Source organism: Lemur catta, chromosome 5, assembly GCF_020740605.2.
Source record: "Lemur catta isolate mLemCat1 chromosome 5, mLemCat1.pri, whole genome shotgun sequence".
NCBI classification, from domain to species: Eukaryota; Metazoa; Chordata; class Mammalia; order Primates; family Lemuridae; genus Lemur; species Lemur catta.
The window spans coordinates 15,899,184-17,052,616 of record NC_059132.1 but is presented as its reverse complement, the minus strand read 5'-3'; the positions used below and the strand labels follow the sequence as shown (position 1 = coordinate 17,052,616).

At 47.0% G+C, this 1,153,433-nt stretch overlaps 7 protein-coding genes and 5 long non-coding RNA genes across 22 annotated transcripts in view; 10 read left to right on the top strand and 2 right to left on the bottom strand.

The window, feature by feature from the left end:
- Positions 1–183,935, top strand: part of TENM2 (teneurin transmembrane protein 2) — a 1,161,672-nt gene extending 977,737 nt beyond the window's left edge. For 2 of the 4 annotated variants that reach the window (XM_045551218.1, XM_045551220.1), the window contains 24 exons: positions 230–352; positions 14,509–14,714; positions 36,211–36,406; positions 42,468–42,569; positions 59,194–59,388; positions 65,101–65,301; positions 67,022–67,207; positions 97,546–97,692; positions 121,638–121,848; positions 126,534–126,653; positions 129,204–129,465; positions 130,237–130,504; positions 134,314–134,457; positions 134,877–135,126; positions 141,444–141,464; positions 144,625–144,857; positions 146,100–146,254; positions 147,448–148,322; positions 154,395–154,570; positions 156,179–156,414; positions 169,372–169,668; positions 171,132–172,746; positions 180,070–180,200; positions 181,813–183,935. In XM_045551218.1, coding sequence (XP_045407174.1) covers positions 230–352; positions 14,509–14,714; positions 36,211–36,406; positions 42,468–42,569; positions 59,194–59,388; positions 65,101–65,301; positions 67,022–67,207; positions 97,546–97,692; positions 121,638–121,848; positions 126,534–126,653; positions 129,204–129,465; positions 130,237–130,504; positions 134,314–134,457; positions 134,877–135,126; positions 141,444–141,464; positions 144,625–144,857; positions 146,100–146,254; positions 147,448–148,322; positions 154,395–154,570; positions 156,179–156,414; positions 169,372–169,668; positions 171,132–172,746; positions 180,070–180,200; positions 181,813–182,574 — 7,112 coding nt within the window. In that variant the 3' untranslated portion in view covers positions 182,575–183,935. Of the gene's footprint in view, positions 1–229; positions 353–14,508; positions 14,715–36,210; positions 36,407–42,467; positions 42,570–59,193; positions 59,389–65,100; positions 65,302–67,021; positions 67,235–97,545; positions 97,693–121,637; positions 121,849–126,533; positions 126,654–129,203; positions 129,466–130,236; positions 130,505–134,313; positions 134,458–134,876; positions 135,127–141,443; positions 141,465–144,624; positions 144,858–146,099; positions 146,255–147,447; positions 148,323–154,394; positions 154,571–156,178; positions 156,415–169,371; positions 169,669–171,131; positions 172,747–180,069; positions 180,201–181,812 lie in introns of all 4 variants that reach the window. The other 2 variants (XM_045551217.1, XM_045551219.1) reach the window with 2 other exon arrangements.
- An 18,701-nt stretch (positions 183,936–202,636) lies between these two features.
- WWC1 (WW and C2 domain containing 1) lies at positions 202,637–345,476 on the top strand. Its single transcript, XM_045551216.1, has 23 exons — positions 202,637–203,251; positions 265,926–266,035; positions 274,718–274,921; positions 285,111–285,187; positions 286,534–286,613; positions 292,307–292,436; positions 293,719–293,865; positions 295,134–295,207; positions 299,093–299,335; positions 305,864–305,953; positions 306,785–307,320; positions 310,255–310,363; positions 310,739–310,819; positions 311,838–311,924; positions 312,962–313,154; positions 320,719–320,871; positions 322,929–323,020; positions 330,417–330,555; positions 331,815–331,979; positions 336,882–336,974; positions 340,903–341,136; positions 343,305–343,426; positions 344,663–345,476. The coding sequence occupies exons 1-23, from the start codon at positions 203,133–203,135 to the stop codon at positions 344,727–344,729; spliced, it is 3,345 nt and encodes a 1,114-aa protein (XP_045407172.1). The 5' UTR covers positions 202,637–203,132; the 3' UTR covers positions 344,730–345,476.
- Positions 232,447–233,834, top strand: LOC123637988. The gene is made up of 2 exons (XR_006735132.1): positions 232,447–232,960; positions 233,277–233,834. It is a non-coding gene; the product is annotated as an uncharacterized LOC123637988 (long non-coding RNA).
- Positions 345,477–350,577: 5,101 nt separating the features above from the next.
- On the top strand, positions 350,578–375,452 carry RARS1 (arginyl-tRNA synthetase 1). The gene is made up of 15 exons (XM_045551215.1): positions 350,578–350,671; positions 352,509–352,643; positions 355,941–356,129; positions 356,998–357,106; positions 357,573–357,673; positions 358,403–358,524; positions 359,495–359,615; positions 361,386–361,515; positions 363,169–363,273; positions 366,399–366,577; positions 367,074–367,183; positions 370,017–370,122; positions 373,717–373,889; positions 374,322–374,569; positions 375,233–375,452. The coding sequence occupies exons 1-15, from the start codon at positions 350,627–350,629 to the stop codon at positions 375,340–375,342; spliced, it is 1,983 nt and encodes a 660-aa protein (XP_045407171.1). The 5' UTR covers positions 350,578–350,626; the 3' UTR covers positions 375,343–375,452.
- Positions 375,453–396,322: 20,870 nt separating this feature from the next.
- On the top strand, positions 396,323–397,442 carry FBLL1 (fibrillarin like 1). The gene has a single exon (XM_045551214.1). It carries the CDS (start codon positions 396,323–396,325, stop codon positions 397,322–397,324), a length of 1,002 nt encoding a protein of 333 aa, XP_045407170.1. The 3' UTR covers positions 397,325–397,442.
- A 13,753-nt stretch (positions 397,443–411,195) lies between these two features.
- On the bottom strand, positions 411,196–432,289 carry PANK3 (pantothenate kinase 3). Of its 2 annotated transcripts, XM_045551211.1 has the most exons (7): positions 431,964–432,289; positions 422,217–422,569; positions 419,428–419,681; positions 417,208–417,384; positions 415,237–415,360; positions 412,998–413,123; positions 411,196–412,010 (listed from the first exon to the last, which is right to left on the bottom strand). In XM_045551211.1, exons 1-7 carry the CDS (start codon positions 431,989–431,991, stop codon positions 411,960–411,962), a joined length of 1,113 nt encoding a protein of 370 aa, XP_045407167.1. In that variant the 5' UTR covers positions 431,992–432,289; the 3' UTR covers positions 411,196–411,959. The 2 variants fall into 2 exon arrangements, with proteins under 2 accessions (XP_045407167.1, XP_045407168.1); XM_045551212.1 differs by lacking the exons at positions 411,196–412,010; positions 412,998–413,123; positions 415,237–415,360 and adding an exon at positions 416,829–417,101 and having other exon boundaries at positions 431,964–432,131.
- LOC123637984 lies at positions 431,919–435,756 on the top strand. The gene is made up of 3 exons (XR_006735131.1): positions 431,919–432,076; positions 434,636–434,751; positions 435,627–435,756. It is a non-coding gene; the product is annotated as an uncharacterized LOC123637984 (long non-coding RNA).
- A 25,103-nt stretch (positions 435,757–460,859) lies between these two features.
- On the top strand, positions 460,860–463,438 carry LOC123638877. Its single transcript, XR_006735499.1, has 4 exons — positions 460,860–461,015; positions 461,244–461,362; positions 462,787–462,960; positions 463,302–463,438. It is a non-coding gene; the product is annotated as an uncharacterized LOC123638877 (long non-coding RNA).
- Positions 463,439–470,041: 6,603 nt separating this feature from the next.
- LOC123637982 (serine/threonine-protein kinase MARK2-like) lies at positions 470,042–488,639 on the top strand. 6 transcript variants are annotated; one of them, XR_006735129.1, is made up of 6 exons: positions 470,042–471,764; positions 472,353–475,643; positions 484,563–484,753; positions 485,680–485,924; positions 487,842–488,033; positions 488,469–488,557. XR_006735129.1 is itself a non-coding variant. In XM_045551210.1 (5 exons), the coding sequence occupies exon 1, from the start codon at positions 477,547–477,549 to the stop codon at positions 478,942–478,944; it is 1,398 nt and encodes a 465-aa protein (XP_045407166.1). In that variant the 5' UTR covers positions 476,870–477,546; the 3' UTR covers positions 478,945–478,967; positions 479,411–479,524; positions 485,680–485,924; positions 487,842–488,033; positions 488,557–488,639. The 6 variants fall into 6 exon arrangements, 2 of the variants coding, with proteins under 2 accessions (XP_045407166.1, XP_045407165.1); XR_006735130.1 differs by lacking the exon at positions 470,042–471,764 and having other exon boundaries at positions 472,454–472,467; positions 473,274–475,643; XR_006735127.1 differs by lacking the exons at positions 472,353–475,643; positions 484,563–484,753 and adding an exon at positions 479,411–479,524 and having other exon boundaries at positions 470,062–471,764.
- Positions 488,640–513,323: 24,684 nt separating this feature from the next.
- Positions 513,324–1,088,047, bottom strand: SLIT3 (slit guidance ligand 3). Its single transcript, XM_045551207.1, has 36 exons — positions 1,087,437–1,088,047; positions 1,042,451–1,042,522; positions 1,036,789–1,036,860; positions 991,940–992,011; positions 701,880–701,951; positions 669,074–669,145; positions 647,778–647,849; positions 642,022–642,185; positions 631,996–632,137; positions 622,225–622,296; positions 616,693–616,764; positions 613,173–613,244; positions 602,347–602,490; positions 600,876–601,039; positions 590,847–590,997; positions 589,544–589,618; positions 584,293–584,436; positions 583,392–583,535; positions 580,670–580,833; positions 579,490–579,622; positions 567,474–567,542; positions 564,858–564,929; positions 564,184–564,255; positions 555,519–555,590; positions 554,081–554,244; positions 551,678–551,802; positions 544,865–544,962; positions 541,037–541,176; positions 537,985–538,078; positions 532,744–532,881; positions 530,679–530,919; positions 528,706–528,836; positions 520,185–520,339; positions 518,460–518,745; positions 516,910–517,118; positions 513,324–513,928 (listed from the first exon to the last, which is right to left on the bottom strand). Exons 1-36 carry the CDS (start codon positions 1,087,631–1,087,633, stop codon positions 513,693–513,695), a joined length of 4,572 nt encoding a protein of 1,523 aa, XP_045407163.1. The 5' UTR covers positions 1,087,634–1,088,047; the 3' UTR covers positions 513,324–513,692.
- On the top strand, positions 513,978–517,434 carry LOC123637980. Its single transcript, XR_006735124.1, has 5 exons — positions 513,978–514,001; positions 514,779–514,821; positions 515,264–515,388; positions 515,944–516,030; positions 517,339–517,434. It is a non-coding gene; the product is annotated as an uncharacterized LOC123637980 (long non-coding RNA).
- On the top strand, positions 594,064–613,412 carry LOC123637981. 2 transcript variants are annotated; one of them, XR_006735125.1, is made up of 3 exons: positions 594,064–594,163; positions 612,336–612,509; positions 613,239–613,412. It is a non-coding gene; the product is annotated as an uncharacterized LOC123637981 (long non-coding RNA). The 2 variants fall into 2 exon arrangements; XR_006735126.1 differs by lacking the exon at positions 594,064–594,163 and adding an exon at positions 595,486–595,531.
- Positions 1,088,048–1,153,433: the final 65,386 nt, after the last annotated feature.

Sequence of the window (1,153,433 nt, the reverse complement as noted above, 5' to 3'; positions counted from 1 at the left end):
AGAGATCTCCCCCGAAGACTTTGAGCAGAAGCACCGAAGGAGGAGCCCTCACCACCCAGATCCACAGCCTTTCTGTATTTAGCTAATCCCTGCGGCCCGGGGCGAGCCATTTTTGAACTGCAGCTTCCTTAAAAGGCAATCGCTTGGAAAAAGGCACCTGGCCCTCCCCCTTGACATTTGCATTGCTGAATTATCTATTCATATTTTCATTACTTTGTCTCTCCTGCAGCAATGCATCTGCTCGGACTCAATTGGCAACTCCAGCCGGCAGATGGACACACCTTTAACAATGGGATAAGGACCGGCTTACCAGGAAACGATGATGTGGCAACAATGCCATCTGGAGGCAAAGGTGAGGTTACAGCTGCTGCTTGCCCTCTTGAGGTCACAGGAAAATTCAGGGCTCTCACCGGCTGGTTCAGGCTTTCTAATCCAAATCTTGGAAGGTATGCAAAAAGAAAAAGAAAGGGGAAAAAAAATCGTTGCCTTTCATAGGTGCCCCCGTTAAAAGCTGTTTGCTGTTCCTGTCTGTTAGCTGTGTTTGGCTGGATCACTCGGAGCTGGCACGGTGCCTGCTCGAAGCAATGTGCATACCTATGCTATCTGCAGCAACTGGCACCGTCTCGAGCTACTTGAAAGCATCCCAGGGCCTGGGCAGAAGCAGCAGCCACGGCAGCAACAGCAGCAGCTGGAGCGGCAGCAGCAGCAGCAGCAGGAGAAAGTCCTGCCTAATCAGAAGGCAGAGAGCAGCAGGCAGCACATGCCACTAGACTGGGTCCCTCTCCCAGGAGGAGACATCCAGCCTCCCTGGGGAGGGAGCGTGCCTGGCTTGGCATGAAAGAGAAAGGCTCAGAGCTGTGGAGCTGTTCTGCTTTCAGGGGGAATAGAAAGGAGTTTTGACAACTCGGCAACAAAGCTTCTCTTCTCAGAACAGTGAAGGGGACAATAGAAATGTTTATTGAAGCAATCAGGCAACTCTATACTTGCAGGAAAAAAAAAAAACAAGTGCTAACAAGGTGCTAAGAAGGGGGAGAGAAAACAGAACCGTGGGGAGGTGGGGACATGGAGCAATTAAACAACACGCACAGCCAATGGCACAGTTAGCCAGGCTGGCACGTGGCAGGGTGTGCTCACTTCAGGATGGAAGTCGCAAACGAGAGAGATTGTATTGAAGGGTCTCTCCAAACACGCAGTCTTCCACCCTGCCTCTTAGCACACACGGCCAGTTCAGCCCCACATTTCCGAAAATACCCCACAGGGATATTTCAAAGAAGATAAAAGGAAGCAGCATTTCTTAGGCAGCTATTCTGTGCCAGGCATAGCATTGTGTAACTTCAGCAACTCTAAAGGAATTTATCTCTGAGATTCTGAGGCCCAGAACGTTATAGAAACTTATCCAAAAGCAAACAAGTGAGCAGGTACAAATTTGAACTCAGATGCCCTGTGCAGCTTTGGGCAGGATGCTGGAGTTTTCCTTAGATCAGTCATTTTCCACAGAGAAGATTCTGGAATTCATCCGCCCTCAGAGATGTACATTAGTCATCCTGAGATGCTAATGCTGCTTAAATTATTCTCCCCAGAGCTGTCCTAATGCTTCGAGTATGACTTTTTTGTCTTTTTATCCCGTCTTTAAGAATCGCTCTACTCATCTGTCATGATCATAATACTAAATTACCTTTAAGTAAGCATGAAAAAGTTTTATCTGAGGATGAAATTATATGCTTTCCATTACTGGGTAAGTAAAACTAGACCGAAATATGAAAAGTACATTTTGCCTTAGCTGACCAAAAAGCCCAGAGCCAAATTTATTAGCCTCAGGTTTGGAATCTGTTCACCTCCAGTTCCTAACCCCATCCACTCTTTCAGTTTTCTCTACGGCAGTGGTTCTTAGCCTGGGTGTTTGGCAATGTCTGAAGACGCTTTTGATTGTCAGAATTGGAGGGGAGTGGGACTGGCATCTAATGGGTAGAGGTCAGAGATAGTGTGAAAATCCTACAATACATAGGACAGCCCCCTCTGATGAAGAATTATCTCTGTCCCAAATGACAACGGTGCTGCCCTTGGAAAACCTGCTTCAGGGGGTCTCTGATATGTTTTATCCATGAGTGTCCTTTACTCTTCAAGTCAGCACCCCACCCCTTCAGAAGAATGCAGAATGTACATTTGAAGTGAATATGCATATTCTGTCAGCTGGCACAGGGATATATTTTATGTGTGTATACACTGGGAAGTTATATACAAATGGTTTTGTTGGTTTTTTTTTTTTTTGAGACAGAGTCTCACTCTGTTGCCTGGGCTAGAGTGCCCTGGCGTCAGCCTAGCTCACAGCAACCTCAAACTCCTGGGCTCAAGCGATCCTCCTGCCTCAGCCTCCCGAGTAGCTGGGTGGACTACAGGCATGCACCACCATGCCCAGCTAATTTTTTCTATATATTTTTAGTTGTCCATATAATTTCTTTCTATTTTTAGTAGAGACAGGGTCTCACTCTTGCTCAGGCTGGTCTTGAACTCCTGAGCTCAAACAATTCACCCGCCTTGGCCTTCCAGAGTGCTAGGATTACAGGCCTGAGCCACTGCGCCCGGCCAACAAATGCTTTTTAAATCATGTCCTCCACACATGGGAATCACTGGCCTGCCCTGGTCCCCATCGGTGAAGATCAGCCCCCCTCCCCTTTGTGATTAAGCTCCATTCCCCACCACGCTTTTGCTTCCCGTACCAGCCTGGGCAGGAGGCAGAAGAAAACTTCCCCCTAGAGAATAGGTCCTAAGAGGACGTGTCTGTAAATTAACAAATGAAGAAACACTTTCCATTGTGTCTTTGGAAAGACTAGAATTTTTTCCCTCGTGTGCAACATGTTTTTGGAAATGTCATGTGAGTTGCATAGCATCACAAGTTCAGATATTTTCCAAATGAGTTATGAGACAGACAAAATGTTTGCCATATCACTGTCCAGTGAATTTTGTCAATAGGATACATACGAAAAAGTGTGAAAATTTAACATTGCTTAAAGATGAAATAAAACTCAAAACACTTCCTTTCTGAACACCGAAATGGTACTCAGCAGATGACTAAAGATAATCAGATTTCTTCCTAAGTTGTTTTAAAGAGTGACTTATAAAATGACTAGAAAGGCTGCAGTTTTCTCCTACACACCTATCTCTTTTGTCCAAAGTGACCTTGAGTTTGAATTTCTGTGCCCAGTGACCTCCCAGCTCCCCTCCACCCAATTCTATACATTTAGACAACGCGAATCAATTCCAATCGACTACTTTTCCAGTGTTTCAAAGAGACAATCAAGATATATTGGCAATAAGTTAATTAAATAACACCCCCTCCATTTTTTTGCGGTATACAATAATCTTTCAGTCCAATAATGTTTTAATCAAGATACACAACACATTGCCAAGGAGGTTAATCTTATTAAGCAATTACTGGGTGAGTATCCAACAGGAGCAAATTAAAATGTAAGCAAAACACAGGCATGCGAGTCCCATCTAAGGTAGCCCATCAATAGAGATTTCATTACCTGGTCTTTAGGAGTATTTACACTCTTCAGGTTTGGAAACGAATCTAATAGACAGGGCAGCCTACACACTCTGATATGTTAGTGGAAACAAAGCACTTGATTAATTAGTTGGGAGAGTGTGTTCTTTGGGCTTTGTCTTCCTTTCCCTTTTCCATTTGTTGTTGTCCAGGGTTTATTTTTTTTTTTCCCAGCTCTCCTTCAATTAAACCTTAACGTGGACGGTTGTTGGGTTTCACAAAAAGAAGAGGGAGCACACAGCCTGCCAGGATCACTCACCATCTTGTGTGTATTTCTATGTTAAATGGAATGAACTCATATATCTTCATTACAAGGGCATGGAGCACTTTTTCTATAGATCTGGGATTAGATAAGACTTGAGAATGAAGATTCAATACGGTATTCTGACCTGGTCGGATAACATAAGGGAAGCCAGTTTGACTGGCTAGGCCCAGAGACAGGGTATACAAGGAATTGCAGAGGGCACATTGTATGTACCCAATTAGTGCATAAATTTTAAGAAAGAATAAACTCCCAAGTAGAATTGCTTGGATCATTCTCAAGACATATCACTCATTTTAAATTCAAGGTGTCTTCTCTATCAAGGGTCAGCAAACTACATCTCATGGACCAAATCTGGCCAGCTGCCTGTTATTGTAAATAAAGTTTTATTAGAGCACAGCCATGCCTATTCACTTGCCTGTTGTCTGTGGCTGCTCTCAGAATACAATGGTGGAGCTGAGTAGTTGCAACAGAGACTGCATGGCCCACAAAGCCTAAAATATTCACTATCTGGCCCTTAACAACAACAACAAAAATTTTATGATTACTCTAGATCATTCCCAAACCCATTTCTACTTTTCTAGAACTTTTTCTCTAACTACCCAAAATATAGGAGACCAGAGAGAAAGACCAAACTCCCAATACATCAGTTTTCCCTTCTTGACCAAGTACTGGTTATAATATATTCTTGGTAGCTTTGCATTAAGAGATCCTCTGTAATATAGGAGTCTGGAGCTGGTCTGGATACAAACAGCAACTCCATCATTTAGCAACTGCGTGACCATGAGCAGGTCATTTATCCTCTCTCAGCTTCTAATTCCTCATCTGTGAAATGGAAGTCCTTTATAAGCTTGCTGTCCAGCATAAATGAGATAACCCTTGTAAAACATTGCATGTAGTATCAGGCACTTAAGTGTTTAACGAATCTCGGTTATTGTCACTGATGTCATCATTCCATCTCTCAGCTGGTGCATTTAACAAACAGCCTTCCACTTCTTAGGGGATGCTGTATTTTCCAAAGGTGAAGACTGCCTGCAGAATGTCATGATAGACAGTAATACCACTTCATCTTTTTCCTTTACCTTCTAAGAATTAAAAAAAAAAAACCCAGATCAGGATTTCTTCCCAAACATTTGCTTGATGAGGTCAGTGGGAAGCAGGACTTCCTATTCCAAAGGCCGGTGTGTCGAATGAGCTGGCCTCCTCCCCACAGCCTACTTGTCTCCTTCCAGCTTGAGTTCCATCACTGCCAGCCTGTCTGTTTTAAGCCCTACCATTCTCGGTTTATAACTCAGCTGTAAACATTTATTTGTGCCTGGAGCACATTTCTTTCCTACCCTTTGAAAAAAAAAAAAAATCAGAATTTCCAGATGGTATGCAAGTTGGAAAAAAATGGCAAAGACTGTTATTCTGTTTAGAAACATGTTTTTCTACACTTGCCCTTTCAGCAGAAACTTCATAATGATTTTTACTAGTTGGCTTAATGCATGGTAGTAGGAGCCAGATTAGCAGGGAGGTTGGTAAATTCTTCCTCTGGCTCTCATCAGCCTCTCAATGAACACAGCCCAGGGTTTCAGAATGATCACTTCCCTACATGGGGCTTTTCCAAAGTCAGTGAAGTTCCCATAAGGGCTAAGGGTCATTATATTTGAGCCAAACATCCCATTACTGCATGTCTACTGGCAAATATACCAACTTGCCTACCACCGACACAGCAACTCCCTCATTTTGGAGGCCATGTTATTCTGCATTGTTACAGATGGCTGCCACTTATGTGTACCACGTTGGTGGGGTTTTGCATCTGATGGCCACCCACGGCCCCATTCTATGTTGCATGGTTTCCGTTGCACACAGCGTCATGGTGGCTTTACACGGGCTTTGATAAAGAGATCCAATATGCCCCCCTCTGCACTTGCCACACTCTCAGAGTTAACTGGTACACCCAGAGATCTGGGCTCTGCTCTCTGAATACTTCCCTCTGTGTATCCTATGTATAGTCAGCCCTTCGTAGCCTCAGGTTTCATGTCCACAGACTCAGCCAAACTCAGAGTGAAAATATTTGGGGGCCGGGCACAGTGGCTCACGCCTGTAATCCTAGCACTCTGGAAGGCTGAGGCGGGCAGATTGTTTGAGCTCAGGAGTTCGAGACCAGCCTGAGCAAGAGCGAGACCCCATCTCTACTAAAAATAGAAAGAAATTATATGGACAGCTAAAAATATATATAGAAAAATTAGCCGGGCATGGTGGCGCATGCCTATAGTCCCAGCTACTCAGGAGGCTGAGGCAGGAGGATCGCTTGAGCCCAGGAGTTTGAGGTTGCTGTGAGCGAGGCTGACGCCAGGACACTCTAGCCCGGGCAACAGAGTGAGATTCTGTCTCAAAAAAAAAAAAAGAAAGAAAAAGAAAAAAGAAAGGAAAATATTTGGGGGAAAAAAAACAATTAAAAAACGCAAATAAAAATCAATATAGTACAAACATTATTTACATAGCATATACATTGTATTAGGTACTATAAGTAATCCAGAGATGATTTAAAACATATGGGAGGATATGCATAGGTTATAAGCAAACACTGTACCATTTCATATAAAGGACTTGAGCACCCACAGATCTTGGTATCCACAGGGGTCCTGGAACCCATCCCCTGCAGACTGCAAGGGATGACTGTGCATAGCACAGGATCTGAAATGCATTCAGCATAGTGGTTAGATATGTGGGTTTCAGAGTTCATCAAACGTGGCTTTTGATCCCAGATCCACCGTTAAAGAGCTGTGTGACCCTAAGCAAGTCACTTACCTTCCATGAACCTCAGTCTTTTCATCTGGAAAATGGGAAAAATTATGAGGGTACCAGGAGATGATGTGGCTAGTAATAACCACTCAATACATTGTAGCTACTATCAACATTATTAGTAAACTAAACTACATGTTAATGTAGAAGCAAGTTCACCCAAACAGAGCTATAAATATTTGTTAACACTCCTAGTGGCAAAGAGTTGACTGTTTTTATCTAAGGCAACAAATTGAGGTTTCAGAAGATGTAAAGGCCACGTATAGTCCCAAGAGCTGAAGGATTTTATAAAAAGCATCATTGCTGTGTGATGACGCGAACACCGTCACAGGTGCAGTGACTTCGGGATGGTGCTCTGTCCCTGCAGGAGAGCAGCCACCAGCAGGGGAGAGCTGTGGAGCTGCTGCTGTCTCAGATGAGCTATGTTCTTGGTCAGTGCATCTAAGGTCCTTAGAAAAATCTTTTCACTTATCCATTGGTTAAACAGAACCCTCAGATGGTTGTCCTGATTCCCAAATAAATGGAAGTGAGGTGTAATGACTGTAGCAATATTCTGGATTCAACTTTATTTGCAATAGATAAAAATATGTGAGGCAGGATAATCTGCAAGGCAGATTTATGCTGAGGCCTCCGGAGTTGGGTTGAGTTAGAAAGTATTAATATGAGGCTTCATTTCCCCGATATGACTATGAGTCCATTCCCTTTATCACTTGTTTGGGGAATAGTTTCACTGTTTCCATAAATGAATTATGGCAACATTTTCTGAAATGATTAGCCCCTAATGTGGCTATGGAAGGCTGTCGTTTTGCCCGACATCCGTCTTATTTAACTGGTTGAAATTTTAGGTACCTGTTTCAGAAATAGGCAATACTTTCACATTTACATGAGCAATCTTCCATGGAGTTACAGAGTTGGACTGTCCTGTAAAATTGATCTTTAGAGTGTTGGCTCTAAAAGCTCAGAAATCTCATCTTTAAGCTAGAGATGAACCATTGTGTCTTAAGCATCTGCTTCTCAGGGCAAAATGATCATCTCCACTTTTCACTGTGCAGCTCATGGACAGACAGAAACGTTTGCCATGGAAGCCCCAGCTCTGGGAGATGTGGGCTGGACTTGGTCCTGCTGCCAGGATGCCATGTCCGGCATTGTCCAGAACCCAACCATACTGGCCAGGCTTTCACAGAATGAACACAGGATGCCATTTATGCATCTTCTCCTGATACTCCAAATTCAATCCCAAACTGAGGCCGTGGGACCCTGGGCTGTACACTGCCTGGATAAGGGATGATGGGAATATGACATATACCCCAGCTCTGATGTTGACCAGAGATTACCTAGTAGTGGAGTAGATGCTTGATAAATATTCATTGCGTGAAAGTATGAATGCATAAATGACCCACCCAACATTGCTTAGGACATTCATTGATCATTGTTAAATAAATACAATCTGGCTGCTTTTTACTAGAGCAGGCTGCACAGAGTTGCCCACGTGAGAAGCAGCTAGAGCAGTGGTCCCCAACCTTTTTGGCACCAGGGACCAATTTCATGGAAGACAATTTTTCCACAGACCGGGGAGGGGAGAATGGTTTCAGGATGATTCAAGTGCATTACATTTATTGTGCAGCCAAAACACTCTGCTAATGATAATCTGTATTTGCAGCCACTCCCCAGTGCTAGCATCACCACCTCAGCTCCACCTCAGATCATCAGGCATTAGATTCTCATAAGGAGCCACAACCTAGATCCCTCACATGTGCAATTTACAGTAGGGTTCACGCTCCTATGAGAATCTAATATAGCCACTGATCTGACAGAAGGCAGAGCTCAGACAGTGATTGGAGCGATGGGGAGCAGCTGAAAATACAGATGAAGCTTCGCTCACTCACCCACCGCTCACCTCCCTGGGGGTCCTGGTTCCTGACAGTACCTGTCCGTGGCCTGGGGACTGGAGGCCACAGAGCTAGAGCACACATCAACACCAGCAGTTTGGAGTGAATGAACTTGTGACTTCATTTTCTCTGGCCATCATATCTTAACACATGTGACCTGCACTGCCCTCCCCCTAACTGTGGACGTACCAGCCCTTCATTGTGTATTGCTTTCAGCTGCTCTGGAAAAATGCCTATTTCATTAAGGCCCACGGCACCTCCTGGCCCTCTTTAATGCCTATGCTAGGTAGCCTATATTTTCAAGTAGACCATCATAAATTTACCCTCCACATCTAAGATGAGAAGTTACAGCTGATTTTGGGTGGCACTGCCACAGATAGGATAGAAAGATGTGGAAGCACCTACAAGTCAGGTACAACGTGCCACTTGGTTTAATCCTCAGAAGCACCTCCATTATAAAGATGAGTAGACAGACTCAGAGAGGGCGGCAATTAACCCAAAGGCACACAGCTGTCAGGTCATCAGAGCCAAGATTCAAACCCAGGACTGACCAGCTCTACTGTGCAATACTGTCTCCTTGAGGTCTCTAAACTTCTCAGCATAAGGATACCCAACCTGTGGGTAAAGTTAGAAACCTTAGTTACTGTTTCCTTGCTATCTGCCTCTCAGTGGTGTCATGTTAGGGACTAGCCATTTTGGTGGCCCTAGAACAGCAGGCATGGCAGGGGTGAGCCCAGGTTCAAGTCCTCATCTGTGGGACAGCCTGGCTTTGATGCTGTTGTTTGACCGTAGAGAACAGCAGAGATCTATACTCCTGGACGCCAGCCCAGGGACTCGACCTCCAGTGATAGAGTTCCACGCTGGCCGAAGCAATTTCTTTTTATCTCTTTGGTGGCAGTAGTTGCACATTTTCCTCTTTTTCATTGTTTTTAAAATTACAAAAGTTATACACATTTTCAAGATTTTTAAAAAGTATATAGGCAAAAACCTTTTTTCTTTTACTGTAAGGAATATTAGTGCAGCAATTGACAAATTTGAATGAGGTCTATAAATTAAATACAGTCATGCTTTGCGTAAGGACACTTCAGTCAACAATTGACAGAATATACGACAGTGGTCCCATAAGATTGTCATGGAACTGAAAAATTCCTGTCACCTAGTGACATAGTCATCATGACGTTATAGCACAATTACTTTTTTAAAACAAATTCAATGTAGCCTAAGTGTACAGTGTTTACAAAGTCTACAAGAGTGTAAGGTAATGCCCTAGGCCTTCACATTCACTCACCACTCACTCCCTGACTCACCCAGAGCAACTTCCAGCCCCGAATGTTCCATTCCTGGTAAGTGCCCAATGCATGTGTACCATGTTTTATCTTTCATAAAGTATGTTTCCTGTAGCTTTTCTATGTTTAGATACACAAATATTCACCATTGTGTTGCAGTTGCCTACAGTATTCAGTCAATACCACGCAATCCAGGTTTGCAGCCTAGCAGCAATGGGCCATACCATACGGACTAGGGGTGTAGCAGGCTCTGCCATCTACGTTTGTCTAAGTGCACTCTGGGATGTTTGCACAGTGACAAAATCACCACCTAAGGATGTATTTCTCAGAATGTATCCCTGTTATTAAGTGATGCGAGACTGTGTCACACACGTTCACATATGTGGGGGAAAATTGAAAAACCCTCTATAAAAAAGCATAATTCAGTTACACACCTGGAGAGTATAGTTGGAAAGCAGTCACTAGCTGTTTAACAGTATGGATTTCTTATGTTACATAAATCAAGTTTGTTGCAAGTGAAGTCACCTGTAAATTAATCAACCATAAATGCTTCCTAGTAATCTCTCCTCCTTCCTGCTGACACCCCCCCCAACCACCAAACACACACATTCTCCGTAGCATATACCCAGAGATGACCCTCTTTACCCCCTCTGAGACCACAATAGGCTAGAGTGAAATGCCATTTAAGATATCTTTGGGTCCAAACCACTCTTATGTAGCTTAGGATGTTGAGACTTCAAGAGCTAGACCTACCTATACCTAGCAAGCTGCTTAGTAACAAGGATGGAAGTTCATCAACAGAATGGTCTGTTTATACCTGTTCCTTCCACAAAAGGTCCAAGGTCATTAAATATCAGGACCAGGACTCCTGACTCTTGGCTCTCAATCTAAGGACTTTTCCACTGCATTCTACCTCTCCTGGTTTGTTTGTTTACTTATAAGATTGGACACAAAAGATAAATTAAGCATTTACTCATGACTCTTCAAAAGGATCCACAAGGAAGGTTCTTTAGGTAGTAAATTTCATAATAGTACTTTCAAAAGGTTATTTTATTTAAAAAACAAAAGTTCAGTTTATATGCAGCTTTTCAAAGTAAATCTTCCTTAAGGCTCTCATTTCACCCAGTCATCACTGGGGGGTTCGTTAAAATACCCCCCTAGATGGGCTGGTAGAGGCTGATCCAGTTCAATAAGCATTTATGGATCACACGTGATCACCAGGGGCAAAGCTTAGAGAACCCGGAGATGAGTCCACAGCTCTTCCTAACCTCAGGGAGCACAGTGGCTAGCTAGTGAGAGTCAGTTACTGTACCTAACAACAGCTGCTAAAGGCTGCAGTAGAGTTAAATGTAAATGCTGTGAAAACACAGAGAAAGAACTATTTATCTGGGTGCAGATGGGGGTTAGGGATGGTGTTGTAAAGGAAATGAACTTCAGTGTGAAGGTGCACTTGACCTGGATCACGCCCTGACTCCCAACTTTAAGCCTGTTCCCACGGTTAAGTCTATTCTAGAAGAATTAGGCTCTTGATAGAGAAATATATACATATGTATGCACATATATACATACCTATATATTACATGTACACACACAATTTTTTTGACTTTTAGAAAATTCTTTACTGTAAAAAGAAAGCCAGATGCATTCCCATAGAGTTGTTCATTCTTTTATTTCATTCCATGTAACAAGCTAGCAACTATTTTGCTGTTATTATGTGCTGACTCTTCTTTGTGTACTTCCACTTGTTACTCACATGAGGTAAGTTAGTGTTATTTCTCCCATTTTACAGAAAATGGACTGGAGGCCCAGAGAGGTAAAGCAAATTGCTAGAGGTCACACAGCATGGAAGAACTAGAGTCAGGAACTGAACCCAGTTCTATCTGACTCCAAAACTTGTACTTCATCACCCAGGGTCACTGCCTTATTTAGTGGATGGGACAGGAGGAGGGGCTCATCTAAAACCCTAGAGGGTGATGTGGCTACTGAGAAGGTAGCCTGTACTCATTGGTAGTAGCAGCTAATTTACTGAGATCAAACAATGTCCGGAAGTGGAGGTCTAGGAAAGGCAGCGGGATCCCACTACTGTAAGAACCAAACCTTTGAGGCTCCAAGTCTGAATTCCTCCCGGCAACCACTCGCTAAGAGGCCGCTTCCTTGCACGTCTCCGGCATCTGCATTTGGCTTGACATTATCAAAATCCATTTAGGTTTCCACAGTAGATTAGAGCGCTCGTGGGTGCTGATTTCCTGCCTCTTTTTCATATCCTGTCATTAACCCAGCAACCCCTGAAAGCCCAACAGATGTAAAGCAAAGCCCATCTTATTAAGTTTAAAGAGAAATCATGTCTTTACAGTTCTCTTTTATTTTTAATGCATTTCTGTAACTTGTTGCTATATTATGATCGCTGGGGTTGCTTTTGGTCTCTATCAGAGGCCACCAAACTATTCTTCTCCAGGGGCTTTTTTCTTTTTTTTTTTTTACATCTCTTCCTTACTGGGTCCTTTTATTATTATCCTTCACCAAAAGGCCTTATCTGGTTGGGGGAAATCTATCAAAAGTAGCATTTTAAAGTAAAAATTAGTTTCCAGTTTATAGTAATCGGAGCTTCTAATCAACTTGTGATAACAAATGTTTCTCCCTGGACATGCCGTTATTTCAGCAAAACCCCCAAATAAACAACACTCAATTTAGGCATAGGGCCTTACAGATGATGATAATAATACTTATTTTGTGCTAGAAATTATTCTAAGAGCTTTGCATGGATTAACTCATTAAAACCTCAACAACTCTATGAAATAAATATCACTAATAGTGTTCCAACTATACATATGAAGAAACTGAGGCACAGCGAGTTGACACACTTAGCAAGTATCAAAGCTAGGATTTGAACCAAGGCAGTTTCAGCCCAGAGTGTTTGATCTTAAACACGATGCTATCTTCCTCCGCCTGCAGGCAAATATGCAGTGTCCATTGGCTATGTAGCCAACATAAAAAAGTTCAGAATGTTTGACAAGCAAACCATCTAGTCCCCATCTAATGGCCTGATCCACTTAGGACTTCTAGTTGTCTATTTTGTTTTTAAAGATGTTATGTGATACAGGCTTCCAAACTTCCCTTAGGAGCCCATTCCCTAGTTGTATTATCCTAGAGGTTAAAGGGTTCTTCTTAAGATCCAAACCAGTGATTCTCCTGCTTTATTTTAAGCCCTGTCAACTTTTGATTTGATCTACTATTGAGCTGAATAAAAATCAATCATCATCTCACATGTTAAAGAAAAAGGGGCAGGAAAATCGTTTATATCCTCAAGTCACTCTGTGTTTTTTTTTTTTTTTAAATTTAGACATGGAAGGCCCAAAATGTCACCTCTCTATTTTACAGATAGGAAAGCGAGGACCAGGATCACTTCTGAGTCTTGTCTCGCTGCAGTAGCTACACAGCAGCAGAGCCATCTCTGCTGCGTCGGGTAGACTCGCTCACTGTTCGTGCCAGTCTTCAGCAATTTTGTAATTTCTCCTGACTGTTCAAACTCTTTGCAATGTATGTGGACAAACATGGATAAATATTTTCAGAAGAGTCCACCCATTGCAGGATGCAGGGGGAGCTTGTTTCCCAGCCTTTGCCCATCAGGCTGAAGAAGTTTTCAGATCTGTAGGGTCACCAAAGAGACCAGTGGCCCCAGAAGTAAAAAGACCCTCAAAACAGAAACGACTTCAATTCTTTCTGTGCTTGGGGTGACTTGGTTCACAAGTTCTTAAGAAGATAGGAGGATGATAAGATGTGATTTTCTATTTCTTGCTGAGTTCAGAATCCATTTGAAGGAATCACAAATGACCTTTATACAACGAGGTTTCAGCTAGGTTTTTTGTTCATTTTAGAGCTAAGGAAAATGAGGCTCAGAGAGAATGATGAGCTTGTTTTTCTTGGGCAACTACTGATAACTCTGAGTTTTTCCTTAAGAGTAGTCACAAGAGTGGTTGCAAAGGAAACCACTCTTGGAAGCATAGGAAGTGCTGACTGGTTCATTGTTATTAAGAAATCCTCTTTAAAAATAGGCATTTCTGGAGCTCCTATTTTTAAAGTCCTAAAGGATGCTGAGTGTGGGCAAATGATGTTTTCAACATAAGCAATTTCAAATCACGTAGCAAAGATGCATTAATATCACCAAAAGAGAAAGGTGTGATTTCTCCGTGGTTCTCAGACCCCTCCCTCTAACTCAGGGAAGGACCTAACCTAATATTAGATCTGCCTGAGATCAAGTCCTCATTTTCTACTGAGTTGTTGTGTTTATTCTGAACTGATTTTTGTTCAAAATGTCAGAGTATATTGGACTTATCTGTGTCTGGAAATAAAGAAAAGCTACAAGAATTAAATTTTGTGCCAAATTAACATCACCCTCCCCTCCCCTGCTGATAATTTTTACATCGCAGTCACATTCGGGGTGGTTAGAAGCTTTACATGTACTTATCAGACTCTGGGTCTTATTATATTTGATTAGTAAAGGATAATCACAGAATTTTTAGAAAGCATTGTGCCAAGATTGCAGATGCCCTGGGCCATGAATTTATAGCTTTATTATTTAAAACCTAAATGTTTTAGCTGTGACTTTAAAAAAAAAGTGCCATGACTTTAATCTTAATATTAAAACAAAAGAAGACTCTTGGCATGTAATTAAACAGAAATATAGAGACAACTGTGTATACAGATGTCACTGACTTGGCATCTATTCCTGTTTTCTAGTGCCCTGGTCATTGAAAAACAGCAGCATAGACAGTGGCGAAGCAGAAGTTGGTCGGCGGGTGACACAAGAAGTCCCACCAGGCGTGTTTTGGAGGTCACAGATTCACATCAGTCAGCCCCAGTTCTTAAAGTTCAACATCTCCCTCGGGAAGGACGCTCTCTTTGGTGTTTACATAAGAAGGGGACTTCCACCATCTCATGCCCAGGTATGACCACGTTTGATGTGACCCAGTGTTTAAAAATATGTGTATACTACTTTACAGCCAGTAAGATGCCTATAATTAAAAGAGGGACAATAAAAATTGTCTGTGAGAATGTGGAGAAATTAGGACCCTTGTACATTGCTGGCAAGAACGTAAAATGACACAGCCACTGTGCAAAAGAGTTTGACGATTTTTCCAAAAGTTAAAGATAGAATTGCCTATATAGCCCAGAAATTCCACTACTAGGTGTATATATATATACTCAAAGAGAACTGAAAACATTATTTTCTTATAAAAACATAAACACCAATGTTCACTACAGCATTATTCATTATAGCCAAAAAGTGGAAATACTCCAAACATCCAACTGATGGATAGATAACCAAAATGTAATATACCCATACGATGGAATATTATTCACACATAGAAAGGAATGAATTACCACTACATACTGCAACATGGACGGACTTTGACAACACTATGGTGTATGAAAGAAGCCAGACACAAAAGGCCACAGATTTCATGATTCCATTTATATGAATTGTCCAGAAAAATAGACAAATCCATACAGAGACAAAGTAGATTAATGGTTGCTGAGAACTGTGAATCAGAAATAACTGCTATGGGGTTTTTTTAGGGGGTGAAAAAATGGTCTGAAATTAGATAGCTGTGATGGTTTGCACAACAAAGAGAATATACTAAAACCACTGAATTGTAAAATAGCAAAAACTATTAATATATCATATGAATTTTATCTCCCCCCAAAAAGGTAATATCTCTACCTGGTGAACCTTTGCTAGACCTGGAGGTTAATCGTTGGGTACTTTCTGTTCAGGTGTTCTCGTTATTGGGTTACTTTGTTTAAAAGGTGGCATCTTACTATATATGATAAGAGTGATGTAATCCAAAATCAGCAGCTATTTCTCTGTGGCTTCCCTGGACTAAGTTCCTTGGGAAGCCCTTGGCACCATGAAAGTGAGATTATTCCCAGTGCTTGGAATGAAGAGATTGAATTATATTAAGGATCTCAATGTGTTTCCTCTCATTCTTCCTTTAATTTGTCCTGGCAGTTTTATTATGCATGCCACTTGGGGTGAATTAACACCTACCTAGCTTGATTTTCTTTTCCAATAAGAATTAAAAATCCTGAGAAAAACCAAGTGGGGTTTTCGTGCCTCATTTGCCCTCAAATCCAGCCAGAATAAAAAGGACATTTGCAAAAAACACCAATGGTGGGGAAACACGCATGTATCCAATCAAAGCTGACTTTGAAATATGTTGGAAAGGTATTCATCTAGAAAATTCAATTGGATGAATTTAAAGCTTTAAAACCCATTGGCAAATGCAAGGTAGTCGGGCCACCATTCCCTCACCTTTAGCTCATGGCAGACATGACTAATCGATGACAGCACTTTTCCTTACTGAGCCCAGTGCACACATCCCTCCAGCATAACTCTCAAGGCAGCCACTACCAATCGACCAGTGTTGGCGCTCAAGATGAAACTTATTTGCAGTCCCATCTTTACAGCCCAAAATGATCAATATAAGGACTAAAAGGACTATTTCTTTTTTGAGCAGAGAAGGCTATGTAGGTTTTTATTACCACACACAGCCCATGCTACAGGGACCCATATGTAATGTGGTAATCAATAAGTCCTCCATCCATCCGTCCAGAAAAATATTTATTGGCCTAGGTACTGATTATCTAGAGATGAGTTAACATAGCCCCTGACCAAGCAGAACTCCTGATACAGAAATCACATCTGCTTTTCAAAGAGATTCTCATCAAGAGAAAGAAGAATTCAGTGCAAAGGAGTCCCCGAGCATTTCTGTAGCTTCTGGCCAGGAGGCAGCGTGCGGCTCTGGGAGGTTGTGCACATTGTTAGGTGATCTCCTTAACCTTCAGGCTCCACTGATTCTACTGTAGCATAATGAAGGATTTACAGTAGCGAAATCTGCTTACTGGCATTATTTGAGAAAGTATGAACATGCCTCTGGGCACAGCTGAGCATAACTTTCTTCTCAGCCAGTTGGATGCAAGGAGATTTGCTAAGGAAACACTTCTTCCCCACGTAGTTCCCAAGCGCTATTAGCCCCCTTCCCTTGCATGCTCTGGGCAACTAGAACCATGGAAAAGCTGACGATCGTGGCAAGTCAAGTCAGTAACTGGTTGTAACTGAGTGATAATGGACAACAGGCAAAAACATACTCCACCCAGTTTCCCTGCTGTTCTGACATTCAGGACTCAAATCCTCAACGACAATGTCTTTTCTTCTTTTGTGGCTACACGGCACTGTCCATCTCCTGCCTAGCCTGTGATTGTTCTAGTGATCGTCCTCTCAAAATAGCTACACTGCAGGGACAGCCCCCTCACACATATCAAGGGAAGGAAAATGAATAGGCATGGGCCGGTGATGTGTGCTGAGGTTTCAGTCCAGCTGCCAGTTTGGGAGTTCAATGTGTACGGGAGGGTCAGGTAAGCAAGGCTCCGTGTGGATGCTTAGAAACGCACAAGACAGGTACAATGCAGGGGTGCTGTTTAAAAAGAGGAAGAAAGAAAGAAAAAGACTCCCTACACATTCTCACGTTCATTCGCTGTCATTACATGCATCCGTGTCCATTTGATGAGCTACATTTCCTCAAGGAGATGGTGCTGAGCTCTTTGCAGGGATAGGTGACTAACTCACATCTCAAACCATTATAGAATTTCTCATTTCTATTGGTATATCCTATCAAGGAACATAAGTTCTTTGGGGATTGGCAGTCTAGCCAAGGTGACTCATTTGAGCTGGAAAAAAGAGAAAAAGAAAGAGGTGGGGGGTGGAGAATATGAAATTCTATTGGCTGTGTTGCATGAAATAGTTGTTTAAATTTTATTGAGTACCATGCTCTGACCAAGAGCCTACAAAGTTTAGTATCCTTGTCCAAGGATATTAAATACTTGTTTAAATTTCTCAAGAATCAGAGTCTCTCCCAGTTGACTTTTTGGTACTGGCTTTTTACAGAGAGACAGAGGCAATATGATGTAGGAGAGAAAGTCCAGAATGTAGGCCCTGCCACAGATTAACTAAGTGACCTTAAACATGTCCCTTAACTTCTCTTAGCTTCAGTGTCCTTCCTACCTGTGCTACCTGCCTCACAGTGTTGTGATTACACAACAACAACACAGGCAGGATGGGAAGACACGTTGTAAACTAGAGCACAATAGAAAGATGTAGAGATTGCATACCGCTGTTCATTATTCTTAGAAATTCTGCATAGCCCTAACAAATCCTGTATATAGATAGACAATTATGCAAATATAGATTGTTTAAAAAATAAAATTAACGTCCTAGTTTTTTCTTCTTACTAAAGAACAAACATATTTCATTACCAAAAAAAAAAAATTTAGAAACACAGAAAAACAAAAGGAAGAAAGTAGAAATGCCCATAATTTGAAACAGTTTCTTTTTGCTAACTGTTTTATATACTGTTTATGCTATAACAAAATATATCCATTGTGGTTAAAAAACAAAAACAAAAAAACAAAAAAAAAAACACCAACCTCAGAATCTTAGCGACTTTAAAGAGCAAAGGCTATTTCTTGTTTATGCTACACCATCAGTTGTTCTCAGACAGGGTCGATTCTGCCCTTCCCCCACTGCCACACTGGGAACATTTAACAATGCCTGGAAATATTTCTGGTTGTCACAACTGGGAGGAGGTCATTGCTAGTATGTAGTTACTAGGCTAGAGGCCAGAGATGCAGTTAAACACCCTACCACGCACAGGACGGCCCCAACAAAGAATTCCCTGGCCCCAAATGTCAGAAGGGCTGAGGTTGAGAAACTCTACTTCATATGTCCATCTTGGGTTAACGAGGACTTTGTTTAATGTCCACCTCATTCGAGGACATGGACCTGTGGAGCTTCCACTATCAGGAACAAAGAAAGGAGACGGTGGGGAATTACGCGCCAGTCCCTAAAGAATTCTGCTTGGGAGTGGACACATTATCACTTAAGCCCTTCTCATATCGATAAAAGCAAGTCACATCCTAACTTCGGTGGAGGATGAAGTACAATCTGATGGTGTCTCTGGAAGGAAGAGCACCAGAAATATCAACGAAAAGCCCTAATCACTGACACATAAAATGTTATGATGCCTGTCCTGGTGGCTAGTCTTTGGGAGCATCCTTAATCTTTTTCCTAAAAATAAGCCCTTGAGGGTTTTATTCACACTGCCAAATTGTCCTTCTGCAAGTTTGTGCCAGTTCCACTCCTCCCCACCAGTGTTGTATACGTGCCCATTTTATTTACTTGAACTCTTGCATAAATTGGATGTTGTCAATTTTTAAGCTTTGTCGGTTTGAAAAGCAGATACTATATTGTGTTTTAAATGTAGCATTTTTGATACCTTGCACTGCATTTTTAAAGACACCGACAGGAAAATAAAAATCAATCTAAGCCTTTCTTAACCTACCAACTCAAATTCTTATGGGGACGGTGTGTGTAGAGCAGAAACCTAGTGATCTTGCCAAATATCTGAAATCCCACAAACTGTGTCAGATTTGCTCAGCCTCAGTTCTAGGAAGGAAACAGATCAGACTGAAAAATAGAATAATAATCTGACCTGGCTACAGCGCTAGGCATCAAAGAAAATCTCAAAGGCGGTTGCTGCGAGTCAGGATCTTGGGTGGTTAGGGCAGTGAGCAAGTTTGCTTGACAGCTCATCACTGATGGCTACCGATATGTCAGGCCAAGTAAAATCCTTTGCGAGAACAAGTCAATAATCGGCAAATTAGGTACATGATTAACCTGAGACAACAAGATGCAGTAACCACTTGGGAGCCCTGCCGGGACTTCGCCTTCTCCACAATCCTGTTTAGCAAATATTAAAAATGCCTATTTCATCACTCAGACTGATGGAGCCGCGAGCCCAGTGACTTCCCGAGGCAACTTAGAAGCACAGGGTGGGCTCGCAGCTCCAGCGGGTTGATTAAAGGGAGGTACTAGGGATTGAATGGCAGGAAAACGGGAACAGACGCTGTCAACCCCTGGTGCTTTGCGCTGAGATGTATCTACAGGATGGGAAATAAAATTATCCACACATCAAACTCATCAACCAATAGAAGGGAACTGTTTAAAAGACCACAAATTGCCCCATGATCATACCGAATAAATGCAAATATGGCCGATTGGGCACATGTGGACCGAGATAAAATGAGCTGAGCAAACGTTTCTATTTGTCCTCATCAGCAGGATTCCCCTAATGACATGTTTTAAAAGCAGATTTATAGATGGCGATTAGTGGTATTAGTTTTTGCCAGCTCGGGTTTATCCCTTTCCGTTTCAGATCCTTTTTTGACAATGAACTCTCTCTTCTCTCGTCCCCTTCTTTCTTGGTCCAAATGATTTTAATTAGAGGTGGGACTAACCAGGTTCCCGGGATGTGGGAGTGCCCTACTGTCACCCTGGCTCTGTCGCCTTGCTGCTGTCTCTGCCCCACCGGTGCCAGTCTGCCAGTCAGATGGCTCTCCTGGGCCTGGCTCTTCCCGTGGAGCTGGAATGTGGAGGCGGAGCCAGGCTTTGGCTGTCAGTTTGCACAACACATCGTGCTTTGCAGAAGCCCCTAATAAGATGTCTCATTTCCGTTTGGAGGGAGGTATATTTTTCTAGGCATGTTTTTCAGAACCTTCGTTTCCAAAAGTGCTTGAGGTATAGAGAAAGATTTGGGGAAACCATGAGAACCTTGGCTGCTTTTGTGTTGGACTGAAAGTGCTTTGGGAGAGGGCTTTCTCAGGAGACCCCTTCTGATTAATTGGTGGCGTCCTAACAGGAGCCGAAACTGCCGTCTGAACCGGTGGACCCCCTCCTGGGCAGCAACCGAGCAAAGCAAGGAGAAATCTCGTGGGGCGCTTGAGTTTGACAAGAGAGATGATGTGGAGGGGAGTACATGGGAGAGCAATGTGGATATTTTTCTAGAAGGACAAGACTTAAGTTCATGGAACTCAGAGAGTAAGACAGAAACAAAACGGGGATGCGTTAAAAGGGGCAGCATCAAATCCCATGTTTAGACTGAGGCGAGTCTTGGAGGTGCTGTAATTCAGGAGTTTGCAAATTTTCTAAGCAGAGAACCTTTATCTTCAAGTGAGATATAATGTAGAACCCCATATATAAAACAGATAAAAGTGACAGCTTTCTTAGCATAAATATATAGTTAAAACCTACATTTATTATTATAATGTTAATCTCTGTATATGTGTGTCTTGCATATATATGTCTATGTATATCACATATGTAAATATATGTGTGTGGATATATTAATATATCCAGAGAGTGAGAGGGAGAGAGAGAGACTAAACTAATGAGAGTGGTCACCTCTAGGAATAGGACTGGGAATTAGGTTTTAAAAGTCCTTATGTTTATTCTTTTTTTAAAATTGACAGATAACATTGTATGTATTTATGGTGTACAACATGATCTTCTGAAGTATTAGGTTATTTTTTTTATTTCAGAGTATTACGGAGGTACAAATGTTTAGGTTACATATATTGCCTTTGCCCTGCCCCAGTCAGAGCTTCAAGCGTGTCCATCCCCCAGACGGTGCGCACCGCACCCATTAGATGTGAATATACCCATCCCCTCCTCTCCCCTCCCACCTGCTGGACACCTGAAAGTGTTACTACTATATGTGCACATAAGTGTTGATCAATTAATATCATTTTGATGGTGAGTACATGTGGTGCTTGTTTTTCCATTCTGGTGATACTTCACTTAGTAGAATGGGCTCCAGCTCCATCCAGGATAATACAAGGTGCTTGATCACCATTGTTTTTTGTGGCTGAGTAGAACTCCATAGTATACACCTACCACATTTTCTTAATCCACTCAAGTATTGATGGGCACTTGGGTTGTTTCCACATCTTTGCAATTGTGAATTGTGCGGCTGTAAACATTCTAGTGCAGATGTCTTTTTAATAGAATGTCAAAAAGTACTTATTTTTATTCACAATAAAATATTAAAGGTAAGGTAGACACACCCATCTCCAACCCACGCACAAGTACGCAGAGACTGGAAATAAATACAACAAAATCTTAACATTTATTCATTTGAATGATTGAAATATGAACATTTGTTACCATATTCTTTATATTTCTCTTAATTTTTGTAATCTCTCTCTCCATTTAGTAAAAAGAAACCAGTGACCACTTTGAATCTATTTCAAGCAAAAGAAGCATTGAGGGGATGTAGATTATGATGGTAATCTCAATCACTCTCAAGATTCCATTTATTTATGTACTTTGTTTTGTTTGGAATTTTGAGAAAAATCATAATGAATCTATATAGGGAGCTTCGAATAGCAATAGTATTTTCTTTAGTGGTTCCTCTTACAGGCTGTGGATTAAATTAAATTGATCCACAAGCTTGAAAGAGGAGTAAGAAGAAATAATTGTTTCAAGATTAAATCACTTAAAATATCTACTCACATCCCTTGCCTTAGATATAAAAGTAGAGGAATTGCACTCAAGCTTTGAAACTCTCTTGATTTAAAAAAAAAAAAATTCCCCATTACAGACATGTTGCACGTTCATTTGGAATTCTGCTCCAGATTTTACATCCTGACACAGACGTGTGCCTCTGCTCAGCCTGGCATTCAGTTGAACAGGACTCACCAGTGCAGCTGCTTGTACACCTTTATCTGAGCAGACACACATCAGCCTGGATTCAAAGAAAGCTCAGTACAGATCTTCAAGCTTCCTAATAAACGTCAGTTACAGAAGCTCAAGTCTTGCTCAGAGATATAAGGAAAAGCTTTATTCCAAGATCTTCACAAAAATTACTGGCTTCTAAAATGGTCACTGAAGCCACTCGCAGTGAGGACTCTTTCTAGGGAAGCAAATGTTGTTATAAGACAACAATATTCATTAATCATTCATCTGGTCACTAATAAAAATGTTCTCCACTCAGAGATCCTTCTCCTTTTAACTCAAGTGTCTCTACCCACTCGTAGTAACAGCCGGCACTAGCCGAGGGCTGCAGTGCACCAAGGACTGTTTCGCCTGCATTATCTTAGTTTATCCTCACAGCACCCTAGGAGGTAGCTCCGATGAGCACCCCCCTTTTACAGATGGAAGAACTGAGACAGAATTTAGGGTCACAGAGTTGGTATGTATTGGACATAGTAGTCAGACACCCTCCTCTTCCTCCTCCTCGCTGGTGCTCAGTCATTTCTAGAAGCATCTGCAGTACAGTGTAAAAGTGATCGTTTACACAGTAAAATGCCAAAACCAGGAATTTTATCAAGTCAGTGAAAATGGGGTGGAGATCTTGGATGCGGCAGAGGAAAGCCTTGGTAAATATGGATCTGGGTGAGGCAGCGCAGTTAGACACTGAGGCAGAGAAAATTAACAAAGAAGGTGATAAGATCGGCACTTCAAAGAGGGTGATCATGAAAACGTAAAAAGAGATCTTGGGAAATTTGACGAAGACATCCAACATGCTTACAGAAATGTCCTTTTTGATTATGTTGCACCAGTCAAACTAAAGTGATGTTGTATTGTCCTCGCGTATTTCATTGATTCTAAAATGCACGTAATACTCATCTTTTGACATCTCTGAAAACAGGATGTGTTTTGCAATCGATGAAGCTGAGATAGAAAGAAATGTCTGGTGTCACGTTTTTGTGTATGTATGAAAACTCGATGTTCATTCCAACAACTAGAGCAGAGTTGCAGATATAACCTGAAATGTCCTAAATATGAGACAAAATAAATTTTCCCATAACTAGAGTTTCCTTTTTCAAGATAAAAGTCCTAACCAAACATTTTCCCATTTGTTTAGTGTATTCATTTTAAGTGGCCTCTTACTAATTCCAAATATTCTCAGATAACTAAATCCTACTGTAGAAATCGAGTCAGTGTGGGGTTTAATTATAATTTTTAAAATATATATTTAGAAAATAAATTTTAAATAAGCATTCTGTAGGGAGAGCTTGAGCAGAAGGAGCATGGACCCATTCAGACTGCCTGGCATTGAATTCTTACCTCCAGCATTTCCAAGCTGCGTGACCTTGGGCAAGTCACTCACCCTCTCTGTGCCTCAGTTACCTCATCTGTAAAATGGAGATAATATTATATACTCATAGTCGTGTTAGAAGATGTAAATGAGGTAAACTTTATAAAGCACTTAGAATCACGCTGGCACATAGAAATAGTATGAACTATTATGTTTTTCAAAGCATTCATGGCACAAGCCCCCAAACAAAACAAATTTCAATTTTTTTAAAGGTAACTTTTATTTGTGTTTTTCTCATTATAAAGTATTATATGGTGATTATAGGAAAAATAGAAAACGTTAACATTTTTTAGTATATTTTTTAGACAGGTCTCTGTTTATATATAGTAATCATTTTTATAAATATAGGATCATATCATACACACTGTTTTCACCTTGAGTCTTTGCTTTATAATAGGTAGAGAACATCTTTCCAAATCTGAATATTTTTCCACAAACTCATTTTAAATGACTCAGAAATAGTACATTGTCTTGAATGAAATTTTTTTTAACCAATCCTCCTTTTTCAATATTTTAAATCATTCTACAGTAAACATTCTTGCAGGTATGTGTTCATGTATTTTTTAATAATTTCCTTGTGATGAATTCTTAGAGTGGAATTGCTGGCTCAAAGGATTTACAACACATCAAGCTTTTATAACAATAAGAAGAAGCATGAGAATAGCTAATGTTAATCGAGTGCTTACCATGAGCCGGACCAAACTCACAATGTCCCTCCGAGATAGATACTTTTATTATCCCCCCCTTGGAGATAAGAGACACAGGGAACTGAAGAAACCTGCCCAGAGTCACCCTCCTGCCTGCTGAAAGGTTTGGGCCATTCTCTGAGAGCAGCTGTCCCATGCTTGTGAGTCTGTCCCTCTGTAGTGCTTGGGATGTCATTTTGTGACTGGACACAGTCCCAGTGTGCCTCCCTCTCCTTGGTGATGTATTTGATATATTTTCACAGCCAGCCCACATGAGACCCTCCTATTGATTTGGGGAGGCAGGGAGCCAAAAGTGACATTTTTGATAAACCATTGGCTAACGACAACTAGATAGGAACGTGCAGTGAATGAGAAATCACACCAGCAAGGCACTGGGAGGTCAGACAGCCATTCGCATAGTACAGCCTTTGTCCATCTTGGGACATCTTTATACATCTTGAGACACTCATCAATTTCACTGACTTTGACCCCAGAGGCTCTATGGGGTCAACACTGTGGCTCGCTTGGTCTTCAGAGGAGCATGTGGTACCCTTCTCCTTGGTTGGATCAAAAGGCAACATGATGAGGGCTGGACCTTGTGGAAGATGAAATGTAAAATCGATCCATTCATGAGCTCAACAAATACTCACTGAATGTCTGTCCATACTAAGAATGCAGAGGTGAAGAGCATCGGCCCTACCTTTAAGGAGTTGGGGACGTGACAAGTGAAGAAACGATGGCAACATCAAGTAGGGAGGGCCAAGTAGGGAGCTTCCCGGAGGAAGACTACCCAAGTGCATCTTGGAGGATGAGTTAAGCAGGGAAGGAGAAAGAGGAGAGAGGCCACGTGCAGGGCAGAGGGTCAGAACTGACACTCTGCAGTCATCCTGGTCTAGGCTTGACTCTTATCCGGTTATGAAGTAGCTAAAGTGTCTGTAGATGAATCTCTCTAGATTCAGTTTCAACATCCAGAAAATGAGGGCTATACCTCATCAGGTTGTTGCGAGAATAAATGAAATAATGCCGAGGAAATAGTAAGCACCCCATGGAGATCAATCAATCCATCTAACTGGTCTACAGCCCTCACGGCTCACTGGCAGGTAGCCTAGCAACAAGGGGGCTCTCCAGGGACAGTGGCGAGGAAGCTGGCGGATACCCCTGATGATATGCAAACTGAGGTGTGGCTGGTCATCAGGACTCTAATTTAGATTGCAAAGCTCAGGATCCTCCTACTCAGTCAAGTGAGTCCTCTCTCCTCCCCATCCTTTCATAAATATGACAGGTGGCAGAGGTTTGGGGTAGTTCTCCTGGGGCACAATGCACACTGCATCCAGCTGTGTCCTGCCCAAGCACGGCTCTCCCTGGGACAAGAGAGGGGTGAACAATATACCTCCCGCTAGCACTATGCTCTTGTGTGTTTCTTGGAGCAGCTGCCATATACCATTTGCAGGATTTGTTCCCATTCCTTATGTAACACATTCGACAAATTTCAGCTATTATTATTACTAAAGGGTTGGATACCGGAGATTTGGAGGCTTAAAAGTAGGCCATTACTTCTAAACTGTGAGGGATTGCAGGGCAGCATCCTGGAGGAGAGACTACCCAAGTGCATCTTGGAGGATGAGGTAAGCAGGTAGAGAGAAAGAGGAGAGAGGGAAAGATTTCTCCAAGCAGGGGGCAAATGAAGATACTGCTTGTTGTGTAGGCTGTTGCAAAGCTTCACATAATGGTTGTCCTTTTTTTTAGAAACTGTGCTCTTTTTTTGGCCGTTCCTCACCCATGAGGACATAACTTTTCCTTTTAGCGGTAGCTCTTGCAGGCCAGGAGTGACCTGGGGCAGGCAGCCCCTCCAGAGGTTTAATGGCTGCACCCCTGTGTTGAGTTGTTGCAGATTTACGGCTGTGTACCCAACCCCAGCAAGGAACACACGTTAAATAAAAGGAAAAAGTGGCCAGACATCATAAAACCATGAGTTACCCTTCTAACTGGGAATGCACACTTTTAAGTACTTCAGGGAAAGTCTTGTTGCAAATAGGAGACCAGGACTTACAGCTTTCAACTGTTTCTACCTGTTCACAGAAATTTCAGGTGAGAGGGGAAACACTCCCTGGAGGAAACCCTGTCTTTAGGAAACCCTGTCGTTCTGCCAGAGGCAGACCGTAATATTGTGTGCAGCTGGCATTTATTTGTCACTTACTATGTGCCGCGTGTCAAGGGGCTGCCACAGTAGACAGGCAGAGCTGGGCCTGCCCCTGTGTGGTTGGCGGACAGTGGTTCTGATGCCCCTCCAAGCATTCCCAGGGAATTCATCCGCCTGCCAGGGAATGTGTCGTCCCTGCCTTTCCCTGCCCGGCCTCCTTGCTGTTTCTGCTGGAACTTCCACTGTGAACAGCTCTGAGCCCGGCTGCGGGGACGGGCAGCGTATTAGTAGGGCTAGAGCTGCCTTATCCCTTAGCAGTGATACTTCATCCTTTTCTATTCACTTTTCATTCCCCCTACATCACCCCCACCCCTGAGACATTCAAAATATACTCCTTTGGGACTGGAAAAGCACAATGTTAGGCTTGATATATTGGGGGGGGGGAATCTTGGCAGAACTCGTAATCTGCTTATCTTCAGCCAGCAAACCACCAAAGCCCCGGCCAGCCCTAGAGGGCCCTTCTAAGAAATGGGCTCAGCAAACACGCCCCATGAGCAGCTTTCTTATTACTACAAAAAAGGCTCCGGTCTCCTCTCCTGTGACCACTTCTCAGAGCAGCCAGTCTCTGAAACCCTCCACCGGCCTCCCGCTGCACAAAGGGGGAATCCGAAGTTGTTCTAGAGTGCAAGCTCAAGACGGGCCACAACTGTGCCACTCGCAGCTGGGGCCGTGCACAGCAGGTGCTCTGTGAACAGCTCCGTCTCCGTGGCTTGCCGGTCCCTCTGCAGTCTGGGGGACCAACAATCTGCCCCCCACTCGCTGGACCCCACGTCGGCCCACTTCCTGCTCTCAGCTGAGCCCCGCTGAGCTGCTCGTGCCGGGTGGACGTCCTCCCTTCCTGGAGTGGCCCCAGTCACGTGGATCCGCCCTGACTCTTTCCAGGCCTCTGCCCTCGGTGCCCTTTCCTGCTGAGTGAATCTAAAACAGGATATTCTTTTACATTTTATCACCCTGTCCCACTTTATTTTTCTTATATCAACTTTATTTAGGTTATAATTTTCAAACTACCCACACATTTTTTTAAGTGTCCATTTGGACTCCTAAAATTTGAAAACCATACCCACCTGAGGAAGCACCACCACAGCCATGACAAGGACATTGCCACCCTCAAGAGCTGCTCTGCGCCCCCTCCCAGCCTCACCCCCGGCCTACGCACCCACTGGTCTGCTTCCCATCACTAGCAATTGGCTTTGTCTGCCCTGGAGTGTCACACCCAGGGAGTCCTGTGCCGCTTAGTGTCAGGCTTGTTTCACTCAGCAGAACATCCGCGAGATTCACCCAGGTGGTTGTGTGTCTCTGGGGCTGATTCCTTTTATTACTGAGCAGATCCTCAGTTGTACAGATGTTCTGCAATTTGTTCGTTCACTGTGGATGGACATTTGGCATGTCTGGTTGGCTTTATTTTTCATTCATAGCCCTCATCACTCCCTGACATCCTGTTTCCCCCAGGGAATGCCAGCTCCAGGAGGACAGGACCCTTCTCCGTGTCACTGCTGTATCCCTGGTACCCAGAGCAGTGCCAGGCACACAGTAGGTGTTCAGTGTTTGCTGAAGGAATGAATATTTTTGCATTTCTTTTCTATGAACCTCAGTGTAGAGACCCTTGGGCCTTCCAAGTGAAACCAGGTGTTAGTTAGCTGGGGCTCTCTTGCCCATCAAAGACTGGGCTAAGTGTGCCTGCACCCTGGATCCTATGAATACGCACACACACACATGCATGTACATGCATGCACACACACACAAACACATGCTAATGAGAGAGGCTGGCCAGCACCCCATACTGGCTGCCTGATTATTAGGCATGGGTGTGAATCTCAGCTCCACCTCGTACTAACTCTTGGGCAAGTTATGTAACCTCTCTGTGCCTCAGTTTCCTCATATGCAAAATGGCAATAATTTGTATTCAATAGGGTTACTACGAGCATTAAATAAGATAGTAGATGTTAATCTCTTATAACAGTGACTAGCCTCATTAAATGTTAGCTCACAGTATCATCTGAGTAGTTAGCAAACAAAAATAAGGGAAAACTGCATGGTGTTTACTCAAATTTCCTAAAAACATTTCCTAAAGAGATTAGGCTGTGTCTTAGTCTGTTTTATGTTACTGTAAAGGAATACTGAAGGCTGGGTAAAGTATAAAGAAAGGAAGTTTATTTAGCTGACAGTTGTGCAGGCTGTCCAAGACTCAGGGTGCTGATATCCGCCTGGCTTCGGACGAGGGCTTCTGTGCTATGTCTAAGCATGGCGGAGAATGTTAAAGGGGGAGAGAGACCAAATCTGAGGGGTGTCCCAGCTTGCTAACAACCCACTCTAGTGGGCACTGTTCCATTCCCCCAAAACCAACCAAGTTTCTCAAGAGAGAGAGCTCACTCACTGCCAGGGGAACACACCAGACCACTGGCACCAAGCCGTTCCTGCGGGATCCACTCCCAGGACCTAAACACCTCCCGTTAGGCCCCACCTCTAACACTGGGGACCAAATTTCAACATGAGGTTTGGAAAGACAAACATTGAAACCAAAGCATATCCTGTAAGAGGTTGTACCACCAACACTCCACCTTGTTGCTGTCTACTTCTCTCCAGACATTATTTCCTTTGGGCCTAAATCTTTTCCATTCATTCAGTCCCAATCTTTCGTGAGTCCCCACTATATGCCAGGCACTGTTCCAGGCACTGGGACACTGGGTCACATGAAACAGGCAAGTCTCCCACTTTTTAGGGGTTCCTATTTAAGAAGAGGGAGATGGACTACAAATTAGTAGACAAGCAGCAAGTGTTGTTCAAAGAGTGATGAATCTTTACTGAGGATGGAAACAAGAGGTGACAGAGGGGTTTTAGAAGGGTCAGGGAAGCCCTGTGTGAGGTCGTGATGTTTAGGCCAAGGCAGGACTGACGGGAAGTAGGCGGCTGTGAGAAGATCAGGAGAAAGATCCAGCGAGACAGAGGGAGCAGCTGGGGCAAGGGCCCTGGGGCTGGGCTGAGTTCAGCATGTTCCAGGAATAAGAGAGATAAGAGCAGTGAGGCTGGAACACAGGAAAAGAGCAGTTGGGGAGTTGGCAAGGGGCTGGCTCCCAAATATGCTTACAAACCAGGTGTGGCCGACACCTGGCAAAGCCATCCAGAGTTTTCCGGGAGTCCTTTCTTGTCTGCTCTAATGGGGTGGTTCCTCATCCTCAGGCAGCCAACCTGCACTGCCCGGGTCTGACCCTAGCCCTGCTAAGCTCTTCCTTCCCCCTTCTTCTCTGCTCAGTGGCATCTGTAGGGGACTTACAACCCAGGCCAGCCACCAGATACGCTGGCCAGGTACAGCCAGGTTCTTGGAAAACGCGGAGCTGTCTTGGCTACTGACCATGCTCATTGGTACTGGGCACATTCCGTAACGTGTCTAGGAGCTGTTGTTCTCTCCCAAGATATAGGGGTGGGACTGGGGTTTCTGGGAGGAGGAAATGAGACAGCACACGTCAGCATTTGCCATTATGCCTGGTGCATAGGAAGTGCCTAGGCAAAAACAAGCTTTTCTTATTTTTGATGATTACTTCTTCCACTGCTGGGAGAGGACATGTAATGAAAGAATCAAGAATGCCACCTTCGTAGATGAATTCTCCCCGGCTCCTGATTTTAGGGAACCCTGTTTGTTTCCTCTCTAGCTGCCATCTGCTTGATTCTTGCCTGCGGAGCCAGCGCGATGAGCTGTTCCCGTCTGGAAATGCAGATGCCGTTTCCTGTCCGGAAACTCGGGGGCTCGTTCTCGTAGCGGCCCAAGCAGTGCCTGCAGCTGGGCCGGTCACATCTAGTTAAGTGACTCAGAGGCTGGAAGTAGGAACTGAGCAGGGAGTCCTGAAAAAAGACAGGCGAGGCCACTCCGGGGGAAGCCAGCCCCCACTGGTGCACGGCTGCCATCCCGCCCCCCTTCCCTGAACGCTCAGCCCCTTTGAAAGAGAGCAGGGAACCTGCTGAGCTTTAATGAGGAATCGGCCAGGCGCACCGTGCCACGGGCCTGGCTGGAGGCAGAGAGAGATGAGCGCCCCGAGAGTGACCCACGACCGCTAAGTCGTTGCTGCCGTCACCGGATGCTACCAGAGACCCCCTGGTCATGTGGCTTCAAGCAGCCCTAGCTCACACGTGCCGCTTCCCCGCGATCCCACCGACCGCTGCGCGTGCCCGGCCATCTGAGGGACAATCAACATCAGACGTCGCCGGGAGGCCGGCGGTGCTGCCAGCGCCGAGCCAGGGGAGCGGCAGGCGTCTGAGGGAAATGTCAGCATTTATTGCTTTTCCTGTTCGTGTCGACCCTCCTCGAGCAGACGTTCCAAAGAGCAATAAAGTTATTTTCCCCCTTTTCCCGGGGTCCTGGGCCCCGTAATAACATCTTCCTGAAGGGCGATGAGGCTGTCTTTAACCTTGGCCTCCCTGGCAGCTGTGCGTCCCTGTGGCATCCAGGAGCGTCTCTGGCTGTGGGCTCCCTGCCTGCGGACACCTTGCCCTCTGGGATAGCGACAGGCCCCGCTCAGTGGCCCAGCCTCTGCTCCCCTCCAGCTCCTCTGGAAACCCACGAAGTTATCTTAATTACATTCCTTCTCGGCCTCTGCCAAGAAGTGGGGAGATTTATAATTGAATCAGTCAAATATTTGCTGTGGTTGATTTCTCTGCCTCTCGAGCTCTAGTAGAAGTTGCATTTCCATGCCACTTTGGGGTATGACTGATGATGCCCAGGCACAGCCCTCGAGATGCATGCCAGCACGCGACAGAGGCCAGGGAAGAAGAGAGAACTTGGTAGGGAGGAGCGGTGTATATTTTGGGTTTTTGTGCGATCACCCTCTGGGTGGCTGCAAGGGACGCAAGCTGCTTTGGGAGACAAACATCCACCCACAGCCAGCCCACGCTCAAACATGAAATACTTCCTTCTATCGGGTTTGGCCACCTGCCTCCCAAACACCTTCCAGGGCTTCTGCGGACCTATGACATAGAACGTGCTATGGAGTGATCTCTTTGGTCAGCCAAGCGCAGAGCAGGCCCCCGAGCATCCCCATGTCCTGCGTTGACCACAATGGGGTCTTGGAACAGAGGAGTCAGATGTCCCCGGCGTTAAGACTGAGGTATCAATTCCCAGCGCTGGGCATGGAAAGGAAACTCTGGCCGGGGCCTGGGCTCTTGGAAAATGGCCTCCCTCTAGTGACAGCCACTCTGCCAAGCTGACCACGCTGCAGAATCCTAGAGAGCAGAGGCTCCCCTGAACCAGATGGCTTCCCTGCTAACCAGCTTCTCTCTGGCTCCGGGTCTCCCTGCCTGGGAAGGCAGTCTCCACGTCTGGCTCGGTTGGCCCACCCTGCGTTCCTAGTCTGCAGCCCTTCCCCAAGTTACAGCGGCAGGGGTGATGCTACATGACACTGCTTGGTGTACGTTAATCTGTGATAGGGGTAACCATAGACCCCACTCTAGGGCACTTTTGAGATGGAGAGAAGGAACGAATGGGTTAGACCAGGACATTCTCGGGCAACTGGGATAAAGAGACATCTTACACATAATAGAGTTGGAATTAGACCAGCAAAACACACTGCCATTTTTTTCCTGGGTGATTCTCTCCTACTGCCCTATAAGAAATGGAAAATATGCTAGAACTTGCTGTGACCTTGAAGAGCAGACTGGGAGGGCAGAGAGGCATGTAGTTATCTGTGGCAGCTATGCCAAAGTAATGAATAAGCCCCAACACTTCAGTGGCTTAATTTAATAAGCGTTTATTGCTCACTCATGTCATCATTTCAGGCTCTCCCGCAAGTGCTAATTCTAGGATCCAGGCCACTCCTATCTGGTGACTACAGCACCCTGGGCTTTGAGGGTTCCCTGGCACCCTCCAGGGGAAGATGGGAAGGGAGGGAGAACAGGTGAAAGGAAGTTGCAGGGGCCGTGTGAGGGCAGGCTCTGGAGTGGAGCGCTTCCCAGGGCTCACACCACATGGGCCAGCACACTGGTGCATGCCCCCTTCTAGCCGCAAAGGGGCTGGGAACGAGCAAGATCCTGATGGGGCAATGACTGTCAATCTCCACCACAGAGGTCACTAAGGAACGGTGTCAAGGGAGGAGGGGAAGGAAGACACAAGAAGAAACAAAGACAGTGCAAAGAAAAAAACACTGCACACATTCCCAGTGAGGATTGGGAAGGTGAACTCATAGAGGCCTTATACAGGCAACTGTCAAGTCTTGAAGTTCTATATGAATTTGCAAACACCTGGGCCACAGTGTCCCACGTGTACATGTTGTGCTCCAGGTGGTACACGATTCCTACCTTGCTGACTACAATTCTGCCCTTTTCTTTCCCATTCAAGAAAGCACATTAGAAGGCAAGGGAGTGGAAATGATTGTTATACATTCAATTTAGTTTCCTTGCAGTGGAATTCATTTACAAATTCCGTGTTTTATTCATTTGATATTTAACAAATACGTATGGATGAGACTCTGCTCCAGGTGAACTTGATACGACAGTGAATGTTAATAATGATAGCTGAAATGTTTAAGGCACATTAACCACACACATAGTACTTACTGTTCTAAGCACTTTACACGTACTGACTCATTTAATCATCATAGCAACATTCTGATATAGATACTGTTATTATCCCCATTTTAAAGATAAAGAGACTGAGGCACAGAGAATTTAAATAGCTTAGGCAAGTGTCAACATGCCGTTTAAGCTATTTGAGTTCTCTGAGCCTCAGTCTTCAGGTAGTCAAGCTCTGAAGGCCCCACTTATAACCACCCTGCCATGTAGAGTGGAGAACTCCTGTCCTGGCGTTTGCATTCTTCTGAGTAGGCTGACAATACACGTAAAAGCAAATTGTATCATTTTAGGGGGTGACAAATCCTTTGAAAACAATAAAGCTCAATAAAGGGATACAGGACAGAGACACACCAGACACTACATCATGTCATAGCCAATACCTTATTCGAGAGCCCCCGGCTAGCAGATTCTTCCTTAAAGGAAAACTGCCCTCCCTGCTTCTACAGAGCCAGCCAAAAGACATGTCTTCTCTCTCCTCTGAAAAATGCCTTTTCTTGGTGTAATTTGCTTGGTTGGACAGGGAGCACTGCCACAAGTCCTCAGCTGTGTCTGTGTCCCTTGCTGGTCGGCCAGGGCAGCGGGAGATGACGGATGCCCTGTAACCAGCGACGGCCCCACACAAGTAATCACCTTCCCAAACTCTTCCTCATGGGGGTGATAACTTGGACCCCAAATGAAGTATACTCTCCTCACCTTGGCACCAAGGAAGTGACAGTCATTCCTTTAGCTGTCAGCAATTTGTAGACAGGGGTCTTTGTAGTTAGACATTTACGAGGTTGCTAAGGAACAAATGCTTTAGTTGGAAAGGTCTCCGAAAGCAGCATCAGTTTGTCATATCACTTCAAATCATTGATTTTAGCCCACAAAGACAGGTGTGACCATGGGACGTGGGGTAGAGGGAAGCTAAACACAAACGCTTACTTCCTGAGATACAGGGGAAATTTCTACCCCTGAGCAGTGACTGTCTCCAGCTCCCTGCGTGCTAGAACCACTCACTTCTCTCCTACGATCATTATGATTTGCAAGTAGGTGAATCATGGTCACTCAGCACTTAATAAAATGGTTATTATCTTCCAGGCACTGCCCTAAGCATTATCTCATGTCATCCTTACAACCTCCCTGAATGTTAGGTGCTATTGTTCCCCGGTACGAAAACTGGGAAGAAGGTAAAAGTAGATTCGCCCAACATCAAAGAATAGCAAGTGGCAGAGTCAGAATTCAAACCCAAGTTTGTCTGATGGCAAATCCTTTGTGCTTAAGATTATAGAGTCTTTTGTTTTGAATTATCACGTTTCAGATGGAAAAACTGGCAACGCTGACCACGGGGAAGGCACATTAGGAGATTCCTGGAGTTTCATTCTGTGAAGTTCGTGAAAGGGGTTATGGTTGATGTCTGTAACCCATCAAAACCTTTTCATGGAAAGGAAAGTGGAGAGATTGCTTAATCCCACCGTGGTGGTTTTTATCAGCTAAAACCTATACTTTGAATGTTCTCTAGAAGTCAGCATGCAAGTGACTTTGCTATGCAGTAATTTTGAAAAAGTTCACAAGATTAGTCCGTTGTTACTGGGGTTTTATCCATTTTCTTTGCATATGGTAAGAAACACTGGTGTCTTCTTTGCCTTCTCCCCATCCTCTCTCGAGCCCTGTCCTCTCTCCCTTGGAAATGCTTCTCCAAAGTTGACTCCTCATTCGCTGTCCTGATCAAACCCTTGTCGCCTCATACTTGGGTTTCCCCAGTTACTTCCTAACTGGTCTTCCTGCTTCATCTCATTCTCCCCTTTAGAATATCTCATGTCCTGCCCACAAAGTAATTCCTCATACATCTCTTTCATCACATCAGTCACTGCTCAAGAGTCTTCAGTGGCTCCCACTTGTCCGCCACAGAATTTTACCTGTCATTTAAAACAGGCCTCTCTCAAGTCACACTTTCCTTCCCCCATCCCCTCATTCCGGTAGCCTGGGCTGACCACTGTGTCTCTCACTTGTTGCTTCCAATTCTCAACCTGGTTTCCATTGAAACAGAGTTTAACATTTAATTCTTGTTTTATCCAAGGCCAGGCAGTTTGAGGTCACGGACTATGTGGCTGAACAGACCTATGTCCAAATTCTCAGTTGGCCACTTAGGAGCTGTGTGACTTTGGTCAAGTTGCTTGACTTCTCGGAGCCTCAGTCTCCTTATCTGTAAAATATGGGTATGAATAGTACAAAGAGAGCTACCAAGATAGAGTTCTTTCAAGAATTGAACAAAATGATGATGAGGAGGAGGGTGACAACAACAACCAACATGTATTTTGTGTTTGCTGTATGCCAGGTACTATTCTAAGTATTATCTTAATCTTCACAACAATCCTACAACATAGATACTATTATTTTCAGTTGTGCTGATGGGGAAACTGAGGTGAAGCCAATAATTGCCAATAAGTGCCACAGCCAGGATTCCTGGCCAAGGCTCCCTGGCTCCACAGCGCTCACCCTCCACCACTCTGCAGGACCACCTTCTTCTAGTAGATGATCAATAAATGCTCGCTGGAAACATGGTTCTGTGATTCCTTATTGAAATTCTTGTGGTGTCAGATACATTTTGGAATTCAGAATTTGAAGAGTTACAGAAAAGTTATGCTTGGCACATACAGTGTATTATATAACACCCCAGCGGGAACTAAAGCAACAACTCATATCTCACATACACACACACACACACACACACAGACACGTACATACAAACAAAAAGAAAAAACCACTTTGGGTTAAAGGTTTTTGGGTTTCAGAACTGCAGATAAGAGATGGTGGCTTATAGTAAGAACCAGTAAGAATAATTGTAAGCATAATAAAGGTTGGCTGTTAATGTTACAACTTTTGTGACTCTCGTCGTACTGGATGAGTTCATAGTAAAATGTACTAACAAGTCTTTCTCTGGTCACGAATGGTGGGAGGGGAAGATGCTAGCCATGACACCAGGTCTGCACTTTGCGTCTCACGCGGGGCTCTCTCCTTTCCCCAGTATGACTTCATGGAGCGCCTGGACGGCAAGGAGAAGTGGAGTGTGGTTGAGTCGCCCCGGGAGCGCCGGAGCATACAGACCTTGGTGCAGAATGAAGCCGTGTTTGTGCAGTACCTGGACGTGGGCCTGTGGCACTTGGCCTTCTACAATGACGGCAAAGACAAAGAGATGGTTTCCTTCAATACTGTTGTCTTAGGTAGGTGTGGGGTCTCTGAGATGCTGCACCATGCAGGGAAGATGGAAATGTTTGGGGCTTCTCTGTAGAAGACACATCTTCTTAGGTGGTTTCTACCGCAAATGAGACCAAACCAGAATCCTTCAGCTGGGCCTCTTAGTATCAGCCACCTAAAACTGGCTCTGGTTAAAGTGGGAATGCTGCCTAAACCACAAAAGAGCCAGCCTTGGTCCCAAAGATTCAACTGTGGTTAAAAGTTTGGGTCAGGCTGCCTGGGTCAAGTTATGACCATACAACCTGAGCAAATCACTGGATTTTATAAGCCTCGGTTTCCTTACAGTAAAATAAAACTAACACTACTGCCCACCTCATAGGACTGTTATGAGGATTAAGTAAAATAAATATATAAATCTCTAAGCATGCAGTAGAGCCAGTAAACACCAGCCATTCACATCAGCTCAGAATTTCTCTGAAAAAATGGAGGAAATCCCAAAATGAAAAGGTTTTCAAACCTTAGAAATAAATCAGGGTAAGGATATAGACATGAAAAATCATGTCTTTATTCCCAAGCAAGTAAATCTCAAAATGCCTTACTTAAGTACTTGTCATTTTTGGCATGTTTTAATCCTGCTTTTTATTAGATATCAAGGGAAAAGCTAAGGTTTTACCCAAAATTTCCTCTTTTATGCACATACAAGCCCCCTAAAAGGGTCATTAGCTTGAGAAGATTTCATGAAGTTTTCTACAACAAAACCTAAGAATTTGAACAGAGAAGCTGCAGATATTTTCATTAAAGTTGTTTTGTAGTTGGGTTTGAATCTTTCTTCTGATACTAATAATTGATTCTGGGTAGAACATCATGAATCAGGACAGATTATTCGACCCATTTCACAGAGGTTCAGAAAGCTGAGTCCCTCAAAGTCCCAGGATGTGGAAATGAAGGGAATGGCGTGGTTTGCTGGGCCTCGTCCGTTGCCTTTGTGCAGCACCACGTGTCCGGACAGCTTTGGGTTGTGGGAGCTCAGTGTTGACGGGGGAAGCCTAGATAGGGTGTTTTCTGGAGGAAAGGCCTGGGAGCTCCAGGATTAAATCCCAGGCTTTCTTTCACACATCTTTACAAGTTACTCATCTCCCTGAGCTTCAATTTCATCATCTGTGAAAGGGTAATGACCGTGTCCACGAAGTGCAGGGTGATATGAATATCATGACGAGTGGAACGTGTCTGGCGTGGACTGGTAGTCACTACCTCTCAATGAGAGCTGATGGTTTTTTAGGAATACGTCTTGCAGAGGTGTTTTCCTCTTGACTGCATTTTAGGAACTTTTCTATGGGTCCCACAGAGTCTTCTGAGGGGCTCCCTGATTCTTGAAAGAGCTTTGTAATCCAACGTGAAATTCAGATGGCAGTTCTTCGTCAGTGGCCCCAACTTCAGAATGGTGTAAAATCACATGGAGTTTTGGTATTGACCAAAGGATTGAGGTCAATCTTTATTCCCTCTGCTACGGAAGGATTGACCCTATCAGGGCTAGCCAAATGCTCTAAAGCAGGAGTTGGCACCCTGCAGCCCCCGGGCCAAACCTGGCCCACGGCCTGTTTTTATGAATAAAGTTTTATTGGAGCACAGCCACATTCATCTGTTTACATATTGTCTATGGCAGCTTCCCACTGTGACAGCAGAGTTGAGGAGTTGCAACAGAGACCATATGGCCCACAAAGCCTGAATAGTTACTGTCTGTCCCTTTACAGAAAAAGGTTGCCAATCCCCACTCTGAAGTAATGTCTTAAACTTTGTATAATGAAAGTCACCAGAGTGTTCCGCAGAAGGAAAATTTCCAGGATCAGGTTATGTACCAATGAGATAAAAAAGTAAAAACGTAGAGACTCGTTCACAAAAGGAAGAAGCTAGAACAAGTTTGGAAATAGTTTGAGATGTTGAGATTTTTTTAAATTCTTTAGTTTAAGAACATGATGAGAAATGACTTCCTTTTTGTCACTTTGTGTTTAAACTCAAAAGGCTTGACACATACCTGACAGCACACGCCACGCACGGCGGCTGGCTCAGCCGGGGTCTACGAGCACTCAGTGAAATGGTTAATAACAGTAGTGACAGGCACACGTTTCCAGTGTGGACCATGAGCCAGTCCCTGTAATATGCCATTTGTGTCCCTACCCATAGAGTAGCCTTACGAGGTAGGTGCTGTCACTGTTCTTTCCATCTTCCAGTTGGGGAAACCAAGGCTGAGAGAAGTTAAACAGCTTGCCCGAGGTCACACACAGCCGGGAAGAGGTGAAATCAGGACTTAACCTTTCCAGAGCCTGAGCTCTTAACCACTGGATTTCTCTGGATTCCAGCCAAATAAATTCCTTCCCCTCTGAACAGCAAGCTTTCTGGGAGCCCGATGATCTAATAACGACTCTGACCCCCTTTCCCTTTTTCCGCACAGACACAGAGGTTGAGGTAGTGAGATTCCATCCCCCCCTCCCCACCCTGGTCGTCAGGGCCGGAATCGCAGTCCTCCCAGAGGGTTTCTCTCGTCTGGACTGTAGCTCAAAGAGAAAGTCAAAGGTAATCGGCCTAATAGCTGGGCAGACATCTTGATGGAGCAATGATAGTAATTGTCCTGAAATGCAGGGAAAGAACAGTGTTTTGTGTGGTTCAGAGGTTCTCCCACCCAGACCTGTTATCAGAACATTCTCCAGCAAGTGTGGCCGGGCGCGCTGAAAACCCTGCGGTATGAAACACAGGGGAAGGTGTTAGATGGGTATCAGCCAGTGATCCCACTAAATGCACCTCTGACTCGGGGAAGCCCTTTGATATGTTTTGGAGAGAAGCGGCCTGCTTCCAGGGCTGAGTTTCATCTCGGGGACAAAGGCGTGGCTCTCTCGAAGCTCGGTGCAAGCCTCCACGCGTGTAAAATCCTGTTTCCTGGGCTCACTCCCGTCTCCGGCCATTTTTTCCTAAGAAAACTTAAACCAAGTTGACAAGAATGCAAACTAATAGCATCTCCATAGTAATATGTAATGAATGTTAAAGAAAAGGGACAGAAAGGCGGGTTCTTTTACATCTCAGCAGTGCCACACTATTGGTTTTTCTCTCAAAAACTGTCCAAATGCTTCTTCACATAAGAGACCTTGGGAAAATTCAGTGAAAAATACTCTTTCTTACAGGCTTTATTTTGGATTTTTCTGCCCTCCTACATACACATGCACACGTGCACACACACATATATGCACACTTTGACAACTGTTTACCAAGGACCTACAGTGTACCAGGCATTTAGAATACCCCAGTGAACGATTCAGATCTGGTCTCTTCGTCGGGCAGCGTGATGACAGAAGACAGACATGCAAAAAGGGAATTATAGGAATCACAGCAACAAAGAGGAAGTGGCACAAAACCCAGATTGAGGAGAGTGAGGGAGGAAGACAGCCAGGAACTAAATGTTTTCTAAACTGAGACATAAGGATAAATATGTCAGGTATAAAGACTTCCAGCAGAGGGAAGAGACTATGTAAAGACCAGAGTCCTTTTCCGTGGGACAGTGGTGACAAGGAGTCCCTGGGCCTTCATGGCTCGATTTCTGAAGATGTAAGGTTTGCAAATCAGAAAGCTTTGGCCTCGGGAATGTTGATTTCCACCAAACCATCCCCAGCCGCAGATGTTCAACGAGAAGCAATCGCTGCTTCACTGTAGGAGTGACTTCCTCTAAAAATGCAAGCTGGATAATGCTGCTCCTCTGTTTAAATTTTGCATTTGTTCCAAGCAGTTCCAGAGTAAAATCCAACTCATCTGCAATGGCCTGCAGGGCCCTGGGTGACCTGTCCCTCTGCCTGTATCTCTCCAAAATCAATTTATGGCACTCTCTCCCTTGTTCGCTACCCTCCAGCCACCTTGAATTCTCACCTCAGGCCTTTACCTAAGCTGTTCTGCCACCTGGAATACTCCTTCTCCCAGCTCTTCACCTGCTGGTTCCAGCTCACCCTCCAGTGTCACCTGCATGGAATAGAGAGGACTTCCCTGACCATCCTTTCTAAATAGCTTCCCCCTGTTACCCCATCCCAGTGTCCTATTCTCTATGACAGTGGAAAGTTCTATTAGGGCAGGTAACTTATTCACCCAAGTCTGTCTTATTCCAATGCCTCGTATAGTGCCTTGCATATAATAGGTGCTCAGTTAATAGATTCAATCATATGTCAAGAACGTGACAGGTCTGAGATCTTACCCTAATTGCAAGCTAGCATGTTAGCCTGCCGCAGTTTCATAGATGCTGTCAGAAGACATAAAACTTCACAGACAAGGGACTTTATTACTCAGAGCAATGCACTATGCAGAGAATCAGCCAGTGTGCCAATTCCTCAAGCCCCAGTTCCCTCAGGGTAACACAGAGGGTCAGGTGCTACTTGCACATGTGGTGGGTGCATTGCAGGAGAGAAACCCTGAGTTTACTGAACCTGAGTCTCTCGTAGTGGGCAGTGAGCATGCTTGCCCATTGCTCCAGAGGGAGACCTTATCTTTAGTCTACTGGATAATAAGTAAACCTGCCTTTGCTGTGAGGAGAGATACAATCTCTGTTTCCCAAGGCTGTTCCCCATACACATTGCCTTGAAAAGATAGTTCAGAACTAAGGCAGTTGGTGCCTGTGCTCATAAGATACTCGGAAACACAAAGAGACCCAGGGAGAATGTCCCCATGCAAAATTACTTATTTTTGGTTTGCAGAAATACCTAATGCTTTTTGAATGAATGTTGAATAGATGAAACAAATAGGTAACCACTTGGATGCTTCCCAGCCCACATTTACGGAGCCAACCTCAAGGAGTTTCAGCCTAAAATGTTAATTGTTAGACATTAAGGAAACCAGCTTGATAGAGTCTATAGTCTTTTGCCTGATTTTGAAAAAGCAAGTATACTCCCTGAGTTCTCAGAACACCAGAAACCAACTACAGTCTGGCTTTGGAAGAAGAGAACTGTGAAGTGAAACACTGCAGAAAGAAAGCAAAATTGCATGGTTTGGTTTTTCAATCTAGAGTGGGAGTAAATGGGTTATTAGGTTTAAAGGCAACGCGGCCTTCACCACTCTCAGGTGACTCCATCAGGAACAATTAGACTTTTCAGTCTTTCATACCACATCACTGAGTCAATGTCTCCAACTCTCCAAGAGTGGTGTAATGCCACATTGCGGGCATAGTGGCCTGTGCTTTTCTTTTCATCATCATAATAATTTGGAAACTAAAAATCTAAATTTGTTTTAATTTAAGGCAAAAATGAGGATAATAATAATCATTTTTAAAGAATATGACTATTTCTGTGCAGACCCAAATCAACATGAAAAAAGTTCCAAAATGATGCCTTTGAAGGTATTACTTGAGAGTATATATAGAAAGGTAAATCATCAAATAAGATGGTTATGCAGGTTAGAGAAAATGTGAACTAATTGATTTTCATGAAAAATAAGATCTGCAAAAGCTAAGCATAAAAGGACTTTCATGTAACTTTAAAAAATCCTACTACTTAAAGAACCCCCAAATCATGCCTAGATTAATCAGTCTTGTGTCTTTGGATTTTTCTTTTATTAAAATTCCTTAAAGCAGGAAATATATTTTTACTCTACAAACCTGAGAGTAGGAACAACTTCTGTTTTGCAGAATCACTCTCTATACCTGAGGCTAAAAACGGATACCCCACATGTCAGACCAAATGTCAAATCTCGGTTGGGATGATTGGAGGGAGGGTGATTATAGTGTTTAAAAACTTGTCAACATTTGACCGTGAGAGCTTTTGCAGTTTTTAAGTCCAGATCGGTAGTTTCTACTAAAAAAAGCAAAAGTTTCAGCAATACTAGCGCTGTATTTCTGCCTGGGTTCATCAGATGGAGCGTGGTGGTTACTTCCACACCCTGTCCATGCTGTCCTGGTCCCCATCACTCCCCGTGTCCTTACTTCACTCATTGAGGCCCCCTAAAGGTCCCCTAGAGTCATCTGCGGTTACTGCCACTGGTCTCTAAAAATGGTGGGTGAGTGATTATGAAAGTACCGCCCCAGCAGGCAGAGGAAAAGGTAATTGCTAAACTTCTGTCTTTCAGATTCAGTGCAGGACTGTCCTCGCAACTGCCATGGGAATGGCGAATGTGTGTCTGGGCTGTGTCACTGCTTTCCAGGATTTTTGGGAGCAGACTGCAGTAAAGGTATGTGATTGGAAAACAGGCCATAGGATTCCCCGAGGGGATGACAGAAGGGACACCCAAGCAGCCTTCCCAACAAATTCCACCGGACACCTTGTAAACCCACGCATGCTAGACGGGCTTTGGCAAAGAGGAGGCTTTGATATATGACCGTTGGCCAACATACCTATAGGAGCAGGGCAGTTATCCTTGGCACTGAGGTGTGCTGAGAAGAAAGATTTGCTAAAAATGAGACGGTCGAATTTCCTGTAAAAGCAGAAGTGAATTACCATCACTCCTTTCTTATAATCATTAACTTCTATGTAATGGAAGATTAAGCATCTCAGGGTTAGTAAATTTCATTCATTCTGGCCAGCTATGCTCTTAATCTAGGAAGTGCTATTTATCTTGGTGGAATCGGTTTTAAATTGTATTATTAATTTATCTACACTGCTTTGCACAGAATGGCTGGGGCCCTGGGATTCTTGGGGGAAAGGTAATGTAAGAAAGAAAATGACTCTCACAAGAACAGAGAATTTAGGGGCTGCACACCCAGCTTGCAAGAGACCTTCAGCACAACCTTCAAGAGGCTCTATCAGAGGGAGAGCAAGGAGTCTCACACTTTTTACACATGCGAGACACACACACACACACACACACACACACACACACACACACACACACACACACACACACACACAAGTGGATACATCTAGATTAATGCAAATACAAACTTAAAACAAAACTTTCACAAAACGATACTTACCCCTAGTCCATTTTTTTATATTCTATTCTTTTTTTTTTTAATGCTGGTTATGATCCACTACACTGATTCCCCACACGCCGGTAGGTCATATCCCAGTATGAAAACCAGTGATCGGCAGATGAAGAGTCCTAGCAGAAGAGACAGGCCGTCCTGGGTTCCAATCCCAGCTCTGCCATTGAGTGTCTTTCTGACCTTGAGCGAGTGATTGAACATTTCTGAACCTTGGTGTCCTCATTGGGAAAAGTGAAGAGTTAAACTTCCTAAGTTTATCATGAGGATAGTGTAAGATAACACACACACACAGCTCTTCGCAGGGCATGATGTAAAGCCTCAAAGGGTTTGATATTCTGATTTATTTATTTATATTTTATTTATTTATTTATTTAAATAATCTTCCCATTGTTTTTATGTGCGCTTCATTAAAAGCCCCTCCTGCCTTGACATGCTGAGAGAGGCAATTCCTAACAAAGCTGCTCTGTGAATGCTGAATGGGGCCACTCCTTTTCCCACTCTTACCGTAATTGCTTGGAAAAATAGCATTTCCACTAGTCTCAGTATTTCTAAGATGTGAGACTCCCATCCTTACCAATGCTAACTAGTATGTGAGCGGGGATTTTTTGTGCTTGAAGTTCTGGATTGATGGAACGTGCATGAGACTAATCCCTAAATGACACCACTTACAAACATCTCCTCTATCACGCGGTACAGGGAAATGTTGGGTACACTTGCAAAGAAAGCAAGAAGCCACGAAACAATTCAACAATTCTCTGGGCTGTGCGTCAGGCTTAGCACAGTCTGCTGATGGCGCGGGGACACACCAGCAAAGTGAAAAACAGAGACAGGAGTTTCTCCCAGCACCTTGCCCAGGCTCTACGCAGCCCTGACGGAGCAAGGGGAACGGCATATGCATCACCAAGCCGAGCGCTTTTCCTGGCGGAGGCTTGGAAGCAAAACCTCAGCGTCGTTTGAATGGCTTTCCTGGCGTAATCTAATTTTCCTGGGAGTGAAGGCATTAATGAGAGGAAGGACAGAGTAGTCCTTTTATATGTGGCTGCAAATGGGCTGAACACTCAGCCGCGTGGCCTGTGAGCTGTAAATGTATATTAACACTGACACACATCGATGTATTATTAATCCTAAAAACCATGTGTGCTCTGACTGCACATCCAGTTACTGGCCTTTTAAACCTAAGTGCCCTGGCCATTTAAGAACTCTTCACTCTAAATCCATTTGCAGATGAGCGTCCATTCTGCATTATGGATCTGTAATGGGGTGTGCATTTAGCTGCTTAAAAGGACTCTCGGTGTGTGTTTTGCATTCACCACCTGCACTGTGGCCGGGTGCACACTCCGAGTGTGCATTAGCCATGGTATATAATTGATCCTTGCGAAACAAATATTGAGTGGCTGTTGAGAGTAGTTACTCCTCCATGCTCAGTTGCTGTTCCTGAAATCGGGCTTTGAACGTGTATATTTTAATTTAGCTGTCGATGCACACAGTGGACAAAACTGAAGTATTTGAAGAATAAAATTGCTTTCCCTTGTTTCTCTATTCTGGGCAAAGTTGGCTTAAGAGGGTTAGGAGTGAGGTTCTACCTCTTTGCCCTAAAGATGTTTCTCCCTTAGTTTTTTTTTTTAAAGGCCACAGTTTAAGCTACTCGGTTGGTTACAAAGCTAACTTTCCCCTTATTATGAAACCCTGTATCCTGATCTTTAATCTTGCGTGTACCACCTTTATTATTTTTGCCAAGTTCGTGGTCCATAAGTATTATTATTAACATATTCCTTTAAGTTAACACATTATGGTTACATAGATAAATTTATTTTAAAGGCACAATGTCAAAACCAGAAATTGAAAAACAGAAAACTGGAATCGATTGCCATAATCATAATAGGAAATGTCAGTGCCACCTTTAGCCCTCTCCAGAGAGTAATATTTTCACTGTGATGGGCATCCAAGCCAAGTCAGCTTCTAACACACTTATTTCACATCAAGAATCGCAAAAGAGGACTTGAGCACACATGAGCCAGCCTGGCTTCGAGACAGACTCAAGCCTCGAACATCTCACTTCGTAAGTACTGGCTCCTGAAAATAACAGAATTCCCTAACTACAACAGGGGGAGAACATGAGAAAATAAAAAGAGGAACACAGATTAACTGCACTGGCTCCAAGTGGGGAAATCGAATGACTAGGACCTGATTTACTTCTGATATGTTAAGCCTGTACCTCTAATTGTTTTAAAATAACAACTAAGAGCTATTAAGTACTAAATATGTACCAGACACTGTGCAAAATACTTAATACATACTGTCTTACTCATCTTCGTATCAACAATATGAGGTAAATCCTATTTTAACCAATCCTCCCCCACCAGTTTGTTAAACTTTTTATATTGAGCTCATTTATTTTATTTTATTTCTTTATGTATTTACATATTTTTTTGAGAAGAGTTTCACCCTGTCACCTGGGCTAGAGTGCAGTGGCATCGTCACAGCTCACTGCAACCCCAAACTCTTGGGCTCAAAGGATCCCCCTGCCTCAGCCTCCCAAGTAGCTGGGACTACAGGCATGCAACACTATGCCTGGCTAATTTTTTCATTCTTTGCAAGGACTGGGTCTTGCTCCTGCTCAGGCTGGTCTCAAACTCTTGGTCTCAAGCAATCTCCCAACCCCCTGCCGGGCATTGGCCTCCCAGAGTGCCAGGATTACAGGTGTGAGCCACCCATGGCCAGCCTGAGCTCATTTCAGACTTTCTGACGAGTAGCAAATATGGACATAGAGTTTCCATATAGAAAGAGTACATGATTCCCCTTATGTCAACATTATAAATGTCCATAGTTTGATGACCCAAACCAAGAAATTAATATCCATACGATGCTATTAGCTAATCTACCGACTTTTTCGTAATTTTGCCCTTTCTTTCAGGTCTAGGATCCCACATTGCAATTTAGTTGCCCTGTCTCCTTAGTCCCTCCAGCCTGTCGAGTTGGTGACAGTTCCTCAGTCTTTCCTTGTCGTTCATGACTTTGACCCTTTTGAAGAGTACTGGGCAGATATTTTATAGTATGTCTCTCCATTTGGGTTTGTCTGATATTTTCTCGTGATTCGATTGAGCTTATGCATCTTTAGCAAGATGCCATGCCCTCCTCAGTGCATCCTATCAAAGATGCACCTCCCATATGCATAACAAAGAAAATTCAAATGTGGTTGTGTGTGTGTGTTTGCACGCCTTTGTTCTACATTACACGTAAGGCTGAGAGGCTAGAAGGCTCTGTCCCGTTGGTCCTGCACAGCTTGTCGGTGGCTATGACAAGTTGCCATTCACAAACAACTTTTGAGCCCAGGAAGCTCCAAGTGTTAGCAGGGAGCAGCGTGGAACAGGCAGAAGGAAGCGATGGGCCAGCGAGTGCAGAGATGCAGCTGGGCCTGGAGCTCCCGCGACCCAGGACAGTGCTGCCCGTCTCCCAGCTGTGGCCCACGATCATTTCCCTTCTTTCCTGATAAAACCTTTAAGAGGCCGAGAGCAAAAGGTCCTCCCTCATCACAAATCCACACTCACCTTTGTTCCTGCGCTGACAGCTGCGCCCAGGATGCGATGCCTCGAGTTCTGCCAGTTTCTGCGACCGCCGGCAGCCGGCAGACTCAGGCCCTCCTGCCAGGGGGAGAATTTGCCACGTTAGCAAGCGAGACTCCCATCACAGCCAAGCAACCGGGTATGTGTCCAAGTGACAGAAATACGGATTTACCCTCTTGACCTCACGCTGAGCCTCCTGTGCCCTCAGATGTGTGGTGCAAACGGCAAACGGCAGCTCCTTGTCTTCTTATAAACCTGCCAGTCTGCATCAGGCGTCTGAGGACATCCTTGCAGAGCGAGGGGGAGTCCGTCAGCATGCATTTGCAGGGCAGCCATCCCGCAGCCCCCGCCACCCTGGGGCCCCGAGAGGCTCTGCAGGCAAAATGGAACTGACCCTCACACGGAGAGAACATATAATGGTTCTAACACACTGTTCAGAGTCAGTTGAGAGGAAAGAACTTTGCACATTCAGCAAATGCTTCTGATGTGCCTGCTATGAGACAGGCACTGCACTAAGAGCCAGATACAAAGACGAGCAAGGGAGCCCCGGGCCCGGGCTTCGGAGAGCTTCCAGTCTGATCCACGCACATGGAGAGCAAGTGCGTAATGTAAATTGAAGTCCCAAATGCAGACTTTGAATGCTGTGGACATTGCTAAGGAGAAGACAAGGAAGTTCATGAAGCAGTGAAGTGTGTGTGTTATGAATGGGGGCGGAAGTTCCCCTGGTGGGGTCTGTAAGGGTCACTCCAGCTGTGGGAATCACGCTGGGGGGGGCAGATGCAATTAAGGAGGCACAGCGCGCACACACGGGGCCACAGGCCAGCAGCTCCCAGGGATCAGGCTCATCCAAGCATTTGGGAAGCCGAGATGGGAACCGAGGACCTGTGTACAAGTGCCTTTATTGGGAACCAGTGTGGAACAAAACGCATGAGGGGAATTTTCTGGGGTGTTCAAATGACACCAGGTCACAGCCAGGGGAAGGCAAGACGGGGAGCTTGTGGCTGGGGCCGGACTTATGACCGAGGCCCACCTGGTCGCCTGGGCCTGTTCGCAGGGATGTTGGTATCGGGAAAATTCGAAGTTTTCAAAGTTTTTAAAAATTCACAATAATGTGGATCTTTGGAAATAGCCAATGCATATCAGGGAATATGGAGAAAATTCCATGGCAAAAGATTCTAGCAAAGGAACCACACTGAAGAACGTGATTCAGTATAGAATTTCATTAATTCAGCAACATAATAAGCAATCTGTTCAGATCCAGAGCGTGAGGAAAAATGGCATTTCTTTCCTGGCAATCCGTACCATTTTCCATCCGGTGCCTCTCCTGTCCGGCAATAACTGTGTTGATTATTCAAGTTATTGTTTATTTTACAGTTTTTTGTTATTACTCTTCTCCTTGTGTGGCTTTCTCATTACTTTACTTTAATGCTATTGGTTGCGAGGTAGAGGTTTTTTAATTATTATTCCTTTTCCTTTTATTTGCTTTTCTCTGAAGGCCTTAACTTCAGAGGCTTCCTAGAGCTGTTTGTAAAGCAGCCTTGCGCTTCGGAAGACAGCCCGGGCTTCCGGTGTCTGCTCTGGCTCCTTGGCTGGCTTCGTCTGGGCGGAGCTTGAGGCCCCACCTGCAGCAGAACCTGAACACACCCGCGCCCGGGTTGTTAGGTGGTGCATATTTAATAGCTATTAGAAATGACAACTCCTGCTGCCAAACAGCTGTTAGTGCAGGCCCAGAAATGCCACAACCACGGGAACATAAAGTCGTCTCTCTAGGGGTTGGTTTCAGCTCCTCCCCAGCTTCTGAGAGCCTTGAAACAAGAGAACGGGAATCTTGCCATTTTTCTCCCGTTAACTGGCAAATGTACCCACTACCCATCCTTCATGGCCACGTGCTAGCACTAAAATCAAATCATCATCATCAGAGCTGTGACTGAGTTCTTACTACATGCAACCACTGTCCTGAGGGTAATGATCTTTCTTTAATCCTCAGAGGCCCTATTTTGTACATGGTTATCATCCCCTTTTATAGATGAGAAAAAAGAGGCACCAAGAGGCCAAGCAACTTGCTCAAGATCACTCAGCTCGTAAGTGGCATCGCTGGGATTCAAACCAAGCAGTCCAGCCTGGACTGGGAACGCTAGACCAACCGTGAGCCATGCAGATGTGGCTTTGCAGGCAGTTTGCGTGGTGGTTGCATACTAGAATTCCGGGTTTGAACCCAAAAAAACTTTTTCAAGAGAGGAACGAGGGTTTCCTAGGGAGAAAGTGGCAGAGCCAGTAGTTTGAAACAAAGTCCATGTGACTTAAGAGCCTGTTGCTCTTAACCCCTCTCCTCCCAGCCACCAGGCATTTTCCACCACCTTCCTCATCCCATCATTCGCTGACTCTTATTGCATTGATCGCCGGGGTTCTCGGCTCCCTTTTTCCTCTCTGTCGCCACAGCCACTGCTGCTCACTTGGCCTCCAGCCTCCCCCTGATGGAATCCCTCCCCATCACCACCTCCAGGGTTCTCCTCTCACGGGCATGTCACTACCCTCCTCAAATACTTTCAGTGGTCATCACGCTTTGGCTAAAAGACTGGTATCTGGGGTGCTTGTTAAAAATGCATTTCCCCAGGTTCTTCCCCCATGCCAGTTGATTCTGACTCGTAGGACTGGTGTGTGGCTCAGGAAGTGCCTTTTTAGCAAGGCTCCCCTGATGTCTGTGGTCAGGGGCCACATTCTGAGAATGAAGATCACGTTTCTTAGAATGATGTTCAAGGTTGTCCATGATCTAAGCCACTCTTATTCCATCACCTCCCACTAAGACCCGTACACTGCAGGTTCCAGACACTTACCCCTCATAAAGTGAGGGCGACCTAATTCCCCCTTGCTCGTGCTGTTTTGTTGGCTGGAATGTTCTTGTCAAGTCCAGACTTTCCCATGAAACTGCTGCTTGTCCTGGAAGGCCAAGCTCTCAAGTCACCAGCTCCCTGAAGTACCCTCAGACACAGCCCCGCGGTCACTTGGGCTTGGCAACACTTCTGCGGTGGCCCCAACTACATGCCATGCCATCAGTTTCCTCTGCTGGTAACAAGCTCCCAGCAGTCCTCGTTGTACATTTCTGTACCTAGTCTGGTACCCAGGACATGAACTTAAGGGGCACGGCTTACAAAGATGAAACATGTCCAGAAAGCGTTGTAAAGAACTAAAGCAAGTGTTGGAGAACAAGTTTCTAATTTGTTAGATCAATCGTGCAGGAATAAATCAGCCACCTTTGGCTGGGGAGGGAGGGAGGGCATGTGCAAAAGAAGGAAAAGGGAGGCATGAAAAAAAGGACAGAAGAAGAGAAAAAGAGTTTACAGAAAAGAAACGCTGTTTATTCCGCAGTTTACGGGCATTATCTCAGAGTAGAAAAGTGACTAAGGAGGAAAGCTGTGGAGTTTGAATTTGCTAGATCTGACTCCACACTCCTCTACTTAACAGAATCCATTTTAGAAAATTACTTAACCTCTCCGAGCCTCAATTTTCTCATCTGTAAAATGGGGACAATAGCAGTAGCACCTATTGCTTTACTATAAGAACTAAAAAGTAAATACATAGAAATTTTGTAGGACCGTGTTTGGCATGTATTAAATGTTGACTAGTATTAAAACAAGCCTTTGAAATCCTTGTTATTATTCCTGTTTTACAGTGAGAGAAACAAAGTCTAGAGAAAGTAGGCTACTTGCCTGAGGTCACATAGCAGTGCCAGATTTTGCGGCCGTGTCTGTTGTTGACACAGGAGAGAGACCTCCCAAATCAAGGGCGGTGACCACTCTCAAAGTCCCCAACAATAAGTACTCCAACAGCTTGGACTGTCCCACCGCCTTGCTGGCTCTGCCTCACAATCTCTTTTCCTGTCTCCCTCTGCACACCAGGGAGCAGTGACAAAGCTCTTAGTCCCCTTCCCCAGGGTAGAGGCCCCTCCCCACTAACCCAGGAACGCCTCCCTGAGAGCCTCCTTCTCTCTCCATGAAAGGTGCTCAGATCCCAGCTGTCCTTCCTGAGACAGCCGGGGCTGCATCCTAGCACCTTCGGACCCTCCAACTGTCACACTTGTCCCCCTCTGCCACCCCAACTCATCCCACAGTCCCCACGAATGCAGACGGGCCAGGGGCCGTGCTGCTGCCCACAGGAATGTTCCACAGCCCACTGCAGTCTGATGTCTGAATCCTACCTCTCCTTCCTCCCATGCCTGGCCTGAGGAAACACGCAGGGCTTCCTTGGCAGCAAAGGCCCAGGACGAGGGGCTTGAAACAGCTGCATTTGGTATATGCTTTGTGGAAAGTGACTGAGCAGACACACTTGGCAAAGTCGCATTTGTGAAAACAGCATAAGAAGAATCACTACTGGCTGGGATCTGTGGCTCATGCCTGTAATCCTAGCACTCTGGGAGCCCAAGGAGAGAGGATCACTTGAAGTCAGGAGTTCCAGATCAGCCTGAACAAGAGTGAGACCCCATCTCTACAAAAAATAGAAAAATTAGCCGGGCACGGTGGCGCATGCCTGTAGTCCCAGCTACTCAAGAGGCTGAGGCAGGAGTTTGAGCTCACGCTTGAGCCCATGAGTTTGAGGTTGCAGTGAGCTATAATATGATGATGCCACTGCACTCTACCAAGGGCAACAGAGTGAGACTCTCTCAAAAAAGAAAAAAAAAAAAAAGAATCGCTACTACCTATTGAAGATCAGCTACATGCCAGGCCCTGTGCAAAGGGTTTTATATGAATTCTCTCATTTCATCCTCACATCATTTCATTACACAGCTAAAGAAACTGAATCTCAGAAAAGTTAAGGCACTTGTCCACATCTCGTTTTCGAAGTCTATTCCTAACCACTAGATTATTGATACCCACGTTTGAGCACTCATGAGAATCATCTGTTAACACATAGATCACTGTAGATTGCTTGGCTGCACGCAGAATTTCTGATTCAGTAGGTGTGGGGGACTAGCATCAGCCTCGGGAGTTTGTTAAATAGCCAAGCTCTCGGTCCCCATGCCAGACCTTCTCAATCAGAATCTGACGGGATCCCCAGATGACGCCCGTGCACGTTCAAGGAGTCGGGATAACATTGCCCTTGAACTCTGCTAAGGCTGCCCAAAGAGAACTGTGACCGAGCCAGTAACATCACTGTTTACCTTCTGTTCCCCCCTGCTCGCCGAGCAGGCGTGGAGGAGCCTCTGCCTCCCCACTCTGGAAGTTTCCGTGCACGTCGTTTGGTGCGTCCACGCCTGCAACCTCCAAAACTTGGCTTCTCGTGATTTTCTCACGCTGTTGCATCACCAAACAAATCACTTCACAGTCAGCCCTCCCCCAAGTTAAATTGTTTCTAGGATTAAAAACCTTTGTTTTCCTTTTTAAACTACTAGATAAGTAGCAGAGCACCTCTAGAAAGCAGCCTAACCCCAGAAAAACTTGCAGACGTGATGCGCAGAGCTGGGGAAATCCTGCAGTGTCAGGAAAGTTCTGGGAACCAAAGCAGCCAAAGGGAGGACGGCTGGAGTGGGAGGCGGGAAGGAGGGTGCTTCACCCTGTCTTGTTGCTTTGCAATGTGACTAATTGGAACAGTTTTTTTCCTAATGAAAATAGTGATAATAAAATCATATCTATTGATTTCTTACGATGTGCCAGGCACTGTCTAGAGCGTTTTACATGCATTATCTCAGTTCGTCCCTTCATAAACACTGTAGGCGGGTACTCCAGAATTCTTGTCTCACATCAAAAATCAAGCAACCGAGGCTCAAGGTAAAGTGTCCATAGTCCCCCAAACTGGTAGAAACAGAGGAAAAAAGACAGAAAATTCAGGCCGTCTGACTCATAAGCCTGCACCGTGCCCAGGGCTCTTCCACCTGCCGAGGCGACACAGTGAATAAAACGGACTGTCCGTGGCTTCGAGGGGCTTCCATGCCTGTGGATAAGGGGACGCCAGTAATTTGCAAATTCCTCTTGAGGCTCGAGTCACAGCAGAAGTGCAAAGCTACTTCCACCTGGACGTGAGCTGCAGAAAAGCTTACTGTGTACTCCAAAGAATTTAAATATTCATTATGTAATTAATGCTGTTCAGACACACACACGCAAAAAAACTTAGACTTTTTTAAGAACCGCTTAAGTACTTATCGATTGAGAACTTTTATAACTCTCAAAATGGAGGCATCCCCATATCTCTACAGGTATTTTAAATGAATTGAATTAATCATAGGCTTAAAAGTCTCTTGCGATCTTCGTTAACTTCCCTGGGTTTAATTAAAACATCTGTGCACTTTTAATTTATCGATTCATCCAACTCATATGTCATGTTTTTAACACACCCCAGCATGCTCTGCATCATTTTTAACCCGATTTCCACTTAACTAAAGCAATTAAATTCACCCCGGATTAATTAAAGCATCCATACTTTCGTGCTTAAGTCAGCATGTGCTTCTTTCCCCACATGGCTCCTGAATGTCAGAGATTTGACACACCTGATGAGTTTTTTGTCCTTCTGGAAATTCTTCCCTGAATCACTGTCTTGCTTATTACTGTGCCGTTTGACAGGATGGGAATGAGGAAGTTGGTGCAGGTGAACTCCGGCCCTCTGAGCCGGGGACTCTGACCCTGGCTGTCAGACACGTCCTCTGGTTTCCTCTCTTCACGGGGCGTCCTGCTACATCTTGCCCCCACTGAGACCAACTAAGGTGTCTGAGAATCCTGGGCAGGAAGGTGGGGGCTGCTCAGGTCAGAGGTGACCACTGCAGTCGGAATGGCTGGTGAGCTTTGCATTTGTACTTTCATAATCACCCCACAGCTCTGCCTTCCGACTTCCTCACTCTCCCTCCCCATATGCACCAGGCCTTACTGCTCTGCCCATTTAATAGGTAGGGAAACTGAGGCACCAAGGTCAACAGGCTTCACAGTTGGGCACGATGAGCCAGGGAGCTGTCCATCAAGTGACAAATTATTTCCCCCGAAGTCAGTCTATATATATTTCTGTTCCTACCAACTGGGTTTGCCAGACCCTGTCCCCTCGGCCGCAGCAACACCGGGTATGAGCAGCCTTTTATTTTATTTTTTTCCACTCTGATAAGCCCGGAAAAATTTCTCATGATGATTCCTCTCTATGCTTATTTAATTGTTAATGCAGCTGGGTATCTTGTCATACTTTTACTGGCAATTTATATTATTTCTGGTATGTCCTTCGCTCAGGTCTTCATTCATCTCTTTTCATGGATTTGCAAGGGCTCTTTGTGTATTTCAGTCATCAAAGTTTATTAACATTTTAACACATGTTAAAAATATTTCTTCCCGGTGTAGCTTGCCCCTTAATTTTGTTTAGGGTGTCCTTTGTCACGTAGAAGATTTGAATTTTATATAATCAAATCTGACCTTTCTTCTTTTCCCTTCATGGATTCTAGAATTTATGTCTTATGTCTCCCTCCCAGATAAAATGCCTTCAATATTTTTTCTAATGGTTTTGTAATTTTTGTTTTTCTGTTTAGATCTTTAATCTGTATGGCATTTATTTTTGATTACAGTGTGCAGTGGTTGGTCAGGAGGAGCAAACTTTATTGTCTGCTAAATGGACTGCCAATTGTGGGGATCTAGCCAGAAGCAAAATTCAACTTTCCTAACAGTTTTTGCCTAGCATCAAGATAAGTCCACAGCCTCAAACGGCCATGGGACACCAGTGTTTGTTTGAGAGACACTAAACTTTGTTTGCCTGGCCTTCATGACCCAAGTATTACCCTCAATTGCTTCAGGGGATCATGACATCTTCTTCTCCCTGTGGCTTTTTCCCTGCCACCTACCCCGACTGCAAACACATGGAGGTGATTCATCACCATTTATTGACTAACTGGATTTAAGGCAACCAATTATAGGTGCTATTTTGACAATTTACCTGTGGTACTACATTCAAGTATTCTCAAGTCTCTTTCCAAAAGGATTTTGAATCAGATTTCAAATAATTTTTAAAAGATACATAATTTGAAATTCCCTCTCCACATCTAGCCATTTTCCCTTTTCTGAGTCTCTCCAATAACCTCTAACTTTTCTCCAAGTATCCTCTCTATTGCAAGCTCCAAGTGGACAGATGGTTTGTCCTGTTACTTCCCACCAAGTAAATAACACGGATAATTCATCTAATCCCTTGCAGAGAACTTTGGGGAGGGGAGCTCCAGCTTGATCATTAAAATGAGCTTCATACCATTTAGGTGAATTTAAATTGTGTCATTTTTTGTCATCAGCCTGTTAACTTGTCAGTTGTTAGTGGCAGCAGTAATTTATTTTTCTTCTGCAGGAGTCTTAGAGCTTCCATTTACTAGATTTAGTAAAACAGGAATAGTCAATTTGTACAAACATTTTAATTAATTTTAAATAGAAGCTTGAATGTGCAATGTTCTGCTCCTGTAAGCCTTAGGAAGAAGAGAGAGAGACAGGGACCTGAAACACTCCACGTGAGATTCCCGACCAATCAGAACCAACTTCCACCCACACCAAAGAAGACTGGGAGGAGAAAAAGATAAAAAGATGAATTCTTTCCATTAGTATTATCCGACATATTTTGGCGGGGAGGGGGGGGTGCGTTGCGTTTGCACATTTGAGACCCACTGCATTTTTTTTATTTTATTAACCCTTGAAGTCAGATTAGAGATTCAGTTTGAAATTTCACAAGGGAGCATCTGGTAATTGCCTACCAAGTGTAAGCTATTGCTGCAAGTCGTACGTGTTATCTTCCTTAACCCTGCCATCAATGCTGAGAGACAATTTTTTGAAGGGGAAATTGAGTCTCTGAGAGGTGCAGTAATGTTGCCAAAATCACACAGCTGGTAAGGTACAAGGACAATCCACATCTTTCTGGCACCAGAACCCTGCTTTTTCCACTTATATGCCGTTCTACTTCTTGGCATGGGTGTGCAGTCAGATTCGTTTCTCTATAACCTAGTGTTAAAAAATAATGTAGATTCCATGACGGTAAAAATATCAGAAGAGCTATGAATACAGGAGGTTCCCCACTTCACATGCAGCCTCTCAAATAAAGATCAGGCTCAGCCTTAGATGTTGCGATGCTCTGGGTTGAGTTATGTCTGAGAATGAATCGTTTACACCAGAAGGTGCTCTCCATGCAGGACAGCCCAACGACCACTGGAGGGTGCTCATTTGGCATTTGTTTGCACACTCTTTGCCAGGATGGCAAAAATGATTACTAGAGTTTCACTCCTCCCATTAACCCACCTTCCACTTTTTTGGGTGGCGTAAGCCAAGCCCATGGAGCTCCCTGCTTTCCAGCAAACATTTTGCATTTTGTTTTGCATTTTGACCACACTCCCAGCGAGCATGCAAACATATTGAAGGAAGGCTGCATTTAGACCTGACCTGACTATTTTTTTTTCCCTGAGCAATTTAAGTAGGTCACATTTTACATTTGATTTCCCAGGCACCTGGTTTTAAATAAAAACCCATTCTTACCTTCTAGACAATCCTATTTTTTTCCACTTGGAGTTCATGCAGAAGAGAAACAGTGCCACAGTGAATAAAGAAAATAATCCTAACTATATTTTATCAATTAATAAAGGCCATAGTTCCTTGCTCCTTACTTTATCCCCTCTTCCACCTTTGGGGAGGAAAGAGGGGGCAATAGGAGACCAGTGTTGGTGACTTGATGTAACTTTCCCTGCCCTGCATGACAACTCATCCAATTTATAACCCTCAGGTCAGAAACAGCCCTTGGAAGCTCATCTAACGACACATTGTGTAGCCACATTTGTCAGTGTTTTCTTATTTCAGTGCATGGGGTGGAAAGAAAGGGTGTTGTCTTCCCACCAGGAGATACATTCAGTATTACCTAGATCAGACATGAGAAGTAGGTTTTCTCTTAAATGCCAGCTCTCCTGCTTGCCGGTCTCAGCCTGGGCACTGCATTGAAGGTTTTGAGGCTCTGCCTAGGCTCAGGAGGCCAAGATGCAATGATCAATTAATGATGTGTGCAGAGGTGTGAGAAGGAAGAACAGGACTTTAGTTCATGTGAATGCATTTGCCATCCCCAACTTAGAGTTTAGCATGAGTCTCATGAGGAACTCAACGTGGAACAAACTTACTCTGTCTTCAATCCCTCTCAAAACTTCGAGAAAGCCCACAATTTCTTATGCTAGTTCATAGCTGCACATTCCCTAATTTGAATCTTGAGCACCTGGGTTCAGAGCTCTTTCTTCTACCCTCTCTTAGACAATCAGCCTGTGTAGCAGCTCTGTACAGATCCTTCTCTGGAAGCGTTCTGGAAACAGAAAGCGTGAGAATTCCTCATGTGGCTTTGACACTCCCACTTTCGAACTCATTCTTCTCCTCTGGTAGACTCATAAGGATAAGAGCTCTATTGAAAATAGTGCCCAATAGTTTTCACAACTGTCCTATTAAATATCATTTTGAGGGAAAATATCCCCTTAACCATATGTCAACCACTGAGTTATTTCTATTTCAAGTCAGCTTACAATTAAAATAAAACATGCACTTCCCTAGGAAAAAGCACTGTGTGTGCAACGTGAGGTCCACTCCAGGAACTGTTCTTTCTGTGTCCTTCCTCAGGGGCCGCTTAGTGCTTGTCCATGATCCCACCATTTGGGAGTTTTTGAATACCAGGAACACAGGAGAAATATTTACCTAATCAAACCAACACTGGTGAACGCAGCCCTGGAAGGAAATCAACAATGACAAACACAGTTATTGTCCTCCAGTAGCTTACTTTATCTTTGAGAAATTAGACACTCACAGAGGAAAGCTAATTACTATAAAAACTAAATAGAAGCATGACAATAAGAAAGGATTAATAAGGCAGGGTGGGGCAGTTGACTGGGAAGTGGTGTGATTAGATATGCAATCGCTGAATGGCACAGGGAGGTTGCCCGGGTTGTGCATGTGTGTACACACACGTAGAATGCTTGGAACCCATGCATTTCAAATCACGGGTAACACCAGGAGTCATTGAAACATCTGTGTTGTTCATTTCTGAAGGTCTCTAAATGCCAGTTTCATAGCTGGGGCAGTACTCCCATTTTAGGCCCAAATGAGAAGGCAGGTTGGAAAGTTAGGTTCTTTACAAACTGTTGCAGAAGTGAGAAATCCCAGGCCTGAAGGAGACCACTGAAATCCCACGCTTGATGAACTTTAAAAGGGGAACATTGGCACACTTGAGGCCAAACTGATGAAAACTGTGGGTAATCTCCAGACAGTCCCCACTGATTTTCTTACCTTCTTCCCACCAACAGATACAAGAGGGCCTGGCTGAGATGTGAACTGCTAGACATTCATGTCGTCAGCCTGCCCCCACTTTTTTAATAGCAGGAGTATTTAATCTTTATACTTTATTACACATGCTACACTGTGAAGTGGGCACAGTTACAGTGGTCCCTGTTTATCTGCAGGAGATACGTTCCAAGACCCCCAGTGGGTGCCTAAAACCTCAGATAATACTGACCCCTGTATACGCAATGTGTTTTCCTATGCATACGTACCTATGAGAAAGTTTATAAATTAGGCAGAGTAAGAGCTTAACAACCGTAAGTAATAACAAAATAGAACAATTATAACAACTGTGATAAAAGCTATATGAATGTGGTCACCCTCTTTCTCCAAATACCTTACTATGGTGTCCTCACCTACGTTCAGAGCAGCTGACCACAGGTAACTGAAACCTGGGAAAGCAAAACTGTGGCTGATGGGGCACTATGTTTCTTCCCGGTGTAGACAGGGAAATGGAGGAACAGAGAGATGAAGTGGCTCAACTGTGTACCGTTCACCTTCCTTTTCAATAGACATAAACTTATCAGGAATAGGAGCCGACCAATTTAAGGGTAAAATAATCAGCAAAATGGATCCTAATCCCCAATACCACCACCACCAAAAACAACAAGGCAGTCAGTGGAGTTGGGCCACCCTGGTCTCCAGCTGGGCTCTCCTTGTGAGCTGTGTAGCAGCAGCCGACCCACTTCTCCAGTCTGAGACTCACCCGTAAACTGGGGGTCGTGATTGCAGCCTTCATCTCACAGGGTGATTGTGAAGATTAAGTCAGAAATTATGTGCAAAGCCTTCTGTACTGTCCCTGGCACAAAATAGGCATGAAACTGGTGGTAGCCGCTGTTGTGAATAGCGTTTTTGTTGTGTATCTGAAGATGGCTCTGCACCTCCACGGCCAGAGTCCCCAGCCTAGAACTTTGTGAGCACAGCCACGAGGCCAGGTATAGCTCCACCTGCTTAGACTGCCCCAGCGCCTCAGATGTTGGCCCCCCCATGACCTGGTGCTCTGTCTTTGCTTTGTGCAGCCGCCTGCCCTGTCCTGTGCAGCGGGAATGGACAATATTCTAAAGGGACTTGCCAGTGCTACAGCGGCTGGAAAGGCGCGGAGTGCGACGTGCCCATGAATCAGTGCATCGATCCTTCCTGCGGGGGCCACGGCTCCTGCATCGATGGCAACTGTGTTTGCTCCGCCGGCTACAAAGGCGAGCACTGTGAGGAAGGTAAGCCCGGAGGGCCCAGGCGGGGCAGCGTGGAGGGAGGTGTTCGCAGGGCCTGGCCTTTGCTAAGGAGCCCAGTCCCACGCTCCGCTCCGTGTTTTGCAAGGGAAGTTTCAACAGTTTTGCAAAGGAAGCGTCTACATTTTGTGCAGAGAACTTCAAACCCCTTGGCTTTGATGAACTTCTTTAGTTGTAGAACAGGAAAGGCCTATGAGGATGGTTCTGGAAAGAATTTTTTTTTACCCTGCTTTATAGAAATTAGGTTCTTTTCTCTTTCTCCCTTGTTTTCCCTCTTTAAATTTCTCTCTCTGCCTTTGTCTCTCTGTCTCCTCTTTCCTTCTACTCCTCCTCTAACCCCTTCCTTCTTTTCCTCTTTTTCTTCCTTCCCCTCACCCATCTTCCTCCCTCTTTTCCTCTGCTTTATTTAAAATCCTCTGAACTGGGAATGACTAAAGCTTTGCAGAGAATAGGAACAAGGATCCCTAAGCCCCTGTCTTCCTCAGAGCTAGCTTGTAGTTGTAGTTGTTGTTGTTAACCCTTCCTGGTAATGTGAGACCCATGTACATCTGTGTACACAGTTCCACAAAAATTAGTATCAAGAGAAAGCAGCCAGTCTTGGAAGACTGGAGGTATCTACGTCATTTAGAAATGCCATCCATGCAGGGTAAATTACCTGGTTCCCTACAATCACACAGAATTAGAGGAGAATGGGTTGTAGGAGAGGGCTGGGAGTTGATAAATTCTGAAGAGTTCACAATACAGACGTTTAAGGGCCTTTAGCACACATGGGTAAAAGTCAGGATGTCAAAGCTAAATCCAATCTGACAAAATATGGCCAGAGGTCAGGCTTGGGGGTCAGAAGAGGGGAACCTGCAGCAGGAAATGCAGGAACAGGGAGGAAGAGCACCTCCCTGGAGCTGTTCCAAAAGCAGCGCTAACTAGTCCTAGTTTCTGTGGTGAGTTAGTTCAAAGGAGTCATTTGGTGATAATGTACTGGGGCCGACTTTCTGCTCCTCTAAGGTGAGAGAGCTCAGGAGAGCCGCCTGTCAGCCTCGCCCTCGCAGGGTGTGCTCTCCCACTGCCCTTCCATTGCTTCTCCCCAGATGAAGCATCGACCACGACTGGTCAGAAGGTAAGAGCATAGGCCCTCCCGTCCCTGTGCCCACTCCCCAACCTTTGCTTCGTCACCATCATTGTTCTCCAGCAGTGCTGTTCTTCCTTAGGTCCCTCTCCCAGTGAAATGTCCCCATGCAATCCAAACAGCCCCATTCCCTCCCACATTCCCAGTGGAAATAGAAGTGTCAACTTGCCCAACAGACTAAGGGAAAAAGGAAAGTCCTGCCCGCTATGCATGACACAGTCGAGATGACCACGCAGGATGTCCCTGTAGAAGAGGTCCTATTGGACGCCACAGGTGATCTGTGTTCTCTCCCAGGTCCTCATGGCCAGGCTGCTAATGAGGGACCTTGGGATCTGTGAGGTTCTCGTGCTAGTGGATCCACTCTCCACCCATTAATTTGTGGATCCCCAGAGTTCTATACAAAATCACCCATCACTACAGCCCTCACCACAAAGCCTTACCTTAGAGACACCCACAGGGGCTTCCCTCGTGCAATCTCCCATCCCATAGGTTTTAGGACTATGGCTACAAAGAGTCAGCTTTTATGACCTTATTCTTCTAGGATTTTTCAATATATCAGCGGTAATGTCCCTAATGGGGCCCAGAAGTCTGACCCCCAGATCTTCAGTTACTCAATTCTCTATATATTTTTTCCTCTATTATAAAAGGTAGCCTCCCTGTGTCTGCATCGTAAAACCAAATTGGGAGTTTGGATGGAGGAAATACTGATTTAATAACCCTGTTTGAAAGGTTAAAGTTCTTAAAGATAAATGGATTGCAGGAGGCAAAGCTGCATTCGCTGAAAACATGGGAGAGACCAGTAACATGACAAGAAAAGTTAGAATGACCTTTTGCATACATCATTCGGAGAGAGGAGAGTGCCAGGGCAGTGACATTGCCAGTCTCACAATTTCTTTCTCTCACGTGAAGATTGTGCCCAGCTGGATGAGTAGAATTTCAAGCGATTTCTCAACTTTCTCACTGTCCCACCCAGTCTTATTTAAATGTTCAGAGTGAATTAGCCATCCACCAAAATAAGCAAGCCACGTGGGTCATTGGGAAAGGATGAAATCTCCCTATTGATTTCTGCTACCCAAAAAGAATGAACCGAGGTGATTCATATGCTGTTTTCAAAATAGGAAATGGGATAAGAAAGTCCAGATCAGCACTTTTTCTTCCATTTAGCTTTTTTTTATTTCTGATACTCATCATAATCATAACGTTCAAACAATTTACCTGAAATGGCCATGGCAACGAAATCAATAGTTGCCATCCTTCGTTTTTGCCGCATAAACATTGTACTATTAATGAATTTGCACAAGAAAATGAAAGGATGCATCCATGAGGTTCCCTCCAGTGGTGTCTGGGGGAGAGGGAAGGTGACAAGACAGGCATCGACGTATTGGTTTAAGTCAGCCATGTTTTCATGTCAGTTTCATGGTTGAGTCATTTTTCAATGACATTTAACTTCATAAATGTAATTCATGGTTCTTCAGGGGTTTATAGTACATATTGTTTGTAAAACTCCTTGACCTCCTTTTTTATCCTTAGGGATGGAAATTGCATTCACAACCCTTTTTTGTCAAACCTACAGAGGGCCCAAGACTAAATGAGTTCTAATGATTTCAGCTGCCAGGGGGCTGGTGTTTCGCGGCACATGGTACTTAGCTAGTAAAGGCCACTGTCCCCTTTTTAAGTATAACACTGCTTCTATTTATAAGGCTTCGTAAAATGCCAGAGTCTTCCTGCCTGCTAATGACTCTAAGGACATGGCCACAGGACCATCTTATGAAACTGGAACCAAATTTAAAATTCATAGTGAAATTGCCCCTCTTCAAGTTTGAATTTAGTTATTCCATCAGCTGCTGTAATTATATAGCACGAAGGGCATATTTACTGGTATCACTGACCAGAGAAAGGGTTAGCTTATATTTTTAGATACAATAAATGGTTCTTTTGATGGCATTCTAGTACTGGGCTAATAAATCTCCGTGGATTTTTCTCCTTCCTTCATACCATAATTCAGGGTAGAGAAGAGAGAGCTAATTTATCTGGAAGAAAAATGCCATTTTCATTTTTTTAGTATATTACTCTTTATTATTTCATCCTTCTAAGAAAAAGAGTATGATATATTTTTTGAAAGCTCCTAGCTGTTGGCACCTCACCAAACATTTTAAATGGCTAATTATAGGTTGAGAGCAATTTTTGAAGCAATAACACATATTTTGATTTTGCTGTTTTAAAAATGGGGACAGCGTAAAAAACTAGAATTTCAGGATTTCTTTTATTAGAAAAATATGATCATGATTGATTCGGAATGTTAGTTCATAATTTGCAGGTCCCAAAATACAGATTTTTTTCCCAGAAGTAAGAAATGTTAGCACCACTTCTTTTTCCTATCAGCCCTTTCCACTGGAAGTTTGTCCCACGAATGACCAATGCTCACAGCAAAGTCTGTCCTTCACTCTCACTGCCATTGTGTCTTCAATACCTACTGTATTCCCTTCCCTGTGCCGGGCACGAGACACGAAGGCACTGCACAGCCCCTTCACAAATGTCTCCTACGCAATTGAAACTTTGAGCTCAAATTTACACCCAAATGTGTGCTCTACCATCCGAAACGGAGCAAATGTGAAGATATCAGGCGGGTTTATATCATCAGCAGTTATATTCCCCAAGACAATGAATTCAACTTTGACGTAACCAAGTCATGTAACATCATCATAAACATCTCCCACTAATAATAAGTCACTAAAATTCACCTTTCTGGGAGTGTACTCTTGATTACATGAAAAAATATCACTTTTTTCCCATGGCTCAAACAGTTTGGAACTGACTTCCATAAATGATATCTTCCTGAGAATATCCCAGTGAGATCCTGAGAAACATCTCTTAACACTGAAAATTATTATTTTTGAGTCAAAGGAAGGCTGCTTTTTGGAAGCTTCGTGGAATATTATGATTTCTCATAAGTGCATATTCCTTACGTCTGATGCCCCCTAGGACTAGCTAGTCTGTGACATGGATAATATAAATAATGTCATATTTAGAGCCAGTGTATTATCAGTATTAAAGTACATTATTATTTTCTGCTCTACCTTAAAGAAAAAAAAAACACCCAACATAGAGAATGTAATAGGAGATGCTAGAAAAAGTGGGGACTCCAAGGGGTTACCATCTCAGTGTAATCGTGAATTATTTAAAGACCAAAAGTCTTGCATATTTCAATCTTGGCATTAGGCAAGGAGTGAAAACAAAATTTTCTCTGAGAATTTGACCCACGAGATAGCACAGATACACATGAGGGATTGAATTACATGGTCACTGTGGTCCAAAACACCTCAAGACAGGAGTTTAAAGTGGTCTCAAGCTAACTGTGCCTCCAGGGGATGGAGGAAGCAATGCTCTAATCTAGGCCAACAGGCCTGATTCCAAAGCTGTCAAAATGAGGGAAATGTATGTCTTAATCAAATAAGGTGACAAGACGTCGCATGTCTCTGATCCACAAAGCAGCATCTGAGCCCTCTGCAAGAGCACCGTTCCTCACTCAAACCCCATACTGCACAGAGCTCCCCTCTCCAAATGCCATCACATCATTTCCTGAGAACACGAGGGAAGCTCCCCCTGTTTATCCAGCCCTTAGGTTGAATGGGGGCCCAAGGCTTGAGATCACATTCTCACGCAAAAAGTCCTGTCCTCAAGAACTGGCCTTTGCAACTCCCTTCTCTCCTCACCTTGAGTTGATTTCTGAGTAATAATCTTCAGGTTAGCTACTGGGTATATAACCACTCTGATTGTTACAGTGTCTAAACAATCAGACTGTGAAACAAGCAAGAACCACAATGACTGGAATCTGACCATTTACCCATCTGACCGACTCCCTGGTGGAAAGTCAGTGCCATGGCCAAAGATACCCATCCAGTCTACTCATATTAAAGAATTACCTATGGAAGGTTATCCCCTTTGGACCATTTCCACACCTGAATTCACCTGTTCTATCCTGCACATTTGCTAACTCCTTCAGTAGGTGTGTGCTCAGAGAATGAAAACTAATTTTAGACTTAGCCTAAGTGAAACTTAATTAGGAAAGTGACTCATTTATAAGCTTCATTGGTTTTCTTTTTAATCTTTTGTTACCTTTTGAAGTCAAGTATTAGTAAAGTTAGAATGAGCCTCTCTACTTTTCTCCCTTCTAGTGGGGGGTAATCGGGTTTGCCGGTACCTGTAGAGACATGACAGGTACTCACATTCCGACTGCAGAAGCGATTCAGTCGAGGTGCTGATGTTGGTAAGTACAAGATTCTAAAGGCAGAACGACACACCTCCATATCTGGTTTGCCCAATTCTGCTTGAGAAATCCCCCTTTTCTTTTTCTTGCGTCTTCTTCAAGTTTGCAATTTGGTATCTTCACAAATAAAAAACCCTTTAGGTTTTATGGGTGTTCTTCAAGAGACCTCGTAAGTAGTACCTGGGCTGCTCCGTTTGCGTGCGAGAGGACAGGAACCAGTGAGCAGCTGGGGCACTCGCCAGTAAGCCTGTGTCTCACGGCCTGTCCCCCGTGGGTGATCAACGCTTTCGCTCTTTGTTTTTTTCAGTTGATTGCTTGGATCCTACCTGCTCCAGCCATGGGGTCTGTGTGAATGGAGAATGCCTCTGCAGCCCCGGCTGGGGTGGTCTCAACTGTGAGCTGGCGAGGGTGCAGTGCCCAGACCAGTGCAGCGGGCACGGCACTTACCTCCCCGACACGGGCCTCTGCAGCTGCGATCCCAACTGGATGGGTCCCGACTGCTCTGTTGGTAAGCCCAGAGGTTTCCCCCTTCCTTTCCCAGCACTGCGTACCTGTGTTCCATCGCATTCCCAGATGGATGGGAATCTACACTGAACACTTAGCCTGGGATAAGGGGACTTCGGTCGGTCACATAGTGCTTTTCTCACTCTCTTCTCCTCAGTCGTGGAGTCTGTGATCTTTGAGGAAAAAAAAAACCACACTGTGTTGGTCCTCAGGCCTTGTCGGTTCCATCACCACAAACAGATAAGGGGCCCGGGAGGGAAGCTTCCATTTGCATCACAGGTTTTCTCCTGTACACTCCCCGAAGGTACCAGAAAACAAAACAGAACAATTCAGTCCCAGACACACTGAATGGAACATCCTATAAAACAGAAAAGGGGCTCCCTCGGGGTGCTGTGTGAACGTGTTCTAAAGCTCTGCGATACTCCAGTGACAGGAAAATAATGAAGTTGTGCTGTACACTTTATTTTCCTAAAATTAAGAGTATGTGTCTTACCTCCCGAGTGACCTTAAAACTGGAACGGTTCAACAGTTCAAGCCAGCCCCAACCTTTCTGAGCAAGGTTCTGCTCACGCTGACAAATGCCTCTCCAAGCAAGCCATCATCATTCCGCCCCCTTCCTCTGGGTAGTGAGACAGCTGTCAGATTACCATGGCAATTGGGAAGGGAATGTATGTGAAGCTTTGCCTACAATGGGAAAGAAATGAATATTTCATTCCAAAAGAAAAAAAAAAGTCAGTTAAAACGGGCTATTTTGGGATGTCTTCTCAGCCCACTCGACTCTGGCTTCAACTCTGATGCCGGTGGTCCTGGCAAAGCTCTGCGGAGGTTGGGAGGAGGCAGCGGTCCTAGATCCAAGGCCCAGTTGTGCTAGGGACATGCTGTGTGACCTTGAGTGAGTCACTGACCCCGTCCCCCATCTGGTTTCCCCTCCCCTGGCATGGCGAGCCGTGCCTCCCTCAGCAGACTGTCGTAAGGATGAATGTCTGGCACGTGCTTGTCCTCGCGTGAGAGGTCTGGAACGCCAGAGCGTGCATATCTGTCTGTCTGTCTCCTCCCCAAGCACAAAAGACTTTGAGCTCCTTTGAGAAAGAGGCTGTGTAAATGCAGCACAATTACAGCGGTCATTGTTACACCGCTAGGGTGCCAGTCTGGGTCACGGGTGGGTCCGCAGTCATCACGGGGATGGAGCAGCCCGGCCCCCAACTGGCCTCTCGAGCTTGGTCAGTTCAGGCTGTCCAGGGCGGGCGGACTCTCGGCTGGCTAGGGAGTCAGGGGCCACCAGATATGTCTTTTCAGGTGGGCACCTCCCGGCTAGCTTTGCCAAACCGGAGCCGCTGCCTGACCTCCTCTCGTGACAGTCTCCATCTCTAGAAGAGTGGTTCTCACACTCTAGTGAGTCGCAAAGCCGCCCGGGGGACTTGTTCTAACACAGTGTCGGAGCCCTACTCCCGATGTGTCTAATTCACTCGGTCCAACCAGGGCACAAGACTTTACGTTTCTAATAAGTTCCCCGGCGGTGCTGGCACTAGTGGCACCGGGGGCCACGCTTTGAGAACCACTGCTCTAGAAAAAAGATGTGACGCTGAATGAACAACCGGCCCGTGAAGAGACAAGCCTCCAAAGGTGGCAGAGCTGCTGGGCCTCGGGGCCGTGCGTGTGGTCTGGCCTCCACGGAGGGTTTTGCCAGCTGTGGTGTTGAGCTGTAATCATTGTTTTTCTTCCAGAAGTGTGCTCAGTAGACTGTGGCACTCACGGCGTCTGCATCGGGGGAGCCTGCCGCTGTGAAGAGGGCTGGACAGGCGCAGCGTGTGACCAGCGCGTGTGCCACCCCCGCTGCATTGAGCACGGGACCTGTAAAGATGGCAAATGTGAATGCCGAGAGGGCTGGAATGGTGAACACTGCACCATTGGTAGGCAAACGGCAGGCACCGAAACAGGCACATATTGCTTTATTTTCATAAATCGTAGATCTATAGTGACGCTCGCGCATTGCAACTGGCTGTTCCTTCAGGGACACAAGTGCTCTCCAACATTTCTGCTGCCTCTCCAAATCTCCCAGGGGACAGGGAAAGGGAAGAATGAGATCCCTAATTGGAAAGACCTTGCCCGTCTTTCCGGATTCCAGGTTGGGAGGAAAGGGACGGGAGCAGATAAGAAAACCCAAACCCATCCAAACGACCAGGCTTGGGGAGGCAAAAATGCACACGCATGGGAAATTGTCAGTGCCTGGAGGTTGCAATCACCCCAAATCACTGTGGTCTGCGACTCTCCTCTTTTCACGTCCTCTCCCAGCTGGCTTGATCACGGGGTCCCTGCTTGCTGGCAACAATGTGAACTCACTGTAGACCAGGTTGGATGCAGGCAGGACTCCCAGGTGTCCTGGGTACCCAGGTACCCCCAATAGAGGTTTGAGCATCTTCTTGCTGGCCCAGGCTTTATCACTGGACTCCCGACCCTCTCTGTCCCCACCACGGTCATTAAATGTCTCCTTCTCTGGTCCCATTTCATTCTCACGTGGCCACCTCTCTATATAAGCTTCCAAGCATATTTTTTAAAGGTCATCTTTTTGTTAAGAAGAAATAGTTTTGAAGCCCCCTCATTTCTGTTTTTGTTTGGTTTTTGTCATTACTGTGACTTGGGGGAGGACAGCGCTGGATTGAATATTCCTGATTATCCCTTTGACAGAGAGTCGGGAGCCGACATGCTTTGGCTTTCCCTGTCTCTCAGACAGTTGGGATTACAGAGCGGTCTCCATAAGCATCATTTTGCTTCTGGTTTTTGCTTTCATTGCTTAATTGGGTCAAACCTAGGATCCACTATATGACAAGCTGGCTAATCCACTTGCCTGTGTGGAAACTCTCAGGGAAGTTTCCAACTAAACTACTGTTTGCCCTCTTGAAGGTACCTCTGATTGCAGCCATCAAGTTTGGGATCCTTCCCTCTGTCCTAGCCCAAAGAACCCCCGGCCACAGATGGGCCACCTGGCGTGAGAGACGGGGTGAGGAGCTTGCCCAGGGCTGACTTGTGAGATCAGACTCAGTTTCCCATGCTGTTCATTTGGGTGGTTAAGCAGAGTCGAAGTGGACTGCCTCTGCATTAGATTTCCCCCAGCGCCATCTAATTGGGCATCCGAGGGGCAGCATACCAATCAGGGCCACAACCATAGCACTGGGACCCTGCTGGGACAGTCTGTTGGCAGTGAATTGTTTTTGCAATCTCTCGATGACGCTCCAGGTCCTGCTCCCCTGCAGCCGCTTTTATCTTCAGTTCCCTGCAGAGTCTGAGGGATAATTCAGAAGGTTTTCAAGGGAGGGCTGTGCACAGCCCAAGACCAAGACAGTTCTTACAATAGCTTCCCTCATCAGGGGCGTTCCTCTTGACGTTCTATTGCATGCCCGGTGTGATTTCAATAGAGACGTCTCCCCCTCCCCAATATCTCCACTGGCCCCAGTCTTCCGCCCTCAAAAGCTCTTGCCAATCAACAACCTTGATGTAGAGAATCCTGCTTTCTCTCGATTCATACACTCCAACCTCACCTCCCCTCTGCTCCCCGCTTCCCACACCTGGAGGGCAGGGGGCCCGGGCTAGCGTTCCCACAGCGATGCCTGCTGGCTCTCTCCTAACTACAGCCCATCTTTACTCTGGAAACAGCTCCCAAGAGGGCAGTCCAGACGGATTAGAGCAGGAGTCAGCAAACTACGGCCAGGGGGCCAAATCTGGCCTGCTGCCTGTTTCCTATGGCTTACAAGCTGAGAAATGCTTTTACGTTTTTTTAAAGGTAGGAGAAAAAGCCGAAGAAAAATATTTCCTGACACGTGACAACTGTGTGAAATTCCCATGTCAGTGTCCATAAACAAAGTGTTACTCGAGGACAGCCACACCCATCCGTTGATGTCCTGGCGGCTTCCACGCTGCGTCTCAGCATAGAATAATTACGACAGAGCCTGCGTGGCTGCAAAGCCATGTGTTATCGGCCCTTTATAGAAACCAACTGGCTGAACCCTGAATTACAGAGTAGCACGAGTCTTAATGGAGAGAGGGGAGAAAAGGGAGGCAGGTCAATACCGTGTTAAGAAAAGGCACCAATTGTGGCATGGCGGTTACCAGGGGCCCACTCCAGGTATCACAGAGTGGGAGCAGAGAGAAGGCAATAGATGAGTTGAAATGTTTCCGGGACCTTTGAAAATGAGATGGGAAGATGTCAACTTTGGTCTCAGTAGAGAATGGTGAGGATATGGCCACTAAGAGAACATGGATATTTTGGTCAAACTAGCCGTTTGGGTGAGATGAATTGGGAAAAGGTGTTTCTGCTACGTGAAGTGTTCTGTTCGAGTTTCACATGTCTGTGAGCTGACATATATGCGTTCTGGAGAGACACAGAGAAAGTGCAAATTGATATGCCAGGTACAGCTCCCAAAATGAAGAGGGCGCTGGTCCAGCGGAGCCTGTTATTCAGAACTACAATCCCCTGTGACTTGAGCGGTCAGTCGTGCTATGTAAGCTATAAAGATCTTTATCAGCGAAGCCTTTGCTTGGGAGAAATTGGGCTCTGTAGTTTTATTAGTAGGATATGTGCCATCTCCTCATGGTTATGCTCACTATGCTTTTCTCAACAACAGCAAAAAAAGCCAAACATGCCTGGATTGGTGAGATTTGCTAGTCGGAAACTAGAGAGATGTTTGCATGCACATAATTGCTTCTTTCGCTTTTCAACCTCTGGCTCCCAGAGCTGTTTCCTGGAGTTTTAGTCTTTTAGTTTGAGCAGACATTCATGTCATTTTATTTAAAGTAAATGCCACAATTTACAAGCCTAGAATCAGTCCTTCTCCTTGGGGATACTGGCAGAGAGGAAAGGGATACTCTTTGGTCCTTTCCGAGCAGAACCTCAAATGCTCTATTTTGAAAATGGAAATAAATAAAAATGAAATGGCACCCAGTCAGCAAAAGATGCATGGGGAAATTTGGAGCAAGGCAGAATTGGGGGTGCTTAGTGTTAAGTACTTGGGTTGTCTGTGGCCTATTTTTAAAAGGTCATAGTGAGTGAGGTAGTTTTCTTGGGGCCATTGCAAATAGTCAACCGAACAATTCACATCAGCTTTTGTGGACTCCATTTATGGTACTGAAGGAAGCAGGAAGACAGAGGGGGAAAGGATGAGGATAAAAGCACAGACTTCTAAAAGTCAGCCAAGTGGAAGCCCTGGGACCTGTCCATGTTAGGTCAAATGCCACAATTCATGTGTATCCTTGGAATATATTAGCATTATTTGCACAGGCTGCAGTTTATTTTTATAGAGCACCTGGATCTATCCATGTTTGGTCAAATGTCTTTATGGAATTTGCAACCAAATTATTTCTATTTGGAAATTTAGCACAGATTGCTAAAGATTTAAATATAAGGTATAACATTTTGATGTTAACTGTCAGAGCTAGGATATTGGCAGACTGCATTCTACCAAGCAGTGATTTTTATATCACCTCTCTCTAACAAGTTAAATACAAGGTATGGCTAAAATCTACAGAACTGTGTAGATAAGAAATATACTTTGAATCGAAATTAACCACAATTCATGTGTGTCTCGGAATATATTAGCATTATTTGGATAGGCTACATTTACTCTTATGAATAAATCAGAAGGCACATTGTGTGGTTAGAAGAGTTTTATTCTTTAAATATAATCTTAAAATTAGTTGTTTATATCATATGCCACCACCACCACCCTTTATTAGTACTGGGGACTAATGGCAGAAGGCCATACAAAGGCTATAACACTGGGGCATGAAGGAACTATAGAATTTTCTTTAGGTCAAAATGACTATGAACTATAGTAAACTTAGGTAAGCATCACATGTCCTAAAGAGATAAGGTAGATGTCAGCGTGTTTTGTGAGCAATATAGTTGGGCAAAATACAGGGAGAAACCAACGTTCTTATTGCAAGGGAATGCGCAGAGGGAAGCTAAACGTTAACTGTGGACCGATACGATTATCTCCTGAATATGGGCTACCCAGACATTCACTCTGAATAATACAAACTAACCCGTAGACTAACTCTACCAACACTGGACACGTTGTGACCCTGGGTGAACTGTTTGATATCTGAGTAGTGAGTAACGTCTGCACCAGTTATTGCAACTTGTGTATTTTATCTATGTGGTGCTGACCTCCAGTTGCATTTCAGAATCATGAGGGCTTGATTCCTAGGACCGTGTGGGGCTGAGTGACCTGCCCAGGTGCCACAAGTCAGAACGGTTTTCTTTTCCCTCTATCACACTGGGCCCTTCTATTTTTCCTCTTTAATTGGTTGGGGAAAGAAATAGGTTCTTGTGATGTTAATAAGGAAAATGAATCTTTACTCAAGGTAAAACCAGCCGTGCGACAATCTGATGTGCTGATTAAGTGATTGTCATCAGAAGTAGACAGGGTCACAGTCCGAGAAAGAGAGAGAGAGAGAGAGAGAGAGAGAGAGAGAGCGCTTCGGAACAATAGGGAGCAGGTTGGGAAGAAAGTGACAGTCAGAATTAACCAGCTTCAAACTGAGGACAGCTGCATCTCATTCCAGTTTCATTCTAAGTTATAGAAACTTTCTCTTGTAGCTATTGTCCTTGAACATTTGAGCTTTCATGGCGCTACAATGAGATCAGGTTGAGATGAAATTAGCCACCGTGGAGCCATCCTTACCACCAGGTCCGTGGAAGCAGCTAATTCTCTGATTGGTTAATTGACATATTCCTCCAGGGGCTGTTACTGGAACTGTCCTTAGAGTACCTTTTCTGGTGTTGTTCTTAAATGAAACCTGAAGCGATGGCCTTTCACTGTGAGAGCTTACGGTTAGACTTTTAGCAGAGTGCAAAAGGTGTTTCGGTGCTGATTTGTTCTCCCACAATTTGCCCAAAATGTGAGCCTTCTCAGGGCAGAACAAGGATCATCACATGCTCAGAAATTCTCTTTGAGTCTGGGTCAGTCAGTCTGCCTGAGGTTTCCTATCCAAACCCAGAACAAGTGCTGGGAGGCAGAAATTACAGGAATACATTTTCACATCACTGCAAAAAATAAAATAAAATAAAATAAAAGGAAAGGAAATAACTGCTTTACAAGTAGTGAGATTCTTATCACTGAAAGCATTTGCTTTCTTGTCCTAGATGTTGGAGAAGGGCTTTCTGCATCAGTTGGAAAATAGACAATATAGACACAAACTCAATCCAGCTTTGTGACTCAACTGTTCATGCTGGAGTGTCAGGGGAAGCTTTTTTTTTGCATTGCTTCCCATACGATTAATATCTGCCCATGCAATGGGCTCCCAGTGAAAAGGAAAAAAGGGGAAGAATTCTTGTTGTTTTGGCTCTGTGAGGACACAGTGATTTGGATCGTCCTCTGTACTGGTTTGGTGTACGAGCTTGTGGCCCATAGTGGCAGGGCCAGTCTCAACAAGTCAATAGCTTTATGTAGATGTTCTTGACTTCCCGCGAGCAAAGAACAAAAAACAGTTTGGAAGTCTTGGAACGTAAACCCATGGGTGAGAGTTAGCATTAGGAAGATTCCAGACTTAAAAGGAAAGAAAACGTGTAAGAATAAGAGCTCTTGAAAAGAATGGAACACATTGCCCTGGTGTATAATGAATGCTCTGTGCTCAGGCTTTTACAGAGAATCAACATTCCTTCCAAGAGTATGAGTCTCAAATCCCTCAATATGTACTAAAGACTCTGCATTAAAGGGTCAGGGAAAATGAAGAGGGCCCTAGAGAGCTCCTCTAGAGATCCGTGTTGGACACCCTTCTCATCACTCGGTATCTGATGCATGGCGGTATCATGAAAAATAGATTGGCCATGTGGAAGGACATCTGTCTTCTAGGCTTGACTCTGCCACAAACCTTCTGCGTGTCCTACAGCAAGTCACCAAGCCTCCCTGATCCCAGTGTCTTCAAGTGGCAAATGAAAGGGTTGGACCACATAGTGGCCTTCCAGGGCATGATACACAAACCTGAGATGCTTTTCATTGATGTACAAACATACCTTATTGAATAGTTATGCAGGGCTTTTAAAAATAAGTCCAGTGTTAGGAAAAATATAACTAGCACATCAAATTCATGATTACACAGGTATTATTGCTTAGAGATGTGGCAAAAGTAGGTAGTGATATTAGGCCTGAGTAAATTTAAAGAAAAATATTAAGTAAATGGTGCAGATATTGCAAATATCACGAATGCAGCGAGTGATTGACTGAATTTAGAACACACTTGAATGAGCTGATCTCTAAGGCCCTGCCCATTTCTAGGTTTCTATTACTTTTGATGCAGGATCATATGAATGGGCCATTCTAACACAATCAAGCCTTTCTCTCTTCCGTAAGGCGGGTTTTCAATGTAGGCCACTGTAATACACACTGAAGACTTTATATTCAAGGGATGGATACAGCAGAGTGTTGCCCAGCTGATGAAGCATTGTTGAATTCTTGAGGGTAGTGAATGGTGCTTTTTTGTTACTTTGTTTATCTGCTAACCTCAGCTCCAATTTATATCCAGTTTACCTATAGGGAATCTCTGTGTATACTGAAAAATTTCCTTGCGTAAGTTGACTCATCAGGCCACACTTTATCCATTTATATTTTTTAATACAAAGAAAACAGATGGTCTATCCATCAATGTCTACTTCACTTGGACTTAGAAAAGTGCAGGCATGATACCAAAGTGCTTAAGAACACAGACTTTTGTGTCAGTCTACGTGAGATCAAATCCTGGCAGCTTTATCTGCCTCAGTTTCTTTGTCTATAAAATGGGGATATTAAATAGTACCTGTCTCACTGGCATGTAAATAAAGAACCTGCACATTGCCTACCATAAAGTAAGAGCCAAATAAATGTAAACTATTATCATCATCACCATCATTGTCTAGTACCAATGTAAGAAAATTAAAGGGCAAGGGAGGATCTTCAAAATAAAATTCTCATTACAACATTTCTTCTGCCTTCACCCTCCCCCATAAATCTGCCTCCGATCCATCAAGCAGTTAGTTACGTGTCAAAAACAGCACCTACACACTATCCATTTTCCAAACAAAAATTGACTCTGCAACCTGCTGGCATCTGGTTCTTACAAACATGAACTGTCTCTCTTACCTGGAATTGGATCTGCTTATTTTTTACCAAACAGCACGATTACACATGGAAGAAGGAAGCTGGCATTTCTCAAGGTTGAGGATGCCACTTAGGCAGTGTCTTGGAACACATTGTCCTGCTCTCTCCTTTTCTTACCCCTCTGCATTCCTCATGACTGTGGGTTCCAAGATTATATTTGCATTGGCTCATACATCCAGGAATAACTCAGGAGACCCAACTCTGACTCTATCAAGTAGTGCGTGTGCCTTCTGGAAAATCAAGACTCTCATTGATTCTCTGTCCCCATACAGCCCGATAAACTTCACAATTACCATCATTCCTCCCATGCTGCAATTGCTTGACTCCTCGGAGCATGGCCCGTGTGTAACATCTGGGGATTCTTTGAAATTCCTTGGCTCATCTCCTGGGTTATCAGGAACCACACAGGATATCCCAGATGTTCATGTAAGAAACAGCTTTTGCATTTCCTCCCAAGTTGTCTGCCTAATGGGGTTCAATCTTTGCCCACCCTCTTCTTTCCTAGCATTCTATTTCATGAGCTTTTTTTAAAAGGCTTGCGTTTATTGCCTTTGGAAAATAGGATGCCGTCATTTTGAAAACCTGCCAATCAAAATTGGGGTTTATGGCCTTCTTTCTTAAGCTTTCTATCGTGCACGTCTGTGCGTGGTTATAATCAGGCAACCACGTCATTGGCCATTGTTGAACTTTTCCATTTGTGAGTAATAAAGAAACTACACGAGATAGCAGCTAGGCGAAATTTAAGTATTTCATCATAAACAGTCTCAGGATAATTAGAATGGATTAAATTACAAGAGAAAATGCATTTAGTTAATCTTTCCTCTAATTAAAAAAATATCCCTAGTTTTAAGTAAAGTGTTTGTTTTTAAAAACACATTTTCATTGTAATCAGTAAGGGAGAGACTTCTTTGGTCCTCGATGATAGGATGAAACATCTGCAAAGTAAGGAAAAGCTACCAGCCAGTGTTCGTTTTTGTTGTTGTTATTATTACTAAGGCCTTAAGGAGTGAGTCCAGTCTTTTCCCATGGCTGTCACCAAGGGTGGTAGCATTAGTTTCTTTCTGTTCTCAGGTCACTAGAGATGTGGTTGACTCCAGCAAGCATCAAGTGAGAAGGTTAATTCGGCAGAGGTTTATATACTTCTCCAAGTGAGCTGGGATAAGAGTCAAAGTGAGACTAGCACATAACATAAGAAATTTTCAAGCTAGAACAGAGACCACTGCAGCCCTTCAGAAGATTTAGTCTAAGACAGACAGAACCTGAATCACTCTAAGCCTACAAGCCTGTCTCGCAAATAAGGAATCACTCACATCACCTCTGGCTCATCCCAACTGCAAAGCTTGCTCCCCACTCTCACCCCACAGGTTTCTAGACCTTTCCGAGGGTGTCTCAAATGCTCGTGTTTATTCTTCAAGTGTGATCCCTTCGTTGAAACATACTGCCTGCAAAATCCACTTACGGGGACTCCTACGGCACTTCCCCTACAGCCAGGGTCCATGCCCGGGGTGCAGTATCTAGTGCCAGCTGGTGCCCTTGGTGCCCACCCCTGAAGCCCTGCTGTGTTTGCACAGTGAGGGCGAGTGCACACGTCCCCCTCTGTGGGCTGGTCCAAAGGTCCTTTGAGAAAACAAGTCATTTTTTTTACCTGTAGTGCCTCTCCCGTCCCAGGGCTGGGCTGTGGAACAGACACCGCAGACTCCCTGTGTGTGTTCCCTCCGTGCTCCTCGCCCTCCGACGTGATCCCTCCCCCACGGAGTGGAGGTTGCTTGCAGGTTCTCCAAGCCCAGCCAGTCTCTGAATCCCAGTTTAGACGGAGTCAGGACCTCTACCATTTTGACACGCAGCTCTGTAAGAAAATTCCTTTTCTCCTCATTTAGGTGAAGGGTTCCCTTCATTTCCAGCCAGCTCAACTGCAAATACCAGAGCCCCTGTGATCTCCCTCCTTCATCATAGTCGAGTCACAGTTGGAATGGGGAGGGAACTGCTTGTATATCCCCTGGACTCCAGGTTCCAAGCGGTTTCTGGCACGGCTCTTTGAGGCTGCTCCTCTAATCATGCGTGAGACCGAGCACCACGCAGTGCAGACTCAACATCACAAAAACTACATCCTGCCAGACCCCAGAGAAAGGAAGGGTTAACCAATGGTCTAGAGACAGAAAGCCCCACATAATTGCTGTCCGGGAGGAATTCAAAGAGCTGAGAATCCTGGGCTACAAATTCCAAGTTTAGCGGCACCTGGTCAAATTAGCAATGAAGTTGGTTAGAGCTTGGCCCAGACGGGTCATCTGTCTACAGCTGTAAGAGGAGTGGCGGGCTCTGATAAGTGTGAATTGCATTTCTTTATATCAAAAATTAGACTTTAACTTCAAGAGGGATTGCCAGACAGCCCTGTCTAGGTGTCTAGAAACAATGCTGGGGGTGGGGAGCCTCAAAGATTATAAAATAACCACATCACAAGCACAGAGGCAATGTCTGTACCCGATTCTATTCCAACAAGTTAGCAAGCTGTCGATCACCGGCCACGCTCCTGCATCTGAAACACACTCTGTCAAATGACACGAAACTCAAAGCCGTGGCTGCTGCTTTGTAGAGAGCGTCCCAGCAACAGGGCAAGGAGATTGTTTCTCTATGTTGGGTGTATGAGAGCCCAGGAAGCCCAAATGTTACCGATGATTGCAATTCCCATGAATAGAAAAAGAGATTGAAGATATTGGAGGCAGTGTGAGAAACTAGCTTTTTCATATTAATCCAGGGACTGCAGGCAAGTCGAGTGGGTCCCGTAAGCATGTTGCTATCAACTTCTCACTATAGTTTGAATATGAACTGATTTAACTTTTTATTTCCATTTAATGGGGCCAAGAAAGATCTGTATCCATTCACTTACAGACCTGCCCCCTGGGGGTCTGATGCAGGAATGTTATCACATCCTGGAGAAGCCGAGCACGGAAAACAGTCTACCCAGAATTAAACAGTTCGAAATGCATAGTAAAAGCCCACTCCAAAAGCTTGATTGTCTCCCACATTATGTTTATATCACAGAATGTAGCATCTTTCGTCTTTGGTAACTATTAAGGCACTTTGCCAACGCTTTACTACTGTCATTTCTGTGCATCCCAAGGTCAGGGCAGTGTGGGGAATGGGAAGCGTCAGGACTAAATGCATGAGATTTAGAGTCAAACAGCCTCCATCACTTGCAAATTGGGTGGCCTTGATAAGTTATGTATCTTCCATAAGCCAGTTTTTCCAATCCATTAATTGGAGATAATAATATCTATGTCCCATTATTATGAAAACTTCCCTTTTGGGAAGCGCTTAACACGGTGCCTGATACTCCATAAATGTTCACTTAAAAATCATTAATGCCACACCTTCATACCCACCATAGTTTCCCACGTGTCTTCACAGAGTGAATGGTGAAGGAATCAGTAGAGACAGCGTACAACCATGCACGGTAAAGGGCCCAAACTTCCAGAAAGAGAGGCCAGGGGAGCTACACCTCATGTGTCCACCCAGGTGGCTGAGCTCACTGGGACACGTGGCTTCTATTCCTTTAGGAAGGGAGAACACTGCGAGTGAGAGGGAAGCAGGAAGTGATACAGAAATGGCCCCGTTAGGATCTGGCTGCCCATTGCAGGAACATAGGTGTTCCAAACACCCCCAAAAAAGCCATGCAGCTATCATCCATGCCACATCTGGGGTCCCTATTTCCCCTGTCTGGTTCCCCATGAGCAATGACAATACACTCAACCATTCATGGAACAATTTTTGAACACCTAACGTGTGCCAGCACCATACTGAGTGTGACATCCAAGCCCCCTGTGTGTGAATATCACCGAGGCAGCAGAGCAAGAAAGAGGTGGTTGCAGAGGGTGGCAGTCTGAGCAACTTCAGACCGCAGCTTTTTGCCTTTTGAGACTTTGTTGTTTTCCAACCTAAGACACGCTTCCCAGTGTTTCTGCCAATAATTTTTGGTCCATTTTCAAAAATGTCCCTCTCTCACACCTTCCCAAGGAGATCAACTCAAGGATGGAGGCCTCTACCTTCAAAGAGCAGTTTAAAGTCATTTGTGACACAATGTAATTGCATAAAAGAAAGTAGTCAGGTATCGAACCGTGTGGATACACACAAATGACGCCCTCATAAGTGTTAATATTTCCAACAACGAAGGAAACTTAGTTAAACGAAGATGGCAACTCATTAAAATTTGATTTTCCCTCCTATCCTTTTTTATCTTTTAATCCTCCATATATGGCACGACTTGTTCTGTTAAATAACACTCATTAATTAAATCTCATCTTCGCTATATCTATATTTTTATTTATTATGAAAACCTTCAGATGCTTATAATCTAATTTAGTTGGATTACTGCTTGGACATCTCTAAGTAAGAAAACTGAGCTTTTAAGGTGGAATTACTGGCAAGGGGAGGGAGTGGGAGAAACCAAGTTCTCTTCTCATTTCCGCTTGGCGGAGGTGGTTGGGCAGGTGGTTGGCCTGCATTTGGATACTGGGGGCACTATGAATTCACACCTTTGTTGACTTACAGAAGGGAGGGAGGGCAGAACCTATGGAAAGAGTTGTAAACTCACATACCCCTACATGTGTGAGGCAAGAACAATGTTAAGTGAGTGCATTAAACAGGATGTAAGAGAGAAAAGACTGGTAACAAGCTAGAAAGTGAATGTACCATCTATGGCGGGCAGACATGACCCAGCTGCCACTGAACATTGCCATGTAGAAATGCAAGCCTAGGTTTTCCAAAATTTCCAATTTTTCAATAGAAGCCAGAAATCGGGATTGTTATGCATACTCTCCCAATTTTCAAATGTTGGCAAGCAATTCAAAATTTATTAAAATGCTACACAGTCCATTCAAATAAGACTGGGAGGCCAAATGGACCACCCATCTGTGACCACTGACACTTACCTCTAGGGCAGGGTTAGTATTGAATGAGGAGACATCATTTGCCTGGACTGAGACTGGGACAGGTTTGGCTTCTTTTGTCTGATGCCCCACCTCTCCTTGGTGACTGGTTTAAGCTGGTGGGGGTCTCCTTACCGTAGTACAATGTTGATACTTTGCACTTGCATGGTGAATTTTCTCCAAGGAGCTCAAAAGACTTTGTGTTGCCTCAGTCAACTGCACAGCAAGCTTGTGAGGCAGGCAGGCAGGTAGCTATCGCCCCAAAACACAATATGAGCAGTGACAGCAAGCATTTTACGCAAGGCAGCCAGGTAGACTCATTGGCATACGTCCGTGGTCTACACAACTGGCAAATACAGCATTCGAGAAGCGTGGGCAGAGTTTCCCATTACTGCCTCCTCAGCCGCCCTTTTTGGCTTCTTCTTTCCGTCTGCTTCAGTTGACAGCTAAGCCCCAAATCTCAATAATAAATGCCAGCAAGACAAACCAGTGACTAGTTCCTGTTGTGTGTTGTGAGTGTGTACACGTCTGTGTGTGCATGCATGTGTGTGTGCCCACCTGACTTCTCGCCAGGCCCGGCATGGTACATCCGCACCCATTACAACAAGTCTTTGCATCAGTCGTTGGTCTGAGGCCACCATGCTCTGACATGCTACTTTTGCAAATGTTCAAGATCTAGAGACTCTAAATGGGTATTTTCAGGACTCTGGATGCTTGTACTTTGCTAACAGTGCCTAATAACTTGTGCTGCTTGGGAATCTTCTGTCCCTTTCTCTTCCTTAGACTGATAGAAGGACAACTATGAAGTATTCCCCCTACAGGGCTGGCATACAGCCCTCTCTTGGGCTACGTGGGTTAGCAGGAGTGGCCATGTAAAATAGGGATCAGGGCCAGAGCAGTCCAGTGGAGGCCAGGAACAGGAGTCTTCTCTGAGTAGGCTTGGATTGAGCACCCAAGAAAGTCAGACAGACCAGCAGCGACTGGGGCTCTTCCATAATCATCATTTCCCCCTCTATGGCTGGGTTCAAGGGCTGTCCCCTGGGGCTGCACCATCCCCTCTGCTTCCTGGGCATATGTGCTCTATGTCCTGCTCTACTCAGGGAAATTCCTTGGGCATTGCAGGCATGACCCAGAGAGAAGACCCCAGTTCAGCAATGTAAACCTGTTGATCTTTTTCCTAGGACAGGACAACACAGCACAAGTATCCTGAATTTTCTAGATTGCTTTGCTCTTCCTTCTAAATTGTCTGAGATCAGGCTACAGATTCCAGGGAACAGTTCCCAGCATGATATTCTACTATAATCATTCGCATTCTCTGCATGCAGCCATGCCATAAACATCCTTCAGAGGCAGATGCAAAACCAGGGAAACACCTGGCCATTTTAAATGAACGTGTTGGAGAGATTACTAGACTTACTGGCATTGGAACTACAAAGACTGACATAGCCACCAGATTCCCATTTGATCCCACAAATCAGGACACTCCTCTTTAGAGTCAAAGGAAACTTGCCTTTTCCAGGGATGAAAACTTTAAAGATCCAGCAGAAAAGCATGGGAAATGTCTCCTTGATCTAGCTTGAACCAGGAATTGATTGAGCACCCAGAACCAAGCATGATGTTTCAGCTCTTCCCAGTAGATCCAAATCAATATTGAATATTTAAAAGGTATATAGATGAAAAAAAGCCACTTTCCTGTATTCCTGAGTATATAGGGAAAAATCAACTGTTTTTGCTGCTTTTGCAGAAATCAACTTGTGCTTTCCACTTGGCTATGCAAAATGAAAACTCTACAGTCTTTCAAAGGTCAGCTGAGGCTTCTCTGTATCTTCATCCATCATGCCTCTCAAAGTATCAGATGGATCGATCATAATGTGTATTTTTTGCACCCATACACAAATACGCCTTCTTGGGAGTTAATGGGACACTGTGTCAGACACATCTCTGTCTTAATAGCTGAGGTTGCCCACATTCTAGCCATTTGAAAAAGTCAGGGAATACACACACATCCCCAGTGCTGCCAAATCCAGCAAAGTGCAGAGAACCAGGTTGCACGGTTTACAGACAGCCTGGAGAGAGAATGGCCGCTCAGGCGCTCCGGGCTGCACTAGCCGTCAAGTTAAACTGACTCCTGAAGCCAAACAGTGAAACTCAGAGCCCCAGGCAGCTAGAAACACTGGTCACTAGAGAGTTCCACCACAAGAGTTTACAGTTCCAGGCCAGTCCAGACTTCAGAAGGTGCGGAGGTGAGATTTCAGTTTAGCTAATTGCACCTGGCTGGACCCACAGGTCACTCTAAGTTGTGTCTGTCCTACTGATCTCAGCGTTCCTGGGATGGCTTTCCCTTGACATTTAAATTTCTGCTTCCATTGCCAGTGAGTTTGGGTTAGGCTAAGCAATACAACTTTAAAATATTTTCTGAGCAGTAACACAAAGAGTAAAACAAACAATTGCAGTGTTATAAACTCGTGTCTTTCAGGAGACATTAAAATGTTACTGATACTGATCGCAGTGAGGTACAGAGCCGCAAGCTAAGACTTTGAGGGGATGGAGGCAGAGGCCCTGAATGTACCACGAGGCGAATACACAAAGACGGTAGTTAAAGCCAAGCCTGGAATAGCTTCAGAAGCTAGAAACGCACATTGCTGGGGTGTAGGGGGAGAGTGCATTTTAATTTGTTTTTCCTCCCGGGCTATGGCTTTACCCCTTTCTATTAAAATCTTGACAATACCTCCCAAGAAAGTTAGTCTCTGGCAGAGCCAATTCTTTTGGTTTGGCCAACCCTGGCACCTAGGAGCAAAACATACTATTCAGAAAGAACATAAATTGTCCCCTGCCTTAGAGCCTGGAAATACAGCAGGTGCTCAGTAAGTGCTGGCTGGCTTGAGATCCCCTGAGTGTGAGCCCTCCCTCCCTGTCTCCATCGCCCAAGTCATTTAAGACAGAGGAAAAAAAAAAAACACATTATATCTAAGAAGAATAGTTGGGAGGGGGAATAATGAGAACCCACCGTGCGTTAGCATTGAAAATACTGTTTCTTAAGCTGCCAAAATAGCCCATTTGTTAGAAGTCAAGAGCTGGGTGCAAAGAAGGAATAGCCAAGATTCTCACTGAGTAAATAAGAGGTTTCTCCTGAGTTTGGGAGCATTCAACATTGAACAAGGGATTTTTTTTTTTGCTTGTGACCTAGTGTATGCATTTGCAGTGGGGGTAACATCACCCCCAACAGAGTGAAAAAGGGTTGGGAGGGGGTGAAAAATCTTAACTCTTTGTATGTATAAAGACACAAACAGCTATACGGTATATCTGTGGCATTAAAATTTCATCATGGGGAGAGGAATTAGGGGGTAAAGATCTCAAAATGTTCCTAGGGGAGAAGATAATGAAAAAAAAAGTTGAAAAATATTAATCTGGTAGAAGAGATGATAAATTGATTCATTTCTAGAACTTCAATAGTAGTGGCCTCAAGCATCCTTAGGGAAGACACACTGTTGCTTAGGAGATTTTCTGCCAACTCATGTTTCTGTCTTTATCACCCCCCCGTCTGTCTGCTGACTCCGTTTTATACCAGATCAGTTTGGACCTAAATAACCAGAGAGGCCAAATAACAGATTTTGTACATGTTTTTAATTTACTGACTTACTAAATTCCATTTTCAGTTACTAGCAGCTAACATTGCTGAGTACCTACCACAAAACTAGCCAGTCCCAGTGCTAAGTTCTCCTACGCCTTCTCTCATCTAAGTCTCATGTCAATTTTGTGACGTGGATACTGTTAGCATTTTACAGGTGAGAAAACAGGCTCAGAGGTTAAGCAGTGTGTGAAGGGCTTAACTGTCCATGAGCAAGGCAGGTGAGCTCTACATCCAGGTTTACTTGGCAGAGACCAGACCTGATCACTGCACTATTTGGATCACCTGATTTCTCCCCAGGTGGTCGCAGCAAGAGGGTTTCTTGGGAGCCCAGCAATGAAATCAGAGCATATGGGCACCAGGGAGCCACCCTCACCTGTGGGTGAGGTCGTCACCTGCAGGAGAGTATCTTCATGATGGAAGATAATCCAGTCCCCCTGTTAGCTTCGCCAGCGTCCGCCAGGCCAAAGAGGACACTAAGTCATCTCAGATTCCAAAAATGACTCGTTGCCACTCTGCATGGGCATAACTGGCCAACTTCCCTAAATTTAAGTTGACTTTCTTTCAGAGTTCACATTTCCACCAACTTTTCATTAAATTAATTATTCAAAACAATTCAGAGTTAGCGTTCTCACAGCAACTGTAACTCTGCCATGACTAGATTAAGGCGTAAATTGAACAGCATGTTTTGCAATAAAGTTAATTTTATATTCACCAGAGAACTGAGTTATAGTTGCTGTGGGAACCATCATTTCAAATCTCTTGACTTTGGTGCATTTAAATTCTCAAGCACAGCACTGCACACGGTAGCATATTTTGCACGGACGTTTAATTTGCCTCACACCATGGTCTGGCGGCTACCCTGAACTTGGAAGCCCTGTCAGAAATGAACATTGCAACCTTCTAGTTCTCCCAGCCTTCTGACTTATCCTGGTAGCTATGACACTATACAGAGAAACGGGCGAGAAACCAAAATGATTCCCCTTTTATCTTGAAATCGTCTGTTTTAGGGAAGTGGCTTTCCTTAGCAGCACCAAGTCTCTGGCAATGTCATCTAAAGCAGGCAGTGCCATTGCTCTTGTGTGCAGCCAGGATTCTCATCCAAGGGTATGTCTGGATCGCTGGTGTATTATTCAGTACACACAGGGTGACCTCTGAAAGCTCCAAGTCCTTGCACGTGCCATTAATCATGCAGGCATGCACAGCCGTACATCAGAACTTATTGGAGCTCCAGAAAAGCTAAGCAACATTTCCTTCCCAGAGCCACATAAAACCCAAGCATCTCTAAATCAAGACGCATCGCAGGGCCTCTTAAAGGTACGTTCAGCAGAACTGGAATAGAACTCAGGCTAAATGCTGGTGGTATGGAACCGGGCGCGTGTGCCAAGGTAAAGATAGTGGCTTGTTTGGGAGGAATAGCAGAGGCAGATGAAACTCTGAGATGGTTAGAGATGCAAGCGTTCCATCTATGAGGATTATTGATTTCCGCAGCTTTATTGGAAAACTCAGTCATGCTTTCTGCCTCCTGGGGATTGCTCTGCTGCAGTTTGGGAGTGTGTATATGTGGCAGCTCTGCAGGTTAGCAGCTGAGTAGCAGCTCCCATTCACCGTTCAATTATCCATTTAGCTGGAATGTGACTTAGCAGAAACAGACTGCTGTTTTGCATGTTTAAAATGTATTCTAAAGGAGGGATTTTTGTTTCTCTGTAAATGAGAGGATTTCGAAGAGGAAGCTCTTGCCTTCCTAAGGGCACACTCATTATGCAAAACTAGAGAATGGCACCTAACAATAGCATCGGCCAGATTGTTGGAATTCTGACTACCATTCGATGCTTTTTCAGGAAACAAAAGTCTCCTTATTCCTCTTACTGCACCACACGTAAATGCACCTCCTGAAAGCAGCTATGGTGAAATTTGCAGATAAAGACCCTGTCCTGGTCAGTGGCCTCCCCACCAAGTCCTTGATCAGCTAAACACTATGTTTAAGAAAAAAGAGTTTCAGAGAGCAGGATAATAAGTTCGTGATGCTCCAGGGTTACCTGGGTCACATGGATGGGAAGGGTGAGTGGCAGATGGCTCTGAATTCATGACGGAGGGTGGGCGTGGGAAACACCCATGCCAGCGAGAGGAAAGAAAGAGGGTGAGAAAGCAGAGGAGAGATTGGAGTGTTTTTATTGCCTCTGTACGAGGTAAAAAGTGCCATAAAATGAGATAAAACTTGGGCTACTGTATGAGGTTATTTGACACTTAACTATTTAGTGACCGAGTCTTCAGAGGATCTGGAGGGATTGTTGGTAAGGAAAGCTTGATGGATTAATACAGAAATATATATGTGTAGACAGATAGCTAGAAAGAGCTTTTTAGGTGTGTCTGAGTGCCACACTCACATGGGTCAAGCCAGCCTGTAGGGACAGAAGGAATGAAAATTCCGGAAGTAATAACTGGGAGGGTGCTTGTTGCTAGTGCAAAGAGGCCCTGTTGCCAAGAAGAACTAGATGAAGCTGGAAGAATGCATGTCGCCTCCAGGGCTGAAGTCACTATGTTAAGAAGGGCTGGGCATTCCCTTGCTGGGGCTGTTCCATGTGGGCTCCTCAGCCCTGGCCCTGCAGACACAGCACCCCCCCCCACCCCCGACTTGATGGCTTTCTTTGCTCTTTGGGCACCGTGATGCTCCCATGCTGCCCTTCCCCTCCATGTGTGTTCTGTAATTTGGAATGGCCACTCGGAGAGGAGGGCGGAATCAGCGAGAAACCCAGCCTCTACAACCTCATGTGCTCACCGGTTCCCAACTGAGTTTGGCTTGTTTGCACACTGTTTTATGGGCCGTGTATTTTATCCTCTGTTTTTATGTCTCAGACGCCTTCCCTTCCAGAGGGACATGTAGGGAAACCTAAACACATCCAGCATTAGCCGTGCCCCCTAGGGTCACAGAGCAGGGCAAACCCGTGCCCTGCCCAAGCCTTCACCATGACCTACCCAGCTGATCCTGACGGCCTCCCCCCAGCCAGGCCACCAGATTCTGCCCTTGCCCTATCATCCATCTGTTCTCCACCCAGCACAGAGGATCCTTTAAAAATTCATGCCAGATCAGACCACACCTCTGCTCAAAACCTCCCAGTGACTTAATGCAGAATAAAGCCAGTATCTTGTCAGAATGAAGCCAGGTGGACTACGAAGCCCTGAACCTCCCTCACTTGCCCCAGCCATACTGCCACCTCACCGTGCCTCCAACACCCCAAGCACTCTGGTACCTACAGTTTCCTCTGCCTGGACTCCTGTCTCCCAAATACTGGCATGATTTGCTCCCTCCGTCCTTTAGGTTTATCACTCAAACATCATCTTATTAGCCAGGGCTTCCCTGGCCACCCCGTATAAGACAGCGACTCCGTCACACACTGCCCCACTACAATCCGCTTTCCCTATTTTGCCCTAGAGCAATCATCACCATCTGACATGCCACAGTAATATTTTTATTTGTTTATTGTGATTCTCCTCCCAGTAGAATGTAAGATCTTTGAGAACAAGACTGTGTCTCTTTGGTCGACCACTGTACGCCCCTGTCTAGCACGTGCCTGGTGCATGAGACATGCTCAGTGAACATTTATTGGATGAAGGAAAGGTCTACTGCAGAAATCGCCATATTGTAGTCACTCAGTAAATGATCCATATGGGAGTGGTCTCGCTCCTTTAGGGTTTCCTTAGTCCCTGATTCCCACACACTAGACTCATCAAGGACTAAGGACAGAGCAGGAGACAACACCAACACCCCTGACAGGGTGACCACCACACCACTCCGGCAGGACGCCAGAGGGGACTTCTCCGAGCAGGGTCCTCGTGGTGCATGGTCTGGTTCTCAGCTTCAGAAACCCTGCATCGTTTGTGTTAACAGAGTGGGCCAAGCCCCAGACTGCTGCCCTCAACGCTACCCAAATTCACATCTAAACCCCAAATGGCCATTCTGTAACCCACAGTGAAGAAACTCCACATCTCCGTATGGGAAATGGCGTTAAAAGCAGATTGCTTGGGGAACAAGCAGCATGCTAGTCTGAGGTTGCCTTCTCCCTGTAGAACAGAGGGGAGCAAAGTGCACAGGCTCAGAGTCGGAGGGGCCTGGGGTCAAACCCTCCCACCGACCCCTTGCAGTGGTTCTGGCTCTAGGCAAGTTCTTCAACTTCTTTGAGTGGCAGCTTTGTCAACCACAAATGCTGATCATAGTACGAACTTCACTTGGCCCTTGAAAGGGCTCAATGGAATAATCAGGGTGTGAACTGCTGAGCACCGGGCGTGCCCTCACAGAAGGCGGGCTCTGTTGCCTGCCCCCAACCCTAGTCACACCAGCACTGGCTCCCTCTCCACACCCCAGCAGACCACCCCTTCCTGTTAACACCCTTTTCTGAGCCAGGTTGAGCTTTCTAAGCCCTGCGATCCTAGATAGTGTCACCTCGCACACCTCTTATGTTTTTAAGGGGAATCCTACAGATAATTTATCGCATCCATTATGTGCAGATCTTACTCATGCAACTCTCGGGAAATTACCTCGTTTTTCTCATTTTCATTTAGGCCTTTGGAGGGCACCTTTCTGGGGTCTTTGCCCTACAGACTACACTGATCCTATTTTAAATAATAGCGTACAGTCCCTTCCCATCGCCAATTCAGGTGCAAATCAAAGGCTTTCCAAAACCACACAGACCTTTTTGCCACCGTCCCAGGATACTTTTAACAATAACGATAGTAATAATAGCTCTCTGTTGTGGAACATTTACTGTGTGCCGTGCATGATGTATTCTCTCATTTAAACCTCAACGACCCTCTGGGATAGGGACTTTTATTGCTTGGGCTTTACAGATGAAGAAACTAAGGCGTTAAAGATCTTATGATTTTTGCCCAAGATCATGCAGCCAAAGGGTGGTGCTGAGATACGAACCCAGGCAGCCTGGATTCAGAGCCCACTCCCTTCATGACTCTAAGTACTGCCACATTGTCACTGAGCTGACCTGACACTTTGGCCATGGGAGGCCGCAGAGTCTGTTGCAGAACCCAACATACTAAAACAAGTAACTCAGTATAAAAGCCTGTGGTCTCTTTCTTGCCCTTGGGGACCGCCACCTCTGTCCTCACCTTCTGCCTCCATGACGGCCAATGAAAAGAGCCCAGTCCTCACTCTGGTCCTCCATGATGAGCAATGATCCCAGACTGCCTGGCACTCAGGAGTCTCCTGGGACGCCAGACTCCCAGTGCTAAAACCTGGACAGTGTCAGGCAGACTGGCATGGTTGGTCACCCTGTTTAAGAACAGGGACTAAGGAGCCATCTGCCTGGTGTCAAATCCTGGCCCCATCACTAACAGACTCTTTCCTTTAGCCAAGTTACTTAACTTCTCTGTGCCTCCAATGCCTCACCTATAAAATGGGAATAATAATAGTACCCGCACCACAGGGTTGTTGTGACAATTAGATGAGCTAATGCATGAAAGGTACACATGCGTGCCAGCACACAGAATGTTTCGATGAGGGTTTGCTATTATTGTTGTTATTACATAAAGAGCTCCCTAAAATCCATAATTTCAATCCTGGGGCAGATTCTTTGCCTAGCTCTTTTAACATCTATTAGAAACAAACATTTAGTGATCTCCTTACATTTCCTCAAGTTGTGCTAGGAGCACCACCACCAACAACAACAAAAAAATGCCAATTTATTGTTGGCCTGATTTTACATTAGTCAAAAGAGAGCCGTCGGCCCTGCAGAAGTAACAAGTCCGTGCCCACAAGCCTCTTAGGTGTTATTTGTATTTTTACGACCCTCCTGTGGCTATAAGAATGCTCAGTGGGTGCAGAAATTGGATATTTAAAAATAACAAATAAGAAATCAAAGTCGCACCTTGTCCCTATTTCCATGCCAGTAGGTGCCACATTCATTATTTGCTGGACAGCTGTGGGAATAAGCCGTGCAAGGTACAACAACTTGATTATCCTCCAAGAACCAAATTAAACCATTGGGCTTTCTTATTATTGTTATCCCCGCCTTTGTGTGACTCTTGTCACGCTCTTCATCTACCAGTGTGCCTTCTCTTCTGCTCACTGGGTGCACTAGTCTGTCTCTTCCAGTCTGGAGGTATCTGCTTCTTGCAAGTTGAAAGGCAGGGATCCACGCCACTTTCACACACAGCCCCTGTCGTCAGCTTGGTTTGGGCCCCTGTGCTGCAACCAGCTGCTGCTTTTGCTTGGGAACGTGTCATCCTTCCAGAAGCTAGAAGTGTGGCCTGCAGGAAGCACTTCCTTTTACGTGGCTGCTGAATTAAGGACCTAATGAAGCAGCAAAGAAACACCACACAGTTTTTTTTAATGCATCCATTCAACAGATATCTTTAATGCACTAGGGTGGGCATTGGGAAAACAGCCATAAACAGCTGAGCCAAAGTCTTGACACTCTCGAGGTTTAGAGGCTCCCAAGAAGATGGACATCAAACCAATGGTTCTCAGCCTCTGCTGCATGTAAGAATCACATGGTAGCTATTAAACAAAGGGCGGGGGAGAACCTGATGCCTGGGTGTCTGACCCACAGAGATTCTAATTTAATGGGGGCGCAGCCTAACACCGGGATTTTTTGAGGCTCCCAGTTGAGTGCACAGCCCAGTTGAGACCCTCTGCTTTAAATAAAGGATTAATTAGAAGCATGATGAGTGCTGTGGAGGAGGAGGGGAGGGTGCAGTGAAAGCGTGTAATGGAGAGGAACCCTGAGCTGGAAGTCAGGAAAGTCGTCCCCAAGCAAGGACCAGCTGAGCCCAGGGTGAATGGCTTTAGCTAAGGAGCATGCAGGGAGTGTAGTTCAGAGAGAGGGATCTGCAAAATCCCAAGGAAGGATCTAGGCTATGTTCTAGAACATAGCAGGGCGATGTAGCTAAAGCCCAGAGAGCAGAGATAGAAGTGACATGAGATGAGAAGGGAAAAAAGGGCAGAGCCAGATAATGCAGGGCCTTCGAGGCTGGTTTAGAGGGTTAGGACTTAATCCTAAAGCAGTGGCTCTCACGTTGAACAGGCATCTGGATCCCCCAGAGAGCTTGTTAAAATGCAGGTACCTGGGCCCTACCCGGAGGTTCTGATTCGGTAGGTCCAGGATGGACCTCAAGAATGTGCATTTCTAACAAGTTCCCAGGTGATGCTACCGCTGGTCCCAGGACCATACCTTGAGAAGCATTGCCCTAATGTAAAGCAATGGGAGAAACCCCTAGAGGATTTTCAGCAGGTGCATGGCACGAATTCGTGTGTCCTTTAGCAACATAGTGATATTCACTCCCAGAACTAGCCCTTTTGATTAGGTGAAGGGGAATAAAGAAAGGTGATGTTCCAAGGGACCCAAGCAGGCACTGCAAGGAAAGCACAGGCCGCGTTGGATCCCAACGCATCTGGTTGATAATGGTGATTCACTTTGAATTCACTAAGTAACTGACATGGGGTTTCCCTCCCGGGAAGAGCTGTTCGCAGTCACTGCTGCCCAAACCTTCAGTCTCCCCCTCCCATAATCCTCTACTTGGAAAAGGAAAGTATTAATAAAAGCTTGAAACATCAAAACAGTCCAAAATAAGATGCATCTTTCTTTCTCCTTTTTCTTCAAATGGTGAAAGGATCGTTTTTCCTTCTTTCTCCCACGGCTAAGGCTGAGCCGACTGCCTTCCTTTTCCGCGCAGGCAGAGATGATGCAGCTCAGTGAGGATCCAGGTGCATGCAGGAAACATGCGGCACAGACAGCTGGATCCAAATGTACATGGTCTCACGGAGGCTCTGCCGTTTCTGTTGCTGCTGGGTGGCGGGGAGTGATTCCTGCCTTTCGAGCCAAAGACAAGCTGCAGACCATGGGAAGGATCACTGGCCTTCCCAGCGCCTCCAGCCCGGCATCCCCAACACTTGCATCTCCACGAACCCTTAAAGACAGGCAGACACTTGAAACAAAGGGAAACATCTGCCTCTCTCTATTTCCCACGTCTTTTCTAACAAAGCAGGGACAGCTGTGTAAGGGCAGGTTCATAGCTGCGTGTCCATGCCAATTCGCGCCTGGAAACAGAGTCCCCCCACAGCTCCCTCCTGCACACACGGGTGAGCAACAGGGACAAGCCCTGCCGTTTTCCAGAGACCAGAATGTTTCTCTGGCAGCCAGTCTTCCAAAATTACTTGGAGGTTTTCCCCAGAGTGTCTCGAAGCATTGGATTAATTTTCTGAGCATTTGCCACTGCTGTTTAGTATAAATGGCTACTGAACCCCTGGTGATCCCCGATCCCCAACACCTCAGCTGTTTTCAACTATAAAGAGCTCTGGAATGTAATGACAAATGCTATTATTAAATAATTTCCGGTGCGTGCTTCTTAATACCAATAATGCACAGCTCCAGGAAAACACTGATATTTAAAACAGTTGCGGGGTGGGGGAGGTGGTAGGGAGCTGTTCCTAATTAAGTTAATATTCAGGAGTACAATTCTTCCCAGGAGAGAAAAAGCCCCCATTTATTGTGTCTTTGACTCTCCTGAGCCTCATAATTGCTTCTAGCTTCACTGGGTTTTCTTCCCACTCAGGCAGACCACCGTGGCATTGTTGGATTTGGGGCTGGTGGTCGTCAAGGGAATGAGGATTTCCTAGGACACAACACAGTCACACACTGAGGACAGCAGAGAAACCCCACTTATTAACTTGAAACAGGGCAGGCTCTTGCTTTCTTCCTGATCTGGGAGTAACCTGCACTTCGGGCTATGCCACGAAGAGAAAGTCTACCACTAATGACAATATTTGTAGTAACAACAACTATATCAACACTAATAATAAGTGTTACTATCTACTGAGCACTTACAATGTGCCCAGCTCTGCTAAAATCTTTGCCTTTAGCATTTTATTTAATACCTCTGTCGTCTGTGAAAAAAAGAAGTACGGTATTGTCATCATCCCTGTTAAGTTATTCAATCAGCAAACATTTATTGAGTGTCTCCTATATGCCAACCATTTTTTCTAACCACTGAGACTATCTCAATAAACAAAAGAGGCAAAAATCTCTACCTTCCTGGAGGTTGTATTCTATTGGGAGGGCCAACAAATAAGATTAATCGGTAAAATATATAGTGTTACAAACAGGCTGAGGCTCAGAGAGGTAAATCTGCTGGCCCAAGTTCACACAGACAGCAAGAGGCAGATTTAGGTTTCACTTCCAGAGCTCTGATTCTAAACCAGGTAAAGGTTTTCTCCCTAATTGGAAAAAAAAAACAACAACAAAACTTTCCACAAGGATTTAACCCAGGAGTAGCTCTCCTAATGGTCTCCTGAACCGAACAGGGCTGTGTCACTTCTTTGGCGTTTCTTGTCATCTGCTGCATTGACATGCAGCCCGTTTTGTGTTTGCGCTTGCATTTCCATCTGAGGAGGGTGTTGCCTTCTATGCTTTTCTTAGGTTTGTTTGACGTTGAATATTAAAATCCTGTTTCTCTCTCCATACCCCCTATGCAATATTAGCCACTTATTTCTACCTCTAAATTGCCACACATGGCAGAACATTTCTTGATGCTTTTTTAGAAAAGCCTTTTATGGTAATTACAGCTTTCTTCAAGTGCATTTATGGTCCCCTTTTTACTGTACCGTAGACATTATTTTGCTCATGCCTAATTTTTGTTAAGGCAAAAAGCCTGTCTACCTGGTAACTGTGTTGACAGACTTTTTTTTTAATGGTTGGAATTTATATGTAGAAAGTCTTGGAAACTATTCCATTTCCTCTCTGCCAAAGGCATTGGAGATGCTGATTTCAGTTAGAAGTTATTCATTCATCATTCCCCCCAACTATTTATTGAGTACTGGCAATCCAAAAGTAAACAAACTAGACATAGTCCCTCCTCCAATGCGTTTACACCATAGCAGGAGTGCCCAGGGCAGCTGCTCAGTTGTACACTGCACTATTCTAGGGGCACCATTCAAATTGTAGGCAATGACAATATGCACATTTATTATGATAATTTTCTATCAGATGACAATAAAATGTCTCAAGGAAGGGCTGCCACATGGCCTAGCAAGAATCAAGGAGGTGCCAGACAGTTGTGATACAGTAGGGTGGATAGGGTGGCATAAAGGAAATGATAAAGCTGTCGTGACAAGTGCATCTCGCCTGAGCTTGGGAGTTTTGGAAAAGCTTCCAGGAGGAGATGACTTCTGAATGGGGATCTGAAGGATGGATTGCAGTTAGGGAGGTAAGGAAAGGACAAGTGGCTTAAGTTGGACCAAAGCCTAAAATGGTACTGAGATAGGCTGACGTGGTAAGAGCCAGTTCATGTGAGGTCTGCAAGCCAAGTTAAGGACTTCGGACTTTGCTCAGGGCTCAATGGAAAGCTACTGAAGTGTTCCCACAGTAACCAGAATGGAGAGAAATGGAGGCTGGTGCAAGACTGGAGGCAGGGAGGAGGGGTAGGAGGCTTTGACAAGAGTCCGGACCAAAGATGAGGATGGCTAGAGTTACTGTAAGGGCAGTAGGGTTAGGAGTAGAAGGCAGACTCCGAGATATTTAGGAGGAAGGACAGGTAGGACTAGTTACAGTTAAGAGGAAAATTAGGCAGGATGTGGTTGGGATTAGATACAAGAGGTGAGAGAAAGGTAGGAGGCGGGAGGAAGTTTCATTCTTGGGCAATGGGGCATATGGAGGTACCATTCACTGATCAAGGCATCAGAGCGTGCAGGGAAGAAGGGTAAAGAGGCCAGATTCCGTTGAGTTTGAGATGCTTCTAGGTGAACAGATGGGGATGTCCAGGTGCAAGTTGGAGTCCAGGCCTGGAGGTCAGAAGACTGCAGTTGAAGATTCAGGAGCCATCAGAATCCAAGGGGATATTTTAGGGTTTGTTTTTTTAATCCCCGATTTCTGCATCAGTTCACCATAGGTTGGGATATGATAAAAAAAACAGACCAAAATCTTACTGGTGGCCTTGAAATGTCTCCCTGGGAAGGGAATTTTTAACCTTGGAAAGGGAGGTCCCTAATATCTTCTCGTGACCCTCAGAAGAGTTCGTAGATATAGGTGAGAGTGAAATGATACCACACCGCCGAGTTGTTTTCCATTCATTCAAGCACCTACTGTGTGCCTGAAACTGGACCAGGCTCTGGGATCCAACAGCAAACCACCAAGTCTCGGAGCTCGTGGGGCTGTATGTCTAGGACAAGGTTTCTCAACCTTGGCACTGCTGACACATGGGGCTCTATCTTTCTTCATTGTGGGGGCTGTCCTGAACTCTGTAGGGTGTTGAGCAGCACCTCTGGCCTCTACTCAACCGACGTCAGTAGCATCCTCCTCAAATTGTGACAATGCTATCTGTCCCTGGAGAGAGGAAGGGAGACACAGTTGTCTAGGGTCATGAGAGAACCTGAAGCCTCCAGGCAGCCGGCTTGCTCTAGCTGCATAAACAAGGAACGAAACAGGTGTTCCCCAAGGGACCCTATTTCAGTGGTCTTGGAGGCAGACACTCAAGGGGTCAGCAGTGCTAGCCTGGAATCCAGAGGCCTCACACAGGAGACTTATCAGACCCCCGAGTGTGAGCCCATAAACCCAATCCGACTTCGGTCACATCCTTTCCAGAGAATAGCCGCCACCTGATACCCGTTTGCCCTCCAGACTAATGACTTCCTATATTTTGTTTTTCCTCAATCAGAAGCTGGCTTTGCACTTTACAAACACAAAGAGTCACCTCCTCAGAAGGCCACCCGTAGGATGAACTTGTGCTGGGGGTAGCTTGGGGTTGCCTAGCAACGCCACGCACCTGCCAGGGCTGCTTTCTTCCTCTTCAAGCTAAAAGCAAAGTCCTGTCCATTAATTCCCAGCTGCCCTGAAACTTCTCAGAGATTTGCCAGCTTCCTACTGTTCATGTTTTCATCTTCTTCATATGATGTGGAGAAAACCCGCCACTGTGGTCTGTTTATCTCACTTCAGTTGGTCTGCAGGGGCTGGAGGGGAAGGGAAATCAGGAGAGAAAGCGAAGGGGGGAAAAAGCCCAGCCTTCGATCTAGGAACATACGTATTTTGAGTGTGTATCTCTGCCTGACGTGCTAGCATTCTTTGCAAATTTAGATTTTTATGTAGTGGACATGGGTTTTCTATACAATGAGGCTTCTGTTGAGACTTTGGGCATGACTGTAGTGAGACATGAGACCTCAAAGTAGCTAAATAACAAAGCACCAACAAATAGATTCCCTGCCGAGTGAACGTTGGTAGGTCTGTCATTTAGTGTGTTCTCTGTGATCCTGTCCCCAAAACTCCACTGGGGGAAATTGTAAAGCTGGAGGGGGCTGGAGGTCGGAGTTACTCTCTTTTCCTTGGGAACCTGTGAAATGTCTTTTGGGCTTTTCCTACCGAGTTCCATTTTGCTCCTGCAGAAACGTTTGTGGCATTTCTCTGAGTCTGAGGGTGGCTTCCCTTCCGAGCTCTCTCTCACAACACACACAAGGGCTTTCCAGGCAGGGCCACGGTCACCTCGTTGGTAAGGAAAACTATGGAAACGTAAATCTGGGCTTTGTGAGGATGGGTGTGGAGACCGAGCAAGCCTTTCTCGAGGTGTGCAAACACCGGTGCTTCATTCATTTGCATGCGGGATTTAGTGCTAGGCTGTGCAGCAAAAAAGCAAACAGATTCCCTGCTAACGGTCTCTTGGTCTGCTCTCTCAAGGCAGCTCAGCTTCGCTACAGACCGCCCCACGCAGATCTCCTCTGTTGCATACCCTCTTCTCGCAGGGCCTAAGCCATAGCACATTCTGGAAAGCATGAGAGGCAACAAGCACCGAAGAGCAAAACTCCTCTTCTTAAAGAAGTAAAACTCGGTTGCAGATCCTCGAGACCTTTCTTCTTAGGAGGAGTCCTTTAAATTCCCACCACTGTCACACGCACAAATTAGGTTCATCAGCATCCTCATAGGGGACACTCAAGAGAAGAGAGGGAAGACACTAGACAAAGGCCTCTGGAAGGCCGGAGAGAGAAGCAAGGGAGATGCCCGCATTCGATGCACAAGATTTGGGCCAGGAAGGTTTCAAATCAATTACCTCCTTCATTATAAAGCTCTTCCTGTCTCCGTCACGGCCCAACCCAGCCTGCACTTTGTGCGGTTTAAAAATAGAAAAAGATGGGAATAGAAATGGTGGCAGAGGTAGAGAGATAAGATTCAAGACAGAGATAGTTAGTCATAGAAGTTACTTTGTGGGGACAGTGAAATTAATGGTCATTGGAGTATATTTAAATGAAGTAAGAAAACATGCTTAGAGTGCACAACTCTGTAAATTTACTAGAAGTCATTGCATCGTACACTTAAAACAAGTGAATTTTATGGTATGTGAATTATGCCCCAGTAAAGCTGTTAAAAGAAAGAAAAATGAAAACATATCTAGGAATTCTTACCAGTAAGTAGGTTCTGTGGGTGTGGCCACATTCTACCAATTCTCTGCTTTTCTCTACATCTTGTTAAGGGCAACAGAGGCTGTGTGAGCGAGACCTCTCCCTTCCCTCTCCAGTGCCCCCCTGTTCCTCCTTCCCCCCCCCAGGCTCCCTTGGTCCAATCTCAGGTCGGGAGAGTGGTAGCTATGGTCATTTTGGGTGCTGGAGCACGTAGGGCATCAGGTAGGCGGCTGATTTCTCTCTCTCTCTCTCTCTCTCTCTCTCTCTCACACACACACACACACACACACATGCACAGAAAAGAACGAAAAGAAAGTCAAAAAATAAGAATTACCCATACTCCACTGCCCTTCCCCCACGCACATGTATATTCCTCTGGACACCCAGCGCCTATTCCTTTCACAGCCTTCAATTCTGGCAGTATTTTTAAGTTGTGCCGTACATGGATTGAGTGATAAACAGCCAGCGTTTTTAAGTGCCCCCTTAAACCTAAATATTACCTGTACAAGAACATGAAAATAGCCCAGCAGATCCTCAGTCGTGGAACGCTCCTGATAATCATATGTAAATATAGCTTTAAAACTCTGAAAGATGGTGGGCACTTTGCCTCCATCCTGGGTTGATAGGGAATTTGTTCTCTTCTACAAAAGGCACTTCTAGAAAAAAGAAAGAGAAAGAAAGAGAGAAGGAAAGAGAGAAAGAAAGAGAGAAAAAGAAAGAAAGAGAGAGAAAGAAAGGAAGGAAGGGAAGAAAGAGAAGGAAGGAAGGAAGGGAAGAGAGAGAGAGGAAGGAAGGGAAGGAAGGATGAAAGGAAGAAGGAAAACGAGAAGCTTGTTTTGAGGCAGCACCATCCTGAGCTACGGACTGGCAGTCCCAGCCTAGCTAGTCAGCTCAGCGCTGGTTTAGTTGTCTGGGATGTCACTGAACTCCCCGCTTTGGGAAGGTTGCCTCTGACCCCTTCACCCAGGTCTGCTGTCACTGGGGACCCCTGCATCTGCGGCCCCCGCTGTCTTGCACCTGCATGTGTCGCCTGCTCCCCCGACTCTCTGGAAGGCAGGCGCGGGCCCCACTGTGAGGCTGGCCCCGTGGCTGCCCTGCGGCCTTGCTTCCCTCTGCATGGCCCCCCTGCCTCCCGGCTCGGCCCCGCGTCCCTCCTCCTCATCCTCTCCATTTCTCCCACCAGATGGCTGCCCTGATTTGTGCAACGGTAACGGGAGATGCACACTGGGTCAGAACAGCTGGCAGTGTGTCTGCCAGACCGGCTGGAGAGGGCCCGGATGCAACGTTGCCATGGAAACCTCCTGTGCAGATAACAAGGATAATGAGGGAGGTAAGCAAGCGTCTTCTAATTCCCAGCCCCTCAAGAGCACGGCGTTGTCTATGCTTTCGTCATGACTCATGCTTCTCCTGAAAGACGTCCCCTGCACTATTGTCAAACGCCGTTGTAACATTTCCTTTGAAGCAAATGCAGCGGAGAACAGGCAGGGGGACTCCCGGATATGTGGGCTGGAGGCTCTGGGGTTTGGTGCTGGCTTGGAACGTTCAAGTGCCCCCTGCCACAGAAAGGTGACTGGGCCCTGGTGCTGCCTTTGGGGTCACTTGTCCTGCCAGACCTTTCAGGCCTGGGAGTTACAGTCAATGACAATGGTGATGACAATGTGCGCTGCACACTGCCCTAAGATGTCATAAGCAACGCATGCCTTCGTCCTTACAGCCCTTTGAGATGTCACTTTACAGATGAGAAGACCAAGCCTTGGAGAATGGTTAAGTAACTTTTTCAAGATAGTCCAACCACCACTAGTAAAATTGAGACCCAAGCCCAGCTGCGGCTCCTAAGGTCATGTTCTAACCGGTTGTCGGCAAACTCCGTCTGGCCTGTGGGCTAAAAATGGTTTTCACATTTTTAATGGTTGGAGGGAAAAAAATCTAAAAGAGAAAAATATTTCATGACCAGTGAAAATTATGTGGAGTTCAGATTTCAGTGTCTATAAAGTTCTTTTAAACCACTTTATGGAAATATACTTGACCTATAAGAAGCCGTACATATTTAATGCATGGTAGTCCCCTTTGTTGGCTGACATACGTTCTGAGACCCCCAGTGGACACCTGAAACCAAGGATTGTACTGAACTCTATAGATACTCTGTTTTTTTTCCATCTGATGACCGAGCCACTACTGACTAATGGGTGGGAAGCCTCTAGTGTGGACAAACTGGATGAAGGGGTGATTCACGTCCCAGGGGGGACGGAGTAGTATGGCAAGAGATTTCAGCACACCACTCAGAACAGTGTGCAATTTAAAACTTATGAATTGTTTATTTCTTGAATTTTCCACTTAATATTTCTATAGACCATGGTTGACTGCAGAAAACAAACTGCAGATAAGAGGGAGGACTACTGTATACATCTTGATGAATTTGGGGATAAGTGTACACCTGTGAAACCATCACCACCAGCAAGGCCATGAACATAACTGTCACCTCCCCAAGTTTCTTCCTACTTCTTTTATTGTTATTATTGTTTGGGGGGGTTCTTTTGGTTTGGGGGTTTTTTGGTGGTAAGAACACTTAATGTAAGGTCTACCTCTCTTAGCAAGTATTTTAAATATACAATATTGTTAGCTATAGACACGATGCTATATGGTAGAATTTATCTTGTGTAACTGAAACTTCATGTCCTTTAGCCAACACCTCTCCATTTATTGGAATATGGCCATGCCCATTTGTTTATGTTTTGTCTCTGGTTCCTTTCACCCCCAACTGCAGAGTTAAGTTGCAACAGAGACCACGTGGCTGTCAACGCCTAATATATTTACTCTCTGGCCCTTCGCAGGAAAAGTTTTCCAACCCTGATTCTAAACTTCTGAGCTGAATTTTCCTGTACTACTTCCCCATGGGATGCTAAGATTCCAGGGCTAAATGGGGTAATGTTAGCACAAGGGCCACTTGATGGCCTAAGAGTACTGTGTAATGTTAGTACAGGTGTGTGATCCACCCCCGGCCAAAATCATTAACTGCCCAGAATTCACGGGGCCGGGTGGGGGAGCAGAAGTTGTTTCAGAGTGTAAGAAGATCCATGAGTCTGATTATTTGATTTCACAAAAATGTATACAGCCCTGCTACGTGCCAGTCCAGGAATATCAGCGACCGGGTCAAAGTCAGCCCCTGCCTCATGGCCCAATAGGTCAGCTTCAGTGGTCTCCAGAGTGGGGTACAACCCATCGGGGTGATGGATGAGAGTATTAGACATTCTATTTTTATTTTTCCTCATCCTCTTAATGGACTTCTTGCAGTTTCCATAATCTGTGACCGCCATTGTACATATATTTAATTTCTAAATAAACAGGTATACCTACATTGATAGGAGTACATAATCAAAACCATTTAGAGGCCTGATGCAATGTACAGGGCTCCCATTCATTCATTTTCTGTTTCCTGAAACAGCCAAAATAGAAGCCACTTTAATTCATTTTTTAACAAGGTGAGGCGTAACTACATAATGCATTTTTGGATAGAGAGAGTCAGAATCCTACTGCTTTTGCTGGTAGGGTTCACTGTTTTTGCTTCTGCCTCCCCAGTGATTTCACTGAGCACGGCGGTTGCTTACAGATCAGCTTCTCCTTCCAGAAAGGAGCTGCGTCGCTGGCTCGCCCCTGTTCCGGGTGTCAGTGGCTGAACGCGTAGCAAATGGCTGGGATGCTGCACGTAGGGGAGAGAGGGCACTCGGGAGACTCGGTCTCCCCAACATGCCTGCACCACTCACCTCCCTCTCCACCAGCCCCACCCCTGATCCCAGCCCCCACCGGGAGAAAGCCAGATTCCCAAAGCCAGATTCCCAAAGCGGTGGGGCTAGTAGAAGAGGCGCTGCCCCGTCTGGGACTAGGGACTTCCCAGTGGTCACAATTCAGGGTTCCTCCTGGCAGGCAGAGGCACAGCATCAGAAAGGCAGGCCACAAAAGTGAATGAGGCAGTGATTATGCTAAAGACAATAACGGCCTTGTTATGGGAACTATTAAAATGAACCTCCCAAGGAAGTAATTAACCACAAAGAAAAAAAAGGCACGGCCGGTGTTTATAAAAAGAAACTCCCAGTTAATTCAGAGTTGCTTATGTCAGGTAAGAGAGGTAGACACCAATTCTCTCTCACCTGGCGTAAGCGATTCACAATTAACTGAGTTCTTTTTTTGGAGGAGATTCCTCAGTGTAGAGTATCCTTTTTATGGTTAATTACTTCCCTAGGAGGTGTGCTAAGCACTTTGCTGTTTATTGATAAATATTAAAGTTGTTGCTCATCAACTCCAGATCCCATCCTGCAGCACACTAATTACACCACTCCTTTTGTTTGTTTTGGGTGGGGGTGGGAGTTCTGCCCCAGGCTGGGTCCCGCTTTGAGAGTTCTCAGGGCGGCTGTGCGTGTGGTTTACAACCTGGCAGTGGGTCAGAGAGGCAACCAGGCAGAACATGAATGCAGGCCGGGGGAGCAGCTGCAGTGGACACATTTGTTATAAATCTCATGAATGGGGGAAATAATAGAGCAATCTTCCAAAGCAGACTGGAAAAGGCAAATCATTTTTCCATCTCAAAAGACTCTACTTTAAAAAAAAAAAAAAAAAAACTCAAAGTGATATACATTCTTTATTTTAAACTGAGACGGATAAAGATACAAATACAGATAGAGATATTTGAAGCCCTTATTAGCCTTTTTCAAGCTGGGTTCCTCTGAGAGAATTAAGCCCTGGAACTTTAGTGCCGCTGCTAGTTCTGAAACTTCAGCTTGCAGCAAAACCATCTGAAGGGCTTGATTAAACAGAGTACTGAACCCTGCCCCTAGCGTTTCTGATCCTGTAGGTCTAGGGTGGGGTGCAAGAATCTGAATTTCTAGTAAATACCTAGGTGACACTGATGCAGGTCCTCTTGAGAGCCGCTATCCTAAGATAATCACTATGCAATGAGTTAACTTCTCTCCTATGCATCTAGAGTGGTACCAGCAAAAGTACCTTCTTTGGAAGAGTTGAGAAAATTTTCAGTCACATATTTTCAAACCCTGCTGGAAAAGGCTGCCTTAGAATATCCCCCACAAAAACAGTTCATGCCACCTCCCTCCCTGTTCACTCCCATGGCTTTCAAAGTCTCCAAACCCCCGCAGCTAGGTGACCACCAGGGTAACCTCAGAAAGCCATGGCTGATTCTGCGGGGACAGGCTTTACCTGCCATTGCCACTGAAAAGAAGTGGGAACGGTTCAGACAGACATGCCAGCCAGCGGACTGTCTTTTTAATAGTGAGAGATCTTCACTTGAACTGCTCACCCCAATTTGAAAAAGAAGAGACTCAAAGAAATATTTTTGCTTACAGAAGACAAATACCAGCTCATTAAAGTCTGAGAATACACACAACATGTGCACCAAGTGACAGGCAGATAATATTTAATTATCACCACCCAGACAGAGGTGCGAGATTTAGTTCATCACAGCCAGGGGTAGGAGAGAGGGTGTAGATTTCCTCTAAAAGTGGGAACCGCAAGGTGAGGAGGTGTCGTTAGACTGTCTGGCCTGGTGAGACAGCCCTTACTTCTCCCTAACTCCCTTTTGTCACCCAGAACTTAGAGTCAGGAGCCCGATCCTCTCTCCGCACAAAGCCCAACTCCCATCATTTCAAGCCAGCAGGGGAGTCTGTCCGAAGCTCCGGTGGCCGGTGGCCGGTGGCTCCGGGCAAGGCAGTGCCATTGGCCTGGAGAAAGAGGGGTAGGAGGAAGCCTTCCTACCCCTCTGAGCTTGTCTGCAGTCACCATGCATCACTTCCTTCCTGACTACGCTAGCAGAGACGGCTTTTTTCCCCTCTGTTCCATTTTCAGCACAGCACCGAAAAACATTTTGCTGCTTCCTAACGTCTCCAGTTTCTGAATAGGTGACACTGGACCATTGTAATGGCTAAGGGCCTGGGCTTCGGAGTTGGCTTTTGTGTCTCAACTCCGCAAGTCACTTCCCTTCTCAAAGTCTCAATTTTCTTGTCTGCAAAATAGGTATGATAATGCCAATGCCATTAGCTGGTGTGAAGTATAAGTGAGAAAATATATGGTATTTTATGAGCTACCTGGCTCATAGAATGCCCTCACGTATTGGTTGCTACTAGCATGAATGTTATTAATATTTAATGCTATTTTCTGGAATAGAGACAATGTATATAGATGAAACACAACCAATGATGTTTCCAGTATAGAACCACAAAAGGTGGTAACCCTGTGCTTCAGTGCTCTGTAACTGCATGGAGAGGTTGTTTAAAAGTCAGATTTCTAGGCCCCTACTTTTGAGATTCTGATTTATTAAGTTAGATATAGGATCCAGGAATCTGCACTTTAACCAAGAGTATCTGACACAATGCTCTGCAGACCACATTTAGAGAAAAACTTTTTTAAATTATGGTTTCCCCTGACTGGGCTGACCCAGCCCAGTGATAGAGAGTCTATACCCCAAATCCCCTATCCTTCATATCCCCAGAACACAAGAAGAATGAAGTAAAAAGAAAGGAATTTTATTCCAAGAAGAAATAAGTAATTGAAAAGACACAAACACATCTTCATGTTTAGTTTCTTAGTGAATAACTTCAGTATGTTTTAGAAGTACTCTTCCATCCCTAATTGGAGAGGTGACTGATGTTTGTTTCAAAATTTAAAAATCTTTAACTCTCTGTCATTAAGGTGTGAGTTCGTCCATCCATCCATTCATCCCCCCACCCACCCATCCATCCATCCATTAACTTATTCATTTGTGGTTTAACAAACATTTGTTAAGGGTCTACTAAATATTAGACACTGGAAATAGGCTTCTGGAAATACTAAAAAAAAATGTGACATGTGTCCACCAAGAGCTCACCATTCATCTGAAAAGATGTATAAACATGTTGTTATGATTATTAATATAATCCAGCATGTGAGGGTTGCCGGAATGGGACTCCCTTGGATCAGCAGGAACATAGCAAAGGGACTGTCATGGAGTGCGGACATTAGGGACATTAGCCTCCAGACGTAAGAGGAAGGCCAGCACAGGGTACGCCCGGAGGCTTCATTCTGTGTCCATGGAGAGTCCTCAAGGCCACAGATCTGTGTGATCAGTAACCCCCGGTAGGGGCTCTTCTCCATTTCGCTCCCTAAATTAAGGACTCCACCCTGGCTTCTCTTTGCAGCAGTATTTCCCACCCCACCTCCATCTGCAAGGCTTGGTTCCTCGCTCTGCTCCAAAGTGGGCTGCCTTGGGTGAGGAGTTGTGGATGCTGGCCGGGGCTCCGGGCACGCCGTCCAAGGCACTCTAGCCAGGTCTAAATGAGGAGAAATAACACTGGAGTCTGTCCAGAGCACTTGGAACAGATGAAACCCACACCTCGCCCACTGCCTCCTTCCCCTCCTCCCCATCCCGTAACCATCCAAATTGGTTTGACATGATTCAGGGATGCTATTCCCGCATTTATCTCACTTGTTAATTAATAACTCACCTTGTCTGCGCATTTAGCAGAGCCAAGCTAGGGACTTCGGGGACTCTGGAAGGGTTGTGGTTCTCATGTCCAAATAGCCCAGTTTCTTCCCCCAGTGAGAGACAAAGCTTGGTGAACCCATTGTAAATGCCTTGATTAATGTGTGCTAATCATGTTGATGGATTGGGTGGGTGGGGGACAGCTTAAAAGTGCAACATGTCTCTATTAATTGGGTTGGATGACGGTTCCCCTTGCAGTCCAAAGACCTTGTGGCAAATGTAGCTGGAGCCATAAACAGAGTTCCCGACCAGCTCCCAGAGAGGAAAGCAATATATCTAATGCTCAGGAAAAAAAACTTGGCCTTGAGGCGACTGCCAGCTGGCCAAGTGCTGGGTCTTTCTTCCTTGGGAGGGAAGCAGAACTAGCCCCAGCTGAGATCCTAGAGGCACACATGGCAACAGAGGTCTGAAATCACTCTGGGTCTTCCAGGGGAGTAAAGTCTTTGACTTCCTGAGCATATTTGACTAGAGAACCTTCTGTTTAGGAAACTGAAGGTAGGGGGTCAGTTTTCTTTTATTCCACTGAGGTTAAAAAAAGAAAGATAGAACCCATTCTCCACTGCACATAAAAATTATAGTCAGTAAGATGTTGGAAAGCTCGTAGGAGACAAGAACTGTGCCGAGCTTTCTGTGCACCTGGGGAGTGGGGGCAGCTCCCGGCGGGTCTCTCTGCTGCTGCTCTTGGCGGGTGCTCTCTGTCCCTCCGCACGGCAGCCAGAGGGATGGTTTTAAACTGTAAACCTGGTCATTCCATGCCCCCAAAGGACTTCTCATCTAGTTGGAATCAAAAATAGACGTTTGTTTCGCCTTGGCCTAGAGGGTCCTCTGTGTGTTGTCTCTGACCTGTCTTCTCCCACCCTCTGCAGAAGCTCTGCTTCAGCCACCCGGCAGCCTGCTCCTTGCCACACATGCTAAGCTCGGTTCCCCCAGGGCCTTTGCAGCACTGTCTCCTTCTGGTCATTCAGTTCTCAGCTCAAATGCCCCCTCCCAGGGAGGGCTGTGCTGACCCTAGGAAGTCCCCCTCTGCCTCTCTCCCATCACCCATTAGGGTTTCCTTTATAGAAACGTCACACTCCCAAATTTTCCTGTACATAATTCTCTTGTACGTTGTCTGCTTCTTCCCACCAGAATGAGTCTATCTCATCACATTGTTTCCATTTTACAGATGAGGACACGGAGGCTCAAGAGTAAGACTCACAATGGGCCTTTCAGCTACCCACTGGGATGTATGGCTTTTCTCTTTAAAGCCATGGTCTCACTTCTTATGAAACATAAAATTTAGACAATGTTTCTGAAGAAGATTCAAACAAGTACAGAGTTTGTGTTGTTGCAAAGAGACCCCAGGGGAAATCACCTCAAAGATAAAATTTTCCCATTAAAAATCTTTTCCTGGTAAATTTATTTGACCATTGAATTTAAAAAAAAAAAAAAAGATATTTAAAGGTTATGAGTTTACCCAACACAACACCTTCAGTCTTTTCTAATCAAGTCTTTAGTAGTTTAAATGGTTACTAAGTGTCTCTTAAGGGATTATACTTTTTCCCTGATTAGATGACAAATCAAATATTCATTATAAAATTGTGATGAAAATACATAATCTGGAAAAATTGTTGATCGTTTAAATTACTATGGACTTATTTTAGGGAATGAAGAGATTGAGACACAGATTTAACCAGTGACGAGGAGGTAACATTGACATCATTGTGTTGGCTTCCTGTGTTTGTGCCTTGGCCAGAGTCTCTGCCTAGGTGGTAGCAAGTGCCCTCCTGGTGTCTGTGACCAGCATTTGAATCAAGAGTCAAGGCCCTGTGCTCCCATAATCCTCTCCCCAGCCCAGCCCAGCGGTTCTTTACCAAGGGCAACTTCATTCTCCAGGGCACATCTGGCAATATCTAGAGGCATTTCATGCGTCATGACAGTGGAGCAGTTGGGGGTTGCTACTGGCGTCTAGTGGGTGGAGGCCAGGGCTGCTGCTAAATACCCTACATGCATAAGAAAACCCCCACAACAAAGAATGATCCAGCCCCAAATGTCAATAATGCTGAGGTTGAGAAATCTAGTGTAGGTTGGTCCGAGTGCAGTGGTGTTTACAACTAATTGATCACAACCAGTTACAGATTCCTGTGTCCCTTCTCCACTCCCACTGCTTCACTTGACCAGCCTTAAAAAAAAACAAAAAAAGAAATCTAGTGTAAACATTAACATCTCCCGGGAACACGTTCTATCTGAGGGATCGGATGGTCCAAAAGCAGGGAGTGTCCTTTGGCCCCATGTCAAAGGACACGATATGTCAGGCCTGAGACACTGAGTCCTCACCGGGGGCCAGGCCTGTGCTAAGACTTTACCCACGTTGCCCAAATAAATCATGACAATGCCCAGAAGAGCCCTAAGAGCCTCCCATTGTCCTTCACGTGGAAGCAGAAACTAAGAGCCGGGGAGGGGAAGTGGCTTACCCAAGCGCCCACAGCTAAAACGTAGCCACGCCGGGACTCAGAACCCAGGTGAAGAGCCCCGCGCTGGGCCCTCAGAGCACCTGAGTGTGGTGTCTGGGTAGACTGTGAGTGTTTGAACCTCAGCCCCTCAGAAATACGAATTCTGCAGCCTGCTGAAAAGTACCATTGGCGTTAGCTTCCCCCCGCCCCCCAGTCTTGGATTTGGCATCTTTGCCACAAAGTGCTTAGGCACTGGAATGCCAGGGGCGAGCAAGGGAAAGTGGAGCAGTTGGACTTTAAATAGCGAGGCGTTCTCCACAGCACAGCAAGAGCAGCTGCCCAAGGCCTGTGCTCTTTCTTTGACTTTCTGTCTTCTCAGCCAAGAGCGCTGGGGGATTGGAGCGGGGCCAGAACTCTGTGGCCAAATGCAAATCCAAAGAAAACTGCAAGGTGTTCCCCAAACCTCTGTGCCCAGCACTGTTCTTCCCACCCGCTCACAACAAAGACCAGACCTTACGATTCTCTCCCTCTGCCTGTCCTCAAGGTATGTCATCGCTGCGCTGGCCCCTGCCCCCAGTTTCCTGGAACTCTGGGCCATGCACATTGAAGGACGCTACCATGGCATTTATGGGAATCACAGAATGATTTCATCTATGAGAGTCTGTGAATGTCGGATGCAAAAAGGTTAAAATATAGAGTCCCTGGCGCTATCAAGCCCAGAGAGGGAAAGTAACTTCTTCAAGGGCAGAAAGTAGTCAGGGGCAGACTTGACCCTGGAGACCTGGTTCCCTGGCGTGAAATCCAGGATGCCTTTCTCCATGCTTTGTTGCCACCAAAAGGACCCCGTGACCCTCAGGAGAATGGGTGTCTGCCGCTGCTGGTTTGAGCCAAGGTCCATCTCAGACCTGGGACCTAGCCTAGGATGAGCAGCGGTACCCAGGCGCATAGCAGTGAGTGCCTTCTTCACCTTTGCCCCCAGGCCCCTCACTCACCTCACCCTAGTCACAGCCCTGCTCAGACCATTCGTCACTGGTGACGATAATAGCACACACCTTCCCCCACACCAGCCACACTCCCGGACAGAGCCCCTTGGAACTCATTTATTCATTCAACAAACACATACTGAGCCCCTACCCTATGCCAGGGCACACAAATGAATGAGACTCAGACTCTGCCTGCAAAGAATCCACAGTCTGGTGGTGGGTGAAGGATATGTTAAACCAGTCATGACAGAGCTGTGTTTTAAGGGTCCACAGTAGAGGTAAAGCCAAGAGACCATGACCACCCAAAGGAGGGGCATCAAAGACTTCCAGAGCAGGTAAAGCTTGATTTTAAAAGATACAGAAAAATTAGGCAAGGAAGGAGGGAAAAGCATTGTGGGTGAAGGGAACAGCAAATGCAGAGGCACAGAGGCAAGAAACAGCAATGCGTAGGTGGAGACTTCTGAGAGTGCTGATACATTGGGACGCAAAGTCCACATGGCGGATGGAGGAGGCTATTGACTCGGCCCTGGGACAGCTGGGGATGGGGCTTGTGTGCCCTCAGACAGAAGGCTGATGTATCTGCTTGAGTTACTACGAAACACGTGCCACAGCCAAGAAAAACATGTGGCCCCTTGTTATGTTTCCTCCATTGCACGTGGACATTTCCTCCGGGGGAAGGAGACAGCCTGACAGGGTGGTCAGGAGGCTGGAGGCCGGGTCCCAGCTTCTCCACGCACTCATGGTGCGAATGAGCTGAAATAAGTTTTGAGCCTCAGTTTTGTCCTCTGTAAAGTGGGGCTAAGGTTAGTTCCTACCTCACAGGATGCTGTGAGGCTTAGATGAGTTGCTAAATCCAGAATAGCACGAGGGTTCCCATCCGGCGGTTGAGCAACAGAATCACCTGGAAGGCTTCGTGCGCAGATGGCTGGGCCACACCCCAGAGTTGCAGATTCAGTAGGTCTGGCATGAAGCCCAAGAACGTGCGTTTCTAACAAGTGCCCAGATGATGCTGCCACTTGGGGAACCGCTGACTTAGCATAATATGTGCCTTTTTAAGGTAAGCCTGAGTGCTGGCAGATAAGGATTCCTCCAAGCGTGGCGGCCCAGGGCCAGCTGATGGGGAAAGACAGGCCAAGCAGCTCTGCATCCTGGGATGCTGGGGACTTGATTAGCATATGAGCCCTGGGGACATCCGTGTGCTCACCGAGCTCCTTACCACAGAGGCTTGTCAACAGAGGGGGCTCAGAGCTCCAACTTCCTGGGATCCATCTTCCTCTTCCAAGAGTGTTAGAATAAAAGGCAAATGTGGAGAGGGCGGTGATCGCTAGCCCTGGTCCCTTGGCCGTCGTGGCATTCTGTGCCTTCTCCCTTGCCCTCCTTAGGACAGTGCTCGCCTGGGCCAGCAGGTGAAGCTGTGCCCTTCACCACCGGGGTCCACAGGCTGTGAGTCAGACAGACCTGGCTGTAAATTCTGGTGCTGGTTCTTACTAACTGTGGTTCTGTGAGCAAAGAACATAACCTCTCTGGTCCTCAGTTCTCTCATCTGTAAACTGGGAATAATGATACCAACCTCACAGGCCTGGTGTGAGGTTGGACTAGAAAGTTCCTAGGAAATGCCTTAATGCCACCTTATGTACATGGCAGCTCTAAGGATTCCTATCTCCCTGCATGATATGACTTCAGAGATTCTAAAAACATACACTGCCCCCAGTCAAAAGTGAACCCTGTTGAGTAATGCATACATTTCAAAATCGAGAACCCATCTTTGTGTCCCTGTTATAATACATGCCCCTCAGTCCCACCCCCACTGGCTCTGGAAGGGGTGACACTGTTTCCCCAAGCAGGGTGGCTCACTGCCATGTACTGCCGGCCTGCCCAAGGTTACAGGAATCTTTGAATAGGTTGCCGACATTTAGAGGATTTCATTTAACCAACCAAGAAAGTGAGGGGAGAGGTTAACTTGCACAAAGTCCAACAGTGGAAGAGCTGGGATTGGAGTCCAGTGCTCCTGACTCTGAATATCTTGTTCCCTCTTCTCTCAGACCCTGCTTCTGAAAGTAGCTGTATATCAGGTTGTGCCAGAGAGTCCAAAACCTCTGGGCATCTGGGGTCAGGAAGGGAAAGGGGGAGTCCAAGGAGAAGACAGGTACAGACAAGGGAAGCTGCAGTCCCCAGGGCGAGCCTCTCCTGTCCTTACTTCTGCCACGCTTGCTCAGGAAGCATATGGCTCAGGGAGGGCAGAGCCAGGGAGAAAACCCCAGCCCACCTGGCCCATCACCCAAAGTCTTGGCCCTTTGATGAGCAACACTAATGTCATCACTTCCCGGCCATTGCACTGTCCGCCAGGGTGGCCACTCCATTGGTCTTTGACATGCCACTGCTGTCTGTGCATGTTGCCACGCAGGTTTGGGGATGCTGCTTTGCCTGGATCTCTGTCCTCTGTTCCTAATCACTCAGGCCATGGCTTCTTGACATCTTTTCACCCCCACCACCACCCCCAGATCATGCTACCAACTTTGCTGGGCAGAACTATCGGTCCTCCAGCTTCCGGTTCCACACAGAGAAGTCAGAAGAATCCTTTCAGAAGTCAGATCGTAGCCCGCTCCTGCTCAGACCATGCCAGGGCCTCCCAGCTCCCACAGGACGGCGGCCGGGCTGCGGCAGTGGCTTCCCGTGCTCCGCATAAGCAGGTCCCTGCTTCCACTCGGAGCTCCTTCCTCCCCTCTGCTCCTCTCCCTCACTCTGCCCCATGCCTGCCACCTGTTGTTCCTACAACTCCCAAACACATCTTCACCCTGGACTTGCTGCCCTCTCTGCCCAGAGGGGAGCCCAGAATGCTCTTCTTCCAGATGTTTCTATGATTCATTTCCTCATTACATTTATATTTCTGTACAAACGTCACCTCTTCAGAGAAGCCTTCCCTGGTTCCCCTGGCTCAAGCAGCAAATCCCTGCCTCGTCACTCTCCACTCCTTTGCCCTGCTGGTGTGATTGTTATTTTCATTCTTCGGATAAAGAAACTGAGGCTCAGAGAGGTACAGTGACTAGCCCAAGGCCACACAGCGAGGATGTTGCAGACCTGGGGTTGAACCCGGGTCATCTGCTGCACATGGGATCCTGTGGTCAGAGTTGGCAGTGCAATGCTGGATCCTACACCTATCCCACAGAGGAGATGTGAAGACTAAACGAGAAGATTTCCAGGGAGTGCAAAGCATGGCCGTGGCCATGTTTAGGAATGACACAGTTTAGGAATTCGTACTTCCAATTTCCATGATCCAGCAGGAAGCTTGCACAATAGCTGAGTGTGGGCGCTTCTCCCGACTGGCAGTCTGAGGGCCTTTCTCTCCGCAGCAGGAGAAGCATCAGGCCCCGTGCTAATTCCTCAGCTCGAGGGCCAGTCCTCCCACCGCCCCCCAGAGACAAGGTCTCTCCTCAGGCAGAGAGTAACTGTTCCGGCTTGTTGCGCTGAGGTGTCGGTTGTGACAGCCCCTTTTCTTTCTGAGGGACCCAGCAGGTCACTGTCTGGCACCAGGCTGCCACCCCCTGCCGGGCCTGGGCTTCGCCAGCCGCAGGCTCTGTTCTGTCTGACCTGTCAGTGGACTCTCTGAAATGGAGGTTGATGAGGAGCAAGCAGGGGAGAGGGGGCAGCGAGAGGCTGGGAGCAGCAGGCAGAGGGCGAGCATTTGGGGAGAGCAGAGGCTGAGAGCAGAGGCCCTTGCTCTCTGTTGCCAAAGGTTTTTGTTACAGTAAAGGGGGGAGACAGCAGCAGCCAGCATAGAAATCCCCCAGGTATAAAAACCGGCGCTGGGCTAACAAGGGCGAGACCGTGCCAGAGAGGCCTGTCGGGGCTGTCCAAGGTAGGAAATTTCCAATCACGTGAGATCTTCCCCAGGGGCCCTTTCTGGGTTGAGAGCAGCAGAGCAAGGGAGGCAGGAAAGGATGGAAGGAAGGAGGGAGGGGGGAGAAAGAGAGAGAGAACAACTAGAAAATGAACATGTTTCCTGAAGCCTCAGCCTTTCCCCTGCAGAGGCCTGCGACATTCAGGGAACACCTTTATACGGCTGTGACTACTCACAGCCTCCTGTGAAGAATGGAGAGCAGAAGTCGAGAGGCTTTGGGGATAGACAACGGCAGTTGTCCATCCTTCCTCCATCATTTACCAACTTGGTGGCCTTGGGCAAGATCCTTAAGCCCTCTGAGCCTCAGTTTCTTCATCTGCAAAATAAAGATCATAGAATCCACCTCAAAGGGTTCCTGCGAGCGTGGCTGGGTGACGGCTGGGTGGAGGGTGCCCAGCGCACACCGGGAAAGCACGGGGGCCTTTAGCAGCTGGCAGAGGGCCAGCCCTGTCGGGACCCACCTGAGTCAGAGCCAGGTAAAGCTAGGAGCTGGGCAGAGGGTCCACTAAAACCATCTGCATCCCAGTCTTCCGAAAAATAAATTACCCCCAATATGTATTTATTACTCTTCTCTTTGACTTAGTCGTGCCTTAGAGAAAAGAGCTCGTGTAGGCACCGAGCATGTCACGGCAGAGGGCACAACGGGCTCCTGTGTGTTGGTCCCTCAGAGTGTTTAACAGTCACACAAATGCAGCTTTGTGCAGCATTTGGCTTCAGAGTGCAGCAAACGGGGTTCAAAACCCAGCCCCACCACTAAGAAGCAGCGTGGTCACAGGCAAGTTATTATCTCTGCATAAATCTCCCATCCCCCATCTATAAATGAGGATGTTAATAATGCCCAGGGTTCTGATGGTGACTTAAGAAAGGGATGCGTGTAAAGGACTTAGCCCAGTGCCTGGCACCTAGGAAGCTCTTCCTGAGCACCCCCCATCACATGGTCGCCATTAACACTTCTATCCTACCACACCCAGGATGTTGTCCCCTAGCACAGGTTCTCTGCTCTCAAATGCATTGGCCTTGAGAGGCCCTGGGAGCCCAGAGCATGGGGGCTCTGAGCTGCTGTGTTGTGTGATGTGGCTGGTGTTGGGCTGATCACCCAAAGGTCAGCATTTTATGAAAAGTCGGTCAAGGAAGGGGCTGCCTCCTAACTACTGAGTAGCTAAAGGCTTGGCTGGTCCTTCCAAAGACAGAGCCTCCAAACCCAGAGCCCTGTGTTCTCATGAACTGCATTTTGCACTAGATACAATTGCAGGGAGATGCTCTGAGCCAGAAATGGTCCATAGTCAGGAAATGCTGCCTGTTCCATCACAATATTAAAGACTCATAATGCATATTCATATATCAAAGGCTCCAAGAAGACCTGTCATAAAGAAACCAGTTTAACTTTGTTAAACTGATGACTCCCAAATTGTATTTGAGCGTAGATACCCTGGTCCCACTGCCACTTCTGTGCTTCAGGGAACCCCTATTAACCTGCCATAGGAGATAGAGTTTGCAAAAGCTGCTCTAGTCCCTCAGAGTCAGATGTACTGCTGTCAATATTTGAAAGGTATTTTCAGTAATTCAGAATGGAGGGTCTCAAGCTCTCATGAGCAAAAGAATCATCTTGGGAATCTTTTTTTTTTTTTTTTGAGACAGAGTCTCACCCTGTTGCCCAGGCTAGAGTGCCGTGGCGTCAGCCTAGCTCACAGCAACCTCAAACTCCTGGGCTCAAGCAATCCTTCTGCCTCAGCCTCCCGAGTAGCTGGGACTACAGGCATACGCCACCATGCCTGGCTAATTTCTTACATATATATTTTTGGCTGTCCATATAATTTCTTTCTATTTTTTAGTAGAGATGGGGGTCTCGCTCTTGCTCAGGCTAGTCTCAAACTCCTGAGCTCAAAGGATCCACCCGCCTCGGCCTCCCAGAGTGCTAGGATTACAGGCGTGAGCCACTGTGCCCGGCTGGGAATCTTATTTAAAATATAGATGCCTAGTCTCCTCTCTCAGAAATTCAGCAAGCTGGGGTGACAGAGGAATCTGCATTTCAACCTCCTTCCAGGAGTACACCCTGCACAATGCTGGCTTAGAGCCCAGCCACTGGAAATATGGTGCCTGGAACAGCAGCTTTGGCGTCCCCTGGTGCTTGTAACGCAGGCTCTCAAACCCCACCCTAGGACCACAGGACTGGAACCTTCCTTCTGTCATGATCCCTGAGTGATTCAAATGCTGATTAGAATTTGAGAAGCACTGGTTTAAAAGATTTTTGTTGATAACATTTGGTTTTGGTTTTTGTCCATTTGTTTAGTTTTTGGTGAAGAATCACTTTAAAAAAAAAATGAGCTTGCTGGACAAACACAGAAAGGTCATTGTCAAAAATTTTTTGCCAGTGGCTTCAAGATACAGCCAGAGTCCTATTAAAAAAGAGATCTTACCTGGATCACATCCCTGCCTTTGGTAACAGAGCCTTGGTGTTCCTAAGCTGTCTTTGCTTCCTTTCCCGTGTGCATCCTGAGGCGTAGAAAAGCCCACAATCAGCGTTCAGTGGGGCCTCCACTCTGCCAGATCTCTGGTCAGACGTGATTGATCTTCCATTGCTAAGTCATAAGAAAGGCCAGAAGGGGCTTTGGGGCAGGGACCTCTGGCCTTGGAACCCAGAGACTGACAAAAAGAATTGGCAAGAAGTAATAGGAAAACTTCCAACAGGCCTTCCGGAGAGAGCACAAATACAGTTTCACTTCTTGCAATATTTAAGAATGGCCGTTTTGCTCCGGGTGGGGGGAGGGAGATGTCTGAGGAACAACGGTTCATCGCGCAGCCGGGGTATTAATGGCAGGTGAAACCTTCCAAATGAGCACCCTGTCAGCCCATCTATTGCTTTAAAAGGTTGGCAATGCGGGAAACCTAAGAGAGGCAATGAAGAACTAATCTCATATTGCCAGGTTAAATCAAGTCAGCCCTGCCCGTTCCTTTCACTTCTTAGTTACATCAAGCCAGAATACTTTCAATTATCCCTCACTTCCAACTTGTCAGCAGGCATTGGGTAAAATGCAAATGAAACAGTGCCCTTCCCTGGTGGAGAGCAGGAACTATCAGCAAGAGTAGCCTTGATGTATTGAGCCTTTCCTCTGTCTTAAGTGCTACACATTCATCATCTCATTTCATATTCACTGTCTTCTAGCATCTCTGTGCACTTCAGTGAAATAGGTGCTATTAAGTCCATTCTACAGATTGGAAAACTGAGCCACAGGAGTTCAGTCACTCGCCCAAGGTTACACAGTTGATGAGTAATAGACCAGATTGAAAACCAAACCATTCTGATTCAAAAGACCACATTCATTTGGTATTTTTCTAACTGGGCCAAGAGCCCAGTGTCACCTGGGCAAGTAGGGTAGGGGCAGGGGCCAAGCCCGGCATCTTAGCAGGCCCTGAGCTTTGGAGTGACTTCCTTGAAGAGTTCTAAGTGCTCCTCCAGTGTGAGGGACTAGCCAGGGTCAGCAGAGCCAACCAGAGGAGCACCCCAGGCCAGACTAGAACCTACATGAACGCTGGTCCCTGTTTGTCCCCTTCAGGGTGCTATTCAACCCTCTGCATGTGCGGTCAACCAGATGCCCCGAGTTGTTTTGGGATTTGTGTCTGTGGTATACCCCAATGGCCAGCCCCCGTTCCAGAGGGCAGTCTGGTAACCAGAGATTGCTCCTGCTGGCCAGAGAGGTTTTTCTTTTGCAAGGTCACGTGAGATCAGGCTGCCAGAATGGTGCTTACCTGATGATTTGGGGTGACTCAAATTATTTATATAGACAGGGTCCCAGCAAAAATATTTTCTATTTTCCCAGGGTCTCACCCACCTTAGGCATGCCCTGCCAGAGCTTACCTTAAAACAAAATAACGCCCAAGGCACAGACCAATCCTACGGTTGTCATCTTTCTTTTTACTCAAGAATCCCTTTCTTTCTCTAACCAAAACCCAGCAGCTGCCTTTGGCCTTTGCCAGCCAGCACCAGTGCCCCGGACTCTGCCGCTTCCTCCTTCCCACCATGGAGAGCAAACAGCGCCAGGTTTCTGTCTTGCCCCAACTTGTTGCCTCTTCCCTTCTTTCCATAACTTCGTTAACGCCCACCTCCTCTTCACTTGCTGATCTCAAACATGGCCCTCAGATTTATTGGGTTTACCACCTGGACTACCTGTATTTTTCTCGGGAAAATGAGAACTTATCAGTTACCTAGCTCTTGATGGGTAAACAAACATACATGATGCCAAGAAAACTTATCACAAAAAAAAAGTAGAGCTGACTCAGAGGCACTTAGTAGGTAACCAGGTGCTTGCAACTGTCCTAAGTATCTTACATGATTATCTCCCCTGAGGTATCATCATCATTACCCCCACTTTAAATTCATCAGTCACCAGGTGACTAAGATGAAGATCAAGACCACGCCCAGCACCCAGAGAGTTTCCCTGTGCCGTTTCCCAGCCAATACCGCCCCACAGAAGAAACTACAATTTCTAACTTTCTAGCATCATTGATTAACTTTGCCTCTTCTCGAACACCCTATAAATAGCTCAGAATATGCTCTTGAAAGCTCGTGTTTTTAACCAACCCATGCCATGGCCTCCTGGCCCAATTAGTAGGGATGGTAGATTTGGTGGTTGGTGGTACCATCAAACCGTAGTCTGGAAAGAGGGTTGTTCCTTTTTAGAATCTGAGCTTCTGACCCGTTCCCGACCAGCCGCTGGGTGCAGACACTAGCAGAGCCACCCACGGGACCTGCCGTGAATTGTCGGAGTCCACGTGTGCCACCCTGTCACGAGATGAAACTGAGAACAGTAAATTTAGGTGTTTCCCTGAAGCCTTTAAGAAAACCACGGAGGTCATGCAGGTTGGAAAGGGAGTCACTTGCATAGCAAGCTACCGAAAGGTACCAAAAATTAATTGAGCAAAATGCTTCCATTCGAATTCTCCATAAGCTGCCCAGTTCACAAAGACCAAAGGGGAAAATCAGTGACATACGCGTCCTCTCAGTCCCAGAGCCCTTCCCTGTAAGAGCTGTGACGCCAGGACTCAGACAGCCTCTTCTGGGCAGCGTGGCAGCGACTCTGGAATATCCAAGTGTGCACTGTGGCCACCTAACAGCCTCTCTGATGACACGGGGCCTCCTCCCCACCCAGCGCGGCTTTGCTAGTAAGCGTTCAATTAAAGCTTGGAGCCTAATCACCTGGCTATTTAGGAGCTCCTTGCCTGTTAAAATCTAGCAGAACAAACTAGACAGGGGCTGGAAATGGCCGACGCAAACGTATACGCGGCACAGAAGCTGAGTGCCACCTTGTACCCGTGGTAAACAGCTGACGGGGGCTTTGAATCTCCCAGGTAAATTGCGTGGTCCTCAGCAGCCTACGTTGCCAGGAATGAATTCCCAGGCGTCTTGTTTCTCATGCTGATTCCTTTTCAGATGCTCATTTCAACCAGCCAAATTCTTTCCCAGCTGCGGGAGTAGACAGGCCTTCCGAAGGGATTCAGCCTCACGCAGCCCACACCTTCCCCGGGTGATGGGCGTCCACTGCCCTGTCTTCAGTCTCCATTTGGTGAGGAAGTGTCTCCTCCTTCCAGTAATAAAGGCAAAGGGTGACAATGTCATTGGTTGCCTTTCTCTACTGTTTACCCAAAGCTGCTTCTTAGCCACTTGGATAACTTCCGGCAGCTTCTCCAAGCCTCCGTTTCGTCCTCTGTCGAGGGGTGGGGGTGATATGTGACAATGGCGATAATACAATTTAGTGAGCATTCACTGTACCGAGCACTGCTCTGAGTACTGTGCACATAATAACTGCTTTAATCCTCCCAACAGCACTTTCTAACATCATCATCATAAGGGAAACTGAGGCACCAAACAGTTAGTTGCCCAAGGTCAACAGCTAGGTAGTAGTTGAGATTCAAACCCAGACACCCTCTTCCAGAGTCTGAAGTTTAAAAGGTTATGTCATTCTCCTTTGTAGGGTTGCCATGAAGATTTAAATCAATAATATATGTAAATTCTGCTCAATCTATAACGTCTATTATTACTATTAATTTTATGAACCAAACACTGTTTGGAAACCTGGATTCTTGCCAAGATTCAACCAGCCCAGAGCACATACCAGTGAATGACTCTAAATATAAAGGGATATTAGTTTCATTTATTTTCATATCCGGTTTTTATAAAATGAAAAAGTTGAAAACTTCTGAGAATATCTGGTTATAGTAATACCTGTAGTTCATTGAACACATACATACGCCAGACTGACATTATTTATATATAGAGAGAGATACCAGTTCATATATTCTCCATCTCATAACCCCATGGCATATGCACTATTATAACTTAGTTTTAAAGGCAGGGAAACTGAGGCTCAGCAAGGTTGATTACTTTCGCAAGCTCATGCAGCCGGGAACTAGGAGAGATGAGCTTCAGACCCAAATCCATCCGATTCCAGAGGCCAGGCTCTCACTTTTGTTGCTGTGTAGACTTTTTGGCTTTTTACCTTGGGACTTCTAATCCAAAGGATTCAATTCAGCATTCTTTAAAACGGTTTCTGCTTTACGTTGCCAGAACTGTACAGAAAAGTATCTCTGATTTTCTTTATCAAAAGCAATGAAAAGAACACCTCAGCATTGTTCCCAGAAAGTTCCTCCGCGTCCACATTTCTCTGAAACTGCCGTGACAATTAGCATATGACGTGTGTGTATAGAATATAGCCAGAGCTGTGATTTAGCCTCTGCTCTAACGGAAATTCTCCTTGGCCCCGTTTCACGGAGTGAAGATTAAGCAGACGTGTGCCACCTCCTTGGGCCCGACTGGGATGGCCTAAGTCGCCTTCCCATAACCGCTGAGTCCGAATCGGGCGCTTTTTCAAGGACTCTGCAGACCTCTCCCACCACCCTCACCAGGCAGAAGCCAACCAGACAGACAAACAAGTAGGGAGGTAAATAAATAAACAGACAAACAAACAAATAAATAAGTCGGCCAATGTCATGGAGGACTGAGCCGCTTTCCCGCCACCGCTGAATGGAGACATCGGCTGCCTCTCAGGTCCTGAACTGGCAATTCAGAGCAGTTTGATTGCCTGCTTGATTGTTTGCGAGATAACTGCAAGATTGTCAGTGACAGGGTAATTTACTGAAGATTGCAATGTCAGACTCCATCCAAGGGGCTTGCTGGCATAAAGACGCGATTCTCATGACTGACGGGCCACCGGGAGATTGGAGTGCCAATTTAAAGTTCACGGTGTTGTCTGAAAGTGGTCGGCGGCCGCAGCCCATAATCACGCGGCATGATGAGGTCATTACAGGCGTAACGTATGCCCGCACTTAATAACGGGTGGAACCCCAAATACGCAATCCCCGGAGCAGGTAGACATAAATATGTAGGAAGAAATCGTTTATATCCGGGTTTTTATTTTTTTTCCTTTTTAGCATTTATCGTCTGCTGTTGCTTCTGTGTTTAGGCCATCCTTCTGCCAGACGGGCTCTTGAGTAAAAAGCCCAGGATCAACAAAACAGTGGGGACGTTTGAGGAGCACAGTTTTGAAGCAATCACAAGCCCAGGAAGAGTGGCAGGCTGGAGGGGTCGGAGGAGAAAAATGTTCAGTTGCTTAATAGGAAAACTGTCTTAAGTTATTCTCTGAGCCCAAAGAGGTCCTCAAAAATGAATGGGTTGGAGGGGGAGGAAACACTTCGCCGGCTTCCGGACAGAAAGGCCACCGGAGATGGATGGCACTCCTAATCGGAAGAGGCCGGCGACCTGAAAGAAATCTATAATGCTAACAACAGCGGGTTTCTTCTCACCTGAGAAGCTTCTGTGGCTGCTGAACGAAGCACTGCCAACATATCTGCGTGGTTATTTTTAACATCTGAAGCAGGCATTCCACGGTAGATCCCATCTGTCCAGGGCAGGCAGTCCGTGCAAGGTGATAGTCAAGGCAGAATCCTATGCGCTCTTTTTTTCCTTGCATTATTTTGTCAATACCCACCCCCGATCCAGATTGGACAATCTGAATGTGGATCTGGAACAATGTCTCAGTATCGTCCTGCTACCGAGATACACTCTCCAGCCCTGTTTCTGGGGTCGGAGGTTTGCCAGGCTCTGAGCAGTACCTGATGCAGCCAGCACATCAGCCTGAGATGTTCAGAGCCTTGATTTCGAAAGTCTCTAAATTTAGAGTATGTGTGCCTGCTCACCCTCCTGTGTCTGCATTTCTAGGAAATTTTGTAAATCGAAATGTGTTATGAGGCACATGAGCAACATTTGCCCATGTGGAAAATGAGAGGCTAGTTTCAGTAATTTAAAGCCAAGCAAAACATGCAACCTCCTAATTTGTTTGTTTGCTAAAAAGAAAGTAATGCATTAAAATAATTGTACATTAATTGCTAAATTACAGTGGAACTTTGGTGAAATTACATATTTCAATTTCATTAGCAGAACCGAACAAAAAGGGTAATGCCAAAAAATTACATTGTAGTAAATTTAAAGCACCCAGCCAGGCCTGTGATTCAGCTTTCCAATACAAGTGTTTGTCAAGGCAAAGCCTAGGGTTTGAGTACATGTTTCTTTGTGATAATTATGGCCCAAAAAATGCTTTTCTACCAAATTCAGAAGGTACAAGCAAGTTATTCTGCAAGCTTCTCTACTCTCTGTTCAATCGATTTCCAGAAGGGTGAGTAAGGGTTGGCCAGCTAATCCATTCTAATAGAAAATTCCACCAAGCAAACACTGCCCTAAACGTTCTCGTCCTCAGCCCTCACAGACATGTGAGGAATGGGACACAGTCGTTTATTCATTCAACAAACATTTGTTGAGTGCCCAATTCTGTGCTCGGCACTAAGTGAGACATGAATATAGAAATTGATCAGACACTGTTCTATTCAAAGAGCTCATTTTCCAGATAGGGAGGCAAGCATAAAGAGATAATTAATTCCAGTCCAAGGAAGTTGGCGTTAACAGCAGTTTCTAAAATTTATTGTGCATTAGAATCACCTGAAGATCCTGGTTAAAATGCAGATTCCAGGACCTGCTCCTGGAGGCTCTCCCTGGGGAGTTCTGGGGTGGCCCAGATCCTTCCTGTCCGTAGGATTCTCCTCTCAGGATTTTGATGCAGAACCATTCTTTGAGAACCTCTCATTCAGGAATGTATAGAACAGGAATGCCTGTTCTGCCTTGGTCAGTTTGGGCTGCTATAACAAAAAATACCAGAGCCTAGGTGGCTTAAACAATAAACATTTATTTCTCACAGTTCTGGAGTCTGGGAAGTCCAAGATCAACGCTCCAGCAGATGGCCAGTGTCTGGTGAGGGCCCTTGCCTGGTTCATAGATGCTGTGTCCTCACATGGCAGAAAGAGAGCCAGAGCACTGTCTGGGATCTCTTTTATAAGGTCACTAATCCTTTAATGACAGCTACACCCTTATAATGTAACTCCCTTCCAAAGGCCCCACCTCCTAATACCATCACATTGGGGATTAGGATTTTAACTTAGGAATTTTGGAGGAACACAAACACTCAGTCCGGAACAATGACCTGTCCAGGGCATCATCAAAAAGGCTTCCTGGAGGAGGAGGTCACACCTACACTGAGCCTTAAAGGATGAGTCAGTCATGTCTGTTTCCCCCAATGTACTGTCAGCTCCTTAAGGACAGACGTCCATGGTTCTTTGCTCACTGTTTTATTTCCAGCACGTGGACAACACTCCGGTATTTGTTGAATGGTAGATGAGTGAATAGGAATCAGCCTAGGAAAAGGGATGAAGAGCAGGAATCTAGGCAAGTAAATCAGGGTGTCCCAAGCCCTGCAGGCATACAGGAAGGGAGAACCAAAAACAATTGGGTAAACTGATGGCTTTAATTTCTGCATTCCCAAGCTAAAGCCATTTATTTCTCTGCATTTCCTGGAAAACGTAAAACTCACAGCCCCCGGTTTTCAACTGGTCAGCAGTCCCCTCCCTGGCTTAGAGGGAGCAGGGATGAAATGCTTTTCTCCATTAAAGCGAGATTTAAGAGATCCCATGCGTTTTGATTACTTGTACACCCATTAGCACAGGCCCCAGGAACTGGCTATGGGTAATGTTTTATGCTGTGTTTTCCTAAAAGCAAAGTGTTTGCTTTTATTTCCAACCACTCAAATAGTACTTGTTCATAGCAGAAAAATGTAGAAATTCAAAAAAAAAAAAAAAGCGTTATAAAGAAAACGAAGAGATCTGTTATACTAGCTGGGGATAACCGTTTGTCAACATTTTCAGTTATTTCCTTTCAGTCTCTTATTTTCTGTGCGTATAGATTGGAATTATACGAGGCTTGCTGTGTGCAACCTGCCACCTCAGGCCCTTGGGAAGGTTTGATGCTGCTCATGCCTGCGCTGGTAACAAAGGTGTTAGCAACTCCAAGCAGCTTTGGGCCGTGAAAATCCGCTGACCCTGGCTCTGCCTCTGCCCTTCCAGATGGCCTGGTGGATTGCCTGGACCCTGACTGCTGCCTGCAGTCAGCCTGTCAGAACAGCCTGCTCTGTCGGGGGTCCCGGGACCCCCTGGACATCATTCAACAGGGCCAGACGGACTGGCCTGCCGTGAAGTCTTTCTACGACCGCATCAAGCTCTTGGCAGGCAAGGACAGCACCCACATCATTCCTGGAGAGAACCCCTTCAACAGCAGGTAGGCACCCTCTGTCCCTGCAGGCGGCTGAAGTCGCTGGCTTTCTTCCTGTTGGAGCAGGAAGAAGTGCTCCAGCTTTTCCATGGACCCAGTTGGCTCGGAAACTAACCGCCCCCTGGAGACAGCTCACAGGGGCCCCCTTCCCTCACTGCAAGTCAGACTCCAGAACAGGGTCCTGGTCTCTCTGCAGGATTTGACCACCTTCCAGCCAGAACCTGCTGGAGACACCTGTTGATTCCGTGGGTTTTAAATCATTTTTATGATCTGTTATTTTATGACATTATTGTCATTATGTTAAATCTCCCTTTATAATGCCTCTGATGGGGGCTTTTGTTTGAACATTGCTGAAATCATTCATTCAGTAGAGTATTTTTGAAAGCTGTTATTACCTTGATAACACAACCTATCATTCATGGCATCTTACAGTCAAGATGATGCCAGTTGCAAGAATTTATTGAGCACCTAGGATGAACCGGAGACTTTCTGTAGATTATCTCTAATCTTCATAGCAATCTCATCTGTCGATCTCCTGATTACCTACTATGTGCAAAGCATTGTGCTACTGCCTTTCACTCCTCATTTTGTCAAGTTCATTTTTGCTCTCTGTCTTGTTTGAGGCTGATGAATATCCTAGGGCCAAGTTCTGGATTTATTTCGTCTTCAACTTGGCCCTCCCTTTGGCCGAGGACAAGAGCAAAGGGAAGGTCTGGTTTTGAGACCCTCCCCTTCTCCACCACCGTATCCCCTTCTCTCTTCTAGACACCGTTTCTAATTCTGAGGGTGGAGAGGAGGAGTAGGAGAGGCAGGGGCTCTTCTTCTGACCTGGCTGCACATGACTGATCTCACCCTCATTTGGGCCAGTGCAGATGTCAGTGGTGCATGTTGATGTGGGGATGGGGGGTACCCCACTCTGTCTCTGTGCTCCTTCACATGGAGAAATAAAAACTGCTGGTTGGGGCCTTTTTCACAAAATCTCTAGGGACTAGGAACTTGAGCAGGATGGTTCTGGCGCCTTTGCCCCTCTGGCAACCCCCATGGTGCCACCTTCATCTTCATCCTCCCTCGCCCAGGTAGGCCCAGGAGCACCTCGGGAAGTATGCTGCCCCCCCCCAGGCTTCACCTTTTACAGGAGCCCCTAACTTTACAAGTGGTTCTCCTGGGGCTTCCCTCCACCCACCTGATTCCACCATGAGACTTTGGGGAGGGGACATTGTCGGGCCGCAACTCGGACGTCACTGCTCCATGAAAGCCCAGCCAGGGCGGGATGGAAAAGCAGTGGGCGGCGGCACAGCCCGTTCTACCGCCTGTTAGAGCTCTCTGGAAAGTGGTACGGCCGTTCCTGGCAGCTCTTTTGAATATGGGGGTTCTTAACAAGGTTACCTTAGGCCAGTAACTTTAGCTTCTCTCTGTTCTGGTTTTATTAAAAATAAAATAGAAAAAGAAATAATAATAGAAAGGGAAAAATAATCTCAGCCCTCATGTATTTCAGCCCCGGCACCCCCCAACTCTGTCATATTGGGCTCATAAACCTCATTTTCTTGATTAGTAAAATTACAATAATATTATTATATATGTGAAAGTTGATCATACAAACTGAGTCATTCTTGTCCTACCCAACTATAACAGAGGGGGGAAAGGGCCAGGGGAAAAAAGCCCTCAGGGCACATAACATAGCTCCAAGAACATAACTCTCTGCCAGCCTGGCTGCCCGGGACTGGGAACTGCCAGCTGTAACCTGAAACCAGTTTTATCTAATAACTGCTCAAACGACCTGCTGTAACTCTAAGACTAGTTTTACCCACCACCATCACTCACCGGTCAGAGCTTGCCGGCTACCCAGAACTTTACTAGTGCCAATGAGCTTTTTGTTCAAAACAATATACAGCATTCTTCTCCTTCTTATAAAACCTCCAACCTTCTCTTTGTTCTTCAGACATACTGAAGACCACCTGGTCTGAATTGCAATTCTTGCTTCTCAAAGAAAACATTTTAAATTTAGAGATGTGTCTTTTTTATTTGATTTGACTTTGACACATACGACACACAGTAACATTATTATTATTGTTATTTATTTCAATAGATGAAACTCTCAAAAAAAAAAAAAGCCCCAAATCTCTGACCAAATAAGTATATATACTTTCCTGCTTACTAGATCTTAGTGTGGAACGGTTTCTGTACGTGTGCTTCCTTGCAATTACGAACGTGATTCGTCTTGCAGAGAGTCGTGAGCAGGCAGGGCTTGCACTAGGCCAGGAGCATTGAGGTGGGGTTCGCATATGGTTTGCTTATGCTGTAAGTGCATCCTCTGAATGTCCGTGGTCTGTTTCAATCTGCTTCCTAATTAGTATTTCATTAATTCTACCCCAAATGCAGAGATTTCCTGATACTCTCCCTTTCACACTCTTTCTTCACCTGTCCCTTCTGATTTAATCTTATCATCCTCACTAATTGTTACCACGTCCAGAAGGCGTCTTGAGCTAGAGCCAAGGTATAGGCGAGCAGGCGGGAACCCCAGACTAGGCAGTGGACTACAGCAGCCCAAGATACCTGAAAGAAAGAACATTGCTTTAGAGAAAGCTTCTCTGAAGCTGTGAACATCGCAACAAACAGCAGCACCCAAATGAGCCCACACTCTCCAGCATGTCTGCATGGATACATAATTCAGAAATACAAAGTGCTACTCCAAGACACAGGTTGGAGTTCAGTGAGCATGTGAATTTCGGTGCATTATCGTCTGACAAATAATGAAGGACAAAGCAAGGAGTAAAAAAGAACTTAATTCAAGACTTCGCAAAAGGCGTTCCCCTAGATAATGGTGTACAAAAATAACTAAAATGCCTTGACTCCACCACTATAATTTATACAGCAGATCTCACTATCTAGATAATGTGATAATTGTTACACATCAATAATCATAAATAGAAATGAACTGATAGCGTGTCTTAGCCGAATCTTTTCTGCAAATTGACTCCCTGGAAACCATCGGTAGGTAGCCAGCAGCAATGAAGATTTAGAAAAACACAAGGTAGAAATCACAGGCAACCCAGCCCCTTTTATTCTGATGGGACTCTGCAAAGTCTTATGCTACAGGAATGACTTAAAAGAAATAGCAGTTGTAGAAAAAAAGAAGAGGGGGGGAAACCATTGTGGAATGTACTCCCAATTTTGTTTTCTCATCACGAGCACTGTGTACCTTATGGTCGTCAACACACATCATTGATTTTAAAATAGTGTCTGGTGAGGCCTTAAAGAAATCTTAGTCTGAGCTAAGATAAGAAAATGGAATTGAACAAAAGGATTATTTTCATAAATTAGTTTTCCACTTTCAAAAGATTCTAGCATTGTGGTTGGAACCAGCTAAAAATGGTATTCATTTGTGAGGCAGCCAGTAGCAGACAATTAGAGCTGTCAGTGGAACAGTCTAAACACTCCTGAGATCATCAAAGGGTTGGAGTTGAACAGTTGGGGGTATTGCTAATAAAAAGAGAGATGCCTGGAGACAGCCTCCCTCCACTTTTCAGGACACCCAGGATTGCAAAAGTAAATGCATTCCAAAATTCGAGCAGACTTTGACAAGATTCTGGCAAAGGAAAGGTCAGTTGATTACCTAGTCCAGAAATTGGGAATGTATCCAGGAACCGGGGAGCCTAAGAACCTCTCTGCTTTCGCCAAATTGCCCGATGTCTTAAAGCTCAACTATGCAGCTACAGACAACGTCTGGTCGACTGGGGGCTCAGTGCAGAAGTGCAGCTTCTCATTGTCCCGTTTCTCCATAATTCCAGAAAATTCAGGTGAGAGGAGACATGTACATTCTCCCTCCATGGACTTTGCATAGAACACTGTAGCATCTCCACGGCTTTCTAGGATTTCCCAGAGATAGCTGGTTGGACACTGGCATTCTTTGGAAAGTTCTAGTTACTATGGCCTGGAGAGAGGGGGGTTTTTCCCGACTCTGGAAGGACACACACTGGGGAGGATTTCAACCATCCCTCCCCAAGACAGCAGGAATTTGACATAAGAGAAATATGTAGTTACATGGAATCCAGAATCTAAGATATTTCTACCAGAAAAAAAAAAAATTCCACAGTGTTCTCTTGTTCTCAGGCTCTCATGAATTATGAAAAATGTTGCTCTTAGAGGGCACCAAAACCCATGTCTGTGTCTGTCCCAGCCTCATAAAAACCTCTGCGTGCTCCCCTGCACCCCTCTGACATCCTAGCCTCGAGGAGGAGAATAACCTGGCCTTCCTCCAAAGCCAAAAGAGGGAAATAAGTCGCCAGATGGGGAAGCTCTGGCCCGAGCATGCTCCTCTCTGCGCCAGGCTAAGGCACACTCTGGAGTGACGAGGGGCAGCCAGGCAAAAGCCAAATGATGTCAAGGATGGAGCGAGGCCAAGGTAGAAGGTGCACAGGAGACCCTACTGCCCACTGAGTGACAGGAGTTGCTGCCCGTGGAGTTCACCCCAGAATGTCACAAGTTTTGTTCCTAAGGCAAAGCAAAGCATTGAGACCTCCCTGTGGTCCATCGTTCTCTGTGAGGTATGATCAGGTGAAGCCAGAAGTTAACGTTGAAAGTCCCCTCCTTGCCGTAGGGACCAGATGAGGGTGGGGGAGCAGAGACAGGGGGGAACTCTCTCTTTGCTCTGCTGCGTGTGGCTCAAAGCCCTGTGTTTCTTTCTCCCCCAGCCTGGTTTCCCTCATCCGAGGCCAAGTCGTAACCACAGATGGAACTCCCCTGGTCGGTGTGAACGTGTCTTTTGTCAAGTACCCAAAATACGGCTACACCATCACCCGCCAGGACGGCACGTAAGTAGCTCTGCGGGGCTCGTACCTACTCAGGGCGGAGTGTGCACAGAAAGGGACAGGTGGTCTATTGCCTTGGAACCACGTGGTCCCCCTCCTGGACTGGAGTGCCCACCACGCCAGCCCTCCACAGAGGATCCCCCCCAAAGACATTCCATGCTTTCTGGTGTGGTGTCAAAAACAGAAACTGAACAGGAAGGCCAGCCTGTCCAGGTCTGCTGACAGCCACCACCCTCCTTTCCCCATGTCAGGCAAAGGCTGTGTGTGAGTGTCGGGGTGGGGGCAGATTCTAGAAAGGAGAAGGCAAGGTAGTTCTTAGAAACTAACTCCTATTTTAAATCAAAGGCAGTGCAGGGTGACAAGAATCCACATGACATAGTGTCCTGTGGTGATCCCCTTCTGCTTTCATCTGTGGCTTTAGGAGTTGCGTTGTTTTCGCTACTGTTTTGAAGGGGTGGCATGTAATCAGAGAAGTCTAATTAAATACATTTAGCAGTCACCCTGCTGTGTGAAGGAGGCAACCTTTCCCTATTATCTTCTGATTGGAAACATGCACCGTTCAGCCCCCATCAAGATGAAAGCTCTGTCATTTCCTTAATCCATTTGGGCATAGAGTAGAAATTTAAAGAAAAAGATGAGAAGAAGAAAAGAAATCTCTGGAAAGATGAAAACACTCACTCCTCGCTCTGGGCTAAGAAAAACATAGACACACACACACACACACACACACACGCACACACACGCACACACACATACGGTGGCATTCTATTTCAAATGGAAAAGAGGGGTATCGCCATAAATCGGATACAACACATTTCCCTAAAAAACGGACTGAGGACAGTCACAGATGCACCACAGAGGTAAGAACTGGGGTTCTCGCCTTTCTCTGGTGAGGAGTCCGGCCGTGTGGTCTAATGTCCTACGGTAGCCTTGCAAGCAGCTTCAACAGTTACCAGCCCCTGGTAGACCTGCCCTCATATTCCCACCTCTGAAACCCAAACAAGGGGTCTACTGATTCCCATCAAATCTTCAATATTCCTTAAATTTCACTTATGCATTTCTGTAGCCAAAGCTAATTACTTTAAAGCCCAAGGATAGCAGACAGGCATGTACCATGTGGGGCCACTCTTGCCCTTGTTCATCTGGGAAGCAAGTGTTCTTGAAGGGCTAACATCTTTGAGTTAGTTCCTATAAAGTCAACACAAGAAGACGTTTCTGAGTCCTGGGTCTGATAACTGTCCTCTCCTTGTGCCAGCTCATTCCTCTCCGCTGTTCCCTGACTAATCGTGGCCCAAATCCACTTCCCAGATCATCCCTCCAACCTCCTGGATCGGGGACTGTTCAGCTAGTTCAGGTTGCGCAGCCACGGAAGTCACAGGTTGTGTTTGGGAAAGCTCCGAGGAATCCCGCAATCTGTTGTACACTGGTGTGTGCCACAGACGTTCGTGTTGGTTCTGGCACTGCCAGCTAGGAACGATTCTGCTTCCAGACATTTGACTCTCTTCTGTGTCCTATGCAAAACCATCCCCACAGCCTGCATGCCCAATAAATAAACACATAAACAAACAAAGTAATTAATACACTGTTGTCCTGTGCGAGCTCTGATGTGTACCTTAATATTCATGTGCTCCTGATCATTCATTTCACATCTACTGAAAACACCGCTGTGTTACCAGAGCTTTTACTGTGATCCAGCACCCTGTTAGCTGCTGGGTATTCTGAAGTGACCAAGACAGACAGCACCACTGCCCGCCAGGAGCTGAGATTCTAGCGGAGGAGTAAAGTTTAAAATCGAGAAACGCCTCTCTGTTAACCTCCTTTTCTGTGAATTGGGAAAAAGCTACCTTTATTTTTACTTTATGGGTAGTATTCCTCCGTCTAGCTCTTGAGGATCAAACAGGAATATAATTTAAGAACCATTATTAAAGATACCAGATACAGAGCAGAGGCTGATTAGAAGAACACTGTATTGAGTGCCTCCGTGTCCTAAGGTCCTATCATTATAACTACACTATTTATTGAACGTTTCTGTCAACCTAGGACTGTGCTAAGTGCTTTATACCAGGGGTCAGCAAACATGTCCTCTAAAGGGCCGGATAGTAAATAGTTCAGGCTTTGCTGGCCATGTGGTTTCTGTTGCAACGACTCAGCTCTGCCATCGCAGCAGGAAAGCAGCCATAGAGGATACATACACAAATGGGTGTAGCTGTGTGCCAATAAAACTTTATTTACCAAACCAAGTGGTGGGCCGGATTTAGCCCACGGGCCATAGTTTCCTGACCTCTGCTCTGCACCCATCATATTTCCTTCTCTCAGCCACACCGTGTGTGTCAGCATCATTATTTTCATTTTACAGATAAAGAGAGTTAGTAACTAGCCCATCGCCACACAATTAGTGATAGAGTTTGGATTCCACTCCCACCTGTCTGCCTCCAAAGCCACACTCCTCTGTGCTCTTCCCCGGCCACTTCCCACGGGGGAGGAGGCCAGAGCATCCTACCTTGTCTGAAGGTGAGTTCACGCCTCTCATTGAGCCCATTCACCTCCCCCCAGGTTTGACCTGATCGCCAATGGGGGCGCTTCCTTGACTCTGCACTTTGAGCGAGCCCCGTTCATGAGCCAGGAGCGCACTGTGTGGCTGCCGTGGAACAGCTTTTACGCCATGGACACGCTGGTGATGAAGACAGAGGAGAACTCCATCCCCAGCTGTGACCTCAGTGGCTTCGTCCGACCTGATCCGATCATCATCTCCTCCCCGCTGTCCACCTTCTTCAGTGCCGCCCCTGGACAGAATCCAATTGTGCCTGAGACCCAGGTAGGAACGGTGGGAACCAGGGTGGGACTCTCAGTAGTGCCCTGAGCAAAAGCCACTGGCCAGCTTCCTCCTGGCACGTCTCTCCCTGCATGAGCCAGAAACTAATATTAAAAGGGAGAAACGAAAAAGAGTAGCAGAGTAGAATTCATAGTCACTGGAGAGGAAAGTTTGAATCCCTCCTGAACATTCTGGATGGTTGCGGGTCGTCGTTCAAGACTTTGGCAGTCACCGGAGCTTTTAATAAAATAAAAACACTATACATATGTGCAACCCACCTGCAAATTGCTTTTTATTCCTGTTAGTCACAGAGATACATGATAAGAGGCGCTTTAATGATCTACATCGGTGTTACGACAGAGGGCATATTACATTATTGCCTCCCTGTTGCTTTATACCAATTGTCAGTGGAAGTTGTAGGTTCATATAATTACAGCCTCTCGTGGCCTCCTTGCACGCAGCTAGCAATAAAGCCTGCTGTTCTTATTTACATCTTTTGCCAACAGTGTGGTTTTTAAAAAGAAACACAACAGTGACCAAGAATAATTATTAATCCAAAAATCATAACCTCAGCCCCTTCACTCTGTGGTGTAGGATAAAGTTTTGGTGGGTTTTTTTTTTTTCCTTACTCAGCCATGGCAAGTGGTTCTGGTACCCATATAAGGTGGGATGCTTAGGTGCGGGAGGGCAGTGGCCAGGCAGCCCTGGGGTTGCAAATGGCCCACTTCCAGGGGTGCGTGTGAGGTGTGTGTCTACCACGTGTTTCTCCTCCAGGTTCTTCATGAAGAACTTGAGCTCCCCGGTTCCAATGTCAAGCTTCGCTACCTGAGCTCCAGAACCGCAGGGTACAAGTCGCTGCTGAAGATCACCATGACCCAGTCCACGGTGCCCCTGAACCTGATCAGAGTCCACCTGATGGTAGCAGTGGAGGGGCATCTCTTCCAGAAGTCATTCCAGGCTTCTCCCAACCTGGCCTACACCTTCGTCTGGGACAAGACGGATGCTTATGGCCAACGAGTGTATGGACTCTCGGATGCTGTTGGTATGTTCTAGTTCCAGTCACTTACTGAGTCGTGGATTTACTCATGCCTTAATTCAACCAATACTTACTGAGTTCCTAGTATATGTCAAGTACTGTCCTAGTAGATTAAGACACAATGGTGGCCGGGTGCGGTGGCTCACACCTGTAATCCTAGCACTCTGGGAGGCCGAGGTGGATGGATTGTTTGAGCTCAGGAGTTCGAGACCAGCCTGAGCAAGAGCGAGACCCCGTCTCTACTAAAAATAGAAAGAAATTATATGGACAGCTAAAAATATATATAGAAAAATTAGCCAGGCATGGTGGCTCATGCCTGTAGTTCCAGCTACTCAGAAGGCTGAGGCAGAAGTATCGCTTGAGCCCAGGAGTTTGAGGTTGTTGTGAGCTAGGCTGACTCCATGGCACTCTAGCCCGGGCAACAGAGCAAGACTCTGTCTCAAAAAAAAAAAAAAAGACACAATGGTCAGTAAGACAAACAAGATTCCTCTTCTGTGGGCCTTACATTCTAGTAGGGGATTGAGATAATAAATTTGCACTGGACAAGGAAATCATCCAGCAGTGGTAAGTGCTAATAAGAAAATTCACATAAGTGATATATACTGGGGAGGAGGGGCAGCTGTAGATGGGCATTCAGGGAAGGCTACCCAGCAGGGTGACATTTAAGCAGAGACTGGAATGACAAGAAAGAACCACATGAAAATCAGAAAAAGAGCATTCCAGCCAGAGAGAAGAGCAAGGTGACTTTGAAGGACAGAGAGAAGCCCAACGTAGCTGAAGTGTACTGGAAAAGGAGCAGATTCCGGATGAAGAGAGAGGAGTGGGCAGGGCTAGTTCATGTTCTAGAGGGAGCACTGGCAAATGGCACAGAATGCACCCCGAGAATCAGAAAACAGGGTTCGAGATGCTCTGAAAGCCACATGCTGTAGTTCAGGGTTTTGTCTTAAAGGAATCGCATGGTTCCCTGGTATGGAAGATCACCCTAAGAGAAGGGTCCTGTAGTTATCAGTTGTGAGCTATGGATTAATCTCAACCTACCTGGTATCTTCCTACTTGCGGAAAGCTATCTGGGGGTCCATTAAAATCTAGAATCCTGTATTCTCTTCACTAATAGACTGGTGGTAGAACTGTGGGTAAAGATAAGTTACCAAAATAAGAAACCAGCAAACTCAGAAATTTTCACTATAATTGGCAGCCAGTGTTTATCAGACATTCCCTCTGTTTAGAGAGCATTGTGCTAAATCCTTTGTCTTGGGTAACCTCTCATAACCCTACCAAGCAGGCCCTCCCACACTCCCCACTGTGCAGAGGGGCAGGAGGGAGAGAGTAAGGCGGTTGCCAGGGACGTGCAACCAGCCGGCGGCACGTGCTCGGGATATGGCCCCGGTGGTCTCCTGCACCAGTGACTGGAGTTAATGACTTAATCAAGTTAGAAATCAGTTATTGGAGTAACTAGTGCATTTCATATAAAACATTGGCTAATCAAAAAAAATATTATATCTGGCTTTAGCCAATATCAAAATGGTAGCCAATATCGAAAAGTAGACCAAATATTATAACAAGGACCCACGTCCTCCAGCTCCTACCATTATCAACTCAAGATGAATCTTGTTTTTCCATTCTCTCATCTACTCCCCTGCCTCCCGTGTTTTTCTGAAACAATTCCCAGATGTCACATCACTTTATCTGTAATATTTCAGAACGTAGCTCTAAAAAAACACTTTTAAAACATAACAACATCGTTAGCACAACAAAACGCAAAAATTTCTTAATATTATCACATAATCCATTGCTCAGTATTTCAATTGTCTCATAAATATCATAAATTATTAATATTTTATTTGTTTGACCGAAGGTCCCATTAAGATCCACCTTTTCAACTGGTAAATTTCTCTTAATTTTTTTTTAATTTTTTAAATCTTCTTTTCTCTCTCTCTTTCTCTGTCTGTCTTTAACCTTTATGATTTATTTGTTGAAGAACCTGGGTTGTTTGCTTGTAGAATTTCCCATAATCTAGTTGGTTAGTTTGTCTTCTGATTGCATACCTGTAGCTATTTAACATGTTCCTCTGTTCCCTGTATCTCCCGAAAATTGATAATCGATCTTGAAGCTTTCTCAGGTTTGGGTTTGATTTTTGGTTTTGGCAAAATGACTTGGTAGGTGGGGCTGTGTTCATCTATCAGGAGGTGCTTAATGTCAAGCTGTGTGTTTTTTGGTGACTTTAGTCGTCACCGATGCTCTTTGCTTAGTCCATCAGGACCTTGGAGATAGCAAAATGATGTTTTAATCCTGTCATTGTTTCTTCATCTATTGGCTGGAATACCTTCACATAGAGATACTTTCTCATTAACGCTTAGTTATTTGAGGTACAGTTCAAAGAAGAAAGGACAAGTGCTTGATTATTTCTCTGTATTTACTAGTTTTTAATATAATGGGTTGATTCATCATCCAAGGGTGACAAATTAATGTGTTTTAAGTACGATTATGAACTCATGGATTGGAATATATCCAGTATGTTTCAATCCACTGAAATTATTATCCTTACTGATGGTCAAATGGCCCCATCTTTGGTCAGTAGGAGCCTTTTCAAGCTGATGCCCAAGTCCTTTTGACATGGTGCTAATAGATTTTGATGCCTTCCTCGCCATCCAGTATGATAAAATGCCCAGTCTCAGCTTGTTCATTTCTTGCTCCAGCCATTTCTTCAAGGAGCCCTGATTCCTTTTAATGAGAAATAATATATCAAGACCACAAGCTGGATACTAGCAATTCTCTTTGCTACTGGATTGGTCATTTGGTCATTGTTTCTTGGCATTTTCAGAGGACAAGTTAGGAAATATATGAGTTTTTTTTTTCCAAGATAAAATGCATCCTTCGTTCATATCAACACTTCTATATCTCAGGAATTTTATAAAGCTATGGAGAATCCCCAAAGGTGACACACATAGTTAAGAGTTTAATGCAGTAGGAACGGCAATAATAACAATGCTTCGTATTTCCAGAGCCGTGTTCCAATTAAAAATGCACGGTATCTCTGCATTGTGCCTCATCTATCCTCACCGCACCACTGAGACACGGAGGCTTCACTTACTCTATTGTAGATGTGGGGAGCATGGAGCCCCCAGGAAGTGCAGCGGGAGCCGAGCGAGGACTAATGTACTTCACCTCCCGGCTCACTCTCCCCCTCGTCCACGTGGCTAATGGAGGACTTTTACAAAGAGCTTTGGGGTTTGTTCCCCACTGAATCGCCCCATAACTGGCAGGCTGTGTCCCTGTTGGTGCCTGCCTCTCCTGGCACTTTCTGGAATCCTCAGTAAACATACAAAGTACCTTAACTTACACAAGCGATTGCTCCCCAAATATCCTTGTCAATGAGCCACTAAGCTTCCAAAGGCCTTCCTCCTAGCGCATGGAAATAAATAACACGAAATATGATAAATGCATGTGCTGTAAACAGCAGGCTGAGAGAAACCGTGTCCTGTCCGTCTCTACAGGGGAGTGCTGTTAGGTCTATAAGGGATCCCTTTTCTCCCTCCATGCCACTGGGGTCCTTTTTAAAAGCCCGTAGTTCATTGGAAAGGTCTTTCCATCCACACAGAGTACTACTGGGAAAAGTCTGAAGGTCGAGTTTGGCTCCAAATCTGAATTTAATATTGTGGAATCACAAGGAGAAAAGCAATCAGCCCGCCTCTTTGAGCGAGTTTCTGGAACAGAATCTGTTATCACTGTGAACACGTGTCTCTCATTCTTGCTGGAGAGCTCTGGAGTAATCAAGTAAACTCCCTCTTCTCTCCCACTCCCCGTTTATCTTCCAGTGTCTGTCGGGTTTGAGTATGAGACCTGCCCCAGTCTGATTCTCTGGGAGAAAAGGACGGCCCTCCTGCAGGGATTCGAGCTGGACCCCTCCAACCTGGGTGGCTGGTCCCTGGACAAGCACCACATCCTCAACGTTAAGAGTGGTACGTGAACACGTGTCCTTTCCCACAGGTGGCCGGGTCACCTGTCCAGGACCTTCTCTCCAGCCCTGATGTTTGCATAGCCACCCTTCCCCCTTCCCTCTGCCATTTCTCACCAAGTGCTCCAAATACCTGTCGATTTTCCCACCTTCGCCTTTCAAATGTCAAAACGGTTGGGTGGGTTTTCCCAGAGCATCAGCCCTAGTGCACCCCACAATTCTTCTCCAGTTATCCCCACGAATGTCTTCTTGCCCAAAGCCACAGCACTGGGCTCTCCCCACACCATAGAGAAATTGGAGCGTCCCCAAAGGTTGAAGCGTCCTCGTTTCTCTCTGCTCCCTGTCACTTCCCCTCACACCAGGAGGCCAATGGAGTGTCCTCCCCAGACGCCACAGTAACCCTCCCATCTACCCCTCCACCAGGAATCCTGCACAAGGGCACCGGGGAGAACCAGTTCCTGACGCAGCAGCCCGCCATCATCACCAGCATCATGGGCAACGGCCGCCGCCGGAGCATCTCCTGCCCCAGCTGCAATGGCCTCGCCGAAGGCAACAAGCTGCTGGCACCGGTGGCTCTGGCCGTTGGGATTGACGGGAGCCTCTACGTGGGTGACTTCAACTACATCCGGCGCATCTTTCCCTCTCGAAACGTGACCAGCATCTTGGAGTTACGGTAAATGGCCACCCGGGCAACCTCCTCTTGCTCTCTTTCGCCTACTGCTCCTGAGCGCCACTGGTAAACGGGGCTGCATTTGGGGTTCTCCAGAGGATATGTGGTCTGTGTAACCCAAAACCTAGGCCCAGAATCCAGTAAGGCTGTGGGGACGTGCTCTGTGTGTCTATAAAATCCCACGCACGTATTTATACAACTGTCAGAAGCTGCCTTACAAACAGAGGACTGGAGAAAGGCCAAGGCATCTTTTATTCTGGAAAAGCTCTGTAGAAGATTCTGATGCACATCAAAGTTTGAGAACCACTGATCATTTACAAAGTCAAAACTTTGTACTGAGCACGTCTGTGTGCTGGGTCTCTACAAATTCTCTGGGTGTTTGTGCATCCACTAGGATATGACTTAGCTTTACTGAACAGGCCACGCTAGGTCGTATCTGGCCACCCCTGGTAGATTCCTCCTGGCCATTGCTTGCTACTAAGTCTGAAGTCCAGACTCCTATGTGCTGGGAAAATACTGACCCCTAAAACCTCTTGGAAATGCTTCTCCCGGAAGAGTTGATTCCAGATCCTGAACCCACAGGAGATCTGTATATGAGCAGAGGGAGAAATAAGGTCTATAAATAAGACAGAAAATGTTATTCGACAAATATTTGGTGAACATATACCATGTGCCAGGGACTGACTGGCTAGGGAATGAAAGAGCAGGGAACACACAAGTCCCCAGTTGTGTTTGTGGCCTGACAGGGAGCTGCAGACCACATCGTGTGAACGAAGAAAAAAGTCATTTCAAGTAGCATTAAATGCTTTAAGGAAAATCTAAGAGGGTAAGAAATAGGACCTATGGTGGGCGGAGGAGAGGTAGGGAGGCTACACATGATAGTCAGAGAAACCTCTCTTATTAGGTGGCATTTGAGCTGAGATCTGAGTGATGAGGTCACCCGTGGGAAGATCTAGGGAAAGGCATTCCAGGCAGAGAGAGGCTGTGCAAAAGCCCTGATACCTCCCAGTACCCTGGCTCATTCAGGATTGCCAGAAGCCCAATGTGGCTGGAGGGTGGGGAGCTGGGGGCTGGGGGTGCCCCCAAGGAGGTCAGAGGGGTAGGTAGGGGACTGATGCGTCAGAGTCTTGACCACGTAGACAAGTGGTAATTGTCTTCCTGTCACCATGGACAGCCATCAGAGTTCAAGGGGGAAGTGGGTGGAGTTGATATAGTCTGATTTGCGTTTTGTAAAGGTGGTTATGGCGAGATGATGTGGAGAGTGGGCTGTAAGCTTGCAGGGCCTGAGGCAGGACACCCACGGGGAGGGGCTGTGATTGGCCATGATTTGGATGGTGGTCACTGGGACCAGGATGGTAGCAGAAGAGACAGGAAGTGCTCCCATGAGGTTATATGGTCAAGGTTAATATGATAGAATTTGCTGATGGATCAGGGGTAAGGAATAGAGAGAGAGAATGAGTCAAGGGTGATGCGTAGGATTTCGGCTTGAGCAACTGGGTGGACAGTGATGCCTTCCGAGGCCGCCTCAGCCACCACGGGACGGACTTATAAGGAGCGCATGTTGCATTTGCGCTTTAGTGTCTTTGAGGCCCGTCGGGGAGAAATCCCAGTGCCCTGACCAAGAATACTGCTGCTAAGTATCCTTGGGGGCTGAGGCTGTGCCAGGCACGAGGAGGGGTGAAAACAGAGGAGTCAGCACGATTCAGGCTGCGCTGAAGCGCGGAAGGCCAACCGTCCTGGAAACGCAGAGCGGGCCCGGGGGGAGGAAGAGGCTGCAGCAGCGAAAAGGGGAGCTGGAGATCAGAAGGAGGCACCAGGAGCAGGCCGAGCCCCCAGGCTGTCAACCTGGCAGTCAGACAGGTCCCTTCCTGAGATGTTTTGTTCTTTTCTATCCTGGGAAAGCCGCCTCTTCCCAGGTGCCGCGTGGGCAATGGAGAGCCGTGGCAGGAGGCAGGGAAGGGGTGGAGGTAGCACCTGCTTTTCCAGGACAGACAGGGAAAAGGGTCACATCATCTCATAAGCCTCCATGTTGGTCCCTCCTCTGCTGTCACCGCTCCCCCGGCTTACAGCCTCATCAGCCCTTGCCTGGTACATTCCCAGCTCCAGACCTTGGCGCATGCCGCTGGCTCTGCTCGAATACCTTCCCTACCTAACCCACCGCATGGCAGCCCCCTGCAAGCCCAGGTTGAGGGCCTCCTCTCCCATGAAGCTTTATCTCCCTAGCTGAAATAACTCTCGCTCTCCTCTGCGTCCGCTTAACTCTCTGGTTTTCCACCGGAGCTGACACCACTCACTGCCTTCTTGTGCAGCTATTTCGGGGGAAGTCTTTAGGGCCCAAGTATGTGAACTTCTATAGGGAAGACCTCTTGGTCATCGTTGTCCCTTAATGCCCAGAGCAGGGCCTGGCCCACACCAGGTGCTCAGGATAGGCTGCTTGAATTGAAGAAAACACAGATCAGTCTCTTCCCTCTCGGTACAGTTGGTCCTCAACTCCATGCCTCTCAAGTTGTAGAGGCCACAACATCCCTGGCACAAGCTAAGGGCCCAATCAGAGCAAGCCGCACCACACCCACGTGGGGACAGTAAGGACAGCTTGAGCGAAAATGGCTCCCAATTTCCCTCGACAGCCGTGTGATTTTCTTTTTTGGTTTTTTTTTTTTTTCTCCTTTTTCAACTGCCTTTAGATATGTTCTTGCTTTTATCAGCCAGGTACCCAGAGCCGATTAAAAGTTAAGCTTTTACAAGAACACTGGTTTGATTCTTCTTTTCTTCCTACTACATACCTGAAAACAAAGGGCTGTCAATCCCCTCTCTGCAAAACAGCAACCAGCAAAGGGAGGGGGGAGGGAGGAAGAGACCTGTCGTGCTTGTGTCTTCTCTCCATTGTGCGTTGGCAGCTGAATGATTCCGTTTCGGGCGTGAGTGCCCATCCCTATCTTGCTTACCCATCCCAGAGCCGAGCCTCGAGTTGGAATCCTATTTAAACGTCCCCACGGTCCCCACACCACCCTTCTCCTTTCCTCCGGTCTTTGCCTATCCAAAACATGCAGGGCAGAGTTCTGTACATCTAAGTACCTTCCCATGCTGCAAAAAGCCTGCTCTTAGGTAAAATGGCCATCACCTGTGTGCTCTGATTAAGCTGACGTTCAGGACATTTTCAATACTTGTTTCCCCCCAAAAAGCCTCATATCCCATCTTCAGTCTTCCATTACCTTTCTTAAAATTATCACCCTCTCCAAGTTGTCTTTGGAAAACCCGAGCCCTCTGGAGCACAGTAGATCTGTCAGTCACTAACACCTTAGGGGGAATTTCTCTCTTAAAAAAATCCTCCCTCCCTCCCCGATTTGAGAACATCTCAGGAATTAGAGCCCAACTGATACAAGGCAGTAAATGATAAGAGATGGGACCATGTCTCTACATGTTCTTCGTTGGTCCCTCTTGATGAACATAAGATTCTCACACCTTCCTTAATGTTGGAAGCTCTAAAAAAAAAAATTCTTTCTTTTTTTAAGCATAAACTAATATTACAATACTAAATACACTTTTTTCTTTTTTTTCTTTTTTTTTTTTTTTTTTGAGGCAGAGTCCCGCTTTCTCACACTGGCTAGAGTGCCGTGGTATCAGCCTAGCTCACAGCAACCTCAAACTCCTGGGCTCAAGCAATCCTTCTGCCTCAGCCTCCCAAGTAGCTGGGACTACAGGCATGCGCCACCATGCCTGGCTAATTTTTTCTATATATTTTTAGTTGTCCAGCTAATTTCTTTTTATTTTTTAGTAGAGACGGGGTTTCACTCTTGCTCAGGCTGGTTTTGAACTCCTGAGCTCAAACGATCCACCTGCCTCGGCCTTCCAGAGTGCTAGGATTACAGGCGTGAGCCACCGTGCCCGGCCAATACACTTTTTTCTAACTAAACCACTTCTCCATGCTGACATTCTGATAGTGCTTTGGGGGCAGGTCAAGGGCATCTCTGCATCAGGGAAGACTTCAGAGAAGGGAATTGTCCCACCCAGATGAGACGTTGCTGGAGGGGTGGAGATGTGCAGAGGCAGAGGCCTGGGAAGGCAGGCACCTGGGAAGGCAGGCGCCTGGGAAGGCGGGCAAAGCAGCAGGCACTGGAAGTCAGCATCACAAAGGACAAGCTTTGTCTGATGCCTCCCAAGTCAACTTCCCCTTAGTTAGAACAAAAAAATAATAAACCTGTGGCTACTCCAGCTCCACCCTCCGCAAAGGGAAAATGTGACACAGAAGGAGTTGGAAAGGAAAGAGACAAGTCTCGAGTGACTATAGCTTTGGAATTCTGAGCAGAACATGGGGCTTGGAGTTAGTCCAAGGCAGGGTCTGCCCAGCACTAAGAGAAGCAGCCTCATTCCTTGCTTCCTTCACTCGAGAACCCATTTTCCCAGCCCTCACCCTCTCCTGGCCTCTCTCCTAAGTATCTGCAGTGCAAAGATGAGTAAGTCATGTCCTGTTCACAAAGAAGCGAGGAAGACAAGCACACACACATAAATCACAAGACAGCATGATGACAGCTCTGCGAGACAGACTGAGAATGCTAGGAGAGACCCTGAAGGCTTCGCAGAGGAATCGCTGAGACTCTGCAGTGTGAAGAGCTAATCCATCTCAATGCTTAACTCTGAGATGCCACTTTGTCCTCAAAGGGCTCATCTAAAGAGTGTATGTTATTGAGGCCACGCACACAGAGCCTAGGCCTGTCCCTTGCATGTAGGGCATCTGGACTCATCTGCAGAGACTGACTCAATGACGCTGTCATTTTGGTTTGTTGCCCGCTAAGCACCCATCCTGCTATGACCCTGGACTGGAATAGCCACGACCTCAGCCTTTCTCCAAAGCGCATGTCCATGTGATCATTTGGACTCTCCTGTCTCCAATGACTTGATCCCTCATCCTTGCCCTTCTCCTTCCCCCAACATAGATATTATATTAATCAACTTAAAGCAGATGTTCTTAGGAAAGAAGTAGGTCAGGTCTGCAGACCCAAATCCCATCCAGTCTTTTTACAAAATCTTGACTTAAAAAAAAAAGTGAAATTGATATTGCAATAATTAAGAGCCAAATATGACTACCACTGGTGGCAGATAACATTTCACTTTCATTAAGCAATATAAAATAGACGCGAGAATTCCCGGCTGCCACCCTGACACACCAGGCTTTGCAGAATGAATCTTAAATTGCACTATGTCAGTCAGAGCTCAAGAGTTATCAGCATCATTTAATTAACTTTTTTTTTTGCAAAAACTAACACATCGGAATAAAATATAAAAATGTAATCCCTGTGCAAACCCAACACTAATGATGGCCCCCGGCAGAGACCTGAGCTACACCTAAGCAGGAATCAGGGCATTAAACTCTCTTTGTCCCTTCCCCGAAGCCTCTTCCCCAGCTGGAAGGGAAAGAGGGTTCAGAGACTTCTTCCACTTTGGCCTAGAGGCCTCAAGAATGAGGAGCAATTCTTCTTACTTGAGGCGCTAGCATCTCCTCGTCTCCCTAATGTTAACTTTCAGCTACTCTCCTGTTGAAATGGAAATATATTTTCACTCTTAAAATAAAAAAACAACAAAACTTTTACTAGTTCTCCAAAAAGGAATGGTAACTGGAGTCTTTGGCTCTAATTGCAAGTGAGTGTTTCTATCTGTGAATTTCATTTATGAACATTATCACAATATTGGGAACTACCTGTGAGAAAGAACGCATATTTGGGATCCAAGTGAGATGGGAGAAGGAAGGTGGCACAGAGCAGGGACAGGAAATGGTTCAGACTCTGAGAGTTCAACAGAGCCTTTGCCAGACTGCAGTAGGGTGTGGGCAGGGTCTCTCTCTTGAACGAACCAATGGCAAATAGATGGGACAGGTGCTACCACGCTCCCTCCCACACCCAAGGCAGACATCACAAATGAGTCAACTACTCTTTATAGCTGAATTTGAATTTGGCTTCAAAATTCTACTATGACCACATTCCCAGCAGTCATTACCAGGCGATAGGTATTGGCACCCAAGATGCAGCCTATTCACCATCCCTTCATTAGCCATCACCTGTTGCCACCTGTGTCGTGTGGCAGACACATTGCTGATCAGAGAATCCGAGCATTCTTGTCCAGGTTTTCCAATGTCCAGGAGGAGTCCAAAATCCAGGGTCCTTCTCAAGTTATTGAGCCAGGAGCTGTCAGAAACAAGGGAAAAAATTAAAATATTGCCCCTTTGGGGCCCTTTATACAAGAAACAAAAATGTTATGTTTTCTTTATCATCAATTCTTCCGCTAACTGTTTGTTCTTTTTTCTTTTCTGTTTTCTTTCTATAAAGAAATAAAGAGTTTAAACATAGGTAAGATGAAGAACTCTTTCCCATATAATTTGATATGGTTCGTTTGCTTCCTTGTGTTTGCTTTTTTTGTTTTGTGCTTCTTGTGTAATGTTGTATATTTTTATGTACCAAATATAGTAACTTTTTTATGTGCTAATTGTGTGTTGTGGATATGATAAGCTTTAGCAATTATGAAATGCAGTCAAAAAGCAACCAAATAAGCTGACAGTAATTAGAATTTCCGGGAGATGCAAGTGCAAGATAATGAACCCTCAGCGAACTTTTATCCCGACTGTTCTGTGCAGTCCATAATTGGGCTAAACAGTTGAGGCAAACTTCTGGCTTTTGTAAATGCTGGACTGGGTTCACAAAAGCTTTAATGAACTGGAAACGGGTCAAAAACTCATTTTCAACTCATTAATGATTTTTTCCCCTGGATATATGGTCATTTAAAAAAAAAAAGTTAATTGCCAATCTGCTGGTCAGAATGAATCCAACAGTCAGATGCATTGAGAATTTTCATGGAGTTAAATCACTTTTGAGTAGTATGGAGGGTGTAGACCAGGCACTTTTTATCTAAACTGCCTTGGTCATTCCATTGATCCAAAGCTATCATTTAAAACCATACTGGTGCAATTCACAGATAAAGTATAAAAGACACATATATGTACATACACACATACACTGCACTGAAATGGATATAGCATGAACTTTCCTGAAGAAAAGTGACCTTATTTTTATTTGTAAGAGGAGAAGAAAACAAAGCAATTTATACCACTTTTCAAAGGAATGCTTCTCCTCATTTCTTGACATGGAAGGGGCTCCTTTATGACATTAGGTCAAACTTAGACGAAGAGTAGAGTCAAATTGAACAAGACCATCACAGTTAGTGGAAAGGCCCTGCATAGAAAAAGTCTTCTGCCTTCTTCTTCTCAGGCACCCCAAAATTGGCTGGTTTGTAGGCACCCCGTTTGAGCCAAATTTTTAAAAGAAGCAGAAATGCCCTGGAAGGACATTTTTCCAGGAAACTCACATGCCTCTTTTGATCTTCCCCACGGATGTGGAAACGTGGCTGTCCATCTGCGCTGAGCTTCCCTGCAAGAGTCTTGGTTAAAATGACTGGGAGGCCATGGGAAGGACCATCCCCCCAGCAAGAACTGACCTCCACTGCCTGCTCTTCTGACAGAGACTGTGAAATGCCTTCTCCAATGAGCCTCCCTAGAAATCCAAAATTAATTATCTTGCTCAGAGATAGGCACAGATGTGCAACGCCTTGATCCTTCTGTCGGTCGTGCCAGCTACTGTTCATTCAGGAACAGAGTGCAGCATCTAATTAAGAAATGGCATGAATTTTCCCTTTCTGTCCTAATTTGTTTTGCGTATATGGATATTCTCTAATGACTTAATTGCCAAAAAGAAGAAAAAGAAGAGGAAGAGGAAGAAGGAGGAGAAGGAAAAGGAAAAGGAAAGGAAAGAAAAGGGAAGGGACCCAGGCAGTCTACTCTTTCAAACTAGCTGTCTAGGCTAGAATTTCAGAAAGACCTTGACTTCTAGCTCATTTATGTGTCTTCATAGCAACCTGAGAAGAAACTGGAATCAAAGATTGCTTTGACTTACAAAGTGTTCCCAAAAATAGCTCCCTAGTTCTTTTTTTCCTTTGATCAGGGAAGACTCCAAATAGTAGTGTTTTAATTAGCAATTCACCGGCTAATGTCTGCAGGACAATGCATCCAACACTATCCTCACCCTCCCTTCCCCTCACCCAGCCCTCCTCTTCCCATCATTCCAAAGTACAATTGAAAACTGACAGGAAAAAAAGACCCGTGCTCATTTTAGGCATGTGGCACCAAAATCTAGCCTACCACACTGGGGCAGACAGCAATCACTGCTTGCATCTAAAGGTGGTGATTTTAATAACCAGCGTAGGAACAGTGTGAGCACCCATGTCCCTGCCAACCTCCAACGAGTGGCAGGCACACCTAAGAGAAGAACTATAGGGTTTTGAGCCAGGAAGAACATTAGCTGTGAGGCAATTTGATTTCTTCATTTCCGAAATAGGAAAGCTAAGGCCCAACACAGCCAAAAGACTTAAGGTCACCAGCTACGTCCGAGTTGAGTTTAGAGTTTCCTGTGTCTGAGTCCTGAGTCAGTTCTGCAAGTCTCACTTCGTTCTAGTTAGCTTCACTGAGGACAGCTAGACACATGGCAGAGGAAGTGGTCAGGTCTCTGAGCTTGTGCCCTCCTGATACACTTCACACACACAGAGACGTCAGTCTCCTGGTGTGGCTCAGGGCCCTGGCAGATCGAGGCTCACACCTGCAACCTCGCTGTTACCCAAGATTTGAAAACGGCATCTCCTCTCTCAGGAATTCAGATTCTGGGTGTGACATTAGCAAGATATCCACAGTTCTTGACACTAAATGCCGACTTTATTCACATCCATACTGAGGAACAGTAAAGAACATCTGAGGCTGAGGACTGGGATGGCTCTCCAGAGCTTCGCATTAAAAGTTAGGGAAATTTAGCCGGGCATGGTGGCACATGCCTGTGGTCCCAGCTACTCGGGAGGCTGAGGCAGGAGGATCTCCTGAGCCCAGGAGTTTGAGGTTGCTGTGAGCTAGGCTGACGCCGCGGCACTCTAGGCTGGGCAACAGAGCGAGACTCTGTCTCAAAAAAAAAAAAAAAAAAAGGGAAACTCCAGGTCACCCCAATATTAATGATCCAGTATCGTGGAGGCATTGAGGAGGCAGAGATTAAGAAGAAAACGTTATCACAGGGAAGTGTTCCTCAATCCCACCTGAGAACACACTAAGCCCACAGGGGAAGTAAAGGAAACTGCACACACGTGCTCTGACTGTCATTGGTGTTGGATAACCAGCCTGCTCACCAAGACAGGATGGGAGTGGGATCTTCAGTTCTGGCTAAAATGAGGCAGCAGTTGTTTGGCATGATGGGAAACAATGAGTTCTATAACAGCATGAGGAGCTTAAGTAACTTAGAAGTAGCTAAGAGTCACGATGTGTTAGAACACTAAGTTTGATGGTAGATTCTTTCCAGTTCACTAAAGTGGAAGGACGCTAGGGAAGACGAGCATCCTGCTAGGGCTGTGGTCACCTCTGTGATCCAGGAGGCCAGCTGCACAGCCCCCTCCTCATTTCTCTTTGTGCTTCCTCTACTAAAGCAACAACCCGGCGCACAAGTACTACCTGGCCGTGGACCCTGTGTCGGGATCGCTCTACGTGTCCGACACCAACAGTCGCAGAATCTACCGTGTCAAGTCTCTGAGCGGAGCCAAAGACCTGGCCGGAAATTCGGAAGTCGTGGCAGGGACAGGAGAGCAGTGTCTGCCCTTCGATGAAGCCCGCTGTGGGGACGGAGGGAAGGCTATAGATGCCACCCTGATGAGCCCTCGAGGTAAGGGCCACGAGGAAGAGCCCCCGCCCCAGACAGACCCTGCCACAAGCTTGGCTGCCCTCGTACTGGAACTGAACTAAGCCCAGCAGTCCAAAACACAGCTTTCCTTTACAATGATCTAACTCGGGTAGATTGTTTGGGGGTGTGGGTGGGTGTTTAAAAAGGAAAACTTACCTATTTACTTGAAGTAAACCCACTTATGATGCTACAAATGGAAAGTGGAGTGCATTGCTCCTGGGGGTTTCTGACGCTGCCAGTCACAGAGAGTCGGGGGAACCGTGAGCTCCACGGGGCAGCGCCAGCTGCAGGGGCTGTGGGGGCAGAACCAAGCCCAGCGGGTCCCTCTGACCACTCCAGACTTTCATGATAGACAATAATGTATACAGAGTCTAAAGCATAGCGCCTGACATTGTAAATGCCCAATAAATGGTAGCAATTAAGAATGGGTATAATTTCCAAGGGTCCAAGACAGGGGAGTTATTGGAACCCACGGATCTCTATTTCAAAAGGACTAAAAATACTTAAGGTTAAGAAGCAGTCATTTGAGGGTTCAATTCTTGTTAGCATTTTCAGCTCCCATGAAAGCAGCGGGCAGCATGGATTAAGGAGGCCGAAGCCTTATACTTGGACACTGGAGAAGTGAAGATGCAAAAGAAATAGAAGCCACTCTCTGTGGCTTCCCAGCCCTGCTGCGACAGGGGAATGCTAGGACCGTGGGTCCCCCCAGGGGATTGAAGTGCTAATTGGAGCCAAGGCTTAATTGGGAATGCTTCCTGGAGGATACATTTTGAATTGAGAGTTTCTGACTGCAAGAATCATTGTTTTGCAACCTTATTGTTGCAATCGGTTGTGAAGGGTATTCAAGTAATTTACTACTAATAATTTTTAGAGCAATGAACTTTGGAAATAACTTCCTTTCTAAAGAGAGCAGATGCAAGGTTATTTCCTCATTTGTTCATTTGCAGCCTTGGTTCATTTATTTGCAGCCCAAGGTGCTTTCTTCAGCTGGAGGGACGTGGGTGGTGATACAGCCAGCACCCCAGGAACTATACGAATCTCAGGGCAGTGCCCATGAGAAAGGGTCTTGCCTGAAAAGGCTGAGAAGCACTGCTCTGAGTGTGCTAATCCATCCCAGCAAGGTCCCTGGTCTAAGCAGAGAGTGCCCAGCAAGGCAACCCCCACCTCCACCCACAAACCCTATTCCTTTCCAAGAGATACATTCCTACCATTTGTCTTCCTCAGGTATTGCAGTAGACAAGAATGGGCTCATGTACTTTGTCGATGCCACCATGATCCGGAAGGTCGACCAGAATGGAATCATCTCTACCCTGCTGGGCTCCAATGACCTCACTGCCGTCCGGCCACTGAGCTGTGATTCCAGCATGGACGTAGCCCAGGTGGGACTTTCTCTTGTTTCTCACCACTGAGCAACACCTGCTTCTTGGCCCGACGTTCTCATGGGCTTCCTGTTAGGGGTGGAACTGGAATGGGAGGGGGAGATATTGATACAGATCCCACGTTTGTTTGGAGAAGGCCCGAGATGAATGAGACAGCAAGATGGAATGGAAAATGTCAGATAGGAATGAGAGAGAGAGAGAGAGAGAAAGAGAGAAATTCTGTTCAGAAAAGAGGAGCTGGTGACACACTCCAGCCGTGGCAGATTACAGGGTAGGAGTTGCTGTGTAATTACCTCTCGTCTCCATCATTATTGCAGGTTTGAGAATGTACTGTACAGTGTTACATGTCAATCAGAACTTCCCTGTTAATCTGAAATGATTGCATCCTCACTATGTAAACCTTTACTTTGTGCAGTAGTAACTAGAGCTGAGCCCGCTACGATATTCCCGAAAGTGCGTGTTTAGTCCGGGCTCTTAAGGGAGCAAGAGAACAAAGGCTTACTCAAATGTACAGCATGTTCTCAAACAACCTGGACTATATGCTCGCCCTTCCTATAACAGCCTTTTCAACCCTTGGTCAAGCTCATAAATTTCAGCTCAAATTCCACAACAAGCTGACAACTTGCTACTGAGATTTTTATTTCAAATCCCACAGAGGAAAAATGTGTCTGGTGCAGTTCATTTTTTCAAGCAAACACTCAAGTTGTAGTTTGCTGGTCAGCCTGCACTGTGGCTGCCCTTGGGACAGGGCAACTTTCCAAGCCACATGGCTCCTTTTTTATGAATTAGATACAGGTGCCTGCTCTAAATGAATGTAGCCTCCTCGGGCCCTTGACTTGGGAAGCAGAGTGTGGGTTGGATTGCACTGGTCCCTTGTGCAGCAAACTACCTAAACAACCGTATAGGACAGCTCTGATGCTGGTCCAATCATCTGGAGCTGAGAGACAGCATCATAGGTAGAGCCGATGGCCTACTCTAGTCGTGGCAGATGACGTAGTAGGAGTTGTTTTACATGTAATCTCTTCTTCTCTGTTATGCACGCTCAGCACGGGTGATGGGCAGCTAGTTCAATGATGAGCTAGTTCAATGTGTTAGTGAAAAGCTAAGTCTTCTTTCCTAGCTACATAAAACCTACAGTTGAATGTTGGACATGTTCAAGGCTGTTCTTTAATCTGATACCACATAATCCACAGGTTCGCCTGGAATGGCCAACAGACCTTGCTGTCAACCCCATGGATAACTCCCTGTACGTTCTAGAGAACAACGTCATCCTTCGAATCACCGAGAACCACCAAGTCAGCATCATTGCGGGACGCCCCATGCACTGCCAGGTTCCTGGCATTGACTACTCGCTCAGCAAACTAGCCATTCACTCTGCTCTCGAGTCAGCCAGTGCCATCGCCATTTCTCACACGGGGGTCCTCTATATCACTGAGACGGATGAAAAGAAGATTAACCGTCTCCGCCAGGTAACAACCAACGGGGAGATCTGCCTTTTAGCCGGGGCAGCCTCAGACTGCGACTGCAAAAACGACGTCAATTGCAACTGCTACTCGGGAGATGATGCCTACGCGACTGACGCCATCCTGAATTCCCCCTCATCCTTAGCTGTAGCTCCAGATGGTACCATCTACATCGCGGACCTTGGAAATATCCGGATCAGGGCGGTCAGCAAGAACAAGCCCGTTCTTAATGCCTTCAACCAGTATGAGGCCGCGTCCCCCGGAGAGCAGGAGCTGTACGTCTTCAACGCCGACGGCATCCACCAGTACACTGTGAGCCTGGTGACAGGGGAGTACTTGTACAATTTCACATATAGTGCTGACAATGACATCACTGAACTGATTGACAATAATGGAAATTCCCTGAAGATCCGCCGGGACAGCAGTGGCATGCCCCGTCACCTGCTCATGCCCGACAACCAGATCATCACCCTCACCGTCGGCACCAATGGAGGCCTCAAAGTTGTGTCCACACAGAACCTGGAGATCGGCCTCATGACCTATGATGGGAACACTGGGCTCCTCGCCACCAAGAGTGACGAAACGGGATGGACGACTTTCTACGAGTAAGTGTGTTTATAAAGTATCTCTGAGAGCACCTGCCTTGCCCGAGCTGGCATCAGGATTGGCCGTTCACGAAACTTTTTAAATTGCTTAGTGACATAGTCTTCCCAACCTTAATGATTTCCTATGGCCTCCAGATATTCATGTTCCCTCTCCCTGACTCTTAAATGATTTGCTCTATTGGATCTCCAGTATTGAACATCCTCCCTGCTAGAGTTGGGAATTCCCGTTGCCTGTGCTCACCATTCAAATTTCAGGATACTGGACACGCACAGCACCTGGGAGATAAAGCGTTGATTAACTTTGCTGATTACTCATGTTTGCCATGGGTGCGGAAATTAGAACCTAAAAGGCAAGGTCCCAGTGGGGCTCTTGTAATTTGCCAATAGGTCCAGCAACACACTTGATTGCACAGACAGGTAGATAAACTCTGAATTTCCTCTTTAGCAGAAGCAGATCAATACAGATAAAGTCCTAGGTATATTAAAAGATGCGAGAGCTGGTCATATTTCCCCTAACAATTATCTCATACTTAATAGTCCTGCCGCTTGTTTTGCAAAAAAGCTGTGTTCCCTGGCTCCAGCAGGCAGCTCTTGGTCAAACTGCCTGCTGCTGCAGGCATTAACTAGTGGGGTGCTGGCTGGAGGAAGTGGCTGAGGCTGGAATAGCATTTATGGTATCCGGCTCTCCTTGGTGGTGAAAGAGCACATTAACCCCTATATACTTGGAGTCCTTGCTTGCTTTCTGTCTGGCTGTTGCTGCTACCTGAGAATTTAGTAAGTTCAGAGTTTTCACAGAGAGAAAAGGGCACAAGAGAAAGAAGACCTCATTGCTGAGCACTCCTAAATCCAGGAATGTTCACTTCCTGTTTGTATTCCGCTGGTCTGGGGAGAGTGTATTACCAAAAGGAAGCTGTTGCCACCTGCTGGACATTTACTGCATTGCAGAATTGCTTTCCCGGGGTCTAGCTTGCTTCTTTGGGCAAAGCTCTTCCTCCAACTCCTGAAGGACCCTAACGTCCTTCAGGGACCTGGGCCTCGATCAGACTTTACCAGCCAGTGACTCTGCCCTTGCGGGTACCGCCTGAGTGGCATCTCTGGCTTTCACACCAAGTTAGGTTAAAGCTATGCATTAACCCAAAACCTCTGGGATTTTCCTTTCCCTTCCGGCAGTTTCACCTAAAGACTCAAAGCATTTCAGAAATAATTTGTTGGCTCTCCTGAATGAGAGGAAGAAATGTCACTCTCAGGGAGACAGGCCTGAATTAGGCCTAACTTAGAGACTATATATAGTAAAGACGCTCAAGTTTAAGTGCATCCACAGACATGAACTCTATCTAAAAGGGAAAATATTTTCCAGGAGGGGTCCCTAGATTAAATGACACTACAGGCATGAGTCATACATTTTTTTAAATGTTTGTTCAAAAGTTACACTAAAGCTGAATAATTTTTTCTCTCTCCTAATTTGATAAGCTGCTTTTTCTTTCCCCATAATGTGGGTAAATCCCATGATCACAAATCCTCCATGCAGAGGTTCGCATGTATAAGGTTTTCCTTTCCCTCATAAAAAGAAGGTGAGCTCTTTTTGTTTTATGGCACTTTTTACACATGGTCAGCAAATTGGCAGTTTAAAAATCAGATGCACATGCCACTTGCTGTCAGCATGATGACATGAGGTCAAGACTAATACTGCATAGCCTTAGCCAAAACTTCAGAGAAAGGAGTTAACAGGGAGAGTAAGGAAGAAAACTGCACAGAGGCCGTGAGGCTAGAGGCTACTAGAAACCAGTCTGTCCTTCACTGACAGTTTCCTTAGTAGGGTCCTTGCTCCCCACGCTGACACATGGGGCAGCATGCAAATCCCCCCATGGTGAGAAGAGTAGCAATATCTCCTCTCTGCATAGAACTTTATGGGTAGAGGCCAGGTGTGGTGGCACATGCCTGTAATCCCAGCACTTTGGGAGGCTGAGGTGGGAGGATCACTTGAGCCCGGGAGTGTGAGGTCACAGTGAGCTATGATGATGCCACTGCACTCCAGGCTGGGTGACAGAGCAAGACCCTGTCTCAAAAACAAAAAATAAAAAAAAAACTTTATAGGTAGAGAAGTTGCTTACTTGCTCAGTTGTCACAATGACCCTCTAAGTATAGGATTGATTGTCCCAATTTTAGGGATAAAGAATTTGAGGCTCAGAGAAGTGAAGCGATTCCCCCAAGGCCACACAGGGAGTCAGTAGTGAGGCAGGACTGGAATCCAGATGTCCAAGTCTAGCATTCTTTGCATGACACACCAGTGTCCCAAAGCGGGGCTGGGAATAGAATTTGGAACTTACCTTCAGGCTCCACCTGGGACCTGTCCCTGAATTTTGGGGAAGATGTAGCTCAGTAAGGCCAGCCCATCAATGACTCTGGGAGCAGAAGAGAGAGGTGGGGGGAAAGAACACTAATGAATCACGCTGGCCCCATTTTATAATCAGCCAGTTCCAGAAAGTTCCAGGAAGCCCCAGCCTTGTTATTAAGGTTTCCCCAGATGTAGGCCACTGGGTCCCAGTGGAAGAAGTATCCTGGTTTAGTGATATCCCTGAAGGAACACAGATTTTCACAGCCTTCTGTAAAAGACAGTGTGGTATACCAGGAAGCTTCTGGATCTTGGTGTTGGGACAACCAGGGTGTGGACAGCAGCTCAGCCACATACTTACTGCCCGACCTTGGACAAGTGGTTCAACCTCTCTGAGCCTCAATGTCCACATTGGTCATGTGGGGGAATAATGCAAACCACACAGGGTGTGGTGCTAATCCACTGAGATAACACATTTTTAGAAATTAGCAAAGCACTTTACGCTTCTCTCTCCTCCTCTTTGTGTCGAGAAGTGGCTTTGGGAGAGCTGGGCAGGACTGGAAGGGACATGGGAATGCCCGTTGGAATTCCCACTGTGCCTGCTCAATTCCCAGACTGGGGAAGAGCAGCCTGTATCTCTGAAAGGCACAAGACTGGACTTAAAATGACAGCCACCCTTTCACACTCTCTCTCTTTCTCCTCTCTCTCCCTTCTTTATTTTAGTCCTTAGCACTTATCACTCACCATCTGACACACTCTACATTTTCAATCTTGGTTTAGTCTCGCCCTCTTCATCTAGCATGAGTGTAAGGATTTTTGTCCCTTTTGTTCCCAGCCATATCCCCAGTGCCTTGAACAGTGCTTGGCACGTAACAGGTGCTTGATGAATATTCATTGACTAAATAAGTCAAAGGCAGCCTCCAGCACCACCCTGACCAAGGCCGGGCCGGTGTCATTGGGTTAGCGTTGGGTCCCATCACTGGAACTCATAGCTTCTTGCTCCTGCATGCAGAGTTATTTGCAGAGAGATCTAAATCTGAAGATACTCCTTGGGGGAAGTAAGCAGAGCCGTAGGCAGCTGAATCTTGAAAGCTAAAGAAAATTTCTCCCTGCTGCCCATGAGATTCTGGTCTCCACCCCAAAGCTCCGTTCCCCGCAAGTAGAAACTCCAGTTCCACTACTACTTGTCACCTAAGGAAGGAGAGCAGCCTCGACATTGCAGGTGTCCCAAAACTACAGTGGATTGCAATTAAAACCCTTGCCTGCATGGGCCCCAGAGAATGAACTCCTCACGCAGTCCCTGCTTGGCAGCCAAAGGAGGGAACTGCGTGTTGCTGAGTCCTACGCTAGACACCCCACACCCAAACGCTTAGAAGTGCTTTATTTTCTTATTTTTAAAACCTTTTTGTTTCTGCTTGTAAAATATGAACATATTGATTACAAATAATTCCTAAATTATGGGAACATACAAAGAAGAAAACAAAGATTAGTCAAGATCCCACACAAAAATAACTACCATTAACATTTTGATGTCTATATTTTCCGAACATTTCTCCTGAGTTTAGATGCTCTTATTTTTTAACCCTCCCTCGAGAAAAGTATACTTTCAAGGAGTGTATTCTGTACTCTACTCTTCCACTCGACGATAACATACGTTTGTCCACACCGATAAATAGAAATTCATGTCATCAATCTCGATGGCTTCGTATGTTTCTACTTTATGGATAGGTCGTCAGTTGTTTAATGAATCTTCAATATATGAACGTTTGGGTTGTCCTAATTTGTCACTATTGTAAATAGCATCCTTGTACCCCTGTCTGAGAGGCGATTTCTTTAGCAGGTAAGGAAGCACCAAGGATCCTCTTTGACTCAGAAGGCCCGAGTCCCATTCCTGGTTACAGCACAAGGGCTCTCCAGGGAATGCACCATCCGTTCCACCCACTGCCTGGTGCCCTGGGCCTGTGATGTGGGTGGAACCAAAGGGCCGGGCCCCTGAGCTCACCAGGCTTCCCGCCTCGAGATCCCCCTGTCCGTCTCCCCCAACACCTTTTCCCAGCCGCTGTCCAGCTTAATGCGGTTCCGCTCTCAGCTTTCAGACATCCGCAGAGCTTGACTATTTCCAATTCTCCCCAGAGGCAAAGTTTCTCAGATCACTGTTATTCCAAATAAAAGTGAGCACCCTCCGTCTTTGATTTTGTAGCCTTGCGCACTAAGTGACAAAGTCAAATAGGCCACTGTGGTTCTTCCCTCTGCTCCCGGGCCTTGCCCGCAAGATCCTGCTCTGCAGACCCCATGTGCCGTACAAGCTCCAGTTTCCATTGCTCAGAGCCTGCCAGCTTTGGCCCTCTCCCTAGTCCGGAGGGAGTCACCCCCAGAGGTCAAGCCGTCTTCCCTTCTTTTCCACCCTCCGGGCAAAATGTCTTCCTTGCTCTTCCTCCAGTAACAGGGCTCACCTGGAAGGCCTCAACCGGCTCTGCGTTCAGACCTTGGAAAGAGCCTGCTTTCCTCTCCTCGGGTGCAGGAGGGCCCGGCTGTCAGAGCACAGCGGGTCTTTCAGGATGGGGAAAGGCTCTCCCACCTGGAACGAGGCTTCTTGCTAAAGGAGGTGGGGGAGAAAAACTCCACACCTTGAGAAAAGGGTAACGATGACCCATAGACAGAAAGAAGGGGGCCCAGTTTCAGACCATCTGCAGCCAGCAGGGCGTGATCACTGGTGTACCTAGACTTGGGGGTTGAGGACAACTGACGTCAAGAGAATCTTTGGGGAAACTGTCTAAGAAGGCTGCTTGGGGGGCTGAGCCGTGGTTGGTTTGGAGATATAGAGCCAAAGAATAGGTTGCCTGCAGCCAGGCTTTCTGTGCATGAGCCAACGTGTGGAGGTGACGTTTGACCCAGGCTGACTGTCCAGAGGTCTATGAGGTCTATGACAAGTGGGACAAGGTCATACCCCTGTGGAGGGCTCAGGACATGGATGATCCCAAATGCCAGATTTTCATTTGATTGAGCAACCAGTGGGAAAAGAGTGTGGTTTGTTCAGCAAAAGAAGTGATATTGTGACATTGATATTTTTGGAAGATTAATTTGATGGCTTTTTGGAACACATAAATTAAAAAGCAAAAGATGGACCAAGCATGGTGGCTCATGCCTGTAATCCTAGCACTCTGGGAGGCCGAGGTGGAAGGATCACTTGAGGTCAGGAGTTTGAGACCAGCCTGAGTAAGAGCAAGACCCCTAAAAATAGAAAACATTAGCCAGGCGTGGTGGCACATGCCTGTAGTCTCAGCTACTTGGGAAACTGAGGCAGGAGGATCACTAGAGCCCAGGAGTTTGAGGTTGCAGTGAGCTATGATGATGCCACTGCACTCTAGCCAGGGCAACAGAGCAAGACTCTGTCTCCAGAAGAAAAAAAAAAGCAAAAGATGCTCGCCAACAGATGCTTAGCTGTTCTCTCTAATTGGAGAAAGCATCATTAAACACACACAGCCTGAGGCCAGGTGAAGTGTTTTCACTGAGCTGAAGCCCGCATGTCAGTGAGTGGCAGAAACCATCACCACTGCTTCTCAGGGCAGGTTGGAGTTTTGATCGTGACAAGGGGCCCCCGTGTAATGTACCACCCGGCCCCCGCACCTTCCCACCTGTCTTTCTCTGGCCCGTGAGTCTGTCCCTTGGGTGGTTCTGAAGGTTGGGAAAGCCTTCAGCCCCAGTGACTATGCTCTCAACCAAAGTTTCTTTTCCTCCAGCTATGACCACGAGGGCCGCCTGACCAATGTGACACGCCCCACGGGAGTGGTGACCAGTCTGCACCGGGAAATGGAGAAATCTATCACCATTGACATTGAGAACTCCAACCGTGATGATGATGTCACTGTCATCACCAACCTGTCTTCAGTGGAGGCCTCCTACACGGTGGTACAAGGTGAGCACCCCCACTCCTGACCTTCCTACCCCTAAACTCACCCCAGAACCCCACCAAGCCCAGGCGTGTGAGCTACCTAGCCTGCGAGGACATCCAGAGACCTAGAGTACACCTGGGCTTCCTGTTTCATTCAGATGTCCGCAGCAAACTGAATCTATAAGAGGTCCACCTTGTAGAAAATGATATATCAGACACAGAAGAAGGTCATTCCCACGTGACCAAATGTCAAGATATTTGGAAATGCCCACATGGTCATCTGAAAATGCCCATCTTCATCCCCACATGCTCTCTCCCTGCCTCCTACCTCCGATCGCCACTGCTCCCACCAAACCAGCACACATGGTTATCTTCTCAAAGGCCGTGGATTCTCTTGGTCCCACCACTAGAGTTTGTACTTTGCTGTTCCACTCTGAGTCTCTCTTTTAAGCATTTGTTTGTCAAGTTGGTTGCCCTGGGATCAGAGCTCTTGAGCGATCTCTTGCCAAAACTGAGATCCCAAAGGTTTCTGACCACCCCTCTGTTATTGTTGCTATTAGACATGCTGTGCAGCCCGGGGCATGCACAGGAGCTGGCAAGGAAATGAATTGTGCAGATTAATTTTTCTTTTAATTAAGATATAATGTCGGTGGGCTCGCCCGTTGTTGGAGGATAAAAGTGTCCTCTCGGTAGATAAATGGTGACATTTCTGGACTATTATCCCACGACAGAGCCTGTTTCAGTGACTCTATTTCTGCTCTGCCAAATGATTAATGATGTAGATTCTGTCCCGCGCGATGGCTGGAGTCGCGGGAGCGACAGGTACACGCTCGCTCACTACCCCAGACACTGACATCTTGGAGCCCAGCCCAGCCCAGCCCGTTCGCCCAGACAATCAGGAAGCAATAGATCTGTAAAAACAGTCTCTGACTCACATTTCCTTCCTGTACCTTTCCGATAAAGGAAAAGGTCAGAAGTCTGATTGACTCGTGTAGATTCTGTTCAGGAAGAAACACACGTTATCAGCACCCTCCGCTCGGTCTGCCCATGCTGGTGGAGTCTCTTCAGGGTTCTCTTGAGGGGAGGTGGCATCGTGGTGAATCAGAGCAAAAGCAGGAGGGGAGGGAATATTGTTTTCTCTCTTGGTTTTCTTGAAGAATCCTGGACTTGCTTTGCGGTGGATCTGACCTGTGGTCAGAATCAGACCATCACCCTCAGGTTGGATGGTAGGCAAAAGGGGAAAAAAATTGAAGTAGTTTTCCTTTCATTTATTTTTTTTTTCCTACAAGCTAAAATATATATGTTAAAGTTCAGGAATTTGATTGACGCAAATTGTGTAGGCAATAGACATCTTTAAATGTTTAAATGCACTATTAATAGTCTTCAGTGAGTAAAAGAAAAATATAATGGCACAATTATTTCTAGAGTGCCACGTGTGATGTTTTTCTTTACATGGATCGGTAGTATCTCTGCTACTCACCTTCACATCATATGCGTGCGAACTGAAGGCAGCCTTGGACTGATGGCTGCAAAGTACCGTGGAAACCTGTAAAAATAGGGGTTCTATTCTCTTCTGCCTAATAGAGTAGATAATTTCTTTCCCTCTCCCCACCCCCACTTGCATTTTTCCAGATCAAGTGCGGAACAGCTACCAGCTCTGTAATAACGGGACCCTGAGGGTGATGTACGCGAACGGGATGGGTGTCAGCTTCCACAGCGAGCCCCACGTCCTGGCAGGCACCATCACCCCCACCATTGGGCGCTGCAACATCTCCCTGCCCATGGAGAATGGCTTAAACTCCATCGAGTGGCGCCTACGAAAGGAACAGATTAAAGGAAAAGTCACCATCTTTGGCAGGAAGCTCCGGGTAAGTTGTTCCACCCCATTTGTTGCCACGAAGTGGGATGGGACACTCTTCCCGCCCAAAGCTGAGAACATCTCCCAGCTTCCAAGCCTCCGTTCGTTACTCCTTTCTTCCCTGGAAGAGGCAAGTTCTCCTCTCAGGAGGTAGAAGCCGTATCCCTTGGGGGCTCATACCTTGGGGAAAATGTTCTCCATTTCTAAAGACCTGGCCTAAAAAAGGTGGCTATTTCCTGCTCGGGGATTGACATTGTGCTGTAGCATAATGTGGAGGTGGCTTTGGTCTTCTTTCCATACTGGCCATCTTCTCCCTCCATTTTCACTGTGTGGCCAGTGCAACAAATGAATGGGTACTAGTGACTACTAGGTGCTGTGTAATTTGCTAGAAGATCAAAAATTTAAAAGGAAAGTCTTTATGCTCAAGGAGTTGACAGGGTGATAGACTATGCAGACCAAGATAATCCCAGGTTAAGGAGAAAGACAGCAGGATGCCCGAGGTCCAGTGTGATCACAGAGGAGACGTCACTCAGCTGAGGGGCTCAGGGAAGGCTCCCCCGGGGGGCAGTAGCCACCAAACCTCAGCAGGGAGATTTAGCCTCCCCCCAGCTTCCCCAGACTAGGGAACTTGCCCCATGTTACATTTTCTAAAAACCAGTACATAACATTTATGGAGGAGTTTCGTGATGCAAGCACTATGTTAAACACTTTACTCATAATCATCTTATTTTAATCTTTGCAGCAGCCCCGTGGGGGTGGTTATTATGAACTCCCTTTTCCCGATGAGAAAACACAGGCTCAGAGCAGCTAAATAACCCGTCCAAGGACACGACAGCCAGAAAGCGCGAAGCCAGGACTCGGCCCCAGCTCCGTCTTTCTTTCTGGCACGTTTGCCAGTATTCCTAACCCGCAGGCCACACAGCCTCCATTTAGACTCATGGTCATGCAGGTTGTCTTGGTGCTGGTGGATCCTGCTCTAGTGTCTTATCTTTCACCGAGAGGGACCAATTCCTGCCATTGCGCTAACACTTTCCCTGGGGGGAGTGGGAGGAGTCCTGGGGATCCCAGTCTTTATCAAATGCCGCACATGTTTAATGAACACCTACTGTGAGCCAGGCACTGTGCCATGCACACAAAGCAAAACCCCTACCCTCCTGCAGCTTCCATTCAGGGGCTGGGGCAGATGGGAGAGAGGAGCACATAGTAAGGAAACTAATAAGTAAAATAATTGCAGATCAAGACAAGCACTAGGAAGGCACGAAACAACAGAACAAGGCAGAGGTTAACAAATGCTGTGGAATTCCTGAGCGTAGAAGGCCCAGCATAAGCAAAATTTGGGTCATAACTTTTGCCATGTGGCTGGATTTCAGCCGAGGTGACCTCCCTGCAGAGCCAGGCCCCTCCGTATTAAGATTCTGCCTTTGTCTGGCTGGAGTTTGTCTCCACATTAGGTTATCAGCAGTCTCCCGTGTTTGTCTTCCTCTGCTGGTATCTGCAAAGTTGCAAGCTGCAGTATCTTCTTAAAGACAAAAATGGAATGAGATTAGTAGCTAAATCCTTAATGACTGGATTTCAGGACTGTGTAATTGATTTTTGATACGCTGCACTGTAGAAGTTGATTATAAGTAGTAATCGTGCCTTTTCTCTGATAAATCAGTTATGCATTTTGACTAAGTTTTCAAAACAAAGATAAATGTGGCCCTAAAATAAAATGGCTATAATCCCAAACTCTGAATATTAAAAATCTTAATAATGGTACTTGTGGTAATTAGCAGAAGTTAGGCACGCAAGTCTTATAACTGAATTTCTGCCAGGGTTAGATTTGCTGGCATCATGTTTATGCAAATCAAAACACAGCTTTATCTATCAACACCTCAACATTTAATTGTCTGGTGTTAGTTCCTGTAACAACAATCACATATCCATTTAGCTCTCTTAAATGAAAATCACTATGAGATTATAACAGGTTGAGTGGACTGAAAATGTAATTTGAAAATGAGGGAGAAAGCCTGGAATTTATTTGCATCTCATTTATTTTAATTCAGTTCATAAACTGTTTAGTGAATGAAATAAAAGCAACTCCTGGAAATTACAAGGGAGCAGTTGGAAGAAGGTGTAAGGGGAAGGTTGGGTGTGATGTGCCTTAAGGGAACTGGGGGTGGCCTTCCCCTCTGATGCTCCAGGAGCCCACGGCAGGGAGTTTATCTAAAGCAAAGATATCTTCTTGGCTCCCAAAAGGCAAAGGCCAGCAGAGATCTCGGCCAACAGCACATGGCCCTTCCCTCCCTAGCTCCAATCTTGCCATGTCTCTACACTCCTGCTGCACTGTCGAATGGGGCCGTGAAATTCTTCATTCGTTCCAAAGATGTCTACTAAGTGCCAAGTTCATGTCCAGCACCATGGAATGAGTAGACCAGAGATGGAGAAAGAAAACTGAGTCCGTGCCAGCAAGGATCAAACAGTCTCGTGGAGAATGTGATATAAGTAATGTGGTGGAAGCTATAATAGAGGCCAGTACCACAAGGAAAGGGACACTTAATTGCACCAGTCAGAAGAGGACAGGCTGTGGCCAGGTAGCAAATTGACCCTGAAACCTCAGGGGCTTCACACATCGCAGTACGAGTGCGTCAGGTGGCTCTTCTCAACGGTGACTCGCTCCAGTCGCTCTGTCTTGTGACCCTGCCCTCTGAGGCACACGGCCTCTGCATGGCTGCAGAGGCGGGAGAGAGCCAGGTGGTTCTCGGGGGCTTGGAGAGCAGGCCTGGGCACGGCAGGCCTCACCTCCCCCGACCCTGGTGAAAACACCGTCCGGGGACCGCAACTGAGCTGCGAGGAAGCCTGGAAAACGTCGTCTTTTCTGAACGCCTAAGAGGAGGAAGAAGAAAGAAGACGTGGTGAACACACAGCGGAGTCTCTGCCACCCTGATCAGGTGTCGGGGTTGACACGGGATCAGCAGGGTTGACACGGGATCACAGAAGAGCTGGAGTCAGTTCTGAAGAGCAGTAGGAATTAGCCAGGGGGAAGATTCTGGAAAAAGGTGACCAAAAGTCCAAAACACCAAAAAGGGGAAGACATTTGAGGAAACTTTCACTGGATATGGCTGGAGAGAAGGGGCACATGCCACAACAGGACAGAGTGCATGGCCAGGGACAGCACACGGAGGGAAGCGTGACGCCAGGGTCACGTTTACCCCGAGGGCGACATGGAGCTCTGGCCCGGCCTCACTGGAAGAGCGTTGTGCCGGGGTGAGCAGCATTAGGGAGATCTCCCCACTTCCTCAGGTACGGAGGAAGACAGCTTGGAAGGGGGGACAAGACAGGAGGAGAGGAATGGCAAGGGCGTTGCGTTAATCCAAACAAGAAACCAAGTTGCTAGCGGTGAAGAGAGGAAGAAGGGGGGAGAGAGATCGGAGAGATTTGGCACGTGCAGTGAAGAGGACTGGGCAGCTAGCAGGGCTGCTGTGTCATGCTGACCTCCCGAGGAGCCTTGCCCGTGGTCACAGAGACTGGAAGGCCGGTGGCCCTCCGCACTCTGCGGGCTGTGTGACGGGGAGAAGCTGGGAGCTGGAATCCAAGACAGAGATGCGAGGTCCTGGTGGCCCCGACTCTGCCTCTTAGAATGGGAAGAAACTGAATGAAGTTTCAGATACATCATTTAACCAGCACCATGACGTCATCGCTCCCGCGGACAGCAGGGAATTTGGGGACAATCTGTGGGGCAGCAACTGAGGGTCCATGCATAGGAGCAAATGGCCTGAACTTTCCCAGGGACTGGGAAGTTCTGGGGACTCCGGCCAGTTGAGGGGTTGAGGTCCCAGGGCGCCGAGCACCCATGGAGCTCAGAGAAGACCAAACATCTCAGGGAGGCCGCCATGATAGAACAGTGCCCAGTGAACCCCCAGCCCACCTGGGTGCCCTTCTTCCACAAGCCTCTAGTTAGGGACATCTCTTAGCAGAGGAAAGTGTCAGTGGCTCTTCCTCACAGGCTGGGGGACTGTAAGGTGGCAGATGGAAGGGCCAAGACCACACCCTCTCACCAAAAGCTTTGCAATGGAATGTCAGCCTCTTCCTCGCTGCCCAAACTCAGTGCAGGAAGATTTTCATTGTTTCCCCCAAGGACTCCTCAAGGAATCTCCTTCGAAAGGGACCTTTTTGCTCCACCCCCCCAGCCTCCCGGCCTCCACTCCTTTCTCTACTCTCTGGCCTTTGAAAGACACATGAAGCACACAACGTCTGTAAGCTCGCTGAGCACAGCGACCATCTCACTACTGTATCCCTGGTGACAAGTGCCCCGTGTCAGACAGCAGGTGACAAAGGAAGACATGATAACTGTGCCTTCTTTGGGCTCCTCTTTGAAGGTGCTCAGTGTGTGAATGCTCCCCCCACCAAGGCAGGAATAAGTTCACACGTTGCCCCGTATCTGACCAGAACCTGTTCACTGCACAAGACAGGAAGCGCGCTCAAATTAGCTTCATGAGAAAGTGCACGCACCATCTCCCCAACGGGCTGCCACAACAGAGGAGCTGGCCTTAGACTCCAGGACGGCCATCAGATGGACTGTCTCTCTCTGCTTCTCTCCTTCTCACAGCCCCCTCCCACCCCATGGCAGTGTTTCTCTCGGCAAGGGGACTGATTTCCTCCTGCAGTAGACTGACGTCCTCTTCGCCTTGGGGGCTGGGGCAGACTGGGCCGAAGTTGACTCCAGGCTTACATCATCTCAGTTTAGGGAACTCAGAGGAAAGAGGAAGGGATTCCCCCAGCACTTCTATTTAAAAAAAAAAAAAAATCTCATGGAAGAACGACTCGCCTGGCAGAGATGGGGTTCCCATGCCCAGGCCAGGCACTGGTCAGAGAGATGGGGATCTGTGATCGGCCGGGCGCAGGTCACAGGTCGCAGGTCACAGGTCGCAGGTCTCATGCCACACCTTTGTCCTGTGATGGACATCTCAGTAAAACCACCTAGTCAGGGAAACCTTAGAGAAAGGAGGTGCTGCACCCACAGAGGAAGGGACAGTAGGTTAAAACACGAACACTCCAGACAGATGCTACCTCCTCCATCCTCCGAAGCCTAAATACAAAGCAAACCGCTGGCCCTGAGAATCTGTCAGTGCAATATTTCCCCCCCACCCGAGCAAGCCTTTTTTTTTCCCCTAGGCTTTTAGAAGACAACTGAAATTGACCTCTTCTATTAAGATTTAAAACTTCTGTTCTTTCCTAAAATGGGTTTTGTACATGATTCTCTCTGAAAAGGAAGGCATATCAGCACCCTCTAGGATATTTCTTCCTGATCATGATTTACATAGAGATTGCAAAAGCAAGACACAGCTACATGTGTAGGTAGCAGAACAAAAGAAAAATTGCTTCCAAGATAATCTTCCATCGTGATATTGGTATTAGTGTTATTAGTATTCCAAGAAGAGGTGGGAGTTAGTAATTTTGTTTTGGTTTCCATATAATTAATATGACATTACAATTACACGTTGGCATGTGTTACTTTTACTTTTGTGGCAAATCACAGCGACACAGGAGAGAGGTGGGGGACTGACGTGCACGTGTGTGTGTGTGTGTAAACACACACGTGAACTCAATTCTGCAAGGAGTCCACTCAGGCAGATCTGTTAGCGCACACGCGTCATCATGCAAGTCTGAATCAGTACATTCATGCTTCATCTGACTAATATTTTTCAAACACCTACTATGTTCTTGACACTATACTAGGCACTCAGTGTGCACTGGTGAACAAAACATACAAGAGATTCAACCTTACATTGTAAGCAGCATTTTTGTAGACAGAATAACTTATGATAAACTTAATATTAGCTTAAATAACACATAATTAGAAGGGCAAGCCTCTGCAAACATTAAATAACGTATTCCCAAGCAAACATTACTTTTGCATGATTTCTGTTTTGGATGGTGAGGTGGAAAAGTGGAAAACCCCTAACGGAGCTTACACCTTAGCAAGGGGAAACAGGTAATAGGTAAATGTACAAATAATATCAAGAAATTGTGATGGGTGTTGTGAAGAAAAATACAGGGTGAGGATAATAGGGAATATATGATTTAGGTTAAGGCCACCCTGAGAATATGACAGTTGAGCTGAACACTGAATGAAAAGTAGGCAGGAATTTTCTAGGCTTGGGGTGGAAAGAAAGCCTTCTATGCTAGGGCAGCAGCATGTGCAAAGGCCCTGAGGCAGAAGACATTGTTGCCTGTATCCTGAACAGAACGAGAGGAGTGAACTAGCTGAGGGTGAGGTTGAGGGGGTGGAGCCCTCTTGGCACCGGTAAGGATCTTAGAAATACAGGAGTATTTGCACATTTATCCCTCGCTGCATGTGGAGGAGCACTCATCAGACCCTCCTTCTTGGTGGCTAGGAAACACACAGCATATCTGACCTCTGAAAGTTCAGGCCGAAGGATAACAAGCACAGCCCCTTCAGGTCATCTGGGCTGAGTCTCCACACCACCTCCCTTCTCTGCCATCCCCTTCCCAAGGGACCATCTGCCTCCACTGGAATCCTCCCAGCACCGCCTGCAAACCGAAGTCCACCGCCTCGCTCAGCACCCAGGCTTTCAGTCGCTGACTCTGCGCGTGGAATATTCTTCCTGACTCTTCTGCAACCCTCTCCTGTCCAAGTCTCGCTCATACTTTCAGCCCCCACTGAGACAGCACTTTCTCTGGGAAAGTCCTTGTCACCCCCAATTCTGGTCCCGTGTCCCTCCTTCGTTCCCATGGTTTCTTCCCTATGTTTACTGTCATAACCACACTAATTTTTTTGTATTTCAATAGATCTAGGGGCTACAAATATTTTTTTGTTACATGGATGAATTGTATCACCCTGAAATCCGGGCTTTTACTGTACCCATCACCAACACGGTGTACACTGTACCAAATAGGTTGTACTAATGTTTTTAATTGTTGGCTCACCTGTCTTTATCCTCTCTGGCCTGTAAGTTCCACTAGGGCAGGGACCATACCAGTCTTGCTCTATCTTAAGTGCCGATCGCAGTAACAAGCACATAGTAGGTGCTCAGTAAATAATGAATGAATGAATGAATGAATGGGATTTTAAGTTGACGTCATGAAAATCCACTCCTTCCCACTTCTGTCTATTAATTCCAGATCCCGGGAGCCTTCCAGGGTGATTCTAATTCCTCTTTGGAATGAAGCCTTTCAGATATTTGAAGATCACAGATGTCCTAGTCATATTTTCTATTCTCGGTTTTCCACGTTAGAACTTTAGAACATCAAGAGTTGGCAGGATTCTTATACGCAGTCTAATTCGATCTCCTTATTCACAAATGTTCATCGAGCACCAAACACTTTCCAAAACAATAAAGACACTAAGAAAAATAAGATAAAGTCCCTACCCACCAGGAGCTCACAGGCCATTACAGATAAGGAAACCGAGGCAGGAATGGCAAAGGTATGGCTTTGGAATGACAAAGCTAATCCGTGTCAAAACTGCAACTCAAATTCAGGTCTTTCCACCTTCCCACCTTACCTCCATCCAAAACAGCAAGTCATCCAAAAATAACGTTTGCTTGGGGAATGCATTATTTAATGTATTTGCAGAGGCTTACCCTTCTAATGATGCATTATTTAAGCTAATATTAAATTTATAGCAAGTTGTTTTGTCTGCACAAGCACTGATCCCAATGTAGCATTGAGTCTTCTTGTATGGGAGCCGGGGAGAGCTGATTTTTAAATCCCAGAGGACTGACCCAGAAAGGAAATGAAGATGTCATCTAGGCCAGGTTTTTCCTCTGGGGAGGTATTAATAAATAACCAAACTCTCCGAGGCAGGCACTTCTGCTTTTATTTTATATTTTTTTTATTAGAAGTAAACGGATAGAGAAAGAGCATTTCTGCTTTTAAACATCGCCAGACATGAAGAATCCCATGACCTCCCTCGATAATCATTTTTAGGTTTCCCGTACTTGAAGCCAAGTGGGCAAAGGGTTCTTCTGCGTGTCTAACTGAAATCTCTCCTGCTGCGTTACAATTCCATTTCCTGGAGGGGATCCAGCCCTGTGTAATTTCCTCCCTCATGTTTCTCAAATCACCAGCTCCCGTCATCGCCCCTAGAGCTGAGTTGGAGTCACCGGTTATAGGCCCAGCAGGGCCATTTTGACAACAGCGTTTCCTTTTCTCCGGGTTTTTTACGAGCCTCCTTGTGACAGGCGTATGCTTGGTGAGATCAAAACATTCTGGGGGAAAATTCCACAGGGGGAAGCTACTTCCCAAAGTCTGCCCTCTGCAAAAATAAAAAATCATGCTAAATAGCTGAGTTTTATTAACTGGGGAAGCCAGGCTGAGGAAAATGCCCGATAATTAAAAATAATGGCCTCCTTACAAACACAAAATTGTATTAATTTAAAAATTGGTTTCTCTATCACTGAATTCCTACCGAGCCGACTGGGAAGGGAATTGTGCTGATCCTGGCGGTGAAAATAATTCAAAATAACTTTTATGTTCTCCAGGAAGCCTCCAGGTTAATTTAAATATTGCTAGACGGGTAATTTAATTTGGAATAAGAAAACAGTGTAGCTAAATTAAAGCTCCTACACCCTCCAAACTGGGGGGGGGGGGGGCAGGTGCCCACGAAGGGCCGAGCTTGCCTGTTGGAGCCTCCAGCAACCCCCACCCCACAGCCGAAGGTGCCTCCTCTTTATAAATGGTACCCTCCTCATTAAAGATGTTTGATTAGATGACACGGCTGGCCTGAACTCCTTGGCTCAACCTTCCAGTGAATTTATCAGATTTAATTATTAGAAGATTTGGGCATTTCAGTAGAAATTTCACATTTCAGAAGTTAACTCAAACCAGTGCTTTTGCACCAATCCCATTCCCAGGGACATGGTAAATTTGCAAGTAAAAAAACCCCCACCCCAAATTATCAGTGGCTAATGGTCAGCACCTGTTTGTGGCTAATGGTCAGCACCTGTTTGTTATTACTTCTTTTTTTTTTTTTTTTTTTTGAGACGGAGTCTTGCTCTGTTGCCCAGGCTAGAGTGAGTGCCGTGGTGTCAGCCTCGCTCACAGCAACCTCAAACTCCTGGGCTTAAGCGATCCTACTGCCTCAGCCTCCCGAGTAGCTGGGACTACAGGCATGTGCCACCATGCCTGGCTAATTTTTTCTATATATATTTTTAGTTGTCCATATAATTTCTTTCTATTTTTAGTAGAGACGGGGTCTCGCTCTTGCTCAGGCTGGTCTCAAACTCCTCAGCTCAAAGGATCCACCCGCCTCGGCCTCCCAGAGTGCTAGGACTACAGGCGTGAGCCACCGCGCCTGGCCCTGTTATTACTTCTTTATGGTTGGTGCACCTGGGCCGGAGCTGGGCCTCGTGAGCTCTCAGTAACAGCAGCGCACCCAAATGGTGACAGCCAGAGGTTGGGAACCCAACTTCTTTGCTTGCCAGTGTTTACTTCTTTCTGTAACCTTGGCACCCTCCCACAGTAATATAGTTGTTATAATGATAGTCGTGATTAAATATGTGATTTACGTGTTGGTCTTTGTTATATATACACACACATGTACATATATGCACACGTGGTTATAGATATGATTGACCTCTTGGTAAATACATATTTTGGTTGTATATGTTGATTTACGAGGGAGCTTAGGATAGGGCCTTATATCACATTGGTGGTATTTTAACCAAGAACACACATCGGAATCACCTGGGGAACTTTTAAGAAGCAACAAGCCCCCCTATTCCCGGAGGGGCTGATTCAGCAGGTGCGGAGGCCGCTCGGCAGCGAGACATTCCAGGTGGTTCAGGATTGCACACTTGATGGAGAGACCCTGGTCCGACACCCCTGGTCCCAGAGGCGGCACAGACTAGGGGTGAAGCCAGCGAGCCCTGGGCTGGGATCCGCTCTGCCCCTTACCATTCGTGTAACCTTGAGCAGGTCACTTTAACCTGTCTGCACCTCGGGTGTAAAGTGGGGATGGTAGCAGTGCTCACCTGAGAGTGGTGTTGTGTCATGGAGACAAAACAAGGGCTGACAACAACACCAAGCCCACTCAGGACACATTGCTGTTGCTGTCGTTGTTCGTCCTCGTATACCAGAGCAGGCACCAAAGCTGGTATTAGTGGAGACTTGATGGTCAATAATTAATAAATGCATCGGGGCCCCTGTGATATGAGCAAAGAGAAGCAAAAAGGAAAACAAGGGAAGGAAAGGGAAGGAGGAGGAAAGGAGAAGGATGGCGAGGGAAGGGGGAGTAAGCGGGCATAGTGGGAAGTGTGGGGACCCTGAAAATCCTTCCTTATTGTTGCCACATCCTTCATCCCACTAATAAAATGTAGGAGGGGTTTTGAACTGAAATTCTGAAACACATAAGTTTGAGAATCTTGGTGGCTGCCTGCAGATATCCCAAATGAAGCAACCCAGTAGGGCCGAGCTTCTGTTTCCAGAGGACATGATCTTTCCAACCCTTTCTGTGCTATGCTCCGAAAATGATGACTAATCCCCGGTGATTCAGCATTAACTTTTGGACCTGTTAAAAAATAATCCTACCACGCACCCTTTGCTTCTTGCCTTTTCTTCCCAATGGCTGCAAGTTTCTTGGTATGAATCTTCCACTTGAAGTTGGGTTTCCTTATAATCCCAAGAACTCAGCACCTCTATTCCTATCTCTGTGCTTTGATGCATTTGCTGTTCTAATTGTGCTATCACAATTGTTCTGTCCTCTTTTCTCTGGGATGACTCTACAGAAACAGCGGTGGTTTGGAGAATCTAGTAGTCCTGGGTTCAAATCCCACCCCTGCCACTCGTCTTGCTATGTGACCCCCTGTGAGCTCAATTGCCTTTAGGTAAAATAATTTCTACCTAGGTCATGAGAATTAAAATGAGATCAGACCTAGCATAGTATCTGTCAAAGTACCAGGGGCTTGTAGCCATTTAGAGTAGATTCAACTGCTTGTAACAGAGACAAGAAATGACAAGGACTTAAACAGGATATGGGCTTATTATTTTCTTATGACCTGAAAGAAGCCTAGAGGAAAGCAGTCCGTGGCTGTATGGATAAACATGGAAGATACCTAGGTCAACAGGGATCTAGACTCTTTTCCTGTGGTTAAGCAATCATCCTGGAGGTTTCCGTCCTTAGAGTGACCTCATATTCACAGGGTGAGTGCTGGAGCTCCAGCCATCATGTATACATTTCACTTAGGAAAAGGAGGAAAGCAGGATGAACAAAAGGTTGCCTACTTCTCACCTGAGTCAGCTTCCTTTAAGGATATTTCCCACAAGACCCAGCCAACAACTGCCAGTTACATCTTGGCCTCTCCTATCTCCAAAGGAGGCTGCAAAATATAGTTCTTTACCTGGACACCAAGCAGTCCCCCAGAATGCAGGTGTCTGTGGTATTAGAATTATTCCTGGGCTCCCCACAAAAGCTACAACGTGGAACCCTCGGGGTGTGGAAATACTTCCCGGTCCTTCAGCACTTGACACATTTCAGAGCATTGAATGAATATACAACACAGGAAGCAGTAAAGCTAATTCAATGTATAAGAGGCTAATTGGTTGAAGTCTGAATCAGACTTAAGTTCCAGATCAACCCTACTACTCCATTGTTGTGTGACCTTGAGCAAGTTATGTAACTTCTCTGTTTCAAGCTATTTCCTCATTTGTCAAATGATGTTTGTGAGCATCAACTCAAACAATGGATGCGAAGTGCCTAATACAATGCCCGTATGTATTACCTTCAGCATATATTAAAGTTATCATTACCATCATAATCATCATCATCATTATCATTTAGTGCTGTTAAATTATTAGGTTAAAGCGAAGAGATACAAGGCATCTCTGGAGTCTCTTCCTCCTGCCTGTTTACATCTTCCCCTGCCTTCAGCAGCCCCCCGGGGACGTCTGAGTGTGCAGTCAATTATGTTGTTAGAGTCTGGGCCGAGTCTGCCTCCTTCCATTCACTTCCGGCCGTCCAGCCAGGGCTGGCTGAGTCTCAGGGGTCCCTGTCCCTTGCCCCTAACCAGAGTCTAGTCTCTCAGCTCTGCCTTCTGGGACAGGCTTTCTTCTCTGATCAGATCAACTTCTAAACAAATATTGAATTACGTCTGATGTGCTCCACTATTCCTTTCAAATCTAAGTCAATCCGTTCTGCCCTTTGTTGGAACTCCCCCAGCCCTGCCGAAGTCTCCCCACTGATGGCTTGCGTTCTTGACAGCAGCAAGATCTTTCTCTAGATTTTAGAAGTAAAGAAGTTCACATAGAAATGAGCCTTCATATTCCCAGATCTTTGTAAAATAATGGATTTCTAAGCTCTCCTCTCCACCATTCTAGGTACCTTCACTTGAGACTTCATAAGAAATCATGGCCACTGTTCTTAAAGATCATTAGCTTCTCAGCTGATGATGTGCCAAAAAAGGGTGTTAACAGTGCAGATATACAAATTCTCTCACCCCCAGGGTGGCAGGACAGTCAAACCCCCAGAGTCCAGGACGATTGTATATGGCTGTATAATTTGTGCACTGCACAATTTTTCACCATTCACACTTTCTACAATGTGATGGCACCCTTTGTAATTGTGCAGTGCACAGCCTACCTAACTGCCCGTGGCAGCCATGCCCAAATGGATCATCTCCAACCGTCAGCAGCCTCATTTCTGTATTCTAACACACCATACAAATATTACCTTTTTTTTTATTTCAGCATATTACGGGGGTACAAATGTTTAAGTTACATATATTGCCTTTGTCCCACCCGAGTCAGAGCTTCAAGCGTGCCTGTCCCCCACAATATTACCTTTTTCTATGTGTGCCATGATATTAAGGAGTTCAGAAAGCACCACTGTAAAGCACTTCAGGGTTATTTCTTCTTCTTCCTCCAATGCATATTGATTTCCTGGCCATGCCAGCCACGCCCTCCACAGAAGCTCGAGCCAGCATGCCTGGGCGGTATCTTTCAAACAAAGCCCATTATGTTTTCCTAGGTCCATGGAAGAAATCTCTTGTCCATCGACTATGACCGGAATATTCGGACGGAAAAGATCTATGATGATCACCGCAAGTTCACCCTGAGGATAATTTATGACCAGGTGGGCCGCCCCTTCCTCTGGCTCCCCAGCAGCGGGCTGGCGGCCGTCAATGTCTCGTACTTCTTCAACGGGCGCCTGGCCGGCCTGCAGCGCGGGGCCATGAGCGAGAGGACAGACATTGACAAGCAAGGCCGGATCGTGTCCCGCATGTTCGCCGACGGGAAGGTGTGGAGCTACTCCTACCTCGACAAGGTGCGTGAACGTGCTGCCCTGTCGGCGGGGCTGTCGGCTGTCCCCGCTGCTCTGTGCAGACCTGCCCGAGCCACTTTGCCCTAAGACATTTTAACATCTTTACTCTGACTCTACGAGCCGCGCCCCCCCCCCCCCCATGCTCCTACCGGCACTGGGAGGAAGAAAATCCGAAGGGAAATGTTATTCATAGCTCAGCACTATTACCATTAAGAAGGGGGAAAAAAAACGCTAGACACTCAGTAATGGCAAAAAGGACGGATTGTCTGATTTTATGCCAGAAAAAGAAAAAAGCGCTGTTGAAGCGGACAGAATCATCCCACTGGCAGCGCGGCTAATCATTACTTAGGAATTGGAAATGCAGTGATTCATTTCTGCCTTGCCCTAAATTAAGCCATCAGGATAGGGAATTTTGCCTAAAACTCAAGCACACAGAGCAACACCCTCCTACTTGGCCTGTTGGCTGAAACAGCCCACAGAGTCTCTCTGCATAATTCCCTATGTCTGAAAGTGCCAAAATCAGGTCTCTGTGCTGGAGAAAGGTCAGGGTGGAATGGCAGTTAAAAAAGAAAAAAATAAAAGGTCCCTTTGGGCACATGTCCAGACTTTTGAAGGCTGCCCTGGCCATCTAGTCATTAGACAAGTTCTTGGTCAGCCTGGGCCTCTCACCTGCACTGCCCTCGGGCCAGACCCCTTCCTCCCTTTCTCACGCACTCATCACAGTGGGAGCTCGCAGGCAGCGCCGTCCCCCTTCTGCAAGAACACTGAATCCCGCACACTGCTCTCATTATGCCGTAAAATACTGGCATCTTTCAAACCAAGTCCATTATGTTGGGTTGACCAGGGGAGGCGGGACTCTCCCACTTGCCTCTAGTGGAGGCCATTTGTTTCTTTCCGAAGACTCAGTGATTCTGGGTTATTTCATCTTTGTGGTAGCTTTGAATGGAGGACGTGCTCTCTCTGTAGATATCGTCAGGGTGGCAAAAAACATAGTATGTGTGTCACACCTCTCGCCTGCCGGGCCAGCGGCAGTCATTTGTACCCAGTCTCAGGACTCCTTGTTACTGAGCCCGGAGGCAAACTCCGTGCCTCTCACATGAGCCCTCCAAGCACGGTCTTGATACTCAAAGCATGGTCGTAGCAACATCAGCATCGCCTAGGAGCTGGTTACAAATGCAGATGCTCAGGTCCTGCCCCAAACCTACTGAATCAGACTCTGCCTGTTTATAAGATCCCTGGGTATTCTGAAGCATATTAAAGTTTGGGAAGCTGTGATCTAGGCAACCACCATGATCCGTCAAAATTGGCAAGCCGGGGAAATAAATCTATTTAATCTCTGGCCTAAGCTTCCCATTCTTTGTGGCTTTCGAATTGACATTTGGTGGAATGGAATAAATTCTGTCCATCTGAGTGCTTGGTCCTTAAGAGACAACTCATGTGCTCCCCTCCCCCTTTCCTTTCTGCAGTCCATGGTCCTCCTGCTCCAGAGCCAGCGTCAGTATATATTTGAGTATGACTCCTCCGACCGTCTCCACGCTGTCACCATGCCCAGCGTCGCCCGGCACAGCATGTCCACACACACCTCCATCGGCTACATCCGCAACATCTACAATCCACCGGAAAGCAATGCTTCCGTCATCTTCGACTACAGCGACGACGGCCGCATCCTGAAGACGTCCTTTTTGGGCACCGGGCGCCAGGTGTTCTACAAGTATGGGAAACTCTCCAAGTTATCGGAGATCGTCTACGACAGTACCGCCGTCACCTTCGGGTACGATGAGACCACCGGTGTTTTGAAGATGGTCAACCTCCAAAGCGGGGGCTTCTCCTGCACCATCAGGTACCGGAAGATCGGGCCCCTGGTGGACAAGCAGATCTACAGGTTCTCCGAGGAAGGCATGGTCAACGCCAGGTTCGACTACACCTATCACGACAACAGCTTCCGGATCGCAAGCATCAAGCCCGTCATAAGCGAGACCCCCCTTCCCGTTGACCTCTACCGCTACGACGAGATTTCCGGCAAGGTGGAGCACTTTGGCAAGTTTGGAGTCATCTATTACGACATCAACCAGATCATCACCACTGCGGTGATGACCCTCAGCAAGCACTTTGACACCCACGGGCGGATCAAGGAAGTCCAGTATGAGATGTTCCGGTCGCTGATGTACTGGATGACGGTGCAGTACGACAGCATGGGCAGGGTGATCAAGAGGGAGCTGAAGCTGGGGCCCTACGCCAACACCACCAAGTACACCTATGACTATGACGGGGATGGCCAGCTCCAGAGCGTGGCCGTCAACGACCGGCCGACCTGGCGCTACAGCTACGACCTCAACGGGAACCTCCACTTACTGAACCCAGGCAACAACGTGCGCCTCATGCCCTTGCGCTATGACCTCCGGGATCGGATAACCAGACTCGGCGACGTGCAGTACAAAATCGACGACGATGGCTACCTGTGCCAGCGCGGGTCTGACATCTTCGAGTACAACTCCAAAGGCCTCCTGACGAGAGCCTACAACAAGGCCAGCGGCTGGAGCGTGCAGTACCGCTACGACGGCGTAGGACGGCGGGCCTCCTACAAGACCAACCTGGGCCACCACCTGCAGTACTTCTACTCTGACCTGCACAACCCAACCCGCGTCACCCACGTCTACAATCACTCCAATTCGGAGATCACCTCGCTGTACTACGACCTCCAGGGCCACCTCTTTGCCATGGAGAGCAGCAGCGGGGAGGAATACTATGTCGCCTCGGACAACACAGGGACTCCTCTGGCTGTGTTTAGCATCAACGGTCTCATGATCAAACAGCTGCAGTACACGGCCTATGGGGAGATTTATTTTGACTCCAACCCTGACTTCCAGATGGTCATCGGCTTCCACGGGGGACTCTACGACCCTCTGACCAAGCTGGTCCACTTCACCCAGCGTGACTATGACGTGCTGGCGGGACGGTGGACCTCTCCAGACTATACCATGTGGAAAAACGTGGGCAAGGAGCCGGCCCCCTTTAACCTGTATATGTTCAAGAGCAACAATCCCCTCAGCAATGAGCTGGATTTGAAGAATTACGTGACAGGTGAGGACGTGGCTGCCACACGTGGGCAGTGGTTCCCTGTGGGGTGGTTGTCCTGGCAGATTGTGGGGGACTTGGAAGGAAGGTCTGACATCTGATGATAGGAGAGTCCCAGGCGGCTGCCAAGCCCGGGCAGTGCAGCCGGCAGCTGTGCAGTGTCTAGAAAAGTGAGGGACATCAGTACAGAGCAGTCACGAGGGCCGTTTGAAGATGTCCTGACCACTTTCAAGTCCATTCAGTTGAAGTAGCTTTGTGAGAGCCCTCCCTACCCCAGCAGAGGAGAGCAGCCTAAGAAGTCCCCAAAATGGGGCTCTGGTGTCAGAAATACCTGGTTCAAATTCTCTCTTCTATTTATAAGCCAGAGGACCTTGGGCTAGTTGTCCAATCTCTCTAAGCTGCAGTTTCCTTCTCTGTGAAAAGGCACCGATAAAACCATCCCATAGAGCGACCGTGAGAAGTAAATGAACTTCTGTAGGCGAAGTCCAGTGCCTGGCGAGTAGAGCGTGGGTGTTCATGAAGGGGCATCTGCACATGTCACTGTCACTGCTAGCAGAGCAATGAGCTAGCATAGGTACTGAAATGACTGTGACCCAGTTTTTTACCTACAGAGGCTCACCTGGTGAGAGACGGATACAAATACCCAATGATAGTACAAAGCAGAATTAAGTCTGCTACCGCACAGGTGTCTGCACAGTTATTTATGCAGTGGGACCCCAGAACCATGCTAGATCCTGGGGATTCAGTGGTGAACAAGACACACACCCTTCTCTCAAGGGTGCGCGCATGTGTGTGTGTGTGTGTGTGTGTAGATTAATTCAGATTTGCAAGTTTTGACACAATGCAGAAGGGCCCGTGTGAAACTGGACCTGGCGATTTAATGGGATCTTGGTTGGCAGAAGGGGGCTCAAGCCTGAAGGAGGCTGTAAGCAAAAGCCAGAGGACAGCGGGACTTTGGAGAGGGGCATAGAGGAGGGGCCAAGGAGGGCAGATGGTCTGCTTCCCCATGATAAGTGAGAAATTGGTGAAATGAGGTTCCCTGTCCATCCATCCATCCATTCACCCATTTAACAAATATTTATAGAGTATCTAACACATACTGAATACTGGGGATTCTTGCAATGGGAAGCAAGATTTTCCATGTCCTCAGGAAAGTAAGCAAGGAAATCAGGATAGATAGATGATAGATTATAGACGAAAGGTAGATTGAGCCAAAGTGACCAGTCCCCAAACGGCCAACTTTCAGCAAGCGGGCCAGGGCCATCTCACCTGTCCATGCATTGTATAGAGGAGCAATAATGGGGACCCTAAGACCAAAGCCCCCCAAGTTCCAGAAACCTCACAGCTCTTGGCCACAGGCCAGCCACAGAGGCATCAACACTCTGCTGACCAAGGGTCACTTGTCCATCCTGCAAGGCAGGAGAGGAGGCAGCAGCTACCTGGAGGACAGTGCTGCCCTCGATGTGCCGTGCTGCAGAAATAAACAGGCAACCTTACAGATCAACTCGTGGCCATGGGATGCTTCATTAAAGAGCTCCAGACCTTCTGAAGTTGAACCCAGTGTCTGCACACGCAGAAGGAGCTGCTACCTTGCGAGCCCAGGAGCTATGGCCACGTTAACGAGGCTACCGTCTGCAAACCCTCCTCCCCTCCAGGGGGCCCTGCCAGGGCTTCCTCGCTTACCCCATGGGTTAGCGTGACTTTTGTCCCAGTTCACTGCAGTTTCAAATTAAAGTGCATCTCAGAAAAGCACACACACACATATAGTATCAGGTAATGATAAGTGAACTAAAGATAAATAAGGTAGGATAAGGGCTTATAGAGGCACGGGAAGTGTCTCCTTTATTTAAGGTGTTCATGAAGGCCTGTCTGAACAGGTGGCCGTGGGGCAGGGAGAGGAGACAGCATGAATGGGAGGCAGGCCATGCCTACCTTAGCCACAGGAGGGACTCCTGCTCCACGCCAATGTCCTTCCCAGAGCTTGGCTTGGCACTGGTTGCCTTAGGAATGAGTCAGCCAGAGGCAAGTAAAGAGAAACCTGCAGAGTGGGCTGAACAGACACCTACTGCTGCCAAGGCCCAAGCAAAGTCATCCACAGGGCACCGTCAACCTCACTGACCCCCAGCAGCTACTTTCCTGGTTCCCTGGAAAAAGCAAAATACACACAAACACACACACACACACACACACACACACACATATATTCATACAGGGTTTTCTGCATAGCAAGGTGGCTCCCTCCTTCCAATGCTTCATGGAGACTCCATAAATGGGAATCAAATCAAGTTGAACTACGTCCAACAAAATTGAATCCAGAAACCATCAGAAAGAGTCTGCCATAAAGGGCAGAGTCAGAGAAGCAGCGTGCACGGGTGGGTGTCCGCAGGCGCAGCTGAGGGCAGGGGCCCAGGGAGAGAAGGGGCCAAACCAGGCACCACCCACACCGGCTGCCCGTTCCGCACGTGGTGACCCTCGGGGAGTGGATCCGAGCGGAGAACACCGATTCATTCTCTGCTGTTCGCATGTTGGCTCATCTGTAAACCCCATCTAAATTAGTCTTAATTTGCCACTTAGGAGACTAGCAGAGTGGTTGAACTTGCTGCTCACAATTTAAGCAGAAGAGGTAATTAAGATGTAGTCGAGGGGAACGCAAAGAACAGAACCTTCTCTCTGCGGTATCCAAAAGAAGCGAAAGAATGGTGGCTGTTTGGAAACAGAGCCCTTTGCATGCAAGCGGCAGCCCTGCCGCGGGAGGAGGTTCTGTTTGCACCGACGAATGCGGAGACGAAGGGGAGCAGCCTGGGCACCTGGGCAGGAGCACAAGTGTAGCTGCCGGGCTGGGTGGAGAGAGCAAGAAGTGGTTCCTTCCCCACCCAGGGCTCCAGCGCAGCACCGTTTTCAACAATTATTGTTTAAGGTAATATATCGATGATTGACACGTCTGCGGTGAGAAGGCAGGAGAGGAAAGAGTGTACGAGAAAGACCGGGAAACAGGCTCCCTCCCAATACGCTGCGGCACCCTGGACTTTTCCAATTTTAGCATCCCAGGAAACGCCTCAGTCTTGGACACACCGGGACCTACACTCAGCCCAGACTCTGCCCTGTTCTCAGGCCAGTTCCCTCTGGTGTGAGAGCCTGGGTTCATCTCCAAACACCAATCCTGGCCTTGCTAATCTCTTGCTGTGTGACTTGGACAAACGGTTAACCTTTCTGAGCCGTAGTTTCTACATCTGCAAAATGGTGATAATACTGCGCTCACCTCGTGAGGCTGTGAAAATTAAATGATCACGACGTGTAAAGTGCCCAGCACGGAGTGAAGGCTACTAAATGCATTCGTTATTTGTAAGCAGCTATGGACTCGGAGGTTGGGAGTGTACAGATGAAGACTGAAAAGGGAATTCCTGGGGAATGTGGGGAGGGGTCTCCAGAGTCACCTTGAAATAGATTCAGACTCTGCTCTGAGTGGCTTTGCTTTAGCAAACCAGAAACCCCAGACAAAATTTGAGATAAGTGAACCTCCTAGACGTAGCCTGTGATAATGCGTATTTTTCCCCCATCTCCTCCTCCCTGGCCGCTCTCTGGGCTTACAAACCCCGGGCACACCTTAGCGTAAAGTCTGATTTCGTGGAGTTGAATTTCTCCGAGTGAGGAGGAAGGCACCACTCCTCCTCGAGTTATCCTCTTCTCATATTTACACTTCACACCTGAAGATGCTGTGCTTTCAGAAGGAGTCGCTGGGGAGGATAATCACACGCCGTGAAGAACGTGAGAACAGGGAGTAATGAGCTATTAGGCAGGGCCCCTCCCAGCTCCTGCCAAAGGACTCCCTCTGGCAGATTGTGTAGGGAGCCTGTCGCCTGGTGACAGCAATTACTGCAAAAGGAGGCGGGGGGGGGGGGGGGGGGGGGGCCTGGGAGCAGTTTCCAGAAGTGCCTTCTGCAGAATGGCGGAGAGGTCGGGCCACTTGAGTCAACATTCCAGAAGAGGTTGAGGCTCAGAAACCAGACTGTGTTAGAAACTTTAAAGAAGACGAGGAGGAAGAGGAGGGAGAGGAAAAGGAAGAAGAACAACAACAAGGACAAGGACAGAGCTATCACTGCTCGTGGGAGCGGCCATTAAAATTCTGGTTCTCACAGGCGGGGGGGTTCTTCAGGTCACCTTTGCCTTCCCACTGGAGGGTCCGGAGCTAGAGAGAGAGATTCCGAGGGGACAAGATGGTGACGGAGGGTCTTCTGAGGACAGGGATTTGCCTTGCTTTCCTGGGCGTGGCCCACATGACCCACACACCGCTGGCGGAAGACGGGACGGGACGGGTTTTTGTGATGCTCATGAAGTGTTAGATAACATGGAAACACAGATGGGGCAAGTCAGTCCCTTTTCAATGCTCTCTTAATTCTTCCAATTCAGTCAAGGAGAAAGTCTCCACTTGATGCTGGTGTGTGTTTAACACCTCATTAACACTTCTAATCTCCCTTTCAACAGAGAGAGCAGGTCTAAGTCTCCCTCAGTAGCAGGTAACAAAATCCTGCTCTGATTTAATTGCATGACTTTGTTTTCTTTGTTTAAATTTTACAGTTATTTTCTGTTTACAGCAAGTGAGCCTGCTTTGCCATTTATGGCAGTGATATAAAGTTTCTTTTTTAAAATGGATTTACCCAAATGGAAAAGGCAAATTTATTATTCTCTTAATCCGTGGGTAAATAATAGTACAGGTGATACCTGGATATGTCCCCAAAAAGAAAAATGATCATGGGAGACCGTGAATACCCAAATTTGGGAAACGAATGCTCTGTAACACCGAGCACCCAGCTGGCACATAGTAGGTGTTCTGGTCACTGCTGGATGACTAGGCTTCTCTCGGCTTGGTACTGACACACTTTTTAAGGTAATTTCAAACCTGCGTTCTTAAATGACTCTTCAGTGGGCTATGGCTAACGTGTGTAGATGCCAAGTCATTCAAGGAACTAGTCTGTGCCCAGCAAAGATGGATGGACCATGAATCCCAGATTCCTCCTCATTAGAGAGAGGGTTCTTACCTACCTATATGTTTGGTAGCAAAGTCAACATGAAATCCTTCACACCAGTCCCAGGGCAGGAGGTGGTTATATGCTCACTTTTCAGAGTGTGTTCTCAGGCGAGTACAGGTGGATCCTCTGCCACACGGATAGGAGTCAGGGTAGGTTTGCCACGTATGTTCAGTGTTCGGTCATTCATTCATTCATTCATTCTAAAGATTCTCATGGAGCACCTATTTTGTGCCAATGCATTGTTGTAGGCCCTGGGGGGACATCAGTGAAGAAAACAGGTTTTTAAACTCCCTGACCTGGTGGGAGTTTCCCTTCGGAGTGGGGGAGACAGACTGTAAACCATAGTGGAGGAAGAGAAAGTGGGTGTTGGCGGTTTTAGGAAATAGAAAGAAATAAAATGTTCCAGGAGAATGAGAGAATGACTGAACGGAGTAAAGGCACGTGGCTGAGATGAGCGGGCGGCAGGAGGGCAGGCCTGCGCTCTGTGGTCAGGAATGCAAAGTGACACCAGGCAGCTCGGTCATGTTTTTTTTCCCCAACCGCATTCAGCTGCACAGGCGCAAACCTGTAGCAGGCAAAGACTTGGAGTCGACCTGTATGGTGATTCCACTGAGGAAGGTGACGAAATGAAAAAGGGGCAGGGGGGGTCTCAGAAGGTACCCAAGGGAATGGTGCCAAGGACTGGCCATGGTGCAGTCCTCGCTAGGTAAGAAGAAGAGAAGAGAAGCCAGGATGCTGAGAGTCAAGGAAAAGGAGTTTAGGGTGGACAGAAGGTGTGTGGGGAGGGGCATTAAGGGATCATGGGTGTCAAGTCATTAGAAAAAGTTGAGGCAGGGGTCCGAGGGGGGGCGTGCGTGGGACTGAGGTGATGAAGGGATCAGAATGATCGGTGATGACAAGGTCCAGGGCGTGGGCACGAGTGAGAGGGGCAGACCGTCAGTGAGGAGGGGCCAAGGGACCAAGAGGCCAGGATGGCAGGAGCATCAGCTGCTGTGGAATGTAGTCACTAAGCATTGACTCGGGAACAGGGAGGGAGGGGACCACAGTGCAGCAGAAACTGAAATCTTCAAGAAACGCAGGGGAGTGGCCAAGGGTCAGTGGCGACTGCAACAAGGAGCACTTGTCCCTCCAGGTCCAGTGACTGTAGGAGACTAAGCAGGGAGACCAGTGTTCTTGGGGACAGAGAGCTTCAGTGAGAGCCAACGAGGAAAGGAACCATTAGAGGAGATACTGAAGTCACTAGGAGTGTGTCTTCTGGTGACAAATGTGAATTCCAGAGGGCCCAAGGGAAGTATTTGAGGGGGCTGGCGAGGGGTGGGGACAGGGCAGGAAAGGGAGTGGAACACAGGGTGTCAGGCATGATCTTGGGATGCCCGTCATAAACAGAAACAAAGACACAATGAGGTTAGTCCTGGGGGACTCTGGGCCCACGGTGGTGATGTCAGTGTTTCGAGGGACGGCCGTCTAGGGCTCCCTGTTGGTCACTGAGCAAGGAGTCTTATTCTGAGAACCTGGACCATTCTGCGAAGGGCAGGACGCTTGGGGCAGGTGGTATAATTCCCAATGCAAGGACTTGACCCTGAACTCCGGGAGGGCATCTCACTCGGAGCATGCCGTGCCCTCTCTGAGCCCCTCCCCGCAGAGTACGAAGCCTGGGGACCCGGGTCGGAGGACTCTGTGCGTTCCGCCTGCGTGCAGCTTGTGGAAAGCCCTTTCCACGGTGAGCCAGCCTCAGTACAGCTCCCCATATGCCCTGCGTAGTGACAATCGTCCTCACTTATCCCTCCAGTCAGTCTCTGTATCTTCTAGCTTCTAACACATCACCTGGTCCATAACAGATGCTCCTTAAATACTTGCCAAATGAAAAAGTTTGTATTTATTGAACAATCCATGTTCCAGGCACTCTGAGAAGCTCTTTACATGGATTTTCTCCTTTGATCCTCACAACGACCCAAGGAGACTGGTACAGTGATTATCCCAGTTCATATCTGAGGAACCTGAGGCTCAGAGAGGGGCAGGAAACTTGCCGAAGGTCACACAGCCATATTGCATCTTACTCCAGCACGGGTCTTGTTACTCTCTGCATGGTGGTTATCAAATGGCCATGTCTAGAAGGACTTCCTAGAACCCATGGAAAAAAAGCTCTGGGTCTGGACCCGGGAGACATTCACAAGCTCTTGTCTCCCTCTCCTGTTGGACCCCATGCCCAACCACCCATTTGATTTTTGTTCTCTCTGCAAGATCCACTGCTGCTTTCTATCCGTCATGATTTCAGAAATCTTTATTTTTGTTTCCACCATAGATGTGAAAAGCTGGCTTGTGATGTTTGGATTTCAGCTTAGCAACATCCATTCCTGGCTTCCCAAGAGCCAAAATGTATTTCGTGCCTCCTCCTATGAACTGTCGGAGAGTCAAGCGAGTGAGAATGGACAGGTAAGCAGAGGTTTCCTGCCAAGAATCCAAATCGTTGCCATCGTTCCCGTTTGTACACAGACCTGCCTGGGAGCCAGGGGCCATGCCAGTCGAGGAAAACACTGGAGCTGGGTATAAAAGGTGCAGGAAACATTGAGACTTCCCAGGAAAAGCGAATGACAGTGCTGTCACCTGTCTGGCACAGCACGTATTTCTTCTCAACCTCAATTATTACCTTAATTGTGGTATCATTATCTGTTCAGCATATACCCTTGAGTCGCTCCTTGATTAACAACAGCACAGAGAAATCTAGCAACAACCTACCATCTGCACTGCCTATAAGATCATAACCCTTTTGCCTTTTATGGGACGTAATAAAACCGTGGTTTGCAGTTTCTGTCCCATTAAAGAACATTTTTATGCCCCACATAAAACCTCAGTGCTTTATGGCCCAAACGTATACAGATTGAGTTTTCAGAACATAATTTGTGCTTGGGTCTTTCTGTGATGACCGAGGGGTGGTCAGTTTCAGTCTGGGTGCAGCCGAGACCTCTGTGACAACGGGGTGGCAGGGGCGGGCGTCAGCGTTCGGATAACCCCGCTGCAGCACCGGTGTTCAGCGCTGTCTGAAAGGTCTCAGCTGCTCTGAATAATTGTCCAGATTGTCAAACTATAGAGAGGCAAGGAGGAGCTGCTGGGTAATTGAGAACGACGTTCTCTCGGTCCTGCCCCTTGGGGACCACTCAGAGGCTGAATAGCCGTCATTCCCCTCATTTATCTAAGTGCCGTTCCCGCCCCGACACAGCCTCTCCCATTATCCCAGCCTGTCCCCCAACCGCCAATTGAGACAAGTTGTAATTTGCGAGTAGAAAACTCAAGGCCAAGGAGATAATGGCGATTTCATCCCTCCGCAGAGCCAGGGCTAGGATCCAAAGCCACTGACTCGAAGCCGGGACATATTCCCTCTGGCCCTCAGAGCCCGAATCTCTTGGCCACCTTGTGCTTCTCCAACACTAATAGGCACACAGGGCACCTGGGGTATCCTGTTAACATGCAGCTTCTGACTCAGGGATTCTGGAATGGGGCCTGAGATCCTGCTTTTCAAACAGGGCGGATCCTGGTGGGTCATTTCCTGCTGGCCACACTTTGAGTAGCAAGGTCTTAGCCCAAGGACGTTAATGAATATCCAGGTCACTGGCCTCAGAGAAGCCTAGGTTACAGAGGTGATGTTCACAGCTGTTCAAACAAACATCCTGCCCTCCAGACCAGGACATTCCTGGGTCTGAAGGGTGCAAGGCAGCTGCCAAAGCCTCAGAGCACCAAGTGACACTGTTCTCCGACAATGGCAAGACGTGGTAAGTTCATAGGCCAGAGTGCCCGCACCAGCAAGGTGGCGAGCCTCTCTCACTTTTTAGTTAGTGGCACAGTTACAAGGTGGACAGGCCACACCATCGAAGCACTGGTCACCAGCCAGCCGTCCATAGTTCCGAAAGGTAAGCCTCTATGAGCTCAGGTCCGTACGGACCCAGCGCTAGTTCTTGCCGGGGAGTTGCAAGCAATTCTCTGTCTTGCTCTTTTCGAAGGCACTGCCCAGCCCATCCTCTCAGCCTTCTCTGTTTTCTTATGCCCACAGCTGATCACAGGAGTCCAACAGACAACAGAGAGACACAATCAGGCCTTCATGGCGCTGGAAGGGCAGGTCATCTCTAAAAAGCTCCACGCCAGCATCCGGGAGAAAGCAGGCCACTGGTTCGCCACCACCACGCCCATCATCGGCAAAGGCATCATGTTCGCCATCAAAGAAGGGCGGGTGACCACGGGCGTGTCCAGCATCGCCAGCGAGGACAGCCGCAAGGTGGCATCTGTGCTGAACAACGCCTACTACCTGGACAAGATGCACTACAGCATCGAGGGCAGGGACACGCACTACTTTGTGAAGATCGGCGCGGCCGACGGTGACCTGGTCACGCTGGGCACCACCATCGGCCGCAAGGTGCTGGAGAGCGGGGTGAACGTGACCGTGTCGCAGCCCACGCTGCTGGTCAACGGCAGGACTCGAAGGTTCACGAACATTGAGTTCCAGTACTCCACGCTGCTTCTCAGCATCCGCTACGGCCTCACCCCCGACACCCTGGACGAAGAGAAGGCGCGAGTCCTGGACCAGGCGCGGCAGAGGGCCCTGGGCACCGCCTGGGCCAAGGAGCAGCAGAAAGCCAGGGACGGGAGAGAGGGCAGCCGCCTGTGGACTGAGGGCGAGAAGCAGCAGCTTCTGAGCAGCGGGCGCGTGCAAGGGTACGAGGGCTATTACGTGCTGCCCGTGGAGCAGTACCCAGAGCTCGCAGACAGTAGCAGCAACATCCAGTTCTTAAGACAGAATGAGATGGGCAAGAGGTAACAAAATCATCTGCTGCCATCCCTCGTCTGGATGGCTCAGCAGGCGTAACTGTTCTCTCCTCTCCTAAGGAGATGACGATCTAACAGGGCCACTGCGGCTGGGCTGCTTTAGGTACCAAGTGGCAAGACAGCTCACATTTTTTGAGTTCAAATGCTACTGTCCAAGCGCAAAGTCCCACATCCTGAAGTAGACTAAAGCCCGGCTGAGAATTCGGAGGAAAACAAAACAAACGAATGAATGAACAAACACACGACACGTTCCAAGTTCCCCTAAACTATGACCCGCTTGTTCTGGGTCTGCTACGCAGAAAAGAGACGCGAAGTGTCCGAGAGGAACAAAAGAACAAAAAACAAAAAGCAAACAAGAAAATAAAACAAACACACACAGGACCGAAAAACAAAGCGATGAAGACAGACGAGAAGGCCTCATATCCAATTACCTCACTCATTCACACGTGAGCGACCTGCAGACATCCGCGAGGGCCGGCGTCACCAGACCAGCTGAGGACAGCGATTCAGACTGTGCTCGTTGGACAAATACTTTAGACGTTTTCGTTTAAGCAAATACAGGTGCATTTAAAACACGACTTTGGGGGTGATTTGTGTGTAGCACCTGGGTGGGGGGGGATAAACGTGGAGGAGTGAGCACTGGAAATACTTTTTAAAGAAAAAAAAAAAAAACCCAAGAGGAAAAAAAAGAAATTCTTTTCAAAAATCAAAACGAAATAATACCATCCAGCACTTAACTCTCAGGTCCCAACTAAGTCTGGCCTGAGCTGATTTATTTGAGCGCAGAGTGTAAAATTTAATTCAAAAGGGTGGCTATAATCACTACAGATAAATTTCATACTCTTTTGTCTTTGGAGATTCCATTGTGGACAGTTATACGCAGTTACAGGGTGTAGTCTGTTTAGATTCCGTAGTCCGTGGGTATCAGTCGCGGTAGAGGTGCAGCATCGTGACACTCTTTTGCTAACAGGTACCACTTCCGATCACCCTGTACATACATAAGCCGCAAGGCACAATCACTGTTTCAGATTTAAAATTATTAGTGTGTTTGTTTGGTCCAGAAACTGAGACAATCACATGACAGTCACCACGAGGAGAGAAAATTAAAAAAATAAAATAAAATAAAAACAAAAAAATTTAAAAAATTTAAAAAACAAACACAAAACAAAAAAAAAGTCTAATAAGAACTTTGGTACAGGAACTTTTTTGTAATATACATGTATGAATTGTTCATCGAGTTTTTATATTAATTTTAATTTGCTGCTAAGCAAAGACTAGGGACAGGCAAAGATAATTTATGGCAAAGTGTTTAAATCGTTTATACATAAATAAAGTCTCTAAAACTCCTGTGGACACTGGTGTTCTGTGGAAGTGCTTTGAGGTGAGGAAGAGGCAGGTCCTGCCGGAGAAAAGGGGGAGCTGCCCGGACGCGCAGAGCCCGGGCTGGTGTTTGGAACATTTGAAGGAGCATCTCAGTGCTCCTCGAAGGGCTCTAATAATCCCAGACCCCGCTCTGCCTGAATGTGCAGCCTCCTCTCTGCACGGGGCAGAGGTGGAGAGCAGAGTCTGGGCCTGGTGCAGGTGGACAGTGAGGACCCCCAGGCCCACCCCATGTGTGGGTGGGTCTCTCCGGCCCTCCGGGGACATTCAGACTCCTCCCTGCCGCCACATTCTAGTTCCAGCAGGAAAGGAAGGGAGCACGCTGACTTCAGGCTCTTGTGTGTGTGTGTGTGTGTGTGTGTGTGTGTGTGTGTGTGTGTGTGTTCATATTCTCTTCCAGACTAGATCACTTTCCCCCACATCTTGCACACTTGGGACAACCCAGTAAGAAAAGCACTGTGGGTCTGGATGAATTTTTGCTTTACATCACACCCTACAGTTGGAATAATAATATGGTCATTAATTGCTAATATTTATTGGTGCTTAGTTGGTGCTAGGCACAGTGCTGAGTGCGTGCAATATTTTCACCGAATCCTCAGCTTTCATTCATTTATTGCACAACATTTTATTGAGAGCTGGCCTCATCCCAGGCCCGGGCTGAACTGTGGGGGTGAGAGGTGAGTAGACACGAACGTCAACCCTGGCTGTGTGACACTCACGGGCAGGAGAGTGGACAGACACCAGGCAAAGAATGACACTGAGAAGTGAACCCGGCAGGGGTTTTACGTGCCAAGAAGGATAGATTTATAAAGCGATGAAGCACATGACTGGAGACATGACGCAGATGGAGGATGCCACAGAAGTTGCTGAGGTCTGAGAGTGAAGTGGGATTGGGCAGGTGACGAGAACGAGACGCATCCCAGACCCAGGAGCTGCAGTGCCAAGGAACCCCCGGGAGGAGGGGAGCCAGGGCGAGGAGATGGAAGACGGTTGGTTAGGGGGACACAGAGAGGCTGGCAGGGCTCAGAAGACAGGTCAGAGATTTGATTTCCTTCTTTAACATTCAAAGCAACAGGAAGCCATGAGTTTTCATTTCAATAGTCCACTGTGGCTCAGGGATGAGGATGGTTGCTCTGATTAAATGAGATCGTACCTGTATCATTGACACACGGTAAGTACTCAATCAATGTTCATTTTTATTATTTTTAAATCTGTGTTCCAAAGACACATTTGCAAAAAGTGGAAATTGAGGCATTACCCATTCATCACAGGGGGAGAGATTCCTATGCAGGGGCTGGGGAAGATGGAGGAAGAACCTTCCCTCAAATCCCACCTCCCCAGGGATGGTCTCTGCCGCCTCCGTGTTACCTGAACAAGTGTTCTCAGGGTGCGACCCTTGTTCCTGGTTCAAGGGCTTTTCAGAAAGGGTTGAGGGTCTCAGCCACATGAAGACCGGCCATCTGAGCAGGGGACATTCATTTGGGCATTCTATGTTCATAGTCCCCGAGCTCAACTTTGTCTCCAGCACTGTCAAAAACTGGGAATACAGAGATAAATGAAACGGGGTCAAACATCTCAAGTTCTAAGGTGTGAGACAAACGCACAAGCCGGTCAAGGGTACACAGTGGGGTCACAGCGGGCACTGGGTGCCGAGCAAACACGTGCCCTCTCCGTGAGCATCTGAGCTGGCACCGACAGGGAAGAGAACGCCAGGGAGACAAGGTGGGAGAGGGCGCTGTGGCCTCAGAGCGGAGCAGGTGCCACAGGAGCGAGAAGAAATACAGGCGGAGGCTGACTGGGGAGAAGTTCAGCGAGCCGGAGCAGGTGGAGCACGCCCTGGAGTATTAGGGCCACCTGGGGGGCTCTCAAGACACGGGCTCCAGGCCAATTAAATCCGGATCTCTGGGAGAGCGGTCTGATGCCTTAGGTGTTAAAGCTCCGGGGTGATTTCCCGTGCAGCCAGCCCTGGAGCTCAGCGGGAGGAGATGAGGCCTGTGGGGGAAATCGAGGCAGGAATGAGCAGCAGGCTAGGGAGCTGGGCGTCCCCCTGAGAGGCTATGAGGAACCTAAGTGGGGTCTTGTACCTGGGGGCAAACGCGTGGGGATTTTTTGGTTAGCAAAGCAGAAAGAGAAGGGGGCACAAAGGCCAGCCAAAGGGCCTGAGCTGAGGCTGCGACCGTGAGAACGGGGAGCTGCTCAGACAGGATCTGGGAAGTGAGGACGAGGTCCTGCCGCTTCTCCAGAGTTGAGACAGTGTCTACACAGCATGGAGCAGCAAGGGCAGCGTCCCGGCCAAGATGCTGCGGGGGCCTCGCTCCAGCTCGTGAGCCAGCAGCCCTCCCCTCCCACCACCGCCCCGGTGAAACCCATCGAGGGAGGAGGGTTTAAGGAGAAGTCTCACCTGGGCTCACTTCAGGGATCCTCGGACCCGCCCAAGCGGAAACCTTCCAGGCAAGTTCCGATCCACCACGCCCAAGCCCCACCTTCCATCTGCTCCCCAGCCTCCTCGCATATTCCTTCTCTTTCTGGTGGCACCTGCTCCTCTCTCAGGCCAGAGCGCCCTCTCCCACCTTGTCCCCCTGGCGTTCTCTTCCCTGTCGGGCCAACTCGGATGCTCACGGAGGGAGCACGTGTTTGCTCGGCACTCAGTGCCAGCTGGGACCCCACTGTGTCCCCATGACTGGCTTGTGAGTTTGTCTCACACCTTAGACCCTCCGAGGCAGCGGGGCAGCCTTGCAGCACCGCCCAGCCCCAGCACCCCCCGCCGGCACGCTGGCTGCTGGGCGGCGCTCCCAAAGCAGGGCTGCACGGGCTGCTGCACCAAGTCCCCCGCCCAGCCATCGGCTCCTCCTGGCAAACGTTGGGTTTGCCATTTGGCCACAAGGTGGCAGCCTTTCCCATACAATCTTCCCGGAGCGGCGCCGGCGCCGGGGAGCACCCCGGGCCCAGGGAGGCGCCCCCGGAAAGAGGCCCCTGGAACTGGTTCCAGGAAACAAGATTCCGAAGATCAGCCAGGGGACCAGCCAGACTGGATTGTGAGCCTGAGCTTCCCAGGTAAAGTTCCACCCAGACCTTCACCTTCCTGAGCCTCTCTTGCCTTTTGTAAAATAGGAATAAAAATACCTACTGTATAGAATTTGGAAAGACTAAGAAAATAATATATGTAAAGTGTTTGGCAAGTGCCCAGCACTGAAAAATTGCATATTAAATGGTAAGCTATTACTAAAGGGAAATAGTGGAATATTTTTGGGTTATGGTCTTTGGAGTAAAAAAAAAGAAATCAGACAAAAAGAAACCTTCGCTTAATCCTAACTACTCCCCTTTCTAGCTTAGCCTGGGCTCTCTCACCTCTGAAGCTTCCATGTCCTCCCCTGTGAAATGGATGTGATAATGCCGTCTTGCAGGGGCGCTGAAATAAACACTCAGCCTGCCTCGAGGGAATGGCTGTTGATCCACCATTATTGTTATTCTCGGCCTTCAGCGAGAACTAACGATGGGCCCCTGCCCCAGACTTCCCCTGGACACAGCCTTGTCTGGACGCTGGACCTGGTAAGGTGTAAAGAGCTGCATTCCCGGGCCCCAGACTTCCCCTGGACACAGCCTTGTCTGGACGCTGGACCTGGTAAGGTGTAAAGAGCTGCATTCCCACCGGCACCCTCCCACCGCCCAAGCTGCACACAGCCCTGGGGCCTTGCTCTCCGGAAAGCAATGCCTACACCCGCTCACGGACAGCCTGCCAGGGGCCATCCCCCAAGAGGTGATCCCCACCCCTTCCAATGCCTCTCCTCTCTGGTCCCCTCCTCCTCCCCAGCCCAATCCCAGGGGCAGTAAGAGGGATCTTCTTACACTTTCACATTCATAAAACCCCTTTGCCCAAGTTAATCTTATTTGAACTTCCCAACCACTCGGTGAGATGGTCAAAAGCAGGTGCGAAAACTGAGGCTTAGAGAGGTCACGTCACAGATCAAGTCACACAACAGAGCAGGCACCTCCTAGTGGCTGGAAATTCTACTATTTCGTTATTTCCGTTCCCAGGCCACTCCCTCCACAACCCCTTATCTCAGTCTCATCTCAGCCGAATGCATGCAGATTTTATTCTACGGCAGGAGCCATTGGCCAAAAGGAATCTGCCCATTGGCGTGGGTGTTTTGTGAACAGCTATCATGTGGGAGGCTGGAGCGGAGAGGAAGTAGAGGCCAACACAGGCTGGCCTCTGCCCCCAAGGCCATCACTGTATTAATCAGAGACCCTGCAGGGTTAAGTGACAGAACCCCAGCTCAAAGCAAAAACCAGGAACTCCACAGGCATGACTGACTTCAGACATAGATCCTGGGGCTCAAAGGGTGTCCCCAAGGGGCTGTCTTTCTTCCACTTTTCAGTTCTGCTTCCCTGGGATGTGGCCTTATTTTCAGATAGGTTTACTCCATGTGTGGGAAAGATGGTCACTATCGGCCCCAAACCTACGTCCCTGCACCACCCATGGGACCGACAGAGTGACCCTCCCTCTACCACACAGAAGACATGAACTGGCCCAAACTCCTGAAGATCTTCCAGAGCTATAAAGAGTGTCCAGGGGGTGGTTCCCCCAGGGAAGAAAACTGCCTAGACAAAAACATGTTGGCCGCCATTATTGGCTGCAATCATGCATGTGTCCGTTCTGCCCAAACAGTGCCTGACACGTCTTAGGTGCTCAGTAGACAAAGCCAGGAGCTGGGGATACAAGGATGAATGAAACTCAGCCCTCCAGAGGAGCCAGTGGAGAACGTCAACAAGCGAATAAGTAATCCCATACGGAGCGCTAGGAAGAGAGGTGAGAGAGCAGGATGGGAAGGGGGGCGGTGAAGGCAAGCGAGGTTAGTTCTGCTTCGGTGGGGATTTGGTAGAAAGGACCTGGACAGGTGCACAAATAGTCCGTTGGGGGGGATCTGGATTGAACCTGAACAGCCAAAAAGGCACCCAGCCTCTCAGGGCTTTCCACCAAGGTTCTTGCCCACCCACCCTGAGGACGCTATGACCCTCCCCTTCCTCTGGGAAGGCAGGAAGACCCCAGCCAACCCCAGCCTGTCCTCTGGGCTGGAAGTCCCCTGCTCCCTCCCTCCCACACGTGGGGAGCAGGACTTCCCTTCACTGTCTGCAGAGGTTGTTCTGCCCACTGGGCCATCCTGTGTTGCAGTACGGGGTTTCTCAATCTCGGACATTTGGACCAGGGGACTCTGTTGTGGGGGCTGTCGTGTGCATCGTAGGACGCTTAACAGCATCCCTGGCCTCTACCCATTAGATGCCAGTAGCACCCACCCCACACCCCACCCCTGCCTAGGTGTGACAACCGCTCAGACATTGCCAAATGTCCTTTTGGAAGGTAAAACCGCGCCCAGTCCAGAGCCGCTGCTCCAGTGCATTCTCTCCCTACCCCCTGCTTCCTCATTCCTCCCCTCCTCTCCTCTGGCTAGCCAGGCTCCTCCATACGGAGGCATCTATCACTGCTTGCCTATGTTGACCCAAGCAACGCTCCCCAAGCCAGGGGTTCTAGAATGTTAAACGGAGGTCGAGCAATCCAAATGAGAAAATGACAAGTGGAGAGGAGCCAGGGCCTTCTAAGCACCTTCCCTCGGGACTGGAGGAGGGATGCTAGGGCCTGAGATGACAAAGCAACATTTTATTTCCTCCTTCCTGTCCTGTCCGTATGCCAGGGGTCACATATAGCCCTTGGAAACAGAGTATCTTGATGGTAACTAGTGACTCCTACGTAATACTCTCTAGGCAGCCGCTGGGGATGCAGTTGGGGAACAGAACTCTATAGCATCTCTGGAGAGAGTATGAGTTGATGTCCATCAGCCCCCGACTGGTTAGGCTTCAAGGCACTGCTTGGAGGAGGTGGTGTTGTCAGGAGCACAAAGCTGCCAGGCTGTCTTCCCTCCTTCCTTCCTTCACGGCTGAAACCCCCACGCGTTGACTGTGTCGGGGTTCTCGTAGCGCATGAGGTATGCTGGACATCCTGAGGCCAATGCCACAGGGGTGTGGAGAGAGAGCACAGGCCAGGAAAAGGTGTAGCCTACGGAGGGAGCCTAGGAATGTGCTGCAGACTGGGTTCTGTGGGGCATAAATGCACAGGGTCTGCAGCAGGTGAGACGTCCTGCAGGTGCAGGTAGAATTGAATATACAGCATGTGTTTGCCCGTGCGTAGGGAAGCAGGTGGTGTATGCCCAGGTAAGTACTGGTTTGCAAGCATACACACACACACACACACACACACACACACACGCACACGCACAATTCACAGCATGGGCTACCTGGACGAAAAACGTGTGTGTATGTGTAACGCATTGCAAGTGCCAAGGGTAATGTATAGCGCGGCTTCAAGGAGTTGCATGTGGTGCAAAGACACTAGGTGTCACTGAAGGTGTAACACAGACTAGGAGGAGCAGAGACATACCCCGGGGCAGGGGCAGTGTGTGGTGTGTGATTAGAGGAAATGCGGGAACAATGGAACATGCAGAGGATGTGTGTACAGGACCTGCAGCAAATACTGCAGCAAGTGCTGAGTGGAGGTTTCTGCCACTGTCACCATTCACACACGGGTCTCTCTCTGCCAAAAAGAGACAGGAAGTTAGGGCACAGTAACACTTAGCATGTGATAGCACACCGTGTCTTAGTTCATTGTCTGCTGCTATAACAGAATACCACAGACTAAATAATTTATAAAGAAAATACGTTTATTTGGTTCACAGTACTGGGAAGTCCAAGAGCACGGCACGGGCTCCTGGTGGGGGTCGCCCCACGGAGGGAGCTACCACATGGCAAGGAAATGCGAGTGTCAGAGACAGAGAGAGAAGTGGGGCCAGACTCAACCTTTCTCAGGAGCCCACTCCTACAACAACAGCACTAATCTGTCCGTGGGGGCAGAGCCCTCATGGCCTAATCACCTCTTAAAGCTCCTACCTCTTAAAAGCAACATAATGGCAATTAAGCTTCCAACACGTGAACTTTTGAGGGACACATTCAAGCCACAGCACTATGCACATAAGAGTACAACTGAAAGGCCACATGTATCCTTCCTTCTTTGCCTTCCTAAGATGGGACACACGACAGTCTATGTTCCTGAGAGGACATGTGATGAGATGGTTTTTAGCATGGACTTTGGGATTAATGATTTGAGTTTGAACCCTGCTCTACCTTGTGCTTGCGACAAGCCTTGGACAAATCATAAACCTCTTAAACCTCCCTACGACCCAGTTTCTCATCAGCAAAGTAGGCAGAAGCAGAGCTGTCCCCCCCCCCCTGTGGTGGTTATGGAAATTGGAGGAGCCCCGGGGGTAAAGCACATAGGCAGCAGGACACATCCCTAAATGCCAGCGCTGCGTTACACGCAGGAGAGCAGAAGGACACCCTTTAGCGCAGTCTCAAAGATTCCTGCAGGACAGAGAAGCTGGGCTCTTCCAAAGGCTCCAAGCCATACTCCAAGGGCAGAACCCCTGCTTTGGAAGGGCCAATCCTGGTCTTTGCAACCGGCTGCTCTGAGCCTTGCATGGGCCTGCAGAGAACCCAACAGAGGGGAAAATCGAGAGCCAGCACATCATCAGTGCGAATGAGATGCTTGCTCAGAGGCACATCCTGTGGACGGGAAAGCACTGGGGCGACAGGACGCAGACAGAGGTGAAGCCATTCAACACCCAGGCAGGTTCAGGCCCTGTGAACCAAGAGGGCAGCCAACCCATCCCTAGTAAAGACTGGCACGGGCCCCACCCACTGCTTGGGTCCTCAACCCCAGGACCCCTCTCCTGATGTTCCCAGGGTGTGCTGGAACCCACGCACAAGGCAGACACATGCGTCCCTTCCCAGCAGCTTGCAATGGGCCTTGGTAGGAGCATTCTCACTGCAGAAATGGCCAAGTTTCCATGAGACTGGGGTGGCGGTTGATGGCGGTGGACACAAAGGAGAAAAAAAATGTCAGAGCCACTGGGAGGAGCAGAGAAGAGAAAGGATAGTTACGGGTTAAGGTTCTCTGTTGGTCTCAAGAGTGCGGGCACTGTTGAGTGACTTCCAAGGGTCCAGAGCTCAGGCCTGCACCATTCAAAACAAAAACAAACAAACAGACAAAAAAAGCAAAAGCAAAAATCTCCACAAAAACTGAGGTAGAATCAGCAAGAGAACATTTTCTACATTCTTCTAGACCCTGAGGTATGTCTGAGCAGTTCACAGTAGACTGTTGGGGACACAGCAAGGACTGTCCCCTGGAAGGGATGCAGACCCCACTCTCAGGCACCACCGAGGCGCTCGACCCCTATCAGTGGCTGACACTTCCCATGCCGCCCTCCCTGAGGGGAGTTGCCTGGGGCAAAGTGACAGCCCCTCCCCAAGGGAAGCCCCATCCAGTGACTGGGCGGTGCAGGGCGCAAAGACCGGGCCGTTCTGCCTGGTGAGCAGCATCTCGGCATCTCGGAAGAGCTGTCCCAGCTCCAGAGCTCACGACGGGATGAGCTGAGGTTGTTGTCCCTGCATCATCACAGCTCAGCGTCTCCCTCTGCCCCTTCCTGCAGCCCTCGCTCTCGCCCAGGGACTGTCTGTGATACTGCAAGGAACACAAACCTCCCCCCAAAGTCTCTCTCCGTGAGAACCCAGAACAGCCCCTCCCCCACCCCCGTAAAGAGGGAAAGTGACATCGGTGGAGACTGTGCCGCAGAGACCACTGCCTGGGAGATTATTGCCCACCCACCCTCCGCGCCACGTCGTTCTCTACAGTGGGTGTGTGTGTGTGTGTGTGTGTGTGTGTGCGCTCTGCGACATGCTGGGTACCTGCAGAGACCCAGTGCAAGGCACTTCCTCTGAGCAGGTGTGACCCAGTGTGTTTTGCCACGGGGAGGTTTCCAGCCATCTAGGATGGAGGTGGGAGAGGACAGGGAAAAATACAATGAAGTGTGTGTGTGTGTGTGTGTGTGTGTGTGTGTGTGTGTGTGTACTGGTGTTTGTGTTCCAGGCCGGCATCCCTGTTGAAGGGCACAGCAAGGGGAGGGAGACAAAAGAATGTCACCTGCTTGTTGGATTTAGCAACACGCAGGCCCTCTGCGGCAGAAGCCACCTGCTCTGTTGGCTACACAGAGATGTGAGCGTGCAGATACACACATCCTCTCTACCTCCAGGCACAAAACACACACCGTCCCAAACACGGCCCACATTCCAGGTCCGGGTTGTTGAGCGGGGATGGGGAAACTTGGCCCGGCTGACCTTTAGTGGAAGACGCAGCGCTGACCCTGGCGTCAGCTCCCGGACACAGCGGAGTCCCGGCCTCTAGCCTGTGTCTCTCACCTACGCGAGACCCTTCAGAGTTCACAAAGCACGTTCCCCGCGTTCCTCAAACACCCCTCCACGGGGCTGGGACGTACGCTCACTGCACCGGGTGCCAGACTCACACGCAGCCCATCCTTTGACTTCTAGTTCATGCTGGTCCCACCAGACCTCATCGTGTGTACCAGAGGGCAAACCAGGGCCCGCGATGGAGGAACTGGTTGGCCTCCGCCCCAGCAAATGACTTCATCCTATTTGCCGTCTTTCTGGCTCGGAAGCTCCATTTGTGATCTGAGCCCCGGCTCCCTCTTCCCCAGGGGACGCTACACAGATGGCGAGCTTCCCCACCACCTGGACGCGGGAGTTCCCGGCCACCATGCCAGTGAGAGCACTTTGCTGAACAAGCTCCAGGCAGTGGACTGTGTCCATGCCAGGGGTTCCAAGTGAAGGCAGGACTTGCCTCCCACCTCCTTCAGTAATTCTGCTCAGTCCAGAGACAGGTAGCACACTGGCGATCCGTGCCCCTCTTGGGGACAGCCAGGTTACTTGTTAACTTGCTGATTGGAAATTGGTTTTTCTTCAGAGGCACCAGAGTTGAGCATGAAAACCTCTGGAGGGGAGGAGTTCCTGGTCTTTGTGCCCTCAGAATAACAGTAATGCTGATCACCATTGGGATTTACCTAGAACTTTACCAAACGCTCAGATGCAAGATCTCATGGGTCAGTGAAATCTTCTATACTCCCAGGGGTGGAGCATGGTCTCACTACACCAGCCACCCTGCACCCTAGACTTTAATGCCAAGCAGGCCCAGGACAGGATCCCCAGGGCTCCTGACATTTTGCGACTGCAATGTGTACTGCACGTGGGAAGTGCCAGCTGGGTGCATGGGGTAAATGCTCACTTATCGGCCACTATTGTCACCTCATTGCTGCCCCCAGGGAAGCCCCTGCTTACAGGAGTGAGCAAACCCAGCAAATGCCTGCTCTATCAAGTCCCGTCCTCTGGCTCACCGTCCATGTCAGAGGGCAGGCAGTCTCTGAAGGCCCAGCCCACTGCATTAAGGGGTGCCAAATGCAAGAGCCTCCTTTTCTATGTCAGACCTTATGTCGACTCTATGATCACAATGAAATGGGAACATAAGACAGCAAGAGACGGAGGCTGGGAAAAGGGTTCCACTTGCCCATGAGTCCCTGCTAATTCCAGGCAGGTGCAAGTCTTCAGCCTTCCAGGCAATGCTGGTCCTGGAGCCAGATGAGGGGGTGGATGGACATCATCGCCCTGCAGCTGAGCTCTTGCAGGCACATCAAGGGAGCTGTCCAGGAAGATGAACGAGATTGTCTCCATCCTTCCTATTCTGGATCAGACCAGAAATTGTGACTCATGATCACATCCAAACTTTTTTACCTTATTTTGAATCTATCAAGTTTCTCCCCTATCTTTGTTTTCCTTCATGAAGACTGTTACTATAAAAATGTTAAGCTATATGAAATATAAGCTCAATGAAATGTATTTGGAACTCAGGCCATATGGCTAACCAGGAAAGAGAGAGCTGTTTTCTAGACTCTTTGGTTAAAAAGCTGCTGAAAGCTCAACATCAGAAGTTAATAGATAGGAAGTCAATAGATCATCTTAAGCAATTCAATGCACAGTTTTAGGCAACCTAGTAACTATTGTTATTGTTGTAGTTCAGCCAATGTTTATTGAGGCATATTCCATGCGAGACACTCTGATAGTTGAGTTGAATAAAATATCAAATACCTTTTTAATTATTATTTACTGGTTGTTAACAGCTTTGCCAAACTCACGTTCTCTCCCTTCTTCCCTCTAAAATGTAAGTTGCAGGCCGGGCGTGGTGGCTCATGCCTGTAATCCTAGCACTCTGGGAGGCCGAGGCGGGTGGATCCTTTGAGCTCAGGAGTTCGAGACCAGCCTGAGCAAGAGCGAGACCCTGTCTCTACTAAAAATAGAAAGAAATTATGTGGACAACTAAAAATATAGAAAAAATTAGCTGCGGATGGTGGCACATGCCTGTAGTCCCAGCTACTCAGGAGGCTGAGGCAGGACGATTGCTTGAGCCCAGGAGTTTGAGGTTGCCATGAGCTAAGCTGATGCTATGGCACTCTAGCCTGGGTAACAGAGTGAGACTTTGTCTCAAAAAAAAAAAAAAAAAAAAAAAGTAAGTTGGAGGCATCATGACACTTTACTCCTAAATTCTTTAGCTTATATCTTCTAAGAACAAGGATCATTCTCCTACATTATTACTGTACCACTATCAATCCTGAGATATTTAACACTGATACAATAATACTATCTACAATGCATTCCATACTCACATTTTCCCAATTGTCCCCATTTAGCTTCTGCCTAATGTTCTGATAGACGCAGAGTTCTGTAAGAAAGATACAGAGCTCTCAAAGACATTTGAGAAAGAACTTCCAGACTCAAACTAAAAAGGAAAAATCTTTCCAAAAAAGGACCCTTGGAAGCCGTACAATTCTCATTCCTCACTACAGATGGGCAAATTATTTCTTAGAGGGGCATGTGGGCTTCTAATTATTCCAACAGATTAATGCCATCTGCTCCCCATATGAAGGGAAAACAGTGAGAAGGTGGTGTCCAGGTGGCCTTGGGCCCTGAGCAGAGTCTGGCATGTCCTCTAACATACAGCCATGTCCTCTGGGGCCAATCTGTGCTGGCTTTGATTTGGGCACTGGAGATGTGGAGAAAAGGGGGGAAAAAACAAAAATTGAAAAATCTGCCCTCACAGGGTTTACAATCTAGTTGGGGGAAAAATGGAGAGAGAGAGAGATAGAGAGAGAGAGAGAGAGAGAGAGAGGGAAACAGGGAACTAAAATAAGGCTAGAGGCTGAAGGATAAAGCGGGTGCAGGGGTATGTCAACCAACCTTGGGAGCAAGGGAAGAAGCCATGTCTATACTGGCAGTGGATTCTCCACAGGAGAAACAGCCCATGAGCTGGTCCAGAGGTGAGAAGGACTGAGTGTGTGCAAACCAGTCGTGCATTGAGTTTGATTGGGAGGAAAGGCATGAACTCTAGACTGGAAGGCTGAGCCAGGGCCAGCTCACACTGGACCTTACAACACCTGGTGAGGTGCTTGGACTTCATCCTGGGAAGACCGTTGAGGGGGTACATGATTGGATGTTCATTTACAAAGACGTGCCAACACTGTGTGGAATGATGGGGCGTGTAGGCAGAGGTAGCCCAGTCAGGAGGCTGCATGAGGTGCTGCTGGTGGTGGCCTGGATAAACTAGACATGCCCGTGGCCCACACCCCCCCAAAAGATTCCCCAATAAAAGCCTGCTCTCACTAGCCAAAGGACCAGGAAAGGGGCAGGCTAGCAAACAGAAAGCTTTTAGACAATAACCACCCTGATCTAGAGTCTCAGAACACAATATGGAAATGTCCAGGTTTCAAAAGAAAATCACTAGACATACCAAGAACCAGGCATATCTGAAACCAAATTTTAAAAACAACATATGCCAGCACCAAGATGACAGAGATGTTATTTGACAAAGATTTTCAAAGCCGTCACGACAAAATGCTTCAGTGAATGATTATGAACATACTTGATATAACTAAAAACCAGAAAGTCTCAGCAAAGAAACAGAAAGTCTCAGCAAAGAAATAAATGACATAAAGGAGAATGAAATGGAAATATTTGAACTGGAAAATATAACTATTGAAATAAAAAGCCACACAGAGGTGCTTGAGAGTGGAATGGAGGGGGCTGAGGAAAGAATCAGTGAACTGGAAGATGGAACGACAGAAATTACCCAATCTGGACAACACAGAGAACAGACTGAGAGCAAATGAACAGAGCCCCGGGGCCCTGTGGAACTATAATCAGATGAGAGCCCCAGAGGAGAAAGAGGATGGAACTATACAAAGATTCAAAGGAATAATGGCTGAACACATCCAAATTTTGACAGGAAGCATAAAAATACTGATTCAAGAAGCTAAGCTAATCCCAGCAAGAAAAACTCACAGAAATCCATGACAAGGCAAATATTTCAACTTCTGAGAACTAAAGACAGGGCACACGAAGGAGCCAACCTTTACTAGGCTTTATTGGACCTGGAGGCAACCGCAGCTGAGTAACCAGGGCTGTGGAGCAGGGACCCCGTTTAGCTGGATCAGGACAGAGATGACAGTACAGGAAGCCAGGGAGTTTGGTCAGAGAATCTTGTGGGATTTTAGGGCTACCGCTTTCTAGCTTGGGTGTCCCCATGGAGAGCAGCCTCCTGTGGTTTTCAATGGCAGGGACACAGGGATATTTTGGTGTGTTGAACACACTGTATCTTCAGGGTGTTTGCTCCTGCTGTTCCTTAGCCTGGAATGCATGTTCTCTGGTTCTTCATGTTGCCGCTACTTGAGGTCTCCACTTAGATGTCACCTCTCAGAATGGCCTCTGGTGTAGACTCCCATCCAATCCCACCCTACCAAATTCTTCATAGCACACCATTTCCTTTGTTTATGGATAAGAACACACCACTACTTATTCATCTGTCGACTTGTTAATTACGTGTCTCTGCTACTAAACCATAAGCTCCATGAGACCGGAAACCACCCTTATCTGGCACACAATAGGCAGACAAAAAAAAAGTCCTGTTGAAAAAATGAATAAAAGCCGAGAAGGGAAGGGAACATATTTTTAAAATAAATTCTGTGTTTCAGAAGCTGAGCTAAGCACTGTATCCACATTGTCTCGTTCAGTTGTCACAAGTCAATACTGAGGTGAGGATCCGTGCTCTCATTCCCCAGGTGAGGAAACTGAGGCTCGGAGAGACACAGTCTCACGCCCAAAGTGACACATCAACCAAGATGCAGAGCCAAGTTTCAGATACAGATTTTTTTTTTTTTTCTGCTCATGTTTTTCCTACTACTCTCCTCAGCCACTCTGTTGAGGCAGGTTCTCTGGGCCTAAGCCCCAACCCTACACCCTGCTTGCTGGGTGATTTGTAAAATTCACTCAGTTTGCTTATCTTAAAAGCGAAGTTCTGGGAGGAAGGGGTCGGACCTGCCCAGCGGACAGGTAAAGCGCATTTCATTTGTGTCTCTAAGCAGTTGGGCTGGAGTTTAATTTATGCGCCTGGGAACCATGGCGATGCAAGCTCTATAAATACCCAAGAGAGTGGCTTCTTCCAGCCAGGCTGCTAGTTACTGCTCCTGCGCCCCCACCCCCATTTCCCACCAGGACTCTGCCTCTGCTGTGGAGGTGGGCGTGGAGGAAAGCACTGCTTTGCAAGAACCCCCGCCCTCTGCTCGCACACTTTTTCTCCCTCTCCACACCCCCACCCTTGAAACTGAGATTTCATCTCCACCTCCTCATTCAGTGCATAATTCATTTCCTCCTCGGTGAAAGACACAACAGCTCCCAGTCCCCACTCCCCAGGGAACTGAACCTCTCCTGCCCGCCCAGGACAGCCACTCGTCTAGGAGAAATCCAGTTCGGTTAATACGTGAACCAGCAAGGAAAAAAGGAGGGGCAGACAGGCAACACGGGGAGAACAGCGCCCCCTCTTTCCATAGAGACAGCTGAGTCCGTTGAAGCCCCTGATATCTGTGCCCCAGGTGGGTCTTGTTGACAGCACTAGGCAGGGGTCGAGGATCAGGTTGGTCTATTGTCCTCTTAGAATTCAGAAGCTCCCCCCACGCCCCCACCAACTCTGCCCTCTCCCTGAAGCTCAGCTATGACCTGCTCTAGCGCGCCCTCCCCAGTCCCCACAGCCTCCTCCAACCACTCCACGTAGACATGCAACCCAAACGAAAGCAGGAGTTCAAAATGCGACTCCGGGCTGTCCCTTCCATGCAGATGGTGGCCCTGAAGTTTCTCCTTCATAGGCTGGGCGTCCGGAAGTAAAATCCCACTGGAAACAGGTAGGCTGGAATCTGAGCTCTATTACTGACTCTGTGACCATAGGACCGTCACTTTGCCTCTCTGAGGTCTCAGTTTTCTCATTATAAAATGGGACCCGTAAGAACCAGGACAGTAAGTCATTATTCATAGAAACTCCAGTTCCCTGTTTGTGAAATGAGTAGGCTGTGCCAGACTTATTTCCATTTATTTTCCAGCACTGTATTAAGCCCTGGAGACCCAGAGGTAAATAAAAAAAAAAAAAAAAAACATCTTTTCTGCCTTGGCTTGCATGTTGCCAAGGTTTCTACCACCCTAATTTTCTCTGGCTTAGGACATGTTTTTCCATCATTGAAAAAAAAAAACAAAAAACAGTCCACGGCACAATTATGAACCTCAGTGCATGACTGAAGAAAGGGGGCATTATTGGCTCCATCGGACACCATTGCTGCGTGTATCCCCCAGGCCGTGTGGGAGGCGGGCATGAGGTAGGGAGTACATATATGCACGAGGCAGGAAGAAACATCTCGGCACAGGTCCTCAAAGCCTCCATTCCCAGGAAGAATGCAGATGCTAACAGGAAACTCTGCTGCCGACATGTCTGTTCCTCTCTTTTAACATTTAATTTCTCCTTTTTGCCACCTTCATGGCATAGATTACCCTGCCTCTCTGCAACGTTCTAAAACATGTGTGTGGGAAATGGTCTTTCTTCTCCGCAGTTGCAGTGGGGGAAAGGATTGGAATGGGCGTTGTTTTAAAAAAAAAACAAGACAACCTGTCCCGGGCTCAGGTGATTGATTCCTCTGGGCCATCTGGATGTGGCCTTCTTTGTTAGAAAAGCCTGCTCTGTGGTCACTTCTGCTGTGCCCAACACTGGCCGTGCCTGTCTCCTTTAACTCAGCGTGAGGGCGGCCAGACAGAGCCCCAGGAGGGAGGCAGGGGGAGGCCTGGGCTTCTTGTCTTCAGTGCAGATTCCTGCAGTTCAGTCACCTGTAGAATAATGTCCAATTCGGCCTATCACGTGGCTGAGCCGGTTTTACCTTTAATCCCTTTCACGTTTGCCCTCAGCCTCGCAGAATGCCTGAGGATGATTCACCCGCCATCACATGGGGCAGGCAGTCATCTGTTTTATTACCTCACCCTGTTTGCAGCTTCGGGAGATAACCTGGCATTCTTTTGTTGGGGGTGGGTGGGAGGTAAGAAGCTTGGACACACCAAGGCCTTAAGGAGTCAATTCCTGCCCTGGTCTCTATTTCCTGCTTTCCCAGGCCAGGTCTAAAGGTCCAAAGGAGCAAGCCATTTGGAAAATGCCAGGGTTGGGGCAGCTGGACTAGAAAGAAAGTTGCACTTGGCAGCCTAAAAGGTGTTTTCTCTTCACGATCAACGCTAATAGGAAGGCTTGGTTGGAAAATGAGGCCAAAAAAAAAAAAAAAAAAAATCAGCCATTAGGATTGTCACAAGTCACCAGGGAGAATTTTCAGGAGGGGAAAGTTCACGCACTTGTGTTTGAACAGAAAATACTTCAATTGATCCGCATTTCATAGAGGCATGGTGCTCCAAATGCACCACCCGGCAGCCCCTGAGATGAAGGCTCACCGTGAGTGCCAAGCCCTCACGTGTCTCATCTCACTTTGCCCTTACAACACGCCCCAAGGAATCTATATTATTATGTGATTTTTTTTTCAGATCAAAGACTGAGACTGCCCATTAAGCGAGTTGCCCAAGGTCACACGGCTAGAAAATAGGGTGGACCCAAACAGCTTGATTCCAGAGCTCTGGCTTCTCAGCCAAAAAAACTGTGAAGCAACAGAGACAAACATTTGTCAGCATCCATAGTGTTCCAGTTGCAGACCATGGGGAGGTCCTGGGGTGTAGGGTAATTAAAAAAAGAAAGAAAGCATAGGTTAATGATTGAGAACATGGCACTGGCGTCAGGCAGACCTGTCTGTCCTGTTAGTTCTATATCCCTGGCCAAGAACCTAGCATCTTGGAGCCTAAATTTTCTCATCTGTAAAATGGGTATACTAAATACCTTTCTCTACTCCAGAGGGTTGCTGTGAAGTTTAAATGAGATGGTGTGTGAGAGGTGCCTAGCACCATCTTGGGTCACTGTTGGGCGATTGGGCTAATCAGTAATTGGAGGTTTTCATATCGTGAAGCTTTGGCCCAAGCAGAGGAAGTGTGGAGGGCTGTGGGAATTCCCCCATGGAGGAATGGGAAATTCCTACTTTTGGGTGTTGAGGGCCAGCCTGAGGCAGGATTTCCCGCACTCTGGTACCTGGCATTTATGGAATGAAGGAGGGAAGGGACGGCCAAACACTGACCTCCAGGGTATGGCCTCAGGGAAGTCATTAACTACGGGAAGGCATTTGGAGGTGAGGCTTACTGTGGTGGGTCTTTTTTATCCAGAGGAGGTGAGACCACAAACTTGGGACTCCCTCCTTGCTCAGCAACACCCTGGCCCACACAGGACAGGGTGCTGGCTTCTCAGCAAGACTGTGGGGCTCAGACAAGAGGGTGTACTGCGCTGGGCTTCATTCCTCCAGCCCAGCTTCCTGCCACATGTCCAGGACGAAAAATGGTTAAACTCTTAATCAGTAAACAGACTTAAGAGGAGAGGTGCAAGTGCAACGCCAGTTGATCCTTAATCATGCTACTTTTTTTTTTATTTTATCTGAGCTACTTGCTGCACATGCTACCTTTTTGGATTTAATTCACAGTTTTTAATTTCTCAAGAAACCATTATCTCTGATTGTTTTAATTTCTTCTTTTTAATTTTTTTCAAGATGGAATTTTGCTTTCTTCTTTTCATAATCCCTTTCCCCCAAATCCATAACGTATCTACCTCGGAGTAGCACAGGAAAGAACACACGGTGAAGCTGCTAGCTCACATCCTGTCACAGGGAAGAACTCAATTTAGCCAACAACAACAACATCATTACTATTACTTTTACAAAGTGCTTCCCTGACACCCTCTGGAAGTCCTCCCCGGGAAACGGATCCACAGCACTCCTAATTTTAGGGACTTTAAGAAGAGACAGCTACATTTGCAAATGGGGTGGTGGTGGAGGGTAGGCGAAACGGCGAAACAACGTGGGGAGGATTGAATAGGGAGACAGATGGTGCGTGTGTTGGGGGAAGGGACCAGAAATCCTGGAAAACTTATGTTCCCAAATTCGCAAGAATGTTTCCACTTAACCACTTCTTGACTGACTCCTGATTGTGTATAACAGAAAAGCAGGGAGTTTTAAGATTTGGGGCACCTGTGCCAAGATCCCGGCGACTCGGGGTGGAGAGTTACGGGAGCATTGGGAAGCAGAGGCACAGCGGGTTTTGGCCTAGCCTTCAGGGCCTGGGACCCAGGTAAGGGGCGGTCCCTTTCTCCCGGCAGGGCCAGCGTAGGGGTGGCCGGCGATTGGGACTGTCCCACGAGGGGGCGCGTCTCGGGCCCGAGGACCCGCCCTCGTGCGCTGGGCGCGGGGAGGGGAGCCGGGAACCCAGGCGGCCGGCGCTCCGCCTCCCGTTTCCGGGGCAGCGCGGCTACCTGCACCGCCCGAGCCGCACCTGGCGGAGGCAGAAGTCGCAAAGCCCGCGAGCGCAGAGGCGCGGAGCGGAGCGGAGGGACGGCGCCCGGCGCGGGGGAGGAGAAGGAGGCGGCGGCGGCAGGCGGCGGCGCGGAGGGGGGCAGGCGGCGGCGGCGGCGCTCGGCCCGCTCTGCCCGGCCGGCCGGGCGCGCACCCGGGCCCGCACCGCGCCGCTGCGGGCGCACATGGCAGCGTGAGAGGCCGGCGGCGGGAGGAGCGGGCGGCGCCAAGCCGGGGCCGCAGGGCCGCATGGACAGCGGCGCCACCCCGGCCGGCCCCCACTAGGGCCCCCAATCCGCGGGCGCCACCCCCCCACCCCCTGGATCATGGTGCCTCGGCGGCCGCCCGGACTGAAAGCGGCGGGCTGGAGCCGCTGAGCCCCCGCGGCGGCCGGGAGCTGCATGGGGGAGCGCGGGCCGCGCTCGGGAAGATGCCCCGGCCGGAGCTGCCCCTGCCGGAGGGTTGGGAGGAGGCGCGCGACTTCGACGGCAAGGTCTACTACATAGACCACACGAACCGCACCACCAGCTGGATCGACCCGCGGGACAGGTAAGACCCCGGGAACCCCTCTGCCCCTACGCCCCCGCCTGCCCCTGGGGCTCCCGGCCGGGACTGGGGAGGGGGCGCGGGAGCTCTGCGCGCCTCTTGCGCTGTCTTCCGTGCCCCCACCCCATGCCACCTCCTGGAGCGCTGCTCCTGCCCCAGTGGGCTGCAGAGAGGAGGGGACCACCGGTGAGCTGGCGCAGGCTGCCCCCAGCACCATCCCCAGAGGCAGGACTTAGGCCCCAGCCAGCACCTGCCCAGAGTTTTGACCTTAAGCTCTAGCCCCGCCCCCGCCCCTTTTAGGAGGAGAGGTCGGGAGGGGGCTGGGGAGCGACCTGGCGGGGTGAAGCGCGTCTTCCCGGGGAGGCTTTCCCCAGCATGGGGGGAGGGGGAGGCATCTGGTTTGGAGGGGGTGGTAGGGACCCAGGATTCCGTGGGAGACTCCTGGAAGGGCACTCAGCGGAGGGGAAGGCAGCCTGGGGTGTGTTTTTTGACAGGTGCCTCGGTAGCTCCCGAGAAGAGCCCGGGAGCAGCGTGGGGACAGCGTGGGGGGGGGGGGTCCTGGAGCGCGGGGGTGGGGAGGAAATGAAGGACGGGGAGGGCAGATGAGGGAGACGGGTCCTCCAGGAATCTTGCAGCAACTTGGAAGCTGTTAGGATGCAGATGGAGGTGAGAGGCCTCCGGTAAAGCCCTGCCCCTCGCCTCTTTCTCCTCCCTTTCTTCTCTCTGGGGGCCCAGGCTCCTCAGCCCTGCAGCGGCGCGTCCTGACCTTGGTGGGCACCAGGCTGGCCGCAGCGTGAGCTGATTCTGCTGAGGCAGGTGGAGCCCGAGATGGCTCGGTGTGGCTCTTAGCTCTCCAGACTTTCTCCCGGCTTTGACTGCCTGGCATTCCTTTGCACACACACACACCCTCACCATGTTACCACCTGAGAGAGAACACCTCTCCACCCCCAGACCACTTTGTTGTTCTTTGTTGACACGTCTGTGGTCAGAGTGGTTCAGGAATGTGGACTTTTCACCTGGTCTGTGACCTTGGGGGTCGCTTCCCTGTAAAGCAACCTGGGTGAAATTCTTGGACTCTTCATCCTGTGGGATTGGGGTGGGAGAGTCCCGGAAGCGTACAAGATGTGGGTTTAAAAAAAAAAAAAAGAAGCAGAAAAAAAATGAGAGTTGAGAGTCTCAGCAGGTTTTGTGAGCAGTTATGCTCCTTGGTTCATTCAGTATTTCCTAGGTGCCTACTCAGCTCAGCACCATGCTGAATGTCTCACTAATGTAATTGGGAAGAGAAATTTTTAATGCTAGGGAACGTCTCTTAGGCAAGCTACTTTAACCTCTCAACCTCAGTTTCCGTATTTGTTAGACGCATGGTTTGCTTGGAAGGGAAGGAGTAATAGTGGGACTCCTTAAAAGTTAGAAGACACTTGGGAGATCAGAGTCCTACTCCCATTTTAAAACATAAGAGAAGATTTGAAGCCCCGAAGTGTGATTTGCTCAAGTATTTTGATATTTCTGCCACTCTGCGTACACCAAGTTCTTTACAGGTCTGAATATCTGACCTCCAAACTTGTCATCCAGACACAGTTCTCCCCCACTCCCCGGAGCTCTCTTACAGTGTTGGTGAACTTGGTAGCCCCTTTCCTTGTCCTCTCTTCAGAGCAGCCGCAAGTTCAAGCTTAGATGTCCTCCCCCAGTTTAGGTCCCTGTAGCTTATTACTGAGGCCGGTGTGCTGTTAGCGGTTGGATTGGATGTCATGTTGGAGGGCTGACAGCTCCCACCTGCACTGATAATCACGCATCTAGGGACTTCTCTAGGGCTCTGAGGGGGTGATACCTAGATAGGAAGCCTCTCTCAAGCAACAGTAATTCTTTTTCCTTGGAAGAGGGCAAGCATGTACCTTCTGTAGAAAACTGACTTGGCTAAAACACACTCTCCCGAATTATAGTTTTATGTGGACCCCCTTCATAATTTTTTGCTATATCCACCTGTTCCTTATTTAATACTTAGGTCAACTCACTTTTAAAATTTTTGTACTATTTTCATAAATGGGAAACTAGTGATATTTATTGATATGAACAGCAGGTGACCTTAAAAAGTACAGCAAAATGGGGGGAAACCCAGTGTCATAAATTAGCTGGTTTCTGTGGCCAGCCTAAGGCCCCAGCCTTTGTTTTGTGGCAGAGTGGCAGGCAGTGGAGAGGCATCAGAAACACACAGGCACTTGACTGAGCTCCTCACCTTCTTGACCTCAGAAGTCATTGGTTTTTAAGGCTTCATCTTTGAACCTCTGTGTTTTCCCACCTGCACTGGGTTGGCGTGGGGTCCCTGAACTTGGAGCCTTGAGGGTCTCAGTTCAACCCTTGGGGTTACTGCCAGCTTTGAACACTTTGGATAAGAGCTGAGCGAAGGACATTGAGTTGTGGTTCTCTGGAATTTCCCTCCAACACACACCATTAGGGATTTCTGCCTTTTAGTCCTGCCTATGTGGCCTTGAGCAAATCACTTGACCTCTCTGAAGTTTGAGTGCTCCATGGATGAGAGATGAGGATTGGTTAGATGGTATCCAAGGACCTGTCAGCTCTCAGATATGATTTCAGACCCTCTACCTCTCCTTATCCCTCCTGACTCCATGGGGGTAGAGGGGGAGATGGGGGTGGGTTGTAAGGAAGAGGAGGAAAACATTTAACAAAGCTAAAAAGAGCCAAACTTACTTTTTGGGTGTTATAGGGTGGGGAGATAACTGCCAAGGTAGTTACATTCCTGCCACTGGTTAATGCTGTGGAACAAAAAATCATTAAAAAAAACCCTCCACTCCTTGAGTGTGTGTATGTTTGTGTATGTGTGTGTGTTTGTGTTTGTCTTGGCTTTTTCCTTACCTGAATCATGGGGAGGCCCGCCTATTCCCCTGAATTTAAAAGAAGTAAGCAAATGGTCCTTCGGTTAGAAAAGTGATTTCTTAGCCACTGAGGACAAAATAGCGTCTCCGGTTACCAACCCTAAAGAATGTCTTGGCACATTCCTCCCTCTGGGGCTGAACTATTTTGTGTGCTGTCCGGCCTGGAGCTGCTGGGGGTAGGGAATCCAGTTTTCAGCTTCCCCTTTCACCAGGGGGTTGGAAGAGCAGCCAAGCAGCCAGCCTTGCCAACCCTCTCCCCTTCTCATCCAGGGGAAGGCTGGGAGGCCGAAATTCCTAAGGACGGTTGTCCCAACAACCGGAGAGGGTCCAGTGGGCAGCTTGGGCCCTGCCCACTGGACTAAAGACTCCGGCGCTCCACAGGCTCTTCCTGGGTCAAGGCCAGTCTGAGAAGGTGACGGGTCCTTTGGGAATCAGGTGCTGTGGCTCAGGCCTGAACAGCCCTTGGAGCTGTGCTTCTTTTGCAGATTAACTCTGGGTGCTTCTGGAAGCTCCCAGCAAAGGGCCAGTGTCCCATGCATTTAACTTTGTGGTATGCAAAAAACAAATGTACCAATTGCTCTCCGAGGAAGAATGGATCAATGGGACTGACCCTCCCAGAGAAGGTTCCTGCAGCCTGATTCCTGTTTGTTCTATGGACCTTCTTGTAGGAACCACCTGGGAATTCTGGGCAGTTTCTGGCTCTGTGTGATAAGTACTGGAGGCCCACGTGGCTGGAGAGGCCATGCTGAGAGGACCCAGCAAATTCTCTCATGATCAAGAAGATCTTCTGCTAACCCTATTATTTCAGAAATTGATATGGTAGGAAGTTGGGTCTACAGCAGTCAAAAGATCTTAATCTCCTTCAATGAAGGTCACAGACGTTTATGAGACTCTGATAGAGGTTCAGGACTCTTCCCAGAGACTGGTGCAAGCAAAGGTTTTTTGCATATAATTTCAGGAGCCTCAGGGACTTGTTCATAACTCCTGCCATGGATCAGCTTGGAGACTGCTGGTCATCATCGATAGCCCTCCTGTGTAGCTAGGTAGCAGATAATGATTGAGCATTTACTATATTCAGGTACTCTGCTGAGAGCTTTACATGGGTTACTTCTTCCGAGATCAGACGAGATCGGGCTACACAGATTACTTCTTTAAATCCTCCTGACAGCCCTGGGACTAGGTGCCTGAATTACCCGAGGCTCAGGGAGGCCAAGTTCAGTGAAGCTCCTCAACTTTCATGGAGCTGCGATGTGAACACCAGGCAGGCTGACTGCAGAACCCATGTTTCTAACCACTGCCTCATTCAATTTCCTACTGAATTAGTTGCGGACTCAAGACCTCTGCTCCACTGCCTAAGGAATTTGACCTTGGGATATGGGGCTGGGACAGACGTGATTTCCCTTACTTGTGACTATTTTGGTGTGGCCAGGTCATGGGCAACCAGAGGGCAGGTGTGGATATTGGAATCTTGGATCTGCCTCTTGCTACCTGAGTGACTTTGGCAAGTGACATATTCTCTCTTAACCTTGGTTTTGTCTTCTAATGGATGGGGACATGCATAGAAACCATCGGGGATAGTTATGAGCATTAAATAAGTGAAAATGGGTAGGGCAGCTAGCTTGGTCTGACACGCAGGGGGCTCTTAGGAATGCCAGTTCTTTTAACTTTTATTAGAAAGTACCTGTGAAACACCTGCGTAGAATGGAGGCTACACCTCCACCCAGCTTTGAAGCTGGAATGGACCTTTTTGGTCATGAAATCCAAGGCTCTCATATCGCCAATGAAATGGAGGTGCAGAGACAAGTGACTGGACAAGCTCACACAGCAAATAAATGCCAACTTTGAGTCTAGTAAAGGTCTTCTTTCCTCTTATGTAAACATTTCCCTAAAATTCAGATCCAGGTTCTCCTGATCAATGGTAATAATTTGGGTATGTTTTATGCTTGTGGCTGAGTTATTGTTCGTAATCCTTTTTCACTATGTAGACCAGCAAGTTTTATTTGTGGTGTCACAATCATTTGTGGATCGTGTCATGGGAATTTGCTTATGTTGGGTGATTAAAGTAGCAGTGATTGTAAGTGAATTACTATTTATAATCACTTAAAATGGATTTAGGGTTATTGTCAGACTAATGTCACTTTCCACCAATTTGTATTCCAACACACTTTCTTAAGTGGGAGTTATAACTTGCCTGCCAGAGAATTTATCCAAAGCCTCTGTTCTCCATAATTTTTCTCTGAATGATCCACTAATACCTATGATCTATAATGCTAATACCTATATACAAGTTCTTAGAGTGCTTGTCTTCCTTGTCCAAGGCTTGAGTTTGAGATCCACACATTCCATGGGAATCTATCATGTATGGGAGCATCCTGCATCACTTACTAAGCAAGAAGTGAGGTTTAAAAGCATTAGTAAAGATAACAGGAAGAAATAAGAGATTTGGGAACCCACAAATGAATCAGGTAATAAAAAAGGCTAGCGTCTATTGAATGTTTACTCTCTACTGTTCACTGGGCTACGCATTTTATGTTATGATCTCATTTCATCCTTCCAACAACTATGTGGGGGTAAGTCCATCTTCGGATGAGGAAATTAAGGAAGGTAAAGGAACTGGTCTGGCTCTGCCCTGTCTTCCTAATCCATTTCAGGGCCCTAGAGAACCCTATTGACAGCTGGGCTTGAGAGTTAACATTTCTTTTTTTTTAGACACAGTCTCGCTCTGTTGCCCAGCCTAGAGTGCCGTGGCGTCAGCCTAGCTCACAGCAACCTCAAACTCCTGGGCTCAGGCAATCCTTCTGCCTCAGCCTCCTGAGTAGCTGGGACTACAGGCATGTGCCACCAGGCCCAGCTAATTTTTTTCTATGTATATTTTTAGCTGTCCAGATTATTTCCTTCTATTTTTAGTAGAGACGGGGTCTGCTCTTGCTCAGGCTGGTCTCGAACTCCTGACCTCGAGCGATCCTCCTGCCTCAGCCTCCTAGAGTGCTAGGATTACAGACGGGAGCCACCGCGCCCGGCCGAGAGTTAACATTTCTTTTTGTAATGGGCGAACCTAATGTGGGTCTCAGGGAGAGATGTTACTAAGGAGCCCTAACTGGAGAAGCCAGTGAGATCCTCGTGGCAGGAGACTGTTTGGCATATACTCTACCTTCTGTGAGCAGCTGACTAACCTGAGCTCTGGGGACAAGAGAATGATGGAGGCAAAGGAACTCTGCAGGATGCAGTGCATGCAGGGGAGTTCACAGTCCTTCCCAAGTCGCTTGGGTAAGTGCTCCCAACAGCCAGGGAGTGAATAGCCAGGGCAGCTACTCTCTGTCACCATGCCTCCCCCTTCCCGGGAGAGGGCTTAGCCAGACTGACCTGATTTTCCAATTCCCTGGGGTCCCAGGTAGCTGTGAAAGCAACACTGCCCTTTTGAAGGGAAGAGAATCAGGTTGCCTTAGTTACCGGGAAGGTTGGCATGCCAAGTTCAGGTGCAGGTAAGGAGAGACAGGGCTAGAATAAGTGAAAGTTGGAGGTGACCACCGTGTTGCCGCAGAGCTCCCTGGATGGAAGAAGCCTTGATCAGGTTCTGGTGGCATTTACAGGGGGTGCCAACCTCTTGGCAGGTGGCTGTCCATCCTGCGTATCAAGAGCTCTTTGCAGCCACATCTAGCTCTAGGTGGTGAGGATCTGCAGCCTCCAGCTCAGCGAGGGGCTCTGGATAAGAGGGATCCACTTCACTTGGAGAAGTGGCTCAGTGACATCTCTGTCACCAGCTCCTCACTATTTGTGAGGAAAGCACTCCCACTTGGACAGGGCTGAGGGCTGGATCTGGGCTGCGTCCGTGTGAAAAACTCTCACCATGCCTCTCCCAGCACGGAGAGGGCAGCCGGCCGCACACCGTTAGGCAGAACAGCAAAAGGCTCTGGTTGTTGCGGCTGCCAAACCTCTCAGCTGCCTCGAATCCCTGTTTCAGAGTCAGATAAAGGAAGAGAAAAGGAAGAAACTGGATACAGCGGCATTTTGTTATTAAACCGCCATCAGCGGGCTGTGTAACCTCTAGCTCCTAAGCAGAAAACTTCTCACCAAAGTACTGGGGGTAGGGGGCAAGCGTTAACTGTCATCGTGTAGGGAGAACATCCTATAAAGATGCTGGACAGGGATGAGGGGGTGAAGTGGAGAGTGGGGGAAGAGGGGAAGAAAAAGGGACAAGGGTGGTGGGTCACATGCCACCCCCCCCCCCCCCAATCACCTCCTCAATGCTTCTACCCATGACATCTTGCTGTTAGGAAGAAATGGGATCTTTCAGTTTCAAATGTCTGCCAAAGAAAAGGGAAGGAGGCTTAAGTTCTTGCTCAATGGTCAGCCAGGAAAAAAAAAAAATGAAGCTGCATCAAGATTAGGGACACCTTTGTTGGCTCTTTTTTTCCTTCTCTTGCTCCATTCATCACTCTCTGGCAGTGAGGACACCAGGCCAACAGCAGCTGCTGACTTTCCCCAGTCGGCTGCCGGCTGTTGCCCGGGCCTGTTTTGGTGGCGGCCCCCACGCTGCCTTCCTCCCCGCCCAGTGGCGGTTCCTTGTTCCATTAGTCACTGGGCAGCCCCTGGGACCCACTGATGGGTAACGGGCTTGGAGGGATAAAATGTCAAGATTCGGGCATCAGGTGGCTGCTAGGATGAGATGACTCTGGGACAGCCTTTGGATCCCGCATCTGTCGCGGCTGTTCTTAGATAGTCGGGGCCCTGAACGTTTTGCTGTGTATTCCAGGAATTTCTTACAAGTGCATTGTCTGTCTTTGCATCACTAACAGCACAGTCACTGGCACCTGGAGAAAATGATGGTAAATAATCATGGTGACTTTTAATGGTTTTTTAGCCAGTGGCTGTCACATGCTAAGTACTGTTGCTCGTCCGTAATTTTTCTGGCATTTTGCAAATGGAGAGAAGCGACAAGCTCAAGGTCACACAGGTAGAAAGGGGTAGAGTTGGAATCTGAATCTAGATCTGATTTCAAAGCCTGGCTCCTGTCACCACCGTAGTCTTTCAGTGAGTTGGGAGAGAGGAAGAGAGGAGAGAGAGGGGAAGCCAAAAGGAAAGGGAACTTTTAACTACAGAGAAAAAAAAAAAAAACCAGAAACACCTATCCAGTGTATGTACCTTATACACTGGAGAAAAAAGTGTATGCGGTTCCAGCCAAACATTGGTTTGACACATCACACCATTCCCTGCAGTAGATAAGACCTTCATGACGATCATCAGAGGACACTGAGTCAAGTCTGGCCCTGTCTCTTACAAATAGTAAGTGACCTTGAAGCAGTTCTTTCTCCTCAGCTGTAAAACGAGGATAAGTGTAGGACCGACCTACTCCGAAGGTTGTGGTTAGGACGAGATGACTCCCAACATGGCGAGTCTTAGCTACATGCCTAGTGCACATCATGGTTTCAAATGGGAGCTCTTGCTAGTTAGGCTAACTTACCCTCCTCTACGCTGGCAGAGGAACTAAAACCCTTGTTTCTTCCTTGCCAACTCAAGTCTCTTCCTGATGGGCCATGGCTCACCTGAGCCACGTTGATATTAGAGCTTGCAAACCACCTTGGCAGCACTCATTACATAAATCAATAAACTCCCCCCCGCCTTATCGGAGGCAAGCCCTTCTTTGGAATTTCTAGAGTGAAGCAGTGACTCTTGCCAGCTCAGGGCTGTGTGTGAATCAGGGTTAATGAATTGCAGTTGTCATGGCAGAGCTAAAAGAGCTGAGGCAGGAACCGGAGGTCGCTGGAATTCATTTGTAACTGCTTTGACACCATGTCCCTTCACTCGGTCTTCCCTTTTGCACGGTTGGAGAGCTGTTTGAGGACCTGCTGAGTTTAGCATGGTGGTGGTGCAGAGGGGCATTGGTGTTTATCACGTCCCACCCAGCTAGGGGTTGTCCGTTCACTTAGCAGGTATTTATGGAGTGGCTCCTGTACTCCGCTGTGCACCAAAGAGCAAAGTCCCTGCTGCAGTGGGGTGTACATACGGGTGATGGAGACTGGCAAATAGTTAAACAGATAAATTGCATTATGACCAGGGTCTTGGTGTTCTCTGGAATTCTGTTACCCATCTTAGGAAGCTGGGGAACAGATTTGTCTATGACACCTGTTGACAGTGGTGGTGTGAACCTAGATTTGGAGCCAGGGGGACCTTTGTGTCATGAAGAGCTTGCTGTGATGAGCTGGGTTCAGTGCTGGGAATGCAATGGTGAAAACAACAGTGTCCAAGTCAGACTTTCCTGCAGATTAGTGAGAGACGCAGCTAGTGATCACACTGCTGATACAGTAGACGTACCAGGCCCTCGGGGCCTCGGTTTCCTTCCTCTCCTGTTTCATCTGGACGTGTTCATTCATTCAACAAATACTTCCCGGATGGCATGCCTCTAACGCCCCAGGCATTGTTCTGGCACAGGGGATTCCGCAGTGATTAATCCAACAAAAATTAATCAACAAAAATCCTTGTCCTCATAGGGCTTGCATTCAACAGCAGCGGCTGTCAAACTTGAGGAAGCACCAGAACCTGGAGGTGCTTGTTAAACACCTGGAGTCTGAGACAGTGAATCCAGGTGTGGCCTGAGAATGTGCATTTCCAGCAGGTCCCCAGGTGATGCTGCTGCTCTGTGCCCGCCACTTTCAAAACCAACTGATATATTGACTCACTGAATCCTCACAATAGTGTAGGAGGGGGTACTATATTGTCCCTGTTTTACAGGTGAAGTAACTTGGTCCTCTTCCCTATGCTAAGAGGGCTAAAGGAAATGGTCCCGTGCATAAACACCATTGCTAGGAACATATCATTGTTCGGTTCTTTTGCTGACCAAAGCCTGAGTGGTAGCAAAATCCTATAGGGTTTTTCTTTTTTTCCCTCCCATTAAGAAATAAAGCACAGGGAAGCAGGTGATGTGAGGGGATTCCAGAAGTCAGAAGGGACTTTTCCTTTAATTAGAATATATAGAATTTATATGGCCATGGCCATGGCAGGAGTAGAGGAAATAACCCTCCCTGTTTCTCAATGGAACTGAGCCAGGACACCCTCCCTGAGCTGCCCTATACCCCTGGGAACTTTCTCGACTTCACCTATAAGAAGTGCAGGGAGGGAGGCGTGGGGAAGGGCAAATCCTTCCTCTCGTGGAATCCTCGCAACCACCCTCAAGGGAGCCCTTATCCATGGCTGTTCCCCTTGACCACTACTTGAATGTTACATACTTTTGTCACTTGCTAGTTCTGTGACCTTGGTCAAGTTACTGAAGCCCTCCCAAGCTTCCATTTCTTCATTTCCAAAATGAGAATAAATTAGAATCTACCTCCTGGGGTTAGTGGGAATCACATTAGAGGTCTCATTGTATTCAAGTGCCACTGACCTGGCAGTTCTAACTGCAGCAGTTACAGTCTCCCTAGTACATTTTATAGCTTTCTCTATAGTTACATAGTTAGCTCAATTCATAGATTTTGAGGACCAGATTTTTTGGACATAAACCACTGTCTTCTTGTTTCTCTATGAGAGATATGTTTCTTAGAAAAACTGGTCATGCCTAAGAAGATAGACTTCTTCCCAGTGGACAACTACTTTTGCTAGGCAGGAATATTAAGAGGTCTCTTTATAGCTCAAGGAGTTTCAAAACCAGCTTAAGTGGTTTATTTCTATTGCTAGCATGAAACAAACACTGCCAACAGCCAATGGAAGACCCTGGGTTTTTACTGGTCACCAGGCCCTCCACGGTTTGTGCCCTTGTACAATGGTTATTAAAATACGGTTCCAGACCAGTATATCAGCTTCACCTGAGAACCTGTTAGAAACACAGATTCTCATGTCCCACTTCAGATCTACTGAGTCAGAAACTCGGGGGGTGGAGCCCAGCAATCTGTTTTAATAAGCCTTCCAGGTGATGCTGCTGCCCACTCACATCTGTGAACTGCTGGCCAAGTGTTTGTAGCAAGAATGACCTGAGCTATTTCGTTAGTGGTTGGATGGCAGAAACTGGCCAAGATTGAAGAACCTTCTGAGCACAGGTATATGTAGCCAGTTGAAATGGTCTTTATTGGCTTATGAACATTTCAATATTATTCCCAAATCTTTATTGGCCACACTGAACCTCTGCACTCTCTTGGCCCCCACCATTGTTTGACATCCTTCTGGCATGGAGATTCAGCTCACAGATGAAGTTTAGAAATGCCTTCCCCCCCGCCTCTGGCCTAGGGTCCACAGCACCTTATGCTGCAGAAGAGCCGCTCGGCTTCTCCATTCTGGGTTAGTGGGTAGCTCGGAGGCCGGCATGCAGCGGGAGCACACAGCCAGGATGGAGTGCTCCTCAGTCAGGAGTTTTCGATTCTGTTTCTGGCCCTTCCTCTTAGCAAGTCACTTACCCTTCCTAAGCCCTGGTTTCTATTGCTCTGCAGTGGGGGAATAAGGACCCTTGATCTCGTTTTTCCAACAGAGAATGAGAAGGCATCTTTGGAGCTGGAGGAACAATAGGAACAGCTAGAGGCTCCCAACTTCTGCTACATGTTGGAAGTGTCAGATCACCGGAGAGGTGTGCTAAAAATACTCGTGCCCACCCCCAGAGATGCTGGCTTAATTGGTCTGGGTTATGGCCTGGGCCATAGACAGTCCCTAGTTGATTCTAGGTTACAGCGAGATTGGAGAACCACAGCTGTAGGTAAACATCTGCCTTCCTCACAGGCCCTTCTAGAATTGAGAGTGAGATTAAGTGAAAATACTTTGTAAAGGGCACAAGTGCCATCAGAATGTCAGATTTCATTTTAAAACTTAATACTTATACAGTTCTGCTTGGAAAAATTGAGATGATTCAGGAAGTATTAAAAAAGCAGTTGCAGGAGGTTGGAAAAGTAGATATTTGGGGGAATGTCAGGTACCTTGATGTTTGGCAATTGGCCCTTTTCTCTACCTATCTTGTTTTTTCTTTCCTAATGGGTTACAAATTAGAGATTTGAGCTTTTTTCCCCCCTTAATGTGAAAATCTTCAACTCCCATTGCAGCAGTAATGCATTTAGATAAATTACCCTAAGTTATTTTAGAGTTGTTAAGCCTGAGGGCTGGGCTTGCCTTTCATCTGCTGAACCTGATTTGGATTTTATGCACATACCTGCATCATTGAGTCGCCAAGAAAGTGGGACCATATAGATCACAGGTGGTGGACAAGAACTAGTAGTAATAGCAAGCTCTTTTTTTTTCCCCCCTGAGGCAGCGGGCTCGGTTGACCACATGCATCTGAACCTCTAAAGAGGGTGACTCAACTGCAGATCCTGGATGTGGAACCAGATTCCACATTTGTAAAAAGAACCCCCAAGTGAGTGTGATGGAATCTTAGGTTTGAGAACCAGTGATCAAGGGAATGGATTTGTTGTCCCAAACTGCATATCATGCTAGAGACTCAACTAGAGTCCCTTCAGCGTCTGCCAGAACCTGGTCCAATTCTGGGTCCTCGTATCAAAAAATCTCTCCCCTCGGATTTCATGGACTGGTCTCCAGCATGCTCAGGTGTTCCCTCTCCAAGAATAAGTCTTAATCTTTATGCCCCTTCACCTGAAGAACGTAGAAGAGTTCCATGCCCACCGCCTCCACCCTTCATTCATGCCTCATACCTTCCCTCCCTCCTCCCACCATCAGCCTCAGAGGAAAGTTCCCGAAGTGTCACCCGGAGCCACATAACGGTGTCTTCCTTGGCCTCCCTGTAGCGTCCGGCAGTGTTGGCAGCCCCCTTCCTTTATGGTGTTCATTCTTACCCAGGGAAGGGGAAGGCACTTCGCATTCTTCTCCCTCTTTGCTCTTCCCCAGTAGTGTCCCATGTCCCCAAGCCTTCAGTCACCTCCTCTGCCATGAAGCCTCAGGCACCTGTGTCCAGGTATCTGCTGGACATCATTTCTGTGTCACGGCAAGCACCACAAACAACAGCAGATTGAAAACTGGATCCAGTTCTGGTCTCAAACACCTTTGCCTCTTGCCTTTTTTTGCCATTACCACGAGAAACTGCCTCTATAAGGACTATGACATATGCCTGGTTCACAGTCTTAAGGTCCGGCAGGTACACAGTGAAATGTAGGTCTTCCTCCCACCTGGTCCCCATCTACCCATCCCCTCCCCATCTCCCCATAGTCAGCCCCTGTTTCCAGAAACCTCCCTCTCAGTTCTTCCTTCCCTCATCTAACTGCCAAGTTCTGCTGCACTTTATTTTGTGGCCTCTGACACCTCCCTCATTCCTTTCCTGTGTATTCCTACAGAGGCTTAGTGGAAAACAGAGACCAGATGACAGGCCTTTCCCTCTGTTGGCCAACTTGTGGTCTGATTTGGGACCAGTCTCACGTAACCCAGTGCTGACCACCCCTCCCCTCTCACCCTTCAGGGAGTAACGTCCCCGGGTGCCGAGGGACACCCTTCTGAGCTTCTCAAAGCTGGTCCCACTGCCATTTTCTAAGTCTCTCATACTTTCCTCACTTTCTTCATCTGTAGGATGGGGATAATAATGTTTACGTCATACTATTTTTAAGTGTTTAAAAAAGACTTTTCCCATGCATATTTTTTAATTTTGGTATAATTTTAAACTTACAGGAAAGTTGCAAGCGTAGTACAAAAAGTTCCCATATACCCTTTATCCAGAATTACCAATTTTTTAAAATCATTCTTGACTTTTTAATTTTAACTGATATATAATAGTTCATCAAATTGATATAATGTGACATTCACACAAAGAATCTTCTCATGTTAAAAATTGAATTTGTTTGCCCATATTTTGCTATTATGAAAACACAGTGATGATATCTTTGCACAAGACGTCTTGTGCAGTCTCTGGGTAATGCCTTGGATAATATAGAAAGAAAATGATAAGCTGAAGTGTATGCACATTTAGATTTTTATATATGCCACCAGATTACATTTTAGAATATTTTTATCAGTTCATTACCAACTTTTATGTATTACCCATTTACTTTATATTCTTATTCTATGTCTGAATATATTTAATAAATATAAAGTTGCTTATATATAAACCATTTAAGGTATATATATGTACATATGCCATTTATATATCTGAGTATATTTTATGTATTCAGAGATATATAAATTATACACATAATTTATAGGATTTATAAATTACGTAGATGTATTTATGTATACATATATGTGTGTGTGTATATATATGCACACACCATTTATGAGTAAGTTGGGACTGGGTGTGGTGGCTTATGCCTGTATCCCAGCACTTTGGGAGGGTTGCTTGAGCCCAGGAGTTCAAGACTAGCCTGGGCAACACAGCAAGACCCTGCCTTTACAAACTAAATTTTTAAAAAATTAGCTGGGTATGGTGGCACCCGCCTACAGTTCCGGCTCCTTGGGAGGCTGAGGTGGGAGTATTGCTTGTGCCCAGGAGTTCGAGGTTACCGTGAGCTATGTTTGGGCCACTGAACTCCAGCCTGGGCAACGGAGTGAGACCCTGTCTCAAAAAAAAAAAAAAAAAAGAAAGTTGGAGATTTTGTGTCTTTTTCATGCTAAATACTTTAGTGTGAATATCCTAAGAACCAAAGCTGTCCCCTTACATAACATCACTACTACATGCAGTTTTTTTATAAGGATTAAACTGAATAAACAGTGCAAAATATGTGTGCCCAACGCCCTTATAGGTGCCAGTAATTGTCAGCCCTGGTTACTGAGCTGTCTTCATTGGTCCTCTGCTTCTAGCCTGCCTGGGTTGGTGGCAGTTCCCAAGCATGCGTGCACTTTGCAGTTCTCCCCACCGAACTGCGGCTCCCTGGCCCCACCTGTGTTGACAGCCCACCTCCCCTCCCAGGCAGCACGTATGCCACTTGCTCCACGAGGCATCCGTCATCTGTCTCCCTCCCTGCTCCCAGCAGGAAGGGGTCTGCAGTTAAGTCAGGCCCGTTTCTGGTCAAAGGCACCAGAGGCCCATTCAGGATGGCTCTCCAAAGAGGTTAGAGAGTTCAAAGGAATCTGAGGAAAGGCATAGTGGCACCTGCTTCGGGGCAGGTGGGAGCTGCAGCTGGGAGGCCGGGAGGAAGTGAGGCAGCAGCTTCTCCCTGCACCTCCCTCTATCCCTCTGCCCACCCACCGCATGGTTTCTGCTCCCTCCTGAAACCCTCGTTTATGAGTCAATTCTGCCTCTTACCAGCTGTGTGATTTTGGGTGAGCTGCTTAATTTTTTCTGAGCCTTGGTTTCCTTTATGCAAATAAGGCTAAGAGTAATAAAACAATAACCAAGGCTTTATTGAATGCCGAGCACTGCTCTAAGTGTTTTATATTTATTAGCTTAACTAACCATCACACCAACCTTCTGAGAGAGGTACTGTTACTATCCGCATGTAGAGATGAGAGTGTGGAGGCACAGAGAGGCTAAGTCATTTGGCCAAGGTCACACAGCTGGAAAGGGGCAAAGCCAGGATTTGCGCTCAGGTTGTGTGGCTCGTGCACTTAAACAGCCATCTACTTAGAAGGGTTATTGTGAGGATTAAGCATGGATTATCTCATTTAAAGCACTTAACAGAGAGTAAGGCTCATAATAAAGACTCAAAAGTGTTAATAGTTATTATACTATCAACAGCATTAGTCTGTAGGTGACCCAAGTGGTCATGGGCACTTGGCATCCTTAGGACATTCTTTCTCAGAACTTCCAGAGTAACGTGTTCTGCATGCTCGTGGCAATTAGCAGGGCCCGATGGCTCCTGGATCTGAGCACGTGTTCTGTTCTGAACTCTGCTGCTGCCCTCAAACCCCTGTGGCAAAGCCCTATTCATTTGTGTGACTCCTGCCCTCTTGCTCCTCCAGTGTGGGCCGTGGACCAGCACGGCAGCATCGCCTGGAAGTCTGTGAGAAATGCAGACTCCCAGGCTGCACCCCAGACCCCCGAATCAGAACTCACATTTCACCCAGATCCCCAGTGGCACTCGCACGTGTTAGCATGGGAGTGGCACTCACCACTCACTGCTGCTTCTGTTTGCGTAGCCTGTTTTTCTTTTTTTCTTTTGTGGCTGCCTGTGCCTCATTCTCGTTCCGATCTAGGGCACACCGCATACTTGTGGTATCGATCAACAGTGGGTTTTTACAACCAGTTATAAACACTATCTAAGGAAAGGAGCTTCTCAGCTCATTCCCAGAGCCCCGCGTGGGACAAGGGATTGAAGCGGGGTGGGGCGATGGAGCTCAGTTGCTAGGGCTGCACACCTGCTGAGAAAACGCAAGGTCCTGAGGCCACAGTGGGTCCACTGGCGCGGTCAGGTGCCAAAGGTCAGAGCAGAGGTAGGCTATGCAGGAATCCTACCAGGGCTGCAGAACATGGAATTCGGGGGACATGGGGCAGTCAGAGGTGGGGACCCTCTTGGTAGAGCTTGTCGGTCTAATAAGTAATGAGGGTGGCCCAGCAGACACCGGGCGGAGATCACAGAGGCGGGATTCTAGTCCTCGGGAAACAAGTCTAGGAGGAGCTGGGGTCTCCAGTAAACTTCCTGCAAGGACTTGGGGCAGCGAAGTAAGTGGGAGGCTCCCTGGGATAGCTTTGAACAGAGCAGAAATGTCGCTGCCAGGGGACTGACGGAATGATGCCTTGGGTCAGGGGTGGGGAGCCTGAGCCTGGGGCAGTCCTGGGGACAGCAGAGGTGGGCTCCAGGTGCAGGACTGGGGACCGGAGAGGCAGGGAGCCAGCCATGGCTGCAGGCAGAGCCCGTGAGAGGCCTGTGAAACGCCTCACCTTTCCTGGCATGAGGGTGGCGAGGAGGTGTGGCCAGATTCCAGAGGGCTTTCCCATCAGAGGTTAGGACACTGCCCTCGCCAGGCCCCGGTTCACCTGTGCACAGCGTTTCGGCGAAAGGACGGACCTTGCCCCAGCGCATTCCTGAGATAACGCGCCCTCACCAGCCAGCTTGGGAGACAGGCCATCCAGTCCATCGGCGTGGGTGAGGCTGCCGATGCCCTCCCTGGGTCCGCTTCCAGCTTGTTTGATGTTGGTATGTATGTCTGTGTAACATGACTGAAGAACGAGTCATTAGTGAGCTGTCCAAAGTCCCTTTGGGAACATTCCAGGAAAATAAACCAATATTCCATCAAAGCCACAAATAGCTTTTTTTTTTTTCCATTCCTTCAAAGCAGGGTTTCTGTGTGGTCCACAGACCTCCTACGTTAGACTCCCCCAAGGAGCTTATAAAATGCAGATTCGTGGGCCCCAACTTTATACCTACTGAATCATCATCCAAGTGGGGAATCTGCTCGTTTAATACACTGCCCCAGTGATCCTAGTGTACTTTACTCTTGAAAACCTCTCACTTCCCTCCCTGCTCCCCGGCTTTCTCTTGCCTTTGCATAAGCCCCGTGTGCCCTCGCCTGCTGACCCTCCCTCCCTGCGCTGCCACCCCAGCCTACTCCGGCTAAATGGCCACCTCTTCCTAGCAGCCTTCCTGGCTTCTTCATCCTAGCCTGTGTAGGGGCCTCTGTGCATCCTCCTCATGCGAATCTGCTGCGTAGCAGTTGTGTTTTCCTGTCTGAGGGCTCCAGGGAACGGCGAGGCATCCTGTCCGGGCTCCCCAGGCCCAGCACGGAGTTTTGCCTGAGGTCCGTACTAATAAATGATGAATACAGGGGAAGGGGTCCGAGCAGCGATGGGAAAGCCACAGAGTAGGGGTGGTGAATGGATGCTTCCCATGAAGAAGCTGCCACTTTCTGACTCTTCTTCTGGTCAGCCTGAACCCCTAGGTCAAGTTTGCAGCCAGAGGGGAAACGTTAGACCCAGGGAGAGGCCAAGGCTCTGACTGGCAGCAGGCACAGTCCGCCCGCTTGGGGCCGAGGTGTTGCCAGTGGAAGCGCAGCTCCCTGTCTGTCCCAGGAGGACTCCACAGCCTGTGATTCCTCCTGTTGTAGAGAAACAGCCTAAAGGACAGTTTTCCAGCCTCAGGCCTGACCCCAAACCCAGGGCAGCTGGAATGCTCAGGCCTCCCTCTTTTCAGGCAGGAGGCGTTAGAGAATAGGACTACTGGACCATGAAACACCCAAGAGTCCTTTCCCCCAACGTTTCTCAGAGTTTGCTACCGTGATTTTCCATGCGAGGCTTGCGATTGCTATTTGCCAAACCAGCAAGTGTTGACCCAACAGAAACCAAACAAAGATTCCAGAAGCCCTAGACAGACTGTCTTCATCGCGTTGGTAGAGGGAGAGCCAGGTGCCCGTGGGGATTGCAAGGACGCTGCCCATCACCTAGCTCTGAAAAACAAAATGTGTTTCCGTATTGCTAACAGCTTGAGCGCCAGAAACCTGCTGTACCAGTCCCGGCTGCCTCCTGGAGCTGGCTCCCGTATCTGAGTGCATCTGGGGCCTTTGGGAGCTGGCTGGGGGCGGAGTGGCTTTGGGACTCTAAGGTTAGGCCAGACTGCTGTGACAGCAGGGGATTCAGCCCCGGAGGTCAGGGTGAGGGTGGTCTGCCTTCTCCGTCTGTGGTAGGCTCAGAACCTTCCCTGGTACCTTGAAAAGGAAGGAGGGAATTATGGGCAGCCGGGCAGAGCAGCTGGGGGCTTCTCGAGTTGGCAAAAGGGACATCCCGCTTTCATTGAACGCTGACTGTGTCAGAGCCCTTCCAACCTTTGCTGTGCTTGTGAGATTTTAGGCAGTCACGGAGTTTTCTGTCATGCTTTTTATGTGAGGATGTTATTTCTGAACCCACTCCCTGTCTCTTCCCTTCTCCCCAAATTACTCTTGATTTGCCTCCAGGAGGAAGACACTACAATGTTATCATTTGGTTACGATTTCATATTCAAACAGGAATAAAGTGACAATAAAGTTCAAAAATCTTGTCAGGGGCTGTGGAAACCTCAGCCAGCAGTAGTGACAGCCGCAGTGGACTGAGGGGTTTTACGTACATTTACTTGTTCCCTTGTGCTCACCTCCCAGAGGAGGCAGCTGAGGCCCAGAGAGGTTAGGGGAACTTACCAAGGTCACACAGGAAGCTGGCAAGAGGGCTGAGGTTTCAGTCCGGAGCTCTCTTGGCTCCACAGGCTAGCGCTTGCCAGGGCTGCGTGGTCTCTTCAAGGTAGTTGGCGCGTGTTGATGTAACATCACTAACGCTCGTTGGGTTCCCTGCCATTTCTCAGAGCATTTGTCTGCGTGTCCTGATTTGAGAATTAGTTAAGCTCTCGCACTCTCCAGGGTGCAGCGGCTGGAATTCAGGCGCTGGAGGAAGTTCCTGCCTCCTTCCTGGAGCCCACAGCCGGATCCCACAGACCTGCTCTGTAGGGCGGTGGGGACAGGAGGTGTGGCCCGGGGGATTGGCAGCCGGGCCAGGGCGTGCAGAGCAGGCAGGGTTGCAGTGACCCACCAGGCACTGAACCCAGGCCTCCCCCTGCCAAGGCCTCCTCTCCAGTTTCCTCTTTGCCTGCTGCCCTCTTAGGATCTGTAGCTATTTGGGAATGTGAGCACAGAGGCCTTTTCAAGAAAGAAAGAGTCCCACTGTCCGGCATTCCCAGTATCCTAGCTCACTGGGGAGATAAAAAGGCCAGATTACGTGGGAAGGAGAGGCCAGTGTACCAGGACAGTTCAGATCTAATTGCTAATGACTCCTGGATTATGTCCTCCCAAATGTCCCCGTTTTCCTTCAGAGGCACTGCCTGCCTTTGTGAGGGACCGTGCGGCGTTGAATGATGCGTTATCAGTGCAATGCAATAGCCCGATGACGTCATGAAAACCCTCGCTTTCTGAGAACACGTTCACGGGCAAGAATGCAGCGCTGGAGAGCTCCAAGGGCTCCGTACGCAGCAAAACCCAGCTTTTATTGTATCACCCCTGGCTTTATTGGCCCTTTGTTCCTTTTCTCTTTGACCAAGGCTGATTTTTTTTTTTTAACTTTCTGATTAGAAATCTGTAGTTGAAGCCCGCTAATCACCTCTTTGGCTTGGCATACAGACCAAGCAAAATCCATGGCACTTTATCCATTTGCAAGTGTTCTCTCGGTCCCAGAAGTCCAGAAATGTAACCAACCCCCAGTTTTTTTTTTTTTATTAGATTGTTATTCAGGATAATTCCTACTGTAATTACAATAATAAAGATTCTGAGGTTTATTACACAGATATTTTTCCTGTTTACTATTGAAAAACTTAATTTATTTTTCATGGTGGTAAAATATACATGACATAAACTTCTCCATTTTAACCATTTTTAAATGTACAGTTCAGTGGTGTTAAGTACATTCATATTATCGTGCAATCACCACGATCACCCGTCTCCAGAACTCTTTTCATCCTGCAAAACCGAGACTCTATACCCATTAGATAGCAATTCCCCACCCCTCCTCCCACCCCCAACCCCTAGCAGCCACCATTCTACTTTCTGTCTCTAGCTATGATTTTGACTACTCTAAGTACTTAATATAGGTGAAATCTTATATATTTGTCTTTTTGTGACTGGCTATTTCAGTTAGCGTAATATCCTCAAAGTTCATCCATATCGCAGCATGTAACGGCACCTTATACTTTTTTAAGGCTGAATCATATTCCATGGTGTGGACAGACCACATTCCACATTCTGCTTATCTGTTCATCCATCAGTGGACGCTAGGGTTGTTTCCACATTTTGACTGTCGTGAGTAATGCTGCTATGATCATGGATGGATACACTGGTATCTCTTGAAGACCCTGCTTTCATTTCTTTTAGGTATATACCCAAAGGAAGAATTGCTGGATCAAATGGTAACTATGTTTAGTTTTTTGAGGACCTGCCCTGCTGTTTTCCACAATGGCTGCATTCCCAGTTCCCACCGGAATACACAAGGGTTTCAGTTTCTCCACATCCTCACAAATGCTTATTACATTTGTTTTTGTTTTTTCCAATAGTAGCCATCACAAGGGGTGTGAATTAGTATCTCATTGTGGTTTTGATTGCATTTCCCCCAAAATTAGTGATGGTGAACATCTGTACATACACGTTTTTAAAAGCCACTTCCTCCTGTCATTTCAAAGCTAGAGTGCAATAGAGTGTGATGTTCAAGGAGCTGAATCTTAGAAGCTAAATCCTGTCTCATCTCCTTTGTGGCTTTGAGTCAGCTCCCACAGTTCTCTGTGCTTCAGTTCCCCACCCTTAAAAATGCAATAAGTGACCTGATCTCATTGGGCTTCCGGGAGGACACAATGAATTGATACAGATAAGTCCCACAGCACGGTTCATGTGTTTGGTGAGTGCTGGACATCGGTGCTGCCAGTGGACAGCAGCATCTGGTGCCTTCCCTTTTCTGCGGATGGTTTGCTTCTCTGCCTAGTCTTTTTCAAGTGGGGCAAAGGCCTTGGGAGGTTGAAGTGAGACGGTGGCTGGAACCTGGTGGGTTTTCACACCCCAAGGGTGGCTATGTCAGGGGAGGATCAGGGCCGGCCTCTGTGTCCCTCCCGAAACTTGGTAGTGTCTGGTTTGGAGAGTGAGTGTCTGCAGAGCTGGCAGCCGGAAGATGGGAGCGAGGGCTGGGAAAGGAGTGGAAAGGGAGCTAGCTGCTCCCGCAGCCAGTAACGGTCAGAGCAAATAACCGTCTGGGTGCTGAATGGTTCCTAATTGCCTTAAGTTGCAGCTGTTAGCGAAGGGTTTATGTTCCTACATGTGTTACCACGGGATACTGCACCCTGTGGGCTTGGATGACTGTCCTCGGGCCCCAGTGCCCTGAGTCTCAGCACGAGGGCCTCCACGGAGGCCCCACCTGGTAGGACATCACCCTCATCCCAGAGAGATCAGGGTTCCCCGTCCCTGTGGTTAATTCCAGGACCATCAGCAGGACCCTGGGCTACAGCTTCCCTTTCGCTTCCCAGAGCAGATTCCCGAAGTGCTCACTCTCCCCTAGGGAAGACGTCCTGGGAGAAAGACATCTCCATCTCTGATTCTTCCCTAAATCCTAACCCAATTTCCTCAGCAAGGCAGGAAAAGCAGATGTACTGAAGGGAGGGAGAACTTCCTCCTCTTCCCACCTTCACCTGGTTCACTTCCTTCCCAGGGCGCAGCTCAAAAGTCAGTTCCCTAAGGAATCATTTCCCCACCTCCCTGAATGGGGCCAGGTTCAGGGTTCATATTGTCTTATAGTGCAATACTATTCCTTTGAATTTTTGATTGTTCAATTGTAATTGGTTAATACCTCATGTTATTTCTGTGTAATGTCAGCCCAGGACTTTTCTAGACCAGCATTTCTCAAAGTGTGGTCCCTGGAAGTCCCTGCAATCCTCTCAGGAGACCTACAAGGTCAAAACTCCATAATAATACTAAGAAGTTATTTGCCGTTTTTACTTTTAACCTCATGAGAGTCCAGAGACTAGATGGCATGTGATTTTGAAACAGACTGATGTAAAAGCAGCTTTTAGGACTCAGCTGTCTTTTATTAAGCCATACATTAAGGAGATTGGCAAAGATGTAAAATAATGCCACTTTCTCATTAATTGGGGTGGGTATTGGAAAATATTTTAAAAGTTTGAGAACTGCTATCCTCCTAGAAAAGAGGTCAGAAACTTTGTCTAGGACTAGACAGTAAATATTTTAAGGTTTGTGGACCATACCCTCTCTGTCTTAACTGTTCAACTCTGTAGAATGAAGCAGCCATAGATAATTTGTTAACACATGAGCATAACTGGGTCTCAATAAAAACTGTATTTACAGAAATGGGCAAGGAATGGATTTGGCCTGCAGGCCATAGTTTGCCAAAGTTGAGTTTAACATAACAGTAGATGAGATGCTACAGAAAAAAAAGATCAGTGAACATGAAGTCAGGACAATAGAAAGTATCCAAACTGAAGCAAAGAAAGAAAAAAATGGTCAGAACCTCAGCATTTTATGGGGCATTATTAAGCAGTCTAAAAAATATGTATTTGTATTCCCAAAAGGAAAGGAGAAAGATTGGGGAAGAAAATATATTTGAAGACATATGGCTGAAAAATTCTAAAGTTGATGAAAATCCTGCTCTAGACGATATAAGCTTTAAGAGGGTAGGAGCCGCATTATATTGTAGATTGCTTTATCGCTAGCACTTAGCACAGGCCTGCTGCTTAACAAATGCTTGATAGTATTAATAGAAATAATTTTTAGCTGCTGGTAGTACAGGTCATAAATAACAGTGGCTTAACCTCAAGATAGATGTTACTTCTTTAGGCAGGGCCAGGGTGGTGGCACCACATTGTCATCAGGGACCCAAGTTCTGTATGCCTTTCTGCTCCACCATTCTTAGCACATGACTTCCATCCTTAAACTCACCTCATGGCCTAACAAAGCTTAAAAACAAGCCTCAAGGGGATTAAGCTCTTCAGCCAATACGTTAACTGCCCATCAGAACAAAACTTAAGATTCTTTAAAGAAATAATGCAAGATTTAGATTCTCAACAACTTAGTATTCACTCTGTCCAGCATAGACTAGAAAAGGTAGTTGTCTTATGAAGGAAGACAGTCAATAGAAACAGACCCAGACATGGCAGAGATGTTGGAATTAGCTGAAGATGGCTTTAAAACAATTATAATAGATACGTTTAAGGATTTAAAGGAGAAGACATCAGTAGGGAAGTGGCACAAAAATTCTAGATGAAAACTGCAATATCTCAGATGAAAAATTTGCTAGTTGAGTCTAACATAACAGTAGATGATATGGTACAGAAAAAAAAGATCAGTGAACGTGATGTCAGGTTTGAAAGTATCCAAACTGAAGCAAAGAAAGAAAAAAAGCTGAAAAAAAAGGTCAGAACCTCAGTGATTTATGGGACATTATTAAGCAGTCTAAGAAATGTGTATTTGCATTCCCAAAAGGAAAGGAGAAAGAGAGATTGGGGAAGAAAATATATTTGAAGATATATGGCTGAAAAATTCCAAAGATGAATAAAATATCAACCAACAGATCCAAGAAGCTCAACAAACATAGGATAGCCCTGTGGAAAACCGCACCTAGACCCGTCATAATCAAATTGCTGAAAACAAACGATGAGGAAATCTTGAAATCATCTAGAGAATAACATACAGGGGAACAATAAGGGTTACGTAAGGAGAACAATAAGAATACCACTGCCTTCTCAGCAGAAACAATGCAAGCCAAAATATAATTGAATTATATCTTTGAGGTGCTGAAAGGGAAAAGTACTGTCAACCTACAATTCTATATCTGACCAAAAATGTCCTGAAAACATAAAGGTAAAATCTAAACATTTTCAGGTAAAATAAAAGCTGAGAGAAAGTATCACCAGCAGAGTTACACAATAAGAAATGTTAAAAGAAATTCTTCAGGCTGCAGGAAAATGCTATCAGGTGGAAACTTAGATCTACATGAACAATTAAGAGCAACAGAAATATAAAAGCCTTTTTAAAATGTCTTCATTTCTTTGAAAGATAATTGACTGTTCAGAGCAAACATAATAATGGTACACTGTGGATGAGTTTTTTTAAAAAGCAGAAAAGGAAGAAAAAAGAATCAAGAAATAGATGAGACAAATAGAAAACAAATGGCAAGTTGGTAGACTTAAATCTAACTATATCAATAATTCATTAAAAGTAAATGCACTAAACACTTTAATTAAAAAGTAGAAAAAAAAAGACCAAGACTCAAGGATATAGGCTGCCCATAAGAGATTCATTTTAAATATAAATACACAGGTAGGTTAAAAGTAAAAGAATAGGAAAGATATACCATAGAAATACTAATCAAAAGGAAACTGGAAAGGCTATCATAATGTCATACAAAGAGAGAGCTTTTATAAAAATAGGCTGATTCATCAAAAAGACATAACAGTCCTAAATGCGTAGGCACCTAGTAGCTGAGTTCAAGTGCATGAGTAAGTGACCGGATCCAGTAGAGCAGGCTTTGTAGCTCTTCGCAGGGGGCAGGACCGAGGGAGCCATTTCCTCATTCCTGTCCCAATCTCCTTTGAGTCAGCGGCAAAGACCAAAGTGGGTAGAGAAGCAGGCTGGACTCCATGGCCTCATTCGTGCTCAGCATTGAGACCATGTGTGCCTCTGAGACAGCAGGCCCCGGGGCCCTCTGACCCTGGGGAGGAGCCCTTACAACCAGTTCCTACAGGGTACTCTACCCCCAGCGCTTCTCGCCAGGAAGAGAGTTTTCTGGAACCTGCCAAGCTCACGTGGGATGGCACTCAGGACTTGGGGTCACATTGTGAGGCTGGAGACGGCTGGGGTCCTGGAATGATGGGCGGGTGGGATGTGTGTTGGTCACCAGGAACTCCAGGCGCCCTAGGACACAGGAGAAGGTGGCAGCGTCTGTCCTTAGGCTGGGCCTGCCATTCAGATGCGGAAAGGAGCTGAGTCAGCTCCAGGTGGGGGAGGGGCCGGGGAGGGGAATTTTTAAGCAATGATGAAAAGTTGCCTGGAAGAGGAGGAGGAGAAGAAGGTTCCCCGATAGGGCGTGTCTGGTTGGCAAAGAATTCCATTGTTTTCGGGCAGTCCCATTTGCACCGACAATCTACTTGTGAGCAATGATTTCTTTCTCTTTTTACTTCTTAAAAAATTGTGGCAAAACACACATAACACAAAATGTACCATCTTAACCATTTTCAGGGGTTCCGTTGAGTGGTGCTGAGTATGTTCACGTTGTTGTGGACCCATCACCCCATCCATCTCCAGAACATTTCATCTTCCTAAACTGGAGCTCTGCACCCCTTACACAGTGCCTCCCTCTCCCTCCCTCCTGCAGCTCCTAACAACCACTTTTTTTTTTACCTCTGGCTCTATGAATTTGAGTACTCTAGGTGCCTCAAATAAGTGAAATCATATGGGATTTGACTTTTTGTGACTGGCTTATTTCAGCATAATGTTCTCAGGGCTCATCGATGTTGTAACACGCGTCAGAATTTCCTTTTTAAGGCTGAGTACTATTCCACCGTGTGCTTGTATCACATTTTGTTTTTCCGTTCATCTGTCCATGGATGCTCGGGTTGCTCTCACCTTCTGGCTATTGTGAGTCATGCCGCTGTGTACAGCAGTGATTTCTTCTTCTTTTTAAGGCAGCGAGGTGAGTACGAGGGTAGGAATTAGTGGTTCAGGACATCTACACTTCACATTTCTAGAGACACAGGATGAAAATAAGCTTCTGGGAAAGTGTATCCTTGCAAATCTGAAGGGACAGAGCTGCCAGGAGCCTTTGGGAGTTGAATTCTTTGGACTCGTTCCTACCCTCTACCCATCCTTTGCCCTTTGTGGTCCCCAAGGCCACTGTTGGAATGAAGGTGCCATTTCTTGCCCTGGCTGTTGTGACCATCAACTAACAGGGTGGCCAGACTCCAAGATGATTTTCTAGCAATCTGGTGGTGCAACTACTTCGAGAATTTTCTTCTACAGGGCTTTCCAGTCCAAAGTGCTGCCCTTCTCTGAAATTGCTCATGGTTCCCCAAGGCCCACAGAAAACCCCGAAACCTTTTAGCATGACTCAGGGCCCCCACTGGCCTTCCCCGTCCCTCTCCCTCTCCTTCTCTCCATTCCTACATTTACTGATTGGTTCGTTTGTTCCCCGGGTCCTGTGTTTTTGTGCTTGTCTGATACTGACTCACTCGGATAGTGTGCTCAAGGGCCCAGCATGTCTAAGGACAGGAATGTTTATGATCAGAAAAATTTTACCTTTTGGGGTCCCCCTAGCTCTTCATGGCAACCTTGTGAGGTAAATTGTTTCATCCCCAATTGACAAGTTAGGAAATTGAGCTTCCGAAGTTCAGAGAAATGGGTCTGTAATTAGGGTCCTTGGATCAAATTCAGAACCAGAACTGGATGGAGTGTTTCTCGGAGTGAGATCGCCGGGCAGCTGGAGGTGGCAGGAATTAATGCCCAGGGACTCTGGGCCTGCTTTCTCTATGTAGGTAAAGAGGGGACCCTGCTGGGGCTGAATTTGACTGAAGAACCATGAAAGGCCAGACTTCGTAGATACTCCCTTGGCGGAAGTCTGGGTGTAAAATGAGGTGGTGTAGCAGTAAGCTGGCTGCTTTCTCCTTTCTGGAAGGATACGCAATGAGAATATAAGCTCGTGTTGAAAGGACTGCACTTCCCATGTTATAGAGAACCCAGGAGTGAGGGGAAAGCCTTACCAAAATACGTATTCATGCTGGTAGATTCTGAATACTTGGCTGGGTGGTTCGGGAGTTAGAGCAAATGGGTGGAGGTGGACTCCTTCCTCGAGCGTGCAGCCCACTGAAGCTCTGCAGCTGAAAACAGTGGGATCAAAACACCTGCAAAGGGTTGACTGACTTGCTCAGGGTCACCCAGGCGACAAAAAGCTGGGCTGGGCCTCGCACAATTTAGTATCCAAGTTCAGTGCTTCTTCCGACACATCTGCCATTTGGAGGCCACGTAGTGCAGTAGAAAGAGCATGGACTCTTTCCACTTTGGCATCGTTTGCGACTTGGGCCGGGTTAGCTAGCCTCAGTGATCCCATGTGCAGAGTGTGCACAGTAATATATGCCTTACTGGGCTGTCATGAAGACTGGTGAGGCAGTTAGGTCAAGCTGTCAGCAGGGCCTAGAAAGAGGTGGTCGTGAACTATGCTGTTTCCTGGGAGTCCTTGCTTCAATTCGTGGTGCTTGGGACTTGCCCCACGTGGTCAAGACTCTCACTTGATCTTGACCGATAGAGACTATAGTGATGGAGGTGCTGTCACCCTAGAAGAGTGGCAGGGTCTGATAAGACATGAATGCCACACGATGGCAGTCACCCCTTCTTTTCCTATTAGAGCATTTCCACTGTCTTGCGATCTTGGAGTGGGTGTGGGGAATTTTTTCACTGCCTTTTCCCCAAAAGTACTTGCATGACCTCAGTGTCTGGTGACTCTGTTTGCTGTGGCGCCTGCTACCCCGTCTGTCAGCCCAGCCAGCATCCCCCCGGGGCTGGCTACCCATCTCCAGTAAAGCAGACATCCCTCCTTGAGCAAATCAGCTTAGGCTGGCACTACAGGTGGACTTACCGCTCTTTCCCTCCTGGTAAGTTGGCCTTGCCCTCTGGCTCCCCCTTGGGAAGGTACTTGTTTCTTCCCTCCCCCTTGGTGCTACCTCAGTCAGGAAGAAAGTTCCAGCCAAGAGTTTCCAGGAGGCCACTTGATTGCATTGCTAGCCGATAACCCAACTGACCCTGGAGCAGAGACCTACAGTTTCGTGTTATACTTAGGATTTAAGGTACGCTGGCCTCATGGCTCAGAGAAAGACTGTGAAAGCCTGGTTATGCTGAGCCCGAGTTGGACATCACCTAGAAGGCTTTGAGGTTTTTCTCTTCCAACATGAGCTTATTTTCTTATTTTCTATATTTGAAAGGACTCCTTCTTGTGAGGCAGAACTTCAAAGGAAGCATTCCAGGCCACACTTCCTTTTGGTAAACCTTAACCAGTGTAAATGTTTACTTTTGTGTTGTAAATCCTGGGAGGTGGGGAGGTGGGGGGAAGGAATGTCAGAAGCAGGTGTCCTGCCAGCAAAAGTTAAAACTTAATCTGCTGTTTGGGGTGTTTAGGGGGAGGGGAGTGTTTATAATTAATGAGCCATGCTAATGACCCTGAAATCAGAACCTTCCTGCCAGGTTCTGCGAATTCCTGGACCCCCTGGAAAGACAGAGCCTTTAGGAAAACCCACCTCGCTGCTTCTCCTATTGAGGAAGTCAGTGCATGAAAATGAGGAGAATGATCAAAACAATAATTGGAAGGGTGGAAAGATAAACAAAGGGGAAAGTGAAATGATGTAAAACAATATTACTTAAAAACCGTGGCTTTAGTTAAAAATGCAAATCCTAAAAAAGATGACTAAAAGAGAAGTTTCCATTCCCCTGCTGCCCGCGCTCAGCTGGGCCCCTGTACCGCACCCAGGAACATAATGTGACACACTGGGGGTCTCTGGGGTTGGCCTGGGACCCACGCTCTCTAGGAAAAAGTTTCCACTTGCTGCCTTAGAAACCCTCCCTTGGAAGAAAGCCTTGAAATAGTGGGACATTCTGTAGAGTGAGGCCACTCACAGGTGGTGTAACTTGGGCAAAGCCATTCACCTTCTCTGGGCCTCAGTTTTCTTATCAATGAAATGGAGCCGACAATAGGCACCTTCAGAATTATGTGGATTAATTGGGGTCGTATTTGCTCCGCACTGTGGTTATCACTCCTGGGGGCACTGTTGTTACCTCCATTTCTGTGATGTGTGTATGGAATGTGCTAGAAGGGGAGGGGGTTGTGGGAAGTGATCCTAAGACCTCCTTCCACCCCACAGACACTCACTCACAGAGGCCCCTTCTGCCTTTCTCTGTCCTCTGCTCCTCTGGAAGGGGTTGGGCTGATGGGGGAGCAGAGGGAGGATGCAATGAGGGTGAGGGTGGCCCTGACAGGTGGCCGGCAGCAATTGACAGGTGGCCGGCAGCAGTCGGGGTCTGATTGAGGCAGCCAGGGATGGGGGTAGCATTGGCCCCTCCTCACTCTCCTCCTCTCTAAAGCCGCTGAATCTTCTGACTATGAGAAGCAGCTGATACATCCAGAATCCTCTACAACCAGTCCCTCCCCTCTCCTCCCTAGAAGCCTCCATCCCCAGAGCTGCCAAGGAGTGAGCTGGTGACTCACCCAGCCACCCCCCACCCCACCCCCCCGTGTCAGAGCGCCCACCCCTGCACACACCCCTGGTGGGGGAGACACTTGAGAACCACAGCTCTGCCTCTTCCTCACTGCAGCCTTGCAGGCAAAGGCAACAAAACCAGCAAACGGCCAAAATAACTCTCCCTGGGAGCTGCACAGACAAGTTATGGGGCACCCAGGCCATGGAGACGAGACTAAGGCAGCGCTGCAGGTGCTCTTAGGGAAAGAAGTCCCAGAGATATGATGGAGCAGACAGCGAGATTAAGAAGAGTATGTTTTGTGTTTGAAAAAATGGGGTTAAAAATACACATTCACATCGACTAGAGTTTTTATAGTTCCAAGGAATTATTAGTATCTATTCCAGAGAAATGTTTGGCGCACACGGTATTAAAATAGCTGCTGGTCCAGGTCCACCCTTTGAAAGCTTGTGTTCACTACAGCACACCTCTCCCGCGTCCCTTGGTTACCTGCCTGGGTGGTGCTGGGATTTGAGTTTGCAAAGCCAGGTCTACTGAGAGTGAGTTGAGGGAGAAGGTGTGTGTCCTATAATGTCATTAATCAGTTTCGTTTGTTTCACTTGTTAAAGTCTTCAAATCAGGGGTGCAGCTCATCAATGCTCCTGGCCGTCGCCATCGTTGCTGACACAGGCACAGACGGCGTTGTTCCTGCTCATGTAACTGGATGGCTGTGGCCCCTCTGTGTTTTAATCAAAAACCGTGGAAGCACCTTATTGAAAAACTTTCCTTGACATCAGCTGATAAAATCAAGAAGGCACCAGAATCAAAACTCAAAGTAATTGTCAGTGGCTCGGAAGAAAATCGCAGAGATGTTATCAGGGTTCCCTTTTAAGAAATGCTGCCTCAACATCCCGGCACAAAGAATGACACTGTGAGAGCCACGCAGGTGCCGATGACTCAGAGCTGGGAAGGGGCTGGCTCCTAAGAATACCTTAGCTCGTTTATTTCACTTACAGCTTTCTTTTCACATGTGCAAAACAGAATCATGTAGTAAAATCCATGTCTAAATAAGTCTAGATGAATGTTCTCAACACATACAAATATTCTAAGGTAAAGAAATCCCTGGGTCATAGTTTATTGGCAGTGTTTTTCTTTCTTGTATGTGGAATAAACCTGTTTATAAGTGATGCTTTGTTAGCGATGAGGTAGAATGTGTTTGATCAGTGTGTATCTGTGTATATGTGTATGCATGTGCACCGGGTTCGTATATATGCTGACGTGTCTACGAAAACATTTCTGGAAGGACACACAGGAAATTTTAACTTTCCTTTTAGTTTAGGGGCTTGCATTGGTAGATGAGGATGGGAAAGTTTTTTGTTGCTTGTATTTGTGGGTTATTTTTGTATGTTTTTGGTTTTTTTATTTTACTTTTGTAAAAAAAAAAAAAAAGGTAGGGTGGGGTGGGGGAACTTGTCAGGTCTCAAGCCCCATCTCAGACTTCCTGCCTTCAGCATCTCTGGGGATGGGACCCCAGGTGCTGGGCAGCTGGGTTTGGTTCTCCGTCTAAGCAAGCTGGACGCCAGCCAGCAGCTCCAGAGGACCAAGAAGCTCATCAGGGTTTCAAAGAAACTACTGACTAATTAGCTAACCAATTAACTATCTTCTTGCCCTCCTCCCTCCCTTTCTCCCCTCCTTCCTCAGACGTTTTTTGAGTTCCTCCTCTGTGCATAGTGTCACAGGACCACCTACACAACCTTCCTTTCCCTTCTGGCACTGGGGAGGTGCAGGGCATTGGGGGACCATTTTGCACTAGAGGTGTCTGGAAAACTTGTATCCTTACGATCCTCCACCATCTCTTCGTGGCTCTTATGCCTGTAAATGTGCCCTCCCTGCTGTGGCTTCCCCTGCTGGCAGGGTCTCGTTGGGAGGCCAGGTGTTGCTTTAGCAGGTTCCTAATGATGGGCAGCACCTCTGTGAACTTTGCAACCCAGAGCTGTTAGTCCACAAAGCCGAGTGTGGTGTGCTGGTGTGGCTGCAGGGCTGCCCTGAGGACAGGGTGCAGAAGGACATTGGAAAGAGGCCAGCCCTCCACCCTCCAGGCTCCACCTGCACAGCTTCCCCGACCCCCATCATCCCAGGTCCATCATCCTGGGGACTTCGAAACTGCCAAAGTTCCCTAGCTGATTTCCTTGCTTTTTTAAAAACCTTAGCCTCTCCCTCCATTCCATTCTCCAAGATGATCTTATTGCAAGTTCCTTATAGAAACACAGTCTAATCATGCCATCCCCTGGCATAAAACACTTTCATGCTCTGTCACGGCTCTTGAAATCTACTCTCCCTAACATGGCCCACAGGACACTCAATTTAGGGCTTACTCTGGTTTAGCCTCTCCAGCCCCAACCTGTTCCCCTGCCCAGCCCCACCCCCACCCCGCCCTGCCCCCACTGCAGTCTGGCAGCTGGTCTGCAGAGGCCTTGCAGTCTTGTGCATTACACAGCCTTGCAAATGCTGGTCCCTCCTCCTGGAATTTTGTTTTCTGTCCTTTGGCTGTTTACACCTACTCATCCTTCGGCCCTGAGTTTAATCATCACTCGGGAAGCCTTCCCTAACCTTGAGGAGTAGGTCAGACCCCACCCCACCCCCAACCCATTTACAGTCTCGTTGCCACTGTGTGCTCCTGCTTCGTAGAATTGCTCAAATTATTTCTGTGTCTATCTTCTGCACTACAAGCTCCCAAAGGACGGGGCCCTGGCTCCTTGGCCACAAAACTGTATCCCCAGGGCCTGGCTCCAGTGAGCTCCAAATATATATGCTGTGCGAATGAGTGACCCTCCTGCTAAGTAGTAATGCTTCTCCCGAGAGTAAGTGGCAGGCCCAGCCCCCATCAGGGAGGCAGCCGAGGATGTGACTGATGTGACTGAGTGCCTGGAGACCAGCTGAGGAAGCTGATTGGTGGGAGGGAATGCCACAGGTCCCCCTGGTATCCTGGATACTGAGAGGGTGGGAATGTAAACTGGGCCCAGAGGCTGCATTCTTGAAATTTCACTGCAGCCTAGGAGGAGCCTGCAGGGAAGTGAACCTGACCTTGAAGTTCTTGCCTTTATTCCCCACCCCCCTTAAAAAAAATCAAGATAAAAGGTGCAGTCATGCAACACATTCTTTCTGTGAGAGCTGTGAGGTGAGGGCCTCTAAGTCACACTCAGTCACCTGGATCTGCTTTTTGCTGGTGCAGGTGCATCTTCCAAGATTCCTCAGCATTGCACGCCCTGGAGGAGGTGAGGCTCCCTGGGCACTGGCGGCAGCAGCCCAGCAGCAGGTCTCCTAATGAGGTGTCACAGAAGTTAAGAAGTGGTTTGATGATAATAGCAAGTGTTTATTGAGCATCTAGTATGTCCCAGGCAATGTGCCAAGCACTCTGTGCACTTCAAAGGAGCCAGGCCTCCCGGTGCACTTATAACAAGGAATTAGTATGCCAATTAAACCAAAGGGGAATTAGGACTCAAAGAATTGAACCGACCTGCCCATACTCACACAGCTAGGGGCGGAAATGCTTACCTTTGGGCATAGATCCATCCATCTAGTCGCTCCCAAACCTCTGTTCTTATGACTGTGCCACCTCCAGGTACCCGGACAACACACGACCGCTTCCAGTCTTCCTAGCACTTCCCATTCATTAGCTGATTTAATTATTTATAAAACTTGATTAGGAAGATATGATTACTCTCATTTCTCAAGTTACTAAACTGAGGCTTAGAGAAATGCAGTAGCAGAACCAGGGTTCAAACACAGCTCCATCTGCTCACAAAGCCCTTGCTTTCCTCCCCCTACGGGAACAGGGGAGTCTGTGTCGCTTTAGAGCAGATGGCTTTTCCTCTCTGGTCCTCGGTTTCCTCCTCTATGAAATGAGGACATTAGATGCCATCAGGGGTTTCCAAGTGTTTTTTAGCAGTGCACCAACTTCTTGAAATGGGGTCTTAACACAGAACCCTGGCACGCGAACCCGTCCCTTTGCCTCCCACTCTCTGCCGGGTATGCGGGTCCCGCAGAACCCAGTTTGAAAACCCCAGCAGTAGGTGATTTCCAAAGGCCTTTCCAGTGTGATCAACCATCTTTACTTCTCTGATTTGGGGCCCAGTAACGGAGCCAGGGCATGGTCTCCTTTTTAAAAACAGTATCTTGCATTCTCTAACCTCCTCAGGACCCCAGAAGGATCTGAGCCTGTGCCCCAGAACGTCCTTCCTGTGTGTTGAGACACTGGCTTAACCGTAGGGAAGAAAGATGAAAATTCAGTCATTTTTCTTGTGCAATTGCAGTTCTGATTTTCTAGTAAATCTGTATAAATTAGTAATTAATGCAGAACAGCTAGAGTTAAACTGAGTTGTTTCAAATCCCTGCACCTTCGCTTTACAGCCTGTGACTTAGTTTCTCCTGTGTGTGGAGAAGGTGATGATATCTACCTCGGGTCCGACTTTTAAACTGGGTGGTGTAGGAGCTGAGCAAATATTAGAAATATTAGCGGTTATTATTGATTGCAAAGTGCCTGCTATTTTTAAAGTACGGTGACCACAGTTAGAAATTGGCACTGAGCTAAACAACCTTGGGTTATATATAAAGATCAGGGTGGTATTCCAAGAAAAAGGGGCATCGTCCCATATTCTTCTTACCAGCCGCCCAGCCGTCTACGCCAGCTGACGGTGGCAGAATTGTTGGCGTCCTTCAAAGACCTGGTCTCGTAACTCTCCTCCCCCTTCCTCCATCACGCGTGGGGTGGAGCAGCACTTTTAGTGTTCACATACCGTGCTCTCAAACTGTATGGTACTTTTGGATGAATTTTTTTTTTTTTCACTTTTGGCTTACTCAGTCTTTCAAAAACTACATCAGTGGTTCTTAACTAGGGGAAGATTTTGACACCTCCTCCCTCTCCTCCCTCCCTCCCCCTAGAAACATTTGGCAGTGTCTGGAGACATTTTTGGTTGTCACAACTGGGAGGTGCACCTAATGGTTTCAGGCCAGGGATGTTGCTAAACATACTACAGTGCAGTGCACAGGCAGGCCCCCACCACAGAGAAGGATCCAGCCCCAAATGGCAGTAGCCTCACTCTGAAGACCAAGGTCAAGAAACCCTGAAATATATGCTGGGCACCCACCACGTGGGCCTGGTGACAAACGAGACAGACACGGTTCCTGCTCGCATGGATCTTATAGTCTAGTCTTGTGTGTCGCAGAGGTAAGGAAGGCAGAAACTAAATGACCAAACAGAAAGACACACACGTTTGCCAATTGTCCTAAGTTCCGAGAAGGAAATAAAATGATGCCATGGTGGAGAACAGACAAGGGGGAGACTAATTACGATGGCTCAGTCAGATAATACAGGTAAACTGGGATCTGAAAACCCAGGAGCTGGCCGGGCAGAGAGAGGTGGCTTTCCTGGCGTGGGTCACAATGTGCTGGGACAAGGAGAGAGAAGGGCCACGTGCTGGAGTAGAGTGAGGCTTGGAGATGAGGGGGGCCGCTGGAGGAGGCTGGAAAGCTGGCACAGGGGGTAGTTAGGCTGAGGCCTAACCACTGGGAAGCCTTTAACCAGGAAGTGATGGGATCACATTTACTTTTTTATAAGATTTGAAAAGTATGAATTGGAAGGGATTTTTTTCCTATATTAAAAATGTTGGGAAGTGCTAAGAAACCAGACCTGGCCATTGTAGGGACCAGGGGCCCCAGGGAAGCCACCGATCCCTTGGCAGGTGTGAGGACACATGGATTACATGACAAGGAGCTTTGGAACAAGGACAATTGCATGACAAGGAGCTTTTTCAGCTGGGCTCCTTGTAGAAACCAGACTCCTCCAGGGCAGAGGGGTGAGGGCAGGAGTCCTGGAACTTGGGGAGGGAGGGACCTGCCCCACAGGTGGTCGCCAGGGGAAGAGAATGTAAGTGGCCTGTGGGGGCTGCTGTCATTGATGTTAAGGAGAATGTTTTGTTTGTTTTTGCCAAGTGGTTCCTACTTCAAGTCAAGGGACCTGTGAGTTTGGGGAACATTGTTCTTTCTCTGTGTGATGGCTTAGGGCACTGGTAGCTTTCCACTTACCAGCCCTGTCACTTTAGGTGAGTTACTCAACCTCTGTAAGCCCCAGTTTCTTCATCTGTAAAGTGGGAGACCTAGAGTACTTCCTCCCTGGGCTAGGAGGGTGAAATAAAGGGCTACTTGTAAAGTGCTTAGTAGAGTCCCAGCACATAATCAAGGTTTAATGAATATTAATTACTTATGTAGTTAATTTAAGTAACAAACACTCTTACAAATAATAATACATTTAAACTTAATCCTCATAGTAGCACTTCAAATACTATTCTTTTTGTTTTTAAGCAGCGTTATTGAGATATAAATCACATGCCACACAATTCACTCATTCAAAGCTTATACAACCCGCCCCCACCAGGGTCTCGCTCTGTCTCCCCAGCTGGAGTGCAGTGGCGTCATCAGAGCTCGCTGGAACCTCAGACTCATGGGCTCAAGAGATCCTTCTGCCTCAGCCTCCTGAGTAGTTGAGACTATAGGCATGTGCCACCATGCCCGGCTAATTTTTGTATTTTTTGTAGAGATGGGGGTCTTGCTCTTGCTCAGCCTGGTCTTGAACTCCTGACCTTAAGCGATCCTCTCGCCTCGGGCTCCCAGAGTGCTGAGATTATAGGTGTGAGCCACCGTGCCTGGCCCAAAGCTTACAATTAAGCGGCATTTAGCATATCAGAACTGTGCAGCCATCCCCATGATCACGTTCTGAACCTTTTCGTCACCCCAAAAAAACCTTGCACACCTTAGCTGTCACCCCCCATGGCTCTGCCTCCCAGCCCATGGCAACCACTTACCTACTTTCTGTCTCTTTACTTCACCTGTTCTGGACATTTTCTATAAATGGAATGTGACTTTTTGTGTCTGGCTTCTTTGAGTTAGCATAATGTTTTCAAGGTTCACCCGTATTGTAGCATATGTCAGTACTTCATTCCTTTTTTATTACCAAATAATATTCTGTTGTGTGGATATGCCACATTTTGTTTATCCATTCCTCAGTTGATGGATATTTGGGTGATTTTTCTTTTTAGCTATTATGAACTAACACGGGTATGAATATTCATATACAAGCTTTTGTGTGTACATATGTTTTCATTTCTCTTGGATATCTGGTAGGTATTATTCTTATCCTTATATTGCAAATAAGGACACTGAGGCACAGAAAGGTTAAGTTATTTGCCTGGGTCACATAGCAAGTGACAGAGCCGTAATTAGCCTTCAGGCAGTCTGCCTGCAGAGTCTGCTCTTAATCTGTACCTCTCCTGCGAGCACCTTACACGGCAGCTACTGTGCAAGGAGGCAGAGAACCATGGAGAGCAAAGCAGACATGTCCCTGCCCTTGTGAAGCTTATGGGGAGACCACAGTGCAGTAATCAAAGACACAGGGAACCGTAATGTGGTGGCTGTCTGTATTAAGGGTTACAGTAGAGAGTTCTCAGTATCCAGCAGGTGGGCTGGCGGGCCCTGGGACTTGTCATCGTCAAAGCAGCCAGGGAAGGAAGGCATCCCTGGAGAGGAGGTGCCTGCACTAAAATCCTCAGGACACAGAAGTGCTAACCAGGCAGAGATGGAAGAAACCAGCGGCCTTGAATGGGTGCAAGACCTCGAGGGTAGGGTCAGTGTAGTATGCAGCCTTCTGAGACCAAGTATTGACTTAGCACCCTTAATGGGCACAGGGCTCCGTGGATAAGAGTCCTGGGGACAGTGCTAGCTGAGAAAAATCTCCCCAGCTCCAGCACCTGGCAGGAACACACCTTGCTGTCAGCTATTACTGATATCTCAGTCTGAGAAACCCAGATTCCCACCCCAACCTCTCATCTTAAACATCAAAAGGCTAGATGCTTCAGATCTAAACCCGGGATGGCATTTTTCATCTCCTTCCCTCCAGGTAACTGGCCTTTCAAATGGGGGAGAATATCTGCACCTCTTCAAAGGTGTGCAGGTGTCGTTTGCTAATGAAGAATGAATTTGGGGAAAAGTGAGGTCCTGGTCACCAGATACACACATGCCAGGTGTTTGGACAGCCAGGTCCTTCCCTGGCCCCTTCTTACGTGAGCCGTGAAAAGGACCTGGTGATTCACCCGTGGGCAACAGAAGAAAGCTCTGTTATCTCTTGATAGCAGCTTTTGAGCCCACCCCATTTCCCCAGGTGGGCCAGGAGCAGGCATTGTTAGCAAATTGTGATTATGCTGCCCCCTGCCCCCTGCCAGGGGGGGCTTCAGTGTCCAGAGTCAAGTCTGCAGCCTGTGTCAGACACCAACATGTGTGCCCAGGGCCCTGGTTCCAAGAGCTTCCTCAGAAACTGCAGCCGACACCCTCGGCACGGGGAGGTTTCGGTGGAGGAGAGTGGGAGTGATGAAAGCCTTCCGGATGCTGGGAGGCCTCCACACAGCTCGTGTCCAGCTGGCCCGGTTGTTTCTGTACTGTGTGGAGCGGAGGAGGGGAGAGGGAACACATAAAGATCAGAGCAGTAGGTTCTGGGGGCTGACGGAGCTGAACAGGGGAGAGACCATGGAAGATCGAGCTTTTGAGCGAAGATCAGGCCCTCGGCAGCCGGGCAGGCACTTGGCCGGATCCAGGTTGCAGTGTTAGGTGCTGTGAGTGAATGTGACCCACAGGTGTGTGCACAACCCCTGTCCCCCAGGAGCTTACGGCTCAGCCAGTGCTGCATGTGTAGAAGTTTGAAGCAGTGGCATTAGATATGAGGTTGAATTCATGCTGACGGGGTTCAAGCAGAGAGATTCCTGCAGACTTAGCGGAGGCCCTGAAGGCTTCGTAGGGTCTAGAAAGGCAGACACTGATGTGGTCGGGGTGCACTGCGGGGTGGAGGGAGACTTGCACAGTGAGACATGGAGGTGGGGAGGGGCACGGTGACCAGACCATGCTGTGTGGAGGAGGGGGTTCGTGGAAAGGAAGAGAACTCCCAAAAGGTAGGTGAGGAAGAGCTTTGAAGACTCGGCTAAGGAAACCCATAAACCCACTGGAAATTCTTGAGCAGGGAACAAGAGGATGAAAGTGCTGCAGAAAACAGACCCTGCTGTGGCTGGATCGAGGACACAGGGGCGGGGCTCCTGAGCATTTGCACCCTTTGGGCAGTAGGGCTTATTTAAGTGCCCACTGCCAAGTGTCCGGGCATCAGGCAAGGGGCAAAGGGTGTTTCCAATTCCGTGTTAAGCAATTCCTTCCTGTTTATACCCTCTGAGGAATGACTGGGCTCCCAGAAAAATTGGAGTTCTTATTTTATGACCACCACCCCAGCCCTCAGAGTGTGGGGTGTGCAAGCATTCCCATTGCACAGATTACCCCCTGCCCCCCCCACCCCGCCCCCGATTTTCCCAACTTCTCTTTTCTGTTTGCACAAACCTGTAGTCCTGGTTTTGAAAGTCATAAAGTCTCCTGCACTGGGTCATACAGAAATACTTTCTTGATGAAGGAGCCTAAGGTTTACTGAAATGCTTTCAAGTGCCCTGAACTTGAATTTTGTTTGTTTGTTTGTTTTTTGAGCCAAGGTCTCACTCTTCTTGCCCAGGCTAGAGTGCAGTGGTGTGATCATAGCTCACTGCAACTTCAAACTCCTGGGCTCAGGCATTCCTCCCACCTCAGCCTCCCAAGTAGCTGGGACTATAGGCATGGGCCACTGCTCCTAGCTAATTTTAAAAAATTTTTTGTAGAGCTCTTGCTCAGGCTCCTGCACTTGAATTTATTCCTGATAGCCTGGATGTTTTGAGTGCTACTGTGAGGCAGGCCCGTGCTAACTGTGCATCCACCTTATCTCATGTACTCTTCACAACAGGTGGAAAACGAGCCTCGAAGAGGGGAAATAACTTGCCCAAGGTGACACAGCTCGGGTGGGCTGGACTTCAGAAGGTCCCCTGCCTCCACCACACCTTACTGCTTGTAAGCGGCAGCACACGCAGCTGGTGCAGAGGACTGGCTGACGTATACTTCGAGTTGAACTGTTGCTTCCAGGGGTGTTTGTTCCAAGTCCTCGGGTTCCGGCCTCCCAGAGGTTGATTTTCCCAGCACCTCCACTGAGACTTCCACTGGTGACATTTCTTGCTAATTCATGTGCTGCTCCCTTGGCTCAGGCCTTAGAGGACACGGCTACACCTGAACCGCAGGAAGCGATCTTGCAGCACACCAGAAAGTGGCTTGCAGGGCCTGTCAGTTCTGAGCGTTTGGACTAGAGCTCTTCTGATGCTTATCTTCCACCTAGAGCAGTCGTAATAGGGCAGTGGAAACATATTTTTTTGCCTAAAGACTTTGGACTGTATCTGTGAAAGGAAAGAAGATAAGTTTGGGTGTTTTAAGGCAGCCTTGCAGATAGCTTTTTTTTTTTGAGACCTTGAGTAGAGTGCTGTGGCATCAGCCTAGCTCACAGCAACCTCAAACTCCTGGGCTCAAGCAATCCTCCTGCCTCAGCCTCCCAAGTAGCTGGGACTACAGGCATATGCCCCCCATGCCTGGCTAATTTTTTCTATATATATTTTTAGTTGTCCAGATCATTTCTTTCTATTTTTAGTAGAGATGGGGTCTCGCTCTTGTTCAGGCTGGTCTCGAACTCCTGACCTCGAGCGATCCTCCCGCCTCAGCCTCCCAGAGTGCTAGGATTGCAGGCGTGAGCCACCACACCCGGCCCCTTGCAGATAGCTTTGAAAAAAAATAATTCACTGGCCTAAAAACATGTTTACTAGCCTGCAGAACTTGCATTTGTCTTCCCTAAGGTTGAGAGAGTTGGGTATCCCATGGGGAAAGAATATGCAGTTAAAACCTGGGTTCTGGTCCTAAAGCTTCCAGTAGTGAGTTACGAGGCCTCAACCACGTTTTTTACATTGCAGCCTCAGTTTTCTCATCTGTGAAATGTGAGTGTTACTTTTGTCTTGCAGAATTGTCCTGTGGGTCAAGGTGGAATGGCGGATGTGATAAGAGCTTTGAAAACTACAAAGTGAGATGTGTGTGCCTGGAATAATAGTACACAGTTCCCTGAACTAACTCCTGGAGTTCTTAAAGGCAGCAGAGGAAGCAGCAGACAGGAAAGTTCTGTGGTGCCATCAGAGCTCAAGCCTTAGCAGTGTGCTGCCCCTAGCAGGAAACAGGGACTGCTTGACAAAACAGTGCAGGAGGTCCCTATCCCAAGGAGAGCTTTCATTTAAAAGAGAAATGACCTAACATAGAAGCCAAACATTTCGAGTAAACATTGAGGGGCAAAGATTTAATGAGAAAAGACAAAACTAAAAATTATAAGTGTATTTTATACTGTACTTAACAAAATTTAAGTGGTAGTTGCAACGATGCCCCTGTTCTTAGTTTGAACAAAGTGTTGATTTATTTTTTGCATAATCATTTTGACACAGCCATAGTAAGAAAAGGGACAGTTTTCTCATTTGACTTTCCCAGCAGGCTAAGGAAGGTTATTTTTGCAAAATATTGGAGAGGGTTTCATCGGTTTTCCTAAATGGCTTCATTTAATCCCTTATTATCATTGAAATCCTTCTCTTTTGAGGGGCCTTTTGTCTCTTGTTCATCCTGATGGTTTTTTCCCCTCACGGTCTTTGGTAGTTCTTCAACATCACTTCACCAACTTCCTGAAATCCTGCCTCTTTTAGAATATTAGCTATTTCCCTTTCAATTGACCTTGCATAGTGCTTGCATTGCTTTGTCTGATGCTAAGACATCCAAGCAACCTGTAAAAATGGTGACCGGAAACATTGATGGGTTGAGCTGGACACTGGTGTGATTATAAAGGGAGAGTGATATTTGTGTAAGCGCTGATTTTACAAGTGCTCAATTCAGGGGTAAGTTTTCATATTTTGATGACTCTTGCTTCTCTAAGTGATCTTCTGAGTACAAGGATCAAGATAATAAATCTGCAGTTACTGAGTTTCCTGTGATTAGGAGAGCGGACCGTGGAGTCAGAGCGGCTGGGTTTGCATCCGAGCTTCTACTTGTACAGTCTTTGTGACCCTTGATAAGATCATGAAATTATTGGAGTCTCAATTTCCCCACTTATATAAAGGGGGTGATGTTACTTACTAACTCATGGGGTTCTTCAGGAGGATTAAATGAGGTAGTTCAGGCAAAGAGCTTAGCTTAGTTCCGGGAGCGTAGCACACCCTCAGCGAGTGTTAATCGTTGTTATCATAATACCAAGTGGCGGTGTTTGTGGTTTTCACCACAATATTTTTTTACTCATCTGTGGCCCTATGGAGCTGCAATTCATAACTCAGTGCCACTCTACATGCAAGTCCAAGGTCTACAGCAGGAAGGAGGCACCTCAGAACCATGTCAAGTTTGGGAATAAGAGTCCTGCCAGCATGCAAGGACTTTGTGGTGAGAGAGGCTCTCTCCAACACTAGCTGGGCATGGAGAAATGACTGGCCCCATTTCATAGCAGAATCAGATGGCTTAGAAGGCACCTACAAGAGTGTTTCCGACGCCCAGCCCTGGCTCTCCTGCCACCTGAAGCCCACTGCTGCCTGAGAGTAATTGGGTGCCTTGTGTCTGATGTAAAAAGGGAGCAGAAGGGTGTCGGGAGGGCAGGTTCTTACAGACCGCTGTCAGCAGATCTGGAGTTAGACTAGAAATCTGTATTTTGCAGGTACAAAAACACTGTAGTGAGATACTTAGCACACACCATGCACTTAGCAGGCATGCCTGAAATGCTTGCCCAGCAAATAAATGCACGCAGAATACACAACTCATTTGAATACCTCCTGTTTGGCTAGGCAGGAGCAGAGGAATTCAGGTGAGCCATTGTTGAGAAACCTGTGCTACTAGTTAGAGTGAGTTAAAAAGTAAAAGCCAGGGACCTCCCAGGGCCCACGTTTGGTATGCGCTTGGAGTGAGATTGTTCTGTAAGTTGATGGCTGTTTAGAAATGATTTCCAGACATGCCTTAGTTTTCAGTGCTACAATGGATGTTTGGTTCTGTGTAGATTGGAGTAGGAGCCACTTGGTTAGTGTCAGGCACTGTGTTCCACTCTGTCCCCAGATGCCTTCCTTCTGTCACTGAGGCACTCGATAGATGTTATGAAGGTCTCTTGAGGGTTAGAGAAGCTGAACAGAGTAGGAAATATGCCTGTAGCCCTCTGTCTTCCTGCAGACATTGTTTCCCTGGATAATTCCTAGATCGTTCTGAATCTGTGACACTGAGCTTGTCCCCTGGGCTCCCCCTCCTTTCCTGATAGGGTCCTCAGACATCACCCCCCACCATTGGCGATGCCCCTAATCCACTGAGTGACAAGGGTCCTCCTCAAAGGCTGGGGTCCCTCCAGTTCAGCTGCGCTGACTTTGGAGTACCTGGGCACTGTGTCCCGGGGCCTGGGACACTGTGAGTATTTGATTTAACTGGTTTTGGTCACACACCCTCCAGGGCAGACCCCAGGAGGGAGCCAGTTCAAGGGGTGCTGCTCATCCAGCCCACCATGCTCCGAGGGGTCCGCTTGCCGGTGCTCACGCTGGCCTCGCCTGGATGGGGGCGTGGAATCCTGGGCCCCAGGTCCCGGCTGCTGCTCCAGCATCTCTGACCTTTTGTTGAGATGCTGCTGTCGAGGACAAGGTTGTGTGACGTCCCTGCTTGTTCTGTTAGGACCTGTTTGTGGGTCCCCTGCTAAGGTGGAACTGCAACCCTGTTTTTGCCATTCTGTGAGCTCGTGACCTGGGCACAGCCCTCACATACGTCACCCTCGGTGCCAAGGAGAGCTCTGGAGGAGGCAGAGAGGAATCTGCGTGAGGATCTAGTTCGTTTATTAGCCTGGGTGAAAAGGAATGATTTTTTTTTTTTTTTTTTTACAGTGTCATTGTCAAGCAGAGTCTGTCCAAAAAGAGTCCGTATATATTATGATGCACCAAGAATGATTCTGTGCCCTGTCCATGGGGGATACTGCAGTCACCTAAACAGTGCTGTCCCCTGCCCTCGTGGAGGTCACTGTCTAAGATTGGAAGCTTCCGTGATGAGTTGGGAAGGAGAAGCAGAGGTGCTGTGTGCTTATTGAGCTGGGATCTAACCTGGTCTGGAGGGTCAGAGGAGTGTGGCTCAGAAGATAGTGATTTAATTCTTAGATATACCTACCATGATAACAGTATTGAGCACCTACTGTATCCAGGCACTGTGCAAACGCCTGGCATACTTAAGCTCCTTCACTCCCCCAAGCTCCAAAGAGATGGGCGTTACTGTCAGCCCCATTTGACAGGTGGGGGAATGCGGCACCAGGAGAAGTGACGTGCACGGGGCACGCAGCTGGCAAGTGGCAGAGCTGGCTCCAGAGCTCAGGGATGAGGCTGCCACGCATGTGTGTGTGCGTGGGCATGTGCACGAACGCAGGTAGGAGGAGATCCGAGCCGTCACCCTCACCCTGTCTGCCGTTTTCCTGCCAAGGAAGGGCACGTCCCCAGGATGTTTGCAGGCTTTATTCCGCCTGGGCAGTGACCCAGGCTCCTTTAATCCACGGCCGGATGGGAAGAGCTGCTGGCAGAAGGAGGGCCACACATCATTGTCCCTTTCACTGAAGCACACCTCTCAAGAAGTTCCGGGGTGGGGTGGCAGCTTGGCCGTGAGCACAGGCCTGCCTTTATCCCACCTCGACCTCGGCCGGCCGGAGGGGAGCTGCACGGTATCGCCAGCCGGGGGTGACGGCCATCACAAACAAGGACTTCTCCAGGGAGGATACAAAGGCGGCATCCGGAAAGGATCGGGGAGTCGTAGGGGCAGGGTCCGCTGGAGAAATACAAAGAAAGAAATGATCGACCCAGGAAAGGGCCCTCATGGAGCTCTTCCTGAAGGTGCCCTGGAAGGAATTTGGTTGGGGTGGGGCTAGGGGTGTCCAGCCCCCGAACTGCAGTCTGGGTTCTTTGCTTGCGGATGTGGGAAGAAGGGGCTTCCTCTCCTGGTGGAAAAGTTCCCGACTCTGAAAATTCCACAGCTAACATACCTCGACTGTTTTCTGTATGCCAGGCGTGACGCCCAGTGTCGTACACATGTCGTTCTGGAAACCTCCTGACAGCTCTGTCAGGTGGGGGTTGTTATTGTTCCCATTTTACAGAGTAGGAAACTGAGGCACAACAAGGTTACCTAACATACCCAAGGTTCTAGAGCTGGTAAATGGCAGAGCAAGTTGTTGAGTGATTATGGCCAAGTCCCTTCCTCTCCCTGTGCCTCAGTTTCCCCATCTCCACAGGGAGATGACTGGACACAGTGATCTCTAAAAGTCCTTTCAGTACTGAGTTCCCGTGATTGTGTCCCAGGGACCTGCAGGGTCCTTCAGCCACAGAGAGGTGGGACTTCATGGGTACCTGTTCTGAGCAAGTATCTTGAAAGCTCCTTTTGTATACAGCATCCCTACCTTACAGCTGGAGAGAGGTTTTTTTGGTTTGGTTTTTAAAGTTTTCCAACATTAGGCTCAAGAAATTCCTTTTTTCCTTCTCTGTAAAAGCTTTCTGCCTTGCACCCCACTCCTCAGGGCTTAGTCCTGACCAAGTGGCCACGCCAAGCTAGGACCTACATCCAGGTCCACTGGTCAGCACGTTAGGAATGCTGCTTTCCTTCCGCCTCACTGACTGGCTCTTCTTCCCTTTGCTTCTGTTTGTAGACAGAAGGCAGAGCAGGGCTGGGGGCAGGGTTGGTTGCCTCTAGTCCACTGGGCAGGGGCCTCCCCAGTCCTCCAGCTTTTAGAGGATTTGGTCTGGACTGGCAGCTCCTCCAGCCCCAACTCTACAACCAACAGTAGCTCCCTAGTAACCCTTTATTTCCTTAAAGTAACACTCAACATTTTGCCCAGCAAAAAGGGTGGTCATCTACGTGGGTACCATCTTCCTGGGCCCTCCAAATGTGAGCTCTCTCCACCTTTGCTGCCTAAAACACCTGCTCCACCCTCCAGCCCCTGCTCATCCTCTGGGATCTCATGGAAAAGCCCTCAGGCAAGTGGGACATTAAATACTAGAGGAATATATTGGTTCACATACTGGAAAAGTCATAGTTGTTAGTAGTTGTTAGATCCAGGGCTCCATTTATATCATCAGGACTGTGTTTCGTTCCATCTCCTGACTCTGCTGCTGTATTGGCTTCATTCTCAGTTTGCACATGATGATCTTCTAGGGCTGAAGAAAAATGCAAAAAGAGGTCTCTTTTATTCACACTTAGAGAGAAGTCCTGAGGTTGACCCTCAGTAGCCCACATTGGGTCACTTGCCTGCCCATGAACCAAAAGCTGGAGTTCAGGAGCATAGAGTGGGGTGTGGTCAGGCTCGTATCACCTGACCACCTTTAGAGCTGGAGTGAAATTAACTCCCCACAAAGCACGTAGATGGAGAATCTTCGAGAGGGGTCTTTCCCAGGATATTTGCAGAGCTGTCACCAATGGGTGCTTGGTGGTAAAGCCCAACAACTGTCTTCCATGCCTTCCCCTGCTGGTCCCTAGGTCCTGTCCAGGAGGCTGCCCAGCGTGGGCCAGAGGGGACTTGGACAGAAGTCAAAGCTCTTGTGCACTGACTCTCCGTTGGCTCCTTACTTCTAAGAATGTTCTGTTTTTCTCTACCTCAAAATGCAGAGCCAAGGGCAGGACAGGAGGGAAAGAAAGCGGAGGAGAGCCTATCATTATCAGGATCACCCATTCTGCTCACCTACGTGCTCAACAAATGTTTACTGACCATCTAAGATATTGCTAGCAATGAGTTACATGACAGCTTCCTAAACTTCAGTCACTGGTGCACCCTCTTCCCAGTTTTTGCCAACAGAAGCAGAATGGTGATACCAATTCCTCGCTAGATAGCTTGTGAGAAGGCTGTGAGTCTGGAGTCTCATCTCCCTTAACTAAGCAAGGGGCCTGCAAATGTTGGAGGTGACACAGTAGCTCCAGACCGAGGCCCCACTCTTGATTGAATCTGAAAAGTGGAAAGGGGATTCAAAAGAGAGTAGTGTGCTCACTAAGGGAGCCAGTGCTTGTTCCTGCCTAGTATGTGCACCCCATAAAGTCATCCTCTTTGCCACGTAAAGGCATCATGTACACACACAGGAAACACAAAATGCTGATGGGATTCTTAAATGAATCCAACACAGACCTTGCCTTGAAACAGCTTCCACTCTAGTAGGAGAGAGAAAAACGGGACACAAATGAAAGTGCCAGGTGGTAGGATGTGGCTGCAGGCGGGGTGCAGATGCAGGGTGTGGGAGATCATACAAGGCGCTCCCCTGGGGCCTGGTGAAGGCTGCAGGGAGAAGACGGTGTTTGCCGCGGGCCTGGATCCTGACTTCCAGAGAAGGGCGTTGGGCATCCCAGGCAAGGGGGAAACAGGAAAGACAGGGTGGTTTGGGGTGGGGGGGTTGGAGAACAGTGAGGATGCCTGCCGCAGCTAGGCTGCCCCCTGTGCCAGTTGCCACCTGCCCGCTCTGGGTGTCCTGTTTACCCTCGGGTCCTCATGGTGTCGGTGGCTAGACTCTCCACCGAGAACCGAGATGGGGTGTCTGCCCAGGAACTGGCTGCTGCTCTGCACCTTCTCCACCAGGGCACGTTTGCTCTGCATTCTCTGCAGGGACCCTGCAGTGGCAGCTGGCGTGGTAGAAGGAGCACAGGCTCTGGAGTCGGGCCAGTTGGGGTTCAGATCTCAGAGCTGCTCTTCACCAGCCCCAGGACCCTCTGTCCTGTTCATCGGAGGCAATCCGAGCACCTACCTCCCAGGACGGCTGGGAGCATCCAGTGGGACAAGGCCTGTCACAGGGCAGGAGCTTGCTAAACATTAATGAACACGCGTTTTCAAACATCTCTCCGCACATGCTTATCGAGTTGTTACAGTTGAGGCCCCTTCGGCTTCCCAGCTACGTGCCTTTAAGCAAGTTGAGACTTGGTTTTATCATCTGAGAAATGGGCTATCCGTTTCAGGTGGTCAAATAACGTTTGCGAAGAAAGAACCACATAGTATGCCCGCAGCAAATACTTCCTTTGCCTGGGTGGCTTCAGCTTTGCTTTAGGTTTATCCAGTAATTATTCAAGCATCACTCATTGAGCTCCAAGGCGGTATCAGAGCTGTCTGTCCCCTTTTTACCCCCGATTGTCAAAATAGCCCTGTAAGGTGCTGATTTGTTCCCGCTGTACTAATTGCATGGTACGTGGTGGTTAAGAGCTCAGGACCCAGAACCTACCTGCCCTGGGTTCGAACCCCAGCTCCACCACCTTCCAGCTGTAGGGCCTTGCGCAACTGGCTTAATCTCTCCATGCCTCAGTTTGCATCTAAAATGCAGATAGTAATTGTTAATTTTACAAAATAGTACCTTCTCAGGGGATTACAGTGAGGATTGGTTAGAGTTAACATGGGTGACTCTCAGGTCAATGCCTGGCTCACAGTAATGCCCTATAAATAAGAACTGTGATTGCTACTGTTACTAATGAGGTAAGGTTACTCCCATGGTAATTGACTGAAGTCAGATTTGAACCCAGACTTGTCTGCTCCAAAGCCCACATTCCTTCCACCCACTGGCAGCCTCTTTCCCACTCTGAACCCCCTTCTGTGTATTTTGGGCCCTTTTAAGGGGCCTGGGACAGCCCTTCCCATGTGGTTCTTGTCCCTAGGCCCTTCCAGACCCCCCTCTGCAGGTTGCTCCCACCCTCCCACCTCCGCCTTCTGGATTCTTTAAAAGGAGGCCACGCAGGCCTTCCTCCCTCCTTCCTGGGCTTCCCTGGATGTACCCGTGACAGTCCTGGCTCTTCCTTCCAGACTTTTCTTCCAGTCTCATGCTATCCTTCCAGACCCTGAGGCAGTTCATGCCCTTTACATATGAAGTTCTTAAGTAAATACACAAGATGCTGCTAATATGCAAACATGCCACAGCCCTGCTCCTGGCATCAGCCTGCTGTGGTCTTGCCGAGCCTCTGCCCAGCTGCCCCTGAAGGCCCATCCTTCTTGTCCACCACCCCAGAGAGTCAGGGTTGCTGCCTTTCCCCCACCCCACACCCAGGGAGCCTGACCTCCTTTGCACCTGCACCACGGGGGCTGTTCCTCCAAAACTGTGTGCCATCGGGCCAGTCAGGCACCCGGCAGAGCCTTTGTTTCCTCCAGTGCGTAGTGCATGGTTGTGAAGGTTAAATACATGGCATTATTTACTTGGCCTGGTCACTGCCAAGTCAGGACCCAAGATACTTCCTGCTTCCTAAATGGAACCTCCTGGAAGAAGTCCAGCACGCAAAGATCTTGCCTTTCCGGGAATCTTGTGCCACCTTTCATGAAAGTTTCATCTTGAATAATGTCTTTGTTGCTTGCATTCCTCCATATATGTGGTCATGGGTGAATGAATACGTTTGGGTATTTATTTCCAGCTGGTTTTAAGCTCATGTATAGAACTTGGTTCTGGGCAAATAGGAGCTACGCAAGAGATACTTGGTAATTAGCTTAGGCTCTTCCCAAAATGAATGATTTTCACCTTTTGTTTTTTAATAATGATACACTGAAGCAGATATAAATCAGGGGCTCATTGTTGAATCCTTTCTTATTGGTTTGCATTTTCTCTAAGGGAAAGCAACATTTAAACTATTTGGATAAATTTTTCAAATATATCTTAGGTTGCTTTAAAAAAATTGTTTCGTTCCTCCATTCCACATTTTTGGGGCTGTGCCTAGCTCCGGCACTGTCCTAGGTACAAAAATGAATATTCCTGAAGCTTACAAGACCTTTAAGTGTTTGTCATGTACCCAATTGTAGGGTCTGACTTTTGCCAGTCTCTGGAAAAAGGTTTCTGGACACCCGCTCCATTGGGGAGTTTCTCCTTTGTGGACCCGTTTTGGGTCTTTCATTCCAGTCTTCCCAGGGAAGGTTCTCTGGACTTGTTCTTTGGTGGTTTCCAGTTTGCCGTGGGGTATGTGGGGAGCACTGAGCTCCGGGTCTGTGGCCTGCAGCGGGCCCTGGCGTGGGCTGTGCACCTTGTGTCCCTGGAAGTCTTTATAGGAGTCTAGTGCTGACTTTGTATGTGTTGGGCCCGGGGCCTTTATTTTAGGAGGAACAAGGGAAAAAAAAGACCAAAAAACCCCCAAATCTTTTCCCTTGGAGAGGAAGGGGTGCCCACCAGTTCTCCACTCTCATTCATTTAGCAGATCCTAGGCAGCATCGACGGACTCTGTGCCAAGCCCTGTGTTTGATCTTAGTTAGACAGCGGCGGCCTGTGTGGGCACAGCTCCGTTTGAGTGGGACAGACAGGCAGGCAACATGTCCACAAACAAACACAGTGGTAGAATGCAATGGGGTACGCTCAGGTAGGGCTGCCAGGAAGGACTCTTGAAAATGGCATTTCAGCAGGGACCTGAAAGACAGTAGGAGCCAGCCGTGCAAAAAGTGGGCAGGTGTGTGGACAGGGACAGGTGCCAGCATCTGGGGCAGAGGGGCCCATGTGGGCAGAAGTTCCAGGTGGGAGTGAGGCTGCTGTGCTCTGGGAATTGAGGGAAAGAGTCCGGAGAGGCAGGCAAGGGGTGTGGGCCCACAAGGAGTGTGATTTCATCTCCTTTAGTGGGAAGACTTTGAAGGGGTTGAAGCAGGAGAGTGACAAGATCGGACTTACACGTTGTTATTGTTTATATGGGAAGCAGGGCCAGGGAGGGAACAGAAAGAAGGGGCAGAAGAACAGAGAGGAAACAGCTGGAGAAGGGAGGAGAGGGCAGCAATGTGGGGCCGGGAGGGAGCCAGGCAGAGAGGGAAGGGCTGAGGTGGGGTTGGGGGAGATAAGAGGGAGCCAGGGAGCAAGAGATGTCAACGATTCCTTTGGGGATCATGATGGGAAGAACTGAGAACAATCTAGGGCCTTCCAGAAATCCACCAGGTGAAGGTCTGGGCCGTGGCCTGCAAAAGCCCAGAGCTCGGGGATCAGTTTCCCATCCATGTAGGGCGTGGGGAGTGAGCGACAAGGGAAGTCATGGGTCATCAGCTGGCGTTACACCCAAATATGCCCTTTCCCACCATGAAGTCTTGCCACACGGTATCTGCCGGTTGGATACATGGCTGAGGAGCATGTTTATTGGAAGGCTTTATTCTGGAGAGAAAGTAGAAGGAAGCAAAGGAGCGCACGCTTCCTGAGCCCTGCTCTGTGCCCGGGCACAAGCTGCAGGAGGCCCACAGAGGCAAAGGGTCCGGCCAGGCTCTCGCGTCTGGGAACCTGGGTACCTGTGGCTGCACCGCCTTTGCCGCTCCCCTGACCTCTGGGCTCCTGTGTGTTGGTGTCTGTGGGAGAGAAGCCCTCGTACATCAGTGCCAGGCAAGGGTCTTCCAGGGCAGCTGAGCTGGGAGAACTCCGCAGCCCACACCCTGCTCTGATCTGGGAGTCCCATGTGGTGATGGAGTCAACCTTGCCTCCCAAATAACTGAAACCTATAGACAATCCACAAGGATCCTTTCTGTCCTAGGGCATTACCTCCTTCCCCCAGGGAAGCGGAGCTATCCCTAGGGCTGCAGAATGCACATGCCAAAGAGAGTCTGCTTCTGTGAGATGATGATTATACTAATGAAAAAGAAACCGGAGTAGGAGACTCTGTTGTCTCCCCAGTGGGTTCCCCATTCCCAGGGGAGGGAGAATTGGCTGTTGCCGTACTTCTCCAGTTACTAGCGGGGAGCCAGGGGGCGGCCCATGGAGACAGTTCATGGTGGAGGGGATCGGGCAGTGGGCCAGGGCTCAGGTGGCCCATGTCCAGTAATCCTGGCCCAACCGGGACCTGCCAGCCTGGTCAGGTGGGAAAGTCTCTGAGTGTCTGTTTGCGCGTCTGTAAGACAGGGGAGTAATGATGATGAGCATGATGCTGCCATGGTGGCAGTGATTGGAGAATCAAATAAGGTCAGGAATCCTAAAGCACTTTGAGGACCCTAAAGTGTCCCTTTAATCACAGATTCCTCTTTGTTGGGACAAGCAAAACTTGGAAGTTAGAGGGCCTAGCTGTGAACCTTGCTGAGAATTCCAGTGAAATATTTCTTTCTTTGTTCTTTTGTGAGTTCATTTATTCATTCAGTGAACATTCACTGGGTGCCCACTCATAGAAGATGCTGAGGTTACAGCTATTAATAGGATACTAAGATACTGTCTTTCTCTCTGTCTTTGTTACACACACACACACACACACACACACACACACACACACACGCGCTTTTCTAGGGCCCATTGGAGATTCGTACATTCTCCCCTGGCACCGGAGCTGAAAGCGTCTGCCAACCTGTGGGTTTCTTTTCCATGTGGTTCACCATCTGGAGTGGCAACCTGGCCTGTGTGTGTGTGTGTGTGCGCGCGCGCACCCACACGAGCCAAGGTATTGTGTTCCCTTTCTGTGCTTGAGTGGCTGAATGAACAAGAGAAAGAGCAGGGGCTAGGAGGACAATGCCCAGAAGTCATCCTAGCAGCGTGAATGAATAATTCATATTGTATCTGCCTCTTTCCAGGGCTTCCCAAAATAGCTGTTTTAATTGCATATTTGTTTTGCTGCTGACTTTAATGCAGCCGCCTTCAGCTCAGAACACTTTGGTGTTTCATGTTGACTTGCAGGTAGGGCTTCCCTTCAGGGAACAACTTGCTATTTATAGTCTTCTTTAAAAAGAAATGATGGGAGAAAAATAAACCCATAAAGAAAGTCATACTTTTCAGAGTTGAAAATCATTTTCTTTTCAACTCTTGTGCAGAGCTCCTTTGTAATCAGTTACTGTAGGCCTCCGTGGTCTTGAGAAACAAAGAGGTAGCAGTTGGATGGATAGACAAGGCGAGCTTCTGGCTGGATCAGTCTGCCCACCGTGATGCAATCAGCAAACACTCGGGGAGTCTACAGACTTCAGGTCCTCGCGTGTGGCTGGGCTGTGCTGGTTTGGGCTTTCCAGAAATACCAGGTGCAGCATCTAGGACAGGGGTCAGGAAGGCCCCACCTACCTGGGTGGGTGACCCAGGGGACCAGTGTCTTGTCTCCCTGGGACTCTGGTAGGACGCTTCTAATGTCAATGCACAGCTCAGTGGTCCTGGAGGAAAGGCCTGCCCTGTACAGTAAGGAAATGCCAGGAGGTGTGTTCAGAGAACTGAGTGAGTATGGGCAAGGAGAACTAGGTGAGGCGTCAGGCAGCCTTAGTGCCCGGGATCCACTCCTCTGTGGCTGCGTGACCCTGGGCAAGTCCCTGGGACACAGGCATGGAAACTCAGTACTGAAAGGTCCCTTAGCAATCACTGTGTCATCTTCCCACAGTGGGGACGGGAGACTAGCAGCCCAGGGAGAAGAAGATACAATCAGTCAGTGGTACCGCCGAGAACTGAAGCCAGTTGGATTTGCCTTTCAACTAGCTGAGTGTTCCTGGTTGAATTGGTTAACATCTGTGCCTCAGTTTGCACATCTGTAAAATGGTGCTAATAATAGTACTTATAAAATTATTTTAAACAAGTTAATATATTACATTGAATATGAGGTTTTCCTTTTTTTTTTTACAACTTTATTGAGGAATTACTGAAGTCCACTAAACTGTTTGTATTATATTTAAGGGGTGCAATTTGATGACTTTTAACATACATATAATGCATATATGAACCCATCCTTATAATCAGAATAACAAACATTCCTGTCTCCTCCAAAACTCCCCTTGTGCCCTTTGTAAGCCTTCTCTCCCTCCCTCCTCTACCCTCATCCCCAGGCAACCCTTGGTCTGCTTTCTGTCCCTATAGGTTGGTTAGCTTGTATCTTCTAGAATTTTATATAAATGGAATCATAGAGTATAGTCTCCTCTTTCCCTGTTTCTCTTACCTAATATGTGTCTGAGATTCACCTACATTGTTGCATGTGTTAATAGTTTGTTCCCTTTTAGTCCTGAGTAGTATTCTGTGGATATACCACATTTGTCCATTTTCCTATTGAGGGACATTTGGGTTGTTTCCAGCTTGGGGTTATTACAAAATAAATAAAAAATTGATTTTAAGAAGCACCATTATCTTATGTGCCATGAGAAAAGGAAAATGGTACCAACTGAATGATGACCCAATGTGTTTTAATTAACTAGGATGTCTATTTCATACTTGTTGAAATAAATCTTTCAAACTTAGATTTTTTTTCTTTTTTTTTTTTTTACTCACATATCACTTTTATGCATATAAAAAATAAGCAAAATAAAACTCTGGTGTTCCTAAAATATCCTCCCATTCAGAATCCAGTTCTTTGGAGTCTCTTTTCAACTGAGTTATTGATGTCTATGCTTTTAATATTGTCCTTTGGCACCTTAAAGAGTGTTAGTCTTGCAGCCTTGTTATAAGGACCCATAAAGAAACACAAAGCTTTTGCTGCTGGGCTCTGAAGCCAGCTTGCTCCTTTTGGAATGCTGCTAAACAGGTCTGTTCACTGCCTCCACACCTCTCCCCAGCCACTCATTCCTAGGGGTTCAAAGTGCTCTACTCTTGTCTCTGGGACTTTATCCCAAGCCTGCGACACCCATGTCACCAGTCACAATGCTAGTGCCTTTGATATCTGTGCACACACAGGCAGTGGCAGCTCCGTCAGGACTGCAGCCTGGCTGACAGTGGCTGAAAGATGTCAGCAGTGGTAACATACATCCCGATTTCAGAGATGCTGAATGTGTTTAAAAATGTGCATCTTAGAATTAGTGAAATAGAGTATGTAAGGGACCTTGGACAGTGTCTGGCATTTTGCAAATACTCAATGAAATTTTGCTTTTATTATTATTATTTCTATTACTATCAGACATCAGTTTCCTATAGGTGAAACAGGGGTGGTGGTACCTGCCTCACAGAAGTATTGTGAGGATAAGGGAAATGATTTGTTTTATGTTCAGCATATGGTCCAGTACCTAGTACTTAAGTGGAAGATGACCTTGACCTTCGGGACAGGTGAGCCAGATATTAGACTTATGGAAGCTAATGCTGCAGAGGGGGCCTTGGAGACATTATCATCCTGCTCCCTCACTTTGCAGGTGGGAAGCTGAGGCCCGGAAAGGGGAGGTGCCTCCCCAAGGGCAGCCACAGGATTCCAACCCAGGTCTCATAGCTCCCCTTCCAGTGCTCTGCCTAAACCATGCTGTCAGGGGAGGGCTCTAAGTCAGATCCCAGAGAAGGTTTCACAGGCTCATTCCATTTCTAGAAGGACCAGCTTCTCAGGCTCTGTGGTGAGGGCCAGACCTCAAGGCACAGAAGATTCTGGAATGGCTGAATTCCAGGACAGGGTGGACTGCTGCCTCTGCTCTTGTTGCCGAGGAGGCACCTGGGCAGACAGCCGTTGGAAACCCAGCTTGTGGGACAGGAAGGAATAAGGCTGGGGGTTGAGTGTCCTCAGAGTCCGAAATACAGAAAGGAGGAGGGCAGAAGGCCAGCCTGGTGCCACATGCCAGGTGCCGTGTTGAGTCGTTCTCATGTACTAGTTCATTTAATCTCTGCAAGAACCCTGGGGGGCAGGTTTTCTTGACTGCTTTGACCTATGACTTTCTTGACCTGCGGGGAAACTGAGGCTGAGAGTTTGGGCAGGAAGGGGCTAAGATCACACAACTACGAAGGATGGAACTGGGAAATCTGTCTGGTCCTGTTAGGCTTTTCTTTAGAGCATGGAATTTCTGTCGCCTAACTCCTAACTCAGGAATGAGGATGAAGCTGGGGTTGAGCTGGGTGAGGGGCAAGCAGGTACACCAAGGGCTCCATCCTGCCCTGGTGTTGGGCTTTTAGGAAATTACCCTCCATGGAGGTAAGAAGCAAAATGAAGGGCCCATCTCTCACCCTTGTCTCTCCATGAATGGAAGCTTCATAGTTCCATCTTGGTTCTCACCCAGTGATAATTCTCCTCCCAGTTTAATAGGGTTAGTTATCCCGGGAAAATGCTGTCAGCAACTGTTTCTTGGAGGCTGTTCAGACACTTGTTGGATTTCAGATGGAGCCAAACCAGCACCAGGCTGACTTGTTGTCTTGGTGTTAACAGTGTGATACAGGCCTATGGTCGGTGCCCAGGTTTTAGCCTCAGCCCTGCCACTGGGTCCTTGGGTGGCTCTAGGCAAGTCTTTTCTCTCCGTGCCTCAGTTTCCTCATCAGTAAAGCAAGGGGATTGATTTGTCAGATTCCTTTTAATATTCTTTAATACCTCTACATCAGGGGCCTCATTTGGACTGCAGGGTAAATAATGAATCACTCGCATTTATCAAGCGCTCACTGTGTACTCAAGTGTGTTTCACACATTATTTCATTTAATCTTCAAAGAGCACTGTGGGCCAGGTCTGAGTGGTGCCTACCTGAAAGAGTTATTACAAAGGCCAGGTGAGTAAATATATATAGAGAGAGTGCTTGGAACAGTCAGCAGTGCAGAGTGAATGCTCAATAAATGTGTTACTATTTTTCCTGTTTTGCACGTGTGAAAAGTAAGCCACAGAGAGTTTAAATCACTTGCCCAAGGTCACACAGCTAGAAAATGGCAGAGCGTGGATTCGAACCCAGGGAGTCTGTACTCTGGACCACTGCTCTGCACTGCCTCCTGTTAAGAGTCAGGAATAACGAGTGAGAGAGCAACGGGGACTGAGTGCAGCAAGACAGTGCCTGCCCCCAAAGGCAGGCCAATTCCATTTTTTAAATGTAGCACTGTAATAGATCAACAAACATGTCTGAAGGCTGAATTTGACCCTCAGGCAGTCAGCTGGCCGTACCTACTCTAATCCATGATCTGGCGCCCAGAACTGTGTCCTTAAATTCCAGCAGGTGATACAGGAATAGTCACACAAATTCTCCTCTGTGTTAGTGCACTGGGAGAAATCTCCAGTGAATAGGCACAGTCGACACAGTCCACAGAGGTGAAGAGGGGAATGGCCCAAGGGGCGTAGGTGTGGCAGGTGTGTGACCCCAAGAACTCAGCAGGGGCAGAGTGAGGACAGCACCCGGACTTTGCAGGGGGAGGTGAGCCACTGGTTTGTGGGGCAGGGAGGGTTTGGGGTGGGGCTGGGAGCAGCCTGGAATCTTTCCTCCAGCATTCCCTCCTTTTCTTTTCCCCATGGAAGAATTCCAGGAATGGGAGCCACTAGGCCAAGGAAGCTTCAGGATAAACCAGCAAAGGCGGGAAGCAAGGAGGTTGAGACAGGTGTTTCGAGAGTGGAGAATGAGAGGGAGGGAGGGTGGGAGGGGAGCGTTTAAGAGAAAGGAGAACCTCGGAATTCCAGGTATAGATGCCTCCTTCAGAGAGCAGATTTTGAGAACCAAATCCAATTCAGCTGCCAGCTCCTACCTTCTCCAGTTTAAATTTCTAAGAAGAGAGAGCTTACGCAGTCCCACCTCCTCCAGGAAAGGAGGCAATGAAGTGTGGTGCAAGGCTTACTAGCTGTGCAAGCCAAGACAAATATTTTGCCTCAGTTTCCCCATCACAAAAATAAGAGTATAAAAATCTAACTCATCATAAAAGCCAGTGTTGGTGGAGCCCTGGGTGCCAGGTGCTCAGCACAGCTCCTTCCAGCGAGGTGGTGGCTCTAAGCATCCCGGGGGTGCAGACGAGGAGGCGGAGTCAGAGAGGTTAGAGTTCACGCCCCCCACGCAGAGCCGTGAGTGGCAGTGCCTGCGTTGGAACCCAGACAGCCAACTCGAGAGCCTGTGAGTTTTGCCACCGCCGCGTGTCTCATGGGGCGAAGAATGTGGTGGTGACAGTGAACATGGTAAGGGTTTACGACGAAGGGGGACGTGTCTCTCCTGGCGCACAGGGGTCTCTCCACGATCGTGTTGACAGCTGGCGTCTGTGTGTGGGGGGGGGGGGGCTGCTCACGTGCCAGGCCTGTGCTGGGCGCTTTACACGGGGCCTCCCGTCTCCTCCCCACGGCAGCCTCCCGGCTCGGACTCCTCGTTAGTTTCACAGAGAAGGAAACTCCCCTTGAGGTTACGTAACACACCCAGAGCTTTGGAAGAGGCGGGGCCTGGGGTTCAGCCCAGCATCGGATCCCTGAGCCTTTGCGGGTCATATCTGTCCTGCCTCTTCATTAACCGTGAAGCTGACCGCTGCTCTCCCCCCTCCTCCCTGCGCTCCTCCCTTCTCCAGCCTTCCCTCACTGCACCCGGTTGCTGCAGTCTCTCCCCCTCCCAGCCCCGTGGCCTTTGGCGTCTACACTGCTGACTGAGCACCTTGTTAAATACCCCTGCAGCCTCTCATCACCTGTGGTTCACAAGCCGCATACACTGTCACGGGCTGTTGTGGGCATGACTGCTGCCTGTTCGAAGTGTAAGGAAGCCTTGTCTCGCTGGTCAGCCCCTCTGCTGCTGAAGGCAGAAACAAGGCTTCTGCAAGTGTCTGAGCCCTCCTTGTGCCTAGCACGGGCTGCCATGCCCACGTGCTAAACTGTTGCTACTTGGTGGGTTGATTGCAATGAGGGTAAAAGGAGAGCAGACAGGGAGGCAGGGAGCTTCTCCAGGTCACCATCCACAGCTTGGCACGGGGGAGCGCTCAGAGGAGTGCAACCCAAAGTCTATTCCAGGGGCCCCACAGGCACCAAAGCCAGGTCTCCGCCTCCTCCCCATCACTCATCCCTTACCAGGTGGACTCCATTCCAGCCGTGCCAGCCCTCTTTTCTGTTCCTCGAACTCACCAACATCGCCCTGCCCCAGTGCCTTTGTACTTGCTGCTCTGTTGCCTTGCTCCCAGATCTTCGCACAGCCAGCTGCTTCCTGCCACCTGTCTCCCCTTAAACACCACCTTCTCAGCCGGGCTCCCATTTGATGGCCCTCCTGCCTTTACTCTTGACCCCAGCCCCCTGCTGTCTTTTCTGAATCTCATGAGTCTCTCTGAAATGACCGTGTTGACTTGCTGCTTCTGGTTGGGGTGCATCTCCCCCTCCTAACAGACTTGCAAGATGGCTGTTTCTGTCATCCCTAGATTGGTTAGACAATGAATAAAGGTGCCTCAACCTAACCGAATGAAAGAAGGAGAACTTCAAACACTGCCCTTTTCTTCCTGCTCACTCCAGCTTCCCAGGTGCGAGAAAGGTGAAGGGGCTGCTTAGAAATGGTGTTATCAGGAGTTGTGAAATCTAAGCTATGGGAACTATGCGTGTGAAACAGCCCTGGGCAGGAGGAAGTGGCCTGGCCATTGTGCCTGGCCGGGGAGGAGAGGTTCGGCTGAAGGTTTGGACAGTTCTTGGCTGGGAGTCTGGAGGGCCCTTTAGAAAGTGATCCCGCCCAGCCAGCCCTGGGAGGGAGCGGGGCCAGCATCCCGCTGGACGGTGATAAAGAGGTTGCTGTGGGAAGCCCCGGCTTGCTCGGGAGGCACTGGGAACATGAAAGATAGGTTACACATTCTTCAGTCCCAAGAGAATCACCACCCAGCGTTCAGCTTGGCAAAAGGCTTTCTGCTCCTCGGAGCCGCCTCCTTAGAAAAGACACACTGTCTGAATACAGAATGCCCACGGTGGCCGCGTGTCCCCGCAGCCTCGCCCACAGGCCCACAGCAAAGCAGCCGGCCGCTGGTGGTTGCCCCTGAGAAGGTGTCTTTTGGGGGCTTCCAGCCCCCAAGGCGGCTTTCCCCAGCAGGTGTGCCCGTGTGCTCTTTGCAGGGTGCTCCTGGCAGAACCTACCTGTCTCCTGGGAGACATATCTGGCCCTTCTTCTAGAAGGGCCTGTTGGGAAACATTCAGGAATGTTGTGCTCCCTCAGCTTTGTAATTAAGAAGAGGCAGAACCCGTTCTTGCCTGGCACTCTCTCCTCCCTCCCTCGTGCCCCTCCAGCATCTGGGTCATTTGATTTCACAATTGGGATTTTCGGCAGCTCAGGACATGGAGGCCGGAGGCAGGGACCGACCGGGCCAGGCTGGATGGGGGTGAATCTCGTTGCTTCTGAGGGTGGGGGCTGGGAGTTCCAGGCAGGCCCCCAAGTCCTGGCCACATCTGAAAGCGGACATCTCTTCCCAGCTCACATTTTTGGCACTTGCCCAAGGTGAAGCGTTGCAGGCCAGAGAAGCACCCAGAGTTTCCCAGGGGGACTGGTTTAATGGACAATTCCTCTCTTACTGGCAGGAAGAGAGTGTGTGTGTGTGTGTGTGTGTGTGTGTGTGTGTGTGTGTGTGTGTGTTTAAATCCTTGTGCCGCCAAAAACACTCCTCTTCAAATCCTGATTCTCTGAATGACACGTCTCCACACACTGAATAATTCATCTCCCCCTTGGCATTTGTTCCAGAGAGAATCTTGCTGTCCAGATTGCTTGTAAGTTGCACAGCCTTCTCATAGAAGCTTCCCTCTTTCCCATGGAAGAGCTCTGGGAGCTTTGCCTCCCAGTGATTGCTTCGAAGGGGAGCCCGAGTATCAAACCCAAAGACTTTCTCTCTCTTCTTGCCTTCCCCTTCTAACTTTGGGTCCTCTCACCTCACTGTTCTTCATCCCTGTGGGGACCAGTGTCTGTGTTCCATGCAGGTGAGGATCAGCATCTCAGCCCTGGTAGGATATCCACGTCTGTCACCTCACTGATGCTTGGAGCTAACAAACTTATGTGGGCTCTGACTTCTCAAGGTGCAAGGCTGGAAAAAATCAGTGGAGTTCATGGTTTTCCAGAAAAGTGATGTATTTTTGGTATTTCAGTCCTGTCCTCCTACACCCATCCCTATCCTCGCACCCAGAGAGCTCAGTGAAATCATTTGTATTGATGACTTTGCTGACTTTGAAACATTTAATTGCCTTTTCATTAAGCAGCCATGGATTTTCCAGGTCTATTGAACATCTTTGCACCAAGACATAGATAATGGAAGGTCCCAGTGTGCTGAAGCTCCTGGGCCTCATGCCTGCTTCAGATGTCCCTCTGGTCCAGTTTCATCATCTAGTGCAGCTTGCTCTGGGTTCACGATCATTCTGAGACTCACTTGGTCTTGGGAATTTTTACTAGCAGAGCTCAGGTTTGGAAATCCAGTGGTGGAGCGTCAGGTTATATTTGGCGTTTACTAACGACGTGATATCAAGTGTGTTTTCTTATTTGTAAAATGGAGTAAGATCACATGCTACCCAGAGAGGGGACATAATATACGTGACTTGCTTTCTAGGCCATTGTTAAATATTTTAAGTATAATTAATATATGAAACTACGGAGAAATTAGTTTAAAAAAAAGAAAAAAATGTATAATTACCTTGAAATCCCTATACCCAAATAACATGTTGCTGTATATCTTTCCAGTTTCTCTTCACACACACACACACACACACACACACACACACACACACACACTCTCACGTTTTAGACAAAACAGTATCCTGTAGCTTTTACCTTTCAACGATGTTGTTTTTTTCACAGTATATTGAGAACATCCTCCCATGTAAGCAAAATATAGAACACTACATCATTTTTTTGTTCCTACATATGCATTGCATTATTCACCCATTCCATAAACATTTATTGAGCACCACTGTGCTAGACATAGCATTCTGTTGCTTGGATGCGCCATGGATTAAAATCATTTCTTTAATCCCCAAGGAGAGATTTTGGAAGCTGATGATCTGCACATAGATTCAGGGGAGCTGTCCAGAGACGATGTCTGTATCAAATTAGTGTCTCCGCTGGCAGGTGGGGCTTCTCAGGGCAGGGAGACGAATGAGCCTGGTGGCTGGAGCATTCCTGTCCCCTCACAGATTTATTTGTCATCAATAAGAGAGTAGCTCACCATGGAGGGTAGACCTGTGTGCGGAGCTTTTCCTCAGAGACCCTTTCACAGATTTGTCACATAAGATGATGTTGGGGGAGACTCGGCTCTTGGTCACAGGTCTTCATTCTCCACGAGGAAGAAGGAGCACAGCACTTGGAGAACTCTGGGCAAGGAAGGCACCGAGGGGAGCAGCCTTTTGTTTCTAACGTCTGGGCAGAGCGTGGGGGTGGCGGCTGGCAGACCGCAGATGGCTTTGCGGAAACTTTCTCCAGATTGTCGGGAGCGGGTACTCCCGAACGAAGAGCATCCTGAGCTGCAGAAAGTCTCCATCACCTGTGTTTTGCCCGTTTTCCTCCTTTTACTCCAAAGTGATGACTCATGATTTTCCACGGGGCTTAGGAGATGCGTTGATGATGTCAACTTTCAAGAAAACCTAGTAGCTCGCGGCAGGGAACCCTGGAAACAGACCACCTCACCTGAAATCCCAGCTTTATCGTTGACAATGAGAATGTTATTTAGTCTTTCTTAGCCTCAGTTTCCCCTTCTAGTTTAATCTAGAGTGAGTTTTAGAGAGAAGGAGAGCGTACAGCACAAGAGAGGGCAGTTTCCTGTGACTTGGGAGCCCTAGATCAGAAATCCGAGACCATCCCTAGTAATGTTCCTTCCCGTCCCATTGTACATTAGTTTTCCAGTCTTAGGCAGGGTCTGGAGCAGAGCCTTCTGGGCTTCCAGAATCGGGAGGAGGTGGGAAACAGATGGGTGGTGGTGGTGGTAATATTAGGATATATATTTTAGGCAGCAATGGGAAGAAACCACAGTGACTGGGGTTGGGGGCCCTCAGGCTGAGTCTCATAGGCCTAGATTGCTGGCTCCCCACACTGGCTAAAATACTTGACAAATGGTTTGTGATACCTGTGTGTATTTCCAGCCTTGACCACTGTTGTTAGTTTAGTTGGGTGATTTGTTTGTTTGATTTAGCCAGCAAGACTTAGTGATTACCACCGCTTCACTCCCCAGAAGACGGGGACTTAGACAGCGGTTATTGCTGAAAGGTCAGTTTGGCCTGGCTTGTCTAGGGAAGGGCAGCCCTGAGCGCAGGCATTTGGGAATCAGCTCAAGAGGCAAATAAATACTGCTCGTTGGCCAAACTCACAGGGACGGAACATCTGCTATCCTAGGTGTTGCAATAAGCCAGCTTTTCCAAAGGGCAAGTGGGCATGACAAACATGGGCGAGAGCCAGGAATACAGATTGGATGTGGGGTGGGCGAGTGAGTTACAGGTAGAGAAGCCAGAGAGGGCTGGAGTCCAAGTCAGGAAGCAAGACTTGGCCTTACAGCCCTTTCCCGCAAACCCTCAGAGATGCAGAAACAGAAGCCCAGAGAAGGAAGGTGACTTGCTCAGGTCACTGTTGAGTGAGTGGCAAAGTTGGGACCGGAATACGGATTCCTTGCCTCCCTCTCAGGGTGATCTTACACTGCTGCTGCAGGCATGCCTTCACCTTCCCGGGAGCAAAGGGGACAGCAGAGCTGGTGCTGCCGTGCAAAACTCCCGGATCTGTCGGGCCAGCCCAGAGGAGCAGGAGGCCCAGAGAAGCAGCAAGTTGCAGGAGCTTGGGGACTGTAGGCTGATGGGGTGTGTTTCTCCTCTCCCTTGCCAGGTACACCAAACCGCTCACCTTTGCTGACTGCATTAGTGATGAGTTGCCGCTAGGATGGGAAGAGGCGTATGACCCACAGGTTGGAGATTACTTCATAGACCACAACACCCGTAAGTTCCTGGCGGTCCTCCCTCCCCCGTGCTCCCTCTCCATCCCTCTACCTCCATGCCCACCCTCCCTGCAAGTCTGGAAGAACCACCAGCAGAGACTCCTGGAGCCAGATTGTATTTTGTTTTATATAGATTTAGATAGAGATGTCACTGTAGATATAGATAGATAATGTAGGCTCATGTAAAAATAACAGTTTAGAAGGGTTTTTAATAGAATCTATTATAAAACTCCTCCTCCTCTCACAATCCAGCTCCCCAGTTTTACAGAGGCAGCCATTGCTAAGTTTCTTGTGTATCATTCCAGAAATTTTCCAATCGTGTGTTTGCATGTGTACATGCATATGTTCTCCTTTTTTGCATGTATAGGTTTATGTGCATACAGCTTTTTTTTTTCTCATAAAAGAAAGTCATGTCATTGTCATTGCCACACCATCTTGGAGCAGCCAGAGCCCTGGCAGGCCCCCAGCAGGATAACACACGTGTCCATAGTGGATTGGTATGAGTGTGTCTCTGGCCCACTGTACCTGTCAGCCCACCCATGCTTTGTACCTGTGATCCAAGTACCCTGATCCTGTACGGAGGTTCCTAGTATCTCAGTCTCTGGGACAGTGAGGGAGGAATCAGCTCAGAAAGGGAGAAGCCTGTTGTCTGGCAGGTGGGGCAGCCCAGGCAACAGGTCCCCCAGCTGGGGAGAGGGGATGTGTGTTTGTGTCTCATCCATTGTGCACCTTCTGGGCCAAGACTTTTCCTGTCCCCTGAAATTTGCTGCCCTACTTGTCCATGTGTACAGAGGAAAGGGATTTTTCTGTCTCACTATCAGCCTTCTGAACTGTAGGATCCCCTTTAACTCTTCAGGCAAGAAGTGAATGGAATGAAATGGCATGTGCCTGGCAAAGTCTGCAGGCTGAAAACAGGGCGCCAGGTCCTGATGGCCTCTGTTCACTGCGCACACTCCGTGCCATGTGCCATGCTGGGCATTTCGTAAGCGTTTTCTCCGTCAGTCCTCCCAGCTACCTGGTGGGGCGTTACGATGATTGTCTCCACCTTATAAGTGGGATTTAGAGGTAGTGATTGACTGTTCAAGACTCACGGCTAGAACACGGCAGAACTGGGATTTGAACTAGCACTGGAGAGTGGAGTTGTGCTTCTCCATCCACTTCCTCCTCCGGGTTTCATTAGCACCCTGGCCACACCTCTGCTGTGCCCCTCATCACTTTGTGTCATAATAACTTACCTGGGGTTGCAAGTCCTTCTACAGAAGAGACTGTGTCTAATTCATCTCTCAGTCACAGGCCTTTGCCTGGTGAGGCACATAGTAGGTGTGCACTTAAGTCCACTCAATAGAAAAGGGCATTCGTGCATGAATGCATGAGTAAGTGGATGAATGAGCGGACTGTTGGCACCGCAGTGGAGAAGAGTTTTTGAGAGACAGCTAATGCCATTAATTGCATTGTTGGGGGTAGCAAAGGTTTTATTAGCACTCACGATTGCGTACTGGGTAATGAGAAGTAAATATGCCTAATTGAGTGTGTATGGGGAATGAGGTTAATGCTTAGAGGGCTACATGGGATGCTGGGTTAAACACTGATGTACAGGAACCCTAATCAGTCCTTTCCTGTTTCTAATTGCTGAGTTCATCCCCCTCATTAACATCTCATGGCGGGAGTGGGATTTTAAGGTACTTCTGGGAATTGCTGGAGAAATGGAAGGAAGAAAGGAGTAGCAGGCTGTGGCAGAGTTTATTCTTAAGGGGATGATGGCAGAAATGGGGCATATAGGGGGTGATTAAATCGGGCCACAGCAGGAAGATGTGATGGAAAGACAGGAAGAATTCCACCTGGTAGTTTTATCATACCAATATGGCGATCAAGGCCCCAGCATTCAGAGCCATGGACTCAGGCCAATCCCATGCTGTGTGTTTCTCAGGGACTGAAATTCCTTTCATTGTAGACGCCCCCAGCATTCTGGGAGGCCCAGATAGGATCAGTTGAGGTCAGGAGTTTGAGAACAGCCTGGACAACATAGCAAGACCCTGTCTCTACAAAGAATTTTTAAAAAATGAGCCAGGCATGGTGGCATGTGCCTGTGATCCCAACTGCTCAGGAGACTGAGGCAGAAGGATCATTTGAGTTTGCAGGATCGTTTGAGTTTGAAGGATCATTGAGGCCAGAAGTTTGAGGTTGCAGTGAGCTGTGATTGTGCCACTACACTCCAGCTTGGGTGACACAGCAAGACCCTGTCTCTAAAAAAAAAAAAAGATAGCATGTAAAGCCGTGAAGTGGGATGAGATTACCAAAGAAATGAAGGCTGAAAAGAGGACTGAAGAAAGAGCCGTGGGTCCTCAGACAGGAGAGGGTGGGAAGAAGAGGAAGACCAGCAGTGATGCTGAGAGGAGTGGTCAGAAAGGAGGGAGGAAAGCCAGAGTGTCTTGGGAGCTTCTGACAGTTTGGGTTCAAAGAGGACCAAGAATTGACCACTAGATTTAGCAATCTGGGTGACGCTGGTGACCCTGACTTTGGAAGGCAGCTTTGGAAAAGGACTGGGGACAAAAGCCTGACTACAATGAGTCTAAAGAAAATGAGGGAAGGGAAGAGATTAGAAGCAGCAAGTATAGACAGCTCTTTCCAAAATATCACCCATTGGCATTATTTCATATGTCGGTGCTCAGTATCCCCACTCTCTGCATACATCATGATTAGATGGTCTTAATTATATTCTGCTGTTTTCTCTTCATTCTGTATTATGAATATTTGAGGGATGCTATTTCTTCATATTTGTCATTTTAAATACATCAAAAGGATGTGTCAATACATTTTAACGCGTAACAAAAGTACCATCGTGCTCCTATTGCTGGCCTTTTGAGTCATTTCCATTTATTTATTGTTTTAAATAACATGAGGGGGAGAGTCTTTATGCATGTTGCTTTCTTCGTGATAATTTCCTGAACATGCATTTCCAAGTATACGATCTTTTTTTGTTGTTGTTGTTGTTTTTGGAGACAGAATCTCGCTCTGTTGCCTGGGCTAGAATGCTGTGGTGTCAGCCTACCTCACAGTAACCTCAAACTCCTGGGCTCTAGCGATCCTCCTGCCTTAGCATCCTGAGTAGCTGGGACTACAGGCATGCACCACCATGCCCGGCTAATTTTTTCTATATGTATTTTTAGTTGTTCAGCTAACTTCTTTCTATTTTTAGTAGAGACGGGGTCTTGCTCTTGCTCAGGCTGGTCTCGAACTCCTGACCTCAAACGATCCTCCTGCCTCGGCCTCCCAGAGTGCTAGGATCACAGGCGTGAACCGCCACACCCAGCCACCAAGTATGGGATTATTAAGTCAAAAGTTATAACCACTGTGGGAACTTTTAGCACACCTAGATTGATGAGTATTTCCCAAAGATTGTATCAGTCTGTATTGCCACGAGCCATTAGAGTGCTGTTTTCCTCATAGCTTCATCAGCACAGGGCTATGATCATTTCTTTTGATTTTTGATAAATTGATCCTAGGTTGAAACTGTTACTTCATTGGTTTTAATTTCTATTCCTTTGCATAGTAACACGGTTGAGTGTTCTCCGGATGGTCAGCTGTTTTTAGAGAATTACTTTTGTTGTTATTGTTGTTAACACTCGTGGAAAATGCAGTATCGTTAGCTGTGTGAGTGTGTGTGCAGTGTGTGTGGAAAGCAGGTATGTGGCGTGTATGGGAAGGAGGTAGGATGTATAGAGAGCGCGTGAGTGTGCTGCCCGTGTATGCGGTGTGGAGATGTACGGGGAATGTGTTTGGAGGGAGAGGCTTGGCATACAGGGCAGAAGGAGTGGAGAAGTAGTTTTCAGTGATGGCTGCATAAAATCAGCTAAGTTTGTTGGAAGCAGCTGCCTTCTGCAGAGAGGGAACTAAGGGAGATGTTTTATGTAGCAAACTTTGTAGTATGCTGAATTATTAAACTGTGTCCATGTATACTTTTAATAAAAAACAAGAACTAAAAAATAGTTGACCAGGGTGATCTCTAAGGGCCTGCTCAGGTATAAAGTGATCTATTTCCGCGAGATGGACTTGAGGAACAGTGGTGTCAGCAGAAGAGCTGGGCTGTGGGGAGACCCCCTCAGAGTGTGACCAGTTTAGAACTAACAACGTTTAACACAGCTCCTTAGAATCGTCTAGGGCAGTGGTCCCCAACCTTTTTAGCACCAGGGACCGTTTTCGTGGAAGACAATTTTTCCACAAACCGGGGGTTGGGGAGGTGGTGTGGGGATGATTCAAGTGCATTACATTTATTGTGCAGTTATTCCCATTATGACACTGTGTGATATATAATGAAATACTTATATAACTCACCATAGGTTGGGGACCCCTGATCTGGGGAGCTTTTAAAAAGCCCAGTGCCCCTAAAGGGGGTAGTCTTTTCCACAATTGCTGGTACAACTGGTATCCATATGGGAAAAAAACAAACCTCCACTTCTACCTTTGCCTCATACCATATGTAAAAATGAACCATCAACCTAAACATAAAGCTAAAACTATAAATTATCTAGAAGAAAACATAGGAGAAAATCTGCAAGATTTTCTAGTAGGTAAAGATTTTTTTTGACAAGTCACAAAAAGCACTAACCATAAAAGAAAAATTAATAAATTGGATTTCATGAAATTAAAACCTCTGTTCTTCAAAAGACAGCATTTATCAAAAAGTGAACTGTGATATATTCCTACAGTAGAATATTATTCAACAGTAACAAGAAACAGACAGCTGATAGAACAATGTGAATGAGTCTCAGAAACCTTATGCTTAGCCGACGAAGAAAGACCCAAAGCGTATATACTGTATGAGTCTGTGTATCTGAAGTAAAACAGGCAAAACTGGGCGACAGGGGGTGGGTGGAGGAGATTGCCTGGGAAAGAGTCCAAGGGATCATTGGGTGAAAGGAAATGTACCAGTGATTGAAGTGGTTGGTTATGGTGTATACATTTGTCAAACTGTACACTTTAAATGGCTGCACCTTGCTGTATTTAAATTATGCCTTGGCCGGGTGAGGTGGCTCATGCCTGTAATCCTAGCACTCTGGGATCACTTGAGCTCAGGAGTTCGGGACTAGCCTGAGCAAGAGCGAGACCCTGTCTCTACTAAAAATAGAAAAATTAGCCAGGCCTGGTGGCCAGGGCCTGTAGTCCCAGCTGCTCGGGGGCTTGAGCCCAGGAGTTTGAGGTTGCAGTGAGTTATGATGACGCCACTGCACCCTAGCCAGAGTAACACAGCAAGACTCTGTCTCAAAAATAAATAAATAAGTAATAAATTATGCCTTAATCAAGTTGATTTTAAAAACACATTGATGCTCTCACTTCATACTGCAGACCAATTAAATGGAAATCTCCCCAGTGTGGAGCCCGGTTGAGAACCAGTGTTCTGGTGTGAGTTTGTGTGTTGTGTTTATCTGCTTGTGTGCTGATCTGTTCATATTGGTTTATGCTACAAAAGAACACTGGGCCAACAAAAATGGTAGCCAAGTGTTCAGTTAAGACTCTCACATACTTTTATACAGTATTCCATGGAGCAGGGCTGAGGCCTGAGGCCTGAGGCCAAAAGGAGTGTGCCCGTCCCAGACTAAATCCGGAACAACGCAGGGAGGCTCCATCCAGGTGTGGCTGCGGGCACTTGACAAGGGCCCAGCGTTTCAGCCAGCCCTCCGGCAGGTGATGCCACCTGGAGCTCCGCTTTGCTCCTGCCAGCCTTGCCTGGCCGCAGTGACTGCTCAGCCCAGGTGTGTGTGACACACTGGTTCTCATGTTTGGGGGCACATTGGAATTGTGTGGGGAGCTTTGTAAGCCACCCTTGCCTTGAGCCACTGCCAGAGATTCTGATTTAATTGGTCCAGGGGTGGGGCCTCAGCATCAGGATTTAAAAAATTTTTCCCAGGTGATTGTAATGTTCAGCCAGGGGGATCTCAGACATGTCTGTACACCAGAGTCACCTAGGGAAGCTTTTAAAACTGTCAATACCTGGGCCCTACTCCTAGAAATTCTGATTTAAGTGCTCTGGGGCAGAGTTCAGGCCTTTTTTTTTGTTTTTGTTTTTTGAAGCTTCTCAGCTGATTCTAATGGGTAGCAAAGGCTCAAAATCACTGGATGAGGCACTAACTTTAAAAAAAAAAAAAAAAGGCTGGGTGGGCACAGTGGCTCCCACCTGTAATTTCAACACTTTGGGAGGCCAAGGTGGGAAAATCACTTGAGGCCAGGAGTTCGAGAACAGCCTGGGCAACATAATGAGACCCCGTCTCTACAAAAAATAGAAAAATTAGCCTGGTGTGGTGGCATGTCCCTGTGGTCCCAGCTACTGGGGAGGCCGAGGCAGGAGGATCGCTTGAGCCCAGGAGTCTGAGGCTTACAGTCCCTATTGCTTTAAAAATAACTTTATGTATATAGACATGAATATATAGATAAACAAAGATTTGCATATAATCAGGGTGATTTCTGTTCTGTGTGAGACTCCTATCAACACTTACCCCTGGGGAAGAGGATTGGGTAGACAGAAACTCTCACCTCTTATTTTACAAATTTGTAATGGTGGAATTGTGGGATTTTTCTTTTTCTTTTTGGTATTTTTCATTATTCTTAACTGAAAAATTAAGTTTTAAAAAGTTACAGACTTTAAGAAACATCTCCAGGCAGGCCAAGACAGGCCGAGCTTCTTTTCTGTGGCCTGTGCCACCTGGAGGTATAGGGCTGGTCCCCAAGGGAGCCCACGGGTCCCAATCGCTGAAGGAACCCACACCTCTGATGGGAGATGGGGTCCCATAGCAGCTGTTCTTGAGCCAGATTTATAAATTCTCCCCCCCACCCTTTTTCCCCTTCTCTTGCAATTATTCCTCCCTCTTGCTTGCTTGGTTAGAGTGTAGCTTTCCTCATGGGGAAGCAATTTTGTGGCCACTGTCAGCATCTTCAGACCTTGTTTTCTTTCTCAGAAGGAGGGTGGAGGAAAACCTTGAAGAATTGCTATTCACAGACAATTCAAAAACTGGCTCTAGGCAATAGTTTTGGTTTTACATTCACCATCGTTTGTTTTCTTTACCTGGGCACAAGTGGTTTAGTTTCCCAGGAGGTAGTGATGCAGCGTCTGTTGTCCTCTTTAACAGATATAAAAGTAGATTCAGAGAGGTTAAACAGCCTGCCTGTTGGAACACAGCAATTATTGGCAGGGGTGAGAACTTGGCCCTGCTGCTGCTTAGATCTTTCTTTCTCTGGAGATGCCCATTGAACCTGTTTAGGAGGAATGGGAACTAAGGGGCCTAGGTTAGGAGGCACAAGCTCAAATGTCCCCAAGGGCCAGGAACATGACATAAATGAAGGAAGACCAGGTTTTGATGGATGGAGTGCTGGGGTCTGTGGCAAATTGTGAACCCAAGTGGCCAGATCTTCTGAATGATTAAAAAAAAAAAAAAGCCATAAAACAGAATCTTAATAAATGAATCTCTCTATTTTTACATACCAGTAATCGATTTAAAATTATTAAAACACTTTGAGCTAAGCAAAACCTGTCTGCAGGCTGGATTCACCACGTGGCCACGATTCAACCATTTCTGGTTTGTCAATCACCCCTAACCTGACCCAGTAACTTTGGGGTGACCGAGGAGTTAGTCCATGAGCACTGGTTCTTTGACATTATTTTTACCTCTTCTACATCTCCGCAGCTGCATTGTTGAAAATATCTATCTTTTTATTTTGTTTTGTTTTCAGATTATCATTATACGTGTTTATTGTGCACATAGTCTAAAAACAAATAGAAAAATAATGAAGAAAAAAATATCTTGCCACTCGGTTGTTGATATTTTGCTGTTTCCTCCTCATCACTTTGAGAATGTACATATATGTTTTGATACATTCAAAATTATTTAGTTTTACAACCTGCGTTTTCCAATCACTTTTATGTCATAAGCTTCTTTCCATGTATTAATTTTTCTTCAAAGACTTTTTAATGGTTGTATAATAGTGCATTATGTCAATGCAGCATACTCATTTGAGCAGTAGTTTGCTGTGTGACCTTGAGCTAATTATTTAACCTCTCTATATCTCAGTTTTCTCTTTAGTATGATGGGGATAGTAATGGAATCTACTTTATAAGGTTAGTGTAAGGATTGAAGAAGTAATCTCCTCTGTGTAATAAATTACTACAGAGGAGATTATTGGTCAAAGGGTATTAATATTTTAAGGCTTTAATTTGCATGGTCAGATAGTCCTCTAATAAGGCTGTTCTATTAATATTTTATATTTCCAGCAGGGTATAGGATGCCTATTTCTCCATATCCTCTGTAACATTAGTTATTTTCCTTTTCTTTATTCTTCACCAAAACAGATTATCTTGTACATCTTTAATGTCCTTGAGCTGCCCTCTCTAGATTAGAACTCACACCTGGTCCTTCTTCCGGCTGTTCTCAGATAGAGATTGACTTTGGGTTTGGATTTTCTTTTTTATGACTTGAAAGTGAAGGGTTTGGAAATTGATCTTCATTTATTTTTTGTTCGTTTGACTAATCCAAATGGAGAACCTCTGTCATTTAGTAAGTGAATTTAACCCATTTATATTTATTGTGATTTTCTGTGGATTTTGCTTTTTGTTTTCTGGTAGTAGATCCCACAGGCCACCAACTCAACAGATATTTGTGAGATGCTGACCAAGGGTCTCTGGGGTCTGTTCCAGAAACCACCCAGATTGAGGATCCCCGGGTACAATGGCGGCGGGAGCAGGAACACATGCTGAAGGATTACCTGGTGGTGGCCCAGGAGGCTCTGAGTGCACAAAAGGAGATCTACCAGGTGAAGCAGCAGCGCCTGGAGCTCGCACAGCAGGAGTATCAGCAACTGCATGCCGTCTGGGAGCACAAGCTGGGCTCCCAGGTCAGCTGTGAGTACCTCCCACCACCAGCACCAGCAGGGAATGGACACATTGAGTCCTGCCAATAGTGCTTCTCAAATCTGCCCATTTTTCTCCTTCTCCACTCCTTGTCCAAAGTACCATGCTGTCTGCTGCTCATTTTGCTCCTACCTGGGCCTTGCAGTGATTCATTTGCCCTTTGCATTTCATTTCATTTCAATTCATTTCATTTGTACTCATTGCAGAATGCCAGTTGGATTTTGTATCTTCTTGTTTAAAACCCTCGGTGGCTGGGGGAAGTGGAAGTAGGGAGTTCTTGTTTAATGGGTACAGAGTTTCAGTTTGGGAAGATGAAAAGGTTCTGGAGATGGATGGTAGTACAACAATGTGAATGTACTTAATGCCACTGAACAGCACATTTAAAAATGGTTAAAATGGTAAATTTTATGCTATGTCTATTTAAAAACAAGCAAAAGAAAAAAATAATAAAAATAAGTTAATTAAAAAATAAAAACAAGTAGCCTTCAGTGGCTTCCCATCACTCTTCCCATGGCCCATGCAGCCCTCTGTGATCAGGCCCCTGCCAGCAGCTCCTGCCTCCTCGTCTGCTGCCACTCATAAGGTCCAGATACAGAGTCCCCCCATCCCCATTCTGCACCCCCAGCCTGCCCTGCACTTTTCCACCTCAGGGCTTTTGTCTTTGCTGTTCCCCTTCCTAGAATGCTTTTCCATCCATCCATTTGAAAGGCTCACTCCTTCCCATCCTTCAAGTATCATCCTTCCAGTCATCATCTCTGAGAGGCCTGCTCTAGCAGTTCTACCAAAAGCGTCCCTTCCCCAGCAGTAGCCTCTACCATGGCTCTCTTTGTTTTCTTCATAGCACGTATCACAATACACCTTTTTAGATCTCGATATTTTCTCCACTAGAATATAAAGTTGGTAAGGGCAGGGCTCCTGTCCTCTTTCCTGGTACCCACAGGAGGGCAGCGGGCACGCCAGAGTCCCCGTCTTTCACTGCCATTGCCATACAGATCAGTAGCTGTCAGGGAGCCCACGGACCTTTGCCAATACGTTGAGGATTTTTTTTTTTTTTTTCCTTTACCACTATTCCTAGTAACCAAATCTTTGCTTTGTTTATTGAGTGCTTATTACATGCCAAGCACTCTGCTATGGTCTGAATCTGCTCTTTCAGTTAATCTTCATAACAATTAACATCCCCGTTTAACAGATAAGGAAATTGAGGCTTAGGAACAGCAACATGCCCAGGGCCTTACAGCTGGTGAGAATAATCCGTTGAAACCCATTCTGTCAGCCCCTCAACATCCTCAGTGTGGGCCGGGCCGTGGGGACCAGGATCAGGCCATGGTGTCAAGGTGACCGTGGCTGGTTGGGCCACAGACACTCTTCAGTCCTTCTCACTTTGAGACGTTCAGTCTGCTGGCAGGATAGGGCAAACCCTGTCGGTTACTCACTGTCACGGCCCTGCCCTTTTCCTTGGCAACTCAGGACAACCCCCAGAATCTCAGAGATGATAGGAAAGAGCTGTATTACAGTTGTTAGCTATTTCTGTGTCAGGTAATGTCCTAGAGACTGTCATGAGGGCTTTAGCACTTAATCTGTTTGGTCAATTCAGGCTGCCTTAGCAAAATACCATAGACTGGGTGGCTTAAACAACAGACATTTATTTTCTCACAGTTCTGGAGGCTGGAAGTCCAACATCAAGGTGTCAGCATGATCAGGGTCCAGTGAGGGCCTCTCACTGGTTTGCAGTCGGTAGCTTCTCACTGCGTCCTCACATGGCAGAGAGAGAGAGAGAGGTCTCTGGTGGGGGTGTCCCTTCCTATAACCGCGCTAATCTCATCATGAGGTACCCACCTTCGTGACCTCATTTAAACCTAATAATCTCCCAAACGCCTCATCTCCAAATGCCATCACTTTGGGGATCAGGGCTTCAGCTTAAGAATTTTTGGAGAGACACAGTTCGGTCCATAGCATGATCCTTAACACGGTCCTAGAAGTGAGGTGTTATTATTGTCCCTGTTGAAACTCAGGTTTGAAAAAGTGAAGTGATTATTTTTTATCTCTCTCTAAAGTCCCACAGTTTTAAAAAGTGGCAGATGTACGTAAAAACACCTGTTTTGGAGGACAGGTTATTTACATGGACCCAAAGTATTACCCCACAATTCACTTATTAATTCTAGAAGGTAAAACGTGCTTTTGCAGAGAGAGATGCTCAGCCACCGCCTAACACAGGCGGTAAAATTAGCGTCACTAATAATGAGAGCAGGTGCCAACATGTGCCTTTCAAGGGGATGCAATAAAAACGTCATGGAAAGATCCCTCACAGAAATGTTTAATCTGAACCTAATCATGGGACAGCCAGACAAACCCATAATGTGGAACATTCTATAGGATTTTTTTTGAAAGCCTAAAAAGGCGGACCAACCAAATGAAATGTTTGTACCTTGAATTAGACCTGAACTGGGGGAGAAAGCAGCCATAAAAGACATTCCCAGACAACTGGAGACTTTTCTTAGGTGTGATAATGGCATTATACATATGGAGCAGAATGTCCTTGTTTTTAGGAGATACATGTGATATCATATCTGCAACTTATTCCAAAAAAGGTCCAGGAAAGGAAAAGAAAAAAAAAAGGGAAAGAAAAAATAAAGGAAAAAGCTGGTGTCAGGCCAACTGATGCACTTATGACTTGGAATATGCCCAGGTTTTGGTGTTTTGCCACCATTTCTAATAATCATTCGTGGAGGGCTTACTATGAAGCAGACACTCTACTGAAAGAAAGAAAGAATTGGGGTGGGAAGAGGGATGGCAAGAACAGATGCAGGAAAATGTTACACACGGGTGGATCTAGGTGAAGGATATATCAATATTCATTATACTGTTCTTTCAAATTGTCTATAGATACAAAGTTTCCAAAATTAAAAGTCAGAGTCAAATGCTGCAGGAATGAAGCATTCCTATGAGAAGCACTGTACTGGGAGGTGGCAGCCATTGGATGCTGAAGTCGGAAGGCCTGGGTAACCTCTTGGAGAATGTACTCCTCCTCTTTAAGTCTCCAGTTCCTTATCTTTAACTATGGAAAAGTTAATAGCACCTTCATCTCACGGGTCCACGTCTAGGTTTCTCAACCTCAGCACCATTAACATTTTGGCTTGGGTAAATCTTTGCGGGGGCTGTGTATTATAGGATGTTTAGCCACATCCCTGTTCTGTACCCACTAGACGCCAGTAACATCCCCCCCCACTGCAAGTTGTAACAACCAAAAATGACTCCAGACATTGCCCAATGTGTCCAAGGGGGTAAAACTGCCCCCAGTCGAAAACCAGTAGTCTAGCTAAAACACCTGGCACAATTTCTTTAGAACATATTAATGGCTTAATAAATAGTCTTATTGACAGGAAACACATGATAGTTTGAGAGTGTGGACTCTGGAGCCCGGCTGCCTGGGTTCAAATCCAAGATGTGCAAATTACCAGCAGTTGTAACCTTGTACACGTTACACCACTTCTGTGCCTCAGCTTTCTTCATTTATAAAGCCAGTGTGATAATAGGATCACTTCATAGGAGTGTTAGGCAACTTAAATTAGTTAACAAATATAAAGTATTTGGAGTAGTATGCATCACACTCTCAAGATCTCAGTAAATAATAATATTATTAATTAACTGGCATTGTAAATGAAAAAGAGTTTTTATAGATCCATGGAACTAACAAGAATAAATGCATGATCAAAGGTAGGAAATAAATGATGCAGTTCCTCTCTGCCTTGTCCTGCGACTTCCAGGCACTCCCAAGAGCTCCACTGGCCTCAAAGGCACCACCATTTTGGATGTCAAAGATCTTCCATCTGAAAGGACTGGGGTCATTTCAGGCAACTGGATGTGGGATCTAAACCAAATAGGAATTGGGGGACCTCCCAGCCCAAGCATCCCAGTTAAACGAGGCATGACTCAAGCCTCTTTCTTTGGGTTTTATAAGCCAGATTTGCCTTCCAAGTCCAGCTCTCAAGGCGTGACAGACAGGTGAGGTCACATGCCTGTCTTTTAACGCAGATGGCTTGCCGGGGCTTGTGAGGGTTTTGCCACCCAGCCTTGGCTACTGTGGGTCCCAGACACAGGTGGAGCCCTGCCCTGGGGGTGGAGACTTTGTTGTCAACTCTATGGTATAATCTCTACTTTCATGGGGAGGGAGAAGGGAACTGATGTTTAATGTGCACCTGTTGTATGCCCACAGGGCAATATGGTAGGCACTTTATAGGTAACCTCCCTCCCCACTCATACATACAAGGCAGAGCTGTTCCCATTCTACAGACAAGGAAACTGAGGCCCCAGAAGAGGAAGTGGCTTTCCCAAAGTCACATTGGTAAAAAGTGGCAGATGTATCTGACCTCAAAACCAATTGTCTTAATTTAATCCAAGTCAGCCAGTCAGATGCTAAGGTTTTGGGGCTACACTTGGTTCCTCCCATCCTTTAAAAAGTGAGGACTCAGGAGAGCTGGGTTCTTTGGAACCTCACCATGCTTTTTCCCATTTTTAGGCCTTGGTTTCCCATTTGAAAATAAATCATCAGGAGCCATGCCATTTAAAAAGCCAGTTGAGGCTGGGTGCGGTGGCTCACGCCTGTAATCCTAGCACTCTGGGAGGCCGAGGCGGGCAGATCGTTTGAGCTCAGGAGTTCAAGACCAGCCTGAGCAGGAGCGAGACCCTGTCTCTGCTAAAAATAGAAAGAAATTAGCTGGACAACTAAAAAATATGTACATATATAAAAAGTTAGCTGAGCATGGTGGCTCATGCCTGTAGTCCCAGCTACTCAGGAGGCTGAGGCAGGAGGATTGCTTTTGCCCAGGAGTTTGAGGTTGCTGTGAGCTGGGCTGATGCCACGGCACTCTAGCCCGGGCAACAGAGTGAGACTCTGTCTCAAATAAATGAATAAATAAAAAGCCAGTTGAACCACCCACCTGATTTCATATTCCTAAAACAAAGAAAATATAAGAGATTTTTTTTTTAAAGGTATACATATCCAAGGACAGGGAGAATTGAAGGAGAAAGAGCAGGATTAAAATATGGAAGCTGGAAAGTAGACAGACAGGTGATAGTGGCCTAAGTAGACCTGAGAAAGCAGACAACGGGCTGACAGTGGGGGAACTGCCAGCACTGTTCTCCAGGGCACTTGCAAAAGCCTTGGGAGTCGGTGACAACAGCTGTCTGTGGAAGTAGGAGTGAAGGGAGCAGGGTCTCAAATAAAGAGAACTTGGCGCAAATTGTTTCTGAGTCAATTAGACCATCAGATCCCCTCCCTAAACCAGTACAGCCAGGCAACTGCCGTCTCCAACCTGACAAAATACTGTAGGTTTATTTTTTGGAGCGGGTAAAATAGAGTTTCTGAACTCGAGAACACCAGGTACACTCAGAGCCGGGGTGCACCATACTGAGATCACAGCGACTAAGTCAACATGGGAATACAGGGTTTTGAGACCTCAGCCCTCATCCCGGTTGGTGCACAGAATGGTGTCCAGCCATTACTCTCTAGGCTGGACAGTAGAAAAGTCTACGGAAACCTGACCAGGGCAAACAGATATAAGGAGAAAAGCTGTAAGGACACTGACATCGAGGAGTCCTGGGTGAAACAGTCCAGCCAAATCACGTGCCGTGCAACCTACAGGCTCCACTCCAATCAGCATTTTGGGCTTCCATCCTTAAATGTGGGCAGACAGCTTAGATTCCAGGTATCCGAGAAAAGCCTCTAACAGGGAGAACAGAGACTCAAACCAACGCCTGGTGAAGGGGCGTGTTCAGAGGGGTCAGGGAAAGTGCATGGAGAAGGAAACCTCAAGAGAAGCTGCGTAGTTGGGCAACAAGAACAGGTGCTCCATTTTTTAAAAAGGAACCTTCAGAGAACAAAAAACCTTTGGGAATTAAAATATGAGAGTAGAAACGAAAACTCTGCAGGAAGACTGGGAAATAAAACTGAGGAAGTCTTCTAAAAAGCAGAGCAAAAATACAATGAGATGGAAAACAGGAGGAAAATATAGAGCACCCAGCCAGGAAATCTACCATCTGAGGGAAAAACGTTCCAGATAGAGCAGAGGAAACGGGAGAAGCAGCATCCTCGAAATAACGCAGAAACCTTTCCCAGAACTGAGGGAGCATTTTTAGCCTGAAAGGGTTCGCTGAGTATCCAACACAGCGGATGAAAGTCACCTCCCACCATGAAATGTCATTGTGGAACTTCAAACACGGGGACAGTGCAAGATTCTCAAAGCTTTCAGAGAGAAAAACCAGGCCACACAGAAGCGATCCAGACTCAGAATAGCTCCAGACTTCTCACCAGTCACACCGGGAACCTAAAGGACAGTGGCGCAATGCCTTCCACACTTCAAGGAAAATTATTTCTGACCTAGAATTCTATATCCAGCAAAACTACCTTTAATCAGGCATAGAGTAGAATAACGATATTTTTAGACGTGGAAGATTTCAGAAAGTTTATTTCCCTCAGTTTCTTACTCAGGAAGCTATGGAGGTAGTGTTCTACCACACGGAAAGGATAGAACACAAAGAGGAAGACATGGTACAGGAAGGAGGAGAGTGGTGAGGAGATTCCCAGAGTAATGTGCCGGAGAATCTCAGGATGCCAACCGGGCAGAGAGCAGCCAGCTCCCCCCGCAGCCAGGCAGAACCCTGGGCAAGAGAGACCCAAAAAGAAGAAACTGGTTGAGGCCAGGCACGGTGGCTCACGCCTGTAATCCTAGCACTCCAGGAGGCTGAGGTGGGCAGATTGTTTGAGCTCGGGAGTTCAAGACCAGCCTGAGCAAGAGCGAGACCCCGTCTCTACTAAAAAAAATACAAAGAAATTAGCTAGACAACTAAAAACATATAGAGAAAATTAGCCGGGCATGGTGGCGCGTGCCTGTAGTCCCAGCTACTTGGGAGGCTGAGGCAGGAGGATTGCTTGAGCCCAGGAGTGTGAGGCTCCTGTGAGCTAGGCTGACGCCACGGCACTCTAGCCCAGGCGACAGAGTGAGACTCTGTTCCAGAAAAAAAAAAAAGGAACTGGCCAAATGTGTGTTGGTCTGGACTCTGTGACAGGAGATTTGGATAACTGGCAGAATGTGAGGCTGAATTAGTGCTAAGACTGTAGAAACTGAGCAAACATAAAAATGACAATTATTAACTCTAGGAGAAAAAACCAAAAGTACTGGAAAGGACAAGTAAGGTCAGCTAGCTGATTCCACCCTGACTAGTGTTTGCAGAGTAAAAAGAATGCAAATACTGAAGATTGCTTTCACTGAAAGTATGCTTTTAGGAGGACGGGAAGGAGGGAGAGGGGTGTGTGTGTGGCGTAGGTGCTGGGGAAAGAAGGGAGCTAAGTCCCCTCCCTCCGGAGAGAAGTGAACGTATTGTGCTCCAAACGGGAAAGATCAAGAGGCCGTCAATGCATGCATGTTAGCAAAACAGAGTGGCCGAACACGTCAAAAGTTCCCTTTAGGGGTGTGGGTTATGGGGGTAGGGAGCTGAGGAATACTCTTTCTATAGCAAACCTCGTACTATGTTGGCCTGTTACAGTGTTCATATATAACTTAAAGGTAAAACTATTGAAAAATGGGACAAGACAGTCTTTAATGTCTTATTTTTGCTATAAATATTCTTTTGGTAGAGGGTAGTGAAGACAGGCAGTTGCCAAGGGGAGGCCGATGACCTGTTTTCCTGATGGGAGTGCTGACTACTTGAGTATGTTCCTTTTGTGAAAACTCATCAGACTGTATACGTGTGATTTGTGTGCTTTTATGTATGTATTTTTTTACTTCAATTAAAAGTTTACTTAAAAAATAATAAGTAACAGATCTTTGAGTGTGCCCAAGGAGCACTTACGCATCCCTAAGTCAGCCCTGGTGTGACCGGTCCCCAGAGCCAATCTCTCCTTACCCAGGTCAGGTGCTGCCATTTTTAACAGGCTCTTCCAGGCACATTCACCCGGACTGTCACCCAGAGCACAGACCCTTGTCCAGAGGCACATCCTGATCAGCAAGGTCCTTGGCAGGACCAGGTGCCCACAGACCAGGTGCTCTGCTTCGAGAACCTGTCTGTGTGTGTCCCGTCTTAATGCCGCACTAACTGTTCTTGTCTCTCTCTCTGTTCTTACTGTTCATCAGTGGGTGACGAAAAGTGTTAATTCCCTTAACGTTTTGTTGAAAAGTGCCTGTTTGGGGAATACATCAGGTCCTTGAACAACGTCATTTCCCTCAATGTTGTTTTGTCATAACATTGAGGAGAAAAAAAAAAATTGCTTCCCAACCGGGGCCACTGCCTGTGTGGAGTGTGTCCGTTCTCCCCACGTCTGTGTGGGTTTCACCTAACATCCCAAAGCTGTGCACGTTGGGTGAGCTGGCATGGCTGCGTGGTCCCTGTCTGAGTGTGGTGTGAGTGCGCCCTGTGATGGGATGGCGTCCTCTGCAGGCCGGGTCCCGCCTGGCACCCTTAGCTACAGGGATGGGCTCTGGCCACCTACCACCTGCCACCCTGAACTGGAATAATTGAGTAAATAATTATCTTACTTGTTTTTATCACTTTCTTAAATATATATATAGCTCACATTTATTTCAATGTTTAATATTAAAAGCGTTTTGGTCTTTATTTAGAAGTTTGGTGATGTTTTGTGACCAGAAGTATGCCACAGGAACTTAACTCTTGTTTATGTCAGTTAGCCTAGGGTCAAATTGGTTTTGATGTTTCGGTTTTTTGCTTAAAGTTGCAGTTTCTAAGAACGTATTATCAGTGTTAAGTGAGGACTTACCATATGCATAAGGCAGTGCTTCCAGGTCCAACTAGAGTTTTCCCTGAAATCTGCAAGTCCAGCAAAAACCAGAGGATTTAGAAGATAGTAAATGAAAACGAAACGTCTCTGTACCTGGATTCCATGTTCACCACCCCGGTGTTGCCCCTACTCATCTCTTCTAGTAAACTCCAGCCGCCACCACCACCACCATCATCATCGTCATCATTGTAAACTCATGTACTGTTGCCCATGGTGCAAAACACTTTTTATGTTGTTATGCAGAGCATTTTTCTTTTTCCTCATGCATAATCAAAGTGCCCCTTAAATGATTTTAACCAAATCCAAAGAGCAGCGTCCCCCTCATGACTATCACTTCTACCTCCAGACACTGAAAACTGCCAGCTATTGCCAAATGAGCTTCTCTATCCCCAGACCAATCCATGTCTCTGCGGGTGACCTGGGTAGGTGTGAATAGGCAGAGCATTCAGGTGATGGGAGGTGGACAAGGGAGAGGATTGCTCAGTGTGATTAAGAACTCAGGGGAGAAATACTTCTCTGGCCTTCCTGCCAAGAATAACTGTTCTTTTCTGAACAGTGGGATTGTGTTTGTCTTAAGGATACCATGGATCTTATTTATATCTGACCCTGTTTCCCTCTTCACACCACCAGCTAGGAAGCTCAGAGCCAGTTTTGTGGTGACCCTGGTTAGGAAGCAGAATCTCACAATATGCGAGGAGCCCTAACCTCATGCCTGTCGCCAGTTTGCTTCCCCGCCCTTCTTTTCCCTTTAACTCATACATTCCTTAAATATATTTTACACCATAGTGTTCATTTCCATAGGCCTCAAAATCCTTTTCCAAGACATACATACAATTTTTAAAATGCAGTAAGATTACAGCTACATGATAAAACTATGGTTAAACACTGGAAGGTAAACTGGGGAAAAGATAATTGTATTAGGGTGACAGGGTTGTGGGTAATTTATTTTCCTTTTCAAATGTACATTAATACTATAAAGTAGAATAAATATTTTTAGTTTCTCTGATCACAAAAATAGACACTTATGTTAGAAAATATGGAAAAGAGAAAAATACAGAGATGAAAATTGATATCATTCATTATTCAGCTCTTTAGATATTAGTGTTATATTTTTGATATATTCCTTTACAGTCTTTTTTAGATGCATATGTGCATGTTTATATTTGTAAACTGTGTATATTTTCCAAATTAAAATTATCCTTTAAATTTCATAAGTTGCATAGTCCCCATTTTATGCATGCACCATATTTATTTAACAAATCCCCCTTTGCTGGACATCTAGGTTGTTTACTTTTAGTCCTCCTTTTTGGGTTTATTTAGATGGCTGAATAAGCCAAGTTTGCTGAAATGTATTTCTTCTACTGAAATTCTTTTTTTTTTTTCTTACAGTGATCTCTGGTTCATCATCCAGCTCTAAGTATGACCCTGAAATCTTGAAAGCTGAAATTGCCACTGCAAAATCCCGGGTAGGACCTCTTTGCCTATGCCATTGATGGGGGTCACCAAGGTCTTAGGCCACTAGCCCAGCCACAAAGCCAGAGTAGATGCTTCAGCCAGGCCCCGGCAGCCAGTGCTGACTAACAAGGCCTAACTAGTAACAGTGAAGCAGTAGTCCCAGTCGTGGTAACCGCAGCTGCCATTGCACAGGCAATCACCGTATACCAGGCATAGCGTTAAATGCTTCACGTGTATTGTCTTATGTCCTTGCAACAACCCCCTGTCATTAGCTGCATTTTAAAGATGAACAAACAGTCTTAGGGGAGCTAAGAAATTGCCCAAGGTCATAAGAGACTTAAGTCTTACTCCAAAGTTCTTAATGCTATCTTCCTAGCTACTGATTATTCTATATTATTCTACATTATCTTATTTAATTACCTCATTATTATCTTAAAGGATAAGTCATATTATTCCCATTTTACTAGGGAAACTGAGGCATAGCAGTTAAATGACCTGCTCATGGTAAAGTCAGTATTTTGAACATGGGTTGGTTAAACTCAAAATAGTTTCACAAGCTCAGATGCTTACAGGAAGACATAAGTGGGGGCATTGGGGCTAGGGGTGAGGCAGTAGGGAGTAGTGGGGACTGTGTAACCTAGAGAGGTATGCCAGGTCTAAAGAGGTAATTGAGTTTCAGCTCTAGTCTATTATGCCCGTGCTGGAATGTGGGCTCGGTGTTGCCAGATCTTCAGGTATTTTTAGAGAGGATTTCTATATATCTAGGTTTATTATATAAAATTTCTCAAGATTTAATTATTAGCAACTTATTTTGAAAGTTTAATAATACCACGCAGGCCAAACAAGACTGCAGCTGGATCTAGCTCCTAGAGAACGTCTTGCTTCTAAAGTTACTGCGTTGCCTCTTAATCTCATGCGGAGCACTCTTAGATCCTTTGCCTGCTTTAAGTAGTGCACGGCCCTGGGAATTGCTAATATCCTGGTCTACCAGAACAGGAAAGGGAGGCTCAGGATGGCAAGGTGGCTTGAGAGAGGTCACACAATGAGGAAGTGGGAAGGCCGAGCTCTGTCCCAGCTCAGTCTGCTCCTGTCCACTTCCTGTTTCCCGGAAGTGAGAGCTGGCTAGGGTCTTAGCCGCAGGAAAACTGGCTGGGATGCTGACTGAGGGCACTGCAGCAGAGACCAAGACCAATACCAGTGAGGGCAGGGGGTTGTGACCAAGGTGGCCCTAGGGATGCTGACCTGAGTCATCGTGCAGCCACAGTGAGGGGATCGGGGTTCCCCTTTGGGGAGAAGGCAGCTGCAGCTTGATGTCAGCCTCTGACCCGGCTTGTGTGTGTGGCCTTCTGCCCTATAGGTCAACAAGCTGAAGAGAGAGATGGTTCACCTCCAGCATGAGCTGCAGTTCAAAGAGCGTGGCTTTCAAACCTTGAAGAAGTAAGTGCACCCTGCCATGCAGAGCGTGGGGCCACCCCCCACCCAGCGCCCCTCTGGCCCTCTCTTGTCTCTCCCTCCTTTGGTCCCTTTCTCCCTTCTCAAAATGTGGCTCTCTGATCATTCAAATTCTGTTCCACTGGCACTTCCTAAAGATACCGTCATCCAAGGGTGGGTTTTGGAAAGAGGAAAGGGAAATCGTTTAGACCACAGAGCTCTCATCGTCCTCTGAACTCCCAAAGCTGTTAAGGTCTGTTCCGTTCAGCTGAGTTTTACTATCCAGGCATGGAAACAGGTGTTGTCGAGCATTCATGTTAACAGGTCTCATCTCCTCTAATAGATCCTGTATGGTCTCATGGGCACACAATCAGAGCACATTCTTTTTTTCCACAGCCCCTAAAAGTGAGCAGCTACTTCACCCAGTGCTCCACTGAAACAACAATGATCTCTTCCAGCCAAAATAAATTAGTGGAAAAGTATACACGATGCCATGTGTACTTTTCTCTATCGGTGACTTAAGGAGTTTCCAGGATTAACTTTGACCAAATGTAATTTTCACTTTTAGAAGCTGACTGGCAGCCAAGGAAGATAGAGCTCTGTGTTTCTTATGAGCAGTTGTCTTAACTGTCACGATTATGTTTAGACTAGCTGAGATTTGACATTTGTTTCTTCGGTGCCTGGAAACTCTTTCCGTGTTTCTACGTGGGTATACTCCTTTGATCCTCATGACAACTCTATAAGGACTGTTCTTTTAGCTAATTTTCTAGATGAGGAAACTGAGTCACATAGCAAGTGCTCAAGAAATGTTAGCTTATTGTTATTATTAACCACAACATGTAACCAAGACTCATTCATTGAATTGTGTTCAGTATATCTGATGGATTGATTGGACGATCGTTACAAAGGTTGTCCGGTAGCCCTCGCAGAAGGTCTAGTTAGGACATCTGGTAGATTTTTCCCTCTCAGGGGCATCTCACTTGGATTCCCCGGGAGATCACAGCTGTACGGATGGGTGTTTCTGTGGTCACTTGCTCTCTCTCTCTCTCTCTCTGACTATTATATCTTTTCTTCATTCCCTGAACTTCAAGTCCACCCCCACCATTCTATGGCTGTCACCCCAAGCCTTTGGAGGTCTGTCTCCAAGCTGTGTCCTTCCATTGAGGGGCTGATTGGTTCTTATTCATATCTTCCCACCCTCCAAGTCCCCACTGCCTGGGGTGAGCCACCATGAATCCAGCACAACACATGGTATAAGAAAGAATGGTTTTGTATTATAAATTGTGTATAATTCTTTTGTTTTACAAATTATTATAAATGATGGCTTAGGCCTAGCACTCTGGGAAGCCAAAGGTGGGAGGATTGCTTGAGGCCAGGGGTTCGAGACCAGCACAAGCAAGAGCGAGATCCCATCTCTACAAAAAATAAGAAAACATTAACTGGGTGTGGTGGCACCTGCCTGTAGTCTCAGCTACTTAGGAGGCTGAGGCAGGAGGATCACTTGAGCCCAGGAGTTTGAGGTTGCAGTGAGCTGTGATCATGCCACTGCTCTCATACCCAGGCAACAGAGCAAGACTCTATCTCATAAATAAGTAAATAACAGCCATACATACATACATACTGTATATGTATCTGTTTATGTTATATATATATATATATATATGTATGTATGTATGTATACATATGCCAATCTTATTTCTCAAACCAGGTTCTAAACTTGTCAAAGCCAGGGACCATGCTTTATGCTTCTTGGAAATCTTCAGTAGCACCAATGACAGTTTGGGACAATAGTGTGAGCTTAGAAAATTCCTCTTTTTGACCTGTTAAAGCAATAACCTCAGTCCTCCACTTTCAGCGGAGCAGCTTCTGAGCACATAGTTTAAGAGCTACTCACTCCCACATCAGCCTACCGAATGTGCCCTCCCCTCCCCCTGCTCCTGCAATCCTCAGGAGCTTCTGGTTAGAACACTTCCCATTATTCTCTGAGCCACCGCAAACCTGTTTTACCGCTTTGTCACCCTGTAGCAGCATTGAAAATTCTTGTCGTTTGGTAAGCTGATGCTGAAACCCCGAAGACAAGCCTCCTTTTTTCTCCCACCCCTCTGCCCCATGTTTGATATCAGGCCCAGATAAGACTCCCTCGCTGGGAACCTGGCTCAGCATCCAGTGTGGAGGAAGGCCTCTAATTTAGTTTGTACGGTTAGGAATGTACCTTTAAGAGGCAGATGGCCCAGGTTCAAATCCCAGTTCCCTGGTTCCTTAGAAAAGTGACTTAATTCCTCTGAGCTTCATTTTCCTTATTTGAAAAATTAGTGGTTGTAAATATTGAGTTGGATAATCCATGTCAAGTATGTGATGGTACCTGGCATGGGGGAAGGGCTCAGTGAGAGGGGGTGGGGTAGTGACCTCTAGCTGGTTGCCTGCTTGGATGGGAACTCGAGGAACTCTGCATCTGTCCACCCTGGGCGAGACACTGTGCTGGGTAAACACTTTACATTCACTACTTCATTTCATTCTCTTAAGAGTGAATGCTCTTGAGAGAGCATTCCCATGCTTAAGAGTTTTTGTTCTGCCCTGTTTTACAGATGAGGGCACTGACAGTGTTCAAAATATACCCAAGGCCACCCACCTAGCAAGTGTCCGAGCTGGGTCTGGAACCAGAACTATTGGATTTGGAAGCTCATGTCTTAATACCTCCCTTCCTGGCATCATCCCCAATATACCCTCTCCCCATACCTGAAAAGTAGAAGGCACTTTTCTAGCTCCCTTGGAATCCTTTTCACGTTCCAACAGGGAACTATCTAGTCACTTGTACTTCATAGCCTCCTCTCTTAGCAGAATATGAGGGAAGGTAAAACTCATCCTTAAGGAGTTGCCAGGATAACTTTGACCAAATGTAGTTTTCACTCCCAGAAGCTGACATGCAGCAAGTAGGATACAACTCCGTTGTTTCTCCAGAGCAGTTGTGTCACCCATCCGGACTGTGATTATACTAGCCGAGTCACTTTGTGGTATGAATCCATTTGTTCAATTCATAGTCAGCAACCCTAGTTTTAAAAAGAAAGAAGATGTTGATGAGGACTGAAGGATGCCTCTTAGAGGAGGTTGAAAGGAAATCAAGATGAAAGCTTGGGACATTGGCCTGTCAGCCCCATTGAGCCCTTGTGGATAGGAAAGAACAGAGACCGGGCCTCGTGTCCCTGTGGGAGGGCAGTGCAGCCTCTCTGCACGTCCCGGGAGCCGCCGTGCCCAGGTGGGAGTTGTCTGGACAGGGCCGGGAAGAGTGGGCTGCCGTCCCACCACTCTGGGTGTGTGAATCTCTAAAGGCCTGAGAGAAAGGACAGCTGAGGGATTTGGAAATCCTAAAACACATGCACCCCCGCGCACATACACAACTTTTCTTTCCCTTAAAAAAAAAAAAAAGTTCATTCACTGAGTACATAATGGTGACCCTTTGTTCTCCCCCCACCCACCCCCACCCCAGCTTCATCCTGAGAGTGTTCCCTCCCAGAGCCACTCTCTGGAGCCAAATTCCAGAGCCTGGGTTGCTAAGGCCCTTGAAGGAATCAGGTAGAGGCTGTCACAGGCCCGGCAGACAAACCGCTTCTGTCCCGTCCTGCTGGGGATTCAAAGCCACTCTCGCCCTGTTGGCAGAGGACGGCTGGGCACAGCCCCCTCCTCGGAGCCCCCAGCCCTCGGACACGCTCCAACAAACAGCGTCTCCCCTGCGCCGCCGCCACCCCCCATCTGCGGCAGGGGCAGGGCCACCTCCAGTCCGGGACGCTCGCTCCGGGGGCGCCACCTTGCCACGGGGTGTCCTGGCCAGGGCTGTGCCGGGAAGACGCCCTTAGACGGATTCTTCGGACTAGATCTGAGACCAGTCTCAGCCGACCTGGCAGGCCTGCCCAGGCCTAAGTCCTCGAAAGGAATAGACAGGCTATTTTTAGTGAGGAGACACAAATGGGGCTTTGTCTTCTCCCTGCCGAGGCTGAGGTGCCCGCGGGGGCGGAGGGGGTCCTGCCCGCTGGGCAGACGTGGGGCCGGGCGAAAGCTGCTCCGAGTGATTCCCCACTCGGGTTATTCTGAGCCCGGGACCCTGTGGCCTCCAGCAGGTAACCACAGAGGAATGCCTGTGAGCGGTTTCTCGTCCCGAAATAATGGGTTTGTGGTGTTCCCTCAGACTGTGAAACTTCTTTTTTTTTTTTGAGACAAAGTCTCACTCTGTTGCCCGGGCTAGAGTGAGTGCCCTGGCGTCAGCCTAGCTCACGGCAACCTCACACTCCTGGGCTCAAGTGATCCTCCTGCCTCAGCCTCCCGAGTAGCTGGAACTACAGACATGCGCCACCATGGCCGGCTAATTTTTTTATATATATTTTTAGCTGTCCAGCTAATTTCTTTCTATTTTTTTAGTAGAGATGGGGTCTCGCTCTTGCTCAGGCTGGTCTCGAACTCCTGAGCTCAAACGATCCTCCCGCCTCGGCCTCCCAGAGTGCTGGGATTACAGGCGTGAGCCACCGCGCCCGGCCTGTGAAACTTCTTTTTCTCCACCTTGGACTGAGACCTCAGGCCTAGCCTTTGGCAAAAGCATGAAGCAGTTAAAATGTCTCTGCCCTGGGAACCCTTCCCACACCACAGCCCCCCTTCTCCACCAGCTCAGCCCCCAGCCCCGGCTCTGGTTCGGTCTGACCTTCAGAAAACTACATCAAGACCCTTAGGTTTTTTTTTTTGTTTTAATCCTTTCCTGCCATCAGAATGACCCAATATGTAGGGCTGGGATAAGCCAATAAGCTCTCTGGGCTAGAAGTGTTTAAATGTCTTATATTCGTACAGTAGTTCTTAGTTCACCACAAAATTTTCCATCCTTTACATCATTTGACATTCCTAATGACTCCATGAACACAGGCCAAGGCAGATAACATCAGCCAGGTTTTTTTGGAGGAGGAAACTGAGGCTCCGTGTGCTGGAGGGACATGCCCAAGGTCACGTGACTAATAGGCAGTCTGTCCTTCTCTTCACATGTTCATTAACTCAACACGTGCTTATTAGAGACGGTGGTTCCTGACGGGAGGGCTGTGCTCCCTCTCTCCCACGGGACCTCAGGGAATACCTGGAGACAGTTCTGGTTGTCAGAGCTGCAGGCCAGGGTTGCTGCTAAACATCCTACCATGCACAGGACAGCCCACCCTCCGCACAACAAAGAATGATCCAGCCCCAGTGTCCTGAGTGCTAAGGTTGAGAGGCTCAGATTAAAGAACTATCTATATCAGGCACTAAAACAAACATGTTCAACGCTGCCCCCTGCTCCCAAGCCTGCCAGCGTCGAGTCAAAGATGCCACCACATAAGCTATCAATTATCACAGTGTAATGACTGCAGTGTCACAACCGTATGCAGCATATATGGGAAGCCCCTGCCCAGGCTGGAGGACCCAGAGAGGTGACGAGGGACGGCTTCCGTAAGAGCTGATGTTTAGAGGAGCCTCGACTTCAAGAGCGGTGTTGCTCCCACAGCTGGGGGACACTTGCAGTTTAACAGGGACCTTCTGTGCCTCATCCCACAAGTGCGACCCAGGGAGGACGGGTGTGCGGGACAGAGAGAGGCAACTTCTTAAGCGACTAAAGTACAGTGGTATGTGATTTTCCCCTGGCGAAACCCTGTCCCTCACCGTAAGTCTGACCTTTCCCATTAACTGTCTCCTAGAATCGATAAGAAAATGTCTGATACTCAGGGCAGCTACAAATTGGACGAAGCTCAGGCTGTCTTGAGAGAAACAAAAGCCATCAAAAAGGCCATCACCTGTGGGGAAAAGGAGAAGCAAGATCTCATTAAGGTACGGACGTCCCCATCTCAGTTTCTCCTGAGTGCCCCGCGTGCTAGCGTTCAGCAGGCTGTGTCCACGTGCTGCACCCCGTTCTCGTTACCAGTCTTCTTGGGGTTTTGGTTCCGTTTTATAGAGGAGGAAATGGAGGCTCAGAAGCATTAAGTGACTTGCCTAAGGTCACACAGCTAGTGTAAATGGCAGAGTTGGAATGGAAGCTGTCTGGCCTAGTCCACAGGCCAGGGCCTAGCCACTAGCTTAGCCACCTAGCTTGCTGTTCAAAGAACCAAATGTAGGGAGGTGGTTTTGACATCAAAATGTAGCATCTCTATAATCGTTTCATTGTGTGTTCTGAATCTATGCTGGGAACTGAACAAGTTATAATAGCTCCTGCTTAATGTGCCAGGCAGTTGTGACAAGCCCTTTGCATGCATCGTGTCTCACCTGTCTCTTGCATCAACTCTGGTTCATCTCCGTTATGCAGACAGAGACTGTACAGGGAGTAAGTGGTGGAGCCCATTCCCTTGACCCTGCACGTACCACCTCCCCTCCCAGGAACCCCGCTGGCCTCTGAGATGTTTATTATGGTTCCCATTGGCAGATTAGGAGCCTGAGACTCAGGGATGCTGTAGGTGACTTAGAGAAGGAAGCTGTGTGCTCTAGGGCAGGACAGTTTCGAAGCTCCTGCCCAGGACAGCAGCCCGGTGAGAACATTCAGCCGAGGCACCGGTGGGCAGTGAGGCGTGTTCCTGTTGTGATTGGCAGTTGAGGGCACAGAGCCTTAAGTCAGATAGACCAGGTCCGAGTCCTGGCTCTGTCAGTTGCCAGCTTCTCTTCCATAAAATGGGAATAGTCACAGGTCACTCCTCACAGGACTATCGGACTCGGTAAGGTCATGGTACAGCTGACAGGTACCGAGTATTGGCTGTAGTAGCTAGTGTTTTACACTTGTCACCTCGTTTAATCAACACAATAGCCCTGTGAGATAGGATACGTGATGATTCCCATTTTCGGGGAGAGGAAATTGAGGCACAGAGAGGTTAATCGGCTAGCTCAGATCACACAGCTTCCAACTCAGAGTTGGCACCCACGCCAGGCTCTCCCCTGCAAAGGGCCCAGCACAGAGCCTGATACCCAGTGAGGACCTGGTTACTGCCAGCTCTCCACCACGGACCAGTAGGACATCTGGACAAACACGGGTTCCTAACATTAGGGAAGCTAGAGAGGGGGCGTGGCAGACCCAGCGCTCCCTCCTGGGAAGGAGCATCGCCAACCCTGCCCTCCCGGTCCGCAGAGCCTCGCCATGCTGAAGGACGACTTCCGCACTGACAGAGGGTCTCACTCAGACCTGTGGTCCAGCAGCAGCTCTCTGGAGAGTTCAGGTTTCCCTCTGCCAAAACAGTACCTGGATGTGAGCTCCCAGACGGACATCTCGGGCAGCGTGAGTAGGCGGCGCGTGCTGCGGGGGGCGCAGCGGGGGAGCAGCAGCCAGGAGACTGCTGCGGGGGGGCAGCTGCCTTCTCCTCGCTCACCTGAGAAACCTGCCAGGGGTTCCCCGTGGGGCTGCTGCTACCTCAGCCCTCTGGACTTCTGTTCCTTGCAGTCCTCCTGGCCCCAGGAGGACATGACATGATGGTGTGGAGGAAAACCCAGCACAGACAGATGCCACAGCCCTGAGTATTGCCTGGCCAGGTGCTGGCATCTGTAGATGCTGCACAGAAAGCATTTTTAAAGGATGAAGTGTCTTTCTCTCTCTTTTTTAAATATTTTGCAATTTCATTCCGTTTTTCTTTCACCAGCTGGAAAGCAAAGGATATTTTCCTCCTGTTGGTCCCAAAACAATGCATGTAGCTTTCAGACAGCTGCTTGACTCCAAGCAGCTTCATTCCCGTCCTAGTTAATGAACAGTGAAAGTGCTGTCCAGATGTAGCTCGGGGAAAGCATGAGAGTAGGGCTGACCCACGGTGATCCGTAACTTTTGGAGTACTTTTGTCTTCCTACAGCAGGAGACATTGAACAAATCTGCCTCCCAGCCTCTGTGGCTGAATGCTATTCCTGTCTGATTTCCATAGCTGTCTTCCTACTTGTGAAGAGAAGCTATGTCCGTGTGTGATCTGGTGAGCCCTTGTAGTAGCTTCTTGCTGTTCTTGACAAACTAGCATTGTGAAAGGGGCTGTCCCTTCCTTCCCCACACCACCCATGTGTCCAGCTGCAAGCTGTCAGCAGGCTGAAATATTTGTGAAGAAACTCTGTGCCTCCTTCTGAGTTCTAGGGTCTTCTACCTGCTCACCCAGCGTCTCACTTTTGACTGCAGCCTCTCTGAGTTTTGCAGCAAGCCCCTCCCCAGTGCCCCAGAATGGCTTTCTTGCGTGTTGGCTGTCCCCATTTCCTCCTCACCAACTGTCCCCCACGCTTCTGTGGCTTGAATTGGCTCCAAGCCATTTGGAGCTGCAAAATGATATTCTGGGCCCCTGGCTTCTGTTTTCAAAGTGATAGATGTCTGAGTTTGGGGCTCTCCCCACGGCCTGAAGGAAGGAAAGGGCTTTTGCTTATCCAGCATCCCTGAGATCCGCACAGCCGGCCCCGTCACCAGGGGCTATTCTTGGCTACTGCCCACGCAAGCTGTCAAGTCTCTCGTGAGCTCTTGAAACCCAACTCAGCACCGGCTGCAACAGCCGTGTAATTCCCGACTTTGTTCTTCTCCTCCAGTTCGGCACCGGCAGCAACAATCAGCTGGCAGAGAAGGTCAGATTGCGCCTTCGATACGAAGAGGCTAAGAGAAGGTAATTAGGGCTTGGGACTAGGGCCGGGATGATTCCAATAATCACAACCACTATTGTATTAATGGAATACCTGCTCTGCGCCTGGCGTTCTGCACACCTCGTCTTGTTTAATCCTCACAAAGATTATGAAGACGGGTATCGTCATTTTTATATTTTAATCCTCTCTGAAATTCAGAGAGGAAATGACTCACCCAGGACACTTCACTGGATGGAGAGTGGAACTGTGCTTCGAACCGGGATTTGTTTAACCTCAAAGCCTAGTTATCTTTCCACCTGCCTGTCTTGGTTTCTACAGCTGAGGTTACCCAGTGATCCTGTGAGCAGTCTGGTTTGAGGGAGCACAACTGGAGTTTCAGAAACAGGCTTCAAAGACGGTGGGTGCTACCTGCTTCAGCGTCTCCTGTGCGACTGGGAGCAAGTGATGCTTTTAAACAGTGGAGAGACTGTAGGGATTTAGATGTTCCGTGGCCTCACAGAATCTTGAGCAGTTGGGTTCCACTACCACAAAATTAAAATAAGAATCAAAGCTGACATTTTTAGAACATCTGTTACAGGCCTAAACAGATTGTTTATCGTACTAAAACATTTGTACATACATCTTCTTGTTTAATTTTAAAAGCAACCTTATAGCACAGCTTCTGTCTTATTATTGCCATGTTAGAGGGGAGGTAAGACCCAGGATGTTTCGTCACTTTTTTAGGTGGTAGAGGCAGAATTTGAACCCTGGACAATCTGGTTTTGAGTTTATGATCTTCCTATACACTGAGCCAGCCTTACTGGGGGAGAACCCCCTGGGCAATGTGCCAGGCACGTTGCATCCATTCCTCTTTAGATTAAGTTGCCTGGCCTGTGGACCCTCTCAGCCAAGCTATGTGGAGTGTGGCAGTGCCCAGCTCTGCCCCTCTGCCAACTCTAAATAGCAGAACTCTTTGTAGCAATGACAAAAATCTGATAGAAACTAGAAGAAGCAAAAAAGGGAACTTATTGGCTTATTTAACTCCAAAGTTCTGGGTTAGCTAGCTTCAGGCATAGCTGGATCCAGGGACTCAAATGATTTTTACATAGACTCAGTGGTTTTGGTTTTCTCAAAAAAGCTAGTGTGTCTCAAGCCCAATCATTGCTGCAGGACCGTAGGGGGTAGAGGGAATTAGAATTCTCTGAAGGTCCAGGCATGGATCATGTGCCCAACACTGGGAATGGTCAGCTTTGTGGGAACCAAGTGACTGGTTTCCCAAAGACAAATTGGAATATTATTAACAAAAGGAGGAGGAATTGGATACTGGCGTGGTAGAAAGAAAGAGATGTCCTGTGTACTATTGCAGCTCCCCCTAGGGGCCCAGCAAAACAGCAGGACTTCAGTTGTATTTGGACAGCCACTGCTTGCCGCTCTCTCTGAAGGAGACCACTCTGAACCTTGGATCTACTCCAGCCCTCACTGTCCTGTGTGTGGTAGAGCCCCTGCCAGACCTTACCATGCCATTCTATTCTCAAACTGCTGGAGAACAACAGTTACAAAGTTGTCCCAGAGCCAGTCTTGTGGATTACTGTGTACATGATTATGAAATTTGAATAATTAACTACAATTGACCCTCTATATCAACAATTTCCACATCTGTGGATTCAACCAGCCAAGGATTGAAAATATTCAGGGAGAAGAGAAACAATAAAAAATAATGCAATAATAAAAAGTAATACAAATTTTTAAATACAATATAACTATTTACATAGCATTTACATTGTATTAGGTATTATAAGTAATCTAGAGATGACTGGAGGATGTGCATAGGTTATGTGCAAATGCTATGCCTTTTTTTTTTTTTTTTGAGACAGAGTCTCGCTCTGTTGCCCAGGCTAGAGTGCCGTGGCATCAGCCTAGTTCACAGCAACCTCAAACTCCTGGGCTCAGGTGATCCTCCTGCCTCAGCCTCCCGAGTAGCTGGGACTACAGGTGTATGCCACCACGCCCGGCTAATTTTTTCTGTAATACTATGCCATTTTATATAAGGGACTTGAGCATCTGTGGATTTTGGTATCCGAAGGGGTCCTGGAACCAATCCCTATGCATACCTGGGGTTGACTGTATAAGAATTCCTGCTGGAACACTTGGCTGGGGAGTAGACAAACCTAGATGTGTTTCTCTATATGGAATTTTTGCTACACATCATGGGTAATCTTGTCTCCAGCAAGGCTTTGACAACATAAGAGTTTGGCCGCATTGTCTGCAGGTAAGGTTGAACTGGGAGTACAGGGGCTGGGGCTCTCAACAAGGACTGGCCGTGTTTATGATCTGCAGTCTTAGGTGTACCACATCCTCCCTGGGCATCTGTCTGATGTAGTTGACTCCTATCTTTTTTTTTTTCTCCTTCTGTTTTTTTGTTTTTTTTCCTTTTGACAAGGTCTAACTCTATCGCCCAGTCTAGAGTGCAGTGGCATCATCATAGCCCACTGCAACCTCAAGCACCTAGGCTGAGGCAATCCTCCTGCCTCAGCCTCCTAAGTAGCTGAGACTACAGCCACGTGCCACCATGCCTGGCTAATTTTTCTATTTTTTATAGAGTCAGGGTCTCATTCTTGCTTAGGCTGGTCTCAAACTCCTGGCCTCAAGCAATCCCCCCGCTTCAGCCTCCCAAAGTGCTAGGATTACAGGCATGAGCCACTGTGCCTGGCCTACAACCCTTATCTTATCCACCCTTTAGGGATGGGGTCAGGCCAGGGCATGAGAGCGGACAGCACTTTGCAGAGGCCATGTCCTAAAGGATCACATCATGATTGTTTTTAGATATTGGTAGCAATATTCTTAGTTATATTGTGAGTCTTATTTTGGCCCAATGATAATAATACTTAATATCTATATAACACTCGGCGATGTATAAAGAGCTCTAAGTGCTGTGTTCTCATTTGGTCCTCATAGCCCACCCTGTAGGTACTGTCATCATCCCCACCTTACAGATGAGAGGATATTGAGTCTTAGAGAAGTTAAGAGATAGGGCTGCCAGCTCCTTACTTTAACCTTTATTAAGTGCCTGCAGTATACCAGACACTATACTAGAGTCTCACGATACCAAAATGATTTCTTAAGAAATGGTCACTTCCATCAAGAAGGCCAGAGTCAGGACTCCAACTGCAGGCCTCTGACCCCAGATCTACAGCTGTATACGTAGCACTACCACCTCTCTCTAAATTGAGAGCACATGGTCAGTAATTGCAGTCCTAGCGGTCCAGGACTGCCACTGATTCAGTAGCTATTATGTGCTGCACACCAGGAATACATTATTGCTGATTTTCACAACTGTTCTGATGGATGAGTAATTGTTTTTCTTATCTTCAAGGCCCCTGGAGTTTGCCCAATGTTACACACCTAGGAAGTAGTCACACCGGTTAGTAACAACAGCAGCAACAGAAGTATTTATTGGGGGCTTCCTATGCCAAATACTGTGCTTTGAGGGCTTATAAATTTATGTCATAAAACCTTTCACAACCCCATGGGGAAGGAAGTTTTATTATTCCCTTCAGGGGGATGAGTGACTTGCCCAGAGTCACACTGTAGCTGGTGGTAAGAGGTTGTTGCCTGGTGATGAATCCAAGTCCCTGTTGAACCAGGCTTAGTGTCTCTCAGGACAAGGTCATTGCCTTGCTCGTGTTTGTACCTCATCCCTGCAGAGCCTCCCTCATTGCTGGTACATAGTAGGCGTCCGCATGTGTTTGTTTAGATAAAAACACGTTCCTTGCTACTGACATGCTGACCAAAAAGAAGATAATAACTGTCACAGATTGCTCTGAGGCTGTCGTGGTTCCTTGGACCTTATGACCTTGGACACAAATTCTGTTTTCCTGTCCCGCAATGCTGCTGGGCATGCCAGTCACGCCTGCCTTCTTGGCCCCCAGGATTGCCAACCTGAAGATCCAGCTGGCCAAGCTCGACAGTGAGGCCTGGCCTGGAGTTCTGGACTCGGAGAGGGACCGGCTGATCCTCATCAACGAGAAGGAGGAGCTGCTGAAGGAGATGCGCTTCATCAGCCCCCGGAAGTGGACCCAGGAGGAGGTGGAGCAGCTGGAGGTGGCCCGGAAGCGGCTGGAGAAGGACCTGCAGGCAGCCCGGGACACCCAGAGCAAGGCGCTGACGGAGAGGTGGGGCTGGGGCGATTGTTTTCCAACCTTCTGACAGTGATGCACATGTTATATTGTGATCTAATACTAGGTTCACCAAACAGTGCATACTCTTTACATCTGACGTCTTCTCTTGCCTTTCTTTTCACACTGTTCTTTTCGTGCCCACCAAATTGATTTCACTACGTGCTAAGGGGCTGAAGTTTGCAGTTTGCAAAACACTGGTGTGGATGGGGGTTGCAGGCTGGCATGCTGGTGGTGGCCAAGCAGGTCGTGGAAATGCTAGAGACCCACCTGGAGGTGGCCCGTGTCAGACTGGAGTGCACAGACCCCACCGGACCAAAGCAAGGGGCAGTCTTCCTGCTCAACGAACGGGAGTGCAGGCCCTGGGCCACCAGAGGTCCCTATATTTCAAGCAAAAGAAGTGTTTGGATTTTTAATTTTTAAATATTAGCATCTAATCAAAATTTAACAACAACAAAAAATACTGTGAGTCAGTTTCATCTTTGGCCTTGATAAAACCTAGAAGCTGCTGGTTCACACTCTCTGGTCCAGACCTCGTAACAGACTTTGTCCTTATTTCCTTCGGTGTCCCACCGGCCTGCACACGCACATGGCACAGAATGCAGCTGTGACCCCAGGGGGTGCCACCACCCCAGCTTCACATTCATTCATTCATTCCTCTGTCCGTCAGCCAGGGCCTATTCGTTTACTTATGAGACGTTTTGTTGCACATTTTGTGGGGACAATGCAATTGGAGGGATTCAGAATTAATAAGACATGGTCCCTGGCCCCGTGACCTTTAAATCAATTGTTTCTAGTTATTTTTTTTCTTTTTCTTTCTTTTTTTTTTTCTGCAGCAGACTTGATTCAGCAAGGTCCTTGCCCTTAAGGAGCTTAGAATTAAAGCTAGTGATTCTCAAACGTTTGTATGTGTGTTTGGGGCCAGGAATGAGCAAGGGAATACCTGGTTTTGATGAAATCAGAGGCAGAAGCCCTTTTTGTTAAACTGGTAAACGTGCCTGTGCCTCAGCTGAAGCAGCCAGGAGTCCTGGACACCCATATGCGCTCTCTGTGTCACCCCGTGGTGGCCCTTGAGGGAGCCTTCCCACTCTAAGGCCCCGGCTTGGTACCAGCCTAGCGACTGAGTCAGCCCCTCTTGCACATGGCCCGGTGCTCAAGTCGAGCAGCCTCTGTGTGGCCTTCGTGGGTTCACAGACTCCCTTGACTGGTCAGTGGTGGGAATCTCTCCCCACCAAGCACTTTATCAGAGTTCCTATGATGGGTGTTTGCAGTGTATCCATTTCCTCTCCTCCATCCTCCAGTGGCAGGAATGGTGATTAGCCCTGACCCACCACCAGGTAGGCGGGAGAAAGAGGAAACAGATAGAGCTTGAATAATTGGTATTTTGCAGCCCTTGGAAGCACCTGCTAGAATTCACCTGTAGCACCAAGACTCTCTGTCCTGCTTTCCCTGGCACTGATGTTATTTGAGAACCTGCTCTTTGTCGTTTTGCTTAAAGTCACAGTTTCCAAGAACCTGTTGATGATGTTAATTATTTACTGTAATTACACTGGATACCTATACAGTCAGTCCGAAGGCAGGGCATTGCACCGTGCTGTGAATTGAGGCTCTTCCCTGCTACAAAAATTTTGCCTTCTTGAAAGTAGGATTGGAGGTTCTCTTAGGGACCCCTAAAATATACGACACATGAAAGCTAGCATCACCCGCCGGACTCTGTAACCTATGTCATCTCGTTTAAACCTCCTAGTAACCCTGAGGCTAACCCCCATTTTACGGATGAGGAATCTGAGGCTCACCTGACATCACTGAGTGGCAGAGCTGGGATTAGAAGGCCCCAGGCTTGCTGGCTCCAGAGCCCATGCTCGCTTCATGCTGCTGCCCATGCAGGCGGCTTTTATTATCGCCTTCAGCCCCATCTGTCAAAGGTCTGATGGCTCCCCTGGAGCAGTGAGTTCACACAGCCGGTCCACGGAGGCCGGAATCTCCCCTCCGCCACAGGGGCTGCGCAGGCAACTCGAGGCCCTCGAGGGCAGGGTGCTCTGGGCAAGTGCAGTAATAGGGGAGCCAGGGGCACGTGGGCAGGAAGCCCTGTGGACCCTAAAAGGAGTCTGAGGAGGGAGCCCACAGAAACTGGGGGTGGGGGTACCATGCTGATGGCTGGGAGCCTCCCACAGTAGAGAGAGGGGAGCCCACCCCAGCTGTCAGGTGTTTCCCTAGAGCTCCACATTTGCCCGTCTGCGTTCATCCCTCTGGCTCTGGTGTTCTCTTGCCTTCTCTCTAGGTGTCTTTGTCTCGTGTGTGTGTGCCCGTGTGTGTGTGTATCTTTATTTTTAGTGTCTGCTTCTCTCCCTCCCCTGCCTTTTCTCTCTCAAAATGGGATTATGATGCTCCTCACCTTCACACAACAGCCTCTTCTGTTCAAGGTGCCTTTGAGGACAGGAATAGACACAACCAGGAAAGGCAGCCTGCGGGCCCTGCCAAAGCCCGATCACAAGTCAGTCAGAATCACAGCATCCTAGTGAACCTCGTCCCACCCTCTGCCTCCCCCTACTCCCATTCTCGAGGGCCCCCCACTCCCAGAGCTGATGTGCAGTCATGCGGGATGCTTGCTAGCGTGTGGGCTCTCTGGCCCCAGCCCAGGGACCAATTCTTTGGCCTGAGCTGCAGCCCGGGCTCTTGCATTTTTAACGAGCGCCCCAGGTGCTGAGCTACAGCCTGTGGGGATCCCAGCCCCACCTTCTGGACCCTCTGCCTGCCTCCACACTTGATGTATCCTTAGCCTCCCAGCATGTGCCAGGCACCACACACACGCCATCTGGCCGGCTAAGCCCAGCACCGCTGGGGGGTGGCTTCGGCACCTGCGTGTCGCTGCCAGTGGCTAGTCCCCTCCCCGTACTCAGGAAGTCAGGCCCACCTGACTCCAGTTCTCCTAGCATCCCGTCGAAGCCCCGCTGGGGACTTGCTTTTACTCCCAGAGCACACCGCTGTGGCTTTTGTCCCACAGAGAACAGGAAAACATAGAAATGGCCAGCCCCAGCTGCTCCTTGACCCCAGACCTTACACCCTTTCTAGGCTTTGCTTTTACCAAGGCTCATCAGCCTTGTCCATGCCACTGGGAGTCAAGGATTTTGTTCATTGCAGGCTCCATCTGCCAGCCTGCTGCCTGCCCACCCTCCTCCCAGCCTCAGGGAAAACTCTGGAAGAATAGGGCCAGGGATTGAGCTGGCCAAGAGCCACGCCAAGGCCGCTCTGCTTGCTGCTCCGGTTGTCGGTGCTGTAATGTCACCGGTGCGGTTGCCCAGTCATGAGCCTCGCCCATCCCTCAACACATTTCAGTTGCATCTAGAGCAAGCTCAGGGTGTGTGTTGGTAGAGGCACTGCATGGCTTGATTTGCTACGGAAACGAGCCCCTTCTTCCAGGCCCCAGGCTGGGTAGGCCATGCCCTGGGTGCACTCCCCAGTCCAGGGAGCAGGGAGTCAGTCCCCCTCCAACAGGATGGCATGAGGGGACAAGGGGCCAGCAGTAGAACACACCTGTCCATGGGAGATCCAAGGTGCAGGTCTTTCAGCAGAGCTTGTGAACTCTACCTGCTTCCTCTGGGGAAAACATCGGCCATTCTGCAAATATTGAGCACGTCCATGTGGTGCTAGGGGAGCAAGACCCGGCCTCTGCCTCTGCAATCCCCCATCGGTGCAGCAGCTCCTAAACCTTAGTGCGCCAAAAGATCACCTGGGAGGCTTAATGAAAAGGCAGATTCCTGGGCCCTGCCTCTAGGCTTTTTGATTCAGCAGGTCAAAGTGGGACCTAGGAATGTGCATTTTAATAAGCACACCTCCCTTTCTGATGCCGGTGGTCTGTAGGCCAAAGCTGAGAACCACTAGACTGGTGGGTACATGAGAGAACCCAAGTTGTGGATTTGGGAGGGCACATGCTTCATGGGGCCTCTTCCCGGTCAGACCCTGGGATCTTGGAGTGGGCCTACTACAGGGGTCAGGGACAGCCATTCCAAGTGCCAGCACACTCCCTGGAGCCCACCCAGCCTGCTCTTCATGGGGGATTTCGGGAGAGGCTGGGGGGCTGGGATATGGGCCTATATCCAGAGATCTCTTCCAAACATGAGCATTTTGCCTCCAGGGAGGTAGTTACTGAATTGGGCTTTAGTATCAGGCATGCCTGGGTACAGACCTTTGCTTTGACGTTCCAGCACGTTCGCCAATCTCTTCCCCCAGCTGCCCAGCTCCTGTGCTGCCGGTTGCTCATCCATTCGACCTTGGAATTTGTACACACTCAGAACTTGGCCTTCCATGTGTCCCCCTCTATATTTTACCCTGAGATGCTGTTTTAGGCTGCTAGGGCTGCCGTAACAAGTACTGCAGACTGACTGGATGGATTAAACAACAGAAATTTATTTTCTCACAGTTCTGGGAGCTAGAAGTCCAAGATCAAGGTGTCAACAGGGTTGGTTTCTTCTGAGGCCTCTGTCCTTGGCTTGTAGACACCATCATCGCCCTCTGTCCTCACAGGGCCTTCCCTCTGTGTCTGTGTCCTGACCTCCTCTTGTAAGAACACCAGCCATATTGGATCAGAATCCACTCCAATGACCTCATTTCACCTTAAGTACTTCTTAAAAGGCCTATCTCCAAATACAGTCCCATTCTGAGGTGCTGAGAGTTGGGACTTCAACACATGCATTTGGGGGGACAAAAATCAACTGTAAACAGATGGTAATCCCATATGGAGATCCATATGATGGTGACCCTACCTCTGTAGCAGCCCACCTGTTCAGCATCCGTATGCGCGTATCTGTAACAGAGCTGTCCTCCTCCCTGGGCCCCCCTCAGCCTTCCCGTCTCGGCAGATGCCATCCTCAGGGCTGTTCAGCTGCTCCTGGCAGCGACCTCGCAGTCGTCCTCCTTTACTCCCTCCGCCCCGCCCCCTCGTCCAGCCCGTGCTCCATCTCCGTCTCCTCCAGCGTCACACGCGTCCCCACCGTCTCAGTTCCACCACCGCAGACTCCTCCCTGGCCTTGGTTTTCTCCTGTCCATTGTCCTCACAGCAGCCATAATGACCTCAAGATGAAAGTCTCTGCTCAGGCCCCTGCTTGGAATGTTCTTTCCCCCTGCACTTTTCCTAACCAACTCCCGTCCTTACTATATCAGCTTGAATTTCGCTATTAGTCGGAAATCTAACTGCTGCAAGAAACAGCCCCCAAAATCTCCATGGCTTCACACAATAGAAGTTTATTTCTTGCTCATATAATGTCTAATTGGGGGCCGGCTGTGGTGGCTCACACCTGTAATCCTAGCAGTTGAGGAAGCCCAGGTGGGAGGATTGTTTGAGGCCAGGAGTTCGAGACCCTGTCTATACAAAAAATAGAGAAATTAGCCAGGCATGGTGGCATGTGCCTGTAGTCCCAGCTACTCCAGAGGCTGCAGCAGGAGGGTCCACTTGGGCCCAGGAGTTTGAGGTTGCAGGGAGCTATGATGATGCCGCTATACTCCAGCCTGGGCAACAGAGCAAGACCCTGCCTCAAAAAAAAAAAAAAAGCCTAATTAGGTATTCCCAATGAACAGGCAGCCTTCCATGTGGTCCTTCAGGAACCCAGGCTCTTTCCGTCTGTGGCACTTCCCTTTGAGACCCCAGAGTCCGCCCAAGAGATGGCGTGGCAGACAACCCCACTTCCCGTAACCACTCCAGGCTGGTGTGCATCGCTTCTGCTCACACCCCGTTGGCCAGAACTTGGTCATAGTCCCCACCCACCCAGCTGCAAGGGAGGCTGGGAAGGCACACCAGCGGGAGCCACGGGTGGTGGAGGGTGCAAACAAGGCTGAGTGTCACCAATCTCAGTGGCGAAGTCACTTGCTCAGAGAGGCTCACCGGCCAGTGTAAATTGGGTCTCTCCTTTTGTGTTCTTTCCTACTGTTGTGTACCTTGTCACACAGTGTTAATTAGGTATATTGAGTATTTCATATCTGTTCTCCCCTGCCCTCCCCAGTAGAATGTGAGCTCCGTAAGAGCAGAAGCAAGTTCTGCCTTGCACACTGCTTTGCCCGCAGTGCCAAGGACGGGGTCTCGCATGAGGTGGGCACTCAGTAAATAGCAGCTGAGGGAGGGAGGGAGGGAGGAGTAGTTGGGTGGAAGCCTAATTCTGCCACTAATTCCGCCACTAATTCCATAGCTTTAAGTAAATTATTTATAACTCTAAGAGCCTCAATTTCCTCACTTGTAGAGTGGTAAGAATCATTCTTAGATTTATTGTTCGACTGAACTAAGGCAATGTCATAAGGTTGCTAGCATGTGCCTGAAATACAGCAGGGGAGAGATACAGCAATTACTGTAGGATTATGACATGTGGAGACCATATCTCCCCAAACACCGTAGTAAAATGCTTCCAGAAGGTTCTTGTGTATGTGTCTGTGTGTACATCTGTAAGAGTATATGTCTGTACTTCCTTCTGGGGAGCGGAAGGGGACATGGAGGCTGGATTCTCCGGGGCATCCGCCTCATGCCTGCTCTCCCTCTAGGTTAAAGTTAAACAGCAGGAGGAGCCAGCTGGTGCGAGAACTGGAAGAAGCCACTCGGCAGGTGGCAACTCTGCACTCCCAGCTGAAAAGGTGAGTGGCGGGTGGTGGGGTCACTGCCATCCCCTGGGGAAGGCGAGACACAGGTGTGCCCAGTGTCCCAGCCCAGGCTCTCCCCTTCCCTCGTACTCTTGTACTGGGAGCCACCACAGCCAGCATGGCTCTCGCGTGGACAGTTAGAAGCACAGCAGGTGGTTAGTCTGGCAGACTTGGGCTTGGCCTGGTGTGGCCGGGGACAGGGCCCTTCACCTCCCCAGACTGACAACATAGAGGAGCAGGCCGGAGGTGAAGGCTGCTGTGTCTTAGGACGCAGCTCTTATACCTGCCACCCCACCTGTACGGCACAGGGAAAGGCCTGTGCCTTCCTTCGTGGGCAACAATTTAATAACAACATTTTGTTTTCATCAGATTTTTTATAATGGTTGCCTTCTGTTTGTAGCAAGGGATACTGCTTTCCAAATTATACTAGGATATAAAGTTTCTTTTTAAGATAAATATTTTAAAGTATAAAAAGGTGAGTTAATTTCAAGAAAGATATTAAGAAATATTATTTGGGGCTGGATTCAATTAAGGAAAAGTATCGTGAAAATGCAGTGTGGCCGGTGGGGGTTTGGGAAACAGATGCAAAGGAAAACGTGGATTTTTGAGGCAGCTGACTTGGGTTCACATCCCAGCCCTGCCACTGTCTGGTTGTATGGGTTTCTTGGGGTGTAAGTTTTTTTTTTTTTTTTTTTCCGGTTAAAAGGGGGTGGATGCTTTACCCTAGAGACTTGTCAAGTGGGTGCAGTGAGACCATGGTGCTTTCCAGAGCTGGGCAGAGAGCCTCAGTGTGTGCGTCTCACCTGCGCCCTCCCTGTGCCCCAGCCTCTCCAGCAGCATGCAGTCCCTGTCCTCAGGCAGCAGCCCTGGCTCCCTCACCTCCAGCCGGGGCTCCCTGGCCGCATCCAGCCTGGACTCCTCCACCTCGGCCAGCTTCACTGACCTCTACTATGACCCCTTCGAGCAGCTGGACTCGGAGCTGCAGAGCAAGGTGGAGCTCCTGCTCCTGGAGGGGGCCACGGGCTTCCGGCCGTCGGGCTGCATCACCACCATCCACGAGGACGAGGTGGCCAAGACCCAGAAGGCGGAGGGAGGCGGCCGCCTGCAGGCCCTGCGCTCCCTGTCTGGCACCCCGAAGTCCATGAGCTCCCTGTCCCCACGCTCCTCCCTCTCCTCCCCGTCCCCGCCCTGCTCCCCTCTCATCACCGACCCCCTCCTGGCTGGAGATGCCTTCCTCAACCCCCTGGAGTTCGAAGACCCAGAGCTGAGCGCCACTCTTTGTGAACTGAGCCTCGGCAGCGGCACGCGGGAAAGATACCGGCTGGAAGAAGTGGGGACGGAGGGCAAGCAGCCCTGCCAAGGTAGAGCACGGCGTCCAGGGGCTGGGAACGGGAGGAGGGAGAGAGACGCTTTGTGCCCAGAACCCCAGTGATCATGACGGTCGACATTACCGACGGCTTTCTGTGGGCCGGGTCTTTACGTGGTAGGTTTATGTGCTTATTTATTCAGTAGATATTCACTCATTATGCTCTAGGTCTCGTGCCAAGGGTTTCCCTGGTGGATTCATTTGTTCAACAGATATGCCATGTGCCAGGCACTGGGTTGGTCATTAGGGACACCATGTTGACAACAGACAGGGTCCCTGTTCTCATGAAGCTTACGTTCAAATGGAGGCACAGGCAGTGCATGTGCAGCTAGACGGATGCACCATGGAGCAAATAAAACCCGGGATGTGGCAGAGCCTTTCTGGCTAGAGTGGGGACTGCCAGCTTAGAGTGGGCTGTGAAGGAAGGTGATGTGAGCAAAATCTCTGGAGTTAGAGGGGCCAGGAAGCCACAAGTCAGAGGAAGGGCGTCACCAACGGGGCTGGAGAATTAGGCAGAGCCCAGATCCTGTAAGGCGGGGTGGACTGTGGCAAGGAGTTGGATTTTATCCTAACTGCATGTGACCCTTTGAAGCCAGAAACGATATGGTCTGACTCCCGTTCTGCGTGGGGTCAAAAGGAACATGCTGGTGTCGAGATTCGAGTTGGGATCTTCAAAAGACAACATGATGCAGACATCGACAGCTAAGATTCATTAGGAGAAAACCTTTTTCTCCTTAGCAGCCATCACATGGCAAATCATGCTAGATAACATTTATCAGGATGCATTATGTGTTGGGCACTGTGCTCTACATGGTGAAATAGGTTCCTTCTGTCCATTTCACAGATGAGGAATTGGAGGTTCAGAGAGGTGACATCACTTGCCTTAGGTCACCCAGTCTCCAAGTGACAAAGGGTCTTTGTGACCCCAGGACCCAAGTCCTTCATTGTCTCCCTGCCTCTAGGATGGGAGGCAGCTCCGTGTACCTGTTCGTGCAGCACTCCAGTGCTTGCCGGCCCCGCGGCCCATCTGGCTGTGGGTGCGAAGGTCAGGACTGAGCAGGGTGCTCAGTGAGCTCACCTGGGGCTCCTTGGCTTTCCTGGCATCCCCCCTCCCCCACAAAGTAATAAGAGCTATGATTTATTGACTGTAGGTGTCCAGGATTCAGGTACTGTTGTGCGTGAGTAAATACTCATGTAAGCCTCAAAACATCTAAAGTGGGTTCTTTTTTTTTAATCCCCATCATCTTACAGATGAAAAACATAAGGCCAAAGTGAGGTTAAAAGACTTATGTCAGGTTAGTCCCACACAGTGGACACAGCGGGCTGCAGATTGGTACCAGGACCACCTGCCCAGAATGCACAGTGTCCCTGCGCCCAGCTCTGTCTGCAAAGGGCTCCTGCTCCTGGCTCCCTGGGAGGCAGTTAGCGCAGCGGGACCCACCCCGGCCCTGCGGCTCCGGGCTGTGCCCAGACCTGTCTGTTGGCATGCAGGGGCCCGGGGGAGCGTGGGAGAGATGTGGCTTCTTGGGTAACTAAAGGCTCTGAGTGCCAATGGCTTCCTTAGAAGAGGAACTGGGAGATTCCTGGGGTTCCCTCGTCAGGAAGGGAGTCTTACTGAGTGCTCTCAAATGAAAACAAAAACAAGCTTCCCACTACAGCAGGTGGCAGACTTCAGAAAATTGTTCCCTGGAGAGGAGGAGGTACAGGTGACTCCCCTCCCCGGCAGTGTCCTTGGGGCTCGTGGGCCAGAGATAGCACTCGAGGCTGGGCACACACAGGCCCGGGATGGCATTTCCTTCGCGCCATCTCCGGAAGCCTCCCCTGCCACCAGCTATGCTGGGCAGCGCCGGGGCGCTAAGCAGGTTATGCGATTAGAGCTGCTGTTCAGTCAGCAGACGAGTTAATCTCCTTAAGTGGTTTAGCGGAGGGTGGAGATGCTGGGTCTGAAGTGGGTCTGAAGGCGGGAGGTCTCCACGGGCTCAGCGGGTGTGGGACGGGCTCGGCTTCCCCATCGCGGCATCTGCAGCCTCTCAGGCTCGGGTCACCCGCCCGCTTCCCCAGCCTGCCATGCCGGTCCCCGTGCCCCTCCGTACAGCAGGTGCTCGGAAGTGTCACCTGGGGGGTGACAAGATCTGGCTCTGGCCTTCCCTGCTGTGTGGAGGGCAGGGACTGTCTTAGTCATCACAGTGGCTCTGAGCCTGGCAGTGGGCCTGGCACACAGTAGGTGCTTATTACTTGGGCAAGGAAGGAACATGCAATATGTGCTGAGTGCCCAGTCAGAGCTCTGGGCCAGAGACTTTCAAGAACCTCTGTTGAGGGTAGGGAAGAGGAGGAGCTGAGTTAGGGATGGAATGGGATAGGCCAGGTAGGAGAACAGGTGCTTACTCCCCCTGTACCCCTCCTCATGAGGGTTCAGGGGCTGTTATGTTGCCCCAGGTGTGTGGGGATGGATCTAGAAGGCATCACCATGGTGATACAGACACTAGTGGCAATAAGGATAGCAGTAATGAGTTTTGCAGAGCACTTTGCACGCACCAGTCTCTAAGGGCTTCTCTTATAATGTCTCACTGAGTTCTCCCAACAGCCCTGTAGGTAGGGATTATTATTCCCTATTTACAAATTGTTATCCCCTGGGGCTTCAAAGCCTTAAATCAGTGTCTCAAGGTCGTGGAGCAGTAAGAGGTGGAGCTGGGATTTGCACCCAGGCTGTTTGACTCCAGAGCCTGGATGTTAAACACACAATCGTATGCGACCCCTTCCATTAGCCCGAGCAAAGCAGGACCTTGCTTTAGATTCAGAGATTGGGATTTGGCGGGACCGTCTTACGACAGAGGGGGGATCGAAGTTGGGTGTTGTAAAGACAAAGACAGTACCCTGGTTTCTGAATCTGCCTTTTTACATCCTTCCTGTTGCCTCTGTCTTCCTCTAGCCGTGAGCACGACCCAGGGGTGTGGCCTGAAAGTGGCCTGTGTCTCAGCTGCAGTGTCAGACGAGTCAGTGGCAGGGGACAGTGGTGTGTACGAGGCCTCTGTGCAGAGGTGAGTGCCTGAGTACTGGCCGGGAACTGTGTACGCAGAGCCCAGGCCTGCGGGGTGGCGGAGTGTCAGCCTCCACCAGTGTGGGGGGGCCCCCTCGAGAGCACGGGTGACCCCAGCTTCCCCTTTGCAGCCCAAGGCAGGGACAGCACTGGCTTCTCCCAGGGCTATAGACCCTTCCAGGTGGGAGAGCGCTGGCTCTGCAGGAGCCGGTGCAAGGCTGGGAAGCAAGCACTAGGCAGAGGGAAGCCCCTTCAGGAAGGGGTCTGCAGGGAGGCTGAGCAGACCCAGACTTTCCTCCTTGGGGATCCACCCGCAGCCTTCCAGAGTGGGTCGCCGCAGGGAGGCCTGACTCCCCTCCCTTCTGTTATCTTTTAGACTAGGTGCTTCGGAAGCCGCTGCGTTTGACAGTGATGAATCGGAAGCAGTGGGTGCAACCCGAGTTCAGATTGCCCTGAAGTAAGTGACAGGGAAGACAAGGATGGAGGGAGTGGTCTGTGCGGGTCCCTTGTTTGTCAGCAGCAATTTACTGGCACTTACCTCCTCGCCTGGCCACTGTGCTCCTCTAACTAAAAGGGTGCCAACTCCTTCCCCACCTCCTGGCTCCCCATTTTGCGGATGTGAAAAGTGAGGTTTTAGGCCGGGTGAGGTGGCTCACGCCTGTAATCCTAGCACTCTGGGAGGCCGAGGCGGGAGGATCGCTCTAGGTCAGGAGTACGAGACCAGCCTGAGCAAGAGCGAGATCCCATCTCTACTAAAAAAATAGAAAGAAATTAGCTGGACAACTAAAAATATATAGAAAAAATAGCCGGGCATGGTGGCGCATGCCTGTAGTCCCAGCTACTCGGGAGGAGGCTGAGGCAGGAGGAGGATCACTTGAGCCCAGGAGTTTGAGGTTGCTGTGAGCTAGGCTAACACCACGGCACTCTAGCCTGGGCAACAGAGCGAGACTCTGTCTTAACAACAACAACCAAAAAAAGTGAGGTTTTGAAAGACCTGTGACTTGCTCTAACTCTCAGAGCTGGCCGGTGGCAGAGCCAGGACCGGACTGAGACTTCCTCCCTGTCAGTGTGTTTGTCCCTGTCGCTGTGGCTTTTGTCTTCCCATCCCATCCAGGGTTCGGTGATTGGACCCAAGTCGACCATGGGGGGCTACAGCCCCGATGTGGTCGATACATGTGCTGGTGTTTTCTTTTGCTGAGGGATGACCTCAGTATTTGTTTTAATAGGATTGAATTGCCCACATTTCAATATAAGAAAATTTTACCCAAACTTCTGAGTTCTCTCTAAAAATTCAGACAAGCGACAGCTCTGGACCTACGTCCCACGTAGCAACAAAGCACTGGGCCTGTGCTCTCCGGCTCACCACTAGCCTCAGCACAGCCCCCAGCCATGCCCTGTGATTACTGAGAGGAAGACGGAATGAGGGAGAGACGTGTGTTGCTGACGGGTGTTCCGTGGGCCCCTTTTCATTTCAGGTACGATGAGAAGAATAAGCAATTTGCAATATTCATCATCCAGCTGAGTAACCTTTCTGCTCTGTTGCTGCCGCAAGACCAGAAAGTGTGAGTATGTGGCTGGACAGGTGTGTGTGATCCTGTGCTCCACAGCCCGCCCTGGGGGCACTTTCCCACTCTGTCCTGGACCAACCGTAGGGCTTGTCACCCCACTGTGGGTTTTTAATGCATATTGCAATAATGCTCAACGTCAGTCCTCTTCGTGTGGGTACAGTCACGATGATTATGAAGAAGGGCACCCTAGACACTTTCAATTCTTTCACCAGCATGTCCTGAGCACCTGCCACGTGGCAGCACTAGGAGTGGGGCAGTTGATAAATCCTTCGTGGACCCTGTCCTCCTCCACTTTCAGCCTCGTGAAGAAGAATGGTCGCAGTCCATTTTGTCTCTTCTAAGCTTAAGTGTTTCATGCCGAAAGAGTCCAGTCCTCTGTTTTCAAGAGTCAGCGCCAGTCGCTGTGCTGCTCCTGGGAGGGTGTGGCCAGGTAGTGAGGCTGCCAGGGGGGCAGCCACGTGCACTGTCCACACGTGGGCTCTTCCCTCGTTGGACCAGGTTTGTGCTTCAAGGCACTCACCTGCCGACGTGTTTCTCTCTTGTAACTAGACCATGTGGCCTTGAACGCAGCAACAGGAGCTTGTATTTCTGTGGACTGCACCCGCCGGCAGACGGGGGTGGGACATGTGGGAAGAAGGAAGAAGGCAGGAAGGCAGACGAAACAGAAGGGCGACGAGAGGGACGCGCGGGTTTTTTTCAGTCTTTCGCCCACACAGACGGTGCCGGGGAAATAGCTTCTCCCTGTCTCCCGGGGGCTTGTGCAGGGGTGTCTGGGCTAATGCCTGCAAGTGAGGGGTCTGGGTCAAAGGACAGGTGCACCTGGGATTTTGTTAGAATTGTCAAATTCCCCTCCGCAGGGGTGGCCGCGTTTTACCTTGCGGTGTATGCGGGGCCTGGTTCCCCAGATTCCTCAGTTCCACAAGCTCTTGTCCACTGTTGTTTTCTTAGGGATTCATTTCAGCAGCCGTTTAGCCCAACACATGAGCCCAGCCCTGGGCTGCGCCAAGCACGGTGGTTCTGTCTCCCTCTAGGAACATTCGCGTGGCTGTCCTTCCTTGCTCCGAAAGCACCACCTGCCTGTTCCGGACCCGGCCCCTGGACGCCTCAGATACCCTCGTGTTCAATGAGGTGTTCTGGGTGTCCATGTCCTACCCAGCCCTTCACCAGAAGACCTTAAGAGTCGACGTCTGTACGACTGACAGGAGCCATCTGGAGGAGTGCCTGGTAAGGGCCGCGTCTGACCGTCTGGCCGGCTGGCCTTGCCGTCCTTCGGGGGATGGGTCCACCCTGAGCTTTGGGGACGAGGCTGGAAGGAGATGCAGGCTGAGGTGCCAGTCAGGCTCATCCTGGATCCCAGGCAGAGATGCTTCCGCAGGTGAACATTGTTCTCAGAGCTGTGGAAGGGCAGGGAGGCGCTCTTTTCACAAGAAGTGTGATTTACCTGGAGGTACTTTCTAAACCGTCAGAGCCTGGGAGGTGCCAGCCATATCCCGCAGCATTTCTGTACTGAGTCAGAGCGTAGACAAGCAGCACAGAATAATAAGAACAAGCAGACAGGCACTGAAATCCCAGCTCTACCACTTGCTATATAGCTGGGTGACCTCGGGCAAGTTACAAGTACGTGTAGAGCACCTACTCAAGTGTCTAAAACACAGTAGGGTCTTGTGGGTGGGATGTTGCTAGTCCCCTCCCTGGATCAGAGCTCCTGTGACCTCCTCCTCCTCACTGCCATTGGCAGAGGAGTCAGGACTGGAGACGACGTAGCTCTGGGTACATTCACACCCTTAGAGACAGGCAGACCCAAGTGCAGCTTTCTCATCTGTAAAAGGGGCATTTATAGCCAACTCAGGGGCGTGTGACGTGCTGGTGCATTAAAAGAAGTAAAAGGCTTCGTTAACCCCGATGCCCCTTAGATGTTAGAGTATTTTAATAATAAGTCAATTGTGGGCACAGAGAGGCCCACACGTGGGCATGACACCTAGAACACAGCTCTATTCATGCTCAGATGTTCCCTGAGAGCCCGTTACGTGCCCACCCTGTGCTGAGGATTCAGCGTGGAACTAACTCATCAAGGAGCCAGCTTTGATGGCCAACGCGGAAACAATTGTGGTGGGGGCTGTGCTGGAAATGGATGGGTTGAAGTGACAGGAAATGTGGGGCACATGCAGGGGAAAGAAACGGGGTGTGTGTGCCTCCTGCACCTCTCCCTGCCTCCGAGCCTGGCAGCTGGGAGAGTGGTGGGCTGGTCCCTTTCTCCTGCTGTGACCACAGGCCCTCGCCTGGAGTGGGGAACTTTTACTCTCCACCCCTGCCTGGACCTGCCGGTGCTGTAAAACCCTTCTCTGCCATAGGATTGCGCTGAGGCTAAGTCCCCAGACTTGCCCTGCCCAGCTGTGTCATCTAAGAGTCTTCAGTTCCTTTATCTGTAAAATCCGGCTCCTACTGCCTACCTCAAAATTGGTCCCCTGAGGATTAAATGAGGCTGCTTTACCTGGAGTTGTGTATGTAGATTTTGATTCGGCAAGTCTGGGGCGGGTCCTGAGGGTCTGCATTTCTAACAAGTTCCCGGGTGATGCTCGTGCTGCTGACCCCTGGACCACACTTTGAGTAGCAAGGATGTAGAGCGACAAAGTGCACATGCTTGGTGCTCCCGGGATGCCTAGCGCTTTCCTCCTCAGCTGGGGAACGTGATAGCATCGCTGCCGTTTGCGCTGTTACTCCTGACAGTCCTGCGATAGCTACAGTCAACAGGCTGCGATTTATGCAGCAGGCACTGGGCTAAGCTCCTCACCTGCATTATCTCCATCGATTCTCACTCCAGTCTTATGAAATAGGTACCATATACCAGTGGGGAAACTGAGGCACAAAGAGGTGAAACACCTTTCCTAAGGTCACACAGTCAGAAAGTGGCAGAAGCCGTGTTTGGACCCAGGCGGGTCCTCGTCTGAGGTGCGCACATGTCGGCCCTCTGTGTTACCTCGTGGCCAGCGCAGGGCTCCCTGCAGCCCCGAGGTGGGGCTGGCGCCGGAAGGGCTTGGCAAGCGTGGTGAACGCCAAGCAGCCACGCAGAACGCTTTTCCAAACCCGGGCTCCCCCAGTGAAGCGTTTCCTCGGCCCTGGGCATTCCGAAACAAGAAGAGACTCAATCCTGTTTTCTTCTCCTAATTGGATGCCTTTTATTCCTCCTTCCTAATTGAAGTCTGGTCATTGCTGGTTGCCATGGGAGCAGCCAAAGCGCTCATCTCACTGTGGCTTGTCTCCGTCTGTGGCCAATGGGAAACCTCCTTTCCCGTATGCGGTGGGGACGTGGAGTGTCAGGCTGTCGTGTTTTGGTGGCTGGAGGAGGACAGCAATGAGACGGGAGGAGAAAGGGCTTATCTGTCTCCCCACAGAGACTCCCTGCACTGCTGGCTCCGTGGAATCCCCAGTCTGTCTTAAGCCGTTCAGCCAGCCAGGCGACGACAACGAGATCACACACAGCCGTGCCTGTGTGCCCACCATGGGCTGAGCACTCTGCTGCAATATCTCATTTAAACCTTATGAGGCCCCTGGGAAAATAAGGCATCAAGACCCAGAAAGGCTAAGTAACCTGCCCAGGTCATCCAGAGAGAAGATGGCAAAGCCTGGATTTGAACACGGCTTCCAGCTTCCTCGTGCACAGCCGTGGCACTATGCTACCTCTCTGGGGGTTAGCGTGGGCGTCTCTCACGTCCCCAGACTGGATTATGGGTTTGGGGAATACACGGCCTGCCTTCCCCAACATCACAGGCACCAGTCTCACCAAATGCCCTAGCGTAGCATCACAGGGGTCCGAGTTGCCAGCTGCTCGACTGGCAAGTTCACCGCCACCCAGCCCAGGTTCTGTCAAGGCAGCCTGCTTCCCAGGTCCCGCTTACACGCAATAGTTAGCCACCGTAACAGCTTTCTTGCACCTTCCTCACGTTGCCGTGCTCACTTGGCACAACCCCAGCCCTGTCGAAGTGAACTCTCCACCTCCTCCTCTCCACCCATGCAACTGGGGGAAAATGCAGAGAACCACACTGCCTGGTGCCATTTGAAAACTGTGATTGCTAACTTCCCATGAGCCCTGCGTGCTGCCCAGCAATTACTCCGTGTGCCCTGGACCGTTGACTCCCACTCAGCACAATGACTAATTCATACTTCTCTCCAGGGGAGAGAAGAGAGGAATGAGAGGAGAGCTCCCATGCCTAGAGCAGTAGCTGTTCTCGGGGGTTTTGAAGATGGGCCTTCGGCTCTCCTGTCTGCGGCCTGCCCCACACCCCACTCAAGGACGTCATCCCAGCTGCCATTCTGCGCTCTCTAGCTTCAATTTTCCCTCCTCAACTGGACCTAACGTGCTGTTATTTCTCCCATGCTTAAAACAAAAAAAACGAAAACCTTTCCACCCCATTTCCACCTCCAACTATTACATTGTTTCTTTTTCTTTCTTTACTGCAAAATTTGAAAGAGGTGGGTCCCGTTCTGTCTGTAACCCAAACCCTGTGGGCGTTTGCCCTCATTGCGGTTGTAGTGAGCTCCTTGTCGCTAGATCGGTGGCCAGTTCTCCATCCGCCCCTCTCGCGGCCCGTTGGCTGCACCTGCTGTAGGCTCTCAGCATCCGTTGCTCGCTTCCCAGACACCTGGCACTCCTGGTGCTCTTCCCGCATTGTGGCTTCTCTCGGGCTGCTTTGCTGGCTCTTCCTCCTCTCCCTGACCTCTGTAGTCGGAGTCTCATTTTATCTCCTGGCTGCAAACGCTATCCCAGGTAACTGACTCCAGCCCAGGCCTCTCCACTCATCTCTAATGTCACATCTCCAAGCCATGCCCTTCTCTTACGTGTCAGATACCCATCTCCAGCTAACATGGCTGCAAGAGGGCCCCTAGCCTTGCACCCTGTCTCCACTGTCTCAGCTCAGGCCAGACACCTTGGAGACATCCTTGACCCATGCCCCCACCACACCCCATCCTCTTAGCTCCACCTTTAGAAGACAGCCAGACTCCTGCCATTTCTCACCACTTCCCAACCCCAGCCACTATCCTCCCACCTAGTGATTGCGGGCTTTTCCTACTGGATCTCCCTGGTTCTGTCCCTCCTCCTCTCCTTCATCCTCTCTTCTACACAGTAGCCAGAGTCATTCTATTTAAATGTAAATCACTGCATGCCATTCCTCTGCTGAAACCTTAGGATGGCTTCTGTCTCCACCTAGAGTTGACACCTGGGTCCTTTACCTAGCCTCCAAGGGCCCAAGAGATCTGGCCCCTTCTTGTCTCTGGGATTTCATCCCCAGAGCTCTTCCTCCAGCCTCTTCGTGTTCCTTGAAAACACCAGCACTTTATAATCAGTGGCATCTTAGATTCAATGAAACATAGTATGGAGTTTACTATTGAATTCTTTATCTGATTCCCCCAGGTTCAAATATAAGTTCATAAGGGTTAGATATTTATCTGCCTTAAATCCTTCTGTGTCCCCAGCACCCAGAACAATGCCTGGCACATAGAGGCTTTGCAGTAAATCTTTGTGTGTTGAATAAATGAATGAGGGACTATGTAAGTGCCTTCAAGTGCATCCAGTTCAGTGAAGCAGACGATATTCACACCAATAAGGCAGCCCCGAATAGATGGTGCATCCTGTTGGAATTAATAATAATCTCATGGAGGTGCCACACCTCAAAACTGTGATCACATTCCTCCCCCTTGGACCTGGCATGTTCTGAACGGCAATATCCGACACGCTCATCCGTCTCGCCATGAAACCACAAGCCACTTGGGGGAAGAATCGTGTCTTACATGTTTCTGTGGCTCCAGAGTCTTCAAAGCGCTCAGGGAATATTTGTTGAATGAATAAGTGAGCAATACACATGTATTCATCTATATTTACATTTATTCTGGGTACCTAAAATGTGCCAAGCGTGCAATAATGTTCATTGACTCTGATCCTCCGAAGATCCCTGTGGGTGGGAGATATTTTCCCGTCTTCCAGATGAGGAAGCTGGTGCCACACAAGTGAAGTCGTCAGCGTTGTGTCTGCTTCCCTTCTCTGCTCACCACCCTCCTCCCACGGCTTCTGTGGCACAGTCCATGCCACGTTCTGGTGGTACGTCCTGATGGCAGGAAAAACCAGAAGGATCCCAGGTGGATGAAGGAGCCCCCTCCTCATCCTGGACGTCATCCTGTGCCACTGCTTGGTTCCAGGCCCACTTTGCAAACTGGCTGTTGGTGTTTCTGCCGCCCGTTGGCACAGCCGCCGGTGTGTCTGGGGCAGGGGAAGGTGGGCGAGCTGACCCCCTTCCCACACCTGACCCGGCCTCATCAAACAGGGACATGTCGAGACTATACAACCTTTGCGGGATGATTAAAGTTATTCTGGAGTCCTTTCCGTTAAGGATGTGTGGTGAAAATACAGTAAAAATGTTAAGTCACTTGAAATAATTCCTTTCTCTGTGAGCTTATATTCCATTAGGGTTTTTTGTTGTTTTTGTGGTCTGTTTTCGTCTTCAGGGATGCATTTACATGACTGGAAGAGAAATTGTATAGAAAGGTGTGCTGAAGAGAAATTTTTCCCTCCCTCACCCCGATCCTGCCTCCTCTCCTTTGTAACCACTTTGATTAGTTTCTTCTTTGTCTTTCCATCGTTTCTTATTACACATACGATCATGTCCACTCCCCTTGTACCTCAAACGTGGTGCAGTGTATAGATAGAAAAAAAAAATGTCCTTATCCCTCTCTCCATTTCTTGTACAAAAGGTAACATCGTATATATTCTGTTCTGCACCGTGCTTTTTACTTTCGCAATATAGCCTGGAGATCTCTCTGCATCAGTACAAAGAGAGCTTCCTCATTTTTTTTACACAGCTACACAACATTCTATCGCGTAGATAGATTATAGTTTATACAACCAGTCCCCTGTTGCTGAACCTTTGAATTGTTTAAAATCTTTTGCTATTAAAAAGCGAACTAGAATGAAGACTCCTATTTGTGGGTTATTTTGTACTCGTGCAGGTGTATCTGTGTGACAGACATCTGTGGGGAGGATTGCTAGGTCAAAGGGTAATGTGAGTCCATGTTTTTGCTAGATATGGTCAAATTCCTGTCTAGGGTTTCTATCATTTTATGTTCCCACCGGCAAGAAGAGAAAGTGCCTCTTTCCCCATAGCCTCATCAATAGCATGTGTTGTCAATTTTTTTATATTTGCAAATTTGATAGAGGAAAAATAACATGAAGTTTTTCACCTCACTTGTAATTAATTACTTGTTCAATGTCTGAGTTCCTTGGGAGACTGTTGGCTCTTGGAAGGTGGGACCATGTGGGGACCAGCATTGTCCTTAGTGTCTAACACAGAACCTGGTAATTAATATGACTGACGTAAGAGGGTATTCGATAACAGCAAATCAAATAACCCAATTTAAAAATGCAAGAACAACTTGCATAGCTATTTCTCCAAAGATGGCATGCAAAAGGCCAATGTGCATATGAAAAGATGCTCAGCATCACAAATCATCAGAGAAAGGTAAATCAAAACCACGATGAGAGATCACTACCCACTAGGATAGTGGCTGTCAAAAAACACACAATAGCAAGTGTTGGTGAAAATGTAGAGAAATTGGCACTCTTGTGCATTGTTGGGATTATAAAATAGTGCAAGTGCAAAGGAAAACAGTATAGTGGTTCCTCAAAAAATTAAAAATGGAACTACTGTCTGATCCAGCAATCCCATTTCTGGGTATATACCCAAAAAAATGGAAAGCGGGGTCTTAAAGAGTAATCTGCACACCCGTGTTCATGGCAGTACTATTCACAGTAGTGAGGAGGTCGAGGTAACCCAAATGTCCATCAATGGATAAATGAATAAGCAAATGCAGTGTATACATACAATGGAATAGTATATTAAATATTATTCAGCCCTAAAAGGCCCCAAAAAGCCACAGTGCAAATGGGCCTTGAAAACGTTATTAAGTGAAATAAGCCAGTCACAAAAAGACACATACTGTGTGGCCCCACTTATATGAGGTATCTGAAGTCATCAAATTCATAGAAATGAAATAGAACGGTGGTTCCCAAGGGTTGTGGGGAAGGAGAAAAAGGGAGTTGTTGTTTAACAAGTACAGAGTTTCAAATTTACAAGATAAGAAGGTTTGGGAGATCTATTTTGAAACTACGTGAATATGCTTAACACCACCAAACTGTACACTTAAAAACAGTAAAGATGGTGAGTTTTATATTAGGTGCTTTTTTTAATCACAATAAAATGTATATCTCTATATGTAGATATATATATATAGTTATAGACATATAGGATAGGCTGGGCACAGTGGCTCACACCTGTAATCCTAGCACTCTGGGAAGCAGAGGTGGGAGGATTGCTTGAGTTCAGGAGTTCAGCCTGAGCAAGACCCCATCTCCACTAAAAATAGAAAAATTACCTGGGCTTGGTGGTGCGCGCCTGTAGTCCCAGCTCAGGAGGCCGAGACAGGAGGATCACTTGAGCCCAAGAGTTGGAGGTTGCAGTGAGCTATGATGACACCACTGCACTCTAGCCAGGGCAACAGAGCAAGACCCTGTTTCCAAGAAAATACATATAGAATAGGTCCTCAACAAAGATGCAACAGATGATTAACCCAATGAGTGAACAGGTGAGTGAACAAGTGCGCTATTGGAATCATTAAGCCTTTCTTCCTCCCAGGATGCCTCCATCTCACCTAGTGGTGTTTTCCATACTGTCCCCGGGAGCCAGATTCCCAGAGCACCTTGTCACCCCTGCTTATGCTCTCCTTTATTCCACCCCAACAGGGAGGTGCCCAGATTAGCCTGGCTGAGGTCTGCCGGTCTGGGGAGAGGTCGACTCGCTGGTACAACCTCCTGAGCTACAAATACTTGAAGAAGCAGAGCAGGGAACCCAAGCCAGGGGGAGCCACGGCCCCCACCCCAGGGCCTGCAAGCAAGGTGAGGAGGGACCGGGTGTGCGCTGCCCTCCCGCACGGAAGCCCCTGCACCGCAGAAGGGAACGCCTCTCCCAGGGGTGGCAAAAATGGAGCGGAGGGAGCAGGAGAAGAGGATGAGGAAGGAACATTCTCTGCCCTTCTCAGCTTGCTGCCTTCTGCCTTTGCTTCCTCTTCTGTACCATGCTTCACCTAATATCTCTTGCCTGACAAAAGCCTTAATTCATGATTTCTAAAAAATGAAACGGAGAAAGAGAAAACTGTGGAAGGTAGAAAATTAACCTAAATTGAGCACCAACTGTGTTCAAGGTCCATAGTGGACACTTTGTATAAGCGGCAATAGGAAGTCAGGGGAAGGAGAGTCAGAAGACTGGGTTTCGTAGTTGGGTGACAGATCGCTCACATCACCTCTCTGAGCCTCCATTTTTCCAGCTCCAACATGAGCCTAAAGAGGCTGTTACAAAGCTGTGAAGAAATACACGTAAAGAGCACTGGGAAAGGCTTGATAAATGGCAACTGTTCTGTGATTATTTTGAATCACTTGAAAAGCTTACAACAGCCTGTTTTTGGTTACAAAAATGAATTGTCTTCATTTTAGCACAGTACATTTTAACCTATTAAAATAAACTTAAACTGTTTCCCACACTCGGAGAGCCCACCCCGACTGGGCAGGTGGGCTGGCCGGGACTCGGCTGGGCAGTGAAGTTCCCCTTGCAGGTGGGGCACGGGAATCCTGGGGATCCAAGCATTGAGAGCGTCTGCCACTCAGGGCGTCTGTGATTCTCCCAGTGACCCTTCCCTCTGTCGGTCCTTAGTTCCTTAGTCACTGCCCGGAATTTCGATGGATCGGGTGGCACAGGTGAAAATAAGAGTAAGGATTAAGTCTACTTTGTTTTTTTCCTTTCGCCTCCGCGCTTCCGTTTCATCATTATCATCATTATTTTCTGCACTTCCTTTTGTATCAGGCACTGTCCTGTTCATCATGTGCAGTTTACCAAGGCTCAGAAAGATGAACCAAACGACATTAAGACACACACTTAATAAGCAACAAAGCTGGGTCCCAAAACCAGGTCTCTCTCCCCCTGCAAAGGAGAGAGTGACTGGCATCTCATCTTTCTAGAGTTAAGTAACATCAGCCATCAACCCTAGCTGTACCAGCTCCTTGAGTCCCATTTCTCAGTTGAGTCACACTAATGCCTGCTATCAGTGTGGTTGTAAAGATTAAAGAAGATGCTACACCTAAACCATCAAGCCATCTTTACAGTGCTGGGCATATACCCTGGCCTTCGATTGATTTTAGTTCCCTCTTTCCTTCCCCAAAAGAAAATTGCAGGGATTAGCCAGCCTCTGGCCCACACTACAAGGGTAGTTGCACATTAACCATGTGCTTAGAGAACTGCAAGTTCTGATTTTTGCTTTAGTGTGAGCAGCCATTTGCTGGATGCCAATTTTGTGCTAGGTGCTCTTCTGTGTTCTTTATAGACAGTCTCCATCTTCCTAGCAAGCTTTTCTAGTTGTTAGCAGAAGAAACTGAGTTTCGGAGAGGTTAAATAATTTCCTCAAGTCACACAGGCTGTTGCACTGTAGATACCATTCAGTATAGCTGTTCTCCTTCCAGGAAGCTCTCCCTGATTGCAGCTTCCAAACTCTGCTGCTGCTTCTATTCCCAAATGTTCAGTACTTCCCTCTCTTCTAGTCCTCATCATGTTGTTTTGTTCTTGATGGTTCACGTGTTGATCTCTCTGACAATGCCACGAGCTCCTTACAGGCAGAGACCTGTAATTCATTCTCACTTAACTGCTAAACCTGCCTGTCTTCCACAATTCTACTGCATAGGTCTCCACACACATGGGTTATTCTCTGGAGAGCTGCTGGTTAGAGGAACTAAGGACTGCATTTCCAGTTTTTGTCAGTGACCTTGGGCAAGACACTTGACCACTCTGGTCTTCGGTTTGACTACCAGGTCATTGGAAGGGTCACAGCTCTGAGATGCTCTGATTCCTGGCAGGTAGGGCAGCACCCACGGTGCACCCAGTGACCCAGCAGCCTTTGTCTCCACAGGACGCTGTGTCTGCGCTGTTGGAACAGACAGCGGTGGAGCTGGAGAAGAGGCAGGAGGGAAGGGGCAGCACACAGACGCTGGAACACAGCTGGTAAGTGAGACACGTGGGCCTCAGGCCTGCCCTGGCTGGACATAGGCCCAGGGATGAGATCCCCAAACACCAGGGCAACCAAGAGAAGGGTTCCCCTGGGAAAACTGAGAACCTCTCTCCTGTGGGTTCTCTACTGATAACAGGGCAAAATAACCTAGTACAATGGTTTCCAAAATCCCTTCCCAATTTGTCACTTTGTGTCCCATGAATCATCCATGCTAGTTCACATCTAATTTCTTTTTATTCTTACTTCAGCATATTGTGGGGGTACAAAAGTTTAGGTTACGTATGTTGCCCTTGCCCCCATACCCCCCCCCGCAGTCAGAGCTTCAAACGTGTCCATCCCCTAGACGGTGCGCATCATACTCGTTATGTACATATACACCCATCCTCTCCCCCTCCCACATCTGCCCGACACCCCATCAGTGTTATTCCTAAATGTGCTCTTAGGTGATGATCAGGGAAACCAATTTCACATCTAATTTTTTTTATCTTGATACACTGACATTTATTTTAGTGTAAAAACAATTAAAGAAATTTTATGTTACTATAAATGGAAAATTTGTATAGTTTGCCATAAATTAGAGTCCTCAGTAAGAAACTGCATTTGATGTCTAGGAATGGAGAGCAGAAATATTAGGCATAAGTAAGATAGTGAAAAGAAGTAAGATACTTGAAGAACAGAGCCAGGCACAGTGGTCATAACTATAATCCCAGCTACTTAGGAGACTGAGGTGGGAGGATCGCTTGAGCCCAGGAATTCAAGCCCACTCTGGGCAACATAGTGAGACCCTTTCTCAAAAAATTTTAAAAAGAATGGGAGGAAGTAATCAAAGGCAATGCAATTCTGTCAACTCCGTGGTATAACTAGGAACCCAGTATCCTTCTCTGTCTGCTTTGTTTTCTTTACTATGTGACCTCCATTGCCCAGGATGGCTGCTGGATCGCCAGCCTTCAGGCTGGCATCAATCTGGAAAGAGGAGAGACAAAAGAGTGAGCCTATGTACCTTTTAACCAAGGACCAGTCCTGAAGACACCACACAGCAACTTCTGCTTGACTCTCATTGGCCAAGCTTTGCCACCTGGCCTACCTAACCGCAAGGACTGGGGAATGATGTCTGCTAGTGGAGCACGAAAGTCAAGTTTCTGTTACTAAGGAAAAAAGTGGAAATGGATGTTGTGTAGGCCATGAGCCAAGTCTGCTTCGGAAAGTAACTGAGGAAAACTCAATGTAACGGAGATAAAGCAATATTATTAAAGCCTAGCTAGATAGACATACTGCTTGCTAAGCCTGAGGTCTTCGCTCCGTTATTAACACGGAAGGTTAGCAAGTGTTCCATCAATGTTAAAGACATGCTACCGCCAGAGAGAGACTTTCTCCTTGGTGTAATCAGAAAGTCTGAACAAAAATTGAAAAGGGGACAACTTTCTCACTGTGTGATTCAGTGCTGTTTAATTCCTTGTATTATGAGAAAGGTCTTATCACACTGTAAGAAACAGTGACGTGGAGTAGAGTTTGAATCTTGGCTTCTTCGTTTTTTTGTGTAACCTTAGGCAAAGTGCTTTTTAAACTTTTTATTGCAGTATAACATACATACGGAAAAGTCCACCTAAGTGTACAACTCAGTGAATTTTCAGAAACCAGACTTCCTGTGCGATTAGCACCAAGACCAAGAAGCAGAGTGTCACCAGCATGAGCTCACGCCTCGTGTCACTGGTAGGCACGTCACCCTAACCTCATCTGAGCCTCTACTGAAACCCGGGGAAATGATATCAGCTCTGCAGGGGTTACTGGAAAACCCTAAAGAAGAAGACAGTAATGAGGATAAAGTACAAAGCCCGTAGTAAACAGTAAGCAGTGGAAACCATTATCAGGAGAAAGAGAAGGAACATTGCTAACTGCTAGCTGGAAAGAAAGAGTAAACCTTGTCTCAGAAATGGCTGCAGCCTATGACTCTCACCATTTGGAAGGAAGTATAAGTCGGTCTTAAGTGCGTTGCTTTCAGTTCAGACAGATGTGGATTCAGCCAGCCTCCTTGAGGGATCCCGCGTCGGATCTGTGAGACCTTACTGAGCACCGGCAAGTTGTCAGAGCTCCCTGGATCATTCCAGCATGCAGCCTGGGCTGAGAACCACCGCTCTAAACTTCCGTTTCCTCATCTAGAGATTTTAAAAGTAGCCACTATGTCATGGGATATTTTGTAGATTCAATAAAATGATGCATGTTGGCACATAATTGAGGTTAAAGAAGTTTTTTTTCCAATTATGCATGATAAGCACTTAACACACACCCTGACCCAGAGGGAGCATTCAGTAACTTCTGCATTATTGTTTTATTATAGCCCCAAATTAAAGGTTTGGTCTCAGAAGTCACCCTCCCTTAATATCTTTGACTCCAGGGGTCAACAAACGATGTCTGGAAAGGGCCAGATGGCAAATACAGTCTGCTTTGTGGGCTGTATGAATTCTGTGGCATCTACTTGCTTCTGCTGTGCTGGGGGGAAAGTAGCCGTAGACAATATGTAAACCAGCGAGCGTCTGTGTTCCTTTGAAACTTCATTTATGGGCACTGAAATTTGCATTTTATGTAATTTGCACGTGTCGTGAAATATCATTCTCCTTTTGATTTTTCAGCCATTTAAAAATATAAAAACCATTCATAGCTTGGAGTGTCCAGAACAATTCAGCACACTGGGTTTGGCCTACTTGGGCTGGGTTTGGCCTGTGGGCTATAGTGTGCTGATCCCTGTGGCAGCATTCCTGGAATTTTTGTATGTTCCTTTATTTGTTTTAGGGTTCTCTCTGAATTGTCTCAATTTCTCTCTCTCTCTCCCTCCTTTCCCTCTCTCTCTACCCCCTCTCACCTATCTCCTCCCCATCTCTCCCCCTTCCTCTCTCCTTCTCTCCCCTACTCCCTCTCTCTGACACACTCTGTGCTGCACTGTACTGTGGATCACGCAGGGAAAGGTCCGATGCCAGAAATAGACCCAGGACCTATCTCCCAAAAGCCTGGCACAAGATCAGTGGCTTCCACCAAATTCCAAGCTTGTGCTGAGACTTTTCAAGCCGTCTCCTAGCAACCGCCTTCTGTTCCTTCTCCCTTTGTGGCCCCCTCTCTCCCCACCCCCTGCCATTCAAACTTCCCCAGAAGCTGACTTACAAAGAGGACTGGGATCCCCGCCCCCCCCCACCCCTCCAGCTGCTGTAGTGGGGTGATTCCATCTGCAGCCCCTCCCCCAAGACTGGAGGCTGCTTCTGGTCCTGGGATGTGAACTGGCCGTGCTGGGCCTGCTCAGCTCTGGTGTCACGGGTAGAGGGCCCCAACAGACGGACCTTCTGTTCTAATTTGTCCTCCTTCAGGACCTGAGGCCCACATGCCACTGTGCTCCCTCTTTTTATCTGTTTAGGTGTCTTTAGTGTATTCGTGTGTACAATCAGAAGACTGGATTTTTTTTTAATCCAAAAGCAAACTATTAATAGGAGTATTAGAAAACGTAGGGAAAAATCCTTGTATTTGCTTCCTTGGGAACTTGTGTGTGTTTGTCTAGGGCAGATGTGGAGAAGTGGCATCGATGGGTCCCAGGGCCTGTGTGTTTTACATTTTAATAGACATTATAGAGTAGTTCTCAAATAATATTTTTTAAGTAAATGCTCCCACCAGCAATGATTAAGAGTACCCTTAATTAGAAAGAGTACACCCTTTCTAACCTACACTCCATATAATCAAACTACTGTACTTAATCAAGAATATGTACATTTTTTATTTTAACAGATAAGGCTAAATTGCCTTCAGTGTAATTTGGCTGTTGTAATTTACACTCCCTGCAGGGATATGCGTGTCTCCTACCTCTATAAGCACTTGATATCATCAGGGTTTTATTGTTTTTGTTTTTGCCATTCCAATGGGTGGAAAGATATTGTCTATTTTAATTATTTTTCGCTTTACAAGTGAGACTGGGTGGGGGTTTCTTCCTGTCTCGGAATATTTAGATCAGATGCACAGTCAAGGAGAAGAGGCTTCCACAGCAGTTGAGTGCTGGGCGGAGCTGGACCAACCGGGGCTGGAAACCTGGCTCTACCACCGAGCCTGTGGCACAGGACAAGGCCCATGGGGCCTCTGCTCCTCACTCTTCCAGTCTGTCAAATGGAGACACTTTCTTTCAGCACCTGGAGCTCATTCAGACCTCAATAAACGCTGGTCCATGTGACTTCTGCAGAGTTCTTTGCAGAGGGAATCCCTGTGTGATCACGTGTTTCACGGCTGTTTTATTAGTAGGTAGAGAGGGGGCTGGGATGGGAAAGAAAAGGCCCCTCCTTAGCAACTGTCCCCATCTAAGTACAGGGGGGTTCTCACTGCAGGTTGGGAGCAGAGATCCAAGATTTACTCTCCCCACTGGGAAAATCCTCCCAGGGATTTTATGTTTACCCTCAGTTTCCACCAGCCGGCTAACTAGATGCCAAATTCTCCACTTTTGGCTGGAATTCTTCCTGCTCAGTGTGGTAACACCATCTCGTGCTGACCGAGAAGCCTGGCAGTTGCGTATGTCTTTGAGAAGTCAAGATGCGAGTAGAGATAAATTACTGCTTAACAAATGCGGTCCATTTGTCACACCAAATCCTTCCAACTCTGGAGTCCCAGGGAAAAGGATAGTTACAAATAATATTAGCAAAAGTAAAGTCTCCTCAACAAATGGTGCTGGAACAATTGGACATCCACATGGAAAAAAATAAACTTGGACACTTACTTTATGTACAAAAATTAATCTGAAGTGGATCATAGAGCTAAGCATAAAAACTGACACTATGAAACTTCTGAAAGATAGTGTAAGAGAAATGTTAGGGGGGAAAGCCTCATAGGTGCTCATGGCACGGGGGAAAAAGATTTCTGATGCAGAGATTAAGATATAAAAAGTAAAAGTGTTTATGTTATCTTTCTTAGAAAAGAGGGAGAGCAGGGAGACGTGGTATCCCAAAGAAAGAGAAGGGGGTGCCAGCAGCGAGGCCAAGTGGCTGGCTGATTTTAAGGAGGGACAAAAAGAAAAAAAATAGTGACAGCTGTCAGTTGATCACAAAAGCAGCAGCAGGTAGATAACAAAAACTGCAAGGATGTCAAAGTCCAGGAGTTTGTTTCCTGCCTTTCCTTGGAGAAGGGATTATCACAGGAGATATGACTCTGTCCTCGAGATATGGTTGAGGCTGTGGCTCCTTCTGCTGTTTACTCAGGAATCTGTAAAAGCAAATTCTCAAAAAGCAATTCTGAAAGAGAGAGATTTACATCTCTTTTCTGTCCATTCAGCTTTTTCAGAAATTGTGCAAAACAGAACTCCTGCAGGGTCCCTGCTGTAGGACAATTCATAGGATTGATCTTTAACTGTTACGGGGGAAATTGTGGCGTTAGGTATTTTCCTGTTGTTTTTGCAAGGCTGCCCCTTTCAAGAAATTCTTTGCAACTGTGGGGTAAGCAAGGATTTCTTAGGTAGGACATAAAAAGCATAAACTATAAAAGGAAAAATTAATAAATTGGACTCTATCACAATCAGAAACTGCTATTCTTTGGAAGACACCACTTAGAACATGAAAAGACAAGCCACAAAGTTAGCGAAAATCATCGCATTATGCATCCTTGACAAAGGATTCCTATCCAGACTATATCACCATCTCCTACAACTCAATAATATAAAGACGACTCAATTTTTGAGGGGCTGAAGATTCTAACAGACACTTCAGAAAAGAAAATAGTCAATAAATGCATGAAGAGTTTCTCAACAAGAAAATGCAAACTACGCCGGGCGCAATGGCTCATGCCTCTAATCCCAGCACTTTGGAAGCTGAAGAGGGAGGATCACTTGAGCCCAGGAGTTTGAGGTTGCAGTGAGCTATGATGACGCCTTTGCACTCCAGCCGAGGCGACAGAGTGAGCCCCGTATCAAAAAAAAAAGAAAGAAAGAAAAGAAGGAAGGAAGAAAGAAAATGCAAATTAAAGCCACAATAAGATACAAGTGCACAGCCAGTAGAGTAACTAAATATAAAGACTGACAGTACCAAGTGTGCATGAGGAACTGGAGCTCTCACTGCATTGCTGGTGGGAATGTAAAATGTCAAAACCACTTTGCAGAAACAGCTTGTCAGTTTCTTAAAAGGGTAAGTTTGTATATAGTATATGACCCAGCAATTCTACTCTTTAACTGTATATCTATGATGGGCTGAATTGTGTCCTCCCGCCCCCAAAATCCATATGTTGAAGCCCTAACCCCCAGTACCTCAGAATGTGACTGTATTTGGGGACAGGGTCTTTAAAGAGGTAATTAAGTTAACACGAAGCCATTGAAGTTAGAGTGGGCCCTAATACAACCTGCCTGGCGTCCTTATAAGAAGAGGAACTTTGGACACACAAAGGGACCCCTGGGGTGTGTGTACAGAGAAGACCACGTGAGAACAGTGAGAAGGCAGCCATCTGCTAGTCAAGGTGAGAGGCCCCCGGAGAAACCACCTGCTGACACCTTGATCTTGGGCTTCCAGCCTCCAGAACTGTGAAAAATAAATTTCTGTTGTTTAAGCCACCCAGCCTGTGGTATTTTGTTTTGGCAGCCTTTAGCAGACAAATGCAATATCCAAGAGAAATGAAAACCTATATCCATATAAAAACTTGTACATGAATGTTCATGGAAGTTTTATTCATAATTGCTAAGAAATGGAAGCAGCCCAAACGTTCATCAACTGATAAGTAGCTAAACAAGTTGCAATATCTCCATCCAATGGAATATTAGGGATAAAAAGGCATGAACAGCTGATACATGCAGCATGATGGATGAACTTCAAAAACGTTACGCTGGCCAGGCATGGTGGCTCAGCCTGTAACCCTAGCACCCTGGGAAGCCGAGGCAGGAGGATTGCTTGAGAACCAGGGGTTTGAGGTTGTGGTGAGCAGAGATAACTCCACTGCACTCTAGCCCGGGCAACACGGCAAAGCCGTGTCTCAAAAAAAGCAGCTATGCTGAGAGAAGCCAAATACGAAAGAGCATATACTGTCTGATTCCAGTTATATGAAACTCTAGAAAAATCAAATCTAATCTGTAATGACAGCTGATCAGTGGCTGCCTGGTGGGGGAGAGATTTACTGGGAAAGGGTATGAAGGAATTTTGGGGGGTACTGGAATGTTCTATATCTCAAATATGGTAGTGGTTACACATGTGGATACATTGGTCAAAATGTAAAACTATACCCTGAAAACGCATCTTGTGTACAAATTATACTTCACTAAAATTGTTGGTTTTTTAAAAAATGTGTCCTCCATCGAGAAAAGGCTTGGAAGCCCTGCCTTGGATGCCCTTAAAGGCAGGTGAGCGGGCACAGAGTAGTGTCTGGGTGGGTAGCCAAAGCGCTTTGTCATCGCAGGAGGTATGAGGAGGCCAGCGAGAATGAGGCAGCAGCTGAAGAGGGAGAGGAGGAGGAGGAGGAGGAGGAGGAGGAGGTCGAAGAGGAAGTTTTCACCGAGAAAGCCTCGCCTGACATGGACGGGTACCCAGCATTAAAGGTAGGGAGGGCTGGGGAGGCGGAAGGTCTGTCTTGGGGAAATGGCCGTCGCTCCTTGAGCTGCTGCTGTCAGACAGGCTGGGAGATAAGTCCCGTCCTCCGGCATCCGGGGACAAACCCTGGGAATGGAGTGACCCGCAGTGGGTTGTATAGGAGGGTCCCTGCCTGGACTTTGGGTCATCTTGGTGACAGTAAACCAGGAGAGGCTGACTCACCCCTCTCTTCTCTTCTGCCCTTTGTGATTTCCCTGTTTTCTCTGGACAGAACTCAAGCCTTGCAGTGCAATGGGTTTTGGTTCAAGTCCTGGCTCTGCTACTCCCCACGTGTGTAGTCTGTAGTCAGATGACTTCATGCCTCTCCAGCCTCCATTTCCTCATCTCTAACCTGGGCACAATAATACCAGCCTTGCAGACGGGTTCAAGGCTCAAAGTAATGTGGGTCTTCATTTGAGGAGTCCAGCAAAGTTCCTTTCAACCCCTGCTTCCCTGCTGCACTAAGGTTACATGTCGTAACAGGGTTTATTCTCTGTGGACATCTAGATCCGGGACTCCTGGAACTGCGGCACCTGTCGTGTGTGAGCAGGGTACCTGGGGTGCAGCTGCAGGTGGTGCATCGCACAAGGGGGGCTGCGGTACAGTCTGGGTCCTTCTTACTCTTCCACACCAAGCGGGCAGTACTTTGCAATTTCTCCAGCCATGGTTGTGGGGGCATCTTTTCTCAGAATCACACAAAGGCACTATTTAGGCTAACAAAGGTCCTACATTTAGGTATTTTTGTTTATCTTTTACTGGTGACTCTTGTGCATGGACAGTTGAAAACCTGGTGGCCTAGTTTTAAAAATAAGACTTGCTGGCTGTCTCCATCATTCCAAGAAAGCATCTGTAGTTCTTGGCCAGGGCACTGGAGACCTGGGGTGTAGCTAGTCAAAATGTGGTTGGTACGTAAATCTTGAGGGTGCCACGTGCAGGATGTTGGTGCCTGAGGGGCCCCTACTGCTGACGTGAGTTGTTTGGGCACTGAATGTGTTCCCGCTCCCCCAAGCACACGGGCCATGGAGGAATGGGGTCGGCCCTCCTGGCCTGGGTTCTATCCTGGCTGCACCAGGCTGGGTTAATCTGGCAGGGTGGGAGCTGAGGAAGCCCCAGCTGTGTCTGTGGACAAATGGCGAGGTGACAGGAGTGGGGAAGAGCTGAGTGGTCTCGGGGTGGGTGCTTGAGACTCTGGGCACCGGTGGTCTCAAGGCTGTGACTTCTTCCTCAGGTGGACAAAGAGACCAACACCGAGACCCCGGCCCCATCCCCCACGGTGGTGCGGCCCAAGGACCGGCGAGTGGGTGCCCCATCCCCAGGGCCATTCCTCCGGGGGAGCACCATCATCCGCTCTAAGACCTTCTCCCCTGGACCCCAGAGCCAGTACGTGTGCCGGGTAAGCATGTGTGTGGCACCTTCCTCCTCAGGCTCACTGAGAGCCTCTCACAGATCTGGGTACAAATCTGGATTACTCTCACGTCATTGGGTACCCCTGGCAAGTTAACGCTGCGGAGCCTGGGTTTCCTCAGGTGGAGTTCACAGACTCACTTCATAGGATTGTTTTAAGTAAAAAAAAGGGCCGGGCGCAGTGGCTCACGCCTGTAATCCTAGCACTCTGGTAGGCTGAGGCAGAAGGATCGCTTGAGGTCAGGAGTTTGAGACCAGCCTGAGCAAGACCAAGACCCTGTCTCTACAAAAAATAGAACAATAAGCTGGCATGGTGTTGCACAACCTGTAGTCCCAGCTACTTGGGAGGCTAAGACAGGAAGATCACTTGAGCCTGGGCGTGTGAGGTTGCAGTGAGCTATGATGATGTCACTGCATTGTAGCCTCAGTGGCAGAGCAAGACTCTGTCTCAAAAAAAAAAAAAAAAAAGGAAAAGGCTCAATAATAAGTACTTGGTTAATAGTATAATTCCAACCAACTGTCTTCCTCCTTGGTCACACCCTGCCTGTCCCTTCTGCAGCCACTTGCTGAGATCAGATGGACCCCTCAATGTCCCCAGGCAAGTGTAGGCATGTCTTCCCCACCTCCAGGGCAACTCCAGTGTGCAGCCTGAGGTTGCAGAATGGCAACAGACCTATATTTTATTTGGCTTCAGGTTTTTTTTTAATTGAACTTGTAACATTTAACATTTTAAAAGGCAATTAAAATGGAGAAGTTTAACATAAAATTCTAGTTCCTCTTGGAACAAAGAGACTGTCTGCCACCAGGGGCCACACATTCTCTCATGGCAGCCACTGGCTGGCGCTGAACAGTGCGGGCGGCTGCCCTTAGATGCTGGGAGATGGTGGGCTCTCCAATCCGCTCTGTCCTCCACCTGGCCCTCTTCATTTGTCCCAGTGGGCACCTGCACTTTACAAGCCCTGCAGTGGCCTTTGTTTCTTCACACCCTCACCTTGCTGTCCAATTTGCCTGCCCCTTCCTAGGCCGGCCCGCCTTCTACATGCACAGAGGGTCTGAGGACTTACGGAGTCTCAGGGGCTGTGCTAGTTGCTGGGGCTACAGGACTAGTCCCTGCTCCTGCCTTTGCATGGGATGGCATGGATGAGACATGGGTATGCCTTACCTGAGTCCTGGGCAAGTGATTTGTCAAAGCCTTCCTTCCCCTCCATGTAGAGCCATTGAACAATAACTAGGGGCACAAACAGAATCTCCCTGGCTAATGTTCCAGTAAGTTGTCACAGAAGGGGTGGCCAGTGGGACCCATCCTACATCACCCACCTGCAAGTACCTGACTATTGTTAGGGACGGAGGGGAAGAGGCCCACAATTATAAGATTGAGTGTTCGGCTTTCAAGGCCCACAATTATAAGATTGAGTAGAGAAGCTCATTTCTTCATAACATGAAAATTTTACTCATTTACTGGCTATTTATCAAATTAGTCCCTATGAAAACATCCCCTGCAGTCCCTCCCAGGACTAGCATAAACCCCTCCCGTCTGTGTTAAAGCTCTAGCTAATTATTTGAGCTTGTAAGCATTTGAAAAGATAATGCAGGCATAATGCATGTTGGCTATCTTGCAGAGGGTACAGGATTTCCTGAAGTCACTGAATGTGATGTTGGGGGATTCCTAAATCACAGGTGAAGGATCCTGCAATTAAGCCAGCTCACAGCTGCAGCAAAGAAATATTCAATCAGCCCTTCAAACCTGAATAATTTGAAGGATTTAGAAAAGCCCTTAAGATAATGGATAAAACCCTCTGTTCTCTGCAAAATTACTGCCTTTATGAACGTGCAGTAGAAATCAAAAACAAAGAGAAGAATGTCACTCATCAGAAAAATCACACCAAAAGAAATTAGTGTTTCATTCATTCTTTTTTTAAAATCAGGATTAGAATGCAGTTGTCAGTTTGTTAAATGAGAGCTATACAATCGGATAACTTGGGTGAAGTGTTTCTCTTTTCCAGCTAAAGACTTGAATGTTTTTCCCCAATGTTTACTGTAAAATTCTGGTCCCTTGTTTAGGTGGCTTTACTGTAAGTGGCCCTTTTCTGGAATTGGCATCCTCAAATAACAAGAAGCTCCAGTCCCACGTATTAAATGTCTATAACACACCAAGCACCATGCTGGGCACTTGCCATATTTTATTGTCTGTACCAGTTTCCAACCCTGCAGGCCTACAAATTAAGAGATTCCCAGTCAACAGGGATCACATGCCACATTAAAAAGTGCCTTTCTTTAGCAAAGTCTCATATATTTTTTTGTCTTTGCTTTCTAACTGGCCCAGTGTAGCCCAAGCTCATCTCTTTCTTATAAAATCTTACTGAAGGCTATAGGAAGTAGCCAGCAGTATAACATCCTGAATGTTTTCCTATCATTTCCCCCTATAACTCTGCAGTCTGTCTCCCAGGGTACACCAGGCAACAATTTAACCCTCTGTTTTGCACCCACAAAATGAGCAGGGAATATTGGGGCTGTGTTGTGTCTCCACCCCTCCTCCACCACACAGCCAGCTCCGTGTGTTCCAGTCTGACTGACAACACTCCAGTCCCTGCCTGTACCCATCAGGGTTTTTCTTCGCCAGCAACAGAAACAATGTGGGCAGCATATGCAGGAAAGAAATTTTTGCAAAGGAAAGTGAAGTAGCTCACGTATTCATTGGAAGGATGTAGAACCAGCCTCAGAAGTCAGGTAGGAATGAAGGAGGCCATAGCACAGCCGAAATCATACCACAGCCCCAATCGGGCCACGGCCACCGATGCTGCTGTAGGATGTGGCCCCCAGCTGGCCCCGCCACTGGCTCTGGTGTGCAATCCTGGTGCCTCTACCAGGTTCCTGCCACTGATAGCCACGGAATTTCTGGTGGCTGCTGCTGCTACCACCACTACTCATTAATAGTTTTCCCCCGAGATACCAACAGACATGGTACCTTTGTGGAACAAAAGAGAGAGTGGCCTATTTAAACCCAAGATGCACAGGAACAGAGAATGGGGTCTAACTCACCAGGTTGTGCTTCAGAGCCTGGCAGTTGCCTCCAATTGCCAGAGCCTAGTCCTGTGCCATCTCCAGCTGCAAGGGGGCTGTGACAGCAGGGCTCTGCTACTTTCAGCTTCACAGTGGGAGGTGGGCTTTGTTTCCCACCAAGAGTCATAAGGTGGGGTTCCCCCACCCAGACAATGAGATTTCAAATGCTAATCAGCAACATACTTTTCTCCTACAAAAAAACCCCCAAAACCCATATTTTCTATGTCATCTATGCTTACACACAACCCTGCAAGGTGAGTTGTGTGAACCCCATTTCACAGATGCAGAAACCGAAATTTAAAAAGTTGAAGCGCTTTGCTTTGACCTCTGCTGGCCTGACTTTACACCTCTGCCCTAAAAGTGCCCTCTGTTGGGTGGCTCCCTGTGACACTTGGTTAGTGTCCCTGGTGTGGGCATCGCCCCTGAACTGTAAGTCCGTGAGGCAGGGACAATGCATTGCACGCCCTGCAGCTTTGCTCTCCTCAGCGCCTGTGTGTTCATCTGCAGTCCTGCCGCACCTGTGGGTTGACCCACTTTGACCAAGTAGATGCAGTCCTTCCAAAATCCTCATTCCTGAACTTGCTCCGTGGGAGTTGATATTATTTCCCCACTCTCTGCATCAGTTTCCCTAGCTATCGAATGGAAGTAATAACAAGACAACAGTATTCTCTACCATGTCTGAGATGAAATGCATTAAAATATCTTTATGTTAGAGAAGGTTCAATTCAAGGACTTAATGTAGCTTTCATCACTGTTTTATGACATAGTCTTTAACGCTTAAACAATTACCACTTAAGGATCAGTTGTCCAATATCTGCCTCTGGTTGGCAGGATACATATTCTGCAGGTGCCACCTTTGGATGCATATCATTATCATTAATAATTGTTAATAACCACAGCAATGACGACACTAACAGCTTCTCAGGAGAGACCTGCAGCTGTGAACTGACAGCTGCCAGACAAACAGGCACCGTAATGCTGGCCTCTGACGACCCCACCGACTTTGGAACTAGGACTCTCAGGGGAAGCCCCACCCTCACTCACCTCCCAGGGTGTGTGGTCACCCCAGCCCCTCTTTCCCATGCTTCTCGGAAGGTGGGACACACTCTCAGTAGAACAGCATCCCACCTGGACCATGGCCTGATTTCTGGCCTTAGACAGGGACTGTTAGCCCTCTGGGGGGAGTAGCAATAACTCCATGACTGCAGGGATGCTGGCGGGGAGAGGTGGGGTCAGCACAGCCACCCCCAAGCCTGTCTGCTCCATCTTCTCCAAGGATGACGCAGTCCCTGAGGCTTTGCCTTTGAGCTGCCTTTTTGTTTTTTTTTAAATATATCAATCTTGACAGTGGCTCCATTGGAGCCAGGAAAGGCGGGCTCTGTGGGCACCAGGGAAGAGTCGATGCAAACAACCCTTTGTGTACAAGGTCAAGGGGGTCGTACACCCTGGAGCCACACTGCCTGGTGTCAAGCCCTGCTGTGCTGCTGACCAACTGGCCGGCCCTGGGCAAGTTCTGTAACCCTTGAGCCTCTGTCCCCTCATTTGTGAAATGGTGATACTCCCATCGCACGGGGTCACTGGGGATTCAATGGGGTATTGCATCTCGTTTAGCATCACGCAGATACTCACACAGAGATACAGCAGCGTGCGTCATGCGTAGTACATGCTCGATGAATGTTTGCTTACAAAGAGAAGGAAGGTCAGGATGAAGCCTAGAACCAGAAAGGAAGGACCAGGCTGAGTGGGGGAACCCGACCTCCCTCCGGGCCTCGGGGCTCCTTCCAGGATGCGCTCTGACCACGCTTCACATCCCATGACTTTTCTCCTGCAGCTGAATCGGAGTGACAGTGACAGCTCCACTCTGTCTAAAAAGCCACCTTTTGTTCGAAACTCGCTGGAGCGGCGCAGCGTCCGGATGAAGCGGGTAAGAGAGTCACCTCGAAGCTTTTGTGTGCTGCCCCTCCCGCGTTTCCCCAAGCCCTGTGTCCTGCACACGCATCCCCGGTGTCGGGCCACTTCTCCTCGCCGCTGGTTTGAAGAAATGTTGCCCTTGCGAGCGTGGCGGTATTTGCAAACAGAAGTTGTGTTGGCACTAGGGAAGGTGCCAAAGGGTAAATGTAACCTTATTGTGACAAATAGGTTAGGTGAGCAGTGTGCACACTTGGGCTGGTCTTCCTGGGTAGAAATGAAACCAAACCAAGACGTCACAGTCACCAGAGAGCGTGATCCGCTGGGCGCCTGTCTCGTGCAAGGCTCTGCTCAGCGTGTCCTGTCGTCCTGGGGGTGCAGCAGATAGGTTCTGGCAGCCCTCCCTGCTGGCAGAGAAGCTGAGTGCCTCTAAGTGCCGACTCGCTTCTCTCGGGCCAGCTGGACGCACACGGGGAGGAGGCCACAGGCTGCCCTGTAGAGAGGTCTCGCCTTTCCTGCCGGGCTGAGGGGTCCGGGTGGGGTGGTGTCAGTAGGCAGAGGCGCCACTCCTGGTCAGGACTTGGACCGCTCAGGGCTGCAGGAGATGCAGAAGTGCCCTCCACACTCTGGGCTTTCCAGGCGACTTTAAAGCAGTTCTGTCTGGTGAATTTGCAGAACCAGAAGAGACGCAGGAACCAGAATGTCAGGAAAAGAAAACGCAGAGGAAGAAGGAGAGGGAAAGAGAGTATGGAGGGAGAGAGAGAGTGCTGACAGCCCCGTTAGGGGAAGGCCCCACCTCCCACAGCCCACCTGCTGGCTGCTGGGGTCTGGGCCTGGTCCTTGCCTCACACCCCATCCCCCACCCTCCACCCCCCAGCAAGTGTGCAGAGGGAACCAGAGAGAGCGGGAGAGAGGGAGCAGGGCAGGGGAGGGTGCACAAGGAAGGGGCAGTGTGCTGGCTGTGGGAGACTGTGGACGTGGCCTCAGGGGACAGGCCGTGGGCGACTGACTGCCCTTTCTGGGACCCCTACCCCCACCCCACGTGCCATAGCTGCTGGTACTACAGTCTCTAGAGCACCAACAGTCACCCAGGGGGCTTATGGACAATGCAGATTATAAGGCCACACTCCCAGACAGTCTCATGCACTGTCATTTTATAGTAACTGTAAATTTTGTAATAACAAGCTCCCGGGGGATTCTGGAGCAGGTGTTCCATGACCCACTTCTGCAGAGATGCCTCTCGGAGCTCCTGCTTGCTCCCCCTGCATTTCCTACTGTTCCCTTCCAAGGCACGGGGCCCACGGAAATTCCCCTCCACTGCGCCCCCCCTTCCCCTTGGCCAACGATGGACTAAGGGAGCCCCTGTTGCTGTGTGTGAGCAACAGGAGAGCCCACAGGCTGGGCCGTGGCCCCTGCGCATTGCAGTCCTTGCCTCCTCTCGCTGCCTGAGCAGCCTGAGCTGGGCTCTCTGTCCTGCAGCCTGCCCGGCAAATTCCTAAGCTCGGAGAAAGCAAAAGAATCTTCATTTGTTGCTCTGAGAAGTTGAGCCTCATAGATCACTCAGCTACTTTTCCTTGGCCCTGCCCATTTCTAAGCACAGATCAGATGATGTTCACCCTAGAAGAGCATTCTAGAACTTCTGCATTGAACTGTTTCATATTCTTAATAGTGTGCTCACCAGCCTTGCAAAGTGAGGATAGGTTTCAATGTTTCTTAGGTCATGCCTCAGCTGTCTTTATCGGTCATTGTGTTTGTTTTCTATTGCTGCAAAACAAATCACCAACAACTTAGCAGCCTAAAATATCACAAATTCATTATCTCACAGTTTCCGCCAGTCAGGGGCTCGGGCATAGGTTAGCTGAATCCTCTGCTCAGGGTCCTAGCTGGCGGAAATCTAAGTGTTGACTGGCTGCATCATCCTCATCTGGAAGTTTGACCGCTTCCGGGCTCCCTCCAATTTGTCGGCAGAATTTATTCACTTGTGTTTTTTTGCTAGCTGCCGGCCGGGGGGCCATTTTCAGCTCCTAGAGGTCCTTGCTGTGTGACTTTCTCTACAGTGTGCATTGCTTCTTCAAGGCCAGCAGAAGCAAAGCCTGGCCAATCCATCCTTTAAAGCTGTGGTCCCCAACCCTCAGGCCATGGACCACTACCGGTCTGTGGCCTGTTAGGAACCAGGCCACACAGCAGGGAGTGAGTGGCAGGCAAGCAAGCGAAGCTTCATCTGTGTTTACAGCTGCTCCCCATCGCTCACATCACCGCCTGAGCTCTCCCTCCTGTCAGATCAGCCTCTGAGCTCAAACTCAGAGGCTTGAACTCCATTGTAAACTGCACGTGTGAGGGATCCAGGTTGCACCGTCCTTATGAGAATGTGTTGCCTGATGATCTGAGGTGGAGCTGAGGCGGTGATGCTAGTGCTAGGGAGTGGCTGCAAATACAGACCATCATTAGCAGAGAGGTTTGACTGCACAGAGACCACAGTAAATCAATCAATTGCTTGCAGATTCATCAAAACTATCAGTGAGTGGCAAGTGACAATGTAATAATAATAGAAATGAAGTACACAGTAAATGTAATGTGATTGAATCATCCCCAAACCAGCCCTCCACCCCCGGTCCATGGAAAAACTGTCTTCCATGAAACCAGTCCCTGGTGCCAAAAAGGTTGGAGACTGCTGCTATAAAGGCTCACCTGATTAGGTCAGGCCCACCCAGGGCAATCTTTCTTTTAATTCAAAGTCAGTTGATTTGTGACCTAATCATGGGAATGACATCTCCTAGTCACAGATCCCATCCATACTGAAAGGGAGGAGATTATGCAGGGCGTGTCTATTAGGGGTGGGAATCTAGGGGGCCATCTTAGCATAGTGGCTCCTTAGTGATTTAGTTATTGATTTTTAATCATTAGTGGGTTTTGATGGGAGGGGAGTTAATGATTGTTTTAATCAGGATCTTTTACATACAGATAACTGAAGAACCTAACCCAAACATAGCTTAAAAATGAAAGAGGGAATTTATTGTCCCACTTAATGGAAAAGCCCAGGACGTTGGGGTACCTTCAGGCACGGATCAATCCAAGGGTTGTAACAAAGTCATCAGGCCTCAGTCCCCGTCTCACAGCGCTGCTCCATCCACCTAGCTTAATTCTTGAACAGGGTCTCCCCATCTGATGGTAAATATGACCGTGGTCAGCCCCAGGTTTATCTCTTGCTGGCTTAGCAACCTCCATGTAAAGACATAAAGATACTGCCTTTTTTCCAAGAGGTTCAACAAAGTGCCAGAATTGAGTATTATTGGCAGGGCTCAGATAACGTTATCACCCCTGAATACATTGCTGAGATGCTGACTGGCCAGGCTCAGTCGCATTCCTGTCCCCGATGCTCCGCGCCTGGCGGGCGGGCTGGGTGCGAGGAGCAGCTCAAGGCAGAGGAGGGCGCTCTGCCTGCCACGCTGGGGAACTGGGTGCTGCGCAGGCAGAAACACAGATGTCCACTGCAGGGTCACAAACGCAAGAAGACGTGGCTTCTACTCCCAAAGAGGGACAGACCTGCACTGAGGAAACAGCTTCAGGACAGGATGGTGGCTGGCCCACCACGGAGAGTGTCCATGGGGGGCCACCAGCACAGTGCGTGGTTGGCCTGGCGGGGCCTGCAGCCGACTGCCGGGGGGAGTCTTGGCCTTACCCTGTGTGCTGTGTGATTTGACCTCTGCGAGCCTGTGCACGTAACAGTTGGGGCCCCTTAGGGTTCTTGTGAAAATAAAATGAGGTCATGCCCAATAAATGTGAGCCGTTGAAGTCGGAGAATTCAAGACAGGCTTCTGGGGGAGGGAAGGCCCCATTTTGAAGGAGTGGAAGCCTACAGAGAAACGAAGTGGGTGCTTGGGGTTCAGAGAAGGGGTTGTGTGGCCCCCTGCCAGGGCCGTCTCATGCCATCCCCACCCCCACAGCCTGCTTCGGTCAAAGCCCTGCGCTCTGAGCGCCTGATCCGCACCTCGCTGGACCTCGAGTTAGACCTGCAGGCGACGAGGACCTGGCACAGCCAGCTGACCCAGGAGATCTCGGTGCTGAAGGAGCTCAAGGAGCAGCTGGAACAGGCCAAGAGCCAAGGGGAGAAGGAGCTGCCGCAGTGGCTGCGTGAGGACGAGCGCTTCCGCCTGCTGCTGAGAATGCTGGAGAAGCGGGTGAGTGCCCCCGGGGGGGGGGGACCCCAAGGAAGACAGGCCCTGCGGTTCCCACCACAGGCCCACTGAGTGCTCCAAGCGCCCCTCGTTCCCGTCAGCAGAGGGATCCAGGTGTCCCTCTGCCCGTGCTACCTTAGTGACCCTCCACCCGGCTGCAAGGTCCGTTCACTGCATCCACTGACATATTTCTGCGTGCAGGTCCTGTCGCTCACACATTTATTCCTCGTGCACTTCTTCATCACACATATTGCCAGGCACAAACTGCAACAGAGCGAAGATAGGACACTGACCACTCAATGCCAGCCCAGACAGTCCCACAGGGCAGCTTTCTCCAAAGGAGAGAAGGGCTGATCGCCAGGGGGGCTTTGTGCTGCCAGGGATTGCTCTGGAGTGCCAGCCTGCTGGCCCTCTGCCCTGCTGCAGTGAGTCTGAGGGATCGCAGGGTTGATCAAGGGGAAAAATAGAACCACAAAGTGCGGGAACACACAGTGAGTTGTATGTGGGCTGTGCTTTGGCAGGTTTGCATGCAGGGGCAGTCCCTCAGAGCATGTGTCCTTCCAAAGGTGCTGGGGCCGTTGCCCAGTGGGGAGGAGGGCAGGGGAACTCCCAGGGGGGAGGGCTAGTGGGGAGGGGGCTTATACATCTAGATGATGTCAATCAGCTCCACAGTGGGGAGTCTCTGAGTCAGAAAACCCCAAAGCCCAACAACCGCAGCATGGGGTCTCTTATAAGCCCAGGTTTTCTCTTATCTGTGGCTAGCAAATATTGGGTACAGTTTCACAGGTTATGTAAAGCAGGAAGGTTCTAAAAGGCTTTAAAAAAAAACTGCTTATTTGCACTATATTTACAACAATTGAAATGTTAAAAATTCGAGCTTGGCACCAGCAGGCTTTTGCTCCAAGAGGTCCCCAACACCTTACAGAGGCTGCTGCCCGGGTTGTTGGGAGCCCATCAGCTGAAATCCCAGCTCTAGTGAGGAGTGATGCCTTCGGGCAGGAAGGTGATGCTGGGCTTCTCAGGCCTGGCTAGAGTGGGAGCTTCTAACTGACTCTAGCGATTCAGAAGTTCCAGAAATGTTTCTTTCTCATTTATTACTAATTTTTTTTTTTTTTTTTTTTTTTGAGACAGTCTCACTCTGTAGCCTGGGCTAGAGTGCAGTGGCATCATCAAAGCTCACTGCAACCTCAAACTGCTGGGCTCAAGCGATCCTTTTGCCTTAACCTCCCAAGTAGCTGGGACTTACAGGCACACACCACGACTCCTGGCTAGTTTTTCTATTTTTAGTAGAGACAGGGTCTTGCTCTTGCTCAGGCTGGTCTTGAACTCCTGAGCTCAAGCGATCCTCCCGCCTTGGCCTCCCAGAGTGCTAGGATTACAGGTGTGAGCCCCCGCACCCAGCCATCTCATTTACTACTAATACCCTGTGTACTTATAAACATGGTTATAAAAAGACCATTAAGGGAAAATAGAAAATTAGAAAACTTTAAGGAGAAGGAAATAAATATATCCCAAACCTAACTGTAAGTGGCTATTTATCTTTGAGCATACTGGTAGTCAAGGCAAAAAGAGATAAGAAAATAAGTGCCTAAGTACCCTGCCTTCACACTTGATCTTGGCCAAAAGCAGCAATATGTGCTCTGCCTTAAGAAAACACGACCTAAGAAAACTTGACCTTTCACATAGTAAAAAAAATAGTACATCTATGACTTCTACCAAAAAAACTCTTTGAATGATGGCTTTACTGACCAAAATTCTGTCTTTGTGCAACATGTTCAAGTATATAGGACATGGATATTTTCCAGCGCTCTGGTTTGTTCTCATAGTGCTTGCGTAGGTTTACATCAGGAGGAAGGGGCTGGTAGGCACCACTGCATGACTTGCAATTGGGATTCCACCACTGCTTCTGCACCAGGCAGCCCTCATCTCTTCACTTCCTCAGATCCACACAGGTATTCAGCTCCCTGGCCCCCAGAATCTGGCCACTGGGACAGATGATGTGCACAGTTCCCACTGTCATCCTGAATAAAGCGGACCCCATGGTGGAGCAGGAAGCACGAGCGTGCCCTTGCTCCAGTGGCCTCCTGGTTTGTCCTAGCGAGTTCTCCGTGGCTGCCTCATTCTAGAGGCCCCTCTACCACCTCAACGCCTTGCTTTGCCTTGCCCTGCAGATGGACCGAGCAGAGCACAAGGGCGAGCTCCAGGCAGACAAGATGATGAGGGCAGTCGCCAAGGATGTGCACAGGCTTCGAGGCCAGAGCTGCCAGGAGCCCCCAGAAGTTCAGTCTTTCAGGTAAGCAGAAGGCACGGCCAGCCCACCTGCCTAAGTCGCCTTTTCATGCTCTCACTGCTCCTGTCCCTTGCTCAGAGAGCACCAGCTTTCTCTGTAACAGATGTTGCTCCTCCGCCAAGGCATCCCTGGCGATCCCTCAGCTCTGCAGTGCTCTTCCCTTGGCTGTCTTTATCAGTCCCCGCACAACTTGAGCTAATTTGTTAGATCCTCTTGTTTAATGAATGAGCCACCTGCTCCAGCCTCCCTCTTAGTGTTTCCATCGCTGGTAATTGCTGAGGGTTGGCTGAATGATAAATACACTGGGGGTGATGGATGCCCACTGGGCCTCCCTCCTTCTGCCTGCTGCCTGCCAGGATCTCAGGGAGGTGCTTTCTTGCCGTACTGGACCCAGGCTTATCCCAGGAAGGCCCCAAATGCCATTCGGCCTTAGCCTCCCCTGCTAACATTTAGACTTTGTGATATCCTCTCAGATAAGGTAATGTTTGTGTATATGCAATCATAGCTCACTGCAGCCTTGGACTCCTGGGCTCAAGCAATCCTCCCGCCTGAGTAGCTAGGACTACAGGTGCATGCCACCATGTGCCACCATGCCTGGCTAATTTTTCTTTCTTTCTTTCTTTTTTTTTTTTTTTTTTTAAGACACGGGGTTTCACTGTGTTGCCCAAGCTGGTCTCAAATTCCTGGCCTTAATTTTTTAACAAATTGAGAACTAAAACCAACAAATACTAGAAGTGGCCCAAGGGCCCTTTTTTTTTTTTTTTTTTTTTATCTGAGACACAGTCTTACTTTGTCACCCAGGCTAGAGTGCCATAGCATCAGCCTAGCTCACAGCAACCTCAAACTCCTGAGCTCAAGCAATCCTCCCATCTTGGGCTCCCAGAGTGCTAGGATTACGGGCATGAGCCACCGTGCCCGGCTCCTAGGGCCCTCTTGAACTCTGAGAGTTCTCTGATTTGAACTGAAGATAGTTGGTCATGCTAATAGGTCTTCTAAAACAGTGGTTCTCAGCCAGGACGCCTCCCCCCTCCTCCCGCATTTGGCAGTGACCGTACATCTTTGGTTGCCATAACTGCAGGCCAGGGTTGCCTACTAGCATCCGGTAGATAGCCAGGGATGTTGCCAAATATCCTGCAGTTAATCCACAGGACAACCCCCACACCAAAGTATTATCCTGCCCGAAACAGCTATAGAGTGAGGTTGAAACACCCTACTCTAAAGGGATGTCCTCTTTTATAGGGAGAAGATGGCATTTTTCACCCGGCCTCGGATGAATATTCCAACCCTCTCTGCAGATGACGTCTAATCGCCAGAAAAGTATTTCCTTTGTTCCACTGACCACGCTGTGAACGTTGCCTGTGGCTAAAGTTATTTATGTGGTGTTATATGAAGGTACTGAGTCACAAGTCCTCTAGCGCCCTTGTTGGATTGAAGATGAACAGGTTTTTTTTATTGTGGGTTCTATTGTTATTATTTAAAAAAAAAGAGAGAGAAAAAAAAAGCCCACCAAAAACAGAAACAAAAAAACCAGCATTAAAATGACAAGATTGTATAGTTTGTATATTTAGGAATGTATTTTTTGGAAAGAAAATTTAAATGAACTTAAAGCAGTGTTGAGTTACTGCTTTTCTTAAAATCATTTAGATTTTTTGTTCGTTTGTTTGTTTGTTTGTACAGCTCTACCTTTTAGAGGTCTTACTGCAATAAGAATAATGTTTGGGGGACGGTAATCCTAAAAGGACGTCCTGCGGATGTCACAGTACAGCTAACCTTTCCTAGTTAACATATTTTGTACAATATTAAAAAAAAATGCACAGAAACCGTCGGGGGGATTCAGAGGTGCATCCACGAATCTTTATGAGCTGTGATGTGTTTTTACGTGGCCGCCTGACTTGGAGGGGCAGTGCCAAGCTGGCCGAGCAGCCCGCCTGCGCTGGCGACAGGCCACGCCGGTCTTAGACGCCCAGTGAAGCCACTGACATGAGTGAGGGGAGGGCTGCAGGGAACTCCGTTCAGTTTTATCTCCATCAATAAAGTGGCCTTTCAAAAAGAACTTCCTCTCGCTCTCTTTTTCTCTCCCACCCCTCATTCCATCTGCATTTCCTTGATTTTTGACCACCCAGTCCTAAAAAAATTTTTTTTTATTTTTGAGACAGGATCTCCCTCTGTTGCCCAGGCTGGAGTGCAGTGGCATCAGCATAGCTCACTGCAGCCTCAAACTGCTGGGCTCAAGCAATCCTTCTGCCTCAGGCTTCTGAGTAGCTGGGACTACAGGTACACACCACCACACCTGGCTAATTTTTTCTTTTTTTGAAGAGATAGGGTCTCACTATGTTGCCCAGCTGGTCTCAAACTCTAGGGTTCAAGTAATCTTCCTGCCTCAGCCTCCCAAAGTGCTGGGATTATAGGCATGAGTCACTGTGCCTGGAAACATTTTTTTTCTTTTGTGCATTGTGCTCATTTGTTCATTAAATTAAAACAACTTCTAAGCTCATCGGGAATCTATATTCCCGATTTACATTGATGCTCTCTATACTCTCTCCTTCCATGGACTTCCACCCCACATGTTGAGAGGTGACTTCAGAATTTCTTCCCATGAGCATCAATCCCTGTTGTCCCCAGCTCAGTTGCAGTAGGTCCCAGAGCACAAGGACTGTGTCTCTTGCTGCGCCCATGGCCCCTTAATTCCTGCACAGCTCAGAGCTTGGAGGAGGCTGCTGTACTTGCTGACCACGTGGGCTTTTCTGCCCTTCTTTTTTTTTTTTTTTTTTTTTTTGAGACAGAGTCTTGCTCTCTTGCAGGGCTCGAGTGCCGTGGCATCAGCCTAGCTCACAGCAACCTCAAACTCCTGGGCTCAAGCGATCCTACTGCCTCAGCCTCCCGAGTAGCTGGGACTACAGGCATGCGCCACCATGCCTGGCTAATTTTTTCTCTATATATATTTTTTAGCTGTCCAAATCATTTCTTTCTATTTTTAGTAGAGATGGGGGTCTTGCTCTTGCTCAGGCTCTCGCTCTTGCTCAGGCTGGTCTCGAACTCCTGACCTCAAGCGATCCTCCTGCCTCGGCCTCCCAGAGTGCTAGGATTACAGGCGTGAGCCACCGCGCCCGGCCACGTGGTTTTCTGCCCTTCTGTTAAGGGCACTGGCCACAGCGATGGGGTGGAGGACCCAATGGTCAAAGCGAACCATCCGTTGGCTACCACGACTGGACCAGGGATAGGTCTGGGGCCCCAGCTGAGCTAACCACAGGCCGTCCCTCACATTTTCCACCCGAAGGCTAGAGAGTAGGTTTGTTCTTCCCAAAGCTACTTCTGGCCGTGGTTTCAGCTTCATGAGGCCAATGGGATTAGGAAAGTGAGGCCAACTTGCAGAGAGAAGCAGATGCGAGAGGAGGGGAAAGAATCAGGGTGTCCTGGGGACACTGAGGCTGGAATTCGTTGACACTAGAGGCTGTAGCATCCTCGCTCCATTTCTAGTCTGTTTGGTGAGCCAAGTCGGGATGCTGTGGAATTCCTTCTCTCAGTCACATGTTCACCTGTGTTCCGCTTCCCCAGCAAGGGTCAGCCCCTCACAGCCCCGCGGCATCAGCTGCTTGTGTGTGGCAAAAGTGATGTGGAGCAAATCCTCCTGACGGGAGAAGTGTGTCTCAGTGTCACTTCAGCTGTTGTGGCACTTGGAGAGAACCAGACTACCTCGGTGCAAGTGGGCTGACCCTCTTCCAGCCATGGTGCTGATCTCTGTGAGTGGTTCACTGGCAAACCACCAGTATGTTCAGCTTTTTGCCCAGAGAGAAATCAATAAATAAATGTCCACTCACCATTGTGCATGTGTCTTTTCCAGAATCTTCAGGAAACAAAAGTCCAGAGATGTGAAATGACCTGCTCGAGGTCACACAGTATAAATGGCCAGAGCTAGGTTAATGTAAATCCCATCTTCTGACTCCAAAATCTTTATTTTCCTTCAGCTCCAGTTTCTGTTTCATGGTGGCATTACCAGGCCACATGAGTGGGACTGATGGGTGGGACTTAGAATTCTTGGTCTTGAAGAACGAAGTCATGAAATCCCGGGGTTCCTGTGCGTAGGGTACGAGGATACGCACCTGCAGAAAGACTCAGCAAACCTCACTGGTCTGATGGCCCCATTGCTAAAACCAGTGGTTGCCTTTTTGACTGCAGATCTTTTGCAATATGCACATTGGCAATGCCTGTGCTTTTCTGCCTGTCCAGAAGGCTAACAACTAAGATTCTTCCAGGGAACCCCTGCTAACCTGACTGCAGCCATACTGAACTTTTGTGTCTCCTTCCCACCTCCGGGGTTTTGCAGTCCCAATTCCTTCCGCCTGGTCCATTTCCTCCATGTCTTCACAGTGACTTTTCACAGCCGTTCCTTCTCACCCCTCAGATCTCAGCTCAAGCTTCACCGCTCAGAGAGCGCTCTCTACCCTGGCCACCCTATCCAAAGCTGTCGTCCCACAAGTCACTCTCTGACACAGTAACCTGTTTGTCTCAGACCACTGTTCCTCTCTGCAGAGTCTTGTTACGTCCCATCTGTCTCTCCCCTCTAGAACATAATCTCCTAAAACAGGGACCTGTTTGCCTTGTTTTCTGTTTCGTCGGATGCAGAGTGGGTCCTTAATAAATACTTGTGGGATGAATGAATGACATGAAAAGTCTGCTTTCCGAGGTTTGTTACCCATTGTCAACCAAAGTCTGAAAAATATTTGGTGGAAAATTCTGGAAATAAACAATTCATAAGTTTTAAATTGCACACTTTTGTTGGTAGCATGATGAAATCTCCACCATCCTGCTCCAGTCTGCCTGGGACGTGAATCCTCCCTTCATCCAGTGAATCCATGCTGTCTGTGCTACCGCCTGTTAGTCACTTAGTAGCCATCTCAGTTATTGGATCAAAAAAGCATAGTTTATATAAGGGCTTGGTACTATTTGTAGTTTCAGACATCCACTGGGAGTCTTGGAAGTTATCCCCAAAGATAAGCAGGAGGACTACTATTTTAACACTTTGATTTGAAAAATAAAGGCAAACTTTAAATTAAAAAAATTAAGTAATATAATTTGGATTATTTGATTTGATAAAAAGGATGGGCTTTGCCAGTAAATTAATATGGTAGACACTTTCCATAAATTGGACAAGCTAAATTTACACATCCACAGTTTTAATGAAAGTACAGTGAGAGCACTTATCGAGAAACATCATTCCAAAAAATAATTTATTGCCACAATTTAAAGTTGTGATAAGAGTTTTTAGATGTCAACTTTTAAAAATCTACACTGCAGTATGAATTTTAAAAATTCTTTTATGAGGCATACAAGCAAAACAGTTTAGAGACCGCTGCTCTAAACTGGGACCATAGGGAAAAGTGAATAAGTGTGTGCCCTCTTAGAATGTATATCCCAGATTATCTGTTTAAGATTTGAGCAATAAAATTAAAATCCTAAATCCCCCAGTGGACTGAATGGACCCCCTTTTGGCCAAGGGGATCCCACCGAAGCCTTAAAAGCTTGAGTTTCGGTCATGATGGGACAAGAAGTCGGACATTGCATCATTATACCCTCTCCCTGACTAACAGCCATTAGATTTTCTTTTCTAAGGCTTAAACAGAAACCAGCCCTTTCCAAAGACTTGCTGGACTCTCCTCCCTTTTTGTGCTTTCAATACAGCTACTGACCAGCATTCCTTCCTTATAAGAGACCCCCAAGTGTGGAGTGGTCCTGGCCAGTTTGCAGAGGCTGTGCACTGAGTGCCTTCGTGTCCTCTGCTTCACTTTTGGATGCACAGAGCCTAACTTTAATGCATTTAAATGTCTCCACTTCAACGTGAATGTAGGTCGTATGTAACATACATGTTTGTTCAATATGCATGTTACGATCCCCTTCATGAATATTCATACCTCCTCCTATCATGTTGAATATGTCCACTTAGCCAACCTGTTCAGCATAAATTCCTGTCTTACTCTTCCCTCCCTTGAAATGCTTTCCTTCCAGCTTTTGCCAGAGCCCACACTCCAAGCCTGCAGATGGGCAGCCTATGGGACCCTATGGACCTCATGATTCTTCAGTTGACAGATTTTAACTAAGTATGTACATAATGGAATATTACCCAGCCTTAAGGAAGGAGAAAATCCTATTATAAGAGGCAACGTGGATAAACCTGGAGGACATTATGCTAAGTGCAGTAAGCCAAACACAGAAAGCCAAATGCCATTATCTCACTTATATGAGGAATCTAAAACAGTCAAACTCAGATAATCAGAGAGTAGTATGTTGGCTTCCAGAGACTGGGCAGGGGGCTACGGAAAATGGGGAGATGTTGGTCAACAAAGTTTCAGTTAGGCAGAATGAATAAATTCTGAAGATCTAATGGATAGCATGGTGACTATGAATAATACTGTATCGTATTCTTGAAATTTGCTGATAGTAGATCTTAAATGTTCACACCACACACACACAAATAACTGTGAAGAGATGGTGATGTTAATTATCTTGATTGTGGTAATCATTTCAGAATGTATTAATATATCACAACATTACATTGTACACCATTATTATATACAATTTTTATTTGCCAATTATACCTCAATAAAGCTGGGATAATAAATAAGATTTTAACTCAAATGTCTACTCTGACCCAGTAACTCTATCACATTACCTTCCTGCCCATTAAAACTCTTTGAGATTGTTATTTCCCTTTTTTTTTTGTCTAGTATATTTGTCCACTCTAAAATATAGCCACTACGGGAACGAGGACCTAGTCTATCTTGTTTTCTCTGTATCCTCAGAGCCTGGAAGAGTGTCTGGCATATTAATATGCACAATAAATCTTGGTTGAACAAATGAATGGATTGGTACTTTTACGCCCATTTCACAGAGGGGCAAACTGAGGCCGTTGAGAGACAGGGGCTCCAAGTAAGTGCGTCGGTACAAGTCAATCCAAGCAAAGGGCAGCTCTGGTCCAAATCCCCTCAGTTCCTCTCCGCTCCTCCCAACATCCCAGGACTGCAGTCTCCCTTAGGGCCGACTTTCCCGTGGGTTTCCCTCGCAGTGTAGCCTGGATCCCGCCAGGAGGCAGCAGAGGCAGCGGCGGCTAGTCCGACCGACACACGGGGTCGGCGGGGGTTTCCGCTTCCGGGAGCGAGTGGCTGTTTCCGCTTCCGGCCACTTGGCGTGTGAGGCGCTGCCGGGAGGATGGACGGGCTGGTGGCTCAGTGCTCCGCGCGGCTGTTGCAGCAGGTAGGGCCACATGGGAGCAGCGGCAAGGCTTGGCGGGGAGGGGCGAGGCCCCGGCTCCTGGCGGAGCAGCGTCGGGGTGGGGCAGCGAGGCGAGGACCACACCGCTCGCCTCCGACGCCGGCAGCTGGGGCCCCAGACCCCGGCGTGCGCTGCTTTGGAGAACTCGGTCCTCTTCTGTCGGAGCAGGAAAGGGTGGGAAGGGAAGAGCCCGTCATTCCAAGGCCCTTGTGACTGTGACACTGAGCGGAGTGGAGAATCCCAGCGTCTCCGGTGGGCTGGAGCCTGGCATGCTCAGTACAAGTCCTCTCCCGCGCACACGCGTGCTCTTTTGGGGGTTGCAGGGGGATAGGCAAGATGCAGTAAGATTAGGAACCCCTGGGTCCTGATTTGCAGCTAAGCCGCTGTTTTCTCTTTTTTTTTTTTTTCTTTTTTTTTTGAGACAGAGTTTCACTGTGTTGCCCGGGCTAGAGTGCCGTGGCGTCAGCCTAGCTCACAGCAATCTCAAAGTCCTGGGCTCAAGCAATCCTCCTGCCTCAGCCTCCCGAGTAGCTGGGAGTATAGGCGTCAGCCTCCATGGTCGGCTAATTTTTTTATGTATACATATTTTTAGTTGTCCAGCTAATTTCTTACTATTTTTTTTAGTAGAGACCGGGCTCTCACTCTTGCTCAGGCTGGTCTCGAACTCCTGAGCTCAAATGATCTGAGCCTCGGCCTCCCAGAGAGCTGGGATTACAGGCGTGAGCCACCACACCCGGCCTCGCCCTTTTCTCTGTGATTCTGAGCAAGAGGCTTCCTAATAAGCCCTTGGAGTGGCTCATTATCAGACAAACGGGAGTTCGCTCTCTGCCTTGAGCATTCGTGGGGAAAGAACAGTCACAACCTCTAAAGTGGAAGTGGGACGGCTCTATTACCCCTTATGCCCAGGTGGGGAGGAGCGATAGGAAAATAGTTAACAGTACTCTATCCTGTTACAGGAACTGCTTTATGTTAAGTCAGCAATCACAAAGTACAAGTTGGTCAAGTAAATTGGCAAGTTCTTTACTGCTATGAGCCATGTATTCCTTATCAGTGTGGGGATAGTATGGACTGCCTCACTGGCTTGTAATGCTTAAGAAGATAATTTGTGAAAAGTGTAGCACCTGGGACATAATGTATGCTCATTGATGGCAACTTGGTTTTGTCTGTAGCTTTGTCCTGGTAAGTATTCTGAAGTTTCAGGTGAGGAATCTCCCCCTGAGTTTTGCAGTTAAGTCAGAAGTTTTCTTTCTGAATTGACATGTCGTTAGTTTGAGGTATTAAACTACAAAGCCTGGTCTAGGACCTAAGGCACTGGACTGGAAATTGGAAGAACTGGGAAAATTGTTTTGTCCCAGAAAGGGTAAAAGGCAGACCCTTGACCTATTTTGAATATCACAAAAGACATTGGATTTTTAAGAGTCCCAAGTCATAAAATTTGGGAATAAAAGCAGGTTGGTCACCTTGAAACTTGTGCTCTCTCTAAATGTGAGTGATTTATAGAGCCAAAGAAGAAACAATATGAAACTTATCCTATTATACGGTTATCACTACTATTTCTTTTTCCCAACACACATACCCCTACACACATGTGAGCACACACACGTGCTTAATTTTTTCTTATTAAAGAGAATATACGAACGTCAGCAAGTCTCAGAGGAGGAAAAATTACAACTTGTGAAAGGGAAAGTCCATCCTTCCCATGGCCTCTGCCATGCCCTAGCAGAGAAAGGCAATGAGGAAATTAGTTTATGGTACAATTTATCATATCTTCGAAGTCATCAATACTACTGGACTGAACAAAGTGCTTTTCCTTTTATAGGAAAGAGAGATTAAGTCTCTGACAGCTGAAATTGACCAGCTGAAAAACTGTGGATGTTTAGAGGCTTCTCCAAATTTGGAGCAGTTGCGAGAAGAAAATTTAAAATTAAAGTATCGACTGAATATTCTTCGAAGGGTGAGTACTCTGAATTTCAGTTTTATTCTCCAGTTTGAATTATATCTTTTTTAAAACCTTTGTTACCAATGATTCTGAAAGCATACCCTATGGAATTTGGGAAAAGGAGGATAGAAACCTGATCCTTTTCCCTGTGTTAGACAAATTAGAACTGAGTTAGTTGATGCAAATAGGGGAGAAGCTGGTGTTCTAGCCTTCTAGGACCCTTTGAAATGTTTCATTGTACTAAATGTTTAGCTAGCTTAAAGTGGGATTTAGGTAGGGTTGAGACATTTCTTTCAACAGCTTATGCCCGTGCCTTTTTAAAAATACATTTTTGGCCTGTAATCCTAGCACTCTGGGATGCCAAGGAGGGCGGATTGTTTGAGCTCAGGAGTTCGAGACCAGCCTGAGCAAGAGCGAGACCCCGTCTCTACTAAAAATGGAAAGAAACTGTATGGATAGCTAAAAATATATATATAGAAAAAATTAGCCGGGCATGGTGGCACATGCCTGTAGTCCCAGCTACTCGGGAGGCTGAGGCAGTTGGATTGCTTGAGCCTAGAAGTTCGAGGTTGCTGTGAGCTAGCCTAACGCCACGGCACTCTAGCCTGGGCAACAGAGTGAGACTATGTCTCAAAAAAAAAAAAAAAAATACTGTTTTGATTTTTAAATCACTGACTCTGTCATAAAGGAAATATCTGAAAATATGCATAACGTATCTTCCCTCCCTTAAGATGGTTATTTTACAATTTTATTTTTATGTTTTATATTTCATAGCATTGTTTGTGTTTTTCCCACTGAATGTTTCAGAACATTTCTTTTCTGTGAGGCTTGTGCTGAATCTATTAAATATCCTCATAAGCTAACAGTGTTTATCAGTTTTGTCAAAAAATGAGCTTGCTTCAGTCTTTTGGCCTGTCTTTCAGGTTTGCTAATGACATATCCCAGAGTGTGACCTCATTCTCATAATTACTCTCCTGTATGTATATACTGCTGTTAGGCAGACTGCACTGGCATTACATCTTTTTCCCAAAGCTGACTTCATTTACTCATCCTAGACCCTGTCTGCCCCATTCCCACAAAGTCTCTGTTATTACTTACTTGTAATCTGCTGTGCTTGAAAGAGCTTTATCTTCGAATCTTCTAAAATCACAAAATTCCTTTTCCGTGGAATCTTCTGGAAAGAATCTCACTTTTCTGGTTATGTCATGCATTCAGCACTTATTCATAACTTAATTCTCTGTTATATTTATTTTAATTCAAAAGTATTAAATGCCTAATAAGTGCTAGAGACTATTGAGGGAAAAGATACAAAAAGAAATAACAATGTATTCTAATACACATGTTTCTGTAAAGCAAATTAGCTCTCATGTGTAGATAAGAGAACGCTGTCAGTGTAATATGGAAGGCACATTGGTTCTTTCACAAATACTTTGCCCTACTGAGTGGGCAGCTGAGCACAAGATATACGACACAACTAAAAACAGCAAGCCACAGAGGAATAGAGTGCTGTGTGCGATGGCCATTCACCCTACCTTCTTTCCGTGGCTCATGTTGGCCACATGCTATGCTCTGACTTGGAGGCATCACATTTGAAACAGGTAGAGAAAAAGTGTTAAATTGATTGTAATTATACTAGTTTTTATGGTGCAGAAATCAAGTACAGTAGATTTTGTGTGTGTCACACACACAAACATACATACATACCAGTACCCTTATCCTTTAAAAATAAAAAAAATGCAAATTTATTGTAGTAGGTTTTGGGTCTTAAGATGATATCTAAATAACTTTAGTATTTGGAAATCTTTAGATTGTGAAAAGCATATTTTTCTTTTTTGAGTATGTCACCAGAGAGAAGAGTCCATTATTGATTAACTAACAATTTAAAATCAAGTTTTTTAGTGAATTTAAGAATGTAATTTCTTAATTAGCCAAGCATATGTCGGTGCATGCCTGTAGTCTCCGCTACTAGCGATACTGAGGTAGGAGGATCACTTGATCCCAGGAATTTGAGGGTGCAGTGAGCTATGATGGTGCCACTGCACTCTACCTGGGTGACAGAGTGAGACTCTGTCTCAAAAAAAAAAAAATGTAATTTTTTTTCATTTGGGAAAGGGGGATGAGATTAACAGTAAGACAAAACTACTTATTTTTCTGGCATATTAATATTACCTATTTTGTTCCCTTTTATGCTTTGAGGAGATCAACATTTTGATTGATAGCATGCATTTTTTTTTTTTTTTTTTTTTTTTTTTTTTTTTTTGAGACAGAGTCTCGCTCTGTTGCCTAGGCTAGAGTGAGTGCCGTGGCATCAGCCTAGCTCACAGCAACCTCAGACTCCTGGGCTTAAGCGATCCTACTGCCTCAGCCTCCCGAGTAGCTGGGACTACAGGCATGCGCCACCATGCCCGGATAATTTTTTGTATATATATTTTTAGTTGGCCAGATAATGTCTTTCTATTTTTAGTAGAGACGAGGTCTCACTCTTGCTCAGGCTGGTCTTGAACTCCTGACCTCGAGCGATCCACCGGCCTCGGCCTCGCAGAGGGCTAGGATTACAGGCATGAGCCACCGCACCCGACCTTTTTTTTTTTTTTTTTTTTTTTTGAGACAGGGTCTTGCTTTGTTGCCCAGGCTAGAGTGAGTGCCGTGGTGTCAGCCTAGCTCACAGCAACCTCAAACTCCTGGGCTTCAGCGATCCTACTGCCTCAGCCTCCTGAGTAGCTGGGACTACAGGCATGTGCCACCATGCCCAGCTAATTTTTTCTATATATATTTTAGTTGGCCAGATAATTTCTTTCTATTTTTTTAGTAGAGATGGGGGTCTCGCTGTTGCTCGGGCTGGTCTCGAACTCCTGACCTTGAGCGATCCACTCGCCTCGGCCTCCCAGAGTGCTAGGATTACAGGCGTGAGCTACTGCGCCTGGCCTAGAATGCATTTTTTAATTTTTTTCTTGTTCATTGAGTTTTCACTTCTAGTATTTGATGTGAAGTTATTTAGTATTGATTTTTATACTGTTATTTTCTCAGAGTTGAGAATTCAATCAGTTCTTTTAACTCCTACCTCCCAGTTTCTTCTGCTAAAACAAATGTAGAAAAGTATAATAAGACCACAGGGCATTTCCCACACGTCTTAGATGCCGTGGGACATCGTCCTACTGCGTGTCTCAGCAAATCCCAGATATGAGAGCATTACACTATGAGTGCATGTTTCCTTTTGGTTCTTATCAAGATATTTGAAGTTTTTGCAAAATATTTGAGGAAATTTTATGTGATGATGTACTTTATTGACATATTTCCATTCTTTTCCTGCAGAGTCTTCAGGCAGAAAAGAACAGACCGACTAAAAATATGATTAACATCAATAGCCGCCTACAAGAGGTGTTTGGTTGTGCCATTAAGGCTGCATATCCAGATTTGGAAAATCCTCCTCTGTTGGTGACACCAAGTCAGCAGCCCAAGTTTGGGGACTATCAATGTAACAGTGCTATGGGTATTTCTCAGGTGGTGTATTATTATGACTCACTCTTGGCTGTTTGATTTTATTCAGTATTATCATCATCATTACTATTTACATAAATAATAGCACATTGTTATATCTGTAATGAAAAGGACAGTTTGAAAAACTTAAGAAAGAACGACATATGTTTTAAGTTTTTTGAAAAGCACAAGTTTTAAATTTTGGTTAAATTTTATATGTATTCTCAATATTTAAGGCAATAGTTGGTACTGTTTTGTTTTGGTACTTTCTTCCTGCTGTGGCCACGATTGCTGTGTGGTGTTGATGATGAGTGTTGGAAGGGGAGAAATTAAAAGTTAGCCATTTGCCAGCCATCATCCCCATCAAATATTTGATGTACCTGTGGTGTCTTCAAGGCAGGCTTACATATTTTATTTGCAAGCAGAGGAAGTCCCTATTTTTAATAGCTACATTGTCTGATGTGTTTGTGGTTAACTGCACCTGGCTTGGATCTTTTTGCTTTCCTTTGCTGAGTAGGAAAGCATTACTCGAAACAGTCCAGATCTTTTTCAGTAAGGGGGTTATTTATTTCTCAAGTCTGAATATTGCACACTGTCATTACTTGAAAATTAGAAGTGTGAGTATGATGAATATTGTTACGTCTTCATTAAAAAGTTGTAGGTATGTGTGTACAACTCATTTGGAAATGGAGATCATGTGGTCTTGGCACTTTTCTATTCCTCTTGGCACTATTGATGCTTTAATCTGTCCGTTCACAAGATGGTTGGACTTCTCTGTTTCTGCCTTTTGATGGGTCTTATGTAAAATGCATCTCTTGCTTTGTCAGTCGTGTGTTTCCAAGTAACTTGCTGAAACCTGCTGTGTAATGAATCATCTTATATTGTGTTATAGATGCTCAAAACCAAGGAGCAGAAAGTTAATCCAAGAGAAATTGCCGAAAACATTACCAGACACCTCCCAGACAATGAAAGTATTGAAAAAGTTGAAATTGCTGGTCCTGGTATGACATAATATCATCCTTCTTAATAGCTGCATTGATAATGGGTCCTTTCTGAAATAAAAAAAAAAAAAAAAAAACCAGAACAATGTTAAATACAGGGTAGCTACCTGATCTTGGATAAATTACTTTGCATCCCTGTGATTCAGCTGTTCATAAGCAAAAAGAGGATAGATAATGTCAGATAAGTCTGTGGTGAAAGGGCTCTCTGTTTCAAGAAGCGAACAAATTGTTTGCTGAAAGTGAAAGGGGCTTGAGTTAAGTAGGAAGCTTTCAGGAAAGTGGTGAAGGTTTGAAATAGATGCTAAGACAGGAGCTTACAAGAGGGCTCAAGTCAAGGCCTCAAATGGTATTGGAATGCTGGAGAGTTTACCAGAGCCAGATCAGTATCTGCAGCAAGTCCTTGGGAGTAAGCATTCATTCAAGATAAGAGACTGCCTGATATTTTTTTTCTTCTGCTGTCCGTTAGGTTTTATTAATGTCCACTTGAGAAAGGATTTTGTGTCAGAACAGCTGACTAATCTCCTGGTGAATGGAGTTCAACTACCTGCTCTCGGAGAGAATAAAAAGGTACATGTACAGTTTTCTAGTGATATATTAGTATCTTAGAACTGCATGAAGCCAGGCACGGTGGCAGTCCGAGGCGGGAGGATTGCTTGAGCCCAGCAGTTCGAAGCAGGCTGTCATGGGCCATGATTGAGTCTGAAGAGCCGCTGCATTCCAGCCTGGGCAATATAGCAAGACCCCACGTCGAAAACATTTTTTAAAAAGAACTGCATGGAAAGTGCTATAACTGAGAATGGCTTTCACATTTTTGTTTGTTTGTTTGTTTGTTTTAGAGACAGAGTATTGCTATGTCACCAAGGCTGGAACCCCTGGGCTCAAGCCTCCCAAGTAGCTGGCATGACAGCCACATGCCACCATACCCAGCTGGCTTTTGCTTTTTATATTGAGATTTAATCATTAATATTTGGGATTATAAACATGGTTGTGAAGTATTCTTTGTCCTGGGTCTGATATGTTATATGATTTTTTTTTTTCGCTTCATTCCACAAGGAATTTGAGGTAGCCAACTGATATTTATGCAGGATTGCTGAAATAGAAGATGGATAATTTGTGTAAATTAATTTGATTTCTTTTTCAGTTAATCATGTGCAAGTAGATCCATTAGAAAATCTAACATAGTTGAATTACAACCCAAGTTAATGTCTGAGTTGTTTATTATGTTATTAATGAATGTATTAACAATAAAATGTTTATGCCGCTCTTTAAAATCTCTCTCTTTACTGCCTATCCCAGGTTGTTGTTGACTTTTCCTCTCCCAATATAGCCAAAGAGATGCACGTCGGGCACCTCAGATCAACTATCATAGGAGAGAGTATGTGCCGCCTCTTTGAATTTGCAGGATATGACGTGCTCAGGTATGTGCTCTTGCCTTATTGTCATTTTCTTTGCTCTTGCCTTGTTTTCTTGTTTGGCAAATTCTATAGAACGTGAACCACGTATGTGAGAAAGAATGTTTGACTAAATCAATGGATCATAAGCTTAGTTCTGCTTTATAATCATCCAGGAAGCTTTTTAAATATGTCCTGGGCCTCTCCTCTGAACTTTTAACTTCCTTTTTTTAGACCTAGAGGTGGAACCAAGGATAAAGCACCTTCATTGTTTCTACAAATATTTCTTGAGGACCTCTTGTATACCAGGGATTTATATCCTAGCAGAGAGGAGAGATAGGCAAGGTACAGATTACGTTTGGCCTTGTAGGCCATGGGAGGAAATGGGGATTTTTAGGAGATTGATGTGATTAAGCTAAAGATTATTCTGGCTACTTTGAAGAAGCTAGGCAGAGAAGGGAGTCTGTAGTGATAAGCGAGGAGGCTATCATAATCCACATGAGAGGTGATCTGGTGGGTTGGGATTAGATAAAAGCAGAGAGAGAAGTGACTGGATTGACATGTTTTCAAGAATTTTGTCCATGGACATTTGGGAACCATTGGTCTAAATTACACTGAAGATAATTGGTGAGAAGTTAAATTTTCATAAAATTGTGGGAATGACCAACATTAGCTTAGCTGTCATTGTCCCGGTTCACTACACGATAAACAGATTATAGTCCATTGATAGGAAATTCATTTAGCAAATCCTGAATGCCTGCTATGTGCAGCCTCTGTGATTGGGTATATAGATAGAGCTGAGTGTCACAGACATAGTGTTTGTCTTTCATGGAGTTTGCAGACCAGTTGAGGAAACAACCAAGTAAACAGATATTACTCAATGGTGATGTATTGGCAATTAAATGTTAGTGGTTTCTAATGGAACATAATTCTTCTAATTTAATTTAAACTTCTTTATCATTTTAAAAATGGTTTTATATTCTCTGGTTCGTATTAGGTTAAATCACGTAGGAGATTGGGGCACCCAGTTTGGCATGCTCATCGCTCACCTGCAAGATAAGTTTCCCGATTATCTAACAGTTTCACCTCCTATTGGGGATCTTCAGGCCTTTTATAAGGTTTGATACCATTTATTGCTTTATTGTTTCTTTACCGTTCATCATAATTATCCTTTTTCCTTCGGGAGTTCAAAATGGTTTTAAAGCTAGTGTGGAGTTAAATGAAAGTTGCTAAACTTCTGAAGGTCATGGTTCCAACTATGTCCTGTTCTATCTGTATAAATGACACACCCTTGAACTTAATTACCTGATAAACATATAAACTTTGTTCACATACACTGGTCTAGCCATAATGATATGGCATCACGGGCGAAAGTAAAAGCAATTTCATTGAGTTCACCTACTTTGAAAAACTGAATTTTTTTTATTCCTGGATCAATTGCATTTGGTTATTTGCCTAGAAACACCCATCCCTCACCCCTGGATTCATTGCATTTGGTTGTGTACATAGAAACACAGCTGGATCCATTGCATTTGGTTTTATGTGTAGAAATAGCCATCTCCCCAACCCTTAACATGTCTTCTTTGCTTTGTTTATTGGTGTATGTTGAAAATTGGATTCTACCACATTACCTGTTAAATGAATTTAGGGGCTTATTAATCAAAATACATTTTAGTATTTAAATTTTTTGGTGCTATTCTCAATTTTATGTATTTTGAAAACATTAACTATATGGAAGAGCAGTTTTTTAAAAGACAAATTTTCACATCATCCATAGTTTTAAATCACCCACTGTGGTCAACTTTCTTTGACTCCTTGACTTATCCATGTACAACATTATAATATAGTTTTTGTATTATGTTTAACATTGCATCATAAACCTTTGCATATTACTTCATGGTGTGACTGCACATTTTGTTGGATTGGTGTACCATGTTTATGTGAATCCCCTATTGAATTTTCTTTTCCATTTTGGGGGCGCTGTTATGCAGTAAAGAGCTTTGTATATGTCAGTTTTTTCCCCTTTTTAAAATTATTTCCATCTGGTAGACAACTTCTCAAAAATAGGATTACGTCATTAAAAAGTAAACATTTGTAGGGATTTTTTTGTTTTTTTGTCTCCTGGTAAGTGTTTTCTATTGAAAATAAACTAAATGTTTACTGATACAAGACTGGTAAAATAGCTGTTACGGTCATCTATTGGAGTTCCGTAATTTGAGTATAATGAGGCAAATCAATTAATCTATTAATTAAAATATAATGAGGCAATGTATTGTAAATTATAATAACTACAGTGCTAAAATTTACAAACTGCAGTAAGGAAAAACCCTTTCTAATTTTTATTAAAATATATGTATTTGCAAAAAAATATCTGGAATTATACACCACATATTATCAGTGGTTAGTCTGGAGTAGTATTAACAGTAATTTTTTTAATAGTAAGCATTTATTGCTTTTTAAATTGAAATAAAACAATAAATAATAAAGCAACTATTATTTTTAAAAAATAAGTGATTCATTGAGGACCAAATTCAAAATGGAAAATGGGACACAAAAAATTCAGTCCTGCCTGTTAGCTATACATTAACTCTCTTTAAACACAGAAGTATTGGTGTAAAGTAGGCTTTTGTGAATTAGAAAAGTGGAAGGAGGACTGTGGTGAGATTTTTGTATTTTTAAGAAAAATTATTTCAAAAGAATAGGGTTCTTTGGCATCTTCATTTGTAACAATATTGACTATTAAAATAGAGCACTTGGTCTGGTGTTCTGAATTTTCACTCTCTGTGTGTGTGGGTGTGTTTAGAAATGAATAAATTCTTTTTCTAGAAATCAGGATTGGATCTTTTTTCAAACTTTACTTTTTTTTTTTTTTTTTTTCTTAAACACAGGAATCTAAGAAGAGGTTTGATACTGAGGAGGAATTTAAGAAGCGAGCATATCAGTGTGTAGTTCTGCTCCAGAGTAAAAATCCAGATATGATAAAGGCTTGGAAGCTTATCTGTGATGTCTCCCGCCAGGGTGAGTTTCTGGTCTTCATTTATTTATCCGGCAAATACAATGCATACAGTTTCCTGAGTCTTTATTCAGAATTGACCTTGAATGACATTTTAAACCTTTGAGGATGGGCAAATAGATTTTTTCTTAAATATTTTTTTGAGACTGAAACAACTAATAAGAAAGTTTAATAAGATAAGCAGGTACAAAATTTAACTTTCTTAGAAGTCAGCAAAAATTAATCACAAAATAAAGTGGAAAAGAAAAAGAAAAGATCGTATTCACAGTGGCAACCAAAGCTCTAAAATATTTGGGAATGAATTTATCCAAAAATGTATAGGACCAAAAGAAGAGAAATATACAGCAGGATGTAATAGAATGTTTTGAATAAAGTGCCAGGTCAAGTGTTTCCTAGTTCTCCAAATATCATTTATAATTTTAAGGCAATTTCAAGTTTTCAAACCTGGAAAAATAGTTTTTAAGGTTACTTTGAAGAGTAAATGGATAAGAATAGCCAGTAGATCTTTGAGAAGACTAATGATGACTGGTTTGCAGTGCTGGGTAGTAAAATATTTTACAGTGGTACAGTAGGTAATTCTGTGTCACTAATGCATGGCTAGACAGACAGGTAAGTGGTACAAATCAGGAAAAACTTTAAGAAAATTCAGTAAATATTTGATCACCAAATAGTAAATGCTTTTTTTTCCTATTTATTTATTCATTCATTCATACATACAGAGTCTCACTCTGTTGCCCGGGCTAGAGTGCCATGGTGTCAGCCTAGCTCACAGCAACCTCAGACTCCTGGGCTCAAGCAATCCGCCCTGCCTCAGTCTCCCGAGTAGCTGGGACTGCAGGCATGAACCACCATGGCCAGCTAATGTTTTCTATATATTTTTAGTTGGCCAGCTAATTTCTTTCTATTTTTTTTAGTAGAGATGGGGTCTCGCTCTTGCTCAGGCTGGTCTCGAACTCCTGAGCTCCAACAATCTACCCGCCTTGGCCTCCCAGAGTGCTAGGATTACAGGCGTGAGCCACCGCTCCCAGCTCTCTCATTTATATCTTTTAAGAAATGGTATTTATTTGTTTATTTAGAGACAGAGTCTCACTCTATTGCCCGGGCTAGAGTGCCGTGGCGTCAGCCTAGCTCACAGCAACCTCAAACTTCTGGGCTCGAGCAATCCCCCTGCCTTAGCCTCCCGAGTAGCTGGGACTACCAGCATGTGCTACCATGCCTGGCTAATTTTTTCTACATATATATATATTTTTAGCTGTCCATATAATTTCTATTTTTAGTAGAGACGGGGTCTCACTCTTGCTCAGGCTGGTCTTGAACTCCTGAGCTCAAACAATCCACCCACATCGGCCTCCCGGAGTGCTAGGATTACAGGCGTGAGCCACCGTGCCCGGCCTAAGAAATGATTTGTTAAAAGTTATGCAAGAAGTACATGCTCCTTATGAAAAATTAAATTATAGTCCCACCCACTGCTAATATTTTGATGTATGTTACCATATTCTTTCCACTTTTTAAAAATGACAGTATATATATGTGTTCTGTACATTTTTATGTAATTAATTTTCTTCCAAATGTTTCAGTAAATTTCTTTTAATGTAAAGTACGTGTTTCCTCTTTAAATTCTTGTGCATTTTCCTTATTTGGTGGCATTTTTTTCCTAGAGTTTAATAAAATCTACGAGGCATTGGACATCTCTTTAATAGAGAGAGGGGAATCCTTCTATCAAGATAGGATGGATGATGTTGTAAAGGAATTTGAAAATAGAGGTAGGTTCTCTGCTTTTTTTTCCCTTAACTTTTATTATAGAAATTTTCAAACATAGGCAAAAGTGGAGAAAATTTATAACAACCCCCAGCTTCACATACTCATCACCCAGCTTCAACAGTTACAAACATTGGCCAACCTCATTGTATCTGTTTCTTCTTACATACTGGTTACATGTAATTTCATATATAAGTGCTTTCGTATATGTTTCTGAAAAAACAGGCCCTTTCTCCTGCCCTGAAACCACAATATAGTTGACCCTGGAACAATACAGGCTTGAACCGCACTGATCCACTTATACATGGATATTTTTCCAACCAGACACAGATCAAAAATACAATATTCTCTGAAATCCACATTATGTTGGATGTTGGAGGGCTGACTTCTCATATATGTGGGTTCCGCAGGACCAACTGTAGGGTTTGGGTATGCACGCATTTTGGTATATGTGGGGGTCATGCCACCAATCCCTTGCATATACTGAGGAATGACTGCACTATTATCACATCAAGAAAATTAATAATTTCTTAATAGTGTTAGAGTTCAGATTTTCCAAATCGATTCATAACTTTTTTAATCGTTGGTTTTTTTTCACAGTATGCACTTTTTACATTTGAAATGTAGCTTAAGTTCCGTAAGTCCATTTCTGGACTTGGCTTCTTTGGAGATCTGACTGATCCCAGATCTGAGGCAGGATTTGTACAAAATGAGCCTGGATTATTATATACTATAAAGCAATTCAACTATCAAAGACGGCCAGGTGCAGTGGCTCACGCCTATAATCCCTCTTTTTTATTTACTATTGAAGAAATTGGGCCATCTGTCCTATAGAATTTCCCATGTGGTGTTATTTAACGTAATTTATCTGTATTTTCTAAAGAAGCTTCCATTAGATTCTGATTTGCATTTTCTTTTTGTTTTGGTTTTCTTTTATTTACAAGAATACAAGCAGTCTTTTTGGCTTTCTTTTTGTGATGTTAAGATTGTTTAATGGTTTAGGTGTTGTCAGCCCAGTCTATCCATAAATTTCCCTATCAGACTTTTCCTTGGTAGTGGGTTTTTTTTTTTCTTCTTCTTCTTTTTGAGACAGAGTCTTCCTCTGTCATCCTGGCTAGAGTGCAGTGGTTTCATCACAGCTGACTACAATTTCAAACTCCTGGCTCAAGTGGTCCGCCTGCCTCAGCCTCCCCAGCAGGTGGGACTACAGGCATGCACCACCACACCCAGCTAATTTTTGTTTTTTGTAGAGATGGGGTCTCAATCTTGCTCAGGCTGGTCTCGAACTCCTGACCTCAAGCAATCCTCCCACCTTGGCCTCCCAAAGTGCTGGGATTACAGGTGTGAGCCACCGTGCCTGGCCTTCCCTAGTGGTTTTAACGGTTATCGATAATGACTTTGATCCACTACTTCATTAGAGATTGGAAAACGGCAGTGTTCTGTCATTCCTTCTCCATTTGTCACCTGGGATCTCTTATGCAGAACTTTGTCACATAATTATTTTGGTTACCCTGAGGTGCAGTTCATGTACAACAGGCATGTAAGTGCTTAATTTTTTTCTTTATTAGTTGTCATACGTTTTTTAGCATCTTCCAGATTGACAAGTGAGTTGATTTTAGCATTATTGTGAATAGGTTATATTATATTTTTCAGTTACCTTTATTATTCTTTGTATGCACAAATTATCCCAATTTTGGCTAATGGTAGCCTCTTCAAATTGGCTTTTCTATTTTATGTTGTATTTTTGTTTTGTTTTTTGTCAACCCCTATAGTCTTTGATAGTTTTGTGGGGGGTTTTTGTTTGTTTGTTTTGAGACAGAGTGTGGCTCTCTTACCCAGGCTAGAGTGCCGTGGCATCAGCCTAGCTCACAGTAAGCTCAAACTCCTGGGCTTAAGCAATCCTCCTGCCTCAGCCTCCCGAGTAGCTGGGACTACAGGCATGTGCCACCATGCCCAGCTAATTTTTTTCTATATATATTTTTAGCTGTCCAGGTCATTTCTTTCTATTTTTGGTAGAGACAGGGTCTTGTTCTTGCTCAGGCTGGTCTTAAACTCCTGACCTCGAGCGATCCTCCTGCCTCGGACTCCAAGGGTGCTAGGATTATAGGCATGAGCCACCGCACCTGGCCATCTTTGATATTTTAATTGCTTTACGGTATATAATAATCCAGGCTTATTTTGTACAAATCCTGCCTCAGATCTGGGATCAGTCAGATCTCCAAGGAAGCCAAGTTCCTTGAATGAGAAATAATTATTAATCACAGTCTCTAGGGCCTAGGGACCATATTTTTAAGATAATAACATTTTAAAGATGTTTATTTTATGAGAAAACAGCACAAGAGGAGTGAATAAGCTCCCAAGGTCGCATAGCTTATAAGGCATAAGTCTGAGATTCAAACCTAGGCAATCTGGCTTCAGAGCTTCAGTTTTTAGCCCTATTTTATACTACCTTTACCTTACCAAGACTCAGTTTTCTAAACTGAGAAAGCACAACGTTATTTACCATATAGAGTTATTGTGGAGGTTAAAGTTAAGACTTAATATTGGGGACATAGTAGCACTCAAATATACAACTGTTTTTATTGTCATCATGTTCTTTTCTGTCCCTTCTTGCATTCAAGAATTTTGCCTTTTTCATCATGAGTATATGAACATAATTTTTTTCCTTTTCACTTCTCATTCCATATGCTAAATTCTGCCATGTTTGTTTGCTGGACCCTGGGACAGTGTTAACTTCTTTACAGCATATAATTAAAAGTCAGTATAGGAATTGCCTCTTTCTCCAAGAGGAGAGTTAGGGCTCCAGCTTGAAAGCAAAGCACAGATTTTCATGTTCTAGACCTGCTGAGCAGGTGGGCATCAGTGAGGTACTGCCAAAAGGGTTTGGGAGCCAAGTGTAGCGTGAGTCCAGAGAACTGCCAGAATGTCTGACCTTTGCCCTCACAGCACCCTGGGTGCCCAGACAGCCTTGAAATTAGCCATTTTCCAAGGCTTCTCTTAGATCATGGTGAGAAAAAATTTATTGATTTCTTCAGCTCTGTCATAAATATTTTCTAAAATATTTCTAAAATGATTAAGCCTTCATATTCCTTCAGGGTTCTTTTAACATTATTGGATTTTTTTTCCCTAGGATTTGTGCAAGTGGATGATGGCAGAAAGATTGTGTTTGTCCCAGGGTGTTCTATACCATTAACCATAGTGAAATCAGATGGAGGGTATACCTATGATACATCTGACCTGGCCGCTCTTAAGCAAAGACTGTTTGAGGAAAAAGCAGATATGGTTATCTATGTGGTGGATAGTGGACAAGTGAGTTTGTAGATTTTTTTTATGTTTTAACATTGTCTGATTGGAGGTAAGACAATATGGTGAGGTTGTTGGCGTTTGGCACTAGAAGACTGTGTAAATTTTCCCCACAGACTAAGATTCAGAACATAAATGTAACAGGAGAGAGAACAGGGTTTGGAGCTAGCCAGACTTGGACACTTCTCACCTTTTCAGCTTGTCTCCAAAAATTGGAAAAGGATACTTCTCAGAACCTCAGCCATTGTTCTATTAATGGGGTTGTTGTGAGACCTAAAATATAATTGATGTTATTTAAAAACCTTTGAGCATAGTAGAAAGTATGATAATAGTCTTGCTCTTAACTGTTTCTACGTAGGGAATAATGGAAGAGCTTTTATAATAATACTTGCCTCACAAGATTTGAATTTTATACATTTTTAGTCCTAAGCACAAGAGCCTTAAGTCTTTTTATAATTATTAGAAGACTAGCTAATAACTTTCTATTTTTGTTGCTTTGCAGTCTGTGCACTTCCAGGCAATCTTTGCTGCTGCTCAGATGATCGGTTGGTATGATCCTAAAGTAACTCGAGTGTCCCATGCTGGGTTTGGTGTGGTGCTAGGGGAAGACAAGTAAGTGTGGAAAATCTGAAGATGGTAATGATGTAACTGATCCCCCCCATTTTCTTGGAAGAGGCTCCATTTCATTTGATACCATGTTAGAATTAAGAAAGTCTATGATTTTCTTTAGTCTACATAAGTTGTAATGGTAAACCCCGAAGAGTCATTTTGTGTTTATGTCTCATCAGTGCCAGAGGGTAGCCTCTCAGGGAGATAGTATGTGCAAAGTTGAATGAAAACCAGACAGTAGACTTAACAAATTGTAAAGGGGGTTTCTACTCACATAGATCTAAATTATAAAATCTGTAAAGGTACCTCTTCCGATTTCAGACAAAATATTCAACAATATAGTCCAGGCATTTTGTAATGTCTTCGTTTTTTCTTTCACAGTTGAACACTTGGTCAAAAGGTATAAGTTTATTTAGAATCCAATTGGGTTTTAAGATTCACTGCTTTTATTTTTATGTTTGTCTCAAAAATATTTATTGAGACCTACATGTTAATATCCATACTTTGTTTTTCTGTTTTCCAATTGTTTCCCCACATTCTCCTCAATGCGTATGAAATAAAAAGGTAAATACAATTAAATATTTATATACAGAATTAATTCAAAGGCACAAAATTTTTCACATTTAACATCTCATATTCACTAATGTCTTAGGATTACCTGCCATTTAATCAGCATGCCTCTTAAATCTATAACATCTTAGATTTGGTGACAAGTATTAAATATTACCATCCCACAGAGGGTGGTAATGCTTGTAAAAACCACATGAATTGGTTCGAGATGTGCCCTGCCAATGTACAAAAGCCCTGACTGAGCGTACAAGAGGCAGGTTGGGTGTGTCAGGGTATTACAAATGCTAATTATATAGAGGTCAAAGACCTTGTTGGAAACATTTTCTAATTATAATATGTGACTTTTCTGTGGAGGTGTACATTTTTGAAATCAAAAGATACTGGGTCCTTATTATTGTGTTTATCATCCTAAGAAAGTGCTTAAAAGCTATCCAGTGAGTATTGCTTATAGTATCTTAGTTTCTTCACTGTTGGTTTTCAAACATTCAGATGATATTTCTACAGTTGGTTGAAATTATCAAATCTATTTTTTGCTACATTTATCACTAGTATTCATATCTTGGTGTTTAGTTCATTTATCACGTAGTGGCTAAGGGATTCTTGATAATTTTTTATTTCTGTACTCAGTATCATGTAATTATGGCATCCTAGCCCAATTTTTTTCATGATTTCTGTTTTTTTATTTTTAATATTTATGGATACACAACAGTTGTACATATTTATGGAGCCTAGCCCAGTTCTTTTTAAAGAGAATAATTTCAATGGTAGTTAACCAGTGGCAGCTAACCATATTTTAAATATTTATATTAATATGCTCACAGATTCTGCCATCTATTTTTAGTGACGTTTTGTGTTAATTTTTTGTACAAAAAATAATTTATGCTTTTATTTCATCTTCTTGCTACCCCCCGAGCACCTGTTTATTGAGCATCTGCTATGCATGGTGTTGGCTGGGTGCTCCTCAGTGTCTGTACAGATACGCAGGACACAGCCTCTTCCCTGAAGGCACCCGTGAAAATACACATGCCAGGCCCCACTGCTAGGAGTTACTGACTTTTATTTTATTAGGTCTAAAGTGGATATTAGACATCTGTGCTTTTTAAAAGCTCGATTGGTAGTCAGATATACATCCCTCAATGTAACTGGTCAGAGTAGACCAACACAAAAAACAAAAATTGAAGGCAGGCACAGGTAGAGAGTAACTGAAAGGACCGGTTATTGCAAAATAGAGGCATTAAGGAAGACTTCGTTTAGTATGTTGAGTTGGCTTTATGACGATTGTCATTCATCAGGGATTTGGAAGTTGGACACTGAAGAAGCAGGGTATGGCATAAAGAAAGCCATGCAAGTATGTAAGGTATTTATGGGATAATTTTAATTCTGTGATTAAGGGCAAGTAAGTCCTTTCTAAGGCAAGCTCTAAAAATAAAACTTTACTAGGAAGTATCACATTTATTTTGATAGGCTTTGAGTTAGAATAGCATGCCTCATTTGTGCCATTGTTATGTTTGAAGGATTTTTAACCTAAAAAAAAGAAAAAGACAAATTGCATACTTGGTGTCATGTAAACTGCTCTGTTTCATAAGTTAAGTCCAGTTTTCTCAAAATGCTTTTTAATAGTGCAGCTGCCCAGGGCAGTGCTTATAAGTGGTTTTGCCTCATCCACAGAGGTTCTGATTTCAGTAGATCTAAATAGGGGCCTGGCATCCTATTTTTTAAACCTCTTCAGCTGATTCTGATATGCATCCAGGATTGGTTACCACTGAACAAGAGGAATCACTAGATACAAAAATGCAAATGAGATTCCAGTAAAGAATTTGCTGACTTTTCAAACAATTCTAGAAGCAAACATGTATTTAATAGTAATTTTTCTAAAATGGTAAAACAACTAAGCCAAACTCTGTGTTCCAGGAAAGTGAATAAATTAACCAATATCTTATTTCCCCGCTAGGGAATGTATGAAAGGGGAACATGTGGAGAATGCTATTAGGGGCTAAAGCATAGGATACTTTGAGCTGAGGGCTAGATAAGAGAGACACTTGAAAGCACCCTGTCTTTGGCACCCTCCCTGTTGCCGACTGGAATAGGGCACTTACCACTGCCATCAAGCCCTCTGTTAAGAGTTCTCAGGGGAAACCTATACTTTAGAGATTTATAAAAGCCCTATGTTAGAGTTTGTGATCAGGTCCCTCAAAACTTTTGAAGTATTTCTAAGTTGAAAGGTCTGTTGCAAAATCTCTTTGACTGGGGCTTTTAAATTTTTTAGGAAGAAGTTTAAAACACGTTCAGGTGAAACAGTGCGCCTCATAGACCTTCTAGAAGAAGGACTAAAACGATCCATGGACAAATTGAAGGAAAAAGAAAGAGACAAGGTAATCCAAGGCCTTATTAGCAGAGTGTGTACTATGCATGATTTCTCATTTTTGTTTTCATCAAGAGAACTGAGGAGAATCAGAAGGAGTCACACCACCCAGGGCTGACTCATGGTGCTTAGATTTTATTGCGCAGTAAGTTGTTTCATGAATTGCTGAGCATTTATTTTGAAAATATAGTTCTTTCTTGACTATTACAAAAGGGTATGGCTTTTTCCTCCTTTGTCAGTGTAGCATAGTATCTCTGCTTCTTGGTGGCGGTTCCCAGTTACGGGAGAATATTGCAGACTGAATCGGGTTGATTCTTCAGCTAACAGTAGAGTCTGCATTTGCTGCGTTCCTTCTCTGGGAGCCTTTGTAGAGCAGTCACAGCAGTCAGCACTTACCACCCAAGGCCATTGATGAGTCATGGGGGCAGGCAATGTCGTGGCCTTTCATAGCACCCTTGGAAGGGAATATGGTTGGGTTTGTGTGGAGTCCGGAGGAATTTTATCAAAATGAAAAATCAGCAAGAAAAACAATTTTTTTAAAGATGGTAGTAGCAGAGGAGAGGTCAAGGATTGAGATGCAGAGGGTCTTACATCTTTTTTCCAGCAAGTGAGGTGATATTTTGGAATGGACACACAGAAGAATAAAACTACAGAAGGGGAAACAGAATAGGATGAGATGTAGACATGAAAGAGCCAAACACTTAAAAAGATGCTTTGAGGAGAAGCTCTCTTGTTTGCTTTGGGTAGATCACTGACAATCCGGAGAGCAAGAAGACAGGCCATAACGCTATATCCTCTCCACCTATTCCCTTTCCATTACCAGTAAAATAAAATGGAAAATAGTTTTTCTCTATTCTTTCTGTAGATGGTGGCCAAGTCTACCCAGTTAGTGTCTCCAAAGTAGTTTTACTTTTTAGTCCTGGCTTAGGCACACCTGGCATAATCAGATGAAAAGTAGAACGTGTAGTGACCTAATCATTTTGTTTAGTCTGCTTGATGCCAAAAACTGCTTTGGCTCTTTTATTTATTTGATTACCCCAGCTAGTTTTGGGGGGTTTGCTTTTTGTTTTCAGAGACAGTGGAGACAAGGTCTTGCTTTGTCACCTAGGCTGGAGTCCAGTGGCCCAATTACAGCTCACTGCAACCTCGAAACCTCACTCCTCGGCTTAAGCTCTCATCCTGTCTCAGCCACCTGAGTAGCTAGGACTGCAGGCATGCACCACCACGCCTGGCTAATTCTTTTTTATTTTTTGCAGAGGCAGAGTCTTGCCATGTTGCCCAAGCTAGTCTTGAATCGTAGGCTCAAGTAGTCCTCCCACCTTGGCCTCTGGAAGTGCCAGGATTATAAGCATAAGCCACTACATCAGCCTCAGCTAGTATTTTTTTTTTAATTTTTATTTATTTTTTATTTTTTTATTTCAGCATATTATGGGGGTACAAAGGTTTAGGTTATGTATATTGCCCTTGCCCCCCCCCCAGTCAGAGCTTCAAGCGTGTCCGTCCCCCAGATGGTGCACATCACACTCATTATGTATGTATAACCCATCCCCTCCTCCCCTCTCCCAACTGCCCGACATCTGGTAAATGTTATTCCTGTGTGTGCACTTAGTTGTTGATCAGTGAAACCAATTTGATGGTGAGTACATGTAGTGCTTATTTTTCCATTCTTGGGATACTTCACTTAGTAGAATGGGTTCCAGCTCTATCCAGGAAAATACAAGAGTTGCTAGAGCATCGTTATTTCTTATAGCTGAGTGGTACTCCATGGTATACATATACCACATTTTACTAATCCACTTATGGATTGATGGGCACTTGGGTTGTTTCCACATCTTTGCAATTGTGAATCGTGCTGCTATAAACATTTGGGTGCAGATGTCTTTGTTATCGAATCTCTTTTGTTCTTTTGGGTAGATGCCCAGTAACGGGATTGCTGGATCAAATGGTAGGTCTACTTGTACCTCTTTAAGGTATCTCCATGTTGCTTTCCACAGAGGTTGCACTAGTTTGCAGTCCCACCAGCAGTGTATGAGTGTTCCTCTCTCTCCACATCCACGCCAACATTTACTGTGTTGGGACTTTTTGATAAAGGCCATTCTCATCGGAGATGAGTGATATCTCATGGCGGTTTTGATTTGCATTTCCCTGAAGATCAGAGATGTTGAGCATTTTTTCATATGTTTGTTTGCCATTATTTTGTCGTCTTTTGCAAAGTTTCTGTTCATGTCCTTTGCCCACTTTTTGATAGGGTTGTTTGATTTTTTTCTTGCTGATTTTCCTGAGTTCTAAATAGATTCTAATTATCAGTCCTTTATCGGATATGTAGCATGCGAAAATTTTTTCCCACTCTGTGGGTTGTCTGTTTACTCTTGTGACAGTTTCTTTGGCTGTGCAGAAGCTATTTAATCAGGTCCCATTTATTTATTTTTATTGTTGCTGTGATTACCTTTTGGGGTCTCCTTCATAAATTCTTTGCCTAGGCCACGTCTATAAGAGTCTTTCCCACATTTTCTTCTAGAATTCTAATAGTTTCACTCCTAAGGTTTAAGTCTGTTATCCACCGTTATTTGATTTTTGTGAGAGGTGAGGATCCTGTGTCAGTCTTTTACATGTGGCTACCCAGTTTTCCCAGCACCATTTATTGAATAAGGATTCTTTTCCCCAGAGTATGTTTGTCTGCTTTGTCAAATATTAGATGGCTATATGAGGATGGTTTTATATCTGGATTCTCGATTCTATTCCACTGGTCTGTGTCCCTGTTCTTGTGCCAATACCAAGCTGTTTTAATAACCACAGCCTTGTAGTATAGTTTGAAGTCTAGTAAATTAATATCTCCCATTTTGTTCTTATTGCTTAAAATTGCTTTTGCTAAATGGGGTCTTCTCTTGTTCCATACAAAGTATAAAATTATTTTTTCTATATCTGTGAAAAATGATGTTGGTAATTTAATAGGGATTCCATTGAATCTGTAGATCACTTTGGGTAGTACAGACATTTTAACAATGTTGATTCTTCCAATTTGTGAGCATTTACCCAGCTTTTAAATAGTTGTTTTTGGTGGAAAGGGTTAGTCTGCTACAAACTGCTTTATCACGGCCAGGAGAGAGATTCTTGATCATCACTTACTTGGGGTCCAATAATGCTTCAGAATACATGACAAAATGTTAGCAAAACAATACAATCTTTCTTCCACCCTTGATACACTGTTGATTTCAAATAATTACTTGACACTAATTTTTTGTTTTTATTTGACTATATTACTTTGTTTCCTATAACCTCATAATGTTCATGTTATGAAGCAGATATGAACTCATGATTGGTGCTTTTGGTTTCATATCTGTTGAATACATTGGGAAAAAGTATTCTTGCTGACATTTGACAAATGCATTTCTCATAGAAACATTCTTCATTGTGCATAGCTGATGAGTTATATTTTCATTATTCTCTTTGGACATTGGCCCATGTCATTCTGCCTTAGTGTCAACATTTATTAAAGTTTATTGATAAAAGAGCCCCATTAGATGCTTTGCCTCTGCCTATGAGACACCAGGGCAGAAGCAGCAGTCAGTAAGCTATAAAGTATTTCTTTTTTCCCCCCCCAAAGGTCTTAACTGCAGAGGAATTGAAGGCTGCCCAGACATCCGTTGCTTATGGCTGTATCAAATACGCTGACCTTTCCCATAACCGGTTGAATGACTATATCTTCTCCTTTGATAAGATGTTGGATGACAGAGGAAACACAGCTGCTTACTTGTTGTATGCCTTCACGAGAATCAGGTAATTGTGAGTAGACATTGCTTTAATTTATATCAAATGAAGGTATACTTGAGTTGCTCCAAAAATTTTTTTTCTGATTTTTCTGTATATTAGCATTTTTGGAAATATGTCCTCTTTTAGAATTGCAGGTTATACTGGAATCCCTAAGCCTGTCCCTGTTTGCTCTGGCAGATATTCTCGTAGGCACTCATGGTTTAAATACCAGGAAAGTATCTTCTGACCCCGCCTAAACGAATTATATTCCCATTTTTAATAATACGAAATGCTTTAGACCAGATTATTCATTTTGCCTCATAGCATGCCCTACAATAAATTCTTCATTTTATAAGAACTTCTTTTTAATTGACGATAATTTCTGATTTATGTCAGTTACTTAGAGAAGAATGAGTTTGCCTAACAAAAAGGAACAATGATGGTTGCCTAATTTTTCAGGTCTATTGCACGTCTGGCCAGCATTGACGAAGAGATGCTCCAGAAAGCTGCTCGAGAGACCAAGATCATTTTGGACCACGAGAAGGAATGGAAACTAGGCCGGTGCATTTTACGATTCCCTGAGATTGTGCAAAAAATTTTAGATGACTTATTTCTCCACACTCTCTGTGATTATATTTATGAGCTGGCAACTACTTTCACAGAGTTCTATGATAGCTGCTATTGTGTGGAGAAAGATCGACAGACTGGTGAGTGCCTCATTTAGTGGCCATATGGGGGGGGGTGTTACAGGGCATTTGATTTGGGTCGGGATGGTTTTCACATTTGTTTTATTCATGAAACCCCTCCCTTCTTTCTCCCCCCACAAATGATTGCACAGTCATCCATAACAGCAAAATTTGAACTTGTGCTTAAAAAGCAGAAATAGAATTCTGTCCATTTTGTATGTTTTTGCACCCTCAGGGACATGGGATGGAATGTAAACAAATGGGTCTAGGACATGTCCAATTAAAGGTCCCAGAATGATTCTTTGATAATGGAAACTGCTCTTAGAAAATAACTGATAACTTTTCTTTAGACCTTCTGCTATCATATTACATAATTAATGTATTATAAGGCAAATAGGCATTTGTGAGGATCATGCCTAAGAACTGAAACTTTACAAGGAAAAAAATTCTCACCAATATGATATTAAGGTTTAGAATTATTTTTAGACCTTGAAGCCTAGGAAAGAACTCTGAATGTTAGAAAGATAAAATTGACAGGTCTAATCATTGTAGATCTTGTATCTCTTACCCTGATTAGAAATGCAATTATTTTGGGGGTTGTCTCTTTAAAAATCTAGAAGTAACATAGACTCTTTAATAATGATTTTCAAAAAGAAAAACAGTATCTTCTTTTTTTTTCCTCAGGAAAAATATTGAAGGTGAACGTGTGGCGTATGCTGCTGTGTGAAGCAGTAGCTGCTGTCATGGCCAAGGGGTTTGATATTCTGGGAATAAAACCTGTCCAAAGGATGTAAGCCTTTGCTTTGAACACCTTCTGTTTTTACCAAAGTGGCCATTAGCACTGTTTGCTTTTTTACAATCATGTAGATACAAAAACAAGTAAAGAAAATTTGTCAACTCTCTATGCAAAATGTAGTTCTTTATTCTCTGACAACTGGAGTTCTAAATATAGAAAGACATCACTTTCACAAGTATGGTCATTTCTTGCTGAGCATTAAACCAGAATGACTTAGTGGAGGCCATGAAATAACAGGATTTGCACACCACAAAGAGAGTTGGATTGGCTTGGCGGGGATGTGTTTTCATTAATTACAGACAGGGTGTCACTATGTTGCTCAGCTGGCCTTGAACCACTGGGCTCAACCTCCAGAGTAACCGGGACTATAGTCACCACTGCGCCTGGCTCCTAAATTTTAATTAGATAAGGAATCCCATTTATTTAGCTCTACTGTAGGCCCCAGGAACTTTACACCTTTATTGTCCCACGTATTCCTCATTTTGTTGTTCTTTGGTAGATACTTATCCCTGTTTTACAGGTAATAAAACTGAGGCCTAGGTTGCTGAGGAACAAAAATCAAGATTCATATCTATGCGTATCTAACTAACTGTCAAATTTAAGCTCTTTGTTAGCAAAAGAAAACACTGGCAATGTAAAGTCCTAGGTTCAGAGTAAGTGGGCAAGAAAATAGACTGGAAATTTTCCTGAAACTCCAGATTAATTCTCAGCATTCTCCACGGTCTTATGCCAATCCTAGTTGCAGAGGAAGCTAGGAGAGCATAAATATCTAAGCCGGCCGGCCGGCCGGTCACAGTAGCTCACGCCTATAATCCCAGCACTCTGGGAGGCTGAGGCGGGGGGATCGTTTGAGCTCAGGAGTTCAAGACCAGCCTGAGTAAGAGTGAGACCCATCTCTACTAAAAATAGAAAGAAATTATATGGACAGCTAAAATATATATAGAAAAATTAGCCAGGCATGGTGGCGCATGTCTGTAGTCCTAGCTACTCGGGAGGCTGAGGCAAAAGGCCTGCTTGAACCCAGGAGTTTGAGGTTCCTGTGAGTTAGCCTGGGCAACAGAACCTGCCAACACAGTTAAAAATGAAATGAGAATTTGGGTCCAGTGGCACATACCTGTAGTCTCAGGTCCTAGGAAGGCTGAGGCAGGAGGATCACCTGAGGCCAGGAGTTCGAGACTGTAGTGTGCTATTATTGTGCCTGTGAATATAAAAATAAATGCCTAATGTATGTGCTTTTTCCAAGGGTCTGCAAAGCCCAAAACACCCTTAGAGATGATCTTAATGAGTTATATAATAATAGTGATGTGAAAGCCTGACATGGGTACATTAGATCGCTGCTCCTCCCAACAGACATGGGGAGGCTAAATAATTTCCTCTTAGCTAACTAACTGCAAAGACAGACAGTCCATCTAGACTATTGAGTGCATAGGTCAAAATATTTAGGACATTTTATAAATTAAAAACAGGATTCAATGATAATGTAGGAGAAAATAATGAAAAACTATGGGAGTATCTTAAATTAGCCAAAGGTCGTGATTAGTTCATACACTAACAAATCATCTTTCAGGTCCCAGAGATCATAACTATATCTAATCTCATTTTTAACATATTGTCTTACCATAATTTTATCATTTGATAATATAGATAATATCAGGAACTTTTCCTTAGGAAATAGTAGAGCTCTGATTAGCCTGGGTTTTTTTTTTAAGCTGTCGGTACATCACAAATGATTAGCTTCTTTTTAATGTGCAAGTCTTTGGGATAACAGAACAAAGCCAGTTTGACTTCAGATAATCCTATTTGATCTCATCAAATCTAAGGGCCCTTGTGACCCTAAAGCTTGCCTTCATTTCACCTCTAACAGAGGTCAAAAGAACTTACATCATTGGTTAGTAGAAAAAAAGACAAGATTTTCAGATGACCATATATTCATTCATTTATACTAACAATGATTTTTCTATAACCCCAAATATATTTTCTGCTTTCTAAGAAATTACTATATTTCATTAGCTCTAGAAACCACAGATTGCAAGATACTATTAATTTTTTGGCACTACTAAGAAAAAAAATTGATCAGTTAAACTGACAGCATCACTTCTGTGCAAACTTAAGGAAAATACAACTGAAATAAATTTGTTGAGATATTCCTGAAGTTTCAGAATGTCCTAAAACTCAAAAGCATCCCACTCTTTTGAGACACTTGATGCAGAGTCGTCAACGTCAGTCTTTTCTACACAGTATCACCCTACAAAACTACAGTAACACTAAAACAGCGTGGAACTGGCATAAGGATAGACATATAGACGATGCAATAAAATTGACAGTTCAGAAAATAAACTCGCACTTTATGCTCAACTGATTTTCAACAAGTGGGGAAAGGATAGTCTTTTTAGAAATGGTGCTGGGATAACTAGATAAAGGAATGAATTTCGACAATTCACAGTGTATTCAAAAATTAATCCAAAGACCTACATAAGAGCTAGAACTATAAAACTTTTAGAAGGAAGGATAGGTGTAAAACCTTGTGATCTTGGATTAGGCAACAGTTTCTTTCTTTCTTTCTTCCTTTTTTTTTTTTGTAGGTGTCTCTCCATGTTACCCATGCTGATCTTGAACTCCTGGGCTCAAGCGATCCTCCCACCTCTGCCTCCCAAAGTGCTAGATGGCAGGTGTGAGCCACTGTGCCTGGCCAATAGTTTCTTAAAACGACACCAAAAACAAGCAACTGAAGAAGTGGGAGTACAAATCATACATCTAATAGGGTCTATTGTCCAGAATATGTAGAGATCTCTTACAAGTCAGTTAAAAACAAAAATACAAACAAAAACTATTAAAAATGGGCAAAAATCTTGAAGAGAAATTTTTCCAAATAAGGTATTCAAGTAGCCAATAAGCACATGAGGAGATAGATGCTCAATATCATTACTCATTAGGCCAATGCAAATCAAAACCACAATGAGATACCTCTTCCACTTGCCAGGATAGCTATAATTAAACACAAACACACACCAAACAGACCATGGGAAGCACTAGTGAGGATATGGAGGAACAAGCCCTCACACTGCTAGTGAGAATGGAATACAGCTTGGTGGTTCCCCAACAGTTAAACACAGAGTTGCTATTGATCCAACAATAATGCTCCTAGGCTGTCTTAGTCTGTTCAGGCTAATAGAGCAAAATATGATAAACTGGGTGGTTTAAAAAAACAAATTTCTTTTTCACAGTCCTGGAGGTTAGGAAGTCCAAGGTCAGGGCACCAGCACATTCAGTGTATGGGTAGGGCCTGCTTTCTGGTTCATACACAGCACCTTGCAGCTGTGCCCGCACATGGTAGGAGGGGCCGGCTAGCTTTCTGCAGTCTTTTATAAAGGCACTAATGGCAATCATGAAGGCAGACCCCTCAGGACCTAATCATTTCCCAAAGACCTCGCCTCTTAACACCATCACATTGGGGATTGGGTTTCCACATATAAATTTTGGAGAAACACAAGCATTCAGACTATAGGATAAGCATATACCTAAGAGAATTGAAAATATATGTTCACCCAAGACTTATACACAAATGTTCATAACAGCAGTATTCATAATAGACCAAAATGGAAACAACCCAAATGTCCATCAACTGACGAATGGATACACAAAATGTATCCACACAATGAAATACTAGTAATGCATAAAAGGAATAAAGTTCTGATACATGCCAAAACATGAATAAACCTTGAAAACATTATACTAAGTAAAAGAAGCCAGACCTAAACTGTATTTCACTTATACAAAATATCCAGAATAAGCAAATTCATAGAGACAGATGGTAGATTTGTGGCTTCCAGGGATAGGAAGAGGAGAGAATGGGGAATGGCTATTTAATGGATATGGGGTTTCTTTTTAGGCTAATGAAAATGTTCTGGAATTAGGTAATGGTGATGTTTGTATAACATTGTGAATATACCAAAAACCACTTAATTGTACATTTTTGTTTATTTTTTTTGAGACAGAGTCTCACTGTGTTGCTCGGGCTAGAGTGCCGTGGTGTCAGCCTAGCTCATAGCAACCTCAAACTCCTGGGCTCAAGCAATCCTCCTGCCTCAGTCTCCCAAGTTAGCTGGGACTACAAGCGTGCGCCACCGTGCCTGGCTAATTTTTCTATATATATTTTTAGATGTCCATATAATTTCCATTTTTTTTTTAGTAGAGACGGGGTCTCGCTCTTGCTCAGGCTGGTCTCTCGAACTCCTGAGCTCAAATGATCCACCCGCCTTGGCCTCCCAGAGTGCTAGGATTACAGGCGTGAGCCACCACACCTGGCCAATTGTACATTTTTAAACAGTTAAAATGATAAATTTTATGTCATATGAATTTTATCTCAATTTAAAACATTGTTTATGTCCTTACAGATTGTTTTCTGATTTTCTATCAGCTTTATCAGGTTTATTACATTTTCCCACTATGCTTTTATATTTTTCTATTTCTGCTTTTAATTCTGTCCAACTTTGTTTTATATGTTTTGAGGTTATGTTATTATATACACAGAAATTTAGAACTGTCATGAAGTCAATCCTTGTTATTCATGGTAGTAAAGTTGTCAACGAATACTGAGTTAGTGAATACTTAACCATTTCCCCAAGGGGAAATACAGGGTTAGATTCTTGCAAGCCTTTGGTCACAACATTTTCATTCACTGAGCAACACATCACCTTGTTTTATGTGTGTTTCTGTTTCAAGACACCTTATTTAATATATACTGTTGGCTCATTAACATCCAACTCACAGCCAACAGCACTGTGACTCATGCCTGAAAGCTTATGTCACTTATTTTCCCCATAAGGCGCACCATGGCCATCTTGCACCTAGGAACACTTGGGGACAGATATAAAGAGTGAAATCACCAACAGAAAGCACCAAAATATGAAAACGATGGCATTAAACAGGCCATGGAAAGAACAGTTGTTTACAGTATGGGAGCTGAAACACGAAGACAGAGCGTCACCGTGTTTGACCTCCGCTAGGGCGTGGTCATCAGATGACTCAGACGTTTTGCGGCTGTGTGAATGTCCATGAATGACCACACGAGTATTGATTTGGGGGTTACAAATCAATTTTAGCAAGTTGGCAAATTTGCAAATATGGAATCTCCAAATAATGAGGATCAATTGTATCTTGCTGGTGACTTGATTTTCTGTCATTCTGAAATATCCTTTTGGACTGTATTGTCTCTTGTGAACCAGTGCAGCCCTAAAAGTTTTACATGCACACCCTACTTAGGAAAAGGAAACTGGAAGTGCCGCTGGTGGCCAGCCCACAGTTCCTGCCCTACGGAGCAAACATTCTTTTATGATGGTTATGCCCACATTCCTTAGCCTATGAGTTTCCTGTTGCTGTTGTAGCAGATAATCACTAACTTGGTGGCTTAAAACAATAGTTTATTCTCTTATCATTCTGGAGGCCAGAAGTCCAAAATCAGAATCACTGATCACGTATCCCCATCCTTAAGCAATGCATGAATGTACCAAAAATCAAGGGACGTTCATACATTGCTTAAGGATGGGAATAAGTCCTGAGAAATGCGTTGTTAGATGATCTCCTTGATATGGGAACATCACAGAGTGCCTTACACAAACCTAGATGACACAGCCTATTACACACCTGGGATATAAACCTGTACAGCATATTACTGTACTGAATACTGAGGCAGTTGTAACTCAGTGGTACTTGTTTATCGAAACCTAGAAAAGATACAGTAAAAATAACATATTAAAACCAATGGATCAGCCAGGCGCAGTGGCTCATGCCTGTAATCCCAGCACTCTGGGAGGCCGAGGCCGGTGGATTGTTTGAGCTCAGGAGTTTGAGACCAGCCTGAGCAAGAGCGAGACCCCGTCTCTACTAAAAACAGAAAGAAATTATACGGACAGCTAAAAATATATATAGAAAAAATGAGCCGCACATGGTGGCACATGCCTGTAGTCCCAGCTACTCAGTGTAAGGGTGGTGTCGGGCACCCCTCCCCTCCCTAATGGCAGAAAGAAAACGCCCACAAGACCTGCTGAGAACAATGCCTGCTAGGCCCAGGTGAGTTAAAAGAATAACCACACCTGATGGTTACCACGACAAGGGTCTCGGCTCCTGGAGTCCCTCACGGTTCCTGGAGTCCACCCATACCACCAGCCCCTCCTATTTCCCCACATCTGCCCTAAAACTGCAACAGAAAGTTCCTTGCTCTCCTCACCATGAATGTTTCCACCAAAGAAACCCTCACCCCCAGCCCTAAAAAAAAACATATATACCCACTCAAACTTCTGGGCAGTGCGACTTCTCAGGTCTCTGTCTCTGTCTCTGTCTGTCTCTCTCTCTCTCTCCCCCTCCCTCTCTCTCCCCCTCCCTCCCCCCCCCTGGGACCTGGGAACCTCGCCCGGGTCCCTCTCTCTTAGGACTCGTTACCCCCACCCGGGAGCGCTCCAATAAAGCCTCTTTACTTATCCCTTTTAACTCTACTCGTCTGTCTGTCTCTGGCTCCACCCAATCCAAAAAACCTTACACGCGAGAGGCTGAGGCAGGAGGATTGCTTGAGCCCAGGAGTTTGAGGTTGCTGTGACCTAGGCTAACGCCACGGCACTCTAGCCCGGGCAACAGAGCCAGACTCTGTCTCAAAAAAAAAAAAAAAAAGATGGACCATCATCATAAATGTGGTCCATCCCATATACAGTCTGTTGTTGACCAAAATGTCGTTATGTGGTGCATGACTGTACTGTCAGGGCCGCACTCCCTCCAGAGACTCCAGGGGAGAATATATTCCTTGCTTCTTCCAGTTTCTGACAGTCACCAGAATTCCTTGATTTGTGGCCACATCATTCCAATCGCTGCCTCTGTAGTCACGTCACCTTCTCTTCTGTCTGTGAACTCTCCCTCTGCCTTCCTCTTGAGAAGGGACAGGTGATTACATTGGGCTCACCTGGATAAGCCAGCATAATTTTGGCATCTCAAGATCATTTAATCACATCTGCAGAGACCTTTTCCCATGCAAGCTAACAATTACAGCTTCCAGGAATTAAGATCTGATTGCTATCTTTGAGGGACATTTTTCAGCCTACCAATCCTAGTCTTGTCTGTCCATGTGCTCTCTGGGCGGGAAGCCCTCACTCAGAGTCCCATGGGACTTCCCAGTTTGTTCCCTGAGAGTTCACTATCCCCGAGCCTGGACAGGACGTGTCCAACTGGGAGGCAGAGCGACACGTGGAGGCCAGAGCAGGACCAGGAGCCAAGAGACGGGCTGTATTTCCAGCTCTGCTGTGTACTTAGGGCAAAGGGACCAAGTTCCCAGGCCCTCATGAAACCGTGGGGTTAATTTCATCAGGTCTGCCTGCCCTGCTTGTTTTTGGTTGCTTGCCTTTTGTTATTTTTCCATGAAGCTGAAGGCCATGGTAGCTAAAAGCTGTGCTGCTGAACGCTAAAACTCAAACTTCACTGGCTACTTTATACATAACATTCATAAGTCACCATGGTAATGGTTGTTTTTCAAGACCTTGGGCCACCTCCTGTCCAGTTCAAGCCAAGCTGAGATCACTGGCCATGCAACAGGGCCTGCACAAGTGCCCGAGAGGTCAGAGGGCAAAAACTGCACCCTCAGATCATGCTAATGATGCCATTTTCTGTACATGTGTCTTATGAGATGCCACGGCCCCGACTATGCTTGCACAAAATAAACTTGTTACTTCATTTTTCTACACTGCCAATCACCTTTCCCCACGCCTTAGACAAGCCCATTTCCCTAACCCACAAACATCTCTAAGCCTTATCTTCAGGGAGGCAGATTTTTTTTTTTTTTGAGACAGAGTCTCGCTCTGTTGCCTGGGTTGGAGTGAGTGCCGTGGCATCAGCCTAGCTCACAGCAACCTCAGACTCCTGGGCTTCAGCGATCCTACTGCCTCAGCCTCCCGAGTAGCTGGGACTACAGGCATGTGTCACCTTGCCCGGCTAATTTTTTTTTTCTATATATATTTTTAGCTGGCCAGATCATTTCTTTCTATTTTGAGTAGAGACGGGGTCTCACTCTTGCTCAGGCTGGTCTCGAACTCCTGACCTCGAGCCCGATCCACCCGCCTCGGCCTCCCAGAGTGCTAGGATTACAGGCGTGAGCCACCGCGCCCGGCCAGGGAGGCAGATTTGAATGCTGTTCTTCTGCCTTGTCTCTCTCTATAGCCTTGTGATTAAATCTTTTGTTTTCGCAAAACCAGTACCACAGTGATTGATTTACCGCACATGGGCAGAGCAGACCTGGCCCATCCGGTACCACTCAGGTTCCTTATTTCTGAAGCAGGTACCGTGATACCAGCTCTTCCTCATTAGGAGACCCGGGAGCGGCTACAGATGCAGCCTGTAAATTGCAACCCCTCCTTAGTGAAAGGCAGCGTAAGGGGCTGGGTTTTCTCATCTTGCTGCTTTGGCGGAGTCCACACAGGTGTGGCCGACACACATCAGCAGAGGACCTACCCCGTACCAGGGTTCCTGCTGGGTCCTGAGATAACACAGTGCTTCGGACAGCAGGGAGCTCCCAGCTCCCAGGTATAACACGGCTCAACGGTAGCAGGAAGCCCCAGGGCAAGAAGCCTCAATTATATCTCAAAATATTCACATCCACTTGGACTTTTATAAGAGACGTTTTAAAACTTCCTTAAGTGCTTTCAAGAACCAGAGAAGATACGAATAAATAGAATAAAATAGAGAAACTAGACAAATCAGATACAGTTAACCTGGTAGGGAGATAAAATAACCACGGGCAAACATTTCCATCATTTTCCAAAAATTTGAGTTGCCTCTAGTTTGGCAAGACAGAGAGAACTGAAGCAGAAAGAAGGCCATCCAGAATTTCTCCCTGTATTTTGCAAGAGGAACAGGGGCAGGGTTGACCCCTAGAGAATTCCTCTTCGTTGGACATGGAGGTTGGAGGGGCAACAGGGACCTCAGTGGGCTGAGAGACCACCGTGCCACAAGAAGTGCCAGGCCAGGTCTGCTGAGTTGGTGCCTGACTGGGGCAGGAGTCGTCCGGAAATCCTGTGTGAGCGAGACTTTCTGCAGAGTGGGTGCAGACTGATACGGCCTGTTCTAGACCACCCTCTGGGAGACCCTTGCTTTGCTCAGATCACCACCCGTCTAGGTCCATTTTGTGTTGCTATAAAGGAAAACTTGAGGCTGGATCATTTCTAAAGAAAAAAAGGTTTACTTGGCTCACCGTTCTGCCGGGTGGAAAGTTCAGTTAGCCATCTGCATCCTGGGAAGACCTCAGGCTGCTGCCGCCCACGGTGGAAGGCGGAAGGGGCCGTAGAGAGATCACGTGGCGAGAGGAAACACGGGGAGGGGGAGGAGCCGGGCCCTTTTGAACAACCAGCTTTGCAGGGAACTGATAGAGCGAGGGGTCTCTCTCCCCCCAGGGAGGGCATTAATTTGTTCATCAGAGATCCACCCACAAGACCCAGACACCTCTCATTAGGCCCCACCTCCAACACTGGGGATCACATTTCAACATGAGGTACACTGGGGACAAACAAACCACCACCCTTTGTCATCTTACTTGGTTAAGAAGGGCCCTGGGCAACCATGTGTTCTTCCCTTCCCTCTCAATTAGGTGGTTCATTCAACATCGTTTCTGTCTTCTGTGAGCACCAGCTGCACGCAATTAGGAAACTGAACTAAAAGGAATTGTGTTTGTCAAAACCAGAGGCAGGGAACCTTTTCATGTTGGAAGGCCACGTTAATTTAGCTGTAATCAAATAAGGCCGCATTCAGGAAACTTCAATTAGATATACTCAAAAATGTACATCATTTTGTAAAAATCTAACTACTATGTGCTTAATATTTTCAAAAAATAAAACTGTTAATTTTAACGTTGACTAGCCTTTTAATGACTTTGTTGTGTCTGCTTTGGTTGGAAAGCATTTGAATATTTGGTTGCAGTAGGAAGGTCCACATTTTCAGTTGAGCCACTAGATGAGTATCAGTCCTTTGTGACCTTAATTAAGGGCATCTTGATTTGGGTTAGGTAGGAGAACGGAGGTTCGCAGCAATAAGTGGTTGAAAAACAAGAAAGCATTTTTCAGGCATGTTGCTGAAGGCATGAGTATCCTACTGCATTTTTCCCTGTTTCAATTGGATCTTTGTTAGCATCAAACAATGACTTTAAAATGTCGTCTGTTGAGAGCTTAATCAATTCCATCTGTAGTTCTTTAGGCGCCTTGCTTATGTCAACTAGGTGAGGCTGAAATGCTAATTTGAGTGTGATGTCATGATTCTCAAAGTCAGTGAACCTTTCATTGTATTCTTCAATTAATAGGTCTATAACAGCTGCATATTCTTCAAATGATTCGCAGGTATCATCCTGGTCATCAGTGACCTTTGCTAACTGGGGAAATTGTTCATCCGAAATTTCCTTTTGAAGAAGAAATATTTTGAGAAAAGATGCTTTTTTCAAAATGCTTGGATTTTTTGCCACATATCATATATAGACTTAGTTTTTACCTTGCAAAGAAATACTCAAGTCATTTTGATTTCACACGATATCACACAGAAATGTTGCATTCCTATAGAAATCTTCTTTCAATAATTCATATTGCTGATTCTGCTCATAAAATTTCACTATTTGTTCTTGCAGAGATAAATTTTGGCTAAAACCTGTACCTGCCATAGCCAATAAATACACTTTAGAACCACTGGGCAAATCCACACTGAATACCTCACCTTTCAACTTTAGCATGTTGTGAAATTGACGAGGCCATGTTGCAGTTGCAGACATATAGTTAACAACACTTATAACTTGTTGCAAAGTGTCACTTAAAATAGTAGCTTTAGCACAGATTTTGCTGATGCAAGATACACTGAAAAGAAGTGAGAGCATCTGGATCTGTTAATACTTTTTTTATCTGCACAACAAACCCTTCATGTTTTCTTATCATGGAATGTGCACTGTCTGTACACACACTCTCTAAATTTACCAAATTCAGTCCAACTTCAAGACATCTATCTCGAAAGTTGTTGAAGACATCTATTCCCCATGTTCTGTTCTCGAGAGTGCCCAAAGCAAGTAACTCTTCAGAGCAAAGAAAATCTTCTGTTATGATCCGAATGAAGTATAAAACCTGCACCCAGTCAGTAGTATCAGTTGATTCATCCAAAGAGATTGAATAATATACATTTTCTTTTTGAAGTATTCCATGAAGTTGTTCTGTTAAGTTGAAGGCTAATTCATGCTGCCGATCAGTTATGGCTCTCCTTGAAAGAGGCAGTTGTTTGTACTTTGAAACGTTATTGGGGTCTAAGCATCCTGCAACTTCCACAATGTATTCTTTCACAATTTCTACGTCACTGAATGGCATCCCTTTTTTCCTGAATATGTAAAGCTACTTTTTAAGTTGCTGCAGTGGCATTATTTCCAGGTCTTATTTCTGCTTGAAAGAATTGTCTTTGCTTTTGCTTTTCATCTTTTAATTTCTGCAATACTACCTTTCACACCTCTCCCTCTAATTTAAAATATTTCAGGTCCTTACGACTGCTATAACACTGAGGAGCACTGACTTTCTTTAATTTTGATATTGTAGCATCACAAATCAAGCAAATCATCTTATCTGTAGCAGAAACAAGATAAGATTGCAATTCCCAATCCTCATTAAAAAATCTGTTTTCTTCCTTCACCATTCTCTTGGTCTTCTTTAACACGATGGGCTTTTACGCAGACAGAATTAAAAAATACTGTTGAGCTGTGCAACTATCCACATATTCCACTTCAAACAGAAAGACAGGGCACCATTGTCAAAAGCTGACAACAGACTGGCATACTGGACCCCATGAACTCTTGCCCAGCAGCCCAGTGTGACAGTGGCACCGGCGGGTGTGGCGGGGGAGTTGGAACTCAATCATGAGCGTAGCAGCCGTCAGTGTAGCCCTTACGGCTTCCTAATGTTCTCATCGTGCTGGCCAATCTGGGAAGATTATTTCATTGAAACTTATTTTATTCTTTGGTATTTTACATACATTCATTTTAAAAATAAAAATATAAAAGATGAACAAAAATGTATTAAAAAATAAAGGGATTTGTTCTGTAAAATTTGGATTCAGTCAAAAGGCCCCACTTAAGGACCTAGAAGGCCACATGTGGCTTTAAGGCCGCAGGTTCCCCACCCCGGTCAAAACCCATATGATGTACAATAGCGGTCCCCAACCTCTTTGGCACCAGGGACTGGTTTCGTAGAAGACAATTTTTCCATGGACTGGGGGTGGGGGTGGGAGGGTGGAGATGGTTGTGGGATGATTCAAGCGCATTACACTTACCGTGTAGTCAAACCTTTCTGCTAGTGAAAATCTGTATTTGCAGCCACTCCCCAGCGCTAGCATCACCGCCTCAGCTCCACCTCAGATCATCAGGCCTTAGATTCGCAGAAGGAGCAGCAACCTAGATCCCTCGAGTGCACAGTTTACAGTAGGGTTCGTGCTCCTACGAGAATCTAATGCAGCGGCTGATCTGACAGGAGGCCGAGCTCATGTGGTGATGTGAGCGATGGGGAGCAGCTGTAAATACAGATGAAGCTTCACTCGCTGGCCCCTACTCACCTCCTGCTGTGCAGCTGCTTCCCAACAGGCCATGGACAGGTACCATCCACTGCCCTGGGGGTGGGGACCTCAGCATTGGAGAGAAAAATTATTTTTTTCTGAAGCTGGAATGTAAATTAATTTTTGTTACTTTCCTTATGTTCCCTCCATTTCTACGGATACCCAAATTGTTTTAATCAAAACTAGGTGCAGGCCAGGCGCAGTGGCTCACGCCTGTAATCCTAGCACTCTGGGAGGCCGAGGCAGGAGGATTGCTCGAGGTCAGGGGTTTGAGACCAGCCTGAGCAAGAGTGAGACCCTGTCTCTACTAAAAATAGAAAGAAATTAGCTGGACAACTAAAAATATATAGAAAAAATTAGCCGGGCATGGTGGCGCATGCCTGTAGTCCCAGCTACTTGGGAGGCTGAGGCAGGAGGATCACTTGAGCCCAGGAGTTTGAGGTTGCTGTGAGCTGGGCTGACGCCAGGGCACTCTAGCCTGGGCAACAGAGTGAGACTCTGTCTCAAAAAAAAAAAAAAGAAGAAGAAGAAGAGGAAGAGACACCAGATATCCCTCCCACCCTGCCCCCTCCCCCACACAGAGAAAAAGCCATAGGAGGACATTGCAAGAAAGCAGCTGTTTACAAGCCAAGGAGAGGGGCCTCACCAGAAACCACCTTGACCTTGAACTTCTAGTCAGTCTCCAGAACTATGAAAAAATACATTCCTGTTGTCTAAGCTATCTACTGTGTGGTATTGTGTCATGGCAACCTGAACAGTGAGGACGGGCCATGCAGCATTGGGCTTAAGAGCAGAATGTGTGAGGTTGGATATGTATTTAAACCCTAGTTTCACCAGTTATTAGCTATGAAACCTTGGGCATGTTAATTAATTTCTTCATATCTAGTTGGGGAGGATAAACAAGAAAATATATATGTATGTGGTTAATATATACCAGTGTTCAAAAATGGTAGTCACCAGGGTTACTACCTCTGCTACTGCAAATAATTGAGATGGCTCAGTGTAAACACTCAACAAATGGTAGTTACCACTTACAAGCTGTACAACTTGGCTTAGAAAAGTTACTTCCATTTCGCAGATCATTAACTTCCCCATCTGTTCATTGAAAGTAATGACACCCACTTCCCAGGATTACCGCGAGGATTACAGGAAATGAACCATGTAGCTCGGGAACGGGAACACAGAAGGATGTTTTCCTCCCTTAGGAGTATTTTAGACACCTATCTCAGAAAAAGAACGCATAATGCCTGGCAGAGAAACAGCTAGAGTGTTTCGTTCGTGAAGAACTCTAAGATCAGGGGCCGAATCAGTGAGATCTGGTCAAATTAATTCTAATTCTTTACCCTCCGCCTTGGAAAAATGGTCTTTTCAACCCTGCGGTGCTGATGTTCAGTTGCCTCTTGCTGGGTTTGCGTGGCCGACTGCAAAAAATCATACCAAACCACGAGACTGAAACAAGACCAGGGATTAGGTTGGGGAGGCAGGAAATTCTTTCTCCCAGTGTTCTTGCTTAGTAACTACCTCTGGGCCTTTCAAGACGTTGTGAGCATTGTTAAATAAAGATATGCCAATATCTGGCAGCAAAGGCACTCTGTCAACATCATAAGCCCCTCTGCACTTGCCCTGGCTGAATAGCTTTGATAAGAACTAGTCATTATTGAGCACCTATTGTAAGACTCCATAATCCTTACAACAACCTTGCAGGTGTGTATTACTGTTCCAGGGAAGATACAGCTAACAACTCATAGAGCCAGGGGTGGGACGCATGTCTGTTTGCCTTGAAGCACTTTTTTCCTTCTCTACATTCTCTTCTTCTTCTCCTCTTTCTCTTCTACTAGTTTTCAGATTCCGTCCTTTCCTTCTAGCCTGCCTGGATTTCAGGCTGGCCTTTGTGCCCATACCAGGGGCACTGCCTATCCTCATGGCTTCAAGGTCAACTGTTCCTATAACCCTGTACCCTGCTGACTGAGAAGGATGCCATCTGCCCTTTCTTTGCAGGGTGCAGAGCCCTGAGTAGCACACCAAGACCTGCAGGCACCCAGGGGCTGAGGACTTCTGAGGCTCTGAGTCACTGACGACAAAGTGGGTATTTCGGTGAAAAGGGCTCAGCCTTGCCAGGAAAAATACAGAAGATAAGAAAGACACGTTTTAAAAAATAGCATGTTTGGTCTCCACTCTCACTGCTTCATTTGACTGCCCTTAAAAAATAATTTAAAAAAATTTTAAAAATAGCATGTTTGGGAACTTGCATATTTTTTGGCCAAAATGATTTTATATTTTGACCAAGGGAATTGAATGAAAGAGTTCAGTTAAGGTACCCTGTAGAGGCAATCTCACTGCATTTAAATAGACTTATGTTGTAATAGTTACGGTTTTTGTTTCCATCAAAATCACTTTCAACCATCTGACATCTGAGAGAATGTCCAAAGGCAACTGGAATCATCAAATAGTGGTACAGGAGAGACAAGACTGGGGTCAACTTTGATCCAATTTCTTTTTTCTGGAAGCTTTTGATTTTTTTCCCCATCTTCCCAGGAATTTCTAAAACAGAGAGATGCCAAAATGAGATCATAAGTGAAGCTAAACTACAGTCAGAGTCGCTTGGGATTAACAAGGAATCACGGGATTAGTGAAGAACAGGCTTTCTCTACAATTCTGAGTTGACAAAATGAACGAATCCTGGAGACATGAGGGAATCCATAGCAGCAAGGGTGATGTCACCAACAGGTCATCTGGAGGCCCCTGGGGGCAAAGACCAGGTGTGAGAGCAACCAAAGTCCAAATGTGTTGTTTTACTTTCTATGTCTACATTTGGGGCTTTTCTACCAGCTGTCAAACTCTCAGACAGCAGAGAGAATGAACTAATGATACCAGCAGGGTCATAGAGAAATTATTCTGAATATACTGGGGTAAATGAGAGGTCATCTACTATCCTCGGGGGGTCATGATTTTTTTCCTCTATTGAACAATGAATTCTTAAAGCAGATTTAAACTAGAGCACAAACAGTATCAGTCACTCAAAGTTAATTAACATCAACAATGTAATTCTATGTGAATTTTTCCTCTCAGTCTTTGACTTTCCTTCTTGGCCAATGTCAGCCCCATATGGCCAGCATTAACTATCTAGCAAACTGGTTAAATAATATTCGGTTGATGGAGGCCATTATCTTAAGTGAAATAAGCCAGGCACAAAAAGACAAATATGGCATGTTCTCACTTATATGTGGGAGCTAAAAAATGTGACCATGTGCAGGTAGAGAGTGGAAAGACAGAGAACAGAGGCTGGGAAGGGTAGTGGGGGAGGATGGGGGGATGAAGAAAAGTGGGTTCAAACATATACAGTGAGGTGGAAGGAACAAAGTCAATGTTAGATAGCAGAGTAGGGTGACTGTGCTTAACAAAATTGTGTTGTAGCTTAAATACCCTGACTTGATCACTATGCATTATATATGTAACAAAATTTGTCATGTACCCCATAAATCTGTACAAATAAAAAATAATAATATTCAGTTGAGTTACAAAAATTTCATTAAGGTTAATGAGAGTACATAGGGTCATCTGAGATAAAAGAATTGCTTTCTTTGGCTTGCTGTGCATTTCCATACCGGCCACCAGTATCATGACGTAAGTATAGTCAGTGCTTGTAAAAGGTGAAATGTAATGCATTGGAGACCCCAAGAGACTCACTGTACTCTTGTGTGGATTTTAGATTGTTTGCCTGTTTGTAGGAATTTGTAGATTCCCTATAGGATTTGTAGTGTGGACAAGCCAGCTAGGCTCTGACTCTCAATTTATTCTGCTACAAAATGAAGAATTACAGATGATTTCTAAGGTATGTTTTAGAACCAAGACCCTTGTCACAGCAGCCCATTTAAGCATTCTGAGTGTGCACTGAGGGCCAGCACTAATTCCACAGTGGGAATGGCAGGAGAGTCTGAGCCATGCAGAGACGAAGCACCCCCGGCAGAGGTCATGGCCAAATGTTAGTGAGATCCCAAATGAATCACTTCAGGTCTTGTCCAAGGGGGAGAGAGTTCTCTCTTTCTACTTTAACGACCTTTACTAGACATGTGATTGGCAGTTGATTGTGATTCTGAGTTTTAGGTATGTGTTAGTGAGAAGGTATTATATTTTGTCTTGACTAAATTTAAATACATACATATTAAACAGTAAATTTCATCTGTGATGTTTGTGTTGGGTACACTGATCCAGGTGTGCCAGCCTGGCATCATGCAGTCGATACTTATGGCAAAAACATTTACTGTTTCCCAATTATCCCACCCACATGTCTCCACTGCCTTCCAGCCAGGCAGGGCATGTGACTGGCCGTGGCCAATGGGCCGTGAGTAGAAATGATCGTGACCAGTTCTTGGCAAAACACACAAAAAGGAGGTGAGTTCTCCATGCACTCTCTTCCCCAACAGTAACAATGGAAACTCTCTTTTTTCTCATGTTTCGGATGCAAGATGTTGGTGCCTGAGTTGTTCAGTGGCCGTGTGGGGCAAACCTCCCACTGCCCTTCAATGGACATGAAATATAAGCAAGAACTAAACATAGCTGTTTTAATCCATTGAGATTTGGGAGTTATATGTGACTGCATCGTAGTCCAGCCCATCAGGAGCAAATACAGCTGTGCCCGTCACTGGTGGTGGAGGTCACCCTTAGATGTGGACCATGGCTTATAGAAAACAGCTGGGAAAGCCTCTTTGTGCATGAATGTTTAAGTACTATGAGAATGGGGCTGAGGTTCTACAGCCATCCTGCTGGATTTCCTTAGATCATGGCTAGTCACTCTCTGGGAAATTTGCTGGGATGGTGTGTGAGAAAATAGAGTGAAGTTCCTCATGCATCTTTTTATTTATTTTTAATTTTTTAATTTTTTTGAGACAGAGTCTCATTCTGTTGCCCAGGCTAGAGTGCTGTGGTGTCAGCCTAGCTCACAGCAACCTCAAACTCCTGGGCTCAAGTGATCATTCTGCCTCAGCTTCCCAAGTAACTGGGACTACAGGGGTGCACCACTCCCAGCTAATTTTTCTACTTTTTGTAAAGACAGGATCTCCCTTTTGCTCAGGCTGGTCTCAAACTCCTGGCCTCAAGCGAACCTCCCACCTCAGCCTCACAAAGTGCTACGATTACAGGTGTGAGCCACCGTGCCCAGCCACCATTAGCTTTTTTGTTTGGATTTCTACATATTTCTTTTGGTCAATCTTTTTATTGAGGTATAGTTAACATACGATGAAATTAATCTTTTTTTTTGCTTTCTTTTAAATACATGTATTGCTGCTAAAGCTTTTGCCCTCGGAGAGTGGCACTGGTTCTCTTAAAAAGTTTGTTGTGTATGCACATTGATACAGATACTGTGAGACACTTGAACAATGTGCCTATGCTTTGACCTAGCTATTCCACTTCGAACATTATAGTCTAAAGAAGTGATCCTTGCAAGAAATGATGATTAGAACTAACATAATGAGGGTGGTGATGGCAGTAGTGGTGGTGATCACTGTTGTCATGGAAGTGGTGGTGGGGTGAGAAGGAGTGGACTAATCCAAGGGGTATTTGGAAGATATAATCCACAGGACTTCCTGACACATTGAATGTGGGCAATCAGAAAGAGGAAAATTCAAAGCCAGGGATTGCCAAAGTATAGCGGCTCCCCTCCTGTGGTGAGTAGCCTGGAAACTGCAGTCTAGGTGCCCTCTGCTTAGCTCTGCGCTACTACACCCACCGTGCTAAATCCCAGAACCTCTTCTGGGAATGTTGATCAACAAAAAAGTGTTGATTCTTGTGTGTGAAAGGGGATACACAGGCCAGTACCCTAAACCCCATAACACGGTTCAGCAAGAGCCAGAATGTCATGTTTATTCTTGAATTCTACTTTATGCTTCAAAAGCCCACTCTTTCAATCTGCAGCATTTTGATATTAAAAAAAGAACCATTAGGCAGAACCAAGGACAGCAACAAAGGTGCTGAAGGGGTGGGTGGGCCTCATCTCATCAGTAGCTCACTTTGGCCTCCCAGAGTGCTAGGTCACTGGGTAGCAGAAATTTCTCTTCCTTGTGGAGCATCAGCCTTTTGTTTTATTCAGGCCTTCAACTGATGAGATGAGGCCCACCCACATCATGGAGAAAAATCTGCTTTTTGAAGTCTACCAGCTTAAATGTTATCCGGGCACCTCATGGTCTAGTCAAGTTGACACAAAATTAACCCTCTCAGGGTCTGATCTTTTTGGTAAACCCAAATTAACACACCAAGTGCAGCTCATCATTTTGGAGAACATTCTTCAGTTTGTAGAGAGAGTGGAAACCTCTAAGGAGAGTATTTTACACGAGCTACTCGCCTCAGGAACCACACATTTCACTCTCTGACCCCTTGTTCACATTCTAATGCGTAAACCTCTGGCCTCCATTAAGGAGGCACTCTAGTCATCAGGGAAAACCAGACCTGGCATCGCTGTCCATGTGTGTGAGACAGTAAGAGGTGCGGTCCAGGGTGGAAGGAGAGCTTTACCGTGTGCACGTCTGGAGTGTTCAGTGCCACCTGCCTGACATAGGCTCAGGTCCTTCAGGTACACTTTGTCTCTCTCTCTGGACCAGGCACTTAGTTCCTCTAATAGGAAGGTTGCCCAGCTGCTTACACCGCTACACGGATTTCCCAGGCTCTTGGGTGAACTCCAAAGCCCCCTGCAGTAGCCAAAATGGCTTCGTTGGTGTCGCTGTCCCTGGTGCTGACCACATGCCAAAGCCGCTGCATAGCACCTTTGTTGCTGTCCTTGGTTCTGCCCAATGGTTCTTTTTTTAATATCAAAATGCTGCAGATTGAAAGAGTGGGCTTTTGAAGCATAAAGGAGAATTCAAGAATAAACACGACATTCTGGCTCTTGCTGAACCGTGTTATGGGGTTTAGGGTACTGGCCTGTGTATCCCCTTTCACACACAAGAATCAACACTTTTTTGTTGATCAACATTCCCAGAAGAGGTTCTGGGATTTAGCACGGTGGGTGTAGTAGCGCAGAGCTAAGCAGAGGGCACCTAGGCTGCAGTTTCCAGGCTACTCACCACAGGAGGGGAGCCGCTATACTTTGGCAATCCCTGGCTTTGAATTTTCCTCTTTCTGATTGCCCACATTCAATGTGTCAGGAAGTCCTGTGGATTATATCTTCCAAATACCCCTTGGATTAGTCCACTCCTTCTCACCCCACCACCACTTCCATGACAACAGCGATCACCACCACTACTGCCATCACCACCCTCATTATGTTAGTTCTAATCATCATTTCTTGCAAGGATCACTTCTTTAGACTATAATGTTCGAAGTGGAATAGCTAGGTCAAAGCATAGGCACATTGTTCAAGTGTCTCACAGTATCTGTATCAATTTGCATACGCAACAAACTTTTTAAGAGGACCAGTGCCACTCTCCGAGGGCAAAAGCTTTAACAGCAATACATGTATTTAAAAGAAAGCAAAAAAAAAAAGTGCATTTCATTGTATGTAAACTATATCTCAATAAAAAGATTGACCAAAAGAAATATGTAGAAAGCCAAACAAAAAAGCTAATGGTGGCCGGGCACGGTGGCTCACGCCTGTAATCGTAGCACTTTGTGAGGCTGAGGCGGGAGGTTCGCTTGAGGCCAGGAGTTTGAGACCAGCCTGAGCAAAAGGGAGATCCTGTTTTTACAAAAAGTAGAAAAATTAGCTGGACATGGTGCCTGCCTGTAGTCCCAGCTACTCGGAAGGCTGAGACAGGAGGATCGCTTGAGCCCAGGTGCTTGAGGCTGCAGTGAGATATGATGATGCCACTGCACTCCAGCCCAGATGACAGAGTGAGACTTGGTCTCAAAAAAAAAAAAAAAAAAAAAGCTAATGCTTACAGCGCACTTGGCAGACGGGATGGTGAGACAGATCAAGCTTGCCCAAACTCAGACAAGATCCTCAGAGGCAGGTAAGCGTCCTGAGACCACACAGCAAGGATGAAGCTGATGTTTGTCTCCCCTTGTCCTGCTGCAGAGACGTCCCTGTCCCCACCGCCCGGGGAAGCGCCAGGGGTCCCTGAGAAAGCGGAAGATGGGGCAGGGGAAGGGTTGCGGAGGAGCAGGCTGCATCTGCGCGCGCAGGGAAGCGGGGCTTCCGGGGCTGCGGGTCGCCCAAGCGGGTGTGATGCAATCACGCCAGTCGCTGCGTCAAAGGACGGCTCCGGGGATGCAGGGACTGCGGTAGAGCTAGCCCGGCCCACCCCGCCGCCGCGAACCGCGCGGACAACCGCTGCCACCAACCTTCGTTCCCCGCAAGGAATACCACCCCGGGCCACCAGAGTCCCTGGCAACCGCCCCGAGCCACCGGTGACCCCTCACCGCCGTCCCCGGCCCCCCAGGCGCCCGCGCGCGCCATGAAGTCGGCGGCGAGCTCGCGCGGGGGCGGCGGCTGGGGCGCCGGGCGAGGTGGCGGCGCCGGCGGGGCCAAGGGCGGAGGCGGCGACGGCGGCGGCCCAGCGGGCAAGGCCGGCTTCGGGGCGCGGGCGCGCGGCTTCGGCGCGGGCGGCCGGGGCCGGGGGCGCGGCGGCGGCGGCGGCGGCGGCGGGGACGGCAGGGACCGCGGCGGGGGCGGCGGGGGCGGTGGCGCGCGGCGGGGCGGCGCGGCCAAGAGCAAGAGCCGGCGCAGGAAGGGCGTGATCGCCGTGTCGGTGGAGCCGCACCGGCACGAGGGCGTCTTCATCTACCGCGGGGCCGAGGACGCCCTGGTCACGCTGAACATGGTGCCCGGCCTCTCGGTGTACGGCGAGAGGCGCGTCACGGTGACCGAGGGCGGCGTGAAGCAGGAGTACCGCACGTGGAACCCGTTCAGGTCCAAGCTGGCCGCCGCCATCCTGGGCGGGGTCGACCAGATCCACATCAAGCCCAAGTCCAAGGTGCTGTACCTGGGCGCCGCCTCGGGCACCACGGTCTCCCACGTCTCCGACATCATCGGCCCCGACGGGCTGGTCTACGCGGTCGAGTTCTCCCACCGCGCTGGCCGCGATCTGGTCAACGTGGCCAAGAAGCGAACCAACATCATCCCGGTCCTGGAAGACGCCCGGCACCCGCTCAAGTACCGCATGCTCATCGGGATGGTGGACGTGATCTTCGCCGACGTGGCCCAGCCGGACCAGTCCCGCATCGTGGCTCTGAACGCCCACACCTTCCTGCGCAACGGGGGCCACTTTCTCATCTCCATCAAGGCCAACTGCATCGACTCCACCGCCTCCGCCGAGGCCGTGTTTGCTTCGGAGGTGAGGAAGTTGCAGCAGGAGAACTTGAAGCCTCAAGAGCAGCTGACCCTGGAGCCCTATGAGAGAGACCACGCTGTGGTCGTCGGAGTCTACCGGCCTCTTCCCAAGAGCAGCAGCAAGTAGCGCCCCGCTCAGCTCCCCTGGCGGATCTCCCCAAGACTGTGTTGTGTTGGGTATTGTTATGGGTGTGTTTTCTCTGTATTTTGTTTTGTCGTTTTTCTATTAAATGGCATAAAGAAACAGTACCCAGGAGTATGGTGAGGCCAGGCTGGGCTTTCCTGCAGTAACATCCCTCCGGAAATCCCAGAGGCCTAAAACAGCAGGTGTTAGGGGCCCATCAGGTAGCAGCTGGGCAGCTGTGCTTGTTCTACTCACTCAGGTCCCTGACTCCCCAGGGCCCCATTTTCACACGGGATTCCTCCAGGGAAGGAGAAAGAGAGCTGGGGAATTACTAATGAGCTTTTAGTGTTTCCCTTGGAGCTGATGGGGCACTTCCGTTCACCTTGGCCAAGTGCCATCACCAAGCCTGCCTCCAGGAAAGGGTCCTGGATATTGATGGACAGTAATATGGTTGAACAACCCCAATGCGTCTGCCTCAAAGCCAAAGTCTTTTTTTTATTTGGGGGGAGGGTACTGAGGAGGGAGGTTAAATTTCCTTTTTTTTTTTTTTTTGAGACAGTCTCACTCTGTTGCCCTGGGTAGGGTGCAGTGGTGTCATCATAGCTCACTGCAGCCTCAAACTCCTGGCTCAAGCGATCCTCCTGCCTCAGCTTCCCAAATAGTTGGGACTACAGGTGTGCACCACCACGCCTGGCTTAAGTTGCCCAAATTTATACAACCAGTAAAGAGGCAGAACTGAAATGTGGGGCTCCAACTACACTATTTCACTGGCTTCAGTGGGATTTTTGTCTCTTCCTCCCCCCACACTGGGACATGTGTTCTGTGGCCTCATTGTGTTCTTTCTCCCCACCCCACAGGGCTACCCCTTTCTTAGGTTTTACAATAGCAAAACGAGGCAGGGGCACAGGACATGGGTCCGTCTAGCAGACGGTTCCCACTGCAGGGCATAACGTACCACCAAATGTTTGCAGAACAGCCAGAAAAGTTACTCCCAGGAAGTACCTGTCTCTGCAGGCAGTTCCTGCAGACCCTGAGATGCTGGGCTCAGTACGTTGGATTCTGGCTGTCCAAACCAGCCCAGAGGGAGTGGGAAAGTGAGCAACCCCAGGAGAGTTGAGAATGCCCAAAAGCCTGGTAAATCCTTCTAAACCAGACCTTGAAAAGGCCTTTTATTTATTCACTCACTCATTCATACACTCAAAAAAACCTCATTGCCAACTGCCAATGTCATCAACATTTGGTCTGGGAATGACTGCTCACAGAGGCATCATTTTACAGGTGAATTTGCCTTCCTGGAGATGTGTTTGGGCAGATTGTGGTTAGTCTGCTTTTTCTGAGGGTGTACTTCCTGAACAACAAAAAAGATAAGTTATTATACTTTTGTTTGTCTGGGGTAGATGCATGTGGAATAAATCAGACTTTTCAAAGGCAGCCACCCTTTACCACTCCTTCACCCCACCCCACAATTTGGCCAGAGAGCTACTGTTCACACTTGTTGGCAAGACTGACTCAGGAAGAGAGTGAATGAGGTAAATATCTACAAAAATCCAAAGCAGGCACTTCCACAAACAAATGAATACCTTCACTGTAGCCCTGCAAAGCCAGGATCATTATTCCTATTTAACAGATGAGAAAATTGCAGTTCAAAGAGATGGCGTGACTTACTTAAGGTCCCCCAGGAAGGCTCACGGTTAGAAATCAAACCCCTGTCAGTCTGACTCCAAAATCTATGTCCTTTTCACGGAAGTTCATGCCGGTTCTGTCGCTTGGAAAAGCCCTCTCTCCAATCCTAGCCTAATTGATTAGTTGCTGGGAAGCCCTGAGGTTGGGAACACTCAGGAGGGAAGGCCTCTGCAGCAGCTGGGCCCACGATCCAGCCCTTCCTCAGAGCCACATGGGCCTCCACACAGGGTCTTTGTCCCCAGGGTGGGGGACAGAGCACGGGAAACTCAGCCTCTGTCTTTGGCGTGGATGCCCCCTTACTTCCTGCCCCTCCCCCCATACAATTTACAGTCCACAGCTGAGGCTCCTAGAAGTGCAGATCATCAGTGAAGACATGGTATGCAAACAGTCTCCTGAAGACCGTCTCTGCACAGCAGACAGGTTCCTGAGCCAATGGAATGGCATGTAAGTACCAACAGGAGTACAGGAGTAAGGACCGAGGGAAGATAGGAGGCAAACTGGAACGTGGTTTTGGAGGATGAGGGCAGGGGAAAGGACTGTCACTGCTGCCTCCTGGGAGACCTAGAGGCAGCAGTGGCACTGGGCACCAGGCCTGCTCAGAGCTGGGAATGCATCTGTGACTCTTGGCTTGGGTTCCCAGAAGGCTTTAAATTTGGATTTCCAGGTGTCTTAGTCTGTTCTTAGTCTATTATAACAAAATGCCACAGAACTGGGTGGCTTACACAACATTCATTTTCTCACAATTCTGGAGGCTAGAAGTCCAAGATCAAGGTGCTGGCAAATTTGGTTTCCGGTGGAGGCTCTCTTCCTGGCTTGTAATCAATCAGTCACCGTCCTGCTGGGTGCTCATGTGGCTTTTCTCCTGTGCACACACAGTGAGAGGGGGCGAGCTCTTTGGGGTCTCTTCTTCTCACAAGGATACCAATCCTATTGGATTACAGCCCTACCTGGATGGCCTCTTTTAACCTTAATTTACCTCCTTACGGCCCTATGTCCAAATACAGTCACATTTGGGGTTAGGGCTTCAACTTAGGAATTCTGGGGGGACACAGTTCAGTTCCCAGCACTAGGGCTGGATGAGCACTACCAGCTGAAATGCCGGTCTCACCAGACTGGGAGAACTGGCTGAGGAATGTGCAATGGGAAAATACCTGCAGAGAGCCCTGCACAGGGAGTAAGTGCCCTGTGTGTGGCTCTCGCTCCCTATTTTCCTCGTATTGTCAATAGAAGATGATAAGGTAGCTGAGAATTGAGAGTTCACATAAATGCCAGGGTTGCCTTGAAGCGTGGGGGAGCTCAGCAGGACTTCTGCAGGGGCTGGTCCAAGCTGGGAGCTGGGGGGAGCTTGCTGCCCAGTCTCCAGTTTCGGGGAGTTGGCAGCTGCACCCAGAGCACAGTAGAGAACCCAGCATGGGCATCAGTGAGTGCCCTGCTGCAGCCACCTCCGCAGCAATGCAGGGAGGCTGGAACCTGGTGCTCAAAGGCCAGGCAAGACCACATGTCAACGGGGGTCAGTGGGAGCCAGCAGGGAAGAGCAGACCCCACCCCACCTGCCACCACGATGTCTGCCAGCTCCCTCGCTCAAGAGCCTCCCGCAATAAAGGGAAGAGGAATGGGGCAGGAGAGAAGGACCTGAGGGGTCAACCTTTATCCAAAAGAGGCTGTTTTAAGCAGGAAGAAACCAAGTTCCATAAAACTGGCAGTTTGTCCTCCCAATCCTGTCAGGTTAGAATGTAACATCCCTGGTTCTTTTGTCTCAGTGCCGAAGAATGATCACTGAGCCTGAATCGAGGGAGCAAACGAACAGGCCAAACAGATGCCAGCACGCCAAGCACCAAGATTTATTAATACTAAGCACAGTGTGTTCCAGAGAGGGAGCGGCTCTATCTCCACGAGTGGCAATGACCCTGGGTTTTTAGCACACACTTGCATTTATGTCATAAGTGGCCTGCTTGCCTCTCTTCCCTGTGGGTGGAGTTTCCCGCTCCCCTACTTCCGCTCTTGGGTGATTGACAGGTTGGGCTTCCATAACTAAATACTTTGTGCGCTTTTGGAATTCCCAGAATTCCCTTTGATTGCCCATGGTGGGGGGGTACATCTGCAATGAACCCCGGGTCAGTAGAGGACAATTAAAATCTTCCACTGCCCATGCACCAGTTTGTTCCAGTTGTGGCCCTGGCCATATCCCCAGTTTGTGGTTTCTCTGCCTGTTTTTGGTTGGTCAGTCCCATGATGGACAAAACATCTGTTCCTCTCCCTTCCTCCTTATCCCCACCTGACACTATTAAGCAAGATGTTCAAGCCCATCTGGGTTGTAGTGAGTACTACCTTTGGGTATTGCTACACTAATATTTATCAAGCACTTACCTATGTCCTAGGCAGAACGCTAAGCATGTATTTGATCTTTAAAAGCATGATTTTTCAATTAATCACTAGAACAAACATTCCAGAAAGTGCTGAAACATTAACTTTTCAGCTTGATGAATGACTGTAAAATCAACACTTGTACCAGAGCTACCCCTAACATGTGTATGGCCCGGGGCAAGAGACTATCTTAGCACCCCTGGCCCAGGGCCTACGCCTTTCTCTTCCCACCCCTGGTTCTGTCCCACACGCTGAGGGGCCTCACACGCCTATCTGTACACACCCAGCCCTCAGATCCAAGACCTGTTCCCCTGCCCTTCAGACAGCCTCCTGTAGGACACCTCTTGAGACTAGAATTACCAACTGGGTGCGTGGTCTTGTCTCTGGAGGACCGGCCTGGGGGAGAGGCCTGGAAGCAGGTCCGGGCTGTTCAGCTGGGGTTCCTGGTGCCTGATGCATGATCCCAAAGGTGGGGGACATGGGCTCCCGGGGGGCACGGCACTTTGATCCCTATGGATTTCTTGCCTCATGTAGCAACGAGCAGACAGAGGAAGGCCAGAGTATGGTCTTCTAAAGTGTGGGGACCAGGATGGAGGCCCAGTTGCCCATGTCTAAGAGTGTCCCCTTTGTCTCTCCACCCATCCAAATCTCAGCATTCCTCCTTATTAAGGAGCAAAGACTAACTCCTCCAAGTAGTTCTTCTGGGCCCTTTGACTCATAGGAAAGAAGATTAAAACTACAAATCACCTAGAATAAAACGAGAGAAAATATTCATGATCTCGGGTAGGCAAAGATTTCTTAGGACACAAAAAGTATAAACCATAAAGAAAAATATGAGAAACTGGACTTGAACAAAATAATTTAAAGCTCTGTTCCTCAAAATTACATTAAGAAAATAAAAAGATAAGCCACAAACTTGGAGCAAATATTCAAACATATATCCAACAAAGGATTTCTAACTAGAATATATGACTAATTCTTACAACTCAATAATAAGACAACTCAATTAAAAATAGGCAAAAGAGCCAGGCTCGGGTAGCTCATGTCTGTAATCCCAGTGCTTTGGGAGGCTAAGGGGGGAGGATTGCTTGAGGCATGTCTGTAATCCCAGTGCTTTGGGAGGCTAAGGGGGGAGGATTGCTTGAGGCCAGGACCAGCCTGGACAACAGAGCAAGACCCTGTCTCTAAAAAAAACCAAAAATTACCTGGGCATGTTGGCATATGCCTGTAGTCTCAGCTACTTGGGAGGCTGAAGCAGGAGGATCCATTGAGCCCAAGAGTTCAAGGCTGCACTGAGCTATGATTGTACCACCAGACTCCTGTCTCCAAAAGAAAAAAAAAGGCAAAAGATTTGAAGTCTTTACAAAAGAAGATATATATGAAAACCCAATAAGCATGTGAAAAGGTGCTCCATGTTATCAATAATCAAGGAAATGCAAATTAAAACCACATACGGATACCACTACACACATGTAAGAATGGCTGAAATTAAAAAGACTGACAATATCAATTGTTGACATGGATACAGAGCAGGTGGAACTCTGAAACATTGCTGGTGGGAATGTAAAATAAACCTCTCTGCAAACTGTTTTCTAGTTTCTTATAGTTATATAGTTAGCATCCAATCCAGCAGTGGCACTGTTTATCCCCAAAAAAAGAACATGTCTGCCCAAAGATTTGTATGTAAATGTACAAGTGAATGGATAAATTGTGGTATATCCATCCAATGGAATATTGCTCAGCAGTAAAAAGAATGCTACTGATACATACGACATGGATTAACCTCAAAAACATCTTGCTGAGAGAAAGCAGGCACGAGTACATACTATACTATAGCAAACCTACAGGAACAGAAAGAGTAGCTCTAGAAAGCCGAGAGCTGGGAGGGCTAGGGAGAGTGGGGGTACATGCTGCATGCTCTATTTATATGGAAACTTTAGAAAACACAAAATCTAGTGACAGAGTGTAAATCAGTGGTTGCCTGGGGATGGGGATGGTAGGAGACTGACTAGGAGGGAGGTCAAGGGAACCCTTTGGAATGATGGAAATATCTGGGAGTGGTGGCTATATGGATGTATAAATTTATCAATCTTATTTAAATGTATAATTATTATTGTATTTAAGCTGTACTTCAATAAAGTTGATTATGAGCAGGTCCAAAACCAAAATTAAACAAAATCAGTAGTAGTAGTTGCAAATTGACTGAAATCATTTTTTAAAGTATTGAACAATTGTCCTGAAAACCTAAAAAGGTGTTTTAGGAAACCTGAAAACACAAGGTATAAGAACTATACCTTGTCTTCTATGAAACCGGTCCCTGGTGCCAAAAAGGTTGGGGACTGCTGCTCTACAGATACTGAGGGTCAACTGTACATGTTCGGGGGCGGTGGGGGGAGGGTAGGTGTCATCATATTTTAACAGTTTAAATAAAATAATGGGGTTTTTTTGGTTTCTTTTTGAGACAGAGTCTCGCTCTGTTGCCTGGGCTAGAGTGCCATGGCTTCAGCCTAGCTCACAGCAACCTCAGACTCCTGGGCTCAAGCAATCCTTCTGCCTCCCACCACCATGCCTGGCTAATCTTTTCTATATATATTTTTAGTTGTCCATATAATTTCTATTTTTAGTAGAGACAGGGTCTCGCTCTTGCTCAGGCTGGTTGCAAACTCCTGACCTTGAGCGATCCTCCCGCCTCAGCCTCCCAGAGTGTTAGGATTACAGGCGTGAGCCACCGCGCCCAGCCAAGTTCAGCTGCTTTTAATTCTTTCAATATCATTTAAATTGGTGTAGCTGGACTCCAAACTCTTGCTATAGAGAGATGAGCAAAATCGGCTCCTCATTACAATCTTGTTACTGTTTCCAGAAACTGTAAAGTTTGCCTTTAAAGGCCAGATGAGCACCCTTACCCACACATCCAGTCAACTGCAGTTTTGGGGTCTATTTTTAACCTCTGGTAGAGGCAACATTAAAAAGTACCGATTTTATGGAAAGGATGTAAAGTCCCAGGGGTAAGTCAGGTTTCCCAGGTTTATTTTAGGGAAAAACCCAAAGCTTAAACCACCCCCAAAACCAGAAGCATAGGAATATCTCAAAATAGGAATTTGCATAATTTTACATGCAGAAACATTCACAATGTTTGCTCAGTACTATACTTGAGGATTATGTCAATAGATAAGACATCTTGTGCTATGTATGGAATCCAATACAAACCCCCCCCACCCCCCACCACTTGGAATGTTTATTTTGAATGAAGGATTTGGACTTAACCATGTATTCTTGAACTTCTGCTCTTCAGTAGCTTACTTCCGAGTGCTTGCAATAGCAGCACTTCTGTGTTTGGAGAGCTAATCTATACCTCAGATCTAGTACTCGTATTTCCACACCACACTGGTTCCTCCCTTAGTCAAGTTCTCACATCTTTTTTCATCCTAGTTCCTGCTTCTTGGATTCTTTGTTTTAAACAGAGAGAACATACACTTCTTGTCAACATGGTAGTCAGGTTCATGTTTCCCATTCCTGTAGGCCTAAGGGTCAAGACAATCACATAATTTGAAAACACAGTGGCCAAATTTACAACTTAATCCCTCATATATTAAGAAGGATCAAAGCTTTTTATTTAAAAAGTATAAGTCTTAAATTTCATGAAAGTCTGAATGTGTCAGACTAAAACTTATGCTTTCTAATGTTAGGTAGAGGAAGGTGGGGGTAAACTATATCTACCTTTATACAGGGAGACCTGGATAGAGACACTTTCTCTACAATTAATTCATTTAACAAGTATTTATTCAATACCTTCACTGTGCCAGCCATGGGGATACAGAGGTGAACAAGACTGTAATCACAAAGTCCTTGCTCTCATGGAGTTTACATTCTACTGCGGTTAATTTCGGTTAAAACCAGAACCTCACATTTATTCAGAGTGGAAATGTGGACATACAATATATAAAATAAAGAAATAAAAAGATACAGTGAACAACTTTGAGAATTTATTTAGAAAGTAGAAAATCAAAAGCGTGACTCTAACATTTATTTAGAATATGAACAAAATTAGAAAAGTTAAACTACAGAAAAGAGGGCAGAGATACTGAAGTTGGCTTAATGGCCACACAATACAAACACGCAAAACCCAAGTTTCTGTCATGCAAATAAGAATTAAGGAAAAAAGAATATGGGAATGTTTACAGAACAGGCTGCAACAAATATTATTAAAATTTACATAAGAAATTGTACATAAATGAAAAAATAAATTAGGCAATTTACAAGACATGTTTTACAAGTTACAACAGGCTGTAACTTAGTTTATTATGAATAAAATCTGTAGCACATCATACATTTTTACATCACAGATTATGTTAGAATTCAGACATGATAAAACTTAGACTTGACAAGAATGATGCGACAGAATAAGGCAACTTAAACTGAAATAGTATGTGTAAGTAAAATTAACCCCCAAATTAGTGGATTCTCTAGATTGGGACAAAAACATCTTCTAGGTATGATTTGGTCAATAACTGGGCAGAATTAAGACAAATGCCATTCAACTTCAGTTATGTTAGCATTTGCAGTTCAAATAAAAAGTAAAAGCACACAATGCATAAAAAATCAGAAAACCATCTTAACATCACTTACATCCTAATGCCATTAATTATATTTGGGACAACGAGACTAGTATAACGGTGTTAGTTTTATTTCTTTCCAAATGCTGTATATTAAACTAAAAGGGGCCACTCACGGAAAAGTGGCAAATTCCAAAATGGCTTCATACCTGTGACAGATATCCAGATGAAATTCAGATGTTACAGTGTAAAGCTAAAATAATCTCAAATTATTTTACATTATTTACGTATATTTTACAAATTATATCAAAACTGAAATGTCTTCTTGGAAAGCTATTGGAACTACACGCACTGAAAGGTATGAAAGATGTTTAGAAATAACAAAAAAAATTAGTAATATCCTCAAATTGAATTAGTTGCATATTTATCAATGCTTTTGTGTAGAAACTTGAGGAAAAAAGAATTAGCGGCATATTTACACAATTCAACTTCATTCCTTTGAAAAATACATTCCTCATTAGTTCTTTTAAACACAAAATTAGTGGCAGTTGCAGCCAAAAGACTGAAAATCTAAAAGAAAAATAACCTTTTGACTACTGGAGCTAAAGTGTAAATAGATTTTTAGATTTTCTTAAAAAAAAAAAAAAAAAATCAACTCCCCCCCAAACACATCATTCAACACCAACTGTAGTACCTGAAATCCCAGTATTAGCTCACTGCTATTTATTTTAAATACTAAGGCAGGAATACCAGACACATGTCCATTTGATTATTCTAATTACAAGGAAAAAGCATTTTAGGTCTTAAACATATCTGATGTGGATATGACTATAATGCATGATATATCAACTTACTTGTAGGTAACTGAAAGTTTATTTTTTTAGAGATTTGGTCTTGCTATGTTGCCCAGGCTGGACTTGAAGTCCTGGGCTCAGGCGATCCTTCTACCTCAGCCTCCCGAGTAGCTGGGACTATTAAACTTTTGTTTTATAAATTTTGTGTTGGACAAAAGAAATAAACAATTCCAGGAGAGGTCCATCCCACATCTATCACCACTGAACAATGATCAGAAGAGCGAGCTTAAAGAAAAAGGCCACTAAAAATACCAAATATATCTAATACAGATGGTTCTCGACTTATAATGGTTTGACTTTTTCAACTTTACCATGCAGCAGAAGTGATATGCATTCACTAGCAACCATACTTTGAATTTTGTATTCTGATATTACCCAGACTAAGGATACATGGTATAATACTCTTACATGAGATGAACACCTTTATTACAAATTAGGCATTGTGTCAGATGATTTTGCCTAACTGTAGGCTAATGTAAGTGTTCTGAACATGTTTAATGTAGGCTAGAGCAAGCTACGATGTGTGATAGGTTAGGTGTATTACATGCATTTTCGACTTACAATATTTTTAATTAACAATGGGTTTATTGGGACAGAACCCCATTGTAAGTCAAGAAACATCTGTATTCCACGAACATCTATGAATTTAGTGGGATGTTTTCTTTCAATGATAAAGTTATAATGCCCATACAATTTTGAAGTTTGACGTTAACACAGTAAAAATTCCAGGTACCTTTACAGAACAAAGAACACACATACATAAACCCTTTAATACATATGTATGTATCTCACAGGCAGTAACATAATAATATGAGAAAATAATACCATTCTACTGGTTTGGTGAGAATCCAAAATCTAGTACCTATTAATATATACCAATAAAAATTATGTAATTATAAAAATATTATATAAGCACTAATAGTTAATCCCAAAACAAGACATTTAATATCTGAAAAATTGTTTTAGTCATCCCAAATACTGCCATGAATAAAGCATCTGCCTGTCTCAGGATCCTGATAAATGACTCATTTCCTGTTGTAACAAACCAATTTCCCTCATTTTACAAATAAAGTAACATCTGAAGAAGACCAGTGACTAGCACTATTTCCAATACAACCAAATTATGATACTATGTCCACTAAATGCACAGGATACTGCAAATAATAGGGACTGCTTTAAGGAAATAATTAAACATTTCCATTTTGAAGTGGAAAACTATTCAGAATTTAGGTATGGCAGACACGCCAGGATGATTCACTTCATATCCCACTGTTCTGAATGGGGTATTCAAATACTTTAAAGGAAGAAAAAAATTACTCACTTTTTTGGGTCTTCACTGATTATTACTATGCTCAGTAGAAAGTATTAGACAACTATTCTCTTAAATAGTGAAAACAGGCAATAATATAAAGCACATTATTTTCACAGATTAGAAACAAAGTTGGCTGAATTCCTTCAGTATTAGAACACTAGAATAAACATAAACTTATTTGAAAATAGGACATCATTGATATTTCATGGCAAATCACTTTGAAAATGAGGTCAAAGAGCATTATTACAAAAAGGCAATATATTTCCAATGTTTTGTTTACACACACCACAAAACAGTAAGTTAAATGCAAAATAATATACACCCATTTTAATTATCTTCTATCAGTTTTTACATGGCTTTAAAGGAGAATTTCTAAACTACATTCTTAAATGCAATAGACTAAAAAGCATAAAGTGCTCAACAGAAAGAAAAAAGATACTAAACAAAATATGAAAAAATTTTGCTTATAATAAGCAGAGTGGTTATAAAGAACATTTGAAAACTACTGTCTGGGTAAGCTTTCCACCCTAGAACGCAACCTTAAAAATCAAGGCAAAATGTAATGGACTACACTTTGAAGGCAAGAACCACTGGAAAAAGACGAAAACCGTTTCACTTTGAGCTGCATCATTCTGTTTACAGATATGGTCTATGTATCATAACAACTGGTACTTGTACAATCAAAGGCAAAAAAAAAAAAAAATTCAAGAATTTTTAGAGTCTAATATTTGGCAAATAATCCAAACCTCTTGAAGGGCTTTCAATTATGTATATTATTAGCAATGAAACTGACTTAAGCCAAACTAAGAATCCACCTAATTTCTCACCTATTTAGAGTAGTTGAGCAAGGAATTGCCATGTTAAATCATACAGCAAGTACACTACTTATACTTAGTCTTTGGAGAAGTCTGGGTATGCAACTGAAAGCCATTAAATCTGCAAGTCTGTAGTTAAAAGGCAATCTTTTTTAGGGGGAGTGGTGGTGGTATGTTCTACAGCTTGTGTTCTTTACCAAGCCGCATGGTAAATCGACACTGCTCCTTGCATTTGAAAAACCCATCAGACTTTTAAGAATGAAAACTAAGCCCAGAAATTATAAAGAAGATTCTTTTGTGTGTACAGAACAATGAAATTAAAGAGTCTCTTTTTAATCCTTTAGCTTAAAATTGGCTGCTGAATTTTTTAGAAAATTGGCTGTTCAAAGTTCAATTAGAATTTTAGAAATTAAGTCAACTTTAGAAATTAAGTCAATGAAAATCATTTCCTTCAATGAAGGAAATATGTATTTTGGAGACTGTTGGTAACTGTCAGGATACATGCCTTGGGCAATTTTATTAATATCAGTATCATTGGAAAAATATACACTATAATGAGATGGCAAGATGCCAATATATTTTTGGAATGGTCAGAAATACAGCCTGTCTGTATAAAATAAACTAGCCCAAATAAACTATTTCTAATCCCTCTCTCTGTAAGTAAAAAATATGGTTCCTATTTTCTTCCTCTGAAATGTTCTTTAAAGAGGCCATGTTCAGAAAGTTTTCATGGACACATGATAATATTCATTTTAAAGAGGTAGTTCTAGAACTGTGCTGTGTAATACAGCAGCCAGTATCCATATGTGGCTATGGAGCATTTGAAATGTGATTAGTTCAAATTGTGATGTACTGTAAGTATAAAACATATGCTGGTTTTCAAGACTGAGGATCCAAGGGGGGGGGGGTAAAACATCTCCTAAATAAGTTTTTTGTACTGATTACAAGTTGAAATGATAACACATTGGATACACTGGGTTAAATAAAAATATATAATTAAGATGAATTCACCTTTTGTTGTTACTTTTTAACGTGCTTAATAAAAAATGTAAAATTACATGTGGTTCACATTTTATTTCTATTAGACAGCACTGTTCAAGAACATAAAGCTCTGAGGCATTACCCTAACTGACTTTAGAACCAAACCTATCTACCACAGCATGCTTACAGGGAATTTCTTCAGATCACAATTTAAAAATTACTTATTATTCCAGAAATTCTAGATTACATATGGGAAAAGCTAAGAGCCACAGTGGCAAAATGGCTGTTCACTTTATATGCATTTTAGCGGGCAATTTGACTTTCAAAAGACAAAACATATGAATCATAGTTCCATATTAACCAAAGTATAGTGATCAAATTAACAGACTTTGACCGTTCCGTTTTCTCTTGAAGACTGCCTTAAACCTATAGCTGCTATGCTAACGTACAGTTTGCTACAGGTATAAAACCTGTAATTACTGCCATTCAGTAAGAATCCTATCTGTACAGATGCCCAAATCAGAAACTTTTAAAATGAACTGAACTACTGACTTGAATTCACAGTTCCAAACAGCCTAAATTCTAAAAAATTAGCTTTATATGCTTTCTCCCCTAAATGCTCACTCATTACTTATATGTTCATGTCTTTATGTAAAGAAAACTGTAAACACTTCAGCACAAAATCTGAAAACTACATGGAGAAATGTCTTTTTCAAGCACTTCTTGATAGTCTACTGAAAACTGCTCTCTACTGAGCAAAATTACGGTTTGTAAAACACATAGTAATATTTCCTTTGTGTAATATAAACAATTTTAAGCTCTTCAAAGTATACCCAGATTTATTGGTAATTTATAGAGATGAATTTCCCATCCTCCCCCTCAAGTCTTTGTACTTACTAACCCGTAAGCAATAGACTTGAACAACTTCACTGAACTATTGGACTTCCAGTGTTACTGCCAACATAAAAACCTGAAAAAATTTTTAACATTATAAAAAATGAATTCAAAATAGAGAGTAAATTCCCAGGCAAGAAGATTTACAAATTTTGGAATGATAATGCTTTTATTACCAGAATGTATGAAACACTGATCCTTTTATAATTCTACAATATTGCCTCAGACTCTCACAAAGTTTTCAAATTTATATTTTAGATTTCTATAACATTGATTTAAAATAAATGTGACTTTGTTGCTGTTGTTCATAATCAAATGTTTAGTTTTAGTGGTTCTGAGCTAATAAAAAGAAACGAATGACTATGTTTGGGCCTGAGATAAATGTGGTAAAGAAAGAACCCAGAACACTCATCAGTGCACTCAAACCATATTCCATCAGAACAGGCCTGCTGAATAAGTAATTATACTGCCAATTTTATATACTACTAAACATTTTAAACATGTATTGATTAACTCATAAAACACAGAAAGTGCAATTTCACCAAATATGTGCATTTTCCAGGATTCATTTTACAATTCAGGCTAAAAGTGAATAATAGTATTTCAATTAAATTATGGCATTTGAGAAAAGTTACACTTCTGGGGAAAGATCATATAAACATGCTTTTTGGCAGGGGGACATGTTTAAAAAAACTACAATAATAATAATTGCCTTAACATTTCTAAAATTGCATAAAATAATCATCTTTGATTGCCACTTCAGTAATTTTTGATACAGGGTATGATACTATCTGCTCATTAGTAATCAAAACACATAAAAAAGACTTGTGACAAATATTCAGAATCAATTATTTTCATAAGCTAAACATTTCTGAGACGATTTGTGTTTGAGCATACAGTACTACAATGGCTACATAAAATAAAAAGAAAATCTTTTGGAGAGGAAGCTCAGTAATCAGAGGCTGTATTGTATTTAAGAATTGAACACTGGTTATATACAAAAGGGAAAGCATTTCAAATAGAAATACTTCACATTACTGAGTTTTCTCTTAATATGGCAACATTCAGCAGCTTATGGTACTCTTTTATCCTTTGGTTCCCAGTGACAGACAATGCAGGGATAATGCCTCTGGTTTCAGTTCTTTTTGCATGACATTTATTAGCAGAGGGAGACCTGATCCTTTAGCTGAAATTTGGCAGCCCAAGAAGTGCACCCACAGCTCCAAAGTATCCCTGTGTGATTTTAAAATAACTGTTAATGTAGTGTAGCTTTTAAATTAGCATACAATATTAACCACTTAAGAACACATTTATGTATAATCTATTTGCTCAATAACATTTATTTGGAAATCTACCAATATTATAAAAAATTTTCTAAAACTGTATTTCATTCTCTTTATATATAGACATAGATTTGAAATATGTATTTTTAAAGTGTTAGTTTTAGACACTAAAGCTACTAGGACTATAATAGCAATTCTACACCCTCTTGCCTTTAATCAATAAACTAACTTCTTATGGCTCTGCCTAACACTCTGTGTGCTGCCCTTGTGGAGCTGTACAAGATCACACCATTCTGATCTGTACAGTGACAATGAGACATGGAAGCTTTTAAGAGCAGAACAAATACTTTGTGTTATTAATTTGTAATAATATAACCATTTGACTCTGATTATAAACAAACTTCAAGTTAAATGTGCTTAATCCAAAACATTATGTTGACCAATAATTGCTCAAGAAATTTAACTGGATGTAGTAAATTAACAGGAAAAAAATCTTAAAGAATAAATTCCAAATGCTAACAGTGGCTACTTTTGGAGGTGGGAATGGGCCTGTGGTGGTAGTATTAAGGAGAATTTTCATTGCTAAATTATATATTTTTGTATTGTTCACATTTAATGTTTGCAATGTCAGGGGGAAAACCCAAAGAAACAATTTAACAAAACAAAACAAAATATCCTCTAAGTGTGCAAGCACCCCAGGTATCTGAGGAGCTCAAGATCTCGTATGTTGGTCAGAAGAACTGTAAAATTCTAATCTTAATGTGGTGCCTACCAGGTTATAGCAACTCTCTTCCCCTCAACCGAAATGAAATGAAGAAATCAATATTCTACTTAATAATTGGTAGTTTTATAATTATAAATACAAAGAAGCAATATATAAAATTTGCAGATAAGAGCATGCTATTAAAATCAACGAAACATTATTTTTCTATCATACCTCATGTTCTAGAAACAATGCTTTCAGTTGCCCTTTTGACCAATAATCCAGTGCATATGCCAGAAGTTTCATTGAGAGAGTATTAACACGTAAAAAGTTTCCCACAAAGACAACTCTGTTTATTTTCTAAAAGAAAAGAAGACAGTAACTTATAAAAAGAATTATTAAACAGATTTTACAATACTAAAGGTTTACAAAATCTTTATTTTATAATGTAAACAACTACCTTTTATCAGTGCCTACTACATTCCTGGCACATAGGTTCATTATCCTGAATATTTAAAAATTAGTTCTGGACACATCATTATATGTTTGTCAAAACCCATGGAATGTACAACTCCAAGGGTGAACCCTAATGTACACTATGAACTCTGGGTGACAATGTTGTGTCAAGGTAGGTTCATGGACTGTAACGCATGTACCATTCTGTGACATTCCATAGGGGAGGACTGTGTATGTGTGTCTGTGTGTAACAGGGGAACTCTCTGTACTTTCCACTCAATTTTACTGTGAACCCAAAACTGCTCCAAAAAATAAGGCTATTTAAAAAAAATAAAGGTTCTGCAAAGACCCTCGTAAATGATTATAGGTCAGACTTGTTTTAGAAAACAGCCAATGCATAATCCATCTAACAAAGTAATTTGGAGATACATTACTGATGAGATTAAAGGAATCAAACCAAAGAAAAGTATTTTAAATTGTCTTTAGGGTAAAATAAGCAGTAAACATACTCGTACACTGCAATGCATGTTCAACAATGACAAGCAACTGTGGACTTTATTTCTTTTGGACAGTAACACTGCCTGGGGTACTGGCATGTACACTCAACCCCTTGGATTCTAGCAATCGCTGTCCCGAGACTGATTCATCAAGTCATTCTCTCTCTGCTAAGATTCCACATGCACTAATTTGGTTTCTTAGGTGCCTCTATGAAAAGGAAATTTTATTTGGGGGAACTAATGTTTGAATCTCCAGAAAATCCACTTCTATTCTTACAATAATATATTGACTTTTGAGTATATGTCTTTGTGCACTTTAGTTTGGACAGTGTAAACCATGGCCTTAATTACTGTTAATTCAATTGAGCAGTGAAAATCTAGACATACAGGGTTAAGAACAAAGGTCCCAGATTACTGTAGCCCCCAAAGTGAAATATTTCCAAAATCTAGGTTAAACGACTTTGTAGTGGTTCCATCAACCAATTTATTATGCTTAAGTTAAATTATTTAAAAAGTTAAGAGATAAAATTCTGGATTTATGCATAGAATAATTAAGAGGATTTGCATAGAGGTTCTCTCTGCTGGGGCCTCTCTCCTCCAAGTTATTTGCATACATGGTTACTTCACTTCCTTCAAATCTTTGCCCAAGGGTCATATTTGTCAATAAACCCTTCTTTTAACCACCCAAATACTTGGCAAGTTGTCCTCTGCCACTCTCTGTCCTATTCTGAATCTTCCTAATCCTGTTTGATTTTCTTTTTTTAAAAAACACAGCACCTACCACCTAATATGTACTAAACAATTTACTTGTCAGGGATATTTGTTTTCTTTACTAATATAACCCAAGTGCCTAGAACAATGCCTGGCACATGGTACTCTATAAATACTTGCTCAATGAATAAATGAATGAATAAACAAATGAAGGATTCCTTCAAAAAGCAAACTTCCCAATCCATTTAAGGCTTTGATTTTTACAAAAATTAAATGGGCAAATATCTCTAGTACATGAAGGTGAAATTATATCCCAACTATGTGGCCAATCCAGCAGTATACGCTTTTGTGTACTTTTCTTAGAGCAGGCAGTACACATCACTCAAATTTCACATGAAGAACAAGTCTCAATGCCTTCATAGCCCTGTACAATGCTGCTTGATCCATATGCAACAAGGCAGCACTGTAAAGAAGCCGAGGGCAGTAAGAAAATTCCCCAGTATTTCACTAATTAAACGTAGTATTAGCAGTAAAAAAAATGCTTTCACTAATTAGTTGCCTCAAAATGTTTTATGCTTAGAGAGAACTTTCTTTACATCCTCAAGAAATTTAGGTTATGTATTTCTGAAAAAGTTCCTGTATAAATTTAAATTGTAAATATCTATTTGTCCTACTCCAATTTGAATTATCTGCTAATTTTGGAATAGATCTCAATCCTAGAGGCCTCCTTAAGGAAAATGAAGAAGTCCAGCTAGATGTACATAAAACTCCAATTCACATTTTCATATAATTAAAGTTTTTTTTTTTACCTCATTAACAGCACACATTCGTGCCACAGAACCAATGTTATTGGTGATAGTAACTAAAGTAGCTCTTGCCAGATCTTCTTTACTAACAGACTCTCGCTTCTCCTTATAAATCATATTCCCAAAACTACAGAGAAATGAGAAACAAACAAAAGTCAAATACACTGATAACAAGCAACATTTTATGTATTACCAGATGTTATCTATAACCTGGATATTTTTAATAAAATTAGGATCAAAAGAGTAAAAACACAGAGACAAGATCAAAACTAACAAAAATCAACACAAGGACAAAATAGTAGCTTTTAAAGAACTATGGTTAAAATTTAGTCTCAAAAAAAGAAAAAGCAATTAGTTGTTAAAAGAAAGCAAAGATTACTAAAATATTTTCATTTTTAAGCCTGATCCAAAACAAATTAAAAGGCTATTCTTTTAGGGAAGCCAAGAAAAAAACAGAGAAATACATTTTGGTTTACTCTAAAAAGGTCAAAATCACAAAATATTTCCAAAGACATCTCAGCTTCAACTTGAAATTCCTTTTCATTCAATCACAACAGGCCGGGTGCAGTGGCTCACGCCTGTAATCCTAGCACTCTGGGAGGCCGAGGCAGGAGGATTGCTTAAGCCCAGGAGTCTGAGGTTGCTGTGAGCAAGGCTGATGTCACAGTACTCTAGCCCGGGCAACAGAGTAAGACTGTCTCAAAAAAAAGAAAAAAGCAATGTACAGACATATGAAGAAGCCTTTTAAAATATCTGAAAGGCACAAAGGTAGCCTTAAACAAAAAGACAAGCTAAGTTCTTTGACAGCAAAACGTAAAAGACGTCTTTTGTCCCTAAATTAATATATAAGCTTAAAGAAATTCCAAAACAAAGTATTTTTTTAATTTTTTCTATTAGAGAAATTGTTTAATGTTCATATACAAAATTAAACAAGCAAGGTAGAGACTAACCCTTCTAAATATTAAAATATACTTTTATGCCTCTATACATCTACAAGTGTAGTGCTGGTGCATCAACAGAATAATGAAAAGAAGCCAGTGTAGATAAAGAAGTCTTCCCAAATCAGTGGAATAAAGATAGACTATTAGATATTACGGCCTTCTGAAAAAAACTGAAAAGCTAAAACTGGATCTGTACCTCATAATAAAACCCCAAGATAAATTATAAGTAAATCAAAGATTAAAATATAAAACAAGGGTTTATTCCCTTTATATATTTGGAATGGAGAAGACTTACTATTAATATGAATCAATATCCAGAAGCCATAAAAGACTGATAAATTCAACTGTATAAAATCCAACAGGAAAGTAGAACATAATCACTCACAAAAGAAAATGTGCAAAGTTCTAAACCCCACTGTTGGTAAGAGAAATGCAAATAAAAGGACACTAAGATATCACTTCTCCATCAGATTAGCAAAAATTCAAAAGTCTGACAGCATACTACTTGTGAAACTGTAGGGAAACAGGCATTTTCATCCATTGCTGGAAAGGGTGAAAAACAGTAACCACTTCCTCTGGAAGGCATACTTAACAATACTGCAAACGTGCATTAGCAATCATACTTTCAAGAATTTATCTTATAGTTAAGCCTAGACATGTACAAAATAAGGACATAACAACAATATGGAAAAATTTCTAGGATATATGGCTATTTTAGAGCATATATAGTGTGCTACATAATGGTATGTTACCTTTGGTATAAGAAAAGGGGAGGATAACAAGGCTATACATATATTTGTATTCGCAGAGAAACACTGGAAGGATACTCAAGGATGACTATAAGTGGTTTCTTACAGGGTACACTCAGGATAAACTTCTTAAGGTGTATTTAATTTTTAAAATATATCAATGTTCAAAACTTGGAACCTAAAATGGGCAAGAGAAAACACCCTTACAACTCTGTGATGGATTGTTCTCCAAAAACTCAACAATTTGAATTACACAAATTCAATAACACAAATGTTAAACTTACCTAGATGCTACGGCCCAACCTGGCAGACCAAATCTTTCATAATCTCCTCCATAAATATCACGGACCAGCTTGTCAGCTTGGGTGCTGTCACCTTTGGATGCCATTTCAAGAGCCTCTTCAAAACTTTCACAGCCAGTCAATAAACTGCATAAACCCAGAAAGGTACCCCCTCCAAGGCTAAAGAAAAGAAAGAAACTTGCTAAGTTGCATTTACACACTGTATTTTCTCCAAAGTAAAAGGGTAGATCATTTATTCAATAAACACATAGAAAAAACATAATACTTATGCTAAGTGCTAAAATAATCACATAATGAACAAAGAAAGAAAAACTGCTTGGTAAAATCACACTTGTTAGATCAAAGAATATACCAAAAGGGAAAAAAAAAAAATCACTTGATGGAAATATGAGGACAGGAGGGACCTTTTAAATACCTTCCAAAGCCTTCACCCAATACCTTACACTTTGTAGTTGCTAAAATGTATTTGTGTGTGCATTAAGAGGAATAAATGTTAAAAATTAGTACCATATGAATTAAAATGAGAAAATCTGTAATTTTAAATGGCTTCTAGGAAATGATTTTGTGAAAGGCTTAGTCACTTGGCCTGACATGGCTGAAAAAAATTCAATGCGATGCATTAATGTTTAACATGACCTAGACATAAATACAACAAGAAAATTTATATCCAGTTGTTCATCTTGTTAATGACAGAAATTTACCTGGTTCTATTCTTCACTCAGATATGTTCATACAATGAAATTATGTCTTTCTAATTCCTAAACTCAAAACATTTGCTCACTTGTCTCACCTAAATTGCTAGCAGGTTCTATCCCTGAATCACTACTGGATTCAGTTAACAGACTAGCCTGTCTCTTAGAGTTAACTGAAATAGGTAATACTTGTAATTCTTTTTTTTTTTTTTTGGAGATAGAGTCTTGCTCTGTTGCCTGGGCTAGAGTGCCGTGGCGTTAGCCTAGCTCACAGCAACCTCAAACTCCTGGGCTCAAGCAATCCTTCTGCCTTAGCCCCCCAAGTAGCTGGGACTACAGGCATGCACCACCATGCCCAGCTAATTTTTTTTTTAATATATATATTTTTAGTTGTCCAGATAATTTCTTTCTATTTTTTTTTTTAGTAGAGACGGGGGTCTCACGCTCGCTCAGGCTGGTCTCGAATTCCTGACCTTGAGCGATCCACACGCCTCGGCCTCCCAGAGTGCTAGGATTACAGGCGTGAGCCACCGTGCCCAGCCTGTGTGTAATTCTTTGGCATAGAGCTACAATGGAGGTGGACTTTCAACCACCATAAAAACAGAAGCGCTACTTTAAAATTGAAATGATTTTATTTTATAAATCAGTCTAAAGTATCCCAAAATCTTTCTTCCTTATTAATTAAACAGAAGTCTCCACTTCTCCTTAGAAGTTTATAAAGTACATAGAAGACTCACAAGGAAAAGTTTTAAACCTTTTCACATTCATATTTTAGTTACTACAGAAAATTTTATGTGCTATTTGGGAACATTAACATTAAATTCATCCCATAAGAATTACAATATTACCCAATACTGCAGTTTAAGTGCAGATCTATTCAGCACATGGCAAGCTTTAGGCTTAAATATAACTATTAATAAGTGAAAGACCTCGTTCTCTACCAAACATAGAAAAAATTAGCCAGGTGTGGTGGTGCCTGCAGTCCCAGCCTCTTAGGAGGCTGAGGCAGGAGGATTGCTTGAACCCAGGAGTTTGTTGCAGTGAGCTATGTGACACCACTGTGCACTCTACCCGGGGCTACGGAGTGAGACTCTGTCTCAAAAAGTGTAATATAGAGAAAGAAGAAAAATGCTTTGGAAAATTAAAAAACAAACTATAAACAGATACTATAGTTTTGAAAGCAATAGAACACTGTTGCTTCCAAATAAATGCTCTTCCATTAAATTCTGGAAAAACTGTTGTTGGAATCTTTCTAGATAAAAAGACTCACTCTTATAATTGGGGAAATTTTGATGCGAACTCATGCTGACCAATAATAAACATTTAAAAGTTTAGTTTGAGTCTTTACATACACATCTTATAAAATGATATTATCTATGACATTTTAACACATATCTACATTTTTTGCTACTGCACAAATACGTGTTTTCCTTGGAAATTAACCTTAATATATTAATAACTTCTGTGTATAAAACAATGTGAATGCTGCGATAAGGCCAAAGGTTACTACCTTGTCCCAGTCACTCGTTTATAGTTGTCTTTGGAATGGACTGCTAAAATACTGACTCCCGAGCCAATATTCACTACCAGCAGTGGATAGGGATCGTCTAGGTTAAAAGGCATCTTTTGGCATCGCTCAGGTTCTGAGGCATTAGCAAAATAATAGCACTCTGCTTGTCCATTGAAACTGACAGAATCTATATACAGCAAGCCCTTTACAAGGCAGTCAAGTTCATCCAGTTTGTGCAGGTGGAGGTTTCCAATCTGTTAAAAAACATTTAAGAAAAAGGAAAGCATTCAAAATACTTGACTCAACTGTACTATATAATTTTCATGTAAGTTACAAAATTTAAAAATCATCTATAATCCCCACATTTTTACTTGTTTTGTTTCATACCAAAATCTCTTAGGGATTTCATTTAGTTCACTGCTTCTCAGTGAGGGTGCTATCACCTCTAGGGACATTTTGGCTTTCAAACAAGGAAGAGGGAAGGATCAAAATGATATTTAGTGGGCAGGGATTTGAGATGCCAGACATCTGTAATGGGTGAGAGTTCTGCAAAACAATTTTCCCATTTCTGTATTATCTTTGAGTGTTCTGCCAGACATTTTTGTAGTGGCAATGGGAAAATTCGTTTATAATTATCTAAGCCTATCTAAGAACAAAGTGTCTTATCTACCTCTGTGTATAAACACAAAGTACTCTTCACCTGGTTTTAATATATAGTAAATTTGCTGGGAATTCAACCACCATACAACCCAGGGGAATACTGTGCTTTCCATTTAGAATTTTACCAAATGTTGTGTGGCACGACCAGCAATGCCACTAGAGGTATCTGATTTTCCAATAAAATATACATCAATCTGGCATTTGTAGCTTTGGTATTCATGAATCTATGTATAGGTGCAAATATCTAACTATTTCATTATATCCTCTGAGTATGAGCATACCAGTAAATCAAGCTACTGGTATGTAAACACCTTAATATCCTGCCTTTATATTATACTTTGCTTGTTTGAAATTATTAAATTCTTTTCAGGTCAGTAAAGGGTGTATTACAAAATATTTCTTATAAAGATCTCAGTTTAGATATTACTTCCTCTAGGAAGCTCTTCAATTCTCTATGAGTTATCAGGTACCACTCTGTGTTCTATGACACCTTTTTTTCATTGGAATAGTATTCATTATAATGCACGGTACTTATAATTCACTTATCTGTGTGATCTAGAATATCATACTCTTTGAGAGCTAAATCTGTGTCTTAATCCCAGCTGTGTTCTTCCAGTGTTTAGCACAATACCTGACATGTGCTAGATGCTCAAATATTTGCCTAATAAATGACTACCAACAAAAAGAATTTATAGAACTTCATCATTAGACTATATTGTTACATATTTTAAAAAATTAGAAGCATATCTGGATACCAGTATCTTCAATGGTCAGGTGAAAGCTGGCTTTCAGGCAAGAAAACTGAAAGTCACATGTCCAAACTGGTCTCAAATTCATGAAATTTATGTTCAAATTACTCAAATTAAATACAAAGCAGCAGTATCCATCAAAACCAATAACATTCAAATAAAAAGTGTATCTTTAAACTACCCCAAATTATAAAGGGCTCACTTATGTGAACGATGTAAGTGATTACTTATATTCTATGAACAGAATTCTCTTAAATGACTTTCAGAATTTAAATATATATATTTTCAAGGAAAACAAATTTTAGTAGCCTCAAATACCAACTTTGAATCTTTACTCTAATGGAAAAGATCAGAAGCTTGGCAAACCCCTAACAGCACATAACTGAAACCAATACTCACAGTCCTCTTTCCATATTCAAATCACCCCTTTTCAGACAGGAACATGGTATGGTTGATGGTTTAAAACCAGAAAAAAAAAAAAGGGATAACAGGGATTTTCACTCAGGTAGCTAGTAACCAAAAGACACTGGCTTCCAAATTTGGAGTTTGGGAAGGAGATAGCCCTGGAAAAAATGACCATATAAATAATATTCAACTGGGCCTGGTGACACATGCCTGTTGTCCCAGCTACTTGGGAGGCTGAGGTGGGAGGATCACTATCAAAGAGTTTGAATACAGCCTGGGCAGCATAGTGAGACCTCATCTATCTCTCCCCTTCCCTTTCTATCTAATTAATTAATAGATGGATAAATAAGTAAAATGATACAAACATAGGACAATACTAGGGAAAATAATTCAAAATCAATTCACACATGGCTTTATACACTGCTAACTTCACTGAAATCCCCCTTTTAGGCCACACATGGTGGCTCATGCGTGTAATCCTAGCACTCTGGGAGGCCCAGGCGGGAAGATCACCTAAGTCAGGGGACCAGCCTGAGCCAGAGCGAGATCTCCATCTCTACTAAAAATAGAAAGAAATTAGCCGGGCATGGTGGTGCATGCCTGTAGTCCCAGCTACTCAGGAGGCTGAGGTGGGAGGATCGCTTGAGCCCAGGAGTTTGAGGTCGCCGTGAGCTAGGCTGACAACACGGCACTGTAGCCTGGGCAACAGAGCGAGACTGTGTCTCAAACAAAACAAAACAAAAAACTCTTTTATTGTAGTTTTGTAGCATAGTCCTAAACTTAGCAGGTTTTACCAAATATTATATGCAACATGCCCAAATCTGGGCAATTTTTAGTCATCCCATAAAGATGTTTAAAATACCGCAATATCTGCAGAGGCATCCTAACAACATGCTAGATGGAAACCTATCCTCATATTTAAAAACTTGAACAGAATGGGTGTCAATTTTTGGTTTTGAGTAACAAGATACGTACTGTACGAAAATCTTTTTCAAACTTGTAAGCACCACCTCCTGTAGCACATAGCACCGTTTGTAATGTTGAGAAGTTTTTATCTCTTGCCATTTGGATAAAAGTAGGTAGGTCCTGGGTTGGAAATCTGATAAAGTGCAAGTTCCCTCTTCGGCCAAAAAGTGTTAGATCCTTAAGTTCAAGGTGTACATCCCGAATGCCAGTGGATCCATATGCTACATTAGAAGTCAAATATTTCCGAATACTTTTTAAGCTCTCAACTTCTTCTTGTTCTTCCTCTGCTGTGATATCAATAGGCTCAAAATACGAGAGCTTTACTAGAGTTCCCCCAATGTCCATGCCAAACCACGGGAAAGCTGTGAATTAAAAACATTTATTGATTTTAGAAATGCAAATTAGGAACTAATTAGCCATAAATTTCATTTACCTAAACAATGCATTCAGTCAATAATACTTATTGGACAAGACACATCTATGTGCAACTCACCTTTTCCCCTTCAAAGTTTTATTTGTATATTTTCTAAAAATGTGTAAGATAGGATGCTTAGAGATGGCCAGGCCCTTTTAATTCCTAGTCTGATAGGCACTCCTTTTCATTTATTAAATACTTATCATGTGCCCCAAGGAATGGGAAACATTTGGACCAACTTTGCTTCAATAAATAGGTCATCACCTAGGGCTTGAAAATCTTTTTTTAATTATTATTATTATTATTTTTTTTTGAGACAGAGTCTCACCCTGTTGCCCAGGCTAGAGTGCTGTGGCATCAGCCTAGCTCACAGCAACCTCAAGCTCCGGGGCTCAGGCAGTCCTTCTGCCCCAGCCTCCCGAGTAGCTGGGATTACAGGCATGTGCCACCATGCCTGGCTAATTTTTTCTATATATATTTTTAGTTGTCCATATAATTTCTTTCTATTTTTAGTAGAGACAGGGTCTCACTCTTGCTCAGGCTGGTCTCAAACTCCTGACCTCAAGCGATCCTCCCGCCTCCGGCCTCCCAGAGTGCTAGGATTATAGGCGCGAGCCACCACGCCCAGCGCCTTGAAAAATCTTTTGTTTCTATAAAGACTTTAATATAATAAAATTGGCCCATAATCACTTCAAGTAACCTAAGGGAAAAGTTCCTCCTTAAAAAGAAATCTTTTTCTTTGCTTATTAAGTATATTAAACTTTCTTTGGTATATCTGGCTAATAAAATCAGCTGTTAATAATGTTGAAGGTAAGTCTACTCAGGGACAAGCACATTCTAGCAGGCAGTGTCTTTTGGGTTTGGAAATTGGCACTCTCTCACTAAACTGGGCTATATGACTTTGGAAAAGCCATTAACTTCTCTGGATCTTAGTTTCCCCAATTCCCTTCAATAAATACTTACTGAGTACCTTCTCTACACCAGGGAATAGGAATGTGGGTGAAGATGATAAAATTATTGCCCTGAAGGAGCTCAATCTGGTAGAGAAATTTAAATACATAAGAATGAGATAAGCAAAATAAAATTATATACAAAGTATAGATTAACAGAGAGAATGCTAAAATCCTATGCCGGTATTTGACCATAGGGAATACTAAAAACAAAAATAGCCTACCCAAAGGCATAAGTCAATATAGTTGGGAACTAAGAAAAAGAGTAAGGCTGAGGAAATTGAGGGCCTTGCACACTAGGATAAAAGATTAGGCCTAGGCCGGGCACGGTGGCTCACGCCTGTAATCCTAGCCCTCTGGGAGGCCAAGGCGGGTGGATCACTCGAGGTCAGGAGTTCGAGACCAGCCTGAGCGAGACCCCGTCTCTACTAAAAATAGAAATAAAAAAAAATTATCTGGACAACTAAAAATATATATAGAAAAAATTAGCTGGGCATGGTGGTGCATGCCTGTAGTCCCAGCTACTCGGGAGGCTGAGGCAGCAGGATCGCTTAAGCCCAGGAGTTTGAGGTTGCTGTGAGCTAGGCTTGACGCCATGGCACTCACTCTAGTCCGGGCAACAAAGTGAGACACTGTCTCAAAAAAAAAAAAAGATTAGGCCCGAAGTGGTTAGGCAATGGGGCACTACTGATATTCTCAGCAGAAGAGTGGCACAGTCTACTGCAAATTAGAAAGCTTAGTGGCAGTCAGCAGAATGCACAAGAGCTGCTTAAGATATTTCTGTAAAGTAAGGCTAAGGTACCCTAAATCTAGTAGAAGATCAAAATCACCTAAGTATCATTTTTAAAAACACAGATTTCTGTATTTTTTAAATATACAAAATTCCTATATTGTCCAGTACCTCATCTCAGAGATAGTGGACAATAATCTTTAAGAGTATGATCTGGGACTCTATTAAAAAATTATATACTGCATAGATCCAGAAGATTCTACTATAGCCAGATCTAAATGGAATTTGAGAAATCACTGGCTTTGTTCACTTGATTCCTTTGTGTTATGACACTCAATTCTATAATACAATGTGATTTCCTTACACTCATTGGCCATAATCTTTACATAGTTACAAGATAGTGTTTTACCATTGTTTCCAAGGCTGGGGGAAAAAAAAAATCAGTATGGTAACAATATAAATTACAAAATTCTAATTTTTTAAATTCAAGTCCAACTAATTCAGTTTCCATAGAACTACAGCTAACATTTACTGAGGGCTCACTATCTGCCAGAAATGTATTAATCATATGTGCCAGAAATACGGTAATCATGTATTGGCTCATTTTATCCTTAATACTCCTATAGTAGGGGTTTTTCTTTTGTGTGTACCACTTCACAATGAGTAAATGAGGCAGAGAGATTAGAAATTTGTCTAAGGTCAAAATGTTAGTCAGTGACAAGATTCCATTCTAGAAAGTCTATTTCTATTCTCTGGGATCTTAACCATTATGATAGATAATACTGAAGATACATGGATTATAAACTGCCTGGCAACAAAACATATATGACAGTTTTTATGTAAAATTTAAGGAAAATTCTCTCTAAAATCCTACTTTATTTTGTAAGTATTCATATTTTACTTGATTCGTGTGTACCATCAGAAAACCAGGGACATAGTATTCAATGACAAAGGATTCTAGATAGACATTTCTTCATTTTAGAATTTATACATTTACTAAAATTACATGATTTTAAATATGAGGAAGGAATAATTCTCATTATCTTCTTTTGGAGAAATAGTTCATTTATTTTTATATTTGAAACCCAAATTGCCATTCTTAAAAAAAGAAAACAGTTTTTTAAAAAGTAAAGTGACTTTGGACCATAATTTAGGAAACTAAGGCCAACAAGACCCCAAACAAGCACTATGGGTTTACATCACCTTTAGGCTGGTATAAATAACCAAGAAGCAACAGAAGCAGAAGAAATTGACTAAATTTTCTCAATTTTCTTGGGTGGTTTGCAACGGAGACCATCTTAAATAAGCATATACTCTTCAAATGAATGGTAGGCCACCTACAGAAACCATACAATAATATACCCCTATGTAAAAAGATTGTGGTATCAGTAAGTTTTGCTTTCCATTTATTCATGAATCTAGAATTTTCACTTTAAGAAATTCATGCAGAAAGTTATAGATCGCCTCCTTGCCTGCGCCACCCCCTTCCCCCAAATCCCCTTCATAGAAGCAAGCAGCAATACTACTAACAGTTACACAGGAAATTTACACCAAGTGCTTGCTTGCACAAACACAAAGAAAACAGGAACAGATTTACTGATCCCATAACTAAAGCGATGTCTTCAAAAATGTGTCAATCTGCTGAAAAGACATGTAATTAGGACACTTTTCAGTGGACATGAGATAAAACAAAGGAATCCTTCTGATATTATATAACCAAAGTTATATAAATTCTCCTACGCTTAATTGTACATTTCCTGGGGAAGGGTGGAAATCGCTATTGCCACATTAAGTACATTCTGGGACAGGAAAATTTGTACGAGGTGAGATTTATTAAACTAAAAACCTTTATCTTTCAAAATTGAAAATACATTAGGAAAAAACATAACCTGCAAATTTTCTTTCAGTGCCTAGTGTCAAACAAACATAGGTGTCAAAATATACATGTAAATATAAAAATGTTATTCGGGGAGCAAACTACAAAGCTAAAGCATTACCAGGTTCAAAGTTCATGCTATTTTTATTTCAGCCAGAAGCAACTCCTCCCAAGGCTTCTAAATATCTGAATACAGCCATTCTTTGACTCACATGGAATGTTTAATACTTTACACAAAACCATGAATTAAGTTTCAGAGGAACTTTACTGGCTAGAAAAACATTTCAAGTTTATAGATAAAATATTGGGGAATAAGAAATCATTTACTTTTCTAAAGCTATGAAGGAGTACCAAGGTTTCTGACTCCAAAGGTATACCAACAGCCAATTCCAAAATACATACTCTGGCCACTCTGTAACGCATGTAGTGAAGTGTTAAAGAGACAAGTAGAAAAGGTGATAAAAAAAAAATATATAGGCTGAATGTCCATAATCCAAAAATCCAGAATCCCAAAACCAGATGCTCTAAAATCTGAAACTATTTTAGAGTTGACATGAGGCTCAAAGGAAATGCTCATTGGAGCATTATGAATTTCAGATTGGGATGCTCAACAGTTAAGTATAATGCAAATATTCCAAAAATATCTGAAACACCTCGGGTCCCAAGCATTTCAGATAAGGGATACTCAACCTGTATTTACATACACACATTCTGGAGCCAGCAGTAGAAAGGCTCATTTATATGTAGTAGTCCATCCTCCACTGCCAGAAATCCTGTTTTTAAAGTCTGAAGTACATGAAAGTGTTAATGTTTACTGACTCAAACAGAAAGAAAATCACTGTTTAGGTATAAGGTATAATTGTCACTAAAATGATGAAGAAAAACAAAAACCTTCCATAGCTTCTTTAACAGGCTTTTAAGGCATGCTACTTGCATGAAACCATCAAACAGTTAAATAAAATCCTAAACAAAACTATACATTATCAGAGCATATTAAATCTCATTCATTTATGTTTTTTAAATTATATCAAATGCTGAGCACCTATAGTCCCAGTTACTCCGGAGACTAAGGTGGGGTTGCTTGAGCTCAGGAGTTCCAAGCCAGCCTGGGCAACATGGTGAGACTTCGTCTCTTAAAAAATAATAAATAAAATAAAAATTTAAGGACAACCACAGGCCCACCTAACAGTTCCATGAGGTGGGAAAAATACCACAGTTTCCTAAGAAATCAAGCAAGTATCTATACCTACAGCTTTGTTGTTTCTGGCAAGTGATAATTAAAAAGTAGGTCACCAGTGCATTACCAACCTACTTACTGCACACAACCTACACATTTCTTATTACTTTTTTTTGAGAACACTCACTGCCAAGGTGAAAAGGAAAAAAACCAAAATATACATTTAAAAAGAGAAACACATTCCATAAATATAAATAAGCACTTTGATGATGGCAAATATACAGTACCAGACTGTGAGAATTCCTACAATCTCTCATAATCTGTTCATTCAGCCTTCAAAAAATTAATAGCTTATTCCCTGGCTCAAGTGGTGTTATGAGAGTTGACATTAGTTCCCCACATGTAGTAAAATTATCCCAAACTACCACAAGGATAGAGTGCTATCAAGAATTATCTTCCTTGGCCAGGCCAGGTGGCTCACGCCTATAATCTTAGCACTCTGGGGAGGCTGTGGCCAGAGGATTGCTTGAGGTCAAGAGTTCAAGACCAGCCTGAGCAAGAGTAAGACACCCGCCCCCACCACTAAAAATAGAAAAAATTAGCCAAGCAACCAAAATTAGAAACAAAAAAAGATTAGCCAGGTATGGTGGCAAGGTACCCAAGGCGGGAGGCTGAGGCAGGAGGATCACTTCAGCCCATGAGTTTGAGGTTGTTGTGAGCTAGGCTGACACCATGACACTCTAGCCCAGTCAACAGAGTGAGACTCTCAAAGAAAAAAAAAATTATCTTCCTTACCAGACAGATTATGTATGCAAAAGGAGAAATCTGCATGTCCAGTCACCTTTTCAAATGATCAAACAGCAGAAGATATCTAGCCGTAAGAACAGAATGTTAATTTCTAACAAGGTGTGTTAAGCACGGTATTTTATTAATACTAAGTGTTCGTAAGGAAGTGGTGGTGAAGTACTAAAGAGCTATTTCATTGCTATTGGTTCCACACAGATTTCAGCCCAAAGGGATCCTATGCCATATGAAGATTTAATTGTTCTTTAAGCAAAATGCTGAAAATATTCAAAACATTATATGTTATTTTTAGGAAAAAAATTCTAAAATGGGCACATACGCTGGTAAATTTCAGATAAGTGTCAAGTTCTTGGGTAAGACGTTTTACTCTTTTCGATAATCATTACAAACAAACATGGTGGTATTCTGAAATAGACAGCATTATGATTCCTTAGGAGACTGCTGGGTAAATATTTTTCTCTTTAATAAATTAGTTATGTCTAAGGGGAGCTATTCCATCCAAATATACCTTAATTATCTACTGAACTGTTAATAATACTTATGTAGCAAACTAAATTTACAAGCAGGCCAAATTATACCGATGCAAATTACACATACATAGTAAACAATTTTCTCCAGTCTTAACAAAAACTTCAAGTACCTTATTTAGTTAGAAAAGCACAGACTCAAAACCCATATCACATCACATTTAAATATATATGTATGTCATCTTTTACTATCAACTTGTTAATCCAGTTACATGCCAAACAGGTAGGCCAACCACATGCTGAAAAACCTATACCTTAAGAAATCATGTCAGTTAAAGTATGGAGGAACACAAGATTGATTTTCTCCTTCCCCTGGGGTTGAATTAACACATAATTTCAAATGTGATTCTTCTAGCAATATAGTTTAGAGCATAAAACCAATTCCTTTTACAATCTTCTGGTTATATGCATTTGGTTTATAACCTGGTAATATTGGTGATGTATCTAAAAGCCATGTTTTCTAATACTTAGGCGAATAATGTAAGAAAATGTGTGAAGCCAAGGTTACTTGTTCATCAGTATGGTATGTAGCTGCTTCTAGTACTGCTGTAAGAGTTAAATGATGCAATGCACAGAAAAGACAGTGCCTTACATATACTAAGAGGTCAATAAATATTATAATTATTCCAAAAAAATCTTATAAGAGAAAACATCTTTCATTAAACTGAATTGTTTAAAAATTGAATAATTATGGTATTAGAAGTGCCCATGAAAAACAAAACAAAAAAATTAGAATACCACTTTCCAGTTACAAATATTTCCAGGGCAGTTCATGGTTGAAATACCTTCTTTTACCACACACACACAAAACGAGATGCTCTTTATTGTTTTACTATAATGAATATAAGTAGGCAGTAAAGTCATCTTTTACATACAAGAAACTGGAAATGTTATTTTAGGCTTCCAAGTCATATTAACTGGTTTTTTGGCATGGCTATTTTAAGATTAACAGTCTCACAAAGTACCACAATGTAGTAATAATCAACTTACTTAAAAAAAAAAAAGGTGGGGCTGGGTGAGGTGGCTCACGCCTATAATCCTAGCTTCAAGCACTCTGGGAGGCCCAAGGCAAGGTGGGAGAATCCCTTGAGCTCAAGAGTTCAACTCAAGAGTTCAAGACCCGCCTGAGCAAGAGGGAGACCCATCTCTACTAAAAGTAGAAAAATTCAACCAGGTGTGGTGGTGTGTGCCTGTAGTCCCAGCTACTTGGGAGGCTGAAGCAGGAAGATCGCTTGAGCCCAGGAGTTTGAGGTTGCTGTGAGCCAGGCTGATGCCACAGCACTCTAGCTCAGGCAACAGAACAAGACTCTTGTCTCAAAAAAAAAGAAAATGCAGGTGGTATTCATACCTGATTAGGATAATAGTTTGCTCAAATCTACATAATCAAGTCACTATAACAAAAAGAAAATAAACACCATTATTAAGAGTCAGAATGAGTTTGTCATAAACTCTCCACCACATGGAAATTCTTTTATTTTTTTTGAGACAGAGTCTGGCTGTGTTGCCCAGGCTAGAGTGAGTGCCATGGCATCAGCCTAGCTCACAGCAACCTCAAACTCCTGGGCTTAAGCGATCCTACTGCCTCAGCCTCCCGAGTAGCTGGGACTACAGGCATGTGCCACCATGCCCAGCTAATTTTTCCTATATATATATTTTAGTTGTCCATATAATTTCTTTCCATTTTTAGTAGAGACGGGGTCTCGCTCTTGCTCAGGCTGGTCTTGAACTCCTGACCTCGAGCCCGATCCACCCGCCTCGGCCTCTCAGAGTGCTAGGATTACAGGCCTGAGCCACCGCACCCGGCTCAAATGGAAATTCTAAGACAGCAAATGTATGCATTGAGGGAAGATGTCAGGTGTTCTACGTTACTAAACCTGTTCAAGATGCACTAGTTTAATTCAGCAAAGGTAAAGTAAGCTAGAAATATTTTTACATTACTTTGTCATTTAAGCCTTTGCATCACGGTTTTATAGAGTCCTTTAACAACCGTCACAAGAACACTTCATTTACCACAAGAAATCACCATGAACAAATTTTTTTAACCAGCCGATAAAACTACCAGATAAAAAAAGGTTTCTCTACATATTTAGACTATGCTCTCTGAACACAGGAGAAGGAACACTGGACTAAGTCAGCCCACCTGGGGCTCTGAACCTCATTAACACAGCTGGTTTGGTGTAGCCTTGGAAAAGTTATTCTGGGCCTCGGTAAGTTCAATTTCCTTATCTGTAAAATTAAGACCATGTTGCCTCACATTTAACTAACAATTAGCAGCTTTCAGAGTACTTTGGCTTGCTGCCTTTCTGGTGAGGTTTTCAAGAAATCTGATGGGCTGGCAGTCAGTGCTCTGTTTCATAGCTGAAGATTTCTTACAACATGAAACACTACAAAACCTGCAAAATATCAACACAACTCTAGGACATGAGCATGAATCTCCACATTTCTAGTTGTTCTGAGAGATTATATTTAATGGATGACAATCACAATGGCTGAGTGATTAAACCAATGACAGGAATAAAAGGTTTTTAAAACGCTAAAAAAAAAAAAAGGCAACAAATGAAAGTTGACCTGCTATTTTAAAGCATGGTAAGAATTCCTTTTTGAGAAAAAGTACATGCATATACAGTCACAGAAAAATCTCTACAGGTATTCACCATAATATTAATAGTGGTTGGCTCTGGTGCTGGGAATACAGATGATTTTATCTTCTTTTTGTTTATATTTTCTAAAACAAACACGAATTCATATTCTAAACAAAAACAAACCAAGGCAATTATCTATGCACAGGTTACATGCACGTGCGTTTAAAAGCTCCAATTGTAACAACATTGACAACCCCCAGGAACCCACTGGGATTTCAAGGACATAGGCAGGAAGCCCGGAAATCAGCAAAAACGAGTGATAACTACCCCCCGCGCAGTCTGACAGCCAGGACCACCTCTTTTCAACCTGACTTCAAAGGAAGCTGGGAGAGGGGGCTGGCAGCTCTAGTCTTGTTTGGCAAAATCCGAATCAAAAATTTCCTCTTGCACCTCCCACACCTCGAGGAGGAAGTGGGAGGAAAGGACCAGGGGGCGGCCGAGGCTCACCAAGCATGTACAGGGGGATGGGGAGGACAGGCGCCTCGAATCAGGCGCGGAAATGGTCCCTCCGCCCCCGTCCCGGGCCAGGCGCCGGGGAGGAGCCACGGACTCGGAACCAGCCGCTCCGCCAAGAGGCTGCCAGACGCGGCCCAAGGCTGCCCTCCCAGCCCCGCCGGCCCGAGCCCCCATCTTACAGGGTTTTTTGGCATCCTTGATCTTCATGGCGTCGGCTGAGGGGCGAGAGGCAGCCTCGAGTCCGGAGCACGGAGAGCAGTGGCGGCGACTCCGGAGGGGTTGGGGCCGCGCGGTGAGGCCCGGCCGGTTCCTCCCCCTCAGGCCGGGCGGGGCGGGCCGAGGGCGGGGCGGCGGCGCCCGGGGCAACGCCCGGCCCAGGGGGTGGCCCCTCACCCCTGCGAGGGGCGGCCGGGACCTAGCGAGCTGGGGAAGGCCGCGGGCCTCGCCGCTCCGGGGCCCCCCGCAGCCGCGCCAAACAAAAGGCCCCGGTCTCCCGAGCCACCGCCGCCGCACTGAGAAATAGCCCGCCCAGGCCGAACGCCCACGTGACGCCAGCCCCCCCTCACTCCGGTCTCCGCAAGGCTGCTGGGGATTGTAGTTCTTCGGGCCCTGAGGCTCCGCTCTCCGGCAGCAGCTGTGCGGAGGGACTACAAAGCCCAGGATGCATCGCGGCCCCTCCGCCGCCCGAGATCGCCGCAGAGTGGTCCCAGGGAGAGGAGGGCGGGGCCTAAGTCACGCCAGCGAGGAGACGGCCAATGGTGGCCGAGGCGGGCGGGCTGGGGAAGTCGGGGGCTCTCGCCTGGCGGGGCGGCGGAAAGATAAGAAAGGGAAGTGAAAGTTTGGCGGCCACTGTCATGGCTGTTGTGCCAGTTGCAGCCCTCCACTTGAGGCAGAGGCTGTTCATGCCATGGAAAGCGCTAAATTCAGGACCTTAGAGCCGCTCTTTAGGTAGGCCATCGAGCACATCTGTGAATTAAAGTCATTCGCAAAGGATTCCTTAAGGCAGTAAGAAAGGGAACATCCATTGAATGCTTCCCGTAGCCAAGGCACTCTGCTAAGCACTTTTTGTGAATTATTTTTAGTTCAGCAGCCTTGTGAACCACGTAGTTATTCGTTTTATTATCTTTCGTTTTGAAGGTGTGGCAGGAATATCAAGTTAAATCACTTGCCGATCACATTGTTTTTGCCCCTGACCCATGTTCCCCTCGGGACCTCCAGCCCGGCTCTCTCGATCCCAAGGGGAAACTGACTTCCAGACAAGAAAATGAGATGCTCCAGTTCTCACAGCAAACCCAAGACAGCCCTTCGCCTACGGCTGGAAGAGCCCAAGGCCTCCAGTTGGAACGGGAAAAGATGGCTTTGAGGATGTTCCCTTGGCCTCCCCTCCACTTTGGTCCCCCAGTTAGATGGCTAGTAATTCAGTGACTTTGACAAGAGATGGATTGAGAGTTGGCAACGGAGGATTGAGCATTCCAGGCAAAGAAACCCTTTTTACCAAAGAGCCTTACTATCCTTTCCTAGTAGATGATAAACCAAGGGATGTGAAGAAGGTCGGGAAGGGACACAAACTATCATTTAAGGCGCACGGACTAAGAGCTGATGCTTTGCATGGTGCTTTACTATAAAATTTTTAATTTAAATTTAATCCTCCCAACCACCCTTTGAAATATAGTGATTAAGAACTCAACTTTAAACCAGCACAGTGGCGAGTAGTGGTCCCACCTACTCTGGAGGCTGAGGCAGGAGTATCCCTTTAGCCGAGGAGTTAGACGCTGTAGTGCAGCAGTGATGACGTCTGTGAATAGCCACTGCACGCTAGCCTGGGCAATATAGTGAAACCTGTCTCTAAACAAATAAATAAAATAAAATTTAAAAAAAGAACTCAAACTTGAATTCAAGTCTTGGTCCTCCAGCTTGGTAGCAAACATGGGCAAATTACTTCATCACTCTGATTTTCATGGGGAATAATGATGCCTACATTTCATGGGATTGAGGTGGGGATTAAATGAAAAATGTAAATAGTGTGCTGCTATGGTTTGTTTGTTTCCTCTGAAATTCATGTTGAAATTTAATCTCCAATGTGAGAGGTGGAGCCTTTAAGAGGTGATTGTGTCCTGAGGGCTCTGTACTCATGAATGGACTAATCCATTCACAATTAATGGATTAATTGATTAGGTGTTAGTGGATTAATGGGTTATCAGTAGATTGGGACTAGTGGCTTTATAAGAAGAGGAAGAGAGACCTGAGCTGGCACACTCAGCTCCGTTGCCATGTGATGCCATCTGATATCCTGTGCCGCCTCAGGACTGCAGAGTCCCCACCAGCAAGAAGGCCCTCACCAAATGTGGCCTCTCAACCTTGGACTTCTCAGCCTCCATAACTGTAACACATGAATTTCTTTTCTTTATAAACTACCCAGTTTCAGGTATTCTGTTATAAGTAACAAAAAGGGCTTAACATACTGTTTGTAGGTAGTGATCAGTAAGTGATGACTATGTTTATTATTAATATTTTGATTGTTACTGTACGTGCAAGGAAGAAAGGTTAAGTATCTAGATGGTTTGTCCAGCCTTCTGAGCTTCTAGGTATGGGACCTGGCAACTCAAAACCCTCAGTAGTAGAGTTAACCTTTTCCTCCTCTTTTATTTCCTCTTGTTATTCCATCCCACACAGAACCCTAGATATTCTAGAATGGTCCTGTTTCCCACCATTTTATTGGGTAAGAGTCATGATCTCTGATCTGACATAGCTTCAAAGAGTATTCACTATCTAATATGATTCACTTGCTGGTTCTGTAAGTCTTGTGGGCACACCTAGTTCTCTACTAACATGTATCTTTGGTTGTTTCCAGCCTCTTTGATAGTATCAGCTTGGGAGTCAAAGGCAAAGTGAGACATGTACGTTGTGATAGGCTGGTCATGGTCTGAGAGGAAGGAGAGCTAGAAATGAGAAGCCATGGGAATTTAGGTAAGTTTTGGACACAGGGTCTTGCTAGTTTCTGTAGCCACAGAAATGAGTGTACATGTGGATGACTTAGCTTAAAAGTTAGGTATTACAGCTGTGATATTACTGAAGTTAATGATCTATTGGCTGTTTGCTCAAATATGAGACTACCCTTTGGTCTGTGTTATGTGCCAGAAAAACACTGAACTTTGAATAATGGTAATTCTAGACTTAGGTCAGCCATGGGAATTGCTGTGTGACCCTAGGAAAGTCCCTTCTCCTCTTTGGGGTTCAAATTATCCATCTGCAAAATGAGATGATTTTTTTTTTTTTTTTTTTTGAGACAGAGTCTCGCTTTGTTGCCCGGGCTAGAGTGAATGCTGTGGCATCAGCCTAGCTCACAGCAACCTCAAACTCCTGGGCTCAAGCTATCCTTTTGCCTCAGCCTCCCGAGCAGCTGGGACTACAGGCATGTGCCACCATGCCGGCTAATTTTTTTCTGTATATTTTTAGCTGTTCAGATCATTTCTTTCTATTTTTAGTAGAGACGGGGCCTCGCTCTTGCTCAGGCTGGTCTCAAACTCCTGACCTCGAGCGATCCTCCCGCCTCGGCCTCCCAGAGTGCTAGGATTACAGGCATGAGCCACCACAAACTGAGATGATTGAGTTTTCTTTCATCTCTACTTGTTGAGGTTCATTAGCATCTGTCCCTTTTTCAGGACCAATGTCAGATGGGTTCAACCATGTTTTTCCTTAAGTTTTCACCAGTGTGATTGAAACTGATAGGTCATGCTGCTTCAGTTTCTGGCCCATCTTTTTTCTGCTGCCACCCGTTCACTCTTAGCGCCAGTTCTTCCTCCCAGCACTGTCTGGTTAATTGCATTTTCTCTTTTTTCTAGCCTGTCCTCAAGACCATTCCCAGAAGAGTAAATGCAGGAGCTGGAAAGAACATTTAAAGGGGCCAAGAGACTGTCTTCCTGTCTCATATTTATTGTCTACAAAATGCAATAAATCCAGCCCATCATGCAAAGTGATAGAGGAAAACTGACACATCTTTGTTTGGCCTTTACTGAGTGGGTATCCATGGAGACAGGTGGTGACTTGTTCCTAATGATGACTGTGAGGTCTTCTAGGTTTGGAGTAAACACATACTTACACATACACACACCCCTTCAAAGCCTACACCAAGCTTTTAACAATGAATCCTGTTTCTAACTAGAAGGTCAAGAACACACTCCAGTCAATCCATGGATCCACAAACTCAAATCAACATCTCACTGTGGGACGGCATTATTAACATCAGCATCATCAGCCATCATCCTTGTCATCATCATCATCACCATCATAATAGTGGAAGCACAATTTCATTCAACAAATATTAATTAAGCTTTAACAATGTTCCAGGCACGGGAGTACCTGCTGAGGGGAAGAGGTTAGGAAGAGAAACAATAATCAAGTGAACAAATCAATAAACAAGAATAGGCTGTGATAAATGATGTGAGGGAAATAGTTAGGCTGATGTGCTGAAGAGTGCCTGGGGCTGTGGGGGAGGAGGAGGGCTCTATTTTAGATTGGATGGTTCAGGAAGGATTCTTGCAGGAGGTGGCATTTGAGCTGGGACCCATGCAAATTGCTGAGGGAGAGTGTGCCTGACAGAGGTGTGACTAGGACTGGAGGTAGGTTTGCTTTGAGGGACAGAAGGATCAATGTGTGGGGGGAGTAGAGAATGAGGGGTAAAGTGATAGGAGATAGAGTCGGAGAGGGGAGCTTGCTGGGCCTTGAGGACCGCTAGAAGACTTTAAGCAGGGGAGTGACATGCTCTATGATTCTAGAGGACTATTCTGGATGCTTTGTGGAGAAGGGGTGGATTGGAGAGGAACCATGACTTGGAAATGAAAAGACCTGGGCAGCCTGGGCAACATTTCAATACTCAATCTCTGAAAAAACAAAACAAGCTGGGTGCAGTGGCTCACACCTGTAATCCTAGCACTCTGGGAGGCCAAGGTGGGAGGATTGCTTGAGCTCAGGAGTTTGAGACCAGCCTGAGCAAGAGTGAGACCCTGTCTCTACTAAAAATAGAAAAAAAATTAGCTGGGCAACTGAAAATAGAAAAAATGAGCCGGGCATGGTGGTGCATGCCTGTAGTCTCAGCTACTCGGAAGGCTGAGGCAGAAGGATCGCCTGAGCCCATGAATTTGAGGTTGCTGTGAGCTGGGGTGATGCCATGGCATTCTAGCCCAGGTAACAGGGCTGGACTCTGTCTCTAAATAAATAAATAAACAAAACAAAGAACCTCATTTAACACATGCTCATTGAGGTCCTATAATGCACAAGGCACTGTTCTAGGTATTAGGGATATGGCAGTGAACAGGACAGGCCCCTGCCCTCCTGGAGCTGCCATCGGCTGTAAGTAAGTCAACAACTGTATGATATCGTTTTAGGTCATGTAAGTGCCGTGAAGATAATGAAGCAGGATAAAGGGATGAAGAGTGATTGGGACTGTTTGCGACAGAGTGGGCATTGAAGATGAATTAGATGAAGGGGAAGGGGCAGGAAAAGGGAGGTAGGAAGGGTGGATTTTAGGTTTGGGCTTGAGCTTTGGGGGAGATAGGTGGTGCTGTCATTCACTAAGAAGGGAAACGTGGAGTATGAATAAGTAGGAAATCAAGGGTGCCCCTTGGCCTTGTTTGCTCCTGGGCCACTCCTGTCCCCAGGGTGGGGATGCAATCTCTGTGTTGTCATAGGAGCCTGCTTGTTTCAACAGTTGATGATTTGCATCTCAGAGAGCCCCAGCTTGAGTGGCACAGACTTCTGCCCTGCCCAGGACTGAGTCCTGCCAGGCAGGTGCTGTGGGAATGGGGAAGTGTCTCTCTATGGAGTCCTCTGCCTGCTAATCCCCACCTGCTGGCACTTCCACCTCGACACATCCAGCCTCATCATCCTCCCACTCCCTCTCCATCTTCCTAAATGTCCCGTCTTTGCTGGTGGCACCAGCCACCACCCACTCAAGACGGAAGGTTGGGAGTCATCCAGGACTCCTCCTGTCCTCCCTCACAGCGCACATCTAAACAGTTGTCAGGCTGTTGTCCTCATGTCCCTTCCTTCCTGCCCAACCTCACTGCTCTCCCTGGGCACCAACCTCTGCGTCTCTCATTTATACTCTTAAAGGTCCTTCCTGCCTCTTGGCTGGCCTTATCTGATGTACCCTTTTTATTAACGCCAGAGAGAGTTTTCTCAAATGCAAACCAGACTGTATCATCTCTCGGGCTTAGGACCAGGTCCCTCCCTGCCATGTTGTCTTCCAGATAAGATCCCAGCCCCTTAGCCTGGGATAGAAGACCTCACGATTGGCCTTTGTGTCTTTTCAGCTGCATCTTTTGCCTCTACTCACCTTTCATTATATGCTCTAATAAGACAAAAACTGCATATAGCAAACTGACTGCATGCTACTGCCCGATGCCCTCACCCTTTTTGCATGTGGAAGGCTCTCTTCTTGAGTTCCCATTGAACACCTATTCATACTTTACAACCCAACCTAGAAATCCCCTCCTCCAGAAATACTTCCTCTCTTCTCTGCTCCTTCTGGTCCTTGTACATGCTTCTACCTTTACTTCTCACTGCAGAATAATGCAGTGATCCGTTTACTCGCCCGTGTCCTTTGCAGAATGGGGACTCACAAATAATTAAATTGGATGAGGTTGAGCCCAGGTCCTTCAAATGCAACCCAGAAACTCTCATTCTTGTAGAAACTTCTAGCAACCAGTAATTAATGACAACAAAAGTAGTGTGGTACCTCTGGTAGGAGTGAATCACTGTACTTTATAAGGGTGGTACTAATGAGAGTATGGCCTGGGAGCCATGTGGTACTTCCTAACACCATCTTTAATCAGGGGCAGCTCTAATTACAGGAGGCCCTCTTCCTGGGCCTGGGATGCCTACTCACCTATTTATCAAGGCTTTGACCAGGCTGGAGTAGAGTGCAGTAGAGCATCATAACCAGGCAGAATTAGGTTTCAAGCCTTGATTGGTTGTGCAATTTTGGAGTGGACACATTGCTTCTCAATGTGTCAGTTTTCTCATCTATAAAATGGGGATAAAACTGGCTCCCACGCTATTGAGACTTTGTGAAGATAAAATGAGTTCTTGTGTCTAAAATGCTTAACTCAGTAAGTGGCACAGGGAGCAAAAGGGTGCCCTTGGTGGTGACATTAGATGGACGAAGCATTCATGCTGATGTTGGAGCCTCAATTTAAATGTCACTTCAGTAGCATTGCATGCAAACTAGATTGTGACACCTGCTTTACCTTCTCATAGAACTTTCCTGCTTTTATTTATAGCCATTCATCATGGTGTCGTTTACTCAGACTTCCTCACTCAGCTCAGCAAGCTCCCAGAGGGAAGGATTCTGCTCTTTGTGTTCACCATTGTGTCCTCCACTCTTAACACAGGTCCTGGCACATGGACAGCTCTGAATATTGGAATGAATGAATGAATGAGCAAACCTTTCCTACTGTCTGCTATGACTAGAGATCGTGGCACGGCATATTTGTGTGTGTGTGTGTGTGTGTGTGTGCACACGTGTGGTGGGGCTATTTCGTGAGGCTGGAAGTGAAAAGGCCAGTAGAAAGCCCCTGGCGAGGGAGGCCGGAGGCAGACTCTGGTAGGGAGCTCTGCACCCGCGTGAGGAGGGACTGAGAGCACATAAGGACAGGATCATAGGATTCTGCATCATGGGATTTTTTAAGGCTGTCACTGCCTTAGGCTGTGAGGCCAGTGTGTATAATAAGAACAGTTTGCACAGTTCTTCTTTGGAAATCAGGCTGGACTGAAAGTTTAGCCAGCCAGCCAGCAAGAATAGCTTTCTGGAGCTGGGAGCCTTGTGAAAATTCCAAAACTGGGGATAATCCCCCCAAAAAATCTTCTTGCTGGCTTTGAAAAGCAGGATATATATTTTTAAACACCTTCTTCATCTGTGATACAAAGTATCTGACTCTTCCTGTGCAGAAGCCCACAGACGGCAGGAAGGAAGGAGCCAGGAATGTCAGGTGGTTCATATGAAGTCATCAGCTAAGGAATAGGAAGAGTCAGAAGTACAGCAGGTCCTTGAAAAAACGTCGTTTCCTTCAACGTCGTTTTGTTATATTAAAATAACATTGATGAGAGAAAACAAAAAAACCACCTCCCGGCCGGGGCCTCTGTGTGTGTGGAGTGTGGACGTTCTCCCCATGTCTGCATGGGTTTCTTCAGGGACTCCGGTTTCCTACCACCTCCCAAAGATGTGCCTGTGAGGTTAGCTGGTGTGTCTGCGTGGTCCCTGTGTGTGTGTGTGTGTGTGTGTGTATGTGTGTGTGTGAGTGCGCGTGCGCCCTGCGATGAGGTGGCGTCCTGGCCAGGGCTGGCTCCTGCCTGGTGACCTGAGCCGCCGGGATAGGCTCTAGCTACCTGTGACCCTGAACTGAAATAACTGGGTAAATAATTTCCTTGCTTGTTTTCATTGATCTTTCTTAAATGTATGTATAGCTCATATTTATTTCAGTGTTTAATATTAGAAATATTTTGGTCTTTTTTTTAGAAGTTTGGTGATGTTTTTGTGACCAGAAATATGCCATCAGAACTTAGCTCTTGTTTATATCAGTTACCCTATGGTAAAAGTGGTTTTGTTATACGTCGTTTTCCTTAAAGTTGCAATTTCCAAGATCCCACTGACAATGTTAAGTGAGGACTTACTACTGTACAGTGTGGTGGCTAGACTAGAGCAATGCTGTTCAAAATGTGGACAGCAGGGTGCTGGTCCCCAAACTGCTATTGGCTCCCAGCAAGACATGGAGCAGGAAGGTAGCACTGCATTGATTCACATTTTGGCCCAAGCTGTCACTGCCCTAGGTTTGGAACAGTAACAGATAGTTCACTGATAGGCCGTTTTGAGCAGCACTGATCTAGGGTAGGGCATGGGCTTTGAAATCAATCAGACTTGGCTTTACTACCTAAGCAAGTTCCTTAAGCTCTCTGAATCTTGGATTCCAAATCTGGAAAATGGAGATTCATACGCTTAACAAAAATTTTGAGCATCTACTACATGCTAAGCACTGTTCCATGAGTTGAGGATATGACGGTGACCTTGACAGATAGATTCCGGCTTTCAAGGGGCCTACAGATAGAGAAGTGAGATCATGACAGCTTATGATAAATGCTGTTACGAAAGTTGATAGGGTGAAGTGAAAGAGAGTAACTCTTTGATGTATGTGAAACAGATTGGATGATTAGGGAAGGCCTTTCTTAAGAAGGTTGATTTGAGAAGTTTGAGGAGACAGCTGTGCAAAGAACTCAAGAATAAGTGCTCCCAGCAGAGGGAAGAGCAAGCGCAAGTTCCCTGTGGCATGTTGGGGAAGCAGGAAGATGGCCAGTATGTCTGGAGTAGTGTGAGCAAGGTAAAGTGAGTCAGAAAAGCTGGTGCGATCCAGTTCATGCATGGCCTAGCAGGACACAAAGAAGAGTTTAGATTCCATTCCAAAAGCAATTCAAAGCCATCGGAGGCTGTTAAGCCAGATCATAAAGTTTCTTGCAAACCATGTTGAAGAGTTTGGACTTTGTCCAAAGGACAGGCACCCACCAAAGATTTAAAAGCAGGGAGTGTCAAGATTAGAACTTCATTTTAGAAAGTTTACTCTGGCTGTGGTAAAGATAACAGCTTAGGCAGGACTGGAGGCAAAGAGACCAGCTAGCGGAAGACACTATAGTAGTTGAATGAGGAAATAAACCTAAGAATGATAGTTTTCATCATTAAATAGATCACAAGCTTCCTTACAGCAGGAACCTCACCATCTCTTGCTTTGGATGTCCTTCAGCACAAACTAGGTTTTTGCAAGTCAATTTTTAATTAACATTTAACTAGTTAAATTGACTAGCTAAAATAAAATCAAACTAGATCATCCAGTTTACAGGAGCTGAGCACTAGAGCACAACTCTGATCTTGCCCATGGCGTAGACGTCTGTCTCCTTTACCTTGTTAATTGTTCACTTATTTACCTTCACATGCACCAATGCTCAAGGCTGGAAGATGAGTCCGTTTCCAACAGCAACTGAACTGGACAGATTTCCATCTGGGACCAAACAAGTAGCTAGGCCCTGTTTGGAATTTCTGCTTTCAGAATTATCTAGCTACAGGGCCTATTGCACAAGGCAAGCTGGCACTTGACCAGCCTGCTTAATAGAAGTCTTAGTGCTCTCACGTGGGAGAAGTCCTATTCAGTATTTGAGCTCTTGCCAGCCAATACTGGCTCAACCAGTATGGACAATCAAATAATAATGTTGAGAACTGTTTCTTGAGCACTTGCTATGTTCCAGGCACTGGGCTAAGGGCTCTGTATGTGTTCTCTGATTTTAAACCTCACAACAACCTATGCAATAGGTGTTCTTAAATAACTATTTTAAACAGAAAGAAACTGGAAATTAGACTAAGTAATTTAGCTAATGTCATATAACTAATAGGATGCTGGACAGGATTTGAATCTGGTTCTATCTGATTCCAAAGCCCTCTGTCATTTCAATAGCAAATTTTAGTTTCTATTTTAATGATGCCTTATAATTGTTAAAGTTATATATGCTTATTGGCATACATTCAAACAATTTGCTGAAAGTATCTGTTCTGGTTATCTATTACTGTGTAGCAAATCACTTCAAAGCTTAGTGGCTTAAAAAAACAACAATCATGTTATCAAAACCACAGGGGAGTTTCAGCGTAGATCTAGTTGCTTGCTGCACAAAGATCCTATTATTGAGACAGCGAGGATTGCCAAGGAAGAAAGGAATTTTAATGGGAAAGACGTCTGTCAAGAGAACAGGAGAAATAGTCTCAAATCTGTCTCCCAGACCAATAGAGATCATGGGCTTTTTAAGGACGGGCCATGTGCATTGGGACAGGTCGTGGGGGGATGGGTGATTCTTGGCATTAGGAATCTTGCTCAGGGGCCTTAGGAATCTCAACTCCTTTGTCTTGTGAAATTTCCACCATTTCTGGGAAACAACTCAAAAAGTTCAAGTGCTTAAGGGAGGGTATTATAAAAAACATATAGGGGTCATTGAAATTTGTTCATAGAGCCAGCTACAATGTAATTATTATCTTCCATCGTTCTTGGGCTTAACTGGGCTCGGCTAGTCATGCCAACTCGGTATTTGTCATGTGGTTATTGTCGCTGTGGTTATATTGGCTGGGGCTGGAATCTTCTTGAAAGCTTTCTCACTGTCATGTCCAGCACCTGATCTGACTCTAGGCTGGGAGCTCAGTGGGGGAAACACATACACCTGGTCTCTCCCTGCGGCCTGGGCTTCCTCACAGCACCATGGCTGGGTTCCTAAAGCATATTCCAAGAAAGAGAAAGTAGAAGCTGCCCGTTTCTTAAGGCCTGGGTCGGGAAACTGGAACAGTGCCACTTACACTATTTTGTATTGATCAAGCAGTTACAGAGCCAACATTGAAGGGGACGAAACATAGACTTCACTTCTCAAAGGTAGGAATTTCAAAGAATTTGGAGTTCCTACTTTAAAACTGCCACATGCTGGGTGCGGTGGCTCATGCCTATAATCCCAGCACTTTGGGAGGCCAAGGTGGGAGGAACGCTTAAGGTCAGGAGTTTGAGACCAGCCTGGGCAACATGGTGAGACCCCCCCCCATCTCTACAAAAAAAAAAAATGAGCTGAGCATGATAGCACACGCCTATAGTCCCAGCTACTCAAGAGGCTGAGGCAGGAGGATTGTTTGAGCCCAGGAGTTTGAGGTTGCAGTGAACGATGATCACAACACTGCTCTCCAGCCTGGGTGACAGAGTGAGACTCCATCTCAAAAAAACCATAAAAACAACAACAACAAAAAAAAAACCCCAAAACAGTCACAGTCTGCCTCTGGACACACATTTTTTTCTGTCTCGTATAGCAGCACTTCCAGGTGTGTATAAGGTATCTTGAGTGTGGTTCCTTAGTTACAGTTCTTTATGTATGATTCTTATTGATCCGAAGACCTGCGAACTAAGAAGACAAGTTATCAGTCCCCTGCACCCAACATACAATAGTGGGATAGGAATCAGAAAATTGCAATAAACATTTCCACCCAAAAAAGAGAAAACAGGAGCTGCACAGAAGTTGCTGCTCTGTGGCAATTCTGAAATGCAGTCAGGCATGTGTTGCTGGTTTCTTGGTTAGGGTCCAGTTCTACCGAACAGCTCTCTGCAGGTCTGCCTTCTGGGCTCTTGGTTCTACTTTCTGAATTTAGCATCCCTTTTCCTGAAATGTAACCTGTGTTTGCCCCTGAGTAGTTTTCCAAACCTCCTTCCTGCCCATACAAGTTTTAAAATGCAAAGCCCTCTTTTCACCTTGTACTGTCTCCTTCCCTTTTAGTTCCAGCTGATTCTAAACACTTTGAGGATTTTCTGTGATTCTTACTGGGGTTCACTCCATTGGGAAAAAAGTCATGACCTTAAATCTCTTTGGCTTAGATAAGTCCTTTTCTACCCTAGGTTTCATTTGAGGCTGTTATGGGACAAGGCCTTTAAAATTCTTAGAAATCCTATTGTTTAATAAAGAGAGACAGTGAATTCTCTAGAAGCATTTTGCAAAGGTTGTTGAGTTACCTTCTTAACCTTTCTAGCTCTTAACCAAAGATGCTATCCCCACCCTTTGCTGGCAAGCTATTTCTTAATTTGAGAATAGTTTGCCCTCTGGAGAGGCTGTGAGTGAGAAGCAGTTTTATTTTCAAATCCAGAAAACTCTGGCTCTTTTTTTAGACACTCTAAATTTTGATTGGAAACTAACAACTTCCTTTTTTTTTTTTAGCTGCTTTTCCTCCTTTGCAGTTTACCGTAGGCAACTTGGCTAGATCATCGTGTTCATTAGGCGCATTTTCTACCTTTCCACATCACAGCTGACAACCGTGCCACCAAGCCTCCCAGCCCCACCAAGGGTCCCCTTTCTTCCCGCCTCCAGTAACATCCCCCTCACTTCTCCATAAGGTGTCAGCAAGACCCTTGAGGCTTCAGCAACATGCTTGTCAAGGCCCCTCGGCTCCCACCTACTGCTCAGATACGGGGGGGGGGGGGTGAGGCCACACGTCTAAACATGTTACAGCAGCAGCCCACTTCTCATACCAATCGATATCTGGTTCCGGTTATCTGTTGCCATGTGACAAATCACCCCAACCTTAGTTGCTTAAAATAACAACAGTAATTTGGTTGTTACTGCTTGCGGTCCTCAGGCCTGACAAGGCAAAATTAGCCAGTTCTTACTCAGGGTCTCTCAGGAAGTTCAGCTGTCCAGCTGGGGCCAGAGTCATTCTGAAGGTTAGCCCAGGCTAAACCAATTCAATCCCTCCTCTGGGAACTTACAACTGGGATATTAGCAGGTTAACCTGGTTAACTAAGAGGAGCCATGCCGAGAGGCCTTGTGGACTTTTAGTGTTAAAATATAGCTGAGGCCACGGGCAAGATGATCGAGCAAAGGAAACCATTTGTTGGGAGAGAAAACTGGAGTGCAGAGATGACAGAGACCACAGGGCAGTCTGATCCCTGTCCCTTTCCAGACCCATAAGTCCTGGCTGCCCTTGGTTTCCGTAGTATCTCTGCATTCTTACCATAACCTTCCATTTTGACTTGAGTTTGCCTGAGGAGATTTCTGCTCGTGAGATGCAACGTAATGTCTTGACTAGAACCCCAGATGGATGTTATTAGGATCTTCCTTATTCTCAAGTAGTGGGGAGAAAAAAGCATGGACTTCAGGGCCATTTATTTATCCATTATTAATTGAAGAAAGTCTATGCTGAACTTCTGTTAGGTTCTAGCTTCTGCTAGGCAGTGGACACAGAGGTGAACAAGATTGACAAGGTCACTGTCCTCATGGAGCTTACAGTCTAATGAGAATCACTCAGAGGCAAATTCAAATTCCTCCTCTGCCAGTTACTAGCTGCATGAAGTCTCCCCTTAATTGAGGACTTCATTTTCTCATCTGGGAGATGGACACCACTTTGTGGAGCTGGTTGGAAGATCAAATGATGCACAAGTATGTGTATGTGTGTGTAGATCATATGGCACATGGAAAGCCCTGAAATATTTGAGTTTCTTTTTCCTGTTCCTGTTTTATTAAATCAGGGTTGGCATTTTGTCCTATGCATTGTAGGATGTTTAGCAGCATCCCTGGCCTGTACCCACTAGATGGTAGTAGCTCTGCCCCCACCCCAAGTTGTGATAACAGAAATGTCTCCACATATTGCCAAATGGGCCTTGGGGTGGGAGGCAGGGGGCAAAATTGCCTTGTTACAAACTGCTGCTTTAGGTAAAAGGCCAGATATTTATGCCTAAAGCTACAGACCCCAATATCCGCTTCTGTGCTTGACTTCCCAATCCGTATAACTTCCTTTCACTGGGTTTTTGGCTGCAAAACAAGATAACATGAAGAGGAAACTAGATCAAGATCAATTTTGCAGTCCTGGCATCATCTGCAGGAAGGAAAATCTGCATAGCCTTCTCTCTCCTTCTCTGAGGTCAAGTCCAGTCCTGCCCTTTTAATTACCTCCAGCGATTTCAGCAGATCAGGTTGATCCACCCCGGTATGAAAGACAACAGGCTTGGCCACATCTGATAGTGCAGAGAAACCTGAGTCTTTCCCCAGTGCCTTTCACACTGGGGGTTGAGGGTCATGGCTTTGGTGGCTCTTAGCTGCAACACACTAGTCATTTCCTGAGGGAGAGGGCAGGGGTTCTGTTTCCAGAGGGTGCTCCAGAATTTCACAACACAGGGGCCAGGGGCATAGCAATCTGATTTTGGTAGCAACTGAATTTGCCTGGCAAGAATGTGATTTACCCATACATTAACACATTGACTGCCACACTAGGAAAAAAATTTTTTTCCCCTCGGGGCCATGGTGTTGTATTATAAAAATAGAATAAAAACTTCAAAAACAAAATGATTCTAATTTAATGAAAAATTTTATTGTTTTCTGTGTGTGAGTTATATGCAGTTAAATTATCAATATCAATTATAGCAATAAGAACATCAACAAGGAAGATTTTCATGAACCAACTGCAGATTTCTGCTCAGGGGGCCACCCATCAAGTAACGTGTACGCTACAGCATGGCAGCGTGATTTGCCTGTGCACCACGTGGCTCCCAAGGTAGAGATGTATGAGTCACATATGCTTCACCAGGCCCCAGGCTCAAAACTAGCACGAATGAAATACAACTGACATGGCAGTTAATGTGTTAAAGAAAACTCTAAAAATATCTTAGTTTTCTAAAAAAGCCTTTGTTTATATAAGATTGAGGCTGGGCATGGTGTAATCCTAGCACTATGGGAGGCCGAAGTGGGAGGGTTGCTTGAGATCAAGAGTTGGAGACCAGCCTGAACAAGAGTGAGACCTTGTGTCTACCAAAAAGAGAAAAAATTAGCCCACACCTGTAGTTCCAACTACTCACGAGGCTGAGAATAGCTTGAGCCCAGGAGTTTGAGGTTGCCTTGAGCTATGATCATGCCATTGCACTCTAGCCGGGTGTGACAGAGCAAGACTGTCTCAAAAAAAAAAAAAAAAAAAAAGATTGAGAAAAAAATGTTTTGTTTTGTTTTGTTTTGTTTGAGACAGAGTCTCACTCTGTTTCCCAGGGTAGAGTGCTGTGGCATCAACCTAGCTCACAGCAACCTCAAACTCCTGGGCTCAAGCCATCCTTCTGCCTCAGCCTCCTGAGTAGCTGGGATTTACAGACATGTGCCACCATGCCTGGCTAATTTGTCTCTATATTTTTTTTGTCCAGATCATTTCTTTCTATTTTTAGTAGAGAAGGGGTCTCATTCTTGCTCAGGCTGGTCTCAAACTCCTGAGCTTAAACGATCCACCCACCTCGGCCTCCCAGAGTGCTGGGATTACAGGGCGTGAGCCACCGTGCCCGGCCCAAAAATGTTTGTTTTAAATATTATGGGGGTGGTGATGATTTGATGTGGGGTGGAGCTTTCTCTTGGCATTATTATATGGTCATCTCTCTGACCCTTTGTTTTTTATTGGCCTTCTTGCTACTCTTTGAACACCAAGTTCCTTCAGAGCCTTTGCACTTGATGTTTCCTTTTCCTAGAACACACCTTGTCTTAGTCTGCTCAGGCTCCCATAATAAAATACCATATATTGGGTGGCTGAGACAACAGAAACTTCACTTCTCACAGTTCTGGGGGCTGGGAAGTCCAAGATCAAGATACCAGCAGGGTAGGTTTCACTTTGGGCTCTCTTCCCTTGGCTTGCAGGGGTGGAGTGATTGAACTCTCTGGTTTCTCATCTTAGACATACACTAGTTCTATGGGATCAGAACTCATTATGACCTCATTTAACCTTAATTACTTCCTTAGAGGTTCTATCTCCAAATGCACCCACACTGGACATCAGAGCGTCAGCATATGAATTTGGGGGAGACACAAACATTCATTTCACAACACTCTCTTGTTAGACCTTCACCTGCCTTTGTCCCTAACTTAATTTAGCTGTTGGCTACCTAAACACATCTTCCCCCTTTTATCCTGTTACTCTCATTCTCTACTGCTTTGTTTTTCTTCCTAGCACTACCTAAGATTATTTTTCATCAAAAAAAAATTGTGGCCAAGAGCCACCATGCTAAACTGGCAGTGTAGAGCACATTTGAGGAGACGAAACAAAGTCCCATGTAGCTGTAACCTCAATGATGGAAAATGTTCAGCACTGGGTTATTCCCATTACAGATTAGAGTAACCCGTGGGAGCACTTCACTATAAACAAACCTAGATATGAAAACTTGCATGCACAAGAGGTGGATATTCTGAGGCATTATCAAGAATGCCACTAAAATCATTGCCATGGGATTCCTTCACTTCACAGTGTGCAACAGAAAACACAGTGGGGGCTTTGGAGGTGGACAGACCTGGGTTCAAATCCTTACTCTGCCATTTACTGTCTTTGGAACCTTGGCCAGGTTCTGAGACTCAGTTTTCTTATCTGTGAAATGGGGATAACATCTACTTCATGAAGTTTTAAAATACCCCTGCAAATATAGGATACTTAATAAATGGTGGCTAGTTTTTATTATATTGTTATTTTCACAGTGCAGTTAAACTATAGTTGGAGTTTTAGAAAATATTAACCTCTACAGAAGCATCTGTATTACATAAAGTGAGGCCAATCTGGAAGAGTGAGTTGCATAAACTGGTCACTTGGAAACAGCTCCTTTTACATCAGTTCCCCTGAACACCTCTAGATAATTCCATCAGTCCCCCGTTTCCTGTCCTCTGAAAGTATCTATGAAACTAGCATCCTGCCAAGGTTCTGGGAGGTCAGAAGAATGCAGGTTCCTTAGCATAACATGTGTCTCCTGCGTACAGTACCTAATACTTGGTGATGATAATAAATCACTATGTCACTGGCTTATGCATTTACTGTACACTTCGTACCGTTATTTTAGATTCAGATAAACAATGAATGACTTTTAGTGCAACTTCTGGGACATACTTGCACTAACATAGTCATTCGTTCACTGCTGCAGAAAGTTTTCCCTGAGCACCAGACTGAAGGAGGCCCCCCCCATCCTCTATCCTATGACCTTGTTTTATGCTTCTCCTGGCCCTTAGCACGGCCTCTGACACAATCTACATCTTGCCTTTCCCACGCCCCCACGAGAATGCCAGCTCCGTGTGAGAAGCCCAGTCCGCCGTGCAGAGGGCAGGCGCATGGCAGGTGCTCAACACACGCTTGTCCAGTGTTGTCTAGTATGTACAAGCGCCACTGCAAGAGAGGTTTTGATGTGCCCGCCCTGCAGCCGAGGAAACTGAGGCTCAGAGCGGTGAGTGACCCATGCTGTACTGTGCTGTGTGCACGTGAGCAGTTGTAGTCACTACACCTTAGCATGGTGGGCTGGGGTGGGAGGGAGAAAGCACAGGAAGGGGGAGTTTCTGGCAGCAGATGAAACTGGGCTGCAGAAGGGTCTCCGAGAGCACAAGGCCAAGGGTAGGAGCCAGGGTTTCCCCGCAGGGGGTCCACGTACCACTGCAGAGGGACAATGTCACCGGATGGCCCATGGATACCACTTTTCTAAAGTTAATGGTTACGGGTTTGTTTCAATGTGAATTAATTAGAAAAAAAAATTTTTAATTTTAATTTTTATTTAATTTTATTTTTTTTAGAGATGGGGTCTCACTCTTGCTCAGACTGGTCTCGAACTCCTGAGCTCAAACGATCCTCCCGCCTTGGCCTCCCAGAGTGCTAGCATTACAGGCATGAGCCACCATGCTCAGCCTAGAAAAAATTTTGGACAGGTCGGAAACCTTGTGATTTTGTGGATATGGTTGCTTAGGACAAAGCCAAGCTCAAAATAAATCAATTTAAAAGAAAAGTTTAAGAAGAACACAATGTCCATGGATGTGGTAGATGCCATAGAGATGATGATAATCTTGGAATGAATAACAACATTAGCAGCATTAACAGTAATAATAATGGCAGCTCTTCTTGATCGAGTAGGTTCTCTCTGCCCATCAGGCGTTCTTCCAAGTCCTTTCCATTAATTAACTCATTGAATCCTCAAATCACCCCAAATGATGGAACCGCTAGTGTTGCCTCCGTTTCCTAGGTGAAGAAACAGAGGCACAGAGAGGTCAGGCAACTTGCTTGTGGTCACACAGCTTACGAGAAGCAGAGCCAGGATTGAAACACAGGCTTCTGGCTCCCGAAGGTAGAGAACAGTGGCCTGGTCCAGCCCCTTCCTTTACTCACTTTAATGTCTATGACAGACCTGCGGAAGGCCCAGCCTAGCCACACAGCCTCAACACTCTCCTGACCTCGGCCTTGCCCTCCCTGCCACCACTGCCACTGGGCACATGCACAGGTCCTGGCCCTCTGCCTGCTCATCTTTGCGTGCTCCTCCTCTTCTGGGAACACTGTCCTGTTTCCCTTGTACTACTCCTTCAAGATGCCTGAGCCCTGCCTGATCCAGGATGCCTCTTCCAGGGAGTCCTCCCCGATCATCCCCCCTCCCCCACAGTGGAGCCTTGTCTGAGCTTCCCCAGGACTGTCCCCACTCTGGCCCTGGTGTGCGCCTGGGCTGACTCCACACTGGACAGCGAGTTGTGGGAGGGTAGGGATGGGTTGGAGGCCTCTGGGGTCCCAGACCCAGTGAGGTAAGTGCAGGATTGTGAGGACCACCGTCCCACCAGCAGGGAACTCAGCTGCTTTCATCCTTTCTGCCCTCAGAACAGCTTTGGTCCCTGTCCCAGGCTGTTCCTGGCCAACCACAGTTGACACCTCTGATGTGGACTGGAGCAGAGAGAGGCACAGAGTTGGGGTGGCTGCTTCCGGGAGGGGCGTGCAGGGAGTAAATCCAGGTTGGGATTTTGCCTCAACGACTCTCAAGACCCACCCACAGGAAAGCACACACCCGCAGCTGGGAGGCCGTGCTAGGGAAGTCGTCAGTAAGCCCACGGTTGTCTGCAGCACGATGTTCATTTCAGCCTTGCTTATGACACCAAAACATTGGGAACAAGCCCGTTCCCTGGAGATGGCAAGTCAGCGGTGCTGTACGTGCACGCACAGCCGGCCTGTGCACTCCTCCATCCAGCCTGCAGCCCCCAGCACTGTGCCTGCTGCCTGCAACGCTCTCCCCGCCCCGCCCCACTGGGGTGACCGCCACTCACTCTTCCAAGGCCAGCGCAGCCGTCGCCTCCCTGGCAGACCCCCCCTGACCAGGTCAGATCCCTCAGTAACACGGGACTTCCAGGAAAGCCTCACATTGCCCATGCTCCGTGTACAGTGTGATTCTTCGTTTATCTTTTCCCCGGAGTGGACTATAATTGTTTTATTCCCCAGTGTAAACCCAGAAGCTAGCGCAGGGCCTGGCACACAGGAAGCACTGAATATTTGTTGAGTCAATGTATAACTGAATGAGTCATGGATGTAGACCGTACTTGCCGACATGGCAAGATGCCCTGATGTGTTTCCATGCATGAAGAACACAGGTAACAATCTCTCCAGCTTCCTGACGTTTCTGTAAGGAAAAGCTGTTTCTGTGCCTGTGCACAGGGAAAACTCTCGGCAGAAAGAAGAGCAAATGGGAATTAGCAATCAGGAAAGGGGCTGCAGGTGAGCTCTCTTTTCTTCTTGCTCATCTGCATTTTCTACTCGATTAACTCAGATTACCCTGAGATTAGGAAAGTGCGTAGAAGTCCCCAGGGGTCTTGCTGAGATGCACGTTCTGATGGGCAGGTCTGGGGTGGGCCGAGAGCCTGCCTTCCTAATGAGCCCCTGGGATGGGAGCGGCCACTGTGATCTAAGGTCCCCCTGTGCTGTGCACCGAGGAGGAAGAGGAGCCAGTTGAAGGAGGAGGATGGGAAGAAGGAGCTTTCCCTGCCTCCTCCAGCAATGGCAGGGTGCGATTCTGCCAGGAAGCCAATGGGCCCACCCAGAGATGCCAAAATCTGTTACGGAAAATTGGGCACTTGTCCAGGATTTGTTCTTCCAAATCCAAAGAACAAGGACAAGTCTTTGGGGGAAGGAGATTTATTACCTTTGTCAGCAAAGGGAGGAAAAAGCAGACTATCTTCTCAAAATCCAGTGTTTTCCTCCATGTAGGCAAAATACAGAGCTTCTAACCGGAGGGTTCTCAGCTTCAGGCAATTCCTGTGGTTAACTATTCTAACTGTCCCACGTCTGCAAAGGCAAAGCTCTGAACTCCCCAGCTGCCTGCCTGGGGGGCTGGCACCGCCTGGGAGTTTTAATAAAAGACTGAACCTGCCCCAGGGGTGCAGGCCAGGCTGCAGTTCCAAAAAGGGTGGGGCAAGTTTTAAAAAGACAGAAACTCTTTTTTTTTTTCTTTCCAGGCCATTCCCTGTTACACAACTGTGTCAATAATTACTTTAAATGTCAATGATTAAAATACAGGATGAAGATTGTCAGAGTGCACCAAAAAACAAGCCCTGACTGCAGGTTGTCTACCAGGAACCCACTTTAAATACAAAGACACGTCAGATGAAAAGTAAGTGGATGGAGAAGAACACATCATGCTAACACTAATCAAAGAAAGCAGGGATCACAGCAGAGTCCAGAGCAAGAAGAGTCATCAGGGGTTTAAGACAGAGCGCCCTCCCTAATGCTAAAGGAGTCAGCGTGGCTGACAATGACGTGGCAGTGTAGGGTCACCGAGTGTAACAATGTGCCTGTCTGGTGGGGGATGTGGGCAGTGGGCGAGGCTGTGTGTTTGTGGGGGGAGGGGGACACGGGAACTCTGCACTTTCACACAGCTCATTTTGCTGTGAACCTGTAACTGCTCTAAAGAAATAACGTCCGTTTGTTTAAAAAAGTGCACATCCTCACAAAATGACACTTTGTAAGCACCAAAGCAAAGGAATGGAAACATCAGTGGTAACATTTGCAAGGAATGGAACACTGCACAGCAAGGAAATAGAACAGACTACAGCTGCAGGTAACAACGTGGGTGAGTCTCACACAGAAAAGATACAAGAAGGTACATGTTGTGTTGTGCCAGTGACACAGAGTTCAGGAGCCGGCACAGCTGATCCACCAGGGCAGAAATCTGCACCATCATTACTTTTGGGTGTGGGGAGGCTGAGGTTAAGAGGAAGCACGGTAGGATATTCTGGGGTGCTGAAAATGCTCAACATTTTGATCTGGATTGTGTTTACACATGGTGCTTTCATATGTAAAATTCATCAAGCACTTTTGTGCACTTTGCGGTACAGCACAGAATCTGTCCCTCAGATTGTCCTGCAGCCTGGTGCCCATCTGTAATTTATACTGAAGTCATAGGGGTGGGTGTCAGTGCTGAGCCTTGGCATTGGTGGCTTACGGGAGTGGTTTCACTGCACATTCAGTGGGAAGAGCTTCCTTTAAAGGTGAGTTCAATTTTCACGATTCCCTAGTGATCCACCACGCAGATGTGCAGACACGTAGGACACTGGCGTTTGGTTTTGCTCTTTTTATCCTATTCTTTGCTATATTTTTTTAAAAAACAAAATGTTTTAAACAACCCACATGCTCTACAAAAAGAGAACGGCTAAAGTACAAATGACAGCATAAAAGTTATCACCTAGCCTATATCGCAGCAGGAAAAAATACAAAACCTTAGGATAGCATCATTGGAAAAGGCAGAATGCTGAAGCCTTCCATCCCACGGGCATAGCTAAGTCAGTACTCGCGAGAGTAGGGAGAGGGTCAGAAAAGAAACACGGGAAAAAATCTTAATAGAAAAAGCTGATGCAGCCTCCAAAAACGATTTTCTCTGTAGTTGTTTATAGTGGTGCTTATGCAATAATGTTTTAGTTTTGATTAAAAGAGTGATTCAAAGGAAACCATTAGGTAACTAACGGCGCAAGTAGTGTGTGGATGTGGAATAAAACCCACAGAGGCAGCACGGCGATGACCAAAGTTGCTGAATGAAGTGGACAATCTAAAGGCCCTGCTACTTCTAGCTGGTGTGGTTAGGTGCCAGCTTATCAAATAGTCAATCCACTAACCCCACAGTGGCCCAGGAGAGGAACTAAAGCCAACTCACCGCGGTGACTCCCCTGGCCTCCTGGGAGGCCCCTTGGCTACGTCTGCGGGGCTCATGTTGAGGAAGAAACATCCCCAGGCTTCTCTGACGTGCAGCTCCGCCTGCAGGAGAGAGACGCAGGGAGGGGTCGGGCTGCATGTCGGAGGGCGAGGGGCCCCCCCAGTGGGTCTCACCCTGGTAGGACTGTGGCAGGGCAAGGGCCGTACCTGGAGGCCAGGGTGGTTGTAGGTGGTCACTTCTTCTGGACTCACCCTCACATCCTCCACCAGGATGAGCTCTATGGAAGCCGACACGGGCACGGGAGGGTCCTGTTGAAGGGACAAGGCCAGCACTGTCAGATCCACGAGGCCATGGCCAACTGTGGGCCAACGCAATGCCCGCCTGCAGCCTGCCCCTGGGGAAGAGCAGGCCTAGAGGGGCTGGACAGTCGGGGTGAGGGCCCCACTCACACCTGCTTGGCCCAGAGCCCCCAGGTCAGAGTGTACAGTCTACACGGACACCCATGGAGTGAAGGAGCCGGCTGGGGCCTGCGGACGCATGCACTTACGGGCTCGCACAGTGACCCACAGGTGGGACAAGGCGTGCCAAACCTCTGCAGCAGACAAACTGGGGTTGGTGACTGCGGCGGGAAGCAGGTATCTGGCAAGCACGAGTGCCCCATGGCCAAGCCGACGGAGGAGTCAGGTGTAGTCTGGCCCGGGGAGGGCACAGCAGCTCCTGCAGAGAGATCTGAAGACGGTCTCTCTCCCGAGTGCTTGTGTACCAGTGACTTTCAAGACGTGCCTGTTCTCCTCCCAAGCCAGCTGCAGGGGTCTGGTGTGTTGAGCTGACACTAGCGCTGCCCCGACTGCACCGGCTGCTCGCTGCTGCTGGAGGGCACCCAAGTCCTACGACATCACTCAAAACCCTCCTGCCCCTCACCGGGGAACCTGCACAGGCTCAGCTGTCCCCCTGGAGCAGGCACAACACCGGGCCTCGAGTGCCCCACCAGCCAGGCGCCCTGCCCCGGCTTCTCCTGCTACTACTTTGTTCATCCTCCACCTGCCCCCTGGGACTCATGACCTCCACCACGCTTGCTGCAGCTGTCCCAGAGCCTGCCTTCCCCACAGGCTGGCAGCCTCCCAGGGCAGAGGGTGGGACTTCTCCCTAGATCCTGTCTCCCCAGCCTGGGCCTGGCACCAACAGTGTCCACGACTGTCTGCAGAGTGAACTGACGCATGCTCTAGCTAACACTGGTTGCAACAGTGACTGTTAGCTTCCCTCCAAGTTCCTACACCCCCTGTTCCCTAGGCAAAGAAACCCTGTTTTTTACAGGGTGGTAAACTGCACAGAGAACACATTTCCCAGTTTCTCTTGCAGCTCGTTTGGCTAATGGGCAAACTTCTGATCGATGAGACGTAGGTGGAAATTATTCTTCTAAACTTCTGATAAGGCTAATAAAGGAAACTAGGTCAGCTGAGAGGTGAGCACTTTCTCCTTCAGGCTATGTGGAATCCAGATGTGACAGCTGGAGCTGCAGCAACCATTTTGGACAATGGGGGGGGGGGAGGCAACCTAAAGGATGCAAGCCACATAATACAATGATGAAGTGGAAAGACAGAAGCCTGGATCCCTTATGAATAGAGACCAGCCAGACCAACCCTGCATGAAACCTCATGTGTGACAGACAAATAAACTACTCTACTGGTTAAGCTCCTGTCATTTTGGGTTTTGTTCCCTGTCAATTACCTTGATCTCAACTGCTGTCTGTGCAGAAATAAAAACTAAAAGATATGAGACCCACACTCATCTTTCTCTGTCATTTGTCCAGTCAGGTAGCCACACTGCTGAGGGACATGTCTACCATTTCCTCAACCTTACATCCCAGCTCATGACAGTGAGCTCAAGCCTTGGCCTCTGCTGCTCCAGCCCGGCAGCCAGGAAGGGCCCTAAAGAATCCCCCCCCACTCCCCCCACCGCAGGCTCCTGGTGAAATGCTCCTTCTCTTAGAAGGTGTGGCAGGGGGTCCCCAAGAATAACTGTTGTCCTCTTGGGGATTTCTGTCACCTCCACTCTGCTCTCAGAACATTCGCACCTGCTCAGGGAGGCGATTTAACCTTCTCATTTTAAACTGCCTCTCCCATCACCCCTGCATGCTTTCCTTTCTCCATGGCCAGCAGAGACAAAATACATTAGTTCTTTAGGTGGTTTAGGGACCCTCTCTCCCTCTCCCTCTCTCTCTCTCTCTCTCTCTCTCTCTGCTTGAATGTCAGGTTTCTGCGCGTTTTCTGCTCTGCTGCATCTCAGGCCTAGAGCAGGCACTGGCACAGGAAGGTGTCATAGATAGGTGCTGCGTGACTGGATGGCTGGAGCAGGAGGGACAGGGCAGACACCTGCAAGACTTGCTGTGTTTGCTCTGGTGGTCAGGAGGCCTCGGTTTCAGGCCTGGCTGGGTGGCCCTGGACACATCCCCTCATCCATTCTAAACAAAAAAAACCACGCTTGGTTGGTGTCTGCTCTGTATCGGGCACGATGCCCAGGGCTAGAGGGGCAGAGATGGAAGATCCTAAGGTCACTGAGCGTGCTTCTGATGGGAGACAGGGAAAAAGAATATTACAAACCACGGGGACCAGTGCCGTCTGCGAGGTTGACCCTGGGTGGCAGGGAAATGCGAGGGCTGCCTGGCCCAGCCTGGGAGGGTGGGGGCTCCTCCAGGAGCAGGAACTCCCCACCAACTATCCCTCTCTGGCCTCTTGTGGACGAGGCAGGGTTCAAACACAGTGACAGGTGCATTCAGCAGCCCACTGTGTGTAGCCCTTCCGTGAAGCCTTCACAACCACCCTTGGATGAAGGCCCAGTTGTTCTTAGTCATATTTCACTAACTAACCCTTGCTGAGCACTGACTCCCTCCCAGGCTGCTTTCTAAGCCTGTTCCATTTATTAGCTCAGCTCACCCTCAGCACAACCCTATGGGGCAGGTGCTGTCCAGCCCTACTTCACAGGCAGGAAGGTGAGGCCAGAGAAGTTAAATGAGCAGAGTACACAGTGGCTGTGCAGCAGCCCTGGACTCAGGCTCGGGAGCCGGTGTGGAGGCTGAGGCCGTGTGCTCCGCATGCACACGCCTCGACCGCCTCCCTCCTCAGGTGGGAAGAGGGATTCACAGACATCAGGCAAGTGGCAGAATCCACCCCGCACGCAGGTCCCAGGAGAGCTGGGAACCAAACACACCAAAGGCCACTGTCCCAATGCTGGGGACCTGTAAGGACTCTGAAGGGCAACTCTGGAGTGGGCCAGAAGCGCCCCTGTGCTCTGACCCCTGTTGCAAACATTTCGAAGCCTTTGAAGCCCACAGTCCTGCCTTTGTCAAGAGAGCCTGGCAGGTCAGCACCCTGCCAAGCCTGCCAAGTGCTGTCTCACGTGATCACATGGATGTCAGCAACCACTGTCCCCGTGGGGGAGGCTCTGCTCCTTCTGCATCAGTTCCTCCTTTCAGCCAGGAAATCACAGGGAGACGAGGTTATGCCAAAAGCTACTCTGAACAATTGGGTTTTCACACAGATTTGTTAGAGCAAGTGAGTAATTCCCATCAGGGAAGGACTGGGCAGGGTGAGTGCTGAAGGGCAGGGACCCTGGCTCACCTTGAGGGGTAGGTCGGCCCTGATGGTGATCCTGGCACGCAGGTGGCCGTGGCCCTGTTTGTTGCTCACCAGGAGCGTGCTGGAGCCCTGGGCCTCGGCTGTCACCCTGAGGATGCTGCATTGCTTAGACCGGGGTGGCAGCCTCTCCACACCAAGAGGATCACTCAGTCACCGTGAACTTGCTTTTGCTGGGGAAGACAGGACAGGCTGAGTGTTCCTGTTTCATCATGGGCTTGATATGCGATCTGATTTTTTTTTTTTTTTTTTTGAGACAGAATCTCACTTTGTTGCCCGGGCTAGAGTGAGTGCCGTGGCATCAGCCTAGCTCACAGCAACCTCAGACTCCTGGGCTTAAGCGATCCTACTGCCTCAGCCTCCCGAGTAGCTGGGACTACAGGCATGAGCCACCATGCCGGGCTCATTTTTTTGTATATATATTTTTAGTTGGCCAGATAATTTCTTTCTATTTTTAGTAGAGACGGGGTCTCACTCTTGCTCAGGCTGGTCTCGAACTCCTGACCTCTAGCGATCCACCCGCCTCGGCCTCCCAGAGCTAGAATTACAGGCGTGAGCCACCGCGCCCGGCCGCAATCTGATGTTTTTAAATTAAAGATTTTTAATTTCAGTATAATTCACACAGATATAAAATTGACAATAATTCTTTCCTACATATTGAACACATCCTGTATCCTGTACCTGCGGCACGTGGGTACAGGACAGCACTGTGCACATGACAGCTTGTCGTTTAAGATTTTGACTTGTAGCAACCTGAGGGGTTCTAAGATGTCTGCATAAACCGAGAGGAGAGAGGGTACTCAAGAAGAAAGGAAATAATAAAGAGAATGGCAATCTCCGGGAGAGAAAGGAAGAGGAGTGAGTGTACAAAGAGGGTTAAAGCTGGACCAGTGGTTGTGGGAGTGGAGAAGTTCTGGGTCACACTTGGGACGTGGGAACCAGACCTGCAGCTGTGCATGAACTGTCAGGCTGTGCTCACAGGAAACTTTGCTGGGTAGGTGCCCAGCCAGCTGTGTAGATGAAGGTGTCCTACCGTGGCTGGAGCCAGAAAAATGTTTGAGCTGTCCTTACCTCACTGGCTGCTTGAAGTAAAACCCACAAAGCTGTGCTTGGGCACATCTGAGGTGTCAAATTCCAAGTCCCTTTCAGAGGACTCCGAGTCCTCTCAGGACTCATGAGAATCAAAAGAGGTGAGATTATGTGCCAGTAGGTATCAAATTTCAGGACCTCAGCCTGTCCTTTGGATCACGTCTTTTCCCTTGAGCTCGTAAGTGCCTTTTATCAGTGGTAGAGAATTGTAGGGGTGAGGAGCGCTGGTCCACAGGACTGTGAAAAATTACTATAAACTACAAACTTATATTACAGTCACATATACCTACAATCTTACTTAATAGGGGTAGTAAAGAAAAAACATAGCAGGCTGGGCACGGTGGCTCACAACTGTAATCCTAGCACTCTGGGAGGCTGAGATGGGAGGATCACTTGAGCTCAGGAGTTCAAGACCAACCTGAGCAAGAGCGAGACCCCATCTCTACTAAAAATAGAAAAATCGGCCAGGCATTATAGCACACACCATAGCCACAAAACACACAAAACCCCCAAACACACAGCAAATTAGGCCATGCTCAGTTTACTACCAGCAAGGTTTATTTGTTTATTTATTTAAATGTTCTGATTCATCTTCATTAAAAACTTTGTTTAACCTCCCCATGTCTTATGAAATGGGCTGTGTCTCCCCAAATTCATGTGTTGAAGGCCTAACCCCCAATGTGACTGTATTTGGAGATAAGGCTTTTAAGGAGGCAGTTAAGGTTAAAGGAGGTCATAGGGGTGTGGTCATAATCCAACACAACTGATGGCTTTATAAGGGGAGAAAGAGAGAGAGACATCTTGGTCCACCATGGGAGGACAGATAGATGGTGGCCAGAAAGACATCACCAGGAACTACATCTGCCAGCACATTGATCTCACACTTCTCAGCCTCTGGGGCTGTGAGAAAATAAATTTGTCCAAGCCACCTTGTCTATGGTGTGTTGTTATGACAGCCCCAGCAGACTGAGGCAACTGTCTTCTAGGTACTACAACACTGCTATGCTCCTAAAATGCTTAACTTCACACCTGGAAAACACACAGCCCCAAGAGAACAGCTTTTCTGCACCTGCTGTTAACCCAAAGCCACATCATGCTGCGGTGCTGCCAGGCTCCTGCAGCCGGGGGACAGCCTGGCCCATAGCGGCCACATTCTCACCTTCCTCTCTCCTGTCTCCCCTCCCATCTCCATCCTCTCAGCTCTCACACTGGGTAGGACCCAGCCAGCTATTTATCAGTATTTCTGTCCACTCCTATGACACTTCCGCCAGCAATCTGCTCAGCCACATTCATCCCAGTCTCTTTACGGGACCCTGCTCCGCCCTGATTTCCAGTTCTAAAGGCCAGTAGAATTGCAGACCCCTTAACAGGATGGGCTGTAGGGTCAGATTGGCTAGACAGGGATCCCAGCTGTGTCCTTGCTTGGATTAGCGCCTGGAAGCTTCAGTTGCCGCATCTGTAAAATGGACATGGGTAATAGCGCTCCCCAAAGTGCTCTAGACAAGATGGGTGATAGGGTCCCCCAAACTTTGTAGAAATCGCCAGCGAAGGTAAGTTTGAAAGCGCTTGGCCAAGCCCAGCCAGATTAAGAACTGACGGGTAAAACCCATTAGAACTTCTATGAGCCCGTGACAGTTCAACGGTAGACAGTGCGTTCGTTGAGCAGCCGTTTCTTCCCTCATTGGCCTCTGGGCTGTCAATCAGACACTGGCTCCACCCCTGCAGCGCCGGACCCTTTTCCCATCCTGATTCGCCCCGCCCCTTTGCAAATAGGGTCCCAGGTGAGCTCAGGCCCCGAGCTTACCGCGATGCCACGCCCCGGGCCGCGGCGCATGCGCGCTCTGGGGGCGCGCCTGCACGACGATACCACCATCTTTTCTGCGAAATCCTGACAGAAAACCTTTGGTTTCCGTCAGACCCGTCCCTCCCCTGTCCGCGGGGCTGTAGCCGAGTGACGGGGCTCCCTCGCCGCCGCAGCGGAGCGTTCCCAGACCGGGAGGAAGCCTGGGTTCCCGCCACTGTAAGCGAAGCGGGGCGGGGCGGAGGCGCCCAACTCCCCGCCAGGGGCTGCCGGGGGCGCGTTTGTTCCCGCTGCGGTTTGTGTCTTGGGAAAAAAATTCTTCCCCGGGGAAAAGTTTTTGTTTCGGAATTAGTCCAGAATAATTTTGGTTGCCATGTGTGAAAACCTGAACCTAACTTTTCAGAGCTTTGTGTTACTCAAGGATGAAAAGAGGTTCATTTTCAACAGTGCTCCGCCTTGAGAGCAGGGACTGTGGCCGTTACGGTGTTCACCTAACCCAGAGACAGCCCTGGGCACAGCATCGGGACTTGGCAGAAAGGGAGTTCTTAGGCGAAGGTTCAATTGAGGTAAGTTGTAGGGAAAGTCGGGCAGCTGTGGGGTTAGGAACCTGCTAGATCCCTCTTACACCGCCAGCGCCACGGCCTGGGAAAGAGCTCACCGAAGCTGGCGCGCTCCGTGTGCCTGCCGTGTGCCTGTGTGTGCAGCAAATGCGCGTGTTGGCGAGTGCATCCGTGTTGGCGAGTGTGCGTGTGGATCTCTGTGCCAGTAAGAGTGCGTGTGTGTACACGCGTGTGTATCTGTGTGCACGTGTCTGTGCGTGAGCGCTCGCCCGCGCCCCGTGGGGAGCGCGCTCCCAGACGGGGCCGGGCTGCCAGGGCCCGCTCCTACCCTGCAGCCCCTTTCCACCCCCAGGGAGCTAGAACGCGGCCGCGGGTGCCGCTAGCGCCTTCCTGCCAAGTGCTGGCTCCGCGCTGTGGAGGCGCAGGTCAAGGGTGATCCTGGAGAGGTGGCTCTGGGATAGTCACGTTTGCGCACCTTCCCAGGACAACTGCGCAGGGCGACCTCCGGCGGCGGGTGGGGCGAGGCCCCAGGAGAGCCGCCCCGGATCCCTGGCCTAGCTTTAACCCCGCCGCCGGCTGGGAGCACGTGAGCCGGGCTCTGGGTGGCAACCGGGCGCCATCGCCGCCTTCGCTAAGGCAGTGGTATTTCGACCCTGCCTCTCTTGGCTGGGCGGTCCGCCTGGCCTCTCCACTCCCTCCTTTTCTTCCTGCGCAGCCCCCTCCCCTTTATCCACCCAGTATTAGAGGTGGGTACTTCCCCGTCTGCCCGGGCGCCACCTGCTCCGCAAGCAAACACACACTCGTCCCACTTGAATCCTGGGGCAGGAAGTAGAACCTCCACCCGGGCAGGCGCTCTTGGGGCAGGATGCAGGAGCCAGCAGCGGCCCGTTCCCCTCTGACTCTCCGGTGCCGCTGCCGCCTGCTCCCGCCACCCGAGGAGGGGCAGTGCCACCCCCTGCTCTGTCCCTTGGTTATGCTCAGAGCCTGACCCTATCCTGGGGGAATCTCCTCACCCATCTTCTCTTTACTTTCCGACTGCCCAAGACACTTTCTTTCCCTCCCTTCGTCCCTCCCTCTCTCTCTCTCTCTCTGTGCAGGTCGGGTGGGGGGAAGAGGAGGAGGAATTGTTTCCCGGACTAACCTTTCAAGGGACACAATTCACTCCAAGTCTCTTCCCTTTCCAAGCCGCCTCCCAAGTGCTCCCGGTGCCCTCAACTCCTGATCCCAAACCGAGAGAAGAGCCTCTGCAACCTCAACCCCTCTTCCTCCTCCTTGGCTTCTGTCCTCCTCCTCCCCTCCTCTCTTTTTGGCCGCCTCTGGACGTCCGGGGTTGACGGTGGCAGCGGCGGCAGCCTAAGCCACAGCAGCCCTGGCAGCGCCAGCTCCCGCGCACCCAGCCTGCTTCTCCCTCCCTGTCACCCGATCTCCAGAAAGTAGTTGAGCAGATCTGGGCAGTTGAGGCGAAGCTGCTGCAGCGGCGCTAGAGGCGGCGGGATGAGCGATGAGCACAGGCGACGAAGGCAGCCGTCGCTCCAGCCCAGGGACAACCTACCGCCCCTGCACCTCAGAAGACAGGACTCTGCTGACGCGGGAAGCAGCAGCAAGTGCGTACGCGGGCCGGTGGGGACAGCAGCACAGCCCGGTTTCCCCTGCCAGGGCCCCGACGCCCCGGGCAAACAGAGCGCGGGAGCCCAGTGGCGCGCGGACGGGCATTGGAGTGCCCCCACGGCGGAGCCGCGGGGCGCCGGTGTCCCTGGGGTAGAGGTAGGGAGCCGGGGCGGGCGGCCGGGAAGGCAGAAGGTGCTGTGGGGGAAGGGCTTCCTTGGACTTTCCTCTATTGTGCGCGGCCCTGAGTGGCCCAGTGTGGCCTGGTGACTGGAAACGGCCGGGGTCTGACAAACCAGGGCCGGCCTGTGCTTTGCTAGCCGCTTTTGCAATTGTCCAGGGAGAAGCGGCATTCGGTGGCAGAGCGCGGCAACGCGGGGAGCGGGAGACGCGACGGCATGCGGGCGGCCCCAGCGGAGGCGGGAACTGAGGATGGGCAGCGCCAGCCCCGCGCCCCCGCGCTCCCCGTGCTGAACCCCGCGCCGCCGCCCTGCGCCCCGGCTCATCTGAGGCGCGGCGTGCGTTCGGCAGGGGCGGTGGCCGGCGCGGCCGAGCCCCGGGCAAGGCGGCCGGTACCTGCAGGAGCTGACCCGGATGGTCGGCGCAGCGGGAGCTGGAACGCCGAGGGCGCGCTGAGGTACCAGAACGTTGGCCTGCTAGAGCTGCACCGGCGACACCTGGCACGTGCCCCGCCTCCGCGACTCGCAACGGCTTGGTGCCCTCCAGGAACTCAGCGGCCGCCGCGACAAGTAAGCTGGGACCGGGGCGGCGGGCGAGTGGGGGCTTCGGAACTTCTTGGGGACCCCACTTACCTTGGGGCTCGGCAGGGAGGCGGGGAGCACCCTCGACAGCCAGGAGGCCGCCGGACTCACCCCGGGAACTTCCGGCAGGGTTGTGGTCCCGACCTGGAGCTAGGTGTCGGGTAGGGACTGGGCTCCCCCAAGAAAGGGGGCTCCTGGGTGCTGCCGAGCACGCCCACTGGCCCGCTCTCCGCTCAGAGCGCGAGAATTCTTCCATGCCCATGACCATGCCCAGAGCTCTCGTGTTGGATCCGGCCTTGCCTGGGCGCAGGGGAGCAGGCGGGGAGCGGTCCGGGAGGGAGCGTACGGGGAGGGGGTCAGAACTCCAGATCTGAGATCCATCGAGCCGGTGGGAAGCAGTTCAGGAAAGACAGACCCCCCGCCCTCAAGCCGGCCTGGATCAATTGGGGGTCCCATTGTTCCCAGAACAGACCCTGGGCTTTGTCCAGCCTGGACGTGTTGAGCCCACCTCCCCCTGGACAACTCCATCTCTTCCTTCAAGGCTCAACATTAAGTTCCGGGATTACCCTGGCTATTTGTGACCCAGGATTAAGTGGGGGACGGGGCGGGGGGGGGGGGCCTTCCTCCATGTCCCTGCCTATTCCAGCCCTCTGCAGGCCACCCCAGGATGACCCAGGTTGCTGCACTGGGCTAGAGTGTGACTTGGGAACTCGGTTCCCACCCCTGCTGCAAACAGAGCCAAGCCTGGGTGTCCTGACTGGGACTGCCCATGGCCCCCCAAGCTCTGTGCCTCCTGCCGCCAGCCTTCAGGTGTCAGAAGAGGGCCTAGGTCCTAGCCCCAGAGATCCAGCCCTTATGCTTTGATGGTCCCAGACACAGTGGGGAGAGAGCCAAGGATGCACACCTGCCCTGTCAGAGCACACGGAGCATCTGCACAGAGCTGCCCGAGCACCTGTGAGATAAAATGTGCTGTGCGAACACAGTCAAGGAGGAAATAAGGCAAGAAGATGGAAAGAGAGAAAGATAGAGGGAAGGAAGGAATAGATAAATGAAGAACCCAACATGGACTCACAGTTATATAGAACAGTGTTCTTCTTTGGAGGTGTATGCTGAAGTCTTTAGGGCTGAAGTGTCATGATGCTGATAACTTATTCTAAGAATAAGTTGTTTCATTGAATGTTCGTAGTAGGGTGAAACATAAAATTGCCTCTTCCTCCACCTAAGGGGCAGTGTGTGTGTACGGGGGTAATGGAACCCACGAGCAGCACAGCTCTGAGACTCCCGGGCAGGGGCTGTGAGCACAGGCAGAGGAGCACAGCTCCCTCCTCGCTCCAGGCCAGCAGGAAGGAGCAGTGGGAATAAATACCCAGCCTCTGTCTCCTCAGCCCTTCTTGCCTCCTGCAGGCTGGAAGAGTCAGCCAGGGGTGCAGGGGAGCTGGGTGAGGGGCTTGGTAGGAGTCAGCCTCCAGGACACGGAGTTGGGCAGAGGAGGCGTCTGTGACATGGGGACAGTGAGAGTACCCTCCCTGCGGGTACTGTGGGGATAAATGACGTGTGCATGTAGAGTGTGCAGGACGGTGCCTGGCACACAGCCTCTCGCCGGTGTCATGATGGGGCTTATGTGACTCTCTACCCCTCACAGTGGGCGTCCAACACAGTTTTTATTGTACAAGACACATAGCATAAAAGTTACCATCGTAACCATTTTTAAGTGTACACTTCAGTGGCATTAATCCATTCACATTGTCATCCATCATCATCACCATCCCTCTCCAGAATTCTTGTTCATCTTCCCCAAATGAAACTCTGTCCCCATTAAACATGAACCCCCCAGTCTCCGCACTCATCATTCTGCTTTGTCTCTGTGGATCTGATTGCCCCAGGTACCCCATATAAGCACCCGAGGGCTGGGGAGTGTGGGGCTGCTGTCCAGCTCTGCCTTTTGGGGGATGCAGTCGCCCCAGGCCTTTTCCCTGACAACACATTTGCTGTCTTTCTCAGGTGTTGATCTGGCTCCTGTCACAGTACAACTTTGCCATGAACGTGCTGGGTGGGGTGAAAGGCCCGACTGGGCTGAGGCTGGTGCTCAAGGCTCTGGACTCCATGTCTGGGCAGCTGCGTGGCCTCGCCAAGGAGCTGTCTGATGAGATCCAGATCCAGGTAAGGGCAGGTGCACAGAGGCCGTGTGGGAGCAGAACAAGTGCCAGCAGCCCAGTGGCCCTCCCTGGGGTCACACCAGGACTAGGCCAGGTCTGGGTGCTGGGAGATCTGGCCCTAAGGAGCTCTCAGTCCGCTGGGGGTGACAGACAAACTCATCGCAGTGTGGTGGGCATCGGGGTGCAGAGGTGCTTTGGGAGCCCAGAGGCGGGGCTGACCTGACCAAAGGATCCCAGAGGAGTGACGTCTCAGGACTGCAGGGGTTGACTGGCAGGCCAGGTGGAAGGAAGGGCATATGCAAAAGCTGAGAGGCCCTGGAAATAACTTGATGTGTTCCAGAAATAGCAAACGATTCTGAGCTTGTAGTCTGGTGTGTGCCTTCATGGTAGGGAGAGGCTGGAGCTCATTATGTGTGATCGGGGCCATTCATTTAATTATGTGTTTATTTAACGGACATGCACAGAACACTTAATCTGGGACTATGTAAGCCCTGGGTCCTGCTAAGCTGCAAAGAAAGACTAAAAGCATGCCCTAAGTGCCCTGAGAAAAGAAAAGAGTTTCAAGTCCCCTCCGAGAAGGAATAAACTATTTCTAACGCAACCACATGTCCAGTGAGGGCCAAAGAAGTATATTTTCAAAGAATGAAACACCCGTTTGCCAAACCCCTCACCCTGCCCACAGTTGTGTGTGTGTGCACATGCACACATACACATACACACACGCGCGCACACACACACACACACACACACACACGGACACACAGGGATCTGTACACACATGCCTCCATACACTCACACAAACACATGTTCTTCTAGTTAAAAATAACACAAAGTACGTTGTGGAGCATACCATAGAAACAAAGACAAGGCTTTGCAACTTCCAAATTCTGTGACCTCAGTTGGGTCACTGATCAGCTCTGTGCCTCAGTTTCCCTACCTGCCAGCAGATTGAGTTTGAATGTATCAGGGACTAGAGAAGCTGCATCCAGCCCACAGATGTGTTTTATTTGGCTCACTCAGGCCTTTGAAACAGCTTTTATTTGTTGCCAACACTTAAAAATAGGAAGATTCTATTTGTCTGTCTAATAGGCAGCTATTCCTGGAGATATGGCACGTGCACAATCAGGGGAAGACAAAAAGCAGCCTCCCCTTTATTTAGAGCTGTGCTCTCCCTTTTTCCACAGGCTACACCACGCCCTGTTGTCTCCCTGACAGTGATGTCTACTGTCAGTTGCCATTTACCATAGTGCTCGCACTATTGCCTTGCGGATAAGTTAACAGGAACGTGGGAAATAGCCTATAACTTTGCCTCCATCTAGAGACAGAGGACAAAGAATACATGTTTTAAGAAAAATAGAAGAAGACCTATTGTGAGTGTGTTTGCTGTGCAGTGAGTGCCTCTGAGTCAAAGTGAGTGAGGCTGCTTCACTCTCAAAGTCACACGCTGGCAGAAGGTGATATCTGAGTCCACTGTGCCTCACCTGACACCAAAACCCACCCTGGCTCCCAAAGGCTGTTTCTGATTCACTGTTCAGGAAGCGTTGCCCCTCGCATCATGTCACACGAATCCCACAACTTTTTGAAACAGGCCTGGCAAGCATAATAGGTTGTGTTTTTCTCTGTTGTTTTTTGAGACAGGGTCTGGCTCTGTTGCCTGTGTTAGAGTGCAGTGGCATCGTCAGAGCTTGCTGCAACCTCAAACTCCTGGATTCCAGCAATCCTCCAGCCTCAGCCTCCCCAGTAGCTGGGACTATAGGCATGTGCCACCATGCCCACCTAAATTTTAAATTTTTTTGTAGAGACTGGGTCTCACCATATTGTCCAGACTGCTCTTAAATTGTGGTCTCATGTGATCCTCCTGCCTCGGCCTCCCTAAGCACTGTAACTATAGGTGTGAGCCTTGGGCACCTGGCCATGATTATTAGGCCTAGGCTCATCTTGCAGATGAAGAAATCTAGGCCGCTGTAGATAGAACACAGAGGTGTTGGGAGGGAGAGGAGACAGATCGGGCTTTCTTCCTATCACAGGAGTGACGGGGAAGCACAGACCGCTGGGTCTTCTGCCATTGTACCCGGGCTCCTCGCCGCCGCCATCTGTAAAAACAGGTTGTGTTATTTTCTGTAGGGATGGTGTGGCCTGTCTGAGCTATCATGTCCTGGATGGGCCCGAGAAGGTTCCTGTCCTGCACGTTGATGGGAAGGGCTGCCTGGTGCCAGGGTCTGTGATGGGGACGTCCACAATTGAAGTGAGTGCACAAGAGCCTTTTGGGACCAACCAAACCATCATTGTTGGCGTCAAGGTAGGATCATGTTTTCCCCATTTTTGAGCAATAAAAACAGTGGCACTGAGGTAATATTTCCTCCCTCTCAGGTGTTAAAGTGAATATATTCACCTTCCAGCTGAGAAATCTTGAGGTAGGAACTTGCCTAAGAATAACTCAGGGGCAAAGATCTTAGATAGATAAAAATCCACACCATCTTCTGGCCAGCAGAGGCAAAGATGTTTGGAGATCATTGATTCCAAGTACCTTGTCTTATGGATGGGGAAACTGAGGCCCAGTGAGGTCCACGATTTGCCTAAGGTCACAGAGCTGCGATTGGCACCACAGCTTCCTGAGTGGTGTGCCGGTGCTCCGCCCGCCGTGCCTGTCCACTGAGGTCACCTCGATGGGGAGCCCCTGCCCTGGGCCAGCCCCACGCCTGGAACACGGTCAGTTCTGAGGAGCAGACAGATGCACCCTGTGACTGTGACGATAACGCTGTGCTGTCCCAGAAGGAGCCTCTGAGAGTGGGCGGGTTGGGGATGGCACAGGCAGAGGTGTGTGAGGTTCAGGGTCAGAGCCTCGGGTGGGGGCTGAGGGTCTGGAACAGAGGGTTTGGGGAAGCGGAGTCTGGATTTGTGATCAGATCATGAAATGCACAGGATTCTGGGCAGTTCAGTGCAGGTTAAGAGTGTGAGCTCTAGAGCCAGGCTGTTTGAGTCCAATCCCAGCTCGGCCACCGGGAGGCTGTGTGACCTTGGGCAAGTTAATGCACCTCTCTGTGCCTCCGTTTCCTTGCCTGTAAAATGGAGACAGTAGCATTGTGAAGATGCAATGAGTTATTAATAACATGTGTGAAGTACTTAGAATGGTACTTCCCACATGGCCAGTGCTCAGTACATGCTATCTGATCGTGGTGCCATTTCACAGTAAAGAGGTTGAAGCCCATGCTGGACTTCCTGGATTTTATTTTTAAGGAAAGAGTGACATGGATGAGGGGTGTGTTTGGAAAGTTTGCTCCACATCAGGTGGAGCTCGAGAGAAAGGGGGTCAGTGCAGGGGAACCAGCCAGCAGACTGAGGACAGGACCTGGCTAGGACCACTGGGTGGGCTGGGTGACCATCTGGAAGTGGGGCTTGAGGGGAGCGAGGGCCGGGGTGACCAGACTGATGATGGTCCTTCACTGTGGCGTGGAGCACAGAGGTGGGGGCTGGCTTGGGGGGAAGGAGGTGAGGAGTCTGGGACCAGGGAGTTAGAGGTGGCTGTAGCCTCTCCAGATGAGGCTGGGCAACCCACCGGGCAGGGGTGTCTGGAGCTCCCTGAGGAAGGCTAGGGGCAGGGTGGGACATGGGGTGGAGCCCCCAACCCAGAGATGGCCTTTGGAGCCCTGCAAGTGGGGGGAGCACCCAGGCTTGTGCAGGGCAGGAGAGGGTGGGGGAAGGCCTTGGGCCATTGCTTGGAGGGGGAGGAGGAGCTGGGAGGAGACTACAGCTGGCAGGCAGGAGGAGAAAGGACACCCTGGGACACGAGAGGCAGGTCTGGGCAGGGGAGTGGGGTGCAGCCTCTGGTCAGTCCCTGGGGACACACGGTGGTAGGAGGTGGTGCCTTGGCAGCAGGAGCCCTGGGGCAATTCGGAGGTGATGGAGGCCCAGTCACCTAAGGCTCTGCATCGGCTGCATCTCTGGGAGCTGCGGGGGCTCCGGGAGCAGTGAGACCCCAACGCTGCTCTCCAGGAGTTCACATCCTGGTAGAAACCAGACCCGCGGGTGGCAGGGAGTGCTGGTGCCTGCTGACAGGGCGGCGGCCTTCCAGGTGGAGGAGGTGGCTTTGGGCCTGAAGGGCGGACGCTGCTGGGCTCTGCAGAGGAGGCTGGGGGGATGTGGCAGAGGGGACACAGGGAGGCCTGCAGCCTGGGGAGGTTTGGGGTGGGCCGGGGAGACCCGCTGGGAAATCTGGGCAGGCTGGGTCCTGGGGGCCCTCACTGCCTGGGCTGTGCGAGTTCACATTTTGCTCATGTGTTCTCGTTCGGATCAAGTGACAGTAAAGCAGAATGGATCCTTCTCTCTTGGCTGGGAGATTGATTAACTAAATTCATGAACAAAGAAGAGATCGTGGCTGTGGTAGAAGCCAAAATCCACAAAATCTGCAGCCCAACTAGCCTGATGAATGAATTCAGCTCCCTGGTCTTCTGCTGGGAGAAGTAGCTTGTTCAGTGTGAGAACACTGGGCAGCTATGTCTGACCCGCCTGCACTGGAACCCAGTTCTGCCAGGTTCCAGCAAGGCATTTGGGCTCTGAGCCTCAGTGTTCTCACCTGTGAAATGGGTAACGTTATGCCCCAGCACTCAGTGGGTGCTCAGTCAGCTGCCTCCCCAGATAGCGGTTGGTGTCCCTTAGGGGATCATGGCCTGTCAATCCACCCATCCATGCCAGCCTCCAGGAGGCCACAGGCTCCAAAGTGATTGTCGCTGTGAGAGACAGAAGCTCTACCCTGCGCGGTATAGAATGAGGGGGCTCGTGTAGTCTTTAGAGAACCTTTGAGGCTCCAGGGAGCAGGGAGGGGGCTTCTCGTGCCCTTCTTAGGGGGTTTTATCAGCTTTTCCAGTTCAAACTCACACCAACTCCAGAGAGAGCATTTAACCCACCTCCTCCACGCCTTTCAGCTTTTTAGTAATCTGAGTCTTCCATAAGCCCAGCCAAGAGAAGGAATCCTCATAAAAGAGCTCAGCTCCCGAAATTGCCTGTTTTGGAACTGGAAATGCAATTTCAGCCCTAGAGCACCAGAGCAAAGAAAGCCACAGTTTACCACCATCGATCCCAGAAACTAATGACTTAGCAGACTAGTCACTGATTTTGATTTTTATAATTGCTCTCCCAGGTTGTGCATAGCACATTCAACCCATCCCCTGCCCGTGACAGCCCTGGACAGCAGCTGCCAGAAATAAATAAGACAATACAGGCTGTTTTTCTAAAACTACTTACACACCTTGTAGAATTAAATACCACTCTTGTTCTGATGCGTGGGACAGCTTTTTTGTTTCCTGGTAACCTGTCCTTTCCTGCGTCAGGGCAGGGGGACAGCTCTGCTGCTGGCCAGTGACAGTGTATTGGAGAACCGCTGCCCTCCTAATGTGCAGAGTCAACGTGCCTTCGTCCCCTGCTGACAGGGACAGGAGACACTCGTTAGTGGGCTTGGCCTGTCTGCTGTGCCCTTGGGTGCGTGCTCTAGAATAAACGCTGAAATGCTGATCTGAAACTCCCCGTGATTCAGCATGACCCCTGCTCTGTGTAATTCTTCTTGGCTTTTATCAGCTGTGGCTCCATCCCCAAGCTCTGCGCAGCCCTGGGCCTCCGCATGGAAGGCACGTGGGCACAGGTGGCTTTCTTGGATTGCTCTCATTCTGGGTTTTGGATCTCCTGGGCCTGGGTGTGGTAGCCGGCAGGCCTGGCCACACCCTCTCTCTCCCTCCCCCTCTCTAGGTGAGTGCTCCCCCGGCCCAGAGGGGAGTCGTGGAGACCTTGCACCCAGAGTCCCTCCTCAGGTCCAGCGGCAGTTCCAGCCAGCCGTCTCCAATTTCCCAGCACGTGATGGTCTCACTGGGGAGCCAGGCTTTGACGCTGCTCTGGGTGAGTTTGCCAGGAGTTGAAAGTGAAACGGACTTGCAGAGGGTCTTTGCCCTGTGGACATGTCGGGTCTGCTACGTGTTCAGCTCACAGCAGCCGTCTGTCTGGAGCAGCAGAGGCTGTCAGGAGCCCAGCAGGGGATTGACCCAGGGTCCTGGCCTGTGAGGCTTCAAGTGGCCGCCAGGAGGGGTTGGCCTTCCTGAGCAGGGTCATGGCTGTTCTCAGCACCACCTACACCCATGGGAAAGGACACAGTTCAGAGTGGAAAACCCCGGTCAGGTCAGAGTCCTCCTCTGCTGTCCCTGCCGTTCTGCCTGTGAGGATGGAGGCTGCTCCCCTCCCAGCCTCCTCTTCTCACATGGGGATGATGGGGCCTTGCCCTGCCTGTGTGGAGCAAGTCAGAGGCAGCCAAAGTGTCCTTAGTAAATAATCAAGGGCTGTCCCGTGGGCTGACTGTACCTCAAGCCTTTGGGGGCAGTTATCATATCATGGGAAAAGGGCTCGCTGGGTTGGACCTGAGTGTTGTTTCTAAGATGACTGTTTTCATGCTGCGTGACCTCCAGCAAGTCACTTAACTTCTCTGGACTTCAGTTTCCCCATCTGTAAGGTGGAGACAAAGACGCCTGCCTATCTACTTCCAGGGATGATGCGAATCAATGACAGTGGAAGTTCTTCAAAGCTGCAAAGACTTGCATAAATTTGAGAGGTTATTATTATGTTCTTCTGTCTCCAAAGCTGGCCTTCCCCGAGGAGACAATGCAGTGTTTTTGAACATGCAGTGAATTCCCCAAACTGACCCATCCCCCTCTCCAGTATTTCTTCCTTGGGTGGTTAAAAATGGTAATCTTCTCTCAGGCCTGAAATTATGAGCCTGCTTTATTGGTCAAAGGCCATAATAATTTGAGCTCTTATTTTATAAACTCATTTCTGCACAGTGATACCCTGATAGGAGCAGGAATAATAAATCACAAACATGTCCCCCAAGATTGCATTGTAAATGTCAAACTAGACAGTAAATTATAATTAAAGAAAGGAAATTGCTACAAAGAAGCACTTGATGTTAAAATGAGCCAAGCATAGAATTTTCTGAGCATTTAATTATAGTCCAATTTAACTGAGTTGGCTTTTACAGTCATATTTCTTATTATAACTCTTCTACATAATAACCAAATCTCCCTGCTCACATAGGGCCAGCCCATCAGAGGGTAAGGACACTGCATAGGTACAGGGATTAGGAACTTTATGAGGACAATAATCATGGCAGAGGCTGAGATGATGGATACAGGTGTCGGGATTTTAAATCAACCATAATCGAATTTCCAGCCAATAGGGGGAACAACCTAACACCTGTGCGGGAGCAGATTTGGCCTGACTTCGATGAGAAGTCACTCAATGAGAAACTCACTCAGGCATTTGCTTCTGTTGGGGGAAGAGGCCCAGGCTTCCACGATCTGTTCCTTAGCCCCTCAAGCATGCATAGGAACAGCCCCCACCCAATCCACCCACCTACAGGCCACACTTTGCCCGGGCTGTCACTTTGACTGGGCACAGTCCAACATCCACATCTTGCTTCTGAATGCTGGGCAGTTTGGATACGTATTCAACCAGGCGTGCCGCAGGCAGAGGCCTTGGAGGCAGGAGAGCAGAGTGGCTAAGCACGTGGAACATGGTGCCAGACAAGCTGAGGTCAACTTACTGTGAGTTGGGCTAAGTCATATAACCTCAATGAGCCTCAATTTTTTTTGTAAAATGGGTATAATGATAGACTCATCTCAAACATGAATTAGTAAGTGCCTGCTACATGGTTAACATTCAAAACTGGAAGTGATTATAATGATTATGGCTGAGTCTGTGCTGTGTCCAAAGAGGAAGACAGGGGAGTTGATGGGCTATGTTGATTGATGTGGGCGGCACAGCAGGTGGAGCTGAGCCAGTGCAGTGGGTGGTGGATGTGGGAAATGGGGGTGGTGAGGGATGACCAGGGGCACTTTTTTGCTACCCCACATGATGAGGAATGATCATACCACATCAAGAATTCTTTGCTGGCCCAGGAGTGATCCCCAAAGTACCTGTCCCCTGGATCTTGTCTTTCCATCCACTTCTAGGGCCCAGAAACTGGTTAGCTTCTGGTTCAACTCCTGGTCTGTAGGGGCTGCTGCTTGCAGCTGGGATTCTCCATGCTGTCCTGCAGGCTTGGCCTCTTCCACAGGAGGGGGCAGAAAGACTCAGAACCAGGGGATCTTTCTTTCTAGTGTCCTCCTCTCTCTTCAGACAATTCAGGTTGTGGAGATCAGACTAGGTAGAGTTAGACACCACTGGAACAGGCTGGTGTCAAAGCCCTGCTGCTATCTCAGTGGAAACATTGCCCAAGAAGGCACTGTGAATGGGGGTCCAGCAGGTCTGAGTCTTGTGCTGATTTTGCAGTTACACAAGCACCAGGGAGTGCTATTTACACAGATTACATATGAATGCCCCCTCTTGGAATTGTGCAGTGTACAACCTCCACAACGGAAAATGGTTAACCTAGACTCTCGGCCCAGAGATCAACTGGAGCTGGATTGATAAGGGGATAACAGGGTCAGGTTGGACAAATAGAACAGTTTGAAGATTAGGACTGGAAGTGAAGAATTGAAGATCCTAGGAATGCAACTAGAAACCAAGGGAGCAAAGTTCCAGAGAACTACAAAGGTGTGCCTAGAACCGTAGGTACAGGGAAGGGGAGGTGATGGATTCTATCTCCTATATACCTCTGCTACATGACGTTTGTCTCATCCCTGTCCCCAAGAGAAGCAAGAAAGCATTGAGTCAGGCACCCACCAGCCCTTCAGCGGAGGTCCCCCATCTCAACTGGTGGTGAGTCAAAGGCAGAGGTCACAGCACATGGGGCAGACTGTGTGTGCGTGGCTGGCTACATAGGATCGGATTCCTGGGCTGTGGCCTCCTGGAGGAACGCTTCATGGCAGAATGCTGTGGAGGTGGTCACAGAGAGTGAGTCGGAGTCTTATAGGCACCCGTGGGGGAAAGGCATTCTAAGGAGGTTGGACAACCTGGGCAAACGTGGAGAAGTGTGAAAATACTTTTTCATTCATTCAAAAAGTATTTATTGTACCAGGTACTGTTCTGGGCAGTGGGCATACTTGAATGTACAAAATAGACAGCAATCCTTGCCCTCGTGAAGTTTCCATTCTAGTGGGAAGGGAGAGATAACAATGACTGCAATAAACAAATTATACAATATGTCAGAAGGCAATAAGTGCTATGGAGAAAAACAAAGCAGGGAAGGGAAATGGAGTGTTGGGCAGGAGTTGTGATTTTGAATAGGGTGACCAGAGACCTTCCTGGGAAGGTGATATTTGAGCCAAGACATGAGGGAGGTAGAGGAGCAAGGCAAGCAGACGCACAGGAGAAGGTATTCGAGGCAGAAGGAGGAAGCAGTGCAAAGGCCCTGATGCACATTCGAGGGACAGCCATGAAGCCATTGTGGAGTGAGGAGGGGATGCAGTAGGAGAAGATGGCACCAGGCTGCCCAGGGCAGGTGATCGTATGGACCCCAACATGATCAGGATATTTCTGACTATGTCACTGCAAACAGACGGGAAGGGGTCAGGGGTGGAAGTGGAGAGAGTGGGAGACCAGTGTAGTGGAGTTGAGGCCGCACTGTGAGCTGCTGTTGGGGTCCGGGAGATGCGTCCTGTGGCACACTCAGTGCTGGGCCTGACCTCGGCCATCAGTTGGCGGTCCTGCTGCCCTATTTCATCCCTAAATCTGCCCCAGGAAGGCTACGATGTTATTACTCTGGACCAAGAGAATCCGAGGGCCAGCACGACGCTAACATGCTGGTGTGGCCGTGGAAAGGACTCCACCCTGGCACCCAGGTTCCAGGTCTGTGAAGCTCCCCAGGCCCCGCTCAACAGTGCTCATCCAAGTCCAGGCCAAGGAGGCCAGGGCAGGAACCAGAACAGTTCCAGCCCGTCCCTTCGTGGAGCCTCCCGCTGCACCTGGGTCCCAGCCGTCCCGAGTCAGCCCTGGCTCGACCTGCAGCCCAGGGCTGGGTTGTGGTGTCTGCCACTTATTCTCCCTCCTTCCGGGCCAGGCTGGCTGGGCCCTGAGCTGCAGGGCTGGCCCTCACATGCTTCTTACTGCCCCAGGAGTGTCACTTAAAGGAGGATCATGATGTCAGCTATGTTGTAGCATTCCCCTAACACCAATCAGAATTTCAAGAAGAAGAAATTGAATATTTCAATGATACACATGATGAGGTCTTTAAAAGCCTAAACTTATTAAAGGTTTTCAAACTATAGATGGAAAGGTCCCTTAAGAATTGTACAGGTTTTGGCCGGGCGCGGTGGCTCACGCCTGTAATCCTAGCTCTGGGAGGCCGAGGCGGGTGGATCGCTCGAGGTCAGGAGTTCGAGACCAGCCTGAGCAAGAGTGAGACCCCGTCTCTACTAAAAATAGAAAGAAATTATCTGGCCAACTAAAAATATATATACAAAAAAAAAAAAAAAATTAGCCGGGCATGGTGGCTCATGCCTGTAGTCCCAGCTACTCGGGAGGCTGAGGCAGTAGGATCGCTTAAGCCCAGGAGTCTGAGGTTGCTGTGAGCTAGGCTGATGCCACGGCACTCACTCTAGCCCGGGCAAGAAAGTGAGACCCTGTCTCAAAAAAAAAAAAAAAAAAAAAAAAAAAAAAAAAGAATTGTACAGGTTTAAATTTCTAAAAAAGTAAATATTAGTGTCTATAACCATGTAAACAGAAAACACTTGTTTCCTTTTTTTTTTTTTTTTGGAGACAGCATCTCACTCTGTTGCCCGGGCTAGAATGAGTGCCGTGGCATCAGCCTAGCTCACAGCACCCTCAAACTCCTGGGCTCTAGCGATCCTTCTGCCTCAGCCTCCCGAGTAGCTGGGACTACAGGCATGCACCACCATGCCCGGCTAATTTTTTCTATATATATTTTTAGCTGTCCATATAATTTCTTTCTATTTTTAGTAGAGACAGGGTCTCGCTCTTGCTCAGGCTGGTCTCGAACTCCTGAGCTCCAATGATCCGCCCGCCTCAGCCTTCCAGAGTGCTAGGATTACAGGCGTGAGCCACCATGCCCGGCCCGTTTGTTTCCTTTAAAGAGGAAAATGTTCCTGTGACCACAAAATGAAAAAAAACCACTGTAGGTTTTACCCAGCCATGATTGGCCCATTTCTTGCTCTGACCTCACATAGCGCCATTGTTACCAAATTGCCAACCCCTATATAAGCCCCTGGCTGGACGGGGGATTTCGGTCTTATTGCCCAGGAAGCTGTTTTTGGTGACCTGTGGACCTTGACCATAGCGCTATTGCTTTTTCATTGTTAGTGAACATTGTTAGTGTAATTAGTATAGTTAGCGTTGTTGGTTAGTTGTGTTAACGTAGGACAGTTAGTAGTTTGTTAGTTTTGTTTTCACATTATAGTTAGTATTGTTTGTTAGTTTTGTTCCTATACCATAGTTAATATTGATTGTTTTCTTATCATATTATAGTTAGTATTGTTTGTTTTATTACCATATTGTAGTTACTATTGTTTGTTACTAGCATTAGTATAGCATAGTTAATATTGTTTTTATTAGGATATTATACTTAGTATTGTTCTTTTGTAAAGTTAGTATAATTAGTATTGTTACCCTATTTACCATTATTTGTTACTATCATTACTGTACTTCATATAGTTAGTTAGTACTCTCAGTACCGTTAGCCTAGTTAGTATTGTTGAGAGTGTTCATTAGTAAGCACCGTTAGCGTAGACTTAGCATGGACAGGGGCATAGAGAGGGCCATAGAGAAGGCCAAGGAGCGGGCCTTGGCCTCCACATTACCCCTGAAGAAGTTTGACAATTATGACTCCCTCCAGAAAATTGGTTCTGGTGCACAAGGCCACGTGTTTCTGGCCGTGCACGTTCCCACTGGAAATAAGGTGGCCATCAAATTTGTTTTCAAGAAGCTCTGTCATAAGCTAGAAAATGTTCTCATAGAGATCAAAGCCATGAGGTCCCTGAATCATCCGAATATCCTCAAGCTTCTGGATGTCATCGAGGATGAAGAAACTCTTGGCTTGGTAATGGAGTACACCAGTGGCGGGGACCTTTCCGGGCTTATAACGAAACGCCCAGGCCTGAACGAGGAGGAGGCCTGTCCCATATTCCGCCAGCTGCTGGCCGCGGTTCAGTACTGCCATGAGAACCACATCATCCATCGCGACCTGAAGCCTAACAACATTCTACTGGACGAGCACGGGAACGTGAAACTAGCCGACTTCGGCCTCTCTGCGACTTTCAACGAGGAGGATCACCTGGCCTTATTCTCCGGAACTCCTGCATTTAGTGCCCCGGAAATGTTCCTGCATGAGGAATATGTCGGACCGGAGGTAGACGTGTGGAGCCTCGGTGCGGTCCTCTACTATATGATAGCCGGCCGTGTTCCATTTCGTGGGGGCAACCGGGAGGAACTGAAAAGGAACGTCACCCAGGGAAGCTATAAGACACCTACTTTCTTTTCTAAAAAACTGACAGCACTGGTGAGTAAGTTCCTCACCGTTAATGCCAAGTTGAGGCCCACCCTTGCTGAACTTACGAAGGATGATTGGATCCAAGGGCAGAAGACACCAGAGATGCCCAGGAAAGGCACAGTGCCTGACAGTCCTCTAGGCGGTGGGCGGAGGAGTCCGGGTGATAGCATATCCCCCCAGCATGGCCCTGAGGCCTCCCCGTCCACCTACAGCAGCAGCAGCAGCCATGGGGAAGAGCAAAGAGGAGACAGCCCTGCCCATGCTGGGCAGCCGCATGGGGAGACCGAGCTCTCTCCCTCAGAAGAGGGCCAGGGCCGGAAGGGGCTTGCCAGGAGACTTGACAATTTTTTATGTCCTCTAGGCAGTGGGCGGAGGAGTCCGGGTGATAGCATAGCCCCCCAGCATGGCCCTGAGGCCTCCCCGTCCACCCACAGCAGCAGCAGCAGCCATGGGGAAGAGCAAAGAGGAGACAGCCCTGCCCATGCTGGGCAGCCGCATGGGGAGACCGAGCCTTCTCCCTCGGAAGAGGGCCAGGGCCAGAAGGGGCTTGCCAGGAGACTTGGCAATTTTTTATTAAGAATGTGCTGCATCCTGCCGCCCAGAGAGACCTGCTGCCTGGGGTCGACCAGGGTGGTGCCAGTGTAAGAAGACAGCTGAAGCGGCTAAGGGCAAGTATCTGGGGCGGTCTAGCCACCCTTCCTGCATCTTATGTTATTTAATATGGTCTTGTTGGCATTATTTTTAATAGGCGAGTCATAGATGTATACATGCATGCAGTACAATGTGAAGTTTAGGTATATGTGCACTATGTGGAACGGTGACATAAAGCTAATTAACGTATCCGTCACCTCAGAAAGGCAAATGCAGCGTGACGTCACTTGCTGACTCTGCACAGCTGACCTCATGGAAGTAGAGTAGCTTGATGGTGATGAGAGGCTGGGGGGTGGCAGAGGGAGGGCACGGGTAGTTGGTCACAGGGCACAGAGTTTCAGACAGACGGGAGGAGGAAGCCCTGACATGTGTGGCACAGCAGGGTGCAAGAGTCAATGAGAACGTCCTGCGCATTTCAGAATACCTGAGAGTCCCCCTTTGCATGTCTCCTTGCCTTTAGAATGGAGAGCAAGACGACCGACCCTGAGCTCCCCGGATCCCAACACAGAGTGGGAGGTCGGCCAGGCGTGGACTGACAGCTGACAGCTCCCACCCACCGCTGTCACCCGCACGTGTGAGTGTGTCGCTTGCTCTCTCTGCTTCAGCATTGGCCGCCACCAGCACCTCGTTTGCCTGTTTGCAGCAGGTCTTTTGGGCTGGCAGGAAGGGGCCTATTTTTGAGGTGACGTTGGCAAGTCTCCTAGTGAGCTATGTGGCCCTGGCCATCTTCAGAGGGAAGGTTGAGGTCTTCCACTCAGGCCCTCCAGCCCAGTGCGAGTCGGCTCCTGGATGTTTCCTGGGGACAGGGCCCTCCTGGCTATCTGCCATGGCAGCAGGACTCTGTGCTAGGACAGGGACTCAGGTAAAGGCAGTCACTGTGGTTTCCTGGTCTCCTCTGGCATCTCTTGCCCATTCACCCACATGCCCCTCATCATTTGAAGGAGCATCGACCTCTCCCTGGGGTCAAAGATCAAGAACTTTTTCAGAAATGTTTTCAGTTTTCAACATTGCAGGTGTGATGTTGCTTGAAGATTCCCCCAGTTCTCTCCATCCAATGGCAGAGTCCTGGCTGTCGTGGTGTCTACACCAGGGACTAGGACTACCCCAGCCTCTACACGTCCACCACTGGTCCCATGTAGTCCTCCTTGGGGAACTTCTTGGGCACAAAAATGAGGACTTCCACAAATGTGCCACTAAATGTGGCAAAGCTAAAGTCGGCTAGTTTAGTCTTGTCATTGTCATCAAGTAGGATGTTTTGGGGTTGTAGGATGGAATGTGGTTCTCGTGGCAATACTGCATGCTGCTGGAATTACTCTGTCATTACACAGTGGGCGTCTTCAGTCTCAATGACATCTAACCGCTTCAAGATAATCTCATGAGTCAGGTGACTCTGGCTTTGACCTCCATATTGACAAGTTCCAGGCTATAGAGGCTCTGATTGGACATTATTTTGATGGCTACCTTTCACCAGCCACTTTTCTTCAGGAGGTTGTCATTGTTTAGCTCTTCATTGAACAAATCGCAGGTGGCGCCCTGCTGCTTGGTCACGTCTGTCCGTGCAAACTCTGCCCTAGCTGTGCTAGGTAACTAGCGAACACTGCCAGCTACATGACCTAGGCTGGGAGCCCTGACAATGCTACGATACCAGCTCCATGAACCAGGCTAACAGTACCAATAATACTAACTGTCCTGACAATACTGACTGCACTATGCTGTCGCTACTGACAGACAATCGGCTGTACTGTGCTAGCACTGCTAGCGAGCCGTACTGACTGTGCTATGCTGCCACTACTGACAGACAGCACTGACTGTACTATGCTAGCACTGCTGACGGACGACACTAACTACGCTGACCACACCAACACTGCTAACTAACGAGGATGAAACGGTGTTGCTACGGTCTGACTACCAGTTCTCCAGCACCTTCCTGATCAATAAGCACTGGTTACGGCTTTCCTAACACCTACGCTCAGCCTAGGTCTTAGTAATTCTGTAACACTGGCTGTTTCTGATGTCAGAGCAGGGGAGGGGGAGGGGGAGACCCAGAGAGAGCCAGACAGCCCACTTCCTGGGGTACTATTACTCCAGGGAGCCAGAGTTGTGGTGAAGGCAGGGCTCAGTTCCCGTAGAAGGCTGTGGTCTTGTCCTCTTCTTGCCTGGGACCTTTTTCAGTAACTCTGGCTCTGGTGAAAACCCTTTCACAGTGGCAGCCACCATTTGAAAAGCTTTTTCTGCTTTCTGGGCCGCTGTCAGTGCCGCTCTGTTTCCTCTCACCTCTCCCCATCCCAGTTATCAAAGACCTTGAGGGCCAGGTTTAAAGTTCTGCTCATGGAGCCTGAGGCCCCTTCTCAAGTTTTGGAGTTTATGCCAAACAGTGGGGCTGACTGGGAGATGAAGTCCATTGCTAAGAGGCATTGTTCCTCCCTAGTTTCAGGGTGTAGATTAGTAAAGAGGACAATGACTTCAGACAGGAAAGGGGTGGCATTTCATGCTGGCTTCATCCATGTGGGTACCTGGTTTGCAATGCCTTCCGACCCTGCAGCCTCCCAGAAAGGAGAGCAGGGGTGCAGTGGGTGGGGAGTTCTGGAACGGATGCTCAGGTGAGGGAAATGGAGACAGAGAGGAAGCAGGAGGAAGGAGGGATGTAAAAAAGAAACATCGTCCAGACAGTGAGGCAGTGAGAGAGATGCAGGGGTCAGAAGTGACATGAGGCAGGCAGAATGAAGACCAGGAAGTCTAACAAGTTTAAAGAAAGTTTGAAAGTAGAGGACGTTAGACTCTTCGCTGCCAGCAGTGATGGCAGCTCAGGTAGCATCAGGCAGAGATTCATTCTTAGGCCAAATTTCCTGTCCTTTAATTCACTGAACATTTGGGATGGGGCTCGATGAGTGCCAAAGTTTAAAGCCAACGTTGCCATGATGGACGTTTTTAAGCATAGTCATATATTTGCCAGAAGTCTGAGGGGGCAACCCCAACTCAGATGACTGTTGAAGATCTGATCAGACATCCGGTGTCCCCCAAAATCTGAATTCAGACTAAAATCTAGTGATCTGGGCCAGAGAATGGGCATCCCATCTATGACTCAGATTGTGCCCTTGAAATCTTCTCCCTAGCCAGGCATCCCTGGGTCTGGGTGAAGACTGATGGGGGCAGTGCCCCCCGGAATCAGTGGTTAGGCTGCATCCCTCCATGCCACCCTCCCGAGTGGTAGACCCAGGTGCCGGGTTTTTTCCTGGACTAAGGAAGCCAAACCAAACTGACAAGCTACCACTCTCCACATTGTGCCAGAGACCCAGTGACTCATCGAATCCCAAACAATTTGAGGGCACTGAGAGGGATGTCCTAGGAATTGCAGAGGAGGGAGCAGTATCAAGACTGAAGCAGCTCTTCTTATATGAAGGAGAAATAAAGACCTTCTCAGACAAGCAAAGACTGAGGGAATTTATCAAGAAAAGACCTGCCCTCCAGGAAGTACCGAGAATGGCGTTACACACAGATCGGCACAATAAACACTCACCAGTGTAAAATCGTCCAAAAGGTGAAGGTCAAAGGCCAGGTACCGCAATGGCTCCAGAGAGAATACAAAGTTGCAAAGTTCAATTCAACAGGATGAACAGAAATCTGCCCCACTTATCAATTCCTTCAGTAAATGTGAATGGCTTGAAGTGCCCACTAAAGAGACATAGGTCGGCCGAATGGATAAATATACACAAGCCAGGTGTCTGCTGTCTTCAGGAAACACATCTAACCCACAAGGATGCATTCAGAGTCGAGGTAAAGAGATGGAAAAAAAATATTCCACATAAATGGAAGCCAAAAGAAAGCCAGCTTAGCAGTTCTGTTTTCAGATAACTTAGTCTTCAACAAAAGTAATGAAAGACAAAGATGGTCACTATATAACCGTGAAGTGTACAATTCAACAAGAAGACGTAATAATTCTACATATTTATACACGTAAGTGAATTGCAGCCAGATTCATAAACCAAATCCTACTTGATCTAAACAAAATGATAAACAGCAGCACTGTAATAGCCAGGTGCTTCAACACACCTCTGACAGAACAGGACAGATCCTCCAAACAGAAAATAAGAAAACAATGGACTTAAACAGAACTCTAGAACCAATGGGCCTGACTGACAGTTACACAACATTCTACCCAACAACCACTGAATATACGTTTTTCTCATCAGCTCATGGGACATTCTCTAAGATTGACCGTATCCTAGGCTACAAAGCACGTCTCAACAGATTTAAAAAAATAGAAATTATACCATGCATCTTCTCAGACCACAGTGGAATAAATTTAGAAATCAACTCCAACATGAACTCTCATCTCTTCACAAAGTCAAGCAAACTAAACAAGCTTCTGCTGAAAAATTCTTCAGTTAAGGAGGAAATTAGGATGGAAATCAAAAGACTGTTTCAACTAAATCATAAATAAGACACAAGTTGTCAAAGTCTGTGTGACATAGATAAGGCAGTCTTGAGGGGAAAACTTATAACTGTCTGCATCCAGAAGACAGAAAGATCACAGATCAACAATCTGATGAATCATCTCAAAGAACTGGAAGAGGATTAGCAAAGCAACCCCAAACCCAGCAGAAGAAAAGAAATAACAGAGATCAGAGCAGAACTAAATGAAAGCAATAACAAAAAAAACTGTATGGAAGATTAATAAAACAAAGGGTTGGTTCTTTGAAAAGATAAAGAAAATTGACAACCTCTCCCTAGATTAATGAGAAGCAGAAAAGAAAGGACTCTAATCTCAATCAGAAATGAGAAAGGATAAATTACAACTATTGTCATGGAAGTACAAAATATCATCTATGAATACTATAAAAAACTCTATGCACATAAAGTTGAGAATGTGGAGGAAATTGACAAACTCTTAGAAACACACAGCCTCCCTAAGTTCCACCAGGGAGAAATAGAATTCCTGAACAGACCAATATCAAGTATCAAAATGGAAGCAGCAATAATAAACCTTCCTAAAAGGAAAATTCCCAGACCAGACGGTTTCACACAGGAATTGTACCAGACCTACAGAGAAGGACTGGTGCCTGGCCGGGCACGGTGGCTCACACCTGTAATCCTAGCACTGTGGGAAGCCAAGGCTGGAGCATCTCTAGAGGTGAGGAGTTTGAGACCAGCCTGAGCACGAACGAGACCCTCTCTCTACTGAAAAAATAGAAAAAAAATTATCCAGACAATTAAAAATAGAAACAAACAAAAGTAGCCAAACACATGTAGTCCCAGCTTCTTGGGAGGCTGAGGTAGGAGGATAACTTGAGCTCAGAAGTTTGAGGTGAGCTAGGCTAATAATGCCAGGGCACTCTAGCCCTGGCAACAGGGTGGGACTCTGTCTCCAGAAAAACAAAACAAAACCAAAAACAATAAGTGTTGGTGAAGATGTGGAGAAATTGGAACTCACATGCACTCGTGGAGGGAACGTACAGTGGTGTCACTGGTACTGAAGATATTATAGTCATTCCTGAGAAAATTAAATAGAATTACTCTGTGATCCAGCAATGCCACCTCTGGGTTTCGGATTCAGTACCCAAAGGTATTGAAAGCACAATCGCAAAGAGGTATTTGTCCTCTCACGTTCATAGCCGTGTTCTTCAGAACAGCCAAAAGGTGGAAGCAACCCAAGTGTTCACCAGTGATGAATGGATGAACCAAATATGGTCCATACATACAGTGGACTATTAGTCAGCCTTAAAAAGGAAGGAGATTCTGACGCATGCTACCACGTGGATGAACCTGGACACATTGTGCTGAGTGAATACAACAGTCACAAAAGGTAAATACAATCTACTTCCACTGATATGAGGTTCCCAGAGTAGTCAAATTCATGGGGACGGGAAGTAGAAGGGTGGTTGCCGGGGGGATGGGAATGAGGGAGTTATTGTTTCTTGGGGATAGAATTGCAGGTTATGAGATGTGTTGTGTGGATACACGGTGGTGATGCTTGCACAACAGTGTGCGTGTCCTTCACGCCCCTGAACTCTACATGTAAAAGTGCAAAAGTGGGAGGTTTTTTGCTATGTGTATTTTATGAGAATCAAATAAGGTTTTAAAAATTTAATTAAAACATGAATGGAAAATAAAGGCAGGGATGTACGGCAACTGTTAGTAGCAGTTTCAAGTGATGGAACCACTTTGGGAAAGATATTTGGCAGTAACGATGCGCGCCCCATGGCCTAGGAGTCTCATTATTAGGGATACACCAAAAAGAAATGCCCAAGTGTGTCCCCAAAAGAGAAGGTGCACAGATGGTCTTAGCAGCCGTGTGGATCAGAGCCCCACAGTGGAAGGAGCCGAAGTGTGCACAGTAACAGGGGCAAACCCATTGTTCTGTATTCATACAACGGCACAATGTATAGAAATGTGGGTAAAGGATACACAATGTGCAGCAAATGAGGAATCTCGTGAACAACACTGAGCAGAGGAAGCCAGATACAGAAGAGTTTATCCTCAGTGATTCCCTTTCTAGAAAGTGCAGCATCAAGCAACACTGAGCCCTGCTGGTAGAAGTCAGGGTAGTGGTTTCCCCGGGGCAGGGGCTAGACATCAGATGGGGCTCCAGGAGATTGTGGGGTGCCGATAATCTGTTTCTTGATCTGGGTACAGGATACAGGATGTGTTCAATATGTGGGAAAAAATTATTGTCAATTTTATATCTGTGAATTATGCTGAAATTAAAAATCTTTAATTTAAAAACATCAGATCGCATATCAAGCCCAGGATGAAAGAGGAACCCTCAGCCTGTCCTGCCTGCCCCAGCAAAAGCAAGTTCACGGTGACCGTGTGATCCTCTTGGTGTGGAGAGGCTGTCACCCGGGTCTAAGCAATGCAGCGTCCTCAGGGTGACAGGCAAGACCCAGGGCTCCAGCACGCTCCTGGTGAGCTACAAACAGGGCCACGGCCACCTGCGTGCCAGGATCACCATCAGGGCCTACCTGCCCCTCAAGGTGAGCCAGGGTCCCTGCCCTTCACCGCCCACCCTGCCCAGTCCTTCCCTGATGGGAATTACTCACTTGCTCTGACAAATCTGTGTGAAAACCCAATTGTTCAGAGTAGCTTTGGCATAACCTCGTCTCCCTGTGATTTCCTGGCTGAAAGCAGGAACTGATGCAGAAGGAGCAGAGCCTCCCCCACGGGGACAGTGCTTGCTGACATCCATGTGATCGTGTGTGGTCATGAGGGCGGAACCTTCGTAACTGAGATTAGTGTCCTTTTAGGAGAGACCCCAAGGGCTAGCTTGTTCCTTCCACCATAGAAGGATGGAGCAACACATTTGTTTTTTCTTTGTTTGCAGTATATTTTACTTTTCTTGTATCATTTTCCGTTTCCCATATGGTTGAGATCATGCCACAGGTACAGAAGAAGACAGACACCTCTACCCTTAATGGGTCCAGAGGCTGAGCAGGGAAACAGGCAACCAGATGATTAGTGTCCTTATAGTATGTTGAGCAGCAAGTGAAGTGGGGACCAGAGGTTGAGCCCTCTGCACCACAGGGTGGCGCTGGGTGAGACAGGACACAGAGGCCTGGAGGCAGGAGCGCTGAGCCCTAAGGTGTGAATAGGGGCAGCAGGGCAGCCTCTGTGAGGGAGTGGGGATGACAGGGCATGGTGTGCTGGAGGAGGGATGCCACTAGTCTGAAGGTGGGACTGGGGCCAGGCTGGGAAGGCGCGAATCCCAGGACAGACTCTGAGCCTGTGTTCTACAGCGGCCTGAGCAGCAGAGTAGTTAAGTGAGGAGGGGACGTGATTGGGTTCGTGTCTTAGGGAGGGACATCTGGTAGCTCTTTGAGGGGTCTGACCACCCCATTTCCCTGAGTGTTAAGTAGGATGAGCCAGTCTCTAAAGTGACCTCATGTGACCAGTATTTAAAACAGTGTCCTAGCAGGTGGTTTCTATTGTGGTTCCCACATCACAGGTGGGAAAAGCAAGGCTTGGGGATGTTCCTGGGGTTCAGCCCAGGCTGTGGGATCAGAGGAGCTTGGGTTCTGCTTTGCTGCCCTCCCCGCCCTGCCCCCATGCCCTGTGGTCAGAGAGGGAAGGGACAGACCCCAGGATAATGAGGCCCAATTCGGCCTGTGTTCCCAGGGCAGAGTCTGCTCTGGGTGTGAGAGAGAATGGCACAGTGGTGGCTTTCAGGGTTTGGACCACCCCATGCGTCTCCCATCCGGAATCTCCTTTGAGTAGTCCCTTCCCTCCCCAGGCCTCAGCTTGCCCATCCTGGCACGGGCGACCCTCCCACCTGGCTGGGGTATGGAAGGAGCAGGCGGGCACTCCACCCGGAAAGGAGCTTTGCAAACCCAGCGGCTCTGGGCAGCTCAAGTGTTGTAACCTGTGTTCCCACCAAAGCAGCGGGGCCGCCTTCCTGGGGGTGCTGAGGTGCCTGGGGTGGAGGGTGGTGTGGACTGGGAAAGGTGAGGGCAGAGGGAAGGACAGCAGCCTGCCTGGGTGGCGGGTCAGTGTGGGGGTTCTGAACCCGGCATTGTTGGCACTTGGGGCCAAACAGTGTCTTTGGGGTCATCCTATGTATCGTAGGGTGTTCAGCAGTGTCACTGCCCTCTACCCACTAGGTGACAGTGGCGGTGACAGTGAGAAATGTCTCGTAATGTTGCTGAAGGACCCCCTGGTGGGGAAGGGGTTCTCATCCCCCATTAGGAGCCACGGTCTGGACGCAGAGCCGGCGTGGGCAGGGCGGACGGGGCACGTGCCGGTCGGCGGTGGTGGAGCTTGTTACTCACTCACTTCACTTCCTCAGCACAGCCCTGAGCCCACAGGGCAGCCGCCGGCTTCAGCCTGCACTGGGTGGTCAGCGGTGCCTGTGACCAGTCCTGGGCGTGACGAAGGCTTCTCACCTTTGCTTCTTGCAGGTTCCAGTCTCCAGCCACCTCGACCCCCTGGGGGACCTGGCCACCTATAACCAGCAGGGCCTCCGATTCGACAACTTCAGCTCTCTGAGCACCCACTGGGACTCCACCAGGCCGCTGCTGGCCAACATTGAGCTTGACCACCCATGCGGTTGGGGTCCCAGGACGATGGGAGCGGCCGAAAGAAGCTTCTCGGTGAGCAGGGTGGCGAGCCCGATGGCCTGGGGAAGGAGGACAGAGACCAGTAAACCGTGGCCAGACGAGAAGTGTGCCAGGGCAGGCTGGTGCCCGTCGGGAGCTCAGTTATCTGGGACTCCCCTTCGTCTAGCACTAAAATGCAGGGCGCTCTGTGAGCTCACTGCTCTTTTCAGTCCTGCACAGAGACTCTGCGAGGCAGCAGGGAGAGGCTCAGGCCCCATGGCAGGGGAGTCTCCAGTGCCAGGGTGTGCAGCAGATCTTTCCAGCTCCACCACCTGTGCTACTTTATGCCCAGGTGCATCCGAATTCCCGACAGCCCAAAGTTAAATCTCTTTCCCCCAACTCATCTCAGCTGCTCCATGAAGCCTTGCTCAGGGCCTGTTGACTCTTATAGTACACACAGTTTGGACTGACTCGGTTATTGGTTTTCAGGTTGAAACTGCAAATCAGGAGGAAGGGGTTGCTTCAGCAGTGGTGATGGGGAGACATCCAGCATCAGTTTCCCTCTTCCTCGACTCAGGTTTGCGGCCATTTCAGTCTATGAGGCATTGGAACCACAGCCGTCACTGCCACCGTGACTGGCTACCAGCTGTCCCACCTCAGCACTGCCAGAGTGAAGCAGCAGGTATTTCCCAGGGCCCAGCGGTGGGAGAGGCCATGGGCAAGGCCAGGAGATCTCCTGATGCTGTCTGAATTCTGCCCAAATTCCACCTGGTGTCCAAGTGTCCTGAGAGCCCTCACTGGCCACAGCCCTCAGTCCCCAACGTGCTCCCTGAACTGGGAGTGTGCTCACTGCCTCGGATCTCCCCTGCCCCACACCCTTTCCATGTGGGCTCCTGGAGGGATCCACTGAAAACTCAGACGGACCCTGTCACCTCTGGGCCCCAGCATGCTCCTAGTAGCCCTCAGACCTTCAGGAGGAAGCTGTCCCCACGCCCCTGCCTTACAGACCGCCCGGTGTGCCCGTGGGGGTCACACCATCAACGTACTGTTCCTGCTGCTGGGAACGCCTCCTCCCTCCTCTAACTTCCACTGACCCGTAACCCTCTGTCCTTCCAGTCCCTGCTAAGATGTCAGCACTCCTGGGAGTGTCTCTAAGCCCTGGACACAGACTGGCTTTCTGCCCCAGATCCCAGAGCCCTTGTGCTTCCTGCTGTCACAGCACAGAAACACCCCCCTAAACACGCTACACACACTGTTGCCCCCATCTGTGCAGGCAGATCACTGCCCACTGGACCACCCCTCTCAGCCCCAGCATCTCATGGGGGCCACGGGCAGGGGTGCTGCTAGTGGGGCCCAAATCGTGCATCCCAGGTAAGAGTGCCAAGGATTCCCCACAAACAGTCCCGCCTGGACGACAGCCACCCCATGGTGGGGGGCATCAGTGACCTTGTGTTTTGGACAAGATAGAGGCAGCAGAGAATGGCTGGAAAGAGAACGTGCGGCCTGATCCCTGGGACCCTAAGTTGCTAGGATGGGGAGCTTCAGTTGTCACCTGGCTAGACAGCTTTGGAAAAGGCCAGGGCCCCAGTGGGGGCAGCACTGAGGAGCCTGGCCTGGAGGGAGTGGCCGGTGACAGGGCTCACCTGGGCCTGTCCCTGGTGGCTGGGGCTCTTTCTCCTGCTGCCCGCACCAGGAATCCCTTGGCCAGAGCAGGGGCCCCCTGGCCTCCTGGCCAGGCCTAGACAGCCCGACAGGATCCCTCCAGGGCCTTTGCACTCACGCTCTGTGCCCTGGGGGCTGCCTGTCGCTGGTGTGGCTCAGGTGTTCCTCAGCTTGAGGTCTGTGCTCCCTGAGGGCTGCGCTCCCTCTCAGCCCCCTCCTTGCCTGTGACAACCATAATGCACCCGGCACCTTCCTGTCCTTCCCTCACTCTTCCCTGAGGGCAGCTGCTGCACCCCCAGTGCCTTGTGCATGGCTGGTGCACAGTGGGTGCTCGGTTAATCCCACTGGGTGAGTCAGATCTGGGCCGGGGCAGACAGTCTCCCTCGAATGACACCTGGCAGGAAGCAGAGCCATGCAGAGTGCCGCCCAAAATAGTGAGGGCTGTCCTTGTCCTCTGGGGAGCCAGCCATGAGGAGTCTTCCACGGGACCCTCCCCCACGGCTTGGCCTGGCCAGCGGCTTTCCCAGTTGCCCAGCCCCCATCCACTCCCCCAGCGCAGGATCTGCCACGTGCTCCGAAGCCGGCCATCTGCTCTGTGGTCCCGAGGGTCGGGGTTGTGTGTGAGTCACCCTCCCAGTGGGGCCTGGCAGGGTGGGCTGGGCCGTCCTCTGAGCAGGACTGTTGCTCGCCCAGCCTCTGTGTGGAGTGGAGGAGGCGGCAGCTCACTCCGCCTTGGGTGAGGGAGGCCTCAAAGGCGACGTGGCCATTTAGCAGGGCTCAGGAGCACCACGGTTTTATCAGGGTTTGTGTCCCGGACGGAATGAGTGGCCAGGACCTAGGGCTTCTAGGCCTGCTCTTCCCCAGGGGCGGGCTGCAGGCGAGCATTGCGTTGGCCCACAGTTGGCCTTGGCCTTGTGGAGTGGATCTGACAGTGCTGGCCTTGTCCCTTCAACAGGACCCTCCCGTGCCCGTGTCGGCCTCCACAGAGCTCATCCTGGTGGAGGACGTCAGGGTGAGTCCAGAAGAGGTGACCACCTACAACCACCCTGGCCTCCAGGTACGGCCCTTGCCCTGCCACAGTCCTACCAGGGTGAGACCCACTGGGGGGCCCCTCGCCCTCCGACACGCAGCCCGACCCCTCCCTGCCTCTTCCCCCTGCAGGCGGAGCTGCACGTCAGAGAAGCCTGGGGATGTTTCTTCCTCAACATGAGCCCCGCAGACGTCGTCAAGGGGCCTCCCAGGAGGCCAGGGGAGTCACCTTGGTGAGTTGGCTTTAGTTCCTCTCCTGGGCCACTGTGGGGTTAGTGGATTGACTATTTGATAAGCTGGCACCTAATTACACCAGCTAGAAGCAGCAGGGCCTTTAGATTGTCCACTTCATTCAGCAACTTTGGTCATCGCCGTGCTGCCTCTGTGGGTTTTATTCCATATCCACACACACACTACTCACGCCATTAGTTACCTAATGGTTTCCTTTGAATCACTCTTTTAATCAAAACTAAAACATTATTGCATAAGCACCACTATAACAACCACAAAGAAAATCGTTTTTAGAGGCTGCATCAGCTTTTTCTATTAAGATTTTTCCCGTGTTTATTTTCTGACCCTTTCCCTACTCTCACAAGTACTGACTTAGCTATGCCTGTGGGATGGAAGGCTTCAGCATTCTGCCTTTTCCAATGATGCTATCCTAAGATTTTATATTTTTTCCTGCTACAATATAGGCTAGGTGATAACTTTTATGCTGTCATTTGTACTTTAGCCGTTCTCTTTTTGTAGAGCATGTGGGTTGTTTAAATCATTTGTTTTTTAAAAAAATATAGCAAAGAATAGGATAAAAAGAGCAAAACCAAACGCCAGTGTCCTACATGTCTGCACATCTGCATGATGGATCACTAGGGAATCGTGAAAATTGAACTCACCTTTAAAGGAAGCTCTTCCCACTGAATGTGCAGTGAAACCACTCCCGTAAGTCACAAATGCCACAGCTCAGCACCGACACCCACCCCTATGACTTCAGTATAAATTACAGATGGGCACCAGGCTGCAGGACAATCTGAGGGACAGATTCTGTGCTGTACCGCAAAGTGCACAAAAGTGCTTGATGAATTTTACATATGAAAGCACCATGTGTAAACACAATCCAGATCAAAATGTTGAGCATTTTCAGCACCCCAGAATATCCTACCGTGCTTCCTCCTAGCACTGCCTCCCCAAGCCCCAAAGTAATGATGGTGCAGATTTCTGCCCTGGTGGATCAGCTGTGCCAGCTCCTGAACTCTGTGTCACTGGCACAACACAACATGTACCTTCTTGTATCTTTTCTGTGTGAGACTCACCCACGTTGTTACCTGCAGCTGTAGTCTGTTCTATTTCCTTGCTATCCAGTGTTCCATTCCTTGCAAATGTTACCACTGATGTTTCCATTCCTTGCTTTGGTCGTTACAAAGTGTGTCATTTTGTGAGGATGTGCACTTTTTTAAACAAACGGACGTTATTTCTTTAGAGCAGTTGTAGGTTCACAGCAAAATTGAGCTGTGTGAAAGTGCAGAGTTCCCGTGTCCCCCTCCTCCCACAAACACACAGCCTCGCCCACTGCCCACATCCCCCACCAGACAGGCACATTGTTACACTCGGTGACCCTACACTGCCACGTCATTGTCAGCCACACTGACTCCTTTAGCATTAGGGAGGGCTCTGTCTTAAATCCCTGATGACTCTTCTTGCTCTGGACTCTGCTGTGATCCCTGCTTTCTTTGATTAGTGTTAGCATGATGTGTTCTTCTCCATCCATTTACTTTTCATCTGACGTGTCTTTGTATTTAAAGTGGGTTCCTGGTAGACAACCTGCAGTCAGGGCTTGTTATTTGATGCACTCTGACAATTTTTGTCCTATATTTTAACCATTGACATTTTAAGTAATTATTGATAGAGTTGGATTATTATCTATTACATTTGTTACTGTTTTCTATTCCTTGCCCTCATTTATTGTTCTTATTTCTGAATTCCTTTTCTGCCTTTTGAAGTTTTAATAATCATTTTTCTATGATTCTATTTTTTCTCTTTCTGAAGTACTTTTTTTTTAAAACTTTTTTTAGTGGTGGCTCTAGAGTTTCCAATTAATGCGAGTCAACTTTCAAATAACACTGTACCCCTTCATGGGTGGTGCAAGTACCTTATAATAAAAAAGAAATCTTATTTCTTTCTTCCTGTCCCTTATATCATTGCTGTCATTCATTTCGTACAGACATAAGCATACACACACACACACAAATCTACTTACAGTGAATGCATGTTGCTATTATTAGTTTGAATAAACTTATCCATTAGATCAATTAAGAATAAGAAAAATAAAAGTTTGTATTTTTCCTTTACTTATTCCTTCTCCAATGCTGTGCTTTTCTTTGTATAGATCCCAGTCTCTGCCCTATATAATGTTCCTTCTCTCTGAGGAATTTCTATTAACATTTCTTGGTAGCCAGGTCTACTGGCAACAAATTCCCATGATTTTTCTTTGTCTGAGAAAGTCTGTATTTCTTCTTCAACTTTTTAGGAGTGATTGTGCAGAGAATAGAGTTCTAGATTGGTGGCTATTTTCTCTCAAGACATCAGATATTTCACTCTACCCTCTTCTTCCTTACATGGTTTCTGAGGAGAATCTGACATAATTATTATCCTTGTTCCTCTATTGATAAGGGATCCCCCCCTACCCTGGCTTCTTTCAAGATTTTTTTCTTTATCTTTGATTTTCTGCATTTTCAGTATGGTATGCCTATGGGTATGTATCTGTGTGGGGTTTTTTGCTTTTTATTTTCTTTTTCTTATCAGTTATCCTGCTTGGTGTTCTCTGAGCTTCCTGGATCTCTGGTTTGGTGTCTGACATTAAGTTTGGAAATTCTCAGTCATTATTGCTTCCAGCATTTCTTCTATTCCTTTCTGTCTTCTCTTTCTTATATTCCCATTATATGTATGTTTCACCTTTCATAGATGGCCCACAGTTCTTGGATATTCTGTCCTATTTTTTTCAGTCCTTCCTCTTCCTTCTCAGGGTTGGAAGTTTCTCCTGGCAAATCCTCAAGCCCAGAGATTCTACCTTATCTGTGTCCAGTCTTGGAATGAGCCTGTCAAAGGCATCCTTCATTTCTGTTACTCTGTTTCTGATCTCTAGCATTTCTTTCTTATTCTTTCTTAGAAGTTCTGTCTTTCTTGCATTACACATCTGTTCCTGCATGCTGTTGGCTTTTGTCATTAGACCCCTTAGCATATCTATCCTAGTAGCTTTAAATTTCCAGTCTGATCATTCCAGCATTCCTGCCATATCTGAATCTGGATCTGATGCTTCATCTGTCTTTTGAAACTGTGATTTTATTTTATTTTACTTTTGCTTTTTAGTATGCCTCATAAATTTTGTTGAAAGCTAGACATGATGTCCTGGGTAAAGGGAACCCTATTAAATGGGCCTTTAGTGGTGTTACCATATGGTGTTGAGGGAGAGGAGGCATTCTTCAGTCCCACAGTGGGTCTAGGTCTCTTGGGGAGCCTGTGCCCTGAGCTGTGACCTTTCCATGTGCTTCTCAGTCTCCTCCCCCACCCATTAGGTGGAACAGGATGGAAAGAGTGGCTGGAGTTGGGAATTCCTCTTCCCCTACGACACTCAGGCTCTGATAAAGCCCAGTGGGTCAGGCCCTGGTTAAATAGTTTCTCACAAGGGGGTTTTGTTAAGAAGAATAAAGTGCTCTGGCTTATTTCCCAGCCCCCTCTGCGAGGCACCAGGGGGATTTTTCTCCAATAGTCCCTATAAGAACCTGGTAGGATTCCTAGAGGTAAAACTCATGAAAGTGTGGGGCCCCTCTGACTGGGCCTCCTTGGAGTATTTAACTCTCAGACTTGTCCACACGGAGCCTCCAGCAGCGTGTCAGCTGCAGGTTAGGTTTTCCTGAGCTGGTACTGGTTCCTGGGGAAGTTTCTGCTCTTTGCTCTGTTCTGGTAACTTGTGATCTCCGTATTTGCCCATCTGTCTGTCTCTAGTTTGGGGCAACACTTTGTCCTGTCACCTCATTTCTCTGCCAGATCTAGGAAGAGTTGTTGGTTTTTGTTAGTTCAGCTTTGGCTTATGGTTAGGACAGAGTGATGACTCCCAAGCTCCTTGGGCTGGACACTAGAATGTGCACTTACTTTGTTACCTGGGGATGAGACTGTGGGATCATGAGGTATATGCATATAATGGTAATACTGCCAAGGAATTTTCCAAAGTGGTTGTACCAATTGACATCAGTAGTGTATTAGAGTTCCAGTTACTCCACAACCTCACTAGGTCTTGGAACTGATAACTTTTAATGTTTGCCATTCTGCTGTGTGTGCAGCGGTATCTCATTGTGTGTCTCCCTAACGATGTTGAACACATTTTCATTCCATGCTGTATTTAACTTCTAAGTCCCTTCTCTTTGGATTTATTTTCTGAGACTCTTGTTGCCTTCTGAGGTTAGCGCTGGTGGTATTTAGCGTACATTTCCCCTTTACCTTGTGCCTGCTACCATTTGCCTGCTCTGCCCAGTGAATCCTGCCCCAGCTTCTGGGGACCTCAAGCCTCTCTGTGCTCCAACTACCTGTGAGAGTAATTAAGAAAGTACCAAATTCCAACATTGTCTTCCTATAACTCACACCCTCTGATCTCCCACCGAAGCTCCTTGGATGCCCATGTGAATAGACTGTTAGGAGCCCAGCTGGGTCTCTTGACAAGTCTGACTATGCCCAGGGCTCATGGTGACTTCAGCATCATCTCCAGCTGGGGCTCTGCCGTGCTTTAGTAAGTCGAGGCACAATCAGAGTATTTCACATTTTGATTCTGTGTATTTTTATTGAACAGAAAATACTAAAGATAGAACCCGACTCCTCTTTGTCATGGCTATCAGTTTCTTCTAAAGCCCAGTCAGAATTTGCACTTCACAAATACCCCAAACCAGAATGTCACTATGGAGTGACTGTCATCAGCACCTGACATGGAGTGCTGCTTATTGTGAAGTCACAGGCTTGATTAAGGCCTTTAGATGATTGAAGTTGTCATGTACCTTTGTGTTAATAAATATATATGTCTTAACTCCAACAGAAACACTCATCTCTGCATAAAGTCATGGAAATGAAACAACCTACTGCTGAAGGATTATTGGGTTGAGGAGGAAATTAAGATGGAAATCAAAACATTCTTTGAACTAAATGAAAACAGGGACACAAGTTATCAAAATCTGTGGGACACAGCTAAAGCAGTACTGAGGGGAAAACTTACACCCATAGCTGCCTATATCCAAAAGAAAGAAAGATCACAGATCATCAATCTGATGATTCATCTCAAAGAACTGGAAAAGGAGGAGCAAAGCAACCCCAAACCCAGCAGAAGAAAAGAAATACCCAAGATCAGAGCAGAACTAAATGAAATCAGTAATAAAAAACTATACAGAAGATTAATAAAAAAAAAGTTTGTTCTTTGAAAGGATAAACGAAATTGACATGCCTCTCACTAGATTAACCAGAAGCAGAAAAGAAAGGACTCTAATAAGCTCAATCAGGAATGAAGGAGAAATTACAACTGATATCATGGAAATACAAAATATCATCTATGAATACTATAGAAATCTCTGTGCACATAAACTTAAAAACTTGGAAGAAATGAGACAGCCTACTTAGGCTCAATCAGGAAGAAATGGAGTTTCTGAAGAGGCCAATATCAAGTATCAAAATTGAAGCAGCAATCGTAAACCTTCCTTAAAAAAAAAAAAAAGTGCTAGACCAGATGGTTTCCCACCTGAATATGACCAGGCCTACAAAGAAGAACAAGTCCTATCCTGCAGAAATTATTCCACAACATTGAGAAGGAAACAATCTTCCCCAGACGTTTTGCAAAGCCAGCACCACCCTGTTATCAAAGCCAGGAAAGGACTCAACAAAAAAAACCACAGACCAATATTTGTTACGAATATAGATGCAAAAATGCTTGATAAAATCCTGGCAAACTGAATTCAGGTGCTTATCAAAAAAATAATTAAAACCAAGTGGGCTTCATCCCAGAGTTGTAGGGATGGTTCAACATTTGAAAATCTATCAGTGTAATTCACCACATATTTAGAAGTAAATGTGTCTGCAGGAGTGTGAGTGAACCTGGAAGGTCCTCTGAAACCAAGTCACACTGAAGGAACCAAGGCCTCTTACAGCAGAGGGAGACAAGGTTTCAAAGTCCAGACTTCAAGTCCCAGCTATGCCATCTCCTGGCTGGGTCTCCCTGAGGACATCAGTCAGCGTCCCTGAGCCAAGTTCTTCAACAAGAAAAGCAGAGACTGAGAACAACCACAGAAACCATCTGAGAGCTGCTGCGGGGCTACCTGAGGCAGAGATGTGAGGTGTTGACTCACAGAGAAAGCCAATTGGCTTGGGGACCCAGAGAGTAAAGCTGGGTCTCCCCAGCTAGTCCTACTGTCAACTCCCAACTCAGATCATGCAGCTACGGAGTGGACTTCCCAGAAGGTAGTGAGCTGCCTAGCATTAGAAGTATTCAAGCCAGATTTAGATCTGTGCCTTCCAAACCGAGAGCCACCGGCCACATGACTGCTTGAAATGTCGCTAATCTGAACTGTGATGTGCTGTAAGTGTAAAACAAACACCAGATTTCAAAGACTTATTACACAAAAGAAATGTAAAATATCTCAGTATTTTATATTGGTTACATATTGAAATGATACTGTTTGGCATAAATTAGATTAAATAAAATATCTTATTAAATTTAATGTCATCTCTTTTTCCCTTTTTGATGTGACAACTGGGAAATGTTATGTGACATGTGTGGCTTGTGTTATAGAACATTTCAGCTGGACGGCGCTGGTGGAAATCCCGGGTGCTCCGAGTGTGGTTCCTGGACCGGCAGCGTCCGCATCACCTGGGAACTGACCAGAAATGCAGAATCTCAGGTGCCACCCAGGCCCCACACACGGCATCGGAAGCTGCATTTCCACACGCTCCCCACGTGACTCATGAGCACACTAAAGTTTGAGAAGCCTGCAGAGCCCTGGACTGGAGGTCTCAGAGGGGGTCCCATCTTCAGGCAGAGGGAGTGGGAACACCTGGCCTGAAGCCCAGCCCATACATGGGAAATATTAAGTAGCTGATGCCTTTGTCCCTTAGTCACACACTGTAAAGAGAAGAGGGCAGCTTTGCAAGGGATTCGGCTCTCTTGCTTAGAAGTGAGCACTCTCACAGAATACACCGACAGCTACCCCGCAACCTTTTAAGGGCTGGGAAACAATCTGAGAAAACAACAGAAAAATAGGTCTGTGTGTTTAAAACTAAAAACAAAACACAAAAGTACATGTATTCAGTACAGTAACATGCTGTACAGGTTTGTAGCCTGGGAGCAATAGGTTATGCCATACAGCCTAGGTGTGTGCTAGGCTGGACCCTCTAGGTTTGTGTAAGTGTACTCTATAATGTTTGTACCACAACGAAATCACCTAATACCGCATTTGTCAGAATATTTCCCTGTCATTAAGTGATACAAACTGTATTATAGTTATTCAAGGTCCTTCTCTGGCAATTCCAATATTTAACTCAGCTTTGGGTCATTCTCTTGTCATATTTTCCTGGGTCTTTGTATGCTAAGTCATTTTTGGTTATATGTTTATTGTATGTGACATACTCTATGGAGTCTCTGGATTCTGTTGGCTTTATGTGAGAAGTATTAAGTTCTGTCCTAGCAGATGGTCAAATCATTGACAGATCACCTTCGTCCCGCGGAAGCTTAGTTTTAACCTTTATTGGAGTGAGTCTCTTTCTGTTTTTTCCTTATTCTCGGGGTGTAGACCTTAGTTGTAGGATGTGGTCCTTATTCCTAAGGTGTGGGCCTGAAAGTGTTTCAAGGAAAAGGCCAAAGCCTCTCCAGCTTGGCAGGACTTGAACTCCAGGCTCTCCGCAGCCTTTCAGTCTTATCACAGTTGCTTTCTTCTGGGTAACTTGGAGTCGCGCCCTGTGTGTGACCATTTAGCAGTCAGCCAAGGAGGTGAGGAGCGTTGGCACACAGGCGTTAGGGCACCTCTGTGGCTCCCTCACTTAAAGCATTTCCCCCCCAGAGTTCCAGTCACTCTCTCCCCACGCACAGTATAGCAGGGACACGCCTTCAGGGGAAGAGCGAGTTAATAAGGGTTCCTTTCGAGGGTGGATCCCCTCCATTTTGGCCTGTTTGAGTTGCTGTCCGGTGCTTTAAAGCAGTTGTTTTTGAAACTATTTTGTCCAGATTATATAATCGTTACATGTCGGAGGGCTGGTTTGATAGAAGCTATTCTGCTGTCACCAGAACCAGAACATCCCCCTCACTTTCACCCTAGAATCTCAACACCAGTGGATGCGGGGGAACTGGGAAGTCAGAGCAGCAGGGATGAAGATGCCTGGGGGGATCTCACCAGGGCTGGGAGGAAAGAGGCAGAGCGATATCACGCTTAGGAGTTTAGGCTTTGCAGGTGATCTTGGGTTTCCATCTCAGCTTTGCTCCCTATCAGCTGTGTGACCTTAGGAGTGACATAGCCAGTTGGGACCCTGCGTTCCCATTTGTCACATGGAAATGATAACACCATTTTCATACTTTTTTGTAAGGATTAAATTAAATGCCTGGCACCAGACTTGGCGTCCAGTAAGGCTGTAACCCAAGGTGGTCCCTACTGTTATTAGAGAATTGTCTGTGGCCAGAACACACTGAATGCGCCTGATCCCCTCTGACCTCAGAAGCTAAACAGCCTTGGGCCTGGCTAGTACTTCCGTGGGAGACTGCTGTTATCAGAGAATGAAGTGTTCTTTCACGGGACCTTGACGGAGCAGGAAACAGGGCTAAAGGACTCTCATTCCCAGACCATAGGGAGTACCTTCTGTTGGGGCTAGAAGTCTGTGTCTCCAACTCTGGACATTCACAATTGTCTGGAAATAGGCAAAATCCCAAATGTCAGAATTTCCTTCTGTTCCAGCTAAGGCTTATCAAGGGCTGGAGGGTCTGAACTAGATACATCAAGAATTTGAAAAGAGAAGTGACAAGATGATGGAGTTAAACAAGAAGCTGTCCTGAACTGCATATTCAAGGGCAAAGGCTAGGAGCCGCTACCCTACCCCCTAATGCTGCTTCAATGTAGATTCCTCCCTTGCGCTCTCCAACCAGAGATAAATTGGTCCTAATGACCAAACTCAAGCACATCTGGATTTTATGAAATAAAATGCACATAATAATTCATCACCTTAACAACAACATAGTATACATTCAGTGACTTCCAGAACACTCATGACGTTGTACAACCATCACCACTATCTAATTCCAGAACATTCTCACCATCCCCAAAAGAAATCCTGTACCCATTAAACAGGCACCCCATTTTTCCTTCCTCCTAGTCCCTAGAAACCAATGATGTATTTTCTGTCTCAATTGATTTGCCTATTGTGGACATTTCATATAAATGGAATCATGTCAATGGAGCCATACAATATGTGGCTTTTTGTGTTTGGTTTCTCTTACTTAGCATAATGTTTCCAAGATTTGTCCGTTGCCTGGAATTTTTCAGCTCTTCATTTTTTTATATAAACTCTTGTGTCTTTTTGACTTTTCCAGGTAAACTGTTTCCCAGTTTCCTGAAGGGGCCAGGGAGCCTTGATGGAGTGAGGATGTGGGATGGGTGCAGAGAAGAAGGGGCCCTGGACAAACCTCCGCTTGACAGCTTCCATCTCTGCAGTCTGTTGACAATGCTCTTGAGGCTCTGCTATGTAGGAGAGTCTCAGGTTTTCTACCCGACAGTCTCCTCACCCCAAGTGCAGTCAAAAGATTCATGTCTTTCTAAGACACCAGCTAAATCCAACAAGGTACTGTTGTGTAGGAAGAAGCACCCGCGCTTTCAAGTCAAATGTGGACTTGAATCCTACTTCAGAGACTGGGTCTAGTGTTAGGGTGGAAAGCTTAGTAGGCGCTCACGGCACGGCTGGAGAAAGATTTCTCACGCAGAGATTAAGATATAAAAGTAAAATTTATCTTATCCTTTAGAAGGACAGAGAGAATGAGAGAGGGAGAGAAGGGGGAAGAGAGCAGAGAGACGGCGTGGCATCCCAAAGAAAGAGCAGGGAGATGCCAGCAGCGAGGCCAAGTGGCTCGCTGATTTTAATGGGGACGAAGAAAAGAAAAAAATAGATGGCTGTCAGTTGATAACAAAAGCGGCAGCAGGTAGATAATGAAAACTGCAAGGATGTCAAAGTCCAAGAGTTGGTTTCCTGCCCTTCCTTGGAGAAGGGGTCATCACAGGAGATGCGACTCTGAGGTTGAGGCTGTGGCTCCTTCTGCCGTTTACTCAGGAATCTGTAAAAGCAGATTCTCAAAAACACAATTTTGAAAGAGAGATAGATACCTCTTTTCTGTTCATTCAGCTTTTTCAGAAGTTGTGCAAAACAGAACTCCTGCAGGGTCCCTGTTAGTGAGACACGGCATAGGGTCGATCTGTAACCGTTGCTGGGGAAACTGTAGGGTTAGGTATTTCCCTATGTGGGGTTAGGTGTTTTCCTGTTGTTTTTGCAGGGCCGCCCCTTGCAATAGGAGCAGGGAATCCGAGAGTAGAGCACACCTGTGCCCCTGTGGCCGGTGGAACCTGGGAAAGGGGGAGATACCCGGATCTCTTCCTGTGCCACAACATGACATGAATGAAAAAAGTGGAGTGGAAATGGAGGCTGCATCCTGTGTCTGAGTCAGTCTCCAGAGTTCCCAATACCCTGGGTAATGCGGGAGCCGTAGAGTGATCTGTGCGTCTGGGAGTAGCAAGCAAGTGGGAGAGCAGCCTTAGCTCCACCTCCTTCCTTTGGGGTCAGCATGGCATAGGCGCCACCGCGTGCTTCCAGACACCCAGGGGCAGCAGCATGCTGGCACAGGGCCTCCCCCCAGCCCTGGAGAAGACTTGCTGGAGAGACAGGCAAAGGCAGCCTCCGTGTTCAGCTGAGGCTCAGGACATCTCGGCAGCTGGCACGAAAGAATACGTGACCGCGGCAAGGAGCAAACGTCTTCAGATCTGAGACTGGAACCCAGGTGAGACCCTGGAGAAAGGAAACGGCAGACGCTGAAGATTATTCAGTTTTTGCTATCCAGCAGGACGGGGGCTCAAACGGGAATTAAGTTCAATTTAGAAATGTACATTTTTAGCCCTTCTGAATAAGTAGGCTGAGAATCCTACATTAAAAAAAATACATATGTTTTGCCCCACTGTGCTTCATGACACTTCATTTTTTTCTGATACTGAAATAGGTGGGGGCTCTCCCTTTAAAAACATTATCAGGGAAAAAAGTCCAAGATTGAGCTGATGACCGAAGAGGCAGAACTTTCTTACCTTCAGGCGCCGCCCAGCGGGCTCAGGGCCTGATTCCTTAGCTGAAGCTGGGGGGGAAACTGCTCCCTGCATTGAGCCTGTGGCATTGGCTTGGAAAGGGAGGGGTTCGTTTAGAACAGGCCCTGTGCTGTGTCTCAGCCAGCTCAGCTGCAGGGCTTCCTTCCTCTTCCCACCTCATGCCTTTCCCGTCTTTTTTTTTCCTTCCCTTTTTTTTTTAAATTGGGGTGAAGTTCATATAACATGAAATCAACCATTTTAAAGCACACCATTCAGTGCCACTTAGCACATTCACAATGCTGGGCACCTATTACCTCTATTTAGTTGCAAAACATTTTCGTCACCCTCAAAGGAGACTCTGTCCCCATTAAGCAGTCACTCCCCACTCCTCCCCCAGCCCGGGACAACCACCCATCTGCTTCCTGTCTCTATGGATTTACCTATCCTGTGCATTTCACACAGACGGGATCCTACAACACGTGGCCTTGGGGTCTGGCTTCTTTCTTCACCCCTTCTGTATCCTTCAGTCCTCCATGTCTTTGTAATTGTGTCTTTGTAATTGTGAATTGTGCTGCTATAAACATTCGAGTGCAGATGTCTTTTTTATAGACTGTCTTTTGTTCTTTTGGGTAGATGCCCGATCGCACCGTCTAGGGGATGGGCATGCTTGAAGCTCTGATGGGGGCGGGGGAAGAGCAACATACATAACACAACCTTCAGTCCTCTCTCTTCCCCCAGAAGCTTTGGGGCCCACCCAAGCAGTCCCCAGGCATTTCCAGACTCTATTTTCCAGGAATGAGGCCAGAGAAAGAACGGAAACAAGGTTAGAGGGCTTGGGGGTGGGAATTATATCGGTTTAGGGAAAAAGAAACCCAGCAGTTTCTGATCAGACCCCGGCAGCTGAATTTGGTTTGGAAGCCAATTATCTCGGGCCACGAGGATTTCAGTACCGTGGCTGGGCCTTCCGCGCCCCGTGGGTGACAGGCTTGCCTTGGCTCTTGACTGGAAACCGATGCTCTATGCCCATGAAGGAAAGTTGAGTTTCGAAAAACATGCCGCTCGCCTGAGACTGTGGTGGGGCTGGATTTTTCACAAAGCTGTATTTATAATCGGGCAGAAAAGCGTGGAGAAACAGCTAAGGATCAAGTTGCCCTTAACTTCCTAGTGGCTACACCTGGCCCTGAGAACCGGAGTCATTTCAGAGACGCACATCGTAAACCACAGGCCGGACTGCACGCTTCTCTGATGCCACCACAGGGCTGGAGACGGTAAGTGGGGGAGACTGTAGGGGGAGGAAGGGGGAGGCGGGAGGCTTTTCTCAAACTGTGTGTCTGGTTAAAGAGATGGCTGGCGACACACTGTCGACGCTCTGATTTCTTTCTCCGGTTTCGATAATTTTCCTGTGGTGCTAAGTGCCTGCCCTCTTCTGCCCCTCGGGAGGGAGAAGTATGGGTTGGGTTTTAGAGCATATTTTGGGCAGGCTTCCTCTGGACTTTGTGCAGGATGGGCTTGTTTATCTGGATCTATGAAGGCTTATTCTCTGATACATGGTCTCTGAAAAGTCAGACCTGCCTCTTCGCTCTTTAATAGCGTTTATGCGCATGGCACTGTATAAAACCATATGACGTTGGGCAGCTCGCTTCCCTTTGCAAGGCCTCAGCTTCCTCAGCTGTAAATGAAGACGTTACATTACATAGTGGGTCGAATAGTGTCTCCCCCAGAATTCACATCCATTTAGAACCTCAGAATGTGACTTTGGAAATAGGGTCTTTGCAAATGTAATTAAGGTGAGGATGGAGATGAGATCATATTGGATTAGGCTGGGTTCTAAATCCACGGAAAGTATCCTTATAGACAGGAAGGGACACAGACACGTGGGGAAGAGGGCCACGTGGAGACAAGGTAGGCAGAGCTTAGAGTGATGCAACCACGAGTCAAGGCTCGGCAGCCCTCGGGAAAGAAGGTGGGAGAAAGGCCCGGGTGGGTTCCTCCAGGAGGAGCCGGTTCTGCTGGCGCCTTGACTGTAGACTTCCGGCCTCCTAAACTGCGAGAGAAGAGATTTCTGTTGCTTTCAACCAGTTTGTGGTACTTTGTTACGGCAGCCCTGAGAAACGGATACAGATTGGATACCGTTTCTCGGATTAACTCATGTCTTTATGGTGCTTAGAGTTTTTACAAAGTGTATTCACATAAGTTTATCCCTCATGGTAAGTTCTTGCCAGGTAACTTTTCTGGGACGCAAGTAGATTTTTATCATCCCAGTCTCCTTTTCTTATTCCTTCTTTCTTTGCATGTGCTCAGAGAGATGACACATCTACTCACGTGACATAGTAAGTCAGTGGCAGCCCCAGGACTCCGGTTCACATGCTTTTTCTCAAGTGCAGGAGGGCATAGGGGATAACACTGCATTGGCCGCCATCAGCTGGAAAGTTCTAATTGTCCACAAGGCTGTGTGTGGGCAATGCCCCTGGTGGGCATGAGCTGAAGGCTGGCCTTACCAGCTGTGGCTGGGTGATCATGGGCTGAGGCCTACCTATGAGACGCAGGCCACTGCCCTGGGCTTCCGCGGACTCACAGTCTCCCTCATTCTTTAGAAACACTTCTTGCAGCCCCTCGCCCCACCCATGAACAAGCTAGACTAGAGATCACTGTTCCCACCACCAATGGTGGGGCAGCATGGCAGAGTGGAAAAGCATGTGCTTTCGACTCAGCCGGCCTAGGTTGAATCCCAGCTCTGCAGTTTGGTAGGTGTGGAACTCCAGGCAATGACCCTCTTCTCTGAGGTTCAGGATCTTTATAAGATGGGGATAACAATCCCTACCTTGCAGAACTTTTACGAGGGTTGAGGATAAACGTGTCAAATCTCTGGCACACAGCAGTCACTCTGTAAAAGAGAGCTGTTCCCATTACTTCCCCCAGTAGTTGCGTTGGCTTTACTCTAACACTTACACCAGGTCTAGTTTGAGTCTTCCAATTAATTAGCTTGTTGGCTTTCCTTAATCCCATGAGCTCCAGCATCTTACACATGACACCCTGTAAGTGGGAAGGCGTCCAACAGCAGACATTCATCAAGGGCTTGTTAGGTGCAAATCATGGTGTTACAGTGGAGCAGACCTGGCACTGGGCTTAGCCCAACCCGGTTCAGATCACCCCTCTGCTGTGTCTTCGCCATGTGATTCGGGTCTTTCCCGATCACTGGTTAAATGGGGACAGCTGAACCTGCTGGCAGCTTTGCTTTGGCCTTTCAAGAAAGGATGTGAATCATTAACGACCATCATATTTTTCACCTCATTCTGTGAATTCACCCTCTCACCTATAACTAGGCAATCTTTTACTTCTCCAGTCGCTAGATCCAATCGACCACAATCAATAGGATACGGAAGGTGAAGTCATTTTCATACCAAGGTCATGGAGCCGGGGTCACTCTGAGATACACTTGAAAGGTGAACGAACCTCTCTTCAGCTAATTATATTTTATTCCAGGACTCAGAGCAGGGTTTGGCAGCTGTTCTCTTTCTCCCCTTCGTCCTCCTCCAGTTTAGGTGAAGAGATACATTTTAGGCTGTACTTTTAAAATTTATTTTATTTTTTTGAGACAGGTTCTTGCTCTATTGCCCAGACTAGGGTGCAGTAACGTTATCATAGCCCACCACAACCTCAAATTCCTGGGCTCAAGCGATCCTCCTGCCTTGGCCCCCCAAAGTGCTAGGATTATAGGTGTGAGTCACTGTGCCTGATTCTAAATTTAATTTTTAATTCCAAGTGAAAATAGCATTTTGAATCCAATGAAGAAAATCTCATAGACTTTCAAGGATGTTGATAGGAAACCTAGTGTTATTTTTTAGTTGGTAACATGGTAACATCTTTACTTATCACTTATTTATCTGGTGCACTGGAGATTCTCCAGCCTCATCACATCATATCCATGTCGCATATTTTCTAGGTAACTACCTACGGTGAGTAGTCATCATCTGCCATTTTTGCAGGCTTAGCCTCTAGTCCCTCATTTCCTTGGGAAACCTCCTCCACCCCTCTAGACTACCTGTTTCTCAGGTGACACAGGCTTGGCCAATCAATTCCGTTTAGTCTGTTGACTATAATGTTTCATCCAATGCTGAACGTGTGCCCCAAGCCCGGCCCGTCAGAGCCAGGGAGACTCAGTTCTGGTCCATCGCGTGGAGGTATGGAGATAGAGAAGCTCTCTTTTCCTCTGGGCTTGAGGTTAGGAGCATCTACCGCTTTCAGTCTGCAGCTGCTGGGAGTCACTTTGCCATCTGCTCAGGAGAGGCTTCCTGAGAGTGAAGTCAGGGTGACAGAAGGCCAGGCATGAACAAGACACCCTGAGCCCCATCACTGTGTGAGCTCCAGCATCCAAACACTCGTGCCTGGTGCAGTGAGAACCACCCTCGATTTTCCAGTTACTTGCATCAACATGTTCCTTTTCTGGCTTAAGTCAGTTTGGATTACTTTTTGCCTCTTATAATTTACAGAGCCTTGGTTATGTCAGGTCTTGCCGTCCTTGTTTTCTACATGGGGAAACTCTAGTTCATAGAGATGTTTCCAAAGTCAAGCAGCAGGGTAGGGGGAAGGATGGGGTGATCTCCGGGCAAGTGGAGCTAGAGGAGATGAGGACTGTTGACGGAGACCCTCCCTAACCCTGCTCTCAAGCCCTACTGGCTGCTCATCTCCCCTCCCCCTGCAGGGGCTGCTAAACATGGTCGTTTACAGAGTCTAGTTGCACAGCCCTAGTGGGGAGCTGAGAGCATCTCCCGTCCCTGTGTCACCTTACAAGGTCACTGAGAAAGCAGGGTTACTCTGACAGTCAATCCTGTCAGTTACTGAGAGTTCACCCAGCATCCTTCGCCGCAAATTGCAGTTGGGCTGCTCATGCCTTTTGAACCATGATTTCTTTTCTTTTCTTTTTTTTTTTTTTGAGACAGTATCATTTTATTGCCCTGGCTAGAGTGAGTGCTGTGGCGTCAGCCTAGCTCACAGCAACCTCAAACTCCTGGGCTTAAGCAATCCTACTGCCTCAGCCTCCCGAGTAGCTGGGACTACAGGCATGCGCCACCATGCCTGGCTAATTTTTTCTATATATATTTTTAGTTGTCCAGATAATTTTTATTTCTATTTTTTTTTTAGTAGAGATGGGGTCTTGCTCAGGCTGGTCTCGAACTCCTGACCTCGAGCTATCCACCCGCCTCGGCCTCCCAGAGTGCTAGGATTACAGGTGTGAGCCACCGCGCCCGGCCTGAACCATGATTTCTTCACTCACCTTTGACAGACCACAAACAAATCCTCAACCCGCATGTCTTGATTTAACAAACTGATGACCTTTTCCTGTTTCTTCTGCTAGGGCCTCGATGAAGGGTAGAGTTCAGAAAATAGAAACATAGCATTTTTATCAATTCTGTTGTTCATTTCTCTGTCGCTAGCAGGTCCGAAGGTGAGTGTCACATGCTATGCCATACTTTATGTCATCCTAGTATGTAAAACCCAAGATCCTCTGCTCTGCACACATTTGCAGTGCCGGAGTAGTCAGGGCAAAGAATGGCAGAAAGGATCACGGTGGTCCCCTGTTGCCAGAAATGTCGTCTTGGTCCCAGTTTCTCACCGATAATGGTATTCTAAATACAAGTATGGACGACCAGCCTGCAGTGTGTTCCAGTCAGGGCACCTGAGGAGCTCACTGTTTGTTGCCTTTTTTGCACCCCTGCATCCTTCATCCCTTGTAAATGATTCCGTCCAGGTATCTAGGGGAGGATGTGGTCAGACTGAGCAAGGGCAGCTTAATCTTAGCACTGTGGGCATCTTGGGCAGGGTAAGTCTTTGTTGTGGGGGCTGTCCTGTGTACTGTAGGATGGGTAGCAGCACCCCTGGGCTCTAGGCTTCTGGTCTAAATGTAGGAGGTGGATACCATAGGTTCCAGATAGGAGCTCCTGCTGGCAGGGACACGCGGGCTGTCTGATGCTATGTGTATCAGCACCAAATCCACCCCCGCCCACGTCAGATTCATGCATGCTGAAAGGTATGAGACAAATGTCAAGGGCACCTGTGATGGAGGCTCAGGGACCCTGGCCTGTGTGGTCCGGTCTGGCCCCCTTTGCAACACTTGGCACATCTGCTGCCTGTCAGTGTCTTGCTCTCAGTGGCAGAGATGAGAGGCCATCTGCCAGGGAAGTGAGGGTGGCCTTCAGCCGGCCTCCAGACCCTTAGCAGTCTTCCCTCTGTGAGTCCACAGCCTCTCAAGGATGCCCCAGGGCTGAAGGTGGACTCCGCCTTCCCTCCCGCACCCGCAGCCTGCGTAGTGCTGTCTCGCCCAGGCCGTGCTCTGGCCTACTGAGATGCCTGGGCCACCCCACTCCCTTGGATGTCACCCCTGTGGGGGCAGCTGTCTAGTGGGTGCTGCATGGCCGGGCTTCCTTCTCCTTTTTCTTGCTACTTTCCCCTGCCCCGTGCCTCAGTTCTTCATGTATAAAGCACCCACCGAGCCAAGCTGGCATGTCTGTCTCCTCTATAGTATTATCTGAAGTGAACTTATCACCCTCTGACGTTATTTGTTTGTTGATTGGCCCACTCCTGCAGTTAAAGTTTAAACTCCTGGAGAACAAGGACTTTGTCTTGATCCTCTTTGGAGTCCTTGATGCCTAGAACAGTGCCTAGCACATAGTAGATGCTCAATAAATCCCTGTTGAAGGAACGAATAAAGAAGACACATAATTAGGCAGTGGAGTCCCCAGGGAGAATCTTCCTTCACGTCTCAGTGTTCTCTTCCTCTAAACTGGAGTGGCCTCCTCCCCTGTGGCCACATGGACCACATCCCCGGAGACCCTGCATGTGTTGAGTCTTCTCTTCCACCGCTCTGGGGAACTCAGGATCCATTTTTCTCATTTCATGGCCCACGAAAGTGATTCTTTCAACCAATTCCACACTGGACTTGTCCCAAGCCCCATAAATGCAATCATCTTTGTCTCGGGGTGTGAAAGTCAGGGGTGAAGATGAAACACACACCGTGGCGCAGGGCTGAGATTTGGCATTCACAGGAGCCTCCAATAGCTCTTCTGTGACTCATCTGTTTATTTTAATGACATCAGAATATGACAGTCTGTTCAAAAAAGAGTGCACATTATTTATTCCATACTGGGAAAGTGGCACTAAAACATTGTTTTTTAAAACATGTTTAAAAATTTCCTACTAGAACCTATTGTTGAGTTAGAGAAACAAGCTTTGCCAAATGCCCAATTCTGTTTTTACTGGTCCTGCTAGCTGGCATCCCTCGCCGTCTTTTCCCAGGGGTTTCCCGGGGCACTGTTTAACCCAGACTAGAAAATATAAATAAGTGCCACCCCACAAGGCCATGCCCCCAGCTTCCCCACCATCTGAGAGAGCGCGGGGAGATGGCTGCAGGGGAGGCAGGGGACATTCGCCGGGCCATCAAGAAGGGCCTGTCTCTGTCTGGACACCCATTGTGGGGTAGCAGGAGGAACTTTGGCCTGGGAAGACACCTGAGTCTGTCCTGCCTCTGGCAGTAATTAGCTGTGTGACTTTGGTCTGTGGTCTGGTCACTTCATTTCTTGAATTTGCCCCTCAGTTCTCCTGCCTACCAGTAACCGCCTAGGATTCCTCCAGCTCTGAGATCTCGGATCCTGGGTTTTGAGGGGCACTTGTTGCTTTGGACTTTTGGTCCCAGCAAGGGCAGTGGGTGACTGCTTGGCCTTTGGGTTCAGTCTGGCCACAGCCTTGTCTCTGGGTTAGGGCAAGTTGAGCTCAATCTCAGTCCTGGCCATTCCTGAAGGGCACCCTCGGGGCTTTTCTCCTTCCTTTCTCTGGCCCTGGGAGAGCTCCCTCTTCTTGCCCCTCTCCTCATCTTTCTGCAGTATCAGACCTGGGTTTCTTGCTATGAAATTGAAAAGGCAAAGCCGTCTTCTGAAAAGGGCCTTTTGGCATATCTATAATAGCAACAGCAACAGCAATAATAACAACAGCATCTTACATTTAAGGTTTTTAGTTTACACTTTACAAAGAGCTTTTAAATACACCATTTCATCAGCCATCGTAGGTCCCCTTGGTTGAGTCAAAAGGAGACCCTCCTTCCCCTTTCCTGATTCCTGCTCAGGGGGAAACAGCTGGAGTGGCGTCTTCTGCACATGCCTGTCCCCACACACAAACATTGAACCATATTTTTTTTTTGCTTTTGGTTTTTTTGAGACAGAGTCTCTCGCTCTGTTGCCCTGGGTAGAGTGCAGTGGCATCGTCATAGCTCACTGCAACCTCAAACTCTTGGGCTCAAATGATCCTCCTGCCCCAGCCTCCTCCTGAGTGGCTGGGACTACAGGTACATGCCACCATGCCCAGCTAACTTTTCTATTTTTTTGTAGAGCTTTTGCTCTTGCTCAGGCTGGTCTGAGTTCCTGGCCTCAGACGATCCTTCAGCCTTGGCCTCCCAGAGTGCTCGGATTACAGGCATGAGCCCAGGCCTGAACCATATTTTTTAAGGTGCAAATTAACTAACTAAACTCCTGCCCCATGAGACTTTCCATTTCTAGAATTTGGCTGCTCAAGGAGAAAGTTTTAACTTCACTTATTAGGAAAACTTGATTTTGGGGAGAATTTTCTTAATGGTCCCTGCATTTGGCATTTCTTAAAGTCATGGCTTCTGAAATTGAGGATGAAGGTTCAAAATGCCCCCTAAGCCACACTGACAGATAGGCCTGGCCCTTTTGCTGTCCGGGACGACTGTGGCTGTATTCAGGGTTGGGCCCGGGGTGACTGAGGGAGGTCTTGGGTTCCTCGGGGAGGCAGAGGGAAGGCCTGCAGCCCAGTGAGTCCTCCCCCAATGCTAGTGGCCCTGGGCAGGCTCAGTGGGCTTCACGCTGGGTGGGGAGAGGCTGGCCAGGGTGTTGGTGGTGGGCTAAGGCTCAGGTCCACCTGCAGGGGATTCGAGGCTGGCAGGGGGGTGTCAGCAGATCCCAGGACACCCCTCCCAGGGCAGAGCTTCTGAGCTGCCGTAAAGACTTTTGTGATCCCCGTGGAAAGCAGTGTTTTCTAGCCGCAGAGTGAACCACTGGGAGCCCCCAGGACCATTTTGGGTGAGAGAGCCCCGTCTACCTTCTCTTCGAGGCCTTTCCCTACATTGCCACAGGTCTCTTCCTAAATCAGGGCTTGTCTTACTAGTCTCCTCAAACAACCCCGCCGGCAGGCTCTGGCCTCGCGTGGCACGCGCGGCTCTGAGGTCTCTCTGCTCTCCAGTGTGTGTCCCGCACTCCCGCTACCCTGGGCCTCTGACTGCTCCCCACACCTGCCAGGCTTTTCCATGGTTCACTGCCTTTTAATGGGCTATTCCCAAGGAGGTTCAATTCCCTTTCCTGCCCCTGGCAAACTCCTGTTCATCCTTGAAGATCCAGGATTGGCAATTCTGTCCTCTGGGCAGCTACTTCTTTGTTTACACTGCCGTTCGAGAACTCGCTGTGTAGTAAAGCAGTAGTCCATTTTCATGACAGCTTCTGCTCCAACTGTAGGGTCCTTAAAGGCAGGACTGTGTCTCTCCCACAAGAAGTAGTATGGTTTCGTGGGTAAGTGAGCAAATTTGGAGTCAGACAGCCTGGGCCCAAATCCTGGCTCTACAATTTATTAGACATCTACTCTTGGGCAAATTCCTTAACTTCTCTATGTCTTACTCAACTGTAAAATGGGTTAATGTTTTAACTATAGGGTTGTTTTGAGAATTCAATGAATACACACACACACACACACACACATATACATATATCACAATTAGGTATCTGATGTGTAATGTAAATACAAAATAAATCTATTAATATTTGAAAATAAGCCATCATAAGGCACAGTACCTGGCACATAATGTATATTAACATGCATATTTTCAGGTAAATTCCTCCACCATCTCCCTCCCTCCCTCCTTCATTTTTCTCTTCCTTCCATTCTTCCTTCCTCCCTCCCTCCTCTTTCCCTCTATCCCTCCCTATCTTCTACTTGCCTTGTGTCTTTATCCCTTGAGTCTTTGGCCACCATTGATCCTCACAGAGCAGCCAGGCTCCCCTGGGGAATGTCAGAGCTGACAGCTCCACTGAGTTCCAAATCCTTCTCTCTGAAACCTCTGCAGTGGAGGCGGCCGGAAGGAGGGCTGGGTGGTGAGCCAGGGCTTTGGCGTGAATGGCTGAGACCCTGGGGGATGCTCACTAGCCAGACGCGGGGAGAGAGTCCTCTATAGGAGTGGAGGCAGAGGCTGGCTGCGCTGCCTCTGCTCACATTCCCTACATATCTCAGTCCCTCCCTCTGCAATCTTTCCAGACTGGGGTGGGGGGAAGAATGAAACAAGGCAGAACAAGAACAGAAAAAAAATAGCAGGAAAAAACATCCACTTTTCCTTTTCTGGTAGGGCTTTGCTGGTGAATTTAAATGGCCCGAATCTCCACTCTGGAGAAACAATCTAGAGCTTTGAGTCTGGACCCAGGTCTGGCTCTTCCAATGATCAGCACTGTGGCTTAAGGACAGAGGCCCCCTTGCAGGCTCTGTAACTTGCCTTATCTATGAAATGGGCAGTGCAGCCTCTACCTTTCCCAGGGAGGTAGGGGTTGCATAGATAAGGTAGCAGACAAGAGGTACTTTGTCATTATGATGGTGGTCTGGAGGGTCAGGTGGCAGAGGCCCATCCATCCTATAGTGGGAGCCTCCAAGAACCTTCCAGAGTGGGACGTCTACTGGGGCTGTGGGTGGGCTTGGCTCTAAGGCCTTCCTCCCCCTGGCCGGCCTGGCTGCCGGCCCTCCCGGCACTGCTGTCCAACATGCAATTGGCTGGAGGGAGGGAGGCAGTGCGTGGGGCCTGAGGAGACAGCGTGACCCTCTCTTCCCTCTCCTGGGGAGGGGCAGGAGAAGAGCAGCTGTTTGAAAAATTGGTACAACGGTCCCCGATTAATCCTGTAGTAGAGTTCAGGTAGTCAGTGCTCAAATGGGAAGCAGGGCCAGCCAGGAAGGAGGAGAAGGGTCTCCCAGTGGGCTCAGACCCCGCAGCGAGCCCTGGGACAGACAGGGTGGCAGTTGTCTGGGTCACGGGGAGACTCTGAGAAGCCTACACCAGCTGTTCCTAAAGAACTGGGCATCTGACAGCCAGGACTCTGAAAAGCTGGGTGCTTTTAGGGAAGAAAAAAGGGAGTTTAAAACAAGAAGAAACAAAGAGAAATCTTTTCCTTCTCTTTCTTCCTCTTATCCCTCCTCTTCCTGAGCTAGTTAGCAGGCCGTGTTGTCTGCCACCATGATGGCATTTCATAAATGTGACAACCTCCTCCTGCCTCAGACAGGCTATCATTCTTTATTCTTATCCTTTCGTTTTAAAACATTTTTATTAGTCTTTTTTTCCCCTTAAAACTTTTAACAGCTGTTTATAAAAACACAACAAATACACAACACAAAACTCGGTAAAAATAACTCACTTATATGGTCCATATACTCAGACGCTGTGATATATTTATATAATAAAAGATGAAAATAGTCACTTTCATAATAAAAATAAGTTCTATTTTTTGTTTATTTTACAATATACTTAATATTCTCTTCTTCTGTTTCCTCTCCGGCTTCATCCCCTTCTCTCCGCACTGCGAGGGGTCCCCCGTGGCTGTCCCAGCCCCACCGAGCCGGGCTGCGGGCCAGAGGCTCAGGCTCAGGCGCAGGCGCGGCAGCCGCACTCCGAGTGTCTCTCCACCTCCTCCACGAACGACGAGCCGTCCGTGCACTGGAAGGCGTATTTCCGCCGCTTGCTGCGGGTGGGCTGGCAGCACTGCGGCCCGCAGCCCCCGCGACACTCCATCACGGGCACCTTGGAGGCCGTGGCACATGACGCATAACCTTTCTGGCGACGGATCACCTCTCGGACCACCTCGCCCAGGCACGGACTCTCTGCAGAGGGCAGAAGGCGCAGCGTCAGGGCCCTGGCAGTGTAGTGGCTGTCGGGACCACGAGCAGAACCCAGGTAGGCCGTTCTGGAACACTTGGCATGTGGAGACCCTGAGAACTCACCCACCCACCCATCCACCTAACCAGTTCACGACTGTTAGTTAGGTGGCTTTTCTGTGCCAGGCTCTTTACTAGGCTTGGAACTAAGCCCCACGGGTAAAACGGTGATACAGACAGGCTTTGCTCCTGCCTTCAAGGAACTTAACGTCCAAACCAGATGAGGCAAACTGGTGGACTGTGGACTAAGTCCTGTCCCCAGACAAGTTTTGATTTCCCTACACATGCTTAAAGCCTAAACCAAATGCCAACATTCAAATAACAGGAGATTTCACCTAAGTTTGGATTTCTGGCTTCTTTGAAAACCAGGAGGTCTGGTACAGCTAAGCCTGCATCCCTGCATTGCAAGGATGAGCTGAGTGCCGTGGGTGGGGCAGGAGAGCTCCCGTGTGCCCCGGCCCCCACCTCTCCCAGTAGCCTTTCTCCCTTGGTCTGGAGTCTAGACACTAATTATATAATTGTGTTGAGACTGAGGTAGATGCTACAAAGGAAAGTTCATGCAAGAGCATGTAGCAAAGGCACTTGGCAGCAGGGAGGCTTCTCTGGAAAGTGGTGCTGGGGCTGAGATCTGAGTAAGCGGCAGGAGTGAATGAGACAGTGTTTGGGGAGGGACTTTTCCAGAAGTCCTAGGAATAACTGGAGGGAGGGAAAGGGGACCCTGTATCTGCTTGGATGCTCTTGATCCTGACCTAACCCTCTATCTCCACCCCCTGCTGTCCTTACTGCACTGAGGAAGGGAGCCACGGAACGGAGCCAGGGACCTGGGCCACACAGCCTTGGTAGGTCACTTGTCATCTCTGAGCCTCAGTTTCCATGTCTGGAACATAGTGACACATTTGCCTTTCCTTCCAGCTAACTCACAAGCTGTACCAGAGGAGACTGTGAGGGAGAAGAGGCTGTATGCATTTTAAAGCTTTTAGGTGTTTTAAAATGACATAATGTGAACTGTGTTAAGATTGAAACAAATTTTTAAACTTATGAGACTGCTCTAAGGATCAGATCAGAAAGAGGCTAATGCTGATGGGCGTGTGCACGTGCGTGTGATGTGGGGTGGGGGAGAGTGCAGATGTGGCAACGTGTCACAACTGGGGTAAAGGGACGATGAGAGCTGCTTATGCTGTCCTGATAGTTTTTCTGTAAGTCAGAAATTACTTGAAAATAAGTTATTTAATCCAATTTTAAAAAATGAGCAGTTTTGGTTAAGAAGGGTATTTCCCTTAGGTATAAAATGTGGGAGAGCCCTCAAGTGACGGGGTGGCCTGCCTGGGACTCTGGTGGCATGGAGGAAGACTTCTCAATGTCCATGCAGGAGGAAAAACTCCAAGGGGACACAGAACCATTTTAATGTTAGTATAATTTAATTTTAATTTTCCTTTTTTGAGCTCGTGTCAAAATTATACAATAAAGGGGCCACTCACTGAGATAAATTTGATGTTTCTGAGAATAGATCAGATAAGGGAACTGGGTTCTGCTGACCCAAGGGCAGGAGGGTTGGATGAAGACCGGTGCACCAGCTGCAATGTTACTGCACATGCGAATCACTGGGGCCCTTGACAAAATGCAGGTTCTCAGGCCTGGGGTGGAGCCTGAGGGTCTGCATTTTTAAGAACTCCCAGGTTACGAGGATGGTTCCAGTCAGGGGCTGCGGTATGAATCAGTTTTGAAGGCATGGCACTGCCTGGGCCAAAAAGCTGGAGGAGAACAGGAGCAAAGAGACAAGAACCATCCAGATGGTTCCTGCTTCCTCTCCCAAAGAGGTCCACTGATGGTCATTTTCGACACTTCACTCGTTTCATCTTTAAATTAGTTTTATCGTTTGTTTGTAAGTTATTTATCACTCACTCATGAAATGTTAAAGTTCACATTTTAAGAATCTTAACTTCTGATGCTTTATTTACCAGGCCCTCCCTTTGTCCTCACAATAAACCTACGGGCAGAGGTGCTATGAGTTATTTGCACTTTTGGATGAGAGAAAGTGAACCAAAGAGGTAAGACGTGCGCTCTTCGAGGTCACATGGGTTCTAAGTGACAGAGCTTGGCCTTCATCACAACCACCATGGTGGCTCTTAAGAATCTTAGCCTGGATTGTTCATGAAATTAGGCTCTAATGTAGTTCAGCTGCCAAACTCAGCATTGTGCCAGGTGCCAGATATTTTACATCCTGCGTACTTCTTCCAATGACCCCTACAAGGCAGTGTGGCAGCCAGCCTCCAACACGCTCCAGTGACCCCTGCCTCCGGGTATGGATGTGCTCTATGTGTCCCCCTCCTGCAGTAGACGTGCCTGACCCAGGTAACCGAAATGCTGGTGTGACTTCCAAGGCACTAGGTCATGTAAGACTTTGTGCTTCCTCCTTGCTCTCTTGGGTCCTTCGCTCTGAAGGGAGCCGGCTGTTCCATCTCAAGGACCCTCCGCCTGCCCGCGCAGCCAACTCACATGGGGTGGGACGGGGCCTCCTGCCAGCACCACAGGAGGGCCCCACGTTGGGAGCAGATGCTGCCGCCTCCGGTTCGCCTGCAGGTAACTGCAGCCCTAGTTGTGCTGAATGCAGCCTTGAGACCCCAGCTAAGCTGCTTATTAATTCCCAGCCCCCAGGAACTGTGTGGGATAAAAAAATGTTTATTTTGGCTTTGAGCTGCCATGTTTTGGGACTAACTTGTTATGCAGCAATAGATAACCGATACAGAAGGCAGAGTATTGCCCCCATTTTCAAGATGAGGGAATTGAGGCTCAGAAAGTGACAGGACCAAGGTCGTGCAGCCTCTCGGTGGCACAGCCAGAACTGGCGCTAGGCGGTATGGATGTGGCGTCCAGCTCTGAGCCTGCTTCCTCCCCAGCCCTCTCCCCCGTGCGCCCGGCACACCCACCTTGTTGGCAGTGCTCCCCGCTGAAGCCGGGCCGGCACACGCAGTAGGGCTCCCCTTGGTCTGAGACGTGACACTGCCCATGGTGACACTTGAAGGCTGAGCAGGCATTGGCGGAGTCATTCTTGTGGTCACACAAGGCCCCTCCATAGCCCTCGGCACAGGTGCACACGTACGAGGTCCCGGTTGCCACACATTTTCCATGGCTGCAGCTGGGGGAAGAGGGGAGCGTGAGAAGGGAACCAGATCAGAGTTGGTGCTGCCAGAGGCTGTCCCCTCCACCCCAGCCAGGGGCCACGCTGGGGACCTGGAGCTGTGGGGCCTGGTGCTGAGTGTGGCCAATAGGCCTTCTCCATCCTCCCCCCCGCCCCTGTCTGTCCTCTGCCAGCCCAGTGGCTGAGCGTCTGTCTTTTCTTATATACCCCATCCCAGGGGCCAAGCAGCTGGAAGCTCGTGAGCGTCACTCAATGTCCACCGCCAGCTGTGACCACAACAGAGGCTGGCTTGCTGTCACACACACACACCAGAACCCACATGGCCAAGTGCACATCATCGCTTGGAAGAATCTAAGCATGCACTCAATGTTTGCATTGCTCTACTCAATTAAATGATAATAAAAACACCACTACTACTGCCATAACCACGAGCAGGTACCCCTCGCTATGTGCCAGGCATTGTGCTAAGTGCTTTACACCTAGTGTCACTCTTAATTTCCACAACAAACCCTCCTCTGCTGCTCCTATGCAGGAGATCGTCTTATCCACATCTCATCGATGGGAAAACTGATGGTAATGCCTATGTTCTTAATCATGATGCATTCCTGCCCCTGTGCGGATGACAGAGCCAGGAATCATATTAATTATACTCACTCACACACACATGCTCAAGAGCGACACAGGAAGCTCAAACCCTTTATATTAATAAGTGGCTCTCATGTCCAATGCAAAATATCAACTCCCAACTTGGTCAGCCAACCAGATCGTAGCTCCAGTGTTACTTTTGGCTGAGTCAGAGCTCTTAACACTGAGAATACTGGATCTCTATAGTTAGCATACAGCCTGGCCCTCAATAGATACTTGCTGAATGAATAGTTGATTAAAATATTAAGTGTGGTTTGGCTGTGTGGGTGATATACACCGGGTGCCTGGCCCAGGCGCTGCAGTCAAGTTGGGGCTGAAGGTCACCCTTGTGCTTGCCAAGGCGAGTGCCACCCAGAGGGTTACCGTTTCCAAATTCCCACAGGGGCAGCGTGGCGGCTCACTGGGGCTCTGGACAGGGTCTAGAGCAGGGCTGGGGAACCTGCGGCCTTTTGACTGAGTCTAAATTTTCCAGAACAATCCTTTTCTTGTGGGTGGAGCCAGGGGTTCTGATGCCCCTGAGTGGACCTGCTGCTTGGAGGTGGACGCTCAGCCTCTGGAGCTTTTAGGCGGTTGCGTGTACACGGATCCCGTCTGCCTGCAGCCTGAGCACAATCCCTCCGGCACCTGCCAGGGCCCCCCACTTAGCCATGCTGGGAGCCCCAGGGGGTAGCCTGGGGCTCTTGGGACACTGACCTGTGGCCAAGGCAGGGGTCCCGAACCTCTTGGTCACACAGTGGGCCGGTCCAGCCGGGGTGGCACTCGCACACCACACTGTCCTTCTCCACGGAGCGGCACAGGCCGTGCTTGCACACGGTGCAGGACTTGCAGCCTGGCGAGACCCCCAGGGACTGCGGCGGGAGGGCCTTGAAGTCCTGCAGCTCGTTGTTGATGCGCACCTCGTGGATGCAGCCGTGGAAGCCGCCCAGCGGCCGGTCGGTGCCCTGGCGCAGGGCGGAGAGGCCCGTGGAGGTGGGGATGCCTGCGGGAGGGGAGCCAGGACGGTGGCCTCAGGACCCTTCTCCCGCCCACCTGCAGTCCTTTCCTCAGAGCGAGAACGTGCTCTGCACGTGTTCACACTTACGTGCTCAGAGCTCCGGGCCTCTGCTGTTCAAACCAAAGTAACGTGCCAATACTGGGGACCCTCCCCGTCCACGTGAGGACATGCATCCTTGGTCCCACATTGAGACTCTTTAAAAAAACCTATATTCATCGATAATATTTAGATATAGAAAATATCCCATAAAAAGTTGTATTTTGGGCTTCCCTAGAGAAAAATGAGACCATCTGGTCACCCACTGCCACGTGGCCCCCTGGGCTGAATGTGGGAGGACCACCCCTTAGGCAGGGAGGGGTGGTGCACAGAATTACCCCTGTCCGCACCAAGCCCCCTCAGCCCTTTGCTCCAGGCCTCACAAGAGAACCCGGGCAGGCGAGCTGGAGTTTGGGAGAGAAGATGGGGTTTGAGGAAGCGCCTCACCATGGGAACTTCGAGGTTCAAGGTGGTTGCTGCTTCATGTGCTACAGACCCCTCCTCTGTCTTCAGGAGACCACTGGGAAAAGCACTTTGCTTTTCCATGAAGTCCAATTCGTGTTTCCTCTCCCCTTCCACACCACCCCCTGCCCACCGCTGCAGTCGGGAACCCGGGAGCAGCCTGGGCGCTGGAAGCAGAGGGCCCAGTTTTGTTCCGGCTACAACTGGGACAGGTGAAGGAAGGGGGCAAGAGCCCTCCTCAGGGGTTGAGGTGGGGGAGATTGTGCCCTTCCGGGACTGCTCGGGGCCAGACGCAGCCCTGGGCACCCTGCATCTGAACCGCTGGCAGCCCTTTGGACAGGGACTCTTGGGGTGGAAGTCTCAGGAATCTATACTGAATACAGTGCTCTGGTGGCTTTTTTTTTTTTTTTTTTTAAACACACAACCCTTGAGAACTATTGACCCTGGGGCTGCATTTGAGGCCCTGACTCTGCCAAACTGGTGGCCACTTCCCTTTTTGACCTTCAACTGATCTCCAACTTGCTCTTCTGCCATTCATCAACTGACACAGTGTCCAAGGAGGTGGCAGAGCAGAGGGAATGTGACCTGAAGCTGGCAGACTTCAGCAGAGCTTGCACCTGCTTCCATAGCCCACCTCCCCTCTTTTCCCCCCTCCCATTCCATCCCCTCTCCCCACCCCACAATTTGTAGTTCCCAGAAGGAGTCCCACTAGGCCTGCTTCCGAAGCATCTGTCCAAAGTCATCTTCTTTTCCCTATGGCTAATAACAGAACTGGCTAATGCCTATTCATACTTTTAGGGGGGGTCAGCCTGGTTGTCACTTCCTCCAGGAAGCCTTCCCTGATTGGCTTTGGTAGTAGGTGCTGAGAGAAGGGCAGGGGAGTCCCTGGCAGTGGGCCTGGGGGTGGCAGGGGAGGAGAGCATTACCTCCAAGGTAGAGGGGGCTGTTGATGCCCACTGCTGGCTGCTTCTGGAGCTTCCCCAGGCTCTTGGGCACACCTTTGTCCACCACCAGGTTCAGGGTCTGGTTTAACATCACCAGCTCCACGCTGTGAAACTGCCCATCATTGACTGTCTCCACGCTGGGCAGGAGAGAAAGGGAGAGAGCCAGAGAGTTCACTTGCTGCCTTCCATGGCTGGGCACTGGGCCTGAATCTGACCTGTGTTACCTGCATGTTGCTTTAGTTTTTTTCATTTGGAAATAACACAGAACTGCAAACTTACGTAAGTTGGCAAAATAACAGTATGGAAAATACTTGTCACCCAGATTCTACCATAATTATCCCCATTTGCTTTAGGATTTCTCTCTCTCCATTACATACACACACATATACATACACATACATGTGTATGTATGCATATACATACATGCAAACACATGATGTTTCTGAACCACTTAAAGGTAAGTTACATCATGACACTTTATCCGTAGATACCTCCGTGTGCGTTTCCCAGGGACAGGGCTGCTCTCTCACATAGGCACAGCAGTTGCCAACGTTGGTAAATTAACACTGACATTATACTTTTATCTAGTTTATCATCTGTATTCTAATTTTTCAGTGGACCCAATAATGTCATTTACAGCATTTGTTTCCTGCCAGCACAAGATCCAGCCTAGCGTCAGGCAAGGCGTTTGGTTATCATTGTTTGCATTCTATTCCGTCATTCCATAGAGCTCAGCAAACTGCATCCTCAGACCACTTCTCAGCTTCTGCTCTGCCCGCACACCGCCTGGACCATTATTTACTCACACATGTTTTTCATTGGCCTATTTCACCCTTAAGTATCGGTAAAGCTATAAGCTTAGCAAGAAATAAAAAATGTTTTGATGTGATTTTTATATATTTTTTCCAGTATCTACGAAATCAATCTTTTCATAGTTAAAATTTTAATACTTTGTCACACCTAAATTCATCTCATGTGCCACCAGTGGTGTGCACAGCACGTTTGGGGAAATAATGGCTTGTCACACTCCTGCAAGGTGGGTTTGTTCTCCCCACTACAGAAATGGGGAAACGGAGGGGCTTGGGGAGGTTAAGCAATTTGCCCAAAGCCCCACAGTAAATAAAGGATAGAGCTGAGGGATTGGAACCAAGGTCCAGGTTTCCTAACGTGAAAATCTGAAACGTTCCACAATCCCAAACTTTTTAAGCACCAACATGCTGCTCTAAGGAAATGCTCACTGGAACATTTTCCAATTAGGGACGCTGAACTGCTATGTACAATGCAAATGTTCCACAATCTGAAACACTTCTGGTCACATACCTTTAGGGTAAGGGATACTCCACCTGTATATGCCCCTTCTGCAGGCTGTCCCCGGAAGTCCCAGCTGCCACGTGCTGAGGGCTTAGGCGGGCCAGGCATTGTGCTACATGGCTCTTATATGAGCCTCATGGTAATTCTATGAAGTTGGTGCCAGATAGCCCATTTCACAGATAAAGATACTGAGGCCTAGAGAGGTTGAGTGATTTGTCTGAGGTCACCCAGCTGGTACTAGCCAGAGACAGAATTTGTAGGCCAAACTTTTGACTCCAAAGTCCTGCTCTTTCCAGTCCTCTACCCTTGGCAGGGCTGGGAGGAAACTGGTGAGAGATGACAGGAGTTTGGGGATGCGACAGCTCCTCCTTCCCTGAAGAAAGGGGGTCTCTGAGGAGTAGGCAGAGCTCAGTCTCATCCATTCAGGTGTGGGAGGTAAATACAGGGGCTCCCTCTCTCCTTGAAATGTCCCTGGTCAATCTCTGTTGGCTCCAACAAGAGGGTCCCAGCAGGGAGGGGGCACTGATTATCTGGGCAGGCAGGGACAGTGTCAGTAACTGACTCAAAGTTAGAAATTTCAGCAGGAAATGCTTAAGAGAAGACAGGCGAAGCTGGGGTATAGTGGAGAAAGGGTGAGACCACGGCCAATCACAGGAACAGAACCCCCTGTTCTCAGTTTCCTCATCTGTGAAAGGGGGAGAATAACTCACAGAATTATTGTGATGACCAAATCAGAGAAGATACATGGGAGTGCTTTGTAGCCAGGTGTGGGACACATGTCTGTAGTCCCAGCTACTTGCAAGGCTGGGGTGGGAGGATTGCTTGAGCCCAGTGTTCGAGGCCAGCCCAGGCAACATAGCAAGACCTCCTGTCTCTATTTTTAAAAAAAAGTTCTTTGTAGGCTAAATTACTGGGAAAATGTGAGCAGTTATTATTATTAGTGTTGTTGATATTAACATTCTAAATAAGAACCTATCATTGCCTCTAATGCTGATCCCTGGGAGAAAGTGATGACAGAGGGGGACATAGAGGACACATTCAAATCCATCGGGACATCTCTCCTCCCACATCCATCTAACCTCCCACCCGCCTCTCTGTCCAGCCATCCACCCACCCATCCATCCACTCACCCATCTATCCACCTACTCTCTTCCCCGTCCATCCAGCCTCTATCCACCCACCCACCAAGTGTGCTCTGGGCCACATTGTCCTAGGTGCTGGGAATCAGGGGCAGACAGGACAGGTAGGGTCCCACACTCACAGAGCTCACACTCCACTTTCCTTAGCTTTTCCTCTAAATCAAATGACCAACTTATCCTTATCAATGTAAGGTCTGGCCAAGAAATCAGGTAGTCCGGGTGGAGTGGCGGGTAGGAGAATCCATGGGGGATCTGGTTTTGCATGCTGGGGAGCCAGTAAGCCCTGTGAAGATAGAGCTGTTTCTTTTTCTTGGAGATAGGGTCTCCCTTTGTTGCCCAGGCACGAGGGCAGTGGCATGATCATAGCTCACTGCAACCTCAAATTCCTGGGCTCAAGCCATCCTGCCTCAGCCTCCCAAGTGGCTGGGACTATAGGCGCACACCACCATGCCCGGCTAATTTTTCTATTTTTTTTTTTTTTTTTGTAGAGACGGCATCTTGCTATGTTGCTCAGGCTGGTCTCAAACTCCTGACCTCAAGCGATCCTCCCATCTCAGCCCCCCAAAATGCTAGTATTACAGGCATGAGCCACTGCACCCTGCCCTGTTTCGGTTTCAGAAGCCTCCAGCGGCTCCAAGCCGTGAGCTGAGGACAAGGCAGAGGCTGTGATCCCGCAGACACAGAGGTGGGTGAAAGCAGGTGGGGGGTGAAGGTGGGTGTGCAGTGACCATAAACTTGTGACTTTGAGCCCTCACACAGTTTTCCAACCATGCCTGCAAAAATATGCAGATACATCCTCAAACCATCCTGTAAACTGATACCGTCTGGATGCAAATGAGCTCCCCAGCCCTGAGGTGTGTCAACAGATGCTGGGCAGCCACCTGGCAGAAAGGGAGCTGTCAAGAGGCCGCAGCTCTGTGTGGGTGGTCTTGGCATTCCCAGCCCACATTATGATTCAGGGAGCTGGGGCAGCTCTTTTCCCACGACAGACACAGACACAGGGGGCACACGCCACTGCTCCTTCCTGGCGGCTGGCTCCAAGCCCATTTCCTTCTCCTCTTCCTTCTCCTCTTCCTGCAACCCTCCGGCCAGCTCAAGCCCTGCTGCATGGCCTCCAAGGGCACCTGGCCTGGAGACAGCAGTTTGGCGGGAGCAGAGAGGATCGTGTGGTCACTGGCTCCTGCCCCAGACAAAGTGCTGGGCTCCGCAGTGGCCTCGCGCCTGGCTCCATGAAAGGCCTCGCCTGATGCCCACTTGGGCGGGTCCTTGGCAGTTCTCTTCCTCCAGGTGTAATCCTCAGCCAGTTCATGCTGGGTGCAGGGGGAGAGATCTGGTATCTATCCTACTGGGTCCTCCAGCTGAGGGGCTCTGGGCAAGTCATAGCATTTCTGTAAGTCCCAGTTTCTGCTTCTGTGCAAAGAGTTTTGCACTCATTTTACACCGGGTTTTAAAGGGCAATGCATGGCCCCCATACCTAGCATAAGCGCTCAGTAAAAGGTGGAAATGATGACTCCTTGACCCTTATGCTGGGTGTGGCAGGGACCGGGGTTGGGCAGTAGATTACTGGGCCCTGGCAGAACCTGTCTACTGATTTCTCAACCTAATAGCTGCCAGGGCTTTGAGTTTCTGGACGCTTCCACTGGCTCATTGCCATCTCTGAGGAGGGCATTCTCATGAGCCCTGTTTTACAGGGAAGGAACCTCAATAAACTTGACCAAGGCTACGCTGCAGTGGTAGAACTGAGGTTCAAAATCAAGGCTGATTCCAAATCCAAACCTCCCCAAATGCTGCCTATGCCGGTAGTGCTCCTGGGTCACCAGGGAGCCTCCTCCTGGCACATCTTAACCAGGATCTTCTAGAAATAATTCCTACTTTTCGAACTGTGGTGCTTTTCGAACTGTGGGTCCCTAGAGGTTTGGGGGTGACCAGCATGGAAGCTTTTTTATTTTTACCACTATCCCTAAATGAGAATGGCTTTATTTCTATTTGCCCCCTGCCTTTTTAAAATTTGGTCATTGAAGTAAAATATCAATAGGAAAATGGCTCTATTGCTCCAAAAAAGAGGAAAAAATTGAAAAAACAGAACGTGCTGTTCACTCTAAAAGAAATGCTCATGCTGTGGTCCCCAGCCCCGGTAATTCGTCTCCCAGGGAGATATCTAGGGATTTCAGGGGAGAGAAGGGGGCTCCGAGGGTCTCCCTCGGTAGCCGCTGGGTCAGACTGAAGCAGCGCCAAGCAGAGGAGGAGAGTGCTGTAGGTGTCAGAGCGGACGGACGCCTCCTGCCTGGGACTGGGGAGACCACAGGCGTTGGCCAGAGTGGCCCATGGCCCTTTATTCTCTTTTGCTTTTAATAACAGTGGTGAACACGTGTTAGTAGGGGCCAGACATGGTGCGACTCTATGCTAAGCACAATTTTTTTCTCCATTTTAGCAACAGGCGACATAAGTTATGGAGACTTAAGGTGCCTCGCACAAAGTCTTAAAGTGGAAGTGGAGACAGGACTGAAATCCAAGTCTCCTGAGCCACAGGACCCTACGCAACAGTGGGAGGAAGGGAGCTATGAGGATGGTCACTCCTCCAGGTGCCAGTCCCGCTCACCTGGCTGCTGAGCGGGGACCACTAGGTGGCGATAGAGCCTCGCTCACAAGCCCACTGCAGCAACCCGACTCGGCAGCACGGTGGGTGGAGGCGCCACGCTCCCTCCTGGCCCGCCCTCCATGCCCCAGAGCCAGCGCCGTGGGAGAGCCGGTTTTGGTGGAAGCCTGACTTGGATTTAAATCCCAGCTCGGCCACTTCCTGGGCTTCTAGCATCAGGCTTCTCATCCCTAAAATAGGAGCGATGATGCTTCCTTGGGGCTCATGTTGAGGATCAAACGCGACAAAGACCTTGGCAGTGGAGAGGACTGTGGTAATTAAGACCCGGGAGCATGCACTGTGCTAAATAGAGCTCCCACGTGGTGTTTTGAAATGGCCAACCTTGAAAAACTGACATATTTCACCTAGAAACCCTGACTTTCCACCTTCTCTTGATAATCTGCATTCCCTCTGCTGGAGCTGAGGTCAGCTGCCCCTTCAGGCGGGGCCAGTACCCTCCAGCTACCACAGTCCCCACCACTCCCTATCGGACCCCAGCCCACTTCCCCACGTCTGTTACCTACTTGGCCGCTTGGCCTTGCTGGCAGGTGAGTTTGGCCTTCTGACAAAGCTGGTACCAAGGAATAGTGAAGTCTGTCCCCATTCTAGGACAGGGAGGGGCTCAGGTGGGCTATTTTGTGTATCTGCCCTGGGGCCTGGAATGGAATCCTGAAGTGACCCCATCACCAGCTGTGACTACAGCTGGGCAGATGAATAGACTCGGGAAAGGATGGGACGGAGGCCACGGAATCCAGCCTGCAAATCTCTGCTGGGGACCCGGCCTGTTCATCCTCACCCTGGGGGCTGGTCAGTGGCCTCAGTGGGCAGAAGGCTGCAGGCTGCCAACTCCCCTGATTAGATCGGCTTTGGTTTCGCCCCCTGGCTCTGGCCCTGAGGCCGAGGTGGTCTTTCTGGGTCTTCTAGGTGGCTGGAAGTCGCCACAGTGACACTGAGGAGATCTCACGTTTTTGGCTGGAATGGCCTCCTGACCCCCTCAGCTGCGGGTCAGCTCAGCCCCTGCCGTCTGCTAAGCCTCCCAGCCCAGCGCGGGCTCCGTGCACACAGACTGCGCTGCCCCAGTGCTCAGCTTGTGGAAACTCTCCTGCACCATAGGTCCAGCCTCAGCTCAAACATCACCTCCTCTTCCAGGGAGCCTTCCGTGGTCCTCCAAGCAAAATACCTGCTCCAGCTGCAGTGTGCCCGCAGCACGCCACCAGCGTCTCCAGCGAGAACTATGTTATTCTGCTGTGTACCCGCTGCCTGTTTGTATGTGTGGGCCGTGTTTAACTCTGTGTCCCCTGCACCTAGCCCAGGGCCTCGCCCAAACCCGCTGCCGACAGACGTCTGGTGAGTGAGTGCGCTACTGCGGGTACGGGGCTGCCTCCGAGGAAAGTATTCGGAAGCAAAACCATTTTTAATATGGGACTTCTGGAGACTTTGGGCTGAGTGAAGGGCACTAAAGATCTGTCACAGGCTCAGCACGAGGAGCCAGGCCAGGACTGCCTGTGCATCCCTCATTTGCTCCCCCCAGGCTAAGGTGGAGCCTGGCATCTCCCCAGGGCCGCCTGCTACACCTCGTGACTCCCTCACAGGAGCTTCAGGACAGCTCCGTGCTCCAACCTTGCTGCCAGCAGCATCCCCTCTTCACCACCAAGTCACCACCCCGACAGCCAGCGTCAGTGGAGGGGAACGGCTGGGCTCTGCCCGGGCGGGCCCCACGCTCAGGACAGGGCCCAGCTGCTTCTGGAAGCCTGGCTTTCACCTTCTGTCCACGTAAAGGCTCAATCTGTCAAGCACTTCCCCTCAAGAGTTATTTCAATCCTCAGTGACCACTCTAGGAGGTGCATCCTGCTTTTACCCACAGTATACAGGAGGGAAACCGAGGCACGAAGAGGGTGAGCAACTTGACCTAGATCTGCGACACGTGGCCCAGGACCTCTGGCCCCAGGTACGCCGATGTTAGGAGGCCCAGACTCCTGGAGCACAGGGCTTCTGGGGTGAGCCCCTTCTCCTGGTGTCCCCTGTGCCTGACTGTCCCACCCTGGCTGGCCTCTTCCCTGCCCACCTGCCACCATGAGCCTTCTGCTCTGGTCAACGCCCTTTTCTGTACCTTGTCTTGTCCTGGCCACCCTCTGCTCACACAAGTCCTTCTCTTCCTTCAAGACCCAACTCAAACTGCTCCTTCTCCAGGAAGTTTTCATGTGGAAACCGGTGCTTCTGTGCATTAGAATCACCTGGAAGTTTCCTTGAAACACAGATTTGTTGGGGCCAACTCCCCTGAACTTCGAATTCAGTAGTTCTGGGGCAGGGTCTGAAAATGTGCGTTTCTACCATGATGCTGGCGCTGCTGCCTCAGGGATTACACTTTGAGAACCACTGGTTTGAACCAGTGGTTTTCAAACTGGGTTTTCTGGAGGAGTCTCAAGGGCCTTGAAGACAGTGTGTGTGGAGGAGGCGACTGTGTGTCCTGCAACCCTGTAGGGCAGTTTTGCTACTGTGTATTTGATATTCTTAAGTTCAATATAAAATTTTGATCGTTTAAAAGATTGAGTTAATGAGGGAAAAAAAGGTCTGAAAATTGCACCAATGCCCATGAAATGTGCTCTTGCTTCCAAAGGGGGAAGTGTGGCCTGTCTCTTGTTCTGTGGCTTCCCCAACTTTAGCAATCCTTGCACTGATGGTTTTACATGATTTTAGAGGTAACACAGAGAGACATTTCTAAATTATTGATAATTAAAGTAAATTATTTTCATAGTTATTTGGTATTTTACTGAGAATTGGGAAAAAAATCTATCTAACTAGCATCTCGGCGATTCCCCTGATGATGTTACTTAAGAAGAGGCTAAATTCTAACGAGAGCAGTTGGAAGCTGACGTTCGGTGGCGTGTGAAGTAACAGTGCATCTGCCACACGAGTGTGCACAATCTAGGGCGGCTCTTGCAAGGGCTGAAGTTTAGGAAAAACTGCCCTTGATAGCAGTTTGAAAGTCACTTAAGGAGTATCCTGCTCCCTCAGTGCCCTCCAATTTCCTCCCCTTGAGTTGCATGCTAATCGGCCCCTGCTGTCTTTCTTAAACTAATAAAAGATTAGGATGACATTTGGAAAAGGGCATCTCATTAAGCAGCGCCGTCCCCACCGCAGCACCCAGCTCCACGCAGTAGCCAGCCGGCCATTTATCTTGTGCTGATGAGGTGTCATCTCCCCCACCCCCATCCTGGGGGCCTGCCTTCCTCTCCTGCCTCTTCCTCCAACACGCCTCCACCCCTAAACGCTCCGTGTAAGGAGGACGTGTGTGCATGTGTGGTGGGGTGGGGGCTTCGAGAAGAGCCCACAGAGTCACCCCGGCATCTTCTGGCAGGACCAGAGGCAGGAAGGCGTGGAGGCGCGGGCGGCGGGTGGGGACAAGGGGGGTCCTTACCTGTACACGGTGGTTGGAGGGGAGCTCAGGCTGTCATAGACCAGCCTCACGTGGCCCTGGTACAGCTCCAGCGCCAAGGGGTCGTTGTCTCCCTTGTAGAGCAGGATGCCGTTGTCCTTGTCGGTGGCCACCTGGGGAGAGTGGCCAGGACATGCGTGTGAGGGCTTACCTGAGGCCAAACCTCCCCGACCCCCCTGACCAAGCTCTCCCCCAGGTGGCGGCTGCTGAACCTGTGCCGGGTCTGAATTCCCGTCCATCTTCCCTCCTCAGCTAGTGTGCGAGTCCCCGGGAGGCAAGGCCGGGATGCAAGGCCAGCAGAGGCCGACTGAGCAAACCGCTTCAGCGATCCTGCCCACGGCCCTGCTCTGGGGCCTCAGTTTCTCCGCATCAAGCATAACAACTATCAAGAACATGCTAATAATTACCATCTAATCCAATGTGTAGGATGGAGCAGGCACTGTTCTGAGAGTCATCTGGGGGAATTTTAAAAATACTGGTGCCTGGACTTCACCCCGGCCCAAGTACACATGAATCTCTCAGGGCTGGGGTGCAGGCAAGGATGGTTTAGAAAGTTCTCCGGGTGATTCTAAAGCACTGGCAAGGCTGAGAGTCTCTGGTTTCAGCGATGCTACCCTGAAGGCACTCGCTTGCCAGCCACCTGGCTGCAGGGATGGGATTCTCGGATGGGTCCCTGAGCTCCCATCGCCCGCCACGTCGGGCCTGAGCAACGGGCTGTGGAGCAGGTGGGTCTGATGGGACATCTGGACATCAGGGACACGGGTGCTGCTACGCTGGCTAGTGGGGACCCAACAATCGGGTCCCCGGGTGGGTGGGACTGAGGGAGGAAGGCAGGAGCGGACAATGGCAACAGAGCTTCCTTCTCGTTTGTGCCTGGGTCAACCCTCACCGCAGAGGCCCGTCCACTGGGCTGTAGGCGCCATGAGCTGAAGCAGTTTGAACTTTGTGTGCATTTCTGTAACCCCAGTGCCTAGAATAGTGCCTGGCACGTATAGGAGGGGCTCATAGATCTTGGTTGAATGAGTATTTTCTCCATAAGCTCCAGGTTAAACCTGGGCTAACATGGCCATAACCCAAAGAAGGGCCAAGCCCCAGTTGGTGCCCAGCAGCACCCAGAGGTGCCCGACCCAAGGGCAGGGGCCACGAGCTGGCCCACAGCCCCTAGTCGTGTCTGGGGTTCCCCCTCCACAGCGCGCCTATTGCCCATTCTTTCTCCATCATACACACTCTCTGCCATCTCCTCACCCGCTGGGATAGCATTTAGGTTGCCCAGAAATGCAGTTTGGAATGAACATGTTCAGGCCCACAGGTAAGGAGCCTAGAAGTTAGAAAAGAACTAGGTTCACAGTAAATGGTTTTCTATTCCCAGGAACTGTTCTGCTTCTTTGGATCTCTGGGCCTTTGCACGTGCCGATTTCTCAGGCTTGACAGCCCCCCACTCCCTGCTCTTCTCCCTGTCCCCTCAGTCCTGCACGCTCCTGCCCATCTTCTGATCTCAGCTTAGTTATCACTGCCTCTGGGGAGCCTTCCCTGATTCCTCCCAGCAGGCTGGGGTCATTGCCCCTCCTATGTGCTCCCACAGCACCCAGGGCTGTCACTGTCCCTTTCCTTGCCATTTTGCCCTGGACAAGGGGCTTCATCTGTCCTGTCTACCATTGAATCTTCATCACCCAGCACGGTGTCTGGCACATAATAGTCGAATGAATATTTTCTAGAGGAATGAGTGAATGAGGCTGGAAGTGGGGGCTGCTGTTTGCAGCGAGAGCTGTTTAGGAGTTTTCTATAGACCTTTCCAGATGGAGTGGTCCAGATGCCCTCAAGCTCAGCGCTGTCCTTGGTGACACTTGGGGGAGAGTAGGACTGCTAAAACCGGGGGCATCTCAGCTATTCTCTGAGCAATCAGAGCTTCGGGGCAGGCTGAGGTCCTTCCAAGGGCGGGCTGGGGTGGGGCGCACCTGCAGGGAGATGTTGGCCTGGGGCCGGACCTTGGCAGAGGCCAGTTCCACGTAGGAGTCCTTGCCCACAAAGTTGACAGTGATGAGCTTCTCGCACCTGGGGCCGGCGAAGCCCGGGGGGCAGCGGCAGGTGGGCTCCTGCTGCACCACGATGCACTGGGCCCCGTTCTGGCACTCGTACTGGTCGCAGGGGCTGGTCTGAAGCAGGACCATGGGCGGGGGGTGCTCGCAGAAGAGCCCGCTAGGAGGAGGGTGAAGAACGGGGGAGGGAGGATGGGAGAACAGCCAAGAGGAGCCACAGTTATTTAGGCCAAAGAACCTGTAGCAGAGCGGGAAGTGACATGGGAACTGGAACCAGCTCCAGGGTCCTGCGCAGCCCCGCCACCACCCGTGGTAAGTCCTTTTCCTTCTCCAAGTCCCGGTCTTCCCATTTTTAACATAATGGAGTTGGGCCTGGCACGGTAGAGCGCCTGTAGTTCCAGTAATTCAGGAGGATCTCTTGAGCCCAGGGTTTTTTTTTTTTTTTTTGCAGTTTCACATAAGTGGCTTTTTATCATAAAATGAAACAGGTCTATCTTTGCGAGTGGAGAGACAGACTGACTGACTCACTGACTTACTAACTGACTCTTTTCCCGAGCCCAGGGGTTTGATTGAGTTCAGCCTGGGGAACTCAACAGTGAGACCCAGTCTTTAAGAAAAAAAAAAAAATGAAAATAAAATAACAGACCTGGGCTAGAGTACAAGTCTCCAAATTTCAGTTTCATCGGAATTGCTTGGGGTGAATTTGTTAGAAGTGCAGATTTCCATGCAGGGACAGGTAAGTGCATAAACAAAATGCCCTATATCCATCCAATGAAACATTGCTCAGCCTCAAAAAGGCAGGAAATTCTGACACATGCTACAACATGCTACTATGTGTATAGAATATGGAGGACGTTATGCTAAGTGAAATAAGCCGGTCACAAAGCAGAATCAACTGCTGTATGATCCTACTTGTAGGAGGCACCTAGAATAGTCAAAATTACAGCGATGGGAAGTAGAACAGAGTTTACCAGAGGCTGCAGGGAGGGAATGGGAAGCTCTTGTTTAATGGGTACAGAGTTTCAGTTTTGCAAGATGCAAAAGCTCTGGAGATGGATGGCTGCACAACACTGTGAATGTACTTATTATTATTGAACTGCAGCCTCAAAAAATGGTTGAGATAGTAAACTTTATGTTGCAAGTATTTTATCACAATTTTTAAAAAAGGGCAAACTCCCAGCCCCTGCTCCCCATCCCTCAATTTTAACTCCGTAGCTCTGGGATGGGGCTGAGGCATTTGTATTTTCACAACCGTCTGATGCAGACGGTTTCAATCGGGCTTTGAGAAACGCTGGCCTTGAGAACTCTCAAGTTCCTTCCAGGCACATCTTGCATTGACGCTGTCCAGTGAGTACTGATGTACCCAGAACTGTCCCCAGTGTGACCCTTCTTGAAGGGGATCCCTGCCTCCCCTCCAATTTCCCCCTGCCCTTCCCTTCCGGCCTGAGTGGGGCTAGGGTTGAATGCAGGCCCTCGTCCACAGCCCCTGCAGACAGCTCCTAACCCCTGGCCAGCGCCTGCCTCCTCCCCTGCCTCTGGCTTCGCTGATTCTGGAGGCTGACCCCAGATCCTCCCGCTGACGTCCGTCTTTCTGCCACCAGGGCAGCATAATGTTCGTGTTCTCTAGCCTAGAAAGGAGCCACATGGCTGTCCCCACCCTGTAAGCTGGGCTTTGAGATGGTGGCATCTTCCACTAGGTGGCATCACGCCCAGGCTTGACACCACGTGAACTGGAACCTAAGCCCAACTTCCACGTGCAGTTGCCCCAGGTAGCTCCTTTGCCCATCTGCAAAATGGGATCAACAACATCTGCTCCACAGCGTAAGGGCTGAGAAGGAGTGAGGGGAAGGTAGGTGTCACCATGATCAGGGCGAGGGCCGCCTGGGCCTGGGGCTCCCTCCCGGCTGCTGCAGCCCATCGGTGCCAGCCCCGCCCCTGCCACCTGGCCTGGGCTGTCTTCCTCGTGAGGTGCCCTCTGCCGTACCTGAAGCCCTGGGGGCAGACGCACGTGTAGCCATTGACCGCATCCGAGCACTGGGCCCCGTGGCGGCACTTGTGGGCCACGCAGTCGTCATTGTCTATCTCGCAGAGCTTCCCGCTGTAGCCAGGGACACACTCGCACCTGGAACACAGGCAGAGAGAGGCTGTTCCTCGGGGCCGGGCCAGCTCCCGGGCGGTCATTCTCATGCCCCTGCCCCCAGCAGGTGGGGGGCAGTCTTGTTGGCTCGGATCTGCCACTTTCTCCCCGGAACTGACGTCTGGCTTGGCTCTTCCTTTGTGTCAGGCACCGCGCCAAGCACCTTTCACTGAATGTGTCCCTGAGGCCCCCCAGGACCCTGTAAGGGGGGCTCTTACCCTTTATACAAGGAAGCAACCGGAGCACAGGGAGCACTGCAGGCCCGTCCCCAGGCCCCTGTGGAGGGATAATCTTTAGTTCACGCCCAGCGTGTCGGTTGCTGTTCTAAGCGGATCAGGCACTCGTTACCTGGAGAGTGTTCCAGTTTTTCATCTTTAAATGCGACTGATGATGAATAACTCTGCCCCATATGGTGGCTTTAAACATGAAATGATGTGCTCTGCAGCACGCACTGGGCAAACGCTGAGTAAACAGTCAACGTGATACGTAGAAGACGGTAACGACCACGAAGCGGAGAGTGGTGCTATTTGCACTCCCCCCCCCCCCGATTTCGTTTTATTGCCTCTTCATTTCCCCGCAGAGATAACAAGGGCACAGTTGCTGATGCCTTAATAAACGGCTTGTAGTCCCCAGGCGAGAGGATGGGTGCTGCTGTCCCACCCCAGGCCCTGCACACCGATCCAGCCCTTCCCTGAGGAGCAGCACGTCGGCAGCTGCACCCTGTCCCTGCTGGCTCACGTTTCCAACTTGCCCAGAGAAAGCTGCTCCGGCTGAAACCGGCCTCGGAGCGTGTGGGCCAGAAACACGCATCTCTGTGCTCCTCTGTCTGGGCCAACGCTGCACCAAAACCCCAGGACACAAACAGACCTGAAGGCGCCAAGGGGCTGGGTCCCAGGGGCTTGGGCGCAACCACAGCCACATCTAAGCACAACGCTTACTGGCTCTCGTGCCTCCGGCAAAGCCTGTGCATCTCTCTGAGCCACCAGCTGAATCCTATTGGGCAGAGTAACTACAATAGCCACAGCCTATCCAAGACAGAGGAGGGGGTGGCACAGGCAGGAGGGGGTGGCACAGGCAGGGAGGTTGGGAGGGAGGGGGAGCCAGAGCTCTGAAGGCTTCAGTTGTCTCAGAAGGAGCCTGACTGGGGAGGAATCAGGCAAAGGGATGGTCCTCCCTCCTGCTCTTTAGGAGTAGACACAAGTGGAATGAGACCCACAAGTGGACGCTGACATCACTGAGGTTGGCAGAGCATGGTGCAGGCTACAGATTTATGGCTAAGTAAGAACTGTCCCCCTAGGGGGACAAGTTCTGGAATCTGAGGATGTACTGGGCCTATGCTCAGAAACTATGAAATCTGCTAATATCTGATCAATGTACCTTTGCCCATTTGACTGGCAAATTTGAAATATGTAACCTACCATTGCACCAGAATTTGCAAACTTATACATCATAGCCCACGTTCAGCCAGAATCTTTTAAACAAACAAACTGGGAATGCCTTTGTGGGGCGTGTGCGCCAGATACCACAGTCCACCCTCTGCCGCTGGGTGACGCTGGCCCTGGGAGGCATTGTGCTTGTGCCTCCGGAATTGTCAAACGTACCTGCAGAGCAACTTAAGCTATTTGCCTTCTCCAAGACAATGACAGCTGCCCAATACTCACAGGATACTTTTTCTTTTTTTTTTTGAAGCATAGACTTCAAGGCTATTGATGAAGTTTTTAATAGGAATTAGGGAAGCTGTCCTCACTCCCAGACTAAGCAGAAGTCTGGAGGCAACTGTGTTTACATTCTTCTTTTTAATGCCACAGTCCTCTCCACATCAGTGGGGCCTCAAACTTTAATGAGCACACAAAACACCCAGGGATCTTGTTAAAAATGCGGCTTCTGATTCAAGGAGCCTGGGCCGGGCCTGGGGACGAGCATTCCCAACAAGCTCGCATGTGATACCGATGCTGCTGTTCGTGGACCTCACTTCCAACAGCAAGAGCTCTGCAACCTCTCTCTGCAGACTGAAGAGAAGCAGCCAGGGTATCACCTGCGTTCCCTACTGCTCTCAAATGTTTGCCTTTGTCTTTCTTCCGGGTGAGGTGTGAGGTTTATGCATTTTAATGTGTTGGATTTACTGATTCTGCAATGAGGGGGAGTAACCAGGTGCTGTCCTCGGTTGCAGGACATCTGGAGTCTGGATTTAGTTGAGAAATCAGTCAGGCCCAGACTGATGTGCAACCCACCCCTCTTTAGGTGTGTGTGTAGGTAGCTTGCTTCACCCCGGCGAGCCTCGGAGAACGCGCGTAACAATTTCTACATTCTAAGATCCTTGGGTGTCACCAATGAGATAATGCACCATGCCCGACACAGAGTAAGTTCTCAGTACGTGCTAGTCACTGTGATCTTTGTTTTTGCTACTATTACTTTCAGTGTTTACGGGCTACTATCTGCCCATCACTGAGATCCCACTGGAAGAGCATACACGGAGATCTCCAAGGAGGAAGATCTTCAAACTTGGGCAAAGTTCGCCCTGACTGCAAATCTCTTGCTAATACCCCTAGAGACTGCCTTGGGATATGAGTAGTTTGGTGGTAGGAGACAAGGGGCATAAAATGCTAAAATGTTGCATTGGAAGAAGGAATTTTTTATTTAAATGCATTTTAACAAAAAGCTAACATTATTGAGCTGGCCTGTAGCCCTCAAGATAATTTCTCCTAGAAGACGTTATGTATAAATAAACTAGCTCAAGATTTTGAAAGCTAGACTGGTTTCTTTCTTTCCTATTTTGTCTTAGAATCCAAGGGGCCTTGATTACAATAGACAGTGAGGTTTCTAGGAACAAGTGCCAGAGGATCATGACAACCTGGCAGCTTTAACTCTAGCATTCGTCACCCCAACCTGCACCCTGGACCACCTCTGACCTGGCTCCTTCAAGCCAGCATCCTCTGAGCTTGCCCACTCAGCCCAGGGGCCATTTACCTCCTCTCCATCTGGCAATTCTGCTCATTTTCATAGCTCCCATTCCCCGCTCACCACTGACTGCCCCTTCCTGGGCACACCCCAAGCACTTTGCTTGCCAGTCTAGCCTGCTCTGCTTTGGGTTCAAGTTTGCGTGTTTTACGTGTCTCTTCCCTCCCCTCTGGCTCTTCACTCCACTCTGCCCCCTCACGGTGTCTGGCACTTGGTAAAGAGAAGCCTTAAACTGAAGTCAAATCCTGGGCATCCCTCACCCCCAGGTAACTCGACTGCCTGCAAGTCCCACCTGGCACATCTCGGAGAAGGATGGGGCAGCTGAGGTGCATTGGAACGGGCTGGGTACATGGAAGGGCTGATGCTTCCTTTGGTCTCAGCAAAACCAGAGGCCCTAACACACCTTGCATTGTCCCTGGTGATAAGCTCTCGGCTCCCGATGTCAAAATGGAAAAGGAAAACACGAGAAAGGACATGCTCATGTCCCCCTCTCACCTTTACTTACCTGGACTCTACTGCTACATATGGGCCCTCCTTCCTTCTCTCAGCCCATCCAAATTCCACCCACCCTTCCAGGGTCACCTCACACTCCCTCTCTGAAGGGGAGGGCTCCTTTCTCTGCTCTAGCAACGCTCAGAGCCAGAATCACAGGGCCCAGAAATTCCTTCTTTTCTAAATGATTGCTCTGTGTCAAACCTGCCTCCCCTAGGCCCATGGGAAGGGCCTTAAGGAGAGGAATCAAACCCATCTTACAACCCCACAGCACTGTGCACAGTGAGGACCTGTGGGCTGGGTGCGGACAATGGTGAGAACCCATGATTCTTGGATTGTAAGCATTGATAAGTTCAAGTTTCAGAGATTCTACAACTCTTAGAGTCCACAATTCTAAATTCCTAAGATTCTGTGATTTTATGATGTCATCAGCCTTGGGCTTTCTTAGACCCCAGGTTTCTATGAAGTCCTAAGCTTTGCAGTGTAGACTCATCATCTCAAACACTGCAGCGTCTGAGAACTCTCTGCCTTATGACTGAGAACTGGACAGACTCAGGGTGGTGGCGGCTCCCAGACCCATCTAGACCTGGAGCACGAGCTGCTGCCCTGCAGAGGCTGGTCAGCCCAGCACCGCGCTGCAGACCCAGGACCCTCACACTCATGGGAGGCTCTGCGGGATCATTTCAGGTGTCTCTGAGGGCCCATCCTGGGGCCCCCAGCTGCTCTGCTCTCTGCCTGTTCCCCCAAAGCCTGACTCTTTGGTGCTAGAGGCTTCCCTCTGGAGGTGGACGGACACTGCTGGGGAGGAGGGAGGGGCAGCTGCATATAGAAGGTGGCTCAGGGGACGGAGGACTGTTCTTGGCCACAGGGTTCTGGGATCTCCCTCTCCATGTCAGAAAAATCCCAGGTCTCCAGGATCTCAGGATCTACTCCGGAAGAGGCAATGGCACAAATTTTCATGAGGGAGAGTGGAGGAAAGAGGTGGGGACAGAGCCCAGGAGGGATTTCCCGGGAGTGCCATTTGCTTCTCGGGCTCAAGGACTGGGTGGCCTTCTCCTGAGGCAGCCTCTCCAGCCACTCTGGGAAGTGCTCACGCGCTCCCCTGGCTCCTGTTGGCTCCGCTGCTCACCATGGAGACAGCTCCACCAATGGCCACGGCTGCTGGATGGAGTCCGTGCTCCTGCAGCCCCACCCCCACAGGTGCACCAGCCGGCAAACTTGCTGTACCCACGGGCGTGGGGCACCCGCTGTCAGGCTGCACACAGGGAAGGCGACCAAATACCCTCAGGCCCTGCTTCCTCAGTGGATTGCTCCACTCTTCGAGCTCTGGGAAGGAGAGAGATGGCAGGGGAGTGGGGGAAGAGAAAGAGGGGATATGTGTTTACGTATCTGTATCTGTGTGTACGTATCTATCTAATCTATCTATGGGGACTTAGAGAGACACCCTCAAAGAGACAAAGACACACACAGGGAAACAGACAGACTGAGTTAGATCACATCTGGTTCAGATACAGAAAAGCACATGGCAGGGAGGGAGGGAGGAGGGGAGGGGAGAGGGAGCGAGTGACACAGCCTCTGCCTCAAACCCAGACCTCTGGAGGCCGGGTTCTCAGGCACGAAGCCAGCACGAAGTCTTACCTGAATCCTTTGTCCAGGGCGATGCACTTGGCCCCATGCTGACACAGGTTCGTCTCGGGCACACAGTGGTCGATCACCTCATCGCACAGCTCTCCTGGCAGGGATGGGGGTAGAGGGGTCAGGCCACACAGAGGGCACTGGGGGGACACCCTGGCCAGATCAGACTCATCCGGCCTGGGTCAGGAGGTCATGGCTGCCAGGTGCTCTCCCTTCTCTCTGCCTGCGGAGGCTTCCTCCTCTACCTCTGCCTGGTTTGCTTAGCACCGACAATGGGAAGAGGGCAGGACTTCTCCCGGGCACTGCCATAGCACCTGTGGCTGTTTCACTCGATCATTCAGGGCCAGCTGCAGCTGAAAGCACAGGATGCCAGACCCTGACCTTGGGCTGTGCTTACTCATTTGTTTTTTCTTTCCACACCTATTTATTGAACACCTCTAGAGTGGTAGGCACTGTGCCAAGTGCTGGGGACACTACGGTGACCCAGTCCTGTCCTCCCCCACAGCCTGGTTGGGGAGATCTGCAAAGGAGCAGGCAGTGGTAACACAGGGTCATAAGTGCAGCCAAAGCGGGGGCTCTGTGGAGCACAAAAGGGGACCCAGGAGGTCAGGCGAGGCTTTGTGGAGGAGCGGACAAGGCTTAGCTGCACAGTTCACCTGCAATAGATAAGTGAGCCTTTGGATTTTTCAGGGAAGGAAATATGAAAGGAACTTGAAGTTCTAGTCTCTAGACACGTTGCCTTTGAAGTTCGCAGTGCTGCTAAATGCCTAACAGGGTCTTAGATACCCAGGGATGGCCCTTGCAGAAAAGCCTGAAATGCTCACACCACCTGAAAATGTGCTTTAGGAATGGGGGTTGGGGGTAACACCAGATTTTTAAGATCTGAGTTTTGGGTTTCCTTAAATTTCACCCGGTCAAGCCAGGTGGAGCGTGATCCAAGGCAGTGGAGCTTCTGACCGTGGGCGTCTCTGCAGGTGTGGGGGCCGGGCAGGTGGAGAAGGGCTCCTGGCCCGCTGCTCCCAGACAGGCAGGGAGAAGTCCGGAGGGCTGGATGGGTAGGAACGAATGACAGATGCAGCCGCCGAGTCTGTTCTCTGCTGTGGTGGCGACAAGCTGACCCCTACCCTGTCCTGGGAGGGGGCCCTAAACCCCTCCTGTCCACATTCTGCCCTTGGCCTCTCAGGACCACAGAGGGCACGTGTTCTGGGACGGAGAAAACCGCAACGCCCCACTCTCGGCAGCAAAATGCCACAGATCAGAAGCGCAGCCTGGTGGACTGCAGAACCGGGCAGGGCTCAGCTGGGGCAGGAAACCGTCTCCTCAGTGGCTCCTCAGCTCCCTTCCCACTGCCATCTGCTCGCAGTAATTCAGTTCAAGCCCCTCCTCTGCCACGAAGCCTGTTTTGAGGCCCTCTACCCTCCCCTTCTTTACTGCTGGGATTTTTACTCTTTTCTGGCTCGAAGCAGATTCTTCTGGACCCAGGATTGAACTCTCCACAGTGATTCCTTTCTGGTAGACCAGAAGCCCCTTGTGAGTTGAATGCATGCCTTAGACTTCTTGGTATCCCTAGTGGCTAATTCAGTGCTCTGCATACAGTTGGTGCACAATAAATGCTGCCTGCTGCTAATGCAACTTTTGGCTACAACTCCACTCTCAGAAGATAGAAGGCATGAGGGAGGTAAACCCTTGGCAGGTTTATATGCACCCTCTCCCAGCACAAGGGCTTGTCTGGGATGCCAGGCGGCCTGGACTAGCAGAGCAGGTGGCTGTCTCAGTTGGCCATGGGACGTTCCAGCAGTCCCAAGAGTGTGCTTGGGGACACCTGGTTACTGGGCTGGAGGCATGACAGAGGCGCAGGACCTGAGGGCCAACGGGAGTGACTCAGCCTCTGCCTCCGCACTCCTTGTCTTCCCTGGATCCCCACCTCCCACCGCACTCTTCCACCAAAGCCAGGTTCCAGTAGGCTGGGGTGTGGGCGTCCCTGAGCTGCCGCCGTCCTCATTTTCCCCTTGCCTTAGGCTAGTACTTCCTAAAATATGTTCCCTGCAACACAAGATCCCTGGTTGGTAATGGTGTTCCAGGGTCGGGTAACAGGGAAGCTCCGAGATCAAATCAGTGTGGGAACTGCTGGGTTAACATAAACAGCTTTCTTTAAAGCAGGAATTTTTAGAAGCTCTAATATGTAATTTGTATCACGGAGCGTCAAGAACAGGGTTACTATTACATGCAGGACTTCCCAAATTCTTTGCCCATGGGGCCTTTTCCTCAAATAACTCATGAAATTTATGCAAGTCCAGTCTGGGATATGCCACTTCAGGTCGATCTCATCACAGAGTAGGCCGTGCTCGCACCAGTCAGCGCCATTTTGCTTCACGATCTAATGGTGTATTTAACTGTCCTTATTAGGGGCTGCTAATATGGGAAATAAAGGCATTATGCTTTGGGGATGGCTAGGCAGAATGATTTTCCTGAGGAATAACCTTTTGTAGGGAGCCTTCCTATATTCCCCGTCTGGGTTAGCTTCCTTCTCTGTGATCTCACAGCCCCCAGGCTTACAGGTGTGTGTTCTCATTCTATTGAATCCACGTCTCTCTCTGCTTGACTTTGAGCTTCTTATAAGAAGGAACTTGGTCTTGCTCATTTTTGCCTTCCCAGCTCCTAGCAGAGTGTCTGGAAAATGCGGATTTCCAGAATGGTTGCCTAGACCTGAACAAAGTGTAAACAGTGCAAGTGCCTCTCGGCCAGCCTCAAACACCACTGGGTCTCCAGGGTCCCTAAAGGAGGGGACGGCCATCAACAGAATGAACAGACACTGGAGGAGCCCTGGAAACTGGTTTCAGAGTGGGAAGGGGCCAGTGATCTGCTGGCTGCTGGCAGGGGTGGTGGGGACGGGCAAGCAAACAGATAGGGGCTTTGGGGAGCCCCTCATGGCACAGCAGGGTCTTGGGAGAAGGGAGGTGGGGTCCCTGGCAGAAGCTAAGCAGATGGCATATTCTAGAGACATCCCCCACCCCACCCCAACCGCTAGTTCGCTCACACATCACGAGATCCTCACCTGTGTAGTTGGGGGGGCAGACACACACGTAGTTGTTGATCCCGTCCACACATGTGGCGTTGTTTTCGCAGTCGTTGTCCTCACAGTCATCGGGGTTGATCTCGCACCGCTGCCCCTCGAAGCCCAGAGGGCAGGAGCAGCTTTGGGGATGTGTGGGGTGGGGAGGAGGGGAGCCAGGGGGCGGGCAGCGGGGCGGGGTGGGGTGGCAGAGAGAAAGGGAGGGGCAGACACACAATTAGCCAGGCTTCTCCTGTGGATGGGGGTCTGAGACAGCACTCTGGACACAGGAAGCCTTAGGGTCCCGGGCAGGAAGACCCTTGGGAGCCTGCAAGGTCATTTCATCGAGCCCTGTCTCCACCCAACGCCGTCTCTCCCCTGGCCCTGGCTGCCTGGCCAGGGGGCCGACTCCCACCAGCAAAGCTGCCTTCGCCACTCCCCCGCCAGCTGGAAGTGGTTTTCTGGATATGGCTTGAATTCCTTCACCTGTCTCCTAAACCGCCCTTCCTTCGGCTCCTCTGTGCACGGTCTCTTTTGTAGACAGAGAGAGCGTGATAAACATCCCCCTTTTAGGGATTTTTTTTCACCCTAAGGCAACCTTTCTACCTCGGGGGGTTGGGGTGGGTAGCGCACAGCGGCCAAGAGCCCGGACTCTGCACCTGGGTTTCCTGGGAATGGAGTCTACTCTGCTGCTTCCTCGCTGTTTGGCCTTGGGTGGTCGTGGAGATTAAATGAGATGATATAAGCAAAACACTAGGAAGGTTCACCGCACACGGAAAACGCTCAGAACCCATCACTAGCTGGTTTAAGTTCTAGACAAAACCACCTCCGAACCTTCCACTGGGGACGCTGCGTCTCCCTGTCACCTGCTCCTACCACTTCTGAGCCCCTCCAGCTTCTGAGGGGTGGGGGTGGGGCGGGAGGACCCCTCTCCTGCCAAGGCTGAGGCCTGCACGCGAGCTTGGCTTCAAACACCGTAAGTCAGCAGGGTGCGTTTCCGTCACTTGTCTCTGGAGTGTTAAATCTCCTGGATAAAGACCTCAACCGCCCTCACCCCTGCTGGCCCTGTCCCGCCCCTAGGACGGGGCGCGCAAAGTAAGGCCGGGCAGCTAACGCGGGCGGGGGTGCGTGCGGGGTAAACGCCACGCCACGTGATTGAGTAAACGCCACATGGATCTGGCTTTTCCCGCAGCCCGGCCTCCCCATCAGGGATGTACACCCCGTCCGTGAGCGCGCCCTGGCTCCCCACCGGGAATCCCAGGCCCCTCCTTCAGAGACTGCCGTGATTTGGGATCTAGCTGAAAAAGTGAACCAACAGGAAGTGAATTTCAGGGGTGCAGAATCCTGCTTAGCCTCCTTGCTGATTCTTGAAGACCCCACACACTTGCTCGGAAAGGCAGCGGCTTCTCGGGCCTGAGCTCTCGGGGACAGCAAAAGGACTCCCACTCCTGTGTCCTGCCAGGGACCCGGGCCTTCATGAAAAAGGCCACTCTTCAGAGCCGGACAGAGCGGAGGTTTCCAAAAGTCTTAAAACCAGGTGTTGCCCATTTGTTTTCCTGAAGACCAGTTGCTCTGGCCCCCAGAGTCTCAGGAGCGCCCGGCAGCGGGCCGCGGTGGCCGGTGCGGGGAGCAGGGGGTGTTCATGGCGCGGACAGAGCGTGGGAGGAGGCCAAAGTCTCCCCTGTCCTCATGGGCTGTGGGGTCAGGGCAAGTCCTGCCTCCCGTCTCGGTCCCTCTGCCGGCCTCTGCTGTCTGTGAGCAGGCGACGCAGCAGGACCTGGGAAGCCCAAGTGTGGGAAGGTCGGTAAGGCTTCCAGAATTCCGACAAGCAAGCGGTGTTACGGGTGGAATTGTGTTCCCTCAAAACAGAGGTGTCGAAGTCCTCACCCAGTGCCTCAGAACGGGACCTTCTTTGGAAATAGGGTTGCTGCAGGTGCGTGATTAGTTGAGGTCCCACTGGAAGAGGGTGGACCCCAATGCAACGTGACTGGTGTCCTTATAAGACAGCCGTGCGACGAGAGAGGAGCGGGGAGACTGTTACGTGACCACGCGGGCAGAGAAGGCAGCCCCGCAGCTGCCATCCAGGCCAGAGACGCCAGCAAAGCACCGGGAGCCGGGAAAGGCAGGGAGGATCCTCCCCTGGAGGGTTTAGAGGGAGCAGGGTCCTGATGACATCTTAACTTTGCACTTCCAGCTTCCAGAACCCACCAGAGATTACATTTCTGTTGTTTAAAGCCACCCGGTCTGTGTGTGTCACAGCAGCCTGGGGAGTGACTCCAGGGGGGACCAAGGGAGCAGAGCTCTTCCTGCCAAGCACCCCTCCCCCTTGCCCACCCGCCAGGTGCTGCCCGATGCGCAAGAACTTTCCTGCTCCTGGGAGTATACGCACGCTGTCCCTCCCCAGCGTTTGCCTGGCTGCCTTAACCTCCCCCCAAATTCCCCTGATCCTGCAGTTCTGGGCCCTTTTCCTTTAAATTAAGTTCTAAAAATATGCCTAGTTCATTTGAAACCCCTCAGTGACTGAGGATGGAAAGGAGATACTTCTGCTCACCGCACCTCCCGCCGAGATGGGAGAAACCCAACCACCTGCGGGGGAAGCTCTCCCTGCCCCAGTCCCCCACCGGGGCAGAGCCAGGCTTTCAGCCCTGGGGCGTGTTTCTTGGCCGGGACCCTGTGGTCGCCTCTGTGAGACGGATTTCCCTGCTCATTCCTGCTGTCGAGAGTGGGTGGGAGTGGGTGGTTTGGCCGACTCCCGGCAGAAAAAGGAACCTTGCCTTGAATTTCACTTTGTTCAAGAGTCAGAGTTTGACGGGGCTGGCTTGGCAGGTGGACATGTGGGCGGGCTGGGTTCCCTGGGGAGGGGAACCGGGAGCCCAGAACTTGATTTCTTCCACAGACCACACGGCAGCCTCTGGCCAGAGTGCTTCTGATAATTAATGGTTTGCAACTTGAGCTCGGAGACGTCCGCACAGAGCTTGGCACTGGGTGCCCGGGCCTTCACAGCTGGGCCGCTGCCGCCTACCCCACCGGCTCACTAGAGGTGCCAAAGAAGCCCGTTCCCGACAGTCTGCTTCAGCCAGGGCCACAGGCCAGGGAAACTGGGCGTCTGCAAGTTTCTGGGGAAGGTGGGAAGCAGGAAGGGGCCTGGGGTTTGGGGGGAGGCCTAATCCCACTCCCAGGACAGGGATGAGAAAAACTCAAGTGGCCTCTCTCCCCTGTTCTTCCTGACATCTTAGTGCCAGGGAGGAAAGAGGGCTGGAGGTGGGGCCCGAAGATCCAGGAATGAGTGTCGGGATGTGTGACCTAGAGCAAGTCGATCTCTGCACCTCAGTTTCCTCGTCTGTTCAGTGGGGGTAATACCCACCTAGCAGGCAGGGTGGTGCGAGGATTTAGATCAGGTAATGCAGGACTCGTCAGCGCCCGGCGCATAGTGAGCACATGATCCATGCCACCTGCTGTCATTACTATTCTAGAAAACAGGGGTGGAATGCCAGGCTGGTGGTCTTTGAGCCGGCACCCACCCTTGTCTGACTTCAGCCAGCTGCTGCGGCCTCCCTTGGAGGAGACTGGGGGTTGTATCTGGATTCAAACCCCTGAGCCAATGCTGACGAGCTGTGCAACTCCGGGCAAGGGTTATCCCTCGATGCCTCCATTTGTTCATCTGTACAGTGGGCTCCATCGTACTTCCCTCAAGAGATTGTCCTCACAAGGGGCTGGGCGGAGTGCGGCACAGAGTGGCCCTCAGGGGACACAGTTCTGCTTCCTCAGCCTGCCCCAGGAGTCTGCCCAGGAAGCCCTCCCCGGTGAGCGGCAGCAGGGAGGAGCTGTTACCTGAACCCGTCCTTGTGGCTGTCACTCAGGTGGCAGGTGCCTCCGTGCTGACAGGGGCTCTGGATGCAGGTGTTGATGGGCACGGTACAGTCCTTGCCCTGAGGAGCAGAAGAGGAGAAGGGCTTGCTTAGGGAGGCCTCTAGCGGCTGCCATGGCCAAGGAGACCCTGGGCTGAAGCTGGGGAGATGGCTGCAGGGAGGCCCTGGGACAAGCCTGCCGTGTGACATGGGGAGAGCCACAGGGAGCCCTTGTCTCTAGGCACTGCCACTCCGCAGTGAGCAGGGGAGCACTGTTGAGAGCTCAGGTTTCCGGCTCCACCCTCATTACTTCCCAGAATTCACACCCTCCTCCCTCCTAAACTGCAGGGCAAGAGCCTGGGCTTTGGATTCAGGCCAAGCTGGTTTCACCTTCCAGCTCCATCTCTTTGGGGTTGGCTGACCATGACTTTGCAAAAGCCTCTTGACCTCTCCAAGCCTACTTCATGGGGCCGTGAGGAGAATTACACTAGAGCTCTCGCAGGGGGAAGTGCTGCACATCGTGTATCCCACTGTGTAGTTGGGATGTTTGACCCTCCAAACCTCATGCTGAAATTTGTCCCAAGGTTGGAGGTGGGGCCTGGTGGGAGGTGTTTGGGTCATGGGGGCAGATCCCTCACGAATGGCTCGTTGCTGTCCTTGAGGTAAGAGTTCTCCCACTATTAGTTCCTGAAAGAGCTGACTGCCTCAAAGAGCCTGGCACCTCCCTCCCCTCTCTTCTTCCTCTCTTGCCATGTGACACGGCTCCCCTTCGCCTTCCACCATGAGTAGAAGCTTCCGGAGGCCCTCACCAGAAGCAGATACTGGTGTCATGCTTCTTATACAGCCTGAAGAACCGTTGAGCCAAATAAACCTCTTTTCTTTATAAATTACCCAGCCTCAGGTGTTCATTTACAGCAATGCAAACAGACTACGGCAACCACCTAGTACGCAGAAGGTGCTAGTAGATGATGTTACTATTAGCCTCCCTGAAGGTAAAATCTAATCCGTGACTTGAGTAGGGTGGACTAAGGCTGAAGCGTGGCCTGCAGACCTTATCTCTTGTGACAACCCCCCAGAGACCGACCTCGCATGGCCTGGGGTGGGGTCCAGGCCTTGGCATTTATTCTGAAGCTCTGCAGGGGAGTCCGTGTTAGGCCAGGCTGAGAGCCCCTATGATAGAGAGCTTTGGGTGGGATGGGGTTGCTTTGGAGCAGGGCCTGGGAAGGGGAGGTTTGAGTTGAGAAGGAGCCGACCCTCTCAGCTTGGTTTTGGGGGGGGGCGGAGCACGTCAGGCACAAGGAACGGCGAGGGCAAAGGCACTGAGGCGATGTTCCAGGGCAGAGACTGGATGACCCAACGTCCCAGGCAGCGGCCCGACTCTTCTTGGCCTTCTGGCTCCTGCTTCGCCCCTGGACTCGTGGCCCGGGGCTGCACCCAAGGCCTGGCAAGCAGTCCCGTGCAGGACCTGGTGGTGCGGGGTCTGCAGAAGCATGCACTGTGTTCATCTCTGGGCCCTGGGTTCAGGGCCTTGGGCACAGGCCACTGCCCACAGCCACGCCACCTGCTCGCCATCTGCCTGAGCAAACCCTCTCCCCACCCTGCGGCTGCCAGTGCCTGTGACGGAATGGGACTGGGGCTTCCTGGCTGCCGCGTCGCTGCCAACTGGGCCCACGGCCTTGGGCACGGCACAGCCTCCGCTGTGGACTCTCGCAAAAGCCGGAGCCTCAGGCCCAGTCTCGGGCAGCCGGAGGGCACGGGCTGTGTCCGCCCGGGTCTCCCGATGCCCTGTCCCAGCTGAGGGGCCAGCGAGGGGTTTCTCGGAGGGGAGAGAGAGAGTGTAGGTATCTGGGTTTTTCCTAAACCAGAGCGACACAGGGCCCCCTGCCGCAGGCCCGTGTGCAGAGTGGAAACCGTGGCGCTGGTTCTCGCTCGCGTTACTGAGCCCATTTTCCATTCCAGGCCGCATGCTAAGTGTTTTATATTCATGAGTGCATAGAACGTTCACAGCAACCCGATTGAGGGTGGTGCGATTGTTATCACACTCATTTTCCCAGACAGGGAAGACAGACGTGGAAAGTGAGGTAATACGTCCAGGATCGCACGGCGCCATGTGGAACGGGCAGCTGAGCAGCTGGACCCGGACATCCGAGTCCCACGCCAGCGCCAGGAGCCTGTGTGTGTGCCCCTTGGTCCGCACCTCCCAAAACACGGGTTCTCGGGGGAGGCAGACTGGGGTACAAATTCCAGTTAGGCTGCTGTGTGCCTTGGGGAAATGACTAGTTCTCTCTGAGCCTTGTTTTCATTCTGTGAAATGGGTATAATGATACCCACCCTGTGGGGAGTTAACTAATGATTAGAAGTCATGTGCATATAAGGCACCTAGCATGCAATGGCAGCTCCATCAATTATCGCGATGACAATGATGAGGATGATGACCATGATGATGACTATGATGACTGGGGTCTGAGGCAGGCCTCAATGTGGGTGATTAAAGTACAATTTCAGGTCTTTGGTTTGTGTCAAATAGTTCAGGAGATGTGTGTGCAGCGGGGTGGCGGCAGACAGACAGACTGTGAGGGCAGGACAGGACACCCTAGAGAAGGTCCGGGCAGGGCCTCCCCAGCCCCCACCTGGGCCAGCCTCTCTGCTCTGGGGAACCCGTGAATACCACGACTGCAGGTTGAACCCTCCTCTGAAGGTGGGGTGGGGTGGGGTGGGGTGGGGGTGTCTCCTCCAGTCTATCATGCCAAGCACAGAAATCCAGGAGGCGGATCCTAGTGCTTGATGACACAGTAATTGGGCCTGGAGGTGGAGATTTCTGTCACCTACATGTCCTTGAGAAATAATCACCATTGCCAATGCCCGGATAATTAGCCTGATTCAATTCTCTTCAGCCTCATTTTGCTCAAATCCACCAGATTTATAACGCTCTCTGGTCCTCCACCACACTTTCCACTCCCCACCCCACCTCCAGGGTGCGTGTGAAGGACATGGCTGGGCCTCCTGGCTTCCTTCCAAAGAGACTGGGGACGGCCGCCCTCACTGGAAACTTTCTGAGATGGAGCCAGGAGGGCTGTTCTAAGACCCTGCGACTCAAAGTGACATCCTTGGACTAGTAGCACCGGCTCGCCTGGAAGCCGGTAGAAATGCACCGTCTCAGGCCTGACCTCAGATCTAATGAACCAGGACGTGCATTTTAATAAGATCTACAGGTGCTTCTCGGGCACATTAAAGTTTGAGAAGCACCGTTCTGAGATGCGGAACATATGTGCATGAAACTAAATGGCTGAAAAGGAATCAGACAACAGATACACTTTATTTCCCCACATCTTAAAGTAGCGGCAAAATAATCACCCTTTACGCAGTAGCTGCTGGATCCTGGCTGAGGTAGGCGAAGTGCGTACATAACCCCTCTCATCTGACAGCAGCTCGTCACGACTACTGCCATTTACAGGTGGGGAAAATGAGGCTTAGAGAGAGTCTGACTCGTGAAGTGGTTAAGGGTATGGATTTCCTCGCAAGAGGTAGCTGCGTTCTGGTTTCAGCTCATGGATTTCCTAATGTGGGACCTTAGGTAAGTTATTTGATCTTAGTTTTTTCATCTATCAAAAGAGGATAATAAAACTTATTTCATAGGATGATGACGAGTACTACATGAGATAATGCGTTTGAACTGCTTCACAGAGGCCTGGCACTATAGCAGATTAACAGCAGCTGCTCCCAAACTTCAAGCAGTGTTTGCTATGCTTTTTTGTAATATTGTGGCTTTCCAAGGTCACTCAGCCAGTTGATGGAAAAACTGAGATATCCGGAAATAGGTAAACAAATGCCTCAGCTTTGAGCTTGGTTTTGTGGGTGTCTGGGGATTATTAACTTCGAGACCCATCCAGAACCACTGCCTCCGTCGCTCTGCCTGAGTGGGCGCTAACCCTGGCGGGAAGGAGAGCAGGAGGAACGACTCAGCACAGGGAGTGTGCGTGGGATGCAACCCACAATTAAAGGGACCCTTTCATTCCACCTGCCCCATTTTACAGGTGAGGAAACTGAGGCGACGAGCAGTGTGGGAGCCGTCCAAGGTCATGCATCAGCCAGGCACAGGCTTCAGCGGGTCCTGCTTGGTGTTCTTTCCACTGCCACATTCTACATTTTTCTGTCTTGGAGACTGAGACAGGTCCTATCCTAAATGGTTAGGGGTCCTCACCCTCAGTGCCTGCAATCACCGCGCTCGCCAATGGGCAGTGAATGCGGTGGCTGAGAGCTTGGGTTCTGGAATCAGTTGGCTCTGACCGTTGAACCCCAACTCCTTTACCTACTATGCTCAGTGTCTTCAACTGTAAAATGAGGGTCATTTTAGGAAATGTATTGCCAGACTTTGATGAAGAATATGCAAAGAAATACATATACCTCATTTAGTACGCTGTCAGTACATAGCAGGTACTCAATAAATGCTGACTCTTAATGTTACTGTTGTCACAGATATCACTGTTATCATCATCATCACTACCATCACCTTCATCATAACCATCATCACCTTCATCACCATCATCATCATGTATCCAAGACCCACCTGGGCCCAACCGTTTCTTACAGATCAAAAATCTCTGTTCAAATGCTTCTGAAATTGACAAGATATTCAGCATCCTGGGAACAAGGTCTAAACACATGGCCTTATCCTGCAACAGCCCTGCAGATGCTGTCTTTGCTCTGACCATGATGGCCAGGCCACGGTTCATGGTGCGGTCAAGGGTAGTTGGGAGAAGCCTGGACTTCAAATTCAGCTCCACTACGTTCAAACTCAGGCCAATTTTAAAGAGAACGAAGCAAGACACAGAATGTGAAACAGTTTACCTTGTGTGTAAAATAGGGATGATACTAGCCACCGTGTAAGATGATTGTAAAAATTAGAAGAGGGAATAAACGCATAAGGTCCAAATGAGTGCCTGGCCCTTACCTGGTGATTATAATCACCAAGATAATTATATACCTATGGAATTGGGACTCTCATAAATTTACATGTCACAGTTTCTAGGAGAACAAATAAAGTTCCTTGACAGTTCACAGTGTTATAGACTGCTAATCCCTGATGAAACCAGCAACATGCCACCTGCTACCGATGGCCTGTTTCACATCCTGGTATGAGGGACCAGCATGCAAGGGTGACAGCAAAAGGTAGCAATATGCCAGCTTGTCAAGTGCTTACTGAATGCCAGGTATTGTCCTAGGTGTATTGCCTAGGCTATCGTACGTTTGTTTCTCACAGCGAACCTGTGAGCAGGTCCTGGTTTGCAGACGGGGAGGCTGAGATGGATACTGGCCACTGCCACACAGCTAGTAAATGACAAAGCTGGATCCACACCTGCTTCTCTGCGATTCCACAGCCTGAGTTTCCTCCACTGAATCCACACAAGGGAGTTTCAAGGATTCACACCTCCTAAGTATGTCTTAATCTCTACTCTTCTCTTGCTAATAATTGTGTGTGTGTGTGTGTGTGTGTGTTTAGGGTACGTGGGTCTGGGCTCTGTGGTCAGTTTCAGGCTTTAGGGGTGGCTGCCTTCAAAGGGAATCTCTAGTCCCAGGCCCATAGGTGGCACTCTGACACTATCTGCTAGAAGCATCGCTACCGCTGAGAAAGACACTAGGTAGCCTCCTTTCCCAGAGTGAGGCTGCCTCTCAAGCCTGTCCCTACACATACACCATCCCACTGGGGACAGAGACTCAGACGTGCCGGCCCAGTCTCACTCAGCCTGCACCAGGTGTGTGCATTAGGCCAGCTAAGGGGCTGTCTCGAATCTCAGGGCTTGCCAGTGCATCCGGGTGGGTGCCCTGGAAGGCTGGCTGGAGCCTGGGAGGGTCCTGCAGAAGAGGATGGAGCCACAGCTTGGCGGATCCCAGCCAGGCACGGCGAGGGGCTCAGCTATCCAGGAAACCCTCCCAGGGAAAAAGCCTGGCCTTTGGCATCATATGGCCCTGGGTCCCAATCCCAACACTATTGCTTACAAGCTTTGGACATCGAGTCAAGCTCTTTTGATGGTCGGAGGCCCAGTTTCCACAAGTAAAATGGGAATGGGTGAGACCTTCTTTAGAGGTATCCCAGGGTGTCTAAAAAGCAAAGGGGAGTAAAATGCCAAGCAGAGTGCTTGGCACACAATCTGTGCTCTGTAGGAGTCAGTAGGAGACACAGGGTCTGTACTCAGGGGTCAGGAGAGAGGTGGGACAATGTGCTCTGGGTGGCACTGGGTGGGAAGAAGAGATGGAAGGACTGTCTTGGAATTAGCCCGGACTTCTGGGAGCACAGAGGGGAGAACGGGGGTCTCCATCTCCTTGCTGACTGACCTGAGCCCGTCAACAGCACGGATGGGCTCGGCAGACCCCAGGACTTTCAACCCCCAATCCCTGTATCCTGGCTGGCCATTCTAAGGGCGCTGTTGGAGGGGGTGTGGTTCTGGAAGTTCCCTTAGAAGGGAAGTCAGGACAGTGGGTTCAAGGGATGTCTCTGTTTGGAAGCACTTCCACTCTGACGCTTCATTTCCCCATGTTTCATAAAGACAATACAAATGCTACCTCTCCTCCCTACCTCAGGGCATCACTGTCCAGACTACCTGGGGTCTTCTCTGATTGGCATGAGTGTGACGTGACCAGGCTGCTCCTGCCAATTCCAAGGAGAACAGGAGTGTCACTGGCAAGTGCCACTTTGGGGTACAGTGGTTATCCAGGCTGCCCTTGGAGAAGGGAGGGTCTGCAGGGCGTGGGGTCCCTCCCTGGGGCACAAATGTGGGGGGTGGGGCCTCAGCCATACCTTGTAGCTGTAGGGGCAGGTGCAGCGGTACAGATCCACGGGGTCCTGGCTGCATGTCCCATTGTTCTTGCACGGGCTGGAGAGGCAGGCATTGCATTTGGCCACGATGTTGATGTCCACCGGCCCTGGGCAGCGAAACCACAGAGTGCTGATGGCAGGTCCCAAGTGTGCTCCCAGTTGCACCTCCTTCCCCTCTGCTCTGGCCCCTCCCCAATCCCATGCCCAGATGGCAGCCTGCTCTCCCCAGCCAGCACGTCCAGTCCAGCTAGAGTCCCATTAATTCAGCCATTGTCCAGTGAGGAAAAATCACCGTGGGACATCATTCAGAAGTACTTCTGCAGTCAAATCAATTACTGTAATTAGCCTGATCCGATTTTGGTGCTAATCTGCAAACAATGCACCATAATTAGAACCCCCGTGTGGATCTTTTCATATTCCGGGAAGCTCTGAGCCCAGGCTCCATTTGGACCTCCCATTTCCCTGCCCCAAACACCCCTTCCCATGGAATAGTCTGTGCCAGGCTACGGAGGGCACAGCGCTTGGTCCAAAGGCATATATAGATGTCCTCCCTGCAAAATCCTGGAGGTAAGAAACGGATGGCCCCAGAGGACACAGCAGCAATGCTGACGACGGGTGGCACACTGTGCTCGGGTACCCCTGCCTCCATGACAGTGCCAACTGTGTCCTGCTTTCCTTAGCTGTGAGGGCTGGAGGGAGGTCATGGTCCCCACACAGAGCCTTGCAAAGGGGGCTGTGTCCTGCTGCTGCAGCCAGCATTGACAATGACAATGAGCCCTGGATAAACAAGCCCTACCTAATGTCCGGCTTGTAAATGATCCTGAGACTGACAGTCACCTGCTCGGAGATGGGTTGAGATGAACGCTGGTGAGTGACCATTTGGGGGCGGGTGAATGGTGCGGCCTGATTGCCAGCCTGTACCGGGGGCTCCACCCTGCCGCACATTAGAATAGGGAGACGACCTGTCCCAGTTTGCCTGGGGCTGAGGGGGGGTCCTCGGACACAGAGCTTCCAGTGCTAAAACCAGGAAGGTCCCAGACAAACCCAGGACCAGTTGGTCACCTTATACTAGAGGCAGCTGCGGTGCTTTTAGCAACCCCCACACCCACACCCTAGACCAATCTAATCAGAACCTAGAGGGTGGACCCAGGCACCAGTAACTTTTGAAGATCCTCAGGTGATTTCCAAACTGAGGCCAAGATTGAAATCCACACTATTCTAGGTCCAGGTGGGCCTCTTTAGTGTCTGATTAGACATCTTGGAAGCAGGAGGAGGAAAATTAGCTTTAAACTAATGGAATATTTTTCTGCTTTCAGCAGAAGTGTGGGACACACTCAAGTTTTAAAGGGTAAAGCATGTCTGTAAATCAAAATTAACATTAAGGCTCTAAGAGATGAGCAAAGGACATTAATAGACAAATGTGTAATACAAATGAAAAATAAATGTTTGACTAAATAATTCAGGTTCCCCAATAATTACAGACAAAATAAAAAGAGACATTAAAAAAATCTATTGAATTAGCAATGATTACAAAATAAGATAAAATAATGACAGAGTCTAATGAAAAACGCACTCAAAAGGTGCTATTGGGAAAGTAAATTTGTTATAATCCTTTTTGGAAATCAATTTGGTAATGTGTGTGAAGACCTTAATGATTGTATATTTTGACTCAGTAATTTCTCTGAATCTTATCTAAGGACATGATTTCAAATAGAGAAAGATCTTTATGCATCAATGGTAAGAAAAAAAGAAAATAAAGATTCAAAATGAGAAACTGATTAAGTAAGCTGTGGAATATGACAGCAAGACCATGCATTCTGGAATCAGAAAGGCCTGGAATCCTCCCAACAGTGTCATCTTAAGAAGTCATTTAACCTGATTAAGCCCCAGTTTTCTTATTTTTAAAGATGAGGGTAATATTAAAATCTATCCATACCAGTATTAGAGAGTAAAATCAAATAATACATGAAAAAAATGCTTGACATAGTTCTTGTTGCATAGGAACTTCATAGTTTGTTATAATGATGATGCAGTCAATAAAAATCACAGGCACAAAAAGTTTGTTACAGTAAAATGGGGAAATGCTCATGCTCTAATCATGTTGGGTAAAAATGCAGGTGAAAGATTTTCTAAACCATGGAAAGAAACGTATAAAAGGCGGCAGTGAAGAGATGTGACACATCTCCTGCCAGAGGGACTTGGTGAGGAGAGTGACACATGGACTCTTAGATGTGGGTCCACGTTGGTCTCAGCATCGGAGTCTCTGACCCACGGAAGAGACAGGGTTTAGAAGCCACAGCTGCCGAGATGCCCACTTTGACAGGCTGCTGGAAACAGAGCAGACCCCATGAGGGGCAGGGAAGGGTGGGCGGGAGCAGCACCTACCTTTGCACTGAAATCGGTGGGTGGGGGTGGTGAGCAGGAGCCTGTCAGCCATGGGCTCGGGGCTACTGCAGCGGGCGATGCCAGGCTCCTTGTACCCTGCCTTCACCCACTCTGACAGCCACCGCAGACTGCAGTCACAGTGCAGTGGGTTGGTTCCCAGCGCCCTAGGAGGCAGAACAGGAATTCAGGGCCCTCTGCCCAGCTCGACTCCTAGGCTCCGTATTCCAGACTTTGGCTAGATTGGGGGTGTCCGATATGGGGGCCAGAGGAGAAGTAGTCTCCACTGGGGCAAGGTCAATGTCTCCAGAGTATATTTCCAATCCTGTAGATGTTTCACCTCCCACCAAGCCCCGCCCACTTTGGAGGTATGGCTCTCACCCACACCTAGGTAAGAGTCAATCCTAACTCAAGGCCATCCCAGCCTGTCTAGGGAGCTTTCTAGACCTCTGGCTCTCTGATTGTCTGGCTATTGTGCCCAACTGAAGGGTCTATTGGAGGATGTACTCTGCAGAGAAGGTTCTGGCACCCAGCAGCCTAGGAAGCAGCTTCAGAGCACTCAGCTTGAAACTGCAGGGGAGGAAGGGCAGGTTCAGTGTAGGCATCTTCAAAGTGGTATCCAGGAAGAAAATACTAGAACCTCTGTTTTTAAACACACACACACACACACACACGTTGTGTATATATATCCTTTAACATTTCTATTTTTGAATGTTTTATAATATACACATATCAGTATTATAGTGTATGCACACAATATGAAAATAATTAAATACACATATAGGAGGAACACAAAATCAAAAAATTTCACTGACATAGGTATATGACTAAAAAAAAGTAGAGCTCCCTGATCTAGAGGAGAGAGGCCTGCCTTAGGAGTCAGGGAACCTGGGTGATAGTCCCATGTCTCACTGACTTGACAGTGACTTTCAGTCAGTCACCTAATACTCATGGGCCTCAGTTTCCCCTGTATACGATAAGAAGGGAATACCTGATGCAGAGAGTGGAGTGGTTAAGAATATGTGCTTTAGAGTCAAGGCAAACCGAGATTTGAACCAGGACTCTACCACTTACTAGCTGTGCAACTCTTAGACAAATTCTTTAACGTTTCTCAGTTTCAATTTCATCATGTACAATATGGGGATAAAAATGCCTTATTGCTGTAAGAAATACATGAGAGAATTCATCTAAAGTGTTTAGCACATAGTTAAGTATTTTCTGTTGATTATTAAATATTTCCATTGTTTACACGTCGAGATGCCTTGAAGGCAGCTGGGGCAGAGAACAAGACGACGTGCGCAGTGCGGATGTGCTGTAGTAAGACACGCCGTATGCATGCAAGAAGAACATACACCAGAAGGTTAACAGCGATGATGCCGTCCCGGACACTGTCACGCTTTTCTGTTTCGAATGCACATTGTGGAGAAATACGGCTACTTACAGATGGGAAAGAGATGTGAGGTCGTTGAAGGAGCCTTCGGGGACACTGGAGATGTCGTTGCCATGGAGGGTTCTGAAGCAGAAGGCACAAGTCAGAAGGTCAGCACCCAGTAACAGCTCTCAACTCGCCCCTCTCTCTTGCCCGGCCTGTCCACCCGTCAGTTTCACTCAGAGCCGCCCCCTCTGCTGGGGGTGCGCAGATGGCTCTATGCCCAGCTCAGCAGGAGGGAGGGCGGGAGGGGTAGAGGGTTTGGGGAAGAAGAGGGTGGATGTTTAGATCTGATAGACTTGGGATGGAATCAGAAATCAATCCCTCTTAGCTGTGGAATATTGGATAAGTTATGTATACTTTTCTTGGCATCCATGTTTGCATCTGAAAAATGGGGAGGCATGTCTACCCAGTGGAGTCACTGGAGCTTCAGAGGCTATGTGGAGAACAGTGCTTACGACCACAAGTTCTGCAGCTGGGCCGGGTGCATTCAAACCCTGACCTTGCCACTTACCAGCTGTGTGACTGTGGGTAAAGTGACTTACCCTCTCTGTGCCTCTATTGTAAAATGGGGATAAAAGAAAAAGTTTTGCCACAGACGGTTATGGATGCATTAATTCACATAGAGAGAGCTGGCATTTTCTAAGTGCTAAGTGATTAACCATTATCAATATTTGTGAAAGGGTTTTGAAGGATATCTAGCATAGATCAAGGAATTCACTAAATTGGCTCCCTTCATATTTACCTGAAGAGATTTTAGGTGCATTGAGAAATGCTATCAATCCCAGTTTAGGGGACAGAGGGAGGGGGTACTCAGCTCCTGAGGAGATTCCCTGGGGCCAGACCCTTATCTTCATGGGAAGGGGTTTGGCATCAGCCACGCACATGCGTGAGTCTGGCACTTGTGTGCATCTGAGTGCATCTCCTGAAGGCACGCCCAAGGGGCCAGGCGACCCGCCTGGTATTAGTGGTGTCTCTCTGCACCTTGTGGTGTAGGCAGCTAGGAGCTCTTCCTACTTGCAAAATGGTGCCGTATACTAATCCTTCAGTAAATGCCTGGAGGGTGAGCCCATGAAAAAATTGAATGAACACTGCTCTGTGCTCAAGTAACAACAGGAGCAAATCCACAGTTCATGGATTACATCCTCCATTAAAGGATTAATCAACTGCATTAAAAAAAATCCCCAAATTGATGACTCGCTTTGGGTCTGGCCTGTGAAATGAAAGGTGAATGAAATTCATAGAAACTCGAAACCTTCTTCAGTGACTGATGGGCACCTTCACCTGAGCTGGCGATAAAGCCCCCCCCCCCCAAGGATAAGGACTAGCAACTTTATTGCAGGCAGAGAGCCCTAGTAAAACAAAGAGACGATTAGCATTGACAATGCAAGTATAAACAGAACAGTAACTAATGAATTTGCTCTTTTTTTCTTATCAGCTGAAGTTAGCCTGCCCTTGATCTTCAGCTGAAATACAGATTCAAGCTTAATTACACTTAATGATAGAACAGTGGCTCTCATACTGAGCGAGCTTTGGAAGCTAGGAACTTGCAAATTCCTGAGCCTGCTTCCCAGAGATTCTGGTTTAGTGGGTCTGGGGTGGGCCCGAGACTCTGCATTTCTAATGATGCTACTGCAGTAGCAAGGATGTAGAAAGGGGTCTCCTGGTGCTCTAAGGCAAGGGGCTCATGTTCTCATGGCTGTCCTCTGTTGTCTCCCTCATCACCATCAGCTCCTTCTCCCCCCCCCTCACAATTCTCTGGTGAAATTCTCAGGGTGAAAGTCATCCCCAATTCTTAGGCGGCTGGGACAGCAGGATGATGGTAAACTGTCCTCCAAAGAGAGTGCGAGGGTAAGAAGGAGCGAGATGCATTTCCAAACACTTCTATCACATCATTTAGTCTCTAATTCGTGAGGTTATTTATGAATCACACCAGCCCCTGCCTGCGATGGACTTGCTTGAGTTCACGACTGCTTGCTGTTTCGCAAATGCACCCAGCACCGCTGTTAATCATTTCTGAATGAAACCGCAGCCCCCAGAGAGGCACAATGCCCTAATATAAAAACGCCGAATGATCCAAAGGCACTTTTGGCACTGTGACACCTGCAAGTCACAGTCTCGTTCATTGTGAGCTGGGGCGCTGAGATCTCTGTAACCTGCAGAGAAACAGGGCTGTAACTTACTAGGATAAAGAAATCTGTGTACACTGAAGCTTCTTGCTCTTGGTTTGGCCCCCAAAGAAGGACTCTTGCATGTCAAACAGACGTCCTAAAGGCCGCCAGAGGAGTGGATGAATGAGCCTTCCTGGGAGGCACTTAGCACCCCTTTCTCCCTTACTCCTCCCAGGGGCTGGGGCTGGGGCTGGCAAGCAACTCTCTGGACTCCCAGTGGCTCATCCTCAAGTGCTTGGAACTCCTTCTCCCCTCCTGACTCTCAGGGGACATTAAAGGCAGACTTGGGGATTTCGCAATGCAGATGGGGGCGTCATTAGGGCAACATTAGGGCGTAACCACCCTTCAGTCCGGGCTGCCTGAACCTTGGGTCTCTAATCCCTAGGTGCTCACAGTTTGATGATGAACAGCAGGGACTATCCCAGTCCTAAATGTGGATGGGTGAATTCTCTTCTGAGCAGGCTGGGCCATGCCCAGGGGACCTGGGGGTTGAGAACTAAGGCTCTAGAGTCAGGCTGCCTTGGTCTGAATCTGTCCTCTCTTACTCACTGGCTGTGGGAGCTGAGACAATTGACTTAGTCTTTCCATGCCTCAGTTTTTTCATCTTGGAAACAAAGGAAGTCTTAGTATCTACTTGTAGTAGACATCTTTGGGGGGGTGTGAGTTGCTCAGCATCAGCGCTTTCTTTCCTGTAGCAGTTCCTCCCTTTTCTACTGGGGAGTCACCCCTCTCCAGCTCTCAGTCCAAGGGGTTTGGCCTCCTCAGTGCAGCTGTGGCCCAGGTCTGGCCAACTGGAGTCACAGTGGTTGGTCTGAGGATGGGCATGTGGCCTAAGTGGACCAACGAGAGACATTTCTGGGGCTTTCTCTGAAACTACTCAGTCAGAGGCAGTTTTCTTTTGTGGGGCTGCTGAGCTGCTAGAATGTAAACATCCAGCCCATTAGGACCCTCTGTGCCTTAAAGGGAAAGAGACTGCCCTTGAAACCCACTCAAGAGAGCGGGGCTGAGAGGCAAAGAGAGAGATTTTTGGCAGTATCGTGGCAGCACCTACACCCAGCCCTAGAGCCTGTTACCTGCCACTGAATTCTTCAGTTACCGAGTCCATAAATTCTTTTCATGCTTAAGGTGGTTTGCCCTGATTTTCTTTCCCTTTACCCAGGGGAGATCTGGTACACCACTTCACCAGCTAGACAGGAGGATCAAAAGATAGGATGCCAGGGGTTCAGGCGGTGCAGGACTCAATGCAGGGCCTGCCCACGGCAAGCACTCGTTCATGCTAGCTGTGATTATTGTCATCATGGTCCTGACTCCTCTACATTTTTGGATGTATTTTGGGGCCTGTCCTCTCACCGACGTCCACATAGAATAGAAGCCTGAAAGTGTGCAGCCCGTGTGTCTCAAAGGCAGCGGTGAGGGCCACGGCTTGAGTTCAGGACCAAAGAGGAGACACCAAATTTGCACAGGGCGGCCCTGGGCCATCGCTTTTCCCCCTGTGCCTCCCACTCCAGGCCACTCTTCCGTTCTCACCACAATGTCTGCAATAGTATTGGAGGCTACCATACGGTGGGGAAGGAGGTGGGGAAGGAGGTGGGACGTGGTAGAAAGAGCCCTGGGCTGCGGAGACACAGTCCCAGCCATGGTTCTGCCCATGCCTCGGGGCTATTCGGCAGCATCTCTTCCCACTCCTACCCCCAGAAGCCATGTTCCAGCCACACCTGTGGCTTCTTCTAATTGTCCCGGTGCACCTGCCCTTCCTGACTTCAGGGCTCCATCCAGGCCATTTTATATTCTTCACTCCCATGCCCACTGGCTTCTGGGTCTCAGCCTTGGAAGCAAAAGTTGAGGAGTGATTCTGAGAGCAAAGAGTTGTGAGTTCAAATCCCAGCTTTGCTATCTATTGGTTGTATCACTTTGGGCAAGTTACTCAATCTTGCTCAGCCTGCTTACTCATCTGTGAAATGTGGATAATTGTCATATGTCCTCACAGGGAGAAGAGTCAGTAGGATAATGTAACTGAAGCACTTAGCCCCGCGTGCAGTAAATGGTCCCAGTTTAATGGATGCCAGTGGTGATCATTAACCCTCCTTTCAGGAAGCCTTTGGCATGGCCAAGATTGGGTTACGTGCCTCTCCCCTGCAATCCTATGGCTCTTCTCTCAGGTGTCACCCTGTATTGCCCTTGCTTATTTACTTGTCTATTTCCCCTTCTAGACCAGGAGCTCCCTGAGGGCAATGATTATGTTTCATTCACTGGTTATTTTTTCTCCCCCAGAGTTAAGCACAGGAACTAACCCATGGTAGGCATTCAGGAAAGGATGAACATGAGAATGATCTTGAACAAGTCCTAAACTTTTCTGAATCTGTCTTCTTATCTTATAAATGAAAAGTTTGGACAGGAAAATTTCCAAGACTCACTCTTCATTTCTAAGATTCTATACTTAAACTTTATTTATTTATTTTCATGTTGGAAGTACCATAGGGCCAACCCTGTACCATGGTTGGGAGGTCACGAGAAGTCACCTTTTGGCTCATTGGAAGAATTTTCTAATGTCCAACAGCTGGTCAAAAGTGGAATGGGGCTGTCTGGGAAGGGAGTGAGCTCTTTGTCTTGGAAGGTAATCAAGCCCTTTGCAAGGATGTTGTAGGGAGGATTCATGCAATCGGCAGAGCAGTGATCAACAGCCCCATGTGAATAAACAGCACAATCTTACTTGAGGGGCTAGGAGCTAAAAATAGGAGGATGATGGATGATAATCCCACTGGCTCCCTCACGGGCACACGCTGAAATTGCTTTCCCAGTGCTAACTGATGCCAGGCGGCCCTCCTGCAGCTGGGGCTGGGGAGTGACGTTTGGAACTACACACATACAAGGCACGTGAGTCGTGAGTTGGTGTGGGGGAATGATCAGGGAATGCACCGATCCACAAAGAAGGACTAGAATGTCCACAAGAATGTTCTAGCTATTTTTAGATTCAGAGCAAAGTAGGAAAAGCATTTTCCCACACAATGTTTCGTACTCAGGGCTCCCTGATCACCTCCTGTCATGTTCTCTGAAAAGTATTCATATCTACCCACACACACGCATGTACATGCACACGCACACACATGCACACACACACGCAAGTGCACACACACCCAGGTCTCCCTTCCTGCGCTCCAGATCACCTTCTGGCCTTTGTCTATGGCTAAACCTTGATGCTCCTTCTCCTCCCTGTCCCAGACACCCAGCATCCCTCGGTCTCTGGTCATTTCTGAAATTTTAGTCAAAATCAAAAAACCCTTCAGAAATGAGGAAAGAACATACAAATATTCAAAAACAGTTGCAAATAATGCAATTCCTGATTTCAGAAAAACCTATCTTTTTTCCAAAACCCTAAATTGTGAATGTGTATGTTACTATCGTCATTCACCTTTAACTTTGCCTTCATTTAGTACAGAAATTATTTTATAGTAACAGCTATCACCGATTTTTTTCATTTGCTCTCTTACAGTCTTTCTTTGTAGGTATAAATGTTTACAGGTTACAAATTTTAACATACATACAAGTTAAGTTTATTTCTCCATGTGACACTATGCACTTTCCTACATTGCTATGTACTTTTCATCTTTGCTTCTGTTAATAATTGCACTTTGTTGACTGGTTGCATCATGGTTTCCTTAAAGATTTTCCCTCTGTGACCCTTGTAGGAAATATTTAAAATTTTAGGTTAAAAATAACAGTGCAACAAAGATCTTAATGCACAGAACCCTTCCCTCATTTTAGGTTATTCTTTAACCTAAATTCCTAGATGTGCAATTTCTGGGAGAAAGGATACAAATATCATAAAAGAAATGTAGTCCATAAACATTTTTAGTTTTCCTGAATTGGCCCTTATGCAGAAAATGATTGCTCCCCACTGAGTTGGATGGTTGGACTGAGGAACTCTAAGATCCTTTTTAATCCTCCAGATCCCATGATTCTAAGATGACAATGCTAAAAGCCTACTCTTAATTCAAGAAGCAAGCACCAGCAGGTTGTGTGTTTATGTGCCCTGCTGATGCGCTCATGAGAGTGGTGGTGCTAGGTGGGGGTTGGACGGACGAACAAGGTGCTGGGGAAGGGGACAAGCCTGGACAGGCTGGCCAGACAGAGGGACGGGCAAGCATTTTCTGTCCTTCTTACAGGTTGCACTGCCCCAACCAGAACTACTCTCTTTATGAACATACGTACACAGACTCCTTTAAAATTGGCAGTTCCCACCCCCTGGCAGCAAACCCACGCACAGAATTGTTAGACTGCAATGAGAGACAACAGGCTGGGACCAAGGCGAGGGTGGCAGGGGATGGTGGGAAAGGATGGCGGAGCAGGGCCAGCTTCAGCCCCGGCCAACGAGACAGCCCATCTCCTGTTGTGTTCAACGGGGAAACAGGGAAATGGTTCTGCTGATGTTTCCATTCTCAAACTCCCCAGAGAAGGTAGATAATAAATAAGTGACAATAACAGATTGCACACTGTCAGCACGGGCACTTCTTTGCCCCCAGAGAATTGATTTTTAATAACAGCGCAGATGACATGTGGCGGGAGTTGTCGCTGACACCGGTGTTTTGTGGGTCTCAATAAATCACATCAGCCTGGAGGCTCTGAAATGGACGAGCTTGTTGGGTGCTGTTTGCCGATTGCTACTGAGCCCTGGGAAGGGTCCTGGGCTCTGAGTCAGGAGGCTGGATTCTGCAACCTCTGGACAGCTAGACCTTGGCCAGTTACTTAACCAGTCTGGGCCTCAGTTTCCCCATCTTTAAAATGGACATAATTTTCTCAACCTTACAGCACTGTTGCAAAAGGTTGGATGAAGGAATGTTCATAAAAAGCCCCATAAAATATGGTGATCACTATTGTACTTATAAAGGTCCAGAAAGGCAAGAAGTTGACAGGTTTGGGGGCAGAGTATCTGGCATCTCTGGGATAGTCCCATTCTCATGGGACTATCATTCAAAGGTGATATTCAATAGGTAGAAGATGGAGGCTGGGTGCAGTGGCTCATGCCTGTAATCCTAACACTCTGGGAGGCTGAGGCGGGAGGATCGCTTGAGCCCAGGAGTTTGAGATCAGCCTGAGCAAGAGCTAGGCCCTATCTCTACAAAAAATAGAAAAAATTAGCTGGGTACGGTGGTGCATGCCTGTAGCACCAGCTACTTGGTAGACTGAGGCAGAAGGATTGCTTGAGCCCAGGAGTTTGAGGTTGTAGTGAACTATGATGATGCCACTGCAGTCTAGCTTGGGCAACAGAGTGAGACTCTGTCTCAAAAAAAAAAAAAAAGAAAAAAAAAGAAAAAAAAAGGTGGAAGATGGAAAGGCATAAAAATCAGCTGACAACTGGGTCTAGGACTGGGGGTGAAGGTGGGATGCCTTCCTATGTTAGCAAGCTATGATGCAAGAATAGTAACAACAATGAATATTTTTTTAATTAAACTTTTTTTTTTTTTTTTAAAGACAAGGTCTTGCTCTGTCACCCAGGCTAGAATTCAGTGGCATCATCATAGCTCACTGCAACCTGGGCTTAAGCGATCCTCCTGCCTCTGCCTCCCAAAATGCTGAGGTTACAGGCATATGCCACTGTGCCCATGCACAAATGAATATTGGTTAAATGTCTACAGTGCCAGAGCTGTGCTAAATGCTTTACACACAGTATCTCATTTACTCCTAATAAGACCCTGAGAGGCAATTACCATAATTATCTGATTTTACAGATGAGAAGCTACCCATGTGTAGGACAGGGCCCTGTGGGTGACGAGGGTACGCTGGCTGTGAAGGCTGCAGACTGCACAGCTACGCCAGGGTGCAGGGCTGCTCAGTCCTGCAGGAATGCAGAGGCAAAGCCCCGGCATGGCCAGGTCTCTCCATTCTCCAAAAGCACCTGGATGCAGATTAGGATTTGTGTAGGAAACCTCTTGATATTTAAATATTGACGGCTCATTAAAACTTTGTTATTTTAAAAGACACTGTAAGTGCCAACTACAAAATTGCTAACTAATAGCTGTCTGTGCGCTGGACCGGGCCCCTGGGCTTCCAGCTTGTGATCTCTGGTGCACGAGCTTTGTCTCCTAGCAGAGGTTCACAGCGTTGCAGCCGCCCCTCCGAACCCAGAGGTAACAACTGTACACAGAATGACCAGCAAAGGTGGCTGGGGGCCACGCACTGTGCTCAGTACCAGAGGGCAGTATATAATTGCATATCCTAATCCTCACCAGGGAGGTGCCACTGATCCCATTCTATACATAAAGCAGCGGAAACTCAGAGCGGTTAAGTGGTTTGCTCACAGTTCCGCCAGCGGCAGGAAGTGAGCTGCACCCCGCACATGGCTGACTCTCAGGGGTAGCTCTCTCTACCCCACTGAGCAAATACCGGTGCAGGGTGGGGAGGTGTGTTTGCGGCTTTGAGCAAAGGAGAGTGGGGGAGCGGAGTGCTCAGTGCACTTCCTGCTGGTACTCAGTACCGTGCAAGCCAAACCCTGCGCGCTGGGTACTCACAGCACTCGGAGGGACCGCAGCCCATTGAAGGCGTGGACGGGGATGCATCTCAGCCGGTTGTAGCTCAGGATCCTGCGGAAAAGGGGGCACGTGCCTGTTGGCTATTCCTGTTCTCAGCTACTCATGGGTGCACTGCTCACACTGTGCACCCATCGGAGCAAATGGTTTCTTTACCTTCTTTCTAATACACTGACAAAGCATCCTAACAGTAAAGTGCAGGGAAACCTCGCCCGCCACTCCGGGAAGCTCGCTGGCTTCACCTCCCCAGTGTCCTCCCAGTCCCACAGCAGCTGACTCGGTAGCCAGCTTGTCCATCACCTCCCTCCCCTGTCACATGGTGAGTGCTCACAACGTGCAAAGCTAATGGGAAATAAATGGGTCTGAGCAAAATGTAATTGCGTAGGGAAACCCTCCACTAGGAGAGGAAATTCACAAATCAGAAAGTATTCCAAAGAGAGTTCTGCAGAGGTGACTAGGAGCCAGTTCCTCTCTAGCTGCGCAGACAGTGGAGTTGTGTCTTACTTCATTTTCCCCCTGATGATTAAGGTCCACCCTATGCTGGGGCAGCCCTAGCCCTGAGGATCACTAGAGCAGAGAACTTAGTCCTGGGGGGACAGAGAGAAAGAGTGACCGTCTACTGCTAGGCCCGTCGGCATGGTAAACACCGTACTCACAGAGTGGAGAGGTGAGACATGTTACTGAAGGTGTAATTGGTCAGCACACTGATGCTGTTGTTGCTCAGGTCACTAGGAAAAGTAAAACAGAAGGGTCATGCTTTACTCTCAGTTGAATCCATAGGAGGCCATTGCCAAGTATCGCACATGCCTTCCATCCATCCATCCATCCATCTACCCACCCATCCCTTCACTCACCCATCTATCCATCCATGCACCTGCCTATTAAAAAAATTTTTTTTAATTTCAGCATATTACTGGGGTACAAATGTTTAGGTTATGTATATTGCCCTTGGCCCACCTGAGTCAGAGCTTGAAGCATGTCCATCCCCCAGACGGTGCGCACTGTACCTATTAAGTGTGTATATACCAATCCCCTCCTCCCCCTTCCCATCTGCCTGACACTCAATGAATGCTGTCACCATATATGCACTTAAGTGTTGATCAGTTAAAACCAATTTGATGGTGAGTACACGTGGTGCTTGTTTTTCCACTCTTGGGATACTTCACTTAGTAGGATAGATTCCAGCCCTATCCAGGATAATATAAGAGGTGCTATATCACCACTGTTTTTGATGACTGAGTAGTACTCTATGGTGTGTGTGTGTGTGTGTGTGTGTGTGTGTGTGTGTGTGTGTGTGTGTGTATATACATTTTATTAATCCACTCATGTATTGATGGGCACTTGGGTTGTTTCCACATCTTTGCAATTGTAAATTGTTATCCATCTATGCACCTGCCTATTTATCTACTCACCTACTTACCAGCACACTTGCCTGCCCATCTGTCTATCCACCCATCCACTCACTCACCTACTCACATATCTATCCATCCACACATTCACTCACCTACCCATATATCCATTTATCCATCCATCTATCCATCTACCCACCCACCTACCCACACACTCATCTCTTCACCCATCTACCCAGCCACACACTCATTCACTTCCCCATCTACCATCTACCCACTCATATATTTATCCCACTCACTCACCTGCCCATTTGCCCACCTACCTACCCATCCATCTATCCATCTGTCTATCTACTTATCCATCCACTTACTTATCCAAATGTTAAGTTTTCCATTCAAGCACTTATTTAGTCATTCAAGCAACCGTCTTTCATTCATCCCTCCATTAATTTATTCAGTTAATCATTCAATTATGTATCTATTCATCCATTTCATTCCACTAACAAAACATAATACATACCCATCATTTTTCCTTATTTTAGTACTTTTCCCCAATTAATTCTTTTCACTGTCCCTCCATACTTCTTCTCTTCTGACATTCATTTATTCCATCTTATCAGATTCTCTCTTAGGAGGAATGAGGCTGGTGGGGGTGTAGTCCTCTGCCAACTATACCCTCGAGCTCCCCCTCAGGAATAAATACCTGGAGAACTGGCAACATCAGCTGCACATTAGAATCACCTGGGAGCTTTCAAATCCTCTCATGCCTGGGTCCCCTGCCCAGATATTCTGATTCAATCAGTTTAGTGTGAGCTTGAACATCAGTATTTTTTAACAAAACAATTGCTCAGGTGATTCCTCTAATCAGGTGAAGTTCAGAACCATTTCTCGAGAGCAGAGGTTCTCAACTAGGGGCACTTTTGCTCCCCCAGTGGCATTTGGAAAAGTCTGAGCCATTTTTGGTTGTCAATACTAGGGGGTGGGTGGCAAGTGCTACTGGCATCTAGTGGGCAGAGGCCAGGGATATGTTAAACATCCCACAACGTCCACGACAGCCCCCCACAACCAGGAATTATCTGGCCCCAAATGTCCACGTTCCAAGGTTGAGAACTCCTCGCCCAGAGGCTGGTTTCCAGAGTATCTAGAAATCCAGGCCGAGGACAGGTGGCTTTCTTCCACCTCTCCAGGTGGGCTCCCTCCTTTCCCCAGGGTGACGCTCTTTCATTCTGAGAGAACTCACATTTCTCCCTTGTCGGCTGGCTCCCTGTCGCCCTAAGCAGACATGGGCACCTTTCAATTACCACTTGCGTGTGGAGTTATTCCACACTGTCCTGGGTTCCATCGTGACAGGGTGCTTAGGTTGCTGAGGGACAAACTCACAGGCCACCTGACTTCCTGGGCCACGCCCATGCTCGGCAGCCCTGCTCCTTATTCCAGGGTTTTCCTGGGTCTTGGCGGACTCAGAGCCAATAGCAACCACCACCTGAAGGATCCTCGCTTTGAACCAGCTACTTGGGACATTCTCTGGGGAGCTAAACCAGTTGTAAGAAGAAATGCCCGGTATGCTTTTGGCAGACCTAATTGTGGCCACAGCTTGCAAGCAGCTGGAGATGGAGGAAGTGCAGGAATTCAGTTTGGACCTTGGAAGGTCAGGGGCTCATCCACCTTCCCCCAAGCCAAGCAGGAGGGTGGTTCCGATGGCCCATGGTGCCAGGCTCTGGGTATTTCTGCATGTAGGTCCCACTGGGTAAGACCATCGGGATGGTCCGTTCCTCCCAGCTGCCTCGCCCTGCTCCACCCAGGGAGGAAAGTGTGGAGATGCCACGCCAGTCTGCAGCATCATTCTCTCTTACCCTCCACCTCAGTTTCCTGAGCTACCCTAGGAGAGAACAGTAAATGTCCCACCCAGCACCAGGCTCTTACATGAGTGTCAGGTGTCGGAGGGCGGACAGCTCTCTGGGCACAGCTGTCAGGTGGTTTCCTTCCAGGTACCTGAAAGAGAAGTGCAGAGTGACAACACCTGGGAGAGACGCCGCACAAATTGTCACTCTCAGTGAAGCCTCCCTGATTTTCCAGGCTAGGTTGGGTCTCTTGTTTATGCTCTCATGGGTCCCTCCCTTCAAAGCACACACTGCATTTGTCATTTAATATTTATTTGTGTGCTTATTCAACTACTGACAGTTTTATCCACTGGACTGAAAAGCTCCACGATGGCAGGGCTCTTGTCTAACATTGCCCACTGTTGGATCCCCCAAGCCTGTTTACAGGGCTGATACATAGTAGGTGTTCAACAAACATTTGTTTAAGGAATGAAGTACTCACTTTATGCTCAGCCCTCACGATACCCAATGCACAGTTGAGGAAGCAGAAGTTTGGAGATGTTAAAATACCTGCCCAGGGTCACACAGCAAGCAGGTGGTTGAGCTAGGACTTGGATCCAGGTCTCCCTGACTGTACTCTTACCACAGCTCCATACAGCCTCTACGTAGCTACCGGGGGATGCTGGGAGAACTGAGCCACAATTCACTGTTGGCTATCTCTGATGTGCGTTTGGAAACTGAGGAAATACGGGCCCATCTCTGTTACCTGGAGCACTGTGCGATGGTGCCCAGCTGGAGGACCACCTGGCAGGAGGGGACAAGGGTTCGGAATGAGGATGCACCCGACAGATGGGGACTCCAGGACAGGCAAAGGCTGAGCCTAGATCTGCACTTTAGTGTCCTGCACTGACCTACGCATCTAGGATGGGGCCACCTGCTTGAAGACTCACGTGCGGCTTAAGAGGAGAAAGTCTCCCTGTGATCGTGTAATCATGAATTACGAAGGTTATTACCACCCTCAAGCGGGGACACAGGCCGATTCATTCCGTCCCACCCTTGTTGCCAACCCCTTTCCCTAGGCTTCCTGGTGCTCTCAGGACGAAACCGCAAAACCCTAAGACGGCTTACAAAACCTGCTCTGGTCCCCGGGGTGAGTACTCCTTGGTCTAAAGCTCCCGTGGTGTCCTCTCTCATAATAGTCAACACCCACATGGTCACGGCTGTCCTTGTCCAGTGCCTGCCTTAAGCTCCAGGAGGGCAGACCAAGGCCTGTCTTTTGCTAGCCTGGTGCTTCACCTCTGCGCTCTGAGTTTATTTTCACCTCACGCCATCACAGTGCTGAGAGGATACACACTGTACTGTATCATCCTTTCTTTTCTCTCTCAACCTCACTAGGGTATAGACTCCACGAGGGCAGGGATTTGTGCCAGTTCTGTTTCCTGCTATAACTGCAGTGCCTAGTGGCATGCTGAGCTCACAGTAGGGGCTCTACTATTTGTTGAATGAATGAATGCTGAGAGGGATTATTCACAGGACCCTGGATTAAAAAACCAAACACCTACAGTGGTCTCAAGGAATGCCCTGTGCCTGGCCCAGATATCTCTGTAGGACAAGCCATGCTGTATAAATGCATGTATTTGCTGAACTGATGAATAAAAGCGTAAGTGGCCACTGGAATTCAGGATGGCCACAACATCTGCATGTAAGACAGGGGGAGGTTCAGGACCCTGGAGGATGGGCACAACTGCTTCTAGAACCTCTGGGGCCCTCGGTGCCCGTTCTGGGTTCCAGGCTGGCTCTGATAGGTCCTATGCCAAATACCAATTGAATTAGCTTCTCTGCCTGCTTAAAACCCTCTGTGGCTTCCATTACTTATTAGAGAAGGGGCACCCAACTCCTGCCAGCATCCAACAAGGCCTTCTGTGGCTTGTCTTATATCAAAGGTTCTCCAGAGAAGGAGAACATATAGAGAGGACATATAGAGAGACCAGGGAGGAGGAACATTTATTCTAAGGAACAGGCTCATGCAACCACAGGGCTGGCAAATTCAAAATCTATAGGGTAGGCTGGAAGGCTGGAAACTCAAGCAGGATTTCTGTTACTGTCCTGAGGCAGAATTCCTTCTTCTCTGGGAAACCTCAATTTTTTGCTCTTAAGGACTTTAACTGATTAGAAGAGGCCCACCTCCACATTAGGGATAGAAATCTCCTTAATTAAAATGTCAACAGCTTGCAGATGTTAATTGCATCTACAACATACCTTCACAGCAACATCTAGACTGTGTTCTACCAAGCATCTGGGTGTCACAGCCTGGCCAAGCTGACAGGAAACAGACCACCACAGCCCTGCCTCCTCTCTTTGCTCTTCTTGCATCAAACTCTCCCGTGGCCTCTGGTCCCAACTCTACTGGCCTTAACCTTCCTCCAATGCCCCACACCCATCTGTGGGGGGCCGAGTTCCCTCTCCTTGCCTGGTTAAATCCCACAGATGCTCAGATCTCAGCTCCAACATCTTCCCTGATATCAGATCTCACACTTACTGGTGATACTACGGGTTTCCAAAGCTTTGGGTGTATTTTCTTCACAGCATTTCACCCCACGGTGACACCTTCAGTGTGACTCTGTGATGTGCAGCATTCCTGTACACTGTCTGGCAACAGCAGATGCTCAGGAAACATCATCTGTACGATGAAAATCCCAGAACTCCCCAGGAGAGCTGCACTTGGCACTACAGAGCCGGGCGGAAGTTGTTTCGGTACAGAATGTCCCTGGCGACCTGGCATCGCAGCTCAGCAGACTTGGAATCAAAAGGTTTCACTTCAGAAATGCAGATGCGCTTGTGCGGGAGAGCTTTGCAGGAAGCCCTTCATGAAAACTCTGAACTCCAAAGCTGCCTGCAGCCTACAGCCCAGCCCCAGAGGGACCTTCCGGGAGACTGCCCTCTTGCCCCACCAGCCTCAGAACTGCCAGAGCATTTCTAGCAGGTCAACCTTTGCATTGACCTGCATTTAAATGTTCCGTTTCAATCCCAGCGCAAGCACACGAGGACACATCTGCCTCGCATGCAAATCCACACAGATCGCGGTGAGCGCATGTTCTGCATTCCTGCTTCGAGCTTTGCGGCACCGACAGGTGTCCCACAAAGAGCTCAGAGAAGCTGAATGGTGAAGGAGAAGGAGGGCAGCCACCTTCTCCGAGACCCTGCTCCAGGCCAGGGTCTCCACCAGGGACCTGGAGTGATGCGGCGGCAGCTCAGGAACTGCGGCTCACATCCTGGCCCCGCTATGGAATAGCTGTGTGACCTCTGGCAAGGTACTTAACCTCTCTGAGGTTGTGTTTACTCATCTGTAAGACGGGGCTTATAATCATCACCATCTTGATATGATTATGAGGAATCATAATGAATAGCACTTGGAGCAGTGCCTGGCACACTAGTGTCCAACGGATTTTGAATACATATACACACACATATGGATAGATATACACAGACATTGCCATCCAATAACATATACGATTATGGAAAGACAGATAATGATCCCTTTGCTGTTCGTTGTCTAGTTCTCTTCCAGGGTAATATTTCTAAAATGAGAATCAGACCATGCCACTTTCCTGCTTAAAATTCTTCCTTGGCTCCTGCATTCTCTTGGGATAAAGAGTCAGCCCTCGCGCCATGCCCTACAAGAACTTACATCCCCCTTCTCAAGCTTTTGCACACACCATCCTCCTTTTCACGCTATGTGCTCCATCTCACGGCCTTCTTAACTTCTTGAATTGAAGATCTTTCCACCATGGGCTCTTCATAGAGCACGTTCTTTCCACTCCTTTTTCTCTTTTATTTTCCTGGGAAATCCTACTCTACTCCCTCCCTGTCTGGAATGCCTAATCTACTGGTTAGTTTTCTTACTGTCTTTCTCCCCCATTCTAAGTATGAGAAAAGGGACCTTATCTGCCATGTTAGCTGCTGCACTGCCAGCTCCTGTGACAGTGTCCGGCCCAGTAAACTCAATAGCACTTGGAGAGTGAAGGGAGACTTCTCAGCTCTCCGCCGGGGCTCAGGCCTCCCACGGGCCCTCCTGCAGACGGCCGTGACTGCCTGATAGTGCCGAGAAGTGTCCTCTACCAACGCCATCTGCTGAGGTCTTCTCTGAGCCAGGGCCTGTGCCAGGACTTGCAAGTGCTGCGTGCCCAGAGCCAGTACGCTCTCCAAAGATGGGATCAACCACTCCAGCTGGCCAGGGGCACATTTCTGTCTGGCTCCCTGGGCCAGAGAAAGGCAAGGATGTAGTCGGGGCTGGGTAGTTGCTCTATTAAGTGCTCTGGGGAGCCCGCTCAGCGTGGGGGCTCGGAAGGCAGCAGCTGGCCTTGCTAGAGAAGGCCCAGCTGTCAGGACGGACCAGCCAGAACCTGTAGCACTGCGGCAGGGGCCTGGGTTTGCCTTCTCCCTGCTTACCTGCACACGTCAGCGTTCAAGAGGGCCCCACAAGCCAGGCCACTGGGCAGAACATGCAGGGACTTGGGCTTCTGCCACTGGGAGGTGGTGGTTTAGTGGTCAGTCCTTAGGGTCAGATACACCCAGGCTTGAGTCTGTGCTCTGTTGCTTATTGGCAGCATGATCTTAAAAACATTACTCAATTTTCCTGAGCCTCAGTTCCCTCATCTGCAAACCGAGAATAATGATGCTCGCCTTGCAGTGTTGTTAGCAGGATTAAATCAGATCACCTGTAGAAAAAGTCTAGGACAGCACCCGGCACACAGCAAATGCTCTACAATGGTAGCTGCGGTGGTGTGCAGCACAGGCAGGACAGTCTTCTTTGCTTTTTTAAAGGCCAGGGTGGGCAGAATGTCCTGATTCCTGCTCTCTCAGGGCACGCACCGTCTGCGCTCCTCCCTGGGCTGGTCACCTGCTGCACTGCTCTGCCCTGTCTCCTGCATGCATGTCACCTCCTAAGCAAACTGTCGATGAGAAGGACGCTCCACTAAGCTGCTTTCTGGATTCCAGACTCCCACCCTCTAAGCCCTGGGAGTTCACAGTGCCAGGCCAGGTCCCTCCCTCTTCTTCAACCAGTGTTCTCCTGTCGTCACCTCCTGCCACACTTACTCTCAAAGGGTGGCATCTCAGCGCCCTCCTGCCTCCTGGTCAAGCCCTGTCTCTTTCATGTCTCCTGTCAGGGCAGCATATGTACGTGTGTGCACACACGTGCACACTGCCAGCCTGCGTCCCACGATGTTCTCAGACCTCACATCCTAACACAAATCCTTTCTTCCAATAATTGTGCCTGGGGGACAGATATCATCCTTCCCTTCTCCTCTCCTTGGAACATCCGTTGTAGGACACCAAAAACATATCCACGCTCATGGTCCTCAGACCAAAATCAGACATCCTGGATACCAAGCAGGGCTGGACTCCGAGGGAACACTTTGATTTTCCTCTCTAGTCTTTATGAAGAGGTGGGCTTGCAGAGTTTGTTTCTAGGACCAGGAAGACCTGATGTCTATAAACATTCCCATAAATGGAAACGAACAGACTTTTAGGCTTCAGTTCTTCTGGAACAGTGAGGTAAGCCTGAATCTAGGATAGTTCCACAGCGGTAATTGTACTTTCTGAAGGCAGTGAGGCCCTACCTTTGCAGAGAGCGCTTGTTGCAGTGATTTGGGTGGCTGAGCTGTCTCACGTCTGCTCCTGCCCTGGTGTCAGCAGGATTTTGTAAGCTTGCCTTTTTAATGCTGACTCAGGGTGTCTCCCTGTATTCCTTGCCTGCCAGTGTATAATGACCAGCGGTTCTCACAGTGTCATGCACGGACCCCTGCTGGGGGTCCCCAATATATCCTCAGGGGTCTATTTTTGCAATAATATTAAAACATTATTTTCCTTTTGCACTGATGGTACAAAATCAGTGGTGGGTAAAACCGCTAGCACCTCACGAATCAGGACATTGGTACCAAATGATACCAGTGGTCATTATATTCTTCATCTCTGTGTACTTGCAGGTTAAAATAAAGCCAATTTCGCTTAAGAATGCTCTTGATGAAAAAATAAAAATTATTATTTGTATTAACTCTCAAGTCTCGAGTGCACATTTCTTGAATGTTCTGTGTGGCGAATGGGAAGTGTGCATGAAGTGCGTCTGCTCCACAGGAAGCACATTGGTTGTCCAGGGGAGAAGCAACTGTGCAACTGAGTTGCAAACTGAACTAGCCAGTTTTTAAACTTTTTATGAAATGCTATTTTTACTCAAAAGAATGACTGGCAAACTGGTTATTCAGACATGAGTATTTAGTAGACAATTTCTTTCTCTCCTTCCTTCTCTCCTACTCCTTCCCTCCTTCCTCCCTTCCTTCCTTTCCTTTGTTAGAAACAGGGTCTCGCTCTGTTGCCCAGGTTGGAGTGCGGTGGTGTGATCATGGTTCACTGCAGCCTTGAACTCCTGGGCTCAAGTGATCCTCCCACCTCGACCTCCTCCATTTCTTGAAAATGAGCAAAGTAAGCCTGTTACTTCAAGGAAAACAACTGATAGTTTTTGTTGCTAGTGATAAAATTTGGGCTCCAAATGACAATTAAAATTTTGGAAAACTCGTAAGTGCTGCATTGAGCTTGAGAGCTTCCCCTTACTTAAAGACTTTTCTGATGAGATCAGTGATAATATCAAAGGATATGGCTTTTAAGTATATTGTGTAATGAAATGTGTCAACATTTGGAAGATATGTACCACTCAGGGAGCCAGTATTTTCCCAATGACCAGTGCATGATGTTATAAGACCTCGCGTGAGGGAAAGTTCCATTCGAAGTGTGAGATAGACCTTGAATTTGTCAAAGTCTGTAAATGTGGATTTTAACATAATAGAGGATGAAAAGTTCATTGGTCTGGGTGTAGTTTCCACACTATGACTAGGCTTTTAGAAACTACCTCTTGTTGAACTTTGGTGTATTATCCAAGAATATCGACAATTATCTGAAAAGGGTTTGGAAATGCTCCTTCCTTTTCCATCTACACATCTGTGTGAAGTCAGATTTTCTTCCTACACGTCACCCAAAACAACATATCAAAACAGAGAGAATGGTGATGCAGATATGAAAATCCAGTTGTTTTCTGTGAAGAGATTTGCAAAAACATAAAACACCACCACTCTTCTCAATTAAATTTCTTTTGGTTTGTTTGTCCTGAAAATATGCTTTTTATATAAACATGCAATGGGTATATAATGGTTATTTTTAAATGGAATAATAAATGCATATTTTAAAAATTTCTCAGTGTTAGTCTTTAATCTGATAAATATCAGTAGCTAGAACAGACATAAACACAAGTTCTTGGCGAGTGAGATGTCTTGAAAGGCGTGAAGCAGTCCTGAGACCCAAAAGTTCAAGAACTCCTGGTGTAACGGGTATGACTATAGGATCTGGGTCTTCTCATCCTGACTGGGCTGCTTAGCAATGGTAAGACTTGGGGCAAGTGATTTTTATTAACATTTCTCTGAAAGTTGCTCCTCCCTTAAAGAGGACAAATGGTCCCGCAGCCCTACGTCAACGAGACTTGCAAGGGTGGAAAGGGTGGAGGAGAGCTCAGTTTGGCCTGACTTCACCGAGGAGACGGAATCTGGAGGAGGCAGGCAGAGGACAGCCAGAGACGGTTTGCAGAGGGCTGACAAGGAAAAGTCACCTCCTGCTCCTACGGGCACTGCTGGGCCTTGAGCGCTTGCAATGGACTCCCACATCCTGCCCTTTAAAGAAATGCAGGCCAACTTTGTTTTTGCTTCTTCTCAGTGAATTAAACTTAATTTTGTTTTGTAAGCTGGCAGCTCTGCCTGAGATAACCAACGATGCCCCAGGGAGCTGGAAAGCTAGCAGTGCAAAGCCTGGATCTGGGCTCATCCAATGTCCCCGAACCCAAGCCTTCAAGCCACAGTTTTCCGGGCCTGCCAGCTTTCTCCAACACTCATTTTCCTGCTTACCCCTCCCCAGACACCCTCCACTGACCCGCCCAGGAGATGGATCAGGGATAGAAACGGAGGCCGCCTTCCTTGGTATGCTTTGGAAGCCTTGGAGGCCATGCCTGGCGGAGGGAAATGCTCCTGTTTCCAAAGCAGAAAATCAAGTCTCCTCCCAAAGCACTGAACTTGACTTTATAATTGCATCCAATTATCTCTGTTATTCCAGTCTTGGTTTCATGACCTTTGAGGAAAAGCATCCATGGGTTGTTTTCACGGCACTTTTGTCCTTTGACATGTGTCACTTGGCATTCAATTGGCTGGGAAAGATCGTGCACCTGGGTTGTTTTCTGCAGCCCCCGTCCCAGAGTGTAGCACAGCCCAAGGAAAAGGCGTGAAGCTCATTACACAATGTGCCGTTTGCTCACACAGATCTTCACGGCGTGGCTCCAGCCCAAACCCAGGGCTGACATGGATTTTTAGTGACTGTCGAGACTTCCCTTCCTTCCCTGGGGCTGTCAGCACTGGCTGCAGTCTCTCTGAGCATCGGGAAATGCCAGGAGCCACAATGCACACCCAAGATCTATTTGCTAGTTTAAGAAATTGGCACGCTCGGGTTCTACCCCAGGAGGCATTTGCAGGGCGGGTCACAGAAACTCCCCCTGGAGGAGCCTGGGTCTCACTCTGTCACTTGTGTCTGAGGGTACAGGCATACCTTGCTTTCCTGCTCTTCTCTTGATTGTGCTTTGTAGATATTATGTTCTTTACAAATTGAAGGTTTGTGGCAACCCTGCACCGAGCAGGTCTCTTGGTGCCATTTTTCCAAGTACACGTGCTCACTTCATGTCTCTGCGTCATGTTTCGATAATTCTCACAGCATTTCAAACTTTCTCATTATCATTATATCTGTCATGGGGATCTATGATCAGTGATCTTTGATTTTAATATCGTAACTGGGCCCATGGAAGACAGCGAACTTAATCGACGAACGTGTGTGTTCTGACTGCTCCATGGACAGCCATGCCCCCACCTCTCCCCCTCTCCTCCGGCATCCCTATTCCCCGAGACACAACAGTATTGAAATTAGGCCAATTAACAGTCCTACGATGGCCTCTAAGTGTTCGAGTGAGAAGCAGAGGTGCACAGATCTCCCTTGAAAGCTAGGATGATTCGGCTTGGTGAGCAAGGCTTGTCAAAAGCTAAGAGAGGCTGACAGCCAGGCCTCCTGCACCAGTCAGCCAAGTTGTGAGCGCAAAGAGAGAGTTATTGAAGAAAATGAAAAGTGCTACTCCACTGAACACACAAATGGTAAGAGAGCAAAACAGCCTTATTGCTCACACGGAGAAAGCTTTAGTGGTCTGGATAGAAGATCAAACCAGCCACAACATTCCCTTAAGCCAAAGCCTAATCCTGAGCAAGGACCCAACTCTTCATTTCTACGAAGGCTGAGAGAGGTGAGGAAGCTGCAGAAGAAAAAGTTAGAAGACAGGAGAGACTGGGTCACAAGGGTTAAGAAAAGAAGTTGTTTCCGTTAACATAAAAGTGCAAGGTGAGGCAGCAAGTGCTGGTACAGAAGCTGCAGCAAGTTATCCAGAAGATTCGGCTAAGATAATGGATGAAGGTGGCTACACTAAACAACAGATTTTTCATGGAGACAAAACAGCCTTATATCGGAAGACACCATCTATGATAATATCACATCAGAGGAGAAGTCAACGCCTGGCTTTTAAGTTTCAAAGGACAGGCTGACTCTCTTGTTAAGGGTTAATGCAGCTGGTGACTTTAAGTTGAAACCAGTGTGCTCATCTACCATTTTGAAAATCCTAGGACCCTAAGGAGTTATGCTAAATCTACGGTACCTGTGCTCTAGAAAAGGAACAACAAAGCCCGGATGACAGCACATCTGTTTACAGCATGGTTTACTAAATATTTTAAGCCCACTGTTGAGACTTATTGCTCAGAAAAAAGATTCCTTTCAAAATATTACTGCTCTTTGACAATGCACCTGGTCACCCAAGAGCTCTGATGGAAATGTACAAGGAGATGAATGTTGTTGTCATGCTGCTAATATTAATACAACTTCCACTCTAGAGCCCATGAATCAAGGAGTAATTTCCACTCTCAAATATTATCACTTAAGAAATACATTTTGAAAGGCCATAGCTGCCATAGACAGTGATTCCTCTGATGGATCTGGGCAAAGTACACTGAAACATTTTGGAAAGGATTCATTATTTTAGATGCCATTAAGAATATTCATAATTCATGGGAGGAGGTCAAAATATCAACGTTAACAGGAGTTTGGGAGAAATCAATTCCAACTCTCATGGATGATTTTGAGGGGTTCAAGATTTCAGTGGAAAAAGTAACTGCAGATAAGGTAGAAATAGCAAGAGACCTAGAATTAGAAGCGGAGCCTGACTGAATTGCTGCAATCTCACGGTAAAACTTGGATGGTTTAGGAGTTGCTTTTTATGGATGAGCAAAGAAAGTGGTTTCTTGAGATGAAATCTACTCTTGGTGAAAATGCTGTGAACATTGTGAATATGACAAAAAAGGATTTAGAATATTATATAAACTCAGTTACTAAAGCATCGGCAGGGTTTGAGAGGACTGACTCTAGTTTTGAAAGACATTCTACTGCGGGAAAAGTGCTATCAAACAGCATCGTATGCTACAGAAAAATCTTTTGTGAAAGGAAGAGTCAATCGATGTGCCAAACGTCACTGTTGTCTTATTTTAAGAAATTGCCACAGTCACCCAAACCTTTGCCAGCCACCTCCCTGCTCAGTCATCAGCCAGCAACGCTGAGGCAAGAACCTCCACCAGCAAAAAAATATCACAACTCGATGAAGGCTCAGATGCTCGTTAGTGTTTTTTAGCAATAAAGTATTTTCAAATTAAAGTATGTACATTGTTTTTTGGGACATAATGCTATTGCACACTTAATAGACTACAGTACAGTATAAACATACTTTTATATGCACTGGGAAACCAGAGAATTTGTGTGACTCTCTATATTACAATATTCACTTTATGGTGATCTGGACCTGAACTCACAACACCGCCATGGTACGCCGGTATGTGTGAAGCTGGCCCGGAGCGTGTGCCTGGGTCTGGGAGAGAGTGTCACAGTGCCAGCGGGGGTGTGGGGGGTGCGAGTGTGCACTTGGGCTCTGCCTGCGCCCAGCGCGGGGCCTCTGCTTGGGCAGCAGCTCCATCTGGAGCACCCTCCCTCCCTTATCATCATCAGTGTCTGCTCCTCGGGCTTCACATGGCAGCTCCAGTGTCATTTCCCCCGAGAAGCTTTCTCTGAGCTTCGCGTCTAAGGCAGACCTCTCACTTTAGGATGTCCTAGCAACCTTGCACCTCTTTTTCGCAGCACTTTTCACAGCTGTCACGTCACATGTGCATCTGAGATGACTGAGCACGTGTCTACCTTCCCCAGTAAACTGTGAGGCTCACGAGTGTAGGGGTCACGCTGGTTTTGCTCACCACTGTCTCTCCCATGTTAGAGAGTGAGACCCGCGAGGCCCCCGGTCAATATGTGCCGAGTGAATGAAAGGAGGAGGGAGGAACGCAGGCTCGCACTGGGTTTGTGTTGGTTGTGCGAGTGTGCGGTGCTCCTCTGGCCCCATCAGCACCACTCCTGGTGCATTCCAGAGAGGCCCACCTGACCACGGGACTGTGCCTTGCCCGCCTGTCTGAGCTTTCTAGGGGATAGAAATAAGGTTTTCTCCACCATAGTCAGAGCCCTTCTGGAAGAGACCGGCACTTTTTTCATTTTACTGGGAGCTGTCAGTGCAGGAACAAGATCTGAGGACTCGGTGGCAGGAGCTCGGGCTGTAGAATAAGAAAGATCCCGTTCTAGGAAAGAACGGGACTCAGAACTAAGCTCGCATCTGTGAAATGGGATGACGCGCTCGCTAGGGCTGTTGTAAGGTGGAGCAGGATCATGTTCCTAAAAGTGTTCTGTGAGCCACAGTGCCCCCAGGATGATGTTCTCACAATTACCCTGCACGCTTGCTAGACCGGACTAAGCGGCTGTCATCTTGGCGAAGGCCCTGCGGCCATCCTGCTAGGATCCATTCACATGGGGTATCCCAGGGCACTCTTGCTTGAGATGCTGGGAGGGAAGTGCGGAGGCTGCTGCTGGTGGTGAGATTACAGGGTGCTCGGAGGGGCTGGGGTACTCACAGCTCGGTCACATCCTTGGGCATGCCTTTGGGGAGGGCGCGGAGCCCCCTGTTGCTGCATCGCACCACCGTGTCCACGCAGGTGCACTGGTCGGGGCAGCGCGGGCTCAGCTGGCAGCTGCTCTCGTCGTTGCCTGCAGAGAGCCCCAGAGAGGGTGAGCGCGGCAGGAGGTAAACAAGCCCCCGGCGGAGCAGGTGGGCATGCTCTCCCTGCCCCCACCTTGAGCCAGAACCAGGAATAAGGTACCGCCGGTCTCATCGGTGGTTGGAGGGGGAGGATACATGTCTGGGGTTGTCGCCTGCCTTCTACCACATTTGACAGGAGACTGTCATGGACGCTAAGCAAGACTTGACTCTCCAGGGTAACATGCAGGAAAGAGATCACTGTTAACTGGAGCAGGAATAAGCCAAACTGACTGAAGGTGTGGTCAGGAGTGGGAGCAGAGCCCCGTCTTTCCCTCCTCTTTCTCCTCTCCTTCTCCCCTCCCACCACGACACAGTCTCTCTGGGGTGGTGAGTGTCTCCCCAGTCCCCATTATGTCTTAATTTCAGTTAATCTGCAAACTGGTTAATTCGTCTCACGATAACCCAAAGTTGATCAAGTAAAGAACAGTGCTGGCTTGAATTTATGCAAATAAATGTGCCCTCTGGAATTCGGAGAACCAAAGCCTCGGATCTCCCTGTGTTCATACCTGCTAGCCAGAGACAGGACTTTTTGACGTATGTTTCTCGTGAGCACATACTCTAAGCCTCATCATGATGCAGACAGGAAGACTGAGGCCAGGGTTCCCACGTACAGTTGTGTAGGTTGTGCACTGTACAAGGTTGCCATATCATCTAAGGGACACTATATCATCTCTGTGGACACATCTGTTACAACAGTGTTCTCACAGATGGCAGTTTTAATGAGCAAGTCTCCTGTCTTAATGAAATTAATACATTATGACAGATTTCTGACTGATATAAGTAAAATGACTTCAGAAAAAAATTTGCACGAAGGAGTCATGTGGGCCAGCATCAGGTCTGCAGAGCCCTTCGGAGCCCCGGCTGCATGCCCAAAGCAGCGTGGAACCAGATCTCAGAGTCCTGAACTGCAGCCACCAACTGCACCTTCCTCTCCTGTCTCTTCTTTATCCCCCCAGGGACCATCCCCCACCGCCCCGGACCCTGGGCCTTCTCACCGTCGCAGGTGAAGTCCTGGACGGCCACATCTTGGATGGGGATCTCCTTAAGGAAAAACGGCTTCTGGCACCGAGGGTTCCCACTGACGATCCGCCTCTTCCTCAGCCACTTGCCGAGCCAGGCCAGGTGGCAGTTGCAGTTGAAGGGGTTGGACAGGAGGTTTCTGGGGGGAGAGAAGGGCCTCTCTGAGTGGTGGGCCTCTACCTTTCTCCTGCGGGAGGGGCCCTGGGATCTGCCTCTGCGGCCCTAGGGCCCCGCTCCCCAGGCAGGGGAGGAGGTCTGGGCAGACTGTCTTCTCCAGATGCAGCCTTTGCAAGCATCTCACTCCAGACCTCCGCTGCCGCCGATGCACACGGCCGTGGCCTCTCGCCATGGCCTTCCTTGGTCACTGAGCTCCAGTGGTGTGAACTGCCTTCAGTTCCTTAGCAGAGGTGTTCACTGAGAGCCTTCACACTAGCTGTTCTTCCTGCAGGGAACGCGTCTCTGCATATTGGCCGGCTGGCTCCTCCTCATTCTTTAGTGACACCTCATCAAAGAGGCCGTCCCTGAGTCCCCATCCCATCTTCTCCCTCATTCTCCTTCATTTCCTCCCCAGCACCTAGCAGAGTGCGTCGTGATTTGTTTCTGTGTGTTTAGTATTTGCCTTGCACCTTGGACTCTGAGTGCCACGAGGGTAGGGCCCAGGTCTGACAGTCTCTGCATGTGCAGAAACTAGCGTCACATCGTCACAGGCACTGTGTGCATGTCCATGGAACGTGATGACTGGGCTGAGGGAGGGGTGAGGGGAGGAGAGCAGCTCTCACCTCCTGCGTGTTTACGACAGGCCTGGGCCCACGCTAAGCACATTATAAATCCATTATCTCCCACGTCCTTGTCACAATCACCCTAGGAAGGAGGTAACATTATCCTCGTTCCACAAACGGGAAAGCAGAGCTCAGGGAGGTAATTTAGGAGTGGCTGCGGCAGGACACAGCAACTGAGAGTCTGGGAGCGGCTCTCCCCGGGTTTGAATCTGGCTCTGACACGCAGTTGCCGGGTACAGTTGGGCAACTTACTCCCCGTGTCAGAGCCGCTTCCCTTAATGCTTTGTCACTCTGCCCCTCTGGGCATCTTATACGTCTTCAGATTCCCAGGGTGGCGGCACCGCGGGGGGCTGAAAGGAACCAACCCACTGGTGTCAGCTCCTAACCCGTCGTCCCTTCCTGCCGGCGTCACTCATTCATTCGATTCATTCATTTATTCAACAGTTACATACTGGCCATCTTCTCACGCTCCCGGCACAGATCTAAGCGTTGAGGATGCAGCAGTGAACAAAACAGGTGTATGGCCCTGTTTTTCCGGAACTTATCTGATAGGACGCAGCAATATATGACTGATGATAAATGAGTAAGCTATATAGTATACTAGAACACGGTCAGTGCTATGTAAAAACGAGGAGGACGGGGCTAGAGAGGGTAGGGGTGACGGCGGAGGGTGGAGCAGGGCCAAGGCCGGTGACCCCTGAGCAGAGGGGATGGGAGGAGGCCAGGAGGAGGGCTGCGCTAGGCAGTGTAAAGTTCCAACGCGGGAGGGGCCGGGACGCAGGAGGACAGTGAGGATGCCTGTGGAGTGGAGTGGGGGAGGGGACAGGCAGGTCAGGAGGGGCCAGGTGACGTGGGGCCTTTAGGCCCTTCGTTGTGGCTTTGATTCTGAGCACAATGGGCACATGGCAGCAGGACAGCAGGTAGCAACAGGACATGCAGCAACAGCTTTCCCTTCTGTCTTCCAAAGGGTCACTGGGGAAGGGAAGAAATGGGACAATAAAGCCACAGCCGGGGGTAACAGAGCCATGCGGAGATACTTTGAGCAGCTGCAAAATTCGCACGTGTCGGGTACTTTCTACAGCTCAGGCCCTTGCTGTGTGCTTCCCAGGTGTTACCAGACTCAGTCCTCATAACCGTCCCAGGAGGTAGATTACGCAGCAGCAAAACTGAAGCACAAAGCGATGAAGTAACTTTTCCAAGGTCACGGCTAACAAGAGGTACAGCCAGGATTTGAACCTAGGAAATCTGGCTCTAGAGTTTTAACCATTACTCTACCCAGCTTCCCTTACCAATTCAGGGAAGTACCTGGGCAGGAGCACTCACTTAGGTGCCCAGAAAGCTGGGTTCTAACTCTGATTCTGATACCCATTGGTGACATCTTTTTAAAACCCCTGTCTGATTATGTTACTATTATTAAGACCATTATAAGATTATTAAGACGGAGATGGCCCACGGCAGTCCTGCGGCCTGGCCTGGCCTCCCCTCCAGCTTGCCTCACACCCGCCCTCTCTCATATGTGGCCTCTGCTCAGTCCCACTCCAGCCAAACACAGGGCCTTTGCACATGCTCTTCCCTCTGAAGGAAACGTACTTCCCACTTTCTTCAGCAAGCTAACTCCCACTTACCTTCCAGAATACATCTCCAGTGTTTCTCAACAAAGCCTGTGTTGGGGTTTCAATGCACTGTGGACGCCCTGTCTGTGGTCATTCCCTATGGTGTGAGCTCCAGGGAGGAGGGGCCAGGGTTGTGTAGCCTCAGCACCTAGACAGTGCCTGGCACATACGGGGAGCCCAGCAAATTTTTACCCAGTACACAGCTGGACAGATGACCTTGACCAAAGACAGCGGGGAGCTGGAAGGGGAGAGGTCTGCAGAAGAGGACCCCAGAATGAGTGGGCAGTGGGCCCGGGAGAACTTACATGGTGGACAGGGACACAAGCGTGGTGAAGGCTCCAGGGGTGATGGTGGTGATCCGATTGTCATAGAGGGAGAGCAGCCTCACTGCACTCAGGCCGGCAAAGGTGTCGTTGCTCACACAGCTGATCAAGTTACTCCTCAGCATCCTACAGGGAGGGGTGACGAGGGAGCACAGGCGTTACCCTTTCCTTCCAAACGGTGCTGCAGTGGCGTGTGTGTGGAGGGGGGATGCATTTGTCAACCCCAAGCCCAGGCTGGCCGTGCTGCTCAGCTTTGTCCCGTGACAGCAGGGCCTGGTTCCCCATTGAAGCTGCACGGAACTGGGCGTACATTCTTGCTTGCGCATGCTTTATTATTGGAAACATGTGTCATGCACATGTATGTGCACACATGCTTATTGCGTGGTTGTTAGTGTGTGCATGTACATTTCTGAGGAGGAGAAGGGAGAATCAAGAAGTAGCCGTGGACATCAGCTTGTGTGTGTGTGTGTGTTTATGTCTGTGCTTGTTCGTGCTTGTGTTTATATGCACGTTGTACGTGTCATTTTTAGAAACATGTGTATGTCTGTGTTTGTGAGTAAATGTGACTGTGTGCCTCCTTCAGCATGTTTCTGGCAGGAATCTGTATACATCATGTATGTTATAATATGTTAATATAATACACACACACGAGAGTGAGTGACTGAGTGGTGTGTGTGTGAGAGAGAGTGTTGGGGGCGCTCAGCATGCTAACTTCTATCCCTTCTGGGGCTGGGTGACGTCTGGTGACTCTGGCTCCAGGAAGAAAGGGATTCAGCAGGCCAAGACAGAGCCCGGGTCCCTCCAGCCTTCACAGTCCCCCTCTAGTTCCCCTGCCCTCCCACCTCCCTCTGGGCCGTGGGCCAGGTCCCTCCCGGGTGCTCACAGGGTTTTGAGGCCACTGAGGCCACGGAACATGCGCCCGTGCACGGTCTCCAGCTGGTTCCCCGTCAGCATCAGCTCCTGCACGCTGGCCGCTCCGTCGAAGGCGCCCTCTCGCACTTCCTTGATCCTGTTGTTACTCAGGTTTCTGGAAGGAAGGGGCAGAACAGGGGAGAATCAAGGGGAGCAGAGGGTCAGTGTGCAGAGAGGGACGGATCATGGGGGCAGCTCGGTCTCGGGCGCCAGGACATCTGGTCTTCATCTGTGCCCCGGGGGTGGGGACCCCAGCCCCACACAGCGGGGGTTGCCTTTGGGAAACTGACCACGTGGTCAGCGGGCGAATGGAAAAAGAAAACGCGGTGCACACACACACTGGAACACTACTCAGCTGTAAAAAAGGATGAAATCCTGTCATTTGCAGCAACATGGGTGGAACTGGAGGTTATTATGTTAAGTGAAATAAGCCAGGCACAGAAAGACAAATGTCACATGTTCCCACTCACATAGGGGAGCTGAAAAGGTGGATCTCATGGGGGTAGAGAGTAAAGGACAGTTAGCAGAGGCCCCAAGGGGTGGGAATGCCCGCGCTCCTGGGCAGGTGTGGAGGAGACCGTCGGTGCCTCGGTTCCGCGTCTCACGTCGCCTGCCCCCTCTCTGCCCATCGTCCCACCTGTTCTCTCTCCTTCCCATCCTGCCGAGAAAACAGGAGCAAACGCTCCCCCGAATCCCACTCCTGAGGTCTGGGGGAGTCAGGAGTCTCCTGAACTGGACTTCCACGCCTGCTCTCCTTCAACACAGCCAGTTTCCTTACAAATCCAGGCAGCCTGGTCCGGGATAACCAGGAAGGGCGGGAACGTGCTGGGGAGACTGCAAATTACCCCCAAATTAGACATGGGAGAGAGATAAAGGCTCTCCCAGTAGCTATAACTCACCCGAGTGCCAGAGGAGCAGGATTTTGATCCCGAGAGTTGGGCTTCTTGGGGGATTAAACTACAAGGGCCGCGCAGTGAAGATGAGTTAGAGCAGCTATGAAGTGGGAGGGTTCCCATTTCCTGACATCTGTTTCTTTAAATGAGCAAAATTAACATCACATTACTGTACGGGGTTGTGAATTGGATTTCCTCAGGCTGGGAGAATGGAAAACAGAAGGAGAGTAAAAAGGAGAGTAAAAAGGGGGGGATAGAATTTTCCAGAAGAGCCGGCTGCTGCTGTCTCTCCATCCATCAGGGTGCTGGCTGGAGGACAGGGTCGCAGCTTGGGCAAGCACTCCAGAAGCGAAATGAGTGCACGGAGGTGGGGTAAGAGTTCCATTTATTCTCAGGGCAGTATCTTCCTGAGGATGCCCCAGAGCCAGGGAAACCCCAAAATGAGAAGAGCCACCCGGGGTAGGGGGCCTCTCTCCACCTCTGTCTCTGCAGACCTGCCTGAAGCAAAACTGCACCCTCACAGCCTTGACTCTGATGAGGATGGGGGAGTCTTACAGCTAAGAGGACCAGTTGCAGAAACTCCCACCCCAGGCCCAGGGTGGGTGCAGAGGGGTCTCAGTCCCCCTGCCTCTGCAAGTGGCCACGTGCACCTTACAGAGCCTGCTCTCGCTCTCTCCCAGAAAACCCGAGGCTCTGCGGGCTGGGGGATTCATCTGGCTACCCCTAGAACACTCGTCCACAAAGCAAGCCTTGGCCTCTCCCAGGTCCATGTCTCTCCAGGGTTGTAGGACAGCCCAGTAACTCTGGCAACAGGGAAGAGCCCCTCTCAGACGGAAATGCAGTGGGGAGAAAGCTACGTGGATCGTTCTGGAAATGGGGGCCACTGGGTCATGACTGGGCCGTGCTCTGGCACATCGTCAGGATGGGGAGGTCCTGTCCACCCTCTTGGGGGCCTCTCCCTCCTTCTCGTGGAAATTCTGTTGCAAGCTGGGGTTGCAAGCTCAGGTGTCCACAGGAAAGTGACTTAGTGGTGACGAGAAGCAGGCCCAGTGGGGACCAAGGTGACCAGCAAACACATGTCCCATCCAAGGGGGCAGCCAGTCCTCAGCTTAACTCCACTGGAGCCACTGGGGAATGTGGGAGCAGTTCCACCAGTCATCCGATGCTCCAAAATACGCCAGAAATCTGGATTTGTTTTCTGTTGTGAGAACTCTTGATTTTTTAAAGTGGGCAATTAATTATTATTAAAACACCCTTTTTATTAAGGGCACTATTATTATTAAACCACTACCAATAAATCCAACGGTGTGCACCTGATTTTGGCCAGAGGACTATCAGTGTTCAGACTCTGGTTGAGAGTCTTCCTTAGCGTAAGAATCCACCTGGAAATTCTCCTGCGAGAGGTCGCACAGGTGTTTTGAATGTGACATCATTTGAAACGCTGCACTGAGTTGCCATAGTGCTAATAACCCAGTGCACGCTTGGGTGTGCATCCCTTAGCTCACGCGACACTCATGGAAGTCCCGAGGAGGAGAGGCCTAATTAACTTCATTATTCCAGTTCCACAGGTAAGGGCACAGAGGTTCAGAAAGGCGGAGCAGAGTCTAACCACCTGGCTTGTTCACGCTCCCTTGCCCAGGAGCCCAGCAAGGGCACATTCAAGACCAGGCAACCCTAGGGCCCTGGCCCCACAGTCCTTGAAGAGGCTTGGCAGGCCCAGACCTGGGCGCTGTTGGTTTTAACCACTCTGCCTGCTGGGCAGAGATGCAGACTGACCCACCACCGCCATGGAGGTGCAGGGGTGGTGACGGGTCCCAGTGCACAAGGGACCGTCTTTACGTGACAAAAAGAGTTGCTGTCAAGTTATTTTAAATCAGTGGTTGCAGCCGGTGGCCTTGAGGACTGGATTTCCCCACTGGGTCACGTGGTAGGCTGGCTAGTGCCGTACATATGGGTCTATGCACACACACGGGGCGTGTGCATCCACCAGCTAACCTGCACTGTCACCTCCTGGCTGTGCCACCTGACTTTGGACAAGTTACTGTCCGTGTTTGAGCTTCTTCATTTGTATACTAAAGCAGTCTCAGAGCTTTTTTGTTGTCCCTGGCGAGGGCTAAATGGACTAGTATTGGCACTGCCTGGCACGGAGTGTTCCGGCTGTGTTAGCCGCTACCCATTATTGTTATTAGTGTGGCGTTGCACCCGGCTGCTTCCCACGTTGAGCTACTCCTGGCTCCTGAAAGGATCTGAGTGTGCAACTGTTTGCAATATACAAACTGCCACCCGGGGGCACTCAACCCAGAGGCCCTCTCCTGTCTTCCCGCACCCTCTCTGCCCAGTACCACGGCCAGAGGCCACGCCTTTTTTTTTTTTTTCTTCTTTTTTTGTGCAGCTACAGGTTCTGGAGAGGCCAGGTCTTTCGTCTTTATTTGCTCACACTTACTTCTGATCCTCACCATGACTCACGGGAAGGTGGATTTATTTCTGCCATGTAGGTGATGAAACTGAGGCTCAGAAAGGCTAAGGACGGTCCTAGGGTTACACAGGTGGGAGAGGTAAAGCTGAACTCAGAAGGAACGAGGCCTGTCTGCCCGTTTCCCCTCACCTCTGGATTTCTGGCTGCCCTTAAGAAGTGGGACTATTTGGCAGCCGTGACCTTTATTCCAGCATGACAAACACTGGGACAAGCCAAGTGACTTCTGCCCCTTTTGATGAGCTCTGGGCCCACGTTTTGCCACAGTCCCCACTACTCCCTTTTGTTGCTCGGTTGCTGAGGCTGGGAGTTGGTTGCAACTTATCACGTGTTTGTGCTACTGCTTTCCTGGGCGTACAGAAATAGGTCGCTATACATGTCCCTATCAAAACTGGGAAGATGAAAGACCCGAAGTGCTTGAGTTTCACTTAAAATGAGAGTTCCTATTTTGTGGTGGAAGCCAAGACTGCCCAACCCTAGGAGGTGGTGTGTGGTGTTTGTGCTGGGTCCCTGAGGCTAGCGGGTGCAGGAGCACAGCGACAGCTACGATCCCCACCAGGATCCCTGTGCGCCCCTCTCCCTGCTGCCCCCCACGGTGCTCCCCACCACCTCCAGTTACCCAGTCACTGGGGCCGTGGGCAAGGCGGTGGCTGCAGGCAGGGAGGGAGGAGGCCTGAGTAGCACCAGTGACATCCAGATGCTACATAGGGCCCAGAGGTCTCTGTCCTCCTTGCCTGCAGGGGACTGATGGGTAGGAGTGGGAAGAACAAGAAGAAAGTAAGGAGGTGCCGTTCATTCTCATTATTCTCGGTGGTTACTGCCTCCGAGACTGCTGGGAACAGTGAATTAGTGGACACTGAACCATTGCTCCTAGGGGCAATACAGGGTTAGGGTTCCACGAGCCTCTGGTCACAATATTTTCATCCACCGAACAATACATAACCTCGCTTTTTGTGTGTTTCTGATCAAACACACCTTATTTAATATATATTGCTGATACCTTAACATCGAACTCCCAGCAAACAGCACCGTGACTCCTGCCTGAATGAAGCTCGTCGAATGCATACACTTTATCCGTAAGGCACAGGGCCTTCCTGTGCTTAGCCTCACTAGACAGAACCTCAGCGCTGCGCTTGGGGCCACTTTAAACAGAGAAATCACCACCAAAAAGCACAACAGTGCAAAATACATGGCACTCCATAAACTGTGCGAGGGACGCTAGTTTACAGCATGGGAGCTGAGGCGAAGGCAGAGTATCGCCCTGTTCAACCCCAGCCGGGAACACGCGTGTGGGGGACTCAGATTTTTTCACTGTTCTGTGCGTGCCCAAGAATGACTGCGAAAGCTCCTCAGTGTTGATTTTGGAGTCACACAGATTTTGGCGAGTAGGCAGTGATGGAGGATGGACCCTATTCCCCTTGTTCCACAGGCAGACCCCAACTCTGGGGCCAGGGAACATGGAGCACGGGCTGAGGGGAGGGACGGGGTCGAAGAGTGCCCTGGGGGGCATGTGGATAGGAGCCCCGTCTCTGCACCAGTACCTCTGCTGGGGAACCTGGGAAGGGGAGGGAAGGATAATCGCTGGATGGGGGGTGGGCGGAGGGGACGGGGGTAGGGGGGTGGTTGGGGCCAGGGTGGTGTGGAACGCTTGCTCTGCAGAACACGCGACTAAGCAGGGCTTTTCGCCTGTGTCCGCACGTCCTGCTTCCCAGCAGAGGCCACAGCAGGCTCGGGAGGAGCATGAGGGGGGCTCAGCAGAGGGTGGGGGGGCCGCCAGTGCCCCGGTTCCTCTAGTCTGGAGCCCACACCCCAGCCAGAGGGCAGAGGCTGCCGCCAAGGCCCTGCAGCTGACTTACATTTTCCGCAGGTTGGGCAACTTCTTGAAGATACCCGTGGCCTCTAGAACAGATATCTCGTTGTCGTTCAGTCGCCTGTACAGGAAGTGAGAGGATGAGGTGGGGGTTAGCTGTGGACAAGGCTCCTCCTTGGCTGCCCCTACTTGCCCCACCCCCACCCCCACCCCGCCCCCGGCTGCAGCTGAGTTGCTGCCCGGACCTCACGCTCGGCGACAGGCCACAGAACCACCAACAGCTCAGTGTCTGTGCCATCGCGTGACAGGGAGCAGAGGCATATGTGAATGGGGTGGAAAGAGAAAATCAGCCGCCTCCTCCTCCTAGAGGAAGCCCCTTTGACTAGGGTGTAGTGGATTTTTTGAATACCCTGCATGGGCACAAGTATTTTTAGCACCCACTCAATTATCATGGCTCTGCCTTCACTTTGTGGTAGTGCCAGTGACAACTTAAAACCCCCAAGAAGCTTTCCCCAGGGTCTCCCAATCCTGCAAGCCCCGCAGCTCCTTCTGGGGCTCTACCAGGGCCAGCTCAGGGACCGCACACCCGACATTCACGTGTGCTCAGGCGACCGGGAGGGCAGGGAAAGCCACACCTTGCTGCATCCTACGGTGACTTGTGAGGTCAGAGAACAGTAATAATAACAGGGAACACCACCATTCATCCAGGGCTTACTCCGTGCCAGGGTTCACGATGAACTCTGTGCTTGCATTCTCTTTCTCAGTCTTCCCACCCACCCTGGGAGCTCGGCATTACCCCCTCCATTGCACAGCTAGGAAACTGAGTCTTCGATCTGATAAACAACGTGCCCAGGGTCAGGAGGACTAGAGGAGACAGGTGTCAGCCCACATGCTGGGCCTCACCCTTCACTAGGCTATAATCCTTTAGCTCTTCCTTTTTTGGAGAAACCAACATGTCCCTTTACTAGCATGGCTAATTGGAGGTTCAGATACATTTAACCATTCTCGCTGTTTTCTCATGTTAGTACAACTGTTTATCTAGCATCCATCCTTCTGGCTACGCTGCAAGCCCCATAAAGGCTGGCGGGGACTATCTGCCTTGCTCATTGTAGAAACTGGTGGGCCAGGCGCAGTGGGTGTTCAGAAAACACTGTAGTGTGAATGAGTGAACTGTCCCTGGGGGATGCCTGGGTGTCTGTCCTCAGACCAGTACATAGAAGACAGGAAATGCACAAGTGACAGAGCCAGGAAGCGGGGTCACTTCCGGGAGACCCTGCCTGGGCTGCCTCAGGGTGACCAGGTGTGTGCAGGGAGGAGTAGGATGAGGATCACATCGGGACTGGACTTACAGGTCGGTGACATATTCAGGGAGGTGGCTTGGGACGCGGGCCAGCTTCTGGTTGGAGCAGTCCACGACGGTGCCCTCGCAGCGGCACTTCTCGGGGCACACGAGGTCCATGAAGCACTCGCTGCTGAACCTGCTGCGATAATCCTCGGAGCCTGGGCAGGGCCAAAGAGGGGGCGTCAGCGTCACCCAAGTCCTGCACAAGGCTGGACGTTTTGGGGGGTGCAGGCGGGGAGTCAAGAAGGGTTGGACGAGTTGGGCGCTGGGGCTGCTGGGGGTGGTCAAGTGACAGACACAGCATGACCTTCACCGTTTGGCCACCTTGCTGTCGCTCTCCCTGTCCCCAGCCCGCTGTCTCCCACTGGGTCTTTGTCCCTCATTGCTGTCTGTCATCAGGGAAACCCAGCTCCACATCTGTGGGCTCTCACACTTGTGTGGGTCCCAGATCTTTTTGAGAAGCTGATGAAAGTAATGGATGTTCTCCTTGGAGAAATGCTCCCAGGCAGGTGTGTACAGAATCCAGAATACAATTTCATAAGGCCTATCATCCACGAGCCCTCTAATGTCCACGAAAATCCAAATAACGAGATTTTGACGGGACTTTGATGGGGCTATTCCAGAGCAGAGGACTAAGGTACGGGAAGGGGTCGCAGGCTCAGTTGTCTTCAGGCCCCAGCAGGTAACAGCAGGAGTGAAGGCCCAGCATGTGGCCGTAAATGACCATCAACACTCGGCTTCAACGCTGGGCAGACAGTCACGAGGGCTGAAGACCCGGGAAACAGGAGCCCACAGCTCTAATGCTCAGGAATTCGGCTCAGGGTTTACTGATCTTCCTTTTTTTTTGCTTTTTGTAAGAGAAGCCGGATGTTCAAACAATATTGGTAATAAAATTTAAAACACCGTGAAGACAAACAAAATGCATCAGAGGGTCAGATTTGGCCTCCGTCTTACAGAGAAAGTTCTGTTTACTTATGAGGAAAGGTCTGCTCCAGGGAGCTAAAAGTGGGAGCTAAGATTTGCTTTTTTGGAATTGAATTTCTCTCGAGGTTGCACAGTAATGTCAGGACCCACGATCTGACATCTCTGAGAGATGCCCCGGGGGACCGCTTTAGTGATCACAAGTGACCTCTTGGCACCCAGGCAGACACTCGTGTGACCATGACATCACTCCAGAGGGAACCGGGAGCTCTGGTTCTCCTATCACACCCGAGCTCATTGATGGGCTGGGTCTTCCTCATCCCTCAACACTTCATTAGCACAATGCTAGGCACAAGCGGGCACTCGGTCCACATGTGTCCAACGTGGGGTGGGGTGTCACTATCACTCTAGTGTCCTGTACGTATTTGGGATGTATCTCAGAGAATGGGAACGTCATCTGCCTGCTTAGCTTGGGAGGCATCACCCTGGTGATCTTACTGCGTCAGGAGTGACACGGGGCAATGGCAGTTGGGTTTGTAGCAGCAGAGGGCGCGGGTTTGCCAGGCCTTCACACTTACCAGCCTCAGTCTCTCCATATGGAAAATGGGAATCAAATAGCTGCCCTGTCTCTGGGGGCTATTGTGAAGATGCGAGTGAGATCACGGAGGTGAGCACCTCCGGAAAGGGTCACAAGGTGCACGGATGCCTGTGATTCATCTGGCATCTTGGAGGCCACTAAAACATCAGTGTAGCTAGTGGTAATAGCTGCCAGTTACTGAACATGTATTCTTCCAGCTTCAAAGGGGCGATACCATTTAATCCAGCAATGCTCTGGAGTTATGATAATTCCATTTTACAGATGACAAAACTGAGGCCCGCAGGGCACCCAGTCGGGGCAGGGGGATGAACCTAGGCAGGCTGCTGCCAGGATCCACGTGATCAAGGCTACGCCTTACTGTAGATGTGCTTTCCCCAAACCTTTATCCCAGTCCCCGTAGGAATGACCATAAAGCCGGACTTGGTGGAGACGGATTGCGTGGGATGTTTTCCTGCAGCGGCCTATGGTGAGGCAGGAAGCAGAGCTCTCCCACCCTCTCAGCTGCTCACCCCTTGGATTGTCTCCCTGTGGAAGTCCCTGATTGAAAATGAACTTGTTGGGTCTCAGATTCGAAGTGACACTAGCTACACTCTTATTAAGACAGGGAGTCCGAAGCCTGGTCCTGCCCTCCTTTCCCTCTCTGCTCCCTCCCGTCCCTCCTTCAACTCCTTCTCCACCCTCAAGCTTGAGTGAGCAAAATCTGTGCACATAGCCCCACAGTTATGCCCGTGGTTTCCTGCTCCAACGTATCATGCAACTCTCTGGCCTTGGCTTGCCAGCTGCTACCCCCTGAATAACTCTGACCTGGACCATTTTCCTCCAGACCCATCAGGGCGCCGAGTCCTGGGTGAGTTTCGTTTTGCAAATGCTGCTAGATGGCTACCCTCTCGCGTTCCCTGTCAGTGGACCCACCCAGTGATGGCGTGAAGGGGCATTTCACACATACGCGTAGATTTTTCCTTCAGTCCGTGTGTATAATGGGACCCTTGCAAAGCACAGGAGCTCTGACTGCTGATCAAAGGCAGAAAGACAGGAGGGGCACACTTTGCTCTTCAACACAATGCGCCCGAAGGCGTGCACCGGCTGGACTGTGGCTGGGGACAGCGGCCTATTAAATGCATTTTCGTTTTAATCAAGGTGAGAGCAGTCTGTAGTTAGCAGGAATCGCTCTCAGTAGTATAGTTAGATTATAACGGGCGGACCTCTGCAATGGAGCCACTGACCCATTTTAATGAAATGATTTTGCAATTAGATTTGATGGACTAATGTGTTCTTTCCAATATTTCTCCCCCTGCTGTTTTTGTTATTGCCCTGGTTTGTAATAACGAGGGGGCCGGAATGTGATATTTTATATGCGTGGGAGCCAGAAATGTTAATAATGGCGTATGTACATAACCGAAAAGTTCGTTCCCCAGTCAGAGCCAGCCTGAAATGCCACCTCCATCACTTCATATTTCATTACCGAAACTACCCAGGGTTTCTCGGAGCCATTTGTTATGCCTAATGCTCATAACTACCCAAAAGTATTTTTAACTTTTCCAGAGCTTTAAAAGTCAATTTCAATCTCTATGCATATTTGTCACTGCCAGAAATACTTAGTAGGAGAGGAGCGACTGTAACAGGCGGCTGTTGCTTCTCTTTGGGACAAGTTCAGACAGGAGGGACCCTGGAGGATTGGAAGGACCATAAACCTCAACCTCGGCTGAGACAGGCCTTGGAGGAGCTGATGTCACCTGGCATTTCGCCTGCTCCTGCCCCTGGAGCCCTCCTCCCCCTTCGCGGGCAGCCCAGAACAACGACACTTGGTATGTGATCACAGACAAGCTTTAATAGACGGGGGGTGGGGGTAGGAGGTGCAAATCCACAGCAACACGACTTTATTATAAATCCCTGCCCTGCGGCCATTCCCGAGAGTGAATGTCACAGGTGGGTGGTCAGGGGCTGGGGCAGGCAGGGGGCCAAAGCTCTCCATCTTTGGAGGGACTTGGCTGGGTTGGGGTCAGAGGCCAACGCCGGGCCCAGGATGGCTGCTGCCATTAGCAGCCTGCATTTTGTGTCATCCTTTGGGCAACCAGTCTGTTGACTGGAAGTCACAAATTCATCATTATCTGATCAGCACGAACCTGCCAACTCACGTGTCCAGAGTTCTCCTCTCTACTCCCAATATCCCCAAGATGGGTGGAACGAAAGAAGTGAGGGAAGAAGCAGAAAGAGGAACTGGGGGAATGTGAAGCCTTGTTAGGGCTCATCAGCTTGGAAAGAACGTGGTGTGACCAAGCAAAGGGTCACATGTGACGGAGGGAATCTCGGGAACTCTGGCAGGCACACAGCATCCACTCTGGGCAAGGCTGGGGACCAGCGGGCAGTGCCTGGAAAGCACTGTTTCACTGGGAGTTTGGGGCCGGTTGGGCAGGGCACTTCCTAGCGAGCTGTCCCCATCTGAGTCTATTAGGAGAGCAGCCACCTGCCTCAAAGCAGAGGGAAGTGCCCACGGCCCAGGGGGGCACCACTGTGGACCCACAACCAAAGGCCTGGCCCCCACAGGGTGGGGAAGTGCCGGGGAACTCAGAATGCCCCCGCTCTGTAAGGAGGGAAAGGGAATTTCTCCAGGCTAAGGATTTGCTCTGTGCAAACGGGATCTTGGTATGTTTATGCTGGCGGGGAATTGCCGTTTGAATAGTGCTTTTTCTCTTCCTTGCTCAAGTTATTTGAAAGGGAGCATTAAAAAAATTTTCAACTCCCTATCAACTCAAGATTTAAAGAATGTTCTAACTCAAGGCCATGGGACTGTCCATAGCTGGGAAGCCTGGGTATTCCAGTAGCAGAGCACAGCCACTTTGGAGTCAGATGACCCCAGGTAAATTAGTTGACGTTTTTGGGCCTCAATATCCTTATCTGTAAAATGGGACCTAGAATGTTATGAAAATTAAACAAGGTGCTGATGTGAAACAGTGCAGCCCCTGGCCTGTATGTAACCACCCAACGTATGTTAAGAAAACTTCAGAGAGGCAAACAGACTCCTCCTTGCCTGGCAGCGGTTGGCCCCGGCTCTGAGGGAGGGGACACACTGAGTCACACCTCGTGACAGGGGCTCAGAGCCCAGCTCCCAGTTCCCAGCCAGGCTGTGGTTCCCACCTCAGCTCTCTCTCAGGGGGCAGGACACAGACTCTCAGGTAGGAATCAACAACACAATCTTCTAGTTTCACTGGATCTAGGATTTATCACGAAACGAGCAAAATAAGAGGCACCAAGATCCCTCTCTTTATTGTCCGAGACGGCAGGCTTCGCACAGTCCCCTGTCCCGTCCCCTGGCACCCCCGTGTTAACTGTGCTTTCAAGGTCAAGGAGACAGACTGGACTTTCGGCCTCACGGGGTTCAGGGCCAAAGTTTTCATGAGGAGTGAGGGTCAGGTTCAGAGGGAGCCTCAGGTTAAGTCCTAAGTCTCGGACTCGCACCAGTTTCACCCATTCTCATGCTCACATTCGCTCCAAATGAAGTGGATAATAGCAAAGGTGGGGGGGGGGTCACGAGTGGTACGGATTCCCCTCTGGGTTGGCTACCACTGGGGAAAGGGCCTTGCGCTGGGACTCTCCCATGCAACAAGCGGGCACACGACTCGGGTAGGCTTGTTCCCTTCCAATGGAAGAAGACGCGCAGTATTTCTGAGCTCGGATCTAGCTGTTACTGCTTGCCTGGCATCCAGGCTAGATTTGGGGGAGGGCAGCTCCATTTTGGGTAGGAGATGTGGATACCGATCTTAGCTTGGCCCCACCGTGCTTCTCCACACCCACTGCACCCTGTATCTGAGTCCTCCGAGACTCCCACCCTCCTGCCCTTTGCGAGTTGAGACTGGGAGAGGTGGGCCTGGCAGGTGGCGGGCTGCGGTGCTCCAGAGCGGAGGAGAGGTGTCCAGCGGTGGTGGCGGTGGCGGCGGGCCATGCTGCAGGAGAGCGCGGTGCTTTCCGCGGTGCTTGACAGAACCATGTTCCGTTTCCATCGTTCCACCACATGGTTAGATCAAGCACAAAGGAAAGCCCCGCGGCGACTGGTCAGAGTCAAGGTCAGGAAGCAGCGTCAGAGAGAGGACAGGAGCGCTCAGAGGAAGCAGCGTGGAGAAGCGGGAACCGGAGCCGGCCCCCACTGAGCGTGATTAGTACCGGGAGTGGGGTTCCACTGGAACGCTTCCGAAGACGGGAGCCCCACGGCCCTCGTGCCCTGCCCCAGGGGAGACACAGGAGGAAGGGAGAAGAACAGGTGGAAGACTATGGGACACCCATACTCGGGAGCAGCAGGACAGAATGGGTCCTTCCCAAGGGAATGAAGAACACTCAGATGTCTGTGCTCATGTCTCAGGCCTGAACTGAGCCTCCAACCTCCATCCCATCGCACCAGTGGGTCCGACAAGACATCAAACTTAGCAAAGCATCATCTGCACGCTTTGCAACACAGGGCCAGTCCCAACGGCTGAGTGGTTCCATCAGAGTCCATTCCTCTGTGCCCTTAAATCAAGACAGTCCACCATTCCCAGGGGTCTAGCAAAGCTGCGATGCTCTCTTTGGAAAAAAGCCCCCTTGTGACATTTCACAATTCAGCCGTCTCCTCAATATCCGTCAGGGTCCCCCAAAACCCTCTGGCTCATGTTGATCCCAGATCATTTAGAGTGGAGTAGAGGAGGAGAGTGGTGTCAAAAGAAAATACGTCTCCCTAGCCGGAGAAAGAGAAGCAAAGCCAAACGGGCCTTAGGTGTGGGGCTGAGAAACCTGACTTTCGCAGAGATGGTGGCCGGTGCCTGTCAGTGAGTGACCTGTTTCAGACTAAAAGGACGGAAGGGGAAGGCAAGTGATTCATGCGAGGGGAAGAAACCTAATTTTAGGGTCCTTGATTTCCTGATCTCTTCCTTGGCTGGGAATCATGGGAGTGGGTGGGACTGACTGACAAGCACTGTCTGGGATGCCCAGGGCCCAGGTGAGGGTGAGGGTGAGGGTGCCCGGTTTTTACAGTCCCAGCCGTGACAGATCGGGGCAGTTTTCAGGCACCTGCTGACTTGGGACTTCTTCCCACGTGGCAATGGGCTGGAGAGGTGTACACCTCGATGAGACTACAGCCAGGGCCAGGTGACCGAGACCCTCCCTGTCTGACCTCTGACATGAGGTCACCATTCCTCCACAATGTGTTTTTGGGACCGAGCTTGTTGACAAGATGGTCTTAGCATCTTGACGGTGCACAGGCTGTCTGCAGCGATGGCCCAGTTAGGAAGAGCTGGGCCACAGCGCTGGGGCTGGCCTCTCCCCCTTCCTCAGCCCTCGCCTCTACTCACCAGAGCCAAACATGTCATCTGCACTCAGCTCCACTGTGACACCCAGACATGCAGGGCTCTGTGACCACTCCGGTTCTGGGATTTCATATTTGAGTTTGATCAGCACCTCAGTGCACAAGCAGGGAAAACTCATCCCTTCCTTGCAACACCCTCCCCTAGCCCACCACACCTTAAGATGTCACTTCCCTTGTCCTTGCTTTCCTTCTACAGAAGGAAATGGAGGGACCAGGCAGGGGTGGGGAAAGGGGGCAAATAATCAAGAATCTTCAAAGTATGTCAGAAGTCCTGCGTTTTGGATCTTGCCTTGAAAATAATACCTACACCTTAGATAAGACTTCTCCGCTGTGTGGTCCTCAATTTCTTCATCTCCAGAGTAAACTGGGTGACCTCTGAGGGCTCCCAAATTCTGTTATTCCCTAAGCGCTATCTCGCTGTTTGCCGTCTTTGGACACATTGCATCACCACCCTCTGGACTCTCCAACAAGACAGTTTCTTCTCTCACAAAGCAGGGAGGCACGAGGGAAGACAGACAGCGCCTGCAACTGCCACGTGCTCCCCAGGGATGGGCCTGGGGTCCCAGGCAGCCAGACGGCACCTTTTCAGTAGGACTCAATCTGCCGGTCAGATCACCCCAGCGGGCAGCATCCATCCCTAAACGGATCTTGCTGCCCGGGGCGGCGGATGCAGCTGACGGAGAGAGGCAGACACCAGGCAGCTGGGGAAGCAGACGCCCTGCCTAAGGAGCGGCTCTGCGCGTTGCTGGAGCAGCCCTCAAATTGGCTCCTAATTACATCAGCTGTCTTTTCAATGGGGGTGCTTTTAGGGGAAAGTAAAATGCAGAGTTATTATCTGTCAAATCCAGTCTGTGTCACCTGCCCCCCTTCTCTCTTCTGGAGCTTCCTGGAAACACACAGCTTTAGATCTATGGTTCTGGTATCACCCCAAGGCTAAGGCAGGTCTGGGCCCTGGCGCTTCTCAAAGCCACGGCCTTTGGAGCTCAGCAGCAGCTCTCTCAGCCACATAAAATGAAAGCATAGAGAGTGCTGTCTGTCAGGCTCAGCACAGCTCCAAACGTCTCTACCTTCATAGGAATGATCTTTCTGCTTAGCATTATTATTATTTTTTTTAAAGTTCTTTAGACAGGGTTAATCCAAGAACCCGGCCCCTTCCCCCGGTCTGTGTTTTTTATTTCCAGCCACTCCTACTCCACATATAAGCAGCCAGGAGCCTGCAAATGCAGAGGTAGGCGTGTAGACAGGTAGGTGGGTAGGTAGCGGGAGAGCCAGAGTTAGAACGGAGCTCTGCTGTTTCCTAGGTCCACTTTCTATTTCCTCTTTCTCCTGCTTAGTTCTTTCTACACTGCCACCTCCCAATCCCAGCCCGCAGCCATTCCCAGGCAATTGCCCGATTGTGTTCCTGGGAGATGCCAGCCCTTGGGCCCCAGGCTGACTCCATCCCTGCCCTGTGGTCCAGGGCTTTGGCACCAACCTGGGGTGCAAGATATGGATAGGACACTTACGAGACCCAGGGGTGGGGGTTGGCAGGCATACCCTGACCTCTTCTGACTCTTGTTGCCCGGCTTCTTGGGCACCATGGCTTGGCAGAGCGAATTAACTCAGCCCTGGCCAAACAGGGGTAGGAACAGAGGGAACGAGGCTGGCGTCAGTCATGGGGAAAGGCCCCGGGAAAGGACAGTGGTGTCTCAGGTGACAGCTCTGGGCTGGGAGGAGATTTTCTTCCCAGAGATGCTGCCAGGCCCAGACAGGAACCTAAGGAACAGTTGAGGGGGTGGGGCCAGCTCCTTCCCAAATACTCCTCTCCTAGACGCTGCGTGGTGTTGAGGAGCGAGCCGGACCCGAGGTCCAGTCCTGCCTCCACTGTCTGCTGGCCTGTGACCTCGAGTGCCCCTTCATCCCTGAGACCTCGGCTTCCTCTGCTGTAGAACAGGACCTCTCCTGCCCACCCCACAGGACTACTAGAAGGAGCAAATCAGACTAGAAGTGCTCAGCGCAGCGCTCATCACAAGTGCAAAATTGCTCTCATAATTGACATCGCTATTCTGGGGAAGGCAAATGGGCCCCAACTCCCCATAGTGCCACAAAGTCCCTGTGTTATCTCCAAGCCCTCTTGAGGTATTTGCTTCTGTTAAAAAAAAAATGAAATAGCTCAAGTTTATCATTCTAGAGACATAGACTAAAGAGTATGACTTAAAGGACAAGAACATGTTGCAAGCAGCAGCCTGCCTGCCGGCCTTCTCCCAGTGACTGTCCCACACCGGGCACCTCCCTAGGAAAACTCGCCTGCAGCGGAGGCTCCGGGGCAGGGGCGGAAGCACCGCTGTTGCTGACACACAGATTGTGAGGTTGGCTCCCACCCATCTCAGCGTTTCATGCTATCAATTGCTCACCGTTGGGAACACAATGCAACTTGGAGATTTTTTCCAGTAGAAAAGGACACAAATGATAGTAATTTTTAACTGCCTGTTCATCTAGCTCCCAGGTCAAGGAGAGCTACTTCTCTTTCCAAGATGGGCTGCGAATTCCCCTGCTGTTCACCCACATGTCCTTCCTGGGTGCAGGGGGGAGGAAGGTTTCTAGGGAGAGCTTGGGCACAGGAAAACAAGGCTTGTTTCTGCTCAAGCACAACCCTTACTACCGTTCTCTCCATATTCGGAACGTAGCTGTCTGGGGTGGAGGAGGCAGCTAGCGAAAGTGTTTTTCGTGAACACGTGAAACCCAGAATACACAGTGATTGAAGGTCTGAGCCACAGTTTTAGTGGGGAGTGGGGAGGTCCCCAAGATTACACACCATCTGCACCTGGCCTGGGCTATATTTACTTCTCTATCTGTTCTTTGGGGAGTGCATTTTAGAAACTTAAAACATAAATCTTAGCTCTAAAGGCCACATGTGCGAAAGCTGCCCCCACCCGGCTTCTACCTCGCCCTGGAGACACGCTGCCGCCTGGGTTCTGTCTCCCCTGAAACCGCCTCGCCCTCCCCCACGCTTTTATTTTGTGTGTGTGTGTGTTTTATTTTAAATCCATAAGGTAATTGGTTTTCTGCAGGGCTAACTGCATTTCCCCAATTTAATTTGCAGGAGCCATTACAGCGCTCGCTGTCCTCCAGATTGGATTACCGGCCTCTCCGAGGCTGCTGTATTCTGAGCCACAGAGCGGGGCCCAGCCCCGTAACCTGATTACCTGAGCAGCGGAACTTCTTGCTCTTGATCTGGCTGATGCGCTTGTTGGCGAGCCGGCGCGGGCTGCTGCAGCGGGCCCCGCTGGTCTCGATGGGGTTGTCCTGGAGGTAGTCGGCCAGCCACTTCAAGTGGCAGTCGCACACAAACGGGTTTTGGGCTAAGTGGCTGCGAGAGGGATGGGACTGTTAATCGGGAGCGACCCCCGGTGCCTCGCTCCGCCACCACCCTGCCTGGTGCTGGGTCCTGGCGGTCCCTTGCAGGTCCCCCCACCCCCACCCCTGTCGCCCCAGGAGGCCTGGCGGGTGCTGCTTTGACACAGGACTCAAAGACAGGGCCTGAGGCCTGCTGTCTGCAAAAGACAGTCACAGATGCAGCTGGCATCTGGTCTGGAGAATCTGTCTCCCAGCTCTTCCCATGTAGGGCAGGATCCACCACCGACTGCCTCTCCTCTCGCTCACGCCAATTCTGACAGGCCAAGCAAGTCTTAGAGTTTACACTTCGGGTAGAATGCATTTTATTTCTCCAAGCTCAGTGATACCAGGCACATAAAGCAGCTGGCACGGCGCCTGGCATATGGTGGGTGTTCCATATATAGTAGTGGTATTGTTGTAATTAGCCTCATCATCACGAGAGCACCGTGGGCCTGGCTCTCCCTGGCTGAGTAAGAAACACTCCGCAAAGCACTGAACACGGGGCTTGGCACGCGGTCGGTGCTCACTACACAGCAGCTGCTCTGACTGCGTATTGGTTCCTGTCTCCGGCTACAGGGACAGTAAGTGCCAGCTGACTTACAGCGTCTCCAGAAGCCCCCGGGCTCATGGCAGGCCTGGGGCTGGGATCTAAGCCCAAGGCTGGAACCATCAGAAATCGGGCTGAGATCTGTACTCAGATGTCATATATTTAACTGAAATATTTATGAACATCTGCAGTGCTTGGAAGTGAGGAAATACATCCCAAGGGGAGAGATGAAATATTCCAAGAGTACCAGAGGCTTGGTTTTGCAGGGTGGAGGCGGATTGCGGATCGGCAGGAATGGGTCATCAGCAGGGACGGAGCTGCTCAGAATACAGTGGCCACGGGGGTTACGAGTGTGGCTCGGGAGTGTCTCTGTCTGGATTCAAATCCTGCTCCTTACTAGCTGTGTGACCTTGAGTAAGCTACCTAACCTTTCTGTGCCTTGGTTTCCTCACATATGAACTGGGGATAATAACAGCTTCTACCAAATAGGGCTGTTGTGAGCTTAATGGTTTTATTAATAAATAAATAGCGCAAGTACTCAGCGCGGTGGCGAGCACTGAGTAGGTGCTCCGTACGGGTAAGCTACTACTATTTTTATTATTCCAGCCTTGCTGCAGGCTCTAGAACTCCTCCTGGATGCCCTCATTCTGCCTTCATTTGGGCGTTCTCCCTGATGGGGCGCTGGGGTCTCCTGCTGCCCGGGCACCCGCCGGCACTCCGGGCAGCATACTCACAGGGTCTGGATGGACCGGAGAGGGGCAAAGAGCCCCTTGCTGATGGTCTGCAGCTTGTTGTCGTACAGGGAGAGCAAGGTGAGGTCCTGCAGGTCCTGAAAGGTGTTCACCCGCAGGCAGTTGATCTTGTTGGCATTGAGGAGGCTGCAAGCAGAAGAGAGGCCGGTGACTCACTCGTCCTGGTGATCGCCCGCGGGGCAAGGGCTGCGCCTGCGGGGGACGGGCTGCAGAGCTCCCATCACTCATCCGTGCAGCCCTGAGCTCTTGCCACGGAACACAGAAGAGAGGGAGCTGCATTCCTGCAGCTACTGAAACTCCAGACACAGCTGGGCACTCGCACACACTGTCACCACGGACACTGTACCACGCACCGCTGTCACCCTTGCACCCATGACCTTGAAGGAAGACCTGACATGGCACCCCAGGTGCTTCACTGTCTGCTTTAGAATTCAGAGCTTTCAGGAATTGAAAAGGAAAAACAATCATTTGGCATAATTGTTGGAAAGCTCTGATAGATTGACTAAGGGCCGTTTGATTCAGAAAATTCCTTAGAGTTCTTTTGCATCACTGATCTTGTTGGAAATCTGAGGGAAGTTACAGGTCATCCTCCCGGGAAAAAGGCATCTGTGTGTAGGCACGTGTGATTTGACCTCTGCCCTTTCCCCACCCTCATCCTAACCCCACTTCCCCACTCACTCCCCTACAGTCCCACCACGGCTTTTTTGTTCCTCAAACACACCGTGAGTATTTCTGTCCAGGTCCTCTGAGCACCCTCTTCACCCTCTTTCAGCAAGGCCAGCTGCCCCCAGCTGCACGGCAGCTCACACACCGCCTCCTCAGAGAGGCCCGCCCTGACTGCCTCATCTGCAGGCCGCACTGTTGCCTCTCACAGCCCCGCTCTGCCTCCCTCCTGGCACTCGTCTCCATTGGTGATCTTAGGATATTTATTTAGCATTGGCTTCTGGCACGAGGCTAAAAGCTCCATCGTGGCATAAATGACAACTATTTTTTTCCTGCTTATTCTTAGTGCTTATTCTTTATGAAGACCCAACTCCATATGCAACCTCAGGGGTCTCACTCCTCCAAGGTGACACCAACCCCGCAGGGTCAGGCTTCCTATCCACAAGGGACCCATTCTGCTGTGTTTTTAGCCCTTGAAACCGGTGCAAAATCACTTCTTACCCCCCCTTGAATGAACGTGGGTTGAAGGAGGAACTAAACTAACTAGCACAAATGTTGAATTAAAAAAATGTTTATGCTCAAGGCTGGCTTACAGCTTCCCCGGTGGGGAGTGACCCACGCCATGTGTAACCGCCGGGCTCGCCTCGGGAGTCTCTGACAACCAGGATCCAGTGGGACTTCAGCTGGCAACAGCGGGGCTGCCCATGGAGCTAAATCCTCTGTGCCACCTCTCCCTTGCTGCAGGCCCACAGTCCCCGCCGTCCCCCCGTGCGCCCCGCGTGCAGGCAGGCAGCTGTGGCGCTGACAAGTGGAAGAAGAACTGCCTGTTTAATCTGGCTAATAATGGGCAAGGTCCCCAGGGTTCACACAGATGTCCTCCTGCCACACAATAGAGAGAAAGCTCACGCTGCCAGAATACGTCCTGCGTTTTCCAAAGTGCTTTCCTGACATCCCATTATTCTCATAATAATCTGGGCAGATGGACAGAGCCAGCCTCACAGGTTACAGGTGAGGAAACTGAGGCTGAGTTTGGCGGGCTTGTTCAAGGTCACACACACGTTTCCAGGGCGCATGCGGGAAGTGGTTAGGATCATTTAGGTCTCTAGAGGACGGTTTCTTCTTTGTGAGTGTCTTATCTACCCCGCCCACCTGCCTATCCTCTTTGCAACATTTCCCCCAAGAATTTCCTGTGCTTTGTGTGTTAAGTCATAGTCAAGGTCAGTCCATTCAGGGCTGGGGGTGGGGGGCATTCAAAGAAATATGCTATGTAGCTGAGAAACTGGGAGAAAAGTTAGAGGACCCCATAGGGCCAAGCAAAACACACACACACACACACACACACACACGCACACACACAGGTTTTGGTTCATCTACCAAAAAATGTACATGGTAAATGATTTGTTCCAAATCTTGATATTCAGGGCCTTCTGAATGTAGCATTTAACTAGGAAATGCTGAATTATTCAGTACAGACCAGGCCTTAGGATAGAATCCTCCTTGCAACATATTGCAACATGCCAGGTACAAATTTGTTTTTTCAGCCCTTCCTGTGTTTTAAAAATTGGGAAATTTCATGTATCCCTCCCCCTAGTTATTTCTCTTAAAAAACACAATTCAGACACTTCGGCAACACTGGGTCCACTGGAGGCAGCCATGCAGTGGCTGCCCCCGTTAGACAGGACTTATGCTCTGTTTGCCACAGTCCTCACTACTCCCTACAGGACACACTTCACGAGTTTATTTGATCTTCCTTGCCCAAGTAGGCATTTAGATTTGAGACCCCAGTGCAGATTCATGAGCCCAGCTGTAGTGCTTGGTTCTGGGGAGTGTTAGACACCGGACAAGGAGGATGGCCGTGGGGAGAGAGAGCGTTGGCCTGCCTTGAAAGGACATCCAAACCGAGTGCCACCCTGGCAACCGTCCTTATCCATAGACCTATCCAAGCTCCTGTTTCTTATTCAGATCCTTCTTTGTTTCCTATTGCTCCTACATCTCTCAGCATGGGATGTTGTTTCAGAGACATAAGGCATCAAAACAACCCAGGCTGGCAGAATTACTAGGCAAAGACAGCCCAAGGTGCCGAGCTTGTAAAGCATGGAGCAAAAGAAAATGCAAAAGGGCACAGCCTCCTGGTCACTCATTGTCTCCCAGGATGCTTGGCCCCCTCGGGTGACACGTGTAGGTGCAGGAAGCGATAAAATTAAGCTGCTTATCCAGAATTAGATGCTGAGGACAGCCTCACTGATTGCCAGCATCAGCAAGATCTAACAGCTTGTTCCTCTGCCCTCTCTCCTTGGGGAAGAAGGTTGGCAGCTACTCAGCTCAGCCCGGCTTATGTGAAAGGAGCTCTGAGCTGTCCGGTACATGGACAAGAGTTGGAGGAGAATTTAAAAAGCACCATATTCTGGAGCTAATAGGGAGTAAACAACTACAGGAAATGGGGCTCAGCAATTCTATAAGAAGTCCTGAACACAGGCTTCCTTCTTTCACCAGAGGGACTGATTCTCCTTCTTTGCAGCAGAGACTCCAGGGTGCTTGATCTGTCTTGGTTCACCCCCTTTGAGGAGCAGCGGGGTAACTGCTATGTGAAATGATAACGCAGCATCCGCTCTGGAGACGACATCTTTGTGTGTAGGCCTGTGCCAACAATTTAAAAAGCACTTTCCATGAACTATGTTGTGCACTGTGATTATCTTCATTATTCTGATGAGGAAACTGAGGTTCAGAGTGGTGATGACTTGACCAAGGTCCCCCAGCAGTAAGTGAAGCTCCAGCCTGTCTGATTCCAAAGCTTATCTCTTATCCATTATGTGAAATCCATGGTCTCTTTTCCATGTTCTCTGTCTGGGGAGTGGCTATTTTTGCTGGCCTTGGGAAGTATCTGAGCATGCTTTAGGTAGACAAGGGTATGGCTGGGTCTGGAAGACCGTGTTTGCCTCTTGGGAGCGTAGAGGCACCAGAAGTCCTGCTGACTCTTGGGAAGGAGTCTCGGCTTGGGATGCTCACCAAACTTTTGCTGGTACAAACTGGCAGATTCTTTCCGGAGTGGCTTGTACCCATACAAGGCAGGGCTTCTACCTTCAGAGATCGTTGACTAAATGCTGATGTGGGAGCTGGTATGCCTGGCTCTGTGCTCCCCTGCCCTGAATCTTTACTACATTCTGGGCAGGCCAGAAGACAATGAGACAGAGGCAACAGTAAGGGCACATGTGTTCATAAACATTTCCCCAGAAGCAGATCCAACTATCTTGGGACCACCTGCTCCCAGACCTGCCTCTCAAAGGCACCTCAGAAGTCATATAAATAAAAAGAGATGATCAGAGCAGGTGAACAGCAGGGGCCATGTGACCTAACAGGTAACGTGTGTTGCACACTGCACGTGGCCAGGCACTTGCCAAGCACGTTACAAACATCAATTTGTTTAGTGTCCCAACAGTCCTACAAGGTAAATACTATCTCCCTTTAACAGGTGACACTTCTGGGACTCAGAGGGCTTATGTAACTTTGACCGAAGTTCCACAACCCGTGAGTGGTCGCTTCATATTTGGACCCATGCTAACACAGTCCAAAGACTGCTCCTAGCATTTATGTCACCCTGACACCCAGTGGGAGGGTGGGGACCGTGGGAGTCCCCTGATGCTTGCGGGAGGAGGTGGAAGCACCCTCTTTGGAGCTACTCCCATCAACTCAGAGTTGATTTTACAATAAAACACAAGAAAAAGAGCCATGTTCCCGTCAGAGGAAATTAAGGAGAGTGGCACATCCGAGAGTGGGCGTACGTGTGCAGCACCTTCTAAATTTATTTCCAAGTGTGAGCTCTGGGAGGCCCTCTGCCACCCCTCTTCTCGGAGCACTTTGGGCTGCCACATATGTTCCATGTCAAGAGGTATTAGCACTCAGCCCATCGACTAACCAGCATAAGTGCGGTGCTGAGAGATAATCCTTTCCAGAAGCTGTTGCCTTCAGGAGAAGCAAGGCCAGAAACAGAAGCCACAGTCACCAGGCTGGAGCTCGCGGGCGGAAAACGAAACGCTCGAGTCGGGGCTAAGGAGGGTTCCCGTGACTCCAGTCTTTCTGCTAGAGGACGGGGACTGGCTCGGGCAGAACAGCCCCAGGTGGCCTTGCCCCTCACAGTAAGTAGCGTGTGGCTTCATTCGTTCAGGGTCCAGGTTGCATGGGGAGGTGGCCCTCAGGAGGAAAACAAGGTCCCCTGTGATCTACAGAAAGGACCCACCATGCCCAGTCTCCAGAGAAAGGCCAATGGGGTGGAAGGCCCCTGAGCACCCCTGGACAGCCACTGCCCCTGCTCAGATGCACTCCTCAGCGACAGATGCCCCTCACAGGCCTTTGCTGCAGGGTTTGGAAAACACAAACATCTGGAGTCAGGCTTCATGATAGATTGCATCAAAATCACCTTGGCAACTCCAGCGATTCATATGTTGATTCAGGGCCCAGAGCTATCATTCCGGGTGGTATTTACATTGTCCGCACCTGACCGTGGGTCTGTGGAAGACACTGGTTATGTTATGTTACTCCTCCCACTGCTACGATGTTTGTCTGGGAATGCTGAAAGCATCTTCCAGACTCCGGAGTGCAAGGTCTTCTCAGAAAGCTGTGCCAAGGAAGAGTGCGGTAGCCCTTTCCAGGAGAATGGACGGAGGATATAGAGACAAACTGCTCTCATTACGATGCTGTCCTTCTTTTTTATTTTTCTAGAATTATCCCTCTGTCGTCCTGAATTTCTTTATCCATTAGTTGTAATAAGGACAACTCTCTTGCTTTAGAACATTACGTTCTCATCCTTCCCCTATGAAATATGGGGATTAACTTTGACCTTCAGCAGCCTCCTGAGGCCAGATGCGGGGAGAACCTAGTGATGCCTGGTGCTGCGACAATGAGGAACTCTGACCCTGCCCAGAATCTTCCGTGTGCCTGTGGATCAGCACTCTGGGCCACATCACGGTAAACACAGAGGAAATAGGAGGAGTCCTCCCAGTCTCAAGTAGGGGCAAAGATGACTCTTCCCTTCTCTCCTGATAATGACTGCATGGCTTGTCAAGGGCCGTGGGTTGTCATGGTGATTCCTGATGCAAGGGAGGCTGCGCACGCAGCAACGCCATCGGGTGGCCTGTCTGAAACACAAGACTTTCTTCTACTCCAGAGACACAGGAGGGCCCTAGAACGGGGTGCAAGCAGGTGGGTTCCCTAAGGGAGTCAGAGGAAAGCTGAGATTCTGAGAGACCAGAGAGGGAGAGGCATTCCCTGGGTATCGGAAGATCAAGTGACCTTACCTATTGTGGCTAGGTGTGCCCCTTCCTTCCCCAGATGACTATTAGGGTGGTCACTTTCCTATCTGATTGCCACCTGGTTACTAACACGTCCTTTAAGAGGGTGAACCATTCGCTCAATCACAAGGCATGGAAGGATGAGAATTTGAGTCTCCCCAGGGATTTTCCTTAGCAAGTGTCAGGTACACGAGAGAGGGAGACGCCTCTCCCTCAAGAACGCATCACCATGTCAGTCTGCTTCCACTGCTGGAGTCATCCTCACCGTCCCACCTCAACTGAGTCTCTAGAGACAAGCAGCGCCTCGGTCACCCTCCCACAGGGCTGAGGGCAAACCCTAGTGGTGTGACGACCAGGAACCAGAGCAAGTTCCTTGGAGACAGCGGCCACGACTTACAGCGAGGCATAACGCGGGGAGCTGGCTGATACTTCGGCAGCCCCTTCTCCTCGGCCTGAGTTCCGCCCGTGAGGAATTCTTGTCCTGCTCTGCAGATCAGCCTGTGACTGGGCGAAGCAGAAGTCTCTGGAAGGATGTGCTTGGTTAAGGGCATGGACTCCAGAGTCAGCCTGTCCAGGTTCCAAACGTGGCTCCATCGCTGACATGCTAAGTGACAATGGCCAAGTCACTTAACCCTCAGTTTCCCCATCTGTAAAACGGACCTTTCAACGATATCTTCCTCTTCGTGTTGTGAAGATGAAATGAGATGATGCATGTGAAGTTGCTCAGCGCAGATCCTGGAGCCCATTAAGTGTTCGATAACTGTGACCTGCTATTACTAGCAGCAGGAGTGAGGAGTCCCTGTGAAACAGCTGGCGAGGGGAAGTGAGCCACAGGGAGTGAAGTTTTGCTCACTGCTCTGTAATTGGCACGTTGCTTGGCAAACTCCAAGAGCCTCACACGGTCTTGTCTGCCTTCCAAGAAAATTAACCAACAGGTGCCTGAGTCGTCTTAACTTATTCCAGCATGAAGACAGTCTGGTTTGGTTTAAGAGCTCCTGGAGCTAGTTTAAAAGCTTCCACCTCCAATGACTGGCGTCCCCACTTGAGTGACTTCCCCATGCATGCCATGTGATCGATGAGCACGGAACGAATGCTCTTTATTCCCTGGGGGGCGGCTGTAACTGGGCAGCTTGCCGCTGTCTGTCAGAGGAGGGAATGCCAGCCCCAGCTACACGCGTTTCCTGCTTCAGGGAGGAGGGACCTCTGAGCGTCAAGCGAGGGGTCTGGGGGCAGACAGGCTGGCTGCCCACACAGGATCACCACCTCCACAGGTGTCCCAGGACCCGGGTGGGCAGCGAGCGGAGAGCAGCAAGACATTTGCCCTGAGCTCCCAGTGAGGAGGAGCATAGGTCACTTCTCTGGTCATGCAGCGGTTCCCGTCCCTAGATTGGGAGCACATGCCCAGTAATACGTCCTGTTCTCAGCCTGGGTTTTTGAGAGGCCTCCATGTGGGACATTTCAGTTCTAAACACACTTCCTAGTGTTTAAACGGGCACCCAACTCACTCACTAGCAGCCAGGGTTAAGGAGGGAAGCGGACAGATTCCCTTTGCGTCCCCAAAGACGGTAAGGGCTGCTTGCGATAAACAATGAATGTGCGTTTATACAATGAATGGCTGCAGGAACCGAACCTGTTTCGGATTAATTACAGGGAGATACACTAGCTACTTCAAACACCTGAAGACAATGATAACAGGCTTTTCTGAGCTTCCCAGAAGCCACTGCTGACATTTAGTATAAGAAAGAGCTTTCTAACCTTCTAATTACGCAGCAGGACTTATCACAGCAGCCATCAGCGAGTGAGTGACAGGAGGATTTGTCAGAGAGCGCGTGGGAGGGGTTCCTGTCCTAGCCGGGTAGGAGGCTGTGCTTGGAGCCCTGAAGTTCCTATGAACTCTAAGGTTTTGGAACTTAAACTAAAGGGGGTAACTCTTGGAAGGCTCAGGACAGGGTGTCATGTCTAGGGGGCATCTCCCAGCACTGCTGAAGACTTGTCCGTGTAGACCCACTTGCTGCAGCCTTTGAGAAACGCAGGGATTCTACAGAGAAGGGTCAAGAGTTCTGGCCATTTGCCCCAAGGAACATGCCAAGAAAAGCACCCAGGGGGGCTGGCTGGGTACCTGCTGGAATGGGCAAGTGTGGTGGGATGGCTGAAAATGGGGGAAGAAGAGAGGCAGGCAGGACCCCCAACTTCAATGTCCCCACTTCATTACTGGCGGCATCGCATGTGCCAGAAAGGGACCATCCAGGATCACTTTGTGCAGCAGAGACAGCTCCGCTTTTGTACCAATAATTGGAGAGCCGGAGTGAGAAGAAAAAATACAAACCTCTCACAAAAAGCCTTTGAGTCAAAGGAGAGGAAATTACCCAGACTGCCAGCGTATTCTAATCAGAGCCTTCTTATCAGAGTGTCTCCAGCCTAACAGGGAGAAATCCAATCTGCAGCAGGCTGACCGCTAAATGAGATCTAATCATGACCTGCTTTCCCACCGCCCAACAGCAGGTCAAAACCCAATGACGGCCGCTCGAGCCCGAGTTGCTGGTTCTTTCTGGAAAGTCAGGCTGCCTGAGTTGTGTCAACTCTTGGTCTCGAGAGAGGGGAGATGCTTTGTTTTTATCCCGGCTACTCAATTCCATCTGCTCAAAATGGTGACACTAAACTGGAGTTGCCTTCCCAACCCACGCAAAGTCTAGTCCTATGAACCTCACCACTGCTGTCAGCCCAGAGCTGAAGCACATTTCTGTTTTTTTTAAAAAAATATGCATTTACAGAATCGTTGACACACGCCATGCCCTGTGCCAGGCACTCTGATGCACACTCTGTGTCTCTTTCACGTGTGCAAGGGCATTTTCTTTCCCACACGCAAACACACATTATAGAAGGACATTCACACCAGCCTGGTGGAGCCCAACACCCCTAAATCTACCTCAAGGTGGATGCTTTTGTTACTCTTCTTTCAGGGGATTAATAGCTACAGTTAACCAGCCTTATGGTGGTGGTTATAACTTACAGTTGCTTTGCTACAAGCAAAGAACACCATCTGTGAAACACCCAGTTCCCCGCAGAGCCCTGGCATGTCCTTCTAACAAATAGCCTTAAAGGCCCAGGGAGGGCTGGGGCCTGTGAACACAGATATGCCCACATGGAGACACACAGAGTGAGGCACACGGGGAGACAGAGACAGGGGCAGACAGAGAGGAAAAGGTAGAGATTTTCCTTTCTCTTGCTTTCAGCTTCACTAAAATAAGCCTGACTACTGCGGTGACGGATCAGCTGCCTGGAAGCTGCTGGGCAACTCATCCCAACATGATTCACGTCATTCTGTTCTGGGAGAATCTGTCCAGGATTGAGTGTGAACGGACAGGGGAAGGGGAGAGAGGAAGGATGTGCGAAGGAAGGGCCGGAGGAATAGTCTCACCACTGCTTTCTTGAAGAATCCTTCCAGCTTGGAGCTGGGACACGTTTTTTTTAAAATATGCATTTATAGAATCTTTGCTACAAGCCGCACACTGTGCTAGGCACCTTAATGCCCATTCTGCATCTCCTTAACTTGTGCAAAGCTGTTTTCCTTCTCACGAGCAAACGCACAGATTATTAAAAAACCACTCACACCAGCCTGGCAGAACACAACACGCCTAAATCCCTTGGGCATCAAGATGTGTTGCCCACTTTCCTCTCTCCCACTTTGCTATCATGACTCCCACTCATTTAGACACCCAGCTGGACCACCGGGCCCACAAACTCACACTGCGGCTCCTCCAAACTGCAAATGGGAGGCAGGGAGGCCCCAGGCCTCTTCCTCGCTGCCTGTGACTTGGAGGTGATTTTAAAGACACACACACACACACACACACTCATCTGCACACCTCTGTGCACACACATGATATGCTATTCGGGGGGGCTGGGAGTCATCTGAACCACACCATCGTGTACATTCTATATCAGTTTCCACACCTGTTTTTCTGTGTGGCTGAGGGAGAATCATTGACCTCTCTGAGACTTGCTATTCTCCATTGCTCACAGGACACTCAAGATCAGCTCCGAATACCCACCGGAAGTGCGACGGTCACAGAGCAAACGTGTGCGTAGGTACACACACGTACACTCCCACACCCACAGTCCGTGCGCGTAGACACTACAGCTGCCTGATCCCACGCCAGAGATGATTCTCCTCTGATCACAAAATCTTACAATACGGTATGAGCTGAATTCCTTTCCTTCCTTCTCTATATCAGAGTTCAATTATCCTCTTCAAACATTTAAGCTCAAATGACCAGAAAGAAATAAATGTAAATAAATAATCCCAGAGTTTAAAATTCGAGGCGACAACTCTTCCTTTAAATTAAGTAAACATGTCCCTCCTCAGCCATATCTCACCCGGAGAGAGTCACATTGGTGACTCTGTTCTCTGTGATTATTTCACCCCACCCCTACTCCTCTGCAAGGTCACGTGTCTGTCAGCAGCTCCGTCTCAGCTTTAGTGCTGGAATCTGGTGTGTGCATGTTTTCTGTGCACACTTTTGCAAGATGCTCCCCTCCCCCCTCTGGGAGTCAACTCTTTCCTGATTTCTAGCCCCAAACCTGTGCTTAGTAATTCACGCCCGGGCCAGGGGCCTGAGCTGTATCCAGTAGGTTTGCACACGTTGACCTTGGCCTCCCTCTGCCAACTCCCTGGCTCTCCTTTCACAAACAAAGAGGAGGTGGAGGGGGAGGGTTAGACAGCTCAGATTTGTTTTTTTTTTTTTCCCCCTTTTGGTTTACATAAAGTCAAAAGAACTCTCCAGGGCATGGCTCAGAGTTTTCAGGTCAGAGCCTGCAAACAGTCCCAGAGACACAAACAGGGACAAAGTTCCTACTCACAGCAGCTGCAGGGACACCAGCCCATCAAACAGTCCCTTGGCAATCTCGGTGATCTTGTTCCCATAGAGTACCCTGAAAGAGGAGAAAACAGCAGTCACCATGGATGTGAGACCACTGGGACCCTCTCGCGTAGGTGGCCGTCCAATTCTGGGTGTGGGGCCCCAGGACACCTGCTCCCCCAGCCTGCTGGATCCCTTTCCGCATCAGCGAGACAGAGGTAGGCCAGGGCGGCCAGGGGCTGGAGGGCAGGCTGCCCGGCAGGCGTGGAAGAACGGGCTCCACCGTCCTAGGCGGCCCAGCCTGATACATAATCCATGACAGGAAGAAGCGGTCCCTTTGTGGTGTGTCCCTGAGCTGCTAACGTGACTCACACCCAGGCAATAAATAAGCTGTGATGGAGGCCGGCCCTGTCTTCAATGGGTATTGATCAGGTTGAGCCCAGCCTACAGAACATTTCCTTTTAATATCCCATTGCATCTGAGGAATTCCTGAGCCGAGTCCTTTCATCATCCATCTAGACAGGGCTTTGGGCATCTGGGGTCATCTCCAGATGGCTCAGGGGCTGCTGAGTCAAGGCCTGGCTCTCAGGAAAAACAAGGGAGCTGCGCTGTGTCGGCGAGAGGCCGGCTTCTGCTTTCCGCCCCTTTTCCTGTCCTTTGGTTCCAGGAGCCCAGGAACTCAGAGCCCTCCTGCCCCTCTCTCTTCTTCTGTTCACGGCCTCGTCTCGGGGGTCTTGAGAGGCCCGGGGAAGGTGTTGACTGGGTGTCCCTCCCCAGGGCCCAGTGGTTCCCTGTGCCCAGACCTTGTTGGTCCTCAGTCCCCCCTGGGGACTCTGCCAGCCTGTCTGCTCCCATCCATAGCACAGACCGTGCTGTCTTTTGGGTCCTGCCTCCTCTGCACCAGGAACTGAACTAAGGGTGTGTGTGTGTGTGTGTGAGAGAGAGAGAGAGAGAGAGAGAGTCCCCTATCGGGCCCCGAAGGGCACTGAGTGAATGCAATATCCAGTTCTCACTTGGATCGCAAATCCAGGCTGTTACCCTTCTTTGAGGAGACAAAATATTAGGATGCGGAAATGGTAAATGGAGCCATAAACCAACCCCCCCCCCATTTCCAGACGCCACTGGGAGTGAAGAGTGAACGTCCCCACCAGCCTGCGGGTGTGTTTCATTAATGTTTCAACAAATTAATGACTAAATAAAAGTCGGCATGATGGCTCAGGCTCGCATTTGTAATTCATATTAATGTCCTACTGCTCACTGTGCCAAATGTAGTAATGTCACTGTCTGGTCGCCTCCGCTGATGTCACAGCTTCCCAGTAGCAGGGGCTGGTAGAGAGCAGGGCTGGGGGGCTTGGGGCAGAGGCGTCCTCACACCACCCGTCACCCCTCAGGGCCACTCTCTGGCAGGCTGGAGCGGGCTGGGACTCCCCTGCCTGTGTGCCCACCTGGGGGGCACGTGAGTGTAGACCTGGCTGGCTGCCCCAGATCTTGCCTTGATTACCTTCTCCCCGACTTTCAGGTAACAGCTCCAACATCTCTTCCGTGGGAGACTTCTCTTTAATATTTCAGTTAATGTGTTAGCCTGTTTTCATTTCTTCCCACCACTTATCTTCAGGTCACATTATACTAATTATACATTTATTTATTTTTAATTTTTTTCTGCCCCCACCCCCCAGCTCCCTTGCATGTAGACATGTGGTGACATTACGTGGCTTGTTCGTGACTGGGTCCCTAGACCCCCAACTAGAACAAGATCTAGCACCACAAATATTTGTTGAATGGAGGAGTAAAGGAATGAATGAACAGATAAGGGGTAAAGTTCTCCAGCCCTTGGCGCCGGCCCCTCCCGAGCTGGGATTGGGTGTGTTTGCGTTCAACGATAAGCTCCCTGAGGCCAAGGTCTTGTCTGTCCAGCTCACTGCCACCTTCTCAGTGCCTCTAGTACTGCTCCGTATACAGCAGGCATCGGCTGAACGGATGAGTGAATGAACCGGGGGTGAGCAGCGCTTCACTTAATGCCCAAAAGATATTTCACAATTGGCCAGCGGGATGACAATTTCATGTTTGGCAACCAGATTTTGAATTTCTTTTCCTGCAAGACAGCAAGCAGCTCGCTGTGTGTGCTCAGACTGCTGCTAGATCCTGGCTGAGGGGAACCAGACAAGGGGAACAAGAGGATGGGGGCAGAGACAGGATTCTGGTGGCAGGCGGCCTGCTCCCTTCTCCTCTGTGATCTTCAGCACAAGTAGCAGACACTGGTCTCACACACAGGCCTGGCTTTGATATCCCAGCCAGATGTTCAACCCGATAAATGAAACTAATTTACTGTGCAAGCAGCAGGCAACAGCTGCACCAGAGACTGCCCCGTCCTCGGCCCCTGCCCAGTGGGACGGGGCCAGGTGGGGCAAAGATGCGCCTCCCGTTACCTGCCCGCTTGTAAATCAGGCAGACGGGCTGCACAGAATGGCAAAGTACGGACAGACTGATTGGCAGCGTGGGTCCCGGAGCCAGACAGCTTGGGTCCCAATCTTGCCTTTCCTGCTTTTAACTGCGGACTTTGGAATAGTTACACTGATTTATTCAACAAGACTTTTTACATGTTTTACACAAGAACTACGTGCCAGGTACGGTTTGTGGTGCCAGGGAGAAATCCCAGAATAAAATACATAAAAAATTCCTGTCTTTGTGGAGCTCAGATTACCTAATTTCTTCAGTTGCAAAAGAGATGACACTAGGTTTTACATTTTAGGTGGTTGTGAGGATTAAGCCCGCGAGACTCCTAGAGCAGTGCCTGGTGCACAGTCGGAGCTAAGTGCTGCCAGTTATTGTTTTATCGTCAGTGTGGTCATCACTGAGTGTGTTAGGTAGGAAAGGTGTCACTGTCCCCATTTTGCCTGTGGGGAAACATGCATAGAAGGCTCACGTGACTGCTCTGTGCCACAAGGTGAGTCACTCCCAGAACCAGGACAAAATTCCACACCTTCTTGCCCCTGAGGGTCTGGGAGTCCCCGGTGCATGTTTCCACCCAATGACCTGCTTATGGGTTTCAAAATCCAAGAAAGGAAGGGCTGTAGGACAGGGAGGACGTGTTCCCAGAACAATGGCCATGAGAAAAAACCTGAAAACCAGGGGAAGGAAATACGCTCTTGGCCGTGGCAAGGCCACACAGATGGTCCTATCAGTTACAAACACGTATCACAATCCGCTCCTGACGTCCTCCCTGGAGACGGTGCTGCCGTGGCACGTGGGCAGGGGCGGGGGGAGCGAGGTGAGAGCCGAAGATGCATTCGAATTAGAAGCCAATAACTGGGAAAGCTGCTAGGCACTTAATCAATAAAAATAATGCATTTGGGTTGTAGAAATATTCCCCAAGATCAATTTCCCCTGAAGAAATATTTGTTTCTTTTACCAGGTTGCCACAAGTGTGTAAGGGAACATAAAGCCTTGATAAACACCTCCTGAAAAATATGGCCTTGTCCCTCTTCCACCCCCGCCCCCGCCCCCATTCTGGCCCCACTTACAGCGATGTGAGTGATTTCAGACCCTGGAAGGCATCTGGAGCAATATCCGATATCTGATTCTTGCTGATGTCTCTGAAAACATTAACGGGAAAGTCTGAGAACATGGCTCAAAGGTGTGATCACGGTCATTCCTTAGCATGAATAAAGCATTTCAGGCATTCAAAATGGTGCGGATTAATCAATCAATCAATCCATTTATTTATCCACAGTGCAAGAGAAGGAGCTTAAAGAGCCTTCGGTCCAACTGTCTCCTGATAAAGTTCACTACATTTGTATCACTCTTCCTGGCTGTCCAAGAGCACTCACTGCGGCATCCTGATTTGGACACGGCGCTACGCACACGTGAGCCTTCCCTTTGCAGGTGAAAAAATGAGCCTTGTTAAATTAGGGCCTTGGGTCTCATTAGCAAGCTATTAACGGCATAAACGGAACAGGAACCAGTCTCACCCAACCACCTTCAGGCCAGGGTTCCTTTAAGCATCATCTTCTTGTTTCCTGTCTCAGCAAATGCTTATTTTTCTCCCAAAGTCCTGAGTCATTTCGCCTCCCCAGTGACTTTTCCTCCCTGACCTGAAAGGAGGTTTTGAGCAGTGACTTAAGTCTCTGTCTGGTTCAGTGCATCCTCTCCCTGTGATGTCAGCACATCATGGGGTTCTCAAGGGACGCCTTTGATAAGTGGGCTTGTCGCTGGCTGGCAGAGTTCCTCATGTGGGAGCAAGCCCGGGGCACGATAACGTCTAGGGCTTTGGATAATGTCAGTGAGAAGGATGCTGTGGGCTAGACGGATTCTAGAACACTGGACTCCACCGGGGCTTGGCTGGTGCAGAGAAATCTCTGACCCTCACCCTGGCTCCTTCCCCAGAGGCCTTGAGGCTGCCCACTTGCTAGAAATTCCAGGGACTTCTGAGAACCGGCCACCAGTCCTTGCTAATGGCTCTTCACGGAGGGGGAATTCTTTCTCTCGGAGTCATTAGCTCAGGGATGGCCTCTGGGCTCCTGTCACTGGAAGGAGAGATACTCCAATTTCCTGTGACAAAAAACCTCTCCTGTTCTTTTTCTTTAACAAAATAAATCAATGGGTCTTTGCTTTTGTGCTGAAGAGGGAGAGCTGGGGTCTTGGAGGGTCAACAAGAAAGAGACAGGAGAAGGTGGAGAAAAAAGCGCATCTAAGCAGATTCTTAAGCCATTGCCTCCAGCAAGGCCAGACAGGGCAGCCTCCCGGCCTCTCCAGCAGATCCGGCCTGTTTCTGTCCTCCTCGTCATAGCCTTCAAAAGGACCACGCGACAGCCTCCGCCCGGGCCTCTGCTCCCTCCCCTCCCTGTCTCCGAAGCCTGTGCACTGAAAGATACTTCACAGGTTAAGGCTTCTTCAGCACAGCTGTCTAGTTTATCCCTTTAGCTGGCGAAATCGCCTCCCACAAATCCGCAGATCGTGCTCACAACCTCGTCGGCTTACGCTGGGCTTTTCTTCAGCGCTCCATTTTTGGATAAGGGTCTTAACAAGCAAATACCCCGGATTATCCTAATCTCACTGGCCCTCGGCGTGGCTGCCTAGGCAAGGCATGTCGGGCAAGCACGCGGGGTCTGTTCAGACCAGACCGTTGAGAAGGCCTGTCTTGTCTTTTTGCCTCATGGTTATGGGTGGTCCCTTCAAGGTGCTTAGACCTCTAGCATGCAAGAGGGAGTCCTGTGGCCAGCAGGAAGCTCTCTGCTCTGGCTTTATGTGGGCAAACTGGTTTTTAGTCCACAACTAGACTTGTAGACTCATCCCACCCTATAGAATGAGTTGAGATGCCTCATGGTTGGGAGATGGTGGAGAGTGGGAGTTGGAGAAGTGATGGTTTAGCTGGGAATTGACCTTGGTGGTCACTATGCCTTAAAAAAAAAAAAATATATATATACACACACACACACACACACACACACATATATGAAATTATATACAACTCAATGTTTTGAGATATGTATTCCTTGTGGAATGGCTAAATCAAGCTATTTAATGTATGTATTACTTCACATACTTATCATTTGTGGTGAGAACGCTTAAGAGCTACTCTCTTAGTGATTTCCAAGTACCCAATACATTGCTACCAACTACAGTCACCACGTGGTACAATGGATTTCTTGAACTTATTCCTCTCGTCTAACTGAAATTGTGTCCTTGGACCAATATCTCCCTGATCCTCATTTCTACTCCCCACCATTCTACTCTCTGCTTCTGTGAGTTCAACTTTTTTAGATTTCATGTATAAGCGAGATCATTTGGCATACTTGGGCTTAATTCTCAATTCTGCAAGAAGGAAATCACAGCCCTGAGAGACCTCCGTGCCTGACCCCCTCCCAGTCCACAGTGGGCTGGTCCCAGAACCGACTCTGGGCATTGGGGTCCCTCTTGACCAGTGGTTCTCCAACCTGATCGTGAGGGTGTTGATTAAAATGCACCCACAATGAGTGTGATTTGGTAGGCTGGGGGGTGGGAGATAGAAATCTGCACATTTCACAAATCTCTAGGTGATTCCCACGCAGGTGGTCCCTGGGTCATACTTTAGGCCACAGTGTTTTAGAATCTGGTCAGTTTCAGACCCGCCTCAGTCCCCCAGGGCTTATGAACTGGATGACCAAGAAGAGGGAGCTTTGCCGGACCGTTCGGAATAGAGGTGGCACATCCCAGTGCCTACAAGAGTCAGGAAGGGAATGTAAGTGTGAGACCAGGAAGTCCTGGAGCCCGTGGAAAACTGCTCTACCTAAGAGCTTGCAAACGAAAAGAGTCTTAACACACCATTCCGGCCAAACATTGGTTTGGCCCCCAGGCATCAGGGCTGCCGGTGTATCAACCCTGTAAGACCAAAGGTTGTCTCCAGTGCCTTTGACACTCCCTACAAATGGCTTCTCTGCCTTTATATAGGGTTAGCATCCTGAATCCAAAATGCCCCAAAATTCGAAACGTTTTGAGTGCTGCTATGATGTCACGATTGGAAAATTCCACATCTGACTTCTTGTGACAGGTCAAAGTCAAAACACAGTCAAAATTTGTTTCATGCACAAAATATTTAAAATATTGCATCAAATTACCTTCAGGCTATGTGTATAAGATGTATATGAAACATAAATGAATTTCATGTTTAGAGTTGGGTCCATCCCCAAGATATCTCATTATGTATACGCAAATATTCCAAAATCTGAAACACTTCTGGTCCCAAGCATTTCAGATAAGGGACACTCAACCTGCACTAGTTTTACCTGGGAGTGTTTTTAATACTAAGGTCACCACTAGGAATAGGTAGGGACACAGCCAATCATTCAGAGAGAATCCTCCTTGTTTAAGAGATAAGAGCAGGATGTGGGTCAGTCATAGTTGAGGGGGGAAATTCCTCCTGTTAGATATGAGGGATAAACTGATCATGTACATGTAGGAGGAATTCATACTTAGGGTTTTGAAATCCATTCTTCCCAGGGACCCTACTCCTCCCAAGCTATGCACTTTAGTGTAGGTTTCTGAAGTTCCATTAGTCGAAAATTTTTGAGTGAGTTCTCTTCTCTATGGCCATCCCCTTGGGGAAAAAAAAAAGGGCATCATAATAAATATCAGTAGCATCAGAAGTGATCAAAAATTAAATTCACTTTCCAGGTCGTGACTGAGAAGGTCTTATGAATTTTGAATGCACAGATCACGGCAAATCCAATAGGATGGAGAAAGAACAGTAAAACATAGTCAAGCTCTAAATTACCTGGACTTCACAAAAAATTAGAGCAGTAACTTAAATCATGCAAGAGGTATAGGTTGGGGCAGTGACTGAACTTGTCATTTTTCACTGAAATTACTATCTGGCTGCATAATCAAGCTGGGCTTTAAAAATGAATTTGGGGGGGGGTGCGTGGAGAGTGAGCTGGGAAGCGGGGACACCAGGAGATTAATGGCCTGAGGTTTTAAATATTAAGGCCTATATTTATACAGCTCCTCCAGCAGGAATGCTGCCAAGGGGATGGAAGAAGTACGTGCTTAGAGGTGCCTCATTATGTTGGTCTCCACTTCTGGAATTGCACCAGGAGAAAATCTTGTTTGGTTTGGATTTCCAGGGAGATGGGAAGTTGGCTTCCTGAGATCTGAGGGTAAAGCTTACCAATGCCACTGTTTCCCAGGGATGTTTATTTTTAACATAAAAGGAATCAGCAAACACTTAACCTCTGTAACGGAGGCCCTCCCACTCAAGGGAAACCAATACATCAGCCTCGTGTGGAAGGAAGAAACAGGATAGAGCCTGTGCGTATTTCTACCTGTCCTCTCTCTTTCCTCTCTGCGGGGCCAGACAGAGTAGGGAAGTGGAATGAAAATAGCATCTGGCCTACTGGGCTAAACTAAATAATTTCTTAGCCTGAAAAGGAAAGAAGTCTTTGCTCCAGAACTGTAATATCCACGATGGCAATGGTTGGGCTGTATCTGCAGCCTCCTGGCCTCCCTTCACAGTCCCCAGCTCTGAGTGACTCACAGAGCAGTGCTCAAGGTCATTGTGTGATGGGGAAGAATGACGACATTGTCACGATGGCAGGGATACAGGCGATGATGCCATGGTGCCATCAAAGCTGCTGTGATTAGGAAGGGGAAGCAGAGTTTGCGTCACCTGGTACTGACTGAGGTAGTGGTGGAAGTGACATGGGTTACGGTGGTAACGGGGGTGTTGGGGACGATCGTGGTCAGGCCCTATGTTGACCATACTTTCCAAGGCTTCTTATTTTACTTAGAAAGAACAGAAAGTCCTTACCATGGTCTAAAGGGCCCAGGTGATCTAGCTTCTACCTACCTGTCCAACCTCCCCCCGCGACCCTCCCCTTTGCTACTCTACACGCCATCCATGCACTTTCCCTTGCTCTTCCCCCAGCGCTCAGTGCTTGCCCCCTTCATTCACATCACCTGCACACAGAGGCCTTCACGGCAAACCCACCATCACTCTAGGTCCTCCTCCCCTAATTTTGGTTTTACTTCTTAGTACTGATCAATTTCAGATATTTATTGATTGTGTTCTGCCACTTGAATGTAAGCTCCATCCGAGGTGACTTGTTTCCGTTCATTGCTGTATCCACAGATCCTTGGCTGTAGTAGACACTAAGTATTTGTTACATGCATGTATGTGTGGTTGTAGGGATGTTGGTGATGGAGGTGTAGACAGCTGTAGGGCCACTGTCACATCTCTGCTGACCCCTATTTTAGGTCCACATCACCAAAGCCAAGGGACAATAAAAATGGGGATATGGGATATTAAGGCCAACTCATCTCTACCTCCCATCAGATAAGTTTACCTTGCTCCAGTTGGAGAGGCTCTTAGCTCTATGCGTTGGAGCCCACACACCTCACAATCTGTACACAATACTTCTGAATCTTACCCCCCAATCTTGGGAGAGTGTTCCAGGTCTGGAACTGAACTGTCCAGGAGGAATGGATGTGGTGTGTCACCTGGGCAGGGTGCCCACCATGCATTGGAAATCACCCCCAAAACTGAAAATATTTGGGCTCATTTCTCCACGGGGGACACTCACATTCGCTTCAGTTTCTTGTACTGGGTGAAGGCTCCTGCCGGGATGGACTTGATGGAGTTCTGTTCTAGGCGTCTGGGAAACAGAGCAGAGAAGAGTCAATTAACCATTCACCTGTCAACAAGTGGTCACCGAGGGTTACTGTGTTCTCTGGCCTTGGGGACACGATCATCTCTGTCATCACAAAGCACATATGTTGGCTGTGGGAGACCCCACAAGCACTGCAACAGCCAGAGAGCTCAGGCTCTGCCAGGTGGAGCACCGTCCAAGGGTCTAACTCTCCTTGGAGAATGCTAGAAAGGATGAATTTTCCTTGAGGATTTTCGATTCTTGCTTACTGTAAACTGCCTTTGGAAGCAGCTGCCTTCTTCAGAGAAAGCTGTGGGAAGTAACGAAGCACTGGACATGTCAAAGGGATAAAGAGATGGATCACAGAACCACGTTGCTATTCGGTTACAAACTCAGCCACACGGCTAATGGGACAGACATGTCACTGGCTCGCTTCATTTCTGGGCTTTTCAAAGGGCTGTTTCAACATGATAGAGGAACAGCCTTAACGTCCTTAGGCTCCCAGCCTGACATCCATCAAACCGGCTCCCTGACATCCTGGAGGCCGCAGGGGCCCAGACAGAACCACTCCCCTGGGCTGAGGCTGGGATCTGTGGCTTTAGCCTCCTACGAACTTTCCTGAAATGCTTCCTCTCCTATTACTCTGCAAAGAACAAGAGACACTGCAGGCCCAGGGCCCAGAACTTCCTTGGAAGAGAAGGGGCTGTGGGGACTGAGTGAGCATTTCCATCCTCTATTCTTTCATCTCTCAAATGACTTCCCATCACCGAGAATAGGTGTGGTGGGACGCAGGCATGCGGGGGACGGCGGGGCCTCTATTACAAGTGATGAATGGCGCCCTGGCCCAAGCTGAGGACTCTGCATCTCGTCCCCATTCATCTCCCTTCTCTCCAAGGTGCAGATCTTCTCATCACCTCCTCATCTGGCACTGCTGCTCCCCAAACCCTCCACTGGGAAGACACACCATAAAAACGTGCGTGTGGAGGGGCGTGGGGGCGGGTGGGGGGAGAGCAGGGCTACGTCTAGTGGATGCGCATTTCTGGCCGGGATGGACCCATTCATCTTGAAGAGTAATCCCGGCTGCAGAGTGGGGGAGACAGTCGTATTAATTTGTGCCTCTGCGATCTCATCTTCATTGTGGGAACAGAGTATTTGTTACTGGAACCGCTAATGGAGCAGTTTGCCAGCAATTTTCCCATTTCAAACAACATCTCAGCTGCTAATGTGGAAGGGTTTGTCAGGCCGACCCATAACACAGACAAATCACTCTCCAGGCAAAAGGCACGGGAGCGGGAAGGGGAAGGGCGGGTGGGGGGAGAGAGGCAGTACCAGGACGGATACATTCTTGGCTGCCAGATGAATGGAGTCTACAAATGAGACTGCCACGGTCTATTAACAATGTCTTTGTGCCCTGCTGGAGGGGGGCGGGGAGTGTGCTTCACTGGGAACACGGTCACAGGCAGGCTGGACAGGGGCCTGGCTGGCTGGCTCACGGCGAGCCACCAAAGCTTGCCACAGGGTCTCAGGGACCGCGGGCTACTGGACACAGCCACCCACAGAGACAGCTGACCCGAGGCAGCCTGCCTTGACTGAGAAGTTCCAAGGACGTTCCCGTTCTCCAGCTGAGCACAGAGTTCAGCAGGGATTTCTCGGCCAAGGCAGCAGCTCCACAGATCTCGGGGGCTGCCCGTCAGGTGGCACCTGCTGTCCAGGAATCCTGTGATCCACCTGCCCCTTTGGCAAGGGATTCTGGCTGGAAGATGCCTCTGGAGAGAGCCACTGTCTGTAACAGCAGCAATGCCCTCGGCTTTGGCAAGAGCATCCGCTGCTCCCAGCTGCAGGCTAAGAGCCTACACGAGCCAGGGCAGCTCCGGGTGTGAGGTCCGCAGGCTCTCCGTGGAACGCTCGATTAACCCCCATTTTAGCCAAGGTACAAGGACTAAGGGAAGACTGAATCAATGAACGGGATGTGACTCTGGCCCCAAGGAGTTTAATAGTCTGGTGACAGAGACCAGCCCAAGACAGTCCATTGAAGAACCGAAGTCTACTGCTGCCATAGCAAACAGGAAGAGCTATGGTTTATGGACTCCAGTTGACTAATGTCTCTAGTCCTTACACTTACAAGGTGAGCTGTACGGGCCCCACTTTGTAGATTGAGGAAGAGAAATCCCAGAGGGATCCAATAACCTGTCCAAAGTGACAGAGCTAGTAAGTGGCAGACCTGACATCTCTCTATTGGATACACTGCCACTACAGATGTGTGAAAATGGAGAAACCGAGGCTCAGAGATGAAAGTGGCTTTCTCAAAGTCACAGCAAAGTGTAAGGGATGAAGACCGCAGTGCTCGTACTGAGACGCCATTGCAGCATCTGTGGCAGTAGGTACTCGGACGACAAGATGCAGGAGTTGAGGGAAGATGAAATATAGATGTGACTGTACATAAAACATGCTGACAGAGTGCAGAGGTGTGGTTTCTAACAAAGAACAAAGAATCCCAGGCTTAGCCTGTTAACCCCAGCATAGACCTTGCTCTGCAGCCTGCACCCCTTGGACTCGTTCACCCAGCGTTTGGTTCCATCTGCAGTCTCGCAGCTTCTCGTGCTGCTTGGAGTCCTGGCTGAACACCCAGCCCCTCACGGTGCCAAGTCCCTGACATGATGGGGGTTAACCTTGCCCCAGGAGGTATAAGAAATTTGTCTGAGGTGGGGGGTGGGTAGTTGTGAACATGTGGTGTACCTTCAGTGTACCACCACCACCACGAGAGCTGAGATGGACCAGGTGCTCAGATGTTGGGCACTGGGCTAAGAATTTTACATGGTTCATCTGACTTAATAGTTACACCTCTATGAGGCTGATCTCATTAGTTATTACAACTCCCACTTTAAACAGGAGAAAATTGAGGCTCAGAGAGGTGAAGTCACTTGTTCAAGTTCACAAAGTCAGGGAGAGCTGGAGCTGGGACTCAAACCCAAGTTCTTCTGATTCCAAAGCCCCAACTATCAATCACTGAGCTTTGCTGCATACCATTTGGAGCCGAAGCATCACTATCCTGTGAGTCTTTGCTAGCTCATCTGCAGGGAAAACGGCCCTCATGCCAAGGAAGCAAGGCTGGAGTGTGCACACATGTGTGCCTGTGTACACAATGTCTCTATACAGCGGGTACCCCTGGTAGGTTTTGCACAGAGCCCAGTCTTGCAGCCTGGAACAAGGATGCAAAGATCCAGACTCCAGTGCAGAAATCCCAGTAGGAAGGATGAAAGCCGCGTTCACAGCTGCAAAAACTGTCACATTTACGGGTGTGTCTGAAGCCAACAGCTGCTTTAGGTCTCTCTTAACTGGCACGTGTCGTTCTTTGTCTGGCAAACATCCTTCAGGCTGCTAACTGATTTAATAGAACTAGCATAAAAACAAACACACAAATCAAACATCTGAGCATCTTCCTGCACAGGCAAAAACAATGGGAACATCTGATGGGGATTTCAGCCATTTGAGCTCCCATATTGATTTGTCCTAGTTCTTCAGGTGCTTCCTTAATGATCTGTCATTTGCAAACATGCTACTGCACACAATAAATTTCCAGCAGCACATAAGTTGTCATGATGCCAGAGAGACCGGCAGGGGCATGGCCAGTGCCGGGGGGGGCATGTCTGCAAGTCACCCGGACAAGAGGTTCTGGAGCTGTGTTGAAATACTAGCTGTGGGGCTGGTGGTGGGATGAAGTGATGGACACCTGCCATTTATTGAGGGCTTTTTATATGTCAGACGCTGTGTTCTTCTCATACTGGCTCATGTCATTCCTTCCAACAGTGCTATGAAGTGAGTAGTAGTATTAATATACCCATTTTACAGGTGAAGAAATTGTAGTGTAAGAGGTCAATTTGCCTAAGGTCAGGCAGGTAGTGAATGGCAGAATCTGGACTTGAACCCAGGTTGGTCTGATTCCAGTGCCTGTGTTCCTAACCCCTAGGCTACCCTGACTTCCCCCAGAGGCCACCTCTGTGGTTTCTTAACTCTTTCCCATCTCTCTTAGTCTTCCTTTGACTTGAGGACTTGTTAGGATGTCCAGATCGTGCTAAAGGAAGGAAATCCCATGTTTATTCTTCCTCCAAGCCATCGTGGGTCATTCGGTTAGAGACTAGATAACAACCCGGAGCCCAGAGGTTCAGTTCCTGGTGCCTGGAATCGGGCTGAAGGGGAAGTTTCCTTTCAAGGCTGTACCCTGGGCCAGTCTTCTGGGGCAGCCCTTTTCTGGCCTTGCCCTTTCTCCACCATTGCTTCTTGTGGTTCTTCGGGAAGGCAAGGAGTCCTAGACTCTCCCGCTGAGTGCATCTGCTCGGTTCACAGCGAGGATGAGCAATGTGCCCACACAGGCCGTTCCTAACCTGCTGTCCGCGGCACGCCTGGCTCGCCCTGCAGAGAGCAGAGGTGCACACACACAGCCAGATTCGCTCTTCCTATTCTATGCATGTGCCCAGCGGCCTACAGGGGAAAGTTTTTTTCATTTTAGAAAAAATGGATAAAGAATAGTGTGGGAACCTGAGACTAAATCATTCTCTCGTGTCACATATATACACATGCATACAAAAACCTACCTGTGCATAGGTTTTTGCTTTTTACATTCTTTTTAGTGGCTTCCAAACGTTGTGCTAACTTTCTACATGTTATGTTATTTAATCTTCATGAGAAATCTCTAGGGTGGGTACGACGACCCCCATTATGCAAAGAGGGGGCGTGAAAGAGGCATGAGATGTTGAGAAACGTGCTCAAGGTAAGAGGCAGAACTGGGTTTCAAACCCAGGATGATTGATCCCATCCTGCTGTCTGATCAGCTTCTCCTTTATATCACCTGTGCCCATCCCACCTTGTGTCCCCTCCTTCCATGTGACAGTTCCTCAGAAACCTAGGACATTAGAATCACTGACATCTATGATTTCTAGAGCATGCCCACTCCTTGGCTGTATTTGCCGACTTGTCGCGTTGTGTTTTTAGCTCTCTCTCTTAAACCCCCTAGTGACCAGTGTAATGGGGGAATATTTGCTATCATTAAGTGGCTGTCTCCCAACCCCAGATGACAATGGGGTTGAGGGTAGGCGGGATGAACATTGGGGCTACTTTCCCCCAAAATGCTTTCACTTATGACTTCATGTTGAAGCCCATTCATGGCCTTTCTCCATGGAATAAATTTACCTTCTGTAGCAGAAGACATGAATCACTGCATGACACCATGTGGGGACACAGAGCAAAAATGGAAGAAGATGGGGCAGAGATTAGGATGGGGCCCTAAGTGCAGATGGTCCCTCCAGAGCTTCTAAAGACCCAGGAGGATGTCTGAAGCCCACAGAACAGAGGAATGTGTGGGCCTCTGGGCTCTTCCCCGAACCTCCCTGCGGGAGGCTAGAGCCAATTCAGAGAACTGACAGAGCGCAGGGAGAACGATGCTGTTGGTGGGAGCTCAGTTTCAAAGAAAATCTGCAGTGAATCACCTCGCTGTGGGTTCTCTGGAAGAAAGCTATTTTTAGAGGAACTGGCTCTGGTTTTCCCGGAGACCGGCACACACTCCTCTGAGCTGCTTTGGCTTTGGAAAACATCTAAGAGAATCTGCTAGATTGCTTTGCGTGAGAGATAGGCATCCCACGCCCTCCCACACCCCAGTGTTGGGGAGTGCAGGACCCCTCCTAAGGTTAAGGCAGTTTAAGAGAATCATTAGTAGCTAAGGATCAAGAAGAGGGAGTGGAGAGCCTAACACGCCAAGCATTCCTAAGGGGAAGCACAGATCTGGGTTATGTAGGCAGCCATGGAAAAGAGATGGAATTCTCAATATTAAAAAGTCACATTCAAATGACTTTGGGATGACAAATCAGACACTTCCTGCTCATCCTGGGGAGCATCCTGCTGTTTCAACTCTCTGCTCCCTTTTTTCTCATCTTTCCACCCATCTGTGACCTCTCTTCCTGCTAAGAGGCGGCATTTTAGCTGCTTTAAAGACTTCTAGGCCAACACACAGGTTCCCAGACACAGGCCTGGCTGCCCTTTGGAACAAGCAGGTTCCGCCTCGCCCCCAAGTTCTCTCCTACATGTCACCTCTCAAACTACCCTCCCCAACCACAGAACTCGCCTCATCTGCTTCAATTTCTCAGCTTCATTTCATGGCAGAGGAGAATGAGGCAAGCGCAGCAAGACGAGTCCCGGGCAATCCATCTGCTAGACCGTGGGTGCCCAGTAAGCAGGGCAGCCTTATTTCCATGTCTGAATACATTTGCATGAAGATGAGCTCCTCCTGGGTTCCAGTCACAATGCAAGTGGCTAGCCTCGTCCTAGAACTTTGTCTCTCAACCACAACCCTTCCCAGAACTGACCTATCTTTTGGAAAGAATCTTTTGTGTAAGTAGCTCCAGCTCCTAGGACATGGTTTCTAACCATCGTCACCATCCCTAATAAAAGTGGTGGTAACAGTTATAGTAGTCATTGTCGTAACATAACAACAACTTTTGCTGACATAATATACCATTTCTGCCAGACGCAATGCTAAGCACTTTACTTCATACCTGCATCTAACTTTGTAAGAACCATTACGGAGGCACCAGCAGCCTCTGCATTTTTCAGCAGGGGAAACCAAGGCTCAGAAAAGTTTGCCAGTGGCTACGAGGCAGGGCCAGAGCTCCATGCGAGTCTGCCTGAATCCATACTCTACACACTTAACCACTTGGTTGCTGTTTGTGGCTGCTTATTTCTGAAAACATTCTAGCTAGGATGGTCATTCCCAGACTTTTGGATTTCATAGGCTACGTGGTTACAGACCTTTTATTTTGCCAATGATAGCAATCTCTGTGTGTGTTATATGATATGAATGTCATAGAGTACACATAAATTTATAATCATATAACAGTTACATATTTAAGTACATGCCTATAACACATACACAGACATAACTGCCTTCAGTGGCTATCATTTTATAAAATAAAGGACATTCTTTTCAATTGAATATTTTTGCTCAATGGAAAAACATCACATTGTTCTTGTTTTTCTCGCTTTACCTTTACCATGTCAGGAAACACTTGGTAATAATCAGACAGCCTTTTGCCAGTTACACTCTAGCTTGTTGTTGTTGCTTTTAAAATAAAACATCCAGGTGTGAGCTCAAATGTCCAGGTATGGTCTGACACGCACAGAGGCCTGGTTCAGATGTGGATATCTGAACTTTCTCTCTCCCAGAGAGCTGAGCTATGTACCCATGAGGCCCGAGCCGAGGGTATAGAGATGTGATGGGGGTGGGCAGACCTGGGGCTCGGGAATCAGGGCTGGGGTTGGGGGTCACTGGCTACAACCCGGCTACCTGGACTGTCCTCTTTCATCAGACTGTGGTTTGGAATCCGCCCAAGGGAAGGTCTGAGGCTGCCAAAGAGAAAAGATAAAACCTGGCAGATGGAGGGAGAAAAGAACAAGGTAGGCAGAGAAAGCAAGCAAGGACCTACGGGAATCTGAAATGACGTGAGGGCCGTCAGGGATTCTGTCCAGGACATGCAGGGTCGGAGGCCCAAAGCCCCACCCTGGCGTGGACAGAGGGGAAGGGGAGGGCTCCTGCGAAGGCAGCAGAGGGTTAGCTGGGTGGAGAAAGAGACGGGTGGGAGGTGAAGTGGGAAGACCGTGGTAGGGCAAGGGAGAGGGGAAATGCACCAAGGGAGGGAGGAAACGATGGGCGGACACAGTGCAGAAACGGAAGAGGAAAAATGGCAGAGGGAGGGAGGGAAGCAAAGGAGCAGCAGGAGGCTGGGTGCAGTCTAAGCGGATCCATGGAGAGAGCTCTGCAAAGCTAGAGCAACAAAGCAAGGGGACTGGAGAGTCACAGCAAGACACCAGGGGAACGAATTGTTGGTGCTCATGGAAAAGACGACTGAGGACTATGAGCACAGATGGATGAAGGCCACAGAGGGTGTGGACGGCAGGCAAAAAAGACTCTTTATTGGCCAGCTCCTGCCTCCAGCAATGGCATGGAGGCATGGAGTGTGTCCACTGGGGCTGGGGAAGAGAGTTTTAAAGGGAATCAAAGAAAAGCTGGCAAAGTACGTGAAGAAGGAAGAAACTAAGACTCCGCTGTGACTAAGTCACATGTTTCCTCCCATCTCACTCAGTGCAAAACCAAACTCCTTACAATGCTCTAGGATCTGGCCCCTCGTTATCTCCCGGACCTCATCCCCTGGTATGGTCCCGTTGGTTTACTCCATTCCAGCCTCACCGGCCTTCTGGTACACCAGGCACACTCCTGCCTCAGGGCCTTTGCACATGCTAGTCCCTCTCCCTACAATACTCTTCCTCCACATGGCCACTTCTTTCTTCTCTCACTTACTTCAAGTCCCTCCCTTGCTTCATTTTTCTCCATGGAACCTACCACCTTCTAACATAGTCTCTACTTTACTTTGCTTATAATTTATTCCCCCGACCTCTAGAATGCAAGTATCATAAAAGCAGAAATTTGTCTATTTTGTTCATTCCTGTCTTTCCAGGCACAGAACAGTGACTGGGACACAGTGGGCTCACAGTAGCTATTTGCTGAATGAATACACAACTGAACGGAAGAGTCAGTGGGTATCTATCGGAATGAGTTGGGAACAGAAGGCCATGAGGAAGGGGAGGAAGAGGTGGGGGAGGAAGTAGAGGAGGAGGAGGAGTGGGGAAGAGAGTCAGAGAGGATGATGATGAAGCAGAGAGATAGGGGAACTCTGGATGTTTTATTTTCTCTAATGAAGTTTTCAGTAGAAGGTTCCACATAATGATGTTTTTAATGGAGCCATCTGCAGGTGAAGAGAGAAGATGAAAATGATTGCTGTCATTTAAAGAGTGATCCTGAGGTCAACAGTGACTGACCCTCTACTCATTCCAGAATGAGGCACTGGCCATTTCCTAATGTTTGAGGGAAGAATGGAAAAGATTGAGCTATGCCGACAAATTTTACTAAAATCTTTGACAGCTGTACATACGCACGGACACGCACAATCTCATCTCTTTACCTAAAGATCTAGAGGACAAAAGTCAGATCTGAAATGGTTAGGAACTTGTTCCCTTCTCAGATGGTGGGAGCCATGAAATCAGCTCATCATTCGACTCACCACGACCACCATGGCACAGAGTGCTTGCCACGCGCTGCGGACTGCACTGAGCCCTTCCCACGGGCGTTTCCTTTTGTTTTCACAATGACCCATCGAGGTGTAATGCAATAATCATCACAACAGTACAGGTGAGAAAACTAAAAATGAAAGAGAAATCATGCCACCTGAAGTCACACAGCTGGTAGCTGGTAGAGCCAGGATATAAACACAGCGTGGCTTTAAGACAGGGACTGGCTAACTCCTAAAAACGGCCAGACAGGACATGTTGTAGGCCTTGTGGGCCACACGGTCCTTTCCTGCATCTACTCATTGCTGCCACGCCAGAGCAGCCACTGACAGGACACACGCGATGGGCGTGGAGGTCTTCCAATAAAACTTTATCTGTGAAAACTGGCGGGGTGTGTATTTGGCCCACGGGCTGGAGCTTGCAGACTTTGTTCTTGAGTCTATGATCTTGACCACTGAGCTATCATACCCAGGCACGCCTGGAAAGATAGGTTTTTGATGGTCAGCCCCAATAGCCAACGTGCTGACAGCCTAGCAGGTGATCAGCTGGGGTAGAGAGAGATGAAGTCACCATGGATGGAGGGGTGGCACTTACATTTCGACGATGCCCTCTGGCAAGTTGGCAGGGATCTCCGTCAAGCCCTTCCCTCGACAGTCCACGACGTTGTTGCTGCAGGTGCAGGGCGAAGGGCAGGAGATGGAGTTGGCATTGCAGGACGGGGGCTCCGAGTGGGGGCCTGTGGGGCCAGGGCACAGTGGTCAATTCATGTCAATGTCAGGAGCCGCCAGGCTTTTGCCCCCTTACCCAGCGTCCAAAGGATGCAGCATGACCTGATAAGCTACCCGAAAAGTTATCACCACCGACACGTCCCCTCACCTGGGAGACACAGGTGCCACTGGCTACATATTCAGCAAAGAGGAGAGATTCTGACCTGACTTCACTGTTTCTGGACGGCTCCGCCTGCTCTGTTATCTCATCGTCCTAGTCTTTCAGAGAAAGAGGAGCCCTCACAGTCAATCATGTAGGAAAACATGCCACTGGAGTCCAAAGAGCACGCACTGGGACTACTCCCTCAGGTGCCCCCTGGGGGTTTTGGCTTTTATCTGACAATTGGATGCTAAGTGTACACACAGCTTTAGACCTTTCAAAACCAGGCGGGAGAAGAAAAGGTGGCAGAATTTCCCCATCTGGGGCATCAATGTTGTCAAAGTGTCAATACAGCCATCAGAAGCAAGACTTGAGGCATTTCCAAATGGCTTTTATGTCCAAGGAACATGCACATAAAACCGATCTCAGTAGACAAAAAAAGGCAAATAAGTTACCACATACTTTGGGATCAGCTCTTGATTTTGGTTGAGGTGAGAACCACTGTGAATTTATAGCAAAGTGATAGAAACCCAAGCAAATGGTACTCGTTAAGCTTATTTAGAAAGCCAAACACAGATAAACACATCCATTAGTAACTTAACTCAAGAGTCAATAAGTCACCCAGAATCTTAATCACTTTCTCTGGTGCTCTCATCAAATTTTGCATACAAGAAATAAAAGCAAACATTTTAAAGACATTTTCATGCTATTGACTACTACCTCAAAGTGAGGGACGAATCTCGAACACATAGTTACTTTTTCAAATGCAGATGTTATGGTCCAAAAGGGGAACTCAATCCAATGGCCCTCCCAGGACCATACCCCTCACCTGTGGGACGTAGCCAGCAGGGGTCATTGCAATGTCCTTCCATACTCCCTCCCATAGCAAAGAGCCAGGGCTGAGACCACACTCAGACCACCTCTGCAGATCCTCTTGCTTGTCGGATGTGGGACCACTAGATGGGGGCTCTTGGATGTGGATTAAATATAAGGCATGAAAAATATGTGCAGGGAAGAGATGATTTTTAGTTTGGCCCTATTCACTGGAGTCACGGAGTCTGGGAAGCCACAGTGGGTCTAGCTACAGGGGTTGAATCAGAGGAACCAACCCTGTCTTGGGCAAGTCCTCGTTTGGACACTGAGGCATAGAGGAAGGCCCCGTGCTCCATGTCTAATAGGCCCCACGACCCCCAGGAGTGAGCCTTCTGTAAGGGCCCCAACTGATGCCACTGGCTTAACTCAGAATGTCACCTTCCTAGAAAGTGCCAGCCCAAAGACAAAAGATTCTCACTTCCCTTGACCTCACTTACCTACACACAAAACAAAAACTCAAAGACAGCCTCTTAGCTGGGATGTTTGAGAAAACACTCCTGTCCAGGGGATAAGGACTTCAAAGTCGCCAGTGTCATGCTAGCGGATCTAATGGAGACCATGGAAAGTGCCAGAGAGATAACGACTTCCACTAAAATCCCAGCTGGAACATTCACCTAGACAGAGTGGTGATTCTGGCTTTGTTCCAAACTGGGAAAGCCTTCGCAGTTTTGAGGGAGTGGCAACATCAGACAGCCCGCATGAGCCTCTGCTCAGGAACGAGAGGCTGGTGTGGCTGAGAGCATGGGCTCTGGAGTCCTGCTGCCTCTATTTGAATCTTGGTTCTATCATTTCAATCCTTATTTCCCCGTGCCTCTGTTTCCCCCATCTGTAAAATGAGGAAAAATCCTTATTTCATAACCTGGTATTCTGGCGAAGGCCAAGCAAGTCAATGCATTAAATGCATGAAAGGTATTTGGAAGAACGCATGGCACAGGCTAAGAGCTTAGCAATGTTAGTTGCTGTTTTCATTATTGTTGGGTCTGCTTTGCCACTGGTTATCTGCAAGACCTTTGGCAAGTCACAGCACCCCTTTCTGCGCTTTTCTGTTACCATGCCAGTGAAAAAGGAGTATGGATTGCATGATTTCTGAAGTCCTTCCTGGGACTAAAGATCAGCTGCCCCTGTTCTTCAGAGTGGAAGCACAGAGGGTGCAGAGGCCTAACAACATCCTTCCCTCCTCTGCTTCATCTCTCTCTGCAGGCAGCAAAGAGCATCTGCAGCAAAAAGGCTCCCTTCCCAGCACCCACATCTGAGGGAGGCTGGGAGCAGTTGGCCTCAGATGTCAGGGCTTTTGAAGTGCAGATGGTGCTCCCCAAAGCAAACTGCCTTGCCTGGCCTTCCACATCAAGGGGAGAATCGCCACACCTGGGACACCTCCCTGTCTGGGAAACCTCAGGGACAGGACTCTGAGCTCTTGCGTTTCCATCTGTTCAGGCAGGGGGATCGGATGGCCGTCCCTCTTTTGATCTGTTAAATACTGCTTGGATGGGGTGTGTTGGAAAAGGGGGAGGAGAGATATCATATTCAAGGGCTTCTAATGGCAACGGAAGTTCTGACACGGAGTTTTTCCAAAGGTAGCCTCTGACTACTATGTTGAAATTAATTCTGCTCTAAACCAGACCTAGGTTGTAGCCTCAAGTCCCCCCTGGCAACTGGCTGGGTCTTTCACAGGGTGGCTCTGATTCTGTTGGCAGTGTGTGCTACATTTCAAGGGATGCTGTCAAGGCAAAAAAGCCTTTGAAAAAGATTCCTTAACCAGGTCACTAACAGCACCTTTAATTACGCAGAGAGAAACAATGGTAATTATAGCCTCTGCTAGCACCCTGGGCCAGCCAGACATTCACACATGGTGAGGACATTACCTTCTGGTTTGAACAAAACACTTCGGTTTAAAATGGGGTTGAAAGATGGGTTCCTTTTCCCTAGAGACATTCTCCTCTAACCAACGTCGACGGACCAAGCCCACTTCCCTGTGGGCCTCTGAGGGCTACGTGGCAGAAGTCCCTCCCTTTTGCTCTGTCTCTGGACATACTGAGGCTGGAATGTAAATTCCATAATGGCAGTGACTTTTCCTGTCCTAATCACTGTTGTACTCTCAGTGCCCAAGGCAGGGCTTGACACAAAACGCGGACTCGTACATATACCTCGGATGAATGAGAAGACGAACACGTGACGGAAATTGGTACAGAAACCTGGCAGAAGCTATGGAGGTGAGTGTCCTTCTGGAAGGGCCCCGCAGGGAGGCTCCCCGAGTTCTGAGTTCCCTAGACTCGGGGAGGCAGGATTGGATGTAGGATGGGGAGATGGGACTCTCCTGCCTGAAGCTCTCTTCTTACCACCACCGCGCTCAGTGCCGGCAAAAGCCACCTGCCCCGTCACCTGGGGCCCCTGTGAGCCTATCTCACCTGGGCAGGTCACCGTGTCTGACCACTCTGCTGAGCTCTGTCAGCAGGTGTCCCCCTCCCAGCCTCTCCTGTCCACACATGTTGGGGGAGGCAGAGGAAGGGAATTCCCAAGGACACAGTAAGGAAACACACATATTTTACCCAGCAAATTACGGGGCTATAAGCTGGGAGGCAGGGAGGAATGGGAACAGGGTATTCATATAGGAGTAGGAGGAATCTCTCTACATATCTCTGATGAAAGGTGGTATCTAGATGTGCACCTGCCTGCATGCACGTGTGTGGCCCTCTTGGGTAATGTGTTCTCATAGGGGTCTCACCAATCCACACTGTCCTTGAGTGAGCCTGTCTACTGGCAAAGAAGGTGGCCTTAACTGAGAGCACAGTGATGGACGGGCCTGTAGAACCCTATAACGTACTTTTAAGATATTCTATTCCCAGCTTAGGAGTGCTTGTGGATTTGCTCTTCATTTCTCCATTTTTAAATAAGTGCCCAGGCTACCTGCTCACGGAACTCTTTCAGTGATTCTAAAATGCTGCTCCACCAAGAGGGAAGGACGTTCTCCTCCAGAAGAAGGAGATGGGGATGTGGCCCAAGTGTGTGTCACCCCTCTGGGGGCCCATCTTGATCACCACTTGAGCTCTGGGATCTCAACCCGAAGCCAAAGCTACTTCTGTGCCAAACAGGGTGGAAACTAGAATGAGACGAGACTCTCGGATGTTTCCTGAGACTCCCAGGACCGTGGCCTGGTAACTTGGAGGAGGACAAAGCAGAGCTCAGGGGAAGGGAGGCTGTTCCCTTTTCATCACTGGGCACCAGCGGTGCTGCCCCCCCAGCCCAGGGGACACTTGGCACGTGAGGGGCAGGGAGGTCCCCAGACACGCCTCTCACAGGCAAAGTCCCTGCGGTCGCTAGCGTGGGAGCTGTACCACGAATCCCACATCTGCCAGTTGTATAACTGCCCCTCAAGTTCTCAGAGACAAGAAAGATGGAGCAACGACCAGGGACCTGGCTCCTGCCTAACAGCCATCTCATCCTTGTTCTTTTCCTAACTGGCAAAATGGGGATGACCATCATGCGGAAAGCAAAAGGCCCCAATTTGTCTGCCCAGGTGAGTGGGGCAAAGATCACCAAACTTCAGACCGACGGGCCCATGGAGACAGAAGGAAATAGAAGCCCTGAGAGAGGAGAGTAGGCCGCCCAAGGACATGGCGGCCAAACTAAGAATAATCACCATTCTCATAACAACGACTAGTAAACACAGCAACTAGCATGTACTAGTTATCTCATCTGATCCTCATAAAACCTATGATTTAGGTTCTATTATTCTTATTCCCATTAGAATAAGGTGAGGAAATTTAAGAATGGGGAGGTTAAGCAAAGTGCCTAAGATCCTAGAGCTAGTGAACAATGTTCTAACGTGTGGTCCAGTGCTCTTCTCTCTGCCTCCTCTGCCAAAAAGATACCCCAAATGCCTCTTTATTGCCATGAAGCTGAAAAGCATCAGAGCCTTGGAACCTCAGGACGTAGGAAGAACAGGTTCAGAGGCCAAAACATGGATTGTATAAGCTACATTAGAGATGACTGGATACTCTTGTGTTAGAGTGTGTTTCTGTCTTTCTGTTTTTATTATCAAGTGCAATGAGCTATCACTTCACCCCAGTCAGAATGGCTACTACCGAAAAGCCAAAAAATAACAAATGCTGGTGTGGATGTGGAGAAAGGAGAACTCCTATGTACTATGGGAATGTAAATTAGTACAGCCATCGTGGACAACTACACGGAGGTTCCTCATACAATTAGAAATAGAACTACTGTACGATCCAACAATTCCACAGCTGGGTATATATATAAAGGAAATGAAATCAGTATGCTGAAGAGGTGTCTACACTCTCATGTTTATCATAGCACTATTCACAATAGCCAAGATATGGAATCAACCTAAGTGCCTATCAACAGATGAATGAATAAAGAAAATGTGGTATGTATACACAATGGAATATTATTCAGCCATAAAAAAGAAGGAAATCCTGTCATTTGTGGCAACGTGGATGAACCTGGAGGACATTAGGTTAAGTGAAACAAGCCAGGCACAGAAAGACAAATACTGCATGATCTCACTCACATGTGGAATCTAAAAAAATTGACCTCATAGAACTGGAGAGTAAAATGGTGGTTCCCAGGGGCCGAGAAGGGTATTGGGGAGGGGGAAATAGAGAGATATTGATCAACAGGTACAAAGTTACAATTAGACAGGAGGAATAAGCTCTGCTGCTCAATTACATAGGAGCATAACTATGATGAACAATAATGTATTGTATATTTCAAAATAGCTAGAAGAGAGGATTCCGAATGTTCTCACCACAAAGAAATGATACATGTACGAGATAAAAGGGATGCTAAATACCCTAATTTGATTTTTACACAATGTACACATTTATCAAAACATCACACTGTATTCCAAAAATATGTTCAATTATTATATGTCAACTGAAAACAATATACAAAAATTTACAGAATCTTTTGAAAGTTTAAATGACAACAAAAAAAACCTCACCCGATGGCGTGCAAGTGCACAGAATCAAGTACTCCAATGGCCTTGTGAATATATGGAAATAAATTAATTCCAGTATTCAAATTAAGCATCCCTCCTGGCCTCTGGCCTTTCAAAAGCCAACAACAGACTGCAATGACAATGGGACTCAAGCAATTATGATGAGAATATAAATGAACGTGATTTAAATACCAGAGGCATGATAATTTTGGGAATGGCTAAATAAACCTAATAATCTCATTCCTGCAATGTCCAATTATGGCATTTTAATTAAAACCTCCTAAGGAGATGGGTGGCTAGTCATGGCTTACCTTAATTATCTTTATACTTAGTAACTAGTCCCAAATTTTAAAAAAAGAAGAAAAAAAAGGGAAAGTTTCTCATTTCCAAGAAGATAAGCATATTTCATTTTTAATAATAAATGAAGTGTTTATTGAGAGACTGTTAGGATCAAGCATTGTTCTAGGCCCTGGAGTGCCTGAAAAAGTGTAAGACGTGGCCCTTTATTAGCATAGGACAAGATTAATGTCTTTGTGAAAAGATCTCTTACATTCAAGGCCAAGGGCAGATAAGTGTGAAACAGATAGACTCACCAATGGGTTCAAAGACATTCGAAGGAAAGAGATAATGGATTCAGGAGGTCAAATATTTCACTAATAACCTTGAATTACAAATTGTGACCGGTAGAAACTCTCTCCGATTGAGATACCAGGAAATTAACACATGAAAGATAAATCCTAGAGTTTAAACCCCAAAATAACCCTTTAGATGAGGATGGGGAAAAAAACCCCAACGATCTTTTTCTCTGGTCTGTTATCATGAACTGTGATCAAGTTCTGCAGACCACCGACTCCTCTAGCCCTAGGGCCTAGCCTTCCTCTTCAAACAAGAAAACTTCACTGAAGTCCTTTTAGCTAGAGCTGATGGAAGCCAAGTAGTCAAGTCATATGAAAAAGATGTTAATAAAAATATAAAGATATATTCCCCAACCCTTGTGAAAAATTCCCAGTTGTCTACCCAGAGGAAGAAAATAAATGGCTTTCACTGGAAGGGGACAGGTGACAGAGGAGACGAATGTCACCAAAGTGAGCCACTAGCACATTTCTGGGTTAGCTGGCGCGATGAGGAACCCATATCCAGAGCTTCTGGGGTGCAGAGCCTGCACTCTAGACAGCTGGGTGTAATTCAAAGAGAGATATCAGGGACTTGGGCAGGCAGGGCCCTCACAGGCTGAGCGAGATAAAGCTCTCTCCTGTCTCTGCAGTCACGTGTTTGGTGAATTTTCCGATACCATTTAAGGGCCCAGAGAGCTTTTCTTACGCTGCCTGGACAGGGATGGCTGGTAATGAAGCTACACGAGGAATGGCTTAATTGGTGCCCACTGCCTCTCTGTCTCTTGGGCGGGTGACCTCTGTTTTTTTAAGAGACGTTCTTGCCTTCCATTCTTGACTGAACTTCTCCTCCTGTGAGTTATTAGGGCCACAGCTTGAATGAGGAGCATGTGTGGTTTTGCAGCTTCTAGCAGCCACAATCAAGTCCACGCAAAACAGCCTCCTTCAGACGTCTCGCCAGGCGCTGGCGTCAGGGCGGACCCGCCCCATCTGTAGCAGCACAAGGGGACTGGCCCGTCCGTGAATGGGTCCATCTCTTTAACCTCCCTCTGCAGGGCCTCAGAGACCAACCTTGGGCGTTCCGACTGCGGGCTTATGTACTGAGCCTTCCCCCACGCTGCACCCTCTGACACCTTTGCTCAGTCTCCCAAAGTGACTTCAGCAATTGTTTAAGAGGTAGCAGTGGTTTTGGAGGGTGTGCTCTTCCCACGTCCCACTAACGATGGTGATGGGTCATTTGTCACAGATGATCAATGCACCCAGGCCCCCAGAGCATTATAGCTAACCGTGGCCTTTTCAGAAAGTGACCCCTCACAGCATTCTTGTTAAACCACGGGAGCACTTGGAGAATCCCTTATGCATCAGGGTCCCAACATGTCACTGCCCTAAATTCATACCACAGAGGAGCGGCTGGAGGTTCACAGCATAATGATGTCTGGAGCCTTCAGACTAAATTCTCATGTCCTCAAAAGACACCTGGCTGCATACTCAGAAGCTACGAGGTCCATCACAAGCAATGGGCTGAATTGCTCTAAACAGAGGCAGAGATGAACACGCTTCTGTGCCACTGTTAATATGAACCTGTCTGCTAGAGTAGCCCTTTCAAAGGAAGGAGATTGGGGACCTTATCTTTTCCAGGACTTAGGAGGGGCAGCCTTTCTCCCTTGGCTTTGGATCCTGACTGCTGTTGGGTAGGCAACATGGTGCCGCTCCTTTGACAGGACAATGGTGTTCCTGGCCGCGCACCGCATTGAACTTGGCTCCCACCTATAATGATGTGTTTTAACATTCTCTCTAATTAGTTTTTCTCACTAGCTCTTGGATGACTCCTGCACTCTATAATTATTTCTTTCACTGGCACTTATGCCGATATTGCACCCTTTGCCTAATAATTACTGTAATTATAGTCACTATATTTGAATTGGGGGGCCTGTGTGATAAACAGTTTTATTATACGTGTTTGATGGGAAGTGATTTCTCAGTGGGTGTCTCCAGGAAGTTATGGAGGTACCGCATGAGACACGTTAAAATATTTTTTGATAATAAATAACATGATGAAGCAATACCACGACAGGAGGAAGAGAACAAGAGGAAGTTGAATTCGGGAAAAATTCCTGGGTATTGCAAATGCAGCCTCAGAGCAGAAGAGGCCCGGTCTGTGCTCCTGGCCGTACCGAAGCTGGCAGCACATGCTGGGCTTAATAAACCCTCAGTGGGACCCTACAATGCTAATCTCCCCCTTGTCCTGTTCCCTCCTGCACGCAGCTCCCAGGCTCAGCCTTCAGAGGCCACTGGGCCCCCATTCCAGGACGGGGTTCCTGGAAATTGAAACATCTCTTTGGAAAACTCAACTGATTTCCTTCTTTCTTTTCTTTTCTTTTCTTTTTTTTTTAGGAAGTCAAGGGCTTAGCTCTGCTTCTTTGCCACCAAAAAAGGGAAAAGTTGATGGAAATAGAAGATGTCAATGAAAAGTAAAAACAAACAAGCAAATAAAATTTAGGACCCTGTGTGAAAGCTACATCCCCTGGGGAGATTTTCCTGGGTCACGCAGCCACCGCCGATCCCTGGAGCTCCGAGCTGCCTTCAGTCATGTGTCTGCACCAGTCTGTCTTCTGTGCTACGTAGCAACCTGTGCTTCTATTTCACTTCAATCACCCACAAATCAAACTCTTACGTTAGCTCAGCACATTTTGTGGGCCCACTAAACTGCAACAATTAAGCTCCACTTATTTAGTTTTTACCAAGTGTTATGTATTATGCGCTAAGTGCTTTGTGTGCATTATTTGACTCAATCCTCCCACCGGTCCTCTGACTTATGTACTATTATTATGTCCATTTTGCGGACGTGAGGCAACTTGCCAAAGTCACGCACGAGTACGGGGCAGGGCTGGGATTTCCTGCCAAGCAGGCTGACGCCACAGCCTACGTCATCCGGTCTCCTGATTTCTACGGCAACACACACAGGATCGTGCTCAGAAAATGCTAGAAGATCTCCATTATGCCTGTTTCCGTATCGCGTGTGGCTGAACAAACATTAGGTCTCTTTGTGTCATTAGATTACGGGGCTCAGAAGGTGATTCATGAGTTCCTTTAGCATTTTCCTTTAACAGATAATGGGAGCTTCTGTCTTTAAACCTCTTGAGGCAGACCCGAGTTCTCTAAGTGACTACTGAGTACTGGGGACAACCTATGGGGTTTCCTTCCACAAAAAGCTCTGGGCTACGGGGTGTGTTCAAGACCAGGGGGAGGGTGGGGACAGCTCCGGGGTGGTGAGTCACAGCACAGCAGGGGAGAGCGGGTGGGGCACCTCACCTGGGCACACGTACTCCTTCTTCTGCACGTCCGCCACGTTGAAGCCCCGCAGGTGCACGGGAGCCATGCAGAGTGTGAACTGGCCAATTGTCCGCCGCTGTCGCAGCCAATCTGAAAGCCAGGCCAGGTGGCAGTCACAGTGCAGGTGGTTAGAGTGGAGGCGCCTGGGAAAGGGAGGGTCAGAGGGAAGACGCTGTCACAGATGAAGTGGTGAGGCTGCCGCCAGCCAGAGTAGGCCAAAGCTCGGTTGCCCCTTTCCCCAGCGTGACACCTGCCAGGAGCCCAGGGAAGCGCCTCCCTCTGCACTACTGAGAAACAGGGGCCTCAACCCTTCCCTTGCCAGGCCACACCCAAAGGGCGCTCCCAGGGTTCTGAGCAACTGCCCATTTCCTAATGGCAATTCCACCCTTTTCCTTTCCACTTAAGCCTCAGCACATAGGAAAGGGAGAGTGACACTACTACGGTGACAATCCTTATTCCGGTCAAACTTACAAAGGGGCCACTCATTTGCAAATTTCAGTACTTTAGCTAGCATGGGTTACGGCTGGCGTGAAACACGCCTGTCAATCTCAGCGCCCCAGTCTGGGGCGGCACTGTGGGTGAGACGTGCCGTTGCCTTCACCTGTTGGTCGTCCTCCTTCATTTCCTCCCTAAGTTTCCGTTAACGAACCCACTGTACGCTGGGCCTACAACCAACACCACTGTGCGCACCAGCGGGGCCGAGCAGGGCGCAGACGGAAGGCTGAGCCTTCTCTCTGCTCTCCTACTGAAATATGGTGTTGTCCCCTCCTGACCCTTGCAATCCACAGTGGCCCTCCTCTCCTCCCCAAGTTCAGGTGCATCTGGTGTGTTCTGGCTGATTCATGCAACTCTGAAAAGATTCTCTAACCAGTTCCAGGGCTCTCTGGCTTTCCTCTTCCAGTAGCTGTGATTCCAGATCAGTTTTCTGCCCTTTAGTGAATAAGAACCCCCCGGAGGGCTGTGCATGTCTCACTTCAGAGGGGAATCCCGTCTGGTTAATGACTTGAACTTTCCACTCCCTGGGAGGCAAACCGAGCATGTCCAGGGGCTTCTGAAGGTTTTCTTCAGGGTCTATCAGGGTTTACCATTTCCACACTCCCTACACCCCTAGGTCGTTAGCCGTGGTGGCGGGTGGGTTTCAGTCATACCACCTTATCATATGCTTGGGTTTCTGATGCAAATTTTAAATGCCCGATTCTAGACATGCTAATCAGCCAGCCGTACCTTGGGACTTTCAAGTACTCTGCATCAAGCCAGTTAACACTGAGTGTCAGCCCAGAGGAGCGGCTCTGGAGAGAGCTGAAGGGCTCTTGACCACGCTCCACTTAGCGTAAGGTCAACACTGCCAAGCGCCGGCCAAGTGCAAACTCACTCCTGCTGCTGCGGGCAGAGCCTTCCTGCGGCTGCGTGGGCACAAACCCACATGGGCCAGGCCGCTGGACACATTGGCTGCTTCAGGGGCCCCAGATCCTGTCCCATCAGACAGAGTAAAGGAGCCCATATCCCACATAAAACACAATTTGATGTAATTTTCTTTTTGTATCTTCTAGTGGGTTGCACACATTTTCATAGGCCCCTAGGCCCAAGGTACAGTGAGTTATGGGTCCCAAGTGACTCTCCCCATTGAATTTCTAAGCTCAGACCCCCTGAGCAGAAGCAAACACAGCCTCCTCTTGGCCTGGAATTTAGAAAAAAGTGGGATAGGTGGGAAGGGGTGGGGGGATCCAAATCCTCAGCTGGTGGGAAGGACCTCAGTTCTAGAAGGGAAAGTAAGACCTGTTTGTTCAACAAGCAAGACCACTCTCTGCCAGGAATAGGGAGGAGGCGTGGCAGCGCATGTTTGGCTGGTTACTATTTCCTAAAAGCAGGAAGGAAAGGAGGGGATCCCATGGCCAGGTGGCTTCCACCGGGTATATGTGCTGCCTAGGGACACGGCAACAGTGGGCGTGTCCGTGGGACACAGTGGAGCACGGGGCGGGCTGTAGTGGCGTACGCAGGCTGAGGTACAGCTCTTTTGTGTGCCACGAGAAGCAGAACTTTTTCATGAGAGTTTGGCTGTTGTTTGGAAGGTGGCTGCCCTCGTTGGCAGTGAGGCCTGGAAACTGGGGCAACAGGGATTCACCATGAGCCAAGGAGTGTAGGTGCACGAGGCGGGTCACTGATCAATGCAAACAAATCCCCGCCGGTTCCAATCAAGGGTAAGAGATCAATGGAACGACAAAAATGACGTTTAGGTAAGTCAGATCCTTACTGAGTTTCCAGGAAAATAAAAATGTCAGAGGTTTCCCTTTTGGAAGATTGTATCAGGTTGGTTCTTTCTTGGTACTGGCCGGCTGGCCCCAAGCTACCTCTCTTCTTAACCTTGTTACAGACGGTGCTTGTCCCTTTGTCCATCTTCATAGGAATTTTTCCCCTCCCAAGAGCACCGTGCAAAAGAGGGGACCCAAACTGACTTGGGGCCACATGAGCACTCTTGTCAAAAGCCCAAGGCAGTGGAGCCCAGGGCAGTGCCCAGGCTCTGTTTCCTCCTCTTGGAATTTTATGGATTCTCGCCTTCCACATGTCTGGGAGATCAAGCTGAGCAATACCATCCCAAATACTAATATTGAAAGAAAAGTAGTCACGGTGAGCATGAAATTATTAATAAAGCGAGAGCACTGCCAGGAGGAGTTCCAATCCTTTTGAGTGAGAAGGAACATTTTAATTACTTCCAGTATTTTTGGTGAGGTGTGATGGCAGTGACACAAGCGAGGGTGGCCCGTATGGGCTCCTGGGCTGTGCGGAAGCTGCCGTCTCCCCTCCCTCGTCCCACCAGGCACCTGCTGTTCTGCCTTTGCTCATGCTGAATGGTGTGGGCTCAGGCTATAAAGGAAAACTGCCCGAGTCTGACACTGGCTCTGTGCTTTCTGACTTTGGGCAGCACTTTAACTCTGGGCCTCAGTGTTCTCATCTGTAAAATGGGGATATTAGTGGTGCCTCCTTCCTAGGGTTGTTGTGAGCACTGAAATGATGGATGGAAGTGCTTAGCACAAGGCCTGGCACATGGTAGAACACTGAAGAAATGTTTGCTATTACCATGATTATTATAAGCTAGAAGAAACTAGCTCCAGATTTCGGTCTCTTACCAATCCATGGTCCTGCCTATACCAGGCCATGGTTTCTTAATTAGATACCAGAGACTCGAGGTGGCTGGGTGGTTCCTGCATGTTGCTCTGCGATCTTTTGCTGGTGGACACATCATATTCCATGTGGTTGAAACCACCTCTACAGAACATAAGGTGAATGAATACAAATGCCAATTTTTAAAAGGTGCCTTTTAGCCACAGACGCTAAATTAAATTTCCAGCAAATCCTTTTAGAGAGGGTCAGTGTTCATTCTCTATAAAATGTGGCTTTCTGAATTCAATATAAAAGCTTTCCTTTAGAAATCCCATTTATGACTTCCTTCCTCTCTCCTCTTCCCTCCTTCTCCACCACCACCAGCCGTCCCCCCCTCCCCAACACACACTTTAATTACAGTGAAGGGGGATTAGTCAGCTCAGGTCTCCAGGGAGTTCTGTACAGAGCCATCTCTGAAATTAAACTAAAGAGAAAATGGCAGCAGGCAGGGAGCAAGGCGAACAGACGAGATTGATTGATTGATCCGAACTCATCAGATGAATGTTCAGGACGGCAGAGAAGAATGACAACAGAAACAAGGAGAAAAAACCCTCACGCTCTCTCCCCCCTCCCCAGTGCACACCAAACAAAGCACCCAAGATCCAGGCCTAACCCTGTCCCCCAACTCCCATGGAACCAGCCCAGCTTCTGGCATTGCTGCTCCTGAACTGAAAACAGCAAAGGGGGGGGAGGACAAATCACAGAACAGCCCACAGGATCTGGGCTACGGATTTTGGCAGGGGAGGGTCATTTTTCTTCTATGCAACCCACTTGTTGGGGATCCTCTAGGCCCGGCACCCCCACTTTCTGCATCGTACCCAGAAGCCCCGGGCCACACTCTTTCCCCAGCTCATTTGTGCTTTGTTGGGACCTTTGAAGAAGTCTTTGAAGACCATACATACAGCATCTCCTTAAAATTCCATGACTGCACCATCTCATTTTAAGAGGGAGAAAAAAGAATAGATTTTTCTTGGCTGAATTACGCTATCATATGATGGATCCAAGGAAGAATTTGGGAAGCAAGGATGGAAGTTGGGCTCAGATTATTATTATTCTTTATAATAACTAGTATTGGTTGTGCACACACCATGTGCCAGGCACAGTACATGTCAGAGTGCACTTCAGTGTCACCACTTTGAGGTAAGCATTTGCTAACTCGCTTTCCTTGAAGCACAGAGCAGAGAGACTCGCCAAAGCCAGGGGCAGAGCTCACATTTAAACTCAGGTCTGCCTGACTCCAAACCCTGGATCCTTCCTGGGGTGTTCTGCATTGACTCCTTCAAAATTGCCTCTTTGGTCGCTTCCTCATAAATGCAGTGGTTCTCAGACTGTATGAGCTTTAGAATCTCCTGGAAAGCTTGTTAAAAACAGATTGCTCGTGTCCACTTCCAGAGATTCTGACTCCATAGATCTGGGGTGGGGCCTGAAATCTTGCTTTTCTAACAAGTTCCAGGTGATGCTGCTGGCCTAGGGACCCCACTTTGGGAACCACTGCTCTAAGGACTTTCAAATCTTAGGTATTCTGCGTTGTCGCTTAGGGAGCACAGACAGCTGGTCACTTGGAACTTTCAGTCCAGATTTCTGGATAAACAGTGTGATAATAATAACGGTATAGCAATCAATATTCTGCATTGTCTATCACATGCCAGGCAATTTATGTATCTAATTTTATCTGATCCTCACCACCACCCCTATTTATAGAGGATGGAACGGAGGACACAGAGCTAATAAATGACCCCACAGGAATTTTAGCCCTTTGCCTTGGCCCCAAAAGTACTTGCTGAACATCCTTGGACCTGGCTTTCCCCAACTGCTGTGACGCAAACGCCACTGAGGTTCCACCAGCACAAGCCAAGCATCAAGTTTAAGTGTCTTTGGAACGGCCACCAGAGCCCATGTGCAGAGAAACTGACAGAGAAGTTTCTGGTTGAGAATAGAGGGGAGTTCCCCAGGTCACAAGGGCACTAGAACTGCTCTTGGTGCTTGGTGTCATGGGGAGATTTGCTTCCTGAGTACACGCCCTGGAAGGCTTAAGCCCACCCAAGACATTCCTGGTAAAGAACCAAGCATCAGAATCACTGCATGCTAACATCAGAGTATCGTCCAGACAGCAGGTGGGCCGGGGCCAAGTGGGAGGGTGGGAAGGAGGGACGGATTGGTGCTCCCTGTCCTGCACCGTTCCCAGGGGGACACCATGTAACCACTGGCAACGAACTGCCAATGGTCCCTGGCATTAGCTAAGCAAATGGTGAATCATTAAGTCATAGTTCTATGTGTTCTCTGACAGAGCAAAACTAATAATCTCTCCCATCAAGATGGAAGATACAAACACACAATACAGGGAGAATCCCCACAGTCCCGGGGGAAGAGAAATGAGTCCATCCGATGCAGAACCACAGATGGCACCGTGACCCTTCCCTGCATCTGCCCTCACTTGCAGAAGGAGGAGGCGTTCGAATACAGGAGCTGTTGGCCAAGTCTGGGCACGGTAGGTTTCACAGGCAGCTTAGAGCACTGCACTTTGGGTGTGTAAGACGGGGAGAAGGCGGGGGAAGGAACAAGGACCTTTTACTCACAGAGTGCGGATCTTCGGCATGTGGTTGAAGCTGGTGACCAGGATGCGGCTGATGTTGTTGTTGTTGAGGGTGCTGTGGAGACAGGGAACACAGGGATGTGGTCAGCCGGGGAGCAGCACGGGGAGCATGGAGGAGGCACAGGACGCTTGTAGAAGGTAGGGGAAGGGTGTATGTGACTGCGAGGGACACCGCAAGTCAACAGCAGCAGGCCGGCCAGTGGGGCAGCTGAAGACAAGTGGGCGGGTCTCCAGATGACAAGAGCATCCACTGACTCCTTTATGCAGTGGGGCTCTCCTCCCCTCTGCTGCCCTCTCGGGACTTGCTTACCCACCTCGAGTAATAGTATCGCTTCCCGAAATCCTACTATGTGCGGATTGCTTCATTATAATATCTCTACACCTCTGCTGCCAGTTACGTATTGCTGTCCTCAGTTTAAAGAGAAGGAAACAGATGCAGTGATTTTGCTTAGTAACACGCAGGTCTACAAAGGTGTTGTCCCTGCATGATGCGTGAGAAGGCTGAGCTACGGAGAGGTAAAGTAACTTTCCCAAGGACCTCAGCGGCTACACTCTGGAGATGGGACTTGAGCCCAGCATTCTCTCGCCACAATCTCCGTGCCCTGTCCATCACATATATTGCCTCACGCACGATGCTACTTGGACAGGTTATTCTGTGTTGTCTTGGCATCTTCTGACTCTTCAAGCACATCTTATCTCAAGCCAGTCTGTGAGGACAGGGACTACGTCTCCTCTCTCCCGTGCATCTCCATGACCACGGCGGAACTCCTACAGTGCAATGTGGGCACTGACGGGTACTTTTGTACAGCGGACAGCAAGGAGAAAGGTGTGAGCTCCATAAATGAGCCAGAATGCAATAAGGATGCTGAAGAATGAAATCAGGCTATAGGCAAGTACAGCCCGGGCTGACCCTTCTGCAGGGACCTGTCATGGAAGCCCAGGGGAGGCATGGCAGCCAAGGGAGTGTCTGCAGAGCTGGAAACGCTATGTAGCCAGGAGGGCCTTTCGGGTCAGTTGGTTCAGTGATGACCCAGATGGAGAGACAACACCACGTGGGAAAGTTGGGTCTAGGGCTCAGCTCTCTGACCCCACCCCTGCCTCACTGGGCAGGAGTTGGATACAGCCCTCGGTACAGTCCTTCCTGTCCCTTTCCTCTGCTCCTCCCAGGGCCACATCGGGCATCCCCCTCTCAACAACCCAATTCCTCTTGTCCTCTCCTGGGTCTCCAATGGCCCAGGAAGGAGCCTTTCTTTGGAAGCCTTCGTCAGTTAAGCAGACTTCTCTGCCCTTGGCCCTTGGTAAACACATTATCTTCCCCTTCACGTGTCCGCTGCAGCATAAGCTCTGCAAAGGGAGGCATGTTTCCTATCTTGCGTATCACTATAGCCCCACGACCCGGTCCACACATGGTTCAAATCAAGTCTTACTGTTCCCTAGTTGTGTGTGTGGCCTTGGGCAAGTTATCAGCATCTCTCATCCACAGGTTCTTCCTCTGTGGAAGAAAGCAGGTAACGGCACCTCCCTCGGAGGCTGGTAAAAGGTTTGGATGTAGCACGTGCTCAATAAATGGAGGCTGCATTTTAGTGACCTCGGTGGAGGGGATCTAACGCTGTCCTGGTCTTTTCTATTCCCCCCGACTCCAACCCCCATGGAAACAGAAACAGAGCTTCACCAAGCACACGGTGGTCCCCATGCTCACCCCACCCAAGGGACCCTGCACAGATTCCTTCTGCAGGCCCCAGTCCACAGTGGGACTCCAGTGACCACGTTTCCCTCACCCCAGACTATTCCTCAACCTCCCCACACCCACACCAGGCCGATCATCATCTGTTTGGCCCATAAGGCCAGGAGGAAGCCTGCTTACGCAACGGCACAGGACCTAATTCATTTTTCTCCCTCCGTCCCGTATTTATTGTGCACCTACCACACGTGCGGCACCATGTCAGGCATATAGTGCGGTAAAGAGGAATGAACAGCTCAAATTTACATTGACTGTGTCTGCTTGCTTTGTAGCTTTACTAATGCACCAAGGTAGGTATTTGGCATTTTATGAAGTTGAACCTACTCAGCTGTTTTGTTTCATGTGGCTTTTCTGTGTATGTGTGTGTGTGGGGGGGGAGCATCCATCCTGTCTCTGTCCATCCAGAAAGCTTTCAGAAAACCTCATCAGACAACACGAAGGACTTGTCACTCCCATCAGAACAGGCTCTGCAGCTCGTCAGAGAGCTTCCTGGGGGTGAGGTCTATGCCCCCCACCTTCTGCACTGGACAGAAATGCTTCCAGGCAGAAGTGATGCTTTCATTTCCCCTTCTATCCATCTCAGAGTTCTGGGCTCCAGACTCAGGGGGTACCAAGGTACGGTTGAGGACTGGTCATCAGACAAAAAAATCTGAGCATCCACCTTATCTTGCAAAGGCAATGAGCAAGAAGCCTTTGCAGAGAAGGGGCTTCTTTTGGACCATGCCCAGCCCCTCAACTCCAGGTGGGCTTCACAGCCCAGCTCTAATTTAGCTGACTGCACGGTACAGTTATACGCGGGGCTTCAACCGTAACTGCATCCGGCAGCAGTCCGGCAGCAATGACTTATTAATGTATTACTACACTGATATTTAAATGTGAGTCGTAATGAGAGCTATAAAACATTTACGATAATAGCAATTATTCCAGAACCCAAATGACTAAACACAGTATCCAGACTCTCATGATTTGCTGCTTGGGGCTGGCCTGCCCAGGGCCGTCAGCGGGTTGTTGACCTCTCGGACGCTGATCTCTACGGCAGCTATGGGTTTTGTTTCCCTAATAGACACAGATTGATTTGATTTCTAGTCTTGGCAGCTTTTGCCCACGCACACAGCACTGTGCTCACTCTGGTTCTCGTGCCCCCGCCCAGGTAGCTGGCTTTCGATGGAGAAATCGTTGCTCTAACCCCGAGGCAGCAGCGTTGCGAGCGTGGGCCCTGCAGGCACCGACCTGGTTTAGATTCCGGCTCCGCCACTTACAGCCTCTGCAATGATGGGTAAGTTTCTTAATCTCATTAAGTTTCCTCTTTTGTAACGTGGGGATAATAACAGCACTGCTCACGTAGAGCTTTAGTGGTGATTAAATGAGATGTTACTAATAATCGCCAGCATTAACTGAGAGCTGACTGCACGCCAGACAGGCCCTGGGCTAAGGCACTATGTTGTGCCATCTCATTTAATTCCTCCAATTACCCCACGAGGCAGGGACCTTTGTTATCATCTCCGTCTCGTGAATGAAGCAACTGGTGGCGCCAAGGTTTGAATCCAAGCGAGCCTGACTCCAGGTACGAGGCCTGTGTTCCTTTCCTACGGCTGCTGTAACAGATGACCACGGATTTAGTGGCTTAAAGCAACACACGTTTATTCTCTGATGACTTGGAGGTCAGAATTCTATAACGGGTTCACAGGGCTACGTATCTTTCAGGGGCTCCAGGGGGAGGATTCGTTTCCTTGCCTTTTGTGGCTTTCATGTCCCTTGGCTCATGGGCCCCTCCTCGCATCACTCGTCTCTTGCTTCTGTTGTCAAATCTCCTGCTACTCACTGCGACCTGCCTCCCTCCTAAGATGAGCCTTGCGATTACATTTAGAGCTTACCTGAACAGTCCAGGACAAGCTGCCCCACCTCAGGACCCTTAACTTAGTCACATCTGCAAAGTTCCTGTTGCCATACAAGGTAGCATTCACAGGTGTCTGGGATGAGAGTGTGACACCTCCAGGGGGCTGTTATCCAGCCAGTGGTCCTTAGCTACTGCTCTCATAGCTTGTGTGTGTTTAGTCCTTTACGGCTGACAACCCAGTTTCATATCTCATTGGATACTTGTAGCACCCTGAGGTTGGAATTATTACCCCCATTTTAGAGACGAGCAATTTGAGGCTAAGAAAAGTAGCCCGAGGGAGGGAACTACATGAGCTCCTAGTGGATTTAGGACTCATTGTTCTTTCTTTACCACTCCCTGCCCCCAATGCCCACTGCCTCCGACTTTTGGGTCTAGTTTGTCATCTCCAACCCAGCACCCAAAGGTAGAAACGTCTGCATAAGCCTCCTGGTGCCTCTTGTGCTATGCACCTCCTTGAAGATGAACCAACAGAAAAACACAAGGCTGGGTCTGACAACAGCACCCTCCTGCTGCCCAAGTCGGATTGCTGGCCCGTGCTAAGCTATGGTGACCTTGCCAGCCTCATCTTACCTCCATCTCCTGGGGGGCTGTTGTCCCACAGTGTAGCTTCCACCTCACTGCTCTGCTCCTTTGGAGATACTTCCAGAAAATGTGCTTTTTCCCCCCAAATCACCCAGGTAGTGGTTAGAGGTTTTTCCCTAAGTAAATACTCGTAATTCAGCACTTTCCATCAAGTTTCAAGCTCAAGTTCAGGGTCAAGTTAATTCTATACATTTCAGAACTGCCCTGGCCTCCCCCTTTTCATACCAGCACAAGCTACTGAATGGGGATTTCAGTATCAACTAGAAATAAAGCCCCTCCCTTCCCATGCGATTTAACAGACGGTCTACCTACCTCCCATTTCTCTCCTGGCAAGTCCTTGTCCCACTATAAATACTGTGTTTATATTGAGTCTCACTTTGACCTGTGTAGGGTCCAGCTGTTCTCCAGCTGTGCCATTATTGGAGCATACATGCCTCGTGAAAAGGAATCATTTTCCATATTAAAATGATCCATTGGGACAATGCTACTCCTACCTGTGGACCCCATTCTCTCTCAAGTGTGAGCACTAGAAAAGGGGTATTTATTTTTTTTTCCAGGCCAGCAGGGATGAGTGAAATTACTATTGTTTCTATAGTGCCCAAATAGAACCTTGGTACCCTGAAAGAGTTTGCGCTTCGTCTTTCTCAGCTAAATACCAGGGTCAGGAGGCAAGACAAGGGCTCCCCAGTGATGACTAATGCACGAGGATTCACATAATGGTCAGCGTCAGGGGTTGGCAGACAACTGCCCACAGGCCACATCCCAGCTAATGCAGCCTGTTCTTGTAAAAAAGGTTTTACCCACTCATTTCTGTATTGTCCATGGCTGCTTTCGAATTACAATGGCTGAGTAGTTGCAGCAGAGAGCATATGGCCTGCAAAGCTTAAAATATTTACTATCTGGCTTTTTATAGAAAAAGAAACCCTTTGTTGGCCCTTGGCTGCTCTGGAACTGGACCATCTTGGTGTTGCCGTTGCCAGTGATTAAGTGTAACATACTGGGCAAGTCACATAACTGCTTAGTAAGAAGAGGGGTCAGGTCAGAGGCTTTCAAAACTTAAAAACAAAAACACTTTCAGGAAGCCCCCCCCGCCCCCAGTGGCAGTTAAGAGAGCTGGGATTCAAAAGCAGGCAGTCTAACTCCCACCTAGAAGACTGGTCCCAATGTATTTGGAACCTGCAAAGCCGTGATGGAATCAGAGCCTGGAGAAGGCCCTGTTCAAGAGACAGGGCAGGTGAATCCACCTTCGGTTGTGTGTGGAAGGAACTTAGTTCTCAAAGTGTTGTCCCCAGAGCAGTAGTGGCAGCACCTGGGAACTTGTTAGAGGTGCCTATTCTCAGGCCCCACCCAGACCTACTGAGCCAGAAACCCTGGGCTGGGCCCCATTCTGGTGTGTTTAATGAGCCCTCCAGAGGAGTCTCATGCAAGCTCATGTTTGAGAACCACTGAACTAGGGAAAAAGCTGAAAACAGAGCCTTTAACTAAGTGTAGAGGATCATATATAAAATGCTGGCCAGGCGCGGTGGCTCACGCCTGTAATCCTAGCACTCTGGGAGGCCGAGGCGGGTGGATCGCTCGAGGTCAGGAGTTCGAGACCAGCCTGAGTGAGACCCCGTCTCTACTAAAAATAGAAAGAAATTATCTGGCCAACTAAAAATATATATAGCAAAAAAAAATTAGCCGGGCATGGTGGCGCATGCCTGTAGTCCCAGCTACTCGGGAGGCTGAGGCAGTAGGATCGCTGAACCCCAGGAGTTTGAGGTTGCTGTGAGCTAGGCTGACGCCACGGCACTCACTCTAGCCCGGGCAACAAAGTGAGACTCTGTCTCAAAAAAAAAAAAAAAAAAAAAATGCTGTCTTGCTACAACTGGGATTGAAGGCCTCTTTGGTGGAGGGCATGGTGTTCTCCCGCTAACGGAGAGGCCTAAGCTCTGAAATGGTAGCCAGTCCTCAACAGTGGTGGCTGTAACCACCCCGGAGGGCTCCAACTTGGCTTCTGCCCACAGGTCTCCGCGGTTCCCTGCAGAGTGTGAACATGTGGCTCCCCTTGCGTCACTCCGGATAGCCATCTTTGATCCAGAGGAACGATGTCCAGCTGCAGCCAGGCCACCCTGGCAACCTTAATAAGGCTGACATTTCCCTCTGTCTCCTCCGATTAGGCCATCGCTTTATCACTCTGTGCTTTCCTGGCTCTGGGTGTAATCTGCGTGTTGTGTGTCCATAACACCATGTAATTGGCTCTAATGCAACAATATTATCTGTGAGCATGTATCACGTAATTGCAAAATCAGGCATCTGCAGTAAGTGCCATTGCAGCCTCCCAGCATGTCAACCTTCCTGGGGTACTCTTGGAAGCCCTCCTCTTACCCTCAACACAGAAGGGGACCCAGACTCCTTGGGTCAGACGGACCCTCTTGGTAGACTGGCCCATTCATGCCTGTCTCAAAGCAGGTTGGCTTCTGCCCAAGTCTAGGTAAGCAAGGTGGTTCTCTTCTTAATGGTGCTCAAGAAGGAGACTCCTGTAGAGTCATCAGACACTATGGCAACAGGATGTCTATTTTAAGTGGACCCAGAGATGCCCTGACTTGTACCTACAAATGTGGGTATCCAATGGCTAGAGCGCCAAGACTGGAAGAAAGAGCAATCTCCAACAGCACCTATATCGAATTCACACAGGTGGACACAGCCAAAGTAGGCAGACCCCTTTCCTGAAGAGCAGCTGAGTGTAAATACTGTGGGGCTGGACCCTGCGAGAAATATCTACACAGCTGGCAGGGGGATGATGGGCACAAGGGGTTCTGGCAGCGTGTGGATGAAGGGCAGGGGTGGGGAGCTCACAGCTTAGGCAGGCAGGGCAGTGAGGAATGAAACATTGCAGATCCTTGGGGCTCTCCTTCAGGTGCCTGTTCTCCTCTCTGGCTCACACATCAAAGCAACACTGGTTCTTCTTGGTCTTGCTAGGTGACTGCCGACTGGCAGTCATCATGGCACCGGGAGTCTGGGCCTACTGTGGATGACCAGGCCCTAAAACCCTCTCCAAGGTCCTAGGAATGTGAACATTATTGGCTGGCCCAGCTCTATCAGAATATGCGTAGATGGCTTCTCTTTGTGGACTTGGCCCTGGGAGAACCCACACTGAATTGCCCAGTAGGCCCATGCAGGTTGAGAGAAGCATCCCTAAGCCTCTCCCCCAGCTCAGGGCCTCAGGCTGTCCTCAGACCTCCTCCTCAGTACCCTGTCACTTTTAGATGAAGCTCCGTTCATTGGTTCCCTCCTATCATGGCTGAACTTGCCTTTCTCTCCCAGCTGTGTGCTGCTCTGATTTGCCTGGGGGCTCTAGGAAACTCCAGAAATCAGGAAGGAGGAGGATGCAATAATCCCTCCTTTGAGAAAACCTAAATGGAATGTTACAGGTTCTCCCGTGAACTCTCTACTCCCCTCTAATGAGCTAGACTGGTAAAGGATATTGCTTTGAAGTGGGCTTGCCAAGATCTGCCAATAAAGATGTCCACAACATCCATAACAATAGCAGGAATAATGCTGATACTATCTGTTAAGTGTTTGCTATGAGCCAGCACCAGGCTGAGCACTTTTCATACATTATCTCATTTAATTCTCCCAACAATCCTGAGATGCTACTGTTATTTCCATTTGGAAGCCCAGAAAGCTCTATGAACTCTGCCCAGACCACACAGGTTATAGAGCTGTGGGGCCAATATTCAAGGCCGGGAGGTGTGATACCAGGACCTGTATCTTTAACCATTACACAAAACTGCCTCTTGCACGATTATCTTCAGGCATCTGTTGACTGCCCAATTTCCATGTCTTCCCAAGGTGGAGGCGAATCCCGTCAGTTTGTGGTGGACTCACCCTTTACCAGCCTTTGAAGTGGCAGGGACCATGGCGTTTGCCTCGCTACGGGGGCTCTGCAAGGCAGCAGTGCACACAACCCTCCCTCCCTGCTGCTCCGACACAGAGAGCGAGGGCAGCTAGGTCTCAAAGCCTTCTGAGGTCAAGGTTTGGCTAACACGTCTAAGTGCTGCCAAAAGCACAGTGGCCCTTATGTTGGATGGGCTGATTCGAGTTTTTAAGAATCCCCGAAGAACCGAGAGTACAGCTCTGCTCACTACACAGAGCTTATCTTTTGCCCGTTTAGAGAGGCAATGGGGTCTCTGAGGGCACAGCAGGCAGGAGGAACAAGAGAGGGGTAGGAAGGAGGGAGAGGGGAGAAGGCGGGAAGCCGCCTCTTTCAGCCTCTTTCACATCGCTTGCTCTCCTGGACTTCCCTGGGTGCTGCATATTACTGAGTTCCTTGATCTCCCTGCGGACCGTTTAAATTAAAGCTCATAACCATTGTGTGGGCATATAATGAAAACAACTGATGCTGCACTGATTAGTCCATTACTCTCAACTGTTAGAAAACATAATGATCTCACAAGGGGCCTTACTCACTGACGTATAGCAGTTGAGCTCTCATTTGACACCTCAAGTTAGCAGCCAAAGCAATAACAGCTGGGGTTTTTGTCTCAATATTTGTACCCGACTCTAAAGTGATTTGGCACCGGGTGAGCGTTATTTTTAAACACACAGCTCTCCCCGCCAAGTAACATTTTAAATGGTCTCCAGGTGTCACGTAAAACCTACAGAAATAAATAAAAACAATCAGCTGCCAATTTGGGCCTTTGATGATACGGACTCCTTTAACAAAAGGGCTCGTCTTTGGTTCGTCTTTCATTATATATTCATACGATGACAGGCAGAAATTCATCTCCATCCACTCAGCAGAGCCTCGGTGTTAAAAGGAAAAAAAATAATGCCTCCAAAAAATGTCAAAGAGTAGAAGATCAAAAGAGAAAGATGAACCCTCAAATCTTGCCACTGCTCAGAGGCACGATGGCGTATTCATGCTGCCCCAGTGTTTTGGGTCCCTTGAGTCTGAAGAACTCCTTACTCATTGACTGATCACAGATACTGCCCAGTGGTGATTCAGAATGGTTCACCTGCCTTCCATTGATGGAGTTAATTATAAACCGTACCTTAAATGAACACATGAACGAGATGGCCTTGGTCTCCCAATTCTATTTCATCGTCTAAACCTGGGCCCTGGACAATCTTGTCCACTATATTATTTAGAAACCAGGCAGTTGCCCCCATGCCAAGATGTCCACAGGGACCAAGGATGAAAGGGTGACCTCCCACTTACATAGCTGGACAGGTGAGTTTGCAGGTGAGAAGGGGAGAAACAGACAATTACCACCTCAGCTGCATTTGGTGCCTAGCCCAGTAAGAGAGAAAGAAAGGGGAGAGTTTTAAATGCACACCATGTGCATACTACTCGAGGACAGAGAGCAAGGCTGTTTTGCGTCCTGCTCAATAGCCAGGGTCTAGCCTAGTGTTTGGCACACAGGAAGACTCAATATTTACTGAATGGGTTGGTGACTTTCAAAATAGGAAGGGTCATGTTTTTGGCATCCTAGATACAAATAAGTTTCCACTCTGAACAGCCTTCTGGGCTAATCCAGGGGTACAAACTCAACTGTCTATGGCAGTGAGACTTGGCACATAAGCAAGTAGCCTGCATGGGGACTGAAGTGAACCCAGCCTTACTGAGTGGGCTGTCACTTCTTGTTTTGACGGCTTGTGCGAGGCAGGAATGTGGGTGCAGTGTCTGCAGTTTTTTCTTTTTAAAGAGAAAGCCAGACATGTAGAATTTTCATATGAAGTCTCCCGGTTTTTTAATATTGGCAACGAAATCACCCTGAGGAACAAAACCCACAAATGAAACACCTGGGGGCTGGATTTGGCTGGCAGGTGCGAGTTTTTGCTCTCTGAACCAAACGAATTCACTCAACAGTTTGAATCAGAAAAATGTATATTAAGAAAATCAAATATTTTAATGGAATTATGGTGAGATGTGGTTACAACCTTCCTTCTCTACTGCGTCTCCTGCAGGGCAGCCGCCAGCCGAGACACACGACAGGAACCTACTGTGCAAATGAACTGTCTTTGAGGGACTGAAAATGATTCAACGTTCTTTTCCCCCACCACTGTTACTTGGGGACAAAGAGCCCTGAAGAAGTTGTCTGTTTGTAAGGGAAAGCTGTGTTCCACCAGGCAGGAATGCTCTTGCCTGGTTTTGCATGCTACTCATCAGTTCTGAGGCTAAATACGTAAGTCCCTTCTTGCGTACAGTTCAGAACTCAGCTGCTTTGGAGCTGTTAGCAGAAAAACCTGCGCAGGGTGCACGAGGTTCTGTTCCTGGGCTGTGATGCCAGAGAGGTCCTGCTTTTACCCTCTGATGTTGGCAGAGAAGGGATTCTCTCAGGGAGCTGGGAGCCATTTATACCTTGGGCTATTTGGGCCGGCACTAAAGGGCAGGGAACTCCAGTGCTTATTCTCTGGGACTCTGGTCACCACTGGTAGCCAGGGATCAATGATATGGAATCTGATCTCTCTGCAGATTGCCCTCTGCACAGCAACCTGGGGGGGTGGGCACTGGGCAGGGCACCCCCTAAGCAGTGGCCAAAAGCCTGGAGGGTGTCGCTCCCATGAGGAATGCAAAATGCTCCCTCTGGCAAAATGCTGGAGATTAAGGGACGGTGACATGAACAGGACATAAAGGGCGGCTTCACTAATTTTGCCTTCCTGTCTGCTATATGGGGGAGAGCAGACAGCAATAACGAGCACTGGGTAAAGAGCCAAAGGACCTGTTTTCTGGCCTGGTTCCTCCATGAATTTTTCCTGTGTCTGTGGACAAGTCAGTTAACCTTTCTGGGGGAGTTTCTTTCTTTTAAAATGAAGTGGTAGAACCAGTTGACCTCCAGGGTCTTTCCAGCCTACAATTTCACTTCCAATTCCAATTGGGTTGGTACTGGCTCTAAATTGGCATTTCTGGATTGGGACTAGTTTTCCAGACGGCAATAGAAGTGGTCATGGATGCCCAGCTCTGCACAAAGGCAGGACATCTGGCCAAACTCTGAAAGTAGCAACCACCCCTACTGTGCGGCATGTGAAAACAGTTATGCAGGGTCGGCTCTTTTTCCTTCTGACTTTCTGCAGATATCTGGCTCAGCTTCTGTGGGGTTAATGGGCTTGCTTCCCTAACCGGCTGCTACGTCTCTACGGGAGCGGTTTTCCTACCCAGTTGACTTTGTGGAAGTCATTTGCAAGGCTGAGAGAAGTGAGTAATGGGGATCAGGAAATTAATTCATGCAGAGAGGGTTCTGCTTTGGTGGGTGACAATTTTAATGATCACAACTCCTGGGCTTCCATGGAAATGAGTCTTTTGTGGGTGCAAGACCCAGATGTTTAAATTAAGACAGAGAAAGGAAAGAGTGGCAGGTGAGGGGAGTGGCAGATATTTCAAAGATTTACTTTTAGAAAATACACTGTTCAAACATGCTGCTACTTAAGGACGTGAAATGGCCCGAGAGGTCTGGAGCAGGGTGGGGAAGCAGGCCTGGTGGCAGCTATGGCGATTTGCAGAGGGCATGCCCTGTCCAAATGGGCACCCAGCAACACTCAGCTTTAGACTCGACCTGTCCCATACGGTAGCCATGAGCTAAATGCAGTGATTTTAAATCGGAATTCATTAAACTTTTAAAAATTCAGTTTCTCAGCTGCACTAGCCACATGCCAAATGCTCAAGATCACGTGTGGCTAGTGGCTCCCACACTGGGCAGCACAGAGATGCAACATTTCCTCCACCATAGAAAGTTCTGGCGCACAGCACTGCTCGGCCCAGGATGATTGCAGCCACATGTGGGCCCCGGGTGGCACAGCTCCTAGAGATAGTCATTGGAAGTTGAATTTACACACTGTTACATAAAATTACCTGAGTTTTATATGTTGGCCATGAGTTCTATTTTTTTTAAAACACTGGAAAGACCAAAACAATTTTTAAAAAAAATCAAACCCTACACCTGCTGGTTTCATTCAACCCATGGGCCAACCCTCGAGGTCCCCTGAATTCGTTATAAGTCAAAAGAAAAAGGACTTGCTAGAGCTTTTCTATGATGAGTCTGAGGAATCCAAACATGACCTTGGAGAAACGGAATCACTGTTCCCTTCATCCCTCGTCCTCACCAGCCCCGACTCCTGAGTGCCCTCAAAGACAGGAAACGGAAGCTCAGGGAGAAGGAGAATCTTGCTCCACTTCTCGCCAGCTCTGCGCCTCATCACCTTCTCCGTGCCACTGTCCTTTCATAAAGCCACCTGGCAGGAGGGGCTGATGTCCTGCTTGAGCGCCTAGGATCTCGGCTTTCAGGACTCCGTGCTACATAGTGGACTCTCGGCCACTCCAACCTTGGGCATCAGGGTGGGAATGGCAGCAGCGGTTGGCAGGCAGCTTTGGCTGTTCAGGGGGACAAGGTTCCCTGGCTTGGACATCGCGAGCACCATGAGATAAGTACTAATTAAGAGGCAAGATATTCACTATATATGCTCAGAGGCTGGTCACCGCGGCCACCGCTGGCAGTGAGGGGATGGAGAGAGGGCAGAGGCTGACCCTCGGTGCGTGGGCAACTTTGCAAATCAGCACAGCAGCTCTGTCTTGGGAGCAAACTGACCACCGTACACATCTGGCAGCTCTGTGGCATTGCCCCACTGGCCTCCACATCTTGCCTGAGAGAAAACCCTCTGGAATCTTTCTTCAAAGATGCAGAGCTGTTTTTCCATTGAGCTTTGGGTGGGACAAAGCAGACCAAAAGGCTGTACCCAAACCAAGTTTGTCAAGCCCAAACTGCAGCCCAAAGACCTGGCGGCTGGGGTCTGCAGTCCTTGGGGACAGCAAGACCTCCATGACCTGACTCCTCTTAAGTGCCCCTCACAGGAGAAGCTGTTATCAGGAGGTTTGTTGATTCAAGATCCTTTGTTGATGAAGAACAATTCAATTATCTTCACCACAGCCTTTTAGCCCTGGAATATACCCCAATACATTTTCAACTTTGGAGACAAAACTAGCCTTTGGTTAACAGGAGATTGAAATCAACTGGAAACCACAAGGCACGCCCAGATTCTAGGCACTTTGAGGGTGAAAGTGCTGCTTATTTAAATGGAAAAAATGATTTTAGATTTCAAAGTAATTTTTACTTTGTCCTTAAGCTGGTGTTCTCAAAACCAAGCTAGTCGTTTTAAGAGCGTGCCTGCCATCAAACTCTGAATCTGGGTGACTGTGGAGGAGGTGTGGGTTGTGCAGCACAAGCATTTATGGAAAACCCAGTTCCTTTCCTACTATTGTGAGGGCTGAATGGAAGTTAGCGATGCTTTCTACAAAGGGCAGTTTTAATCCTGCTTGCACGAAAAAATCACAATGTTCAGCATAGTACCAAAAAATAATGTTCTGGAGATACTTAAAGATTTTCATTAAGCAATGACAGTTCTATATTCAGAACTATGTAATGACTAGACACCCTGATCTCAAAGATTATGGAAACCAAATGTTTGCATCTGCCAGAGAAACCCAGGTGAAACATTTTGTAAATTAAAACAAAAGAGTCTTGTCTCTGTTAGAACACACCAGTTTTCACTGTAATTCCTGATTTTGTTCCTTACGAAAAAGAAAAATCACCACTTAGCTGGAGAAATACAAAATCAAAGGTAATGTGAAGAGTGGACTATTTGAGCAAAATAACTACATTGTTTGCCCTCTGGGAGGCCGAGGCGGGTGGATTGCTCGAGGTCAGGAGTTCGACACCAGCCTGAGCAAGAGCGAGACCCCCATCTGTACTAAAAATAGAAGGAAATGATTTGGACAGCTAAAAAATATATATAGAGAAAAAATTAGCCGGGCATGGTGGTGCATGCCTGTAGTCCCAGCTACTGGGGAGGCTGAGGCAGTAGGATCGCTTAAGCCCAGGAGTTTGAGGTTGCTGTGAGCTAGGCTGACGCCACGGCACTCACTCTAGCCCGGGGCAACAAAGTGAGACTCTGTCTCAAAAAAAAAAAACAAAACAAACAAAAAACAAAACAAAACAAAAACTACATTGTTTAATATTTAAAACAATTCTAGTGCAACCACAAGCTTAGTTCTGTTCAGGGACATGACATACAGCAGAGATGCTAGAGACTGGGGTGGGGTGGGCTTCAATTCAGTTGATGAACATCAACTTGATTGGGTCCACGTACTTTAACAGACCACCTACTATGTGCCAGGCTCATGTGGGGTGCAAAGATGAGGCAGCGAAACAGTATAAACTTCACCAACTTCCATTTTTCTGAATATCCTGATTGTACATCTGCTACTTACTAGGCGCACACCAGTGATACCTCCTTTCATACACACAACTGTCCTCAGGTGTGGATATTATTGTTTCCATTTTTTGGTAAGTAAATGAACCCCAAGCCACCCAGTTTGGTGAAGCTGGGTTGGAAGCCAGTTCTTTGGGAACTGAACACCCTGAAGCTCAACCTTGGCTTCGTACCGCCATGTCTGGGGCAGTTTTGTGGAACTGGACGTGATATTGATTAAGCTGAGGCCATTAAGTTTAGATCTGAGTGCTCTACGGGTCTACTTTCCCAAAACAAAACAAAACAAAACCACTATAGCTTCTGAATTATTATGGGTGTTAAGTACAGCCAGTAATCTCACTAATACATATAACTGTTTCTATGGTATGAAAATATCTGGTAGATATTTTTTCATTTTTAGTTTTTGTAGCACAGTAGTGATGAGTGATGTGCAGAGGCTCTGATGTCAGGCAGGACTGGATTTGAGACCTGGAAGAACAGTCTCCTTGTACTTGCCAGTGTCCCTCTGGGCAAATTCCTCAACTTCTCTAACCTCAGCTTCCTCTTTGGTAAAATGAAGAGATTCCTAGGATGTACTTCATAAAGTTGTGGTGAGGATTTAAATAAGATGCTACATTCTAATGTCTTATCACAGTGCCTGGAAAAAGCTCAAAAATGGAGGTAGATTCTCAAAAGTAGTAGATGCCCAAACATGCAGGCTATAATAATAATATTCATAATAATCATACAAATAATTATTATATCATTGCATTATATATTATCATTGCATCATCATTATTATTTGTTAATCAGAGTATCTGGTTCCATACCCAGAGGCAGCTCAGTTGAAGTGGCTGACAGACCACCACTTGCATTAAGCTCTGGGTTTTCCAAACTGGACTGACAATGTCCTTGAATGTCGTAACACCCAGTGCCCAGCACCTGCCAGCCAGGAAGGAGACCGACACCACTGTAGGAGAGTGAGCACACCTTGATCTCGGTACCAGGACTGTTGCCAGATTATTTTCACTGCCTTCTGCTTATTCCAGAAAAGGACTTTCTTCCCCATTCACTTTTCTGTTTCCGCCCGTGGGGTTCTGTGTCAGGCTGTGTTGTACCACCAGGATGTGGTTGAATTAGAACTACCCTAAAAGTCAGGTTAATTCTGTCACTGCTGCTTTGACTCTTGACTCTCTCTTCTCTAAACGGGGCTGAGGGGAAGCTTAGCACACCAGCTGAGGCAGGGGTCTGGGGAGCAGAAGCAGGGCAGGTGGGGTGGCTCTCGTGACAAAGGTGCGGAACCGGATTCATCTCTTGTGTGTCACCTTCCTATGCATGAACCCAATTACAACTGCTGTAAAATCAAAGGGAATTTGGAGACTAGGTTAACTCTTTAGAAGAACTTCCTGGAAGATGAGACATGAAATATTCCTGATCGCCTCTGCGGTGGCCTTGCTCAGCTGTGGGAGTCCTGGACTCTCTGTCACTGAGCTCTCCCTGTGCAAGGCCATCCAGCCACCCTGGCAAGCTCAGGCCCCAGAGTTCCATCCACCCACGCACCTGGTCACACGAAGCTTTCCAAAGCTCACCACCTGGCCCTGCGCTGGCTACACAGCGTGCCCTTGCTTTCTTGGAGTATTAAAGCAGAGGTGGCCTGGGCTGGCAGTTAACTTAAATGAGTGGGGGTCAGTGGCCAAGGGGAGTCCGCACACCCCACCAGGGAGGGTAGGTGCTCCAGCCACAGCTGGCCCCAATGCGGGAATGCAGAGATGTGGCCCAAGGTCACCAGTGCGTCTGGGTTCAAAAGAGAAGCTGGGAATTTGGATCTTTATGTAAGATATCCTAATTTTTAAATGTGAAATGCTAATTTCAATTAAAAGAAAATACAGGACAAAAAAAAAATTCTCACCTCCTGGCACAATGTAGTCTGTGGTCTAGTTTGCAACCTCTGGTTTAAAGAGAGCTGAAGGCCGGGTCATCCCTTGATTCTGTCATGGACAAATAAATATTTGCCCGCTCCCAATCTCCTAAATAATATCAAAAACTTTATGACAAATTTTGAAAGTATTATATAAACTGTGCTTAGGATCCCCAGACTTACTGGGGGGGGTCCCTTCTGAACAGCCTAATTGCATGGAGATGCCCAATGTGGGCAGAGAACACGGGTCTGGAGTCCCAGTTTCTAGTTCCTCTGCCACCACCAACTTGCCGTTGACCTCAGGCAAGTCTCCTAGCCAGGCTGGGACCCGGCTGAGCCAGGTGGAGTGCGCAGGGTGCAGAGTGTTAGGAGGCACGTGCCTCCCCCCACTGCCTGCTCTCTGTGTCTTATCTGGATAAGAAGAGGTCGTCCTGGAGACACCTAAGATCCTGCCAGCACCAGCCTATGATAATGTCACTAAATTTCCAAAATTGGCAAGGGACAAATGGGAGTGAGAGCTTCCAAACAGCACATGCTGCTATCTACAGACCTGTTGGATCTCCACTCGATTTCGCTGGTTCCAGCGATTTATCCAAGGCAGACCACTCACTGGGAGATAAGAGCTTTTGCAGGATGTGTTACTGATGTCCGTGGTCTGGCGTTTTTGACACCGTATCTACTGAACTTCTGACTCGCTACATTTAATCAGGAGACAGCGCCTGAAAATATTTGTTCTTCTCCCGTAATACTACTGAAAAAAATTTAATGACTTATTTTATTAACAACTCATTTTTTGTTTCACATGACTATACTTTTAGTCTGTTTTCCATTAGAGTTACGCATCTTTTCTGACCCACAATGGCATGGTGGGTGGGGAGGTGCTGCTGTCACCGAAGCGCCTGGCCGTCCTCAGCCTGGCCGGCAGGGGCTAAAAACCCGTGGCTGGAGCACTGCCACGGCAATTCGTGGTCACACAGAGTTGGGAATGCGGTCTTGGCATATTCAGCTGCAGCGTAAGTGTGACTTACTTGGACAAAACCTAGTACTATACGTGAATCACCAAATGTATAAAACAGCTGCAAATTAAAGGGCAATGATTAGGGTAACAGAAGCAGGTCTGACTCACAGAGGCTGGGTCCCTCCATTAAGACCCTTAAATGCCACAAAGTTGAGGCTGTATATTTGGGGAGGTGTGGCGGTGTCTGGAAAACAAAGCCCTCAAACTGTTGCGTGCCAAAGTCAACTGGCAATGGCCAGGAGTGAGGATAAATCATCTCTGGGACTACGACGTAAGTCACTGGAAAAACGGGATGATTTTCTTCCTCCTGCGAGTTTGATTTACCTTCAGCTTTGTGGGGACCCATTAACTGGGTAAAGGGAGTGACAAGGACAATTTCACAAGCTCGTGGGAGGCTTTGTCATTCTCCCCAGCAGGACTGTGCGTCACTGGTGGTTTGCCTAGTCCAGTTCTTGGAGGCTGGGTCACACCGTCCTGCAGCACCCGCCAGCCATGCTACAGGGGAGCCAAGCGCCATAACGGCCTTGGCAGCCCAGACCCCAAGGGCAGCTTGGCGGAATGGCTGAGCACACAGGCTCTGCTGCTGATTAGCTAAGCAGTCCCTTGGCTTCTCTGAGATGGGCTACTTCTTTGTAGAAGGAGGGTGATGGTAATAGCAGCTCCATCAGTGGAATTTTGAGAAGTAAGAGCTAGTGTATGTAAAAGCACTGGTTACCGCGCTGGGCATGAGTAACTGCTAGCTGTTACCATCGTCCCCATTATTCCTCCCCCGCAGTGGCACGGAGCCTTAACAAGTTTCACCCCTACTATGATTTTCTTCTTACTCCCTGGAAAGGGGAGGGTGATGGCTCTTTTTCTTGTCTACCACACTCTGTGCTGGTCATACCCCCCAAAAATGAGGTTGAGGGGGGCAGATCTCAGTCTTTTCCAACCTTGCACCAGTTCATTTCTCTGCATGGTCACAGTTTCCCTCTCAGTCTTGCCTCCTAAATTCTCATTCAGCGGAGCTGGGGAAACCCACCCTAGCCTTGATGGAAACAAAGTTTATGGTATTTCCACCCGTAGAAACGATGAAGTAACAGGGTTATTGCATGTGAAATATTTCTACTAGTAGTTGACATTCGCAAACTTTCCTTAATTTTGAGAGCTCGTCATAAGATAACCGTGAGTCTTTCCTTGTGTCCTACTTCACGCTGCCTAATGTCAGAGAAAACACACCCAAAATGTTATGTTTTGTCTTCTTAATTTGCAGACTTTTAAGCTTTCGATATTGATCTTTCTGGGAATAGGGTGTTTTGAACTCTCCTCTCTCTCTCTCTGAAAAATGTATTAAGTTAATGTGTGACACCCTCACTTAGTTCCTATTTATTATTTCACTGCCAAGATTCTTTATGGTGCCTAAATCGTGATTACAGAGAAGCATTATAAAATGTCAATGTGAGGATGAGATTTGGAAGGCCTGGGGGTGGGGAGGGGAGGTTCTTCAAATGGAGATGTCAGCTCCAGCCAATTTCTGGATGGCTCACCATTAAGATGGATGGTTCCAAAGCCCTGTGCCTCTGCTGGAAATTAAAAACCCATGGAATAACTGATTATGATTAATTTTAAGTACTTAGCCGTGTGAAGCCAAATGAGAGCATCTTTAAAGCAAAGCTATTGATCTGGCTTTGTTTGGAATTGAGAAGATAAACTAATCAGGATCTCGTGGGCTCTTTGTAATGATGGGGAATGAGAAGTTTTTGTTTTCTTTTTTGTCACAGGTTTTTAAACTTTTTGAGACACGGGGTGTACATGGATATCAATTTTTGTTTTTTTTTAATAGCAAACATCTGAGTAGAGAGGCGCTATCCAATTCTGCCCTGGGCAGGGGTGGGGTGGGTGTGAGGGTGTGCACGGAGGGACAAAAGTTAGGGAGGTAGAAAGGACGATGTTTATGACAGCCCCTCCTATGCAGTACGTAAATTGTCTCTTCATGAAGTTGAGGAAATAGACTCACAGAGGTTAAGAAGCTCGAGCCACGTCCCATGGCCTTGGATTCCACACCCAGGTGTGTCCGGCTGCAAAGCCCTCTCCTCCACCCCAGACTGCCTTCCTGGTGCGGCGAGACACCACCACTCCCAGCACACAACGAACATGCGGCTGTCAGGTCGTCACAGCTGTTTGGTGGCAGCTGGTGACTTCCATTTCCTGGTCTCTTCCCAAGGAATTGTCTTATCTTTCTCATTCTCTCTGTCAGGGGAGGAAGAAGGTGACATGCTCCTAACAGCCCTTTCTACGCACGCTATTCTGCAGGCCAGGGAAAGCGCGCCCACCCCTCCCAGTGCCCAGCCTCCCGACGGGAGAAGTCCTAGGTCACTAAATGTGAGCTGGCATCCTCTCCCTCGCAGACACGCATTTGATGCCGGTTCCAGGGTCAGAGTTTGGGTAGGGAGAGACCATCCATCTCAGGAATGACAACCTGACCTCCCTCCCTGCGGGTCCCGCCTGTTCCGTACCAGGAATTCTCGGCTTTCGTCCAATTTCGAGCAGCTTGCAGCATCAGCAACCCCTCCTATCTCCCGTGATTCCTCTTGGAATCACCTTCCTCTCAAGCTACGTGGAGAGGCTCTCCCTAGCCCGCTGCCGGTGTCTGCGGGCCCAGGTGAAAAGACAGGTGGAAGGAGGGCCTTTTACTCTTCCCTTAAAGTACAAAGGAACATTTGAATGTATTTATTCATCCATTTATTTGGCATTCATTCATTCTTCTGTAATCAGAGATAGGTAACCTGTGACTATGTCATTTTTTATTTTTAGAGGGATGCTCAAGAAATCCTACTCTCTTTCATTCACTGGCTAGAATAGTACCATCAGAATTATTTTTAGCACCAAGCAATTACAGAATTTGGAAAGGGGAAGTCACTCCCAAGACAGAGCAACCAACTCCTTCATTTTACAAATGAGAAAACTAAAGCTCCGAGAGCCGAAGAGACTTGCCCAAGGTCACACGGCTAATTAGCGGCAGAATCGGGACTGAGCCGCCCGTCTCCTGACACAAGTCCTACTGTGCTGTACTGCCTTCCTCTCCAGGTTTCCCCAAATCAGGGACAGCTGGAAGGGTGGCTTTGGTGGGAACAATCAAAACGTTTTCTTACACAATTCAACTTTAGTTTGAATGACCCCAAGATGACTCCTAGCTGACTTTCCTCCCGGAAATCAGGTTTCCTTAGTTAGACCCATTTGGAAATGCAGAACACAGAAAGACAGCTACACAGTTTTTCTAGACAAGGCATACAGGGTGTGATTATGGGGAAGGGGCCACCTCCTCTCGTCTTTTCCTCCCTGCCACTTTAAGGTCACGGTCACCGCTTAAAGTTTGAATTGAAACCTGAGATGCGAGCCCAGGAGCAATGGCAATGGCTGGACTTTCCCAGGCTGCCTGGCATCTCCCCCGTGCTGTGCCAAGGTCCCTTTCTGATTCTGGGTGATTCCAACTGACCTCCAGGTGCTCACCCTCTGTCACCGGCCCCACACCTGGACCCTGTCTCCTGGCGCACCCTCACTCAAACACACTCGCCCTGGACACTCTGGCGGGCTCTGGGGGGCTGCTCCAGCCCATCTGTCTCTCCCAGCAACAAATACTGCGGGAGCATCGGGGGAGAAAGACTCAACTGAGACTTCATTAGCAGGAACCCCAGTTTGTGGGAGGTGAGAAATCACACTTTGCTGCCTGCAAGCACTTTGGCCAAGGTGAGCCGGAGGTATCTCCCGGTTCCCAATTTTAATAGCACTGCAGTAGAAGACCAGAAAGGCATCCCCACGGACCCCCCTCTGCACACACACTCCCCCTCTCTCTCCTCCCCGCGCGGACACACACGCACACGCACACACACCAGGCAGCGATCGCAAAATTCACTCACAGGATCTCCAGATCGCGCAGCGCTCGGAAGGCTCCATCTTCAATGCAGCTGATGAGGTTGTTGTCCAGTTGCCTGTGGGAAAGCAAGGGAGAGCGTGAAGGCTGAGCGGGGCAGCGCCGCGGGGCCGGGCGGCCCGGGCCACCCGAGCGCCTGTCCCTCCACCCCCTCGCAGGCTCTGCTCGTCCCCGCCAGGAGCTCGCGCAGAGCCAGCCTGTCTGCCACGCTGCTCCGTCTCTCCTCTCTGACTGTCTGAGAGAACTACACAGACGAGCTCACCAAAGGCTGTCAGGTCTCAGTAAATATTAATTGCGCATTTTTTTTTTTTTTTTTTTTTTTAGGCAGAAGGGAGTAATTTCATTACATTAGGGCATCCAATCCATTACGAGCTCTTACCGTCATGTCACTGAAACAATTTCATTAAGCTAAAGGCCTGTAAATCATTGGAGGTCACTGCTCTGCCCTCCGCGACCTCCCAGAATGCTGTTTTCTCTCTCCCGTTCCCTCGTCTGCCTTTTACTGGAAGTTGCAGTCTCCCGGTCTGACACCGTGCTAAATCTCAAGGCTTTATCTGCCCACGAGCGGCGAGGGTGCATGGGGAATATACCAATTCCAAATTAGACTCAACTAATCTAATTTTATAGTCTTTTTATTATTCTAAGCACCAAATGTCTGTGGTGGTTTGATGCCTCCGTGCATTGTTATGGGGCCCATCTGGTAGGTCATTCTATTGAAGCATTTTCTGACTAAATACAGATTCCCTCAAACTGCACCAACCATCATCAACATTAAAGAAATTCATTGATGGAAGTGTTCACGATGGGGGAAGAAAAGAAATATCGTTATTGTCTTAAAGATGTACCAGTTAAATTTAAATTGGGGAGAATTAAAGGCACCTATTTCAGGATTCCTTTTCTATTTCCCTTTCCATCCCATGAGCATGAAAATAATGTTTTTTAAAAAGATGCCTTGACTAATACACGTTCTAGTTGGGGGCTGCGGTAATGTAGTTGAGGGATAACAAATAGATACTGTTTTCTCTAAATCAAAATATTAATACATATACGATATGTAGTTAGGATATTTACCATGACCACACCCTAATTTAAACATCAGATATTATATATAATCCATCTGATTCCCCCCCAAAAAACCCCCAAAAAGATGTTATACAGAAAATGGTCATTAACACCAGCTTGTTTGCTGTACTTTGTTTGCAGAGCACGCCATGGTCTTTGGGGAGGGCGGGCTGAAAAGTATGGCCGTACTGAAAAACTCCTTTATAGACTCTTTTTAAATTTTTTTTTTTTTTTGTCTAAGAAAAAAAAAATGAGCCCCTCTCATTTTTTTGGAGGGATTTCCTGTTGCTGGAATCTTCATTTGTAATTTGCACTAAACCATCCCAAGATGACTCTCCACAAAAGCTGTGTCAAAGCTACCTTTGGTAACCCTTTCCAATGGCTTTGTTTTCCGCCCAAGGAAGGCAGAATTAAAACGAAAATACTGTTATCTTTGGAAAAGTATAGAGATGTAGGATTGTATAAATGCACACAAAGGAAACACAATTAGAGTGATGTTGTGCGTTACAATAAACAGGCTGTGCCCCGAGATTATGGGAAATTGCATCATCTCAAGAGATGCTCACATTATAAGATTTAGATAGTTAGAATTCAAAAATAAACAGTAAATGGGCATTTCAAGAAGCAGAAGCACACTTTAGGTGAGCGAGTCCTATATCTAGTGTTTCAAAGTTCTCACCGATGCCCTCTTACACGGAGTCTCACTGTGTATCCCTAATTTTTCCGGAGCCTTTCTTAACAAGAGTTTGCTGAGCGTCTTTTTCCACGGGTTTCTCGCGGCAGTGGGGCCACGGATTCCCTGCAGAGGTTCTGTGAAGGCAGTCTAGTACTGCGGCCCAGCTTCGGGATTTATCATCAGTTTAAAGGCCAATGAATCAACAACCCCTGCCCACGCCAAGGCCACCAAACCTTACCAAGCAGAAATGCAGTGGATTGGCTTTTGGCTCCAAGAAATTGTTCAATGAACATGCTGAATTCGGCAAAAATGGCACCATCCGCCTAAGTAGAAAAGTATCTAAATCATCAAATCGGGAAGTCCAGGGTGCGTAGAGGTGGCAGTGTGTGGTGCATCGGCTTTTGTGCAGACATTTCAGAGAGGACCTTGCTATTAGTATATTATTGATTTGCTGCATTTGTGAAGCATTTTCCATTCCTTTTGAGAGACTAGAAACCAAACAGGAGGCTCTAACTGGACAGCATTTTGCATGGAAGGAATGAAATCTGCAGGGCAGAAGAGAAAGGCATAGAAAGAAATGAAAAAATAAAGTGGTAGAAAGAATAAAAAAGTGTGTTGGGGAAGACGGGCAAAAGATTTAAAAAAACCCCACCACGCACTACCCATATCTGGTCAGAGTCCTGTAACTCAGCAAACTGGAGGGGTGGGGACAGAAAGTGTCAGAGAGGGTGCTGATTATTTTCGGGCTAGATGCAGAGACATCAAATACATTATACATTAAATGATGTTTAAATATTTTTAGCGGTTGGCAAAAGTTGACATCTAGTTGTTTCTCTGTAATGAGGAAAACTGAGCTTTACTATAAGCATCTCTGTGGGTATATTTTATAGACTATTTTAAAACACGAAATGTATCAAAATTTAGGATATTTACGCATAAGTGTGCTTTTCGAGGAGACACTTGTTCTCACCGAGATTGTCTCCTTTGGTTATAATCATAGATAAACAAAACGGGAACTGTCTCCTAACCCTGGAAGTCAAAGGGCCATTTCTCGAGACCCCCATTCATTCCAGTGTGCAGGGCTGCAAGGCCCATGGGGCCCACGCGGCAGACAGTTACTCCATTCCAGCTAGTATATCTCCATGGCACCGAGTGTCAGAGCATTTGTGAGAAGTCCGCTTAATTGTCCACAATCATTCCTGATATTTCATACAAATACACTAAGTCCCTAAAACAAGGGAAATACGCACTTGGTTCACACAGGTTTTTCCTTGCAAAAATATACCCTAGAGACGTAAAAGTTAGTCCTCAAGCAGAGGAGGCGGGGAGCGAAATAAACACCAGCTCGGCACTGCTTTGAGGGTGGTGGAGTAGAGTCTTACCAAACACACACAGAACCTTCCGGGGCTGAGGCCAAAGCATTTGACTTAGCAGTTTGCTTCTGGGGGGTTGATGTGACCAGAGGTGGCTGACATGTATCCTAGGCTCTCAGGTCAAAGGTCCTTATTGTGCCTTTGAAAGGCTTCGTTCAAAGACCCTCTCAAAAACAAATCCACAAAGCCCAGCCTGTGCCACGCACCCCAGCACTTGGGAGGCCTGTGCAAAAAGAACTTTACAAATGTGAGCAGAGGGGACTCAGCAGTCCAAGGATGCCTGACAGATTTCTTTCTGTTTTTCCTTGGCAATAAGAAGTGTATTTCCCACTGCAGCTGGATCCTTGCTTCCTTCCACACACAATAACCTATCCCCGTGCGTGGCACTGTGCGGGCATTTCCCAGAGGGTCACTGATGGTTGCAGAGTAAGTCCTTCCATGGCAAGTATGTCAGGGCTGGGCCCAAACTGCATGGGATAAAGTTCTAAGCCACAAGCCACACTGTCCTGGCCGTGTGGCTTCAACGACGAACAAGCGCCGAGCACACCTGCCAGGCCCGCACAGGGCCAAGTGCCTTCCAGGCTTCCTTGTCTTTCTGAGACACTGACCTCTCCCCGGGAGTCCCTGGGAAGAAGACTTAGAATAAAACGAGATTTCTCTGGGCCCAGGGTGAAGATGAGCATCAGGAAGGCAGAGAATGGAGGGAAGGCTGGCTATTTTTTGGAGGTATCTTTTATTGTCCTCTACTTTATACAGAATACTCAATATGATTTACACTCCTCTGTCTCCGAATAGGCTAAGAAGCTCCAAAACATTTCATGATATTAAATTAACTGCTCTAATTTCCCCGGGAAGCTCAGATTTCGGCAAACAATATGAGTGCTAAAATGATACCAGAGTCCATTTAGAAAGGAATCCTCAGACAAGCACTAAATGCAGACTCCCCGAGAGGAGCTTTCTGACTACTGTATTTTTATACTCTGAGAACATAAACAAGGCGGAAAGGAAAGCCAGCATGAACAAGGACTTAAAATAATCCCCACAAACGGCAGACAGGGAGACAGCACTTTTGTAAGAACTCCCATTCCTAAGCGTGATCTACTCCTATTATCACAGTTCATCTCTTTCAGTTACAATGTGAAATTCCATAAAGAAAGCAGGATTAGAAATATTTTTGTGCTTCAGCAATTAAGAAGCACATCTAAATCCTCAAAAAAGGGTTAAAAAAAATGGACTACCATTTTAAGAGCAATCTACCTATCTCCCAACAACAATAATCAAGAAAAAAAAAAAAAAGAAAGGAGAGAAAGAAAGAAAAAAAAAACAAAAACAAGAAAATTTCAGGATTTCAATGATGCATTTGAATCCCCGTGAGGAATACCCTGAAAACAGAAATTTCCAGAAACAGGCTTTAGGAATCTGGAAGAACAGGATTCCCAACCAATTATCCACGGGCAAGGTCTGCATACCAGGGCACATCCATCCAGCTGTTCACTCCTCATCCAGATGTTCTGGGGGCCCAGCATCTCCTCCGATGGATGGTTAAACTCAGCCCAAGGGCACTGTCACTCCGGCGGCCCAAAATTCAGCAGCAGAGTTCTGCTCTAGGACTGCGGCTAGATCTGCTGCAGTCTTCCTCGTACTAAATGGGAGAACCAGCTATGGCTCAGCGCTCTCTGGAGTTTAACAGTTTTGCTAATTTCTGAATAAAACTACCTACACAAAATGTGCAAAATCATTGGGGGACTTCTGTATGAAATTCACAAGGGAAGGCTTACTGGAAACCCAAAGCAAGTCGTGGAATCCAACAATTAATTAACCCACAAGAGCAACAGAGTACTATGACATGTTCACACTGTATTGGGTCCCCAGGATATATAATGAAGTGTAAGATACTTTGAAAATATTGGGAAGAAGGTTACCACCTGTGGTTTTTACATCTCAATTATCTTAAAAGGTTTCAGAGAATTCTAAAGACTACACTAATTTGAATTTGGTTTTGATGAAATATATATGTTCATACACGTACATGTTTGAGGTATGCTTCTTTTTCCAGACTGAGGAGAAATGGAATGTTGCAACTATTAGAAAAAAAAAAAAAAAGAAACAAACTGGGAAATCCCTGCTTTCATGAAACAAGGCAGAAGACAAAACATGAAGCAGCCTTGACATACTATTTCTTTTCTTCCCATTATCTGTCCTTAAGCAGAAAATACAAAATCTAGTAGCACTTCTGAAGGTTGTTTTTTATAACAATTTAACGTTCTAAAAATCATTATTGAAGTACAAATTATAGAAGTGATTGTCTGCTGCTGGCTGGGGTCTTTGAAAAAAAAATAAAGCTCAAGGTTATTTTAACTGGCAAAAGGGAAAAAAATTATATTCAAAAGAAATGCATATACTTCATATAATTGAGTACTGGTCACACTTTTTAGGCAAATCAAACACTTGATCTAAGCCACAATCTGCTAATGAATTGTCACTACTTCTCATCATTAGGAAGCTACTGTAATTCCACATTAAAACATCTCAAATGAGCAAAAGGAGGTGAATCTATTATTTTGCACATTTTGTACACTTGTCCACCAGACCGGAGAATACATGCATATAGATATGTTTACTGATCCATGAATTATTTAAGTATCCACAAAGATCCCTCTCTAGAGAACTGACTTTATGCCTGTTTTTCCTGTATATGTAGTTACATGTAACATTGTATACATTTAAATACAAATACATAGTATACAATAGGTAAAGCAATCGTTGACCTCTGACATTTAATGTGGTGTATCCAGTTAGTTTTAGAGATGTTTAGATAACTGATTGTTAGCATTCGAAGACTCCATCCAACCAAACCTACTGTATAAAGGGCAAGTAGCTTTCTGACTAGGATAGCTTGTTTGGAATTTAGTTTAAATTGAAGATGAGTTTATTTTAACAAGCGTCGATATGCATACTTTGCCTCATGGCTTGCATAACACCTTTTATTTAGTATGTATCATATTGCTGTTCAACATACGCAACTTCTCAGCAGGAAAATAACTGCATCCACTCCAGTAGATGTTCCTGAAAGCAAGCTCGGCAACAATGCAAACACCAATGATGGATTAGCAACAAGGAGGCACACCAGACCTTGGAGGATAAAGAGGTGTTTTACACATCACTGGGAAATATCAATAACTCCACTTCTGTGTTTACATGGTTTCCTGTATGTTGGGCATTTGGCAAATGAATTTGTGTTGAAAAATGCAAGGGGGAAAAATCTCTGCAAACCAATTTAGCATTAAGGATAATTATGGGGAACAAGTGAAATGCCCATTTAATTTGGGCAAGTTTAAACCAGAAACAAATTTCTGGCATTTCTAGATAAATAAAATAACAACAACAAAATAAATAAAAAAGCAAATCAAACTGAAACAGAACACCCCACAGCCATGGTGAGAGAGCTTCATTTGTTTTCTAGCAACTTTTAGACCAATGGGACCAAGGAAGCTTGGTTTCTGTTTGTAAAATGTACACTCACATTTTGAGGTTTGCTTCAAACAACCTGTTTCCTGTGGTCAACTTCATGTCAGGACAAAGGAGTTTATAACTAGGTGGACCAACTCCCCAAGGTGTGCCTGGGACTTCCTCGTTTTAGCACCGAAACTCCTGTGTGGCAATCCCAGGAAAACTGCCATAGCTGCTCCCCCTGTTATACCCTTGGGGCCGACTCAGAAATAGATTTATTCTCAGCACACGATTCCCTCAACCACGTCCCTAAACCTTAAAATGTCTGTGGATTCACAAACTCAGCTGTCAGTTATGTCGGCTCTAAAAGGCTCCTTGCTGCATCTTCTGTAAAATGGGCTTTGCAAACTCACCTACAAGGAGGCTGGCAGGAGCCCTGAGAGTCACTAAAATGTCCTACGGTGCATTCCCAACCTTCCTCATTGGGAATTAGAATTTCTTTGTAAGAAGTATCTCTGTTTTACTCGCCGGCCTTGCTGATGTCATGAATACTCCGAGGCTGGACAAATAAATGGCTGTCTCCATAGTGATCAGGGCAGGTTTGTGGTTTCCCTAGTTACACTCTTGAGCGATAACCATCTGTAGTTCCTCCCCGGCAAAGGCTCAGGCGGGAGGAAGGAGTGAGAAACTGGGAAGATGAAATGTGCTTTTGTTAACGGGCATGGAAAGTTATCTTCCACATCTCTGTTTTTTACTACTTTTTCTAAATCACCAAGCACAAACTGTAGTGAGGTACTAAGAAGTGTTTTTTTTTTTTTTTCCCATTCCTCCAGGGGTTTCAGAAATGTTCCCACTGGACGCTAAGGATTACAAACTGTCCCAGCTGTGTGACTATGACCAATGTGCAGAAGCCAGAGCTGAGGTATTTCTTCCTAGGTACGAGGTGGGCGCCCAGGTGTGATGCCGTTCAAATACAGGGTTTTACGCATCCCCACTCTGGGTTGAAGCCGTCAATCAACTCATCCTGGGGCTTTCGCTCTGACAGTGCATTGAGGCCGCGTTGCCTCCTTAGACCTCCAGAGATCTTTGTTTCCCTTTAAAAGAATCACAAGATATCTCATCTAGAAATTTAACTAAGACTTCCTTGATTTTATTCATATTTCCAGCCCATGCTAACCAACCTTTTGGAGGCTCTCAATATTGACTACCCATTTTTTGTACAATGGAAGACCAGGGCTTGTGTAATTGCTAGCCGTGTGAACTAAGTCATTCATATCCTTGTCCCTGAGTGTCAGTTTCATCAGTCTCCATCGTAAAATGGAGATAATAACATTTAGCCCGAAGGGAATTTTTGAATATTAAAGTAATGAAATATGTGCACTCTGAAAATGTATTGTTGGCATTGCTTAATTTTATTTGCCTTAAAACAAATAATATTAAATATAGGAATTCGTTTTTACAAATTCATTTTTACATAGTCTCTGAGGTCTCTTTTAGCTCTGAAGTTATGTGACCTGAGATTGATTTCTTACGAGTCTTAAGGATAAGTTCCTGTTCATCACACTCAGACCCTTCTGTGATTTCAGCCTATTCTTTATTCATCCGTCCTAGACCAAAGAATCTATTATTTGAGATGTTCAACATATTCTTTTTGGACTAAGGGTGGTAGTTCAGACTCCTATGTTTTTCGTACTTCTCCAGCTGCTAAGAGATTGAAATACAAGAAGCCATCAAAAGCCTACACCAAAGAAGATATAAATTTTTCCCTTACTGGGAGAATGATGCCAATATGGGAACATTTTCACAATTCCCATAGGTGAGAACCGCCAAGGAGAGAAATTGCAAAATTTAACCCCATTTCTTGGTGGCTGTTTCCAATTAATAACCCATCAAGTAAGGTATTAAGCACCTAAAATAATCAAATGCAACACCATCTATGGGGTATAATTTCTTAATCTGAACATTCCATAATCTGTACACAAACCTTCAGTGACTCCTTGCAGCCTACATTATAAACTGTAACAACAATACCACCATAACAACCACAATAATAATTGCACCTATCATTTATTCATCATTTATTAGGCAGCAAGTATTGAGCTGAGCATCTTAAGTGTCTTATGTCAGTTTGCTCTCACAACAGTTCCTACTTTACAGAAGAAGGAAGTGAGACATTGAGAGCTACATCTCTAAACTTGGCTTTGAACCCAGGTTTGTCCATGCTCGTAATGACTATGAGAGATGCTGCTCCTCTGGAGACAGCTCAGACTCCTTAGCAACGCATCGTTCCACGCTCTGGGCAACACGTGAGCATACCAAGTACTTTCACTTTTCCATGTCTCACTTATGCCGATCCTTGCCCCCTCCTCTGTTTAGGGAACCCCTCCCCATCCATCAGGACCCTCCTCAAGGGCCACATCGTCCTGAACAAACTCCCACAAAATGCACCACTCTCTCCAAGCTCTCATGACCCTTTGGTCACACTTATTTCACAGCAATTGGACTAGTTGTGAACACAGGAGGAAACCAAGGTTCAGAGAGGTTATGCAGCATCACCAAGGGAGCTCAGCTAGTACACTGGAGAGTCAAGTTCAAACGTACCTTCCTGACTTGGGAGCCTCAGGGCTCACCCATCATGCTATTCTACTTCTTTCTGACTTTCAAAGTATAAAGATAGGGAACCTATAACATGGCTGTGTGGGTGTGACTCAAGTTATTTTGGCTAGGAAGAGGCTGGTGACAAAAGTCAGGGTTTGGTCTCGGTATCTGTCACTGGGACCCAGTTGCTTTCCTTAGCCTGCAAGCATTCTTACTCAGAAGATTGGCAGAGTGGTGGGGGCAGCCCACTCAACACTGTCCCCCCGCTGCCTCGCATGTGTCTCTCAAACAGATTCCCTGAGAGTCCCAGTCCATTTGGCTTTTAGGATCACTGGGGGAAGAAGACTGATTTTCGCTCCAGTCACTGAGGAATATGGACAGGTGTCTATACCCTAAGGAGATGCTTCAATTCCAGGTCACCTACTGGGACCCAATGGGTGGCCTTCTGACTAGGCTGGGGCAGGCTAGTGCTTTCTTGGGCAGAGGCATGGCATATCCAGAGAAATGGTTCTCTCGCTCTAGGCAAGTTGTAAATTACACAGATCTTAACCCGTTTTTCCTGGGCATGGCCTCTCCCAGTGGTGATACAGGCTTGTCTCCCAAAGGTGCACGAGCCACAGGTACTGAAACCACTGGGCAGCACTAACCAGGCTGTGCAGTAGATGTTCAGGGCGCGTGGCCATTAGCGAGGCATCACTCAAAGGTATTTTCGTGGCAGCAGAAGCCAATTAAACATGTCTTGTAAGCTCAGTGTAAGGGAGGATAAAGGCCCTTGTAATTAACTGCTGAAAAAAGGGCATCAAAACCCAGCAACACGGGCTATGCTGATAACTACATTCGATTGAGCTAACAAGCAGAATTGAAATACTCTAGGAAAAGGCCTTCTTTTCCTTTACTATTAAGGAATAATGAATGCATGGACTCACCAACAACAGGACAAGCAGATGCAATATCTGTTTAGTACACTACAGTACCTGCCCTGCAGTGCCTGGCACATGGGAAGTGCTTGGTACAAAATCCTAGGAATTGCATTAGATACCACTGTACACCCACCAGGATGGCTACAATTAAAAACATGGAAAATAATAAGTGCTTGGTGAGGATCTGGAGAAATGGGAACACTGCTACATTGCTGGAGGGAATGTAAAATGGTGCAGCTGCTATGGAAAACAGTTTGGTGGTTCCCCAAAAACTTAAATACAGGATTACCATAGAACCCACAAATTCCATCCCTGGGGATACAGCCAGAAGAATTAAAAACAGGCGTTCAGACAAAGATTTGTACACAAATGTTCACAGCAGCACTATTCACAACAGCCAAAAGGTGGAACCAACCTGAATGCCCATCAGTAGAGCAGATAAACAAATTGTGGTATACATGAAAGGAATATTATTCAGCCATGAAAAAGGAATGAAGTACTGACACATGCTGCAACGTGGAGGAACTTTGAAAACACTGCTAAGTTAAAGTAGCTAGACACAAATGGTCATACAGTGTGTGATTCCATTAATATAAGACATCCAGAACAGGTAAATCCATAGAAACAGAAAGCAAATTAGCAAATGCCAAGGGCTGGGGGAAGGGAGGAATGGGGAATGACCACTTAATGGGTATGGGGCTCCTTTGGGGTCATGAAAATGTTTTGCAACTAGATAAAAGTGAAGGTTGCACAACATTGTGAATGTACCAAATGCCAATGAATTGTACACTTTATAATGGTTAATTCTGTGCTATGTGAATTTTCTCTAGGGGGTGGGGGTAAGAGGAGCTCACACTTCCTGTGGCAGGAGGAGCTTTATAAAAACACCACATTTCAAGGGTAATTTCCCTATGACAACACCACAGTGGAAGGTAGGGAAGCCAAGGGTCGGAGCTGACACAGGGCACGGGGAGACAGCAAACTCAATTCTCTCTGGGTTGGAAAGAAATATCCTGGCATTTGAAGAGCAATGAGAATGTGGGAGAGAAACACAGGGCAATTTAATCCACCTATTTGTGGGGATAATACTTATAGCAAATTTTAAAACTCTTTCTCCTTGCTGGCTTTGGGGAGTGGCTTCCAGCCACTCTACACTCAGGAAAAAATAATGTCAGTTTAGGCAAAGAGAACGGGGACGGCAAACTCGATGGAAGGGAAAACCCATCCGTAGACCCCCAAGTCAAACACAGAATGTTGCAGAACCAGCCACTGTGCCGTGTTTTCCATGCCGCTGCTCCTCCTCTGCCTCGCAGCCAGCACGGATGACTCGGTAGGCTGCGTGTGCCTTTCAGAAGCCGAGTTCCCCGTTTTCGCCTGGGCTCAGGCTGGTTCCCTGCCTTCCCTCTCTCTGAGAAGGCTGGACCGGAGGCCTGGCTTTTCCCTTCGGGCAGCGAGAGAACTGCCTTTGGCCAGAAATCCTTCCCTGCCTGGCCTCCCAGGCAGGCTCTGGGGAAGAGCCGGTGTGGAGGCCGGTGACAGTGGCGAGTCATTTCCCCAAATTCTCCCCGGACTCTCCCTTAGTCTCACTGATCTAAGTAAATCCCAAATGTTAGATTGGAAGGAAGAGGCCAGAAAAACAAAGGGGAGAGAGGGCTGGACGCCAGAGGAGCCCCACTGAGATGGTTCCCACTGGGGTACCCGGGTCCCACAGGGGTGAGGGTCATTTCTAAAAGACGACGGCCAGTTCCACCAGCCAGCTGCCATCGCGCCGCTTCTATTGAATTGGCCACATCAAGTCTGAAGGTTTCTAATTCCTCCTCTGATTCCAGAAAAGACAAACACGGACATTGCTCACACTTTAGAACTGAGGATAAGAGGCACTGCTCTGGAGGAAAAAAGAAAAAGAGTGGTTTTCTTTTTCTCTTTTGCCAGCATTAGAGTTTTTATCTAAGATGGTGTGGTTTGGTGGAAAAACAAAAACAGCTTGCTCAGGGATCAGATGACAAGGATCTTCAACCTTGTTGGGTTGTGGCCTAACTTCTCGGTAAAACGAAGGCATGAAATACCTGATTTCTGTGGACCCCTAAAGAGCCGGCGTTCAGGGCCGCTGAGTTTAATCCAGTCCCCGAGTCCTCACATGAGGATTTCTCATTCTGTTGTTACAGGTACTGCCTGAGGAGTCAGGATTTATTTTTAATGCAGCATGTTGAGAATGTAAATGCAAGTTTCCTCCAGTTTGGAGGAACTTGTTAAGACGAGACTCTTCAATGGGCTGGAGGTCTGAATGGTAGTTTGGAAAAAGACACAAGCATGAACGAGCATGGTATTCACTTCCGCCAAAATGCTCCACGGAAAACCAGCGAGCTCAGGAGCCCTCAACGGCACCTATGAGGTAGAGATTCCTGTAGGAATTCTTAGGTGGGACAAGACCAGCTCTCAAGCTTCTGGATGTTTATGGCTTGGACACAAAGGGTCAGGCTACTATGCCTCTTTCCACCCCATCTCCCTGAAATGTCTCCTCTTTCGGCTGCGCTCTCCCATGTCTTAGAAACAGCATAATTCTCCCTCTCACTAGTCACAGAGACAACTTTTAAAGAGCATCCGATGATCTTCCCAGCACTCAATGATTTTACAGCATTTAGAAGGCTAAGGCTAGACCCCCACATCCAACGGGGTCCTGGAAAAATGAGAGTGTAGAAGTGGGGAACACAGCCTCTGAGGGCAGCAGAGGAGAAAGCCATCCCCAGTGACACCCCAAGTTGGGTAAGTCATGAGAAGTTCCGGAGATGCAAGAGCAGAGAGCGGCCCTTCTAGAACTTTCCTCAAGATTCACCACTAAAGTCCATTACAAATGGGACCACGTCCCACTTTGCCTCCTCCAGAAATGATCTTTGGACTTGCACGCTCCTTCTGGCAAGTCCATCCTACTTTTATGTCCCTGTTAAAGGCTAGTCCCCTCACAAGCCTTGCTTTGGGAAAAGCAAGTTCCTTTCAAGTGGGACATGGGGAAAAAACATCCTCATGTCCAGATCAAAAGTGCTATTTTCTCAACCCTCCAAGCTCCACTCACATGGTGCCCTGTGTCCATCAACTCCCCTGACGCAGCCTCCCGTGCTCGGTGGGCGCCCAGCGGCTTTCTCAGCTCCCACAGCTGTTCTGGGCCTTCAGGAGACCATGCCTGATGATACGCGTGGATGAGCTGTGTCTTCCTACACTTCTCAAGCTCCCTAATCCTATTTATTTTTTCTTAAGAAGTTCCTTTTCAAGTTTATCACTCAAGTTTTGATTTTCCACCGTGGGTGACTCACATGTTTCCTTGGGCATTCCGAGCCTGGGACTAATCTCAGCACAGGACACAGCGCACCTCCACCCCCAGGGCACTCTGGCCGGGCTGGGGGTGCAGGGGGCCCAGGATTCACATGTGAAATGTGGAAGGGACGGCCACTGCTGTGCATTGCGTCTAAACAGAGAGCGAAGGCGGTTTGGGGTGGGGTGAACCCAACAGTCCTGCCACATGAGTGATGCCATCTGCAGGACTTCAAAGCAGAAAAGTCAGAACCCAGCTGATCGGAAAGGGTTGGATAATCAGAGCTGAAGTTTCCTTTGCCTGTGATGGATAGCCACTTTGCAAAGATTTCCCACCCTGACTTTTCCCTGGGTCAGCACTGCGGCGGAAGCAGGGGTGGAAGGACGGGGTCTACCTCGGTCATGATGTTCTATACTAACCCCTCCAAGAAGAGAGCGGCACCATAATTGTTTCCCTACAAAAGGTTTGCATTAACTGTAATGAAGCAAATGACAAAATCAATAAAGTGGGAATTGCGTGGCTGTCATAAAGATGATGTAAATCCAGGGTTCACAACGGTTATGAAGCTATTTAGAATTGTAATTAAAACCAGCACCATTTTTTTCAAGATAAAAGCCCCTTTGACAACCATAAATGCAAGCTACAGGAAATTTTCAACAAATATATTCAAAATTAATGTATGGCACAAAGATGGCATAAATTAACAGAGAATAATCCATAAGCCCAGGCTTTAGAACATAAGAGTAAAGAGAGTTCAATTTCAAGTTTGGTTTTCAAGCAATGTGGTTTTCAATTTTAATCAAGTTAAAGCTTGACAGAGCACTTAGAGACTCAGAGTGAATGGCATATTTCTGACAACTACTTTTCAATGAGACTAAAAATGCTGTCTCTGTATTTGCCCAACTTGAGATCTGGCGGCATTTGCTATTTTATGCATCCCACATCTTCCAGAAAAAAATCTGTGTGTGTGTGTGTGTGTGTGTGTGTGTGTGTAGAAGATGACCTTTTTGTTTTATTTGGGCGCAGGGAGTAGGATGAGGTGGGGGAGGAGAGGATGGGCTATCCAAGGCTTCCAGTCCTAAAGAGTTATTTTCCTTGGACTTATTTTCTGAGCCCTGATTACAAACTATAACACTGAGATTTCTTGGAAAACATCCTCCCACCTATTTATTTACCCCCTTCCCTCCCTACCTATCCACCCATCTAAATTCAGAACATCACTGTTTTGCCTTTAGGTCATTAACAAAATTGCCTCCTCTGAACCTCAACTCTGCTGAAGGAGATTCCAGCCCTCTGGCTGATTATAGCTGTAGAGTTGTAGAATGTCAGTGTTGGAAGTGATCTTAGAGATCATCAGACGCAAGCCCATAATTTTCAACTGAAGGGGAAAGTGAGGATTAGCGAGAGGAAGAATGACTGCAAATCCTAAAATAGCATTTGGCAGAGAAGTCAGGACTCGTTTACTGATCCCTTCAGTGGCACTGTTTGGGGACGGAGGAGGGACACAGGATACACCAGTGAAAAAACTAAGACAATAAAAGATGATTGAATTGTGTCTTCAAGTCTGAAATGCCACTAGAATGCAGGATGCTCGATTCTTTCGATAATACATTTTGGGCTTCAGTGTGGTGAGGAGCGGGGCTAATAGATAGCAATGGAGAAGTCCCAGGGATTTAAGGGTATATAGTAATCTTGTGTTTTGTTTTCTGTATTTGATTACAGTTTGACACCTTGGGAGTGGGGGTTGCCTGCTGAGAGAGCCTGCCCCTCCCCCCGCTAGCTAATGCCTAGAGATAGTAAACAACTTGTCAGCAAGCCCACCTTTCATATACAAACCCACCCATCCCAAGTCCATATCCCACCCACCAGCTTTATCTAACTCTCACACACCAAGCCAATATTTATCCTGCCCTAAATCAACACAGGGTCAGGTACTAGACAACTAGGACACCCTCTATGCCCCAAGGCCTGCAGGAATTATTCAAACTAGCCAATCCCAAACTGTTTCCCCTCTCCCGCCCTGCGTTTCCCATGGAAACCCCAGGAAAGGCTCTGGACTATGCTTTCTCCTGCTTCTGGCGGACTCTGGTGCGTCCCCTGTGGCCGGGCATGGAGTGCTAGGCCTCTTAATTCTAGGTGAGCTGTGAGTAATAGTAAACTTCCTGTCAACAGCACTGACTTCTGTGTCATCCCTCAGTCACCTTTACAAATTAAGATCAAGGGGACCCAGGTTCTGGTCACAACTCCTGTCAACTGTCTGAATGATCCTGGTCAAGTTGAATCTCCACATTTTTAAAAGGAGAAATGTGGACTGTACGATTTCTTTCTTAAAGCTCTTTGCAGCTTGTTTAAGTCTATGACCATCAGCAGGGCAACCTGAATTTCAAGCCCCCAATGCAATAGGCACCAGGGCTGGCAGCACTTAGAGAAATTGTATTCTAGCCAAGCCACTTATTATAAAAGCACATCTCATACCTGCCTTGGTAGTAAAATGGGCAAAGAAAAGACATGATTTCAGGAAATCTAATTGCATTAAGGAGCTGATTCCAGAAAAGGGTCTTGGCTTGATAGTCTACCAAGAAAACTCATCCTCCACGATGATGAACAATCCATCAGAGAAGATTTGCACATCCACAATCCAATTGTACTGGTTGAAAGCAAGTTCCAAAAACTGCATATGGAAAGTTGCAAATGCTGTGAAACAATTTTGCAACGGACCCAAATGGAAGCACAGAGCCAGGCTGTGCTTTGAGATGGCCTGAGACACATACAGGGGGCCTAGGAAGGGTTCGATCAAACCATTCCACCTCTGAGGCACACAAAAAGGAAGCCCTTCAAAATTCAAAGCGAGAACCCCTCGCTCAGGGGCCTTGGCAGTTTGGTGTGCAGCACAAAGAGGAACAGTTTTTAACATAAGCACCCGGTTAGTGGCAGCGAAAGCATCACTTAATGGGGCTGTGGGAGATGCAACCACAAGAGACCAGCCTTCTCTTTAGACAGAGTACAAAGCAGGACCATTGCTGACGCAGAGCTAAAGTTGAAAATCTTGGCTTTGTTGTCTATTTATTTTTTATGCAGCTGGAAAACATGCCTAGTGCTCACACACAGGGTCACAGGAATCCCTTGGGACATTTAAAATAAGGTGTGGGCAGCAAAAGGCAGATTAAAGGGAATGGGACATTCTGCTTAAGGAACATTTTGGAAAACTGCTTTTGTTTCAATCTCTGTGAAATGTCTTAAAATTTGAGTACATAAAACTGCAGGAACCGAGGACAGTTCATTGAAGTTTTGTTGTCCTCCTTGCTCTTCCTGCTTTGGGCTGAGTCCCCATCACTCAGCCACGCCCCTCTCCCCATTGATTTGTCTTTTGTCTGCGTAACTCCTACAGATCACCCAAGAGAGAGTTGGGTTTTACCTTCTTCATTGTCTGTCTGCCTTAGGTAACAGTGTGGCTGGGGGCAAAGGAGACAAATGCCACCCATGAGACACCTATGCTAGCAGCCTGGAACCATCACAGACTCAAGTCAAACGCAGTCTGTTCACCAGGACCCAAAGCTTGATCTGTCTGATGACTGAATAACGACTCAATATTTATATTTTCTCAATGAGTGGATTTTTTTAGTGACCACATGGAGCCAGAGGCATATTTTGAACTTGGGTGTGGAGTCTCTTTTTAGAAAGAAGCAGGCAAACATTTATGGCTTTGTGAGCTAAATATGCCTAAGTAGACAAAAGCGATATTCAGCCAGTGATCCAACTGACATTTTACTTGGGCAAGAGAACTGGGGCCAGCCCCACGGCAGGCAGATTCATTTTCCAAAGGTCGTGGGGTTGGCTGCTGGTGATTCGTTGTTGAAAGATATCTCAGGGCTGGTCAAGACCACAATCAGAGATGCCCATGGAATACAAATAATACTCCTCATTCGAAACTGGCAGCCACAACTGGGGCTATACTTATACAAGTGGTAATGATCATAGTTCCCAGTTATGGAGGGTCACCTGTGGCCGAGACAGAGGCAGTGTGGGGCACGGCCTGCTCAGAGTCCTGTGAATTCTTGCTGGAAAAGCATGCTCTGGCATTTGATGCCAGAGAATTGAGTGAAATGGGAATATTTCCATTCTTTGGACTAAGATCAGATGGATTAACTCATAACAATTTTTTAATGCACAAATACATGGGCATGATAAAAGAAAGTTCAGAGAGATCAGAGAGTACAGAGTGAAAAGCAACACCCCTTCTGCCCCATTCCCCCCAGTTCTGAAGTCTGCCTTCCCAGAAGCAACTGCTATTTGAGTTCCCATAGATAAAAGCAAATGTGAACAAATACAAGTAACTGTGTTAAAAATGCAAATGCTAAAAAATTGTATAGACCACTTTGCACCTTGTTTTATTTATGAGTTCTGGATGCTGTTTCATATCATATATAGAGATCATTCCTCTAAACTACTCTGTCATGGCCAGGGGATGAACGCACCGTGATTCATTTAATCAGTGTCCTACTGATGGGCATTTAGGTGGCTCCAAAGACATTTTGTCTACAAATGACACTTATTAATATCTACACATCTTTGGAGACGTGAATGAGTTTTTCTTTAAAGTAAATTTATAGGAGTTCAATTGATAAATCCCAGCAACTCAGGAGGCTGAGGCAGGAGGATTGCTTGAGCCCAGGAGTTTGAGGCCAGCCTGAGCAACACAGCAACACCGTATCTCTACAAAAAAATAAAAAAAAATTAGCTAGGTATGGTGGCACGTGCCTGTAGTTCCAGCTACTTGGGAGGCTGAGGCAGGAGGATTGCTTGAGCCTAAGAGTTTGAGGCTGCAAGGAGCCCTGAATGCACTACCGCACTCCAGTCTGATGACAAAGTGAGACCTTATATCTAAAAAGTAAAAAAGTTAAATTGATAGATTGAAGAGTATGTGTATTTTCAGGTTTGGTAGGTGTTGCCAGATGGCCTGTTGAGAGGGTTGTACCAACTGTTTTTTTAAAAAAAACTTAATGTATTGGTTAGATTCTTCAATATTTTAATTCCTTATCTCAAACTGTTTTCTTGTTCCTAACACAAACAGTGGTCAGCTTCTCCACCCCAGCTGCAGGTAAAAAATCATCCTGCCGGAGTAACCGAGTTTGAGGAGGCTCTGTGAGTCTTGGCATCTCCTATTTTATAAATGCCTTTTTCCTTCTCCTTACGAGATGTGCGGATTACACTGGCCCAGGACAGATGGCAGCCGGCTCACGGCCTAGCTGGGGTCACGTTTCCAAGGTGCAGGCAGAGTCAGCATCAGCTGACTCCATCCTCCTCAGCTTGCAGGGCACTCACAGGGAGAAACCCAAAAAGGCTCCAAAGAAAACCAGAGGTCCTCCACCCTCCACTGTTTTGCGGAAACAAAAGCCTCCAAGTAGCTGAAAAGGAGGCTTTGTTGCAGAGGCGGCCCTCCCGCCTTCTCCAATCCATTGTCAGGCTGTGGGGCCTCCTCGCTGACAACATTCCAAGGGATTGACAAATTAAGAGCAACAAAGGCTGGGGGATTAGGCACAAAGGAGTCAATGTGAGCCACAACCAGCTCCTCTCTCACTCCCAATTTTGGACAGATGCCAAACAGCACGCAGGAAAAATCCAACACAGACAAGACACTTGCCCAGCATGCGTGGTGGATCCCCTCCTTTTAATCCTCCAGGCCTCTTCACTCTCATTTTAATTCTGGACTGATTTCCCCTCACTGTTTTAAGAATCGTTAACAGTTTGAGTCAGACAATTGTAGGTTCATATTTCAGCTCTGCTGTGTGACCTTGGACAAACTACCTAACCTTGCTGAGTCTAAGTTTCTTCATCGTTAAAAGAGGGAAAATCTCACCAACCTGATGGGGTGGCTGTAACAATTAAATGAGACATAATGATTAACATGTGAATTGCTTACTGTGTGTCAGTGCTAACTCTTTTATGAACGTGATCTGACTTAGGCGCTGCCTTTAGTTTCTGTGAAGGAGCCAAGCTTAGAGAAGTTAGCGACTTGCCTGAGACCAGCAGGGAGGCTGAGACTCAAACACAGATCTCTCCTCTTTTCCATGCCAAGTCCTTTATTCAGCATGCCAGTGGTTTTCAAAAGTTACAGAATCAGCTGAACTGCAGGTTAAACATGCAGATTGCTGGGGCTTGACCAGAAATTAGGATTCATTCAGTCATTAACAGGGCTCAGGAACCTGCATTTTTTTTTTTTTTTTTTTTTTTTGAGGGCCTTGCTCTGTCACTCATGGTCTCGCCTTGTCACTCAGGCTGGAGAGCAGTGGCACAATCAAAGCTCACTACAGCTTCAAACTCCTAAGCTCAAGTGATGCCCCTGCCTCAGCCCTGAGTAGCTGGCACTAGAGGTGCACGTCACCTCGCCTAGCTAATTTTTAAATTTTTTGTAGCAACAGTGTCTCACCATGTTGCTTGGGGTGGTCTTGAACTCCTGGCCTCAAGCGATCCTCCCACCTTGGCCTCCCAAACGGCTGGGATTACAGGCGTGAGCCACCACACCTGGCCAGGAACCTATACTCTTAATAAGGTTCAGGAGATTCTGGAGTAGGTGGTTTTCAAACCACATTTTGGAAACATCGCATATAGCTATAATGAAACCATGCAATTATTACTTTATAATTATTACTTTAAAAAAACAAATGGAGGAAAAATTCAGGGTGGGCCAGGGATAGAGGAAGGAAGGGAACTACAGGACTGTTGAGTCGTTGACTCTGTTCAGTTCCCAAAGAACAGGCAGTCAATGACGGAGCCGAGATGATGCTGTTGACAAGGGAGGCACATAGATGTGCGTGTATTGAGTAAACAATTTGTCTAAATAAATAATGATGAGTCGAGCTAAAGAATGTGTGGGTCGGTCCCTCAGTATCTGGAAGCTTTGAGATGCTTCAGTGAAAATGACCAGTGGCGTTTGACTTTGAAAGAAGCAGGGCAAAGTCACCCAGTTCAGGAGTGGGCCAGGAGCATACCCTGATGGAGCAACCCAATCTCTGGCAGAGGGTTCAGCCCCAGAATACTATGGGTTGTGGTATAAAGGGAAGTTCAAGTCCAGAGGCAGTGCTCTGCTTAGTGCAATTAACAATGGTCCACGTGAGCTGGTTTCAGGAGGATCTGGTCTCAAATTTCTCTCTCCCCAGTCTTCTTGATCGCCACATCAGACTCACTCTTGCAAGGCCTTTGGAAGCAGGTGGATTTGAACTGGTTTAAGGGATTATGGCATTGCTGCTTGCCAACAGGATCAGATTACTGACACCTGGGGCTGCAGGACAAACCATCAGAGTGTTCCATTCCCTTCCTTGGCCTACGGCAGGCTCACCCCAGGAAATGGGAGCCACTACCCATGTCGGAGGCCTGTGGTTGAATCTGACCCACAGATAATTTGATCTGGCGCACACAACGTGGACAATGCTCAAAAAGATTTTGCATTAGGTGCCAGCATCTCAAAATCAGATGATTTCACATAAAAATTTAAAGGTCTTGTTTCTTTCAGAAACTTGAAAAAAAAACTGTGAAAGCTGGGCCTATACGTACATCTGCTAAAACTGACTGGCAGTGATGTTTAGATGGAGCACATGCTCTCCAGTTAGCCACTCTTACTCCCCAAACAGCACTCAGACTGAACCCAACTGCCATTTGTCAATTAATTCAATATTTGAGTTTGCAATCCCTTATCAGAGTGTTTATCTTAAACATACTGGATCAGAGAAAATCCCAAGTCCACAAAACCAAACCCCAAAACTCTCTCCCTCTCCTCCAACCCCGCAAGTCAACAGCCCAACTGTGAGATAATCTCCTTTTGCATCAATGATGGTGGAAGGATGTGTGAGGATGGGGTGCAGTATAGTAACACCGTACTTATTTAACATATACTTCGTGCCAAGCTCTATCCTAAGTCCTTTCCATTTATCATCTCATTTAACTTTCACATTAAAAATTACGGCTTAAAAGTTAATCATCCTTCTTTTACTGAAAAGGAAATGAAGGCTTAGGGAGGAGAAGCAGTGTGTCATGCCTAAGGTCACCAGCTAGCAAGACACAAAGAGAAACCCCAACTATTCTATTGGAGACTGGGGGTCTTTCTAGGCTAAGAGGTAGACTGGTAACTCTTCCTTTAAGTTGGTTCTATATAGCGACAGGGCTCTCTAGAAGCTTGCAGAACTAATGAAGCAGGCCTGCGGGGGCAGGAGGACACACACGATGTCTAAGAGGGAAGCTGCGATTCGGCTCAGCCTGCCGTTGCCATGTGGTACTGGGCGCCCGGTTTTAACACATCCAGTTTCTCTAGAGAACCCGGAAATCTAGATTTTCAAGCAAAATTTACTGATTTTCAAAGCCTCATAAAGAGGAAATAAAACATGTCTAGAGGTGGGATTTGGTCTACAGTTTTTGACTTTCGTTAAATACCTTTCTATGCCTAGGCAGCACAGCATAGTCCCTCAGGACACAGGTTATAGATTTAAACTCTCCGAGTTCAAATCCCAGCTCTGTCAGTTATTAACTATGTGACCCTGGGTAAATCACTTCACTTTTCTGTGCCTCAGTTATATCATCTGTAAACTGGTGATATTAACCATTAGGCTGTCATGAGGATTAAATGGGATAATAGGTAGAAATTATTAAGAACTGTGTCTGTACATATTCAGGGCTCTACGAGAACTTACTACCTACTAAGGAGTCCTCTGAGGCTCTACTCCTTTCTTGAGACAGCCTCTGTTTATTTGGTATGTGTGGGCAGGGGGGAGGTGTGACCACTTTGGGGTAAACTATAGGCTTTAGTAAGAATCTCAGATGAATATCCCCTCCCTGAGCCCAAGAAATGGTGGTCTCCCTATGAGCAGAAAAAGAAGTGCAACCTTCAGAATAGAATGCTCATTAGCTGGAAAATCCTAGAACCACTGCTGGACCCTGTACTGAGTAAAACAAACCCTTTCCGCTGGGTGCTTATTTGTCTGGCTAGGTAGTTTTCCTGGCAGACACAGTACCCGAGAACTGATCATCGGCATTTAGAAGTCATTTAGATTTGCGCACTTGTGCCTGGGGACTGGTTATAGAGAGGGTTTTAAAGAAGAATGTTAACAATGGGAAAATAACAGCTGTCGGTGTAAATGGACACATCGTAACATGTCCGTTTACTGGGCTGAACGCTTGTGGCAGACACGGAACTGCTCTGCTTTGTGGCAGGCGCTGGCGTATGGATGTGTCAGTTCTGACACAAGCCTGCTCTGAAACAGCAGCTCCAATAAAGACCCACATGCACCACGAGCGGCACTGCAGCTGAGAGCTCAGGCTCTGGAAACCACTGTCCGCACCCGGCACAAACAACTTCTTTATTCATCCAGCAAATATATATATATTTTTAGTCTTTATTTTATTTTATTTCATTTTCTTATTTCAGCATATTGTGGAGGTACAAAAGTTTAGGTTACGTATATTGCCTTTGCTTCCCCACCCAGCCACCCCCGAGTCAGAGCTTCAAACGTATCCATCCCCTAGACAGTGTGCATCTCACTCATTATGTATGTGTACACCCATCCCCTCCCCCACCCACATCTGCCTGACACCCGATCAATGTTATTCCTAAATGTGCTCTTAGGTGATGATCAGTGAAACCAATTTGATGGTGAGTACATGTGGTGCTTGTTTGTCCATTCTTGGGATACTTCACTTAGTAGAGTGGGTTCCAACTCTTATTTTTTGATCACTGGCTGACCAAGTCTTCTTCAGCTCAGCCTTTAAGAACTCTCCTTCTAGAACCAGCCATTTCCCCCAGATGCAAAGCAGGTTATCTGGGGCTGTAAGAGGGAAGGAAGATTGGGCGAGAAGGCTGGTTGCATTTAGCCCGCAGCAGCAACCCCTGACCCGTCCTAAGAATGTCTGAAAGATTTCACAAGCCCTCAGCCCCATTCCAGATAATCACTTCCCAGTCAACATCCAACTTTTCTCTTTTCCTTTCCTCCGATGATAAGTCCACCCCAGACCCTCAGTCTTGGAGTCCAGCAGGGAGCCAGAGACCTAGTGTTATCCTGAGTCTCTCTCCTGCTGTCCCCACCTGGCGCTGGCTTCTTGATTCTGCTGTTGAGTTTTGTCTCAACGACAAAATCTAGTTCCTCCCTGATGGCACACGGTCTCAAAGAATCATCAAACTGTACAATCTGAACAGATCTGAAATATTATCTATGGAGTCCAGTGATGTGTGTCCAGCCTGCTTTTTTTCCTTTTCCGGTAGGCTCTTAGTGATAACATCTCATGCTACACCCCAATGTCTAAAGGAGGCAATTTAAATCTTTATCATTATTGAAAAGTAAACTTTTTATCTGTGGTCTCTTGAAGCACTAGAGTTTCCCTGAACGCAGTTTAAAATCCCCTGATCACCTGTCGATGGTTTATTTTAATAGATGAGGAAACCAAGATGAAGGGGTTAAGTGACAGACAGAAGACAGTATTAGCATTGGTTTTGTGTGTCTGCTATAACAAATTACCACAAACTTAGTGGCTTGAAAAAACATTAGTTTATTAGAGTTTCGAGGTCAGAAGTCCTAGATCGGTTTCCCTGGGCTACTGTCAAGGTGTCGGCAGGACTGTATTCCTTCTGGAGGCTCAAGGGATCAATCTGTTTTCTTGCCTTTTCCAGAATAGGTGCTGTCCTCATTCTCCCTGTCACACACCCTTTTCTCTCTTCCTGCTTCCAACACATGCCTTTTTTCTTATAAAGACCCTTCTGATCTAGCACTCTGGGAGGCTGAGGCGGGTGGATCGTTTGAGCTCAGGAGTTCAAGACCAGCCTGAGCAAGAGGGAGGCCCTGTCTCTACAGAAAAATGGAAAAATTAGCTGGGTATGGTGGTGCGCACCTGTAGTCCCAGCTACTTGGGAGGCTGAGGCAGGAGGATCGCTTGAGCCCAGGAGTTTGAGGTTGCAGTGAGCTACAATGATGACACTGTACTATACTCGGGGTGACAGAGATTCTGTCTCAAAAAAAAAAAAAAAGCTGACTCCAAAACTCAGACTTTTTTATCCCTATCAATTGATCCCAACAAGATAAAGAATCAGAACATCAACAGTTATTAGAGTCTCAAAGTGTGATCTCCACAGTAATACTCATCTCCTCTCTTCTTATGCCCCTTACATTTCTCTTTGGAGCTGAAAATCTCCGGGCAAGAGCTCAATCCAATGGCAAATGTCTCCTAAGAGCCCTGAGCCCAACTCCGAGGGACTCAGAATCACTGTGCCTTCTTGCCAGAACATAGGAAAAATGAGATTCTATTGTACACGCTTATTTTAAACACCTTGCTTGCTGCGGATCTAGAGCTCAAAGGGGTTAAATATCTATGATGAGTTAAATAAAATTTGGTCCACAAATCAAATTGTCCCAGATAAGAAATTTTAATGCTGGATTAAGAATGACGGTCTCCATTATTCCCCCAAAACATGAAGGCTTCTCTTCTGGACTGGTTCTTGCTGCCTTGAATGTATTCTTCTTTGCTAAGATATAATCATGCTCTTTCATTCAGGGTTTTAGCTGTTCTCTAAATGCTGCAGTCCCTTTGTTCTTAAAGTCATTAATTCTTTCACTCATTCATTCACTTATTCATTGCTTATTGAACACTTACTACGTACCAGGTATAGGATGAACTCTTGAAAACAAAACAGTGAATAAGACAGATTTTTACCTCCTCCGTTTACCTATCTTATAGGGTGTTGTGGAAGAAAGACAACTGAATAGACAGAACTTAGGGTGGAGTGTTTTAGGAAATATACAAAGCCTGGCAGAAGACCTCTAATACAATCTATTACACTGTGTCATCTTGGCTGGAAGGAATTCTACTTGTTACCTATGCAACTTCCAACCCTAGCCACAAGTTCTGGGATGGAGCACTTACCACCAGCCTCTCTTTGCCTTTGCCTCTGTATCATATCTTTTTCAGACAAATGGAGTCTAATTTTCCTGCTTCTTCTACTATTTTTCTCATTTCACGGAATTTACTTTTTAACTAATCAACTGGTATTTATAGAGCACTTACGCTGTTGGCCACGGGGCAGATCGAGAAGAGCGCCCTGGGGAGCGCTGATCGTATTATATATGTTCCTTGTGTATCTGCGTGTCTCCTTGTGTAGACAAAAATTCTCAAGAGCAGGGACTATGTCTTATTCATCTTTTTATTTCTAGGACTTGCTTTAAAAGGTCTGGAAAGAGTGAGGGATCAATGATGATTTGTGGAAGGAAGAATGAAAAAATGGGAAGAGCAGAAGGAAAGAAGGAAGGGAGGGAGGAAGAGACGGAGGGAGGGAGGGAGGAAGAGAGGGAGGAATAAACGGGTGGGGGAAGATGGGGGGGACAGGGAGAGAGAGAGAGAGTGTGCGCATGTGGGCATAAGAGAGCGGGAACATGGCCACATGAGCACCAGGCAGACTCAACCCCTTTCTTCTTCTTCTTTTTTTAAATTTCAGAATATTACAGGGCTACAGATACTTTGGTTACATATCTTGCCTTTGCACTGCCCAAGTGAGAGCTACAAGCGTGCCCAGCCCTCAGAAAGACGCGACCCCTTTCTGTAGGTAGTGTACTCAGGTAGCACTTAGCAGAATGGGGTCCAGTCCACCCTCCCCCAGCAGCAATTCAGAACCGACACACTTGACCAGGAATGCAAAGCAGGAAAGGCTGGAGAACGTGCTGCACCTTGGGGAGAGGATAAATCTGCATGTGCCTTGTTGAGAATAAGCAGATTTCCCCAAATCCCCCTTCGAGATGCAGCCTTCCCTTTGTGATGCGAGCCAGGCACCCCTGCTGCGTCAGAGTTGGCTTGCACGGAAGTCCACCTCCTGCCTCGCTTGCAACGCCCTGGGACAGGCACTCAATTCACCTGCCTGCTTAGCCCACAGGACTCTGCCTCTTTAGGTCCACTTTACCTGCCTGATTCAGGCCCCAGACTCTCTGGGCAACCGAGTCTCCTCACTGGCCACCCTGACTTCAGTCTTTCCTCAGTGGTCCACCCTCCCCACTGCTGCTGGAGCTGTTTTTCTTAAATGAAAATCTGATCAAGCTACTCCTTTATTAGAAACCCCTCAGGGGACCCGTGTTGCTCTAGAGATCATGGGGTTCAAGGTCCTCCCATCCTGCAGCTCCCAGACTAACCTCATCTCTCTGTATTGCCTCTCTTGCTGGCCGTGTGCCAGCCACAAATCTGACGAGCATCAACTCTTTCACACACCTCTGTCCCTTTGCGTATGTTGGTGATTTTTCACACGTTGTTCCTTCTGCTTGGAATGCCCTTCCCCGGGGTGAACTCCTACTCATCCTTCAAGACCCATTCATGTCATTTCCTGAATGAAGCCCGAATCAAACCTATGTCCCCAGGCTTTCCCAGATCCTTGCCCTTATCTCCAGTGAAGCCCACATCCCATTGCTGGTGTATAGTCTACCCCCTCGCTAGACTCTGAGTTCTCTGGATACAAGGATGACCTCTTGCTCTGTCTATAAGTGTAGCATATATAATATACACTATGTTCATATTAAACATTGTAATAATTGTACATGATTTCTGGTATGTAATAGACCATCAGCAAATACTTGTGAAATGAATAAACAAATTCATTCATTCAATATATTTTTCTCAACTTTACTCTCTGCCACGAACCATTTGGGTACTGGGGATAGCACAGTGACCGAAACAGGCATACATGTTTGTTAAGTGTGACACCCAGAGACAAGGTGACAAATAAATGAGTGAGAGGGTTTCAGAGAGTGATATGCACTCTGAAGAAATATAACTGAGTAATGGGAAAGAGAGGGAGGGCAGTGGGGGGCAGGAGATGGCATTTGGGCTGGGACCTGAAGGATCAGAAGGAGCCAGCCATGCAGAGGTCTGAGGGTGAAGCATCCCCTGCAAAGGTAGCAGCAAGTGCAAAGGCCCTGGGGCAGGAAGGGACTTGGGGTGTTCCAGGAATGCAAAGGTGCATGGGAAGCATGAGATAGTGAGGGAACCCAGATCATGTAGAGCCTTGCAGGGCATGACCGACCGGGAGTGTGGATGCTGTTCCGGGTGCAATGACAAAACGCATGGCTGCTGTGATTAGCAGGCTGAGATGCTACCGATGAATGGGTGCTGTGTCCCTCCCCACACCTCCCTCGCTCTCACACAAGATTACCGCCTGCTCACCGGGGCGGAGACAGCCCTCATTAATCTCAGGAAGCAGCAGGGCGGGCAGACGCGGGCAGTGCGGCGACACAGACTAACTAGGAAACACAAAGGCTGCCTGCCCAGCTTTCTTTTGAAAGCGTCAATTCCAAATTCTGCTAGCTGGCAGAGACAGGGGTTATTGATTTTCCCTTCTGGAATGCATGTCCTACAGAGTCCTCGCAAATAGAAACTGAAAAACAGAGGAAAACATAACTGCTGAGAAAGACAGGGCAAGGGGACTTTTTTTTAAAACAATCTATACTGCTTTCTGTCTTTTTCTCATTATGCTTTGCTGGATTGTGGAGTGTCCTCTCTCTTTTTTCCCAATTCATTTCTTTTGTTCCTCTCTCTCTGTCTTTCTGATTATGATTTCTTTGTCTTTCTCTCCTTCTCACTCTTGCTCGCTGTGTCTTTGTCCGGTAGCTAGCACAGCGTTTGCATACAGTAGGCATTTCCTACTGGTGTAGTGAATGTTGGTCTCTCCACTGGCCAGTCTCTCTGAGGGTCCCTTCCTCCAGACCAATTTTCCATCTAACTGCCTGTCTCTCCTTAAATATAGCACCTCTTGCCCTTCTAGGCAAGCAGTGAAGAGGAGGACCAGCCCATAAAACTGGCTTTCAGTAGTCGCACAGTGTCATCCCCAGATAATTACTTTTTCTCGCTTCTCTGGAGAAGCAGGAAGCAATTAGGGGCTTCCTTCCGCTGTCTGGAGGGGCAGGGCGCCAAGCTCCTTCATCGCGAGCATCACACTCATAGCTCCTCAGTTCCACGGGGCTCAGCCGCTGCCACCTGCATCCTTTCTCCCGGCTCCAACAGAAGTTGCACACTTGCTACTTGCTCAGGGGAATAGGGACTCTGCCCTCTAGCAGCTTCTTTGGTTACGTTTTCATTGCTCCTGTTGCTGGCATGGCTGCGTGGGGAGGCGTCTGTGTAGACAGAGTGTCTATAGCTAGAGCCCAAACGATGGCTGGATGTGTTACTGACAGTAGGCTCGTGTGGACGTCTAGGCCTAATTTTGCCTGCTGACTTTTACCAAATGGCACACATTGATGGAAATTTAATTTTATCATCTGGAAAATGGGAGTGTTCCAGTCTCTTCCTTCTTGAAGGGGAATGTCAGAACAAGCAAAGAAAAATCTATGACAAAACTACATTATTTTTGAAAAATCCGTTCTTGATTTTCTCCTTTTAATAAAGCATATGGCATCACAGGCCCCATTGGTTGTCATTTCACATATCATTTAGTTTGAAGCTTGATACTCCAATAATTTATCTTCTACTCCTATTTTTCTTAAGTTAATGGTAGAAGAGCGTTATATTCCCTGAGCTCACACACGTGATGGAGCAGGCCTGGGGGCGGGGGGTGGTTCTCACATGGGCTGGTGACAAGGCTGTGCATCTCTGGATTTAAAACTTGCTATTCATCATTCACAAGGTAGACAATCTCCACGCGGGTAATTGAGGTCTGGCAGTAGGAGGAATGTTTCCTTAGCAGGTTTTACACACATTTAATTTCTGCAAAGTGTCTCCTACTTTCCATGTACCGATGCATATTTAAATGTACAACATCATTACCGCCTCTGCCCAGACACTTCCCCTCCACGAATTTGCTCCTCAGCTCCGGTCCTGTACCTCCAATTACCCACATGACATCTTCTCTTAGGGTGATAAGATTATTCAGTCTAACTCCCTCTTATGAAACCAAGGAAGCTGAGGCCCGGGATTCAGCATGGCTTTACCAAAGTCCTTCAACCGGCAGGAACGGGACAGGAAGTCAGGTCCCCCGCTTTGCTAACACAGAGAAGATGCTCTGTGCACGATGCCTGTGGAAGACCCACCATCACTTCACGCCCAACTCATCATCTTCACGCACAACTCTTCCTCCCGATCTTCCCATTTCTATGAGGTAGAAGCTCCAAGAAGGCAGAGCTCACAGTTCTATGTACCTTACTCTCCGCTGTTTCCCCCGGGACTGGCATTTGGTAGGAGCTCAAAAAATATTTCAATGACTGCGTGGGTGAACGACTATGAGAATCTGCCATCGTTCTCTGCACTGTCTGAACCTGGAGCTCATCACTTGCACTTCTTTGTCCCTGGCCTCTCCTAACTCATGGATGGCTGAGATCTGCCGACTTTGTCTCCAGCGACTGCTTGCTTTGGACTCCCCCTGCTCGCTCCCCCCTGCGATCCTGACCCCTCCCGTGAGACCACAGCCTCATCTGCTGCCACTCCTCCTTCCACCTCCTCCCGTCCCCAGCTCCCTCTTCCAGAGTCAGGGTTTTCCTCATGACCTCTCCCGGGACCCAGGCCGCCCACCCGCCTTCCCAGTCCACGCTCCTTTCAGGCAAGGCCCTCGCCCAAGTGGTCCCCACCCCTCTTCCTAACCTTGTTACCTACTGGTCCCCCTCAGAATCCCGCCACTCCCCCGAGGCGTCTCTGTTTGTGTCCCTTGAAACACAACCTATACGGTTTTGCCTCCACACTTCACACACACTTTTTGTGTGTAAAGTTTATCTACTCTCTGAATTCTCATAATCCTTCTGGCCCAGCCAAAGTCTTTACCATTATAACAACAAAGGAATATAGCAGTCACAGTAGCCAGAACTTTCCAAATGCCTTCAGTGGGTAAAGCATAGTAGTAAGTCATTCGTATGTATTATTTTATTAATTTTTATTCACAAAAACCCTAGGAGGTAAATCCAATTATCACCCTCAGTTTACACGGTGATAACCTAGGCTCAGAAGTGCCGAGTGAGGTACCTGAGGTCACAGACTCAGCACCTCGAACACGTGAAATTCACACGTAACTCTATCAGAACTCAAAAGCGTGTTTCTAACTGCCGGGCCACGTTGCCTAAGCTACTCTCCTCTGAGTTCTGATGGCCCCTCTTGTGCCAACTTTCGTGTTGACGGGTCTTTTACTAAACATTCTCTCAGATGCACACATTTCTTGTCCCCAGTTATACTGTAAGCCACTGGAGAACATGAATTATACTTCTCCGGCCCCACAGGTCCTGCCGGGCAAGTACCTGCTGACTGAACTGATTAGAAGCGTAAAGTCCTCGATCTCCCTCGGGTGTTTCGGGTAAATTCATCCTTAGGCAGTGAGTTTGCTCCTCTCCTTCCTTCCCCCCCGGTCAAGTGCTAGTACTGGGTATAGACAAAAGAATGTCTTCCCTGAGTTTAGGCTCCTGACAATGACAATGCACAGTCTACAGAGGGTGGGCCTGACAGCAGGTGCTGGAGTGACTTAGGAGTCTGGGTTTGCAGAATCTTGAAACTTTTAACTCCTAAGGCCTTTGTGTGGTGAGAGATATTACAGGGAAAAACAAAACAAAACCTAAGAAATCCCAGCAACTATTATTGAGAACCCTTGTGGGATTTAATCACTTTCTTGAGAATCAAAAATGTAGTTGGTCGTTATACAGCCCTGCTTGCACATCACTACGATATGTTGTTTTTGTTAACTGACTCATTTAAAATTAGTGTCATGGGATCCGACAGACGTATCACTTTACGTACGTAAAATGTTCGTTTTGCGCTCCATCGTCAGGAAGCTGGTTGAACTTGAGATAGTCACCGTCCCTCTCTGGGCCTCCATGTTCTTGTGCTCTGACATTCTAGGATGCTATTTAAGATAATCTGTTGGTTTTGGTTCACATACACAGTCTTGCATTCTTGTAATCCAAGGAACAAAATGCCACAAAAGCACTCTGAAATGTTAAAAGTGCCAGCCCAAGGTAAGAGAGTATCCCTTATTATTTGTTTAGTGGTTTTGAAGGGTTGGTTTTTCCATATCTTGCTTTCTCAGGGAGATATATAGCGTCAGGAAGTGATTTCTTGTGTGAGGCCTACACCTGTCCTACAAAGGAACTCCCAGTCTCTGCGGCTGCGGCTGTTCCACCCCACCCTCTCCTGCTCTGGACAAATACTCCCAGAGGAAGCAGCAGGCGGCCTGCCCGTCCCCCAGCCACTCGCAGAGTCCTCTCTGCCTCCCTGTTCTCCCAGCCCGCCCGGGAGACGCCTCTGCCCTCCGTGTGCTTTGTGTGCTTTGCATGTTAAACACCAAAAGCTTTCCGCTAAGGCCACAGGGGAGGCAGAAATCCTGCATCTGGAAGCCGTCACCAGCTGCCTTCAGTATGCCAGCAAACAACCCCCGCATCCATTACAGGGAAAAGTGACAATGTAGTTTTCTAAAAAAAAAGCCTCCTTCAAGACTTCTCAAGTCGAATCTGGGGCCGCTGGGCAGAAGGGCTTGCTCCGCCAAGCCAGACCCTCTCCAAAAGCACGTTCTGACCCCACGGGGCACAGCTGTTTGGGCAGAGAGGTCAAGGCACAGCCCTTGTGAAGGTAAGAGCCCAGGAGTCACCGATAAGGAGCAAATGGTGGAAGCCAGGTAGGAAATGATCGAGGTTATTTGGCAAGTTCACACGTGCAGCGAAGGAACAGTTCTGCCTCTTGGCTGTGGCGATGGCTGCACGCATCTAACACGTGATCAAATCCGCAAAGAACTACCCATGCTCCCCCTCACACCCGAGCACGCGAGACTGCGTGATCTGAAGAATCAGATCTGTGGGCTGCACCAATGTCAGTTTCCTGGCACTGATGCCGCACTATAGTTACGGGAGACGTGACCACTGGGGGAAACTTGTACTCTGACCTCTCTGCTGTTTTTTGAAACTTCCTGTGAATCAAGAATTATTTCAAAATAAAAAGTAAAAACACAGCAAAAACCACCTACTACAGCGGAAGTGGATCTGGCTACATCTCCCCGAGTTCCTGGGATAGGAGCCAGTGCTCTCTTAGGAGCTGAGGGTGGTCCTGTGAGTAACAGTGAGATCTTCATCACCTTCACCCAGGTTCTGATTTACTGAACACTTACTATGTACAAGGCACTAAGGCTTTTTTTAAAACACTTTTTCAGTTGCACAACGCCCCCAACAAGGCTATCATCCCCATTTGACAGAAGACGATAACAACGCTAGGAAAGGTGACTCGCACGGAGTCTCTAGGGCCAGGCTCGGACCCGGTGGGCAGGGGGACGCCAGTGCTCACATCTAGGGGTGGGGAAGCAGGGAAGAACAGGGCATCCGACGTATGTTCCTGGGAAACCACTTAAGCACAGCCTTCCCGCCCCATCCCTCATCCCCTTCTGGTCGGGGAGCCCGAGTCAGCCACATCTGTAGTGAAGCAAAGAAAACTGCACTTACAGGTTCTTGACGTCGGTGATGCCACGGAACGCCTTCCTCGGAATGCCCTGGATCTGGTTTTCGCTCAGATCTCTAAACAGGAAGAGAAGAGGCACACTGCATTAAAGACCCAGGCCGGCCGGAGGCTCGATCTGCATCTCATTATGATAACAAAACCTCTGGGAGGCTGCCTCTGCCATCAGAAGTGTTTGGAGGACTGTTTAGTCTCAGGCCCGGCTGCTACAAGCATTCACATTGTTCCTCAAGTGATGGCCTTTGCTGAAATGGTTACCAGGCGGGAGCAGCTCGCCTCCAGGGCGGGCTCTGTGGGTGGTCTCGCACCTCCAGGCCACGAGCCAAGTCGCTGGGCTGTTTGTTGCTCACTGCACCCAATTCCCACCTCCCAGAGACAACCCCTTGGCCTCCCCCACCCCACCCCCACCCGGCATTCCTCCCCCAGGCAGGGTCAGCGCCACTCAATCTCCCATCTCTCTGGGCTGTCCTTTGCTGCTCCGGACTCTCTGCCTTTGTCATCTGGGATTGGAACGCAGCCCGGCCATTCTGATTTCCTGATGGGGGATAACCACTTCAGCTGATTCTAGAGTCCGGGAGACCCCTGGGGGGCCTCCTGGATCTTTTTAGTGACAGGCATGATGAATTCAAATTGCATTTCAACAAACCCATCCAAAATGGGGCTCCCGCCGGCACCTCATCTAGCATTAAGGCAGCGCCAACATGTTGCTTTGAGGAGAGTAAAGGATAGAGTGTCAGATCCCGTGGCTGGCTCAAACCTAAGTCCCGTCCTAGGCTTTAAGCATCCCCAAAGCCTCAATTTCCTTCCTAAGAACGATGCAGGCTTTTTGGTTTTGCTTTCTGGTTTAACTTTTTGCTAGACAAAACATGTGTATTTGTTTTCCTTCAGAGCTCAAGCCCGCTGGGATCTCAGTGAGTAATCAATCCGCAAAGACCCATCAGGCCTCCGGAGTGTGTGAAGTGGCCCTGCGAAACACTCAGGCCATGCCTCCACCACGACCAGCTCTGCATGGGCCCGGGCTGCAGAAGTGTCTCTGGGGACATGGCCTGGAGGAGGGGGAGCGTGCAGAGACGGGGGTTAGGGACACAGTCAGCTCTTCATGCTTTCTTCAGATATAAAAGGTGTACATATCACACACGTACATATTCATTACTTTGAAAAGAACAACACAGTAAAACTCTCAAATATTAAGGTAAAAAAATTAACCACTCAGACTTACCCACTGCTACCATTTAGGAATAATATATGTAAGTTTCACCAATATGATCTCATAATATATAGTCTGTTATAACCTATTTTTTTTGCTTACTATATTGAGGTCGTCTGTCAATGTCATTAACAGTATGTGGATGCCAACATTCTTTAATGGCTGTATATCATCCAATTTTATGAGTGGCTACACGATCCCAAATTGTTGGGTGGGCAGTTAGCTATTTATTTGCCATTTAAAGAAACACTAGAATGAACTTCCCTGCCATACTCGTCCAGCTATTTCCTTGGTACAAGGCCCTGTAAGGAGAACTTGCTGGTCACAGGGTAAACAGGTCCCAGGTGAGCTGCCCCACAGACTGTGCCCATGGACACCTCCATACTGATTTTCCACGCACACCTCACTGAAACCAAATATGACTCCAAGTGTATTTGCAAGAAGCGGTCAGACAACCACCCTGCACTAAAACCTGAGCAATCTAAATGCACATTCTGCAAGGGGGCAGGAGGGAAAACAAAGCAGAAAGGAGGCATCCACTTTTCTGCTTTCCTCTGTTGAGACAAGCTTCATACTCTGGGCAGCTGCCTAAAACTCCCAACATGTAAGGCTTGTCTGAAGCCTCTTTCAGGCTCTAAAATAAGGCTGAGAATTGGGGTAGGGTGCAGGTGCGAGTACTAGTGGCTTCTGGGGTTGAATAACAGGGTGCTCCCCTTCTCAGATTCAGTTTCTTCTGTCTGCAACTGATGTAAGTAAATTTAAATGCACAATGAGCCCTGTCGCAGGCTCCCCTGGCCAGGCCTGATTCAATGAGCGGGGCTCCAGCCTGGAGTCGGGGCACTGAACAAAGCCCACGATGACAGCAGAGGTCAGGCGGTGTCACCAAGGCCACTTGGCTGCTCTCCATCAGCCTCTAGAGCAAGGGGCCCAGGGCCTGTCATCCGACTAATACAATTTCCACCAGGCATCCGGGCTGCACCCGAGGCTCCGGCAACCACAGTGGGCCCAGTCTTTTCTGCCAAGCGGAGGGTGGTCTTCAGCCTTTGCCCGCCACCCTCTCAGGTGGCAGATGACCATGCTCAGGGGCGGGGGGAGGAAACAGGAGAGAGGGTTAGAACTACCAGCCTTAACCACGGCTGGGAGCTGGAGGAAGGGGCACACTGTCCAGTCACGCGTAACCCTTTTCAAGCAGGCAGCATCCTGAAATACACCCGAAGGAGTAGCAATTGTACAAAGGCTCTGGTTTGCAACACGGCGGGTTGAGGAGAGAAGAGCGATATTTAAATGGAAAAATCTGGCGGTGTTGCTGGGCGACCTCCTACACAGGCAAAATCCTGTGCTTGGGTGGGGCAGCGCTTCGGTTTCTGCTCACTGTTGTCTTGCTGTGATAGACCCAGCCTTGCGCCTACTTTAAGGAGCCCAGTTTCAAGCACGACTTTCTTCCCACCTCCTTGTCCCTGCTTTTCTCCTGCCCCAATTGAGCAAAACAGTAGATTGTAGGGAATTTATCTGCTCCCCATGACAATCTGCTTGTAAATTTTATTAATTTTATTTTCCATTGAGCCTCTCTTCTCCGGCTAACAATACCGCTGCCATCCATCTGCAGGACTGTATATTGATTTCATAAATACCTCCAGTGGGCTGACAAACTGACAGCTTTAATGGTGTTACTGATGGGGCGTGGAGGAGGGTTCAGGGCTCGGTGCTTCATTTTCGGTAACCACCGTCCCTTCACAATTATCGCAGCGCCTTTGTGAGGGCTCCTAATAGTGTGTTTATCTCAGCGTGATGCCAGAGCATGGAGCTATTGTTAAGTACTATCCTTGAGAGAGACAAGAGCCACCATTTTCCACTGACACTTAAATAAAAATAGCAAAATCTATCCGTAATGCCCGAGAGCCTAGTTCCAGCCAATTGCTTGTTGGGGTTTTAGTGCCTCACCCTTCGCGAAGGAAGCAGCTCAAGGGAGAGGAGGGCAGAGATGCCCAGGAGTGACCAGGGAAGAGGATCTTTCTCTTTTTTTTTTGACATTAGAAGAAAGGTATGAGGTTGGTTGGGGGCGAGGGTGGGAGGGGTGCTGCGTTTTTCTGGGGAGATAAAGCAAGATGGCTGGTGGGAAAGGCTTTCTTGGTTGAGAAGTGGGGCTAAGGCCTGGGATGTCTTTCTAAATAATTAGGGCTCTGAAAGAAAAGGAGAACTGCATTAGCTAAAGTGCATTTTCCAGCTTCTGGAAAATGATTAACTGACTGATTATTCCATCCAAAAACACAAGACCAAAGAGGACTTATTAAGGAGACAGTAAGTCAAATGGGAGTTGGCAATAACCAATATATCCCTCTTCCAGCCTCCACATCCCCCCCCCATTTTTTAATTTACTAAAATGCTTTGGACACAGATTAACTTTCTTCACAAATTTATTATTGCTTCATCTACCTTGAAACGGGAACTGCAGACACTTTGATAAATGGATTGAAAGGCTGTCTAGTTCCAGTGGAGCTTTTGAAATGCTTCGTGGGGCTCTCCCCGCAATGTCAGGCATGCTTTGTTCTCACAGGAGCAGTGATCGACAGTCCCCACCTTCACCCCTACCCCTGCAAGACAAGGAACAGGGACATGTCTTCCTCTTTGCTCTGATGGGGACAATGCACTTGTCTTGGTCACATTCACATTACCAGGAAGTCCTGTCTGTGTTAAGTGGCAGTTTGTGGAGGGGATTTGCTCCTGGGTGTTAATCCCAAATTATTATGAAGTTATAAAATGGGGCATGGAAGCTTCCTGAAACTTGGGGAATCCTTGTTTCAGAAGTGGGGGGAGCAGCTTATGAGCTGTATGATCATGCAAGTTACTCATATGCTCCATGCCTCAGTTTCCCCATATTTACAGTAAGGCTATTGATTTTACCGGCTTCATCAGTGAATTGTTGAGAATGGAATGAATAAATGAATAAACTTTGCACAGCATCTGGAACACAAAGCATTCAATGAATGGCTGCATTTACTCCATTTAGCCCTTGATTTACATGGCTGAAAACGTCCTGTATCGGCACCCCCAGGACATAGGCCTTTAACTCTGCAAAGAACAAAACACATCAATGTTGCTATACTCTTTCCATAAAATCTGAGGGAAAGAGTAAAGTTTCCCTCATCTATCATCTAGACAGGATTATCCACATTTGATTCTAAATTCTTTTGGCTGAAACAGGAGAGCTGGATTCAGGAAAAAGGTCTGTCTTACGTTGGGTTCTCGCAGAAGCAGTTCTCGCAGAAGCAGTCACTGAGGCCAAGGACTCGGGAGTCGCGGGATTGATCAGTGAAGTGCTTCCAGAAGAGACCAGTATGGGATGGTGAAGGGGAATGAAGTGCAATCAGGTAGAGTCTCGGCCTTAGCCCCAGACCGTGGGGACCTCCTGTCTCTGAGCCGGGGAGCAGGCCTTTGTGGCCCTGCATCAGACAGTTCTTGTTCAGGGACCACCCAAGAGAAAAGCAGACTCCCAGGCTCTGCCTGCCCTCTGTCATGCTGAGTGAGGTGACTCCAGCAACCCAAGGACAGATTGCCAAAGAGGTTCCCAGCTATGAGACATTAGCAGTGAAGTCCAAAGCAGCAGGGGATAGGAGCCAGCACCAGTAAAGGGGACCCAGTGGGACCCACCCCAAAGTATTCACAACAAGGCTTTGAGGACATTTCTCTCGAATCAGAGAGTTCTCTGCAGATTAAAACATCACTCTCAAAAGATGACACACACAGGACCCAGGATGAAGAGGCCACACAGGAAGCTAACTGACCACAGAAAACTGGAACGACAGTTTGGTGTCTGATGAGGTTTATGCTTCTTTGTCTACCTCCCCAATCTCCTTGCCTGGAGACCAAACATGGTACCTTTTCAGTAACATTAAAAAAAAAAAAAATCCATCAACTCTTGATTAGTCAAACTGAAACAGGGGATGGTCTAAAAAGCATTTCTATTTGGAACCATTGTTGGATTTGAGATCAGGGCAGTGGCTTACCATTCTGATTCTCTTTTGCCTGAATATATAATAAAATTACTTTCACATTTTCTGCCTAGTAGGAGGAAACCTGCCTATTGATGCAGTCGGTATCAATCAAAGCTTGTTTAGGGATTTAAAAATTTCTGACAGATAATCCATGAATCTAAAATTTCTTTTACTCTCAATACTCCCATCCTATATAAAGCTGAACTCTTTTTCCCCCAACCCCTGAACCCCAACTCCTACTACATAGTATCACTCTGCTCTAGGAACTAAAGGGAAAGATACTGTTTTGCTTACCTTATTTTATACAGCAGGAGGGACAAACACGCAGGAAAAATTGTTCCCTGGGGATTTTACAATGTGGACTTCAGGGAGGATTTATCTTAATAGGTACATCTCTTCTGCAGGCAATTTATCTTAATAAGCAAGATTATATGTTTCCAGTTGGGTCACTGTCAAAATCAAATGAGCCCCAAGCATATGTCCCAGCTAAGAAGCCCTGGGACCTCCAGCTGGGTGTCTAGTCAAAGGCATCCTTTGTCTGAGGGAGGTTACAATGGAGTAACTGAATCATTTCCTGAAAGAACTGCCACCTATCTCAGGGATCCAGGGAATCAAAGTATCAATGCAGGACAAAAAAAGAATAAAAAACAAAACAAAAAACCCCAAATAATTATTTCCCACTGCTCCAGTTCTGTTTCTGAATATTTCATTGCAGCAGTAGTTTATGTTGCTTGTTCCTTTGATGTTAAAAAGTTACTGAATGAAAAATATCAGTAAGAGGTCCTTCTGTTCTGCTTTCTCTGACAAGCTCATTAGAAAAGTCCTCAGCCGTACCATTCAGATGTTTGACATTGGCCAATGAAATGTCAGCTTGGGTTTTTAAGTTCCCACAACAAAAATGAACTAAACACCCACTATGTGTCACGCTGCATCGGGAGTTAGGATCCAGATGTGAACAGTCCCAAGTTCTTGTCCTCCTGGAGTTTACATTCTCATTCACCCCAGATCCAAAGAAATAGACCCCTGACCTATACAAATGTAAAATAAACATCTGGACACTTCAAAAAGTAAGAGCAGCGGTTTCACTGTTGTTTCGTTTTCAGCAAGAAGAAAAGCTACATGGAAACTCACACTGCAGATAGCTCCCAACCACAGAACAAAACATTTTACAGATTGTTTTAGATTTTGAAGCGGGAAAGGGAAACATGCCAATCCGAATCACGAGGACTCGCAGGGGACACAAGCTTATTTCACTGGGACTTGGGTTTTGTACTTCAAAGTGGACAGTTTGAGAAAGATCAGGACAGTGTGAAGAGGTTATTAAGAGTCGGCAGGGCACAGGGCAGTGGTTCTCACAGTAGGTTCAAGGGCGATCTGATCAGAATTTACTGATGGGGCTTTGAAAAAATACAGATTCCTGTTAATTTTTTAAAATTTAAAATGAGAATAGTATTCTGGTTATGTTTCCTTTATGTCTTTATTTTTGAGAGCTACATACTGAAATAGTTAAGGATAAAATGATGATGTCTAGGTTTTGTTTCAAAACAATACAAAAGAGAGGGGAGTGTGCAGAGGTACAGATGAAACAAGACTGGTCGTGAGTTGATGCTTATTGGAGGTGGGTGATGAGTACAAAGGAGGTTCATTTATCATCTGTGTTTCACTTTTATATATGCGTGAAAATTTCTATAATAAAAAATTAATGCAGATTCCTGGGACCTAATGAATCAGAAACTCTGAGGAGCTTGGGCTCTGGAGTCTAAATTCTGAACAAGTTTGAGAACCATGGGTTGAATGATTAGTGCATCAAATTAGGAGTGAAGTACACATCCCAGTTCTGCTATTTAACAGGCTGTGTGTCTTTAAGAGCATGAGTTCAATTCTCTGAGCCTCAACTTGTACTTCTGTAAAATGGGAATAGGCATCACAGATAATGGAAAGCAGTGCATCCTAAACTCTAATGCACTATACAAATGTGAATTACTATCTTTATTTTCTAGCATGATGTTAATAAATGCAGCATTCTTACTTCCTTAAGTGTTTAGGTCTGATTTTAGGGAAAATCTTGGGTCCAACATGCAAAGGCCTCCCGTGTCTCAGGCATGAGACTGTGGATATTGGGCAAAATGCCTAAGGGAAGACGGACTCGGGGACAGTGACATCTAATCTGTATCTTAGAAAGCCACTCAGGAGCCCAGGCAAGGCTGACCTAGATGGTTATACCCTCCCCAGGGAGCCAGAGATGGGGTAGAAGTAAACGAAGCTCTTTGCCCCTGGATTCTCCCAAACTTGCAGGAGAGATTCTAGCTGCTGGGATTAGGGCCTCACAGACAAGTGATGCCCTACAGGTTTCTATTCTAGGAGGGCTGGAATCTGGGAGAAATCAGTGGAGGGCTGGTGAGAAGCCGGACTGAGCAGCCAGGCTGAGACACACATCGTGGGCTGTGACAGACGATGAAGGCGTGTGATGCAGGCACAACAGAGCTAAGGCGCTTGCTCCCAAAGAGCTTTCTGACCAAAGGGAAGAGAAAGGAAGCGCCTATTAGGCTACAGGCTGATACAAAAGGCTGCAGAGGGAGTCTGGATCACTGGTTTGGTCTATGATTAGTTAGCAATGGGGGAGCCCTTTTTGTCTCTTTCTGGGCCGATGTTCTGAAGATTGCAGACTTAAATGCTTCAGGATAACGCAGGTAGAGTAAATGCCTGTGTCAGGCTGTGTGTGGATGACAGGAGGGGTCAGCAAGTGAGCTGGGGAAGTGCAGGGCCTATGAGATTAATTTCCAAAACAATCAAAACCAAACAACTCTCTGTGCTGGCCAACAGGACACTCCAGCCCTGGGTTGAACTTGACCTGCAGGTGAGGTCTGTGACCAGTGAGGGTGCAGAGACTATCGCCTCCCCCAGGGGAGATCCGCTAATTCTAGAACGGCGCTGTCCCGTGGGAATGTAGCACAAGCCAAGAATGCAATTTAAAGTTTTCCATTAGCCACATGAAGAACCATAAAAAGAAACAGTTGAAATTAACTTTAATAAAGTATTTTACTTAACTCCATATATCCAAAATATTAGCATTTCAACATGTAATCAATGTAAAAATTTACTAATGAAATGTTTCCCTCACGCCTGTAATCCTAGCACTCTGGGAGGCCGAGGCGGGCGGATCGCTGGAGCTCAGGAGTTTGAGACCAGCCTGAGCAAGAGCGAGACCCCGTCTCTACTAAAAATAGAAAGAAATTATCTGGCCAACTAAAAATATATATAGAAAAAAAAAAAATTAGCCGGGCATGGTGGCACATGCCTGTAGTCCCAGCTACTTGGGAGGCTGAGGCAGTAGGATCACTTAAGCCCAGGAGTTTGAGGTTGCTGTGAGCTGGGCTGACGCCACGGCACTCATTCTAGCCTGGGCAACACAGCGACACTCTGTCTCAAAAAAAAAAAAAAAAAAAGAAATGTTTCCTTTTCACATTCTTTTTTTTTTTCATACCAACTCTTTAAAATCTAACATGTATTTTACATACATCTCAATTTGGACTGGCCACCTTCTAAGCGCTCAATAGCCACACATGGCTAGTGCCTGCTGCATTGAATACTGCAGTTCTAGAACAAGGGTCAGGAGCTAGATGCTGTAGCTATGTGGCCTCTCATTGCCAAGAGAGTGGAAGAGTCTTCAGATGTTGCAGCCAATCTAAAGGAGCTCAGTGCAGGACTGCTTGAGGGTTTTGGGTAAACCAACAGGACATGTGGAGGGAGCCAGTCCAGGTTGAAAGCCCTGGATCTAGGGAAATAAGCCTTGGCTTGGAATAGTCCATTCATTCCTCCATTCCTCCTGTGAGCAGAGCACCTCCTTCCAGCCATAGGATTTAATCTGAATCTTTCCAATCCACCACTCTTCCAGGGCTGGCAGGGTTAACCAATGGTTCCAGTCCAAATAGAAGCTTTCTTCATTTAATCATCACGTGCAACTCCAACTAAGGCTCTTTGTGTTCATGAAATAGCATCGTAATTGACTGATCATGTCCAGGAAACGGCACAGAGGCTGAGCGCCTAAACAGCTCGCTAATCCCTGGGATTATCACAATTTAGTGACAAGGCAGTTAGTTACATTAGAGAGGATTGAGGAGTTCTCATTACTGGCCCAATTATGCCTTCTGTTCTAGTCCAGCCTTCCCTGTGTCATTTAGTGGTCCGGGAAACATCAGCAGGGTTCCAACGACGGGCGTCTCACTCCAGAGTCCACGTGCACCTCATTGTGTACACTTTGGGGGGATATAACTGCGATTTTGGTGTCTTCACACTGTGTGTGGAAATCTGATGCTGAAAATCATCTGATTATGAGGATCTAATTATGGACCTGAGATAGTCCCTTGCCAATTTTTAGGCCCAATGGGATGTTTTGATTTAATTTATCAACCTTGGTTGGGTGTGGATGGGGGATTCACCTGGTTTAAAGGTATGGAGGCTGGTGTTTTGCCTTTTCCCTTTGTTTGAAGCTATGTGTCTGCCCAGCGGGATTTGGGAAAGGGAGCCCATTTCCATACAATCCATCCTCCTCCGAGGCTGACATACTGTTCCCCAGCCCCTCCTTCCCCTCCAACCCTCTCCCCTGGCAGCCGTCTGAGGCTTTCATCCCTAATTTGATTGTCGTAGCTGACACTGTCAATCTGAAATCCAGTAGCATGTCTAATGCCGGCTGGACAAGGGGAAGGCAGGGGGAGGAGGGGGGAGGCAAATTCATCTCGAGAAGTAGCTTTATGTAAATCGATCCTTTGGCCTGAACGCTGGAGCCAGGCATTTGCTGATTAATTGGAGAAGCGTCCTTGTTCCCGTGTCTTCTTTAGAGAGATGGCCCAAATTGAGTCCTCCCTGCTTCACAAAGACGTTCCCATGCCAAAAAGCTTTTGCAATTAGGAGATGAAACCTTGTGAGCTCAGGGGAGGTGGCGGGGGGCAGAAGGAGCGTTTATGGAATTGTTCTGAAATGAAGTGTGTGCATTTGGCCTGCTTCGTGATTAACTGCTGACCCAGGCACCCCCGTTTGCCCCCTCATCCGTGGCCTGATAGCCTAGGTTCAGAGGCGTAATATCCCATAGGTGAAGATCTACTTCTGCGATAATTAGCACAAATGAAGGGGATGGAGTGTGCTTCTAACATGTTTTTCTTAAATTTATATTTTCGGTTACCACTTGGGCCCCTTTCTGTCCGTGTCAAGAAGGAGGGGGAGTGAGTCTGTGATTGAGTCAACTTCTTCTCCACGTCCTCTTAAGAAAGTTCATACACTGTGGCAGGTCATCCGCCAGTGTGGTCCTGTGAACTGAATAACTGTCCCAGGGCCCTGTTCAGTTCGACTCTACCAAAGAGCTAAAGGCAAATTAGCCACTGGGACAGAGGTAAAAGTGAGCTTGGCTTTGGAGAGGTTGCCTGTCGCTTTACCTGCGTGCTAACTGCAGGTTGGGCTCGTAAGGCAACGTGGTCTCCCAGGATGGTTCTCTCACTACATCGTCACTGTCATATGGGCAGGGGCTTTTGCTGGGCAGGAGGCCTGACGCATAGCTTAAAACACATTTGTTGGATGGGTAAAAAAAATAAGCGAACATGATTTCATGCCATTGCCTGGTTCACGGATGACTGAGAATAACTCAATCTATGGGGATTATTTTTTTTTCCAAGCCCAGTTTGTTCCTTCGGATTACAAAAAGCTGTGGCTGTCTTCCTCTGTCCTTCCACCTGCACTCCCTGGTGGGGTAGCATGCTTGAGAACTAATGCCCGTAAAACAGGCTTGTGTTCTTGGGAGCCATGGATAGAGCCTTCAACTGAGAAAGGCTTAGCGAGCTAAGCTGAAGTGTGGGAACGAGCAGTTACGGGGAAGTCAGGCTAAGCAGACAGATAATTTGGCTTTTCTGCATAGAGTTTAAACCTGGCCTGAGAGGACACAACAGATCTGGAAAATGAATTCAGTCCAGAAAAAGGCTGTGTGCCCTCTCCAAGAACTCCTCCTCTCCTCCTCCTCTCCGAATTCTGGCGCTCACAGAGACTACGACAATGCAGATAATGAAACTCCGGTGCAGAAGGAGATGCTTTTAGCATCAGCCTACAGATGTTAGAAGCGGATAACTGGCAGTGAGAAAGTCTGATTATCTCTGGGATAATCTACACTATGATCTGACTCTTCCCAGCCAAACTGTCTGAAAGATCTGGAAACCCTCATGCAGGCTGAGGATGTGCAGATATTCAGTAGGGGGTGGGTGTGAGGGGAGGGGTGGGAATAAGAGAGGAAATCCAGGGGTTGAAGCCACTTCCAAATTTCCACCCCACTGTAACCTTAAATGTTCAACTTGATCATGAAGAAAGAATCCACTGAACACTGCCCTATATCCCCCATGTCCCTGACCCTAAGACTGAACTCCTCCCTTTTACTAAGGGATGTGGCATTAGAGTTACTCTTCTGTGGCTCACTCTGTTCTGCTGAACAAACATGAACCTGCTGTGGAGGTAGGGTGGGGAGGGACCGTGCCTGGGGCTGCAGCTGCCCAGAAGTGGGAATTTGGCAGTGCGGTGTGGGGCTGCGGCTCAAGGGAATGCGGCTTGTAGATGCCTGCTCTTTCTTGTAACTTTTCAGAAGCCCATTACACAAGTGAAACCTCCCTGGCGAAGGTGAGATGCTATCCTGGGGCCATCTGCCGATAAAATCAATGTGACTTCAGAAAGGCTCAAAACTGTCTTCTGCCGAAGCAGGAAAGCAATTCAGCAAGAGCTCGGCACCCTGAGTTGCAAGGCTGACTTCTAGAAGCCCGCTGTCGGATGAAGTATGTAGCAGCTTAAGCCATTAAGCTATGTTAATACTATAGCACGACATTTCTCATCATGACCCCTGCACTATTTATTGTTCCATTCAAAGCAATTACAGTTATTGCTAATAACTCACACCTGTGGATGTGCTGATATTGGCTGTAGGAGAATAGATGCTGTTCTCTTATTTATATAAAAATGGATGCAGTTCAGTAGATTTACACCAAGTTTGCAGTTAACACTAATAATTAATCCCAGACCTGCTTCAGGCCGTTTAGCTTGAAAGGCACTAGACAAGGGACATTAGCGCTGGGAGGACCCAGCGAGCTGCAAAGATGAAATTCACTGGTGACGAATATGGGGCTGCTGCCGCTAGTCCCGTGCCAAATACAATAAACTCCCCTGTCCCTGGAAAAGAGGAAAGGGACCTCCAAGGTAGGAGGCAGGGTGGAGACTTCTTCTGAAACGCTCCCTTGTCTCTCTGAGGCTGTTCAGTGATGGCAGCCTGAGCCACAGTTTTCCTGGTAACTAAGATCCTTTCCTTTTGTGCCAGACTCCGGAAGTCCTGCCTGTGGCCGAGCCCCCAGGAGGAGGCTAAGGAGCCTGGATGGCCCCGGTGTGAAGGCCAGCTTTGCCACCTGCCAGCTATGTGAGTTTGTATGACTAGATGACCCTGGCTGAGCCTCAGTTTCCTCATCTGTAAAATGGGACAATGAAAATACTTATGTCAAGGAATTATTATGAAATGACTAATGAATTTAGAGCTTGTTGCATGATGCCTGGCTCATGATAAGCAGTTATCAGTACTTGCATCTGTTCAGCATTCAAGTCAGCATTCAAACACAGTGAGTAGAAAAAGAAGGGAAAAAAATCCTGTCTCCTTGCCCCGGAGCATATCACATAGGAACGCTAAAACCATGAAGCAGCGACTCCAGGTCAAGTTCAATACGAAAGAAAGCAGTAATCGGGTTCCTCTCAGCCTGTTTCCCAGGTCCTGCAGGGAGACTGTCCCTCACAGAGTGCAGGACAATGGCCCTGGCACAGAGAGGGCGCGTGGCAAAGACAGGAACACAGGTGGAAGTGCCCGGCTCGCTGGAACCGCCCTGGGAAGCTGGCTGGGAAACGGGTGCCCGTGCAGAGCAGCTGGCAGGAGACTCCCAGGAGGAGGAGGGAGAAGAGAGGGGCCTGAAGGTGGCTGGCAGGACGGCTGGGAGGACGGCTCTGCCATCACAGCCCAGGCAGGGTCAGACCGGGGAGCGGCTCGGCCCAAGCGTGGGATCTGGGCCAGGTGCAGAATGTCGGTCCTGTCGCCTCCGCACGGGCTCAGGGCGAGTCTGAGGATCCCTCTGCCTTCGGAAGGGCGCTGGGGACCCAGGCGAGCTTCAAAGGGGCCCAGAGCCGTGCAGGACACAGCCATAAGAGGAAAGGCGACACGGGTCAAGGTGGGAAGGGGAACTTGGCACTCCTGAAGCAAGTTCCTTGGCTGTGGTTACTCTCTCTGGAGAAGGGAGAATCCTCACAACCCTCCTGAAACTGCCTTGGGGCTTACGTTTCAGTGAAGGGCCGTCTTACTCAGGTGACTGCAATGTCCCTAGGGAGTCAGACACTGTGGCCAAGGCTAAGAAGATTAGAAGACATAGTCCTTGGGAGAGGACAAAGGGGACAGCAAGTGTGATGTCACCTCTGAAATCAACTCAGCTGCTTGAGGAGGACACAGAGGCCTCTTTCCTCTTTTCTGTCTCCAAACCCAGGGGAGAAGGCTGCCCCTGGGGCAAGGGACAGGGCTGGAAAGTCAGCCTCTGAGTGCTGGTGGAGAGGGGACGCAGTCTGTGAGCGAGTGGTCCCCTTTAAAGATAGAGAGGTATCTTTATAAGAGACAGAGAGAGAGAGAGAGAAGGAGGGAGGGAGAAGGGCAGAGAGATAAAGAGGGAGAGAGACTGACACCGGAAGATGGAGACAATAAAACCAGAGAAAGCAAAGAAAAAAAAAATCAGAGACAGAAACACACACAGAGACAGCCATTTCACAGAAGAGACAGTGAAAGAGACACAGAGAAAGGGAGACACAGAGGGGAGATAAAGAGATGATGGAGACAGGTACGTGTGCTCTCTCTCTCTCTCTCTCTCTCTCCCCCACACACAGACACACGAACAGACACACAGAAAGAGATGTGTTGAGAGAGCAAAAGGCAAGGACCAGGCAGAAGCCCGGCAGGGGGTTGTGAGGCTAGTGGACAGCTTCTTCCAAAAGATCTTAGCGTTGGGGGCTTCCCCAGGATGAGAGAACCAAGAACAGGAGGGGAGTCCAAGGATCTTTTCCAGAGGCTGCTCTGGGGACAAGGAAGTGCCACCCTGGCTGGATGCTGCACTGAGCCCAGGCCCTGTCCTTCAGCCCGACCTGTCCTCCAAGGTGCCCCCTACCCCTGCAGGAGGGGACCATCTAGAACAGGGGGAGGTCTACCAGGGTGTCCCCTAAGCTCCCATCATGTCCTTCCCGTCCCCTCCCCAGTTCTGAAGCCAGAGACAGGGCTTTGGCAGAGAAAACCTGTGGTGGTTTCAAACTTTTTTACATTACAAAGTGAGTTTTTAAAAGCTCCATAAAATTTCAAGGCACATACTTAATGCTGAAATGGTAGAATACATCGATCCTGGCCCATCCTCTAGTATCTTAAGTTTACCCAGAGGACCTTTTTATTTAATTAACTTGGTGCTTTATTAATATAAATATTCTCCTATTGATCATAAGAGGGCCTGACAGGCACTCAAGCTGGGCATACATCACCTTCCCTCCGAGCAGCACCGCTTAGAGGAGTAGCTGGCTCGAAATCAAGGAGGATGGCAGGAAGTGGTCCCCCGGGATGTCAGGCGCAGATGAATCTATAGCATTTTTATGGAGGGAGACCTTTTTTTTTAAAAAAAAAGAAAGATCCAGCTCCTCATTCCCCTTAAAGTAGAAAGCATATGGAAATGAGATATGAAAATGGTCTTGGCTTATGCATATCAATTAAGCATGTCAATACCTTAATTAAATCGTTCAACGAACGAGATTTATACCAATGAATCTGTTTTATAGTTATAATAGCTTTTTTGGCCACTGTTCAAAATGTCACATAAATCGTGAAAAGGGGATTAAAAAAAGACATAATTGACGTTCTGAACTGAAGCCAGTTTTTTTTTTTTCTTCCTTCCTTCCTTTCCCTTCATTCATGTGATTTTTGGAGAATGTATATAAAGTAATGGGCCCTATAATGACTTGGCTTTGTAAGAGTCTTTTTATCCTTCAATTCAAATCCTTCTTATCAACTTTTCTAATTCTCACACCATTGAATCTGCAAATGCCCTCACTTTCTCCTGGTCCTTGGAGCTTGCTTTTTAATAAGCCGTAACTGGAGCTCCCTGGTACGCCCACAGAAAGGAAAAACGCACCCCAAACAAAACAGGGCATAAGGTTAAAAGGCCTTATGTGAGAAGGCTATTACTATAACATCAAAACATTTGAATAAAAGTATTCTTCAGCTCTTAGGTAAAAGTCAGACTAAAAGAATATTTTCTCCAACTAAATGACATGGCAAAGAAAGTAAAGATTCTTACTTCCATGCTTCTCTTTTCTTCTTCTCCTAACTCTTTTTCTCTGTGAGCTTTTCTAATTTCTTTTTTTCTTTTCTTTTCTTCTTCTTTTTGGAGACAAGGTCTCACTGTCTCCCAGGCTGGAGTGCAGTGGCATGATCATAGCTCACCGCAGCCTCCAACTCCTGGGCTCAAGCAATCCTCTTGGCTCAGCCTCCCAAACTGCTAGGATCACAGGAGTGAGCCACCACGCCCAGCATCTAAATCATTTCTTAATCAATTTATTTCTGTTTGTAACCATAGTCTAATTCCCTAAGAGCAGAAAACAAAGAGAAGCACTTCTACACAGGTACGAACTTAAAACCACAAGAAGTGAAGATGAAATCATGGAGTAAGAGATGCTGGGCATTTGCACTGCTGCTGTGGATCCCGCCCAATAAGGCAGGGGCAGAATGACCGGAGCCGTGAGCACTGCCATGTGAATTCGGAGTTATGACCTACAGCAGTGACTGCAGAAAAGAAAATGAAACAAAAGGAGCATACATTCCTTTAGGGCACTTACGCAAAATAACACAAGTGTATTTCAAGTCTTGATTAAATACTCCAGTCCCAAAACCTTAGCCAGGCCATTGGGTGAAATGTTGCCCAAAGCAGGGTGACAAGAGGCAGAAGTGGGCACCCCTTGGACTTCTGTGCTCTGTGAGTGCCCCAGAGGCTCTGCCCTGTGAGGACTGTGTCTCTTTTCACAGCCAAGCCCCTCTCAGTTGCTGAGGAAGGAGGGCTCCAAACAGGGAGCTGTTTGGAGAAGAGAGAAGCGAGAATTCCCGTCCTCACCCCTGGGAACAGTCCTGAGGTTTGATTCCCTTTGCCGGCATGATCTGGCCAGGATTAGAGGAAAGGACAAAATGTCCCAACCATTATTAGATCCTATTCATAATAAAGCATCTTTGCTCACAACCTATTATTCTCAAGAAATTTTAGAGCTCAAAGATTCAATCTTCTTGGTTTACAGATTGAAAAACTAAGGCTCCAAAAGAGAAAGGCCTTGCCCAAAGTCATCCCGCGGGGGCAAGAGCACAGGTCCCTGACTGTGTGTAGAAGGCTGCTGTCCTCCCACATGTTGCTTCTGTTTTATATAAAGAGGGCAGGACATGAGGGAGGTCTGGGCATAGCAGCTGCCATTTCCATGGCTGCCAGGGTATGCCTGGCTGACTTCGTTAACGAGCAGGTACTCTCTGTCCTTGGCTACCTCTTTGCAATGTGCCTTGTGACACCTGAATGAACAGTCCTCCTAATGCTCTGCCCACATTTGAAATGGACAGTCTTTCTAGATCCATCTGCCCATCCATCAAACTCACATTTATTGGGTTCTTCCTCTATGCCAGACACAGTGTTGGGCACAGGGGGCAGGTGGTGAGTATTATAGTTCTTTGTTCATGAAGCTCACAGAATTGTAGGGAAGACAGACATTAGCAAATAAATTGTATAGATGAGCATTTAGAATTTTAAGTGCTATAAAAAGTGCAAGATGCTTGTATGATGGGAATTACAAGATATAATATTAAGTAGGAGAGCTCAACCCATGTCAGGTGGCCAGAAAAGCACAGCTCACATGGAGACGTGGAGGAGGAGAAGGAATAACGTCAGGGAACAGTGTGTGGCGTGGGGATGACGGGGTGGTCCTCGGGGTATGGCTAGACCAGCAGCGTTAGTATCATCTGGGACCTTGCTAGAAATGGAATGCTCAGATCTCATCACGGATGATCCAAATTAGAAGCTCTGTGGGCGCGGAACAGCCACCTGTTTTAAACAAACCCTCAAAGAGATGCCCATGCACACAAGGTTTGAGAAGCCCTGGCATAAAGCTGGCGGGGCACAGGGCACAGCATGGTGAGGGCCCCGAGGCCGTGGAGCACGTGGCGTGCAAGGGCGTGAGTGTGGCTAGTGCGGCCGGCGGGGACCGGGGACAGTGGCTGGGTCGCGGCGGGTTAGGAAGACGGGAAGTGGGGGGCAGATGGGATTGTTTGCATAGGATCGGAGGACAAGGTGGGGCCACGGGAGGGTTTCAGCCGGGGAGAGCTCAGTTCCTCACTGAATGTTGATGAGAATCTCCTAACCAGCGTCGCACAACCAGCGGACCAACAGGCACAGGCCTTCCTTATGCTGATTTTGAGAGCCAATTAAAAAATAAACTGACATTTTAACTAATTCACATTTACATGTAAATTTTCATTTAAAAAGCTACTCTCTTGCCAGATGCCTCTTCCTCACTGGGTTCTCTGCAGTGGGGAACAACGGCCACCTCCACGCACAGGTAGGGCAAGGCATGGAAAGACAGGAACTGGAAGGCAGCCGGGCTTCCCGGGGGTGTGAACTGGGGCCCCTGGCAGCCCGAAGTTCCTGTTTCAACACGTTTCCCTGTTGGGGCTTTAGTGCTGTTGCCATTTTCTGTTCAGTTATAAACCTATCGGCATCTCAGCGTTTCATTGCAGGGACTGGGTCCTGTTCTCCACATCAGAGGGCTGCAGCTGTGCCCCCTCGTGCCAAGGTCACAGTAAGCAGGGACAGGACCCCCGAATCACTTGCTCTTTGTGCTAGCTGCCCAGGCAAAAACACGGCACCCGTGGGGACATGGAGTGGAGAGCGTGGGGGTGGTAGGTATCCGGGAACGGTCCCTCTGCTGTGCGTGGGTGGCTGCAGCACGCTGACCTCCCCCTGGTACTCCTCGGGGTCCCCACCACCTTGTTCCTCCATCTCCTTGTTGCTGCCCCGACCCCAACTCTGTCCCTCACTACTCTCTGTAAAGATCAAAACTTCATGGTGGTTCTTCCAGCATCTAATTCGGTGGTCTCTAAACTATTACTGAAAAGCAGAATTGTTTTGTCAAATGGGCCATTCCATAGAGCCCAGATGGATCGAATGGAGAAAACTGAAGCTTCTCTGATTGAAGTGGGCTATCGGGTGGGGGACGGGGAGCCGGCTGGGTGCTCTGACACCTCTTGGACGTGGCCAACCCCTTCAACTCACTGATGTGAGGCTGAGGCACAGCGGGAATGCCTCTTCTGAGGCGCTCAGCAAAGCGGGAGCTGAGACGGGACCCTGTCCCCCCTGTGTTTAGCCACCTGCTCTCTCCTACTCCATTCCCAGAAGATCCGGGGTATTCAGAGCAGGGGACCAGGCTCGAGGAAGACTCAAAGTCTCGCTGCATCTGCATGCGCTTACTACAGGCCCAGCGTGGGGACCGCGTGTTCTGGATAAGAAAAGACACATTTAATTTCCCTGCTGGCTTTTCTTGCTAAGTTTGCTTGGGGTAGGAGACTGGTGAGAAGGTGAATAGTGAGAAGAAGGAAACCCAAATAGCCTAATTCTCCATTCCGGATAATCGGCCTTTGGGGACTCGCAGCAGCACATCAGAGCTGCCCTCAGAGAGGAACTTGTGAAATTTCAAAGATTCCGACTCTCCTCTCTGAGGCTAATCCAGAAAACCTTCCTTTAGAAATAATAGTAATAATAATACCTCACTCATACTTAACAAGCACTTATCACATGCTAGCATTCTTCTAAGCATGTTGGCATAAGTTAAATTTCTCTTTCTTAATACAGAAAAAACTCCCAGACTCCACTACCAAATACTAATTCCAGCTCTGGGGTCAAGAATAACAGCAGGAGGGTGAATTTCTATGTAGATCACACATTTCTGATAGACACGTGCACTTAATTACAGGCACCCATCACAAAAGGGGTCAGACCACAGGTTGGGGTTGGCAGGGGGACATGCCTCTGTGCCACAGTTTTGGCAACAAGGGTGTCCCAGGCTGGCATGGAAGTTCCAAACAGTCCTGGGGTTGGTTCCTCAATGTCACAATCTCCCAGCCTTCTTTACAAAGATGGGGGTTCCCAAACCCTGCTCACCAACAGGGGTGCGTCCATTAAGCACCATGAGATATGCTTGAGAGGTCACGGCTCAGGTCTGCACTCATATTCAGGAAGATGAATTTCTACTAAGCACCTACTGTGTGCTCACTGGAACTTCAAAACCATGAGGAGGCAGGTGCTACTGTTCTGCTTTTACACACAAAGACATGACAGTTCAAATGCTACGTAACTTGCCCAAGGGCACCGAGCAAAGAGGCACTGGGATTCAACATGCTTGCCGCCCCAACCACGTCCTCCGCTTGCTAAACCACAACCTTTGCTCGGAGGAGCCTGGGTCATCACGCCCACGCTGCATCCCCACTCCTCCCTGCTTTCACCCAGTTAGCAAGGACAGACGAGGCACCCATGGGCACAGAGATGATGTCTAGACTTTCTGACCTTGGCAAGAAGGTGATATGTGCTTGGTTTAATACTGCCAATGATTCTGGAGCTAAGTAGTATTTTATTTCAACACCTTTCTTTTAGTGGGGTTACACTGAAGCTTTAGTATTAATGAGATGCTGGGGGTGCAACAGAAGTTGAGGAGACAGTCTCTTTTGGGAAGATTTTAACTGATGTCCCATGTGAATATAGCACAAACTCATGCTTGGAAGTCAGTTCCTTCCGAGGAAGCTCTTGGTTGAGGTAGTGAGTGTTAGGAAGCAAAGCCTTAGAAGGGTGAAAGCTGGAGACATGAGGGTCCTAGGAAGACCCTGTTGGAACTCTAGAAACCACAAGCCCTGAACCCTAATTATCAGCAAGCCCTAATTTCTACCCACATCCCCACAGTCTGCAGAAATAGGGTTAGTGGTGTGAGTTCTCATAAGGATAATACCGCATTCTCCTCCCCACCTTCCCCTTGTATTTTAATGCTCAAGAAAGGAAAGAAGAATGAAAAAGAAATCTTAACATATCATACGATGCTATTATACTTAAAAATATAGAAAGGATTAAAACTGCCAGACCACATTAAAACTAATGACTGGTTTGGTACATTCCTTGCCTTGGCTGTGTCCACTGTCTCTAGCAATAAAGGAGCATCGCAGGCAATTTATGGGGAGTTATTCTCAAATGAATTGCGTTTGCTGAGAAAAGCACATTTAGAATTTGGTGATTCATACATGGCAAACATTATTGCTCTGGAAAAGAGTTCAAAATAAGTGAGATTTAGAGCTCAGGGAATGAAAAGCTTGAGAGTTGAAGTTTAATTTTTAAAAAAGCCTGCATTCATTATGTGTTTATGTGTGATTATGGATTTGGAAGCAAGTGCATCAGAAAAGTTCTGCCTAGATCCCACACTGTTGCGGCAGTTACCTCTCCATGGAGGAGTGGGCTTGGGGGAGAGGGTTTAGGGGCAATCTTATATATATATATATATATTTTTTTTTTCCCCAAAATAGAGGAAAGGAAAAATATCTGACCCAAAACATACACTTTGTAACTCTAGATATTTATGTATTGTAAATCATTTTTTATATTAAAGTATTCATAGATTATTTGTGTGTACTCAAAAGTTGAAATTAGGCTGGGTGCGGTGGCTCACGCCTATAATCCTAGCACTCTGGGAGGCCGAGGCGTGTGGATCATTTGAGCTCAGGAGTTCGAGACCAGCCTGAGCAAGAGCGAGACCCTGTCTCTACCAAAAATAGAAAGAAATTATATGGACAACTAAAAATATGTATAGAAAAAATAAGCCAGGCATGGCTGTAGTCCCAGCTACTTGGGAGGCTGAGGCAGGAGGATTGCTTGAGCCCAGGAGTTTGAGGTTGCTGTGAGCAAGGCTGACGCCACGGCACTCTAGCCTGGGCAACAGAGTGAGATTCTGTCTAAAAAAAAAAAAAAGTTGAAACTACAGGGAGTAATTGCATTTTGGGGGCTCCCTTTGTCCTTGGAAGCAAGGCAGGGATTTTTAATACTTTCTCTTAAAGTCTTCTAAGTCTCCGTGCTGCTGTGCATGGCTGACAGCTGGCTCTGTGCTTTGCTGGTCCTGTGCCTGTGCAGAGCCACAGCTGTGGGTCAGCTAGGAAGGGTGGTGGCCTCGGTGCCAGGGCCTCACACTGACAGGTAGACCTAAGACCATAATTCCCCTCCAGCCTTCCTCCTCCGCCATGTTGCCGGTTGGTCAGGTGCAAATGTACCTACATCTTCCCCACTTGGAGGACCTTTCTTATTTCCTTCAATACCTGTGTGCTTGCAGATGCAGCCTTCTTCTTTTGAAAGTTGTTTTTCCATTGTAAAGATGTCCTCAACATTTTTCATATCAGAAGGCAAGTTATTCAACAGCAGTGAAGTACAATCGTGTACATGTAAAGAAACGCCCGGGAAGGTAGCATGTGAATATACTGTGTGCCTTCCATTGTGAGTTCTGGATTTGTGAGAAAGTGAGTGACTTTTATTTTCTTCTTTTTGGTGACTAGTCATGTCCAATCTTGCTTCAGTGACTTCAATGACTGTGTATTACATGTATAATAAAGAAATGTATTTATTATTTCCTTAAAGCAATGCACACAGTATAAAGACATTTTGAAAAATACAGAAAGGTAGCAGAAATTATCATCGTTTTTCCATTCGAAATAACCATAAACATTTAGCTTATTTTTTTTTAGCCTTTCTGCTACGACAAGTTGTGTGTTTATGTATCCACGTGTGTGTGTGTCTGTGTGTGTGTGTGTGTGTAGAGAGAGAGAAAGGGTTTCATTTCATATTCTTTTTGTCACCTACCATCACATTACAAATGGGTGGCTGTGCACAGGAGTGGCAAGGAGACTTTTCATTATATACTCTTTTGTATCCTTTGAATTTGAATCATTTGAATGTAATGCCTATTTTCAAATAGATTAAAATATAATGCCCTATTGCAGTAAGCATTCTCCACGTTACTGCATTTTGTATTCTATTCCTTGCAAACATGCTGGAAAAGACAGTGACCATGTCAGAGGCATAGCAGACAAGTCACCCGGGTCACCCTGACCTTCTTGCACCCTTGTGCAACCTCTCCCAACCTGTCCCAACAGCATGCAGTCCGCGGTGTGGTCTGCGGGAGACTGAGGGCAGGTTTCCAGTGGAGATGATGTCACCCTGAGGAATGAATCCTGATGTCAAGAAGGATGGGTGCTGGGGGAGGACGGGAGACGCTGTAGAGCCGGAATTAATAGTGTCTCCAATTCCCAGACCTCTCACAGCCCACACTGCTAAACTGAGAAGGGACACGGTGCTCTGGATTGATAGCTCCTGAGGTGGCTCCAGGGACTTCTCCTCTGTTCTTATGACAAGGGACTTTGGAGCACCTGTAATCAGGGTAACAAACTGTGCACGGAAACAAGGCAAAGAACTGTGCTTTAAAAAAAAATAAACCAACCAACTAACCAAACAAACCAGAATTCTGAAGACCAGCAAACTCGGCTTATTACACATCTTCTTCATCCTGACGTCATATGAAAAAGCAGACTAAATAATAAAGTTCACTGCAATTCTTCCAACCTTGATTACCCTATGTCATATGCCTGTAATCCCAGCACTCTGGAAGGCCGAGCCACAAGAGGATCGTTTGAGCTCAGGAGTTTGAGACCAGCCTGAGCAAGAGCAAGACCCCATCTCTACAAAAAATAGAAAAATTAGCCAGGCATGGTGGTGAGCACCTGTAGTCCCAGCTGCTCGGGAGGCTGAGGCAGGAGGCTCACTTGAGCCTAGGAGTTTGAGGTTGCTGTGAGCTACGATGACACCACTGCACCCTAGCCCAGGCAACAGAGTGAGATCCTGTCGCACACACACAAAAGAGAATGATGGAGGTGTTCAACTCCTATTCCAACTTCCAACTGAAAATGTGTCCCAGGTGAGACCTGAGGAGGAATGGCAGACATCTCTCATGGAGAGGCACACATCTTACGAGCCCACTGTAAGAGGTTCCTCAAAGATGCTCATGACGCCCACCTATCCCCTTACAGGCGTGGAGGTGACCAGAAAACCACAGCAGGGTGCCCACCAGGCTTCTAGCTGCTTCTCCCAATACAACTCAAGGGCTTTTCTATGCAGACCCAAAGCATGCACACAAACACCTGTCTGTCCTCTGGTCACATGTCCATTGTGCCCGTGTGGATATGTGAATAAATGGGAATAAGCAGCAGGTAAGGCAGCAATAGCTGCTCCCTGAGACGTTCTCACACAGGATCAACATTTTGGGCATAGTCTTACTTCTCATGGGTTCTCCCTTTGCCTACAGCACATGTTGCAAACTGGTGTTGAATCTGGCTTGTGCATTCTTAAAAAAAAATCTGAGCCAATGTTTTAGAATCAGGAAATTCACACAAACATCTAGATTTTTGGTTTCTCTTAAAAACTCTGAATATCCATCAATTTAGGTGCTCTCTCCCACGGTGCAAAGCTTGGTGGCAGCTGCCGTCCACAGAAAGTACAGGCAATTCTTATTTCCAGCTCACCGTCGCCTGCACGAGTCCCTGTTGCCTCCTAACACTAAGGCCCCTGTGTCCACTGCCGTTTATCACCAAGCCTGCATTGTTGTTTTTCTTATCGCGGAGAAATAATTTTATTATTCCTGCCCGCTTCACTCAATTACATTACTTGAAGGCATTTGGGTGGTAATCCCTGGCCTAGAGTTTTGAGAACATGGCCTGAAGATTTATTTATAAGAAGGAAGAAAGGCATTATAAGAAGTAAGAGACACAAAGAACAAAACAATGCCTCCTGCTTTCCTCTCTACTACGGGGACTCCTCCCACTCTGCTCCTAGCAGCAACCCTGGGTTTCTGGTCTGGCTTTGAGCACATTGGAAGGGATTGAAGCTCATGGCCTACTGAGCTGGGATATCCGGATCTGCCTTCTTAGACCTGGCTCTACTTGCTCTACTTTCCAGTTGTCTCCCGCAAGAAGACTGTCTCCCTTTTCGCACGATCTGCTTTAAACTCATTAACTAAATGTATTACAAATGTGCAGCATTCCTCTTCTCATTAAACATGGACGGATAGGTACACGATTTCAAAGCTGAAAGGAGGATAGAATCGAATGACTACACAGAACCAAACCATCTGGGTTGAAAACGAGCTTCTTAAAGGCACTGTCTTCTCTTGACGATGACTCACATTAGAGCACTGCGTTCTTTGGCTGATAAAGTCTAGCTGTGCAGTGAGGTCCGTGTATTCACACGATACAGAAATGGAAGGCTCAGTGCAACTTACTCCCTGTTGTCACAGAGCAATCACCTTCAAGGCTAAAATATCTAAAGGAGCAGAATTTCCACTACATTAGCCCATTCCAGTTGTTTAAAGAAATATTTTTATCCATAAACACGCACATACACGTTTACATAATCACCAACACATATCTATATGTTTACACATCTGCACGCACACATTTTTAGCCACGTATCAATCAGTGATGATCAGGACACTTGCAAAGTTCGATGGTAATACCAAGTGTCTGTATACTTGATCAGAACGACCTCTGCAAAGAGAATCCCTTTTAGAACACACTTTATGCTTTGTCTCCTTAAGAAGAGCATCTAGAGCCTTACCTATGAGACTCTGAGGGTACTCACGGCCCTCATCCCTCTTTTGTAAAGAAAGCACTACTGAAAATCCTAGACTCTGGAAATGGGGAGAGCATCCTGTTGTTTTGCACCAGGTACAAAAGCAAAAACAGAAATGCTGTGTTTAAAAGCAAACAGCTTCTCGATGGGTGTGATGAATGCCAGCCTCCTCTTGCTGGCCCTAACGCTCATCTCAGCCTGCTTGCTCTCGACTTCCCAAGACAAATAGTTAATTAAATACCAAATGATTATTAAAAACACTTGCGAAGGAATTATTATTATGTATGTAACAGATATATGTATGTTAGACCATAGTGCGCACATTTTGAATAATTTACGGGGTATTGGGGCTGCGGGAGCTATCCTATCAGCGCCCACTCCTTTCTGCATGGTCTCCAAATGCTGGTGTGACCGGTACACGTGGAAGAACAGCTGCATTGTGGACTTAAACTTATTTTCTATGACTTATCATTAGCTCCTAGCGAGTATGCTTTTAATGAAGAATCGCTGATTAAAAAACAGGGTTTCATATACCTAAATTAAATGCATAATTTAGTTTAGGAAATTCTTTCTTGAAACAGTCTTGCCACATATAAGTTTTGTTAGCATAATGCAAATATATCCACACACTGCAGCAGCAAGAAGTGGCCATCACTTAGCCATCCTCGGGTCACCTTTCTAAATAACTCCAGCCCCTGAATTTGGAATAAAGGAGGCTGATGGCATATCAGACTTCAGGATCATACTTGGAAAGCTGGCAATTTACAGCACAGCAGATTCAAGTTCAAGTCTGAGCTACCTCACTTTTTAGAGAAACCTTTCCTTCACTGTGTCGTACATCTCTTGTCTCGCTTATCTTAGAGAGTCTCAGAGAAATCTAACAGTGCTTTAGAACTGCCTGAAACCTACACTGCATGAGTGAAATGTTGGCTGTGCTGGACTCCTTTCAATGTTTTGCACTGACTTTCAGTTGCACAACAATCCACTAGCACGTATGAAGTGCAGCTGATCCTTGAACAACACGGCTTTGAAATACGTGTGTCCACTGACACACGCACTTGCTTCCGCCTCTCCCAGCCCTGAGACAGCAAGACCAAGCCCTTCTCCTTCTCGTCCTCCTCAGCCTGCTTAAGGTGAGGATGAGGATGAAGACTTCATAATGATCCACTTCCACTTAATGAAGAGTAAATATATTTTCTCCTCCTTATGATTTTCTTAATAACATTTTCTTTTCTTTAGCTTACTTTATTATAAGAATACTGTTTATAATACATATAACATAAAAACACATGTGTTGGTACACTGTGTATGTCGTCAGTAAGGCTGGTCAATAGTAGGCTATCAGTAGTTAAATTTGGGGGGAATCAAATGTTATACTAGGATTTTCAACTGTGTGTGGGTGGTGTTGGTACCCTAATCCCTATGTTGGTCAAGGGTCAACGCTGATGCAACATTGATGCAGCACTTTTTCACCTTTTCCCCACTTAACAGAAAAGAAAACCAAGGTCAGGAATCCCCGTGTCATGCAGCTGGGAGGTGGTAGAGTCAAGAATTGGAACTAGACCGTTGACCCATTCGGCACTGTTTGCCAGAGGCTGCCTGTACATTTCCTCTTTCTGCTTCAATTTCTCTCTCTTCCCGTATATACTTACATAGAACCAGTAAAGTTTGGGTATGTATCGCAAACACACTGACCACCAAATGTGTATTATGTCTGAGTCCTTATGTCATCTCTGTGTTGAATTTTTACAAATGAGGAGACTAGGTGTGCCTATGGCCCTTCCACAATGGCCAGATTGGGCTATAAACCCATTTCCTCCCCAAATCCATGTCCTTGAACTTCCCGCATAGGAAGGAATCCAGCCTGGATTCATCCATCACAGTTCGTCCAGCTTAGGTATCCCACCCCTACCTGACCAGTCTGCCCATAGGAGATTCGCTTCTGTATTCTGAAGCACCGACAATCTACAAGTCATGATTGACATTTAATTCCAGACTCCCTGCTGTTATTCTGAGTCCTTCCAGGTCTCTTCGTCTTTTCTCCCTAACTAGACCACAAGCTCCTTACTGCTTGCCTGTACCACCCTCGACCTCCAGCTAAGCGCTTGGCAATGACACACGGAGCTCAGCAGATACCCATAGTAATGCAACTGGCTGCTGCCGGTTAGAGAAGCACTATTAATGCCCTCTTGTCCAATGACCAGAGATTAGATTTTTTAAAAAAATGTACCATTAGTTTTTCTCAAACCCAGCTGCTTTATTTGAACAAACTTGCTTATAAATTTAATATTAAAAAATTAATATGTCTGTGATTTTTTAAAAAACCTATAGAAACAGAGATATAAAATGAAAAGTAAAACCAATATCTTTCTCCCTCACTCTGACCTCTGGTCTCTTTCTCTAAAGACATTAATATTTTCTCTTTCTTAAAAATGCTTATACATATACTGATATATATATATATATATATATACATGTTATTTGAAATAGGCGTAAAGAAAAAAATAATATACACATTGTTCTGCAATTTCCTTTTTTCACTTAACTGTATATCTTACAGATCTTCCAATATCAGCACATGTAACTCTACCCAGTTCTTTTAAATGACCACATACTATTCCTTTATGGAGATGAGCCAACAATTATTAACTGGTACCCGACTGAAGGTTGCTTCCAGTTTTCTATGACGACAGTGAACTTCAAGATACACACGTCTCGGCATATTCTGTGAATATATCTGTTAGAGAAGTTCCTAGCAGCAGAATTGCTGGGTCAAAAAGGGTATATGCACTTAAATTTTTGATAAATATTGCCCAAGGGGTCTCCAAATTAATTAGGTTGCACTAATCGAATTTACTTGGAGTAGTTCACATTGACTCTGTAGATCATAGTCCCAGAGGAGGACCCGGAACGAGAGCTAATGTTGTGGGCAGCATTAGAATCCGCCCAGGGTTTGGGAAAAATTTAATCACGGTCAGAGAGAGTCACCAGGGCAGCAGCATTAAGCTGTCGTCTGCATGTGGGAATGTCTGCATGGGCGCCTTCCACAGGCTGCGGCTGCTGTCACCTGGACCTTCTGGGAACAACCCCCTGGAAACTGAGGAAGAGGCTGCTGGTCCCCCAGGGGAAGCGGGGAGGAAACCTGCATTCTAGTCCCAACTCTGCCCTCTTTTTGCTATTCCACCCGCAGCCAGTCCCTTCTCCTCTATCTACTTTAATTCCTTTATTTATGACAAAAATAAGGATGCAGGGTCAAAAACTCACATAGTCACAGGGACAAGGCAGACTAGCTAATTCAGTGTCTGGGTGGGGAGCACACGCCCCACCTGAGGACAGAGCCAAAGGCCCACTCCAGAGAGCTCTGGGGGGTACAGATGTAGGCCCATAGCCGCTAGAGCTCCCAGTTTTCCATGGGAATCCTGAAATGTGGATTTTTTAATGCAAGATTTCTAGATTTCTTTTTCCACATTTTTAAGTGCTGGAAACTAATTCAAAAATTTAAAAATTCTACTTGGTATTTAATATATAAAAATCCATGAGTTCATAAGAATACTCAAAAAGAGAAAGCCCCCCCCACCCCGCCGCCAAATCATTTGTCGAAAGAAATAGCTTTTATACCAACTCCTTATTTTGAAAATTGATAGCTAAAGAATCGAGCATTTATCTGATCTTTCCTGTGGTAACTGTATTTCAGGGTAACCAAATAGCCCAGATTTCTGAGTTTTTCTTTACAGATGAATTCTGACTAATGTATATAAACGATGGCAGAAAATCATTTTACGATCTCCAGTTAAATAACTGATTCAGACAACACTCATCAGTGAATGCTAAAATCTTGAAGTTATGGGTTGATTCTTGGGGTGCCAAATTATTAATCACAGATTGTTGTTGGTAGTGAGGGTAGAAGAGCAACTGTACAATGGAGGGATTGATCAACCTCAGCATGAGAACAGTGAACCAATTAGGATAATTGTAAAGTTGCTTTTCTACCCCAGTAATGTTGTTATATAATAGCATTTATATATATGTTATAATAGCTTTAAATACATTTAATAATATATTTTATTACACCTAACATATCCAAAATATTATAATTTCAACATACAATCAATGTAAAATTGTTAATGAGATATACATTCTTTTTTTGGTACTGTCTTTGAAATCCAGTGTGTATTTTACATTTACGGCACATCTTAATTAGGACTAGCCACATTTCAAGTGCTCATTAGCCACATTGGCCAGAGGCTACTGCGCTGAACGACACAGTTTTAGACAAAAAGAGGCCTAACAGCTAAATACAACTCGTGGACTGTGTTTGGATTGGAGTTTGAACAAACCAATTGTTGGAAAACATTCTTAAGACAATTGAGGGACTTGTAATATAGACTGGATATCGGATGATACTCAGGAATTATTATTCATTGTGTTAGGTGGGATGATGATGTAGTTTTATAAGAACGCGTTTTTACTTTTTAGCGAGGCATGCTGGAATATTTAAGAGTAAAGCATTACAGGGTCTGTAATTTAAAATACTTCCGTAAAACCACCACCTAACTCCACAAATATTAATAGCAAAATATTTGTAATTATTAAATCTAAGTGATGGGTACATGTGGAATCTCAATTTAAGTGATCTTTAAGGCTCCTTCCAGATGGAAAATGTTAGGATCCCAGCTGTGTCTTCTGCCTCTGAATGTCGCTGCGTAGGAAGGGAGAAACGCACACGGTAAGCAGTGTGCTCCAACAGGGCTTTTCTCCTCTCCTCTGGGGGGAAGGCCTGGGAGAGCCTCCAGCTGCGGGAGGCTTTTTACCCTGCAAGACAGGGCTGTGGCTGAGGCATCAGCGCCCGGTGAAGGCAGGTCCCAGCCGTGCAGAGACAGAGAGGCGGGGCCCTCCAGGCACCACGCGCGTCACTTACCGGACTCAGGCAGGACGCATCCAGCACCGTCCTTCATTAGCGCTAATGGAATTTCAAGGTCAATGACCAGTCATAAACATCAGCTCTAAATTAAGTGTATCTGAGGCTCCTTGCCCAGAGGATTTTTTCTCTTTTCTTAAAAGCCAAGTTGCTTGGGAGTTAGGAGAGTGTCAAAAATACAGTTAACCTTTCAAGATGAAAACGTTATCAGTTCTATTGATTTAGATCATAACTCTCTTTCACTTAACTCATCAAAAAGGATTGCCAATTTTAAAAATAATGTGTTTCTCAGTCTTATGGAGGTTCCCCCCCCTTTTTTTCTCTTTCTTCTTCTTCTTTTTTTCTTCCTTCTCTCTTTCTCCAGGCAAGTTGTCTCTTAGCTCCACTGGGGAAGCCTCGTACGGCGAGATTGACTGGGGTCTGGCTAGATTGCTGACAACACCAAAATGCCGCACACCTCACCCACGGTGCTTTGTATTATTAACAGCAGCGTCTCTGCCTGTCATTCCCTGCCCCCGCCCTGAACAGCTGGGAATATCCCTGCAATCCTTGTCATACAACGTGACTAATATGTTCGGCTTCAGAGGTACAAAGGAGACGGAAATAAATGAAGGGATCGCTAAATAGGAGTTTTTCTATCCCTCCAGTGGGATGACGAGTAACTAGGAACAGACAGCCACAAGCATCAATGCATAATAATCATCAGGTTTAGGGTCCGGGAGACTTGAGAAGAATCCCAAATCAACACCCTACCAAAGGTCAAGTATATAGTGAGCTTGGGTCCCAGCACAAGAATGGATAGCAACTCCTAGCCAAGCCCTTATCTTATCACACTTTCAGACTCTCAACTGCTCCAAACCCTTCCTGCTGTGCTGCAGTAGAGCTTTGGTCTCCACTTGTGTCCCTGCCTACTTCCAAATCTGCGTGTGGTCCTGCAGGCACAGAAAGAACCAGTCCCCTGACACAAACCCCAGTCAAAGCCCCATCTATGTGTTTTTATCGATACTCTATGCAGAAGAATTCCAACCAGAACTCTGATCAAGGCACATCTTCCTGGTGCAGACAATAATGACAATTTTTTTACAAGACTCTGACTGTATTGAAGAAAGATGGCCACGGCCCTTCCTCCTACTCCCGGGGCTGTCAGCCTTCTCTCTAAAGCCAGGGGTCTGTTGTAGTATTTCCTGGTTCCCATCAACAACGAAAAATTCAGTATTGCTTTTATGTCCATATTATCTCTAGAAGCATACACTCCAATTTGGAAGATTTTGGCGTGTTAAAATCTAATTTCTCTTTGGAGAAGCCAAGGAAACCTTTGTAGCACTGTTGTGTAATTCTTTTTTCCCCAGGCTGAAAAGGTTAGCTTTATCAAGCTAATACAATCTTCCCTCCCAGGACAGACTAACTCTGACTTTAAACAATCTGTGAATAAATAGCTTGGCCTTCCCCCAAGTCTCTTTCCCTTCATCTCAGCTGAAGAATGAGAGAACACGGATTATCTTTTTGATTACAAATATATTTCTATCTAGACGAAGATCTACCAAGGGCTAAAGTCACCTCTATAAATTTAAACAGTCGCTAGTTAGCTCTGAAGAGTTAAATCCTTTCTCTCTTTTTTTTTAAACATCCTGGTGCTTCATAGATGTTATATTAGACAGATGTCAAGTTGATATAATAAACAGCAATGCCAAATCTAATGAATTAAGGGAAAAGGGAACCACATGCTGAGATTTTCAGATGAAATCAGGTAATGACAGGGAAGAAAAATGAAGCTGCATTTAAAAACGGCTTGAGAGTCCAAAATTCAAGGTGTGGAGAGGCTCATAGCAGGAGAAATTTCAACTGTGTGCCGCATTCATCTTACATATCTGTGTATTTCTGCCTGATGTTCTGACTTGGGGAAAGGGAAGATAAAATGAAATTTAAAGGGTCCCTGGGGCTAGCAATACTTTGGTAAGGGAAGTTGGTATATCAGTTGTCACCGGGGGCCCCAGCCCTGCTGTCAACGACTGCACTAAGGTGAGGGTTTTTAGAAGATATTTTATAAGAGGTTTGTGAACTCGATTTGTGTTTCTGACAACTTCCTTGCACTTGCCATTAATTATGCTCAGGTGCAAGAATTCAGCTCTCAGTGGTTTGGATCCGAGCACAGACATGCGGCTCCAGCCTCCCTAAGCGTCGGTGTGGAAGTACAGCACTGGGCCCTGGACGAGGGGTTGCTCTTCTTGACTTCTAGAGATTTAATCCTACAGACACACTCACAGTCATGCACAAAGATACATGCAAAAGGATGTTTATTGCAGCGTTGTATTAGCAATACTAGAAACAATTGGAATCTCTATCAGTGATTACCCAGTTAACGGTCAACTGAATTCTAGTGCATCTAGCCAACAGGACACCACATACTTTATTAAAGAGAGAACTGGGCCAGTTCATGGTGGCCCTGCAATCCTAGCATTCTGGGAGGCCAAGGCGGAAGAACTGCTTGAGCTCAGGAGTTTGAGACCAGCCTGAGCAAGAGCAAGACCCCTTTTCTACTAAAAATAGAAAAATTAGCCAGGTGTCACAGCACAGGCTTGTAGTCCCAGCTACCTGGGAGGCTGAGGTAGGAGGATTGCTTGAGCCAAGAAAGAAAGAAAGAAAATAAAAATTAAAAAAAGAAAATTATGTTTTGAGATAGAAACATAGCTATGATATATTAAGTAAAACAGCAAACTTTAAAATGGTACACAGTCTGATTCCATTTGATCACGCATAGAAACTTCTGGAAAGATACTGAAGCTTTTAATAATGGCTACCTCTGCAGAGAGGAATATGGGAAGGGACAGGAACTTTTATATTGCAAAATTAGGTAATATGTGATTTAAAAAAAAGATTATTAATTTGGTAATTAAAAACTAAAAACAAAAAAAGCCCCTTGCCTAACCAAGATAAAGTCACACATTAGCCTTTTCTTTTCCAGATTAAACACCAACAAGGGCTTTAATAAATATGATAAGAAGTAATAAAGATTATGTTTTACATTTTACATACTTGTCCTTTTAAGTCACTTCCTCATTGATCAGAAGTGAGAACATTCAAAAAAAGAACCTTCTTCTATAGCAAATTTTGGTGATTTACATCAAATTTGATATTATTCAGTACTTTTCTTCTATTCTAGTACCTTCCTTTGAGAAGAGTTAATGTCAGTATTTAAAACTAAGCTATTTAGAGGCGTTGAAATCAAATGAGGGTTTGGCCTCTACTCCACGGAAGTGACTGTTATTTTTTTCGAGCAGGGAACTCTAACACCTTGAGTTCCCTGCACTCCCCACTATCTGTGACAATGACCTTCATTCTGGGATGTAAAGGCTTATTGGATATCTGGTCCCCATTTGGGGAGAATTCCAGAAGAGGACATTAAGAAGCTACAAGGTACGGAAGTCAGCCCTGCCTTTGGGTAAACTCTGCATACTCACTTGATTAACTTGGTTTTTATTTTGGGAGTCAAAGATTTCAGTGAGCTGGAGCCTCCTATCCCTTCGAGGCAGCTCCCGCATCTGCGGAGGCCCCGTGGCTATGAACTTCACCAGGTGACCAACTTCCCTCTCCAGGACGCCTCGCACTTAAGGAATCGTAAACAGCTTCACACACCAGAGCTAATTTTGCAGAGAGCAAGAGCAACAACGTAACTAGAGGCAGGGAGGATAATCTCAGAATGAATTATTCACCAGCGAGACCATCACGGGTGCACGAAGGGAATACAGATGCCTGCTCCATCTCCCCGTTTCCCTATTCGGCTGTAATGTGTCCAGCCCCTGTGAATCGGGTGTATTTGCGTTCAGGGAGCTTCTGTGCTACTTCCAGACAAACAGCTGCTTCTCTCTCCTTCTGTTTCAAGCTTACTTCTCTGGTGGTGGGCGGTGGGCGAACTTCTCTTCTGCCTTTCAGTTCTCTCTTTTACAAGTTGGTCTGCCTCCACTTCTCTCTTTTTCTGGCTTATTTAACCTGAGAGTCTCCTTGTTTTTGTTTTTTTAAATAAGGGAATCAGAAATACCATGCACTAAGCTTTATGGGCTGTACTCACTGGTTTATTAGATACAAGCCATCGAATAAAAACCTGCAATGCATTACTCATTCATTCACGTATATCCTATAGAATAACCGTTCTCAGTCTCACCAACGGGACCCAGCGCTCTGCTGCTTGAGTTGGGGAGTAGTTTAGAATAACAGCTAATCTGGCCCCGGAGTCTGAATGCTTGAGTTTAAATTTTAGGTCCCTGATTTAAAACATTGATTTTTTTTTCTCAAAATATATGTATTGGGATATCATCTGTCACCTGACACGTGGAAGGAGAACTTCTATCCATGAGGACATTTCCTTGCACCTGATCTTGCAGAGAAAACGGTTCTCCTTATCCTTGCTCTGCTTTTCCCAGCCTTCTTGAAAACTCTTCCAGTCCCACACTCATTAGGTTCCCAAACACCCTCCTTTCCTCAAGCCTCCACTAGTGGTGCACACGGGAGCTCAGCCATTCCCCTCACGTGCAAAATGAAGAGGGCAATTTTCTATAGTGAAGATATATGGGACAAGCCAACCTCAAGTTCACATCCGTTAAAGCATTTCTCTGTTGGCAACATTTTTACAAGCCTCTCACAGCTATATGCTTAATTAAAATAAAAGGGTGATATACATCATTGCACCAAATCCTTGCTGATATAGAGGAAGGAAGAGAAAAAAATGAGTGCATTAGTTCTCTTTTATTAAAAGAGTTATTTCAGCATGACATCTCAAATAAAGACTAGCCATTAGCAAAATTAAAAATTAGGTGAAGTTGATTTTGGGAAATGCACACACTTAGTGCCCTCCTCCTGCCTCTGGCTGTGTCTCCTTCTGTCCCAGCTCCAAGCTGCCTCCCCTCCCGCCCCCCTCAGGGAGCATTCTTGATCTTCCAGTTCCCAAAACTGATTATCATAATGATGGAATGACAAGTAGAAGGAGAACAGTTTGTTTATAAATTCTGCCTCATACTTCTTCCAATTAAGTAAGAACAAAATGGTTAACCTTTACTGGGCACGTCCTGTAAGCCAGACACTGTTCTAAGCACTTTATACATAAAAGCTCATTTAATTATTTAAATCACTCTTAGGTAGTGTAGGGGAAGGACAGCAATATTCCTTGAACACCTGCCACCGTCTACGTGCATGATGAGAGTGTTCTCTGTTAATTCTCATATCAACCACGCAGGGTTAATGAAACGAACTCCATTTTGCAGATGAGCAGACTGAGGCTCGGAGGAGTAACTGGCCTCATGCTGCAGTGTTAGTGAGGAGCGAGGTTTCCAGCTGAGGTCTTTCTCTTGGCAAATACAACCAATCCTGTCTAGAATACAAGAGGTGGAAGGCGGGAACTGCTGTGTGTAAAATCTCTAGAGGTGGGCATGTGCGTGGTGCATTTGAGGGGCAGAGGCTGATCACCATCAAGGGGTCCTGAAGGGGAAGAGAGAGAAAGGTCACTGAGGGGAGCTGGGTGCAACTGCAGATATTAGAGTGCTGGGGTGAGGGCCACGAGCTTCAGTTTGGAGGCAACGGGCAACCGTCAAGGGTTTTCGAGCAGGCACATGAGAATAGAGCTTCATGAAGCCTGATCAGGCAGCGATGCATAAACTGGTTATAAGGGAACTCAATACACTGGTAAGAGGTCCGTTTGGCATAAGACAAAGAGGCCCCAGCTAGGGCAGGGTACTGGGGTGCATGTGAAACTCCGGGTGCTACTTGCTAAGGGAACTCTCACGTTTCAAATGCAGGAATGGAAGCGATTCTGACAAATATTTTGAGATTCCTTTGATACCAGAACCTGTGCATTAAAAGTCTCACCATCTGAACTCAGGAAGTAAGTAGATGTGGAGAACAAGGATGCTTGCGTTACGAGGTATTGAGTAGCAGAATCACCAGGCCTTGTGCTTAGTTAGATGGCAGTGGGGATGGGTAGGAAAAGAGGAGTTGAGGATGATTCCAGCCTGGAGTCTTGATCACTGGGACAATGACAGTGAATCCATACAGAGAAGAGGAATGTCCTGACTGGACATGTTTTGGGGAAATTGTTTAACACATCACTAGATGGAAGACGAAAATAAAGGTGACCAAGCTGCCCCCCAGAACACTCTACAAGCCAGAGTCCCGGGTGTCAATCTTGATGTTCCCTCTCCTTAATCCTTATGTCCAACCAGTCTACAAGCTCCAGCGTTTTTTACTTCCAAATATCTGTCTGATCGACTTCTCTCTACCTCCATGGGCAGCACCCTCACCAAGCCACCACCCGCTCTTCTGGGCTGCTCGAGTCCCCGTGCTCCCTGCCCGTCACCTTCCACCCTTAAGTCACAGGGCTCTTGGATGAACATGATTAGGTAACCCCCTTCCTAAACACCTTTTAGAGGTTTCTGTCTGGGTCAGGCATCGGTAAACTACGGCCTGTGGGCCAAAGCCAGCCTGCTGCCTGAACCAAAGCTTTCAGACCACAGCCACGCTCCTTCCTTTACGTGTTGTCTGTGGCTGCTTTTGCCCCGCAACAGCAGAACCGAGTGGTTGCAACAGAGCCCGCGTGGCTTGCAGAGCCTGCGATATTTGTCATCTGGCCCTTGACAGAACAGGTCTGACAATCACTGGACTGGACAAGTCGTTACCCTGGTGCACGAGGCCCCGTGTGATCTGACCCTGCCTACTTCTCCAGTCTCTCTCCATAGCCCTTGCTCTTGTCACTTCAGTTGCACTGGCCGACTTCTGGCTGCTCACAGGTGCCACAGACATGGGCCTCAGTGGTCACGCGGCATGGCCTGCTCCATGTAATTCTGGGGCACAGACTTTTGGGATCCAGGGTACTCCTAGCCCCGGTCTTTGTCTAGCTCCCAGTTCCTGTGTCCTACTTCTCTCCCTTCTGCAGGGTGGGGTCTGGCACCTTCCATCTCTCTCATTCCTGCCCCCTCAAGCCCTCCTTTTAGGAAAGAAACCCACACCAACCACTTACACCTCAGTTCAACTCAAGCCACTATAATGAATATAGGAGCATTTGCACTTTGAGCTTTATTTCTAATTGAGAATATCGTCCTCTCTTTCAAAAAGCCTTCCAGAGATCAATGAGCAGGTGGGAGGATTTTGCAGAGTGGAGGGGAAAAAGGAATAACGCATCCCTGAGGTCCCATCATAGAGGTAAGAGGCTGCCACCCCCATCAAGGTGAAAATCAGCCCCAGTTTCAGATTCAGTCAACCAATATTTACAGAGCACCTTCTATGAGCCAGGAACGGTGCTAGGAACACTTGCTTGTTATTTTCTGTTGTCCTAAACCACGTAAAACAGTCTGGATTTGGCTGCAGGTAACAGAAGCCACTACAGATAGTTTAAGCAGGACGTCCAACAATTTTGTAAGCATCTGTTGGTTTTGTAGCAAAAGGGATTGGATGCTCACAAACTTGCTGGAGGGGCCCGAGGAACAGGTTCCAGGGTGCACCTCTGGGAGTGACATGCAGGTACAACATTGCAGAACTAACCCATCAGGAGCTGCCACTGTGCACAAGCTGGGGGAGCAGGAAGCAGCTGCCCCAGCTGCTGGTTCCAGAATCAGACCACCGTAGCTGCTATGTAGAGATTTGGAAGCTACATCCAGAGCCGCTTGCTCCAGAGCCATGCCATGATCAACATCAGCAAGACAGATCCCCGGCAGGCCTCCTGTCTTCCCCCCTAACTCAGTCCTGGATTCCAGTCTTTTACAAGCCATCAGAAGGCAGATATTAAATCACACCCAGAATCTAGCTGCAGAGGAATCTGGGGACTGTCCATTTTAGCTTTTCTATCTCTGTAGGACAGGAAAGTAGATGGGGAAGATGCTAGAGTGGATGTTGAGTAAGGTAATCTGTAGTCTCTGCCTTGTAAAAAAAAAAAATTGGGGTATTCACCTTGATTTTACAGAAGCAGAAGCTGAGTTTGCACTCGGGGTGAAGCACTCAATCCCAAAGTCAAGTCCAGGTTTGCCAACTCTAAGCCCCATTGCTTTTTCCAATAAAAGGAAAGAGAATGTCACTTGTTATACTCAAAGGCAGTAACAAGGGAGGCCTTGGCCCCCTTACTGCCAAAACGACACATTCCAGAGCTCAGCCAGCCGCTGGGAAACTGATTAAAAGTCAGTGGACCAGGGTCAGCCGGTGGACCTGGTTGGGAAGAATCCTGGAGTCTCCCCCAGCTTTTTCAGCATCTCGCCACTTAAGAAGTGACCTACCGAGGAGGTGCTTTCCTCCAACAGGGTGCTCAGGGATAACGATGCTTTTCCCTGGGGTGCAGTGACTCGGAGTTCAGGACAAACATAAAAGTACAAGCTGTGGCTCCCAAAGAGCAGGAAGGATGAGTCTGTCCACCCCGCTGTGGGGGAAGGTGTACATGTGAGGTCCTGAGAAGGAGCTCCGTTCTCTAGGAGAGATCCCGTATCTCCAATTGCAGGGACTGCACTTTTCAGGAGTGAGTAGACAGAAAATATTAATTATTCAGATAGTCATTGCCACTGCCTTGGCTCCGGGTCTCCTCATGTCTCAACTGGACATCACAAAGCCAGCTCCCTGGGAGCCCCGCGTTGCATTTCTACCATCCAATTCATCTTTCTTGTGGCCGGACCTGCATGTCTACGATCTGGATCTAACTATGTTAAAGCTCTGCTTAAAAACCTTGTACTTTGTCATTGCTTAAAAGATAAATCCCACTCAACAACAACAACACAACACGATTAAAACATGGCAAAAGGATTTGGGTACCCTTTTCATCAGAGAAGATATACAAATGGCCAATAAACACATGAAAAGATGCTCAACATCACTGATCACTAGGGAACTACAAATCAAAACCACAGTGAGATATCACCTCACATCCATTATGATGGCTACTATAGAAAACCAGGAAATAACAAGTGTTGGCGAGGATGTAGAGAAATCGGAAAGCTTGTGCACTGTTAGTGGGAATGCAAGATGGTGCCACTGCTATGGAGAACAGTATACTTGTTCCCCAAAACGTTAAAAATAGGCCAGGCATGGTGGCTCAAGCCTGTAATCCTGGCACTTTTGGAGGCTGAGGTGGGGGGATCACTGGAGCCCAGGAGTTTGAGGTTGCTGTGAGCTATGATGATGCCACTACACTCTAGCACAAGAGACAGAGCAAGACTCTGTCTCAAAAAAAAAAAAAAAAGTTAAAAATAGAATTACTGTATGATCCAGTGATTCTACCTCTGAATATTTATCCCCTGAAACTGAAAACTGGATCTGGAAGAGATATTTGTACATGCAAAGCAGCATTATTCATAACAGCCAAAAGGCGGAAGCAACCCAAGTGTCCACGGCTGGATGAATGGATAAAAAATGTGTAGTATATACATACAATGGAATATCATTCAGCCTTAAGCAGGAAGGAGATTCTGACACATGCTACAACATGCTGCTATGTGTGTAGAATATGGAGGACGTTATGCCAAGTGAAATAAGCCAGTCACAAGATCAATGCTGCATGATGCCACTTAAATGAGGCACCCAGAATAGTCAAATTCACCAAGGCAGAAAGCAGAGTGGTGGTTGCCAGGGGCTGGGGGTGGGAGGGGATAGGGCGTTGTTGACTGATGGGCATAGAGTCTCAGTTTTGCAAGATGAAGAGTTCTGGAGTTTGGTTGTACAACAGTGTGAATATACTTGACCCTACTATACTGTACACTTAAAGATATTTAAGATGGTAAACTTCATGCTATTTGTATTTACCACAATTAAAAAAAAAGATAAGTCCAAGGTATCTGGTGTGGCATTCAATGCCTCAGACCCCTTCAACCTCCTCTCGAACCTTACACCCCATGCTTCTTCCTGTGGATCCGCTAGCCCGGCTGCTCCTAAAGCTCAGGGTGCCGTTCATGTCTCAGTCCCTCCAGGCTGCTCCACCGTACCAGATGGAGCTCTTTCCTCCATCACACTTATCAAAACTCGCAATTGCATCACGTATGTCCTTGACCATCAAGATTCGGCCTGTCTTGCCTGCAAGCACGTAAGTGCTGTGCTGCGGGGACATTAAATATTATTAAACAGTGCAGGACTGAGTGCCTGAGTCACTGGATGACTGGGGCATGTTTAACACCCAGTTCAGATGTCACTTCCTCTTTCAAGCCTTTCTAAGCTGCCCTAGCAGAAGGGATCCCTCCTTTATCTGGTTTCGCTTGCACTGTTGTGAACTGCCAGCACATCGCCTGTCGTGTTGCGTTACAGTCACCGTGGACGTGGCTGTTCCTCACACTAGACACAGACTTTCAAGCCAGGGCTCATACAGTCCTAACTGCTGCCTTCCCAGCACCCGGGACAGTGCTTGGCAAACAATAGGTGCTCAGTACAGGTTTGCTTTGATGTGGCATTTTTCAAACTTTTGTCAGTTTTTTTCAACTTCAAGATTTCTGTCATATTTACTTACACACTTCCCTTTAAATGAGCTTACATTTTACAAATTATTTAAAGAAGAAAATATTATCAGTAAAATCAAGTGTTTAATGTGCTAGCTATTCAACTGAAGCTATCAAACTGAGTTTAATGTGTGTTAAACTCTGAAACACATTAAATTAAATGAATAATAATTAAAAAGTTCTTCCATGTACTCCTACAATTATGACTACCGTTCTTCGGAAAGCGCTGGTTTAGAGAGTCTCCTTGGTTCCATGCTACTTTGGTGGCCCCTCGAGGGTGGCTGAGGAGGACTGGATTTGGGACCGAGCCCTAGTCAGGCAACAAAAGCTGCTGTGCACGTCCTCTCTGCCCACCTTCCCTCCCTCCCTCCCTCCCTCTGGTCGGGAACCTGGCCTGGTGGGCTGCTGCCGCCTCCTCGTGTATGTGCAAGCCTTTCTAGAAGGTGGAAATGCCAAACATTTAAAAATATCTCTAGTGTTTGACTTGCTATACTCTCCCTTGGAGAATTAAAAACAAATTTTTAAACCATTTAAACATATAGCAATGGCCCTAATTAATAATTTATGTACTACTTTACTAAACACATTGACTGCCATACTACAAAAAAATTTTTTTCCACGGGGACACAGTGTTTTATTATGAAAATAGAATAAAAACTTCGAAAACAAAACAATCCTTTCTAATTTAATGGAAAATTTGTGATTTTTTATTGTTTTCTGTGCATGAATTATATGCAACTTGAAAATTAGTTCTCATGGCTCCCAAGATAAAGAGACGTGTGAGTTACACATGCTTCACGAGGCCCCACACTCAAAACTAGCATGAGTTAAATACAACTCGCATGGCAGTTAATGTGTTAAAATAGCAATCTTAGAACCAAAGTACTTTCATACCTTTTCTTCCATTTTCTCTCCACAGTATCTCTGGAAGAAAGCTGGGAAACAGGCAGAATTTTACAGATGGAGAAAGTAACTCAGGCTGAGATAATCCAAGCAGCTCTGCCCAAAGTCCTTGGGCCAGTCTGCCTCTAACTCTCAGCATAAGACTCCATTAGGTTATACATGATAGACCCAGACTCAAACAATAACTATTCATTAAAATACTGAGCAATAATAATATGTTAAATATGATGAATAACACTTGGTGAGTACCTATTGTCAGGTACTGTTCTAAGAATTTATTTAATCCTCATAACCACCCTGTGAGTTAGGTACTCTAGTTGTGTCCATTTCATAGATGAGGAAAGCAAGGCTAGTAGAGGCTGGGTCACTTGCTCAAGGTTACACCAGCAAGTGCTTCCCAATGCTACCTTAAACTATTGGACAAACCATTTGGCCTCCAAGTGTGAAGACGTTATTGTTATTGTTGCTGTTGTTATGATGACTATAGCTAACATTTATTGAGGGATTACTATATGCCAAACACCGTGTTAAACATTTTATTTTACAAGACTTAGCTCACTTAATCACCACGACAATCCATGAGGAGGTACTACCATGGCTTTCATTTTACAAATGAGGAAACTGAGGCACAGAATTGTTAACCAACCTCTCCACAGCTGTTGGTAACTACAGAGCAGCAGAGGCAGGATTCAAACCCAGGTATGCTCTGGAATTAAAGCCAGCAAGGGCAGAGAAGAGCAGAAGGGGAGTGTAGATTCTGTACAACTGGAAATGAGACCGATTTCTCGGGATTAAAGCTTTCCTCAGTTCATCTGGAGGGAGAACTGTCTCTGTCGGCTGGCAGCTTATTTATCTGAAGTCTACGCGAGACGTCTATTTGTACGTGCACAGACAAATAAAACCCAGCACGTATGGGGAAGGGACATGCAGGGAGAATGGTGCAGGCAGTCCACACTAGCTGCCGGGCCGTGGCTGAAGGCAGCCGCTGAGGAATATAAACCGACGGCTGGCGTGGAGTGGGCCGGCCTCCGCTGCCGGGAGGGGGCGCTCCCCCACAGTCAGGCTCTGGCCTCCTTTATTCTTGGGGGGCTCCTTCCTCGGGACCACACCTACCTGTGGGCCCGCGTCTACACTTAAGGAAGGCAGGACCTGCAGCACAAATCACTCCCCTGAGAGAGAAGTGAGTGAGGTCCTCATCAGTGTCACATGGGAGGGTGGGGGCAGTGGGCAGAGGTGGCCCACCCGTACCACTGAGCAGAAGTGAAGGTACAGATTCCTGGGCATTTCCCCAGATGAAACAGCACCTTCGAGGGAAGACTGGGAATTTAAGTGCCTTCAAGGTGGTTCTTATCCCTTCTACCTTTGATGCCCGACAGCCTCCGTCTTTGCCTAAAGGAAAGATGGCTGGAAGGGAAATGGGTGTGCATTGAAGCAAATGGTGAAACAGGCAGACACCCTGGATGCTGGATGGTTTACCATTTGAGGCTCTGAGGTCACGCAATCTGGTTTCCGGTCTGGACTCTGTCACTTCTAGCTGTGCGACCTTGAACAAGTTACTCCAGCCTCTCACAGCCTAAGTTTCCTTATCTGCATGGCAGAGACCGTAACTGTTGGGAGGCTATAAGGAGGGAAAGCGTGGAGAGGGCTGAGCTTAGCATCTGGCACATAATAGATGCTCAATAAGCACAAACCCTGAGCACTGTGCTGCTATTGCTATGATTAACAAGGAAGTCTGGGGCACTGTACTCCTCTCTCATGTCTAAAAACAGAGCCCTGGAGAGGGGTTGGCAGCTGATACCTGTGGCTCAATTCACATGAGAAGCTAAGCTCCAGTTCTGGAAATTCTCAAACCAGGAGTCCCCAAGGGGCCCGATCCACCAAGGACACTGAATCCCTTGTCCTGTTTCTTGCTGCCACACACCATGAGTGATGTGGCCCCTGGACAATAACCTGTAGGCATTGGGGCCGACTGGAGAGGAAACATCCTATTTCAGAGGATAAATACTGCAAATCCGTAAGAGAGCCTGCAGAACCCCCTGGAATCTCGCAGGTCTGACAACGCCGCTGCCTCCCTCTGCCAGTGCCTTCCCCTGACCACCACTGACAACCAGTCCAGGCCCAAGGCCCCCAGGTTCCTGCCAGGAAAAACCCAGGGGACACTCTCTAATTGCCATATTGGTATTTACCTGTGATTTGGCAAGAAGTAAACAAAGGCATAGATCACCCCCGCCCCCCGGAAAAGCCAGGGAAGCTACTGAAAGGTGCCTGAAAAAGAAAGACGGCATTTAATTTCATCTCCCCTTTATGTTATGTTACGTACATATGGAGTTCAGACTGCTCTGACTTGGGAATTACGGAAAAACAAAACAAAACAAAACAAAACAAAACAAAATCTGCAGGATGAGGGAGCTGGAATAACAAATGACTGATTGACTGGCTGATCCATCCATTCATCCATCATGTAAATATTATTGTGCATCCTTATACGCCAGACATTGTGTGAGGCTCTCGGGATACAGCGGTGAGCAAAATAAAGATGTGGTCCCCGGCAACAGAGCCTAAGGTTGAAGTGGGAGAGTAACCTTTTCCTCACCTGCCCCTCCACAAAAATCTCAAGTCAGAAATTCAGAGCTCTGCTCAATGTTCTCTTGGGGAAGGGACAGGACAGCAATGTTTTGAGCATAAATAAGGGGATGGGACCTAGGCCAGGTGCAGTGGGGGCCACTGTGGGGTCAGGCAGTCTCGTGGCCTCAGATTCAGCCTCCCGGCTTCAGTTACTCTGCACCTCCGTTGTGCTGCGTGTCTGCAGGTAAGCTGGTGACTCGAGGCAGGTGGGTTTATGGCGAGGGGGTCTATTGCACAGAGCGCTGCACAGGAAGAACTGCCCAGGACGCTGTGGCCTGAGATGACTCCTGGAGGTTCCCTTTGCAATATCTGCTTTAATAGCTCCCTGGAGGTGTTTTCACCATAGCCCAAGAGCTGAAGCCAGACCTTAACAATGCTCCTTGGCACTTCTACTCCGAGTGACAGAACTGCGGGGGAGGGGATCCTGCCTCCCACTGTAGTGAGCCCCGCCTGTCTGCCAGGCCCGTAGCCAGCACAAGGTTTCGGGTGGGATGGGGGTGGCTGGCAGTTTCAAGTATGACAGGATCAGGACCGTGCTTTATCAGCGAGAACCTGCGGTTCTCAGAAAGAGGGGAGGCTGCCTGCTGCGGGGCTGTGGCTGCCACGCCAGGTGCTCCCTGTTTGGATCACGTCCCCTCATTCAGCCCCAAATCCCAATCCCCAGAAGGCGCCATATATTCCAAGTCATTCTTCTGGACCAGATAAGAGAGAGAGAAAGGGGAAGAGGAAGAAAAGACATATATATGTGGGCTACTTCTCTGTAGCTTCTCTCTCTTTTCCTGGGTCCCTACCTTACAAGGAGGCAGAAAGAATAGGAGGAACAGTAGTGCCCGCTTTCTTGCTTTGCACACTGTCTCATAGACAGCAAAGCCCTAGTGCACTCACCTCACCCAATCCATCAGCATGTAGAAGGTAGATAAGCAACTGCCCAGGGACGCCCCGGGAGGCAGCTTAGTGGGTGGCCAGTGAATTTGGAAGAAAAGAGACCTGGGGTCATATCCGAGCAATGCCCCATCCTAGCTGTGTGACCCGAGCCCACTTCTTCCCCTCATAGTCTGTTTCCGTATTTGTTGAAGGGGGTGGGGGGGCCTGCCCCATAGGGCTGTTGTGAGAATGAAGGGACGACACGCACATCTAAACCACACCAGGCGTGGAAAGACTTCAGCAGCACAGGCTACAATCTGAGTAGCGCCCCCTAGAGTTGAACACTGTGAAACATGCACAGCCTGATGTTATGCCCGGCCTGTAGAATGAGCTCAATCAATAGCAGCTGTTATTATAAGACATAGTCCTCGTCTTTGGAAGCGTCAACTATAAGTTAGCCTTCAACGTGAATAACACCAGCAAGCATGCCAGGCCAAGACAAAGAACTGCCAGCTTATAGAGATGAACATTCGCCATCCATAGATAACGAGAACCTCATGGCATAGTTGTGAACGCAGCATAAACGACGACGCAAGGCAGAGACGTGCAGGGAGTGGTTACATAGAAAAATGGGGCTGAGGTTGAACATATTTAATAACCATTAGCACATTAGAAAGGACTTTCCAGTCCACTAAGAGTTTCTCATCAGCATCTCTGGCTAATTCTTACAACAGCCAGAGGAAGTAAGAATCGCAATTCCCTTTTCAGGGATGAGAAAATTGAGGCTCCAAAGAGCTGGTACCTTCTCCTAAGAACATCGTTAGTAAGTACTGCAGCCAGGACTTGAGTCTAGGATCTCCGGCTCCAAAGATCGATGTGGGCAAAGAGGTGGAGAGAAAACAAGGACAATCTAGGACCAGGCGCCTGGAGGTCATCAAACGCCAAACAGGAAAGTTTGGATTTTACTGAGTAAGCAAAAAAGGGAAGGAAGGTCTTTCAGCAGAAGGGTGATGTGATAACAGAGATGACATAAGAGGGAGAACCTGGCTAGGAAGGGCTGAGTGGCATGTGGAGTGGGAGAGGCTTCTGCTCTAACAGGCAGCAGTGGCTCTGGAGTGGTGACAAATCCTCAAACCGCAGCGTTCCTTAGGGAGTGATGGGCTCGACTCACCTCCGGGAAGCCCACCAGGACTTCAGCTCTAAAGAGATCCATTTGCCAAAGTGGGTAAGCCCTGGCCGACAGCACAGTAATAATCACCCGCCAACAGCTCCCAGAAGGAATAATTTACCTACTGGAAGATTCTGCTGGAGGGAAGAGACGGGAGAGCTGAACAGACTGATAATTTTGAGCCACCCAAGCCTGCCTTCCCTCCCCGCTGGCTGTGATTCTCCTTCAACAGCCAGCCTTTAAATGATCCACTCCACGACTCACATTTTCTCTGCAGAGAGTGCAACTACGGGAGAAAAATAGCTAATTCATTCACTCACTCATTCATTCAGCTAATAACTATTGGCCCTACTGTGGGAAGCAACAGAGGTCAATGTGCCTTCAGGGGATGTCAGGCTGACACCGAGCTGAGATGACAGGGGAGGCGAGAGGCTGGGGAGCTCACAGGATGGGGCAGGCTTCCTACTAGAACGGACCTTCGAGTTCAATCCCGAAAGAAGCGCAAAGTCAGCCCACGAGGCTGGGAGCGTGTTTTAGGAGGGCAGAGAGACTGTGCCAAGGCCTGCAGGCAAGAGAGAGCCTGTTTGGGGAACTAAAACATCATCATCATCAATAAATAATGACTATTCTTGAGTACTTCTTGTGGGCCAGGCACTATCTTGAATGCTTCATGTACATTATCTCATAGATCTTTAAAATCAAAACAACAAAAAATAACAACTCTGTAAAGTAGGTGTTGCCCTCATTTTTTAGATGAGAAGCTGAAACTAATTTGCCCGAGGGTGCACACTAAAATGTGGTACAGTTGGGATTCGGACTCAGGTCATCTCCCTCCAGGTCCCCAAATTGGAAATACTATACTGTGCATTGAGGGCCTCTCTGCCCACACCCCCTCCAGGAAGCCCTCCCTGACTTTGTGAGCCTGCAGGGATGATCTGCTGCTACCCTGGGTGTCTTTGGATTTCATCTCATCTCTACAACCAAAGAGTACCTTCCTGAACGTCAGGGGTGCCGCCTGCAGTCTACTGTTTCAGTGTGTGCATTCTTTCTTTTGTTTTATTCTCCTACAGCACCTCAGTAAGTATTTGTTGCCTGACTATTCTTATGTTATGGTGCTGTACTGATGAAATGATCTTTGTAAATGGAAAAGCCTGTGGGGTCTGTACATACCTCTGACTCCTGGCTAAAGGGAAGTTTGAATGCATTTCAGGTTTCACGGTGTTTTCATATAAAGGGACGTGCAGGATTACAACGAGCAGCAAGAAAAGAGAGCTTCAGCACAAATCATGACATTCTGTTCTGAGCTCCGAGGGCCCTGGAGAAATTCGGAACAATCCCATCACAGCGCTCACAGACAACTGCGGCACGGTTTCTTTGAGAAACATCCTTTGTATGTGTGTCTGATTTTTGTTTAAAGAATATTCTTTCCGAGATGGCAAACATTAAAGAAACAAATCTGTTTATATTTGTCTGGCAACTAAAAAAAAAAAGTGCATCAGACTGAAAGCAAATTTCAAACAATGAAAGGAACCTGGCCTACCAAATAAAGGCTCTGGAATCCCATAATTGTAATTAGTTTCCCCTACACAATTACGGATGCTAGCCTAGGGAGGACCGCATGGATGCGAAATTAGTGAAACGGACCAGAGAGATTCTAACTAAAGCTGCCTCGTGGCATTATGGTACTTGGATCTCAGTACTTGTGGGTGGGAAATCAACCACCATTAGACCAAGACCAAACACTGGGACGGCTCCTTCACTTGCCCTTCCCGGACCACAGCTCTTCCCCTCAAAGCAAGGGGTCACTGAAAGACCTCCCAAGACACAGTGTCCACCAGAAAGAATGAATCTCCCCAGAAGGGATAAAATTAACTCCATGAGCAGCTAACATTATGCTGGGACAACAAGCAGCCCAGCTTTCCACATCCCATGACTTCCTGTAACTCCCTGTTCCCAGGCTGGGGGCCATGCTGACACGGATCCCAGCGGATGTAGGGTGGTGTTCAGCTAAGGGAGGGGCACTGGAATCATTCGGTCATTTAGTCAAGCAACATATATTTATTGAGCACCTACTAGGTGCTTGTCCCATGCTAGGAGCAGGGGCTACAGTGATCAAAATTTAAATGTAATCCCTGTACTCCTGGAGCTTCCGGTCTGGGGAGGATACTTAGACAACTTGTGTAGGTGTTTAATTATAACTGGGCTTAGTGAGATGAAAGTGAGTATATCACATGTGGTGGTGTATATAGGGGCAAAGGCGCAGTCAGAGAAGGCTTCCTGGAGGAAGTGACACCTGAGTGCGGGTTTGAAGAACAAGGACTCAACCAGGTAGAGTTGGAGAGAAAAGCTCATACATGGTCTTGAGGTAGGAAGGAAGGAGTCCATCATGCAGGAGGGGCAGGGAGAAGATCAGTGCATCTGGGGCACAGAGGCCATGAGGCCAGTGTGATTATGACACTGGGGTCAAATCCCCCAGGGCCATGTAGGCCACATGGGAGGATTTTCATTTCTACCCTAAGAGAAAGGGAAAACCACTGCAGTGTTGTAAGTAGGAGAGTGAGGGATGAGGCCTGCGTTTTGGATGAGGACACCCACTCTGAAGGATGAATTGGACAGGGAGGAGGATACAAGGAGAGGTCACTGGGGAGGTAGCAGTCCAGGCAAAGGGTGGTGCGGTCTGGCCTTGGAGGGCGTCAGTGGAAAGAGGGGAGGTTGACCGAGTGTCCCTTTAGGAGGTACAGACTGATACGGGGTTGGGGTATGGGGGAGGTGTATCCGGATGGCATCAGCCTTGAGCAGCGGAATGGGAGGTCAAGCATTTTCGGAGCCTGGGACACTGGAGGCTACTGGAATTGGGGGCAAGATCCCAGATCAGCCACTCACTAGTCACGTGACCTTGGATGAGTCACGTAGCTCTCTGTGCACCTCAGTTGTCTTTTCTGAATAATGGGAATAGTAACAGGTCCCTTATTTAAGAATTAGAAGAATGGTGTCTAGCACAGTGCCTGACGTATAAAAGATTCTAATAAATCATATCAGTTATCATCCTTAGTATTTTCTTTCCCAAAGCAAATGCTCAGAGGCACATTAGAGCTTCTGATCACAAATACCCGAGCTGGGACTTCTGACGTGCAGGATTGCGAGAGTACAACGTAGTCATCAATCTTGGGGCTTCAACCACATGGGAGATGCTGCAGATCTATGTATTTATGACATTCTTTTTTACCCCAAAATATGGCAATACATCTTGTTCTAACATACCAATAGATCAGGACAATTTTCTGACAAGTGGGAGTAAGCTACTTGGAGGAAGGACGAACTTCTTCTAACACATAAAATTTGCTGTGTTCTGTCCGTGATGAGAGAATATGGGGTAAACAACATACAATGGCTAAGTACTAGGCAAATAAGTACTCCCTCCCCCCCAAAAAATCCTACCAGCATTTAACTGCTATTATATGGGTGGATTTTAACAGTGCAGATGGATTGCTGACTTCTACAGAGAATGTTTGATTCTAACACCAGATGTTGGTGTGTGAGAGAAAGGGGCATTTCAGCAGGAACTAGGTAAGACACGCACGTAAAGTGCTGAGCATACTGCCTGGTACCTAGAAAGTAACGCGTACACGGTTGCTCGATTGTGCTGCTGCTGCGGCAGGTAATGACGATGCTGTTGTGTTCTAGAACAAGCCTTGATGCAAGGGTGTTGTAATTTAGAAGAATCCTTTCGGGGTATTTAGATAGCATATTTAACTTTAATCCCCCTCTCCTCTGCCTTGTCCCTTTCTCTATCCAATAACTGTAGAAGGAACCAGTCTACCCCGATCTGGAAGACAGAGATATTTGTTCAAAATGGCAGCCATGACATAGCTACTGATCCACTGCATGACAATGACATGGAAAAATGTCATCACTGGGTGTATAAAACCCTGTAGGCAACACAGAAATGAGCACCTAGGGGGAAGCGTGGAAGGTTCCAGAATACAGAATAAAGGCGAACTCAAAGTAGACAAGCCAGCAGCAGACCAGACACAGGCACCTGGGCAACCAGAACAGACTGGCTGCGGGTGAGGACTGTGACGGATGAGGAGGGCGGTGTTCGGGTACCACTGTTGTGCTCGGGCACCTCTTGCCATGGGAAGCCAGCGTCACTGGGCGCCGACTCACTACATTAAAGCAGGAAAGGGTGTCAATGTGTACCTGCATCAGGAACTCTGGCTAGAACTGCTGTCTGCTGGGCATAGAACCTCCTAGGAATACAATAAAGCTTATGGATTCTCACACTTCAGAAATCTGAAATTTTTGCTAATTCACCCAGCCTTAAGGTGCCCTAAGTAGATTCCATGAAGGAAGGCTTGGCTAAACAATTCAAGAATGCAAACAAAGACAAAGAGAGACTGAAGCTGCTAAAAAAATCAAGTTCTGCAAACATATTCAACAACTTCAAGAGTTTTCTTTCCCGTAAATAAGCTTCCTTAAGCATCTATTTGCCAAAACTTCATTTTCAGATGTATATAATTTTAAGGTGTGGTGAAACAGATCTTTTTCATAAATGTTCTATAATCAAGACTTTCCATGAATGCACCTTATCTACTTTGATGCAAGGCGCTTTGGTACACAAAATGGAAAGTAACATTTAAGACCATGTTTTATGCCATTAGTATTATTATCCTTGTTTTAATCATGATACCAGTGGTTACCATTTACTGAGCACTTTCCATGTCCCTTGCACTGTGTTAAAGATTTTTTTCAAGCAGGGCACGGTGGCTCATGCCTGTAATCCTAGCACTCTGGGAAGTCGAGGCAGGAGGATCACTTGAGGCTAGTTTGAGACCAGCCTGAGCAATATAGCAAGATCCCATCTCTATAAAAAATGGAAAAATTAGTTGGGCGTGGTGGCACATGCCTGTAGTCCCAGCCACTCAGGAGGCTGAGGCAGGAGGATTGCCTGAGCCCAGAAGTTTGAGGTTGCAGTGAGCTATGATAACACCACTACACTCTAGCCCAGAGACCCTGTCTTAGAAACAAACAAAAAGAACAAAAAAGATTTTTCATACATTACTTAATTTAATCCTATGATCTTATTTTTATCCCTGTTTTAAAAACAAGCAAAGTGAGATTAGGGGTTAAGTTACATGCCGTGGTTACCCAGGTAGCAAGCGGCAGAGCTGGGATTTGAGCTGGACTGGGCTCACTCTAGGGCCCTGGCTCTCAGCAGATGGTAGTACAGTGGGGGAGGATAAAAGATAAATAATATTGTCACGCAATAAATGATAAGTGTCAAATGAGATGCGGGTGATAAATGCTAACAGAGGGTAATAGCCCTTGGTAAGTGCCACTGGCTGGTGTGGTAATAACAGGTTTGCTCTGTTCAAGTCTTCATCTTGAAAAAGTATGATAGCAGCCCAGGGTTTAAGAACAAGAACACTTAAATGATGGACTATTTCTGAATGGTGCTTCTACAGTTTGTCATATTGAATGCCAGATGTCACCAGCCCTTTGTGCTGAGTGGTGAGTGTAGGGAAAGGTGATTCCCCACAGCTGCAAATCAACAGTTAATATGATTTATTATATTCAAATAACATCACCGAGAGCAAAGAAGGGAAAAAAAAAAAGAAAGAAAAAAAACCCCACCAAATATCTCCCAGACACATAAAGTTAAAAAGTATCTTTATCATCTGTTAAAAAAAAAAAAAGCAAACAAAACAAAACAAAACAAAACAAACAACCAACATTGCAAGCAACTAGAATCTTCAGATCCTTTTATAGCCTGGCCTATCTTGCAAATACCAACCATCATATTAAAGGTATCAACAAGACGAGGGTGATTTAGGCCCAACCTGAAGATGTGAAATAAACTACTAGGCAGGTTGCATTAAATCAATCCTGAAATGAATCTTCCAGATATCAAATCTGGGCTTTTCAGGACAGTTTTATTTGCTAATATGCGTAATAAATTGAAAGCTGCCAGTGTTGTCATGAGATGTACACGTTGAAAAGTGTAACTGATGTGAAAATGCCAATCTGCAGCAGCCAGACGTGGCGAAGGACGGGGCTGCGAGGAGGGTATTTGCTGTGTCTAAGAGGAGCTCTGTCTGGCCTGTCCGTATGTCCAGATGTTCCATCTGGACATACGGACAGGGTCCCCCAGGACGGGTCCCCCAGGACGGCTGTCATTCCTGGGTGAGTTATAGGAGCAAGGGAAATGCAAGACTCTCCTAAGAAAGCAAACCAGCCCACAGGGCTTGGACAATTAAGCCCTAGTCAGTTTTAACTTTTGGAAATCTTTAAAAGACAACGTTCTTACTTTAGCCTATAGTTTGCCTGCTTATTTGTTTCTCATTATTTTGGTTTAAGGCCTCTTGAATCACCAAGAATTTGTCTAAAATCTAATTTTCTTCTACTTTTTCTGGGCTCCCACAAAGTTTGAGAATGATGTCTTTCTTGTCTCTCATCTCTACCCAGTTTTCTATTGAATTCTAATCAGTCAGTACCTGAAATCAAAGACATTAGCCCCATCCCTCTCTCAGTAGGAAGGATAACAGCGTGGAAGTCAGAGCTGGGTTCAAAATCTGGCTCTGCACACTCCCTGGGTTAGTTTATTTCATCCTTCCCAGACTTCCTTTTCTCTGCTAATAGGTATAAAACTTGTTATTTCACAGGGTTGTTTTTTAGCATTAAATGGGACATTCTTTGTAAAGTGCTTAGCACGGTACCTAGCATATAGTAAGTGCTCAATGAACTCGGACTGGTATTATTTCTGCACTTTACCTAAGTACTAAAGAACAGTAAGGCATATAGTTCTTATCATAAATTTAGGGTTCAAGACTTGTTTCTAAGTGGAGAAACCAAAATTAAGTCTCTGACTTGACTCTTTCAGGTAGCTGAGTAAGGAATTTAAAATTTTCATGTTAAAGTTCTTACAATCCTGACAAAGTCTCATGGAAAGGGTGCAGAATTTGGAGTTGGACAAGTCGAAGGTCAAGTTGCCAGGTCTATTTGAGTCAGGTATAGACCACCCCTGAACGCAACTTTCCTCATCTGTGCAATGGTGATCACGGTGTTTGTCAGGATCAGATAAGATTATTTATATAAAAAGAGTCTGCAAATTGTCAAGCTTTGGACCAATTTGTAACATTTTTTAGCACTTAGCACTAGGCCTGGTACATGGCAAAGAGTCAACTGAGAGGTTGTCACCGTCTCCTCTGGTCCACCATAGGAGCATCATTCTCAGCATAAGTGGTTTGTGTGGCAGGGGACCAGCAGGGCCAATCTAGTCTCTTGGGAGATCACATGATGCAGGCCTGGCCAATCTGATTAGTGCATCCCCCAGCAGCAGTGATTGGTTCAGGGATAGGCACATGACCTAGCCAGGTCCAATAAGAATAAGTTCCAGAACTTTTACAGGAACTATTAGAATAAGCAGTTCTTTTTTTTTTTTTCTTCCTGCCAAACTCCATGCTGGACAGCTTAAGTGTGAAAATGCTGGGAGCCACCATGAAGAAAAAGTACCAATGACATCATTGAGCCACTTGGTCCAGCCTTGCCTGAAACCCTTGAATTTTTAGTTTTATGAGCCACTATGTTTTCTTTTTTTTTTAGAGCCATTTTGAATTAGGGTTCTATCATTTGCAAATGAGAATCTTGACTATACTTCTGTTTTTAACCTTGGTCTACTAGCTAGATGTTAAGGAGTAAACATTTATACAAAACGTATCTATATGCATTTCTTTTTGAGGAAGAGGGGAAAGATAATCATTGGTCTGCAGCAGTTTAGAGTTGTGCGTACACACAAACCTCTCTATTTTCTTTTCTGGCAAACTAGCTTTCTGCTCTAATCTTTACTGCAATTGTACTCTGAATATATTCATTTATTAAATCTAAAACCTTTTAAGCATTCCACATTCTCCTTGACTTTCCCTGGGAATCTTGAGTTGCTGACTACCAAATGGGACCATAAAGATGACATTAGCCATAGAGGGACTTGCTGGTTGGTCTGATTGTGCCTTTCAAGACCTCTGGAGTTTGTGGGGTCACCGGAACCTAGGATCAGAATGGTAAATAGATACCATCTTGCTAGCCAATTCCCAACTCTTGGTGGTGGTTGTCTGGAGGTTTGTTTTGAGATGTATTAGAAGTCCAAGCCCAGGCTAGGTAGAAAAGTGAGTGATGAGCCATGAACAATATCTGTAGTGGGCTAGGACAGTGGTCCCCAACCTTTTTGGCTCCAGGGACCGTTTTCATGGAAGACAAGTTTTCCACAGACAAGGAAGGGGTGGGGGATGCTTTCAGGACAATTCAAGCTCATTACATTATTGTGCATTTTATTTCTATTATTATTACATTGTAATATACAATAAAATAGTTACCCAACCCACCATAGGTTGGGGACCCCTGGGCTAGGAAGAGGAAGTGGAGGCATTGCTGATCCTAACAGATATCTAAGGCTCAGATTTATCTACTTAGACTTTAATTCTTAATTCTTCACCCAGAGGGAGTTTGGGGCCCAAGAAAGTTAAGTCATGCGAAGTGAAATTATACGAGATTGGTTGGTACTTTACATCTTTTCACTGATCCTATTACCATGTCCCTAATTCCAGGATCTTCAAAAGGAGCTTGGGCATTTATTCTTTTAGAAAAGTGAAATGATGTTCAATTTCCCTAAATCAGGATAAACTCTAGTGAATAGACCAGAAATAGAGCTTGGGATTAATTCCCATGTAAAATTTTCCTGAGCTCAAGAAGGAGGAGAAAAAAAGTATTTGGCAACTAAATGAATTGTCCAAAACTGATATCTGATACAATTCTCATGGCAAACAGAGAAAGAAAACAGATATCAGCCAGCTTGGCTAATCCAGATAGTAAGCTGCCATGAGCTGAACACATATTTTATGTTTAAAATACATGTATAAACCGAGTTCACGTGTTTGCAGAATTCTAGGCTAGGATTAACAGATCTAAACAGTAACCTCAGTTCTGGGACTACTTGGCTGGGTGACCATGAATTAGTCTCCCCAAGTCTCAGTTTCATTATCTATAAAATCATTATAATAATGCCTATTTATCCCAAAGCATTGCTGTGTGGGTCAAATGAGAAATGCTAAAGTGCTTTGTAAAGCTAGAACGCATTATGCAAATGCAAGGTATTATATGGGCACACACTCTCTATATGTGCACATATACACAGTTTATGAATAATACATGAGCTCCCTGTGTCTCAGATCCATTTTGATCAATAATCTCACCTCCATGCTCTCACAGAACATTAGGGACAAACATCTTGGATTAGTGCTTTGACAATAACAACAATGGCATTGAAGAATAGTGTTGGAAAAAGGAAAACAAACAGGAAACTGCTGACAGTTGCTCTAAGCCACAAACTCTATCTGAACAAAACTCCTTGGCGAATCCCCGAGCAGTAATTCAATAAACAAAGCCATTCACTCAGTTTTACTCCCCCAGTCCTTGGTGGCCCGGCAGCACACATTCTGAAGGTTTACTTTGTTATGCACAGTCCCCCATCCTAGGACTAATCTTTTTATAATGAACTTAATCCAGTTAGAACTCCCTAGAATGGCCACATGTCAAAGTAATTGGATAACGGCCTGAGATTTTGTAATTATTCCTACTCTTCAAGCAGAGCTGGTTTGAATCTGCCCACCCCTCCTATCACTGACAACCCTTCCCAGTGACAGAGCTAATGCCAAGGAGCTCTGTCTTGTGGGGCAGGGTGTTAGCAGGAGAGAACTGAGAGAGAAAGGGAAGAGAGGTAGGGAGTCCGCTGCTCCTGGTAGACAATCTGTCTCTCTTAATAGGCTGCTCCTTGCAATAAAGAAATGCAGACTTCTGAAGGCGTAGGTGTCTCTGCACCGTGGGGAAGAACAATTAACCCAGTTGAGAAAATGGTTTTGAACAATTTTGCAGCTGCTCGGGCACTGCTTCCCTCCTCATTTTCCAATTTACCTTTCCCCCCAACCTCTGAGAGAATGCCATACTCACCTCCCGTGTCCCTGTTACCCCGCAGCACAGACTCAATGCCTCTGTCTAGCCCCAAAAATGCCGTGAAAGAGGAAGTATGGGTTGAGTCAGTGATGATGGAATTGAGATACCAAAAGCGTTCCCTAAAAACAGAAAATCAAATGCACAGTAAAACTAAAAGGGTGACTTCCACCTCCCAGTTTGTTCTTTGATTGTCCATGGGTGGAAATCATTAGCAAGCCTGGGCTTGCCACCCCCTGAGCTATTTTGTATGGGGACTTGATGGCTCTTTAATGTCAAATGGGCCTCTCATTTGGATCCCTAACTTACTCGGAGGTGAGGGGGTGGCCCAGGTCAACAGTGAGAAGGGGCTGCAATTGTCTACGAGTGTACCAGAACTCCGGCTGGGACTGACCTGGGACACCTGAGGAAAGAAGGAAGGAGGGAAGAAGAGGCCCCAGGGTGGTTCCTCTCCAGCTCAGCAGACCAGCAACACAGATGCCCCACTTCTGGAAGGGAACGGGGCCGTGGGAAAATCAGCTCACGCTCCCCAAAGTCATACCACACTGGCTTTCAGGGAGCTGTTTTACTAACTGACGATGCAAAATTTCAAGCTAGAGAAGAAAACCAAAGAGAGAGCAAAGGCTTCCTGATTGGTACCAATAATGCTGCATGAACACTTCCTGGTCTGGCCTCTCCTCAGAGGGTCTATGGCTCTTCTGTCCGGTCAATGCCGGAGACTCTGCCTGGAGCTCTCTCCACGTGCTTTAATTCTAATATGTTCTAAGTCTGTTTTCAGTTATTCCAAATATATCAACACTGAGATGGGGAAAAAAAAAAACCCTGACTGCTTTAGGGCTAAACTCGGGTGCTTCCTCCCAACACACGGATCAAAACGCATGCACATGCGGCTCTGGAAGAGGCAGCCAGCATCTCAGGGAAATCCAAAACCAAACAGAAAGGAAAGAGGGCACTGGTTCCATTAGGCCCAGGCCAAACCTCTCCTGATTTGCTCAAATCTCCGGGCTTGTGCTTATTTTCATGATTGGATTAGAAATAAGATTTTCCTCCCAGGCTATGCACTTGGAAGGTTCTTTGCATACTGTTTCTAAACTCCCTGTTACAATAATAGCTGCACTCTATGTATTAAGTTTTCCATGCAGTATTCTCATTTAATTCTTACTACAGTGCTACGGGGAAGTCACATTTAACATAGGTGGCAGAACCAAGGCTCCGAGATGTGAAACAATTTCCCCAAGTTTACCTGGCCTGTTTACAGCAGCCTGTGATTGGGGTTCTTGTCTGTGCTCCCAACCACCACACGGGTTGGCCCTTTACTCTCTCCCACTGCTGCTGACTTGGGAACCTCTGTCCGAGGGCCTGGCAGCCACGAGGGAGGGGGCGCAGCTGGCCCCAGTGCTCTCAGCTGCCTTAGCATCTTTGGACTAGAGAATTAGTCCTGCCTCAGGACCAGAGAGCTTGGGTGTCACTCACAGATGCTACCATGGGGCAGCACCACTGGGCTGGGGACAGTGAGCCCTGACCCCTGAACACCCACAAATAGGCTCAGCCCTGCCTCTTCCTACTGTGCCTCCCCCCGCCCCAAGGGGCAGCTGCTTCTAGGGAGGGTTTTTCATGGTCCCATAAGGGCTCCCCAGTGTTGCTCACACAGCACAACAGTGACATCCAGGGGAGAGGCTGGGTGATCGCAGGGACCGCTGCGCTGCTCCAGCATCTTCTGCAGGTTTGGGGGCTGATTTGCAAGCACGCAGACCCTGCATCATCAGAGGATGGGCATATGGAGGCTTGTGGGCCAGCAACCCCCCTGTAGCTTGCCTAGGGTCTTTCTGCACCGAGCACATGCCCACCCCCTAGCCCGGCCCTTGCCCCTCACTCCCTCCCCAATCCTCAATGACTCCAGGGTTTAGGGAAGGCACTGCCAACTTGACCTAGCTGAATATACAGCTGCTCCCCGCCCCTCCACACACCTCCACCCACGGAGTCTTATCAGCCCCACCTGAGGCGAGAGAACAGGTTTCTGGAACTAAAAGTTAGCTCATTGCTTCCCTCACAGGGAAAAGGTTTCACAAGCGAACGACAAATGTGCAGAGGTGTCTGATTATGTCTCACTAGCATGTTACGGTTTGTATCCACTGTGCCGTCCCCTGGGTTTTGATCTGCACAAGAGCAGGGGTTGTCTATGGAAGAAAGGAACACACACTGCACACAGAGAACAAGACCGTAGACACACACACACCCACACACAGAAATATGCAAGTATTTAAACATCTAAACAGAAACCAGGGACGATATCAACTGAAGGGTTGAGAGAAAAATGCAGCAAGAGAAAAAACAGATCCTTGCCTCTTCCGGGGCCACTTTCTGGGGGAACATTTCGGCCGAGGCTGCCCACCCCCCGTCCACGGCCTGTGGATGTCCTCTCCGCAGAATGCGCTCCGGGATGTTCCGGGGGTCCCTCGGGAGCTGCGGGGAGCGCTGCCACCCGTGGCCCGGGCGTCTGGACTCCACTCCCACGGGCCCTGCTCGCTACTCCCTGTGGCCAGGAGGTGGCAGCGCAGAGATGCTGCATAAGACCGTGGCCCAAAAGGCTGCACAGAAGGAAAACCAGGCAGGGGTGCTGGGCCCTGACGGTTGGATTCTGCTCTGCAGTCCTGCCCGGGTCAGCGACAGGGCTGCCTGTCCCGGCTGACAGAGGCTCCGGGGCTGCCAGCGTTACCAGCGGGGCGCCCAGCTCCTCTGGGAACTTTGAGCTGGTTTGGTGGCATCCTTCTCAAAGCATGTGCCCCATATCCGGGGCTTCAGGCTGGGCAGTGGGGAAGGAGCCTGGAAGGCAGTTCCTATCACTGGGGAGAAGGGCAAGAGGGAAACGGCTGCCCAGAGGAAGGGTGGCGAGTGACCGAATTCCTCCCCTTCCTCCTCTCCCATCCTGATGTGCCACCCGAGCAGCGCACCTGCCTGGCACACTGGGCGTGCTCAGCCACCATCCGACTGGCATCCACAGGGCACTGAGCTGAGCCAGGCTGTGGGTTTGGAGGTTCAGAGGGAAGAGTCAGAGGAAGAAGGGGCTCAGTTTGGGGTAGGCAGGATTAGGGGCGATGGGACTTAGGTACAAACAGGGTGCAGAGCCGGAGCCCCTGGCAGCTGCAGACAGACACTGGCTGCAGGCCGCAGCTTCCTTCCAGCACCCGAGAGAAGTTATTGCGAGGGCCGGGAGACATGTTGCAGGTCCCTCTGAGGCGAACATTAAGGGGTGGCACCTTCTGCTTCTGAAGATTTTTAAGAAAACAAGAATCTGGTGGATTGATTTGCTACAAGATACAAGGCTCAGATTTCATTTTTTCCCTCCCATTAGCGGATGTTTCTCTCACCAGCTCTTGCTCCTGCAACAAATCCGTGTGGGCCTGATACATAGAACATACAAATGGACTCTGGCTGGACACGGACAAGGCCAGAGTGTTCTCATTCAGGCCACCCCTGGGGTTGTCATTCTCTCGTGCAACTTGGTCCCAAAGGCATCTGTGAACACCCCAGGGCTCTGCTGCAGTGGGCTTGGAAACCAGTGGTGAGGACTGGTTTTCAAGGCCCAGGAGTTGGTCCTGGCTGGTCACGTGCTGGGTCTGTTTTGGATTTGTCTTGTGAGCCGTCAAGAGAGGAGGGTGGACTAGAGTAGCAGCTCCACACCTGGCTGTCCTCGGACTCCTGTGCGGAGCTTGAGAAAGGCGCAGACCCCTCTGCCCCACCCGCCTCCCCAGGATCAGGGCTCCCTGGGCGGCGTCTGAGCATGTGTGTTTTTGGTAAGCAGGTTTGGGGACTGTGGTAGTCATGACAGTCACAATAGCATGCCCCTGGACAAGGTGACCTGTGAGGTGAAGAACACTTTGCTGTGTTCAGAACCTTGGAATACTCTTCATGAATATTCCAAGGTTCTGAAGTCCCACTTCTAACTCCAAGCAAAGCTGACTGGGCTTGGTTAAGCTAAGCTTCCCTCCCAATACGTGTCACCAGAGTACAGGCCACAGAGAGTCCCAGCAGTCACAGGGACTATTCAGCCTCTCCAAAGACATGCCAGGACGAATGAGACCATGAGAAATTCAAAGCAACGGGGGCCTCCGTGAAGTTTCACACCTGTAGAATGTCACACACACAGGTCCTGGGAACATGTCACAGAGGTGTTTTCACTCTTATGTAAGAGCCGGCCCATCCTCCAGAGAAAGATTCCTTTCAGCATCGTTCGACAGCGTGTGCTGTGACTATATACACGCGAGGCTAAAAATAGCTGACCAGATTGGGTGAGAAAAACCCCAACAAGCAAATGTACCACGGCGTAGGTGAGTCTCTGTTAGGTTTAGGTTCAGAAGCAAGAGTGTAAGGCAAAGTCACGGCTAGTTAAAATTATCCCTGAAAATCCCCTAAACCACCCATAAAATGCAGCATTAGATGGCTTTAAGTATACATTTCTGCTGTGGTCTGAATGTTTGTGTTCTTTGCAAAATTCATATGTTGAAACCTAATCACTAAAGTGACGGTATTTGAAGGTGGGGCCTTTGGGAGGTGATTAGGTCATGAGGATGGAGCCCCGTGAATCAGATTAGTGCCCTTAAAAAGAGACCCCAGAAAGCTGCCTTGTCCCTTTTACCCTGTGAGGACACAGCTAGAAGGTGCTATTTATGATCCGGGAAGTGGGCCCTCATCAGACACTGAACCTGCTGGAGCTTTGAACTTGGACATCCAGCCTCCAGAACTGTGAGACATTTCTGCTGTCATAAGTCACCCAGTTTACAGTGTTTGTTACTGTAGCCGCAGACTAAGACAGCTCTGCATAGTAATATATGTGTGCTAATATATAATGCAAAGGTAGGAAAACTTTTTCTTAAAGGGCCAGATGATTAATATTTTAAGGCTTTGTGGGCTACACAGGCTCTCACTCAATTCTGCTATTGTAGCAAGAAAGCAGCCATAGATAACACACAGGGGAATGAGCATGACTATGTTCTAATAAAACTTCATTTGTGAAAGTAGGCAGTGGGCCACATTTGGCCTGGGGGCCAGTTTCCTGGGCCATGGTTTGCTGACCCCTATTACATTCATAATAAATAAGGAAGAACCCATTTTACAGAAAAATACCTACTACACGGTGAGGAGCAGATTCGTGTTTTCCACCACAGGCTCACCCTGGACGAATGCTGACCAGAATGGCCAATTGGGAGCTGCCCAACGTATACTTGATTTCTCTGTCTGCCACTGCTCAGCACAGAGTCGAATCCCAGAAGCTAAATATTACCCTTCACAACCCAATATATAAAAGTAAAAACAGATACCAAACTTTGTTTATTTTTTCCTAATTTCAGTGAATCATAACACATCCTGCAGATTTAGAGTGTGGAACGTCTACATCATGGGAGGCAGGAGGGGGAAATAGTATACAAGCCAGGTTCTGTCCCTTTATCTCAGGAGATAACCGTCACAAAGAGAAAAATGGGCCCAGGCAAGAGGATTAGGTAGGGACAGCCATCCCTGTGGGAGAGCAGCACTCCGGCTGTTTTTACGGCCAGCCTTCTGCAAGAGATTAGCACCACTGTTTTCTTTATAACGGTCAAAGCACAAAGGTTCTTGTGAAAACCTCACAGATACTTGGCCTGGTATTTAAGGCACACTGACTTAATGTCAACGCTGGTTAAAGCAACAACTGATTCCCAGATGTAAACAATGCTTATTAGTAAGAAAAATATTGCTTTAGATAACAGGAAGAAATTGCACCATTTGATGGGAAAACCCAAGAAATGAGCTCCTGGCCTGCTCCTTAGAGAAGGGAGTCTTCTTTAGGATAAGGGGGTCCCTCTGACCACTGGGCTGACCCAGGCCTGGCCCGCTCTGCTGCTGTCTCTGTCTAGCCCTACAGCACTGTCTCAACAGGAGCCCTCAGCCAAAGAAAGATGCAGAGCAAAGAGTAAACAGACCCACAACTTATGGTCTTTGACACACAGGGCTGTTATGGGTGTGGAAAACAAGCCATGCAGCCCAGGACGAAGCCAGTGGCAAAGCCACTCTGCCCTCCCCAGTCACCGTGCTCTCTCATCCCTAGCACCCAGGCTCAATGTCCAGGAACTGCACCTTGCCCCGCTGCTCAAACCTGTCTTGAATCTTCTGGTGTTTCTTGGGGAAGGAGGAGGCAGCTCCGAAGAGTTGGGAAATAGATTTAATGAGAAATATTCCCCCAAAGTTCCCAAGTGCTGTGGGTTATAAATGAAGCCATGAATCATGGGGCCGCCTGTAATATTTTATAAGTGGTGTTGGAAAACCGCTTCTAATAAACTTGGGGGAAGATGGATCACCTTTCTGAAAAAGCAAAAAGGGATGTTGCAGGCATAAATATATGCAAAGACCAGATTTTGATCCATCTTGAGTTAAGAAGCAAGGCCTCGTTCTCCTCCTCTGGCATTCCCGGTGCCACAGCTGTTAGAGCTTTGTTACTGGCGCTCGGCGCACGTTTACATTTCAGGCTGATTGTTGGCACCCAACGTCACATCTGGTATCACTTCCCCCGAGTTGCTGCATTCCGCACCCAGCGCTGTCACCCCCAGAAGTTCCCTCCAACATTTCCCCTGCAATGGCAGAGGCCTCAGGGCCGTCTGTGTGGGAGGGAGGAGGGGAGGGAGAGGGGGAGGAGGGGAAGGGGGAGAGGGGGAGGGGGGAGGAGGAGAAGGAGGAAGAAGAGGAGGAAATGCCAAAAGTTGCAGGAGAGAAGGGAAAGGGCAAAAATAAAAAAAATTAAAAAATTAAAAAAAAAAGGAACCAGGAAAGACCTGAAGGAGGAAGAAAGGGCAAGGCAGGGTGTCAGGAAAGGAAAAGTGAGAGGGAGCAAAGGGAGTGGAGAGGGTCTCTGTGCTGGCACTTCCTCCAGAGACTCAGGAATTGTTAAAGAAAGAACTAGAGTCCGTGACTCTAGTTAAAGCAGGTGAGGCAGCCTTTTATCCAGAACCACCTGACAGGTACAGGGGCCCCTGCAATGGGGTTTGCAGCAGTGGAGAGAGATTGGGCTCAGCTCTGAGCACAGCACAGGCAAGTGGGAACTGACAGCCAGGGAGCAGCGTGGGGCTTGGTGGGTGGAAAATGACCAAGAGGAAACGTCAGGGGTGAGGGCGACTCTGGCTAAACCCACCCAGCAGGATGCTCGCTGAGGGCAGGCCAGGAGGATCAGATATCACCTCGGGGCAAGGGGGGTGAGTGGAGGGTGAGGAACCTGATGAAACCAACTTAGCAGGATTTTTGCAAAAACTGCACAATGCAGAGGTGCACACGGATGTCCAAAAGTCAAGCCCTAAGCTGGGAAGAGGATTCAGAGGAGCCAGACTAAAGTTTGGTCAAGGAGAGAGACTCATGGTCAGTATAACCCACTTGCTTCCCACTACCACGGCTGTGAGCAGATTGGTGCGACTTTCATTCATTCATTAAGCAGGTCTTTCTGAGGAATTTATCCCACCCATGTCACCAGGGACATTGGGAGGATTCAAAGACATAGCAAGTGCTTCGCAAAGGGCCTGCCCCTGCTGGAAGGGCTCCTGTGATCACCAGTTACCCTCAGTGGGCCCACAGTTCAGGAACGGAAGGAAAAGTGAGAGTATCGTCTTCTCTTTCTTGGCCTGTGCCTACACACGACAGGGCACGCAGAAGCAGGACCGCAGCTGGCTCTCAGCTGTAAAGCGAAGCTAATGGAAACTGTTTCACAGGGTTGTCGTGGCAATTAAGTGAGATAATTAGTACAAAGCGCCATGCAGGTCTCCAGGCACAGAGAAGCCCTTCGCGGCCTGTTCACACCGCAGCAGAGCCCAGCGCCCGGCACACCCGCAGCAGACGTGGATACGGCCTGGCTGGCTGGCTGGAGGGGCTGAATGCATATTCACACCCACACTCTCTTTCGGGCTCCATAATTTACTCTCGGCCCAGGGAATTGGGGCAACAGAATCAAACATTTACTGTGCACAAAGAGCTCTCATACATAAATATTTATTTGCCCTTCAAAATGTTTTCCCTGCTGCTGGCGGCTGAGCGCTGAAGAAATGCTATATTTAAGCATCCAAGTTGACGGCTTCTAGGATACAGCCATAATGGGCCCCCAAATAGGTTTTTCCTGTGGAGCTGGGAGCTGAGAAAATTTTACTTCAAAGGTGTCATTTCTGCTCTGGGGAAACAGGTGTCACTCCAGGGCCCAACAATTCACTGAAAATTTTCTTATTCTAAGACGATCAAGCAAAGGAAAGGAAGGAGGCAGCGAGGGGTGGTAGAATGCTTTGGCACCGGCTTCTATCAAAGGAGTCGACCTTGGGCAAGTTATTTACCTTCCCGAGCCCTAATCGCTCACCGGGAAACTGGGAATAACCTCAAAACTGTCAGCCTGGAGGAGAGGAGCACAATGCACACAACATGGGAGAAGTGTATCTGGCGCATACAAGGCTCTCCAAAAATGTTAGCTTTTGTTGTAATTCATTATCTGTTAGAAATACTGGCTTAGTTTTGGACGGAGCCTGGAGAGCAAAAACACAAGGATGCTGCAAGAGTAAGGGAGGAATGTTCATTTCTAACACCTGTGAGTTGCTGTCCCATAGCTGTAAGCTGTTTAGCGCTCTGCAAGTAGGTTCCCTTTAGTTCATCGCCATAATACTTGGAGGTGAGCATCATCGCCTTCCTTTTGTAGGTGAGACAACCAACGCTGGAAGGCAGGATGTGCCATTCCAAAGCCATTTGAAGCCAAGGTTCTCTGTCTCTAAAGCCCAAGATCTTAGCACTCAGGGAGTTCAAACACACACAGCAAGTGGGGCCAGGCAGGTAAGGCAGGAGAGGGAGGTGGCTGCAAGTTAAGCGATTGCTTGGTTAACTGATGAGTAAAGGGCTCGTTTATAGGAGACAGTTGTTTTAGCCGACTGTTGTCTTGAGAGAACGCAGGCCAGGGTGGCCAGATCTTCTCCTTTTTCAGGCAAAACAAAAACTCTGGATTTTCAATGGTGACTTTAAAAAAAAAAGTACCTATGTGTCATAGTTGACCTCAAGTCCAAAGGCCTTCAGGTTCCAGCCTCGTTCCCTGAACTTTTCCTCGGAAGACTCCAGAATGCCTGTGCCCTGGCCACATGGCTCAGGCCACCTACAGGCACTCCTGGCCTCCCCGTGGTGGGGGCCCAGCTCACCAGGTATTTCCTGTTTAATTTTGATGTGCAGATTTTAATAAGAGCAATTTATAAGTTTGACATTGTCAATGGTGGGCTGAATGGCTACTCAGACTAATACAAAAGCTGCCAGAACCCATTAGCAAATCAATTGGGTAGTGTGGCGTTTTTGAAAAGAAAATTATTTTTCTATTTTTGCAAGTTAGACAGCAATGCTCCCCAGAGGCTCTCCCCAGGGGGACTCTGTGTGGCTGCCGTCTCCAGCTTGCGAATACTAATGGATAGGACTAAACTCTTTCCCGTTCTCCGTGCCATGCGCCTCTCCCGCAACAGGCTGGAGCCTGCCCGTGAGTTCAGGTTGCAGGTTCTCACTGAGCCCCTTCCGTGTGTCAGGCCTAGGCTCTGAACACTAAGCCTAACATACCCCCCACTATCAACCACGAGGGCAGCTGAACTGGTGGCCGCAAAGGGCGGGCTTGGGAGACGTGTCACTGTTGGACCAACTTCCAACCCTTTGTTGAGCTCAGAAAGGACAATGGGCTTAGGACCACCACCAAAAGCTCAGGGTAAGAGCTTGGATTTTAAAGACCATGTTGAGGCGAGGCAGGGAGGTGAGACCCGGTAGACTACCCAAGGGAAGAGCTCTCTAGTGGAGACTCGGTTTAAATTTTGTTTCGTGACATGTGATGCAATCTCCCTTCCTCCCCCCTCCCCCTGCCCAACAAACTCCACCATTAGCAGCTACGATTTCAGGCTTGGGGATGTCACTCCTGTTGAGTCTGGTGTTATGGTGCTCAAGGATCACGAGGAGAGACCGGCTAATGAGGATTTGGTTCTATCCGTGCCAGTAAAATGGAAGGGCAGCAATCTGCTGGTCTAGCACAATACAAACCCTCGATACAGCCACACCATGCACAAGGGAAACTCATTCTGAGTTTTAAAAGGAGAAGAAAATAAGACAAATGGCACCTGTAAAGCTAAGTAAAGAAGCAATAAACTTTCCTTGAGAGAAATCAACTTCCTCCCCATTGCATTCCAAATGCAAAGGCTGTTTATCACTCATTTCACATCTACCCACTCTTAGAAGTAACATTGGAACAAAACTCATCTCCAGAAAGAATCTCTTATTCCAAAGGGCGTAAAGAGCCGCTGAAGTCTCTGAGAAATCAGAGGACCAGAAAGCCCAGGTAAAGATGTTCTCTGCCTGTGAGACAAAGATCACTTGGGAAACCTGTCTATGTTTACGTAGGCACAGGTTAGACTGACGTAAAGTGTGTTTGAAGAAATATTAAGATTTAAAAAAATCAAATTACCTTTGACCTGCAATAAGAAGGCTCAACTAGCTGGCCCACGAAGCCCCGTAAAGGAGACCTGTCCCTGGGTAGCCAGACTGTGCAGAGCTCGCTGAGACACCCACAGGGTCAAGGGCCTGGTTTTACTTCATCCCAGATCTGTACATTCTCTTCAGCTCAAGGCAGATTTTTTTGTTAATCTCAGCTCCTTCTAAAGCATGTTGACGTTGGAATTGGCTGTGAAGGAGCCTGTGTTTTAGTGTCTTGTAGATGGAAGTGTCTCAGGATTTAATTTGCACATACAGCACCGGGGGACCTTGTGAACATGCAGACTCTGATTCAGGAAGTTTGGGGTGGGGTCCAGGCTCCCACCTTTCTAGCAAGTTCCCAGGCACGCTTTGAGTAACCAGGGCCTAGCAAAGGTTGCCAAACCTGGTTGTGCACTGGAATCACTTGTAAAGCAGGTTACATCATACAGGTTCCTGGGCCCCGGCCCCAGAGATCCTGATTACAAGGTCCTGGAGTGTGTATTTTTAACAAGCTTCCCTGGTGATCCTCTTGCACCCTCTACTGTGTGGGTGTGTGTGTTGGGGGAGGACCCAAGGTGCGTGGCTTCCTGTCCCGGTTCTGCTGCTTATTCACTGCAAGACCTTGTGTAATTCACTTAACCTCTTTGAGTCTCAGGTGGTTCAACTCACACGTGGGGGCAGGGTTCCACATAAATAGCCTTGTTTAGTTAGCTGAATGTTGTCCAGTCCCTCATGTTTTAGGATCATCACCAAACCGTTTCACTTTCTCTCCCCCCACCCAGCTGCCTTCCTAAAACTTTTTGAGATACTGTTGAGAATTGTGTTTTCAGACCTGTCACTCAGACAGCTCTGGGTGGATGGAGTATTCTGATCAATGAAGCATTCTAATCAACCAATAGGGTCACCCTATAAACCATTTACTCATCATATATTTGAAGGAATTAGGACGTAATAAAATTCACTTAGCACAAAAAGTTTTATAAGGTTCTCACTGTTGATTCAGAAAACCTTCTAGTGGTGAGTAGGGCTCCGAGGACCTCATTATGCACGAACGTAAGTTATGAAACTGGAAGAACAGTGGATTAATAGTCCAAGGCTTGAGGAAACTCAACATGGTGCTTATATTTTCAAGATATATTCATGTCCAGCTGCCAGTGTTTTGAGAATTTACTGTATTTCAGGCACTGTCCTCAAGGTTTTACACACATTGCTTCTTTTAATCCTCACAAAAACCCTGTGATACAGGTATTACCATCCCCACTTTACAGATTAGGAAACTGAAGCCCAAAGGAGTTAAATAATTTGCTCAGTGTAAGCCAACTATCAAGTCGAAAGCTGGCATTCAAACCCTGAACTTTCAGCCTGCAGAGACTATGCCCTTAACCACTGTACTACACTTCCATCTTTCTCATCTACAATCCATGACAATTCCTGGACATAGATTGGAAAGATTTTTACCCCTAGGGAGAGAAGAGGAGGGACTGGGGAGGAAGGAGGTTAGAAGGTTGCCTGCAATGGGCAATTTGACGACATGTGTTTTGGGGGGAGAAGGTGCAGTGTCTACTGACATTCTGTCCTCCACACTCTGTCCCTCCTCCTCCCAATAAATTATCTAACCTTACACCTTAGATCTCCTTCCTACCCATGGTTTGAGAATGAAGTCTCACCATGAGTGGCACCTCTTTTGACCTCCATTGAGACACTCCTATATGTGGCAGGCATTGCTAATCGATCACAGCTCTGTCCTTCCTGGAGCTGACACTGGCCATAATAACACCCTCCCTTGCAAAGGACTCCAGGTAGGCACAGCCAATTGATTGAGGCTGAGATTTTTTTTTTTTTTTTTTTGAGACAGAGTTTCTGTTGCCCGGGCTAGAGTTCCATGGTGTCAGCCTAGCTCACAGCAACCTCAGACTCCTGGGCTTAAGCAATCCTTCTGCCTCAACCTCCCAAGTAGCTGGGACTACAGGCATGTACCACCATGCCCGGCTAATTTTTTTCTATATATATTTTTAGCTGTCCAGATCATTTGTTTCTATTTTTAGTGACACGGTGTGTTGCTCTTGCTCAGGCTGGTCTCGAACTCCTGACCTTGAGCAATCCTCCCACCTCGGCCTCCCAGAGTGCTAGGATTACAATAGGCATGAGCCACCATGCCCGGCCTCAGGTTGAGATTTGAAAAGAAAGTGGTTGCCTTGCAGCATGAAGCCTTACAGGCACGGTGGCAACCTAGAAATAGCATGTGTCTGGGAACCTGGAAGCCTGAGTTTGAATCCTGGCTCTGACATGAATTCGCTTGTGACCTTGTGCAAGTTATATCTCACTCTGGGCCTCAGTTTAGCCACCTGTAAGTGAGGGGGAGAACTCAGAATCTATCCCAAGAATAATGTCCTGGGGTCTGATAGGCATTCAAAGCCAGGTGGAGCACGGCAGAGCAAAGAAAGGCTCTGTCTGTGTCGCTATGAGTGTGTGAGCAAACTGGACCAATCCTGTGTAAGAAAATACCCCCACCTCCCTGGAAAGCCCACTGTTCCTCCCGTCTGTGCCTTTGCGGGATAAAGTGTCTGTAAGTGGAAGAGAAAGCAAACATCGTGTCATTCGTTCAAATTATGAGAGACGACCTGGCAAGACGCTCCACCTCCAGGCTGTCTGGAGTAGGTGGTTTCCTGGGATCAGAAGCTCAGGTGTGGAGGGGCCAAGACTCCATCCTAAATGATGTAGGAAGAGGGATTTGGAGCCTGGAGGACACAGCTGCTTAGTTCTTCTGTAGCTCCCAGGCCTTCAGCTCTTTGTTTCCCTTTCTAAGCTAGGAGTCAGCGTGGAGCTGCCTCTCTCTTGCTGAGCTCAGACATGCAAGACCCTGGCTGTGGCTTCCACACCCCACCCTAGATAATAACAGCTAACATTTATTGAGTTCTCTCTCTGTGCCAGGCACCATTAGTTGCTTGGACCCTCCCAACAATCCTATGACAGAGGAACTCTTACTGTCCTCACTTTAGAGTTAAGGGAATTTACATACAGAGAGGTTAACTTGCCTGAGGTGACACAGTAGGCAGAGACGCAGCCAGGGCTCAGTCACAGGCAGGCAGACTCCTGAGCCCTTAATTTTAACCGAATAACTTGGCCAGTGGCTCCAGAGAGTCTCAGAGATCCCGGTGTACATCGTCGGTACGGCTTGTTTAAACGTCTTCCCTGCTGGATTACAAACTCTAGGCAGGCAGGGCTACGTCTTTCTCCTTCCCCACAGTACCCTGGCACCTGGCATCAACAGTAGGTGCTCACTGACTCTCCGATTCATGCATAAACAAACAGACGAGTGAATACAATCCAGCAGGTAAGAGTTAAGGAGCAATGTGTCCTCCCTGAATTATAAACTTTCTGAAAAAAATAATTTAAGCATATTTATTAAATGCCTACTATATGCCAAGTATTGTGCTAAGTGTTTGATGTGACTGGTTTTGTGAACTGACCTAATAACCAAGTGAGGCATAATTTCATACCTCTTTTACGCACGGAGGAAACTGAGGCTCTAGGAGCAGAAACGAATTGTCCAACATGACACCAACTTAAGTGGCAGAAATGGGCTTCAAACTCAGGCCTCTCCGACTCCAAAATGCCCTGATCGTTCGTGTCATTCCATGGCAGGAGGTGTGTTCTCACTACTGTGAGTCCAGAATGAAACCACCCCGGCCAAAGACACCTTCTCGGGTTAGATGCTCTAGTTTGTAAGAACTTAAAGAGGCACATCATAGTAAAATGTAGATATCATAAGATTGCGTGAGTGTCAGGTCAGAAGTTGTGGATTTTAAGTTCGGTGCCTTTACCAAATTAGTTACGTATCCCCAGGAACGTTTCTCCCCCATGTAGGACCTCCGTCCACCACCTGCCAAATGAGGAGGCTGAAGCAAAGGCCCACGAAAATCTCTCCCAGTTCTAATGGTTTGTGACCCTGTGGAAGAAACGGAGCCCGGAAGAGGGCAGGAGAGGTAGCAGCACTCTCTGTCCGGCCAGCTGGAGGTGGTGGGATGAGGCAGCTCTGAGAAGGCAGATGCACCACCCTTAGATTTTGGTTTCTAACTTCCCCTTCCTGTCTGAACCCCGTGAGCTCAGTGACAGGAGCTGGTGGCTGCTTCTTCAGTGTCCCAGATGACGCTCAGATTCTAAGTCAGAGCCAACACCCAAAGCCAGGTTAGGACTATTGGCCAGAAGCCATCTGGGCTCCCGCAAGGATTCGCAGTCACAGAACTAAAGAATATTAAATCCAGACCCCCAGAGCACCGGCAGGTGCGAACCAGGAGCTCACAGGTGTTTTGTTTGGCTCACATGGTAGTTTAATAATGAAATTTAAGCTAAAAATCCAAATTTCTAGCTTGCATTGGGGGCAAAAAGGGAGGATCTGAAGATAATGGGTCTGCATTTCCACGAGTAAATATTGAATGGTGCTGCATGGGGTAAAAGTCTTGTTATAAGTAAGGAAAATCCAACGAACAACCTGAAAATATCAATAAGGTCATCCATGGCCTGATTTCCTTCTGCCTCTCCTTTCTTTCTCCCGAGATGGTGGCTTCACTGTGAGGCTGGTGTCCCTCATGGGGGAAGTGGCAGTTGTGCTTCCAAACTTCACAAGTGCATCATTCTGCACCACTGAGAAGACACTAGGCTTTAAGTGCCAGAATTTCCAGCAAAGATCCTGAGCTTTGGGCTGATTGGCACCCCCACCCCAGAACAAATCTTTGTGGCTTTGGAAATCTTGTGCTGTGGTTTGGCTTAAACCTGGACTATGTGAACAATAATGATAACAAGGTATGCGGGATTCTCTCAGTCAGTTTAACTCAGTGAGGGCAATGGCGTGTGGCTTGGGGTGGGTCCCATCCTGAGCACACAGCTGCTACCCGGTGGGCAAGGGGTGGAACGATGTTGGGGAGACACCATCATTGTCCACTAGATCCTGCTGCCCCCTTAGGTGGGCACGTGCTTCCGAATTCCCCAGAGTCGCCATCATTTCCCACTGTCTGACACCTGGCTCATTCTAACCACGGTTCCCGGGTATTAGACAGTGAATCTAATGCAAGGCCCCCCAATTAAATGAAAGAACATGCAGGCAACTAGAAACACACAAAAGGCAGCTGGTGAGTCAGGACCATTTCGCAGATGGGGAAGTTAAGGCCTAAGACATATTCCACAGTTGCATGTCAGCCAGGGAGAGTGAGCTCCAAATGGCCCGGGCGAGCCAGTGACAGGCCCCAGGGAACCCTGCACTGTCTACGTGCAGACAAGCTTGCCGTGGTCCTGAGGACTTGTTGATCCACTTGGATGCGATAAACCCAACTCAAGACTTAAGTTACACTGTGTGTACTGACGGGAACTGATGGAGAAATTAAGTCAATTCAGCTGTGATAAGCAGAGGAAGCCTTTGACCCACACAGGGCTGGGGATAATCCCTGTTTTCTAAATGAAATCTAGTGCTTTCTCTGCCCCTGTTTCTCTGTTAGGGCTGAACAGACATACATAAAAAGCTCCCACGCTGGGTTGTAACAGTGTGTCCAGATCCAGGAAGTCCCAGTGAGGATGCGGGTGTGCACTTAGCTGTGCTGCACACAAACCTACGAACACCACTGCGTGGTTCCTTTGCCAGTGGACTCGGCGAAATGACAAATACATGCATCAAGAGTGTAGGGCCGCAGAGTTCTGAGGATGGTATTAGGTCAGGAAAAGGCAGGCATAAGGGGCACCCCTAGAAGATGCTGGGTACCCCTGGAGTAGAAGGGGCACTGGGCCTGGGTGGGGGCTCAATGAGAGGGCAGAGGAGGAATCAAGGGGGGACGGGGAAGGGGCTGGAGCTTATTTAGTGTGCTGAGGGCTAATCCTATTTTAAGAAAAATAAAAAGGTGGCACTGCACCCAGGAAAGATCTTGGGATGGGACAAGAGGCCAGGCAGCAAGGCTCACGGCAAGAATCTGTGTCCTAAGAACCTACAACATGGACTGAAAGGCAGCTGGTCGTCTAACATGCCATTGACCTTGAAAAACTCCATCTCCTCACCTGTGTAATGAGGAAAGTGTTAATGGGCAATCCCTAACATCCCCTCTGGCTCAGAAAACCTTCATTTCCAGAAAGGACTGTCATTCCTTACCGGCCCTCTCCCCCTTCATTGTTCAAGTACTCAGTCAGGGATCAATGCATCCTCTATTGGACAAAGGCTCTGGTCGCAGGGACACTGCCAGGCAATAGGACATAATTACTGAAGACTACACAGGTGCCCACTGCAGGAGGGGACAGCGGCAAATTCAGTCTTTCATTAAAAAATACATACCTCGTTTCAACCACATATCAGACATCGTTTTAGTGTTAATGATGAATAAACATGTAATGAAAACAAGATTCACAAAATCAGAAGCTATACGCAGACCCTGACCTGTTTCTTGCACCAAGACTGAAGAGGAGGGTGAGGGTGGGAGGTGAGAACCCACTTTAATCAAAGATTAATTAACATTAATCAAATAATATCAGCAAATATAAAACTATAATAGCAATAAGTGCTTTGAAAGATAAATAGTGTTATATGAGTTTAGAGAAAAGAACACTGACCTAACACGGAGGCCAGATGTTTGAGCTGAGAACAAGGTGGAGAGTTGCCAGGGAGGAGTGCTTTCCACGCAGGGGAACAGTATGTGCAAAGGCCCTGTGGCTGGAGGAAGCAGGATGGGTTGGTAGAATTGGTACAAAGCTCAGTGTGGTTGGAGAAAAGTATGAGATGAGTCTGGAGAAGAAAGAACCAAGGGACCTAACTAAATGGATATTCTGTGCCACGGTAGGAACTTTGATCTTTACCTTAAGGGGAACAGTATAGCATCTAACACATTAACTGCCATGTGAGTTGTACTTAACTCACACTAGTTTTGAGCCTGGGGCCTCATGAAGCATATGTAACTGCAGTTGGTTTGTGAAAATCTTACTTGATGTTCTTATTGTTACAATTAATATTGGTAATTTAATTGCATGTAACTCACACACAGAAAACAATAAAAAATAACTCATTTTTCATTAAATTAGAAAGGATCGTTTTGTTTTCGGAGTTTTTATTCTATTTTTGTAATAAAATTCTGTGGCCCCAAGGAAAAAAACTTTTTTTCTAGTGTGGCAGTCAATGTGTTAAAGTATGTGTGTGTGTGTGTGTGTGTTAGAGAGAGAGAGAGAGAGAGAGAGAGAGAGAGAGAGAGAGAGAGAGAGAGAGAGAGAGAGAGAGATGGAGAGAGACAAAGCCAGAGAGAGGCAGAGAGAGCTGGTCTGAGCTGTGCTTTGGAAAGATCACTCCGGGTGTTGTATGGAGAAGGGATGGGGCAGGTCAGGGGGGTGTGACTGAGTCACAGAGCCCAGGGATTCTGCCGACACCCCACTGTTCAGGGTCGCAGTCTCGGCATTTTTGCTGGGCAGAACATGGATTTTGATGCTCTAGGTTCTCTGGCTGGCTATCTGCTGGACTCCTGTCCCCACCTGGGATCTCTGGGCAGTTTCGGTACCCGTGGGGGGTGGGCTGGGGCTGGGGTTCAATATCCACAGGGCTAAGGCATCTCTTAAGTGGCTGGTCACACTGGAGATGCGGCTTCCAGATGTAGAGAGCACAGTATTCCGCAGGATCAGATACTGAAGTTCAGCCTCGGAAATCACACACACACACACACACACACACACACACACACACACACACACACACGGTACCCCCCCACACACACACACGGTACCCCACATATCTGTCAGAGACCTTTTCCCCGAACAAATGATGATTTATGGGAGGCTGCTCTGTTTCCCGCCTTTCTCTTGCTCTATTTTAGGAGAATATAACCAGACCATGTGTTTTTGCTTAGCCTGACACATTCCGAGCACGCTTTCTATATTCCATGTGCTGATGAAAGGTCTTTGCTTAAGAAGTAGAAAAGGAAAAAAAAAAAAAAAAAGTGAGCCCAACCCCCATCTGCCCCCTGGGTGGCTAAAGGGAAGGTCATGGTCGATACCCTGGAAGTCCCAGGGGGTCCCCCAGGACAGCCTGAGCAAGTGCTTTTATGGCCAAATTCTGGGGTGGGCCAGACTCCCCAGCACCCCACTTCACAGGTGAACAAAGCTGGGAGGGCTGAGGGTAGCCCTAGTGGCCTTCTTTCAGCTTCTTAGACTCCCCAAGCACTTTCCCTCTCAGGGCCCTTGAGCACGCAGTTAATTCTCGCTGCCTGGAATCCTCTACTTCCCACTCTCCAGGACGTAGCTTAACCGACACCACTCCAAAGCAGCCTTTCCCTCCCAGACCACTCTATCCGAAGCAAGTCTCCCCTGCAACTGTCTCAGCACCCTATTTGTTTCTTTTATGGCAATGATCACACATAGTAATTATTATATTTAGTTTCTTACTTACGTTTCCTTCTTTCTTTCGTTTGGCCAGGGGTCAGTAAACTATAGTCCGTGGGCCAAATCTGATCTATTGCCTGTTTTTATAAATAAAGTTTTATTAGAACACAGTCACTCATGCTTATTTCTTTATGGATTGTCTATGGCTGCTTTTGCCATACAGGGCAGAGACTGTGTGGCTTTCCAAACCTAAAATATTTACTATCTGGTCCATTACAGAAAACGTTGAGTGATCCCTGCATTAGACTGTCAACTCCATGAGGGCAGGGACTAAATCTGTCTTATTCATCGCTGGTACATAGCCCAGAGTCAGGCCCGTAGTAGGCACTTGATGAGTATTTGTTGAAAGACAGACTTCTGCAAATGCTAGGTTGGAACCTCTGAGTCAATGCCCAACGGGATGACCTTCATCTTTAAACTGCAGACTCTTTTTTGTTTCGTTTTGTTTAAGGCTTGCCTTGTATTTTGTTTGTAGTTAAATCTAGGAGAAGATATTTTAGTTTTCATAATATGAGGCCTTAAAAAAAAATAAAAGGCAAAGTTTTAAGAGAGAGGGGGAGAAAAACCCACTCAAACTGGATTTTAAAAGACCAACAAAGCAATAAATATCAACAATTCTGATTTATGAGGCCACAGGGAGTTGTCCCTAGGTACAACAGCAAACTCAAAGAAGGCAGCCCAAATGCACTGAAGTGCAGGGGGCTGCAGAAAAGCAAATAAAACAAAATTTAAAAAATTCATTAGTTTGATTTTCCTCCAAGTGGGCAAAGACTTCCTGCTGATAAATGGTAAGCATTTGTGCAAATCTTAATAAAGCATTTGGGAAAATACTTTTGTAGCACAATCAAGATTTTTAAAGTCCTCTACTCATGGGAAAATATTAGGAACAATTTAACTGGATTCAGTGAAGGAATACTTCGAAAACTATAATTTGATCAGAGACATCCAATGTGGATTTATGTGAGGGAGAGCTTAATACTTCACCTGTTGGAAATAATTTTCCTGGATAAATTATTACCATGGGAGATAAGAGAGAGGCAGATATTTACATGCCTGGGGCATACTTTTATATATTACTGGTCAACAAGACATATGAGGGGAGATTAGGGGCCTGCTGAATACAGTGAGCCAAAAAACAAACTCATGTCATTTTTCAAGCTGGACAAAAGGTAAGAAGCCAGGTGGATTGAGTGAACTTTACTGTTTATACATAAAGCACAAACCAAGAAAATGTAAGATAATCCAGTTCAACACAGTCAACCTTTGAGGCTTCTGGTCACCTCGTGGTATTTGTTTATTTCAAACCTTTTGGCCCAAATGTTGTGATGGAGGCAAAGATATAACATCAACTGGGATGAGCATCAAAGAAATCACAGGCACTCTGAATTGTTAGTGGTCGAGCCACTAGGAAAACAGCAAAGAGGGACCCTGTTACGTAAGGCATGTCTGTGCTGCATCAGCTGCACACACTGCAAAATACCTGTCCTGATGTCGAGCAAGGGCCTTCATAAATTTCCAGTGAAGATGGCTCTAAGAGATAGGTATGGTTGACATGTCTGAGAACAGTCCAGGGATCATAGCCAGGACCAAACCAGGCCTAGGGTGAGGTGGGTGAGGCACCCAGGCTCCCCATTTAAGGAGGCACTCACTTGTGGTTGCGGGCCCCACACCTCCACGTGCATGAGAATGAGGCCCTTCTTAAATGGTGCACCCTGGGCACCTGGCCTGTCTCACCAGAGTCCTGGGACTTTCTGTTCTCAGGACAACTGAGCTCACATGGGGCAATCTCAAAGGGGAGAAATGATTTCTTCCATTTAGAGTACTATATTATGAAAGAGAAAACTCCTAAGATTATAAATACCTATTGGAAGACAAGATGATAATAAAAATCAAGGCATAAGCCTACTCTCCCAGCACGTAGGAGATACATAACTAAGTAAGTTGTTACTTAGGTGGGAGAATTAGCTCACTTCAACAAGGGAAGATACCGAAACACTTTACGTGCAGCTAAAAAAAAGGAAGATGAATTTTGAAACCATAATAGCTAAGAAGCAAACTTGCAGGTTTTGACAGAACTTTGGCTCTTATTATGCTCTAATATGAACTGGAGACAGTTATAAAATACTAAACTATTTTGCCCATATTGCTCCAAAAGGTAACAATTGTGAATTTCACTGCATTTTGACCAACATTAGGTTAGTTCAGGAAAACATGAGTTCTGCCTTTTCAAGCGTGAGTCCCTTGTGGTGTATCTCTTGGTCATCCAAGATGGACTTCATGCCAAGAGCACTTTGGCATACTAGTGTTGCAAATCGATATTATATACCTATTCTAAGTCCAGACGGAATTATTCTCTATCAGCAATGACACCTAAAATTTCACTCGCTCTCTGAGGGCAAAGCTTCCACTTGATTCTGAGATGGTACTTCTGATTTCTAGGTAAATAGCTCAACAATCCCAACTGGAATGTACCGTGATGCGTCTTCCTCTCCAATTGTGAACTCTTTGCGTCAGCTCTCTCTCTCTCTCATCCTGTCCTGTTTAGTTGGGAAAACAAGATCTGCTTTCTAAGTCACCCAATGGCAAGGCCTCAGAGCTGAGGATCTCAACAAGGAAAAATAAGCAATAGCACGTGGTTCTCTTATCTGAGCCGGGCCAAAGCTTAGGCAGTCATAATGTGCAGAAGTGCCTGAAGAGATGCTATATTGATTATGAGATACAATTGTGAATTTTATTACCTTCTGGGAAAAAATAGGAAACATAAAAGCAAGAGTTTTCTGCCAGATGTAAGAACTAAACTCTACGGTTACCTGATTAGCATTGGAGACATGTGCTTTGAATGTGAAACACTTGTACGTCTCCCCAGGTGAGCTCTCGATCTTATCTGCACCGTGGATGTCAGGATTTTATATGCCTGCTCTTTTCAAATGGGACCCAGATGAAGTTCAATCTTTTGCTTAGAAAAGTCTGAGGAGTTACCTGGATTTCTTTATTTAGAAGCAAGAGTGATTTTTATAAGAGAAAGGCGAAACTTTAGGACCTAGCTTGGAACCAGGCGTACAGCCTGGGTCAGGGTACCAGGTGGTATGACATTGAAAGAGGACTAAAGAAAGCCATCATCTTCCTCTCAGTGTGCCACCATGGACTGCCCTCCCTGTCTTTACAATGTCATCTTTACAATGTCAGCCCTGAGGACAGGAGCTCTCTCTTGATTCTATACATTAAATCTAACAGAGAAAGCGAGAACCTTCCTGTCGCTGCCCTCACTCCCACCTTAAATGCATCCTCGTTTATGTTGTCTGATTCTGCAAAATCTATCTCTGGGGGTTCTAAATGCCGCAATGCCTACGCCTTTTCTGCTTCAAGAATTCCACTGGAGATGCAAGGCAGAGTCAGGTTAGGATGTTCCTTCCAGCCTCTCAAACTTCTACAGCATAAACCACTTTGTGAAATGCTGATCCCCTCCGAACGTGAGGACGGAAGGAGACTAGTGTGCTCTTGTATTTCTGGAAGGGATATATAAACTGGTAATGCTGACTTTCAGTTGGGCAATTTTGCAACATATCCCAAAAGCTCTTAACATGTACATGACCTTTCATTTAACCACTCTAACTCTAATTTAACAAAGGCCCCCCAAAAATAGATGTGTATAAGGACGTTCCCTGAAGCACTTTGGATGATGGAAAATATTGAAAACGACCCAAAGTTCTCAAACGTAGGAGCTGGTTATCATGGTGATACACTATTACGGAAGACCAACAACCCTCAAAAAGGAGAATGTTATTCATAAACTTAGAAAAATGTTTGATATTTTTAAAGTGAAAATGTTGATTTCCAGAGTATGCATAGTGTAATCCAACGCTATACATGTAAGAGAGTGGTGTGTGTGTGTTTGTGTATAGGAGAGAAGGTCTGGGGAAAGTTGTACCAAAATACTACTGATTATTTCTAAGTGAGGGATTATAAATAAATTATTTTTAATTTCTGGCTTCTCTGTCTCATGTAATTTTTCTACACTGAATATATAACACTTGTGTCATAATTTTTTAAAACACTCCTCTGGAACCCCCATCTCAAATCTTTATGATAGTTTTTTCATTCTCTTCTTTGGAGCTGTCCCTCCCTCCCACAGTTCTGTAAATGCGATGTTTGGTGTGGTCAGCCTTCATCTGCAGGAAGAATGAAGCCTTGCTTTCTCATTCCGCCTCTCACCACGCAAAGCTGGCAGAAATGATGAGGTCTGCCCTCTGCAGTGGAAGTTGCAGACGGCTCAGCACCTCCCGCCAGCACCTCCGTGCCTGGGCCAGATTCTCGTCCCAACCTTCGCTCACCTGCTCTGGCAGGCACTCCGCATTCCTTCCTCATGCCCTCCCTGGGCCTTAGAAACCAGAGTGGGTTTTTAACATTCCTCACCACCCTCCTCCTTGAACATAAAGATTAAGAATGATTTATCTCTCCCCTCCCATGGAATATGTCATTCCTTCTCTGCAAGCCTGTCTCCCCCTCTGCTCTCCCCAGTCAGTGGAGCTGGGGCTACCACTCAGCACCACCCTTACCAGCAAGCCCAGCGCCCCCTCCCTCCCCGTGCCCTCTCTGGACCGGTACTCTCCTTGGATCTCCAAGGAGAAGATGTAAATCTTCTCATTCACCTCTCCCTGTTACCCTGGAATTCAAACTCACTCTTTTCCCAAATATGGCAGTGATGGGAGCTCCAGTCTCCACGCCAGGACAGCAGCAGAGAGAGGAATCTCATCCCTGTCATCACCTTGGGGACACTATCCTTCACCGTCATTGTTGTCAATGACCTTGCCAACTTTGGAAGGGTCTTTGCAGTTGGCCCTATTGAGTGCATTACAAAGCGAATCAGTCTATAGACCTAACTGTATGTCCTTTGGAAGGACTTGTCTTACAGGGAGCATAAAACCTCACTGGGGAGACATGACACAAACCTTAACGGGCTCATCCAGTAGCAATGTGCCTCCCACCTCACCTGTCATCTGGAACTTGTCTTCTAAAGTTAGAGTACCCTCTCATTTACCAATTCCTTCTACTTCACAGCATCTTGGCTACACACTTCTGTAGGTCTTTGCCCTAGTGAGCATGATCTGCTACATAAAACTCGGAAATTTAGAAGCTTTGACTCAGACAGACTTAGTTCTGACTCTTTCTAGCTGTGTGACCTCAGGCAAGTCATTCTACCTCTCTGATCTTCATCTATAAAATGGTGACAGTATCTATTGTGTACTGACGCTTTTGGAAACAGAAGAAACCGTGCTGGAGTCTGTGACTTGGTGCTTTGCTCTCTTGATCTGGAGAACTTTTGCTCAGAAAAAAATTATCAGAATACTTTTTTTTTTTTTAAGAGACACCAAACTTGAAATAATAATAATTAATCATTCTGATGCAGAGTCATTCTCACCTTAACCAGCAGAGAGGAACAAAGTCATCTGAGGAATGAAATGAAAGAATTGTTGGGAGTTTTTGTGTTTTGGTTTATCTTACCCCCCGAGCCGATTCCTCTATTTTCTCTTTAAACAGACACAGCGGAGGCAGTTAAATGAGCCTCAACCTGAATGCAGACAAGCAGGGAGTCCATTTTAGGTTGTGATGAATAAATTATACAGAGGTTTTCAGCTTTAATTTTCTCTCCAGTTGACATGTTGTACCTCGAGCTGCTAACTGCCCGGGAGTCGCCATTAACCGGATGGAAACAGACCAAGCTAACCTGAGCAGTCCTTGGCCAGAGGAGGTTCTGTTGTTGGCTTCTGCATTACTGGAAATTGCAGGGCTTTGTTTGTTTTTGTTTTTCTCCTGTCGAGGGAAAGAGCAGCAGGAAGAGAAGCCCTCCCATCTCACGGGTCATCCTGAAATAGCCATAAAGCTATCAGCGAGAAAAGCCACCGGACGGGGGCTCAATCTGGCTGATAAACTCAAACACATCTAGATGGTTTTCTGACAGGTTAGGAGTTGACAGCTTGATAAATGGGAAGGAGACACCCTGAGTTTGTCTGTGACAGGTGCAGTTTCCACGAACTTGCTTTCTTCCCCTGCAGCGGCTCCGGCTAGGGAGAGGGGGAGGAGAACGCTTAGCTGGGGTTCAAGTTAGAGCTCTGGAAGTGACATTTCTCACGGTGACGGAAGGTTAGTTAACACTCTGATTTCTTCCTGTCTCTTCCTTTAAAAACCAAAAACAAACAAAAACTCTCCTAAACTGAAAAAGGAGAATCTCTGCGAGAGTCCAGCGCTGGGCTCCTTTCCGTCCACAAATTACATGGCTTAAAACTGTCACGGCAAGTGACAGCATTTTTTTGCGGGTTGTCTTAAACTCACTCCCACGCCTTGACCTATTCTGTTTCTATGCAGTTTCTCACGCCCGCCCTACACCAGAAAGATCCTTTTTTGTTACCGTAATTAAGAGCCTGGATGGTCACCACTTAGGCAGTGCCTGGGTAGGTGACCTCAGGCAGAGTAACGGAATATACTATCTCTGGGCCTCAATTTCCTCATCTGATAAATGGACACTTATCAGCAAATATTTATTGAGGGCTTCTTTTATGCCAGGCATTTTCTAGGCATCATGTCTGTGGCAATGAACCAGATAAACGTGCCCCTTGCATAAAGAGCTGGCATGCTGGTGCACCCACCATCTTTATTCATTGAACCAGCAACTAATCACTAAACATCTTCTATAGGCCAGGCGTTACTCTAGATGCTGGTGATTCAGTAGCAAAGAGGGCAAATGTCTAAAGTCTTGTGCAGTGTATGTTCATACAGAATTGCACAGATGAGACTAAATGACACAATGCAAGGCAAGCGTACTCAGTATTGGCATCCTGCAAGTGTGCACTGTGTCATCCTCATCTTCATTATTATCACTCTCCTGAGCTCATTGCTACAGACCAGCTGTCCCGACTGTGGGTTGCGGACACAGGGTTTTCATGCTCTACGCCTGCCTTAGACACGTGTGAGGCTGGGTGAACCTAGTCTGAGGACAACACGACCAGGTAGTTGGCGGTTCTATTGCACCATGTTGTAGGAACCAGAGAAGGTTCCCCTGCACCACATTGCAGGAATCATGTCCCCCATTTCTCTGTTACTGTACGTGGTTGTACCCAGCGTGAGCTGAATAGATTGGGTTTTCTCTTTTCCTCGACAATCTGCCCCTTCTCACCGCCAACCCAGAAACACAGACTTCATAACGCACCTCATAGTCAAATGTAAACTTCAGCATATGTATTTCCTGACTCCCAGGATATCTGTTTTCAATCACTGAGAAGTGGATTTTATTTTTAATAAAAAGTGTTCAATAAATATCGGTGAAAACAAATGCGTGGAAAAGGCATTCAGATGCCCACGGCAAGTAAGTAGAAAACCAGGGCATCCCAAAGCCGTCTGGCTCTGCAGAAATGTCTGCTTTACCTCTCTTTTGTCTGCAGGAAAAAGCCTTCCACCTTCCCTCTCCCCTTCCCCTTCTCAAGCATCTTCCACGAGCAAGACTCCAGGGGTACCCTGGCCAATGAGAGAGCTCAAGGGACTTAGGAAGATAGGGAAGAAGTAAGACTACATGTAAATAAACAGCAAAAAGTGATTTTTGGAAAGAGGTGAGTGTTACATAGGAAATAATCACAGTGAGGAGACTGCACACAGCTGGAGGAGGCTGCCAGGAAGGTCTCCCCAAGGGGGTGATGACTCGAGCTGAGACTGGAAGAGTGAGAAGACAGGGAGAGGCATTGCGGGCAGAGGGCAGAGTAGACAATGTTGTTCTCCCAGTGGACTGGGAGAAGAGGGGGCACGAGGCAGAGGATGGAACAGGATGAGGCTGGGCAGGGCAGGAGGAGGCAGGTCGCACATGGCCTTGAGGGACCCAATGAGGAGTTTGATCCAACTTGCTTGCTGATGGGCTAATTGGGGGCGGGTGGAGAAAAATCAGAAAATGAAGAAGGATTCCTAGGTTTTTGGCTGGAGCAACTGTGTGGATTATGGCAGACCCTTTGCCCAAGGCTGCTTTAGGGCCATATTAGTGAAGATACTCTAGATCTTATGCCTGAATGTCGGTTTCCCCACTTGTCAACTGAGTATCTTCTGAAAAGTGACATCATATCTCTGAGCCTCAGTTTCCTTATCTGTAAAAGTGGTGTGTTATCTTTAGGGATGTTGTGGGGATGAAGCGAGACGGACGTTGGGAAGTGCCCGGTGTGGTACGAAACTCCGAAGGAGGGTTCCGTGCCTGTGGGGTCCCTTTCTTTCTCTTCCTTTTGCTGTCTTTGCTGGACTAACACCTGTCTCTGCCTGTTTTAACTCCGAGTTTGCTTGTTGCCTCGTGCTGGGTATGAGGAGCATGCAACATCTCACCCACACTCCAGGGCAGCTGTTATCACTCTGCTCTCTCCTCCCGTTCACGGGTCAAGTGCATTCTCTGCCAAGTCCTTCCTTGCCCCCAAGCAGTGCCACAGATATCACCCATGTGGATTTTTAGGTTCCCTTCTCCTCTATAGGTGTAAGTTCCTGGTAAAAGCAGAGATTAAGAAGTGTTTGGCTGAGCTGAAATGCCGAGAGTGACTGGGCCATGCTTTCCTTATGTGACCTTTGAAATTCTTTCCAACTTAAGACAACAGCTTAACATCGATTCTGGGTTTTGTCCTTGCAGAGCCCAAAGGCAATAATGGGCCACCCACAGGTCTCTGCTGTCTCGTTTCCATGACTGTCACGAATGTTAACTCCAGTTTTCTAACTGTTGGCTTCTGACTCACGCTCAGAAGCAAAATCATCTAGAAATAACTTTTTACCTCTTTTTCATTGAAAATTTTAAAACCGCTCTATTGAGATATAATTCACATACCTTATGATTCTTTCATTGGAAGTGTACAATTCAATGGTTTTAGTATATTCACAGATACGTGCAGCCATCACTGCAGTCAATTCGAGACAGTTCTCATTACCTCACAAAGAAATCCCACACGCTTTAGCTCTCAACTCCCATCCCTCCATGCTCCTACCCAACTCTGAGCAACCCCTAGTCTACCTCATGTCTCTATAGATTTCTCTACTCTGGTCTTTCCTGTGAACAGAGTCACAAATACGGTATTCTGTGCCTGGCTTCTTTCACGTAGCACAGCGTGTTCAATCCGTGCTGCAGCTTGCATCAGTCCTTCCTTTACATGCTAATATTCCACTGCGTGGCTATGCCACATTGTGTTCATCCATTCGTCCCCTCTATGGACATTTGAGTTGTTTCTGCCTTTTGGCTGTTAGGAAGAATGCTGCTACAAACATTCGTGTACACATTTCTGTGTAGACGTATGTTATCGTGTCTCTTTAAAAATAACTTTTAAAAAATTTTCTCTTTGAATAGGTTTTCCCAGTAAGGGGATGGTAGTAACCATTATTATAACAACTACTACAAACTGCGTGTGTTGCTCAGCTTCAGGAATCATGCTAAGTCTATCGCACTGAATCCTCTCACTGGCCTGAGACAGGGGCTATTATTATCCCTGCTTTACAGATGGGGAAACTGAGGCTCATGCAAACTAAATAATATAAGGGGAAAGAGAAACATCTAGATATTATCCAGGTTTGCTTATCATCTTTGGAAAACCAAATATAAAAGACAAAGTTAGACCCTGAAAATTTTTTCTTCTAAATTTTTTCTTCCCCTGTGACAATTATGGCCTCTATATTTATATTCATTCTTCCAGTAAGGAAGTGATATCCACCTTCCTGCTTTGTATCGAAAGCCTCTCCTTATCCCCTAGGACCTGACTTTAATATAGAAAAATAATGCTGCAAAGACTACGTAAATAGACACACACGTCAACAGACAGAGACTGTTAGGTTTGCCTCATAACCCTGATAAAACTAAGGTGTCCCTGTGGACCAGGTCCTACATAGAATCCTATGGAAAGAGGCAGTCAGTCAAGCACAGATGGTTAAAAAGTAGTTACAGTCTTTTTTGGAATCTCTTAAATTACTCTTATCTAGAGGAAGACTTTTCAGAGGCCCTTTTTCGGATCTGCACGTGTGACATACATCACGTGTACTCTGAACACTCTTCCTGTCAACACACCCTGTCCCTAAGCCAATCTTGCCTTTGCTACCTTTCAGGTCCTCCTTTTGACCCATTCACTAGATTTTACACTGAAAGACATCCAGGAACTGGGTCGATAAAGACAGAACTTCCCTTTGGTGGGGTGGGTGTCAGGGGAGGTGACAAGGAGAGGCAGAGCAGCAGAAAGTCGGGGGCAGCCGGGAGGACAGGAGGGAACTGTTACATATAATTATGTTTTCTTCTTACAATGCATTCATTTTTTGCTTTATGTTTTTATTACTACGAGTGGGGAAATTCTGACTTGTTCAAGAGGTCCACTCAGATGATCTGATCAATAGATTACCATGAAAGGCAAATAGATATATAAGATGTACTGTCCATGTGAACAGAATAGCAGAGTGAATAATTTATCTAGTTGTGACTAGAATGCATTACATATACGGTCAATCTTCATTAGTTGAAGATTTTGTATTTGCGAATTCCTCTACTCACTAAAATTTGTAGCCCGCTGCCCCCGATCAATACTTCCAGTGTTTTCCTGGTCATTCACGGACATGTGCAGGTCAGCGAAAGATCTGAGCCACTGAATGTACACGTGCCCAGCTAAGGTCAAACAAGGTGATGCTCCACCTTCCTTTGCAGCTGTCACACACAGGTGCCCAGAAGGCGGAGCTGGGGCCAGCCAGTGGGGTACATACAAGCAGCTCCGGCTCTCAGGCACTTTGATGAGTTTGAATCCCAACCCTGGCGTTTACTAGTAGGGCAGCTGCAGGCAAGCCGTTTGACTGCACTTCGATTTCTTGTGAAATCAGTAGAATCTACCAGGATGAGTTGCTTTTGGGATTTAAGCTTATAATCTATGTGAGAGGTGTGTACATGTGTGTGGGGTGTGTGTGTGTGTGTGTGTGTGTTCCCCTGGCAGCAATGACTCAGTATTTGCTAATTCAGCGTTCCAGGTTACTTTACAGAATGTAACTACTGTGAAAAATGAGCATCGACTCTCTTTTGATTTTATGACCCTGAAGGTGACTTGGATGACCCTTGGTGACTATACCCGCTCTTGGAAATTAGAGGAGGGCCAGGCATTCTGCTCAGGACGCATCAACTCAGCTTTCTCTCTCTCTCTGAGCATCACAAAAACTTAGACATGGCAGACCTTAGACTTTAAAGACCATCTGTCTCTTACCTTTCTTTTATTTTCCCCTAGTGACGGACCCGTTCTTTAAATAACATCTGACAAGAAAATCTTAATATATAAATCAGATAAAAGTAGAGCTGTATCTTTGACAGAGGGTGCTCAGGGGAGCCCAGAGTCCTGGCAGCTGGGATTTCCCTCACATCCTTTCTAACTCACCCCCAAAAAGGCCCCGAGGGCATGTCCAGAGAACCCAGTCAGAGGAAAAGAATTTGAAGACCACCAATTTAGACAAACACCCTCACAATTTGTTAATTTCAGACACGATTTGTTAAAATCGCCTAAAGGTGTAAATGAACAAAGTCCTAAATAGTAGAGCCCTCCAAATTCTTCAAGATGCTATGATCCCTCTGTAGTTGCCTACCTGAGCCAACCTAACCGGCCTCTAATTCACCTTCCTTACTCCCCGACACAGCATCCAGGACATAGCAAGGGAGGACTGTTCTTAGTCGGTAAGGAGGACATCTCAAATATTAGCTGATTTCCATCCTGAAATGGGATATATTTAACATTTTGTATACAAATTATGGACACTTTTAATGCAGTTTGACAATGTCAAGGGGGAAAAGTTGGTTATGGTTTTTTTTGTGAAAAAATACAGATAACTATAAAACCATAATTATAAAACTATCTCATTCTCCTCCTGTTTGCAACTCTAAATTATACCTTTTTTTAAAAAGCTGGCACCTCTCCACCTATCTACCTATTTAAATATTGTCAGAAGTTTGGAAAAGTTTGGAAAATTAATATCCAGAGAAGTGAAGTATCTTGCTCAAGGTCACACGAGTACCTTGTGGTGGAGCTGGACGGGACACTGATGTCCCTGCCTCTCGTTTCTCTGCCTCCTCCCTCTCCACACGAGTCACTGAGGTCCTGTGACTGAGGACATCTGACTCATGACAGAGAACTACAGGGCTCAGCAAGAAGAGAAACGGCCTTTTCTGTTGACCCTGTCATCCTTCCAGTTCAGAGTAGATCTTTGGCCTCTGCAACTCCAGGAAAGGCCAGATCCACACCCCCCCCCACAAAAAAAAAACAAACAAAAAACCAGAATTTTTCGAAGTAAGTTCCCTTTTGTCTTTTGAGTTTTGAAGGGACCAGATTCTAGAGATTTAAGGGTTATTGAAGGGATTTTCAAGGGTACATTTGATTGTACAGATTTTCACATCGCTGTGGCTTTACATCCAGCACTTGTGTTAAACAGACTGCACTGTATTTCTCTCCCACAATAGTTCCGCTTACAACAGCCTGTTGGGCTCTGGAATCATCTTGAGAGAAGGTGGTGTGGCTCTGTAATGAAGCCAGTGTAGACACTATCTTTAGGGAGGGGCTGTCATCCACCTACCCTCTGCCCTGGGTTCTTTGCCCAACAGGCTAAGGGTCGGCCACACCCATCTGTCCTCCAGCACACTCTGCTTCACTCCCATGTGTCTGATCCCCACCACTGGGGGAGGGGTTCAGGAAGTCCCCAGAGGAGGTGACCCTGGTCTTCCACACGCTCACAACACTTCTGAGAATGAGGAAAGGACTGGGAGTGTCCCTTCTAGAAACCCTGTGTATTTGCTGGGCTTCTTAAGCTCAGGGGGCTGGTCTGTCACAGAGTTGATCGTATGTGACCATGGCAGCCTCAGGCTGGGGGTCCGGCTACCTAGAAAGGTCACTACAGGCGACAAACAGACCCTCCACTGAGCAGAAATGCAGCTGAAGGGAGGAAGGGACTTCCTGGACAAAGAGCTTGCCTGTACTTGGCAGGTGATGTCCAGCCAGACCCTCTGTAGCCTACACGGGTATAGGTGGAGGGGCAAGAAATGTGGGTCCAAACCTCGCCTCACTCATCCGGGAACCCCTGCGTCACCAGGTACTCCAGGGCCTGCGGTACGGCCAAGGCCAGGGCTTTTCCTTGTTGGCTCTGGTTCTGGAGGCCGACTTCTGCCGAAATAGAGTCACTTATGCATCACCAGGCCAGGCTCATGCACTGTGCTGTCACAGCCCATGTCACTCCAGCTGGGAAATCCAACCTCTTTTCCTTCCTTTATGAACACCACGCAGACACACTCATACCCACATGGACCAAATTTACACAGCACACAGACTAACATGAAGGTTGTAGAGAAGAAGGGAGGTTTAAAAATGAATTTTAAACATCTCTGTTCTTAAAAAAATGCAGCCACTTTTGTCTGCAAGATTCCACCTCTTGCATTCTTCCCTGAATTCTCTGCTTTGCTTCCCTCTCTAGCAGTTCTCTAGAAATCCGCTCCTCACCCCACTCTTCCCGTGTCATCAGGCAGGACAACTTAACTCTGCCTAATCCCCACCTCCAGATGGAGTCCCCACTTTTGCAATGTGTCCAGATCTACCAGCAGGTGCCCTGCTGGGGATCCCACTCATCTCGCCCCCTTCCAACCCATCCTTTGCAAGCAGAAGGGAGCAGCACAGAGATTAACTTTTATAATCGACTTTACCCCATTAAGAGCCAAGAAGGTGGGGTCAATTCCAATTTTAAACAGCAATAACTATCTCCCCATAAACTACCAACTTCAGCCTTACGCTGGCAGAGTATCTCCACGTCACGACCGCCTCTCAGAATAGTGGCAAGCAGGGCTGGGTACCAGGTGCCAGCTGTGACTCTAAATGCTTCATTCATATCTCCTCCAGTCCTCAAGCAGCCTCATGGGGGAGGTCCTAGCATTACCTCCTTTTCTAGGGAGGGAAACTGAGGCTCAGCGAGACTATATAACTCGCCCGAGGTTGTTCAGCTTGGCATTTCTCTCAGAGTCTATATTCTTGACTCTCCTGTCATGCTCTTTTGCAAACTGCAGGTCACTGACTCCACTGTCCTCAGCGTGGCTACAGAAGCAAGTTTCCTGGGAAACTGGGCACCCACGCTTCTCAGGTGGGGTGGAGGAGGTGACGGGGCCCCAGATGCTGTGCACACCATGGCCTAGTCACTGCTACAGAGCCTCTTCAACCTCAGAGAATGTGGCATTGCATGCTAACCAATCATTTGAAATTCCTGCAATAAATGAAAAAATAAACACAGAGCTGAGGATATAATTCAGCTAACCTCACTCCCAAATGAGGCTGATTCCAGATAGAAAGCAGATTTTCATATTTACTGTAGGTGACAGCTGTAGGAATTAAATGAATCATCCATCTCCATTGCCGCCTTCCTCCTGTGCCGTGCGCATCTATCCCTGGGGTTGTCCGTCTTCCCATTTCAGGAAGACAGATCAGTGTAGTTTCAATTATTAATTCCATGTTTGGATCACAGTAACACCAGTTCCAGTTCAGTGACCCGCAGTTCCTATTGATTTAAGTGATGAATTATCTACACTGCAATGTATTATTAACTTTATTTTGTCTCTTATTCCTTCCGCATTCATGCATCAAAATAATAAAGCACCGTTCACAGGCTAAAAGGACCCATTTCCCTGCTCACATTTCCCAGAAGGGCGAAGCCGACACACACCAGGGAGGCAATTATGCAGAGCTGGGATGGGGGCTGGATATTTATTTTACCTATGAATTATTTATCTCAGTTGTGAATTTGGGGGAGGGGGTAGGGCAGAGGCCTGGGTGGGGAACAAAGGGGCCCAGGAGGGAAGTTAATGAAGACAAGTGATGACTAGAACCTGGGAGATTCAAAAGAAATGAAATAACCTCAACTCAGAAGCTTACATTTTGGGAGTCAATCTGCCCATTCTGACAGTGACAGGAGGACGGGGTGGGGGTGGTGAGGACGGTGGCACCGTGTGATGGGGAGCAGGTGAGAGAAGTGGTCATCAGCAGTCTCTCCCGCCATCTCTTCTAGATTGCTCTGCTTGCCACCATAGCAAGACCTACCCAGCAAGGTAAAATCCTAGCGAGACGTGGATTCATGGATGTTTGGCGGAAATTTGCTGGCTTTTGGCTGCCCACCACTGCCACCTTCTTCTCTGGATAACAGCACACCCTCCTATTAACTTTTGAGGAATTGCCTTTCCCTGGACACAAACTGGCAGGACCATAATCAAGAGCCCCTACCAGGCCCTGGCCAAGCCCATGGCCCAGCCTGGGTCAGTGAGGTTCTCCCTCCAGGGCATTTGAATTACAGGCAAAGGGAACAAACGACAGAGTGTAGGTGACATCGACTCATTGGCGCTGGTGCCCGGTGTTGCTGTTGGTCTACCGCTGCCTGCAATACCCTCTGAAGATGATTCGTAGGCCTTGTTTTTCGACCTTCCCTTTGATTCTAGATGCCACCCCACCCCATAGCCTTCCAATAAATGCCTTTTGAAAATGTAATTAGCTGGGTTTGGGTGGGTTTTGTTGCTTTCAACTTAGAGAACTCTGGCTAAGCAGCCAAAGGACACGGTTTCACCTACAGTCTCACGGACCCTGCGCGGTGGAGACGGGGAAGCGGGAGGTGCCGTGGCTCCTGTCCACAGCTCTCACGCCCACCACGCAGCCGCTGCGTAAACGGGAGAAGGGCAGCAGGCCAGGCGAAAGCAGCCCTCTGTTCACTGCTCCCGCTTCTGGTGAGAGCTGAACCCATATCCCAGCCTCCAGGATTCCTGTTGGGGCAACTCCAAAGCAAGGGAACCTAAAGGGACGCCCCACCTGGCCACCCCATGCAAAGGGAAGACCTCAGCATGCACGGTCTTGCCTGGGGTCAAGAGACCCGCCTAAGAGCCAAACCAAGGAGGAAGGAGAGACAGCCAAAGACCTCCCACCTTGAAAGGGAAGGGGAAGATGCTAAATGTGTCAAAGTTTCCATGCAGACAATTGGAGGATCACCCACCATCTCATTCCTAACCTACTAGACTCAGAGACTGCCCCATCTAAGACTGCTCCCTTTTCGTGACTCACAGCTTGCCATGCTGTGCTGGTTTGAGACACATGTCATGAATGTTCTATTGTCGTTCCTAATCGCCACCCTTCATTCACCTGCCTCAGACATAAGATCCCTCAGCCTTCCTTTCCCTGCTTTCTCCTCCCCCTCTCCCCAGTGCTAAGGACCTCGCGCCGAACATCTACCAGGTAGGATGATTCTACCTGTCCACCCAGCCCCTTACAAGAACCGGAGAGCGGCCTAGCCATGCTGGAAAAATGAGTTCTTTTTCCTTCTCGAATTTCACCAAATAAGGAGAGGAGGATCAGAAAACCGCTGTGATTAGATTATATGGAAGAGGGTCAAAGATTAAAAATCCTCTGCCTCTCATTATTAGAGGAGGGATGACAGATTCAGACCAGAGCACAAAAGAAAATACATTATTTCCAAACAGGATATGAAACCCAGTCCCAGGCGATTAGTCTCTGTTAAGTAAATTTACTATCTAATCTTTTAACTGTCTCCCGAAATTGCTGGTCCAACATTCTCTCCCTCCGCAGTCGGAAGCGTATCCTCGGGGCAGTGCCGTCACCTACGCTGAGTGCAACGGGGCGTAATGCAACGGGGTGCAACTCTCACGGGCTGAGGGCAGGGGTGGCTGGGCCGGAAGGGTCTGTGAGTGAAACGCACCTCACAATAAAAACAGACTGTGAGCAGCACAGAGTAGCCCGCCTGGAGAAGGGACAGGGACAGAGGACGGGGGTAACTGTCTTGGCTTTGGTTTCAGAGCCAGGCCCATCAACGAGGAGACTATTCTTCAATATCACTTTGGGCTCATTCCGGGGAAACTGGACTTTCTACTCAGCTCCAAGGGGCCCGCATGCCAAAGAATCCCGTGCTCTGGGTTTGTTCTCGAACCAGATCAACCTTCAAAGCTTTGGGTTTTATTTAAACGAATGCTGCTCTGCAGGCCAAATACCACAGCCCTGCGTTGGGGCCCGAAGAGGACAAGATGTGCACTTGGAGACCAGACAGGCTCACGGCACCACCCAAGCACTAGGAACACAAAGAGTGAACAGGACACAGTGAAACGGGGGCTCTGTTTCTCTGTATCTTTCTTGGCTTGGGTACCACCGTCAATGTGGAGTGCAAGACTCAGAGACACAAAGGATATCAAACCCCAAACGACCCTTTCCCTTCTCTATTTACCAGAAGGAACTCTTTTTTTCCTATACTTCATTATTTGCTCTTCGTCTGTTTAGTCTGAAAGGCTGAACTATTGCACAAAGAAAGTTCTCTCCAAGAATGAGTTTTCCAGAGAAAGCTGCTCAGGCAGGGTGGTGTGTGCACTGCTCTGCACGGCCCGGAGAATGGGGCATGTGTTTAACAGGAGCGGGCTGGGCCCGAGCCCGGCTCCCAGAAGGATTCCCAAGGTGCTCTGTTTGTGTGATTTATCCCTTCTGGAAAATCCAAACATACAAATGTGCCTGCTGCAAAGGCAAGGGCAGGCTCCGGGACTCAGGCTCCCACACAAAGCTAACCGCATACCACGCGCCTGTCCTGGAGGTTTTCTCAATTTTAACCTTTGTAGGTTTCAACCAGGACAGATCAAAGAGAGGTGTGTGTAGTTTTGCTGGGGATCAGCGGGCCTCATTCCTCTCTCTCTCCCCCTACCCCACAGCTTGCCTCACAAAGAGTCCTAGGAGAGTAGGAACTGGGCAAAAAGGGCCTCCCCGCAGCTCCTGGGATTTCAGAACTGGATCGTCATCTTGTTCACCAAGGAGCAGAAACACACACCTCTGACCCCATGCTTCAGAGGATGACACACAACCCTCAGAAGACTCAAATCCCAAACGTTTTTCATCTAGTAACCATTTGTTCGTGGAAATTTTATTCCCATTATATAAGAGCTAGACCAGTTCTGCATGCCTTTGAAATTCCAGCCCCCACACCCTCTCCTCCCTGCCTAAAATGTACCGTGGAGCAGTGCCCGGGTTCCGAGGCGTGTGTAAGAGTTGATGGAGACGGCAGACAGAGTTAAAAATGCATCCTTGCTCACATGCCACTCCAGAGTGACCAAGGGGAAGGCTGCTTCCCGCAGAAGGCTTGAATGCATGATTTTATTTGCGCCTCAAAACAGTCCTGCAAAGTGATGCTTTCACGTTCATCCCTATGTGGTACAAGGAAATTGACGCTTAGAGAATGCGAGTCCCTGGCCAAACTCACGCAGCTTGGTAAGCAGTAGAAGAATGATTAGGGTCAAGGCCTGTTTCCCTCTGCACTCCAAGCTCTTCTGACCTCCCATACTGCCTTTCAACTCCGGCAATATGGCAAGGCTGCAGGAAGGCCCTAGAATATTCCACGCTCTTTGATCCAGTGCTACAAGGCTGTGGACTTAACCTAAGGAAATAATCATGAAAGTAGGCAAAGATCTATTTACAACTGTATCAGTAGTATCACTATTGATAATAGCAGACGTTTGGGAGAAAAACATTTAATTATGTTGTACTGATTAAGCGCAATATTGTACCTGTGCAATAGAATACTATGTAGTCATTGAAAACACTAAGGTAGAAGAATAATGACATGGGAAAATGTTTGCAATGCAGTGTTAAGTGAAGAAATGAATACGTAACCAAATGTCCATCGAAAGTAATTTTACATCCATTTTGGTGTATCTGTACAATACTAGAAAGTTATAGAAAAGAACCATATAATTCTGTCTGAATGCTGACTCACATAAAGAAGAATTTCTTCTTTTTTGCTAAGTTATATTTTTCCAAAACGACATTATTTTTTTAAATAAGAAAAACATCATTAAACATTTTCAACAATGATACACAGGGCATTGTTTAAAAGCTGTCTTAATACATGATTTTTTTCATCGTGTGTGATGCTGGTATTACACAGGAGCAAAGTCGCTGATGTTTACCAGTATACATGTAATCTGAACCACACATTGGTTTATTCGTTAATGTACACTTGCTCATCATGAGGTGCACGCCAACAGGGGTTGGACCACGCCGAAGGGCAGATTCTGGTAAATGGGGAGGGCCAAGGGAGGTAGGGATAGGATGTGAATAGAGACAGGTGGAGAAGATGACAGATGATTTCTAGGACTATGATGAGGAAGGAGGCAGGAGGATCATTCCTTCCTCATCAACAGTAGCGCCAATGCATACGGTGGGTGTTTTACCTGCAGACCCTCCCTCAAGCCCATCAGAATAAAATGAAATAAATCCTCAGCCAGAGGAGCCAAGAGCAGACCTATTCAGCAGGTGCTGATCCCGGCCAACACCCCCTGACTTTAATTACTGTAGATGGAGTTGAATGGGTTACCCAGGACCCAAGGCGTGGCAGCCCCAGCCCCCTCGCCCTTTTCTATAATAACCATAAGTCTTAATTTCTTCTTTGATCGATAACTCCATGCCTGAATTCTAAAATACATCATCTGCTCTCATATTCCTCCGATAAAAGGTTTGAATTAACGTAAGGCACATTATTCTTAGAGCCCTGGCTTATTGTATCAAAGACATCTAGTTTCCCAAGAACCTTCTAGGACCCTGGATATCTAAGGGCACCGAAGGCTGGAGTCCCATTTACTCTTAGGTGATCGCTGCCAGTCCATGAACTGTTGGTCCCTGGTCCCTGGAGACTTAAACACTGAAGTTGAGAGTAAGTTATCTAGAGACTTTTATGACAACTTGACATGGCCACATTTGTGTACGTGCTATCAATACCCTGTACACACCCTTTCCGTGACACACATGCAGTTTTGTAATTCTTCTCCTTTTTTCTAATGATGCGTATTCTCATTATATTTTTTGAAATGGAATTTTATGCCTGTGTAATAATTAAATGTTTGGGCTCCTATTTTGTATGTCTGCTATAGTTCGAATATTTTTCCCCTCCAAAACTGATGTTGAAATTTAATCCCCAATGTGGCAGTACTGAGAGGTGGGGCCTTTAACAGGTGATTGGGTCATGAGGGATCTGCCTTCATGAATGCATTATTGCATTCAAGGATCAATGAACTATCACGGGAGTGGGGCTGTGGCTTTATAAGAAGAGGAACAGAGACCTGAGCTAGCGCGCTCAGCCCCTTCACCATGTGATACCCTGCACCACCTTACGATTCTGCAGAGAGTCCCCACTTGCAAGAGGCTTCTCACCAGGTGCACCACCCTGACCTTGGACTTCTCAGCCTCCTAAGAAAGAAAGTTTGTTTCTCATAAATTACCAGTTTTTAGGTTACTATGTTATAAACAACAGATAATAGACTAAAATAATGTATTTCATTTTTCTAGTACGTTATTTTTATTGTGTTTTATAAATGTATTGGTCTATAGGTTGGCAATTCCTTTTTTTTTTTTTTTTTTTTTTTTGAGACAGAGTGTCACTTTGTTGCCCGGGCTAGAGTGAGTGCCGTGGCATCAGCCTAGCTCACAGCAACCTCAGACTCCTGGGCTTAAGCGATCCTACTGCCTCAGCCTCCCTAGTAGCTGGGACTACAGGCATGAGCCACCATGCCCGGCTAATTTTTTTTGTATATATATTTTTAGTTGGCCAGATAATTTCTTTCTATTTTTAGTAGAGACGGGGTCTCACTCTTGCTCAGGCTGGTCTCGAACTCCTGACCTCGAGCGATCCACCCGCCTCGGCCTCCCAGAGCTAGGATTACAGGCGTGAGCCACCGCGCCCGGCCTGGCAATTCCTTTTTAAAAGAAAAATGGAGAAGCACTAAGTGGGTCTGGGCCTATGACTCAAGGGTTTCGTCCTCTCAGATTTTTTTTTTAATGTCGACAATCAAGAGTTGAACAGAGCTGGCATGTGGGGTGCAGCTTTGTCTCTGAGCTAGAACACCAGCTGAGTGGTGCTTCCAAACATCATAAGGACCTTCTAAGAATCTCTTTGGACTAAGCTGACAGAGGGTCAATGGACTGACAGAATTCTGGAGCTTAATCTCATTATTTTCTTCCGAGAGACTCCTGGTTATTCTACTGGCTTTAATATCCTTATTTCAGACACAGTCATTATCACCACTGTACCCTGCTGTCTTGTAATTTCACTCAAACTTTTCAGTCTACAGAAGTGTGCCCAGTAACATTAACGTTTTATTTAAAGCAATCTGTGCTACAAGAAAATTTATATAAAAATGGCGGGGGCCAGGAGATAAGATATTGCCGCTCATAGCTTTAGCTTCTTTTGAGAAGCAATAATCGTGCATTTTAAGCCATGCTAGCTAAGTCACAGAATAATCAAAACTGAAAGGCAGAAAGTGGTCAAGCTGTTGACCTGGAGCCCTGGGTGAACTGATGCTCCCGTCTCCAGCCACATGGACACTCTCATTCAAGATGGATCTGAACATGTAAAGGCTAAAGTCAGACTTCCTAATATCTACTGGCTTCAGAAAATTTAGCGATCAAAACATTACTCTCTGTACAATAAAATGCTTCTCACTTTGTAGAGCTCTCGCTAGGCTTGTCCCCCAGGTAAATTCCCCAAGATTACCTAAAGCCAGGGATTTCCCTGTCTGGTGCCTATCTATCTTTTCACATAAATCAATGGCAGGTTAGTGCCACAGTTTTCTTCACCTAAGCCCTGCAATCCCTTCCTCTAGGATGGTAGAAAATATCCTCTTTATCAGAAATATCACAAATTCTCAGTGGGACTTTGACGTCTCATTTCTCTCTGGCTAAGATTCTTTTTGGGAGGTGGCACAGAGTAGTGGTGAAGGGCACAGGCTTGCATCCATCCTTTGCTCAGCCACCTCTGAGCTTCAGGCCCTGAGCAAAATCATGTAACTTCTTCGTGCCTCAGTTTTCTCGTCTGCAAAATGGGGGAACCCATTTTGGTAAAACTTAAATTATAAAGCATTTAGAACAGTGCTTGTCACATAGTAAATATTAGCCGCTATAATTATGTACTTATTTAAAAGGGTGTAAGCTAGTTCCAAAAGGTTTTTTGAGGTACATGATGGGGGGCAGAGAAGTCACGGCAAATTTTTCCTTTGTTGAAAAAACCAAAGCTCCCGCATTGGAGTCTTGGGTTAAAACTGCATTCGGGTATCATTAGCATCTTAAAAGGAGGCCAAGAAAGAAAGAAAGGAGCAAAGGAACAATGAGAAATAGAGAATTCAACAGGGAAAAAAGTGGATAAAAGAAGGACAAACACTGTAAACTGCACTTATAACAAACTAGAAGATTGCTTGACTTTGAAACTGAGTACCGTAAAATTAAAAGCAATAATTAGAACTTTAAAAATTCTCAAGGGAGGTGGGAAGAGCAAACCTCCAGAGGGTTTAAAATGCCGGTGAACGTGGGTAGGGACAGGAACTCAGGGGTGAGACTGGCCGGGTCAGCGGGGCCTGGCGTGGAGTGCCTCAAATTGTATCGCCCTCCTTAATGAGGGAACTGGTCATTCAATCTGCATTTCCTAAATGAGAACCAGCTACCGCATCTGAATGGCCCAAATTCAATTAAATCACCTGGCATGCTTCCTGTCAATACCCTCTCTCTCGGCTGGCTTTGTCTTTCAACCATTATCCCCTCTGATCATCGTGAAGTTAGGGGCCCACCAAGCTGTCCGTATAAGGCCAACAACAGAAGAAAGCTTTTTCCAGCCCCAGTGAAGTATCAAGGTGATCCTGGTGTGGCCTCATGACCTCTTGCTGGGAAGATGTCACGGTACCTCTGACAACCACTCTTGTGTGCTCTGCTTTTCCAGGGGGAGGGACCCCTTTTACACTGTTTTCTACTCCTTAATGGGCTACTTCTAGAATTTAGAGGCAAATAATTGGCATATGAGGCTCATTTTCAGTTAAGTGTTGATACACTGTGAGTCACAGGAGAAATTTCTATATAATAGAGCAACATCCAAACTTCAGTGGGCTTATCGACTCAGGCTGCTTGCTAAACGTGTGGATGCCTGTTCTTTCCACATCACATGCTCAATCGGGAGGTCTATGGTAAGACCTCCAGTTCTGCATTTTCAAGCACCCAGGTGATTACAACAATAAACTTTAACAAGTAATGATCCAGAATTATCATGCATAGGAGAGCAATGCTAACAGGAAAGAAACGAGAGACTAGTAAAGAAGTCATCTAAAATTTTCAGGTCATTTCATAGAATTACAGTGAGTTGATCCCCAGCTGTCTTCTTTCCTAGACACAAATTCCTTAAGTTCTGGGATGTTCAGAGTTATTTCTCCCACCACCCTGGGCCTTACACCTTGCAGGAAGAGTTCAATTCTTGGGTGGGGAATTAAACCGCACCTGAAAGTCAAGTGAACTTTTTTCAACAACCAGCCAGGAGGCAGGACCTAAATCCTTCTATAGCTGCCATCCGAGTTGAGCCAGGAATATGCCCGTCCTGGCTTCCAAGGTTATTCTGCCCATTTTTTTGGATGTTGCAAGGTCTTAGATAGTCGAAAAAAATTGGGCTGTAGCAATCTCTGAATTGCTGTCGTCATCAGCAAGACCTCAGAGGAGCAAGCAGATTGCAGGGGTTTTGTTTCCCGCAGGAGGGTCTGTATCCTGGTGATCACAAACTGAACAGGAAGGTGATTGGGGTGTGTGTAATCAACCTAGAAGTGGGTGGATTTCCTCCCCAGCATTTCTTTCATTGTTTTTTATTGCAACAGTTGCCATTTTTGTTTGCAGATTCCCTCCTCCCCGATTTCACTTCATGTGCATGGGTGGGTGGAGCATGAGGTCCTGGGCTGAGACAACCAGAGCTTCTCATGCTAGGTCCTATGACTGCGCTGGAACAAAGATACTGGACTTGAACCTGGAGGCCCTGAGGTTTGGAGCTGGGGTGGCTATCTTGCCACAGTGAGGGGAGCACCTGTCTGCAAACCGCCAGCACAGTGAACACTAGAGGAGGGAAGGAGGGAGAGACAGACAGAGTGTGGCGGTTATATCTGAACCCCTGATTAAAGCATGCAGGGCGTGCCCTACTTCTGAGCTGCTCAGAACCATAAGTCAATCGTCTCTTTTTAAACTAAACTTGGGTTTGCTTTTCCTAAAACTTTGTTGCCAAAAGACATCGAACCACGTAATGCTTTTCAAATGACATGTCCATCCTCACAAAGAGAAGCCTCGTATGCGATGCCGACTCCCAGTCTCCTGCAAAGGCAGACACACTCCGTGTAGGAAGCCAGGATACTTAGACTGTTCCGCAGTACTTTCATGTCTTTCCTTACGTTTGATTCTCACGATTTCCCCTCCGACAGTGCTACATGCTAAGTAGGTAAATTCCATGTTTTAGCACAAAAATAATGATCCCCACATGAGAGATGAAGAAACTGAAGACAAGAGAGGGGGAACTAACCTGCCTGAGGTCACTTGGTCAGCAAAGGGGTGACCGGCTGCATGTCCCGGTGGTGTGGATAAGGGAAAGCAAGCACCGGGACTGGGGGGCCCTTCTCCCGTGGGCTCCACAGCCCCCTCTCCCTTTGGTGGCAGAAAGATGGCTCTCAGCCCATTTTTCAGTAGCTGGAGGGAAAGGCTTTCAACATACTCCTCAGCTAACCCTGGCGTCTGGGCCATCTTGGTGCCCAGTGTCCTCATCCATCCACCCCTGCACTAACCTTCCCTCCTTCATCACGGCCTGCATGACTCGGACTGATCCAGACGTGCTGTGGGCATGGCCTGCCACGCCTGTGCTAGTTTTGTGTTTGTCGCCAGCAAACATGTAGAGGGTTTAGCACAGGCTTGGAGTCAGAAGGACAGGGGGTCAAATCGTGACTCTGTCCCTTATCAATGTGACTGTAGGTGAATGACCCCCTCTCTACGGCTCAGTTTCCTCACCTATGAATTGGGGATCATACTAATGCAGACCTCACCGGGCTTTTGTAAATTAATGAGATATGTACAAGACCCTTAGCGTGGATGTAACTGGCAGAACACATTGTCCGTGGAAGCTAATGTTTATTTAACATGGACTCCGCCGTCAGCATATCGTTGAATGGTCACTAAGCTGTCGCGCTCTCTGTTTTTCTGATTCCTACCCGTCCTTCAATGGCTACTTCAAATCCCGCCTCCCCCCCTTAACCTTTAATCCTGACAACTCCAGTTCTCTCCCCCTCTGGATCCTGTTGCCTTTGATGTCAGAGTCACTCCCTGCTTTGCATTCATTCACTCTTTACATTCTCCCAGTCAATTTCCCCTGCACATTCAGGGCGACCTCTCTCTCCCATCCAGACTGTGTGTGCCACCCTGTTTTCCTGCTCATGCTACTCTCCCCTCCAGGATAGCCTGGTGCCAAGCAATCTGGGTTTCAACTCTTAGCTCTTTGCTGTGTCACCTTAAAAAAGTAACTTAGCCTTTGAGTGTCAGTTTCCTCATCTGTAAAATGGTGATAAATTACCTCCCTCTCCGGGTTGTCGAGCACACCTTAGGAGAGACCGCACACAAAGTGCTAAGCATGTTCGTTTCTTAGCCTTGCTGATACAGAGTCTTAGCTGCATAAGCACTTAGCTCACTGCCTCGTGCCCAGAGGAGCTGAATTGACTCGAGCCCACAGGCATTTCCTTCCCTGTGGCTGTCTGCACTTTCCCACATTCCCCCTCAAGGCCAGAAGGTGGCAGCCTATCCATTATAGAGGAAGCTTCTTCCCGAACGGAGAGGATGCAATGGTTTCTTAGGGAATATATAAATGATTTTTTTCTTTTTCCTTGTTGGGGGTGGGTCGGTGGGGGGACTACAAATCCTCACAGGCTCCTGGTGCCATTTTCTGTGAGTTTACTGTCGGTACCCAGAGGGCCGAGGTGGCACTGCTGAAACAGATCTCGAAGTCAACTGAATGTTGAGGTGTTCTCTGCTGAGGAGGGTGGCTGGCACCTGTCCCCTCCTCCCCTCAGCCAGACTCCATCAGACAGCCCCCTGGGCTTAGAAATCCCCTCTGGGCTGGGCTTCCCCATCCTGCACCTCTGTCAGGTGTCAGGGAGGCTGGTGGAAGGTACCGTACGTGCACCGAGGGTGACCATTTTGTCTGGCACTTTCCCGGGTTTGAAATGGGAAATCCTGTGTCCCGGACAGTCCTTCAGTGCTGGGCAAACACAATGGCTGGTCACCCTGTGGCATCTCTGCCACATCCCTATTCTAACTCAACAGATGTGGTTTTCCTTTCTTTTTCAGAGACATGGACACCCAATTGGCCAAAGCCCTAGAATCCTATAATTTTATATTTGGAAGGGAACACAGACAACACTCAAATTCCCCAGGATACAGAGAACGAAATGGGCTTGCCCGGGTCACACGGCTGGGCTGGTAGGGACAGATCCTGAACCCGAGCCTCACTCTTAGCGCCCACCTGGAGTCACAGGGTACAGCAGAGGGGTGTCTGGCTTCCCAGGCATTCCCTCCAAAGAGCTTCCAGGAAACAGCAACACAGGGCGGAACACACTCAGGGAGACTGGAAGATCTAACTTAATGAGAACTTCTAACCAAATACATACGGATGCAATTAATGTGTTCTGCAACTTGCACACATTATATATAAGGGTAAAGAGCAGGGTTTAACGTGAACCTGGATAGAAAAGTTTCCCCGGTCTCACTTTGGCAGGCTGGAGGAGGATCAACTAGGACATTCCCCCAGGGGCCGGCAGGACTAGAACTGAGCCACAAATGTTGCCTGGGTTTTGCCTCCAGAGAAAAGAATGCAGCAACTTTCTCCTGGGATCTCTCTGGCTCACTTCTCTCCCCATCGCAGCCGTGCCAGCTGTTTGTCCTCACTGCTCACTTCAGAAAGCAAAAATTCTGGATTTATTTTCATTAACAAATCCAGCTAAAGCAAACCTCTGCTCTCGAATGTTATTGGACATTTTCATCTTCACCGTCTCAACCCTGGCACGGAATAGATTTGCTTCAGAGACACGCCACTGAATGCAAGCGCTTTATTAGAAAGCTGAACTGAACACAGGAACGATTTGCACAACAGAACACAAAGAATGCCTCTTTCACAGAGCTGTGAAAAGCAGGCCAATCCATACATGATCAAATACGGTTTAAGTGTACATCTTTAAGAAATGATCTTTTGGTTAAAAATTCCCACAAAACAAAATTCTTATTAATAACAAAAATTTTTTAAAAGTGGTTTTCTAAAACAAACTTTGCAGGGAGAAGGTATTTATGTAAGGAAGGAAGAAGCCCAAGTGACTCTTCTACAAAATAGAAGATGAACTGCAAACTCAGGCACAGCCACTTGAAAGGAGAAAACACAGGAGATTGTAGCAAATCTCCAATGGGATTTGCCACCCTTGGGTCCCTCCTTAGGGTCAGTGAGGAGGAGAGCCCCAACCAGGGGAAGGACGGGAGGTGACCAGCGCCAGCTAACCTCTCTGCACCTAATATTCCAAAAGTTCTATGAGTGAACTAGCTGTATCCTCAGGGAGCTAGGCAACTCTGAGTTGTAACCAGCACCTACAAGAATGGAACAAGCAGACACAAATGTGAAAAGCAGGGCAAAAAACCCAGAAAAGTCACTGGTAGTCGCTGTCCCCATAGCTACCCTAAAATGGGAGGATCAGAGAGAAGGAGCTAAGATATGCAGAGAATCAGCTAGGAGATCTGGAGGTTCACACTAAGGCTGCCAGAACCGGGATGGGGCCCTGAACGAGTCATTCACCTGTCCGAGGATCGATTTCCATCTTCTGTAAAGTGATGGGGTCAGGTTGAATGTCCTCTGAGGTCCCTTTTATCTCTAACAGTTCTGTGAACAAACGTGCAGCTGACATACTCTAGTCAAGAGGTTAAGCCGAGTAGACAAGAAAGCCCAGGTCCACACCATAAAAACTCCTGCTCTTTATGTGGATTCAGAACAGCGCCCTGTTCTCAGCCCAAGCTGGCCGGTGCTTAGCGCCTTTGCCCTGAAGATGTGAGCGGAGACGGGCCCAGCTAATGAACTCACTACAGTCCAACTGGGTCGGGGTTTCCACGCCGGGACCCATTGGGTTGGGATGTCCCTCTCTCGCCCTTTACAGCTGCGCCTTTTGAGGCATCTCGGTCAAAGTCAAGAGCCACTTTGAATTCCCACTGTCTCTTCTTCCCTGGCCCCCACCCCGAGGGGAAGGGTCAGGGTGGGTCAGGACAAGAAACTCCAGCCCCAGCTCCAAAACGTTTACGGAAAGCCCTTGTTTTCATGCTAGACCTTTGCTGGTTGGCTTTAAGTGAGTCAGATCCTGTGAAAGCCCCTCCATTCTGTTTTGCCTTCGTAAGAGGTCATCAACTCTCACCGCCCCCCCACCTCGCAGCCCTAAAAGCACGATGTTTAGGTGCTTAAACATGATGAGAATTTTAAAAATTAAAAAAAAAAATTATGTTCCTGCCCCAGCTGAGAGCCTGAGCATCACTCCAAAGGGACAGTCAAGGAGACCCGGGTATGAGGACCTTGGGAAGGGCCTGTGCCTCGTGGAGACTAGGACTAATGTCCGTCAGCCGGGGAGGACACACTTGGAGGAGGCTTTAGAGAAAAATAAAAGCCAGCAACACTTGGTTCTCCTTGGAGAATGCCTCAGGGGAGCTAACACTAATAATAGCATCTATCATTTATTGATTGCTTGCTAAGTGTCAGGCCCCGTGATAAGCACTTATTTGCATTCTCTCCTTTCATTTGTCACTGCTGCCCTGTGAGATGGGAACAGTCATCTTTGTTCTGTGAAAGGGGAAATTAAGCTCAGAGGGGTAAAGGAATTTATCCAATGACACACAGCAGTGGGCTTCATAAAGATTGTCATCTCCTGTCCTTCTAACAGTCTTATAATGCAGATTACAGTCATATCTCCATGTGAGAATTAAGGACGCGGAGGCTCAGAGGGCTCACAGGGAGGGTGTGGTAGGGAAAGGGTTTGATTCACACCAAGGCCCAGCTCTCACCAGCACGTGCAGGGTCACCTGCCTGGCTGTGAGGCCAGTGGTGGTCCTGCAGCCCCAGGCTCAGGAGGGGACACGCTGGCCTGAGCTGTGGGCCTGAGCCCCCTAGGAGACAAGCTGGGTCATGGGCATCATAAACGGTGGCTGCCCCCCTTCGCCTTTTTCTCCAGCAGCAAACCTGTGGCCCAGAAAAGGCAGTGCCGTGGTGATCCGTGGGGGAGAACCAGGGAAAGGCTCACCCTTCTCGCAGGGCTTTTGCTTGGGACCCCCCATGAAGACCCTTGTCCGTCTTCCTAGCAGGCGATTGTTTTCAAGGGCCTGCCCCAGAGACAGGAGGGAGAAAGTCCCTTTTTCGGAGTGGCCACCCCTGCTTGTGCTTTACCATGAAGAAAGAGCCACATTCCACGTTCCCCTCTAGCCCGCACGTTTCCCTCTGGAAGCTGAGTTTGCAATTCCCACCAGCCTCTGAGTCAGGAGCCTGGGAGTGGGGGTGGCGGCAATGACCCAAGACCCTTTCAGGGCCTGAGAGGCCCCCTGGCTGGCAGGGGCTAATTTTTTTTTTTATTTAAAAGCAAAGTAAATAGCAATATAAAAGGGCCCATATAAGGACTCAGTGTGCAAGGAGGACCCGCCTCAGGCAAATTTTTCTAATTTTCCTGAACACATGCACTTCACCCTTTGGCCCAAAGCCATTGGATTTGCCCCCTACCCCTCCCCCCTCAAGGCCACCATTCCGTGGTTAAGAAGTTCCCCCTTGCAGAAAAGACAATGACCTCCTACATTTTATTCAGACGCTTTTTGGGGGCTGGGGAACATTTTTCCGTGTTTGCTCCTGCTCCAGCCAACGAGTCCACGGAAGTTCCTCAGGCACAGTACAAGGTGACCTTATGAACTGGCAGTAAGAGGTGTCATGACAGATGCAAGGACCCTCGACAACATTCAAAGGAGAAAAAAGAATTATGACAACTCAGAATCCGGCAGAATTCTGCTGAGGTCTACTTTCACTTTACGCAAGGGCTAATTAAGCTGGATTTGTAAATGGGTTTTTATTTATTTTTCCCTGTAAATATAATTATAGCTTGAATCCTGTGGATAGAGCCTCTAAATCAGCCAGAGGTCTTCAAATTCTTTTTAAAAGCAGTGGAGCCTTCAGTGAAATGGAGTAGTTGGAGTAGTATGCAGAACCACGACATACAGAAGAGATGAAAGCTTCCCATTACTCTCTGCCCACCCCTGCCCTTGCCCCTGCCCCAGTCCTTGCAGTGTTGTGAGGAACCCCAGGGTTCCGAGGGACACAGTTTGAAAAACACTGTTCTAAATGAATTACTACTCCTTGGAACATATTTTCTAGCCACTGCCTCCCAGGATTACTGAACATGGAAGGGGTGCTGGGGTCTCATATCCCAGTGGCATTAGCATTTCCACTTTCATGGGGATTGACACAGTGCTCCCCTTGTACTAGAAGATGACAGTGGGTGTTAGCAAAGGCCCTTTATAGGCCGAGCACTGACCCCAGGGCTAGGCATGAGCTTCAAAGTGTCTTTATTGGCAAGGGTGACACTGTAGGATTTGCCCCGGACCTCTCCGGCAGGCTCAGAGACATGAGCCTGGGTAGGTGGGTGTTTGGGAACTGGGAAACTCACGTGTTGGGTTGGCTCTTTCAGGCCTCAAATGAAAACAGTCCTGTGGGCTCACTCTAAGCCTCAGGTCTGACATTTAGAGATTTATCTTCCTTTTCAAACCGAAAATACACATTTCCTCTCTACCTCCTAAGAGACTGAGGGATCCCGAGGTGTCAGCCAAGTGCAGAATGGCCGCATCCTTGGGGAGCAGCTGACAGGCTGCTAGGTGGAAATCGGGGCTCTGTGCTCCTGTCCAGGCTCTGGGGTCAGGTGGAGTGTGCCAGCCTGCTCCTCCTCACCCAGGTCCTGCACGTGGCACCTCACCTGCACGGATCCTGCCCCTGGCTCTTTCAGAGACTCCTTCTGTGATCCTCTGGAAGCAGGTGGGACAGGCAGGACCCACCCCAGCACACAGACGTAGGCAGCAGGAGAAGGCAGGCCCGGACACCAAATCTCCCAGGGGGTCGGTCTCTCTCCATTGGCTCAACCTGTCCCCGCAGCCTGCCTTAAACACGCTTTAGTCTTAGAAGGATTTTCCACCTTAAGTGACTACAGGCTTTTTCTCCATCCTTACCAAGATTTATGGGAAGAGTTCTTGTTTTCTCATACACTTTCTAAGTAAGTAGGGGAAAAAATCCTGACTACATGATGACAGGCAGAAAATAAAAACAAGAAAAGAAGTGGTGACTTGCACAGAAATCCATCACCTCGTTCCTGCGAGAAGCCACCTTCTCCGTTGAGTAAACGATAGAGCCACATGATCAGATCATCCTCTTTCCCCTTGATATCATAATATAAATAAAACAAAAGCAAACACAGAATCTATAAAATGCCAGTTTCTAGCGGCGGCTGCCTGGGGCTTCTGGAGTCAGAACTGCAGGATGCCTGGGATGGTCGTGGGGTGCAGAGAAACGGCGCAGGGTCTGGGTTGTCACTCTGCCCTCACCGGCTCGTCGTGTGGCTGTGGTGGGAAGAGCTGGTGGACAAGAAAACGACATTACCAGGCGGTCTGAGGACACCCTTGTGTCCCAGAGGCACTGGAGTGGGACAGCTGGGTGGCTCCTTGGAAGACTCCAGAACGCCATGGACTAAAAGAATCATGACCCTAAAGAACAAAAAGCGTACACAGGACCCTCAGAGCTGGGGGTGGGAGGATAATGCTATACTTCTGTAACTGGTTAAGACCCTCCCTCCTCAGGGCTTTTAGGATATTCTGGGAATCAAATGCAACTTCTAGATTCCTACAGAAAAAAGAGCCCTAAATGTTACATGACGCTGCACATTTATTTTCTACACTTTTCCACCTGTAACTTGCTCATACCCCAATAAGGGTGAAAGGTACCATCCCAGGACTCAGTTATCTGTCCTTCTCAGTACCTTCCCACCCGCAAACAAATTATTTATTTACACACCACACAAATCCCACCTCACCTCCAAGTCTAGCGGCTCCCCCCTCCCCCGTCAAGGTGGTGACGAAAGAATAACAACATCTAATGCTCCTGAAAGCCCTACTATGTGTCAGGCATTCTATTTTGCATGTATTGCTTTACATGTTACTTATTACAAGGCTATGAAGTTAGGGCTATTATTATTCCAATTTTTACACAAGGGAAACTCGGTGCCAGTGCCAGCTGGCGTCTTGCTTAAGATCACACAATTGGTAGGGCACAGAGGCAAGAGTGAAACCAGGTGGCTTAACATAAGAGTCCCAGCTTTTGTCCCCATCACTCAAGTGCAACTTGCACACTGCACCTTCGGATCTCCATGGTGCAACCGAACAACTGTGGGAGCAAAGAAAGCCTTCCTAGACTCACGGCAGAAAAGTGTCCACAAGGGAATTGTTTAAGGGTGGTCTACAAGGCGTGGGGGGGGGGGTGGGGGGGGGGGGGCGGGTCGTGTGGGATAGAACAGGGAAAAATTAGCCACTTAGATCATCCAACAAGAAAGACACTTCAAGAGTCATTCAGATTCTGCCATCAAAGTAATACATGATTTTAATAAACAATTACATTCAGGATCTGCTCCTAACTGTGCTGCCTCAGTCATGGGTTGCACAAGTTAGTGCTAAACCTGGCTTGTCTTCCCTGGGTGCGCAATGACTACGTGATGAAAGAAGGTGGTTTGATTGTGGTAGTTGGTGAGGAACAACAACAACAGAAACTTGGCTAATCTGCTCTTAGAAAATCAAGAGTCAGCGATATCAAGAAGGCTCTTCTGAGAGGCTCCACTTCACCCATTTGCAAAATGAATAATCCTCTGTAGTCAGATGAAAACAGTTCCAGTGGATTGGGAACCTGTGTTCTCCAACGGCAGATTCCCCTCCCAGCCCCGGGTCTGGCATGATGCCCACCTGGCAAACCAGCGCCAGCTGGGACCTTCCCTCTGTGCGCACAGCCCAGCACCCAGATGGCAAGGCCAGCAGCCCACTGGACGTCTGGGCCTCTGTCCTCGTACGGAGCCTGACAACTGTGGTTGATTTCCCAGAGAAGGATCACTCTTGCAGCCAATTCCCAAAGCACCGATATCGTTTCACCAACCGTGAGTAACCCACCCCCTCCCACCCGACCTCCGACACTGAGAGGATCAGGGTACACCACGGCCCCTGGCCCCGGCCAGCCGCGGAGCAGGGGCCCCACAAAGCCTGCAGAAGCTCCGTGTGGCTGCTGGCGGCTGGGACGGGGAAGGCATGAACGGACTTCTGCTGCTGGGGGTAGCTGCTGCCTTGAAGGGAGGCCTTTGCCCTTTCAGACAGAGGGGACAGACGCAGAGCCATCAGGTCTGCAAGCACAGACAGGCCCTCCCAGAGACGCAGGATTTACCCAGGCGGAAGTCAACAGGGGCGCGTTTGACTTACAAATATCCTTTCCCATTTCGCACCAGGGTGACATAAAATGGTTCCATTTTCAGTGGATGGAGGAAGGGATGACGGAAAAATGGAGCTAAAGTTTCATTTTTAATGAACACCAATAAAATATTTTTCCCTAGGCACATATGCCCCTCCCCAAAACCTATGCAAAAGAAATAATCTATCACTTTCAATGACCCCAGCCTTGTTTAGATTTATCTGGGGCCTTGGCCACAATGTCAAACTCTTCATAAGGCCACAGTGTGACTTGTTTTCCCAAAATGGTGAACTCAGAAATCTGTAAGAAACTCTTGTCCATCCTGACCCTCAACGACTCCCGGCCTGTAGGAATTTACCTGACGGGTGTTACGGCAGCTGCTATTTTAATGGCCCTTCACATATGGTCATGTCCCCTGGGCCGGCCAGTGACTTGGCAACGGGCCACTCCATCCAGTCCCCAGACGGGGCGATAGGAAGCAGTGCTCCTGACAGCGAGGGGCCCCGGCTACCAATGTTTTTCTGGCTTCCGCTGGGATGCAAAAGCAAACGAGACTCGGGCCTGTCTCATGAGGTGGGTGGCCTGAGCCGGGGAGGAAGTGATGTGCAGTAGAATCCGGCTCCTGGTCTGTGCAGGTTCCGGCGGCTGCTGCAGCCCTACTGTGTGAGTAGGTCGTCCCTACCGCTGCGACGCCAGGTGAGTGCACTCTCAGGAGATCAGGCTGGGGGGGAGGACTGACCACCTCGCTGATGAGGAGCCCTCAGTCTCCTTGCAGTGCCCATTTCTGCCCCAGTGGCCCTCAGTTTTATGCCCCAGACACTGGGGGTAAAGGGCACATTTCCTGCCCCTTCCCTAAGGTGACATCTGTACTGTCCCGGACACAGGGCCTGGAAGCAGGTCCTTGCAGAGTTCACCCGGCAATCTGGGAAAAGCTGAGCCAGAGGCTCCTGGCAGGTGCCGGAGGGTGAGGGAAGGGAACTTGCTTCTGCTGAGAACCACAGCGCTCATCTAAGGTCAGCCACCTTGTTTTAGTGTCAGATATGAGCTCGGCTGGTTTTCACACCTCTTCCCCTGACTTCACAGGGAGAGAATGCAACTACTCTTCAGACCTCCTAGAAAGAGGGTTTGGGGCTCTGGGTCTAGGGGACATCGAGTCCTACTAGGAAGGAACAGGATTTCAGGGAGATGAGCAAGGGGCTTCTTTCCCCAGAACTATAAAGGGACGGGGGAGGGGAGGTATGCCTGGGGCCCTAGAATGTGGGAGAAGCCCTGCTCCCTGCTGTGGCCGGGGAGGGGGAAAGAGCCCAGGGAGTCACAGCTGTGTGGCTTTCTAGCAGTCCTGTCCCAAATCCCCTTTCTCATCAAAGCTCAGGAAAAGCAGAGCTGTTATATTCCCAGAGACCCCAGCGGGCCTGGGCAGTGGGGGACCAGGGACGGCCATGCTTTGTTTGTGGGCACCTTGCAAACTGCCAACTCTGCTGGGAGGGAAACAGGAGAGAAAACCCAGGCAGCGACTGAGGAGGCGTTTCCAACCAGCCCACGAGATGGGGATTGGTAGGTCAAGGTCGGGTTCAAAAGAGCGGTATTTCCTGCACACCTGAGTTTGTCCTCCACACTTCACACCCACTAAAGCCCTTGTTTGGCCTTATCCTTGGTGTCTATAAAGAGACCAGGTGCTCTTTTCTTCACCTAATTCTTTCTTAGAATTTGGGGCCATTTCTCCCTCTCCCCCCTCCCTCCCTCCCCCCCCCCCCCACCCCCCCGTTCATGTTCAAAGCCAGGTGGAAGCTCTCAGTAATCAATCGTGGGAATCACTGGGAGGTGGGGGTAGCTTCCGGTCTCACAGAGTTACCAGAAGGAAAGTCCTCCACGTTGGCTCTAGAACAAAAGGTCACAGAAAGAGTATTTGAAGAATGAATACTTTGTCATGGCTTAAGGTGACACATCCAGTCATCCTTTCCTTGATCCTTTTCAGCTTTCAGGACAACCACCACCATCACCTCCAAAATGCCTTCAAAGGATCTCAGACTGTACGTATTTTAGTTGAAAATAAGCTTACTCTCCTAGTTCAATGTTTTGCTCCAAAGTTCAATACCACCCCACGTACTAGTGAACTCTGAAGGCTGGAACTGAGAAACCACCACTGGGCAGGTGAGGGTGGGAATACAGCTGTGTTCTCAAGTGTGGCCCGGCAGCATCAATGTCACCGGGGAACTTGTCAGACATGCGAATTCTTGGGCCTCACCCCAGACCCACCCACTGAATCGGAAACTCTGGGAGGGGGCCTAGAAATCTGTGTTTTAATGAGTCCCCCAGGACTGTGGTCCCCAACCCCCAGGCTGTGGACTGGTACCAGTCTGTGGCCTGTTAGAGACTGGGCTGCAGAGCTCTGCCACGCTCCCATCCATGGAAAAACTTGTCTTCCATGAAGCCAGTCCCTGGCACTGAAAAGGTTGGGGACAGCTCTCTAGGGAACACTGAGTGAACTTCCAAGCATGAGAGGCTCTGGTGAGGGGCTCAAGACCTCTGGCTTTGGAGTCGGACAGACCTGGGTTTGAATCCCAGCTCTGCCAACGTGAGGCTGTTCATCTGCCCCTGCCGGCTTCACCTCTCCTAGTCTGGTTTTCTCATCTGATAAACTGTAATCATCATCCCCATCTCATAAAGCTGTTGGAGCAGATGCAACAGCAGAGCTACACAGAGCCTGGTGTGGTATTTTGGGGTGAGGGGTGCTTTGTGATAACTAATCACACCGTTCTCTCCCTCAAAGTTCCAGACCAACGTGGAGCAGGCAGATGGTGACCAGAATGTTGGCCCCATTGCTGACAAGGCTCCTTTGCAGGACATGACCCAGGTGTATGGCCACCACCCGCCACTGGGCTCCCTAGTCTGCCTTCTGCGAACTTTGGATAACCCTCCTGGGGGGAGAGAGGGCAGGAGTCTCCCGAGAAGACACACCGCCTGAATCACTGTCAAAGCCCAGGAGTGTGGACAAGGACGAGCATCCACCCCAGAGGGCAGGCCCTGTGGTCCAGGTACACAGTGGACACCCATCTGGGTGCTGGCAGGACCGCACCAAAGGGGGACCTGCCAGGCTGCACTGGCTCTTGAGCCTGCTGACCTTGCAACTCACGGCTGGGGGTGGGGAGAAGCAAGTAAAGGGGTGTGGAAGGCAGCTCGAAGACCACCTGTGATTTTTCCTCCTGGGGCCCAGATGTCCCCGTCCCTCTTTGGAAATAGTAAAGCATTCTTTACCACTTGCAAATATCAGTGCTCAAGAAATGCTGTGATAATTATTAACAAGTTAGAAGCTATTTCCAGATTGCTCCATGGGGGGAAAAAAAAAGTAACACTGAATGCTTCCTGGCAGGTAGGAATAGCAACAGTTAATGTTTATCAGGGAGCTGAGTAGGGGCCAGGTCTGAATTAATCAACGTATTAACTCATTTAATTCTCACAACAACCTATGGGGTAGGTTTAATATTATTTGCTTCAATTCTGCAGATAGGAAAGTAAGGCACAAGATGTTACACGAGTAGCTAAAGGTGGCACAGTCAGAGTAGCGGGAGACAAATTCAAATCCAAATGCACTAACCATTGTGTAATATCACCACCCCACTGCCCAGCGGGGGCAAATGTCTGCCCTCCCTTAAAAAATAAAAAAAATCAGTTAAGAACATAAAAAATTATAAAAGATGATAACACAACCCTTTCTAAACTGGAAAGTTCTTTCAGCTGCATTAATGCTTAAGTCTACAATTGAGAATTACACAAAAACAAAAGTAAGTACAGAAAATGTTCAATAACCTATAGACAGTAATGAGACATGAAAAATTTTAGGTAAGAACTAATCACAAAACGTAATGGTAAAGAATGGTCAGAAATTATCTTAATATAATAGCGACAGAAAGGAAGACACACGGGTCAGTTATAGCAACCCTGAGCTATCTAATAAGCATCTAATAAGTACTGGCTGGCTATTCAGTGGTAACAGTCCTGAGAAACTGTCCTTGCAGCCACTCTTTATTTTGTCCTAGATGCTCTTTATTGGAGGTTTTAGTTTTGATGCCTCTCTTGAATACCTTTTCTGGCCAATCTGTCATTTGAGTTATTTCAGGAATCATTTTTTAGTGAATTCTGCACCGAGTGGCACTGGGTAAGAAGTTTGTCATCACCTGATTGGTTAGGAAAGTTGTGATATGTCAGAGGGACACAGAAATAACACCACTCAATGGGAAAAATGCTTTTCTGCGAGTCCCCAGTACCTTTCACATTTCAAACAACTTTCATATTTAGCCAAATATTTTGCTGTTTTTTTAATGAGTGCCTGATAGGAATGAAATGGAAAAAAAGCTGAGCCAACCCTTTCAGAAGTCCCTCCTCCAGCATCTGTGTTTTGAACCTGTGTCCCCTTCTCCCTTGCCCCGAGAAAATGAACAGTTCTCAAACCACCCCCACTTAGGAATTTGCAGTCACCCTTCCCTACTATTTAATAAGTACTCAAGATTCAACTTCTGCTTGAAAGGAACGTAGAAGCCCTCGTCTTTCCAGTTTGGCCTTAACAATAAAAAGATTTAGATAAAAACTCCAAACAGCGACAAGAAGTACAGACACATACGCGGCTCGTGCCTATTTTTTTTTCCTCCTTAAATGTTTACAATGGAGCATTTCAACCTGTTATGACAGTGGGAATGAGAAAGCGAAGTAGACTAGAAACAGACCAATTTCATTTTTCTGTCAGCATCTCATGACAGGCCAGAGATAAACCTCATAAGCTGTGAAAAATGAACAATTCTGGGTTTTGATAACCTAAGCTGGGACGAGGACCAAGGAGTTAATATCTCTGGAACCCAGGAGTTTATCTCACTTATTTTTCAATGATTAATCCCAAACTTATCCCATTTTGTCAACAATTTAAACAAGCCAAGGGGGAAGTTTTAGACTCCTGGCTATGCTCCTCTCTTGGCCTCGGCTTACTGGTGCCAGATGAAGTGGTTATTAACCGAAGTCCCTTTTCCCCCGACGTACGGAACTGCAAGGCAGCAATCCTCCAGCAAGGGGGACATCGGTGGGAACTGCAAACAGAAGATGTTTAGAGTGGGGGAGGGCACTCAATAGAGGAAGAGGAAGTGTGAGGGTGTGAAAGTTATTACATGGAAAAGCAATGGGGCAGAAATGAGTACGGATCTGGGGCTTTGGGAAGGACAGAGAGAATGGTCTGGCAGGCAGAAAGTTTCAGAGTTAGGAAGCAGTGAAGATAACGTCAGGTGGGGGAGGTGGACTTGGAAACCCAGGTAGAGTGTGTGGACACGATGTGGTGGCCACAGGGAGCCATTGTGTGTTCTAGAGCAGGAAGGCCACATGAGCTGAGTGGGTATTAGAATGACAATGGTGTACAGGCATCTAGTAGAATAGACTAGGATCGGGGGTCTCACTGAGAAACATCTTAACAATTCGGACAAGAAGTGATGAGGGCTGGATTCTTCCATGCTTTTTCTTCCTTGATCAAAGTATTTCCCTAACCGTAGTCTCTTCCCACCATTAGTGGATTTTTGCCATAGATGCATAGAACTCGTACTTCTGTTTACTTATTTTATCCTTATCCACTAATAAGTTGACTTGTGTTTACTTAAGTATCTGTTTTATCCTTACCTTGATCTGCAATATCTGTGAAATCACAATCTTAATATATCAGTTACATGTATGTTTTAATCACATGAAAACAAGTAAAATAACTAGTAAAAAAACTAGTAAAATAGGAAGCTTGTCTGAGTCTTACCTAAAATCATCTCAAACCACCAGTGAACTAAGGGGAACGCTGCCTTAGTTCATAGGTTCTTAAGCTTCCTGGGGTCACAGATTCCTCTGTTTACCTAGTAAAACCTACGGACCCCTTTTCCTAGAAAATTCAGTGTGTGTCTGAGCACACACACAACTTTGCATGTCATTTCTAAATGTTACTGTCTTTTGGATTAAAACCCTCTTGACCAATATGAGGCTTGCAGAAGACGAACCTTAGCTTCTAGGCAGGCCAGGTCACTTGGCAAACCTTCTAAAGCTCACTGTGGCTTTGTGGAAGCCCTACCCAGAGTCTGCAATGCCCTGTGGGGGAGGTCTGACCCTGTTAGGCTTCTAGAATGTTCCGTGGTGAAAGCCATTCCTAATGGCTCCCCAGATACCCCAGCTCTTTTCAGAGGCTCCCACCAGACCACTGTCATGAAGAAACTCTTTCTATGGCACTGGTGGTCTGCACAGGCCAGAGCACTCGAGAGTGTGCACACACACACCCCCACACCCCGTGTGCCTGGGGCTGAACCTGGAGGGGTGAGCCGTGTAGGCACGTCTGTTCCCAGCCTGTTGCCGGGAGAAGAGCTTGGTCTCACCCGTGGCCTGTGATTGCTCTGTCAAATCAATTCAAGAGACTATAAAGATATAAGAGCTGAACAGCACCAACAGGGGACTCTTTTTTTTTTTTTTTCCTTAAGGCTCCTTGCCAGATATAACAAGAATAAATATGAAATGGCTTCATATTCCAGGCATGAACTAATGCAATGCCGGGGTTGCGGCTGATAAGTAAAGAACAGTTAAACAGGCTTTGACACGGCGACTCTGGAGAGGGCAGCGTTCTCACTGGAGGTGGGGGTGTGGGGATTTATCGGGCTGTTGTGGAGCGAGCTGTCTGGAAGAGGTTCCTCTTTCATAAAAAACCCAGGCCCCTGCTGACTGATTCTCACGTTAGGAAAACATGGGTAAATCATCAGTATAATCCAAGAGTTATTCCCTTCCTCTGCTCTGAGCACAGGGCCCTCCTGTTCTTATCTGTTTCTAATTTTCTTCATGGGTGCTGTTCCTAGCCCATTAATTGAAAGGATTTTTGGCTAGGAGCCCGTGACCCATTTAGGAAAAAACAAAACCCGAGGGGCTGATACTCCGTGCATCTCAGAGAAGCAAAAGTGGATGCGAACGGCTCCCGCAGGAGCCCCTGCCGGGCTGGGCTCTGCGGTCCCCAGAGGCACAGGTAGGGGAACCCGGCTGCCTGGACGTCTCCCCCTGGCCGGGCAACACTGGTAAGTCACTGGCTTTCAGAATGTCCTCTGGAGAAAACAAGGTCATTACGAGGCTTCTAAGATCAACCACAATAGCCTCCCTATAATTTGTTTTTCTTTGGCTGCTTTTACTGACCCTGCTGGGCCCTCCTCCAGCGCCAAGTCTGGCACGGCCCAGCGTGAGGGGGAGGTAAGAGAAGGGGCTTTGGAGTCGGCTGAACGGACCCGAGTTTAAATACTGCCTCTAGGTCCTTCCTAGCTTATAGCTTTGGACGTGGGGGTTAACCCCCCACTAGGGACTGTTCATGGGCTGCCCTTCCCCAGATTCATGTGTTGAAAGCCTAACTCCCAAAATGATGGGATTTGGAGGTGGGGCCTTTGGGAGGAGATTAGGTGTAGATGAAGTCACGAGGGTGGGGCCCTGGTGATGGATTAAGGCCCTCTAAGAAGAGACCAGAGAGCTGCCTTCCACGAGGACACAGCTCGAAGGCAGCCTTTTACAAGCACGCAAATGGCCCTCGCCAGAACCCGACCAAGCTGGCACCCTGATCTTGGACTTCCCAGTCTGCAGAACTATGAGAAATAGATGTCTGCTGTTTAAGACACCCAATCTATGGTGCAGGCATACCCGGTTTTATTGTACTTTGCTTTATTGTGCTTTGCAGATACTGCATTTTTTTTTAGATGGAAAGTTTGCGGCAACCCTGTGTCGAGCAAGTCAGTCGGCACCATTTCCCAACACCCTGTGCTCACTTCATGTCTCTGAGTCAGCATTTTTTAGCTATGAAGTATTTTTTAATTAAAGTATGTTCCTTTCTTTTTTTGCACAATGCTATTGCACACTTTCCAGACTACAGTATAGTGTAAACATAACTTTTATATGCACTAGGAAACCAAAAACTTTGTGGCTCGCATTATTGAGATATTCACTTTATTGTGGTGGTCTGGAACTGAACCTATAATATCTCCACGGTATATCTGTATTCTGTTCTAGTAGCCTGAGCTGACTATGATAGCTTTTGGGCTTCAGTTTCTATAAAATTAAGAATCTAATATCTGCATTGCTGAATGGCAGTGAAGATTTGATGAGATGATGCATGTAAAATGTATGAGAAAGTCCCCAGCCCATGGCAAGCTTAATGCAAGCTTTATAACCACTGTGGTCGCCATGACGATGATCTTCATCACCCGTGCCACCAGTACCTTCCCTGATGACCTGGGCCAGGCTTGAATGAGAACAGAAACATTAAACTCGACTCAATGCAATGCCATTTAGACTGGATTTGCAAATGGCACTCATGATATTTCCAGTATATACATTCAGTTTCCTCCGTTAGGTACGCAATCAGGATATGCAAGGCACCCAGCCATAACGTATATTCATTCATTCAACAAATATTTACTGCACCTACTATGTTTCAGACACTTTTATAGGGTTGTAGGTAGAGCTGTAAGCAGAGCAGACATGGTCCTTGTCCTTTTGGAGAGTACAGCCACCTGTGCCATTGGGCCTGTGGGGGGTGGGGCTGAAACACAGCCTTCCCAGACACCGTGCAAAACACCTCACAAGCCGGGGCCTGAGTTATTGCTCAAGGTTCGTGTTGCACCCACATGGCAGGGCACAGAAGCCATCAGGGCCACACGAACTTATGGTCTATACTTTCCCAAAACACCCACAGAAAATTCAACAGGTATTTACTGACATCTCAGTATCCGGCACTGTACTGGGCCCAGGAGTACCATGGTGGACAAGGCGGGCCCAGGCCCAGCCTTGCAAGGTTTGTAAACTCAGTGAAGGGGGGAAGACAGACAGAAAACAATCACCCTACCAAGTGGTAATGCCTGATCCCCAAGGCAACTGCTGTGTCACTGCAACTCACGGCCTTACGGCATAACCACCAACCAGCCAGGTCATCTTTGGAAGCTGGGGATATGGTGTAAACCTTCAACCAACTTTGCATTCTCTTCTCTAATCATCTATTTCATTTACAGGATAATGTTAAAAGCAAAGATTAGCTTCCTTGCCTAAGAGACAGGACAACAACCAGAGAGTTAGTAGATCTGAATTGTAGTCCACTGTCCATATGGCTGCTTCCTCTGTCCCTTTACAACTCGACTCCCCAAGGATCTGCGAGGAATCTGCCCCTCCCCTCCTCCTCCCTTCACTATCCCCCAAACTCCCACATTAGCACATAAGTTGTAGCCTAGGACCAAGGGGGTTTTGTTTTTTAAACAGTTAAATCTTTCATTGCAGAGCAATTAAAATTTAAAGATTTTTTTTTTCTCTCTCTCTCTCCGCTTCCTCTTCCCCTCTCTCTCTCCCTCTCCTTTTCTCTCTCTCTCTTTCTCTCTCTCTCACACACACACACACACACACACACACCCCTCTCTGAGCACAAAGACATGACGACAACCTAGTGTTTACTATTAGAAACAGGATTGGAAAATTCAAGGCAAGAAAACCTAGTTCTTCACTCCATTTGCTTTTCCCTCCCCAAACTTCCCTACAGGAGAGCTTGCTCTACCAGGCACCCGGTGCCTCCCACCCCAAGCGTTCCTGTTGCTGCCATTCCCAGCACAGTGTGTGGAGTCACAGGTGGTGCCAAGACGTGCCCTGGGCACTTGGTTCCCTGTGCTACTCCTGTCACACAGTCCTGCCCGCCCCACCCCCAGCTGCCACCTGAACACCACCAGGTCTCAAAAGTTCAGACATTGTCCCATTCTATCATTATGACTCACTGACAAATCCAGGGGGTCTCCCTGATCACCAAGGATGAATGGGGGGATGTCAGGCTGCCCCCTCACCCCAGCCTCATCCTACACTCCTTTGATTTAAAAATGACAGATGTTAAAATGAGATTAATGAGCACCCAGGAGACTCTGGATGGGTGTGCAAATACATTTACATGATACCTGTGCATGTGTGTATACTTGAAAGTGTGTATTTTGGAGTGTACGGTCTGTGTACATTTGTCTACATGCACAGAAGCCTGTCTGTTTAACGGACTGTAGGGTGGACATGCTCTGCTAGAGTTTTAACTATCCTTACCTTTCCCAGAGTAGAAAGTTTCTCTCAGTAACTTCTTTTGCCAAGATTTACCAGAGTTGAAGGGGGCCCCTTCCCAATGCAGTTATATTGCACATACACAACCATGTGTGTACACACACACACACACACACACACACACTCTCTCTCTCTCTCACACTATTTGCCTTTAGAAATTGGGTTCCCCCGACTTCTCTTGCTGAAATAATCAGAGCCAAGGAAGTCATCTCTGGATGTTAATTTGGACATCAATCTTCCAGTTAATTTCCTTTTTCCCTTTTGTGCCATAGGACACCAAAACATGACCTCCTCGCAAAGCAGCCAGCCAGCCTGCCTGGAGGTTTGGTCCTGAGCTTCATGGAGCCTGGTCCCTGGAGAACTGGCAACCTCCTTCTGGTATTACAGGCAGAGAGCAACCATTCTGCCACGATGCTGGGTACAGACTCCCAGCTCTACACGGTTCTCGGTGAACTGATGACAACTTTACCCTTCTCCTGGGTCAAGTCCACTCAAGGAAAGACTGAGATGAAAAAGCAAAAACAAGACCTATTCTTTGTGATGTAAAAAAGGTCTCTGGCAGGATGTGAGTTAGAGAAAGCGCTGGGTTCCCTGGAGAAGGGGATCTCTAGACTCCGGTGACTCCCGGGGCACTATCTTTGGGTCGCCACATAATCCATGGCTCTGCAGCTGTGGGGCTGGGAGGAGGCCCTAAGACAAGGAGCATTGCACAGAGTATGGGGCCTGACTTCCCTGGCACGCAGAGGAGTGTAGCAGCTTAGGAAAGAGGCCGTAACAATAGCCACAGCTGGCATTTAGAAGGAGCCAGAGAGATCACAGAGCCCCTGAGTGGGTGGGCCAGGGAGCACACCTGTAGACCTGGCCAGGCCCACATTTTCATTGAGAAAGAGGCTCCCAACTCATCTACTGACTTCCCTTGTGAGACTGGACAAGCCGTTTGGTCTCTCTGTTTCTCACCGTCCCCTTTTTCAAATGGGAAATATTCTTTCCCCTCCTTTGCCTCGTAGATAAATTATTCCAAAAGTGATAATAGCAAGCATTCATCAATCCCGTATTACATGCCGGGCACTACAGCAAACACTTCAACACATTTTCTCACGGAAGCCCCTCCGCCACCCCGTGATGAACGCATTTACGTGCTGTCATCATTTGCATTGACCTGATCGGGAACCTGGAGTTCAGAGATGCAGTAACCTGTGTGAGGTCACACAGCTGGTGAGTGGTCGAGCTGGGACTTGTGCAAAGGCAGCCTGACCTTTCTGCAGCCAAGGAGGCATTTCAATATGAGCAAAAATTACTGCTCCTTTTAGGAGAGACCAGGAAAGGTTAATTAGGAGAAAGAGATTAGCTTAGAGCACCAAGCAAGTGCAAATGGCCCATGAAAGGTATTAAACTAGATGATGGTTTTCCTCCTCTTGAAACATCCATTCTACATCCGTGTACTCCCCTGCACCTTCAGAGACCAACAACCTGCTAATTCACTTTCCAGATCCCATGTAGCTGTGTCTCTGGGTAATCATAACTTGGTTGAGTCAGCAGACAAGCTCTGCAAGGCTCTCGGAAAGATGTCATTAGTTGGAAATGATGCCAAATGTCACATGGGGGAGTCCGTTTGCAAACAGTCTCTTCTCCCCTTGCTAAAGAGCAAACATTCTGCACAGCCACAAGCTCCTTTCCAGGTCACCTTTCTGTGCCAGCTCCCCAGCCCTGCCCAGATATCCATGCCAACGAAGAACAAACCCAGACTAAACCAAAGAGGTCACTGAGAACAGCTAACTTTCCTGAAAGGTCCTTAGGATCCAGACAGCGTCAGCCTTGCAGCTGACTGATGCTACATCCCAGCATCACACGAAGTAGCGTAAGCCACCAAAGCAACTTCAGTGAACATTCACTGAGCCCTGACTTCAGGTAAGACATCAGACAGGATAAAGCAGGTGCCTACCCCTCCCAAAATTATTAATGTAGGGTAGGAAAAGACCAGGAAAGAAATACTACAATATATGGCATAAGTAAATACATGCTAGATGAGCATCATTTTAGTTATGGCTGAAAATTTGCATTTGTGTTTCATCTATTTTCTCCTTTCCTGTTCTCTTTCTTCAAGCAAGTTGCCAATCAGCTTTGTCTTCACTGCCTCAGGGACTGTACACTGCAGAACAGAAAGGAGAAGTAGCATGCAAGACCTCCTGGCTTTGACATTCCAAAAGCTGATGGCCACGGTTGAACCAACAGGGTTTTTAGAGGAAGGAGGAGGCAAAAGAGGGTTTGTGGGAAGAAGCCAAGTGAACTGAAGAAACCCAAGCTAGAGAGAGGCTTTCTCCCTGGGGGAAGAGGTAGAGGAAGAGAGAGGAAGAGAGGAAGAGGGGGAGAGGGGGAGGGAGAGAGGGAGAGGGAGAGAGGGGGGGAGAGAGAGAGAGAGAGATCAATTGAGACTGAGACAGGTGTTTCACAAAGAAAACCTAATGTCATGATTCTTCCCTGAGTAAGACCCCAAAAAGAAATTGCTGTGTGATACATATAGATAAACACAAGACCAGAGGTGATTTGGCAAAACACTTCTCAGGTCCCCACTGTGACCACAGAGAGCTGACAGCCCTAAGGATGCCATATGAACAGAGGAAAGAGGCACCACAGTTAACCTGCTTGGTTGCTGTTTTACTTTGACATTGCACAAGTTCCTAAAACTGCAGCCCAGACTGAGGGTGGAACCCAAGCACCTTCTGCCATAGTTCCTTGGTGGCCTGGAGGGATAGGGCTAAGGTTGCCAGATCCAATATAGGTGTCCTGCATTTGTATTTGCTGAATCTGGCAACCCTAGATAGGGCTTAAGATAGAAATTAAGTTGACACAATGATGTGGACAAAAATTCACACCTGAGTTTGTAGAACTGAATTTGTGGACGAAGATTCATCCCCATTAGAAAATAATGCTTTTTGTTTTTTAGAGTGCTGTACAGTTCAAGAAGCCCCATTCACATAGACTGTGTCATTTGATTCTCCCCGTACCCTGGTGAGATGAGAAATGTGAGTCCAATTATTTCCAGAAAAAGAAGCAGGGATCAGGGAAGCTAAGCCCGCTGCAGGCTCTCAGTCCACGCGGGCCACAGCTGTAACCAACACCTGCTGCAGCATCCAGTCCAGCTCTGCTCCGGGACCCTGAATTCTTCTGAATCCCAGCCTGGCCCAGGCTCTAGCAACCCAGAAATGACATCACTGAGTTCAGTTCCAAAATGCCTCTCATAAGCTTTTGTGAACGCTGGAGTTTTCGGTGTGTCTGACTCCAGATTACCTCCCTCTGGTCTGCAGGAAAGCCAGACCTGCAAAAGGATTTCGTTTGGCAAGATGACCACAGTTAAGTCTCCAGTGCTTGTGGCTTCTAGGAAAAACTGTAATAGGTCTAGCTACTAATGCTTTGGTTCATCAGCTTCCAGGACAGGCAACACCCACCTACAAATAAAAAGACGGCTTGTTTCCTCCGCAGCACGGTGAGGACGGTGCAGATGGTGATTTATGGAGAAGACAGCCAAATGCGGCCAGACTTTCAGGGGTGCCTCGCAGACCCCCGAGGAGGCCAGGCTGAGGAATGCGCTGTCCAGCACACTCAAGACGGTCATTTGCTGGGGGGAGGGGCCCACTCTGTCAGAGCTCAGGGTTTTGCACATCCTAAAATCTTTACTTATGGACATCAGGTCAAAGGGAAGGGAAAAAAACTCATCGAGACTTGAAAAGTTACCTGGTGCTATTGTCAGCAAATGGGCTGCAGCTGTTTTTGCCATTAAAAAAAGCTGGTGCTTTTTTTAAAAAAAATTTCATTAATAGTAAGTATCTTGTAGGAAATAAAGAATATAATTCCAGGGAAGCCCCGTGTATACCATCACTCACTTTGATAAAAATCTCATTTCTTCACTTTACACAGGTGACTTCAAAAACAGGGTAATGTTCTTATTTTTGTTTCAACTAAGTGTTGGAGGATAGGGAGCCAGTTTTATTGTTGTTTTTTTTCTTCTTTATATCTTGATATGTTATACATATTATTTTCTACTAAATAGTGAATACAAACAGTAACTTGTCATTGTTGTTGAAAGCCATCTCTTCTAGATTGGGGAATGAGACGAGGATTTTGACGATCGCCGAGAGGGCTTCATTTGGTGACAATTCTGAAGCGAAGTGGCCTGGAGCTTTGTAGACCCCGCAGACCTGTGCCTGAGCATCTCTCTCGGGCATCTCAGGGACTGGCAGCCATCGACTTCAGGCATGTCCTCGGTAGGACGCCACCTCTAAGGAGAGGGGACCAAGCTTGCGCTGGTGTCAGGATTCTGGCCGCTGAACCTGGGCAGGCGTGTCCTGCTCAGAGTGCGGTGCTCACGGTGACAAGCCTGGCTCTCACCTCAACCAGGGCAGCAGGACTCAGTTTAGCACCAGGATTCCAAGTTGCCTTCCTCCGCCCCAGGCCTGGCAACTTGTAAACGTGGAGGCTCTGCTAAACACTGGGATTTCATTAGGAGCCTCGTTAAAATTTACTGGAGTCCAATAAAGAGGAGATCCAGCCTTGGAAATGGTTCTCCACCCGTGTCTCTCCTCACCTCCTCTCACCCCCATCCTCCCGCCACTTATTCGCCCGTGAAACCTTTAACAACAGGGCGAACTCTGGAAGGCTGCCCGTGTTAAGTATCTTTAGAAATCACTTTAGAAAACGCCTTTGGAAGGCAGGTCACCTCTTGCAATTCGTCTTAGGATGGCAGGTCTGCAGCCTGCACAAGGGGGAGCAGGGAAGCGAGGGCGTGAAGAACTCAGACACTCCTGTCAGACCAGGGATGAGTCCCGGCCACCGCCTACTAATGCAGGAGCACGGGCAACTCATTTAGCCCAGGCCTCACTTTCTGCATCTATAAAGTGGGAAAAGCACTACTACCCACTGTGGAAAATGTCCATGGAGTTGCCAAAGAATGCACATCCACCGCTTAACCCAGCGCCTAGCACGCAGCAAGTACCAAAAATACGGGCAATTACAAGGGAGTCTCTTGCTGGCCCTGCCTGTGTCCCCGTCGTATTGCTCTACCTTGTGTTTAGCAGAGGTTCTGCCAGATGCAAGGGACAAGGGACCGGAAAGACCTGTTCCTGCTCCTGGACTTGAGATTCATCTCATCCTCCTGTGATGTCATAATTTGAGCTGCAGGCCACACTTGGGAACTCCAGCCACCCAGGGACCAGGCCCCACCTCCCAGAGGCTGTTGGTCACCTGCTCACACCTGGGGCCTCTGCTCCCACCCTGCCATCTCGTGAGCCCGGCCGGCGCGAGCTCTGCGCTCAGCGCTGACCCAGGGCGGCCAGCATCTGCGCAAGGTAAGCATGTCGGGGGCCCCAGGATCGGAGACAGGAAACCGTCTTCCAGGGGAAGCTGAAATTCAGCAAAATGGGATTGAGAAAGGGACATCTCTTTGGTTTCGTAATTAAAACTGAAACCTAACCCTTCTGCTCTGGAAGCCCTGACCACAGGCTTCACTTTTCAAAGGGCTACCTGGGTGCTTATTAGAGGCCGGCTTGTGCCTGAGATCGGTTACTCCACTTTCAGCAGCTGCTGGACCTCTGCCTCTCAGGTCGGTTATGATGTGAAGACTCCCGTGGAATTAAACCCAGGCTGAATAGGTGGCCCAGGACAGCCAGGGCCCCCGGCAGCTCCTCAGGGGACCAATGTGTTTTGAGCAAGGCTTGTTCCTGCTCATTCGGGTCTCTGCCCAAATGTTCATTCCTCAGAGAGTCCTGCTCTGCCCTCCAAATGCACATAACCTTCCTCTCATCTCTTCCTCACGGTTCCCTTTTCTGATTTCTCAGGCCACTTTCTCATCCCAAAGCGCTTCACCAGCAGATCTGCATGCCTGCCTTTGCTCGCAGCCTCCAAGGCTGACAGCTCCGTGAGAAGAGACACTGCCTGTCTTGCTCACGCCACAGTCCCTGCGTGTGACAGTCCCTGCACTGAGTGGATGACGAAAAAGGATAAAAGATTCATAAAATGCCACACAAAACCCGGGAGTCCAGCCTGCCTGCCCGTGGGGCTAGGATTACAGAGAAAGTTCTGTTGAGGAAAGGAGGAAGCCAGGAGTAAAGGAAAGAAGGAAGACAGGGAAGGAGGGAAGGAGGGGGGACAGTTGTGCTTTCAATCTTGATACCCCAAAGCTCTATGACATATGCATGGAGTGAACATAATCGTATGACATGATACAAAAGGACAGAATCGCTCAAGAAGATAATTTTATCTGGTAGTATCACCTGCCATTAAACATTACACATATATTCTCATCAAATTCTCTTTCTCTGTCTGTCTTTCTCCAGCTATATTTAGTGAATGTTCTGAGCCAAAATTGGCCAGGGCCTGAATATATAGGTACATAGTGTGGAAAATCGGTATAAATTTGATGAGAGCCAAGAAATCTAAAGTCCTGGTGGGGCAGAGGATGGTGAGACAGAAGAGAAGGACTAGCAATAGCCAAGGGGTTCCTTGGGCTGAAGCCTAAGACAGACTCAAAAACAGTAAGTCAAGGTCAATGTCAAGCCAGCTTCCTTCACAGGGACACAAGCATTTTCCTTTGCTCCTTGAGCTGGAAAACAGTGTTTTCTGCACACAGGGCTGAAGGGAAGGAAGAAAAACAGGGCAGAGAAGGTGGAGTAGCCCTGTTTGCAAGAGCATGAAAAAGCAACCTCAGAAGGCTGCAATGACTTTCAGGTTACAGAAAAAAATTTCCAGGGATGGGGGTGCAAAAAGCAAAACCTGCTCATTGATAAGGGCTACTCATTCATATTAAATATATTATAAACCAACAAACTGAACAATAAACAAAGCAACATCCTCTATGAGTTGATGTATTTGGCCCAGACTGGCTTTTCTGTGTATTAGGAAAGGACAAAACAAGAGCAGCTCTGGGCCATCCCCTTGTCAAGGTAACCATCCTCCCTGCCTCCCTCCCTGCCCCCCGAGGGGGCTGTTTTTATGCTCAGGACACAGAGGGCAGGTTCAGGGCTGTTTTCCAGACCCTGCACCCAGCAGGGGAGCTCCTGCAGGTGTGTGTTAATGGCTGCAGCTACCTCAGTATAGGGACACTGAAATTTTGAGTTCCAGGAGCCAGTTAGCAACGGGGTTCCAAAAACCACAGTTCAGCAACATGTATGCGTTCACGCAAGCATGGACAGGCTGGAGAAAAGTCTCTGCTGCTATTGTCCAAAAGTGACACATAATCCATAGCTGTGTAACTTTGTGCAATTAACCTCTCTGAACTTTCTAACCTTATTGATAAAATTACGACATTGAAATAGATACTCTGTAACAATCTCCCAGTTTAAAAGTCCTACACTTCTATGAAAAACATTACTCTCCCCATGCCTCCTTGCTCTTCCAATCTCTGCCTTTCTTTTTCCCTGTCTTTGCCACGTCTTCTTCATCTGCTTCACAAGGGCCGGTTAGCCCCACCAACAGACCAGGGAAGCCAGCAAATGAGGAATTATTTTCACAAGGTTTGGAGTTGCTGATATCCTACCTAGTGCTCAGGCTGTAAGACAAATCCCCAAGTCTCCTGTTGAGTGCTGAATAAGAAAAACCAGGCAGTCAGCAAGCAAAAGCTCTCCTGGGCCAGTCCCGGGGGCACAGAGCAATAAACATAGCCGCTGCCCCAAGAAGTTTGGTCTAATACAGAAGCACATGCGCGCAAAGAAATGCAGCATTTCTGCCGAAGAAATCAAGCTGGAGCTAATGGGTGTAATGGCCAGCGACTAAGGTATTATGCCGATCAATGGGGAAGTGAATTTTATGGATCAAGAAAGCCTTTCTAGGAGAGGGGATGTAAAATGCAAGTGTAGCAAAACTGATAATACCATCATCAGATAGATGAGAAATCAGTCCACTGGGGACAGACCCATCCATTAAGCATCTATAATCCATGTAATTATCACTGACTGAGCACTGGATGCTACGAACTGTGCTAAGCTCCTCATACACCTATCTCATTTAATCCTCACATTTAAATACGGCATTGACGTTAGCACAGTGTTTAGGGCATGTTAGTTGTCACCCAGCGTGCGCCCTTCTCTGCACCTCAGCTTTCTCATCTGCGAAGTGGGACAAATAATAGTATGTACCTCACAGGCTTGGTGTGATTTTTCAATTAAAAAATTATGAAAAGCACTTAACACAATGTTAGAAACACAGTTAACGTTCCATGAATGTTTTCATTGTTGTTAGCATCCTTTTTTCCACCTATGGCTACTTGAATGCCTAGACAGCCTAAGTGGCTGGTCCAAGGTCGCATGGCTGGAGTGGGGTTTGAATCCAGCTCTGCTGGGCTCTACCTGGCCAGACTGTCCCTTGTCGTGTAAATGATCACTATAGAACTCAAGTTTCCTTGCTGGCGACTTCTTTAAATATTCAAGTGAACTCAGTATTTTCCGGGTGACTTGTCCTGCAGTCCACCTTTAGAGGTCATTGTAGATCTGCAGTTCACATCGTTTTGCCCCAGAAAGAGGTCAGGTAAATGTGTGGCACAGACAGGCCCTAAGCAGAGGCAGAGATGGCCATGGTCTTTACTTTGAGGAGGTGGCTCAGGCTGCTTCCTGTATTATTATCTGTGATTCCAGAAACTTGACCTCCCTCCCCACCCAGTCCCCATTTTGGGAATTCCCTTCCTCTGTCCTTCCCTAAGGACCCAGCTCACCTTGGACACTGGGGGGCCAAGAAGCACAGTGGCATGAGACGGTGCAAGAAAGGCCCAGACCTGGAAACGCTGGCTGCTGTCACCAAAGCAAGTTTCTAAGGAAAGGCAAGGCGCCACCTTGGCAGCGTGGGGAACATTCGTAACACTTAACACCAAGCCTTGCTGGCGACAGGGTTGGAGGGAGGAGGACAAACTGCACACCCTCTGCAGCCAGGTCCCTACGGTCAACCGATGCCTCCCATGAGCCCCTGCACAGCAACGGGGCGGGGTGCAAATCTCTTAGAGAAATGGGTGACCTCCCAGACCTCCAACCAGCAACTCTAGAAATGGCATGAACAAGCAGTCCTAAGAGGAAGCTTGCCTATCAGTTTGTCAACAAAGTAATTTTGTCTATAAAGAAAAAAAAAAAAAGCCTAAGGAATAGCTTAGTGTGATCAGGCAGCCCCTGAGTCTTATCTGGCTTAGGTGCTTTTACGAGGAGGCATCTGAGAAGTGATCTGGAGCCACTGAGATTCAAAGAAAGGAAAAACGGGCTTACTCGGGAAGAAATTTCCAGACGGACAAAGAAAGTCCTTTGTGAACACAGGCTGGTGAGATTGCTAGATTCCAACGCTGATGAGGTTACGGTTCTATCCATAAATCTTCGAGAAGCAATTCTAAAACAAAACAAATCTGCGTCCCACCACCCAGGATCCTGTGTGCTTCCTGTTTATAGGACTTGTGCCAGGGTTAGCTCTGTCATTGACCCTGTCTCCGTCAGAACCACCTGGCGAGCTTATGTAAATGAGAGTTCTCGAGCCCCACCCCAGATGACTGAGGCAGACTCGCTGCAGGGGGGCCTATAACCCCACATTTTTAACAAGCTCCCAAGTGATCCTTACCCACACTGAAGTTGTTGAACAGTCCCCTGCTGCACTGGGGAAATGAACCAAAGCTTGCGTAACCCCTCTCAGCTTGAATTTTCTGAATGTATATATTTTACCAAACGCATCTGGAAAGAGCACTAAAATAAAAATAAAAGCTTCCTTCTCCAGGGAGGTGAGTTGCTCTGGTGCCAGGGCACCAGCCTGAGCCCAGGGTCCTGCCAGGCTGCTGAGCCGAAGAGGGTTTGGGTGTGGCAATTCACTGTCACAGACAGACGGACGAGAGGAGGCTGCCGGACCTCATCGCAGAGAGAAATGCGCAGGGCTGTTCAGTTGCAAATTTCCATGCCCAGAAATCAGACCTGAGCACAGGACTCCTAGTCTCTACCAGAAAAAGAAATCTTAGAGTCATTTATATATTTTTTTCCTCTCTCTTATCTCTGAGTTGGGTGGTGAACTGTGGAAACACATTTATCGATTTGCTCTTCATTCTTCAATGCCTTGCGGTCTTCTCTCGAAGTGAACTTAAAACATCCCCACCAATTCCTATGGTAGGTGACTGGCTATTTCTAGAGGAAAACAGGGGGCTTGGTGGCAGCTTGCTTTTTCCTTCTGTTTTCACTACATCTTTGGAACACGAACACGCAGGGTGACATATGGGACTCCCTTCCCTAGGCTGCGGTGGCTTTCTCAAGATCACTCAGAATGCGTTTTTTTGCCCCTCTCTGCTGGGGTGCCCGTGAGCATCTGCATTGACAACTAGCCCCCCCCACCCCACGAGTCTCCCAGGCCAATCTGCCTCCTCCCATGCTAGATTGCCGGGCAACAGGAGGGAAGCTGGCGGACAGGGCTAAGGATTTCACAGACTGCAAAGGGGGAACTTCGAGTTGCATCTTGGGGAAGGGAAGGGAAGTAACATGGTGTTAGGAAGTCGAATCTTCCAGCTACGTCACCTCATTCTACGCGACCACGAATCTCTCTCCCAGTGCAAGCACCGTCCCTGCTCAGACTCAGGGGTCGACATTTGCAGAGGAGGGAAGCAAGTCAGGCGATGCCTGAAGGAAGCCCAACTGCCTGCCAGGTCGGTCACAGCCTGGTTTAAGTCTCCACTCTCCATCCCTTGCTTCACATGCAGCAGTGGGTTGCGCCATAACATAAGTCATTGGTAAGGAGTTAGAGTTCCAAGTTAATTCACTTAAAAAAAAAAATTAGAAGGACTCACACTTCTTTGCATTCTGATAGCTTCCTGGAAGGAAAATGAAAAGTTAGGCTCACCTAGGTCACTGGCTTCACATATGCGCTTTATCTTATTTCCTGCATGTTCTGCAGGCTCATAACTGATCATATCCACAAAAATTAGAAAGGCCTGACAGCTTGGCAGTATCTAGCAAATTGCAATCATCCGCCACTTCTACCGCTTGCTTAAAGCCAGCCGAGGAGCATGTGGAAAATGCAGATCCCTGGGCCCCATCCAAAGATACAGTGGGCAGAATCCTGAAATCTACATTTTTAATGACTGTCTTCTTCCTAGCTCTCTCTCCTTTCCTTTGAAGCGCAGTTGAAAACATTTCTCTTTTATAAAGGATTAATTAGATATGTTCCCGACTCCTTTTATGTCCTCTTAATCCATTTTCTTTCCCTGCCTCCAGCACTCAGAGAAAATACACATACTTTTCTCAGTTCTTTGCAAATTGCCTAAAATGTTCTTGTTCTGTGTTTTGCATGGGAAGAAGTGTTTTCCCCGGGCTAGAACAGAGGCTGACAAACTACCGTTCTTGGGCCAAATCTGGCCACTGCCTGTTTTTGTAATAAAGTTTTACTGGAAGTCCTGCCACTTTGGTTACATATTGTCTATGGCTGCTCTCATAGTACAATGGCAGAGGTGAGGGGTTTAATGGAGACAGAATGGCCTACAAAGCCTAAAACATTTATTTTACTATCTGGCCCTTTACAGAAAAAGTTTGCCAAATGATGGTTTAGAAGGGTGGCAGAGTCTGGCTAGCTGCTGAACGAACCCATTTTCTCATCTTCCTGGGAACACACCTAGACTATGTTTCCCAGCCTCCCTTGCAGTTAGGCATGATCACGTGACTGATTCTGACCCAGGAGACATGAGAGGAGATTATGAGAGTCTGGCTTGGCCTGGGCCATGAAACCTTCCTGAGCTGGTCCCCAGGCTGCAGACAAGCCAAGCGCTGACCCTGGGAAGCCTGTGCGGAAGGTGGCAGGCTCTTAATCGTCACTCATAATCATTACTTGACCAAAGGAATTTGGGGATTTGGGGCTCTTAATCATTACTTGGAGGCAAGCCACCCACTCATTAGGAAAAGCCATTTTGGTCTTTGTATGAGAGAGAAATAAACCTCAATCAATTTGAGTCATTATACATTATATTAAATTCATTTGCTACAGCAGCCTGAATTTAACCTAAACACAGAGCTTCCTCCCTTAGGTTAGAAGTTAGACAAAGTTAAGGAGTGAAATCTTTTCCTCATTCAAGACACCGTTAGCATCTCCAAAAGTGTGGATGAGGCGAGTAGGGACTGCTAGCTACGTACAGGGGACAGGCAAGGATGCGGAAGAACCAGAGAGGACAGTGGTTGTGGCAACTACTTTTGTCCAAGGTCTCCACTCACATCCTTCAAATGCCAGCATCCTGTGTCCTCCCCACGGCTGACCACACACAGTGCTAGAGCAGGAGGACACTTCCTCCAGGAAATAATTGTGCCCGGGGAAATGGAACAGCCTAGCATCAGGGCTAGAACCCTATGGAAGACTATGAAGTAGAGAGGAAAGAGTTCTGAACACAGTGTGGCGGACCTGGCTCTCAGACCTTGCCTGCCAAAATTAGTTGTGTAGCTTAAGGTGAGTCACAACCCCTTGGAAGACATGACTTCCTCATCTACAGAAGTCCACATCTTAGAATGTCAGAGCTAGACTGGATCTTGTCTATAACTCCTAGCTCAGTGGTTTCCATAGCAAGTTCCAAGGATAACTGCGACCTTTCAGAAGTGCCTCTGTATCTTCTGCAATGGGCAAGGGGCAGGTTCTGGGCTGCCCACTGATTCAAGTGGCACAACACGACTTTTTACGTATTTATGGTGGCATACATGCACATTCCATTATACCCGGGTAGACAGGGTATATCCCACCTTTGTCTTAGGGATTGGTTGTCCCAGCATAACACAGAGAACAAAGATATTAATTCTTGGTTTTTAAGTTTCAAAAATCTAGACCTGTGCTGTCCAGCATGGCAGCCCCTAGAGATATGTGGCTACCATAATGGAAAGTGCACATATAGAACACGTCCATCATCGCAGAAAGTTCTACTGGATAGCGTGGATCTAAATCCTAAGTGTACTCAGGGTGTACCTGATTAGTCATAATTAGGAACTTCCTTCTTCCAAAGATTTCTCCAGCTGGGGAAAATACTGAAGGAGTGGCGAAAGGAGCTGAGAGGCAGACGGGCACCTGCTGGGAGACCCCTATCTTCACCTCCCTCTGCCAACTGGAGCCCAGCGAGGCGGCAAGGCCTCTCAGAATTCTCTTGGCTCCGTGCTGGTGGAGTGTTAGAGGAATAATGATGTTATGGTGGCAACTAGCAGCCTTGCCTGAAAGTCAGCCTTAGGAGTCTCCCACAGTCTCTGAGGGGTAAGGAAGTCAGTCAAGGATCATTTTCTGTGCCTTTGAGAGCCACAGGGAGGAAGCAAACTGAGAAGGGGCTGTTCACTGACTGCCAAGGTGGACAAACTTATGCTCCATGAACTAGATGCCCACAGCTTCCCCTGTTAGATGCCCACAGCTGGGTACCACTTACACACCCTGAAACTTAGAAATAGCCCTGGGAAAGGAGGCAGAGGGACCCACAAGTGTCTGTGATTTAGTTTCTGTGAAAAGTAGAAAGTGGACATGAGTGAGAAATTGTTACAAACAATAAAAGTCACCTTTCTTGCATGCAGATGCTTGTAGACTGAGTTTATGCCCATTATGTGTTTCTCATATTTGCCTTGAACAACAATCATCCCATGGCTAAAAACAATGAGATTGGAAACTCAATGAAAGGCTGAGTCAGAGATCTGTTTCTTGTATCTGAAAGCATCCTACCGGACATGGTGGGTTTGGGGTAACAGGCAAATAGGGGAAGAGGTTTCAGGTTCCTCTCAGACTTTGATGGGGCTCTGGTGTGTAGCAGTGGTGGGGTTCTCTGGTGTGTGCCCCGACACCCCTCCCGAGGGCAGCAGGAGCCAAGCCAATGCACAATGACGTGTGTGCTCTAAGCTTAAACATACAAGTGCACCAAAAGAGAACACACCCAGCCCCGCCCGCCTAAAGCCCTGCTTTGTTCCACAAGAAAATGGGCAAAAGGTGAATGGGCATTGAGCAAAAATGCATCACTGTCTCGGTAGGAGTCCTGTCCTGTTTGTGCCTCGGCTTTTACCTGCCCTGCTCTAATTTCCCTTCCCCAAGGATGCCTTCTTCTTAATCAAGTTATTTATTGTCACACCAGTGACATTTTTATCACTGTGGAAGTCCATTATTTTTGTTGTTGTTGTTGAATTGTACGAATGTTCAGATACACGTAACCACATACAACACCTGGGCTTTGGTGTGAGTTCCTCTGTGAGGCCCACGTGCTCCTACACAGGGGAGAGCATGGTTGTGTGGGTGGGTTTGGTTTCCTCTATTACTATGAAAAATTTTTTTTTTTTTTCGTGAAAGTGGGTTGTGTTCATTTAGGACTCTATACAAAGAAAAAAGGGGCCAGGTGGAATTTTCATTAAAAGAAGAATGATTGTAAGACAAAAGCTCTATCATCTGCCTTAGGTACGGCTCTGGGCCCCTGGGTCGGAGGCTGCGGGCACTGAGAAGGGGCCTCAGGCAACTGTCCCCAGACGTCTGTGAACCCGGAGACTGCTGAGCTCCTGCAGGGATTCTCCTCAGCTCTCTCTTTCTCCTCCCTCGCTATTTCTACCCTCTGTCCTCTTCTCTTCCCACCCCAGCTACCTCCTCTCACTCTTCTCTTCCATAACCCCCACCCTGCCGCCCCCTTTGCCCCAAACTCGCAGACTCCCCCTGCCCTGCCCCCCACCTTGCCTGCAAGGCACCAGCAGGGGTGCAATGCAGGGATGGGGCGTGAGAGGAGGGATGGGGCAGGGGCTGGGTTTTCTCACTGAGCTTTAGCCATCTCTTAAGACAGGGCTGAGCTGGCATATAAGGTCAGATGCACCTTCAGAAAGGGACAGAGGATTGAGTCCAGGGAAAGGGACAGGACTGTTTTCTCTTCCTGGTGGGAACATTTGCATCCTACAGTTGGACAACGTGATTCTGCCAGCAGGTCACATTGAGGTTTTGCCCTGAGCTACGGACCCCACGTGTGCTATTTTATTTATCCCCCCAAAACAGCTTCGAGGTAGGCATAATTATTCTCCTTTTATGAATAACCAGAAGGAGGACCAGAAAGGTGAAGAACACGCCAGTCACCCAGCTGGCGAGCCTCTGAGCCAGGAACTTCGGCCTGAGAGCGGAGTGCTGGACGCGAACACAGAGTTGGAACTGAGCAGCGAGGGGACTCCAGGACGGCCGGTCCAGCCTGGATGGATCTGGAGACGCACTCGGAGGGGACGTGGTAACAGGTCTCATTTGCCGGTCGTGTGCATTATCTAGTAAGCAGCAGGGCTGGGATTTGGCTGAGATGCCAGAGTTTGAGTCTTCATCTAGGATACTACCCTGCCCCCAGCGTGAGCTGCGGGCAGATACAAATTCCCTCACTTCAGGAGGCCAACTTTTCCACTGGGGGCAGAAAGCTACCAGTCAGCAACCTCTCACTGGGCAGTGCAATGCCTGTGGCTGTGTTTTCCCTGCCAGAAGTTGCTGAAATGTCTGAGAGACTCTTAAGGTTGACGCGGCCACGATCCTACTCCAGATCGTGCTGCTTGCTCGGTTTCCAGAGCAACAGCGCAGGACTGGGAGAACAGACGCCGTGTCAGATTTGGACAGGGAGGCGAGCAGCAGTGTTTGTCAGTGGGAACAGAGTGTGTGACACAAACAGCCTGGGCTCCGTGCCTTGCCCAAGCTGTCACACGCACCGCACCCTCCAGCAGCAAATGGATGACAACCCAGAATCCGCCAACCCCTTGCTTGTCTTTCAAGAGGAATAGCAGAGCCATGAGGGGAACAAGAGACAAATCAGAAAAAAGACAGAAAGAGAAGACAGAGGTGCAGCTTGAGGCAACTGCTGTTCCTATCCAGGTGTACAGAACCCCCCCAGGGCCACAGGATTAGAGAACAGCTGCGACTCCTGAAGTCTCCAGATACCTCCAAACCTGGAGAATTGGAAGATAATTTGCAAAATTAAATTATTTCTCACTGGGACAATGTTCGTCATTATCAGGGCTGGTACTTTCTCAGAACAGGCCCAGATGGAAATGTGGGTCAGGGCAAAGTGCTGGAAGTTTTCGGAAGTCAGTCTATTCTCTTCTGCTAATAGGCTGGACCCAAATCAGAGAAGAATGTTTGGAAGGGACCTTTCTGGACATGGTTCTAGAATCAGTTAAAAAGAGAGGGGATTTAAAAAAAATTATCTTGAATCCATCTGGAGTCTTAAAGAAACTCTTAAGAAAGGAAAGGGGTGGATTCAGAAATGCTTCCAGCCCCATGCCAGAAAAAGCAACCTGAAGTCCCAAGTTGCCAGCTCATTCTGGAAGGTCATACTTCCTGACCCTCTCATTCCAACTTCTCTGCCCTGTGGGGGATTTTGTAGATGTGATGTGCAAGAGACCAAATCAGCTGGGCCCAGAGAAGAAGTAAGAGAGGCTCAAAACCATTTTCCTGGAACAGATGGTAAATCCTTCACTCCTCTTTCTTTAGTCTTATCCTCTCATGAGCTTCTGCAGGATGAATTATGGGGACTCCAGGAGGTTCATTCCATACCTGGTAGAGACCAGGCACATAGGAAACCTGGACCCCTCTGTTGTAAGGAAGCCAAGAGATGGCTGAGATCAACTCTCTTTTTGGTAGAGAGAGCTCTGGGGGCCTCCTAGAGTCATGGTATATAAATAATTAAACAAATGGTTTAACAGCAATGTTGTCAGAAAAAGAATTTCCAATTCCATCACCATGGTGACAGCTCATCAAAAAAAAAAATCTAAATCTAAAAATTGCCTTTGCTTGGCTGATAGAAAATAATAAATAGGGCTTCTGGGGCCCTGTTATATACTACTACCACCACCCTGAATGCTCCCCCAGTTCCACCTTTGCACCTGGCGTGGCCCTAGCCTAGCTATAGCCACCTGTGCTTCCCCAGGATGCCCTTGACCCTGTGAACTAACAGGTGAGTGACTTATTATTCCCCAAGCCCCCAAATCACCAGCCTGCCTCCTCTCCCCACGCTCTCGCTGGCATTCATTAACCTTTGACCCCAGGTTTATTGGCTGTTCACAGCAATTTCATAGACAGGGCATTTATGAACATGACTCTAACTCCTGGGTGTGGTGACTCCCGGGGGCAGAGTGTTCAACAGGAGAGGACATTAGGATATTCTGAGAACTGACTCAGAAATAGGCACCTGTGACTTCCTTCTGTTCTAAGGGAAAGGCCATAGCCTAATATTTATATTTAAAACTGAATTATATAAATCTCTGAGGCATCCTGAAATGGAGAACATATGCTGTTTTGCCATAGGAGAACCACAATCCAAGTAAATGTTGCAGGTGTGAAGTTTGCAAGAAGTCAGGTTGTGAACAAGGACTGAAAGAGGAGTATCAGGGTGTAAGTACAGGAGTGTTGGCTGCATCTCTGCAGAGACAAGCAGACATCAGGAACCACACAAGTCCATCAGCTGTGGACTGAGTGAATTATGACACAACCACACACTAGAACACCATGCAGGATTACGATATACAAACTGCTGAAGATCTGTAGTTATTGACATGGCAAGACCCCCACTATGTATTGTTAGCAAAAAATCAGGCTACAAAACAACATGCATAGCATACTCCTGTTTTAAGGTATCATATCTTTATGTGTGTACACAGATAAGAAAAAGAGTAGAATGCTAGACACTGAAACGTCAATGACTGTTATCCCTGCTGGCTTCTTCTTTTTATTTTTATGTAACTTTGGTGTTAAAACAACATTTTAAGCAGTGAGCTTATGTGAATGTTATAATAAGGAAAAAATACCCCAAACCCTGAAGCTACTTTTAAATTGACTTTTCAAGAATAAAGGATAGGGCTGGGCATGGTGGTTCATACCTGTGACCCCAGCACTTACGGAGGCTGAGGTGGGAGGATTGCTTGAGGTCAGGAGTTCAAGATCAATCTGAGCAAGAGCAAGACCCCATCTCTACAAAAAATTAAAAAAAATTAGCCTGGGGGGGTGGTGCACACCTGTAGTCCCAGCTACTAGACGGGCTGAGGCAGGAGGATTGCTTTAGTCCAGGAGTTTGAGGTTACAGTGAGCTACGATGATACTACTACACTGTAGCCTGGGTGACGGATCTTTTCTCCAAAAAGAAAAGAGAAGAATAAAGGATAGGGACGAGGTCTCTACTGTACCAGGCACTGTATGGGAGGCAAAGTTAAAGGACTGCATGGCCCCTGCCCTCCAGGGGCTTGAAGTCTAAAGGAGGGAATACTGTCTGAGACCACAAAATCACCACTAAGTCATGGAGATTTTCAGGCATGAAAGAGCAAAACACTAGATCTCAGTGGCTCATGTTCCCATGGGTAGGCAGACAAAGGGTGGTTAAGAGTAAGAGCCCACTGGGGTCTTCACCCCAGATGGGTGCGGTGTTGGTCAACTCGCTCATCTGCCCTGAGGTTCAGCTCCCCCATCTGAAAGTACAGTCAGTAGCAGTAGATGTGATAAAGCACATAGAGTAGTCCCTGCACAGGAACATTCAGGAAATGCCCGCCTTTATTATTACTTTATTACCATTCCCACCAAGGGCTTGAGAGAGCCAGTGTGAGAACAGCTTTAGGGAGAAGAAAGACTGCCCTCTGTTATAGTATTTCTTGATACTCACAGGGATCTAGCTTTTGAAAAGACGCTTCCTCTAGCTTAAGTGTTTAAACAAGTATTTAAATTAAATGGCACTCATTTTCCCAGGAACAGAGGAGCCTGGCCCACACTTCCCTGGCACGATGCAGGTTTTATTGTAGTGCCTAATCTGTTGATGACTTAATCCGTTGATGAGGCCAATCAATGGCTCTCCCCACTTCCTAAGCAAACCACGCCCCCCACTCCAATCAAAAGGCACCTTTAATCTGATGCCTTTTCACTCTGCTCTCCACCATGACCCACATGCCGTTTCATTTCTCCTTCTCCTCCTGAATGTAATACGCTGGGTCCAATTTGCTTGTATAAACAGAAGGCAGAGGCAGGCGGGACGTCACTTGGCCACAGTGGTTCTGCTTTTTAGACATTCCTCCCGCCTTGTTTCCTGAGACCTTTCAATAGAGCCAGACTTGGAGGAGAGTTATATTAAACAGTTTGACTCCAAACCTAAACAGCCCCTGAAGCATTAGTGGTTCAAAGATCTCCTGGTGCATTTATGAAAAGCCATTGATCTGGGAAGAGGTGTTAGAGGACTTGAAATGCACTAAGAAAACTCCTTTGCTGGCAGGAGGCAGAGTGGTTTTCATTAAGGAGCTGCCCTTTATCTCGTCACATTACTGACCTGGTGGAGCCGAGATGGGCTGCTTCCCCTGGCCTTTAAAGGAAGTTGCCTCTCGTCAGAAACTACGATAAGAAAGCGTTCATTTTTAAGACACCCACAAAGGACAGAAGTGTGGCTCTATGGTAGCTTGCTTTTCTGAGTTTGATCCCCAAATATTCTTTAAATGCTAAACTTTGTGACCACCTCTGATGCACAGAAGCCTTGAGAACACCACGGGTCATTCCCCCAATGTTTGGTTGTTAGTAAATAGTAGGGAAAAATCTGTGAATTCTGCACTTCAGAGATCTGGGGAACTTGACATACCACCTAGAACAGGGTCCACGCTTAACTCAGGGTGATACATGCACAGGGCACCAGTTACCAGCTTTGGGACGGTGTATGATGCCTCAAAACCCATTCTGTTGCTTAGCAGCCGAGTGAACTGAGATGAATTCCTTCCCCTGTCTTTGCCATGGTTTTCTCACTGAGAAACTGGGCATTATGAGCTCGCTCATAGGGCTGTTGCAAGGATTAAATATGATAACACACATAAAGAGCTTTGTGCAGTGCTTGGTACATAGTTGGCACTCCATAAATGTCAGTAATTATTATTGCTTATTACTACTATATTATTATTTAGGCAGTCCAAAAATTGTAAGCAATATTTTACTTTTACATGCACATGTGCATTCTCCTGGGAAGAGGTCAGATTTCATTTTCATTTTCTTCAAAAGTGGTTCTTCAACCACTAAGATAGTTAGACTCTCTCCTTTAATTGATGAGTAAAAACCTAGCCAGAGGTTTAAGTGTCTTTTCCACAATCACATGGTAAGCCAGAGGCAAGGCCAGAGCTAAAACCTAAAATCTGTTGACTCATTGTCCAGTGCTTTGCAAAATTTTGAAAACATTAGCAAAAGCAGCCCAGGCCTTGCAAAGAAGTGATCTATAAATAAACGTGGACAGGGCCTGGATACCTCTTGGTGGCTCCAGGCAAAGGGAATGTTCGGAGGTCTGGAGGTACGAAGACTGTAGTGCTATGGAAAAATTACTTGACCCTAAGATTCAACAGAAGAGAAGGGTGTACAAACCAGACATAAGCAGGAGTGGGTGGGGGTGCCCCAGGAAGAAACCACTCCCATTCCAAACTCCATTGCATTTTCCATGCTGTGGCAAAGCACACTGATCCCATAAGCCGCCCATAAGCTTTATAAAATCCAAGAGAATCTATGCACAGCTGACTTAGGAAATACATATTAACATAATAAGTAATTTTTCTGTTCTGAGAGATGGTACCTCATCCTCTAAGGAGACATAGCCACAGTTTGAGGTTTGCACTCTACTCTTTTCCTTAACCAAATTCTTTAAAATACTTTGACATTTTCCTAGTTCATTGGTTCTCAAAGTGTGGCCCTGGACCAGCACCATCCGTGGTGTCATGGGAGAGCTTGTTAGAAATGCAAATTTTGGGCCCCTCCTCAGAACTACTGCATCAGAGACTGCAGGGTAGGGCCCAGCTATTTGTTTTAACAGGGTCTTTGGGTGGAGTGATTCTGATGTGCACTTGACTTTGAGAACTACTAATTTAGATGTTGTGATATAGAAACCAAGCAAGGAATGAGGGCTAGAAAAAGACTTCCAGAAATCTGAATCCTTAGAATGCATTCTTTTTTTTTTTTTTTTTTTTGGTTTGTTTGAAATAAACTGGAACTAGATTAGTAACCTAGATCCTCTTGTATTTTGCAAACAAGAGATCTTGGAGGCAAGTGGAAAATAAATTTCAAGGCCTTTCTTTCATCTCTGTTCCAATGACACATCCATTTCAGCACTGTGTGGGAAGGGAGGGAGGGAGGGAGAGGAGGAGGGCGGTGGTTAGGTTTGTGGAGGAGAATACACAATTCCAATGGAATCCACGGTAATTTAGGGGCAATTAGCATCTGCACATTCTCCATCCATGAGGCTCCATTAATCCAGTTAATCCTTATCTTCTAATCAAAAACAAACATCCCTGAGTGTACTTAGGATCCTTTTAACAGATTCTGCCCACCTGGATGCTGTCTTCTGCCTTGTAATCCAGAGCTTTTAGGAACCACTTCAGCTCCTGGAAAGGAGGGAACCAGCCAGCGCCATGGCTGGGTCCTGCCAACACCTTGGACGTCAGCCCTCCCCTAGGCTGCGCCCTCGCCTGCAGCCTTCTCTGATGAGACCTGCCCTCTCCCAGCTATTATTCAAGTCATTCCCCAGACTTCCTTGCTATTCTGGGCAGCCTTCCCTGACAACTTCTTGACTGCCCCCGGGCTAAACACAAAAGTTCCTGGGTAATACTAATGCCTTGCACGGCTAAATCACTTCCCTGTTTCCAAAGGCCTCTCCTAGTCGACTTTTCATCTGTTTCTCCACTTCCCACCCATTCCCAGCCCCTGCAATTTACAGATAGGGCCCACTGAGGCTTCCAGGGATTACATGGCCTACCAAACTCACACAGCTAGTAAATAGCTGTCAAGATAGGTTCAAATCCAGGTCTTCAGAGCGGCAGGTGGAGATCTATTATAGACCTCTATCTCCATCTGACCACCCACCTACATCCATAATGCCAATGAATAATGCATTTGTCCTTTCACTATGTTTATGTCTTTGGAATGTCTTTGTATCTATGGAAATCAGGGCATCTTCTTTAATTTAAAAGACTTTAAGGAGAAGAAATTCTATCTGTGTAACTCACGCTCAAATAATAATGTAAAGTGTTTCTACCTGTTCAAAATATTTTCATTTTTATCTACAACACAATCCAATGAGTTAAGTAGAATAAGCAATATTACGCCTATTTTAATGGTAAGGAGACTGAACTTTGGCCAACGAAAGCAACTTATTGGCTCAGATGTAGAAAGTGACGTCGTTGGAAACAGAGAACAGAATTCCAACTTCTTGTGCTAGATATGTGCTTTTGAAATTGTCACCCCGGGGCTCTGGCATGTTTCTTCATGGAAACGTGGGCCAGGTAGGGCTCAGGGTATTTTACCTGAGGGTTTAACTAAAAGGTTCCCTCCCTTAAAAAGCAGCTTAAAAGCACCGGACAGGTCCTCATTTCCTTTCTAGAGTATCTAGCATAGTAGTACTAATGGTACTTAGGCTTAGGCAGTGGCTTCAGGATAATATCGTTACAGATGGTTCCGATCAGCCTTGAAGTTCCTGCAAGCACTTTTCATAGCTCCTGGCTTGTAATTATCGTAGGCAAGGAAAACTGCACCCTGTCCTCAGGGTGGGTAAGCCACCCCTCAGCCGTTTCATATTCTGTTTGGTAATGCAACAAATATTCACTGAGTTACTGTGTGCTAAGTCCTGTGCTGGGGTCTGGGACTGGAGCTGCCCTCACAGAGTATACCTTCTGGTAGACCTGAAACAGATCATCATGCCAAAGAGTAATGCCACACAATGAGAGCTATGAAGGAAAGATCCATGTGCTATAGGAAAGAATAAGCAGGGGGGGTCTCATCCAGTTGGGAGGTCAGGGAATTATCACCTGTGGAGGTAACACTGAAGCTAGGTTTTCTTGGAAGAGCTTTCCTGCTGCTGGGAACAGCATTGTCTAGGCAGGAAGAGACTAGCGCCTGGCCTGGTTGAGGACTCCAGAGGCCGTGTAGCTGGCTGGGGCCCAGTGAGCAAAAACAGAGGGGCAGGAGGTGGGAGACGGGGTCAAGTGTAGCAGGGTTTTGAGTCTATGCAAAGCAAAATGGGCAGCCATGGCAGGGATTTAGGTAAGGATGTCGTGATTGACTGTCAGTCACGAGGACTTCGACTGCTGTCTGGAGAAATCAGAGCTGGGCAAAAGCATACACGAAAGAGACCTGTGAGGAGGTGATTAGGTGGTTTTCCTTTGTCACGCGTTTAGAGGTGCCCTTGAGGGACTTTATAATTTAATGTGGAAGAGAGAGCAGCAGGCACGGGCAGGACTTAGAAGAGCAAGTGTGGTAAAAATACGAAGCACTGCGTTGGATTTAGATGACGTGGTTCCAGTCCCGCCCCACCATGCCCTGGCTGTGGACCGTGGCAGAGGCCACCTAACTAACCCCTCTGGGCCTCATTTTGCCCATTTGTGACAAGGGTCTAGTAATGGAACCTCAGCAGGTTATTAGGAAGCCCAATTAAATAATGTCAGTGACAGTGCTTTGTCAATGGCAAAGCATTATGAAAATGCAGGATACCATTATCCTTAACCATGTCAATATATACAAAGTAATTATAATTGTAGTTCTGAGTAAATATGGAATAACATTTTTTTTTACCTCTGTGTCCTGAAAATAATTTACTAGAATCCAAGAATTGTGTGTTCTTAGAGGTTTTATTGTATTTCATAAACCTACCTTTATCTTTTTAAATGCTGAAAATTTTATAATTGCTGAATAAAAATCATTTTAATCCTTAGAATAATCACATTTACTCAGAATTATAGTCATATTTGGTTCATACATTTCCCAAACTGTAGTCGTTTCGCTTATGCAATAAAGTCATTTTTTACCATAAAGGTATAAATTTTAACTTGATACTTTAAGTCTAATTTATATATATTTCCCCCATTTTTTAAAAGATATTTCAACCTAAAGAAAGTTATCTGTGAAGTCAGAGTTGATATGCTAGTTATATTTTTTCCTAATTCACATTAAAATAGTTGCAGCACTAATAACGTATAAATAATCTAAACTAAGAGCATCTCACATAACACTGGCAGTAAACACTAGACTTGGGAGATGTAGCTTACACTATTCATGTTTTTTAAAAATAAATCTTATTGTGCATATTTAAAGTATACAACATGATGTTATAGGATACATATAGATAGTAAAAACGTTGGTATCAGGAAGCAAATTAACATATCCCTCATCCCACAGTTAGTCCTTTACTTTTTTTGTGGCAAAGATCAGCTAAAATCTATTCATTCTGCATGAGTCCCAAACACCGCACAATCTAGTCCTCCTGATGTGCATGCGATCTCTAGACTCGTTCATCCTGCACCCCTGCTACTTCGTAACCTCTGCCCCACATCTTCTCCTGCCCCTAATGACCACCGTTTTGTTCTCTATCTCCGTACATACAATTTTTTTCTTTTTTTAGATTCCACATATAAGGAGATCAGGCAGTGTTTTTCTTTCTGGGTCTGGCTTATGTCACTTAGCATAACGTCCTCCAGGCTCATCCACATTGTGGCAAATGGTAAGACCTCATTTTACTTTAGGGCTGAATGACATTCCAGTCTCTCTCTGTACCACAGTTTCTTTATCCATTTGTCCACTGACAGATACTTAGGCTGTTTCCGTATCTTGGCGATTGTGAAAAATGCTGCAATGAATGTGGGAGTGCAGATATCTCCACGAGGTCTGATTTCATTTTCTTTGGGTACACGCTCAGAGGATGGAAGTTCTCTTTTGAGTTTCTTTAGAAACCTCCTTACCGTTTTCCATAATGGCAGCACCAATTTACCTTTCCACCAACAGTTCCTTTTGACTTCCAGTAATAGCCATCCTAAGGGGTGTTAGGTGGTATCTGATCGTAGTTCTGATTTGCATCTCCCTGATAATTAATGATGCTGAGCACCTTTGCATATACCTGTTAGAGACTTTTTATGTCTTTTGTGGAGAAATGTCTATTCAGGTCTTTTGCCAATTTTCCAATCTGAGTGTTTTTCTACTACTGCATTGTATGAGTGCTTTATAAATTCTGGATGTTAACCCTATATCAGATATGTGGCTTGCAGATAATTTTCCCAATCTGTGGGCTCCCATTTCATTTTGTTGACTGTTTCCTTTGCTGACAGAAGCTTTTTTAGCTTGATATATTTTCATCTATTTATTTTTGCATTTGTGGCCTGAGCTTTTGGTGTGATATCTAAAAACTCAATGCCAAGGCCAATGTCTAGGAGCTTCCCCCTGTGTTCTCTCCTAGGAGTTTTAGAGTCTGGTCTCACAGACTCTTTTATCCATTTTGAGTTGATTTTGGGGTATGGTATAACATAAGGGTCCAATTTCATTGTTTTGCATGTGGAAGTCCTGTTTTCCCAGTACCATTTGTTGAAGAGACTATACTTTCCCCATTGTGTCCACCTAGTGCTCTTGTGAAAAAGTTAGCTGACCATTAAGCCATTTATATATTAGTCTTTTTTTCCAATATTGAAATTAACAGGGTCTTCCACTGGCCCAGTGGTGCTTAACATTCCAATCACCTGGCAAGCTTTTAAAACTCTGGGGGCCCAGCTGGACTGTAGATCAACTAAATCAAAATCTCTACACAGGGGGCCCACGCATTGGTATTATATTTCAAGTTCTCTGAGATGATTGTTTTGTGAACTGAGGCTGAGAACTACTGACTTGGATTCTTGGATGCCTTCTAGAGCTATCTACGACTTCTAGGATTCAACAGATATTGAGGATAGGCCATAAGGAGAGAACCTGGCAGTAGTGGAGACAATCACTGTTATTGTCTCATTCAGAGGGGACGGCCATCTTGATAAATAATAGCAACAATAGCAGTAACACTACTACTGCTAGGCAGTATTGAGGGCTAACTTTATGTCAGTATTCTTCTAAGAACTTTATAAGAATTATTTCATTTAATCTTCACAGCAACACTACAAAGTGAGTACCATAACTATCTATTTCCAAGATGAGCTGTCTGAGGCCCAGAAAGGTGTAGTAACTTTCCCAACGTCACACAGTAGTAAGTGGTAGGAGATGGAATGAGAGGCTCCTTGAAAACGACCACAAACTTCCATCCTTTCTTGAAGGTTTTCTACTTAAAACAGATGGTACCTTAGGGTCTGGAATCCTGTTATATAAACTCCAGCATCTCCTTTCTCTGAGACTTTTTATTAGACTTCTTTCCCCATCCCTAATTTTACAGATGAGCACATTTTATGGATGTGAAGATGAAGACCTATAAAGGCTGTCCTATTTCCCAGGTCATATAACTGACTAGATGTGTGGTCTTGTGAAAGTGCCCTAACTTCTCTCGGATATGGTTTTGCTCATCTGAGTTGCAAAAATAAACCCATCTGCCTTGTAGCCATTAACACTGGAGGAAGAAGGGGCATCCAGAGTGTTGGGTCCCACTGCCCTTGGCTGGAGGAGGCTCCTCAGGGAGGGAAGGATGGTTTCCAGCAGCCCCAGAAGTCACTTTCCTCCTTTGCAGGATCCAGTTACACTCAACCCACTTCAGCCTGAATAAACAGAACTAGAAGAGCACACCTAGGGGATCCCTGAGGCCAGCCCCAGTTGTTAGCATCCAGCTACAGGGAGGTGAGAGGAGCGTCAGCGTGTTGCTTCTAAAGCAGAGATGCAGAAACCACCCTGCAATCGTGCAGCAGATTGAATCAGGGGCATGAAATCGGACGTTTTTCAAGCTCAAAATAAAGCAGTGGAAAATCCACCTCTCCTCTCCCTCCGTAAAGAACATCTAAACGCATGGGGCAATGTTCTTCTTAAGGGAAATGTTAAGTGGGGATTAGAGACACGATGGGCTGTAACTCTATCCTCAGCCCTTTCATTGTTAATAGCTTTTTTTTCCTGTGGTGTTTGGGCAGAGATGTGGGAATAACCCAAGTCTCATGTAAATGAGAATCGACACACACGCTGATAAACCGAGTGCCAGACCCGAGGTCTTAATTACACAGGAGTCTAGATGTCACAATGAATGCGGCTTATTGACGTTCAGAGATTTCACTCAGTATTAAGTTGGACGACCTTCTTTCGGGAACAGAGAGCAAAACGCAAGTTTCTCATTACTCAGGGCCACGGTCACAAATGGCAAGGAGTTTTGGTCATGCCTGGACAGTTTTCTGGGTGGAATATGTGCCTGACCCCCAACACTTACACCTGCTCATGGTGGGACAAGCAAAACAAGGTGTTTTTAGGTGTGGGGCAAACTGCTGCTGATTAACCGAGATCTCTTAAAAGCAGAGGTCTCTAACTGCACCCTCTCTCCACTGTCCCATCTCTATCCTGTCTGTTCACCTATTATCTTGTGTTGCATCTAAAGCACTATCATAGGCATTATCTCAATGCAACAGCTGATACTCCTGTGAGACACATAAAAGCATTCATAGCCACTTTTTAATGCTAAGAAACCTGCAAAGTCAATAATTAATAAGCATTCACACTGACGAAGATGGGGACACTTGGGGGCTTGGCTAGTTCCCACAAGTTGCTGCCGGTGGCCTAAGTTTAGTGAGGTTCTATGCCTTCTGGCTCACAGCTCTCTTCATTAGCTGAGACTATGGCCATTATCCTAGGGGGTATAAGCTGTGTTTTTAAAAGTAGAGAAGCCCGCTTTCAGGCTTGGGCATCCTCACCAAGCAGTTCTCAGTGGGAGTTAAGGGCTTAGCTTTGAAACAGAAAAATAATACACTCTTTCCTTCCACCCCCACTAATTAAAGCGTTAGGATGGAGCCCCAACACTGATTTGATACATGACACGATGTCCCGTGTAATCAGACGTGTTTCACGCTAACATCAAAGCCCCCGTCAGGGCTGATGGAGCGGGGTGCTCAGCGCGTGCCCGCTGCAGTCTGACATATAACTCCATCCAGCTTCATTCGCAGGCTCTCGCTCACCGGGAGATTAACCCGCCAGGCTGCCGGGTGACGAGGGACAAAGCAGGCCCTGACAGGAGGCGCAGGATGCAGAGGAAATCAAAACAAATCCACCTGCTTAAGGAAGGCTCTGAGAACAACCGCTGCACCATGGCCTCATCCTCCTTTGGACACCTGCGACAAGTGTTCTCGCAGCCACTGACATTCCACTGGGGCATTTACAACTGCCTTATGATGTTCTTTTTCATGGTTGTGTTTGCACTGTTGTTTAATAACTCTGTGTGATCATCTCTTCTCACTCCAAATAAACCCTTAGCACCTGGAAGGCAAGGAGTGTCTTCAATTCGTGTCCATCCTAGCAAGCTTCTCAAGTGATCCGCAAAGGGCAAGGTTGTTGTCTTTTTTTTTGGTTTTGGGTTTTTCAAAAATTTCCAATCTGTCATGCGCTAATACTTTTGTAGAATAGAATAAAAATGATCAGAAAAATGAACATGGGCTAGATGTTCTACCAGTGTCAAATTACAACAAGTGTGTCTAAATGCCTACTCTCAACTTCTTGTCACAGACCAGTAATACACAGTTTGCCCACTGGCACCAGTCTTTTAGACCAGTGATCCCCAACCTTTTTGGCACCAGGGACTGGTTTCATGGAAGACAACTTTTTCCACGGATAGGGCTTGGGGGAGCTCAGGCAGTGATGTGAGCGATGGGGAGTGGCTGTAAATACAGATGAAGCTTTGCTCACTCGCCCACCACTCACCTCCTGCTGTGTGGCCCAGTTCCTAAGTTTCATGGAAGACAATTTAATTTTTCCACAGAAGGGGCAGTGGGGGGAGGCAGAGCTCTGTGGCCCGGTTCCTAACAGGCCACAGACTGGTACCGGGCCATGGCCCGGGGGTTGGGGATCACAGCTGTACACGACACTTTGAGTAGCATTAATATGGAACACAGGATATCTTCTCAATATGTAACTGTTGATTGAATATGTGTGTGTATGTATATATAATATATATCACGAATATATACACATACATGAGATACATTCATATCAAATGCAGGTATATACATATACATTCAATTAAATTATACTATATACTATACATTTAAATAAGAAGATGGGGTTACAAAATGAAGACCTATACCTAGACTTTAAAAAGCAGCACATTAGTTAGCGAGTTGGCACTAAGACTCTATATGAAAACGCATGTGTGGCCATGGATAAGGATTGGGCAGGGTCCCCCGCCCCCCGTGCTCCATGCTGTAATGCTCACAAGCTCTCTCTGAGATCAGGCCTCATACTCACATTTTACCAAGAGGCAGTGAAGCCCACTGAGGCTAAGTAATCTGCCAAGGTCGCACAGCTATTTAGTGACGATCATGGGATCCAAATACAGGGCTGTCTGGCTCCACAGCCTGCGTTCTTTCCACTGCACCACGTGAGTTCAGTGATGTCAGCAGTAGCTTCACCTTGGTCATATTACAGAGGGTATGAAGAGAATGGTGCGTGTTCCCACCACCACCTCCAAGCAAAGATGGCCATAAAATAATCGCAGTGGGCTGGCCTAGGTAGATTCTGAGTGAGAATAAATCAACCGATGAGCTTCTAGGAGAAGTTTACTCCTCCCTAAGAGAAAAGCATGGAGGAGAGATGAGTCCCTTCTTCTGCTAGAGATTGAAGCATCAGGACACGATGGCCGGGACATCCTACGGCCATGCCACACGCAGTCAGAGGATGGTGTCAGCGTGCTCCGGGAGGCAACACACCAAGAGAACCCCACAGAAGCAGAGCAAGTACCCTAACATCCGATACCTGGAGCATCTCCTGCCTAAAGACTCCTTGCCATGTGAGATAGTGCATTATCTTATCAAAACTAGTTTGCATGGGGATTGTTCTAGAATTTGCAGCCAAAGGCACCCTACCTAATGCAAGCTCCTCACATAACAATATAACACTGAACTTCTGTCTCTCTTAACAAAAGCCAATGTTTGATTCACATTGTTGAGTCAAAATTTCTAAGGAAAATATCATTTAATGTATGGCAGCAACATATATTTTTCAAATCACCCTTTGAAATAAAATTTAGATGCCACGGGATCATTTAGATGAGATCATGAAGAGTTTAACTTGAAAATAAAAAAAAAAAAAAAAAGAAAAGAAAAGCCACAACATGTAATGTAATTCCTACTGACTACATCCGGGATTGAGTTCACCTTTGGGGACGCAGTCCCTGAAGGCCTGTGCAATCCAGGCCCGTCGGCTCTGCTTAGGGATTCCCCTGCTGCCTCCTGCACATTTACACAACTTTAATACTTTTCTATATTGGCCCAATAAAGCATTTTCTACTGAGATGGCATTGCTCATCTGTATTTATCCCACAGTAAGGAGGCTGCATTATCTTAACAGTCCATTTTGGTAACTGTAAAGTTGATAAGTGGTGTATAAACAGCTCAAATATTTCTCAGGAAATAAAATTGGAAAGAAGAGGTTTTTGCTTCAACCATTTAAGACAGTCTTGCATATTTAGAGATTAAGGCTAAGGTGTGGGTTTCTTCTTTCAGCCAAACCTTCCCGCACCCCCCCCTTGCCTTTGACAACTTAATTTCCTGTCCTCTTTGGGAGACAGACGGATGAATATTTAGTGTAGAACATGATTGTGATTAAGCTTCCAAATGTATCTTCATCTGGATTCCAGCTGGTGTGGCATCTCAATTACTCCTCCGTTCCCCTGTGGAACTGTCTTATTGATGCAGTAAGCTTTGCATGATGGCACTGGATTAAAAATCTCCCAAGACTCTCCAATCTTCTGACCTCAATCAATTATCCTTTAATGAAGGGGGAAAAACGGTCTTGTGCATAAACATTAGGACCTGAAGAATCCCACCAATAGGCATTGAACCATTGCTGATTAGCTACCCAAAAAGGGCAGAAGTTTTTCTTATAGCCAGCTCATTTCTCCTACTCCCCACCTCTGCAAATGATGATCAATGCATTCATGTGAGGCTGATACACTCCGATGAAGGGGGTGAGTAATAGGGGTACTGTCAATACAACACAAAAAAAGTTGGAAAAATGTTCAGCTGCCCATGATTTCTTTACTGGACCAATATTCCATATCTATCCCTCTTTCCATGATTCCTGGTATCATGATGCCCGAACTCTGGTAAGTTCCAGGAGTAAAGCGTCACTCTCCAAATCAATTCTGAGTATCTGGGCTGTACGCTTGATATTTTTCAGTAGGATTTCTTTTGAGAAGAGCCTTCCAAATAATTTACATGGCTCTTGTGTTCATTTGCTCAGTCATTTATACCACAAACATTTACTTAGGCTGTAAGCCGGGCACTGCGGGTAAATGTGCGAACAGGGCAAACACGGTCCTTGTTCTCATGGATCTCAGTCTAGCGAGGGTGACAGGCGTGCATACAGGTCATCATGACTGAGCGGTTACCAGATGTCATGGGGGTGCACAGGAGTGGCATCTACCTCAAACTCGAGGTGGTCGGGAAGCACAGGGAAGGCTTTTCAGAGCTTTTCCTCTTATCAATTACATTTACGGTGGTCTCAGCACTTAGACTACATCTTCTACACTATAGAACAGCCATATGCCCGCCCTTCCTTCCTTCCTTTCTTTCTTCTTTCCTTTCCAAAGGTAGTTATATCAGTAAATGTCAGATATTCTTCAATTCTTGCAGTTACAACATTAATAAAATGTTGGGAAAGAAAGGCAGGCTCAAAGCTATTTTCTGCTTTTTCCTGCTACAAATACATACTAGTATGGGAGTTGGGAGAGTGGCGGCAATCTGTGTGAATCAGAGTGTTTGGGAGACGCTTCAGAAAATAAGGAGGCCGAGTTTGCTTTCTAAGACAGGCTAACAAGGAAGTCAGTACCTTCCACTTCTGTTAGATAAGACCCTAATTTCCAGCAACCAGACTCCTGAAGGTAGATCCTTTTAGGAGCCCAAGTGGCTGCATAGAGACTCGTGATCCCTTCCTGGAAACGAACAGGAAAAAAGCGCTATCAGTCTCATCCCTCATTCAAATCCTGCAGTTCTGAGAAGGCAGTTCTCTCCAAGAGTGAAGCGCACTTCTCCCACTTACCCTCTTAGTTTGGTGATCGTGTGTATACCGCGGTACACAAGGCATATGCAAGGAAAACGGAAGATGAAGAAAGAATATTTGGCAGCAAAGTGAGACTAGTCCAAATCATAAGGGCCTACTGGAAATGTCTCAGGCTCCCCTGAATCACACTTCCAGATGGTGACCATGGAGAAAATAGAGCTCCTCAATACCATCTTCCTATCAAGATGCTTAAAACAAATCACCCTATACATTAAAAAAAAAAAAAAAAAAGTTCTGAGAAACTAGAACTGGCTGGAACAGTAGCCTGGAGCCTTATGAACTCATGAAGAATTAATTCAGTCCTCAAAGTCAGCACCAGAAAGGACTGTTCTATGTAACAAAAAGTTTTCAGTTGCATTATTAAAAACACTGCTTTGGACCGACCAATTAGTTCCAGTCCTTGCATTAGAAATTATCAAAAACAGATGTGCTAAAAGGGTTCTCTCTGTCAAATCCACTGCCCATTGCTCTCCCAGGGTTATAATTGAGATTCTTATTATGGTATGAGCACTTTTGCTTTCATTTTAACCTAAACATGTTTTGAGATTACCCTTAAAGCCCAGTGGAGAACAAGATTAGTGAAATCAGCCTTTTTCTCCCAGGAGTCAGTAGCTCCTTCTACTCAGAGGTCCTGGCTCCCTGGCACTAGGCACAGCAGGGGGGTTTTGTTGTGTGCTTGCTGTTTGTTTGTCTGCTACACCAGCATTTGCCAACCTGACAATCACACTGGGACATTTTTTAAGCAGAGACAAGAGATTAGGATTCCAAACAGGTATATCCCATTTGAAGAAATCCTGCTGTCCAAAAATAAGATAAAAAACAAAAAACTAGAAGTGATTTGTCCGTTTAGAAAAGAGAACTCACTATAGGGTGCCTTAAAAATCAGTTCCCTAATCTAGTTAATATATTATCCACAAAACAAAAATAAAAGAGTGTTTATTTGAAACATTTTTGGAATCCATTATTAATATTTAAAGAATGATACATCTATTATATTATTATTATTGGCCTCCCTCTATTGAATGCTTGCTATTTATGGGACTGTCCCTGGACTAACACTTTACATAAGTCATCTCATTTACTTCTCAAAACAGCCCCGTAACCTACATATCAGAATCTCATTTTATATTAGAGGAAAAAAGCGACTTGCCCGAGGTCACCTGGCCAGCACAGGGGTGGGATTCGGAGTCAGTGTCTGTTTTGCTTTGTGCTCCACTGTTCTGGTCTCATTAGTAATTAGTAGATTCAATGGTCACACTCTAAAGCCTCATTAATTTGGGCTGGTTGAGACACATGACAGTTTAAATTTGCTAGAAAAGCTTGAATTATGAACTACCCACAGATAACTCACAAGTATACATGAGTTGGTGACTTCACTGTTTGATAGAGATCCTTTAGGACTTCATTTAATAAGAATAATAATTAAGTCATAATAAAGGAAATAGAAACACACAGCTAAAATACATGAAAATACTTGGTGGTTTCCTTTAGTTGGTTAAGTGTAACTTGCCTACCAAACTCTCTCTTGAAAACACTTTATGTGAGCTTATGTTTAAGGAATCACAAATTCTTGACTAGTAGGCCTTGATGTGGTCATGCTCCGATTTTAATTTCTTCCAAACTAGAGCTCTTTGTATAAGTCATTAACCTCTTGGTTTGAAATAAAGAGAAGAGATTGCACGAGAAAGCAATGCATTTCTTATCTTTTCTCTCGGGTTGCCTGGGCAGGAAGGGTGGCTGCTGTAAGAGAGAACAGCTATGTCTGGATTTCCCAATTCAGGCTTTAATAATTAGCAAACACATCAGTAAGAGGCATCAGAATTGGAAGCTCAAGATTGGGATGATGCAGATTCTGGCCAAGTCAATGTTAAGAATGACATAACTACGACAGACACAAAATATTAAAAACTGTCCATATCTTCTTTTCTATTCTAGGAAACATTCCGGGTCACAGATTAGAGAAACCTATTCTGATAGGAGCCTATCCTGGGTAGAGAGAAGTGAAAAGGCCTGGAGTGGCCAAATCAATACGCATAAGGAAGGTGCCACTTCACATGCACCACAGCTATACTAAAAACATATATAACGGATAGTAACAAGTGTTGAGCAGGATGTAGAGAAACTGGAACCCTCGTACATTGCTGGTATGAATACAAATGGTTTAACCACTGTGGAGAACAGTTCGGCAGTTCTTCAAAAAATTAAATACAGAATTACCATGTGACCTGGTAATCCCACTCCCAGGTATATACCCAAGACTAGTTGCAAACAAACATGCATTCAAAAACCTATACGCAAATGTTCCCAACAGCATTCACTCATAATAGCCAAAAGGCAGAAACAACCCAAATGGGTATCAGCTGAGGAATGAAGAAACACACTGTGGTACATACAATGGCATATTATTTAGCCAGAAAAAGGAATGAAATACTAATACATGTTACAGCGCAGACGAATCTTGAAAACATCACACTGAGTGAAAGAAGTCAGACACAACAGGCCACATACTGCATGATTCCATTTCTATGAAATGCCCAGAATAGGCAAACCCACAAGAACAAAAAGCAGACTAGTGATTGCCAGGGGCTAGAAGGAGTGAGAAATGGGCAAAGACTGCTCATGGGGAGCGGGTTTCTTTCTGGGGTGATGGGAATGCTCTGGAATGAGATAGTGGTGATGGTCGCACAACATAGTGAGTATACTGAAAAGCACTGAAGTATATGCTTTAAGATGATGAACTTTAGATTATTGGAATTATATCTCAAGAATGAAAGAAAAAATAAAAAGACAGGGCAAGAGGTTTGCTGGAAAGAGAACGGCCCCAAACAGTACTGCACCTTTCAGTTCAACCGGGCTGGAGAAGCCAGCTCTGTGTTCTGGACCCAGAGAAGGATGCTGCTTGATGCTGCATTTTTGGAGTACAGACAATAGTCATAATGGTAAGTGTCCTTAGCCCCCCACTGCCCACGCTTCTCTCTCTGAAGAAGCAGACTTCTATCCACCATGGGATAGGCGGGACTCCTCCATGGCTCGCAGGCCTCTCTGGGGCCATGCTAAGGTTTCAGCTGGGTCTACAGTTTGCATTTTCCTCCTCCCCACTCTGCAGCCCTGTGGGAGGGGTCTGAGACAGCCAGCTTCTCTCTGAGAAAGAGCTCCTGGGAGCAGTGCATTTTATTACATGAACTTCAAGTACTCAGCAGCAGTGGGTGATTACACAACTTAAAGGTTTTTAGACTGTTTTTGACAGAGACAGAAGATGACAATGCATTCCTACATGACACTGACCTTAATTTGAGACAGGGTTGGGAGGGGGTGACTCCTGTAGGCTAGACCTGTGTGTGGTGAGCTGAAAACCCTAGAAGTGCAAGTCCGGCACAGCCTCACCTGCTACTTCCCTCGCTGCCTGGGCTTTCCCTCACCCTCCCTAGGGAAGTTCAAGTTGCTGCTTCAATGGGCACAAAAGAGAACTTCTATTATTGTTACTTCCCCAACTTTCTCCAAGTATGGTCTGTGCAGAAGAAAAAGAGCTGAGATGATGTAATTTATTTCCTAGAAATACTGATATTTTTCAAGACCCGGGAGCACCTCTCTATATCTTTGAGGGCAATGCCCAACACATGGCAGGTACTCAGTTTACATTTACTGAATGAAGGAGTGAATGAGTATGTGTTTACTGAGCAATTACTATGTGCTCGGTGCTCTACAATGTTTTTAATTCATTCTCATGCTTTAAAGGCACAGAGGTGTAGAGTGACTTGCCCAAAGCAGTATAGTTTACAAACAGTAGACCCAGAAGCCAATCTCTACCAAACTCTTACATCCTGTAAGAAGCATTCTCTGCCTCACCAGGGTGATTTAGGAGCCTGCACTCTGTGTTCCCATAGCGCCTAGCGCATCCATTGTATCAAACTGCAAGTTTATGCTCACTTCCGTTCATCTCACCCCTAAGTGAGCTCCTAGATGCAGTGAATGACCGTGTTTTGTTCATTGCTATATTGCTAGGGATACCACAAGCACAGCACTGAATGTATCACTCACTGTAGACAGACTGAATTGGTGCCTGAATTTATGACTTGATGAGTGGGAATTACACACACAGAACCAGAAAGGCAGAGTATGAGAAGGGTTTTATTGTCAAAGGCAAAGAATCAGGAGGCAGTATGTGGAGGGAGACTCCTTTGTCAACCCCTCAAGGAACCTTATTTTCGTGTTCACTTGCAGGTAAAGAGGTGGTATTGCCCAGAGGGACTCTAACTAGCCAGGAATCACAAAGCAAACTCGGGGGCTCCAGGGTCTGGCAGAGGAACATCTGCACAGCACATTGCAAGCACCAGATAAAAGGCATGCATAGAAAAGCAAAGATCACAGCACTATTTTTGCAGAAATGAAACATTCCTAAATTAATACAAGAAGGGAGGTGAGGCTCCCAAAATCGGATATACCGCAAAGATATGGGTTCCCTTTGACGTTACTTTTACTTTAACATCAAGTCAGCAGGTAAGTAAAAAAAACATAAGACACAAAGGGTCCACCACTCTCTTTTGCATATATGAAACTTCTCCAGATCCTCACTCCCGCCCCCTAAACGTGCAGCAGATGAGAGCTGAGACGTGGACTGCACATTGAGGCAAACATGAGGAAAGCCATTAAAAGGTTTGGAATCACTTTCTCCTTGCCCTGCACCAAAAATGCATCCCTTGGAGCACCAGATGCTGCTGAGCAGAAAGCAACAGTGCCCCCAGCCTCCCGTGAAGGGAGGCTCACCCTAATCTCTCCATCTCTCTCCACTGCTGCGCCCTGTTCTTGCAAGTCTATGAGCCCCATGTGTGTAAAATTAAAAACAAAAGTGATTTCTTCTTAGAGATAATCCTCCTACCCCCTTTTCCTCCACCTTACTCCAATACCCCTCTGCTCCGGGGCCTCTCTCCAGGCCTGTGCCCCTACTAAGCAGCTGGGAGGCTGCATGACACTGCCAGAAACACCATTTGCTTTCTATATTCCGGGCTCTTGCCAAAGGTGCTCTCCTCTGGCCACGGTCAAGTCACACTAATTCCAACATTATTTTTACTGGCAGCTTCTCATCTTTAAGGAGAATTCAAGGCCTATTTATGGACTAGAGAACAAAACCCAAAAAACACAACAATGCCTAGCTGAAGAAATACACTTCGCCACCTGCATGTCCCGCAGGCACCTCCAACTCAACGTGTCCAACACTGCACTGAGTCCTCCCCAGCCACCTTCCCAGGTCCCCTCCACATCCTCCTGCATGATACCCCTCATCCTGGTAAGCAACGCCCCTCATCCGCCCTCTTGGTTCGGGTACAAATCTCAGATTCACTCTCCCTACACCTCTTTCCCCCTTTTAAAAAGTGTCCAAGTCCTGCTGATTTTACTGTTGAAATGCCTTTTGCATCCAACCCTTTACCCCACCTCTGCTATCCGCTGTCCTATCACAGGCTCTGTTCCCAAAGGTCTTCACAGCATGGTTCTATTCTACCTTTCCTTTTAGCCTGAGCTCCAGTGTCCCCCATGAGGGTTCATTCTACCCAGTCAGGCTGACCGAATTCCTGCTGGTGACATCGTCACTCCCCGAATAGGTTGTGTGCTTTCATTCTGGGGCCTTCACACACTATGTTGTCTCTTTTTTTTTTTGCTGGGATGTGTGTTACCCCCACTTCCCCAGCTGCTCCCCGTGCTCTGGCAGATGAGCACTCAGCTCTAGGTCTGTGACAGCACTCAGCCCGTTGGGCTGCAAGGATGCATCGTCACACCCTCTTCTCGTCCCGAGCAACTGGAGAACAGGAACCAGTGACAGTCATCTCTGTCTCGCAACTTAACATGGTACCTAATTGATGTTTGCGGAAAGAAGGCGGAAACAAAATGAAAGAAGATACGTCAAACTGCTCTGTTACTGCTCTCAAGATCCACTGATGGCCCCTAAACCTCACTGACTTTCTTCTGATGCCCCTTGCATGTAATTCAAGCTAGAAAGGAGAAACTGACTCAAAGACTCAAAGCACAGACTTAGCAGCAGACAAAAAAGTTCGGAATACCTTCTGTCCATGGGTGCTCTTGAATGGCTTAAACTCTCCAAGCCTCAGTTTCCTCATCTTTGAACAGAAAATCATAAGTTCATCGACATAGAGCCTTAATGTTTGACCAGTGGGATAAGGTACAAAACATTCTGATAATAGAACCAGGCGCGTAGGAAGCATTTGACAAATGCTAACTTTTATTATTATTCCTTATTATTGTTCTTAGTAACCTTTTACCGAACAGAGGTCCTTAAGCTCCAGGGCAATCTCTGTCCTGGTGAAGAGGGTAAAATAGTTAGGGTGACAGATCAGGTGTGACAATAAAAGGAGAAGACTGATTTACTTAAATCAGACATGCCAGAATTTGGGCATCACTGATGTGGCCGTTTGCACAGTAGTGACTTGATTTGCCTACAGACTTCCAGTGTGGCTGCCAAGTACTCAGAATGGTTTGTACTTTTTATCTTTGGATAAAAGCAACATCAGACCCAAGTTCCAGTAGAGTGACACATTTAAATGCTACATAGTATTTTTGCCTCAGTTAATAATAACCACATTAAGTTGTTACAGACCCTCCAGAGAGGAGGCAGGACAGGCTTCTTCTGGAAGGAATTACAGTCTAGAAAAGGGGCCCAGACCCCTTGCCCCATTGGTTCAGCTGCTTGGAAAAACTCCCTCCCCTCAGTTATAATAAGATATCATTCTCGAAAACACGAGTGTCAGATAAGGCTGAGTGAAGAACAAGCCAGAGTTTGGCCAGCCCATGGAAGGTGAGTGACACCACGACCGGGACGATATTGCACATTTAGTTGCCAATTGAGAGCGAACAGTCAGGCAGTGTTTTCAGAAAAGACAACAGCCCACGAGGGGGGCGCCAGAATCACCATGCCAGGCAAGGCCATTTCTTAGGTTAGTCAAGACCCAGGGCACGCGAGCCCTTTGAGAGCATATGAAAATGTTTAGAGTAGGAAAAAATATATTGGTCCCAATATACAAAAAATGTGAAATAGAATTGTAAGAAGCCAAATTATAAGAATTGTTTTAATGTTTCTATAAGTGTATTATATCTAATGTGTGACATAAGCGTAGTTTACCGTGTTTGCTATGGTAGGCGATGGCACTCCTGCAAACACAAGAGCTCTCAGGGCTGTGACGGGTCCCCAGGTGGCCAGAGCAGGAACCAGCTCACGTATTTGCTGGAACCAGAGGCTGCTCTGCTCGACTTTTGTTCTCTTAGGTTGTATTATTAACCTCTCCTCTGCCCCTCCCTCGGCACAGAAAAGCCGCATATACAAGAAAAACCACCCGGCAACAGAAGTGCAAAAATGGACAGGATAATCCGAAATGCGGAGAGAGCACTGTAATTTTTCACATAGTCAGGAAGGGAACATCTGAAGTTCTCTAGTTTCCCTCCACAAAGTCCAGTCCGGGGCCCCAGACTCCCTGCAGGACGCCGGGAAGTTTCCAATTGTCTGAAGATTTATTGGAGTGGTAAGAAGAAGTGACATTAAGATACATAACCTGGCATTTGGGGTTGACAAATGATAGGCAACATGCTTACATCTGTTAGACACAAACTTGAATTCGGAAACGGGGGAAAGAGAAACACAATAAAAGCGTTCTGCAGGTCCCAGGGTAGGTTTGCGGTATTGTTTCTATTTGTTGTTGTTGGCTCTATTATGACCAAGGAAGGCTGCGTTTGGTCCTTACCAGGGGGTGTCAGTCTTGTGATGTCAGCCCCGGACACTGGTCTCCTGGTACAGTGGAGCCATCTATTTTTCTTTCCTATGAATCTCTCCTCTCCCGCCCCCCATTTCTCCTCTAAGTAAAGGAGATGGCTCCAGAGAGAGAGATGAAAGAAGAGGTTGGGGGCGGGGGGAGCACATTGTCTGCAGTCAGCAGAGGAGTAGAATAAACACATCAGCAGACCTGGATTTGCTGGACTGGACTGCTTGACGTGGAGGGCTCTCTCACCTTACTCACTGCCCAGACCTAATCAAAGTGGAATAACCCCACAATTAGCAATGCTGTGCTATGTCTCCTTATGTACAAACCCCCAAGGTCTACGAGCTCTTTCTTGAGAGTGAACACTGAGCTTTATTTGTCCATTATCCATTACCTCTTGCTGTTTGTCCAAAACAAAAATCTCATCTCATGTCCCCTTATCCCATCTATCCATCCCATAATTATTCTATCTGCCCAGCTCACCCAGCACAAAGTTGGCCCATGTTTCTCTGCCATCACTGGGTTTGTGCCCAGAGAATAGGGTCATTCAACAAATATCTATTCAGTATCTGTGGCACGCCAAGCACTGAGCCGGGCTGTCGGAATGTGGTGATCAGCAAGACCAACGTTGTGTCTGCCCTTATGAAATTTACAGTCAAATGAAATGCCAATTGATGTTAGGATTTGCCTAACCCTGCCCCCTTTGAACTGGATACTGTGCAGCCTATAATAGCACTTTTTTTTTTTCTGGCAACCACATAACACTGCTCGTATGAGGCTTGCTGCCAACTGAAACACTTAGGTTTCCCTTCTGACACAGAGGAGCACACATGCAAAGAAGAGGATGCCACAGGTATTACAGCCAGATCACATTCACTCCTTCCAGAAATTTCCATGTACCTGTCACACAACAGGCAGAAATGCGCGTTGAATGTATTTGTTGGCATTATGCCTCACGCTTCATAATTAGGTTCAGCATCCTTCTAGCACTCTACTGTCTTACAGACCCTGGTTTGTCATCGGATATAAGTTCTCTCTTAACTTGTTTTTGTTTTATCTGAAAATGTCACTAGCAAACCATCGAGATCCGCATCTAAGTCACTGGGAAAAAAAAGAAAAAGATGAAAAATGGAAAGTTGGCTGTACCAGGAAGTTCATGTCAACTTCTAAACTTGTTGTCAGAAGTAATAAAAGTAGACTTTGTAGGTCCTTCAGAACCGGAAAAGAAAAGGAAATCAAACATTCAAGGGATCAATTTAGATTCACAAAAAATAGGAAGGAAAATGAAAGCCAACAGAATTAACTCTAGTTTGGTTCAAAAATAAATTGCCATTTTTAAAATTTCTAGCCTTTTTTTTTTTCCCCTTCTACAAGACACTGTGAGGCTGTATATAAAAGAGTAAATCAGAGCTGTGGGTGCTGAATCTCAATTCTCTATTTAAGTTTCCTCCAGCCCAGGAGTGACTCCAAGAAGGAAATGAATTCTCAGTGGGGGATCCTGTAGTTGATTAGCTTTTACCTTCCAAAGGAGATGTCAATCATGTTAATTGGAATCAATAGACAGCTGTTCAGGGCCCAGGATAATTAAGCAAGTCATAAAGGGTAGAATTAGAGTTCCCTTTAAAAATTAAAAGGGACCCCACTGTTTGCTAACATTTTAAGCTACTTTGGGTACCTAAGACCTATTCCGATTTAAACTCAGTGATCAAAGAGCAGCCAACTTTTGTACAGGGGAAAGAAAGCTTATACTCATCCTGTGGGAAAGTGGAAAACCCACACTTCAGAAGTGAGCCTCCACTGCATTCCAGAGGGAGTCTAAATTGGTGGGTGTTAGGGCTTACGAGCCAGGTTGTTCTATAAAACTGGAGAGAGGTGAGGGGAGAGAGAGAGAGAGGAGACAACGCTAGCACTCTGGATTCTTATCCATTTGAAATTTACACACCTTGCTGTCCCCAAACCAACCTACAGAATCCATGATCTGTAACCCAGGTCTCTCCAGAGGGCAGCACGGAGCAAACTTCACAGGACCAGAAGGAAAGAAGACACACTGACGGCAAGTTCCAATAACCGGACATCCCAGCCCCCTTCAAAAAGATGCCCCCTGCCAGAGAACTTCTTCGCAGAATGCATGTGCATTTTTATGTCCCCTTTAAAACTTAAAAGCGAGCTCACAGACTCCCGCCACCCCACATTTGCTTGAAGACAGAGAGGGCTCCTTCACCCACATGGCAACATGAAAAGAAAATGAAATTCTGTCCCAAGGCTTGATTTTTTTTCTTTTCCTGAGTCAATGAATGCCAGATGTTCTCGCAAAACGTCTTCATATCTTCAGGACAGCCTGCGAGAGTACTATTTATTATTGCTCAGAGGTCACGAGGCCATCACAGATTTATAAGGAGGCTGTGGTCACTCTTTGTGTCTCCTCTAGTTAGGAGATATATGTGGCAAGAGTCAGAGGCAGCTCTTCTTTCTACATGATTTACTTCCCCAGGGCCAATTAGCTGGGTCAGATTAAGAGCAGAGGTGGTTTCCCCCTTTAGGCAACAGAAAGCTCGTCAAAGCCAGCTAAGCCACACAAGATTCCCAACTGTCAGACGCCAGGGAGGGAAAAGAATACGCAACGTAATCCTGTCTGTCAACAGTCTGCAACATGTGGCAGGTCACATCCTTTCCAGCCTTGTCCCTGACAATTGTCTCAGCCCCAATAAGCCAGGATACTGTTGGGGTTTCCAAGGTTGAACTGGGTTCTGAATAAAGGGAAGGTGGATGTCATTCCATACCACCCAAGCTTCCTCCCAGACCACTGCTGAAATGCTGCATCATCACCTCTGTCTGCGGCCTACACGCTCAATCAGCCTTTTCCTGGGGAGCAGCCACCCCCTGCCACCCCACTCTGTTTCAAAGGACAGGCGGATGTTGCAGAGAACCACCGCCTCCAGGTAAACATGCTGAAAGGCACCGATGCCCACGGGAACGTGGGCTGCGCTTGGTCTGGACATCAAAGCGCCTTAGCAACAGGTACCGGATGAACCGTGTCGGAACAAGACCCTGGACTATGAGGGCCAAAGAAGAGGGTGTTAGACCTGTGGAGTCTGCTGTTTCCTGCTCATGTTAATGCACTTCCGAAGTAAGCTCTGCAGCTAGGGCTGGCCTCTGTTTTCTAAGGATTTCAAGCCAAACAAGACACTATTTATTTCAACCTGGCTCCAGAATGAATGAAGGGGTCAATAGATTAGGCTGGGAAAACAAGCTTCCTTCCTTTTCCTCCACAAGGAAAACTCTGGTTGTGTCTGTGGCTCTAGCTTTCAAGAGATCAACTGAATTCAGTAACTTGATTTTCCTTTCCGCTTCTGGTTTGAATTTGGAGGAAGCTAATGTTCCGTCTTGCATTACTCACACAGTTGCCGCCTTTGCCGTTCTTCCTCTCCAGCAGAGTTCTTGAGGCCACTAAGATGGCTTTGGATAATGGACTCAGTATTTGCAGAAAAGAAACAGAGACTGTGGGTTCTACACCTTATACGACATATTCCATATTTTAATGGATGGCTTTACCCTCTGCCCGACTGCACAAACCAAAAACATGGGAAGCTTCCTAGATTGCCCTCTCTCTTTTAAAGCTTTCACATCTGCTCAGCTTCCAAGACTTAATGAATCCGTCGCTAGTCCACTCTGGAATTTTCCCTTTTCTTTTCCATTCACTCCCTGTTATGGGTTGAATTATGTCTCCCCAAAAGATATGTTGAGGTCCAAACCCCTAGACCAGTTTCAAAATAGGGTCTTTGCAGATGTAATCAAATTGAGGTCAATAGTGTGGGCCGTAATCCAACATGACTTGTATCCCAAAAGGAGGACATTGCCATATGACGAGAGACAGACACGGAGAAGAGGCCGTGTGAAGATGGAAACAGAGACTGGAGTGATGCTGCCACAAGCCAAGGAATTCCAGGAGCTACCAGAAGTTGAAAAGGACCAGGAAGGATCCTTCCCTAGAGGCTCTGACCTCTATCTTTGGACTTCTATCTTCCAGAACAGTGAGAGAACACATTTCTGTTGTTTTCAACCACGCAGTTGGTGGTAATTTATGGCAGCCCTGGGAAACTATTACACGTCCCCATTCCAGGCCAACAGGGTCTCTTTCTCAAGATCAAAATTATTTCTAGAGGGTCTCTGTCTGCTTTGTTTTCTCCTCTGATACATCCTCTCCACCATGGCCAGAGTGATCTGCCAAAAACACAAGCCTAAAGTCACTCCCTTTCTTAAAAGTTTATGGTTGTTTCAAGATAAAGTCCAAACTCCTTAACATCATAAAGGCCCTTCCCTAATCTAGCCCCATCTGCCTCTCTAGCTCCAGCTTCTCCATCAACAGGAATCCTTTGCGTCAGCCACGTGGAGCAGCGTCCGCCAGGCTCTTCTGGGCTCTTGATATTTGCTTTTCCTACGCTTGGAATACCGCAACCCCTTGTTCACTCAACTCCTGTACTTGGAGGCAAGATACAGCTCCAGGTTTAGCTCCTGTAGAAGGAGCTTGAAACCCTTGACCTCGGAGGCCCCCTTTTCTGAGTACACGACACACACCTTTGTTATATCTCTTCCCATACTGATCAGGCATCATGGGATTTTCCAGATCTTGAATTCTTGGAGGTCAGACACTGCTCTGCGGCCTCAATGCCTAGCATGAGGGCTGGAAAACTGTAGGAAATTACCGAATGCTTGTTGAACAAATGAGTTTATAAAAATGAATGAGTGGATCTCTGGGAAACTGCAATATGGCTGTTGCTTAACTGGTAATGGAGACCATAAGTTAGAGGGAAAAAAGGAATCGGCCCAGTCAATTAAAAAGTTTCATGAGGATGCCACCATGAGCCAAGTAGTCCTCTAGGTCCTGTTAATACAGCTGTGAATAAGACAGAGTTCCTGCTTTCAGGAACCTTCCATCATAGGAAGGAGATGGATAATAATCAAGTAAATAAGTAGATTTCAGGTAGAGATATGTGCTAAAAGCCATAAAACAGAGTAATGCAACAGAGAATGACTGATCAGGGAAGGTTTTTCTTGGGAGGTGGTATCTGAGATCAGACTTGAATGATGTGCAACGTCACAAGGACACTCAGGCAGAGGTTGAGGCCAAGGCCCAGAGGCAGGAAGATCTTGACCTGTTCAAGTAAGACCAGAAAGGCCAGAAGAGGCTGCAGCTTAGAAGAGAGTTGGGTAAGGTAAGAAAGAAGTCAGAGAAGTAGGTAGTGGTCAAAACATGTAAGGCTTCATCAGCCATGGCACGAAACTGGAATTTTATTCTAGATACGATGGGAAACCAGTGGAGACAGGCTTGAGCAGAGACTCATGACATGCTCTGACTTTGGTTCTCAAAAGACCAGCCTGGCTTGTCCTAGAATATCGACTTCAGAGGGCAGAGTGGAGTCCAGTAGGCTGGATGGGCAGCTTTCACAGAAGTGCAGGTAGAAGCTGAAAGGGCTTGGCGGAGGCAATGGAATAGGGTATTCAATCTTTTATTCTCAGGTAAGAAGCATTACGCAGAAGCAGGTCTGAGCAGTTTCTGAGCCTTTGCTATGAGCAGTGGGACCCTCGCTTTCTCATGAGCTCAGTGGATGGAGGCTGGGGGCGGGGGCAGGGTGCCTACTTGACGGAGGGGCCTTGCAGTTGCTTGGCTCGGCAGGTTTCCCAGGAAAGAAAAGGGAAAGATTCCTCAATTATCGTGCCAGTTGTTGTTCCTTCTGCACTCCATTAAATATATATGTCTATCCATACGTACACGTCCATGTGCTGCCTTCCCAAACCACCTTTGGAGAGGCCCAGGCATAAATGATTTGGCTTTTCAACATGCGTTGTTGAGTGATTTTGACATCACGTTGCCATCGATACAGAGGTTCGACTTACAAATTATCTAGTGCTTATAATGGATCACTGGGCACCTCCCAGACATTCATAGCTGGCAATCTCTTGGAGAAAAAAAAAAAAAGATTAAACGAAGCTCATAGTGACTTCAGCATTAATTGCTGGCTTTCAGGATCTGTGCCTATTCAAGGCAGAATTCCTACTGTTCCCGCAGCTGTGGATTTCATGGTTTCTACTTTATAATCACTTTAAGAGACAAGGGAGCAGATTGGAGGAGCTGATGGTGCCCCACGGCTGGCTTCACAGCCCCGTGGAGGAAAAGGGCACCCTAGCAGGGCAGGGCCCAGCGCCACGGAAGGAGAAATCACCCAGAGTCAAAACAAACACCCACGCGTTTTTCTCAGCTGTGCCCCCCACAAGCTGTGTGACCTTGGCAGGTCTCTTAACCTCTCTGAGCCTCATTTTTCTCAGCTGTAAGAAAACGCTATCTGGCCTACCTGTTCCCGCACTGACAAGGGCAAGCAGGTTGTAAGTGAAATGGCATCAATATTTTAAAAATATTTCCTGACTTATTTCCCTTTTTCTGGCAAGTAAGATCTTCCTTCTGTGTGCTGTCTGCCATTAAGACCACACTGAGGTTTGATTTTCTGGGAGAGAAAAGGGCAGCTACCCCAGGGAAGGTGAGAGGGAGGATACGGCACAGTGGTTGAGTTCCCTGCCGTCAGAAAGGGAAAAGCAGGCTCTTCTGCACAGCTGGGGAGAAGTTCAGAGGGGACGAGACTTGGGCGAGGGGGGAAGATGTCCCCATAACCCTGAGCTGAGGGCTGGAAGGATGGGTTGAGGAGAGCAGCCCCAGATGCGCTGGGAGGAGCCTGTGCAAAGTGGGGCCCCTCCCCTCGATCCCGTTTTCTGGGAGGAGCCCGCCTCGCCAGCTGCCCTGGCACCAGCATGGGGCAGGCAGCGAAGCCTGGAAATGGTGGTATGGCGGCTTAAGCAGAGAGAATCCAGAAACAGAGCCTAAGAGTGGAGAAGCAGAGCTTTTCCCATGAGCTCCCAGACGGGGATGCGGAAGGTGGCTAAGAGGAGGGAGCCAGAGGGTCCACCACGAGACAATCACACGAGGAATGAGAGGACCTCCTAGCAGAAGCAGAGGGAGGGATGAGACAGGGGCCTTGGAGAAGCGCATGTCTCAGACACACAGAACATGCAGAATGCAGGCAGAGCTCAGGTGCAGAAGATAGAGTAGGGTCATCGTGTGTCCCCACTGTGCCAAGAGGAGAGATCACGAGTGCCTTCAGCCATGGACCTCAGCCATGGAAGCCAGGTGATGAGGGATGGGCCCAGCATGGTGCTAAGGCTGCACCCCCCAGTCCACCATGTGGGGCTACGTAAGTTTCCCTCTATGCTTTCTGGGTTAGGAACATGGGGAATGACCCTGAAATACTGAGCATTCACCCCAAGGAGAATGTCTAACCCCAAAGAGCCTACTTAAGCAAAAAAAAAAAAAAAAAAAAGACAGCTTTCCTTTTAATCGGGAAGGTCTGGGGGTTTTTCCTTTTCCTGTTCAGCAGGACTGAGGCTTGAGATTAGAAAATAAGGGACCCTGGCTGCTGGCCCCAGCACGCAGTGAATTTTGAAATGATCAGTCCCACTTTGGAAGGTACAAAGCATGCAATTTCCTGTAGTGTCAATGGGACGAGCACCATTGCAGATTTAGGGGCTGCTGTGTTCTTGTATAAAAGGTCTTCCCCCCACATGACTTCTCGAACATTCTGCCTATTACAAGAGCTACCCTTCAGAGGGTTTCTCCCTGAGCTTCATGAAATCCCTGCATGCGTGATGGGGAAAAGTGCCGATGTGGATGTGTTCACAGCCTTCCCCCTGCTAGCGCTGCAGTGCAGATGCTCCATCTACCTGCTCGCTCACTGTGCTGCTCAGGGTCTGGGGAGAGGCACAGACCAGGAGAAGCCAGGAAGGTGAGCCTTGTTTATGCCGGGAAGGCAGAGTCAGAGAGAAACTAGGTTGAAAGGTAGGAATGCAGGTGCAGGTGGTAAGAGCAGCTCAGGATACATCTGGAGGAGTATTTGGGAGGAACTGGGGAGCATGACACGTGACATACAGAGAGAATTCAGAGAGTTTGTTGTGTGGTATGAAGGAAATCCCATGCTGCAAATTTCAAGAAGCTGGTTTAAAGACGGAGATTGTGCCACTTTGCCAAAACCATTCCTTGTGGCTGCAGGTCTGTGGTTCTGTCTGAATGTTTCGCTGAGCTGCGACAGGCTGGGGGGCAGTGTGGCTTTCTATGAATTGCATTAATTTCTAACTGTTTCCTATACCTTGGTGAGTCAGTCTTGTGCTGGCTCTCCCTGCTTTGATGATATTCAGACTAGGCTGAAACCAGAAGGAAGGGCAAGATGCCTCAGGTTTGGAATACGCATCTCCCCAGGAAAAGGACTTTCTGCAGCTCCAGCAAAGAAGAGCTGCCAGAATATTCCAGCCCATGAAGCCATCATCTCAGGCACCTTTGCACAGACCAAACGTAATGTGGATGATGCCATGTCCAAAGCAAGGAACTGAGTGCTGGAGAGTTCGTCAGAAGAACTGATGAGAAATCCCGAATAAGAGGGTTTATTTTAAAGCATGTTCTCCAAGAACACTTACTTTCATCCTCGAGCTAGTTAGTGCCAAAGGAGCTGATCCCAAGCTCATGGCATCCTTCGACTTCTCGGGTAAGGAGTCACCATCAGAATCCTCCTGACAGTCAGAAACCTACAATTTCCTGGGCTATGGGACCATAGACATTGAATGGAGGACACCATGTGACGGATGCACCTTCCCCTCTGCCTAGCAGCAAAGCCAGAGGGAGTCAGGCAGCTCCTTGTTCACTACGCTTGAGAACAGGGATAAGGACAACAGCCACATTCTTTAAGCACATGGTACTTGCCAGGCACTGAACCAGGCACTGTGTGAACGTGACCCAGTCAATCCTACAGCAAATCCACCAGGTGAGATTATCCCCACTGTATCACTTTATCCAGATGCCAAGTTGTTTACCTGTGTGGCACTGCCAGGAAGAGGAGCAGGGATCAGAATCCAGCGCTGTCTGTCCCAAAGCCCTTGCTCCCATTGGCTGGTGCTATGGTCTGAATGTTTGTGTCCTGCCAGAATTCATACACTGAATCCTAACGCCCAGCGTGATGGGATTAGGAGGCGGGGCCTTTGGGAGGTGATTGGTGATTAAGTCATGAGGGTGGAGCCCTCATGAATGGGATTAGTGCCCTTATAGAAGAGACCCTAGAGAGCGCTCTCACCCTCCTTCTGCCATGCAAGGATATGACAAGAAGTCAGCACTCTAGAGCCGGGAAGAGTGGTCCTCACCAGAACCTGACTGTGCTGGGACTTCCAGCCTCCACAGCCGTGAGAAGTTGTTTTCTGTTGTTCATAAACTGCCCCATCTGTAGTAGCCCGAATGGACTGAGACAGCTGGCTTCAGTCACACAGGTAGCCTGGGCAGCCCCACAGGCGTGTGAGCCCTCTAGTCTTGTGTGCTGTGTGACAGCACCACTTCCTGGAGATAGGTCACAACTGCAACGTGAGCACCACTGCGGGAGTCTGTACCAGGCCTGGTGTCTCCTCTTCTCCACTCACCAACGACACAGGCCTGGCCCTGCTCCTGGGTCAGAGTCCAGCCTGAAGCTGACCAGGGGCGGAGCTGCGGGCAGAGCAGCGCGATGGACGCAGGTGAGAGTAGTGTGCCCTGGGCTGTGCCAGGCAGGGCCCACACTGGGTCCGAGTCCACTCAGTGTTGGGATTAGAGGAATGAACGGCTGTTCCAGGGCCACTGGGAGAACCGCAGCCCCTTCGGCTGTCTGCTCATGCGGAATCTCCCGCCACCCTCGATGGGAACTTCACTGGCACCCACAGGGGCTGTGGAGTCAGAGACACCAGGACTCAAGTCTCACGCAGTCACTTCCTAAGCTGTGTGTTTTTGAGCAACTCTGTCACCTCCCCACGCCCCGGTTTCCTCATTTGCAAAGTCGGGATACTAACAGAATCTACCTCACTGGGATGGGTATTCAATGAGGTAATCCCACCAGCACGGTTCTAGTAGCATAAACATTCAATAAACAGAAGTGACTCTTATCATTTTCCCATGAATGTTTCCTTCCTGGCTGACTCAGAGGGATCTTTGACTTAGCCAGGGTGAAGAATGGCGCTTTGCAATGGTGTCATTGGACCTCTCTCAGCAGTGTGGTCCACGGGGCCAGGGAGGGCAAAGCTCTCGCGATGTCTCCCGTGTGCTGGGAGACACGGTACACATGGCCAGATGTTGACTAGGGACATACCCTAGACCAGAACCTAGGTCCGCTTGCCCCCCTAGGTCTGTATTCATTCTGTATGATTCTCCCCTCAATCACCCAGAGCTGTAAAGGCCGTTCTTTGTGACAGGGGCCCAACTACCCCGCACTGCTGACTGTAGGGAGCGTCCTTTTGAGCACACAACGTGAGGACCGACAGAGAGACACTCCTGAGCAGCATCTGATCTCCTGTTCCCCATCTTCTTGACCTTATTACAAGATGACCTTGTGATTAATGCAAGAGCTCTGAGCCCCACCTAGGATGCTGGAGGCCAAGCAAGGCTGGCTTCTGAGCCATGTACGAGGTAGCACAGGATCCATGAGTGCTTAGACTAGCAAGATGCTGAAGCAAGCCTCAGTGGGATGTGTCCAGCTCTTCCTGGGAAAATGCTGGATCATTGTTCATCTAAGGTCACGACTTATGCCCTGAGAAACATCCCCACTCCACTCCAGCTGGAGACAAGTATCACGATGACAGAATCATTCCTCACCTCCATCCCCCACCTTCTGGGGCCAAAAAAGTGTCCAAAGAGACTGAGTCTATCCCTTTGCCTTGGGGACAGTTAGAATCCATGTCACCCCAGAAAGAACTCCGGGCAGTTAATTTGACAGACATTCACCAGTCAACCTTCTAGGAAGACTCTTTATTGATATAAGACAAACCCACCCCATTTGTTCGGCACTCACTAAGGCTTTGGGAGCCACGTGAATGCTCACTGAGTCTATATAGATGTCAGGAACAGACCTGGTAACTAACCACTTAATCCTTCTCCTTACCTTCATGGTGTAGACAAGGACTCTCACAGTGTAGACGTGGCCTCTGCCTTGCTCTCTGATTTATCTGCCCACTGCCCCTCCCCTCACCCACCGTGCTCCAGCCACACTGGCCTCCTTTCTGTCCCTTGAACTTGCCGAGCCTGCCCCTGTCTTCTTGCCCCTGCCACCAGACACTAGTATATCATCCTATTGCATTTTCCTCTTATTTTACACATTTTTGAAATTATTTCACTTACTCATGTGTTTGATTTGCATGGTTGGTCTCTCCCTCTCTCCCCAAGACAATGTCAATTCCCTAAGAGGAGAGATTCTGTCCATGAGGTTCCTTCATCCATGAGTGGCCCTGGCACAGAGTGGGGCCCCATAAGTTGCTGCTGCCATGGTTTCCCCATTCGTGTTCCCTCCTGGCCTCACCCACATGGAGTTCTCCTTAATGTAGCTGGGGGGGGGGGGGGAGGAGAAAAACCTTCAACCATGAATGAAGGGAATATCCAGGAAGGTGAAAAACACAAGCCAAGGCTGCGCGCGCGCGCGTGTGTGTGTGTGTGTGTGTGTGTGTGTGTGTCAACCTGTTCAAGCCTTTTCTAAGATGTTTCTTACACTTTGTAATACAAACCTTCCTTGTTTGGACTGTTCTAAAAATGTACCTGTTGGTACATTTTTTGGTCTGCCAAGCTTACCTATGAAGCTTGGACAAATTAACACAGTGTCGGATGCAAATACCCAGAGGCGGGAAGTTTGTAATCCTAAAGGCCAACCAGGTCCCCCGAGCCAGCCATGCACAGAGGGCTGCGACTCACCGTAATGCTGGATGCAGGACCTTGACGGCCAGTCGTGTATTCTTCACCGTCATTTGGTTCGATCGCCTCTTATTCAATACAGACTCGCTGCTCTGTATTCATCAGATCCAGCTCTGCGAGGAGGGGCTGGGGATGCCTTTCCTACCAGGAGCAGAGGATCCCTTCAGAATTTCTTCTCTTAAATATTGTGCTCCTTCAATCCCCCATGTTCTCTTGATTCTTTTGTGGCTGGCAGAAAGGGGAGGGACACGCTTCCTGGAACTGAGGCTCCCAAACACGTCTGCATTCCGACCGGCCTCATGGATGCTCTGTGCCCGTCTTTACACCCTGCTGGGATGACTTGCTCCACAATCTATCTATCCCACCTGTGGCCACGACTGACTTCCTCCAGCATGTGTGTGAGAAACGGGGAGATCCTAGTGACAGTTTTATGTGTGTGATGCGGACACCATAAATCAGGACCCTGGCAGTATTTAAATCTGCCAAATGCAGAGGGAATTTAAATAACAAGTCAGCCACACAGGCAGGTGGCCCCTGAAGCTCCGGAATGTTCATCTCGCGCTAACAGCTTGCACATTTATATTACGGTACTAGAAGCACCGAGCAGAAGGAGTGGAAGGTGTTAACAGCTACTGCAAAATATTTCTTTAAGGATACATTTCCTCCATTTCCTCTCAACATAAATTCTGACAACACAAATGCAGTATTTATCCATGAAATCGTGTATCAGGGAGGACTGCTTTTAATTTATAGAATGATTTGAAAAAGCAGTCCTTTAATCTATAGCAGGAGTAGTTGGTTAATATGATGTAATTAGCAGGGTAAATTATTTTCATAAGGGAAGGGCTTAAGGCATGAAACCAGCCCATTACAAATGAACACCTTCCCAACTGCTCGGTGCCAGAAAAGTGGATTCTGAGGTTCTCCTTTAAACAGATAAACAGATGCACTTTCTCTGATCATGAAAACCCTGTGATTCACCTTTGGTTTCCTGAAAGGACCCTAACTGAAGTGGGGCGGGGAGACATGGGGACAGAACAAACGGGTTTTGCCAGCTCAAATATTTCTTGGCTTCAGGCCACTGCCTCTTGATTTTTTGGGTGGTTGAAATGGAAACTTGTCTTCTGTGATTTAGTCCAATAAAAGCCATGGTGGTCAAACTGGTGAATGCCCACTGCGTGTGAGGCCCTGGAATATGCAAATATTTTTAGATACGTGATCATATTTGCCATTCACAAGGCCAGCATGAATATTGTCCCTGTTTATCGTTTTTCTTTCTTTCTTCACCCCAACCCCCAGAGATGGAAACTGAGGCCAGGGATGTAAAATGACTTGTTTCAAGTTACACAGCTAGAAAGCAAACTGAGCCAAAATTTGAACTTTGGTCTCCTGCTGCCGAATTTAACGTGCTTTTATGCCACGGCTGGCGGTCTGCTTAGCATTACTGCCTCCTCCCGTGCCTGACTGCAGCCGCCAGAAAGGTCGAGCCAGCCCTTTTCTGTGCATCTTCTGCCCCGTGAAACTGGATTTCCCACAATATTGATTCAATTCCAGGAGCGCTGTCTATGTTCCAGGGATTTGCTGTTGATGAATCCTTTTGAATATTTCATATAGACTCCCAGAATGGTCTAGCCAGGAGGGACCAAAGGGATTTTCCCGTCCAACCTCCTCACTTTAATGAAAGGGAAATGAGAGCTTCAGAGGGCTTTTCCCTGGCAGTTTTGAAACTAGAACCCAGCCTAATTGCTTGCTTTGACACTATGAGTTTTGACCTTTCATTTCTACTATTTAATTTTATCCTCAGAACTTGTCCTTTGAGGAAGGTATGGAAATTATTACTATGGTCCTTGAAGAAACAGGAGCAAAGGTCACGTGGTTAAACAGTCATCTGTAACGCTGGTGGAAAGGTTTGAAGCTAGACCTGCAGATAGCGCCTGAAGTGCTCAAAGAAGATCCCTGACAGAGTCTTAGCTGTTCACAAGTAAAACTAATGCCCCCTAAATACCCACTTCAAACCCAGTCACATCTGTTCACCAACCACCCTGTGAATATTCAGCATCCACCCTGAGAGCAGCCACTGTCTAGTGTATTGTAGAGAGTGCTAGAACCAAAATGGGCAGAAGAAACACTCCCTGCTCGATGCCAAATGGACAATATGGAAGCTGTCACACAGAGCAGGGTCCAAGGTTTATGTCAGGGTCCTCGTAAATCCATTGGTAAATCCATTTGCCTCCCCCTGGGCAGTCCCTCTGGGGCATTTGTAGAGTTGAGCCAGTTTCCTAATGTCCCTGAAAGTTCTATGCCTGTGTCTCTTGGGAATAGAAGGGAGGAGCCTGTCCATCAAGACCATCCTCTTTTTAACTTGACCTTTGCCCTGACCTCTGACTTGACCACATCAGGCACCCTGCTCATTGCTGGGGAATGTAGAGGCCATGTCCCCCACCCCAAGGTGTCCTTGGGTCCTGGGAACACATCTATTCCCATGCCACTGTAGGCCAGGATGAGCGTGAGATTTCTGGAAATGCCTCAAGATGGCCCATTCCATAGGAGCTGGAAGGCTCCTTCCTAACACCGCATGCACCTCTCCCAGTGTCCTTCCAGCAAAGAGGGAGGAACAGAAGGGGAGGGAGACCCCAATGGTTCCATCAAGGCTGCTCAAAAGTGACACTCTTGGGCAGAAAATGGGATATCATTTTGCATAGTCTTTCAAATGATAATAATGATACCTTTTAATGGCTGCCATCTTTGTGCCAGGCACTGTGTTTTATGAACTTTCTCACATTTGTTACTGGAAAAAACTCTGTGAGTAGGTGTCATATTCCAGTTGACAGATGAGGAAACCGAACGAAGCTCAGAGAGGTGAGGCAGTCTGGCCCAAGCTCACAAAGCACGTAAATGGCAGAGTCAGGACTCAAACGCAGACTAACTGTAACAACGAGAATACAACCAGAACTGGCAATATAAGGTCAAAACTACTTTGGGCAGGCGGAATTTGTTACATATACTTTGACTGGATGACGGTGGCACCACTGTATTTCCCCAATCTAAACCCAGAGTTGGTCCCATCTAAGCCTTCACCATGAAGTAACACAGACAGTAAGTGGGGGAAATTATTTTTGGTAAAATAGGACTGTGTCCTTCAAAAGATAATCACCCCAAAATTAACCTCACAATATAACATGAGCAAACAATAATGAGAGGCAATCTGCAAAACCAGAAATCCAAATGGGCAACACATGCATGAAAAAAAATGTGACTTGTATGACAAAAATAAGGTGCAAATTATTAATAAATCAACTTGACCACATCAGGCACCCTGCTCATTGCCGGGGCAGGTGAGGGCCATGTCACCCTCCCCAAGGCATCCTTGGGTCCTGGGAAAACAGGCATTGCCTGAGCCTTGAAACCTAGAAAAAAATATTAATAGTAATCATAAAAATGTTAATTCCCAGTGCTAGAGAACATATGAAGAAGTAATCAGTCCTCATACACTGCTAGTGGAAATTTAATATGTTCCATCTTTCTAGAAGGCAATTTGGTAGTACCCAGCAAAAACATGAAAATTCCCCACTCCCTTTGACCAGTGCCTACAATTTCACCTAAGCACATAATCATGGTATATTCAAATATTTTTCAAAAACGATTATTACTTGAAGTGTTGCTGATAATAATATGTTTTAAAATCATCTAAATGTCCAAGAAAAGGCAGAGATTAACAAATTATGATACATTTATATAATGATATAGTTGGCTGATCTTAAAAAATGATTTTGTAGAGGATGATTTAATGACATGGAAAAATGTTCATGATCTATTATTAAGGCAACAACATGATGCCATTTCTGAAAAAAGAAAAGATAAATATATGCCTAGAAAAGGGAGAAGAAGAACAAACACAACATAAATAGCAACATGAATTGTCATTGTCTTCCTGTTAGGCATTTTCAAAAATTTCCACAATAACCATTATCTTTTGTTTATAAAATACATATTTTTACAAAGGTAAAGCATGAAGAATAATTATCCCACATAGGCAACGGGGCTCCCGGGACGACTCATCCACCTCTGCGCCTCTAAGGCAAAGGAACTGGGAGGCAGCGAGGAGGAGGCTGCAAGTTTCAATTCTCAGTGCAGTGGCCAATGCTGGTGGCACGGGAGCCTTTGAATCAGCCACCTGCAAGCTCGCAAACCTCCTGCTAGTTGGCCGTCCTTACATGTCCTTACATCCAAACTAGTGACCTAAAGAAAGACACTTGGGGAAATCTTCCAACTGGGTTAAGCTTTTAGAAGCCTCTGACATGACAGGAATGGAGCGGAGGGTGTTTCGAGCAGCGCCACACAAAGCACAAAGACCTGGGCTCTGGAAGCCCGTGCTTTCTGTCCCCTGCACCGTCCTGTGTCTGCAGGCGTCCCAGCCTCCAGCTCAAAACGGCAGCTCTGTTGTGCACCGCAGAGAAAAAGAGAGGCTCAGGCCGGCCGCTGCTAACACTCAGGGCATCACACTGGGCTGGAACACTTGAGGAAAATTAGTTAGTTATGATCATTATTAGCCGCTTTTAATCACAATAATGAACTAATACAGCAGTACTTATGCTTGGGGAAGTCAAAGAGGATCCATTAAAAATCTAATTAAAAGCCAGTCCTTAAGAAGAATCATGGCTTATTTATCTCTCTATTAGGTAATATAAACTAGTGAACTGTGCAGCTTGGAAATTTTCCACCAGTCAAGCTGGTAAGCACTATTCCCCTTTCGGTTGTAAAAGTACAATAAATCCTGCTCTAAGGAAACTCTCACTATGTTTTAAGAAGAGAGATGATGAGGGAGGGGGGGAAAAAGGGAGAGAAAGAAAAAAAATGTTAATAATAACGTTTCTTCATTTATATCTTAGCATTTTCCCAAAGAGTTTCATATATACATTTTTATAGAAAAAAGTCTGAAGGATAACAGACTTTGGGAAGTAGACTCTGGGGAGTAATTTTTTACTGTAGGCCAGGTATTGAGCTAGGTGCCCAGGTAAGAGATTAAAGTACAGGAAAATAATGTTGGCCATCAAGATGAAGGCTGGGGTAAAGTTGGAAGACAATTTTGGATCACCAGAGGGATTTAAGGTAGGCTGCAAGTTATATTCTGAGCTCCCAACTGGGTAAAGCAAAGACAGATACAAAAGTTCAAAACATAGCAACTGTTCTATAGGAATACAGTCCTTCCTGGCAATGGAGGGCTGAAGGGATTTCGTCAGTGAGTCCTCAAAAACACAATGTCCCAAACAACGCACTCAGGCCATCCCTGAGCAAGTTTCACAGGACTGCTGCTTGTGACGCCTTGGGCACAAGTGTGCCCTGTGCACACAGCCCACCCAACTGGGGGAGCTCTGCCAGGGTGCCTTTACCCTACTCATTATGGGAAAAGCTCCTATTAAACAGCCGAATTTTAAACCCCCCCCCCCAATAGTACAGAATCCATTTCTTATGATCCCATAGGAAAAGGCTTACCTTCTAAAAGTAGTGGCAACTTACTGGCAATTCAATTTCAATTAATAAGTTTACTGGGGTTTGTTTTTAGCCTCTACAACACACAGGAGAAATAGGTGGATAGGCACAAACCCCAGTACAATCAAGTAGAAGGTACAGATAGGAAATAACTAGAGTCGTGGCTGCCCTTTATTGAACAGCAAGATGTAAGTTATGTGCTTTATGCAAATTATCTCAATTAATCCTGGCAACAATGCTCAGAGGTAGTTATAACTACCACCCCCAATATACAGATCCAGAAAGTGGGTTAGGCGCATATTAAGGGGCACACAAGTCCTCGGTGTCAGAGAGGGAGTGGGATGCGAGCCCGACTCCGGAGAATGTCCATCACTACTGGGTGCTGCCTCCCAGATGCTCAGTGTAACGATGGCGGGGACGGAGGTTGTGGGGGGCAGAGAGTGACACATGCATGGCAGGTGAAATACATGGAAGAACTGCCTAGGAAGCATGTGCCAGGAGATTGGCAATCAGGGTCCCCTTAGGGTCAGAGTCAGCAGGCTGAGCAGCGACCCTGAAGGCACATTCAATCCCTGTCTGTCCCACAGGCAGGCAGTGAGCACTTCCCACGTACTGGGTCCCCAGCCACTCGCTGGAGAGAGCGCCCTACTCTCCATCCCTAAGGAAGTCAGACCCGTGGGACTAGGCCCCTAGAGCAGGGGTCCCCAACCTGCGGTGAGTTGTATAATTATTACATTATATATTACAACGTAAAAATAATAAAAATAAAATGCACAATAATTGTAATGTGCTTGAATCATCCCGAAACCACCCCCACCCCTGGCCATGGAAAAACTGTCTTCCATGAAAATGGTCCTTGGTGCCAAAAACGATGGGGACCACTGCTGCCCTAGAGGCATGCCCGGGGAGCGTGGGAGCATGGACGGAGGACGGCTAACTTGCATGGGCGCATGGCATACGCTATGAGCTGGCAGGTTATTACAGGTAGAGGCAACATAATTTGCAAATGTATAAGACAGCACGGCACAACCTACTGAGGAAGCACCAAGGGGTTTGGCATGAGAAGAGGGAATGGGGAGAGGGAGGGGAAGAGATGAAGTAAGGAGACAGACAGACGGATAGAGTGAGTATGAAACAAATGGAGCGTGGGGGAGCGTGCACACCAGGAAACCAGCGCAGACCACTAAGAAAGCGGGTGAAATTCTGAGAGCTTGGGTGGTGGGGAGCTCTCAGAAAGACTAAGATTTTTAAGCGGGGTCAGGTCGAAGTCAGATGGAGGTTTTAGAAAGTTCCTCCACCTGCAGCGTGGAGGGTGCACAGGAAGGTGGGATGAAGATGGGACAGTTGTAATCGTGGGGGCAAACAGCTATGGATGTGAATGAGGCCGGAGGCAGTGGGAAGAGAAAAGGAAGGGAAATAAAAACAATACTGGAGAGGCAGGAGCAAGAGATTTGGGGTGAAACGGCAGAATGTGCAGAGCCCTGGGTTTTGGTTGTAGGATCACAGGTAATACAGAGGGAAGCGGGGGCTTAAGAGGTAACATTGTGGGGTTTGTGGTATATTCAGGTGATGTGCCATGAAGTAACTGGGTGTTTCTGGGGCTCCCGGGGTGTCCTGGGGACTCCATGGACAGAACGGAGATTCCCTTTAGAGAGTCTGCCACCGTCACCACGTCCCAGCATAAACGTCCAACTCCAGTGCTGGCCCAGACGAAGAAAAAGTTTTTGATCACTGCATGTTCTGTACTGGGTATAATCTCAGGTTCTCTCCTGTCACTGACCATATGTTGCAAAGAAGACTAAAATGTGAGGTTTCGGCTAAAACTCCCACTGGGGAAAAGCAAAAGGCAAATGAACTAATTACTGTGCCGGTTGAGATGACCTTTAGAAACAAGTCTGAACTTTTGTCAGCCTGTTATCGGTATTTCCATCAGGAAGTATTTCAACCAGCTAATGTTTGCCAACCGGGAGGACCCCGTGTTCGGGTCAGTGTCCGGGTTTCTGTGCTAATCTGACCTTCCAAAGTATTTAAAGATGCAAAGGCCAAATTCATCACTTGAGTTCCCAAATCTATTGGCTGAATGCCATAGTGCTGTCTACCAACATTTGTCTACACTTTCTCTCTACATTTTCCTCCAAAAAAAAAAAAAAAAAAGCCTGAAGCCCTAACTTGCAGATCAACTTTGAAAACTCTTCAGAATCACATGTTGCTGGGCATTTTTAACCACCATCAACTTTTGTCCTTAAAAAGAAGCATTTGCAAGGGTTAGCACGTGGTCTTTGGAGACAGAATACTAGGTTGGAATCCTGGCTGCCCCACTTCCTAGTTGTAGGACCTTGGGCAAGGTACTTAAACCTCCTGCACCTCAGTTTCCCCATCTTTAAATTGCAACTTATTAAGAGAACCTACCTCACAGGTAATGTCATCATGAGGCTAATATGCGATGAGGCTTGAGACTGAGGCACGTGGTTAGTCCCTACATGTGTGTCTCATGGTCAAAAAGTCTGTATCACGCTTAATCCCGCAGAAGGTGCTGCGTTAGTGTCAGTCCCTGAACGGGGCTTGTGTAACTGACACAAAACCAGACACCGCGTTTGCTTTTTCTTCTTTATAAACAGAAGCAACAGATAAAATCATTTCTACCCAGACGATACCTTCAACTGTATTTCACTGTTCTAAGGAGCAGCAGTATGAGAAATCCAGAGTTTAATTAAACTCTTATTTTAGGCAAAATAAAGAGGAGAAAGAGGCTTTGAGGGAAAGGTAGTTCCTAAAACCCTGATGACTCTGGTAGAGGGCACAGAGAGTGATAAATGACTAGAGTGGAAAAACGGATTCTAAGAGGGCTTTTTCCCCTCTAGAAGTTTCTTTCTTGGTCCCAGCCCCTCTAATGAAGGTGTGCTCCATCAGAATACTTTGTGCTCTACATTTTCCTCCAACAACACCAGCCTCTGCATCAGGGGGTTCTGTGGTAGCCATTTGACATAAACTCACCTCTGTGAGTAGGCCCAGAACCCAAAATCGCTACCAGAATTGAGACACTGCCCAGCCTGTGTCTTCCCACCACATGGGCCTTGTATCCTTGAGTTACCAGCGTGGCTGACTCAGCCTCTTGTTCAGGAAATAGCCACTCTTGCCTTCTCAACTCCTTGTGTGAATGGGCAAGAGGGTGTGGGCAGGGGGTAGGTATTGGTTCATTATGGGTAGAGGAGGAAGGGGAGAAATGACAGGTTCGAGGTGCTAGGAATGTCAGAGGGAAATACCAGAAGGTAACAAAAACTCCCTTTGTTGCTTGGATCTAAGTTGGCTTGAGTTGGGACTAGAATAATAGCTCAGCTTTGGGCCCTCAATAGCCAAAGGGTCCTTTATGTTTGAGAATGTATGAGAATGACCACATCCAGAGTCCAGAAACCAGTTAAGAAGAGAAGATGGCCCCAAATGAAAGTATTGTATTCAAGATAGAGGGGTCTTCCTGCAGTGATGGAGGTTTGGTGGTGGCAGGGTGCAGACATTTGGGAGTGTGCCAGAGAGTAGCAGAGAATAATGACATGCATGACAACGCACTGGCACTGGACAGGGAGACAGGAGACCCGAGATGAGTCTTCAACTCACTGCTGTGTGACATTGGAGAAGTCACATAAGCTTCCTGGACCCCAGATGCCTCATCTATCAAATATGGCAGATGAGTATCTGCTAGCCCTTCCTCAAGGGGTTGAGAGGAGCAAATGCCCTCAGGCAGGGATAACTCTGTACGAAGTGGGCTCTCCCATTATGCACATTGGCTCTCCCCAGCTCTGAGGGGACTGTGATGAAAGGTGAGTGCAAATGAAGACGTGACTTATTCAAGGCTAAAGAGTCTCAAATGGATACAACGGAGCCACCATGCAAGTGCTGAGGCTAGCCTGTCTGGAGAGGTTTTATCATCCTGACATAGCCACCCACGGAGAAGGTTAGGGATGTTTCTAGACTCCAGCTGGGCAGGGGTCAGCACAGAGCAGGGAGGGCCTGGCCATGGAAGATAAAATTCACACCAGATCTTCTACACAGCTGGGGCACTGCCCAGAGCAATCCGGTGGGCACGCTTGTGCCCCAGCCTCGTCTGAGCATCTGGGAGCTCTTCCCGGTGCCTCTAGCCACTCTCAGCCTCCAACCCCCTCCCTCTTGCCTAGCAGAATTTCACTCTGCAGGAGCCCCGACTGTTCCGGTAAAGGTTGCCTACCACTTGCTAAAATACCGCCAGCCTCCACAGCAGACCCTAGCCTACATCAGACACACGGGGAGCTTCGGGTGGCCAGAGGGCTCACCTGGTAATTACGACACATTCATTTAATATTCATTGGCAAATGCTCATGCAGCGCAGGGAGCCTGCACATCATGGGAAACTTGCCCTGCGGACCCACTTCTTCAGGTCCCATTGTGATGCATTTCTTACACTGCCACCTCTCTTCCCCCCAGTGCCCTCCTGTTACTTACTAGGGAGGGGAGATCCCATAACCTCCTATTCTCATGTACTTCCAGAAGCATCAGCAACATTGAAAGTGGGGAAGGCACTCCTTAACCCAGCAGGATGAACATCTGGCGGTCCAGTTTCAAGCTGTTTTATAGCAGGTTGGGCCCTGGATACACGATGATCACTACCATGCACAAGCCCCACCTCCCATAAGCCCTCCTCCCCATCAGCAGCCTCCTCCTCCCCTCTTGTCATTTTTTTTTTCACCCTCTGGCATCTCACTTCCTCCTTCCAACATTTGAGGAATTCTCCACTCTTCGGGTACTGGTGGGAGGCAAAGCCCCCTTCTACAGTAGAAGCAGACAATGCCCGATATGTGCTTTCCCTGACTCCCCTGCAGGAATGAGGGGGACACATCACTGAGACTCCACCAACCAGGTGAATGAGGGGTGAGTTCCTCAAAGGAATGGGGATTTGCAAGAACCCTCTCTAGAGGGATCAAGTTCTGTGGTAGTAGTGGCTGGAAGGAGCAGTGGGGTTCAGGGCCCCAGGCTGGTGATGTCTAACATGCACCCTATCCTCTGGAGCTGGGTAGAGGTGATGGTGTTACCATCATGGGGCAAGTCTCTGGGGTGTTTGGGGTATTGCTGCTGGCTGGGTGGGCTCCAGGTCTCATTTTCCAGCTCTCTGAGCAATTCTGCAGGCCATCCAATATCATTTTCATGCATTCCTTTCCTGCTTAAATCAACTAATTCAGATTCTGTGGCTTGAGTGTATATCCTGAGTGATACACCTCAGGTATAAATGACACCAACAATAATAGTAATAATAACAACAATAGCAATAATAGCTAGCATTATTCAGTGTTTCCACAGTCCAAGCACTGTCCCAAAAGTGTTTCATATAATAACTCATTTATGCTTAAAACACATCTTCTGTAGTAAGTACTATTGGTAACCCAACTTTACAGTTGAGGAAGAAGCAGCTCAGAGAGGTAAGTAATTTTCAGAAGGTCTCAAGATTTATCCTTTCCATCTATTAGCTCCTTAGCAACAGGCTTAAGTATGGAATTCAAAATTAAAGTCATCATACCTGGGACTTGTAACCCTCGCTCCTTCGTGTTTGGACCTCGGGTAAGTATTCTTTAAGGGGGAACATTTATACCATCTGGGTGTTCCCTGCTGTGAAGCTGAAATGTCACCCAGAGGGGTGGAACTGTGGCCTTTTTTCTTGGTCAGGCTTGCTGCAAGCAGCTGAAGCAGGGGTCCATGGTGAGACAAGCCCCGTAGGCTCCTTTGATTCCAGAGCCACCCGAGGGGTTGGAGCCCCAGCACAAGCTGGCTGCTGGGAAGACAGAAGGTGCTCTCTGGAAATGTCACCACTGACCTCTTAATCACCATCCCATGATTGAATTAATTAGGCTGAGAGCTCTGCCATTGAGCAGTTCTCACATCTGGAGTAGTTTTATAATGCAGGAAACTGATCGCAGAAGGCCAACTGTCAAGAAGGAGAGTCAGATATAAACATGATACATCACCCAGAGGCTCTACTTGTGGCTGGGTCACAATTCGTAACCTGGGAGTGATTGATTGTCCTCTCCTTGTTTTAATTTCGGACCAGACACTTTGGGATGATGGTTGGGTTTGACATTTTAGTCATCTTTTTTCATTCCACCAGGAAGTCTAAAGTAACCGTGACTATGCTAGGAGAACGGAGGAGGGCAACTGTTGATGTCAGGATTTTTGCATTTATTTTTCTTGAACCAGTGACAATGAAGTACATATTTGGGGGAATAAAGTCTCTCTGTATCAGGGCTGATTGAGCACCTGGAGCTTTCTCTGTTGGTGTGCTTTGATGCTGTGGTGTATGTGCCTCCAAATCTTGGGAAATAATAAAAGCTGTGTTCTAAAATTTTGTGAAGTTGAAGGCATTTTGTTAAGAAATCCTCTCTCCTAAAACTGCAGAGTGAGGAAAGCATTTACCTAAGTTTTAGCAATGCCAAAGTGGTCTGTATGAAAGCTTTCTTTGCAGAAAATCTGTGATTCATTGCCTCAGTTGGTTCATGCCCAGAACATTCTAGGCAGAAGTGCAAGACAGATTTGGCTTCTTATATACAGATAGAACAATGGAGAAAAAATGATTAACCACAATGATCTCTTCAGAGAGTACCCACTGCCGTTCATTCGAATTCTTACATGATCTGGCTCTTTTGAGTTTCTTTCTTGGATTTCATCTAGTACTTTCTCCAGCCATGCCAGTAGTGAGTCAATCTATCTACCCATCTATCTGTACAGTTTGTCTCTGCAGGCTTTAATCCAGCAAGTCCCTATCAGAAGAGTGAGGGAAAGGCATCCACATCTGGGGACGGGGCGATGAGTTCTACTCCTGTTCTCCTGGCGAATCTGCAGTGTGACCAGAGGTGCCCCAGGAAGTTTCCGTAACAAAGCTGAGCCACTGTGTCCTCTTTGAGTCTCCTTAAGAGGCCCACCAACAAGGGTGGGACCCTCAGGGGAGGTTTCATTCAGGAGAGGACAGGCCCGGTGCTGACCATGGTGCTTTGATTGGCACCTGCCAAAGTGAGTCGCTAGGGATCAGGGGAAAGATGCGATGAGATTCTGCATAGGTGACTAAGAGTGCCATTCGAAGGCCAGGCAGATGGAGGGCTTCTTCCAACTTAATAGACATTGAAGAGACCATATATTAGAGCCAGGGTTTATTCAGGAGGCTATGATTATTACCCAGGACTGGCATATATTGGGCATTCAGTAAAGATTTGTCAGATGAATGACTACTCCATGTGTTAGAGCAGAGGAAACACCACTATGGATTCCCTCTCCACTAGAAAGAATTCCCTCTTTCTTCCACTATCTTTGCCTTCCTCTTTCTACCTTCACTTCCTTCTCTACTTTTTCCCTTTTCCCCATCTCTCTCTCTAGCTTGCTAAAACCTCTTTTTATGGAACATATCCAGAAAGGAATGGTGAAAATGTTTTTTTTTTCCCCGATCTCATACTTACTCTAAGGGGAGAGAGAGGGCAGAAGAAATTTGTCTTGGGAGCTTGAGAGAGACAGGGAACATTCTATAACTCAGTTCTTAGAAATTCTAGTCCTTAGAAATTGTAGAACCGGTTGTAGGATATTGCTAACAACCTTTTCCAAGAATATTCCTTTTAAATTCAAAGACTTGAAAGGAGCTAATCAGAAATAGAATCTAGTCCACTTCATTGAGTATAGGACTTGATATGGAGTCAATTAAATATTACTGAGTTGATGAGTCTTGGAACAACTAAGTAATTAGAATATAATATAGGTATGTCCCCATTTTATACACCCCCTACCAAAAGTGTGCATGCATACACATACAAAAACACGACCCTGGGGGATATATAGGTGACTCTTGAATAAACAGGTTTGGCCTACATGGGTACACGTCTATGTGGATTTTCTTCAGCCTCTGCCACTCCTGAGATGGCAGGCCTAGCCCCCTCCTCTCCCTCCTACTCCTCAGCCGACTCAATGTGAAGACGATGAGGATGAAGGCCTTTATGATGATCCACTTCCACTTAATGAATAGTAAATACATTTTCTCTTCCGTATGATCTTAACATTTTTTTCTCTAGCTCACTTTATTGTATATAACACAGTATATAATACATATATGTGTTAATTGACTATGTTATTAGTAATTTTGGTCAACAGTAAGCTACGAGTAATTAAGTTTTTAGGGAGTCAAATATTATATGGGAATTTTTGACCGTGTGGGGGGGCCAACACCCCAACCCCTCCCTCCCTGTGTAGTTCAAGGGTCAACTGTATATCAAAATGTCAATGATAGGTTATCCCTTGATGAGCTTATAGGTGTTCTTTTCTATATTTTCCAAATGTCTAGAACAAATGTCTACAACTTCCTTAATTATTAAAAAGTATCATTGTAAAAAAAATGACATGTTATTTAGAAGAACAACAATACTTCCTAGGTTTACTTTTCCTACACTGTGTCTCCCTTCACCTGCCTCCTTTCAGCTCTGCTTCTTTTGTTTTTAGATTTTATAGCCTCTTGCCAAACAAAGAACCCTTACTTCTCATCCTGAGTCTCTAGGCAGAGAAAATGTCAATTTCTTCGGCTAAAAGGGAAGACTCTCCCTGCGCAGGCTGAGAGAGCAGGGTCAGAGATGGGATTCCAGCTTTGAGGAAGAAGGAGAAAGAGGAGGGGAGGGAGAGGAAGAAAGGGAAGAAGTAGTAGTGGTGGAAGAAGATTATTCTTGACATTTGTGAAACTTGGTAAGGAAGTGGGGCTACTACAATGGGGTTTGCACAGGGGAGAGAGATTGGGCTCAACCGTGAGTACAAGGGCAAGCAGATTCACAGCCAAGGAGCAGGGTGGGAGCCAGTGGATGGAGATGACTAAGAGGAGACATCAAGGCTGGGGGGATTCTTGCTAAAACTGACTAGGCCAAGGACAGGGCCCAAGGTCAGGGCCTAGTCAAAAAGAGGCCTCTGAGGAGCCTGACTAAAGTGTGGTTAAGGAGAGAGTCCGTCAGTGACAATGACAATGATAACAGCATTTGACATTTATTGTTTAGGTGCCAAGCACTGTGCTAAGGACTTTTACAAAAATCTCATTTAATCTACAATAAAATAATCTTATGGGGCAAGTACCACCATTATCCCCCCTGTACAGGTGAGCAGTCTGGGGCTGGGAGACAGACATGACTTGGCCCAGGTCCTGTGACAGGTGATACTGCCTCCAGGTGAGAGCTGTAGGCATGTGCCAGGCGCCCAGTAAATATTAGTCCCCCCTGCTTTTTTAAAAACACCCCTGAGGAGGCTGTTTCTCACTAACCTCCCCATTTCCCAATCCCCCAGTCATCTTACCATATAACCAACTCTGTGGTCAGGCAGACCTTCTTCCTGTCTAACTCCCATCCTTCATGCTGCAGAGAAGCACTCAGCTGGCTGCCCTCCGTGCAGCTACGCCCAGATCCCCAGGCGATTCGCAAGCACGTTACCCTAAGGACCACTGCTCTAGAAAGCATGTGTGCCCGGCTTCTCTGAACAGCCATGTATCATATTTCATGGTTTTACAGAAAAAAAACAACAACATAAAAAGCCAAGTACCTTGGAGGAGCCCAAAGAATAATCCCTGACCTGTTATGCACAACAGGAACAAATGCACAGATAGCTGCTCTGCGGCTGCCCCCGTCCCCACCCCCATCGCTCCCCCCTTCTGGCTGCATGGACTTGTTTATGGCCTGGGGGGAGCAGAGGGGTGCGGGAGACGGCTCTGCACAGTCACAAAGGGCCTGGGCCCGGCCTGGTCAGCCAGGTGCCTGCCACTTACCAGAAAACAATTTTCTCAGGTTGAACTCTGCCTCCTGCTCTGGGGTCCCCCAGAGGGGTGCAGTGCCTTTCTCTTTCATTAACAAGGGTAGGGGGTGCACAGCGGGGTGGGAAGGGGGCTGGGAGAGGAAGGAGGCTTCATGCCGTGCAGGCGGGGGTTCAGCTGGGCCAGACTGAGCCAGAGAGACCCACAGGTCCATAACTCATCTTAATGAAGGGCCTCAGTAAACCTGCCATGCCCTGGGGTGTTCGCAGGAAGCTCCTGGCCATTTTGCTGACAAGGGTCCGCAAATGTGCAGGTGCTAATGGGGCTCTTTACTCCTGGGGCTTTTATGGCATGTTTTGGAGCAACTGGATGCTTCAGAATCATCTTCCCTCAGGGCCCCCATGGAGGAGGGGATGCTGAACCGGGAGGCCTACTCTGGGAAGGTCCCAGAAGCCACTAGAAGCTCTTCCATTCAGCAGCACACAGCGCTCTGCAGCTGGAGGAAGGCCTGAGTCCTGGCAGTGGTGGTGGTAGGAAGAGGTTGGATGGAACAAATCATAGTCAGGGCAGATAACAACACCCAACATTTATCAAAAAAGTCATTCTAGGCCAGACCCTGTGCTTTGCTCTTTTACATACACTGTTCCTCTTCATAACAACACCAAGAAGGCCTTATCAGCCCAGTTTTTCACGTGAGAAAACCAAAGCTCAGAGAGGCTAAGTGATTTCCCCAGGGCCACACAGGTGGGTAGTTGCTGAGATGGGATTTGAACCCCGGTCAGTCTGACTCCAATGGTCGCACATCATAACATTTAGTGGTGATTGTACAAGGTAGTCTATATTTGTTATCCCTTTTAACATAAACAACTCTCTGTGAGATCCTTATTATTAGCGCAATTTACAGATGAGGAAAACAGAGCTCAGAGATGTATGAAGACATGCACAAGGTAACACAGTAAGAGTCCTTAGCTAGGACGCCACAGCCTGTGATCCTGTCAGCAAAACACTCCTCGACTGGCAGCCCACACTAGACAAACCATTGCTTTCTAGGGTTAGCTTAGAACCTTCCACTTGTTCTAGCTTTTTTCTGTTTTCCCCTTATGCCCCCAAGAAACTCACAGACATTGAAGACACAGGGCTTCTATTTTATGCCTTTTTTTTTTTTTTTAAACCTCCAGAGCATCCAGTCTAAGTTTTTGGCCAAACATCTAGTTAGGATGACGTTGCAGTAATTATTTTTTACTATTGTATGCCTTGCTTACTTCCAGAAGAGTAATGAGATAGCTTATTTGAAAAATAACACACAAGCCTCCTCCACTAACTTAATTGTAAACTACTCAAGGGTTGGATGTCTGTCTATTTACTCTCTGACTCCAATGCCCAGGGTTTTGGAAAACTATCTGTACATGTGAGCAATGGGGGAAATGACTACGCCAGGATGGAAAGATGAAGAGTTACCATACCCTGGCAATCATGGAAAAAGTGGGAAAAGGATAGATCAAGATGTGATGCTGTTTGACACTTCTCTTGTGAAAGAGCCACTGTTTATCTTTTGACCGTGATCGGTACCTTACCTCAGCAGCTACATGAAACTTCATACTCCTTTTGGCTAAATTCATCCCTGCTCCCTCCTGCCTCAGTAACACACAGTCACTGACGAATGTGTTCCCTGCTGTTCAACACACGACAAACCCACAGTCTGAACCTTTCCATTTTTCTTACAGGTCCAAAGCAAACAAAGCGATTGCAGAATCAGAAACCCTCATCTTTAGTAAATGCCTACCACACGTAACGTATCTTATCCAAAATTAGAATTTGGCCGCCCTGGTTGCCAGTGAGAAGAATCATCATCTCTCAGTACTATTTGGGAACCAACTGGTCACCCCAGAAGGGGAACGGGACACACAAAGATCCCACATCAAACTAACCTCCTAGTTATAATAACTCTATTTCTATAAATAATTACGGGTACTTGCATTTACCTGTCAAATGCATATGTAATCTGGACACATGCATGAATATACACATGTGGGGAGAAGACAGATAGCTATTCCCTTGATATTATAGAATAGAGTCAAACACAAAGACTCACTGGGTTAACTGGGACCTTAAAGCTTTCCTGGGCTAACACCCCCCTCCCTCTTCAAAGCACACACACCTGGAAATGACATGGGCGGCGGCGGCGGGGTGGGGGGTGGGGGAGATCAGCACCAACCCAGGCTTAGAACTTCTAGCAAAAGGTGAGGGGTGTTGAGTGCCATCGACATGCCTTAGTTAAACTTAACACAATCCCAGACTGATGAGATTGGGGTTGCAAACTGGCAAACAGGAAATTGTCCCTGTGATCTCCAGCTCTTCAAAGGGGAGCCTCTCCAGCATGTGTGTTTGTCAGTTCAGAGTTTAATTAGCCATCTATATGCACTCAATCTGGGCACAGCAGGGAAGACCAAACAGTGTCAGGGCTGCAATCAGCCATCACAGCCGCTAGGCAGCACAGGGCCTTGCTCGGAGCTGTCCTCCTCGGACTGGCGTGCCAGCCACCCTCCAGAATCGCTCCTTCCCTTCCCAATTCTCAACGCCCCAGGGGGTGACCTGGAATTCTTGTTTGTCTGGCAATTAAAGAGGCAAAGCTCACTCTAGGCTACTTAAAATACCCACCTGGAGCAGAACTGTCCCTCCTGGTGAGCTCTGCTTGCCTCACTTAATAAACCCACCCTCTTAGGGGCCCACATCTCACTTTCTCTGCATGTCACTCTCTCCTGTTGGAGAGCAGACTCCACCTCCCAGTGGACAGGGGCATGCCTGGCATCTGTTCTTTTCCAAGGGTGTTCCTTTGAGTGTGAGCATCAAAGAAGAGAACCCTGGAATCCTCAACTTGGGTTTCAACCGTGTGCATGGCGGGGGTAAGGGTGGGAAATGAGGAACTCATTGACAATGTAGTGCTAGAGACTGCGAACTTGCAGTCCGATGCCCCCTCACGTGTGCTCTGTTGGCTGACTCCAAAAGCAGTTCAGAGAAACAAAAAATCGAATCGTGGCTTGCATTTTAAAATCAGGATATTTCACACATGCAGCATCATTTTCTCAGTTTCTTTTGAAAAACAAAAAATGCCAGAAGCTGTAGCAATGCTGGGTCCACACCCTGCATGACAAACTTTGTCTTGAGCTGAGTGGGGCCGGCCTCTTTCAGGGTGGTGGGCCACTGCATCCGGCTGGGGAGGCTCCGCCTGCTGAGCAGGGCCCAGGGGCCGAAATCAAAGCAGAGCCAAATTGGCTTCCACTGGGGAAAAGGGGCCCCTCTTCCTAATCCACCCAAAGGCTACCTATGGGCCAGGGGAGCCCAGTTTCCTCTGCTGGTCACCCGGCCAACCTTACCCATTCATGCTACCCGTGTCTCCCAGCAGGAGCGGCTAATCCCTGCTACAGACAACAGCCACCTACCACCATAAACTTTTTACAAGTTCAACCACACCAACACATGGATTAGATTTCTACCCAGGTTTTTAGAGAAAATTCCTACTGGGTTACTATCCACAACCAATTCTCCCTAGACCCCAGGTTTCTTGCTTTCTTAAATTCAGCCCTCCAACTTCTGCTCAGGTTTACTTGCTTCCTGGGCTCCTGGAAAAACACACAATCTAACTCTCAGAGCCAACGCAGGTCGGCTGGAAACACATGTGGCCTATTATACCACTGAGTTATAAAGAACGAGAACGGCTGGTCCAATTTCTTTGCGGAGCAGCCTGCTGTCTCTGAAGTTGTCAGCAACCCTGGGCTTCTGCTTTTATGACATCTTCTGACCCAATGAGCAGACCTGGCTAATAAAATGCAAATCATTCCAGCAGTCAATTAATCCCACTGAAATCTCTTCAACTAACACAGCAGTCAAAGAGGGGAGAAAAAAGGGGTTTTCTGCTCTGGTCTTGTCCTACTCAGAGGTAACCTGCTAAACTTAAAGGACTTTTTAATTGTCCAGATCCATCCCGATTCCCCAAATCCAGGCCACATGCAAGGCTGTTTAAGCCTTAATGAAAATCAACGAAATGGAAATAAGGAGGAGGTTACTGTTATGAATCAGAACTGTCTGGTGCCAACACCCAAAGCCAATGTGGCCTGCCCCAGCTCCGCAAGACAAATCACGGTCTTAATGGGATGAGCCGGGGAGATGCAGAGCCTACACCCCTCCATCCTCTCCCTAGTTTCTGGAATAATGAAAGCTTCACGAGTTCATGAAAATTCCTTCTGTGATATTCACGGCTGGATAGATAGCGTGTTCCAGCCACAGGCAGCAATGACGTGGGTGTTGCTAGGCAGCCCTGCCTTGACATCCTTCAAAGATGGTCCAGCGCTGGCATCTTTGATCTCCAGCTGCCTGGGCCACACAGCACCAGCTCGGAGAGTCAGCACCATCCTTTATTCCCTGGGGGCTCCCCAAATCACTTCTCAGAGGCTTCTATTTCCCTGTAGCCAACTTTCTCAGCAGAAATTGCCAACCCACCCCTAAAGCCAAGAGCATTTCCACTCACAGCCCTGAGGTGTCCTTCGGAAGCTCCTGCAGCCCATATAATCGATTCTCACTCTCCTATGAGAATGGTTAAGAGCAAGGGGCACAAGCGCCTTTTTTTCCAGAGCATAGAGGTTACACAGGCTAACCGCCCCATTTTACACACTGACAAAATATAGATGGCACGCAGGAGGCCAAACAGCAAGGAGCAGAGCCCAGGCACTGGCAGCCACTATTTTAAGTTCTGAAAGTGTGTTGGTGAATCAATTGTTTGGATCTCAGAATGACTTTGTCTTTTTTTTTTTTTTTTGAGACAGAGCCCTGGCTAGAGTGCAGTGGCATCATCGTACCTCACAGCAACCTCAAACTCCTGAACTCAAGCAATCCTCCTGGTTCAGCCTCCTGAGTAGCTGAGACTACAGGCATGCACCACCATGTCCAGCTAATTTTTCTATTTTTAGTAGAGAGGAGGTCTTGCTCTTGCTCAGGCTGGTCTCAAACTCCTGAGCTCAAGCAATCCTTCTAGCTCAGGCTCCCAGAGTGCTAGGATTACAGGCGTGAGCCACCACACCTGGGCTATGACTTCTTAAGGGAAGGTTTTGACATAGTGGTGGCCATATCCCCAGTCCACAGGTAGCTATGCAGTCGATGCATGTGTTCTGGAATAACACAAATGAGATTTGTTCATCTATATCTAACGGTGGGTTGGACCACTGAACCTGAAAATTCATTTGTAAAATAAATATATGAACTATATTAAGCCTGACTAAAAATCAAAGAAATGCAGATTAGAACCATACAGAGATTGTATTTTTTTGACTGTACATAGAGCAAGGATGAAATAAAAAAAATCATAAAACTGATGTCAATATTAGCAAGGTTTCAGTAAAGCTGACCTCTTAATTTCTGCTGATGAGAATTAAAAATTGTTGTAAACTTTCTGGAAGCAGTTTGGTAACAGGCATTAAGAGACTTAAGAACGCCCATGTCCTCTGGCCTTTAATTCTTTTGGGAGTCTATCCTAATCAGAAACGTGGACTGAGATTTAGGACCAAATGTTCATTCTAGCACCACTAGTATAACTACCTACGCCGCTCACTGCCTTCTAACATGGGGACATCCAAAGGGGAAGTCTTTGCACGCTGGACAGGGTGATGGTGTGAGAAAGCAAGCTTGGAGGAGCTGGGAAGTGGGGAACTGCTCAGCACAAGCGGGGAGCGCTGAAGGTCAGCTCTGTTCAAAGTGCGGTGCATGAACGAGAGCCCACCCTGGAACCGTTAAGCAGTCAGCAGTAGGAGGCAGCAATGGAGCGCTGAGCACAGAAATTGAGTAAATATTTAGAAGTTTGATGTCTTGGACCCTCCTAGCATGTTACGTTGTATTTTACAACAAAACAAAGCAAAACACACCAACAAAAAGACTTGGCCTTTCTCCCACAGATAGCTTAGGAAGCACTAACCGGTGGGAAGGCGTCCTGAGGGGGTGGGCAGGGTGCAGACAGTCCAGAAAGGAGACAGTGGTAGCCAGAACAGGACAGTGATGGGGAGGACAGAACTGTCTCGTGGGGACTTTTTAATACATTTCACTGTGAGGTCAGTAATGCCACCATCTCCGTGGTGGGCCCAGGGCACATGTGGGCAAATCTCTATTGCGTGCTGTCGATTCCTAGAGCTGGGCTCACCTCGGAGGATGTGGGTGCTTCCTCCTGCTGCTTCAAGAAAAAAGTGAGGTGGAAACTGAGGCTGCTGCCCAGGCCTCTGCACATCTGGGGAGCTTTGATTTCAGCGCAGTTAGGAACTCCCCGCCTGCCTAACGTGAAGGGGACAGTCAGGGAAGCCATGCTGCAGCCACCCTGTGCGATACGGCGTGGTCATCCACACTGTTTCCAAAAAGCTTTTAATGATAGGACTCAGTGTTCTTGGTATCGTTTTGTTCAGCAAAAAACCAGAAAACCAGCAAAGGTATGTACAGTACAGTGACAAGCAATGAAGGGGGAAAAAAGCACATATTAAAAACTGAAAGGAAGGAGGACAAAATGCCAATAGTGGTTGATGACATAAGAAGTGATTTTCTCTACTTTATTTACACTTTCTGTATTTTCAATAATTTTCACAGGGAGGGATGTATATCTTTGATAATCAAACAAAAAGAAATCTCTATGAAAAGAAAAAAATCACCTCTGGAGACCAACAAATTGAGCTGTAACTTGGCCTCCCTCCTTCCATTTTCCTCATCCTCGTAGCCTCCCTACCCAACACGCTGTGCCCCGTGGTCCGATTCTAGCTCTATATCAGCAATCAGCAGTTAAACATTCCAAAAAATGTTCACTCACTTGGACTATTTGGGGACCTCCAGTCGCCTCTCTCCCAAACGCGCCCACCATTGTCTCAGTATGACCACCTGGGCTTTCAGGACAAACACTTCCCAGCCTCTTTCATTAAATGGCCAACTGAAATTTCAGCTGCCCAGTGGTCCCTCCATCTCTAGGACAAGCAAGGGACCCTGCCAGGACAATGGAGTGTCTTTGTGAACAACCTGGGGGGCCCTGCAGGCCTGGGGGAGAGTCACGTGGAGCCAGATGATAGCACAGAAAGGGGGCAAAGAGGCGAGTGGAGCCAGCCTTGGTGTTTCTGAAGTCTCACGGGCCTGGGGCACCTGTGTCCTTGGGTCCAGCAGTAAATGCTCAGATGGACGGTGAGACCTCTGGTCACCAAGGGATCCACCATGAGAGGCTCTTGGGAAACAGCCCCACATGATGACGTTCGTTCTTACAGGGAACAAATATAGCCAGGCCACACTTGATGTGAATCTGGATTATGCAAATCTGAAACAGCGTCCTGCAAAGTAAGAACGAAGTTTTACATTGAAAAAAAAAAAAAAATGTCCTATGGGCCAGGACTTCCCTGCCTTCTAGACAGTGGGGGTGGTAGAGGCAGGGGGTGGGCAAGGATGCCCCTAGATGCCAACATCTTACAACTCCTTGTGTTTGCAGACGGCCCTACTGCTATGCTCTAGGCAGTTTCTCCACAGATTCTCTAAAGTAGGAAACAAAGGACAATTGCTTTAAGGGACAACAGGACCTAAACAACTCTATCTCCCAAAGTGCCAGGCTGGCCATATGTCCAGTTCTCAGGTAAGGAAAGCTTCTCCTCCCTTCTGCATTGTTTTCCTCTTAGCCAGGTGGTGCAATGGTGCTTCAGAAGTTCCAGAAGACACAACGTGTGTTACAAAGGGTCCATCAGGGAGTTTGCAAAACACTGAGATCCCTACTGATCCTACTTCCCTGCCAGAGTTTTTTCTCAGAAGGAGCTATTTTTTGCCACAACAGCGGCAACAATAACGATGACAACACAAACAATTGGCACGAGAACTGCAAACCCAGAGAGAATCACAGCACAAGGCCCTTGCCATGGCAACAGCATTTCCGAGCCAGGGATTTACAACCAGCCCAGGAGTGTGCAAGACGGGTCAGAGGAACATGGTGTGGAGGGACCAATAATTACACCAGAAGCCAGGCTTCGGGTAGGGGCTTCCAAAGAACCAGACTGTGAGCAGCAGTTGCTACACCTGGCTGTGCATCAACGTCTCTAAGGAGCCTTGAGGAATACAGATTCCAGGTGCCTTCTCAGAAAGGCTGACTCTGAATCTCCAGGGCTGGGGCCAGGGAATCTGTAATTTGGACAGATGTGTCTGGGATTCGGATGTGGCCGGTCCTGTATCACTGGGCTGCACACAAGTGCAAAGGAACCTTAGGACCCCTCCCCGGCCACAGCTGGAATCTTCATGCTTCACTCTGGCCATCCACCATTGCACGCAAGCACCTCTTTGAGAGGGTAGCGGGTACCAGGCCCCCCTGTGCTGAAAACTTCTAGAAATCTCTTCCCAGTGTCTGAATCCTGAGGTTCTCTCATGTGGCTTCTATGTGCACTATGTGCTACCTCATTTCTCAAGAAGAAAACTGGCTGCTCAAACTCCAGTGTCTAGTGTCTGCTCAAACTCCAGCGTCTAGTCCTCTGTCTAGTGTCTGCTCAAACTCCAGTGTCTAGTGTCTGTCCCTGCTCCCCTATGGCCCAGCTAAGGCTTGTCTTAGCTGTTAACCTAGATTACATTCCCTTCTGCTCCAACGAAACAATACCATTTGATTCCTTTCCCCAAACTCACATCCCAGACCCTCTCTCTGGCTATACTTTCTGCCCCTAATGGTGAAACCTTCGCTGAGCTATGGGTGCTCCAGCCACACTGACCTTCCAGACCCTGGAGAGCTCTGTCCTGCACCAGGACATCTGCAAATGCTGCGCCCTGTCTCTGGAACGGCTCAGTCCTCAGGGTGATCCCTGACAGGTGCACAACTCTCAGATCTCAGCTCAAACGTCACTGTCTCAGGAAGCCTCTACCCTGAATCACTGTATTTTCCAATCATTGTATTTCTCTAAAGACAGCCCATTCCTCCTTCATACACTTGCCACTGTTTGCAACCATATGTTTACTTGGGTGATGCTTTGCTTAGCGTCTGTCTTGTCCATTTGTCCAAGGGTTCCAAAGAGGCAAGTCTGTCTGTCTGGCTCACCACTGTAACTCCTGGCACAATGATCCTTCTCCACTCTCTCAGGCTATTCAACCTTCGAATCTTGGCTTGGACTTGCCGTCACTCAGGGTCCTACCAGGAAAACCAAAACTACTTCAAGTATTTGCTGCCGGGGGTTGGCTATGCCAGTGGTAGGGGCGCTGCGCGCCCAACTGAGGATACCAAGATATCCAGAGACAAGTAAGAGCAGGAGGCTATTCCTACCTCTAGGCTGGAGGGACAAAGGAACAGGTGGTGTTGCAGAGCCCAGGGAACTGTCTGGAAGGAGGTGGAAATGCCAAGGAGGCTGTTGAGGCAAAGAAGAAGATGAAATGGGAGAAGAAGGAATAATACGCTGGCTTCTCCCCTCCCATGTCCCCCAGCCCATCTCTCATGAAGGACTCCCCCAGCAGGACCCAGGTGGGGGCCAGCAGACGGTGGAGCCCGGGGAGCTACAGCCTGCCAGGATTGCCCCGTGAGACTCAGAGTGGGACAGGGAGACAGAAGAGTGAGTCTGAAGGCAAACAGGTCCAGGCCACCAGTCCCTAATTCTCCGGGAAGCCTGTCCTGCCCAACCCAGGCTCAGTTAGGGATCCTGGTAGACTGAAAAATGGCCTTTCAGGGAAATATTCACTTCCTAATGCCCAGAAATCCTGAATATTACCTTATATGACAAAAGATAGGCGATTAAGTTAAGCTCTTAAGAGAAGACCTTATTCTCCATTACATGCACTGTAAGTACCCTTATAAGAGGGAGGCGAAGGAAGACAGACACACAGAAAGGAGACGTGATGTTAGGTGGGGGCAGATCGGAGCGATGCCGCCACAAGCCGAGGCGTGCTGGCAGCCGCCGGGAGCTGGAAGAGACAAGCAACAAACTCTCTCCTAGAACCTGCCCGCACCTTGATTTCAGAACTCAGGCCTCCAGGACTGGGAAATAATACACTTCTGTTGTTTAAAGCTACCGGGTTGTGTACTGTGCCCCTCCACTGTGTCCCCAGAACAGTACCCCCTGCTTGTGTCCCATGGCCTGCTGTCCCTTTGCACTGCAGCAGCTTAGCTTATCGCATTGTCTCCCCCGTCCTGGGGGGCTGACCACCTTGAGGGTGGGATTATGTCCTGGGGAGACAGTTCTCCAGTTCTCAGCATAGTGACGGCACATAATGGAAGACAAATAAATATTATTAAACTGAATTTAGGTTTTAAGCCATATCTGATCTTTGATCTCTTATTTCTTCATACTGCCCAAATGAAGAATCAATACATTCTAATATTTACAGCCACCTAGCTAGACTCCACACTGCAGATCTCTCTACCCTGTGAGCCGACCCCCACCTCCCAAGGCCCTACAAGGGATACACTCTGCTTTAGGGGCCAGAATACGCAGTGTCCCCAGTGGCATTGCTGGTCCCACTCTTGCTACCCATTCAACCCAGAATCCCCGAAAGCAATGGGGAGCCATGGGGGAAAAGCATCTCTTCCAACCAGCTCCTCTCTTGAGTCATGCAACTCACGGCTCTGCACCAGGTCAGAGTTCCTCTGGAGTCCCCTGTGTTAACAAGCTGGAAGCTAAACAGCACAGTGTTGTACAGCATTTTCTGAGTAGTTAATTAACGAGGGGATAAGCTACCTTGACAATCACTGGAGCAAGCAGCCTCGCTGTGCAGTTGTCAAGAGGGACGGGATTAGTTTCCAGGGAGACCATAGGGAAATGACAAGGCAGGCAGGCGTGATGGGCCCGTGGCCTTCTCGGTGCCGTGCCTCTGCCCAGCTCTCCCCACGGTGCAAGCAGACGTGTGCGAAGCCTCGTAGCGAGGCTGGGCTGGCCTGATAATTAGTTATTACTCAGCGCCCTGAGCGGATTTAGAGTCTGCTCGCAGATGGCACGGGCTGGGCTGAAGGCCTTCGAGAAATCACATCGCCCAAGGCTGACAGCGGGCTTGGTAATGTGTCCCAGAGAAATCACTGAGTGGCCCAGAAGAGTGACTTGGAGGTGGGCGGGGTTGGTCAAGTCACAGGTTCTGCTTGATCCACAGGGGAAGCAGGGAGCTGTGGTGGCTGCTGAGGGCCAAGGGTGGTACACAGGTGGCCACGAGGGGTGGCAGCGTTTCTAGGAACGGTGCTATGGACCACCACTGGTATGTGCCACTCTATTCTATTCTATTCTGTTCCATTTGTTTTACCTTTTGCTACCCCAACTCTCAGGGGGAAGCACAGTCTGCCCTCACCCTGGAAGCCAGAATGGCCAGATCCTCACGTCCCCAGCCTCCTGTGCCACTAGGGCACCAGCACGTGACCTGGGCTCAGCCAACCAGACACACTAGCCTGGGATTTTGAATCTGGAGCTTTGGATGCAAAAAGCAGTTGAGTCAGCATGTGGAATTCTCACAGAGGGGGCAGCACAGTCCACTCCTGGGTAAGCAGTCCGGAGAGGCTTGTCCAGTCTAGGGGCAGCACCCAGTGTTGGTAGTGGCAGTGGCCTTCTCTCCACCTGTCCCTTTGTGGTCTTGGTGCACCATCTCCCCTTGTTTCCATCCCTGTCTTGAGCCCAGTTCTCAGGCCCCTAGCAATTCTTATTCATTTTTTATAAACCAGCTTGCCACCTACACCAGCTAGCGTGGGCTCATGTTCCTTGGAACTATCAACCTGGCCTGATCCAGAGCGTGTAGCAGCTTATTTCTCAGTGGATGGAGGAAGTGCAGAAAGTTTGCTATAGTTTGTTTGTTTGTTGTAATCCAGAGCAGAGTTCTAGAAAATGATGGTCAATGTCTTTTTCTTTTTTTTTTCCTGTCACAACACAATAGGTTGGATATATTTGTCAGGTCTCTTTGAGGTGCCAGTGACAGACACTGGTTTAAGAACCCCAGGAATTCATTTATATCTGTAAATTATGAGAGCTCACAGGGTCCAGGCACAGCTGGGTCTGGTGCCTTACGCGGCATCGGGCATTCGTCTTGCTTTCCCCTTCGCCAGGTTCATTGCTAGGTCGGTTCTATTCACGTACTGGTCTCTGGTTCCTCCCGGCTTGCATCCTGCCCCCTCAGCAATTCTAGTAGGTTTATAAAGGTCCAGCAAAATCTTGGAACTGATGATAACTAGACAGATTTAGTCACCTGTCCATTCCAACCTACAGCCAGAGTTGGGGGAGGTGGGGTATAGAAGCTGATTGGCTCAGGTCTGGATTGTGGGTCAAGTTGATCCTTTCGTTAAATGTTCTTAGATTTGGCTGAAGCCCCTCACAACTCTCCTTGCCCAACTTTGAAGAAGTAGAGTTTTACATCACAGCAGCTCATGGCTTTTGTTTCTTTGCTTTTATAACAATTAATATATTATTGTTAGAATCTGCTTCCCCCATTGGTTGTGCCAGATATAAGACAGGCTATGGATTATAAGCTGATGCTCCATTCGTCACACTCTCAAAAAAAAAATTCTATTGCAATGCAAGTGATTAAGAGTGACATTATGAGGATGGCCTTGAATCAGCTTTACTTTATGAATTCTAACGCAGACAAAAATTTATTATTTAACATAAGGATGGCCTTGAATCAGCTTTACTTTATTAATTTTAATGCGGACAAAAATTTATTATTTAAAACAATGTACTTAGAAGTAATACCTGAGTAGAAGTAATACCTTATTAATTACCTAATGTTTAGAGTATACTACATTGCTAGTACTCCTCTGAGCCCTTCCTATCTGTGAACGCACATCATAGTCCTAGCAACGCTATGAAGTGGGTATTATTAATTCCATCTTATAGATGTAGAAAATGAAGAATAGAAATATTAAAAACTGGTCCAAGTTCACAAAGCTAATAAATGCTGGGGCCAGGATTTTTGAGTCCGGTAAATCTGCACCCTGTATTCTTTTTGTTAATTTAACTTAATATTCAAAAGAGCCCACAATGAGATCGGCATTTTTCCTATTTTACAGATGAAGACACTGAGGCTCATGAAATTAAACCATTGTCCAAGGTCACAGAGCCAAAAAGGGCGTTGGGCTAGCATTCAAACCCAAATTGGTTTTCAAAGTTACCCCCTTACCTACTCACTCTCCTACCTCCAAACATACTGCAACCCCCCTGAGGGCAGAACAGAGTGTTTGCACATCAGTGTGTGCAGAACAGGGGTGAGCCACCTGTGGCCCTAAGGTCACATGTGGCTTTCTAGGTCCGTAAGTGTGGCCTTTTGATTGAATCTAAATTCTATAGAACAAATCCTTTTATTAATACATTTTGTTTGTCTTTTACATTTTTAAATGAACATATTTATTAATAAAATATCAAAGAATAAAGTAAGTTTCAACAAAGTAATCTTCCCAGATTGACCAGCACAATTAGAACATTAGGAAGCCATAAGGGCTAAATTGACGGCTACTACGCTCATGATTTAGTTCTAACTTCCCCCCACTGACTGGCACTACTACAGCATGAGGCTGGTTGGTGAGAGTTTATGGGGGTCAAGTGCACCAGTCTGTTATAAACTTTTGACAACAGTGCACTGTGTTTCTGTTTGAAGTAGAATTTGTGAATAGTCGCACAGCTCAACAGTATTTTTTAATTCTGTCTGCTTAACAGCCCATCATGTCAAAGAAGACCAAGAGAACGCTGAAGGAAGAAAATGGATTTTTTAATGAGGATTGGGAATTGCAATATTATCTTGTTTCTGCTAAGGATAAGATGATTTGCTTACTTTGTGATACAATAATATCAACATTAAAGAAACTCAATGCTCATCAGCATTATAGCACGGATAAGGACCACAAATATTTTAAATTTGAGGCCTGAAAGGTTGTATTGCAGAAATTAAAAGATGAAAAGCAAAAACAAAGACAATTCTTTCAAGCAGCAATAAGACCTGGAAATAATGCCGCTGAAGCAACTTATAAAGTGGCTTACATACCCAGGAAAAAAGGGAAGCCATTCAGTGATGTAGAAATTGTGAAAGAATGCATTGTCAAAGTTGTAGGATGCTTAGACTGTGATAACGTTTCAAAGTACAAACAACTGCCTCTTTCAAGGAGAACCGTAACTGATCAGCAGCATGAATTAGCCTTCAACTTAACAGAACTTCATTCAATACTTCAAAAGGAAAATATGTATTATTTAATTGCTTTGGATGAATCAACAGATACTACTAACTTGGCACACCTTTTATACTTCATTCAGGTCATAACAGAACTTTTTTTTGTTATTGTTATGAAGAGTAACTTGCTTTGAGCACTCTTGTGAACAGAACATGGGGAATAGATATGTTCACCAACTTTCAAGATAAATGTCAGGAAGTTGGACTGAATTTGGTAAATTTAGTGAGTGTACGTACAGACGGTGCACATTCCATGACAGGAAAACATGAAGGGTTTATTGCACAGACAAAAAAAGTATTAACAGATCCAGATGCTCTCATTTCTTTTCATTGAATCTTGCATCAGGAAAATCTCTGTGCTAAAGCTATTTTAAGTGACACCTTGCAACAAGTTATAAGTATTGTTAACTATATTTGTGCAAATGCAACATGGCACTGTCAGTTTCCTAACATGCTAAAGTTGAACAATGAGATATTTAGTGTAGATTTGCCATATCATTCTGAAGAGTATTGGCTATTGCAGGGACAGGTGTTACCCAAAATTTTATCTCTGCAAGAACAGATAGTTAAATTTTAAGAAGAACAGAATCAGCAATGTGAATTACTGAAAGAATATTTCTATAGGAATGTAGCATTTCTGTGTGATATCATGTCAAATCAAAATGACTATTTCTTTGCAAGGTAAAACTCTCTATATATGATATGTGGCAAAAAATCTGAGCATTTTCAAAAAAGCTGTCTTTTTTCAAAACACATCTTTAAAAGGAAATTTGGGATGAACACTTTCCCCAGTTAGCAAAGGTCACTGATGGGCAGGAAGACATATGCGAATCATTTGAAGAATACATAGCTGTTATAGATCGATTAATTGGTGAATACAATGAAAGGTTCGCTGACTTTGAGAATCATGACATCACACTCAAATTAGCATTTCAGCCTCACCTAGTTGATATCACCAAGGCACCTAAGGAACTAGAGATGGAAATTGATTGAGGTTTCAGTAGATAACATTTTAATGTTATTGTTTGATGCTTAGAAAGATCCAACTGAAATTTGAAAAACTGCAGAACACCCATATATTCAGCAACATGCCTGAAAAATGCTTTCTTACTTTTCAAACACTTATTGCTGCAAATTGACATTCTCCTACCTAATCCAAATCAAGACGCCCTAGAGGTCACAAATGACTGACACCCATCTAGAGGATCAGCTGAAACTGTGGACCTCCACGCTACAACCAAATATTCAAATGCTTTCCAACAAAAAGCAGATACAACAAACTCATTAAAAAGTTAGTTAACTTTAAAATTAACAAATAGTTTTCAGTTTTTGAAATTATTAAGTACATAATAGTTAGATTTTTACAAAATAATGTACATTTTTGGGTATATCTAATTGCAGTTTCTTAAAGGTGGCCTTATTTGATTGCAGCTAAATTAACATGGCCTTCAACATGAAAAGTTTCCCCACCCCTGGTGTAGAATCATCGCTTTAAGACAGAGGTTGCAAACTATGTCCCATGGGCCAAATCCAGGCTGCCACTGTTTTGTAAATAAAGTTTTATTATAACGCAGCCATTTCCATTTGTTTAGGTACTGTCTACAGTTGCATTTGCTACACAACAGCAGAACTGAGTAGTCGGTGACAAGAGACCACCCATCCTGCAAAACCTAAAATATTTATTATCTGTTGCTTTACAGAAACAACTTGATGGCAGATCCCTGCGTGGGGAGGACCCAGGATGGCTCATGACTCACTGGTTCCACCTTGTGCCACAGGGAACAGGAGAGGGACGGCAATGAATGACTGCTTCCCTTACACCTAATCTCAGAGATGAACTTTGAAAATAATCTCTGTAGCTTTGAAACTTTATTTCCCTGCCCTACATCCTGTTTTGGCCAAGTATTCCTACCCACGGCGTATCTTGTGTTAAATAAGAGCCCCAAATCTGGCTATTTTCTTGTTTAGCGTAGAACCACTGCCCATCCTGGGAAGTACATGTAAATTCTCCTCCAACTGGGTTGATTTCCTAATGTCAAAAATATGAATGCAGAGTTATCTTGCCCCAAACCACATCCAACTGGCACTTTTACATGTTATGGCAGCTATTTTAGAAACAGGCATCTTTTCCCCTAATGCTGGAAACCAAATCCAACTGCTGTCAGTTTTAGGAAGCCCCGAGAAGCACAAGTTCTCTGGTCCTCTCTTATTAAGACATAATCTGAAGAAATTGAAAATTTAAGGGGGTTGCTGAGAAGAATAAGGTCCCCTCCCCAGAGTCCTGCAGGCCAGATGGATGCCAGGGCTCTGTCCCACCTCCTTGTAAGTGTCCAGGGTCTTCCCACCTGCCACTTCTCTCAGCGGTGGCCCACTGTGCCATGAGGTGTGACACTTTAATTCCCCTTGGGGCCCCTGGCTGTGATAAGTTACTTCCCTCCCACTGCTCGCCTTCTCCTGCCTTTCATGGGCCAGAGCAGGCAGCGTCCTCACCGTCCAGGGCCATCACTGCCTTCCCAGCCCCGTTTTACACTTGTAGTCCCCCTGCTTGGTGTCACGTTCCTAACCCATTACAGACAGCTGTCGGAATTACACCCATCCTTCAACCTTTTAAATGTCTTACATTTTATAAACAATACTTTTAAAATAAATTTTAATTGCACAGAAAATACATGAATACATTCTCCTGGTCATAATGCATTCTGTAAAAGCATTACAGATAGGGCCAAAGTCTCCATTGACAAAAACCTCTAAGCTCCATTCCTCCCTCCAGGTGAGCAATGTTATCTGTCTGTTGCTTATTTGTCCAGAGCTCTTGCTCTTGCATATTTACATAGGAGCCAGTAGAAAATACGCACTATGTCTTGCAGGTTTTAAACAAAGGGTAACATCCTTGTCTTTTTTCACTCCACAATCCCTGCTGGAGATTTTTCCACATTACTCAAGGTAGATAGAATGCGTTCTTTGCAACTGCCACGGTGTAAGTGCAGCATTCCTCTTCTGATTGACACTTAGATTGTTTCCAGCTCTTTGAGAGTAAAATAGTGACGTGATAAACATCCTTCTCTATGACTCCTAGTGCACTTTTGAGTTTTTCCAGGGTAGATTACATGTTATTTATTGTTTTCTAATTGTTTAGAGCAGGGTTTGGCAAATGTTTTTCCGTAAAGGGCCAGATAGAAAATATTTGAGGTTCTATATATAGGTCTTAAGGTCTATTTTGCAACTGCTCAACTCTGCTCTGGGGGTTCAAAAGCAGCTACAGATATATAAATGAATGGATGTGGCTATGACCTAATAAAACTTTATTTACAGAAATAGTCATTGGACAAGATTTGGCTCAAAGTCACAGTCTGCTGTCCCTTGGCTTACAGCATTCTTTCCAACCAGCACATCCATTCGTATGGATCACGGGTATTTCTGGGGTGTCACATCACAGCACTGGCAATTACTGGTATTGACTGAGCCACTTAGATGTGCCCTGCCCATTGCTACATACTCCACCTGCATGATCTCATTTGGTCCATGCAATACTTCTATGAAATACTAGAATCAATATTCCCATACTTTAAGGTCACACAGCTGGTAATGGGCAGAGCTGGGATTTCTCTCCAGATAGCATGACTCCAAGCCTGTGTGTTTAATCACTACACTACAATGTCTTCCTACTATTAAGGAGAGAAGAAGTAGCATGCAGATGGGTCAAAACATAGCTAGTCCATCATTTAAGTCCCAGGTGGTTCTAACAACTAGGAATCCAATAGTTCTGGTGGACTGTGGCCCTGGGAATATGCACAGTTTGCCTGCAAGTTCAGGGTCACAGAGCTCCTGAGAGCCACCCATGAACCTCAGGTTAAGATTCCTTATATTAGGACCGGGTGCAGCTGGGGACCTAGCTAATGTTGAAACACCACCGCTTGCCTTCTCCACCTGAAGCATGCGCTGTACCCTTCCCACAGGGCTGAGAAGCTGTAACTCTTAACTCCCTTCTTTGTCTAGACAGCCTCGCTTTGCTTCCCCACTTAGTTCAGTAAGTGTGAGATGTGGTATTAAAGTGTGTGTGTGTTTCACCCACTAAAGAATGAAAGGAAGATACATGGATGGGTGGATTTATAGGTGGGTGGATGGAAAGGAAGGAGAGAAGAGATAGAGAGGAGGGAGGGAGAAGAGAGGAGGAAGGAAAAAAGGAGAGAGGGTGGTAGGAGGAGAGAGGGTGGTAGGAGGAGGGAAGGAGGGAGGGAGGGAGGGAGGGAGGGAAAAAAGAATCCCACTGTGAAATGTATGTGCACTTTTAGAATCATATTTACCTGATATGCTCTCGCCTTTTAGGGACAGTTGGGGACCTGTTAAGACTATCAAGGGCAGACTAGCAGGGAGATGTTCACTCTAAGAGCAGAGCAGTTACAGGATAATGTGGATGTAGCAGCTACGGACAGTTCTCACCATAGGGGGCCATTAGGGAAGCAGTCAGGGTGACAGCAGTGGCAGGAAGGCTGTCAGGGGGACACTGGAGCTTTGCAGCTTGTTCTGCAACCCCCCCCCACCAAAGGTCCCCAAATCCTGTTCCCCATCTGTCCTGTGTTAGGTCCAAACCCTGCTCCCCAGGCACACTTTGGGGGATCGATGCATTTTCCACTCCATTTCATGCCAACTGAAAAGCCAAGACCTGCCAGGGCCTGAGCTTTAAGAAACATAAGTGGAGAACCCCTGGAGTATCTGAACTAGGGGCCATTCAAAATGTTCTTTTAAACATACTTGACAAGTGCTTTCTCCCCTTTTGGGGAAACCTGTCAGAAGGGATGCCCGCCCAGAGCAAAGGGAAACTGCCTCTGGGTGAGCTGCCCGTGCCTTCCCGAAGGCTGCGGCTGGGCCCCAGCTTGGTTTTATTTTTTTTGGAGAGCTGGCTTCTTCTCGCATGTGGTGTTTTCATGCCTTGAGGTTTCTTATTCAGTCACCAACTGCTCTGGGAAGAATTTCTCTTTCCATGGGGCCAAGTGACCAAATGTCTGTCTTTCTACAAAAGGAACCTCATTTTTTTTAATGTGGGCACTCCCTGGCCAAACCACGTGCAGGTGTGTGCCCACACATCGTATGCACACAGCCAATAACCAGGCACGATCTCAGGCACACTTCTGGCCTGGGTGTGTGTGAATCCACTCCTAGCAGATGCAGGTGGTTTTTGTTCCTAAGCCCAGGGGCTGAGGGGAGACTATTTTTATGGCTTTAAGCCAGAATCTGAATAGTTGCTGGTATGCAGAGAAGATTCCATTTTATCAGTGGGCTTCCCATCTACTCCTAGGGGGACGTTGCCTACAACTCGGTAGACAGGAAATAGCTCAGCAAACAAACTCAGCAGCAAAGTGGTGACTGGTCACGTTGACGTGCCCACCTAGAAACGTGTCAGAGGGTGTAAGGGTCACTCACAGATGGCTCCTGACAAAGACGCTCTTTGATCATTCTTCTCCTTCACTGGACACGGTCATGACAGTAGGACAATTGTTCAGATACAAGAGCAGGATTCACGTTCTTCCAACCTGTTTGTGCTTTTCCCTCCCAAAGGGGTGTTTCCTGAGAAGCCAGAGGAATTCTGCTGATTACATCTCCAGCACAGCCACATTCCAGGGGGTAGGAGGGTCACACACCTGGGCAGGCAGGGGGAGGTTCAAGCACTGCTCTGAGGTCACCCTTCCAGCAGCGCCAGAGCTCAGAGCGGCTCCCAGTAGCCTGGTGAAGTTGCATCAATCCACGGCCTCTGCTTGACCTTCCAGAAACTGCCTCCAGGATTTCAGCAAACATCTTCCCTACCCCACCCCTTCTCCCCAGTTTTCTGCGGTCTCATCTTCTGATCTATCCTTCCTTGTTTCTGGAGGGATGAAGCAACCTCAGGAAATTCTCTGCTCAGCATGGAACACGCCTCTCAGGTTACAGTTTGTGTTTGCACAAAATAGGTGATTTCCAGGATCAGCAGTTCCCCAGACAGACCAAGCTGGTAGGAAGGACTCAGGGTACCTCTGGGGGGCTGTTCCTATCCTCATGCTTGTGTGACTCCTTCATCATCCACTCAAGTGCTCATCATTCCTTAACTGAATCTACTCTTCCTTCCTCCCAGATTTCATTCCGTTCCCTTTTCTCCTTCCTCCCTTCCTCCCTCTCACATGTACTTACTAGACACTGGAGACAAAAATATAATAACTAACATGTGTTGAGCACCTACTGTGTGCCCTTCATAGCACTGAATGCTTTCTAGCTTTTATGCCATTTTATTCTCATAATAACCTTTTGATCAGAGATGAGTATTAGCCCTATTTTATACATGTGAAAACCAACCCTCTAAGTGGTCACACAGCTATTAAGTGCTGGAGCTGGCGTTTAAATCCAGGCAGTCTGACTTCACAGCCCAGCCTAGTCCTGACCATGACAGTGGCCTGCCACGGAATGCTGGTCTCGACCTCAGTGTGCTCACGGTGTAGTGGACAAGGTGGCCGGGGCAGTTTGGGGATTGCAACGTGGTGTGACAAGTGCTACTGGCAGACTAAGTGCCCTGGAAGGGCATCAAACCCTGCCCGGGGGCAAGAAAGGCGGGCAACATTGCAGAGAGGAGGTGACATCTCTGGGTGGTTCCTGGAGGAAAGGGAGGCCTCTGCCAGCCCTGACAGGCAGGTCCAGGCCCACTTGCGGTGCTTATTTGAATGAGGCAGATTAACCACGAGCCACAAAGCAGCTTCTTCCCTGGGGAGATGTCAGAGAGGTGACTGGCCTTTAGCTTGGAACACCACGTTCTGCTTCACCTCCACTTATCTAATCACCCTGCTACGGCTTCCTGTGGCACTGCTAATGCTGGGAGTTCTGTGACAGAGTAGAATGTGTGGCCCGTGGAGACAGGTGGGTTCAAGCCTGCAGCAGTGCCACGCAGAATGCCAGATCCAGACCAAAGCACACAGAGCCAAGGAAGAATGGCAAAGGCGGCATCCCCCTGGGCCCGAGAAACAATGATAAACATCGAGGGTCGGCTGGGGCAGCAAAAAGCCCTCTCAGTCCTGGCACATGCACACGGAAGATTTGTGAACTTGGGTCAAATCCTTCAAACTGGACGAGTGAGGCTTAGCGTACCTACTAGCCAAATGGGGAAAACACCCACTTCCCAGGGCTGCTGTGGGCACAAGGGTACAAGTGGCAAGAAAGCGCTTTGCAAAGGAAAGCGGGTAAGGAGCTCTCCAAAGTAAAGGAGTCGGGAATGTGGGTCCATGTTCTCACCCAGGAATTGGTGGCTCAACCTATGGAACTGACGTTGAGTCATCCCTCCAGACTCTGAGGGCGGGGAGAACGGGAGCACAAAGATACCCAACCCATGACCCACAACCTCATCGGCCCGTCTGCCCTGGAGCCTCCATCCCCGAGCCGAGCAGACATTGAGTCATCCCATCTTCTGGTGCTCCTGTGACAAATTCCAGATGTCTCCATGTCACCAAGGGACCAGGGATGCCTCACGGCTGACTCATTGGAGTTCTCCATGGTCACTGGAAGATGATGAGCTGACATGGGGAAATCCCATTTGTCAACAAACCCTGCTGCCAAGAAGATGCTAGATGCTGCCTCTCCAAATGTCCTCCTGTTTTTTAAACAAGCAGCCCAGCGTGGGAGCCAGGGTGAAAGTTGACCACCAGAGTCCTCATCCCTGGGGCGAGTCCTGGCTAACCGGCTTTGAGTTCTGCTTGTTTTGGCAAAGGAATAGTGAGTTAATCCCGAGCACTCAGTCTCACCCTGAGTGCCATGGATGTCTGAAATTACTGTTTTCACTTTGATGGTCTTAGGGCGTAAAGGGAAACTGGCTGTGACCTTCTAAGACGAAAGCCATGAATGTGGACAACAGTGGCAATGAGACCTTTGGTTTGCTACACAACTTATAGTCCAGAAGCAGCCCACATGTGTCCCCCCCAAGGTCATTACTGAGCCCTTGCATGAGCTCTGTTCACAGGATGAGACTTGGGCAAGGTCATGAGGGAGGTCAAGTTTGTTTTCAACGCCCTGGTGCCTCTATACCTCCCACTATGGAAACTTGCCCTTGGGAAGGTCCCAGGCTCACTGACACTGAAATGTGACAGGAGGTTCCATTCTTACCCCGTACACAGCAGGAGAGGGATGCAAGGTTTAACTACTAGAATGGGAATCTTAGACTTCCAGACACCTGGCACCAGGACTCCTTGGTCTCCTTGCCTACACCTTATGTTCTCTCAATTCATTCTTCACAATGCAGCTAGAAAAGTTTCCTAAAGTGGAAAGATATTGGTCACTTCTCTGCCAAAAACCCTCTCGATGGTCTTCATCATTTTCAAGAAAAATGATCCCTGGTGATCCTGCCACCACCCCCCCCCCCCCCCCCCGGCCTCTACACCTGAGCACCATGGTATATACACTCCGGCTATGGTGAGCTGTTCTCTAAACCCTCACAACAGGGCCTTTATACATGCTATTCCTACGGCTTAGAGTTTCCTTCCTCTTCTCCTCCACTGTCCAACCTTCTAGACAACCTTTAAGACTCAGCTCAAGGATTCCCTACTTTTCTGTGGGCTTCACTAATATCTCCTCTACTCCAGACTGGGTAGCCCTGGAGATCCTGGCCTTACCTCTGTCCAACCCTGACCAATCAGCACTGCAGTTTTCCATTCATTTGGCTTCCCCAATAGACTGTGAGCTCCTTAAGTGAAGCAACCCATCTCTCACTCACCTTGACCCTGACACCTGCCAATAAATACTGACAGTGTGAATAGATCCTGTAATCTGGAGGGCAGTCGACTTGCCCAGTATTCCTCAACAACATGCACCACTGCTTCTGTGGAGCTGGCTATACGGGAATACGTGTGTTGGGGTGGGGGTGAGAACTGGGGACCACGTGCCCCATCTGAAGGGGACAGCTGAAATCACCTTCAGCCAGTTTGATGTGACTGCAGCCAAATCTTCTGATTTTTCAAAGAACCTGGACATTTAGATTATTTATATATCAATATTCACGAATATATATACAGTTGCCCTCAGTGTCCACAGGGAATTGGTGTTGGGACCCCCCCATACCAAAATCTGCAGATGCTCAAGTCTCTTGTAAAAAAAGTATAGTATTTGCATATGCACCTATGCACAGCTTCTAGCATACTTTAAATCATCTCTAGATTACTTATAATACCTAGTACAATGTAAACACTGTGTGCTGTTATAATGTGTCTTTAAAATTATTTTCTATTATACTGTTTTTTCCTCTGTATATGAATACATATGGAGAAAGGGAGAGACTTATTATAAAAAATTGGTTCACATGATCATGGAGGCTGAAATGTACAAAATCTGCTAATGTCTCAGTTCAAGTCCAAAGACTGGAAACCGCTCCAGGACCAAGAAGAGCCGATGCTGCAGTTGAAAGGTCCCTAAGCAGGAGGATTGGCTCTTCCCCAGGGCAGGGCAGGCTTCCGTCCCACCCAAGCCTTCAGCTGACCGGACGAGCTCACCACATTAGGCACAGTGACACGCTTTGCTCAGTCTGCAGATTTACATGTTAATCTTTTCCCAAAACACCCTCACAGGGACACCCAGGATGATGTTTGACAAAATACAAGGGCACCCTTTGGCCCAGTCAAGTTGACACCCAAATCGCACCTCATCTCTATTCCAAAACTCAAACTGAATCTTCCCCATAACTCAACTCTGATAATGAAAATGACAATGCTAATAAATAGTAGTGACATTTTTTACATGTATTAACTCATTTAATCCCCACAGCAATCCTATGAGATAGGCACTATTATCATTCCTCCCCTTTTACTGAAGTGGAAACTCAGGCACACAAAAGGGTTAGATAATCTATGCAAAGTGAACAGCCCATAAACAGTGCTGCCTTTGAACACAGCAGCGGGGTTTCATTTACCCATAAGATTATGGAAAAGAGATCAATCAAGCCTGTTGTCTTGGAAGTGGAGGTTCAGGCTCCTTCCTCCAAGCACTGTCTGGGACTGGTAGCCTCTGAGGAGGGGCTGGAAAAGTGCTGGCCCAGGTGATGCCGAGTCTGCAAGGGAAACCAGCCCAAGGATGTGACATCCTGTGGTCCCCAGTGCAATGAGAAGTCTGCTCTGGAGAGTTTTGAAAGCAAGTGGCTCTCAAGACCTGGAGTCGTCCCTTGGGCCAGGGCCTTCCCACTCCGGGCAGTTCCTTGTCCCTTTGTAAGATACAGGGATTAAATCCCCTGTCTCCAAGCCCCTTCCAGGTGGGCATGCTGTACCTGGGAGCTGGGAGGGTCTGGTGCTGTGCTAGGCCCACAGTGGAGTTGCTTGCAGTCTGCAGCACAGCTACGTTCTGAAAACACGGCCTGGCCCCCCACACCAGCCACTCCCACTTTGCCCACTCCTCGGGCCGGGGCAAACCCGCACAGGCCGGGCCTCCTATGCTGTCCGGAGCTTCAGCCCCTGGCCTGGTCTCTCACCAGTGGGAAGGGAAGTGAGACCAGGGAAAGAATGAGACCTCAATTATTCTGCATCCTGCCCCTGCCCCTGCCCCTGCCACCAGAGGGGACCTGCCACTTGCTGCTCTGTGTTGTAGTTTCCTCGGGACCGGTCTGTGAACTCTGCAGACGTTTGTTACCAGGGCTGGCTACGACCTGTCAGGGATCCTGTTACCCCTGCATCCAGTTCCAAGAACAATATGGGGCCTGATATATTAGCCCTGATTAAATTGGCCCACAACATGCTTCTCACTTAATTCACCTATTTTTCTTCTTGCCTTTCCGGCTCTGGGCCCCGCCCCTCAAAGCTCAGTTGGGAATTGCCCCCAACCTTAATCCGAAGGTGGGTCCCCTGCCAAGAGGTGCACCCAAGAAGCCGTGCCAGCAAGGAGCCAACATCCACGGGGACACCTGCCCTATGTGCATTTTTACATCTGAGCTTCCGGGAGGGAAAATGCACAAAGAGCAAACAGGCGAGAAATAAATAGGCCCGTGTCGGACTCCGGGGCAGAGGAAACACACGCTCGGCTCAATCACATTTTCCAATTTCCTCTTGTATATTTTTCCTGACATCTTTGCATAGGGTAATTCTGATGAGGTTTTCACCTGTCAAAATGAAAAGTCTTTAAAAACTAACAGGCGATTTCACACAGGGGCCCTATTTAATCTTAAGTCAAAGAACCATTGAATGTCTTCGTGAACTTGAGATTGCCATGCGGACTGGCGGGTCAGCTTTCTCCTTGATGGCTGAGCGCACGCGTTCGTCCCCCTTGGCCAAGCCCCCGCCTTATCACTTACTCCTGGTTTTCTGTCTTTTGGAGGGGGCGCTTCAAGGGTCTGTCCACTCCCTTGTCTGGTCTCCTGGCAACCAAAGAACCACCTGGGAGCCAGACAAGCTTGTCAAGCCCAGTCACAAACCAGCGGCTCAAAAGAAAACTCGCAGGGGGAGTAAAGGGAGAAAGCCACAGAGAAGTCTCAGTTTTGGGGAGTGGGGCTCCCCTGCCCTGCATTCCGTGTCTGCCCCTCTGATCGCGTGCCCTTTATAGGCTGGGACATTTGAAAGAAACATGCACAACATTTTAATGTCAAGAGAAGAATTAGTGTCTCAGAAAAGCCTCAAGTATGATCATATGTAATTGTTTTATAGATGCTGGCTCAGGTTCAGGGGAGAATGGATTTTTAATACCAAATTTTTCCATTTCCCTTTGTTTGCCTGTGATTTGTGGGCTCTGTGAACGGCAGGTTTCTGGCAGATCCACGATTCCTATTTCCCCTTTGTTTTCTCACGCTCGTGGAGTTCAGGGTTCCTTTTATTTTTTCCATGCGTCACAAATACCATTTAACTCGGGTGGGGGACAGTTTCACCCACCCTCCCCTGGAGACACATCGTTTGGTTAAACCGCACATAAATTTAACCTCTCTCCAAAGAACCATTAACGATTCTAATGCACATATATGCACATGCTGACACAGATTGAGAAGGCTTTTCTTTTTCCTTTTAAACCACGGAAATACCCAAGGTACAACTCTCTCCCCATCTCCATCCTCCGGAAAAAGCAGTCAGTGTTCAGGCAAAGGCTTGCAGAAGGGCCACTGTGCTGGGAACACAGCGCCAAAGACAATGCCAAGTGTCACCGGGGCTGGGCACACCTGCTGGGTAGAGCGTAGCTGCGGGGGCAACAGGCCTGTGAAGACTAGACTCACCCACCAGATAAGCTCCCCAAGGCCGTCCTCGCATAAACCAACATGCTCCAGAGCAGAGGGAAGGAGAAAGAACAGGATTCAGAGATCAGAGTCAGCAGCCTCGGGTTTGCACCAGGATGCCGAAGCCAAGGGTCCTCTTTTTAAACAGGTGTGTTTAGGAAAATCCCCCTGGCTGTGGTACGGCGGGCAGGTCACAGGGCAGCTGGAGTCAGGACTGCCACAATAGTACCAGTGAGGGATGCTGAGGGCCTGTGCCAAGGGCACGAAGGGGAGGACATGGAGCTTTCTGGCAAAAGGACCCTTCCTCAGTATCTCCAATGCAAAGTGGGTCATTCTGATGAGGCTCTCTTGACCCAGAATCGTTGTATCAACATGCAAAACACTCTTTGAAAGCATCACCAGTATTGAGTATAACCATCCCCTTTATCCCTATCGCTTTGCCATCTCCGACTTCCTTCTCGTTCTTTGTCTCGGTCCCAACCTCCCCCACCCCTGATGGTACCGCAGGTGCCCTGTCACCCCCACCCCACCCCCCTGCAGCATGCTAAGGTACCCATCGTGCCAGGTGTCACAGCAGAAACTGACGATTTACTGGCTGAATTTCCGGGTCACGTCAAAATGACCCCTATGTCAAAACAGCTGGGCCAAAATATCACCCATCCCCGTGTCGAACTTCAAAAGAAGCAAAAGTCCTTCAGCTTTTGCAAACAAACCTTCAAAAGAGAGAGCTGGGGAGACAGTAGCTCCCCTCAGAATCTTTAGCCAAACCCAGCTTCCCTGAGCATTCCAAGGTCACCCGCACCTAGGGACAAGCTGCAGGAGCAGGTGAGAGGCTGCCAAACCTGTCAGAGGAAGCAGCACCTGGCGGCCCCTAATCCAGGGCTGCTTGCCCTGTGCAGGAAATGGTCGCCGCTGGGTGTCCCTGCAGCCACTTCAGCCAGGCCTTCCTTTGCTTCTAATTAGCGCTGAGCAGGCTCTGCGGTCCCTGCCTCCTCGTGGCTGCCCATATGGCTGGACCCTACTCCTCGCTGCTGGCAGAGAAGATGAGCCGGGCTGTCTGGCCCCCTTTCTTTTTTTTTCATACATCAACCCTGCGGCTCACGCTCCTCCCGGCTCAAGCTTGTGTTCCCAAACCCAAAGGGGGCAGGGCGGGGGCGGGGGACTGGGCAGAGTGGGAAACCACGCTTCTCCCTCAGATTTTACAGACCCAGATGCACTGCTGGGCTTTACTTCATTTCTTAAGCGCCATGTCCTGCATCCTTCCCTGGTGCCGAGAGCTGTAACACTGGCCTCTCGCTGCAAGTAGATGTGGGCTTGACATTTCTGAAGGCTCGAAAAAAATTGTTATTATTCTAAGCTGTGCGCCTTGAGCATGGCGAGGGGATTGGTCGGATTTCTGCATGGTGATAACCTCTCCCGAGGGGGTGACAGCCCCAGGGAGGAGGCATGGCAGGGCTCTGCAGAATGATAAGTGGGAGGCCCTGGCCATGTGGGGGTCACAGGGGGCCTGGGAATGCAGCCGGCTGGGGCCTCTTCGTTCTCCCTGCGTGGGTCTGGCTGCCCGACTTCAGATCAGCAGGAACTGCCGCCCGGCTCTCCTCGCCCAGCCCAACTCGCCACCCTGCAGTGCCCACGCCATGCCCTCCGCCTGCTCTCTCTTCTAACTGCCTCCCGCCATGCCCTGGCTTGGCCAACTGTCCTCCCGATTTCAGCTCAAGAACTCCTGCTTCAGAGAAGCCTTCCCTGACCTCGATGACCAGCTCAAATGCTGTCACCCCTGGGCTGTCCCATGGCTGTGTGCTGCTCATCCGTAACGTTTATTACAGCTGGAGTTTCCACTTCCTCGCGTGATCGCTTCAATTCATACCTGTCTCCCGCACCAGAACGCAGCCCAGCAAGGGCAGGAGCTCTGCTTGTTTGCACCCCAGGGCACCTAATCCGGGGTCTAATACTGAGTAGCTACTCATGGAACACGTGTGGGATAAATGAAAAGTCAAGAGTTCTCGAGCTGGAAGGCAAGGACCAGGGACTCTCAGTCCCAGACGGCAGGGTCCAGTGGAAGAGAAGAGACTTCAGGGTCAGGCAACCTGGGATTCAGGTCCCAGTCCTGACACTTGGACGCCAGAGTCACCACATTGGAGAAGAGACTTGTGGCGACACAGAGAAGTCTGCACAGCAGGCTCCAAGCAGCAATAGCACGAGGCCAAGGGGCGACGTCCTACCACTGGTCCGAGGTCCAGAGGAGTATCGTAGAAAGGCGCTCCTGCAGGCTAGAGAAGAAGCCAGATTGGAGAAAGGGTGGAGGCCGAAGAGCACAGGCACAGGCGGACTTGGCTTGGCTATTTTAAGAGTTTACAATGGCGGCTCCAACCGCTAGAGATGACTGGAGGCATCTGTGACCCCTGAGGTCTCCCAGGAATGGCTAGAGCAATGTCTTGGTCAAGGACCCCTCCCCTAAAGGGGTCCTCAAGGGGACAGGGCAGCTCTTGAGAAGGAAGTCCCTCCCATGTCATAGCTGACAGAAGGAAGATGCCCAAAGACCACGCCAGTGAAAGCTGCCTCCCCCCTCACTTTGCACTCCGAGAAGCCAATCAGAAACGAGCAGCTCTGTGAGGCGAGATGCCTGCCATGTCCCCTGCCGTGTTTCCAGCACCAGCATGACACCCGCACAGGGGGTGCTCTGTAAATCCTGGCTGAGCCCAGGGAGGGCCGGTTAGTAGCCTCACACATATTCTCCCAGGCCTCTGTGTGTGGGGACAGACCCGCAGGGGGCCCCGGTGGCTTTCTGCCAACTGGTGACCATTTCTCCCTGTGATCTCCTCCACTCGAGGGAGGGCAGGACCTGAGACTTGCTTCTCACCCAGAGAATATGGCAAAGGTGATGGGCTGCCACTCCCTTCACCAGGCTAAGTTACCCAGCAAAGGCTGGGTGGTCACTCCATGACTATGTCACACTACACAGCAGAAGTGCTGGGACATCACTCCTGTGGTGACTTCGATTGTGTAAGACTCTGTCTAGTGAACGGACAGAGAGTCTCCTTGCTGGTGTGACGAACCAGGGCATGCTGAGGAGCCCACCTGACAAGGAACAGCGGGCTACTGCTGGGACATGAGGGTGGTCTCCAGCCAACAGTCAGCAAAAGGCGGGACCCACACACACACACACACACACACACACACACAGAAATGAACTCTGCCAACCACCCAAACTAGCTTGGAAGCAGAGCCTGCAGATGAAAATGCAACCCAAGTGACACCCTGACTGCAGCCCCCAGAGACCCTGAGCAGAGGACCAAACCACACTGTGTGCAGACTCCGGACCCACATAACTGTGAGATGGCAAATGCCTGTTGTTTTATGCTTCTAAGCTGGAAGTAATTTGTTAGGAAGAAACAGAAAACGAATACAGCCTCCAGGCCTTTAATCACAGCGTTCCCTGGGTCTAGACAGGAGGAGCTAACGGACTCATGAGACTGAGTTTAGCACGACCTCTTCCAAGAAGCCTTCCCCATTTCACTCTGCTCCCCCACACGGTCCCTGCGAAGTGCCCCTACAGAGTTTCCTACGTTTGCTCTTTAATAGCACTTTTGATACACTATGTTGTCTTGTTTCTGTTTCCACATTGATTTCACTCGCTAGGCCCGGAGCTCTTGGAGGGCAAGGGCCCTGACTGTCTCCTTTCCTTCCTTCTCCTCGCCCGCGGCACGTGGTTTCGGAGGGCTCACGGTGTGCTGGGCAGGGTGCTGGCTGCCAGGATATGAAGGCAAACAGCAGTGGCAGAGTAAAGATCCTGTTCTTACCCTCATGGAGTACCCGATCTAAGGACGAGGAGACGTGGCACTCCCAGGATCACACACACCCACGATGTCTGGAAGATGCCATGGGCCAATCGTGGTGTGCATGACCTGGGGACCGAGGGCAGGGAAGGCTCCCCGGGAAGCGGATGCTCAGGGTGGAATGTGAAGGATGAAGAGGAGCTGGACAGGCAGGGGCCAGGTGGGGCTTGTCCTAGGCAGAGGGGTGGGTACAGTGAGGCCCCGTGGGGAGGGATGCACGGCTAGGTGGGACAACTGAAAGAAAGCCAGCGAGGCCACAGCAGGCAGAGACGAAGGTGTGTTTGGGTAAGAGGAGGCAGCCAGGGCAGCCCATGCTAAAGAGCTCAGCCTGCACCCACTGGATGTGCCCTGGAGGGTTTCAAACAGGAGAGTGACACAACGCAACGTGAACCCTGAAATGCTCTGGGCAGTGGACAGGAGGTTATAGAATTAGGGGCTGGGGGCGGGGTGAGGGCACAGTACAAAAATGGGAGGGCAGTAAGCAAGTTATTGTAACAGTCCGGGTGAGAGGCAATGTAGTTTGGTGTTACGGGTTGAACTCTGACCCCTAAAAAGACACTGAAGTCCCTAACCTCCAGAGCCTGTGGATGTGACCTTATTTTGACATCGGGTCTTTGCAGATGATCACGTTAAGATGAGCTCGCCAGGACGGGCCTGACTCCAGTATGACTATGTCCTTACAAACGAGGCGATTTGGACACAGAGGCAGACATGCATGACGGGAAGACAAGGTGAAGACACAGGGATGACACCTTCTACCAGGGGCGCCCGGGGCTCCCAGCAGCTGGACAGAAGCCCTCAGAAGGGACCAACCCCGCCAGCACCTCGATTTTGGATTTCCAGCCTCCAGACTGCGACACAATAAATTTGTGCTGTTTACGCCAGTTAGCTTGTTACAGCAGCTTTAGCAAACGAATACGCTTGGTTTGGGTCAGAGGCCAGCAACCTTTTTCTGTGAAGGGCCATGTAGTAAGTAGTTTTGGCTTTGGGGTCATGCTCCGTTGTGCAGTTAAAATGTGAAAGCAGCCACAGACAAGAGGTAAGCAGGAGAGTGTCGTGTGCCATTAAAACTTTCTTCCCTAGGACAGGCAGCAGGCTGACGAGATGCGTGCACTGCAGTGTTTGGACTCGGGGTCCAGGTGGTGGTGGTACAGATGGCAAGAAGAGGACGCTGTGCAAGGTATCTGGGGGACCCTCTGCATCGCGGGCCTCACTGTGTCTAGTTCAAAGCGGGCACCAGCCAGGTGCTCGGTCACGTGGAGCTTTGGATCTGAACTCAATGCTGGACCAACAGGTCCTTTCGGCCCAGGCAGAGTGACAGGGTTTGATAGATGGTTCGAGTGTCTCTTTCGGCACTAGCATTCTGGCGACTGCTCACGGGGGACAGACAGCATTCTGTGTCCATGTTTACCGTGGCTTTTTACAAAGTGTGAGCCCCAGCCCGAGGCTCCGCGGGGGTGGGGTGGCCTTGGCTCTGTGCACAGTGGCTCCCTTTGTCCAGTCCGGACGCACACACAAAGCGGCCCCTGCTCCGTGCCCGCCTCCTGATGCTGGCGACAGCGGTGCTGACAGTGAGGGACCCTCAGCCCGAAGGTCACGCTGTCGGTGGACAGTTCAGCTCTGGAGTCTGGAATCCTGGATCTGTCACCTATCAGCTGCCTGACCTTGGACAAGGTATTTATGTTCTTGGAGTCTCTCTTTTCTCATTCATCAGAGCGAGGAGAAAGCACAGTGCCAGGCACATGGGGGGCCTTCATTACATCCTAGTTTCTTGCTTGTCCTTCCAGAGGCTCTGGGGTGTCAGCCATCCCAGGTGCAAAGCCATCTCAGGTCACTCACTGTGTGTCCTTGGGTGAATGACTTTATCTCATTTCCCCCTCAGTTTCCTGATCTGTAAAATGGGAATAATGGTCACTGCCCTTGATATTTTCTGCTCAACTCCAAGTCTGTTTCTCACCTTCTGCCCCTCTCTGGGCCGGGGGAGGCTGACTTGTGTGGGCCACATGGGCTTCTGTTGACCGCGGATTCCAGCTGGCGTGGCCAGTGGGGTCACGAGCAAGAGGACGGCAGTCCAGTGTTTGTCCCCGGTTTCCTCTCTGCTGCTGTGGTTTGGATGTGCTGATTCCTGTACCAAAGCCACAGCTCCCGTGGGTGGCTCTTGCCTTGTTCTGGTAGCCTGTCCTCTGCTCACCCCTCAGGCCCAGGGTGGAGAGGGGCTTCCTGTGGTTGCTACTTCCCCCCATATTCAATCATCACTCACTGGCACCTATGACACATCTATGTGTTTGTAAATATCCCCTTCCTTAAACCCTCTTCTAAAATAATTGTGATAAAATGCACATAGCCTAAAATTTAGCATCTTAACTATCTTTAAGTGTACAGTTCGGTAGCATTGAGTGCATAGACATCATCATGCAACCATCATTCCCAGAACTCTTTTCATTTTGGAAAACTAAAATTCTGTACCCATTGAATAGCGGCTTCCCATCTGCCCTTCCCGCCAGCCTCTGGCAACCATTGTTCCACTTTCTCTCCTTGTGAATTCTCTACTCTTGGTATCTCACACAGATGGTATCATGTATAATAGCGTTTGTCTTCGTGACTGGCTTATTTCACGTAGCAAAATGTCCTTAAGGTTCATCCATTTGCAGCACATGTCAGAATTCCCTTCCTTTTTAAGGCTGAATAATATTCCATCGCGTGCCTGTACAGAGCACATTTGGCCTCTCCATTTACCCATCAGTGGACATCTGGGTTACATCTACCTTTTGCCTACTGTGAATAATGCCGCTAGGAACATGGGTGTACGAACACCCTTATGCCCTCTTTAATTGTCCTTTAGAGGGTTCCATTGGATTCCTACCAGGACCTTGCTGATAAATAACACATACCCAGTGTCATTATGTCATTTTGCGTAACTGAGTTAATCAAGTGTCAGTGCCTGACACAGCGAGTACTCAGTCAGTGTCAGCAACTGTGATGATCAGAATGTCTCTGCATGTGGCAGAGACTGGGTAGTGGTCCCTGTAGTGAGCACCAGCTCAACTACACATGCCCCTGACCCCCAGCTGGGCTGGGACCACGTGCCTGCACTCTAGAGGACAGAATGTGACCAGAGTGGGGCACACCCCTTGAACCCTGGCCCAGAAAACCTCCCTACCCAACCCTTTACACCTTCTCCCTGCCTGTGGGCTGGACGCCTACCTCACAGTAAGGTCCTGGATGCCACATGTTAAAGATGACAGAGGCTCCATCAGCTGGGGTCCCTCAGTGTGTGAGCAGAGGTGGGTGCTAGTATTAACACCCCTGTTTTCCAGATGTTGAAACTAGTAAATTTGGTAACTTCCCCAGCAAGTAGCAGAACCTGGATGTGAACGCAAGTAAGCAGTCTGGCCCAACGGTCTCCACTCCTCACCACTCCCCTATCCTGTCTCCCTCTAAAACAGGAACAAGCCTTCATAATTAGATTTTCCTCTTCCTGAACAACCCCCAGACTCAGTCTAAACTTAAGATCGCTGCAGTGGAGTGCACGGAGCTGACCACTACACTACACTGCACCGCAGGGCCAGGGGGACCTGGCATGATGCTTCAATTCACTACATTCATTCCCCAGGGGCGCAGGCTGGGGAGGGGTCTGAGGAGGGAGAAGGAAACAGACCCGCGCTTGCAGCAGCTTTCTGAGCCACCTCTGTCCTGCTCTCTGGTGTCCTTCCCCCTTAGAGCTGGTGGCCTGCTCCCACCACCTGGAGAAAGACGAGTACTCCCTGGCTCCGCGGCGGCAAAGCCGGGATTACCCACTGACATGACGGCTGGCAGCCTCGGGCTGCTGGCACCCTTTAAAAGAACACGATGGCAATTTTCCAGGTAAATTCTCCCAATTAGGCAGTTAGAGAAACATTATCCACCCCAGGATAAAGCTGATGAAATGGAGGGGGAGGGCTGGAGAAGGTCGGGTGCTAGTCTGTCTGCACTGGATCCCGCAGCCCAGGGAAGGTACGTGTTTCCCGGGGTCCCAGGGGTGCTCTGTGTTCCCGGAGAAGCATTTGCAGGGATCTGTGGAGCTGCCTGGGGGCAAACACATTATCCGATCCAACTCGGCCACTTGGAGGGTCCAGTGATTCTAAGCTAGGAAGACGAACCACTCTGCAAAATCACAAAGCTTTCTCGTCCCTGGTCCGGGCTGCGTGGGCAAAGGGAGGCACAAGAGCAGAATCACACAAAGTCACAGCCAGAAGGAAGTTTCTCTTCCCCACCCCAAGGAGACCCAACATAGGCACTGGGGAAACTGAGGCCCACCAAGGCAAGCCTAAGCTGTGATACAGGCCAGAATTCCATCGTTTTCTCATCTACCACATCTTTCTTTCCTAAGTGTAGGCATTTTATATCCATTATCACATGTAAGTCTTATGAAAACCCTGCAAAGTGGGTATTCCTGTTCTCCTGATCTACCCATGGGGAAACTGAGGCTTAGCCACATGTGTGGAAGCCAGGCCAGGGAGGGGGCCCACAGGCAGGACAAGCCAAATGTCTGCTCCCCTCAGCGAGGTGCTGGATCCTATTACCAGAATTCCTAGTCATCAACACACATGTATTTAACGATAATGATACACAGAGAGCTATGCCAAGTGCCTAACCCAGAATAGCTAATTGTATCCCACAACTATTTCTGCAAGATAAGAGTCATCACTCCCCACATTGCAAATGAGGAAACTCTGGCCAGAGAGACAAAGGCACTCGCCTACGGTCACACACCGTGGTGGGACTCGATCCTCCCGCCTGACCACTGCATAAGGCCACCTCCACCCTGGACAAGGCCCACCCAGCACACTGGGCACAGTGGGCCCCGCAAAGAGGCAGAGAACAGTCCTAGAACTGTCTTTGCCCTTAGGGCAGATACTCTATAAAGCACGAGAACCAGTTAATAGTGACATAATGCAGGGAAAAGTACGTTCCCAGCCTGCAAATGCTACAGAACAGCGAGAGACAGACAGACAGACGGACACATATGCACACACTGACTCTGACTCCCTGGGGTTGGGGTAGTGAGATTCTCTTGCAGGGTGAGGATGTGAACGGATGGGTGCAGAGCAGTCCAGCCAGGAGGGGACATCCTGAGTGGAGATGTGCGTGGACAGGTGTCTGAGGGACCCGGAGCTCTCCGGTCTGGTGCCTGTAGAAGAGTGGGACATGAGGCCGTCAACATGGGGGGGATGCTGCCGGGCAGGGATTTAGACGTCAGGCTATGAAGTTCAGACTCTGCCCCTGGAACACAGGGAGCCATTGAATGTTTTGAGGCAAAGTGCCAGGATCTCTCCCCAGGATGAACGACCTAGGTATGATGTGCAGGACGGATTTGAGGACAGGAAACCTAGAAGCCCAAGGACATTATTAATGAAAGTAAGAGGGCATTATGAAGGCAGTGCTGACAGAGCACGGTGGCCAACTGAGTAACCAGGCCACTGTCATCATTGGTAAGATGACAGTTCATGTACACATCTTTCTGTTAATTACACTTCCTTCCTGCCACAAGTATTTCTTCCCCTTGACAAAAGGCTGGGGTCTGAGAGAGAACCAGGCTCATCAAGGCTGCATGGCGAGAAGAGGCTCCAACTGCTCGGCACCAGCGCTGGGGAAAGGTCCCCAAGGGTGAAGCAGCCTCCTGTGCTCCGATTCCCACTGCAGTCACGGCCGAGCTGTTTACAGGGAACCTAATAAAAAGCACGGGGTAGCTGATGTGTTGAGGTTTCCCTGGGCCGGCCTCAAAGTCCACACAGGCGTTCAGATTTATATAACCCTTCAGGGAGGGCCTCGTCCTTCTCCCTCCAGTCGCTGCCATGACATCCGGGATGGGGCTGGGGGCTTGAAGGGGTTGGCCTAACCAGGGACACACAGCAACTCAGAGGCTGCCCGGGGGGTCTAGAAGGAACAAGGTTTCCTGGGAAGGGGCTGGGGGCAGCCGTCCTTCTTGAGTAACCGCAAACAGTGTGGACGGGGAAGGCACCAACAAACGCGTGTGTGCCTGCACTGTCCTAAGGCACCAATAAAAATAAAGAAAACACTGCTTTACAAACTGCCAGGACACAGAATTCCACAATGGACTTACAGTCTATAAAAAGTACGGCTCTGTGCCCGGCCGGAGGAGCCGGGAGAGCCAAACCGGAAGTGAGTGAGCAAAGATCACGTGAAATTACTTCCTCCATGCAGACCCACGTCACTGAGCCGTTTGCAGCAATTACCATGCACCGTTCTCCCCAGCCCCCCTCCCCCTCCCCCCCCCCCCCCCGCACCTCTTGCCAGCCCGATTTTGCCTGTAATTCTGGAAAGCCAAGGATACGTTTCATTGGGACTTGGCTCAAGTCCGCCAGGAAAAGCAAATTCAGGACAGAAAGAGTGGAATTTGGACACGATGGCAGAGCCAAGCTGCTGCCAACCTGAACTCTGCCTCGAGTTTGATGTGGGGAGGAGGGATGGAGGATTTCTAGGGACTCATAGGAGGTGTTAGCCAGAATTCTGTTTGTTTAAAAAGTCTTACTCAACCCGCACCCAAGGGTCCCAATTCCCTGGAGGTGTCTGACAAATTCCGTCCTCTGCCACCCAAAAGGGTTTCCATTCTCAAAAGGAGAACACTCTCGTTCTCCCGTGCAAGGTGAGCCCCAAATATTGCCAGCGAAGTCAGAAGTGGACTGAACAGATCTGAAAACTCTGGCTTCTCTCCTCGGCCCTTGAGAACACTCCACGGGGCTTCCTGAGCATGAGCTGGCACAACAAAGAAAGGATGCTCTGATATGGGCCGAGGATCACACACACAGGACACAGTGTTCCAGTTCTCAGATTCCATGATGTGTGTCTTCCTGCTTTAGTATTTTTGAAACGTGTACGTTTGTATCAGATAGGTTGTGTGTTGCGTTCCATGCAGTCTTAAGAGGGGACCTGTGTGAGCTGTGGGAAGAGCTAAGACCATGTGCTGGTCCTTCCTCTTGAGTTCGTCTCCTCGGTCATGGTCGCTGGAGGTGCCTCTGCCTTGAATTCTCTTTTCCGTCTTTTAAGGCTCCTGGATTTTGAAAGGCCAGGTGAGACCAAGGAAGGGAAAGCAAATTCTGAGTCAGTGGTTTTGTCCTGCTGCTCCCAAGGTCCTAAGCAGGACCAGGTCAGGCCCAGATGCCTACCCCAGAGAGAGGGGTCAAGGAGCATAACCAAGCCCAGGCCCTACGCTAAAGGGTAAAATCGGTTTCCCAACCAGTCTGCTCTGGCTCTCTGGAGGAGAGATGACCCAGGAATTTCGATGGTGCGTAGGTCTGGGGGATTTAGGACCTTGGCCGTCACTAGGAGATGAAACTAACAGCTGTCACAAGGCATGGGTGTGTCATGTAGCATTTGTAGGAACCTGTTTATGTGCAAACCTGCCACTCTGACAGTGACTCATGTTGAGATCAGGGAACACTCTAAGCCACCTTTTCACCCGAGATGGAATTTATGGCATTCCTTGGTTTGTTTCTTTCCCTTAGGTTACATCCTTTGCTGCTAAAACCCCAGAAAATAGGCTGGGGTCATGTGATTTTTTTTTTTTTTTTTTAACAATTTCAGTGGTGTTCTCATCCTTTTAATGACCATTTAAGACCACTTACTGTGTACCAGGCACTATGCTAAAGTGTTCCACGTAGATTACATTTATTCCTAAATGTTAAGTTTTTCCCAAGTTCCCACAACCTTATGAGTTGTGAGAACCCAAAACTTATGAGTTCAGAAGCTCATATCTGAACGCAAGTCTGTCTGGATCAAACCCCGTCCACTAAACCATGATACTTAGACTGCGTCTGCAGCTTTCGAAAGCATCAAAGCCGATACATATGGAAGTCAAAGACACTGACTGACCCAGAACAAATGTCTTCAATTTCCACCAAAATAGACGTCTTCAACCTTGCCTTGCAGACGACCCCTGGAACCTCTTCAAAATTAAATCTCTCAAAGGAACATTTCCCCAGCCTGGGCACTTGCAGCTCTCCTAGGACACAGCACCCACCATACGATCAGTTTTCGATCTTCATGATGGTTGGATAAAGGCATCTCCATAGGCACAAAACCTGGTTATACTGTTAATGACTAGGAAGTGTTATCATGCTGATTAATGCTACCATTGTTCAGAATAATAATTAACCCAGCAGGAAGGACCAAAGGGAAGGAAATAGTAACTAATCAATCTCCAAGGAACTTCCAGGTGATCTTCATTTCAGGCGAGCTAGGGGGAACCAAAGACACAATCACTTTTTCTTGACATTGATGTTTTCTGCTCACCAGGTGGGCAGCAGCAGCCGGGCCTGTCCAGATCCAGTTTCAGGCGTATAATCAGGAAATACTCTTGCAGGGGGCAGGAGGAAAGGGACAGAGGACCTTGTCTTTGGCAGAACATCCGACGACAGGACGCTGCCTCTGTAGGTGTTCTGTCTTTCCTCCAATCTTAACATCTTCCTCAAGAGCCAGTGCTCACCTGAGTTGCTAATTAAGTAATTTCCTTGTTCATCTGACTTGGATGGTTTTCTTGCAGCATTGCCAAGTGGAAATGGCTCTTAATTATGTCAACTCATGAAACCACACCAAAGATAACCGTATCAGAACACTTATTTGTCAAATTATTTAAGGAGTGGAAAAAAAAAAAAAAGATCAGCTAAGGCACAGAGGCCAATAAAAGCCCTTTCATCATAGCGTTCTGCATAGCTGCATTCCTCAGCTTGCAAATCCAGCCTTGGGTAAGCTATTTAAAACCCCACTCCATGTGCAAGAACGGAACAGAACCAAGAAGGATATCTTCTTAAGTAGGAATGTAAAGAGAGTATAAAGCTACCTTGCTTCCCATTTAAAATTAGACTTAATTTGATCTTTCAAAAAGTGCAATTGATCTCGATATCAAGTCAGAGTGCTCAGCTTTGGGGTGGTGGCTTAAGTCTGGAAAGCAACAGGGACCTAGTTTTCTAGGGCTTCCCCATCTTCCTCACCTAGTCGCCCTGGGGACACGTGCTTTGGAGAAACCCTGCAGGAGGGATGTGGCTTCTGTCTAGCGCAGCCCAACAGAGCTCCACCCCTGGCCCAGGAAGAGAGAGAAGGCGACGTGATGACAGAGCAGAGAGCGAGCTTTGAAGAGGCTACACTGCTGCTTTGAAGATGGAGGAAGGGGCCACACGCCAAGGACTGCGGGTGGGCTCTACAATCTGGGAAAGGCTAGCGGATGACTTCTGCCCTAGATGCGTTAGAGAGAGTGTGGCCCTACCCACACCATCCTGACTTCGGCCCAGTGAAATCCATTTTAGACTTCGGAGCTCCCGAGCTGTGAGACGATAAGCTTGTGCTGCCTTATGCCACTCAATTTGTGGTGATTTGTTACAGCAGCAGTAAGAAAGTAACAGAGCACGTGATCCAGGACTTCGCCTTGTGCACATGCCTGTTCTGTGCCCACCCCTGGAGCAGCATCCTATCTGTGCTCAACCTCCCATGGGTTCAGTTTTCTCTGCTATAGTCTTGGTTTACCTGTCTCTGCAATCACTGACCCACCCCCCACATCCCAGCACCCAGTTAGCCCCCTTCTCCCTGCTTTAGTGCTGCTAAGTCTAACCCTAGTGTTTTGTTCCCAGGACTAATGTAGGATCCTCTCTTATAGCTGAGCCTCCACTCCCTTGGGACTTCACCATGGAATCCCTTTCATCTCTCATAACTACTCGCTGCACGGAACATACTACATTTTCCCCACTTAGTGACAAGGAGGCTAAACTTACAAACCCAGTAAGTGGTAGAGTCAGGACTATAACCCAGATCTGCAAAATTCCAAAGTCTCTGTTCTCAAGGCCTCTTCAGTAAGGCCATTCCCATGCACCACCCCTCTGGGAGACCCTAGGAGCCCAGAGCCTCACCTCCTAACCCCAACAACTCAGAATGAACTTTAGGAACTGCAATACCTACCACCTTTCTGGGGAGAGTCAAAACTGACTTAATCTCCACTTGCTGTCATTCAAGAGAGAGCAAGATTAAAGTCAGGTGCTGATGGGGCATACTTGGTGCAGCCTTAGACCGAATGACGACTACGATGCAAGAGAGAACTACGCCCTGGATCCAGCAGACAGCCCTGAGCCCCGTGTCCTGTCTGTCCCCACTCTCTACTGACACTGAATGTCCCATTCTGTTAATATTCAGAACTCAACATGCTTACTTTTCTCAGTCAGCCAGTGTTCAAGGGCTCATTCACCTAGATACTCCTTGTGCCCTGGATTCAGTTTTGGAAGCCATTCTATGAGGTGAAAACAATCTCATCGCTGACACTTTAAAAGTATCATTACCAGTAAAAATTGGAGGCATTTATTCTGAAGGGGAGGGAGAGAGAGACTGGGATCACACACGACCAATACTTCTTTCTGGTTTGAAGGCTTTTCCTTGCACACAATTTTTCTGTAAGGCATCCTTAGCAGGTGGGTTCTCTTCATGAAGCCATGGGGTTCAAAGGCAGGAAGAGCCCCCGCTAAAAACTGGAAGTGACAGTATCCAGGACAATGACATTCGTGCCATTATGCAGGACCTTCTGTGGGTTTAATGCTCTTTCTCTATCCCAAGTCACCACCCAACACTCCAGTTTGACTGATTTCTCAGAGAATTCCAGAGCTGTTCAAAAGCCGCCCTGGGACACTCACTCTGCTTGCCAAATGGAAGCTCCTTCTACTGTCCCCAACTGTGGGCGGTGACTTCCTGTTGCTTGTCACTGACCTGAGAGTGGGGAGGTGACCAGGCTGGCCCCAGACTGCCCTGCAGATAATGCTGCTTCTAAATTCCACCTCGCCGGGGCCTGCGTTTAGGTCTCCCAGACAGGAGGGCGCTCTGAAATAGAACTCAAAGTGCAGGCCGCCACAGGATCCTGGGAGCAAGCTCGGTCATCACACACTCAGACTACACAAGCCAAGGTCTCAGACCACACTCTCAAGAGGAGAACCCAGAATAACTATTTGGTAGTTCATGAAACTGTCATTATTCCAACCCTGAAATTAAAACAAGGCAGCCCAGTCTCTGGGGTCAGGGATGCTATTTCTAGAACATGCCTGCCTTTCACGTGTGCATTAAACCCTGGGCTCTGGTGCCCAGGGAGTGTGTGGCTCATCACAGCTTTCCTCTGACTTAAGGAAAGAACTCTGGGAGCCACTTGGTTCCACCACTTCATGCTTACTGGGGTCTTGGGCTTACCCGGTGTTCTCTCTGATGAGCTATATCAGTTTCCCCCACATAACAAAAAGATGCAGACTGAAGAGATGAAGAACGAATTTCACCATCTTCTACTCCAAAGCACAGCCATGTGGTCGCAGTGTCCCCTTATTTGAGGCCTCTGGTGACACCATCGCCACCTCCTGGAACAATCAAGGCTCCCTGCATCCTATTGGCACCACAGAGATACTTGGGTCTTCCATTGGTCAATATCTGTTACTGACATTTCAAAGTCAAATATACTCACTTCTCCCCCAACCGATTCCCATCTCCAGGAAATATGGATTTAGGATAATAGAAAGAAGTTCATCCTTCTGAAGAATCCTTGAACTTTACCTACCCCTTCAGAAAGCTATTTCTAAAATCTGAACCTGCGTATAAAGAATCCTGACACATTTAGACAGGGAAATAATTCCCTTTGATAATACAATATGGTGGTTATATGTGACAGCTAACATGATTAACATGACACACACACACACACACAGACAAGCAGGGTTGCTGTGAACAAATGCAGTGTCACTGTGTGGATTAGAAAAAGACATCTCTTCTGGAAAAATTAGAAAAAGCCTCCCTTTCCTCAGGGCAGACATGGCCCCATGCCAGGGATGGCCTGATAAGTGGATCAAGAGATTAATTTTAGACCCCTCTCACTCCTTCTAAACCAGGTGCCTTGCAGTGCACAACCTATGCCACTGTACACGGTGACCCTGGAGAGAAGTATAGACGTAGTTATGGATATGGATACAGGTAGAGATTGCTAGTACAGAGTGATTACAGCCAGCTGGAGAAATAATTTAAATCTTTCCTTATTTTTTCAAGGAAAACAGTTGGAAAGAGAAAACTTACAAGGGAAAAATAATTACCAATAATTACCAATATCACCCCAAGAGATGATTCCTATTTAAATCTTTATCGTACTGCTTTCCATTCTTCTTTTTAAAATGTATATATACAGAGAGAATGCCAGCATGGTACAGTACTGCACCTACTGTTCTATGGCCTTTGTGTTTTGCCTGTTTTATCCTGCCCTCTTAGCATGTGTACTAAGACATGTGCCCAGCATCCTGTGTAACAGAAACACAGCATTCTCTTCCTCTAATCCTATGGCTGGAACGGCAGGTTAACCAGGTTTCTTAATTCCTGTCTTAGCCACCTGCTTGCCACGAAAAGTCTTCTGGCTGGAAACAAAGCAAAGCAAACACTGAGTCCCACAGTTAGGATGCGGCTACAATACATTAACAGCGAAGGGTGGAGAAATGCCCCTTTGGGAAAATACATCCAGGGTAGCTTGCTCCTGACTTGCAGGGAAGGTTTACCCTGTCTCCCACTGGTCACTCTGCCATCACCGTGAGCCACGCGTGTTCCCAGCTTCCACACTCACTGAGCCAGATGCCACTGTCAGGACCCACTGACAAGTGGCAGCTGGCTGAAGCTGAGGCAGCTTGTCCTGCACCCTTCTCCCTTCCGAGCATCCCCTCCTACTGCATTCTTGTCCCAAAGCAGAGAGAGGGAGGACAGGAACGTGACTTCCATTTGTGCCTGGGCACTCTCCAATTCCTGCCAACACGCGCATTCCTTCCATACCTGTCCATCAGCTTGAGCGCAGCGAGGCCTGGGACAGGGGCTCCCATTTCCTGGGCAAAGCTCTTTATCTTTCCTCGGGTGGAGACAAGACCAGCGTGCTAACAGTCGAATTACACTCCCAGCCTGGCTGTAGGACAAGCCCTGGAGTTCACACTCCTCGGGGACTTCACTTCGAAAGCTTGCTTTTTAGCTCATCTCATGATGATGTGTTTGCACTGAGACTCACAGAGAAAGGGGCCCCACGGAATCACTGCAAGAGACACTACATTTACCTTAGGAAGACTGGCCCGGCTGGCTCCTAGCTCTCCAATAGCGCCCTGTGAGACCTCACAGGACCTTGTAGGAATATCTTCCCTTGCAAGACACTTCGATAAATTTTTATTTTGAAAAATCATACATTTTGGACATCCTCTGTATGCTCTAAAGTGACAGGTGCTCAGAAAAAATGAAAAAGCAAATGCATACAGATAAAGAAGAGAGAGACAGAGGGGGGAGAGGGAGAGAGGAAGGAGGAGGCCTGGGTAAGGGAAGGTGAGAAAGAGAAAGAAATGCGAGACTTCACCTAGGGAACACCACAATGTTGTCCAAGGGTGAAATGTTTTATAATCCTCAGAGCCTCTTTCTTTCCTTGCTACCAATTAGCAACAAAGTTAGCATGAAGAGAAACAACTGTGATTCAGAGCCCAGTGACTTCGGTGGTGACATCATGAAAAGCACAAGCCAGGCTGGGCTGACCCTTTTGCAATGACATCACAGTTGACACAGAGCACTGCTGCCCACGGCACTCCATCATCAGCTGTGCTCACAGACACAGGCTCTGCCCGCGAGAGATGCATGGACCTGCCAGACAGTCTGGAGCTGCTTCTAATCCGGCAGGGGAAGTGGGCCCTGAGAAGCCAGAGCTCCGGGGGACAGGAGGAGACAGCGTTTGCCAGAGGTTAAGCCACAGACAGGGATCACCTCAAATCTTGCCTGTGGCTGCTCAGATTTTTCTCCCCAACTTAACCAAATGACTCCGTGACCCATTAGTCACTCTTTCCCGAGACCCACTGGGAGTCAGCAGGACTCCACGATCCACGTAATTACAAGGAAAAGTCTTACACTGACCTCAAGGATTCAAGTGATTTAGACAAAATGTTTCCCAGATAGCTGACCACGGCTTCACCGTCGGAGAGCTGGTCTGAGGGTTACTCTTGTGTGAGAACAGGGTTAGGTACACCCTTTTGAAACCATCTCTAAAGAAAGTGGCCATCCTTCTCTGAAATCAGGGCAGCTTAGTGAGAAAAACAAAAGCGGGGGGACATGGTCAGCATTCAACCACCAAGCCTCTGGTAAACAGAGATGCTTTCAAAGGGGTTTATCTAACTCTATTCTCAACCAAACCAGGGTCCTTTCTGAGTCAGATGCCCTTCGGGACAGCAGGGCTCTGAGTATATCATCCTCAGCATCTGGCAGGGTACCTGGCACCCAGACTCTTTAAGTGAGTGGATGAATGGAAGAAATGCAGAGCTTTAGTTTTTGTGGCCAAGTCCAAGTTCATTTAAGTTCAGAGAGCAAGCAGTGGCACAGGCCAAACTAGGAAGTTTAGCATTATTACTTGGCTTCTATAGAGCTTGAATATGAAGGGTTTATTCCTCCATACCAAAATATATCAAAAGCCGTAAAAATGCTAATGATCTTTGACCCAGTAATGCCATTTTAGGACTCTATCTTACAGAAATAATCTAATAAAGAGGGAAGCATTCAATTTTCAAAAATATTTCTCACAACATTGAAAATTTACCAAATGTACCATAGAATGATTAAGTGAACTTGCGATTATTTAAATGGAAAACCATTATGTGTTTATTCAGTACTTATTTAAAAGAAATAGGTAAAATGCTCATGATGGTGTTGAATAAAAAAAAATTTAAAGTATGTTCTATAACACGTTCTAAAAAAGCACAAATACAATAGAAGGAAACAGGCAAAATATCAACAATTATTGTCTGGGAAGTGGGTCATGAATAATTATTTTTGTATGTTATTTTCTGAAAAATTTCTAAAATTTCTGCAGTGAAGGTTTATTGTACAATGGGGGATGGAAATAAACATATATATGTATTTATTTATATGACAAATCATCCCAAACACTGCCCTAAGAAAGCAGTTGGCTCCTTAGTAGGTTTTTTTTTTTTTTTTTTTTTTTTGAGACAGAGTGTCACTTTGTTGCCCCGGCTAGAGTGAGTGCCGTGGCGTCAGCCTAGCTCACAGCAACCTCAAACTCCTGGGCTTAAGTGATCCTCCTGCCTCAGCCTCCCGAGTAGCTGGGACTACAGGCATGCGCCACCATGCCCGGCTAATTTTTTCTATATATATATTTTTTAGTTGTCCAGATAATTAATTTCTATTTTTAGTAGAGACGGGGTCTTGCTCATGCTGGTCTCGAACTCCTGACCTCCAGTGATCCACCCGCCTCGGCCTCCCAGAGGGATAGGATTACAGGCGTGAGCCACCGTGCCCGGCCCTTAGTAGGTGTTAAGAATGAACTCTTTTCTCAGCTCTTCCATCCTGTGGTTTAATACTATGACTCTTTTAACCAACAACTTGGATATTATTTCAAAGATTTCCCTGATCCCTCCACACTGCCAGCCAAGATGGACAGTGGGTCTGGCAAATGTAATTATTAAATTCTCTCTGGTGACAGCATCACAGGACCCAGACAATGGCAGCTCGTTCTCATTCCTTTGTGACTGAAGGAAGGCTGTATTTGGAGCCATCAGAAATAACAACTGACTTTTGAAAAAGACACACACTCATGGGAAAAGACAGATCTGGGGGAGGTCCAGCAGCGTCAAATTGTGGTTACGAGACACTTGAAACTGGACTTGGACATTGTGGGGAGGGGGATTATAATTCCATGGTGAGCTGCTGGTTCCTTAAAACCTACAATTTGCCATACTCAGCAAACACCTGGCCCCTTTAGCCTTAGACCACGTGTCACTCCACTGTCGCCCTGTGTCTTTGCCCCAGACAGCACCCAGGCAGCAGTGCTGGAAAGACGCCCCTTTCTGACATGCTGAAATGGCAACCAAATCCCACGTCTCCAAAGAGATGCTTGTGGCTCTCTGCACTGGTGACACTGTCTCGTTCCGACATTTCATGTGGATATTCTCTATATTGTCTTTGAAACTTTTCTGTAAATCTAAAATTATTCTTAAAAGAGTATTAAAAAAAAATCAAGGCCTCCATAGAAAATTAAGATGACGAGAGAAGGTAATTGCTATGAGGCTCTGCAGAAATCCATCCCCTTGGAGGTGTGGCCAGGCAAAGGTGCAAAAGAGCCTCTGGTTCCAAGCAAAGCGGCCACAGACCATTCATTCTAAGACTGAGCTTAGCTCGCCCATCAGCTACTTTGATTATCTGCTACTATGTTATTGTTTGTGCTTTCTGAAATGTGTTCTTGAAAACTTACCACTTTTAGGCCTCCCCTCCTCGGGAAGCCCACCTGGCTCTTGTCAGCGCCCTTTGTCCCACTAGTCCACTTTGCCTCTGCTTCCTCTCTCTTCCCCCTCAGCCTTGCCTGCAATTGGTTAGCACCAGGGTGCTCCCAGGGGGCCTGGGCCAGCAACCTCAATAACATCTGGGGACTTGTTAGAAATGCGAATTCACAGGCCCCACCCCAGACCTACTGAATCCTGAACTCTGGGGGTAGTGCCCAGTCATGGGGATTTTTAAAAGATTAACAGATTCTGTTGATCACAATCAACAAGGGGATTCTGAGGCTCACTCCAGATGAGAACCGCTGGATGCACAGGGTCTGCTGAGACGGGTTTTTGTCCCACTGGACCTTGATTACGTCCCTATTTCCTCTGACTTAGTCTCTCCATCTCTTAAAACATGAATGGGGTCCAAATGATCTCTAACTTCAGTTCCAATTCTGTAAGTTTATGATCATGCACCAACTTATAACCTTGTTAACTTTTAATATAATACATACTTTTTCAACTTGGAGAAAGGAAGGCCAGAGATCATTACCTGGACTTCTTACGATTTTCCTCCTTGGCCAACCCTGTGGCTTAGCTACCCCCAAACCACTCATAACCCGGTACACTCTCTTGCCTTCCTCTACTGTTGAGGTTATAAAACTAAAACATACTCTCTCCCCACTTCCCTGCAGCTAGGTACACACATGTGAGACAGCTCTGGCCAGAGAGCTCTGAATGAAAGGGTTCAGCTTCCCAGATATAAAACACAGTCTAGAGAGACGGCCCTGCACAGGTAGCAGCCTTCGTGCAAATGTCAAGAGGAAAGCCACAGGTAAAAACGGTGGCCCAGGAAGACAGAAGGCGCCTGGGACCTTTATGTCATCCTGAAAGAGCCACGCCAGCTCTATTCTGTCTTCTTCAGGACTCAAAACTCCTGTTTCTTTACGCCACTGCAGTTAGCTTTTCTGTAGCTGCAGCTGAACACATTCCTGTGTGCTGTCCCCTTGCATGCCCAGCACACATCAGACTCCAGCAAATGCCTGTGGGTGACAACAGGGTGATGGGAGAGGGAGGAGGAAGGTGAGGAAGCAGAAAGGAGGAAGAAGTGGACCAGTAGGACAAAGAGGGCATAAGAGGGCCAGGAGGGATTCCTGAGGACAGGCTGCCTAAAAGCGGTAAGTTTCGAGCAAGTTTTAAGGCCTGGAAGAGAGGAAAAAGAAGGCATGCCAAACCTGTATTTACACAAGGAACTTTATTATGCCCATTAAAACACAGATTTGAGGTGCTGGTTAGACATATTTTAATGCACGTTAAAATGAATACATGACTATTAAAATTTTTTAAAACATGGTCCATGTGCCACCAAAAATCACCTTGTGAGCCAACAGAGACTTGCCTGGCAATCCTGGGAAATGCTGACATAGACACATTCCTGGGCCAGAGGGTTTGCAGCTTCAGTAGGTCTGGAATGGCAACACACGAGCTAGAGAGATCCAAATCTACGACTGCTTGAACTGAGCAGGAACCAGTACTTCTCAAAGAACACATTCTGGACCAAGCTGAGGGGCCTTATGTCTGCTCTCTTTATTTCCCCAAGGCCCACCCCATTTCTTGGCTAACCCCGAGTACACAAGGAAATATAACGAACATAAAGAAGGAAGAATGGCTCCTGCTCTAGCCCTGGGGAGGGTCCTGTAATCCCTCCGGACATCTGTTTTATACCCAGAGCAGGGCTTTCCTGTTTGTGGAGAGGTTGTTACAGACACGTCAGCCAAGGCGACAGGCTAGCAAGAGATGCCTGAGGTTTACGATCTGGGTGTCATCCTCCTTTTCTCCTCCCCTTACCCCAGCGGGGATTTTGCATTTCTGCCCATAGGCAGGAGCTGCCTGCCTCTCCCTTCCCCCTGCCCATCCCTCATGCCCATCTCTGTGGGCACGGCCCGGGCACAAGCCCGCTCAGCTTTACGGTGTTTGTCCATGCACCCTGCGAAGGACACACCACAGCCTTGGCCCAGCTTCTCGGAATCTTGAGCGGTGAGCCCGCCTCTGCCACCTCCTCGTGAACGCAAAGCCCGGAGCCTGCTGCTCTGCCGCCCACAGCTGCCGAGCCGTGAGGTCTGTGCACAGAGCCCCGGGAGTCGGCTTGCCAACAGTCTCCATGGAGAAGGGCAGAAATCACAAGAGAAGCTACCCAGAGACGCGCTGACGTATCAAAGGATGCTCAAGGTTGACAGGGATCACTTTCCTTCTCCAAGTGGTAGAAAATAACATAAAATCTTTTATAGTAGGAGCTAGATCGGGGCTGGGGGGAGGAGAGGCAGAATGGGAGGGCGGGAATGACATCTGTGTCAACTGTTTATTTTGGTGATTGTCTGCAACTTGCAGGCAACATGGCTGAGCAAAGCTGTCATGGAAACACGATTTCGTTGCAGATGACAAGTTGGCACAGAGACAATGTAGGTGCAAAAGAGGTACGGGAAACAAAACTACCTGTCAGGCAGGCGGAGGGGAGGAAGAAAATCTACCCTCACATGCTTTCCTGTAATTAAATGTCAGATGTACACACAATGCAGCAAAATCATTAGCATGGCATAATTATGTTCCGATGGAGTCGTGTGTATATGCCAAACAAATTGCTGTACTAGAGCACAAGCTGTTAAAACAAATTGAGTTACTTAATTTTTACATGTAGCAGCCTGTTTTATCATTTCCTAAGATGCAAACGTGTCATTAATAATGCAGCCTTTCTAAACGTGCAAAGCCCTGGGCCACTGCAAAGGCGGATCCACTGGCCTTCCTCTGGAGACTGCAGGCAAAAATCAGCCACTTCCCTCTTCCCCCAGATCCCTTCCAACCTCTTATCCACGCGGTAGCCAGAGGGATATCTCGAAGCCGTAAATTACATCATGTCACCACGGCTACTCACTGACCTTAGAAGAGAGTCCAACAAGGCCTAACAGGAACGGCTCCCAGGTCTCTTTGCAACCAGCCAGGGTCTCGTGCTCGCACTATGCTCCAGCCACACGGGCTTGCTTTCCGTTCAGGGCAATACATCTTTTAACTAAGGTCTTCCTACTTGCCCCTCCTTTGCTTAAGACACTCCTCTCTGCTCCTCTGTCCCCTGTCCCATCTCCCACCTCTCCTGAGTGGCCTCACTCTCTCCAACAGGACTTGACTTCAATTTTCATCCTCAGGAGACCTCTCCTGCCTGCTATGAAAAGCAGGGCTGACCCCCTCCCGCCCCCAGCTGCTTTCTACTAGGGCTCTCCACTGGCTGCCTCCACCGTGTGAGTCACACCACGTATTAGAATTTTATGTGTAAATTTGGTTTTTCACTTGCTTAATGTCTACCCCACCTGTGAGAGTCTCGGTATCTTGAGAACAGAGATCCCACCTGTTTTGCCAACGTCCAAGCAGTTCCTGGTGTACAGTTGTTGCTCAATAAATATATATGGACCAGGTCACCCTGGGTAAGTCATTTCCCTTCCACTGTCCATCTGTTTTCTCCTCTAAAATACGAGAAGGGAGACTCAATCTGTGTTTGTTTTCTTCTTAATCTATGAGTTGGTCCCTATTTCTGAATCCATGAGACCAAGTCAGCCGTTGTCAGGACTAACTCTTGCAGAGCATGAAATAGCATAGAAACCGCCAGAAACTCATAAACAGCACTGCCCCTCACCACCAGTAATAACTTATCACTGATGGGGAGGGCCAGGGTTGTTTCGTGACACTCTTCTTTCAGTATTTTTATTTATTTTCTTACTTACTTACTAGGTCATGATACAAAGTATACATGTCTCTTTCTGGGTGGCAGACAAAAAACATCAGAAGCTGGAAAACGACTGAACCACGCAAGCTCTGTGGCCTCTCAGTTGCTTCCAGCCTCGGCCTTCTCGGCTCCTTCTCCCTGCTGCCCCGTCTCCACCGCGGGTGGGCCAGGGAGGCCTTTCAAGGACAGAGGGACTCTTTGCCCTGCGGAGCCTGAGACAAAACTTTAGGCCACAGCCCTGGTAGGTGGCAAAGGGCATCGCCACTGTCCTGTGTCTACCAGCCTTCCCTTCACACGACAGTTTCCTGCATCCCAAACAGGGAGAGGCAGACCCCCCTTCCTCACCCCTGCTCTCTCCGAAGGCAAGGGCATGGATCAGAAGGCCAGAGGGGAGGACTCACAATGAATCTGATTCCTCCTCTTCCTACTGCACAGAGGGGATCCCGGCTGGACACCACAGCCAGGACCCAGCTCCCCAGAGCAGCCCTCATATTCACAGACTTTTCCTTGGTTCACATCGATTTAGCAAACATGAGAAAAAGCAGCATGAAATAGGAGACTGAAACAGCAGTGTTGACCCTAAATAAAGACTCTGAAATCAAAGGGAGTCGGTAGGCGTTGCCTGTTGTAAGTGCTGGCTGCCGGATCCAGTAGGGGCAGGGGTTCCCGACATCTCCAAACCCACAGCGTCGCGCCCGGCCACGCCCTCACACAGGCTTCCTGCCACCAAGCAGAGCTGCTCCTCCGCTCTGGACAGAACTTCGCTGTAACCGCTCCTGTGACTTTGGACGATCCCTTGATCAATCCCATTGCCAAAACCGCAGGGAACAGCACTCCAATCATCTTCTGACAGTGCTGTGCAGGGAATTGCTAAGTTGATCATCTTAGAGGTTAAACGTGGTGACCTCTGGCCTCACGTTTCAACTCCTAAAAACAAGCCTATTCCCCCAGTCTGGGCCTGGATTCAGCTTTCCCATTTGGAACAAGCTAGGGTGTCCGTCCGGCTGGAAGGAGGTGATCCATGTATGAACACACACACGTGCATGTATATACACGCACAGAAAGGAGTCGAGCTATGATAGCCCAAGGCTCAATCCTGGGGACGTGGGACCCACTTTTGCTTTTAGGCCTCTGGACGTTGGATCCCAACCACCGTCTTTGCTTCTTACCCAGAAAGCTTCACCAAAGGACATGATTATTCATGAGTTTCACGGCACCGGGTTTCCTGACAGTTTTCCATGTCAGGTCTGCAGAAGATTCCTGGGATTCAGGTGGTCAGGCCTTGCGGAAGGAACCTATTTCACCTTGCCCAAGTCTAGGGACGGGAGGGGAACTGAAAAGGACATTTCCTTATTGCGTTAATTCCAATGTACATCCTCCCCTTCTGTCTTCTCAATTAATCTATCTCCTCTTCTCTCTCTCTCTCTCTCTCTCTCTCTGTCTCTCTCTCCACACACACATACACACACACACACACACACATATGCACCACACGCACGCACAGCTAAACAGCTTGCTTCAAAGCGGGAGGCAGGAGAAGGGTATCTATTTCTGGCAAGCTCCCCGAGGAGGCCTCAGGGACTGGTAACTTACTCCCCTTGCCTTCTTCGATCAATTCAAGTCTCTCCTCTCATTAGCCCACCCTGGATCTCAGACCACCCTCTCTGCTCAGCTCTGGCCAGGACACCCTCCTGCCAGAGGCTTTTCCTGGCTCACCCCCTGCCACATCCCCCAAACAGCCACCAGCTAAGGTGACTCTGACTTCAGGACCACTGGGGAATGACAGCTCTGATTACCTTTAAACTGCCTCACTTGGGGCCACACAGCACTACAAATACGGACCCTCACTCCCTTACCTTGCTCCCCTGCAGAAGCCTGGGCTAAGGAACCATTCACATTTGCCCAGGACTGAGGGAGTTCCCAGGATGTGGGACTTTCAGGGTGCAAACTGAGAAAGTCCCTGACAAAGCAGGATGAGTAGATGACACTGTAGCAGCTTGAAGTCCAGTCTTGATCCCTGGGCTCCTGCTGTGACCTCTTCCTTATCTCTAGGACTCCTGAGCCCTTGTCTCACCTGTCTCTGGTTTACAGGGTCCTACTTGACCCTCAACTGGGACACATGATTTAACAGGGGAGGGAGCGTAAGTCACATAAGACCAAAGCCTCCAGAGGTGGATGCCTGGGTTTTGGCTTGAGTCCTGGTTCCATGCATCTTTGGGCTGATTACATAAATGCTCTAGGCCTCAGTTTCTTCATCTGAAAAATGGGCCCATTCATTGTACCTATAGTAGCAGACGCTATTGGTGCCCCACCCAATTTCCCTTTTCTGGGTTGGGACACTCATCCCCCAGGTGCTGTTTGGTTTGGCTGCTGATAGTTCAAAACAGCCCTTGGAATATGGGAACTCTCTTAGAAATGCACGGGAGCCATGCCCCACTCTTTCCTGGGGGATGTGACCTGCAGCCAATGGTAGATTGACACCTGAGAACAGAAGCACAAACCCCTTGCCTCAGTGAGGACAAGTCTGTGGTGCCATGCACGGGGGTGCTAGCCTTTTCCTGCAGCCACATCTTTGCGTGGCTTCCTCCCTGTCCTACCCTGCTTCCCTCACTTCCTTAACGCCTTCCTCTTAGAGCACTTCCTCAGCAAATCACTTGCACATGAATCCCCAGCTGAGGCTCTGCTTTTAGGGAAAGTGACCTAAGTCGCCTGCCCTACAGAACTGCCGAGACGATTAAATGAGATAATGTACATAAAATGCTCATGTCAGAGCCCGGCATATGTTAGGTCCCCACAACGCAACTGTTTTGTCCTGACCTGTATGACACAGCTTGTCCGGTGGCACTGCATGCAGGTCTTGCCTGTGTCCCTCTCTGTGCCTCCACCTTGCTGTCTAATGCCCCCACGCACGGCACACTTGGACGGCACGTCCAGAGCTGTGCCAGGTTCTGGGGATCCCACCTGTGGCTCAACCTCTGACGTGCAGGTCAAGAAAGAGCTCCTGACTGGAGATGCCGCAAGTGACATTATCATGGAGGAAACTGTTCTAAGATTTAAAGGGAGCATTTGAAAGCTTCGGTATGATCGTAAGTAACGGATCACTCAGGAATGAGTGCACTGGGGAACTACTGTCCACATCCAACCCCGGCTGCTTCTGCCCTTCCTGGGGACCTTCCCCAGGCCCAGGGCCTCTCTTTTCAGCTTCCCGAAGAGTCACAGACAGAAAGTTCCTTCCCTTATTATTTCACCATCAAGCCCTGTCCCAAGATTGGAGACAAGTCCTGTGCCACTGGTGGTCTCTCCCTGGGTCCTGCTGCCCAGTGCTGTGTGGGCACCAGCCTTTGATGTAGGAGTGCAGTGAAGTTCGACTCAATCCCTAAAGTTGCAGGCAGCCCTTCCTGTGTGCCCGGCGCTGCACTGTTAGAAGAAAAACGGAACCACAGAAGAAACAGAAGATTCAGTCTTTGTCCCCGAGAAACTTAGGGTAGGCAAAAGGATCCGAGCACCACCATTTATTGAATAAAAAGGATAATGATTAAAAGATCAAATGCTTATTGAGCATTTACTATGCACGAGGTTTTTGCAAACTGCCTTGCAGGTACAGTGTTACTTAATCCTTACACCTCTTCTGTCATCATGAATCTCATCCCCCAGAGGGCTGTCTAGGACTGGGGGAGGCCCAGGGAGCATGCCTGGGATACACAGCTAGCCAGCGGGCACAGAATTCATCCCAGGCCGTCTGATGGCCCCACCCTCTCGGCTACTAAGCTCTTCTCCTTGTAGCACTAACCTGACCCTCAGGGGCTCCTGGCCGGGTGATCGAAACAAACGTGGGTATGAGGAACAGAATTCCAGTAAAGCCGCAGCGAGTGAAATACACCAGGAAATAGTTAGCGAAGGGGAGAACATGAGACACTGACAACATCACACAGTGCCAAATTGTGGGCGTGAGGCACTTCTGGGAAAAATAGGGGCTCTTTTTCCACTCTTCTTGTCAACAGCTAGTAACCCCCTCCATCCCTGCCAAAAAAGAATGCCACTGAAGAACACTGCGAGAGAAGGCAATCTATCTGCCAGCGTCCCAGCAACCTGCTCCGTGCCAGATGCCCTCCTGAGCAAATATTGATGTATTAACCGCAGCTCAAACACTGTAAGTGCAGCAAACATGCCTCAGCAGGGAGGGGCGGGTTGGCCCGCCGCCACCTCTCCACGGTGGCAGAGTCAGAAATGGGTCCTCCTTCTTGGAGGAAGAATCTCTGCAGGGCCCTTGAATCAAGGCCGGCTGGAGGCAAGAGTCCAGGGGATGCTAAAAAAAACTCCCCGTGATGGGCAAGAGGCACAGGCGGCTGGGGATGGAGCCAAGGTCTGTTTGTAAAGAGCTCCGGGCCTGCCATCACCTCCCTTGTGCAGGGATGTGCAAATTAGGCCAGCAGCAAGGACCTGGGGAACAGGGGGCTCAAGGGATGAGATCATGATGCTGTCGGTCCACGCGGAGACCCATCACTGAGTTCTGCTCTGGTACGGGTGGTGGGGGTCTTGTTTACCGAGTAATCAGAAACAGAAACCTGGTGTACCTTTCTCTCATTATTCCATCACTGAAGAGTGGAACTTACTCCTTGGATTTAAAGGGGCAATATTAAATTAATTGGATCAGAAGATGCTGGAGCTAGAAGGGACCCAAGACACCATTTCATCCAAATTCATTTTAATGACGAGGAGAGGGAGACTCAGGGAGGCTGACTACTTTGCCCAGGGTCCCAGTTAGTAAACAGAGTGCCCAGAATAGGACCTAGGCTTCCTGTCTCCTGCAGCATGAACCTTTGCATATAACCCTTGTCCCTTTGCTCCGACCCTGCAATGTCACTGCTAGTTTCCAGCTGGGTCTTTTCAGCTTTGAGTGAGTACAGGAAGGGCTGGTGGGTGCAGAGATGAGGGGAAAGGGGATGGCAGGTGGGATGGGGCACGCGTGGGCTCCAGGCATGCTGGGCAGTCCTGTGTGAAGGAAGCTGGCATCACCAAGTGGCGTGCAGTGAGAATGTCAGACGTGCAGGGACAGGCCCAGGAGCCCACTCGGACTACCTGGAAGTCGTGCCCAAGGCACTGTGTCAAGAAGGATCTTAAGGCCTATTCCAGGCTCTACAGGATGGTGTAATGTGACGGATTTGTGATGCCAGCCATGGGCATGTGGGAACAGTCTCAACAAACATGCCAAATATTCACCATCCTCCTCAAGTGTTTGTGGGCAATGATAATGCTCGAAGCTGCGATCTCTCTTTCCCTCCAGGGAGAAAATGGGACATTCTATGCATAATGCCAAGCACATAACAGGAGCTTAATAAACATATTTGTTCGAAGAGAAAAAAGAAGGAAGGATGGATGTTGGGGGCTCCTCCTGGAGTCTCACTTTTAAAAACTCTTGGACTTCTCTTCTCCTCTGGAAGGCTGCCGAACCCCAAAGAGCCGTTCCATCCACTAGGGGCTAAAGTTTACCTAGACACTGCTTAGGAAGCAGCAGGCCTTCCTACCTCACAGAGACCTTGAAATTCCCCTCTCCTTCCTCCCAAGAGCATCCTTCACACAGAGGCCCCCTCCACCTGGGGGCTGCAGCAACCACAAAGCCCAGGAGGAAGGGCAGGGCATGAGGGTGAGAGTGAGGGGCGTTCTTCCAGGGCTCAGGGGAGATACAGGCTAGAGGAGGAAAGACCCATTTCTGAGGATTGGTACCAGCTGGATGGAACTGGTGGGTATCAAGAATCATATAAGCCAAGGGTAAGGCCAACCATGCCCCTCCTTCGACTCAAAAAATCAGTGGTTCCCCACTGCCTTCTGAATTAAGTGCAACACCCTTTGGATGTGGCCATCACCCTGCAGCAGGACCCTACGCTCGATGTCAACCTCCCTAGTGCCATCTTCATGCCCTATGCAAACGGCTCCTCTTGCAATATCCAGAGCAACGTTTTTCCCATGGCCATGAACCGGACTCATGTTTTTTTCCTTCTTTGCTTCTGTGTTGGTCAGAGTCTTCAAGACTCAGCTCAATGCCACCTGCTCCAAGAAACCTTCCCTATTCCCTTGCATTGGGAACTGTCCCTCATTCAAATAAAATAGACCTAGGTCTACCCCAATTTTACCCCCCAAATCACGGAACTGTACACAACGACATACTGCCTGCTCCACAAACAAACAAAAACAAAAATAAACTTTATAAAAAAGCCACTGCAACAAAGCTGATTTTAGGACCTTAATTCTGCCTCTCCCCTCTCTACCTCCTCCTTGGAAAAGGTTTTGTCCAGGCCTCAGAGACCTTTAAGAATTCTTTTTTTAAATAAAGTCAGGTCATGAGTGTGCATAATTCCATGGAGAGTTCCCATCCGCTGTATATTCACTGTGAGTACAAACTAAAACTTAACCAGTTAACTTTATTTATACTCGGGATGGAGCCTTCTCTTTTAATAAAACAGAATCCGTTAAGGATTATAAACAAACAGTGTTTTATGAACTAAAACTGCAGTGCACTCGTCACTCAAGGGCAAAAATTGGGCTGTGGGTGGCTCAGCCAGCTATAAATAAAGATAAGGCCCTGCCAGGCAGGGGCCTGGGCAGAGTGACTGCCGACTCCGTAATCAGTTTCTTCACTCTCCCTCCAGGCCCACACATCACTCGGGTGTTGGGTCACTGCCCACTGGATTCAGCCCAGAGACGGAGAGAAACAGCAAAGCAGTTCATGAGCTCCAAGACTGAGTGTACACTGGGACTCCTGGAATGTCTGGGTTCCAAGGCAAACTACGTGGTGCCAACCTGCACTGCTCGCATGGCTGGGCAGGCCGGGCCCGCGGCACAGGCAGGTCGAGCCTGCGCCACACGTGGGACGTGGCCCCCCCATCAGGGGGTCTCCCTGATGTTCATGTCGCCGCTAAACTTCCCCACCCTCGATGGGTGAACCTGTCCCCACGCCCCCCGACACCTGCTCCTCGGCTCCAACCCCGCTGTGGGCACTGCCACTCACCCCAACTCAGATCCCGGGGCCACAGCGATGCTGCACAGGATGGGTGTCAGCTTCAAGCTGAGTCAGTAAGAGTCCAGGATGGGGCTGTCCCAATTGCAGCTGGAGGAGAACATCCCTTTCCAGGTTGGTCAATGGATGGAAGAATACATCTCTGGAGCTGCCAGGGGCCCCTTGTATTGCCATGTGAAGGAAGCTCATCTGCCCAGGGAGAACGAGGCTGAGATGCAAAAAGCAGCAGAGAAGAAAGGAGGAGGAGTCCTTGCAGCCAGTAATTCTCCATCTCTCTGTAAGTTATGTCTCTGCCTCCTTACCCCAGGGTCCTGATGAATACCATCTTTAGCCAAAAAGCAGACTAAAAAACACTGAGTAACTATAGTATCATTTATTGAGCACCTACTAGGTGTCAGACATTGTACCATGCCATTCAGTAATAAAAATGTGATTACAGTTGTTACTATTCATTGAGGATTTACAGTTTGCTAAGGGCTTTCCATGGATTGTGTCACTGAATCCAATCAACAACAAGGAAGAAGATGCTCTCACCTTCCTTTTGCAGACGTGGAAACTGAGGCTTAAAGAGGTTATGTGGCCAGAGATTACTATAGCCAGGATGTAAATTCAGTCTGACACCAAAGCCCATGCCTTAACCCCCACACTATATTGCGACAGAATAATTTCAATTGTGTTTGCATAAGCAAAATGCATGTGTGTGTGCATGCATGGGCATGCATGCATGCTTGGGCATGTGTGTGCATGTGTGTATGTGCATGTGTGTGGGGGGGGAGAGAAAGAGAGAGGGAGAGCGTGCTCAGAACTGCCAGAGTTACATGGGTCCATGGTAAAAAATGGGGAGAGGATACAGAAATATCAAAGTAGAAAGTCCTATTATTTCCCATTGCCAGCATTAAATAGCATCATTGGGTTGAGAACTGTGACTCCAGCTCCGACCCTCCACCATAAGAGAAAAGCCAGGTGCGTGCTAGGATCTCAATAAATGCCGGTGCAGATAACACAGTCATAAAGCCAGACTCTAATTTTACCCTTCCAAGTTCTCCACGGCATAGCTAAGAGAAGGGAATACCTTTTTATTTCACGGCTGGGCTGAGTGACGGCCATCATGTCACCCTGTTTCTTCCCATTATCTGGTGACACTCACCCCCCCCCCCGCCCCCCCGGCCAGCTCTGTGACCTTGATTTTCTATTCTTTGGTGACATCACACTCACTCCTGTCTCAGAGCTTTTTCACATGCTCTTCTCTGGGACCAGAATACTCCTTCCCTCCCACGTTCACCTTGCTGAGTTCCACTTCTGATCACAGCTCAAAAGTCCCTTTCTTGGGGCCACCTTCTTTGACCACTTTGACAGTCCCCATTGTCTCAGCACTTTCCCGTCCTGGCATGTTTCACTGATTCTAGTTACTTATTTGGGTTATTATTTCATGAACATCCAATTCTCCCACCTGATTATAAACTCCTAGAGGCATGGAACATCTTTGTTTTGATCACATCTCATCCCAAGAATCTAGCACAGTGTCTAGAATGCTCTCAATGAACATTCGATGGATGATAAGTGAATGAAGGAAGGTGTGTCAGAATGACACTGAAGTACCGTGCCCCTAACATGTGGAATCCTAAGGAGGGGTCTGTTCTCTCGGGAAGCCATGCCCACCACCCGCACCACTGAGCTCCGTCCAGGCCTTCTGGTCGATGTCTACGGCAGGAGACTGCCCACTGGCCAAGACCTGTAAGATGCAAAGTCCTGTAACCTGGACACAAAAGGATGGGCTCTGTCCCACACGCTACCCTGCAACAGCAGAGGCAGTTGTGAATTTAGAAAAGAAAAGAAAAACCAAAGAAAAATGTGGCCTGGGTGGGACCAGGGAGCACCTTTTACATCCAGCCTGATTATGTTTAACCATGGGCTTTTTGTCCTCGCCTTATAATTACTGCCTTTTTAAACCAAGTCGCAAAATTAATTGCCCCTTAATGAAGCAAGGGTAGCAATTAAGGGCAGCGAACCTTGCGAGGAAGGAGAAACACACGTTTGTTTGAGGTGTATTGTCAGGAGCCTGACTTTGGAAGTATCATCATTACGGTTGTAATTATTTTCCAAGGCTGCATGACACCTCCTTAGACCCAATCAGAACTGCCAGGCTCTGGAGAAACCCATTGTTTCTTCAGAGTTAATTAGAGTCCAATTTAGAGCTTCCTGTCTCCCGGACTAGGGAAGAAAAACACTTTATTATTGCTCAATGCCCACCAGGTCTGCTGAAGACAGGGGCGTTTCCGGTGGAGCCATCGCGGGGGGCACCAGCTGCTCCCCAGGTCAACGCTGCTCCTCAGGCACAGACGTGCGGATGCTAGAGAAGCCCAGAGCTGCAGGCAAGGCCCATCGACCTCCGCTTAATGAGGCTCTCCAGGTAAAAGGAAGCACACCTACATTATTAGCCTTCTAGTAAAGCAGCTGCAATTAAGTTCTGCTCGGTCAAGGGGCCAGGCCACAATTGTTGGGCTCCTTGTCACCCTTTAGTAGAGCTAATGACCTTAGGCGGCTGAGAAACAGAGGGAGGGGCACTGTGTGAGTAGAGCTGCATCCTCTAGATACTCTCTTCCCTCCAGCTTCTGAGCTCTGGAACAAGGCTGTCTCAAAGCTGAAGGTGCTAACATATCAACGACAACAATAATAATAACAGCTCACACATACTATTGAGGACCTACTACACGCCAGGCACTTTTCATTCTTACAACCACCCCATGAGGAAGGTATACCACTCCGTTTTACAGTGCAGGAGAAACTGAGGCACAGAGAAGGCAGAGGACTGAGGACACACAGCTCATAGGTGGCAGAACGAGAACACAAACCCAGGCAGTCTGGCTGTAGGGCGCTTGCTCTTATCCACAGAACACATTCCCTCTCCGGCGCAGGCTGGTGATGTTGCAAGATAACAATGATGCAGCGTTTGGCCCACAGTCCTGCTGACTCGCAGCAGTTTCCCTCTTCAAAACTAGAGGATCTACTGACCTGCCGAGCCTGATGCCTCCCAGGATTCTGGCAGCGACAGGGCTTTAATCCCTTCATTTCCCCTCGTTCTGGTTTGGTGACAATGGCTGGAAGTTCAAGGCCCTCCACGAGCCAGCTGGTCCCCCAGCCATCCCTCCTTCCCCCTACACACCCTCGTCTGCTGCCCCCTGCTCGGGTCACCTGGCTCCTCCTGCCTCTAGGACGGATGCTCTTCCTGCTTCTCCAAGTTCTTCTAAACCCACGCGACACACCCCCAATTAACACCTTTGCTGAACACTCCGCTCATGGAGCCCCCTTCCTCCTTGAAACCAATACAGCCCCGAGTGTCTTTAGGCATCTAAATTTGCCTACTTGATATTTACACATATATTTTTTAATGCATGGTACTGGCCCATTATCTTTTTATGCAGCAGAATCCCGGAGCTGCCACTCACTAGCCTCAGGCAGGTTGCTTAGCTTCTTTGTGCCTGAGTTTCCTTGTCTGTAGAATGGGGATAATGATTGTGTCTGTCTCACAGAGTTGTGTCCAGTTAATACAGGAAAGTCACTTATCTTGGTGTCTGGGTCACAGTAAGTGCTCAATAAACACCCATTGTTAGTGTCTGCCATACTGGAGGATGACTCCTTGAGGATGCAACCGCATCTGACATTCACATGAGCCCCACAGTGGGCCTGGCACGGGGCAGTTTCCAGGGCTAAATACCCCTATGGGTAGACATGCCTCTGACCAAATTTGTTCCAACCACCCATCATGGAAAAATGTCAGAGTCTGGCACACAGCAGGCCTCTGACAAACTTATATGGAATTAATACACAAATGACTATTCAATGGTACTTGGTACATTAAATGGCACTATCCACAAAGTTAGTTGGTTTTACTGATTTTTCAGTATGACTAGTATTGACTTGCAAGTATCTATCTTTTTGTGCACTAGTCTGAGAGTTCCGGGTCTCTGCTCCTTTCTCTCTAACCCAGCTCTGGAGGACCAAGATAAGAGTGTGGAAAGAACCAGGGCCTCCTGCCTCGTAGTGGATCCAGTGTCCCTGGGCCTTGGAGGAATGAGAACTGGGGTCTTCCTGATGCTGACTCACCATGCCCACTCTGCCTCCCACAAGGCTGGTGCCCTGGACCCCTAAAGCCAAAGGAAGCCCCTGTCCTTCTTAGACAAAGATTCTAAGCTGACACATCCCTGTCTATTTTGGCAGGTCAGGGAGAAACAGGGAGAGGTCTGGGTTAGCAGCTTTAGAAATCAAACATCATATCTCCTTGTACCAGGTTCTAGTCTACACTCCTCCTTCCATGTAACTCCAAGCTCCAGGGCCTTCCAGAGTCATCCAGGCCTCAGTTGCTATTGTTGCTTACGTTCAGGATCAAAACTGTTCAGGTTTGTTTTGATGCCACTGAAAAACCCCAGCGGGTTTTGAAAAATGGAGATGGTCCCAGAAGCCAATGCCGGGCCCGTATTTAACCAATTTAACTTTGCAAAATGCTCGAACTATACACATGCTTGGTCTGCTGCTCAGAGCCTCTTTTTAAAAGGCCAGAGAGGAAATAAAAATGAATGATAACAAAATGTCCACATGGGTAGAAAAACAGAATAGCCTGAAAGCTCCAGGGCAGGAACTGACACAATTTAATTAACTATTTGGAATAAACATGTTTAGTGCTGCTAGCAGAGCTGTTTGTTTGCCTTCACAAAATAATGTTCTTAATAAGTCTGAGATTAAACCTTCTAGAGATTAATTAAATGCAACACCTTGACTTGAAATGTTAGGAATGGCCAAGCAGGCATAATATTTTCTTTGCACATTGTTCGGTGGCTGCTGTTGTCTCGCATAAACAGTTCGCGACCTCTTTTATGTGTTGTATAAAAATTGTTATTGTGATTTGGCATTGGCACTCAATATAAAATGCATATTTCTTAAACAGTCTAATAAATGTTTAACAAGGAAGCAAGGTGGATAAAATTTAAACTATGACAGTAGCAGGGGGGGGTGACATATTTAATTACATCCTGGAAGTCACAGGCTGCTCTCCAAGACAGATCAATGATGTTTGTGACTAACAGTGTCACTTAAAAAACCAAAATAATCATGATACCTGCCATTTATTGAAAAAGTATCATATCCCAGACATTGTGCTCATTGTACATCTGCTATTCACAGCAGTCCTTTGAAGGACTATCATTATTCTCATTTTATAGAGGAGAAAATTGGGGGTCAGAAAGGCTACCCGACCTGCCAAAAGCTCCAGAGCTACTGAGTGAAGGAAGCGGGGATTGGAAGCCAGATCTAACTCACAAGTCCATGGCCACCAGCCACCCAGCCTCCAAAAACAGAAGAAACACAGCCTGGGAAATTCTAATCACACGCTAATTGCATGACAAATTAGGAGGAAATGACACTAACCGATTTTATTTGATTGCTTATAGAAAGGCATTTTGTAGTCAATGATTGTTTGGGGATAAAATAATTATAATTGGCCTTGTTAGGAAAAAAGATATAGCCTAACCGTATGAGAGAATATAACACAGGCTTTTATTCATCTTGCGGTAAGTCTCCTTGATTAATTCCAACTCCAAAATTCTGTTCCTGTCATCTGCACTGCAGTCGGGCTCGTCACCTCTGAGGGTTCCGCACTTACTGACTTTTGACTTTTCAAATCCAGCAGCAAGAGACCCAAGCCCCAGAGACCCCTGGTGCACCCTCTAGTGGCTGTCAGCACAAGTCTGTAGAATCAAAGAAACTGGGAGCAGAAAGGGGCCCACCATATAACTGCTCTTGCACGTGCCCGTGAAAGCCAAGAGGGGCACATTGTCTGATGTCACACAACTTGAAAAATCAAGGGCATGAATAATGTAAAATTATTCTTAAAATGTGGTTATGCAATGATGTCCTGAACTAGGACGGTCTTGGGGCACATCCTTAACAATCAAATTCCAACAGATTCTTCTGTCCTGAGTCAGGGGTGATCAATGTCAGATGGTGCTGCTTCAACAGGAATCTGAGCTGTAGGCACAGTGGGTACGACTGGGCACTGGATGGCCACAGCAGGCTCGACGGGACCCCCTACTTTTGTCAACCTCCCTCCGAGCCAGTGACTATACCAAGTACTTTCTCTGCGTATCTTATTTAATCCTCATTTTATCATTACTGTTTTACAGATGAAGAAACTGAGGCCCTGGCAGATAAAATAACTTGCCCAGGGTCATCCAGCCAGTGTGTGGGATTCCAACCCTGGCAGATAGATGCCCAAACCAGCCTCTTCACCATTATGCTCTGATGTGCAGCTGGATATTATAAATATTCTTTATATAAGCAACAAATAAATAATTGGTTTCTGTTTTATGAAGACTTCTGCAAATTAGCAAGAGCTTTTCTGATTCTGCCCCCCTCCAACATCCTGTTGTATTCAAGACCTCACAGTTAATTACTGTACCAGACACTCCACAGCAGAGATAAACATCAGAGCCCCCTGCCTTGTGTGCCTGCCACTGTGATCTGGCCCAGGCCAGGCCCACAAATGGCTAATGAGGTTAAATACAAAATAAGATAAGGATAAAGCAGTGAGGCTGTGCAGGTTCTCTGGGACGGACAGGCACGTGACACTTGGGTTTAAACAAAGGTCTAAATAAGGAAGAGAAAATGTCCTCTACCCCAGAGTGGGCTCAAAGAACAATTTCCCATCCTACTACACACACACACACATCCCTACCTCACAGAGATGTACAGACTTTGAGTGGAGTAGTGATGTCTCTTCTAACCACTCTGTCATCTCTTTGCCTTACGGAGGCACCAGGATGTGGGGGGTGAAAGGGCTGGCTTAGGAATCAGGTAAATTGGCTCCTGTTCTGTGTCAATACTAAAGCAGCATGACCTTGAACAAACACTCCCATCTGCACTAAGGATCTGGGGATATGGAGCTGCATCCAGCTATCCCTCTGTAAATTACATGTTATTCTTAAAGGACCTCCCTTACATGTGGCTTGGGAATCAGCAACTTGAACTCATGCCAGAGGTCCTGGAAACATCTAGTGAAATTAATTCCCCAGCTATTTGGAGAGAGCAAAACTCAAACCTTTCCTGCCCTCAAAAGAGAGGGTCCTAAGTTCTCGCTGCAGCTGGACTTCCAGATGAGAAGGGTCTAGCAGGGGGAGAAAAACTCCAACAGCACAACTTGGGAGCCAGGTGGCAGGTCAGGAATCAGGGCTGGAGCAAGGGACAGAAGTTAAGCAGAAGGGATACCAGGAACAATGTTTTAAACGGAAGCAGCTATCACTCCCTGCTTCCCACTGGGCAAGTGATTCCTTGCCTTGCCTCGGTCATCTCTCCCTCCGCACAGCAGGTGGCCATTTCATTAAATGCATCATTTGCAGCCCATCGCTGCCTGGGAGTGTACTTCCCTCCGCCCTGCATGGTCCTGCTTCACTCTTTAAGGGGATCAAACCTCCTGCCCTCATTTCTGAGACTTCTCAGAGCTCCAGCGGGACCGGGTCCTAATGGCCCGTCACACTGAAAGTACAGCTCTCCAAAGAGCTAACTCGCTTTAAAAGCCAGCCTGGAATAACTGTCTTTGGCAGGAGAAAAATCAACGCTGGGACAGCCCTCCTGTCAGGGACCCAGATTAGCTTCCTTGAGAGTATAGCGTGCAGAATCTGAGCACTTTGTCAGCGCTGGGAGAAGGCGTGCTGGCCACATGTTCACTTGGTGTCAGTGTCATCTTTCTTGGGAACTTGATTTAATCAGATGACAGGGTTATTTGCTACTAACTTCCCAGGTTCAGGATCAGAGCAAGCCAGAGAGCCCATCCAGCCCTGCCAAGTGCTCGGTCTGCTCTGGTGAGCCCCTGAAGGTCCTGCCTTCCTCATGCAAGTGGACACGGCTCAGTGGTCAGAAAGAGGTTGAGGAAGAGGAGGAGAGCACAGCGGTTAAGGGTGTGGGTTCACATCCTGCCCCTGGCTCTTACAAGCTGGGTGACCTTGTTCAGTCATTCTGTGCCTTAGTTTCCCCATCTATGAAACAGGGATGATCAGAGCACCTGTCTTCAGGTATTGTTTGAAGAGCAAAGGAAATAAAGCATGTGCCAGCCTTAACACAAAATGAGACCTCAATGCTTGCTATTGCCATCATCGTCATTATTATTTTTATTATAATTGCTGAAAGGCCAGTAGATGAAGGTTCGCTTGGCCAGGCAACAATGGACCAAGAGAGGCCGTGTGATTATGGTATAAACATGAAGAGTCCCAGGTTTGAAGTCAGGGGGCCTCGGCTCACACGCCTGCTCTGTAACTTCCAGTACAATCGCAGCACACACAAATTTAAATTGGGCACATTCAACTATGGGCATTTGTCACAAATAAGAAATAGAAAGTCAACAAATGAACTTTTTCACAAAAGCCATTCTCACTGGGGTTAGGTGATATCTCATTGTGGCTTTGATTTGCATTTCTTTGATGATTAGTGACATTGAGCTGGCATGGATGTGGAGAGAAAGGAACATTTACACACTGTCGGTGGGACTGCAAACTAGTACAACCTCTACAGAAAATAGTATGGAGATACCTCAAAGAACTAAAAGTAGACCTACCATTTGATCCAGCAATCCCACTACTGGGGATCTACCCAAAGGAATAATTTCATTTTATCAAAAAGACACTTGTACTAGAATGCTTATTGCAGCACAATTCACAATCGCAAATATGTGGAATCAACCCAAGTGCCCATCAATTCATGAGTGGATTAATAAAATGTGATATATGTACACCACAGAGTACTACTTAGCCTTTAAAAAAATAAATTAATACCTTTTGAAACAATCTGGATGAAACTGGAGACCACCTAAGTGAAGTATCGCAAGAATGGTAATCCAAACACCACATGTACTCACTATTAAATTGGAACTAACCGATCAGCACTCATGTGCACAGATGGAAGCGAAACTCAACAGAAATCAGGCAGGTGGGAGGGGGGAGAAGGGGATGGTTGAAATCATACCTAACAGGTACAATGTACACCATCTGGGTGATGGGCACACTTATGACTTTGACTCAAGCAGTACAAAAGCAATCCATGTAACCGAAACATTTGAATCCCTGTGATATTCTGAAATTTTAAAAAAGGAAAAAAAAAAAAGTCAACAAATAAGAAATAGCCACCTGCCACATCACGTACAAAGCAAATGCCCCCAGTAAGCTTGGAAGGGAAGACTCAAATATGCTGATCCCTTGGACAATCCCATTTCCTTTAGGAGCTTCTCACATGAAGGCATCTCAGCAGTTAAACTTTTTGTAAAAAGAAAAAGAAAAAAAAAAAGAAAAGAAAAGAAAACATGGTCTCTAAGTGCAAGTCGACTGCTTTTGGCCAAGTCCACTGGAGAAACTGATCTCTTCCAGTTCTGGGGAGCAAACTGGATGGGCACAGGTCTGCGGGGATGACTTGCAGCATTTTTCTGGATCATGTTGACTACACTTACGTTTTTGCCTTACGTGCTGAGTGTAGGGGCTGAGAGTCTACTATAGAGCTGTGTGTACAAGTCAGTCACATGAGCTGCAAGACCCTCATCAGAAAGGGAGACAACAACTTTGCCCAGCATATCCTGTGCAGTCAGGGACAGAAAATCTGTCCATGTGTTTTGTAAACCACACTCACAAATATGGGGAATAACGATTTCCCTCCCTGACACTGTGAGTGTCCTAGTTTGAGGCTCAACAGAGAGAGTGGGGGGCTGTGATTACGGTCACCCCTGCATGTCACATTCCCAGAGCATAAAAACACACACTCCCACCCCGACCCCAGGGGAACAGCCAAAGGGGCTTCCCCTGAATTAGGCATAGCCTGGTTTAGCTGAGAGCCTTTCTCAGCTTCATGGTCTCCAGAAGGGTGGCACTTTCCCTTTTTCAGGTTAAAAGCATTCTAAAAATACCTTTAGAAGGCTCTGATGTCCCCACAGCCATCCTGCTCTGATTTCAATCCAGTTCACATTTCCTGCGGTGTGAGTCTCCATCAGACATCCCTTTTGCTGATGTGGGCTCAGGTCCAGAACTCACAGCGGGATATTGACAAGTTGCCTCAAATCAAGTTATGTCACCCACCCCTCACTCCATTTGTGCCCAGGAGGAGGGCAGGAGGACCCCCCCTCCATACACACCTCCCTCTGCTGCTTTCACTTAGAACAAAGTCCCTATATTTGGCAAATGGATAAACAATGATTTCTCTCTCCCTGAACAACCCCTGAAGTGCCAAACCTCCATAAGCCACCTTCAGACCTTGCAAAGTAATGGAAATTCTGTTGGGCAGTTTTATAGGTCCTTTTGCAGAATTCCCATTCTCTTGACAAATATTATAACCTATAAACCGTGGTAGCAGATAGTGTTTTATTTGGGTGAGCAGCAAGGTGGTATTGCCAAACCCAAGTCTCCTGTCTTCCTGTCTCCACTAACGACTGTCAGACAATATTCAGATACTTGGCTATTTTTTAAAATACCCAGGCCTGGATTTTCTCTTTGGCTCTAGGACAGATGGGGTGTCAGGCATAGGCTGCTTATGGTCAGCCTGAGGGCTTGTCCTGAATCAATGTGAGGAGTTCACCATCACTTGGATAGAGAGCTCTTGGGATTTCTGTCTTCTGTGCTGGGACTCCCCATTGTCAACACTGCTTTGATTCCGGTTCTATTAATAATCCTCTCTGTTTAGCTCCACTTTTGCCCTCAGCACCTAGTCTCTCCTTGAACTCTAGTTCTGGTTATTGGTTCCAGATGTGCTCCTTTGGCTCGACTCTATCAAGGTGAACTAACTCCTTGGTCCCTTAGTTCAAGTTTACTCATGGGGCCCTATCTCCAAACCCCACCCACCCAGCTGAAACCCTGACAGGCTCCCTGATGTCACTAACTTTTCCAGATCTCTGGGTAACACCGACTCTTGACTTCTCCCTCGTTTTATTCTGCTTCTACTACCTCTAATTGTACTTCTGTGTGCTGACAGCCCTTGGCCACACCCTCTAGTTGCTGGGTTCTGCCTGTTGAGGTTTTCATAACTCTGCTTATTCTGCCTGTTCCTAGGGTTCTATAATATGTCCAGTTCTGCCTGAGTCATCTCACTGCTGAGAACAGGGCCATGCTCAGGTGTGTCTGCAGAGAGCAGATTGTTAAGAACATGGGCTCTGGGTCAAATCTCAATCCCAGAGCTTCATTGGTTATGCAACCTCAAACATGTTCCTCAATCACTCTGAGCCTCAGTTTCCTCACTGGTAAAGTCAAGATAGCTTCATGGAATTACAGACAGAATTAAATTTGGCAATGAATATAAAGGCTAGCAGAATGCACGGTACTTTTTAAGTGCACGGTAACTGTTAGTTACTATATTGTGTGATGGGGACATTCAGGAATTGTAAAACTTAGTTTGAAATCCACAGCAAACTGAGAATCAGGATCAAAGAAAGTAAGCACAAGCAGTGAAACATTCTTCTCAAACAACATAAGCTCATCAAGGCTTTTCCAAATTAACCTTCGAAGCAATCTTGACCAAGCCATCTTTGGGCCACATCTCGTGGTAAAAAGCATGCTTCCCTTAGTAACATTAACTGAAGGAATCATCTAAAAACCAGCTCTCAGCATCAAACAGGATGATAAAGTTAAAGACAGTCATTTTGGCCTTCCAGTGTCACCAAGACCTGGTTAACGCAATGACAGTGTACACAAGGAGCTGCAGCTTTTGGCAACCTAGTGTCAGTGGCCAGCGTTTGAGCTGATCAGCCCTGTGTCTCTGAGTCAGATAAGGACCAATTTACCGAGCACGCCCACGTATTTGCTCCGACTAAAGGACAATGCACTCACATCTTCCCTCTCAACACGGTCAGCTTTCTGAGCCTGCATTCCTATTCAGACAAAGCAAGGCTGTGCCAACCACTGTCAACACCACGGCGTCTGCAACTGATAACAATCCGAGCCTCTCTCCTGTCCCAAGTCACGTATACATAATGCAACGTCACGATCAATTTGGATCTGAAATTAATTTGTTGAAAACCCCACTGCCCCACAGCTGCTAAAGATATAAAACTTTTGTCCTAGGCAAAGTCAAAACACTTGAAGCAAATGGTCCCCAAGTGAACAGAGACATCAATTCTAATGGAGATACAGGGCTGGGACTGAGAGAAGGTGGGGAGAAAATAGAGCCTGAGTCCGCAATGCACCTGTACCTCTGGGTAACACGAGGGACTTGGCTCTAGGCAGAATCCCAGCACTTTTCCTGTCCTTTAAAATAAGGGTTTAGGCCGGGTGTGGTGGCTCACATCTGTAGTCCCAGCACTTTGGGAGGCAGAGACAGGAAGATTGCTTGAGGCCAAGAGTTTGAGACCAGCCTGAGCAACATAGCAAAATCTCATCTCTACAAAAAATTAAAAAAAAAAAAAAAAAGCCAGGCATGGTGGCATGTGCCTGTAGTCCCAGCGACCAGGGAGGCTGAGGTGGGAGGATCCCTTGAGCCTGGAAGTTAGAGGCTGCAGTGAGTTATGGTCTCACCGCTGTAGTCAAGCCTGGGTGACAGAGCAAGACCCTCTTTAAAAAAGGGGAAAAAAATTAAATAAGGGTTCGCAGGGGACATGGATCTGACTAAGGCCTAGCTCTGCAATGCTCCAAATGACAGCTGCAAATTAGCTTTGTCTTTTCTGAAGGCACAGAAGTGGCCAGAGATGGGCAGGGACGTTGCCTGTGCAGCGTGGTCAGACTGTCACTGCTCCTTCTCCTCAAACGCGCAGCCTCATCCTCAGCAGCCTTGCCGGTGAGATGCGTATTCAGGACACCAGCGAAGAGCAGAGCTCCGTAACAAAATGCATCCACGACCGGGTAAATCGGGGAAACACTGCAGGTTTTCAACACACATCACCACATTAAAGGGTCTTCAGAGGTCCCACGATAGTTATTTTATTTACTTTAACCTAGTGTTTCACCACAGAACCTTATTAATGTACTGCCCTGTAGAAGCTTCAGGAAACATTGTGGGGAGTATTAGGCTCATTATGGTAAGCTTCCAGTGCACTGTCCTGACTGGTAAAGGGAAAACCAAACATCCATCTCATCTTGTTCCCTTCTGACAAGGAGAAGTCAATACGGCAGTAAAAGGAAGCCTCTGAAAACACGTTTTCCTCTAAGACGCCTCCCAGAAAGCCCCAGTGCTTGCGCGCACACTCGTGCACACATACACATGCACACGGGGACCAGCCAACACCCACTCTGATGGTCCATACGACCCTAACTGAGGAGGCCCTGACTGATCCCCCAAAGCCCAATGGCTAAGGTGACAAGTAACTCCTCAGCCTGTCTGCAGTCTTCCTGCTCCAGCAGCCTGGGCCTGCCACCAGCAGCGGGCGGAGCATTCCCTGGCTGGGGACACAGGAAGGTGCATCTGGACCAGGCAGAATTATTAAAAATCCTCCCTGGGGGATTGAAAGGTGGATCTACATATGCACAAACCACCGAGTGGCTCAGGTCTGCCCTGTCAGAACCCCCGAGGTACCTAACTATAGGCTTAAAAGCCATCTTAGAGGACCTGCACTTCTGGAAAGATGGAATAGACATACCTTTACTTATGCATCCCACTGAGATGAATTTAAACCTCTGGGTGTTACGTATAAAATAAACACTAGACAACTCTAAAAGAGGAAGAGAAGGTGGCAGGGCGGCTAGGGACTTGGGACCCAAAGAATGACATGGTTGGTAGTGAGTTCCCTGGGTTTTCTTTTTGCCTCATACATCCCCAACCTGGCAGCTTAGTAAACAAAAACCTTTTAGACAATAACCACTTGACTCCAACAAAACACCACAGAAAAATCTGTAGTCCCATCCACCAGCACTGGCTCAGTGGGGAGCCAAGACATCCCAAGGCATCCCAAACCCCACTGGGGTAGTACCAGAGAAGACCAAGAAGGGAGCTGGGACTTTTGTCCCTGCTGCATGGTAATAAAATGCCTCCACACAACGTCAGGGGAGACCACGTAAGGAAGCAGGTCTTCCACACTCGCCTGACAGTAGGTAACAAAGCGCCCTCCCCATGACATAACTGCTGTGTGGTGTCAGGGGAGCCCCAGGGAAAGTCAGTACTTTCATTACCACCCAGTGGTAATGAGGCCACCCCTCCCCCTCCACTGCTTGGTGTCGGGGAGGCCATGTGGGGCATAGTAATAAGGCATTTTTGCCTTCCCAGCCAGGTGGTATCAACAGACACCAAATGGAGAGCTGAAGTTCTCACCTCCACTCAGCAGTAACAAGGAGCCCCTCTCCCCCAGGTACCAGTGAAGGCCAAATGCAGAGTCTGGACGTACACCCCGACCTGGCAATAACAAGGCAATATCTCCCCACCCCATGCCAGAGCAGTGTCAAAAGCACCAGCTAAAACAGAAGATTTAATAAGATCCAGAGTCTCAAAATACTCAAAATGTCCAGCTTCAACAGAAAATCACTCATCATGCTGTGAACAAGGAAAAATCACAACTTACATGAGAAATCAAAAGATGCCAAGACTGATCTGGGTTTTAAAACAGCCATGCTAAAAATGCTTTTGTGAACAGTAAAGAACATGTTTGATACAAATGAAACACTAGAAAGTCTCAGAAAAAAAAAAAGAAGAAGAAAAAAGAACCAAATGGAAATTTCAGAAATAAAAAACTACAATAACCAAAATTAAAAACTCAGTGAATGGGTTCCATAGTGACATTTGAGAATAGAACAATAAAAATTACCCAATCTGAACAACAGAAAGAAAACAGAATTTAAGAAAATGAACATACACTCAGGGATCTAACATTCGTATCACCAGATATCAAGTAGAAAAGGAAAGAGAGGATGGGGTTAAAAATGTACTTGAAATAATGGTGGAGAATTCCCCAAATTTGTAAAAAGACATAAACCTACAGATTCAATAAGGTGAGACGATTCCAAACAGGATAAACCCAAAGAAATCTATGCCAAGATACATCAGAGTCAAACTTCTGAAAAACAAAATCTTGAAAGCAGTAAGAAAGAAACGACACTTCACCTATTTACCCACAGGGGAAAAAGAATTCAAATGACTGCACATTTCTCTTCAGAAACCATGAAGTCTGGAGGAAGTGACACAAATTTTTTCAAGGGCTGAAAGAAAAGAACTATCAACCCAGAATTCTATATCCAGCCAAAAATATCCTTCAGAATGAAGACGATATCAAGAAATTCTCAGATGAAAGGAAACTAAGAAAATGTGTCACTAGCAGACCTCCCCTAAAAAAATGGCTAAAAAAAATCTCTGGAAAAGCAAATGATTATTATTAGAATATCAGGAACAAAGAAAGAACAATGGAAAGAGTAAAAATATGGGTAAATATATTCCCTCTTAAGTTTCTAAAATGTTTGGTGATTAAAGCAAAAATGATAACATTGTATGGTACGGTTCTCAATGGATGTAGAAGTATATAAGATAATTATATTATAAAAGGGGGAGAGTAAAGGGACATAAAGGGAAGTAAGTTCTCTCTACTTCAGTTGAACTATTAAATAGTAATTGTCAACACCACTAGAATGTGATCAGTTATATATATAAAATGTAATATCTAGCGATACTACCAAAAATGCTATACAAAAGGAGACACTCAAAAAAACCTATAAATGAATCAAAATGGAATTCCAAAAAATGTTCACATAACCTACAAGACAGAAAAAGAAAACAGAGAAACAAAAGACAGAACCAACAAAAAACAAAATGCCAGACTTAACATACCACTAATTACATTAAATGTAAATGGTCTAAATATACCAATTAAGAGGCAGAGATTGATAGATTTAAAAAAGCATGACCTACTATATGCTAATGTGATGTAAGCAAAAGTGTTACGTGGCTACTTCCCTTAAAAGGCAACTGACACATGCCCTTCCCTATTCTGGATTTTTCCTCCATTTCTGCCTCTTAGAAAATGTATATGATGGCTGCCATTCCAACTTAGACTATTGGGATAAGGCCACAGCACAGGGATAATAGAACAAAAAGCTAAATCGACCTAGATCTTTGAGTATTTGGGTAGAGCAGAGCTGCTACACCAACTTTGGACTTCCTCTCTGTAGATTCTAAGTTCAAAGAAAAATCTCTACCTTGTTTAAGCCCTGTTATTATGGGGTTTTCTGTTCCTTACAGTTGAACTTACTCCTCACTGATCCCAAAGAGTTATACTTACTGAGGGCTACTACATGTCTATCATTATGCCAAGCTCTTTATAGAGATTATCTTAATGATTGAAGGAGGAAGGTACTATACCATTATTCTCATTTTATAACAGTGAGCAGTAATATACTGCTCAGAAAAGTTAAGTGACTTGCCCAAGGTCACACATCTCATCTGCCCAGTGCAAACCTGACTCATCTAAACTCTAACGTCTAGGGTTTTAACCTCACAATGTACTGTGAAATCCAGTGAAATCTCTGAGAGAGAGAGACCATTCCCTTTAGCCAGAAAGGCTTCTATCCACAGTCACATGGGACCACAGTGAGTTCAAAGAAAGCTTTTATTCATCAGGCATTTCTAAAGAGTTAGCTGAGATTTTTTTTGAATTTATCACCCTTTTGGACATAATTAATCAATTAATTAATCAGTCCCCTCATTGACTCAACAAACATTTATAAAGGCTTCATGGTGTAAAGGCTTTATGCCTTGAGATGAGCCAGAGGAAACAATTAAGTGACACAACTCTGTCCCTCCCAGGGTCCTCAGTGTGGGCTGGGCACTGAGCTCATTCTCTCAAAGTTGATATTTTTCCACATTTCATTGCTCAGCTCCAAGCCTGAGATGTCAAACAAGCAAACCATGTGAATTCCATTCTCCTAGAAGCCTCGTTGTTCTATCCCACCTACACTTTGAGGAGATCCAGGTCAATTTTTCCCTTTTAGGTCTCTAACATGTAAACGGGAGACTTTGATGTCTCACCTTGCGGAGAGGAGAAGAAAGGGCAGAAATGCTTCAGAGATGGGGGCCAAAATAGCTTTGAGATCATGCCAAGCCCCGGCGGCATAGTTTGGTCTTTGCTCTATGTTCCCTGGTATGAAAAGCGGATTTTTCCAGCTTCCCTCTCACTCCCACGTCCCCACCCAGCTCTCAGCTCCTGGCAGTGCCAGCGCGCACGTCCAGGGATAACAGTCAAAATCGCCTTCTCCTTCTCTGACAGTAAAACACGGCAAACCATTTGGCGTCCCAGCAGCGCCCCAGTCTCCTGACCCCTGGCAGGGTCCCAGGGGATTTGTGGTCGGCCGCTAATCAGAGCCCTGGCCATAGCCATTTCCCATGACATAGCTGGAATTCTCCCGCTGCTTGCCCTCTCGGCTTCAGTTACCCGGCCAGGCTGAAACTATTTGCTCCCCTCCCACCCTGTCCATCACCGTCTCTTCCCTGGGCTGAGCTTCTGCACCCGCCGCCGCCCAGGCTCCCGAGGCCCCCGGCGGGGGAGCTGCAAACCTCTCTCCGCTTTTATTACTGACCCGCAACCGCCTCCTCCGCTCCTTCAGCCTGCAGGCCCCTTTCAAGCACGGTCCTCTTGAGCAATGATAAACTCTGGTGCCAGAGAAGTTTAAAGAGAAACAACCACTCCCGACTGACCATATTGGTATCAGAAGGGAGGCCAAGCGTGTGATCTCCAAGCTGTGGTCATAAAACAGTCATCTTGTCTTTGTCATTTATGGTTAATCTGCCTGTGAACTAGAAAAACAGTCTCTTTGCCCTTTTGTAGAGCCCGTTCTTAGTGGACCTGTGAATGTGAAAGAGCTTCAGCTAACAACGGGCCGGGCACCGCACGCTGGATATAGCCGAGAGCGTGGACTCGGGGGCCAGGCTGCCCGGGACCCTGGGCAAGTCGAGAACCCTCTTTGGGCTTCAGTCTCCTTCTGTACAAAGGAAGTAAATAAAAGGACGACCACATAGGTTTGTTGTGGCAATTAAGGGGGTTCCTATTTGTAAAGGGTGCCAACATGTGCCCGGCATATAGAAAGCACTGTATTTGTATTTGGTAAAGAAACCGTAGGCATATATGTGTTATTCAGTTGATTTTCACAACCTGGTGACGTTATTGTACTGTCTTTACAGAGGGAGCCACCGGATCCTTGAGAGTTTTAGAAACTCACCCATGGTCAGTTAACAAGCTGCAGAGATGGGACTGAATTGGGGCTGCACTCCCATCATCACGGGGGTTCTCCAGGTGGGCTCCCACACTACCTGGCAATTTGTTAGAAAAGTAAAGTATTTGGCCCCATGCAGGCCACCTACTGACTCGGAAACTCTGGCCGGGGGGCCATCTGGGAATTTGCTTTAACAAGCCCTCCAGGAAGGTGGGATGCACAAAATTTGAGATGTGCTGTGTATCACCATGTTCCCCTCGTTGTAGGAGAAGTTCCTTCCTTTCCTGTCTCCAGGTTATCAGTACAAACTGAACACAAGCGGCACACACCTCTCAACACAGAGTCATGCAGGTCTTTTGCATGCAAAGTGCTGTGTTGGATGCCACGGGCACGCCAAGAAATGTGACCTTCCTGCCTTCAGAGCCTATTCCCTAGTTATCGAGGCCAGACAATCTCATGCACAAAGTTATCCAACATCACAGACCACAGCATCAGTGTTCGGAGGTTTGGGGTCAGACAGAGCTGGTGCCATTCTCAGCCCTCATTCTTACAAGTGGGACTTTAATGAAGTCGCTTAATCCCACTGGAACTGGCTCCCCTCACCCCTGCATGCTGCTGTAAGGATGGAATGAAGTCATGCCACCACCTTGTATGGTGGCTGGCATACGGTACAGGGCTTAGTTACTAAATGTCCAGGGTCATCTTTAAGATTTGCCAACCAGGTGACACAGGACTCACTGCCAAGTCATGACAGGAAGGTGAGGTAGGAGTGGGGAGCTAGCCGAGGGAGGAAAACCTGCAGAGAACAGGAAACTCGAGTTTGATTTCAGAAAAACCTCAGTAGAGGGACAGGAGGGAGAAGAAGAAAACAGTGTCATTAATCATTAAAAGGAAATTAAAAGGTTGCCAGGCTAATAGTAAGCAGGTCAAATCAATCTCATTTCCCTGACTTTCACCTTGAACATGCAGACTCAAATGCACGAAGCCCCATCTTGAACTGGGAAATCCAAGCTGCACTTGAGATCCAAGAGTATCCTAGCCTCAGACGCAGGCTGTCGGTACCAGGCTCTGTTTCATCACTGGGTGCTTGGCATGAGGCTGGGGACACCACTGTGGCTTCCCTTTCCCCAGAAACTCTCTGGAGAAACATCCAAACTCAAGAGTGGGGAAAAATAACTGAAAAAGAATTTAAGTTCTGACTGTCCCATATTTCTCCTCTGCTCTGGAGGCCTGACACCTTATCAAAGTGATTAAACAGACAGCATAAACTTAGAGCCAGGGCAGAAAACCTGGATGCTTTATCAGGGCATATCAAGAAAGACTAAAGACATCCAAGAGCTATTTAGGTGTCATTTTACCGGACAATAGAAGGAAGGGTGACATGACCACTCCTATGTTCTTCCATTCCTAGTTTTCCTGTAAAACTCACTGAGGCAAATCCCTTGGACTTTTGCCACATCAGCTCTTCTGGGCTTGGGCAGGGGCGATGCTTGTGGTCGCGAGAGCTGCCGTGGGGCAGGGGGCAGAGTGCAACAGGAAGACCACAGGACACGGGCACTTAGCCCATCTCACAAGGCGCCTTGTCAGCCCCCCACCCCACCCTCACCCCTGTGATTTATGTTTTGGAAGAATTTTAGCAAATCAAGATGTTTTGGGCTGCTCCTTTCCAAAGCCAGGGGAAAGCAACCCACGCCATCTAAGCAGGACCAACCGCACATTTGCAAGTCTAGTCTATTGTTTTAGAATTTCTGCTGAGCGCCCTCTGAGTACTACCCTCAGACTCCCCACGGAGACCAGTAAGTATAAGTGAATGGGATCTTAAATATTTCCAGCTAATTCAATTCCCTCGGGGAAAGCTTTCTTCCCCAGGTCCCAGCCCAGCAGGAGGGGGTGGGAGGCTCCAGGCCTCAGCATCTTTTCCTGAAGCAGCAGCAGAGTCTGTGGTTCCAGCTCATTCCATTGTTTTAAGTAAAAATTATCCCGAGGCTTCAGGGTGTGCTTCCACTGTGGGTGGGATGGCGAAGGGAGTGACCTGCCTGCCACATTAGTCAGCCCCAAAGTATATGCACTGGGGTCAACTTGGCTTCTGCATTTCCCCATTCTTTCTGGGCCATTTTGTCGTCCCTATGAGTCAGCCTGGTCCCGCGCCTTCCCTAGCCAGATGCTCCAGGCCCTGGCAGTTGTTTGGTTTGGGGCAATGACAGTGCCCTTTCCTGTTGGTATGTGGAGCAATTGTTCCCTGGGTCCCTGGCTGCTTTTATCTCCAGCATTCCTACCATCAGGATTAACAGATCTGGGCCTGTCTCAATGGGTTGCTTTCCACTCCACTTCAATTGAACTGCAAGCCAACCACACACCCTGTTCCCAAGCTTCCCATGCAGAGCTGCCTCCCCGAGGTGGCACCCCAGGCTTCAGGGACAAAGATGGGGCAGACTCACTGCTGGAGCCACACATGATAGCATGCAACAGGATGCCTGGGTTCAGGCATCCTAGTAAGCTGCTTACTGCTATGCCAATCTGGGCTAGCCACAGCCCACACCTTGCTTTTCTCATCTTTGCAACAGTAATGATAATGTATGTTCTCTCAAACCCTAGGGAGAATTAAAGGAGGCAATATATGTACAGAGTGCCTGGCACGTAGCAGCTGCTGAGGAAATGCTAGCAGGGGAGGTGGTTGGTACATGGGAGACACCTACCTGCCTTGCCTATTCCACAGGGCTGGTAAAAGGAACAAATGATGCAAAATATGGAAAAATGTAGAAACCTTGGAAGGGCTGTGTGCATAAGGGCATTTTTATTATATGATCCAAGTATGTGTGATGAGTCTTAACTTGTGCCCAGGCTGACCTGAAAGGGAGCTCTTATGTTTCCTGCCTGTAGAACCAGAATCGGTTTCTGCAGCCTTCCTTTCTGTGTGTCTTGAGAATACCTTTGCAGAAAGCATGACGGCAATCTCATTGCTTAATCTGTTAAATTTAAAGAAAGCCAACATTTATTGAGCACATACTATGTATCAGGCACTATTCTAAGTGTGTTACATTTATTATGATCACATTTCACCAACAACCCCATTCTCGGATTCATTCACTGACTCATTCATGCATTTAATAGGTGCTCTTTCCCCAGATATCCATGTGGCGCCTACCCTCACCTTTTTCCAGTCATTTTTCAGATGGCACCATCTTAGTAAGACTTTCCCTGGCCACCTTATCTAAAATTCACCCCCACCCTCCACCCCCCAAACTTCTCTGTGTTATTCCTCTCCTTAGCACATATCGCTATCCATCCAACATACTAGTTGCTTTGTTTATCTTATTTATCAAGGGTATCCCCACTAGACTGTGAGTCCCCCTAGAATATGAGCCCCCGAGAATAGGTATGTTGCTGTTTCATTCCCAGCTATGTCCCCAGCACCAAGAACAGAACAGTGTCTGAGTGCCCAGCTCAGAGGGAGTGTGCCACAGGTATCTGTCCATCGAATGAAACCTAAGAAGTGGGTACCATTAGTACCATCAGGCCTATCTTACAGATAAAGAAACTGAGGCACACAGAGGTTAAATAGCTTACCCAAGGCCACACAGTAAAGATCAAAGCCAGGATTCGACTCCAGAAACTAGGCACTATATTCTTCCACCTTTTGATCTAAGATTGGCATCTGCGCTAACACTACCATTTTCTGTCCTCCTCCTCTTCTGGGGTCACTGCTTTTGCTTTCTAGCCTTCTTTGCCATGGAGACCAATGACTCCCCACAAAGTTCTCGTTCATGCTGAGATAGAGAATCATTTGCTGACACATGTTCTTAATGAGAAAACTGCTGCCTGGTGAATTATTCACTCAACATGTTCACGCTCAGATGCTTCATTTAGCAGAGGGCACATCAAGGCACAAGAGAGCCGTGTTACTGTGGGAGGGGCAGTGGAGATCTTCTTGAGCAAAAGGGCAGCAGAGGGAGGTGGCAGAAGCCGCCTGGGTCCCAGAGCCACACAGACATCTCAGTCTGAACTCTAGTGAGACCTCATTACAACGTAGCTATGGGAACTCAATCAAGCCAATTGACCTCCCCTAGTCCATGGTTAGGCTAACTGGATAAGCACTGACAGAGAGCTGGGAGCAGGGCAGGTACCCAGGGTGTCATTTCCATGCCGTCCCCTGCCCGCCCTGCACCTGCCACCAGCCTGCACTCTCGGTGATGCTCTGGCTGCACTACCTAGAGATGAGGGCTGGGGCAGGAGGGTGCAAACCCTCTCTTTGCCTGGGGGAAAGCAACCCCTCGGAACACTGCCTGAGAACTTCCTAACCTGTCCACCCTGGGGATCTGACCTCTAATGTTCTGTCGAGGTTTTTAGCAACAAAGATGGGCATGAGCATGGGAGTTTCCTGTGGGAGCCCCTCTTCATCCTTTCAGGAATTTCTCCTAGGCCAGGTGTGGTGACTCACGCCTGTAATCCTAGCACTCTGGGAGGCCGAGGTGGGTGGATTGTTTGAGCTCAGGAGTTCGAGACGAACTCTGTACAAGAGCCAGACCCCGTCTCTACTAAAAATAGAAAGAAATTATATGGACAGCCAAAAATATATAGGGAAAAAAATTACCCGGGCATGGTGGTGCATGCCTGTAGTCCTAGCTACTCAGGAGGCTGAGGCAGTTGAATTGCTTGAGCCCAGGAGTTTGAGGTTGCTGTAAGCTAGGCTGATGCCATGGCATTCTAGCCCGGGCAACAGAGTGAGACTCTGTCTCAAAAAAAAAAAAAAATATATATATATATATATATACATATATATATATAAAAAATTAGCCAGGCATGGTGGCGCATGCCTGTAGTCCCAGCTACTCAGGAGGCTGAGGCAGAAGGATCGCCTAAGCCCAGGAGTTTGAGGTTGCTGTGAGCTAGGCTGACACCACGGGACTCTAGCCCAAGCAACAGAGTGAGACTCTGTCTCAAAAAAACAAATAAAAAAGAATTTCTCCTCTACTGTAGCTCAACAGAACCCAAATCCCTCACGTGCTCCAGGGCCATTCACTCCGTACGCGCGTCAGCCCCTTCCTGCAATCTTGTAGCAAAGAAAACGGTTTCCAAAAAGTAGGCTACGTGACTTACAAAACCATGATTTAGTACTTATTTCCACAATTACTCACTCACATCATTTTTAATAGGGTGAAAAATAACTTTAAAAAAATAATAAATATTCTACAGTCTCATTTTCCATTGTTGCAAGACCGCAGAGCTCCGGGGCTGCTCCATAATCTGGCTGTAAGTTCTTCGCCTTGGAGCTTTTTGACAGGGGAAAATGCTCTCCACTCGTCAGAGATAAAAATAGCAAACGTTTGCTGTTAATTAAATGATGTGCACTGTGCTAGGAGCTTTACATGCATCATCTCATTTAACTTTATAACAGCTCTAGGTAGGTGTGAGTGTCCCTATTTCAAAACCAAAACAAACCAAACCGAACTGAATCTCTGGAAAATTAAGTAGCTTGGACATGGACCCAAAGTGGCAAAGTCAGGGTTCCACCCAGGTCCATCTGTCTTTCACACTCTTAAACCACTCAGTTATGTTACCTGCTTCAAGCCCTTAACTATAAGGAAGGCTCTCACCACTGATGGCTGAGGTCTGACCTCTGTGCATCCTTCAGGAGGAACAACAGGAAGTGGAGACAAGTTACAGAGATGCTTCTTGATTCCTGGCAGTGGCCTCTGGCCAGAGACCCTGCTGGGACAGAGGATGGGAGTCCCCCAGGTCTACACCTCCCCTCCCTCCCCCACAACAATGGGGAACCTGCTTAAGAGTCATTCACTTAAGATTCTTCCCAAGCCCTGTGACCCTGGGGCAGTGTCAGCCCGCCTTGTTCCACCTCTCATAGAGGCTCTGTAAGAGCTGGCAGCACCCTGGGAGCCTCTGATCTCCAGGCGCAGGTTCCTAACCTGTAAAACGGGGGCACGATCTCCATCGGGGTGGCAGTACCTATGGCATGTGCTGCCACTCCACGTCCTGGGCCCATGGCAACCAAGCATAATACATCCCCAGATGCCTTTCTGAGCTTGGATGGGCCACAAAATCCTTTTCAACATGTTACCCTGGGCACCATTTATCTAACCAGGGCTGGCATTCAAGATGTAATCTATTTGCCACGCCTGAACTAGGAGATCTCAAAGGACCCTCCCACATTAATATATCATCGCATGGTACATCTACATACGAAGTGTATGAAAACACACATTTTTCTGAAATAAATAATAGAATCAGCGTTCACTGACATAACTCAGGAAAATAAATTCGCTGGCTTCTCCCAGCCTTTCCATGCAAGAAGGTCCTGAGCCCAGGGGCCCCCGAGATGTCAAATTAGAGAGAATGGTAGAAGTTTTCATGGCTCAGAAAATGAGAGAGGGGATCCCGGGCAAGGGAAGCCTCCTTACCACAAATTGGTCCCTATCAGAGAACTGCTGCTGGGTTCAGATGATAATTAGCACGCCCCAAATCACTCACTGCCAACAGTATAGCTGAGACCTGGAAACAAGAGAAGCCTGAACTTGAGAGAGAAGCTGCATCATCACAAAAACAGGCCCCGACCGAGGAGATGAAATGAAGCAACTGTTTCAATTAAAAACAGACCCAACCGTTTCTCCAACCCCCTATTTGCAAAGCCCCACCAGGCAGAGAAGTTTCAAGGCCTGGTCTTGACCGTGTGACGCCAGAGGCTTCAGGGACTAGCCACAGAGCCCGCGTCCGGCCCTCCCCCTGGGGCGGGCGGCCTGTGATGTGGGGCCCCAGCTCAGGGGGGCCTTTCCTGGGAGGGGAAATAGTCCCAGCTGGCAAAGGGCTTCCTGGAGGGATGCAGGCTGGAATCCTCTCGGTGCTTCCCACCGGCACCCAGGTGAGGGGCTTTGGCCTTGCTGGCCTGGACGTGGCAGATGTGCCGTGAAAGCCCACAGACCACCAGGGCAGCCACACTTGAGCAGCTCATGCCGCCTCCCACCCATCGGCTCTCAGAGCCCGAGAGGCACATTTGAGCACCTCGACGCTGCCGGGTGGCCTGTTCTGCGGGATGGAGACCCCGACGTCCGCCCTGTCCACTTCCCAGGGATGAAAGGACTGTGGGGACATCAACAAAAGGCCCACTACAGTCTTAATCAATTTCCAACAACAGCCAAGGAAAAGGGGGCCGTGGCCAGGGCCTGCCCTTCACCCTGAGGAAGAGGCCTCATGGCCACCCCGGCTACATAAGCGTCAGTTTCCCCTTCGGTGAGCACCGCTGGACGATGAAGACGGTCACGTCCCCACCCGTGAAAGACTGCAGGGGTCATGAGAGGCAAGCGCAGGCCCACTCGGGGCAGCAAGAGTGATGGGAATGGTACTCGACCGAAGAGAGCATGGCCCCCTAAGAGGGTACCCAAGACTCTGCTCTGCGGACCATCACTGTGTGGGGCTCCAGGCCTGTGCTGCTGCCGCCGGAGCTCGCAACCTGGGGGAGAAACAAGCAATCTGGACTTCTATATGAAATCTCTCCATTTTTAAATATAGTCAACAGATTTTTTTAAAAAATGGTATGGGCCAAACACAATACATCTGTGGGCAGGATCTGACCTATGGGACCGTCATTTTACAATCACTTCCATTGAAAGGGTGGTTTTAAAGAAGAGGAAGAACAAAGGTGGTTTGTCCAAATCCTTGACTTTGGCCAACGAGGTGGCCCAAATAAACACAAATGTAAATGAACCCGCTATTCTTTGCAAAGTCTACCCTGGCGGACATCATGGTTACCAACCATGCAGTTGGGAGAAAAAGGCAGAAACAGAGGGAATGGCTTGTGTCATAATACCAAAGATGAAGAGCTGTCCATTAAAACAATGATGCAAATATCACGAAATGTGTGACCAATGTGGTTTCAACGGCCACGCTGAGGAATTCAGGGGATAGATGTATGGAGAGCCGGCCTCGAAGTCTTCACTGAATGTGGAGGATTTGAGCCTTGAGGGTTGGATAATACAGCTCATGTTTACAGAATGCCAGGTACTGTGCTTAATGCTTTGTAAGGATTATTTCACATAATAACTAACTTAGAACCCCCCCCCTTAAGAGCCATGTGGCTGTGTCTCTAGACTTGGCTGGTCCTTGCGAGAGAAGGCCGAGCATCCCGGGCCAGGGGAGGGGTCCCGAGTGAAAGTGTGGAGCAACACCTGGCAAATAAATTGTGGGGGGAGGGGAAGGGAAAATACAAGTGTGTGTTACAGGTTTCCTTTGGGTGTGTGTTTTTTTACAAGAGTCCCAACACCAGGATTCCAGAGGTTGCGGCAGCCCTGAGGCTAGGGCAGCACTCCCCCGATCTGAAGCCTCGGGAAAGAGAGTTCGGCCAAGGGTGGGCTCTCCCATCTGGAGGCACAGAGACCAGACCTCAGTCCCGAGGAAGGGGTGGCAGAGCAGGGGAGGTCCCTGCCCCCTGGCTGGAATGCAGCCCCCACGTGAATGCGTGGATGCTCTTTGCTTTGGGAAGCTGCTGCACATCTGCAGACATCCACCTCAGAGGACTCAGCTGGGAAGAATTCACTCCACCCCAGAGGGAAATGGGGTGGGGTGGGGAGTGGGGGTGTCGGATTCAGAAAGGAATCTGGGGCACCCAGAATGCCTAAGGGGCCCACAGCTACTCCCTGTCCTCGGGGTGAGAGGATCCCCCAGACACAGAGTGAAGGGCAGTGTTAAGGGCGGTGGGCGAGGAGCACAAGGGAGAGGACCAGCCAGTGTAGACAGGGTGGGCGTGGAGGGAAACACCAGCAAATCTGGCTGCTCTAAGGGAGGGGAGAGTGTGAAGAAAGTCTCTGAAATGCTTCCTCAGTGGGAGAAACGGCCTGGAGAGGAAACTTGGCAGCGCAGAAGGGCCAATAGGAAGGCCCTCAAGGGCCAAGTTGAGACAGCAATGAAACGGGTCCTCAGAGTCACTAATCTGCACCAACCAACCTTTGGTCCGTTGGATCACCATGGGGTTCCCAGGGGAAATACCGAATTGTCCTCAGATATATCTTTTGGGGTCCTTTTATGACCCTTTTATCTATGAATTAACCTAATTTTAAAAAGTGCTCACCTCCCATTTTCTTAACACAGTCCTATAAAACTCAAGTCCCACCAAATGCACCAGGAACACAGATTCCATAGTCAAATGTGTTCAGGAACTAGCTGCGTATTTACTTTCACCTCTTGTAAATTCACAGTGCATATGAACACAGTAAAGACACTGAGAAGTCCTGCAGTCAAGATGCCTTCCATATTTCCTTTAGCACATTTTCTGAATGTATCTGACCAGGATATTTTTTTTTTTGCTGAGCACCTATGAAGATGGAACACATTTGGGAAATGCACATCTAGACATATGGGAAGCTGATGTTCACATCCTCCGCCTCAAATACCTCTGAGGTAATGAATTCCATAAAATCAACATCTGCTCTTACGGCACGCCTTCCCATTCATTCATTTTTTCCATATTTTTTTTTTACATTTTAGTAATGTACTAAACCCTGCTAATAAAAAATAAAAATACAATTCTCCGCTCACAAGTAGCTCATGGTCTGATGGGGAAGGCAGTCAAAGCACCAGGAGGCTGGGGATAGAGGAAGTCTTTCTAATAAGTAAGACCAGTGTAGCCAGGGAGGGCTTTCTAAGAGAAGAGATGAGAGATGAGTTTTAAAGACATCCTTGGGTGACAGGAAGTGAGAAGAGCCTTCCAGGTGTGAGTAAGAAGACATAAAGGTGCAGAGAAAAGAAAGCATGGCGACTTTTTGAACTGCAGAAGGCTAGGATTGGAAGGAGTGTGTAAGGAGGGAAAGCTGGAGAGGGAGGCAGAGGTGAGAGCTAGAATTCCATCAGGGCCTTGATTCTCCTGAAGTCCCGCCGAGCTGCAAGGAGGCTGCTCTCTTAGATGCGACACCGGGGCTCGCCCTTCCCTTCCTGGGCTCGCGTCCCCTCCTCACATGATTTTCCCAGCCTCATGAATTCAAATGTTCGGAGCCAGCCCTGACATCCCCTCCATCGCATTAAATACCCACTCTTCAGCTCCTGTAGGTCATTCCTGAGAAAAGCTGCTGATGTGTTTTCCTTATTTTCAGAGGAGGATGGAATTAAACCACATGGCACTCCCGGCCTGACCTTGGGAGTGAAGATGCCTAGCGTTCTGGGTAGGAGGCTGGCTGTGACCTTTTGCACGTGTCATGACAGAGCTCCTCCCAGCCGAGCTATGTTTGCTCGTCTCTGCACGCCTGGAACCCACCCCCTTCTGCAGGTAACCGGAGGTGAGCATGCCACCCAGACTGGGCGCATCCTCGGCCCCAGGCTCTGGCCGCAGTGATGGGTCCAGGGAAGGGCAGAGCTCAAGCCAGGCCCAGGAGGAGGCCTGCCCTGAGGATTTCCTGGCACAATAGCAGGGAAGGTTCCTGGCTGGTCACAAAGCCATAAGAATATGGTGCCAGTCTGCCAGGCTCCATCACAGGGGACACCTGAAGGAATTAAGCTGCCAGGCAGAGTGATGCAGAGATGAGATGTGGACAGAGACAGAGACCCGGTGGGCAGTGGGCCCGGGTCCTGGGGGCCTTTCAGGCTCATGGTTTTGCATTGCCATTGCGGTTGCTTGCTTGTTTTTCCTCATTCTACGTTGCTTTAGGTTTCTGTCAGTGACAATCTTGAGAGTCCTAAAAAAACCCAGATCCTCTAGGGTAGAAGTAGTAAGATCCCATGAGGCCACACACGGCCCCGAGAATAATTTCTAGAGTATTTGCAGGCAGCCGGGGTGTCGTTAGAAAGGTGGAGGAAGTAAAGGGAGCAGCTATTCTTCACCGAGCAAAGGAAGAGCATCCGATAAGTACAATGAGCCTCAGTGCTGCAAAGACTCAGGTTCTGGTTCTGCTTTCATCTGTTCCTACCTCTGGGACCATAAGTTCTTTAAACCCTTCCTCTTGATGTCAAATGGGACAGGACTAGTACCCACCCCCCACAGGGCTGGGAGGATAAATTGAGAATGCTGGAGAAGAAGCTTGCCCAACACACAGTACGATACAAAACACTGCTAATTTTCTTTCATTTTAAGTTCTATCCGAAGGCCAACTCATCAGACATCACAAGCGATGCAAACTCCAGGAGAGGAGACATCTGAGCCAAGAGGCTTCCCAGCTTGATCAAAAGAGAAGTGACAGGCTGTCCTCACCTGTCCCACTTGAATATTTCTAAATCTCTCTCTGCTTTGCATCCCATGGAGCTGAAGTTCAATAAAGATGCATGAATTGCAAAAGAATCTTTCTCTAAAATGCAACTCTCCTTGGCATGCCTATGATACAAACACCTTTTGCTCCCTTCATGCCAGGTTGGCTGTTTTCTGCCCCTGGATATGTGTGGTCAAAATGTATTTCCATTTCAGATGGCAAATGCCTAAGGGCAGAGGTTGGGTGTGTGTACCCTACTTCCTGCAGAGCTCGGCAGAATACCATGGACCATGATGGTAGTGACAGAAAAGCTGGGATTTGCGCCTTAGTCATGGGAAGGGGAAACGGAAAAGAGAGGGGACTGCTGAGCTCTTACTGTGAGTCAGACAACAGGTATCGGCTTCAAATATGCCATCACCCTTCCTTGTCTCCACAACTCTGGCTGTTGCTATATCCAATTACTCAGTGGATACTGTCTCAGAAAAGCAAAATCACATACCCACGTGGCAGAGGGAGGATATGGTAGTTTGACTCCAAGTCTGTGGTTTGCCCCCCTCCCACCCGTAGCAGGCAGAATGGTTAAGGAGTCTGGCAGATTGGGTTCTGGGTTCCACCATTTACATATTAGCTTGAGCAAATTATTTATCATCTCTAAGCTCCATTTCCTCTTCCATAAAATGACATCGTAATATCCACCTCTCTGGATGATGACGAAGGTTAAATGAGATTCTGATGATTATGAGGTTTAGAACAATGCCCAGTGTTTTGCAGGCATTCAACAAATGTTAGCTGCTGCCACATGGCTGTGTCATTTACTGTTATTTCCCCTACAGCTTCTTGTCTTCCTTGGTTCAGAGCCCAAGGACCATATTGCAAGAGGTTCTCTCGGTCCCTATTTTCACCCTGAGATATCTACAGCTTCCACAGATACGCTGGTGACACGTGCAGACCAATGGACATGCCACCCTTCCCACGCCCATTTCAGAAGTTCAGGGCAAGAGAATCTGGCTCTAGGCTGTCCAGAAGCCCAGAGAACCGCTCCTACAGGGTGCACGAGCCAAGGCTACCTTTCCACGCTGGCTGCAGCAGAGCTGGTGGCTTCCACGTCCCCCATAAGGAAGCCATATGGACCAACTGGCATGGTGCAGGCAACACAGGCCATGAAATAAGCTTTTTATCACCCAAGGCCTTCTCTTTGGTTTTCTCTTGTTGCATGAGAAACATTTGTTATGTTTCCCAACATGCTAAAGTACTCTTGGGCCTGCTCCGCCTCTCACCCCACAGCGAGTGTGGACCGAAGGAAACAAGACCCCTGCACTTCTCCCCTTGCTCTGTGTTTCCTGTAACTTGACTGCTCACGTGTCCCCTCCCAGCAGCCCTACTGCAGAGAGGGGCAAGGCCTCAGTAAGTCCTCCCCCACTGCCAGTGCCTTCTTCCTTCTTTTCTCAGGAAACGGCAAGATTTAGCCGAAAGATGATAGAATTTGGAGCCAGACAGGCAAGGTATGAATCCCAGTTCTTCAATTTCCTCACTGAAAGAACTTGAGCAAAACACTTAACCTTTTAGAATCTCAATTTTCTTTTTTTCTTTTCTTTCTTTTTTTTCTTTTTTTTTTTTTTGAGACAGTATCTTGCTCTGTCACCCCAGCTAGAGTGTAGTGGCTTCATGATAGCTCGCTGCAACCTTAAACTCCTGGGCTCAAGTGATGCTCCTGCCTCAGCCTCCTGAGTAGCTGGGACTGCAGGCACACCTCTGTACCCAGCTAATTTTCTATTTATTGTAGAGACGGGGGTCTCGGTCTTACTCAGGCTGGTCTCAAACTCCTGGCCTCAAGCAATCCTCTGACCTTGGCCTCCAGAAATGCTAGGATTACAGGCGTGAGCCACTGTACCCAGCCTCAATTTTCTCTTCTGTCAAATGTGCTCCCAGTATCTACCTAAGCCACCTGATTGTTGAGAGATGCCACAATGAAGAGGCAGAAATGATACAGAGTGATCCTACATCCCTTCAAATTTCCTTACCATGGGATTAAGTTGTTTGAAAGAAGAAAGTTAAAAGGAATGATCTAAATTAATTCCTCCATCTCCATATAAAATATTTGTTGATAGCCCTTCTACTGGTAGAGCAAGGAACAAGGATCAGCAAAATCATTCTGTAAATGGGCAAACTGTAAATATTCTTGGCTTTGGGGCCATGCAGTCTCTGTCACAACTATGCAACTCTGCATTGTAGCACAGATGGGGCCAGAGGTCATATGCAAATGAATAGGCGTGGTCGTGTTCCAATAAAACTTTATTCACAATAACAGGTGGCAGTGGGCTGGACTAGCCCCACAGGCTGCAGTTTGCAAGCCCCTCGCCAAGCAAACCAGAGGGCCAACCTCCCCCTTTCTGCCAGCACCCTCTCAGAAATCCACCCTGTGTGCAAGAGGCAGAACTCATGCAAGCCGCCGAAATTCCCTCTCTGCCTTGGAGAACTAGAGGTTTAGATTTATGGGCATGACAATTTGTTTCACATAATTCTGTCAGTAATTACATCGACTTCCACCAGCAGCCATTAGGTAAATGATTTGGCCCTTCCCCTGAGTAATATTTCCCCCACTGAAATAAATGGAGGGTGCATTTCTCTCCCATAAGTTAAGCATATTATTTGCCTCATCACACAAGGCAAATGCGGTAGCTCTGAGCTATTAGTCTATCACTGCAGCAATCAGACGGCCAGGAGCCAGGAGTAATTTACAACAGGCAAATAAACAGGGCCCCAGATAAATAAATAAGAGGCCTGGGCTGGTCTGGGGCCTGAAAAGATTAAGTAATGAGAGTATCTAACGAGAGATTTAGTGCTAAGTGAGCTAGGACCAAAGCAGCATCCCATGGAGGAATCAAATTATATCATTGGAAAGAGACATTATGGAAGTCCCTCATGCTGAGCTGGGAAATCAGCACTTCTGGGGAGGGGAGGGCTGCCGTCATTAGCATAGCAATTTGGGACTCCACACTGAAGTCTGGCTAATTACCTGCAGGTAAATGAGTTATATATGGCAGGTAAGCAGGGCGCAGTGACCCTGCCCACTAGGACAACCTGGGCAGTTCCTCGGTGGCTATAGGATTGCAAGTAGCAGGCTGAGGACTTTTTCCTTAAAAGCACAGGCTTCTTATAAAGTAGTAACTATCCGAGATGGGAAAGAAAATGATGCCGATGCTGATTCAAAGCCGACTTTTAACTTCTTAACTTCTGAAATTCCTAGAGGGTGGAGATTCCAACGTGGAAAGGCTTGTCGTCCCTGGACAGGCTGTGAGCTCCGGGAAGCAGTCCCTGTCACGCCACCTCCAGGAGGTGTTCTCTTCTCTTCCCTTCCTTTTGATGGTACCCTAAGTTCTTCCAGCACCAGGGTGGAAGCCCTAGGGAGTCAGCCTGAGCCCCTTCCAATTAATTGCCTGTTTTGTGGATTCCCTCCTTGAAATAGCTCTCATGTGAGGTTGTCCTTGCAGTTCCCTTCCTCCAGTGCCAATGACAGTAACCAGGTGGACGCAGTTACAGTGCTCTGATAGAACCACCAGCCACCCTTCTATAGGTAAGAATGACTACCGTCAATTTCTGCAGCAAATCTCTCTCGCCAGTATCACCTCTTTCAAACACTGATACCACTTTTCTTAAAAGACAACTGCTACCCCAGCCAACCCAACCCAGGGGAGTATCAATCCTTGGCGTCTTGTAAACTAATGTTTCTTCTTTCTTCTCTCCCTGTCACTTAATGAAAAATCAAGCCCAAGGTAAGCAAGTATCTTTGGGCTGCACCCACAGCACCAGCCCAGAAATCTGAGGTCTGGGGTTTGTGAGTCCCCTACTGCTCTGTGCCTCAGTTTCTCCAACTATACAATGAAAGTGCTGGTCTCAAAGTTCCAGAAGGTGCTATCCAGCTCTGGCATTCTATGACGATGGCTTCTTACCCACTGAGGGGTTACAGACACAAGAGCTTACACAGAGCTTGGCACAGAATGGAGCAACCCATGTGTGAACAGAAATTCTTCCATCTGTCTTGGGAGGAGCCAGAAAAATACAAACACAAACCTGAGGTATATCTCCCTTCCCCCAAAGATTCCTATTTTCTTTCTTTCCTTTCCTGTTTCCTTTGCTGTCTCTCTCTCTCTTTTAGCATCCCCATTTCGTGTTTAATTTCGTTGTTGTTCTTCCTTCCTTCTTCCCCTTCTTCCTTACTCCAGGTTTTCTTCCCTTCTTTCCCTTCTATCACCTCCCCCCCATTCATTTAATGACTATGTCCTCACTGAAAAGACACCTCCATCCTCTCTTCTTCATGACAGGGACTTAAAGATGGCAATGGGGTCAGGTAGCACAGGGTCAGATACCAGCAGCATCTCTCATTAACACGGGAGTAACACAAGTCTCAAGCGCCTCCACTCCGTAATACAACACACGACGGGTCTGTTATTGAACGATGGCAGGTTTGCAGAAAGGACAAGCGACGGGTGGGGCAGGGGCAGCATAGGAGGGGAGAAGAACAAACACTAGGCTGGTGCTGCAGCTTTAGACAAAACCAAGCCAGAGTCTCAGAGCTACTTTGGAAAACATTAATATTTTGATGTCCCAGTGTGGTTCTGGTTCAATTATTTCAGAAGATATGGTTCATTTCTGGTTTGGACTAATTCACCAGATGTCTTTCAAACAGCCTCTGGTTTAGATCTCAGATCAAGAAAAAAATAATTTGGAGGTTTAGGTCAACGTTCAGTAAATTAGTGTAATGTATTCCTTTTTCTTTCTATTTTTTCCCCCCCAGACCAAGGTTTGGTTTTTGTTTGAGTCTCCACAGGTCTTTTTTTGTAAAGTCTTCACTGAGCTGAGGCGTCCAATAGCCAGACAATCCCTTTCAGTGCCCACTAGAAGTCAAAAATCAATGAGGCCTGGAGATGAAGCCAATGCAGCTCATCTTTTCATTTCATTGTATCGCGGAATATTATTCCCAGATCTTTGAAATAAGCATCAAAAACAACATTACCCTCCCCAGCTCGCAGTCTCACTGGCTCACGGCTGCTCAAAGAAGATTCTAGCATGAGCTGTTTCTCTTTGGTGAAAGACCCACTGTTGGAATATGAAATCCTGCCCTGCTGTGTTAGTTTTATCCTCATTCTTATGTGTGCTTGCACTTGTGTGAGTGTGAATGAGCATGCGTGTGTGTGCACGAGCATGAGTGTATGTGTGTGCACGAGCATGCGTGTGTGTGCACATGAGCATGAGTGTATGTGTGTGCATGAGCATGCGTGTGTGTGCACATGAGCATGAGTGTATGTGTGTGCACGAGCATGCGTGTGTGTGCACATGAGCATGAGTGTATGTGTGTGCATGAGCATGCGTGTGTGCACATGAGCATGAGTGTATGTGTGTGCATGAGCATGCGTGTGTGTGCACATGAGCATGAGTGTATGTGTGTACACGAGCATGCATGTGTGTGCACATGAGCATGAGTGTATGTGTGTGCATGAGCATGCGTGTGTGTGCACATGAGCATGAGTGTATGTGTGTGCACGAGCATGCGTGTGTGTGCATGCACGTGAATGCACACATGCTGTTAACTAGTCATCTGGGGCTTTTGTAGGGCAATGAAGAGAGAGCTCTGGTTTGAAACAGAAGGTGCCTTTGACCACACAGTGAGAGGAAAAAGCGGATTTTGGAGAGACCAAGTTCCTTCTTTCATTTGCTCCTTTCCAGAGTGTGGATCTAGTGTCCACTATGTGCTAGATGCAGTGGTTGGTGATGTATTATAGAGTCAACAAAACAGATAAAATCCCCGCTCTCAAGAAGCGGTGGATGGGGAAGCAAAAAACAAACAAGTAAACAAACAAATGAGCAAGAGAATTTCAGGTAGTGATAAGTGCTATGAAGAAAATAAAGCAAGGTCATCTTGCAGACAGTGACCAGGAGAAAGGGGGCCCCCAAACTGTAGACAGGTGGTCAGGAAAGGGCTCTCCAAGGAAGCAATGTTGGAGCCAGGACCTGGATTCACAAGGACTTGGTCGTGCTGGCATCTGGGGTCAGCATGTCCTGTGCAGTGTGACGGATGTGGGACACTGGCCTGGGATGGCATGGGGAGGAGCTCTGGGGGCCGGATTGTGTAGGTAGGAGCTTGGGGTTTCTTCTCAGGGTGATGTAAAATCACTGGAAGGTTTAATTGGGGGAACGAGGAGATCTTATTTGTCTTAAAACCATCATGTGGCTGTTGGCTAGATGAGGGATGACAAGGGAATAGGGGAAGGAGCAAGAAGATCAGTGAGGAGGTCCTTGCAACTGTCCACTCAAGAAAGAAGGATGCCCGGTCCCAGGGTGACGGCAGCAGAGATGGAAGAGGTGGGCGAATTGCTAATGCACGGTGAAGGCAAGGATGTCGAGTTCTACTCAATCTCTACACCACTCACATCAACAATCATCTAAGCAGCGAGAAACTGGAGAGTCGAGTATTCCCTGGGCAACTCTGTCTTTCCCTGCTGCTGTTTTTCCGGCCTCTTTAGACCTAACGATCTCCCATCGTTCACTCTCATTTAAATAAAGGAAGTGCCACACTCAAGGGGAGAGGCTCTGCAGAGAACACCATTAGCCATGGAAGCCATAACAATTACTTCCTCAGATAATTTTGTTCAATGGCTGAGCCCCTGGGAACTGGTGGTTGGCAGTGCTCTGTCCTGAGTTACAAAATGAAATGAAAGGTCTCGGGTAGAAGGAGGATCCATGCACATCTCTTCCAGAGAAAAGAGAAGCTCTCTCCAGAGACTAGATAACATTTACAGTAATAATTTACTGTCTCTGACACAGATCTGCCGCTACCTTCTCTATGCACCAAAAACACCAATTATGAGCCAGGGAGACAAAGAGCCTCCCACCACCACTGCTGCCGCCTCCCTAACCCCTGATATCTCCCCACAGCATTGCCCAATAATTTGAGTGAATTTAGCAGTCAGTGTCTTGCACTAAAGTGAAATTATGTCTGTGCTTTGATTCAGCACCCTGGAAGGGATCTTCATTCATCTGTCTGGATTCTCCTATAGAGAGAAGGTTTTAGAGAGAGAGAGAGAGAGAGAGAGAGAGAGAGAGAGAGAGTGTGTGTGTGTGTGTGTGTGTGTGTGGCATGTTACGGGGTGCACATTAGAGAGAAGGTTTTCGTGTGTGTGTGTGTGTGGCATGTTACGGAGTGTGCATTAGAGAGAAGGGTTTCCTGTGTGTGTGCGTGTGTGTGTGTGTGTGTGTGTGTGTGTGGCATGTTACGGGGTGTGCATTAGAGAGGAGGGTTTCAGTGTGTGTGTGGCATGTTAGGGGTGTGCATTAGAGAAGGTTTGTGTGTGTGTGTGTGTGTGTGTGTGTGTGTGGCATGTTACAGGGTGCACATTAGAGAAGGTTTTTGTGTGTGTGTGTGGCATGTTACGGGGTGTGCATGCTTTGGAAAAAGGAGGCAATGAGCAGGAGACAGAGCGATAAAAGCAGTCAATCATGTGAGCAATGATAACATTGATGATCTTGCATTTCTTTCTCTATTGCTACCACCGGTTTTCATCTTTAAAAAATTACTGAGGTTAGGTTTCTCCGAGCATCTTGATCCGCCACACAGCATTTCACAAATGCCAAATATAATGAGATGGAGATAGAGAGACTCAGGCCTAGGTCACCCTTTTACCCTCCTGGAGATCCAGTTCTCTTCCTTAGACGGAGCATTTTGACCTCAAAAAAGTCAAGATGCTCCCTTTGCTTAGAGAAATGTTGGCATGATTCAATGTATACTTCAATCAAAAGCTGACTCATTGACTAAAAATTCAAGTCCAGGGCCTTAGACATGCCAGTGAGAGGCCAAACCATCAGTTCAAGAGTAGGAGACTCCACTCAGCCAACCCTGGGAGAGTTTTTGGCTGTGCAGACAGGCAGTGCCAATCAAGGGGCGGCCACACTTCCACACAGGCTTCATCGCTGTAAGTGGGATGAGGAGCATTAGAAAAGGAATGATGGGAAGAAAGAAGCATCATGAATAAAACATTCGAATATTACTCTAAACCATGAATCAAAAACTCAGGTCCAGCACACCAAATTCAGGCAAAGAGCGTGAAATTGACTTACATGTCTCCGTTTCTATTTGGTTTGGACAGTGCTGTGTTATCATAGCTTTGCTGTTGTTAATTTTGTATCAACACTGTCTTTACAGGCCTCAACCTCCCGGACTTTGCAAACAGACTGCAGACCTTACAAATGGAAGCAAATGTTCAAATCCAGGGTACTGAGCCCACAGGAAAGCCAGAAGACAGACAAAGTTACAGATGCTTTTTGTGATTTGAAATTACGCTAGAATTTGGGGCATCAATTTAAAATTCTATTTGTCCCCTGGAGAGATGCCCAAATTTTGGTTGAAAATGAGAGATGATTAAGCTCTTTAGAAATGTTTCTGTTGATGCTGAGTGTGGTTCAAGAACAAATATTTCAAGATTATTAGATGTGGGTACGTTTGCATCATTCAGATAATTGAAGAATGTGTGTTTGAGGTCTGCCCACCTCAAAAAGCTGATATTTTTCTATGCACAATGTGGTATTTTCCCTGACGTTTAACTCCTGGGACAGTTTCTAACTCCAGATAAGGAGAATGGGGATCCCACAGTGTGGGTGAAGGCTGGCCTCTGGTTCTCATTCTTAACAAAAAGCACACTCTTTATTTGAGCACCCGTGGTGATGGCCACAAAACCCTGCCCAGGCTGGCCAACCCCACCGCACCGCAGGGTGCCATGGGGTGCTGAGAGCAGGACTGGTACCGTGCAGAAAGGGCTCAGCTGTCAAGGTTCCAAGTCCGCAGGTGAGCCCTAGCCAAGGAAGTCTGAGAAAGAGCCAGGTGGCAAGAAGCCCATACTCACACCCTCTGGGATCAGATTAGACATTTCTGGGTTTTACACTCAGCATCCCAACAACCAGCACGTTGGAGTGACATATTGTAGATGTTCAACAATGCTTTGTGTGCCTGCTCACACAGTTCTCGTCCTAGGACTTGGGCAGAAATGTCACCAACAGGCAATTAACTGAGCTCCAGGTATCAGTGGGGTGTTCTATTTTTCCACTTTCCTAACTGTTTTCAAATACAACAAAGAGAATGCATCAACATACGAAGGCTCTCACTTGTATGTGTGAGGAGGTGAGCTTGTGTTGCCATCAACTATCCAATGCACCATCAGAGCTAAGATTCAGGAGGTTTTCTGAAGCTCTTACACATATAACTCTTTCTCCCTACATTTTTTTTTTTTGTTTACAGTGATTCAGCTGGTCCCTGGGTTTTACCATTATCACCACTAGTCCAGTGCTGTTCACCAAAGGTGGGTTGTATTCCCCTGGATCCTTCTCACCCTGGTCCATAGCATGACTCTAGAATGATGCAAAAGTCTTCAGAAAACCGTCTTGGAAGCCTCACCAAGTAAACCAGCAAAAACCTTTACCTTCAAACCAAAGAAATTACTAAATCCATGCAATCACTTAAGCCACCCCTCCAAAGAGAAGGAGACTCGAAACATTTTATGCAGCAACCTATAAGAAACTCATTTTGTGGGATGTTTCACATTCCAACCCATGGTTTATTCCCCCATATATTCCTGCCAGTAATATCAACCAGATGTGGCAAAGAAGTCTGCGCAGAATTGTAAAAATTACAAGCATATTCTGTAATTCCAAAGCATTGTAAAGTCACAGCTTGCTTTTCTTTCCTTCTTAAAAAAAAAAGAAAATTTTAAAAACAATTTCCAAACTGGCAGAATGTTCTCAGTACGAATATTTGCCTGATCTCTTTAGAAAACTCTTCTGCTGGCCCCAAAGGCTAAAGAGATTAAAAATATAAAACCCGACTCCACTTTTGACAAATTGTAGGGAATTCAGAAAGGTCTACTTGCTAGCATGTATTTAAGTCTGTAAATTTTTCTCTTTTAATGTTGCAAGTCTTAATATCCTAGATCTCAGATAGGGACACATGATCATATATGTTCATATGAGCATGTAAGTTCAAAATACTAAACCATGAAATCTTCCGCAATTTCTTTCTCCCCACCCCAGGTGTGTTTCAGCATAGGAAGTATATGATAAGGTAGGAAAAAACTCCACAGAGTTGGGGATCAGAAAGACCTGGGTCTATTGCTGGTGAGTTAAACTCCATAAGCCTCAGTTTTATCATCTGTTTAGTGGGCATGATATTAATAATACCTTCCTTGCAGGATTCTTGGGAGAACTGAAGGAGGTTGCATTGGTATAAAGTGTCTAGCACATAGCAGATTCTTAACAGATGTTTCAGTCTTTCCATCCTTCCAAATCAATAAAATAACAGGGGCTATAGTAGATCAGTGTTTCTTGAAGTATGCCCCATGTGTGACATACACCCAAACCACCTAGGGTGCCTGTTTACAAAGTCAAATCCCTCAGTCCCTTCCAGATCTAATGAACCAGACTTCCTGGGTGCATGGCCTGGGAAGCAGCATTTTAACCATCACCTCAAGTGATTTTTTCCCCAGATGCTGTGTTTGAGAACCAACTGAACTACTGTAGCCTAGATCCTTGCTCTGCAAAGCATGGTCCTAGAACAGCAGCATCACCTGGGAGTTTGTTAGAAACACAGGTTCTACGGTCGCACTCTAGACCTGCGGAATCAGAATCCACATTTTAACAAGATCCCCAGGCGTTCAGATACACAATGAAGTTCGAGAAGTGCTGGCCTAGATAACTTTTATTCCCAGCTCACAAATTCTATGATGTGAGAACCTATAAGACAATTCAAAATATTAGGCTTGTACCCAACTGTATGGATAGTCCACAGGCTTCCGTGCTCAGCTGGACACATCCACTGAGGATGCCTGCGGCTGGGGAGGGAAGAGACCTTCCCAGCCTCCTCCCCTGGTTCTGGCTTGGGGGACTGGAGAGGGAGGACATGTCACACTTAAGAAAAAAAAAAGAAAATAGCAGCCAGGAGTGACTTGGCAGCTCCCCCATAATCCAGTATCTGTCCACATGCAGATTAAAGCCAAACCTGGGCCGGGTGCAGTGGCTCACACCTGTAATCCTAGCACTTGGGAGGCCGAGGAGGTGGATTGTTTGAGTTCAGGGGTTCGAGACCAGCCTGAGCAAGAGCAAGAGCAAGACCTCATCTCTACTAAAAATAGAAAGAAATTAGCTGGACAACTAAAAATATATATAGAAAAAATTAGCCAGGCATGGTGGCACATGCCTGTAGTCCCAGCTACTCGGGAGGCTGAGGCAGAAGGATTGCTTGAGCCCAGGAATTTGAGGTTGTTGTGAGCTAGGCTAATGCCACGGCACTCTAGCCAGGGCAAAAGAGCAAGACTCTGTCTCAAAAAAAAAAAAAAAAGCCAAACCTGTCTTCAAACACATAAGGAACCCTTGGAGCTGACAAAGCCAGCCAGAAAGTAAACAAAAGCTGCCTCACTGCAGCATGAGAGGAAATGGAGACTCGGTTTGCAGGGATATTTTCCACGAGTTTTGGGTGGCTATGTTCCTAAAAAGAGTGACCCCATATCTGTGACTGTGAGATGGGTCTCACTGTCCCCCAGCCTCTGAGGGCTGGGCTGGTGCGGAAGAGGGGCAGGTCCTGGGATCCAACCCAGCCAGGGGCAGTCTCTGAAGCCCCAGCGTCCCTATGGGCTTGGCTTTCCCATTGTGCTATTATCATTTCACCACATCAGATAACAACTCCACTGGAAAATTGGGTAGTATGGTTTTTGTTTTCTCCACTGGTTTTTCACTTTTATAGCACTGTTTCACATCAATGCAGAGCTTTATAGAGACACATATTGCATGTAGTTATGTTTTAGAGTTTAGCGCAGAGTCGGAAGACCAAGGTGGCTGCACAGGGACCTGCATGCGGCAGAAAGTACTTCCTAGAGGCACAGGGCTCCAGCCGTTCAACGAGCCTGGGCTCATTTAGAGCGTCAAAGAGATAAAGGAACTAGCACTCGCTGAGTGCCTACTAGGCGCCTGGTATTTGAACTAGTTACTAACTACTCATACCTACAGTTTAGAACTCGCAATTAGGAACGTGGGCTCTGGAGTCAGGCAAGCTTGGGTTCGAACTCTGATTTGCCAAACGCTGGCTCTGGCTGGGGCCCCGGGCAAGCCATTTAAATCTTTAGACCTCTGTTTTTTAATTTCTAAAACTCGGGATAATATCGTATCTGCCTCCTAAATCTGAGATCAAGTGAGAGAATATATGTGAAGTACTTCGCAGAGCACCAGCCCGTAGTAAATATGGAATATGCACTCGCGAATTGATAAAGGCTGAATTGCGTCCCCCCGAAAGTCGGATGCTGAAGCCCCAACCCCCGTCCCTCAAAATGTAACCATATTTGGAGACAGGTCTTTAAAGGGGTGATGAAGTCCAGACGAGGCCATTATGGTGGAGGCCTCATCCAATACGACCGGTGTCCTCATAAGAAGAGAAAGACACAGGGGCACGTGCACAGAGGGCCGACCCCGTGAGGGGACGGCAGGGAAGGCAGCCACCTGCAAGAGAGGAGCGAGGGCTCAGAAGAAAGCAGTCGGGCCAGCACCTGGATCTGGGACTTCTGGCCTCCAGAACTGTGAGAAAATAAATATCTGCGGTTTAAGCCACTCACAGTCTGTGGGTTTGTTACAGCAGCCCTAGCAAACTAACACAGAAACTGTGATTGTTAACCTTAGTATATCCTTGGTATAGGTACCCAACGTGAGACTGAGAAAGTTGCGGTCCCTTGCCCAGGGTCACCAGGAAGTGGGATTCGAACCCAGGTCTGCACGGCTCTGAAGTTCCTGTCACTGCCCTAACAGTGGCTGCCTCAAAGCGACACGAGATCGTTTCTGAATGCAGCTCCCAGTCTGCCTGGGCCTGCAGCACGTACAACTGACACCTGTGATAAGAGGAGAACACGGTAAACACGAAGAGGGAGTCCAAACCAGCAGCTGCGCGAGTCGGGGGGAAGGCTTGTCCGTGGGAAGCAGGTTCCCTGGGTGCCGCAGTGTGACAGCCCTTAACTCTCCCGTAGGGGGCTGTTCCACCGCGATAGCAGCCCCAGTGGCCGGGGGTGGGGTTGGCTGGCCACATTTCACTTCGTTTTCAGCTGCCTGGGGATTAATTTCCCAAGACTCCTGCAACTCCACTGCCCCAACTGAGCAACAGCAGGCTTAGCCCCAGGTGCATTTGTTTTTTAAAACTGTCAAATACCTTGAAGAACTGAATGGAGAACTGCACCCTTCCGTCCGGCTGCGAGTATAACTGCTTGTGCAGCCACTGCCAAATGTTGCATAGACCCCTCGGGCCTGAATCCAGGACAGGTGGGCGAAAGGAGCCCGTGATCTGCTCATCCTCAGAGGGCAAAGTCAGACTCTTAAAAAAATAGTTGTCAGCCATGTGTTCCTCAGCTCCTCCAAAGCTCCCTGATCCAGTAAAATGCAGAGGGTTTTTAATCACTGTTTGCACCTTGCCTTATGCTCCTTCTAAGGAATTTCTGGCAACATTCACCACTCAGCCTTTAAATAACCAAAAATCCTTCACTGCCTCTTTCATGGGTAGGTGGAAGAAAAAGCTAGAAGGAGATGCAAAAAGGAGAACTCCATCCTGTCCTTTCTAAATGAAGCCCAGAGAGGCCAAGCAGCATGCCTAGGGTCACACAGCTTATGGGTGATAGAGCCAGCATGAGGACGCAGGACTTCCCAGTCCAAGTGCTCCTTAAACCCTCATCTATTCTGGAGCCTGGGCTCTTCCCTAGGTGCTGAAATGTTTGCATACGGAGCCCAAAGCCCTCGCATATGCCCCACTCCCAGCAGTTGACTAGCCAGAGTTTACCATCACCATCTTCCACGGAGCACTGACTGAGTGCTATATTCAACACTAATTGCTGTGCCTAGCTGACTTCCAGTTATCCTCCAACAACATAGACAGGTAGGTTCTATTATCGTCTATGTTACTGATGAAGAACCTGAGACCTGGTGAGGTTGAGTAAGCTGCCCAAGGTCTCAGGGCACATAGTCGGTAGCCCCTTAGCACTTTCCCATCACCGTCTCCTCCCAACCTCAGCTCTGGGTCCTGGCACTGAACGGAGCCTAGAAAGAGCAGGAGGGCAGTCCCTGCCCTTGACGACTTTATGATCCGCATCAGCATGGCAGGACGCTAATATTTACTGAGTGCCCAAGGCAGGGAAGAGATCTTGCTGGGTGCTTTGCAGACCACGGTGATATTACCTAAAGCTCAGAGCACGTCCAAGCTCTAGGAGTCTATGGCTCATGCTCTATGTGCTGGAGAACAGAATAAGGGACAGATACACCACTACTACACACGCGTCAGATGGTGCTGGCTCTGGGGGGCGGGTACCCAGCAAGGGCCTGAGAGAAGCCCTGAAAGGTGCATCATCAATCCTTTCTAGCACTTCAGCTCTCCACAGTAGTTAGCATGGCAGTGTGGAATGGCAGGAAACGTGGGGACTCTGCAGAGACACAGACATGCACTGAGTCCCAGTTCCACTGTGTCCTGGTGACACAGCTGGGGTAAGTTAGACAACCTTTCTAAGCTTGAGAAGGATTCCCTTCGCAGGGCTGGCGTGAAGGTTATATCTGAGCATGGAGGCAAAGTGCCCAGTGCAGGGCTGCTTCTTAGACACATGGGACATATGGACACGTAATCTGAACTCTCTGAGCTTTAGCTTTCTCATCTGTAAAATGGGAGCTCTGCTTGAGGCTTAGGCAAGAAACTCATTATACTAGAAACAAACACAGACTCTGGGATCAGGTAACTCAAATTTGAATCCTGGCTCCATCACTAGCTAGTTGTATGATTTTGTTCAGGCTCCTTAACCTTTTTTAGGACTACAGAACAGTGCTAACCACAGTACCTATCCCGTGGGGTTGTTAGAATCAAATGAGTTAGCAGATGTTAAGTGCTCAGAACAGCACCTGGCACGCAACGTACTTGCTAATGCTATTATCTTACAGTGTTACTGTGAGAACCCAAAGTTCTCCATTAAAGCATGGGGAAATGTGTAGAGTAGATGCTCAATAAACTTGCAGACATTTGTTGTTTTCACATTTTGCATCCCTTCTCCTGTCTTTTAATAACAGAATTCACCCTTTCCTGTGGGGAACCCATTCCCCAAACAAGTGGGATGAACACATGACTCCGACTTGAATAATCAGAGGACGTCTGATTAGCAACAGTGATTCGCTTGGACATGGGCATGTGACCAAGCTAAGTAATCAGCATCTACCTTCAGTTCCTTTCTGCAGGACTGTCTGACAAAGTTGCTCTTCACCGGAATTGCTGAATTAGCATGCCAAGACTCTTCTGCTCTAGCTTCACAACACATCCACTGTTCCAAGGACTGGAGGTAATGAGGTGAAGTCCTAATGACACCACTGAACCCCTGGATCCAGCTGTTCCTGAAGCTATAACTACCACTGGACTTCTCAGTAACATGAACTGATATATTTCCTCTTTACTAACTTTAGTCGCATTTCTGCCACTTGCTAGTTAATAGCGGTATTATAATATCATAGCATAGGTTTTCAATACATACTATTTCCCTTCCTAACACTTACCAAAACCCCTTTTGTTACATGAACATAGACTCTCCCAAAGGTATTCTCTGGATAAACACTGAATATTAGGCAGTTTTTGCCTAGAAGACTAATAACAAAAAAAGTAGAGTCCAGAGTGGCTGTTTATTCCACACGGCATACTACGGAGTCGTCAGCCACACAGACTCCACATTTAGCGTGAGAAACGGCTCGCGGGGTCTACTGAGATGCAGTGTTCTTTTAAAACACAGCCAGCGGCGTATGTGTACATGCTCATGATTGCACATTTATTGATTTCTAATTTGTACCCTGCTTATTTCCAAAAAGGCTCTGGAGTGGCTGACAAAATCAGACAAAGACACAAGAGGGTCATTAAGGAAAATCAAAGATCAAGCCCGGAGAGAAAAAAGGGATTGCTGATTATAGCCTAAACCTGGGTTAATATAGCTGCTTCAATAAAAAGTGTGTATATATACTTAGCTCTCAGCTTTCTGGCAGCCACTCAGAATGTGTCATACTAGGGGACGTGGAGAACGGGGCATCCTTCATGTCTGCAGCTCCACACCCAGCACCGAGGCTGGGCTGCAACGGACACCCGGGGAAAAGCCCACTGAAAGAGTAAGTGAATGACTGACTGACTGAATAAATGAATGAACAGTGGATAAAAGAATCAAAGCTCCCTGAGAGCACTGGTTATATCCTTACGCTTATTTCATTCACTTATTCATCTCCCCAATTCAGCCATCACTGACTGAGTGCCTATGAGTGCTGGACTCTGTGCCCAGCCAGTGACCCGGAGAGGGACGGGTAGCAAAATGATTTGAATGTCATCCCTGCCTTCCCTGCTGCAGCCCTCTGGCTTGAAGCTCAATGTAACTGATCTCAAAGCTCCTTGCAACTCCTACTGACCTAGTCCCTTCATGCCTCCTGGAGAAAGGAGATCAGAAACTCAGGTTGTAAAGAAAGTGTAATTGTAACAACAGTTATGTTGGAACGTACACAGCACTGTAAGCCCTAGAAAACGTACACACCACCGTGATCTCACTGGATACTTACAGCTCCTCTGCGAGGTAGACAGCAAGGCGTGGGCGTCTCCCTTTACTGACGATGTTATTTAGGCACAGAAGGGAAAGTGACTCTCCCAAGCTCTCTCAGTTAGAAAGTGGCAGGTAGGACATAACTGAGGGGCTTCCATGCCTGGCCCCCCGGATCTCAGAGACCTGTTATCTCCACCTGAAATTCCTCCTCTGCCTGCATCAAGGCCAGTCCTGCACAAAGTGGGCATTGCCTGACAGCCAAGGGTAGGCTTCCCGAGCAAGAACCAGCCCGCTGACATCCCGCAGCCGGAAAACTCAGACCCCACCCACACAAGCCACCCCGCCTGGCAGGCGGGTTCCCTTTGCCCGGAAACTGATGCTGAGATTCCAGACGGACAGAATACACTGTGCTGTGGTACTTAGTTAAGAACAGGCTGAAAAGGCACGATAAATGCACTGCTGGGTGGAGAGCTGGCTATTAGGTGAGCATTTGAGGGAAGAGCTATACGGGGCAGGGGAAGTTGAAAACTAGCATGGCTTTTGCCATTGCTTATCCAGCTCTGCTGGCCTCCCAGACTGCTGAGCTGCACTTCCGCCCAACCCATCCAGGTGGATCAAGACTGGAAGAGTAGAAAGGGAGCATGGCCTTTCCTACCTTCAGCGAAGTCAGCAAGGAGGACTGAGGCAGAGAAGTGGGGTGCACAGCAAGAGGAGACCCTGACAAAGTACGTGTGTTTTCCAGAGAAGGCAAACAAGGCCACCACGCCACTGAGCACCAGCCAACCCTTGCCTGCTCTTGTCCTAATGAAGTGCTCCTTTAAAATAAATTTATGTATCTCATCTTACGTGTGCGTGTGGTTGTGTGTATTGACACATACAAATATATATTCCTAATTCAGAACTCATTCTTAACTGCACGCACTGACATGTGTTTCCTATTTCCCGATTTATCCCAGAGCCTATATGCAGTGTTGGCCTACATGAGTAGACATTGGGAATGAGAGTGGCCACATCACTGGATCCTCCCTCCCCAGTAATGTTAGAGCCCTCGGCCAGGCTGTAAATCTCGCCGCCTGACTGCTGAGCTGTCGGACACTGTGTCACTCCATTCAGAGAGTCGAGCCTTGGGCAACCCAGTTCACCCATGATCTACACAAGTAACTGCCAGCAGGATTTAAGGTTCACCGTCAGTAATGTGCACTTGCCCGATGCCCACCATACGGGAATCCAGTCTCTACCCTGACAGGCATCTTCAACTCCTGGGCTTCCAAACTCTGATACTGAATAAATGTGCAGAGGTATCTCCAACCTCCCCCCTCGTTATACTCTAGACCGTTGCAGAAAATAAAGCAAAATTCAAGGTGTTTCTTCCCTTTTCCACAAAATCATAGACCTCCAGACCCGGGGTTCCTGGCCTGGCAGTGGTGGGAAGTGGGGACACGGCAGGAGCTGCTCCGGCCAGCAGGGTGGCGAGACTGGCATGTTTTGTCCAAACCCATGTCCTCCGAGACCGCCGGTGTGAACACGCTCATCTCACATGCCCTCAGGGAATTTCCCTGAAGCAAGCTCATATCCAAGTTAAACTGGAGTTTCCTCCCTGCTTGCAAGGGCAGGATCCACTACCCCAAGTCACCAGTCCTCCCTGGCCACTTACACCGCTGGCCCCCGGGAGGAGGAGCCAGACAGCAGGCCTGGAGGTGTGCAAGGGGTAGGGCTGGACACCGCGTCCAACCCGCTCCACGCCAGGGCCTGAGGGCCAAGCCCCACACAGCACAGGGCTCCACACGCTAAGGCAACTGCATTCACCACGTCCCCAAAGCCAGGCAGGGCACGAGGCAGAGACGCAAGTGAACTCTACTCACAGTCGGGCGAGCTTCGGGTTGCTGTGGAAAAGCAGTTCCGGGAGGACTTGGAGCTTATTCTTGTTCAGGCGCCTAAAGAGAGAAAAGAGAAGGAAAGGATGTCAAGGGGACATTAAATCGGATCACATGTATTCAGACGCCACTTCAATCAATCAACAGGTATTAGGGGACTCTAGATCTTTCACTATGGGATGCTCAACACGTGTAAGGCACATTCCATCTTGGCGGAGCTCACAGTCACGTCGGGAATGCGAGGCAAAGGTCAGGCACAAGCAAGACACACGTGTGCGCTGCGCTGCCATTCCTCCAGCCTGTCTTGGAGGGATGTCGCTAATCGATCACAACATGCTTTCCCAGGACCCCAGACGAGACTTTTGAACGTCCTCACCATGAGCTCCAGGTAGCTCTTATCAAGCGATGGAACTGGCATGTGAAATAGACTCCAGAAATACAAATAAAATATCAGAGAAGATATTTCAGATCTGAAATTGGTGGTGGTGGGAGCAGATGGCAGTTGCTATGGGAACAGAGAAGCAGGCATGGCAGGTCACCATGGGTTGAGGGACCAAACGGAATCCCAGCCATTCTGGCTCTTTGGACCAGAGCAGGACTACAGTGTGACTTTAGGAGGTCCTTGGCACTTTTGCCTTTGTGGGCTGCCTTCTCTGTCAAATACTTTTAAATATTATATTTTACAAACTGTGTTGGTATAAAAACAAATGTACTAATATCACATAACATTTATTTTAACTTAAAAGTTCATTTTTGTCTTCAATTCTAAAACAAATTAAAATATTTTCACAGTCCCCCAATAGTATCGTGGCCCTCGGCACTGTCCCCACTGTGCCTGATAGAAAAATCGGCCCTGGGTCAGGGACCAAAGTCTGGGCACTGGGTGAAGCTTGAGGCAAAACTTGGCCCAGCAGAGATGGGCCATGTCAGATGGTGGCAACAGAGCCAATCGGAGTCTCTCTAAACGCCCACAGGACAGAAGGCCATCTGTGTCTTCAAGGGCCACTGAGCCATTGCTATGATCTCCATGAAGGCTGCATTTTGGGGAGCCCCTGTGCATGCTAGTCCCACGGCCCTCCGCTCTAGCAGCCTGACACAGCCCAGTATGGGAAAAGGGAAACCACCCAAGCCACGGTTAAAGCAGACGCCTACAGTGCCCAGAATCTTTGAGACCCAGAGTAGTTTATAGTCTGGATGAATTTTTCCATCTAGAGTAAACCAAGTATGTCCCATTACATGGGGTAACTATGGAATCCCCATCTGAAAACTAAGCAAACTGAGGAAAAGAACAAGTGAGCTTCTCCCCAGCTTCTGGCCCCAAAGCCCAACCCTCCCCCAACCCTGCCACCAAGCAGACATGGTCCCCTGTTGGGGATTTTGCTCCTATTTCCCCACTTTCATCCTAGGTCTTGGGCAAAAACTTGAGAGGAACAGGGGACTACAGGGAGATCAGACAGGATGCAAGAGAGGAGCATTTAAGACACCATGGATCAAGCCCAGTGTCAGAAAGTGATGCTTTCGGGTCACGCCGTGGGTGGGCAGGGGTGGGTCAGAATGCTGCCACAGACTCCTGATGACAAAGAGACAGGAGGAAAGGCTGGGATTTGGACAAATTAAGCTCCTCTATGGTGGCCCGACTCCTACATCAATTTTTTTTTTTAATGTTTTAAAATTATGGTAAAATTCATCATCTTAACAATGGTAAGTTAGTTCGGTAGTGTTGAGTCTACTCACATTGCTGAGCAACTGATCTCCAGAACTTTCTAACCCTGCAAAACTGAAACTTCGTACCCATTAAACAACAGCCCTTCGCTCTGCACTCTCCCAGCCCCCGGCAACCACCACTCTACTTTCTGTCCCTGCGTGTTTGACTCCTGTTCTGACACTGCTGGTGTCTACTCCGTGTGTACCTGACACTAAAGTGGAAAACGTGGGGGGCTCAGGGAAGAGGAGAATGAGGCCGAATCTAGTTCCTAGTTTCAAGCAGTTGATTACAGTCAGTGATAACAGGTGGATGCCCTGGCCCCGGAGGTGTGGCGTTATGACTTCGGGATTGGGGAGAAGGTGTGGCATTATGACTTTGGGATTGGCTGGGGCTGGGCTCAGGGCTGGCTACGCCATGTTCTCAGTGTGGGATCTCAGACAAGTTACTGGCCCTCTGAGGCCGAGCCTTCCATCTGCAAAATAACCCTACTTCTTTGGGCTACAGGGAGTCTAGAATGCCACAGTGTATGCGCAAGCGTTTAGCAGTCACACAGATGACACTAATGGGGTCCTATTTGCATGTCAAACACTCAGCCACATGCTACAGGATCCCAACCACACAGGGGTGGCTCCAGGCAGATTGTTATTAATCCTATCTCGAAGATGAGGAGTCTGAAGTCTAGGGAGGTCACACCACCAAGGCCACAGCGTTAGGAAGTGGTAGTGGCAGGATTTGGACCCAGTCAGTGTGGGTCCAGGGCTCTGGTTCTGAACCACCATGTTATTTGAAGCCTTTCAGTAAGGGACAGCTCCCGCTTCCCCTTTTCCTTTCTTTATTTTTCCTGTTTCTCTTCATCTAGGATTGCCTCCTCCACCCCAGCCTAGACAACGACCCACCCCGGTACCATGCCCTCCCTGAAGAGGACTCTCTTGGAGGTTCCCAATGCAAGAACTGGGTCTCTATGTGGGCCTGTCTGGGACCACCTCCTATTGTCACAGCTGTACAAAGCCTGGTAAAAGTTACATCCAGACGACCGACACTGCAGTCTAGGCGACAATCCTAAAATCCGGCCGCCACCGCCGGCAGTGAGTAGGGTGTCTACTGTGTTAAAAGCCCTAAACCAGAGTCGAAGCTAAAAATAAAACCAGCTTGGCTCCGAGGCTCCTGGAAGGGAAGGAATCGTTTTCAGTTCTTTGCCGGTATTTGTGGCTGGACAAAAATAAAAATGCAACCAAATTTAGCCAATTTGTGCTGTGCCTGCCGCTTCATAAACCCTGAGCGAGGATCCCGGAGCTGTCGGGCTGGGCTCTGCTTCCAAAAGCCTGGGGGCCTTTCCAGCTTCAGCTTGGGTGGGTCGCCTGCTGGTTCTAGAAGGAGCTAGATACTGTGTTTCTAGGTCATTCCAGGATTTGTTCATGTTTACTTTGGGAACAGCCTGGCTCAAAGGGTCTTCCTCAAAAAGCTGATGAAGGTGCCAAGCTGCGCCAGGCGTACTTCCCACATGGCTGCCATGGAAGCAGCCCCAGAACGGGGAAATGAACAGAGTGAGCTGTCCTCCTGACCAAGGCACAGGTGAGTGTGGGGCTGCAGTCGGTGGCTGCTGGCCATGGTGCACTCGTGCCATCTGCTGCTGTTACTCTGGCCCCAGAGGGGGGAATCTCCCGCCATAGTTCAATCTGGAAGTACAGCCATGATTCCTCAATGGACAGCAGGACAGTATGGGACCCGTATGATGACAGAACTGAGGAAGTCAGCAAATGGGACGTGGGCCAGGTTAATGATGGGATAAGGCCCTCTCCAAGATCAAAACTCCTTCTCAGCTTTCCTGCTGGAACAGTGAGGAGCATAAAGGTCAAAACCCCACTGGCTGGTGAGTTGCACGGTCCTGCTGCTTTTCAGCCCGAACTGTGAAGCTCCAAGAAACAGACCCTGGTCTTTGTGGAACCACTGAAGGCCTTCCTCAATGCAGCCTGGGTGTGAGATATAAAACTAGAGGATTTTGCCACTTTGTTTATAGAATTCATCCATTTATCCATCCACATATCCACCCATCTAGCCAACCATTCATCCATCCATCCATCTAACCACCACTGACCCATCCGTCCAGAACGTCACATGCTAGGGAGGAGACAGACATGAAGACAAAAAATTGCACCATGATCCTATAAGCAGAGGTGTTATGGCAGCACAGTGGAGGGGCAGCTAACCCAGTCCTGGTTAAAATAAGGCTTCCCAAAGAAAGCAACTTTGAGTTTGGTTCTGAAGGATGTGTGACTCTTCAGAAGACAGAGACAGAGAGTTCTGGACTTAGAGAGCAGCGTGTGCATGCCTGTGCAGGGCACTTGGGAGAGAGGCTTGCACTGCTAGAACACGGAGGTGACTTGAGAACACAGCAGTGAAGGTGCACAACTAGGCAGAGTCACAACATGAGGGACCTTGTAGGTCACAATAAGGAACTTGGGCTTGTCTTTCTACTTAGAGTCAGTGAGAGCCAAAGACAGGGCTTGGGCAAGGGAGTGATAATCTGGTTTGGATTTTAGAAAGTTCTCTCAAGTAGCAGTAAACCTAGTTGGGAAGAGGGTGACACTGGAAACCAGTTGAGAGGGTGCTTGAGTAATCCACATGGCTATGGGGAGACCTGATTAAGGATGCAAGTGGTCTGGAGTGTAGATGATAGAAGTGAGTTACAATCACCGAGTTTGATGACTGAATATTTGTGAAAACTGAGGGAGTTACAGGAATGGAGGCATTAAAAGCGGCTCCCTGGGCTCCAGCTTGGGTAATATCAGTCAAAATTACCAATCACCAAGGAAACGAACAGAGAAGGGAGGAACACCATGCAGAAGGTGGTGTGTTTGGATTCAGGATTTCTGTAACTCAAGTATGTTCTTACAACAGTCGTAGCTAGTGATATTACTGAAACCATGAGTCAGGCATTTTACTAAGCACTTTACATGTAATATTTAATCCCCATGGCAACACTTGGAGGCCAGTACTCTTAGTATCCCTATAATAAGGAAACAGAGGCCTAAGAAGGTTAGGAGCTTGCCCAAAGTCAAAGCTGACCCGATTGCTGGTGATGGGACTTGAACCCAGAAGGCTGATGCTAAACCTGTGCTCTTAACTACTAGGTATAATGATAACATTTCATTTTGCACTTTGTTAAAAACTATCTTAACCTAATGTGTGGGTCTCATCTTCCCATTAAGCTCTGAAGGTCCTTAAGAGTGGGAAATGCAGCCAACGTGTCCTTTGTGTCCCAACAGCAGCCAACACAGTGCCAGGCACACAGGGACCTTCCAGGGGGGCCTGATGAATTTCATGAATACATGGAAAGGTAGGAATGGCCAACTAGGGGAGCCTGATGGACCAACAGCCTTCCTGGGGAAGGAAGCCGTCCCGTTCAGGGGTGCACAGGACGCCTACAGGGCCCGCCTGCTTGAGTCTGCCTTCATCCTCCAGAAACTTCTTAAAGACTCGGCTTCCAGACTTCTCTGCCTCACTGATGAGCAAGGCAAAAGGGGGTGGGGGGCTTACTGCTTCCCCTCCCTAAGGAAGGAACAGGGGTGGGGGCCTCCGGCCTGGGCATGGCTGCAGCACGGCCCTTCCCTTCCTTTCCTCGGGGAGGTACGGACTGTCCGGCTGCCTGCTGAGGCCTGCGGGAGGGACAGGGCCGAAGTGTGCTAACCCCTGAAGGTCACCAGACGGCTCGCTTTAGTAATGGACTCAACGGGTTCCCCTTCCCCAGGCAGTTCTTGGATTCTGTCTCTGTCTACTGGTCCTTTCAGAAACACCCAGGACTCTAAGCAGCAAGGGCCAAACTGGCTTGTTACCCACGATAGACGCTGCATGCCACCCCAGAGGCGAGAGGGAGACAGGCAAGGCTTCCTGCGAGCTGCCACGCCAGGCCAGCGAGCCCCAGGACAGCGGCAGGCTCCAGGGCAAGGGCAGAACCAAGCTGCAAAGGCCTCGAACCTCAGCTCAGAGGCGGCATCACCACCAACGAGGATGTACAGATGTCACTATCAATCAGGGGCCAAGAACTTGAACTCTGGAGGGTCAAAAGAGCAGAGAACCCTGATTTCGAGCTGCTTCCACCAGCTATTTGCTGTAGCCACTGATGACCTCACGCTTGCTTGGTTTTCCCACCTGCCAAATAAAACCAAGTCAGGCTTTTTCCTGCTATGCCAGGTTTCGTACGGCACATTGGATGTCACCTGATCAATTCGGTAAGGAACCTGTTTGTGACGGCTGTTGGTATATCCCACTGTCAGGATCAGGAATGGCCCCCACATGTGTGGCAAGGAAACCTCATGGCCTGTAGCCTCAACACCCACGGCCATGTTAGTTGAGTGACCACTGTTCTTTGCCTTTGAGGCTTTCTTTGTCGTGGGGAGGGGATAAACAGCTTTACTGAGATATAACGAGGCTTCTTTTTAACAGCAATTATGGATCAACACAGAATTTATTTCTATAGTTCAGAAGCAAGTGGACCTGAGATTTGTCTTCCTTGGTATTCAGTATTTTCTCCACTACATTTAGGCTGGCTTACGCCCGTTTTGAAAATCAGTTAGTTTGTATAACTTCCAAAAGCCCTAATAGCAATTAAAAATCTCTATTTTTGACATTTCTGTAGGAGAAATAACTCTGTGGTCACAGTCTAAAAATTCTTGTCCCCGAGCAGTTTTCTCCTCGTTGAAGTTGTTTACGAGAACCTTTTTAAAAATAACTTAAAGATTATTTTAGGAACACAATTATTATGTAATAGCCAAACATGTACCTCGTGGGATACCAGAGAAGGCTGAAAGGTTTAACACCTGCGAAGGGCTTTGCAGTGTTTCTCGAGGGCTCGACAAATGGGAGCGGTTGCAGCTACTGTTATCATCATTATCCTCATCCCTGGATGTCTCCAGAGCTCAGAGATACAGAGATTTATTTCTCCTTTGTAGATGACTGTATTGGTCAGCAAGGCAGTAACAAACGAACTCCAAAATCTCACTGGGCTGACGCAATAAACACTCCACACTCACATAAGGGGCCCGTCCCATCACGTGTGACACCGTAGAGAACATGTGGCTTAAGGAGGGAGGGAGGAGGTGCACCTGCTCTTAAACTCCCTTAAGCCAGCAGTGACTTGTGCCACTTCTGTTCTCACATGACTGGCCAGCACATGTCACTTGACATAAACCTAACTGCAAGACGAGCTAGGAGGTCTCCAGGAATTCCTGGCTATTTGGTGACGGCTAGCCTAACCACTAACATGCCTTCAGCATCAAAGTGGCAATGATTGCTTTGTCCTTTTTCCTTCCTTCCTTTTTGTCTGTAAACATAGGGCACTTACCATGTGCTAGCGCCGTGTCGTGTGTTTTACCTGTATTGTCTCACTCTATCCTTAAATCAACTCTTGAAGTAGACATTGCTAAGGTCATTATTTTGGAAAAGGAAACTGAAGCAGAGTGAGGTTATGAGGGTATGTAGCTTACCCAAAGTCACACAGCCGATGCGGCTTGAACGACAGTCTCTCAGACACCAAAACCTGTGATTTGCCATCCTGCGTCCTTAACTTTTTGGTGGTGGGTTGGCCAGGAGGCTGCCCAGTAATCCCAGAAGGGAGGACAGAAACAAGGAATATTTGCCCATTTTATAGCTGGAAAAAGAGAGTCAAATAGACTAGGAAACTGACCCTGTATCACCTTGACCTTACTGTCCAAGGTCTACTTGCTGGCCCTGCCCTGCTCATTTCAGAATAAGGCTCTGAGGGCCCCAGGAGATCACTGCCCAAATGCACAGTTCTGGAGACCTCTGGGGTGTGCCCAGGATCCCACCTTACTGAGCTCAAGCTCAGGACCCCAGCGCGAAAAGAAAGCAAGCACAAAGCCCTCCAAACAAGCCCTTTTGACCTTTCCTGCACCTCACATTGGACTAATTTTCCTCCAATTACATGGCTGTTAGGGAAATGCAAGGCACATCAATGGCCACAGCCTGCCTTGCCTCTGACCCCTGCCCCAGCTGCTGCCGTCAGCCCAAGCACTGTGCATCCAGAAGACCTTGATTTCGGGAGGAAGGACAGTTGGGGGCGGGGGAGGGAAAGGAGGACAGGCGTCCTGTCTGTGCAGCTGCAGTGGAGAACAACTGGCTCTGCAGAGAATGAGTCAAATGGCTCTGAGTGTCCTCTGGTTCCCGATTAGCTAACCTACAGGTCTAAGTCATTGTTGCCTAAAATAATGCAGGGGAACCCCGAATGCTCTAGCCAAGAAGCTGCATGATCTAGGACTAAAGTCAAGAGCTTGGGTCTCTGGGGCTCCCCCAGGAGATTGTACGTGGAACTATATTAGTACATGGAGGGCTCAGACTCCAGGAAAACGTGACTAGGCTGGGAGAAAGCACACATTTATGCATGCATATGAATGCACGCACACATACACACACACACATACACACACACACACAGAGCAGACATAATGCATAAGCAACTTAACAGAGTCATTTATAGCTTCAGAGCTGGCCAGATCCATCCCAAACAGTCAGACCACTTGGCAATGACCAAAGCTCAGATCTTCATAGTGACCTCTTCACCCCACATCACAGTGGGAGCAACAGGGCAGGCAGCTCCCCACATTCAGGAATCAGGTTTCCTTCTGAGATATTGCAGTCTTGCAGCTTTCCCTGGCTCGGGGCTTTTGCACATGCTGTTCCCTTCTCTGGGAATGCTCTCCACTCTGCTATTAGGGTTGTAGCCGCAGAGGCCTTAAGAAGCAGTCAAACTCTGGAAATAAGGATTGGCCGACAGACTGGAGGTGAGGTATGGGAGAGAGGGGCGTCAAGGAGGAGGCAGAGGGTTTGGCCTGTGCACCTAAAACTCTGGAACTGCTGTCATCTGAGATGGGGGAAGACCATGGGTAGAGCAGGGTTGGGTGAACAGGGAACAGATTTGGAAATGTTAAATTTGATATGCCCACATATAGTCAAGTACAGATGCATAATAGACACTGGGATATACAAATCTGGGGTTCAGGGATAAGACCAAGATAGAGTGAGGTAGGTGGTACATAAAGCCATAAACCTGGATGTGGTTACCACGGGAGAAGATAAAGAAGGCAAGAGGAGCATGGACTGAGTCCTGGGGTACACCCTCCATCAGAGACCAGAGCAAGGAGCAAACAGCCCTCGTATGGTGGGAGGAGAAACAAGAGAAACAAGAAGTGGAGTTATCGAGGCCAAGAGAAGAAAGGGTTCCAAAGGAGGAGGCAGGGAGGGAGGAACTGGGTTGTCAGGTGCAGCTGAGAGGTGGAGAAAAATGAGGGTAACATTGGATTAAGCAACACGGAGCTCACTGGTGACCCTGGAAAGAGCCGCTTGTTCCAGAGACGGCATGAACTATTAACTGGCGTGGTTCAAGAAAGAGTAGGAGGAGAAAATAAGGAAAAACAATGATGTTGAGATGTTTTGCAATAAAGGGAGACAAAAAAAAATGGGTTGATAGGAGAGAAGATGGGGTCAAGGGAGATTTTATTGTTTTTATTTTTTTAAATGGAGAAAGTCATGACATGATTATATGCTGATGAGAATGATCCAGAAGAGAAGATAAACCAATGATTCAGGGGACCGGGGTGGGGGTAGGTTTTTAGGGTGAGCCCCCTGAATAGGCGGCAGGGGGAACTGCAGGGCACAGGGACTGTGACTGCCTTCAGCAGGGCCCAAGACAGGTCACCTGGGCAACCGCAGGAAGGCAGGGCCCAGCAGGCAGCAGACGTGCTGGTGGAAGTCTACGGAAGTTCTCTTCCAAGTACTTGTGTTCCCTCAGTGAGAAAGGAAGCCAGATTATCAGCGAGACCACGGTGGGGGAGGAGGTGTTTGATGACCGAGAAAAGGTGGTGAGAAACCATTGTCTAGGCAAGGCTGGAGGGTTGCCAGGTGAGAGCATGTGTCCACCTGAGGGTAGTGGCCACCAGTTGCAAGAGAGATTTGTCCACAGAAACGTGTCTTTCTTCAGCCACATTCAAGTTCCCTGGGTGAGAGGGTGCAAATGACAGAAGGTTGAATTCAGCCACGGCTGGGGTGTTTCCCAGCAACCGTGGCAGAGAGAGAGGGGCTGGGGAGCCCAGGAAAAGTGCCAATAGCCATTACGAATATGGCCCGTGAAGTCCACGCTGGGTAAGAGGGGTGGCCATTAGGCAGCTGAGGGATGGTGACGAGATGACAGAGTCTGTGAATTATCAGCCCCCACAGGGTCCAAGGGCTCTTGGACAAAGCATAGGACTGGGGCTTAGCGAAGCTATGCTATATAACCCTAGATGTGCCCCTAATACACCACGGCACCTGAGCCTTGGTTTCCCCCATCAACAGAATTGGTGGGTTGGATGAGACGGTCCCTAAGACCACCCACTCTCTATCCTCCTCATTCTGGGAGATGGAAGGGTACTTGGATTCTAAGTCCAGCTCTCAATGAGCTGTGTGGCCTTGGGATTTAACCTCGCAATGTCTTGGGTTCGTCGTGTGAAAAATGGGCATAACAATACCTACTAGAATATCCACTCAAGTGCTCAGTGCCATTAGAAGAGGGATTTTTGTCTGTCTGTTCACTGCAACTCATAGCCCAGCTACTAGTAGGTGTTCAGTAAATATTTGCTGATTGGTTAGTTGAATGAATGAGTGAGTGAATATCTATTTCACCTGCCTCACAGAATTACTGAGGAACAGCTGAGATGGAGACAGTAAACTCTGCAGAAAACTGAGAGTGCTGTGAGTCATCACGCCGTGCTGCCCAAGCACCCCTGTGCCGGCTCTTCCACTTCAGCTATTGAAAACACAGTCTTTCACCAAGAACCTTCCAGAGTATTACAGTCACAATCACAACAGCACAAATCAAGCATCTGACCCCCACCCTGCTTGAAAGAGGGTTCTGAGAGTTTTCAGCACGAAGCCCACACCTGCTGATTTGGGCCGCGGGGTGAGGAGGGAAGCAGGGTGGCTTCGGAGCAGAGAGAAGGTGGGTCAGGGTGAGGGTCCCCACAAGAGGAGGGACCATCAGGGTGAGGTCTCTATTAACATGTCAGCCAAGTGAGGGGGGGGCAAAGGAAAAGGCAGAAGGTCCCCAGAGGCTAACTTTCTTTTCCATGTGGCCTGGGAATGAATATGGAAGAGCTACGTTGGGGCAGGAAGAGCGATGGAGAATTCCTCAGAATTCAGCATGGACGCTAAGCATGCACTGAGCAGCCTGTGGGTTATGTGGAGTCAGTTCTACTAGGAATTAAGATAAAAGTACTTTTTCCCCCTTAAAATCCCCCAAACGATGCAGCGAAGCTGGTTCTAAATAGCATGGCATGAGCACAGCTCACAGACCCTCCACGTTCTCTCTGGGTTATTCTAGGCCCTTCCTCTGGGTCTCCAACCCCTTTGACCCACAGGTAGGAAACTGACAGATGCAAATTGAAAGAGAAACACTCCAGCTAGCAGATGTCAGGCAGGGCAGGTGCGACTCAGCACAAATTTTCTGGAAGTGCACTGTTTAAAATGATCCCGCTTGAACCCACTGGCCTTTCCTTTTGTTCTGAGCAAGTTCAAAGTGAGGCAGAAAAACGTCCTGACAGTAAAAGATTCAAACATTCCTAGCTTGTGAATGACAAATTCCTCTTTCATTTCTGTTCTAAACACTGGCTCTCTGCAAGATCTGTTAATGACGGCGCTTCTCAGTGTTTATCCAGGCATTCAGATCTGTATTTACATATCTAGCAACAGAAAGAGATCTTCTCAGCCTTCTCTTGTGTGAGCCAAAGAATGCAGAGTAATTATCTGTGACCAGTGCTCATCTATAACTAATTAGAATTTTACTTTCTCATAGCATTTCTTCCCTGACTCAGGTCCAAGATATTTTTTTTCCTTATTATATTTTCCTAGAAAAGGAAGATACCTAGACAGTATTAGAACTGTACGATGGAAAGGAGCAGGGTAAAAGGGGAAGAAGGGGCCCTCTCGAGATTGCATTATCACCTTGATCTGATTGACTCTTCCTGTCCGTATTCCCTTTTTCTTTGAATATTTTTCCAGCATGGGAAGGATTTCTCAACCCTCTGGCTATTGCATTTGAACTGTAGTCTGCAGAAATAGTTTAAAAGCCCCCTCTCACCTCTCCCACTCCCACCTCAGGCGAGCAGTTCCACGTCCCAACCACAGCTTTGCGATCCCATCCAAACTCGCTGGCGTCTCAAACTGAATCCCAGATGTTCACTTAGAAATAAAGGAATGGCCCAAGAACCAGTGCTCCTCACAAATAGATTCCAGGTGTGTTGGCCTCTGGACTGCTATCTCTCTCTTCCTCTGTTTCTCTCTCTCTCACACACACACACACACCAGTTCCATCCTGAAAAGAATTTCACCCCATCTCCAGAGGTACAGCTAGAGCTAGCACAGGAGGGATCAAGCTAGGTACCTAGGTACCCAACATGAACTACATCTTTTCAACTGTGGACCATGGCAGGGGCCCCAAAGGCATGCTCCTTTGCCTTCAGTGATCAAAATCATGATGCATTCCTGTTCAAACTCATCTTGGGCCTGAAAGAGCTTACAATTTCTAAACTATCAGAATTGTCATCATTTTCCATTATCAACCATAGCTGCCTCCTGTGTTCCTATGTGCTATGGTCTGAATGTTTCTCTTCCCACAAAATTCATGTTGAAATCCTAATCCCTAAGGTGATGACATTAGGAGATAATGACTTTGGGAGGAGATCAGGTCACAGGGATGGAATCCTCATGAATGGGATTAGTGCCCTTATATAAAAGACCTCAGAGAGCTCCCTTGTCCCTTCCACCCTGTGAGGACACAGCTAGAAGGTGCCATTTATGAACCAGAAACAGAATTATCATCAGAAACTGAATCTGCTGGCACGTTGATCTTGGACTTCTCAGCCTCTGTAACTGTGAACAGTAAATTTCTGTTGTTTATAAGCCTCCCAGTCTATGATATTTTGTTTATCACAGCCCAAATGGACTAAGACTATGCAACTCATCTTACTGCAAATTTAATAAGCATCTATTGTTTACCTACCTGGGGCTGAACAATGTAGGGAAGGGAAAAAAAGAGAAACAGCAAGATCTGCTCTCACAGAACTCAGAGTCCCTTGAAAGAGCAAATTTCAAGTCATTCAATTATCAATTAAGAGATTCAATGTTTACTAAGTGCCTATTGTATGTCGTGCTCTGAGATAGAAAATCCAACAAGACCTCCTCCTTAAGGAACTTACAGTCTAGTGGGGGAGGAAGCTGAGCCCGCCACTGCCGCGGGAGCATGTGATGTGTGCTAAGAAAGCAGGAAACACAGGAAGCTGAGGGCTTTCCAGGACAGGGCACAGTGTGAGGGCATCATGACCCCTGGAATGAATCCACACAGAGGTAAGAGGGAAGACTGGACAGGTGGGATGGAGGTATGGGGGCTTGCAGGAGGCCAGCAGGTCCCCAAATGCAGCTGACCCACCTCTCGAGATTTCAGAGGGCAAATAAAAGCACAAGCATTTTCATTCAAATCATATTTTCTACATTTTTACAAAAATGTTTAACTCTCTCATAGCCATTATTATAATACTTAAGGAGAGTCTAAGGAAAAACAAAGGAAGTCAACTTAAAGTCAAATTAAGGAAAATAATAAATGACAACAGGTGTCACGTGGATTATCAAAAACTTTGGGGAACACTGCGCTGCTTCGTGGCTGGTCACTGAGGCTTCCTGGGCAGGACAGGCGTGAAGGAAGCTGGACGGGGGAAGAGACCTTGGGCAGCGGCACACAGGATGTGAGGGGGTTGAAAGGGCAGTTGACAAAAGCAAACATGACAGAGACCACGGTGTGAGGCAAAGGGGACCAAAGCTAGGAATGAATCAAAGAACAGGAGGTGACAAGGTCAGACTTGGTGGCACAGTGGATGCAGATGATTGGAAAGAGACAGGGCACAGTATTCACAGATTGGTTCACTGTTTCCAGTTCTTCCCTCCTTCCCTGTTAAAGAACGATACACCCGGGCTTTGGCCACGTGCCTCTGGCCCACTACAGTGGGCAGCGTCTATTTCCTTGCCCCACTGACGCTGGGCTTGGTCCACAGAAGGTTGGTGGACATGATGAGAGCGGAGGCTTTAAATGTGCATCAAAAAAAAATATGCCTTGGATAGCCACGAGTCCTAGGAGGAGGAGAAGTCACAAGGCAGAGCCTGAACCGAATTTGCAGCCTGAGTCCAAGCCCACCTGAGCCGAGTCCAGCTGAAATCAGCCAAACCCAGCCAGACCATGACACATATGCGAGGAAAATACACCACAGGCCACTGAGATGCTGAGGGTGTTTGGTCGGAAGGGAAAACTAACACACAGAGGAGGGGGACGGGGTGAGACCACAGTAGTCTCATCAACGGTCTCCCTGTTCCTATTCTTTCTCCTACACCCTATCTCCCCTAGCAGCTAGAGTGATCATTTCAAAATCCACGTTAGTCACCATTCATTCAAAACCTCCCAATGGCTCCCAGCTCACTCAGAGTGAAAGTCAAAGTCCTCACGACGGGAAACACACTCCTACATGATCTGTCCACCTCCCTATCCCTTTACCCCTCAAAACTCACCTACCACTCTCCCACTTTCTCACTCCGTTCCAACCACATGGCGTCCCTGCTACTTCTGGAACACATCAGGGTGCACCCTGCTTTGGTCCTCTTCCTTGCTCTCTTCTTCCTAGACAACACGTCCCTCTATATTCCAGTAGCTGACATCTTCCCCGCCTTCAGGTCTCTGCTCAGATGTCTCTTCCCCAGGGGATCGTCCCTGACCATCCATCAACACTGCAACTCCATCCCTGCGCTCTCCGACTCACTGCTCCGCTCGCTTTCTTTCAAAACATTGATCTGACCTCTTAGGTATTTTACTTATTCTGTTTGCTGTCTGTCATTTCCCACTAGAGTAGAAGTTCCATGTGGGTAAGGATTTTTTTTTTTCTATTCCCACTGTATTTCCAGCACCAAGAACACTGCCTGGCACATGACACAATAAATATTTGCCAAATTAATGCATCAAAGAAACATCGAGGTTTCTACCCAGGGACAACGGGCATAGGAGTGATGGCTTTGAAAGATTCGGAGGCTTGGAAGGAGAAGCGGGTGTGGAAGGAAGCAAGAGCAGGCAAATGAAGCTGCCAAGATGGCAAGTGACTGGGAAAGACCAAGGAGACGCAGGGCATCGTGCACTTGGCAGGAAGAGCTAAGCCGTGAGCACCAGGAGGGCATGTCGTTTACTACTCAGCACAACGGACTGAACTCACCACGTCTCAGTCTTCTCACCTGTTAAATGGAAAGAATACAAACACCTCCCTCCCAAGGGAATTGTGAGGATTAACTGAGATAATGTGGATGGCTCAGCACCCTGCCTGGTGTCCAACGGGTGCTCAACACCTGGCTGCAGGTAAGACGGCACCCCCACTTCACGGAGAGTCTGTCAGCAGAGACAGAAGACGGCAGCCCCGCGAGGCGGCAGGCAGCAGAGTGTGGGGTTATAAAAGGCTCCAGGGGAATCGGGGTGTGGAAAGAGAAGAGGAGCAGAGGGAAGCCCAGAAGCTGCAGGGAGGAAGTGGGAACAGCCCTGGCTGCTCTGGGAGGAGGCCAGCGTGGCTGGAGAGGCCCTCCGGGAGGTCACAGTGGAGTCCGACAGGGAGAGGAGCAAGTATGTGTGTGGGGAGGGGACAGAGGGGCCGGCAGCGGTGGAAATTGGGCGGTGGAGTTCTCTACCATCAGTCTCCTGACTGGGTATCGACTGCACTTAACAGGGAACTCCTGCAATGAATGAATCCAACCCGCGTCTCCCTGTGGGAGTCCCATGGACACGGCCATCTCCCTCCTCCCTGAGCCTGGTCCCCGTCTTGGGGACAGCGCCTCTTTCATGCTTCACTGCTTTTCACTTGAGACTCCCCACGTGCACTCAGTCGCTAAACACTGTGAGCTCTGCCTCTCTAAACACACCAGACCATTCTCTTCCCCTGACTCCCCCAGTCCAGGCTGCCAGGGTCTCCCTCTGCGTCAATGAAAGTGGCTTTCATTGGCCCCTCTCTCTAGTCTCACCCTCACCCTCCCACCCAACTCTTTATTATAGGTGGAACAGTCTCCCTATAATAAAACCTAATTATATTGTTCCCCTCCTGGAAATCCTTGAGTAGCTTCCCCCTTGCCCTCAGAAAATCATCAAAGCTTCTTAATACTACTTGCTGTGTGTCATCTGTCCCTCTGTCCCCCAGCCATGCTGACCTTCATTCAGCTCCTGAATGTTAGCCTGTGTCCTCTTGTCTCTGGGCCTTACAAGTGTTGTTCCTTCTATCTGGAACACTTTTCCCTCATCCTCTGCTTCATTACTGCCTATTCAGCCTCCAGGTCTCAGCTGACAAGGCATCTATTCCAGGAAGTCGGTCCAATGCCCCGTCTACTCCAAGAGTTCTTTGTCATTATTTTGCTATAGTGCAATCTCCTATTTACTTGTCTTTTTCATCATAGCGTGAGTGCAGGGCAGCAAATGTTTTCTGTAAAGAGCTAGACGGTAATTACCTTGGGCTTTGTAGGCCCTACGCTGTCCTTCACAACTCAATTCTGTTGATGTTGCATGAGAACAGCCATAAACAATACATAAATGAATGAGCATGGCTGAGTTCCAATAAAGCTTTATTTATAAAAACAGGCAATGGGCTGAATTTGGCTCACAGGCTATAGTTTGCAGACTCCTTCTCTAGATTGTCACTGTATCTCTGGGCCTAGAAGAGTACCTGGCACATGAAAGGGGCCCATACAGATTTCTTAAATAAAGAAGGAGAGACTGAATGAACGTATGAATAAACGAATGGTGCATTTCAAAGGCCAAGCTAACCTTGTTTGAAAAACTTTTTCCCTAGAATCAGATTCATGTTTTAGGAACTGTGTCTTTTCTTGTGCCTTCATGTCTGAAGTCCTGCCCAGGAATAATACTAATATTTATTGAGTACCACTCTTTTAAACACTTTACAATGATTAATCCATTTCATTCTCAAAATAACCCTATGAGCTATGAGCTACTACTATCCCCAATTTGCATAGGAGGAAACCCCAGAAAGGTTTCTCAAAGATGGGGCTGTGCCTTGCTCTTGGCAGAACCCTCCTTCCCTAGTGACCCTGGCTCAGTGCCTGGAATCTAACACCCTGGCTGGGCTTCTTCCTCCAGGGTCTTTGTGGACAGCCTGAATCCACGCCTCCCCTTGCCCTGCTCAGCCCACGCACGGTGCCACCCACCTGGGGCTGGACGGCAAATGCAGATTGCTGCCTGCCTCGCCCTCTGATTCCCTATCCAGACTCTGCAGGGGCTGACGCTGCTTCCCCCGTGCAATGGGTTCATCTCTGCTCTGGGCCCCACTGACCCTTTGAGCTCCATTCTATCACTTTGTCCTTCTCTCACCCTTTTTTCTGCCCTGCAAGGAAGTTCTAATACCAGCCCGACACGTTTCAAAGGCCAATGTACAATATGACACGTTTCAAAGGCCAACGCACAATAGGTTACATCTAGAACTTAAAAAGTGTGAGAAAAATCCAAGAGATGAGAAATGCTCTGAGAGAAGCAGTAGCGAGCTCAGCGGTCTTCCTAGGGAGATTCGGCCAATTACCGAAAACGCTTCTTTTGGCTGAAAAGCTCGCCCCTGAATCAGACTTGGGGAAGAACACGCTGTAATGTTAAACCCCAAAGGGCCGCTCTTTGCTCAGAGGCCTTGATTTCATCTGCGATTCCTCGATGGTTATCTGAAGTTCGCTACCCGCGAGGATGGAAGGGCTCCCAACAAAAGCAGATCCCTCGTTGAGAAGGGGGAGGCAGCACTTCCAGCCTGAATTTGTCTTTTCTCTCTTTTCCGGACTGGGTCTTTGCCTGTCACCCTGAACTGAGCAGCCCGCGGCAGCGCTGGCTTCAGTCTGACTTAGGAGCCGCCCATAGGTACCGCTGTGGCGAGATGCGGGGCTCGGATGTTAATTGCCCATCAGCGTCTGTGCAAGCTGCACCTCCGTTAAAAGACAAGAGCGAGAACGTGAGCCGCCGATACCTGGGAGTCCGGCTACCGACACACGTGGAAACCATCCAGGGAGACCTCAGGTTCAATCCGCAGCTTGGCCACATATTTATTTCTCACTAAAATAACATCTGGCTTTCATTTTTTGGTGACAACTCGTTTGGACAAGACCTTGAGTAGGTTAAAAAAAAAAAATTAGACTTTCCACCCTTCCCCCCCAGCCTTGGGGAACTAAACTTTGTTTAAGCTCTTTTGTGAGCCAAGGGTGTGAATGAGGAATCGGTGTGGGGACTGCAAGCGGAGTATAAACAAGGACTTATTTGTTTCTTCTTATTAAAAGACAATGACTCTCTGAGGAATTCACACACTCCCCACTTGCAAGCAGGGCAGAGTTCCTGGGGAGAATATCTAGCAAATTATGTGCAGGTCCCAGGAGCTCACAGCTAAAGTACTTGGCAATCCTCGGGCTCAACTTGTGGCTGGGAGATGGGGACCCCAGTGTAGGCTGACCGGGTTTGGGAGCATGTTTGAATTCTGCAGTGATCCAGGAGAACATGACACCATTGCCACAAACACTCTGCAGGTCTGATGAAGACCTGGTGGCCTTGGCCCAGCCTGGGGTGTCTAGAGGCCGTCATTACAAGTTCCACAAAATCGGGGGCATTTATCTCTTTTGCTGGTTACTGCATCCTTAATACCAGAGTGTCTGCTGCAGTCGGCAACAAACAAGTGTTTGCTGAATCAATGAGCAAATGAACAGAACACACAGGCAATACTGTGATTCCCCCCTACGTGTGGCCACCTCTCTTCCAAAGTACACCCAGAATATGGCCCTAATCCTGAGAGGTGGGAGGTCACCAGCCATGTGGCAAAAGAGGATCCTGGAGACAAAAAGAGCAGATTCCTCACTGGCTGAAATACACAGAGCAGAGATGGAATGTGATCTATCTCCCATGTCCTGACTGTCCAGTTGGGGCAGCCCTGAAGAAGAAACAGGTGAGCTTGCACAGGAAGCAAGACCTCAGTGTCTCACATCCTAACTTGACATTTAACAGAGCATGGTGCAAACTGCTTTGGAGATTTCAAAGAGTAGGGAAGGAGGAAGAGCATGTTTGCTCTCGGACTTTCTTGAAGGTCCTCTCATAGGCCATATTCCTTTCTACCGCAGGCCATTTGCACGTGCTGCTGACTTACTGTATGCCTTCCAACCTGCCCCACATTCTTTTGGATAGCTTCAGATCTCTGCTTAATCCTTAGGATTTCAGGAAAACCCTCCCTGTCCACCACACCCACCAGACTTGGTCAGATGCCCCCCAGTATGCCTTCGCATAACCATGTAGCCTGCAGAACGCTGATTAAAACTGTAATTTCCCATTAATTCTTTGTGATTATTTGATCAGCAGCTCTCTGCTACTATCTGCACTGCACAGTAGCCAGTAGCCACATGTGGCTATTTCAATTAAATTAATTAAAATAAAATTAAAAATTCAGTCCTTCAGATGCATTGGCCACATTTTAAGTGCTCAATAGCCACATGTAGCTAGAGGCTCTCCTACTGGACAGTGCAAATATAGAACATCTCCATGACTGCAGAAGGTTCTATCAAATAGTGTTGCACTAGACTATACCTGCATGAGGACAGGCACCGTGACAGTTATTACTTCCGTCACATGCTGCTACAGGTAGCACAGTGTCTTCCACATAGTACATGCTCATGAAACATTTTCAGAATGAGTGAATGAGGAAACTTACAATTCAGTGATAGAGGCAGACTTGTATTTGTAAACTAAAGGCAGCATGATTCAGTGCCACATGGGAGCCCAGAGGACAAGAGTACCATAGAATAGAGAGTTATTCTTACAGGTAAGACTGCAAAGGCTTAGTGCAAGAGGCAACATTTCTGTTGGACTTTGAAGAGTGAGTAGGAGTTTGACAGTGGAGAAGAGTTAGGGTATTCTGAACAGAGAAAATAGCACTTGAGTCAGGCTATGGAATCAGGAAAGATGTGTCATGCCTGGGGAATAGCAAAGATTCAGTCTGAGTGGTACATGAGTATTTAAAATGAAGGTCACGTGACATGCTAAGGAGCCTGAATTTAATTCACATGCAATTTCAGGGGAGATCATGTACACCTACTATGTGGCAGTGGTAAGTGCTACATACATGATCTCATTCGGTATCTGCAATATCCTTGTGGGTAGGTCCTATAATGATACCCATTTGTATATTAATAGATGAGAAAACTGAGTTTTATATGGATCATCTGAGTTCATATGGATTAAATAACCTGATACAAAGCCACAATGCTAATAAGTAGCATGAATGTGATCTCTGAAATGAAGCTCTGTAAAGGCAGAGGAGCATGTCTGTGTGGCTCCCCACTGTATCCCCAGCACCTAGTGCGGTGCTGGAACAAACTAGAGGCCTAACTGATCGCTGCTGAATGATCAAGTGATCAAACACTTGCTTGGAGATGCTTTCGGCTGTAGTGGAAGATGGATGGAAAGGAGAGAGCAGCATCGAATTAGATTCTGGGCTCAGGCCCAGAGCCAAAACTTACTCCCTGGGTGACCTTGAGCAAGTCTCTTGACCCTCGTGTGCACCATCTGACCAACAGCAATAACAGCACCTTTGCTGGATGGTGGCAAGGGCTTAATCTAACAGAAAATTCCCCTATCAGCTATTAAACAAATAATAGCTTATGGTTTTAATGGGTGATCAGAACCTTGTCCCTTTCTCTAGGTTTCCAAGGGTGGAGATGGCAGAGATATTATGCAACATGGGACTTGACAACAAGAGGAAAGTGAGGGCTAAGGAAGGAATCAAGGACTCCTGGAAGAATTTGAGCTGGGCGGATGAAAGAAATATGATACTATGATCATCAGAGAAGGAGAGCACAAGAAGACAAAGGCTGGGGTACAAAAGAAAAGTCATGGTGACTTCCCTTGGACCCCAAATCCAGAAGCCCAGGTGTGACTAGGAAGACAAAGAAAACAGAGACACATTCAGGACTGCCGAGGAGTCCTCTCTCTAAATCAAGTAGGATTAACTTGATGCAGAAGTGAGGGGGGTTACCCTGCCTACAATTCTAACAGCAGAGGAACCACTTCATAAAAGCACATCCCCCAAAGCCTCGCTGGGTTCCACTCCTCACTTACGTAGAGCCCCATGGAACATCATCTTCAGCAGCAGTCAGATGGCTGCCAGGCAATTGTGCTCCAGGTCATGCCTGAGACTCAGCAAAACACACAACAAATAACGGAGCCAGCCAAGACTATGTGGCTTCCTGGTTTAGAGCCTTGTCAATCAAAACATGGGCCAGGGACTACAAGCATCAGTGTCTTCCTGGAAGCCTGTGAGCAGTGCAGCATTTCAGGCCAAGCCCCAGACCCGCTGAGCCTCTGCTGCCAACCGCATCTCTAGGTGACTGTGGAATGTGAAGGGTTGAGGGTTTAGAGCTCTGCAGATGGACTGCCTAAATCGTGGCTCTGCACTTACTGGCTCTGTGACCTTAGGCAAGGGATTTAACATCTCTGAACCTCCATTTCTTCATCCAGGCAAAGGGGAAAACAACAGAGCTAACTCACTTGGTAGTTCGGAGGCTCACCCAAGATCACACATATGGAAGTGGTTAACACAGAGCTTGGAGCTGGTGAACGGTTATTAAAAACTCAGTACTCAAGGCAGGAGGCAGAATGCTGGTCCAATTGACCGCTCTTTAGGTAACAAGATGCTCAAAAAGGGATAAAATTGGTAAAATTACGATGAGGCTGCCACCAACCCAGCCATCTTCCCCAGATGCGTTGGTTTATCGTTCAAACGCTGGGAGGCCCCAACCCTGCAGAGTACTTGAACCAGATCTGGCCCATCCTCTTGGACTTACAGTTTAAGACAGACAAGATTAGGCTCAGAGCCAATGTAAGCAGTGAAATGGGCCCTGAATCACTCTCCTGATTAGGTCGGCAAACACTCCAGGGCCCCCGCCTTAGGACACATTCCCCGAGGACAGAGGCAGATACAAAGCGTCAACCTCAGGCCCTGCCCAGTGGTGGTTTATGGTCAGAAGGAACAGAAAGACCACAGGAGGGGACTGACCCCCCCTCCAGTGCAGATGGTGGCATCTGCTCACAACAGAGGCAGAAGGTGGTTCCAGAGTCACAGCAGCAACACCTAACCTTTCTTGAGTGTTTCCTGAGTGTTTTAAGTACTTTATAGGTTTCAACTAATTTAATCCGCCCCAACAACCCCATGAAGTATAGACCATTATTAATCTCATTTTACAGATGAAAAAACAGGCTTGGAGCACTGATGATACTTGTCATACAATTCGTCACACCCCTGGTAAGTGGCCAAACTAGGACTTCTCTCACCTTTCTGTGCCTCAACTGACCGGCACGCTCCTGCTGTCTGCCCATCACAGACGGGTGGGAGCTATTCATGCTGCCCAGAGGAGGGAGCTAGGCTCCACTGGGGCACACAGCAAGGGGCTCCCCCTGCCAACTCTCATACTCCTGACCCTGCTGGAGGGAGGGCGTCTCATCCCACTCAGCCTCAGCCAGAAGCCAGTGGTGACAGATTCTGGGATGCCTATGCCTATCCTGAGACACAGCCACGTGGAAATTCAAAGGATGAAATGGCAGAAGCAATTCATCACCGTAAGTACAAAGACAGGCATCTATCAGCAAAGGTACACGATTATAGCTGAGTGTTCCCTGAGTGGCTTCTCCGTCATTGCTCTCAGCCTTTTGAGACCTCAAGAAGTCTCTAGTTGCCAAGACTGAATGTTCTGTGTGTGTGTGTGTGTGTGTGTGTGTGTGTAAGACAGGTGCAGAAGCAGACACAATGCCTTGATTCACTGCTCCGTGTCTGCACCTTCAACTTAGGTCTGCTCATTCAGACACCAGACCAGGTGGCCAGTCCAAGCGAGCTGGGGATCCCGTCCCAGCCCCCAGTCTCCAGTCTCCTGGCTCCCTTCCTTAGGCACAGCCTTGCTCTTCCCTTGGGTGCTGCTCCACCCATGGCCTTGCCCTGTCCTTGGGACCCTACACTGCTCTGGATCCCACCATGCCCTGTGTAGCCAATTGCCCCGTGGGCCGCCCACAGGCAGAGAGAAGACACTAAAATCACCCCACCCACACGGGCCCTATTATTACAAACTGGCAGATGGATCTCAGCCAAATACAAGAAAAGTTTTCATTTGGAGGTTTAAAAAAATCAATTTAAAAAATAATTCTCAAATGGTTTTAAAAAAAAATCCTGACTCTAAAGCAGGCCTTGGAGATATGTATTTTTTGGCTATGGGACCTTCTATTTGCCTTCAACCACACCAAATAAATGATAATCTTCTCCACCTACAGAGAAAGCTGGTATATGAGATCTCACATGCACACACGCATTCTCTCTCATAAGTCCGTAATAGAATAATTTCTGGAAGCACACAAAAGAAAGAAGACAACGGCTACATTTGGGAAGGGGGACCAGGAATCAGGTAAAGCAGGAAGACTTACCTTTTATATTAACTTTTAATCCTTGATAGTTTTGCACCATGAATATGTATTGCCTTCTACATTCCATTTCAAAAGTAGTCAATAGTAACAATAAAAAAATACGTGAACTTGGTGAGAGAAATGTGGTCATGTCACATGCCTACTCCAAACCGGTCCATCAAACCAACCCTACTCCCAAAGCATGGTGCAGCTGTCAGTCAACAGGGGGCAGTGCCCCTCGGGACAAACACCTGGCTCTATCTCAGACCCACTACCCTCAGCCTCCCCCTCCACACCACCCCGTCTGGTGCCTGACCCTTCTCGTGGCTCCTATTTCCAGCTCCCAGTCTTTGTATTAATCAATTGATCTGGTTTCTTGGGACAAAGCGCTTCACTCTATGATGTGCCCTTGTGCTTTTCCTTAGAATGGGACACTCCTGAGACCCCTAACCCAGAGGGTCCCAGCCCAGTCAATGCAGACTCCAGAACTCACTTCTCTATCAGGCAAAGATATCTTTGGACTAGTTTCTGGTTTCTCTGTATAATCAAATATAAGCTCTTTCAGAGCTCAAAGTGCAAAAGTGAATCTACACATGCAGGTTCAAAATCCTGGCTCACACCAACAAAAGGCAATCTCATGATTCACTTAGAGTAAATACGGCTCAGAAAATCTGGGCCTCCCTCCTGCCCGGGGTGTTTTGTTTACGCACTACTTCTTCCCATTCAACAGGCTGTCGTTATGTGAGCGCCAATAAACCGGGCAGCATCGTGGACACAATGTATCACTGTTGAGCACTGGCAGAATTGGAACATAAAGACCACTTAACTCGGAGCAACATCAGAGAGCTCACAAATTAGTCACCAGAGAGATGCCAGGGCGACGTTCGTCTATTCAGTGCACTCAACAGCATTGCACGTGTGAACGGGTGCAAGGCTCCTCCGGGGGCACGTGGTGGGGTTCATTCAGTGTGTCTGCTGCAGGGGTGGGCGGCCACCAGCCCGCTCCTCTCAGGCGAGGGTGGCACGCTCTCCCTCTGTCCCCCTCTGACCTCCAGCCATCAGCTCCTGGGGCCGCGTCTGCCTCTTGCCACGTCTCTCACAACCCTAATCCAGAGTGGATGTGCACAGTGAAATGGGAAGCTGGTTTCTCCTCCTCGCCCAGACATTCAAGGTTGCAGGGAATGGCTCACATCTTAATGTCACCGTGGAGTGGACAATGGGAAGGACGCAGGACGCGCGGGAGATCAATTTCATTAAAAGTCCATTATGGCTTGGCTGTGCGGTGAGCCACGCACGCTAATGAGCAGGTACTGTCAAATAGGCCCTTGGCTCAACTCCCTGAATAACAAGCTGACTCGCTTCCTCGGGGATGTATGTTTAAGTCCTCCTAGGGGGGAGGCATGTGAGATTTCTAATCATTCACTTACTACCTAGGTATCACCTATGTTATTATTTCTGTAAATTAACTTGCATTTTCGATTTTTACTTAAATGTCTGCTGTACCCTTATCCTAAGCAAAAACATACATAAGATCATGCTCTTGAAGAGCTATTTATCTAACACACAGCACCAAAGGAAAAAAAAGATCCATGAAAATATTATGCCTGCCACACCTCGAAGCACTTGGAAGGAAAATAATCACTCCGAAGTCAATAGACCCCATTGTGCCTTTTTATTTCCCACTATTACTAGCAAGGAATTTTGCACACAGTAAATGCTCAGTATCAATTTGGTGATCATTGATTTGATCTCAGGTGCCAATTACAGGTAAGAACCATTTGTCAGAATTGTGATGCAAGAAAAAAGACACTCCAGCATCTAAGAAAATTATTTCCCTGATTTCTAGGCCTTGAGATGTAGAAGCTACTGAAAAAAACATCTTAGCCCTGAACTTCTTGGTTCAAGTAGAACAGTCTAAGGAAACTGCCAAAGTTATGCCGTAGCTTATTCTCGGCAAAACAAGAAAGCACTCAGGACAACAGAGCTTGCAAAGAAATGATGCAGAATTTTTGCTTTAAGTGTCCTTAGGAGGAAGGATGTCTCCAGCTCCAGATCTTTCATGCAGAGTTGGTACGTGCATGGCCACCGTGTGGGTGTATATCAGCACTCAGCCACTGTCACCCAGAAGGAAGCACCAAGAGCCACGGTGAAATCTCTCCAGCCCACCCCCTGATCGAAGCTGGCTCTTCACCGGAACAGCCGAGGCACGGGAGTTCACACAAGGAGATGAACAGAACCAAACGGGAAGGTCGGCTTCTCACTGGAGAAACTAGACACTACATGGAAAATTCCATGCCACAGTTCAAAGGGGCATTGTGACCCAATAAATTTAGCTGCACGGGTTATTAAAGGCAACTGTAAATTCAGCCTGGATTTCCCCCCCCCTGGGCTTTTCCCACAGCTGAAACACATGTTAAACTAGAGCGAGTTCCCAGGGAAGCTTGGTGCCTGTTTTGATTGCATCTGACGTGCCGTGTGCCAGGATGAGAAATGTCTCTGTAAGCGACTTGTTGCCAAAGCCGAGACTCCAGGAACACCAGCTTAGAATACCTGCAGAAAGCTCTGGAGCGGGGTTTCTTCGATCTCCAGGGAAGGAAGACCAACAGTAACTGAACCTGCAATCTCCAGCTACCAGGAGCTGGGGACCTTTCCTTTTGTTGGCTGGTTCCAGCACCTAATCTCACCAGAGAACCCCTGTTAGAGCGTGAATAATTCATGTGCTCTTCCTCTCTGGGGTTTAGCAGCGTAGGTGTCCTGCCAAGTCAAACAGAAGTGACAGAGACGTGTAGTTAGGGATTAGTGCAAATCAGGACTCTTACCTGATGGGAGTTAGCTCTGTTCAGGCCCCTATTCTGCAACCCGTGTAATCTCAGGGTAAGAAAATCAAGCGCAAACGCAGAGCTCAGGGTTTAGAAAGCATCACAGCAGAAGTCACAGACATATAACCTTTCTTTTTATTTCTGCTTGGGCTTTTAAGGGGAGACCCTTTGGAGATAAAAAAGATTTTGAAATTCCAAAAATGATGTATAAAATGGGTCCTTGTCAAATAAATCAACCAAGAAAAACAAAACCAGCAAAGAGATTGCTTTTTTTCCAAGGGCTGACTCAGAGATCCGTTTCTGTAGAAATGCCTGCGAGTGTGTCTTCCGGACCATCTGCAGGAATAGTATGGAGGGGAAGGAGGAGGCTGCAGAGAACGAGGAGGACTGAGAAACAGGTCCCTCACCTTTGCTTCTGGCTCCAGAGCCTGTTTACAAGGTACACAGAACAAGCAGGCTCTTGATGTTGTAATCACACCTTGTCCTTTACTGCTTACGTCTTAAGAAGAGACACAGGATTAGGAAATGGCAAGATCATTAGCTTTGGAGGTGAAGAGAGATGCTTGCAAATCTTGCCTCCACTTCTCCCAGCAACGAGGCTTTGGTCTTCTTGAGCCTCACTGGACCTCACTCTCCTTACCGGCAAAATGGGAGGATGATATATACTCCAGGACTAATAAACAAGGAAATGTATGCGTGCCAGGCACACAATAGGCTAGCACTACAGCAGTTAGATGGGATACAGAAAACTGCTATGATAGGAGACTGCCCAGCTTACCAACAGGCCATTAATTTATTCACTCCACCTGGCTCCAAACGGTTTGCCTATTTTTAAAATTAAATGTACACTTTAAAAAGCAATGTAACACTTAAAATCATACCTCAATAAAAAAACGCTTGCTATTAATAAGGATCTCAAAGTAGTAATACTGCTGGGCGTTGAGCACCTGCTATGTGACAAGTTTTACATCACAGTCTGGGAGAGGGCAAGGCGGTTCTAAAGCGGGTTTCACAAGGGGATTACTCACTGGGACAGGCGTGTGGCCTTGCAAGGTAACCAGCTTCTCAGGAGGTTCTTAGCGTTCCCACTGGGGGTGGGTGGGAAGCAGGGTGGCCAAGGAACCACCCAGCCAAGCCTATCTAACGGGGGATGTCAGGACAATGGCCTGGGCTCACGCAGGGCCCCTGGGTCTGGCCACCCTCTGTCGACACTCTAACTGGGATTCCCACGCCGGACGCTGCTCACTCACACAACAGATACTAACAAGTGCAGATCTGGCCAGGCACAACCCTAGGGGCCAGTGATACTGTGCCTATCACAAACACGTGGCTTCCACCTCAGGGGTCTGTGGCCTAATGAGAGGGACAAATGCCAACCCAATGTCACTGAGGCATAAACACAGACTGAGATGAGGAAAGGGTCACAGTTCTGTACGGACGTGTGAGAGTGGACTATGGCCAAGCCTGAGGGTCGGGGACGGCCTCCCTGAGGAAGTGACCGTTCTGAGAGTTGGAGGATGAAAGCTGGTTACAGGGGAGGCAGGGAGGGAGATTTCTGGGTAGAGGGGAAAGCAGAGGTGATGCTGGAGAGGGAGGAGGGCCCAGGTCCTGCTGAGCCCTGAGCACCGAGGCAAGAACTGAAGATTGGTTTTAAGGGCCAAGTGAAGCTGAGGAAGGATTTTAAGCACTGTGGATGTTCTGGAAGCTCGCTCTGGCTGCCCTAGCTGGGAGTACATTGTCCGTGGGGCCAGTGTGGAAGCAGACCGGTAAGAGTGGAAGTCTACCTGTGGCCTCATAACCACTATCCAGCCACCTACCTACCCACCCACAAACAAACACACACACACACACACACACACACACACACACACACACTCAGTCCAGTCACAAAACCAGAGTCCCTGGAGACCTGGAGCCATAAAAGGAGCCTGCGCTTTGGTCCCAGGTGCCAGTCTCTGCTCTGTGGGACTAAAAGCAAGTTATGCCCCTTCCCTGAGATTCCGTTTTCTCATGTGTAAAATGCTGACAATAATCTCTGCCTTGCAGGATAATTCAAGAGAATGAAATCCGACAGTATACTCAAGGCACCAACACAATGTGTAACACAGAGTAGGTGTTTAATAAATGTTAGTGTCGTTCATTCATCCTAAGGATGAGGTTAGGGCCAAAATCAAAGACACCACTCTATGCTACCCGCACTCCCTTTGCTCACTTTGTCACCATCTACAGAGATGGTAACAGTGGGTCTCTGGTAAAACTCACCTTCATTGCTTGCCAAAATCCTGGCCTAGAGTTTCTCGGACATCATACGACATGGGGTGCTGGAGGGGGTGCATTTTAACATTCTGAGCGAAGGGGGATGCCTCCATGAAACGTATACCAAGGCTGAACTGTCAGTGACTTTATCTGAACTCCCCATACCCTTTGGCTCTGCATCCTTCAGTCCTGTCACTAAAGCCCTTTCCCTGCAGGAGGGAGGGGTACTAGCATGGAAAAGGGTGGGTCCCAGTCAGCAGCAGGTCTACAAGATCACAGCCAAGTGGGAGGCAGGGTGGCCAGGGAGAAGACAAGTGCTGCTGTGCCCAGGGACTGGGGTGGCCATCTCTGGAAGGCACTGAGACGTACGGGAATGAGATGCACATATTTGAGCATTCATGAGTTAGGGACTAGCTGAACCGTCCATCTTAAAATTTATACTTGCTTATAATCTAGGAAGAGATTTTTATATACTAAATTATGTCACTTAAATCTGATAATCAGGATGATGATGTAATTAACAGTGAATGCATATTATAGGCACTTATTTTGTGCCAGGCACTTTGCTAGACACTTTACATGCATTATGTCACTTAATCCTCTCAACAACTCTGGGGTAGGTAATTCTATTACCCCCCTTTTGCAGATGAGGAGATTAAGGCACTTGCCTAAGTCAGCACAGCTGGCCAGTGGAGGAGCTGAGATTCAGACCGAGGTAGCCTGAGGTCTCAGCCTGTGCTCCTTAATCACCAAGCTAATCTCCCACAAAAATCAGCATTTTAGCAATACTGATGGGTAACACCCTGCAATCTTCTAACAAAGAGCTTCTGTCCCGACTTTATCTTATTTTATCCCCTAGAAACACACCTGAGTAAGTGCCCAGGTTCCCAGTGGAGGACGCGATGGCATGCTTTTTCTAGAAATGACCACAACTGCCCTACTTAATCCATTATAAATGCTACATTTGTACACTGTACAGTATAAAGTTCTCTCGTGTGTACATATATCAAATAAATAAAGCAACCACATAAATTTGATTACACTTTATTTATTTAGGAGCTCCTGGGAGAAGAGCCGAGCAGTGCTGGGAAGAGGCTTTGGGACTTTGAGGAAACTGCTGGAAGAGTCTCGGGGAGAAAGTCTGAGGCCAAGAGCCAGAAAGGAGAGTTGCCATTGAAGAGAGATTTCCTGAAGTCACAGAAGTAGAAGGACATGCGCTGAAAACACAGAAGCTGCCAGGGAGTGAAACTACCGGGTGACAAGGCGTGAGGACCGCCAAGAGTAACTGTCGCAGCACTGGTGTAGGTGCAGTGGTCAGGGGCCTCTAGCGCTTGTATGCTGCAAGGCAAGAGCCATCCCGGACTCGTTGCTGTTCATTTGTTTAACATATCAGTCTCCCCAGAGCACTCACAGCTCAGAGGCAAAGTATTTAGCAACATATACTTCATGTGTGCTTGTTTTGTGCTGTCAGGTCTCTGGGCCCCTAAAATTAAAGTAGAACACTCAAAACATAAATTTTAAAAAATATCTGAAAAGCAAATTAAGGCATCCTGGAATGTCTGTGTCTTCATTTTCCTCTCTGAAAGCTCCTAGGGATCCTTCCTAGTTAGAACCTTAATTATGGAAATTCTCATTTGTAGTATGTGATTTATGTAAAGCCCTGTCTTTCCAAGAGAATAAAATCCTAGTTTTAAAGCACCTCTCAAAACAATTTATTCTTCTCCACTGACTGTTTTGGCCAGCAATCGTGAATTTATAGTACATTATGCCAAAGCAAAACACTCTAATAACTTAATCAAACATTTAAAATCCAGCTCACAGCCATATAATATACAGAAGCGGTTCTCTCAGCTCTCTCGTTAAAGGCCAATTACCATTTTTATTCCAAATCTCCACATCTCTGAGAAGCCACGTGCACACACACACACAGATACACAGAGGAAGAGAGAGAGAAAGAGAGAGATACATAAGTATTCTGAGATGCAAAACTTGGCTGACATATACCGAGGCTTAGAACAATTCTCCTTGTTAATGCTTTGAAATGCAAAAATTGATCCTTCAGCTATTTTTTTTCAAATTCTAGCAAAAAAAAATAGGGTATTATAAAAAAAAGAATAAAACAAATAAGAGTAAAAAAATGGTTCTTTTGATCTGCAAGGCATGGAGTTGGGAAAGAGCTGGGCCCAACTTCAACAGGTTACATGGTCTTACCTACCAAGGACAGTACTACAGAAAAGATAATGATAATTTGCATTGTTTTGTCAGTTTGCCTTTTTAGAGTACTTCAACAGATACATACTTTCTGACAACACCCTCACTTCTATCAGACAGAAAATGCCATTAAGCTCAATTTTCAGATGAGAAGCAGCATGCTTCAACAACTTTTGATGGAAGGACAAGGAAAGAATAACAATTTGGTATGTATTTGGCACAAGATGCTTGGCCCAAGACATGGAATAAAGCCGGTGAGTAAAAATGCAGTCATTTGGTCCGCTTAGTCAAATACATTCCTCTCTCCCCTTATTCATCATCTTAGCCTATGAGGATGATGAGGGGGAGGAGGAGGGGGCTGTGATGACTGTGCCCATCACTGTGTGAAGCACTTCGCGTGGATAATTTCATAAGAGCCTCATGAACTGGGTTAATGGAGTCACGATCTATGTGCTTTTAACATGTAAGTGAACCTAAGTATAGGCACTCAGCAAAAATTAAAAAAAAGAAGGAGGAGAAGTAAGAGCAAATGAGAAATTCCAGGTGCCAAATGTCCTACAGCCATTCTTCTCAATGAACCTGTGCCCACAAATGGCCCTGAGATGGGGGATGTGAACCTGCTCCTCCTTCAATCTCAGTCCCCACATGCGGCTCACGGTTTTAGTGTGATCCCAGGGCCCACTGGTACTGTTCGGTATCAAATGGCCCATACATGTCTTATTTATGGGAGATACACCTGTCAATCATTTTGAATATTTTCCATGTTTATCTTCCATGCTAACTTTAAAAACAATTCTCTCAAAATGCAACTCCACTCAACAATGATTAACTCCATCTAACAAATGGTACTCAGTGCTATTAAGAAACTTGCCCATGGTCTCACAGCTGGTAAAATGAAATGTGAAGATTTATCCAGGTTCAAATCGAGGTCTATCTTAACTCTAAAGTTCATGCTCTTAATCTCTAACTATTTAGGCTAGTGCCCACCAACCACTCACTCTAAATTAGCAGATCTAAGGGCCTGTGGAAACTTCCAGAGCGCATCCCTGCTATTCTTGCCCCCTATCTTGAACAACCCCAAATTCATCATTCTTTGCTAAACTAGCTGTCATGATGTGAACTCCTACTTGATCTTAAAGATTCAGTTCAAGTGACGCCTCCTTGGTGAAGCCTTCCCGGATCTCACTGGTAGAGGCGATCACTTCTGTACTCTCAAGAGTTTAGCATCTGCCATGTTAAAAGTTATGTGTTTCCAGGCTTGCCTTCCTGTTAGACTGCAAGAACCTTGAGGGCATGGGTTCCACTGCATTCCTCTCAAAAACTCTAGTACTAACATAATACCCAGTACACAGCAGATGCTCAATAAATGACATGAAATTGACTTTTTTAATGCATAGAACAAAAAAGATTCTTGCAACCCCTCTCTGGAGGTAGGTGGATTGCTATGGAGGGGGGTGGGAGAAGAAATTGGTGGGAAAAAGTTTGAAAATGCCTGTCTTAGAGATTTCCCAGGAATATGTAGTCATTTTTGTTAGTCCTGCTTCAGGGCCTACAGTCAAATGCTCAGGAGCACTTACTACAGGCCAGACACCATTCTAAATGCTTTGTGTGTATGTCACCTAGTTCTCCCAACAACTCTATGAGGTAGATAAGTACATGTTTTATAGATGAGGCAACAGAGACTCAGAGAGGTTCGTTAATTTTCCTAAGGTCAAACAGCTAGTTAGTAGTTAGTGTGGGCCAGGACTCCAGAGCCCATGCTCTTTGCAATCTTGCTGTATTTCCTTCCTGCTCATCTGCTTAAATTCCTGCCACCACTAAGCCTATATTCCCAGGTTTGGTGCTCAAGGGCGATAGCTCCTAGATGACACTTTGAAAGTTTCAGGCTTAAGTTTTCCAAAAATCTCCTCCCTACCTGCCTCTGTCCTCTCAACGCACCCAGGGAAGAAGGAGCTTGGTGGGAGGAGACCCAGCAGGGTGGGCTCCGGCTGGAGGCCTGCTGTCCTGCCTTTGGCCTTGAACGTCTTCTCCAGCTTTGATGTCTCCCCTAGTGCTTCTCAGTTTTACGGCTTCCCTTCATTCTGACTTGCAATTCTTAAGGGACCAAGGAAGACTATATGCCAAGATGTAAGTTATTATTTTTTCTTAAAAAAAAAAAGGAAAAATAAAATAAGCCAATAAAATAGCCTGTATCAACAGTGGTGTTTCTGGTGTTGGTAGCTTACACCCACACAGAAACTGGGGTGTTTTTCATGGACTTGGAGTAATTTAAGTGTAGTAGACACCGCAGGCGATAAACTTCACAAAGAAAAGCCTGTCCCTAACTCTGAGTTAATAACAATGGTCAGGCTTTGATGTTGATACAAATGAGGCTGAATGGAGAAAAAGCCGCATTCACGGGCTGTTTGGGTGTCTGGGCTCTGAATGATCAGTTTAAGGAACATAACACACATTAGTGTTGGCGGGACAAGCAGGGTTCTATCCGCTGGGAATAAAATGACTCGCAGTAATTTAAAAGAATATATTTGCTACACATACGCAGTTAAGTATGTAATCTAATTATTTGTTTCACATATAATGAATGAGTAGATGTGAACTCCGAGTTAGAGCTAAGGACACAACCGTGGTTTTTCCGCTCTCTGGAAAGACAGAGCTAACACCATGGCAACTCAGACTTTCAAACACTTGCACGTGCATTCACATTTCACGGAAGTCCAAATCCTCTCTAGCTTGTTTCCTTTTCTGTAAAATGAGAAAACTGGATACTACAGTAACTCGATCTCTTTCCAGCTCCTGAAGGTTATGCTATGTTTTCTTTTCCTGGTACCTGCATTCAGAATAGTCCTGGATTCAAATCTTACCATGGCAAGTTACTTTAACTTTCTGAGCTTTAGATTTTTTTTTTCCTCTGTGAAAAGGACATGATCATTTTAGAAAATACATCTTTTAAAAAAATTTTACCAAAAAAAAAAGTTCAAACATACAGTAAAAAAAGCAAATATAATTTGAGTATCCCCATACTCATCGATTATTTTCATTTTGCTCCATTTGTTTTATCTTTTCTTTACTGAACCATTTTAAAGGACCGGCAGGTCCTCAGTAATGTTGTTTCATTCAACATCATTTTGTTACAACACTGACGAGAAAAAGAAAATCGCTCCCTAGCAGGGCCACTGCCTGTGTGGAGTCTGCACATTCTCTCCACGTCTGCGTGGGTTTTCTCTGGATGCTCCAGTTTCCTCCCACATACTAAACACGTGCACAAGAGCTGAACTGGTGTGTCTACATGGTCCCGGTGTGAGCGTGAGTGTGTGCTGCCGTGGGACAGTGTCCCGGCCAGTGCTGGTTCTTGCCTCTTGCCCTGAACTTCCAACCACCCACAACCTTGAACTGGAATAACTGGGTAAATAATCATCTTACTTGTTTTTATTAACCTTTCTTAACTGTACGCATAGCTCACATTTATTTCAATGTGTAATTTTATTTGAAGTGTTTTGGTCTTAGAAGTTTGGTGATGTTTTTGTGATCAGAAATATGTCATAGGAACTTAACTTTTGTTTATATCCATTAACCTATGGTTAAAACTGCTTTCATTGTAGGTCATTTCACTTAAAGTTGTGGTTTCCACAACGTTAAGTGGGGACTTACTGTAAGTTACAGACATTAAGAACACTTGATTCCGAAATACTGGAGCATGCATCTCAAAAAATTAAGAAGGTTCTCCTACATCTAACATGTAAAGTTAACTATTATTGCCTAACATCATTTGACATCCAGTCTACATTTGCATTTCTCCATTTGTCCCAAAATTTTATTTTATACATGCCTTTCCTCAAACCAGGCTTCAATTAAGAGCCATGCATTCAATTTGGTTGTTATATGTCTCTTAAGTCTCTTTAAAATAAATTATTTTTTGAAGTAAAACAAATGTACACAAAAATGCACAAATCAAAATTGCATGGCTTGAAGCATTTTCACCCAGTGAACAGATGCACGAAATCTCTGCCCAGATCAAGAAAGAGCTGTGAACACCCCAGAAATCCCACAGTGCCCTTCCATTTGCAACCCTGCCTTGCTAATCGCTACCCTGACTTCTAACACCATACATGAGTTTTGCTGCCTGTTTTTGAAGTTTATATAAATGGAATCAGGTGATATATGTTCTTTTATGTCTGGCTTTTGTCACTCATGTTTCTGAGATTTATCATGAAGTTATGTGTAGCAGCAGTTACTTTTGCGTTGTTTTCGTTTTCCATTAGTCAATTCCATTAAAAGAATATACCATAATCTATTTATTTATTCTAATGTCAATCAGCATTTGGCTTTTTTCCAGTTTGGGGCTATTAAAATGGTGCTGATATGAACATTCATGTATGTCTTTTTGTGGGTATGTACACAGGAGTGGAGTGGTATTGCTGCATCCTAAGGCTCGGGTATGTTCAGTTCTACCTGATACTGCCAGTATTCCAGATTAATTCTATCAATTATTCCCACAGCAGTATATGACAAATGCAGTTGTTTCACATCCTCACCAACACTTGATAAATCTTAGCCATTCTCATGGGTGTGTGGTGTATCTCACCGTGGTTTTATTCTACATTTCCCTAAAGACTAATGACACACTCAGCCACTTTTCACATGATCATTGGCCATTTGGATATCCTCTTTTGTGCAGCGTCCAAACTGTTTCCCATTTTTCTTTAATTTACTTGTAGGAGTTCTTATAAATTCTCAAGTAATAAGTTTTTTGTTGGTTATGTGTACTGCCAATATCTTCACCCACTCTGGGACATGTTTTTTTACTCAGTGTATTTTGATGAACAAAAGTTATTTATTTTATTGTAGTGCAAGTTATCTATTTTTCTTTAAATATAGTGCCTTATGTGTCCTGCTTTCAAGATATCAACTACCCCAAGGCCATGAAGATATCTATGTTATTTTCTAAAAATGTTCTTATTTTATCTGCATATTTGAATCTACAATCCATTTGTCATTGATTTTGTGAATGGTATGAGGTTGGGGTCAAGATAAGTTTTCCATGTGGATATCCGATTACTCTGGCACAATTTATTAGACACACCATCCATTCCAAGCAACCTCACAGAGCCACCTTTGTTACAAATCAAATGTCCCTCCCTATCTGGGTCTTCAGGACTGTCTTTGTTTTTCTTGGTCATTTGCATTATCATATAAATTTTAGAAACATCTTAACAATTTTCACCATAACCTGCTGGCATTTCTATTAGGATTGTACCAAATCCATCTATCAATTTGAAAAGAATTGCCACATTTGCAATATTGAGTTTTCTAATCCATGAACACAATGTAGCACTCCATATACTTGAGTCATCTTTAATTTCTCCCAGTAATGGCTGTCATTTTCTGTGTTACAGTCTACTCATCGTTCATTAGACTTACTCCTAGGCATTGATATTTTTGGTGCTATTGTAAATATTTTTTAATTTCCTAATTGTTGCTGGAATATTGAAATTGTGTTGATTTCTTGGCCTATTGACCTTGTGTCCAGTGATCTTAGGAACTCACTTAAGAATTCTGATAGCGTATTTATAGATTACTTTGTATTTTTCACATAATCATGTTGTCTGCAAATAACATTTATATTTATTCTATCCCAATCTTTATTCTTTTTCCTTGGATCATTGGTTCTGTGATGCCTTGGTTCCTCTCTTCCTTCCTCCCTTCTTCTTCTTCTCTTTTTTTCAAATCATTGCCAGGACCAGAATTTCCAATACAATTTTGAAGAGCAGTCATGGTGGCAGGTGTCTAGGTCTCTCAGAGGGGACATTTTCAATATTTCACCATCAACTATGATGTTTATTGTAGGTTTTTTTAGTAAAGAAGTTCCATTTTATTCTTAATACATCAAATGCTTTTAAATCATGAATTAGTGTTACATTTTATTAAGTACATTTTTCCTGCATCTATGGAGATGAAATGACTTTTCTCATTTATTATGTTAATGGGATGAATTACAGTTATTTTTAAAACAATAGAAGTGTATTTCCTGTTCATGTCACAACCAAATGTGTACCAGTAGGGACCAATCCTTCCATTCTGTGCTTGTACATCATTTAAGTTCTTAGAGTGCAGTCAGTTCAGCCAGTGTAGGGAAGGAAAGGAACACATCAGTTCCACTCTCATTCCATGTAATTCCAAAACCCAGTCACACGTCTCCACCCAACTTCCAGGGTGCTTGGAAATGTAGACGGTATCTGTCCTTATGCCAACATCTCTCCAGTGTTTTGGTTGTAAGGAGTCTATTCTGTGGCAGACTGCTTAGGAAGGGCTCCCTGGGAACCATAATGCCCGAGGTCTTGAACGTTCATAACAGTCAAGACGGCAGTCGTTACTCTTGAATGTCAGTATGGCTAAATATAAAATCTGTGGCTCACATTTCATTTTCTTTAGTAAGTTATTCATTCGTACTCTGGCATAAAGTCTTGGCATCAAAAAGTATGCTGGAAATCTGGTTTTCTTTCCATTATAGGTTTCTGATTAAATGCTTAAGGACTTTTTAAGAATTGCTAACTCATACCCCCATGGGAAAGAAATTTATCAGCTAGAGTACAGTTCTTTTGTGCAGTTCCTTTTGCCTTTAGTCTTACAGAATCCACTCACTGCCACAGCTACTTGCATCAGCACCTTTTCCCCCAGCGCCTTCAATGAGGTAGATGCATACCTCATCACAATCTGTATTCCATCTGGGATGCCTGGATTTCCTAAGTGACTTTAAGTTTGCATACATTAAGGTTCACTCTTTGTGCTGTAAAACCCTATGGGTTTTGATACATGCATAGTGTCATGTATCTACCACTTCAGTATCATGCAGCACAGCTTTACCATCTAACCCCTACGCACAACTGTGCTTCAACTTTCCACTCCTCCTCCTTCCCTGAACCCTTACCAACCACCGATCTGGACTGTATGATAAGTCTATGTTTAGCTTTGTAAGAAACTGCTGAACTGTGTTCCAAAGTAGCTACACCATTTTGTATTACCACCAGCAATGAGCGAGATTTCCTGTTACTCCACCTCAACAGCAATAAGCATTGTCAATTTTTTGTATTTTGGCCATTCTAACAGGTGTGCAGTGATATCTCATTGTTGTCTGATTTGCATTACCCTAATGAAAAATGATGTTAAGTATATTTTCATATGCTTATATACCATCTGGACATCTTTGGTGAAGTGCCTATTTGAATCTTTTGCCCATTTCTTTCTTTTTTAGGAAAGTGGGGTGTCTGTTATGTTTCTTTTTCCCCCCAAGAGATGAGGTCTCGCTCTGTCACCCAGACTGGAGTGTAGTGGCACAATCATAGTTCACTGCAGCCTTGAACTCCTGGCCTCAGCCTCCAGAGTCAAAAAGTTTTTTGTATATTTTGTATACAAATCCATTATCAGGTATATGTTTTGCAAATATTTTCTCCGTCTGTGGCTTTTATTCTCTTAACAGTGTCTTTTGTAAAGTAGAAGTGTTTCATTTTAATGAAGTGTAATTTATCAATTTTTTTCTTTCATGGATCATGCTTTTGGTGTTACGTCAAAATACTCAACTCCAAACCCAAGCTCATGTAAATTTTCCCTTCTGCTTTCTTCTAGAAGTTTTATAGTTTTATATTTTGCATTTAGGTCTATGATCTATTTTGACTTAAATTTTGTGTAGCATGTAAGGTTTGTGTCCAGGTTCATTTTTCTGCATATGGACATACAATTGTCCCAGCACCATTTGTTGAAAAGTCTATTCTTTCTCCATTGAATTATCTTTGCATTTTTGTCAAAAGATCAGTTGACTGTTTTTGCATGGGTCTATTTCGGGGCTCTCTATCTGTTCCATTAATTTATGTGTCTATTGTAACATGCTATCTTGATAACTGTGGCTTTATAGTAAGTCTTGAAACTGGAGAGTGTAAGTCCTACAAGTTTGCTCACCTTTAGTATTGTATTGGCAGTATTTATTTTGAAATGACTTTTTATTTTTAATTTTTTGAGTTCTTCATCCCTCCTTTCAAATCCTACTTTACATCTAATTTGAGTTTTTAAAATTCAGATTTATGTTGCTCTTTTATAATTTATAAGCTCTTAGATTCTTATAAACTAGTTTTGAACTATTCTATTATAGTTTTCATCTGTTTTATAGATATCTCTTTTTGTATGTTTGCATTGTTTCTAGGGAGGTTATTATGCTTCTTTTTTATTCTTTTTATAAAAAAACCTTTGTATGAGCTCTAATCAGAATCCTTTTGGTTGCTTATTTTTAAGTGAGATAAATTTCCCTTTGGTTATAGGAGGGAGCAGTAGGAAATTACAGCTTTTTTAGCTTCAAGACGCTAGAGCTCACTCTTGTTTATTTTTGCAAAATAGTAAAAAGCATGGCTTTTTATTTTCTCAGATATGAGCTGATGAATTCTAACATTTTAATCAAGAAGTTCTCTTTCCATTTCCATTAGTGTCCCTATTCAAATCAACTACTCCCAAAACTTTCGTATCAATGCTAGCCTTTCCTAGGAAAAGAGCTTTGTTTTTGTTTGAAGAGTCTTCCAGAGTCCAGAATGCTCCAAATATTATCAGTCATTATCACATCACTGTTCCTTTGTACTTACTATAAGTTGGATCTAATAGAACTCCCTCCTATTTTTGGCAGGTTTTCTCAGATGGACCACTGCATTTTCCAATGAACACAGATTGGTAATTTAAGGGATTTCTTGTTCTCGGGACCACAAGAAGTTCAGCTGCTTTCTCCCATACAGATCAGATACCCCAAAAGTCTTGTAACCATCTACTGGTGTGTTCCCGGAATACTCTGCCAACTCATTTATTATAGATGTTGTCTGTGTGTCTTTGGTTTAGCTATCCTAGTTGTTTAGCATGTATTTATTTGGGAAGGGGAATTTCTAATACTAAACCAACCTTTCCTTCCTTGTAAACCAAGTTTACAAGACAAATTTGGCTGTAATATATTATCCTTTTCATGTATAGCTAAATTCATTCTGCTCGTATTTTGTTAGGAAGTTTGTATAAATGTTAATGAAATACCTCAGTTTATATTTTTCTTAAAATGTCCTTATTGAATTTGGCTATCAAGGTTATGCTGGCCCAATAAAAATGTTCATTCTTTTTACAGAATGAGTATAAGTTAAATTTATATTATTCATTCCTTAGAATGTTGATAGTATTCACTGGTAAAGCCATCTGAGCCTGTGGTTTTTGTTGATGAAATATTTCAAGACCTAATTTTTCTAATATATATGACAAATTTTCTATCCCTTCTTGATACATTTTCAATTTCATTTAATCTTTAAAATCATCAGGATAAAGTTGTTCAAATCTGCGCTCTTATTATCATTTTAATATTTGCAATATCCATAATCATGTCTCCCATTTTATCCCTTATATTGGTAATTGGTTCTTTGTTTTCTGATCTGTCTTGCCAGTGTTTACAATTTTATTGTTTCAAGAATGAAAGTTTGGCATTTTAGAGTTTTTTCCTTATATATTCATTTCTATTTCCTATACTTCTATTCTCATTTCCTTTCTTCTGTTTTGTTGTTCTTGCTCTAACTTCTTAAGATGGATATAAGTTTCATATACACTTGAACATTTATTCTACATTTGTTTGCAGAGTTCTCTAAATATCAATTAGGTTAGATTTTCAAATATTGTTATTAAAATATTCCATATGTTACTAGTAATTGTATCTGTTTGGTTCATCAATTACTGAGAAAGGTATCTTAACTATGATTATGAGCTTGTCTGTCCTTTTAATTCTGTCAATATTTGCTTTATATATTTTCAGGCTACATTTTTAGACACACACAAACACAGGCTGTATCTTCCTGGTACATTTATTACTTTATCAATATGATGTCTTTTTTCTACCTAATAATGTTTCTTTTTTTAAAGTATTTTATCCAGCATTTATAGAGCTACACCAACCTTTTGGTTAGTGTTTTCATGGTATCATTTTCTATCCTTTTATTTTTAACTTTTCTCTACCTTTATGTTCAATGTCTTCAGTGAGAAACATAATTATCACGCTTTTTTAATACATTCTGGCAATCTATGTCTTTTAGTTGGAGGATTAGTTCATTTACATATAAAGCAATTATGATGTATTTGTGATTAAATGTATTATCTATTTGTTTTCTATTTGTCTCATTTGTTCTATGTTCTTTTTTCATTCCTTTCATCCCTCATTTGAATAAACTACATATTTTTGTATCATACCATGTCCCTTCTCCCTCTGTTTGGTTATTACAATTTTTTCACTCTTCTTTTTAGAGGCTATCTTACACATCACAACACGCATCCTTGGTTTAAGATGGCAATAAACCTTAGTGTTATTATCACTTCCTAGATAATTCAAGGATCTTAGAACAATTTAATTCCATTGACTCTGCCACAATTTTTGTGCTGTTTCTATCCTAAGTTTTTCTGAAGTTAGAACAGTCAACTCTCATCTTTTTCTTTTGACATTGACTTTCAGAGACCAGTGCAGTTATCTCATAGAACATCCCATCTATAGAATGTTTTCTCTTGGTTTCATTTAACTTTTTCCTCTATCCTATTCACTTTCTGGAAACCAGAAGTAAGATCTAGCTAAATTTGATTGGTAGTAAACACATTTAGCAACAATACTTAACAGGTGATGCCTTGAATTTTATATCTTACCACATTAGGGAGATGGGTAATTCTAATCTCATAATTCTTGTGAGATTAAATGAAGTGGCACATGTGAAGTGTCTAATATGCTGACACTTATTAATAGGCAAAATGCAGAATTTCTCAACTTCAGCACTAGTAACACTTTAGGCTGGATAATCGTTAGGGGGCCGTCCTGTGCATTTTGGGATGTTTGGAGATATTCCTGACCTCTACTTGCTAGGTAGCATTCCCTAGTTGTGACAATAAAAAATGTCTCCAGACAAATGTCTTTTAAAATATTATATCCAAAACAACAACATCATTATCAATACCCACTGAGAATTATATAAGTCATCCAATTTTTCTTTTTGCCATGTCTTCCAGGAAGCTCAGATCCAAATAGGATATTCCATCACATGGAATTATATTAGTCTTTATGATTAGCATACTTGCTTTCTCTATGTATGCCTCTAATTTACGTTTCTTTTTTAATGTCTATTAAAATAACTTTGTTGGAAAAAAAAAAGTGTCTCCAGAAATCACCATGTGTCCTCTGGGGGCAAAATTAGACCCAGCTTAGAACCACTGGTACAAAACAAAAACTCAAGTATTTTTGATAAATATTCCTCAAGCACTTATTATCATGCCTTGTTCAAGCTATGAGATTAAGAGCTAAACAGGACATGAATCTTGACCTCCACACAGTCATAGTTTGGGGAAGAAACAATCTGGCAAAGAGGGAATTAAAACATAGTGTCATGTAAGTGCTGCAGTAGGGATAGTTGTGTGTTGAGAGGAGGGGCACCAGACTCAAGTCAAAAGGAGGGATCCTTTCATGGAAGAACAAAGACTTCTGGGCTGAGACCTGGAGGACAAGCTTCCTCCCGTTTCGCAGTGCGCCCCCAAAGAATAAAGCAATATTGACCATTCAGAATGGAAATAAACCCTCCAAAAATGAAGTATCAAAACCCATATTATTTCCAGACTGTATTTCAAAATATGATCAATAAAGATGTATCTACTACCAACAGAGACACAGGTAAGGTGGGCCAGGAGTGAGAGCTAGGGGTGGTGCGATCCATCATCTTCCTCTTCAGTTGTTAATAGCAATTACATGGTATTTTCCCAGTCTACATCCCTCAGTCTGTTTGGGGACAAAGTGAATAACCACAACCAGATTAACACCAGTCAGGATTAATGTCACACACATACGTCTTCTTGCTGATGCTGCCTTATAGGATGCCTGTCCAGCGGGGCGTATGAATCCAGCTGCCTATACTTCCGCTCTTCTTCCTGACCAAGTACTTCTTCAGCTCCCTTGCAATAGAAGGCAGAGGCTGGCTGGCTGTTCACTAAGCCTGTTTCCTTTACTTCCTGGGCACAGAGCTCAACTACTTTTCCTCCTCCCCTGCAGTTTCCTGTGGCCACGTGACAGAGTTCTATCCCAAGGTACGTATGAGTGGAAGTGACACGTACTTCCTCTAGGTCTCACCTCCCATGTGCAATCCCTCACCGTGTCTCCCCTCCTGCTGGCTTGATGCAGACAAACACTGGCGCCTTGGAAGCCAAGATTTAAAGGTAGTGAAGTCAAGGAGTAGACGGAGTCCCTGAGTCTCCACTTGAAGGACAGAAGCCCTATCAGGAACACCCAGAGTGGGTTTTAAATGAATGAAAAGTAAACTTGCACTGTGTTAAGTCACTGAGATTTGAGGGTTTATCTAGTGCAGCAGCTAGCATTACCCACCTAACACACAAAAGTAGAGAAATAGCCAGGTTTCCTCTGCAATTGTAATCCCTTCAGGTCCCCAGACACGCATGGTATTTCAGCCTCGCTCGCCAAGCCAAAGAAAAGAGCCGTTTGCCAGAATATTTCACTGATATTCCCTGGAGTTCAATGGGTATGTGAGAGGCTATTTGCAGGGCCATTGCTAAAGATCACACTTCATCTAATGTCTGCAGCACAGGAGCATGAAAGGACGTGGTCTTTGATGTCAGACAGATGTGGCTTTGAATCTCGGTTCCCCCCTTGGTTCCTTTCTTTGGCTCAATCTCCCTGAGCCTCTGTATCTTCATCTGCAAAATGAGGGTAATAACACCTCATAGGAATTTCGTGGGGATAAAAGAACAGATAGCATGGAAAATACTGGCATGGTTCCTATCATGTCCAAGGTACTCAATTAGTTTCTTCCTAATGACCATAAAGTTAATGAATTGGGAATTTTTTTACCGTTCTAATCAGAAGACCAAGCAGGAGCTGGCCTTTCCCACAAAGGACCGTGCATTTATCTTTCTGTGTAAATGCTGATCATTTCCTACAAAGGAATCAGGTTCAACAAATACTTCTATGTTTTCTTTGGTCTAAACAAGAAGAATGTAAGTTTTAAGAAACTTAAATGTTTAAACAGGGGCAACATTCATTATTTTTAATCACTATTTTCCCTTGCAAGAAATAAATGTCATATTTTCAAACCAACAACAGCAGAACATATGCTGGGATTTGACAGAGGAGAACAATGAATGAGACGGTTCGTACACCAGAGAGCAGGAAAGCATTTTTCTGGGCGATACTAATCGGCATGCGATGAGGACCTTCCCTGTTCCCATGTAATCAATGACCCCGCGGGAAACGATGGCACGTCACAAAGCTAACGAGGCGGAGGCAGGCACGCCACCTTACCTGAGCCCATATCTGTAAACCAGATTTGGCAACAGGATGGGCAAATAGAGCACAGTTCTAGGTGAGCTGGTGGAGCGGTGAGCGGTGTCAGCCGCATCCCCCAGCTACCGGAGAAGGATGCTGAAATGTCAGGGCAACCAGGATGGGGAGCGACGCCTTGAAGAGAGCCGCCCACCAGCATGACTAAGTGCTCCTGGGGACAATCCCCGCTCAGAGGGCAGAAAGCAAATATCCAGATGTTATGAGCTGCCAGATGTGATTAACTGAGGCAAGGTGAAGTCGCCCACTTAACCATCTGAGCAGCCTTCCTCACCAAAGTGACCCAAGAGTTTTCTGCAAAAGCATTCACCAACAGAACGCATGGAGGCTCCATCCATCTCCCGTCCCCACCCCTCTGCCTTCTCCTCGAGTCAGAACACCGGCCTATTTTTAAACCACCGGCAATGTATTCTCTCGTGGAAATGTGGGGGCTTCCTGACACAGGCTGATGCTCACTCAGAGGCCGTGCAAGCTCACCGAAGGCTGCGCCCACTCGCCCGTCCTGCCTCTTCCGCGAGAGCAGGGGGCAGAGGCACCAGCGGGGAGAGGGCCCAGGAGGGAGCTCCTGCCCGTGCAGAGCAGGAGGGGGATCTGACGCGGGTTCCCACGACAGGGGTATGCAGGCCTCCCTCCTCCGTGGACGGGAAGGCTGAGGCTCGGGGAAAACCAGCCCTGTGTACACATGCCGAGACAGCTCACGGCTGGGAAGAAGAGAGACAACCCCCAGATGCTGATTCTAGCATCTTTTAAAGAAAAAAAGAGTTTAAGAGGATCTCGGTGTCTATTTCACGCGCATCTAATGTGCTTTAAGTATGACAACAAACTTTTTTTTTTAAACATTGGAGCCTTTCACATCATCACAGGGCAATCTACCAAAACCAAAACAAAATAACCCAAAACCAAAAAAATACTTTTCAAGAAAGGAGGTTGTGCCGTACTTACAGTCGCTCCAGCTGCTTCAGGTCCTGGAAGGCACCTCTCTCGATGATGCTGACCTGATTGTCTTCCAGGTGCCTAGAACCAGAGATGACAAGCGTCAGGGACAATGCTGGGCTCAGGGACCCTCGTGCTGGGCCTCAGGCCGCGCAGGCACAGTTGCTCAGCCCCTCCCACGAACCTCTGGGCCCCTCCAACGGGGATCAGTCTGGTGGGACAAGAGAACTCACATCCCAGTTTGGTGTCACGGTAACCAGGGTTTCACCGCCTGCACACTTCTACCTGACAGATTGGTTTCCATGCCTCTATTTTAAGAATGTTCTCAGCAAATGTCCCCCCAAGCACTGCAGGATGTTGCACAGAAAAGGAAGAGGAAAAAGCTGCTCCTTATAAAAACCACACATATATTCAGCATCTCTTCCCTCGGAGCTCCCTCCTCCAAGGAGTCAAAAATACTTCATTGAAGAGGGCCTTCCCCGCTCACCCTAGTAGAAAGGGTGAAGCCATTGTGAGACTGTCACCAAGAAAACCAGCCTGGTCTCAGGAACGCCTCTCGCCTAGGGGCCAGCTAATCTCCAGCTCATGATGATGGTCACAAAAGCCTGAGCTCCCTGCCCCAGCCACAAGCTTTGCTCACCCCTAAGTCCTCCAAGCAGGTGACTAGAAATCTTAAATGCTCTGCTTAAGTGAGTTTGACTCATGCATGTGGTATATCCTAAGAACTGAGCATACAATGAAACACTTGTTTCCCTAACTTAAAAGAAAAAAAATGGCAGCTTAAAATGGATTAGCTGAACAGTAGGGAAGGGAAGCCATGGAGCTGCACAGCCTCCACGCGAGGTGACCTTGGGTTGGGAAATGACACAGATGGCACTCGGTGGCTGAACGGGACTTGGGGTGGGGCGGGATGCAGTTGGGATTGAAGGATGCTTCTTTGGAAGGTGGAGGAGGCAGGAGGAGGGTGCTCTCAAGCACCTGCAGGAACGCAGAAGGAGAGGAAGTGTGGCCCGGGGAAGGCTGTGTCCTCACTTCCACACGAGCCCTCCCGGACAGCCCTGACCCCCTGTGCTCCTCAGCCCTGACCCTGGGGCCCTTGTGTTTACTTTCCAAGTCCATTTCCCACACTGTGCCCGAGGAGCAAGCAGACAGACCTTCTGTCCATTATCACACTCCCAGCCCTAACACGGCTGCCTGGCACAGCAGCCCCTTCGGAAATGCTCACTGAATGAGTGGGAAACTGCAGGAGCCTGTGGGCCATGGCACACACTGATTATATATTAAGGGAAAGGCCAGTCTAGGACTCATGAAGTTTCTATCAGAGTGGGTAGTGGTATTTTGTTTGGGAGCAACGATATTTTACATTTTTGTGAATGTGTTATAAACAGTCAAAAAATCAGGATATTTCTCTCTCTCTCTCTCATACCCTACAAAAGAAACTCCTTTTGAAAAATATCAGCTCTCACATTTCCAAACATCAACTGGCCGGAGTGAGTATGGGTTGGGGTCAGCCAAGGGCACCTGGCTCTGCAGTTTGTCATGGTCCCCATCCGTTCTGACTCTCACACTTCTGCTACTTCTGGCCCGTGTGGGCCGACCCCTCACACGCTCCTCACTTAATGGATGTGAAAACGATTGAACAGAGAGGTTAAAAGACTTGCCCAAGGAGAAATTTTTTATATAAAGTCTCACAGCTGGGTAGGGCGCACCCTCCAACCCCAAGTCCGGTGTGCTGTCCAGGTTTAGTTCAGAATCTCTGTCCTGCTCTCTCACTGGCTGACGGTGTAATATTGGGTTAGCTAGTCAATCTTGCTGAGACTCAATTTCCTCACTTGTAAAATAGGGAAAATAAAACACTGCATAAATTCTTAGGAGAATAAAAATAGAAAAAATAAATTATCTAGCCCAGGATCTGAAGCACAATTAGAGCCTCAATAAATGTTCTTTCCCTTCCCTTCCTTTTCCTTTCTGCCTTATGCAAGGAGGGCCTTGGAATGCTACCAGTCTTACACTAGCACCTCGTGCTAAGCAGGGAACCAGTTCAATACTAGTGACTGCGGGTTTGCTCAGCTAAGTTTTTACTATCAATCCGTCCATCCCAGAACTTGCAGTCATTATCTCCCAATTATAACAAGGACCAACTCTAGGGCAGGTGAGTGTCACATTCTCTCTGGGTTTCTGAAGGAGCCTAACTCCCACCTCCTATGATGAATCTCTTAGTTTTCGACTAATTAATCCAACACTGCTAGCCTCTTTCAGAAAAGGGAGCAGAAGAAATGCAAGTGTATCTATACAAGATATGTGCCAGGCTGGGGGATTTATTCCCCTTCCTTCCCACCAAGCCACTTTAGGTTGACTGTGTCCCTCTACCTAAGACCACAGGCCCTGTCAGACAGTCTCTATCTTTTCTGGGCTCTGGTACCTCCTTGTTCCCACTGCTCCTCGAGGCCCAGGGGGTCATGGTGGCTCCCTGTTGTCGCTAGCTTTAGGGAACCATGCCATCTCTTCTAGGTTTCTCTCAATCCCACCCCCACCTCTGTGAGTAATTTTCTATTTAGCTCTCCCCATTTTCCCTGTGTAAGTATCATCTCCTTCCTGCTGGGACCCTGACTAACAAGGTCTCTAAGGCTCCCTCAAGATCTACTTCCTAGACCTAGCAGAGCCTAACCTAGTACCTGGCACACAGAGGCTCCATAAATAATCAATATTTGACAGATAAATGAATCAACGAATGAATGAGCTATGGCTCTTGCCTCCAGACTTCCAGGTTGAGACACAATCCAGGAATACGCACTAAAGTCACTGACAGCCCCTCATTTTAGGACAGGGGGTCCAGGAAGGGCTGGATGCCCAGGGAGGCTGTCTGTGGCTGGAGTCTGTTCTGAGTTAGAGGGACACAAACAGTGCTCATTTTCAACTCTTTGGGCATTGTTTTTTTTTTTTTTTAGTTTTAGCACTGGATCAGAATCGGAAATTGCCCCCATATGATGGAGGCTGCAGCAGAATTTAACTTTTTTATTAACCCCATTTGGGATAAAGCTGGCTCCCACATTGTGAGCATAGCAGAGTTCTTAAACAGACAACTAAGAAAGGGAATATAATTGATACCACCAGAAGAGACTTTTCCCTACTCCCACCCTGTGGGGGAAAGAATAGTCGTGGGCAATCCTCATGTCTTATCCTTGAATGCACTTCATCTGGGGAAAATTGCCCTGGGCGGAGCCTGGAGTTCCTCAATACCCATTTTATCTGCTTTCGCAGGCAGGAACAGTTCTGCCTGGACATGGGTGGCGAGCTCAAATTATTCTAGACTATTGAGTCTTTTCTGGCTTCTCTAGAAACTGTAAATAAGAAACAGACACAGGGAATGTGCCAAGGTGTGAAGAAAGCTTTTCTAAAAAGATAGTTGTCTAGGTTACTCAGCTAAAAAGAAGAGACTGAAGGAAAACATGGCAAAAATGTCTGGATATTTTATTGGTGTTAGTTAGAAAGCATTTCAGCTATTCCACCTAGCAGATTCTTTTACAGTACAAAGGGCCACTTGAATAGGATTGTCTTTGAGTTGATAAGAGAGATAATGAGACACCGTATATTAGCAGAGTCTATAAAGTGGGGCAGGGGAAGGCTTCTTGGCGTTGCTTATCAAAATAAAAAGAATGTACCAATTAACTGAAAAGATAAACTGTAGTCAAAGGAATGTTGTAGACCATCCAGAGGATATTAATACGATCTTTTGTGATTACTTTAAACTTTCTATTTGCAGAGAGCAGATATGAAAATTGGAATTTTTATTAGTCTTTCTGATGTAACGGTAAGAAAATCAAAGCATTATTTTTGACTCTGTTAGAAAATGAAGCATTAGGTGAAAATTCTGACTTGTATGAAAGGAAATCTCACAGACACAGGGGGAGGAAATGGAAAAAAATGAGAGAAACTAAACAAATGTCTGTCTTTTAACCTGGCAAATGACAGGGAATAATGAGTTACTGCCTCTATCTTTTCAATAAAAATCACCCTAAAACTGAACCCTGGGATTTCCCCACCCATGTTCCAATCTCAATTCCGATCCACACACACCTTTTCAGAGCTGCCAGTCACTTGACAGACACATGGCTGCTTGCGGCAAAAGAAAGATTTGGCACAGAGAGGGTCCTCCCTCCAAGGGTGGCAGGAGAGCATCTGCTAGGTGGAGGCCCAGCATTCAGACCCCCAAGTCCCCACATGCTGGCACTCAGACCAGCTCAGGTAAGACCCCCACACATGAGAACTGCATTTATAAAATGGGGGGACTGTGCCTGCCTCGGTCTTCTACGCCTTCTGCAAGACAGATGCACAGCAGCAGCGCACGGAGGGTAAAAAGCACACAGTCCCACTCCTCCCGTCACCTGCTACTTGGCATCGGGACTACTCGCCCTACCTGTGCCTGTTTCCTCGCCGCAAATAGGGGTTTATAGTAATGCCTGCCTCATGTTAGCACTATGGAACACTGCGCTGGGCCCATGGAAAGTGTCACCTACAGGTCGGTTTGTCATCATCATCATTACTACTAATTCTTTTCAATCAGAAAAGAAAAACCATGTTATGAAAGTCATGCTTCACCAGTCGTAGTGAGAATAACCAGACTGTTTGTGAAAATGTTAAAACCATAGAGTGCTATATGCGTAACTATGGGAGTTGGAAAGACTCCTAATGGCTCCTTCCCTATATCACCAACGAGAAACCCGGGGCCCGAAGAGGGATCGTGACCTGCCCAGGGTTACGTGAGGAGTCACTTCTGAGTCAGGACCAGAACGTGGTACTTCCTGTCCCAAGTACAAAATTATATATGGGGCTATTAGTAAATAGGAGGAGGTAGCTTCAGGTACCAAGACTGTACCTGTTACTTCAGGTAATGATTTACCAGCCAAGATTCCACAAAACAAAAAACACCAAGGCCCTGGTCAGATTGCCCAGGCTGCACTCCAGGTCCCGAGCAAGACTTATGCATCCAAACCAACCACGCAGTAAAGAAGGAACGAAGATCTAATTACTCCTCTCTTGTACCTCTGCATGTCTTAGACGTTTCAATGAACAAGTACTTGGGAAGCTTCTTATCACTCACACACTTAAGGATGGATGAAAGTGTTCAATATTCTGCAATAGAACCCGATATTCCTTGTCCCCCTATTTCATCAGTGCCCATCTCAGATTTTTTGCTACCTCTTTTGCACAGCTGTGGGTGTTCAGCAAGGGCTCTGACCAGTCCTGACTCTCTCCCTCCATCCTCCCTCCTCTCCATTAAGCAACAAGATAAATAACTTTTGTCCTGATTGCTCTTTTAAAGCATAGGCTGGAGAAGAAATTATCATCTCTATGGGAAGGAAGCATGGTTAGTCAACCTGACATTGCTGTCATCCTAGAAGCTAGGCATGTTGATTTATTCGTTTATAGCCTTCTGTTTTCCCTGTCACTTGAACTGAGTTCTTCCATCGATCTAGCTCAGCCAGCGGCGGCCAGACACAGAATGTGATACCTGTGACCACGTGGGTGCACTAATGAGGGCCTTTCTGCGGCAGAAAGGTGAATTCCTGTTGTCCGGGGCTTGGGAGTGTGGCGTCAAGGCAGTGGAACATTTTTTACAAAGCCAAAGAGCTGAAAAAGAAAATGCACTGGAGAACCATCCACTACTTACAAGACTCGGAGGTTCTTGAGCCCAGCGAAGTCCGTCTTGGTGATCCTGGTGATATTATTTCTGTCCAGGTCACTGCAATGGAGAGCAAATGCAGGTCAGGTTTTTGCGAGTTACACTTACGGTCTATTCAGTCCAGACTGGCTTGGACTGGAGGGACGTTGCTTGTCAAGCAGAAGGCAATTCCAGTGATTAATGATATCCCTTGAGCATGCCCAGCTAACCTTAAGGATATTGTACGGAATAAACCATTCATTATGCATGTAGTACAACTCTGTTATATTTAACTGCCTGGCTTCTGTGCCCCCGTCTTCAGATAACAAATTCTTCTGTGGAAGTTTCCCCTCCCCCAACTCTCAAATCATGTCATACAAGGGAGGCTGACGCCTCTTCCCAGCTCCAAGGATGGGCACCTGATCCAGGCTGGGCTTGTAAGTGTTCTTAATCCCTCCGACCATAGCAATTGTTTCAGAAATGTGTACAGGACTCAAATTCCCAATAACTCTCTGTCCACTGGGATTGCTAAGCTGCTCACGGTTGCAGAAGCCATCTTGCCACCACAGAAAGAACAAGCAGATGAAAAGAGACTGGATCCTGGTGCTCCCCTGGGAGTGTGTGGGTCCACTCATGCCTGAAGCCAGACACCTGCGTATCTGCAGAGTGCATAAGTCACTCTATCCCACCTCCTTTATATTTTGGTTTAAAGCAATTTGCCTTGAATTTCCTATCACTTAAAACCAAAAGAATCTTGACTGACTTTGGCACATAGCTAGAGACCACCAGACAAGGCAAAACTTGTCCATGTTCCAGCTACTTTGCAAACTCCCTGAGGGCAGAGACTATATCTCATCGAACCCCAGAGCCCAACATAGTAGATCTTACACATTACTTTGCCTTAACTTGGAGGCGTAAGCACCTGAAAGTGGCCCCCAAAGAGGAGACTTGGCCGTAGAAGAGCTGAAAGCCTTTTGGTGGTGGCATTGGGTCAGGGTGTGGGGTGGGGAGGGGGTCAGGGTGGTGGAAACCAGGGGTAGGGAAAACTGAAGTCAGTTATGAACCTGTGAACAACTGTATGAATTTTTTGTGTTCACTAAGATCATCTAAGAAGATGGGACGTCAAAGAAGAGACCATGAATAGTATGTTACAGTTCTCAAGAACGGATGCTGAGCAGGTAATCCCTACATATGTTGCCTTTTGAGAAGCTCTTCAGGGTTTGGGCCCTCGGAGTTTCAACAAGGTGTCTGTAAACCGGCTTTCCTTCCCTCCAGAACATTTATATACTAAGAGGCCACTGTCCCCAGGTTGGATCCCCATTCAAATGTTTACCTCTTCTTTGGTTCTCTTAGATCCTAAAGTTTCCATGCTACAATTGATCATGCCTCAGAAAGACTTGTGAGTTATACAGTTGCCTAAAGGAACAGGGAAGCAGTTTTGAGATTCTGGCACTTCTGATGAGGAAAAATCAAGTTTCATGAGGGATTACTCTCCTGATGTCAGAAATACTGAAATAAAAATCAAGTCGGTCCTTGAGTAGCCTCACCTGGGTACCACTTCCCTTCCTCATCCAGTTTTCTAACACCTAAACCAGCATCAGCGCCGGCTCTTAACTAGCTGTTAGAGAGAAAATCAGTGTTTAAGCTTCTCAGACCAATGCAAGTGCTGGTTAGGAAAAAAAAAAAGAGCAAGCATCACACAGGAAAATAAAGGGTGGCCCGTGCAAGAAACAGACAGGCAGGAATCTGCAATCTCCGCATCATCCGCCCATCTGAATAAGGAGAATTTTGGGGACCTGGACAACCGTGAATATGACGATGCAACTATGGGTTTAATTACCAGGACACAGCATGGTATCCCAGCAGCTTGTGCCCGTGGCTGTGATACTGGTATTTTCAATTAATATTTATTATGTAAAACAGCACAAAGTGTGCCAGGAAAATGCTGAGGACGTGGGGTGGGGGTGGGGTATGCTGTGGGGTGGTCCCAGGCACAGAGTACCTGTTTGGGGGCTGAGTTTGAATCCCTGCCCTGCCCTCACTGGGTGACCCAAGGGCAGTGAATTCATCTCTGAGGGTTTCTCCATTTACAAAGTGAGGTCGGCCATCTCAACCTCAAGAGTTTTTATGAGGGTTAAATGAGATGATGTACACACAGCACTTACCCGGCACTTGTTAAATACTCAATTGTGGCAGCTATTATTACTATAATTAGTTGAAGTGCATCCTGCTGCCACTTCTACTCTGAAATTTCAGTTCACCAACAGAAACTCGCTGCCCCATCCCCCAACCTTTGTGCCTACAGATGAATCCTACGATCCCCAGGACGCTCCTTGTTGGCTTGCTACCTTCCTACAGGTAAAAACAGAGTGCTGGCACCCACAGTGGCCCCCTCGTGCTGCCTCTCCTTCACTGCATTTCTGTGACACCGATTTCCATGGTATCTGGGTGCAGAGTGACACAAAGTCCAGAGGGGAGGGAAGGGCCCTGCTCCTTGACTGAGCTGTGCTGTCTGCCTCTGCCCACCTCTGAAACACACTGCCAGGCAGACAGCCAAGGAGCTAAGGGGCTTCTAGGTGCGACAGGTCTGGGTTCAAATCTCTGTCCCATCTCTCAGTCCCCAATCCCACGTAGCTGGGGCTGTGTGAGTTTGAGTAACTTACTCAACCTCTCTGAGCCTCCATGCTTTGTCCTCCTCTCCTACTTGCAGACCACAGAATGAGAAACCCACAGCATGGGCTTTGACTCACTTGGCCAAAAATGGGAATTAATGATACTGATAATGGGGAGAGGTTGCCCACCCCACCGTGCCAGTCCAGGGTCTGCAGGACCTCTGAGGCCTTCAGCTCTAGCCTTGGAGGGAATCAGCCTGCGTCAGGTTAGGACACATTCCGAACCATCAGCAGGACGTGAGATCCTGGCTGGGGGTCGGGATGGTGTCTAGATGCACGTGTGGGAAGTGTAGTGGTTTTAAAACATCTGTCATCTCTTTACTTGACACACTTGCCATCAAGAGATGGAGTCTGTGCCGTTTCCCTTGAACCTGAGCTGACCTTTGGGACCACCTGGACAAACAGGACTGTCGCAGAAGTGATGCCGCAGAGCTTCCGAGGCTGGGATAGAAGAGGCAAGGAAAGAGGGGCACTCACCTTCTCCCTCTCAGCACCTTCACTGGAGCCTTGAGCCGCCATGTAAGAAAAGCCAGTAACCTGAAGCTTCCATGTCGGTGAGACCATGTGAGAAGAGCAGAGAGAGAACAAGGTGGGAGAGGAGGGAGGGGGGAGGTGCCCGAGGAGCCCCAGCCCGGGCTCATGAGTCTCTCCAGCCTAGAGATCAGGCAGATTGAGTGCGGACACCTTTGCGACTCCAGCCCCGGCCACCACCTCACTGTAACTTATGAGAAACGCTAAGCCAGAATCACCCAGCTGAACCACTCGAGCTCCTGACCCCCAGACACTGCGAGAGAGAACACAGTCACGCATCACGTAACAACATGTTGGTCCGTGAGGACCACACACATGACAGTGGTCCCCTAAGATTACAATGGAGCTGAAAAATTCCTATCGCCTAGTGACATCATAGCTGTCATGACGTCATGGAACAAAGTATGCCTCATGTGTTTGTGGCGATGCTGGCATAAACAAGCCTACTGCGCTGCTAGCCGTATAAAAGTACAGCACATACAGATATGCACAGTACATAATATGCAATAATGATAATAAATGACTATGTTACCGGTTTATGTATTTACTATGCTATACTTTTTATCTTTATTTTAGAGTTTACTCCTTCTACTTATATGTATTAAAAAAGCTAACTGTAAAACAGCCGGAAGCAGGTCCTTTAAGAGGCATCCAGAAGGCGGCACTGCTATTATGGGAGACGATGGCTCCACGCGGGCTAGTGCCCCTGAAGACCTTCCAGTGGGACAAGATGTGGAGGTGGAAGACAGTGATACTGATGATCCCGACCCTGTGTAGGCCTAGGCTGATGTGTGTGTTCGTGTCTTAGTTTTTAATAAAAAAAGTTTAAAGTGTAAAAAAAAAATTAAATAGAAAAGACCTTATTTATGGATATAAAGAAAATAATTTTGTAAATCTGTACAATGTGTTCGTGATTTAAGCTAAATGTTATTACAAAAGAGTCAAAAAGTTAAAAAAAATGTTAAGGCTTATAAAGTAAAAAAAAAAGTCACCAAAAGCTAATGTTAATCTGCTACTGAAGAAAGAAGATTTTTGACAAATTTAATGTAGCCTAATTGTACCGTGTTTGTAAAGTCTACAGCAGTATACAGCAATGCCCTAGGCCTTCAAATTCACTCAGCACTCACTGACTCACCCAGAGCAACTTCCCATCCTGCAAGTGCACCATTTTTGATCTTGTATACTGTGTTTTTACTGTACCTTTTCTATATTTAGATACATTTAGATGCACAAACACTTACCACCATGCTGCCATGGCCTACAGTATTCAGTACATAGAGAGCTGCAGTACATAGAGACTCAAACTTAGGTTTGAGTCCTAGGAGCAACAGGCTACACCGTACAGCCTAGGTGGGCAGTAGGCTATGCCATCTTGGTTTGTGTGTTAGAACAGTGACGAAATTGCCTAGCAACGAATTTCTCAGAAGGTATCCCCATCGTTAAGTAACACGTGACTATATTAAAGTGAGCACCGTGTCTTAAGCCATAAAGTTTTGAGGCTACTCAATTGCAAAATAGATACGTAGTATAGAACAGAAAGGAAGACAGAGCTACCTTCTGAATATTTCATTTGCTGTTAACAGTGGAAGCCCATTTACATGCCTCTCAACAGCAAGTCCTTTCTGATATTCACCTGCTGCCTTTGAGACCCTCGGTCCTGTCGCTATGATGAAGGATGGCTCGCAGGGGCTGAAGGCAGCCGTACCATTCTGGGGATGAGCGAGAACTGGTCCTTCTCTCAGGGTTGCAGGAGTGATGACTCCATAACTAGGGGTGCCCATCCCTCCAAGCGGGACTGAGGACACCATGGGAATCACTGATCCCATACATTACTAATCACAGTAATGATTACCACTCACTGAACGCTGTGGCAGATTGCTGAGCTGTCCACCAAACCACGTTCCCTCTGTCTCAAGCACACAGGTAGACTACATCGCCCAGCTCCCCCTGCACTGAGGTGCAACCACGTGACTGAGTTCTCATCACTATTCCACGAGCAAAAGTGCCACGTGCTGCCTTAGGCCTGAGCCGTGAAACGTCCTGCCCAACCCTCCACGCTCTTTCTCTTCTCCCAGCCTGGGCTGGATTCGGTAGATACAGTGGAGGACTCCAACGATGGCAAACAGAAAGAACGACTGCACTCAGGAACGAGACCTCTCCTCCCTGGCCTCCCCATCTACACACATCAGACTCAGACTTGCGAAAGACGTAATTCCTAAACCACTGAAATTCAAGAACTATGTTACAGCAGTCTATACTGACAAATGGAGTATCTTTGAGACAGTAGCTTTCCATTCTTGTTTTTCTTCTTTTCTCTGCAAGAGTTCTGAAAGGTAGATATTATCTTACTTCGACAGATAAAATACTGTGGATCAGCCTTAAAAAGAGCTGATATTTATTAGACCCATACTATGCACCAGACACTGCGCTAAGGACTTTGTGTTCATTTTATCTAATCCAGACAGCAATCATATGCAGTAGGTCTCATTATTATTTCATTTTTCACATGAAGAGGCTGAATCTTAGTCTCCCCCACTCCCATCCCAGCTTAAACATTTTTATTTTTAATCAATAAAGAAACTTGCTGGGCCGGGCACGGTGGCTGATGCCTGTAATCCTAGCACTGCGGGAGGCCGAGGCGGGCGAATTGTTTGAGCTCAGGAGTTCGAGACCTGCCTGAACAAGAGCAAGACCCCATCTCTACCAAAAAATATAAAGAAGTTAGCTGGACAACTAAAAATATATATTAAAAAAAAAATTAGCTGGGCATGGTGGCGCATGCCTGTAGTCCCAGCTACTCAGGAGGCTGAGGCAAGAGGATTGCTTGAGCCCAGGAGTTTGAGGTTGCTGTGAGCTAGGCTGATGCCATGGCACTCTAGCCTGGGCAACAGAGTGAGACTCTGTCTCAAAAAAAAAAAAAAAAGAAAGAAAAAGAAACTCGCTGTAAGGTTACACACCAGTAAGTGGAACAGCTGGGATTTGAACCCAGGCTCTCTGAAGGCAGAGGCCATGGTTTTACCCATCACATCATCCTGCCCATCTACTATTAGAGCATTTTCCATTGCATCAGATTAACAACTGAATGGGAAAAAAAGGATGCATTAATATATGTCCAAATAAATAGAATAAATTTCCCAGCCCTATTCCTTGAGAAAAAAAAAAAAAAAAGGCAACCTCCTAGTGGCTTTGCTGCCCCCGACTCCAGCCAAGATGACCCACTTCTACCCAGGTGCCCAGTGAGGTCCCGGCCAGGGGGAGTGCCGAGCCCCCCTGCAAGCTCCAGCAGGCAGAGCTGTGCTGCTCTCTGCCCATGTCTGGTTCCCGTTGTGTTCCTCATCATCTGCCGCGCTGCCGCCATAAACAGGCATCACCATGGCAATGTCCTGGACTATTTTTCCCGATCCCAATCAGTGAATCATAAACCAATGCTGAGACTCGGAGCTTTGTGGTATTTTCACATCTGTTTGACACCTTGGGTGGGGTGGGCAAAGGAATTCAGAACAACATTGGAAAAAAATGAAACAAAAATGAGATTTTTCTAGGGCAGGCCACTGTCCCTGTCTTGGCACGTGTATATTCATACCCTTCTTTTTTATTCGCTCTGCGGCATTTCTGAAAAATGTTGCTTCTTGCTGTGGCACATCTGGGAAAAGGGAGGAGTGAAAAACAGCACAGCGTGGAGAAAAGCGCTTTGACTGTAAATCCAGGAGATGTGGGTTTGAATCTGGCTTCCTCACTGCTCAGCTGTGTGGCTTCGAGAAGGGCACTTTCCTGAGCCCCAGTTGCTGTTGTTCTGTGCATAACTTTTATGAAATATGACCCAAAACCCAGCTCTATAGGATCACCAGGAGGCTCAATATATAAAGCGTGTGAGGAAGTCCTTTCTACACAGCATTCAGAGAGGTTCATTTTCCACCCACAGTCAACAACAGTTAGGGAGCGGACATGTGGTGTGGTTAGGGTGGACTTCAAAACAGATGTTCATCTGTGACGGTGAAACGTACGTAGTTAGAGAACACACCATTGGTTCAGACCAAACTTTTAAGATTACCTGTCCCCTATACCACAAGTGTACACAGAATGCTGACTTCTGGGTCACAGGAAAGGAGACAGGGTCTCAGTGTAAGGTCAACTTGTTGCGGCTGCCACACGATGCAGTCGTTCCCTGTCACAGGGGTCTGCGAGCAGAGAGTAGCAGCTAACTCGTGTTGGGCACCATATCTAAGGAGTACTCGGGATGGGCAGGAGGCTGGACTACGTGATCCATGAAAAGTCCTGTCAATTTTGATATCTATAATTTTCATATTTTGGGAGCCCATAACCAAGTGGATTTTTTTTTTAAATTAAAAGAATATGACTTGGTCCTTGCCCTTGGGGAGCTTGGAGTCTAGCTGAGGAGATGAGGTAAGACTCATGAGCTGCATAGAGAACAAATGTAAGAATCTGCAAAATTCCATGTTAAGAGATGAGGTCTAAATTCCATGGGAGCGGGCAATCCCAGATGGGAGGGAGCTCGGCAGCGGGAACTCAGAGAGAAGGCCCCCTGGAGGAGACGGGACGGTGACAGCAGGGGAATCACAGAGAAATGAAAGGGCTGAGGACGAGGGCAGGTGCTCCCAAGCAAGCCTTGAGATGTGTGATGCCTCCGCATCCCAGATCCCATAGTGTGACCTGGGGACTCTTGCTCAGGAAAGAGATAAGAGGGGCCAGATTTAAGATGTCCCATAGCCCTGCCCGACACTTGGTTTGTCACCAGAGAAGAGGTTCCCACAGACCAGAACAAGTTGGCAAGCAGCCTCTGGCCTCAGTTTCTCTCTCTCTCTCCACCCTCTTCCCCCAGGGGTCTGACCCGAATGGGCCACATCACAGGGCTGGCTCCTCTGCCCTTTCACCTCCCTATGGTTGAGCAGGAGATGGGGATGGATCGGCCTGAGGACAGGGTGTTCATTCTCCAGGTTCCCCCCTGAGAGCCCACCCCTGTTAGCTAGTGTTGCCACCAAAGGCCACAAAACTCCTCTTCATGACTCTGTCCATTTCTCTGCTTCCAGAACACTTTGCCTCCTCTCGCTTACAGGTGACAACAGCTCTGCTGCTTCTAGTCCCGGGCTGCACAGTACCCCTTGTGCTTCCCCTGACCCATGCCCACAAGTCCCTTTGTAAACCAACCCTTCCGGAATAATCCTAATTTGAATTTTCCACCTGTTTTCTGTTTCTTACTGACATATCATTCATTCATTCATTCAACAAATATGCCTTGACCATTAAGTTTCAGGAGCTGTACTAAATGCTGGGGTACAGCTGTAAACAACACTGGCACAGTCCCTGCCCTTGAGGAACTTAGAGTTTAGTGGGGCAGAAATCAACACAGGGGCAAGCACCACAGACTGTGCTGTCCATTCTATACCACGGGATGGTAACCTTTTTCTTTAAAGGCCGGAGAGTAAATAAATTGGGTTTTGCCAACCATGTTTTCTGCTGCAACTATTCAACTCAGCTTTGTAGTGTGGGAATAGCCACAGACAATATATAAATGAATGGGCATGACTGTGTGGCAATAAAACTTTACTTACAAAGACAAGCAGAAGGCTGATTCGGCCTGGGGCTTTGGCTTATACACTCCTGCTCTTTACCATACCAGAGGCCAAAACAAAAGCTTATGGGAGAGTATGGAGGAAGGAGTGTGGCGTAATCGGGTTGTAGGGTCAGGGAGGTGTACAGGAAAAGGTGACATTTTAATTGAGACCTAAAGAATGAGTTGACCACATCCAGGTTGGCATGGAAATATGTTGAGAGGGAGAAAAAGAATTCCCGGTTTAAAGAAACCCCCCAAACCCAGCATGTATTAAAGCCCAGAGGCATTGCCTTAGGATAACTGTGAGCAGATTTATCCGGCTGGCAAAGCACAATGCAAGGGTAAGCAGGTCCATCTGCACATACAGCCGTCTGTCCATCCTTCCTTCCTTCCTTCTTTCCTTCCTTCCCTCCCTCGCTCCTTCCTTCCCACTTTACCCCTCCCCCCTCTCCATCCTTCTTTTCTTCCTATAGCAAACTTAAACACCTACTCTGGACTTGGTACTAAGCTTGTGGCTGAGGACAGAGTGTTGAAGAACAGCAAAGAAGTTCCTTTTAAGGAACTTTTATTTCCGTGACGAGCGTGGCAAACAGATTCTAAGGTGGTCCCCAAGATCACCACCTTCTTCTGCCCTTGAGTGTGGGCAGGACCTAGTGGCTTGCTTCTAACCAATACAACACAGCAAAGTTGGCGGGATGTCATTTTGCGACATAGGATTGTAATGCCCATCTTGCTAGGGGACTCTTTCCTTTGCTGGCTGGAATGAAGCAGGCAGCCACACTCGCGAGGTCCCCATAGCAAGGGACACAGGGGAGCCTCCACCAACAGCCAACTAGGACCTGAGGACGACCAGGGGGAGCCTGAACCTCTCCATCTAACAGGCTGCAAAGCACTGAATTCTGCCAGTGACCTCGAGAGCTTGGAAGCAGCCCCTTCTCCAGTCGGGCCCTGAGACGAGACCACAGTCTCAACCAACATCTCTATTCCAGCTTTGTGAGACCCTAAAGCAGAGGACCCAGCTAACTGTGAGGGGATGAATGTGTGTTGTTTTAAGCCACCAAGCTTGTGGCAAGATTATTACTGAGCAACAGAAAACTGCTATGGCGGAGACAAGCAATCCCACACAAACAAGACCCCAGATGACAATACGGAAGTAACTGCGAAACAGCTGCAGGTGAGGCAAAGAGAATGAAGATGAGGTGAGAGGAAGTGGCAGTCAGGAAGGACCTCTCTCAGAGGGTGGCTCTTGGTCTGACACCAGAGGGAAAAGGATTCGGCTGAGGGAGAGGCTCAAGGGAGAAGTTTCCAAGTGGAGGAAGAGAAACCAAAAGGCCATGGGGGGAGAAAGCATGTGGACAGTCTAAGCAACAAAAAAAGAGGTCCAGGTGACTCCCAGAGTGGCACCAAACGGGATCACAGAGGCAGGTGCACCCAGCCTAGGGGCATCCACCGGGCTGGCAATGTGCCTGGAAACATTGAAAAAAGTGGTCTGATTGCCAACCAGACCCACAGAGGGCGAAGCACTGATCTAACAGCCCTCAGCCCCTTTCCTCAGACATCACTCCTGTCTCACAACCAGATTCATTTCCCCCCAAACACCCATTTTATTCCACGGCTCAATAGGGAGGGTCTCATTGCTGTCCTCAGCTTGCCTCATTTAATTCTTCCTTCTTTACATCCACAGACATGTATCGAGCACCTACCAAATCCAGGAACTGTGCTAGGCACTCCATCAGCACGTATGCTCACGCTGCCTGCTGGCCCCGAAAGCCCTCACCGTCCCAGCTCCATCCAAATCCTACTGCTGTTATCGGTTGAACTGTGTGCCCCCAAAGATACGCCGAAGTCCTAACCCCTGCTACCTGTGCATGTGACCTTATTTGGAAATAGGCTCTTTGCATTTGCAATAGGGTTAAAATGAGGGCATTAGGGCAGGCTCTAACGCAATATGATCGGTGTGCTTTTAAGAAGAGACTGAGACCCACAGCGACAGTGGCCTTGTGACAACAGAGGGAGAGGTGGGAGCAATGCAGCTGCAAACCAAGGGACGCCAAGGCTTGTTGGCCACCACCAGAAGCCAGCAAGGAGGCAGCAGGGATTCTCCCCTACAGAATTCACAAGGAGCGTGGCCCTGCTGGCTCTTTGATTTCAGATTTCCAGACTCCAGAAGTGTAAAAGAGTAAACATCTGTTGTTTTCAGGCACCCAGTTTGTGGTACTTGGTTGTGGCAGCCCTAGGAAACAGATACCCCCAATTTTTAGGCTTTGTCAAGCCCCCGCGTGTGCCCCACGGCCCTCCCCAGCTACTCCATCCCACGCTGGCTTCTCCCTTCCCTGAACTTGTGAACTTCTGGATCACTGAGCCTCTGCACAACTCATTTTGCTCTTTCATCACATTTCCTTCCACCTCGTGTGCTGCTGCCTGTTTCCTGTGTGTTTGCCTCGAGTCCCCAAGGACTGAAGAGCGCACTCCCCACACTTCCTCCCAGACACCTTGGATGAAGTAAGACCCCTCAGAGACGCTCGGAAAAATGTATGCTAGTTTTCTCAGGATTGTAGAACTAAGAGAGTTTTTTTTTGTTTTTTAACATTTTACATTTTGTTTATCAATATTGTCAGTGTTTTCCGGGGTAAATATGTATTACTCATGCACCTTCTGCTCTCAACAAAACATTGAAAACATTGGTCCAGTTGACCCAAGAGTCTCCCCGTAGCTAAAGTGACCAGGCAGAATTAAAACCATTCAAGACCTTGGAAATCTGGCCATGTGGCTAAAGGAACATGCTCCTTGATGAGCCCAAGGGCAGCTGTCAGGAGCTGCTCAGATGGCCCTGCCCTAATGCGTGTCTCCCTCTGTTTCTTCTCCCCAGTCCAGAGGACCTAGTGCCATCCGTCCACCTACCCCAGTGGAAGAGAAACCCACCTGTATTCAACAATCGTCAAAGCACCATCCCACCGGGTCGCGGGCAGCGGTCTTTCCCTGTGGGTCACCCTGCTAGGATTCCCATATCGTGCTTTACCTCCCCAGACTCACACAACAGCAGGCATTATTGGTTATTCTCTGATTTTTGCACTTCATTCTCATCAGTTACATAACCATATACAAGTTTAAAAACACATACACGCATTTGGGAAAGAAATGAACTGAATTTGATTTAAAAAACTGGCTTCACACTACCTCAGTTGTTTGGGAACTAAGCCTCCCTGGGCTAAATTTTTGACTTGGCAACACTCTCGCATATATAATTTTACACCTGCAAAAGCTTGCAGCCAGCCCTGTGCAGACAGCTACCTGCAGGGAGCAAAACAGTCCAGACAGAAGGGCAACCCGGATGGGTGGACGTGGTCGTGGGGAGGGCCTGCAAGCAGGGTGGTGGGCAGGGGGGTCTCTGCTCTTTCTCCCCTTGCAGCAGGAGGGCTCCCTGCCCCCGTCTTGCTCAGTCCAGCTTCATGCTCCAGCAAAAAGGGCATACCTGGGACACAACTAGCTCTTTGCTGTGGGCAGTGGAGTAGAACTCGCAAGCCAGTAGGAGCCCACTGGTGAATTCTGCCCTGCAGACAAGTTTAGTCTGGTTCTCACTGTGATTTTCACATATGCAAATTAATTGTCAATTTGGGGCCATTTCATACACAAATCTGGAATTCTGGCTTGTCTCCAAAAATCAGTCAATCTGATAACCATGGGCTTTCGTGGTACTAAAAGGCAACTGCCCACTTTGAATAAGGCACACGCTCCACAATTCACCAGTTCAGGTGAGCTGATTCCCTCTTAGGTTACCTGCTTAGTCCTTATGGGTGTTGGCATTTGAGATCCTTGCTACTGAACCGAATGCTTAAGAAAGCAGGCCCTAGAATCAGATAGCCTGGGCTTAAATCTCAGCAGACAGAGTGCAATTTTAGGCAACATAACCCGTCCCTAAGCTTCTGTTTCCTCGTCTTTAAAATGGATATTGTCACAATCTCCGACCTCCTAGGAGACTGTGAGGACTAAGTGAGATGACACATGTAAAGTGGTCCGAGCCCAGGGCTGGTCACGTGGTGAGTAGTCAAGCAGTAACCATTACTGTCAATCGGCTATTCATCCTGCACAGTGTGAGCACAGTAAGATGATGTTGGCGGGACTTGGGTGCTTCACTAACAGTGAGGGGGCACCTGGTCTAATCCATACCTCTCCCCCCCAGGCGCACCCTGCAAGAGAGCACCTGCAAAGAGAGCGCCCCCTTGCTGACACACCTAGGATATCCCAGTGCTCATGCTAGGAGACACATAAATACCCCATCCTTGCTGTGACAGTGTAAGAGAACTTACTCCTTTCTGAGCAATCCCCTCCAGGTGATGACTATCAATTCAAAGGGTTCACCTCACATGTCCCTCTTCATCAGGCCCAGAGACCCCAAACCCTTCCAAACTCTCCTCAGAAAGTCTGTTCCCAAATCCCTTCCCTGCACCGAATAGGAGAGCAGGTGCTGAAATGGCTCCCCTAGTCGCTGGGAGTCAGTGAACAGAAATCCCAGAAGAAGTTGGGGTCCTCCTTTGGAAATGTGGCAAGAAATGCAGAGGATATGGCACGGCAGGGACGTGCGTGTGCACCAGACTGCTTCATTTTCCTCCTGGACAAACAGCACAATTAGATTTCTTGCACCTTTTGCATCTAAGTGGGACCACGTGACTGATTTCTGATTAAAGGAATGTGGCTGGAAGTGATATATTTCACTTCCAGGGGAGGCTGTAAAACATCCTACATAGCATTACGCTCTCTTTCCCTTTCTTGTCTTCCTGGAATGTAGAGGCCACGTGTCAAAAATGGTGGCATCCCACAATGGAAGGAGCATGGGTTCCTAAATGACCCCATGGAGCATAAATCCCCACCACTACCCAGACCAACTGTGCTGAACCACGACACGAGGAAGAGAAAGCAACAGTTTTATTGTGTTTTGCCACCGACACATCTGGGTTTATTTATTGCTGCAGCATGGCCTTGTCTATGCTGACTGATACTTCTGGCAACATGGCATAGTGGGGAAGACCAGCCCAGAAGCTGGGCCCCTGCGCTCTCTCTCCACACCCCCTTTCTGACTCATAACAGGGCTTTGTAAAGGTTGCCTTTCCCATCTGTCAGAGGAGGAAAATAGACCCCCTGACCCTTAGGATCACAATCTATAATTCTCACTGGCTTTGGATTCTACTAACACACGTTACCTTACGTGATGCTTTTTTTAAAAAGAGGTCTTAACTACAGTCAATAGAGGAGCAAATGCTGCAGCCAGCCTACAGAAGAATCTAAATAAATTTCTGCTGACCGAGTAATTATTAGGCAAGAGCTGATGTGTAACTGAGTGTTTACCACATGCCAAGCGCTATGCTAAGCACTTCATCTGGAGCCTCTTTCAATCCTGAAGACCAGACTGTGAGGTTGATGCTATTATTAGACCCATTCTATGAGTGAACAAATGGGGGCACAAGGAGATTAAGATGCTTGTCTGTGGTTACAAGCTGGTAAGTACCAAACGAGCATTTATATCCAAGCAGGCAAGTGTCAGTGCCCTAAAATTTAGCAATGGACTTGCAAGAAATAAATACAGAGGAAGGGTGAATTGATCTGGTCAGAGAATTTTAGGAAAATACGCAAAATTTTAGCAAAATTAATAAACTCTAACTTCTTGGGACCCAGGACCATATCTTATTTATGTTTGAATTCCCAAGGCTCAGAACAATGCCTGGCACGTGAAAGGCACAATAAACATCTTTTGAATGACTGATCTTAACTTGAGCTCCTTATCAATAGTTTTAACAAAGTTATGTTTACCCTTCATTGATGATGGCTTGAGACCCAAAGTCAATGTATTTCATTTAAACCAGTACAACTAGAATGACCATAGAATTTATTAGCCAAACTTGAATATTTCTGTGAGTCAAAGAGGATGTCACTAATTATACCGGGAAAACAGAAATTGGGACTGTCCTGGGCAAATCAGTACAAATGGTCACCCTAGCTAGAGCCAGAAAATACCCACAACAGGAGCAAGTGACAAAGGAAGGACTCACGAGGGGGCCTGGCTGCCCACCACATCTTTGTGCTTGAGGAGCCCCTCTTCCTGTCCACTTGGGCTGCAGACCACTGCTAAGTCTATGGCTATCTGCAGGACACATCAAGGTTAAATGTCATTCTCTGAATGGTGCACACCTCCTAGTCTAACCAGCCATAGAGCACACACGCCATTAACTTTTAATATAGGTACAGTAATCGCTTTAAGAAGACAGGAAGGAGCAGCCTGAGGAATGCAATGATTGCTGCAGGAATATAAACATGGATTGCATTGGAACAGACTACATACTTTGTATAAACACTAATAAAGTGAGTTCAGGCTGAGCTGTGACTTTAAAGGAAATTCTTCTCCATAAACATGTCCTGCCATGCCCTAATAACTCTTTAATTTGATGCACATTTGGGAAGGATGATGCAAAGTAATCACAGAATAACGTTAAGGTCTGTTGTGAAGGAGGAGTGGCGGGGGGGATTGTGATGCAACTTGGAGCTAACACCATCCACCAGAGAGTTGGCTTCACTGCTCATTTCACACATGGAGGGAATTTGTGGAGTGACATGCAGGAAATCAGAGACAGGTCTCCGCAGGTTCAACACACGGGAATGCTGAGTGTCATCTGATGGCACCATATAAGACTCCCAGCTAGTCAATTTCTGGCCTGTCTTCCCTTGCTGAAGACAGCAAAAGTGCCTCCCACTTGCAAGTGGATTCTCCACTTCCTAGACCAAGGTTCTTCTGATTTCAACAAGATTATAAGCTCCTTGGGAGCGGAGAACCCTTCTTGTACATAGGGGTATCACCCACAGGGTGACTCAGCCCCATACCCCTGCAAGAAGGCAGAATGGCACAGGGTCGACAATAGCTAGACAGGAGCTGTAGCATCGAGGCTCAGGCTCCAGTATTGTAACTAACTTGTGTGGTTTGCACAAACCACCCTTAGCCTCTACAGAATGGGTTAATAGCACTTGCTGAAGCTCAGAGGGCGCTTGAGATGATCAAATGAGGTAACTTCAGAGCAAGGGTTTTATAAATTAAAGAAGAGTTGCACAAATGTAGGAAATTATTACTACTGGGAAAGTACAAAATAAATGATTGATAATAATAATAGTTTTGCCTTGTACCGTGTTCTCATGTTATCAGGCACTGTCCATCTGCTTTGAATCCTTACAGTAGTCCTATAAGGTAGATACTATTATTATTGCCATAATTGTATGTTATTATAAAAACTAAAAATAGTGCTTATGGGGCACTGAGGTCCAGGGAGGTTAAAGTAACTTGTCCCAGTTCACACATCTTCTAAGTATTATCCACAATGATTCTGGAGGGCAGATCTGGATGGTTGGAGCTCCCTGCTCTTTGCTCCTAAGCTCTCAGGTAATTGAAGTCACCCAGTCTGTCCCCTTTATTAACCAGTAGGCGATGAGGGCGAGTGCTGTGTGGGAGTCCCCTCCACATCCCCAGGACTCAGAGAAGAACCAGGGAGTTAAAGCTTGTGGATCAAATGACTACAGTTCCTCCTTCTCCCTACCCACACACTTACTTGTATACCAACTCTTGTTGTCCACGTGCAATAGCACTTGGCCAATGACACAGGTGATGCTCACTTTCAGCCAGTACATAGCACTGGGCTCCTCCACCCTCACCAAAGCACGAGGCCTCAGCCCAATGCCCCAGCCACCTAGAAATGTGGCCCAAACAGCTCGTCCACCCAGGCAAGCCCTCTGAACCCACCAGACTCATTCCAAGCACCATGGCTTTGCCCAGGAAGTCCCCCATCTGTAATGCCCTCTCCCCATGGACCAAGATGAAGTGCCGCTGTCATGAAGCCTGCCTAGGGAATGGCGACCCACATCAGCAGAGTGCTAAAGAAGAGTTGGAAAGGAAGAGAATGTCTTTACAGTGAGACAGCAGGACCAGGGTGGGCCCACCAGCCCCATTCCGGCGGCAGCCACTCTCCCCCATCTGGCACTGACAAAATGCCAAGGGACAGGAATGAGGCAGGGAGGCAGAAGGGCCCATCTGATTCTCCAACCAGGACTTCGCGTCTAGTCTCAAGGCAGGCAAACCTCCTTTCATCATCCATGAAACCATATCTTGCTTATTATGACAATTTTAAAAAGTTCTCTGATTATTCCTTTGAGAATCCAATTTGTTTCCTTTGTAAAGAGGAAACAATTCTCTTCTCCGTTCGGGAGGTGGGGACATTCCATTTATCTTGAGGGGGGAAATCTGTTTCCTATTATGCATCACGTTGTAGGTCTATTTGTGAAGAATAAATGTCTACACTTTATGGAGGGAAAAAAAAATTTCTCTTCCCTCTCCTACAAACATCCATGAAGACCCACAAGAGGAAAGCTCCTACCCTCTTCTCAGCCATTGGGACAAAGATTGGATTTCTACCCCTTGCTTTAAAAAGGGAAACCTTTTACTCTCAGAAAATCGGTAGTATCCCCAAGTCACCCAGCATACCTGAGAGAGACTACTATGGAGTAATTCATTCAATCAGCGCTTACGGGTGGCAGCGGAGTGCCAGGACAGAGCGAGAGCCTGGCAAGGCACAGATGAACACAAACATATAACCCTCCAAATGCCTGCGAGCGGTCAGCAAACTGCGGCCCATGGGCCAAATCGAGCCCACTGCCTGTTTCTGTATGGACTGGAAGTTAAAAATGGCTTTTATATTTTTAAACAGTTTGAAAAAAAAAATTGAAAAGATAATATTTCGTGACACATAAAAATTACATGAAATTCAAATTTCAGTATCCATAAATACAGTGTTCTTGGAACACAGCCACACTCATCCGTTCATACGTTGTCTATAGCCGCGTTCACTCTACAGGGGCAGAGTTGAGTAGCTGCAACCGAGACCGTATGTTATTCAGAGCCTAAATATTTCTTACGGGGTCCCTTATACAAAATGCTGACCCCTAGTCTAGGAGCTTATGTAGTCTAGGAGGGTGAAAAACAAGGAAATGGCAGTCAAAACAACAACAAGAATAACCACCACAGCAACAATGCAGGGGCGTGGAACATTATGGTTAGCGGCACTGACTGCTGGTTGGACTGAAACTTCTACATTTGGTAGAGAGACATAGCATCGTGACTTTGTGCCTCCATTTCCTCATCTGTAAAATGGGGATAATCTGTAAACGAGGTGTCCTCCTTCTTGGGCTGGGTTGAGAATTAGCAAGTTCATACGTGTCAAGTGGTTAGAACAATGCCTAGCCCATAAGTGCTCAATCTGTTCTCTCTTAATATTACCAGTATCGCTGCTTGCACAACTCCAGGGGGCACTGTTCAATGGTACACAGTGAGAATGGCACCTCTAGAGCACGTGATGTGGATGGTGACCCAGGAATTCAGCAGCGTGGTGGCCCTAATGACAGCTATTCCCATGACACCTGCACAGAGTTGTCAGGAAAGGCAGGGGCAGACAGACATTCCAGATGGCGGGGGCAGGTTCCACGTGTTGTTATTGCCACATCATTCGCTCTTCCACTGTGACAGAGATCCAAGAGGACAACTTCAAATGAGTACGGGGGCGGGGGGCTCCAGCTCAGACACCCAATCCCCATGCCTGCCTTTCTTCCCGCCCACACACGGCCCCTGCTCAGTCACCCTGAGATGGGTCCCCAACACCCAGTCCTGAGATTACACCTTGCTCCTGGTCCCTCAGACTCTTGGACTGTGGGCTATTTTAAGCCCAAATTAAAGACTCCTCTCTCTGAATGGCTGCAATTTCAGCCTGTGGTTTGTTTACCCTGACGTGGCGCAGGGCCCCAGTGTTGGGACCTGGGGCACTGCAAGGGGGTGGGTGGTTTCGGGGAGGCGGCAGGGGGCTTTGCAGGAGGCATTTCACCGCAACACGCTCTCTGCAGAAAACACAAGCACGTGAAGGCATGGATGGACAATTAAAACAAAACAACAGTAAAGAGTCCTATGTATCTGGAGATGGGATGCTAAAAACAGCACCGCGTCAGAAGAAAGCACAGTGCTTCAAACCCCAGAGAGAGGGACCCGCCATTCTCAATCCATGAGCCCACGCCTGTTGTGTTTCTTCCTCAGGCTCTCGGAGGAAGGCTCCTCGGGACTGACACAGGTCTCTATCTACAGAAACCTCGCCACAGACCCTGTCACCACGGGGTAGAGCTCTGAGGCTGGGACCACAGGCAAGGCCTCCAGGGGCTTCCCCCACCCTGGGGAGATCTGGGCCCACAGCCTGGTGATGGGCAGGTGAGGACAATGGGAAACCAAACGAAACTGAGTAGGTGCAGGGCAGATGCCCACCAAGCTCTTAGTGTCAACGGCCCCTGCCTGGGCAGTGCCCACACTAGGGGAAGTGTGGGCCGGGGGCTCAGGATCCCACTCCTCCCCCTCTCTCGTCTTTCCCTCTTCTTGCCCACAAAGGGAGACATGAGCCTGTGTGTCATATCTGGAGGGCAGAGCCACTGCAGTTTCTGCCTGTCCCATTGGCAACCGGACCATACACCTCCACCCCAACAACCCACCAGCCTAGGTTAATTTGCCTAGTTCTAGTCTGGAAACCTTCTCAGCTGCTTACTCAATGTTGGCTCCTTGAGCAGCTGTTGTCACTTTCTAGGTTCTCCAAAAGAGAACACATCACGGTCAAGAGTCCTCTCGGGGCTTTGAGTTTGCAGAGCCTCACGCAGACGTGACGGAGCTCGTGGCCCGTTAGCTGCGTGCTCAGCACTCGGAGTGGCCCTGGCTGCCCCCCACTGAGCCCCACCACACAGATTCTCTTTCGTTTGGGTGGCAAAGACGGTTTTGTAAAAAAGCCTTTTGGCTGGACATATAGTCTGCAGTTCACCAGGGTCCCTATTACCCCCCCGTGACTTCACTGCAAGCCCACCTCACCATTGATATGACCCGTCTGGCCCAGGTTAGCTTATCAGATTTGACTGCAGACTTTGTAATTATGAAATGTTTCCCCACCTCGTGTAAAAGCTCTGTTAGGAAGAAACCGAGTCTAGGAATCGGTCCTTGCTCTGGTGCCCAGCACAGTGCCTTACCCAGGCTCCTGCTCCAACAACGGCGGGCACCGGAATGTACTGACGCGACCCTGTCTCTCACTCACGGCTTCCAAGGCCACGTGAGAAGAGAGACGACAAGGGAAGGGAAGGAGAACTGCTTACCCAGTCGCCTCTCTGGGAGGCTTGATCCTGCAGGTCTACCGAAGCAGACCCCAACTCCCCGGGACAAAGACATGGCCGCAGGTGAGCCAAACCTTGGCTCCGATAAAATTGAGAGCAGCTGGCACTTCTGAATACTCCGGGCCCCCGGGACCTGGGCCGAGCGCACACGGGCAAGCACCAGCCCTTTCCCCTTTTCTTCTTGTCATGCTTAATTACGCCAGGATTGTGCTGAGTCAAGCAGCCTGCTGGGGTGGGGGCCTCCCCGGCATGACCTTTCTCATTGCTCTCAGCCAGCTCGTGGGTCTCAAGTGGCCGTATATGTTTCCACCAAGAAACCCAAGAATAAACTCAGCACCAACGCACATGGTGCCAAACGCTAAGCCCCACACCTCAGCCCTTGGGAAGACAGCCCCTTCTGAACCCAGAGAGAACAAAAAGGCCTTTGGCAGCAGCCATGCCACCTGCATCCCGTCCACCCCTCCTCCCCGCTTTCAGCCTTGAAACAGAGCCCCTCTCCACGGAATGTGGTGACCAGCAGTTGGCCAAAGGCGGCCACAGGAGGAGGCAGCAGGCATCCCTGATGTCTCCAGTGCCCTCTGGCTTTGCCAGGCTCTTACCTGAGACTTGACTTCCAGGTCTTCGCACCCTCGTCTCAGAGTCAGAGAGAGATGTTCACTCTGTACCACTCGAGAGGAGTGTGTAGCTCCCCCCTTCTCTGCACACGTGTGTACGTGCACCCGCAAGCAGAGCCCTCCGTAGAGGCCCGAGAGAAACGTACGCAGCCAACTGCTCTAGCTCTGTGGTTCCCAGCCTTGACTGCACATTAAAATCACCCGGGGGAGCTTTAAAACTTTCGCTGCCCAGGCCACACTCAGACCAACTAAACCACAATGTCTGGGGCTAGGTATCAGGAATCACAGTATATTAAAGCCCCCAGGTGATTTCAATGTGCAGCTTGGGTTGAGAATCATTGCTGGAGGTAAAATGCAAACCTTGGAAAATTCTATCCACCAACTTATGCTTTGAGGTTTAGCTTCTAAGCTGGAATTGGGCTCAAGATATCAGGTAAACCTTTAGGCTATTGGCTACAAAGCTGCAGAGAGTGGTGTGAGTCATTCAACAAACACTACTGAGCACCATCTATGGATCGGTCCCTCTTCTAGGTGTCTAGAGATTGTCTCAAGGGCTATACTCCTAGAGCTCAACTGGCTTGCAATGTGGGTCTTAGTGAGGTTAGTCTCTGAATCAACCAACCAAAGCGCTAATATTTACCAAACACCCAGTGCGTGCAAGCCTCTGCACAAGGTGCTAAGAAGTATAGTGTGAAAGTCCTGACCCCAAGGAGTGTAAACCCTAAATGGCAAAGCCTAAGAATTTGCACATTGATGTAAAAACACAAGATGGCATGTAAAGGAGAAATGAAAGTGCAGGTGAGTAATTCACAGTAACATATCAAGCAGCCACTTTGTACCAGGCACTGCATAATACCAGAGAAACAACAAAGACAGGATCCGTACCTTCAAAGAGCTCGGACTGGTGCAGTGACCCCCAAAGTGGGGCCCTCAGACCATCAGCATCCCATGGAAACTTTCTGGAAACTCACATTGTTGGGCCTCATCTCAACCTTCTGACTCAGAATCTTTGGGGCTGGGCCTATCAATTGCATTTAAACAAGCCCTCCAGGTGATTCTGGTGCCTGCTCCAGCTGGGAACCACTAGTCTGGAGGACTAATGAATGCTCCACAAATTGGAAAAAGGAAGACAACTCGTTGGTCTAGGGTTGATGAAAGCCTGGAAGGATTTGAATCCTGGCTCTGACATTTAGATTTTGGGTAAACGGAAATCCAAGGCAACCACTTTAACCTCCTTATGCACCTATTTTGCCAGCTGTAAAGTAGTAACAGTAGCAAGCAGTAAGTCATAAGAGGCCTACCATGCACAGTTGTGTGAAAATACAGGGTAGTGTGTAAAAATTGCTAGCACAGTGCCTGGGGCTGGGTCAGTACTCAGTAAATGGTCTCCAACACTCGCAATCACCGTGCAAGGGAGCAGGTGAGCAAACGATGCTTGATGAGATAAATGAAAGAAAGCACAAACTCATTCATGCATGATGGATGGGAACTGAATTTGCCAAGCCTGGAAATGCAACATTCTCTGTGCAAACTGGGAGACATTCACGATAGGACAAGGGCTTCTAAAACTGAGTGGTCAGAACACATCTCTGATCTTGAGACTGGTATCTTCTTGGCTCAGCCTCCTTCCTTGACCATGGCACCCAATGTGTTGGTTATGCACCTGGGCTCTGCAGTCAGACCACCTGGGTTTAAATACTCATTAGTTGGGTGGTCTTGGGTGAGTCATTTAAATCCAGTAAGCCTCAGTTTTTTCTTCTGGAAAACGTGTATAATAATAGTACCAACAGTATAGGGCTGTTGTGAGAATTAAAAATGAGCTTGATGCTTTAAATATAGTTAAGTTATCTATAAACATTAGCTCTCTGTATCATGACACACAGCTGGGTGCTATTTTGACCTCTGTGGAATTATGCCTGGCTGTGATTTTTCAAGCTGACCAGCATCAGTATGCTCTAATGCCAGATCCAATTAACATGGAGTGGTTGTTTGGTTTCTTCATAATAGCAGAAGCTACTGAGGACTAGGCAGCTGCTTACATGCAGGTTGTATGTAAGTGCTTCTCACGTCTAGGTGCTATACACATGAGCCCTGGGACAACAGATGTTATTGCACCCATTTTACAGATGACAAAACTGAGGTTTAGTGACTCATCAAAGTTATACAGCTGTCAAGTGTCAAAACAAGATTCAAATTCAGCCCTAATTCTAAAATCCATAGTCTTTCTACCTCCGTAAAATCATCCAGCCTTCCCACAAAGGCTCCTTAAAGACTTTTCCAAATGGGGTTTACCCAGCTGCGGTGTCAGAGGGCCAGGCTTTTTTGTGGTGTCACTGTGTCACACAAAGTGGTGGAAGGGCACATAGCTCAGAACTGAGTTTGGAAGAGGGAAGTCATAGGTGGGCTAGGGACAGGATGCTAGACCCTGCAGGAAATCAGGCTCTTGGATTGTAAAACTGTTCCCACTTGCCAGAGATTATATGTGTGTGTGTGTGTGTGTGTGTGCACGCAAGCACATGTCTGTGCGTCTGTGTGGGTGGCAGGTTGGGGTGAAGTAAAGTCTTTCCTTCTCAACCAAAAAATGGTGATCTAAGCCTAAATGCACACAGAGAACAATCGAATGCAATACAAAATTCACTCCAGCTTTTAGAAACCATTTCCTTCTCCTAAAAGAGGCATTCTGGCCCGTCAAACAACATGGTAAAGACAAGTCCCTTTTATTTCCTCCCAGGTCTATTTCCTTAAAGGCCAAATTGTGGTCTTCTTTCTTCTTCCCAGATACCAGCCGTGACTGCTAACTGCCCAGGAGATCTGTAGACCCATAATGGCTCTTCCTGAGGATTGCAACTGTGTTGTAAGTGGAGAAAAGTGTGGTTGGTCTCCCATCTTCTTGTGAGGGCTTCTAACAAAGATTCCTGGGGTCCACTATGAACTTGGACTTCATTCTCTACCCCCGTTGTTTCAATTGGCCCAAAGAGCCACCTGGATGCCCTCAACTGGAACAAAGAGGACACAACCAGGTGGATTCTGAGTTTTTATAACAACTACTAACAATGCACTCTCCCTCAAATCCTGCATTTACCTGCAAGGAGACACATAACCTCCAGCTGACCCCACCTGCCAAAAATATTACCGCATTTTCATATTTATCATCTTTGTGTTCCATAGTTGCCATGGTAGTAAAATTTACACCCAACAGCCTCACTGCCATTTTCAACCACAAATAGAATTATTATGTTCCCAGTCTGGCTCAGGAAAAACAGAAATGTGCATGTACTGTGGGCCAGCCTGCATGCTAGGCATAAGGCCTGGGGCTGTGGGGAACAAGAAAAGGATTTCTGTAAGATTTTCCTCCTTTCCAAAGCAGGCTTTTTGTTTCTCTTGTGATGAGACTGTGGGTTTTTTTAATTGTGGTAAAATACATATACCATAAAATTTGCCATTTTAACTATTTTTAATTATATGTTTAACGCTTTGAGGATGTGCCACACTCTTTTCCAAAGCAGATGCACCATTTTCCATTCCCACCAGCAATGCACCAGGATTCCAATTTCTCCACATCTTCGCCAACACTTGTTATTGTTATTTTTTTATCATAGCCACTGTAGTAGATGTGACGGGGTTGTTTTTCATAAGAGCGAATTAGTGAGGTAAGACATGGCTTGTTCACTGCTGCATTAGAGGTGCACACAGGTGTGCTGATTACAGCTTTGTTAAATGAATGAATGAGTGAGCTCTCCTGTTTACAATGCTGTATTATTCCCTTGGATATCATGTTCTGCTCCACTTTTTCCTGACTCCTGTTGATAGGATTTGGAACTCGCCCCCAAAAATCCCAGCTCCACAAAAGAGACGCAGGCAACAACAGAGAGCACAAATATAAGGGAGCTTTCACCCAGGGACCACCCGCACCATCTTTCAGCATTGTTTCCACACCTAAACATCAGTACAACCTGTGGCTTTAGAGTCAGGGACCCCACTGGGGAGCACCTGAAAAGTGAAAAGACCGTAAGTGTTGTGGTTAAGACATCAAAGCAGTGGCTCAAACACACCGGCCTGAATCACACTTCTGCCTCTTGCCCCATGTGTGTCAATGGGGAAACTGTTTATCCTCCCTGTGCCTCAACTTGAACCTAATCCTATTCTCATGAGCATTAAAATGAATCAATAAAAACCACGTAGCACAGTGTCTGGCACAATGTGAAGTCTCGGTAAAAGTTAGCTGTTATCATTACACTGAGGTTCCAGTGTTAACACACAGAACCAACCCCTCCTTCAGCTATTTCCTCCGACTCCCCCAAAACCCCTGGGAAAACAGAAGGGCTCCAGAAGGAGGCGCAGACTTATCGCTTAGTCTTCTTAGTTATCTTCCAAGCTGACTGGAGAGACAGAGAATACCCCTCCAGACGCACAGCCAGGGTTTGGGATGAGGAACTCCGCCTTGTTTCTTCTCCACTTGGGCTACCAAGCTCGTTTTGGCAAGGGTCTTGGGGAGGATGCAGGGCCATCACCACAAGGCTCTCCTGTGAGTCCCAGAACCCATGGCCCAAGGGGTGGGAGAGAACTTTCACTGCATTAAAACCCACAGATGAGACTTGAGTTGGGTAGAGGTTCCAAAGAGAAGGTTGAGGGACAGGCCAAGAATCCAGTGAGAACAGCAGGGGCTGTACCACGAGGACTCCCGAGAAAGACCAGAAGGAACGAGCCCTGAGGCCGGGCATGCTGGTGTTTCGTGTGGGCAGGACTGTAATGCTTAGGTATGCGGACCACAGTGGCATTCGGCTTAGCCTGACAGGAAGCTTTGTGTTCGACTGAAGCATATTGAAAATATCAACGTCCCATGGAATAAAAAATAGCTCGTGGGCCCAATACCTCACCTGTATGTAACTTAAAAGTTTTATTGAACATGGAGACCTTCAAACCAAAAGCCAAGCCAGGACTAGGGGTAAAGGAAGGAGTATCAAATAGCAGGACTCTGCAAGTGTGTGTAGGGCCATGGCTGTGACCATTGTAACAGTAGATTCTGCTCACCGAGCACTGTGCTACCTGCTGTCCCCCCACACACTGTCTCACTGACATGACAGCACCACGTGGCAGGTAGTGTCAGCACCATCTTATAGAGGAGGAAGCTGAGGTTCAGAGTTAGGGACTTGCTGAGTCTATATGCAGATATTTTTTAAAAAGCTACGAAAAAGAGAAATTTCTATGACTTACCTCCAGTGTTACATACTAGAATGAACTCTATGAATTTACGACTATTCAACCTTTTCAACCAACAAAAATGCCAATTCCATGGGGTTCAACCTAATATAACTCATTATGTGAATTATTTTATAGATAATAAATTACAAGTAAATTATATCATATCTACATGTCATATTTTATTCATTAATTGTATAATGTTATCTCTAAATTATATAATACGCACAAGGGGCAGAATGCTTAGTGGTTGAAAACATGGATTCTTGAATCAGACCGCATGGGAACCTTGGCTCTGCCACCTACGAGCTTGGGGACATGGAGTAAATAACGTATCCTCTAATGCCTTTGTTCCTCAGCTATAAAATGAGCTAGTAATAGTACCAACCTCAGAGGACGGTTGTAAGAATTAAGAAAACACCAAGTGCTAGAACAGTGCCTGGCACGTGTTCCTTATCAGCAGTCATTACACATGCTTTTGTGCACTAATTCCTTGCAAAAATCCTTGGCAATAGTCAACGCCACCTTCTTTTCGTAGTGAGAAGCCCGATACTCGGAGACTTGCCCAAGATCATACACCTAGTAAGGATGCATCAGGAATTCAAACTCAGGTCTTTCTGAGTCCGGAGTCCGGCTGTTCCCTGCAAGCTGCAGAGCTTCTCCTGGTGGGCTTGCCGCACCTTCATTTGCCATTCAGGGAAAGGCGAGGTTGGACCCAGCTGACTTCATGGTTCCTTCCGGCATCCTCATGCAAGGAGGCTCTATCAAAGCAGCAGCATCAGAAATAACAGGATCAAATGCTTGAAGTCCCACTGAGCACAGTATCCTCAGCCATGTGGCCAGAAGCACTCTGTATGGAGGGTTCCAATTTTTTTTTTCATTTCTGCTATTTCTTTCCAGCATCCTCAGTACATTTCCTAATTAATCACTCCCACTTAATTTCCTAAAGCAATCACATCCTCCCCACAGGCAAGCGGCCTCGTCTCAGGCAGAAGCACACACACCAGCTGGCCCCTCGGCTACGTGGGAGTGTGTGAGCAGCCCTTGGACGCAGCCCAAAGAGTGGCAGGGACACAGCGAAAACGCAGCTTGGTGAGCTACACTCGGAGGACACTCTTGCCGTTCTGGTGACATGTGGGTTTCCTGGTGAGCACAAGGGACACCAAGATACAATTCTTCAAGGAAACCCCAAGAGATGCAGAAGATCCAGCCGGAGCATCTCAGGATGCCAGCAGACTCTACCAGGGGCTTCCCTGAGATGCCGGGCAGGGCTGTGCCGGCCAGGCAGGAGGCTCAGATCTCACTCTCAGCTTTGGGGACTATTTGCTGTGTGACTTTGGGCAAGATCTTTTCTTTGGTTGAGCTTCGGTTTTCCCATCTTTAAAATGAGACCAGTAATATACACAACACAGTGTGGTTGTAAGGCAGGAGCCACAAATACAACAGCCTAGAGAAGCCGGGCAGATGGTATCAGTGAGTGAACCTGGGCTGAGCAAGAGAAAATCAATATGGCATCAAATGGCAGTGACACAGCTCAATGTTGGAGTCACAAGAGGGGGTGGTGGGGGACATACCTCACCTAAAAGCAGTCAGTTACTGCCATAGAGCCAAGCTGACCTCCTGTTGCCAGATTTTTTGATTTTTTAAAAAAGAAGTTAGACATAGATTTTTGCCTGTCTTCACCAATCTTAAAATGTTGATCAAAAGTTGACATTGAAATGAACAATCACGTGAGCCGATACCATGGTTGTTATTCTTATTACTATTAACTTCCCTGTAACTCAGAACCCCCATCTGTAACAATGGATTTAAGGATTCCCTATAGCTGTCTGGTTCATGGACATCTGCAAAAATCTCTGGCACACTGAGAAATCAACCACTGTGTTAACACAACACTTATGCTGCTTCATTAATTTAAACCTACTTCATTGAGATTGGACTAGACAGCGTTTCTCAACTGGAGGTGATTTTGTTCCCCAGGAGACATCTGGAAATGTCTGAAAATATTTTTTGGTTGTTATGACACAGGGGTGCAATTGTAATCTAGTGGGTAGAGGTCAGGGATGTTGATAAATATCTTGTAATAAACAGGACAGCCCCCCCAAAACGACAAAAATATTCAATGCAAAATTTCAATAGCACAGAGGTAGAGAACCCTAGGCTAGATAGAAGTGTCCCCTTGTAAACTCTTTACAGAAAACGCTTTTTGAAGATAGAGGTTTGGATAGGTTTTGTAGAATATGGGAGACACCGGCAGGTGGAAAAATAATTATCTTCTCTATGAGGCCCAAGGTCCTGCTTTCATTCTGCCTCCTACAGCATCTTCTCATCATTGTCTCAACAACTGTCACCTCAACATATTTCCTAAAAAAAAAAATATGTTGAAGATGCACAGATTGGATAATAGGCTCTGGGAAACTGAGGACTTCAGAGATGAACTGTTTCAGCCAAGGCCCCTCAGCAGATTGCAGGGCAGACCTGGGACAGCATCTTCCTCATTCCTGGTCTACGTTACCTCGAGAAGACATCACTTCATTTTGCTGTTGCCATGGTAATTATAAATCAATTTTGTCTATGCATTAAAGCAGTTACTCCACTGTATATTCTCACATTGTTGAACTCACCCTAGTTATTCCATGGATGTGAGAGTAATCACATTTTTGTATATTCTATAATTCAGGCTACTTCTGATTGTCCTTCACCTCAAGCAGGAGAAATAAGTGAGGTTATACTGCACAGTGGTTGTCATGCATTGCTATGACTACTCCAAACACAGAAAACTGTGCTAGAAGCAAAAGCAAGTGATTCTGATTCACCTTAGGAAAAGAAAGGAAAGGAAAGCAGCGTGACTTTTATCAATCCTTACATTCTGCTAAGTGTTTTACATATCTTAGCTCATTTATTCTTCCCAATAATTTGAAGAATTTCTTTAGGTCAATTTTCTCAAACATTGCTGTACATCAGAAACATGTGCAAGGTTTATAAAACCCCAACATCCAAAAAGCACCCCAGAACCATTAAATCAAGATCTTTGGGGATGGGCCAGGGCATTGGTAATTTTTAAGTCTCCCCAGGTGACTGCAATATGCAGGCGAGTTTGAGAATCAGGGTTTCAGGACTCATTATTCTTATTTTACAATGATGTTGATACCCTAAGGGGAAAAAGAACTTGCCTAAGGGCACCCAGCTGGTGAATGGTAAAACTGTCTTTCTCCAAAGGCCATTCATAATCTTTCTCATTCTGCCACTTTCTCCCCCAGAAGTTTGTTGTCTGTGGCTTTCTCATTTAGGGTTATTTGGCTGCAAGTTTGTGAACTTGAGTGAATGGGAATTCTCTAGAAGGCTATCAGGGACTTCTGGATTCAATGGGCATCTTAAGAACAATTCTAGGGGAAAAAAAGCAGGCATGGTCTAGTCATTGCACAAGTGTTTAGACGCAATGAAAATCAATCATGTCCAATTTCCTTGTCCCTGTGGTCAAGATTTTAATTCCAGGAAAGAAGCATCCAATCGACCTGACTTGGGTCATGAGCTAACCTTTTTTCTAGGAGAGGACAAGACTCCCAATCACAAATCCACCAGACTGTGTCGCATGGATGCAGAAGATGATATTCCAATGACGTAAGAAAGGCTGCTGCTAGGAAGGGAGAGCGGATGAATCTTGGGCAGCCAAAATACATGTCTGCTACAATGCAGGGGACTGAGGGACTTACAAAAGCAAAAGACATACGACAATTTCACAGGTACATGATGATTCGGCAAAAACCCAGAAGCCCACGTAATCAAAATCGCTAAGACAGATAGGGTCATTCAGAAGAAATATGCCACCTGGGGACATGGCATGTAATGGCCTCAAAATCATTTGCAAAATATTGTGAGTTTGTGCATTTTTCTAAGGACAAGATCAATGTCCTTCATCAGATGATCTGTACCCTTAACAGAAAAGGTAAGGTTGGGGCTTTTAGGAGATCTTAGGGAGAAAAGGAAGAACTCACAGTCAGCAGCTCCTAACAGAGCCTCAGGTCCCAGGAACTACCTGGAAAAGTGAAACCCACTGTCCTGACTTGGCACCACGCAGACAAGGCTGGTACAATTTGCCAAATTTGAGCCAAGAAAACAATGCTTTAAAAAAGGCACCAACAAAAACAGACACAGGGTGAGAACTAACATGTTTGAACATAGTTGCATGGCAGTAAGGGATAGGATATATCCAGTGAGGAAAGGAAATGTGGATCTCTGAGAAAACGTTATAACTGGAGGAAGCTGGGGATTCTCTAGGGTCAAAAGCCACCAGGAGCAATTTCAACTCAGTTGTGGATGTGTTAAAATAGAGTACTGACCCAAGCAGCTTGCCTGGGACCCTGGGCTCCCTTCCAAAGGGCCTCTTCTCTATCCCATGAGGGTATCTTCCCAGATTTAGGCATCAACAGACCCTAGCATGCAGGAACTTGAAAAATAAAGCCATTGTGAGTTATGAGCACTAAACAAATCATTGTTCAATGCATAAATTCATGGATGAATCAATATACAAACAAAAGAACAACTGTGGTTAACTGTGGCTACTCCATGTATAGGCACTATGTTTAAGTTCCTATTATGCTTCAGGGACTGAGCTTTACATGATGTATTCCTCATCCTCACAATAAACCTAAAAAGTAGTTACTATGAGACCCATTTTACAGATGAGCATACTAAGACTCAAAGAGATGAAGGGACATCTACAGTGGCACAACAGTAAGTGATGGAATTTGAAACCAGATTTGTCTGACTTGAGCATCTCTGCTCGTCACAGCGCCACACGCTGCCTCCCAATATCCACAATCTCGTTAGAGCATCGCCTGTGTGTTGGGCACTTTGATTACACCATTCCTAATTCTTACAACAATCCTTGAAATAGAAATGACCATCTCCATTTTTTTTTTATGAGAAAGACAAGTAATTTGCCAAAGGGCACATTTCTCATATGGATTTTTGAATCCAGGTCTCTCTGGCACTAAGCTCGGGGTCCTTCCACCAAATCTGCTGCCTGTCAATTCAATTTGATTTTTGAAAACGTGTTGACTTTGTCTTATTTCCACAAGCGTTATACTAAGCTTCTGTAGAGAAATCCACAGCTCCTACCCTCAGGAAGCTTTCAATGTAGTTAAGAGATTAGATCATTGTACAGAAAATAAAGATGATAATTAGATGACTATCGAGGTTTTAAAACACAGCCGCAACTTCTGAGAGACTTCTTGGGGGGGGTGGCCCCCACCCTTGAGTCTGGGCTAGCTCCTACTATTTAGAGCAATAGGGTAGAACAAAAGGGATACTATGTTACTTGTAAGGCTAGTTCATAAAAAAGCCACACAACTTCTGACTGATTCTGAGTTGTTGCATACCCCTGCTTGGAGTCCTGAGCCGCCACGGAAGAAGGTAGAGTACTCTGAGGCAAGTCACATGGAGGTTGCGTGTGTAGGCACCCTCCCCCACAGTCCCAGCTGAGCCCGGCCTTCAGGTCATCCCATCCGAGATGAACAGCCTGCATGTGACTGTAGCACCCGGCCATTCAAGCCTCCCCTGATCATTACAGACTCTCCAGGCTGATACCTCAGACATTACAGAGCAGAGACAAGCCGTCCCTACTGAGCTGTGTCCAAAACCCTGCCCTACAGAATCACTGAGCAGGATAAAAAGGTTGTTACTTTACAACACTAAGTTTCAAGGTGGTTTTTTAAGCAGCAAAAGGTGGTCATAATAATGGCTTTTTGAACTGTTATTTAGTGCCAGGAACTGTCCTCTAAGCTTGACACGTATTACTTCATTTGATCTTCCCAAGAAGCCAGCGATGCAGGTTAGTGCGAAAGAACATGCCCAGGATCACTCAGCCAGGGATGGCATTCGAACTCTGGTCACACTGACTCCAGCATCAATACTCTGAACTGCTGTGCTACAGAGAAAGGGAAAGTGTGTCTTTGTATAAAACCTACAAAGCCCCAAGCCGATCAGTTTTAAGAAACACTAACTGCTATTTTTGAAACTAAACATCTTTTTCTTTCTTAATTTCAGAAGACTTACTGTGGAGCTGAGCTAATTATTTGAGCCTTAATCAAGGACCAGCCACTCCCTGAAGCAGCTGTCCTGGCCTCTCTCTTGCCTCTAGAAAGTCCCTTGGGTTGGCTGGATGTTGGCTCAGGTCTAAACCCCAAATCCTAGGCCCCAGAAGTGAGGATGCACAGGGCTGAAAGGATCCTTGGAGACCATCCAGTTCACTCCCCTCATCTCCTTTCAAGATGTGGAAACTGAGGCCCAGGGAGGTCAAATGACTTGTCCAAGGTCACACGGTGTGTCAGAGGCACAGCCAGGTCTCCAAATTCCCAGGCAAGCATTTTTTCCACTACACCATGCTGCAGTTGCTAAAAATTCCCCAGAGCCGCCTCCCTGGGCCCTCCTCTTGACAAAGCTGTTTTCCCCCCCACACAACTACACACAGTCGCATTTGGCAAGAGGCGCTATCAGCCCTGCTCTGCTCGTGAAATGCTGTTTTGCAACGAGCCCTCTTTGTTCGTTAGCAACACAGACAAAGAAAACTGTAGTGCAGTCTTCTTGGAAGGAGATGTTTCTTGTTTTAAAAGACGGGAAGAGAGCTTCCTGGCTGAATATGGCTTGAATCAGCATGCAGCTCCAGTCGGGAAAGAACCCAGAGGAGATTTAGGGCTTTGCAAAATTTCTAGAGTGTACAAGGAGGGCACATGGAAGGGGGAAGCTTATGGGAAATGTTTCAGAAAGTATTAAAATGTACGGCTAAACAGAGTAAACACAGCAGATTGGTTACCATCTTGTGCTATGGAGTAATTAGAAGGGGGTGGGGATGGGGAACTAGACTCATTAAAAGCTCCCATGAAGCAACTGGCCTTCCCATTTTTGGATTCTCGCTCCAGTCTCGGTTCCTAGTGTCCTTCCCTTGCTGTTTTCTTCAGCTGGGATCTTCCCTCTCTAGACCCTAAACAAGCGATAGTCTTGGTTCTGGAGCCTTGGGGTACGATCCGCAATCCCAAATTGCCCATCTGGTGCCTCTCCCCTCCGGTTCCACGTTACTCCCCACTGGGGCTAGATTTTGTCCCTCTTCTGTCTCCCTGACTTTCCAGATTGGCAGAGGCTTCCTGTGGCTCTGAGCGATCTTTACAAAGGACCAAATGTTGTGAACGAGGCTGCAGGGAGAGCAGGGCAGACTTCTCACCACCACACCGGAAAGCTGAGGGCCTCTCCTAGGACCTCCCGAAGACATCGATCTTTCGAGACGGGCTGAGATCAGTGGGGAGGGAGGGGACCAGATGATCTCCAGAGATACCTCAAAAGCCTGAAAATCTCTTGGCCAGGGAAGGAAATGAGAGGGGGAGGAACAGAACCAAGTTCTGTGGCAGAAACTCAGAACTTGTAAGCTGGCAGCAGACGAGAAGGAAAATGCCAGCAATGGGGGTGTGCGGGGATGTGGTGGACGCGGTTCTCGGGGCTGTTGCAAGCTAGGGGTCTTGCAGCCCTCGGGACCAGGTGAACGCTGTCTGAGAACCACCCTCTGTCACAGGCACAGCCGAAGTCTCCAGACACCAGGTAAGATCTCCAAAAGGAAACCCCACTGGCCAAATGATGGTTCGTTCTCAGACCATTCCCCCCAGAGACAAGTCTCCCCCATGGCCTACCCTGCTCTTATGCTGACCTACCCAGAGGGTGAATTTCATTCCAGAGCCCCCTTCCTCATTTTCCCCTGGGAAAATTCCTTCTGCTGAGTTAAACCTAAGAGAGAAGAACAAAGGAATTACTACCTTGGGGAAACAATGTCCCGTGGTTCCCTTGTAGCCCAGGAGGGGAAGGGAAGCCGGCCTCTCAAAGAAGGCCCTGTATCTCCTCATAACCTTACACGTGGCTGCACTGTGTGTCAGTGTTTATGAAACGCTTCTCAAATAAGGTCAGTGTTCTACACAGAGTGAGGACTCTCATAAAATGCATAACTTGCACTGTTTGCCAGCAAGCTGCAGAGGCATACTCGAATGCTTTCTCGGATACAATTGTTCTCAGATTAATATTTTCCCCATGAGTTTTTTTTTTATTCCATTTGTACTATTTTTTTATGATGTGTGAGTTTTTCTACATATCTGTAACCACTAAAAGGGATGAGGGGGGCTTGATGTCATCAGTGATTCCTGAGGGTTTGGTACTGCATGCTTCACGCATTTCCCCCAACCCATAAAAATCCCCTCTGAACCTTGCATGGTACCCTCTGCCTTGTCACTCATTTGGTGAGAAGGGACAGTCCAGACTGATTGTCATGGTATTTTGAGCTGCCCCAGTTATGAGAACATTTTACTTGCTTTATTCATTGTGGTACACACTCAATAAATGGCTCGTTTAAGTATCTCCATACTTCATGGATTCCTTTATTTGATCCTACTGTCTTGGATACGTCACTTAATAATTATCCAGTGAGGCAAGAAGTCCTCTAAACTCTACCTGGTTGGGTTGCTGACATGGCTGGTGTGAGGCTGTATTTGCATTTGCAAAAGATGCATCTTGTTAAATAAAAAAGAAACTGGAACAAGAGTTTGAAGACATGGGTGACTCTGAGTAAGGCTTTGGAGCTCCCTGAGTTTCTTCATATGTAAATGGAAACTTCTAAAATATACTCTGATCATCTTCCAGATACAGGATTTAGTGGTTCAAATCAGATATTGTGGGTGGACTCATTAAAGTATTCACATAGTACTAAAATTAGAAGACATTTGCAGACATCTGATCTCATTTAAACCTTGCATCAGCCCCAGAGAGAAGTGTTATTCCTGTGATTCTGAAGGTTACGGATGGGACCATGGAGACTGAGAAAGGTGCTCATTCAGGTTGGGCAGTTAGGAAACATGGAAACCAGGATTCAGCCTAGGTCTTTCTACTCATTTCGGTCACATCCAAATTAATACTCCCCATTGGTTTTCCACTAATACCACTTAAAAATCTGATATACAGAACACTTTTTAACCTATATTCTAGAACTTGGCAGAGATGGGGAGGAGGGAAAAGAATGTCAGCAAAGTGCTAGATAGTCCAGAAAATTCTGCAACACATTTCTGAGCAGGATAACTCTCCAATAAAATCATCATTGCTATGCTTTTTAATTACAAAATAATCTGTTCTCTTCTCTGCTTGGGGTGCAGGGAGCTCGGAAGTATGTCTAAGGAATCTAACATTTATAGAGTCCAGACCGGGAGCACCCTTACCCACTACCCTGGACATGATAAAAGGCTTCAGGTGGCCATGAAGATGAAGCCTGAGGTTGTTTCCAGGACAAAGCCATGTGTTACTGGCAGGTCTCCAGTCTCCAATGAAGGTCCAAGCCATGAAATCCAATCTCAGGACCTGGGTGGTAACAGTCCAAATTCAGTACAAAAGCTATGGCAAGCAACATGGAGGGCAAGAGAGGACAAAAAGCCAAGCTAGAACGGTTAAGGCAGGAGCCATGAGCAGCTCAGGCGCAGGGAGAGATGCAAGGATGCCCAATTCCATGGTCAAGCCATAAGCTTCAGAGGAGAAGAGGACCATGGACTCTACACCATGCAGACAGACCTGAGTTAGGGCATATATTAATTCTAGAGGGCAGGGGAGCTAAGAATGGGTATGCCTGGTAGCAGACAGGAGCTTGGGAGGCCGAAAAACTCAAGAGGGAGACAAGGTGGGTGGTTAAATGTGCTGGCAGACTTTCAGCAACCACAATATACACTGCTGCCAAAGTGCAGAATGAATCAGGGGTCAGGAACCAGACTTGCATTTCGGACAAGAGAAGAGGAGCTTGAGCCCACACAAGCAGTGATCTGGCCATAATAAGTGATGCCAAGTTCTACTCCGGCCAGGATGCATCTTAGATACATCTCATTCTTATTGGCCCTGATGCCAGGGTGGGAGGAGCCCAGAGATCACAGCTAAAAGAAAGCAAGTGGTGCATCTAGCTGGAAAGGAAGACCATCCCTGTCAAAATTGAGTAGCTACTTGAGGGGAAAACTACTGGTCAATAAGTTTCATCAGAACTGTTCTTGGAGGGTTTATCCCCTCAAACCCCAAATTTAAAAAATAGTAACTGGACACACGCCACGGTGATGTTTTTCCTAAGACTTGACCTACTGGATTCTGTTTAAACCTCCATGTTAGATAAAACATCCACAAGTGCAGCTCCTATTGTTTTAAATTGGGCTCTGGCCCAGCCCATCGAACTGTGAACTTCTGTGAATCTGTACCACTTTCCCATTTCTGCGTATGGGAAGTTCTACCCTATTATTCTTCAAGCTCCAATTCAAACACCAACTACTTCCCCCAACTGGACCCGAGGGCTCTCTTCCACCAGGTGTCTAGATCGTATCCCTGACATCCTCTCCTGATGCCTTGCATCCAACAGGAGCGCAGCGATGCAAGTTGGACTCGGGTTTTTTTTTTCTTCTAGCTGTTCTTTGAAAATTGAATTTGGAAGACAGAAAAGGAGGCCGACTTGAAAGATTTGGGGAGGAATGACATGACCAGAGGTTGGAGTGCAGACTCTGAGACCAGCCTGGCTGGATAAACCCTGCCTCCCCTGCTCCTGCCTGGGGACGTCACTCCACCTCTCTGATGTAGGCTCCTCATCTACAAAATGTGGATGGTGTTCGTACCTACCTCGCATAACTGTTAGAATATCAAATGAGTTCATGCATGTGAAGGGTAAGAGCAATGCCAGGCACAAAGAAGGGCTCAGTAAATACTAGCTATTGCTGTGGGGTGACTGTTGTCTCTGTTGTTATTGTTGACAGAGGTTTGGGAAGCGTGGAGGCCCCAGTCCTCTGTGCTTCATCCTCCATCGTATCTGTTCCCAGAACTACTCAGGCATGTGCCCCGTGCCAATGGGTACCCAAGATGTTAAAGGAAGTCATTGTGTGTAAAAAGCTGAAGTTACTCAAGCTTTGCAATTGGCAGAAGGGCCCTATTCCTCAGGCTAAAATATTTGCCAGGAGAAAATAACACACACATGTGTATACACACACACACACACACACTCACACACACACACACACACACACATCCCTCACATCCCATGCTGGTGGGGCTTCTGGTACCAGCCTAACAGGACAACAATGAAGCTAAAGTCATGACGGAAAGTTCCATAGGAAACCAAGATTTTAGAGAACATTCAGCCAACGGAAGTATTAGCATTAATAGGAAATTATTCCAGAGAAAATATGAACAACAGAACCCCAGGGGAAGAAGATGCTAAAGGCTAATAGGACTTCAACATTTTTATCCACCTCGGCCAGAAAGAACAGGACAATATATTTATGTAATCCACATGCCAGACCATAGAGAGGCTTCAGAACATCAGCAGAGAGGACTCTGCAGATCATACTGACAGCTCAGATAAAGAGCCACAAGGCAAGCTCACTGAAATTGCAGAGGTAATACAAAGTGGGGGATGGGGAAAGGAGAGGTTAATTTGCTAGATGAGGAAATCAAAATAGAAAAATGTTCCTGAAAAGCTGATGAAATGAAATGATTTGCCAAAATTTAATTAGGATGAATGCAAAGTGTTGCACTTAGACTCCAAAAGTCAAATGCACAAGTCTAGAATAAAGGACAACAAGGTAACAGCTGGGAATCTTGGGGAGACACCCAGATGCAGGGTAGCCCAGTCAAAATGAGCCCGCCCGGGAGCGTGGCTGTTCACGTGAAAAGGCTGCCTTAGAACGCACTGGTAGAAGTCAAATAAGGCAGCAAGGGTGCAGAAAATCTCTTTTTAACTGATGAAATCGAAGAAGACTGGAACCTATTCAGAGGAAGAGAACTAGGAATGCAGCACAAGGCCTACTCCAAACTTTAACACATGCAGGATAGTTGGGGTAATTATAAAAATTTAAGGAAGAAAAGAGAAGATTCTGGCAAGCGGGTGGTGAGAAAAACAACAGCAATATGATTCCTTAAAACCTCTCATTTGGAAAAAAAGATTACACTTGTTCTGGGTAACAACCACCACCAAGAGATAAGTTCAACCCTCGCACAAAGAAAATGTTCTTATTAGGACTATTTTTTTAATGGAATGAATTGCTTTAGGAAGAACTGAGTTCCTCATCACTAGATGTAATCAAGCAAAGCAGGCTGACAGACTGCTTCCCCCTACATTGTGTTGATGGAAGACCAGCCTTCATGTGGCTGGAACGTGAACAGGAGGGCCCCTTCCAACCCCGAAAATCTGTATTTTTCTAAATCAAGTTTCATCCTGAGCATGCTCTGAAAGGAAGACTACAGTCAGTGAGAATGATAATAACGATGACAGGAGAATTTATCGAGCATGCACTTGGTTCCAGTCAGTCGACGTAGGTTCATTCAATACTCACAGCATCCTATGCAAGGGGTATTATTATTATTACCATTTTACAAATGGGCAAACTAAGGTCATCCAGCTAGTAGGTGGCAGAACCAGGACTTGAGCCCCAGAGTCTGGCTCTGGGCCACACTTTTACCTATTAAAATCATTACTTTTCCCACCTCCTGTCCACTCAGTATTGAGGACTTTTAATCACACCCCTCGACCAATTCTTTCCAGGGTGTCACCGTATCAAATATGGCACTGCCAAGACAACTATGAAAACCACAGAGAGTGGGAAAGAAAGCATAGCCCACTGGCAGATGGCAGTAACAGTACAAAACACAGCCCAGGCCTGCAGACCAGAGACACGGAGGATTCCTACAGTGAGCTTCCCACCTGGGCAAGGCTGAGTTAAACTTAGGGATGGAGGACAGAGAAGAAATGGACAGCCGTGGAAAATCATCACAGCACCAGGGCACCCTCCACGTCCACCCCATTTGGGGATTAGTGGTGGTCCAGAAGAGCTTTCTGGGAAAGCCAACCTTGTGTTTTCTTTCTTTTCAGCAGCTCTAAAAAGGGTTAAGACCACCTTACACAGTGAGGGTGGAGCACACTAGTAAATACAGCTGTTTCAAGTAAAAACAGTAACTTTTAGAGGCAGATGTGGGAAGTCAGTAAAAGAAGGTATTTAGGAAAAGATAGAAAGAATGAGCACTGAAAAAAAAAAGTCAGGACCAAAATTTCCCCATGAAAATCCAGCTCCCCAAAATAAATAAATAAAATGCATTCCTTATTTAAATATACCACAAAGCAGCACGCCCATGGAAAAGATATAAACCACTTCAACCGTAATCCCCTTTTTATGGAACAGAGGCCAACCTGGGCTTAGCTGCAGGGGCAGAACTGAGAGAAGAGAGGGAGAAGGAGGGGCCCAGGCAAGAGGGTGTTGGGCACAGCCACACGCAGGCCAGGAACTTGCCTCTGCAGGGCTCTGGGTTGGAGCAAATTTACAGTGGGAACCTCAAACCTTCCAGCTGAACGGGGGCCTGAGACAAGGAAGTGGAAATAATAACCATAGTCAGTATCATGAATAATATGTGCAGGCTCCTATGTACCAGGTACAGTCACGTGTCACTTAACTACAGGGATACATTCTGAGAAACACGTTGTTAGGTGATTTTGTCATTATGCAAACACCATAGAGTCCTTACACAAACCTAGATGGCATAGGCTACGACACATCTAGGCGACATGGAACAGCGTACTGCTCCTAGGCTATAAAACTAAACCTTTACAGCATGGTACTGAACTAAATACTGTAAGCAATTGGAACACAATAGAAGTATTTGTGTATCTAAACATAGAAAGGGTACAATAAACATATGGCATAAAAGATTAAAACTGGTACACCTGCATAGGCCACTGTACCATGAATGGAGCTTGCAGGACTGGAAGTTGCTCTGGGTGAGTCAGTGAGTGAGTGGTGAGTGAATGTGAAGGCCTAGGGCATTACTGTACACTACTGTGGACTGTCCACTTAGGCTACACTAAATCTGTTTTTAGAAAACTAATTGCACTACGATATTACAACTACAACGTCATTAGGCAATGGGAATTTTTCATACCCATTATAATCTTATGAGACCACTGTCCTATATGTGGTCCGTTGTTGACCAAAACATGGTTATGCAGCACCTAACTGTACTGTGTTAAGCACCTCCTGTACACTATTTCTTTTAATCCTCCCAAAGAGGAATATTTATCATACACACTTAACAGTCAAGGAATCACAGTGGTATAAACAATCACAGCAATGACAGTGAGCAGGCAGCACGGCGGGCAGCAAGCTGTGCACGGTGCATGGATGGCCTCAGACTACTTCCACAACATGCGCATGGGGACAGAGCGATTATCATCCTTGTATTACAGGGATGGAGATGAGGTACAGGGGGATTAAACAGACCACAGTCCAGAGCAATCGTGTAACACGCCCAGGGTGCAACAGCAAGGATGCAACAGCGCTGGAATTCAAACCCAGAGTTGTCCGTCTCTGGAGCCCGTGCCCTAACCACAATGCTTAAGTCTCTGAAACCTTCTTGCCACAGCATAGGTAAGTTCCCATGGCTCCAACCCACTATTCATTCTCACTTTGCAGTGGAGAAGGAATCCAGTGACAATGGACAATACTAGAGAGAAACAAAATAACAACCAAGATGGCAAAAATGCAGAAATAATAGAAGACCCAGATGATCGGCAAAAGCAGAACTTAATGATACTACAAATATATATCAATTAATTCAAGAAGAGCAGCAATCAAAAACCACAGAGCGCTCAGGATGCTGCTGATGAGTTCCTGATTAGAAAGTCCGATGGTCGAAGTATTCAGGATTTCTAGCTCTTTTCATGGGCATGTGCACAGTAGGAGTTTTGCAAGGTTGCTAAGCAATGCCTGGCAACCAGACTCCGGAGTGGATCACTTGATGGGAGTCCTTGGTAACTCTAGTAAGGCAATAATTTTAGTTCATGAAATCCAAATTTTAGATACTTACAATCTAGAATATTTAGATTCATAAATAACTCATGTTATAGGTTACTAGTAAGTAGCCCTTAACCATACATTGAAATGCAAATCTTTACCTGCCCATCTTTCCCTTGTAAGAAGAAAGAGCTGTATTTTGAGACTCATTATTCCTTTATTCAACATGCATTTGTTGATACCCTACTATGTGCCCGACACTGTTCTAAGCACTAGGGAGGAAGATCCTGACAGTTCACCAGCAGACAGTAGACTATCTCTGGAAAACCACTAAGCCTATGCTAGAATTCGACTTTCAGGGGAATGAGGCCCAGAGAGGTAAAGCTATCTGTTCAAAGTTGCACAGCACCTGTAGGTGAGTGCACTCAGCTGCTCATTAGACTCTCCAAGAGAGCACTGTGCTTCCCCAAAAGGCCACATCACCACAGTTGGCCCAGAGAGGCCCCATGATTCACCAGCTTGCCCCTGTCCTCTGAGCTGGCCTGAGGGCTGGGAGGACCAGGACACAAGGCCTGGCTGTTGAGCATCCTGGAGAGTCTCCCACTTGACCTCAGGACCTCTGTGGTCAAGTGAGGGAAAGCCTGTGACATGGTGTCGGTTTTTATTGGACCCAACCACCGGCAAAGCTTGCCGTCATCTGGAGCGATGGAGAAAATTAAGTTACCACATTCTCACGTTTCAGCCTTTCGCCTGTTTTCCTTCGCAAACAGGAAATGTTTATTTAAATACAGCCGTCTCCTGCACGTTCTGGAGCCAAGTGAACCAAAGATGTCCACTCTGGCCCCCACTCTACCGCCCGGGCCGCCACCTCGCCGCAGCGAGAAGTGGGCCTCTGCCCGTCTCTCTGCAGGACCGGGAGGAGAGGCCCCACGTGAGCGTTCATTTTCATCAGCCTTCTTTTTCCAGGCCGAGATTGTGGTTGGAGAAGAATTACATCTGCGGGCTCCTTTTGTGCTCAGAAGGGTAAATGCAACATCTGTTTACTCTGCGCTCCATGGTAAATGTTTGGGTTCAGGCACCACCACTCACTTCCTCTCCACCGTCCTCTATCTTTGCTGCATGGGAGATAAATGACACTGAATTCTCCTCTGCGTTTATTTAGCTTTCTTGTGGGTGTCACCTCCCCATGGAGGGGGAAAAATTGTCAGTAGTTTACAAAAGACAGGGAATTTCTTTTTCTGTGTGCTATGCTGACATTAGAGGGAAGATCTTGGAATACAAACCCCCGACTCTGATGCTGGCTTAATTACAAACACTTCGGGCCCCATTCCAGGCCCGAAGCAAAGTCCGAATGGTGAACACATTATCCTCACTCAGGTTTTCCTTAGTGTCATACCACGAGGTTTCAGAAGCCAAAAGCATCCAGAGAAACAACAAACACATACATCCATACACAAATCCCTTCATGAAAGGCTCTTTGGGAGGCAGAGTCAGGAACGGTGAATGGAGAAAATGCTTCTCCTTTGTTTTCAAACACAATTTGAAAATCTGAGATCAGAAAACTGGATTTTTAGGAAGGCCTGGAGCAGCTGATGGCAGTGCAGACAAAATTTGTGCTCCGTGACAAAGTAAGCCCTGGGAAGTTTAAAACGCTCAACAAGGGAAGCTTCTTTCTTCTACCTTTTGCTTATATTCTTTAAGTTGAAATGCTGGTTTTCTTCTGCATATGTAACGATTTTATATACAGGTACTGGAATGTAGTAGAGACTCAAGGAATGTTTGTTGAATGAATGGAGGGAGGAATGAATGAACAATAGTTGCCTGAAGAAATCCTTAGACAGCATAAAAATGCCAAATATCCCCCAAGGAGTTTGCAGAATTGAAATCTTACAACCGGGTGGACCGAGAGAAGGTGTGGGCTGGTAAAGCACTATTGGTGGGCTGCCTTGAAATTCTGTGGTGACCTTGATCCAGCTTGCTTCTAAAGGCTGTCCCCCACTCCTGGGGAGGAGGGAGACTAGAACGGAGACCAGCCTAGGCAGCTCCATCACCACCATGCACCCTAGCCAAGGTGGCACCACAGACCAGGATCAAGTCCAGAGGTTTCTAAGCAGCTCCTGCTCTGCCACCGCCTGTCAGGACCATGACTGCAGCAGGAGGCCATGGGAATGTCCAGGCCTTCACTCTTCACCCTGTTGCTTCAGTTGTAGAGCAGACGGGGGCTGCCCCTGAGCTGCCTGGATCTTCTCAGGGAGGTGACCGAGCGGCACGCTGGCTTCGGTGCTGTGCCTGCAGCTTTGGAAAACTTCCTACATACCAAGAAGAGAGCTCACTCTCCTTGGTTTGCCAAACATGCAGCTTGATTTTGAAGATGGGGAAGAAGTAGTCTCAAGACCCGGAGCAGGAGGTCAAGGTGAGCTGAACGTTTGCAGGGAATACCCAGAGCAGAAGCAACAGCAGCTATTCTAAGACCCAATGCCAGCCAGAACCCTCCCAGGACTGTTTATAGATCTTGGCCCAAACTGACCCTTGTTCTAAGCATGTCCAGCTGGGGGGAAGGGGCAGCTGGCCTAGGAGCTAGGCAGGCTTGGATTCAAACACTTAACTAGCTACATGACCTTGAGTAAATGACAAGATGGCTTAACAGTAAAATGGAGTAATAAGCATTACCTATGTAACTGACCAGACTGTTGTAGAGATTCAATGAGATAACACACATAAATGTGAAGGCACAAAGAGCATTCATTAAACATTAGCTACAGTTATTATTTCACTAATGGGGCTAGCACCAGTGTAAGGAGGAGGGAAACTTAGTTTATAAGTTATAGGTATCTAAACATGCCATTAAAACAAATTTTTCCCAGTATAGATTAATATAATATCTGAATTGAGGTGCAAAAACCTGGATTCTGGCCCTTTTTTTGCCATCAACTTGCTGTGTTTCTTTGGGCAAGTCATTTTACATTTGCCCAGCCCAGTTTTCAACATGTGTTAATGAAGATTCAGCTCTAACCCTTTAGGATTGTGTGGTTCTATCCAAAAGAATGATCGCTGCACTTGGGGAAAAAAAAATGTTCTGGGCCAAAGGAAAGCACCAGGAATAAGCAAGGCAGTTCTGTTGAGTCTCTGCCCAGAGATGCACAAAGAGTAAGTGGAAGAGGAGGTGGGAGTGGTAGGAGGTGACTAACAGGAATAACATACTAGGACAGTTCACATCATCACCACTCTCTTCCAGCCTGAAATCAACAAGGCAGAATGGAAGATACGTACCTACCCCGGAGTCACGTGGGGAAGGGGGGAAGAGGGAAGAGGGAGAGCAAAACCTGGAGAGTCGATCACGCTACAGCAAACCCTCACCCACTTCCCAGCTGGGTTCCCAGGACAGCTCCCACCCCTCCACCATTTCTCCCTCCTTCCCCACACTCCCATTTCGGACTAAGAGGAGCCCACCCGGAGTTCAAGTTTTGAATTTGGTCGGAGGATCAAAATGATAAATGTTTCTAAAACGTTGACATATGAAAAGTAAATATTTGGTTGCACAATTGGGGTTAAAACGAGGGTCAATCCACCCCACTCTCCAAGCTCCTCTCCACTGGCTGCCAAACCCAGGATCCGAGGTTGAGCGCGGTTTGTAAGATTACAGCGCAAGGGCTCATTGGAAGGGCTGCCAGCATTTCCATTCTCTGGCCGTTTGGGGAGGCATTTATAACCAAGCCATAAAAAATTCACCCCGGCTGCAACTTGGCATCTCCCAGGCTGCGCTCCAGGCAGGGCGGGTTTTGCAAGCACCCACTCTGAATCTGTCCGCTTCCTCAGAAGTTAAACCTTCACCCACACTCTCAACTTTCCTTGCAAGGGCAGCCAGAGAGCGGCGGGCCCATCCTGATCTCCAAGCCGGTCAACAGGCTCAGGCCCTCTCTCTGGCCTCCATGCCCTGACACCCCCTCACCCTATGGCTTTCTCCTTCGTCTCCCTCTTTAATGAGCTCAGTGAACCCCTCACCCTCACTCTCACCCCAAGACCTCGAGGCTGCCGCGTTCTCTCCTCCCCTCGCCTCCGGCCAGCCTACTCCTTGGAAGCTGTCAGCGGGCCCTGCGTCTGGAGCCTCCACCCCCGGAGAGGCACTGCTCTTGGCCCATTGCGGAGAGCTTTGAGACCTCTCTCTCCAGACCTGCCCAAAGCCACAGGCCCCCAACTCAGACAGAGAGAGAGAGAGAGAGAAAGAGAGAGAGAGGGATCGGAGAGGGGGTGAGAACAGAGAGTGCATCCAGCGCGGCCAAGGGGAAAGGAAGGATCTGGCGCCTGGGGGCCCCCTCGGTGGGACCCAGGTGGGTGGCCCGCGCAGGGCGGGGCGGGGGTACTCACAGGCGCTCGGCGTTGCGGGGGATGCCCCGGGGAACAGCCCGCAGGCCCAGCCCGTGGCAATCCACGCTGGCGGCGGAGCAGGTACACTTGGTGGGGCAGGCGACGGCGGGGGGCCAGCTCAGGACGCTCGCCAGCGCCAAGGCCAGCGCCAGGCGGGCGCGCACGGCGGCGCCGGCCCCTGTCCGCCCGGGGGCCATGGTGTGCAGGGCCCCGCGCCCGGAGGAGGCTGCCTCTGCGGGGCAAGACGCGTGGAGCCCGAGGAGGCGCGCGGGGAGCGCGGGCGGCCTGGGGAGCGGGCGGCGGAGTTGGCGCGGAGGAGGGGCGAGCTCGGCGCTCAGGCGCACGGGGCGCGGGCGGAGCGGGGCGCGCCGGGCGGCGGCGGCGGCAGCTCCATCTGCGGGGCCGGCGCTGCCCCGCTGCGCATCGCTCGGAGTGCCCAGGTGCCGATCGCCCCCTGGCCCCGCTGGCCCGCGGGCCGGGTTGGGGACCCGGGGCGAGCGCAGTGGGGCGCGGCGCCCGGGGAGCTCCGGCTTGGGGCTGGGCTAGGGAGCGCGGCGGCGGCGGCGGCTGGGGCACGGGGCGGCCGGGCGAGCTGGCCGGCGCTCGCTCTCTCCATTCACTGAGCAGGGCAGACACCCGAGACGCGGGGCCCACCCCTCCCACCCCCCAAAAACGCCAACTCCGCCTCCCATTGGCTGCGCCGCGCGTCATGTCGACTAAGTTGGGAACTTTGCTGGAGCGACCAAGAGCTGGGAGGGAGGAGGCGGCAGAGAGAGGGGAGGAACCGGGGACGGAAAGGGGCTCTGCCAGCAGGGCCCCAGGAAAGAAACACGGAAACGCATTCACTCGTGGGAGCCAAGGGCCGATAAGGCTTGCGGTACCTTTTTTTTTTTTTTTTTTAGCTCTGGCATTGAGCTGGGCACTCTGCTCATATTCTTTCCTTCGGTCCCAACACGGTCTCGCAGGCTCTGAGTATCCTTGTTTTATAGAGAAAAATCCGAAGCTCAGAGCAGTGAAATGACTTGTCCGAGATCACACAGCTCCGAGGGACGCCAAACCAGGGCACTCTCACCCACGAAGCTGCGCCCCTACAGCACCTAGTTCTCTTAGCAAGGATCCACGATTTTCCTTAGAGGACCTACTTGATTGACATACATCGAATGCACTCCGCAGTCACACGTGTCACCAAAAAATGGCTGCACTGCTTTGCCCAGACCCCACACCTGGTGGGCTGCTTAAAGTCGTGATGTCAGGGACTTGGATGCACAACACCGTGTTCAGTCCTTGGGTTTCTATTTCCTGACTGATGACTCTGGAGCAATCATGTTATCTCTGAGCCTTGGTTTCCTCAAATCAAGGGGCCACAGCCCTGTGTGGACCCACCTCCCTGGGTTGTGTGGAGCATCAAAGGAGAGAAAGTGTTCTTGCAAGACAGTCATTGGCAGGCGACGCATCCCTTCTGCCCCCAGAGCCTTCGTTCCTCCGTGCCCTCTTTAAATCGGCCAGGTCTGAGCTTTTCCAGATGCCGGTGGGGAGGGGCGCGTGCAGAGGCTCCATAAATACTTGTTGGAAGGATTTTGTTTGTTTGTTTGGAGGAACAGGGCAGGAACTGGAGGAAGTATTGCCCAGACTTCTTTGAGGTCCCCTCACACTGGGAAAACCTGAATGAGCCCAGCACACACACACATTCACACACACTCGCACACATCTGTGCCTACGCATACGTAGTCACACGCTTTCACACATGCATGCTCGCACACTGGCACACGCTCGCGCACACGGCGACAATGGTGCTCCTGAGAGAGCGTCCCTTCTCTTCCATATGAATGCTCCTCTGATTCCTTCCACCTCATTTTCCTTCAAGGAAACTTTCCAACACATCCTGTGAATATGTAGTAGAGGTGCAGATTTTATTTTATTATACTTAGCAGATTTTCAAAGTCTTAGCTCCAGGCACCCAATTGTATACACACACACACACACACACACACACACACACGCACACACACACGCACTCCAGTCCTCCATCATTCATAAACACATTAGGTGCAATTTACTGCTGTTATTCTTGGGAGCAGCTTTCTATACAGATGCTGTTGTTATCGCCCCCTGGTGGCCGCAGGGGGTCTACACTGTGGTCCTCGGGGTGACTTCAGCATTTAAGAACTCTAAACATCCTTTTCCCCCTTTCCTCTGAAGCTTTCCTCCAAACCTTGAACCAATTTAGTACCAGGAATGAGGCAGATGAGAGAACCGGGCAAGGGCCCAAGGGCACAAAAGCGTCTCAGACTGTCTGGAGCAGAAAGGAGTAGGGTTTTCTTTTGTTTTCCCAAATGCAAGCTAGAGCGTGTTTGGGGCAATCCCTTCAGGCTGGGCCGGGATCTGTGCTCCTGGCGCAGTGGGGGGCTATGTTTTCCATTTAAGCTGCTGGGGGAGGACGGGGGCGGTTCATGGGCCTGACTAACTCTTTAAGTGACTTCATAGGCATTCAAGTGTGATTTTTTTCCCTGGGAGAAGCCCCTTAGAACAGATCCCGGAGGTCCTTCAGAGTCAATCATCCCCCAGGAATGAGCAAGTGGAGAAGACAGGAGTGACACGGGACAGTGGGCGACACAGAGTCATGGGCTGCCTGGGCTGGCACAGCCTCAGAAATCACCTAGCCCAGCATTTCTACAAGTGCCTACTGAGGACGGCTGGTTCCACACATTTCTTCGTGGGGGGAAAAAAAAGTTTCCCTGGGCAAAGGTAGAGAGAGAAATGTTGCCCACTTTCACCCCTCTTGGAGATCTGCATCACTGATGAGTATACTTGACACCCTGAGAAGTCCCGTAATCAATAAGGAACCCCCCTCCCCATTAAAGGTTTGTTTACCCCAGTTTCCCAGTATATTTGACCCCTTTTATGTAAACTTAAAATTCTTTTGGGACATATTTTGAGAACCTCAAATATAATGCAACCCTTATATCTTACTAACAAGGAAACTGAGTTTCAGAGAAAGGTGGGCATCTATGCAAGTTCACCCAGCTAATCAGTGAGAGAGCCAGAGCCAGGACCCAGGGTTCCTGCACTGCCAGTGTGGCTCTGTCCACTCCCCCAACTGAATCTGGGGACCTTCAGAATGTGACAGCCTCCCCATGGAGGAGTTATTCCCTCTGGTTACCTCTTTAGGAGGTGAGCCTACTAGGTAGAACTTCCTATGTCCAGGGGCCAGAGATGCCTTTATACTCTCTGGTATGATTTTCCGAGTTCCACAAAAGCCTCCCTGGCCCAACTGTTGGATCTTTCCCTTTACTTTACTCCCCCCCTCCACCCCCGACTCCTCCATGAAACCCTATCTCAAGCTTTCTCCTTCACCTGCTTTTCTCTCTGTGTATAAGGCACCACCATTCACACGGCCACCCTAGGCAGTTAAGGTTTTCTGATTGCAAGCAACAGAAAATAACTGTAGCTCACTGAAGTAAAAAAAAAAAAAAAAAAAATGACTTTAAGAAGTCCTTGGGTAGCATACAGAATCTAAAGAGAAAACTGAAGAAGGAGGCTTCAAAAAAGACAAGACCTAAGGTGGGATCTAGATGCCAGGCCCAAGATTTCCAGATTTCCAGATTTCCAGGAAGGAGCAATTGATTGGCATAGCTTGGGTCATGTGATTGCCCTTTGGCCAGAGGAAACAAGAATCTGTGGGTGACAATTCCATGGAAACTACACTCAGTTGGGCAGGTAGGAACGCTGCTCTCAAAGGAAAACAGGGAGCTGTTAGCTGAAAAAGTGGGTGGAAGTGGTGAGAAGGCAAAATAGCTCGAAAGCACCTTCCCACTCTCTCCTATTGCAGCTGCTCAGTTCTTGAGTGCTGTTAATTCTTCCCCAAGATCGTATCTTCAATCTGCCCCTTCTCCATCTTTGGTCCTCCTGCCATTGTTTAGATCCCAGTTGCATGCCTGGGTATTGCTCACATTGGCCCCCAACATTTCTCTAACTTTATTTCTTAATTTTTTTGCTCCACCAATCCATCCTTTGACCGGATGATCCAGGGATCTTTCTAAAATGCAGACCTGACAATGCGATGTTGGACTTTGGGGTAATTTTCAGCCTCTGCCACCTCATCTCCCACGAGTTGTCCACACCCACTCAACAGCCCTCTGAGAACCTCCTTTCTTATTCTCCTGTCTGGCTATCCCAGAGTCAGTTTAGCTGTTGATTCCTCCAGGAAACATTGCTGGTCCACGCTATTAGGTTCTCGAGGACAGTCACCCTGTATAATAATCCATTTCTTCCAAAATTTTATTATAAAAAAATTTCAAGCATACAGAGATGTCCAGTCCATTTTTGCATGCTCGATGCCTAGAGGAGCAAATAAACGTTTGATGATTGATAAATGAATAAATAAAATAGTGATCTTCCACATCAGCTACGTTATTTGACATTCTCCTATTGTAGTTTTATTTGTTTTAATGAGTGTTACTTATTCCTTTGGGGGAGAGAAGGTTACATTCTTTCAGGATGTTCTTGCAAACTATACATTTCCTCCCCCATTCTAATATATTTGCTTTTACCCCATCAAGACTAACCATTTGTGCTCGTCATTCTCTGATGGAACTCCAGATTTACTCTCTGCCCACTGTCAGAGGCAGTTCTAGTCTCTAGGAAACTAACCTCCACAGTCTATCACCTGCACTCCCTTGGATCTGGCCATATGGGTACTAGCTCAGAGAACTCGAGGAGAGAGGCCAGGGCTTCCTCCACAAGGACTGCAGTTTGACAGTGGCTGCCTTCCCCTGTTGAAGACTGTAATTCATGTCAAGCAGCCCTCTCCTCTAGCTCTGGTTCTCCTTGGTAACCACCCCCATCCCCCAACCCCTTTAGGGGATAGGAGTAGAAATAGCTTTCCACTGTTGCTACACCTTGGGCAGCTCCTCAGCCCTGTTGATTCCTTAACCCTGCTTCACTTTTCCATATAGTTTCGTTACTAAACTTTCTTCAGTTACTCCTTTAAGCTGTGTTATCCATTTCCTCCTAGAGACCCTAAAAGTCATACACTACCTCACCCGGCCACCACGGCAGATCTTTCGGGAGTAAGTGAACAGGAAGGGGAGAGAGAGAGGATGAAAACTCCAACTTGAGATTAAGACTACGCTACCTATGATATCCTCTGGGAGGGAGAATAACTCATGTATGGGAAGTTTGTACCATTTCTGGAGATCAGGGTTAAGGAAAAGGTACCATCAGTTGCACCTGAAAAGACATCGTTTATCAATCCAAATGCTTCTTTCTCTCTTCTGAGAAAGAAAGAACAATAAAATTTGTTGCCAGTTAATTTATTGAGCCTCCCGAAGAAGCAGGATCTACTCTGACTAGATGAATGAATATGTAATTTAAAAATAAATAACCTATTCTGGGGAAGGAGATAGAGCAAGAAAACCTTCCAAAACCCAGATCCACCAGTAATGGGTAACTGTTGGCCTTTCGCTCCAACCATGTGATTGTGGTTTGGAACTTTCTGGTTTTTCTATGATCTTACCTCCCTCAATACACTGATTTTCTAGGGGTAGGACCATGAATGAAATGAACCAATCAGAGTTCTTCCTTGGGATTTTCCCAGCTGGGACAGGACAGAGAGATCTAGTCTTTCTGTGATGTCGCAACTGAACCATGTGAGGGACAGGAGTGAGTGGCCATGTTTCCAGCTGTGTGGCCAAAGCTGGGGTAAGTATTAAATTTGACCCATTTTCCAGAAGTATAAGTGGTATACAGCTTAGTTTAGCAATCAACCAAACATTTATTGAAAACTTCATATATGCCCAAGAGAGGATACAGCCACAGCTGCCAAAAACCCAACTCGGAAGAGAAAATTAATATACATGAAAGAAGAGAAAATATATGGTATATAACTAAATGCTAATTGATGTGGGCCAGATAGTGCTACAAAAATTCAGAAGAGGGAGAAATCATTCTGCATTGGATTGAAAGTGCTGAGGAATGCAGCCTGGCTTTTGAAGGATACATGTATCTGATGACACCAATGGGAGGGAGAAGGGTTTTGGCATTGAGGGAAACAAAGGCAAGGAGGTAGGACTAGAATAGTCCATGGGTGGTAAGGGGGCTTTAAGAGTGTGGAATATAAGAGAGTTTAGAGCACATTGCTATTGGCCCAAGAGCCAATCTGAGGAAAGAAAGCTTTGATGCCTGATTTGCCCTTGGCTTTGGTTTGGCCACCTTGCTTTAGAGACCGTAGGGCTCTGTGCAGAGGCAATGGCTCTGACCTTGGGAAGTCACACAAATTGGGATCCTCAGAAGGAAAACAGAAATCTGTCCCCAGATCAACTTTGTCCTGGTCTGAAAGGAAGCCAGATGATCAGAGGGGCTCTTGTTTCCCTAAACTGTGCGTCAAGAGGCAACTCAGCCAGGTGTGGAGTCAGGCTTCTGGTCCTCAGGGCCAGAGTGGCGACCTGAGAGGCCTGGCAGACAGATGAGTGTGATCACGGGCCTCTCCAGACTATACAATGAGGATTCGTCTCATATTTGAGCAAAGTAAGAACTGTCACTGGGGAAATGGCTCTCCAATTTGAGAAGTATTAATCACCTAATTAACCAGAACACCTGCTCATAAAACTTGTCCCACCCAGGAATCAAATTAAACAAGGCATGAGGATGTGCCACACAGACTTGGCTGCGGCGTCTGTATCCCTGTGTCCCTGGCTGGCCTTGCTGGTTACTGGGGCTCACAGCACTCTCCAACCAGCTGCTGGGCTTACGGAGGCGTCAGAACAGCAGCCTTGGTTAGCAAGCAGCAGTTAGTGTGAACCCAGAGAAACTCCTTTTGCAACTTACCTGGAACTGTGGATGCCCTGAAGAGTACTGGGCAGTGTTCTGAGTGTTTTGCACACGTTGACTCCCTAATCATCACAACAATCAAATAAAATCCTCTGGGTGGCTGAGGCTGGCTTGATGCTTACAGATCCAGGTTCTTCAGGGCCCACCGGGAGACTACATTTCCCAGCCTCCCTTGCACTTAGGTTGGGGTCACGTGCCTCTTTCTGACCAATGGAGCGTGTGCAGAAGTAATGCATACCACTTCCAGACTTGGTCTTTGAAACCTCTTATGTAATCAGCCAAGCCCTCTCTCTTTGCCTCACAGAGGGGATCGGGGAAGGATCCCAGGGCGTCTTCAGAGGATGGTGGAGATACAGACAGGCACTGGAATCCCTGAATCCCCACGTAGAAGACAGTGGCCAAACAGTCTGTACCAAGAGAAAAAACTAAACCACCCACTGAGATCTGAAGGTTGTTTATTCTGCCCACCAGCATTAATGACCTAGGCTGATACATCAATGCAATCTTGGCAATTATGTTTCCCCAAATCACACAAGAACCAATCTTAAGGAAAGCTGCTACCTATGAGGTATGTTTTCAGAAACAACAGGAAATTCCCTCATCCCAAAATAATACTTTCTCCTATTGGTTAATCATTGGCATGCTTTTAAATAGTAACCCTCCTTATCTACCCTTTCCTTACCTCTTTTTCATTCACTCAAAGTATATTTGCAGAGTACTTGCCAGGTGCAGGAAGTGCTTGCTCTAAGTGTTATGGTGAAGGCAAAGGAAACATGGTTGCCATTCTTAGAGTCTTATATGGGCAACAGATGTACAGCAGTCAGTTAAACAAGAAAAGTATTATAATATGCAATTACAAATTATAAAGTGCTGGGAAGGGAATTAATAAGGTAATGTGATAAAGGCAGAGAGGCTGGCAGAATTTTTTTAAAAAGTGGTCAGGGAAGGAGACTTAAAGAACAAGAAGAATGTAGCTATGGTGTAGCAAGATGCGGAGTGGGGTAGGTCACTATTCCAAGAGAGAAAACAGCACAGGCAAAGGCCTTTAAGTGTGACTTGGATAAGTGGAGGAACATAAAAGGAGGACGCTGTGGCTGGAGCCTGGAAAGTGAAGACCTGTCTGGGAAGGTTGGAATTATTTCTCCCTCACCGTGGCACTGTCTCCAGTAGGCACAAAGTACTACAATGAGTGACATTCCCGCTTTCATTTGTGCATATGAAGAGAAGCCTAAACTTTTGGATGAATCTGTCCTGACATAGAGGTTACTGCAGTTCCAGGGCTATTTGTATACAGGGGGCTGATAAAAGGCAATCTAGTTAGGGGATTGCTGTTAAAGCTACCTTGTATGGGCAGCATCATATTTTCCACAACTTTGCAGTGTTTGGATGTGGCTGGAGGAGAGGGGGAGTTGATGAAGACCACTGGGGCAGGAAGTTAAAGTCCCTCTGATCCCACACTTGGAGCCACCACCTCATTGAAAGCATGCACGTTTCTGTAAAATGTTTTATTGTGCACCAAGTTTATTTCTATTTTCCCAAGCTTACCTAGTGGCACCATCGTCTACTGGCATGGCCAAGCCAAAAACCTAAGTGTCATCTTTAACTGTTCCCTTTTCTTCCTCTTAACCTACCCCACCTATCAGCTCACCAAGGCCTTTGTGAAACACTGCCCACCCCCATGCTCCCTCCTCTGCCGTTGCCCAGCCCTGGGTGCCTCTCACCCCTTTACTGGCTTCCCTCACCAGCTCCTGCCAGTCATATTCTCAGAGCCTCAGAGGACTGTCCCTTATTCACATGACGTGAAATCTGAAGGACACACATGGTAAAGAAGGATCTTTGTCAACTCTTCTTGTCCCTGCCTTTATCCCTCGCTCCATTTCTTCACTAATCCCCAGTCCCACCTGAGGCTGCACTGTGGAGATGGATGTGAAGTTTGCGTCTGTGAACTTACCCCATGCTCTTCTCTGTCTTCCTGCAACTCATCATCTCATTCTGCCCACATCATCCCAGTGGTGAAGTGGCCCCAGCTCCCCCCCCACTGCCCCTCGGGCTCATGCGTCACCACCCACATGAAGCATTTTATCCTCCCCCAGCTCCCCCACTAGACTAGCTTCTTCGTTGGATCAGTGGCTACGTAAAGCTCTGTCATTGCACTCCTTACACCAACGTGATTATCTCCTTACACATTTCCCTCCTTCTCCAGCTAGACTGTGAGTCCTTTAAGAAATGAAATGTGATTTATTAAACTCCTCAAAAGAATTGTCTATTCTCACTGTGTCCAATTTCTCTCTTCTCATTCTGTCTTGAGCCCACCCCTTCCAGAATTTCTCCCTAGTACTCTGTTGAAACTATTCTTCTCAACAATCTCCCCAATCTTCTAGTTACTGGGGCCAAAAGTCTTGGAGTCATCCTTTATTATTATTATTATTTCAGACTTTTATGGGAGTACACATGTTTTGGTTCCATAATTTAATGTTGTACAGTTTGACTCAAAGCTATAAGTATGCCCTTCACCCAGATAATGTACATTGTACTCATTAGGTGTGAATTTACTCATTCCCTCTCCCACCTACTTGATTTCCCTTGAGTTTTACCTCCATATGTGCACATAAGTGTCCATTGATTAATTCCAATTTAGTATTGAGTACATGTGGTGTTTGTTTTTCCATTCTTGTGATACTTCACTAAGAAGAAGGATCTCTAGTTTCATCCAGTTTGTTACAAAAGAAACTAGATCACCAATTTTTTTATGGCTGAGTAGTGCTCCATGGTATACATATGCCACATTTTATTAATCCATTTGCTCCTGTATCGATGGGCACTTGGGTTGTTTCCACATCTTTGCAATTGTGAATTGTTCTGCTATAAACGTTTGAGTGCAAGTGTCTTTTTTACAAAATGTCTTTTTTTTCCTTCGGGTAAATACCTAGTAGTGGGATTGCTGGATCGAATGGTAGGTCTGCTTTTATGGAGTCATCCTTAATTTCTCCCTTCCTTTCTTACTCAACATGCAAACAGTCAGCAAATCCTGTTTATTTTTTCTTCAAGTCCAGATTCCAGCCATTTCCTTTCATGTCTACCATTACCTCAAAGGACTGTCATTTCTGGTCTGGATTATAGTCATAGACTCCTAACTCCTGGCCTCCATCATTCCTACCTTCTATAGTTGACTGTAACCCAGCAGCACCGTCACATTAGCATAAATGTCTGATCGCATCATTCCTGGCCCAAAGCTTCCCATGAAGACTTCTGCTTCTAGCTGTGATGGAGTAACAGGAACTGGATTTACTCTCCCACCTTAAACAAGTAGAAAAACCAGACAAACTATACCAAACAAAAGTGGTTTTCAAACATTGGGAAATTAGAAGTGTATTACTGTGCTACCTGACTTGACAAACAAATGTGGTGAGCTGGGTGAGTACACTAGCCTACTGCCTAGAGACACGCTCCAGGGGGCAGTACCAGGAGAACCCAGCATTCTCTCTTAGTTGAGGAGATAGAGAGTGGAAAGGCCAATGTGTCTAGAATTGTAAGACTGCATACCTGACAGGTGGGAGCTGAAGAGTAGGAGAGTTCCTGAGATCGACAGAGAGGTTCCCTGGAGTCTTTGCTGAATATTGGAGAAAGATAACTATATGAGACTGATGAAAAAAATACCGAAGATCGGTAGGCTGAATAATTCCTGGAATTCTCATATGAGTGGGGATAGTTGATGTTTTCACCAGCCACAGTGAAAAGTCCTAACAACACTTAGGGCATTGAGTAGAAGCCTCAGAAGAGTATCACATTTTAATGAAGTTAAAGGCAACTTGGACTCATCCTTGAAAAGCTTAAAAACAAGCCTTGAAAAAAATCCACCTGATTCTGTGTAACTTAACTGTGAGATAGAACAAAACCCCACACTCTTTAGAGAAATAGAACAAGATCAACCAATAATGTAAATTTCACAGTGACTGACATCAAATCAAAAATTATCAGGAATAGAAAGAAGCCTGAACATATAACTTGTAAAAAGGAAAAAAAATAGAAACAGACTCAGAGATGTTAAAGATGATATAATTAACAGACAAGGATGTTAAAGCAGCAATTATAAATATATGTCATAAATTTAGAAGGCAAGAAAAAAATGGAAGATATAAAAAAAGAACCAAATGAATCCTGTCATATGCTAAAACATGGATGAACCTTGAGGACATTATACTTAGTAGAAGGACAAACATTGCATGATTCTACTTATATTAGGAATCTGAAGAAGTCAAACTCATAAAATGTAAAAGTAGAATACTGGTTGCCAGGGGTTAAGGGTAGGAAGAAATGGGGAACTGCTGTTCTATGGGCATAGAGTTTCAGTCATGCAAGATGAAAAAGTTCTAGAGATCTGCTGTACAGCAATGTGCATGTAGTTAACAATACTGTACTGTACACGTAAACATTTGTTAAGAGAGTACATTTATGCTATGTGTTTTTATTTCACAATAAAAAATAACCAAATGGAACTTCTAGAGATGTAAAATACAATACGTGAAATGAAATTACACTGGATAGGATTAACATCAGGTAAGATCCTGCAAAAGGTCTTGTATCTAGGATTTGGTTTAAAAAATAAACAAACCATCTTCAACTCAATTATAAAACGACCAACAGCCAAATTAAAAATTGACAAATGACTTGAAGAGACACTTCATTAAAGAAGATGATATACAAAGAGATACAAATAACAAATGAACACTTGGGAAGATGTTCAAAATTATTAATCATTATGGAAATTAAAATCAAAATGAGATACCAATATATAACCACTAGATGGGTCAACATCAAAAAGACTGAAATTACTAAGTTTTGGTGAGGATACAGAAACTGGAACCCCCATTGATTGCTAGTAGGAATAAAAATGGTACAACCACTTTGGAAAATAGTTTGGTAGTTTCATATACAGTTTGACAAGTTAAACGTACACTTCTCCTGTAACCCAGCAATTTCACTCCTAAATTTCTACCACAACAAAAAGGGAAACAAAGATTTATACAAAGACTTACATATGAACATTCATGGTAGGATTATTCCTAACAGCCCCAAACTGGAAAACCTCTATGTGTCTATCAACAGATGTTTGGATTAAAAACTAAAAATGATATATTCATACAATGGAATACTACTCATAATTTAAAAGGAACAATCTCCTGATACATGGAATAATGTGGCTGAAACTCAAAAGCATAATGTTGAGTGAAAGAAGCCAAACACAAAGACAAGACTTTTTATTATATGATTCCATTTATTTGAAATATAAAGAAAAAGCAAAACTATGGAGGCAGAAAGCAGACCGGTGGTTGCCTGAAGCTGAAGAGAGGGTGGGATGGGCAGTGGGACTTGACTGCTAACAGGCATGAGAGAACGTTTTGGGGTGATGGACATGTTCTAAGACTAGACGGTGGTGATAGTCACACTACTGTATAAATTTACTAAAACTAATCAAACTGGGCTTAAAATAGGTGATTTTGATTACATATAAATTTTACCTTAATAAAGGTGTTTAAAAATACAATTGTTTATAGTGAAATAATAACCTACCAAGGGGTTTATAATGGATGTTGAAATAAAGTATGTGAAAACAGTAGCAGAAAAAGACAGGAGGAAGGTAATAGAAGTATACTGTTATAAGATTACTATACTATAGGTAAAGTGGTATAATGCTATTTGGAAGTAGAGTATGTTAAGTTAAAGATATGCTATAAACACTAGGAAAAACATTAAAAAGACATATAACTAAAAGCCAATAGGAGAAATAGAATGAAATCATAAAAAATTCTCAATATATCTAAAACAAGGTAAAGAAATAGCAAAAAAAGGAAAGGATAAACAGATAGGACAAATAGAAAACAAATAGCAAGATAGTAGATTTAAACCCATATAGTAATAAGTCATTACATTAAATATAAATGGTCTAAACAATCCAATCTAAAGCTGGAGATTTGTCAGATTGAATAAAAAACAAAACTTGATGAGATCTGTAGAAAATCCGTTTTAAATATAATGACACATGTAGGTTAAAAGAAAAAGGATGGAAAAAGGGAAGACAGTATACAAATACTAGTCAAAGAAACCTAGAGCAGCTAATATTATATGAAGTAGAGTTTAAAATATGCACTATTTCCATAGATAAAGAGGGACATTTCAAAATGATTAAGGGTTCAATTCACCAAGAGAACATAATAATCCTAAATGTGTGTTCATCTACCAATAGAACTTCAAAATACATGAAGACAGAAATTAGTAGAACAAAAAGGACAAATACACATATCCACAATTATAGTTGGAGATATTAACACTCCTATCTCAGTAATTTCTAGAACAAGTAGACAAGAAATCAGTATAAGAGCCTTGAAAAACACTAACAACCAAACGAGCCTTATTGATATTTAGAGAACTTTCCATGAAATAACAGCAGAATACACATTGTTTTCAAGTCTACTTGAAACATTCACAAGATAAGTAATAGTCTGAGCCATAAAGCAAGGTTCAATAATTTTAAAAGGATTGAAATCATATAAAAAAAGTTCTCTGATCACAACATAATTAAACTAAAAATCAAAACCACAAAGATATGAGGAACATCACCAAAAATTTTGAAAATTAATAATACTGTTCTGAATAAACCATGCTCAAAGAAGAAATCACAAAAGAAGTTAGAAAATATTTTGAATGAAATTAAACAAAAGAAGGATATAATAAAGAGCAGAAATCACTAATATTGAAACAGAAATGTAATGAGAAAAGCAAAGAAGCAATGAAATCAAAATTGGTTTTTGACAAGATCAATAAAATTTTAAAAACATTTGATAACTTAAATGGAATGGACAAAGTCCTTTGAAGACACAAGCTATATAAACTCACTCAAGAAGAAATAAATAACCTAACTAGCCCTACATCTATTAAAGAAATAGAACTCATAGTTTAAAAATCTTCCCACAAAGAGAATCCAGGCTTCCTGGTGAATAGGATGGCTTCCTGGTGAATAGGATCAATTTTACACAAACTTTTCCAAAAATCTGAAAAGGAGAAAGCATTTTTCAACTCATTTAGTGAGGCCAGAATTACCCTGATACCCAAACCAGGCAAAGACATCACAAAAATAAAATTTCTATGCCAATGTCCCTCATAAAAATTAACTCAAAAATCTTTTATAAAACATTAGAAAGTTTAATTCAGTAATAAATAAAAAGGATTATATATCATGACCAAGCACAGTATATTCCAGGTATGAAAAGTTGGGACAACATTTGAAAATTAATCAACACCATTTACTTCATTAACAGACTAAAAATGCAAATTAAAACTACAATGAGATGCCACTACATACTCATTATAATGGCTAAAATTAAAAAGTGCTATTGAGGATGTAGAGAAATTGGAAGCTTCCTACACATTATTGACAGGAATGCAAAATGGTCAAGTCTTTGGCAGTTTCTAGTAAAGTTATGCATTCACCTACTATATGATCCAGAAATGCTACTCCTGGTATTTTTTTTTTTTTTTTTAAGAGACAGAGTCTCACCTTGTTTACCAGGCTAGAGTGCAGTGGTGTGATCATAGCTCACTATAACCTCAAACTCCTGGGCTCAAGTGATCCTCCCACCTCAGCCTCCCATTTTAATCAAGAAAAGTGAAAACTTATGCCTGCAAAAAACCTAGACAGAGATGTTTATAGAAGTTTTATTTATAATAAACAACAGAAACAACCCAAATGTTCATCAACTGGTGAATGGACAATGAATTTGTGGTACATTAATATAATGCAATACAACTTAGCAACGAAAATAAAGCATTGATGCAGGCACTAAAATGAATGAATCTCAAAAGCACCATGCTAGTGAAAGAAGGCACAGAAGCTACATTCTCTCTGATGACATTTATATGACATTCTGAAAAGGCAAAAACAGGTCAGAAACCAGATCTTTGATTGCGAGGGACTGGAGGAGAAGGAAGATCATAAAATTTTGCAGTGATGGAAATGTTCTATAGCTTAGTTAGATATGATATATACATTTGTCAAAACTCATCACACTATACTCTTAAAAAGGACAAACTTTACCATCTGTAAATATTTTATAATAAACCTGACCCCCCCGCTAAAAAAAAGCCCGAATTCACAAAAGCATCAGTTTCCTCCTTTATAAAATGCTAGCCACTGTTATTTTTTTTTCTTAAAAATGACCCTTTTCCATGGAAATATTATCCTGGCCATGATTCCTAAGCCATTGCTTTGATTAGCACTTGCCATTTTGTGTCATTGATAAATAAAGATAAAACACATTTATGACAAACATCTATTATTATGCTTCATACGCATTGGTAACTTGCACAACACTTAAACGAGTACGACATTTAATAAAAGAGGCAGAAAAGAGTCGATATCTTTTCAGAATCCAAACAGACACCAGACTCCAGACCATGGTGAGAACAATTTGCTTTTGAATTCATGCCCTGCCCTCTTTTCTTAGTTTGCAATGGAATGTCTGTTGACTGGGTTGAAAGAAGAATTCTCAAAACTGTTTCTATTTATTTCTCATGGCCCAGGAGTTATCAGGGTTCTGACATAAAGCATTGTGACTTGTAAATGCATTTTCATAGCTGACATAATTACACACAGAGTAAAAGTGTATCTGTTTTGCGATTTCTTCCCTTCCATTTCCACTTGGCCTCAGAACTCAACCTGTGTTTATATCCTTTTCCAATTTTAACAGTAATTCTTGTTGCCTAACCTTAGTGTCTAACACCTCCACAAATGCTCAGCCCCTAGATGTGCTGGGTGTCTCATCCTATGGGCCCACAGTCCTCCTCATTTATTTCAACTGGAGACAAATCCTGTAAACCTACCCAAATCTGGATTTTCTAAACCAGTCCTATCTGTAAATTGTACCCCATGATCATTATTTTGCTTTTTAGTAATAATAAAAGCAATAACAATAATAATAATGTAGCAACCACTACCATTAAATGATAGCTGGGTTCAGGGCAATGCTAAATACTTACAACTACCCCTCACAACCATTACACGACATGGGTAGGATCCCCATTTTATGATGAGGAATTGAGGCACGCACTGTCTCAAGGCCATTGCCCTGACCATATATCTGGTGAAGGGCAGATCTGGGCTCCAGCACAGGTATGACTCCAAAGCTAATGTTCTTTCTCTGGTTGAGAAGGATCAAGAGCTCACCTGCCTATCAGCAAGGACATATTGGCCCCAGGAATTAACTTAGGTCAAGCTTTTGGATAGAGAGAAAGAAATGAGACCTCAAAAAATTACTTTGCGAAGCTTTCCTCTTAAGCTAGCCACTGAGAGCCTTCAGATCTCCTCTTCAGTTACAACAGGGCCCAATCTCCAGACAACTGCTCCTCTTTGATGACTGCTGGTGGGAAAATCCTGGTGGCAAATTGGCAATTATGCACCCTTATGACCCTTACCTATATCCAACCCATGGCAGACATCATTAATCCACCATAGCAGTCTTTGCCACAGAGCCCAGAGATGATGGTTCCCAATCATTCTCATTATTCAGCCAAGACAGCCTCCAGCAATTGATTACCATTGATAGATAAGTTAAAAATCATTTACCATCTCTGTTCTCACTGAGCTTGTTTGACTTGTATTTTGATTCTTCCCTTCTACAGGTAAAAGCAAAGACAAAGGTGGCAGGTGAGTTGGAGAGGTGTCATCTTGTGACTAGTCTGCTTTGACATCTTTCTTCTGAGATTCCACAACTGCTATCAAGATCTGTCAGCCCCCAGAACACTGAGGCAACATCTTCAGCAACCAGAATTTTATGCATCTACTTCTACATTTGCAAAGCAAAAAAGTAGGCAAAAATTCAACTATATTTGAGAAGGATGAAATCTAGAGCAGCAGATCCCAACCCTGGCTACATGCTAAAATCACTTGGGGGCGGCTTTAAACTATACCGATTCCCAAATGCCATTCCAGACTAATTAATTTCACATCAAGCTCTACATCCTAAAGAATTCAGCAATTTCATATCTAGATGTAAATGCACACACGTGCACAAAAGAGACATGTAAGAAGATGCTAATTGTAGCATTGATTGCAAATGCAAATTATTGGGGACACCTAGATCTATCAAAATGATACATTAATAAATTGCGATTATACATACATTGGAAAACTATGCAGCTGTTTAAATTAATGAGAGCATCATGTATCAACATAAATACACTTTTAAGACACAAGTGAAAAACAAAATTCAAAATATATGCACCATTGTGCCATTTATATAAATCTTAAAACAAGCAAATTTAATTTCATATGTTCTTTATTGACACATTCATATGAACAAAATAATTAGAGAATGAGAATGTAAACACAAGTTCTGGACAGTAGTCACCTATGGGGAAGGAGGGAGGGCAATGGGATGAGAAGCTTCAGCTCTATCTGTAATATTATATTTCCTTAAAAAGTTCTAAAGCAAATGTGGCCAAATATTAAAATTCAGCAAAGATGTTCAATCAGTTCAAGCCTGTTTTCATATTATTTTTAAATTTTTATGTATGCCAAACTATTTCAACATAAACATTACTTTTTCTGCTCTTAAGATCATCAAATGAGATGTATGAAAAATCATTTGCACAGTGCTCCTTAAGTGGTAGTCAATAATTGGCCATTAAATGCTAGATAAATTTCTTATGAACTCATCAATTATGTTTAAATATGCTCAAAGACATCCATCATAATATATTTAAATAACATCTGAAGCAATTTTAATGTCTAATAATAAATTGTGTAGAATACAGTACATTCATTCACGTGAATGGGCACATGAAAAATTATGCAACCATTGAAATGATGATTTTAAAGACTAGCATTATGGAAAATGCTTAATACATAATGTTCAATGAAAGAAACAATATGTAATATGGGACGCATATATGTATCTAATTATGAGGAAGCTGCCATAAAAATTGGCATAAAAAAAGCAAAACACCAGAAGAAGTGATAGAATTATGGGTGATTTATCTTCTATACTCTTTTTGCAATTTTTGTGCTAATTTCTTATAATTTAAAAAATGAGGAAATCAAATGGAATTCACATTTTCCTAGGTAGCATCCAAAGAAAATAGTACCACATGATTCACACTCTTAGAGAACTGAGAGTCTGAGAGAGAAGCAGATATACACAATGGATTTGAGAATGATGATGCTAATGATGAGTTTTTGAACAATGGCTTTTGATACATTGTTGCCAACCCTTACAAAATCTGGGCAATTTATGAATTCTCGTTCCTAATATAGCTGAGGCTCAAAAGACATGTGACTTTCACATCTTCTCTCTTCTCAATCACCCAAAAGAGCTCCTCTCCCTTCTCCCCTCACCCTACTTTCTTCTCCGAACTTGGTTCCAGCATCATTGAGAAAACAGAAGCAACACAAGGGACCATCTACTTCTACAGACCCCAGTAGCCAGATTTCCATTCATACATCTGTCCCCTCCCCGTGTGTGAACTAGCTCTATGCCCATCTAGCTAAGCCCCTCCACCTGCGCATCGGATTTCATCCCTTGTCTTCTTTCATCATTCTAGCAATTCTCTCCTCTCTCTTCTACATAATTAAATCTGTCTACTGGGACTTTCCCTTCAGCAGAAAAACACACAGTTTTTCCTTCCTTCAAAAAAGAAGACATATAGATGTGGACTCAAATAAAAAGTTAAAAAAAAGAAGGCAATATAACACATTTTATTAATCCACTCCTGTATTGATGGAAACTTGAGCACATTAATAAAATGTGTTATATGAATACCATGGAGTACCACTTAGCCATAAAAAATGGTAGATTAATAAAATGTGGTATATGTATACCATGGAGTACCACTTAGCCATAAGAAAATGGTGAATTAATACCTCTTGTATTATCCTGGATGCAGCTGGAGCCCATTCTTCTAAGTGAAGTATCACAAGAGTGGAAAAACAAATACCACATGTACTCACCATTAAACTGGTACTAATCAATCAACACTTACGTGCACATATGGAAGTAACATTCATCGGGGATTGGGCAGGTGGGAATGAGGAGAAGAGGATGGATGGACAAATTCACACCTAATGGGTGTGGTGTATGCTGTCTGGGGGATGAACATGCTTGTAGCTTTGACTTGGGTGGTGCAAAGGCAATTTATGTGACCAAAGTGTTTGTACCCCTGTAATATTCTGAAGTTAAAAAAAAAACCCAAAAATCTCTGTGAAATGTATACCAGCATTTTACAGTAAGAAACTGAGGTTGACAGAAATTAAGCTTAAAAGTCATGGCACTGTTTTGGCTCTCAGAATGTATGAAATAAAACTCTCTTGACAGGAAAGGAAAAAAAAAAAAAGAAGATGACAATTCTTCTTGACTCCACATCACCATCCTGTCTAACTCCAAAACCCAAGCTTTTCTACTGAGCCCATGCCAAGACAAGTTATTTATATGTTAGGGGGGAAACATTTATTGAAAAAAATTGAAAATAGGCATATTATATTGCAAAGGACCCCTAGAAACCTCTGTTCTCTTTCCAAATGTGCCTTGGAAAATCTCTTCACATCTTTAACTCTGGGTTTAGGCTTCATGATTCTGAAGGTTGGTTCATGTGACAATATCATGTATGTCTGAAAGAGGTTATGAGGCCATTACTGTCCATTAGTCTTTATATGTAGGTATGTGAGAATGGTTGTTCGTGGAATGTGGTATAAGTCAGAAAATATTTTATGTTGAGTGAAATGAGAGATGGAAAGGTCTCAGATTCATGAGTGTGTGCTTAACCTTAGTGAGGAGAGCCTTCAACTCAGGGAAGCAGGTAGGGTTATACTATACCTTAAAATGTAGCCTTGGAATCAGTCAGGCTTAGATTAGAGACCCAGTTTTTACATTTGCCAGTTATATAACCTAAGGCAAGTTATTTAGCCATTCTGAGTTTCATTTTCCTTGTCCGTAAGAAAAAGGATAGTGATAGTACCTATTACACAGAGCCATTGTAAAAAAAAACATTATATGATACAAGCAAAGAACTTAGCATAGTGCCATTTACATAGTATGCTCAATACATGTTGGTTGGTATTGTTAATATTAGTATTTGTCTTTTATCAATACATGTGATGTTAGTTGTAGGGTTTTGTAGAAGTATTATTGCTGAAAGAATAAATGCTTTCTCAGAGTAAGGATATTCGCTCACATGACTCCTATTCAACATTGTCTTAGAGGTCTTAGCCAAGGCAATATTGTAAGAAAAAAGTTTTCATATTAAAAAGGAAGAAATAAAACTGCCTCTATTTATAGATCACATGATGGTTATATAGAAAATGACAAAGAATCTACAAAAAATTTACTAGCACTAATATGTTGTTACAGCATAAAAAGACTAAAAAATCAATTGTTTTCCTATATACTAGCAATGAAAAAATTAGAATTTTATATAGCAATATAATTTACAGCATTATCAAAATCATGAAATAAATAGTATATATCAAACAAAATTTGTGCAAGATCTATATGCTAAAACAAAAAAAACTGAAATAACATTTTAAAGACTAAAATAGAGAGATATGTCAAGGTTATGGATCGATAGACCCAATGCTCTAAAGATGTTTATCCTTCTCCCAATTGACATATAGATTTAACATAATCCCAGTCAACATTCTAGTAGGAACTGATAAATTGTAATTTATATGTAAAGGCAAAGGAACTAGAATAGTCAAAACAATTTGAAAAAGCATAAATTTAGAGAATGTACACTATCTAATTTAAAGACTTAATATAAAGCTACAGTAATTAAGAGAGTGTGGTATTGGTGCAAAAATAGGCACATAGATCGAAAGCATGGAATAGAGATCCAGAAATAGACTGACACATATATGGTCAACTGATTTTCACAAAGGTGTAGAGACAATTCGATAGAGAATATAGTCTCTTCAACAACTTATGATGGACAATGGGACATCCATATGAAAAATCAAAATCAAAGACAAGAAAACCTCCACCCATATCTTGCACCATAAGCATCAATGAACTCAAAGTGGACATAGACTTAAATGTAAATTCTAAAGCTATAAAATTGCTAGAAGAAAGTACAGGAGAAAAATCTTTGTGATTTTAGCTTAGGCAAAGACTTCTTAGCTATGACACCAAGAGCATCATATACATAAAAGAAAAAATTCATAAATTGGCTTCATATACATTAAAAGCTTTTGTTCTTCAAAATACAGTTAAAACAATCAAAGGAGAAAACAAACAATCCAACCAAACTGGGCAAATATTTGAATAACGTTTAACAAAAGAAGTATACCAATGGCAAATGAGCACATAAAAGGTGAAAATTAAAATTGCAATGAAATATCTCTACAAAAATATTAGATTGGGAAAAAAGATAGACAATGCAAATTACTGGTGAGTATGTGGAGCAACTAGAACTCTCATTTATTGCTGATAAGAATGCAAAACGATACAGCCACTTTAGAAAAAAATTAGGCAGTTTCCTCATAAAGTTAAATATATACTTGCCATATGACCCAGCAATCGCATTCCTAGGTTATTGACCCAAAAGAAATGAAAACATATGTTCACACAAAACCTGGCATGCAGATGTTTAAAGCAACTTTATTTATAAATAGCAGACACTGGAAATGACCCAAATGCTTTTCAACTGGTAAATAGGTAAATAAGCTATATTACATCTATTCAGTAGAATACTACTCAGCAATAAAAAATGACATACAGATATACACCATAACATAGATGAACCTCAAATACATTATATTAAGGGAAATAAGTCTGTCTAAAAAGGCAATATTTTGTATGATGCCATTTATATGATGTTCTGGAAAATCAAAATATAGGGACAGAAAACAGATCCGGAGTTGCCATGGACTAGGGTGAGTGGAGGGGTTGACCACAATGTGCATGAGGAAATTTTTTGTGAGTGATGGAACTATTCTATATCCTGACCATAGAAGAGATCGCATGATTGTGTCCATTTGTCAAACCTCATAGAACCATACACTGAAAAGAGAATTTTACCTTATGGAAACTATACCTCAACACAACTGAGGGGGAAAAAATCTATCTGAGTTGACTGCTATTTTTCTTCCTCAGCACTTAGAAATTATTATTCCACTGCCTTCCCATCCTCTGTTGTTGTTGACAATGGTATTTTTTGGTTTAGCTACAACATATGAAGGTATGTATTTATTTTCAGGTTTATTTATCCTGCATTCCAAATCTGAGGACTCAATATATTTTATTAGGTCAGGAACATTTTCAGCTTTATCTCTTTGAATATTTTATCTCCCATTCTTTCTATTCTCTGTTTACGGAACATCCATTATAGATGAAGTTGATTCTTCTCATTTTAAAATTCCTTTTTATACTTTCCATCTTTTTATCTTTTAGTTGCATTCTGGAGAATTTCTTCAGATCCATTTCTCAGTTTTCAATTCTCACCTCAGTTGTGTCTGACCTGTTTTTTAACCAATCCACTGCCTTTTTAAAGTAAAACTTTTTATTGAAATATAGCATGCATACACAAATATGCATAAATCACAAACATCAACTCAAATAATTTTCACAAACCACACTGTGAAACCAGCACCCGGATCAAGAAATTGAATGTTGCTAGCACTCTGTAGACCCCCTCTGCACTCCCCATCAGACCCCCTGCCAAGGCAACAACAATTTTGATTCTAACACCGTATATTAGTTTTACTAGTCTTTGAACTTAACATAAATGGAATTCTCAATCTGAACTCTGTTGGCTTCTTTTATTCAACATTATGTTTGTGAGAGCCATCATATTGTCGTATGTAACATTCATTTCTCATTGTGGCTTATTATTTAATTGTATGAAGATGCCACAAACTATCTATTGTACATTTATGGAAATTTGGGAAGTTTCCCATTTGTGGCAATTATGAATAAAGCTGTATGCACATTCTTGTACATGTCTTTTGGTGCACTTATCTCTGCCTTTCTGTTGGATATATGTCTAGGAGTGGAATGAATGAGTCATAGGTAGATTTTTTTTTTCCATTGCTGCTGTGACAAATTGCCACAAATTTAGGGGCTTAAAACCACACAACTTTAATATTGTACAGCTCTATGGATCAGAAGTCCAATATCGATCTCACTGAGCTAGGATTAAGGTACTGGCAGGGCTGTGTTCCTTTCTGGAGGCTCCTTGCCTTTTCCAGCTTCTAGAGGGCACCTGCCTTTCTTGGCTCATGGCCACCTTCCACCAGCAATGTTGGTGAGAATTCTTCTCACTCCTTCATCTGGTCTCTTGGAAAGCTTCTTTTCTGAGGTGCCTATTTGAGTGTTTTGCCCATTTTTTAATTGAGTTTCATATCTTTATTGTTAATCTGTAAGAATTCCTTAGGTATTACGGATTCTACGCCTTTGTCAGATATATGTACTGTCAATATCTTCTCCCACTCTATGGCTTGTCTTCTCACTCTCACAGTGGTATCTTCTGACAAACAGGAATTCTTAATTTTAATGTAGTCCAACTTCCTTTTATTGCTAGTGTTTTATGATGATTCTACTTAAGAAATCTTCACCTAAAGATATTCTTCCATGTTCTCCTTTAGAAAAGATTTTTATATTCAGATCAATAATACGTCTGGCTATTTTTTTTTTTTTGCAAAATGTAAAGTATAAATCAAAACTCTGTTTTCTCATGTGAGCATCCAATTGATGAAATATTAATTTTTTAAAAATACACTTCCCTTCCCACTGCATTTCAGTTTTACCTTTAGCATAAAAGGAGTAAACATAGATATGTATATTGTCCAGTGATTTTTCAACTTGAAATGCAATGTTTTGTTCATTTTAAAAGATCTACTAGTTTCTTTTTAAAAGTCTTTTTAATTTCCCAAATGGTACCCTGTGTCTCTGTAAATGGTACTTTAAATATTCAAAATGTACTTTTTAATATAGTCTCTATCACATGGTTCTATTGTTTGGGGCTCCTGAGCCACTAATTCCCAATTTGTTGTGTCTGCTGTTCCCCTTACGGTGGATTGCCTCCCTGCACAGTTTTAATTTTTGTATGTGAGCTTATTTTCAATGAGCATTGTGTGTGTGAGTACGTGTTTGCATCTAAGAGTCACACACAACATGAGTTGTGGCTTAAGACATGAAAGTGTGTTTTTCTCTCGTGCAAAGTCTGCAGCTGCCTTCCAAGCAGTGATTCAGCAATCCAGCTGTTTCCATCTAGTGGCTAAACTATCTCAAGGTGCAGCTGCCACTGTCCCTGAGGAATGAAAAGGGAAAGCAGGCAATTCCAAGCCTTCTCTTCTATGCTTCAGTCCAGAAGTGACCCTAACAGTCCAGTGCCCTGCAGCAAGAGCCACATGATCCCGGCTAACTGCACATGGCCAGATATGTGGGGGTGCACATAGATATTTGGTAAGCAATAAATATCTCTGCTTTTCTAATGACTAAACATTCTTTTGCCCCTTTCTTCCCAGTCATCGAACACACTCAAGCCCTCCTCTGCCCCAAAGCAAGCAACCTAAAGGCCCAACCATTCTTTTCACCCGTTCAAACTCCCTCAGATCCAGATATGGTCACTCTTTGCCTTGAGGCCAATGACCTCTGCAATGGGAATGGGAACTCCTTCATTATTATATAGTTTCCTTAGGAATGTTCCAGGGTATCAGGTTTGTGGAAGGCTGATTCTTCTGTTAGTGATGTGCTCACTCTTTCTCATGATGGACTACTTGCTCGTGTGTTTTGTAAGTTTTGTGTGTGAGCTGATCATCAGCAGGGACTTATGTTCGTGTGAGTGTGCGAGGCAGTCACATGTACCCCAGGTTGTGAAAGTGTTTCTGCCAAGTACTTCAGGGGATAAATCAGTTCAGGACTGCTTTTTTTTTTTTTTTTAAATACTAGTTTCCCAGTTGGAGATTTCTATGCCATGCAGATGGTATAAATGTATACTCATACTCACCTAAGCATAAGTTAGGAATTTGATTTCCCATTGGAATGCCACAGGGCATTCAGTCAAAGCCTCTTTTGTGATCTTCCCAATCTTATTTCCTAATTCTCTTCCCCAGAGGTATTGGAATTCAGAAGACAGCCTGTATACTTCCTATGTATTTATACTTTCACTATTTGTGTATGTGTCTAAAAAATTGTATATAGTGTTGATATGTCATTTAAAATTTATACTAATGGTAACATATTGTGGTTATTCTCTGCAACTTGTTTTTTTCCTCTGTAAAGATATTTTCAAGATGTAAATATGCTGATAAATACAGATCCAACTCATTCATTTTAATTGATGTGTAGTATTCCCTTATAAAAACAACTCAACTTTTTTCAATTTCTCTATTAATGGAAATTAAGTTGTTTCCAATTCTTCACTATTACATATACTACTGCATGAATATTCTTTGTACGTATTTGTGGAAGTGTATTTAGGCTATATATTTAGTTATGGAATTACTAGATTATAGGATATGGACATCTTTAACTTTACTAAGTATTGACAAATTACTGTTCTAAATGATTGTGCCAATTTATAGTCATTTTGATAAAAGATATGATGTCTCTTGAATATTCAAGCCAAAACTTGGTCTTGTTAGACCTTTTAGTTATTTTCCATAAGATACATATAAAATGTTATTTCATTGTAGTTTTAATTTTCACTTATACAATTACTACGAAGTTAAGCTTTTTTTCATGATTATTGGCTTTTCAGGTTTCTTCTGTAAATTATCCATTTTTCTATTGTGATTTGGTCTTCCTTTATTAATTTATGAGGAAGTTTTATACTCTTTGGATGTATGCCTTTGGCAGCTCTGTTTATCTTAAGTCTTTTCTGCCAGTTTTTGGCTTGGATGACTTCCTTAGAGTCCCAGGAAAACCTTACTTGGTGGAGGAGTCTGGAGTCTGTTGGCTAATGATTTAGATTCATGCTCTTCCCTCCTTGCTACAGTGTGGCCTGCATGCCAGAAGAGCGAGTGACATTTCCATGTTCCCTTGGAGCCCATGCAGACACTGCACTTGCAGCTATGTTGGTTTACCTTGCTGACTTGTATCTCTGGTGCTCCTGACTGCCAGCAGTATTCGGGGTGCACTGGTCACTCTAGACTTCCTGGAGCCACGCCACCCGATGCCATCAGAGTGAAGGCTAAAAATACTGGAGGCTTAAAAGAAATCACAATGTGAGCAAAAGCTCATTAGCAGCAGGGGAAAGACTTTCTACAGGCCTTTCACAAACTGGAAATGGTGTCCAGATTCAGGACCACTGAACAGAAAGCTTTCCATTTGGCATGGAAAACTTACAAGCTATGAGAACCATTGCACTGGGTTTCTACCACAAGTTGTAAGGCTTCATTTTGAAGGAGCAACACAGAAGCAGGGGAGCAATTTCTATTAGAGCAATTCCACAGAATGAGATATCTCTTTGTTGTTATGTAAAGAGCACTGAAGAGCCACAGGCAAGGGCTTTCTTCCCTGGAAACCTCATTCTCTCTATAGACAAAGCCAGAGAAAGGGATTTGGGATCTAACATATTACGTTTCTCTTTTCCCCTGACCCAAAATATGTCCCTGTTGGTCTCATGCAGTCTCTATCACTAGTCAGGGTGGGAGGCAGTATTCTTTCTAGTAGACAGAACTGCTACTTTCTAGTGAGAAAGTAGATGATTCTACTAGAAAGGATTGTCCTAATTAGGTCCAGGAGACACAAAGAGGCCTGAGACCTGGACTGAGGAGCATGTGGTCCAGTTAGTAATAAATGGGTACAGTACTAGAAGCAACAATGTGAGAAGGTGTTGAACTGACGATGTGAGATGGTGTCAGCATCGCTGGGCAGCCCAGGGCACTGGGAAGAGGATAAGGAAGTGCACCTGGAGCCTTCCACCTGGGTTCTTGCCCCTTCACTACCTGGCCTCTGGCAGCCTTGATTATCTGGGTCTTCTCTCTCATGCAGCCATTCCACAGAGAACAGGAGCTCCCCCAGAACCCACTTCCTTTCTCCCAGCTGACCCCTGACAGCACCCGAACTCCCGCCCAGCCTGTCAGCCACTCCTGGCCGCTGCGATCATGCCTGCCCGGCATTCCAGCAGATGGCCGCCATTTTCCAGGATGGAGTGTGGAAAAACGATACTTTTCATCTGCTATGATAACATCCCCCAAATTAGGAGGAAAAAAGCCGGGAACTGGTATTTTACAAGGTCACACTTCATTTTCCCTGGCTGGATGCAACCCAGGGCTGAGGGTTTGTTTTCTAAGAAGTCAGTGGGGACAGTAGGGGATATCTGGTGGGATCTGTGCCCTCAGAGTTCGGTGACTCTTTTACAGAGTATTCCTAAGTGGGAGAACATAAAATTGTGCAGAGAACTGGTATAACAGCCAGCCGGTCAGGGAGGATTTGTCAGATCAACAAAGGCTAATTCTGAGCGTTCCCTGCTGGGCTTCCTAACACACTGGGACACTCAGCTGAGCTATCTATTAAGAATATTTTTCTAAGTCATTTGTGTTAGATTATAGGCTATAAACTCCTTATTGTTGCCTGTCCGCCATAAATACAAAGCAATCATTTTTAATGCAAGCAGCTGTTGGGCTGGCTTCCCCAAGATGCTTCGCCCGGGGACTCAGGTTCTGCTGCCTTCTCCTTCGTCAAGTGCGTTTCTGATTGTTTTTCTGCTCTGCTGCCTGCCACACACATGGGCGGGGGACGATACACATCTTCCTTGCAGAACTTTGGTTGGATACAGGATTTCTAAAAATATCCAAAAGGAATTGAAAGTGCAGGGGGGTAAATTGGTTGTATGAAATTTTAGGTGACTCAAGCCCTAATCACAGCTTCTATTAAAAAAAAAAAAAAAAAAAAAAAGACCTTGGAAGCACCAACCCATTTTCTGACCTCCAGCAATAAAATATGGGATTTTGGGTTCCATTTATTGAAGATATATTCATATATATTTAGTGACGATATATTTTTATATCTTTGTGTATTTACTGAAGATAAACATTTTGAGATTATATTTCTTTTAGATGTCAGATTATCTTTATTACTCAAAAATTCTTCTGGGGGGGTCTACAATGTACTAGGGCACCATGCTAGGTACTGAGGACATAAAAGGGAGCCCAAATTGACATGGTGCCTACTCTCCTGTCTCTTACGGTCTCATAGGAGAAACAGACTGATCAGTTACATAAATTGTGATATGGGATAAGAAGGATAATTTTTAAAACTAATAAAATGCCTAATATAGTGATCCATGAAGATTTTCCTAAGAAGCAGCATTTGAGCTGAGACATTAAGGATGAGTAGAGTTAACTCAGCAAGGGAAGAGGGAGAATGAGGAAGAAATTTCCAGGAAGACATAAAGGCACACTTGAAGGCTAGGAGGTGGGAATGAGCACAATGCACTAAAAGAACCAAGGGGTGGCTGGGGTACCTGATACAGAGAGGGAGATAGAAACAGCACAAGTGAGGCTGGAGAGGTGCAGGGTCTAGATCTAGCAGGGCTGTGGGGTGTCTTAGTCTATTTTCTGTTGCTCATAACAGAATACCTGAAAGTGGGTAATTTATAAAGAGAGGAATTTATTCCTTACAGTTATGGAGGCTGAGAAGTTCAAAGCGGAGGGGCCACACCTGGTGAGAGCCTTCTTGCGGGAGGGACTCTCTGCAGAGTCCCAAGGTAGTGCAGGGCATCACATGGTGAGGGGCTGAGTATGTTAGATCAGGTCTCTCTTCCTCTTATAAACCACAAATCTCACTCCCATGATAACCCAGTAATCCAATAACCTCTTAATCCACTAACCCCTGAATGAATTAATCCATTCATGAGGGCAGAGCACTCATAACCCAATCACCCCTTAAAGTCCCCACCTCTCCATACTGCCACATTGGAGATGAAATTTCAACATGAGTTTTGGAGGGGACAAGCGTTCAAACCATAGCAGGGGACTATGTGAAGAGGAGTCTGGTCCTCACCCTGAAACCAACAGGAAGCCAGCAGAGGCTATAGCAGTTAAGGCCTCAGAGAAAAACGGATCATTCCAACCGCTCTGCAGAGAACTAACGAGTAAAGATTAACAGCAGGAGGACCAGTAAAAAAGCATCTATAGTAATCAAGGGAGCAATAATAAGCTGCAGCCTAAGCCAGGGTGGAGACCAAGGTGATGGAGAGAAGGGGACTGAGTTAGGGATTTCTAACATAGCGGAGCTTGGCCAAGACCAGCAGGAACTAGGCAGCCTTCAAACTGCACCCAGCCATTGCTGTGAGATAACCAAACCCTGGAAAAAAGACGAGACTTGAGCCAGAGGTAGAGTTCATCCCCCTCCTCCTCTGCCGTACGGCCTCTGCCAACATGCTCTGCCTGGATCAAACACTGCTCCTTATTCGCCAGGACAAATTCCTTCCTTCTCTAAGTCCTCTAAGGGTCGCCTTGGCAATGCTCACTCTCAGAAGCTTGACTTTGTCTTTCTGACAGTGGCTTCTGGACTCCACGACCTCCTTGCTGGGAAGGCCTGAACATTAGCCGCCTTGCAGAGCTGCACCCCCAGAGCTCACCTCGGTGGCTGGGTCAGGATAAACAAGGGGTGGTGTGCCAGAGGATGCAAAGCACAGCCTCTTTGCACCGTTACTTCTATGAGTAAATAATTACTGGATGCTGGCTCTTCTCCAGGTAACACTTAAATCCTGCAGTCATCCATGAACATGTGTGTGTGTATATACACATGTACATAACCACACTTTCACAAATGAGCCAACTGAGGCTCAGGTAGGTTAACCAACATGCCGAAGGTCCACAGTTGGTAAGTGGAAAAGCCCAGACTCAAACCCAAGTCTTCCTACCACTAAATGTTCCTGTTCCTAATGACTGCACCGTACTGCCTCTCACCTGCTTGGCACAGCACCATGCTAGGGTCTTGTTTGAGGTATGAGGTTGGGGAGTTAGAGGCATCAACATGTAGGAAGTGGTATTAATAGATAGTTACAGATGCAACCATCCAAATCTGCCCTCCCTATATGTACACACTGCTAATTGTGTCAGGAGCAGGGGTCTAATTTCCCTCTTTTTGAGTCTGGGCTTGCTTCAGTGATTTTGCCTTAACCAACCGAAATCTGGAATTTCTGAGGCTATGTTGCAAAGACCTGCTTCCCCTTAGAAGCCAGCTGCCAGGCTGTGACAAGTCCAAGCCACATGGAGAGGCCACATACAAATGTTCCAGGTGACAGCTTCAGCTGCTGCTCTGCACCAGCAGTCAACAATAACTGCGGCCCGTGCAAGTCAGCCACTCTGGGTACCCAGGCCGGTGACGCCTTTAGATAACCACAGCCCCAGCCACTATCTGACTTAACCACACGTGAGAAGTCCACGTGAAAACCACCCAGAAGAGCCCACTCAACTCAAGAACTGCGAGAAGTACTAATAATTTGGCTTTAAGTCACTTAAATTAAGTAGGGTTTTTTATGCATTAATAGAGAGTCAGAACACAGGGTAAAGTCTCTTGTAGGAACAATATTTAGGCAAATGGAACATAACATAGACTTCCACTTTCAAGCGATTGCTAATAAGAAGCCATTTTCCTGGAAGCTTTCTCTCCTCTGCACAAATCTACATCCTACTCTTTCTTGAGCCCAGCCTCCCTCTTTAGTCTGCAGGGGTTTCCCTTCCTGTGCAGATCTCAATGTGCAAGTCAGAGCCCTGGAGGGAAGATGGGAGTTCCTTGGTCCATACTTCTCTGCCTTCCCTTCCCTCCTTTCCTGCTGCAGCTGTCCTTCATCTGCCATGCCAGGTGCATGACTCAGCATGGCACCCCTTGCCCGTCCCTGCTAGGCTCTCCTGTTCCTAGTCTTCCCCCAGCCAGATGGCACTTGTGCTCTCTGGAGGGCATTTCATGGACATGACGTGCTGTTGCAGGCCCAGTCCTCTCTATACTCCAGGCTACGGATGACACAGACCAGATTAATGCATGAGCACCGGGCAGCTGTCCTAAGCACCAATCCATGGGGGTAACTAAAATGTCCATGGAATAAAACTGGAGTAGGGAGCTGGTTAAGTCAGGTCTCTGCACATGACTGCTAACAAAACTGGTGAAACAGAAATTGGTTTGGCTGCAACTAAACGCTCCCTAATGCAGCCAGCCCGGTGTATTTCTGTTGGTAGTTTTGTGTTAAGTGCATGTGATTTACATAGTATGTCTGAGGCCTCACCACTAACTTTGAGACTGGCCCTCTGAGATCTCCCTGTAACAGTCTAGCCTGCTGACATTCTGCAACTAAAACATTCACGATGCTATCTGTGCTCTTTACTGGGAATAATTTATTAGAATGTCTGTATTTAAATAGTTTAATATGCCTCTTAAGAAATTGTCTAGTTCAGAAAATCACATGTATTATGTACATGGAAAGTAAATCTTTATTTTTAACATAAAAAAAGCATATACTTTAAGCTAGGAATGGTGGCTCGTGCCTGTAATTCCAGTGACTTGGTAGGCTGAGGCCAGAGGATTGCTTGAGTCCAGGAGTTCAAGACCAGCCTGGACAACATTGTGAGACTCTGTCTCTAAAGAAAAAAAAAGAAAGAGAGAAAAGAAAAAAAGCATATACTTTTATGACTTTTCCCCATTCTTCCTAAATGTTGAGCAGACACATAAAGAGTAATACTGTAAAGAGGCCCCAAATTCCTCCCCTGACACTTTTATGTCTTGGTCTGGCCTAGGTGCATGGGTAGTGAGGTTTTGGGGGGATGGGGACAGAGGGGCAGAAATTTAGAAAATTGCACTGGAAACCTTGTCTTTCCAGTCATATTTATTTCCTTGTATAATCAGATCTAAGTGAATATTCCAAGTAAACTTAATGTGGGAATGAAGCAAACAAATCAGAAATAGTCTGAAACATAAGTCAGGAGATGGGGAGGAATAGATCATCCATTTGGCCTTGGGATTTTGAGAGAGACTGGGTGCTGTTGGCATGTGTAGGAACCTCAGATCTTTTTCAGCTCCCTTAGATCCAGTGCCTCCTGCTCCAATTAATACTTCATTCATGGCCAACCACTCTCTCCTTCCTCTGTAAGTAAAGAAGTGCTCACCAGTTGTTGGGGTTGGGGAACTCTCTCTGCATCATGTGTCCTATATGCAATCCCAGGATCACAAAGGTTTCACTCTTGGTCCTCTGAGAAGCAGAGGCCAAGATGAGGTTAGACACACAAGAGATTTATCAAGAAAATGTCTGTGAGGAAGCAGGGAGAGCCATCAGACTGCAATGCTGGTCTGAGCCTGAGAAGGAGAGAGGGAAGGAAGTAGGGTTGAATGGATAGGCAGAGACTCAGACATGGTGCTAAGGAAGTTTTGTCCAGGCTTATGGAGGGCTCTAGAGCCAACTTATGCAGGATGTCCCAGAAATGGGACCGCCTTAGTATCCTTCTTGTGCTCAGTTACTGGCAGACAGCGGCCCAAAGGAATCAGAGCATACGCTATAATGGATTCGTATCATGGCCGCTGGGGGTGTCTGTCAGCTACAGGCCCTGCGGTGCAGAAGGAGATCTGAGCGGTGCATTTTCATGGCCACCACAACTGTACACACCTCAGTGCAGCAGGAGTCTATGGATGAACAGGAGAGAAGAGGGAGAGAAAGAGATATCAGTGGGTAAGGGGATGCCAAACACCAACTTGACCTCTTTGTCCAGGCCCGCACTCACATTTCAAATGAAGGATGCAACTGTTCTCAGGCTTCTGACTTTTGCATCCCAGGCCAGCACTAGCATTCATCCCCTAGTTCAGCTACTGCATGCCACCCTGGAGAGCAAGAGCTTTTGTACCCCCATGAAGAGCTGAAAGAAAAAAAAAAAAGAAAAAAAAAAAAAAGAATCACTTCTTATGTTTTACTTAAAAGAAAATGTATTCAGGTTCCAAACAATCAATTTTCATCTGGACTTTGGGGCATGCGGGCATTCAGACACAAATGATTATCAACAGTAAAATATTTTAGTTCTCATGATGGAGTAGCCATCGGCAAAGAATACCAAGGAGCAGGATGAGACATCTACCTTTACAGGCTGATACTGCTGTGTGGCTCAGAAGACGATTGCAATCGCTTCCTTTCAAAAATATTTTTCAAGTGCCGTATGTGTTGTCAGGAATTGCTACACTAATAGGTAGATTTATCTGGGGTTGTTCAAGGATGAAGAACTAAGAAGATGTGTGTGGAAGTCATAAGAAGATAGATTTGAAATAACAAAGAATATCTTAAAATTTTTCAGGAATTCTGTCCTGAGCCTGAACACATGTCACTTTCCATTGTGCTCATGAGACCTTTACTCACGTGGCAGTTGTTCCGTGGATCACACTTCATTCCAGTTAGTTATTTACAGGTTTACTTCCCGTGATAGTTTGCAAAATTACCCAAGGACTAGGAGCACAGGTATTAATTAACTAATTAAATAATTAACTCATCATGCACATATTTATTCAACAAAGGTTTGCAACGCTTTGTCTGCACCTGCTACTGGTATCTGGGGAAACCGAGATAAGTAAGATACAATACCTGTCCTCCAGGAGAAAAAGATGAAAAGACATCAGTAGAATCCTGAATGCCGTGTGCTGCAGTCGAGATATTTACTGCAAAGAACAAAAGCACTGGGGAGGGAATAACAAACTCTGCTGAGGGGCAGCGATGAAGGAATTCCTCGTAGAATTGATAACTCCTGAGCTGCCTCATGAAGGACGAGTGGGTTATCTAGGATAACTCACTTCCAGCACAAATGAATCCTCAGTTCATCTCTGCAAAGTATTTGAATGAATGAATGGAGATGAATGAACGGTGTGACTGAGAGTGTGTTTACCTGATCTCCGGCAGGAAACATGCTGGTAACAGCACCTCCCGCCGGCCCAGAAGGGGGCTTGGTTTGCCCATCAGACAACTGCGCATGTCCTGGCCATGGCAATGGGTTCGGGAGTGTGGGTGTGGTTGACATTGGTCTGGTGAGGCTCATCCCAGGACTTGGCTGGGCAGTGGGAGTGGACAATCTTGCTTTCTGCTGGACCTGGAGCTGTGAGGATGTCAGCCTGGGGCTTCTGGGGGCCACATGACGTGGAAAAAATCTGCCCGAGGATGAAATCATGTAGAGAAAGTAGGACTGAGAACTGGAGAGAGAGAGAAATTGAGTCCTGATGACATTGGATCCTGGATCCTGTAATATAAGTGGGTCCATCCTTGCCTGCTCTTTCGATGATCATTAAATTACTTTTGTGGAGAGGGGCTGTTAAGCCAGTTTGAGCTGGCTCTTCTGTTACTTGCAGCCAAAAGTGTCTTGGGAGCCTTCACAAAGTATTGAGTTCTCCATTTCCAGAATGATTCACATAAAATGATGACAAGCCTATCAGAGAAGGAAATGCTGTGTTATTGCGGAACCCCAAGTCATTTTAGCCTTGCTGACTGAGGCTGGAAATTTGTGTCTACTACCTAAAGCAGAGAGTGCATGTGGAAGAAAAAAAGTCAGGACGAGAGAGGGAATCTGTACCATAATATCAACCAGACTGCCCCGCAGGCTTCTAATAAAGGCTTGATATGTTTACCCAAAGTATCATTTCAGAATGTCTATTTACTTTCTGCATTTTGAGTGAGAGGAAAGATTGACCCAAACCAGAGAGAACTGACACATACAAAAAAGTTGTTAAAAAGAATCAAGTGTGTAGGTTTGTTAAGAGAAAGGGTCGTGGCTGCTGGGATGTGGCAGCTGAGGAAGGTGGTTTCTTTTTCCTCTTTCCCCTAAGTGCATCATCTAGGGAGCAGTTACTGCCAAAATCCAAAGTCCTCCCAACTTCTCAACAAACACAAACATCCTCCTCATGGTGCCAACCTTGGCAGGAACCAGAGGAAAAAGTGCCCACTGTCCCCAAGCCATGGATTTGAGTCAAAAGGCCAGGAAATCTGTACAGCGCATCTAGGGCAGGAGAACAGACATTGAATGGGAGCAAAGGCTAGAACTGGAAAAAATGAATTTTATGAAGCAGACACATAAATATTAAATAAATAGCTGACACCTGAAGACAGAGCATCTCCCGACTATTTTAGAAACCACTGGGCTCTGGTTCTGTTTATAAAGACAACATATCCTACAGAACCAGTTTTCCCTGCTCCCATGGATCCTGGTTCAAGTTTTGCCAATAACTGGTTATTCAATATTAGAGAAGTTATTTAATCTCTGTGGAACCCAGTTTTCTCAGCTGGAAAATGGGCTTCGATAAAATGTTTTCCCAATTCACGCTCCTCAAAATATGGAGAACTGGGGTGCACATGTGCATGTTAAGGATCTTGATATATATTACAGTAAAAAAAGCATATTTAACTTTGTTTTGCCCAGTATGGCTCAAATGTATTTAAGGACAAAACCTCTTTATTAAAAAAATCAAGCGACGTATTGCTATTCTGTATAGGTTGAGAAATGCTGGTTGTGGCAAATACTTGAATTCACTTTCCCAACTTCCTTTTTTACCATCTTTCTATTTAGAGATCTTGGGAACAAAAACTATATTTCTCAGTCTTCCTTGCAGCTATCACTCTGCATTTGGATTACATCCCACCAATTAGATGTTCCACATAAACACGGGAGATGGGGGGGGATATTTTCATTTCTTGCCCAGTCCCAATGATACACTGACTTGGTGATCTCTCAAGCTCAGCTCAACTCTATGGGATGTCTGTGTCTTTTCTCTTGGCCATATTTATGCTTAGGAAAACAGCTTATTAAGATATAGTGGGTCTGGTCCATTTCTTCTCTTATGAGTTGTAATAAATCCCAAGAAATAGTCCCAGGATAGATCAGGGAAGGGTAAATGCTAGCTGGGATTCATCTTCCTCTGAAGTTCCCATCATCTTTTACAGTTCTTTTCTGATTCAGTAGGACATAGTTCATCTTCCTGGGGTCTCACAGCAAGTCCAAAAAGAGAGACTTGCAAGAGTTGAAACTGTAACTGTGGTGCCCCATGGACCCTCTGACAGCCATGAAGAAGCTGGATTGAGAAGCTGTCCCTTCTTAAAATCCTCTGTTGTTAATTTATAGAGATGATTATAGTTTCATCACATTCCAGGACCATCATAAATGGTGCTATAATGAGAAAGATAGCTCTGAGAGGGCAGAGACCTAGCTCTGGCTCCCTGAGGACTCAGCAAGCAACCTTGGTGAGGAAAAAGAACCACTCTGTCCCTTAGTCACTGGTCTAAAACTGACGAAGCACCATTTCCCTGGCTTCCAGTACTTTAGACAAATAAGAGACCCTGTGGTGCAATGAGTTGTAAAACTGCGTTTTAAGCGGGTATCAGATATCACCATGGTCAGTCCTTCCCTTGACCACATAGAGGTTAAACATTAGAAGTTGGATTCACCAAAACATGGGATGAAGAGAAGCTCCAGGGGGCTCATTCTTTGGCAAAAGTGCGAGGTGCTTAAAACTTGCCTTTATCTTCCTCCAAAAGAGAAAAACTCTGACTTTCAGTACCAGAAGACTTTCCCCACTCTCCCTCTGCCCCCTAGAACTGTGCAGGATTGCAGCTGTGTCCTCCTTCTCAGAGAAAAAACAAATAGAAAGTCACTTATCCTGAGGCTGGCTCTCATCAGCCCTGGCAAACTTCAGAGAGTACAGGTGCCATGCCAGGGCCCCCTACCTAGAAACCCCACTCAGTTGGTCTTGGACAGGGCCCAGTTATACTAACTATTCAAAAGCTCCTATGGGTTGAGAACCACAAGGATACTGTTACCTAAAAACACCTCTTCACATAAGATCATGGAAGGAGTTCCAGGGATGAATTCATCTTGCTCCACTCCCACTCAGGATTTCCGTAGAGCAGGTTATTGCCATTCACTTTTATTCATAAACTCCAAAGTCCCCAAACTCAGAGTGTAGCTCTTACCATAAATAAGAAGCATAAAAATCTTGCAACAATGCCAAGGTTAGCTCAATACGGAGCTTCTGTCCAGTAGCCAGTGCCCTGTTCCTGAAATTCTGTGCCCATTCTGATTACTTGCTTAATTAGGGTCAGCTATTCCACATTTGAATCTGTCCAAAATCTCATTCTCATCCCCTGCCTGGTGTCCTCTTCCTCATCTAACCCTCCAGTACTAACCTGATAGCATCAAATAATGACAAACGTATGGGCTTTGAGTTAGACCTTGTTCAAGTCTTGAGCCCATCACTCTGTGATTCAGAATACCTTGGGAAAATTATACAGAGCCTTGGTTTCTTCATCTGTAGAGTAGGATGATATCACCTATAAAGTTTAAGGCTTGATACATAGTAAATACTCAATAAATGTTAGGTTCCCTTCCCCCAATCTCATTGTTAACCTTATACTTCTTTCTACCTATTGTCTATGTCTCTCAAACATCAAGAATGTGATGAACAGCCCAAAAGATATCTAAAGTAGGATTTGGAGTATCAGCAGGGAAAGGTTTTAGGGACAGCAAGACCTTTTTGTTGCAGTTGAAATGACAACTTCTTGGTCCTCACTAATCTCTCTTAGTTCTACCATAGGGATTTAAGGCACTTAGTTGTGGGATTGGGAGAAATAACACATATGGTGGGAGGAGTGAGCTGAAGAAACCCTCCGATAGTCACTTGCAGGAGGCTGAAAAGTAAACACAGATATCTGGAAAGGACAGCCCACCAGATGTCCAACTAGGAAGCAAAAATCCTGGCTGGATTCTGTTTCAAACCACAGAATCTGAATTTTTTGAAGGAGGCATTAAAAACAATAAATTACCCCAAATGGCAAAGTTGGAATTCAACTGCCTCAAACCATAACAACTTAGGCACTTACAAAAAAGAAATATTCCAGATGGCAAAGTGGAAGGATGAATTATAGAGAAGGAAGTGGCTAATATCCTGTGTAAGACTTTGAGGCAATGCAAAAAGAGAACCTTGGTTGAAGGAGCAGGATGGGGAGCCTGTGGTTTCTGGGAGACAGAAATGGGGTACCATTCGACCAGGGTCAGCAGGCCCCACTGGGCAGCCCGGGTTTTTCAGGGCTCAGGCATGATTTCAAGTTGCTTTCTGTTTTCCAAGTGGAACAAACGGCTCTGGTGGCCTCAGGCACATGTCTGCAGTAACCACTTGAAACTTCTAGGACTTTGATTTGACATTGTTCAGCTGGCCTCACTGCCTTGCTCAGGGTTCCATGGGCCTAGGTGTATGATTTTAAGTTGTTCCTGGTTCCTTTTCCTCTTCTACTTACATGAGGTTGCTCTAGCCCTCAAGTCCAAAAGATTGGATCTGAACAGCTGAACTGAAGGCAGTCCCAGGACCTTGGCTGCATCCTGGTCAACAGACCCTTACTTCTGTGGCTTCTCAACATGTAGTCTTCAGACCAACAATCTCATCACTACCTGGGAGATGATTGGAAACACAGCACCCCAAATCTACCAAATAAGAATATGCATTTTGATATGATGTGCAGGTATTTCGTATGCATGTTAAGCTTTGAGAAGCAATGTTCTAGTAGACTTTATAAGCAAAAAAAATAAAAAGGATGTAGGTCCACAAAAATCCCTGTATCCATCAGAAACTACATTGCCCATTGAAGTTGTCTAATCTTTTCAACAGTGCTGCACCTCAAGGAGTCTGCATGTCTCCTAATAGTGCTACTAAGACCTTTACCCCAATACTGACAATAAAGGCCTTTCAGCCTGAAGTTGGATCCATAAGCCGAGGGCCATCTAGTGCTCAACCTCAGCCTCCATTACTCTACACTTTCTCCTCTTTCTCTCACAGTGCAATCCATCCCAGCTGGAGGAAAGTTGAATGAAAGAAAGTTGCATAAACCTTCTACTGGTTCCCCATCACACTCAAAAAATTTAAATTCCTTATTGTGGCCTTACAAAGCCCTTCATGGGCTGGCACCAGACCACACCTTAGATTTTATTTCTTGGCCTCCCCTACTTTGCTCCAGACATTCTAACCTTCTTTCTTTCCTGAACATATGGTTCACGCCCAGCTCTGAGCATTTCCAGTCATTGTTTCCTCCATGGGAATGCTCTCTCTTTCCTCATGTCTTATCATGACTGACTCCTCATCATTAAGGGCTCAGCACAAATGCAGTGTCCCTAGAAAGACCAGCCCTGCCACACCACCTAAAATACCGCTCTACCGTAGCCATCTGTGTCGCATTATTTTGTGTGACACTCTTCAGTGCACTTAACATTACTTGGTTTCTCTTGTTTATATTTACTGATTTATTTTTGCCTCCCTACCGCATATAATATAAGCTTTATAAGAGCAGGGAACAAGTTCCTATTATCGATTGCTATGAGGGGACTTAAAAAAGTTCCTGGGAAAAATGGGATTAAAAGATAAAAACAAAAAATATAAACTTTATTTCTCAAGGTGGGCTCCATCAAGTTCAAGACACTTTTGTAAACAATGCTACTAGCCATTCAGTCCATCCCTAAATATCTAAGAGTCCTGGGAATTTAACCATGTCAATTCTGTCTTTTTTCCATTATTAACTGAAGGAAAATGGGTGCCCTTTAAAGATTTTTTTTAAGACTAGGTAACAAAAATAAGTCAGAAGGAGCCAAAATAGGACTGCAAGGTAGATACTTAATATTCTCCAATGAAAATTAAAAAAAAAATTTCCCTTGTTTGATGGGAGGAACGAGCAGGAGCATTGTTGTGGTGGAGAAGGACTTTCTGGTGAGGCATTCCTGGGCGTTTTTCTGCTAACGCCTTGACTGACTTTCTCAAAATACTCTCATAATAAGCAAATGTTATTGCTCTTTGGCCCTTGAGAAAGTCAGCAAGTAAAATGCCTTGAGCATCCCCAAAAATGCTGCCATGACCTTTGCTCTTGACCAGTCTGCTTTTGCTTTCACTGGACCACGTCCACCTCTTGGTGGCCACTGCTTTGATTGTGTTTTGTCTTCAGGATTGTACTGGTAATGTTTCATCTCCTGTTACAATTCTTCGAAGAAATACTTCAGGATCTTGATCCCACTGGCTTAAAATTCCCATTGAAAGCTCTGCTCTTGTCTGCAGCTGATGTGGGCACAACTGTTTTGGGACCCATTGAGTGGAAAGTTTGCTCAACTTTGTGTAAACTGACCCAATTGAGATGTCTGTGGTGTTGGCTATTGTTTGTGCTGTTACTCCCTGGTCCTTTTCAGTTAGAGCATCAACAAGATGAATTTTTTCCTTACAAATTGATGTGGATGGTCTGCTGCTGTGGGCTTGCTATTCAACATCATCTCATCCCCATCCATTTGTAAGATGCTGATTTCTTTGGGGCATTGTTCCCATAAACTTTTTGCAAAACATCAGTGATTTCACCATTCTCCCACCTAAGTTCCATCATAAATTTGATGTTAGTTCTTGATTCAATTTTAGCAAAATTCATATTGCTCTCATAGGGGGTCTTTTCAAACTGACATCTTATCCTTATTGGTACCTGAAACTAGATCCTGTTCAGGCAGGTTATAACAAGTTAATATGAGCTTGTTTTGGTGCAAAAAAATTTGAAATTCACCCACAGCATTTTCATAGCAAGCATTTTCCATGAGCATTTTGAAGACCCTTCATGTAGTCCAAGTGCCTAGAACAGTGCCTGATACAGTATTTATTCAATGGATGTTTGCTGAATTTTAGTGAATAAGGCCAGGGTGAAACTACTGACTTTTGCATTATTTGTGCATTCCTGCTCCTCCTGCTCTAACCATTTTTCTCATGACCACAGATAACTCAGAAGGGCTAAGATGGCAGAGCCTGAGTTAGTGATGCTTTAGGTCTGGCCCATAGGATTAAGATAGGTCATGTTATGGTCACTTCAAAGCTGTGAGGTGCTTCGATCCAACATAGTTCTATAAACCCATGTACAAAGCACTGTGAACTATAAGGGGGAATGTTACAAGCTTCCTGACCTCCAGAGCCTCTCTTTAATCAGGCAAACAAACAGGCATATAAACAAATGATTTTCATGCAATGTGAAAAGTAAGTTCAAGTTACAGTTGTACAAAGGAAGAACACAAGTTTATGAATGGGAAGAGCTAATGATATCTTCTTGTTTTGGGTTTTAAAGCACAAATAGGAGTTTTCCAGAGACACATCAAGGTATGCCAGGGAGACAAAATGGCATGTGCAAAGGTACAGAAACAAGAAAGAGCCTATGAAAACTGCAAATAGTTTAGTGATGCCAGAATGCAAAGTATACAGTTTGGGCTGGCAGAAGAAACAAGCCTGGAGCAAGAGCCAAGGAGCATGTAATAATACATCTCTTTGAGGTGCTAACCCCACTTTATGTTTGAGGTCAGATGCAAATATCTCCATTTTTTTCAGTCCAAATGAGCCAGCAGTGAGTTTAGCTGAGAGCATGTTACAACCTCCAGGCCTCCTCTGTGTTCCCCTTGGGCACCATGAGCACCATGCCCAGCCATCCCCAAAGCCCCCACATGCTGGACCCATTAGGCATTGCATGGCCCACTGTCTGAGTCATTTCCCCCTCTGCCAGTGGTGAGTGAACCCAGAGGAACTCTCCACTAATTGAATTTGAGATGACTCACTCTAAACCAGAGACTTGAAACTTGAAAACCTCAACAGCAATACCTTGGCAGTTAAGACTCTTGGTTCAAGTTGTCCAGCTCACTGTCTGGGGAGCCAGTGGGAGTTAGGGAGTGGAGTGGGTGTGTCTGGGAAGGAGGGAGGTTGGAGACAGAAACTTTGGGTTTTCTCAGAGAGCTGGGAAGGACAACAGCATTCATTGAATGTCATTTCTTGTTTGAGCTTCAGCTGGTAGCCAAGAGCTTAAAAAAAATTACACTCAAACATGTTTTGTTTGGCACACCTAGTTTTGTTTACAATATTTTAAAAATAAGGAGCTTTCACATTAAGTACTAGATTTCTGGACTATGTTAAAGATTCAAAAGACTTGGCAATAACGCACTGCAAGTGAAGAATGGGTGGCCCTACTACAGGCTGTGTGTTCCGTAAGTTTCAGTCCTCAGCCCAACTTTCATGTTCTGGTGCCCTTGCACTAATACTGAGAATGTTTCATGGGTTTACTGTTCCTTTTTTGCTCCTTTAGGCAATTGAGTTTGCAACCCCTATTCTGAAGCTATTGATGAGGGGGATGAACTCTGATGACATTTTCAGTACAGAGGAATGGACTTCAAAGTAGTATCTCTTTGGCAAATTTCATCAGCTCAATGCCCAGGAATTCATTAGAAAATAATGTACTAAAAGGGCATGAAAGTCACCAGTTTCCATCCTCCCCACTTTTTGTATTTCGGCAGAATACATGTTGATATATATGAGGCTGACTTTATATTTATTGTTTTGTCTTATGTTTCCCATCATAATTGCATCATGGCACATATTTAGCGGATTCTCAATCAATGCATAACGGATGGAATATCATTGCTGGTCCAAGTGTGTGCACCTGGTGCCCTCTCCCCTCGGGGAACCTGGCACCCAGGACACTGCAAGGAATGCTTTGCTCTGCCCCCCAACTGTTCATGCTTCAATGCTCCCCTTCCTTCCATCTGTACTCTCATCTGTCTGCTCTTCCAAGAAACTTTCAGTAACTTCCCCAGGCTGGAAACATGAGCTTCCGCTTCTCTATTCTAAATTAGTACTTGTTTTTGTTATATAACTTCCTGATTCTTTGTTTCCTTCATGGGAAAAATAATATCTACCTCATAAGATCACTATGTGTATTGCATCTGGAACATGGTGAAAGTGATGATGGCAAACACTTAAATATTGCTTACTATATGCCAGGAACCCTTTCAGGTGTTTTGCATATGTTGATCTATTTAATCCTCACAACATCACTATAAGGTAGATATTGATGTTATCCTCATTTTACAGATGAAGAAGCTGAGGCACAAAAAGTTTAAGTAATTTGCTCAAGGAATACAGTTAATAAGTGCTGGAGATAAACACAGTGTATGGCTCTAACCACTATATAGCACTGCCTCTTTTCTAAAGTGAGGTCTGCAGATACAGTAGTATCCTTTGTATTAGACATTGCAAATCTAATCTTCCAATATCCATTCTAACTAGTGCAATTTTATATTTTCAATCACATGCAGTCTGATTAAATCCTACTTGCTTTTAAAGCATGATTTAACTAGCAGAAGAGAAAGGCAGGAATGAGAAGTCTCGAACAATATAAATAAAGCCTTAGAGGTGGGATCCTCTGTCCTTCTTTCTCTTCCTTTATTTAGGTTGGAGAGTCTTCAGGCAAAGAACTCTTTTCAAAAAAAGGCTTTATCAGCAGATCCTTCCTGAGAGCTCTCTGCCTTCCAAAAGTACTATCCATCTAACACAGATGGAAAACATCCCTGAGGCCAAAGCAGATTTGGAACTATCTGAATGCAAATGGCATTGGTTTTCTATTTCATAATTTTCAGATAGCCCCAATTCTAACACTAACTTACCTGTGGAATTTGGGTACAGACTCTCTTATGTTTGTCCTTAGTTTCTCCATCTATAAAATGAATGACTGGAAAACACCACAGATGGAAAACAGGTTTGCTTTTGTAGGCCATATTCAATTGATTAGTTGTATCTGCCTGGAATACTGCAAGCCATAAGCAGTATTTGACCAGCAGTGTCTGCTGTTGGAGAGAAATGTGTGTCAGCGTATTTGCCAAGAATTTGCCTCCCTGGATTAGACATTTCTCTAGACTCCTGCACAATTTTATGTTCATGAAAACAGCCACAAAAAGAAAAGAGGATAACAAAGCAAGAGATGTGAATAACATAATCCATATTTGAAATTTGCTAAGACAGATCTCAAGCATTTTCAACACACACACATACACACAAAGCGTAACTTTGTGAGATGATAGATATTAATTAACTTAATTGTGGTAATGTTCACAATGTATACATATATCAAAACATCGTGTTTTATACTCTATATACTTCTTTACAACTTTTAAATCATACATCAATAAAGCTGGAAAAAAAGACATATAAAAAAGATACAAATATGATTGTTAAAAGAAGATTGTGAGGAAAAAAGCATAACTGTAGAATTACCATTTATACTGGAGGCAGTAAAGAGCAGAATTAATAGTGCAGAAAATCAAGCCAGTAATATGGTAAACAAATGTAAAATTAATGCACAGAAAAAGAACCAAGTGTGAAGTGGAGCAGAGGGGAGGTGAATGTGGTTATAAAACAGCGGCATGGGTGCTATCTGAGGTGATGGAACTGTTCTGAGTCTTGACTATGGTGGCAAATACAAGCACCAACGTATGTAATAAAATTACACATAACTAAATACAAACACACTCACACACATACACAAATAAGTACAAATAAAATAGGACATGTGAATAAGATTGGTGGATTGCATAAATGTCAATATTCTGGTTGTGATGCTGTGCTATATTTTGGCAAGGTATTAATTACCATGGGAGAAAACTGGGCAAAGGGTACATAGGATCTTTCTGTGTTATTTCCGACACCTCCACGTGCATCTACGATGATCTCAAAATAACAACTTTAACAAAAAGAGAACAGTGTCATAAAGACATAGAAGGAGAACTGGAGACAAGAGAATAGGGATCCACAGTACAAATAGTGTTATAAAATGGAGCTTGAAGCAATGGTCAAAGGCAAAAATAGATTTAAATATTTCTGTGTTGAAAATGTCAATATTCATGGATTGAAAAATTGCACTACAATCTAGGCATAATGAAAGAAAAGAAATTGATTTTTAAATAACATAACTTTCTATGTTATGAGGATTACAGCCAAAAATGACAACCAGAGGAAGTAGCCAGCAACCAAGAGCTTGTGAGCAGCCCTGGGGGCCACAATAGATGCTCATAGGTCAGTGATATCTGTGGACCCCTTCCCTCCACCACTTGTTTTAGGGGATCCTTTCTCCCTTAAAACCACGGACTGGTGATCAACTGAAAATGGTGCTGAATCACAGATATTGCATGAGGAACATTTGCATAAAGAGGGAGATTGGCTATGTTTCCCTACTTTTCTGAATGATTTCTTACCTTTCATAAACAATTTCTTTAAAAACATGAAAGTGACTTTTAAAATTCCTATTTATTGATAGATATGGATCTGAGTACAAAACAAATTCAATCATCCCTGTACTTTCCTTCAAAAACATTTTTTAACCTTAATACAAGGCATTCTGTCAATGGCCATTTATGAACACTTGGTAGATGCAAGGCACTAGGCCATACAAAAGTATTGAATCAGGCAGGACCCCTACCCTGGACAACCCATTACAGATGAGCATGAAATAGTAGCAATAAAAGCTATGATTTATTAAATGCTATCTGTATTCTAGACACTGCATGTGTGCTTTGTATATTATTTAATTTAATTTTCCCAATAATTTCATTGATGGCAGGATTGGGATTTTACTTTATGTTTGTGTGACCCAATGCTGTGCTCTCTCTCACTGTTTACTGTTTTTCAAGATGAAGGTCAAATCATACAGCCACCATGAAATCTTATCTAGGTGTGTATATATTCATCATTCAACAAATACTTATTGACATCATCTACATTTCAGGCACTCTGTGAGGTCCTGGGGTAAATGATGAGAAAACCAGGAAACAGGACGAGCAAAACCTGTGTGGTGGGAAGAAGCGTGGCAGTTATGGCAGGAAGAGAACCATCGTGGGAAGAGTAGAGTGTGCTGCAGGATGAAGATGGAATCTTAGGAACAGCCAGGACATGGTTTTGTGGCCCACGTAAGAATTTTTGCCTTAATCTGAAGACAAGGAGAAGTCTTTGGAAGGGTTTAGAAAAGAGTGGTAGTGACATGATGCATTTTGAATTTTCAATCAATTCCTTTTCTTGCCTTCTATAGTCAAAGCTGTTCATGTGTATGTCTCACTTATATTCTGTCATATACTGTTTCCTGTGACATCAAATGACAAAATCTCATCTTCCAGATTAGGTGGGAGACTCCTTGAAGGTTGGGGTCGCTTCTTAAATCAAATTTTATTGGATTTAAGACATCCAAGCAAGATGTATGTTTATTGTTATGTTCCACTAATAAAAAACACTGCCAATTGGACATCAGTTGCAAATAGCGTCTCTATTCCAGAGACTCCAAAATGTGAAATAATGTGCATTTTTCACTGGATGAAATATTATACTTCCTTTGGTTCTCTTACAGTGTCTAGTGTAGAGCTGAATTTGTCATAAGTGGAGTAAGAAGAGTGCTAGACTTCAAATGATAAGACCGAGTTTGCAACCTAGTGCTGACGCTCACCTGGACAAGAATAACTTAGCCTTTTTGAGTCTCAGTCTGCTCCTCTGTAAAATGACCACATGACCCACGAGGTCCCTCCCTGCTCTGCTGCTTCTCCGTGCAATAGCTGCCTGTCAATAGCACTAGGAAGATGTCTCTGAGGCCTGTCTTTGTTGGACAGAACTCCTGGCAGGCAGCTGTAGCATTCTTTTATTCTTCTCCAGGCAGAAGACAGTGAGGAATGTGCCTGGGAGCCACACAGCCCTGGACTAGACAGAAAACTGAGGGCTCAAAAAATCTACTGACCAAGGAAAGTTTACACAGGCCCAGTGTTAACCAGAAGATGGGAGCAAAGCATGGGGTGTGCTACAGATTGAACTGTGTCCCCCCAAAAGATATTAAAGTCCTAACCTCCAGTATCTGCGAATGTGACTTTATTTGGATCTAAAGTCTTTGCATATGGGTTAAAATGAGGTCATTCGTGTGGGCCCTAATCTAATATGACTGGTGTTCTTATAAAAAGGGGAAATGTGGACACAGAGAGAGATGCACGCAGAGGGGAGAGAAATGAGGACACAGGGAGAGTGTCGTCTACAAGCCCAGGGATGCCAGGGGCTACCGAAGTTGGGAAAGAGGCACAGGACAGATCTTCCCTCCCAGGCCTCAGGAGGAACCGACTCTGCTGACGGCCTGATTTTGGACATGTAGCCTCCAGAACTGAGCGGCAACAATCTTCTGTTGTTGAAGCCACCCGGTTTGCAGCGCTTAGTTTTGGCAGCCCTGGGAAACTAATACAGGCTGTTCCTAAAAGAACTGTTTTACTGCAGTGATTTAGTGTCTTCAACTTCCCAACCTCCTCTGCTTCTGAGAAAGATGATCCCAAATCAGGGCTTGGAAATTACATGACATTGTTAAGAGGGTCAAATTTGTTCTCAACACCCTCCCACATCTACTTCTTGCACCTGACAATTCCTTCTTGTGTCTCTGGCCTGGAGCATCCGGCGTCCCAGATGGCCACCCCAGAGCCAGGAATACCTCGGGTGCCTTCCTCAGCCCCGCTGAAATCACCATGCTGTGCTGACTTCTCATGGCTGGAAATTCAAGTGTGTTTGTTTATGGTTTAGGAAAATCTCCTTCCACCAGGCACTTGAATCAGTCCTGAAAATTAGGGAGGAATTATGGAAATGCCGTTTTAATCGCTAGAAGTCAACTTAGAGACTACTCATCCAAGAGCTTCTGACTGATTCAAGGTCTGGATTGGAGGCCTGAGAAATTTCGTGTTTGCATTCTCATGGGGTTTCTGGGGACCAGCTTCTGAAACCGCTTTCTTTAAACCCAGAGGATGCTGTAGATGTCAGGTGAGCGGGCTTCTTACCCCGTTCACTAAGAATTGGCCTCACCTTGATATGATAGTTCTGACCCTTGCCTGCACATCAGAATCACCTGGGGAGATCTAAAAACCCACCATGCAGTCTGATTTAAATGGCCTGAGTGTTCAGTGGGCCAAACACTACTTCACAAGCTGAAATGATTCCGACGTGTGGTCAGGGTGAGAACCACCACCCTGACATTCCCAACTCTCTAAGGGTAAGTTATATAAACTCTTGGTCTTTAGTTTTCTCATCTATATAATGAGACCAGAATGATACTTATTATGGTTTGGTGAGTATCGAATGAGTTGATCAATTTGAAAGGTTTAGAAATAGGCCCAACATTTAGTAAGAGTGTGGCTGTTGTCATCATCATGCTGGCTGTAGCTGGTGTCTTCTTTCCTCTTTCCTGTTTTGCTGTATGCTCTGATTTTCACAGACTTTTATGATACATATAGGTGAGATTTTCAGTCTTTTCTAGCATGGGCTATATTAAAGCCACCAAAATTAAGTAGGGTAATATGATGCCCTTTAGCCCCTCCTTACCACCTCCCCACCTCAACAGAGGTTGCTGTATTCTTTCAGTCAATGTTGTTTACTGGAAAGAGCACTATACTGGGAGTCAGGAATATGGATTCTTCTTTATGATCTGAATTCCAAAGCACTCTTGCTGAAAATCAACTGACCATAAATGTGAGTTTTACTGCAGGACTCCCAATTCTACTCCACTGAGCTATGTGTCTATCCTTATGCCATGCCACACTGTTTTGATTAACATAGCTTTGTAGTAAGTTTTAAAATCAGAATGTGTGAGTCCTTCAACATTGTTCTTTTTCAAGATTGTTTTGGCTATTCTTGTTCCTCTGCATTTTCGTATGAATTGTAGAATCAGTCTGGCGATTTCTGAAAAGGTGCAAGCTGGGATTTTAATAGTGATTGCATTGGATCTGTCAAGTACTTTGAGCAGTAGGTCATTTTAACAGTATTAAGTCTTTTTATCTTTGAATATGGTGTGTCTTTACATTTATTTAAGTCTTTAATTTCTTTCAACAATATTTTATCATTTTCAAAGTATAGTTTTGTACTTTTTTGCTAAATTAATTTCTAAATATTTTAGTCTATTATTCTTTTTGATGCTAATATAAGAGGAATGTTCTTAATTTCATTTTCAGATTGTTTATTGCTTATATATGGAAATACAGTTGATTTTTGTATATTGCTTTTATACCCTGCAATCCTACTGAACTTATTTATTATTCTAATAATTTTTAGTGGGCTCTTTAGGATTTTACAAGATTTGTGTAAAAGATTACGTCATCTGCAAAGAGAGGTAGTTTTATTTCATTCTTTATATTCCATATGTCTTTTATTTAACTTCCTTGCCTAATTGCATGTCAAGAACCTCTATACAATAGAATAGAGGTGAAAAGTCTTATTCTTGATATTGGGGGGAAAACAGTCAGTCTTTTACAAGGACATATGATGTTAGGTGTGAGCTTTTTGTAAATGCCTTTATCAAGTTGAGAAAGTCCCTTTTATTGCTATTAATAGTTGGTTGAGTTATTTTATCAGGAAGTGGTGATTGGATTTTTATCAAATACTTTTTCTGTATCTATTGAGACGATCATATGGTTTTTGTTCTTTATTCTATTGATATGTACATTACATTAATTGATACTGAGATGTTAACCCAACTGTGCATTCATGGGTTAACATTCTTACATATTTTTAAAAACTGTTTATTATCAAAAATTTAAAACACTAAAAAGTAGAGAGAATAATATAATGGACCCCCAGCGTCAACTATTATAATTTCCAGAGCCAATTTTGTTTATCTATACTCTCCACTTTGTTTAGCCACATTGAATAATTTTGAAGGAAATTACAGCAATTATATTTTTTATCTGCTAATATTTAAGTATGTATCACAAAAGTATGGCACTCTTTTAAGAAAAACATAGTCATAACATCACTGTCATCTTAAAAAAATCAGTAATTCTTTAATGTCAAAAACTATCCAGTCAGTGAACAAATTTCCCTAATTATGTCATAACTTTCAAAAAAATGTGTTTGAGTCAAGATTAAGATAAAGTCTATACGTTAAACTTGATTCATGTGTCCCTTAGGTCTCATTTAACTCATTGGATCACTCCACAATCTCTTTTACTTACATGAAGAAGTAGGTGATTTGCCTGGTAGGGCTTTCCATAGTCTGAACATTCCCAATTTCACCCCCTTGGTATAGTTTAACATGTTCCTCTGGATCCTGTATTTCCTATAAACAGCTATTTAGATTTAGACACTTGGTCAAACTAAAGTTTGATTTTCTGACAGTAATATGTGTACTTCCATTTGGAGATACATAATGTCTGATTGCTTTATTTTTTGTCTCATTAGCAGCTATAAATACTGCCTAGCTTCATGGTTTAATTAGAGGTTTCAAAATGGTGATATTCTAATTTTTCCTCTGGTTTTATGTAGCACTTTTCATTCCCTACAAGATTAAGAAAAAATTAGGCCACACTCACACCTGTAATCCTAGCACTCTGGGAGGCCAAGGCAGGAGGATTGCTTGAGGACAGGAGTTCGAGACCAGCCTAAGCAAGAGTGAGACCCTCTCTCTACCAAAAATAGAAAAATTAGCCGCAGAGTGGTGTGCACCTGTAGTCCTAGCTACTCGGAAGGCTGAGGCAGAAGGATACCTTGAGCCCAGGAATTTGAGGTTGCAGTGAGCTAGGATGATGCCATTGCACTCTAGCCTGGTGACACAGTGAGACTCTGTTTCAAAAAAAATAAATAAATAAATAAAAAGAAAGAAAAAATGAAAGAAAGGAAAAGGAAAAAAATTAAGGATGTTTAAGGGTGTGGATTGGGACTTATTGGAAGGATTCTGGGGTATCTCCAGGAGCCAAAGCTTCCTGAAATACTATTAGAGGCTCAAAAGCTATATGGAAATATGTAGCTTCCCTTTCTCATCTTTCCCAGCCTCACCGTATTCTTCTAGATTTAATAGGTTTAGCTTTTCCACAGCCAAATATGACTGCCCCATACTACCTGACTTTTTATCTCCAGAGTCAATAAACTTACAGAGATATTGTGCAAGGATGGTTCAATCTCATATTCCCTGGCTGATATTATCTGATTGGTCCAGTTTGGGCCAATTGGCTATGACCATTAGGACAGTCAGGCAGGGTCACATAGTATAATCATGTTCACCTGGGGGACAGGTGAGGGACAGCTCTTAGAGAAAAAGCCAGCTGGACAGACACTCCAAAATATTGATTATTGGTATCTGCTCCTCCATGTCAACCCATGGCTTCAAGCCATCATTTTTATACATTGATGAACCTTGATTACTGCCACAGCTCCTCCTGACTGGATTCCTTGAGTTTCAGAATGGCCCTTTGCCAATTTGTCCTCCACACTTCTTATTATGAGCCCTCTTCCTATTAATAAAACATGGTTGTAATCATTTCACTTTGCTGATTAAATCCTTCCATGGCCACTGTAGCTTTTAGGATAAGAGTTCAAACTCCCTGTCTTAGCAACCAAAGGCCTTTACCATATGCCTGCTGACACTTGTCCAGATCCCCCACCACTCTCTCACAGTCAACGTATTGTCTGGCCTTCCAGAAGCATTTGCAGTTTCCCAAATTTGACAAGTCATTTTATGTTTCTCTGCTTCCTTTCCCTCACCTGTTTCCACTACCCGGCTTGTCTTAGCCTCCTCCCGAGTCCTTTTCATTCAACTCATATCGAGTACCTGCCCAAGAGTCGGTTCAAGCACCACCTACAGTGAGAAACTTCCTAGGGAACATGTTTAGTGTGACTTTGTATCTCCAGCACTTAGCCCAGTGCCTGGTATAAAGTACATGCTCAGTGCATGTTTGTAATATACATAAAATGAAAATTTACAGTTGAGTCTTTGGGCAAAAGTGCCTGAGCTTGTTGCAGCTCCATTTTGCAGGCGTTCTGGGCAACGACTGCTCCCCTGTTCCTCAGTCATCATATGGGTCCCCACAGACTCCTCTGGTGACTTCTTTCAGCTCAGTGTGTCTCAGGGCACTGACCGCAGCCTAATAAGAGTAGTCAAATAGCCTCGAGGGTCAGCCTTGCTGCTGGACACCAATGCAATCAGGAGGGAAACCAGGCAGGCGTGGAAGAGTGAAGGAGAGTAAAGACAGACTCCTGGGATCTCTTTGCTTGATTATGGAAAAGTCCAAAATCAAAGACCCATCTCTTGGAATTTAGAGTTATAGTCCTTACCAGGGAGCCTTCACTGATACCTATTGACCACTTTTTTGACTATCTAGAACATTTCTCTATGTCTGTCACTCAATTTAATACCTGACTATATTTTTATATAACTCTCTACTTATTGTCTAGTTTCTCTCAGTATCATGCAAGCATTTTGTAGGCAAAAACAAAATCAAGCAAAACACCACATTTCTCGATGGGAGAAGTGCCAGAAACCTGGAGAAGGATAAATGTTCTGATTATTAAGAAAGAAGAGATGGATCTAGAATTTATAAACTTATAATGCCTAAAGTAAAAAAGTGGCAAACAAATTATTGAAAGCTGATTGGTGAATATATAGAAAAAAGGTGAATTTGTAATTACTGGGAGGCCACTGTGTTCACTGAGGACACATTGCGGCAAATGAACCTAATTTTCTTATTCACTAGAATTTCTAACCAGTAAAATAAACTATAATAACAGTTGATACTAATCCTGAGTTTTATAATACAAAGCACTTTCACATACATTATCTCAGCAAGGTACCATGACATTGTGGAAAGATGACGAATTTTTAAGCAAGACAGATATAAGTTTTACTTTTGGTGCTATTTTAGTTCTCTGAGCTTCTTTTCTTCATTTGTGTATTGTCTGTAAATCCTATACAAGAATAAAAGGTAATCTGTGTTCCAGTCCATTTACTGAAGCACAATATCTACATATTATGGTGAATCTACTATAATTATGAATATTCTTATTTTCTCAATATATGATGAAGAATGTATTGTCTTTTTAGCATAAGAGCAAATTGAGGGTAAGTTTAAGTAATTTTCCACAAAGTACACAAGAAGCATGTTAAAGAACTGAGATTTGAATCCCTGTTGTCTGCACTGTGCATCCCCCTCTGCCATGGGGGAAGAAACTCACCTTCTCATTTCCTCATTTTGCAAGCACTGAGCATGAGAAATGGTGAGGAACCATGAGCCAGATGGTATTACAGCACAGAGGGTTTATAGCCATCTGACCAACCAGACCCCCATACAGTTGATCAAAACCTACCTTGACAGTGCTGGGGTGGACTCTCTTTCACTGCATGGAGCTCTGCCTTCATCTATCCTCTTCAGCAACATAAGTGACTTAAGTGAATAAAGGGTATTCTGATTAGATATGTGAATGGAGATAGTAACAAGCAGATATGCTGGATATAAAAATTCAGATTTATTTTTAAAGAAACTAGACAGGAAAAATGGGTCAAAATAATGAGAATAATTTTATCAGAGATAAAGAAAAAAACCCTAACCTAATGTACAGTATGGTGACTATAGTCAATAATAACGAACATTTACTAAGAGAGTAGATCTCAAGTATTCTCACCACACACACACACACACACACACACACACACACACACACACACAGGTAAGTATGTGAGGTGATGGATATGTTAATTAGCTTGACTATGGTAATTGGTTCAAATTCATATGCATATCAATGCATCACAGTATACACTTTAAATCTGTATAATTCTATTTGTCAATAATACCTCAATCAAGCTGAAAAGAATAAAAACAGAAACAAGAGAAAACTTTCTATATTTATGATTAAAAACATTCAATTTCATGAGTGTGGAATTGGAAAGACATGGCTCAACAGCAGTAATGTGAAAATGACACGTCAAGGTTTAATTTGATCACAAGCTCAATATGAATCACCAATACGGCAAGTCTACCCCTTAATCTTTGGCTGTATTCACAGAAGCTTAGCATCATGTGCAACGGAAGTTCTCTGGGCTGGTCAGTTGGCACCTGGAATTGCATATTTAAATCCAACCGCCATATTTTGAGAGGAACATTGACAAACTGAAGGCCATCTGGGGAGCATTCCCAGGACGGTGAAAGGTCTTCCCTGATCATCACCTAAATGTACATCGGGGAAGGATACCAATTGGATATCAGACTGGGATGGGGGGGTGGGGGGAGGGGATGGGTGTAAGCCTACATGACGAGTGCGTTGCGCACCCTCTGGGGAATGGTCATGCTTGAAGGTGCAGACCCGGGGAGGTGGGGGGGGGAGGGGATGGAGGTATGAATACATGATGAGTGCCAGGCGCACTGTCTGGAGAATGAGAATGGACGCGCTTGGGACTCTGACTCGGGGGGATGGGCAGGACAAGGACAATGTATATGACCTGAACTTATGTACCCCCATGATGAGCTGAAATAAAAAAAATAAAAAATAAAAAATAAAAAATAAAAGTAAAAAAAAAAAAAAAAAAAAACCTTGTCATGTGAGAAATGCCATGGAGATGCTAGGGAGGTCTACACTGGAGGAAGGAAAACGTGTGGGAGACATTGTAATGAAGGACCCCCCTGGAAGAAAGGTTTGACTAAGTTTGTGTGGATCTAAAAAGTGTACCACACACCTTACAAGAGAGACAGACAATCAAGTCTACCATTTACCACGCTCAGATGGGAGGTCCAGCCCTGAGCTTATATGTGACTTAGACACTTTCATTCTCACAATAACACTTTAATTAGCAACCACTGCCTACCCCATTTCAGAGATGAATAAAAATTTGAAGCTTAGAAAAATTATAACAACTTGCTCAAAGTCCTAAAACTAGTAGACTCCTGAGCAAGCAGGCTTCCTCACAACCCTGTGATTTTAGCATTATTTCATTTACAAAAGAGTCTGAAGCTACTTAATTTGCCAAAGGCCAAAGGTGACCACATGGTGGAACTGACTTAATAAGCACCTAATTTGTGCTAGGACATGGGCGATACATTTTGCAAGCTTAATATCTTTTAATACAACAATAGTTTGCGATGGGTTTAGTTATCACTTTTGTACAGATGAGGAAACTGAGATGGGAATAGATAAGTCAACTTGCTCAAGACCATGCATATACTAACTGCGTGAGGTAGGATTAAAAGTTAGGACTATGTGGCTTAACCACTGTGCTATGCCACCTCTCCCAGAGAAGGAGAAAGAATTTTCTACCAACAAAAGCTCTTCAAAACTGCCTCAAGAGGCAGTCAACTTTTTGTCACTGAAGTGTCCAAGTAGAGGCTGGTGGTCTCTGTGTGCGGATAGAACTGTGCGCTGCAATGCTTGGAAATTCCAAGGCTTTGTGATTCTGTCCCTTTGCTCTTCACGGGGCATGCTGAGCACCGGGAAGCAGTTGTTGACCTGAGTGGAATAGAAGTCCACCCTCTAGCAGGGTACCAACTCGGTGCATTGCTGTGGGAGTTGTGGCTTTGCAAGTGAACTTTCTAGCTATTTGTGTCAAAGCTGAATTAGAGGGAGAAGGGCTTCCCAGCACAGCTAGCAATTAGAGTCCAGCCCTCAAATTCCTGCACTGACCTGGCTGCTTGCGTGGGAAGGACAGGAAAGGAGGCATCTTCAAGGGGCGGCGGCACAGAGCAGGGGCAGCAGCGGGCAGCCTGGGAGCTGTGGCCACAGGACAGCCTGGACAGCTGGCCGCGGCCTTGATTTGGATTGAGATGTTTATTCTGCTCTGCCTCCCAGGCCTCTCCCTTCCTGCCCTAAGGGCGGTCCGCTCGAGTGACGGACAAGGTGATTAATTGGATACAGGCTCTCAGAGGCAGCCAAGAAGTGTTCTCCCACCGAGATCCACACAGGGGGTTAGAGATACCCCCCAGGGGGACTGTGTAGCAATCCCCTCCCTTTGCCCACTGCTATAGTCTGAAGGTCATGGTCCGTGAAAAAGTCTCCATCAAGTGAGTACCACACAGGCTGATGGCGAGGACAGCATCAGCTGGGCTGTGGAAACGGTGAGGTAGGGAGAGCACAGAACCCACCTCCTGACGGGGGCTTCCCTGGGAGCAGATTCTCTCAGGGGAACAGGTACAGATTGTCCATTCGGGTTTTGGAGGGAGGATAAAAAGTCCTCTTGTGCAAAGCCCACCCCACTGGTTTATTTAAAAAAAAAAAAACAAACTCAAATAATCACTTTCTTGGGTCAAAAGCAGTGGTCCTCAAACATTTTGGTCTCAAGTCCTCCTTTATATTCTTAAAAATAACCGAGGACCCCAAAGAGCTTTTGTGTATGTGAGTTGTAGCTCTCGAGATTTACCATATTGGAAATTAAAACTGAGAAGTGTTTATAATAATCATTTATTAATTCCTTTAAAAATAATCCCCTATTATATGTAAACATGTTATGTTTTTCCAAAAATTGAATATATTTTCTAAAACAAAAATATCTGGTGAGAAGACTGGCATGCTTTAAAAATAAAGAATCCCCTATTCTATGTAAACATAAATTATATTTTTCTGAAAATTAAATACATTTTCCAAAACAAAAATATTTGGTGAGAATACTGGCATTATTTTACATTTTTAAAAAACCTCTTTACTGTCTAGTTTAATAGAAGGCAGCTGGACTCTAATATCTGCTTCTGCTTTCAATCTGTTGTGATACGTTGTTTGGGTTGAAGGTTATGAAGAAAGTCTGGCCTCACACAGTATATAATTGAAAAAGAGAAGAATATTTCAATAGCCCTCTTTTAACCGTGAAGATTTTTTTTTTTACTACACCAAAACAGGTTAATCGCACCGTGAAATCTACACCTATATCAGTGAACTTTTTATACTATGTGTCATTAAACTCCATTGATCAGTCTTGAACTTTGAATGGATCTTTTTATCCATGCATGATTTTCTAACGTTGGTCATTTACAAAATATCGGTTTTCTGAGTTATGCAGATCTTCTGAATGTTGATATACTTCATTATATAATCTAAAAAAAATCACATCTATTAATATCACCACTGATTTTATCAGAAAAAAAAATCTGTAAGTATTGGGAACCTGCCAAGTCCATGGTGGCAGATACAAATTTTTCTAAAATTCTAATTTTTGCTTAACACTCACATTTTATCATTGACATCAAATGCTGTCAGTCGCTTTCCTTGAACTGACAAGCTCACTTTGTTCATTTTTGAGAAAATGTCTGCTAAATACCCACGTCTGAATAACCAGTTTGTCTGTCAGTCATTTTTTCAAGAAAAAATGGTGTTCCATGATAACGGTGGCTAGTTCAACCCTCAGCTCAATCGCAGGGGTGCTTTCCCTTGAGAGAGAATTCACTATGCAGCAGAAGTGTTTTATGTGTGCTGCTCATTTTGTCACAGAAAAGATTAAAAAATGTGAGCACTCCAGGGTCAATATTTAATAAAATTAATAATATTTATTGCTTCATCATAAATATTCTCAAGAAAAATGACTTTTTCCCCCCTATGAGGATGGTGTTGAAGAATGTGATGACAGTTGAGTACTACAACCTTGATTGGTTCCAAAGTGCTGGCAGTTAGAAACACCATTGCTGGCGGGGCGCGGTGGCTCACGCCTGTAATCCTAGCTCTCTGGGAGGCAGAGGCAGAGGGATCCTTTGAGCTCAGGAGTTCGAGACCAGCCTGAGCAAGAGCGAGACCCCCGTCTCTACTAAAAAATAGAAAGAAATTAGCTGGACAACTAAAAATATATATTAAAAAATGTTAGCCGGGCATGGTGGCACATGCCTGTAGTCCCAGCTACTTGGGAGGCTGAGGCAGGAGGATCGCTTGAGCCCAGGAGTTTGAGGTTGCTGTGAGCTAGGCTGACGCCACGGCACTCACTCTAGCCTGGGCAACAGAGTGAGACTCTGTCTCAAAAAAAAAAAAAAAAAGAAAGAAAGAAAGAAAGAAAGAAAGAAAGAAAGAAAGAAAGAAAGAAAGAAAGAAAGAAAGAAAGAAAGAAAGAAAAGAAACACCATTGCTTTTGTACCATCAGTGCACATGGTAACTCCGTGAAAATAGAAATAACATCTTAGGATTATTATGAACATAGTTTTGATTTTGCAAACCTCCTGAAAGGTTCTTAGGGCCACAGAGGCCCCTAAACTGCACTCTAAGAACCATTGAGCTAAAGTATTGAAGAACCTTATTAAAATGCAAATGTCATCTGGGAAGGATGGGTAAAAAGTCTGATCCTCAACTAGGAGTCAGATAAATCTGGGATAGAATACCAAATCCCACACTTACTAGCTCTGTAAGTCATGTAATCTTCGAGGTCTCAGTTTTTTCATCTGTAAATGAAAACAATCATCCTAAACCTTTAAATTTGGTATAAGGATTTAATAGGGTAAATATCTAATGTATAGTATATACTCAAAAATTATTAACTGGTTTTATAATTTATGATATTATAACCTATTAAGAGTGGGATAAATGATGGCTACGTTTTTATGGGTTTCGGGGATAGGAAGCTGTCTGGAGGTCACAGGGTGGGTATTTCCTGAGTATCAACCAAGATTAGGCAATGAAGGGGTACAAAATGAGATGAAGGGACTAAAGACAGTCTTCACTTTTTCATTCATTCATTCAACAAACATTTGATGATCACCCACTGCATGCCTGTCTCCAATTGTGTACTAAGAAAAGCTACAACATGATGACAGTAACCAGTACAGTGAGATGTGGGATTCAAATTGGGGAACCTGGCTTTTGATCTCAGTTTTGTACTGGCTGTGTCATGAGGGGCGTGCCCTTTAAATTCCCTGAAATTTGGTTTTCTTATTTGCAAAATGGGAAAGATAATAAATGTTTCACTGTGATGTTTCAAAGAGCAAATGTAAAACTGTGGTTAAAGCAGTCTTTAATTATTTTGGGGCCTGTAGTTCTGGAAGTGATCACTTTTTAACGTCTTGAAAAGCAGCATCCCATGGAGGAAGGAATCCCTTCTGATCTTTGATCTCTTTGATTGTATAATAAATTAGAATAGTAATGCCTGCCTACTTTTGAGATATCTCCGGATATAGTCAATATAGTTACTATGTGGCACATAGTAGTGCTCGACAAATAGCAGGTATTATTTATGATTTCGTGGTGGGACAGATATACCTCCCAAGGAAGCAGGCATATGGTAAGCCAGGAAAATAAATGGAAGAGAAGAACTTTTAGCACAATACCAAATAAGTACTAGCAAAGATTTAATATTGATAGAATGAAAGTTCTGGTTATTGTTTAGATACTCATTCTAGGGCTAAACCATAATGAGGGCATCTTCTTGCCTTCTTACCTTCAATCTCAAGATCTAACCTCCTACCTTTAAGGAGTGTTGGAAGGAAGAGAGCTGTATGAATGACTAACTGCACTGGTCAGAGCAAATGATTAGGCAGAACCTTGGAGAAGGGTTAGGTGTGAAATGTGGGGGAAACAAAGGAATCGAAAGGATTAAGAAAATGTGGAAGCGGAAGGACAAGGTAGCACCCAAGATAGATGTGAGGGGCCTCAGCTGACCCCTGGGGGATACTATCAGGAGCACCCCAGGAACCTACAGCTAATATCCTAGGCCTGTTAGATGAGCTGAAAGATGACAAGAATAGAAAAGGAGACTTCTCCACTCTCTATCTCATAGTAGAGTATGTACGAGATGGGAAATGCTACCAAACTCAAAGACCGAACATTTTCCTGGATTCCTCATGGAAGGTGGGCAAGCTGGCAGTTAATCCATTTGGAGGGCTTTATTTTACGGTATTATACAACAAATATTCATACAGAATTTGCTAAGTTCCAGGAACTACTGTAAATTCTTTACATATATTAATTCCTTTAATCCTCTAACAACTCTATGAGATAAATTAGAGTGCCCATTTGACAGATAGAGAAACTGAGGCCAAGTTTCTTGCCTAAAGTCATTCCGTTCATAAGGGGCAGATTCTCAGGAGCCAGAGGATCAAGCTCCAGCCTTCAGGTGCCCAACCATGCAGCTTTACTACTGTAAAGGGGGTAAACTGGGACTATGATGATTTGGATACAGGTAACAGTGATCAATGATGATGAGATGCTGATAAGAATAATGGTGCCCATTGTCAAGGTAACCTTTACACTACAGGATAAGATCTGCAGACTGTAAACACTATGACTACTATTCCCATTCTGTAAAATGAAAAGTAGTGTGTTTCATCTACCAGTTTTACATGCTGAGGGATCATCTAAAGTTTACACAAGGGCAGCTCAGTGGAATAGGAAAGTGAGAGAAAAGTGAGGGAACTTATTAATATTTTCTTCCCTTATCAAACCCTTGTCCTTAACTCTTCATCCTTCCCCAAAACTCCCTGTGGGACTTAACCAAGCTTGCCAAGTTATGCCACTGAAGCCCCTAGAGATGGATGGAGCCTCAACCTCCAGGATGCAATCATCTCCTGCTGGGAAAAAAAAAATGAGGATGGTAGGAAGAGAGATGTGGATTGCATATACTTGGGAGTTACTAAGCAGGAAATGGATATTTAGAGTAGACCTAAAACTATGTTTCATGTGATCCTTTGTAATCAAATACCTTTCAGAAAAACCTCCTTTACTGTAACTGACTCTCAAAGAGCTCTTCTGTCCAAGAACACCACTCAGGGAGTGCTGTGGTCAGACTGCAGTGACCCAACACTGAAACTACCTGCTCGCCAGGGAGGGAGATGAGAAAAAACCCAAGAGGATCATCTCGACCTAGAACCAGGCACATCTTTTCAATCCTGGCTGCAAGTTAGAAACACTTGGTATATATATATATATATATGTACACACACACACACACACACACACACACACACACACACACACACATATATATATAACTAGAGCCCCAAATCCACCACAGTCCAATTAAATCAGACTCCCTGGGGGTAGGGCCTGACCACCGTTCTTTTATAAAAGCTCTCTGTGTGATTCCCTTATGACACCAGAGTTGACAGGCACTGATATACAAATTTAAAAATCCTGCACAGCCAGGACTACTGCCATAGCTTTTTGATCACTATGAAAGGCTTCCTAGTGGAAGAGCAATTGTCATGACAGTAGCATGTAAAGAACCCAGAACTTTGGAGTTCAGGGTTCAGATTCCAGTTCAAATAGTTACAGCACTGACACACATGATTGTTGGGTACTAGGTGGCATGGCAGAGACAAATCCGACCTGGGGTCTGTCTGGAAGTAAAAGAGGCCTGGAGTTGAGCCCAGATTCTTCCAGTCATTAGCCGTGTGACCTCACATCTATATCTCTTCTTCTGTAGAATGGGTATATGAATGCCTCCCTTGCAGGGGACTGTGGTTTGAGATGATAAATTCTGTCAGTACAGGGCTGGGCACACAGTAGCTATTATTATAAGGATTTCAGAATTCCTTACATATTCTTCTCACTACAGCTTACTATTGCGGCACACCAGGCCTGTGAGGGATGAAATTTCTAAGAAGCTGGGGATGGGTAGGGGCTAGATCTGAGATAGATCTAAGTATACCACTGTAATTACCATGAATATTAATCTAATTTATGCAAAACAAGGTGAGCTCCAATTTACACTTTGCGAAGACCACTGTGGCTGCTGTGTGAAGAGCAGGTTGGAGATGGGTGAGAATGGAAGCAAGGAGACTGGTCAGGAGACGAGGATACCAGTCCTGGGAGATGCTGGAGGTTCAGAGTATGCAGTGGCAGGAGGGATGCAGAGACATCATCTCATGAGATGCACTCTGAAAGTAGCATAGGGAGGAATTGCAGAGTCATTGCAGGTAAGAGGGAAAAGGCAGCTTAGCACATCTCCCAGGTTTCTGGTTTGGACTTCTGGGTAAACTATGGGTCCAGTTTTCAAGGAGAAAGATTTTGGAGAACAACTGAAAGTTGAGTTTTAGATATGTGAACTTGGAGATTCACCTGAGTCATTTGAGAAAGCATATAGTTAGGCATGGGGCTGTGAAGCTCCAAAGAGACGACTGGACAGGTGATACATGAGGGGCCATCAAAAAATCATGGAAAATGTGTACTATGAAAAAACTATGCATGGATTTCAAAATATTTTTGCACCAAAATAAGCTCATGCTAACTTATTGTAATATGTATGAATAAGATCTAGTTTGAGGCACTAGTTTGAAAAGAGCCCCAATCAGAGCAATGTGAATTCTGCTAAAATTGAATGAAGAAAAAACATCAAATTTATGGTGAAGCATGGGTGAGAAAATGGTGAAGTCACTGATGCTTTGTGAAAAGTTTATGGGGACAATGTCTCAAATAAATCAGCAGTTTACAAATGGATAAGTCATTTTAACAAAGGATGAAATGATGTTGAAGGTGAAGCCCACAGCGGCAGACCATCCTCAGCAATTTATGAGGAAAAAACTTCATCTTTTTTGTGTGATAATTAAAGAGGACAGATGATTAACAGAAAAAACAATAGCCAACATCACAGTCATCTCAATTGGTTCAGTTTACACAATAGTGACTGAAAAGTTAAAGTTGAGCAAACTTTCCACTCAATGTGTGTCAAAACAATTTTTCCCAGACGAGCTGCAGACGAGAGCAGAGCTTTCAATGGAAATTTTAAATAAGTGGGCCTCAAGATCCTGAAGTATTTCTTCAAAGAATTGTATCAGGAAGTGAAACATGGCTTTGCCAGAATGATCCTGAAGACAAAGCACAACCAAAGCAATGGCTACTGAAAGGTGGACGTGACCCAGTTAAAGCAAAAGCAGACTGGTCAAGAGTAAAGGTCGTGGCAACAGTTTTTTGGGATGCTCAAGGCATTTTGCTTGTTGACCTTCTGTAGGGTGAAAGAGCAATAATATCTGTTTATTATGAGAGTGTTTTAAGAAAGTTAGCCAAAGCTTCAGCAAAAAAAGGCCCAGGAAAGCTTCACCAGAGAGTCCTTCTCCACCATGACAATACTCCTGCTCATTTCTCTCAACAAACAAGGGCACTTTTTTGAAAGTTTCAGTGGAAAATCATTAAGCACCCACATTACAGTCCTGTTTTGGTTCCTTCTGATTTCTTTTTGTTTTGTAATTTTAGAAAATCTTTAAAGGGCACCCATTTTTCTTCAATTAATAATGTAAGAAAGACTGCCTGTATGTGGTTAGATTCTCAGAACACTCAGTTCTTTAGGGATGAACTAAATGGCTGGTATCATCACTTACAAAATTGTCTTGAACTTGATGGAGCACACGTTGAGAAATAAAATTTACATTCTTATGTTTTAATTCCATTTTCCTTGAACTTTTTGATGTCTCCTTATGAATTTACAGATCATCTTCATATAACTGTTGTGAATCTGTGAGAATGGCCAAGCTCACCTAGGTGAGACTATAAGTAGAAAAAAAAAAAAAAAAGCAAAGGAAAAGGGATTCAGGATGCATCCCTGCAGAACACTAAAAGAAACCTGTTGTTTTCTCTTCTAGAGAGTAAATCTCCCATGGGCAAGGACTGTGTCTTAAATACTCCCAGGCCCTTAGTGTCTGGCACACAGTAGGTGCCTATTAGATGTTGAAGGAGAGAAAGAATGAATGAATCAATGAATGAATCAAATAGGTGGGTGACATCCCAGTAAGGGTCTCTAATTCAGACATTCCAGACCCTGGGTATCCATGTGCATGTGTGTATCTTCTGTGACACAGGACCAGAGAGTTTCTGAAGGAGGACCCAGCCCCTGGGGAAATATGAGGACCCTCAGTCATTCAGAGAATTCTCACTACTGTAGCTTCATGGCTCCCACTGTCTTTTGCCTGAGGAAGCTATTTGATGTTCAACCTCCACACAAACAGGTATTTAAGGCATTAAGAAGAATAAAAATGGTTTAGTTTAATTACATGCTTTCAACTCATTGGTTCTATTTAATGAGGTTCATCTCCTGAGACACTTTAATCAAGATGCAAAATAATCCTCTCCAAAAGAGGCTGACATTTCCTAGGAGACTGAGATGAGGCCAGTTCAGCTCTGATAGCTGTGACCCCTGCATCTCCCTGGTAACCTCTTCGTGCCCTCTCTGAGCCACTGCCTGGCTCCTCTTTAAAATTCAGTGAACTTGTCCCTTACTCCTCGTGCAGCTCCCACGAGGGAAAGATGAAGAAGCAGTTCCTCTCCCAGGCTCTCTTTAAAAAATCTACCAGCCACCTGGTTTTGATTTGCCAATAATGGTATGTTAGAGACCCAAAAGTAGGCTGCTGAGACACCGTGTGAAAGAATAAAAATTATAAGGAGGAATGTTCCAGCTGGTCTCTTCCCCCGCCTCTCCGGGTGGGAAGGGAGGGAGCACAGTGCAGTGGCTGGGAACACTGGCGTCCAAGCCAGCAAGGGTGGTTGCTTGCTTTCCTCTCAGCCACCGCACCTTGAGAATGTTACTTCGCCTCCCTGTGCCTCAGTTTCCTATCTGTAAAATGGGGGAATAAAGTTACCAATAGCCTAAGGCTTTGGGGAGGAGAAAATGGGATAATGTATATTATGTGTGTAGCATAATACCTGGCCCAAAGTAAATACTTAGGAAATATACACTATTGTAACTGAAAATATCCCTGTTTCCTCTGTCCTTCAAGCCATCAGTTATGAACACCTCAACTTAGCATTCTAGGTAACTCCAAAGCTGTCCACAGAAATGCTGACTGCTGGACCAAAACTGGGGCTTTACAAGTGGTTATTGTCACTCTGGATATCTCTGATTGCTTTCTTATGCTTTAAAAGTCCAAGTGGCATCTTGACATCCATAAGCAATCAAGCATAGATTAAAAAGTATGTATGCAACATTAACAGAACTTTCCTCAGAAACATGCAGGTTAAGAAAACATGTTCATCACTCAGAATGGAAGTCATGTGCCCAAGGTGTCTGTATCCCATCCCTGGTGCAGAATATTTGCTGGAGTAACAGCCAGGGATTCCACTGGTGCATACATATGTAAATTAAACCTCTAGCTGCCTAAAGCACCTTGAGGGATAAGAAATAACTGCCACCATGTTATTCATGTCTGGCATTTATATTACATGCAGGGCCCTATCTAAGCACCATTCTGGAACTCTATCGGGTACGTTTTTTACATTATTAAAGCTATTTTCTCAGACCTCACCATGTTCCTTCGGGGAGCTCTCTTCCAAGAGAGATATTAACAGATAAAACTGGTTTAATGAGGACATCTAGGAGAGAGAAGGGTTGAAATCATGTCATAAATATGTGGCAGGGGCCTTGTTAGGAAGATAATTTTGTTGTTTAGGAAAATATTTTGATAAATAGCTTTGATATGGAAGATAAGACCCCATGGGCATAGCTTCGAAGGAGAGAGTCTGTAAGCAATGAGCAGGAATTTGAATGTTGTTAGAGAAAAGATTAGGAAGTGGGAGAGTAATGAAGAGAGGGAACTAGGGCAATATTCTAGGAGACATAGCCCATGGAGAAAGGGGACACGTGACAAGTTCCTGGTGGCAGGATAAATAGGGATTTGAAGAACTATAATGTCAAATATTTTATTTTCAAATTGTTTTTGTTTGGCAGCAGAAATTGTCTCTATTACCACGATTGGTAAACTCCTCCATGTAGCCAAATGTTATATTATTCAAGAGACTAAGTACCATGTGAAGATGATCAGGTAGAGAGTGGAGAATATCCAAGGCAAAAAAAAAAAAAAAAAGCCATGTGTGAGACAGAATTCTGTCGAATTAGGAACTCAAAGCCAGAGGTCACCTTAAGAACATAAATCCCCAGGAATTTACAGAAACCTTGGGTTGGGCTTTGGATTTGCCACAGGATGTGGTATAGGAGGCTCTGTCTAGCCAGTTTTATTTAAATCTCAAAGGACAGAGTGTCCTCTGTTGACATCTGGTTTACATGAGGACTAATGGAAGTCGTTGGCCTATCTGGGCTGGAATGGAAGGTACCAAGTGGATCTAGGAGCTTGAGCTGTAGGGCAGTATCCGAAGTAAGACCGTAGGGGGGGTGGGGGAGACCGTCCATGCACCTCCAGAGGGCAGAATCAGAGCCAGCACTTTGAATTTATAGATCATTTTCTTTAATATAAAGGAAGCATTTTTTAAGAATAAGAATTCTTGAACAATAGATTGGTTTGACTTATGAAAATGGTGAATTAGTTGCCCTTCCTCTTTGGAGGTTCCCTAAGAAAGGAATCCTTCACTGAGTCATGTTGGCTTAGGTGACTTCTAAGGTCCTTTTTAACTCTAAGATTTAGGTGATTCGATTTTGAAATATACTTAGGAGGCACCAATACTGTACCTGGCACTGTGTTAGGTGCTGAGATATTATTAAATTATTAAGTATGGAATGTTTGATTTCTTTAAGTACTAGGTTTGAAAGTTGATATCTCTGACATTTATTTCACTTTGACACTTATTGTTTTATTTTTATTGTGAAGGTACACCCTCAGTCTTTCAAATGCACATCTTGGCTTTTGATTATCTTTCAAACTCATTTTTTAGAGCAATTTTTGTGAAACCATGGGTAAGTAAAAAATTCTTGTTATTTTTGAATATGAGTTCTGTTGTGGAACCAATGCAACACAGACAGCTCGAAATATCG

Excerpts from the sequence above, each read along its gene's own strand:
- WWC1 (XM_045551216.1), top strand. The coding sequence starts at position 203,133 with ATGCCCCGGCCGGAGCTGCCCCTGCCGGAGGGTTGGGAGGAGGCGCGC. Across the intron at positions 299,336-305,863 it reads AGCAAGGCGCTGACGGAGAG|GTTAAAGTTAAACAGCAGGA; the intron begins GTGGGGCTGGGG and ends CTCTCCCTCTAG. Across the intron at positions 307,321-310,254 it reads GGGCAAGCAGCCCTGCCAAG|CCGTGAGCACGACCCAGGGG; the intron begins GTAGAGCACGGC and ends GTCTTCCTCTAG.
- RARS1 (XM_045551215.1), top strand. The coding sequence starts at position 350,627 with ATGGACGGGCTGGTGGCTCAGTGCTCCGCGCGGCTGTTGCAGCAG. Across the intron at positions 356,130-356,997 it reads GTGCTATGGGTATTTCTCAG|ATGCTCAAAACCAAGGAGCA; the intron begins GTGGTGTATTAT and ends ATTGTGTTATAG. Across the intron at positions 363,274-366,398 it reads AAAGGAATTTGAAAATAGAG|GATTTGTGCAAGTGGATGAT; the intron begins GTAGGTTCTCTG and ends TTTTTTCCCTAG.
- FBLL1 (XM_045551214.1), top strand. The coding sequence starts at position 396,323 with ATGAAGTCGGCGGCGAGCTCGCGCGGGGGCGGCGGCTGGGGCGCCGGG.
- PANK3 (XM_045551211.1), bottom strand. The coding sequence starts at position 431,991 with ATGAAGATCAAGGATGCCAAAAAACCCT. Across the intron at positions 419,682-422,216 it reads TTGAAAAAGATTTTCGTACA|ATTGGAAACCTCCACCTGCA; the intron begins GTACGTATCTTG and ends GTTTTTTAACAG. Across the intron at positions 415,361-417,207 it reads GGTTGGGCCGTAGCATCTAG|TTTTGGGAATATGATTTATA; the intron begins GTAAGTTTAACA and ends ATTTCTCTGTAG.
- LOC123637982 (XM_045551210.1), top strand. The coding sequence starts at position 477,547 with ATGGACAGGGGCATAGAGAGGGCCATAGAGAAGGCCAAGGAGCGGGCC.
- SLIT3 (XM_045551207.1), bottom strand. The coding sequence starts at position 1,087,633 with ATGGCCCCCGGGCGGACAGGGGCCGGCGCCGCCGTGCGCGCCCGCCTG. Across the intron at positions 669,146-701,879 it reads ATCACCGACGTCAAGAACCT|GCAACTGGACAACAACCTCA; the intron begins GTAAGTGCAGTT and ends GCTTTCCCACAG. Across the intron at positions 513,929-516,909 it reads CGGGGAGCACTGCCAACAAG|AGAGTCCGTGCCTGGGCGAG; the intron begins GTGGGTGTGCCG and ends TGCCCTCTGCAG.